Here is a 1,153,433-nt window from a genome sequence, read left to right as displayed (position 1 = left end):
ACATAAGAAATACTTAAAGTTTGTTAACTGACTGAATGACTGATAACCTAAGATAAATAAGGAGACAGTTAAAGTCATCAAGATAGCCTTGATCTATTCAAGTTTCAAAGAAATGGAGGATGCTAAAAAGATTGAAGATGATAGGAAGGATACCAAAATACTAGAGATGAGCAACTGGTTAACTATATTGATTTTTTATAAGGAAAAGAATGGAATCTTCATACTACAAAAGAGAGCTTGTTTGTAATTTCTGGCATAACTTTGAAATGAACTATTAAAGAGATGATTATACTAGACACCTAGAGAAGGAAGGAGTAATAAAGAGAACCAGCATGGTTTCAGTAAAAACAAGTTCTAACAAACCAACTTTATCCTCCCTCTCCCTATTTTTTGCCATGGTTATTGAACTGGTGAATTAGAGGAATGTCACATTTATTTACTTATAGCAAAGTATCTGATAAAACATTAAATGTCATTTTTTTATTCTGCAAAAAAATGGAGAAATATGTATTAAAAGATAATGCTATTAGATGCATTTGGAATTATTTGAATGGTTGGACTTATAAAGGATCCACTGTTCCACATCTACTTGGAAAGAGTCTCTGGAGGTGTGGCCTAGGGATCTGTGCTTGGCCTTGTGCTGTTAAAAAAAAATTAAACGAATTGGATAAAGTCATGGATGAACATTTTTATTAAGTTTGTTACAAAAATCTGAAAGGAATAGCTAAAATACAGAATCAATATCCAAAAATATCACAACATGCTGAAATATTAAGGAGAACTTAATGAGATGAAATTTAATAGGAAATTAAAAAATAGGAATAAAAACTAAAGAATTATACTTGAGTTCAAAAAGTTAACTTTACAACTATAAAGTAGGGGAAGTTTGGTTACATAATATTTTGTTTGGAAAAGATATGGGAGTTTTGGAGAACTGCAAGGTCTAGAATCATAGATTTTGAGATTTGGAAGAGATCCTCTGAACCTAGTTCAACCCATCCTGCCCACTAGGGAAACTAGGGGGGAGGATCTAATTCCTTCTTTATGTGAGAGCTCTTCAAATTCTTGAAATCAGCTATTATGACCCTCACTTAGTCTTTTCTGCCAGATTAACATCCTACAATCCTTCTTTCTATAACATGGACAAGAATTTTAACTTCCCTATTTATCTACCTCTGAGCACTCTCCTACTTCTCAGTGACCTTAAACTGAAGTATCTAGAGCTGAACTCTGTACTCAAGATGGGGTCTGATAGGGGCAGAGTACAGTATAACTATCATCTTTCTGTTCCTGGAAGTTATCTTCCCCTTAATGTCTTCTGAGAGCTTATTTACTTTTTGACTGCTATGCCACACTGCTGACTAATGCTGAGTTTACAATCCCCTTAAAGTACCTAGGACTTTTAGTCGCAGGAATAGATTTGGAAGAAAAGTCCCAAGTGATTTATTTTTTAAGCTAATTTTTTTTATTAAAAATATTTTCCCTCTTGCTACCTCCTTTAATTTAACATAACAAAAAGAACTAATAAGCATAGTCAAGCAAAGCAAACTCCCTCACTGGCAATGTCCAAAAATCTATGTCATATTCTACCTTTTCAGCTTGTGACCTCTTTGTCGAGGGGGGGGAAGGGTGGCTAGCATCCTTCAGCTTCAGTTCTCTAGAGCATTATGCTTTATCACTTTATTGATGAGAGTTATTAAGTCTTTTGAAGTTGCTTTTCTTTATAACATTATTGTATAAATTTTTGTTATTGTATAAAATGTTCACATAGATATTCCAAGTTTTCTCTGCAACTTCCCATTTCATCATTCTTATAGCACATTTATATTAAATTTCATTATATTCATTAATAAAAAATAATAACAACTATTTATGTAGTACTTATGTAGTTTTATAAAGGCTTTGTATAGATTATATCCTCTGATCCTCACAAAAATCCTTTGAGGTAGATGCTATTATTATGTCATATATCATCATTGTTTAGCCATTCCCCAATTGATGGGCACCCCATTAGTTTCCAGTTCTCTGCTACTACAAAAAAAACTGCTATAAATATTTTTGTATACATAGGTTCCTTTTTATCTGTCTTTGATGCCCAGTGATATCACTGGGTCAAAGGATGTGACACTGTCTGGATACTTTTAGAGTATAGTTGTGATTTGTTTTCCAGTATAGCTGTATGAATTCACAGTTCTAGTAACATGGCATTAGTGTGCCTGTTAGAGTGCCTATAATGCTTCTGACATTTGTCATTTAATTTTGGTTTTGTCATCTTTGCCAGTTAAGTGGAATTAAAGTAGACTTCAGACTTGCTTTTATTAATGCTCTAATTATTAGTGTTTTGGTACTTTAAAAAAAATCTGGCTATTGATATCTTGGTTTTCTTCCTTAGAAAACTGCCTGTTTATAGGTGGAGCCAAGATGGCAAAGTATCAGGAAGATGTGCAGAGAGTTTCTGTACCACTCCCCAAACTCCTCCAAACACATGTAAAAAGTTCATCAGACTGAATCCTGATGGGGAAATTCAAGACAAAAAATCATAGTAAGCCATATTTCCAGACCAGGTCAGAATAGGGAAAGAGAGGGAGGTCTGTGGACAATGGGGATGGACCCTGGCCAGAAACATCTGATAAGAAGCATACCAAAGAAAGAGGAGATTCCATATCTGTACTGAAGCATGTAATACAGGATGCTAAAACAGGTACCAACCAGAATCTTTGCAGCTGGCACCCAGTTTCAGGTCAAAGAACTAAGGAGAACTAAGGAGGGGACCTCAGCCGGCAGATGTAGGAGACAAAGCAGTTGAGGGTCCTGGCTAACTACTCAACAAAGAGGAAGTTCAGAAGCAACCAGAAGTGGTGTGGTTCAGACTCCTAGTAGAACATCAGCGTTTCAATTCCAGCTTATAGACCATTCTGAAGCCTTCAGAGGAATGACCATAGCAAGAATCCCTGATCAAAGAGAAACATGACATTCCATCACTGTGAACCATCAGAATTTTTCAGCTGACTGATAGGAGATATTTCTAGCAGCAGTCTAATGCTGCTCAGTCAAAAACCTAGGTCCAAAATTTGCAGATTTGAGACCAAGGAGGCAGTAATTAGATGTTGTCCTGGATCAGACTATTTTGGGACCATTGAAAGCTTGGAATTCCCCAGCCTGAGCTAACCCTGAGAGTCTAGAACAATACTCAATCTCCCTCCCCCCAAAAAAAAGGCAGAAGCAGGATAAGCTCAGACTTTCCTCCAGAAGTGTGTAGAGCTTGGCACTAAAATATAGTCCAGATTCAAAAAGTAGGCATGAAGAATGAATGAACAAAATGTAATCCCACCCTAAAAAGCTGTTGTGATGAAAGGATGCTTAAGACAAAAATCAGAAGAGAATTACTCCAAATATCTACAGGTAAAGCCTGTTAACCACAAGCCTCAAAGAAAAACATAGTTTGGGCACAAATTTTCTTAGATCCTGGAAGTGTTTAAAAAAAAAAGCAAGAGTTTTGTAGCTGTTGTTAAGCAGTATTTTTTAAAAAATGTCCTGAGAATGCAAGAATAGAAAAGAAATGAGAGTTATAGAATAAAGAATTAGAAAGCAAATTAGCAGCTTAGTGCAAGAGATACAAAAACTTACCCAAGCAACAAGTTCCCTAAAAGTTAGAATGGGCCAAATAAAAACCAATTTCTCCACGAAACAATAAGACACATCAAAGCAAAGTCAGAAGACTGAAAAGAAATAGAAAAAAAAATGGAAGGTATCTTATAGAAAAAAAAAACTGACCTGGAATCAAGAAGCGTAAAAGAAAAGAATCGTTGGACTACATGAAAGTCCTAAGCAAAAAAGAAAAGCCTGGACATCATATTTTGAGCAATCTTAAAACTACACAGATCTCTTAGAACCACAAAGCAAAGTAGAAACAGAAAGAATTCACCAGTCATCTTCTGGAAGAAACCCCAAAATGAAAAATTCCCAGAGATGTTATAGTCAAAATGCACAGCTTCTAGGTTAAAAAAAAATTATTGGCAAGAAGCCAGAAAGAAAGAATTCAAGTACTGAGGAGTCAATAGTCAATAAGGCTCACACATGATTTAGTAGTTACCACTTAGCAATGGAGAGGCTAGGGTACAATATTCAAGAAGGCAAAAAATAATCGGCTTACAACCAAGAATAACATACACCACCACCACCACCCCAAAAAAAGGGGGAAAATGGACCTTTAATGAAATAGAGGACTTTGAAGCATTCCTGATAAAAAGATCAGAATGGCATAGAAACTTTAAAGTTTAAACACAGGAATTAAGAGAAAAATAAAAAGTGAAACATGAATTTACAATGACAAAAGATTGAACAAGGATAAACTATTTATATTCTAATATAGGGAGATGACATATGCGTCCCCTCAGAATTCTATCATCATCAGAGTCACTAGAGTGAATCTAATTATACAAAAGACCTGGAGTGGTTCTCTTGTCTTTATCACCTAAAAGAAGAAGGAAAAGGGAGAGGAAGAGGAATATACTGAGGGGAGAAGGGAGAAAAAGAAGAGTGGAGAAAATTATTTCACATAATCTGGGTGAACACGTAGAAGTCCATACAAACAACAAAGGAAGCAGAGGGCCTAATATTTGAACTTACTCTCATGTTAACTGGTCAAAGAAGCAAACACACACACACACACACACACACACACACACACATCACACATACTTGGAGTTAGGTTGTTATTGCTTAGAAACATCCAACTCTTTGTGACACTACAGACTATGTGTAACATCCAAATCTTCGTTACCCTACAGACCATAGCACATCAATATTGTCCATGGGGTTTTCTTGTCAAAAATACTGGAGCGGTTTACCATTCCTCCTCTTATAGATTAAGGCAAACAGAGGTTAGGTGATTTGTCCAGGATCATGTAGCTAGTAAGTATCTGAGATCAGATTTGGACTCAGATTTTTTTTTGTTTTTGTTTGTTTGTTTGTTTATTCCAGGGCACTCTATCTACTGAGTCATCTAGCTGCCTCCACATAGTTGGGTATAGAAATACATTTCACTCGATAGGGAAGTAATAGGAAAAGAGAGAAGAGAGTAGTGTGAAATTAGAGGGAAAATAAAATAAGGGAGGGATGAGTCTAAAAAAATTCTAAGGACGTAAAAAATTTCTGATAGTTTTGGGTTTTTTTGAGGGGGTTGTTTGTTTGGAGATAGAAAATAACTGGAATTTGAAGGAGTACCCATCAACTGGTAAATGCTGAATCATTTGTTGTATCTGAATATAACTGAATGCTGGACTACTTCAAGAAATGATGAAATGGATGGTTTCAAAGGAACCTGGAATGACTTAAATGAATTGATGCAAAGGGAAGTGACCAGAACCAGAAGAACAATTTGTATCATGGTAATAATATTGTAGAGAAATACAATTTTGAAAAACTCACATAACGACCAATCATGTTTCAGAACAGTCATGAGAAATTCTACCCACCTCGATGTATATGTATTGTTGTTGTTCAGCTGTGTCCAACTCTTCACAGCCCTATGGACCAATCTGTCTACAGGGTTTTCTTGACAAAGTTACTGAAGTGGTTTGCCATTTCCTTCTCCAACAGATTAAAGCAAACAGAGGTTAAATGACTTACTCTGTGTCACACAGCTAGTAATATTTGAATCCAGACTTGAACTCAAATATTCTTGACTTCAGGACCAGTATCCTCTCCACTGAGGCACTTGACTACCTCCTAGGCAAACAGAAATTAAGTGACTTGTCCAAGGTAAATGTAATTACTACATAGCTAGTAAGCGTTTGCGGCTGGATTCGAATTCAGGTCTTTCTGAGTACAGGTCCAGAGCTCTTTATGCTGAGCCGTTATATATATGGAGGGTGCATATGTGTGTGTTTGTATATGTGAGTGCGCACATGTATGTCTGTGTTATACAGGCATACTTCATTTTATTGCACTTCACAGATACTGCATTTTTTACAAATTGAAGTTTTGTGGCAATGCTGTGTCTAGCAAGTCTATCAGTGGCGTTTTTCCAATAGCAGGAGCTCACATTTTTTCTCTTTGTTACATCTGGTAATTCTCACAATATTTCAAACTTTTTTTCATTTTATTATTATGTCTGTTATGATGACTTATGATCAGTGATCTTTATATTACTATTTTAATTGTTCTGGGTTGTCACAAACCATTGCCACATAAGACAGTGAACTTAATCAATAAATTTTTTGTGTGTTCTGACTACTCCACCAACTGCTGTTGCTCTTCTCAGGCCTCCCTGTTCCCTGAGACACAATATTGAAATTAAGTCAATTAATAACCTTATAATGGCTTCTGAGTCTTCAGGTGAAAGGAAGAGTTCATTAATGAGGTAAATTTCATTGTTGTTTTATTTTAAGAAATTGCCACAACCATACCATCTTCAGCAACTGCCACCCTGATCAGTCAGCAGCCATCAACATCAAGACAAGACCATTCACCAGCAAAAGATAATACTTGCTGAAGACTCAGATAATGGTTAGCATTTTTTAGCAATAAAGTACTTTTAAATTAAGGTATGTACATTGTTTTTTAGACATAATACTATTATAGACTTAATAGACTACAGCTTAGTATAAACATTGTTTTATAATGCACTGGGAAACAAAAAGAAATTGTGTGATTCACTTTATTTAGATATTTGCTTTATTGCAATGGTCTGGAACCCAACCTGCAATTCTTCAAGATTATACATACATACATACATAGACATCCATGCATACATGCATATGTATATGTGTTACATATGTATAGCCATGTATGCATACATATGTGTATATGTGTTGCATGCATGTGTGTTTGTGTGACATGGCCAAAATAAAAAGGTGTTTTGCTTGACTATATATGTTTGTAAAAGTGGTTTTGTTTTTCTTTCATTCTCAATTGGAGAAGCAAGGGTGGAATGGGAAGGAGATCAAGTGTATTTTGCTGCTTGGAAAAAATACATCTCAATTTTTGAAAAGAGAAAAGAAAACTGTATCATTTCAGCATTTATCTATTATAGAATCCTCTTGTTCTTAAAGTTCTTTAAATATCTTAGAAATGAGAACTTTATCAGAGAAACTTTTTATAAAGATGTTTTCCCAGTTAACTGCTTACTTTATCATTTTAGCTTGGATTTGTTTGTGTATATGTATATGTATATGTATATGTATATGTATATGTATATGTATATGTATATGTATATGTATATGTATATGTATATGTATATGTATATGTATGTATATGTATATGTATATGTATATGTATATGTATATGTATATGTATATGTATATGTATATGTATATGTATATGTATATATGTATACACATTAATTTCCTCTGATCAAAATTGTTCCCTTTAACTTTTGTCCTTCTCTCTTCGCCTTGTTTGGACATGAACTCTTCCCCCATCCACAGATATGGAAAAAAAAATTTCCCTTCGTTCATTGAATTTGATTGTGATTCTCTCTCTCAAATCAGGCCTGCACAACATACGGTCCAAGGGCCGCTTGCAGCCCACGATCAGTGTTGTGTAGTCATGTCTTAAATCTAACTCATGTACCTATTTGAAGTTCATCTTGGCTTCTAATTTCTTCTGTGCTGACATTGAACCATTGGCAACTACTTTTTTGTTTGATTTTTGGCAAGGCAATTGGGGTTAAGTGACTTGCCCAGTGTCACATAGCTAGTAAGGGTCAAGTGTCTGAGCTTTTTACTCCAGGGCCAGTGCTCTATCCACTGAACCACCTAGCTGCCTGGCAACTACTTTTTAAAAAGTGTCATCCAACCATTTCTGAGTTGATCTGATTATTTTGTCATTTAATTCAGAAGAGTATTAACCTTTTTTGTGCCATGGTCTTCTTAGGCAACTTGGTGAAGCCCATAGACCCTTTATTCAAATTGTATTACTAATTCCATGTATATAAAATACATAGGATTAAAAAGGAAATCCATTTTCTTGAACTATAGTTATCTAGTTTATCAACTTTATATATGCATATATATATATATATATATATATATATATATATATATCCACATATGTATGTATGTGCATATATATGTGTATATATAATCTGTGTGTGTGAGTATATTTGTGGGGGGGGATTCACAGACCTCAGGTATAGAACACCTGGTCTAATCCTCATTTCTCTGTCTTCTCCGCAAGAATACTTTGAGCTACTCTATCAAAGACTTAGCTAAAATCTAAATAAATCCACAGAATTGCTCTTCTCTACTAGGTTAGTAATTTTGTAAAAATAAAAAAAAAGGAAGGGAGTTTAATCTGTCATGACCTGTTCTTAAAGTTATACAGGCTTTTTGTAATAACTACTTCTCAATCTAAGTGTTCACAAACCATCTTTTTAATTATCAGTTCTAGAATTTTGTAGAAATCAAAGTCAAGTAGGATGTGATAATTAACCAAAAATCATTTATTTTTGCACTCTTAAAAGAGAAGCAACTTTCAAACATGAGGTGACAGTTTTGCTGTATTCTTTGCCTGATCAGACAACATTTGTAGTTTTGCATTCAATTCTAAATGCCACACTTAGGACATTAATAATTTGTCATGGGTCCAGAAGAGAAGCAGTATGGTAAGGGTTTTCAAGCCCATGACACATCAAGTATTTGTTGAAAGATCTGTTTTTTTTTTAATCTAGGAAATATAAATGTTATCTTAAAGTCTCTGAAAGGCTGACACAAAGAAAATAGTTAATACTTTGGTTTTGATTTCTAAGCCACAAAAAGCAAAACTAGGAACAATAAGTAGAAGAATTGAAAATTTAAAGATCAGCTTTATTCAACCTTTCTTTAAATTGTAAAAGTCTGATATAACCCCTCTCTTTCTCATGGGTCTCAGCTATTCTCAGGGACCTAAACAGACTTCCCAACTCATAGCTCTACTCAGGATGCCCCACTCCTTCCCAAGAAGAAGGAACTCCAGATTACTAGATATTCAAATTTCAGCTCCCACAGGAACCTATACAATCAATCCAGGCCTACATATTTATAGTCATTGTCAAAAAACAATAAACTCAGGAAAGTGAGGCATCCAGATACACTGAAGTGATAAAATACGATGGGTAAGGTCCCTCTGCAGCAGGTTCTCATAAGGAATATTTGGGGGGTCAATAGGCTCTACCAGTATCTACTAACAGGCTGAGCTATTCTTTCCATAATCCCTGCCTCTTCAGCTCATATGGAATAACTTAAGAAAGGGAAGATCTGATATCCCTGAAGGCCTCAGATAATTGTTAGACTTTTAAAAAAAACAAACCTATAAAGGTGGTCTCCTCCCAAAAATACAGGGAAAGGGCAGCTAGGTGGCACAGTGGATAGAGAATCACCCTGAAGTCAGGAGGACCTGAGTACAAATCTGACCTCAGACCAAACACTTGACACTTACTAGGTGTGTGACCTTGGGCAAGTCACTTAACCCCAATTGCCTAAAAAAGAAATACTGATAAATCCTCTTCAAAACTCTCCATTCACTGATTACATTAATCTAGGAAACTAATTCATCCTGAAATGTAGACAATTACATATTTCCAAACTCCCAGAGATGTTTTCTTTGCAAAAGAAAAGCACAGGATAAGAAATTATGAATATGAAGAATACTGGGAAAATGACATATAGAAAAACTATAGCTATGTAAATTGAAAGAAGAAAAATAGCAACAATAATGAAATTGAATATTGTATAATTCTTAAAACTGTCACCATTACTGAGGTAGTTTGAAAGAAAGGTTGGGGCTGAGTTGTATATGATGGGGTGATTCTAAAAAATAAAATTGGAAAAGGTAAAAAGGAGCAATTATATAATAAAAATGGGGCATGAAAGGAAAAAGTAATACAGAGGAAGCAGATGAAGGTGGGAGGCCGATAATGGTGGAACTTTAATCTCATCTGGGTTGAAGAAGAAACATGTATATCTGGAAGGTGATAGAAGTCTTCTGAATTTGTAGAGAAATGAGAAAACTGGGGGACAGGGTAAGAAAGGGAGTAACAGGGAGAGGGTAAAAAAAGACTCTGAGAAGGAAAATAGCAAGCAAAAATAAGATTGAGGGAAATTCACAAATAATAATTAGAATTTTGAATGTGAATGGGATATTTATAGCAGCTGTCTTCGTTGTAGCAAAGAACTGGAAATTGTAGGGATGCCCATCATTTGGGGAATAGCTCAACAAGTTGTGGTATATGATTGTGATGGAATACTACTGCACCATAAAAGATGGTGAGCTCAATGATCTTAGAAAAACATGGAAAGACTTGCATGAAATAATAAAGAATGAAATGAGCAGAACCAAGAGAACAATGTAGACACTAATATAATATTGTTTTAAGAACAAATTTGAGCAAATAATTCATTTTGATGATTATAAATACACAAATTAAAAATAAAGGACATTTGAAGAAAGATGCTATCTGCATCCAGAGAAATAACTGATAAATAGAATTTGTATAGGGCAATTTGTTGTATGTGTATATAATTATTTGTGTCTAATGGTAGCCATCTCTAGGGTTGCAAGGGGAGAAAAAAGGGGAAAAAATGAAATTTACACAATAACTTTATTATGTTTTAAAAGAATAGCAAGTTGTACATAATTGATTTGCAGTTACATGTACAATCATCTTTTATTATACTATGTTATGGAAATCCCTGTATTATTCCATAAATTAAAAATAAAATACATTTTAAAAAATAATAATTGTAATAATCAAATTTGGCCCTGAATAAGAGAAGAAAATATGCACCTACCTTCCTTCTTTCTTTGAAGAGATGGGGCACTACAGATGTGGAACTTTAAATATAATGTTATATTTGGTTGGTGTATTGATTAACTGTGCTGAATTGATTTTTTTTAATGGTTTTCTTCTGTCTCAGTCTCTCTCCATCTCTATTTCACTTTATCTTTGTCACTTTCTCTCTGTCTTTATCTCTGTACCTATCCTTGTGGTTTTTTTTTTTTGGTCTCTCTTTCTAAATTCTTTGTTACAAATTACAGTCCACTGGAGAGGAATGTGATAGGGAAATGTCTGGGGGGATAAGGGGATGAAAAACAAAAGATACTGATTTTCATTATTATTGTGATTAAATCAACAGCATCTTGTGTTTTCTTAAGGAAAAAAAAAATAGATGGCATTAGAGAGACCACCTATAGAAAAACAGGTTTAACCCAAAGAAACAAGTATCCAAGTATGGAAATTCTACTCCCCATACTGCTAAAGCTGGCAGGAGAGAAAAACTTGAGGAAAAATGAAAGTTTCCCTCCACTTTTGTAGTATAAACAGATAGGCTCTACTTACTTTATGTAGTTGAAATATAGTCCTTTTTGCATTCAAAAGATCACAAGATCATGTTTCAACTTTGTGCCCTGCCCATGCAGTCAAGCCTCAAGTCCTTTTCATGGACAAATGTGGAGTTTTTTCCAGGTAGCTGGAGAAAGTGACACACCCCTCCAACTTAAAGCAATTCGATCTCAGGAGAGGACAATGTGGTCAGGGATCCCCTAGTTGGCCACACTGTGTTGAAAAGAAAGTCAAATCCCAGAGAGATAAAGAAAAAAACCTAAAAAAGAAGGCTTACTCACCAGGGAGGCAAACCCTTCAGGGCTTCTGTGACCAAGGACAGCCACCCTGGGGAATTTACCTGGATGAATGGAAGTTTACTGGATGGATGACAGCTGTGTACAAGCAAGGAGCATGATTAGAACATAACATCTCACTAGGGGAAGGCCAGGTGACTGAAGGAGATGGCTCTAAGCATGGGTCTTTGGCAGCTGGGCAACACTGCAGAGAAAGAGGACTTGGCTAGCCCCCAACATGTCCCTGGCAGAAAACCCACTGTGAGAGAAGTGAGGAGGAATTCAGTGATGAATCCAAATCAAGTGCCAAAGCCCTTCAGCTGAGATGTGGGAGGTCCTGGGAAATGAACCATGGGCTTTAACATCAAAAGAAAATCTGGCTGGAACATGTACAAGAGCCTTTAGAGGAATTGAAGCCTGGGACCAGCACACTGGCAGAGACTGTTGTATCCCGGAGATATTCTCCAAGATCTAGAATGGAGTGAGCATGAAGTGAGAATGACTAAAGCTCCCCCCCTCACAAAAAGAAAAAAAAAAAGATTGCAAGAAACATTAGAAGGAGGATGCCCACAACTGAAGTGGGGGACATAGTGATTCCTTTGGTCATCTTTCAAAGTGTCTAACTCAGGTGCTACATAAAGTATGATTAGGCATTTTCACTCTTTAATCCCAAACACAATTAAATAATGCAAAGAACATTAAGTACTTACTTGCTCATTAGAATTACCAGAGTGCTGTTTTCCTAAGCACCAGCAGAGATTCAACATGTAAATACCTGCTATCCTTGCTTTCTTGGAGTTTACATCTAAGAAGGAGATAACACAAATACAGATAATTAGACTTTGAAAGAATTTATGATAAATGTAGCAGAATGCTTTGTGCGATTTGTGAAAGAGAATGATGCCAACTAAGGATATGAAAGTAGGCTTCATGGAGGAAGTGGCATTTGAGGTAAGCTTTAAATTTTGGGTAAGAATGCAACAGGTAGAGACCAGGGAAAGTCATAGGAAATGGTGTAAGTAAAAACAAAGAAATGGAAAACTGCAGGCTATCACAAAAGAATTGTGACAAGTCCAGTTTGGAAAGAGAAAGAAATGAATCAGGTAACTACAATGCGTCAGGTACAACAAAGACATTATTCTAGTTGATACTCACAACATGCTGGAAATGAGAGCTATTATGACCCTCATTTTATAACTGAGGAAAGTGAGGCAGACAGAGGTTAAGTAATTTTCCTAGCTAGGAAGTGTCTGAGGCTGGATTTGAACTCAGTTATTTCTGATTCCAAGGCCAGGGCTCTATCTGTATACCACTTAGCTGCTGCTAGATATTGTTATGGAGTACATGGAGGGAAATAGTAGGAGTTACGGTTAAGGGGAAAGGGTGGGGCCAAATTATGAAGAGGACCTGATGGATTCACAAGTGAATTCTACCAAATACTTAACAATTAGTTCCAATATTATATAAAGTATTTGGAAAAATAGTCAAAGAAGTCCTACCAAATATGGTTCTGATACCTAAACCAGGAAGAACAAAAACATAGAAAGAAAATATAGCCCAACTTCCCTAATGAACACTGAAGCAAAAATTTTAAATAAAAAAAAAAGAGTGTGGACATTACAGAAATATATCACAAGGATTATAAACTATGACCAGGTGAGATTTATCCCAGGAATGCAAGGCTTGTTCAATATTAGGAAAATTATCAGCATAACTGACTATGAATAGCAAAATGAACAGAAATCAAATGATTATTTCAACAGATACAGAAAAAGTGTGACAAAATACAACACTTGTTCCTGTTAAAAACATTAGAAAGTATAAGAATAAATAGCTCTTTCCTTAATATGATTAGTAAGAACTATGTAAATCCATCATCAAGCAAGATCTGTAATGGAGACAAGCTAGAAGCCTTTTCAATAAGATCAGAAGTGAAGCAAGAATGTTCATTATCATGACAATTATTCAGTATTGTACTAGCTATAGCAATAAGAAAAGAAAAATAAATTGAAGGGATTAGAATAGGCAATGTGGGAACAAACTATCACTCTTTGAAGAAAATATAATAGTATTCTGGGAGAATTCTAGGGAATCAACTTACAAACTACTTGAAATAACACCGTTAGCAAAGTTGTGAGATATAAAAGAAGCCCACAAAAATCATCAGTATTTCTATATCTTACCAACAAAGTCCAGCAGCCTGATAAAAAGAGAAATACCATTTAAAATAAACATTGTATTTTTATATTGTATATAACAATATGATATTGTATACAATATAAAATATTTGGGAGTCTACCTACCAAGACAAACATAAGAGCTATAAGAACCCAATTACAAAACTTTTCACATGAAGTCAGATGTAAACAATTGAAAAAATATTAATTGCTCCTTGGTATTATGAACCAATATAATAAAAATGACAATTCTACCTAAATTAATTTATTCATTAATTCATTTATTCATAAAATCATTTATTGTGGCCATATCAAACTATATATATATATATATATATATATATATATATATGTATATATATATATATATAATATTATAGATCTAGAAAAAATTACAAAAAATTCATCTGAAAGAAGAAAAGATCAAAAATATCAAGGGAATCAATGAAAAAAAAAATCAAGGTAGGTGGCTTTGCTATACCAGATATCAAACTGTATTAGAAAGCAGTAATCATCCAAACAATCTAGAAAGCTAAGAAATAGATTGGTGGATGAGTGGAACAGATTAGGAATACAGTACATAGTAATATATGATCATAGTAATTTAGTGTTTGATAAACCCACAGATCCAATCTTTTGGGACAAAAATTCATTATTTGACAAAATAATGGGGAAACTACAAACTAGTCTGGCAGAAACTAGGAATAGACCAATATCTCCTACCATATACCAAGATAAGGTCAAAATGAGTATATTATTTAGACATAAAGGATGACACTATAAGCAAATTAGGAGAACATGAAGCAGTTTTCCTATTGGCTTTGTGGATAAGAGAAGAATTTGTGACCAAATAGGAGACAGAGAGCACAGCAGGAAGTAAGACGTAAAGCTTTTATTACATTAAAATAAATTTTTGCAGAAACTAAACCAATGCATCCAAGATTAGAAGAAAAGCAGAAAACTAGGGGGAAATATTTATAGCAAGTTTTTCTTACAAAGGCTCATTTGTCAAATATATAGAAATTTGAATCAAATTTATAAGAATACAAGTCATTACAGAATTGATAAATGATCAAAGGAACAATTTTGAGGTGCTACCTCCCACATACCAGATCGGCTAATCTGACAAAAAAAAAAAAGGAAAATGATAAATTTTGGAGGGGATGTGGGCAAATTGGGACATTAATAAACTCTAGGTGGAGTAGTAAACTGAACCAACATTTTGGAGAATAGGACAAATGGAAAAGTAGGTATAAAAATTCACCAAAGAAAAGAACTCCTTAAAAACAAAATTGGCGAAATGAAAAAAGAGGTACAAAAGCACATTAAAGAAAATAATTCCTTGAAAATAGGAATGAGGTAAGTGGGAGCTAATGACTGCATGAGACATCAAGAAAAAATAAAACCAAGAATAGAAATAATAGAAGAAAAGGTGAAATATTTATTCAGGAAAAAAAATGACCTTGAAAAATAGATTGAGGAGTGATACTTTAAGAATTATAGGACCACCGGAAAGCCATGATAAAAAAAAAAGAGCCTATAAATCATATTTTAAGAAATTATAAAGTAAAACTACCCTGATAGCTTAGAAAGAGTGTAAAATAGAAATTGAAAACACCACCATCAATTCCTGAAAGATATGCTGAAACAAAAACTCCCAGGAATATTATAACCAAATTCCAGAACTTGCAGGTCAAGAAGGAAATATTGCAAGCAGCTAGAAAGAAACTATTCAAATTTGGTAAAGTCATAGTCAGGACGAAGCAAGATTTAGCAGCTTCCACATTAAAGGAGGGCTTGGAATATGATATTCTGGAAGGAAGAGTAGCTAAGATTACAACCAAGAATAACCTACCTAGCAAAACTGAGCATAGTCCCTCAAGAGAAAAAAAAATAGATATTTAATGAAAAGGGACTTTCAAGCACTCTTGATGAAAAACCCAGAACTGAATAGAAAATTTAACATTCAGACACAACACTCAGGAGAAACATATAAAGGTAAACATAGAAGAGTAGTAATATGGGACTCAATAAAGTTAAACTGTTTATATTCTTATATGGGAAAATCATATATGTAATTTCCCCCCTCTTAATAGTACTTTATTTTTTTCCAATTGCATGTAAAGATAGTTTTCAGTATTTATTTTTAAGGTTTTGATTTCCAAATTTTCTCATCCCTCCATCTCCAAGACAGCAAGCAATCTGATATAGGTTATACATGCAAAATCATATCAAGCATATTTCCATATTAGTCATGTTGTGAAAGAAGAATCAGAACAAAAAGGGAAAACCACGAGAAAGAAAAAATTTTTAAAAATGTGAAAATACTAAGCTTTGATCTGCATTCAAACTCCATAGTTCTTTCTCTGGATATGAATATAATTTTCCATCATGAGTCTTTTGGAATTGTCTTAGATCATTGTATTCCTGAGAAGAGCTAAGTCTATAGAAGCTGATCATCCCAGTGTTGTTACTGTATACAATGTTCTCTTGGTTCTACTCACTTCACTCAACATCAGTTCATGTCAATTTTTCCAGGTTTTCCTGAAATCCACATGGTAATATTATTCCATTACTTACAGCACAACAATATTCCATTACATTCATAACCACAACTTGTTCAACCATTTCCCAGTTGATGGGCATCCCCTCAATTTCCAATTGTTTCCAGCACAAAAAGAGCTGCTATAAATACCTTTGCATATGTGGGTCCTTTTTCCCTTTTTTGTGCTCTCTTTGGGATATAGACCTAGTAGCGGTATTGCTAGATCAAAGAGTATGAACATTTTTTTGCCCTTTGAGCATAGTTCCAAATTGCTCTCCAAAATGGTTGCATCATTTCACAACTCCACCAACAATGCATTAGTGTTCCAATTTTCCCATATCTTCTCCAACATTTATCATTTTCCTGTTTTGTCATGTTAGCCAATCTGATAGGTGTGAGGTGGTACCTCAGAGTTATTTTAATTTGCACTTCTCTAATCAATAGTGATTTAGAATATTTTTATGTGACTATAGATAGCTTTAATTTCTTCATCTAAAAACTGTTCATATCCTTTGACCATTTATCAATAGGGAAATGACTCGTATTCTTATAAATTTGATTCAGTTCTCTATATGTTTTTAGAAATCAGACTTACATAAGAAATACTGGTTGTAAAAAAAAAGTTTCACAGCTTTCTGCTTCCCTTCTAATCTTGGTTACATGGGCTTTGTTTGTGCAAAATCTTTTGAATTTAATATAATCAAAATTATCTGTTTTGCATTTCATAATGTTCTCTATCTCTTGTTTGGTCATAAATTCTTCCCTTTTCCATAGAACTGACAGGTAAACTATTCCTTGATCTCCTAATTTGCTTATGGTATCACCCTTTATGTCTAAATCACATATATGTAATTCTTAAGAACTTTATCATAATAAGAATAGTTAGGAGTTTAGAGAGACACTGGACATAACTGTGCATCCATTATGTTGGGATGATGTCTGAAAAATAACATAAGGGATGAGAAAGTGGGATGCACTTGAAAAAGAAGGAAGGGAGAGGCAGAATGGGGAAAAATGTTCCCATGAAAGAGGTATGAAAGGAATAGCATTTTTTAAAAAGTGGAGTGGGAAATGGCAAGGTAAGTTGGATAGAAATGCTCCAACTTCAGTCTCATTGGAATTGGTTCAAAGAGGGAACAATATACATATAAAGACACATATACACATATGTGTATATAGATATATACATATAAACACATACTCATTGGGCTAAGTACCAATAAGGAAGTAGGAAGGGAAGGGATAAAAGGTATGAGGATTAAAGGAGAATAAAAGGGGAGGTAGATTAAGTCTGTAGTGAGAAATAAAATTACGTCTGAAGAGGAGGTACAGGATAAAAAGAGAGAAGAATAAACAGAAGAAAATAGCATGGAGGGAAATACACAGTTAGTAATCATGTCTGTGAATGTGAATGGTATGACCTCACTCATGAAATGGAATTGGATAGCAGAAGGGATTAGAAACCAAATCCAGTAATATATTGTTTAAAAGAGACAAGCTTGAAACAGAAAGACACCGAATTAAAATAAAGGGCTGGAGCAAAATCTATCATGCTTCATTTGAAGCAAAAAAAAAAGCAGCAGTAGTAATCATGATCTCAGACAAAGCAAAAGCAAAATCAACTTAATTAAAAGAGGTAACCAGGGAAACTACATTTTCATAAAAGGCACCATAGACAATGAATGATATCAAACATTTTTAAAGCAAGATTCTCTAATACAGGACTCATTTCACAAATATATAGGGAACTGAGTCATTTTTTTTTGAGAGTCATTCCCTAAATAAATAATCAAAGGATAGGAAAAGGCAGTTTTCAGAAGAAGAAATTAAAACTGCTTATAGTCATATAAAAATCTCTAATCAGGGCTTCTTAAACTTTTTTCCACTCATGACCTCTTCAGCGTTTCTTAAACTGTAGTTCATGATCCTGTGGAATCCATATTTTAAACCACAGTTTAAGAAGCACTGCTCTAAATCATTATAGATTAGGAAAAAAACCTAATCTGGGGTACCACCTGGCACCTATCAAGAAATGACAAATTCTGGAAAGAAAAAGGGAAAATAAATATACTAATAAACTATTGGTGGAGTTGTGTACTGGCCTAACTATTCTGGTGAACAATTCAGAACCATGGTTAAAGAGCTATGAAACGGTGCATGCTCTTTGATCCATCTATATCGCTAATAGGTCTGTATCCCAAAGAGATCAAAGAAAAAGGGAAAAGACCTGCATGTGCAAAATATTTAAAGCAGCTTTTTTTGTGGTGGCAAAGAATTGAAAATTGAGGGGATGTTCACCAATTGGGAAATGGCTGAACAAGTTGTGGTATACAAATATAATGGAATACTACAGAGCTATAAGACATGATGAGGAAGATAGTTTCCAAAACAAATGTCAAGACCTATATAAACTGCCGCATAGTGAAATGAGAAGAACTGGGAGATCATTGTGCACAGTAACAACGATGTTGTGATAATGATCAACTGTGAAAGACTTTACTACTCTGATTGATACAATATAGGACAGTTCCAAAGGACTCATGATCAAAAGATGTTATCCATCTCCAGAGATAGAAGTGATGAATTCTGAGTGCAAATTTAAGCATAATTTTCTCACTTTTTTGTTTTTGTGTGATACAGCTAATATAAAATATGTTTTACATGATTTCACATACAATTAATTCATATTTTGCTTGCCTTCTCAGTGAATGAGAAAGGGGTGAGTGGGAGGGAGAGAATTTGAAATTCAAAATTTAAAATGAATAGCACATTAAAAATAACTGTTTTCAATTAAAAAAAAACTCAATTATAAGAAAAGAGCACCAATAAAACACTAAGAAACATACATGTAACTAACAACACTTCCCTGAAACCCACTTCCTGAAGGCCGGGTATGTTATATTTCCCCCTTCCTCCAGGGTTCTAACCAGAACTCTTAAGAGGTTGTGGGGATGAGTCTCTTATCTCTGTCATTAACTCAAGCCCTCAATGATTTTGTTCCTTTTATTTTTAAAGGTTCAAGTATGGGAGTTCCACTTTAACTACTTAGTAGATTAACTTTTACAAAAGAACACTTAATTCCAAGGTATAAAAAGAACAAATATAGAAACATTTCCTCCCAGATCTCAAAGGCCTGATCTCCTCTATACCATCTTGATCTCTGAGAAAGATAGAGGGATTAGGTTCACAGCTTGATTCAGTTACTACATAACATTAGTATGACCAAGTGCCAAGACCAATGACATCCCACCCCCACCCCACCTCCACTTGTGTTCCCAGGGGCTAAGTTTCTCAGGGCTTCCCAGCTGGGCTAGTGTGACATCTAAGCAGGAATTCTAGGCTCTGACATCCCTTAACATGAGCTTCCTCAGTCTGACGCCATTCCCTACACTTAGAATTGAAAAGAACAAACAAAGTAAGACAAAAACCCCAAGTCCATTTCTCAGGGCCTGACTAAAGAAAGGGGACAATAATCCTCAGCACATCCCCATGTAGTGCATAATGTTATTTGGGGAGTCCTCCAATCCTGAACACCTCTGGAAGAGACAGAGAACAACTGTGCCTCTGTCAGGCAGATTTAAAGATACAATTAGCTCTGGTGGCTCTACAGTCAATGGAAAAATGTTTCCCATCACATGGTAGGCCAACGCAAAATGTACACATACATACCAGGTTGCCTGTCTCATAGAAGGAGGTTCCTGAAATCTCCTTTTTAGGGTGCTTCCATTTTAGGTGGTGTACACATATATAAATGTTTTTTAAAAGTTTAGAAAGGATTACAAACAGGTCTATTTGTATTACTATAGTGTCAAACTTAATATATACTTTTAAAACAAATTGCACACAATAGAAGTTCATGTTATTGTTCAATCATTTTTCAGTTGCGCCTGACTCTTTGTGACCCCATTTGGTCTTGGCAAAAATATTGGAGTGGTTTACCATTTCCATTTCCAGCTATTTTTTTTAATTTTATTTATTATTATTATTATTTTTTTTTACAGAAGAGGAACTGAGACAAACAGAGTTAAATGACTTGCCCAGGGTCACACAGCTAATAAGTGTCTGAAGCCAGATTTGGACACATAAAGCTGAGTTTTACTGATTCCAAGCCCAATTCTCTATCCACTGCACCACTTAGATGACCTAACAGAAGTTCATGGCTTCATGTATAATCATATTCGTTGTTCTTTTGCACATTAGATTGTATATTGCTGTATATTATGTTGTATATAATATTGTACATTAGAGTCCTTGTAATTTTAATTATTTTTAAGTTTATGATAAAAAAGAAAAAAATCAATTATGGGACTTGGTAACTAAAGATAAATAGAGATGGAGAGAAAAGATTAAGATAACTTAAACCTTTTCCATTAATCTGTCTGTTCTCCCTGTCATCTATACAAATGTTCACACCTATTTCTGTGCCTCTTTTTTTACACTCCCTTCATTCTTCTGCTCTTCTCTCCACCTATCTAAATCTTACCAGTGTAAGATCCAGAGTAAGGCCAACATTCTTTTTGAAACCTTCTATGACCACCCCAGGCCATATTGTTTCTGAAACATATAGTGTTCACTACAACATTTGGGATCTGGACGAATATTTTCTTACATGATCCTCCAATTGGGGCACATCATTATGTCTTCCTTCAATGATTTAGACTTGAGGATAGATGTAATGACTTATCTTTTATCTCTTCTACAATTTCTAAAAGAAATCTTCAAAAAATACTTGGTGAATTGAATTCAATTAAATTTAAACTTCCCATCTCACACCCTCCTTGAGTCTCTGCTGATGATCTCCCTTCACATTTCCTTGAAAAAAATGAGGATAAATGCTGAAAATTCCCTCTCCTTTCCTAATCTCACATCAGTCATCTACATTCTCATATTTTCCTACTTCACTCTAGCCTCAGATGAAGAAGTGGTCCTTCTCTTTCACATGCACCTTTAATTCCATTGTCTCTCATTTTTTCTAATGGATTATCCCTCTAATCATTCCTACTTTCTTATTTATCTTTAATCTCACCCTTTTAAATGGTTACTTCCAACCAGCCTAGAAATAAGCACATGTCTCCTCTAGGCAGCTAGGTGGCACAGTGGACTGATCACTGGGTCTGTAGTCAGGAAAAGCTGAGTTCAAATTTGGTCTCAGTCTTCTTTAAACTTTCTTCAATCTAGCATTTAATCATCATTCAGCTGAAACTGCCCTCTCCAAAACAGCACCTTCTTTAACCATTCAGTGACAACATATAGGCAGAAAAGGAATCATATACATAACTTCAAGTTAGACAATCTCCCGTATATTACAGAATTTAACAACACAATCTAGTACTTGATTATGGTTTTATAACTATCCTCTTTTTTTTTTTAGCAGAGTACAGTAGACAGAATATAGGACTTAAATTTGGGGCACCAGGGTCCAAATCTTACTACTTTGTGACCATGAGCAAGTCATTTAACTTCTCATCTCAGTTTCCTCACCTGAAAAATAACAGAATGGGAAGTGTTTGATAGCTTCTGAGAGCTAGATTTGAGACCCTATGACCATATGTTTTTCTTTTGTCTCTCCCATAGAAGGTTGCACAGAGTAGGACACTCAGTAGTTATTTAATAGCTGTTGACAATGTGATTTTTTTTTCCAGGAGAACATAAAAAAAGTGACTTTGGGTTTTACGTTTTGTTTAAAATGATAAAATTCACATTAATTTTTAGGTTATTGAAAGGTTGTACATCTGGTGCCAATTCACCAAAAGCTGTTAGTCAGGGCCCAGTTTTCTCATTGATACTCCTGCTGTTTTTTGTTGTGGAGAAAAGTGATAGCATGTGTACTAGTAAATTGATAAAAAACATATGATAGCAAGGATACACAGCAAAAGTCTTAAAGATTTTACAATTAATCTTTCATTTTATGTGATACTACAGGGTTTGTATCACCACACCAGATAAGCTTCTAGCTGAACTTGCTCGTAACAGGCTCTGTCCTTCAAATGAATCCAGCACATTGCTGGCAGTGTAATCTTCTCCAAACACCACTTTCATACTGTTGCTACCTTGTTCAAAAAGCACCTTTTACCCTCAGGGCTAAATTACACACACACACACACACACACACACACACACACACACACACACACCCCTTGCTGCTAAAGGTGTTCCGTAATCTGACCCTACTGCCACCAACGCTAGAGATCTTGACTCTCAGGGCAAAACACATCAACAAATCAGCTTTTTCAGACAAATTCAGTTGAAAGGAAGTAAGAGACATAAAACTTTGTTGGAAGAAGAAATTTTGAGATGATGGGATACTAAGACTCCAAGTCTATTGTGAAAAAGGACACTTGTATAGGCAAGTTCAGGTCAAGGAAGAACGTATCTTGGGCACAGCCATGGGAGGAGGAAATGGAGTGGGGGTCGGGGTGAGGAATAATGGGCCATATGGTAGCTTTCTTTTTTAACTAAATATTCTTTCAAATTTGAATTAAGTCCAGATTTTTCAATGCTGCTAAGAGAGTGTAAGAACTATCAATACTCTCTAAATTGTGGTACTCTGGAGCCAAGCCTCAGTTCCTTGCCTCCTATCCTGTAAGTTAGTTTTGAGTCTCACCTGACTAACCTAACTATTCCCAGTCCTCCTTAAAATTCATTTACCTCTCTAGTCAGGCCCATTTCCTGACTCTGTCACATGCTATGCCAATTTCCACATTTACTCCTTCAGTCATATTGCTGTTTTCTCTTAGAACATTTTTCTTGATCCCCTTTCTCTAGCAGAATCCTAGCCATCCAAGGAGGTAAAGCTCAAATCCTAACCCTCCTAATAAGATTTTAGTGAGTCTAAAAAAAAGAATTTAGTGATTCTTCTAAGCTTTTGCCCATTTGCTAATGTCTTGTTGTAGTTGTCTTTATCACATAATTTGATTATGTGCTGTTTTGAGTTGTTCAGCTACTATTTCACATTTCAAGCTTTGTCTCTCATCTGTATTAGAAGCTCCTCAAGAGCAGAGACCATGTTTCTTGCTCCTTCTCTGATAGCATCTGCCATGGGGCTAAGTATATAGTAGGTACTCCATAGATAATTCTTGAAATCTATTAAATTGAACATCCTTTATCAGCACAAATAGAATGAAGGAACAGATTGGATGAAATGGTTAGCAAATAATTTCATATCAAACTTTCCAACTGATGGAAAAGTATGTGTGTGGGAGTGAGGAGGGGGGTTGAAGGGGTAAGAGGTCAGCCTGAATGATAGAGCTCAGCTGTCCACAAAGATCAAATTCACTGGATAATGGCTCAGATCTCTGTTTCCCTTTGCCAGTGTAGTCTCAGTAAATCTGTGTATGTCCTGGCCAAATGAAGCATATTATTTGCTAAACTGCCCAGAGATTTTAATTCTTTTTACATAAGCAGAGAGTATAAGTTACAAAACCACTAACAATTGGACCAGTTTGAGATTTCTGTCTCCCACATCCTATACTCCTAAATCTTTAGGGATAGTCCCTCTATACAAAGTGATTTCTGAAATGAAATCTTCTACAAAGCTCTATATTTTTTGGACTTTCTACAAATAATCAACTTCACTTTCCCAAAGTATGATCCACTCTCATGATTTCAGAACTACTCTCATAACTTAGGGAAATAGCAACACATTGAGTCCAAATGAATACCTGGATCACCTTAAAAGCAGTGAAATATTCTGAAGGACATTTGGCTAGGAGACATATACTTGAAGGCTTTAACTGCTTGAAGTAAGGAGTTATGACTATATTGAGAAAGCAGTTTGGTGAATGAAGAAAATTCATGACATCCTATGCTATAGAAAAGTTCAGAAGGCTTAAGAATTAACTGACAATATAGAGCTAACATCACATGATAATTATTATTATTAAGCAAATATATTATATATTGTAACAATAATAGCAATTTTATATCACTTTAAGGTATAAGAAGAACTCTTTTCATGTATCATTATAACCATTTTAGACATTGGGAAAGTGAATTACAAAGATGTTAGTATATTTACCAATGTCTATACAACACATAAATACTGGAATCAGAAACTGATTTGTTGGCTCTAAATCCTGAAAAGGTAGGGAGTGGGGAGCATTTATGGAGTATCTTCTATTTGCAGGGCTCTGTGCTAAGAGATTTAAAAATATTATAACTTGTGATACAACAACCCTGCAAGGTAGGTACTATAATTATCATCATTTTAAAGTTGAGAAGACTAAGGAAAATGGAGGTTAAATGACTTTCCCAGGTTCACACAACTAGTAAATGTCTGAGGCTGAATTTAAACTCAGATCTTCTTGACTCCAGACCCAGTGCTCTATCCATCTTTCCACTAAACCATTGTTATTTTCCTCATCCAAAAAATGAGGGTGTCAAAAAGAGAAAACTGGGTAATTTTAGTATCATAATTGAACCTCTCATTAGTCAAATAAGAAAGCCAACACCTGAAAGTTTCAAATGGTCTAAAATCATATTCATATAGGTATAGAACAAACTATTGTCTTGTATTGCTAATCAGCCAGTCATCAGATTCATAGGTTTCACTTGTTCCTTTATTTATTCTCTTTTTCTTTAGAATCCTATAAATTTTGTTTTATTCATTTCCCAATCTCTTTTTTTAAATTTTGAAGTCAAAATTTTCTCCTTCCTTCCTAACCCTGCCCCACCCACTAAGAAGGCAAGCATTATGATAGCAATAATACATGTGAAATCATGTAAAATATATTTCCATATTAGCTATATAAAAAAAGAAAGTGAGAAAATTACACTTTAATTTGCACTGAATCCATCAGGTTTTATCTGGATATGGATAGCATTTTTTCATCATGAGTCTTTCAGAATTGTCTTGGATCATTGTATTGACCAGAGTAGCCAAGTCTTTCACAGTTGATCATCATTTCAACTTCTGTTACTGAACAAAATGATTTCCCAGTTCTCCTCACTTCACTTTGCAGCAGTTTATATAGGTCTTGACATGTTTTGTTCTTTTTTTTCCTGAAACTATCCCCCTCATCATGTCTTATAGCACAATAGCACTACATTGCAATAATATGCCACAACTTGTTCAGCCATGCCCCAATTGATGGGCATTCCTTCAATTTTAAATGATTTTCTACCACAAAAAGAGTGCAGCTATAGATATTTTTGTACATATAGGTCTTTTTTTCCTTTTTATTTTACGTCTTTGGGATACAGACCTACTAGTGGTGTTGCTGGGTCAAAGGGTATGCACTATTGTTATAACTCTTTGGGCATAGTTCCAAATTATTCACCAGCATGGCTGGACCAGTTCACAACTCCCCCAGCAGTTTATTACTGTACCCATCTTCACTAATACCCTGCAGCTTTTGTCATTTCTGATGCGTGTGAAGTGGTATCACAGAGTTGTTTTAATTTGCATTTCTCTAATATTAGTGATTTAGAAAATTTTTTCATGTCAGTGTAGAGAGCTTTTATTTTTTCTTCTGAAAACTGCCTATTCATATCCCTTGACCATTTATCAATTGGGGTATGGCTTTTGATTTTATAAATTTGACTCTGTTCCCTATATATTTGAGGAAAGAGGCCTTTAATAGAGAGATGCTGTAAAGATTTTTGATATTACTTTGTTGTCCATGGTAACTTTTAGCAAAATGTAGTTTCCCTAATTGTATCTTTTAATTAGTTCTGTTTTTGTTTTTGCTTTGTGTGAGATCATGATTGCAATACTTACCATTTTATCTAACAATAATAAAAAAAAAATTCTGCTCTAGCCCTTTATTGTACCTCTGCGCATCTTTCATTTTCAAGTATGTCTCTTATAAACAACAAATTGTTGGATCTGGTTTCTAATCCATTCTATTATCTGCTTCCATTTTACAGGTGAGTTCATCCTATTTACATTCACAGTTATGATTACTAATTGTGTATTTACCTTCATCCTATTTTTGTCTATTTCTTCTTCTGTCTTTTAGTATCCTGTCCCTCCTAAAAAGTTTGTTTCGCTTCTGACCACAGACTCCCTTAATCCACTTTCCCTTTTATCACTCACGTCATATCTTTTATCCCCTTCTGCTCCTATTTCACTATTGGGTAAGACAGATTTCTATAGCCAACTAAGTATGTATTATGTACATATGCATATACATGTATATACATATATATGTATGTATATATGTGTGTGTGTATGTGTGTGTGTGTGTATATATATATATGCGTGTGTGTGTGTGTGTGTCTGTGTGTGTGCTTTTGTGTGTGTGTGTCCAAGTGTATTCTACCTTATTTGAACAAATTCTGATGAAACAGAGGATCAAGTATTGCCCATCAGGTCTCGTAATCTCTTCCTTGTGTACTTCTTTTACGTAAGAAAATTTTCTCTATTCCAACTCTCCCTTTGCCCTTTTCCCCAGTGCATTCCTCTTTCTCATCCCTTAATCTTGTTTCTTTTTTAATATCATCCCCTCACATTCAACTTACATTTGTGCCCTCTGTGTATATTCCTTCTAACTGCCTTAATAATGATAAAATTCTTAGAATTTACACGTATCATCTTCCCAAACAGGAATGTAAATTGTTTAACTTTATTGAGTCTTTTGTGATTACTCTTTCATGTTTATCTTTTTATGCTTCTCTTGAGTCTTTGAATTTCAAATTTTCTATCAGTTCTGATCTTTTCATCAGTAATGCTTGAAAGTCCTCTCATTTCATTAAATGTCCATTTTCCCCCTGAAGTGTTACTCTCAGTTTTGCTGGATAGGCAATTCTTGGATGTAATCTTAGCTATTTTACCTTCTAGAATATCATATTCCAAGCCCTTAACTTTTTTACCATTAAAGTGGTTAGTTTTCAGAAGAAGAAATCAAAGCTATTGATAGTCATATAAAAAAATACTCGAAATCACTATTAATTAAAGAAATACAAATTCAAATAACTCTGAGGTAGCACCTTATACTTATCAGATTGGCTAATATGAGAGAAAAGGTAAATGACAAATTTGGAGGGATGTTGGTGGAGTTGACAACTGATCTAACCATTTTGGAGAGCAATTTGGAACAAGGCCTAAAGAGCCATAAAACTATGCATACCCTTTCACTCAGCAATACCACTACTGGATATATATCCCAAAGAGATTAAAGGAAAGGGGAAAGGACATATATGAACAAAAATATATGTGCAGTTTTTTGTGTGTAGGTATGTGTGTGTGTGTGTGTGTGTGTGTGTGTTTGTGTGTCTGAGTGTAGCAGCAAAAATTAGAAATTGAAGGGGGTGCCCAACAATTGGGGAATGGCTGGACAAGTTGTGGTATATGATTGCAATGGAATGCTATTGTGCTATAAAAAATGATGAGCAGTATGATTTCAGAAAAACCTGGGGACACTTGTAGGCACTGATGCAGAGTGAAGTGAGTAGAGAAATAGAATATTTTATTCAATAACAGCCATATTATACAATGATCAACTGTGAATGACTTAGGTATTCTTAGCTATACAGTGATTCAAGATGACAAAAACTGCTCTCCACCTCCAGAGGAAGAACCAAGAGAGTCTGACTACAGATTAAAGCATGTTTTTTTTTCCCTTTTTTATTTTTCTTTTTTTTCTGGTCTGTGTTTTCTTTTCAAGATGGATAATATGGAAAAATGTTTTGCATGGCTTCACATGCATAATCTATATAAAATTGCTTGCCTTCTAAAGGATGTGGGAGAGAAAGAACAGAGGGAAGAAGAGAATTTGGAAGTCAAAAATTTTTTTAAAATGTATGTTAAAAATTTACATGTAATTGAGAAAAAATAAAATGAGACAAAAATACTCCCCCAAAAAACATGGACGCTGCTAAATCTGATGTGATCATGACTGTTGCTCCACAATATTTGAATGGTTTCTTTCTGCTTGCTGCAATAATTTCCCCTTGACCAGAGAGCTCTGGAATTTAACTATAATATCCCTGGGAGTTTTCATCTTGGTATCTCTTTTGGAAAGCGATTGGTGGATTCTTTTGATTTCTATTTTATCCTCTGATTCTAAAATATCAAAGCAGTTTTCCTTTGTAATATCTTGAAATATGGTGTCTAGGGTCTTTTTTTATCACAATTTTCATGTAGTCCAATAATTCTTAAATCATCTCCTCTAAATCTATTTTCTAGGTCCATTGTTTTCCAATGAGATATTTTATATTTTCTTCTTTTCTTCATTCTTTTAACTTTTTTATTGTTTTTTGTTTGTTTGTTTGTTTTTGTCTCATGGATTCATTAGCTTCCACTTACCAAACTTTTTGTTTTTTTAGTGAGCTTTTGTACCTCTTTTTTTTTCCATTTGGCCAAGTCTGATTTTTAAGGAGTTCTTTTCTTCAGTGGATTATTGTTCTTCTTTGTCCATTTAACCAATTCTATTCATAAGGTGTTATTTTCTTCGTTATTTTTGAACAGCTTTTATTTAGAGTTAATTCTCTTTTCATAATTTTCTTGCATCACTCCCATTCTTTTTTTCCAAATTTTCTTCTACCACTCATCTCTTTCTTTAGCTTTTTGAGGAATTCTCATTTGGCTTGTTTTCAACTTTTATTTTCTTTATCTGAGGTGTTGTTTATTTTCACATTGTTGTTTTCTTTTGAGTTTATCCCTTGATCTTGCCTGTCGCCAAGGTAGATTTTTATACTCAGTTTATGTGTATTTTTTTGTAATTGCTCATTTTTCCAGTCTATTTCTTCTCTTCATGTTAAAGTTGGCATCTGCTCACTTTCAGGGGTGGGGAGAGGCACTGCCCCAAGCTTCAGGTCATTCTTGGTTATAATCCTAGTTCCATTGCCTCTGCTTCTTTAACACAGAAGCCGCCAAATCTTTTGTCATCTTGACTGTGGAACCATGATATCTAAATTGTTTCTTGCTGGCTATTGGAAATATTTTCTCCTTGGAAGCTTGCTATAGACAGAAATTCGTCTTTGAACCCCTTACACTTGGCATAGAAATTCACCTACAGGAGGCTCTTAACAGATTTTTGTTGAACTAAATGGAATTGAACTTAACTGAATTATATTGCATTTCTTTTTTTAAAGAAAGAGAGAGATCCAAGGCATGAACAAGTGGGAATATGAAGAAATTATAGATCCCAGATGTATGAGATAGTGTGTGTCAACAGGTAGAATTTAAAGTCCAAACAAGAACATAATGGAAACCAATGAGAAGGTTTCATGATGGGAGTTGTGTGATGTGATTTTTTCAGAGTGGGTGATGACTGTGTTTGGACAGGTTGGACTGAGCTATTTAATAGATATCTAGAAATATCCTTTCTTCCAGCTGGCTAGAACCCTGGGAAATCAGCACTGGAAAGAAAAGAAGGGGGAAAAAAAGCAAGGTTACATTTGTTTCATTTATTTAGATTTATTTTTTTAAAGTAACTTTACTGGAGTTCAAGGAAGTCTGTAGCTGTGGCCAACAGATATGGATGGCTCTCTGCTCTCCAGATTATCAGAAAGAATGAAGTGTTCCTTGAAGGAGTAGAGGGAGTGCTTCAGAGGGAAAATTGACTGAATGGGATCTGAGGAAGTAATGGAGAAGAATGCTCACCTATTTCAGGAGATTGGAGGAAATGAAACAAAGTCATACTGGGAAGGAAGAGAAACAGGGAGCACTGACCTGATGGAAACATGTATTAGATGTATGACTTTAAAATTAAATTTGTTGGTGTTAGGATATCACAGGACAGAACAATTTCTCACAGTAGCTAAATATTGGTGTTTGCCTAGAATATAAGACTAGCTAGGTGCATCTCACACTAGGTTAAGTATGGAGGTTTGACCAAGAAAGAGCCCTTATGGTATTGCTGAGAGGAAGAAGACATGAGGCATAGTGGCTCCTCAAACCCCAAAGAAGGATTTAGATTTATAGTTGGAATAATCTTCCAAGGCCATCTAGAGCAAAAAGGTACCTCCACTGCCATCTAATCCAAGCCATTCACTTTACAGATAAGGAAAATGATACACAGTGAAGTTAAATGACTTGCACAAAGTCACACAAATAATAGCAGAGGTTGGATTTAACCCCCTCATTTCACCATTGATACCCATAGGTGGTAAGCAACCTTCCCAAGGTTATGTAAGCATAAGTAGCAGAATCAGAATTTAAAATCATATCCCTTACTCAAATTCAATATGAATTCCACTATATCAGATTACCTCCCATATGGTGACCTTACATGAAAAATAAGGGGCAAGGCTTCTTCCTTCATTAAGATTTGGTGGGATGTGAATTATGACTGTTACATAGTTAGGAAAAGATGTATTTTCTAATTTTAATTGATGTTCAATAAGAATAGTCAGATGAGTACCTGGGTATTTTAAGAAAATAAAGTCACATGAGGAAATCCATGAACTGAAGATATAAAGCTGGGTAGAGAGCATTTGAGTGAGAATTCATGGAGGAAGAAACAGAATTGATAATGTCATGGGAGTATGCAACAAAACACCCAGTAAGAGAGATAATAAATAGTTGAGTTTGTAAAACAAATCATAAACTTAACATGTCAGTACATTATAACAGTCATGGAGAACTTCAGTCATTCAAATATCTGCAGGCTATCCCTCTCTGCTATGAGAAGAGGAACTGGTAAATTCTTATCTTGCCATAGTAAAAATTCTTTATTAAAAAAACAAAATGGAAGAAACAAAGTGTAAACTGTTATTCTAGACATGAATTTTAATAATGATGATGAATTGATTAGCAAAGTAGAAATTATCAGAACCTAGGAGAGAAGTGACCATTTCACGTTAGAGTGCATGATAGACAAATATATATACATACAGAGAGAGAGAGAGAGAGAGAGAGAGAGAGAGAGAGAGAGAGAGAGAGAGAGAGAGAGAGAGGAGAGAAACAGACAGACAGAGGGAAGCTGGACATAGTGTGATGGCCCCTGGAGAATGTGGGGAGACTATATTTCAAAGAATTCAGGAAAAGGCCCACAATTTAACAAGGAAATTTGGCCTAAGAGCCATAAGCGCTGCCCAAGAATGAAATTCTAATGATATAAGCAACAACAGTGATGAAGAAAAGGGTGCTTATTTAAAGAGATCAATGTATTCACAGAGGATTTGTGAACCAACTTAGATTTTGAAAAGATATTCAGAGGATGCAGAACAGAGCAGGTAGCTGAGGTTGAATGTAAAAGATTGGCACGGTCTTATAAGAATTGTATTAGTAGTTCAAAAGAACAGAAGAACTGATCATGGAAATGATTAAAGACTTCCTCTATAGCATTTAAGACTTAGCTCTACTTTCTCTAAACCCTGTGGAATTTCTCTGAGACAACACCTGTATTTCATCTCTTCTGCTATACTGAATTCTAAAATGGAGTGGTCAGTATCTCCCAAAGTTCCCATCATGTCCATCTTGGCAACCAGTTCCTCCCTGCTGGTGCGATCTGGTTCAGAATGGCCCTTCTTTTGGTTATTTCCTCCACCCTTTGGAGAATGAATTTTTTCATTAAGACAAGTCAAGAGTTGTTCAGCTGCTCTGCTTTTGGGAGAGGGAAAGAGCTCCAGCTGATGTCTATATAACTGGATTCCCCCTTCTCCACTGCATCATGCCTTTGTGCCAAGTATGCGATCTTTTCACCAAACTCCTCATCTATTTCCTCTTTCTGTACAGGTGGTCTATAATATACTCCCATAACAGTATTACTTCTGTTTCTGACTCCATTAAACTTCACCCAACTGTTCTCCATTATGTTTCTCTCCTTTGGTTCCTAGATTTCCTCACATGAGTTTATCTTCCTAACACATAACATCCCTGCAATTGCTGCCCCTGCCAAGAAGCATTTTCATGTAGGGGATAAAAACATTCAGAACTCAGACTTGAAATTGAAAAAAAAAATTAAATCCTATCTCAGACATTTACTCTCTTTGCAATCAGAAGAAACTCACTTTACCACTTAGAACCACTGTTTCCTCATCTGTAAAATGGGCATAATAATAATTCTATACTATCTACTTCAGTGGATTTCTTTAAAACTCTATGTAAAATGAATGTGATTATTCATTCTGTTCTTTCTTAATAAGATATATTTTTTCATAACCTTATTCCAGTCATGATTCCTTACAATACCCTAGACACCATATTTATTTCCTCACATTAGTATCTCTAGTTCACTTTGTTTATTAATCAGACTTTATGTATTTATACATGGATATCCAGGGCATAGGTTTTTTGCTGGCTTCCTTGTTAGATGCTATGTCCTGTGAATCACAGGGCCTTTCCACATTTAGACTTCATACTTTATATCAGGCATTCTCTGTGGAGGACTTGGAATTGAGTTTGTGACTTCACCCTAAAAGAAATATCCTAAAATATTTGAGTCATACTAGGTGCATAGGTGAAGGACTACCTCACCTACTTTTCCTTGTTTCAAATTATTAATTCATTGTTATTATTATCATCATAGCATTTATACAGTGTTTTAAGATTTGCAAAGTACTTTAAAAATATTGTCTAATGTTAGCTTTATTTGCTCAAATGAGATAATATACCATGCAGATGATTATCTACCCTGCTTTTTCCTAAGGCGACATGGCTTTCAGGTGTATCTGAAGATGGAAAATCTAGTGTTCTCCCAGTGCTGGAGGACTAGCGGTAGGATTGTCTACAAAGGATGTGTTATCATTATCCACAGTATGATATCCTTTATTGGAGAGTTTATAGTATATTTAGCTCCTGACAGACAGGAGTTTAACAAGGAATTAGAATCTATTTTCTTTCAGCTTTAAGAAATACATGGAGGTTGGAGTTCGGCACAGATTAAAAAGGGTTCCTGAGGGGCAAGGAATGAAGTGGTAGGTTAGAAACTGAACTTTTGAACAAATATTTTAAGAACTGAGAAAATTTTACTGGAAGAAATGGAGCCAAGGGCATAGAGTAAGAGGGTAAAAGAAAATGTCCAAGACTAAAATTATAACTTGGATTTTGCTTCTATTTTCTCCATCAAGAAAAGTAATCCTCAGACGGAAGAACTGTCATTTCACATCAATACTCTGACATTATTTCTCATTTATAAAAATTAGTATTTCGACTAACAACCTCTAAAATTCCCTCCAATTCCAATATGATTCTAAGAATGGAACAAAAAATGGTCACCAAAAGTTGAAACTCAAGATAAGTGATGAAGTGATAAGAGTGAACTCAGCTATCTTCAATGTTTTTAGGTATAAAGCCTCAAATGAACTATACCAAAGATTGCTGAAACAACAGACACCGTCTATTATCAATGATCCTTGAAAAATCATGAAAATGAAAAAGTTTCAAGGGCAAATTTGTTTTTAAAAAAACTGCAACATACAAACTGAAAACTATAGTCCAGTGTTTATTCTTGGGAACATTCTAGAATATATTATTAAAATATATAAAAAATGTTAGTAAGCATTTTGAAAGAAAAGTGATCCTTAAATAATAATCTTGACTTTGTCAAAAATGCACCATGAAAGACACACATCATTCTCTTCCTAACAGAATTATTAGAGTAGTAAATAGATGAGGGCTATAGACAGTACTCAGACTTCTGGAAAGTGTCATAGGCTGCATTAAGAGAGGCCTATTGTCTAGAACTAGGAGGTTGCTCAACTGTATTCAGCCCTGGGGTTTAGACTGGTTTGGGTATTCAACTCCAGGCACCACATCTTATGAGAGACACTGATAAACTGGAGAGTGTCCAAAATGTGCCAGAATGGTGAAGGGCCTCTGGGTAATGTCATATGATGATCAATTGAAGAAACATGAATATTTAGGCTGGACAAGAGAAGATTCCCAGTGACTTGGAGGGAGAAGGGAGGTGAATAATGACTGCCTGCAATTATTTGAAGGACCACCCTGTGAAAATGGGATTACATTTGTTTTCTTTATCTGGGAGAATACAGAACTAAAAGCAATGGTAGAAATTCCAGAGTAATTGATTTAAGGCTAATGCAAAGAAATGTTGGCAATGAGTACTGTCCAGGAGAGAAACAGGCTGTCTCAGTAGGTAATAAGTTCACTTTTATTTGAGTTTTCCATGTGGAAGGTAGATGATCAATTGTTGTAGTAGTAATTCTTGTTCAGAGATAGTCTGGACTACATACCTCTAAGGTTATGTACAGTTGTTATCATTGGTTTTTTATTCTATGATTTTTTCATGATGAAATACTTTCGGAAAGGCAAACATTTAACAGCTTTCTCTTCTCCTTGACACCTAAGACCATGATACTGAGTGAATAAGAGTTTGATTTGTTGGTGTGTTGATTTTTTAAAATTTTTTTGAGGGACACATGGAAGAACAAAGGAAGGAGTCCTGATTGGAATACTGAAGGGACAGTAAAGGTCCTGGGGGCCTGAGAGGGAAAGAAATAGGCAACCAGAGAAGCTGTCACAATATATTGCATGCATTTTTCCTGGAGTGGGTCCTCTCTGAAAATCTGTGAAAAGTGTGAAATTGGGCCCAAATGGACACTGTACCTTCTGTCAACTCACCAACTGGAAACACTATGATAGGGAAAGCTATACCAAGATTATCTATGTGACTGAAAGTTAGAGATACAAATGGTATGAGTTTATCTCAATTAGCTCATTGAAAAATTATCATAGTAACATAAGGAAATAAAGCTTGAATTGCAAGGGACCTTAGAGTTGTCTTTTCCAATCTCCCTACACTACAGGTGAAAAAACTGGGGACCATATAGATTAAATGACTTATCTGAGGTCACACAGGTAGTAAGTACCAAAGATGGGACTGGAACTCAATTCCTATGGCTCTTAAATTCAGACCTTTCCATCATACCACAATATTCTGGAAAAGGATTTTTTTTACCCTAGGAATTTTTCCTTTGTCCTTTTTAAACCTTTTTTTTAAGTCTCAAACCAGAACAGCCTAACATATGCAGAACAGGAAATCCCCTTCTGATACTTGACAGTATTGATCCATTAAGAATCTAATCCTTTGTGTAAAGTATTGTCCCTTCCAAAGTAATGCAGGTGGGTAGAAACAACCTTAGATATCATCATCTAATATCAACTGGCATCTTACTATCACTTTAAGGAGAAATGGGCCATCTAAATTGCAAAGGACCTGAAAAAAGCAATAGGCAGAGAAGTTAATTTGCTTTTAAAATATTTTTAACTATTTCATAAACATTTCCCAATTGAATGTAAAAAAAGTAACATTCATTTTTAAAATTTTGTGTTCCAAATTCCATTTCTCCCTTCTGCCTATCCCTCACCCTTTGAGAAGGCAAGCAATATGATACCAATTATACATATAAACATATATATAATTTACATATATATGTCATGCAAAACATATTTCTATATTAGCCATGTTGCAAAATAAAAAACATGCAAAAAAATAAAGAAAAGTAAAGTATAAACAAAAGTATGCTTCAATCTGCACTGAAAATTCATTAGTTTTCTCTCTGAAGTGGACAGCATTTTTCATCATGGGTCCTTTGGCATTGCCTTAGATCATTATCTTAATCAGAGTAGCAAAGTCATTCATAGTTGACTATAGTTACAAAATTGCTGTTACTGTGTACAGCATTCTCCTGGTTCTTCTCACTTCACTTTGCGTCATTTCATATATTTCTTCCTAGGTTTTTCTGAAATCATCCTGCTTATAATTTCTTATTGCACAATAGTAATCCATTATAATCATATACCACAACTTGTTTAGCCCTTCCTCAATTGTTGTGCATCCTCTCAATTTCCAATTCTTTGCCACCACAAAAAGAACTGTTATAAATATTTTTGTACATGTAAGTCCTATTCCTTTTTCTTTGATCTCTTGGGAGTATTTCTGTGTCAGAAATGGTTTTATAACCCTGTGGGCATAGTTTCAAATTGTTTTCCAGAATGGTTGGGCCAGTTCATGAGTCTGCTAACACTGCCTTTGTGTACCTATTTTTCCACATGCCCTCCAGCATTTCTCATTTCCTTTTCTGACAATGTGAGGTGGTACCTCAGAGTTGTTTTAATTCTCATTAAATCAATAGTGATTTGGAGCATTTTTTCATGTGACTATTAATAGCTTTGATTTCTTCTTCAGGCAGAGAAATTTGAGAGGGGAAATAAAGAGCCAGCCCAGCAAGGGCTATAGGTCCAATGAAAGCCCTGGCTTAATCAGAAGGCAGCATGAGAATCACAGGAGACAGGAATGGGCAAGTACACCAAGTAGCAGATACATCCCTCAAAGAAAAACTTTTCTTTTTTTTTTTTCCAGTTTTTCCCTAGGACCTGCCTTGCCTTCTAGGATGATAGTGAAGATTACCTTTGTTTCACTTTCTATTGGAAAATCATCCAAATTCAGAGGAAGAAAGTAAGACAGACTAGGAAAGATAAGCTTAAGTCTGCATATATAGATTCTCCTTGAGCAACTGGACCTTAATTTAAACTCCTATTAGATTCCTCAAATCTTCTTATTCCTTCCATGTAACACAGGCATCGATTTCTTTTTTATCATGAATTCTCCAAAATGGATGAGGCATTTCTCATTATCTCACCCTTGAAGAATACACTCATCATTTATTCAGGACTTGTTGAGATGTATGCTCTTTATTTTCTTACTGGCTCAGAGAGAAAAAAGAAAAAAAGAAAAAAAACCCAAAAACCCGCTCTATTTTTCCTCCCACCATTTGGAGCACATAAAGGGTGACTGATAAGATAACAGGTATCTGCTGTTTTCATGTTCTGGCAGTGAAATTCTTGCCTATTGAAGAGGCCAAGGAAAAGTGTAATGAGGCTTAATACAGAGAATAAATATCAGTGTGCTCAGCTGGGCTTTCAGAGCTGTGACCTACTGTGACTTTTTCCTTTTATTTTTTTTCCGCTCCTCCTCTCCCTTCCCCTCCCCTTCCCTTACTTCTTTCCTCTTCTCCTTTCTTCCTCTCTTTTTCCTGTCCTTTCCTCCCCTCTTCCCTTTCCCCCATCCTCTCCTTTTCCCCCTCTCTTCTCTTTTTCTTCCCTTTCCTCTTCTCTAATTTCCTTCTTTTAAAAAGGAGAAAAGCAAAATTTAAGTTGGTAGGTCTCTTTTCTAAGTTAAACCTTGTTATTAAGGACCCAGTTGTTGAACCTGATGACATGGAAATTACTAGTAGTGGTAATAATATCATATATCTATGTATTGCTATTAATTTTTTCATTCCACATCTAGTCTTCCCTTTACATCCTCACAAGAAACCTATGAGGTAGGTAGGGGAGCTATTATTATTTCCATTTTAGAGATGTAAAGGCCAAGTCTCAAAGAGGTTAGCAACTTGTCCAGATTGAGAGCAAAAATACTCTAGTGTTGTTTGGAGAGCACTGCCAAATGGAAGGGCCCTGTAAAGGGTGGGGTTTAGAAGGCACACAGCTAGTTCGTGACAGAAGCAAGGCTGGAATTCCATTCTCCTCACTTCCCAGTGTTCTGTTGTTTTGAAATTAATAAGGACCAGTGCAGTCTGTGACTCTAGTAATTTTGCCTGTTAAGCTATTTCTGCCTTCCCTTCTCACCCTTCCTGCTAAAACTTAATCATTATTTTGTGCACACATATATGTATGCATGAGAGAGAGAAGAGAATAAACAAAAGGAGGGCTATGGTATCTGCTGACATGCAGTTAGTTCATTGGTTTCACCAACATAAAGTGGTCTGGAAGAACATTTATGTAAAAATCACATATGCTGGGAAAATGTACGTGGTTTAAACACGGATACATTGGCTTCAGTTCCAATATTGATTTAAGTAAATTATGCACTAGGCTTCAGCCAACATATATATCCGTTTCAGTTAAACTTTTCTAATTTGGTAAAAAGACGCTGCATTTATTCAGCAACATACATATATCAGGTTATATGAAATTAATAGCTGAGGTTCACTCATATGGATTTGATTAAGACATATGGGCTGGAATGGAAAAAAAAAGAGCTCTGGGTTGGATTCTAGCTGTATCTGCTCCAGGATCAGTGCACTCAATGGCACATAAGGGCTGGCTTTGCTTAATACACACACGTTCAAAGGAACTGTGCATTGGCTGCCTTTCCTTTTGAAGGCTTTCATTAAAATGTATTGGGTTTTGTAAATACCAGTTTAGTTCACTTTATTTAATTATCCAAGAGTATTTACAGGGCCCAAAATATAATTGTATACATTTGAACTATGTTTGGTGGTGCTCTGTTTCAAAGAAAATAGATTAGTTTCTGGGAAAAAATTCTTGGAACTTTCCAAAATTGTACAGCTTCCAAGACTATCTGTTCATCTCCAAACAATGACCTGATGGGCTGGCTTATTTGTGTTTCTAAGAAGGGGAATATTGGGGGAAGTTCATCCTGTGTCAGGCTGCTAATGTCCAAATCAGGTGTCTTCATCTGTCTCTCAGAACAGAAGAGGCAGATGGGACTTCTAAAATATGAGCTAGTGAAAAAAAAAGGAACTACTATTTTCTACCAACTTCATTTCCATCCTTACTTATAAGTATATATATGTCTAAGCTGGAAGAGTCTTCATAAGATCAAAGGCTCATAGCTCTGTAGCTGGAGAGGACCTCAGAGACCATAAAGTCCAGTTGCCTCATATCATATATATATAAAGAAAATGAGAACAAGAGAAAATGTGACTTACCTAAAATCACAAAGGTATTAAGCATCGATGTCAGGATTTGAACTGAGAATACTGACCCCAAGAACATTATGCTGTACTGTTCTTTTATATCACACTAAAAGCAAGATGAATCAAAAAGGATACGAAATTAAATTATTTACTTGTTCTACCCAACATGCTATTAAATTGTCCTACTCCAATGGCACTAAAGTAAATCAATCACACAGGTATGCAAACACTGTTTGCTACAGATTAAAATTATCTAAGCTTAGCTAGACTCTAACTGTAATTTGGCAGGTTTTTTTTTTTACTCTTTTCTAGTTTATTCTCTATGCAACTACCCAGCAGCTAGTCTAAACCTTTTTTTCCTTCCTCAATCCTCTGGTACCATTTATTATTCCAATCCTCTTAGCTGAATCAGTCCACATCTCAAATTTTACTGAAAAAAAGAGAAGTCATTTGCAGTAAGTTCCATCTTTTCTTCCCTTACCATCCTCTTCCTTTTTTTTATTCTAGTCTCATGAAGAGATGGCTCTTCTCTTGGCTGTTTAATTACATTCTTAAACCCATCCCCTCTCATTTGTAGATTACATCAACAAACATCTGTTTCTCTAATTATCTCATGTAAGTCACTTTTCAATTGTGTCTGACTCTTTGTAATCTCTTTGGGATTTTCTTGGCTAAGATGATGGAGTGGTTTGCCATTTCCTTCTCCATGTCATTTTACAGATAAGAAAGCTGAGGCAAAGAGAGATAAGTGACTTGCCCAGGATCACACAGCTAGTAACTGTGTGAGGTAAAATTTGAACTCAAGAAGAAAAGTCTTTCTGACTCCAGATGTAGTACTCTATCTACTGTGCCACCTAATTCATATCTCCCTATCTATTAATTCATTCCTTGATGACTACAAACATGCCAAATTCTCCCCTTTATTTTAGCTTTCCACTCCTTTAACCTTTGACAGTTTCCCATTATCTGCATGAAGCAAAAATTCTGACATCCTTGGGTTTATTCTATTTCCTCCATGGTCCCAGATAGCCTTTTAACCTTTCTTCACACTGTTCTTCTACAGTAACCTTCTCCTGTGCCCAAAGTGATTTACTCATTGCTCTCTAAACACTGCATAATAATTTTTGCTTCCAGCTTTGGATCATGATACTCACTTCCTAGGGCCTAGATCAATGTTTGGGACATAGTAGGCATTTAACAAATTTTTGGATTGGTTATAATTAAATTTTGTCATGCTGAATTGGTTTTATTTGATTAAAATGGAATGGAAAGAAATTATACAACCCCTTCCACTCCAGTTCACTTGTTTAATGCTTACTTTTACTACAAGAACCAATTTAATTCTCACTTTTTCCATGATGTCTTCCTAAACTCCCCCCAGCCCTTGATAATTAATTTCTACTCTAAATTTCCATAAAACTTATTAAGAATCTATCATTATTTGGTCCTTAGCATATTACATTATACTGTCAGTATTGATATATTAATTATTGATCTTTTCTGCCTTACTGTCTCCTCAAGTATGTTGCAAGCCCCCAATGTCAGGGATTGTGTCTTTATTTCTATCTCAAATTCCAGGCATATTAACAAATAACAGTAGCCATTTATTAAGTGCCTCCTATGTGCCAAGCATTGTGCTACTTGGAAGGGATTAAAAGATAAGATAAATGACTCTTGCCACCAAAGCGCTTACATTCCTGTAGAGAAAAGCAACATACGGACAAAAAATATAATATGTAATAACTAAGACCAAAGTATTTTCAGAAAACATAGAAGAGTACTAACAGCTGGAGGAAAGGCCTCATAAGCCTTGAAGGGAATAGGGGGCAAAAGAGGAAAAGTGTGGAAGGATCACATTCTTGGTGGACACCTTATATAATATCACAGAAGGGAGAAATGGACTACCACGTACTTGGAAAGAGTAGACAAGTTTCTCTAGAATATAGAATTCATTAGAGAAAGACTGTAGTATCAGTCTAAAAAGAATGCTTGAAGGCAGATTGTGAGGGGCTTTAAATGACAAAAAGGGAAATTTACATTTTATCCTAGAGACAATAAGAAACTGCTGAAACTTCTTGAGCAGGGGAGTGACATGGTCAGGGCTACACTTAAAACTATAAATTTAGCAATTGTAGGGAATAGATTGGAGAATGAATAGACTGAAGGCAGGGAGACAAATTTGGAGAATATTATAATAGCCTAGGTAAGACTTAACTAAGATGTGGCCATATGAGTGAGGTAAAATTGATTAGACTTAGCCACTGTGGGATGAGATGGCAGGACTTAGTGATGACTTGTAGCCTATGAACCTAGGTGATTGGAAGAATGTTAGTTATTTCAAAATAAAAGGTAAGTTCAAAAGAAAGGTGAGTTGAGGGGGAAAGATAATGAGTTCTGTTTTGTATGTGTTGGGACTGAGTTGCTTTTGGAAGATCTGGGTTGAAGTGTCCAGTAGGTAACTGATGTTGCAAAACTGGAATTCATCAGAGACTTGAGAGCAACATACCTGTAATTTGGGGCATCATATAAATCTACACATAGGTGATAACATAATTTATAATATTTGGCAAGATGAGAGAGAGATAGAATTAGTAAGAATAAGAATTTATATCAACTTAGAGAGAAAAGACAGTCTAATACAAAACCTTTGGGCATAATCATGCATGAGATGGTTACAGACATTGGAAGAAAAGTAAGGGAAAACAGCAGCATGAAAATACAGTGATGAAAGAATGTCCAGAAAAAAGGAAATGTCATCAACAGTTGTCAAACAGTGCAATGTAGCCAAGAAGAATGAGTACTGAAAAAGGGCTATGGAACTTTGTAGTTAAGGGATCATTGATAACCATAAAGAGAATGGTGGCAGGAAAGGGCTTCAGTCAGAATGGACAAAAAGTAAGTGGGAAGAGGAATCCTAAAGAGATATGTAGTGATGGTTTTCCTTGGAGTGATTTCCCACCACACTAAATAATTTTAATAAAAATCTCAAAAATCCAGAGTGCTGACCAATTGGAAAAAAAAAAGAAGATAAATTAAGGAATCCAATAGAAGACAATTCTTGTAGGGAAAAAAAATACAGCTAAAGACCAACTTACTTAAAATTTTCTCTTGTTTCTTCAAATATAGACTCAGGAATGAAACTGTTCCTGCTGAGGTTGTGTGTCTGTGTGTGTGTGTGTGTGTGTGTGTGTGTGTGTGTGTGTTTAAGATAGAAAACATTAAAAATGTACTACGTGCCAGTCACTATGCTAATCTTCAGGGATACAAAGAAAGGGAAGAAGAATACCTGGAGACAGACCAACCAAGAGGACAGAGTAGAAGGAAACAATATATCCCAGATTCCCTGAAAATTCCAACACAGAACTCAAAACAATGTTATACCAAATAATGATGGGAAATCAAAGAAGAAACCATAGTTGATCATCTTTCTAGTGCAAAGTCACAAATTTGACCCATAGGTAAATGACCAGAAACTGTGGATAAAGGGTGGGATGAGATAATGAAGTCAGATCCTGAATCACAACATTAACACTTCTGCAGCTTGAGTACAGAGCAGGAAATCTCATACTTATCTCCAATGAGATGGTTTCCATTCTCAGGGTCCATGAGGCCATACCTCAAAACCAGAAGACAAGATCTCAGAGATAGACTGAGGGATTAAAACAGAGCTGAAGTTATGTTGCTTTAATCCAGAAGGGAAGATCACGGATCCAGACAACAGGAACAGAACAGGATTGTAGTACTGTATCTCTAACTACCAAGAGAGAATCTCAGCTTAGCTAGCTGACAGAGTGTGAGGTAAGAAAGTCTCCAGAAGCTCTACCCAGGGGCAAGTCTAGAGCTGTGTTGCCTAAAACAACTTTTGGAGCCTAATAATCCCAGTGGGGCAGTGATGATGTTACTGATGACAGTAATAATAATAATAAGCATTTGTATGGTGCTTTAAGATTTTCAAAGCATTTTAAAATACTGTTTCTTGTGATCCTCACAACAGTCCTTGAAGGTAGGTGCTACTATTATTCCTATTTTACAGATGATGAAACAGAGGCACAAGTTTAATGACTTGCCCAGGACCATACAGATAGTAAGTGTAGGGGGCTGGATTTGAAACCAGATCTTCCTGACTCCAGGACCAGTGCTTTATCCTAGGTACCAACTAGTGATCTATTATGCCCTTAATCAGACTACATATCGTCCTTTGAAAGTTTTCATTTCCCTAGATTGAGCTGCCATTATTGTCCTTGAGTAGGATACCAGTTAATGCAGAACAAACCCATGTAAGGCTACAATAATCCTACCAGAAGTGTGCAAAGTGAACCCTAACACCAATTTGGTAAGTAAGCTTGGAAAAATGTAGATTTTGTGAATTTTTTTTGTTTATTTAAAAAAAAAAACATGAGCTAAAATTATCTCAGGGATGTCTAAAAAACAAATTCAAAAGACAATTACTTACAAAGAGCTATAAGAAAAGCCTCAAAGAAAAAAAAAATCTTTGTGGTCCCACAAGTTTGATTAGACTTACTAGAAGAAATGAAGAAAAGATTAATGAAAGACATACATAAGAAATGATAAATGAAAATAATAGAGGAAAAAATGGGACCAAAAATAGGAAACTGATGGAAACACTTAGAAAAAAGGATTAATACCTTGGCAGAACAGGTACAAAACCTCAATTAAGTAACAGACATTCTGAAAATGAAAATGGAAAAAATGAAAATTAATGACTACATTAAGCAACAAGAAATATTAAAATAAAAAGTGCCTAATATCAGAAAGAACTTAACTGGAAAAGAGCAAGGAGATATAATCTAGGGATCATTTGATTATAATAACATATATCCAAAGATATTTGGGGTAGGCAGAGCCAAGATGGAAGACTGAAAGCAGTGACTTGCTTCAGGTCTCCCCCAAATCCCTCCAAATACTCTCTAAACAAATTCTGAAGCAGCAGAACCCACAAAAAGACAGAGTGAAACAAATTTCCCGCCCAAGACAATCTGGATAATTGATAAGAAAGGTATATTGCAGTGGGCTAGGAGTGCAGGGCAGGGCAGCGTGGGAGCGCAGGGCACAGTAAACCTGGAGCAGGCCTCAGAGGACTGAATCACTGGCAGCTGTGGAGGTTTCCAGACTCCTCAATCCGTAAATGCCAAAGAAAACTTAGAAGGTTAGTGGGAAAAGTCTGTTTCTGCGGTGCTGACACAGAAAGGCAGAATCTCAGCTCCATTCCCTAAGAGCATGGCCTGGGGAGGGGGGAGAGGGGGGCAGCTGCTTCCCTAGCTTCCAGCCCATACAGTGAGGGGGAATCCAGGAATTGATCAGAGAGGGATTACAGGGATCTCTTTGCCAGTGCTGAGGCAGGAATTTCTTCCTTTGCCCGTGTTTGGATCTGGGTCACAGTTCTGGGCAGCAGTGCTGGAGTGAGGAGCAATGCTGGTGTGGTGGAGCTTGTAGTGATTGCGGAGAGAAGCCTCTCCTCACAGTTACAGGACAGAAAGGAGTACTTGTGGTCACAGGCCAGGAAAGGAGTAAACACCTCACCCCTTCTCATACCACCTTGGAAGAACTGAAAATTTACAGGTCCCTACAAGTATCTCTGAAAACAGCTATACACACCCCCAAAGTTTGGGACAGTACATTCTCCACATTGGAAGCAGACTCTTACCTTAAAAAGGAGTTTAAAACTCAAGTAATTGGCCAGAATCAAGAGCAAACAGCACAAAAAGAGTCGGACTATATTATCTTACTTTGGTGAAAAAGAAGATCAAAATATATAACCAGAAGAAGACAGCAAAGTCAAAGCTCCCACATCCAAAGCCTCCAAGAAAAATATGAATTAGTCCCAGGCCTTGGAAGATTTCAAAAGGGATTTTGAGAAGCAGGTAAAGGAAGTAGAGGAAAAACTGGGAAAAAAAATGAGAGTGATGCAAGAAAATCATGAAAAACAAGTCAACAGCTTGCTAAAGGAGACCCAAAAAAATACTCAAGAAAATAACACCTTAAAAAATAGCTTAACCCAAATGGCAAAAGAGGTCCAAAAAGCCAATGAGAAGGAAAATGCCCTAAGAAGAAAAATTGGCCAAATGGAAAAGGAAGTCCAAAAGATTACTGAAGAAAATACTTCCTTAAAAATTAGAATAGAGCAATTGGAAGATAGTGACTTCACGAGAAATCAAGACATAGTAGAACGAATCCAAAAGAATGAAAAATTGGAAAACAATGTTAAATATCTCATTGGAAAAAACAACTGACCTGGAACATAGATCCAGGGGAGAGAATTTAAAAATTGTTGGACTATCTGAAAGCCGTGGTCAAAAAAAAGAGCCTAGACATCATCTTTCAAGAAATTATCAAGGAAAACTGCCCTGACATTTTAGAACCAGAGGGCAAAATAGAAATTGAAAGAATCCACCGATCTCCTCCTGAAAGAGATCCCCAAAGGAAAACACCTAGGAATATTATAGCCAAATTCCAGAGCTCCCAGGTCAAGGAGAAAATATTACAAGCTGCCAGAAGGAAACAATTCATGTACTGTGGAAACACAATCAGGATAACACTAGATTTAACAGTTTCTACATTAAAGGACTGCAGGGCATGGAATATAATATTCTGGAGGGCCAAGGAGATAGGATTACAACCAAGAATCACCTACCCAACAAAACTGAGTATAATCCTTCAGGGGAAAATATGGTTATTCAGTGAAATAGAGGACTTTCAAGCATTCTTGATGAAAAGACCAGAGCTGAACAGAAAATTTGACTTTCAAATACAAGACTCCAGTGGAACATGAAGAGGTAAACAGGAAAGAGAAATCATAAGAGACTTATTAAGATCGAACTGTTTACATTCCTGCATGGAAAGATGATATTTATAACTCATGAGACCTTTGTCAGTATTAGGGTAGTTGGAGGAAAAAAATTATATGTATGTATATGTAGAGAGATAGATAAAGGGCACAGGGTGAGTTGAAGATTAAGGGGTCACATCTGGAGAATAAAATTAAGGGAAGAGAGAGAATTATACTTGGAGAAGAAGAAAGGGAGAGGTAGAATGGGGTAAATTATTTCAGACAAAGAATATACAAAAGTCTCTTACAGTGGAGGAGAAACAGGAGAAGGTGAGAGGGAATGAGTGAATCTTATTCTCATAGAATTTGGCTTAAGGAGGGAATAACATACACATTCAATTGGGTATGGAAATCTGTCTTACCCTAAAGGAAAATAGGGGGAGAAGGGAACAAGAGAGCAGGGGGATGATAGAGAGGAGGGTAGATTGGGAAAGGGGTCATCAGAAGCAAATACTTCTAAGGAGGGACAGGGTCAAAAGAAAGAATAGAATAAATGGGAGGGCAGGATAGGATTAAGGGAAATGAAGTTAGTTTTTCACAACATGTCTACTATGGATGTGTTTTGCATAAGTGCACACGTACAACCTATATTGAGTTTTTTGCCTTTTCAATGAGGGTGGGTGAGGAGGGAAGAAGAGAGAAAATTTGAAACCTAAAGTTTTAAAAACATATGTTTTAAAAAATGTTTTCACATGCTACCGGGAAATAAGAAATATAGGAAATGGGGTACAGAAGTCTATCCTGCCCTACAGGAAAATAGAAGGGGAAGGGGATAAAAGAAGGGGGGAGAGATAGAAGAGAGGACAGACTAGGGGAAGGGATATTCAGAATGTATTCCATCTTGGGGTGGGGGAAGGGGTGACATGGGGTGAAAATTTGGAACTTAAAAACTTATGGAAGTGAATATTGAAAACCAAAAATAAATAAATTTGTATTAAATATATATATACATATATATACTCATTTATTATTTACTTATTTATTCATTCATTTATTCATTTATTCATTCGTTTACTTATTTATCTATTTATTTATTTGTTTGTTTGTTTGTTTGTTTGTTTGTTTATTTATTTATTTATTTGGGTTTTCGCACTTCAAAATAAATCAGGAAAGAAAACTTCCCTGATGCAGTAAAACAACAGATCTAAGTATAATGAGAATCCACAATTACCTTCTGAAAGAAGTTCCTAAATGAAAACTCAAAAAGTTCATAGCCAAAGTTCAGCGCTGCCACATCAAAGAAAAATATATTTCAAGCCACCAGAAAGAAAGATTTCAAGAACAAAGGAATCATAGTCAGTATCATATAACATTTAGCAGCTACTATTGTGACAAAGTGGAGAGCAACAAATGTGATTTTCCAAAATGCGCCAAGTGGTAGGGCTAAAACCAAGAATAACCTGCCTAGAAAAGTTACATATAATCATATGAGGGGATGGTTGGACCTTCAGTGAGATACAGAACTTCCCGGCATTCCTAATGAAAAAGATCAGAGCTAATTAGAAACTCAGAAACACACATTAAGTATTCAAGAAAAACACAAAAACGTGAATGCAAGTCAACAATCAGAATCAGTTTTTAAAAGATTGAGCATTTACATTGTCATGGGGAAGGGGAGGTTACAAGTGTCCCTTAAGAGTTCTGTTGTTGTCAGGAGTCAGTTCAGACTAAAGATATGAGCTTGTGGTGTGTTGCTTATGTTAAAAGAAGAAAGGAAAGGAGGGGGGAGTATACATTTGGATAAAAATGGGAAGTAGGGTGAAGGAACTTATTATTTACCATAATTTAGATGTGAAAGTAGAAATCTACAAGAAGGAAGGGAATCAGGGGAGTAGGCATCACTTGAATCACGCTTTCAAATGAAAATAGTACATTAGTACATTTTCAAAAGAAAATAGTACATTAACTCATAAAGACAAAAGGCAGATTAACATTCAACAAAACAGGAAAATAAGAGGGAATAGGAAAGGGAGGATAGATTCAAGAAGAGACTAATCATAATACATATAAATTTTTAGCTCAAATAACATATGATAAGGAGAAGGCAGTCAGCAAAAACAGTAAAAAGTTTTTAAAAAAATATTAAAATTACAAAAATTAATTATTATAACTATAAATGTGAATAGAATGAGCTTTTCCATGTAGTGGAAGAGACTGGCAGAGTGGAATAGAAAGCTGATTGCAACAATATGTTTATAAGAAACACATTTGAAACATAACATCTCACATAAAGTTAAAACAAAGAGTTGAAGCAAAATCAATTCTGCTTAAGCTAAATTGAGAAATATCAGGAGTAGCAAATATGAAGTACTGCTTAAATAGAAAATAATTTAAATGATTTCTAACAAAAGTTAAAATAAATTTAATTTAAAGAGTGAAAGAAGGAAACTATATATTTCTAAGCATTGCAACAGAAAATGACTGTATGTGTGTACTTATATATTTACTAATGCATGCATGTATATATGTACATATATGTTAACATATGTGTGCTTGTACATATAATAAATATATGAATATAAGAGATTAAAATGATTGAAAGCAAATCCAAAACTTTTTGAGTAAATAAAATGGAACTGGAACTATTTTTAACCAATAAAATAGAAAATAGCAAATTTATTTTTCAAAAAATAAAGAGGATAATCAAATTATTAACATCAAAAATTTTTTAAAAATTCACAATAAATGAAAAAGAAATAAATGAAATTATTGGAAATCATATGGCCCAACTATATGCCAACATATGCAATTTAATGAAATAAATTAATAGGTCAGCTAGGTGGCGCAATGATAGAGCACTGGCCCTGAAGACAGGAGGACCTGAGTTCAAATCCGACCTCAGACCAAACACTTGATACTTACTAGCTGTGTGACCCTGGGCAAGTCATTTAACCCCAATTGCCTAAAAAAATGAAATAAATTAATGTTTACAAAAATATACAATAACCAAATTAATAGAATAATAGAGGAATTTAAATAACCCAATCTCAGAAAAAAAAATTAACTATGCTATAAATGAACTACTAAAAGGAAGAAAAAAAGGACCACATGTTTGTAAAAGGAAATTGTTTCAAGCTTTCAATGAATAATTTATTCTAGTACCATACATGCTGTTTGCACAACTAGCAAACAGAAATATCCTATAAAATTCTATGAAACAATTATGATCTTGATACCTAAACCAGAGAGAGAAAAACAGAGAAAGAAAACTAATATACCTAATCAATACTGAAATAAAAATTTTAAATAAAATATTATCAAAGAGGCTACAACATATTAAAAAGAGTACACATTATGATCAAGTTGGGTTCATACAAGGAATATAGGACTGATGCAGTGGTAGGTGTAGGAACAGTGATAGCAGCAGCAGCAATACATAGAAGATATAGTTATCATCATCATTATTTGTTCAATTCTTCTAATCTTTTTTAATGGCATTCAGATAGAAATAGTCCTGGGACAAGTCGCTATCCTTTTATTCTCGTAATTCATGTTTTTTGAAACATTGTACAGATGGATAAATAAATATTTTTAATTGAATACAAGTACTGAGATATATGGTCACCTCCCACAAACTCATTGAAAGCATCCTTAATCCAATTCCATACCCAGCAAGATGATGGTAGAGGGGAGTGATAAGTATGGCAGCCTTTTCTTAAGTGTTTTGAATTTATTCTGCTAGGTTTTATGTTTAGAAAGATTTTTGTCCCATACCACTTGAAAATTATGAGTGTTTTTTAGGGCAATATCTGTCATTGTAATCATCACCGCTTATCATCTTTTTCTCATCTTTGTCAGTGGATTTCACATAGAAACAGTCCTAGGGAATCATAGTCTTGCTATAATTCTTTTCAATTTAATTTTCTATGAAGAATTGCTTACATGGAAAAAAAAGGGGGACTATTTTTGTGGTTCCACAAAAATATGTCCAAGTTGAAGCTCATCCTCTCTAGACTTATTAACACCATCCTTAGTACATTTCCAGCAGCAGAGAGGCAAACAATCATAATTTATTCAGTTCTGACATAATCTGGATCTCCTCTGCTAGGGCTGTATCTTTTGAAAGCTGTTTATCCTTGCAGCTTGAAGATCATAAGTATTTGATGTGGTGACATCTCTTCAAAACATTGTTTTGAAGTTTTTAAGGATCTTTGTCAAGTCTGAGCAATCGTGAACATCAGTTAAGTCTGTGATAATAAACCAATTTCATTACAGTTAATTGATTGAATTCTCCAGGATATTTTGAAGTCTGTATTTGTAGTATGGGGATTTGTCTTTTGGTAAGCCATGATAGACAGAAAAACACTAATGTTTAATCCTAGCCACCGGGCCATGTCTTACTAGATGCTCAGTAGGTGCTCTATTTTTAGTTTGTAGTGATAGATTGCAAAGTTTCTACTATTTCCTTGCACAATTTAACATTTATTTCTAAGTCCAAGGTTCTGCACTGACCAGTGGCAATGACATCATTCAATTCTCATCCGGTAATATCTAGGGCACAGCTGTTCCTTCAATGCTGTTTTGTCAATATAATGTTGACTGAGTTCATAGGGCTATCACCCATGCAAAGCCTTATAATTGCCCTTTTGTACCTTAGTTGTTTCATATAGAAGAAAGGCAATTTCTGTTACATTCAACAAATCCAGTATTATGTGCCTGTAGGGTCTTAACTTGTTTCTAATGTATGCAGAATGTGTAACCCTTTTTGAAAAGAATTAATGGCGTATTTGGGAAAAGTTTCATCAATTAGTATTAGATCAATATTTTACACTATATATCACATGAAGTTCAAAATTAATAGTTAACCTGATGTAAATGACAAAATCATTTTTAAAAATAGAAAAGAAAGTGGGCAAGTAGGTGGCACAGTGGATATAGCACCGGCCCTGAAGTCAGGAGGACCTGAGTTCAAATCCAGCCTCATTCCAGTCACTTGGTGCTTACTAGCTATGTGACCCTGGGCAAGTCACTTAACCCCAATTGCCTAAAATAAAATAAAATAAAATAAAAAAGAGGGAAAAAGAATAGAAAAGAAAGAGATCAGATACTTTTCCCAACTACAGTTAAGGGGAAAATTCTTAATGTTAAGAATATATTAATATTAACATGGTAATACAGTAAGAGAAATGCAGTAGCAGTTAAGTGACTCTGTGTATAGAGCACTGGGACTGAAGGCAGGAAGACTCCCACCAGACCTCAGACACTTACTGTGTGACTCTGGAAAAGTTACTTAATACTGTTTGCCTCAGTTTCCTCATCTGTAAAATGTACTGGAGAAAGAAATGGGAAATCACTTCAGTACCTTTGCCAAGAAAACCCCAAATAGGGTCACAAAGAGTTGGATACAAGTAAAACAACTAAACAACAACATGGTGGCCCTGGAGTCAGGAAGACCTAAGTTCAAATCCAACCCCAGAGATTTAGTAGCTGTGTGACATTGGCAAGTCATTTAACCTCTGTCTGCCTCAGTTTTCTCAACTATAAAATGAAGATTGTAATGGCACCTATGTTACAGGGTTCCTATTAACATCAAGTAAGATAATATTTGGAAAGCCCTTAGGATAGGACCTGGCAAACAGTAGGCACTGTGGAAGTAGGTATTCCCTCCTTCCCATATAACAAATAATAATTTTAAAGGAAAAAGTAGAAGAGAAAAAATATGCAGCAAAACTAATCAATACATCAAAAAATATGAAAATATATGTGGTTTAATACCCATAAACCTACATACTTTCCAAAGCAGTTTTCAGAACAATATATGATTTTTTTTGCTATTATAACTTAAAGAAATATTACATTTTAATTAGGAGTTAGTAAAAATAAAGATGTAATTTTTCCCTTTTGAAGTTCACCAACACATTGGTGGTTCACGGACCCCATGTTCTATAACTTTTCAATGTCTCTCCTGAAATGTTGCATTTAGTACTAAAGGTGATGGTGCAAATGTACCCTAAGGAAGAGAACAGCAGGGCTGGTGCTGCTCTAATTCTAGCTATACCTCTCTTACTACAGCCCAAGACTGTTTTAGATGCCACAGTAGTTCATTTAAAGTTCATACTGAAGTTGCACTCTACTAGAATTCCCAGACCTTATTCAAAGGGACTGTTGTATGAATAGATCTTCCCCCATTCCATGCTTGTGCAATTGATTATTTTAATATAAGTATGAAGATTTACATTTTTTAAAATTAAATTTCATCTTATTACTTTGCATCCACTGTTCCAATCTGCTTAAAAAGTTTTGGATCCTAATTTGGCAAGATCACTTCCATCTACAAATACAATAAACATGTGATCTGTAACTTTATCATACCATATGAGGACTGGTTGAAGGAACTAGGAATGCGTAACCTACAAAAGAGACAGTTGCTGTGGGTAGGATTGAGGGAGAGGAAGATGGAAGACATAAGACAGATATGATAGAACCCCTCAAATATTTGAAGGGTTATCATGTGGAAAAGGTACCAGAGATGTCTGACCTCAGAGTCCAGAACCAAAAGCAATGCATGTAAGTTGAGGAAAAAGCAACTTTAGGCTTGTCATGATTAAAATCTCACAAATGGACATATCTAAAAGAGAGATGAACTGCCTTCAGAGAGAGAGAGAGAGGATCAAGTGAAATTGGCTAGTTATTCTTTGTTTTGTTACAGGTGGTATTTCTGTTTAGCTTAGTTCAACTATATGCCCTTCATTATAACTCTAAAAGTCTGTAATTCTGTGAAATGCTTTTTTCCCCCCCAAAAGACTACTAGCCAATTTGTGTTGTTTTTTGTTTCATTTTGGGTTTTTTTTTAGCATATGAAGGGGGCAATTTTCAGTTTTCTTGAAAAATATTTTCTGCATTCCCCTTTCTCCAAGTAATGTGAATAAATGACTTGAAACTTGGAAAAAATTATGACTAAATGAAAAATAATTAAATATGAAGCAAAGGTTATATATCTCCTGCCCTCGGTGTTAGATACTAGGCTGGACATTGTAACAAATCTAATTTAAAATGATGGTGAGGGATCTCCACTGTGAAAGAAACACATTTCTAATTAACTCAGAGCTAATTAAAATATGGAACATTCCCCTATCTATCTGCTCTCAGGTCTGGCTTTGGATATGCCAGACCTTCCAGCTTATACATGTGACAGCTGATGATCAAATTTATCCTGATCTTTGTATTTCCCCTCTGTTTCATCTGACTGGATTTTTCAATTTCCAATTTTCAAAGCATTATTCTTTCTCCTTTCCATTCAGTCACAATTCATTTAACCACTGGATAAGATTTGACTAAGTGATCTGAGTACATGGTCAGGAATGCCTTGATCTAGGTAACACCTATGAGAACTGAGTTGGGGGGGGGGAGAGAGAAAGAGAGAGAGAGAGAGAGAGAGAGAGAGAGAGAGAGAGAGAGAGAGAGAGAGAGAGAGAGAGAGAGAGAGAGACAGGGCAGATGCAGAGAAGAGAGCTACTGAAGTACTGGGGGACAGGCTAAAAGATAAGGAGCAGCTAAGTGGTGCAGTAGATAGACCACCAGGCCTGAAATGAGAAAGACTCATCTTCCTGAGTTCAAATCCAGCCTCAGACACTTAATAGTTGTGTGACTCTGGGCAAGTCACTTAACCCCATTTGCCTCAGTTTCCTCAACTGTAAAATCATCTAGAGAAGGAAATGGCTAACCATGCCAATATCTTTGCCAAGAAAACTCCAAATGAGGTCACAAAGAGTCAGACACAACTGAAGGGATCGAACAACAACTAAAAAACAAAGTTAAGCTATTTCATCAATTTAAGGAAAGTTTAGAATGCTACTCTTACCTACAAAGAAAGGAAAAAAGGAACTATGAGGATCTTTCTCAAACCTGGTTTGGTGAAAATTGCAATGGATTAGGATTTTAGAGAACTTGATCTTAATCTTGTTTCTACCCTTAAATAGTTGTGTGACCTCATTAAAAAAATAAAAACACCTAACTTCTCTGGGCCTTAGTTTCCTGGATGAAGGAGTAACAGTAGTTGAACTCTAACATCCTGTTGGACCTGAAGTTGGTGGAATAGTAGAAAGAGCACTGTAGTCCAACTGCAGAGTGCAGTCAAAAGACTTGGATTAGAATCCTAACTTCTCCATGTATTATTTGGATGATCTTGGGTAAGTTAGTGAACCAATCTGGGCCTTAGTTTTCTCATTTGAAAAATGAGGTCATTGGACTAGATGATTTCTTTTAGTTTAAAATCCTGTGATCTTGCCTGCAACTTTTTTTGCATAGCTCTTCAGATTATTATGCTTTGTCTCCCAAATGAGATTGTCATTCACTCATTCATTCATTCATTCATTCATTCATTCAACAAATATTCATTAATCTCCTATGTGCAAAACTACACTAGATATTTTGGGGCTAAAAATAAGCATATGATACTATTCCTGACCTTATAGCTTACACTTTAGGGGAAACAATATTCTTGGCTCCCTTTGAGGCTATGGAAACTTTTTTCTAATACCCAAATCTGTCAGTTTTCTAGCTCGTTATCCATTATTTCGTACTTTGAAGCTCTTTTACATAACTGTATATTTTAATCCTCTAAAGTCAGAGACTGCTTTATTTTTGTTTTATCTCTAGCATGTAACAGTGCCTGGCACACAGTAGGTGCTTATTAAATGCTCATTGAAGTAAATTAATTTGAATATAAATTAGAGAACAACTTGAGATTTCATATGAGGGCTAACTGGAATGGCACAAATTCTAGGGGCTATGACAAGTTAATTGATCAATAAACTTTATTAGATATGCTTGTAAAATGAAGTAGTAGGACTGGATGATCTCTAAAATCTTTCTCAACTCTAACATCTGGTGAAAACCCTTTACAACACATTATCATGCTTATATGGATAGGAGTGGTACTACTACTGCTAATAATAACTAGTATTTATATAGCATTTTAAGATATGCAAAGTGTTTTCCAAATGTTATCTCAATTGATCCTCACAATAACTCTGGGAGGTAGGTGTTATAATTATGCCTATGTTAACAAAGGAGGAAACTCAGACAAATAGAGGTTAATTGACTCACCCAAGGTTTCATATCTATTAAGTAAAAGAGGCCAGTCTCAAACTCAGGTCTTCATCACTCCAGGCATATCACTCTATCCACTGCACCACCTAGTCACTTTTCTAGTACTACAGTCTTGCTGCTCCTATTACTATTAGTACTTACCACCACTGGAACTGCCACCAGCAATAGCTGCTGAAGCTGCTGCTGCTGCTGCTGCTGCTGCTACAACTGCTACAACTACTACTACTACTATTAAAAAGTTTACGAACTATTTAGGAAGGCAAATACATGAAAAGCTGAGTCCTACTACATAAGTTACACAACCATGGGAGAGAAGTCGTAATGCATATATACTTCAGCATTTTAAAAAATACGTAATTCCATCTTTGTGTTTTCCCTACAAGGAGGATATTGCAACTGCTAAGAGTCTTAGTAGACAGTTTCAGGACTTGCTATCATTAAAAAATAAAACTCATTACCTGGTGTCAACTTTCTGGCAATGAACTACTCCAAATTTAGCTAGGCTAAACAATCTTCTTAAACCCTGTACTCAAAGCCTATGCAACTTAGTAGACCTACTTTGGAATAATCTTAAAAAGACAATACAGGCCTCTACATCATGTTCAGGTATCAAAGTAAGGCTTCTATGCTCTATTACCTATCTCCTTCTTGAGAAAGAAAATGATAGGTAATTAATTATCAGATAAGTGGGACAGATAATAAGCCTTATGAGTTCCAAAGACAGGAGAATTAATAAGGACTAAAGAATTCAGAGACTTATTCATGGAGGGAAAAAGCTTCACCTGAGTCTTGAAGGACAAAAAATTGAAATAGGCTGATAGGAATAGGAAAAGTTTCCCGAGCACAGAATGATAGACTCCTAAAGGAGTCTGACCCCAAGTCAAAAATAATAATGGTTTGCCTATACTGGTTTTCACTGATTCACTGAAATAAAGGCTCTGTTATTCTCTGCCAGAACAAATCGACATAAAAAGAAAGTTATGTAACAATTCAGTCACTTAGCATTATGATTTTCCTTCATTCAAACTACTTGTGTGCCTTAATACAGATAGAAAAATTGTTTTTAATGCCATTCTAAATCATTTTGAAAATAAAGTCATTTAATAAAACCATACTCTGAAGGCCCTTACAATCTATCATTCTAATAGAAGAGAGAACAAGAGTGGGAGAGAGAGGGAGGGAGAAAGAAAGAGAGGGGAAGAGAGAGAGAGAGAGAGAGAGAGAGAGAGAGAGAGAGAGAGAGAGGAAGTTCATAGGAACCAAAGCATACCCAAGTGTTATAAGTGAATAAACCCCCTCCAGAATGATGGGAACAGATGTTCTTCCCTAGGAAAGCCCATATCACATAGTCAAGAAAACATTTGTTCCATTTTTGCAACTGTAAGAGAAATGTTTTGTAATGCAATGTGTACCAAAAATGAAGGGATGAAGGGAACCTGCTGTGTTATGGCAAGGATTTTAAACAAGTAAAGTCCACTAAATATTTTTCTGCCTAAATGCAGCAAAATCTAGATGGAATGAAGTAAAAGCTTTTGTGTGAATAAAGCCCTCAGGACTGTGCTAAAGTTGGAATTTTCTTTGGTACATTGCGGTAAGGCTAGCTGTACCACAGTTGGACCCCGAGTATATGCTGGCACAGATGTAGCTGCTGAGGCAAGGTCAGAAAAAGCTACATAGGGGACAGGGACTAGAAGAGGTGGGGATGAGGGACAGTTAGGTGAAGGCTTTTGGAAAGGGTAAGGGGAAGTTGATGGACTGGGGATAGGAAGGATGTAGTAGTATAAGAACTGGGGTAAAAATGCTCTTAGGACTATATCACTTGCAGATTTGAGAAGGAAGAGCAAGGACACAGAAAAAGATATGGGGCCATGGTACCAAGATACCTATGTGCATTCCCTCTACCACCTAGACCTAACAGATCCTAAGAGACTGGAGCCTGTCGTACTTGAGATCTGCATCATCTGAATTTAACATAAGGAGATCAATGAATGAAGTAGAAAAGTAGCATTATAGAGAGCCTAGAGTACCCAAGATTGATGCTGAGTGGCTAACCCATGCAGTGCCTGGCTTACCTAATAAGTGCTAAACAAATGTTAATTGACTATTGGTTGACTACTAGATAGAGAGGAAAGAAATGCAAAATGATTTACAATGAGCACATGTTGGTATGATTGGCTTCATTATGGTATGCTGGTAGGATTGAATTCAATTAAAATGCAGTAGAGAAGGAGAGGGTGGGGGTATCACAGGTCATAAAAGGTCAAATAGAACACACCATACACTCAGACTACTGAGCAAAGTGCCACTACCCAATCCAACTCCACCACCCCAACAGAAAAGGGCAGCACCAAGGAATAAAAGAGGCAGTATCTCAGGTCTCAGAAACATAAAGAGAGCTGGACATTTCTCTGGAGTGCCCTCTGGTGCTGCTTGGAGTGAAAACCACTAGGATGAATTCAGTTCTTTTCCTGAGACCAGTGAATATTTTCTTTAATATTTTCATAGCTATTATTTCAGTATAAATGGCTTCCTTCATAATCCTGTTCCTAATACATTTACAAACATGATTCTGAGGAGTCCATAGGCTACACACTACTGCCAATGGGTTATATGAAATACACACACACACACACACACACAGAGTGAACAGTGAAGAGCCCCTTGTCTAAAGTAAATTAAATATTTCTTACTTTGATTTGAAATAAAGGTTAAAATAAAAATTCCCTTTGATGAGAAAGCAGAAGGATTTAAATCACACTAAGGTATAAGTGATATATCTAAGACTATACTAGTGAGCAGATTTTCTTGAGAGAAAAGAGAGCATATCAAGTTCTGGGCACCTTCACTGATACTGAGGGGGCCCAGAAACAAGGAGGGGAGGCTAAGAACATCAATACAGTCTTCACTATAGTCATACTTTTTGCCATGAATCCCACCTGCCTGGTGACATCAACGTTACTGAGAATTAGCTATGTTACTGGCTAGCCTAAGATCTGGCTTCTTCCCTATGCATCAGTCACACTGAGCCCAATTCCAAGGCCAAATTCTCACATTTACCCATGCCTCCAATCAATTTTCATACTTTCCTCTCAATATAGATAAGCAAGTGAGAAATAAATATTGAAGAGGTAAAAATGAGCAGGCAAATAGGGGTCAGAAAGGCCCTGTGCCACTGTGGGGGGCCATTGAGAATTCCTCATGGATGGACATTGCTAGAAATTTTTGCATAGAGATCAAGGTCCTGGCAGGCAGTGGCATGAGCCATATCCCAGAGCATAGTGCTAAGAAAAGTGATGTTTGAGATGTCAATCATCCTGGGCCCTTAGACAATGCCACACTGGGGTACAATCCATCTCTATGACAGACAATGCTCTAAAAAGGCCTTGTCAGTCCTGAGCAGAGCAAGTGTCATCCAACACATAGAATTTCTCCCTCTCAACTACTAAAATCAGGGCAATTGGGAGAAAGTGGAGGGAGTGGGAGTGGAAGTGGTAATTTAATGCAAATACTAAAATAATTTTACTCTTGAGCCTGTCCAGCAGATTAGGAGTCATCTGGCTACAGTTTGGAATGCTCCTTAGGTTTTATAAGATATTCAAATAAAAAAACAGTCAACCACAAAGGGAGGGATCCTGGGAATGATTTTGATAAACTCCCAGCCTATAGGCATTAGAAACCTAAAGGGATTTCCATCTGTCTATGGAATGGTTCCACCCAAGACCAAATGTGAAAAGATTCAAAAAGCAGAGAATCACTGCTGTATTTCCTTGACCTACAAGCAGGGCTGTTTTCCCAGGCTTGTGAGATATGCAAATACTGGAGATTTCTAGTTGATGATATGTGATTTTTATTAATCATAGACCCCACACATATTTTTAATGTGAAATGTATTTTCTTAGAAATTTACAACTTTAAACTAGGTAAGGAAAAATCACAGAAAGAGGTTGATTTTGCTTTGTTTTGTTTTTAAGGAGTCCTGGATAGAGAAATTACTTTGTAGTCTGAAAATCTGAATTGAAATCCTTTTAACTTCTCCATAGCCCCAGGTGAATTTCTAAGACTATAAATTAAGGAGCAATTGGCAATCTGCATTGCCAAAGGGAGTTTCCTCACTGGAAGTTCCATATATAGATGTAGGTATAGATATATAGATGTATGTATGGAGGTAGATATAAACATATGATATATACATATACATATTGTATGTATGTATATAGATATATAATATGCACATATACTTGTATGTATGTAGATATAGATATATTCATGCAGGGTGTTATTTATCTGAATATTATTAATCACCTAAAATTTTAAAAAGCATATGCATTTCTCAAACACCTATCTGTGTAGCTTTATGGTAAGGATTACTATAGTCATGAGTCTTATAAGGACTTGCATTCAAGTTCCCTGCAATCTTGTTTTCATGATAAGTCTAAAACACATAAAAAAATCAAATTGTAACTTGGCATCTTAGAACATGGACCTATCCATCATCCTAATCTCAATATTTTTATAATCAAGGATACCAACATCCTTTCAATCACCGTTGTTTACAACCTCACAGTCACCCTCAACTCTTCCTCTTTTCTCCCCTCCAAATGCAATCAATTGCCAATTTATTCTAACACCACTATCTCTTTCCCATATATCCCCTTTTCTTCACTTACAAGACCATCACCCTATTTCAGAGCCCAAGGATCCTTTCCTTGGATTCCTACAAAATTTCTTAATTGGACATCTGTGGGGGCAGCTAGGTGGTGCAGTGGATAGAGCAACAGCCCTGGAATCAGGAGGACCTGAGTTGGAATCTGGCCTCAAACACTTGGCACTTACTAGCTGTGTGACCCTGGTCAAGTCCCTTAACCCCATTGCCTAACCCAAAAAAAAAATTGGACATCCTTCTTCCACTCTCTGATCTTTGAAACTTTTTACATTTTTACTTTCTGTGATGCACGTTCTCCACAGGGACTAAAAATTGATATTATTAAATTACGTATCTGACCATGTTAGTCTATTGATCAAGAAGTTTTAGTGGCTCACTGTTATCTTAGTCAAAAAAAAAAAAACCTTACGAATTCCTCTGTGTCACATTTAAAGCTCTTTACAATCTGACTCCAAACTATTTTTCTAGACTTATTTTCCATTACTCCTAACTCATCCAATCTAAGTTCCAGACAAACCATTACCCTTCCTGTTTGTTCTCCATATACAACAATTCATTCTCCACCTCTAGATCTTTATTCAGATAGTCCCCCATGCCTGGGAACACTGTACCTCATTAGCTCAAATTCTTGGATTCCCTAGTTCTGTGAAAGGATCAGTCCAAGTGTCACTTGTATTGCTGGGCAGAGTCACAACACAGGTCACCAAGCAGATTGGAATCACCAATCTTTTGTGTCTATCTGACTGGATACCTGCTATTTACTCTGTTCCCTACTTGAGTCTCTATCCAATTGCCTTCTGAACTTCTGGAATAATTCAAACCTCTGCCTTCAAGTCTAGCCAAGTCCATTTGCCAGACTAGGAAGGGAAATAGAAATTCAACCCAGAGAGGCCTTTGCAGTTGTTTGGAGCTTCCCTAGCATTCTACATCATTTGGGAAGCCATCTGAGAATGGAAAATTCAGAAAAGTAGGAGTCAGGAGATCTGAATTCTCGATGGGCCTCTACCACTATCTGTGTAATGTTGAGCAAGGAAAATCCTCTCTGGGCCTTATTTTTCTCTTTTACAAGATAAGGGTATCAAACTAAATAATCTAGTGTAATGAAATGAGTGGTAGACCTGTATTCAGAGTTAATGGATAAAAATTGTTTCTGCTATTTGCTATCTAAGTAATCTGTTTTTTTTATTTTAATGGATGCCTTTGGTTTTTATATTAAATTAATTTCTGAATATACCCTCTCCAATATTCCTCTCCCTAATGAGACTTCCTTGATTCAAAAAGAAAAAAAAAATAGTTCAGCAAAACCAATTTATATAATGAAGTACATACAACATTCTTCACCCACAATTTCCAAACTCTCCAAAACAAGGAGGGCAACCTACTTAATCTTGAACAAATTGCCTCCTTTCTTTCTGGCTTTCATTACTGACTTAAGTAAAAGGAAAGGGCTGAGCACCTGATCTCTATGCACTCTTTCTACCAGAATCGTCAAAGTCCAGTGACGAGACAAAAGTCAGTATGATTGGCAATGGCCCAGGATGCAGAGGATGACCTTGGAATCTTTGATATCTGACCAAGCTCAAAAGACTCCACTGCACTTGCTTCAATTGCCCTTATGGACATTGGAACAAATTGTTCTCATCTGCTCATTCAACTAGAGGAAGTCTTAACATGTTTGGGATAGACATCTCCCTAACTCACCAACAGTTTTGAGGCCTGTCAAATACCCTCAAACTGGTTTAGCCCATGTGCTATCTGCCCTAAGTTTTACTGGTGTGTGGCTGCTGAGCATGCTATAGCTTCTTAGAGCCATAGAAGATAGTTGTATGGCAGGCGGACACCAAAGGTGGAGGATCAGCTCTGAAAAGGGCTTGGCAAGCCCTCAAACCAAAGGTGCTGCTCCTCCTTGAACACTCATATACCCCAAAATGAAGTTTAATGTAGTAGCTAAAGGTTCAAATACCAGGAGATTTAAGTAAATGAGAGGGGAAACCTTTAATGACTGTCAGTTGAAGAGGGTACATGAAATTATAATAATCTCTTTTGTCCTCTGGCTCCACAGGGATCAACTAAAATCTTGCTGAGTCTTTGACTTTGAAATGGAAAAGATGATATCTTTCATTCATAATTACCTGATTACCAGGCTCCAGAAGACAGAACTGGATTTCATTTTTCAACTTTACTATATTCTTAAATAATTCTTCTTGCTTCTTCACTTCAGACAACAAGTAGTAAGGAGTTCAGTCCTTGATCTGGATTTCTTTATTTGCACTGGTGAGGGAGAAGGGGACAGTTGGATCCATCCTCGTTTAATGCACCACAGAAATAAATCATCTTTGAAACTTGACATTCCTTGCTGACTGTCATAGATCATAAAGAAGATCAATGGCTCTGTTATCCCCCTGGTGTTTGATTATAATTGCTGATAGTGAGTAGGACTTTCAGGATACCTCAGCTTCTGTCCTGCTGTAGGAAAAGATTATTTTAATTATTTAACTTTTAATATTCATTTTTTAAAGTTTTGAGTTCTGAATTCTTTCTCTCTTTCTCTCTAATCCCTCCCCCAACCATTGAAAAGGTAAGCAACTTGATATCAATTATGCATGTGAAGTCATGCAAAACATACTTCCAGGTTAGCCATGTTGCCAAAAAAAAAAAAACACCAAGAAAAGCAAAGTGAAAAAATTATACTGTGATCTACACTTGGAGTTCATCAGCTCTCTCTAGAGTGGATAGCATTTTTCATCATGAGACCTTCAGAAATGCTTTGAATCATTGTACTGATCAGAGTAATTAAATCTTATACAGTTGTGCATTCTTACAATATTACTGTTACTGTGTACAATGTTCTTCTGGTTCTGCTCACTTCACTTTGCAATAGTTCATATAAGTCTTCTCTGGGTAAAGATATTGACATTCAGAATTCAGACAGTCTGTAAAGAGGCTAAACCATTCATGGAAGCACTCTTTTACAAAGCTAATAAAAAAAAGATTGGAATTGGGGCCATAACAACAAATCATAGAATGTTAGAGCTGGGAAGAAGCTCAGAGATCTTAGCCCATGCCTTCGTATTAATGAGGAGAAAATTAGAGAGGGTAAGTAACTTGTTCAAAATTCTACACAGTGTAGGCAGAATTAAGCCAAGAATACAAGAGTCTAATTCACTATGTTTTTTCCCAGTTCTTTATTGATGTCTTTTGGTGCGTCTGTGTGTGTCCGTGAGTATTTTAAATTGCACTCATTTTCTCAGTATTCAGCTAGTACCTCATGGAACTTTCCTACCCAAGAAAAGAAAACCAAAAAAATTTTAATGGAACATGAAAATTCCCCACCCATATTCCTCCATCTCTATAAAAAAATAAGACAACATCATCTGTTCTCCAGAAATAATATTGTTCATAACAATTAATCTGAGTACAATTGGTTTTTGTGTTGTTTTCATTTAGATTACAACCTCTCATTGCCATTCTGTATGTTGTTCTCTTAGATCTGTGTCATTCTTTCATTTATTACGGCAAAAAATGTTTCATTAAATTCATATGCCACTGCTTATTCATCCATTCCTTAATCAAAGGGTACAAAATTTGTTTCCAGTTGTGTGCTACCACAAAGAAAATGTCATTATGAATATTTTGTTATGTAAAACCTTTCTTTCTGCCATTGACCTCTTTGGGTTTAAGGACCAATAGTAAGATCACTGAGTCAAAGATATAAAGAGTTTAGTAATTTTTCTCACATAATTCCAACTTGATATTATGAATGACTGGGCTAATTTCATGTTTCTGATAATAGTGCTTTAGTGTGACTGTCTTTCTACAAACCTCCCCTAATTAACTACTTTTTTTTTAATATTCTTTGCCAGTTTGAAAGATGTGATATGAAACCTAAGGATTGTTTTAGTTTTGATTCTCTTATTATCGACAATTTTTAAAAGTGTGTTCATAAGCTTATTGATAATTTGCATTTATTCTTCTAAATACTGTTCATAACATGCTTCCACTTCCAGGAGCCAAGATGGTGGAGTGAAAAGATAGTTGCTGTCACTCTCCCCTATTAACTTCTGAAAACCCAGAAAATATCAACCCAGAAAAAAACCCTGGAACAGCCAAACTAGAAGAAACACAGGGAGCAGCAGTGCAGCAACCCAGCAAATGGGTCTACCAGTGCCTCAGAAAAAATAAGGGAGGCAGAACTAAAAAGGGCGCCAGGAGGATAAGTACCCTGTGGCATTCATCTGAAAGGAGGTGAAGAAAACAACCTAAAGACTTCCTAAAGCCCAGGCCTTGTTGATTCCAGCCCAACACCAGGTGAGCTGTGGGAGCCCTGAAGCCTCCAACTGTGAAGAAATCCTGAAGGCAAATGGTAGAACAGGCAAACACCAACACCTGGACCTCTGAGTGCCTCAGTGAGGGGGGAACCGGTGGAAACCAGCTCAGAAAACCACCAGGTGCCTCGGCACTCTACCACAAAGGAATCTCCCAGTGCATTAGCAGAAACAAGGGAGACAACACTGCAGGGGACCCCAGGCAGATAAACACCCTGCAGCACCCATCTAAAAGGAGCTGAAGAAAGCTAAAGGAAAGGAAAAGCAGGCAACCTAGAATTGCCTGAAAGTTCCAGCCTTGCTGATTCCAGCCCAACACAAAGTAAGCTGCCAGAAACCTACAGCCTCCAATTGCCACATAAGAGGCCCCAGCACACAAAGCCAGTGACCAAGACCTAGGCTCCCAACACAAGAAGCTTGGGTCAGTACCCTCTGTTCCCCAGCAGGAGAGCTCAATCTCTTTAAAGGCCAGGGAATAAAGAAACACCATGAGTAAAAAGAAACGTACCATAGATTCATATTATGAGAAGAGTGAAGATCAAGACAGAAATTCTGAAGAGGACAACATTGTCAACAAACCCACATCTGCAACAACAAAAGGGAATATGAACTGGTCTGAAGCCCAAAAAGCCTTCTTAGAAGAGCTCAAGAAGGATTTTAATAGTCAAATGAGAGAGGTAGAAGAGTCCTTCAAAAATACAATTGGCCAATTGGAAAAAAAATACACTGAAGAAAACAAGTCCCTAAAAAACACAATTGGCCAATTGAAGAAGGAAGTACAAAAACTAACAGAAGAAAACAATCTGTTAAAAACTAGAATTGGACAAATGGAAACTAATGTCTCTATGAGAGAGCAAGAATCAGTCAAACAGAAACAAAAAATGAAAAAAAATAGATGAAAAGTAAAATACCTCATCATAAAACAACGACCTGGAAAATGATTCAGGAGAGACAATTTAAAAATTATTGGACTACCTGAAAATCATGATGAAAAAAAGAGCCTGGACAGTATCTTTCAGGAAATCATAAAGGAAAACTGCCCTGAAGTCCTAGAACCAGAAGGGAAAATAACCATAGAAAGAATCCACCGATCACCACCTGAAAGAGATCCCAAATTGACAATGCCAAGGAATATAATAGCAAAATTCCAAAATTACCAGATGAAAGAGAAGGTGCTGCAAGCAGCCAGAAAGAAACAATTTAAATATCATGGAACCACAGTCAGGATTACACAGGACCTTGCAGCTTCTACATTAAAAGACCACAGGGCATGGAACATGATATTCCATAAGGCAAAGGAGCTTGGAATGCAGCCAAGGATCAATTACCCAGCAAAAATGAGCATCATTTTTCAAGGGAGGAGATGGATATTCAATGAAATAGGAGACTTCCAAACTTTCCTGATAAAAAGACCAGAGCTCAACAAAAAATTTGATCTTCAAGTACAGGACTCAAGAAGGACATAAAAAGGTAAATGGGACAGAAAGATACAATATGTTGTTAATAAGGGGCTGTTTAAACCCCTACAAGGGAATATGACACTTGCAACCCTTGAGAACTGTATTGTTATTACACCATGTTAAAGGAGTATACATAAAGAGGGTGGATATTAGTTGACTTTGATGTAATGATAAAAAAAAATCTAATCAAGTGGGTTAAATGGATCCAAATAAGTGGATCAATCTGATCTTAGAAAATGTACTGAGAAAGGAGGAGGCAGACAAGGGTAAATTACATTACAGGAAAAGACACAAAATCCTATTACAGCAGAGGGAAAGAAGGGGGGGGAGCATTGTTTGAACCTTACTCTCATCAGATTTGGCTCAAGAAGGGCATAACATAATCAGTTAGGTATAGAAATCTAACTTGCCCTATAGGCAGTAGGAGGGAAAAGGGGAAAGAAAAGGGAGGGGGAAAGAAAAGGGGGGGAAAGAAGGGAGGGAAGAAGCAGTAAGAGTAAAGGGGAAGAAAAGGGAAAGGGATAATAAAAGGGGAGGGACTGAAGGAGGCAGTGGTCAAAAGCAAAACACTAGTGAAGGGGGAAAGGAAAAAGGAGAAAGAAAAGCATAAATGGGGGAAAAGGATGGAGAAAAAGACACAGATAGTAATCATAACTGTGAATGTGAATGGGATGAACTCTCCCATAAAACGGAAATGGATTGCAGAATGGATTAAAAACCATAATCCTACAATATGTTGTTTACAGGAAACACATTTGAAAAAGAGTGACACATACAGGGTAAAGGTAAAAGGCTGGAGCAGAATATATTATGCATCAGCTGAAGTAAAAAAAGCAGGGGTAGCAATCCTGATCTCAGACAAAGCAAAAGCAAAAATAGATCTAATCAAAAGAGATAAGGAAGGAAACTACATCCTGCTAAAAGGCACCATAGACAATGAAGTAATATCATTACTAAACATATATGCACCAAATGGTATAGCATCCAAATTCTTACAGGAGAAGTTCAGGGAGTTACAGGAAGAAATAGACAGCAAAACTATACTAGTGGGGGACCTGAACCTCCCCTCTCGCACTAGATAAGTCTAACCACAAAATAAACAAGAAAGAAGTTAAGGAGGTGAATAGAACATTAGAAAAGTTAGGTATGATAGACCTCTGGAGAAAACTGAATGGGGATAGAAAGGAATATACTTTTTTCTCAGCAGTACATGGCACATACACAAAAATTGACCATGTACTAGGGCATAAAAACCTCACAATCCAATGCAGAAAGGCAGAAATATTAAATGCATCCTTTTCAGATCATGATGCAATAAAAATTATATGTAATAAAGGGCCATGGAAAGATAGACTAAAAAATAATTGGAAACTAAATAATCTAATCCTAAAAAATGATTGGGTCAAACAACAAATCATAGAAACAATCAATAATTTCATTCAAGAGAATGACAATAATGAGACAACATACCAAAACTATGGGATGCAGAAAGCAGTTCTTAGGGGAAGTTTTATATCTCTAAATGCTTACATAAATAAAATAGAAAAAGAGGAGATTAATGAATTGGGCATACAACTAAAAAAACTAGAAAAAGAACAAATTAAAAATCCTCAACTAAACACCAAATTAGAAATATTGAAAACCAAAGGAAAAATTAATAAAATTGAAATTAAGAAAACTATTGAACTAATAAATAAAACTAAGAGCTGGTTTTATGAAAAAACCAATAAAATAGATAAACCTTTGGTTAATTTAATTTAAAAAAAAGAAGAAAAACCAAATTACTAGTATCAAGAATGAAAAGGGTGAAGCTACCACCAAGGAAGAGGAAATTAAAACAATAATTAGGAATTATTTTGCCCAACTATATGCCAACAAATTTGACAATCTTAGTGAAATGGATACATATTTACAAAAATATAAATTGCCCAGATTAACAAAGAGGAAGTAAAATACTTAAATAACCCCATCTCAGAAAAAGAAATTGAACAAGCCATTGATGAACTCCCTAGGAAAAAATCTTCCAGGCAGATGGATTTACATGCAATTCTATCAAACATTTAAAGAACAATTAATTCCAATACTATATAGACTATTTGGGAAAATAGGTGAAGAAGGAGTCTTACCAAATTCTTTTTATGATACAAATATGGTGTTGATACCTAAACCAGGAAGAGTCAAAATAGAGAAAGAAAATTATAGACCAATTTCTCTAATGAATATAGATGCAAAAATTTTAAACAAAATACTAGCAAATAGATTGCAGCAACTTATCACAAGAATAATACACTATGACCAGGTAGGATTTATACCAGGAATGCAGGGTTGGTTCAATATTAGGAAAACTATCAGCATCATTGAGCATATCAACACCAAAACCAACAGAAACCACATGATCATCTCAATAGATGCAGAAAAAGCTTTTGATAAAATACAACACCCATTCCTATTAAAAACACTAGAAAGCATAGGTATAAATGGAGTCTTCCTTAAAATAATAAATAGCATTATCTAAAACCTTCAGCAAGCATTATATGTAATGGGGACAGGCTAGAAGCATTTCCAATAAGATCGGGGGTGAAACAAGGATGTCCATTATCACCACTGTTATTCAATATTGTACTGGAAATGTTAGCTTTAGCAATAAGAGAAGAAAAAGAAATTGAAGGCATTAGAATAGGCAAAGAAGAAACAAAGCTATCACTCTTTGCAGATGACATGATGATATACTTAGAGAATCCTAGAGAATCAAGTAAAAAACTACTTGAAATAATAAACAACTTTAGCAAAGTTGCAGGCTATAAAATAAACCCACATAAATCATCAGCATTTCTATATATTACCAACAAAGCCCAACAGCAAGAGATAGAAAGAGAAATCCCATTTAAACTTACTGTAGACATTATAAAATATTTAGGAGTCTACCTCCCGAAACAAACCCAGGAACTCTATGAACACAATTACAAAACACTTTTCACACAAATAAAATCAGATCTAAATAATTGGAAAAACATCAGTTGCTCATGGGTAGGCCAGCTAATATAATAAAAATGACAATCCTACCTAAGCTAATTTACTTATTCAGTGCCATACCAATCAAACTACCAAAAATTATTTTATAGAGTTAGAAAAAATAATAAAGATTCATTTGGAAAAACAAAAGGTCCAGAATATCAAAGGAACTAATGAAAAGAAATGCAGGGGAAGGTGGCCTAGCAATTCCAGATCTTAAATTGTATTATAAAGCAGCAATCATCAAAACTGCTTGGTACTGGCTAAGAAATAGGGAGGTGGATCAGTGGAATAGGTTAAATATGCAAGACACAGTAGTCAATGACTATAGTAATCTATTATTTGATAAACCCAAAGACCCCAGCTTCTGGGATAAGAACCCACTCTTTGAAAAAAACTGCTGGGAAAACTGGAAAAGAGTATGGCAGAAACTAGGCATAGACCCAAATCTCACACCATATACCAAAATAAAGTCAAAATGGGTTCATGACTTAGATATAAAGGCTGATACCATAAGTAAACTGGGAGAACAAGGAATAGTTTACCTATCAGATCTATGGAGAACAGAAGAATTCATGACCAAACAGGAGATAGAGAACATTATGAAAAGCAAAATGGATAATTTTGATTACATTAAATTGAAAAGTTTTTGCACAAACAAAGCCAATGCAACTAAGATTAGAAGGAAGGTAGAAAATTGGGAAAGAATTTTTACAACCAGTCTCTCTGATAAAGGCCTCATTTCTAAAATATATAGAGAATTAAGACAAATTTATAAGAACACAAGCCATTCCCCAATTGATAAATGGTCAAAGGATATGAACAGACAGTTCTCAGATGAAGAAATTAAAGCCATCTATAGTCATATGAAAAAATGCTCTAAATCATTATTGATTAGAGAAATGCAAATCAAAACAACTCTGAGGTACCACATCACACCTATCAGATTGGCCAACATGACAAAACAGGAAAATGATAAATGTTGGAGAAGATGTGGGAAAATTGGAACACTAATACATTGTTGGTGGAGTTGTGAAATGATCCAACCATTTTGGAGAACAATTTGGAACTATGCCCAAAGGGCTACAAAAATGTGCATACCCTTTGATCCAGCAATAGCACTTCTAGGGCTATATCCCAAAGAGATCAAACAAATGGGAAAAGGACCCACATGTACAAAAATATTCATAGCAGCTCTTTTTGTGGTGGCAAAGAATTGGAAATTGAGAGGATACCCATCAATTGTGGAATGGCTGAGCAAGTTTTGGTATATGAATGTAATGGAATACTGTTGTGCTATAAGAAATGATGAACAAGCTGACTTCAGAAAAACCCGGAAAGATTTATATGGTCTGATGCTGAGTGAAGTGAGCAGAACCAAGAGAACTTTGTACACAACAACAGCCACATTATGCAATGACTAATATTGTTAAACTGAACCCTTCTCAGCATTACAAAGATCTAAGACATCTCCAGAGGTCTCAGGATGGAAAATGCTGTCCACATCCAAAGAAAGAACTATGGAAGTTGAATTGCTCTCACTTATTTTTACCTTCTGTCGAGTTTTGCTTCATCTTTCTGATGGTTCCTCCTGATGGTTTTAATTTTTACTTACAACTTCAGTAACTTGAAAATATGTTTAATAGGAATGTAAATGTAAAGCCTATATCAGATTATGCCCTGTCTTGGGGAAGGTGGGGGAGAGGAAGGGGAAGAAAAATTTTCCACTCAAAAGTATATGGAAGTGATTGTTGATAAATCAAAACAAATTAATAAAATTTTAAAAATAAAAATAAAAATAAATTGTTCATAATGTTTGGCCAAACATATATTTGAGAAGGACACTTGGTCTTATATATTTAAGCCAGTTCTTTTTTACTTCTGTCAGAAACATCTTGACATTCAACAGTGTCTTGTTTTTGTTTTGTTTTGTTTTTTCCTTGTCCCAGCTGCATTGATTTTGTGCATGCAAAAAGTTTTAAATTTTATACAATCAAAATTGTCAGACCGAATTTATTCTATATGACCTCTTGTATTCTTGCTTGGTTCATTATTCTCTCCCAAATGTAGATATTAAAGGCATCTCATTTAATTGTGCTTTTTAATGACGCGATCTTTTATATTTAGGATACCTATCCACTTGGAGATGTGGAATAGAGATACCAAAGAGATAGAAGTGAGACCAAGCTGTGATTTGCTAGTGGGGAAAAGTACCACAAAGGTAATTGTCTTTTCAATCTTCTCTAACCCATGCAGCCTTTCTGGATTTCATGAAACATAGAAGTATGTTGAAGGAGGCTAAAAGCAGTTAGCTGAAGAATAGTTAGAATGGAGGCTTCATTCCCAGAGTGAGGGGAGGGGGGATAGAAACATGATGCCAGGAAAGTAGCAGACCAACCAAAGAATAACATAATGATGTCACTAGAGTCACTGGCAGCACTATAACAATGGAGACAGTAAAGACATAAGTTGCCTTTTCATATATGCATCCTAGACCCCATTATGTCATTTCATTATGTTCTGTTTGCTTGGAATTATGGGTTCTCTTAGTGACTAGCAAATATAAACACATCAATGAGCTCATGGGCTATGTATTAGACAGGATTCAGACCCCAAAAGTAGCTAGAACTTGATATGTCTTTCTGGAGTCCTTGAGGAGGATCCCAGGTACTACACTGCAGTAGCTAGTCTGGGACGATCATTTAAAATACTGTCATTTTTTAAGAATTAATTGGAATAACTATCATCTTTCTTTCATTTTTTCCCAACCTGTGATTGGAAATTGGGCTTTTCCAATATGTCTTTTGCTTTCTTTACACAAGACAAACCAATTGCTTTAAAAGTAGCTAATGTACTATTATTATATGTCAAAGTGCCATGGAAATGTTGTTATTTATTGGCAATTGAGTGCTGGTTTTACAAATAAATAATGCAAAAATGGATAATGAATCTTTACAACACAACTGTGCAGCAATGTTCCAAAACATTAGAACTACTGGGAAAAAAAAAAGTATCTCATGTCTTCAAGGATAAGTCATACTTCATATGACATTGTAGATATTTTAATGAGCTGTGCTGTACTTATCAAATTATATGAGGAGACATAGTGAACTTGGTCTGTTTTCATAAATTTTCTAGACCAGTAGGCTATTACAAAATTCCATATCAGTAAGATAACAGTTGAGGGCTCTGTAACCTGATTACTGTATCTCTCACTTAGGGTAAGAAAATACTACATAGAATTAAAACTGTCTTTTCAGAAGATGGATATCCAAAGATCATCATGATTGATCCCAGAGAAGAGACTTCTGAAGAATTTGGGGCAGTTAGTTATTGCTGTCGCTTTTGCTGTCATGGTGGGGGTGGGGGTGGCGGTGGCAGTGGGGGTGGTGGTGGTGGAGATCGAGTCTCTCTATTTCACCAATGCTAGACTGCAGTGTCTGCTCATATAAGCTTCCATCAGTTTCATTTCCTCCCAGTGCTAGTTTCTACCTCCTTAAGCAGCCTGGTGTTCCCCTACTCACGAGAGCTCGCCATTTCATTACTAGACTGTGGGCATCCATGTTTGGCTTAATCCACTGTAGCTCAGAACTCCAGAGCTCAAGCAATACACCACTTCAGTCATATTAGTAGCAGATAATTCAGGTATACACCATCATGCCTGATAAAATTAGGAGCACTTAAAGAGGCTGATTTTATAATTCTTAATGAGCAGATTTCACTAAGAGATTGGAAAGGTTCTTAGGGGATGACCTATGTGCTTCTGAGAAGAAGCCATTAGAATTCCAAATAGGATATACCACTGAAGTTTTACAACTGTGGCTGGGAACTAATGTGGACACAGTAAGCTAAGAAAAAGCCTTGAGAGTATTTGGTCCCATACTCAATCTTAAGTTAATGGATCCTGAAAACTTGGTGCTAGAAAGACTAGACATTCAATAGGCAGAGCAAATTAAATTTAATAAGCCTATGTTAAATTCTTCAGTACCTCCTAGGATAAAGGAGAAGAAGGCTCTAACTTAAGAATATGTGTGAACTGACTACTTTAGAGACTGGGAGACTTAAAGGTAGCAAAGATAGGAAAATTGGTCTATGTCTGACTTTTAAAAGTGTCCAACAGCTAGGTGGTGCAGGAGATAAAACGCTAGCCCTGGAGTCAGGAAGACCTGAGTTCAAATGTGACCTCAGATATTTACTAGCTATTTGACCCTAAGCAAGTCACTTAACCCCAATTGCCTCAAAAAAAAGTGACCAATGGACTACTGTATAATAAAACTAAACATTTATCTAAACATCAATGTGGAAGTTAGACAATGAATTAGATATGAACATCTGTTGAAGAGAGAAAGTTACATTGAAAGCACATTAGAGTGCAAAGAGAGAGATATGCAACAAAATAAATCAAACTTTTTTCTGTCTCCAGAATATGTTCTCAAGTTCCTGACACAGAAGTATCTGTACCCAAGGGTTGTTGCAAAGATCAAATGAGATAACATATATAAAGTGCTCTGAAAAATTCAAAGCATTATATAAATGATTATTATTATTTGAACCCATATGTTACCATTAGTTTTAGTATCCCCCTAGTCACCTAGATTCAAAGACAGGGGTTAAGGGAAAGAAAGCCAGATGAGAAATGGAAGAAAGAGAAATAAAACTGCTGCATTCTGAAAGACAAAGGAAGTTGTAACTAAGGTGTCATAGCCAGATGTGAACACAGCTGGCAATGCTCAGCCAAAGAGGCAAAGCTGTGTTTGTAATAACTGTGAAGTAGATAGATGCACGATTTTTTGATTGTGCTTAATTGTGTAAAAGAAATTTACAAAAGAAATTTCTACAGCTTATGCAGGCATCAGGATTCTGGGCACTGAGTCAGAAGCACTTGTCATATACACACTATATTCGTGTGAGCTTCAAGTTTCCTACAGAAGTAATAATAATAATAATCAACATTTATATGGCACTTACTATATATTAAGCACTGTAATACGCACTTAAAATATCATCACATTTATCCTCACAACAACCCTGGGAGTTAAGTGCTATTATCATCCCCATTATGTAGATGAGAGAACTGAGGCAAATGGAGTTTAAATAATTTGCCCAGCTAGTGATGTCAGATTTCAACTCAGATCTTTGTGACTCCAGACCCAGTGTTCTCTCCATTGCCTGACCTGGCTGTCTAGTCATGGACATAAGAGAGAAGATGAATTCTATGGTGCTGTTATGCCCAATTGTGGCAATCACTTCTGGTGTGTCAGTGTCAACTGCAACAAAATCCAGTCTGTTCAGCGTATTGGCTATATAATAAAGGAAGCACGTTGAGACACAATACGTAGACACTTTGACCATCCATGCCTTCTACATGGAAATTAGAAATGAGAGGCGGCAGAAAGATCTCAAGAGTGCTGAACCGTTCAAACATGAAAATGTAGGGAGATTGGACTTTAGATATGCTCCCAGTGACTAAGGAATGGAAGGATAAGTTAAGAAAGAAACTCAGCACCAAGAATACTCGTCCTTTTTCATTAAACAGAATCTGAGGTGCATCCAAATAGCAGAACTAAGCATAGAAGAGTTTATCTGGAAAGTCTCTGATTAGATTAGGGAGTTTTCCTAAATAACTTCATAATAAGAGAAGAAAGAATTACCTAAACAACTTAAGAAAAGAATTTGAAGGAGTTTGCTAAGCATAATAGAGCATTTGCTGTTAGGGGAAAGCAAGCAATGGGGCACAGGGAATTTTTAGTGATTGGCTGAGAATCAGCCGTGTCTCTTGGGCCTTTTGAAAGAAAATTGGCCCACTCTAAGAAAGTCAGCTTTTACTGCTTGAGTCAACTCTGGAGGAAGGACTGAGCTTTTGAGGAAATTCTGAGCTTTAAAAGACTCATTTACACCTCTTGTAGAATGTGAGGAGAAGATCTCTTCTCTTTCCCTTTAGCGAATTGTGTCCTGCAACAAAAGCATAGGGTTGTAGGAGACTTTCTTGCATGCAGCCTGAGAGGATAATTCAAGGACAATGCTTCCTGAACCCCAATTTTCTGTGTCAAAAGACTTGAGAACAGGGGACTGGGTGCCTGGAGCTAGGACTCTTTTTTTTGTAGATGACAGCCCTCAGAGCCAGCCCTCTAAGTGAGCAAAACCAGGGAGGCTACTGTTCGGTACTAACATAAAGGCTCCTGTTCTTTAAGAAAGAGCACAGCAATGTGCTCTGTCCAGGGTTTCAGCTGAGCCAGAAGCTGGTAGCAGCAGAGATGATGGTGAACTGTAGTAGCTGACAAAACTTGCAAAGTCAGGTGCCCTTGAAAGAGCAAGCCAAATGAGTCCAATGGAGCAACTCACCCAGCCAAGATGTGAGCTTAGAAAAGAGCACCTTGGAGATATCATAAGAGGATATCCAGGACCTGGCAGTGTTAGATGTTGCAGGCTGAGAGATTGAGAGGTTGTGACCCCTCAAAGACTGAATTACAGGATGGGTAGTCTGGAATGAATTCACAGACTCAAGCATTCTTTAAGCCAATGTGGCAAATTTTATTGTTACTCTTTTCAGTGGGCAAGGATTCTTAAAGGATCCTGCAACCTTAGAGAGGTTTATATAGGATAAAGTTAAAGTTTATATAGGATAAAATACAATAAAACATATGCCAAATATGCTAACTAGGGGATTCGGGGTGCGATTAGGGAGTGGTTAAGGAGTGGTCAGTTTTTAAAAGAACATGCACTTCTTGTACCTACTGCACAAGCGTTTTACCCAGAGTTCATTAGGAAAAGCCCACAAAGGGTCCACATGGAGGTATGGTTTTAGGACTGCTACATCACTAAGTCAGCTAGAGTTCAGGGTAACTGAGAGTTGTCCAGTCTGCCACCAATCAATGTCTTGTTAGACAAGATAGATGTAGGGAGTATATATATGTCTTAAGTCTAGAATACAGTTAATGAGGAGCCCAGGATGTAGATAATGTGATAGGGCAGTAGGATAGTATAGTAGTGGGTAAGAATGTCTTTATGACCCAGTGCAAAGACAGTTTAAACTAATAAATCCTTCAGGTGCTGTTTAGAACTGCACCAGGGAGAGAGATAAGGGTCTTGCTGGGGCCCACTCATGCGTAATTGCTAAGCACAGGGTCCTTGGGCTGGGGAGAAACTGTCAGGGACAGTGTCTCTGAGGCTAGGGAGAAATTGGGGTCCAAGTACAAGCACCCAAACACAAGCACCCAAGTACCCCGTCATTAGAGATGTAAGTTGCCCTTCCATAGGTTTTCCCCAGTGATAAGCCCCTCATAATTCACAATCTCTTAATATCAGCACGCACTCATCACTACCACCACCACCACCCCTCCATGATGTGCCTATTTATGGGAGATGAAGAAGTTCCACATACATAGTCATTATATCATTAATGCTGGTTCATTGCCCTTGATGATCAGATACAATCAGGAGTATTCTGAATGTTAGCAGCCCATGGAAGTTATGATCACTATTTCAGCAAGCTCAAAGTGTATGCTATTTACTTCTGCCAAATTAAGAAAGTCCTCACACAAAGGATCATGGTTCCTAGAACTGGGAAGGACCTCAGAAGCCATCTGATCCAAATTTTTCCTTAGAAATGGGGAAACTGAGGCCCAGAAAGGGAAAATTACTTGGTCCCTTAGACAGGTCATAAGCAAGAGAGCTATAATGAGAACTCATGCCTGAGCCTTCAAATTCAGTGTTCTTCCTATCACATCACCCCAGTTTACTGCTTAAGCTTTTATGGAAGATCCTTAGTAACTAAAACCCTATAGAAGGATACATTAGGTTGATGTTCACTAGTACTTGTCTTATAGTCCATAATGCCAATTTTATGCAGAAGAATATCCTTCTTAGTAATTCTATCCCATTGTTTCCCAAATATATTGCTTTGTTCTTTTATAAGCCTCAAGGCTCTTGCTGGTGCCTAAAAGTAGTGACCTAAGCTGTGTGAAAGAGCTGTGTCAGGTGAGTCTTCTTCCCTGTGATAGCTTATCAATTTCTCAGTTTTTAAAAACTGAAACTACATTTCTCATTGTGTCTCAGAAGGTAATTTATGTAATTTTTCATTAAAATTCAACTCTCTAAAGTAACCAATCTACTAAAACATATTTTTTTCCTGACTAGACTTTCAATGCTTAATTCTAAACTTTTTCAAGAACTGATAAATATAATAATAAACATGATTCATATTTTCTTATAACCATAAATGTAATTATGAAACCTGAAATTCATAGGCTTATTGAATTATTCGTTAGAAGGAACCATAGTGATAATTTTGTCAAACCCCAGATGGATATAGCCTTTCCACTCTGAAGATATAGATCTTCATATCTTGCATTAAAAGAGATGTTCTACACCAATGTGTTATATAGAATAAATTCTAGTTGAGATCTTTTCTAATGGAATCCAGAATTGTTGGCCAAAGGTTTTTTCTGCGCACCTAAGGTTGTAGGGGCTTATAGCTGCCAGTTAGCCACAGGCTAGATTTAAGAAGTTTTAGCATACAAGGAGGATGACATAGAAGAGAGGAAGCTGGACTGGGAGTCAGGAAGCCCTGAGTTAAAGATGTGCCTCTGACATGTACAGGCTGTAGGACCCAAAGTAAGTCATTTTGTGTTTCAGTTCTCAGTGTCAGTGAGGTCAAACTCAAATAGAAATGGGGCCAGTAAACTAGAAGGATCCCTGAAGGCTCATAGTAACTTAGAAAAGCACATATTAACATAACCTATGTTTTATTTTATTTATATTCTTTTGTTAAATATTTCCCAATTCTATTTCAGTATGGTATAGGTAACACTCAGGGGTATTGTGGGACTACATGTAATATATAGGTCCCAGGTCTAACATCTCTGCTCTGGGCAATTCTCAGAAACTGTAAGCAGCAGAGAAGGTGCCAATCTACATCGGTAACAGAATTTTCCTCATCTGAGAATTCCATATAATAATGAAATTGTAGGTCTAGTCTCTCAATCACTATCCCAGATTGTGCTTAAGTGTATTGTAAGAATCATGGTGGCAAAAACTAGCCCCTAAGTTTGGGAAAGAACAGAGGGAATCCACCATTAGACTGCAGGCTCCTTCTTTTTGTCTTTCTTTGTGTCACCATCACTTAGAACAGTACCTGCCATGGAACAGGTTAATAAATGTTTTCTTTTTTTTTTTTACTGACTGACTGAAAGCTAATGGTTAAATGATTGACTCATTACAAATAGAGAACAGTGATAGCATGGAGAAGAATGGAAGTGTGGTAGTCCCAATTGATTGTTCATGGGTATGAAGTAAAAATGAGACTGTGTGTAGGAGAGAGAATCAGAGAATTTCTAAAAAGCAAGGCTTAGAGAAAAAGTAGGCATGAAAACTGGGATTTGTAGCCCAGAAAGTGCTGCAGGGATTTAGTGATTGAGGGTATATATAGCAGAAAATTGTACTGTACAAAAATGGGGGTAATAATAGTACATACTTCCTAGAGTTGTTGTGAAGATCAAATGAGATACTACATGTAAAGTGTGCTGCAAACCTTAAAGCACCTTACAAATGCTAGCTGCTATTATTATTATTATTGTTATTCACCTCTCCCAAGGGCAAACCCATCATGAAAATTGGCATTGGAGCAGCAAAGGAGTAGCTCTCTCAACCTCCAGAGGCAGAATTAGATGTTCCATAATTCTGGAATAGATTATATCTTTTGGATGACAAATTATATTCTGGGGTTTTTTTGTTGTTGTTGTTGTTGTTTTGTGTCTTCATTAGAACCATGCCTACCATATAACTCAACATAGAACTTCTGTATACAGACTTGTACAAAGCAAGAAAAAAATTGTATGACTCTTGCCCTAAAGCATCCCATGAGTAGAACCAAACTTAGGTTTGCCTACTAGGTGTGATTGGAGGAGTACCAGGAATTCGAATCAGTTCAGCAGGTGTTTTTAAGGACCAACTAAGTGGAAGGCACTATTCTAGGTACTGAAGATACAAAGATAGAAACAAAACAACATCTGCCCTTAAAAAGCCTACAATCTACAGTGGCCAGTAAAGTTCCCTGACTCGAATTTTTCATTCATGATCAGTCACAATATCTGAAATTCTATAATTAGTTCTTGATTCACTAAGGATAGCACTGACCCCTCTAATAAGCCCTTTCATTAATTCATTTATTCAATAAGCATTTATCTAGGAGCCAGACACTATGCTTGGTGCTAGGGATATAAAGACAAAAATGAATAATCCCTACCCTCAGGGATCCTACATTCCACTAGAGATTAGGAGAAGGGGTTTGGTGTGTGGAAACAACATGTACACAGATAAGACAATATAAACGATACACAAAATAAGTACGAAGTGATTTCTAGCATGGAAGGTACTGGCATGTGTGTGGGTTGAGGGGAGGGGATGAGGATAGCCATGCAACAAATGGCAACTCAAATTGAGCCTTGAAGAAAGCTAGAGAGAGAGAGAGCAAGTGCCCCAGAGGAACGCCAATCCTGTGTTCACATAGTTCCATCCCCCTTGAACGACCTTCTTTGTCCCCCACTTCCATTTCTCCCTAATGAAATTCCTAAATATCCTTCAAGAGTTATTTTAAAGGGGTTCTACTTACCATTTCCACCAAGACTTCACTGACTTCCCTTCCTTCCCCCCCCCAAAAAAAAACCTAACAAACATAAATTATCTCTCCTTCCCCTCAGCTCCTATATCACTTTGGACCTGTCTTATGGCATTGACCTTGTTTGTTTGTTTAAGTAATTAAAACTCCTGCTTTCTATTTCAATGCTCTTTCTGTGACAGTTCATTGCCTTTTGAGTACAATTAGGATTTAGCACATATGTTCAAATAATCACAGTAATATACTGACTTCTGCCATCCACATGACCAAAAGCATACCCTTCCAGATGCATTAGGTTTAGGAGCAGATAGTCATAATTAGACCTAGTGCCCCTATTAAAGCTGTAATTTGACATTTTTCACTTGGGCAAAACAGTTGGGACTGGGGAGCAACTTAGTAGACAGTCTGAACACAGTCACTCATACCAGGAGAGGAGACAGCCTACCCCATCCCAAGAGGGAGTAAGAAAAGAATGAGCAAGGCAGTAGTATCTTGGCAATAGAGTAGGGGATTGTGTCCTGACAGAGGACTTAAGGCAAAACATGAGAATGGTGGACATCGTAAAGTTGCCCCTAACCTTCCTGAATATTGGTTCCTTGGAACAAAGCCTCATTTGCCCCACATTCATTTCTGATCTGGGCCCCGCACATCCTTAGGTAAAGTCAGTGTTTGTGACCAGAACCCATCTCTTCCCAGAGTGATATGAGCTCACAATAACAGCACTCTCTGCAGTGCTTTACTGCTATTACAAAAAAAAAAAAAAACACTTTTATGCGAGATAGATGTGTTATTTATGATAGGCTTGAAGGAAATGAAGTTGGCAGTTTTGAATGTGGAACAGCAGTCAGAGTGGGGCTGTGTGCTGGCAAAGGTTCACTAGGACTCTGGTCTCCTGCTTCATAACAATAATTGTGATTTATCCCCAGCACTATTAAGCTTTTTGAATGACTCTATGCTGATCTCCAGGCCAGCATTTTATTTTTTGTCATCTCGGCTGAAGTTGTAATACCAAAGACATATTTCTTTCTTTCCCCAGCCCAGGCACCCGCCAGCTTGTTAATGGTTTACTTCTGAGATGGAGGTCATGCATGGTTGGAGCATTTGGGGGAAAATCATGTTCTCTCTGCCCTGCAAGAAAAAATAGCCACATGAGAGGAGGAAGAATCTCTCTGGAGATGATGGCTTTGAATTCTAGAAGGTCACATGTTTGAAATGTTAATGTGATTTTATGGATGAAAATTTTACCTGCAAAATACGTCTAAAATGTGTGTCTGTCAAATACCTTCCCTACCTAGTTCTCTCTGGACATCAAAGGCAGCTCCTCGCCAGAGGCATAGATACACAGTGAAAGAACTGAGCCCTCCAATAGCCTATGCCTTGCAGTGAACCAAATCGGCCAGTTTTCTCAATTTGCAGTAACATTTGGCTCTCAGTTTTCCACACCTTGGTGGGGCGGAAGTGAGGTTGGTGTTGGTGTAATTGATAATCTAAAAGGATAGATTGTGCACAATTAATTTCTATTTGTTTTATTGAGTACATTGTATACATATCAATATAGAAATCAAACAAATCACTTGACCTTTCTGAGCCCCTTTTCCACAGGTTCAGCAACTTTACCATTCTCTTCAAACTTAGGCATATATCTGAATATGTAACTATATTTTGAAAGCTAATAATTTCCCTCCAGGGACAACTTAACATCCTAAGAGTGGTAGATCCACAGATCTAGTAGCAAAGTCTCCACCAAGTTTTAAATGTCAATCAACAATATTGAACCAAGCAAACCATGATTCAGTTCAATTTAACAAGCACTTGCTAAGTGCTTACTATGTAGAAAGGCAGTAAGTTAGGTTCTGTGTATAGAAGGACAAAAATGAAACAGTCCTTCCCCTCAAATCTGTAGTCTAGTGGATCCAAAGTACTTTGAATAGGGAGAGAGCTCTGACAACTAGGGGAATCAGTAAAGGATTTAATTAGGGTCCAGAGCCTGAATTGAGCCTTGAAAGAAGCTAAGCATTGTAAAAGTCAGAGTTAAAGAGGCACTGAGGATCATCTGTACAAAGCCACAGAGATGAAATGGAAGTTGGAGTACCAGGTTTAGAAAATAGAGAGTAGGCTGGTTCACTTGTACACACACACACAACCTATTAAAAAGACTAACGGTAAATCTGTAAAGATAAGCTTTAGACAAGCCACAATGAACTTTGAATGCCAAAAGAGTTTGCATTTATCCATTCATTTTGATTATGCAAATTATACTTCATGAATGATCTGCCCAACAGCTGATCTCAGGGTCTAGATTCACATCTCATCTGGTGGTATCTTATCACATCAAATGGCATGGACTTCCTTTTTCTGGTCGTATTTCTTAAGATCCTGCCATGAGGCCCAAGTCCTGTGCAGTGAACACTTTGATGTCTTGCTAGTGTTAATTTGGTCTTTACAAAGCAATGTGTCCACCTAGGGGGAGGCCAAATTGGTCTGAAAAGTTCAAACATGCCCTCCTTGGGAAGAACTGAGACAAGAGTTCCTTGTCTCTAGTGCTGCATTGTCTCCCACTGGTTGTTCTTGCTGATGCAAATGTCCCAGTTCCTTCTATTTACCAGGTACTCATCAAGGAATTTCATTTAATTTTATCCTAGGTGGTGTGGTAGACAGAGTTTGAGGCCTGGAGTCAGGAAGACTCCTCTTCCTGAATTCTAATCTGTCCTCAGACACTTACTAACTAGGTGATAACTGGACAAGTCACTTTACCCTGTTTGCCTTATTTCTGTAAAATGAGTTGAAGGAAATGGCGAACCATTCCAGTATCTTTGTTAAGAACACCACAAATGGGGTCACAAAGAGTCAGACATGACTGAACAACAACTACATATAAAAAATAAATATGTACACAAACCAGACAGACAGATGGATATAGATATAGGAAAAGAGAGAGAGAGAGAGAGAGAGAGAGAGAGAGAGAGAGAGAGAGAGAGACCGTCTAATATGCTCAATCTTGATGTTTGCCTTCAGCACTTTGTGAGAAAAGTGTTTCTCTTTGTAAGAATTTCATCTGTTTCAGTGTTAGCCTGTAAGAGTTCAATTAAAGTTAACAAAGGTTTATTATCTGTCTACTCTGAGCAAGGCACCGACATAAGGTACTGAGGATACAAAAACAAAAATGAAAGTTATTCTCTACCTTCAAAGAGAGTACATTCTCTCATAGTATAAAGCATGGAAATAACTAAATGCAAGCCACTTTGTGAAGGAGAGAGCATGAACAACAGAGGGAATCAGGAGAGACTTCCTGTAGTAGGTGGCATTTGAGCTCAGCCTTGAAGGAAACAAAATATCCAAAGAGACAGTAGGGAAGAAGAAGTACATTAAAGGCTTGGGGGAGGGTCAGTCTGAGAAAAGGTGCAGAGGTGGGAGGTGGTGGTATCTCAAGTTTGGGAACAGCAGGTTGGCAACTTCAGCTGGCACATGAAGTGTGGGAATTCAGAAGTGCACTGGAGCCAGCTGAAAAAGCTGATTGTTAAATTTTCAGTGTGAACATCAGCACCTCAGAAATTGGCAAACACTACAAATTATGTCTTGATGTATTGTTTTGTTAATTGTCTAGACTTAAGGAAGTGATGGATAAAATTTAGGACAAACCTAAAAGTGTTTATGCATATTTTTTTTAATTTTCTTTCTTTTTCTTTCTTTTTTTTTTTTGGTGGCCAGTTGTTAAACATTTACCATCACACCTCTGTATTGCTCTGTAATCATTGTTTGAGATCAACAGGATTATAGTAGGAAGCTCAGGGAATGAAGTCATCCCTAGACAGGAAACCTGGTGACCAGAAGCTAACAATTATCATCATCATCATCATCATCATCATCATCATCACCATTGGCATTGATACAGTACTTTAAAATTTACAAAGTGCTTTACATCCATTATCTTACTTAAGCCTCATAATACCTAAGTATATTTGGATGTGTGTGTGGGTATTTTATCTGGTTCCAGTATACCCCAGCCTTCCTATACCTTTATATTCCAGCTGAACTGTCCAACCTGCTGTTCCTCCTTTATATGTGTGTGTGTGTTTGTATAAATATACATATATTGTTTGGCATGTGTATATATTTATATAGACATATATGTGTATCTATATATATGTACATATATATATAGATATACATATATGTATATCTATATATACCCTGCTACCAACATGAAGATCAGTTTGAAAATTATTTGTACAATTTCTACAAATGTGTGCTATTTGTACAACTATTGTATAAATCCCCCCATCATTTCCATTTAACATGGGATGAAAATTGGAATTTCCCTCTTTGTTGTAGGGAGAGGGAGAGTTATTTGTGATTCCACTATCTATTAGATCCCAAAGTATTCTCTAGATGAGTTCATTCCCCCATCTTTTTTGTATTGTTCAATTATTTTTGAAACAACTAGTTTGTTCATCTGTATTTCCTTCATGGTCCAATCTTATAAGTCATACTTGCCTTGATGTTTCCTGGAGGTCTGGGTAACAAACATAGTCACTAGTGACAAGAATGGAATTTAGATTTGAATTAAATGCTCTATGGCCAAGGGTTCATGTCATGATTCCTGCTCCAAACCAGACCTGGTCTCTTGGTATTATTGGGAATGAGCCCATTGGAGGAGCCAGGATTTCCTGAGTGAAGAGAGTGAGATCCTCCAGAATCCACCTTCAGTCTTTTCACCTTCTCTCAATCTTTCAGCCATACTAAACTACTTATTATCCTGGATTTCATTTTGACCCCTTTTTCTTCTCCACCCATTTATGAAGGCCAAGAACGGCTCTCTATCTCATCTTTCTCATGTTAAAACCATTGTCTTCTTCCAAAGTCCTACTCAGTTGCCAGTCCTTCCCAAGGTTTTTCCAGATTTACACAACCGAAAGTAATCTCTCCCTCCTTAAATTTATTATAACACTTTACCTGATCCTTTCCTTTGCACTTAGTACATTGTCTTTATTATCTATGTATATGTGTAGAATATAAATACCTGAGGACAGAAATTATCTTTACTTTGTCTTTATAATCTCATGCCTAATAACAGTATTTTTAACATAGTAGGCACTTAATTAAATTTGTGGGATTGAATTGAATTGAATTGGCCTGAATTGTGGTTATGTCTGTATCCCTTTTGCTACCCCAGCCCCAAGACCTCTGTCCTATTTTATTTTGCCCTACCACAATGGCTTAAGCAAAGAGAATGCTGAATGAATATATATTCAACTGAACTGAATTTGATAAAGGAACCCAGAGCAAAACAAGTTTTTCAGCAGTCCAGCCAAGCTTTAAAGTTTGCAAGCCCTTTGTATTAGTGCCCCTGCTTTGTGATATTGTGAGGCAGCTAAGTGGGCCCAGAGTCAGGGTTCAAATCTAGCCTCAGACACTTGCTAGCTATGTAAGTCACTTAACCTCTGTTTGCCCCATTTCCTCACCTGTAAAGTAGGGATAATAACATCATCTACCCCTCAGGGTTGTTGTGAGGAATAAATAAGACCATATTTTCAAAGCAATTCACATAGTTCTTGGGACTATAGGTACTATAGTAGGCACTACATAATGCTTATTCTTTTCCCCAACCAGAGATTCGGGGCCTTCATTAGAACAAAAGTTTGACTTACTGTGGAGTAAAGAAAAGCTACAGAGATTAGAATTACATTAATCTAGGTGCATTTCTACAAATTCATATTAAAAACGTGTCCCTTCTTTGCACCCCACACAGATTTTATCCTCGATAGCTGCCTTTCCTACCTATCCCTACTTCTAGTACTATCAAAGGTCAAAATTTCTTAACAGAAAGAAAAGAAAATCAAATAGATTGATTTTGATTTTTCAAAGTATAAACTAACAGTGAAAGCTTGGTTTTAAATTTCCAGTTATTTTGCCTTCCTCTTTTATAGACTAAAACCCAGTTACCTGCTAGGTTTCCCCCTAAATTCTTGAGAGGTTTTCCATTTGTTTCTTGAAATGTCAGTGTCAGGCTATGGATTCTCTGTCCATGTGAGAGGCAGAGAGGAAGCCACTGTTTCCCTGAAGTCACCCATTTACCCCAGCAATTCTTTGGAAGAAATCATCTACCACAAATTATTGATTACACACCACCCTGGAGGGTTTGTCATTCCATTGACGGTTTGTCCAAGATCACATTAAAGTTGTATCTTCTCCAAGAAATATGATATTCATTCAGCGTTCAGTAAATTCATATATTAAAGCCAAATGTTGATAAATAATGTAGGCCAATAACCCCAAAAAGGCAGATTTCTATATTTCCTGGAATGGTGACAGCATGCTACTATTTTTACTGGATTACACTGCTACCATCTCCCATGTGTGAAGGATGTGTTGCTAGTTTAGCTCTGATTTATTAATTAGGATTCAATTTCCAGTGTACTAATGTTGCCCTGAGTTGAATGATAAGCATATATTTTAAACAGGGGAAGGGTTAGTGCTTACAAAATGTTTTGGGCTGCACAAAGAAAAAATGGAAATGATAAGGAGGGAGGAAGGAAGATGAAGAGGAAACAGAAGAAACAAGAGGAGAAAGAAGAGAAAAGGAGAAAAGAGGAAAAAAAAGAAAATGAAAATCTACCATTAACGATTTATTTACATAAATAACAATAGCAGCTTCATCTTTCCATCTCTAAATCTTATGACTGCCTTATCATCAACATCATTATAATCTGGGGAGTTAAGCATTTCCCTTTCCCCATGGGTCCTTATAAAATTGAAACACATTATGTTCCTGAAACCTTAGTGTGGATTAGTTAATTATAACTTCAATTTCCTCTGTGACAAGGGAGACCAAGATCAAATGAGGGTACTGACTATCTCAGAAGGAAAAGAGGGACCCAAAGGACAGGGAAAGGAATGGAAAAGAGTAATGAAAAACTTTACCTATGTCTCAGCTTTGGTTGGAGGGTGGAGCCTTTCATATGGAACCCAAGTGAAAGAGATTAAGAACACTCAGAGAAAGAACTCTCCTCTTTGGATCTCTCTCAATTTTCTCCAGTCCTGAGTTTAAAGAGTCAGAGAACAGGAAGTTGAGGAAGATGCTATATGGAGATAAACTATATATTTAGAGTGATCAAATTCTTTAAAGCACCAGACCATTATTAATGAGGAAGGAATTAGACATGTCGTGTGTGGTCCCCATTGTTTTTTTTTAATTGTTATTGTTGTTGTTGTTTTTGGTGAGGGCAACTGGGGTTAAGTGACTTGCCCAGAGTCACACAGCTAGTGAGTTATGTGTCTGAGGTCAGATTTGAACTCAGGTCTTTCTGAATCCAGGGCCAGTGCTCTATCTGCTGCACCACCTAGTCTTAGAGCACTAAAGTTAGAGTCAGATAACTTGAGTTCAAGGCCCAATTTTGACATTTACTAATTATAAAGCAGCCATTTCCCATTCTTGAAAATTCTCTATTGAAAACGGTTACTTTTTGAGGGCAGCTAGGTGGCACAGTGGATAGAGCACTGGCCTTGGATTCAGGAGGACCTGCGTTCAAATCTGGCCTCAAACACATGCATTTACTAACCCTGGGCAAGTCACTTAACCCCAACACCTAGTCAAAAAAAAAAAAAGGTTACTTTTTCAAAGCAGTTTCAGCGATTAAAGGGAGAAGCATCAGATATCTAAAATAATGTTATAGGAATAGTTTTTTATAAAGGTATAAAGTAAGAAAAAAATAAAAGGATTAGTGCTATATTCCGAAATGAAAATAATGATAACAATAATTTGTATTTGATAGCACTTAGAGAGTTGCAGAGTTCTTTCTTCACAACTGTATGAAATGGGTAAATTAAGAATAAATTAAGTATGCTACTAATTATATAATTAAGTATACAAGTTAAATATCATTGTGCTTATTGTACAGATAACAAAACTGAGGCTCTGAGAATTAAAATGTTTGACTTGGGTTTGGAACCCAGGTCTCCTGATTACAGGTCGAGCATTTTATCTACTCCCATGGGGGAAAAAAGTATGTTTAAGTAATATTTGTATTTTCATCTGTGATTTCAAGTTTCTCATCTCTTATTTGGTGCATTGAATCCAGGAAAGTTGTTTTCATATCCGGTCCTGCATTGCTGTATTCGTGTAACATGCTAGTCTCCAGCCACTTGTCATGCATTATTCACATTTTACTGTATTTAGCCTCAGCTCACTCTTCTCAAGTAAAACCAAGGAAGCATCCTGATCCACAGCTTCCTCCCTAAAGAAATTGGTCAAGAAAAGGCACGTATTTGCAGATCATAGAAAGTAATCAGGGCTGTGACTTTGTTCCCTTGTTAGTGTTTGGGATCAAGCTGTCCACGTGTGTTGGAATGCCTTCCAAAAAAGTCATTCTAAGGGCATAGAGTAAGATTTTCAATTCATCTTTGCTCCCTCTTGTTCACCACTATTTCTGCTATTCCTAGTGGAATGGCAGGCATCTAAGAGCAGCAGGTAATTCTTTGAAAGGATAGATAGATGACTAGATAGATGAATGGATGGATGCATGGATGGATGGATGGATGGATGGATGGATGGATGGGTGGATGTATGGATGGATGAATGGTTGTTAGATACATACTAGAAATTCCACTAACAGGAAAAGTTCCATGCCTTAGTCCACATTCAAGTTGGAGACTCAGGAATTCCTCTCAGTAATTAGAGGCAGTGAAGTCACAAAGTGGATAATGATAGAATATGGGATTTGAAGTCAGGAGTTTGAATTTGCCTCAGACACTTACTAGGTGGGTTACCCTGGAGAATTCTCTTACACTTTCAACCTCATTTTACTTATCTGTAAAATCAAAGTAAAACTAATACCTTCTTCATAGGGCTGTTTTGAGGATCAAATGAGATAACCTGTATTGTTTCAAGTGTTCTGCAAACCTTAAAGAACTAAAAAAATGCTTTATTATTATCATTATCATTATCTGGAGAGAGGAATAATTAAAGCTATATGGAACTATATGGTTCCTGGTATATTACCCTTCAGAACCAAAGGACATTTAGGGGCTAAATGACTGGAGCAAATTTCTCTAATATAAACATAATCCAAGTTCCTCTTTTCTTTGAAATCTTTAACCTTTTTGTAGAGGCCTCTCTACTCTATAATTGATTCCTAGAAAAAAAAATGTGAAGTAGATTTATGAGATCATAGTTTTCGAGAGTCCATCAAGTCTAATCAAGCTAAGGACCAGAGGGATTAAGTAATTTGTCCAAGGTCACACAGGAAGTAAATGACAGAGGCAATTTTTAAACAAGGTAAGTTGGTCTTCGGGATCTTTCCACTACTTCTTTTTGAACTTTTTTAACCTATTTTTCGTGGGAGTATAGGGTCTGGATTGAGAAAGACCTGAGTTCAAATCCAGATTCAGATACTTAAGGCTATGTGAGCCTTGGCAAATCACTTAACCTCTGCTTGCCTCAGTATCTTCAACTGTAAAATGGGGATAATAACAGCAACCATCTCACAGGGTTGTTGTGAGGATTAAATGAGATATTCGTAAAATACTTAACACAGTGCCTGACACATAGTAGGCATGTTTAAAAATTTATTTTTTTTAATTTATGGAATAAAACAAGCATTTCCATTACATAGTACAAAAAAAAAGATGCATATGAAACCACAAATTCACTCTATACAACTTGCTATTTCTTTTAAATACGCAACAAAGTTATCTTGTAAATTTCCCTTTTTCTCCCTTTTCCATTCCTTTTCCCCTTCCTCATTGACCTTGAAATGCAGATATCCAGGGTTCAAGTGCTTGTTCCTTAATTACCCAGCTAGGGTGTCCCACCTCTAACCTCCAAAATCAGGATGTTCCTCCATGCTGCCAACTACTTTCCATCCTTTGAGCTTATTGAAGAAATTTGGTATCAATGGAATACCGGGAATCGACTAATACAGAAATAGTCACATACTACCAAAAAATATAAGCAATCAAGTGGAGTATTTTGTAGCTTAACCTCAGGCATTGTCAAATAGGGCCATGACCTCAAATCCCCCTTTTATGATATTTTTTTCCTTCTTACTTCTTTCAGAACATGTAGAGAGGATGATGCTTGTTAGGAGTACTGGTAGAAAGTACTGCCTTTCTGCTCTCACTGTTAAAATGCCTGGTCTCCCTGATAGTGATATCACAGTGCTCTCTCCACTATGGACCCTGATCCCTCACCTTTCTCTGTCATCATGAAAAGAAAGCAGGTCATGAATATACATATTTTGGGATGACCTTTCAACTACCCATTTGGAAGAGCACTTTGTAGACAAATATCAATTTCTAAGCATTGCACCAGGCAACTTAATTGTATTTTCATCCTCATTTTTCCATACCTATTGCCTTAGGTAATCTACTTTGTATATTCTTTTAATTAACAAAAAGAAGGAATTGCCCAGCCACATAGCCATGTACTCTATGGAATGGGTCTGGTTTAAAATACATAAGGAATATTAATGATAACACCTGTGTTACCCCAGATCATTCTCCAGCCTGGGCCCATGTACGTGAAACGTCACATGGATGCATATATTGCCACATATTTCTATGAGAAAGAAGTAGAGACATCGATGACCAATCTTGAATTGGGTCCCAACAGAGAGAGGACCTTGGCTCAGATATACTCTTTTTCACAAGAATAGTTGCCTTTTAACCTTCTATTCCAACCCCTTAAGTAAGTAAAAGGGGTTTCCCTGACATCCATAAACATTCAAACACAATAGATCTACTCATAGAAGGGCAGAATTCAAGAGAAACCTTAACAGCAGCTGCAGTACAAATAGTATTGGTTGGAGATTTTCAAATCCTGGATTGTAGACAGATGAACATCTGGAAAACTGACTTCTGTCCAAACCCCACTTTAAAAACAAAAAACACCCTTAATTGTGTCTGTGAGATTATGTTAAGTGCTTGCTTCCGAATGTAAGTGATAAAGTTGATTTGGGGAGTGTGTTTTTAAAGTCTTACATTATCATGGGATTTACATCACATGGAAAACACTTGAATAAATCTAGAGAGAGATATAAGCTTGAAGTGAGCTGAATCCTTTAAGCTACAAGGAGAAAAACAGGGTAACATTTGTATGGTAGAATTGACACCCACTGTTCATCTTTCTTCCTCCCATTACTGGTTGGATTCACTCCAGGCTGGCTTCTATCCATCCTCACTATTTTATTATGTGCATTGGGGATGAGGGGAAAAGCATTTGATCTCTTGTTTCGATCAACTTTGTCTTTAGGGACCTAACAGTGGACACAGAATAGTGTAGTGTGGAAAGAGTTTAAGACTCAGAGTAAGAAAACTTGAGTTCTAGCCATAGTTCTGACAGTTGCTGTCAGAACTTAAGTCACTTGCTTTCCTAAGCCTTATTCTTCTCATCTGCAAAATGGGATAGTAGTAATAATAATAATGATAATGCTCAAACCACCAAACTCAAACAGTTGCTGTAAGGAAAATAGTTTGAAGACTACAATGCACTTAATTAATTTGACCTACCATAATGATTCAGTGTTCTGTTTGTTTTGTTTATATGTATTCTTCAAGTCTTTGTTGACTATTACCCAGAAGCCCTGTCTTACTGATATTGAGGGGAATACAGAAAAGAACTTATGATTACTATCACCAAGAAGTTAACAGACTAAGTGAGAAACAAGATTTATACACATCAAAGAGAGAACAATACACAGCAGTATATATTTAAGTAATAAATCATATAGTACACTGCTTATAAGGGTTTTCAGAATTCAGAGAGTGACTGATCCCTATATGTTGAGGTAGTCAGAGAAGGGTAAAAGTAATAAGAATAATAGCTTGCATATAGCATTCTCAACGAGACTTAAAATCTCCTAAATCTAGGTACCGAGCATAAGACATCCCTTTTTAATCATTTTAGCAATGTGTTATAGAGATTTTGTGAGGTCACATGTTCATCAAACAACAACAAAGATTACTGACTTCCTTTCACCCCTCTTCTGAGTTCACAGAAATCTCCTTACTAATGTATTTCACCCACTAAGAATCAAATGAGAGGATCCAATGAAAGAATATTTGTAAAACTCTTAGTATACAGTGCCTGGCACACAGTAGGTGCTTAATAAATGCTCATTCCATTTTCCCCTTCACCATTAGCACTGGAGAAACATATCTTTCGCTAGTTGAAAAAAACCTGAACTGATAGGTGACCTGAGTTCTAACTCCAGATTAGACATGATAGGTATCTAGCTACCCTGATTATCACTTAAGTGGAAGAACCACAAATGACTTTTTTTTTTAATGCACGTATTTTTCATGACAAAAAAAAATCAGCTTTCCATGGCACTTAGAGATTTTTTTTTAAAATATCAAGCTTTTGAAGGCCCAAAATCTTGGGTGGACAGTAACAGCCAAGGGGCTCAATTTTAAGATACAGAACAGCTCAACTTTCACATTTTGTCTCAGAGACAGCCCAAAGCTGTCTTTATTGTGTCATTACTTAACTCTGTAGCTTTGAATAAGTGACTTTTCTGGGACTTAGTTTCTTCATCTGGAAAAAGAGGACACTAGAACAAGGCCCCTTTTATCTAAAAAACAGTTATCGGGCTACAATTCTCCTGCTCTGCTGGCCCCAGACTGATTTTCTACTTGCTCATGTCCAAACCTATCCTTTCTTCTTATAACAAACAACACCTTTTCCAAAGCCAATTTCCCTTGCATAATAGCATGAAACATCTAACATTCAGGGAAACATGCAAGTTAGAGAGAGAGCACATTTTATGAAAAACTTTTACCTCTTCCCAGACTGTGTTAAAGGAATTTCCCCATAGACCCACTATTTGGAAGATGCTAGATTAGACCCTGAGTGAATTTTTTTTCCTATATTATCCTAATCCCAGCCCATCATACCAAAATATGAACAAGTAGAAATGTTATGACTTTTCTTAGGTCGATTGTCTTATTCTACAAGGTACAGACTTCAACTTCTTCAAGACAGGTGATTATTGCACAGAACTGGGAAGCCAAAGGCAATTTGACATTCACGAAGTCTGGAATTTACATATGCCTCCAACATTCTGGAGAGAGGAGAACAAAAAGGAGGAGGAGGGAGAAGGTGCCCAGAAAACAAACAGCTTAAAAAACAGTTCTGAGTCTAATAGCCTTTTGGTCATTTGCCTTAAAGGATAAAAAAAAAAGCAATAATTATTTATTAAATGTCAACTGTTTACAAGATACTGGAGATATGTGTGCTCAATGTAGTAGAATTTGTTGAACTTGGTTCTTAATGATTCTCACGTGTGCCCTACATGGCAATTGGGAAGGGAAGGAAAAGGTGAAACCTCAAACATCAGCTCTATGGCAATGGGTCTGGGTGCTCCTAGAACCCCTCTTGGTTTCAGTATCCTCCACACAGCCTAGAACTTGGTCTCCTTTCCATTATGTCACTAGAAAGTTTGCTTCTAATATGAAGTAAAAACTTACTTTAGAAACTGGATAATTAACATATATCATTTCACTGGCTCTTCAACCAAAACCACATGATCCCTATTAGTGAAACAGATCACAGTGGCACCTCAGCCTAAGCCAGGGACCTGAGCAGAATCAATTTATTGGTTAGACTAGGAGAGAGCTCTAGGCCTGGAATTGGTAGGACCTAAGCTCAAATCTGGCCTCAGACACTTACCAGCTCTGTAACCCTGGGCAAGTCACTTAACTAACTTTGGCTCAGTTTCCTCATCTGTAAAATGAGCTAGAGAAGGAAATGGCAAACCACTCCAGCATCTTTGCAAAGAAAATCCCAAATGGGGTCATTAAGGGTCAGACAGATGTAACAACTACTGGCAAAGGTGAAGCAATCCAGAATGGTAGGGGGGTTGGCCTTCAGATATTGATGATCATGCCCCTCAATGATGAGGATGGGAGCTAAACCCAGAAAGGAAAAAACCTGGACTTTCCCACAAGGCCAAATCTCTGGCATTTTCCTGAGGCTGTAATCCTATCAACTGGCTTTTCATTGTAGCTACACCCAATCTCCCAATTCTCTGTTACCCTTAACCTAGCCTAGTCCTCCATTGTCTTACCTCCCTATGGCCCCTGGTCACTTCCCACCCTTAATACTAGCTAAGCTCCAGTCTCCCTTGGCCACTTGGTCCAGATCCCTGGCATTCTATTACCTCACTGTTCTGGAAAACTACTTGGCCACTCCTAGGTACCTCCCACAGTCTTTCTGATTATAAGGTCCATCTTGCCTCCGTTAAAGTGCTCAGACTCTTATAATCTAGCCAGCTCACTAACATTCAGACTCCTTAAGAGTATGCCCAATATGATGGATGTTCTAATAAACCTTGTCTTTGGCTGAAGGAAGGCTTGGGTCAAATTCTTTCAGCCAGGACCCACGTGTTATGATTTTGGGCTTTCAGCACCCCTGACACCTTAAACCTCAACACTCTCTAGCAATTAAGGAATGTTAACAGCCCCTAGGAATCCTGGCTGGAAAACAAAACTACTCTAATTAGGATCCTGGCTCCTTCTTTTTGGAGCCTTCTCCTTAGAGACCAAGTCTCCCCCTGTCCTTTAACTTTGAGGAAGATAAGCCTAGGACCAGAGAGGCACCTGAACATGGTCCCCAGGGAAGGGACCAGGTCAAGATAGTTCTTTGTTTACCGATAAACAAAGCTCCTACTTTTAAACTGGTTAACAAGCAGATGCCCTGGGGCTAGATGTGATCACATTTTTTCAATCAAGCCTTAGTTCTAACAGAGAGAAACCTCCTTTAAAGTTAGGCTAAGAGATGTTTTTTGACAAAATGGGCAAAGGGATGGATATTAATTATCAAATACAATGCAGTATTAATTTTCTTCAGAACTATTCTAGCACCAACTCTATGGTCTTGTGATCCTAGAATTGACTTTTAGCAGTATTTGGATTTAACTGAATAATTCTGTGTTTTAACCTAATAAAAGCTCCCAAACTTTTCATGATGTGGAATTAGTCTGATTTCCCCAAAGTTCTTTAAGGTCAGTCAATGAGGAGCATTTATTGAGCACTTACTATGTGCTATACATTTATTAAGTACTTATTATGTGCCATATAGATTGTGATAAGCTCTGAGAATACAAATACAAGCAGGAAACCACTTCCCTCAAGGAGTTTACAATTAATGGGGGAAGAAACATAAAAGGAAGTTAAAGTGAGGGTGTAAGCAGGGTACTTAATGGGGTATAGTAGAAAAGTGCAGATATCAAAGTCCTGAAAAAGAATGAAGATATGGCTACTCCTGGTGCTCTTCTTAAGTGAAGGTTCTGGGAGGGGTTGTATATCTATCCAGTAAGAAGGAGTGGCTGCTGAGGCAAAGGATGCCTCTAAATGTGAGAGTTGCAGGCTAGAGTGAGATTCTGGGATGAAGAAGTTTCTGGGGCATGATGGAGAAAGTCCAAAGTACGTCATGGAGTGACCATCAGGAGAAAAGCGTGGGAATCCACTGAGACTGCCAAGTGCCACACTACCTTTGCAAGTTGTAAGAGCTAGTTATTGGACATACTTCCATCTATCGAAATGTGGAGAGGAGACTGAGGTGAACAAAATGAGTTTAGAGACTAACCTTCTAAAGATTCCAAAACTTCTGCAGATGGTAATTTCTTATCTGGAGAGCCCTGGTCTTAGTAGAGGCATCCCTAACAGCAAGAATTTTAGATAGGGCCATCAGAGGAAATTTCACTGGTACAGAAAGTCTACTAAGGTCCTCAAAGTCACTTACTGAAGAGATTGTCTTTGTTGCCTATGCTTAGGTTTCTTATGTTTTCCAGATGGGCAGGAAAGACAGAAAAACTGTATACATTTGCAGCAATCCCTTCTTCTGGGGACAGACTAGCATCAAATGAGCATAGTGTGAGACACACAGTGTGGCTTTTATAAGCCCTTTTTTTAATTGAATGGAATAAACCAAATGACAGCAACTCCCATCACCTCTTTTTATCCCAAATCTACTGCCTTTTCCCAGAGCAACAGTAGCCTTTGACTGATCCTTTCCACAGTTTGTTTTGAAGCCCAAACTCATTGGTTGCTATCCTACTAGCTTCTTGCTCTGCAAAGACGCTTCTCTTTGATTCGTCTGGTTTGATAGATGGAGACACCGTTATTACTGCAGCAAGCTGTCCTCACGCCCCCTTCATCATAGTTATGACTGCAGACTAACAGGAACTTCACTGGAAATGAATGTTAGAAATCATCATGGCATTTTATTTCGTGCAGTTTTATTTAGGGAAATGCTATTCAGGACATAAAATAAGGGGCTACTGTAGAAAGGAATCAACAACTGAGCATCATAATGTAATGATTTGGTGTCAGGCATATTGTTTCCTGGAAGGGTCCTGATGAAGTTTTTATTTTATATTTCATCCTATCTTCTTTAATTTTGGCTAAAAATTAATCTATGGCATTCATTACTACACTAAAGATTGCTGGGGTGATTAAAATCTTCTTTTTTTATGTGTAAACAGAAAGAATCCTTATTACTTGCTAAGAAATAATGGCAAATGTATTTCTCTGCTATTATCTTGTGATTCTCACTCACACTCAGTTAAATTCAACCAACATTTATTAGGCAACTCCTTCATAAAGGATGCTATGTAGGGAGAGATGCAAAGACACAGCCCCTCCCCTCTAGTAGCTTACATTCTAGAAGGAGTGAGTGGGATATACAAATTAGAAAGAGCTGAGATTCAAGGGCAGTGTTAAGTACAATTGTGTTTGAACTGATGTGCTCATAGATTTGCCCTGAAAAGAACAGAATTAAATCTAATTGTTTTCTGAACTAGAACAGCCTCTATATTTTCTGAGGAAGCAAACTCACTGGCTTTGGAGTCAGGGCATCTGGGTTCAAATCCTACCCCTTATGCTTACAAACTCTATAACTTTGAACAAGTCATTTTACATCTGGAGCCACTTCTCTCTACTACAAAATGAAGAGATGAAATCTGAGGTCCCTTTCAGCTTTAAACCTCTGATCCCACAGTTATGTATCTGGTCTAGCAGGTATGTCATCTGCTGCTATAGTGTAGGTAGAGATTTCCTACATTCATGGGACCAGACAAGGACACAAGGTAGGAAGATGGACTAGGTAACTTCTGAGATCCCTTCCAACACTAAGAGATCATGATTCTATAAAAAGGATGCTGAAAGTAATCTGAAAATGTTAAAGTGTTATACAAATGTAAGGCATTGTTATTGTTAATTAAATGGTAGCTTTTCATTTGGGAGGCAATGACAACTTCATTTTATTTTACCATATAGCTCCATGCCTAACACATAGTAGGTACTTAATAATAAATATTTATTGATTGATCAATGGACTGAATGATCGGAGGTAATGACATGTGGAAGCATATATAAAACTTCATTCATAATAAAACTGAAAATATTAAGAAATATTTTTAAAGCCCTGTCCACAGGACACACACAAAAAAAGCTTTTCTTAGGGGAATGGAATAAGGGTGATAATCAAAGTTAACTCTCTACAGTCTTGCCTCCCCCACACCCTCTACTATGAAGAAAAGATTGAGATATCAATGGACAGGGAGAGGGTCCTTTTGTTTAATTTTGTTTAATTTCAGGAATGAGGGATATGTTAGCCCAGACTGTATTTTATGACAACTTTTTCCTTGATCAAGATCCCTATAAATGTTACTTGAAATTGTTTTGGGGCAGAGTAATCTAGGAAAGAAATGGCGAATTATACCAATTTGGACATCTCTGTCCAGGCTAGAAATGTCTACGTATATAAGATCAATGTTAAATTAAAGAAAATTATTTCTGGTAGATTTGAGCCTGAACTCTAGAGTACAGTGTTAGTAGCATTAATATTTTATCTTTGACAGATATAAAAACATGTATTTCCAGAGAGTATCTATGCCACCATTTCTCAGTAAGAATAAATGGAGAGCCCTGTTCTTATGCAGTTCTCACTTGGAAGTGAAAATATCTGGTTCCCCTGGGCAAACTACACATTATCTCTGGAAGTTGGATGACCTTTGTCAGGGATGCTGTAGGGGGGATTTCTGTTAACAATATTAGTCGGATGAGACAAGTAATCTCTGTGGTTTCTTCCAAATCTGAGTTCCTATAATTCTAAGATTTTTTGAAATTAGAAGCTATAGACTGCTATCCCAGCAAAGGAGCCAGGGCAATTGATTGGTGAGGGTGGGAAGGCAGTCTTAATGACTACACAAATTTCTATCTTAACCTTTAAATACCAGTAGTCAACACAAAGAAGCTACAGAAAGTAAGACTCTTAGTGATTACAAAAGCAGAGCTATTATATGCTATCATAGAACTGATTGTATTTCAAGGGACAGAAAAAGTGAGTTTGATCATACTCTGTCTCTTCAGTGTGGATGGAGCCCTTTGGTCTGGTATTCTAATTGCCTTTCTCTAGAGATCGCTGTGCTCCCTTTATTTTATGGGTGTGTCCTGAGAAAGTCTTGTGCAATGCACTACATTGCAAGCCTCCCAGTCTTGAACATAGAGATTGCTAAAGAAATTGGTGGTGTTGAGTCTATGAGACAAGGTCAGCAACAGTTATGTCGTGGACAGTAACTTCTGAAACATTCCCTACTCTCTCAAGAATGTGATCCTGACAATCAAAAGTCATGAGCCATGACCTTTACATATGCAAAGGCAAGATTTTAGAGTTCATCTAATCCAACCTTATTGTCCTATAGATGAGGGCACTGAATTCAAGAAAGGGGAGATGATTTTCCTAAGGTCTAATAAATGATCTATCCCTGAGATGAATGTTTTAAGAGTAGCAATAGAGATTATTTAAGTAAACAGTAATTGGATACCCAATGAGCTAGATAGTACTAGGTTATAATGATTTCTGAAGTTAACGCTCACCTAGTACAAGGTCTTTAAAGATCACAATCTCAGTCAAGCCACTTAGACCAAAATGAATGTCTTATATTCTTTTTTTTTTGAACTTTGGCCTTTTAGAAATTATTACCGGTATACTATCTGCTTCATTGTACTCAAATTCAATAGGAAGGCCTAAAAAAAAAAAAGGAAAGTTCTCCAACTAATTTGACTATAATATATTTTGAGGCAGTAAATATAATTAAGAGAGAAACCTGAGATAAGGAAGGTAGGCTGGGGTGGAGTAGATAAATTTTGGAGCAAAATAAAGGAAACTAATTTTAGTTTCATATTAGATAATCACCACAATAAGTCTTCTTTATCTCTCTATGTATATAAGATTATATCTAATATTTTAGAGGCAAATGTTGTTAGCAACAACATTTTCTTGATTCACTTCAAGAAGACTGGAGTTCTGTAAAAGACAGTTTTGTAAACTTTGGACCACTCCAGGAAAATGCCTGCCATTTGAATTCACCATATAGACAGACTTGCATAATGAAACAATAGTCTGGGCTTCATCTACTGCTTTTTGTCATAATGCTTCAAATAAAAACACCATCCTCTAGGACAAGTAGAAATAGGGGCCACTAATCCATACATAAGGATCTGTGTAAGCTGAATATTGAAAGTTTTAAAATGTAACATCATATATGTTTTATTGTATTTTTATATATTTTGTTAAATATTTCCCAATTACATTTTAATCTAATTCTGGCCACACTTGTGTTGTGGGCCTCACAGAGGATGTGTTTGATACCTCTGTTCTGGGGCACTCAGGCTTGTGATCTAGTCAAATAAAATTAAAAAACTCTAAACTTTTCAAACTTGAAGGGCAAAGAATTAAACTTATACCCTGTATCTACAACAATAACCATAAAATATTTGGAAAGCATTGTAAATGTTGGTACAATTGACGAGCTATTCATTTTTTTTAATGGTCTAATATCCTATTGTTCATGTCAAGAAGAGTATCTGCAAACATTAGGTAGATGTCTATGCAGAGATATTCTGAGGTTCAAATGAGACAATGCATGTAAAGCATTTGTAAATCTTAAAGCACTATATAAATGCCAGTTATTATTATTATTATTATTATTATTATTATTATTATACTACAGTCATCAGGCTTTCAGTCTGGTGATGACTTTATACCTGAGCCTTCTTTCATAGTCCCACAGAGCTCAAGCAAGGTTTATAGTCTAAAGCAGGGATGTGCTAGTAAATGTTTAACAACCAGGCTCTCAGGCAGAAAATATATATATATATATATATATATATATATATATATATATATACATATATATATATATGCATATTCACATGCTATCTGCATTATTAACATTTTTTTAAGTCTAGACTATCAAGAAAATAATAATCAAGCCCTGATTTGAGTAATTTTTGAGTTTTAAATGCTCACAACGAAAGCTGATAAGAGCTGTCTCTACAAACTCCCACATCTTAGATGTTGCTGCTGCTATGGTTACCCATGTGAAAGTCAGCTAAAAAAGTTTACGTGACTGTCCAGAACATTGAAATGGCAACATAGTGGGAATAAGGAGAGGAGGTAACCAGCATGTTGCTACCAAATAAACCCTGTCTTAGGCAGAGAAGTGACATGAATCAAACTATCCTCTTGCTCCACAACTGTACTGTGTTCACCAATTTTTCTCCTGACTCTATGGTGATTTCCCCAGCTTTTGTCATGGTATCACAGATTCAGAAGTGGAATAAATGATAGACATCATCAAGTCTGACCCATTCATTTCACTGTTCAAGATAAGGAATTCACAAGAGGTTAAAATACTTGCCAAAGATTACCCAGCTGATAAATGCCTAAGGTAGAAGTTGAATGTAGGTGATCCTGACTCCAGTTCCAGCACTCTATCCATGCTTCCTCCCATGATGCAATAGAATTACAATTCTAACTTTGGGCAAGATACTTCACCTTTCTGGCCCAGTTTCCTAATTTATAAAATGAGAGGGTTGGACTAAGTGACCTCTAAAGTCTATTTCAGGTTTAAACATATCATCTGAAGATTCTACCTACTGCCTTATTCCTTGGATTCATTTATTGGCAAAGTCCAGAACAATATCTCTGTTTTTGTTTTTAGTTTTTAGGGGTTTTTTTTTGGGGGGGTTGTTTCCTTGTTATTTTATTACAATGCCTGGAACATAGTAGGTATTATATAAATGTTTATTCCCTTCCCTTCCCTTCCCTCTACCCCATTCAACAAGATCTCTTTGTCCTCTCAACAATATCTCCTTCTGCCTAGGACCCCTTCCCTCCTGCTCAGGGATTCACCACATATGGATCTTTTATTTCTGCAAGTTTCCAGGTTAAAAACTTCTAGATTTTCAGGGAAGTGGCATTTCCTTGTTTGTGACTATAGATTAAATTAGTCATATCCGACAAAGGGAGGGGCCTCCACTTTCCATATTCAACACCTGAGCTTGCTTACATCATGTAATGACAATGGAGCCAGGAGTCCCCACAGCAGCTTGGTTTGCTTAGCCTAATTAATTGATGCAATATAGTCATGTGCTACGTCCTGAGAGCATTCTCTCACAAAATTCTCATGGATTTACTCCTCCTGTAATAGCCAGAAGACCAACATGCCTGAGTTTCCTTAGCTGTCTCCCTTATTGTACCCCTTCCTCATCCCTCACAATATGGTTTTGCAAGTATGTCAGTCTCAGACCAGTGTACAGTATTGGTGGACTGCTCGAAATGCCAGACCTCACTTATTACACACAAACAGGATTAGATATTATCCCGTTGTTGTTGTTGTTCAGTTGTTTTCAGTCCTGTCTGACTCTCTGTGACCTCATTTAGGGATTTCTTGGCAAAGATACCAGAGTGATTTGTCATTTCCTTCTCCAGCTCATTTTACAGATAAGGAAACTGAGACAAACAGGGTTCAGTGGCTTGCCCAGGGTCACACAGAGAGTTAAGTGTCAGAGACTGGATTTGATCCCAGGAAGATGAGTCTTTCTCACTCCAAGCCTGGTGCTCTGTGCACTGCACCATCTACCTGCCCTAGTGCATATCTATTATTGTTCCTAAGTCTCCCTTATGTGATCACTCAGGTATCTCCAAGTAAATGTGGACTTTTCTTAAACATCAACAGACACTTAACACGGTACTTTTTTTTGCAAAGTTTTGCAAAGTTCTTTGTATATAAATATTCTCTCATTTTATCCTGACAACAAGCCTGAGATGGAACTACCTGGGAACTTCCCCAGGGTCACAATCATTGTGTAACAGAGTGAGAAATGAATTTGGGTCTTCTTGACTCCAATGCTGATAGGTTCTCAAACCATGATACCAGGCTACCTATCATTTCCTAGGTCCATTGATCACCAGGATTCTATAGACGCATCCCTTCCCTAGGCATCTAAGATTCGACAACGACTAGAAAACAGATACAGACCAGAATGTCTCCTATTATATTATTTTCCAGTTTTGTTTGTTTTGTTTTGTCTTCAGCTGATAGTCGATGTTTGAAATGTCTAGCTTTACATATAGTAGGTACTTGTTTATGATGGATGATGTTATGTCTTTGAAGCATATCACTTGTTGCTCTGTGCCTTTGCCAAAAATGCATGTACCCAGCTCATTGGAGGCCTGTCTGCTGCTATTCCTTCTCAGAAATATAAAATTGAGTCAGTGTTTGTGCCAGAATTTTGATCATCAGATGACGATTTTCTTTCAACCACAATAGCTCATGAATCACATGTACTAATATAAGATTTAAAGCTTAAAGGGACCTTAGAACCTATCTAGTCCCATCCCTTCAACACACATTCACTATTTTTCAGGGGGGGAAAGAAGCACAAAGAGGTTGAATGTGTTGAGAACTAATTCAAATTTCCAAGTTTAATATCTATTCTCCAACTGATTAATGGTCAAAGGATATGAAGAACCAATTTTCAGAGGAAAAAAACCCAGGCTATCATATTCATTTTAAAAAAATCACCATAAATCTCTAGTGATTAAAGAAATGCAAATTCAAACGACTGTGATGTTCCACCTCACACCCATCAAATCAGTGGTATTGGAAAAAAAAAACAGAAAATGGCCAGTGCTGAAAAACAAGGTATGGGACAACATGTATATTAAGTCACTATTAGTGTAGTAGTGAACTGGTCTAGTTACTCTGGAAAACAACTTGAATTTATACTCCAAAAATCGTTAAATTGTATATACCCTTTTTCTAGCACTACCTATACTACATCTATACTCCATCAAGATATTAAAAAATGAAAATCTCCTTTATGTACAAAACTATTAATAGCATCTCTTTTTATGGTAGCAATGAACTGAAAACTAAGAAGGTTCCCATAAATTTGAAATGGTTGAACAAGTTCTGGTATCTATATTTGGTGGAATACTCTCAGGCTATAAGAATTAATGAAGGGGATAGTCTGAGAGAAATCTGGAAAGACTTGTATGAACTGATACAGAGTGAAGTAAGCAGAACCAAGAGAATGATGTATGCAACAATAACATTATTTAAGACAAATGACTTGGAAGACTTAGGAAAACTGATCAACTCAATGCCCAGCTATGATTCCAGAGATCTCATGATAAAATGTGATACCCATATCCTAAAAGAGAGTTTATGGACTCAGAATGCATATGGAGGCATGGATAATGTAAGAATTTGTTTTAGTTGACTGTACATGTTTATAATGGGTTTTGTTTTTCTTGTTTTCTTATTGGGATTGGGGAGGGATTAGGGTAGAAAGAAGGTTGATTTTCATTTGAAAAAATAAAATTTAATTTAAAAAACAGAATTTCTCTGCATTCTTATTCTCTCCAACAGATGCTGGCACATATGCTACATTATTTCTGCAGGAATCTTTCTGTAAATGGTTATCCCAAGTACCACAGTATAAGAGTCAAATGAATAATGTTTCTTGTTGCTGTTGAACACACGATAAAATCAAATCTGCCAACCCATTTGTTTGCCTCTCCAAATGGAACCTGTAAGTCATACTTCCAATTCAATAAGCACTTACAAAGCACTTGCTATGTGCAATGTTATCCTAAGTAATAGGGATAAATAGGGAAAAAAAATCTCTGCCCTCAAGGAACTTCCATTCTTTCTATTTGGATGAAGTAAGAAGTTGCTAGATAAGTAAATACAAAATATATGTAAATTCAAAGTGACTTCTGGGCAAGGGTAGGATGACCAAGGAGAGAGAGCACAAACAACTGATTGGGCAGGAAAAGAAGTCAATGAGGTGGCATTACAGCAGAGCCTTAAAGAAAGTAAAAGATTCCAGTAAGTGAAGGCTACACAGCAGAATGGAAGTAAGAAATACAAGCTTATATTTGGGGAGCATCAAGTAGGCCAGTTTGCCCGAAAGGTGACTATGTGAAAGGAAATAATGTGAAATCAGTCCAAAAAGATAGGGCGCTTTGGAACCCGATTATAATGAGCTTTAAGTGCCGTAGAGAGATGTTTGTGTTTTGTCCTGGATAATAGGGAGTCACAGATGCTTCTTGATGAAGAGAATAACATGGCAGCCATGTGAAAAACAGACAAGAGAAGGGAGAAGCTAGAAGTAGAGGGTCCCAATGGGAGGTTATTGCAATTGTCTGAGGGAAAGATGATATGCCCCCAGATGATATGCTGGCTCTGGAAATGAAGAAAAGGAGCTAATACGAGAGATGTAGAAGTATAATCAAGAAAAGTCAGTGAATTATTAGATATGGAGGCTAAATAGGGAAAAACACAGGATATATCTGATTTTTTTGAGCTCTGGCAAAACTCTCTATATTTATAATTGCTATACTTTATCCTTCTTTTTATTTGTTTCCACATTAGTCATATTGTAAAAGAAACATAGAACAAAATAAAAACCCAAGAAAAACAAAGGAAAAAAGTATGCTTTTAATCTGTATTCAGATTCCATCAATTCTTTCTTTGGATATAGAAAGTATTTTTCATGATAAGTCCTTCAGAGCATTGCTTAAAAAATCATTCAGAGTTGTTCATGTTACAATGTTGTTTTTACTGTGTACAATGTTCTCCTGGTTCTACTCATTTCACTTCGTGTCAGTTCATGTAAGTCTCTTTAGATTTTTCTGAGAACATCTAGCTCATCATTTCTTATATCACAATAACATTCCATACAACTATATACCACAAGTTGTTCATCCATTCCCAAATTGACAGGCATTCCTCAATTTCCAATTTTTGCCACCAGAAAAGAGCTGCTATAAATATCTGGGCATAGTTCCAAATTGCTCTACATAATGGTTGAATCAGTTTGCAACTCCACCAACAATGCATTAGTGTCTCAATTTTCCCACATCCCCTTCAACATTTATAATTCTCCTTTTCTGTCCTGTTAGCCAATCTAATAAGTGTAAAGTGGTACCTCAGAATTGTTTTAATTTGCATTTCTCTAATCAATAGTGATTTAGAGCACTTTTTCATATTGCTACAGATATAGATGAGGCCTTTATCAGAGAAATTTGCTTCAAATTTTTTTTTCACAATTACAATTGCTAACTGTATTTCCCTCCATCCTATTTCTCCTAGTTATTTTATTCTCTCTCCCCTTTCACCCTGTCCTTCTTCAAAAGTGTTTTGCTTCTGACTATTGCCTACCCCAATCCACCCTCCCTTCTATGAGTATTCATCCCTTCTTTAGTCCCTTTTTCCTCCTACTTTACTATAGGTTAAGATAGATTTTTATACCCCATGGAGCATTCCCTCCATTATTTACATATAATATATGTTATTACAACATTTGTATTTATATATACATTATATATATATATATATATACATATATATATATGTATATATGTATATATATATATATATATATATATATATAATTATTCCCTCTTTAAGCCAATTCCAATGAGAGTAAGATTCAAGGGTTCCCTGTCACCTTCTTTCCCTCCACTCTAATAGCTCTTTCCTGCCTTTTTTTATACAAGATAATTTACCCTATTCTACCTCTCCCTGTCCCTTTCTCCCAGTACATTCCTCTTTCACACCCCTTAATTTTATTTTTAAACATATCATACCATCATATTCAATTCACACCTGTGCCCTCTGTTTATATATACTCCTTCCAACTGCCTTAATAAGGAGAAAGTTCATATGAGTATTAAGTATCATCTTCCCATGTAGGAAGGCAAATAGTTTAACCTTATTAAGTATGATTTCCTTTTTCTGTTTACCTTTTTATGCTTGATCCTTGTATTTGAAAGTCAGATTTTCTATTTAGCTTTGTTCTTTTCATCAAGAATGCTTGAAAGTCGTCTATTTCATTGAATATCACCTTTTCTTCTGAAGGATTATGCTCAGTTTTGCTCAGTAAGTGATTCTTGATTGGCAATCCTAGATCCTTTACCCTCTGTAATATCATATTCCAAGCTCTCTGATACTTTTGTGTAGAAGCTGCTAAATCTTATTATTATCCTGGCTCCACAATACTTGAATACTTTTTTTCTTTCTGGCTACTTGCCATATTTTCTCCTTGACTTGAGAATGCTGGAATTTGGCTATAATATTCCTATTTCATTTTGGAATATCTTTCAGGAAGTGGTCTGTAGATTCTTTCAATTTCTATTTTACTCTCTGGTTCTAGAATATCAATGCAGTATTTCTTAATAATTTCTTGAAAGATGATATCTAGGCTCTGTTTTTTGATCATGGCTTTCAGATAGTCTAATAATTTTAAAGTTAACTCTCCTGGATCTATTTTCCTAGTCAGTTGTTTTTCTATTTATTTTTTAAAATTTTTATTTTTAAAATTTTTAGGCAATTGGGGTTAAGTGACTTGCCCAGGGTCACACAGGGAGTAAGTGTGAACTGTTTGGTCTGAGGCCTGATTTGAACTCAAGTCTTCCTGACTCCAAAGCCAGAGCTCTATCCATTATGCCACCTAACTTCCCCTTTAGTTGTTTTTCCAATGAGATATTTCACATTATCTTCTATTTTTTCATTCTTTTGATTTTGTTTTATTGTTTCTTGATTTATCATAAAGTCATTAGCTTCCATTTGCTCAATTCTATTTTTTAAGGAATTGTCTTCAGTGAGCTTTTATACCAACTTTTCCATTTGACCAATTCTACTTTTTAAGGAGTTTTTTTCTTCAGTCAATATTTGTGCCTCTTTTTTTTTTCCATTTGGCCAATTCTGCTTTTCAAGGCATTCTTTTCTTCATTGGCTTTTTGTGCCTCTTTTACTATTTGGCCTTGTCTGTTTTTTAAGGTGTTTTCTTCAAGTTTTTTTTTTTGCCTGTTTCCTTTATCAAGCTCTTGACTCATTTTTCATGATTTTCTTACATCACTCTTATTTCTTTTCCTGATTTTCCTCTACCTCTCTTATTTGATTTTCAAAATCCTTTTTGAGCTCTGCCAATTCATATTTTTTTTGGAGGCTTTGGGTGTACGAATTTTTATTTTACTGTCTTAGTGTGTGTTTTCATCTTCCTTATCACCATAGTATCTTTCTATGGCCAAAATGTTCTTTTTTCTGTTGTTTGCTCATTTTCCCAGCCTTGACTTTTAACTCTTTAATAAAGTAGGGTTCTGCTTCCAGACTGGAGGGTGCACTGTCCCAAGATTCACGGGTTTTGTGCAGCTGTTTTCAGAGATACTTCTAGAACCTGTAAGTTTTTAGTTCTTCCAAGGTGGTATGATCTAAGGAGAGGTGTGCTTACCACTGTCCTGGACTGCGCTCTGGTCTGTGAGTGACCACATGTACATTTTTCTTCCCTGGAACTGTAATGAGGACTCTTCCTCCAACGAAACTGCAAGTTCTGATGTGCTAGTGCTCCTCCTCACCCTGGGACTGTCACCTAGGAATGCAACCTGGATTTGAGTATGGGCAAAGCAACAGAATCCTGCCCCCAGAGCCAGCAAAGAGACTCCTTTAATCTCCTTCTGACCAGTTGTTTGACCCCCTTACTGTGTGTGGGCTGAGAGCTCTGGAAGCAGCTGCTTCAGCTGCTGATTCTTTCACTCCCAAGTACTGTCTCTGGTTTGCTGTGGCCTGGTCTACACTGGTGTGGCCTGCATTGGACTGTACTCTGCTCTCACCCTGGTGTGACAGACTTTTCCTGCCAAACTTTTTAGTCTTGGGCTGGAAAATTGTTTTACCTCGTTCTTTTATGGGTTCTGCCAGGATTTGTTTTAGGGAGTTATTTGAATATCTTTGGAAGGGTTTTGGAGAGAGCTCAGGCAAGTCTCTGCCTTCATCCTTTTTCATTTGGCTTAGTTCTTTTTAACTTTTCTAGATCCTCTTGAATCCTGACTCTATCACCAAAGGAGTTAGTTACCCCATTCATCTTCGTGTCATCTTGTATTTGATAAGCATATCTTAATTAACATAGCGTGAAGAACAGATACCTAAGGCATTCCACTAGGGACCTTCCAAATACTCTTTAGGTCTTACTATCAACCAGTTCAGAATCTACCTTATTTTTCTACCATCAAGCCCACATGCAAAACTTTGAGACTCTCTGTCAAAAGCTTTGTGAAAATCTAGGTAAAGCATATCAATATTATTTCCTTGATCTATCATTCTACTCTGCTTATCAAACTAGGAAATATGATCCATTTGGACTGGCCTGCTCTTGGTGAAGCCATCCTGAATCTTTGTAATCATTACTTTTTTTTTTCTAGATGCTCAGCAACAACCCTATTAATATATTTTCTAGAATTTTTCCAGTAACTAAGTGAATTTCACTGGCCTAAAATATGCAGATGCCGCTCATGTCTATGTCTTGAATATCAGGACCACATTTGTCATTCTCTAGGCCTATAGTACCTCTCCAGTTCTCCATGGGTTTTAAAATACCATTGACAATAACTATCATTTCAAATCCCAGTTAACTTTAGAGGGAAAAGGTTCTTTTTTATTTAGTTCATTATGTCCCACTGTTCAATGTTTATGTTCATTTGCCCATTATTGGGCAATATTAGTATTTAATCAAAGGCAACACTGATGTCAATTCATCTTAGCATGTATGATTTATGACTAATTGTATATTTTAATTACATGGTATTAATACAATGTTTTATAAGGGCTCATATTCTCATAAAGGAAAGTTAATTTTTAATAGCAGAGGTACTAAAAGTAATAACTATCTTTAGCACTTTTCTTCAAGAAACTCTAAGTGATTTACCAAGAATAGGCCAAATCCTCCAGGTATAGTAGATACTTTCAGTACATAATGGGAGGTCCCTTTGGAACTGCTGCTCCCCACCACTTCCAGGCTCATCTTCCCAAAGTCACAGTTACAATCATTTTATTCCCTTGTTCATAATTCTTTGGTGGGTAGAGTGGAATTATGGTGAAATTGAAGTAAAAGTAATTGTCATTTAAATAACATTAGAAGTTTTATCAAGTGCTTTATACATATGAAGTGCCCCCCTGGGGTATCATGTCCCAATTTTAACTTCCCTGGGGGACAAGCATTGCAGGTTCAAGGTATTCTGTGGGTCTACACTTCTAAAACTATACCTTATACAATCCCAATTATATATTTACCTTTGGATGGTTAGCCAGAAGACACAATTAGTTCAAAATAAAGTATTTGCTAAAAAATACAGTGTAAAAAAAATGGTAACAAAATATCTATTCCATAAACCAAAGTGGGGGGTGGGATTTTCCACAAATATAAAAATGTCAAAGGAGAGAGTAGATAACAACTGGAGAGGCACATGAGTGTGGAACACATGTGACCAAAACAACTTATATTTTTGGGGGCCTCAGGCTTCTGATTTCTTTTTATAATGTCTTCTAAATACCTTTATTGGTTGGCATTGTATCTACTATCCACTCTCCAGGGTAGGGAGAGTAGATCTAGCATCCCATCTCCATTTTCCCTAGCTTTTACCAATCAATTGATAAACACTTACTAAGCACCTACTACTTGTGAGACACTTAGTGCTAAGCACTAGAGGCTCTGTTGAAATCCTGGCCTAGGGTACTCATGCCCAACAACCAGCAGGAGTCTTAGTTTTGAGGCCTGCTCTCTCCCAAGCAGGATCCCAGCTCCAGACTTTTTTTCACTCTCACCAACTCACTTCACAATTACATCCTTTTTCCACTGGATGTGAATGTGAGTCTGCAGGAAGAAAACATAGCCAACAGACAGAGGAGAAGAGAAAGAAACCCCCTTTTCCAATTTTCTAACCTCTCCCAGAAGCACAGTGAAAAAAGTTGGCCTCTGTCTTCATTTCTGGATCACTTAGAGTTGAGCCAGCTTGCTTTTTAACTCAGCCAGGAAGGGTAGGCTGATAGCCAATCCCTGGCAGTTTCCTATGTCTCATTAGATGCCTTCCTCCACTGACCAATGACTTATAATAAATTACACTGGGATGAACCAGGAACTTCCTAGTTCCCTGTCAGGTTGTTCAGGCAACTCCTTTGGATTTTATTATTGGGGTGTTGAGGAAAACTCCTAAATAATTATTTTATACAGAATTTCATTTGAATTTCACAACATACCGATGAGGCAAATATTATAAGTATTTTATCCCAATTTTAACAATAAGGAAATGATAATAACAGCTAAGATTTACATAGAGCTTTAAGGTTTATTGGCTCTTTACAAATATCAGCTAATTTTTACTTTGCAGCAACTTTGGGAGGCAGGTTCTACTATTATCCCTATATTACAGGTGGAAAAACTGAGGCAAACAATGGTCATATGACTTACCCAGGGTCACACAGCTAGCAAGTATCTGAAGCCGAATTTGAACCTGGGTCTTCCAGATGCCAGGCTCATAGTTCTATCCCCTGACCACCTAACTGCCTCTAAAACCAAGGAAACTTAAGAAACTAAGATTCAGAGAGGCTAAATAATTTACTCATGGTTATAGATATAATAGTGTCAAAATTAGGATTGGAAATCTGATTTCTACTGACTATAATTGGAGCTATATGTACTATATCTTACTTCCTCTCAAAAGAATGTTCATCAAGCATGGTAGAAGGGAAGGAAGGAGGGAAATGAGATTAAACCCTGGTTCTGACACCTACTATCTGTGTAATTTTAGGCAATTCCATCTATTTTTCTGAACCACAGTTTCTTCATTTGTAAAATGGGAATAATACTTACCCTACCTCTCTCACAGGGTTGTTGTGCGGCAATTTCTTTGTGTATATTATAGGCTATGTAGGTGTGAGATTTTATTACTCAAATAGCCTAGCATTCAAGGCCCTCCACAATCTTGTTCCAAACGATCCTCAAAGACCTTTCTCATATTAATTCCCTTTACTCATTCTATGTTCTAGCCTAATTCACCACCCCTCAAACTGTTCCATATTCTCTCACCTCTGTGCCCTTGCTCATTCCATATGCCACATATGGAAGACACTCACCTTCCCACAATCTTATCACAGCCTATTAAGACTCATCTCTGGTATCAGTTCATCCAGGAAGACTTCTTTGAAATCTTCATTCCTCCCCTTCCTTCTTCAGTTAGAAAAGATCTTTTCCTCCCTTGAAGTCTCATAATAATTAGATCTCACCTCTTCTAAACACCTACTATGTTTTAATTTGTATTATTTGTCAGTCAACAAACATTTTTTGAAGGCTTTACTATGTGCTAGTCACTGTGCTAAATGCTCAAGATGCAACTGTTGCTAGTCAGTTGTTTCCGTCATGTGCAAATCTTTTTCACCATATCTGAGGTTTTCTTGGCAAAGATACCGGAATGGTTTACCATTTCCTTCTCCAGCTCATTTTAGAAATGAGGAAATGAAGGAAAGAAAGGTTAAGTGACTTGCCCAGGTTCACACAGTTAGTAAGTGTCCGAGGCCAAATTTGAACTAAGAAAGATGAGTCTTCCTGTCTCTACGGCTGATGCTTTAACCACTGTGCCAACTAGCTGCCATAGAGGAGACAGAAAAAGTAGGAAAAACATCCCCTCCCTGCCCTCAGGGAGCTCACATTCTAATTATTTGTATATCAGTCTTATTTCCTCTGTTGGAGTGTGAGCTCCTCCAAGACAAAGATCATATTTATACATGATTAGCCTCATATTCATGATCTTGCTTGACTGTGGGCTTAACATAAATCTTTGCAATAAAGGTTCCTCATTCAATAGTCAGTTTTATTTTCTTCCTTAAGAAAACAACAACAACAACATGCTTTCTCCATATTATGTCCAGCTACATGATTACAAGTGGGGAGTCAATATCAGTATACCAGGTAGTACATCCAGGCATTTTCCTAGTTTTCCTAGAAAGGTTTTAAGTCAAAAGCGTTTAAAAAAAAAAGCTCCTCCCCCCAAAGTACTTAGGCTTTTCCCATCATCTGAATGTCCGTCATGTTACAAATGATGGATTACTTAGGAATTCCTTATTCCATTCTATACTTATTCCATTACTTGGGAATTCCAGGAAATAAGGAGTCATTGTGGTTAGGAACAGTCAAAAAAGTCTTCCCAGGGTAAGGGAGACTAACTTTTGACTTTCAAAGAAGCCCAGGATTTGGACAGGCAAAGAGGAAACAAAAGATCATCAAGGAGTCAAAATCAGTTGCAAAGATTGATAGGGTCCAGAAACTGTAGGGTGGGCATCAAAATATAAGAATTGGGTATGGCAGGAATGCAAGGAAGCATCCAGATAAGACCTTCATAGCATCATAGATTTTGTGTGGGAAGGAAATGTAGAGATCATCTGGGTAAGAGATGCTTAATTTTTCTTTTTTGTCATGGACCCTTTTAACAATCTCGTGATGCCTAACTAGACTTCTCAGAATAATATCTGTTGCCTACATTCTTAATGGAAGTAAATGCTTAATTTCAATTAGAATTTAGTAAAAATAAAGGTGTAATTTTTCTCTTCCAAATTCACAGACTCCCTGAAATCTATCCATAAAACCTTTGGTAATCCTTAAATCCCTAAGAACCCCTGATCTAGTCTAATGTCCTCTATTTACAGATGAGAAAACTGAGGCCCAAAGAGTTAGTTGAACTACTCGCTCAAGGTCACACAAGTGGTAAGGGACAGAAGCAGGATCTGAATTCATGTCTTCTGGTTCCAAAGCTCTTTCTAGTTCAAGCTAAGTTGACTTAGAATCCTAGGGAAGTGCAGGAGAGAAAAAGGAAGGGATTAGAGTCTAGGCTGAGTCTTTTTGACTTGATATATTGGACAAGGACTTTACAAAGATGGAAACAGTAGGCTAACTTCAGAAATATCCAACAGGTGACTAAAGCAATTCTCTGCCTTTAAGAGGAAGTGGCTGCATGGCAAAGCCCTGCCTATCCTGCCCTGCTCTGCCCTGCCTTGTCCGGCCCTCTAGAAAGGGTCCTAAAGGCATTTCCATTGAAAAGGCACTCCTGGTACCATAGATTACTTAAGAGAGACTTTTTCATGTGTTTTGGCTCAGCTTTGTCCAGATTCCACGCATGGGGTTTGAAATCTCTGTAAGCTCCCTCTGGAGATGCTTCCCAGAAAGCTATCCTTTCAACTCACCGCTGAATGCCCTTTGAACAACCAGCTGCCTCTCCTATAAGCCCATTATTAATGGTCTCTTTTCAAAAACAGAGATAGTGCCCTGGAAAATACTGTATTGATTTTTCCCCCTTCTCTCTCCCTGTTTCAATCACTGCTCGTTTGAATGGCTTTCATTTTTAGCAACAACAAGAGAATCTCTGAAGAAAAGTGGTTTATAGGATCAGCCTGAAATAAAATCACCGCTCAATTTAAGCTCTGAAAAATACTATTGATATTTTAATAGAAGTTTGGAGAGCCTATTGCTAGCTCAATAATAGCTACAAGGAGTTTATACACAGAAATCATACTTAGGGATCGTTTTATTTCTTAGACAGTACGTGTTAACAGCAAATAACAGTTTAAACCTTGACTCATTCCCATACTGTATACATCAGGGGTCTCAAGAGCATGAAAATGCATAGACCCTTCAGAAAGGAAAATAGTCTCTCAAACAACCTCAGAAATGATTCCAGCCAGCCAACTGGCTCTCCTGGAAGCAGCCCTGGAACTGGATTTTCTCCAAAGCACTCTCTTCACCTGAGGGGAAACCAGGAAATCAAACCACCAAGGAATCAAAAAATGTTAAGAGCCCAAGAGAGATCTTACAGATCAATCAAGTATTCCAAACCCCTTATTTTACAGATGAGGAAAAGGAGGTGGTGAAGTAACTTGCCTGAGGTCACACAGATACTCTATGGCAAAACTGACACCCCACTATATTTCTATCATTGAACTCCTTCTGAACTTCGCACATCTGTATGCTCCTCTGTCCAGCTGCAGCTAAGAAATGATCGTTGCTATGGAAAGAGACTAGGAGAGTGGTAAAGGAGACTGTTCTATAAGCTGAGAGGAATTCAGAGGAAGCTGGAGGGTAAGGTACCCAGCAGGCTCTGGCATTGAAATATGCAGGCTTCGGAGCACCAGGGGCAGCCTAGAGAGTGAATTCCTTGCCAAATATCTTTTTATAGAGCTGCCATTGCTTGACCCCAGAATTCCCCGTAACCCTTCTGGTTTTGTTGTGCTCCTTGGGGCAACCCTGGTTTCTGATGCAGGTACCTCTTCAAACCTTAGACCTTTTCCTTCCACAGCTCATCTCTCAAGTGCTGATGCTGGCTTTGTCACACTTGCCTGCTCACCTTACCTGAGCAAACAATCCCTAATTGCTACGCTCCACACTCCCCCAGAGAAAGCTTCAACTAATGCAATTGTAATGGAAACTTTTCGAAGGATTTCTTCTAGGCAAGCGAAAGATAAAATCCTTGCCTTCTGGGTTTAGTTTTTGTACTTCAAATTTGTTCTTATGGCAGATATAAAGCATTTTGGGAACACTGGAAGGGAGAAAAAGGAATAAACATTTATATAGTGCTTACTCTGTGCCAGGCACTCTGCTAACCACTTCACAAATATAGTATCGTTTGATCCTCAAAACAACCCTGAGAAGTAGATGCTATTATCCCCATTTTAAGGTTGAGAAAACTGAGGCAGACTGAGCTAAAGTGACTTGCTCAGAATGATACAGTTATTAAGTGTCAAAGACTGGCTTTAAACATGTCTTCCTGACTTCAGACCTAGCACTCTATCTACTGAGCCACCTAGATGACTTTCACAGACTGTGTCAAACTCAAATGGTATGATGATTTTTTCAAAGTTTTCCCTCCATTAAATGGGGATGGGAGCATAGAATCCCCATAAGGAAATTAAGTAGTGAGGTACATTAACATTCTGGCCCTGAGTCATAGGGAAGCCTCTGACAGAAATGAAGCTATTCATTCCTGAGAAGTATAGTTTAAAAAGATGTTTAAGCCCACAGGCATTAGTTAGTTAGGATGGCTCTGTGTTGCAAAGAGATTGACACCTAATGTGAGGAAATTATTCTCTAAGAAACTAGGAAGACTTGTAGGAACTGATACAAAGTGAAGTGAGTAGAATCAGGGGAACTACTTATGCAAAAAAAATATGGAAAAGTCAAAAAACTGTGAAAGACTTAAGAATTATTATGAATGTAGTGACTTGTATAATTCCAGAGGACTAATGACAAAGCTTCTCATCTCCTGGCAGAGATAGACTGATAATGTATTGTGTCTTACATCTTAAAACAATGTTAATAGGATTATTTGTTTTGTAGACTGTGTATATTTATTATAAGGATTTTGTTTTGTTTTGTTTTTCCTTTTCTTCCAATTATGAGGGAGCAGAAAAAAAAAAGGCTAAAAGTGATATGGATAGAGTTGCTAAAAAAAAAAGAAAGAAAGAATAAAAGGAAAATTAAAGAAAGAAATGAAGACCATTGAAGCATTTTTTTTAATAACATAAAGAATAGAAGAAAAGCCAGAAGGAATTACAAACAAGAAGGATCCATTTGAAAGTTCCATATATGCCATGCCAGGAAACTGAATCACTTCCATTTGAATTGTCTTAAGAAGATTCTGAAGATCACCTGGAAGGATAAGAGACCAGACACTAAGGTCCTTTCTTGAATTAAACTGTCAAGCATTCAAACTCTGCTTCAGATAGCACAACTCTGATGGGTTGGCCACATTGTTCAAATGTCAAACATATGCTTGCCAAAAAGACTATTTTATGGAGAACTCACAAAGGGCAAACATTCATGTAGTGGTCAGAAGAAGCAATACAACGATACTCTCAAGGTCTCTTAACAATTTTGGAACTGATTGTGTGACATGGAAGACACTGTCACAGGATCACTCAACATGGAGTGCCCATATCAGAAAAGGTACTGTGCTCTAAGCAAAGCAGAATTGAAATAGCTTAAGAGAAACACAAGATACGCAGATTTAGAGAATCCACCCCAAAGATTCACATGAACTATTTGTGCCTGACCTGTGGTAGAACATTCTGAACTCATATTGGTCTGATCAGCCCACAGTCGGACACACTGAAACTTGACGCTAGCTCAGTGATGTCATTTTGGTCCTTTTCAAAAATGAAGGATAACAACTAACCATATACATACACACATATGCATGTATATTACAAAGAGAAAGCTGGGCATAATAGAAATTCATAGTTTGAGGCATAATCCTATTTTGTATTCTGTATATGAAAATTATTGTCTAATTTTGTTTTTTAAGTTCAGAATAAAAACAGATGCAATTTTTAAAAAATCTCATTCAGAAAAGAAACTATCCATTCCAGCCAATGGGAAAAAAGAAGAGACAGACCCATTTCAGAGAAAAGAGAATGAGAGTTGTCTCTTTATTTTTCCTCATCTGATGACTGAGAGTCTTTTCTAAAAGATGCAAACACTCAGCCACAGGACTCTAGCTGAAATCAGAAGCTGAAAACAAAACTTCATTCAAAGTATAACTGCATCTAGTAGTGAAGAGTATATGACCATGAGACCAACTGAGCACTGCCAAGTAGTCAACCGTCAAAGAGCAGAGAGAAGAACCAATATCACTAGAAGATACTGGAGGACCCTGTAATGACAGAGATGCAGTCACACCTCTATCTGTGTGCTTGTTTATAAATGTTCCCTACATGTATGTACCCTATGTATGTATATTCACTATTGATGGTGCATGTATTTATTGATGTTCTCCTCAAGTGTATGTCAGAAATATTTTATATCTAATTTTCTTACCGTATTTCATTAAATGTCTTTGCTTTGACTTTGTTGCATTCTCTTACCAATTCGAAAAGGTAAACATATTGGTAGGGACTCCGGGAGCTATGGTTTTGAGTGGATTTAGAACCAAAGAGTACCTTAAACCTAGGGCTGCCTTGTCTAAGGAACCTACTAGGAGAGTTGGAGGGTATCTTTAGGTGCTAAAATCTCTTATGTTTCATTAGTAAAGTTACAGTATTCATGGCTAGAGAAGATATAGTCAGAATGTACTCCACATTAGGCCAACAGGAGTATTGTTTTTCATTCAATGCCACATTTTAAGAACCAAATATCTCCAATTTTCTTCAATTAGAAAGGGTTTTTACAAGTTAGAAACCATCCAGAGGAAAGGGTTTCTGAAAGGCCTTGAGATTAATACCTTATGAGGAGGATTTGAAAACAGTGGGCATGTATAGCCTAGATAAGTGAAGATATTATGGAGATATAATACATGTTCAAATGGTTGATGGACTATGATAAGGTAGAGGAAGGAGATTTGTTTTTCTCAGTTGAGGAGGCAGAATTAGGTTTAAGAGGTAGAAGATGCAGAGAACCAGGTTTAGGCCTAATGAAAGGAAAGAAAATAAAATGAAAAATTTCCTGACAATGAGAACTCTCCAAAAATAGAATCAGGGAAGGAGTAAGTTCTCACTTACCTGGGCGGGGGGGGGGAGAATAAATGACCCTTTATCAAGTCTGTCATTAAGGAGATTCTAATTCAGATAAGGAGTTGTACTAGCAGACCTCTGAGATCCTTTCCAACAATGGCATTCTGCGATTTTGCCTTTTTTTTTTTTTGCAGTGGTATGTGTCTAATTCTATTTTGCTACTGGATCCCACGGCTCAGGAGGAGAAAGTGAGGTTAGTGACTTTGCGCAGCCCTACCTCACTTAAATCCAATTCATTTGCATGTCATGGCATCACTGCCCTGATGTCATGGTCCTCTTCAAGAATGAAGGACAAACAGCAACAGCACCATGCTAATCAGGAAGCATTGTGTCAAACTCCACCAAGATGAACACAACGATCAGCCCCTCCCAGCTTTGCAGTCTGCCCAATGGCATAGCACTGTCTTCCCTTTAGCACAAAAATAATATCATATACATACGAATGGATCCTTGGTTCCACTTTGATTTAGGAATATCAAAAGAGTACGTGTTCCACGGCTGATTAGTCCCATAAAGAAGAAACAGGGCTGCCTTCCTTCCCTCTTCCACTCCTCCAATATGTTCCAGTTCTGTTCCCTGGGGGTCAGTCCCCTCACTGACTCCTGTTTCCATGTGCATTCACTCATGATAAATGGCACCGTTTCTGTGTGAACGCAGGGATAGCATCAGCACTGTTGTACATAACTGTTTAATTCCTTCCTGGGATGTTATTTCTAAATCTTTCTCCTACCTTACTCACTCCTTGTGTTACCTTGGTCAAGTGACTTAACCTCCCTGGGCCTCAGTTTATATACAAAATAAGAATATCAGATTAAATGTCATTTTAGGTTCTTTCCAACTCTAGGTCTATAATCCTGTGTTCACTACTTTTTCTATCGTGAAAGTTCTAACATTCCAAATTTTGAAGAGATATTTCTTCTTATTCTCAGATTACTTTTGAACTCAAATCTTCTATGATTGATAAGTTAAGAGGTAACCTATGGAGAAATCTCTGTTCAACTCCAAGCAGCTTCTTGGTGCCACTCCAGTCACACCATATTGGTGAACTTTTCCTGTCACCTAAGACTTGGCTAGCCTGTCCTAAACTTCAGCCTATTATTGTGTTCCTATTTCCAAGAAGTGGGATCCCTGGTGAGGAAGTAAGTGTAACTTATAAGAATGTTACTACATTTTAGTAAATCAATTCAAAGTATGTTGTGGATGAATCACACAGGCTTTTTTTTTTAATATGAACCATATGTTATTCATTCATTGAAAGAAAAATAGGCTCTGAACCCAACTGCTTTCCCCAAATAAATGTAACATCACCATATATCATTCTATCTCCCTACTGCTACTGAACATAAGCAAAACTCCTCATAATGATGTTCAAGGCCCTCTATAATCTGACTCTAATCTACTTTTTTAGCCACTTTCAGTTGTCCCACATAGTCCCTTTGCTCCATCATACTTGTCCTGTGTCTCCTTAAGATGTCCTCCTCTTTCCTGCTTCTACCTTTTTGTCTATTTGTCCTTCCCACCCAGAATGTCTTCTCTTTTCCTCTCTACCTCCCCAAACCATCCCTTTATTCAAAACATAGATGAGTTCCCAAGCCAACAGTTATCTCTAATTCCCCTGAATTCTGAAATACTCATTCATAACACTTACTATCCATTGTTGTGTTGTGTGGTTTAACTCATGTAAGGCTTCCATTGGTGACTGAATGAAAGCTTTTAGATGGTGGGCCCAATTCTAATACTTCTTTCTAACCTACATGCAGCCTAGAATCCTAGTAAGTATACTGTAAACCCTTAGAAAACACTCAATATACACATGCTGAGTGAGTATGAAATGAACATGAGTGCCAAATCCTTTTAATGACACCTGTTGGTATATCCCCACCCCAATTCTCATCAATGAACAACAACAACAACAACAATAATACACGTTTTATTGCTTCTAAACATTTTCTGCCTGCAGTGATCAGTGTCGAGATCCTTCTCCTTTTCTTCCCTTGTCCTTTTTCTTCATCCAAATTAGTGGCACAAAGAACACACAAAGGCATCATTGACTGAACTTCCAGGGAATATTTCTTCTGCTCACCATGTATTCAGTGACTTCTTTGCTTTGAAGCCTTCTTCTTTCCTAGTGGAGAGGTTTTCAATACTGCTTCACAAAACCCTTACCTCACTTTTCATTCTTGGACCAAAATAGCTTAACATTCCTGTTGGTATATACCCCCTAGATTACATCATGTATATTTTGGTACTGAATAAACACTCCTATTAGCATGTTGTCAGAACTCAAACTTTCACAAACCTCGGTTGAGCAAGTCATCTTATGATTTCAAAATTATCTTCATACATGACTGAGGTCACACCCATAGCCATATGTGCACGCACACACATGCATTTAATTTGGGCATTTTATAGATGAAAAGCATATTTAAAAAATGAATAAAATGATCAAAATAATCAAGTTATATCCTTCCATGGAATTTAAAGCATAATACCACAATTCTGGATTTTTCTATTAACTCAGTAAGTATTTAAGCAACAGCTATGCGTAGGCACTGTGCTAAGTGTTAGGGATAAACATATGTATGAGACAGTTTCCACACTCCAGGGGGTACACTAACCATTGGGAACAATATCTTTTGTTGTTGTTCAGTTGTTTTCAGTCATGTCCAACTCTTTATGACTCCATTTGATGTTTTCTTGGCAAAGATACTGGAGTGGTTTGCCATTCCTTTCTCCAGACCATTTTACAGAGCAGGAAACTAAGGCAAACAAAGTTAAGTAACTTGCTCAGGGTCACATAGCTAGTAAGTGTCTGAAGCCAGATTTGAACTCTGGAAGATGAGTCTTCCTGACTCCAGGCCTGGCACTCTATCTACTACTGCACATCTAATATCTCACCGTGACATAAAAGTGATACTGGATGATGGACTAATTAAACCTCCTGACCTCTCTTTACTTCTGGCAACTCCTGCAGGGACAAATTATACCACTCTAAGGAACCTAGAAAACATTGCAAGTTGTTATCACATCTTACTCAAGAGCTTGAAGATATTAGGAGTACATGTGACATTTTTATCACCTCTGTTGATTGAGTGGGATCTGAAAAGTGATGGAATGGTTGAGATAATATATTGTGAAAATGTGATATAGATTTCTGGATCACAGTATGAAGTATAAGGATGCTAAACTCTTGGTCAGGATGGAGTCTGCCTAATGAGAGAAGAAAAAATATTTTTTCTTGAATCCTTGACAACCTGATTAAAAAATCTAAAATGGGGATGAAAGGAAAAAAAAATTTCACATGTAAGAGGCAAGCTAGATATCACTGAGAGGAATAGGTACACAAGGACTGTATGAATGAATGAATGAAGCATTTATTAATCAATTATTATGTGTCAAATATTACATTAATGAACAAAATTTCCAGCAATTAAAATCATAGCCTCATGAATATATACTACACAAAAATGAAAACTTTATTCAATAAGGAAAATTTGACTTTTGACTTCATAGGATAAGACTTATAATTGCAATATAGTTACTAAAGGATACAACATACAACAACATCAGAAAAGATCACAGTGATAATAAGATTTAGACTAAGAAGGAACTTTAGAAATGATCTAATATAATCTCAGTATTTTAAATATGAGAAAAATGAGACTCAGACAGATTAATTGCATCAACAAAGATCATGTAGCTAATAAATATGTGAGCCAGGATTTGAACTGATATCCTCTGAATTCAAAACAACTTTCCTTTTTATTAGCACTATAAATTAAGAACACATACTTCTTTGAGGAATTTCAAGAACCGGAAAGAAAGCAAAAATTTCACCAGCACATCAATCAAGTCTGACAGCACATACAGTGTCTCATACCAACAGTTCCCGTAGCCCCTCCCCTCTGCAAAGAGGAGAGGCATCTATATTTTCATCATTTCCTTGAGAGTAAACTTGATATTAAAGTTATATAGTGTTCAAGTTTATGTTCATTTTTTGAAATTTCTTTTCTTGTGTGTGAAATAGCTAATGAATTAAAAGATTAGGAGAAGGTGGTAGACATAACATATCTAGATTTCAACTTTTGACAAAGCATCTCACCTATTTTTATAGACAAGGTAAAAATATAAAAAAGATGAAATCAGTTATGTGGATTGAGTCTAGTAGAATCATCAAACTGAAAGAGTAGGTTTTTTTTGTTGGTTTTTTTTGGTTAGAGAATGGGGTTAAGTGACTTGCCTAGGGTCACACAACTAGTCAAATGTCTCAGGCTGGATTTGAACTCAGGTCCTCCTGATTCCAGGGCTGGTGCTGTATCCACTGTACCACCTGCCTACCCCTGAAAGAGTAGTTATTAATGGGCTGATAATGACTTGCAGATTTTCAGTCACTACCCTGTCCAATCAGTCCCCCATACAGCTGTCAATTTGATATTCCTCAAATCTGACTATAGCTTGATGAATGAATGAATGAATGAATGAATGGTTCTCTAGTACAGTACACCAGTGGTCTCTCCTTGTCCCTGTTCTATTCAATGACTTAAAGTATAGTCGAAAGGTCATTGAATTGCAAGTGATTAAAAAGTTGGTAGGAATGGCTAAAACACTGGGTAACAAACAGGATTTAAAAAAAAAAAGCTTGAACAGGTTGCAATGGTGGGCTGAATCTATACGATAAAACTTCATAAGGATAAATGTGAAATTCTACACTTGGATTCAAATAATCAACTTCCTCAATTTCACAAATAGAAGATGAGGGAGGTGTGGCCAATTACCAGTTCATATAAAGAAGATTTGAGGAGATGTAGAATGAATGATTCTGTTCCTTCAATCCTTATGGATTTGTGGTTCCTGTGTGATTTGTTCACAGGTAGATACCCATGACCTTTCTCTGTAAAGACAATGGTATGATATTTTAGGGACTATGCAGATCCTTATTGACCTAAAATAAAGAACAAATGGATTTCTGATTCCTCATTGAGCACAGCTCCAAAGACCATTCATTCTTGCAGCATCAATTGTAAATCTGGTACTCTGTTACAATAAATAATAACCACTTGAATAATAATAGTGAGCCTGCCTGGAGAAATGAACAGGAGAATTAATGGCGCAGGGCCAAGGCATAAGTCCTAGTTAGCTCTCTCTTTAAATGGAGAATGGAAAGAGGCATTTTCCACCTTTCACTAAAGGTTGTATTCAGTGTTTTACAAGCTTTTCCAATTCATGACATGCCTGTGAACTTCTCAGGCCTCACTGACTCCCTCTCCCGTGATACCTTTGTCTCTCCATTCACAGTCTCCAATTATGTATGTAATGTCATGGTCAGCTGAAAGCCCCAGGGGAAGATGAACTTCAGTGAGGAAATTGGATGAGGGGAAACCATTGCTCTCAGTCTAGGTCCATCTCTCATGGAGTATCTTGTCAGGAACTATTCCTTCCTTGATTTACCAGGGTGATATCTAATCCTGCCCCCTTTCACTTTAAGCATTACATATTCCATAGCTGGAAAAAAGTGAAAATATATTGTCTCTTCTGGTCAGGCCAGACTACATCTGAATTGTCCAGAGGAGAAGAACTGGGTGCTGTCCAAGAAACGTGTTTAGCTAATGAAAGTCTCCCTAGTGAATCATATCATTAATGCAGTGCCATAATCTTTCTAATTTTTATCCAGATTTTTGTCCTACATTTTCTCATCAAGATGAAGTTCCTGCCCTGATCCCTATGCCCTGTCCTCTAGAGTCTCTGTGGAAATGTCTATATTCCATGCTGAAGGCCTCTCTCACTTGCCTAGGTTCTGAACCCTGAAATCCCCAGATTGTCCAGAGAAAATCTGGATAAGGAGGCATGAAGCCTGGAGAAAGAAGTGTCTTTGTTCCAGATTGATGCCTGACCAGGCCTGTTACTTGTTGTGAAATTCTGCCTCTGGCATCAGTTATGATAAGCTACAAGATTGGGGTGGGGTGCGGTTGAATTTTCATTTGATCTCACAATAACCCTAGGAGGTAGATACTATTGAGCCTTTCAACAAACAGACAGAATAAAAGGTTGCCAATTGAGGTCAACCTACAGCTGGGTACTCTATGACCTTTTAATATAAAGAATACTGGCCTGGAAGTCAAGAGATGTAGGATCTAATCCCAGCTTGGTAGTGAATTTGCTGTGTGACTTCAGGTAAGTCAAGTGTTTTCTTCAGGATTTAGTTTTCTCACATGGGGAAGAAGAGTTGAACTTCATTAGGTAATTACCATGGTCCCTTCCAGCTCTGGTGACTTAGCAGCTGCTCAGCATTTCAGTTTCTTCGAAAAGACCCATCCAGACTATTGTGGGAGCCTATGTTCACATTATTGGGGCAGAGGCTGCAACGGAAACAGCTGTGCTTAAACATCAACTTCACACTGTGTTCTGCTTTGTTCCCTAAAGAATTCAACTTTTCTCTCTGAGTTTTCCATTCAGGAAATTGGGGATGATTACTTTTGTCCTGCACAAAACAGCCCAGGATTTCGTAATCCCATGCAATACTTTCTAGGTTCCTGGTGGTATCATTTGTCCTCATGTGAATCAATAGGTATGGGGAGTGGTCATCAGATTCAATGGGTTTTAGAAGACATTGTCTCATGTTCTGCATATCCATCCTCAGAAGAGAGCAGACCTCTCTCTAGTTCATGTCAAACCAACATATATTTGCCTTGGAACCTGTCGGCCTGGAGTCATCAATCACCATGAATTACTTCTTCTTCCTGCAAGGAGTACTGGATTACTTGTTTCCTAGGGACACTTTTGGATCTACATTGGAATCCAAGATGGTTTTTTCTCTTCAGAGATTCAAGCCCTATCCTTTATAGTAAAAATATTGGATCCCTTCTACACATTCAAAAGTTCAGTACTCCTTCATCTTTCCCAGCTCTGCAACATACTCCTCTACTTTTCAAGCTCCTGACAAGTGTTAAGATTCCCTTCTTGATCTTCAGTTTCTTTCTCACCCTTGTTTTCCTTTGAAGAACTTCTTTCATTCTTTCATTCACTTTTTTCAAGGAACAGAGAAGCATTCGTAGGGGAGGGGAAGTAGGAGGAAGTGAAGTGAAAGCTAAAATATAATACAATTGATTTTTTTTAACTAATACTACCAAGCAAAAAGGATACAACTTCCCACCAGAGTTTAGTCCAAGACTACACTGAACAGTGGGGTCCAGGAAAAAAAAAAACACAGAAAGAGTAGTGTTCCTGAAAATGGAGTCTTAAATTATTTTTGGAATCAAACTATGATCAAAAGTAGGCACTAGGATACAGATGAATATGCTATAGTCAGCTCAAACAAGCTTTCAAGAGCTGATTGTTAAATTTTCAGTGAGAGCATTTAAACCTCAGAAATCAACAAATGTTATAAATTAGGAATTAATTTGTTATTTTGTGGATCATCTAGATTTAAGAAAGTTATGGAGAAAATGTTAATAATGCAGATTAAATGTTAGTGTGTCATTAGTATATTTTTTTCAAAGATCAGGTTGTTAAATATCTACCAGTACCTCCTTGGATACAAATAACCAGATAGCAGTATTGTCAATTTTGTTAGAAAAAAGCCTGCTCTGCTTACCACCAAAGCAAACTGTAGTCTGGCCACCTCTCATCATGGGTATGCTGAACTAGTCTATGCTGATATCACAGTTTTGCCATGAGTTATTCTATAACAGGGACAGTAGAATAGAAATTATGAAATTGGTGTCTGTATCTTTCTTCTTTACACAGCTGGCGTTTCCCATTATACACCTCCTGTCTCCTAGAAAGACATCTCTTATAACAGAATAAGAAACATCATAAACCAATAATTCAACAAAACTCACCATGTAAAAGAAATCTTACATTGCACTCAGCATTCTATACCCATATTCATATCCATAGTCCCATACCATGTAGTAGGGCAGGGAATTCTTTAATTTCTTCTTCAGGGGCAAGTTTGGCCATCATAGTTTTGCAGCACCCAGTTTGAATCATTTTTCTGTTGTACTTTCTAGATTGTAGTTTGTTGTAGTCACTGCTTTCTGGTTCTGCTTATTTCACTGTTCATCAATTCATGTCTTTTCATGCTTCTCAAAATTTAATATCTCCATCATTCCTTTCAGAAAAGTAAAGTTTCATAATATCTATGTATTCACAATCTGTTTAACCGTTGCCCAGTTGAAGGGTATCTGCTTTGTTTCCAGCTCTTTGCTACCCCAAAAATGTCTTCCTATAAATATTTTGGTATGTATAAGCCAATTGACTTTTGTCCTTGATTTTTCTGAGTTATATGGTTAGGAGTAGAAAAAGGGACTTTTCTAAACACCTCAAATCACATTATATTAAGCTAGTCTCCTGTCTAAGGCAAGTATTCATAGTAAGAAAAACTGAATAATTCTCTAGTTGCAAAGATAATAATAATAATAGGTAGCACTTATATAGTGCCTATACTGTATCAGGTACTCTACTAAGTACTTTAAAAATATTATTTCATTTGATTCTCACAACAGCCCTAAAATTGATGGTATTATTATCCTCATTTTAAAGTTGAGGAAACTGAGGCAAACAGAGGTTAAGTGACTTGCCCAAGGGTCTGGGGCTAGATTAGAACTTAGATCTTCCTAAATCCAGGCCCAATGCTCTATCCACTACACTACCTAGCCACCTAGATCAGTTATAATGGTAATAATAACAACAATAAGCTTCAGTCTTACAATAACATGATTTTGTTGGTATGGATGTTTCATCTCTCTCTCTCTCTCTTTTTTTTTTTTTGCTTTTTGATGAGGCAATCAGGGTGACTTTCACAGAGTCACACAGCTAGGGAGTGTAAGGCTGGATTTGAACTCGGGTCCTCCTGACTCCAAGGCTGAAGCTTTATCCACTGCACCACCTAGCTGCCCCCAGTGTGAATATTTCAAATGGCACAGTTCACAGCCTCTTGATGCATTGTTTTTTACATCAATTAATCAACAAACATATAGTAAAGGCTTACTTTATGTTAGACACTATGCTAAGATCTAGGAATAAAGACAAAGCAAAAAAAAAAATCCCTACTTTCAAAGGAATGTACCAATTCAATTATAGGTACCTCCGTGATATAGTGAATAGAGCACTGGGCATGGAGTTAAGAAGATTTAATTTCATATCTTTCCTCAGACACTTCTTCTCTGTGTGATGCTGGGCAAGACGGCAACATCTTTGGGTCTGAGTTTCTTCAGTTCTAAGGTGACAGCATGCAAAATCCCTTATAATTCTAATCTATGATGTTATGATCCTAAGAGGGGAGCCAACGTGTATATAAATCCAGCTACATACAAGAAAAATACAGAGAAGATGGGAAGATACTAGCAGCAGGGGAGGCTGAGAAAGACCTTCTGTAGAAGGTAGCCTTAGAGATAAGCCTTGAAAGAAGCCAGGGATTCTGGAAGACAGAAGTCAAGGAGCAAAGCATTATAGCCTAGGGGACAGCTAGTACAAAGACGCAGAAATGGGAGATCATGCTTACATTTGTACGACATTTAAAATTTTTCAAAGCAATTTCCTATGTTTGATCCGTACAAATACCCTGCAAGGCAGGCAGGAAACAGAAGCTATCATCATTCCGATTTTATAGAGCATATGGAAAAACTGAGGCCCAAAGAGTGTTGAACTTATCCAAAATTACATCGGTGAAGCCTGTGCTAGGATCCAGGATTCTGCCCATTATCCCTCCCTTGACACCTGGTGACTCAAATCCAATCAATTTATGGAGCTGCAGTGAACAGAGCAGGACACTTGCAATCAGAAGACTTGTGTTTAAGAAGATGCTCTACCATTTTTTGACTGTGTGACTTTAAATAAGCCACAACCTCTCTGAGCTCCATTTTGTTTAGTTATAAATAGGATATAAATCAGAAGAGCACTACAGGCCCTTCTAGCTCTAATCTTCTATGATTTTATATTCTCCCAAATTTCTTATTTCACTTTCAATGCCCCACTTAGTCCACTGAATTGCCTGCAAGCCTACTGATGAAACAGTCAGACACAGGACTTCCTAAATATAAAGCACCATTATACACGCATTGAACACATACTATATGAATGGTAGTGTGTTAAACGTCAAGACTTTGACTAAGGAGGAGATGCTTGCTAGCTATGTGATCCTGGGGAAATGAATTCTCTCAGCTTTAGCTTCCTTATTTGTAAAATTAGGAGTTGGGCAGGATGACCTTCTACCTCTAAATCTGTGATCCTCTAATTTAAAGGCATGGTCTCAGCCTTCCAGAAGTTAATAATCTCACAGGGAAAATAAGACATTATATAAAATAACTATTATACATGCTAAAACGCAAATGTATAATCAAGGCACCAAGTATTTTGAATTTAGATGGAGATGGATTAAATAATACCAAATTGATTTGAATTGCCTTCAACAAGTACCTATTGAGTGTCAATTTAAATGACTTATACTAAGTGCTATGATAAATATGTGTATACAAAATATATGTGTATTTATAACATATATAACATATGTATATGAGTATACTATTATATTAAGTATATTAATATATGTGTGCATGTATGTATGCATATATACATGCATGTGTGTGTGTATGTATGTATATGTGACATAGCCCTAGCCCTCAAGTAGCTTTCATTCTATTTGGGAACATATGACAACTATATATTAAATACAGAACAAAAAGAGATGGAGAAACTCAAGTGCTTGGTTGTATGATACAGACTCCAAGGACCATATGAATTCAGAAAAGGAAAAAAAAAAAGGTGATTCCAATAGCTTCCTTTGGAGTGGAAGCCTTTATGACTCTCCCCAGGGGGAAAAATTTGACAGTCAAGAAATACATGTGGATTGAGTAGGAAGTAGACTAATGTTCTGAAACACATTTTGGCTTGAATTTCCTGTTTCCTTTTTGCTGTATCTAATTCCTCATTTCCTCTACTCCTGCTGCAAACCTTAGGGACCTGTAGCAGCCAGGCTAGCAGGCCTGTCTGGAAGAACTATTCTCATAGTAGGGAAATATATCTCTAATTCATTCTAATTATGAGGGAAATCAGGCTCCATTAATGATAAGCCCCTGAATTATAAACTGTGAAGAAATGGTGCTTCATTACCTTTCAATACAGACAGAACCACAACTGAGTGACTAACAAAATAGGGTAGATAAAGCCTAGCATAGTTTATCTGTGGCTTTCCATTCTATCTATGCTTTCCCTTGTATCCCTAAAGTACAGGAATGTCTCAGGACCTCACTGCCAAGACATTATGTCTATGTTAATTCTTGGTTCATTGTAGTCCAGGTTCAACAAAGCTGTCAATTAGAAGAAAACAAGAATCAGGATATGATTACTGGGGATAGAGGGTGGAAGTGAGAAGTTGGGAGGTCAGAATGGGACCCAAAATGCTGTCATATCAGTAACACAGGTAGGCAGGCAGGAAAGGCAGCCAATAATCACTTCTTAAGCGTTTACTATGTGTCAGGCACCATGCTAAATGCTGGCAACACAAGTATGAGTAAAGAGAAATAAAGCTTGTGCCTTCAAGGAGTTTACATTCTAACAGAGAAAGATAGCATATAAAAGATAGCAGAAAATGGACTGAGGCATGATGGCGAAATCTAGAGGGCCAGAAGCAAAGGTAGGATGGGAGCACAGCTGAGAAAGTAATGAGGCATGACCTGTCTAGCCTATTCCCAAAATGGAGTCTCTGGAAGAAAATCCCCAATGGGTGAAAGAGTCCAGCATGGTTAGAGGAATAAAGCTCTAGGATGAAAGAGGAATAATGTTGAAGAATGAAGAGTCAGAGGCACAGCTGGGAAGGGAATGAGACGACCTCAGGAAAGAATTGGGACCCACCAGTAACCAACTCAACACTAAATAGGGAACCATAGCTTTAGCCACTAGGCGAAGTTGGTAGATGCTAACCTGATCCTGGCTAGCAAAAATAACCTGATACTGGGATTGTTCTATGCTTCCCTCTGGCATTTGTGAATATGAAGTAAGAAGAAGAATCCAGGAAGCATAAGCTTCTAGGATTCTTAGGGGGCCAATGACTTCCCATCTCCAAACTCCACCTCTCTTTTTGAAACAGCCCATATTTGTTATCTATGAGTGCTATGGAATTATCCAATCAAAAATCAGCTCAGTACCTGTCCCCACCCCCACCCCCTTCCAAAACCTGCCTCCCCTTTGAAAAGGATATATTTTCATGAGTCTTAGTCACATGTAGTCAAACATGCTTATATACTGTATGCAGTTTAGTGTTAGCATAGGAACAATAAAATTAATGAATAAAACATAACAGCAAATGAATGAATAATTAAACACATACCAAGTCACATCCCTTCTGCTCTTTAAGAAGCATTCAGACATGAATGTATTTGAACTCAGCTGCCCTAGAAAATGTACCTTGAGTCCTCCCTTGAGGGTGCGAAAGTACATGAACAATACAGTTTCCTAAGGATTTTCAAATCAATCTTTCCAGAAGGTTAGTCTTTATCAAAAATGCAGAGACTCTGGACTTGAGATCTTAATTCTGCTCAGGGCATAGAGTTTGGCATCTGGTGAAATTTCAAACTTAAAATTCTTGCCTTTCCTGATCCTGACTTTCCTGTTTCTGGCAGGGATTTCTAATTATTTCTGAATACAGATAGTCCATTACAAAGCAGGGTGACAGAGCAGTACCTGCTGGTGTCCTTCCTCACTGAACCTGACTGTCCAGTCCTCTTCAGCTACTGCCAGTCACTTTCTGTCCCACTCTCCACCCACAGTGGGAGAGGCAGCTACAGAGGGAGGAGCATTATACAGCAAAAGGCAAATCAACATAAGATAGGATAGTGTTCAGAGGCTTTAAGAGCTCAGTTGGCGCTGGTAAGATTTTATCTGCTACCTCTGTTTCCCAAAAGGTTCAGTACTTAAGTGCCTCATTCAGATGTAGATTGATTATTGGTGTGACTTAATTCAGGGCTTCACCCAACATGATATCTCTTCTGTTCATGATGTGATGAGACTCATGTTCACATTATTACATTTTATTTTGCCTCTTTCTCATAGATACTTTATTTGATGGACTGTTTCCTGTTAATATTAACTTCACTTGGCTAAAACCTGACTCAAAGAATGATAGAATTAAGAGAAGATTTTTTTTGACATTCCTCAGATAAGGAGCCAAAAGGGAGCTTGAGCTTCCCAAAATGATTTAGTTATTTGTGGAAGATTTCTCACAGACTCTGTAAGCATGTGAATCTCCCCTCTCTGTCAGCCCACTGTGAATCCTCTAAATGTAGTTTAATCTCTAACCTGACTTAGTTTATCTAGTGTCTGTTTAACTAGGCTTGTTTCCTTAGGAGATGCATGAGATAGTGATTCTGTTTAATTAAGTTTTGTTCAACTTTTATGACACTGAAGGAAGTATGGGATTATGAATCTGTAGGTTTGTTTTTTTTTTTTAACTTTTGTAGCCTAAAAGAATGTATGAGATTACAATATGTGAAAGAATTTATTTCTTTGTCTCTCTGATGTAATTCCCCCATAAAAGCTTGTAAGAAACTTCAATCTGATTTTAGGGTTATTTTTCTACCCCCTGAATCTATGTTTAAGCATAATAAAACCTAGGTTTTTAATCTCTATAATTTCTGCATTGTGTTAGATTTATTTTAGCAGCTGTAAGCTACCATACAAATCCAAAGAAGCGAGATTTCTCACGTAACAAAAAGATCAGAGAATTTTAGAGATGGAGGGGAAGTTAGAAATTAATCAATCCACACTTCTTATTTTCAGTTGAAAAAATTAAAACCTAAAAACATTAAATGACTTATCTGCAGTCACACAGCTAGTAAATAGTTTCATCAGCTCTACTTCTATATAGCAATGTTCTTATCAATCAACATAATTAATTAGAATCATCTATACTCTGAACCTTGCTTATAATAATAGCACATTTGTGAAAATTTCTTAAACACTAGCTTTGAGTGACCAAAATAATCTTGATTATATGCAAATAATGACTGCTAATATGTTTTAAAATATATTTTTTCTCTTCCTCAGGCAAAACGTTTGTTCCTGTGATATTGTTTAGAATATTACCAATTTAGAAAATACTTTTCTCAGGCATTGAGTAAAGGCAGACATGCCCAAATTATTATAAATTCTCTATTCGTGGAATCCAAATCAAAGGTTGTTTGTTTGTTTGTTTTTCATATTTCCAAGGGTCAAGGCAAAAGTTTATAAATACAACTTGCCTCTCTCAAAAAATCCCCCATTTAGTGGAGCCAAAAGAGACAAGATTAGTCAAACATCACAGTGAGCAGAGTTCTTGTGGGGAAGGTCTTTTAGAGGGGTTCAAACAAGAGGCTGAGATAAGTAAGAATGAATGGATGAGTTCCAATAAGTAGAGGATGAGATCACTTTAAATTCATTGAGTTCAAGGTCATGAAATTCTTCCCCAGACCAAAATCCTTTCCTATAGTCCCCAACTCACCCTTCCCCACCCAACTCCCATTTAGTCAATGGTTCTTTTGTTCAACTGGATGCAACTATTTTTTTTAATTACCTATTGTGTGCAGAGCTTACAGGTAAATGTTGAAGGAGATTCAAAGTTAATAGAAAACTGGGTCCCTCTCTGGCTTCATGGAAATTAAGACCTTTTTCATCAAAATTTGGTACCCCCACCTGAATGAGTTTTTAGGCCACCTGCTTATCCATTCAAATTCTTGGTATGGTAATTCTAGTGGGGTTTAGCTCCCAGGATAGTGGAAGGACAAAACACAAACACAGGTTAGTAATAATATACAATATTAATGTTATAAATTCACCAGTGGGGTGAATTCTGTAAAGTTAAAGTCTCAAACCTTTCTGCTTGACATTTAAGTCCTTGAAAAACCTAATTCTAACCTAGTTTCTTTGCTGTCTTATTATGTATTACTACCCACCATGCATTTTAGGCGACAGAAAAACTGGTCTTCTTGTTTCTTTTCTCTTTTTTATTTTTATTAGCAATTGGGGCTAAGTGACTTGCCCAGGGTCACCCAGCTAGTAAGTGTCTGAGGTCAGATCTGAACGCAGGTCCTCCTAATTCCAAGGCTGGTGCTCTATCCACTGCGCCATCTAGCTGCCCCTTCTTGTTTCTTTTTATATGCAGCACTCTATCTCCCTTCTTTTTGTCTTTGCACAGGATTTCCCCCACGCCTGAAATGCAATCAATCAATCAATCAACAAGCATTTATCAAGGCTCTGTCCTGTGCCAGACACTGTGCTAGGCCCTGAGGATTCAGAATAAAACAATCCCTACTCCCAAGAAGTTGCCATTCAAACCCCTCTTCACCTCACCCCTTAAACTTTCTACCTTCCTTAAAAAAATAGCTCAGATAATTCCTCCTACACCAGACCTCTCCTCATCCCCAAACTACTAGTGCTGAATCTACAAAATTACCTTGTATTTACTTTGTAGATATTAGATTATACTTACTTGTATACATATTATTTCCTTCAAGAGAATAAATTCTTTTAGGGCAGGAACTATTTTTGTATTTGCCTTTATATCCTTAGGTCCTAGAATATTGCATGGCACAGGGTAGATGTTTAATAACTGCTTGTTGATTCATTGTCTGAACAGAAAGATTTGGCCATTATTGGGAAAGAAATAACCTAGAGGCTATCGGTCTCTAGGTATTAAGTATTTTTAAAATGAATAAATGAATCTCAGATGCACTCTTTATAGAGCAAATATAAGAATAAGAGATTGGAAGGTAGTGGTTAGAGGCAAAGATTGTGTCTACAATATCTAATTGTTTTCAAAGAAATCCTACACAATGTTAGAAATAAATGGGTGCTTAGTCTTCGTAGTGAATTCTGAAGATGCTGATGGTGGGAATGATGGTGATGATGACAGTGACAGTGGGCCTTGGTGTGGTTGGGGAGAGAAGTGAGGCTGAGATCCTGGAATAGTGACTTATTTCCCTCCTAATACTCTATTTACATAAACCCAGGAACCATCCTTGCACATTTCCTATTTGAAAGAATCCTATCCTTTTCTCCTAATTAGAAAATTTTAAATCAGCATCAAATGTCTTAGACAATTCTCACCCTGAATTGTCTCACCATATATCACTTCCTTCCCTTTCCTGAAATGTTGAAATGGACTGAGCTAAAGCAGGATTTGGCCATTTCAACCAACTGTTAGCCTTGCGTTTCACTCCTCTGCCTTTCATGTCTCCTCTTTATAGCTCAGAAGCACCATCTGGGAAATGTCTACAGTTTCTTTCGCCCCATTACAGGGTCGCCAGAAGGAGCTCCAAAGGCTTGACTCTCAGACCTGGAAGACAATTGTTTTCAGGTGGCAATGTTTTCCCCTAGGAAAGCTTTTTGAATTTGTGGAAAATGTGTTTGCTTAGAGAATGTAGAAGTACTTTCCAAGATGAATAGAGGCATTGTTCAGCTTCTTAGCATTGTAGAGCAAGTGGGTGATAGTCTGGCAGTTCTGTTTGATTTGGGCATCTCTTTTGACACAACCTATTCCTCAGTTAAAGTTTTATTTTACACTTGGTAAAATACAAAACCTCCTTTCAGAGTGGTGCCGCTGCAATTCCTCCTTTGCCTAGACCTAGTTACTTCAAACGCCTCTAAGAAGTAATGTTGGGCCTAAAAGACTTAATGGAGACATCCTCTCAGCAGGAAGAATTAGCTGCAATTGAAAGTAAGAATCAGGTTCCAGAGAACCTAGGAACCTGGTATGTCTCTTAGAAGTTCCACAGAATGAAGGTGAGAGTATTCATTCCAATCTGACATTAAATTACTTTGAATAGGCTAAACTGTTTTCAAAATCTACAGAGAATGGTCTTCTTGGGCTAAGAGTGCATGGGAATTACAGCTTCTAGTGTTATTAACAGTGCATCCATGATTTAATAACTGATTCAGAAGAGATTCCAAATTCTGAAGAAACAGATCTGTTTATCTCTCACAAGTCCATAATCATAAAATTTTAGAGCTGGAAAGGACATTAGAGACCATCAAGTAGAATCTCCTTATGCAATGCATCACCTTCAGTACCATCCCATATTGATGATCATCTAGGCCCTCTTGAATACTGCCAGTGAGCAGGAATCCACTATTTCACAAAGGATTCTTTTCCATTATTGACTGGTTTTTAATGTTTACAAATAACATCCAGAGTCTTAAACCCAGAGAGCCTACTATCATGTTTTTGATGGGGTGTGGCCCAAGCCCAGGTCTTCGCCCCTTTTACAAAAGGAATCTGGCTCCCCTTTGTCTACAGGCCCCAGTCCCTCATCTCCCTTTGAAAGCCTTAGCCTACTTTTAATCTCATTCAGATACCTTTCAGTTCCTTCATTATCTATTCCCGTTGTCTATTCAATCTCTTAGACATTCCAGTCTCTGGGAATTCTCACCCAGACCCTTTTCCCAGAAACTTTTCCCAGACCATTTTCCCAGACCCTTCCCTGGTCACCCAAAGTATATAAGATCTACCCTGGCCCTCATTTGGAGCTGAGAATCTCATGCCCAAAAGGCTGAGAACCTCTCATGCCCACTCGTCCTTATGGGCATCACCTGGCCTATGTGTTTTATCACTAATAAACTTTTCCTCTGGTTGAAGAAGATTTGAGTTGAATTCTTCCAGGTAGGGCTGGGCACCATGATCTTGGGGTTCCAGCAGCACCCCAAAAGAACTAGACCTCTTCACTTAAACCAAGGAGGTTAAAGGTAGGTAGAAAGTTCCTATATACATTAAAATATTTAAAGCAGTATTTTTTTTTATGACAGCAAAGAATTGGGAACAAAGTTGGTGCTCATTGAGCTGGACTGGCAAAACAGATTGTGGTACATGAATGTACTGGAACTTTACTGTACCATAAGGGGAAAAAAAAGATAAATATGAACAATTCAGAGATGCGGAGGAAGAATTATGAGAACTGAGGCACAATGAAGTAAGAAGAACTTAGAAAACATATCCATGCAAAATGACTACAACCATGTAAATACAAAGAATATCAAAAAAATTCCACACTGAATAATGTGTAATTTAATGTCCAAATTTGGCTCCAGAGAAGAATTGAGAAAATTCCTTCATTACAAGGAGAATGACAATATGCTTTATACATAGAAAATACTGTCAGACAGTTGATGTTTGGTTTGGTTTTGATAAAATGCTTTTTTTCCCTTTTTATACTTTGTTATTAGATAGCTTTCTGAAGAGTAGACCAAAAGGGAGTATATTCAGGAATAAAAGTGATATCAAAATGAAGGATGTCAAAAAAATCTTGGGAAAAAAAGTAGAAAGTTCTTCCTCACACTGAAATCCATCATTTTCGCCCATTGATGGTAGTGCTTTTGTTAACTTACCTATTTAGAGGCAGCATGGAATTAGAGAAAGAGCTGAACTTGATAGTTGTGTGATTATGGATGTCATTAAATTTCTCTTAGCTTTATAAATTTATCAGTAAAATGAGTGGTTCTGCTTCGATGATCTCTAGCATCTCGTCCAGTTCTAAATCTATGATCCTATGAACAAGGAAGAAGTGGTTGCTGAAATAAAAATGATGCAAACATCGGAGTAAGCTAAGTTACTTTTCCATCTTAGAATTTGTGATGGAGAAGGGAAGTTGAGTATAATATGAATAGATTTGGATTAAAGCAAATTTCAAGAGAAGGATCCCATATATATATATAAATTCTACTGGGGAAAAATCAACCCAGAAGGGATATGAAGCTCTCAAGAATGTAATTCTGAAGACACAATGAGAAAAAATCCCAGGAAGGAAGAAAAGGAGGATTTTCTGAAGGAGACCTATACAGACTAAAGGGAATTCAATAATCAACTTAGATTTAGAAAGAGAATATGTTCTCAGCAGAAAAATCAAACTGTTCAGGGTGAAAATTCTTCTATGATTCACTATAGCATATAAACCAATCCAAATGGAGGTCCTGATGTTCCTTCATCATATAGGCCACATCAAAATTTCTCCAAGAAATTCCTGGCAATTCAAATGTTGTTCCTAAATGGCCCGCAGATCGGACAAGTTCAAAAGGAAAGCAATGTCAGATGACCTGGAACATATATGAAACATCCGAAAGAGATTAAATATTTGTTGTTGATTAAAATTAGCATTTCAAAAACTCTGGTTAACTTCCTCACATCCACCATTAATAAGCCACTCCTGGCCCACAGGAGTAGGGCACTGGGCCCAATCCCTTCACCACTAAGGGGCCCATCTTCTCTAAGCCTAAGCCTTCATAGTGTCCTTCTGCTAGATTCATGAATGTGATCCAAGTTCATTGCCATGGAAACTTGTGCTCTAATAAGAGAACTAAGCTTCCTTTTCTCATATTCTTTCCTTCACTAAACACCCTCCTTAAAGTCCCAGGACAAATTATTTAAAGTTTGTGTTATGACTCAAGTATAGGTCTCTCTAAAAGGGAAAAAAAATACAAGAATGTTCAATGCGCAATGTAAATCAAATATGGGACAGTTCTTCATTTACTTAGGGAAAAAATGCTAATATATGCCAGGCACTATGCTAAGTGCATTGCAAATATTATTTCATATCATTTCATTTGATCCTCACAACAATCCAGGAAGGTAAGTGCTATTAATAGCTGAGGAATCCAAGAGTGACTTGAACAGCGTCACATAGAGAGGGTCTGAGGTCAGTAATATTTGAACTCAACTCTTTCTGACTCTAGGCTCAGTGCTCTAAGACACAAAATAGTCCCAGAGTGAATCAACAGAAAGATTTAAAAAATAATTCAGTAGCATAGCTCATATCTTTTTGGAGAATTATACTTAAAACTCATCAGAACATAAAAGTAGTTTGTGGGGTTATCAAATAAGCATTAGACATTTCACCTTGACTCTTCAATTCCCATCTATATTTTCTGACAAAACAGCCCAAGTTCTTCTTGGTACTCGGTTTCTCCAAAAAATATGAGGTAATTGCTGAGGACTCCTCCTACAGCCTCCAAACAGCTGCTGCCAAAGAGGTCCCAGAGCCTCTGAACCTCAAACTCATGATATCACCTTCAAACTTGAGGTTCCTATCTCAAAATAGGTACTCATTCCCCCAAGATCAGTAGTTAATGAACACAAAAGAGGCTTCCTTGTACCCAGGCCTCAGTCTTATCTGGGTAAACAGAAGATTTGCTTTATCTTTTGTATTCTCATAGCTTCATGTTAGCTGAGTTGCAGGACAGAGGAAGCCACCCCTCCTCCACTCTCCATAGAAAATAGCTTGAAACAGTTCTGAAATAATTTGCAACCACATGGGAAGAGAACACTGAAAGTAGTGTAAGTCCACTGTAATACTTATAGGTCCATCAGCTCTAGTCATTATAGTCCTTGAGTCCCCAGAAGTTTCCACAGGAGTCCTGGGCACATATAGCCCAAAATTAATCAATTGATCAATGACCCCAGTAGGCCAGGTCACTCCACTATCCTTATTTAGCAATCAATTAACTTTACCTGGCTCTTAGAATATACTATCTTGAATTGTTAGTATTGATGGATAAGAGTATTGATCTTTTATGTGCTACTCTCTCCTCAACTACATTGTAAGTAAGGTAAGTGTTCAAGGGAAGCAATTATGTTTTATAATCTTTCAACATCTAGCTCCAAATACGATAATATTTAATAGTAACAAAACAAACATTTATTAAGTGCTTATTATGTCCTATGAACTGGGAATAAAGAATAAAAAAAAAAGTCCAAGGCCTCAAGAAATTGTGATGATTAAAAAGGTTTGAGAGACGTAATTTCTGGATAATTTAATCATTTTATTAATGATGCCATAATTTTAATAAAAAAGGTGGCCTTCCCTGGTAGATTTTATGGACAGGCTTTTTTTTGTTATTTGTTCATTTTTCCAGTCTATTTCTTGACTTTTAACTTTATGTTTTTGTGGGCTCTGCTCACCAGGGGTAGGGGGAAGTGGAGGAGAGACTGTCCCAAGCTTCAAGCTTCCTCACTCTGCTATTTTCATTAGCTAATTCTCAATGTTTTTAAATTTTCAGTGCTTCTAAGGTGGTGTGATACAGGGAGAGGTTTCATTACTGCTTTCCTCTTCTGTGTCCTAGTCTTTTGCCATGAAAGGCCTCTGTTCTTGTGCATCCACAAGTGTTAGTACTTCTCTTTGCTCTTGAACTGGGATAAGGTTTCCTTCTCTCTTGCACCTATAAGCACTCTTCTTTGCCCCAAAATTGTGATCTAGAACTATGTATGTGCAATGGAATTACCAAACAGAATCCAATTCTGTTCCTAGTTTTAGCACATGGAAAGGCTGGACCCTAACTCGATATCAAAAACTTCTCTGTCTGACCTAAGTGTCTTGCGCTAGAAAAATGTTTTGCCCCAATCTTGTGCTGGCTTTTCCACTCCAGAATTCAATTTGACCTGTTTTGATTTTTTTAAAGTTGTTTGGAGGGGAATCTTGAGAGAGTTTGGCTGGATTGCTGCCTCTATTCTGCTATCTTGGTTCTGCCTTCCTGCTAATAGACATCTGAAACAACTTGTGTGTCTTATCTAGAAACTGCTGTACCTGGAAAAGACCCACATACAGGCCAATTACCTATCGTGTAATTATGCCTTTGTTTGAACTCTATATAATATAAACCTTACAGAATCTTGGGGAAGCAGGTCACACATATTTTGGCTCTCTCCTATGGCGATCTATGTTACAAACTTTTCTAAAACTTTTTTTTTTTTCTGGTTTGGTTTTGTTTTCAACTGACAGTTTGGTGTCAGAAGTGGGAAAGCTGATAGTCAACCAGAGAAACAGTAAAGATTTCCAGGGGAACAAGTAAGTCATTTTTCCAGAAATTCTTCTCAATCTCAGAATCAAATGAGGGTGGGACCAACCTATAAGTGATCAAATAAGACACAATGAGAACCTGGTAAGCACCCATGGACTTATTAAAATGTGATAGAACTAGCCTGGCCATCCTGATCCACAAATATGTGGATTACCTAAGACTGATCACCCAAGGACTCTGCAATTGGGTAAAATTTAATTAGTTTTCTGGCAGATCTTTCTACCTCTTTCTCCTTTTCTTTCTCTTTCTGTGTTTCTCCCCTAAACCCTCCCATGATCATTAGAGGTGGCACAGTAGATAGGGTGACAGGGTGGGATTCAGAAAGATTCATCTTTCTGAGTTCAAATACGGCCTCAGACACTAGCTCTGTGACCATGGCCAGTCACTTAACCCTATTTGCCTCTATTTCCTCATCTATGAAATGATCTGGAGAAGGAAATGGGAAATCATTCTATCATCTTTGTCAAGAAAACTCTAAATGGGAAGGTGGCCTAGCCATACCAGATCTTAAATTGCATTACAAAGGAACAATCATCAAAACTACTTGGTACTGGCTAAGAAATAGAGTGGTGGATAAGTGGAATAGGTTAGGTACACAAGACACAGCAGTCAGTGACTGTAATAATCTACCGTACCCAAAGACTCTAGCTTCTGGGATAAGAACTCACTATTTAAGAAAAACTGCTGGGAAACCTAGAAAATATTAAGGCAGAAACTAGGCATAGATCAACATCTTATGCTGTATGCCAAGATAAAGTCAAAATGGGTACACAATTTAAATATAAAAGCTGATACTATAAGCAAACTAGGAGAACAAGGAATAGTTTACCTGTCAGATCTATGGAGAAGGGAAGAATTTATGACCAAACAATAGACAAAGTACATTATGAAATACAAAACGGATAATTTTGATTACATTAAATTTAAAAGATTTTGCACAAACACAGCCAATGTAACCAAGATTAGAAGGGAATCAAAAAACTGGGAAACAATTTTTACAACTAGAGTCTCTGATAAAGGCCTCATTTCTAAAATATATAGAGAACCAGTCAAATTTATAAGAATACAAGTCATTACCCAATTGATAAATGGTCAAAGAATATGAATAGGCAGTTTTCAGATGAAAAAATTAAAGCTAATTATAGTCATTTGAAAAAAAATGCTGTAAATCACTATTGATTAGAAAAATGCAAATAAAAATAGACTCTGAGGTACCACATCACATCTATCAAATTGGCCAACATGACAAAACAGGAAAACGATAAATGTTGGAGAAGATGTGGGAAAATTGGAACACTAATGCATTGTTGGTAGAGTTGTGAACTGACCCAACCATTCAGGAGAGCAATTTGGAACTGTGCCCAAAGGGCTATAAAACTGCATATGCCCTTTGACCCAGCAATACCACTTCTAGGTCTGTATCCCAAAGAGATAATACAAATGGGAAAAGGTCCCATATGATTGTATGATGTCTTGGGAAAGGGGGAAGGGAGGAAGGAGAAAATTTTATAACTAAAAATCTTATGGAAGGGAATGTTGAAAACTAAAAATTAATTATTTTTAAAAAGAAGAAAACCCCAAATGGGATCATGAAGAGTTGGACATGTCTGAAAAAAACAAGAAGGCTAGGAAAACTGGAGTTTCCAGTTCAGAAGTTCTTCTCTATGAATAAGGTTATATTTTCATTAGAGATTTTGAGGGGGAACGCCCACCCAAGCAATAAAGACTGCTATTTAAAAAAAAAAATCACAGAAAGCTAGCCTTGAATGGTGGAAGATTAGTGAAGTTTCATAACTAAAATAGCTCTTCTAGCTATCTATAATGTGCTATAATTTTGATGCTAAACTTTCTTTCCTACTAAGCTGGGATTTATTTCTACTAACATTTTGATCAGACTTTTCAGTGGGAAATAAAGTTTTAGAATAAGCAAAAATAAAGTGAACAAACAAAAACTATGGGATATTTTCTCTGTCTTCTCAAGCCTGGTCAGGTTGAGATTACAGAGATAAAGATAGACAATTAAGAAAGATTTTTTTTTCTGGTTTGTAGAAATTTATGGCATTATAAGCTAATTAGAGACTAACTTTATAACTATAATATAATATCTTTACTGTAAATCCCTAAATTATGGTTTAATGTTTTATAAATGCTGAAATATCTTAGTGGATTGGGAAGAGGAGGATATCTGCAGTTGCCCAGAAATAAGATTGCATGCAAATAGCACTTATGGCCTTTTTTCCTTATCACCTTTTCTCCAGGATAGTGACAGATTATTTATTTTAGTAGAAGATGATTCACCATGTATTTACTTCTGTGAATAATTCAACATAATTTAATTGTTCAGGTAAATTAGAAGCAAAATCACCTAAAAGAAATTGAAATAGACTATATAACCCAAAAGTAAAGGTTTTGCAATTAATTAGTATAGTATAAGGAAATTAATGCGAGATATTTAGTTTTGTGTTAAACTGATAAACGAGTGTTAAATAAAGATGAGATAGAGTCCATAGGTTCCCAGAGTAGGTGATACTGCTCCCCGGGGAGGGGGCATTGGAACAATTCAGGGGAGCAGTAGTAGCCTCGGGTGCAATTGGGTGAGTTGAATAAAAATAAGAGTTAACCTAGCCCAACAGCAGGAGGGCACTGAATTTTTTTTTTTAAGTGGTGGTAGGCCAAATAAGTTTGGGAACCTCTGACTAAAGAGAAGCAGCAAAGGTAAAATGAATTGCCAAATCAAAATGTTAAAAGAAAGATGCAGTTTTGAAGTTTGTAGGACTTAAATCAAAGTCCACTGAAACAGAAAAAAGAGGAGGTTTAAGCAAGTAGAGATGAGAGGAAAATCTGTAGAAAGTTAAAGTTGGAGTCCATTTGCACTGAAAATATGAATGGAGGTTTTGAAAATAAGGGTGGGTAGTTTTGGAAAAAGAGGTTTGAAAAGGTTTTTCATCTCACTGAGATAAGAAGGATATGAGAAACTTCCTATACCTGTAAATCTGTGGACAGCAGTTGGGGAAATGCCCATTAGCAATTTAAGATTACAGCACTGACCAAATGGAAACCACAAAAATAAATTTGCAGCATGGAATTATTTGAATATACTATACTAAAATTCTGTCCTTGGAGGACCATTAGAAAGGTGTTTTCCAATCTTTGTAGCCTCACGGGCCCCAAAAGAGGGAATTATAAAAATATGAGACTGCCACTATAACTCTTTGGAACCGAAATAACTGAAAGAAATGACCTCTATAATCGGAGGTGTTGGCAATTAATGGCCCTTGGGAAAATTGAGATTTTGATTGATACATTTGTAACTGTAATTCTGGATTTGATTTAATTCAGTTCATGCTAAAACTAAATTATGTTGTGGTTTCATTTAAAGTGAGATGCATTTTCCTATTGACAGAATTGTGATGTTTGACCCTTTATAGGAAGATCAGGTCTTAATGTAAAATACACTTGATATTTGTCATTAAACCAATATACTTAGAAACTGCATAAATAAGAATTAAAAGTGTAATTGCTTCAAAATGACTCTATATTGGTTGTGAACGCAATTAGTATAGATTGTCAAGTTGATAGATGGATGCAATGATTTCCTATGTGAGATGATTTGGAAATGCATTCAACTGAACTGATACTATCTAATTGACAATAAGTTTTGTGTTATATTGTAAAAAATCCATTATTTTTAAATTATTATTAGACTTTTTTTTGTACCATGATTTTTGGGAAATCGTTGTATAAGAAATTCTGACAATTTGAAAGCAGAAATGATACCCACAGTGGGATATGACTGCATCATAAAATTCACTTCTCTTTTAATATGGATGATAATAGATTGTGAATTGAGATGCTAAATAATGTGGTCAAAATGTTTGAAAACTGTGTTTTGATTTTAAATGAATAATAATTATTACTTAGTGTTTGGGGAAAGTACCACTTACCTTGTAAATTGTCTTCATCTATGAAGTTGTTTAGAACTATTTTGGCAGTTTCATAAAATTTTATCAATTCTGTGAGATAATTTGATGAAAAAAAGTTTCAAAACATTCATGATTCTAAAATAATTATTTAATTTGCAGAGAAACCAAGCTCTCCTCCTCAGTCACAGCCAAAATTGAGATTCACATGCTACTTACAGTGTAAGAATGATTTTTATCTGATGATAGATTGTGTGTTCATTGATTCAAGTTATATCTGAGCCAATTTGTAACTAAATACCAATGATTAAAAATTCTATTTTTGTCTTACAGATTAATATTCAATACCTTCAGTGGATATTGGTTAGCCTGGAGGCTTACAGTAAGTAGCCAAATATTTCTGGGTTTTGAATGAAGTATCATTTTTCACTCTCTATATGAAACTATAGAATAGGATTACTCTTAATTTCTAGTGACTTATTTCTTCTTAAGGATGTATATAATACTAGAAAGGACAGATAAGATAAGGCCTTGTCTGTGCTTATTATTAACTGTTATTGCAAGACCATGAAGAAAATAATAGTAACTGTACCTAGCCCTAAGTGTTGATTAATGAACCCTAATATTTGAGGTAAATCCTCTTGGGACTATAAATTGGTATTGTTCTGAATTTTTATTTCAGATATAAATATCTGAATTGGCAATAATTCAATAATCCACCATTTAAGTGAAATGCCATGTGCTACTCATAGGGCATGCAATCTAAGAATTTCTACAAGTAGATATCTGTGCTTGAGAGTACAACTTTGCTAAGGTAATGGGAAGATGTGCTTGACTCAGTCTTCCTATCATGTTTTGTTTTTTTTTTTCCTTTCTGAAAAGAAAACTTTCCCAGCTGGTTAATACCTAGAACCAAACAGAGCTAAGGGAGTTTCCCCTGTTATGTTTATGTCAAGTCAGTTTGTACCCTTGAAGAAGCAGTCTTGATATTTTTGCTGTTATATTGTTATAACATATTATAAGTATGTCCCTCCTTCTTTTCATATAAAATTTATAAAATCATAGCAGGTGAATTGTAAAGGTTTTTAGAATGAAACTTGTAATATTCAAGCTTCTCTGAGTTACTATAATGGTTTGCGAGTATGAAATACTTTAATGTTTTTAATTTTACTAATCTCAATTTGTGCTGACTAATTCTGGTCAGCTCCTTATCCTCAAAGACTCAGTAAATAAGCTCTTAGGCTTGCCATCCATTCTCTTGTTAATAATTATGCACTTTTGTGTAATATCAGGTGTGCACCATATTGCTTCTAGATAATATCATATATAAATACACATGTATATTCATATTTATATATGATCACATTATCTAGAAAAGAAATGATACTGTGCGGACCTGATATTATACATAAATGTACAGTTTTATAATATATACACAATTAAATAAAATTATATGACACATACTTATATAATATATAAAAAATGTGTATGTATATGTGTGTGATCATACCACCTTAGAACTACTGAAAACCCCCAAACTCCCCAAACTAGCTCTGAAAAACAGCAGCAAGAAAAAGCCTGATGCTTAAAATAATTCCCTTCACCCCCCCAAAAAAAAAAAACCAGAAAGAGATCCCAATATTAACACAAAGTCCCAAATCAAGGGGCAGTTAGGTGGCTCAGTAGATAGAGCACCGGCTCTGGAGTCAAGAGTTCAAATCCGTCCTCAGACAAAACACTTGACACTTACTAGCTGTGTGACCCTGGGCAAGTCAGTTAACCCGAACTGCCTTAAAAAAAAAGTCCCAAATCAAGAAATAGGGTGGAAAAATTGGCAAACAACAACAAAAAAAGTACCTGGTCATAAAAAGCTACTCTTATACCTTTTTTTTAAGAGGCAGTTTTAAAGGCTTACTAGGTGTCTGAGGCTGGTGCTCTCTCCACAGCATATCCCCATTTGTTTTATTTTTCAAATCTTTATTGGGTAAGTGGGGAAGGTAGGCAGGGTCCAGTTTAGTCCTTCTTGGCAGCAACCCTCCTTGTGGCAGCTAGGACATTGCTGAGCTTCTCCCTCTTCTTCTTTGCCGAATGTGAATACCCACCCCCTCCTTTTTTTTAAGAAACTTAAGAGCTAGCTTATTCTTGGAGACCTTCAACAACTTCATGGCCTGCCTATCATAAAAGGCAAACCCACACACCTCCCAGATCATATCTCTCACAAACCTGGTGCGTTTGGTCAAGCACCCATGGCAGTGGCTGTGTCATGTCTTCAAACATTTTTTGGTAACTTTGTGGTCCTTGTTGAAGCCCATGGCCATATGATAGTGGATGGCCATGGCTGTGGTTGCTATTGCAGCCCCAGTGGTTACAGCAGAAGAAAACAATTAAGTTAAAACAGCTGCAAGAAAAGCCTTAAAAAACATGAATTAGACACAAGCCCAACAATTTCTAGAAGAGCTAAAAATAAATTATTTTCAAAATCATATAATAGTAGTAAATAGAGAAATGAAAGCAAAAGAAGAAAATTATGAAAGGAGAATTAACAGCTTTATAAGAGGTACAAAAATACTGAAGAAAATAACTTAAACAACAGAACTGGTAAAAGCAGTACAAAAAAAACAGAAGATGGTAAAAGCAGTACAAAAACTCACTGAAGAAAATAATTCCTTAAAACTAGGATCAGGTAAGTGGAAGGTAATGACTCCAGAGACACCAGAAAAGTCAAACAAAATATCATCTTCCCATGAAGGAATGTAGACAGTTTATTCTTATTAAGTTCCTTGTGATTTCCCTTTCCTGTTTACTTTTTTGTGCTTCTCTTGAGCCTTGTATTTGAAAGTCAAATTTTTCTATTCACCTCTGATGTTTTCATCAAGAATGCTTGAAAATCCTCTATCTCATTTAATTTCCATTTTTTCCCTAGATGGATTATACTCAGTTTTGCTGAGTAGGTGATTCTGGATTGCAATCCTAGATCCTTTGCCCTCTGTAATGTCATATTCCAAGCCCTCTGATCTTTTAATGTAGAAGTTGCTAAATTTTGTGTTGTCTTGACTGTGGCTCCATGATACTTGAAATGTTTTATTCTGGCTACTTGAAATATTTTCTCCTTGACCTGGGAACTCTGGAATTTGGCTATAATATTCCTGGGAAGTTTTCATTTTGAAATCTCTTTGAGGAGGTGATTGGTGGATTCTTTCAATTTCTATTTTACCCTCTGGTTCTAAAATATCAAGGGAGTTTTCCTTGATAATTTCTTGAAAGATGATATCTAGCCTCTTTTTTTAAAAAAATCATGGCTTTCAGGTAGTCCAATAATTTTTAAATTCTCTCTCCTGGATCTATTTTCCAAGTTAGTTGTTTTTCCAGTGAGATAGTTCACATTGTCTTCTTTTTTTTTTCATTCTTTTCATTTTGTTTTATTTTGTTGTTTTCTCATAAAGTCATTAGCTTCCATTTGTTCAATTCTAATTTTTAAGGAATTATTTTCTTCAGTGAGCTTTTGTACTTCCTTTTCCATTTGGCCAATGCTGCTTTTTAAGGCATTTTCCTCCTCATTGGCTTTTTGGACTTCTTTTACCATCTGGCCTAGTCTGTTTTTTAAGGTGTTATTTTCTTCAGTATTTTTTTGTGTTTCCTTTACCAAGCTGTTAACTCATTTTCATGATTTTCTTGCATCACTCTCATTTTTCTTTCTATTTTTTTTCCTCTATCTTTCTAAGTTCGTGTTCAAAATCTTTCTTGAGCTCCTCCATGGCTAATTCATATTTTTCTTGGAGCCTTTGGATACAGGAGCTTTTACTTTGTTGTCTTCTTTTGAGTGTGTGTTTTGATCTTCCTTGTCACCATAATAACTTTCTATAGAATTTTTTTTTCCTTGTTAGCTCATTTTCCCAGTGTATTACTTAACTTTTAACTCTCGTTAAAGTTGGGCTCTGCTTCTGGGGTGGATGGTGCACTGTCCCAAGCTTCAGAGGTTTTGTGCAGCTGTTTTCAGAGATACTTCTGAGGACCTGTAAGTTTTCAGTTCTTCCAAGGTAGTATGATCTAAGGAGAGGTGTTTACTACTCTGTGCTCTGGTCTGTGACTGACCACAAGAACTGTTTTCTGCCCTGGAACTGTGAAGAGGTTCCTCCTCCACTGCTGCCCCAAGTTCTGCTGTGCTAATGTTCCTTCTTGCCCTGGCACTGCCACCCAGGACTGTGACCCAGATCTGAGTATGGGCAAAGCAACAGAGTCCTACCTCAGCGTTAGCAAAAAGACCCCATCTGACCAGTTGTTCAGAGCTGCTTACCATCTGTGGGATGACAGCCCTAGAAGCAGCAGCAGCAGCAGCTGCTGCTGCTGATTCAATCACTCCTAAGTCCTGCTTCTGATTTGCTGGGGCCTGGGTTTCACTGAACTGTCCTGCACTGGACTGTTTCACTCTCACCCAAGTATGACAGACCTTTCCTCCTGACCTTCTAAGTTGTCTTTGGAGTCTGTGAACTGAGAGGCCTTGAAACCACACCTGCTGCCAGTGGTTCAGTTACCCTGAGGACTGCTCATGTTTTGCTAGGGAGCAGTCTCTGCTGTCATGGCCTACACTGGACTACACTCCTCTCTCACCCTGGTGCAACAGACCTTCTCTGCCAAACTTACAACTTGTCTTAGACTTTGAAATTTATTTCACTCAATCTTTTTGTGGGTTCTGCTGCTCTAGAATTTGTTGAGTCATTTTTTAAGGGTATTTGAAGTAGTTTGGGGGAGAGCTCAGGTGAGTCCCCACCTTTACTCCACCATCTTGGCTCTGCCTCTGATCTAACCATTATAGAGAACAATTTGCAACTATGCTCAAAGGACTATAAAACTGTGCATAATTTTTGATTCAGTAATACCACTACTAGGTCTGTATCCCAAAGGGATCAAAGAAAATGAAAAAGGACATATTTATATAAAAATATTTGTAGCAGCTTTTTTGTGATGGCAAAGAATTGGAAACTCAGGGGATACCCATCAATTGGGAAATGGCTAAACAAGTTCCGGTATATAATTGTGATGGATAACTGTTGTGCTACAAGAAATAATGAGCAAGATGGTTTCAGAAAAACCTGGGAAGATTTATACGAACTCATGCAAAGTGAAGTGAACAGGATGAGGAGAACATTGTACACAGTAGCAGCAACATGCTAAGGATGAGCAACAGTGAAAGATTTAGCTCTCTTGATCAAGACAATGATCCAAGATAATTTCAAAGGACCCATGATAAAAAATGATATCCACCTTCAGAGAGAATGTTTTTTCCACTTTTTTATTACCTTATTTCATTTATGTTTGATTTTGCAACATGGCTAATATGGAAATATGTTTTGCATGACTTCATATGTATAATCAATTGTTTGCCTTCTCAAGGAGGGAAAAGGAACTGGAGAGTGGGAGAGAATTTTCAACACAATTTTTAAAAATAATTTAAAAAATTTTTACATGTAATTAAGAAATAATGAAATATATTACATTTTTAGAAAAAGAAAGAAAGAAAATGTTTCCAAAGATCACACAGCTACATGAGACAGCTAAGGCTCATGATGAAATTTAGTAATTAAATGGACATTTGGAGTGAGTAACTAGGAAGAAGGAGACTTTACGTCATTTAATATTGATGTTGATTATTGTATTACTTACAGTTTAATGTTTTTTGGTGCTTGTTTGCCTGCAGAGGTGTATGCCCAAATCCCTTTTATTAATTTTTATTGTTCAGGGCTCAGGGGCATTCCTCCTGCAACTTTTAGTTAACAGAATACCTGTCTTCTGTTAATATTAAACCTCAACTCACTAAAACTTGATTCATGAAATAATAATATGGGAAAATTGATATTGCTCAGATCCATGTAAATCTCCTTTCTCAAAGAGCACATTAAATACAATTTAATCTGAAACTTGACTTAGTTTGCCTATAGAATCTTTTTTAACTATATTTATTTCCTTAGAGGATATAAGGGATTATAACGGTCAAACTAAATTTGCTCAACTTTTGAAACACTGAAAGAAGCATGAAGTTTTCAACCTGTTTTGTTTTGTTTACTTCTTTGGTGATCCTTACGGCCATGTATATTCTTTTCTTCTGTTGCTTTCAATGCCTGGAAAATCCTTCTGTATTGTATAGTGCACTTGTTTCCTGATAAAAATATAAGGCTCTGGCTTGTAGCCCCAGATACTTATTCAGTTTGATTCCTCTACCTATGAGATGTTGGGAGAAATTTGTCATCATATGGTTCCATCTCCTTTAAAGGAATTCTATCAAGCTCTAGATAAAATTAGTAGTGAGGAGATTCATCCACCAACTCCAGTTATTTAAATGAACTTCCTTTGAAACCTTAACCTAGTTCTCAGCTTCTGTAATTATGCTTTCACTAGCATAAGAATGTTGGGCTTTAGAAGGCCAAAAAAAAAAAAGGATTGGTGGAGGTGAAGGTGAGGGTGAGAACATTATTATAATAACCTGTATCGTAATAGCCTTTATTATGGAAAGAAACCTTGACCAAACCTTATTGGAGTAATGCCCAAAACTTGTTGGAATGTTTGGAATTACATGTTGATATACATCTAACCTATTTGCCATATCTAGAAACCGTCTACACGCAAGCCAATCATCTGTCATTTCCTTGTGCCTTTGTTGAACTCCAGATAATATAATATTTACCAAAGTTCAGGAGAACAGGACACATCTCTTTTGGCTCTCCCCTGTGTCAAATTATTTTAAAAACTTCCTTCTAAAACTTTTTCAGTTTTGGGTTTTGTTCTTGGCCTGTAATAACCAACTTGACATCAATGAATCAAAGGTCATATTGAGAGAGAGAGAGACAGAGAGAGAGAGACAGAGAGAGAGAGAGAGAGAGAGAGAGAGAGAGGAGAGAGAGAGAGAGAGAGAGAGAGAGAATGTGGAAAGAGAGGCTTTCAACTATAGACAGAAGGAAAATTCTTAAACACATTATAGAAGTAAACATGAAATATAAAACAGTCAATGTCTATTATATAACATTAAGAAGCTTTTGTACAAACAAAACAAATGCAGCTATAATAGGAGGAGATGCTGTCAAAAATCACTGATAAAGTTCTGATCAAGAGACATAGGGAATTGTTACACAAATACAACTTCAAGAACTAATCCACAAATAGATTAATGTTCAAAGGATATGAATGGGTAATTTTTGAAAGAATAAAACCTATCAACACCCATGAAAAGCAATATTCCACATTAACAGCATAAAGAATTATATAAAAACAATTCTGAATGTTTACCTCACACCCATCATATTATCCAAGATGACATAGGGCAAAAAAAAAAAATAGGAAATGATTGAAAGGCTGTGGGAAGACCAACATTCAAATGAATGAAGAAATGTGTGAATGCATAGATGTTTACTAGTTGCTTAGTCTATGCAAAGCATTGTGCTAAGAACTGAGTATATACACTTAAAATCAACAACCTCAACCACCCTAACTCATCACATACCCAAGCCATTCATTTCCCATGACCTATTCCTCCAATCAAATTCAATTACACACAGAAATTGTCAGCTATGGTCCAATAAAAGTGCTGGATTTAGAGTGAAGAAGACCTGAGTTCTAATTACTCCTTAGACATTACTTGACAGTGTTCAAGTCACTTAACTTCTGTGAGTCTGTTTCCTCATCTATAAGATAGGCTTAATAACAGCACCTTCTTCAAAGTGTTATTGTAGGGATTCAGTGAAATAATAAATTCATAGTGTTTTTCAATCCCTAAATCATTACATGTGTGTTTATGTACACATACACATGTTATCTTTTTTTAATCTTACTATAACTCACAAGTGCTCATATTCATGAACTCTGAAATGCCTTTATATGGTCATAATATTTTAGCATTGTATTGTTCCTTCTGCTTTGCTATCCCTAATGCTGTTCCTAATCCTCACTATGACTTCCAATCCTTCTATCACTCATTTATCTTCAAGGCCATTATCACTATACTTCACTATACTCTCCTGTCTTCCACTCTTGACCCCTTTGTGAATGAATTAAACTTTTCCACTTTTGACAAAGATGTGGTGGGCAATATGTGCAGAATGAGAAATGTATTATGAGATATGACCAATGAATTCATTTGCTTTTCAGAACAATTTTTTTACAAGAGCATAAATAAATTTTTAAACAAAAATCTACAGAATTTTATTCTCTAGACAAGGGGGAGCCACTAAGATTTTTTATTTGAAGGGAAAGTAACATTTTCAAAACTGTACTTTTAAAGAATATTTTAGTAACTGAATGTAAGATAAATTGAAAAGAAGAGAGGGGAGAAAACTAGGGAAAAAAGATTCATAAGGTGTCTGTTATGAGTCTAAGTGAGAGTACACAAAGGCCTTAATTTAGGTAGTATGGTCATATATGAAGAGAGAAGGTGATGGAGATTTTGTAGAGATAGAATTAACAAGATTTGGCAACTGCTTGGCTGCATATAGTAAGAGAAAGAAAATAGCTGATGATGCCTCCCAGTTTGCAAATTTGGTGCATGGAAGAATGGCTATTCCCTCAACAGAAACAATGAAGTTTAAAAGAGGAATGAATCAGAGTAGGAGTGGAGGGACAGATATTGATTGGAGTGGACGGACAGATAATGAATTCTTTTTTGTTCACGGAGAGTTTGGCATTCTGATGGAATTGCCAAATGGATACGTCTAGGAGGAAGCTTGTGATGGTGGACTATAGTTCAGGAAACCGAACACATGGGAATTGATGAGAACACTGAATAAGAGCACAGTGAGAGAAGAGGATCCAGGCCAGAGCTTTAGAATCATCCATACTTAGTGAATCAAAAATCTACAATTACCTACTACTGAAAATTGAAAAGGAATGGTTATGCAGGTAGAAAGAGAAATGGGAAATGGCAATACCATAAAAAATATAAGGGACTTCCTCCTTCCTATTTGAACAATTTGGTTGGGGAAAGAGAGTGAAAATGAAGTTCTCAGTATAAAAATTAACTTTTGTATAAAGAAAAAGAAGTAAACCAATTTGTAAAGGAAGTGAATAATTGCCCTTTTTATGACAATAGTTTGTTATTTTTTTAAGGCAAAAAAAAACTTTAAAAACACATTTTAAAGTTGACATATGAAGAAATAATATGAGGGACACAGATTTTTTCAGAAGGACCAAATGGAAAAGTCAAAAGGCCTCTTTGAGAGCAGTGAAATGACAAGAAGGTATTATAGAAGTCAAGGAAGGAGGAGAGGATTCAAAAAGGAGAGTCCTTGAAAAAAAAGAAGTGAAATCACATGAGGACTGATGAAAGGCCATTGAATTTAGGATTTAACAGAAGTTACAGTAGGTCTACTGTTAGAACCCATATTGAAAGAAGTTGAGAAATGGGACGAGTGATGGAGGCAATGACTCATTTTAAGAGTGTGGCTGCAAAGGAAAAAGACAGAGAAGATTCTCACTTAAGGGGATAGTAGGTCAAGTGAGGGGTTTCTAGGGTTGGAGGATAACTAGGTATATTTCTAAGCAATAGAGAAAAGGCCAATAAGTTAGCTGAGATTAAAGGTGAGAGAAAAGGGGCAGGCTTCAGAGGGAACAGAAGGTATCAAGAATATGTTGAAGGATTGGCTTTTGTTACCTCTTCCTCAGAAACTAGAGCAAAGATAGAGAGAATAGGCAATAAAGTATAGGGGTTTTAAGATAATAAGTAAGGTAGAAGAGGGAGCATAAAACAGGTGAGGTAGTTGATGCTTTCTTTAAAGTATTAGGTAAAGTGTTCTACCGGGGGAGGGAGAAAGGAAGAGTGAGACTGAAAAAAGAAGAGAAAATTATGGGAAGTATGAAGGACAGTCAATAAGGAAAAAGCCTTGATCCCATAAATTTCTAATGGACCTGACCAACACCATTGCATGATTTTCTCTAGTAGTATTCAGCAACATGTAAGTATGGGTGGAGAGGGAGGATGTTAATGGCAAACCAGGAATGGGGTTTAACAGGGTATGAATGGCTTTAAAGTAAGAGCACATAAGATTATATGGTAAATGATAGTGTATAGTTCAGCTGGTCAACCAAAAGGTCAAAACTGTGAAGGGAGAAATATGAGGTCAGAGGCTGAGTCACTTACTAGGAGGAGAGAGGGATGGAGGAACTTGCTGTCATAGTAAGGACAAAGTATACTTTTAGAAGGAGTGAGACAGAAGGAAAGATGAAAGGGTAGGGGATCAAATATAAGAATTTCAGAGATCAGAATTATTGAAAGAGAACAGGTAGAGTTGATGTCAAGATCTAAGATGTGTTCATCTCTGAAGGTGACTGAAATGGATTGAAAATATGATAAAGGAAGTTGACAATGTTGATGAATTAGCACACCAGAAGTCTTCAAATACAAGGGGAAAAATTAGAGCAGAGATAAAGACTGTTACCCTAATACTGAATTATTTGAGAAAGGAATGAGAATGATCAGGAGCTTAATACATTCTGCTTTATTTTATTTTGCAAACAGGGTTAAGTGACTTGCCCAGTGTCACACCGCTAGTAAGTGTCTAAGGCCAGATTTGAACTTAGGTCCCCTGACTCCAGGGCCAGTGCTCTATCCACTATACCACCTGGCTGTCCCAGGTTAATATATTGTAGCGATCAAGAATTAGATTAGATGATATAAATGAATGGAGTGAATTTCAAAAGATTGAATTTTAGGAAATGGTGACAAATAGGTGGTCTAGAAGTAGCTGTGAATATCCTGAAATATACCTCCTCCTTCTATTGGCTAGCTGTGTTGGGGCAGAGGGAAAATAGGGAAGTATTAGAAAGACAGTACTTAATTTGTGAAACCAATGTTTTAGAAAGGGAGAGAGATTTTTTATGAGAACCAAAAAAAAAAAAAACAAAGCAAAGAATGAAGAAATTTGAGAAAAAATGGAGATCATTAGCAATTGAGCAGGTATCTCAGAGGACACAAAGGAATGGGGACTGGCAGGGCTAAGGTAGATAAGGATGAATATTGGGAGAGATAGAAAAGGAAAATGGGTTTTACATCAGCAGACAAGAACGTTGTGATGATTGAATTCCAGGCTAAATATACCCATCACCTTTTCAAAATCATTTGAGATGTTGATGCTATTATTGTCATCCATTTTTTTATTATGTATAATTTCGGGAGTATCTTTTAAAAAAAGAATTTCAATGACCTCAGAATCTTCAACTTTTCCATCTTCAGATTTTGGTAGCTACTAATTTTTATCTTTTTCCTCTAATCTAGCCTTAGGGATACAGGGTTTTTGTTTCGTTGTTTTTATTTTGAGTGAGGATCAGTTCATTTGCTTGTTTGTTTGAATTCCCTGCACTGGTAGACAATGCATTGTTGTTTGACTTACAGTTGAGGGTACTATTAACAGAAAACACTGCAAAACCCTTGCCTAAAACTGGTGAGATGTGTTTCCAATTTGTTATGATACAGCACTTGCCCATAATGAGAGTATTAATGTCTTCAGTCCATTTCATGCAGAGTTGTGGTTTATGGATGTTAATAGTACCCACCATCTGTACCAAAGTTTGTTTGTTTTTACCCCAGCATGGGAGGCACTGGCATTTCTGATTTGTTCTGATGTATCTCTCATGGTACCAGAATACAGTGTGTCACTTGTTCCACTGTCCTACATGTCAAACTGATTATTATGATGGCTTTAAATCAGGGTAGCCTATAGCCCTTTGCCACCCCATCATATTCCTTAGAGTCATAGGAATAGTTTCATCAATGCAGTACCCAGTTAGCCAGCATTCCAAGGTTCTTGTGAGACCTTCACAGTATAGTAGCCATCTCAGGGCACACATTAAACCCATTTGTATTTAACTCTAGCTAACCACTGGCCTCTTTACAGTTGAGGCAAATCTCAGGTTACAGGAAATATTGTGGTAAAGAAACAATTCAAGCATATTAATGTCTATTAAGGGATAGGCATGAGGAAGGGAAGCTGAAGAAAAAGCTTTTTTTTTTTTTTGAACAGCCTTCAATCCTTGAATAGGTGGGTAAATCGGGGAGCATTAGCCTAAGCCTTCTGTTTTGGGATAACTCTGAGAATTGATGGCTCTTCTCAGTCTCTCCCTTCTTAGCCACAGCTCACCTCTACTTTTAAATTACTCTTTTGCCTATTGCTCCCTGAACTACTGGCCTATTTTTATGGATCAGCTCATTAAGTCCTGGTTGTGACTAAGGAACCAGACTCCACTGTTGCTATTGTTGCTACTTCTCAGTAATTATAAACAACTTTGTTTTATTAACATTTATGGGATTCTTCTTATGTCCACCTCTTCTTCTCAGTCTTCTCTTGCATTTTAATTCTATTTCTGTCTCTATCTCTGTCTCTGTCATTCATTCATTCATTCATTCATTCTCTCTCTCTCTCTTCCTTTCTTTCACTGCAATTCCTTTGTTGGAGAAAATTAAACTCATCACATCTAAAAAACTCCGACCTCCAATTCTGATTCCAAGATAAGCTTCCTGTCATTCTTTCAGATCTGGGAAGAAAGACCACTCCCAGGGTCTTTAGCTCCCTCAAAAGGCAGCCAAACAGAGCCTTGCCAAAAAGACTATTACACGTTCATTTAACAAACATTTATTAAGGGGTTATTACCTGCCAGATACAGTAATAGGTATTATGAATACAAAGAAAAATATCAAGTGGTTCCTGCTCCCAAGAAGTTTATTATTACTTTTGTTCATACAACATGTATGCAAGTTAGAAGCTGAGAAAGGAAATAGAGAGATCCAGACATAGTTATCTTGAAAACTTTAAAGAAGGAGAGATCACTTTCAAGCAAGAGATCAAAGGAGGGTTTTTAGGAGAATTTACATCTAAGGTAGGCCCTGTAGGAAAAGGGTCTTATCAGGTGGTAATAAGAAGGAGTGCCCCAGGACTGGAGAATAAGGACTTGCATAAAATATAAGAATGTCTGAGAGTGAAGGACAAAATTAAAAAAAAAAAAGTCATTAATCCAGTTTGATTCTCAAAAGGATACCTAAAGGTAAGTGAGAGCAACTAGGTGGCCAGGTAGAGGTAATGAAGGCTCTGGTGTTAGAAGGACTTGACTTCAAATCCAGCCTCAGACACTTACTAGCTATATGATCCTAGGCAAGTCACTTAACCCTGTTTGCCTAGTTTTCCTCATCTTTAAAATGAGCTGGAGAAGAAAATGGTGATCCACTCCAGTATCTTTGCCAAAAAAAAAATGGGGTCACAAAGAGTTGCATACAACTAATTGGCTAAACAACAACAAAAATAAATCGCTGTGTGGTAAGGTTGGAGAGATAAATTGGAACCAGATAATTTTTAAGGGAGCTGGATTATTTGTTTTATAAACAACTTTGTTTTATTAACATTTATGGGATTCTTCTTATGTCAGAGATTCGGTCTGAAGTGAAGGACACAATGAGAAGGCTCAAAGTAGATGACAAGGTTTTTAGAAAATCTTTTTTTCTTAAAAATTTAAATGAAATTTCCCTTAAGCAAATTCCATAATCTGAACCATGGATCAAACTTGTTAACCAAAGACCCTGTTATCTAAAGTGTTAACTTAGCTGTGTTCCAAGTATCTAATGACAATAATTTCTTTAATAAATGGCTTAAGACGCTAATTTAATCACCATGAACAACGATCTACCTAAACAACATTTGCTTGGGTTCATCATTTCTAGGGTAAAATAGCTATTAAATCTGACAACATTTGCATATGTAAAGTACCATAATTTAATTTTTTTAAAAATTCTCTTTATCCTAAAGGGCATTTACTGAAATTATTAAAAAGACAGAAATTTCTATTACCTACAACAAGATAAGAAATTAGCTACAATAAAAATAAATGTGAATAATGAAGTTCACCATTTTAATTTGAGGGAGCAGTGGAAGTATCATATCACAACTAATATTAGGCTGAAAGGCACTTGCGAAGTCAGATATTAAAAATGAAAAGAAAGTCACATAATATCAATGAAGTGTTAACTATTAAGAGAATAAAGGAAAAAGAAAGGATTATAGGGAAGGGAAGAAAAATGGGATGGCAAAGCAGGAAAGTAAAAGAGGGAGAAGGGAAAGGCTATCCACATGCTGGCCTGTAGGTTCCAAAGGAGTATGAAAAAATGGCATAGAGTTAGAATGGAAGGATTCAAAACAAGGATTCAAAAAATGGTACAGAGAATGTGCCAGACCTAGGAAGTGCCCGTGAGCTTGTGGTCACAGCAGACACATACTTTAGAAACTAAATGAATAGGTGAAGATGAATATCACACAATCACAAAACAAGAGAAGTAGAGCCAAGATGATGGAATGAGGGAAAGATTTTTTTGAACCTTAATTCTCCAGCACACCTTGTCAACAACAACTTAGAAAACACTCCAGACCAAATTCTGAATGTAAAAGTCAAGACAAAGTCACATTGAGTCATTTTTCCAGATGAAGCAGCTTAGAAATACAGAGGTGTCTTTGGACGATGGGTTGAGAAGTGACTAGGAGCCTGGGACAGTAGAAGAGGCAACAGCAGGGAGTCCTGGGATAGTAAAAGGCCTGAGACAGAACACAGGGCAAGAAGCCCTGGGACAGAAATAGAACCCAGGGACATACCACTGGGAGCAAAAACTGGCAGATTTGTTGCCCATTATCCAATTCTGGGTCATAGATTCAGGGTGGAGAGCAGCAGTCATGAGCAAGTGTGGGGCCCAGCTCAGTTCTGAATATGGAATAAATTCCAGAAACTTAGCTGTTTGGTTCTGAGCCCACAGACAAAATGGTAACTCATCTCAAACTTTTAGCCCAGACTAGAAGCCTGAAGCAGGATAACAATGGCAGGAGACCAAGATCAAAGGGGAGCCAACAGTTCAATTGCTCTGAACCTGCAGAACCCATGAGTATGATAAAATTTCCTGAATCCAGCAGCAGTGTTTTGAAACTCAGCTATACACAAGCAAACATATCCAACCTTCAGAGCTCGGAATGGCAGTGAACAGATCTCTCCCCAAATCATGCCACTTTGGAAGCATTAAAACCCTGCAAGCTTGCTGACTAAGCTGTGAAAGCAGCAGGAGGAAATAAAAGTACAGAAAATGATGCCACATATCTCACTCACCCTGCCCCCAGAAGTGAATAGAACCCAATATACACATAAAGTCCAAAATCAAAAAGTAGGCTGGAAGAATGAGCAAACAAAAAAAGAAAATGACTATAAAGAGATACTAAAGTGACAGGGAAGCTCAAGTCTCAAACACAGACAAAGACCATGACTTGACAACATCTATGAGCAAATCCTTAACAAGAACAAAAAAAAAAATTGATGGGGCACAACAACAACAAGAATTCTTACAAGATTCCAAGAAGGAGCTAAAAAATTATTTTAAAAACCAAATGAGAGCCAAAGATGAAAGATATGAAAAGAGATAACACCTTAGCAAAAGATGTATAGCACATTACTAAAGAAACTCCTCGAAAATGAGAATTGGCCAAACAGAAGCTAATGACTGCAAGAGACATCAATAAATAATAAAACAAAGTAAAAAAAAAACTGAACACTTAAAAGGAGATGTGAAATATCTTATGGGAAAAAATGACCTAGAAAATAGATTATTGAGGGGAGATAATGAACTATCTGAAACCAATGAATTTCTTTAAAAAAAAGAGCTTAGGTATTCTAGTTCAAGAAATTATAAAGGAAAACTCCTCTCAAAGCTAAAAACAAAAAAAGAAAAACAAACAAACAAAACAAAAAACAGAGGACAAAGTAGAAATTGAAAGAATCTACCAGGCACCTCCAGAAAGAAATCACAAGGGGTCCTAGAGGGACTCTGATTAGACAGAGGAGTTAGATGTGATTCAGTTATGTTTGGATGATGTCAAAAAGAAGAATGGAAGGGCAGGAGAGACAGAGAACCTGAGAAAGGAAGGAAGAGAGAGAAGGAATGGACAAAATTTTCTCACATAAATGGGGCACACAAGGAAAACTTTATATGATGAAGAGGACAATGGAAAGAAGAATGAGAAACAATTGAACTTCATTCCCATCAGTATTGGTTTAAAGAGGGAACAAGCATACACACACAGTTGGATACAGAGACTCCTCTTATCCAAAAGGAAAGTATGAGGTAAAATGGTTAAGAGAAAGAGTGTGGATAAGTGGGAGGGTAGATTAAGGGAGGACTCATCAGAAGCAAAACAGACGCTTAAATAGGGGACAGACTGAAAAAGAGAAGGATAAAAGAGAATAGGATGGAAGATTATATGCAATTAGCAGTCATGACCTGAAATCTCATTGCTGTACTGATTGGACTCAATTTTTTGATACTTAATTTGCTGATAACTCCAGTTGCCTCTCCCCCGACTGGAAAGCAGTCTGTCAGAAACTAGTGTGGACCAGCAAATGACAACATATTCCACAATAAACTCAAAATGTGTGGTCATACGATTAAATAAAGGATGACATATAAGCAAACTAGTAGAGAATGGAAGCAATTGCCCACCAGATCTGATGGAGGAAGAGTTCATGATTAAACAAGAAATAAAGAGGTTCACAGGAGGAAAAATGAATCATTTTAATTACATAAAACTAAAAAAAGTTATTTTATAAACTAAGCCAATGAAGCTAAATTTAAAGGAAAACCAGGAAACTGGGGGAGGGGAGGTTGGGGGAGGTGGAATTTTTGCAAAATGTCGTGTTTTTTTTTCTGACAAAGGTTTCATTATTAAAATATGTAGTGAGCTGAGTCAAATTTACAGGAATAAGACCCATTCACCAATTAATAAGTGATCAAACTGTTAACAGGAAATTTTCAGAGAAAGAAATCAAAGCTATCAATCGTCATTGACAAATACTCTAGATCACAAAAAATTAGAGAATGAAAATTAAAACTACTCTGAGGTGCTACCTCATGCCCATCAGGGTAGCTAAGATGACAAAAAAAAAAGACAAAATTAAATGCTAGAGGATTGTGGGAATGTAAGTATACCAATTCACTGTCTGTGGAGCTGTTAACTAGTCCAACCATTCTGGAAGACAATTTGAAACAGTGCCCAAAAAGCTATTAAACTGTGCACATCCTTTGATCCAACAATAACATTACTAGGTCCATACCCCAAACAGATACAAAGGAAGCAGAAAAGACCCATAAGTACAAAAATAGATCTTTTTTGTGATGGCAAGGAACTGGAAACTGAAGAGATGCCCATCAATTGGGTAGTGGCTGACCAAGTTTCATATACATATGTATATATGTATGTAGGTAGGTATATGTATGTCTGTGTATGTATGTAGGTATATGTATGTGTGTGTGTGTGTGCGTATGTGTGTGTGTGTGTGTGTGTGTGTGTGTGTGTGTGTGTATTATATGAATGGAATGGAATGGCATTGTACTACAAGCAACCATGAAAGAAGTGGTTTCAGAAAAACCTGGGAAAATGTATATGACCTGATACCAAGTGAACCGAGCAGAAGAATTTACATAGTATCAAAGGTATTGTAAAGATAATAAACCTGAAAAGATTTATTGATCAATACAATGCTCTACCACAGTTCCAAAGGACTAGTAATGAAACATGTTATCCACCTCCACATAAAGAACTGATAGACTCAGAGCACATGAAGCATACTGTCTTGTATTTCTTTCTTTTCTTTACCTTTTTTTTTAACTCAGCTGATGTGGAGATTTGTTTTTCAAGACTATGTATATTTGTAATGAATCTTGTTTTTCTTGACTTTTCAATGGAACAAGGAGAGGAAACAGGAAGGAGCAAATTTAGAATTGAATACAAAATAAAATTGATTTTAAAAAAAGAAAAAAATTAAAAATTGAGTCACAGAGCTCTAGAATCCGAGATAGAAGAAGTCTCACAAGATATCTTTTCCAACATGCTATGAAGTATATATGACCCTCTACCACACTTTAGACAAGCAGTCATGGAGTTTCTCTTTGGGATTTCCAGTGAATTTATATGTAACCCATTCCATTTTCAGAGAATTCTGGTTCCTATGAAGTTCATTTTTAAATGGCAGTAAAAGATTTGTCTTCTTATAATTTCAATCCATTGGTCCTACATCTGCCCTTTAGAGTCAAATGATGATGAAGATGAGGATGATGATGACGATGTTGACAAACAGCTTACATTTCTAAGAATTTTTAGGATTCTAAATTTATTTCTTCATAACAGTCATGTGAGGAATATTGTATTAGTATTTTAGACCCATTTTACAGATGAAGAAAATGAGGTTCAAAGTTATAAAGTATTGGCATTGTGTTCCAAACTCAGCAATTCTTATTCCACAAACTTGACTCTTACTCATATAATGTACTTTATAATTCCTTTTAAACATGATAGCTCTTTACATATATGAAGACATCGTTCATACATTCTTGTTTACTTTACCATATAAGACTTTTCTCCTTCAGGTTTAACATCTTCAGCTCCATCAACTGGTAAGCATATGCCATAATTTATATTACCTTTGTTATCCTAGCATCTTCCTCTGTACATGTTCTAGTTTGTCAATATCATTCCCCAAAATTTAATACAACACTCTCAATGTGGCCTCATAACTACAGAGTGTAATAATATGAACACCTCCTTTGTTCTGGATATTCCGCTCTTAATACAACCTTAAATGGGATTAATGTTTTTGGCAGTCACATCACAATGATGAGTCATATCAAGCTGAGAGTCCACTGAAAACCCTAGGTCTATTTCACATACACTACTAGCTTGCCAATTCTTTCCTTTCCTGTGCTAGTATTACTGAATTTTTTTTTAACCTAAGGGCAGGACTTTACATTTATCTCTATTTTATTCCATCTTATAAGATTTGGCCCAAAATTCCAGTCTATAAAAATCTTTTAAGATCCTCATCCTTTCATTCAATATATTAACTAACCCTCCCATCCTCATGTCAACTGTAAATTTGTTAAGCAGTATTAGAAGTCAGAAAAAGATAGTGTGTCAAAGCCAAGCTGGTAAGCTAAAATCAGGGTAGTTACAAATAAATACTGGGTTCTATTCCTACAGGCTTATCCTCTTAAACTAATCCTCTCAAACATTCCTTAGGACTACAAATTGAATTGAGCAAGATCAGAAGATTTAAAGCTGGATGGAACTCTAAGAATCATTTAGTTCAACCTCATTTTACAGATCAATAAATCAATTAAAGGGCATTTATTGAGCACCTATTATATGCCTGTCTCTGTGCTAGGGCTACAAAGACAAAAACAAAACAGGTCAGCCCTTTAGAAGTTTGCATTCCATTAGGTAAGGAGGAAAAAGAAAGAGGAGGGAAGCCCATGTTTACATATGAGTAGATCCAAAACACATGTAAAGTAAATACAAAGCAATTTCTGGGGGGAGGGGAAATAGCGTTTGGGGGGATAGAAGAAAGATTTTTAAGGCACTGTACATATTAGTTACCCCCACATGATCCTCTCATTTGATGCTAGTTTTATAGATGAGGAAATTAAGGAGGAAAGAAGTGGAGTGACTTGCTTAGGGTGACGCAAATCATGAATGCTTGAGATGAGTGTGATCCCAAGTTTCCTGACTCCAAATCTAGCACTCCATTTACCATTCTATCTAGTTGCCTTTAACAAGGGCTATAGAAGTTAAAAAAGACACCCAGATCAAAATGTAGAATGGCTTTTCTACTATAACTATGAAATTCTGATCTATAAGTAATAAACATAATAAGTAAATAATAAACACAGAAGTATATGTTTATTATATGTTTATTATATGTTATAATATATTATATATATTGTATTATGTAATATATGTAATATATATGTTTGTGTATATATATGTATGTATACATATATATGTACATATATACATATATGTACATATATATACATATATATGTACATATATACATATATATACATATATATGTATATATGTACATATATATACATATATATGTACATATATACACATATTATATACATATATATGTATGTATTATATGTATATACATATATATGTATGTATATATATATGTGTATATATGTATATATATTAATATATATATATATATATATATTATATAATATATGTATATATATATATATAGTAAGTAATAAACAGTCTACAAAACTATTCAAGGACCAAGATATCTATAGCAACTGAAAGACAAGCTGACCAAAAAGCCGTGGGATCAGAATCCAAGAAGACAGCAGACACAGGATACTGCAAAGAAAATGTAATTATTGGGTCAAACATCTCAAATAACTACATCTACTTCTTTCTGCAACAAGAACTAAACCCAGGACACTGGGGACCCAGAGCCCCCAGGTTGTAGCAGTAGAGTGGAGAAGTCATTGAGAAATGATCCTGACCAAAAAAGGAAATGTTTATTAGGATATGGAGGAAGAGAAGAAATAGGGAAGAAGGAAGAAGGGTTAAATAGAAAGGAAAAGAAATGGGGAATGAGGATGATGGGGCAGAGAAGGAGTAAGGATGGGAATGGGAAAAAGATGAGGAAGGGCAAGTTGGAGATAAAGAGAAAAAGAAGAGGAAAATTATAGGCATTCCACTATTTACCAATAGAATGGGGGTCTGGCCTATCTGCATACCTCAACAGTTTACTAGAATAACTGTCGACATAAAGGGAGTTGATTTGGGGGGAATTTTGAGGACTGGAGCATGCTGCACTGGTCTAACAGGTGGTTGGGAGAAATCTTTTTTTTCCTTGATTGAACAGTAAGAACTATTAATATCTTTAAAACACCTTGAGTTAGCACCTACCAAAGTATTTGATATGTTTCTGTCACTCATATCTGGTGAGACCATGTGGTAAAGGGCGAGGGCTTTAGACCTTCCTCTCCCTCTCAGCCACACTCTTTCCTAGGCCATGATTCAAACTAACAGGTCTGAATATTTTTATCTTGTCATTCATCTTTTCTACTCTAAGCACAGGGAGTGGAATCTTCATTCTGAGACAGAAGCCCCAGCCCCTGGATTTAGGAACCCAGAAATCTAAGTTGGTTATTATAGCCAACCCAATATAAATACTTTTGCAAAGGTCTGAGATTCCCCTCAGGCAAAAGCCCACAGCAATGCCAGTTTTGGATATGAATAAGGTAGGACTGATGTTGTGTAGGAACTGAGTTAAGTTGGGAGCTTCCCCCTTCCCCATTCACAAACACCAAGGAGTTATTGAAGGTATTATGCCCCAAGGTGATATATGAGTGAGGAAGTGTCTTCATGTTAGTTCTTACTAAATCTATGAAGTACCTATCCCTTAGCAAAAACACTGATACCAAGTGGTTAGATGGAACTGAAGTGGTAGTCACTGACCCTCTTAAAATGAGGGGTGGGGGTTGGTGGGACGGAAACAGATCTGGTGGGTGTTAATTCTAATGGCAAAGAAGAGAGACACTCCAATCCTCTCAGAGTACCTGAGAATCCTGAGGGAAGAAGATGTGTCAGGGACAGAGAATGACCGTTGCCTTTATTATTAAATTATTATTAATTAATATTAAATATTAAATAATATTATAGTACAATATTAAAATATTAAACAATTTCTCTCTCCCACGACTTTATCCAAGTACCTTTATGGACAATATGTGTTTATATAGACAGTAAGGAAGTGTGAAAGAAAGTAAAAATGGAAATGGTACTCTAAGGAACTCTTTTGTGAACTGATCTGAAGAGAAAACTCATCCAGTTTGTCTTGAGTGAAAAGGAGTACTTGGGCTCCACTATCTGGCAGTGTCTGCAGCTGGGCACTGTGGCTGACCTGGCAAATCAAACAAGAAGGTCTCATTTCTGCAAGGAGGGTGAGATGCTGAAGGGGAGAGGAAAAGAAAAAAAAAGAAACAGAGCAACTACATTTTTATCTCGTGTAAAATACGTAATAATCGCTGTAATCAAAAAGCTTTTAGGTCCAACTTTTGTTTGATGGTTGGATTTGCGTTGACACTTGTAAAGAAATGAGGAGTAATACACCCTCCTTTGTGGTAATGGCTAGATGCAGTATAAAACTCTCAAGCAATTTTTACACTTCTGGTGCTCAGGCCTTGGGTAAATTAGTTGCAATATCTTAGACCATTAGAATGATTATAGGCAACTATAATATACAGTAATAGTCTGCGTTGGGCTGTAAAATTCATTGATAATGTTTAGTTATGTGCCATACTATAGTACCTAGAAATAATTAATGGAGTTGGTGAGAAATGGTATCTAACAGTTGCCCAGACATCTCTACTCCAATATATCATGGGAGGAATTTTTATCAAATGCCAATTGTCTTATCATATTCTTGCATAGAGACACCAAGCTGGGTTTGACACTATAGCTTTCTTTAGCTAGAAGATTCTTGAGTACAGGAAGGGAAGGTTAAAGACTTATAGATTCCCTACCATCACTACCCAGGTTTTAACAGGGCACATCTTTTTCTTTCTTCTTCTTCTTGTTCTTCTTCTTCTTGTTCTTCTTGTTCTTCTTCTTCTTTTTTAAATACGGAAAGCTTTTTGTAGAAGGGAAAGGATAGACAGTTGAAAGAAAGAAAGAAGAGAGAAAGAAAGAAAGAAAGAAAGAAAGAAAGGGAGGGAGGAAGGAAGGAAGGAAGGGAGCAAGAGAGAGAGAGAGAGAGAGAGAGAGAGAGAGAGAGAGAGAGAGAAGAGAGAGAAGAAAGAAAGAAAGAAAGAAAGAAAGAAAAGAAAGAAAGAAAGAAAGAAAGAGAATAAAGACCTAAATATATATACATATTTATATGTATGATGTATGTGTCTGTAGGGTCAGGAATATTTGATTTTTTTTTTTGTATTTGTATCACTAGGACCCAGCATAGTACCTAGAACATGGTAAGCACTGAGTAATTACTAGTTGATCCACTGATTTTGTTCTATACTATATCTGGCCCATTCTGTTATTCTCTCTGTCTCTGCCTCTGTCTGTCTGTCTGTCTCTCTTTCTTTCTTCCTCTCTCTCCTCCTGTCTTTGTCTCTGTCTCTCTCTGTGTTTATCTCTATCTCTTCCCTCCCCCCAATCTTTCTTTACTGCATACAAATATATACTGGTCTTTAGCATCCTTTAGAAATAAAACAAAACAAGCAATATGTTTATTGTCTTGCCTCTCACCCACTTCTTAACCCTTTGTAATCTAAATCAACTGAAATTATTTTCTCCAAAGTGACCAATGATCTTTTCTTTTTCAATCGAATGGCCTTTTCTCTGTCAATATTTTTTTTAATCCTCTGCTGCTTTTGATATTAATGGCCAATCCCTCCCCTTGGATACTTTTTGGTTCCTTCACTTTCATTGACACTGTACTTTCCAAGCTCTTTTCCTAGCTGTCTCATCAATCCTCTTCAGTCTCCTTTGCTGCACTATCAGTGACCTGCCCCCAAAAAAAGGGAACACTGCTTGGCTTGGTCTTAGGTATTATTCTGCCTGCTCGGTACACCGTCTCTCTTAATGATATAAATAACTCTCATGGGCTAGATTATCATCTGTTTGTATTTACATGAAATCTCTCTTCTGAGCTCTAGTGCCAACCACTAACTGCCTGTTGCAGTCTTCTCCTAAATGCCCCATTGGTACCTCAACATGAACATAGGTCCAAAAACAGAACCCACTCCCAAAATAACCCCTACTCTGAATTTCTTTATTTTTGTTTAGAATATCATCATCCTTCCAATTACCTAGGGCTAATATAGCCTCAGAGTCATCCTAAACTCTATACTTCACTTCTCATAATCCAATTAGTTATCAAGTCTTGTGGCTTTGACCTCCCCAACATCTCTCATGCTCTTTCCCTCCTTTCCACTCATATAGACACTACCCTAGTTCAGTTCAATTCTTTTATTAAGTGCCTTCCATATGCAAGTCACATCATTAGTTGCTTGGGATACAAAATAAAAAATGAAATACTCCCTGGTCCCACAAAACTTAGATTCTACTGCAAGATTACTTCTTTCCTATTGCCATGGTCTCCTAATTGATTCCACCTTCCCAAGCCACTCCCCTTGCTAATTCAAACCTCACATAGCTGCCAAAATATGATTTTTAAAGCCCAGCCCTGACCATGTTACTATGCTGATAAAAAAAAAAAACCGTCAGTAGCTCCCTATTGCATCTAAGATAAAATTCAAATCCTCCTATTTATTTGGCTTTTAAAACCCTTCACAATCTGCCTACATTTGGTGCTCACATTATTCTCCTTCTATTTTCTGGCTTCCAGTGAAACCGGCCTATTTGTTCTTTCCCAACTTGACATTCAATCTTTTATCTCCATACTTTGGCACAACATAGAGTATACATCCATGCTAAAATGAACTCCCTCCCTTCTCTGCTCACATCATGACTCAATGAAAGGAGTACCTCCAACAGGAAGCCTTGATGCTTTTCCTTAGCAGTTAGTTCCTACTCAAAACATCTTGTATTTACTTCTTTGTATGAATGTTGTATATTCCAGTAGCATATAAGCTCCCTGAAAATGAGAACTGTTTTTCATGTTTTTATCTGGATTTATGTGCCTAGAAAAATGGCTTATACATTCCCATGGTACAGTTCCTTAATCAATGCTTCCAGAATGAAATGGAATCAATTGGCATGGAATGGAATGGAATGAAATTAAGTAACTAGACCATGTAGGGGAGGAGGGAATAAAGCGGACAGGGAACCTAGAAAGGGGAGGTGAGAACAAGCAGACCAAACATAAACTTGGGAAGCAAAAGTGTTAAGATTTAAAACTGATAAGGACCTTAAGTATCCAGTAGTCTTTTCATTTTAAAGAACTGAGGTCCAGAGAGATTAAATAACTTGTCCAAGATCACAGTGGGGGTGAATAGCATAGCCAGGACTCAAATACAGATCTTCAATTAAAAGGCTTTTATAATACTGCAGGTGAAAAGGGATGATGAACTGTGGAATCATGAGTAGAGAGAAACAGATCAATGCAACAGATGCCGAAGAGGTAGAACTGATAAGACTTGGCCACGGATTATCTATGAGGGAGGCGATAAATAGTAGAGAGTCAGAGATGACTCTTTAGTTGTGAATCTGAGTGACTGAAATGATAGAGATGGCCTCAATAGAAAAGGGAGAGTTTAGAGGAGAGGCGGAATTAGGAGAGATAATAATCAGCTCCAAAATGAACAGGGTACATCCAGTTCGAAATGTTCATCAGGCAGGTGCTGATGCTGGCAATTGGTATTGTGGGACTAGAGCTCAAGAGAGAGATCAGAACTAAATGTATAGATTTAGGAGTCACATGTAAAGAGATGGTAAATAGGTAATGAAACCTAAATCAGTGAACTGTAATTTGACTAAAAGAGGTAACATTGTATAATACAAGTTGCACTGGATTTGGCATTAAAAGATTTTGGTTTAAATCTTAGATTTCTACCTCTGGGGCTTTGAATATACATCTAATGATTTCCCTTCACACTTTACTGTAGGGTCTACTCAGAACTCTCTGGACTTGTTTCCTTGTTCATAAAATGAGAAGGCTGTATTAAACAAACACTATATTAATATGTAAACATATAGTAATAAATACAATGGGTACAAATGTACTCATTTGACGCATGTGAAAATGAGATACATAAAGACCAGTACTTTCTGAAGGTCCCAAAATTAGGTAGTGGCACAGTCAAATTAGTATCACTGAAGTATCTGGACTTGAGAGATTCCAGAGAAGGAAAACAAGTCCAATACTCGCTGCCTTCAGAGCCTTCCAGCTGTTTTTTTTTTTCCCTGCAGGCCAAGGAGAGAAAAGAATCTATTGTCTCTTTCCAAGTACCCATTTTGTTAAACAATTAATTGAAACCATATATATTCTTAATGCACTGAACCAATTATCCTTTCAAAATAACCTTTGCTTAGTGAAAAAAAGTGCAATTTCAGTGATCTTAAAACCAATTACTTCTAACAATTTGTTCTCATGATGTATTTCCTCTGAAAATCCTCATACATACAATGCAAAACGCAATTTTCTCCCAGCAGCATATCCCAAGATTCCCTACATGCCAGTGGCTTCATATGCATTTTATTCCTAATGATTTACCTTCACCACATATCACAGGTCCATCCAAAAGAGGCCAAGAAACACAAAGGTATTCATATTTGCCTGTGCCCTGCAATTCCAAATTTGAAATAAAAATGAGAAGGAACTAAAGAGGATCAGAAAGATTATCTATTACAACCCCCTCATTTTGAGATGAGGGAAAAAGCCCGGAGGGGATGAGACACAAAAGTGGATGCAGAAGATGACTGTGATTTCCATTTGCCAAGATCCACTAAGAACTGCAGATACTTCTGAAGGAGATTTGGCCAAGAGAATTGTGTTAGATATTCCCTATTAACCATTTAATACCTTGACATCAGCCAATTCATTCAGCAATGCCAATGTGACAAGATTCATAGAGCTAAATCTAGAAGGGGCCACAGAGGCCATCTAGGCCAACCCCTTAGTGTAGTAGATAAGGAAGCTGAGGCACAGGGAGTTTAAGAAATTTGCCCAGGGTCATCTGGGTGGCAAGTATCCAAGACAGAATTTGAACCCAGGTCTTCTAGAGCCATTGTTCTTTCCACTCAGCCCCTTAAAATACCTGGCATAAACATGATTGCCAATCGCCAAAAGTGATATTTGAGTGACTAAGGAGAACTGGAGATGTACCAGAGAAGGGCAAATATTCTCCTGGTTTTCAAAACAGGTAAGAGAAGAGAGTCCATGGACCATAAACCAATGACTTGATTTTGATTCCTGGAAAAATTCTAAAACCATTGATCATTGAGGAGATAGATGGTTAATGAACATCTAGAAAAGAAAGTGATGATTACTAAAGGCCAACATTATGTCATTAGGAACAGGTCATACTAAACTAATCTTTTTTTTCCATTTTTTACAGATTTCCTAAACTAGGAAGCCTTAGGAATTGTGTACATGTAGTTTACCTAGATTTTAGCAAACAATGTGTTTTTTTTTAAATTTCCATACTATTCTTGTGGATAAGATGAAAACTTGCAGACTAGATGAAAATACAATTAGATGTATTCAGAACTGGTCATATGGCCAGAATTGGTCGAAAGGAGCAGTTATTGCTGGATCCAGTGTAAACTTGGCAGGAGGCTTCCAGGGGAATACTACTAGGTATTTCTGTTTGTCACAGTGCTAATATTTTTATCAATGGCCTGAATAAAGGGATATATGTATGTATGTATGTGTATATATGTATGAATATTGTATATACACATACACACATGTGGGTTTGTATATGTGTCTATTCATCATATGTATACATATGCTATATATTCCATATGTATAGATACATGTGTATGTACATACTATGCTTTTCAGATTTGCTAATGACCCAAGGCCAAGAAGGATAGTGAACAAACTGGATGACAAAGTCAAGATCTTAAAAAGATTTTGACAGGCTCAAAAACTAGACTCTGCTGTCCTGCCCTCCAGCCTTCATCTCCACTACTCCTAAGCCAAGGATCTGATTGATGATTATTTCATTCTATTTGGCCTTATCTCAGTTCTACAGTATAGCTTTATTCAAAAGCTAGATGACTACTTGTTGGGTATGTCATAGTGGAAAAAACTTTGAGGTATAGGTTGGGAAAGATGTTGACTGAGGTTTCTTCCTACTCTACAAGTCTGTGGTTCTGATTTGGTTACTTGTCATCAATATTTGCAGAGTGAAGATTCCATTTGTTGCATGCATGAAAATTGCAGTGGCTCACCAGTTTTAATCCTAAGCTAAAATTGGATACAGTGAAACTATAACATAGTTCATTATTTTATATGTTGGGATACACTGTAACATCCCAAACACAGCAATTGTATTTGGCATAAGGCTAGCACAACTTTTCCATATCTTGGCCTCCTCTACTCTCCTCCCTACCTCCTTCCTCTGTCCTCCTTCAACAGCTCTATGGTAGGTTTCTAAGTAGTTGTATACCCAGAATTACTACATGCATAAAATCTGTAGGATCCTATAATTTACATAGGATACACCCATGTATGTATGTGTGTGTGTTTGTATATGTGTGTGTGTGTGTGTGTGTGTGTGTGTGTGTGTTCAGTCCTTTTCAGTCATGTCTGACTCTTCATGACCCCATTTGGGGTTTGCTTGGTGAAGTTACTGGAGTGGTTTGCCATTTCCCTCTCCAGCTCATTTTACAGTTGAGGAACCAAGGCAAACAAGGTTAAGTGACTTGCTCAGGGTCACACAGCTAGTAAGTGTCTGAGGCTAAATATGAATTCAGGTCCTCCTAATTCCAGGGAAGGTGCTCTATCCACTGTGCCACCTAGCTGCACAGATAAAAAGATGATAGATAGATAGATAGATAGATAGATACATAGATAGATAGAGATATATGTCTGTATGTGTGCATATATATATATATATATATATATATATATATATACACACATACATACATACATACACACGTACACATCCATGTGTATGTATATATGTGTGATCTAAAGTGCTTGAGCATCCAAAGGTGTTTAATTTAGGCAGATAGGATTTTTGGCTTGTCCTAGCAATATGGCAGGCAATCTGATAAGAGGAGAATGGCCCTCAAGTGCTACTTGGGGAAATAGGAAGATGCATGTAGGGGATGTAGTCCCATATGCCTCCTCTGAGCGGATGGTTGTGAAAACTCCCTACAAACCTTAAAAAAGAAAAGCAGTTATTTAGTAATTGCCATTTTGGTGGGGATACTGTAAAGCACATGACCTTAGATGTAGAAGGTAGTTTTAAAATGCTTGTTTAATATCTTCAAAATTGTTATATTTAGCATTACAAATTGATCTGTCTCCTGAAATTTTTTTCTAATGTATCACTCTGTGTGTTTAAAAAATATTAATAATGTTAAAATCTTGAAATCTTAAATTTACATGGCAGTTTATACTTTTTGAAGTGCATTTATTTTGGTCCTTGATCCTATTGAGGAAGATGAGTAGTAGCACAGTGAGCCTGGAAGCAGAAAGACCTGAGTTCAAATCTAGTCTAAGATATTTAGTAGCTATGTGACCTTAGGCAGGTCACTGAACTTCTGCCTGAATTTCTTCATCTATAGATGAAGATCTTCAATAAGATCTACCTCCCAAGGTTTTTGTGAAGAGCAAATGAGATAATATTTGTAGAGCAATTTACAGACCCTAATGCACTATATAAATCATAGACACTATTCCTATGATTTGATACACATAATAGTGCTGTGAAGAACATAGAACAGATCATGTTTTCAATGAATTGATGTGGAAACTGAGTTCTGTGGTGCTTAAGTGACTTACCCAAGGTCACAGTGCAAGTTCTTAATGGAGGTAGAACTAGAAACTGAGTTCCCTAATTTCTAGTTCAATGTGCTTTTCATAACTACATAAGAGGGATTTGCCAAGTAGAGAATGAATTCCTGATGCAAATACAAAATAATTAGGATCAAACCTAATTGTGAATAGAGAAAAACAACCAAAATACAGTTTTGAAGCTCAATAAAAGTAAGGGGGTAGTACAAAAAAATGGAAGAAAAAGGTAGTAGAGTGTTGAGATTTTCTTTATTTAAAAAAAAACTAATGATTTTGAAGTTTTAATTTAAAAGCATATTTCATAACACAAATCTCAAGTGAGAAGATCATTCTTTATACCTTGTATGTATCTAAATGGATACGTGTGTGTGTTTTAAAGGGAAATGTGGTTGCACTAAGTACAAGTGTTATTAACCACAATTTTTTTTTCAAATATCATGTGCTCTGCTGTCACCTTTTAAGTCTGTTTTTTATTCATGTTTTTATAATTTAGATAACTAACTGAACTTCCTGTTTGTTAGCTTTCTTTGCAATAGGGAGTCTAATATGAAGATTCACTGACTCCAAATACAAAAGGGAGGGATGAAAGGAGGAAGGAAAGAGGAGGCTGGGTGTTTTGTGCACCGATTACCACTTGTTTTGAAAGACATTTACTTATCTCTTCTCTCATCACTCTCATGTATCGATATGGTAGTCATGAAAGAAAAGGAACAATACTCTTCAGGTCTAATTTGAACCAAAATAACTCACACTGAAACAAATGTCTTTCCAGATCTACAGTATTGTGTTCTACTAATAAATTCTTGGTAGGGATTTGGGAGAAATGCTTGATTTTCTATTTTTTTTCCTGTAGTATGAGCATTGAATTCTACATTTAGAAGAAATCTTAGAGTTCATATGGTTCAGATTCTTTATACTACCAATGGAGAAGGTCTTAGAGAAGGGAGGTGAGTTACTTGTTCAGGATCAAACCGAGCAAGACAAGAACATGTGTGCTTCCCAAGGTGATATTCTTTCTCATTATCATCACTCCACCTTGCTTTCACTCTGCTACTTCCTGTGGAAATAGCATATCTGTTCAGATGCCCATTGAACACTTGACCTTGAATTTCTTTCACGACTCTGGGGTTATGTGATTCTAGGACTAGTATCACTATGTTTTTGCCAAATTTTCCAAATGGGCTTTTCCTTGATCAGGCCTCTATTTCTTCACACCTTTGTGGTCAATTTCTTATTATATCTGAGGTCTTCAACTTACAAGAGGCAGCAGTCACAATGCTTTTTTTCATTGTTGTTGTTGTTGCTCTAAACCAAGAGTTTTCAACCTTTTTTTTTTTGTATTAAGGACCCCTTTCATCAGTCTCATGAAGCCTGTGGACTCCTCAGAATAATGATTGATTTTTAATAATTTAATGCAACATTAAAATTCAGTTTGAAATTAGCAAAGGAAAATGTGTACTTTTTTTCCCTTCCAGATTCATGGATCTCCTGAAATCTATCAATGGATCCCACGTTAAGGACCCCTGCTTTAAACTATCATATATGGATAATTAATTCAGCCATAATCATTAAATAGAGATACTGAAGATGATTAAATTTTGCTGATTTACAAAATTATTTTGCTATAAAAGTCAATTCAGCAAATACTTCTTAATAATAGCTCACATCCATATAGAGCTTTCAGGTTTATTATATGTATTTGATATAATGATTTGTTATGACTATAATTATTATGTCACTGAAGACTTGTAAAACCCCTGTGAAGTAGGTGGTATTCTATTCCTTATTTTACAGATGTGGAAATTGAGACTTACGGAGATCAAGAAACTCACCCAAGGCCACACAAGCAATCAAAAAGAATTCAAACCAGGTCTTCCTACCACCAAGTTTAGTATTTCATCTACAGAGACTTGTCTTTCTCTGTAAGCACATTCTATGTGCAAAACATAGTGCTAGGTGCTAAAAAATACAAAGATAAGATAAATAAGACATAGACATAGTGAGTTCAAAGAGTTTGCAATCAAATTGGAAAGAGAGAAAATAGACATAAATACCTTCAATCAAGTAAAATTTGAAAGTCCCAAAGCTAAGGAGAAAGTGGTATGAAATCAGAAGAGGAAGAAATCATTTCTAGCTTGGAGTTGGGAGACGGGTTATAGCATTAGTAGGACTTCAAGAAGAAAGAAGCATTTGAATTAGGTCCTAAAAGAGAGGTGGGTTTTCATAACACTACTCTCTTGATTCTCCTTCTACCTGTCTGACCAATCCTCTTTTGCAGAGTCTTCATGCAGGTTACACCCTCTAGGGTTAGTCCTAGGTTCTCTTCCCTTCTCCCTCTATTCTATTTCCTTGGTGATCTAAGCAGCTCCCATGGACTCAATTATTTTCTGTAGGCTGATGATTCTCTTTTCTACTTCTTCATCCCTCAACTCTCAGCCAATCTCAAAGTTCATATGCTTTTTGAACTGCCTAGTCAACACTGCAAGCTGGTTGTCCTGTAGTATCTTAAGTGTAACATGTCCCAAACTGATCTCATCATCTTTCTTTTTTTTAATATAAATTTATTTATTTTTAGTTTTCAACATTCACCTCCACAAGTTTTGAGTTCCAAATTTCTCACCCCTCCCCGCACCCCAAGATGGCATGCACTCTAAACACCCCTTCCCCCGGTCTGCCCTCCCTTCCATCTCTCCCCCCTCCCATCTTTTATCCCCCTCCCCCTCCATCCTCCCACGGAGCAGGATAGACTTCTGTACCCCATTTCCTGTATTTCTTATTTCCCAGTTGCATGTGAAAACATTTTTTTAAAATATGTGTTTTTAAAACTTTGAGTTCCAACTTTTCTCCCTTCCTCCCTCCCCACCCAACCTCACTGAAAAGGCAAGCAACTCAATATAGGTTGTACATGTGCAGTTATGCAAAACACTTCCTTAGTAGACATGTTGTGAAAAACTAACTCCATTTCCCTTAATCCTATCCTGCCCTCCCATTTATTCTATTCTTTCTTTTGACCCTGTCCCTCCTCAGAAGTATTTGCTTCTGATTACCCCCTTTCCCAATCTGCCCTCCTCTCTACCTCCCCCTGCTCGCTTGTCCCCTTCCCCCACCTATTTTCCTGTAAGGTAAGACAGATTTCCATACCCAATTGAATGTTTATGTTATTCTCTCCTTAAGCCAAATCCTATGAAAATAAGATTCCCTCATTCCCTCTCACCTTCCCCTGTTTCCCCTCCACTGTGAGAGACTTTTCTTTTCTGTTTCTTTTTTGTGAGATAATTTATCCCATTCTACCTCACCCTTTCTTCTCAGAGCATCATCCTCTCTCATCCCTTAATTTTATTTTCCAGACATGACCCCTTAATCTTCAACTCACCCCGTGCCCTCTATCTACCTATCTATCTATCTATCTATCTATCTATCTATCTATCTATCTATCTATCTATCTATACATACATACATATAATTTTTTTCCTTCAACTACCCTAATACTGACAAAGTTCTCATGAGTTACAAATATCATCTTTCCATGCAGGAATGTAAACAGTTCAATCTTAATAAGTCTCTTATGATTTCTCTTTCCTGTTTACCTCTTCATGTTCCACTGGTCCTGTATTTGAAAGTCAAATTTTCTTTAGCTCTGGTCTTTTCATCAGGAATGCTTGAAAGTCCTCTATTTCACTGAATGACCATTTTTTCCCCTGAAGGATTATACTCAGTTTTGCTGGGTAGGTGATTCTTCGTTGTAATCCTATCTCCTTTGCCCTCCAGAATATTATATTCCATACCCTGTGGTCCTTTAATGTAGAAGCTGCTAAATCTTGTGTTATCCTGATTGTGTTTCCACAATACTTGAACTGTTTCCTTCTGGGAGCTTGTAATATTTTCTCCTTGACCGGGGAGCTCTGGAATTTGGCTACAATATTCCTAGGAGTTTTCCTTTGGGGATCTCTTTCAGGAGGAGATCTGTGGATTCTTTCAATTTCTATTTTGCCCTCTGGTTCTAATATATCAGTGCAGTTTTCTTTGATAATTTCTTGAAAGATGATGTCTAAGCTCGTTTTTTGATCATGGCTTTCAGATAGTCTAATAATTTTTAAATTCTCTCTCCTGGATCTATTTTCCAGGTCAGTTGTTTTTCCAATTAGATATTTCACATTGTTTTATAATTTTTCATTCTTTTGGATTTGTTTTACAGTGTCTTCATTTCTCATAGTCACTAGCTTCCAATTGCTCTATTTTAATTTTTTAAGGAAGCAAGTATTCCTTTCTCTCCCATAACTGTGAGGAGGGATTCCTCTTCACAGCCAGTACAAGCTTCACCACGCCAGCGCTCCTACTCACCCCAGCACCGCAGCCCAGAACTGTGACCATATCCACACATGGGCAAAGCAAGAGATTGCTGCCTCAGCACTGGCAAAGAGATCCCTGCAATCCCTCTCTGATCAGCTACTGGATTCCCCCTCAGTCTGTGGGCCTGAAGCTTGGGAAGCAGCTGCCCTACCCAGGACCATGGTCTTGGGGAATGAAGCTGAGACCCCGCCTTCCTTTCTCAGCACCGACAGAAACAGACTTTTCCCACTGACCTTCTAAGTTGTCTCTGGCATTCGTGGATTGAGAAGTCTGGAAGCCTCCACAGCTGCCCATGATTCAGTCCTCTGAGGCCTGATCCAGGTTTGCTGCAGCCTGCGCGCCCATGCCACAATGTCCTCCCAGCCTGGTGCGATACACCTTTCTGATCAATCATCCAGGTTGTCTTGGGCTGGAAATTTGTTTCACTCGGTCTTTTTGTGGAATCTGCTGCTTCAGAATTTATTTAGAGCCATTTTTTATGAGTATTTAAAGGGGTTTGGGGGAGAGCTCAAGCAAGTCACTGCTTTCACTCCTCCATCTTGGCTCTGCTCTCATCATCTTTCCATGAATCCCTTCTACTTTTAAAATTCTACATTACTTATAAGGACACTATCATCACCTCAAGCTCACCACAGGGGAAAGGAGGAACCCTTTATCACATCTTCCAAAAAGCAGGCTTACTCAGCTTGTCCATGGATATCGTACATGCTCTAAGCATTGGATTCTCATTGACCAGTCCTTCATTACATTTGCACGTATTATTATTATGAACTGAGGATGAACCTGGGTCACAGGACTGTACACCTATTCCAGGAATGTTGTCTAGGACCAGAAAAATGAGGACAGGGGCCAGAAATCAGAGATAAAAATAAGTTCTCAGTTAGCAGTCAATCTGGAACCACTGTTAGGGGTCAATATCCAAAGTAGCTCCTGATTTATCAGAACCAGGATTCCAAAATAAAACTTTGGAGGCAGCAGCTGGGGGAAGTACTAGCTATAATAGCAACAGTAGCAAGCAGCAGTCCTGGGCAACATAACACCAGGGAAAAAACATTGACTTGGAATTAGAAAAGAACTGAATTCAAATTCAAATTCTGCCCTTGAGACTTGAAAAGCTATGTGTGACTAGAGGCAAGGCATTTAACTTCTCTCAATCTCAGCTTCTCCATCTGTGAAACAAAGATAGAAATAGAAATAATCCTAGCTCACATGAGTAATGTATTTCTATAGTTATGTATGTATAAGTACTTTGCAAACCTCAAACATATCCTCAAATAAATGCCAATTATTGTTACTCTTATGGAATTAGTACACCCTTTAAACTCAGAGGCCCATTGTAGAGTCAGTTGAGCTTTTCAAGGTGGCTCCAACAAATGACTGAGGTTCTTGGTTACAGTCAGCCTAGGAGAAAAGTCAGGATTAATACAAGGTTTCGTGGGGTCAGGATGCCAGAGAGGGAAGTACAATGATGGGAAGAACCCTGGCAGACATCATAAAATAATGGAATTTTGGAGCTGAAAAGGACCTTAGCGATTATCTTGCCCCTTATTTGATTAATGAAGAAATTAAGGCCCAAAGAAGTCGATGACTTGCCCAAAGTCACTGAATAAGTAGCAGAGGAAGAACAAGACCCCAGTTCTTCTCACTTAGTTCAGAGAACATTTCACTTATACTGGGTTATCTATTCCTCAAGTAAAGATATAAAACTCTAATAATTACAATTTAATTTATAATAATAATTTAATTATAATTTACAGGTTCAGAAGAAACAAGGCAAAAGATTTGAACAGAAAAAGAAATGAGGAATTATCAAAACCTAGGAAATGTATAAAAATTGGAAGTCAAGGCAGAGTAGTGAGTCCCAAATAAATTATTGGACGTTAGAGATCATAGAGAAACTAAAGGAGGAGGGAAGAACAATGGGCCATAGAAAGGCATGAGGGGAATTGGGAGGAAGGGAAGGGCACCGAAATACATTGTGCCAGGAAAAAAAAGGAATGCTTATAACTAATGGTAAAGCCTCTCTCACACTAACAAGCCCTTTATATTCTTTCTCCTACAGGAAAAACCAGTGAGGAGCTTGGTCAAGTTAGACCACAAATTGGATTTGACAGCCTACTAGTGGGTGACAATTTGCCACACCTGATGTTGCAGCTGCAAAGAGTAAATCTCAACTCAATATAATGCAATGCAAGTCAAGAACCATTTACAAAGAGCCTCTATGTGAAAGGCAGTTATTTTTTTTCCCCTGGGGCCATAAAAGAGCTTATGTTCTACTGTGGGGAAAGGGATATGTACTTGTATTTGTACCAGATAAGTAAATACAATGGAAGTAAAAGGGTCGGGGGCTGCAGTCAACAATACACAGTAGAGGTAAGGCTCAATTTGCTGCTCTTACTTAGTTTCCCCAATGCTGACATCTAGTCCATCCTGGCTCTCCTTTAGCCCCAAAGGCAGGAAATAGTAATAAGAATACTATACACTCTATAATCAAAGGACATTGCATTTGCTATGCAAAGGGTCCCCAATTCATGGATTTATCTGATTCTCACAAAGATTCACACTTATTGGCCTTTTTCAGTTGATAAGGAAATTGAGCTTTAAAGACTAGTGAATATTTGCCCAAGGTCTACCAGTTCCATTGATGACAGAAGTTTAGCAAGAGCTGATTCCCTGGTAGGTCCTCATTTTCTTTCACCTTAGTGTAGCTTCTCTGACAAGTGAATGGTGAAGTGCCCAAGACACTGATCTACTCTTCTATTGCTCTAAGTGACAACTTAAAAATTCTTGGTGGGATGCAGAAGGGAGCATGAACCAAGGTATCCCTCTTACATAGAACGCATTATGTAGGCCTATCTCCTTTTAAGGAGGTAAGTGATTTGCCCTGGTGTCTCCATCTCTGTCTTTTCTAGGCCATTTCCCCAACTCTATTAGCATCCACATTATTTGGTCTTCAGGATCACAGGGTCCTCACTTTGTGTTATTCCTCCAGTCAGTCAAAACTTGACTTTTGGAAAGATTTTAGTCTAATGCTTAAAAAGTACCCCCTTCATAGCAGTATAAAATATAATAACTAAACAAGTATACTTGCATTTAAATGAAGTATAACATACTTCAAAACATGATTCTCTCTCTAATTCTTCTCTCTGTGAGGCAGAGGGGGGTTGATTTTTTTTTCTTTTTGAGGGGTGAAGGGAGATCTATTGAAATCAGACCTAGATGACCCACAATCAACCTACATCTAAAGCCTGCACTGACTTCTCTAATGCAGGCCACAGATCTCAGAATACCTGAGGGAAAGCACTGTAACTGGACTAAAAGCTCTCATATAAAGCCATTCTTGGGGTAAACACTTATCAAATAAAAGGTCACTATTATGACCACTTTCATTAGAAGTATCTGAGGGTGTGGCAGGAAGTAGACTATTATTTCACACCTTCCAAATGTTGTTCAGTGACTCTTAAATTGCTGTAATTTTATGGTTAAATGCAACTCTGATTTGTTGTTTTCTATGAGATACAAAGCATCCTACAAGTATAACAAGGGTATGGCAAATGAAGGCCAAGTTTTCAAAACATCCAGGGGGTTCTGCTTGCTGTCAACTACTTCTGGAAATCTGTGTTGATAATTTGATATAGAGGGGGCCAGCTCTCCACTTCACTGTATTCTCAGGTATCAGTTAGTCAGGAAATATCCTGACTTCTTATTACTTACTGAGTGTGCAAAAAAAGCATAAAATGCAGAAATTAGCTGATTATCTCTCTTATTTCTGGTAGTCATCAAGGAAAGGCAGCTGGTATCATAGGGAACAGAGTACTGGGCCTGGAGTCAGGAAGACATGAGTTCGAATGCAGTCTCAGATACTTAATAGCTGTGTGAGTCAGGGCAAGTCACTTAATCTCTGCCTCAGTTTCCTCAATTATAAAATTTAAAATCCCTAAGTTGTTGTAAGGATTAAATAAGATAATATTTTTAAAGCATTTAGCACATGCCTGGCATACAGTAGGTGCTTCCCTTTTCCCTCTTATATAAGCTTCTAGGTATGGAAAGACAGTTAGTGTTAGTAACCTACTCTACTCATTCAAGCATAGAACAATGAACACATGGCACTTTGATCCAGATGTTTCATTCTTTCCTACTCTTAAGAGAATGAGAGTTGGAGATGGAATGAATGAGGCTACAACTTGTGAGTTTCAAAGGTTTGAAGAGTTATCAGAGGTCTGAGACCTGGAGTCCATACCAGAGCTTGCCAACAGCTGAGGCTAGTTGGGATCATACCCCTGAAGAATAATCTTTGAAACTGAGTATAGCATGTAAAAGTGATTTAATCCCTCAGCCAAGGAACTGTTTAGTGATTGCAAGGAAGTGACTATTCATTAGGTACATGTTCAGAAGTGAATGTGGTGGAATAAATTCCTGTAGTAACTGGTTTAAATTTGAGCCCACTCTCCCCAGGGACAAGGGTGATAGAGAGAAGAGTATGCCCTAGTTTAGGGAGACAGTTTTATACATCTATCCTTGCTATATCTTCTTGATAAATATCTTTTGAAAAGGTTTATCAATGTTAATTGCTTATTCATGATAATGAGGAGAAATCTAAGAAATCTATCAAATGATAATGTGGTCCTATACTAGTTAGATGATATTAAAGGGGTATCTATTCTATTGATGTGAGGGAGGGAAACACACCAGACTGGAACCTCACAGTCTAATGATAACATTAGAAAGAAAACCCAGTACCACATAAAGGCACCATAGAATTCCAAGGGGGAGATGTAGAGTTACAGGCAGTTGACCTTTTGGTGTACAACTGAATTGGGAGAATGATTGAAGAAATTTGCTACATGAGTAAACATGAAAAGTTTTGTCCTCAAGTTAGAGACAGATTGTAAGCAGCTTTTATAAGTCTATAGTTTGTAATTTAGTCATGCATTCCCATGTAAATAATATAGTGAATGGTGCTTTAATTCACAGACTAGCCCATAACACCTTGGTTAATCATGACTTAGCTGATCCAGCCTAGCAAAATCATTTAACATTATCCCCTCAGACTCTAATTCTGTGGGCTACAAGAAAGAGAATTTGAAAGCTCAGATAATGTTCTGCTGGCCAGTTCTTTGTACAGAAAGGATATTTGGGACAGGACCTCTTGATAGCTATGTAGTTTGTGAGTTAGAGAGTGTCTATAGTGGTGGTTTGTGTTTTGTTTTTTTTTTATATATATTGGGTGTTCCTTTAACTGTAGCGTGGAAGGTAGAAATGGCTTCAACTCTGCTTGCCCACTTCCTGAACAAATAACAAAACTTTGAAGTACTCCCTCGGCAGATAAATCTCATGGCTATGGTCAGAGGGACTTGAGGAATCGCTAGGGACTGGAGAACATTTTCTCTCAGCAAAAATATCACCTGCTAAGGACTCCAAAAATGCTTGAGGTGAAGAAGTCACCCTGATGGGGCCCCTTTAAGGCCACAGCATGGCCCCTGTACCAGATTGTGAAGATACCTTCTCTCATTCCCCCTCTTTCACTTATCTTCAAGTTCTCCCTGTGTACTGACTCATTTTGTATTCATTAAATAAAAGTTTTTCATAGAGAACCTTTGTCTCTCCTCTTGAAACTTCTTCCTATTATTACGAACTGCCAAGCCTCCATCAATTTAATAGTTTGAAAATCTACTCGCTAACCACACTGTTGATTTCTTCCTCTACCTTATTCATTTATTCAACAAATATTTATTAAGACCTTGCTTAATAAAAGAGGGAAAGAAGGGAGGAAGGAAGGAAGGAAGGCTTGTTGGAACATATATTGAGTTCAGCTTTAGACATATTGAGGTTGAAATACCTCTACAATGCTTGAAAGAACACCAGAAAGAACACTGACCTTGAAATCATAGGACCTAAGTTTGAATCCCCAATGTGCTAACCACAACCTATCTGAATTCTGACAACTTTTGAGGGAGAGGATTTATGACTGTCACTAGCAATATCTACATAATAACCATGTGAGGTAGGTCATAATTATCCCCATTTTCCAAATATTGTAACTAAGGTTCATCATGGCTAAATGATATGCTCCTGGTTACACAGCTTGTAAGTCTCATTGGCAGGATTTAAATTTGCAAGCCAAGCACTCTTTCCACTACCCTATGCTACTCTGATTATCATCTTAATCACTGAAGATGAAAAACAAGGTCACTTTAGAAATGCTGGCAAATTTGTTCCTTATTATGCCTATTTACTATCTTCTTTTGAATTTAAGCTGTAAATTCAATTGAGAAGATTAATTATAGTTTAGTTATAGCTCACACCTCCTTTATGTAAGGTTGTTTCCTACTCCTCTCCTTTTTATAATTTTATAAAATCATACTACTTGTAATCTTCTATCATCTTCCTAGATAATGTTTACCAAAAAGTTTGTGCTGTCAACCATTGCAAAGCACCAGCATAGAAAACCAAGAAAATCTCCTCTCATCTAAGGTTTGTTATATGACCTTGGGCAAATCACTAATTTTTTAGTGATCTTGGTAACTCTTTGAGACTACAAGTTGCAGGGAAAGTGCATTGGTAAAGTGAATTTCCTCATCTGAGATTTCCATAGACCTATGAAATCACTGTTCTAAATCTTATCCATATCTAACTGTTATTGTCCTTGATGGGCACATCCTTTGTGTTTATAGGGGTAGTAAGTTTTGCTGACAGATGCAATTTGTGGAATACTTGGCCTTCTCATTGTAGTGACTATTTTGCATTAGTTAAACTTCTTTAATAGTTTGATTGGTATGGACTTCTGCTTCCGAAAGCCAAGATGGCGGAGTGAAAATGTAGTCGCTCTCACTCTCCCTATCAACCTCTGAAAACCCAGAAAATATCATCCCAGAAAAAAAAAAAACCTGGAACACCTGAACTAGAAGAAAGATGAGGAGCAGCAGTGCAGCAGTGCAGCAGCCCAGCAAACGGGTATCCCAGTGCCTCAGCAAAAATAAGGGAGGCAGAACTACAAGGGGCCCCAAGCAGGCAAGTACCCTGTGGTATTCATCTGAAAGGAGGTGAAGAAAACAACCTAAAGGCTTCCTAAAGCCCAGGCCTTGCTGATTCCAACCCAACACCAGATGAGCTGTAGGAGCCCTGAAGGCTCCAATTGTGAAGGAATCCTGAAGCCCAGGTGGTAGAGTAGGCAAACACCAACACCTGGACCTCCGAGTGCCTCAGTGGTGGTGGTGGTGGGGGACCGGTGGAAACCAACTCAGAAAACCACCAGGAGTTTCAGCACTCCACCGCAAAGGAATCTTCCAGTACATTAGCAGAAATGAGGGAGACAACACTGCAGGGGGCCCCAGGCAGATAAACACCCTGTAGCACCATCTAAAAGGAGCTGAAGAAAGCTAAAGGAAAGGAAAAGCAGGCAACCTAGAATTGCCTGAAAGTTCCAGCCTTGCTGATTCCAGCCCAACAAGGTAAGCTGCCAGAAACCTACAGCCTCCAATTCCCAGCATAAGAGGCCCCAGCACAAAGCCAGTGACCAAGACCTAGGTTCCCAACATAAGAAACTTGTGTCAGTACCCTCACTTCCCCAGCAGGAGAGCTCAATCTCTTTAAAGGCCAGGGAATAAAGAAACACCACAAGTTAAAAGAATTGTACCATAGATTCATATTATGAGAAGAGTGAAGATGAAGACAGAAATTCTGAAGAGGACAACATTGTCAACAAACCCACATCTGCAACAACAAAAGGGAATATGAACTGGTCTGAAGCCCAAAAAGCCTTCTTAGAAGAGCTCAAGAAGAATTTTAATAGTCAAATGAGAGAGGTAAAGAGTCCTTCAAAAATACAATTGGCCAATTGGAAAAAAAATACACTGAAGAAAACAAGTCCCTAAAAAACACAATTGGCCAATTGAAGAAGGAAGGACAAAACTAACAGAAGAGTACACTGAAGAAACAAGTCCCTAAAAAACACAATTGGCCATTGAAGAAGGAAGTACAAAAACTAACAGAAGAAAACAATCTGTTAAAAACTAGAATTGGACAAATGGAAACTAATGTCTCTATGAGAGAGCAAGAATCAGTCAAACAGAAACAAAAAAATGAAAAATAGATGAAAATGTAAAATACCTCATCAGTAAAACAACCGACCTGGAAAATTGACTCAGGAGAGACAATTTAAAAATTATTGGACTACCTGAAAATCATGATGAAAAAAGAGCCTGGACAGTATCTTTCAGGAAATCATAAAGGAAAACTGCCCGGAAGTCCTAGAACCAGAAGGGAAAATAACCATAGAAAGAATCCACCGATCACCACCTGAAAGAGATCCCAAATTGACAATGCCAAGAAATATAATAGCAAAATTCCAAAATTACCAGATGAAAGAGAAGGTGCTGCAAGCAGCCAGAAAGAAACAATTTAAATATCATGGAACCACAGTCAGGATTACACAGGACCTTGCAGCTTCTACATTAAAAGACCGCAGGGCATGGAACATGATATTCCAAGGCAAAGGAGCTTGGAATGCAGCCAAGGATCAATTACCCAGCAAAAATGAGCATCATTTTTCAAGGGAGGAGGTGGATATTCAACAAAATAGGAGACTTCCAAACTTTCCTGATAAAAAGACCAGAGCTCAAAAAAATTTGATCTTCAAGTACAGGACTCAAGAAGGACTTAAAAAGGTAAATGGGACAGAAGAGATACAATATGTTGTTAATGGGGGGGGCTGTTTAAACCCCTACAAGGGAATATGAGACTTGCAACCCTTGAGAACTGTATTGTTATTACACCTTGTTAAAGGAGTATACATAAAGAGGGTGGATATTAGTTGACTTTGATGTAATGATAAAAAAAATCTAATCAAGTGGGTTAAATGGATCCAAATAAGTGGATCAATCTGATCTTAGAAAATGTACTGAGAAAGGAGGAGGCAGACAAGGGTAAATTACATTACAGGAAAAGACAAAAATCCTATTACAGCAGAGGGAAAGAAGGGAGGGGGGAGCATTGTTTGAACCTTACTCTCATCAGATTTGGCTCAAGAAGGGCATAATATAATCAGTTAGGTATAGAAATCTAACTTGCCCTATAGGCAGTAGGAGGGAAAAGGGGAAAGAAAAGGGAGGGGGAAAGAAAAGGGAGGGGGGAAAGAAGGGAGGGAAGCAGCAGTAAGACTAAAGGGGAAGAAAAGGGAAAGGGATAATAAAAGGGGGAAGGGACTGAAGGAGGCGGTGGTCAAAAGCAAAACACTAGTGAAGGGGAGAAAGGAAAAAGGAGAAAGAAAAGCATAAATGGGGGGGAAAGGATGGAGAAAAGACACAGATAGTAATCATAACTGTGAATGTGAATGGGATGAACTCTCCCATAAAAGAGAAACAGGTTGCAGAATGGATTAAAAACCATAATCCTACAATATGTTGTTTACAGGAAACACATTTGAAAAAGAGTGACACATACAGGGTAAAGGTAAAAGGCTGGAGCAGAATATATTATGCGTCAGCTGAAGTAAAAAAAGCAGGGGTAGCAATCCTGATCTCAGACAAAGCAAAAGCAAAAATAGATCTAGTCAAAAGAGATAAGGAAGGAAACTACATCCTGTTAAAAGGCCATAGACAATGAAGTAATATCATTATTAAACATATATGCACCAAGTATAGCATCTAAATACTTACAAGAGAACTTCAGGGAGTTACAGGCATTATATGTAATGGGGACAGGCTAGAAGCATTTCCAATAAGAACAGGGGTGAAACAAGGTTGTCCATTATTACCACTGTTATTCAGTATTGTACTGGAAACCTTAGCTTTAGCAATAAGAGAATAAAAAGAAATTGAAGGGATTAGAATAGGCAAAGAAACAAAGCTATTGTGCTTTGTAGATGACATGATGATATACTTAGAGAATCCTAGAGAATCAAGTAAAAACTACTTGAAATAATAAACAACTTTAGCAAAGTTGCAGGCTATAAAATAAACCCACATAAATCATCAGCATTTCTATATATTACCAACAAAGCCCAACAGCAAGAGGTAGAAAGAGAAATCCCATTTAACTTACTGTAGACATATATAAAATATTTAGGAGTCTACCTCCTAAAACAAACCCAGGAACTCTATGAACACAATTACAAAACACTTTTCACACAAATAAAATCGTATTTAAATAATTGGAAAAACATCAGTTGCTCATGGGTAGGCCAAGCTAATATAATAAAAATAACAATCCTACCTAAGCTAATTTACTTATTCAGTGCCATACCAATCAAACTACCAAGAAATTATTTTATAGAGTTAGAAAAAATAATAACAAGATTCATTTGAAAAAAGAAAAGGTCCAGAATATCAAAGGACCTAATGAAAAGAAATGCAGGGGAAGGTAGCCTAGCAATTCCAGATCTTAAATTGTATTATAAAGCAGCAATCATCAAAACTACTTGGTACTGGCTAAGAAATAAGGAGGTGGATTAATGGAATAGGTTAAATATGGAAAACACAGTAGTCAATGACTGTAGTAATCTATTATTTGGTAAACCCAAAGACCCCAGCTTCTGGGCTAAGAACCCACTCTTTGAAAAAAAACTGACGGGAAAACTGGAAAAAGAGTATGGAAGAAACTAGGCATAGACCCAAATCTCATACCATATACCAAAATAAAGTCAAAATGGGTTCATGACTTAAATATAAAGGCTGATACCATAAGTAAACTGGGAGAACAAGGAATAGTTTACCTATCAGATCTATGGAGAACAGAAGAATTCATGACCAAACAGGAGATAGAGAACATTATCAAAAGCAAAATGGATCATTTTGATTACATTAAATTGAAAAGTTTTTGCACAAACAAAGCCAATGCAACTAAGATTAGAAGGAAGGTAGAAAATTGGGAAAGAATTTTTACAACCAGTCTCTCTGATAAAGGCCTCATTTCTAAAATATATAGAGAATTAAGACAAATTTATAAGAACACAAGCCATTCCCCAATTGATAAATGGTCAAAGGATATGAACAGACAATTCTCAGTTGAAGAAATTAAAGCCATCTATAGTCATATGAAAAAATGCTCTAAATTGTTATTGATTAGAGAAATGCAAATCAAAACAACTCTGAGGTACCACATCACACCTATCAGATTGGCCAACATGACAAAACAGGAAAATGATAAATGTTGGAGAAGATGTGGGAAAATTGGAACACTAATACATTGTTGGTGGAGTTGTGAAATGATCCAACCATTTTGGAGAACAATTTGGAACTATGCCCAAAGGGCTACAAAAATGTGCATACCCTTTGATCCAGCAATAGCACTTCTAGGGCTATATCCCAAAGAGATCAAACAAATGGGAAAAGGACCCACATGTACAAAAATATTCATAGCAGCTCTTTTTGTGGTGGCAAAGAATTGGAAATTGAGAGGATGCCCATCAATTGGGGAATGGCTGAGCAAGTTGTTATATGAATGTAATGGAATACTATTGTGCTATAAGAAATGATGAACAGGCTGACTTCAGAAAAACCTGGAAAGACTTATATGGTCTGATACTGAGTGAAGTGAGCAGAACCAAGAAGACTTTGTACACAACAACAGCCATGTTATGCAATGACTAAATGTTAAACTGAACCCTTCTCAGCATTACGAGGGTCTAAGACATCTCCAGAGGCCTCGGGATGGAAAATGCTGTCCACATCCAAAGAAAGAACTATGGAAGTCGAATTGCTCTCACTTATTTTTACTTTCTCTTGAGTTTTGTTTCATCTTTCTGATGGTTCCTCCTATTGGTTTTAATTTTTACTTACAACTTCACTAATGTGAAAATATGTTTCATGGGTATGTAAATGTAAAGCCTATATCAGATTATGCACTGTCTTGGGGGGGTGGGAGGGGAGGAAGGAGAAGAAAAATTTTCAACTCACAAGCATATGGAAGTGATTGTTGATAAATCAAAATAAGTTAATAAAAAAAAAAAACTTCTTTAAGAAGTTCCAACATTTCTCCACTGAGCTATTCTTATCAGCTATAGTAGGACTATCACATTTGGACTCAACACTTCAGTACCTCATGTGCTATAGGAAGAATTTTAAAATGGAACTTAAGGAAATAAAGTTGGGAAGAAAAGTCATATAATAAAGAAATCTTATCTGGAGGCAACACAATTTAAAAAGACAATCAGGGATTGAATTTCATACTTTCTCAAAGTGGGATGATTCCAAAAGAATGAAAAGTACTACAGATGGTAGTATTACTACCACAACAAAAGGCAACCAAGAAAGCATCAGAAACTATGGAGTAATCAGCATACCTGGTTTTCTTCCTGTGTGTCTTACCACTCCTCAGTTTCCTTTGCTGGATCTTCTTCCAGCTTAGGCTCAGTGTCCACGGGTATCCCCCATTCCATCCACCCCATCTCCACCAACAGATTGCCCCTTCTCTCATCCCCCCTCTGTCACTTATCTTCAAGTTCTCCCTGTGTACTAACTCATTCTGTATTCATTACAAACAAGTCTCATGTCTCCCATGTCTCCCCCAGTTCTGAAAAAAAAAACACTCACTTCATCCTTTCATTCCCATTATTATCTTATCTCTCTTCTACTACTTTTGTAGCTAAACTCCTCCAAAAGCTATTTAGAGTAGGTGTCTTTGCTTCCTCTCCTCTCACTCTCTTAATTCCTTGCAATCTGGCTTCCAACCATATTGGTCTCTCCAGTGTTTCTAATGTGTTCTTAGTTGCCTAAACCAATGGCTTTCTTTTTCAACCCTCATTCTCCTTGACCTTTCTGAGGCCTTTGACAGTGTTCATCATTCTCTCCTCCTTGATACTCTCTTCTCTCTAGGTTTTTAGAGCACCACTCTCTCCTGGTTCTCCTCCTCCCCAAGTGACCACTCTTCCTCTGTATCCTTTGCTGTATCCTCCTCTAGATCATGCCCTCTAACCATAGGCATTCCTCAGGGTTCTCAGCTGGGCACTCTACTTTTCTCTATATATGCTACTTCATTTAGTGATCTCATTAGTTCCCACAGATATAATTACCGTCTCTACACTAATGATTTTCAAATCTACCTATCCTGCCCCAGTCTCTCTACTAACCTCCAATTGTATATCTCCAACTGCCTTTCAGACATTTCAAACTGGATGTCCAGCAGACATGTTAAATTCAAATGTCCAAAACAGAACTCATTATTCTTCTCCTAAATTCTCCTCCCTTCCTACCTTCCCTACTACTGTAGAGGGCAACACCAAACTCCCAGTCACTCAGGTTCACAACCTATGAGTTATCCTCTACTCCTCATTATCTCACCTCATATAACCAATCTATTGCCCAGGTCTCTGTCAATTGCACCTCAGATTTGCATCTTTCTCTCCTCTGGCACTGCTGCTACTCTGGCATAGGCCCTCAACACCTCACTTCTAAATCGTTGCAATAGCCTAACGGTAGGTCTGCCTACTTCAAGTCTTTCCCCATTCCAATACAACCTCATTCTGCCACTAATGTGATTTACCTAAAGGGCAGGTCCAATCATGTCAGCCTTTTTCTTTTCTTTTCTTTTTTTTAATTTTTGTGAGGCAATTGGGGTTAAGTGACTTGCGCAGAGTCACACCGCGAATGAGTGTGATGTGCCTGAGTCCAGATTTGAACTCAGGTCCTCCTGAGTCTGGGGCCAGTGCTCTATCCACCACACCACCTAGCTGTCCCTTGTCTCCTTCTTAACAAACTCTTGTGACTCCCTCTTGCCTCCAGAAACAAATACAGAATTCTCTATTTTGCATTCAAAGCTCCTCCTAATCTGACCCCTCCTACTTTTCCAGTCTTCTTACATCTTACTCCATCACATATACTCTTCAATCCAGTGACACTGGCCTCCTTGTTGTTCTTCAAACAAGACAGTCCATCTCTCTGCTCCGGGCATTTTCTCTCTGGCTGTCTCCCATGACTATAATGTTCTGTTTCTTATGCTGCAACTACTAACCTCCTTGGCTTCCTGTAATTCTCAACTAAAAACCCAATTTCTACCTCCCAACCCCACTTAATTCTAGTCCCTTCCTTCCATTAATTATTTCCTGTTTATCCCATATATACTTTCCTATGTATAGACTTCTTTGCATGTCATCTCCACCATTGGATTGTAAGCTCCTTGAGGACAAGGACCATGTTTTGCCTCTTTATGTACCACTAGCTCTTAGGACAGTGCCTGGCACATAACAGGCAGTTCATAAGCATTTATTGATTGATTTGAATATGAGTTCCTTGAGACAAAAGTCACTGTGTTTGCCTTTCTTTGAATCTCCAGAGACTAGCATAGTGTTTGGTACAAAGAAGATTAATAAATGTTTATTGACTAGCTGATTTACTTTATACAATTTATAAAAATCTTTATGACAACTTTCTATGCAAATGTGTACTTACTGTCAATACAAGGAAGGTTGTGAATTCTGAGAAGAACCTGCTCACCTATTTCATAAAGATTGCCAGGGATGAATAATAGCTAATAAAATGATTCTGGGGAGGATTGTATAGGGTATGAATACTGCCTAGAGGGGCAGGGAAGGCAATTCTGCATATTTGACCTTCTGGGGAATTAAACAATGGGAAAGAGTTTACCCAGTGGTAGACCTTTCAAATCTAATACTACAGTTGTGAAGGTATCTAAGGAAAAGGGGGGACTCAAAGGCAATGTCCATAATCATATACAAACTGAGGAATGGAACTGCAGAACAGTAGGTCAATGCATGTTGATAATCATTTTGGCTGGGCTATCCATAAATTCAGGAGCTAAAGGTAAACGTGTCAGGCCTATTCAACCAGTGACCAAACTTATTCATGATTCAAGAAAAATGAGAGAAGAAACTACTCAACTTGACAGATGAAGTTTTATTAATGATATATAGAAATACTAGTGACTTTGTAGCTTTATTTTGTGTTACACTTTGTTGAAGCTACTAAGTTTTTGTTCATTAAGAATTACTAAGTAATTCATTATATCATCTGCAATGGTATTTTTGCTGCTTCTTTGTAAACATTTATTCTTCTAATTTGTTTCTTGTCATATTACCGTTAACAAGCATTTCTAGAACTGTGTTAAACAATAATGGCAATATTAGGTTTCTTGGCTTTATACCCTAAACTTACTAGGAAAGAGTCTAGAATTTCTCCACTAAAAACAATGCTAACTCTTAATTTCAGAGAAATGTTTTTAACTATTTGGAAGAAAAAAATATTTACCGTCTCACACATATTAGTATTTTAATAACAATTCTGATGATGTTAATTAATAACTAATAACATTCATATACTACTTTAAGATTTTCAAAGTGTTTTTTCATTGCAGGCTTCCTCTCTACTCCTCTCAATCTGTTGAGACAATTTCATGTTTTTTTATATTTAATTTTCTTTCTGAGATTGTTTTGATAGCCCAACAAAACTTTCTGTTTGAGGAATTTCCATAACATACATAGTGGCATACTTGTACTACATTTAATACACCATAATTAAGGTCTATAATTCCATGCATTGCTGGACATTATTGTTCTTTTTTGAAACATCTTCTAAGTACCAACATTGTTTTAACAAATTGGAACAGATAGGAATTGGACAATTATGTATTTCCCATTGCATCTAAGTTACTGTATTTTACTGCATGTTCCTCAATTTTAATTTCTCTTACTTTGTTGTTATTTCCCCTTTCTCATTTTTTATTTTGGTAGTTTGTTCTTTCTCTCTATATTAAAAAATTAAATTAGTTCATGGTTCACCAATTTTATCTGTATTTTTAGAAGTACAGCTAATTATTTTATCTATTCAATTAGATTTTGTTTTCAATTCTGTTTACCTATAATTATGTTTCATTGTGACTGTTTTGATTTTCTAAATTTTAAATTGTATGTTCAAATCATTGACACTTTTTTTCTCTTTTGCTAATATCAGCATTATGAAATAGAATCCTTAGCTTTCTTCAATTCTCAATTCAGGTGCCACAATCTACAGGAAGCCTTTTATCGTTCCAAAAGTTATTAGTGACCCATCCCTCCACAATCATATAGTGTTTTTACTTATCTTGGTCCATGATCTATCTCTGAAATAGAATGAAAGCTCCTTGAGGGCAGAAACTGTTTTTCATTTACTAAACATTTTATTAATGCTTATAGAATTGAAATAAATACAAATTTTTCCTCAAGCTTTTTAAAACTACAGTCCAAATATTTATGGCATACACAGTATCATATTTAATATTCTTATATTTTTCATTTTTGACATATATGTTACATAGAAAATTTTTTTTCTCTTTCCACTTAGGTATGCTTATTTTATTTATATTTCCTTTGCTGATTATGTTTCTTACATTATGTTTAGTTTTGTTTTGTTTTTCCTAAGCAATGGAGTTAAGTGACTTGCCCAGTGTCACACAACTAGGAAGTGTCATGTGTCTGAGGCTGGATTTGAACTCCAGTCTTCTTGAATCCAGGTCTGGTGCCCTATCCACTGCATGAACTAGCTTCCCCTCATTATGTTTAGTTTTTAAAAAATATTTAAGATTTCTTCATTTATATAAAAGTCCTTTATGTTTTGGAGCATATACTTTTTTTAATGTCTCATGAAAGTTTGAAAAGAAAATAAACTGCTTAATATTTCCATTTAATCTTCTGCATATGCATATAATTTTTCAGCACTCTAAGTCCTCAATTTTTTTCTTATCTTTCTTGTTGAGTTTTAAAAGAAAAGGATTAAAATATGCTATTTAGAATGTCTTAATAGCTGCGTCTTTTTTGCACTTTGTTAACTTTTTTGCACTTTTTTGCACTTTGTTAATTTTTCTTTTAAGCAATTAGATTATAGGATGCTCAGTTTGTGTATGTTTAATATTTATTATTTCACTTTCTATGATGCCCCTAAGAATGATACAATTGCTTTATTTATTTATGTTAATGTTCTATATTTTAATCTCTACTATGTCAAAATCATGATTGCTATATCTGATTTTCTGAATTGTCCTGAGTCATAATACATTTTATTCCATTCTAAATCTGTACGTGTCCCTGTATTTTAAGTATATTTCCTGTAGGCAACATATTGGATCTTAAAAAAAAATCCATTAAGAGGTTCTTTTCTGTTTGGTAAATTTAGTCTATTTGTATTATTGGTTATAATCTACCAAATTGTTTCCTCCAAACAGTGGTATTTCCTTCTCAATGATTAGAGTGTAAAAGGAAGAGATACGAGAGGCAGGGCAGAAGTAGGAACACATTCAATACTAGAAGTTTTTAGAGAACAACGTGGACTCATGGGTTCAAGTACACTGTCACCCCTCCTAGAATGCTTTTAGTGCACGAATATTTATATTCTACTAAACCTTCAAGACCAATCTTTCAGTAATTAAAGCTGACCAGAAGTGAATGGGGCTCCCATGAATAATAATGGCTTGCCCTTTACTTTGCGGGGTGCCCATGCAGGCTGGTTAATCACCTGATGGATATCTTAATTGAGAGGCTTCTTGTTCAGATGATGGTTAGACTAAATGAACTTGGAGGTTCCTTGCAAATCTTAAATTGGTGAATTATTACATTTTCTAGGAAACCTTCCATGACTACTCCAGTAGATACTGATATTATCTTTACTTGAGTTTCTTTTGGATTTACTGTTGTATAATAACACAAAACCTATTTAATTCCTTATAAAATATACTTACTAACATTCTCATGTGCATATATCTGAGCTCAAGAAATACGTAAGTTTCACAGACTTTATCCCACACAGTATCTGATGCATAGTCAATAAATTCTTATTGACAGATTGTAAAGTGTCAGTCCATTTTAACATGTGAGTAATCAAATGGGATCCAATCAGACAGCTTAAACCTGATGGGGAAAAACTGGAGGTCATCAAAATTGTATGTGTTTTTGACTATATCACCCAAACAATAGACTTAACTAAATGTTTCACTTGCACGTTTTTGTTTTCGCATTGTATAGTGCAAGGAGTATTGTGCTTCAGTTTTCTGACAAAAAATGTTTTTAGGGGTTCTAAAATATATATATGTTTGCTTTTTTTAAAGCAGTCGATGATTTGCGTATGTCAGGAAAATTGTTCATCATTTATGCCTTGATGATAAGAATGAGTGGGAAAAGGATGTATTTTTTGCTGTTGCCACTTGTACTATTTTAACTGAAGGCGTCATCCAAACCTGAATACTGTAAATGCTGGTTACTATAGTTGTTTTTGGAGAGTAGACTCAGCTGAGCAGTAGATCAGCAAAAAAGCATCAGCGAAGTAGCCCAGAGATTTGTTTTATCTAGCCGAAATGTTGCTCTTAGTGAAGTGTTAGTCTAGCACATCAAGGGAACAGCTTATGATAGCAACGGAAGCATTTGTTCACACAGAAGCTATTCTAATTAAGGAACTTTTATGGGTAGCTTCTGAGACAGAGGTTAATGTAGACTACAGGTGCAGACTTGTGAGTTCCTCCAACCACATGTATTTTCTACATATACGTCTTATTACCCTGGGATTTATCACATAATCCCAGTCTCTTCGTGGGCATTATTTGGGTTGGTAGAAGAGAGTTTTCCAAATTTGTGAATGGAATGTTGCATAACTATTATGTTTGTTCTGCATTTAAATGTTTTAATTAATGTTATTGAGTATTAATGGTTAAATCATTCATGAGCAATACACTGGTGGGGGCTCATGAACTACAATTAATAGATTAATGGTCATTCACAAAGGCATCCCTAGGACGCTGAGAATATTGAAATGTAGCAGCCACTCTCCCTCTTGGGAAACCTTAACCTGACAATATGAAGGAAGGTCAGGGGGAAAAGAGCTGCAGAGGAAGACTGAGTGTTCTAGGAAATGGGAAGGGAAGAAGAGGGGAGAAGAGGGAAGACTGAGAGTATACTCATTACACTGTGGGTTGGCTTTAGCAAGCAAGTACTATAGTGAACATGTTTTAAATTCCAAAGCCTTTAAGATTTGTGCTGCCCTAGGAGTCAGAAAGAGGAGCTGAGCTCCTCCGGCCTAGAGCTCTCACCTTTGCCTTAGAAATGTTTCATCTTCTTCCCTTCAGAAACTCTGTCATTGTAAAATGACCTGGAACTGTTCTCAGTCTCTGACCGTTCTCAGAGATTGACTGTCCAGAGAGTGTCATCCTGGAGCCTACAAAGGGGATGTTAGATGGTGGTCATTCTCCCATGCCTGTCAGAAAAAAATGAGCCACCCACCTCTGGGGACTAGAGCCCTCAGAGTATAACATTTAATACAATTACACAGAGTACTTTAATAGGGCCTGGGCCACATTATTCAACAGGACCATCACAGTTTATCTCCTACCCTCCTCAAAAGGATAGAAATGATTTATGGCAGCCCAAGTAGTTGCTGAGGAATTGCAGGTTTAAACAAGTACTTGCCCTTTCACCAAATTCAAGTACAGACAAAGAGGCCAAAAGACAAAGACCCCTTTAATCATCATGCGAGCAATAATTCTAGAAGGAGAAGAGGATGGGAAGCAGAGAGAAATAGGTCCTCATTTCTGCCATCCAAAGAGATGTTATTTTGCCACACACCCCCTGGAGATCCTCAAATTACAGTCAGCAAGCATCAGTCTGTAGTTTGGGGGCAAGAGATGGGGTGGGAATCTAGAATCTTCTTTGCTGGCACATCTGGTAGGTCTGAATTGGCATTCACTGGCAAGAGTTTGCAAAATTAATTACATTCTGATGCCTTGTCACAAACAATAACGTGGCGTGCCAAACCCTGATCCTTCGCACTCTGCCAAATGTAGTGCATCTGCTTCTTTTTATGGCCTTTAATCTCATTTGGCAAAGGATTGCTTGGAAAAAAAATGGGGCTGAGATGGGGGCAGGGGGTAATGGCAAAAAAGATACCAGTTTTGGGGGGATGGGTTATCAATGAGGTACTTAGTAGATAGCAAGGGGATTTTCTAGGATTAAGAAAGGGGAGGCTTTTCACCTCTCCCCAAGAAAGAAAAGAGAGGATGCCATTTCTTTTAAAACATCACAATCAGTCCTTAGCAATTCCGATCTAACACCCTGTTGATCTTGGCCTCTGCAATTCAATATGTTCTGTTTTAATGGAATCAACCCCATATGAAATGTATTCATACATTTCTGGAAACTACAAACTAGCAGACCCAAATTCTAGTCCTGGATCTACCAGTGACTTGATAAATGACTTTAATCATGTCTTTTCACTTTTCTTGGATTTAATTTCTTTACCTATAAAAAGAGTTGGACTAGATGACCTGTAAGGTCCCTTCCATCTGTAACATTCTATGATTCTATAAATCCATGCTTTATCCTTTTTGTGAATTTCCCAAACAACTGACTGTTGAATGATGCTCTTTGTGAGATCACAGGGATTTTCCTTTTACTGTGATCTTCTGGGCCCCAGCAGTATCCTCTTACTAAACTCAAAGCCCTCTCTTCTATTAATCCCCACAACAGGGAGGTGACATGCATATTATAAATCTCCCTCTGAAATGGAGCTGCTCTAAAAATATCCAAAATGTGACTAGCAAGATGCTGAGAGCACATTATGGAAAGTGTGAGGACATTGGCTTCTTGGGATTCATGTAGAACTTTGCTCTTTTGAGTTCCCTAGCACCAGAGTACAACAAACTCACAGACTTAATGGTGCAGATTTTTGGTTTTGATAAATTACACACTATATAAGTTTATATAAACCAATTTTAAAAACACATACTGAGTCAATTTCAGCATTATGTCCTTCAAATTTACTGTATTTTTAAATCTTCCCCCAAGTAGCAGTGAACTCCCTCTCCCTCTCCCTCTCTCTCTTTCCCTCTCTCTCTTCCTCTCCCTCTCCCTCTTTCTCTCCTTCTTTCTCTCCCTCTTTCTCTCTCTTCTTCCTCTTTTTTTGCCTCTGCCTTTCCCTTTCTCTCCCTCCTTTCCTCTCTCTCTTCCTGTCTCCCTCCTCCCTCCCTTTCTCTTTCTTCTCCCTTACCCCTCCCAAATCCAGTGACTTTTTCTCAGTCCTCATCCTGTTTGGCCTTTGAAACTGTTAACCATCCCTTCCTTCTCAATGCTCTCCTCCTTTGGCTTTTGTGACATTTCTCTCCACTTTCCCTTACCTGGATTCCCACTGACTCATTTTCCTCCACTCACCCCTTAAAAGTAGGTGTCTCATCCAGTGTTGTAAACACCTGTAATCCCTACTACTGAGGAGACTATGGCTTGTGGAGTTCTTGGACTCAGAAGTTCTGAGCAGAAGTGGCCTAAGTCAATCAAGTGTCTAACTTCAGCATTATTATAGTGAGCCCTTAGCAGCAGGGAAACCACCAGGGAGGGACAAATCAGTCCAAGTTGGAAATGAAACAGGTCAAAGTTCCCATAAGGATCAGCTGTAAGTGGTTAACTGCTCTTAAAGCCTGGGAGAGATTGGGAGAAATGGTCTCAAAAAAAAATGACTAGGTGTCCATCAAGGCTCTTTCCTCAGTTTTCCTCTTATCTCTGCTCTCTTTCCCTCAGTGGTTTAATACACTCCCATGGCTTCAGTATCTCTCTCCTTAGAGGCACCTTCATATATTTCCAGTGGCCCACTGCACATCTCCTCCTTCAAGTAGTACAGCTGGCTCCTCACACGCAATACACCCCAAATTGAATCTCTGTCCCCCAACCCTTTCCTCTTCTTCCTGACTTCAATATTCCTGCTGATGGCACTACCATCCTTCTAGTCACCCAGGTTTAAAACTTCAACTTTCTCTTTCCTCTTGCTCACTTCCTATCCCCACTTCCATCCACTTGCTAAGTTCTTCTAATTCTAGTGAAAGAATACATCTCATATCTACTTTCTGTCCTCTAATCACACAGTTACCAGCCTGGTTCTACCCTTCATCATTTCTTACCTAGATTATGGAAGCAGCCTTCTACCTCACTTCTCCGACACCAGTCCCTTGTCTCTCTAATCTAGTCTTTAAACATCTTCTAAAATGTATAAATTTTATGACTTTAGTCCCCTAATTTAAAAAAAAAAAACTTTGGGCTCTTTCTTCCTCCTCTCTCTCTCTCTCTCTCTCTCTCTCTCTCTCTCTCTCTCTCTCTCTCTCTCTCTCTCTCTCTCTGCAACTTGGGTTAAGTGATTTGTCCAGAGTCACTTGAACTCAAGTCCTTCTGAATCCAGGGCTGGTGCTCTATCCACTGTGCCACCTAGCTGCCCCTGGGGCTCTTTCTTTTAAGCAATGGATAAAATTAAAACATCTTCAAACAGCTTTTAAATTGTAGCATAATCTGCCTCCAATTTAGCCCTATAGATATATTTTACACTATTTCCACTGGTAAATTCCAGTGAATTCCAGTGAATCTGAACTATTTTCTAATCTCACTCTGCCATATCACATTCCCATGTCTTCTTCTCAACCATCCCTATTCCTGACTGACTCTCCACCTGTATCTCCATTGAATAACATTCTTTTCTCCCTTCAGGGCCCAGATCAGGAACTCAGTCCTCTGATAAATTTCCTCTATTCGCACAAGTTGAAAGTGTTTTCTCCTCCTAAAACTGCCTTGAGACACTTGATCTGGAGCTTTACTTGCCCCTAACACATCTTCCCTAGTATTGAATTTGTTTGTGTATTGTTCCTATCTCCTTATTAGATTGTAAGTTCCTCAATGGTAAATCTGTTGAATTTTTCAGCTTTCAATCCCCAGTGATTAGCCCAGGACCCAGTACGTAATTGGTGCTTAATGTGTTTGTTCACTTTTGATTTGAAGACAGTTTGTTGCACAAAAAAAAGGGTTTTTTAGATATTTGAATATTTTCACCCATTTTCCAAAAGTGGCACATCATATGATTGTACATTTAACAAAACAGTGAAGCAGGTTAAATTTATCTCCCCTTTTCTTGTCCTTTGTCTCTTCTCCTACTGCCTTGTACCCCTTCCAGGCCCCTAGTGTTCTCATACTACACCCCTGGCTACCCACTGAGTCCCAACATAGTGTCCTCATCCAGCCTCCTTCCCCACCCCCACACCCCCAAATCCTAAACCTCAGAGAGTTATCCATTTTCCAAACCTAACTCTCCTCCATCTTATCAAATTTCACCTAATTGTTAAGAGAGATTAAGAAATCTATTCATATTAAAGTGTTAATGACCCATAATAATTTAATATTTTATCTCTCGCAGGAGAATTGGCATTTATTTCACTGTGGGAGGGCTCTCCAAATAGTTCTGTTTTACCTCCAAGGAGTGAATCTCTCTTGATACAATTTGATACACTGGGACAGGTGAAAGTACAAAAGATATGGAGGAAGAGAGGTCAGGGAGACAGCAGTGTGGTCTTAAGCAAGTCACTAACCTCTCTGAATCTCAGGCTCCTGTTTTTTTTTTAAATCTTGAGTTTATATTAGAAGGTTGTTTGGGTCTCTTTCTGCTCTGAGATTCTTCCTAGTCTATGAGCTATTTAGGGGGCAGGGAGGCTTTCCCTTTACCACATAACCCTGCTTCTACACAAGAAGCCATCCCTTGTGGGGAGGCTTTTATTAAACACAGTTATATTTTTTCTAAGCCAAGTTCTTCCATATTGAAAGCACTAAAGCCCAAAAGTCAATATTGGTATTAATCTGAGGATTAGTGATCTCCCGAGGGATGAGGATGTAATACAGTAATTAAACATGATCTCACCAGGCCCTTTTCCCATCCATTCTTTATGTTGGGAATCTACAGTGTTTCTTTGCCTGACACCACCCCACCTCCTTCCCCAAGGCTCAGTGTTTTCCACTTCATCTCAGGTCTCCCCAGAGATATTTACATATGAAATAAACAAGGGCAGAAATATACTCAAGTTCTTATTTGTGCAAAATACCTATGAAATTGGGGCCAAATGCTACACTAAGACATCCTCTGCCTCCCCCGCCTAAGCGTCCATCAAGGCACAAAAACTCGAGCTGTGCAATTGAGTCTTACATTTATATCTACATGACATTTAGGAAAATTGAAGACTGGAAACTACACATACAACTAAAACTAGTGATTAGAGACAATGAGATGCAGTCTGAGAAAAACAGTGATATTATTAAAGAGACACTGTCAAGTCCTGTGGGCCCCAAATATAGATTCCACCAAAAACCAAACAATTTTAGAATTTGTCAGAAATGTTAGCACGAACATTTTTAATCAACAAAAACATGTTTTCTTCTTTCCCAATTCTGTTTTCTTACAGAAGCATATAGAACTCAAGTACTTGAAATACAATTTAGACTTTCTCCCCTGTGCCTAACTCATATATGTTGCAGGGGAAAGAGGGTCTCCATATAACTGAATTTTCTGCAAAATGGAAGTTTATCCCTTCAAGGGAAAGTATTCTGTTTTTCTTTAAACAATGAGCACTTTTCTATAAGGCATTGTTCACTTTCTTTTCTTCTAAAATAGAAGACATAGAATATAATTTTTAAAAATAATAATTCAGGGTCATAATTACGGGCCTCAATCATTGCAGATGATAATGTAGACTAGAGGTATCAAAGCTCTGAGAACACACAAAACTGCCAATTAATAACTGAAACCAAATTAAAATATCATTGAGAAATGTTCAACAAAATAAATAAAAATACAATAAAACATAACGTTGACCTGTGGTTTTCTAAGTCGATATGCAACACACTTCTGTTTGACTTTGATATCACTGGCCTAGACTATAGATTTGGATAGAGTATAATACAATGATGTCCTCAATGATCACCAATGTGTTCCTACACATTCCATACTGCTGTGCTTTTATGATTTCTTAGTCTTATTATTATGATTTTTCTGTTTCCTTCCTTATAGTGAGGGTATTTCCTCACTATTCTCAGGGCACCTACCTCTGTCTTTCTCTTGCACCTTCTAGCTAGTTAATCTAATAATTAAAAATCTAATAACCAATAACCAGTACTGTTAGAGTTAGGGGAAGTAAAATCAAAATGGCTGACAAAAGGATCTCCCATGAGGGACATACCTACATTTTAGCCTGTCTTTCCAAAGTCTTCAACCACATAGGCCCTTTTTTAATTTATTTTGCCCATATTAATGAAAACAGATGTATTTGAGCATTTGAAAGATAATGATTGTCAAATTGTGGTCCAGAGACAACTAGTAGCTTGAGAGTTTATCTAGAAACTGTGTGTTGGTCTCTTGTTTATTAAATCAATCCCTGAACAATCATATACTAATGGGCCAGGCACTCCAATGGGCACTAAGGATACAAAAGTGAAACAGTCCTTAGCCTCCAGGAGATTTAGTCTACCAGATAAATAACTGGGCAAAGGAAGGGAGGTCATTAGAAACTGAGAGGATCAAAAAAGGCTTCATGTGGGAGATATTATTTGAGATAAGCTTGGAGGAAGCTGCAAAGGGGAGAGTTAAGGAGGGAATGAATTTTAAGCATTGTAGACCTGTGAAAAGACACTGAGTCTGGAAACAGCCATTAAAAGGTTAACAGTGGGCCATTTTTTTCTGACCTCTAGAATGTATGAAGTGGAGTCTTATTAAGTCCAGAATGAGCTGGAGCCAGAGTTTGAAAGGTTGTAGATGCCAAACATGGGAATTTATACTGATCCTGGGGGCAATAGGGAGCCACTGTGAATAGAGAATAGTACAGTCATATCTTTTTCTTAGGAAACTTACTTTGGCATCATAGACAGCAAACTCTTGAAGCTGGGAAGTCAATTAGGAAGCTATAGGAATAGTAGAGGTGAATAATTGTTTTAGTGATTATTATTATTGTATTATTAATTATTATTATTACTATTATTAATTATTAACACAATTATCCTTTACTGGTGTATTATCCAAAATGTCACTAAACTTTAGGCTCATATTGGTGAGCCTTTTTTTTCAATTTTTAAATCAAGAGCAAACCAGAATTACTGAGGCAAAGTGTCGACAAGATCTTTTATCCATCTGGACTCAATTCAAATTAATAAGTATACATTGAGTACCTATTACGTGTTTTGCCTTCTGAGAGACATTAAGAAGAACGTAGAAAAAAGAGCAAATATTGCACCTACTCTCAAGGAGTTTACAGTGTGATAGGGAAACAAGAATAACATATACCAAAAAATAGTTGTAATTCTTAAATTTGACCCCTCAATGCAAGAATCTAAAAGAAGCAACCAAAGTGAATATTAAATAATGCATGATGGAAACCAGAGAGCCAAGGGGGCTGTTACACACTTATCCTTCTACCAGCCTACTAAGTGGCACAGTAGACAAAGTGCTGGTCAGGGAGTCAGGAAGACCTGAGTTTGAATTCTCCCTCAGACACTTAATGATGTTAACTTACCCCCACCCCAACAAGTTACTTAAACTCTCAGCCTTAGTTTCCTTATCTATAATAATGGCATCTACCGGACAGTGTTGTTGTAAGAATCAAATAAGAAAACATAAGCAAAGTGCTATATAAATACTAGCTAGTCTTATAGTAAAAAAGCAGTTTCTTCTAAGTTCTATTCTAATGTCTCTCTGTGGTATGGAGGTGACCCTGGGTTCTCAAAGGCTCTGTTGACAGGGCTCAAGATCTAAAAGGTCCTAGCAGGCCAGAGAAGATTCCAGGATGAGCTTGGCAGTAGATTTTGTGTCTGTTGCCCAAGTGCTACAGCCCAGAAAGGCTCAAAGAGGCTCATTACCAAATGATTGACAAGGGATGAGTATTTTTGATTAGTTTGTTTTATGTTTCAGCAACTCATCAATTCAGCCTGTTATAGTACATGGGAGGTTCAACCTGTGTCAGCAAAGGAAACACCTGAACCAGTGAAATCTTGGATGGATCTTTGATATTCCAAAATTTAACAAGTGGATTATGGTTCTGTTTTTCAAACAATTCGTGAGAACTTTATCATCTATGAATTTCTCCACATCCTTCAGAAACCTCATCATATTTGTAGGCTGCATCACCACTCATGGTACCAGATTCCAGTTCTTGATTCTTAATGGGCCAGGGAAAGGGCTATCAACTAAAATATGACCAACAGAAAAAGTCAGTAAGAAACTTACATCCACCACTGTACATATATGGGTGGTCTCCCCTAGTCCAGTTAGTCCTTGCAAATCTCCATCCAGTGACCCTAATGCCTTATCCTTGATCCCCTTCCAGAACAGAGTCTGTAAGCATTGATTTCCAAAAAGAATACTATCATATACAACCTCCTTCCATGCTCAGTTGTTTTTCAGAGAGGTGTGCAGAATGGCTCATTCCATAACCAATGCTATTAAGACTCTTCATTTTCCACTTGGCTGTAGTCTTCTGGACTTTTTCCATCATGCTCCAGGAACCTCTCCGTCCTGCAAAATCGTTCCAGCTCTGGAACTCACACCTTGTCAGTACCCTCTATCCCTTGGGCTCTTCCTTCTCTCTGATTGGAGCAGAGGTGTCCACCTAGAACTTCCATTTAAGAATAGTGCCCAGGTCAACCATCTCTTCACTTCCTTCATGAATACAGTTCTCTGTACTTCTCCAACATGCCCCAAAGAGTACCTTTCTCCTCTTCCAACTGTTTCTCAACTTTTTTTAATGTATTATTTTCCCCTGTTGGACTCCAATCTCCTTTAAAGAGAGAACCCTCTTTTGCCTTTCTTTGTATCCTTAGTACTTAGCACAGTGCCTGGCACATGGTAAGCACTTGATGATATTTAATTGCCTTATTGACCCAGTTCAAATATCACTGTCTCCAAGAAGCTATCATTGATCCCTCCAGCCACATAGAAGTAATTTCTCTATCCTCAGAATCTCATAACTCTTTGTAATAGTAATAACAGTTGGTATTTTTGTAGGTTTACAAAAGCTTTTTCCCCACAATAATCTGGGTTGTGGGTATTTCAAGTGTTATATCAAGTACTATTAGGTAAAATTATTTTTACAGATGAATGAACTAAGACTCCAAGAAGTTAAATGACTTGTACACAATTATGAGGCTAGGAAATATCATATCCAAGACTCAACTTCAGGTCTTCTGTTTTTGAGTACAACACCTTTTCCAATATTCCAAATTGATCTCTCATATTTCTTATTGACATAAATATTTATACTGCCAATCTATCTACCCAACTGTCTGTGTATATATACATCTGCCTATCTATCTATTTAAGCTTTTATTGGTACCTTTTATTTTTATATCACAGTAATTTTTTTCTTTAATCCCCCAATATCTTCCTCTACAACTTCCAACCAACACTGAACCCTTCCTTGGAAAACAGAAAAAGATTTAAGCAAAGCCAATTGACATGACAATTGTCTGATAGTTTATACCACATTTCATGCTCATAGTCCCCGGATTTCTACTGTGATATATGTCTTCCAATCAGTTTTCCAGGAACAAGGTTACTCATTGTAATTTGGGGCCTGACTGCCTGACTGTTGTTTTGGTTTTTGTTTGTTTGTTTGTTTGTTTTTAGCATTTTTACCTTTTACATTATTGCATATATTGTTAGCCAGGTTCTATTTACTTCACTCTGAATCACTTCACATGGTTCTCCAAATTCTTCATGTAGTACCTAAGGATACCCCTTCGCTCACATATGTACCAACTACCCCAGATCCAAGATATTTTGTGGGCTCAAATCTGCTCAAAATTAATTCCTTATGAGTGTCCATCAATGTGTTCAGGTCCCTGTTCACACAGTAGGGCTAAAGCAACATTATTGAATGCCAGGTCAAAGGCCAACCAAAATCCCAAATCTCAATATGGTATTTTTAGAGGCCAAATTCTCTCTAAATGACCCACAGGATCATAAAGCAAACTGCCCAATGTTCCTTTGTGCCAGGAAAATTACATTATTTACAGATTCTTAAAAAGAGAAACAAAGAACCTCAGTAATTTTCACTAGGTCACAGCAATTTTAGCAAAAGAACAGGTATCAAAGCTCAGAGTATTCCCATGCCTTCATTTAACCTGTCCATTAATGATAGCTAAAAAATAATAGCTCGATACACATAGATTTTATCTATCCTGGGGAAATAATTAAAAGAAATGAGCTTATAAAATATTAAACCACAAACATCAAGAGATAAAAGAGCTAGCTAAGATAACATCATAGTGCTTTTTTCTCCCTTTTTTTCTTTATTCAACAGAAGTTGTTGTAAAGGATCAAATCCACTTCCATGGCATATATGGGATTCCCCTGTTTTCTCTGGTCCCTGCTTGCCTAAGAGGAAGATCTTAGAAATAATGAATCTTGGAGGACAAAGGCTAATTATTTGCTCCAACCCCATGCTTTTGGGACTACAAAAATTAATTATCAGTTTCTCAGCATGATGATAGAAAAGTCCTCTTTTGTGTTGTGTCAAGAAAAATAAACAGGTTAGGGAGGAAAGGGTTCCCTTCCTTCCACAATACATCAGGCAGTATTTATTATCCTAAAGGGGTGGGATAAGCCTATTGCCATATTCTCCAGCCAACCCTAATTTTTTGACAGCCAGCCCAGATTAGAAAGTTGCCAAATGAGACCTTAGGATCTATAGCTGGGAAGGGTCTTGGAGATCATTTATCAACACCCTCATTCCATCATTGAGGAAACTGACATTGACAGATGAACTTACTTGCCCGAAATTGTACAGTTGTACAATAGCAGATGAAGAATTCAAACCTAGGTCCTCTGACTCCATCTCCAGCTCTGTCAAGTATGCCTCACATCCTTGGACAAGCTAGGTCTAACTGAATTTGTCTGAAATAAAGAAGTTTTTGATTTGGAAGTTTATTGTAAGTTTTTAAGGTAACGTTTAACATCAACATCACTGTAAGAAGAAATGGTCAAAAATGTTTGGTACTGAAACTATTCTGTTTGCTGAAAGAGTTACAGGTTCATGGAACAAAAAACTAAGCAAATCTATGTGGAATGATGAGTGTTAAGTTGTGGAGAAACACCTTGGCATTGGAGATGACCTCTGGAATGGGAGTGAAGAAGGCAAGAGTTGGAAACTTGTCCTCAGCATTTACTTCCTGTGTAACCCTGGGCAAGTCAGAGTCACACAGGCAGTGCAAGTTAAGGTCACATAGCCTCCATCTGTTCATCTATAATTTGAAGATACCCATACTGCCTTTCACAGGGATGTTGTAGGTTCAAGCAACTTAACATAAGCAAAATGTCTCATAAAGCTTAAAAGCTGTTTGAATGTCAGTTGTCAGTCCATTTGCAGTGCATGTAACATACCCATCACCTCCAAAAGCATGAGGATTTAGACCAGAAATACACAAGAAAGCTATTAAGGGGTAGATTGATTTACAATCTGTCTTGTGGTAGGATGTTGGTAGGTATATGTCTAGAAGTGTGGCTGTGCTCACAGTGGTGTAAGACAAAAAAACCTAGACTGGGAAGTGTTAGTTTTAGTGCCCACTCTCCTGATAACTGGTCATGATGTGCCACTTCAGCTGTATCAGCCTGAATTTCTTCATTTCTTCATGAGCTTTCAAACCTCTTAGAGTCGTTGTGAAGAACCAAAAGCACTTCAAAGAATTAAAATAAATATTACAAAAGGGAATAAGGAGCAAAGATGGCACAGGAGGAAGCTATATAGCCCATCTCTCTCCTACAGCTACTCCAACAATTATTTAGAAAGAATACTGAACTAAGTAATAATAATTTTTAAAAAATCCAAGGAGAAACATAATGGATCATTTTTTTTAGCCTGAGATCAGGAATTCATGCCTTCGGGCAACTGACAAGAGCGGGGTAACTATAGAACACTGTAGCACAGGCATGGACCTACAATTCTACTGCTCTGATGACACAAAAGCAGATTCATGGACTTATCCCCAGGGGTAAACCAGGAGTGGGCAGGGAGTGCTATCACTCTGACTGGGAGTAACATGAATATGGATTCAATCTGCTGACACAAACTAAAGGTGAACTATAAAAATCATGGATTCAAGCCTCAGGAAAGTGACAAGGGCAGATATTATAGAGCATGATGGGAGAGGGGAGGTGGAGAGGGGTCACTCTAAACATGTAGAGCCTCCCAGCTAGCTGATAAGGACTGGTATCAACAATTGACCACTGAATCTCCACTTACTATTAGAGCTATAGCTGTACTACCCAGACACAAATCAGGATATAGAGCCTGAAAAACTTAGGCCAGAAGGCAGTAATCAGACCTTTCTCTAGATCAGACCACTTTGGGCACACTAGAAATTTGCAGCTATCTGATTTCAGCTAACCCTGAGGTACTTGAAAGACACATCACTCAATATCTGGGAAATACAAAAGAAGGAGTTGAGTTAATAAAGAACAGGACCATACAAGGCCCCAACATTCCTTCCCAAAGCATGCAGAACTTGACACTGATAAAACCTCCAAGTTTAGGAAGTAAGCCTAGAAAAATGAGTAAATAATAAGAAACGAATAATATAGAACTCATCTAGATACAGCGACACCTAATACATAAACCCAAAAGGAGATAATAATTCCAAAACATCTACAAGCAAAGCCTCAAAGAAAATCACAGGCCACAAGATCAATGAAAATTCCTAGAAAAAATAAGCAAGAGATTAAAATATTAAAACAATATTATAAATGAAATTTCAAGTGTAAAGGAATGAACTAGGGCAGCGGGGAGGGACGAAGGAGAGCATGAGGAAAAACTAAAAAATAAGAACTAGAGCTACAAAACCTTACCCAAGTAATAGACTCCCTAGAAATTATAATTTGACAAAAAATTAATGACTTTGTGAGACAACTAGAAATATTAAAATAAGGTCAAAAGACTGAAAATGGAAGAAAATATAAGGTATTTCATATTTAAAAAAAAAACTGACCTGGAAAATAGATCAGGCTGAAATAATTTGAGAATTATTGCTTTACCGAAAAGCCAGAAACAAAAAAGAACATGGATATAATATTTCAAGAGTTCATTTAATAAAATTACCTAAACATTAAAACAAGTAAACAAAGTAAAAATAGACTCTACCAATAACTGCTTAAAAGTAATCCCAAAATGAGAACTTCTAGTTACGTCATAGCGTTTAGAGCTTAAATATCAAACTAAAAATATATCGTGTAACCAGGCTGAAATAGCTCAAAAGGATTATAGAGAGTGGAACACAATATTCAAAAGGGCAAAATATATAGACTTACACTCAGGAGTAGCTTGCCTAGCAAAACTAAGAAGAAAACGACGGAGGGAAAATGGGGTTTTAATACAAAAAAAGACTTCCAGGTATTCTTGATGAAAAGAACAGAACTGCATTGTGCTTTGAAAAACAAAGGCAGGAGTCAAGAGAAATATAAAAGCTAAGTATGAGTGAGCAAACAAAGTTGAAGTGAATATACTTTAACAGGGGAAGTTGATACAAGCGTCCCCTTAGAATTTCGGTGTTATTAGGAATCAAAACAGGAGGGTTTTTTGTTTTTTGTTTTTAAATAGAGATCCTGGAGGGGTTTTGTTATTTTAAAAAAAAAATTTTTTGCTATCTTTTTTTTTTGAAAGACATAGGAATTTATTAGGGCATTTAAAGAACTTTGAGTGTAATATACTTATTTTAGAAATCAGGAAACTGAAGCTCAGAGAGGTTAAATGACTTGTCCAGGACCATGTGTCCATTAGGTGTCAGAGACAATATTTAACTTCCAGTATTCTGGATTCCAATACCAACTTTATCTACTAAATTACAGAATATTGAATAACATTTCATTGTTACTATTCGTTTTTACATCATATTATTTCCCTTGCCACAAAGATTTAAAAACAAAAAAGTGAAAAAATGTTGACAGAAATTAATAACATATTAACTGTGTCAGTATGTGTGTGTGTGTACACATACACACACACACACATATATATGTACACACACATACAAATACGCATATGACGCTTTTTATTTATTTGTATAAACAAGTCAGTAAAGTTTTGGGGTGAGGAAATTTGCTAAAACAATGCAAATAATCTTTATATTCCTTCTTCTAGCTCGGTACTCTAATTTCTAAGAGAGATCACCTTCTCTTTTTATATATATATGTATAAATTTATTTATTTTTAGTTTTCAACATTTACTTCCACAAGATTTTGAGTTCCAAATTTTCCCTCATCTCACCCCTCCCCCCACCCCAAGATGGCATGCATTCTGAATACCCCTTCCTTAGTCAGTCTTCTCTTATAGCTTTCCTCCCCTTCTCTTATTACCTTCCCCTTCTATTTTCCTGTAGGGCAGAACAGACTTCTGTACCCCATTTCCTGTATTTCTTATTTCCCAGTTGCATGTGAAAACATTTTTTTAAACACGTGTTTTTAAAACTTTGGGTTCCAAATATTCTTCCCTTGTCCCTCCCCACCCACCCTCACTGAAAAGACAAGCAACTCAATATAGGTTATGCATGTGCAGTACTGTAAAACACTTCCATAGTAGATATGTTGTGAAAAAACTAACTCTATTTCCCTTAATCCTATCTTGCCCCCCATTTATTCTACTCTTTCTTTTGACCCTGTCCCTCCTCAGAAGTATTTGCTTCTGATTACCCCCTTTCCCAATCTGCCCTCCTCTCTATCATCCCCCTGCTCTCTTGTCCCCTTCCCCCACCTATTTTCCTGTAAGGTAAGACAGATTTCCATGCCCAATTGAATGTTTATGATATTCCCTTCTTAAGCCAAATCCTATGAGAATAAGTTTCACTCATTCCCTCTCTCCTTCCCCGTTTTCCCCTCCACTGTAAGAGCCTTTTCTTTTCTGTTTTTTTGTGAGATAATTTATCCTGTTCTACCTCTCCCTTTCTTCCTCTCTGTCATACCTTAATTTTATTCTCCAGATATGACCCCTTAATCTTAAACTCACCCCATGTCCTCTATCTATCTATCTATCCATCTATCTATATATCTATCTATCATATACATACATTAATTTTTTCCCTCCAACTACCCTAATACTGACAAAGGTCTCATGAGTTATAAATATCATCTTTCCATGCAGGAATGTAAACAGTTCAACCTTAATAAGTCTCTTATGATTTCTCTTTCCTGTTTACCTCTTCATGTTCCACTTGAGTCTTGTATTTGAAAGTCAAATTTTCTATTCAGCTCTGGTCTTTTCATCAAGAATGCTTGAAAGTCCTCTATTTCATTGAATTACCATTTTTTCCCCTGAAGGATTATACTAAGTTTTGCTGGGTAGGTGATTCTTGGTTGTAATCCTATCTCCTTTGCCCTCTGGAATATTATATTCCATGCCCTGAGGTCCTTTAATGTAGAAGCTGCTAAATCTTGTGTTATCCTGATTGTGTTTCCACAATACTTGAATTGTTTCTTTCTGGCAGCTTGCAATATTTTCTCCTTGACCTGGGAACTCTGGAATTTGGCTACAATATTCCTAGGAGTTTTCCTTTGGGGATCTCTTTCAGGAGGAGATCTGTGGATTCTTTCAATTTCTATTTTGCCCTCTGGTTCTAATATATCAGGGCAGTTTTCCTTGATAATTTCTTGAAAGATGATGTCTAGGCTCTTTTTTTGATCATGGCTTTCAGATAGGCCAATAATTTTTAAATTCTCTCTCCTGGATCTATTTTCCAGGTTTTTCCAATGAGATATTTCACATTGTCCTATATTTTTTAATTCTTTTGGATTTTTTTTACAGTGTCTTGATTTCTTATAAAAACACTAGCTTCCAATTGCTCTATTCTAATTTTTAAGGAATTATTTTCTTCCGTAATCTTTTGGACTTCCTTTTCCATTTGGTCAACTTTTCTTTTTAGGGCATTTTCTCCTCATTGGCTTTTTGGACTCTTTTGCCATTTGGGTTAGGCTATTTTTTAAGGTGTTATTTTCTTCAGTATTTTTTGGGTCTCCTTTAAAGCTGTTGACTTGTTTTTCATGATTTTCTTGCATCACTGTCATTTCTCTTCCCAGTTTTTCCTCTACTTCCCTTACTTGCTTCTCAAAATCCCTTTTGAGCTCTTCTAAGGACTGGGACTGATTCATATTTTTCTTGGAGGCTTTGGATGTAGGAGCTTTGACTTTGTTGTCTTCTTTTGGTTGTATGTTCTGATCTTCTTTGTCACCAAAGTCAGATAATATAGTCTGACTCTTTTTGTGCTGCTTGCTAATAATTCTGGCCAATTACTTGAGTTTTAAACTCTTTGTTAAGGTAAGAGTCTGCTTCCAATGTGGAGAATGTACTGTCCTAAGTTTCAGGGGTTTATACAGCTATTTTCAGAGATACTTGTAGGGACCTGTAAATTTTCAGTTCTTGCAAGGTGGTATGAGAAGGGGTGAGGTCTTTATTCCTTTCCTGGCCTGTGCTGTGATCTATTAGTGACCACAAGCACTCCTTTTTTTCCTAGAACTGTGAGTAAGGTTTCCTCTTCACTGCCACTACAAGCTCCACCATGCCAGCACTCCTCCTTGCCCAGGACTGCCACCTGGAACTGTGACCCAGATCCAAGCATAGACAAACAAGAGATTCCTGCCTCTGCACTGGCAAAGAAATCCCTGCAATCCTTCTCTGATCAGTCACTGGATTCCCCCTCAGTCTGTGGGCCAGAAGCTCAGAACGCAGCCACAGCCCCGGCAGGCGCTCTGCGCTCTGGAACTGGCCCTAATCTAGCTCCTCTCTCACTGCAGAAACAGACTTTTCCCACTGACCTTTTAAGTTGTCTTTGGTTTTTGTGGGTTGAGAGGTCTGGAAGCCACCCCAGCTGCCAGAGATTCAGTCCTCTGAGGCCTGCTCCAGGTTCGCTGAGGCTTGCGTACTCACACCGTACTGTGCTCTGTTCCCAGCCCAGCGTGATATACCTTTCCAATCAATCATCCAGAATGTCTTGGGCTGGAAATTTGTTTCACTCTGTCTTTTTGTGGGTTCTGCTACTTTAGAATCTGCTTAGAGCCATTTTTTATAGGTATTTGGAGGGGTTTGGGGGAGAGCTCAAGCAAGTCACTGCTTTCACTCTGCCATCTTGGCTCTGCCCCTTTTTTTTTTTACTGTCTTAAAAGAAGAATGGGAAGGGGTGAAAAGGATAAAAGAGGGAAGAAGTGGCAATGAGGTAAGTTCGTTGTTCAGTAATTTTTCAGTCATGTCTGACTTTTCATGACCCCATCTGGGATTTTCTTGGCAAGGATACTGGAGTGTTTGGCATTTCCTTTCCAGCTCATTTTATGGATGAGGAAATTAAGGCAGAGTTACATGACTTGTGCAGGATCACACGGCTAGTAAGTATCTGAGGCTGCTTTTGAACTCAGGAAGATGAGCCTTTGTGACTTCAGGCCCAGCATTCTATGCACTATATTACCTACAGAGAGGAACTAATTACCCCAAATAATCCAGGTATATAAGAATAAGACTTTACAAACAAGGAGAAAGAGGCAGGGGCAACTGGAATCATCTGAAACATTCTATCATTGAATCAGTCAAAGGAGAGCAGAACATACACACACACACACACAATTTGGTACAAAAATATATATGACCCTAAAGGGGAAAGGCAGGAATAAGAAAGAGGAAAGAGGAGAGGGAGAATAAAAGGGAGGGTGAGCTCAGGGAAGGATTAGTTATAAGCTAATCACAAACCTTGAAATGGGTAACATGAAACAGGGTTTTAAAAGGAGAAAAAGAAAGAGTAAGAACTGTGATTGGGCTCTGGTTGAAGGAAAGATGTTGTTTACAAGAAACACACTTGAAATATAAAGATTCATAGACATAAAATAAATAGCTGGAGCAAATCTATTATGCTTCAACTAGGTTAAAAAAATACAAGAATAACAATCATGATCTCAGAGAAGGCAACAGTATAAATATACGACTTAAAAGGGATAAAACAGAGAAAATATGCTGAAAGGTACCAGAGATAATAAATTAAGATAAATACTTCCCATATATGCACATAATGGCATGGAATCTAAAAACTTAAAAGCTAAATGAGCTATAGGAAGAAAAAGACAAAAAAAATAATAGTTGAAGACATCAACGTTCACCTTTTAAACACAGCAACAACAACAGAACTAACAAAAGCAAAAAACCAAAGAGCTTGACTAAAATTTTAAAAATAATAATTGCATACAATAGATCTCTGGCTTCTACTGGAGGGGAAGAGAAAGGAGTATACTTATTTCTTAGCTATGCATAACATGTAGATAAAAATCAACCCTTTTTAAGGCTTAAAAAATAAAATAAATTTAAGAATAGCAGAAATAGTGAACACATTTCTTATTAACCACATTTAAACAAAATCATATTAATAATTAGATTATTAATTAGATTGTAAGCTTTCTGAAGGGCAGCTATTTGGCACAGTGCCAGGCCTAGAACCAGGAAGATTTACCTTTGTGAGTTCAAATCTGGTCTCAGACACTTACTAGCTATGTGGTCCTGCACCATCTGTTTGCCTTAGTTTCCTTGTCTATAAAATGAGTTGGAAAAGGAAATGATAAACCATTCCAATATCTTTGTTAGGAAAACCCCAAATGAGGTCATGAAGATTCTAACACAACTGAAATGACTGAACAACAACAAAGCACTTTGAGGAAAGAGACTGTCTTTTGCCTATTTTTTTTTGTTTGTATCCGCAGCACTCAGACTAGTGCCTGGAATATAGTAGGCACTTAATAATATTTTGGAAATCAGGGATGAAAATAACAAAATTGGTACAAAACCAGTGAACTAATAAATAAAACTGGTTGTTTTTTTAAAGACCAAAACAAAAAATCCCTAGATAATTTGACTTTTTCCAAAAGAAAGAAAAAAACTAACCTACTAGTATACAAATTTTTAAAAAGAAAAAAATGAAGGAAAAAGAAAGTGATAAAAATTATTTGGCCCAATAATATACCAATGAAATCAACAACTTAAATGAAATGAATTAATATTTAAGAAAATAAATTACCCAGATTAAAAGAACAAGCAATTGAAAACTATAATAATATAATCTCAAAAAATATTGGATAAGTTATAAATTAATTCACCCCATTCCACAACACCTCCCCAAAATTAACCAGGACCAGAGAGATTTTCAAGGAAATTATCTCAAATATTCAAAGAAGAATAAATTCTTTGTTACACAAATTTTTTGCAAATTTAGGAAAATAGAGTATTCTACTAAATTCTTTCTATTATTTTGACACCTAAAACTGGGTGAATCAAAGCAGAAAGAAAACTCCAGACCATTACATAATGGTTAAAGAAAAATCTTTTACAAATATAATATTTCATTTTTGAAAATGCTAAAAACATAGCAATAATGGACTTTTCTGTAAGTAGTATTAATCTAAAGCCAAGAGCCAGAATTATACATAATGAATATAGAAGCATTTCCAATGAGATCAGAGGTAAAGCAAATATTTCCATTATTACCACTACTGTATTATATAGTGCTATGCATTTTAACTATTGCAATAAGACTTCAAAAAGATATTGAGAGAATATACATAGTCAAAAACCCCATAATTATTACCCTTTGAAAATGTAGGGTTTAACTTAGTGAATCAACTAAAAATTTATTGAAACAATAAAGTTGTTAGAAAAATTGTAGCAAAGTTATAGAATATAAAATTAATAAAGTTGTAGACATAAAATAAATCCACACAAATCATCATTTCTTTTTATAACCAACTATACCAAATAAGAAGAGATAAAAAGTAAAATTCCATTTTAAATAAATATAAGATATATTAAATACTTAGGACTCTCCCTACCAAGACAAATGCAGGAACTATATGAATACAACCACAAAACACTTTATGACAATACAGACAGATCTAAATCATTAGAGAGAAATTAATTGTTCATGGGTAGACTGAGTCAATAAAAATAACAATATCATCAAATAAATTTACTTATCCAGTGTCACACCAATTGAATTACCAAAGAATTGCTTCATTGAACTAGAAAAACCTATAAAAAACAAAATTCAAGAACAACAACAACAAAAAAACCCCAAGGATCTCAAGGGGAAAAAAAAAAGGAAGAATGTAGGAAAGAAGGAAGCCTAAGCACTAAATCTCAAACCACAAAACAAAGCAGTAATGTTAATGCAATTTTGTATGAGTTTAAATAAATACTGGTTCTTAAAAAAGGGATATTGATCAATGGAACAGATTAGGAATACAACTTTGTAGAAGCAAGCAAACCTGATAGCCAATGTTTGATAAACCCAAAGACCCCAGTGATGGAATAAGGACAAAATTATTGTAGTGGTTTGACAAAAATTGTTGGGAAAGCTGGAAAGCAATCTGGCAGAGACTGGATTATTTTGCAGCAAAGCCTCACAATATATAAGATATATAAGATAAGGTCCAGACACATATAAAGGTCACAATAAAGAAGAAATTACCTTTCACATCTATGGATATGGGAGAAGTTCGTGACCAAACAAGAGACTGAGCAGATTACAGAAGATAAAATAGATAAGTTTGACTGCTTAAAATTAATTGTTTTACACAAACAGAACCAATATAGCTAAAATGAGAATGGAAACAATTAACTGAAAACATCTTTTCAGCATATTTCTCTTAAATTAATATGTGTATATGTATTCAAATTGATTCAAATTTAAAAAAGAAACAAGTCATTCAACAATTCATAAAAGGTCAATGGACATTAACAGGCAATTCTCGAGGAAAGACATCCAAGCTATCAATAGCTACATTTTTTTAAATGCTACAAATCACTACTGATTAGAGGAGTGCAAATTAAAGTAAGGGAAGCTAGATGGTGCAGTGGATAGAGTACTGGGCCAAGAGTCAGGAAGATTCATCTTTGTGAATTCAAATCTGGCCTCAGACATTTATTACCTGTGTGACCCTGCTCAAGTCACTTAACCCTATTTACCTCAGTTCCTCATCTGTAAAATGAACTGGAGAAAGAAATGGAAAACCACAGCAGCATCTTTGCCAAGAAAACTTCAAATGGGGTCATGAAGAGTAAGACACAACTCAATAACAAGGATAACAAAATTAAAGTAACTTAGAGGATCTAAGTCCTATCAGATTGGTAAAGGTAACAAAAAGAGAAAAGAAAAAGAAAATAACATGCATGCATAATGTATTCTTGGGGACATTAAGAATTAGTCCAACCATTCTAGAAAGTATAATGGGACTATTCCCCTGCATTTATTAAACTGTATATTTCATTTTACCAGCAATAAAACTACTAGGTCTACATTCTCCCCCAAAGAGATGAAGGAAAAAAAAAAAGGAGAAGAAGGAGGAGAAGAAAATGTCCTATGTTTCCAAACATTTACAGTAGCTTTTTTTGTGCATTGGCCATGAACTAGAAACTTGGGAGGAGGATCCCCATCAACTGTAGAATAGATGAAGAAATGTTAATATATTAATAGAACAGAAAACTATAGTGCTCCAAGAAATAAAGAAATCAACTATTGCAAAGAAACCTGAGAAGATACATATCTGATGCAGAGTGAACTGAGCAGGATCAAGAGAACAATTTATACTAAGAAAATAATTTTAAAACTAACTGAAAGGATTAAGAAATTTGATCAATGCAACAATCAACTGTGATTCAAGAAGAATGATGATAAATACTATTACCTGCTGACAGAGATATGATGGACTAAATATGATGAATGTAACATACGATTATAGGCATGACCAGTGTAGAAGTTTGTTCTGCTTAATTATATACATTCGTTACAAGGCTTTTCTTTTGGGGAATAGGGGAATTGTGTGCAGGAGTGGGATATGGGAGGTAGAGAAAATAAAAGTTTTTAATTGAAAAAAAAAATGAAATGGAGGAGAAAAATTAATGGAAAATGGGAGAGGAGGGTGGGATAGGGGAACAAGTGCCCTGATTTTCAAAATAAGATTCTCAGCTGAGCTGCTTTTCAGTTCCTAAAATATAAAAATTTGCCGAATATTTTATTAATGTTATCTGCTCTCAAGGTAGCAGATTACCCTTCATTGGAAGTCTTCAAGCAAATACTGGATGACCACTTCTTGAACATGTTGTTTAGTAATCTTATTTACTTATGAGTTAGCTATATAGTTTCCCTAGTCTCAACTCTAAGTTTCTGAGATTCTGGGAATCAAAAGATTTTATTCCCAATTCTATGTAACAATATACAAATGTAGCTGTGTAGCAATATACAAATCATTTAACTGTTCATAGTTTAATTATATGAAAGAAAAGATAATAATATCTGTCACTGAGTGACCCACGATTTGAGTTTCAGACAAAACCTCAAAACAACTTTGTAAATTTTATAGAATTCTATAAGTATAAGTTGTTTGGGAAATTGTAGTTATTCATGAGGTAAAAGAACTATGATGATGTAGCATGGGAGAATCACTGCCATGTACATGTATATGCAAGTGCGTATATACATATATATATATGTGTGTATGTACATGAATGTCTATGTTCATACACATATGTGTGTGTATGTATGCACATGAATATGTATGTCTACGTATCTGTATGTGTTATTGAGCATGATGGCCAGGGATGGAACAGAAAGAGAGACAATGAGCCATAAGAAAATATTAGTGAATAAAGGTAAGGTAGTAGAAGTGATCTGGAATTAGCAATATGGAGTAAGATATATACCATCACCTCCTCTCGGCCCTGTGAGTTGGGAGAAGTAGAAATAGGAATGACTTCCTATAGAAAGGGAAAAAAAGTTATATGGGGTTCACAGGGGAAAATAGTTAATATTTATAGAACTAAATTACAAGGGAAAAAGTTTATGAGTTGTCAAAAAATCACAGATGTAGGAATTTATTAAGAAAAGATCTGGGGTTTCAAAGAGTACTGAAAGGAGTGACTTTGTAGACAGGCAAACTTAATTGTAGTGATTATTGGGAAGAATAATGCTGATTTAAAGAATGATAACTGTTTGAGAGGGAAGAATAAGGACAAATAACATATCACTCCAGAAGCCTGTAGATGAAACAGTGAATATGGACAAAACGTGGGTGATGTTATAAGTTTCATAAGGAGATGAGGTTGTCGAATGATAGCAACAATGAAATAACCTGGACACAAAAGTGTTTTTGATGACCACTTCATCTTGGCTCTTGAGTACAGAAGAGTAGAAGAAGGAGCAGTCTACACTGCTGCAGTTTGCTGGAAATGTATTATTATTCAAGAAATATGAGTTTTAGTTAGGATAAGGAGGCATAAAAAGTTCAAGAGAAAAGCAATTAAGTGAAGTTCTCAAAAGAATGGAAGTTCTGTTCAAATCTGACCTCAGACACTTACTAGTTGGGTGAACCTGAGCAAATCACTTAACATTGGTTTGCCTCAGTTTCCTTAACTGCAACAGCACCTATCTCTCAGTATTATTATAAGGATAGAATCAATAATATTTGCAATGTACTTAGCATAGTGCCTGGCACATAATAGGTGCTTTATAAATGCTTTTTCCCTGCTTTTCCCTTCTTTCAAGGAAAGCCATAAAAGGAGCCGGTAGAAAGGTATATAAAATTAAAAAACATTTATTATATACTGTATGCAGTTTATTGAGTGTAAGAGATACAGAATTTAGATAAATTACTGTTTCTTGCCCTCAGAGAACTTATTGTGTAGTAGGGTAATAGGAAATGAATGGACTAGGGGATGTGGTAGCTGAGCTAGTTTGGCTTGAGAATACTGGAGGAGGTGAAAATTGAAGTGTTTTTGTTCAGGCAATGTCTTGTTCATTGGGATTTGGAGGGAAAAAAAGGATATGGGAAGGTAAGCCAAATGAACTTAGTAGCGAGAGTGAAGGAAGTAAAAAAAAAAATAAGAAATGTTGAGTAAACGAATTTAATCATTTGCATTTTCCAAGTAGAATCACATTATGATTCTTGGAGAAGATGCACTAATTACAGGACCTATATATATATATATATATATATATATATATATTATATACACACACACATATATATATATGTATGTATATGTATATAGATCTCAGAACCATGCTTATCCCAGTTAAGAAAGGTCATTGCCAAGGCTCTCCCTCTAACAAGCACTAGTTCTAGAGCACTAGATTTAGAGTCCAAGAACATGGGTTCAGATCCCAAACCTACTACTTATTACCAAAGCGATCTTTGACAAGTCACTTAACCTTAATGACAATCAAATGACAAGTTTGAATTTGATGGCTTCTGATGTCCCTTTCAGCTCTATATGATCCTTTAAGTTGGGAAAGATTTATACCATAAATATTTTTCTATTCTAATTAATTTCTGGACAGGTGGTTAATAAGCCTTCCTTTGAGATCACTAATAGTTGCAAACACACAACCTCCCTATGAGGCCCTTTTAAGCTTTAGATAGTTCTAATTTCCAGGAAACTCTTTACCTTGAGCTGAAAACTAATTTTGCATAATTTCCATCTATTGGGCCTAGTTTTACCTTCTAGGACCAAGCCCAAAATGTCCTTAATGTCTTCCATGGGACAACATTACAAACACATTAAGACCAACTTTCTCCAAATCTTCTCTAAGCCCAACATTCCTAGTTTCTCCTTTCAATCCTCATGGTACCTGGTTTCCCAGTTCCCTCACTGTTCTGTTAGCCCACCTCTGGATCTCTTCCAGCTTGTCCATTTCCCTTCTAAAATTTGGTGCCCAAAACTGGTTGCAAATGTTTTGACCAAGGCAGAGAATAGTGGGATTATCTGTTCCTTATTCTAGGTACCATTCTTCTATCAATGCATCCTAAGATTTATGTGAACTTTTCGTCTACAACATCACATTATAGATTCATATTAAATTTTAAAAACAACAAAAATCATCAGATCTTTTCCATACAAATAGCTTTCTAGACATTTCCCTTATCCTGCCATAATTCTGAAACTAACCAAAGTACCTTACATTCATGTAAGTCCGTAAATTTTTGTAATTTCATATGATCATGTATATTTTGTGTAATTATGTTTATTCTTAATTCTTTTGTATTACATTTTACCTATCCTTTGACCTATCCTTCTAGATCAATTAGGATCCAATCCTGATATATTTCTAAATGTTGCTTTTACCATTCAATGTGTTAACTATCTCTTTCAGCTCAATATTGTCTGCAAACTGGAAAAGAATATTATCTATACCTTCATATTAGCCACTTACAATCAAGAAGGCTAACATTACTAATGTCAGTCTTCCCATATTTAATGGTTTTGCCTCAACCTAAGCTTATGCAGAATTCTTTGAATGTTTCCAATGTTGAACACCTGAGGCATGAGTCAGCAAGGATATTATTTAAGATTGTAACACAGAAAAGAAAACATACAAAATCTTTTACAATATTTTATTGATGTTTTCTGTTTCTTATATCACCATAGTATCCCATTTATTCCTCCCCTTTCTTGTCCCTGACATCCATCCCATGTTACCTATAGTATTTATTATTTTAGAGAGAAAAAAGCAAACAGCATAACTGATTAATGCATTGAGAAAATCAAAACACACATGGAATATGTGAAACCTGTGGATATACTACCCACAAGAAGGGATAGATTGGGGTGTGTTCACAAATTTTCTTCATTTGAATACCACTTGATCTCAATAATTTGTTGTTAAATTTACTTTTCATTTTTTTGGTATGTCATTATTTCCATTTACATCGTCGTAGTTATCGTGTGTATTGTTTTCTTGGCTCTCCTTATTTCATTCTGCATCACTTCATATAAATCTTTCTGTGTTTCTCTGTATTTTTCTTTTACATAGATCATTTCTTACAGTGAAATAAGATTCCATTACATTCATGGACCTTCAGTAATGAACCCCCAAGTCATGGGCACCTACTTAGTTTCCAATTCTTAGCTATCACAAAAAAATGCTGCTATATATATTTTGTAATGTATGTGGCCTTTATTTCTTATTGATAGTTTCCTTGGGAATAAGTCCAGTACAAGACCCTCTGGTTTAAAGCATAGGGACATTTTAATCACCTTATTTCCATAATTTCAAATTGCTTTCCAAATAACAGAAACATTTTACAGTTCCACTAGCAATGTATTAATGTTAACTGTTGCCATTTTTGTCATTTTTGCCATTTTCAGGGAATAAGTTGTTTTTATTTGCATTTCTCCCGTTATTAGTGAATTGGAGTATCTTTTTATTCTTGTGACTGTGAATACTTTGCAGTTCTTCTTTTAAGAACTATTTGTTGTGAAGCCAAAATGGAAGAGTTTATAAAGGCAGGGATTCATCTAAGCTCTTCCAAATCCCTCCCAAAAATTTTGAAGTAGCTAGAAAAACACAATTCAAATATCATGGATTCACAGTTGGGATAAGAAAGGATTTAGCAGCTTCTACATCAGAGGATTGAAGGGCTTAGACTACATGATATTCCCAAGAGCAAAGGAGCTAGGATTATAATCAAGAATCATTTACCCAGCAAAACTGAGAGAAAAGTGGAAATTTAATGAAATAGAGGCCTTTTAAGAATTCCTGATGAAAAGACCAGAGCTGAAAAGAAAATTTGATTTTCAAATACAAGACTCAAAAGAAGAACAAAAAGGTAAATGGGAAAGATAAATGATAAGGAATTCAATGAGGCTAACCTGTTCATATTCCTACATGGGAAAAATGATACTTGTAACTCATAATAATTGTATAATTATTATGGTAGTTAGAAGGATTATACATAGAAAGAGGGCATGGGCATGAATTGGGAAGATGGAATGATATTTAAAAAACTAAATTAAAGGGTGAGAAATATAAATGCACTGAGGTAAAAGAGAAGAGAGCAGTAAAATGGGGCAAATTATATGAAAGTGGTGCAAAAGAGCTTTAATGGTTTCAGGGAACCAGGGTGGCAGGCAACACTTGAACTTTATTCTCATCAGATTTGGCTGAAAGAGGGAATGACATACACACTCAGGCATAGAAATCTACCTGACTCTACAGGGAAGTAGAAGGGGTAGGGAATAAGAGAAAGGAGTAAGCTGATGGAAGAGAAGGAGAAAACAAAATGCTTTTGAGGAGGTACAGGGTAAAAGAAGAGAGAGAGAGAGAGAGAGAGAGAGAGAGAGAGAGAGAGAGAGAGAGAGAGAGAGAGAAGGATATACAAGGGAAAAATAGGATGGAGAGAAATACAGTTAGTAATCATAACTGTGAATATAAAGGGGATAGAATTAACCATAAAAAACAATCAGATAAAGCAAATTAAAAAAAACAGAATCCTACAATATGTTATTCACAAAAGACATACTTGAAACAGAGACACATGGAGTAAAGGTAAGGGACTGGAGCAGAATCTACTATGCTTTGGCTGAAATTAAAAAAAAAAAGTTGGAGTAGCACTCATGATCTTAGACAAAGCAAAAACAAAAATACATCTAATTAGAAGTGATAATCAAGGATACTACATCTTGCTAAAATTACCACAGACAATGAAGTAATATCAGTTCTTTTTTTTTTTTTGCTAGGCAATGGGGTTAAGTGACTTGCCCAGGTTCACACAGCTAGTAAGTGTTATGTGTCTGAGGCCGGCTGGTGCTCTATGCATGAAGTCATATCAGTTCTAAACACATATGCACCAAATGGTATAGGATCCAAATTCTCAAAGGAAAAGTTAAGTGAGTTAGAGGAGGAAATAGATTGTAAAACTATTCTAGTGGGAGACCTCAACTTTCCCCTCTCAGAACTGTATAAATCCAACCAAAAAATAAACAAGAAAGAAGATAGGGATATTAGAATTTAAGAAAAGTTAGATATGATGGAAATCTGAAGAAAATTGAATGAGAATAGAAAGGAATGTACCTTTTTCTCAGCAGTACTGACACTTACAGAAAAAGCAATTGTGTATTAGGGCATACAAACCCCACAAACAAATGCAGAAAACCAGAAATATTGAATGCCTCCTTTTCAGATCATAAAGAAATGAAAATTACATTCAATAAAGGGCTGTACAAGGATTGATTAAAAATTATAGGAAACTAAATAATCTAATCCTAAAGAATGAGTGGGCCAAAGAACAAAGCATAGAAACAATCAATTATTCATTAAAGAGAATGACAACATAACCAGCATGCCAAACAACATACCAAATGATACAACAAACCAAAATTTATGGGATGCAGCCAAAGTAATACTTAGAGGAAATTTTATATCTCTAAATGCTTACATTAACAAAATAGAAAAAGAATAGATCAATGAATTGGGCATATAACTAAAAAAAAAAGAACAAATTAAAATCCCCAATTAAATACTAAATTGGAAATCCCAAAAAATCAAAAGAGAAATTAATAAAATTGAAGGTAAGAAAACCATTCAATTAATAAATAAAAAAGTAGAGCTAGTTTTAAAAAAAATAGATAACACATTGGTTAATTTGATTTTAAAAAAAGAGAAAACCAAGTTATTAGTATCAAAAATAAAAGTGTTAATTCATCACCAATGAAGAGAAAATTAAATCAATTATTAGTAGCTATTTTTTGCTGAATTATATGCCAATAAATCTGATGATCTAAGTGAAATGGATGAATATTTATAAAAATATACACTGCCCAGATTAACAGAAGAGTAAATATAATATGTAAATAACTCCATCCTAGAAAAAGAATTAAACAAGCCATCAATGAACTCCCTAAGAAAATATCCCCAAAACTAGATGTATTCACTGGTGAATTCACCATTTAGAGAGCAATTAATTCTAATACTACATAAACTATTTGGAAAAATGGGCAAAGGAGTCCTACCAAATTTCTTTTATGACACGAATATGTTGCTGATACCACAAAAAGAACAAAAATCATATTATTATTTCAATAAATAAAGAAGCTTTTGACATAATACAACAGTCATTCTATTAAAAACTGTAGAAACATAGAAATAAATGGAAATCTCATTAAAATCATAACTGGTTTCTATCTAAAATCATCAGTAAGCATTATCTATAATAGAGATAAGCTAGAAGCCCTCCCAGTAAGATCAGGGGTGAAGCAAGGATACCCATTATCACCATTATTCAATATTCTATCAGATATCCTAGCTACAGCAATAAAAGAAGAAAAAGGAATTGAAGGAATTAGAATAGGCAATGGAGAAATAAAACTATCATTCTTTGCAGATGAAATGATGGTGTACTTGGAGAATCCTAGAGAATCAACTAAAAACCAGTGAAACAATTGTCAACTTCAGCAAAGTTATAAGCTATAAAGTAAACCCACATCAGCATTTCTATATTTTGCCAAACAAAGTCCAGCAGCAAGAGACAGAAAAAGAATTTCCACTTAAAATAACTGCAGACTAAATAAAATACTTGGGAGCTAAAGGACCTTACACAAAAATATTTATAACAGCCCTTTTTGTGGTGGGAAAGAATTGGAAACTTATGAGATGCCCATCAATTGGGGAATGGCTGAACAAGCTATAGTATGTGGTTGTGATAGAATACTATTGTGCTATTGTTATTGTTGTTTGTCCTTCATTCTCAAAGAGGACCAATGACATCAGGAGGGTGATGTCTTGACTTGAAAATGAATTGGATTTAAATGAGGCAGAGCTGTGCAAAGTTATCAGCCTCACTCTGTCCTACAAAGTCACCTATGTCTAGTGGCCAAGTAAAAGTCAAGATTACTGGCTATGGTCCCATTGTGCTATAAGAAATGAGCAGGATGCTTTCAGGAAAAAAAAAAAAAAAAGGAAAACCGGAAAGACTTACATGAACTGCTGCAAAGTGAAGGGAGCAGATCCAGGAAAACATTATACACAATAACAGCAACATTTGATTTGGCTGTTCTCAACAATACAAAGATCTAAGATAATTCTGAAGGATTTATGATGCAAAATACTATCCATCTCCAAGAAAAAAAAAACTGATGGCATATGAATGCAGATTGAAGCGTACTCTCTTTTATTTTCTTTATTTGTGTGTGTGTGTGCACGCGCACGTGTGCAGGCATGTAGTTTTTGTTTGTGTTTCCTTTCACAACATAATGAATATGGAAATATGTTTTGCATGACTACACATGTATAACACCAATTTTTTTCTGTCTCAGGGAAGGGGTACTGGAAGGAGGGAGGGAATTTGGAACTCAAAATTTAAAAAAAACTAATGTTAAAAATGTTTTTACATGTAATTGGAAAATAAAATATAAAAAAGGATGATTGGTTGATACCCTTTGACCATTTGTCTATTGCAATGTAACTATTAGTCATTCATAGATGAAAGAGCAGGGGAGCTAGGTGTTTGATATACATACATACACATGTATGTATGTATGTATATAAAACATTTTCTGCATATTAGTTTTGTTGAACTTTTCTATTTATTTCAAGGGATAATTCACTAGGAGGGTTTTGGGAGAAGGGATACAGTGGGAACTCTCTCCAATGTAAAATAAAGATATGAATGTTTTATTTTTTTAATCCAAGCAGTATAGTCTTATTCTTTATCACACATGACCCAGGGATGGGATTATCCTTCTCAGTCTCTCAGGCTTACAACTTGGATGTCATCCTTGACTTCTCACTATTTCTCACCTTCTATGTCCGATCTATCGCCAAGGCCAGTCAATTTTACCCTTGCGACATTGATCCAAAATATCTTCTTCTTTTCTCCTATGCTTCCACAACCCTGGTGCAGCCTCTCATCTCCTCATTACTGAACTATTTTGGTATCCTGTAGTGGGTCTGCCTGCTCCAATTCTCGCCACACTCCAGTTCATCTTCTACTCAGCCACCAAAGTAATTTTTCCTAAAGCACAGGTCTATACCACTCTCCTACTAAATAAACTCCAGCAGTTCTCTGTCACACCCAGGATCAAATATAAAACATTCTGATTTTCAAAGCTTTCCAAAACTAACACCACCAACAACAGCCTTCCTTGTCTTCTTGTCTTCTTACACCTTATACTCCCTACCTACATATTCTGTGATCCAGTGACACTGGACTCCTTGCTGTTCCTTCCACAAAATATTCCATCTCTCAGCTCTGGCCATTTTCACTGATGGTCCTTCATGTCTAGAATGCTTTCTCCCACCTCATCTCCATCTCCTGACTTTCTTGAAGTCCCTACCAAAATCTTACCTTCTATAGGAAGTCCTATTTGACCTCTAAGTCTAGCCTTTTCCCTCTTTTGATCATTTCCTATTTATCCTGTCTAGAACTTGTTGTATGCCCCAATAGATTGTGAGGTTCTTGAGGGCAAGGACTTGTTTTTTGCCTTTTCTTCTATACCCCATGTTTAGCACATTGCCTGGAAGACAGCAGGCTCTTAATGAATGCTTATTGACTGACTGACTAATGTGGTTTTAGTATCTACAACTATGAGACCTCTTTTGAGTCCCTAGTGAAAATGCACTAGTTCTCTAATAGTCTGGAAATGCCTTTCCTATAATAGCTTTTACCATCTTTTTGGAGGATCAAAATCTGTTTACAATATTCTACCACCAAACCGTCACTGAAGCTACCATTGTACCTTCTTACTGCTATAAAAAAAATGACTCAGACTCCTCCCCTACTCCCCTCTCCAAGCAAATAAGGGGCACTTGAAAAGCATTTTTGAAGGATTTATTGTTATTATTACTATTTTATTAATAGCTAGCATTTTATATAGCACCTACTATGTGTCAGACACTGACCTAAGCACTTCACAAATATTATCTCCCATTATCTCATATCTTATTTCCATTCATTTTTCCTTATAGAATAAAATTCAGCTCCAAAGGTTTCTTTGCGAGAATTTTTCCCTCTGTGTATGCACTGAGATGTTATTGCTGATGCTATTTTGTATGTGTGTGGATTTTTTTTTGAGGGATGTTAGTGGTTCAACAGTTGCTGACAAACACTGTCATGAATTAAGCATGGGGTGGTGCCTTGTCCTCTAGTCTATCTTTGTGATGTACTTTAGTCTACCCTACTTATTTACAAAATCTCTTTGGAAGAGAAGAGCACAGAGCAAGAGAGGAAGAGACAAGCTTTGGTGGTTGCTTCATAATGACTTATTACTCTCACAACAAGGGGTGTGGGCACCTCTGTGGACAGAGCAATTTCGCCAAGCAAGCTCAACTCTTAGGGAAGCACCACTCCATCATGAATTATTGATCAACTCACTGTGCAGGAAAAACAACAGATGTGATTAACAATGCAACCAATGCAACAAAGAGGGAGTTTATAGTTTATTATTTTACTGCCTATTATTTCCCCATTTGTGAAGATGCCAAAAGCTCAGTTGCCCAATCTCTGCTTGGGGGTATAAACATTGTGACAGGCAAAAAATAATTAAACAATTTAACCCTGACTACATATCTCTGAAATGGCCCCTTTGGATCCTGCAGAAAATCAGTTTCCAAAAGAATCACAGACCCGGTTCTCCAATGGAAATAATCCCCAGTGTTCTATACTAGTCAGCCTCATCTGCACTATTATATTCATTTCTGTTCACTATGCTTTAAAGGGAGCTTTAGAGAGTTACCAAGGGTCCAGATTAGGGCAATCAGAATGGAGTGTGAGCTCCAAGAAGATCACTGAAGAAACAGTTGAAGGAAGTAGCAAAGGAAAGAATTAGGGGAGGGAGAGTGAATGGTCGGGGGAGGATTCATGATAACTGTCTTCAAATATTTCAGTTATCATGTTTGCAGATGTTACTATCAAAACAAAGAGGGTACAGTTTGATTTTACACATCCTAACAAGTCTTTGGTTTCACCAGGTATAAATACCCTCCTACTCACATGCTTAGATACTTATTTTTTTTTTCCCAAGGAAGAGCCAGAATAGTTTATCCCTTCTCCTGCATCCTTGCTAGGAAATTGTTAAGGAAATTGAGTCTCGTTTTCACTCTTGGAACATCTGAGCTTGTTTCTCCCTGGTTCCCTAATAGCCAGACACAAAAAAGTAAATATCCAACCAGGTTATTCAGTGCAGCTGAAAGCATACTGGGATGGTAACCTTGGCTTCTACTTAAGAGAGAGCTAATGGCTAGGAAGATTTGAGTTCAAATCCTGCCTCAGAAACTCACTAGCTATGTGATCCTGGGTAACATAATAACATATACATTGGCTTTCATATTTTGAAATCAAGTTCTCCTTTGAGTTAAAGAATATGTTAAGATTTCATCATCTTGCCTGGAGAGGACAGCTTATCTTCCACTTTCCCTTGGACTCACTACGAGTAAGATAACCTGGCCACTATTCTTTAGACCAGAGTTTTCCACACCATAAAACCATTTTCTGTGATTGCCTCAGGTGTGCAGATCCTTAGAGAGACCATCTAGCTACTTAGCCTTGAGGAGGAAGAGCAGCTCCTTCCCAGGTGCACTCTCCATTACTGAGTTCTTACCCTGATTTTCTAGGCAAGAGCAATGACAAAGGAATTGGTGCCCCCACCTAGGTGTCTACCAGGTCATTCTGACCAAAACATCACTTTCATGATGTCACTCTCCTGTTCAAAGACCTTCAATGATTTCTCTTTAATTAGAAGACAATACCCTCACACTTTAGCCTGCAATTCAAGATCCTCCACAATCTGACAACAAACTACCTTTTCAATACTAAATGCAACTCCTCTCTCCAATGTTATTTCCTTTCTAGTCGGATTGTTCTATTCACAGACATCCCAGCTTTTTCTTTTCCATTTTATTGACTTTAATGTCTCCTCCTCTATCACCTCCATTTCTTCCTACTGCCATCTTATGCATACTATTTAGAGCCGAGAAGCACCTCAGGAGTCATCTCTCTCAATTTTCAGATAAAGAAAATGAGACCATGCTTGCTTCGGCAGCACACGTACTAAAATTACAACGATACAGAAAAGATTAGCATGGCCCCTGGGCAAGAATGACATGCAAATTCGTGAAGTATTCTGTATTTTAAAAAAAGCAAAAACAAAAACAAAAACAAAAAACCCAAGACCCAGAAAGAAAGGACTTGCCTGTGTTTACACAGCTGGTAAGTGGCATAATGAAAATTTTAACCTGCATCCTGTGACCCAAAATGCTGTTGTTGTTGTTGTTGTTGTTGTTATTGTTTTTCAAGTATACAATGCTATTCTCCCTAGCAAGGTTCAGTTCAAGATTTCTCCTCTTCTGTGAAAGCTTTCGAATCCCCCCCAGCTGGATGTGATTGCTCCTTCCTCTGAACTCTGAGATCATTTAAAATCTTCACCATTCCTCTGAAATATGAAATGAGCTGCCTTATGTAAATACATATATGTATGTACATGCATATTTATATGTATATATGCATATACATATGTGTGTGCATATATACATACATACATACATACGTACATACATACATACATACACGTATATATGGTACAGAAATTTCTTGAGGGCAAAAGACTGAGTCTTAGAATTTTTTTGCAACCTAAAGAGTACCCAGAAGAGCCCTTTACATGCATAGCAGTCACTCAATAAATATTTGCTGATTGATCTCCTGTAACAGAAATAGATACTCTCTCATCCCTTCCACTTCCCCACCTAGAGAGATGAATGCAAAAGCAGAGACAGATCACAGGAGTGCCAGGGGCACCCTTGGCAGAAGACACAGAACTAGAGCTGGCAAGATGATTAGCAAAGCACAACTTGTTCCCTTTACAAGTTGTGTGTGCATCCTGATTGTAATAAGTGAGCTTGGAAGGCTAGACAGACTCTTTAATCTTGGGAATGACACTGTGAACTCCAGTTCACCTGCTCGATTTATTTGCATTGCTTTTGCCCGCTAACAAATCCAACTCTCTATCAGATTAATCAACATTTATCAGCCAGTGGCTGGAGCATCATTTCATACCATAAGTAAAATAGAGCGGGAGTGAAATGGAATGGAGAGAGAATAAAACTCCCATTACTCTCTGGCTATTTTATTCTCTATGTATTTTACTCACATAATGAATGATGTACTTCTGGCTCTAACTGCATAGCAACTCTGAGTTGCATTTGGTGTCTCCCTCCTCCCCTCCCCAAGGACAGATGCAATCCAATAACATATGCATAGCAGGAGAAAACATAGGAGAATGAGGTGGCCCAGGTTTTTGGCCCAGCTACAATTCAGTGGCCGGAACTTTAGGATTTCCCAAGGAGACGATAGCATAAGCAATAGTCCATTTCTTTATATTCAATGGACAAGTACTGAGTATATACTGCATGCAAATCACTGTGCCAGGCACTTGAGGGGGTGGTGATTAAAAATTAATAAGATGTGGTCCCCTGTTCTCAAAGAGTTCAGTATGAGATATAAGGTATGCATATAAATAATTAGACATATTGTGGGCTACTGGACAGAATAATGGACTTGGAATGAAAAGGTATTTTCAGTCCCTAGGTGTGTGATCTTGGGCAAGTCACTTAGCCTTGCTAAGCCTCAGTTTCCTAATCTGAAAATTGGGAATAGTAATATCTGCAGTATTTACCTCACAGGGATCTTGTAAAGAAAGGTTCTGATAAACTATGAAGTGTCTTGTAAATATCATTTATAATAATACATATTGAACTGTAAGTACATAATCTAGAATAATAGCTCTAGTGCTGAGGGATCTCAGAAGTCATCCAATCCAATACCTTCACTTTACAGATGAGGAAACTGAGGCTTAAAAAGGTGAATTGACAGCACTAATATGTGACAGGGGTGAGATTTTACCCAAATCCTCTCACTAATAATAATAAAAATAATAGCTATCATTAAAAGCACTTTAGCATTTGTAAAGCACTTTACAAATATTTTCTCATTTGATCCACACATCAACACTGGGACGTAGGTATTATTATTGTCCCTAGTTTACAGATAGGAAAACTAAGGGAAATAGAGTGAGTTGACACATAGCTATTCTAGGAAGTGTCTGAGACTATATTTGAACTATAGTCTCCCTGGTTCAGGTCCAGCACTTTATCTACTAAGCCACCTAGCTGCTTCCACTCTCTTTCCACTACACAGTGATGTCCCTGGGCATAAATCATGCACCACGGAATTTCAGAGGAAGGAAAGACACTTTCCACAAAGAACATGAGGGAAGGCTTCATGGAGGAAATGGCATTGGTTAAGACCTAAAGGACAGGTAGGATGTCAACAGAGAGACTGGTAGGAGACTGAGAAAGGGTATTTTAAGTATTGGGAATAGCACAAACAACAACATGGAAGTAGGTAGTATGGGGCATGTTTGAGGGAGACCAGTAATCCATTTTAGCTAGAACATTTATCTAGGGTCAGTATTCTTGTTTTCCTGGCATGACTAGAACCCACACAAGTAGTGTGGTTCAAACACCTTGACCAAACCAACAGTCAAGGTTCAAGCAAACCTTGATTAGTTACACATACAAACCGATACTAATGATCAGGAGGACCCACTGTGATCTCTGTCTCAGTGTCATTGGAGTTGGTGTCCAAAGGCAGGGGACTCAGGAAGGGCCTTTCACATGGCACTGTTCCCCTGTACTCCAGTCACCTTCTGGTGGAGAAGGTCATGGCACTGGACAGTCCATACAATGATCAAGCTGCAGTGTATCAGTGGCCCCTCTTCTTATATAATTACTAACTAGATTACATCGTAGTTTCATTCTTCAGTACCCACTTTAGGACAATTAGAATGGTTTCTAAACATGAATTTTATTCAGTCCCAAAGCTTACATTCTAATACCTTTCTTGAATAGTAGTCATTTTTTAAGACTTTATTTGTATGTGTATATCACACTCTGATTAAAACTTTTAACTACAGATAAACCCATGTTCTCTCGAATGCTCCTGATATTTTGTTCCTAAGCCAAACTTTGGCTAACAGAGAATGGGGGGGGGGATACAGGAGCTAGAAAGTTAGGATAGTGCCATAGTATAAGATAGTGGATGCCAGGCTAAGGAGTGTGTACCTTCTTTGGTTGCCAATGACAAACTGTTGATAAGTGAAATAATATCATCAAACCTCAGAATTAAGAAGATAAATTCAATAATATTATGCTAGTTGTACTTGGGGGAAAAATGACTGGAGGCACTTTGTGTTTCTAGTTCTTTGTTTTTTCTACTATAAAATGAGAGGGCTGGTCTAGGTGACCTCTGAGGTCTTTTCTAGCTCTAACAACTTATGATCTTTTGTTAGGTACCATCAGGTCTAAATCCTATGATCATAGTCCAGAAGTTTGCATTAGGGTGGCGTTAACCAGAAAAGAAAGGGGCAAGCACAAACACAAAAGAGATTTTAAAGCTAGAATTTATTGGATGGTATAAAGGACTGTGGGAGAAGGTAAACCAAAAGAAAGAAGTCAAAAGAAATGACTAGGTTTCAAACCAGAGTGACTCAGCAGAAGATGGCAAAGTCAGTAGGCTAGCCTCAGTTGGGAAGAGGTTACAATAAGTTCTTTTTTTTCTTTTTTTTTAATGTTAAATATGCTGAGTTTGAGGAAAGCTGGGAAGAGGTAGTGTAAGTGGGTCAGTGTTAGAATGGAGGGAGGGGATGGATGAATGTGTGAATAAATGAATGAAAAATCTTATTTAAGCACATTTATTAAATCTTAAGGATATAAAAATGTGGCAATCCATGCCCTCAAGTTGCTTATCCATGCTCTTAAGAACTTTACAGTCTAATAGAAAGATATAACCCAAGAGGAGTTGTGCTAAGGAAGGGTATTTTGTTCTAAGAATACACAGGAATTGTAAGTAGACTAATACGACAATCCATTGAAATAGACTTTCTAAAGGCAATAATATAATACTTGGGGAAAGAAATATAAAGGGGTAAGCCTTGCCAAGTAGACTAAAATGGTTGGGATAAAGATGAGGATCCGTGGTCCCAGGGAGTTCAGACCTCAGGGTCTTAGCTCCTCCAAGGCATAGTCTCTTTAAGTTCCATTTGGAAGACAAGAATACAGGACAGCAGCAGCAGCGGAAGTAGCAGCAACTTCAGGTTAGAGATGAAGCACTAATATAGGGATACAAACACCTCAGTCAGCCTTATACTCTGGCACTCTTGCATTAATCACTACTGTGGTTTTCATCAACAGAGATACTACTTACTGATTTAGAAATCATCTGCACAGAGGTGTTCATTAAAACCATGGGTGTTAATTAGAACCATAGGTCACCAAGGCAGGCACCAGGTTGCCAACATTCAGCCCAAATGAATTACCTGTAACAAAACAATTAGAGCACATCCAGCCAGTTGACTCTTAAAATGAGAGATTCCATTCTCTTTCTCTCCTGCTCAGTGTCACCCAATTAGATTGTAAATTCCTCCAGAGCAAGAAGCATATCTTAAAGCTCTTTTTATCCCAAGTTCCTCTAATAGTGCCTTACTCACATTAGGTACCCATCAGATGTTTGTGGGTGGTAATGATGATCACCATGAACCATTTAGCAAATGCTAGGGTACTCTGCATTCAAGCAGGAACTGAAATAAATTATATGACCCCAGGACAAATGGAAACTCATAAATGAGGCTAATTAATGATTTTAGATAATTCGGCTGATCTGTTGAGTCCTCAATTTCACTATCTTCAAATAGAGTTGACAACTACCTGACCCCTAACAACCTCATTTTGTCAGGAATAATTTTGTTCTCTTACATTACCTTGTTTGTTTTCTGCTTACAAATGAAATATAGAACTATGGAATTGTAGATTTCTTTTTAAAATATAATATTTTATTTTCCCATGCTATGAATTTTTTTCAGTCAACAACAATTTATTTAACACCAACTATCTCCTAGAGATTGTGCTAAGTCCCAAGAAATGTTATTATTCAGTTATTTCAGTCATATACAATTCTTTGTGATCTCACTTGGGTTTTCTTGACAAAGACACTGCAGTAGCTTGCCATTTCCTTCTCCAGTTCATTTCACAGGAGAGGAGACTGAGGCACACAGGGTTAAGTGACTTGCCGAGAGATAGAGGAGCAAGATGGTGAATTGCTTTTAGACTGTCATACATAAACTGGTTGAAGGAACTGGCACATTTTATCTGCAGCTCCCTTTTTCTAGTTCATTGCTAGATTGCAGTGGCCAAGAAGGTGCCCCACCTTCTTCTTCTTCCCTTTCTTCAAGGTGAGTTGAGGTCCATAAATCAAATCAACTTCCAAAGAAATGGAGGTAAAAAAGTTGATGGCTATTGAATATGAGGGAGCCCTGAAGGGAAAGAAGTCATGCTATATGTAGGGTGTCCCTGCCATTATCCTGACTGAACACTCTTCCCAACCCTTCAGTTGTTTGAAGCCATATGGCTTTAGCTGCAAAAGTGGTAATCCTAAAGGCAGATTTAACCAAGTCCTTCCCTTACTTGATAAGCTCCAATGGCTCGCCACCATTATATGTTAAAACAATTTTCAACATTTTTTTTTTAGTTTTGAGTTCCAAATTCTATGTATACTCCCTCCATCCCTCCCCCCATCCTGTGATAGTAAGCAATCCAAAATAGGTTATACATGCGCAATCATGTAAAACATTTCCATGTCGGTCATGTTGTACAAGAAGACTTGAAGTTTTTTTGACATAAAAATGCACCATTTTTATTACAAAGGTTCTTTAAAAAACAAAAAATAATTTCAAAATGGAAACCACACTGGAGATCCCAACCCACACCACTCTCACACAAACCCAGTCAACATTGGTGGGTTCCTAGCCAGGGAGAAAGGGGGACTATTTGAAAGGGCAGTCAAGAGCCCTTAGCCTAGAGTCTTCAGAGGTGTGGGAGCACAAGATGCCCCCTGGCAAACAAAATAGGTGAACCAGCCAGAAGGCACAGCCCTGTCACATGCTCATAGACTGTGGAAACCAGGCATAGCACCTATGAGCAGCTGCTAATTTACTTCACTTCAGGACAGGGAAGGTGGTTGGCTAAGTACCTGGACCTACACAGGAACCACCAGAGGAAGCTGTACAGACATACATCACTTGTTATCCTTGAAAAAACTTCACTGAGTTTCAAATTCTACTTAGAGGAATAAAAAAGGCCCACAGAGGGAGAAAAGAGGGCTGTGGAGACTACCCAACCCAACCACCCAGGGCAATGTGTCCTATCCCATCTTAAAATAACCCACCCAATAAAATGCTCCCAGGCCCTAAATAGCAAGTCAGGCAAGGGGTAGTATTTAAAACAGTACAGGGAGGGAAGAAATGGATTCACTTGCTGGGAACTCAGGTGTTCAAGGCAACAAAGGCACTGGATCGGGCATCCTGCTAACAGCAAAACCCCTAGTTCCTGTGTTCTGGGGACAGTTCTATCTCATATAATTATGTATAAATAGAGAGACATAGAAAATATAAACTCTGAGGATGTAGGGGTGAGGAAACTGAAAGGAGGTATGAGCAGCAGGTCCCAAGGACAGCTGGAGAGCTCAGGCAGACTTGGTCTCCTGCTTCACCCCTTTGGCTTCAGGTTTCTCTTCCTTCATCTACTTCTCCTCTTTTGCCTCTTTTTTCTCCTCTGGCTTTTGATGTTTCTCCTCTTCCATTTTGACCCTCTTGGCTTTCTTGAAGTTGGATGAGTTCTTTCAACCACCCTCACCTTCCTTGCACGAGTCTGAAAACTCCTTCTCACAAGCAATTCTCTTGTCTGAGGAGCATATTGAAATGCATTTGTCAGGCTCTTCTTCATCCTCATCTCCACTGTCCTCCTGTATCCCATCCTCAGGAATGGGCTGCATCTGGACACCAGAGGCATGTGGCAACATGTGAAGATTTTCAAACAACCTCTGCTTGATCTTCTCCAAGTACTCATTGGTATTCTGGTTTGTCATGTTAGATGGGCTGACATGAAGTTTGAAATATGGTCCAAAGTATTCAGAGTAATCATTGTAGGAAGTTCATTGGAGATCTCTGTGTACAAGGCCACAGTTGTCTCATATGTTCAGCACCTGGCTACATTGCAGATGGTGTAGCCACCCCTCACAGCGTCAGCATAGGTAGATTGAAGCTCTTGACAAATTCCACACACTTGGCAGACCTTTAATGGTAAGGTTGAAACAACCTAATCAGTCTCCAGACAGAGAATCAGAGCCACACTGCAAGACCACTGCACTGGGCTGAAAGATTTCCATCATCTTGGACATAACTGGTTTAAAAATGGCCTCATAAGACTCGTCATCAGTCCCATCTTGAAGTGGGTAGTTGATAACGTAGTATTTGCCTTTGCCAGCTCCAATGTCCTGTAGGTCACCCGTTCCAGGGAAGTATTCTCCATACTTACGAAAGGACACTGTCATGACCCCATCGGTGGCGTAGAAAGCTTCTTCCACACCATCACCATGGTGAATGTCAGTGTCAATGTACAGCACCTCTGGTGGTACTTTAAGAGTTCCAGGAGGGCCAACACAATATTGTTGATGTAACAGAAGCCAGAAGCTTCAGACTTCTTAGCATGGTGCAGGCCCCCAGCCCAGTTCACAGCAATGTCTGTTTGCGGTTTATTAAGCTTCAACGCACTTGCTACAGATCCACTAGTGGATAACTAACAGAATTCAAATAAGCCATCAAACACTGGGCAGTCTTCACCAATGTTAAATCTCTGCATCTGATTGCTATATTATGACATGTTATAGGGATGGATGGAACGCAAAAACTTAATGTCATCACTGTGGTACTTGGTCATCTCAACCGAATGGGTTTTGTGGGGCCGATAGATTTCTATCTTCCCATAGAGTCCATAGTTTAGTAGCAAGTTGTGAGTCATTCAGATTCGATGGGGTTTCATTGGGTGGCCCTGCCCATACTAGTAATTTCCAACATCCCCGTCATAGTAGTACCAGATTTTTCATTTGTGCCCTGAGTCAGCACCATCTTGCCTCTCACCCAAGACTTCAATTTTTTAAACAATTTTTAAAAAAAAGGAAAGAATGAAAAAAAGGAGAGAGGGAGGGAAAATAGCATGCTTCAGTCAGTATTCAGACAATATCAGTGCTTTCTCTGAAGACAGATGGCATGTTTCATGAGTCATTTGGGATTGTCTTAGACATTGCATTGCTGAGAATAATTCAGTGATTCACAGTTCATCATATAATATTGCTGTTACTGTGTGCAGTGTTCTCCTGGGTCTGCTCACTTCACTCTGCATCAGTTCATGCAAGTTTTTCCAGTTTTTTCTGAAACCATTTCTTATAGCACAATAATATTCCATCACAACCATATACCACAGCTTGTTTTGACATTTCTAAGGGACCTTAGAGGTCATTGTATCCAGTCTCTATCCTGAGGCCCCTTCTCTTGACAATTGAGTCCCTAACCTAATTCACCATTTCATGTGGGGTCCCAACCATGCTCATATCTATTCCAACTTGATTTCCTCTCCACCACCTCAACAACACCTTGGTCAATTGGTGCCCCCCTTACCCTCTTCCCTTTAAATCTGTATTCTCAGAACTTAACATAGTTATGCTTAATAAATGTCCACTCTATCTATTTGTCTGTCTGTCTGTCTGTCTGTCTCTCTCTCTCTCTCTCTCTCTATCTATCTATCTCTCTCTCTCTATCTATCTATCTATCTCTATCTAATTGATTCCTTGATTATGATTCAGGTCTCCTCCTTCCCTCCCAATTCACTAAATCAATCGCCAAAGGCTGGGCTATGCCACTCCTTGGCTTTGTAATCTTGTCATTTCAACTCTCTGGCTTAGTTTTCTCAATTATAAAATGGACAGGTTTGACTAGATGATTCCTGACATACCTTCTAACTTTGATATATTGAGTACATCCTGGGTTGGACCAGATGATCTCAAAGATTTCTTCTAGATCAAATGAGATAACATTTGTAAAGTGCTTAACACAGGGTCTGACACATCATAGTTGCTCTATAAATGCATATTCCCTCCTCCCCTCTATATCTGCAAAGTGCCAAGGCCTTGATTTATAAGATTTAGAGCTTGAAAGAACCTTTGAGATGAGGAGACCAAGGTCCAATTAAATGAGCAGGTGAAGGCCCACAACTAGCAAGTGGAAGATTCAGGATCTGAATGTAAGTCTCTGGAGTTCCCATTGAGGGCTCTTCTCTCCACCCAGCAGACTATTTGTGACCTTGGCTTGCCTGGTACACTGCTGCTGAGATGTGATCAATCAGGTGACATTCAAGCATGCAAAAGAGGGGAGCTGATCATAATTGCTAATTGCACATCAATGATAAAGAATACTGGATAAATGAATCCTAAGGAATTAGTATGAAGCTGAAAGCTAAGGCCAGGCCACCAAGGAGAGGGAAATAAGCAGGCACTAATATGTTGTAATGAAACAAACCGCACGGCCCCACCTCATGCTCCTGGTACTGCTGTGTTCATTGTGACTGAGGTTTTCACTGTGAGCAGCCACCTCGGCCCTTCGGCATAATGGACAGTGGAAGGAATTACATATTACATTTAATTGTCACACTTAGCAGTCCTGCAATGCACGCTTTCTGGAATTTTAATAGAATGACCTGCCAAGCTTGCCAGCTAATATAAAATCAGTTTCCTAACTACTTTCTTTACTGCTGTCTTGACGACCTCAAATGATAAACTCATATGACCCTTCCGCCTTTAATTCAATTTGTTAGACATTTCAAATCGAAATAAAATCTTTTCCCCCCACAAATTGATGGCAAACAAGGGATTCTCCCCCCCTTTTTTTCCTCCAGGAAAGATTACCACGCAGTGAATTGGAAAATAACTGGTTTAAACAGCATGGGTTTTCAGCCTTGACTCTGCAGAGGAAGTGAGCAATGCCACAGAATACCACCCTAACACGTTTGGGAATCTGGCTCATCGGATCATAGATGTAGAACTGGAAGGAACTTCAGAGGCCACTTAGCCTGGACCTTTCATTTTACAGATGGAGAAACTGAGGCTTACAGAGATTAAGTGACTTGGTCACACAGATCATTTATCAAAGGCAGAATTTGAACCCACTTCTTCTGGATTCAAGTCCATAGCACTCAATTCACTATGGCAAGCTGATTGAACAACAATAAAAAAAAATTAAAATTAAAAAGTGAGGCACAACCCTATTCTATGGCTAAAATGAAAGGATCAGGTCCACATTGGACAGGGATTTCCAATGTGGTGTCAGCTTTCACTCAGTGGACATCCCTATGATTAAAAGAACCTCCCCAGGTATCAGCAGAACAGTGAGAACATTGAAGTGGAGCTCATCAGTGGGAGAAACAGGTGAGTGTGTGTGATGTGGAGAGGAAACTGTCCCAGGACCATTCTGCCATGAAACCACTGGGAGAGAATGCCTAGACCAAGATTGGATGACTGTTTGGGTGGCTCTGCCTTTGGCATCTAGAATCAAGATATTTAAGAGAAGCAGAGAGAATGGAGCAGGGACATTTTTTGAAACAAGATGGTCATTATAATTCAGCAATTTATAGATTTCATGTGAGGGATGATAACAGGTGAAGCCATTAGATGTGGTAAGGTAGCATTGTCATGATGGGAGGATCCAGGTTTATTGCATGTGTGTGTGTGTATGTGTGTGTGTGTGTGTTTATGTGCTCTGTCAATTGCCCTTCCCTTGGTAGCTAATTGCTAATGGAGTTGTGGTGTCTTTCTTAAAGCATCATGCACCCATAACACCAATTGTCTATGATCTGTAATGTTTACTTCCCCTGGAAGGAATGATTTTGAAAGAGGTACCCCAGGTCAACAGGTGCAACTTGAATGTATCTACCATTCATGGGACTTTGGCAATAAATACTCGAAGGGATATGGCAATTTTATATCAGTAAAAAGAAACTATCTTCTCTTCCCCATGTCACTCTGAAAGGTTAAGTGGGGGAGTTAACTATGCGAGCAATTGAAAGAATTAGAAGAACAACAGATGTTGCCTATAGGAATGGTTTGATATCCTCTTCCATGCCTTCCTCATTAGCATTCCTGATGTGACTAGACCTCTGATATTATTCCTGTCCACCTTCTGGAGACACTAGGAAGAATGAATTAATAGCTTTCCTTGGACAAAGCAACACGGTTTTCAAAGAGTCAGTCCTAAACTTCTTCAAGGGATCAACACAGGCAGGGCTTATCAGTGGGAAATTTGGGAGGGAATGCACCTGATAGGGCTGCCCTTCCTAGAGGACTATCAGCATATTACAGTTGAACTGCTGATAAATAGCTTCAGAAGAACTGGGAAGCCACATTATCATTTTTAGGGTGACAGATAAGAATAACACTGTTGTTCCTATACATTAATGAGTTATGGTAACTGATAGTCATTTTGAGCTATAGTTAATGTTGGTAGAAATCTTTAAGAAGATATAAGCGAGGTTATAAGAACTTCCAGGATCCATTCGACTCTCATTGCATTTCATGAGGCAGGGCTGGAGGACATACTCGTCTACCTTGAAAGATTATTTAGAATACTGAATGCGGGAGGCAATGGGCTCCTAATCAAGGGAAATAAGGACAGGACAAAGATCTCTGAACCCAACAAACTGCAGCTTTGCTGGTGACTTCTGACCTCAGCCTTATCAGCATCACAGAGTGGTTGTGTAAAAATCAGCCAAAATGATATATGGAAAGTTACTTTGTCCAAGGAAAGCTATTAATTCATTCTTCCTAGTGTCTCCAGAAGGTGGGCAGGGAAAATATTACACAGCCTCCGAATCTTTTTCTGCAGTCAGCCTTTGCATCACTTTGTTTATACCCCTTCTAGCACATTATCATAGGATTAGAGATTTAATGATAGAATGAAACACGGAAGGTCATCTCATTTGACAATCGAAAAAAATGAAGTACAGTGAGAGTAAGTGACTTCCTCCAGGTACAAAGATAACACTTGTTAAACCCAAATCCTCTGACTCCAGAGCTAGTGGTTTGTTTGTTTGTTTGTTTTCAATATTACTATTACATCTACTATGTATTATAGTTGTCTGTGTACATAGAATTACAAGATCATAGATCTGGAGCTGGAAGGTGGCTTGGTCACCAAGTCCATTTTACAAATGATGAAACTAGGACAAAAAAATTTAAGTAAGTGACTTATCCATGGTTATATATAGTAAGTGGCAGAGCCAAGATTGTGACCTAGGACTTCTAACTCTACATCCAATACTTTTTTCTATGGTACAAAAATGCCTCCATGGCTAATTGTTGCAACAGATCAGACACAGGCAAGGCTTATCATTGGGAAATTTGTAAGGGACAGAACCTGATAGGGCTTCCCTTCCTAGAGGACAATTGAATTACTGGTAAATATCCTCAGAAGGAATGGGAAGCCACATTATCATTTCTAGAAGGACAGCTAGGAATAAAACTGTTGTTCCTATATGTTAATAATTTATGGTAGCTGAGGGTGGTACCTCTTTTGAGGTGTGAATCATATATTATTTATCTTTGCACCTAAATAGAAGAGGCAGCAGGAGATAACTGATGGATGATAGGTCTCAGAATCAATAAGATATGGATTCAAGTCTGATCTATGATAAATACTGTACAATTTATCTATTACTCCTAGGATCAAATCCAAACAGCTTTGGTATTGAAAGCCCTTTCTAATCTGATTCCACCCTATCATCCTAGGCTCATTTTACATTTCTCCCCTTCAAGCACTCTATGGCCAGTAAAACTGGCCTTATTGTTCCTCACATATGACAGTCCATCTCCTATCTCTCTGCCTAGAACGTGTAGCTGCCTAACTTCTATCTCTTAGAATCGTTATTTTTCTTTAAGGTTCAGCTGAAACACCACCTCCAACATTGAACATCCTGGTCCTCTAGCTGTCTTTGTTATGTCACCCTCCCTGTATTTATTTTGTATGTGTAATGGGTGATGCAATCCTCCACAAAGAAGAGTTTGGGAATCCTCCTTCAGAAGAAGCATGGTGATGTTTCACAGAATTTCCTTGAATCAATTTAAAGAATATGAAGAAATATTGTGACTAATTCTGTTCTGTTAACCATATGCTAATGGGAAGCTTTTTCAATTGGCTCTATAGCTAAAACTGGGGTGTATTCAAAGGATATTAGTCAGCCAGGTCCTTTGGATCTGACACTTTCTTGACTGATTGCTATCTAGTGAGAGAAGAGAGTGCTATGAGGGGAGAGGCCTTGGCATCTCCTAATCTGAGGCAGACATGGATTCCATGAAGATCCTTGCCTCAATGTTGTTTTTTTTTCTGTTTTAGGTGAAAGAGATTAGAAATGGCTATGATCTTGTGAACTTCAAAGCATGGGGGTGGGAAGAGAGAAGAGGGAGAGAGAGAGAAAGAGAGAGAGGGGGGAGAGAGAGAGAGAGAGAGAGAGAGAGAGAGAGAGAGAGAGAGAGAGACAGAGAGAGAGAGAGAGAGAGAATAAAAAATAGATACAGAAACGGAAACAGAGTCAAAGACAAAAAAAGACACTAGGAAGGCCAGAGGTGCACCCCATGCTGGGTTTTGCACTCAGAAAATCTAGCATCCCCAACCTATCAGCACTTGGGAGGTATAGAAAACTTGGTTATAAGAGAGTAAGGCCATAGAGTCACTACATATATGTTTTAAATATATTAATATGTGTACAATATTGTTTTCCTCAATAGAATGCAAGCATTAAGCGCTGGGACAATTTTATTTCTGTCTTTTTGCCTACAATATAGTAGATGCTTAGTAAATACTTAAAAATTGATTGATTGATTGATTGATTGATTGATTGATTGACTTAACAGGAGTGGTGAACCTGCGCCTCAAGGCTACATGTGGCCCTCTAGATCCTCAAGTGCCACCCTTGGACTGAATCAGAACTTCATAGAACCCCTTAATAAAAGGATTTGTTCTGTAAAACTTAGACTCAGTCAAAAGTCTGCACTCAAGTATCTAGAAGGCCACAAGTGACCTTGAGGCCACAGATTCCCCACCCCTGACTTAACCTTTCAGTGGCCAGTACAGTGGCCAATGTTCTAAGACTTTAAATTGTAGGGTGTTTCCAATCTTAGTTGACAGAGAAAATTTATTCACTGACAGTTTCCTATAATTATAAAGTCTCCTATTTGGACATCATCATCATCATCATCATCATCATCATCATCTTACAAATAGCAGAGTATTTTAGAGCCAAAAGACTGTGTAGTTCAACAGATGAAGAAACTGAAGCCCACAGAAGGAAATGATTTTCCTGAGATCACACAATTAGCCAGTTAGTGACAGTGATGAAGCTGAAATCCAGTATCCCTATTTCTAGAGCAATGTTCCTTCTTCTATTTGATGTTTCCTTACCCCTAGTACCTAACATAGTGTCTTGTACATGGAAGGTACTGAATAATTTTTTTCTGAATGGTGACTCAAGTGCTATAGAAATGTTTATTGTCATTGTTGTTAGAACTGTTCTCCCTCAACCCTCTCTCCTATTCTTATGTTATTATTGCTCTTCCCAAAATGGAGCCTGAGATTACTGTTAAGTTCCCTCTGTGTTCCCTACTGAAGACAGGAGACACATAAACTATCTAATTCCCTGTTGCTGCTAATGGAATTCCAGCTTCAGAGATTTTTACAGTTATCTGTTGGGCTATCCAAGTCACTGAAACATCTCCTGCTTAGCCAGCCCATGGTGCCATTATTTGGGAAATATTACAGCTCAACATTTTTTTTCCAGTTGTTTGCTTTTTTTATTATTTGCAGTTCAGCAGCTATTAAGATCTGTGGTCACAAAAAACAACAACAACAACAAAAAAGAGCAGCTTAATAATCAGACTTAAAAACTAAGCTACTCAGTGGTGAACAATGCCATGTCAACATTTCTAAATGGAGCAGAAAAAAAGCGAGCCAAAAGAACAGAAGAGAGGGCAGATGTGAGGAAGGGATGGTTTCTGATGGATGAGTGTGCATAAGCTTTCCATTTAATGGCTAAGAATTACAGAGTTGCAATGCAATAAGAAAAGGAGAAGAAAGGGTTAAAAAATAGATAAGATTGAAGATAAGATCTGCAACACGGTGAAGGTATGGGTCCAGCCTTTGCAAAGTACAGAAACCCATGAAATTTGTCTCTGGCACCATTCCATCTCTTCTTTCTGTATTCTCTATCTTCCTGTTCCCTGTCTACCTCTGTTGTCTCAACTGTAAAATGAGGCTTATAATAGTACTTACCTCACATCAAATGAGATAATGTTTGTAAAGCACTTAACACAGTGCCTAGTACAGAATAGGTACTTAATAAAATATTGCCCTCTTCCTCCCACATTCTCTTGCCTGTCCCTAGCTGTTGAATTTGTGCCTCATTTCTGTACTTTTTGTTTTTTTGGCTTAGCAAGGGGGTTAAGTGACTTGCCCAGGGTCACACAGCTAGTAAGTGTTATGTGTCTGAGGCCAGATTTGAACTCAGGTACTCCTGAATCCAGGGCCAGTGCTCTATCCACTGTGCCACTTAGCTGCCTCATTTCTATACTTTCTTATTGTCATCTCATGTGCCATGCCATGGTGCTTGACATGCCACAATATCTTTGGGCCCTGAAAGCTTTTCTGCTTCCAAAGGTCTCCTATGACAATGAAAATATGTGTCTTGCAGTAAACACCTTCAGAGCAAAACCATTCTTTTACATAATAGAGCTGATCATCATAATTCTTCCATGGCACTTAGGATTTGCCACACACTTTGTCAATAACCCTGTGAAGTACATAATACAAGCATTGTTATCCCCATGTTACAGATGACAAGCCTGAAGTTCAAAGTGGCCGTAGGATCATAGGATTTAGGGCTGAGAAGTATCTTAGGGATCAAGTCCAACCCTTTCCAGACAAAAAAAAAAGTGAGATTCAGTGAACTGAAAGGACTTGTTCAAGGTCACACCACTGATTATGGGTTGAGCACTAAACACAGTGCTGATGGCTCCAGAGCTATCATTCTTTCTATTACATCTGCCAAAGCTGTTTTTCCCATGGTCTCAGATAAATGACAGAACTATAACCTGAACTGAGGTCATTGTATTCCAAGAGTAACTACACTATTATGTCTTTTTTTTTCTTTTTTTTAAAATTTTTATTCATTTTTAAACTTAACTACAAAGTGAGAAAAGAATTAAAAAAGGACATCTCGATGTCCACAGCAGAATATAGAGAAGATTCAATACAAAAAAATAAATTTCCAATTTCAAACTGTTCACTATTTTGAAAACCTATGTAATAAACACTACATTTTTTTCAAAGCTACCCAACTTTTCTGTGCTTCCTTCTAAGTTTTCATTTGTTCTCTGCTGTGCCCTTTTATTTTGTTCTTTTTCCTCCCTCCCCACCCTGCCCTAGAGTAGGCTAGAATTAAACACAAATATATGTATACACATATATGCATGTATACACATATATATATTTGTCAATATACATACATATATACATGTTCATACACATAGCTATATGTAAAACCATACTACACATATTTCTACTCATCAGTTCTTTCTCTGGAGGTACACAGCATCTTCCTTCATATGTCCAAGATTTTGCACATTTATTTTTTTTTCTAAAATCAACTAGCTCATCATTTCTCATATCACAGTAGTATTCCATCACAATCATATACCACAATCTGTTTAGCCATTCCCCAATTGAAGGGCATCTATCATTTTAGCCAATCTGACATAAGATGATATTTCAGTTGTTTTAATTTATGTTTCTCTAACTAATAATAATTTAGGGCATTTTTTCATGTGACTATATATAGTTTCGATTTCTTCATCGAAAAACTGCCTCTTCATAGTCTTTGAAATTTATCAATTGGGGGATGATACTTATTGATATCCCTAGGATGAAGGTTTTCATCCAGCAGTATTTACCCATACAAGATCTATTTTCATTCTCCTATGGGGCAGTCTTTGAAAACAGAAAAGTCCATGTCATAGTAAGAAAGCATAAAATTCCTCATCTATAAATTGGGTCTAATAGCACTTCTATTACCTACTTTACAAACTGTTATGAAGGAAGTGTTTTGTAAATAACCAAGGTCTGTTAAGTTTTAAATAGCTATAAAATGCACTAATACTCATGGGACACCCTGTAGAAATTTCAACTCTAATCATTGTACTAGATTGGAAGCTTCCTGAGGGCAGCAACCATGTAATTTTTCATGCTTGCATTTCCAACTTTAATAATGTTGCCTTATCCATGGACGATTCTAAATAGATACTCACTGAAGAAAATGTAAATGCAAGGTTATATATAATTAAAGAAATGCCATCTGAGTGGGAGAGATCATTTGTGGGCTGGGCTGATCAGAGAAGGCCTTCATCAAGGAGGGAGGGCTAGGGCTTAAACAGAACTTGAATCGTAAGCCATACCTAGCGAGACTAACAAAAGGAGGGCAGAGGATGAATGAAAGTTTGGAGGTTGGAATGGAAGGGTGTATGTAGGGCACCATGAAAAGACAAGTTCTTCAAGTAATAAGCATTTAAGAACCTACTATGTACCAGGAACTGAACTATGTGCTGGACAAAAGTAGTCTCTGTCTTCAAGATGATATTCTAAATGGGGAGACACCATGTACAAACTAATGTATATGAAGAATAGATATATGACAAATGCAGCCCCCCTCAAGGGCCACTTTCTGAAATGGTTACTGAAACTCATGAATTGGGGTCCCCAGGATTAAGCTGACTACTATTCCCCTCAAGGTTCTCATATCAGTTTAGTTGAATCTCACATAAATATCCCCATATCTAAATCTGTTGGGTCATGTAGTTTATATCGGATGTGGGGTAATTGCCTGCTCGAAAGAAATACTGGGGTCAAGGGTCCTGCCTGTTAGATTTAATGGAGGGGAAGGAGGGGAGGTAACCCTGGCATTTTATATTACCAGAGGATGGCTGTACCAGTGGCAGATTTAATAGGAGGAGGTCCATGTATTAGATTCCAAAAGTAACCAACATGTAAGGTATATATGTAAGATAGAAGGAATAACATATAACTCCTGGTTACTGGAAGTCCTTGAGTATGTGGAGTCCTCATAAAGTTCCCCTCACTTTCCTAAGTAGATCATGCTGTGCTAGACCAGGCCACTCAGCTGCTACTGTTATTCTCTCCTCCACAACTTCCTTCTGCTCAGGTGCCAGTAAAGGGTAAATCACCAGCAATCACCAGGCTGCTACATCGGTTCATCGTTGGCTATGGCTGCTACTGGCACTCAGCTACCACCCTGCATTTCCTCCAAACATTGAAATGCCCCCAAGGCCATTTCCTGTGCAGGCCCTTCTCAAGGTTGTCTATTGCTCAGTCACTTCCCAAGACCAGTGGCTACTGACGCTTTCCCCAGTAGACTACACAAATTCCAGTCACTGTCACCTCTGGGACACTGGAATTTCTGAAATATACAATCCCTTGGGCACTCCCATCTCTGAATATTTGTCTACCTAAGATCAAGAAAGAACAAACACAAAAGCAAAAGAGGCACGGTGTATTCAGGGAAACATGGTGACCAGGTGGGAGAATATTGTAACCTGCCCTCTTCCACACTACAGTGAAAAACATTCTTCCTCTCTTGAAGCAACAAGAAAAGAAACTGAGAAAAGAAACTGAAAGTGGGGCAGGTCTCATCTTTAGTATGCAATTCATTTCAAGCTTAGCATCTCAGATCATTTCTTGCAGTTCCATAGTCAATTCAAAGATTTCATCATCATACAGTAACAATCATTCAGCCACTGATGACCAGAAGTAGGCTCACCAAAGTTTCCACATGGTTTGACTGAAAGAAGGTTGAGAATAATATGTGTGCACACTCTAAGGACTGACCAGTCTTTTGTCCAGTCTTCAGGGCTCCCTCTCCTCCAAGGTAGCTTGGACAGGGAAGATACTAGTACCTTTGCAGGGGGGGTAGGAGAGAGGGGGGTTAGAAGGAGTCATTTGAGCTCAATCATGAAGAAAAGCAGGATTCCAAATGTCAGAAGTAAGAATTATTGCAGACTTGAGGGGATAGCCAATACGAAATCATAGAGATGGAGATTTGTGTGTGAAGAACGGTATGTGTGAAACCAAGATTGCGAGGCTGTGGTATAGCTAGAGGCAATTAATATGTAAGGAGTATGGAGAGGCATGAAGGGACCAGAATGTGAATGCCAAACCTGGGAGTTTTATTTGATACTAGAGATAATAGGAAATCACTAGAGTTTAAGGAATTTTGAGTAGTGACTTATAATTGTAAAATGGATAGAACCTTATAATCATTTTCACTGATAAGAGTTAGCAACAAGACACTTTCTGATGACAACAAAAACTTTGACTATCTCCCTCTCCTATCCTTCCTCACTCCCCTCCTCCCCCCGAAGGATATGCAGCCTTTATTATACAAAAAGACAGAAAATAGAATCAACTACCAAGTTCTATCATTGTGCTAGGCATAAAACAGAAAAATAACAATCTAGAAGGATAATAATATCCAGGAAGTGATAATCACACACATGATGAATTCCTTCAGTGACAAACACATTTTGCAATACCCTTAAGAAATAGAAAATGACACTTATAACCCATCATCAATAGAGCATTCATTTTAAGTTGTTTCTCTGCTTAATAGGGATTGTTTTGCACTGAGTCATCCACACTCTCTCAAACAGTCCACCCCTCTCCATCCACTCTATGACCAGCTTATGGCATGCATGTCTATGATGTACTATGCAGTTAGATGGCACAGTGAATAAAGTGCTGGACTTAGAGTCAGGAAGACATGGGCCACACACTAGCTGTGTAACCTTGGGCAAGTCATTTAACTACCATCTGCCTCAGTTTCTTCATCTGTAAAATTATGATAACACCTAACTCCCAATGTTATTGTGAGAATTAAGAGGGAAAATGTGAATAAACTTCCTTCCAAGACTTAAAGCACCATAGAAATACTATATTAAAGGATTTTAGAACGCTGGGCCTTTTTTGAGATGTTCTCATCTAAACTCTCCATTTTGCCAAGGAGAAAACTGAATCCCAGAGGACTGAAGCAACTTGCCCAAGTTCACACTACTTTGGGGCAGAGACAGGAGCAGAGCTCAGAACTCCTTACATTACCCATGTAATACACCATGAGCCGTCTGTGGCTGTATGGTTTGCACATAGTAGATGCTTAACAAATGTCCATTGAATTGAGTTTGTTGAATCTAGAAGCAAGAAAAGGGTCTTATACAAGAAGAGATCTAAGCTATGATATTATATCCTGCAACCAGCTAAGCAAGTTGGCCAACAAGCAAAACTAGGCATATCAGTGCACACAGCTAATTTTTGACCCCAGCTTGAACTCTTGAGTTTTTGAAACACCAGATCCTATGAAAAAGCTCATCTATGGCCTGTGCTATCTAACAACACCAGTAGGTGGAGCTCTAGTATCTAATTCTGCATGTAGCAATTTTTCATAGAGCTGGAAAAGGGCTTGGAGATCATCGAATTTACAGACTTTCAAAGTGGGAAGGGACTTCAGAGAACCCAAGTCAGAATTTCACTGATAATTAGTCCAAAGCTCTCGTTTCACATGGAGGGAAATTGAAGACCCGTAGTTGAAAGCCACACCATACTAACCTTCTCCTTTCTATCTTACTTCTACTAATTTAAGTCAACCAATATTTACTAAACACCAATTGGATGGCAAAATATTGTGCAAAGTTCCGGGGAATATACAAAGATTCAATACAGTCCCTGTTCCCATAGGACTTAATAGGGGAAGACTGTACATAGACAAATGCTTAAAATCCATAACAAGGTGTAATGTATCCAGAAGTAATTGGGTGGGTGGGGATAGTAAGCACTGAAGAATCAAGGAAGGATGTATCACTTCATTTGGGCCTTAAAAGACTTATCAAATAGTCAGACATAGGGAGAAAGGTTTTGGAAGAAGTTCCAAAACAAAAAAGCAGGGTAAACAATGTCATCAAGGTGGGATGCTCAGGACATTTATGAAGGGCTATGACTAATCCAGCTTGGCATTTAAAGGAGTATGTCTCAGTATATAGCTACTTCCCACAGGAGAAGAGGCATAGACAAACTGGAATCCAAAGTAATTCAGGAGTCATTTCTGTGACTTAACGTGTTTGTGGGTTTATAGTCAACATAAATGTATATGATATTTGAGTATTATTGTACTTCGGAGTCTGGGCTATTTCGTAGGATTTTTCTAGTGGCCTAAGGAAAGTAGATAAAAGAACATAAACTCAGAATTGTGGGATTGCAGAGTTTAGATTTTTAAAAATAAGACACACCACGCTTTGCCATAGCTAGGCAGCACAGTTTCCTGAACTATGTAGCTTCACCCCCACCTAACAAGAGTTTGGATCTATCCAGCTCCACCATGAAAGCAACCACAGTTATTGGCTGGTATGTGGCTCTCCTCATATGCCCCCAAGCCCACTCCTGGTTCCTTTTCACTTCACAACTGGTACCCTTTCTGACATTCCCCACCTTTCAGGGCTTCTAGACATCATTTAGCCTCCAATTTTTCAAGGCTCCACTCACCTACTGCTCCAAGTTGAGAATGATGAAAATGACCCCTGTCTGTCCAGCCAGGGAATGGTTCACTCAGAGACCCTTGCAAATGACAGTGCTACAAATACTACAAATATAACACACACACAGGAGCAACCATGTACTGTGCCAATGAAACATTTAAATGGCCACTTCATCATGAGTGAGTTGGATTGGAATAGACAGTTAGAAGTAGAGGAGTTTTCATCCAGATGGAGTAAAAATGCAATGCATATTCAGTAAACAGTGTGAAAAAACATTTAGGTTAGAGTGGAATGTTTGAGCAGAAAAGTAGAGAAAACTTAGGATGGTAGATTGTCCTCAGATTAAAGAAAGTCTTAAATTCCAGTCCAAGATATTATAATTTTCCTGTTGGCAACTGTGAGTCATTGAAGCAACGGTACAGTTGGTGAAAAAAAAAAACAAAAACATGAACTTAGAGTCAGGGGGCCAGAATTAGAATTCTGTCTCTGCCACTTACTACCTGCTTGGCCTTGTACAGATATTGAACCTCTCTGGAGCTCACAATTTCCTTATCTGTAAAATAAGGGGGTTGAACTAGATGACCCTCAATGTGCCTTCCAACTCTATATTGACGAAAAAATTTCTATGAACCTCTGATCTCAGAAACATAGAAAAGAGTCAATAAGATACAAAACAAGGCTCTGATTTAAGCCTAGAATACTGAATAAGGTTAATTGCAATCTATTTTGTGAGTAAGAAAGTGAAAAGAGTAGAAGAGCAACTTCTGCATGGGGAAAGAGCAAGAGGGAAATCAGGGGTTCTGCTTATATTGAGATGCAGATCATGGAGCCTCTAGGATTTCTGGTGCATATTAAATAGTGACAAATGAATAATCACCTTCATCATCATTGTCTCAGGAGGAAATGTAACTTTGTTTGAATAAATTTGAATTAAAATGGACATGGGTAATACATTCTAGGAAATCTATTCTGGTACTAATTATGAAGGTTGCAGAATTTCCTTTTCTGGAAATTGAAAGAAAAGGGATAATGGAAAGACCACCAGACTCTTGAGTCTACTAATTATAAGTTGCATGAACTTGGACAAGTCAACTGACTTTGATAAATCTTAATTTCCTCATCTATGAAATGAGGTGAGTGAATGAGGTAATCAGCTTTTAAAAATATTTACTTATTCATTTATCTATTTTTGTAAGCATTTATTATTTATCTTCCCCCATCCCAAATGAGCAATAAAAAAAAGGAAATCCTCATGATAAATATGCATAGTCCAATAAAACAACTCATTACATTCGCCATTTAAAAAAAAAAGTCTTATTTCTTCATTTCAAATACATCACCTCACTGGAATGAAATGGGTAGTCTCCATTCCTCTGGACTAGTAGTTTATCATCATACTTATCAGAATCTAAAGTTTTTCAAAGCTGTTTTTCTCTCTAATCCATTAACTACAATATAACATTCTCTACATGTCTTTCTATATGAATGTATGCATGTATGTCTTTGTGAACAAGGGAATCTCTTAGGTCCTCCTGTCTTTGAAATGTGTTGAACTTGTGCAAATGGCTTATTGCAAACATGCTTTGAACCAAAAGTTTAGATGATCTCATCACTTCCTTAACCAAATAAAGGTAAAATACCTAAGTTTTCCACACTACATCAATCAACCTTGCCTCTAAAGTGCTTAGCTGAGGTTCTTGCTGGTTTACAGGGTGGGTAGGGATGAGGAGCTGGAAAGTAGGGGGAAGGAGGCACAGTATTCAAGGAGGGACATGACAGAATGTTGTTGTTTATTGGTTCATTTTTATAGGTTAGAGGTATATCCCATCTAAAACCAATAATTAAAAACACAATAATTGGTAAGCCAACATTGCACAGGAAAGTAAGACCATTAGGGACAAAGTTGCAAATATGCAACTGGCTATATAATATTAATATAGAATTTCTCAACTTTACAGTGGCATTTGGTTATAATACTTCAGAGATGTTATTGCAAAATGTCATTGATTAGTCAACATGTTGTGAGTGCCCATACCTATATATTTTAAAGTAACTTCAATAGGGAAAGTATTATGGACCAGTAAAAATATATTATAAATTCATGCATTCTACAGACGAGCCTTTCAGAAACGCTGCATTTGAAGACTTTTGGAGACTCTGAGAACCATGCACAATGATATGCTAGAGCTGGCTCAGAGAGGCTTGTGAGGGCATATTGCAAAATTTTCATTGTGAGAATGTATATCTCAGAAATTGGCCAAGACCGCATATCAAAGCTTGAGTTACTGTTTTCTTGATTAAAAGTGGTGAAGAGGGGCAGCTAGGTGGCGCAGTGAATGGAGCACTGGCCCTGGAGTCAGGAGGACCTGAGTTCAAATTCATATTTAGACACTTGATACCTACTAGCTCTATGACCTTGGGCAAGTCACTTAACCCCAATTTGCCTAGCCAAAACAAAAAGTGATGGAAAAAACTTTAATAATTCAGATTAAACTTAAAAGTGTTGTGTATACATTTTTCTGAGAGCTGGTTTTTAAACATTTACCCAGCATCCCTCTGACTACCCAGCTGTGATTTTTATAACCCGTCTCCCTGGTTATACAACATTCATTCATTGGATACACTTTTAAAGAGGGGTGATTATTATTTCTTTTTAAGCAAGGGAATGATGAAGATACTTTTTGAAAAGATCATCATTCTTTAATATGTCAAAAGATCTGCCATTTTCTGTGTCACAACCCCTCCACACTTTAAAAAGATGGTTTTGTGAATTGTTCTTGCCAAATATGTACATATATACATACATACATACATGCATACATATGTCTGTGTGTATGCATTATTTATATATAATATAAAATATTTATCTTTATATATGCACATATAAAAGTATATATCTCTACACACATGTATGTATTTATGTCATATGTGTGTCTGTGTGTGTGTGTATATATATATATATATATTATATATATACACACACACACACACACACACACACACACACACACACACATATCACCTTCTTGTGAGGAGCTATTCTAAGTAACAAGAAATAATTTCCCACTTTCATTTTCTGGGGGCATTTCACCAATAAAGGAACTAAATAAGTTTCAAAACCAAATGTCTGTGGTCTCAGGATTTAGGATCAGTATATCCTTCTTTAAGCTCTGAGTGATAAAGAAAATGATTTCAAGAACATCAACATTCCCACTCTTTTTAAAGATCATCATTCTCCTCCCCAGTGCTTCCCTTTGTTTGACTAGAAGGTTCTGTAAGGGTGTATTGGGAATCTGGAAAGAAGTTGGGATGAAGAAGAGATGTAATGTTGGACAATTGTCTTTAAATTCTCCAATTGCTCCCCACCATGAAAGGTAGGTCTTGGTTATAAATTCTAAGTCTTTTGAAAGGATGGGTGTTACTTCTGTGGTTCTCTCTTTGTTGATTCTAAAATTCAATCATACCTGATTAGGCATTTAATAAATATTTGATTTCAACTAAAGGATTTACAGCTAAAAAGGACCTCTATTATTATGCAGTCCAACACTCCCATTTTATTCAAGAGGATGCCAAAGTCCAGGAAGTGACATTACTTGCTCAAAATGGAAGGAAATAAGCATCTATTAATCACCTACTATGTGCCAGCAACTATACTAAATGTTTTACAAATGTCCCTTGATCCTCATGATAACCCTGGGATATAGGTGCTACCATCATCAACATCATTAACATCATCATCACCACCACCATCATCACCATCATCATCATCATCATTTTACAATTGAAGCAATTGAAGTAGGCAGAGCTTAAGTGATTTGTATGAGGTCAAACAGTGAGGAATTTGAGGCCAGATTTGCACTCAAGTCTAATCTTTTTCCACTGTGCCAACTAGCTGCCTCTGAGAAAGTATCAGATATAGGACTTAAACCCAATTCCTCTTCATTTCCTACCTGGCTGCACTATTTTGGGACGTCACTACCATGCCCTCAGAAGCTCATCCCTGGAAAAATCTTATCAGCCTTCAAGATCCAATCAGCTCTTGTACTCACACCTCATCACTGCTCTCTGTAGCTCTGATTAAAGAATGGAACCATGAAATCCCAAATCTCCATATTAGAAGGGGGCTCAGGACAGATATCTACTCATTTCCCACCTGTTTATACCACTTTAGGACTTCTCTGACTTCTCTACCTTCCCAAACTGTGTTCCTAGCCTACCCCCAAAAGCTTCCTTTTGTGTCTTATCTTCCCCATTAGATTGTAAACTCCTTGAGGGAAGGGACTGTTTTTCTTTTTTCATATTTGTATTCCCAGTGCTTACTGTAAATGTTTATTGACTGACTGATTCTGACTTCATCTATTTCTACTACCTCATAATGATTGGAGGCCACGTTCATATTGATATGGTCCCTTTGGGAGGAAATGATGGAGTTGCTTCTTTTTAAAAATAAAAGTACAATTTGATGCTTTTGACTTCCTAAAGCTGATTACCAGAAATAAAGTGCCCCAACAAGGTAAACAGTGAGATGTGAAAGCAACTGGTTGTTTTGTTCATATGATGTCAACACCTACTAAATCCTCTTCTCTGAAGTCATCATGGAGTGGATATGATCCTGAGTTCTTTGTTCTTCTTGTTGTTGTTTTGTTTTTGTTTTTTATCCTGAGTTCTTCAAGGCCATGCCAACAGAGTCAAAACTCTGGCAGGTCCTCCTTAGCTGGCTGGATTTCAAGTACAATCCTGGTGTGTCTCATCTGAGGACTGACCTAGTTAAGTTTAGAAAGTTTTATCATGAGCCAATTAAACAACTTGTGCTTATTTTATTTGTTTGTTCATACTTCATTCATTTCACTGTTATTGTGGAGAGGTGAGGAAAATGGACATAGCAATTCATGAAACTACCAAGACATGGAAAGGTTGTGATATGCAACAACTGAAAAAATGAAATCATGGATGTCATACAGCTGGCATAATTGCTTTCCCTGGATTGGCTGAATTGGATGTCTGGTTAGCTATCCCAACTAATTCCAATGGACTGATGGCATAATTGAACAAACAAGTGAAACAAAAATTTCCTATTTAAATGACTGGTATTAGAAAATGATTCAGGGGCTTGAGGGAAGAAATAACTCCAAAATAATTTATTTGATGACTGAATATAAACTCAGCCCAAATTAATGTCTCAGGTTCTTGTATTTTGATTCATATACAGACATCTTACAAAGGTGATATGACAGTGGATAGACAGCCTAAAACCTAGGAAGACCTGGGAACCATTCCTACCTCTTCTTTATTCAGATCCTGGCCAAGTTTCTCACCTTCTCTAGACAATTTTCTAAGACTATAAGTTGCAGAGAAGGTGGCTACCTGAATTGGTAGAGAATTTCTGCAACCAGGCATTTCCTATCCCAAAAAGATCACATGTCCAATCCCTATCCCTATCCCTATTTTCATCCCCATTCCCTACAGGATGAATTTGTAGATTAACTTGCCTATATGTGAATGGGTCATTCAACCCCTTCCAAATCAGAAAAATATCAAGGATTGTTTGAAAACAATTGAAACATTTCAAATGAATGTGGAGGAGGGTCTTCTACAAGGCAAATATGGAGTTAATTACCTGTATAACAATATAAAAAGCAAAACAACCCTAAATATAAAAAAATACTTAAGAAGTACATTTTTGAGTACCTTTGGTCACCATACCTTGAGGTCATTGGGATCAGGAAACATTCAAGAGGTCATCTAATTCCCTCCCACTCTTGCTTCAATAGTGACCAAAATTAAGCCAACACAGCAAGATAGTCTGTAAAATTACAGAATAATGATAGATAGATACATAGATATAGATAGATAGATAGATAGATAGATAGATAGATAGATAGATAGATAGATATTAGTGGAACATGAGACCGTAAGACATAATCTGGTTTAGACTCATATCTACAGATCATTGAAACATAATTATCCAAATTTTACAGAATAAGCAACCAAAGCTGAGGGAGACCAAGAGTCTTTCCAAATGTGAGATATTCATTCTTGGAGACATTGGGTTTGATGTCCCAGGAAGGCAGATAGAGTGAGTCAGCAGAACCAGTTTTCATTAGGTCAGATATTTGTATAGCCTATTTAACTGAAGTAATGAGGTAATGTGGTAATGAGAGCTTGTAACAGGGTGGTGGCAGTGGGAATGCATAGGAGGGAACAGATCTGAGAAGATACTGTAGAGACATGATTTGGCATGTAGAAGTAGATATAGGTGAGGGCAAGGGAAGAATCAAAGCTGACTCCAAGATTACCAGCATTAGTGACTGAGAAGATGGTGATGTTACAAGGAAAATAAGCAAGCAGAAGAAGGAACAATATTCAGTTCAATTAAAGAAATAAGTGCTTGCTATCCAACTCTATAAAAAGCAATGTATTAGGCTGCTGGGCTATAAGATGAAAAATAAAGTCTTTTATTAGTACCCTGTACTCTAATAAGTGGGATCACACTTACACAAATGAGTTTCAGAGAAAAGATGACAGAATAATATAATTTAACAACTGGAAAAATCCTGTGTCCACCTCATCCTAAGATTCTTAATCATTGAGGGTGGGGGAATAAACTACCTTTACAAGTCTAGTGAAGTTAAAGGACCCATTATTGGAACAATGCTTTTAAATGCACATCATAGAATATATAATATTACAAAGAAAGTCAATCATTATGAAATATAGTTGTCAAAATATTTTTAAGTTCACAATCCACAAGTAAAGAACCCCTGATTATCTAGTCAAATCCATACCTGGTAAAGAATTCTGGTACAATATACCTGACAAGTAATCAATCACACTTTGCTTGATTATCTCCAATGAAGGTGAACTCACCACTTCCTCAAACAGATCATTCCACTTTCAGAATATAATAACAATAATGGTAACAATAGGAATGTTGTTTTATTTGGTCCTTACAACAGCCCTGAGAGTTGGGTGAAATTATTTTCCCAGTTTTAAAGATAAAGAAACTGAGGTATAGGGAGGTTAAGTCACTTGCCCAGGGTCACATACAGAGCTGTTGTCTGAAACAGGATTTGAACTTGAATTTTCCTGACTCCAAGTCCAGGTCTAATTGTTAGTCCAGACACAAGGCCAAAATTTTCCTTTTTGACAGTTCCAAACATTACTCCTATTTCTGCCCTATGAACCTTTAAGATTTTATGAACCCTTAAGTAAGTGGATAATTTTGACTATATTAAATTTAATTTTTTTTTGCACAAACAAAACCAATGCAACCAAGATTAGAAGGAAAGCAGAAAACTGGGAAACAATTTTTTACAGCAAGTGTCTCTGATAAAGACCTCATTTCTCAAATACGTAGGGAACTGAGTCAAATGTATAAGAACACAAGTCATTCCTCAACTGATAAATGGTCAAAAGATATAAACAGGCAGTTTTAAATGAAGACATCAAAGCTATCTGTAGTCATACAAAAATGCTCTAAAGCACTATTGATTACAGAAATGCAAATTAAAACAACTCTGAGGTACCACCTCACACTAATCAGATTGGCTAGAATGACAGAAAAGGAAAATGATAAATGTTGGATGGGATGTGGGGAAATTGGGTCACCAAAGCACTTTTGGTGGAGTCATGAACTGATCCAACCATTCTGGAGAGCAATTTGGAACTATGCCCAAAGGGCTATAAAAATGTGCATACTTTTTGATCCGGCAATACCACTACTATTTCTGTATCCCAAAGAGATCATAAAAAAGGGGAAAGGACCTACATGTACAAAAATATTCATAGCAGCTCTTTTTGTGGTGGCAAAGTATTGGAAATTGAAGGGATGTCCATCAATTGGGGAATGGCTAAATAAGTTGTGGTATATGATAGCAATAGAATACTATTGTGCTATAAGAAATGACAGGCAGGCTCATTTCAGAGAAACTTGGAAAGACTTACATGAACTAATGCAAAGTGAAGTAAGAAGAACTAGGAGAACATTGTACACAGTGATATTGTACGATGAAAAACTGTGAATGACTTAGCTATTCTCAGCAATACAATGACCCAAGACAATCCCAAAGGACTCGTGATTAAAAATGTTATCCACCTCCAAAGAAAGAACTGATGGAGTTGATGGAGGCTGCATAGAGACCAAAGTATACTATTTTTCACAAGCTTTTATTTTTTCATATATTTTGTTTTTGATACTTTTTCTTTTGATTTGTTTCTTCTTTCATAACATGACTGATTTGCAAATATGTTTTACATGATTACATATATATAACCTATATCAAATTGCTTATCATCTAAGGGAAGGGGTAAGCAAGGGAAAGAAAATATTTGGAACTCAAATTTTTAAAAATTAAATGTTAAAAATTGTCTTATATGTAATTGGGAAAAATAAAATATTATTTAAAAAATAAACTTTAAATGTTTAAAAATGCAAATAACTTTAAACACATTTTCTCATGATCTTCACTGCACATCTTTGAGATACCTGCCATTATTATCCCCATTTTTGAAGATCTGGCAATTGAGACATTTGCCCAGAGTCACACAGTTACTAAATGCCTAAGGCAAGATTTGAACCTAGGTTTTCCTAGATCCAAGTTTAGTGCAGTATCCAATATATTCTCTCTACAGAAAAAGACCCATTTGAATTGTTAAGAACAGAAAGTATTTCCATTTCATTAATAAAGTTGAAGAAGCCATGGTATAGTGGATTGAGTTCTGGTCTCAGACCTAGGATGAACTGGGTTGAGTCCTACTTTTGACATATACAGGCTGTATGACCCTGAGCAAGTCACTTAATCTTTCATTTCTCTAGGCAATTCTTTAAGACTGCGAGAGAAAACCTGCATTGTTAGGAGTTTCCTTCTCTAAAAGGTTTCTGTATCAAATCCATAGACCCAGTCTCTATACCTACCAAAAAAAACTATCTGCAGTCCAAAAGTATACCAGTTCAGTGCCCTTACAGAATGTTTCCATGTCAAAATACTTAACCTAATTAGGGCCAGATCTAGATGATTTCCTAAAATGATGAACTGCTCATTTTACAAGTGAGAAAATTGAAGCCCAGAGATGGTGATTTAGTCCAAGGTAATGTAATAATATGTGAGGTAAGATTAGAATTTTTGCTGTTGTTGACTCCAAATGGGGTACTAACATACAGCATGTTAGGGAGGGAAAAGAGGGCTGTAGATTGAGGAAGAGAAGCATGGATGGACTCAAATCTTTGAGGAAATGTGGGGTTGGGAGCACTGTTTACATGGATATCTGCTTTATTTATGTCAATATAAAAGCAAACATATTTACTAAGGTGCCTCTGATAAATTGCAAATCAATCCATAATGGTGAGGTTCTAATAAACTACATTTGTGAACATAAAAAAAAATTGTGAATTCAATCTGTTTCCATAGTTGCTCAATTCAGAGACAAATTCAATTTATTTATTTAACAACAAAACAAAAACCTCTTTTGCTGATTGAACATCTTGTTGACCCTCTCTCTCCTTCCAGACATTCTTTGTCATTGTATAATTCCTCAATATTTTTCTCTTGGAGTGGATAAAAGCTTATTGAATGAATGCATGAAAAAGCAGGTATTAAGTACTTCCTGTATGGCCTGCACTGTGCTAAGAGATAAGGAAACAGAGACAAGTAAGCAAGATATTCCCTGCCCTTAGAGAGCTTACATTCTAATAGAGGAAGATAATATGTAAAGTAGAACTAGAGGTAAAAAGTAGGATGACAAGGGAAGGCAGACAGATTTAGCTCCATAAGGTGAAGGCTTTCTTAAGAAAACTCAGGGGTCCAGAGGCAGGAATCTGAGTTCTGGTGGGAGGAGGAAAAACGCTGAGTATAGATAACATAGCAGATAGATGGGAAGTGACATCTAATGATACTAAAAGATGTCAAAATTCTCTACCTTTGATAGATAATTTTTCTTGAGTATGCTAGTCAAGTTTCCAACATTAACTTTGTACTAGGTTCTATAAGAGCCACCTTCACTGTGGCTCCTACCCTCTTCAATTCCCAGGTCCCAAAAATTTCAGTCTTTCACTTCATAACTCCCTATCTTCCTTTGGAAATAATGACTACCTCTCCATGACCTTCCAGTTCACCATAAAAGAATGCCAGAAATTAAAATACTCAATTATCTTCTATATTGTGATTCTAAATTAAAATCACTTAAAAGGAAAAAAAAGTGAAGGTTCACCATCACTACACATAACCCAGTCTTATGTTAAGTAACACAATACAGTAATCTAGTATTATATTAAGTAATAAAAATAAAAGTAATAATAATAATAATTCAGTCAACTAATCTTTCAATGTTATTGTTTTGGCTGGGACTTTGCCAAATAATTGATAAGATTTAATTTTCTACTTTTCAAGAGGTTGTTTTGACCTATCCTAGAAATAGATATTAATTTCCAGAATAGGTACCTGGGTATTAGCCATGGATGAGACCTCAGAAGATCATCATCACCACAATTATCATAATCATTATCATAGCTAGTTAGCCTTAGAATGAGGATTGTAAAGAAAGACTACAGTTCATATATCCTGATTTCCAGGGCAGTGATTTTTTTCCACTACCAAATCATCTTGAATTGGTTGTCTGTCTTTCTGGAAAAGTATTGTACTGTGATTGAGTGGGGATGAAGGTGATTTCATGTCTTCTTTGATACACTTTTTGAGAGGTCTGGAATAAGATTCATAGTCATATACTTCTTGACATCTACCACTCATCACCAGTTTAAAAAAAAACAAACATTCAACCTAACACCAACAAAGTCTCCAGTAATAACAATGTGTGGTGACAAACCTCCTCCCAACAAAAAATAATAATTATCATAAAATGATTTATTGAATAATTTTTTAGAAGAAGAAAAGATAGTTCACTGTTTTGACACTTCAGTGGATTTCACATCAATATCATCCTTTAATATGTACAACATTCCTCTGAGGTAGATAGGACTGATATTATTAATCTCATTAAGGAGATGAGAAGTTAACTTACTTGAGTAAGGTCATGAGACTAGAAGCCAAGTTTCTGAATTCCTAGTTCAGTGTTCATTCCACTACACTAAGAATAAATGGGAGTCCAATTAACCATGACCAACCTACCGATTCTCAGGTCATAATATATCCCACCAGAGGCCTGGGATATTAATCGGAGTAATCTACCATTTCCTTTGTCTCCTAAGGACTTAAATATCTGCTTCCCTCTGCTTCTTCTCCACTTCTTCACCTTTCTCTTCTCTATTTAAACCCCATTTATCCTTAAAGTCTTCATTTATCTAGAGACAGGTATTCTCAGGAGCAGGGCCAAAGTTAGAGGACCATAAGACTTTAGAATTAATTCTATGAGCAGAATTAGGCCTAGAAACCACCATTACTTTTTTTTTAATTTGGTGTTTACTCTTTCTGCTATTCTTGAGGCTTTGCCTGACTCTTAAAAACTAGCGCGCACACACACACACACACACACACACACACACACACACACAAACCAAAACCTTGATCTATTAATTCCTTAATTCATGCACTGGATATAGAGCAAAAGTTTATGACCTCTAGCATCTATCTAATTCTAAGATTCTGTGATTCCTCTTCCTTCTGTCTTCTTCAAAGCCTGCCTTCCTGGATCCATAGGCTCCAGCTCCTACTCCTCTGAGGTGGCTGCCCTGGCTAGTATGAGAAATCAGTTAACAAGTTCCTGAGAAGCATCAAGCAAGCCAGAGAACTTTGATGAGATTCATGGGGCAGGGAGGAAATAGAGGGATGCAGTTTCTTCAGTAATAAGACAGATGCAGACATAGAGAGACAAAGAAACACAGAGAGAGGCCCATTGCTGCTTCAATGCACCAGAGTGCCCCTCAATCCAGCCTCTGAAACTGACAACAGCAAAATTCTTTCCTGGTTGAGTTGGGGATAGGGGTGGGGAGAGTTATTTCTGAAGTCTTTTGACTGAAGAGGTATAAGACAAGGGGAGCCAGAGAAGGTCGCTTTGTGGGTCTGCTTAATTTATGGGGTTTATTTGTATCCTATAACATTCAGCAGGAAACCTAGTAAATGATGTTTGCATGCACAAAACTGTGATAATTGAACTGATGAGTTAAAGACTTGACTGAACATTTAATGTTGCTTATTAAATAATTATGACTAGGTTTGATGAATAGCCCTGATTCCCTGAACTTCCAACTGAGCTTTTCAGCATGAGTTTCATTAGACAGACGTGGATGGAGCCTGCTGTAAGCCAGCTGCAAATGAGCTTGCAAACCATTCGAACTGGAAACCTTCAAATGTGAATAATTCAGGTGTCTTGGACCATCTTTGTTGGTCCCCAAACTAACATTTCATTTATGTTTTAATGTTAGAATGTAGAAAATTATCCTCTGTTGATGGTATTTTAAAAGTATTGTTTCAAGAGTTCTATATAGGCAGAATGAAAATTTAATTTTATGGATGAGGAAAATTTTCTGTACAATTTGAAAGAAATAATAGGCATAAGCTTTAGAGGTAGAAAAGATTTTCCAGATTATGTCATCCAGCCTCATCATTTTACAAATAAGGAAAAGAAAGACCCCAAAGCGGAAGATAGAGGTGGCTAAGTGGGAGAGTGGATGTTGCTAGACCTGAAGTCAGGAGGATCTGAGTTCAAGTTCAGCCTCAGAAACTTCCTAGCTGTGTCAGCCTTAGCAAGTCATTTCACTTCTGTCTGCCTTCAGTTTACTTTTGCGTAAAATGGTGATAATAATACCAACTCCCATGGTTGTTGTAAGGATTAAATGAAATAATATTGGAAGAGTGTCTTACAAACCTTAAAGCATGGTATAAGTATTATTATTGTAATCTTTATCATTATTACCACAAGTAATAGGTAGCTGAGCCAGGACTTCTAGCTATACCTATAGTAAGTACTTTTTCCATGATTCTGTACTTCCCCATAGCCCTTGTCTGAGATGGATTGCTTTTTCTAGGAAAACAGAAACCAATTTTTGCACAAAGTAGGTAAGAGATTAGAAGTATTAAAACTTACTGAAAACAATGACCTTCCTCAGTTTATCAGTGAGGAGTTATATGTGATCATGGGGTCATATACTTACAGCTAGAAGCAACTTCAGAGACCATTGGGCCCCAAACCTTTCACCTTGCAGATATTGAGCCAGAGGTTTGGAGAGATAAAGAGATCACCATTTTGTATGTTACATATGCTACGGCCTCTGAAATGGCCTTTGTTTGCTGGCCCAGGTGGTCTTCAGACACTTAAAGGGTGACTGCAGTTCAGCTCCTCAAACAATGACAGAGACATCATCTGAAAGCTTGCAAAAGAACTTGTATGCCTTGTTTGAGGGAATCAATTTGAGAATCCAAACAGCACATTGTTGCTAATCTGTTCATTTCTCCTTTGCCAATGAAGGTAAAGGAAGTGGTTTACATATTTCATGTAAACCTAATGAGTTAATCAATCAGGGGAAAAAATTATTGATGATGCCCATTGACTTGCCAGTTTTATTCTAGGTATCTTGGGTCATACAAAAATAATATAAGGTCTAAAAGGAACATTTTCATAATTGTCCAGTAAGGCAAGTAATATTATCTACTACTTTACAAGTGAAAAAAGTATGAAATGACTTGCCCATGGTAACATTTGACAAACTTATACTTTTCTTCTCTGCTTCATGCACTGGTCAACACCTTTAGGTATTCTCATAGTATTCATCACAATTCCTTGCACATAACACATATTAACTAAATGTTTGTAGATTAAGTGGATTGGAAATTCCCAATATCACAAAATCTGAAAAATGGCATAATCCTCAGAGGCAATATAATCTAATCAATTCATGACTAAAATCCTTTCTACAGTATAGCTTACATTAGTCATCTGAACTTTGTTCAAAGATCTCAAATGAGGGCAAACTACAGTGTCTAAAGCAATTCATTTCACTTTTGATTAGCTTTAACTATTAGGATTTCTTTCCTTGCCTCAAATCTAAAATCTATCTTCCTGCATTTTGTGCTCACTTCCTAATTTGATTCTCGAATTCCAAGAAGAACAAGTCTGATGCCTTCATCCAAATGATAGACATTCCAATACTTTAAGGAATCTATCCTTATCCCCACCCCAAGTTCTCTATCCAGGCTGTCTCTTTGCTAAATATTCCCTTTACTATGAGATCTTCAGGAAAACTCATTTTTAAATGTTAAATATTTTTGTTTAAAAACACTGGTGGAGGCAGAGCCAACATTCCTCGCAAACAACTTTAAAATAGTGCCACAAATAAAATTTTAGAGTGGCAGAGTGAAAGATGTTTCCAGCCACAGGACAACTTAGAAAGTTGGCAGGAGAGGTCTATCAGAGCAGGGTGGTAAGAAAGAACTTCATGCCATGACAGTGCCAGTAGCAGGTCTTGAAGGTGGCTGCAATAGCAGTAGCAGTAGTTTAGGGAGCCCTTAGGCCACGTATGGTCAGGGAGTCAGATAAGTTGTCAGAAAGTAAGCAATTACAGGGAACCCTTTGTTGGTACTGGATGCAGAACCCTGTTGTATTACCCACAGGCAGTTCTCAGTTGCAGTTCCAGGGTTAAGAGAAGCATTAGAGCTTGCAGCTTCAGGAGAGGAGGAGCCCTGGTCTCACTTCCAAGATGGATAGGAGCACTAACACTTCCAGTCTCAGGAAAGCAGGGACCTGGTCATAGCTACAGGGCCAAGAAGCACACCAGCATTTATGGATGCAGAGAAACAAGGTCCTTTCTAGGATAAAGATCAGAACACAGGCCAGGAGAGCAGTGATCGCACTTCTCTTCAGATCATACTATCTTAGAAACAATGAACACACACACACACACATGCATGCACACACACACACACATACACATACACACCACAGAACTAGCTCTGAAAACAGCAACACAAAAAATCCTGAAGCTTGGAACAATGCTCCCTCAACCACAGGAGCAGAGAACAACTTTAACGTAAAATTAAAAGTCAATAAAAGGGCCAGAAAAATGAACAAACAGCAACCAAAAAAGAACCTGACTATAAAAAGCTACTATGATGAGAGAAAAGACCAAGACATAGACTTGGCAGAAGGCAACAATGATAAAACAGCTATAAGTAAAGCCACAAAGGGGAAAAAGTGTGATTTGGACACAAACCCAATAAGAATTCCTAGAAGAACTCAAAAAGTAATTTAAACATCAAGAGAAGCAGAGGAAATGGGGAAAAGAAATGAGAGTGATGTAAGAAAATTATGAAAAGAGAGTCAACAGTTTGGTAAAAGAGGCACAAAAAATACTGAAGAAAAAAGAATCTTGAAAACCAGAATTGGCCAAATAGAAAAAGAGGTACAAAAGCTCACTGAAGATAATAATTCAGCAAAAATTAGATTTCTGCAACTGGAAGCTAATGGTTTCAAGAAAAAACATCAAAGTCAAAAGAATTTTTAAAATGCAAGAAAATGTGAAATATCTCATTGGAAAAATGTCTGACTTAGAAAATAGATGCAGGAGAGATAATTTAAGAATGATTGGACTTCCTGAAAGCCAACATAAAAAAATGGCCTAGACATTATATTTCAAGATATTATAAGGAAAAACTGCTCTGATATCCTAGAACCAGAGGATAAAATAGAAATGGAAAGAATCCTCCTCTTGAATTAGATCCCAAAATGAAAACTCCCAAGAATATTATAACCAAATTCCAGAGCTCCAAGGTCAAGGAGAAAATATTACAAGCACTCAGGAAGAAACAATTCAAATATCATGGAGATATAGTCAGAATCACAAAAGATTTAGCAGTTTCTATGTTAAAGCAGTGGAAGACTTGGAAGATCATATTCCAAAAAGCGAAAGAGCTAGGATTACAACAAGGAAGCTTAGCAAAATTGAGTGTAATCTTTCAAGAGGAAAAACTGATATTTAATGATATAGAGAACTTCCAAGCATTCCTGTTGAAAAGGTTAGAGTTGAACAGGAAATTTGACTTTCAAATGTAAGTCTAAAGAGAAGCATAAAAAGATAATATAAAAGAAAAATCATAAGTTACTCAATAAGGTTAAATTGTTTACATTCCTGCATGGGAAGATGATACTTATAAGTCCTAAGAATTTTATGATCATTAAGGCAGTTAGAAGGAATATAGACAATTCAGAGGGCACTAGTGTGAATTGACTATAATTAGATGATCTCAAAAACAAAATTAAGGGATGAGAAAGAAGGATGCATTGGGAGAAGGGGGAAGGGAGAAGAAATTGGGGAAAATTATTTCACATGAAGAGGCATGCAAGGAAGAGCTTTACTCCGGAAGGAAGATAGGAAAAGAAGTAGTCCTACAAAATTTATTTTATGACAAACATGGTGCTGATACATAAGTCAGGAAGAGCTAAAACAGAAATAAAAGTATGGAACAATTTCCTTAATGAATATTGATGTAAAATTCTTAAATAAAATATTAGTAAGTAGGTTATAGCAACATATCACAAAGATCATACATTACGACCAAGTGGGAGATATACCAGGAATGCAGGGCTGATTCAGTATTAGGAAATCTATTAGCATAATTAACCATATCAATAACAAAAAGAACAAAAATCATATGATTATCCAATAAAAATGTAAATAAGCTTTTGACAAAATGCAACATGCATTCTTATTAAAAAAAATGCTGGAGAACATAGGAATAAGTGGAGATTTCCTTAAAATTATAAGTAGTATCTATAAAACCATGAACTATTATTTGTAATGGGGATAAGCTACAATTCTTCCCAATAAGATCAGGGATGAAGCAAGAATGCCCATTATCACCATTATTATTCATATTGTACAAGAAGTGCTAGCTGTAGCAATAAGAAAAAAAAGAGAAGAAAAAGAAATAGAAGAATGAGAAAACAAAACTATTGTTCTTTGAAGACAATATGATAGTATACTTAAAGAACCCTAGAGAGTCAACTAAAAAATTAGTTAAATAATTAACAACTTTGGCAAAGTTGCGGGATATAAAATAAATCTGAATGGACCATCAGCATTTCTATAAATTAACAAAAAGTCCAACAGGAAGATATAGAAAGAGAAAATCCATTTAAAATAACTTCAGACAATGTAAGGTACTTGGGAGTCTACCTTTCAAGACAAACCCAGGGATTATATGAACACAATTATGAAACATTTCACACAAATTCAAATATTTAAATAATTGCGGAAATATTAATTGCTCATGAGTAGGCCTGAGCCAGTATAATAAAAATGACACCTCTACTTAAATTAATTTACTTATTCAGTGCCATACCAAACTACCAAAACTTTATTTTATAGAGCTAGAAAAAATAATAAAATTTATATAAAAAAAAAGGTAAAAAATATTAATGGAATCAGTATAAAATGTGAAAAGAGGGGAGCCTAGTAATGTCAGATCTCAATTTGTATTACAAAGCAGTAATCATGAAAACAATCACTAAGAAATGGAGTGGCAGATCAGTGGAAAAGATTGAGTACAGAATACATACTACTGAATGACCATAATAATGTAGTATTTGATAAACCCACTATTTGGCAAAAATTAGTAGATAAATCTGGGAAGCAGTTTGACAAAACTAGGCATGGACCAATATTTCACACTATATGCCAAAAAAAGGGAAAAATGATTTAGACATAAAGAGCAATATCATAAGCAAATTAGAAGAGAATGGAGCTTTTTTTCCTGTCAAATCTGTGGATAAAGGAAGAATTTGTGACCAAAGAAGTGATAGAGAGGATTACAAGTTTTAAAATGGATAATTTTGATAACATTAAATTTAAAAGGTTTTGAACAAACAAAACCAATGTAGCCAAAATTAGAAGCAAAGTAGAAAACTGGGGGGGGGAGATTTTACAGCAAATTACTCTAATAAAGTTCTCATTTCTCAAATATATAGAGAAGAGAGCGAAATTTATAAGAATATGAATCATTCTTCTATTGATAAATGGTCGAACAATATGAACAGTCAGTTTTGAGATGAAGAAAGCAAAACTATCTATAGCTACATGGGGAAAAAATGCTTCAAATCACTATTGATCAGAGAAATGCAAATTAAAACAACTCTGAAGTACCACTTCACACCCATCAGATTGGCTGATATGACAGAAAAGGGAAACAATGAATGTTAGAGAGAGGTATGTGAGAAAACTGGGACACTAACGCATTGTTGGTGAATTTGTGCTCTGATCCAACCATTCTAGAGAATAATTTGGAACTAGGCCCCAAGAGCTATAAAACTTTACATACCCTTTGATTCAGCAATACCACTGTTGGGTCTTTTTTTAGGGGGAGGGAGGATTGAGATTAAGTGACTTGCCCAGGGTCACACACCTAGTAAGTGACAAGTGTTTAGTCTGAGTCCAGATTTGAACTCAGGTCCTCCTGACTTCAGGGATGGTGCTCTATTCACTGCGCCACCTAGCTGCCCCTACTATTAGGTCTTTATCCAAAGAGACCAAAGGAAAAAGGAAAGGAACCTATATGTACAAAATTATTTACAGCAGCTCTTTTTGTGGTGGCAAAGCATTGGAAATTGAGGTTTTGCTCAATAATTGGGGAATGGCTGGACAAGTTGTTATATATGATTGTGATGGAATCCTATTGTCCTATAAGAAATGATGAATAGGAACCTTTCAGAAAAACCTGGAAAGACTTACATGAACTGTTGCTGAGTGAAGTGAGCAGAACCAAAAGAACATTGTGCACAGCAGCAACACTATTGTGATAATGATCAACTGTGAATGATTTAGCTATTATGAGCAATACAGTGATCCTAGACAATTCTAAAGGACTTATGATGAAAAGTGCTGTCCACCTCCAGAGAAAGAACTGATGGAGTCTGAATGCAGACTAAAGCAAAATTTTTCACTTTTTTTTCTTGCTCTTTTTTTCAATATTGCTAATACAGAAACACACATGATTTCCCATGCATAGTTGGTATTACATTTCTTGCCTTCACAATGGGTGAATGAGGAGTGGGAAGGAGTAAATTAAGAACTCATTTTTTTAATTGAATATGGAAAAATAAATAGTAAATTAAAATTTTGAAATGCTGTTTCAATTTCAAAAAAAGATGAGTGACTAGATGATTTGTTTATAGCTCAAATTTAGCTATCTTTGTGCTTATATTGTCCAGATCAGGGAAAATTCACTGGATGTACATTTCCTTCTGGTAACACATTTCACCAAACCCAGATTGAACCAATCAAATTTTAAGGCAGGCCACTGTAGTTCTCAGATTTCTAATGTCTGCATAATTCATACCTGAAATTGATTGATTAAGATCAAGAAGATTGCTTCTTAGACACATTAGTACCAGACCAAATGGTGATCTGAAATCTAAGGAGAAACCACAGTGTTTTTGTATTTGTAGCAAAAGTTAGCAAATTCAGCCCACAAGCAAGGGACCTGTTCAGGATCTATGGAGCAAGGGTGGACCATAATTGTGGAATCATACTATGGGATAATAGAGGGTAGCAGCAATGTAATTCTAACATAAAAAGTGACCCTTGGAACAGGAAATAAGTTTACAATGCCATCACTCTATAGCAGAAGTGGGGATATAGTGTCAGATGATAGAAGTAGAATAGGGACTTAGTGCTGTTCCCTGTAACAGAACTTCAGATAACAAGGCTATTACAGTTGTACCAGAAGTATACAGTCAGGCCCTAACGTACAAACCCTATCTGTGAAGTAAGGCTTGAAAAATGAGAAAACAAAAAAGATAAAGAGCTATTATAATAACAGAGATGTCTGAGCCACAAACCTAGAAGAGGAGAATAACTCAAATACTCAGAAAAGCAAAGCCTCAAAGGAAAACATAGCTTGGTCACAAGATCAATTATAATTCCTAGAAAATGTAAAGCAAAAGTGGGGTTAGGGGAAGAGTTAAAGTGATATTTTAAGTGAAATGAGATCTCTAAACTAAAGAATTGGAAACGAAATGAAAGTTATAGAGAGGAAGCTTGGAAAGAGAATTCCCTGAAAATGAGAATGGAACAAAGTTAGTGATTCCATGAGAGAACATGAATCATTAAAACAAAATCAACAGAATGAAAAACAAAAAAAAAAAAAGTAATATATCTCATATCAAAAATAATTAACCTGAAAAGATAATATGAAAAAATAAATATTTTAAGATCATGAGGTTTTCTGAAATATATAAGAAAAAAAGAACAGAAGTAAAATATTTCAAGAAATCTTTCATGAAAGAAAACTACCTAGATGTCTTAGAATTAGAGGGCAAAGTGAAATTAGAAAGAATCCATGAGCCACCTTAGAAAACCAATTATTTAAAACTATCACAATATGAGAAACAAAAGATTAGAGTTTCCTGGTTAAAGAAAAAAGAAAGGTACTTCAAAAAACCATAAACAGTTCAACAACTAAGAAACCACAGTCAAAATCACACAGGATTTAGAAGCTACTACAATAAAGAAACAGAGAACATGGATTAAAATATTCCAAAGACAAGAAACATAGGTTTACAAACAAATATTACTCAACCAGAAAAACTAAGAAGACTCCTACTGGAGAAAAATGGATTTTTAATGAAACAGATGTCTTTGAAGCATTTCTGATGATAAAATTAGAGCAAAGTAGAAACTTTGAAATAGAAATACAAAAGTGAAGAGAAACATAAAAAGGTAAGAACAAGTGAGTAATCAAAAGGGAATGAATTTATAAGGATGAACTGGTTACATTCTAATTGGAGGGGGAGAAATGATACAAGAACCCTTCAGAAAGATCCAAATAAGACAGAGCCTTGGGAATGAGTTTTATCATATTTTGATGATCTTAAGAAAGGAAAGAGAGAAATAGAGGAAAAAGACAAGAGAAAGAGTGGGGAAACAAAAGAGAAGTCTCTACACATGAAGAGGTAATGAGGATAGTTTGAGTTACTTGAACCTCACTTTCATCTGACTTTGTTAAAAATGGTAGAACACAAATACAAAAAGGTTGATATACAAATACACTCAACTTAATAGGGAAACAAGTGGGAACAGAATTGGGGAAAGATGGGAAAGTGAAGAAGAGAAGGTTCAGGGAGGTATTAGTAATAAATAAAACAAACTCTAAGCTCAAAAGGGTGTTTCTTAAGAGGGGCTTAGAGGGAAAGAAGAAAAGTTTTTTAAAACTATGTAAAGAGGAGTTGGGAAGCAAAAAGGGGAAAATATATCAGACAGTAGGATGGAAGGGAAAAGAAACAATTAACTATCATAACTGTGAATTTGAATGGGATGAACTCACCCATAAAACAGAAAAAAATGGCATAATAGATTTGAAAGCAGAATCAAACAATATATTGTTTGTACATTTGAAACTGAAAGACTCATACAGATTCAAATAAAGAAGAAAAATCTATTATGCCTCATATTAACTCAGAAGATCAGAGGGTAGCAACCATGACCTCAGATAAGCAATTGCAAAAAAAAAGGAAAAAAACCTACATTAATTAGATTTTCTAAAGGTACTATGGGCAATAAATTAATTTCTACCTATAACATATATTCACTGAATTTCAAAGTGTCTAAATGAAAAATCCTTACAATTTCTAGGAATAAATACACACTAAAACTATGGAAACTAGTGACCTCAACATAGCCCCTTTCAGAACTAGACAAGTCTAACAAAATTAAACAGGAAGAAATTATTCCGATCTGAGTAGGATTGTATAAAAGTTAGATACAATAGATTTCTACGGATTATTCAGTGGGTGTAGAAAAGAATATGTATATCCTGAATTAAGTATGGAACCTTTAAAAAAAAAACTCTGTCCATTAGTTAAGTCATAAAATCCTCACAAACAAATGAAGAAAACTAGTAATATGAACATATCCTTTACTAATCAAAGTGAAATAAAAATATACTCAGTAAGTTGTCATTAAAGAAAGGATTAAAAATAACTAGAGATAAAATAACTAATGAATGAGTAAGTAAAGAAAATCATAGAAATGTAATTTCATTAAAGATAATTTCAAAAAGATAATAAAGAAAAAATGAAACAACTAACAATGTTTTTTGGATGTAGACAAAGCAAGCCTTATATGAATTTTTTTTCTTATATGAAATTTAACATCTCTAAATACTCTAATCAACAAAAGAGAAAGAACAATGCAATGAATTGGTCATGTAACTAAAAAAAAACCTAGAAAACCAAAAATTTTAAAAAAAATCAAACATTACAATAAAAATCCTGCAAATAAAAGAACGATTAACAAAATTTAAAGCTAAGAAGGATCATTTGTTCAGGTAGAGAATTTGCATTGGCAAGACAAGAGCCCCTCCCCATTTGAGACAGGGGTAAAGAATATAATGAGTAAAAGCATGTGAGTTGTGCATAGTAGATTTTCAGTTTCGTGCGCAATCATCTTTTTCATTGTACTATGTTATGGAAATGCTTGTTTTATTCCACAAGTTAAAAATAAAAGAAATTTTTAAAAAAAGAAATGAGGAGAGAAAAATAGAGAACTCTCAGAGAATGGTCTCAACTTAGGCAAGATTCTCAGCTTGGGGGAAAGAGTGAGTTAGAGAGATGGGATGGATAAGGAAAGATATATTTTATACATTATTGTGTTAATATTCTGCCACCAATTTATACTCATTACCTCTTTCCTTGCCCTTTTGATAGCCTGGCATTTACCTTCTTTGAAAGGTGGTACAATAATCGATTTAAATCCAGAAGGGATGATAGAACTAATTTTCCAACCCTGTGTTCCCATCCTACACCCAATTTTTTCAGACAGGGAAACTGAAGTCAAGAAAGATTAAGTGATTTTCTCAAGGACACAAAGATAATAAGTAGCATAGCAGATCTGGTATTTGAATTCAGGTCCTTTGACTCTAAATCCATTGTTCTTCCTGCCATATCCTGAGAACCTCAGAGAAGTGGGCATTTTGGCACTTCATGATTCATAGTCATATAATATCACTGGAAAAAGATTTGTGTTTTTAAAAATTAAATTTTGTTTCAAGGATAAGGTTGGGGGTCATTGAAAGTAACTGTACAGCTTGATGCATTTAAGCCAGCTCTCCTCATCCTATCCAACTGATTATCCACCTACAGTGTCTGTCCAAGAAATACATTTTTCAATGAATCAACTTTATTGGCTGTTCATTCAACTGCACATCACAGTCTAGACCAGGGCTTCTTAAACGTTTTCCATTTGTGACCCCTTCAACACTTCTTAAACCTAGACTTCTTAAACACAATTTCATCTTTCAAGTAATTTTGGATATATTTTTTAGAGATGCTCCAATGTTCCAAGGCTTGATGTGATCAGCCTTGCAGATGTAATATCATCTGCTAATAGGAGTATCTGGAAGACCTAATCATTTACAAGGAATCCCAGTTCCTCTTGAAATCTGTTCTGGGCATTCTTCGTCACAGTAGTAAAGACCATTGATGAATATATGCCTCTTCGCTTTATGTTTCACTTGAAATTAATAATTAGAACATTTTAGAATAAAGTTATGTCCAGTATTGATTTCTCATCCACATACCTTTGAACTGGCCTGGAATGCACTCCCATGTTAACTTTGATTCAAAATTCATTGCTTCCTTCAGAACACAGGCCAAGTGATACCTGACACCTTCTAAATGAAACTTTTATTGATTCCCCACCTCTTGCAAGTACACTTTTCCCCTCAAAAATATTTCATGTTTACTTTGTAAATATATATGTGTGTTTAATGTATGTATATATTACAAACACACATACATATTTATATATATTTAGACATCATCTCCGCTTATAGGATGTAAGCTCCTGTGGGCAAGGGCTTTTCTTTTCATTTTTATCTCTGTATACACAGTGACTCACACTTTATAAATGCTTATTGATCAATTGGTTAAAAACTGATAATAACTATGTTAATGAAATGACTTGAGACCTCTGGACAAAGGTCTCAAGGAAAATAGAAAGACAGGGGAATCACAGAATGTTAGTGTTGCAAGGAACTGTTGTTGTTGTTCATTATCTTTCAGTTGCGACTAACTCTTCATGACTCCATTTGGATTTTAGTTTGTTTTGTTTTGTTTTGGTAAAGATACTGGAATAGTTGATCATTTTCTCCTCTAGCTCATTTTATAGAGGAGGAGATTAAGGCAAAGTGAGTTAAACAGAGTCACACCGCTAATAAGTGTCTGAGACCTGATTTGAACTCATGAAGATAGTCTTCCTGACTCTAGACCTGGTATTGTATCCACTGTTCCATCTAGATGCCCAATTAAGGAAGATTAGAGGTCTTTCAATCCAATTTCTCCATTTTGTAGATGAAAAATAGGGGACCTAGGAGAGGAAACGTAAATTGCTAAAGTCACATAGTTGGTAAGTGGTAGAACTGGGATTCATAACTAGGCCTCCTGATTTAGCCCATTCTTCCTTCCTTAGTATCATCAGCCTCCCACAGACAAATACAAGCCCAGTAAATGCATCCATAGGAAGTGGCCTATTGATATTCTGTCTTAGAACATAGCTGACTCCTCATCTCCCACCCCAATAAATAGAATGGCCAGGCAGTAAACTACTTAATTTAAATTATGTTCTCATCTCACTGAGTATGGGACACAATTCTCTTGTATTTTCTGATAAGGCTGATAATGAAGTGATCAGTCTATAGGATTCCCATGTGGCAGCAAACTGCATTTGCATAATGATATTATAGTGTCTGTTGAACATGTTAGCAGTGACCCATCCGTATTTAAGAAATATAGGTCAGCAGAAAGGAGTAGCAATAAGGGAAGCAAGGCCAGTCTGTTGTTGGAGAAAAAAAGGTCTTCTCAGTTCCTTAGCTGGGAAACACAGAAATAAATGTAACAAAATGTCTCAAGCAATTGTTTGGCATTCATCTCAAAATGTACCATGATTCTAGCTGAGGGTTCAGATGCCATTCTCAGTCTATTTATTCCTTTCATTCTCTCTTCCTTGGTATGCCCATTTTGCTCTTTTCCTGCCATGCTAAAATGCTACTCATTTCAGATGCCCCTTTTACCAAAAGCATCAGCATTTTGTAGTGGAAAGAATATTGCCCTAGGAGTCAGAAAGGTTATTCCCTACGCCCAGCTTAGCCACAGCTGGCTGTGTGACCTCGGCCAAGTAACTGACTGAATGTCATCATTCTAATTGTCTTCATTTGATCCCTAAGGTCTAAAGTTGATGAGACCATCCCCACAGTTTTCTTCTTGTTGCCCCTATGGTTTGTGCCAGTCATAATGGCTAATAATAATAGCTACCATTTACATAGTGCTTCCTATGTGCCACGCACTGTGCTGTGCTGTACAATCATTATCTCATTAGATCCTCGTAACAACCTGTGTTGGTGCTATTATTATCCTCATTTTATAGATGAGGAAATTGTAGCAAGTAGAAGTTAAGTGACTTGCCCAGAATCACACAGCTAGTAAGTGTCTGAATTCAGATTTGAACTCGGGTCTTCCTGACTCTAGGCCTACTGCTTTATCTACACTGTCTTTTCTTGTCCTCTAATTATTTCATACATGTGATCTTTGTGTCCTCCACAAGGTTTCAAGTTCCTTGAATGGAGGGACCTATTTTCACTTTTTCTTTTCCTCCATCTCCCATAGTAACCAAGCTAGATCGTTACAGGCACTGGATGAATGCTTCATGCATCAAATTGAATTGAATACCTCATCACCATCATAGTTAAGTAAGGATATAAGAGGTCACAAGAAGTAAATGTGTCCATCCCTCTGTGCCTGGACAAAATAACTGTTCAATCACTTCAGAAAAAATATATCATGCTACTAGATGCCTAAAGCTGTCAAGAGAAGAATGTACAAATAAATAAATAAAAAATAAAAAAGAGAAGAATGTATAATATCTCACCCCTCTCATCGTTAGAAAGTTCTGAAAAGCTAGCACTCTCTCCGGTTGCCATTTCAGCACATGGCCCTATTTATGCTTCTTTCTCAAGTCAATGTATCACATTCATGCCTACTGAATTCTAGTGTCAGTCAACAAGTATTTGTTAATTTTTGTTATAAGCATTATAATTTATAAACTTGTCATACATGTGCTAGGATACATAAGTCAGCTAGGTAGCTCAGTGGATAAAATGCCAGGCCTAAAGGCAAGAGGACCTGATTTCAAATCTGGCTTCAGATACTTCCTAGCTGTGTGACCCTGGGCAGGTCACTTAACCCAGTTTGCCTCAGTTTCTTCAACTGTAAAATGAACTGGAGAAGGATATGGAAAACCATTCCAGTATTTTTCCTAAGAAAATTCCAAATGGAGTCACAAAGAGTTGGACACAACTGAAAACTGACTGAAACAGACAAGTCATAACAAGCCCTGAATATGGTCAGATGATTTTAAGGAATGTTTAATTTATAATGATCAGTTGGAGAGCTGCTTAAAAGCATGTTTGCATGAGGATGTGAAGGTTGAAGAGAGGGAAGAGAAAGTGGGGGATACTTAGGGGAACAGAACTGCTTTCCTAGTATACAGCCTGTCATCATTACACTTCACTTCATGTAGCAAACTATTCTGAAAAGGAATGAGTAGGGGAAGTTCCAACTGTTTAGACTAGAGTCAACTTGAAAATATTGGGAAAACTTGGGGTTAACTTCAAATGAAGCTCTTTATTGCCTGTGAGTGATTTCACTGTGATGGTTTTGTGGGAGAGACTGGAATGGGGAGCATTGTTTAGTAACAGGGTTGATTTCAAAGGTAATGAGCTAACCATAAAAACCTAGGTCTTGGCTCCAAGCTACAGGACCACTCAGCCTTAACTAGCTCAACTTGTGGCAAAGAAAAGGAAATTGAGGTTTAGATCAGTTCCTGGGAACTCTGAAAGCTTGCTTAGCTCAAATGAAAGCGAGTGGGGCTCTAACGGAAAAATAAAATAAAATCAGGAGTTCGTTTCTCTTCTGCTTAAGACATCAACATCCATCTATTCTTTGTTCTTGATCTCTGATCTTAAGGCTTTGGACCCAAAGCCTCTGCAGCTCCACAGCTGTCTCCAAACTGGGCTTTGGCAGTAGCTGAAGTCAATAAAGCAAATTCATGAGCTGATGAGATGGGAGTCCAATGCCAGTCTAATCTAAATCACCTCTGTTGAAGGAAAAAGAGGATCTCCTCCCCTTTCTTTCTTAATTATGACTGGAAATTTTGTTGTTGCCTGCCCCTCTAATGATGATTTCCCAACATGGTTATTTTTTCTACCATGATAGTCAAAGCTTTTTGTGTCTTAGTCCACCATGAAGCCCCTGGGGAATGGATCCACACATTGCCAAAGAGAGCATAAGGAAGATACCAGGTCAAAAGTTTTGAGATGTGGCTGGTTTTGGGTGGAGGGCCATGCCTTGGGGAAAGCAGCTCTCTTTCCAAAGCAGCATGCTTTCAGACAGTCTTGCAAACCACAGTATATACTCTGAATGGCTGTTGTTCCATCAGAGGGCCTTGTTTCAGAGAACAAGCAGAAAATGGGATTCGAATAAGCATATAAACATCTGTTCATTGATTGACTACAAGGTAAAAGTGCTTGCCCCAGAATCTTGGAACTTCAGAAATGAAACTTGGAGCTTCCCTGTGGAACACTGCCTGGGGCTTTATCTCTGTTGTGGTTTAGAGTTATTGTAACAACTGAAATTCCCTATTTTCCTTGGAATAACATCAGCTGCTAGAGTCATCTGGTTCTGGTGTTTATTATTGTCATGATTATCGTTTTCTTTCATCTGATGTTCTTCATTTCTCAGTTTCATATTGTCACTTCTGAAAATTATTATCTTGTTGATAGCAGCAAGTGAAATTAGTTGTTTAAAGAGACTTACTGTTAGGACATCTTTTCTGGCCTTTCCCCTCCTTTACCTTGTCTTCATGCACTCATCGCGGATGTATTTGTGGAACTGCTTCCACAGTTCCTTCAAGAAGGCTTGTTCTGACCTTGTCATGACTAAAGATATTTTAAGCTGATGTTTATATAGCACTTGAAAGTTCACAACTTGGCAACACTTCCATGATCTCCAGTTGTTCTCTGAAATAAAAGTCCATTTGTTAATTGAAGGTAGAAATGAGGGAAGGAAAGAAAAAAGAAGTAAGGAAAGGAAGGAAGGGAAGAAGAAATGAAGGAAAGAAGGAAGGAAGGGAAGGAATGACTTATTAAGTAGCTACTATGTACCAGACACTGTGCTAATCACTTTAAATATTATATCATTTTATCCGCACAGCAACCCTGAAAAGTAGATGGTAGCATCCCGATTTTACAGATGAATAAAATGAAGCAGATGAAAATTAAATGATTTGCCCAGGGTCATGAGTTATAAAGTACTGAAGTTGAACTTCAACTTAAGTCTTATTGATTTGCCCAGGGTCATGAGTTATAAAGTACTGAAGTTGAACTTCAACTTAAGTCTTATTGACTTCAGGTGCTGTGCTCTATTCACAGAGCCAACTAGCTGCTTCTATATAACCTAAAGGGTGATGAAGAGACAAGATGGGTATATGTATCTGTTTGTATATATGTATATATGCACATACAATATATATGTTATATATACACAGATATATCATGGTAGTCATACACATATGAATATGTATATACATATAAACATACTTGCATATGTGTGTGTTTCAGGGCAGCCATATAGAGACCTTCCAATATAGAAGCATTCTCTACTAATGTATATTTGCAGTTTATATCTTATAGCATTAGAGAATTGCCTGGGGCACTGAAAGGCTAACTGACCTTCCTAAATCGGAGGCCCCTCCTCTTTCCTGTGCTTTACTTCGTACCTTGGACATAAATAGGCTACAGAATATTAGCAATGACTCAGAAGAAGCATATAAAAATTGTGTGTGTGTGTGTGTGTGTGTGTGTGTGTGTTCAGGAAAAGGGGTTGACCCAGCCTTATAATTGCATTAGTGTAAGGAACTACCTCACAAATCAGATGAGCAATTGTTCAGTCACTTAGTATCTTAGAGCACTAAGCAATTGTCCATAACCACAGGTAGTACTAGTCAAAGAGAGGACTTAAATTCAGGTCTCCTTGCCTCCAAATTCAGCCTTCTGCCATATTACTTCTTACCATAAGAGATATGATCTAAGAAGTATATGATTAGAAATAGAAGTGGGTTTATCACGTAGCAGAAGTAAGAGAGAAAAATGGACAATCCGTGTCATTCATAGGGACGGACAAAATGTTAAAAGTACTAGAGAAAGATCTCCAGCAATATATTCGTGGAGTCATATATGAGGATATGGTCACTTATGAGATATGGGAAAAGATTAATATAGGTTGCAGATGGGTTGATAATTGCATATTGGAAAGAGCACCCACCTTAATAAGATCACAGATTTGTTGAAGCATTAAAGTGTTTTTTTGGTTTAAAGTACATCTCTCAAAAAGGGTTTCTGTGAGAATGAAATGATATATTTAAAGTGATTAGCACAGTGCCTGGCACTGAGTAGCTACTTAATAAGTCATTCCTTCCTTCCTTCCTTTCTTTCTTTAAGTAAAAAATGGTGCATAAAAAAGACCCATGCAAACAAAAAATGTATTTAACATCCTTTTAAAATAAATGGGTAGCTAAGTGGCACAGTGTATAGAGTACCAAGTCGGGAGTCAGTAAGATCTGAGTTCAAATCTGGCCTAGCTGTGTGACTCCAGGAAAGTCATTTAACCTTGGTTTGACTCAGTTTCTTCAACCATAAAATGGGGATAATAATAGCACCTACCTCACAGGGGTTCTTGTGAGGATCAATGAGATAATATTTGTAAAGCAATAAACTTAGTGCCTGGCAAATAGGCAGCACTATATAAATGGGGGGGGGCGGCAAGGTTCACCTTCCTTTTTATAGTCTCAAAAAATCAGAAATTAAGGGGTTGTCCTCCTATTGGAGAAGGGTTAAAAAAATAACAGAATATTAAGTGCCATAAGAAATGACAAGATGGACAGTTACAGGACAACAGGGAAGACTTCTGTGAACTGATGCAGAGCAGAATGAGAACCAGCAAAACTGATACATTAAGGTACAATGACAACATTATACAGAAAATGAGACTTTGATCAACCCAATGATAAATGAGTCCAGAATTTTGAAGATGAAACTCCCCACTCACCTGCTGACAGGGAGGTGCTGAACATAAAATGTAGAGAGACATGTATTCGGGGACATGGCCAATGTAGAAGCTTGTCTTGTTGGACTATGCATGTTTATGATGAGGGTTTTATTTTTTAGAGTTTTTTTTTTATTCAGTTGGGGAGAGGGCTGATGGGAGAGACAAATTTAAATACATATTAAGTAAATGATTTTTTTAAAATTACATCCCAAACAACAATCTTATGAATCTGCTGGTATGCCTTACCTAGTGTCACACAGATAGTCTTCTGATGCCAAGTTCAAGGCTCACTCTGATGAACCATAGCATCTAATTACATGCAAGCCCTCTCCCTATTTCCAACCCTTCCAGTCATTGATACGTAGTAGCATTTCATTTTTTTTTAACTCAGATTACTTAAAGGATAATGTTTCACCTTCAAATGTTTGGTTTTCTTGATCCATGAGTTCTTTCTTATCAGAAACCAACTTCTTCATGACCTGTCTTTAGCCTCTTGTTCTTATCTTTCCACCATCATGTCAATCAATCAACATTCAAGTGATTTCTATGTCTAAGTTACAGTAATTCCAGTTCTTTTCCTCTTTTAATTATTTCCTATTCATTCTGTATAGAGCTTGCCTCATAAACATTTGTTTACATGTTGTCTCTCCCGTTGGATTGTAAGCTCCATGAGGGCAGACATTGACTTTTGCCTCTTTTTGTATTTCCAACACTTAGAACAGTGCTTGACACATACTAGGCACTTTAAAATGTTTATTGACTGATTGATATACAATGGAGATTCAAATACAAAAGTGAAAATTTTCTGCCCTTAAAAAGCTTGCATTCTTCCAGGAGGATAGGACATGTTCGCAGATAAATAGGTATAGAACACACACACAAGTATATTTATACACATACACATAAACATACATACAATATATAAATATGTGTACATACATACATATGTGTGTGTATATATATATGTGTGTATAGTATGTGTATGTGGATAGATAGATAATATTATACAGTAATTTCAGGGTTTGGATGGACTAGTTAGTGGGGAAATCAGAAAAGTTCTTTTGAATGAGATGACACTTAAAGTGAACCTTCAATGAGTTATAGGCATTCCAATCAGTGTAGGAAAATGGGGGGGAGATGGAAGGGGGAGAATCTGGCATAGGGTTTAGACCAGCAGGCAGGCCAGTTTGGCTAGAAGGTAGGGTGTGTGAAGGGAATCATCTATAATCAGTTCAGAAAGATGGGATAGAACCTTTAAAAAACAGACAGAGGAGTTTATATTGCATTCAAAATCAATGGGGAATTTTATTGAAGCTTCTTGAATAAAACAGTAATATGGTCAAATGTGGCCTAGAAGAAGGAAGACCAATTTTGGAAATACTACAGTAGTTTAGCAAAGAAGATGAGGGCCCAGACTTTTTGTGTTATGAATAGAAAGGAGAACTTTAGAGATGTTGAGGAGACAAAATTAAGAAGACTTCACAATTGCTTGGTTACAGGAGTGGGGCGGAGTGAGAGCAGAGTGAAGAGTGCATTCTAGGCTGCAAACTTGAGTGATTAGAAGAATGGTAGCACCCTTTATAGAAATTTTTAAAAAAAGGTTAGCAGAAGGGATAGGTTTAAGGTGGGACATAGTAATTAGGTTGATTTTGGAAATGTTAACTTTGAGGTGCCTCTGAAACATCCAAATGAATATGTCCAGCAGACTGGTGTCTGGAGAAGTGGGACTAGACCACAGGAGAAAGTTGAGGGCTAAAAATGGAGATGTGCGAGTCATTGTCATAGGGATGCTGGTTGAATCCATGGAAAGTGAAAAGATCATCAAGACAGCGTCAGCAAGAAAAGAGAAGAGCCCATGAAAGAATTCTAAGGTATGACCAGGAGTGTGCTGGTAAATATTTAACAACTGATTCTCTGGAGAAAGAAATGTATGTTCAACATCCTTTTAAGTTTAATCTTCATTATTAAAATATTTCTCCATTATTTTCTCAATCTAAACAATAAATTACAAAGTCCTGACTGTAATATTTGCTGATTTCTAAGGTGTAAATGCTCACACTAGAAATTTAACAATTGGACCTCAAAAGCCTGTGGAACTGTCTCCAGCATACACACACATGAGGGATGCAGCGTGAATGTCAATCCTTCAAAGGAAGCTGAAGAAGATATCAAGGAAACCCCAGAAAGAAACACCATCTGAAAAGAGAAAAAGTAACTGATAGTGATCAATGATGCAGACAGATCAAGCATATAAGGGTTGAGAATATATGTTGGGAATTAGCACAATCGCACCATTTGAAAGCGTGGAGAGAGCAGTGGTGGTAATAGAAGCCAGACTGCAAGGGTTTAAGGAGAGAATTAGACTTGTTGTTGTTGTTGTTTTAAATAGAAGCAAGATAGAACTTCACCACCTTACCTTCTCCTAGATTTTGACTACGAAAAGGAAATATGATACAGGATAACCCCTTAAGGGGATGTGAATACCTTAATAATACCTTAAAGGGTAATAAGGCTATCCCTTAAGGATAACACCTTAAGGGGTCAAGTGAAGAATTTTGAGGTGAAAGAGAAGATGATCAGGGCATGTTTGATAGTTAACATTTCACAGGAATTGTTTCATCATTGATAAAATAGACATAATATTAAAAAATCCATCTCTTCTCCAAATGACCAGGCACCACACCCTGCCCTAGAGTCATCTTCAGCTTCCATTCTCACTTTTACGTGGCCTTATTTGAGCATTATGGGACATGGTGTAAAGCAAAGGTTCAAGTAAAAACAAGAAGGCCATACAACCCAGCATAGTAGAACAGAAAGAGTGCTAGAATGGACCTCAAGAAACCTAAGACTCTCATCATAGTTCTACTATGTAATAGCTCTGTGACCTTGGGTAAGTCCCTTTGCCTTTGGAGGCACCAATTACTTCATTGTACAAATGAAGTTATTGAACCAGATGTTCTCAATGGTCTCTCTCAGGCACAAACATATGTCGCTCTATTTTGGCTTATCCACTAATACAGAATGGTTTTGTAGGAGGAGAGATTTTACACAAAAGAAAACAACTCATTCTTAACTTTGTTTTATTTTTAAGATAGTTTTGCTAAATCTACTTCCCCAAACTAGTCATCATGTGCAGCTACTACTGATTCTGATATCTCCTTCACTTTGCCTTCTTTCATGGAAATACACTCAAGCAAATGCCTATATAATTTTTTTTAAGTGATTGCAGGGAGATGTACTATTAGAACTATTTTTTCTAAGGGAATGCTTTTCTTTTTCATTCTTCATCTCAACAAAGGCTCTTTCAGTAACACTCAGTAACAAGTGTTGAATGGAAAAGAAGAGCTAGAATTAATATTCCAGTTAGGAACTTGCATTTTTATGTCAATGTCATGTTTAATGACTTTAGTCTCCAATAGAGCACCCCGGGGATATGTGGTTGGCTCTGTACAATTTAAAGTTTTTATCAATAATGTGGATGAAGACATAGACCCCATCCTCATCAAATTTGCTGATGACACCAAACTGGAAGAAATAGCTGACACTCTCTATTACACACAGGGTCTCAAAAGATCTTTAGAAGCTACAGCACTGGTCTGAATCTAATAAAATGAAACACAATAGGGATAAATATACATTCTTATACTTGGGTACAGAAACCAGTGTCCCCACTGCAAGACAGGTAAGGTATGGTTAGACAGCAATTTTTTTGAAAAAGATCCAAGAGGGTTGGTGTGTGGCAAGCTTAATACTTGACAGTGATGTGGAGGAAGCATCTGGAAAAGGACTAGAACTAGGATTTCATTATGAGGGAGCTCCAAATGAAGAAATTCCCTGTAATAATTCAGTTCATCACCTTCTCTTCTACTTTTCTTCAAGAGATAATTGTGCTGCCTATAATAATAAGAGGCTAAGTGGAGGGGCGGAGCCAAGCTGAAGGAGTGAAAGCAGTGACTTGCTTGAGCTCTCCTCCAAACCCCTCCAAATCATAAAAAATGGCTCTAAACAAATTCTGAAGCAGCAGAACCCACAAAAGACAGAGTGAAACAAATTTCCAGCCCAAGACAACCTGGATGATTGATCAGAAAGATGTGTCGTGTCGGGCTTGGAGCGCAGCGCAGCATAGCATGGGCACACAGGCCTCAGTGAACTGGAGAAGGCCTCATAGGACTGAATTGCAGGCAGCTCGATCCACAAATGTCAAAGACAACTTACAAAGTCAGTGGGAAAAGTCTGTTTCTGCAGTGCTGAGACAGGAAGGTGGGGTCTCAGCTTCATTCCCCAAGAGCATGGCCCTGGGTGGGGGGAGCTGCTTCCCAAGTTTCCAGCCCATACAGTGAGGGGCAATCCAGTGGCTGACCAGAGAGGGATTGCAGGGATCTCTTTGCCAGTGCTAAGGCAGGAATCTCTTGCTTTGCCTGGTTTGGCTCTGGGGCACAGTTCTGGGCAGCACTGCTGGGGTGAGGAGGAGCCCTGGCTTGGTGGAACTTGTAGTGGCTGTGGAGAGAAACCCCTCCTCACAGTTACAGGACAGAAAGGAGTATTTGTAGTCTCAGGCTAGGAAAGGAGTAAACACCTTGCCCATTATCACACCACCTTGGAAGAACTGAAAATTTACAGGTCCCTACAAGTATCTCTGAAAACAGCTACACAAACCCCCAAAGCTTGGGACAGTACACTCTCCACATTGGAAGCAGATTCATACCTCAACAAAGAATTTAAAACTCAAGTAATTGGCCAGGATCATGAGCAAGCAGCGCAAAAAGAGTCAGACTATATTATCTTACTTTGGTGAAAAAGAAGATCAAAATATACAACCAGAAGAAGACAACGAAGTCAAAGCTCCTACATCTAAAGCCTCCAAGAAAAATATGAATCGGTCCCAGGCCTTGGAAGAGCTCAAAAGGGGTCTTGAGAAGCAAGTAAGGGAAGTAGAGGAAAAACTGGGAAGAGAAATGAGAGTGATGCAAGAAAATCATGAAAAACAAGTCAACAGCTTGCTAAAGGAGACCCAAAAAAATACTGAAGAAAATAACACCTTAAAAAACAGCCTAACCCAAATGGCAAAAGAGGTCCAAAAAGCCAATGAGGAGAAGAATGCCCTAAAAAGAAAAATTGGCCAAATGGAAAAGGAAGTCCAAAAGATTACTGAAGAAAATACTTCCTTAAAAATTAGAATAGAGCAATTGGAAGCTAGTGACTTTATGAGAAATCAAGACACTGTAAAACAAATCCAAAAGAATGAAAAATTAGAAAACAATGTGAAATATCTCATTGGAAAAACAACTGACCTGGAAAATAGATCCAGGAGAGAGAATTTAAAAATTATTGGACTATCTGAAAGCCATGATCAAAAAAAGAGCCTAGACATCATCTTTCAAGAAATTATCAAGGAAAACTGCCCTGATATATTAGAACCAGAGGGCAAAATAGAAATTGAAAGAATCCACAGATCTCCTCCTGAAAGAGATCCCCAAAGGAAAACTCCTAGGAATATTGTAGCCAAATTCCAGAGTTCCCAGGTCAAGGAGAAAATATTACAAGCTGCCAGAAGGAAACAATTCAAGTACTGTGGAAACACAATCAGGATAACACAAGATTTAGCAGCTTCTACATTAAAGGACCACAGGGCATGGAATATAATATTCCAGAGGGCAAAGGAGATAGGATTACAACCAAGAATCACCTACCCAGCAAAACTGAGTATAATCCTTCAGGGGAAAAAATGGTCATTCAGTGAAATAGAGGACTTTCAAGCATTCTGATGAAAAGACCAGAGCTGAATAGAAAATTTGACTTTCAAATACAGGACTCAAGTGGAACATGAAGAGGTAAACAGGAAAGAGAAATCATAAGAGACTTATTAAGATTGAACTGTTTACATTCCTGCATGGAAAGATGATATTTATAACTCATGAGACCTTTGTCAGTATTAGGGTAGTTGGAGGAAAAAATTATATGTATGTATGTAGATAGATAGATAGATAGATAGAGGGCACAGGGTGAGTTGAAGATTAAGGGGTCATATCTGGAGAATAAAATTAAGGGATGAGAGAGGATATACTCAGTGAGGAAGGAAGGGAGAGGTAGAATGGGGTAAATTATCTCACAAAAAAACCAGAAAAGTCTCTTACAGTGGAGGGGAAACAGGGGAAGGTGAGAGGGAATGAGTGAATCTTATTCTCATAGGATTTGGCTTAAGGAGGGAATAACATACACATTCAATTGGGTATGGAAATCTGTCTTACCCTACAGGAAAATAGGGGGAGAAGGGGACAAGAGAGCAGGGTGATAGAGAGGAGGGCAGATTGGGAAAGGGGTAATCAGAAGAAATACTTCTGAGGAGGGACAGGGTCAAAAGAAAGAATAGAATAAATGGGAGGGCAGGATAGGATTAAGGGAAATAGAGTTAGTTTTTCACAACATGTCTACTATGTGTTTTGCATAACTGCACATGTACAACCTATATTGAGTTGCTTGCCTTTTCAATGAGGGTGGGTGGAGAGGAAGGCAGAAGATTTGAAACCTAAAGTTTTAAAAACATATGTTTAAAAAAATGTTTTCACATGCTACTGGGAAATAAGAAATACAGGAAATGGGGTACAGAAGTCTATCCTGCCCTACAGGAAAATAGAAGGGGAAAGGGATAAGAGAAGAGGAGAGAAATAGAAGAGAGGACAGACTAGGGGAAGGGATATTCAGAACGCATGCCATCTTGGGGTAGGGGGAAGGGGGAGATGGGGTCAAAATTTGGAATTCAAAAACTTGTGGGAGTGAATGTTGAAAACTAAAAATAAATAAATTTATATTAAATTCAAAAAAAAAGAGGCTAAGTGGCTTGCTCACTCAGCCAGCATCAAGGTGGAATTTAAATCCAGTTCCTCTTAGCTTTAAGGCCAGCTCTCCTTATGACAGCCAAAGAAGCTAGTGCCATCTTGAGCTGCATTAAGAGAGACAGAACTTCCAGGAATGGGGAGGTGAGACTTTCACTCTATATGCTCTTACCAGACCTAATATGCAGTGTTATATACAGTTCTAGAAACAAGAGTTTATTTTCATAATAACTGAAACTACAAAGACAATAAAAGAGCTCAAGTCCATGTTACATAAGAATCAGCTGAAAGAAATAGAGATGTTACCCTAGGAGAAAAAAGAAGGGGTAAAGATGATATCTATATTGAGGTATTGTAAAGGCTCTCCTATGAATTGTGGTGGGTTCTACCTCATCGGAGGTCTTCAAGCATAGTCTTGGTTGGCCACCGCCACTGAGGTCCCTTTCATCTCTCAAATTCTGATTTTCATTATAGAAAATGTAATTAACAAACTATGGTTCTATTTATGTTTCTAACCCCAAATCTAATTGTTTACTTCTTCCTTAAATGCAGACCCATAGAGGTGAAATTACTTGTCCAAAATTGCATAGCTAGTCAGTGCCAGAGCCAAGACTAACATTCATCCTTAGCATGAGCTCTCCTTCCCACTGAAAGACCTGTTAGCCTGAGTACAGTATCATAGATTGATTCTAGCTGTCTCTAATTACCTAAGCATCTATATCCTTTATGCCATCCTTCAAGATACAATGAACAAAGGTTCAGAAAAGCTCAGCAAACACTTTTGCAAGTTAGTAGCTCATTTCCCATCACAGGCAGATTTTATTTAAATAATTAGCTCAGAAGTATAAGGAACAAAGTGATTCAAGAGGCAGGAAAATGTTTTTGCCTACTGTAGAGAAAGACAGTTTGTTCAAAGCCAACAGTAGTAAGGGGTACTACTTCTAGAACCTGGAACTTTCAGAACCAACATTTCAAAATCTAAACCTTTATCGAAGGACTTTAACACTGTGCCTTGCATAGGAAGGAAGAAAGCATGTTGTAGTGGACTGAACGCTAGACTTGGTTTCAGGTGTAATAATCCATTAAAATGAGGCAGCTACTTTGTAGAGTGGAAAGAGCATGAGACATGGAGTCAGGAAGAACTGAGATCAAATCCAGCCTCAGATACTTACTAGCTATGTGACTTTGGGCAAGTCACTAAACCTCTGTCTGCCTCAATTTCCTCATTTAAAAAATAAATATAATAGTTGCACCTACTTCCCAGGGTTATTGTATTAAATATAAGCTATTAACAAACCTTAAAGCCCTATGTAAATATTAGCTATTATTATTAAATGAATGTACCAACATTTACTTAGCCATACCTCAATGTAAAGGCACTTGCTTTTCTTTTCTTCTAGTTCTCTGCTACCACAAACTGTACTACTACAAATATTTTGGTGCATATCTTTGACCTCGAGTATAGATGTAGTAAGTTTTCAGTGCTTATCTTTCCTGAGGAAGTAATGCAAGGAAAACTACTTAAATGCAATACAATAGGTTTGGTCACATACAAATTAACAAATAGATTAATAAATGAGCAAATGAATGAATGCAAGCATATATAAATATTCAGATGCCCAAATGCATCTATGATCTCATTGTTTTAGTGTTCTCTCCAACGATGAAGGTAGCAGTCTGTCCATCCTGACCAGTCCATGAAACTCTTATCCATATCTTCCCATGAATTCACTACAGAGAATCCACTTGAGACTTTCCTCTATTTCTCCTGACATTTTGAGGATAATAGTGGAGTGCATTGGCTATCCATCCAGCACTCTCTATCATCCCTTTGTCTCAAATTATAGGTGTGTGTGTTTGTATGTATATATATATATATATATATATATATAAATATATGTACAGTACTTTAAATTAACTCATATTTACAAAGGAACTATTAAATATATATGTGTTATATATAATGTATATATATATATATATATATATTTACAACTATTAACTATTATTATAGTAGTTGTAATTAAAGGTTCCAAATTTTCCATGGTACTTGGAGATGTCTTGATCTGAGTACTAAAAATGGTAAAATATTTGCATTGGCAGAGTAAAGAAAAGGTATGATAAGTGACCTGCATAGTGTGGCCAGAGGCAGAGGTTAGAAGGAATGCGTCATCCCGGGAAAAGATTTCTGAGCTTGAAGACAGCAATAAAAACAAGTCAGCAGTGAATCCAAGAATATGGAATTGCCCATGGTTCTAGCCTTATGGGATTTGAGGCTATCAAAATTCTTTTCAACCCAAAATATGTCACCCATTCATATTCCCTGAAATTCATATAATCTTAGAGGTAGGAGAGACATTAGAGATCATCGAGGAGAGATTAGAGCTCATTTAGTCCTGTGCTTTTGTTTTATAAATAAGAAACCTAGTTTAAGAAACGTGAATAGATTTGGCTGAGGTCTCACAGCTAATAAGCAACACAATTAAGATTCTAGGTTCTCTGCCTCCAAATTTGATGTTTTCTCCTACATCATACCAGTTTTGTTTTTTTTATCCTCCTACCTCCCTGTCATCCTACCCCTAAATTCATTTCAATTCAATCCTACTAAGCACCAACTCACTGGTGCATAGTGCTAAGTGGTAAGGGAGATACAAAATAAATATTTACATGCGCATATATACCTATATTATGTGTGTATGTATGTAATCATGGGGTGTTTGGTCTGCCGAGGTAAGAGACAACTAACCATAATAGAGAGTATTTATCTAGTGCCCCAAACTTTACAAAGCACTTCATACTCATTTTCTCATTTGATCCTTATAACAAAGACGCTGTTCATAAGCAGTATAATCTAGTGTCTAGGTCAGTTTCCAAATCAGGAACACCTGAGGTCAAGGCCTGCCTCTGACACATTTTCAGTGGGGACTTGGGCAAGTCCCTCAGGACCCCAGGTAGCTCCTTATAGCTGCATCCAGAGAAAAAAAAGTGACAAATAGAAGTATGTATAGAATTTTACACACACATACACATGTACACACACACACACATAAACATATATAATATATAAAACATACACATATGTAACACACACACATATATACACATATGTGTGTATACACTGATTTGTGTCTAATGGTAGCTATCTCTAGGGTGGTGGAGAGGAGAAAAAAAAAGAAAAATATTTACATGATAACTTTATTATATATTTAAAAGGAACAGCAAGTTGCACATGATAGATTTATAGTTTCATGTGAAATCATTTTCTTATTATACTATGCAATGAAAATGCTTGTTTTATTCCATAAATTTGAAATAAAATTTTATGAAAGGCTAAACAGACAATTTATCATAAAGCTAGTGGCTTCCAGTAAAGAGAGGAGCGCATAACAAAAAGTGGAAGGTGAAGGTATCAAAAGCTGTCTATGCACTGACCAGGGATATCATGATTGTATGTACATTTAGTCCTATAAGTAATTTCAAAGCCACACTTTTAAACCCCAGCAGAAATGGGCAAAGTGGGGCTGAGGAAAGTGGAAAGGAATGGAGGTGGGACATGGGGGAGGCAGAGCGGCAGGGAGGAGGCAGAGAGGCAAATTTCATCAAGCAACAATTTCCTATGGATTTCCTTCTTCTAATCAGAACTTCAGATGTTCCCAGGAGGAACCTGGTGGCTTTCAGATGAATTCTTCAGACTCTAGACTTGACCCCCAAGTCAGGAATCCACAGACAGAACCCTGAGACCCATGGAGATACCAGGAGAGAAAGAAGCAGCTTGACAGCAAAGCACAGAGGCCAGAGTACAGGCAGCCATCCCTGGAGCCTCTGGGACCGTGCCAGTGCTCCCTGGTGGGGTCCTCTGCACCCAGGCCAAGCTGGGCTGAGCCTTCCGTGAAACCATGGCTGGCTGCCTAAACCAGCTCAAGGAGAGAGCAATCTTGAGATTCCCAGTGAGTCAATCTACTACAGAACTTTAAGAAACAGTTTAAATTCCTTCTCCTTGCACACTTCCTAGCCCTCCCTTTTTCAAGGTGTTTTGCTTTCAGCTGGATAAAACCTAAGGTATAGAACCATGCCTTCTCCTAGGCAAGCATATTCTCATTTTCATAGGGAACCCTGGAAGCCTTAAAAACTGTCAGGATTCAGAAGAATGTTTTCATTCTTTCAAATATGCAGATATACAGGCCAGCCAGGGCTTTGGCCCCCAACGAGGCAGGTTTTGGTGGACTTCCCAAGGGGTATGGGTGCCCAGGAAGGAAGAAATGTTCTCTCTATTGAAGAGCTTAGGGGGATTCAAAGAAGTATAAAATAATGTCCTTGTACTCAAATAATATAAGAATCTCTGATGGTGAAATGGAAGGCTTGTGATGACATAAATAGCATAAGCAAGGGAGATTTTGTCAATAGTCCAAAGCAGGGTGAGTTAATCTTTCTTTTTTTTAATATTATGGACCTCTTTGGCTCCTGGGTACAGCCTGTGCACCCCTTCTCCAAATCATGGTTTTAAATGCATAAAATAAAGTATGTAAGATAACAAAATAAACCAATTGTATTGAAATACATATTATCAAAATAGATTTAAAAATCAAGTTCAAAGACCCCAAGTTAAGAACTCCTACAGTGTCACAAAATCCTCTAGAGGTAATGCTGCTGTATAGTATAGACAGCAGTGGGTTTAGAGTCAAAGAATATGATTTCAAATCATTTCTCTGCTACTTAGTGCTATTGACCCCTGGGCAAGTCATGTCACTTTAGGAGTGTCAGTATCTTCTTTGTTGGTGATTAATTAGATGGTACAGTGGATAGACAGCTGGACCTAGAGTCAGGAAGATCTGAGTTCAAATTCAGCTATGTGATGTTGGGCAAGTCACAACGTCTGATTGCCTCAGTTTCCTCATCTGAAAATTGGGGATAATAATAGCACCTACTTCCAGGGATTGTTATGAGAATCAATTGAAATAATATTTGTGAAGCACTTAAACAGCATCTATAACATAGTAGGTACTATACAAATGCTATTATTATTTTTATTATTACTACTATCGTTATTATCTATACAATGAGGACACTTCACTGAATGATCTCTAGAGCCCTATCCAACTTTAAATCTTAAGCTCCTAAGAAAAACCACCATCCCCTGTTGAAATGTACGTGTCTTGTGGTGCTTTTCCTTGGCCCCTCCTAGATGCCAGGTAGCATCTGTCAGGACCAGGTCAGGGAGCAAAAGAAAGTTTGAAAACATTAAGGTCAATCCAAGGTCCAAATGGAGACATTGTCAACTGTGATTAGTGGCAAATTATGCATCTTTGTCATGTACAAAAATGCTCCCAAATTCTGTTTTGGATTCACTTGAAAAGAAAGGGGATTTAAATTGCTTGGCCATTCTGAATTTAGGAGTTAGGAGTTCAAATCATCTAGCTCTAAATCTATGAGCCTGTGATTGGAACTGAATTAAATTAGATTGAGTGCCATCCATGACAGGTGAAACCTTAAGGAACTGTCACAAATCTTCACCTATTTGGAACCCCTTAGGATCGTAATAAGAATGTGACTCTTGAAGCCAAAATTATTCAAATCCTGCCTCCAGCATTTACTAGCTAAATTATTATTTGCAAGTCACTGTGCCTTAGTGTCCTCATGTGTAAAGTTACAGAGAATAATACACTTACCTCTCAGAGTGTTGTGCAAATCGAATGGGATGGAGTGAGTAAAGTGTTTTGTAAATTTTGAAGTGCTGCAAAAGTACCAACTATTATAATCATGTTGTATGTCAAGGCAATGTTTGCAGGGATCTGACAGGGTCCTTCACGTGCCCTTCTTTAAATGAACTGACCAAGACTCTGTCAACGAACCTCCAAAGTGTGTCTCTGGGGCTCTTCAATCCCTGAGCATTACAGGGATTTATTGAATGGTGCTGTAGCACTCTAGACAACTGGCGACTGCCATCCACTTTTGTGATTGTTGTTCATTTACTGAGTGAAGTAAAGTTTTAAAGATACGATGTCAAAATTCCTGGTCCTTCTATTGAACAGGAAAATATCTGAAAAACTCTACTGCTACTCTTCAGTGGGATAATCCCACATGGCTTTTAGCAAAGCTCATTCTCATACTACCAATTTTTTCCTAAATAAATTTTGATATCTTTTATTTTTATACCCCCCATATCTTCCACTACATCCCATACCCTCCCCTTTTCAGAGAGCCAACCCTAATAAAAAAGATGACAAAAACCATAAGCTATATGCTCTGTCACCTGGCAAAGAGTGATTTGGCCTCCAGTTGAAAAGCACCAGTTAGGTATGCAGAGTAGCCCCATTTGACCAATGCATAATCAGTTCTGTTTTTGATGGACGGCTTTGGTGGAAGAACACAGGGGAGGTGATCATACTAATTTATGATTAGCCTCAGATTACTCAGGATTGATCCTGTGGAAAATGTAAAGAAAAAGAAGTTTGTCACATGGTTCAGTATGTTCTTACTTGGTCCATGTCCCATTTCTAGAGATGATCTAGTCCAATGCCTTTATTTAACTGATAGAAAAACTGACACAAAAGAAGTGGGCTTGAGAGAGGTGAAGTGTGTGGCCCAAGGTCATGGAATTAGGGAATGTAATAAACAGAAGCAGACACAAATCTTTCCTGACTCAATCCAAGCAATCATTCTACTACAGCATGGGAGACAAGTCAAAGTGTATTAGGGGGCTACACTTGAAATCAGGAAGACCTCTTTCACACTCAGCTTCTACTATTTACCAACTTTGTGACCATGGACTAGCCTCTGCACCTCAATTTCCCCATCTATAAAAAGAGGATAATAATATTTGCAGTACTTTACCTTATAGGCCTATTGTGAGTTTCACATGTATATAAATACTACATTATATATATACACATATATATTTATACATATATATACATACAACACACATACATATTGCTATAAAATGTATGTAATAAATATTTATTTTATTTATCTTTTGCATGTATTATATATAATTTATAACATAATTTATATAAAGTACTCTATGAGTAGAAGGTATTATTATGCCTTGCCACCAACTCCTTCTCTGAACAGTCAGTCATGAGTTATTGTTGTTTGTTGTTGTTTGTTTGTTGTTTAATATTTCACTTATTACTTTATCTCATTTGTTCCTTCAGAGTCCACAAAATAGCGCACATCTGTATTATTGTTACGTGAAGTAGTATTCATTAGATTGTGAGCTCTTTGAAGGTAAGAAGTATCTTTTTCCTCTTTTTGTATCTCTAGAACTTTGCACAGTGCCTGGCTCATAGTGGATGCTTAATATACGTTTTTTGATCAGATTATTTGATATTATGCTTTTTCCTTAAACAACAACTGATATCAAGTCAAGTTTTTCATCTAGATATAGCCCGTGAATTCAACTTCAACTAACCTTTATCCAGCATTTATGATGTGCAAAGCACAAATCTAGGTGATGAAGATACAACAAAACCAAAATAGTCCCTGCCCTCAAAGATCTTATATTTTACAAAGAAGACAATCCAGCTGCACATTGAAGTAAGTGTAAAATGTATAAAAAGGTATAAGAAATATTTTCAAGAAGGAGAGAGAATTATTTACTGGAGGATATAGGTAAAAGTGTACTTTTATCCCTGAGTGTACTTTCAAAAAAGGTATGGATCCTAAAAGTTGGAGACAAAGAAAGAGTATATTTGAGACATTGGGGAGAATGTTGGCTAATGCAAAGATGCAGGAAGGAGATAGGATGTCTTTGTGTATGGGAAACAGCTAGCAGAACGCTATGGATAGCGGCTGGAACTTGAACTCTGTCTCAAAAGCATGACATTCTCTAACCTACTAAATTGGGTGTGGGAGGAAGACATCTTAAGAAATCCCTGGCTGAAGACCAGCCTAAGAGGTGACAAGAACATTATTTTAGATGGGCCAATTGAAGACCTAATAAAAATTTCCTTGCATCATTACCAGCAATGGAACCATTCAAATGGAAATGTAGTTGGAAGATTGAGTGAAAAACAAGATAACGTAGCTGGTGTGTGTATGTGTGTATGTGTGTTTTTTCCAAAACTTTACCGGTGCTAGGCAGCACCAAGAACACTAAATTCTCACCTCAGTTAGCAAGCTAAGCAGATAGAACTTGGAAGGCATCCGGGAAATTATTCTCCAACACTGCTGCCTGCATTGTCAGATCAGTTTTGCTGCTCATAAACGTACTTCATTGTCCACAGTGGTTTCTTTGTATCAATTTGTCTATAAAGCAGTTCCATTCATAATCCAGTTTTTGAAATCTCAATTTGATTTCTCTCCCCAGGTGGTTATATATTAGTCACCAACACTACACAAAGAAATAACAGGCAGAAAGTAAAGGATGGAGAGATTCAATAAAGATCTGCAGCAATTATTGCCATGACTGAATTGAAAGATGGGCTCCAGCTCTGGTATTCTTTTCTCTGGATTTTCTAAATCAATCTCTAGTGAATGGTGAATCTCCAGGCACCATCTGACCTCCTCTTACCAACTTTGCCCTTCCTGCAACCGCTCTCTTCCCAGGGATCAAGAGCAATCAATACAAAAGAAAGGTCACTGAAGCACTTTGGACCGCTGCCTGTCAGGACCAGGTCAGAGGTAAAAAGAAAGTTTGAAAACATTACAATCAATCCAAGGTCCAGGTGGAGACACTGTCAGTTGTGATTAATGGCAAATTACGTAGCTCTGTCACATACCTCCAAATTCTTTTTGGATCCACCTGAGGAAAAATTGGATTTAGACAGCTTGGCCATTCTGAATTTAGGAATCAGGAGTTCAGTCTAAGCCTAATTATCTTTCCCCCCCTCCCCAAACACTATAAAGCCCACAGATCTGAAGTTGTTCAAATAATTTGTTATTTGTGTTTTCCCATAATTTCCACTTTCCCCCTGTATCCTTTAACTTTCTATGTTACTAATGTCGAATATCCTTACAATTAGCCTTCATTTCTCAGAAAGGATTAATATGTATTCCCAGAAAATTTAGAGCCAAGAATGGAGCTTGGAGCTCATCCTGTCCAATTCCCTCATTTTGCAGATGAAGAAACTGAAGCCCATTGGTTGAAGTGTTTTGCCTTCATATTCAGAGGCCCTTTAACCTGGATTTCAAGGCCCTCTATCACCTGGTTCCAATCCACATTTTCAATCTCACTTGCCATCACCACTCTTCACACATGCCACATTCCAATCCGATTGAACTATTAGCTATTCTCAAAATTCATCTTGTCCCCTCCTATCTCCATGCATTCTCTATTTTTGGTAATTTTGTTCTTTATTTTTAAAAAGTCATTTATTTTCACAAATATTGATTTTCTCTCCTTCTACTGCCATTCCAGTTGAAAAACAAAAGAGAAAAAGAAAATCCACCTAACAAGTATGTATAGTCCAGCAAAACATGCATTCTCAAATTTCATCTCCATAATAAAGGAATAAACTTCCTCCTCTGCTTGTTGAAATTGTTCTCTTCCTTTGAGGTTGAACTCAGATGCTGCCTATTCCAAGATGCTTTCCCTGAGCTATCCAGATGAAAATTACCTTCTTCCTCACATTTTCTTAGGCCACTGTATCTGGATGTTTTCTTTGCTTTTTTCTACCTTATATCTTACTCTGTGTATGCATACCACATTTCCCAATTAAGCTGCAATCTCTTTGGATGTATATAGTAGGTAAAAATTTTCCTCCTGAACCACCAACAAATGAGATAATATTTTTAAAGTGCTAAGCAGAACACTAAACAAACAATAGGCACTACATAAATGCTTGTTCCTTTCCCTTCCCCCACCTTTGAGGACAAAGACTTTCATATTTCACCCTGGAAGTTCAAGAATCTTGCATTCATATTAAAAAAAACATTTAGTAAACACTTACTGTATTCAAAACACTGTGTTGGGTGCTAGAAATAAAGCGACAAAACTGAAATAATACCTATTCTCAAAGGGCTTACATTCTATCAGCAGATACTAGAAAAATGCCGATATGCATAATCTATGGAATTAACTAGCAGTTGCAGTAAAAAGAGTCTCAGATTCAGAATCAGAGGATCTAGGTTTGAATTGTAGTAGCTCTACTATTTCCTGTCTTAGGCAAGTCAATTTATCTATCTTCAGCCTCAGTTTCATTTTCTACAAAATGAGGCAACTGAACAAGAAGCCCTCTAAAATCCTTTCCAGCTCCAAACCTATGACCTTCTAAATTACTCAAAGAAACAGAGCAAATTAGTGGAAGAACCACAATTGGAACCCAGATCCCCAACTCCTAGTGTATTGTTATTTCCACTGTAACAATATTTCTTCCCTAAAAGGCTAATTGTATTAGCTAGAAGGCTGCCAGGTGATTTAGTGGATGGAGTACCAGGACTGAAGTCAGAAAGACTCATCATCCTGAGGCCAAACCTGGCAGTAGACACTTACTAGCTGTGTCCCCCTTATTTGCCTCAGTTCCTCATCTGTAAAACGACCTCAGGAGGGAAATGGCTAACCATTCCAATATCTTTGCCAAGAAAACCTTAAATGGGGTCATGAAGAGTTGGACACAACTGAAACAATTGAACAGCTATTGGCTGGGAATCAAATTCAGGCTTCTCCCCTGCCCCCCCCTTACCAAAACCAAAAATATCAACAGGAATCTAGATTTATTGGCTCCTACATTTCACTGTCCTTAAATAGAAATAATAATACCTCAGTGACCAAGAGTGATTGTGAAGAAAGTACATTGTAATCCACTAAGCGCCATATAAATGTAGGTCCCTGTTGTCATTACTACTAGTATTATTGTCACCTACCAATATTGTAATCAACAAATGATACTGGTCCAAGACTAAACCAGACCTATATGTGGTATAGACAGAATCAAAGCTGAGCTAGAATAAGAGTAAGAGACAAGGACTCAAAAGTTCACCTATCTTCTCTTCTCTTCCTTCTCTTCTACCCCTCTCCCTTTCCTTTTTCACTTCCTTTTCCTCTTTTTCATATTAATAAATATACTAATTATATATTAGTATTTAATAATATAGTTATAAATAATAATAATGATAATGATAATAATATCTCCCTTTGGAGTCTATAACTTACTGAAATCTCAGAACAGAATCAAAAGGCCCTCCATAAGTGACATCCACTTGAATACAGGAAATAGTATGTTGCCAAAGAATCATCAAACAAATGACTTAATCATGAGAATTTGTCTATGGAAAGTTTATGATGACAACATAGGAACAGGTCTTTACCATGAGAAGTTATAGAAGCACTTCCTTAAGCATATGGGAGTTAGTGATCATTGTAGATTATGCAAAAGAATGGAAACAGTGTAGCACATTACTGCGGGCTGAAAAAAAAAATTAGTATTTACCAAATAACTAGCAAGGCATGACCAGATGACTGGAAGTATATGTTATAAATGAACTATCTTTTGTGGAGTTCATACCACAAATATAGACCTCTAAATATCCTCAGAATCTCAACTAATAAACTTCTGGAACCAGACCATTATCACAGACTGAGCTGTTCTCCACAATAACCAGGATCTAATACAGATTCGTAAAAACTTAAGAACATCATTTTAAATAGATGTCAACATTCCAAATACTCATGATCTCCAAGCTAACTGGAAAAAAAGAGCTTTTAAAGTGTAACTACCGGACTGCAGAGTTCAAAATTACAGGGGAAAAGGATGAGGTCCATATATCGTTCCTGCTGTCCCAAGATGTAATGATGATGCCTCCCCTGAATCTAGAGGATAAGCTTCCATCCTAACACTTTCAGTCAACTAGAAAAGAAAGTTGTTGGGTTTTTTTATCCCTTTCTCCAATACTCCATATAACAGTGAATATACAGGAATCATAGAATGATAGTGACTTGTGCCAGCACCATTTCTATATGAATCTCATTAAAAAAGAGAACTAAATAATGATTTTGATGATAATAGCTAATGTAGTAGCTCTTTAGGGTTTGCAAAACACTTCAGATATATCATCCCATAAATATTTGATCTTCTTGTTTCTTCTGAGGAAGTGACTGGATGAGCCATAGGGCAGAGGCTACAGTAAAAAGAAAGTCACTTGACTTCTTGAGGCCTCAGTTTCCTCATCTGTAAAATAAGGATTTTGAACTAGGTGATATCTAAGTTCTCTTCCCTCTCTAACAACCTATGAGTCTCTGAGCAAAGTCCATAGGCTCTCTTAGATACAGACAAGGAGTACGGTTTCATTTCCATGTTTACAATGCTGGAATCTCTAGAATGAAATTGTGTAGACAGGGTATGTGAAGGGTATGATACCAAGGGGCTGAATCTGTTGATTGAAGCTTTATGCAGCAAAGATTTCTGCGAGGTTTATTTATTTATTTATTTGATTTGGTGGGGGCAGAGGGAATGTATCTCATGATGAGTTTCTCAGTGTCGCAGAATTATCCTAGGATCATGGAATTAGAGTTGGAAGGAAAACTAAGGCTCTTTTAACATTAAGTCTAACCCTCCATTTTACAGACAAGGAAATTGAAGTAAAAATAATTTAATATAAAAGATTATTATAATTGTGTATATAACATTATGATAAATGATATAATATATTTTTATTATTATAAAAGAGTAAATTATTTTGAGTCATACAGCTACTAAATATCAGAGGGGGAGTTTGAACCCATGTCTTAATGACCCCAAATGACCCTATTATACCATGCTGCCTCTCAAGACAAAGATGGTCTTCTCCTCACCCTACATTTTCTCTTCCTCCTGCTCCATTTCTTTTTCCTGGTTCTAGCTCTCACATGCTTCCCCTTCCTTCATCATTCTGACTCTCATCTCTTACTTCTTTCTTTTCCATTCTGCTTGTTTGTTGTCCTTGAGTTATTCTGGTCAACCAAGTAGGGCTGAATCTCTGAGGTTCATAATGTCAAAATGACTTGGAATGGAAGTGAAATCCAGGAAAATCAGTTAGACAGGAATTTCTTACTTGAGATTCAGTCAGTCAGGCAATCAGTTAGTTAATAAACATATGTTAAGTGATTATCACATGTAATAAACACTAAAGATACAAAGAAAGGAAACCGTAGCCCCTGTCCCCAAAGAGCTTACAGTCTAAGGGGAAAAACAACGTGAAAATAACTGTGTATATACATGATACACGTTTACCTATATAAATGTAATATAAATGTAAATAAATATATATATATGTATGTATGTATAATGTGTATGCATATATGTATATACATATATGTATATGTGTACATGTATGTGTGTGCTTGTATGTGCATATCAGAGAGGATCACCTCTTAGTAGGTGGGGGCTCTAGGAAAGGCCATTGAAGGAAGCCAGGGAAACTGAGAGGTGAAGAAGGTGAGGTGGGAAGTATTCTAGGTACAAGGGACACTCTGGGCAAAAGCTTGGAGATGGGAGATGGAGAGTTGCACAAAAAGAAAAGCAAAGGCTGGATTCTAGAACACAGGAAAGGAGCAAAGTACAAGAAGACTAGAAAGGTAGGGAGTAGCTAGGCTATACAGCATTTTAAATGCCAAAGAAAGAACTTTATATTTGATCTTGTAAGTAATGGGGAGCCCATAAAATGTGTTGATATGACTTGGTCATCCCTGCTTTTTAGGAAAATCATTTTGGCAGCTGAGCAGAGGATGAATTGGAATGGGGAGAGACTTGAAGCCGGGACACCACCCCAAGTGCTACTTCAATATTCTGGGCTTGAGATGACAAGGATCTGAACCAGAGTGGTGGATGTGATAGGAGAGAAGGGGTCAGATACCTCTTTATGAATCTTAGGAATTCTCTTGAGCATCTGTTTTGAGGGCTGTCATTTTACCGTAACTTGTAGTCATCAAAGCAATGCCATCAAATCCTACCCACACCTTACTAGCTATGTGACCAAGAGTAAACTTCACATACTTTTTTGAATTTCAGCTTCTTCCTTTGTAAAATGGAAATAGGAATTCACGTATCTCAAAAGATTCTTATGAGAATCTTTTAAAATCATGTCTATATGTTTGATGAGTGATCTTCCTGAAGCACACAACTTACCCTTTCAAGCCTATACTCGACAAACTGTAGTGCCTCACTATAATCCCTAGGATAAAATATAAAATCCTCTATTTGGAATTCAAATCCTTATAATCTAGCCCCACATATGTACCTCTCCAGTCTTCCTACACCTTACATCACATCCCCCTACCCCCTACTCTTCCATCCAGTGACACTAGAGTCTTTTCTGTTCCATGAACAAAACACTCCTCCTGGCTCTGGGCATTTTCACTGGCTGTCCCCATTCCCAGAATGCTCTCCTTCCTCATCTCTACCTCCTGGCTTTCTTTAACTCCCAGGTAAAAACCCACCTTCTACAATTTTTTTTTCCAATCCCTCTTAATTCTAGTTCCTTCCCTTTGTTGATTTTCTATTTATCCTGTGTGTGTGTGTGTGTGTGTGTGTGTGTGTCTGTGTGTGTGTGTGTGTGTGTGTGTGTATATATGTATGTATGTATATATATATATATATATCTCCTTTATATAGTTGATTGTACATAGTTGTTTGTGTGTCATCTCTACCATTAGATTTTGAGTTCCTTGAGGGGAGGGGCTTTCTTTTGCCTCTCTTTGTATCCCCAGCTCTTAGCTCAATACCTAACACATAGTAGGCACATAATAAAAAGTTATTGACTGACTGACTTTCAGTGGAAGCTTCATTATTTGGGATGAAACTGGACCTGAAAACAAACAGAAGTTCTGGGCCCATGTGCTTACCCAATGCTTTAGAGATTTCCAATCCTCTAACACCAGTTCCACAACCAGAGGAACATTATATGAGGCATTGGCATTTGACTTCTCTTCAGAAAATTCCTTAGCTGTTGCCTAAGCTAACATGAGGGAGGAAGGTAAAATAATTCACCACTGGAGAAGGCTCTGGGATGACTGAGATGAGGAAAAGTTTTCTGTGATAAAGTTATAGATCCTCCTCCAAATATGCATATATATGATTTATATTTATGGAACAATTATATATCTATACACATGTGTATATATGTGTGTATTTGTGAATATAGGTATATGTACATGCATAAAACTATTACATATAAACATATTTAGCATATATATGTTTCATATATATATAAATTGCAAATAGCTTTGAACAGCACTAAGATGTTTGGGACATATTGTACTCTTTCTTTCTCTCTCATCTATCTATTGTATTTCTTAATACAGAAGTGTCAAAAACATGGCCTGAGTGTAGCCTGAACTGGATTAAAATGTAACTGGGAAATATTTAACAAAATAAATCAAAATATAGCAAAACATAGATAATGTTACATTTTAAAACTGTAGTCATGTGGCCTTCACGGATCATTATGAATGGTTTAGCCTCCATTTCTATTTGAGTTTGATACCAGTCCCTTAAAACTCATAGAGCTGATACAATAGTTTTTTTGTTTGTTTGTTTTACAAGTACATATACTATAGGGACAGGTAGCATATTTGAGTGAATAGAGAGCCAGTCTTGGAGCTAGAATGACCTTGGTTCCTATCCCACCTCTGACACATACTGCCTGTAAGACCCTGGGTTAGTCACTTAACCTTCCTAACAACTCTTCAAGTTGCTAACCTACATTGACAAAAGGAGTTTCTTTATTCAGGGATTTCCCCATACTAGTGAAATCCCAGGTCCCAGCAGTATACTATAGGTGGTATTCCATAGTAAGATTTTTAAAAATCCATCATCTGATCTGATGCAAAGTAAAGCAAACAGAACCCAGAAAATAACACATACAGCAACAACAATGGTAAAGAAAAACATTCTTGAAAAAGACATCGAAACCCTGACAAATGCAATAATCAGCCACCATCCTAGAGGATGAGCAATGAATGAATATTTGATGAATGAAAGGTGCAGAAGGAGATATACATTTTCAGAAGCAGCTAATGTGGAAACTTGTTTTGCTCCACTATTCATACAAATACTGGCTGTGTTACTATGGCCAAGTCATTAACCTCTCAGTGCCCCAGGCAAAGCCTTAAGATTGTAAATTATTAAAAAAGTTAGCAATTTGCATAAACAGAGGGGATTTTCACACCTGGTATTCTCTACATCAGTGAAATCTTATGTCTAGATCGTTAATTAATGTGCCAAGCACTGTGCCAGGATTTTGTTTTCCTTTTTTTTTTTATTTTTTTCAGTTGGGAGAAGTATTAATAAGGAGTAGCAAAACTCACTCCCCCTCTAACACCCACATATAAAGAAAAGAAAGTCATTAAAGAATTCTTTAAAAGCTACACATGAGAACAAAAGGAAATAACTTTGAAAGTTATATGCTAAAGTTATTATATGCTTTAAAAGAAAAAAAAAGCAGAGTCATGGGTAATCTTTCTTTTTGCCTCTTTACATATGGAAAAGTATTCGTTTATTTACTGTTAAGTTCAGAATAAAATAATTTTTTTAAAAAAGTGAAGGTCACACATTAGATGATGAGTTATTTATTGTTCACTATTTTCTGCTGCCATCTTCATCATCACCATCACTATCATCAATACCATCAGAAATCATCAGAAACTGGTCAAGGGTAGACAAAACAGATAATTGTCTAGGGTGCTGCATTCAGAGCTGTGAATGATAGACATTTTTGAACATAAAATTTTACAAGTGCACATATTTTAATGCCAGAAAAACCTGTTCCCTGTGGAATATAAGTACTTACCTTGTGATAAGTCAAGTTGCACATCATTATGGTCTAATTCTAAATGTGGGCTTTGTCCAAAAGGTTCCAGGTTTTTTGTCCTTTTTTTTTTATAAAACAAAAATTTATAAACAAAATTTAATTAAAATGACTTTGATAATTGAATATTAAAGCATAATTCAAAACCAAAAAGGATAAAAAATACAATACTTTCTACAGTCACCATCAGGAACTAATGAAAGAAACTCATGGACAATTAAAACTCAAAAAAGGATGCTTAAAAACTATCCCTGACCTCATGCTAATCCTTTTACAATTCAAGCCATAAGGAGAATAAAATAAGAGGCAAGAATGATATAAAAAGCCAGGTAGAATCCAGTTGTGGCCATATTTGCCACATCTCCAAAAGTCTGCCTAAATTCCCTACTGTATCTCGTTCCCTTTTGACAAGGTCCCAGAATTTTCCTGGAGAACTTTTACCATTGAAGTAATCTTAAAAGAAACCTAAAAACCAGGGGAGGAGCTTGACACATTTTTAAATTTTAAAAAAATCACACAAAACATTGTAAGTAAACATTTTAAAACAGTAGGGAAGTGATACCAGGATCAATTCATAAAAATCTTCTCAGATAAATAATCATGGTGTCCAAGAGCAGCACCAGGACTAGCAAATCCCCCAAATGAACGATGACACATCTACTATTGTTACTAGTTTCCCTCATAGGTCTGGACCCTCTGAATTAAAACATCTAAGAGATTGGAGACTTCTTAAACGCAAACTGTCCTAGGGCTTATGTTAATCCTGCAATTCACACCATATTGCCACCCATTCAGTGTTCCCAGGCCCACCAGCCAAATCTCCCTACCCCATCACCCTCCAGGAGCTTCATCTACCGATAAGGACAAATTTTGGTTCCTTTAACAGCCCTGAATGAAAGACTACTGATTTCTTTCATGAATTAGAGAGACTCCCCTTCACATTTAGTCAATGACAAAATTATAACAAATTATACAAAGTATCTCCTTTTCTTCAAGTACATTCCCAGGCACCATGGTTATAAAAATATAATTTTACCTCCTCCATATCATTAAAAAGCTAAGTCCCTCCCAATAATTCCAACCCTTTCTGGGAAGGAACTGTCCAAACCACCCCAGAAAGAAGAAACCTGCCAATGAACAACAAATGATAATAATAATAATTAATTTTACATAATTTATATAGTACCTACTATGTTCCAGACACTGTGCTAAGTACTTTACAACTATTATCTCATTTGATGTTCATAAGAATCCTGAGAGGTATATACTATTATTATTCCCATTTTACAGTTAAAAAGACTGAGGCAGAATTTAAGCGACCTGTGCTAGGTCACATAGCTAGTAAGTGTCCAAGGATGGATTGCATTAAATTAAAGGGACTGTGCTGTGAAGTTGACATTTGTAACCCTAGCCACCCAGGTTATGGGCATTCAGGGGTTAAGGGGTAAATTGTTTGCCCAGAAAGCTGGCAGAGAAGAGATGGCTTGAGTTAACCCTTGCACCCTAAAGCCACCAGCAAGGGCTGTTGTAAGCTCAAACTACTCAACGGAACAGTCCCAAGGAAATATGAGTTAATTTTGTCTCCAAGTGAATTGAGGTGAAACACAGCTGGAGTTTTTTGGTCAAGGAGTTTGTAAGGAATGTGGCTTGAGCAAAGAAATTATTCCTGCAGAACCTCTTTTCAGGCTGCTTCTTTACCGGTTGTTTTTACCTGAGGGTCATATTGAGTCCGTTTTTAGTAAAGTAATTGTTTCTCTAAACCCTCAGGATTTGAGTGGTCCATTGCACCGGATGTGGAAACCCCTCCAGGGACACATGTATTATAGTGAAGGTTCAATACTGTGGGTGGACAATATACAGGGGGAGCACAATTTTCAAAGACGCGGGTGGCATTCCCCAGCCTTGCCTGGGGCACACAATGCCTTTTCCTGACCCTGATTATTGTTACTGCTCCGGCAATTGGGAAGCTAGCTGGCCAGAATGCAAGCAGACTTGTGCGGAGCTTGCCTACAGAGCTTTACCTTAGAATTTTTTGTAGGAGTTCTCAAGTTAGGGAAAGTGAATCTGTAGATAGATTGGTAGGTAGGTAGATAGATGGACAGACAGACAGACAGATAAGTAGATAGATAGATAGATAGATAGATAGATAGATAGATAGATAGATAGATAGATAGATAGACAGATAACTGTATTTCAACATAATTGGTTTGCTTTCTAATTCTATGTGCTTCATGCATCTAAAAACTTTATTCTGAGAAGGGGTCTATAAGCTTCACCAGACTGCCAAAAGAGATCATGAGACAAAAAAATATATAGATAACTTCTTCTTCAGGGGATTATAAATGGGAAAAAAAATTCATTCCCTACTCAGAACAACTCAGTAATAGCTATGCATTATATTTTTCTAGTATTTTACGAAAACAAAGTTCATGCATATACATATGCCTTTCCTTTTTTTTCCATTGTGTGAAACTCATTTTTAATGCATATGAGACAATAAGAATCATGATGGGCGCCTACACAACTCCACTGATAGTATGTTGTCATTAAAAAGATGGTACTTTGTTTTTGGAAGAAGTTTGGTGTCATTAAAGGAGTTTTCAAATCCCCAAAGTCCGTCAAGCATGTTCTCTTCCTATTATTAAATTCTTAGCCCGACTCACTTTCTATTTATAATCTATCAGAGATCTCCCTGTATCTCTCTCTGTCTCTGTCTCTCTGTCTGTCTCATTAGATGAATACACAAACACAAGGGGATTGGGGGTGTCTTTTCTGTACTGCTATTGCCTTGAGCTCCCACTGCCTATGTCCCCACTCGCTGATGGGCTCCAGTGATTAGTATCCCATTTCCATTTAACATCAATGTGCTTTTACCAAGGGATATTACTTCAAAGATAGAAAAGAATAAGAGTACAAACATTCAACCCCAACACCTCAGGATGCCCATTACCCACTACTGCTTTAGTCTTTAGAAAGCAGGCCCACTTCTAGGTGCCTCAGGGATACACCCTCTGCTCAGTTCTTATCTGACGTTGGTCCCACCAAGTTCACACCCTGATACATCATGAGTGCTAGAAGAGACCACATCTCAGCTACCCCGAATTTAATCCCAAAGGTGACTTTCAACATTCACTTCTTGCTCCTTAGAGTATCAATAATGCACTGCAAAGCCTTGACTATGGAAGGCCAGAACACCAGGACTTCCTCCTGATCTTTTGAAACTCATAAGAATAGATTCTCTAGTTCCTTCACCTAGAATGGAAAACAACAAATTCAGAGGCCAAGTACCATGACCTCTCTCTCCCAATAATATGGTCTCTCACCAGACACTGTCAGCTAAGGAATTGAAGTCAAAGAGAATACAACCAAAGAAAGTAGGCAGAGGCCAACTCGGGCCTTTTTTGAAGATGCCCCCAAAGTAATTATGCAGCCCATCAAAAAATAGATATGTCTTTATATGCTCAACATTCTCTCTAAATAATATCTATGCCATTTCACTGAGACATTCCTGGAAGGAGGTTCCCTACCTTCTCCATGTGAGGAGGTTATATCAGCTAGGCATGCTGATTCATTCTTTGCGTATTCCAGGCTCCATTACACACACACACACACACACACACACACACACACACACACACACTCATGTACATGCATGTGTGTATAAATTCATATTACATGTATGTATATGATATATACACATATATATCTACATTTTACTAATAGAAAAAAAGAATACCATACCACTGTAGACAAAACTATGAAAGCTGTACTCTCTTGCCTTTCTTTTCCACTTCACTGCTCTCACTCTTATTTACCCTGGCCAGAGCTCTAGACTCTCTGTCTCTTCATCCTGCTCACTAGCTGGTGCAAGTCTCTGCTGCACTGCCTCACATATACCTCACAATCCCCTAGCAATGCCCCATCACCTGAACCTTTTCTTTCTCTCTTTCTCAAACATAACTACCTTATCCTGTATCCCATTTCTACAAGGAATGCTTTTAATACCAATATGAACTCAATAGTCTCTTCCCTTTCATACCTTTGGAGTACTTACTACTTTGCTTCTGCAATTGTATCTATCTTGTCTCTATTCCTATTGTCCCCACCCTGGTGAAGGTCTTATTATGAAACAGCTGGGTCTTTACAACTTACTAACTGGTGTCCCTGTATCTGCATTCTATTTTCTTCATTCATCTTTCATATCCATTGCTAAACCAGTCTTCCTCATGTTGTGTGTCCCAAGAGTCTTACTATATGCCGTTTTTAAAATTTATTTTATTTTTAATTTATGGAATAAAACAAGCATTTCCATAACATGGTATAATAAAAAAGATGATTGCACATGAAACTGCAAATCCACTATGTACAACTTGCTATTCTTTTTAAATACACAACAAAGTTATCATATAAATTTCTTTTTTTCTTCCCTCCCCACCCCACCTTAATGGCCACTATTAGGCACAATTAGGCATATATATATGTGTATATATATATATATATATATATATAATACATATATATATATGTAAAATTATTCTATATATACTTTTATTAATCAATTCTTTCTCTGGATGCAGATAGCATTTTTCTTCATATTTTCTTTGCAGTTAATTTAGGTATTTATAATAGTCAAAATAACTAGCTCATTAAAATTGTTCTTAAAACACTGTAACTGTTACTGTATACACTGTTCTCGTGGTTCTGATCATTTCACTCTTCATTATTTCATGCAAGTCTATCCATGTTTTCTAAAATCCCATCACAATCATATACCACAAGTTGTTCAGTCATTCCCCAGTTGATGGCTATCCCTGTAATTTCTAGTTCTTTGACACCACAAAGAGAGCTGACATAAACATTTTAGAACATAAAGGTTCTTTTCCTTTTTCCCTAATCTTTCAAAATAGACCTGGAAGTGGTATTGCAGGGTCAAAAGGTATAGGATCCAACCAAAATGGTTGGATCAGTTCATAATTCCACCAACAATGAATTAGTGTCCCAATTTTTCCACATCCCTTCCAACATTTTTCACTTTCCCCTTCAATCGTTTTAGCCAATCTGATAGATATAAAATGATATCTCAGTTGCCTTAATTTGCATTTCTCTAATCAATAATGATTTAGAGCAGTTTTTCATATGATTATAAATTGTTTTGATTTCTTCATTACAAAAGTGCCTGTTCATAGCCTTTGACTATTTATCAATTGGGAAATGACTTGTATTCTTATAGATCTGACAAAGTTCTTTATATATTTTAGATATGAGGACCTTTGAGAAACTGTCTATAAATTTTCCCCAAAATTTTCTGCTTTCTTTCTGATCTTGGCTACATCTGTTTTATTTGCACAAAATCTTTTTTAATTTAATGTAATCAAAATTAGCCATTTTATACCTAACTTTGCTCTCTTTCTCTTGTTTATTCATAAATTGTTTACCTATCCATATAGCCAAGACATAAAAAGGTAGATCAATGAAATAGAGTAGGTATTCAATTTACAATGCAAAAACAAACATAATAACTTTGTTTTTGATAAGTATGAAGACTTAAGATTTTGGGATAAGAATTCACTATTTGTTAAAAAGAAATTGTTGTGAAAACTGGAAATCAATATGGCAGAAATTGGGCATAGACCAATATCTTATACCATTTACCAAGATAAGGTCGAAATGGATATGTGGCCTAGATATAACGAAAGATATTAAAAGAAAATTAGGAAAACATGCATACACTTTTAAACTTTAATAACTGCATAAGCAAAAATATAGCAGACTTACAAAAAACAATATTTAAAAGCTTAATTGTTTAAATTTTTTGAAAACACAGTTGTTTCTTATAAAATTCAATATAACCACTGTCTGGGCCATAGTTCATTTTTGAACTTTGTAAAAACTTCCATCAGCTGCTGCCAAGAATATGAAAGGACTGCATTTATAATCCTAGCCTTAAGATCATCCAAAGAATGAGGTTTTGATACATACATTAAAGTTTTGATGTGACCCCCATGAGAAAAAAAATCTAATGAAGGTAGATCAGGAGAAAGAAGGGGCCAAATAAGTTGTCCTCCTCCATCAACCCGCCAATCTGGGAATATGTCATCCAGAAATTGTCACCTGTGTAATGCAGGATTGTTAACATTATTGTTACCATTGCCTTGTTAACATTATAATTAAAAAAACATTATCAAAAATTCACAAAACAAAATAAATGTGAAAGAAATTTAAATAATCAAGCTTTCAAATGATCTTTTTTGTAAGTTTGTTGAATTTATACTTCTGAAGTAATTGAAGTTTAAAAAAAATTACTGAGACTTTCGGGACACCCAGCATATAAATCTAGCAATTCATTTCTGCAAAGTAGTGGGAAGAATATGACTGGATTTTTGGTTAAAATACTTGGTTGGATATGTGTCTGAACTCTCATGTTTTAGATGAATGAACTTAGGGAAGCTATTAAACCTTATTAAGTTGCACTTACCTCATTTAAAAGTCATTGTACAAATGTTAATTAGTGTGATTTATTTTACTGTAGCCTATGTAGGCTATTGTTCGGTGTACTAATTTCTTATTTTTTATAAAGTATTGCACATGTTTAGATTGTACAATGAAACACCATGAAGGTAAGTTCATTTTAATTTCCCAATATTTGTATTTGAGGTTTTGTTGTTATTCTTTCAATAGGCATTTATGTCATCATTGGACATATTGTCTTCTTTTTTCTACATCAGTTTAAATGTCTTCCCATACTTTGACTTTTTTCATATTAATCATTTCTCAGAGGGATTCATTTAGCCATTCAACAATCAGTAGACATCTACAAAACAACCCATAACATTTTTGTATAACTTTAATTATTTGCAGTTTTTCTCATGCAGACTTTAAATTTTCCTCTAGATCACCAACGTCCTCCCAAAAATAGAAGTCTAAACTGAAAACGATGCACCACTGGTCTACGTGGTAGAGGGAAGAGACCTAGGTCAAGGTTGAAGCTAAAACCTTTCCTTCCTACTAACCCTCTCCAGAAGTCATCCTAAGGGATTTTATTGTAACACTACACTTGCATCAAATTTTTTCTAGTGAACTAACTATTCCTAACTCATTTCATAATTTAGAAATGTCTCTTAGAACATAATCAGATTTCCTCAATTTACCCTTGTAACTTTTCTCCAGTTCCAAGGACTTTTCATATTTACTCTAAATCTTATGATTGAATGACTATTTGAAACTAGAGTCTATGACTGATATTGATCAATGGCTTTCACTTAGTTTAGGTACCAGAGAATCTTATCATTTGCTTTAAGTGAGATGGGATGACCTGATTGAGTAAATCAATCAACCTTAACCTAACAGGAAAATTCACCTTTCTCTAAACCTTGAATAGTAGATCTTCAGTCTTCAGAGCTTTGAGATATTTGAAATATCACTGACAATGTCTCAGCAGCCACATCTACCAATTAATTATTTCAGTGTCATGGATGTAATTATTCTGAGCTTGATGACTTGAGCTCATCAACAGTAGCCATGTACTTTCTTTGAATTTTTACTCACCATTTGTCATTTTTTTCTCTGTCCTTTCTAGTTCAAACATCATTTTACTTGGCAGAGAAAACAGAAGCCCAATAAGTTTTTAACAGCTCTGCCTTTCTTCTGTCATACCTTATGATCATCCTATCCAAACCAATACACAATTCTATCTCTCCTCTGATTCTCCTTTTCCCTCCAATATAGCTTTTTAAGTTTTCTTTGTTGTCCTTAGCTTTCCTGATCAGCCTGAGCTCATTCTGAGCTTAGCTCTCCTGACACTATTCTTATGGGTCTGCTCCACATTTTTCTATTCATCTTGTTACCTGTTCTTGCTTCCCTTTTTTGTGTATCTTTAAAAATCTAAGTTGGTCTATGAGTTTCCTGTGCTCACATATTGGGCATTTTAGACAATTCTGTCTTTTTTTCCACATCAGAACTATTTTTCTTTGGATCTTCAGAATTTCTTTCTTCAGACTTCCCATTTATCTTGGCTAAATTCCACTATAGAATTGTAGTTCATACAAGCCTACTTATTCTTTCTCTGTATCCTTTGAAATCTGATCTCCCAAAATCAAGATTACTTGTCAGACATATCCTGCTTTCCTCTACTTCTCTATCATATTTTCTAAAGTACTGCGGTCAGTTTCATCCGTTTCCATTTTTTTTTATTTCAGCAATCATTTCCTGTTCATAGGTCCAAATCCAAGTCTAAAATAGTTATTTCCTACTACCTTTTAAAGAATGAAATTGTTATCAATTATTATTTAGTTAGAAAACAGGATATATGATTTGAATTTTAAAGAATTCTTTTTAAAATATATATCCCTCAACTCTCTGAAACTCAGAGCTACAAAGTTCATAAGAGGCCATCTAATCCAAGCCATAATTGAACAGAAATTTCCCTTATAAAATTTCTGAAAAGTGGCCTGTCAGCTTTTGACAGAAAATTTAGGGATAGAGAATCCATTAATGAAAAAGTAACAAGCCCATATTATGTGCCAGTCACTGTACCAAGCACTGTATAAATATTATTTCATTTGATTACCCTGGGGGAATAGGTGCTATTATTATCCCCAATTTACAGGTGAGAAAAGTGAAGCAAACACAGGTTAAATGATTTGGTCAAGGTCATACAGGTAGTATCTGAAGCCAGATTTGAACTCATGTCTTCCTGACTCCAGGTTCAGTGTTTTGGCTACTGTTCCACCTAGTTGCCTCTGGGCAGTGATAATCACTATCTCCTGAGATAGCTTTCCTACTTTTAAACTATCCTAAGCATTGGGAAGTTTAGCTAGCCTCACTAATAGCCTCAAAGGTAGAGGGTGAGGGATGGGGGAAGGGGCATTCTTGATCCAAGACCTTCAAGTCACCAAGACAGTCCAAATGCAATCTCAGATCATGTATATTTACGTGACCCATAAATTGCATTGATTTATCTATTTAAGTAGTCCCACAACCACATATTTTATATTTATATTGAACTGAAATCTACTCCTGTGTAACTTTCACTCATTGTTTGTTCTTCTCTCTAGGACCAAGAACAAATCTAATCCCAAATTGCTCTAATACAACTGTGCTTTATATACCTGAAGAGAACTTTCATGCCTCCCATCCCTTAAAACTTCTTTTCTCTAGGCTGAACATTTCCAGTTCCTTTGACTACCTTTATATGATTAGGTCTTCAGTTTACCTACCATCCTGGTTGGCTTCTTCTGGGAGGGGATGCCTCATTTTGACATTATTCGTGTTAACTTGAACTCATTAAAAGCTGGGAGTGTAATAGAAAAAGCATCAGACTAGGAGACCTGTAAACCCAGGTGCTTTGTATTGTACTTGCTAGGCTATGGTTCACCCTAATTATGGAATTGCTGAACTTCTTTTGTAAGGTCTAGGCAGAGGAGAAGAAAGAAGACAGAAGATAAAAGTGGAAGTGAAAGAAATGGAGGAAGAAATACGAAAAAAAGGCAATAGAAAGGGAAAATGTAAGATAGATAAAGAAAACAAAGAAAGGGGGAAGATAGGTGGCACAGTGGATAGAGCACTGGCCCTAAAGTCAGGAGGACCTTAATTCAAATTAAACCCAACACTTGATACTTACTAGCTGTATGATCCTGGGCAAATCACTTAACCCGAATTGCCTAAACACATACACATACACACACACACACACACACACACACACACACACACACACACACACACACAAAGAAGTGAAAAAGAAAACAAGATAAGAGAAAGAGATATTCATGGCTTATGATAAGGAGATTAAGTAATTGTCTCAAAGAATAATCTGAGAAATTACCTGTATCTGTAATTCTATAATATGCTACACATAGGAGATACAGTCATTTCAAAAGCTAACAACAAAAACAAATGTAAAGAACTATTATTAGTAACAGTAAGAATTGTTATTGGTACTATTATTATGGCCTTTTATCTACTTCCTCGTTTGAACCTTATATTCCAGCTAAACTGATCTCAGCATCACCTATACATTCTAGTTATTTTTCCCCTCGAGTCTCATCTTAAATACTACCTCTGTAATGCTAAGTTATGATGAGAAGTAGACTTGAATTGAGCCCTCATTTCTCCTGGCCAAAACCCCACCAATGTCTGTGCCCCATCTGGAAATGGTAGACTGCAGGCAAATTCAAGACAGCATTAGATCCCAGGCCCTAGATGTTCTAGCTCCATTGCTAACTTCCATGGAATGGTGGGTAAGTCACTCAACTACTATCGAGCTCTGTACCTGTGAAAAGAGGAAGACAAAAACAAGGAAGGAATGTTCATAGATGCTAGGATCTAGAGCTGGCTGAAACCAGGAACTGTTAATACTTTCCTGGCTTGTCTTAATAATAATTTCCTCTTTCAAAAGGTGTAGGGCAACTGTCATTTTGGACCTGATTCTGACTGAAGACAAGGAAATTGTTGCTGAAATATAAATGGAGGGAAATTTGGAAGAAACTGGACACTGGGCGGTTAATAGATGTTTGTTGAATGGAATTGAATGAAAGTAAGGTTGGCCATGCATAGAAGGCTGCAATTTCATGCATCATTAGCAGATTCTTCTGTAGTGGGTAGGGACTGCTGTGACAGATGCCTGACTCTCTTCAATAGTAAGGACCAGATAATATCAGCTGAGTGTTCATCAGCACCTGTCATGTGCACCACCTAACCTCAGAGGGATTTTTGGAGGAACCACAAATCTTTCTCTAGCTGTCAGAGACCTGACTACCCTCTCTCTTTACATCTACCCCTTAATTGGTAGTATTACTTTTCTTGTTGGCCAGGGGAAGCTGTTCTCCAAGTATGGCCTATGAACCCTTTATTGGGGTTCTCAAGGTTAAAATGATTTTCATAATACTATTAAGATATTAGTTGCCTATTAAAATGTTTCTCCCTTTTCAGGCAGGCAATCAATAGGTATTTATTAGGTACCTACTCTGTGCCAGTTACTGTGCTAAATGCTAGTGATACAAAAAGCAATAAAAGACAATCCCTGCCTTCAAGGAGTTCATATTCTAAAGGGGGAGACAAGTAAACCAATATGTACAATCGAGCTACCTACAGGATAAATATGAATAATTAATGGAGGGAAGGTACTAGAATTAAGAGGCATTGAGAAAGGCTTCCTGTAGAAGTTGAGATTGTAGCTAGCAGTTAAAAGAAGTCAGAGAAGGCAGTAGGAGGAGACAAGGAGGGAGAACATTCCAGGAATGAGAGACAGCCAGAGAAAATGCCCCAATCAAAGACTACATTATGGAGAGTAGGTGTAAGAAGACTGGAAAGGGGTAGGGGGAAAATAGTTTATGAAGGACTTTGAATGCCAAAGGATTTTGCCTTTGATCTTGGTGGCGACAGGGAGTCACTTGAGTTTACTGAGTAGAGGATGACTTAGTAGGACCTGTGCTTCAGGAAAATCACTTTAGTGACTGAATGGAGTAGGGAGAGACTTAGAGCAGGGTGACCCACCACCAGGCTATTCCAACAGTCCATGTGTGAGGGAAGGAAGGCCTGCACTAAAGTGATGGCAATGTCAGAGAAGAGAAGGTGCAGTGGAGCAACGTTTCAAAGGTGAAGTTGACAGGCCTTGGCAACATATGAGGGGTGAGAGATAGTGAGAAATCAAAGACGATATTTAGGTTGTAAGCCTAGGGGAATAGGAAGATGATATTACCCTCCATTACAACATGGGTTTGGAAGTGTGGAGTATTTAGGGGAAAAGATAATGAGTTTCACTTTGGACACGTTGAGTTTAAGGTATCTACTGGACATCCAATTTGAAATGTCGGAAAGTCCCTTGGAGATGCAAGATAGGAGATCAGCAGAGAAGTTAGGGCAGGATAGGTAGATTTGAGAATTATCCACATAGAGATGGTAATTAAATCCATGGAAGTGGATGAGATCACTAAGTGAAGTAGTATATAGGGGAAAGAGAAGAGGGACCAGGGCAAAAGCCTGTTGGACATTTACAATTAGAGGGCATGATCTGGATAAAGATAAAACCAGGGAGACTGAGAAGGATTCTAATAGGTAAGGAAGAGAACAGGAGAAATTAGTATTCAAAAAACCTATCAAGGAGGAAAGGGTAATTAGCAATGTCAAAGACTGTGGAAAGGTCAAGGAGGATGAGAATTGAGAAAAGGTCATTGGCTTTGGCAATAAGAGATTACTGGTAACTTTGGAGATTGCAATTTTGAGGAATGAGGAGGTTGAAGCTAGATTGTAGGTGGTTAAGAAGAGAATTGAGAAGAGAAGGATATACCTATTGTAGATGGCCTTCTCAAGGAGTTTAGTCACAAAGGGTAGAAGAGATATAAAATGATAGTGGGGATGAAAGAATCAAGAAAGGGTTTTCTGACAATGGAGGAGACATAACTATGTTTGAAGACAGTAGAGAAGGAGCCCGTAGACAAAGAGAAATTGAAGATAAGTAAGAGAGTGGGGATGACAGAAGGGACAATTTGTTGGAGGAGATGGGATGGAATAGAATCCTCTGTCCAGGTAGAGGGGTTAGCCTTGGCAAGGAGAAGGGCCACCTTTCCATGTGTGACAGGGGTGAAGGAGGAGATAGTAGCAGAAGACATATGACTGATATGAGTTGAAGAAGAGGGGAGAAGAGGGAGCTCATGGCAAATGACCTTAATATTTTTCAGTAAAATATAAGGCAAGGTTGTCACTTGAGAAGGTGGACGAAGGAGGAATAATGGGATGTTTGAACATTGGATAGAGCACTGGGCCTTGAGTCAGGAAGACCTTCAAATCCAGCCTCAAATACTTACCAGCTAGCTCTGTTACCCTGGGCAAGTCACTTAACCTCTATTTGCCTTAGTTTCCTCAACTATAAAATGGGGACAATAATAATAACTACCTCTTTGGTTGTTGTGAAGCTCAAATGAGATATTTGTAAAATGCAGTGTTTGACACATAGTAGGTAAGTAATTAATATTTATTTTCTTCCCCTCCCCTTGTACCATCAATGTATCATTGCGCTTTGTTGTAGGAACTCTCATCCCAGTGGTTCCCTGCCTCTTTCTGCTCCTGGCCTAGCTTTTAATTCAGCTCTGCTTTTGGTTCATCACTGAATTCACTGCCTGTACCTGAATTTGGTTCATACCCAAAATGGTGTCTGTCCCTGCTATTAAAAATATTAGCAAAATTAAGCAGCTTGAAGGCATGGGCAGCTAGCTTCTTTCTGATCACCACGTTCACTTGTCTCTCTGATTCACCTTCAGGAGTCTCTATGACGTCTTACCTTCCTCCTTCCTCCTTCCTCCTATACCCTAAACAGGCAAATGAATCTGTCACATCATTGTGCTAAGGGCACTGCTAGTGATGTTGCACTAGGAAGTCTGATGTGTATGTATGTGTATCCTAAGCACTTCAAGCCAGGCCATGCAGACAACAATATACCGTGCCTATAGGTAGGCCCTTTCCACCACCACAGTTCTATGTCTCTTCTGTGGTTTCTAATATTGATGAAACTGTCACATGAGGATCATTTTGGAGAGAAAGATGATGAATAGCTGTCCTCTTCTGATTTCATTTGCTGCCAGGAGACCTTTGACCCTTGAATGTTTAGTAAAGATCACACCACATCAAACATGATTAGAAATAGACAGCGCAAGAGGCCTTATACAAAGTCAGAGAAACTAGTTACCTAGGTTTTGAGATTCAAGAGAAGGGTGGCTAAAAGCTTTCCCATTCCACCCTCTGCAGCCGCAGATATCCTGGTTATAGGGCTTGCTACCCTAAGCTTAGCACTCTTGGATCAGTATAATCCACTGGTTTCTGACAGGATGAGGATAGCATTCAAAGTCCATAAAATAAAAGTGGGGTGCTGGAAACAGGTAGCTATTAAAGGGTGACAGGGTCATGAAGATAAATAGGCCTGTTTCACAGTTTTTAATAGAATTAGCCATGGTATCTTGGGTGTATCCAACACACATTTACTAAGCACCTACTGTGTTCAAGATACGTGTCTTGTTCTTCTTAGCAAGAAAAAGAAACAAAACAGGGTGTTGGCTGAGAGATGGATGTTGGAACTGCAACCCTAGAATTTAAAGAGAAAGAAATCTGATTAAGTCATGCAGGCCATACCCTGGGGCCGTAGGAGAGGATTACTTATTACAGACTGGATTTTGGCTCAGCTGGCTTTATTTCAAACATCTTTACTCTGGGTGTGTTCTGAGAGCTTGGAGAAATGCAGGCTAATAGTACCATAATTTAGAGACTGATAGAATGTTAGGCCAAGAAAGCACCTTAAATATCCTTTATTCTACCCATCACATTTTATAGATGAAAAACTGAAGCCTAATGAATTTTCCAAGGTTACATAGTATTTTTATTAATATTTTCATTATAAAGTTCATAATAAATGATTAGCAAACAGAAACATTTCAATACATAAAGAATAATTATAAAGAGGGCTGTGAAGAAATGGTGAAGTGATATATAGATACATAAGATCAAAATATAAATATGTGTATATATACTTTATACATTATATGTATAATGTATATACATGTCTAATGTATATACATACATTATATGTATGTATGGAGAGAAGAGAGAGAGAGAGAGAGAGAGAGAGAGAGAGAGAGAGAGAGAGAGAGAGAGAGTTGGGTTTTCTAAGGTAATATTAAATTTAACAAGGTAGTAACAAACCTTCTCTATTTGCTTGTGTTCCTCTCCAGCACTTCTTTTTGTTTTCTTATGTGAGTTAAAAAAAAAAGAATATTGATAATCTTTTTTCTTTCATAAAAACTCTTATGCATAGGCTGTTTCATTTCTGACAGACCCACTTTCTTTTGAATCACAGGCCTGAAATTTGTACTCATTTTTTTTTAACTGCAATAGATGTTCCTTGGGCCTCATTCTACATACATACATGCACACACACACACACACACACACACACCACACACACACACACACAGAAAAATCAAGGGCATTCAAAGAGAGCTCCCTCATATCCCTTCTTCTCATATCACTCAGACATCTTCCCCTACTATATGTTCTTTTATTCCTGTCTTAGATGAAGAGGTGGCCCTTTTCCTTTCCAAGGCAAAACCTTCTATATGCATGATTGATCCCATCTCCTCCCATCCTCTCCAGCAGATTGCCTCCTCTTATATTCTCTGTTTCTCCTGCCTCTCTTTTTTTGTCTCTGTCCTTTGTTTCTATCTCCATCTCTCTCTCTTTCTCTCTCTCACTCTCTCTCTTTTTCTGTATCTGTCACTCTCTCTGTATCTGTGTCTCTCTGTGTCCCTATCACTCTATCTGTGTCTCTTTTTGTTTTTCTGTGTCTCTCCATGCCTTTCTTGTCTCTGCCGTCTGTCTCTCATATTCCATATCTTACTATCCCTTTATCCATTTGATCATTCCCTGATGCCTGAAAATATGACCATGTCTCCCCCATCCTTAAAAAATGTTCATGTGATCTGACCAATCCCCTTTCTTATTGTCCTGTGTTATCCTTCCCTTCTAGGTTTAGCTCCTAGAGAAAGGCCCTAACCTAGGTGCCTCCACTTCCTTTCCCCTCTCTTGCCTCTAAACACTCTGCAGTCTGGCTTCCAACATCAACATTCAAGTGGAACTGCTCTCTCCAAAGTTTCTGGTGATCTTCTGATCTCAAATCTAACAACTTTTCAATTTGCCACCTTCTGAACCTCTTCATTTTCATTGAAACTATAGATCACCCTAGTCTTGAAATTCTCTTTTCTCAGTGTTTTTGTGGTTCTCTTTCTACCTGATGACTGCTCATTAGCTGGATCTTCAACCTGGCTCCTCCAAAAAATTGTGGGTGTCCCCCAAGATTCTGTAGGGACTCTCTTCTCCTATATATCTCTCTTCATGATCCCATGGATTCAATTGTCATTTCTATTCAGGTGATTCCTAGATCTACATACCAAAGCTTAATCTCTCTTCTGTTCTCAAACCCTGCATCACCAACTTCCTTTTGAATAGAGTTGGATGTTCTGTAGGTGTTTCTAACTCGATCCATCTAAAACAGAACTAATTATCCACCACCAAAACTTCATTTCTTCTCAAAATTCCTATTCTATTGAGGTCACTACCATCTTCAGTCACACAGGCTCACAACCTCAGTGAGATCCTCAGCTACTCATCTTCAACCTATGGGTCTAATCTATTGTCAAGTCTTACCATTTCCAACTTGTCATCTTCTGTCTATACCTCCTTCTTTTCTACCCACACAACCACCATCCTGCTATGAGCCCTTACCACCTCATGTCTGGACTCAATAGACCTCCAGATGGTCTCCCCCATCAAATTCATCCTCCACTCAGCTGCCAAGGTGATTTTCCTGAAGTACAGGTCTGACCATGTCACCCATCCTGCTCAGTAAATTTCAGTAGCTCCCTACAGAAATAATAAGATTAAATATAAAATGTTTTGTTTAGTAAGTAAAGCCCTTCACAACGTGGCACCTTCCTACTCTCTCTCATTCAGGTTCATTGATCTACTTGTTCTTGTTCCTCAAATATTATACTCCATCAAACAAAATCCTGGAAGCTATTCTCACCTCTTATATTCCCATTGTCCTACCTTTTATCGCCAATGATTACCTACCATAGTCACAGTGTTTATATATATATATAGTTATTTACATGCTGTGTCTCTCATTAGACTAAGACCTTCTTGAAAGCAAGGACTTTATTTTTTTTTCTTTTCTTTGTAACCTCAGCACTTAGCACAATGCCTGGCGTATAGTAAGTATGTAATTGAATACTTTTCAACTGTCTAACTCATTTCTAGAATTTAGAACTGCAATAAATCGTTAAGATCATCCATCCCAACACATTCATTTACACATTAGGAAAACAGTATCTCCACAGATTAAATAAATTGACAAAGGTCAGCCAGTAAGTAATAGAGCCTTCATTTAGCTTGTATCAATTTACAAACAGAAGATCAGAAATGAAAAGCTAACTGCTCTCAGGCTGGGACTCCAGATCAGTTAATGTGGGTACCTGCAACCATACCAAATGAAAATCAGTGGAAGAAACCAGGAATGTTTAGACTAAGAAAAGAAAACACTTACTTGAAGGGCTGTCCAAAAGTGAAATGGGCTGGCTTCCTTGGGGAGTTAATTGAGGTTAATTGAGATATAGCGGTAAAGACTGCATGAATGCTTGTTATGGATCTGGCAGAATGTATTCATGCTTCACTTGTGTGTTGGATCAGATAATCTCTAAGATCTCTTCCAACCCTGAATTTCTATGATTCTATAATTCTATGGGTAATTTATTTATTTATTTGTAATTTGATGCAACAAATCCTTATAAAGCCTAGGCTCTGGGGATACAGAGACAAGTATCAACCTTACCTTCACTTCAAGGAACATAGTGACAAAGTGAATAGTGTTGGGTTTGGAATCAAGCCTCAGTTCAAATCCTACCTCAGACACTTACTAACCACGTGACCCTGAGATCTATAGGCCATTGCTCTGTAGGTCATTAGTCTCATTTGCAAAATTTGGAGGGGAGGGGTCAGGGTAGATTTTATGGTCTCTAAGATCCCTTCTGGTTGTAATTCTACCAACCTATTCCTTATGATCTGGGTGAGCTTACATTCTGTTGAGGGTGGAAGGAGGGATACAATATATTCAATGACAATTAAATACAAAATACATACAATATAATTTCAAGTGAGAGACAGAACTATCAACTGATTAGGAAAGATTTCCCTAGTCCAGAGATAATCCCCTCCTAAGGCAGGTAATCATATGCCACCCCCAGAAGGGCTACTGTAAACATCTGGCTTGCTAGCCAAGTAGACTTTTCCTCACTTTCTATTTCTGCTATCCCTTTGTATGTTCTCCCACTCAATAAATGATCTTATTCCATCATTTAGCTCCTCTAGAAGAATGAAACCTCCTCTGGAAAACTGTACTCTCCAGAAGATTCTCAAGTTCTTTTTTGACGTTTTGCTCCTCATTAATACTTACTTATCCTTTGTTCAGGAATTGTACAGTAGTACGCACGGATTTAGGGTCAGAGGCCCTGGTCTCCAATCTTGGCTCATCATTTTATATCCATGTGACTATGGGCAGGTCATTTAACTTCTCTGACTCTGTTTCTTCATTTTAAAATTTGGGAAGAAAGAGACTGGACTAGATTGCAGGAACGTAGATTAAGAGCTGGAAGGAACTCAGAAGCCATCCAAAGCCCCCCTTTTGACAGTTTGAGAAAATGAAGGCCTAGTTTAAATGAGTAACCCAAGGTCTCAGAGCTCATTTCTGAACCAGGATTTGAACCCAAATTATCTGAAGGTGACCTCCAAGGTCCTTTCTATCTATAAATCGGGAGTTATTAATCTTTCTTGTATCAGGGACCCCATTGGTAGTCTGTTGAAGCCTAAGAGCTTTTCTTCAAGTCATGTTTTTAAATGCATAAAATAAATACATACTATTACAGGAAACCAATTATACTGAAATACAATTATCCGAATTCAAAAAAAAAATTATAGACTTAAGAAACCCTGCAAATACATAAGCTCATAACATAGTTTACCTGATAATCTACTTAAGTATTAATAAATGATAATGACTCAATGAGCATTGCTCTTAGGTAATAATACCAACAGCAACAACAGCAAGCTTATCTTTGCATAGACCTTTTACAGGGTAGATATCATTATCCCCATTTTGAAGAGGTAGAAACTGAACAGCAAGGCAAGTTGCCAAAGGTCATACAACCAGTTAAAGATACAAATAAGACTCCAAAGCAGGTCTCCAATCCAGACCAGTGCTTTTTACTACTTTAGCAAAAAGTGACTGAAGACAACACATTGGTATTTTTTCAGTGGCTCTCTCTAGGTCTTAACCCAAAAGTGTAGTCTTAATGAAGGAATTTCAGGCATCAAGGCAGTTCCTAGAAGAGCAGACCTTTTAGATGCCCTCTAGGCATTTGGAAGATGACCTACTCAGGAGCCGATCTTTAAGGACACCTATTCAGATCTGAAGAGCTCCAAAGGAGTCGAATGAGTGTGGGATTTGAAGTCAGGAGACTCTATTTTCAGCCCTAGTCCTACCACTTTATGACCCTGGGCAAACACTTCATCTTGTTTTTTCCCCCAAAGTTGTCATCTGGCAAATGGGGATAATAACACTTGTTATGAGGATCAAATAACTGTAAAGCATCTGGTAAACCACATAAAATATAAGTTAAGAGGTACCTTGGCATAATGAACAGAGAGCCAGCCTTGCAGTCAGAAAGAGCTATTTTTGAGGCCTGTCTGTAACACATATAAGTTTGAGGGAAGTTATTTAATATCACCATTTCCTAAGCAACTCAGTATGACTACAAGCTACAGAAGAGTTGCTGATGAACATTACTAGAGGGACTTTCCACACCTGATTTTCTCTACATTGAGAAAATCACAAGTCTGCCCCACCCCATCAAAAAGAGAGAGAGAGAGAGAGAGAGAGAGAGAGAGAGAGAGAGAGAGAGCTAGGTCCTAATTATCAAAAGTGATTAGTGCATTTTATTCCTTCTAATTAGTGGGAAAGAATACAGAGTTAGTATAGTATATAGAAAGGACACTAGTCTAGGATTTAAGAGCTCTAGATTCTATTCCTGGCTATGCTATCATCTAGGTGTGATAATTTACAAGTTGCTTTGCCCTTTGGGGCCAGAATATCCTAATCTGTAAAATGAGGTGCTTAAGTTCTCAGACCTCTGAGGTCCCTTTAAACTCTAAAATTCTTAGATTCCAATATTCTTTCTTACTCTATTTCCTTCATTTTATAATTCTCAATTAATTTAAATGAGATAATATTCATAAAGCCTTTAGCAAAGTGCCTAGCACCTAGTAGGTACTGAATAAATACTTATCCCCTTTCCCTTCCTCATTAAACCTGGAAGTTTTCCTGCAGGGAGGGAAATTTGGGGGTAATTTTTTTTCTCTAATCACTATTCAGTATATTTCTCCTATAATATATTCCTATGCTATACAGTATAGTCACTCTTACTCCATTACTAAGATGGAAAAAGGTATTAAAAAAAGGCCAGTGTGATATGATAAACGAGTAAATAAGTTGTCAAAATCCAAGTAACACACCTGGATCCTAGTCTCTCTCCTGAGTTCCTGTCTATTTACACATTTCAAACTAGATGATCCACAGTAACCTCAAATTCAACAGATTGAACAACCTCAAATTCCACATAGAAATAATGATCTTTCTACCCCAACCCACACTTCTACCAGAGTTTCTAATTTTTATCTAAGGAACTACCATACTTCCATCTACTGGGGTCCATAACCTCAGTCATCAGTGGTGAGGTAGAAAAGAGTGCTTGAGGCAGATGGAGCAAGCTGGACATGAGATAGGAGATAAGATGCAGGATGTGACCAGCCCGAAAAAGTGATCAAAGAAGACTATTCATTGAAGCCCCCACCGTGGACTTATCTGTGTGCTTTCACAAAGCACCCTCAATTCCAGAACAGCTCTTCCCCTCCCCTTTTCTGTCCTCTTTGCTTATTACTTCTGGAGCATCTGTATCCCAGGCATTTTGGAGCCATGCTTGCTCCTCCCATTCTCTTGTCCCCTTCCCCCTATTCCATAAAATTCAATTTAAACCACCCCTAGCTAACTGCCTTTGCCTCCTATGGGAAGCAAGGGCCGCTCTGTTCCCTTAAGGGAGTAGGGCTATCTCCTGTGCTCTGCCTCCCACGTGGAGTAGAGCCCACTGGGGTTCTGTCTCACGGGGAGCAGGCCTGCTTAGGTACATCACCCCCATGAATGCCTTTCTATAATCTACAGACTGTCCAAGTATATTCTTTCAGGACACTAAGACCTGTATGTCTATTCTTCATTTCAGGTAGCACCCCAATATTCTTGGGGCCCACCGTGAACTCATCACCAATGGCCATGGAGAAGGCGTGAGTTCTTTCACAGCTGAACCAGCCCTCCCAGCTCGAACCTCAACAATCAACTCCTCACTCTCCCTCACTCCACATATGAGATCAGTTGCAAGTAGAAACTTGTTGATCTTCTTTCTGCGTTATCGCTTACATCCATACCCTCCCCTCTGTTTACAAGCCCTAATCTTAGTTTGGATCTTCCTCCCTTTTTCCTTATATTTTTTAGATGGCCTCCTAATTGGTTGCCTTGCCTGAAATCTCTTCCTTTTGCAATCCATACACAACTGCCAAAGTGATTTCCCTAAAACACAGGTGTAACCCCTTTTTAATGGTGAAGTAAGGGAAGAAATATTTATTAAGTGCCTACTATATGCACTTGGCTAAGGGCTTTGTGAATATGATCTCATTTAAACTCCATTGAACTCACTGACCTCCAGAGGCTCCCTGATTTCCTCTAAAATTAAATAATACTCCTTCCTGTTCAGCTTTTAAAGAGCTTCATAACCTGGCTCCAACCTAATTTTCTAACCTTATTATAATACCTACTATACATACTCACTGTACATATTTTACTTCACACATTCTAGAGTCCATTGTTTTAGACTCCTTTCTCAGTGTTCATCACTATTCTTTGGCACAGACTGGTGCCCATTTTTGGAATGCACTCTCTCTTCACCTCCACTTCGTAGAATTCCTTGTTTCCTTCAAGGCTCAGGTAAAATGACCTTCTCCAAAAAGCTTGTGACTCTTCCACCAGCTACTAGTGCATCCCCTGAGACCTCCCTCACCCAAATCAAAGTGGAATTGCGTGTCATGTCATCATCTCCCTGATGTCATGGTCTTCTTTGAGAACTAAGGACAAACACACAACAAACATTCCCTACAAATTACATTGTATGTATTTGGCAAATATTTTGTATGAACTTATCTATGTCTTCCCCCCTCCCCAATAGAATGTAATCTCCTTGAGGGTGGAGACTATTTAATATTTGGTTTTTGTATTCCTAGCACCTTTGAGGTCAGTGCTTTGAGATTTGAGGAGGGATGAAAAGATTTGGAAGAATTTGTGGTGAGTGAGTTCTTGATTCAATCATCAAGGTATAAAAGGAATATCTTGCTGAAGACCTAGTTGAGATTATGTTAGCATAAATTTGTATTTGTATTTGTATTGGATTCACTAAGCTCAGTTTCCTGATTTTTCAAGCTTCATTCAGCAGCATGTGGGTGAGGATGAAGGCACCAGATCAGGGAGTCATTCAGGGCTGAGGCCTGTCAGTGCAAGATTAGCAATAGGATAAGGGGATAAGGGATTCAAAAGAAGAAAATAGTGTAGAACTGAAGTGTTTTATCAAGAGGTCAAGATGGAAAAGAGAAGAGAGTGTAGCCAACCCACAGGAGATGGCCTAGGAAAGAGCCAAGGGGTCGAAGGATGAGAGGTCATAATAAGGAAGAGCAGAGTTTGGGGTTGCAAGGTAGAAGGTAAGGTAGAATGATAACAAATTGGGGTCAGATAAGGGAATTTCAGGGTTAAAGATGAAAGTAGAACTTTTAGTAGGTGATTGCAAGATTAAGAATGTGATTATCTCTTAAGGTGGCTGAGGTGGGTCGGAGGAGTTGGTTTGGGAAACAAACAAAATAAGAACTGGGAGGTGAGAATGTTAGGATTTGTCAATGTGGAGGTTGATATCCCAAGAATAAGTGAAGGAGTTAAGGAGGAGAGCAAGACTTTGAGCCAGAGGCTGAACTCATTGAGGAAAGAAGAGTAGTCTATTGATTAGCGGACAACAGTTACTAGAATTTTGATTGGGTGGTAGATATGGATAGAATGAACCTTAAAGGCAAAGAGTAGAGGGAGAACCTAGAAGTATCAGTGAGGAACAAGGAATATTCTGACTCCTCAAACTCAACCAATGAATAAGAGGAAATTGAGTGGAAAACACAGCCAGTGCTGGAAATGGAGGCTAAGGAGGCTGTATCATTAATAGATCTCAGTGAGACCCAGAAGATGGAAGGGGTGGGAAAAGAAAAAAAAATTAAGATGAAAGCATGTTTGTTACCTATGGAACAGGCATTCCAGAGGGCGCAGTGGAAGTGTTAGTAGAATTCAGAGATGTTATGTGGGAGAGGAGAAGGTTGTGTTGACGAGATAATAATAATGAAATAAGCAGTGGGAGGTGGAATAAAAGGTCAGTATAATGGCAGTTGGGGATCAAGGTACTAGGCTACTCAGGAGAGGGGACCAGTGGGGGAAGTTAATGGAATAGCTTTTCTGTCAGAGAGCAGAAAGGAATGACATTTCTATGTATCCTGCAGGCAGGAAGAATCTCTTGAAAGTTGTAATAGGCTAGTCTAGGGGACCAGCAGGTGATAGAATGGAGGTAAAAAGATATGTTACTTAACCCGCAGCAATAAAATATAACCATAGCACCCCTGTCCTGGACTATAGTCAGACAAGGCATTTATCTCAAGAACATTATCTGAAGGAAGTTTATATACTCACCCTAATATCACATCTCTCCCATTGCCCTACTGAAAATTCCACCATCAGAGAGTCTTTCCACTAAGTGAAGTTATTCAATCTCCAATCTTTCTCTTGCACAATATAAGTATAGTTCCCCACCATGAAGGAATATTATATTAAAAACATTAACACTTTCACATGAATTAATTTTTGAGAAAATATACCCTGAGAATGCTTAGTTCTTGGAGGAAAATGATGCCATTCTAGCTTCAAAACAGTGCTGTGGAATATCTGAAGTGCCCACCAGACAGACCAAACTCTGAAGGTCATAAACTCTACTTTCTTCACAGGGTCATTATGAGTGAAGAAGTCACCAAGCTCTACTAGAGCATTGAGACAATGAGGCAAGAGCTGAAACCCATAGGCATTTCTGAATGCCTGTGAAGCCAATCCAAAATCTTCCTCTCCACCATGTGACTGAAGCAATTGCAGAGTACCCACACATGCTACAAAATCTCCCCTGGGCACTTCCACTCTGTATTTTCACAACTATTTAAGAAAAACAAAGTAGGCTCCAAAGTATATCTCTATGGAGAGACACCATTAAAGGAAGTCTGAACATGTACTAGATACTCATTATACAGGGGAGAGCAAGAGGGCACTGGGAATCTTGCAATTGAAAACATAGAAAGCAAGGAAAAGAAGACATAAAGGGAGAATGGAGAGCATCTAAGGTCATAAACAGTGTGATGAACTTGTACCATAAATTCATTTAAAGTAAAATGAACTGAGTTCAATTACTTCTAGTTACTACCGTTACGACTATGGACAAGTCACTACCAACTTCGTCCAACAAATGAAGTTGTTAGACTAAGAAGGGGTCTTTCAAGTCCCAACTCTAGATCTTAAAGTAAAATACCACTTAATATTTATGTTATAAAATGTAATTTTTGTTTAAGTTGTTTTTAAAATGTAACATAATTTTAAAATGTAATGAATAGTAATCTTTCAGAAAGCTGTTACAGGGAGGTGGAGCCAAGATGGCAGAATAGTAGTAACAATTCAGCCAAACTCTCTCAATACGCCCCTCCAAATGATGTTAAAATGATGTCTCAAACTGAATTCTGGAGGGGCAGCGCCAACAAAAGGTCAGGGTGAGACATTTTTCCAGATCAAGACTACTTAGAAGGTCAGCAGGATTGGTCCATAACAGCAGGGTGGGGTCCAGCCTGAAACACATGTGGTGGCAGCATCAGCAGCGGGCCTTGAAGGCAGCTGGGATAGCAGCAGCATCAATTTCAGGGACTTTCATCCCAAAGACAGTAAGAAGTCAGAAATTGATCAGAAAGAGAATACAGTCCCTTTGCTGGCACTGGGTGCAGGATCTTGTTTCATTGCCCATTCACAGTTCAAAGTCACAGTTCAGAGCAAAGGCCCTGAACACAGTTCCAGGGCTGGAGGGAGCACTAGCACCTTCTGCTACAGGAGAGGAAAGGCCCTGATCACAGTTCCAGGGCTGGAGGGAGCACTAGCACCTTCTGCTACAGGAGAGGAAAGGCCCTGATCACAGTTCCAGGGCCAAGAAGAGTACTAGCACTTGTGGCTATAGGGGAGCAAGGTCCCTTTCTGGGTAAAGATCAGACCACAGTCCAGGAGAGCATTCTACCTTCGAAGCACCAAAAATTTACATACCCCAGAGCTAGCTCTGCAAATAGCAGCACAAAAAACCTAAAGCTTAAGTCACTGCCCCCTCACATAAATAGAGAACTGAATCAAATTTATAAAAATAAAAGCCAGTCCCCAGTTGATAAATGGTCAAAGATTATGGACAGGCAGTTTTCAGAAGAAGAAATCAAAGGTAACTACACTTATATAAAAATGTGCTCTAAATTGTCATTGATTAGAATAACGCAACTTTTAAAAACTCTGAGGAATCACTTCACACCTATCAGATTGGTTAACATAACAGAAAAGGAAAATGACAAATGTAGGGGATATGGAAAAACGGGGACATTAATGCACTGTTGGTGGAGTTGTGAATGGATCCAACTGTTCTAGAGAACAATTTGGAACTATACCCAAAGGCCTATAAAATTATGCATACCCCTTTCATCCAGCAATGCCACTACTAGGTCTGTATTCCAAAGAGATCAAAGAAAAAAAACAGAACCTGTATGTGCAAAAATATTTATAGTAGCTCTTTTTGTGGTAGCAAAGAATTGGAAATTAAGGAGATGCCCATCAATTAGGGAAAGACTGAACAAGTTGTGTTATGTGGTTGTAATGCAATACTATTGTGCCATAAGAAATGATTAACAAGATGGTTTCAGAAAAGCTTGGGAAGACTTATATGAGCTGAAGCAAAGTAAAGTGAGCAGAATCAGGAAAACTTTGTACACAGTAACAGCAATATTGTAACTATGATCAGCTATGAAAGACTTAGCTATTCTGATCAATACAATCATCCAAGATAATCCCAAATGACTTGTGATGAAAAATGCTATCCACCCTCAAAGTGAAAGCTGATGGAGTCTGAGTGAAGATTGTAGCATAATTTATTTTTACATTTTTTGCTATTTTTGAAGTGTAGCTAATGTGGAAATATTTTTTGCATTATTTCACATGCATAATTGATATCACATTTCTTGACTTCTCAATGGGTGGGGGAGGAGGGAGAGAGAAAAATCTGGAACTCAGTGGTTTTTTTTAAATGAATGTTAAAAATAGATAACATTTATTAAATAAAGCTACATAAAAAAGGAAGGAAGGCAGGAAGGCAGGAAGGAAGGAAGGAAGGAAGGAAGGAAGGAAGGAAGGAAGGAAGGAAGGAAGGAAGGAAGGAAGGAAGGAAGGAAGGAAGGAAGAAAGGGAGGGAGAAAGGGAGGGAGAAAGGAAGGGAGGGAGGGAGGAAGGAAGGAAGGAAGGAAGGAAGGAAGGAAGGAAGGAAGGAAGGAAAGAAGAAAGGAAGGAAGAATCTGTTACATTAGTAGAAAGTTCATATACTTAAGTTTATGGTAGAGTATTAAGGTGAATTCCAGTTCAGAATAAAAGGAAAGGAAAGCTTAAAGTGTCATATTGGGCTGAAGGGGTAAGTGGGAGAAGGGTGAAATTAGGGTACTAATATCAATTCTCTTCCCAAAAAAGATAACTGCCAGGAAAATATTTAACTGGAAAAAGTTATCATAGAAATTCATGATGCTAATGCAGAGACATATGAGATGACTATAATCTCTCCTTAGGCTTTTGCTTCCTGAAGGGGAGAGAGAGAGACAAAGAGAGACAGAGACAGAGAGAGACAGACAGAAACAGAGACAGAGACAGAGACACAGAGACAGAGACACAGAGAGAGAGAGAGAGAGAGAGAGAGAGAGAGAGAGAGAGAGAGAGGGAGGGAGGGAGGGAGAAATGAGTATATCCTTCAGAGCTGATAAAAATACTAAATGGATGAAATAAAGAGGTTATTTTCATTTATTCTATCAGCATTCTATTATGTCCAACCATGACATTGTAGAACATGATCTCCTTGTGGACAAGGACTGTTTTAGCCTCTTTTTGTATTCCCAGTGTTAAACACAATGCTAACACAAAGTAAGTGCTAAACAAATGCTTGTTGATTGACCATAGAAGAAATAATCCCACCATGGCAGAAATAAGCATTACTTTGAATCCTGGCCTTAAAAATGTGAACATGCAAATGACAGCAGAAATGTCACAACCTATTTTTCAGTGAGCTGACCTCAGTGGCCCATTGCATTAGACAGCTGTGAAATGATGGATTGATGAGCAAGTTGTCATCACATTGCTTTAGCCATTTGCCAAATTCTCAGATGCTCCCAAGCTAAGCTCATGGAACTCTATACACCTGGTCCAAAATGAACTTCTTGACAGATAATGGAGAAGAATGGAAATAGATGCATTACCCAAACCTTTAATGTCTTTTCTTGGAAGCACCAGGATTTTTGCACATGCAAAATTTAGTGCATGCTGAATCAGGTGAACCAATGAAATAATCTAGAAAGAAGCTACTCCAGTCCTATATTATCAGATTTAGAGAGCTTCTCTCCTGACATTTCTTTCAGCTGCTTCACAAATGCCATCATCTTTATGGCTGTAGCCTTTTTACTTCTCCTTACTGCTATTGCTTTCCTGCAGACTTTATAGCAGCTTTGACAGTTCCCCTCTTGATTCATTCAATTCCCCCTCCTTCCCTTGGCTGTCTTTTTCCTCTGTCTATTTTAAGTTACAGGGGAGAGACAAGAAAATCACAGCCTAAAGGCTTTCAGAATTTAATGTTTTTACTCTATGGAATATATGAATCACCCACTTGCACATTCTGTGGCTTTATTTATTTATTTACTGGGGGAGAGGGAGAGAGTGGGGAAGATTTTTTTAATGGGTCTGAAAACCATGGAGCTTGGAGGCTGCTCTTTGATTTCAAGATTTTCTTCGTCTTTCTAACCCCCCTGTACCCTAAAATCATATGCAATACCTAACCAATAAAGCAAACTATGGTATGGTCAATTATGGCATGGCACTGGGTGTAATTCAGCCCAACTTTCCTTCACCACCGAGCCAGAGTACACTGTGCCATTGATTGGGTGGGTGCTCTGCATCAGATGAGATAACAACAAGGGAATCCCAACAGACAAACCAAGGAGGACATCATAGATCAAGTAGTAGGAAAAGCCAATTGTCCAAAGTCACCAGGGTCAATGATCACAGCAATGAATGAAACTGAACCATCTTGGGCCTTCCCAAGGTAGCAGAGTTCAAGAAAGCAGGAAGAGTCAACAAAAAGCCAAATAAATAATATAGTTAGAGTCAGGCCAGTCAAAGCACCAAAAGGAACCCCCAAAAAATGGTCATTGAATGGAGAGCATTGGTTGTGTCAATGATAATCTCAAGCTTTCTTAGTCCTTTTCTTTCTAGGCCACCCAAACTATATTGTGGATGATTATACTCACAGGATGTTAGAATTGGCATCAACTTAGCAATCACCTAGTTCTACTCCCTCATTTTTCAGAGGGAAACTGAGATCCAAGGTGAAAGAACTTATAAAAGGGCACAGTCAGGGATGTACTGGAGCCAGCTCAAAATTACTCTAGAGAGCCAATCATTAAATTTTCAATGTCAACTTTGAACATTGTACCAGAAAACATTACAATTCAGGGCTTGATTTACTGTTTTGTTGATTTCTGGACTTAAGAAGATGATGAAGTATTATTAATTCAGATTAAACTTAAAAATGTATTGTGCACACTCCTCCCCCCACCCCAGAAAACTGGTTGTTAAATATTTACCAAGACACCATTGGTCACAGGTCTTCAGCACTGTACCTGGAGTCAAGAAGACCTGAGTTCAAATGTAATCCTACACCCTTATTTGGGGACAAGTTATCTTCAGAAACTCACTTAACTTCTATTTGCTTCAGTTTTTTCAACTGTAAAATGGGGATATAATAGCACCTACCTCACAAGGTTGCTGTAAGGATCAAATAAAATAATATTTGTAAAGTGCCTAATATATAGTAGGAGCTGTATAAGTGCTTCCTTCCTTCCCCCTTTCCCCTTCCTCCCTCCCTGAGATCACTAAACTTAGAACCAAGGTCTGCTGATTCCTATAGTCTTTCCACTATACCAGGCTTCTTCCTTTTGGTCCTAGGGCTACGTGTGGAAGTCACTGGAGAGGTGAACCAACCTCGCAGTAAGGAAGACCTGGGTTCCCATCATGCCTCTCACATTTATTAGCTGTCTAATCGTGCGTAAATAACTTAACCTCTCTGAATTTGTTTCTCCATCTGGAAAATGTGGTCAATACCTATGGTGCCTACCTCCCAGGGCTTTTGTGAATTGCAAATGAGATAGCGTGTATAAAGCCTTTCAGAAACTTTAAAGCACACAACAAATCTCAGCTGCCCTGATTCTTAACTTCATCCCAAAAGCTGGGACACATCCTCCAACGGGCTTACGTGAGGTTCATGCCCTGAGAAAGATCAAATGTATCTGGTTCTAAGAGAAGGGGCAGCAGCACAGACCAAGTTACAGCAGGAGTTCTTCACCTTTTGGGCTTTGTGGACCCCTGGGAAGCCTGGAGAAGACTTCTCAGAAACCTTCTCAAAATAACATTTTAAATACATAAAATGGTTCACAAGCACATAAAATAAAACCCATTTATTACAAAGGGAATCAATTATGTTGAAATACAGTTATCAAAAAAAATTGTTTTGGGGCAGCTAGGTGGCACAGTGGATAGAACACTGGCCCTGAAGTCAGGAGGACCTGAGTTCAAATCCAGCCTCAGACCAAACATGACATTTACTAGCTGTGTGACCCTGGGCAAGTCACTTAACCCCAATTGCCTAAAAAAAAAATTCTAAGTCACAGACCCTGGGTTAAGAACCCCTTTTTCTCCAATTTGTTTCCCTTTGTGTTTTTCCTCCAGCGGAACTTTCTTAGCTGGGCTCCATTGCTCTTTTGCATATGGAGACCAGCACGTTTCCCAGAACTCTAGATTTTCTGCCTTCCAGAGAGCATTTCTTCAACTCCCAGAGACCACATTTAGACCTATCGTAATATGACTGAGAAACTGAGCTTTCTTTGTATGTTTTTTTCTTTTTAAGTCTCTTTTTAATTTAATTTCTTTTTTATTAAACAATTTATTTATTAATTTTTAGTGTTCAACATTTACTGCCATAAGATTTTGAGTTTCAAATTTTCTCCTCCCCCTTCTCCTTCCCCCTCCCCAAGATGGCATGCAATCTGATATAGGCTCTACTTATACATTCACATTAAGCATATTTTCACATTAGTCATGATGTAAAGAAGAATTAGAACTAATGGGAGAAACCATGAGAATGAAGCAATCAAACAAAACAACAAAGGAAAAGGAGAGCAAATAGTATGTTTCCATCTGCATTCAAACTCCCTAGTTCTTTCTCTGGATGTGGATAGCATTTTCCATCTTGAGTCTTTTGGAGTTGTCTTAGATCCTTGCATTGCAGAGAAGAGCCAAGTCTATCAAAGTAAGTCATCACACAGTGTAGCTGTTACTGTGTACAGTGTTCTCCTGGTTCTACTCACTTCACTCAGCATCAGTTCATATAAGTCTTTCCAAGTTTTTCTGAAGTCTGCCTGCTCATCATTTCTTATAGCACAATAGCATTCCATCACATTTTATATACCACAGCTTGTTCCCTTGCCATTCCCCAACTGATGGGCATCCCCTAAATTTCCAATTCTTGGCTGCCACAAAAAGAGCTGCTATAAATATTTTTGTGCACATGGGTTCTTTTCCCATTTGTATGATCTCTTTGGGTTACAGACCTAGAAGTTGCCAGGTCAAAGGGTATGCACAGTTTTATAGCCCTTTGGGCGTAGCTCCAAATTGCTCTCCAGAATGGTTTGGATCAGTTCACAACTCTACCAACAATGCATTAGTGTTCCAATTTACCCACACCTTCTCCAACATTTATCATTTTCCTCTTTTTTAAGGTTAGCCAATCTGATAGGTGTGATGTGGTACCTCAGAATCATTTTGATTTGCATTTCTCTAATCAATAGTGATTTAGAGCAATTTTTTTCAAATGACTATAGATTTCTTTAATTTCTTCCTCTGAAAACTGCCTGTCCATATCCTTTGACCATTTATCAATTGGGAAATGACTTACATTCTTATAAATTTGACTCAGTTCTCTTTATATTTTAGAAATGAGGCCCTTATCAGGAACACAGATTGTAAAAATGGTTTCCCAGCTTTCTGCTTGCTTTCTATTTAATTTCTTTAATACTTCATTTTTTCCAATTACATGTATTTATTTTTTATTCACCTATTGGCCATCATGTGGTTTCCCCCAATAGATAAGTGCCATGGTCATAAATATAGCACCATATTTGTATAAGAAAAAGCTCTGACTAGCCTAGGGCTCAGAAGACTTACTAGCCATATGCTTAGCTAAGACCAGTCATTTGAGTCTCCATATGCTTATCAGTAAAAAAGGGATAATAATATCTCCCCTACTAAACTCAGAGGATTATAGAGAAACCGCAGGTGTAAATATGTGTAAAAGCATTGTTACAGAGTGCCACACACAAACCTAGGGCATTAAAGCCTACTCTTGATTTCTCTGTTTCTTCCCATGGCCATACCAGCCTCTCATTACCCAAACTGCCATCTTGGCCTCATTCCTCTCTACAGAACACCATGCATGGTCATTTTTTCTTCTATACTTCCTCTATGTCTATATATTTCTCAGGCAACAGAATGACTATAGAGGACCAGCCTTGGAAGTAGAAAGATCTTGGTCCAAATACAACTTCTGGAACATCCTGACTGTGATGATGCCCTAGTGGCTGAACCTCTCTGTCCCCCAGGCAACTGTCTAAGACTATAATTTGCCAGGGAGGTGCTGGTAAAGAGAGCTTCCTCACTAAGAGTTTCCAATAACACTGAAATCACGTCTGGTCCAAAAATAAAATGTCTCTCCAAACCGTCCTTTCCTTACCACTCTCACTGCCCCGATCCTGCTTCTCAGCTTTGTTACTACAGCCTTACTCTCAGGATTTGAGAGGAGATTGAATAAGACAAGATAGATAGTACAATGCTGTGAATAGAGTATTACACTTAAGAGTCTGGAAGACCTGCCTTTGAATCCTTCCTCAGAGATGCAGCCCTGAGAAAGGCACCCAGCTTCTCTGGGCCTCAGTTTCCTAATTTAAAAAATGAAGAGGCTAGATAAGATGGCCTTTACCATCCTTTTATTCTCTGAATTATGGCAGAGTCAGCATGGCATAGTAGATAAAACACTGAATATGGAGTCAAGAGAGCCTGAGTTCAAATTCTGCTGCAAACACTTAGTTAGTTGTAGAACCCTAGATGAGTGACTTAACCTTTCTTTATCTCACTTTCCTCATCTGCAAAATAGGAAATGTGGATAATAGACTCACTGCCTCAAAGTTCCCTCCTAGCTCGAAATTTATGATTCACTTCTGGGACAGTTGATTGCCCTGTAACTTGCCGGATCCATTAAAATGGCTAGTCCAGCACTAAATTAAGTGGTGTTTGCTTCCCCTTCTACTTGACCATATTCCATTTCAGAGAAAGCATCTGCAAACAGAAGCTTGTACAAAGACCCTGTGTGCCTAGTCAATGTCTCCCAGAAATGTTATATATTAAATTACATGCTACTTTAAATGTTTTGGGGGAGCTAAACTTGTAAGGGCACCCTATGGTTAAGTAGATCTTTTTCCCTGTGCTTCATACCTGCGTGCACGTGTGTGCGTGTGTGCATGTGTGTGTGTGTGTGTGTGTGTGTGTGTGTGTGTGTGTGTGTGTGTGTGTAATGTAAGAATTTTGCAATGTGTGGAATAATCACTGAAAGTCCCTGGTTTCATTAGGTCTATTGTTCACAGTGTATCAAGTTGGTTTGATATACAAGAAGCATCTGTATTCAAGAACACTCAGAATGACCAAAATAATATATCAAGCCACACTTTTCTTCACTTGTTTTATTGTCATTTAATGAGGTAATAATGAATTATTGTTACTGAAATAGCATGTCCTCTTCCTCTCTAGCCTGTTATGGTAGAAAGAACATTGATTCTAGAATCAGAAGACTTGGACTCAAATACTACATTTGACACTTATAATCTACATGATCTTGGAAAAGTCATTTACCTACCTTCAGTCCCAGTTTCCCTGTCTATAAAATGAGGAGTTTGATTAGCTAGCTGCTAAAGTCCCTTCCAGTTCCACATCTTTGAGCCTATGTCTGCTCCACACCACACTTCCTATGTCTTTTTTCTTCTCTCATTTCCAGGTAAGATTCATTTGACAATGTTTCTTCTGTGAAAAAGCAGTCAGCTGGTGCCCCACCACCACCACCGACACACTTTTTTTCTTTCCATTGCCCATCGCCATCTGTCCTGTGTTTTGTGTGTTGCTACTAGTGTTATTTTCCTCACTTCCACTCCTGTGGAATCATGGCTTTGAGAACAAAGAACTATGTATGTGGGTTTGTATACTTGTGCATCCATGTCTATGAAGCAATATGTTGTAATAAAAAGAGTACTGAATTAGGGGTCAGAAAAATCTGAGTGAATCTTGGCTTTTCCTATGTGACCACAGGCAAATCCTTTCTCTCCTCTAGGTATCATTTCCCTTATCTATAAAATTAAGGCAGTGGACAAGATGTACTCTTAGATCCCTTGCAACTCAAAATCCTATGATCCTATAAGAATGTCTGTGCCTACATATACATGCATGTGTGTCTTTCACGTGCTGGTATGCATTATGACCTAATTACCCTTGGGCCTCACCAGGTGCAATCCCAGGTTCACTACTCTAGTTGCTTTAGTTCTGTTATGTCCTCCAGTATGCCAGATGTTTCTTACATTGCTCTCACTCAGCGGATTTAAATCAGAAGGATTTGGGGGGTTTTGGTTGTTTTAATTTTTCCTCTTCTTTTGCAGTCTACTGCCACAGCTGTGCACCTATATAACTGCCTTGGCCTCTTTGTGGCAAGCTCAGTCTCAGGTTCTAAAGTTTCATTAGCCCATGCAATCCATCCTGGAAATTATTTTGCACTACATGAACCCAGACAGGCCCTAACACTATATTTTTGTTAATTTTGTTTCTTTCTTATCAGGTTTTGTGAATGAGTGTGTGTGTGTGTGTGTGTGTGTGTGTGTGTGTATGTGTAAATATCTATGACTTGCTATTTGCAGGTGTCTTCCTGACATGGCTGAGTTCCAAGGGTACTTCTGCTATGCCTTTGTCATGTCCATCTTAGTTTTTAGTTGTTTCTCTCAGGGCAGTATAACTTGTGGACCATTATCTGGAAAGTCTCAGTTGCTTCTAGAAGCCTGAGGAGTATGGTGATGTCCTATGCATTATCTCACTAGTATCATCAATGAAAGCCTTTTTTCAATGAGTCAAAGTGGGATGGAATGGAAAAAGCACTGAGTTAGAAGTCAGAAGACTCATCCTCAGGTTCTAGCTCAACTAAGTTGGGTGACTTTGGGGAAATCAGTTACTCTGCCCTTCCATTTCCTTTTAACTGAAATTATGAGGTTGGACTACTAAGCAATCTCTCTAGTTCAGATTCTGATTGTATACTCCATGTCCTCTGTAGCTTTTACCAACTACTACATGGTGAATATTATGAAGGCGAGCATTATACTTTATATATGTTTGTATCTCTGACAACATAAAACCTAGCATAGTGCTGAGTGCATTAAAATCAATCAGTCAAGAGACAGTTTCTGAGAGACCTACTCTGTGCCAGGTACTGTGCTGGGCTTGGGATATAAAAATACAACATATGAAACACTTTTTAATTCTCAAAGAGTTTACTTTCTGATGAGTCAAATGACTGTTGTTAAAAAATAAAACCTTAAAAATAATTTCTTCCAATCCTATGCTCTATAACAGTTGCACGAGGGACCATCTAGACTTGCTCGAAGATCTCTAGGGATGGGGCACACTCCCTACCTCCCAAGGCACCTCCTTCTGAACTGAACTGATTAGTTCTCATTGTTAGAATGTCCTGTCTTCTACAGACTTTTTCTGTAACTCGCACTGATCTTTCTCTTGCCCTCTGGAGCCAAGCAAAACAAATCTAATCCCTCTTCCCCATGACAGCCTTTCAAATACATGAAGATACTGATCGTGTCTATCCTCATTCTTCTCTTCTTAAGGCCAAAGATCCTCAGTTATTTCAACTTATCCTCTTATAGAATGGCTTTGTGTCCTAGTCACTCTCTCCTGGACACACTCCAGCTTGTCAATGTCATTCCTGAAATGTGGTAATAGAACTGATCATGACATTCCAGATGTGGTCTGACCAGATCAAATACAGGGGCAACGCCCTGCCTTATTCTTATTCTCTCTGTTATGCTGCCTAAGTTATATTAGTCTGGTAGAGACGAAGGTGGGGGGGAACAATCTGCCACATCCTACTATTGGCTCCTCTGGGGTCTGCCAAAACCTAACTTTGGTGACTGTAGAATCATTAGGAAGGGGAGGATGATAGGGATCCCAGAGTCATGGAATGGTCTAGGAGTGAAGGGATCTTGAAGATCATCTAGTCCATCCCTCCAATTTTACACATGGGGAAACAGGCCCAGGATGGGAGTTTGTCTTGCCCAAGGTCACAAAGCAAGTTTGTTAGAGCACTGGATTTGTTAACTAGTTCTCCTCATGACAAGCAGTGCTTTCCCCACTTCCGCCCATAATGAAGAGTCTCTGTCCTGCCACGTACAGGACGCAGGTGCTTGAACCAACTGGCAGTGTCCCCTGGGGGCTACACGCTTCCTTTTCTCCAAACCACATAGTCTGTCTGAGGTTATTATTATAGGCACCAACCTTGGGCATTGCGGTTTTCAATTCACAATTTTCTCACCACCAACACTTACTCTTCTTGGGAAAAGAAAGGACTTTTGTTTTAAAACATTGCCCTCAGCTCTCTGTTTTTGGCCTGCAGATAGGAGGACGCTTTTTTAGAAGGCTCCAAACATGTTCAGAAGCTGAGCCTGGGAGTTTCAAATGTTCAAGAAACACATGGGGTTAGATTAGAAATTGGGGACTGTCCAAGTTATTTGATATCTGATAGCAAATTATTTCCTCTCTTAGAAGAAAAAGAAGAAAATATGTTCTAGAGCCTTCAGGGAGACCCAAGCTGCTCTGGTCAAGTAATCTGTCCTTGATTTACTCAGAAGCCCTCCTCAAATATGTTTAGTGCATTTCCCTCACAATTTACAGAAATGGAAGCATTCTAGAGTGAAAACAACCAAGGCCTTCAGAAGTCCGTGAGAGGAAAAAATCAAGGCCTTCAGAAGGTCCATGTTACATGGTCAAACTAAAAGCAAATCAGATTCAGCCCAAAGGAAACTGAGTGACCTCAAGCAAGTCACTTGCCATCTCTGGACCTCAATTATGTAAAATACAAAATAACGGAATAGATTATTTATTCTCCAAGGTTCCCTCTAGCTCTGACATTCAAGGACTCTAGGGAAATTAGAAATGAATCTAAAAGACTAGCAGGAGATGCCAGTCACTGATGACCTTTCCCTCTTGGCCTTTACCTAGCACTTTGTTCTGAAGCTCCTTAATGCATTTCTGTGCCTATTACTTATCTGTGTCTGTACACAGCACTCGTATTCATTTGTAAGCTCCAAGAGGGCAAGAATTGTTTATTATCAGAACCAACAATGAGAGTTCCAGGCAGAATGTGAGTTATACAAAGGACAGGGAACACTTCCAACTGGACACATCATGGAAGAAGTGACATCTAAGCTCTAACATGAAGAAAGGAAAGAATTTTTGTCATTTGAGATGAGAAAGATTCCAGTTAGAGAAAGGAGCAGAGAATCATGGATGCAGCATTGGAAGGGACCTCAAAGGCCTTTAAGTACAAGCCCCCTATCTTACAGATGAAGAAACAGGCCCAATGATGATGAGTGACTTGCCTGAGTTCATACCACCATGTGAGGCAGAAAAAGGATGTGAAGTCTGGCTCTCTGACTTCTGAGCCACTGTTCTTTTCACTGTACCGCATTGAGGAGCAAAGAATGGTGAGTCAAAGTCCATAGATCATTGAACCTAAAGGAGCCCTAAATGATACTCAAGTGAGGCTAGAGATAAAGCCCTAGCATATGTCTTGGGTCCTCCAAGCTTGTTCTCAGGGCCCCTAAGCCACACCATTCATTGACTTTGTTGAGAAAGATCACTGTGTCCCATTCGTTCTACTGATCAGAAGTGCAAAGGATTGCTAAACCTGACTAGGGTCAAAGAGTTCCACCATTGACCATGAGAGCTGGAAATTATATGAAGTGAGTCAGATGTTCTCTTCCATCCTATTTAAGAGCTTAATTCAGGCTAATTTCCTTTGGTAATTAGTAGTACCCCTTACTGTTGTAATACCCTATTCCCGAGGCTTATATAGAATATTGACTAGATAGACCAGCACACCCTAGGGAAACATGGAATAGTGCTCCTTGGTTCAAGGGTTGTTTGAACATCCAGGCCCACCAACCCTTGTCATGGGAACAGGGATGACAAATTTTGACATAGTGTGATGGACCTGACATCTCCTTCCTGTTGTCCCTGACACCATGCTACAGGAAAAGGAGAGCAATAGAAAAAGTGTTCTAGGTGAGGTCATATCTCACCTTTTCAAATATAAAACTCAACTTCCGATGACCTGATGATAGAGGAGTTTCCTGATATGTGTTTTGAACAGTTCATTTGAGGAGCCCAGGTACAAGTCACACTGAATTCAGAGTTCTGAGAAACAGATCAGTAAGTTGATCTCAGTTTGCATTTACCCTGCAATACAGAAAGGTTCTTCTAAACAACAAATTCACATAAGATAACAATCAACAACCACAGAAAGCTCACACTTATGCCCAGAGGGAGGCAGTGTGGCACAGTGGAAAGAGCACTGGATTTAAAGTGGGAGGACTTGGGTTTGAGTACTATTTCTGCTATTTAGTTACCTTTATTACCTGCAACTCCCTTGCTGAGTGTCAGTGCTTTCTCTAAAATGAGAGGTTAAAGGAACATATAAATAAATGAATGAATGAATGAATGAATGAGTGGTAAAGCATTTGTTAAATGCTAGCCATGTGACAAACACTAAGCATTAGAGATATAATACAAAAGCAAATATAGCCCTTTACCTCAAGGGGTTTATTTCACTAGAAGGAAAGAATAGTTTGACACACCCCTTCCAGGAACAACGAGGAAGTTGAATTTATTATGATTCTAGAGTTAGGAAAGAGATAAAAGGGAAATCCTACTAGTCTGTAGGGTTGGGAAGTATAGATGGAGCCAGTCTTAGATGAAGAGGACGATTAAGGAAACCACCCATCAACAATCACTTTCCTGGGTAGTCTGACTAGATGGCATACAAAACCTCTCCCAGCTCTAAATTCTATCATCCCATGCCTTAAAGAGTCATAGCCAGATAATTTAGTCCACTTGTCACTAGATATCAGGCTCATCTCCTAAAGATGGAGCCATCTTGTATTTGAAAATTGGGCAGCAGGGCACCCCACAGCAACAGAATCAGCTCACCTTTCCTCAGAAGGATGTCATGCCACTCTTCTCAAACCTAGATGAGTGACAATTTAACAAAACTGAGGAAGCTCTAGTAGTTCCCATTTAGGGTTGCCCATCTCTATATTCTTAAACTAAGGATTTAGGGCCCCCAAAGGGAGGTTCTCTCATGAACCAAATATATTCTTTCAATTATACAATCAAGGATGATAAGAATGATAAACACATTTTCCCCATATCCCTCTATCTTGATTAGGGTACCTCTGAAAGAATTAATAATCTTTCCAAATCATGGCAGCCATAATGTCATTTGTCAAAACATTTACTCAACATAATAGAACAATTAGTTTATCTTTTACAAAGTGTTGCAATAATAGTTTAAGATGAACCACAAAAATAGCAAGTCCGTAAGATTTATCTCATCTGTACCCACAGAACAGGGCACAGCCAACTTTCATAAACAACACCTCTGGGAAGCAAAAGCATAACACATAAAATGTGCATAAGATTGAATTATTTGTATGTCTTGTGTTTTGACAAATTCTCTCACATGGTGAATAAAAAGGATGCAATCTTCATTGCCCTGTAGTGAAGGCAATGCTCTTATGGGCTACTATTCCAAATTTCAGGTCCACTGAAGTCATTTTCACAAGTAATATGAGTTCTATTATTTATCATTGTTTTTCTCTTATTTAACAATTACTGGTTTATGATGAAATAATGCAATTTATAAATCTACAGCTGAAAGCACATAATATTCACAATCTTTTTCAAATAAAGCTATTTCTAACCAGTCTTCTATCTGGCATCTAGGTACTCTCCAATCCTGACCAGGCTTAGTTTCTAAGATCAATATCCATTAGCCCACGAGATCGAGAAAAAGTCCTATTATCCTCAGTGACCCATATTCTACTAATTTCCAAAGAGAAAAAAGGTAATGTTTAGGCCGGACTCCCTTTCCTTCCTAGGTTCCTTACCTGGGGCATCGATACCTCAAATGAGGGAAACAGAGCTGGTTGACTTATGAGAAAAAGGGAGGCATAGAAGGTCATTGAGCAAGATGTCTCCAATTCCTCAGAGATTTATAACAGAATCTGCTTTTGTCTATTTGTTGCAAATCTTTGTAACTCTATATTTACTTGCTTTATTTTTACCTTCAGATGGTAAACTGAGAAGTGGTCAACCCACCTTACTGTACTTTATACTTTATCATTTTCCATGTAGCTTTAGAATGCCAGTGTCTGCTGAGCCCAATTTATCAAATGTACAATTCTCATCAACCCAGCAGATCAGAGAAGAGTTTTCAATCCACTATTATGGAACATAGTATGACACAACATCAAGACCTTCCAAAATGGGAAATGATCTCTCCTTCCCTTCCCCCCACTCCTAAATCTTATCCCTTTGCCATAGTTCCTTTCTTGAGCTCCTTTGCTCAGCCTCTTGCCAATTGCACCAACAGATCTTGCCAATATGCTCTCAGGTATGGAAATATATTTTTTAAAGTTGTTGATCTTTTTGTTTTTCCATCATGATCATTCAAAATATATCCCTTTTTCCACCTCTATTCAATAAGCCATCCCTTATAACAGAGAATAAAAAAAAAAGAAGAAAAAAAATCAGTTCAGCATAACCAAACAATGTATCTATTGAGTCTGACAGCATATGCAATGTTCCACACCCTAGTTCTCCACCTCTACAAAGAAGGGAGGGAGATACACCTATTCTCCTGGGTCAAACAGTATAATTACACAATGTTCAGATTTTATCGTTATTATAGTTCTTTTTATTTACATTATCAAAGTCATCATGTATATTATTTCCTTGTTCTTTTTACTTAATTCTACATCAATTCATATAATTCTTCCCATTCTTCTCTTTTTTTCCTTTTTTTTGGCAAGTGGGGTTAAGTGACTTGCCCAGGATCACACAGCTAGTAAGCATTCTTCTCTGAGTTAATTATATTTATCCTTTCATACTGCACAATGATATTCCATTAAATTCCTGTGCCACAATTTAGGATCATAAATCTGGAGTTGAAAAGACTTTAGAGATCATTTAGTATAATTCCTTTATTTTCTTCATTACCTAGATGAAGAAACTAAGGCCCAAAGAGGTTAGGTGACTTGTCTAAGGTCACGCAGATAGTAAGTGGCATAGGTGGGATTTAAAGGTCCTGCAACTCCCAATTCAACACACTTTCCACAGCATCAGGCTGCCTCCATTCTTCATCTATCCCCCCATTAATGAAAGAGTACTTTCTTTCATTGTTATCAAATACAATATGTTGCTATGGATATTTTCATGCATGTGGAATAATTCTTTCTGTTTTTTACCTCCTTGGGACATATGTCTAGCAGTGAGGTCTCTACATCAAAGAAGTCAAGGAATATACAGCCATGCATAGTGCTGACTGATTATATTGAGTGGTTTTTGAGGGGAAAAACATATTCAGAAATATTTGTATATGGCATATAATGACCCCTGACTCTTAGGACTCCAAAGTCTTAAATCACAACGGCATGGATGTTATCAGAGTATTTAATACCTAGGAATGCCAAGGTGCTATTTTTGGACTGATAGCTCTTGGTTAGATTATCCAAAACATGAATATGGGTATAGACTTTTGTAGATCAACACCCATGAGTCAACTTACATATATCAATCCGTTCACAGTATCCAGGAAAAAAAACCAAAAAAGATGAAGGACTACAGCCAGAGCAGTCATGACAGAGTTACAACATAATTAAGTACAGGAAGAGCCAAAGTATGAAAAAGCATAAAAGATTCGAAGTCATGACACAATGGTAGGCTATCACAAACAGATCCTAGGTGGTTCCACAACCTATGCCAGGACTTCTGGACCAGTACAAAAACCTTGAAAATAATTATTAGACGTATGTGAATGGAAATAACTAGAGTTGAAAGGAACATTCCCCTGTAGCACACATATATTTAAGCAGAGTAATGCCCTCAAATGTCACCATGTAGTCGTGGCTCTACCCACTCTTTTAAAGTAATTAATTAACAAAATTCCAGCCAACTAAAACCTCAGCTAAAATATCCAGATTTATTGGATCAGAGAGGCAGAGCCAAGATGGCAGAGAGAAGCCAACAAGTTCCTTAGCTCTCCCCAGTTTCCCTTGAAAACAGTATTAAATCAAGCCTCTAAAGAGATTCTGGAACAACAGAACCCACAAAAAGAGAGAATGAAACAATTTCCAAACTTAAAACAACTTAGAAGGACTTCAGGAAAGGTCTGTCAGAGCAAGATAGCAAAAGGCTTTTAGCCACAGCACAGATCAGCAACCGAAGACCCCTCAGTCCTGGTTCAACAGGCTAGTGGCACAGCAAGCCAGCTGTGAAGCCTCTAGCCCCAGTACAGAAGACAAACTGCCAGCCCTGGAACCCCAGCCCAACAGGTGCAAGTAGACCAGGCCACCCCAGAGCAGTGGGCAGGCTGCCAGAACCTGAGGCTCTGACAAAGAAAACCAGTGACCAGGCCCCTGAACCCCAAGACAAGAAGCTTGAAAGAGCGCGCCCTGTGCCCCAGGAGCAGAGCTCAATTTAAAAAAAAAAAATAAGCAGAAAACCAAAAAAAAAAAAAAGAGCTCTGACCATAGAAAGCTACTATGGTGACAGGGAAAATCAAAACACAAACTAAGAAGAGGGCAATGTCAAAATGTCTACATGTGAAACCTCAAAGGAGAATATGAATTGGCCTCAAGCCCGAAGAACTCCTCTTGGAAGAGCTCAAAAAGGATTTTAAAAATCAAATAAGAGAGGTAGAAGAAAAATCGAGAAAAGTTATGTGGGAAAATTATGAAGAAAAAAGAGTCAACAGCTTGGAAAAAGAAGCACAAAAGTTGACTGAAGAAAACAACTCCTTTAAAAGTAAAATTGGCCAAAGGGAAAAGCAGGTACAAAAGTTAACTGAAGGGGCGGAGACAAGATGGTGGAGTGAAAGCAGCAACTTGCTTGAGCTCTCCCCCAAACCCCTCCAAATACCTACTAAAATGGGTCTAAACAAATTCTAAGGCTGCAGAACCCACAAAAAGACAGAGTGAAACAAATTTCCAGCCCAAGACAACCTGGATGATTGATCAGAAAGGTATATCACTCCAGGCTGTTAGGTGAGCGCAGTGAATGTGGAGCAGGCCTCAGAGGACTGAATCGCAGGCAGTCAGTTTCCAGACATCTCAATCCATGAATGCCAAAGACAACTTAGACGGTCAGAGGGAAAAGTCTATTTCTGAGGTGCAGAAGGCAGAGTCTCAGCTCCAAGTTCCCCAAGAACGCGGTACCAGGGTGGGCAGCTGCTTCCCCATCTTCTGGCCCACAGACTGAGGGGGAATTGAGTGGCTGATAAGAAGCAGATTGCAAGGATCTCTCTGCTGCTGCTGAGGCAGGAATCTCTTACTTTGCCTGTGCTTGGATCTGGGTCACAGTTCTGGACAGAGGTTCTGGGGTGAGGAAGCATAGTGGAGCTTGTAGTGGCTGTGGACAGGAAACTTTCCTCACAGTTCCAGGACAGAAAGGAGTGCTTGTGGTCACTAACAGACCACAGCACAGGCCAGGAAAGGAGTAAACACTTCGCCCCTTATCATATCACCTTGCAAGAATTGAAAATTTACAGGTCCCTACAAGTATCTCTGAAAACAGCTATATAAACCCCCAAAGCTTGGGACAGTACATTCTCCACATTGGAAACAGACTCTTACCTTAACAAATAGTTTAAAACTCAAGTAATTGGCCGGGATCATGAGCAAGCAGTGCAAAAACAGTGAGACTATATTATCTTACCTTGATGAAAAAGAAGATCAAAATATACAACCAGAAGGAGACAACAAAGTCAAAGCTCCTACATCCAAAGCCTCCAAGAAAAATATGAATCAGTCCCAAGCCTTGGAAGAGCTCAAAAGGGATTTTGAGAAGCAAGTAAGGGAAGTAGAGGAAAAACTGGGAAGAGAAATGAGAGTGATGCAAGAAAATCATGAAAAACAAGTCAACAGCTTGCTAAAGGAGACCCAAAAAAATACTGAAGAAAATAACACCTTAAAAAATAGCCTAACCCAAATGGCAAAAGAGGTCCAAAAAGCCAATGAGGAGAAAGAATGCCCTAAAAAGAAAAATTGGCCAAATGGAAAAGGAAGTCCAAAAGATTACTGAAGAAAATACTTCCTTAAAAATTAGAATAGAGCAATTGGAGCTAGTGACTTTATGAGAAATCAAGACACTGTAAAACAAATCCAAAAGAATGAAAAATAGAAAAATGTGAAATATCTCATTGGAAAAACAACTGACCTGGAAAATAGATCCAGGAGAGAGAATTTAAAAATTATTGGACTATCTGAAAGCCATGATCAAAAAAAGAGCCTAGACATCATCTTTCAAGAAATTATCAAGGAAAACTGCCCTGATATAGTAGAACCAGAGGGCAAAATAGAAATTGAAAGAATCCACAGATCTCCTCCTGAAAGAGATCCCCAAAGGAAAACTCCTAGGAATATTGTAGCCAAATTCCAGAGTTCCCAGGTCAAGGAGAAAATATTACAAGCTGCCAGAAAAACAATTCAAGTACTGTGGAAACACAATCAGGATAACACAAGATTTAGCAGCTTCTACATTAAAGGACCACAGGGCATGGAATATAATATTCCAGGGGCAAAGGAGATAGGATTACAACCAAGAATCACCTACCCAGCAAAACTGAGTATAATCCTTCAGGGGAAAAAATGGTCATTCAGTGAAATAGAGGACTTTCAAGCATTCTTGATGAAAAGACCAGAGCTGAATAGAAAATTTGACTTTCAAATACAGGACTCAAGTGGAACATGAAGAGGTAAACAGGAAAGAGAAATCATAAGAGACTTATTAAGATTGAACTGTTTACATTCCTGCATGGAAAGATGATATTTATAACTCATGAGACCTTTGTCAGTATTAGGGTAGTTGGAGGAAAAAAAATTATATATGTAATATGATAGATAGATAGAGGGCACAGGATGAGTTGAAGATTAAGGGGTCATATCTGGAGAATAAAATTAAGGGATGAGAGAGGATTATACTCAGAGAAGAAGAAAGGGAGAGGTAGAATGGGGTAAATTATCTCACAAAAAAAACAGAAAAGAAAATCTCTTACAGTGGAGGGGAAATGGGGAAAGGTGAGAGGGAATGAGTGAATCTTATTCTCATAGGATTTGGCTTAGGAGGGAATAACATACACATTCAATTGGGTAAAATCTGTCTTACCCTACAGGAAAATAGGGGGAGAAGGGGACAAGAGAGCAGGGGGATGATAGAGAGGAGGGCAGATTGGGAAAGGGGTAATCAGAAGTAAATACTTCTGAGGAGGGACAGGGTCAAAAGAAAGAATAGAATAAATGGGAGGGCAGGATAGGATTAAGGGAAATAGAGTTAGTTTTTCACAACATGTCTACTATGGAAGTGTTTTGCATAATTGCACATGTATAAGCTATATTGAGTTTCTTGCCTTTTCAATGAAGGTGGGAGGGGAGGGAAGAAGGCAGAATATTTGAAACCTAAAGTTTTAAAAATGTATGTTTAAAAAAATATATTTTCACATGCTACTGGGAAATAAGAAATACAGGAAATGGGGCACAGAAGTCTGTCTTGCCCTATAGGAAAATAGAAGGGGAAGGGGATAAGAGAAGGGGGTAAGAGATAGAAGAGAGGACAGACTAGGGGAAGGGATATTCAGAATGCATGCCATCTTGGGGTGGGGGAGGGATGAAATGGGGAGAAAATTTGGAACTCAAAATCTTGTGGAAGTAAATATTTAAAATTGAAAATAAATAAATTTATCTACATATACGTGTGTGTATATATATATATATATATATATATATGTATATATATGTGTGTGTGTGTGTGTGTGTGTGTGTGTGTGTGTATATATATATATATATATATATATATATGAAAGTTAACTGAAGAAAATAATTCCTAGGGGTAGAGCCAAGATAGTGGAGTAAAAGTAGTGACTTCCTTGAGCTCTCCCCCAAACTCCTCCAAATACCTGTAAAAAATGGCTCTAAAAAATTCTAGGGCAGCAGAACCCACAAAAACACAGAGTGAAACAAATTTCCAGCCCAAGCCAAGCTGGATGGTTGATTGGAAAGGTTTATCACACCAGGCTGGTAGAGGAGCACAGTTTAGTGTGGGTGCACAGGCAAAGACCAGACCTCAGTGATCCTGTAGAAGACCTCAAGGGACTGAGTCAGAGGCAGCTGAGGCAGTTTCCAGACTTCTCAATCCACAAACACCAAAGAAAACTTGAAAGGTCAGTAGGAAAGGCCTGTGACTGTGATGAGAGAGAGGCTCAGTTCCAGCACTAGTCCCAAGGCAGGACTGGGACAGTGGCTGCTTCCTGAGCTTCCAGCCCACAGATGGAAGGGAAATCCCATGGTAGAATAGAGGGGAATTGCAGGGATCTCTTTGCTGGTGTTGAGGCAGGATTCTTTTGTTTTGCCCATGCTTGGATCTGGGTCACAGTTCTGGGTGACAGTGCAGTAGCTTGTGTCAGTGATGCAGAGAAAATCCTCATCACAGTTCCAAGGCAGAAAAGAGTGCTTGTGATCACTTATAGACCAGAGCCAGGCCAGGAGAAAGGTAAATACCTTGCCCTTGATCATACCATCTTGGAAGAACTGAAAATTTACAGGTCCCTAGAAGTACTTCTGAAAACAGGTGCACCAAACTCCCAAATATTGGGACAGTGCATTCTCCACAATGGAAGCAGACCTCTACCTTAACAAAGAGTTTAAAACTCAAGTAATTGTCTGGGAAAATGAGCAAACTGCACAAAAAAGTCAGACCATAGAATCTTTCTTTGGTGACAAAGAAGATCAAAACACACAACCAGAAGAAGACAACAAAGTCAAAGCTCCTACATCCAAAGCCCCCAAGAAAAATATGATTTGGTCCCAGTTCATGGAAGAGCTCAAAAAGGATTTTGAGAAGCAAATAAGAGAAGTAGAGGAAAAACTGGAAAGAAGAAAATAATTCCTCAAAAATTAGAATTGGGTAAGTTGAAGCTAATGACTCTATGAGATATCAAGAATCAGTCAAACAAACTCAAAAGAGTGAAAAAAATACAAGAAAATGTAAAATTTATCACTTGGAACACAACTGACCTGGAAAATAGATCCAGGAGAGGTCATTTAAGAATTATTAGACTACCTGAAAACCATGTTAAACAAAAGAGCCTGGACATCATCTTTCAAGAAACTGTAAAGGAAAATTGCCCTGATAGTCTAGAATCAGAAGGTAAAACAGAAATTGGAAGAATCCACCAATCATCTCCTGAAAAACATCCCAAAATGAAAACTCCAATGAATATTGGAGCCAAATTCCAGAATTATCAGGTCAAGGAGAAAATACTGCAAGGAACCAGAAAGAAAAGATTCAAATATCAAGTATCCATAGTCAGGATCACACAAGACTTAGCAGCTTCTACATTAAACGATCAGAGGGCTGGAAATGTGATATTCAAGAAGGCAAAGGCACTTGGATTACAACCAAGAATCAAGTACCTAGCAAAACTGAGCATAATCTTTCAGAGGGATAGATGAACATTCAGTGAAATAGGGGATTTTCAAACTTTCCTGATTAAAAGGCCAGAGCTGAACATAAAATTCGTCTTCAAATACAAGATGCAGAAGCATAAAAAAAGTAAAAAAGAAAGAAAAAACCATACTCTTCAATAAGATTAAACTGTTTATATCCCTACATGAGAAGATGATACTTATAACTCTTAAGAATTGTATCTTGATTAGGGCAGTTAGAAGGAGTATACATAGACAGAGGATGTGGGCATAAGTTGATTTTGATGTGATGGTACAAAACAATTAAAGGGTGAAAAAAAGGATTGTACTGGGAGAAGAGTGAAGGGAGAGGCATAACAGGATAAATTACATCACATGAAGAGGCACAAAATACCTATTAGAGACAAGGGAAAGAAAGGAGGGAGTGAACATTGTTTGAACCTTACACTAATTAGATTTGGCTCAAAGACGGAAAAACATACACACTCAGTTGGGTATACAAATTTATTTTATCCTATATGGAAGCAGGAGGGGAAATGGGAAAAAAAGAGAAGGGACACTAATATAAAAGGGCAAAAGTAGGGAAAAGGGGAAAGAAAAAAGAGGGGTGGGCTGACAGGAGGGCAGATTGAGGTAGGTAGTGGTCAGAAGCAAAACAATGGTAAGTAAGAACAAGGGGAAAGGAGAGAGAAAGTAAAAATGGGGGGTGAATAAGAGAGAGAAAAACAGTTAGTAATCATAATTGTGAATGTGAATGGGATGAACTCTCCCATAGAATGGAAGAAGACAGTAGAGTGGATTAAAAATCAGAATCCTACAATATGTTGTTTACATGAAATACATCTGAAGCAGAATGATACACACAGAGTAAAGATAAAAGGTTGGAGCAGAATATATTATGCTTCATCTGAAAGAAAAAAAGCAAAGGAAGCAATCCGGTTCTCAAAGCAAAAGCAAAAATAGATCTAATTAAAAGAAAAAGGAAGGAAACTACATCTTGCTAAAAGGTACCATAGACAATGAAGTCATATAAATATTAAAGATATATCCATCAAGTAGTATAGCATCCAAATTCTTAGAGAAGAAATAAGTTATTTATAGGAAGAAATTGACAACAAAACTATAATACTGGGGGGACCTCAGTCTCTCTCTCTCTCTTATAACTAGATAAATCTAATCACAAAATGAACAAGAAAGAAGTTAGGAAGGTGAGTAGAATTTTAGAAAAGTTAGATACTATAGACCTCTGGACAACATTGAATGAGGATAGAAAGGAATATACCTTGTTCTCAGTGGTACCTGACACCTACACAAAAAAGAATTGGCTATATATTAAAGCATAAAATCCTCACAATCAAATGAAGAAATGCAGAAATATTAAATGCATCTTTTTCATATCATGATGCAATAAGAATTATGCATAATAAAGAGCCATAGAGTGACCAAAAATTAATTAGAAGCTAAATAATCTAATTTTAAAGAATGAGTGGGTCAAAAACAAATCATAGAACAATCACTGACTTCACCCAAGAGAACAACATGCCAAACAAGCACAGCAGTTCTTAGGGGAAATTTTATATCTCAAAATGCTTACATGAATAAAATAGAGAAAGAGGAGATCGATGAATTGAGCATGCAACTAAAAAAGTAGAAAAAGAACAAATTAAAAATCCCCAATTAAATACCAAATTAGAAATTCTGAAATCAAAGGAGAGATTAATAAAACTGAAAGTAAGAAAACTATTGAATTAATAAATAAAATTAGGAGCTGGTTTAAGGGGAGGGGGACAACAAAACAGATAAACTTTAGTTAATTTGATTTGAAAAAAAGAAGGAAAACCAAAATACCAACATCAAAAATGAAAAAGGTCAATTCACCACCAATGAAGAGGAAACTAAAGTAACAATTAGAATCTATTTTGCCCAATTGTATTCCAATAAATCTGACAATATAAGTGAAATGGATGAATATTTACAAAAATATAAATTGCCCAGAATAACAGAAGAGGAAATAAAATACTTAAACAAACTATTTCAGAAAAAGAAATTAAACAAGCCATCAATAAACTCCCTAAGAAAAATCTCCAGGGAGCAGCTAGGTTGCACAGTGAATAGAGCACTGGCCTTGCATTCAGGAGGACCTGAGTTCAAATCCGGACTCAGACACATAACACTTACTACCTGTGTGACCCTGGGCAAGTCACTTAACCCCATTGCCTAGTGAGAAAGAAAGAAAGAAAGAAAGAAAGAAAGAAAGAAAGAAAGAAAGAAAGAAAGAAAGAAAGAAAGAAAGAAAGAAAGAAAGAAAGAAAGAAAGAAAGAAAGAAAGAAAGAAAGAAAGAAAGAAAGAAAGAAAATCTCCAGGGCCAGATGGATTTAAAAGTGAATTTCTACTAAACATTTAAAGAACAATTAATTCCAATACTATATCAAGTATTTGGGAAAATAGGTGGAAAAGGAGTCCTATCAATTGCCTTTTATGACAAAAATATGGTGCTAAACCAGGAAGAAGCAAAACAGAGAAAGGTATTATAGACCAATTTCCATAATTGATACTGATGCAAAAATTTTAAATAAAACATTAGCAAAGAGATTATAGCAATTTTCACAAGGAAATACACTATGACCGGATTACATTTACACCAGGAATACAGGGATAATTCAGTATTAGGAAATCTACCATCATAATTGACTATATCAATAATAAAACTAATAGAAATCATGTTATTATCTCAATAGGTATAGAATAAGCTTTTGACAAAATACAACATCTTTTCCTATTAAAAACACTAGAGAACATAGGAATAAATGGGATTTTTCTTAAAATGATAAGCAGTATCTATATAAAAGCATCATCAAACATTATATGTAATGGGGGTAATCTAAAGTCACCCCAATAAGGTCAGGGGTGAAACAAGGATGCCCATTATCAACACTATTATTCCATATTGTACTAGAAATGTTAGCTTTAGCAATAAGAGAAGAAAAATAAATTTAAGGAATTAGTACAAGCAATTAGGAAACAAAACTATCACTCTTTCAGATGATATGATAGTATACTTAGAGAATCCTAGAGAATCAACTAAATAACTATTTTAAATTATTAACAACTTAGCAAAGTTGCAGGATGCAAAATGAACCCACATGAATCATCAGCATTTCTATATATTACCAAGAAACCCCAGCAGCAAGAGATAGAAAGAGTTGTGAACTAATCCAACCATTCTGGAGAGCAATTTGGAACTATCCCCAAAGGGCTATAAAACTATGCAAACCCTATGATCCAGCAATACCACTACTAGGTCTATATCCCAAAGACATCATAAAAAAGGGAAAAGCACCCACACGTGCAAAAATATTTATAGCAGCTCTTTTTGTGGTGGCCAAGAATTGGAAATTGAGAAGATGCCCATGAATTGGGGAATGTTTGAACAAGTTGTGGTATATGAATGTGATGGAATACAATTGTGCTATAAGAAATGGTGAACAAGCAGACTTCAGAAAAACCTAGAAAGACTTACAATGAACTGTTGCTGAGTGAAGTGAGAAGAACCAGGAGAACATTTTATACAGCAACAGCAACATTGTGCAATGATCAACTATGATACACTTTGCTCTTCTCAGCAATACAATGATCTAAGACAACTCCAAAAGGCTCGTGTTGGAAAATGTTGTCCACATCCAGAGAAAGAGCTATGGAGTCTGAATGCAGATCAAAGCATATTTTCACTTTGTTTTTTGTTTTTTGTTTTTTCTCTTGTGGTTTTTGCTCTGATTCTTCTTTCACAATATGATTAATGTAGAAATATGTTTAACATGATTTTACATGAATAACCTACATCAAATTGCTTGCTGCCTGGGGAAGGTGGGGAAGGGAGAGAGGAATAAAAATTTGGAACTAAAAATCTTACAAAAAATGAATGTTGAAAACTATCTTTAGATGTAATTTGAAAAAAATGAATTATTATAAAGTTAAAAAAATAACAAATTAACCAGATTTGTCTTGTTCTGGGTGTCTGCTTTTAAGAGAAAGTAGAAAATTACAAGCAAACAAACTCTGATCACTGATTTACTAAAGAAAAAGGAGGGGAACAAGATTCTAAGATGTTCCTTCCACTAAATCCCCATGCACCCAATCTCCTGCATTTTATTTTTATTACATTTTTTCAGTATAAACAAAAATCTTTTAACAATTTTTGAGTTTCGTATTCTTTGCCTTTCTCTAATCGTCCCCCCTCCTTGAGAAGGCAAACAATTTGATATAGATTAAACACGTGCAGTCATTCAAAACATTTCTATATTATCCATATTGCAAAAGAAAATGCAGACAAAAAAAACCAACCCAACAACCAAGAATAATAAAGAAAATAATAAAATTATGTTTCAATCTGCATTCCAATTGCATCAGTTCTTTCTCTGGAGGTGGATAGCATTTTTCATCATAAGTACTTCAGGATTGTCTTGGATCATTGCATTGCTAACAATAATTAAGACATTCACAGTTGATCATCATACAATATCACTGTTACTGTGTACAACATTCTCCTTATTCTGTTATTTAACTTCACATCAGTTCATGTAAATCTTCCTAGATTTTTCTGAAACCATCCCCTTCATCATTTCTTATAGTACAGTAGTATTCCATCACAATCATATACCACAACTTGTTCAGCCATTCCCCAATTGATGGGCATCCTCTCAATTTCCAATTCTTTACCACCACAAAAAGAGCTTCTATAACTAGTTTTATACATATAGATATTTTTCCTTTTTCCTTTATTTCTTTGGGGTTCAAACCTAGTAGTGATATTTCTGGGTCAAAATTATGCATAGTTGATTGCCCTTTAGGCATAGTACCAAATTGCTCTTCAGAATGATTGGATTAGTTCACAACTCCACAAAGAGTGCATTAGTGTTCTTATTTTTACACATCCCCTCCAACATTTGTCATTTTCCTTTTTTGTCATATTATCCAATTTGATAGGTATGAGGTGATATCTTAGAATTGTTTTATTTTGCATTTCTGTAATCAATATGATTCAGAGCATTTTTTTCATGTGACTATAGAGGGCTTTGATTTCTTCTTCTGAAAATTACCTGTTCCTATGCTTTAACAATTTATGGATTCCCAATTACATTTTAATATGGTTTTGGCTGCATTGTGGAGTATTGTCAGCTACATACACCTGTGGATTACATATTTGACATCTCTGATGTACATTGAGGATAGCAAGAATAATGAGACAGACCAGACGAAATATGTCATTAGAAAAGATTTTGTTCCTTTTAGTAGATTACAACTGCAGGCAGGAAAATAGATTCAGAGGAATATCTACCAACAAATTATTTTGTGAAAAAAGACATCCATTGGCAGTATAGCATACTTTTGTTATAGAAGGATACTCCTCCTTTCTCAGATAAAGAAGATACAGTTATGGGCTTAGACACAAGCATGGGAATAATACAACATAAGAGTTAACATATTACAAAAGGCAGAGTACTATAATCTATAGAGTGCTGGACTTTGTGTCAGGAAGATGAGGGTTCAAACAATACCTTAGGGACTTACTAGCTGTGTGATTCTGGGGAAGTTATTTCATCCTTCTGGGCCTAAGTTTCTTCATCCACAAAATGAAATGATTGAATTCATTGATATCTAAGTTTGTTTCCAACTCTAATCTATGACTGATGATCGTTGAATCTTGAAGTTGAAAGGAACATCAGATGGCATCAACTTGAACCTTCAATATGGCATGTACTTCAACTGATGAGTGGTCATGTATCATCCTCTTGATTCCGACTAATGGAAAATTCACTACTTCTGAAGACAGTCCCTTCCACTTTTAGACAGCTCTTATTGTTAGAAAGTTTTTCCTTATGTTCAGCTAAAAGCTGCCTATTTGCAACTTTTATGCATTGTTTCTAGATTCATGAGCCAAGAAGAACAAGCCCAATCCCTTTTCCACATAACAGTCCTTTGAATACTTCAAGACAGCTGTCATGTTCCTGTTCAGCTTTCTTTGCTTCAACCTAAATATCTTTAGTTCCTTTTATTTATCTTCATATGGCATGTTTCCAGTCTCCTCATCATTTTAGTCACACTCTTTTTCATGTTCTCCAATTTATTAATGCCCTTTCTATAATGCTCCTTAAGAAGTGAACCAAGACTCTTACTATTGTCTGACTAGGGTAAAGTGCAGTAGAAAATGCTTCCTTTATTAACATTGCCTAAAGATCACATTAGCTTTACTAGTTCCTGTAATATACTGCCAACTGACAGCCTGACTTCAACTGCTTCACTGATTTTTCAATCTACTAAAACCTCAAGTTTTTTGTTTTGTTTTGTTTTTCCATGTGATCTATTATTAGGTCATACCTTCCTTCTGTACCTGATTTTTGGAACTCAACTATAGAACAACTTTAAAAATGCCTTCAACTCATTACAGTATAGTGCTGAGGCTTTTCCATATTTTTTTTGGATCAAGACTCTCTTATCAAATGCACTGGCTAGCCATCCTAGCTTTGTGTGATCCACAAGCCTGAAAAGCATACATTTTCGTTTCATTTCCAAGAGCTTTGTGTCTGCTGCCTTGACGTAGTTGTAAAATTAGTGTCTGACTTCATGTTGATGGGAAACAAGTGAAAGGTCAAGTGCAATAATTGATCAGTTTCCTCACTGAAGTCACTGCTAAAAATCTGAAGCAGATCAACGCCAAGGATAAAACCCTAGGACATTTCCCATTAAGTTAAATTACTGATTATTCTTTGGGTCCATTTACTTTTCAAGTTGTTCAGTAATTGTTCCTTTAATAATATGTTCTAGAATTTCTCCAGGAATTAAAGTCAAGCTTCTTTGCCTATAGTTTCAAGTCACCACCCTCTTCCTTCTTTTGGAAACTTCCTTTTTCCAGTGCTGTGTCAACTCTGCTATTCTCCATGAATTTTCAAAGACTGCTGACAGCAGCTCAACATTAATATCTATCTGACATGAGATTGTATACATGAAGTATTTGCATATCTTAAAGAATAATATAAATGCCTGTTGTTATTACCATTATTAACATTTCAGGGCCCCAGGATAGGATGTACTAATTCTCTGCCTGGTGTTTTGAACAAACTAGGGGAAGCTAGATATATACACTCTGACATCTTTTCATTTATCTTGGCTCTCAACTCTCTGTTAACTATTTTTGTTAATTTCCTCTTTGGAGAATATTCTCCTTGATAGAGAACACAGAAGCAAAATAACAGTTGAGTAGTTTTCCCTTTTTTCTATCAAATTATCTTTGTGCCTTCTGAGGACTATGTGGCAGTCCTTTATGTTCTTTGATCATTCTCTTGAATAAATGGGCAGATGGATGGTTGGGTGGGTGGATTGATGGATGAATGTGTGAATGGACAAATGGATAGATGGGTGGGTGGAGTGATGGATGGCTAGGTGGATGGATGGATGAATGAATGAAATAGAATTTGTTAAGGCCTTGTTATGTGTAGACACTGTGCTGAGCACTAGGTATACAAACATAAGTAAGCAATACATTTCTTGCCCTTAAGGAATTTACATCCTAATACAAGAAGACATATAGGGGAGTGTTAGCCAGGGAATAAAGAACATTTCTGGCAGGAAAATTGGAGGAAATGGAGACTGGAGTAGTAGGGAAGTTAATTGATCCATATTTTATAAGAATTGTAATGCTGATTTTGTTACTGATCTCCGAACTAGATTTAGAAGATGGACTAGGATTTGAAGCAAGTACACATGTAGCAACATGGTATGAAAATAGCTGAGAAGTGGTAGTTTGAGGTCTAGGCAACATAAGGTGAATGCTCACCAATCAGAAGCTCAGGAGGCCAGGAGCCATGGTCCAGGGGGTGGAATCTTAAGTTACAAGCAGAGGTGAAGGCTGGAATACGCTGGTGGCAGAGCCTGTTAAGGCCTTCCAACAAAGCAAAGTTCTGTTCTTACAAGATAATATCATTCTTTTATATTCATCTTCCATAACACACCCTGGCTTCCATCTTCTCTTATTCTCTTTGAAAAATTCTAAAATAGTAGATGTTTTTCAAGGAACATAGTTGTCTTTAACTCCTACCTCCCAGTATTATAGTGAGGATAAAATGAGATAATATATCTAAAATGATTTCCAAACCTTGGAAAGTCATAGAAATATTACCTTTTCTTTTATTATTCTTTCCTTTTCTTCTTCATCATGTCTTCAGAATTTCAATTTTGAGAGCTTTGCAATCCTCCTGGGTTTTCTTCAACTATAGAATTTTAGGCCATGGGATACTACCTATCCTTTCTCTAAACCCATTGGAATCTGCTTCCTGAAAATTAGGGGACTTATCAAACTTGACCTAGCTTTTCTCTATCGAGAATTATAGGGGAGAGGACTCTGGGAAGATGACAGAATAGGTGAGAAGATTCCAAACTCTCCAGATTTCCTCCACACATGAGACAAAACAGTGACTCAGGGTGAACTGAGAATGACAAAAATAAAAAAAAAAAAGAGTTGGGGCAGAGCAGTGGTCCTCCTGGAACAACTGGAGAAGATCCAAAGAAAGACCTGCAGGCTATCTCTGCTGAAACAACAAACAACAAGTTCTGGGGTCAGCTGGGTTGGGAGGTAACCTGAGCCTGGGCCACAGGAATTCTCACCTCACAGACAGTGGGGGGGGGCAAACATCTGAACAGGGGAAGACTGGAACCTTTGCTGCCAAGGGACACCAGGCCCAGCTGTACTGTGGAGACACTGTCCTGGGCAGGCAAGAGGCAACAACTGGTGAATCAGAACTGCAGAATCACTGAGACAGGAAGCTGCTTTCTGTAGGCGCTTACAGAACAGCTGAGTTCTTGATTTTAGTTCTAGGCCAGAGTGGAGACCTGAAGGTTATAGCCATTGGAGGGTCCTCAAGGAACAAGAGCATTTCCAGCATGTATACTGGGAGGCCCTACCTGCAGCTTGGAGGGGGAAAGGAGTACAGAGGTTGGGTCCAGGACAAAGCTCAAAATATAACAGAAGGACCTGGGGCCAGAGGCACCATCCCCCACAAAGCAGGATTAGAAGTGATTATAATAACAAGCTGCTAAAAAATTAAAAATAAAAATGAGCAAGCAAAGGAGAAAGAGCTCAACCAGAGACAGTTACTATGGGATAGAAAAGACTGGGGCTCATTTTCAGAGGAGGATGCTGAAGCAAAAAATATGCCTTTCTTACCCCAAAGAGTGGCATCAAATGGTCACCTGTCCAAAAAGACCTCTTAGAACTCAAAAAAGACTTTGAAAATCAAATAAGAGAGATGAGGGGAAAAAAAATTTTAAATAAGAACAATTGAAGAAAACCAAGATTATGAAAAGAAAGTCATCAAGTTGGAAAAGGAGATCCAGAATCTTAAGGAAGAAAATAGCTCCTTGAAAACTAGAATTGGGCAAGGGGAAGCCAATGACATTATAAGAGACCCGGATATAATAAAACAAAATAAAAAGAATGAAAAAAATAGAAGATAATGTGAAACATATCATTTTAAAAAAAAACAATTGATCTGGAGAAGAAATCAAGAAGAGAAAATATAATTGGACTGCCTGAAAGCTATGATAAAAAATAATCTTGATACAATAATACAATAGATAATTAAAGAAAATTGCTCTGAAGTTTTAGAACAAGAGGGGAAAGTAAAATAGAAAAAATCCACTGATCACCACCTGAAATAGATTCCAGGATGAAAACCAACAGTAATATCATAGCCAAATTCCAAAAACCCCAAGTTAGGGAGAAATTATTATAAGCAACAAGAAAAATAAAATTCAAATACTGCAGAGCCATACTTAAAATCACACAAGACCTAGCAGCACTACACTAAACAGCCACAGGTCTTGGAATACTGTATATCAAAGAGCAAAAGAAGTGGGGTTAAGGCTGAAAATGTCATATCCAGCAAAGTTAAGTATAATCCTAAACAAAAAAAAATAGGCATTCAAAGAATTGACAGGTTTTCAGGATTTTGTTACAAAAAGGCCAGAACTTAATAGAAAATTTGACATACAAGATCCAGGAGACATACAAGGTAAACATCAAAGACCAATTACAAGGGACTCAGTAAGGACAAACTGTTTACTTTTTATACATGGAAGTATAAACCAGATGCCTAAAATTGTCATTAATAGTTGGGAAGTTCAAAAATATTGGGGTAGAGCTGAGTATGATATGATTTTAAAAAGTAAAATAGTGTAGAAAAAGGTAAAAATAGTAATCACCATATAAATGAGGTGTGAGAGGAAGAACTGATAAAAAGAAATCAGATCAGGGAGGAGAGAGAGCGATATATACCTTTAGAAGGCATAGAAGTCTTCTAAATTTATAAGGAAATAAGAGAGTGAGGGAACAGGATAATGGGGGAGGTTACAGAAGGGTGTATAGATTAATGTGAATGGGTTAAAGAGGGAACAACATATATGTGTGTATGTGTATACACACATATATGCATGTATGTGTATGTGTGTATGTATGTATGTATGTATGTATAATATTCTTCCAATTTCAGAAAGAAACAAGAGGGCAAGAAGATAGGGTGGGGAGAGAGGATAAGGGAGGGATTCTTGGAGGAAGATAGTTTAAGGAATAACAGGGCAAGGTAATGGGTAAAGTAAAGCAGAGGAGTGAGGAAGGATAGGAATAGGGTGAGAAGGATAGTGAGGAAAAATAGGAAGGAGAAAAATATACAACAAGTAATTATAGCTTGGAATGTGAATGGGATGAATTTACTCGTAAGATGGAAACTGATAGCAGATTAAAAATTTGAATTCACAATACGTTACTTTCAGGAAATGCTATAAAAATGAGATACACACAAACAGAAAATAAAGGTCAGGAGTAGAATTTACTATGTAAAAAAAAAAAAGCAGGAATAGCAATCATGATTTCAGATAAAGTTAAAGCTAAAATAGATTTAACCAAAAGAAAAAAGTATGAAAACTACACTATGTGTTAGCAATATTATTCAATATTGGTTTAGAGCAGTTAAAACAACTAGAATGTTAAAAAATCCAAGAGTATAACTGCCAAAACAGACACAGGAACTATACAAATATAAATACAAAACACCTTTTATACAAAAAGTTACATCTAAATAATTGAAGTAATATTTATTGTTCATTGGTAGATAAAGCCAATATAATTTAAAATGACAATTTTACCTAACTAATCTATTTATGTAATGCCATCCCAATTATATTACTAAAAATTATTCTACTGAGTTAAAAAATAATAATAATAGAGTTCATGTGGAAGAGCAGAGGGTCAGGAACTTCTAGGAAACCAGGGGAAAAAGCTGAGAATCAAATTCAGTAGTATCAGACCTTAAACCATATTATAAGGTGAGAGCATTGTTGAAGTGTAAGACAGATAATTCTGATTATTTTAAATAAAAGTTTTCTAGTATAAGTAAACCTTATGTAGCTAAGAATAGAAGGAATGAAGAAAATTTGGGGAAAACTTTCATAGACAACCTGTCAGGTAGGTGATTGGGTTGGAATATTGCTGTGGCGAAGGAAATGATGAGCTGGTTGATTTACAGAAACATGGAAGGATTTGGACATATCAAAGAATATGCTATCCACCTTCAGAGAAACAAATTACAAGTAAAAATAAGCATAGTGTGGTCTTACATATATGTGTATGAGTATATATGTGTATGCTTATAGGTATCTATGTATATGTACTTGTGTATATATGTATGTGTATATGTGTATGTGTGTGTATCCATACTTAACATAGCTTTCTGGGGTGGGGAGGGGAAAAATAAAGTAAAAATTGCACAACAGAAAGCAAATGAAAAGCTGGATGGCTTTGAAAGCAATATGTAGTATTTATTAGGTAGGTTTTCTTGAAATGGAAATTTATTGCTGTAAATTGAATCCTTTTTTATGTTCTGTTGTGTACATGGCATTTTTTTCTTTTCTTATTTTATATTGAAGTTTAAAATAAATTTTAAAACTTTAAAAAAAATTACAAGGAGTGATTACTTCCTCCCAAAGTTTCCCCATCATTTCTACTTAAACAGTTTATAACTCTTTACTTATCAGAATCAGGTCCAGGAGAGTAATTACCTTCTCCATTTTCTGTACTTTCTTAAATAATTAAATTTTCATTAAGGCAAGTTGAGAACTTTTCAACTGCTTGAAAAGTTGTGAGCATAAGTAACAATTCCCATCTCTACCACATCACAGCTGTATGCCAAATGTTTTGTCTTTTTCTCTATTTCCCCCCAAATTTCCAAACTATTTCCTCCTTCTGACCTGGTAATACATGGTATACTTTCATAATTTCTTCAAATTAATATATATTTTTATACATAAAGATACTCTTTTGCCCTTTATAGAATGTAAGCTTTTTGGGGAAATGGATCATTTCATTTTTTTTTTTGTATTCTCAACCCCTAACACAGTGCCTAGCATCAAGTAGGCACTTAATAAATACTTGCTGATTGATTGAATACATACAGTATGTTTCTTTTAAATAGTTATATTCATCAATAGTCATGTTAAAGTCATTAAAGTCATTAGATCACATCTCAGTAACACCTATGAAATTGAATTTACCTAATACAGTAAGATCTTTGCTCCACTATGTCTATTATCTGTAATGTGCATATTTATCTATCCAAAGGCACAGGTTTTATTCTAGGCTCCCTTTTGGATATTATCTTCTGCAACCTACTGGCCCTTCTACTGATAATCATCTTCTTAGTTTGTATCTGCTATTCTGTAGAATTAGCAAATTCATAGAAAGCTCCCTTTGAGAATAAACCAAATCTTCTCCTCGTGTATGTCCCACAGTGACTAACATGAGGTTAGACACATAGCAGGGGCTCAATAGATAGCTTCCATCAATAGTTTGAAGACAGGATGATAGAATTAGAGGTGGAAGGACTATCATAGGACAACTAATCTAGTTGGACAAGATGACTTGTCCAAATCAAACATGTAATAAGTATTATTGACAGAATTTGAAATCAAGTCTTTTGAATGGAGAGCCAGTACTCTAAATCAGTATACTTCAGAGGGGAAAAGTGCTGGTGTTAATTTCATGAAAATTTAGAGTGATGTAGAGGGGATTGTGGGCATGGAGTCAGAGGAACAAGACATTTTCCCTCTTTAGAATGAGGGTTTGGGGATCGATGAATCTCTACCCTATCTTCCAGTCCAATTATAGATCAGTTCTGAAAAATCCAGTGGGAAAACTCAGTTTGGTTGAGTCTTTTCATTAGACTGATATAATCAGGCCTGCCAGTCTGATGACATGACTCCTCATAAAGACTGCTGTTACATTCAGAACATCAGCTCCTATTTCTACCTGGGGCTATAGCAAAAAAATATATTTGGATGTGAAAATATTTTGAGAGTTCATAGGAAGGAGGAATTCTTTAATGATCTGACCCCTTTACAATTTGGCTTCCAACATCATCATTCAATTGAAACATCTTTCTCCATGGTTACCAATGATCTCTGGATTGCCAAATACTAATCCCATACTCACCCTCATTCTCCTTGGTCTCTCTAAAGAATTTTTCCCTATTCAAGACCCTCACTTCCTGGACACCCTCTTCTTTCTGGATTTTCTGGACACTGACTCTCTTGTTTCTCTTTCTGTCTAGCTGTCCAATCCTTCTCAGTCTCGTTTCCCAGGTCACCATACACATCCTACCCTTTAAATGAATTTGGACCACCAAGGATCCATTCTCCACTCTCTTTTCCCTCTATATTCTTTCAGTGGTCTTATCAACTCCCATGATTTCAAATATCATCTCTGTCTAAATGACTTTCATATTTTATATGTATTTGTCTATCTGTCTAATCTGTAACTCTAGAATTTCTCCTGAACTACAGTTCCATGTCACCAACTGCATATCTGACATTTTTAACTGATTTTCCCATAGGAATCTCAAACTTATCATGTCCAAACTCATTATCCCTTCCCCAATACCCACCCCTCTTTTGAATTTCATTATTACTATCAAGAGCAATTCTTCTAGTCACTCAGGTAATGACCTCAGGTATTCTTGACTCATCACTCTTCCTCACCCCTCATATTGAAAAAGTTGTCAGTCTTTTCAGTTCTACCTCCATAAAATTTCTTCTGTCCCCCTCCTTCTCTCCATTCATTTCACCACTAAAATAACTAAAATTTTCATTAGCTTTTACATGGCCTACTGCCGTAACCTCCTGATTGGTTTCCCTATCTCAAACCTCTCCCTTTTCCAATTCATCTTCCATAAAACTTCTGAAGTGATGTTGTTTGTTGTTGTTTTGTTTTGTTTCTGGCTGAGAAAGCAAAAATATGATACTGCTTATCTTTTTTTATCACCTTTTTCATTTTAAAAGCATTTTTCTCTCTACACTGCCCCTCTCAATGTAATTGTTTTTTTAAAATCCTCATAATAAATATGCATAATCCAAAAAATTATCACATTAAACATATCCAAATATGTCTGTCTTATTCCGAATTTTAAGTTCATCACCTCTCTGGCAGGAAGCCATCTCCTGTCAGTAACTTTAGTCCTCTAGAATTAAGTTTTATCATTTCATTAATGAAAGTTACAAAATCTTTCAAAATTATTTTTTCTATATATTTTTGTCATTGCATAAATTATTTTATTTCTACTTATTTCACTCTACATCAGATCAAAGTGGTCTTCTCTTTTTTATCCTTTCTTACGGTACAATAATATTCCATTACAAACACACATTTTCTTTAGTCATAGGTGCCATAGGTGGGCAATCCTCTGAGTTTCCATTTTGGAGCCACTGCAGAAAAAGCTGCTATAAATATTTTTGTAAATATGGGTTCACCAAATGATATTCTTAAAGTACTGATTTGACCATGTCACTGACCTACTTCCTGTTTTTCACACATGAAATTCTATTTCCCATTTCTTTGCCTTTGTACAGGCTCTCTACCAGGTCTTGAATGCACGCCCTCCTAACTTTCATCTCATAGAAACCCTAGTTTCCTTCAAAACTCAATTAGCTGTCTGCTATGAGTCTTTTCCTGATTACTCCAACCTATAGGGCAGAAGTGTCAGACTCACTGCAATCTGATTAAAATGCAGTTGGGAAATGTTTAACAAAATAAATAAGAGTACAAAAGAATATGAGGTTAATTTGTGGTTTCTCAGACAACATGCTGCCCAAGGGATTCATTTCTATTCGAGTTTGACACCACTTTTCTGAGACCTCCCAAAAATTATCTTATATTCATTTGGCACATATTTTAAACATGCGTATGTGCATGCATGTGTGTGTGTGTGTGTGTGTGTATGGGTGTGTGTTATCCCCTACTCCCCATAATACAATGTAAGATACTTAAGAACAAGAGAATATTGCAATTTGCCAGTGTTTCTCCAGCAACTGAGAGTGTCTGACACATAGTAGTTACTTAATGAATACTTATTGATTGAAAAATAGTGTTGGACACAGTAATTATTGAACAATATAAAAGATTATTCTATTCTAAATAGCAAGACATAATTAATTATTGATGTTGAAATCATTTTTGAATCATTTAAAATGTACCGTCAACCAACTTGCTAGATTAAATATGAAACCATGAATAATGACACTGAATTATAAAAACAAAAATAAGAAGAAATGACTACAATTGAAGTATCCCAGCCTGTCCTATCAAAATAGACTATGAGATATATGAAGAAATCTAGAGAGGTATGGAAGGCAAGAACAATGGTGGTGTGGAATAAAACTTACTTGTAAAATCATGCAGATGAGGAGAGAGGAAAATTATGAGCAATAATGCCTCACAATACAAAGATAAGCAGTGAAAGAAAGAAGAAGCATAAAGAAAGTTTGACAAGAAATCCAATTAATCTACCTCATCCTGTAAGCATTCAAGGGTAAAAGACAATAATAGAAAGGCCAAAAAATGAAAAAGATCTGTCAAGATTTCACTAAGATCAGGAAAATGACTATACAAGAACAACAATGTAAAGAAAAACAACTTTAAAAGACTTAAGAACTCCGATCAATATAATGACCAACCATTCTTCTAGAGGACCAATTATGAAAGATATTAGTGACAAACTGACAGAGAGGTGATGGGTTCAAGATGTAAAATGAAATACATTTTTGGACAAGGTCAATGTGGGGATTTATTTTGCTTCACTATTCATGTTTTTAGGGCTTTTATTTTTCTTCTTTTTGAGTTTGAGGATGTTGACTGAGGGAGAATGTGGCAGGGAGAGCCTCTCTTGAAATAGTCAGCTTTCTTCTTTACATGTTCCTTGAAACTGCTTCCTGCCCTGTAACTCCATTTCTAACTTGGCTCCATTCTGGATACTAGATCTACTGGGGGATTAGTTCCACCCCAAAATGCCATGGACAATGAATGGGAAGTTGAGAGAAAAGTTCCTTTCTTCCCTCCACCAAGGTAGAAGCACAGGGGTCACCCTCCACAAAACTGCTTTCTACCTCAGATGTCTCTAGGGCCTTCATTAACTTTTTGGGGCCACCAAGGAAATGACTAATCTTCAGACAACCAAGGATAAACTGCCCTCCCAATTCTATTAGAGAGTCTCTTTCCTACTTCTTAAAAGGTTAATAGGGCATACACATCAACATTTCATTAAACACATTAGTCTGCTTCTACCCTCATCCTTGTTTCTTTGATTAAATTGACTGGGCTTGGGAAAGTGTGGCAGAGAAGCAGCTGACACTACAATAACTATTTACCCATATGTCTATTTTTTCTCATCTCGACCAAATCTTCTTGGGAATAATTGATGCATGCATTGAAGCCATTCTTCACTAAGGTATGAGAGGAATAGGCATGCTTTTGCTTAAAATATTCTAAATCCTCATAGGCACACAGTTGACAAAGGTAGAGAGAACTCAAGACCTCACCATACTGATTATCCAAGCATATTTTACAATCATACCAGAATAAAATTGCCCCAATATAGATCACTTTGATTGACAACATCATCATTATGATTATGATTATGATTATGATTATGATTAAGTGGAAGAGGAAGAAGAAGAAGATATATGCCCACCAAAGCTATTTGCCACTGTCTCGGAGGATATCCTGTAAAGACACAAAATTGAAGTGAGATTCTTGATAGCTGATACCATCCTCTATAATCTAGATACTCCTGATTGTGGAGTACAGTGCTTTAATAACTGTAAGCTTCATGCTGGAACAAAGAACTTCTTTATCAATATTCTTCCAATAAAGCCAGAATTCAAAAAATATTTATTAAGCTCCTACTGGATGCCAATCACCCGTATGATTAATTACATAATGTTAGTTATGGAACACCACAGTCCTCAATAATTAAAGTTACAGGTTAACTAAACAGTAATGGAGAGATGCATAGTGAACCTAAGCAGGCTGCAATGTATTACCAAAAAATAATTTTGCCAGCATGACCTAAAAAATGATAAGTGACATTCACATTTGAAGTTTGCAAATAGCTACACATATAATTTCTAGGTAACATTATCCCAGTTTTACAGATGAGAAAATTATGGCTCTGACAGTTTAAATGACTTTGCCCTCCTCACATAGCTAGTAATTGCCAGTGGTAGGATTCAAATTCAGTTCTTTCATGACTCCTGACTCCAAATCTATAAGTCTTTCCACATTAGTAAACCATGTCCAAAATTTTTAGATAAAGGAGTGACAAGGATAGCAGGGCATGAGCAGGGGTGAAATCAAGAGGTGAGACCAGAGTTTAAGGATTCCAAGAGTGGAATAGGGCAGAGGAATGGTGAAAGGGACAAGGAACCAGGGTTGGATCTGGAAAAAAAATAATTCAGGAACCATTTTTTAGGACCCCTGTCCATCATGTCTCAGAAAACCCAAAATTATAATGGGAAGTGAGACAATGGTGTGGTTATACTTTAGACTTCTGTCTGATCAAGTCACATTCTTCGCTCCCTAAGTCACAATCCAGCCATCAATCCATCATTCAATTAATAAAAATTCATTCTGCATCTACATAGAATCAGTACTGTTCAGAATGCTCTGAGGACAGAAGAAATGTCCAAGAAAGCTAAAGATTGGCTAATCAGGCAAAGCTTGTAAGACTTGACATTTTCTACCCTACCTCCCTCATTTTATAGATGAAGAGATGGAGGCCCATGAAGAAGATGCAATTTGCCTGAGGTCACACACAGAGCAGTCCCAGGTTTGAAACCTAGGTACATGGTCTAGTAGCAAAAATCAGCTTATACCTTAATGCCATATGAGATCTGTCTTAACTTTGCCACAAAGTATAACATTAGACCTAAGCTCACCCACCCCAGCTCTCCTCACTCTTCCCTGTTTGAACAGTGAAACTTTCCTCCTAGCAGTCTAGCCTATGTCTACTTGACGAGCCTGGCAGAGAAGGAGCAGAAAACAGGAAAGCGCCTATTACATTTTGCCCTGCATTTATCAGCCCACCCTTCAAAAAGGGGAAATAACAAAAGGCAAATGGTGGGAAGTCATTTTATCTGCTAGAAAAATATGCCCTGTGCCCCAGTCACAAAACAAGTGGTTGTGGAGTAACCACATTCTTTAGAGTCACAAGGCAAACAGGAAGAAGCAGACCAAACAAGCAGGCCCTGAGAATTTCCCGCAAGTGCACCCCATCAGCTCATTTGCAGTAAGGACAGCCGTGTTGACAGGTCCCCAACATTGCCATGAAATCAGAGGGTTCTTGGTGAGAAATTAAAGTAAAAGAAAGGGCCAATTCCTTTTTACAAATCCATTTTGGATGTGTTTCGTTTTAAAAATAATCATTTTGATTTAAAAAAAAATTAAACATACACAAATCTACCAAAAAAAAAAAAAAACACCAGCCTGGTGATCTTCACAATAAAAGAGAATGAGACTAATGTAGAGATGAAAATTTGAAAGATGTGGGAATTAGCTCCAGTATAGCACAATGGCAAAGGTACTGACTCTGGAATTAGAAGACTTGTATTCTAATCCTACCTCTGACTTTTACTGTATATGCAACATTAGGTAAGTTTCTTGACCTCTCCAGGACTCAGTTTTCTCAAGTGTTGTAAAACTGAGGAGGTTTGAGTTAGATGTCCTTTGAGGTTTTTTTATAGCCTTACATCCTGTGATCTTAAGCCACTTAACCTTCCTGTGCCTCAGTTTTCTCATCTGTAATTTAAGGATATTGAACTAGGTTCAAGGTCACTTGGAAATCCATTCTACCTTTAGATCTGTGATCCTAGGAACCAATCCTGCCCAGAAAATGGGAGCAGGCTGGTCCTGCCCAACTGGATTCTGGAATGTGAGTGTATTCATGTCAATAAATCTGAGACTGCATAGACAATCATAAAACCTGTGCATGAGAACTATATTAGTTACTAGATTTCCATTTTCCATCATAAGTAGTACCATATTTTTTGAGGTGCTCTTCTGAAAGCATATGTGTCCCAGGAAATGTTTCTGCATGCCAGCCTTCCCCAAAGAATGATTATGATGGGTGATGGACTATGCCATCAATAACAAAATCCAAGTTGGTATTTCACAGGGTATTTCATAAAGCCAGCCCTAGTTCATCAACCAACTGAAACTGCCGATCCCTTGTATGGAGCACAGAGTGGAAAATGAACTGTTTAGCTCTAGGGAACTTGCTGTTTCATGAGGTAGACCATGCTCATAATTGGAGCTATCCAGGAGTAGAATGAGCTCCCCAGGAGATAATGAGTTCCCATCCCTAGAGATTTTCAAACAGAGTCTGATCGCTTTTCAGGGTGCTGTAGTTGGGAATTGTGCCTTAAGCAAGGGGCTGGACTAGAAGATTAACCTTTGACATCCACATAAATTCTAAGATTCACTCATTTAAAAAATAAAAGTAAGCCTATATCCCCAGAGACAAGATGGGATTTCAAGGCAAATGTTGTGTATAATTCAAGCCAAGCAACAGGTTTTCCTCAGAAAACAAATTTTTGTGGCCATATGAAAAGTTGGCTGACTAAGTGGAAGGCTGAGATTGTGTTTGCTACAATTTGTTTACTATTATATATATATATACATATATAGTATGATAATCTGTTTGATTTTTAAAACAGTATTTTATTGTTTATAAGCCATTATTTAGAAATTGTCCCAATAGTATGCTTGTTTTTATTGACATGCATTGGGATGCTGTGGAGAGCTGTCAGAGTGTTCTAGCCCTAGATCTCCTACCAATTCACCTTGCAACCTTTTGTAAAGTAGCTTCAATTTTCAGACATCAATGTCCTCATGTGTAAAATGATGGACACGGAATAGAGAAACTTAGAGTATCTTTGAGTTCTGATGGTATACGACCTAATGATTTTAAATGTAAAATAGAGATTCTCTTTAAGGACCTTTCTAGCTGAGAGCCTGTATAGAGAAATGTGGACCTGGAGACACAGGAAGACCCCAGTTCGAGTCTTATCTTGCCATTTAGTAACTGAATTCTTGTGATTCTGTCTGGTCTTCCTTCTCTCCTCACTTGTTCCCCTCTTCCTTCCCCTTCCACTCTTGCTAGTGACTGCCCTTTGAGACTATCTTCCAGTTTCCCTGTATATATCTAGTCTGTGCCTGGTTATTTGCATGTTACACACAAACACACACACACTAGAATGTGAAGAAGCTCTTTGAGGGCAGGGAGCCTGTTTTTGCCTTTCTTCGTATCTGTAGCTCTTAGCACAGAGGGTTTTATATTTTATCCTGTTGCTGTTGTTGCTGTCACTACTGTTATTGTTGTTGTTGCTGTTGTTGTTGTTACACTATCAGTTGCGAAGTAGGTGCCAATCTACATTTGTTAGACTTCCTTCACCTGTAATTTTCTTCACCCATAAAATCATGGGTTTTGACCCAACAACAGAAACAAAAAGGGCGCTATCTACCTTACAAGGTTATTGTGAATAAGCCTGAGAACACTACACAGATTTGAATTATTAGTTACGAGGAAATACATGACAGGTAATATGGCACGGCAGATAGAGAATTGGCCTTGAAACAATGAATGGTTCAAATCCTGCCCCTGACAAACTGGTTGTGTGACCTTGGCCAAATGACTTAACATCTCAGTGTTCTAGACTAGAGTTCTCTAAAACTATAAGTTACTGAGAAATTGCCCGCAAGCATTAGTAGGAGGTGTTTTCTCACCCAGGAATTCTCCTCATCAATGAAATCAGAGGCCTGGTTCCCATCCCTGCAAAGCTACATATGAGTATAGTTCATCAACTTTGAATGATTGTTATCAATCATATAAGGAGCACAAAGACAGAAACATTCCTGCAGGATACAGGAAGCTCTTTATTCTCATAGAAGCCAGGGGTACCCACAGCAAGGACCTTTCCCTGGCTGAAGGAGGAAGTTTTACTCCACAGAGTTCTCAGGATCCAAGGAGCTCTCTATAAGGTAAGGAGCCAAAGATCCTCACTCTCTAGAAGTAGATTACTCAGAAAAATGTGCAATTTTTCCAACAGCAATATTAACGTATGTTTTCCCATTTCTCTGGTTCCTCTGACAAGATGTAGTGTCAGGCAGAACCAAATTAACACACTGGGAGGCTTTGTCATTAAAGAAATACAAGCTCACTTTGGTTATTACTGGCAAGAGAGCAAAGTTTGAGGTGCAAACAGCAATCCTATTCTCAGAACTAATATTCTTCCAGACGGCACAGTTCTGTCTCCAAGTATCCTGAATTGGGAGGCAGGGGTATCATTTGTCAAATCCAGAGATCCAAAGTGATTTCCAAGCTACGTACTTAAAGGTAGAGCCAACCATAGATTGCAATGAACATGGCTGTCAATGTTGCCATAATCATAAGAAAAAGGGAAAAAGTGAGCAAAAAGGGGGGTTGGGAAATCACAAGAAGTGTTTCTAACATCATTGTATGGACACGATGAATTTCCTCAAGAGGAAAAATCAGCCAATGCTAGTAAGGAGCTTTTAACAATTGCAGTTGGGGGGCCTGACTCAGAATTTTTGCCTGAAACAAATCACTAAATAGAATTGAAACATTTTGTCAACAGAGCCTTTAAAAAACTCAACTCTGTTGTTGGTGGGGGTTTTTTTTCTCCCTTTGGGTGGAGGATTGAGTTAAAGTTATTCTTTTCCCTTTTTCTTTTATTTTAAGAGTCAGTATGTATTTTGGAAAGGCCCCTGAACTAGGAATTAGAAGAAGTGGTATCTAATCCCACCTCTTTCACTAATTCACTATGTGACCTTGACCAAATTATTTCATCCTTCTAGGCATCGTTCTGTTCATCTGTAACAAGGGGGTGTGATACTCAGAGCTCCACCTAGGTTCTGCCCACATATCCAGGGGTTTTATGAACCTACACATGAACTGTGGCTCCAAAGAGACTTTTCAGCATGATTGAAGGAAAGGTGATGGAAATGGATGAGGAGATAGAGGGGGATCAACTAATTTTCTCCACAACCCTCCACACACCCATCAGCAGTTTGCTTTGCAAGGGTCTCTAAAACTTATAGTAGCTTTTTTTCCATTAGGAGAAGCCCAACAGATTGTTCCAAAACCAAAGGGAAAGAGATAGAGAGAAAATCATGGGATCTTAGTATCTCTAAAGAGCAGATGCCAAGACACAAGAAATTTAAATGACCAAACATTATACCTTCCAGATGGTATGCAGCTTGGTAGCAAAAGGCCTGATATATCTAAGCCATGGCTTCAGGCCTCTCACTTGGACTAATGCAGTAACTTCTTTATTGGTTTCTTTGCCTCTAGTCTCTCCCCTCTCTAATCCATTCTCCAAACAGATGTCAAATTTATAATCCTAAGGTTTGACCATGTCTCTTCACTGCTGTAGAAGTTCCAGTGGCTTCCGATTGCTACTAGGATAAAATATCAGCCCTCCCTCACTTAAATCCAATTCACTTGCATGTCATGGCATCACCTCCCTGAGATCATGGCCCTCTTCAAGAATGTACTACAACAACAGGATAAAATATAAAATCTTCTGTTGGTACTTAAAGCCCATATCTCTAGGCTTACTACACATTACTCTTTTTTACGTATTCTGCTGTTGTTGTTCAGTCAATTCGGTAGTATCCAATTCTTTGTGACCTCATTTGGGGTTTTCTTGGCAAAGATACTGGAATGGTTTGCTATTTTTTTTTCTCCACCTCATTTTATGATAGGGAAACTGAGGCAAACAGGATTAAGTGACTTACCTAGGTTCACACAGCTGGTATGTGTCTGAGGCCAGATTTGAACTCAGGTCCTCCTGACTCCAGAGCTGGTGTTCTATCCACTGTGCTACCTAGATGCCTTTTATGTACTTTGCATTCTAGTCAAATTGGCCTACTCAGCATTCCATCTCCCACCTCTGGACCTTTGCATAGGCTGTCCTGTCCTCATGCCTGGAATTTCTTATTTCTTACCTCGATCTCATAGAATCCAGACCTTCCTTTAAAGTTTAGCTCAACATCAGTCTTATGAGAAATCTCTCCTGATCCCTTCAGTGGCTAGAGATCCTTTTGTATATATTTTGTATTTATTTTTCTTTGCATGTATTATTACAGCATATTAGCTCCTTAAGGGCCAAGAATGTTCCACGTTTTGTCTTTGTACTGCTATTACCTCTTGCATAGTACATATTTACTAAGTGCTTATTGAATGAATGAGAAATGAATGGAGGTTTGGTAGGTGGCACATAGAAGACAGGCAGTTGCTAAGAGTTACACATCATTAAATATACAGCTGCATCTGAAAGGGGGAATTTGGGCTCACACAGATCACCAAAGGAACACCCAGGTGCTTGTTCAAACTGCTCACACTTTCATATCACTGGACAGGAAATCTAGGAGGGAAAACTGCCAAGAAGAATGGGTTTCTCAGAGGTGGCTGGCATTTCCAACCCTATTAAAAATATAGCTGTAGCCTTTATATTTCTCAGAATTGTCATTCCTTGGGTTCTGGCCACGAACACATGGAAAACCTGAAGACCATGGAAGAAAACCTAGCAGGATGCAGATGGGTTGAACCTATCCCAAAAGAGTCAATTCTGATAACGCATCAAGCAGAAGGTCATAAGGCTCCACAATTGGTGAAAATGGAAAACAAGGAACCAATCAGCAAGCATTTATTCAGTGTCAAGTATTGTGTTGAATTCTGAGGATACAAATTGAAAAAAAAAAACCTAGTTCCTGACCTCAAAGAGCATACATTCTAACGAGGAAGACAATATTTGTAAATCAGAACAGAGGAGATTTTATGACCCGACACTTCCCCACTCCTTTTGGGTAATATACTCTGCAATGCCTTGCCTTTTCTCAGGTGTGACCTCTGAGACAAACTTGTCCTAGAAATGGCTTCTATCCTAGCAGGAAGAATATAAACAAAGTAGTAGAATAGAAAAATATTTGGATTGAAAAGTCAAAGAATCTGGATTGAAATTCCAGCTCTACAATTTTCTCTCTGTGTGATCTTAAGTAAAACATTTAACCTGTCTGGGGCATTAATTTCTTCAACTTCAGAATAAGGAAGTTAGCTTGGCTGATTGTTTTGTTTTTTCCTTCTCTAAGTCTGAGTTCTTGACTTGAAAATCACTTCATTGACATTATCTGTGCTAAACAGGCAAATCACTGAAGTTTGTGGAGCCTCAGTTTCACAACGTGTAAATTGGGTATGTTAACTGTATTATCTACCTCTCAAGATTGTTTGAGGAAAGCCCCACATAAATGTTTATGTCGATTATTCCTGCTTGAGCTGAGTTGCCTTAGTATGCAGGTCTCTGTCTCTGTCTCTTGGGATTTCTGTCCTATCTGGCTTACTTGATTTCTAATCTTTTGCCTTCCTTTCGTATCAGGTACTTGACTATTTTCCATCTCCTGATTCCTTACTGATTGTTGACCACTTTTTGCCTTAGCCACTGTTATCCATGTGCTTCATGACTGCTGCTGATTCTGTCTTTTGATCCCCGGCTCTATACCAACCTCTAGCTTCTTTACCATCCCAGGATCCATCTCTTTCATGTGCCTGGCCTCTATTTTACATTTTGTTTTCAACCTTTCCTTTATTTTCCAAGTCCGAGATTTTTGTCCTGTCTCTGTCATAATACCAAATCTGTGGAAGCAGCGTGAATTACAAAGACAATTTTCCGTGAACACTAATCCTAGAGTGTTATAAGGAATTCATTTATTTTCAAAAATCTCTAAAACAGAGGGCACAATCTCATTTTCTTCACTCCCCAGGATTGGGAGCAAATCAAGATCTTCAGCAAAATCTGGAAAGAAAATTTCCTTCTTCCCCTGTGAAAAGCAATGGGGTTGATAGGTGTTCTAGAATCAACATTTGGCCAAAACAGAACATCTGGTTCCCTGTATGACAAGGCAAGTATGAACTTGCAGATTAATAGCCGTGACTATACTGTGGTCTGGTAAAAGAAATGCTTCAGATGACTCAGATTATGAAGCCAATTCTTCATTAGGATAAACTTGGGAGGCCAAGCAGGGGAATTCTCCTGAGTGGACTTTTCTGACTGAGAGACAAACAAGGAAATCTTTTCAGGTTTCAACTATTAATGTTGAAAATCTTTTTTTTTAATGAAGAATCATAGAATTTTAAAATTGGAAAGGATCTAGTATAGTTTCATATTCTGTCAGTTTTTCCTCCTATAGGATTTCTTTAATAGCAAGCTAAGCAGCTTCTGCTCAAATAGTTCTAATGACAGAGAACTCAGTTCCTTACTAGGTAACTTACACACACTAATAGACAGATCTAACTATTGGGCAATTTTTTTTCTTGCTCAGCTGAAATCTGCTTCTCTCCAACTTCTACTCATTAGTCTGGCTGGGTCTTCTAGAGAAGCATAGAAGACTTTATTTTTCAACCTGGCAGCTCCTCTAATATTTCAAGTTAGATATCATGCCCCCAAACACTCTCAGTTCCTTCAATCACTCTTTATGAGACATGGCTTCCAAGACCTTCATAGGCCTGATCATCCTTCTTTGAAAAGTCTCCAGTTACTCAATGTCCCCCTTAAAAAATGGCACCTGTCCTGATGTGACCAGCACAAAAGAAAATGAAATTATTATTATTATTATTATTATTATTGGAAATTATTATTTCCTGCAATCCAAACACAAAGATTCTATTACTTCAGCCTAATAATCCATTTAGGAAAAAAACAAAAGGGATAAAACATACCTATTTACTAGATTACTTGAACTTGATAGCCAATCTGTAGAGTTAATACAATAAAATGTATAGCAAGGATAGGTTCTGCAGATGAACAATGAGTTGGGCCCAGAAAGAGAAAGGGAGCAGGTCAGATTGCTTTTAAGAAACTGGAGAGTGCTTCTAAAGATCCTCAACTGCTTCCAAGAACAAAAGCCCATCTATTTAAAATACATGTTTACCTGGGATATCTAGAGGACCAGACTGTCTAAAGAATTAAAGTCATTGGTAACCCAAAGGTCAATAGAGTCCAGTCCCCATATCTTTGTGCTTTCTAGTAGACACAAATAAGAAAGAGATAGAGACTAGATCTATGAGTTCACAGGTATTGGAAACTCTGGGGTGACCAAACACCCTCTACCAATGCAGTTTTTTACCTTCTCTATAATTTATATTCTTATAGCACTTTTCTAGAGTACTTGAGAGATTAAGTGACTTGCTGAGGTTATATAGCCAGCTTGTGTAAGGTATGCAATAGGAGTCAGAAGGGAACACGTAACTCAGTTCTTCTAATTTCAAGAATGGTTTTATATCATAGTACTTTCAAGTTTGCAAAGAACTTTACAAATAATATCTTATTTGATCCTCACAACAACCCTGGGATGTAGATTCTATTATTATTGCCATTCTACATGTGGGGAAACTGAGCTAGACCCTAAAGTGGCTTGTATCTAAAGCTGGATTTTAATTCAGGTCCCAAACTCTAACTGTGCCACTTAAGTTCCTAAACTAACCAAACCTATCATAATTGATAGATTAGCTGACTTGCTCAAGGTCACAAAGCTATTAAGTGGCAGAGCAAGGACTAGAGCCCAAGTCTTCTGAACTAAAATCCACTATCCTTCCCACTACGCCATAGTATCTGCCTTCTTCAAAGAGATCAAACTAAAAACTTTGCTAGGTCAAATCAATGATTATCAGGAATTTATAAAATCCAATGGGAGAACTGGAAAGTAAAAAATGGAGCATGCCATTATATCTAAAACTGGGAAAGCTAGCCGAGAATTCAAGAGGAGACACAACAGAAAGTAACCATTTGTCTGATTCCACTTCCTTACCAAGACCTTCCTTTTATGATGGCCAGTATGCTGGCTATGCCTCCTCCTCACTGTGCTCCTGTCAGTGCTAACACTGGCTTAGAAAGCAACTGTCCCCCAAGAATGTCTTCCCCAAATCCTGGACCACAGCTTTGAAGGATAATACTGGTGGAAGGCACAGACCCATTCTGTGCTACCTCTTATCTCATAAACACAGAATGGGATAGAGATTGGGATTTTATTTATGATTTCATTGATATGGGGAACTATCAGGAACTAGGAATTCTTCTACCAAGGCAGGTGAGCACCTTCTCTGTGATTTCTAATCTCAAATAGAGTACTTACTGGAGGACTATGGGGGTCAGTGACTCACTTTGGTTCCCATAGCCAGCCTATATACCAGCCAGATGGTATTTGTTAGCTTCAAGGATAGCCCTCTATCCATTACACTACACTGACTCAAACTAGGTACTTAACAAAATACTTGTTAAATTGAACCATTGAATTAAAGGGAGGGCCAATGGGTGTGGCTTTGGTTAAGATGGTGAATGGCCTGAAAGTATTGTAGGTTCCTATAATTAGTGCCTACCATAACATGGGGCTGTTTTCCCTCAAGATAATGCCTCAGTTACTAAAATGTGGCTTTGATTAGATGTTTCTTCCCTTGTATCACATGGTTCTTTACAACATTTAACTGCCACTCTTAAGTACCTGAACAGAGAAATTCATCAGCCACTTTAAGTGTGGGTAGCAGAAAAATACCCAAGAGTATGGGTCGTATTATAGCCTATGGCAGCATAGCTTCCACAGTAATGTAATTTGCTTTGGTCTATGCAAGAAAGTGTTTCTGTGGGTCTAAATAGATAAAGAAAGCCAATTGTAACCTCGGTCTTCCTGCTATTGCAAAGGCATTCTACTTCTGGTATCTCCGTAGTGTTACAGCCAGTGGGTGACAGTCAGTATTGGGTAGAAAACAGAAGATCTTTCAAGACACTAAGTAACCACTACAGATCTTTTGTCATTGCAGATGTCCCCTGCTACAGTCAAACCCTGACCTCACGAGGATCCATGTGAACCTCTCTTTTGCCTATAATCTGTCCCCAAAATTTCATCTCCTCCTCATATTGGCACTTTCCCATCTTGGCAAATAAATGGCATAAGTCGTAGAGGGTGGCTCACAGTAATCAACATATTGGGTAGAGTCCCAAAAGAAGATAATAAACATAATAATTATGGAAATATATATAGGGTTTTAATGCTTACAATGATGATGGTGATGATAGCTGGCATTTACATAGCCCTTTAAGATTTACACAGAGGGCTATATCTATATTATCTTATTTGATCCGGGCAATGAAAGTATTATTATTTCCATTTTATTGATAAAAAGATTGAGAATCATAGGAGAAACATAACTTACCAGTGGTTATATAGCTAGATAATAATGTCATTGAGGTAGAACATCAACTACCACCCTTAGTCCTATAGTTCTTAAAATACTAAGTGCATGAGTTTTTGAAAGCCTAAGGGCTGTGTACATTGTACAGGGTATACACAGAACTCAGAAAGGCCATATCAAACCTGGAAGACTGTCCACCACTCTTGTCTTTTCATCTTTAAATCACATCGTATCTCACCAATTCCAAACACAATTGCTGAACATCACCACCTTTGCCATGAGATTCAATATGGTAAATTTTATAGACAGAAGGCACTGGACTCAAATATTCATGTTATTAAAGTTTTCAAAGTCATATCAAAGTCATAGTTCCTTGCTCTTCTTCTTAACAAATAACACTAGGGATCTGGTAGGAACTGGATGAATACTATGTGCTGTTTCTTCTTCAGAAGCTCCTACAGAACATCTATCAGTGACCTAATCAACCATTAGAACTGGCCAGGTGGAATTGATGCTCTTGGGATTAGGTTAATCACACAGTCCTATGGCCTACATGGGGCTCACTTCTTTGCCTCAAGATCACTCAAAATATATTGAAATTTATATTATAGGGAGTGACAGGAGGTCTCTAACTTTGGATCTGTGAGAGATCTTAGCTAAATCTGGCATGGAGCTTTTCCCAGCAGTCCTTCCAGAAACATTAAAACCTGGACTGGCCTTTTCTTTCTTTCCTTCCTTCTTTCTTTCTTTCTTTCTTTCTTTCTTTCTTTCTTTCTTTCTTTCTTTCGTGTTGAGGCAGTTGGGGTTAAGTGACTTGCCTAGGGTCACACTGCTAGTAAGTATCATGTGTCTGAGATAGAATTTGAACTCAGGTCCTCCTAACTTCAGGGCCGGTACTCTATTCACTGCACCACTTAACTGCCACTGATTAGCCTTCTTTCTGCAAATGCCATGTAACGGTAGGCTCAATCAGCACCAGCTAATAGATCCCCTACACTACTGGAAATAGTGGGTTATACTTAGGCTTAATATGACTTTTCTTCATTTCAACTTTTAGGGGCTTGATCTCTTGAGTCATAGATATAGGATATCTGTGGAATATATGCATAATTTCAACTATCATTAAGGAGGTGTCAGTTTGCAGGGGCACTCACTCATATTAGATTAGCACTGAGTCTAAAATGTCCACATATGTTCCTAAGACCAACAAAACTAGATTAAATGAAATAATGGAGACAAAGTGCTCTGCAAACCTTAAACCATCATTAGTCATTAGTGATATTATCATCATTATCATTATCATCACCAGTAGCTCTGGTAGATGGCTTTGAAGGTGAAATCTAAGGAAAATCAATCAACAAGCATTTTTAAAGCTTGTACTATGTTCTGGACACTTTGTTAAGCACTATAGATACAAAGACAAAATGAAATAGTCCCTGCCTTAAAGGAACTTCTGTTCAATCAGATCAGAATCACATTCTATCCATAAAGCAGAATGTGAGAACTGGTCAGGCTCAGGGTAAAAAGGAGAAAGTAGATAGGGGGCAATATGGAAGCCATACTTGTGGTGGCAGAAGGTCTGGTCTCTGAAAAACCCCATGATTGAGAAGTGCATAAGGCCTGGGTGTTAAAAGTGGACTTAGTATCCCAGGAGTTGTACAAACTTCCTCCCATGATACATCAGACAATTTGTGAGAGAGTGCTAGGTTGTTGAGCAGACTTCCAGGGCTGAAGATAAGTTTCAATAATGATGGTTCCATCTTTCAAAAGGGTCAAGAATTAATGAAGGAAACAACATTATGCACCCAATTCTGATGAATAAGGAGGAACTGAATAATGCAGTAGAAACTAGACCCAGGTCTTATTCAACTTGGGTTTTTCCTTACTCCTGATTCCAAGTCCAACACCATATTCATTATAAAAACACTTCAAATTTTTAAGGCATTCATTATAGAGGAGAAAGAAGCCAGGCATAGTCTGCAGTGGACCCTAGTTTTGAAGAGAATAGAACAAAGCATTGAGAGAAACATTAAGCAGGATTCAATGGCTTAAAATTCTGCAGGGGAAGTCAGTTTAAATAGGATGAGAAAGCTCTCAAGAATAAAATTCTGAAGCAGCAAATGGAGATGATTTCAATGAGGAAGAAAAGAAAGAATTATCCAAAGAGATGGATGCAGATGCACATTAAAAAGACATGTACAGAAGATGAAATAAGGATGAGTAATAGAGGATGAATGCTGAAGAGTAATAGGATAGTAACAGGAAGGCTAAAGCAGAATGATCACAAGGAATGCTAAGAAAAGGATTTTTTCTTTTTAGGGATATTGGGACAAAAAAGATTTTCAAAGAAAGAATGGGACTACTACTTAGAGTGGGTGGGATGATGATAACTAACACAGAAAAGAAAGCTATTTTATTTAACTCATATTTTAGCTCTATTTTCTTGTCAAAGGAGAATGATTCTTAGAATTGAATGAGCAGAACAAGAGTTGTTAGTAGGGAGCTGAAGCCCATTTTAAATAAGGAAATGGTAAATGAGCACCTAGCTATTCTTGAGTTAAGTCACAAGACCCCAGTGTATAGCAATCCAAGATCCTGGAAGAGAAGTGGAAGTGATATGTATTCTGACCTTGTGGTAAAGGAGAATATTAGGCCAGATAATTAGTATTGTTAGGCAGATTCAGAAGTGATAGAATAGTAGATCCAAATTAGTCACTAGTGCCTGTACATTCTACTTGAATTCTCTACTACAGGAGTCTGCTTTTATCCTTTGTGGTTTAACATGTGCTTGTGACTTAGCCAAAGGTATGAATGGCCTGGTTATTACGTTTTCAAATGACCTAAAATTAGGAAAGGTAGTTAAAAGATCTCTATAGGCCAGAGTGTTGGCCTAGATACAATCAGATGATTAAATGGGGATAAATATAAAATCTGATACTTAGGTTCAAAAAAGTTATCTTCAAGACTACAAGATGAGTAAGGTATGGCTAGATAACATTTGAAAAAGATTTTGGAATTTTAATGGACTAAACAAGTAATGTTATTCAACAACAGGAAATGTCCATGTCTCCCTCATCCTTAAAAAATTTGTGTCTTACTTTATCCCCTTACCATCCTATATTTCTTGGAGAGATTCCATGAGAATGACATTTACAATTGGTACCTTCTCCTCCCTTCCTCTCCTAAACATTCTGTAATCTGGCTTTCAGCCTTATCATTCAACTGAAAATGTTCTCTCCAAAGTTACCCATAATTACCAAAACTAATGACCTTTGTTCAGTCTTCATCCTTGTTGACACCTCTTCAGTGAGATGCTGTTCATCATCTTCTCCCAGATATTTCTATCTCTAGATTTTGCCAACATTGCACTCTCCTGGTTCTTATCCAAACTATTCAACTTACTTCCTTTGTTGATACTTCATCTATGTCATGCCCATTAATCATTGTTTCTTTCCAAGGCTCTCTATGAGCCCTCTTCTCCTTCTTGTTCCATTCTCTCACATGGAGAGCTCATCAGTTAACATCTCTATATAGATGATTCCTAAATAGATAGATAGACAGACAGACAGACACACATACATATCCAGTTCTAATCTCTCTCCTGAGCTACAGTCAGGCCACTAAATATATTTGGGACATCTCAAACTGGCTATCCCCTACGAATATCAAATAACATCTTTAAGATAGAACACATTGTCTTTCCCCAAAAACCTCCTGTCTTCCCAAATTCCCTATTAATTTTGAAGTTAGCACTGTTGTTACAGTCATTCAACCTCGTCATCTCAGTGTTAGCCTCATCTCCTTATTCTCATTCAATTTATCATAACCAATGCATTGCCACATCTTGTTGTAGCCACCTTAATTTCACATAAGACTTTCTCTCCACTCATATGGTCACCCAATAGTACAGCCCCTTAGCACCTCTCATATAGCTTTTGTATTAGCTTTCCAATTAGTCTCCTTGCATCAAACTTCTCCCCCACCAGTCCATCCTCCACTTAGCTGCCAAAGAGATTTTCCTAAATCATGTCACTCTCTACTCACTGTAGTGTTTCCTTATTGCCACTAAGAATAAATAAATACTTCTCCATTTTACATTGAAAGATATTCACAACATGGTATCTCATCTTTCTAACTGTCTCCACTTTAACCCATTTTACAAACTTCATCCCTATGCTTTTGCATTGGCTGCCCTCTATGTCTAGAATTTCCCCTCTTTTCACCTTCACCTCTCAGTTTCCCTGGCTTCTTTCAATATTCAGCACAAATTCTACCTTCTCTAGGCCCTTTCCAATCCCTGCAGCTGCTGGTGTATTTCCTTCTTGTGACTTTTTGTTATTCAGTCATTTTTCAGTCATGTCCAACTCTTTATGATCCCATTTGGGATTTCCTTGGCAAAGATATTGAAGTGGTTGGCCATTTCCTTCTCCAGCTCATTTTACAGCTAAGGAAACTGATAAGGAGACAAACAGGATTAAGTGACTTGCCCAGAGTCACACAATTAGTAAATGTCAAAGGCCAGAATTGAACTCACAAAGAGGAGTCTCTCTGACTCTATCCACTGTGCCACTTAGTTGCTTGTGACTATCTTCTAGCTGGTATGTATGTATCTTGCATGCATCTAGTTATTTACATGCTGTCTACTCCATTGGAATGTGAGTTACTTAAGGACAAAGGTGGATTTTTGGCTTTTTTTTGTATCCCCATCGCCCAACACATAGTAAGCACTTAATAAATGCTTATTGTATAATTGATTGATTAATTCTGTTGGAAGAACAAAGATCCATTGTCCAGTCAAATTTTGTTCCATAGCAACTCCTTCTGATTAAGCATTGATAACATAGAGAGTATCCAGAAGGTCAAGGGACTGGAGACCATGCCAAATGGTGAATGGTTGAAGACCTGTGAGATTTAGCCCATAGAAGTAAAGCTTTAAAAAGATGATGATAGCTGTCTTATCATATTTGAAGAGTAGTAAGATAGTCCCAGAGCCTCTAGTTTTTGAGGTCTAGCCTTTCTTCACAATTGGTTGTCTGCTTTAGATATTCTACTTTTCATATACTCCATCTACCTGCCTTTTGGCCTACACCTTGACCCTTTTCTAAAATGCTCTATAGCTGGATACTTCTAGGCTAGAAACTTCCATGGCCCACGTACCCCTCATTAATTGGCACTTACGTTGTCTGTGATATTAGAGGTAGGAAACTAATCAGATGTACCTGAGTGAAATCCATCCCTCCTCACAAATTATCTTGTCCTTGATTGTCCCTAAGCTTCTCTGTTGTGTGAGACAATCTCTGTGCACTTATACTTTACTGGGAAGAATGAGGAGAGCCTGAAACACCCCAGAAAGACTACCTCTCAAAGGATCATTGGTCATTTTCCTTCCCCTATACCCTGAAGATCATCTAACAGGAGGTGCTGATGTCTTCTATCCTGTCCCTTCTAAAATCTAGTTGTAGCACTGTTTTTCTGAAACTAATCTGGCCATATTCTTACCTACTGTTTATGTTGCCCTTGAATTAGGCTTATACCTTCCCCGATGTGATTAAATAAGCCCTTCTTTTGAAGATCCCCAACCTCTGTAGAGGTGTGGGGATCAGAGAGGAAGAATAGGATATTGTCTACTTTCTGGGTCACTTTTCCTCTCAGGATTCACCCCAGGCTTCAGTGGCCTTGAACATGCCTGAGGCAAATTGTCCAGAGTGTCCCCACCATGGCTTTGAAAGGGCTTGTGAGAAGTCCTGGAAACTGCCAGAGAAGAGTCATCCCAAGGTGCAAGGAAGCAGAATGTTGTTGTTTGTTCTTCGCTCCTGAAGAGGACCATGATATCAGCAAGGTGATGCCATGACTTGCAAGTGAATTGGATTTAAGTGAGGGAGAGCTGTGCAAAGTCACCAGCCTCACTTTCTCCTCCACAATCATCTGGGTCCAGTGGCCAGATATAGATCAGGACAACAGGAGATGGTCCTGGATGCAGTAGGGGACTATGGCCTTTTTAAGTTAAGGTCTGTCCCAGGTCTCAGTTTGACTGAGGCAATGCCAATTTAGTGATAAAGGCTAGGCAAGAAACGAAGCAAAGAATGGCCTCTTTTACCTAGTCAAAAAAAATCCAATCTGAGAGGGGAAGACCCTCAGGGTTTTTTTGTCAAAACAGAAACAATTGTTCTTCACACTCACTCTGAGCCATGAAGGCCCAAACAATGAACAAGTGAGGCTTGGGCAGGGATCTATTGTTGGCCAATCAATGACAGCCAGAGTGATTTGGGTTTAAGGTATGGTCCTTAAGAAAGAAATCTAGCCCATGAACCCCAAGATAGCTTGCCTTGCTGAAGTCATGGTGCTCTTTGAGAATGAAGGGCAAAACAACAACCTGTGAATGGTAGTAGCTGCCCCCACTGGAGACCCAACTGGGCAGTTCCAATTGGGCAATGCAGCTCCCTCCTTTCTAAATTCCTTTCTCCCTTCCTTCCTTCCCTCACTCCCTCCTTGGCCTCCCTCCTTCCTCTCCCTCCCTCCTCTCCCTCTGTCCACATAAGGAAATAGAATACTAGTACAGAGAAGGAGGAGGTGTCCAAATTAGCATATTTTAGGACTCGGTTGACTTCTCACTGCACTTTCAAAGCATTCCCCAGAAGAAAGGAAGAGAGTTGAGAATGAGGTCTGCTGAGCACAAGCCTCGTAGGTAACAGGAAGTCTCCAAATAAGTAAGTGCATCTGGTCTAGCAATGCTTCCAAAGCAACCCAATAATGTTATCAGTTTCTATTCTCACTCACAGACTCCCCCTGGTGCTTGGATTAAGATGCTTGGAATAAAGGTCTACTGCTTGCTGGATTCATTGGCTAATCCATTTTCCCTAATATCTGATGTCTGATCTTCTTTGGCAGAAATCCAGTTGCCCTGACCCCCATCAGATTACTTCACTGAGCTGGGACAGGTTGTCAGGTAGAAGGGAAATTAGGCTTGTTCTTCTTGATCCCAGATTGCAGAACAAAGAGATAGAATAAAGTTCAATGTAAGAAAATATTTAATAATAATTTAAGCTACCTCAAAGTGGAATGGTCTTCCTCAGCTAGCACTGGCTTCTCCCTTAATAGAAGTTTTCAAGAAAATCTTAGATTGCTATAAAGAAAATCATTTTTTTGTTCAGATAGATATAGATCAAATGACTTCTGAGATCCTTTCCAGCTTTGAAATGTGATTCTGCTATTTTATGCACACATTGCAAAACAAAGCAAGCCAGTAAATACTTAAACCCAGGCTAATTTGGCTCTGATAACCCTTCTAAATACATATCCATCAAGATGAAGATGTTCCATGAGAAATCCTGACTTTGGGTCCTGAGTAAATGGGGTTCTATTCTACTATGGACTGTTAACTATGCTTGAATTTGCAAAATTTGCATTTAGATTTTGATATAAACGTGAAAGGGGTGTTTAAAAACCATCCTTGAAATCCTGAAAGAGTTTCTCCACTGTCCAAAAATCTCTGGTCCTTGTTCATATCCCTCAGCTGCCATACTTCTTTTCCATGAAATAGAAGATGGCTAAGAGAAAACCTATCCTGATAGATGGGTAAAAAATAAAGACTGCCATTGCTCCATCTGTGAGAATCCTTGATGTTGGAGGTCCATGAACAATTTGGCTCATGCAAGGAACTTGGAAGGTCTCTTCTCTGTCTGGTAAAACAATCAAGATGACTCATTAAGGTTCCTCATCAATTGTCTCTACCTGCTTCTGAAGCTACATGTTTACATCCTGCAGAGCTATGACTGGTGCTCTAAGAGAATTGCCTTGTACAAATGTCAGACTCCAACTTACAATGTAATTTTTGTCCTTAAAAGCCATCCCAGATAAGAGACTTACAGTCAATGGTATCACACATTAGGGGGGAAAAGTCTAGGTTGGGGTTATCAGAAAATCCTGCCACACTCTACCACTATAGAGAGCCAAGATGATAATTGGTGGGAATTTTAGCTATAAAGTGGTAATGTTAGACATCATCCTGATCCTGTTCAGGAGGTAAGATCCCAAGTTGAGTGTTAACACACTTACCCTAGCAATAATACCAGCATATTCCTCTGAGCAGAAACACCGAGGAATTCCAAAGCTTGCTATTGTTCTCAAAGAATGGACAACCTGATATGGCTCAAAATCTTCCTCTCTGTAAGTACAAAATGACCCAACTAGAAATCACCTCCTGAACCCCAGTCCATGAGTAAAAATAACTTCTTCCTTAATATCAATATATTTAGGTAAGCCTTCATTAGATGGCCTTAGCAAAATGGAGTCACTCCCCATAGAAATGGCAGCTAGGTTGCGTAGTGAATACAGTCCTAGACCTGGAGTCAGGTAGACCTGAGTTCAAATCCTGGCTCAGAAACTTACTACCTATATGACCCTGAGCAAGTCACAACCTCTATTTGCTTCATTTTTTTTTCATCTGTAAAATAGTACCTACCTGCCAGGGTTTTTTGTGAGGGTAAAATGAGATGTTTGTAAAATGCTTTGCAAAACCTAAAATACTATATAAATTATATGCAATTATTATTAGAGGTGGGAAAATACACTTAACCTCATATGTTTTATCATTGGTATGGAATCAGATAAAATAGCAATAATAATAATATGTGTCATAATGAAACAGGGCATAATAAAACATCTATTCTTCAGCTGTTACCCCCACCAGTGGTTCTCCTAGTCCACTGTAGTTCTTAGATAGCACATAAGCTGCTCAGACACCCAAGAATTCTAGGAAATGCAATTTGAGTTTACCATTTTTTTCAGTTCCACTTGCCCAGTCAAACATCAGAAGAGTGAGAAAGGTTCCAAATGGTCCCCACTTGATGCTTGACTCAAACATCCAGCATAGCCAATTATCAGGTGAAAATCAGAAACTCTAACAAGAACCCTCAACCAAGAAATCATTCAGGAGATTGGGTTTGGGGATCCAGTGAAATCAGGTTCTTGACTCTTCCTGTAGGACAGGGACACAGATTCAGGGAAAGACAGCAACTCCTACAGTCAGCACTTTTTTAGGGCCCTGCTGGACATTCCTACATCTTCTCATCACAGCTGTGAGTAGACACAATGGCCAGCCCTGTAAAGTGGAAGTTTGACAACATCATGACATGATAATAGTATCCTGACCTTCACCACCACAACTCCCTTCTTCTGACATTATAGGAAGACAGTAGCTCTGACAAGCTTTCTCCCTGGCATCCCCTTCCTGAGGGCTACCTGCTTGAAGGCAGGACTGAAGGTCCTATGGAGTGATTAAGGCCAATCGTGAAGCCCAAGGAAAGGTAGTGTGGTCCAGTGAGTAATGGGAGAAAGATCACACCAGAGACTGATCAAGTTGAGGCAAAGCTCACCAGGAAGGGCAAATCCTACAAGGAAGAGGGAAGTGGCAAATGCAATGACACATGGCCCTGGAAATTAGCGGGGAGACCAGTATACCAGGAGAACACACTACAAAACTAAGCAGCAAAATGGCAGTTTTTCTTATGCAACTTCCTTGCCCTAGGCAGCAGTTTAAAAAATGATAATACACTCCTCTGGGCTCCACTGTGTCAGCCTGACTCTGGGCCAGTGTCTTCAACATTCCCCCTGCTCCACTGTATCAACACTGTTGTGGTTTCTGACAGACACAAAGAGGAAGCATTAAGAGGATTATTCTGGCTGCTGTGGATTAGAGGGGACAGTAGATGCAGGGAACTCAAAATAATAAGTCTATTGCATTAGTCCAATTGGAAACTAATATGGACTGGGACTAGGATGGTGGTGGCCAGAATGCAAGGAAGTTATCACTATGAAAAACAAGATAAAAGAAGAATCAATAAGATTAAATAATGATGGGAATAAGGAGATGTAAGTAAGGAAGAAAGAAGAATAAAAGTTGATGTCATTCTTAAGCCTGTTCACAAGGAAAATGCTTCATGGGATCAGAGATATAGAACTGGAAAAGGAACCTATAGACCAGAAAAGGAAGTGACATGGTTATATAATCAAGAGTAACACTAACAGACGGACAACCTAAAAGCCCTACCTAACTCTAATAGACCTAGAAGAAGGTCTCCAGTACATGAGGTGTATCCACTTTGAAAGGAGGACGTGATGCAGAACAGGAAAATGTATGAATAGGTTGCAGTCTTCAGCATTGTAGGAAGATGTTTCATCCTCTAGTTCACAAATTCACTAAGGTAGTAAGATAATAAGGAAGAAGAATTTCATCTTGGTTCCAGAAGGCAAGACAAAGAGCAATGTTACAGAGAGGTAGATTTAAACTCATTGTAAGGAGGAATTGTCTAACAGAGCTGACCAAAAAGAAAATGGGCTAAATCAAGGATTGTGGGCTTCTCCCAGTCAGAGGTCTTTAAGCAGAGACTGTTTCTCCTATTACATTGTCCATTATCCTGTAAAGAAATTCCTGTTCAGGTATGGATATGACTCTTCCACCTCTGAGGTTCTGTGAATTATGGTTATAATAACATCTTATTTGAATCAGTTCAATCAATCAACAAGAGCTTATTAAGAAATTAGAGTGTATGGGAGGACAAGCACCTGTGCTGTGAGGGCTTGCTGAGCCCTTTTCAGAGCTGCTCATCTACCTTTGATGTCTACCTGTCACCCAACTCTCATCTATGGCTCCAAGAAGCCAAAGCATGCACAGCTGTGGCAACCAGGTAAAACTGTCTTGGCAGACAGGTTAAACCAGATTGAGGGTAACCAACAGATCTCAAAAACATTGGCGAGTTAGGGGATGGTTCTCCCAAACATGTGAATACTTCCCCTGGTGGAATACGAGAATGAAAATAATTTGTTCCAATGGACATGAAGGTAGCTACAGCAGGCACTGTGAAGTGCTAAGAGTTTGGTCAGGCATCAAAGACACCACAGTCATGTACTTCTTCCTGTAACATCACTAGTCACTTTGACTTTTGTCTTGCCATTGGACTCCACTGACTCTGGAAGAGAGTGAGGTTGATGACTTTGTGCAACTCTGCCTCATTTAAATCCAATTTATATATGAATAAAGACATCACCCATATTATTTTACTATTTTATTATTTTACTATTCAATTATTTTTCCTATGCTATTATTTTATTATGTTATAATTTTATCATTTAGGTACCTTGAAGTGCTGTGGCAACTAATGAGTGACAAAGCAGCAGATATGTATACAGTGAAGCTGTAATCAAAGCTCTGCCCACAGGCATCTCAGGGCTTAGGGTTATCTTCTTACTTGAGGACCAGAGTGCTATAGTGCTGAATGAAGCAGCAGTGGAATTTGGCAACCCCCTGGGTATCTGAGTAGCTTTTTTAAAGGACCATATTGTTTACCTGCTAGTGTGAGGAAAGGGTTAGAAAAGGTGCCATAAAAATTGTCTGCTTCACCCGTCTCTGGTTTGCTTACCACACCAGGCAGGGAATCACACCCTGTGGTCAAAACACAAAATAAAGTACTAAATTTTTGCAAAGATGATTCCTCTCATCATTGGTACATGGAAGGTGAACACACTTATGGACAACATGAAATCCAGTAGACCCGAAAGATGAACATCTCTTGTTGTGAAAGAACTCAGCAAGTATTGCATCCAAACAATACCCTGATTGAAACAAGGCTAACAAATGAAAGCCAGCTTATCAAAGTTGGAGCTAGATACACACATTTCTGAAATAGCTGCTATGATAAGGAACACCATGAAGCTGGTGTAGGTTTATCAATCAGATCTAGTCAGCAAGCTTGTATGCCTCCCCAGAAGGAGACCACTTGCAGAAAAATGTCATGCCACAATCCTCAGCCCATATGCTCCCACCATGACAAACCTTGATGAGGTCAAAGAAAAATTTTATGAAAACTTGGTGACTTTCATCATCAATGTGCCAAAAGAAGACAAGCTTATAATTCTGGGTGACTTCAATGCAAGAACAGCACAGACTATCAGATATGGCAGAAAGTCCTTGGGTGGAATGAAGTTGGAAAGAGTAATAGCACTGGTTATTGTGTGTCTCATGACTTTCTCATCACCAGCACTTCATTCCATATGCCAATAAATTTGATAATCTTAGTGAAATGGATGAATATTTACAAAAATATAAATTGCCCAGGTTAACAGAAGATGAAATAAAATACTTAAATAACCTCATTTCAGAAAAAGAAATTGAATAAGCCATCAATGAACTCCCTAATGGGGATTTACAAGTGAATTCCATCAAACATTTAAAGAATAATTAATTCCAATACTATACAAGGTACTTGGAAAAATAGGTGAAGAAAGAGTCCTACCAAATTCCTTTTATGATACAAATGTAGTGCTGAATCCTAAACTGGGAAGGGTCAAAACAGAGAAAGAAAATTACAGACCAATTTCCCTAATGAATATAGAAGCAAAAATTTTAAAATAAAATATTAGCAAACAGATTACAGCAACTTATCTTGAGAATAATACACTATGATCAGGTAGGATGTATACTAGGAATGCAGGGCTGGTTCAATATTAGGCAAACTATCAGTGTAACTGACCATATCAACAACAAAGCTAACAGATATAAGATTATCTCAATAAATGCAGGAAAACCTTTTGATAAAATAAAATACCCATTCCTATTAAAAACACTAGAGAACATAGGAATAAATAGAGTCTTCCTTAAAAATGATAGGTAACATCTATCAAAAATCTTCCACAAGCATTGTATGTAATGGGGGCATTCTAGAAGCATTTCCAATAAAATTGGGGGTGAAACAAGGATGTCCATTATCACCACTGTTATTCAATATTGTACTACAAATGTTAGCTTTAGCAATAAGAGAAGAAAAAATTGAAGGAATTAGAATAAGTAAAGAAGAAACAAAGCTATCACTCTTTGCAGATGATATGATGGTATACTTAGAAAATCAAGTAAAAATTACTTGAAATAATAAACAAATTTAGCAAAGTTGCAGGAAAAACCCCCACATAAATCATCACCATTTCCATATATTACTAACAAAGCCCAACAGCAAGAGATAGAAAGAGAGATTCCATTTACAGTTGCCGTAGATATGTTGGGAGTCTACCTGCCAACACAAACCCAGGAACCATACAAACACAATTACAAAACACTCTTCACACAAATAAAGTCAGATCTAAGTAATTGGAAAAATATCAGTTGCTCATGGGTAGGCCAAGCTAATATAATAAAAATGACAATTCTACCTAAATTAATTTACTTATTCAACGCAATACCAAACTACCAAAAATGATATTATAGAGCTAGGAAAAATAATAACAAAATTCATCTGGAAGAACAACAGGTCTAGAATATCAAGGGAATTAATGAAAAGAAATGCAAGGGAAGGTGGCCTAGCCATACCAAATCTTAAATTGTATTATAAAGCAGCAATCATCAAAACTACTTGCTACTGGCTAAGAAATAGAATTGTGGATCAGGAATAGGTTGGTTATGTAAGACACAATAGTCAATGACTATAACAATCTACAGTTTGATAAAACCAAAGACTTCAGTTTCTAGGATAAGAACTCACTATTTAACAAAAACTGCTGGGAAAACTGGAAAATAGTATGGCAGAAACTAGGTGTAGACCAACATCTTACATCTTATAACAAGAGAAAGTCAAAATGGGTACATGATTTAGATACAAAAACTAATACTATAAGCTAACTAGGAGATCAAGGAATAGTTTACCTCTCAAATATATGGAGAAGGGAAGAATTTTTTTTTGAGAAGGGAAGAATTTATGACCAAACAAGGGATATAAAACATTATGAAATATAAAATGAATGATTTTGATTACATTAAATTGAAAGTTTTTGCACAAATAAAGTCATGCAACCAAGATTAGAAGGGAAGCAAAAAGCTGGGAAACAATTATTTTTTTATTTTAGTGTATCTGATAAAGGCCTCATTTCTAAAATATATAGAGAACTGAGTCAAATCTATAAGAATGAGTCATTCCCCAAATGATAAATGGTCAAAGGATATGAACAGGCAGGTTTCAGATGAAGAAATTAAAGTTATCTGTAGTCAAATGGAAAAAAAAATGCTCTAAAACATTACTAATTAGAGGAACACAAATTAAAACAAGTCTGAGGTGCCACCTCACATTTATCAGATTGGCTAACATGACAAAACAGGAAAATGATAAATGTTGGAGAAAATGTGGGAAAACTGGAACGCTAATGCATTGTTGGTGGAGTTGTGAACTGATCCAACCATTCTGGAGAGCAATTTGGAACTATGCCCAAGGGCTAAAAAATGTGCATACCCTTTGACTCAGCAATACCACTTCTAGGGCTATATCCCAAAGAGACCATAAAAAAGGAAAAAGGACCCACACTTCCCTCCCCAGTAAGGCAATCATAGTCTTTGCTGCCACCCCTCCCCCTTTACCTGAACATTTTTCTGATTCCTCATCGCTCTGCTCCTCTTGCCTATCTCAGAATAAAATGAGTATCCCTCCTCTTTCCCAAATATAACTGTTTCAACTGTATGGCTGCACATATCCCTGTCCTTCTCCTCAGGCAATTTGCTAGTAACCCCAATTTTGTCAAGCATCATTAAAAATTCTCCCTCGTTACTGACATCGCATCATATTGAGCTAGTCAATATGATGCAATGTCAGTAACGAGGGAAGTGGGGAGATGAAGGGAAAACAGAGCACGGTTCAGGCTCTGAGAGGCTTTCCAGTGACATGTTCTGGTCTGCAACCGAAGGAAAAACAAACTGCTACCCACCTGCTGACCCTCAGGGCCTTCCCTATTTCTGTGTGCTTCTTTGCTATCACATATACCTGTTTGGAGTCCAATTGTAAAGCTTGACAAAGGAGTAAACACTTGCCAAGTCCGGAAAATCAGTCGTCATGGTTTAACATTTGCCCCAATAGTCCAAAACCCAGCATGCCTGATTTAAAAAGGGAGAGAGAGCAAGGATGGACTCTGGACAGTCCTGCACGTCTTTACCTTCTGGGGAAAACCCCAGCATATAAATTCTGTTTAAATCCCATGTGCCTTTCCAATGTGGTTTGGAAACATTTACGCATCCCAGATAGGTATGTAAATTGGGGAATTACATCACATTACACACAGATGTAAACTTCATCAGCTCTGGGGCCGCCCTCAATTTTCCCCTTTCCACAAGGGAGTGTTGCCAAGGAACTTCTGACAAGCAGAGAGGGCCATGGGCCTTAAAGGGGAAATGCCGCTCCCTCTCCTGCTTCCTTTTGCCAACAAATTAGACGAAAGCCATATGTAGGCACTATGTTCAGTTCCAGCCCATTTCAAATGTCAGCCTCTCAGATGCCAATGAGGTTAGCTAGCCCATTTCTTGATAGCCAGTGGCTTCTGAAATGTAAGATCATATCAGTGAGGTACTAAACCAAATCTAGAAAGGAGGAAATTAAGATTGCGATTATAAATATAAATAGTGATAACAGTAGAATGAGTGCCAGATTTGGAGACAGAGGACCTGGGTTTGAATCCTGACTTCCATTTACTTACTGTGTGATCTTGAAAAAGTCACTTAACATCTGTGAGTTTCAATTTTTCTACCAGAAAAAAAATGAGGGAGTTGTACTACTTACTAGACACTCTTAAAGGCTCTTTCTAAATCAAAATCTATGATCTTATTTTTTTTTAACCAAGCCTGTGATTTTATCAGTTTAGGAACTCTCCAGATGAAATTTCCTCTATCAGTGCAAATCGGCACCCTCTTTGCCTCTTATAATCTTACAAGGTGGATTCCTAGAGCGCTAAGGACTGGAACCTCCAGTGCTTCACTCCAAACCTAGCCTTTATCCACCATACAACATTGCCTCACTGGAAACAATGCATCAAGGGGCAGCTAGGTGGTACAGTGGATACAGCAGCAGCCCTGAAGTCAGGAGGACCTGAGTTCAAATCTGGCCTCAGACACATGATATTCACTAGCTGTGTGACTCTGAGCAAGTCACTTAACCCCGATTGCCTCACCAAAACAACAACAACAACACATCAAAGCTTTCACCTCTGCTATCTCATTTGATTGTCATGACAGTCCTTCAGGCATATACTACATTATTATTAGTCCTTGCTTATAGATAGAGAAACTGGATCCCAGGGAAATGAAGCATTTGACCAAAGTTATACAGCCAGGTGGGGGCAGCAAGGTGGTGCAGTGGATATAGCATCCAGCCTGGAGTCAGGAAAACTCATCTTCCTGGGTTCAAATCTGACTTCAGACATTTACCAGCTATGTGACTCTAGGCAAACCCAGTTGGCCTAAGTTTCCTCCTCTGTAAAATGAGCTTGGGAAGGACATAGCAAAACACTCCAATGTCTTTGCCAAGAAAACCCCAAATGGGGTCACAAAGAGTTGGATATGACTGAAGATGACTCACCACCAACAACAAAATACAGCGAGGTGATGCACTGGAGACATGGCTGAATGTGGAGTTAAGAAGACTTGAGTTCAAATTCTGTCTCAGACATGTACTAACTGCATGACCTTAGGCAAGTCACTTAGCTCTGTCTGCTTCATTTTCCTTATCTATCAGATGGGGATAACAATAGCACCACCTTCTCAGGGATACTGTGATAATCAAATGAGATAACATATGCAAAGCACTTTGCAAACCTTAAAGTGCTATACAAATGCTATTGCTATTATTATTAAAACCTAGCAACTATAACCCAAGCCTTATGGTTTTCTAATGCATCAACTTGGTAAAGTTACTCTACAGATTTAAAAAATTTCCTTCTGAACAAGCTGAAACCCCTCTACCCAACATTCAGGACCTTTCACAACCTCGTATCATATGGTATTCCAGCCTGATTTGATATACTCCATTTCATGTACTCTACTCTCTAGCCAAAGTGGACAATTGTGTGCCTCTAAACATGATCCACACTTTACTGCCTCCAAGCTTTTGCTCACATTATTTCCTATATTTGAAATGTCTTCCTTCCTGTGTTGAATTGTTTTGTTGAATCTCTTTGTTGAAGTTTTACCCATCCTTTGAAGTCTGGCTCGTAACTATACCCATTACAAATCTAACCCAATCCTCACAGCTGGTAATCATCTCCCACCTTCAGACCTGACTAGCTTTTTGATTACTTATCATGTAATGTTGCATATCACAGTTATCTATCCTTGTGTCTTATACCTATTTAGATTTTAAACTCCATGAGGGCAGGCAAAGACAGTAACCTTTGGACCTCTGTCAATAATTAATGCAGGGCTCTATCTAGTATACTATGAGCTTAATACAAATGTTTCTTGAGTGAATATGTGTATAGGACCCCTTCTTCCCGTTTCTTCCCTCACTTTCCCTTCCCCCGCTTTACAGAACATCAGTGTTTTGGTCCAGCTGCAGTTCTGAAAGGGAGTTGTGCAACAGGAAATGATGACATATAGCATCAGAGATAGATGCAGCAGACTCAAGGTCATAAGGCCGGAGAGATAACAGACTGAAAAAGCAACAGGCTGCCTTTGCTAGGGCCTTTTTCTAAGTTCACTCCTATGCCGAGTGATCAGTCAGTTGTAGTGAATAGTCAGAGGTCCATGTGAGTGATAGCAAATGAACAGAAAAGCGCTGGCCTTGAGCAGTTACTATCACGACTGCAAGTGGTCCCAGGTCCCAAGTTCTTCGATTTTCTTTGAAACACTGGCCTTACTGGATATGTGAGTTGAACTTCAATTGCAAATCAGGTTTTACAGTCCACACGTATTTGTTCTGCTTGCAGAACAGCATTTGTGCAGGCCAAACTTCCAACCATCCATCACAATCAACAGTTTTGCCATCTGCTCTTCCTCTCACCACCTCAACTCTTGATCCCTTGATCTGGAAATTATAATCAAAACAATACTACCATAGCTTCTGGAAAAGGCATTTTAATTGACTCCCTTAATTCACCATTCCTGGAACTTTCCAGACCAAAACATCCTTCCCTGGCCACCATTACCCTATGTACCACAGCTATCCTCATTAGAATGTAAGATCCTTGAGGGCAAAGATTGTTACTTTTCTATTTGTATCCCCAGTTTTAGCACGATGGTTAACAAATAGCGAGTACCTACTATTTCTCTTTCATAAGCAAACCTACTATGTGTTTCCTAGAAAGCCTGTATATCATCAAAGATCTACTTCAGTCTGAGAAAAGCTATGAGAACAAAGACATGAAGATTCTGCTTGATTACATATTGGTTTATTGTCTTTTACTGATTCTATTTGAGAGTAAAATGTTGTACATAATATCTAAGCATACTTTGTCTCTTCTTGTAGAAAGATGACTCTATTATGCCAGTATTCCATGATTAGGGTCCAATGAAATAAAGTAAGTTCAGGAAAGAGGGGAAGATTCAAAGCATAATTTTGATCAGGTAAATCCACAATAATCTACTAAGTCAATGTGGCAGTGGCAGAAAGAAGCAGAGACTGGACATAGAAGATCTTCTACTTTCTGGGAGCCATTGAGATCTTGGGATTTCTCAGTGGAATGGAGAGCCAAAATCCTCAGAGTGAGCATGGAACCATGCAATACCTTACCCTTCCTATGGAACAGGACTAGGAAAGTGCCTACAAATGCCTCCTTGGTGGTTGGAAATATTTGGGCTCACAACCACAGATTCAGTCCACTTACAATATGAGGCCTTGCAGAGCCTGCTAAATGAGGCTCAAATCCCACATCCTATATGCCCTAGGCTGTTAGATCTAAGCCAATCCCCAATTATAACTTTTTTTTTTTTGGTAAATGAGATATCCTCTACTTTGAACTACCTGCATAAGAAGCAAATACATTATGGATGTTCTTGTCATATCCCATATTTTTGGGTTTTTTTCCTCTCATCATGCTTTGTGCCTTCTCCCTACCAAATGTCAGTATGCATTCAAGGAATGAAGTGTCAACACTTCAATATCCATGTAAATAAAGCATGAGGAAGGAAAACATGCCCTACTTGAGGGTAAGGGGTGAATTAAATGAAAAAAAAAGTACATAGATTCCAAAGTCTAAATCTATTTTGGATTATCTGCTTTTGGCATTATATATATGCCACTACTGACTTAATCAGTGAAGCTGACTAAGATATGACTGCACTGTATAAACTCAAGGGTCACCTCTCAGCATTATGTGTACCTATTAATCAGTACACTTTATTTCTGAGATAAATATTAGTCAAAGGAGGAATGTTACTTGTACTACAGATTTTTAGTTGGGAGTAGAATGACCTCTTGGTAGAGAACTTTTAGGATGGATTCGTGGTCAGATATGAGCTCAGCTAGATGACCTCTAAAGTGCTTCACTGCACTGAAATTTAGTGATTCGATGAATGCTCTCTAGATAGATTGATATCTGTTGGTCAAATAAAGATCTTCCCGTGTTAATAGTCTTTGAATAAATGCCATTGTCCTATTAAAGTTTCCCTAAGTTCAGGAATATCATACACTTATATTATATCATCTTACAGTGCCCAAGATGACTTTATCAAATGGATTTAAATGTTGAGTACTGCTCATGGAATAACCTCATAATCTGTCCATCAATAAATATTTATTGAGCCTATTTGCTAAGTGATGGGGAATGGGGAAGAAGGTTTACAAAGTATATGATATAGTCCCTAACTTTAACAAGCTTACAATTCATCTGGGGAGACAACAATATGTTTAAAATATTTTTAAAAATTATTTCATTAAATATTTCCCAATTACATTTGTAAAAATGTTTTTAAATTTTGTGTTCCAAATTCTCTCCTTCTCTCCCATACCTCCCACACCCCTTGAGGAGACAAGCAATAGATCCATCATGTGTGTGAAGTCAGGCAAAACATATTAGCCATGTTGCAAAAAAAAAATACACCAAAAAAGAAGAAAAATAAAGGAAACTTTAAAAGTATGTTTCAAACTGCACTCAGATTTCATCATCTCTCTCTCTCTCAAGACGTAGATAGCATTTTTCATCCTGGGTCCTTTGGAATTGTCTAGCTAAATTTTTCACAGTTAATCATCATTACAATATTGCTGTTGCTGTGTACAATGCTGTCCAGATTCTGCTTTGCATCAATTTAAATCAGACTACTCAGGTTTTTCTGAAATCATGAAGGCCTCTACTGTTAACACACACCTGCTATGCACACTGTGGCTCTGTTTCTAAGACCCTCTTCATCCTCCTCTCTTATGGGCATTGTCCATCTAAAGTTCAGAGGGAGCCAGTGCCCAGAGTAAATGTATTCCCCAGTGAGCATCAAGCACTGGCAAACAGGGTAGCTTTTAAAAGTAGATGGTGTGGAACTAGACTAGAACATCCAAAATTCGATTTGCCCAGTTCCCTTTCCAGCAGCAGATGTTGGATGGAAACCATCTGTGATCACATTTAGCCTATCCCAGCAGTCTAAAATGTGAAGAATAATCTTAGTGTCTTTCTCTCACTCCCCTTCACATCCACAGCTATTAATATAAAAAGGGAAAGAGATAATATCAGCAGAAGTCCATTCATTAGAGAACTAATGAATCCCCGTTGATGAATTTAAGTACATTCATACAAACATACTCATGACCCCAAAAACCTACACACTTTCATTGATAGGACTGTGGATTTTAGAGTTGAAAGAGGCCTGAGGGACTGCCTAAAACAACTTCATCATTTTAAAATGAGGAAAATGAAACCCAGGGAGGTTATAGGATCTCAGATTTGAAGGGATACTCGAGGTCATTTAGTTCATCCCCTCACTGTTGCATAATATAAGATATTGCATGATATTTAGAAAGTTCCTTTTTTACACTGAATCTCTCTGTCACTCTAGCTGTAACTCAATCATTTTGTGCAAATATGTGAGTGACTACATCCTCACCATATATACATATTTATAATATGTGTGTATACACACGTAAGTATATGTACCTGCATGTACAACATAGATATCTTACCTCTTAGGGGAGGCTATGAGAATTCTACCTACTGAGCCATTCTTGTACATAAGAACTTCAGGAGAATTTGGGTGGCTCTTATTTTTTTCTGTTAAAAGCACTTTATACAGCTGAATTTCTAACATTGCCACATTCCTGCTTAAATTCTCCTTTGTCTAATTAATAGGATCATAAATTGAAAGTTGGAATTGTCCTTGAAGATCATCTGGTTTCTAGTCCAATCCCCTCATTTTACAGATGAGAAAACTGAGCAGCTGAAAGGTTAAGTCTCTCTTAAAGACACAGAAATATTAAGTAGCTGAAACAATATGTAAACCAAGATCTTCTTACTCTAAATCTAGCTACCATTTTTTAATGACACCATTTTGAGCTGCACACACACAACAGCAAGGGACTGAACTAAATGACCTCTAAGATCCTTTCAAATGTGAGCTCCAATGTTTATATGAAGCTGGGGATAAGATTCTAAGAAATTCTATGAGTGTTTTTCAGTCTTCTCCCACTCCCTCCACCCTTCCTGTTGGCAGCCAATTAAATCTGAGTCAGAAGGGATGAGTGAAGGTGCCCAAATTGGAAAGGTATATAATAAATGCAAATACATTCCTTCTAATGTTAACATTTCAACTATAACTAAAAACACATTGAAATCGACACGGTTCTTGTATTCTATAATGGCAATGAATAGGGACTTGCTCAATGTGTATGCCCCACAGCACTCTTTAGCATGCCCAAGGTGTACATCAACACGCATATATCACATCAGTACGTTACACAAAACCTCTTGAAATTAATTATGTTTGTGTGTCCTGCTCCTCTTTATCACCAATGCTGTAAAGTTTTTCCTGAGCACCCCCACTTACTCCCAGAGCAAAGGAACCAGAGAAAGTCTGCCATGAGGAGCTCTTCCTGACCCCCACATTGGATTTCCAATGGCTAACACAAAAGGCATGTTTCAGATCTTCAGTGCCCCAGCCTAAAGGTACCTGACTGGAGCTGGGAGCTCATCCAGTCCAGACAGAAGGAAAATATTACCCTTCCACTTAGTAAGGCAGTGCCGAAGGATTAATCATTAAATAAATAGAAACAAGCCAGGAGTTTTACGGGAGGGGCCAAGGTCCCACCCCGTGTTCTCAGTGTTTGCTGAGATTCAAGATGGAAAATATTGCAGGGATTGTTTGGAAGGGGCTTCAATAACAACCACCTTCCAAGTCCAGACGGAACTGTGCATGAAACCTCAGGTCTGACCCTAGCCAAGAGAGAAGTTCATTTTCATATCCCTCTGGGGAACACAGAACAGTTTGGTCTCACAGCCAGAGCCTGGGGATAAGATTCCTAAGACTTGGATTCTATTCCTAGCTTGAGCAAGACACTTAACCTTTCTAAGCTTTAGTTTGCTCATCTTTAAAATGGACAAATTACCTTCTTCAATGATGTCTTAACTATGTTAAGCATACACAGAACTCCTCAGATTCTTTCTTAAAGAATGGATGTAATATAAAATCCTTTAAAAAAAAAAAACTCTCTTCACCCCTTTGCATGCAAAAGCCAGCAGCCCCACTCTTGGACCAAGCACAGCAATGGAGAACCATCAGGACAGGAAAGCTTCCTGGAGGAAGTAGGATGTCAAGGGGCCAAGCTTGGCAGGCTCAGGGAAGAAGAGCATACCAGGAAGCTACTTTTCAGAAGACTTATAAGCAGGTGGTAGACAAAGAGCCAAATTAGGCATTAAGTAGTGTGTCTAAGTCTAAGACAAACAAAGATAGTGAGCTGGGATATAAGGACATATGAGGGATGTTAGGTTTATAAGTTCAAAATATATTGGTCGTTTTTGACACCTCCCTCTTTCTGCAACACCTCTGTGCGATTAGTCACCAAGGACTACTATTTCTTCCTTTAAATTATCCCTTGGAACACCTTAGAAGTAGTGTAGTATAGTGAACAGATCATGGATTTGGAGACTGAAAAACAGAGTGCAAGTCCCAGCTCTGATACTTCCTGCCCGTGTCCCTGGGTAAGTCACTTAATTATATGCATCTCTGTTTCCCCACGTAAAAAGTGGGATAATGAAACTTGCATTATTTATCTCACGATGCCATTGTAAAGAAAACTTAATTTAAGCATTAAGGCCCTGTATGAAGGTGAGCTATTGCTTCTTGCTAAGTCCTTCAGAGAAAACATGGCCCTTTCAAAGGCCTATTTTCAGTGAGAATAGTTAATCAGAGAAAAGGGAGATAGTAGTTCTTGGGTCACATCTTCCCTATCAACCTATCTCATAAGGGTCACTGCCTCTTCTCCAAGCTGCATGCCACATGCTTCCTTGGCAGAGCATTTCCAGGATATACCAGCTGGCTACAGATATTGTCCAGGCCCCATTTTTGCCTTGTCATATTTATTGCCTGCTTGCTGGACAGGAAGCCACCAATTGATTTTCTCATTCTGCCAATCTCAGAGTGTCAATGGGATTAGCTATAATTGGAGAAGTTTAGCTCCTGTTCATTTCTCCTTGCTTTGTTGCCTATTCTTATTATTAATAGAATGAGAGGGAAGGCCAAAATGATGACAGCATAGTTGAACAATGGATAAATCTTTAATCTGAGCCAGGAGAACCAGGGCATTTGTCTGAGATAAATGGGACACGTGCTTTCTCTCAGATGCACAGAGCAGACACCTCATAAATGGCATCCCTTTGGGATTGAAATATGTCCTGTCATCATGAATACTGAAGCATTATTTTGGGAAGCCAGGTTGATGATTAGGAAACTTGTCTTTCCCAGGATGTTGTATTGGGAGTAGATGCCTTAACAGAGATGATTTGAGAAAAAGAGAGAATGAATATGTTCCCATCTGTGTTCACTCATGTAAATGACTCTGTATAAGTTTTATCCCTTAATTTATTCAGCAAACAAGAATTTAGTGAGTTTCTATTGCATGCCAAACACAGTGCTAGATGCTGTGGGGGACACATGAGGACTATAAGGCTTGATTCCTACTTTAAAACAGTATGATCTCCTAGGATTGGAATTGAATGAGATTTTTGAGATTATCTATTCCAATCCCTTCATTTTACAGAGGAGGAAACTGAAGCTATCATAGAACTAATAACAACTCCCATGCAAGATAGGTTTGTTTTTCCTTCAAAGATTTAATTGGTCCACAGTCAAATCAAGGCTCAGTTACTAGAGTAGCTTCTTGGTCACCTAAGTAAAAGCCAGAACAGGAGGAATCAGTGGCTCCTCCCTCTAGCTTGACACATGTATACTGTCTACCACTGCACATGTGGAGGCAGGGAGCTGCACCCCACTGAATCAATGTTTGTTGAATATTCTTTCCATGCTATTGTTGATCAAACATACTACAGTTAACTCTTAGATGGTCTACAAGTGTTTCATTTTGTTCTAAAACTGAACCTAAAAGAATAGACTAGCCTAGAACGGAGGCCCAGAAAGGTGAAGTTATTTTTCCAAGATCACACTGCTAATAAGAAGCAGAAACAGGATTCACGTCTATGTCATCTGACTTCAAATTCAGTTTTCCCCTATATCCTACAATCTAGTTGAAAAGACAAAACTAATAATAACGAAATGCAAGTCAAAATGTAAGGCGATATCTGATGAAATGCTAAATAAATATTATTGAAAATATGTGCTATAGAAGAATATCGAAGTGAGAGATGAATATGGACTAGACTCCAGAGGAGACTTTTTGAAGTACATCAGTTTCAAACTGAGTTTTAAAAGATGTATAAGATTTAGAAGTGGGGTAATGGATGGAGAGGGGTACATTCCAAGCCAAGGGAGTAATATGAGCAGCATCTGTATCATTATTGAAATTATTATGACTGTCTTCTCATTCTTCTCATCTTTCTTGATAGAGCTCAGATATAAATAGTCCAGCACAAGTCACTGTCCTGTTATTGTTTTATATTTAGGTTCTGAAGATGCCTGTGCAAGTCGATATAGTGACAGGCTTTTGTTATTCCTTTTTATTTTTGTTATTTATAGGGATATGTAAGCTCATCCTCTAAAGACATTAGTTTAAGAAGGCCAGGGTCATCCACTGCATCCCAGGCCATTGCCAATCATCATGACTTTTATCTTGCCACTGGATTTCGATGACTCTGGAGGAGAGAGTGAGGATGATGACTATGTATAGTTCTGACTCACTTAAATACAATTAAGGTATGTCAAAACATCACCCCATGATGTCATTGGTCCTCTTCAAGAACAACTCTTCAGCAACAACAATAACTCATTAAAACAATTCAATAATAGACAAGATGACATGAATCTCATCCTCTTCCTATGTGGTTTCAGGTTCTTCTACTAAGTCTCAACATTTACTAGTTTTTCTTTCCTTGCAGTTTGGCAGTTATGCTCCAGTTCCAGTACATTTGTATTTATTGAATTCTCAAGGATATTTAAGAGTACAGACTCATAAAATAGGGACTTATCTATTAATTTATAAAGCTCCTCTCTCTGGGACCATGACTTCTCATTTTCATCGTGAATATTTTCTAACCTTCTGTCATATGCATACACCCCATTTCCACCTCTCACTCTCTCTCTCTCTCTCTCTCTCTCTCTCTCTCTCTCTCTCTCTCTCTCTCTCTCCCTGTCTCTTTCTCTCCTGCAATTAAATCAACACTACCATCACATCTAGAAAATATATAACAGTGGACTGCCCTATTGTTTCATTCATTATTATGATTTCCCATACCAAAACTCCTTTTGCTGGCCACAACTTTCATAGATAGATAGATAGATAGATAGATAGATAGATAGATAGATAGATAGACAGACAGACAGACAGACAGACAGACAGACAGACAGATAGATAGATAGATAGATAGATAGATAGATAGATAGATAGATAGATAGATAGATAGAACCTTCCCTCATGATTGTAGTTAGCATGTTTTAGCAATACAGAAGCATTTCCAGAAGATGAAGTATTCATTTTCTGATTGGTTCAGAGAGTTAATAGTTAATAAACACTTATTAGGTACCTACTATGTGTCAGTTACTGTGATAAGCTCTGGAGATACAAACATGAAAAAGAAAGACACTTCCTGTCCTCAAGGAGCTTACAATCTAATGGGGGAAGATAACACATATAAGAAAGCTGAAGTGGGGGGTGAAGGGGAGGAAGAAGACATGGTAAAGAAGCCATGGAAGTCCAAAATGAAGGTAGCTGAGTGGAAAATGAGATATTACTAGTCTTCTCTGGTGCCAGACATGAATGAATGCTACTCATTTAACTCATCTCCTTGCCAAATTGATCATCACAATAACTTCAAATCTGATCTAGTGACACTGGATTCCTGGTTGTTCCACAAACTAGACGCTGTATCCCTCAGATTCAGACATTTTCTCTGGCTGCCCCCCATGCCTGAAACGTTCTCCCTCCTCCCCTCTGACTACTGACCTCCCTGGCTTCCTTTAAGTCCCAACTAAAATCCCACCTTCCACAAGAAACCTTCCTTGTTGCCTCTTAATTCAAGTGCCTTCCCTCTGTTAATTATTTCCTATTTACCCTGATTATAGCTTGGTTTGTATATATTTATTTACATGTTATCTCCTTCCTCATTAGATTGTGAGCTCCTTGACAGCAGAGACTGTCTTTTGTAACCCCAGCACTTAACACAATACTTGGTACGTAGTAGATAATTAATAAATGTTATTGAATTGAAGCAAATATGCTACCCCAGCTATTTCTTTGAATTTTGGTAACAGTTTTTTCATCCTTGCCAGGGCACTAACCCAATCAGTGGTATCATAAGAGGCTAATTATCAAATTTCAGAATTCTTACAAGGCCTTGAAAACTACCTTTGCAATCTGAGAAAACAGGGTTCCCACTAAATATCATGTAGGCTGGCATTCTCTTATTTTGCCATTATTTCTCACCTTCTCCTTATCAATGAAGGGTTGGCCATTGGAAGGGCAGAAGAGAGACAGGAATGATTAGTAGGTAGTAATGGTAGCCATTATATAATTGAATAATTGTTACAATACAATTGAACCAGTTAGAATTGGTTTAATTTGACCTCATCATATTATTATATAATTGAATTATTTTATGGTAATTGACCCAATTACAATTGGCCCAATTTGACTTCATTTTTAAATTATCTTCTTTTAATCATTTTCAATGGGGTTAAGGTAGAAGTTACTATCCTGCTATTATTCTCTTAAATTTAATTTTCTACAGATCATTGCACAGGCTGATAAAGTAATTATTTTTAATTGAATAAAATTTCTATTAGAAAATAGAACAAGAAGTATGATATATCCCTTATTGTGTTTCTACATTATTTCACTTTCTCTGGTAGGTCTCTCTATTTTGAAACCTTTTCATTCTGTCTAGCTTGGAAATTATGAATATTTAGTACGGCAACATCTTTTAAAAACATTTTTCCTTAAAATTTTATGGCTTAGTCTTAGGTCCAGGAATTTTTGGGCACCAGTTCTATCCATAATGATGCTCTAGTTCCAACACAGTTTGTTTGCTGAATCTTCAAGTATGCATTAAGAGTTTTCTTTGTAGGTCAAATATTTGTTATATATTAATTTATAAAGGATAGGAAACTTCCAGTGTATAATTCTAGCTACTTGATTGTGTCTTTCTAGGTATCTGTTATCTATTTCATTATTAAATATACTTTCTGGAATTCACATTAAGTGAAGATTTTCAGTGACCTCAGCCTCTTCTATTTTTCTTTCTTCAGATTTTAGTAGCTCTCTGATTTCATTTGTTATTTCATCTAATCTAAGTATCATGGTACTAATAGTAATAGTAATAGTATCTTTTAATGTATTATTAATATCTTATATTTATGGTATCTTATATAATGGATATTCACCATGATTCTGTTGTCTTTTCTCCACTCTTACTCTCATTCATTCCCATGATTTCAATATCACCTCTATGCAGATGACAGTGAGATCCCCATCTTTAGCCCTGACTATTTTTCCAAACCCCAAATACACATTTTCATCTGCCCACAGGACCTCTCTAGCTCCCTGTCTTGCTGGTACTTCAAATTTGGACTGCTCATATGAGCTCTTTCTTTCTGAAAAGAACTATTCCTCCTTCTGCCATTACCATCTCTATGAGCCATACCACCACGCATACTATCCCATGTTCAAATTATTTGTTGCATTTAACTTCCCCTATACCCAACTAGTTACCAAGTCATACCAATTCTACGCCCACATTGTCTTTTCCAAATGTCTCCTCTCTGTTCCTTTTGCTACCATTCTGCACCAGACCATCATTATTGCTTGCTTAACCTATTACAATCCCAACTTCCCTATATAGCTAAGTGGCACAATGGAAGAGCCCTAGGCTGAGAGTCAAGAAGACCTGAGTTCAAATGAGACTTCAGTCTCTGAGCAAGTCACTTAACTTCTTTTTGTCTCAATTGTAAAATAAGTAGGTGTAATTATTATCTACCTTGTAGGAGTGTTGTGAACATCAAATGATGTAATAGTTGTAAAGCATTTAGCACAGTACGGGGTGCATTAGGCACATACAGAGTACCTTAAAAATGTTTGTTCTCTTTCCCTACTTCTATGATTCTACAAGCTCCTCCCATCTTTACTCTCTTTACATTTCAATATATCCTTAGCAATGCCAGATTATTCTTCAATATTCACAGATCTAAGAATATTACTTATCTGTTCTCAGTCCTATTATGGGTCACATTTGTATACAAAGTTCACACTCCTTAGTTAAGTATTCAAAGTCATCTGCAATATCATATCTTGCTGCTTTTCCAGTATTAATTAATTCATACTACTCAACATCCTCCATATGCACCAAATACTTTCTCACCTTTATACCTTTACTCATTCCATTCTTGTCCTCCTTTCTGCTCACACCTGTTGAATTCTAGTGCTTTAAATCCTAACTTACATGCCATCTCCTCTGTAAAACCATCCCTGATTCCTACAGCCAGCCATAAATGTCTTTTTATCCTCTTTGGACCTTACATTGGACTCCTTTTGAACCTCTTTTCTGCATTTAAATACTATTTTGTGGAATAGCTACTTGTGTATATACTATATCACTCTATTAGGCTATTAGTTTCATAAAGGCAAGGACCATTGCATTTCTAAATTTAATCTGTCTCTTTATGCCTAATATAGTTCTCTGCATTCAGTAGGTACATAATTATTGTAGAAATATTTGTTGAAAAGGCTTCCAAATGTAAGATCTTATAAGATCACAAATTTAAAGCTAAAAGGGATCTTAGCTCTAACCCAATCTAACGTCCGCATTTTGTAAGAGACGAAACTGAGGCCCAGAAAGATGATGTGAGTAGGCCAAGGTTGCACGGGTAGGAGGCAAATACAGGTCCTTTAACTCAAACCTAGTATTTTTTCCCATCATGCCATGCTGGCTTAAATTTGATTCTCAAATACTTTTGTTGTCTTTGAGGCATAGTAATGATGCATGTCTTGTTGAAATAAATAGTTTGTATGATGGAATAATGAGGTGTAAGTTGGAGGATTACATGAGGCCAGATTTTAGAAGGCCTTGAAAGCTAAGCTATCTTATTTTATAACATACTTTATATTTTATTTATCTTATTTAAATAGGATTTTATCTTCCTAGCAATATAGAACCATTTAAGGCTTTTTGAAAAGAAAGTGATGTGATCAGTCAAATCTGATTCCCAAATGCCAGATCTTCTACCTAATAAGGTTTGCTAGAGAATAACATTAACATGTATATGGGGCCTCTCCTCTTTTCACTGCTTTCAGATGACTTTGAGGGAAGCAAGAAGAAAGATTGCCTTTGAGTGGAAAAGACTTTTCCAATTTCCCCCTTTCTTGCTCTCTCCTCCTTACTGGAATGCTTCATCCAGGTGCCAAGTACCCTCATGGACTGATATGGGTTTTAGGCAAGTTTTTCCTGAATGGAGCCTCTCACTCCAAAATTATAGTCTCTATCCTCTTTCAAAACTTCAAAGCCCTAAAGGCCCTATTCTCAGCTCAATGGCAAAAAAGAGAGAAGTCCAATAAGTAAATTCACACTAAAGTGGGAACATCTGCTAAGGAATGGACAAGACACTGAGAGTGTAACACATGCTGTAGCACAGGTGTGGCAAATATGTGTGCAAGTGAGATCTTCTGAGATCACGCAAATTGAACACACACATATACATGCCTACACACACACACACAAATACACACACACACACACATGCCATCTCTGGTTACTTGAATATCTCAAAGTACTTTAAAAGCACTTGGAAAAGAGAGAAGAAATGCATTTAGAACAAAACAGTTAGTAATCAGAGCCTACAATTTCTGCCCCTTTTCCTCCTGCTGCTCTCGAGATGAGATTCCTGGAATAAGAAGCCTCTCTATTCTCTCTGTCCTACCTTAACAGCGGCTGACGTTCTGGACAAAGTAGGACTTGGATGACATTAGGGAGACCACTGATCCTCATTTTTTCCATCCATACCAAATGAGCTTGTCTTAACAAGGGATGCATTAGCAAGGTCTCTACTTGTATGCCTTCAGCAGTCTGCAAAAAGATAACACTAGAATTCCATCCACTTTGGACTCAGACATTCATCTCTCTTGTCCTAACTGGCCTCATTCCATGGTTTCCTTGGTCTGTTGTTCCACCTTCCTTCTCAATAATGTGCTCCCTTAAGAAACTAGTACCCACAAAAATATTGTAAAAATACAAACACAGAAGACTTCCAGTACATTTTTGGATTCCCTATGGAAGATTTACAGAAAAGCTTGATCAAGAATTACACTGCTTTGAGGGTTACAACCTGTGCCAGTGAAGGCAATATCGGCACTGATGAGATCATAAATTCATAGAGATATTCAAATAGGAATATAACATTTTAGTTTGAGATTCATAACTATCATTTTCTCATATTCTCATTACATTTTTCATTGTTGCTCAGTCATTTCAGGCATGTTCGACTCTTTGCGACCCCATTTGAGGTTTTCTTGGCAAAGATATTGGAGTGGTTTGCAATTTCCTTCTCCAGCTCATTTTACAAATGAGGGAACTGAGGCAAACAAGGTTAAGCAACTTGCCCAGGGGTCACACATCTAATAAGAGTCTGAGGCTGAATTTGAATTCACTTCTTCTTGGTTCTGGGCCAGTTGCTCTATCCACTGTATCACCTCTTGTATATTTTTACTTTAATTTTATGTTGTTACTGATAACATTTTGTTTTAACAAAACATGTTTTCCAATAAAACCTGCTTCTGACACATAATAGATTGTGTCCCTAGGAAGCTCATTAATTTAACACAGTACCTGACACATAGTAGGCATTTAATAAATGTTTATTGATTAGCTGACTGTGTCCTAAGCAACTCCCTGAGACTATAAATTTGCAGAGCAGGTGCAGATCTACACAGGTGGAGGAAGTTTCCTCCAAAGAGTTTTCCTTTAACGATAAATTCACAGATCTTTTCCCTAACAGAGTCCCTAGATAGTTAGGTGATTTAGAGGATAGAACTCTGGAGTTGGAGTCAGGAAAAGACAAGTTCAAATCTTGCCTCAGTTATTTATTAGTTGTTTGACCCTAGGTAAGTTACTTAAGCTCTCTCTGTCCATCTATAAGATGATAATAATAGTACCTTTCTCCCAGGTTGTTACGAGGATAAAATAAAACAAAATTTGCAAAGTGCTTTGCAAACCTTAAAGTATTATATAAATGTCATTGTTATTATTGTTGTATTTATTATTTTTATACATTATATTATATTATATATATATTATACATATTACATATTATATATGAAAACAAAACAATCTCAGCCTTTGAGGAGTTTATGGGGAAGGAGGTACAGTCTATTGTGGCGATACAACATGGGGAAAGATTTTTGTGCTGGTCAGAATACAATTCAAAAGCCAAGGTTTTTTGTTTGTTGACAGGAATTTGAACCAGGAACAGAGAGCGAGCATCTTATGTTCATTTTGATTTTGTCCTTATTCAACTTTTTCACATGTCAAAGAATTCCTCTACATGGAAAGATTTCCTTTGCACAAGGTCTTTGAAGGTTTTTTGGCAGCTGGACCAGACCCTCCCCATAATGGCTTTGGGAGCACAGAATCACCACCAGAGGTTAAGTGAAGTTACGAGAGGTGTGCTCACCCCAAAGCAGACAATGGACTTCTCAGCACCAGATACAAAGAGTAAAAAGAAGAGATGAGCTTACCTTGGGGGCGGGTCATTCTCATGCCCTCTGTCTGGTTGCCATTAGCTGTCTATGGAGTCACTTAGCCTCATTTAGGAACTAGAAAACAACCAGTTAACCCTTGTCACAAGAGGCTGTGTGGTCCCACACTTCAGCAAATGGATTTTTTAGCAGAGAGCAGCTCAGCAGCTAGAAAGTCCCATCAGAAACAGCATGATGCCCTAAGAAGATACCCAGCATGGAGATGATATACCTAGAAGGGAGAACTTTCCCCACGGAAATCAGAGACACAATGCCCAGCAGAGAGAAATATAACATCATCACTGCCAGAGGACAACATCCAAGGCTATCAATAGGCCTGCAAAATCAGAGGCATGACTTATCAGAGCCATCCTTATGCTCTATGGATGTAATTCCTTCATTGGGACTTCCTCGTGTATTCCCTGACTACATGTTCCCTTCATGTGTACCTTCCATATGTATTTTCTAATCATGTATGTTCTCTATATATGTTTTCCCTGAATGGTAGCACAGTAAGCTTTGAAAGTATGTACCCAAAGTGCACATAGAGGTATCTTTTCTTCTCAACTTTATTTGACTATTCTATTTTAAAATGTCATATAGGTTCTTAATCTTTAGGAAGATTATTTTTGAAGCTATCTAGCAAATGGATTGGAGAATGTAAGTCTAGATACTGGATAAGTAGCCTTTTACAAAGGTCCAGTCCAGGTAAGAGATAATTAAGTTCTGAAGAAGGATCATGTCTTTGTGAACACAGAGAAAGATCGTAGGATTGTAGATTTCAAGTTGCAAAGAACCTCAAGAGGTCACTTAGCCAAATTCCTTAATTTTGCAGGTTAGGAAACGAAGGCCCCATTGAGGTTATAGGACTTATCAAGGTCACATAGGCATCAAATATGAGAGATGGAGTTTGAATCCAGCTCCTTTGACTTCAAAGGCAGTACTCTTCCCACAGTACCACAACACCATGAAATAAGTAAGTCCCATACTGTTCTCTCCATCTCACAGATCAGGAAGCTAATTTTGAAAGGGGGAAGGGGGCAATTGATTTTCCTAAATTAGTGCCAGAGTCAGGGTCAGAACCTGGGTGTCAAATTATAGCATTCTGCTTCCCATCTTCAAGATGCCTTATACATAGGAAAGAAAGTAATTCTTACAAGCTCTCCTAATTAACAGAGAAGAAAATCAAGATTCTCACATATGTCTAACATTATGGGAGTCTCCAAAGGCAGATCAGACCTAGAACTGGGAATTTATTTCAGCCTCCTACTATTTCATCTTTCAGAGAGCCTTTGCCAGAGCATATTATTTTAAGTGGGCACTTTAACTTTCTTTGGAATAGAAGCTACCAAAGGACAGGAACCCATCTTATATGAGCTCTCTCCTGGCGGTTCTACACTTTTTGCTCCTATCATGGGCATTCAATAAATATTTAATAATAACAGGATGATTAATTGAGAACATTACTGTTCCCATGTGCATAGATAGAGCCCTCTCTTCACTTTAATTACGGTTGCTCTAATCATCATTAAATAGCATTTCTTAGATGGTAATTTGCTTCCTTGTTAAACACAGAAGCTGCCATAACTTCTCATCCTGAAATAAATTGTGAATACCAAGAAGTAAAAGGCTTTATGGGAATTACCTAGCCCCTTTGTCCCACATGTTCTCCCTTGGGTATATCAAGATCAGGGCTAGCTCTATAGATCCCATCCAAGTTCCCCTGCATGAATCAGTGTTTCCCAAAACAAATTACACTGCAGCCTGGTGTATATGTTGGGAGTAGGGGAGGAAGTGCATGTGCTTGTGCCTTTCAACCTGTAATTTTATTGGCAGAGGAAACTCTCATTGAGGGAACTCCTTTACTATTGCAAATCAGCTCCTTCTCTGCAATTTATTGTCTTAGAGAGTTACCTAGGTAAAATGATCGCCAGTATGTCTCACTGACAAGATTTGAACCCAAGTCCTTTAACTTCAAGACTCTCTGGCTCCCCAGTTGCTGTTACTCTGTTATATTGTTACGTTCTATCACAGATCACTTCCCTTCCAGAAGCCTCAGAGAGCTCTGGGCTGCTGAGAGCCAGAGAGAGTCAAGAAATCAGGGAAGTGAAGGGACGGAAAAAGAAGAAAGATACTGTTTTCTAAGTTGTAGGCTTTAAGGCAAGATATTTGATGTATTTGTATGTTTTTATTTTTATATATAATTGATATTTTTTATTTAAATTTTGTCATTATTTTTTCTCTTTACATGACAGCCACTTCTCTCACACACATACACACATACATGTACACATGCACACACACATACTGAACTCTGATTTGTAACAAACACAAACTATTAAACAAGAGTACTGAATACAGCAATTGCCTCTAACAAGACATGCAATTTCAATTCTAGTATTCCTCCTCCTCTCTGGCCTGTTTCATTATTTGTGGACTTTCACTGGTTTTCTAATACTCAGATCTTGACTTCTTTTCAGTGATATTTTCCTTTACAATGCTGTGGTCATTGAACTCTTCATTTTGCTTATTGCATCTGTATCAGTTCACACAAATCTCCCCATGTTTCTAATGACTTCTCATACTTGTCATTTCTTACTCTATAATATTCAGCTGCATTCATAAATCATAAGTTTTTCAGACATTTCCAAATTGAAGGGCACTTAATTTCAAAGTCATCACACCCACAAACAGTGTGGCTGTCAACATTTTGTTATATATTGATCTGTCTTTGACTTTCTCAGGGGTCATATGTCCCTAGGAAGGGGATTTTTGAGACAAAGGGTATGGAAAATTTGTTCACCTTTCTTGTTAAATAATAATGGAGAGAAAGAATATCTTGCTCTACTCTTGTTTCTATCTGGAAATACTTTTAGTGTTCCCATTTTAGTCAGTACTGGCTCTTAGTTTTAAAGATAACCTTTAGAGTCTATTAAAAATAATGCTTCCATGCCTGTGATTTTTAACATTTCTAACATAAGTGAGTTTCATGCTTTGTCAATGGTTTTTTGTGTGTACTGAAAGAACCATTTGGGTTTTGTTATTGAGGTTTCCCCTCTAGGCTGATCCCCCAATTTGTACTTGTGCTGTCAGGTTAGGTCCCCAGAGATCACCTTCTACTTCAAGGTTTTATAGTTAATCTTAATAGTATGTTCTCCTAATACTTGAGCTCATGAACAGTATGCTCTCCATTAACAATCAAGCAGGACATGCAATTAGTTCATAGCACTGGCCCTTTCTAAGATAGCAAAATAAGATTAATGGCTATAAAGTACCACCTTCCAAAAACCTGTGACAGACTCTTCCAAAGATAATTACAGTGTCCATGAAGAAATTAGAGCACAGTGGTAATGAAGCATAGCATAGGACACACCTAATACCAAAGGCAACGCTCTCTTTGAGCTCCCTTTGAGCAAAGGATCTCTTCTGGGCAGATCACTGAACTGAGTTCCCTAGATTGACTCCTCTCCACAGCTCTTTTCTCTGCTGCCAGGAGTCTTATTCTTCTAAGCTGTTTCCTTCCTGGAATGACTGCCTTTCCACATCTCCCTGGAATATATGTCTCTACTTATTTGATTGTGCCTTAAGATCTCTGGAACTGATGAACTCCTGAACTGCTGGGTGGAGTGTCTCTATCTGGGCCAGTCACTGCTAAACTACTATTAGTAAATGGGAGTGGTATAGCAAATCCCCTCATCTTTGAAGGATTCTATTTAACAAAATGTTCCCAAGCCTGCACTCCTTGGAATTGAACTTATGACCCTAGAACTTAGCTAATTAAAACAATACAAAGTCATGGATAATTTTAGCTCATCCAATGAGTTTGCTTTTTAAAATTATATCAGAATAAAAAAGTGTTTACACATCATAAAGGGATCAAGGTACAGATGTGCCTTTTCAATTTCTTTCACACCTCTTTGACATCTTGAAATTACATTCTTGGGTAGGGTTCAAAGATCAACTCCTCTTCAATATCTTTGTTATTTATATAATTAATTATGTTAATTGCTTTCCTAATGCTAAATCATCATTACTTGGGGTCAATGAACTTGCTTTTTAATATTTTAATATCTGTACTTGAATATGATTCCTTTATAATCCTATGTATTTTATTTTATGCATTTAAAAACATACTTAGAAAAGGGCCATAAGCTTCACCTGGCTAAGACATAAAATGAGTTATGAATATTAGTCATTCTAAGTAAAAGGAATACCCATTTGCTTACTCACTCTTGCCTTCCATGGCCAGTCTTTCCATATTTCAAGTTTGTCACTAGCCTTTTAGCCAGGTTATTCTTAAGGGTGTGTATTCTCTGGCAAAGTCACTCTTCCAGGTCAACACAGGAGCTCAGAGGGGGATCTAAGTACCTTAGAAGCTTGAAACACTAGCTCCCATCATCCTTTTAACTGCAGTCGTTATCCTCTGAGGGTCAAACAGAGTCCTGATTATAGGATCCAGGAGAGTTCTGTGTAAAATACAAAAGCATATGCCCTGATCTTCACCCTCAAGGTCTCTTATACTCTCATTAGAATGACAGGAAATATGCATATGGAACAGACAATACTACAGGCACATGGGAGTCAATGCCATTGTGAGTGGTACAATCATTTCTATAGTTCAGAGACTCAGAGAAGGAAAATATTAACAGGGACAGGAATGATCAGAGAAGACTTCATGAAGGAGCTATGAACTGAGCTGAAGGATGAGTAAAATATGGATCTGTAGAGAGAGACAGGAGAGACAGGGAGGGCAATCAAGGTAAGACAATTAACATGAGGGTGGAAATACATACAACATGTTCTGGAGACAGCACAGAGACTAATATGAATGGAAAGGATCTCATAGGCAAGTAATATAAGACATTTTAGAACAAGGGAGTAGCAGGATAAAATATTCAATATTCTAAAAATATTTATGTAGTCCTACTATATAAATAATGTTTTAAGACCACTTTGATGGTGATGCACTGGGTACATTGGAAGGAAATCAGTTAGGAGGCAATGAGGGCATGTTAATCAGGATGGTCATAAGTGGGCTAAGACCAAATTGGAAATGCCAGGCTGAAAAGTTTGAAGTGGAGAGGCAGTATAGTATAGCAGACACATAGTTTTAGAATTAGATAATTGATCTGGCTTCAAAGATCTATTCTGTTTGTAGCCATATAGTCATGGATAAATCATTTAAATTACCTGAGCCTCTTTCACATATGTAAATGAGTATATTGGTATGAGTGTAATGGGGGTGGACCAAGGAGCCCCTTAACAATCTGATGAATTCCCACAGATCTTTGAAGAGATCTTTGTCTGAAAGGTACCTCCCACGATGTCAGACTCATAACCTGAAATCCTACTAATTGGACATCAATGCTTGGGGCTACATTTTGATGATTGGCTAACTGATGTGCAGGAAGATGGGCTCTATCTATTGTCCAGAAAAAAAAAAGTTATGAAATGGCTTGCTCATTTTATCCCTTTTCTCTTTCATTTTCCTGTGATTTCTCCCCTTTGGAATTCCAGGCAGGGATGCACTTGATCAATTCCCATTACACTTGTACTCCCTAAAACACGGGTTATGAATAGAAGAGTGCTTCATAAGGCTCAAAGTGCTTCATAAATGAGAACTGTTATTATTATTATTATCATTGATTAAATAAGCAGTAGGGAGCCCTTATAGGCTCTTGTACAGAGGAGCTTCTTGCTTAATAAATGCTTTCTTGATTGATTGATCAATGAAAGTGCTACCCAGGGAAGATTAACCTAGCCATGTCACACAGAATGGATTAGAGAAAGAAGAGATAATCTGGAGGCAGGAAGAGCAGCTATGAGGCTACTCTCTAATAACAAGGCCTAAGATAAGAGTGTGGATTTCATGATGGTAGTGAGAAAAAGTGTAGGAGACTGATCTAATAGACATTCTCAAAGAATTTAAAAGCACCTGGAGACAGACTAGTTATGGGAGATAAAAAGAACATTGTCTTCAATTTGCAAGTAATACAAAATCTTGAGGTATGTGAAATATGATGGGAGGTTGCAGATAATTTCTAAAAGGCTAGAAAAAATATAGTAAATATAACACAATGTAATTTATAGAGATAAATGTAAAGTCATGCTTGGGTTCAAAAATTCAACTTCACAAGTACAATATGTGAAAATAATCATTAGATAATAGTTCATATAAAAAAGATTCTAGTTGTTTTGTTGTTCTACAAGTTCAATATGAATCAACAATGTGATATGGCAGCCAAAAAAGCCAATGTAGCTTTAGATTAACTGACGAGAAGCAACACTTCTAGGGAGGCAATAATTCCATCGTGTTCTTCCTGGTCAGATTACATCTAAAGTATTGTGATCAATTCCAGCCACCACATTTAGGAAGGAGAGTGTACAAAGAAAAGCAACTAGGATGGCAAAGGACTTCCAGTTCATGCCATGTGAGGATTGATTAAAGACACAAGGGATGTTTAACATGATAAAAGGAAGACTAAGAAACAAGTGATAGCTATCTTCAAGTATTAAAAGGTTTGCAAAACAGAAAAGGAATTCCATTCATTTTGCTTAATCCCAGAAGGCAGAACAGTATGTATACATTGCAAAGAAGCAATTTTTGGCTTAATCTAAGTGCGGGAAAGCTACCAATTAGACCTCTCCATAAAACTAATGGGCTACTTCTGGAGGAAATGAGCTCTCCCTCATTAGTTTTTAATCAAAGGTTGGATGACCATTTGCCTGATAGATTATAATTTCCTTTTTACGATATGAATTAGAACACTGGAGGCCACGGTATATACCGCATTCCCTTTCCAACTTGAAAATTCCACATTTTTGACTTCCACTTCCGGGAGCCAAGATGGTGGAATAAAAAGGAGTTGCTCTCACCCTCCCCTATTAACCTCTGAAAACCCAGAAATATCACCCCAGAACAAAAAAAAAAAAAACCTTGGAACAGCTGAACTAGAAGAAAGGTTGGGAACAGCAGTGCAGCAGCCCAGCAAACAGGTCTCCCAGTGCCTCTGCGAAAATAAGGGAAGCAGCATTACAAAGGACCCCAGGCAGATAAGCACCCTGCAGCATTCATCTGAAAGGAGCTGAAGAAACAAACCTAGAGTTTTCCTAAAGGCCTAGCCTTGCTGATTCCAACCCAACACCAGGTAAGCTGTCAGAACCCTACAGCCTCCAACTGTCAAACCAGAAGGAGGTCCTGAAGCCCAGGTGGTAGAGCAGGCAAACACCAACACCTGGACCTCCAAGTACCTCAGTAAGGATGGGGGAACTGATGGAAACCAGCTCAGAAAACCACCAGTGCCTCAGCACTATACCTCAAAGGAATTTCTCAGTGCATTAGCAGAAATAAGGGAGGCAGCATTGCAAGGGTCCCTAGGCAGATAAACACCCTGCAGCACCCATCTAACAGGAGCTGAAGAAAGCTAAAGGAAAGGAAAAGCAGGCAACCTAGAATTGCCTGAAAGTTCCAGCTTGCTGATTCCAGCCCAACATGAAGGTAAGCTGCCAGAACCCTACAGCCTCCAATTGCCAACATAAGAGGCCCCAGCACAAAGCCAGTGACCAAGACCTAGGCTCCCAACACAAGAAGCTTGGGTCAGTGCCCTCTGTTCCCCAGCAGGAGAGCTCAATCTCTTTAAAGGCCAGGGAATAAAGAAACCATGAGTAAAAAGAAACGTACCATAGATTCATATTATGAGAAGAGTGAAGATCAAGACAGAAATTCTGAAGAGGACAACATTGTCAACAAACCCACATCTGCAACATCAAAAGGGAATATGAACTGGTCTGAAGCCCAAAAAGCCTTCTTAGAAGAGCTCAAGAAGGATTTTAAAAGTCTAATGAGAGAAGTAGAAGAGTCCTTAAAAAATACAATTGGCCAATTGGAAAAAACAAGTACACTGAAGAAAACAAGTCCCTGAAAAACACAATTGGCAAACTGGAAAAAAAGTACACTGAAGAAAACAAATCCCTTAAAAATACAATTGGCCAATTGGAGAAGGAAGTACAAAAACTAACAGAAGAAAACAATCTGTTAAAAACTAGAATTGGACAAATGGAAACTAATGACTCTATGAGAGAGCAAGAATCAGTCAAACAGAAACAAAAAATGAAAAAATAGATGAAAACGTAAAATACCTCATAGGTAAAACAACCAACCTGGAAAATCAATCCAAGAGAGACAATTTAAAAATCACTGGACTACCTGAAAATTATGATGAAAAAAAAGAGCCTAGACAGTATCTTTCAGGAAATTATAAAGGAAAACTGCCCTGAAGTCCTAGAACCAGAAGGTAAAATAACCATAGAAAGAATACACCACTCAACACCTGAAAGAGATCCCAAATTGACAACACCAAGGAATATAATAGCAAAATTCCAAAATAACCAGATGAAAGAGAAGGTGCTGCAAGCAGCCAGAAAGAAACTATTTAAATATCATGGAACCACAGTCAGGATTGCACAGCACCTTGCAGCTTCTACATTAAAAGACTTCAGGGCATGGAACATGATATTCTATAAGGCAAAGAAGCTTAGATCGCAGCCAAGGATCAACTACCCTGCATTTTTCAAGGGAGGAGGTAGATATTCAATGAAACAGGAGACTTCCAAACCTTCCTGATAAAAAGACCAGAGCTCAACAAAAAATTTGATTTTCAAGTGCAAGATTCAAGAAAGACATAAAAAGGTAAATGGGACAGAAAGAAACAAAATATTTTTAATAAGGGCAGACTGTTTACATCCCTACAAGGGAAGATGACAGTTGGAACTCTTCAGAACTGTATTGTTATTACAGCATATTAAAGGAGTATACATAAAGAGGGTGGATATTAGTTGACTTTGATGTAATGATAAAAAAAAAATCTAATCAAGTGGGTTAAATGGATCCAAGTAAGTGGATTAGTCTGCTCTTAGAAAATGTACTGAGAAAGCAGGAGGCAGACAAGGGTAAATTACATGACAGGAAAAGACAGAAAATCCTATTACAGCAGAGGGAAAGAAGGGAGGGGAGTGAGCATTGTTTGAACCTTACTGTCATCAGATTTGGCTCAAGAAGGGAATAACATAATCAGTTAGGTATAGAAATCTAACTTACCCTATAGGCAGTAGGAGGGAAAAGTGGAAAGAAAAGGGAGGGGGGATAGAAGGGAGGGAAGAAGCAGTAAGGGTAAAGGGGAAAAAAAGGGAAAGGGATAATAGAAGGGAGGAGAGACTGAAGGAGGCTGTGGTCAAAAGCAAAACACTAGTGGGTGGGGAGGAGAAAGGAGAAAGAAAATCATAAATGGGGGGGAAAGGATGGAGAAAAAGACATAGGTAGCAATCATAACTGTGGATGTGAATGGGATGAACACTCCCATAAAAAGGAAGTGGATAGCAAAAATTGCTATCCACATCCCAAGAAAGAACTATGGAAGTTGAATCACTACCTTTTTTTTCTCTTATATTGAGTTTTGTTTCCTCTTTCTGATGGTTCCTCCTATTTGTTTTAATTTTTACTTACAACTTCACTAATGTGAAAATGTCTTTAATAGGAATGTAAATGTATAGCCTATTATCAGATTGGGGAGGGTGGTGGGGAGGAAGGGGGAGAAAAATATTAAACTCAAAATCATATGGAAGTGATTGTTGATAAATCAAAATAAATTAATAATTTTTTTAAAACTTTAAAAATTAAAAAAAAGATTCAAAGAAAATTCCATGTTTTTATAATTAAGTAAAAAACGACTTCTGAATGCTGTGCTGTGGAAACTAAAAAAAAGTCGCACTACCAGTAATGGGGAAATTAGAAAAAAGGAACTGGAGGATAAAAGAGAAACTGAGAATTGGAGATCAGAATGTTTGTTAGCCCTGGGAAGAAAATAAATAAATATCCCAAGGCTAAATATTTAAGGGGAAAGGAGGTAGAGTGAGTCAAAGAGAACACAACAGACAATGGTCACCCTGCCAGAAGGCTCAAGTTTCTGAAGGCAACAAGTAATTCATGTTAGCCAAGTCCTTGTTTTAAGCAGCATTGGCCAGGGAGCTCCATCTGATGCTGCTGTGCAAGTGTCTTCCATCTGTGAAGAAATGTGACAAGAGTCCTCCCACTTAATGTGGAATAAGCAAATGTACACACATGCCCCAGATGAAACACCTGGGATCTTGGAAGGACTTCCCCTCCATTCTTCCACACTGAATGTCAGAAAGGACCTGAGGGCTTTCCAACCAGAACTTGAGGGCCCAGAACTGTATCGACTACACTCTCCCCAACTTGGCTAAAGAGCATTGGAAATGGAGTCAATGTGAGAGATCATCCACTCATCCCCATTCTTGCAGTCTTTGTTGGGCCCTTCCCCATTATATAAGACCAATACTACTACTACTACTACTACTACTACTACTACTACTACTACTAACTACTACTACTACTAATAATAATAATAATAATAATAATAAACTCATTTATGTAGCACATACCACATGTCAGGCACTGTGCTAAGAGCTTTACGAATATTATCTCATTTGATCCTCACAGCAACCCGGGGAGGGAGGTGCTATTATTATCCCCATTTTGTATTAAGGAAACTGAGGCAGTGACTTGCCCAATATCACACAGCTTATAAGTGTCTGAGGCCAGATTTCAACTGAGATCTTCCTAATTCTAGTCCGAGTCTCTATCCATTGTACCACCAAGATACCTCTAACCCTTTCTACCCACAAAGACCTTCTGCATAGTAGGCAAGACCCCTCTTTCTCCATATTGGGAGCCCATACTTGCTCCTGCTCCTGCCTCTTGTAAGTCAGGCCTTCTGAGGCCTTACAGGACATAACATTACCACCTGCCACAAAGTTTAAAATCAAAAGAGCACTTCGAACAGTCTGTTCATGTATCCTTCAACAGATCTAATGATTTATAATATGCCCAGACTCACTCTTAAATAGTATATTCCCATTTCTTTATATTTACCTTATCCATCTCAGTCGTTCTGACCCCCTCATTCCCATTACCCATCCCAGAATAGACACTCCTTTACTCTTATTCAACTGACCTTACCCTCCATGACTTACTGCAAACCTGCCCACCTATTTCTTCTGAAATGCATGTTCTACAATTAACAAACTTCTTTAGTGTAAACCTCTTCCTTTCTCAAAAGCAAATGATATTAATCACTATAATAGCTAACATTTATATAGCGTCTACTACAGCCAGGCACTGTGTTAAACATTTTATAAATGTTATATCATTTGATCCTCATAACAACCCTGGGGGATAGGTGCTATTATCCCCATTTTATAGTTGAAGAAACCGAGGCAGAGGGATGTTAAGTGACTGCCCACTTATAATTGGTAAGTTTCCCACTTATAATTAGTAAATAAGATTTAAACTCATGTCTTCTGGACTCTAGGCTCAGTGCTCTATCCACTGGGGCACCTGACACATTATTATTTTTAGTAGTAGTACTCATAAAATGTGCCATAGAAATTTTTTTTAATCTTAAAAAGCGTTGAGACATCATTGCCTTATTTTTCTTTTTTTTTGTTTAAAATATTTTATTTTTAACTTATGGAATAAAACAAGTATTTTCTCTTTGTTCTTATCATTGCCTTGTTTTTCATAAGTGATACCAGCCTCCTCATCCTTTAGGAGTTTTTTTATGTACAGTGTGTGGTGTGATCCAGGGAGAAGGATATTATAGGTATAGAATTATGATAATTGTTTTTCTTTATCAATATAGGGCTAGGAAAAGGGCAAGACTCTGAAAACACTATTACAAGAGTTCAGCCTTTGTCAATGCCTCTTTATTAGGTTCAGCATGATATTCTAAGGGCAGCTAGGTAGCACAGTGGAGTTAGGAAGATTCATTTTTCTGAGTTCAATTCCAGTGTCAGACACTTACTAGCTGTGTGACCCTGGGCAAGTCACTTAACCCTGTGTGTGAAGAAATCCAGTTTCTTCATCTGTAAAATTAGCTGGAGAAAGAAATGGCAAACTGCTCCAGTGCATTTGCCGAGAAAATTCCAAATGGGTTCATAAAGAGTCAGACAACATTGAAATGACTGAACAACAATAAGGTGTTCCAAGGAGAAGGATAATGCAAGTATGACATGAGAGTGTTTGTCCCTTCTTGTCAAAGAACCTGTCCTCCGTTACAAAGAAGACACAGTTAGTGGGTGGAAAGAGGCAGGACCTAATTCCTTGTGCTGCATACTCTGTGCCCCTTCAGCAGAGCTGCCAGGCATACACTGAGAAGGAATTACGAGGAAGTTGGGAAATAAAAAAATCAAATCCAAGTGAGAAAAGGCCAGCCCAGCCTGAGATTTTTCTTCACTCGTTCTGTACTAGATGCCAGGACTGAACTCGCTGTCCTTTCACTTTCTATTTACCACTGTCACCAGTCAGTCTATCCATGCCCGACCTCTGGGGAGCCTGCTTCCTTTCTGCCCTAGATTCTCCTTGCCTCAGCATTAATTCCCTCTTTTGTTTCTTTAATTCACCCACAACAATGGCTAGACTTTTCATAGGAACAGATTCAAGGCCAGAAAGGATTGCAGAGACCATTGAGCCGAACCTACTCATTTTACAGATGAAGTAACTGAGGCAGAAAAAAATCACGGGACCTGACTAGACTCACATAATTAACTAGGAAGTAACTGAGGTGGATTTTGACCCCAAGTTTGCCTGGCTCCAAGTTCAAGGTTCTATCCACTATGTGTAGTGTTGCCAAGAAATGAGAATGAGGACTGTTTGAAGGGACCTACAGGGTTTAACCTAGAACGGAGATAATTAAGCTAGAACATGGTGGCTGTCTTCAAGAATTAGAAAGACTTCCATGTGGAAAAGGGATGAGTTTGTTCTGGCTGGCCCATAAAGCAGAATCAGGGGCAGTGAGTGGAAGATGCAGAGGTATATGTTTGGGCTGGATATTAAGACAGCCTTCTTAACTATTAAATTTTCAGTAAAGGAGTGCTCAAAGGGGGTTTCAGGCTTTGGACTGACTGTATCTACATGTTAACAGACTGGGAATGCAGTTATGTAGGCAAAAGATATGGTGATTTTGGTGTTGTCCCAGACTACTCATTGGCAAGAGAACTTAGGTTTTGAAAACTGGGAAATTCTAGACAACATAGCTGCCTCGTAATTATCAAACAAATAAGCATTATCTGATTTATAGTTTAGCCTTCACAAATTATTATTAGGTGGTATACGGGATATTCTCTATAAATTGGGATGGAGTCTCTAACCAAGCAACTGAAGTACCTGGACCAGGAAGAAAGACTAAACCTGAGAGCATCATTGGGGTGATGAAAAGTTTCAGTAGCCAAGACTCTGGGCTTCTTTGTTTTGTTGTTTTCTTTTTTTTTTGGGGGGGGGCTTGTTTGTTTTACTGGATTCAGACAACGGTTTCCTCATTTTTTCTAAACAGAACTACATCAAGAAAAAAACTTAAGGCTTTAGGTTAAGAGCATGGTAGAGGCCATTCGTCCTTTGAGTCAGTTGCCAGGCACTGTGTTAAGTGCTAGGGATACAGAGATAGGCAATATACAACCTCTTCCCTTGGGGAACTCACATCCTCCCTTGGGAAGCTCACAATCTAGGAAGATATAGTCAAGGATTTCAGCAGAGCCAATAGTTAGAGGCGTTGTACCCCGTGTGGTGACTAGCAACCAGCAGAGACAGCAGTATCTAGCAGAACAGAATCTATCAAAGAAACAAGAAAAGTAACAATGCTTTACACATCTAGCTAAGCAATGTACAGCCAAGAAATATGTTTGAGTGACTATGCTGCCCAACTGAGGGGCAGTTAGGTGGCACAGTGAATAGAATGCTAGTCCTGGAGTCAGAAGGACTTGAGTTCAAATCCAGCCTCAGACACTAACTGTGTGACACTGGGCAAATCACTTAATCTTGTTAGCCTCAGTTCCCTCTTCTATAAAATGAGTGTCAGAAGGAAACGGCAAACTACTCTGGTGTCTTTGCCAAGAAAACCCCAAGGTTTTCTTGGTCATAAAGAGGTCATAAAGAGTTAGACACAACTGAACAACAACAAAATCCTACCTAACTGAGTAGCATTCAGTGAATACTATTCATCTGACCAATGAGTACCTGGTGGACACTAATGAGCTGCATGTAGGAGACTATGAGGCTAGCAGGAAGCAGGGGAGTAGCATGGGAAGGAGTAGCATAATGGCACACTGGAAGGCAATAACCCTGCCATGTCAGGCATGAGACACCCTTCCAAATGAGTAAAAATGGCCACGTGTGTCCCTTGTATGTATTCTTCCCTATGTATTCCCTTGAATATCACTCTTTCCACTGGGGGTGAATTCATGGCATAGAATAAGTGAGGAATATAAGGGAAATATTATTATATTTCTATCTTCCTGATTATGCTCTTTCATTAAATGCCTTTACTTTTAACTAATTGTATCCTCTAGCTGATTGTAAAAGGTAAACACATCAGTGGGGGCCTCATGAGGTAGTTTTAGGGGATTCAGACTCACAGAATTTCTGGAACCCAAGGTAGCCATTCCCTAGGGGGCCATCTCTGAGGTCTGACCCCTGCATTTCTTAAAGTAGAATGAAGAATGAACTGTGGCCAGAAAGTAGGAAGTCCTCTGTCACTAGAGATCTTTAAGCAAAGGCTAGTACTCTGTGGAGGAGATGCTTGTTGCAGTATGGGTTATAATTGATGGCTTCTGAGGTCCCTTACAACACTGTGACTTCTGAGCCAAAATACTTGAATTAAGTCCTAACTCTGTCACTCACTAACCCCAATAGTTTGGAAAACTCATCAGACTTTTCCAGGCCTCAGTATCCTCATCTATAAAATGGATATACAAATGGTATTTAGAGTATGGTGGATAATCACTATAATCTAGTGATTATCACTATGTTTCTCTTCAAGCTTCAGAGATTGACAAAATGTTGTCTCAGATCCTATGATTATGGACCCTTTTTGCCTTGCCTTGGGCAATTTTGCTAGCCAAATTATGGCACAAACTGTCTAGATACAGAGAAATGGAAGGGGAAATGTTGAGGCGTGTGTACTAAGAAAATAAAACCTGAAACAATCATAGCTTGATGAGATCTTGAACACCATCTTAAAGCTTCATGTTACAAGTGAGGAAATTGAGTCCCAGAGAAGTCTAGTGATCTGTCTCTGATTATGCATTTAGATGCTGGTAAAGCAGATTTCAGAACTCTTGCAACCTGACTCCCAGTCCAATAATATACACCCTTTGTAAATCTTGACCAAATTTTTCCTACTACTATTCATTTTTATGCTTCACTTTAGTGGGTGCAACAACAAAACAGCTGGATTGATTCAATTCATTGGAGGAAATCAGTCAAACTGGAGGGAGAAGGTGGTATCCTATGTATCAAAACAGTGAAGGCATGCCTGAAGCTGGTGATTTGGGTGTCTTATCATGCTCATTTTTCTCTATATGCATGTCATGAATCATTTGATTATCTAGGAAGGGAAATTGAATGCCCTCTTCTCTGGATTTTCAAATGCCTTACATATTTCCACAGGCAAGAGATCAGCTCCACAGTCCTTGGGAAAGTTTCTGAAAAATAATCAGTTCCATCTCTAACTCCAGTGATTGTTCTTGCTCCCCAGCTCGTGGATTTTGCCAGGAAACTAAGCAAACTGTCCCTCTTTAGAAGCAGGTGCAGCAGCCTGACAATAATCCAATAAAAAACCTATTAGCTGTGTCTCCATGACACTCCTGGTATCCATGGGACCCACAATATCTTTAATGTAGACAATAAATCCAGACCATTTCCTTCCTCAATTGCTCCCAATATGGCTCCACTCCTAGGACTATTCCCCTAACCTTTTGTTACAGCATTTTCTCATGAATGCTGAATCACTCTCTAATCTTTCCGATGAAACAAATGCTGTTCCTCTCCGTGAAACCCATCAGACTGCTTTCCTCACCTGACTGCAATTGCATCCTGGGTCATTGCCACATCAAAAACACCAGCCCCCAACATGACCAAGTTGTAAAATAGCCCTTGTGTATTTCTTTCTCCTGAGCTGGGAAGTAGGTTTGTGGCTATTATGCTCCAATCCAAACAGTTTGAGTTAGCTCTGAGTATGCAGGTCTCCAGGAGCAGCACGTTGCCTGGAGTGGTGGAGGATAATAATAACAGTAACAACAACAACAATAAAGAACCCTAACAATAAGAGTAACAAGAAACGAAAGATTGACTGCAGTTTCTGCTTCCAGATGAAAACAAGGTAACTCTAACTGCAATTAGGCTGTGAAAGATAGTGAGTAGCTCATAATTGAAGATTATTTTTCATAGATGTTATAGAGGGGATAGATATTCAGCAATGATTTAGACTAGATGACCTCTTAAATCTCTTCCAACTCTGACACTCTATGATGAACATAAATGTGATTATTATAATAAAAAATGATGATATAATAACAATAAAATACTTTAACTATAAGAATAGCAATGACTGTCATTTATATAGCATTGTAAGGTTTATAAAGGACTTTTTGCATGCTATCCAATTTGACCAGCACAACAACCCTATGAAATAGGGAGGTGAGTATTATCATCTCCATTTCATAGATGTTGACACTGAGACCTAGAGAAGGTAAATGATTTGCTGATAGTCTTGTTATTAAGGGCCAGAATTTTATAGGCTTCAATTCAATCACCACCTTATCCGATGCTGCTGCACTGATAATCCTAAGACACTGCTATCAGTAAGTCACTCCCAGATCAAACATCTGCCCTGGCTCCCAATGACTTTCAAGCTCAAGTCCCAGACCATCTTCCTGTTTTTCAAAGCATCTGACAGCTTGGCTCCACACTACCAATCCAAGTTTGTTTGTTTCCTTAACTTCTAAATATAAATCCAATGCTTCAATCAGGTCACTTTCTTTACTATCATATCATGCCTGTATAGTATTTATGTCCCTACTTCTTGATTTGCTTTGTTTACCTTTCCTAGAATATTCACATTCTGCTCCAGACTGGTTTCATCCTTCTACCACCTGCTCTAGTTTCCACGGAGATGATAGTGCTTCAGACTGAAAGAGGGCTTAGAGATCAGAAGATTTAGAACTGAAGGGCACCATAGAGCTCCAACACACATCATTTTAGTGCAACCCCATCATTTTATAGAGAAGAAAGCTGAGGCCCCGAAACAGAAAGTTACTTCTCAGAGTCACCGGAGAAGTACATAGTATACTTCAAATTCAAACCCAGGTCCACTAACTTTAAATCCAGTGCTCTTGCCACTACTCAGCACATAGCATCCAGGGAGCCTTCTTCACTTGCCAACTTCCCCTCTTTGTTGATCTCTGTGATACCCGAACTCCTTCTATACTTGTAGTCAGCAGCATTTCCTTTAACCTATGTTTCCTCTATAACTTTCTCATTTTCATGAGACTTACCTCCTGACCAGTTTATAAGCTCCTTCAGGGTAGGGGCCATATTCTCAACCATGATTGGCTAACTCAATGCTGAGCACATAGTAGGGTTCAGTAACTACTTATTGGTTGATGAAACAATCAATTACTAATAAAATGGCAGCTAGAAGCCCCCAAATTAGCAAAAGTTATAGACAGAACCCCAAAAGACTTAGAAAGCTGCTGAGCTTCTTCCTCCTCTCCTTTACAAAATAAAGCCCAGGGCCACCTCTATCTATCTAAAAACAACAAAAGCAGCTGGCTAGCTATTAAATGTCTTTCAAGCGGCAGCAAATTAGCAGCCATCAAAATCAATACTCCTCCTGGGAGAGCTTTTCCTGTTACCTGCTGAAAGTCTCATCTGCAAAACATACCCAGAAGCAATGATGGGGACCCTGAAATAGAGAAGAAAGATAAGTGGGAATGGGTGGGGAAGTCTTTCCTTAGGTTGCATACTGAGATTAGGGAGAGTTCCTTGAGAGATGATCCCAAAGAAAGTGAGACAGGGTGACGTAGTTTGTCTGTCAAACTTCAATGTCATTCCAATGACTCCGTGTGTTTTGGCTTTACATGCTGCTGCTTTATCTTTAAGAGTCAGTTTTAGATTTTGTGTGTGTGTGTGTGTGTGTGTGTGTGTGTGTGTGTCCTGTGTGCCCTTGAGAAAGGCCAAGTGAAGTATGGAAGTTTACAAGCAGCAAGTTTAGTGTAAAACATCAAATTACGGATCAGGATTAGCCCAGGAGCAATGGGAATCCATTAAAAGTTTTTTTGTACTGGGAAAGACGGGTTTTTTTAAAAATGATGTTTTCAGAAATTAAATATGGCAAGTTGTAGGGAGAAAGAAACAAGACAATCGAGACCAAAGGAATAATAGTTGCAATAATTCAGACAGGAATCCTAGAACCGCCTCTGCCACTGACTAGACTTGCACATGTCATTTGGTCGTTCCCCTTGTCTTGATTTCTTCAAATGTAAAGTAGGGATAATAACCAACTCAAAGTCGTTGTGAGGAACAAATAAGATCATCTATATGAAAGTGCAGCAGCAGCCATGAAAGTGGAAAAATGGAAGGGAGTAAATGCCCTTTTGAGGGGACCAAAATGGCAAAAATATAACTCTACATAAACAGACTTTGCTTTTTGGAGTACCTCAGTAGATTTGTGTTTGGGGGCACATCATGGAAATCACAGACATAACTGCAAAGTACTTTAAAGGCCATCAAATCCAACTATCTCATTTTACAAATGAGGAAGCTAAGCCATAAAGAGATTAAGTAACTTGCCTAGGGTCACATAGCTAGCAAGCATCTGACTGAGGCAGGCTCCAAATCAGGTCTCCCTGCCTCCAAACCCAGCGCCCCAGCCGCTACAGCACACTGCTTCTCAATGTGCGCATTGGAGTTCCTTGGAACACCCCCACCTATCAGCTCATCCATCTCTTTGAATCTCATGGCCTGAATCTTTGCCTTAAACATTCCCCCAGCTGCACCATCTTCTATCTCTGTCAGGGCCTTTGCACTGCTATTTCACCATTTCTTGGTTGCACCTCATCCTTATCTCTGTCTCATAGAGTCCTTCTCTTCCTTTGCAATGCAGATCAGGCTCTATCTTCTGATCCACCCAATGATTAGTGCTCTCCCTCCCAAACTACCTTGTACTTAGCTACTCCATATATATTCATATTTGTTGGCTTTATATTGACTTATATTTAAATGTTTATGTTTAATTCTATATTTATGACATATACATTTTTATCTGTCTTTGTTATCTCCTCTATTAGAATGCAACATTCAGGGACTCTTTCATTTTATCTTTGTATTTCTAAAACCTAGCTGAATGTCAAGAGTATAGTAGGCATTTAATAAATAGTTGTTGGACTGAATTGGATATGGTCTGTTACAGAAAACTATGAAAGCCTTAATATTCTCTTCCAATATTTTTTCTAGCAGACCCTAGAAGCATACATAGTTCATTCTTAGAAAGATTTTCGAAGAATAAGAATACTGGTTCATGCATCAAAGTTAGGATTTCGAGGGGGGGGAGGGGGAATCACTGTAATTGCATCTTCTTGTTGATGAATCCATGATATTTTTTATAAAATGCCTTTTGGAATTTTTCCCTTTGGAAATATATTGAATATATGAGATATGTGATGCAAAAAAACCAAGTTATTAATGTAACTTTGGGCTACATTTAAAGGCAGACTTTCAGGAGTAAGGAGGTCAGAGTCCCTCTGTACTCTGTCCTGGGCAAGCCATACTGGCATTTAGATCTATAACAGTTTGAGAGAGACGTTGATGAGCTGGAGAGAAGGAGGGCAGCTAAGAGAATTAAAGGGCTTTGAGTCCTGAAAGGAATCTGCATTATAATATACCTGATAAACAGTCATCTTGAAGCCTCTGCTTAAAACCTCTAAGAAGGGGAAACCCACCACCTCACTAAGCAATGCATCCCATTTCTGAACGGATCTAATTGTTCTGTTCTTCTCCTACTTCTGCCTTCTAGGCCAAGTAAAAAAAGTCCACTGTGAAGCAGCCTTTCAAATACTTGAAAATGACAATCATGCCTCACCCCTCATTCTTCTGGCCGCATAACCCCAGTTTCTTTGGCTGATCCTCATAGGTCATAGATTCAAGGTCCTGCACTATCCTGGTTGCCCTCCTCTGACCATTCTCAATCTTATCAATGTCCTTCTTAAACTGTGTTATCCGGAAATAAACCTAGTACTCCAGATGCATTCCCACAGTGACACATACAATGAAACTATTATCTCTGTATTCCTGGAAGCTATGCCTCATCTTAATGTCACCCAAGATCACATTAGGTTTTTTGGCTGCCACATCACACTATTGGCTCACGTGGAGCTTGGAGTCCACTAAAACGTAAACTATGAGAGATTAGACTTTGTTCTGCTTGGCCCCAGATTGCAGAACCAGGAGCAATGCATGGTGCATTGGATGCAAAGGGACAAATTTAGAATTGATGACATGAAAAACTTTATAACAATTAGAGCTATCCAAAAGTGGAACTGGCTGCCTTGGAAATTATAGTGTTCTCCTTCTTTGGAGGCCTTCAAACAAATTCTAGGTGACCAAATGTTGAGTATGTCAAAGCACAGACTCCTTATGGGTTGGATTAGATGGTCACTTGGGTCTCTTTTAGCTATAAAACTATGTGATTATATGAAAATCTCTTCCTGAAGGCTTTTAATATTATCATCTCCAGCACAGATTTAAAAAAAAAAATACTTGATCACTTCATCCCCTTTATTGCATTTCCATTTCTTCAAATAGCACATGAGGTACTGTGGTGGTGACATTCAAATTCAGTGGCTTCGCAAGCATTACTTATAAGAAAAGAATTCCACAGAATTACTTTCAGATGAGTTTCGTTCCACCTTTGTATGGAGTGTGCCTAGGAAGGTTCGCTTCACTTTTCCTCTACACTGCATTTTACACCATGCTTGAAGCCCAGAGAACAATGTTTATCAGGACAGGATGTGAACATCACATTGCAGAGAAGGACATGTGGAAATGCACAACACAAGGATATCTGAGCTAAGAAGGGTTTGAAAAAGAGGTGGAAAGTAGAAATTACAAAAAGAGGAATATTATGGTTATTGTGTCTCTTCCCACCCAGAACTGGCATAGTCATCAAAAGCAGTAGTGGGACGTTGAAATGTGGTGTGGTGTTTGCTTCCCTCTCCAGGAGACTTTTCCTGCAGCTGCAGAAACCCCATGCCAGAGCAATGAATCCCTGGGAGAGGGAGGTGGTAGGCTACTTTTCTCGGTATTCTTTGCTTAGATCTATGTCTTGTTTCCTGGTGGTTTTGTTCCTGAAATTCCTTTTCAGAAAAATCGCGCTGCTCAGTGCAATGCTTTGAGTTTCCAGTGTTGAGCTTCTCAAAGCATTTCAAGATCTGCAACAAGGTTTTCTATTACCTCTTGTAACAGAATGAATTATTACCTCATGGAGAGATTCTTTTGCTGTGTGACTTTCTGGGACAGTCAGCCCATGGTGCAAATTTTCTTTGTCATCTATCTTGCTATGCTGCATCATTGTCTTTTTTTGGAACTTATATGTCTTAGGTATTAGTCTGATAAAAGAAACATTGGTGGGGGCTTATGAGCTATAGTACTGATTAAGCACTGATGCAAAGCATATCCTGAACCTTGGAGCACCTTTTGGGAGGTGACTTGTCTATACATGTATTTGTATAGATTTTTTATTGTTGTTGATTTTTTGATGATTTTCATCTGCAAATAGTTTTGGACTGATCTGGCATAACTGAGTTTCATGTCAAATATATCCCAGTGCTTTTCAATATTTTATGAGGCAATATCTTCTGTCATCCTCTTTTATAATGCTTTACATATGAACTTGTACTCAAAAGCATTGCTTTCCTTGGCTGCCATGTCAGCCACTTGGCAGAGAGATAAAGTATATCCCACATGAATTAGTTTCTTAGATCTTTTAGCCTCCTCATTCTAGTGACTATTTTTTGTCAGTTAAACTTTCTAAGAAATAGTGAGTGATGGTCATTATCTTTATTTTTATCCTTTTCCAACTTGTTGATGTCAACAGTTTCTAAAAACAAGTTAAGAGGACCAGATTTCTTTTCCTCCTCTCTTTTTCTTATCTCCCACCTCTCTTCTTCATCGTTCTGCTTTTTCTCTCCTTTCCTTTCTTCTCTTCCTCTTCTCCCTTCTCAACCTCTCCTTGTCCCCTTCTCTTTTCTTTCACATTCATTTCCCTCCATCACCTTTCTCCCCATTTCAATTCTCCTCCATCCTGCCCCTACCATCTATTGCTTCCCACGTTCTCCCTCCTTTTCCTTTTCCCACCTACACCTCTCTTCCACTCATAAGATGATGCTTTGGTGGAAATAATTAAAAAGGCCAATGAATCCACTGAAACTGACATCATACAGCTCTGCTGCCACCATGGTCAGCATTTGAGCATCATTTGAGAAAAGATACAGATTTCTGAAAAGTATGAGTAAGCTCAACAACTTGAAGTATCAGAAAATTAAAGATATTCCAGTAAGCATTAGCTAAAACCAGAAACTCACAACATTTCTACCTTACCTGGATGAGCTCACTTTAATTGCGCTCTTCTTGAGCAGGTAGCATTTCCTGAACAGACAGCCTAATGGGTAGAAGCATAATCAAAGAACCTTGAAGGAAAAAGATAAGCAAGAAAATAAATGAATCCATTATTTAGCACAGAGACCTTTTCATTCATAGGCAAGAAACTTTCAAAAAAAAACCTTAAAGTATAAGTAAAATGGAATTTTTCAAGCTTTTATTCCTCAAATCCATAAAATAAAGCAGCACAGCTGGTTCTAAGTCCCTCACAAGCGCTGAGATTTGATTGTCTCTTGGTATGTTCCGAAGGCTGTCTTCCTCTGAACTTCACATGCAGCTCCCTGATTTCCACCAGCCTGCTTCTCTATGTGCCATGGACAAAGCCTTGGAATTCAGAATCACCCACCATCTTTGCAGCAGATAGGGATGAGAGGATTGGCTCCTTTGGTCACATTCTAAAATGTGACTGGTTTCTTGTCTGCTGAAACAGAATCAAATTTCTTTTTGGGATATTGTTGAGTGCTCACCACATCCAGTGCCTTTCAATTCTCTTTTTAAAGAAAATATTCCTTGCTTTATTTGGCTTCACAGCTTAAGTTAAAGCAAAAACCTGGGTCTGGGAATTTACAGGAAATTGGTACTCAGGAAGCTGATACAAACAACAGTAAGCAGGCAAACAAACATATACACATACACATACACATACACATACACATACACATACACATACACATACACATACACATACATACTACATGATAATTTAATCTGACAAAGGTTTGTCCTCATGAATGCAAGAAATTCACCCAACATAAAGTGAAGGGAGGTGTATTGTGGAGGAAACTCATTCAGAGTTGGGGTTCATGTGATGGAATTATATACCTTCAAAATGGGCTCAGTTGAGAACGGGCAATTGGTGCAAGATGTAGGAGGGGACATTCTTGATCAGATCCACATGGGGTAGAGAAGGTCTCAGGGTCACTTATCAATACCAGACTTGGAGAAGGTATGAGTATGAGGGAAAATCTAAATAAACTATCTTTCACCCACCACAGGTAGTATAAGGAAGAGTGTTCAAGACCAGTTTCATCAAAATCATCCAATCAAAAGCTATGAGCATTATCTGCCAGACTCAGAGTTAGTACAGATCAAAGCAGTGAAAAAGTACAAACCTTGTCAGTCTTCACCTCTATGCTTTATGAGAATTTGAATCATCTAGCCTAGGTAACTCCACATTGGAGTCCTATCATTATGAGTGCAATATCAAACATAAAGTTTATAATGATCACATTCCTGACATGTGCTACAGGCATAAGACTCCTGAGTATTCTATACACCTTTGGCTTTCTTCATTTCGTGGCCTTTGCCCTTATGTCCCAGGTTAGTTTTGGTTTTAGTTGTGACAATGTAGCCAACTTCACCTTATTGCTGACAAGAATCAGAATATCTGCTGACTTAGTTTGGATGTCGTCACAGTCTTCATGAAATTTCTCCATTTCTTCATCCTCTGCAATGGATAGTGACAAATAAGCTACAGTTATCTTCATTCGTGGTGGCATGCTTATCATGAGGGTTACAAGTATAAGATGATCAAGTATTTCCTGAAATGACATTTCTTACTGTGGTTGGGTAGAAGATTGAACTAGCTCCATCAACTCCTTATATCACCTTTTTGAGAATTTGTTAATGGTCATGATATTCAGCTATAACTTCTTTATATCTTCTTGTTTCACTTGTAAGGGTAGCTAAATGGTAGAGTGAATAGACCCTGGACAAGTCACTTAACCTTTGTGATTCCATTTCCATATATGTAAAATACGGATTATGATGTCTCCTCCAACAGATTGCCCCCTCTGTCATCCCATCTCTTTCACTTATTTTCAGTTTCTCCCTCTCTACTGGCTCCTTTCCTACTCCCTATGAACATGTCTTCCTTATTTTGAAAAAAAAAACATTTAACCCTTCCATCCCTGCTAACTATAGTCCTATTTCTTTTCTGCCCTTTGTAGCTAAATTTTTTAAAAATGCTGTATACAAGAAGTACTTCCACTTTCTCTCTTCTCACTCTCTTCTTAACCCTTACAATCTACCTTCTGATCTTATCATTCCCCCAAAACTGCTCTCTCCAAAGTTACTAATGATCTCTTAATTGCCTAATCCAATGACCTTTTCTGAGGCTTTCTCCCTGATCTCTCTGTAGCCTGTGACACTATTGATCACTCTCTCCTCTTTGATATTCTGTCCTCTCTAGGTTTTTTAGGACATCAATCTCTCTTGGTTTTCCTTCTACCTATTTGACTGCTCTTTCTCTGTCTCCTTTACTGGATTTTCCTCTGGATTATGCCCACTAACTATAGGTGTCCCACAGAATTCCAGGCTGGGTTCTTTTCTCTTCTCCCTCTATACTACTTCACTTGGTGATCTCATCAGTTCCTATGGGTTTAATCATCATCTCTATGTTGATGATTCTCTCTTCTACCTTTCCTGTCCCAATCTTTCTGTTGACCTCCAATCTCACATCTTCAATGGCCTTTCAGACATCTCAAACTACATGTGCAGTACACATCTGAAACTAATTATGTCCCAAACCAAACATTATCTTTCCCCCTAAACTGTACCCTCCTACCTTCCCTATTACTGTAGAGGGTAATACCATCCTCCCAGTCCCTCAGGCTTACAACCTAGGAGTCATCCTGGATTCTTCACTCTCACCCCCATATTCAAGCTTTTGCCAAGGCCTATTGATTTCACCTTTGCAACATCTCTTCAATACACCCCTTCTCTCTTCTGACGCTGCCACTACTCTAGGATAGGTCTTCATCACCTCATACTGGGATTACTGCAATAGCCTGCTTCTGGGTCTGTCTGTTTCAAGTTTGTCCCCCTCTTCAATTCATTCTCTATTCAGCCAGAAAAATGATTTTCCTTAAATGCAGGTCCAATCATGTCACATACACACACACACACACACACACACACACACACACACACCCATACACACACACCCTACTCAATAAACTCCACTGGTTTCCTATTGCCTCCAAGCACAAATACAAAATGTTCTGTTTGGCATTCAAAGCCCTTCATAACCTAGCCCCCTCCTACCTTTCCAGTCTTCCTACACCCTGTCCTATAACACCTATGCTCTGATCCAGCAACACTGGCCTCTTGGCTATTTCAGGAACAAGACACTCTATGTCTCTGCTTCAGGCATTTTTTCTGGCTGTTTGCCCATGACTGCAACATTCTCTCTCCTTTTCTCAGACTACTGGCTTCCCTGGCTTCCTTTAAGTCCCAACTAAAATCTTCTGCAGGAGCCTTCCCTAAACCCTGTTGATTCTAGTACGTTCCCTCTTATGATTATTCTTCCAGCATATGGCTTGCTTTGGATGTATTTCTTTGCATCTTGTCTCCTTGAGGTCAGGAACCATCTTTTACCTCTTTTTGTATCCCTAGTGCTTAGTACAGTGCCGGGCACATAATATATATGTTATATATAATTTACACTTAATAATATATTTATGTATACTGTACTAGGATTAGATGGGCTTTTCTATTCTGCACTATATTTTATGACATAAGAAAATAATATATAATATGTAATATTATATTATATTATTAATAATATTATAAAAGTATACAGTGTGATTTATAATACACAATATGTAATTTATATATTTTATAATTTATTATATATTACACATCTTAAAGTATTACATAAACCTTAGCTATTGTTATATTTAACATAGCAATGTAATATATCATGTTACGTATGATATATAGAAAACACCTTGCACACTTAAAATGAAATGTAAACATTAGCTGTTACTATTAACACTATAAGTAGTCATGCAATTCAGTTTATTGTTTGTCAGAAAAAGGCTTACATTTAGAATAGTAATAATAATTAAATTAGGGTTTGTCAATGATCTTAAAAAAGAAAATAAAAAGTATGTACCTCTTAGCATCCCCTACCCTTTTCTGAAATTCTGCATCTCCCATTGCAGAAATGCAAGAGGAAGAATTACAGAAGATAGTTACACACAAAATTAAGGGACATTTTGCATTTCAATCTGTTTTGTGAGTCACCATTACCCAATGGCCAACCTTCTATGGATGAAATTCTCCATTTTGAACTCAACTGATATTTTAATTATAGATAGATTGACCTTGGATCTTTAATCAAAGCTCTTCCAGTTTGACAAGACTTGCCAGAGCTTGTGCTAAGCTGGCATTAGAAACTCAGGGTCACCTCTAGACAACAATGAGGAGCCTGAGTAGAACTTTTGTGGTATCCCATCCCTTTACTGTCTAATCTACCTTGAGAGCCACTGACATACTAATCTCTCTAAACATTACTTTTAACATGTCACTCCCATGACCAAGACCAAATTGATTTTGCATGTCATAAGAAACCATGATCTCCACTAATAAATGAAAATTGAAAATAAGGCTGTTTTCTATGCAAATCTCATAATGCATCAGCAAGATATTCTGGCTGCTTCTGGAAGCAAGAAATTTGGGAGCCCAAGTTACCAACATGATGATCTCAGCCTCCACTTTGTTTTCCTGTTACTGTTCTAGTTGTAACATTGACCTTGCATGCCAAATTACTTGCTTCCAAGGAAGTCTCAGAGAGTTATGATGACCCCTTTGCCCAGCTATCTTGACAACCAGAAGTGGCTCCTCAAGACATACCAGTGGATGAACAGAGCGTAATGCTGGCCTTAGCCCTCAGATTCAAGCATTAATCAGAGGCATAGAAATGAGAGGGTGGATCAGGATTGGGATTGGGAATTCTGTGTTATATTTCTGTCTTTCCTTCCCTCATTTCCCAGAAATAAGAACTTTTTTCATATATAGAAATAGAGGAGTGACCCCAGTATAGATGTGCCCAAAAAGTAATTCAAAGGGATTCACAAATAGTATAAAGTCATCATCCATGTCCTAGGAACTCCAAATAGCATTACTATTAAGAAATCACAATGGGGTTTACCCAGACAAGTTGCTGGAGTTTCAATGTGGAATTCAGTAGCTCAGTATATCCTCCAGGGGAAAAAGGGTGAAAAGCCAGCTAAGGAAGTGGTCAGAAACCCAACTGTATTGGTAGTTGAGGAACCTAGAGATTGGGGGATGGAGCCAAGCTATGCAAGAAGTCAGAAGCCAATGCCAAGATGCAAGCTGGTTGAATGATGCCAGAAAAATAAATGGAACAGCTAATGCAGATGGGACAATACAAAAGAATTAGGATGGAAGCCAGAGATCCACTTACCAGAAATTAGTTGGGAGTACATAGAGCTTAGAAATCTAAAAGGAGACAGGTTTCCTGTGTTCAGTACATGTCCCTGCTTCTTCCTTTAAATACACAGAGAATCTGTGCCAATCGCCCTTCTATCTTTTTTTTTCTTTCTCAAAGTGAATGGTCTGCTGATATTTAGGAACAAGGTATCTTCATAGTGTATCAAATGGATGGAGCCTATTTAAGAGTACTTGCATTATAGGTAAGGGGAAGGTCAAGTTCAGTCAATGTGAACAGGGTCTTCTGTTTCTTCTGACTTTTAAATCTGGGTAGATGCTTTATTACTGTTAGAATGGAAATAATACTATTTTCACAGTGACATGTCCTTGGATCAACTTTTATTTGTTATTTACTTTTATTTGTTGTTTATTTATTGTTTTATTTATTGTTACTTAATGGGGGTTTTTGTTGATTTGTTATTATTATTTATTTAAGGATACATACTCTATTACCTCCTGGTCTTAGGAAGGGTGAAATATGGTTACCCTTCCCATATATCCTCATATGGCCAGCTCATTTCCCAGGGGCCATGTCTCCATGGCCATATATTCACATGCCAGATTGTGGATAGGTCTAGAAGAGGTGCTGTCTGATGCTTCAATCCTCTGCCCTTTTTTATACTCCTTTCTTGGGAGCTATTTCCATTGCAAGTTCCTTTCCTTGTAAGATGATTAACTGGTGAAATAGAAACAATATACATAGATATGTACATACTATATATCATCTATAGACCCATATTTACATATATGTATAAATACATGTATATGTATAAATACATATGGACATTTTTAAGAAAATATCAAATGTATTGCTAGCAAACATTTACTATTTGGGGAGGAGGGAAAGGAGAGAGGGAGAGGAATCTATCAAACTGGGTTCTTGCCCTTTCAGTTCTAACAAAAACAGCAAAGCTTTCTCAAATTGTGGGTTAAAAAAAAGAATATTTATAGAAGCAGGTGTTTATAGGAATACTAACAGGAGTGAATGTACAGAGGAGAGGTCCAGAACAAAGGTATTCACTTCTCATTACATTCAAATGGACTTGGGGCTGATCTATCACGTGCCATTTGGACTTTATGCAGCCACAACAACACAATTTCCAACCCTGAACTATCTTTAGGGCACCCCCATTGAAAGAGCATTGGATTGTTTTTACGTGCAATTGAGGGGGGAAATAAAATATTATTTTTATAAAAGAGAATTTCCTAATTAATAAATGATCAAAGAATGTGAACAGTCAGTTTTTGGATGAAGAAATCAAAACTATATGTAGCATATGAAAAAAATCCTCTAAATCATTATTGATTAGAGAAATGAAAATTAAAACAACTTTGAGATATTATCTTATACCTATCAGACTGGCTAAAATGATAGATGCCCTTCAATTGGAGAATGGCTACACACATTATGGTATAATATATGATTGTGATGGAATACTTCTATGATATAAGGAATGATGAATTGGTTGATTTTAGATAAACATGGAAAGACTTGGATCTATGAAAGAAGATGTTATCCATATCCAGAGGGAAAAAAAAAACCAGACAAATAGAAATATGTATAATATGGTCAGAAAGAGACAGAGAGAGAGAGAGAGAGAGAGAGAGAGAGAGAGAGGATAGATAGATGATAGATAGATAGATAGATAGATAGATAGATATGTGTGTATATATGTGTGTAAGTATATATGTGTGTGTATAGATATATGTATATATGTATATTATATGTATGTATGTGTATATATATGTATATATATGTATATATATATACATATATATGTGTATATATATATATATATATATATATATATATATATATATATATATATAATTCTAGTCTTCTCTAGAGTGGAATGGGAAGGAAGAAAAAAATAAAAAGTGTATATCAGAGAACAAAAAAAAAAAGCCTAGAAGGAAGCACAGAAAAGCTGGGTAGCTTTGAAAACAACATGTAGTATTCATTACATACTTTTTTTTTTAGAAAAGTAAGCAGTTTGAAATGGAAATTTATTATTTTATATTGAGTCTTCTCCTTGTGTTCTGCTATGTACATGGAAGTGTTTTTTTTAACTTGTTTTTTATTTAAGTTTAAAATTAATACTTTTTTTTTAAAAAAAAGAACATTGGGAATCTAATATCTGACTCCAATTAGCTATTCAAACATGGTTAAGTCACTTTGAACTTCATTTATCTTGTATGTAAAATTGGGTAATTTTCCCCATAGTGCACACCTGACACGTTTGCTCTGAAGACAAAATGAGGACATGAGTTGAGAAATTTGTAAATCTTAATGTGCTACACAAATGTCAGCTATTATTATTCAATAGACATTAAATAGGGGGCTTCTTTAACAGGGGTGCTCACTTGTGGTTACAGATTAGATAGTAAGTATAAGACATTGTGATAAGCTCTGGGCTTACAAAGATAAAAAATGATACCCAGACCCTCAAAGAGTATATTATCTACTGGGGGAATACAACATAAATAGAAATAAGAAAATATAAGAGCAGGGAGAGAAAGATAATCAAAATAATCGAACAGGCAATTTTGATGACATAAAATTGAAAAGCTTTAAAAAGAAAAAAAAGAAAAGATTTAGCAAAACAATGAATCCAGAATTAGAAGGAAAACAGTTAACTGAGGAAATTTTTTGCAGCAAATTTCCCCAATAAAGGATTGGTATCCAAGATAATATACAACTGATACAACTGTGTGAGAACAAAAATTATCCTGCAATACATAATCAAAATAAATATAAACAGGCAATTTATAAAGGAAGAAATGCAAGCTATCAAGATTTATATGAAAAAGTATCCCAAATTACTAGAGAAAATGAATATAATTGTCGGTCGCACACTTTTCACATTGGTAACAACAGCAAAAAAAAGTTTAAATGGCAATATTTGGAGCAACTGTGAGAGGATAAGCATAGTAATGCACTGCTATAAAATTTGTAAATTAGTCCATTTTGGAAAGCAGTTCTCACATCCCAAAAGTTATTTTTCCTATGTATCCACATTGACATACTATACATATAGTATAGACTTCTAGTAAAAACTCTATAGATCCAAGAGATTAAAAAAAAGAGAGAGGGAGCAAACACATGTGAAAAAAATATTTATAGCAACCTTTTTTATTACAGCAAAGAACCAGAACCAAAGTAGATACTCATCAATTCAGAAATAGTTGAACAAATTATAGAATTAGAAAGGAAGGCAGATTAACTCAGAGAAACCTGAGAAGTCTTGTATGAAGAGATGCAGGGTAAGGTAAGCAGGATCAAGAGAACAATTTATAATCATGTAACATCATAATGTAAAGGAAAACCATGATAAAGAAGCATGCTTTCTACCTCTTAACAGAGAGGCGATGAACCTGGGGTGTAGAATGAAACCTACAATTTCAGACACAATCAATGCATGGGTTTGCAAACCTTGAGTTTTCTTTCACCTCATGTTCTGACACCTGGCAAAGATGACAAAAGATGCAAATGGTCTATACTGGAGGAGTTGTAGAAAAGAAGACACATGAATGTGTTGTAGTGCAGTTGCAAATTGGAACAATATTCTGACAAAAAACTTGGAAAGGTATTCAGAAAGTGATTAAAGTCTATATAACTTTTGACACAGAAATTTCACTGTTAGGCATATAGCCCAAGGAGGTCAATGATAAAAAAGAAAGGCTTCACATACACCAAAATATGTATAGCAGCATGTCTTTTTAGTATCAAAGAAATGGAAACAAGGTAGATGCCTATTGATTACAAAATGGCTAACCACGCTTTTGGTAGATATAAAAATTATGAATATTATGAATACAGAAAATATGAAGACATATAAAAGGGGCAAAGTCAAATAAACAAAAGCAGAAAAACAATATACAAAAGGACTACAGCACCGAAAATGTATAGAACAAAAGAAAACTGAATACCATGAATTTATAATGATTAAGCTTGGCTTCAAAGAAGAGCCATCAGAAAGTACCTCACCATTTTCTTGGTGGAGATGGCAGAGCATAAGCATAGAATACTAAAAATGATACAGGGCTTTTTCATCCTATTTGGTAAGTTTCACTGAATTTGCTGTATTGTGGGGGGGTTCTCTTTCTTTTTTGTTGTTGTTGTTGTTCTCTTGTTGTTACAAAGGAAGAGTCTCTGACAAGAATCACGAAGAGAAATATTTTGGGAAATGTGAGCAACAAAAGAGATAGCTGAACTATTTCTAAATAAACCATATTTTAAAATAAACAGCAAAAAGGTAAAGAAAACTAAATACTGAGAAAAAGACAGCAGATTTAGCAGTTGAGTTGTCAACTGAGTTAAAAATGTTTCAAATTTGATTCTTCTTATTTCACAAGCCCATTACATTCTTCTGCCAAATTCCCATTTCTGTCAATTGTAGCAACATCCATCCAAGTATCCAGGATTGAAAATTCAGAGACCTTTTTGAATCCTTACCCTCCTTCTTCCCTGTTATGTAATCAATCTCAAAAATCACTTGTCTCTCACTTTATGCTGTCTCTAAGATCTGCCCTTTCTTTTCCAATCTTTTTGCTACCACCCTAGTTAAAACCTTCCTTACCTATTGCTCAAATCACTGTTGGCTACAGTCTTGCCTTTCTTCAATACATTTTGACAGATACTAACTGCCATACTAATCTCCCTAAAGTACCACTTTCACCATATCATTTCCCTGACCAAGAAGCTACAATAGTTTCTCTTTGCTCATTGGACCACATCCAAACCTTGCAGCATGACTTAGAAATCCCTCCATAATCTTCCTATCTGTGCTGCTTCACATTCAGAGCACCCCACTTGAGTCAGGTTGCCCCTGGCACTCACCCAACATAGATGTATAAGTAGCTCTCATTTCTTCATCCACACTTTGACTTACACTAATTCCATGCCTAGAATGTTCTCTCTGTTTCTCTTTGTCTTTCCAAATCCCACCTGTCCCTACTTGCCTGCAAGAGTCATCCTTTAAGCTCCTCCCTGGGGCACTCCCTGACTATTCTTCCTGTCATGGACACTCATAATTTTTAGTTCAATGTGTTCATCTTATGTTGCTACTAGAACCTGCTCTAGAGTATCTTCAATCAATGTCAGTCAACAAACATTTATTAAGCATTTACTATGCACCAGACCCTATGTCAAGTATAAGGGAATATAAGGAATAAATAAAAATAACCAAAGAACTCACATTTTAATGGGGAAGATAATATATCAACAAAGTCTCACAAAATAACATTCACAGTATATGGAAAATAGCCTCAGAGAGGAAGACATCTAGCAACTGGGGAACAAAGGGAGCAATGAGGAAATTTCTTCTGTAGAAAGTCATATTTAAGCTGAGTCTTAAAAGAAGCAATGGAGTCTAAGAGTCAGAGACTGGAAAGGAGAAATAAGGAATGGGGGACAGCAGGTACAGAGGCACAAAGATGAGAGGGATGGAGCATTGTGTGTGAGGAACAGCAAAAAGGACTAAAGTGTGCATGGAGAGGAGGGATGTGTTGAAAGATTGTAAAGGGAGGAAAGGTAAGGTATGGAGAGCTTTAAAAGCCAAACATAAGAGTTTATATTTGATCCAAGTGGTAAAAAGGAATCATTGGAGTTTATTGGAGAAGGTGGTAACATGTTCAGATGTACTCTTTAGGAAATTTACTTCAGCAGCAACACAGAGGAAGTATTAAAAAGTTAGGGGAGAGACTTGAGATGTGTACTTTATTCTTATTCAGTTCAATTCAACAAATACTTACTAAGCACCTCCAATGGACTTCACTGGGAGAGCTTAGAGGCGCAGTGGATGGAGGGCCAGGTCTGGCAGAGTCAAGAAGACTCATCTTCCTGAGTCCAAGTCCAGCCTCAGACAATTACTAGCTGTGTGACTTGGTCAAGACTACTGTTTGCCTCAGTTTTTAAGCTGGAGAAGGAAATGGCAAACCACTCCAGTATCTTTGCCAAGAAAACCCCAAAAAGAAGCAGAGTCAGACATGACTGAAAAATGACTAAACAACAACAAATCTGCTAGACCCCAAGGAGACAAAGACAAAAATGAAACAGCTCACGTCCTGAAGGAGTTTGCACTCAACTGGAGCAATACAACATGCATACAATTAGGTAAATATAAAATGTATGCAAATAAATACAAATTTATTTAAGGAAGGTAGGAGCACTAATACCTAGAACTGGGAAACGCCTCATGGGGAAGGGAGCGCTTGAGCTTTGCTTTCAAGGAATATAGGCACTCTGTGAGGCAGAGTTGAGGAATGAGTGCCTGCCAGGCCAGGGCTACCACTTGGGCAAATGTAAGGATGCAGGAGATAAAATGTCATGTATGGTGAACAGCTGCATTTGACTGGAATAGAAACTTTGTGAAGGAGAATGATAAAAATCAAATTGAAAAGGTAGGTAGAAGTCTATTATGGAGGACTTTAAATGCTAGGGTGATGATTCTGTATTTTATTCTAGAGATATTGAAGATTTGTAATTACAGAGCAACTAGGTCTAATCTGTTTTAAGAAATACTATATGGAGAGCATGTGAAAGTTGAAGAGAAGGGAATTAAGCAATCAACAAGCATTTATTAGGTGCTTACTACGTGCCAGGTATTGTGCTAAGTACTAAGAATACAAACAAAAAGGAATGGGGGGGGGGGATGAGTCAAGGATAGATCCAGTGTTAAAACCTTGGTGGCTAAAAGACTATTGATGCTATCAACAGAAATGGGAGAGTTTGAAGAGGAATAGGGGGGATGTAACGATTTTTTTTTTTAAACAGGCTGAGTTTGAGATTCTTGCAGGATATCCAGATGGAGACGTCTAGCAACTATTTGGTATAAAGGGCTGGAACTCAAGAGAGAGTAGAGCTGCATATCTAGATTTCAGAGCCATCTACCTGGAAATAACTAAACTCATGCAAGCTAATGAGGTTGCCAAAGGAGAGATTAAAGAGAGAGAGATGAAAGAAAAGGACCCAGCATAGAGCCTTGTGGCCCACCCACATTTAGTAGGTGGCAAAAGAATGATGAGCCAGCAAAAAGAGGTGAAAGAGTATCCAGAAAAATAAGAGAACCAAGAGAAAGAAGTTTCATGGAAGGAAAGGGAGAAGAAAGTATACAGGAAGAAGGGTCGCTGCCAGTGTAAAAATTCATGGAGAGGTCACAAAAGATAAAAATCAAGAGAAGACTATCAAATTAAACAGAGAACTTTGGAGACAGTAATTTCAGACAAGTAACGAGTTTGAAAGCCAGGTTACCAAGAATAGAGAGGTGAAAGGGAAACAAGAAAATGGAGGCAGTGATTGTAGACAATCTTTCCTGGAATTTGGTTGTGAAAAGAAGAGATACAGAATGTTATCATGAGGCAGTAGCAGGGTCAAGTGCAAGTTTTTTCAAGATGGAGAATTGAACACATCTGTGGAGGATGGGAAAGAAGCCACCAAGAAGATTCCAGGCAGCATCTAGTGCAGTGTTTAGCATTAGGCAGATATTCACATTGGAGTAGGGTAGGTTATGAGTTGGACAGGAATTCAAAACCGTAGATTCCACCTCCCCGGTAGCTCGCATTTCTGTCTTCCTCAATTCCAAATCTATTTCTACAACTCTCATATATACCTTCATTGTCACCCACTTGGACTGTTAAAATAGCCCTCAAATAGACCTTCCCACCTCTGTTCTCTGTCCCTGATTGTCTATCTATAGCACTACCAGTATAATCTTTCTCATGTATGGATCTGGCCACATCCCTCCTCTGTGGCTCCCTACTACCCATCATCCAAACTCTTTTGCCTAGCATCTAAGGCTCTCCACAATCAGATTCAACCCTCCCTTTTTATGCTCATCTTATATCATTCCCTATCACACTCCAGCCAAACTACACTACTTGATACACTCTAGCATACATCCCACCCTGCCTCCACTCCCTATTACCTTGGCTGCCTTTCCTGCCTCTCTCCTGGTTATTGATACCTGTCCTTTCAAATCCATTTCAAACGCTACTTCCTCCATGAAGCCTCCCCGATCCCCTCTCAGTAATGAACTTAACCTTTGGGTCCCAAATAGCATTTTGGTTTTGTACCTTTCTAATGCACTTATCATGTAATTGCAGTTATTGTGGTTATATACACGTCTCAGTACCCTACTAGACTATAAATTCTATAAATACAGGAAGAGGGTTTTATCTAAACTGCATATCTCTTCTAGCTCAAGCACAGAACTTCATACAGAGTAGAGACTTAACAAAAATATGTTAAATTAATTGCGAGAAGAGGTAGAGTGGATATCCCTAGCCAGGGACAAAAGCAGGCTTTCTTTGGGATTATATCTCCAAGAGGTCTGTGTCAGTTGTTGTTCAGTCATTTCAGTCATGTGACCCCATTTGGGGTTTTCTTGCCAAAGATACTAGAGTGATTCGCAATTTTCTCCTCCAACTCATTTTACAGATGAGGAAACTGAGTCACACAGGGTTAAGTGACTCACCTAGGATCACACAACTAGTAAGTGTCTGAGACCAGATTTGAACTCTGGTCTTCCTGACTCCAGGCCTGGAACTCTATCCACTGCTCCACCTAGGAGGTCATATTGATGCAAAGCTCCACCAGCAACACTTTAATATGCTTGTTTTTATGCAACACCTTTAATATTATTACCAATTCTTGTCTTCATTGCCAACTTGCTAGATGGAAAGTAAAAATGTCACATTTGTTTTCTTTCAAGTGTTTTGGGGAGTTCTTTCATATGGTTACTAGTTTGTAATTCTTCTTTTCAGGAATGCTTGTTCAAGTCTTTTGACTACTTCTCTATTAGGAATGGCTTCTGGTCTGATACAGGGTGTCCCAGAAGTTTTAGTGCAGTTTTAAGCTTTAATAACTTCAGAAATATTAACCCAAACAGGTTTTAAGATAGCCATAGGCAATACGGCAAGATGCTACAGAATGAACGAATAAGGGTCTTGGGTTCAAATCATGAAGGACCTTAAAAAGAAGTTTGTTTGGTTTTTTTGTTTTTTCCCCCTAAAGCAAATGGGAACCTACTGAAGGATTTTAAGAATAAGATTGACATGATGAAAGCAGTGTTTTAGGAAAAAATCAGGCAGCAGCCTGCAAATTATGGGAGAACAAAAGGGATTAGAGGAGTTGAGGGGGCCAGCCTGGAGGGTATTATAGGCATTTAAACACAAGATAATGAAGGCCCAGGGAATAAAGAGGAAGTGACAAATGCCAGAGATTATTCAAAAGTAGAATGTCAGGATTTGTAGACTGATTAGATTGAAGAGATAAAGAGGACCCCAAAATGACACCAAGGCTTGAAGTCTACTTAAAGGGCTTAAATAAAGTGTCCAAAGGCCTGAAATCTAGTCCTGGCTCACACTTACTTTATGAACTTGGGAAAATCGCATAATTGCACTGAACCTCAGGACCTCATTTATGAAACAGAGGTAATGAAAACCATGCTGCCTAACTTAGACGACTATTGTGAGACATTTTTAAAATATTAAAATGATATATCAATGTAAGTTATTTTGGTGCCAATAACAAAAATAGGGCAATTGAAAAGTGGGAGAAATTTTAGAACTTGATTTAGTAAATACAGATTTTAATAGGATGTTGAACTGAAAATGTTTTGTTAAATCAAGTGTTCCCAAAGTAGAATACACACATCATTGAGAGTGTACAAGATGATGATCAATTTAGGTAAGGTGAAAATATTAGAACCTTTCACACATTTATTTTTATTAATAGCTTCTGCTTGGGTATGGAAAATCAAAGTGATGATGAGAAGAGTCACAGTGCAATCAATGGTCATGTTCTTTCCAGGCACGTATCTTTTCTCTTCACTTGGCAGCCAGGTAGTACAGTAGATGGAACATGGGGTCTGGAGTCAAGAACGATTGAGTTCAAATCTGAGCTCATATACTTATCAGCTATGTAACCCTGGGCAAGTCATTTGATCTCTGCCTCAATTTCTTTATCTGTAAAAATGGGGATAGTAATAGTTCCTGCTACCCAAGGTTGTGGCAAAGATTCGAAAAAGAGAGAGAAAATATTAGTAAACACTCTTCAAACCCTATGAATGCCAGTTATTATATGAATGCTAGTTATTATTTATCATCATTATTCCCAAACTAAGAGATGGAAAGGGCCATAGAGAGGAGTGTGCCAGAAGCAAAGCATGACGGGTTTGGAGATGCCTAGATATAGTGAACTCTCCAATAAGGAGTACAGGGCAGAAGGGTGGGACCTGGAGTGTTAGCTAGAAGAGGAAGAGGGTGGAATGTGGCTACATGTCAGGAAGATGGCCAGAGTGCAATAAGACTTGCACATATGGAATAGGCAAATAAAAATTAAAAACAGAACATGCTGAAATATTTAAACATATATAAGCTCTAGGTGCCAGTGTTCAAGAAAAGGAAAAATAAATGGGGGTCTAAGATGTCAGGGAAGGCTACATAAAGGAGGTGAACTCTTGCATTGGGCCTCAAAGGTTAGAAAGAGTTTCAGTATATTGAGGAATGGGGAAGCTTGAGGAGTAGGGAGGGTATCCAGACAATCCAAACTCCCTTAATTGTTCTTGTGACCACAGACACACATTCTCCGAGATAGTTGACCTGAGTATGGGGCATATGGTTTAGGAATGGCATTTCTTTTGGGGAAGCTGAATAGCTATTATGGGGATCAAGGTCACAACCTTGACCTCATTATACCAACTAAGTTAATCCCCCCAGCTGTAAAGGAAGTAGTCCCTGCTTTAAAGCAATCTACCATATCATTACCCATACAATTTGCTGAGTAAGGGGTAAGAGGGAAGTATAGGGTAATGCAGTTGAAGACCAAGTAGTTGAGAGCTTCACAGGGATTGGTTGTCCACAGTCATCAAAATCCTAAATTATTCAGCTCTCCTTCCCCCTTTAGTTTGTCAATAAAGAAACAAGCTTAGCCTAAAGTGTTTTAATTGCCAGAATTATGTTTCCTGTTGCAATTTGACCTCGTTTGTCCTTTTGCTCCATCCTTAGGGCAGAAAGCAGCTGTTTGCCATCCTATCCCCTACCCTTGGAAAAACACTGCAATTAATGTGGACAGCTTTAATTAGGATACCAGTTAGTCCAGCCCAGAGGGAAAAATATATGGGCTGGAAGGAAAGAGAACTGGGATATATGGGCTAGGAAGGACTTCTATGTGATGGACATCTTCTGTCTTAGTATTCTTGTCCTAACCCTACTACTACCCAACTATGTGACCTTAAACAAGCCTCTTAAACTCCATACTTTCCCATCTGTAATATGGAGGTTATAATACCTTCCTCTCCACATTTCAGGGCTACTATGAGGATAAAGTAATAGAAGGGATTTGAAAACGCTCTAAAAATATGAAACCTTATATAAGTGTAAGGAAATTATTTACCATGAGAAATCTGGGCAGATGAGTGGACAAAGTCCAGGAGGTCTAGATTCCTTTCTGGGCATGTTCACTAACTTGATGGTGAAAGGTTGAGAGAATGGGACAGTATTACTTCTGTCTGCATTTGTTTTGCTTGCAAACTATATTCTTTGCCTCCATTTCTGATGCTATTTGTCAGCTCCTGACCTTAAAGAAATGAGATATCTATAAAATGTCACATGATTGTTTAGAATCAACTTGTCGGCAAGCATTTACTGAGCACCTACTGTGTGCCAATTCTATGCTACAAACTCTGGAGGATAGAGAAAATTATCCAATCCCTGCCCTCAAAGCACATACATTCTAATGAAGGGGACACTAAAGAAATACAACAATTAGATAACTATAAAGCATCAGGCATAATTCAATTATGGGATTCATATTTGTGACAGCCCAGAAAACCAGAAGATTTTGTTTTTGTATTTGTGATCATTTGCCTCTGCTCTAATAGCCTAGTAATAATGTTCCCACTCCTACCTCCTCTTGCACAACCTGAGATCTCTGGAATCTCCTTTATCTGGAATCTGCCAGCTTCCTAGTTAAATTACTCTTTGACTGATGTCAGAGATGGGAAATGAATCAGATGGGCCTGAGCAAGGCCCCACTCCTCCTCATAAAATGCCAGACCCTGCCACATTGTAAGGTAAACCTGTTGTGTAAGACTGCCCAGGAATAACAGGATCAAACTAGGAAGGAATGTTGAGGAAAGATGAGAACCTAGGTGTTAGGTCCAGAGCAGAGGTATGCTGGTAAATGTTTAACAATGGTTCTTTGAGCACAACACATTTTTATAAATATTTTCTCTATTTTTTAAGTTTAGACAATCAGCAAAACTACAAATTAAGCTCTGATCTATAGTATTTGCTGATGTCCATGGTGTAAATGAGAACTTTGAAAATAGGCTTACAGATCTGATATGAGCTGGATCCAGCATACTCCAGTCCAGAGAGTACTTCTAACCTTATCTTCACTTTTCTTTTCTAGCTGTGGTCTCAAGGTCGTCTCAATTCATGACCTAAAACTCCCTGAAAATGCAACCTACCCTTCAAGAGATTTGCTTTTTTCTTTGCCTCTCTGATGATAGTGATCATGATGGCCCATCCCTGCCTCTACTTTCTCTCCTCTCCCAAGTTCTAGAGTTTAAGTTACAAGACATTTTCCTTGTGTAGGGTAAAATGTCCTCATGGTAAACGATATTGTCCCTAGCATTGTAGGCTGACTTGCTTCTTCTGTGGAAATTTCTAAATCCTCAAAAGCATCTGCAACAGACTTTGAGAGAAATTCATGAGAAGAGTTGGAAGTACCGCAAGCCATAATCCAATCCACCCCCTTCTCTGTACAGGTAGAGAAACTGTGCCCCAAACAAATTTAAACTAATTGACTAACCTCAAACATTGTACTAAGCAAGTATCAGCACCAGGATTTGAATCTCATTCTTCAGACTACAGTCACTCTTTTCATGACCTTATGATGAGTCCTATACTTGTGTTAATATTGGTAATCTTCATGGTATAATTAATTGTTGTGTATCTTTAGTTTCTAAGAGGACAAATGACATCTTGGGGTGATGTCTTCACTTATGAATGAATTAGATTTAAAAGTGAGGCAGAGTTGCCCAAAACTGTCAGCCTCTTCCAAAATGACTTTCTTCCAGAGTGATCAAAGTCCAATGACAAGGCAAAAGTCAAGACAACTGGCGATGACCAAGGATGCAGTAAATGACTTTGGCATCTTCAACAACTCACCAAGCTCTAAATCTTCCACATCACCTACTCCAGTCACCTCCATGGCCATTGGAACAAGTTCTCATCTTCTCATTTGGCTAGGGGAAGTCTTCACATGCTTGGGGTAGACGTCCCCCTAACTCACTAAAGGGTTTAAAGCCTATTGGTTACCCTTAACCTGGTTTAGCCCATCTTCCAAGATAGTTTTACTAAGGTGTGGCCATTGCACGTGTCACAGCTTCCTGGAGCCACAGGTGAGAGTTGAGTGAAGGTGGACACCAAAGGTGATTGAGCAGCCCTGAAAGGGGCCTAGAAAGGTCTCACATCAGAAGTACTAGGCTTCCTGAATACCCCATACACTCCAATGTAGTTAATAAGTGCTTTAGGAAGTCTCAGAAAGAAGAGATCAAGAAACCCATAATAGTCAGGAAAGGATTCATGAAAAATGTGGTATTTGAGCTTGTCATTGCAGAATGCCCACAAATTGAATAGGGACAGAAGGAATTCTAGATGAAAAGAACATGGCTAAATCAATATATAATACCGATTTTTAAATCTCCTATGTGATTTTACCATCACTATTACCCTAAAGAGACCTAGAGAGAGCAAGGTAGTTGTTTAGTGGAGTTAGAGGGTTGAATTTGGAGTCAGGAAGACTCAAGTTTGAGTCCTTCCTCAGTCACTTACAAATTGAGGAAGCCAAAATAAATTCCTTAACTTCTCTCAGCCTCAATTTTCTTATACGTAAAGTGAGACTAATAATAGCATATACTTAACAGGGTTATTGTGAAGATCAAATGAGATAATAAAATTGAAAAGCACTTCTCAAGCCTTAAAGCACTATAAAGATATTAGTTTTATAATTATTGTTTCCCCTTTCAATTAAATTAGCCTACATAGAAAAACTATATTCAATATTTTTGCAACAAATAAGGTAAAAAAGGGAAAGGGGAAGAGAAATAAATCTGTACATTTTCTAATGATTTTCTCCATTTGGCAAAATTGTTATCAAGGCATGGATATAAACAAATCTCATTTGAATTAAATTTGTGTGGTATGATGAAGGGTCCTAGCTAGTATAATAGAAAATGCATAGGACTGGGAGTCAGGAGACCTAGGTTCGTGTAGAACACCAAAATTGCTAGTTATGGCTAAAACTGAGCTATCCCCATTAACTGAATAACAAGATATGTGCTTCAATTCAGCTTTGTAATTCATGGTGCTAATACAAGTAATTAAGACAAATTCAGTTAAGTCGGAAGACTAATGCTACTAGAGTATCTTAGTAAATAATATCCCGGATTGGAATGGACCAAAAGGTCGTGTATTAAAACTAACAATATTCAGGATCCCACGTTCTTTCTTCTGGGCCAGAGAAGCCCCAGAGAAATTACGTCCCACGGTACAGAAGGATGGACCTGGATCAAAGCCTTCACTTTGAAGAGTCAACTTGGGCAAGAGAACTAGTCCATCTGAAAAGCAGAGACAGAAGAGAAGCTTTCACAGATTTCTTCAGAGAATGGAGAGATGGGGGTAGAAAGCACACAGGCTATTTCTAGTCCATTGTCCTGATTCAATTAATCAAATATGCATCTATTGTGTTTACTATGCACCAGGCATTGTGGGATACAAAGACAAAGTATGAGGGTCTTTACCCTCGAGGAGCTTACCTACCAATGGGGGAGGCAATATGCACATCTGTAGGTATATACAAGACACAAAGTAGAAAGAAGACGTCCTGGAAGGTACTACTTGAAGGAGGGACCAGGAAAGTCCCTCTGCAGAAGATGAGACATGGTCTGACCCTTGGAGGAAAAGAGGAATTCCAAAAGATAGCGATGAAGAGGGAAGATATGAAGGACAGTCTGTTCACTTAATTGTTCAAAAACTGGGAGAGTGGTCAAGGGTTAGGTTCAAGGAATAGCAAATAGGCTGGGCCATTATATTAGGATTGTAAAGTGACGCCAGGAACACAAATCTCTTCATCACTCAGTCCCACATTTGAGCCCCTGCTCTTTTGAAATCCTTGTATTCTGCTGAAGAAATGACTTATAATTTTTTGTACCCTTTACATTTTCCAACCCAGAAGCCCTGCTAGACAGAGCTATAGGTTCAAGTGCCAGCTCTTATATTTATGACCTGTGGATGTGCTACTCACTTAACTCCGAGTCTCTGCTTTATCATCCGTGAAATATGGACGATAACATTTGCACTGGCTATCTCACGGGATCATTGTGCCAAGGTCCCATAAGCCTTAGGACCCTAACTAAATTGTAGCTATTTCTGTTGTCATTTAAGTTTCCTTGGGACTCGGTTTCCTCATCTGTAAAATGGGCATGACAATTTCTGCTACTTCCTAAGGATCAACAGAGACGATAAATATAAATGAGTGCTTTGATCACTCTCTGATCTCATACAAGGGCATACCCGGAACACACTCTCCCCATAATTCCACATGATCAGCTCCCCAGATACTTTCAAACTATGATTAATGGACATACAATTGTAGCTACTTCCCGTGGCTCCTAAATACTTCTCACACAATTGTAAGGATTGGCTTCCCTCTGTAATCAGCCCCACATGGCAATAGAAAGAGAAAGAATGTTCCCTAAGAAAACCACCCATGTGTTCTTTCTCCCTCTCTCAGTCCCACAGTGTCTGTCTCAAGCTCCTAACATCAAAGGACCATTGTTATTGGAAGCATTGGAAAGGAGAATAATTGCCTTCCAAGATTATTATTCTTATTCTTAATTAATTAATTTACATAGTACCTATCATGTGCCAGGCACTACACTCATATTTGTATAAATATTATCTCACTTGATCCTCATAACAATCCTAGGAGGTAGATGCTATTATTATCCCCATTTTACAACTGAGGAAAACTGAGGCTAAGTGACTTGCCCAGGGTCACACAGCTAGTAAGCATTTGAGGCCGGATTTGAAGTCAGGTCTTCTCAACACCAAATCCAGTATGCTATCCAATGCACCACCCTGCTGCTTTGTTCAGTCATTTTTCAATTGTCTCCCTCTTTGTGTTGCCACTTGGGGTTTTCTTGGCAAAGATACTAGAGTGGTTTGCCATTTCCTCTTCCAAATCATTTTACAGATGAGAAAAGTGAGCCAAACAAAGTTAAGTGACTTGTCCAGCGTCACACAGCTTAAAAAATATCTGAGGCCATTTTTGAACTTAGGAAGATGGGTCTTCCTGACTCTAAGCCTTCCGGACACTGTGTCACCTAGCTGCCCATACCCATCTGATACATGGCTGCACATCCTTTAAGAAAGATATGTTCTTAGAGCACATCTATATTCAGCTTTCTTTCACCCTCTCTATATTTTAAAACCAGGGAGCTCCCAAAGGGAACAATTTGGAAACTATCCAGACCTGAAGATTGGAGCTACTTCAGACTACAGCTCCTCTTTCTATTCCAATGTGGATAAGTCAGTGTTTGCCAGCAATGTATCGGGTTACAAACTGACAAGGACTTGAAACTTACTTCCGTAAGCGTATATGTATTTATTTATTTAGACCAAGAATAGGCATTCTTCCAAGTAGTCCATATTACTTAAAAATCAGGTCCTCTTTCTTGTGATTTAGCTTCAGTGGTTAATTAGTTTCTCTGCCTCACTGGTCAGCTGCTGAGAATCCTACCCTGTTTATGACCAATATTTCCATACATGGGTCAGAGTTATAAAGTTTACAACGCTTCACTTGGTGGGCAGACTGAGGGAATGGCCCTTCACATAGGAGATTCCTTTGAGTGCACTTTGCAGTCTTGGGTTATCGGCTTGGGGAGAGCCAGGCTATGTCTCTACAACACCCACACAAGCAGGCTATTCAGGAAGTTCATTCGCACAACCCATAGATTCAGTGGCAAATTGCAGTCACTTGACTGAATCACCTGGTTGTGTGAGGGAATTGCCTGGTTAATGGAGGCAAATTTCTTTAATAGTTGCATGGAAACAGACTTTTCTTTACATGAGGTGAAATGGAATTCTGCACTTGAGGAAACTAGGCCTGGGTCAGGTTTGGCTTCCTTTATATAGATAGATACAGATTACATAGCTTATTTAAGATCTATATACCTGTTTATAGTGGACCATGAAATTAGAGGCAAGATCAAGAGCTAAGGGAAGTACAGTTCTACCAGATGTTAAGATAAAATATTGTGATACATGTGTGTACACATGTATACATACATATACATGTGTATGTGCATGTTCGTGTACATACACATGCATAAATGTATATACATACACATAAGTAAATATACTGTATGTGCATCTGTGTATGTATAGGTATAAATGTATGTGTAGATATGAATATGTATTATTTATATATACATACACACGTGTATGTGTATATGTATGTGTGTAGGTGTGTGTGTGTGTACTCATATACACACACACATACAGTAGAGTAAATAAAAAGGAAAGAACCCTGGATATGATTTGAGTTCAAATCTCAGCCCTAACTCCGATGAATTTTGTGACCTTGAGGGAATGACTTGAATTCTCTAAGCCTCAGTTTTTCCATCTGTAAAAAGATTTGGGGGGGGGAGGAATGACAGGGTAGAGAAATACTTTCTAAGGAATTTCCACCTCAAATATTCTATGATTTCATGGTTTAAGATGATAGACATTCTCCTGAGAGCCTTAAAAAATTGTCACAAGGTTCAATCTACCAGGCTATGTTTCCTTGGTACCTGGTGATTGCTCTAAACCAGCTTGGGTTAGAAACACACAAAAGGTAGTAACTGGACATTTTATTCAGTGACTGACTCTTAAATGACCTGAACTTTCCCAATGGGGAGAAGGGAATGCAGGGGATTTATAATAGACTATGAGTATGACAAGATTCTGGAACTGATTCCTGTCATGAAAGAATATGCAAGAAATTCCTGGCTGGGCCTGAACCTTGTGGTCACTTCATGGTGTTCTGGCTGTTGGTGCCTCACGTTGACTTGTCACTCTGTCTGCCTGATGAGCTGACTCACTTGACTGCACTGTGATCTTGGGTAAATGGACAATCTTTAATTTCTTCTCTTCTCATCCTCCAATTCTACCACTTCATTCTGGCCTCTGATAAACAAGAAATCTTTGCTTCTGCTTATTCATAAAGAGCATCACATATGCTAAAGGCAGAGAGGGACTATGATCTGCACTGATACAGTGATGGATCTTCAAGCGTCATCTATGTCTTATATTTAGGCCAAATACTTAATCTTGAGAAAAACACGGCAATTTTGAGATGGGCATACTACATTGCCCAACTAACTTTGTTTTCCAAATATCTAGAGTTGGAAAGGGTTATTGTTTTGGGGAGTTTGGGTGGGACTGGGGGGAGCACATAATGGCTGTCTCTGAGAATTTGAGGAGTTATTGTATGGATGAGGATTCAAATCGTCCTGCTTGGCTTTAGATCAAAATATCATAGACATTAAAGCTAGAATGGGCCTTGATGGTCAGGTCGTCCGACTCTTCCACCTTACAAATGCAGAAACTGAGTTCCAAAGAGGTTAAGTGAGTTGACCAAGGTGACACAGGTAATATTGGCAGAGCCAGGATTCACATTCAAATCCTGTGACACATTTTTCAATTCTTTTCCCCCTGCACAAAGTAGGAGCACAGGGTTTGGAGGGGGCAGAGAGATATTTTTTGATGTTCAACATAATGAAAAACTTTTTAACTATTAAAACTATCCGAAAGTGCAATAACTTCTGCTATAATAGATTTTCATAAAGATACAACAAGACAACTTGCCAGAGATATTGTAGAAGGAATTCTTGCTCACAAATTGAATATATATCCTCTGGGGTTCCTTCAAATTCGAAGATTCTGGAATTCTGAGATGTTTAATGACTGATTGAATAACTAATCCAGTAGACTAGTCTCTCACTGTCTTTCTACTATTATGTTATCAGAGCCCAGTCTGCCTATTTGCTTGGTTTCTCAACCTTGCTTACCCTTTCCAATCTGCATACTTGTGTGCTTTGTTAGTACTTCACAATAGTATATTACCTTACCCTTGGCCTTGCATCCTGGCTAATAAGTTGATGGATAGATATCTAAACAATGACGGTGATGATCATGATCATGATAGCTAGCATTTAGATAGTATCTTAAGTTTTGCAAAGTGCTTTACATATATTAAGATATTTTATTGATTGGTGATAGATGACAGATGACAAAGAGAGAAATAGATGATATAGATACAGAATGAGATACAGATATAGTTCTAGATGAATGTTTACTTCCTGTGAACAATTTTTGAGTAAAGACTTCTGGAATTTTAATAAAATCATTTGACTTAATTTACACAATTCCACCATCCCACTCTTGCTCACTGACAACCCTTTAGGGAAATTGTCACTTAGGCTAAGTGTCCCTCTTCACTGTCTCCGTATTACTAATCTCTATTACAACTTATTTGGGTTGACATCTGAATGGTATTTAGACAGAAATAAACTTCAATACCTTAACACAAAGGAATGAGTGATATAGGAATTTAGAGCATCATGGCACGTAGACAGAGAAAGACATTTAGAAAAAAAGGGGCCACAAACACACCATGACATAATTGAGGATGGTTGAAATAGAAGAAGGGCCATTTAATATAAAGAAAACATAAAAAGGGTTTTTAAAAAAAGCATTTTTGAGAGCCATTGAAACCATGTATCACATATAAATGGAGAATATTCTAATGAAGAAAAAGGTAAGAAAGAATTCTCACTGTAAATGCCCATTTGAAATAAATTCTATTAAACAAGATCCTTGCTAACAAACAAAATATAAGCTCCAGATGATGGGCTGCTTACTTCAACCAGTACTTAATGCTACAATATTCTAGTCAAAGTATAGAATTAGAATGGCTCTTCAGAGTTTTGTCTGAAGGAGATTTGTGCTATATCCTAGAAACACAGATTTTTCAGAGCTCCAAGGGATATCAGATATTGTTACAGTCAAACCTGCACATATGCATCCCCTTTCCAACATCCCCAACAAAAGCCCATCCAGGTTCTGCTTGAAGACTTTCAGAGGTGGGGAGCCCACTACCTTCCAAGACATGCTATTCTTCCTTTGGATAACTGTAATAGGTAGGAAGCTGGTTCCTTAAATGGAATCCAAATCTGATCTATGCAGCTTCTACCCACCCATTGAACCTCGATCTCTGGGGCCCAGTAGAATAGATTTAATATATCATGTCCTTGTCAAGTCTTCTCTAATCTAGACTAAATATTTCCTCAGCTAATTCGAATGTGGCATGACTTCCAGTCTCTTATTATCTTGGGCCTCCCTCTCTGGTTCAGCCGATCAATGTTCTTCCTAACATTCAGTGTCCTGAATACAATATTCCTGCTTTACTCTGCCCCTATAAAGACATATCTGAATAATCACCTCCTTTTTCAAGAACATTAAGATTTATTCTCAAGTACTTTTGGATTTTTTGGCCATCTTGTCAAGTTGTTAACTCATACTGAGCTTGAGTATTTAGTTCAATCACCTTTCTCATACAAAATATTGTCTAGCCATGGTTCTTGTACTTGTATACTTGTTTGTTTTTAATCTGAATATAGGACTTCATATTTATCTTCCTTACACATAATATCAACAAGTCATGATAATAATTTTGAATCCAATCCACCAATTCTATAACGGTTTTTTTCTTAAAATTTAGCTAGTGAATATCTGTCTTGCCTGATGTGGAGGGTTTGGAGAAGGCGTAATCTCTGGAGAGAATATCCCAGATATAGAGAATGGATCTTCCAGGTAGGGAACAGGGGATATGTCAGGAAAGATGTCAAGGTAGCCTTGGTTTCTTGTTGGCAGATCTTCTCAATTTACTTTCAAACTCTCTGATGCAATGAGGAGGGAATAGGTCTTAGGAGAAAAGCTGAAGATAAAAGAGAAGGAGCTTTAGTGGGGAATGACTTCCTCTCATCCTGCCTGCCTAGGGAAGAATTTATTCATCTAACCATTCCAAGCATCCCATGCAGGAAGAAAGTAGCATAGTCAAATAGCCTCTTCCAGGTTAGAATCAGGTGTGCTGCTCTCCTCAATTCTAACATGTTTTTCAGCCATCCAAATGTAACTTGCTGCATACCTGCTGTGGAGATCCTACTCTGAAGACCACTGACCTAGCACATGTTTACTGCACAGTCGGTTGGTTGGTTGTTGTCCTTTGTTCTAGAAAAGGAACAAAATGACACCACTATCTGGAAGTCCAGGTACATTGTGTCCAACTGTGGCTGATCAGATTAGCACTAGCTTGGAAGGTTCTAACACAAGTCAGGCACCAATAGGCCATATGAATATTTTGAGCGGAGGTGTCTATAAATGTGTGCATCTCACATTTCTTTTGAGCTACTACCATTCTGCTTTGCTGTGGGCACACCATACTGGGCAGTGCTGTGCCAGTGCCTCCCACATCTCACAATCAATTCCAAAGTTCAGAAAGACCTTGAGAATATCCTCATAGCTCTCCTTCTGACCTCTATGTGAGCATTTGTCTTGTGTGAGTTCTTAGTAAAACAATTTTTAGGTAAACATACATTAGGCATTGGAACAACATGACCAGCCCATTAGAGTTGTGCCCTTTTCAGTGGAATTTGAATGCTTGGCAGTTCAGCTTGAGAAAGGACATCAATGTCTGGTACCTTATCTTGCCAGGTCATCTTCAGAATCTTCCTAAGATAATTCAAATGGAAACTGTTCAATTTTCTGTCCAGGTTTCACAGGCATACAAAAATGAGGTCAGCATAACAGCTCTGTAGATGTTTAGTTTGGTAGGCAATCTAATACTCTTCTCTCCCACACTTTCCTTTGGATTCTCCAAAGCACTGAGTTAGCTCTGATAATTGTGTGCACCAACATCATCATTTATGTATACACCTCTGGAAAGTATGATACCAAGGTAAGTGAACTTATCCACAGCATTCAAAATTTCTTCATTTGCTGTAAGCAATGGTTTCACATATGGGTGGTGTGGTGCTGGCTGGTAGAGAACCTTTGTTTTCTTGGCGGTCATTCTTAAGCCGAAATTAGCACAAATAGCAGAGGATGGATTCATGTTTTGTTGTATCTTGGCCTCAGAGGCTGCATTGAATGCACAATCATCTGTGAACAAAAAGTCATATACCAACTCTCCCTCCACTCTAGTCTTGGCCTGTAGCCTTTTCAAGTTAAATAATTTACCATCAGTGTGGTAGCTGACTTTGATGCTATTTTCATCCTTGTTGAAGCTTTCTAAAACATCACTGAAAACATCATACTAAAAAGTATAGGAGCAGTTCACAGCCCTGCTTCAGTCCATTAGTGATTAAGAAAGTCAAAGAGCATTGTCCATTATCTAGAAGCCATATAAGCATGCCATCATGAAACTGACATTCAGTGCTGATGAACTTCTCCAGGCAACCAAATTTTGCCATAATTTTCCACAAGCCCTCATAATTGACAGTATCAAAAGCTTTGGTTAGACCAACAAACATTATATACAGACCTATGTTCTGCTCCTGGCAATTCTCTTGGAGTTGTTGAGCAGCAAACACCATATTGGCTGTTCCTCAGCCACACTGGCTCTTGGGTAAATGACTATCTACCAGGTGAAGTATCATTCTATTAAGAAGGACTCTGGCAGTAATCTTGACAACAATTACTAAGAGAGAAACCCTACTATAATTGTCACAGGACAACCTATTTCCTTTTCCATTACAAAGGTGGACGATGGAAACATAGTTGAATTCCTGGGGGATGACCTCCCGTTGCCATATAACCTAAAAGATTTCAGTCAGCTTTTGTATGAGCAGTGCACACTCTACCTTATAAATTTCAGCCAGAATAGAATCAGCACCAGGCACCTTGCCACACCAGAGGAGCCTGATGGCATTCAAAACCTCATCTTCAGTTGGAATTTCAGCTAGAGAGGGATTGAGTTCAACCTGAGGTATACAGTCAATTCCTTCAGCATTGATTCATGACAGTCCCTTGAGAACTCTATGGAAGTGTTCAACCCATCTCGTCAGAATCATGTCTTTATAACTGATCAATATGGCTCCAAAAGCACTGAATAGTTGTGATGCAGCCAAGGTCTTTGGCCCATAAATAGACTTCAGAGCACCCTAAATGCTTTGGATTGTTGCTATTGGCTTAAAGCTGAATCTCATATGCTTTCTTACTGAGCCAAGAATCTTGCATCTCTCTTAAGTTTCACTTCCACTTCATTTTTGATGGAATTAAATATTGCCTTCTTAGAGACAAATGAACGATCCTGCTGGACTCTGTGGACTTCTCATTTTTCATTTAGCAGCTTCTGAATTTCCTCATCATTTTTGTCAAACCAATATTGATGTCTGCAAGCGTTCTGTCCCAGATGAGTAAATGTAGGACTGTATACCAAATCTCTGAAAGCTGCCCACTCCTTTTCTGCTCCACTGTTGCCAACCTTGTGTTGGCTCAGCTTTCCCTCCAAGTTAACAATGAACTGTTTACTGGGAGAAGCACTCTAATCTGTTGACATGAAGACTTCTGGTAGTCATCATACCTTGGGACCACTATTTTCATGGAATATGAATCTTTAACTGGGAGATGATAGATCTATGATCAATCCAGCAATTTGTACCCTACATTGTCTTTGTCATGTTGTCACTCTCACATCCTGTCTCATCTCCTTACAATGACAGTCTATTAAATGCCAGTATTTGCTGTGAGAGTGCATCCATGAAGTTTTATTGCATTTTGATAAATGGAAGACAGTGTTGGTGATGAAAAGGTCATGAGATGCACAAATCTTCAGTAGTAAGTGATCATTGCTGTTGTTATTTTTGACTCCATTCTTCCCAAAGACTCCCTGCTGTGTCTGATAGTCTGTGCCTGCTCAGTATGAAAATCACCCAGAATTATAACCATTCATCACACTGATGAGAGTCTTTAGGTTTTCATAAAATTTTTCTTTGACCTCACCGGGTTTGTCATGGTGGAAACATGCACTGACTATGGCGGTTTGGCACTTTTCCTGCAAGTGGCAATTGCATTGTCATGAGCCTACCATTTACTCCTTCTGAGAGTTTGATTAGACATCAAAGATGCCAAAATTATCCCCTGCATTCCAGGCCATTGTCAGTCATCTTGACTTTTGCCTTGCCATTGGACTCTGATGACTCTGGAAGAGAGAGTGAAGCCAACAACTCCATGCAACTCTGCCTCACTTAAATCCAACTTATGCATCAAAAGGCATCACCCATACCATTTTACCAGCTTTACCTACATCAAAGTCCATGGTTATAAGCAAAATGAAGCAGAAAGTATGGATACACTGGGCATTGTAGTCACAGCCCTACACAGAGGTGGCCCAGGTCATAGAGTCATCTTCTCACTTGACTAAAGCAGCAATGAGATTCAGTAGCCTCCCCCGTTTGTCTGAGCAGCTTTCTTTAAAGACCACACTGCTCATTTTATGGCATGAGGAAGGGGCTAGAAAAGCTGGTCTAAAAATTGTCTGTTTCACCCAACCATGGCCTGCTTGTCATGGCAGGTGGGAATGCCACCCTGAGGTTGAAACACACAAAAAAATGCAAAAACTTTCACAAAGATTGTTCCACTCACAATTAGTACATGGAATATGCTCACACTTACGAATGTCACAAAATCCAGAAGACTTGAAAGAGCAATAGCTCTTGTAAGGGGACTCAGAAGCTATCACATTCAAATGGGAGCCCTGAGTGAAACAAGACCGGCAAATGAAGGCCAGCTTAATGCAACGGGGGCTGGATACATGCTTTTCTGGAATGGCCACAGCAATTGGGGAGCACTGTGAAGCTGGTTTAGGTTTTGCCATTAAAACTAATCTTGTCAGCAAGCTTGTATGTCTACCAAAAGGAGAGAATCAGGTGGACACCAAAGGTGAAATGAAGCCCTGGAAAGCGCTCAGCAGCCCTCACACCAAAGGTACTAGTTTTCCCTGAACACCTTACTGCAGAGCAAATGCTACTTAATTAACTCTCTATTGTTTTCAAAAGTCAACTGAGAATGAGTGGCTCAGTAATCACATCTGCCAGTTTCAGTTTCCTGAGATGTATTGGATCCAGGCCTGTTCACTTGAACTCATCAAGGCCACCAAAGTTTCATCTTAGCATTTTGTCATTTATCTTTGCTTTTAATACTCTGGCAGCTATTTTGGTTTGCTTTCTTTAATCTAGAAATCATTCTCCTCAGTAGACAGAAAGGGGGGAAAATAACATCTGAGTAATTCTTCTTCACTTCATCACCCATTAACATTGGTCCAAAAATCCTGAATATCCTTTAAGTTCGCTTAGTCTCCATCATGAATATGTGTTTATTCTGAATTTGGGAGATTCTTATTCTGTTTTTACAGATCTATAGCAATTTTAATATCCATTTTCTTCCACCTTCACTTCTTCTGTTTAAGATCCACTTACTTCTTTATCCATTTGCATGACTTATATTCATTGATGATTTCTTTGTTTTTGCTTTTTATTTACTACATAAATTAATCTCCCAATCTCTGTCTATGTTTGTGTCTGTCTGTCAGTCTCTCTGTCTCTGTCTCTCTACCTCTCTCTGTCTCTGTCTCTCTCTTCCACATACAGGTACACACATACACTTAAATAAACTCTAATGTGTAATTTATTTCTATGCTCCCTTTTGGCTTAGTAATTGTACTTAATTACCTTTTTTGTATTTCTTTTGTATGAAGGTACTTAAAAGTTGAATATTCAGCTTTTGTCTTTTTTTCCCTTTTCAGGTATGTCTCAAATACTTCTTTGTTAAACATTCATCTTTTTTATGATGAATCTCAGGTTTTTATGGTGTGTGATTTTGAGTGGCAGCTTGAACTCTTTTGCTTTCTAGAATGTACAAGTCCATTTCTTTTATAGTTTCCTGTGGAATTCTTGTAGTATTTTGTGGAATAATCTTATGTTACTTGAATATGCTGTCTTCCTCCTGATAACTTATGGAATTTGTTTTTCATCATCAAAATTGTACAATGTAACTACTATGTTTCTTAGAAGTATAGGGAATTTGTTGTTTCTGCTTGGTTTTTGTTTGGTCCATCTGGAAGCAACATGTGAATACTTTCAGATTTTTTTTTTTTTTGCATTTAGAAGGGGATATTCAGAAATACTAGAAAATGTTTTTTTTTTCTTTTTAATAGATTACATTACAGTACAGATTTTTAAAAAATTAACTTCTGGTAGATCTTTGATGTTTATATTGTCTCTAAACATCATGTCTCCAAAGCCAATCACTTTGGCTTAGAAAGGTATTATTCTTCTTTTAATGTTGTTGCCCTTTGCTTTAATCTGTCACATTTTCTTTACTTCTCTACTTTTATATTACATATCTGTTAATGTTTCCCTTTTTTAGAGGACTGAAATCCACTACTGATGCTGTTTTTCTTCTAATCTTTTTTTCTTTCACTTTTACACTAGTACTCTAAATTCTAGTTTATAATCATTCCTACATTCAGTTATTAATCCTCTCTTTTTCTATTTTGTCAATATATGCTTGTAGAGACATATTTTCCCCTTTAAAATTGTTTTAGTTTTACCCCAGAAAATTTGGGATATTGTTAATTATTTCACGTAATGATTAATTATTTCTATGACCTGATCTTTGATCCATCATTTTTTAGTATTTCATTTTTAAGTTTCTTTTTAGGTCTGTGTTTTTTATTTTGTTCCCTGAATTGATTAATTTTTTAATATTATGGTTTTAAAGTATTCTTTACTATTTCTACCTTTTTACATTTGTTTGCAGTTTATCTGTGTAAACAAATCCATGGTAAACTTTTAGTAAAAGTTTCATGTAGTGCTGAGAAGTATCTATATTCTTTAGCAGTCCCATGTAGAAGACACTATAAATATTTTACCTCTAGAGTTTCTCTAGCAATTTATTCAATTGCATATTTTTTCTTTTTGTTTATCTTTCCATTAGATTTGTCTAAAAATGACAGAAGGACATTGAAGTCTCCTGCCATTATTTCTTAACAGTGTAAGTCTGGTACTTGAGGCATTTTTTTCCTTTATGAACTTAGAAGTTAAGGAATTTTTGTAGCATATAAGTTAAATACTGATATTGCTTTGTTGTCTATGGTTTCTTTCAAAATAATACAATTTCCTTTATCTCTTTTCTGGTAAATTTGTTTTTTGTTTTTGTCTGACAGTACAATTGCAACTCCTGCTTTTTTCATTTCATCTGACCCATAGTAAATTGTTTTCTATTCCTTCGTTTTTATTTTGTGTCTTTGTTTTTTAGGTGTATTTCTTGTAAGCTACAGATCATGGAGTTTTTGTTTTCTGGTGCAATCTCTCATTCTTTTTTCATTTTATTGATTTGTTTAATCCCTTCACACTTAAAATTATGACTTAGCTTTACAGTTTCCTACATTCATCTTTAATAGTGGTCTTTTTCTTAATTGGGATTTTTTCTCTCTCCCTCTGCAAAGACATTATTTGGCTTCTTCAGTTATTTTAGCTTAATCTATTTTAAAGAAACTCTTTTCACATGAGGTCTTTTTCTATTATGCTCATATCCCCCTATTCCCTACTCCCCACACTAATTTATTACTTCTTTCCCAAATTTTTGAGTTTTGCTTAATTTTTTAATTCCTTTTCCTTTTTTCTTTTATTTACTTATTCTTTCTTTCTTTTTTCTTCTTTCAGTTAAGTAGTCAAGTAAAACTCTCCTTTCTTTCCTTCCTTTCAACTTGCATTATTTCAGTCTTTATTTCATTTTCTGTACTTTTTTGTTAAAAATATTTATTTTGCTCATTTTCTTCATTTTTTTCTTTTCTACTGTTTTATTCTTTGATTCATGAAATTTATACTTATTTTTTCCTTCATTAGTCTCTGTATTCCTCATGAAATTAAAGGTACTAAGGCACCCATTTTGGTTTCCCTATTCTAAATAGTTTCTATTTTATAGCCTTATAGATCTTGCTCCCTCCTCACTCCTCCTTCTTCTGCTATACCTCACTCTTAGAAATTCCAATTCCTTCAGGTGTTAGGGAGGATAGAATTATTATCCCATAATAGGAATTTTCCTGTGTTCCTGATTGTGCAGTTCATTACTACCATATACCTTTTCCATTGTCATTTTTATGTGATAATTTTTTTTCCACTTGCCATGAAATCATCCCTCTGTGTCCATGTTCTCCCACTTTTCTGGGTATCAGTTGCCCTCAGGGGCTTTGATTCCTTTTCATCTGAGGCAGGATGTATATTATCTCTAAGTACCAAATCCTTGAAGATAATACCCATCATAAGATCCTCATCTTCAATTATAGAATATCTCTTTTCCCGTGGATATGTTCTTCAGTAGGAATCCCTCCCACCACTGAAAAAAGTCCTTCTTTTCCATTGTTTTTATTCCTCCGTTTGCCAATTTGATCATTCTCCTATAGGTTCTCTTCTTCCAAGAGACTGAAATTATGTACCCTTCATTGTCAACTTTTGACTTGCTTAGGGTATATTACTTAGTCCCCACTATCACATTTCTCCCCTCTCCCTTTTGTGTGCTATCTCATTCTGGAATTTAGTCCCTCCAAAAAGTTAATTTAACTATAAGCAGTATGCTATAAGGTTTAGTGCCCAGTATCAGACCTGTTTGTCCACCATTTCTGCTTCTAATTAATTTCCCTTTTCCTTCTTTTCTAGTCATGTACTTTGAGAAAGAAATATCTTAATTGCTGCTGTTTTATTGTTATTGTTGTTGTTGTTGATGATGATGATGATGATGATGATGATGATGTCCTTAATTACAACAAGAAAAGTTGTTAGCCTTTCATGTTTTTCTGTTTTCTGGTATGTTTCAAAAGCAAATAATTCATTCAGGTTTTATTTGCTTTGTAGAAATGCTTGAAACACCTCCCCTTTTTGAACATTCATATTTTTACATTAATGGTTAGTCTCAGGTTTGCAAGATAGATCACCTTGGGTTGCATCTTGAGCATCTTTGCTCACACATTACTCCATTCCCTCCTGAAGTTTCTAATGGGTACAGAATTGTGTTATTCTGTATGACTTTTTTTTCCTTTATATTTGAGGATCTTTCTCCTGGTCACTTGCAGAATCTGTTGTTCGCAGTTGGAATTGTTAAATTTTATCAATATGTATCTTGCAATTTACATTATTGGTTTGTTTTCTGGAGGTGATCTGTCTATTCTTTAGATTGGCATTTTGTTTTCTGTGTTCAGAAATTTTTGACAATTTTCTTATAATATTTCTTACATTACATTGTTCAAGTTTTTTGACTTATGGTCTTCTAGAAGACTTATATTCCTTAAATTATCTCTATATATCCTATTTTCAAGATCAATATGTTTTGCTTGTATGGAGTTCATGTTTTCTTTTAAAGTTATTACGTTTTGCTTTTTCAGTATTGTCCATCATTTCTGTATATATGGGTGTGGGTGTGTGGGTATGTATATACACACACACACATACATACATACATACATACATACATACATACATACATACATATATATATATATATATATATATATATATATATATATATATATATATTCCCAGTTGTTCTCTCTTTTGTTTCTTTGGTGAGGTTTGCCACTTTGGATTCTTTGGATTTTTTTTTATTCTGTTGATTATTTCTTCTGAGCAGGTTATAAATTCTGTTTTGACAACTCTTTTTTTCTCTTTTAAACCATATTGGACCATGCTGCTCTGGTTCTGCACGCTCTTGGGAATTCACAGAGTCCTCTGCTTTAATGGGTGTTGATTTATTTCTTCTGTCTTAAAATATTGATTCATAGCTGTCTGGACTTATTCAGCTGATCTGGAGGCCATATTCCTTTCTGTTATTAATATCTTCCCACGTGGCCCATCTGCTTGTGCTCATAGTCTTTAACTGTCAGTCTTTTTACCTTATATCCTCCTATTAATTACTTTCTGACTCCTTCCCCTTTGTGTTTTCCCCAGGGGCTCGACATCAAAACAGTATCAGCTTCCTCTAATACAGGGCAATTCACTGGTCTCAGTCTTTGCCCCACATGACAGAATTATCCCCATCTGGATGTTAGTCCCCTTTTTGTCAGCCTCAGTGGAATGTGCCACATGTATGCCCTGCCCCACTTTCCTTTTTTCCTTAGTTCTATAGTTGAGCTCTGCTATGACATAGGGTACTGCCTCACTGCAGTTCCAGCTAGAAAAAGCTTCTGCCTTTTGGTTTTCTGCAACTAGGAAGTGGGGGTGAAAAGGCAGAGTTGAGTTGAATTCCATTGTAATTCCACAGATCAGCTTATATAGTTGATCCCTTATATACAATCTTCTATAACCACCATCTTTTCTCCATCTAGAGCCCTAACCCTTATCTTATTTACATATTTAACCTCTCCAGGGTGCCAGAATCTAGACAGTACATTGCTGAGGTTGATACCTAACAAGCAACATACAAGAGAGATAAAGGTCTCCAGTTTGGCCCTAATCTTAACCTTGGTTCAAAAACCTTGGAGTATACGAAGTATAAGGATAGGGAAGGAAAAGGTTTTTCTATCATAATTAGTTTCATTTTCCTTCTTCTTCTGTAGTAGCTCTTTTTAACTACATCTAGAGACATTTTCCTATTGATTTAGGAGGGTACATGGGTACCCAATCTGAGATTATCTCTCATTCTGCCATCTTGAGCAATCCCCTTCCATACCTCTAGCTGTTCTGATTTTCAGAGAGATGAAAAGAGACAGAGACACAAGGAGAGACAGAAAGAGACTGAAAGACAGAGGCAGAGAGCTCCAGCTAGTATTTGGATAAATGAAGTACCCTGTCATTATTACATCATGCTTCTGCTACAGGTTTATGTTTTCCCAACTCCCTCCCTTTGGCTGGGTTTGGCTCATCAAGCTAGGTGGCACAGAGAATAAATGTTGGCCTTGATGTCAGAAAAAACAGAGTTTAGATCTAGTGTCAGACACTAGTTGTATGACCTTGTGCAAGACACTTAATCTCTCTCAGCCTCGGTCATCTGTAAAATAGTTATAATAATATTTCCTACCTCACGTGGTTTTTGTGAGGATGAAATGATATAAAATATAAAGTGTTTTGCAAACTATAAAGCACTATATAAATGCTGTTATTATTATTATATTATTCTTCCTCCCTCCACTGATCCTCACCTATAGATTCTTCACCATGTTTCTCCTTTCTAGTTCATATATTTTTCTCCCATTATCTCCTTCTTAGACAGTGCTACTCTACCTCCCCTTCCAACTACTCTGTTGTTTTTGAATAAAGTGTAACCTTCCATAACCATGCTACTCAAAACTCTCAATCCTATCAAGTCTTAGGGATACTAAATGAGGTCAAGATTATCCTCTTTCACTAAATACTTTGAGGCCACAGCTTTTATTTCTGTCCTTCTCCTTGGATAGTATCTCCGATGAATTAATGATCTTCCCAGCAAAGAAGATTCTATCTGTTACCCTCTATTGCATCTGGCTAAGTGAATATATGTGAGCAATTTTTTCTCACCATTCATATGAACTCTACAGATGAGAAAAAATGATATTATGTAGCACTGTAAGATTTGCAAATCACTTTCTCATTTAATCCTCACAATAACTCTTGAAGATCAGTGCTATTGTTATCCCACTTTTACAGGTAAAGAAATTGAGGCAAACAGAGATTATGATACTGGTCCAAGGTCACACACTAAATCTAGTAAATGCCTGAGGTCAATTTGAACTCAAGTCTTCCTGACTCCAGGTCTAGTGCTATGGTCACAGTGGCACCTAGCTTAGAAGCCAAAGACCAAGAGATGGGTCTATGATTTGAAAAGTGCCATGCAGAACTCCCTTTATTCCCATACACTCCCTCCAAATGCCTGCTCCAACAGTCTGCCACTGAAATTTATAATTTCAGTGGCAGAGATCTATTCCTTTAGATATTGAAATCTTCAATGTTTCTCTCATCAATTTGCAAATACCCCTGGGAATGCCAATTACTTAAATGATATCTTGGTTAAGAGGTTAGCCAGTATCAGTTTAAAAGACTTCATTCCAGCTAGTACAGCTAGCTGAGAAAAAGAGCTTGCTTGAGGCAACCTCAGGGCAAGCTGGGTTTGAAGTAGAGAACAAACAGGGACAGAATATAAGAAGTCAGAGAGGAATACTGAAAGAGGAAAAGGCAAGGTCCCAAATCTGAACCTGTCCCACTCCATAAGTTTTCCTGGGCCTGGTTTGGATCATGCTTCTGCCTTACCCTTCCAAATAATTAAGAAATTCTTCCAGTCCAAAGAGAAATATTGCCTTCTCTAAACACTGGAGATGTTCTATATAACCACTCCTCATCTATAATTTAGATTCTTTTCGAATTGCTGAATTATGCATTTCAACATTGCCTAATTTTATTTCCTTCTTTTTCACTTGCTTTCCTCCCTCCTGCCTCAGTTATTAGATAATCAGATAGCCCACACCTTAATTTCAAGTTCTATCATAGAGCAGGCATAAAAACAAACTGATGGCTTAAGTTTGGTCACAGCAGACTCCAGTATGGCTAAAAAGGGTAAGGTTAACACAGAGGTGGCTTAGGGCATAATAATGGTCTGATTGGTATCTGCTTCTCTTAAATTTCATCTGGCTCATTGAAACATTGAAAGTCACAATGAGGATTTATTTATTTGATATTATTTATAGGGTGATGAGGGTATAGATTTAAGGGCCATCCCTCCAATATAAGTAAGATTTCCTAAATACAGGTAATTTGGTACTTATTCATACTGATAAAAATGTTGGATTCAAAGACCTAATTATATTTGTCTTGGATACATATTCATGCCCCTAGTACCCAAATTTCTTTATCCATCTTTCAGCACCATACATACTCATGATATATCTTCATCAGAAACATGTGGGTGTCTTACTCTTATTTTTATTTTTTTAATATAACCTTCTATTAAAGCTGCTCATCTTTTATCTGATTATCCTTTCATTTTCTGAATTGTAGACATAAAAGAGAGACAGGGTGACTAGAGCCAGAACCTACTCTAAAGAGCAGTTGTCAAAGTTTGCATTCTGGTCATGCTCTCATGGGACATTTTCCAAGATGAGTTATCTGTGACCCTTTCTGTAATTTCTTATATGTTATCTGCCTCACATGTGGAAGAGATAAAGGGAGATGGAACTATGCAGGTGTCATTATGAAATTTATTCAAAATACCCAAACTCCAGATCCATTTGATGAATTTATTCATTATGTACATGACACTGTACTAATGTGACAAATGTTATCTCATTTGGTCCTCACAGCAACCCTGGGAGGTAGGTGCTATTACTATTTTACAGGTGAGTAAACGAAGACGGACATTAAATGGCTTGCCCAGAGTTAAATAGCTAGTAAGTGTCTGAAGCCCGATTTTGACTTAGGTCTTTCAGACTCCTGGTAAATCCTGTGTCAACTGTACCAATAGCTCAAAGCCACGTCACTAATGGAAAAAATACCATACCTGTGTCTATGAGTATCACAAACTTCTAAGAGTTAACATATTATGTAATTTCATGCCAACTTCACAATCTATTAGCTTTAGACAGGGCTATTCTCCTACAATCTAAGTCCCTTCTTGTTAATTATGTGTTTAGGACCATAAGGAATTAGAAAATGTGGGTCTTGGCTCTATCTCTGATTTGGTGTGTGCCCTTTGGCATGCCATAAAATCATGTAATGAAAGCACTACAGAATGATGAGAGACATTAGAGGTCATCTGGGTCCTTTCTCCTATCCTGTGGGTGAGTAAACTGAGGCCCAAAGAAAGAAAGTGATTAGTCTAAGCTGTCACAGCCATTACCACTATAAAGAATCATATATTGCTTTTATATTATTAGTAATATTTCCATTATATATGTCTCCTCTACCACAAGATAGGCTTTCTGAGGGCAGAGATGGGGTTATCTTAATCCTTCCAGCCTCCTCTACACCTAGCACAGAGTCTTATCAGGAGTATGTGGCTAATAAATGTTGGTTGATTAATTATAGAAAGGCATATAATATCAGTAATATAAGACACTTATTCCCCTTCTCCCAGATACTTCAGTTACTCCTCACAGACAACCAAAGGCTGGATGTGGGAATGAACATGAAAATAAAACTCTGTTGTACACAGAGAAAAAAAATCCGTTTGGATTGAACTGCCTTTAACTTCAGCCAGAATCATCAGTACATGCCACTGGTCACAGACAGAATGAGGAAGTACCAGAAACTAGATATCACGTAATACAACTAGTGAAGAAAGATATGAGAATGCCAATGCAAATACTAACAGGCAACTGGTACATCAGTGCTTTGTATTTAGAGGAGGATAATATCTTCAGAAGAAAATAGTTAACATGTAGGAGGTTGGAGGAAGGTCTAGACCTCTGATTTTCTCAATATGGAGGACTCGGGGTATGGGAGTCTACCCACTTCCCTGTAACCTGTATTCAGAGAGTTCCTTGGAGTACTAAGGGGTTAAATAACTTGCCTATATTCACATAAGCCAATATGTGTTAGAAATAAGACTTGAATACATATCTTTCTGACTACCAAGGTCAAGTAGATGCCATCTACTATGCTACAATGCCTCCCCTAATAGGTCTTCTTATATCATGCATGCCTTTCCTTTCATTCATCCCAAGATTCTGTCTTTTAGGCTTCACAGGAGGCCCACTTGTTCTTATGAATGATTTCAGGAGCCAGATTCCTCCTTATAGGGAAGGAGGGAGGAAATCAGGTTCTCTTGCTAGTAGTTTGTGGTTCTTCAACCATCCTTCATTCTAAAACATTCAGTGTTCTAAGTGTCTAGCACATTACCTTCCCTATCTCTGTATCCTGTTCCATTTCTAATCTTATTTTAACCTGCAGACCTAGCAGAGTCCCATTGTTTATATAATTAAAATGCTATTTATTCATAGTGCTTTGCACTTTGAGTTCAAAAAAATACTAAAGTGTCATTCTGTCAGTTCATCAGTGTGGCTGTCAGTGACATCTGAAGTCATCTTGATGTTTTCCCTATTTATCTTATGTCGATATGCCCTGTCTTCTCCCTTTCTTGGCTGGCTGGCTCTCTCTCTCTCTCTCTCTCTCTCTCTCTCTCTCTCTCTCTCTCTCTCTCTCTCTCTCTCTCTCTCTCTCTCTCTCTCTCTCTCTCTCCCTCTCTGTCTCTCTCTCTCCTTTCTCACTTTCTTATTTAATTGAGAAAAGGAATCTCCCTGTCAAGTTGTTTCTTTACCCTTTTGCCAAATGTTCTTTATTTTATGTATTAATTAGACTTAACCATTTCCCCTCAGGTTACAATAATCCCAAGATTCATGGCATTATGACTTAGTGGTTCCTTGGCCACCCCATTCATTTCTCAGTAGCTGATGAAGCTTTAATGGTCTGCATTTGAATATGCCAACAAATGTAATTTTTGTCCAACAGTTGAAACGGAAATATCATTTTCTTTAAAATAACTAACCCTTCATCCAGGAGCTGTACAAGACAACAAACTGGTATTTTTCACATAATACCTATTCCAAGGTTCCTAGTATGCTGTCTACACTAATACCATATCTGCAAAGGGGATAAAACTTGTTAAAGATTTATGGATCTGAATATGGTTGAATATGGTTCCACTCGAGTAAGATCTATTGTTGTTGTTGTTGATGGTGATGATGATGATGATGATGATAGTTTTGCTACAAAATTTAAAGATTGTTATTTCATCTGTGTGGGTTTTCCTTCAATCAATCTAGTTCATAACCCTCCATGTGGGAACAACTTCATGAGTTGATAGGGACAGAAGAATTCATCCTGACCGACCTTGAGAGGATGAGTCTGTCAGAATTTCAGCTAGTTGTCCAATGATAGACAAATTAACTGTAATCAGACCCTTCCAGGTTGGTAGGATATACCGGAGCTTGTCCCTATGGCATATCCTTCAAGAATCCAAGGTCACCTCCATGATAGAATGATACATTGGAGGAGGGCTTAGTCCACGAAAAATAATAACACATTTATATCAAGCTTTATTTTACATACATCATTTCATTTGATCTTGGCAAAACAGTTCATTCTTCAATTTTTCAATCTCATCAAAACAGAAGCTAAATCATTCACTCTCTGAGTTTAATGTAGAATAATAGCAGTGCTTTAACAATTTAACATTTGCAAAAGACTTTCCTTAGAATAACCTGAGAGGTACACAGCACAAATACAATTATCCCCATTTTGCAGTTGAAAAAACTGAGGCACTGAAAATTTAAGTGACTTGCTCATAGTCACAGAGCTAATAAATATCAAGATTGCCTTCCAACTCAGGTCTCTTGATTCCAAGCTCAGTGTTCTACCTACTATTCTATACTGCTTCTATATGACTCAAGGGTATTCAGGATCATTCTAAACCATTAAGGACATTAGCTCTGCCTTGAACTAAATAGAATAACCAGTCTACTGCCCAAGTTCTGTTGCCTTTAAAAGTTATGGGAACAAGTTCAAATATCTAGTGCCTTCCCAGTACCTTGTCTGATGAGTTTCACTCTTTGGCTTATTTTGCTTAACTATAATCAGAAAGAATCTGGCATTTTTAGTACTGTAATCCCTGCTTTAGAAGATGTGATGACCCATTTATTGAGGTTAAATTGCAGTTAAAAATATTTTGTAATCCAGCAGGGTCCATATGACCAATAGTGAACAAACAAGGAAGAGAATTTCCAACAGTGGAGCATGGGAAACATCCTGGGAAAGTTCCTATTTCTCTTACACAAGATAAGGACAGCATGTGTTCTGTTCCCCTTTGCCACACATTTAGTCAGCTCCTGCTTTCCAACAATTTTTTTTTCCAAAAAGCACCCAAATATATAGCTGGATATGGTAGAAAGAACACTGGTTTGGAAACAGAAGATATTAGTTCAGGTTCCATGTCTGATGCCCAAGACCCCACAGGTAGTATAAGTCATCCAATTTTCTTTCCTAGATCTGGGTTTCGTCATCTACAAAACAAGTCTAGATTTGTTTCAGACTAGTTAAATTCTGAAGTCCTTTCCAGCATGAAATTATACAATTCTTACCATAGGACTTCATCTTAACAGGAGTAGAGATGTAAAATTTATGTAACTAATGATTCCATAAAGAAAATAAAAGTTTTGTTTCTTCTTTTAATTGGAAATTTGAGTAATCCTTAAATATATGCAACATATCTGTTGGTTTAGGTCCTTTTGCGTAGTGCTATTTTGCTGGTTTAGATCTACAAATGCACTGTGTAACTTACCTTGCTCATCAAAATCTCAGGCTTGGCATATTAAAAGATGTAAAATGTTTGTGCTTGACAACGACTGTTAAATTCATAGTAAAACAAAATTAAAAATAAAACTTTATACTAGTTGTCAAAATGACTGCTTTAATCTTAGACAACATAATTAAGAATATAGTGCCCAGAATAGTAAAGTTGATGGTTCTTCTATTCTATTCTCTTCAGGTACAAATGAATTAGTGTTCAGCTCATTATATTCATTTATTTTTCAGTTAATATGCATTCATCTTCTTTCCTCAGGCCTCCATATTTTATCAAGAAAATGATCATGAGAAGACTAAAAATCATGATCTACAAAGAACTTGTGATCTTTAGCCTAGAGAAGGTATTTATAAAGAACACGATAGTTGTCTTCAAGTATTAGAAGGACAATCACATGAAGAAGGAATTAAATATATTCTTCTTGGCCCCAGAAGGCAAAACTAGGAACAATGAGTAGATGCCCATAAAGAAAAAAAAATAGGCTTAATATGAGGAAAATATTTCCGATCAATTCCATCTAAATGTGGAATTGGATACCTCAGGGAAGTGGTGGATTTTCCTTCAGCAGAAGTCTTCAGACAGTTGTTGGTGATTTGATATAGGAGATTCCAGTTCAGGTACAGGTTGAATGAGATGTCTTAAGAAGTTCATTCCAACACTGGGATTCTGGGATTGTATTGTCCACATTAGGACATACACAAATGGAAATAATTCCACTACTAACGGAGATGAATGTGCTCCTTAAATTCTCCTGTCTGTTAATCCTGAAACATGGCTAGCAGCCAGCACGCATGATCTAAGACATGTGGCCCACAGGATTTAGCTAAGCACAATGTTCCCTCTTCTCACTCCCCCCTTCTCTCTCCTTCCACAAAGACTGTTCCTCCTCCCAATCTCCTCCATTTGCTCTCAGAGCTGATGTTTAAATCTAATCTGGTTTATCTTCCTAAATATTAGAGGTTGCCCTGTGTCAGAACATAGATGCCCAACTGTGAGTAACTGATAGAATTAGGGCTTTATCAGGCTGCTTGGCTTTGTGGCTTATTGCCTTGCATTTGATTGAATGGACCACCAGCTCAAACTTTTTCTTATCTTCTTTGCTCATTTCTATATTGGCCCTTGTCAATTGCTTGTCAGCTCACAGGCTACAAAGCAAGAGTATATATCTTATATGCAAATCCTAGGCTAGGTTCTAGGAACCCTTATGCTAAGAAAACACAAACTGAAAACAACTATGCCACGATGGAAAGAACAAGGATCTAAGACTGGTGAGTTTGCATTGTGACACTGAGAAGGCACCTTTTTTTTTTTAAACTCAGCTTCCCTAACTCCTAAATGGGAGCAATAACACTCATCTACATCTTTAGAATGATAGGATCATAGTTGGATGGACTCATAGAGCCATCTAGTCAATCCCTTATTTATAGATGAAGAAACAGTGACCCAGACAGATTAAGAGGAGTCTCCATAGTAAACTAAGATAGCGAAAGAGCAAGAATTCAATATGAAATCTTTCTGATGCTAGATTCATTCGTTACTTCAATAAACAATTATTAAGCACCTACTATGTGCCAGGAACTATACCAAGAATCAGAGCTCTTTTCACCGCACCATGCTGTGAGGTTATAAAAAGGATAAATTTGTCCTGAAAAAATATTTAATAGCAACAAGATCCCCACCTTCAAATACATAAAGGGCTGTCACAGGGAACTCGGGTTGGGTTTGTATATGTGTAGCTCCTAGGAAAAAGGAAAAGTTACAGAGAAGCAGATATTGGTTCAAAGGAAGTTGGTTCAGAAATTATCTTATAATTAATGTTATCCAACAGTGGATAACATTGTTGTCTCTAGCTCTGAGATTTATGTACATATTAAGCATCTCATATATTTTCTGAATATAAATACATATGTATCTCTACTTCAGGGAGACAACATGCATATATATGTGTATATATGTATATATGCATACATATATGCATATATATACATATATATATATATATATATATATATATATATATATATATAAAATACATACACACACACTTCTTTGAAGACAAAGACTTTTATTTTTGCCTTGTATCCCCAAAATTTAGCACAGTGGCCAGCACACCCAACAAGTATCAGTAAATGTTCGTTGAATTGAATCCGTTTCCCACATAATAAAAGTTCACCTATCTGAAGACCATTATCCTCTTGCATTTTATCTTTTTAATTGATTGATTGATTGATTCATTGATTGATTGATTGAGTTCTCAGGGAGTAGCTCCAGATTTGTGAAAGTGTTATTGAATCCCGGCTCCTTCATCTAATGTGCTATCAGTCTGCCACAACATCACGTTGTCTTTTCCCTTTCTGTGTTCCTAGTGAAGACTATAGGCTTCCAGAGGCAACTTGATGACCACTTATCAAATACGCAACAAAGAAGATTCCTTTTCAGTTCCAATTTGGACTTGATGGCCCCTGAGCTCCCTTCCCATTCTAAAATGCCATTTTCCTCATATTGTTATTTTTTTTTATTTTATTTTTGATATATGGAATAAAACTAGCTTTCTTATATTATTAAATGAAATGAAGTAGGAAAGTATTTTGAGGACAAAGTCTTTAGCTCTCCAGGTCATTTTCCTCATTTCTAAAGTGAAGGGGTCAGATTGGATCAGAGGTGTCAAACATGTGCCTCCTATCTGCTTGCAGCCCAACATTTTCTAGTGTAGCTCAGCCAAATTAAAAGGTAATTGGGAAATATTTAACAAAATAAGTAAAATACAATAAAATATAGATAACTTTGCACTCTAAAACTACATGAATATGCAGCCCACAGAGTTTACTGGCCCCCTCACGATTTGAGTCAGGGAGTAGCTCCAGATTTGTGAAAGTGTTATTGAATCCCGGCTCCTTCATCTAGACTAGATGATGTCTAAAAGATAATTTTTTAAAGTGTAAAGACATTCCTTTATGGGGAGAAGGAATGGCCATTGGGGTAAGGAAGCCGAGAGGGGTGAGGAACTGTGACAGATCTCATAGAATTCAATTCAATAAATATTTATTTGCTCAGCACCTAGTATACAAGGCCCTGTGGTTCTCCTCAAGTTTCCCAAGCTTCTGCTCAAGCACTGTCTTCTACATGAGATATTTCCTGATCCCTACCATCACCCAACCACCCCAGTGCTAGTGCCTTGTCCCCAAAATTACTTAGTATCTATTTGGAATGTGTCAAAATATGGTGCCTACATAAGTTCCTGCTTCCTTCAACTAGATTGTAAACTCCTTAAGGGCACAGAATTGCTTTACTTTTGTCTTTGTATCTTCAATACTTACCACAGTACCTGCCACATACTAAGTGCTTTAAAAAAATGTGTTCATTGATTCTGTTAAGCAGATATGCTTGAAGTCAGCTTAAAACAAATAGTTAAGGGAAGTTTTTTTTAACCCTATTTTCTTCCAACTCCAAATTCAGTACCCTTTCTGAAGATATATTTTCCCCAGGAAATGTTTGCCTGGAGTAACAAAAATCAATCAATCAATCAATCAATCAATCAATCAATCAATCAAGTATTTCCTAGAGGTTTGGGGGTTGGAGAGAAAATGGAACCATTGACCAACTTCAGTAGGATAATAGCAGTGAAGGATAGCACGGATATAATAGCATCTGAAGAAAGTCATATCTCTACCAGATTGATGGAAAAGGAGGTGCCCCTAAGGACCAGAGCAAAAACAGAATTGTCCACAGTGGTCTACATTTCAACATGGGGGTTTACAGCAAAGTTATCCTGGGTCCTCACTTTCTTCATCCTACTTTTCCAACCTTACTTTTTACTATCCTGCCCTCCACCTGCTCCAACTAAACAAGCCTACTCACCATCCCCTACTTATACCTTAAACTCTCTTATCTAAATGTCTTTGTTCATGCTGTTCCCTGTATCCTAGAATACCCATCCCAATCTCTTCTATCTGTTGAAACATAACCCAGCCTTTTATGTCTGACTCAAATGCTATATCCTTGATCCCCTGGCCAATAATGATCTCTCAATTCTCTCTCTCTCTCTCTCTCTCTCTCTCTCTCTCTCTCTCTCTCTCTCTCTCTCTCTCACACACACACACACACACACACACACACTCTCTCTCTCTCACTCTTTCTGTATATACATATATGTATATATACATAAATACTTTTTGTTAGAATCTAGTATGAACTATTTTCTGTTACGGTTAATTTTGTGTGTCATTTTTCCCTATTCCATTCACTTTAACAGGTTTATCGTGTATCCACTATATGCAAAGTACTATACTATGCATTGGTGATACAAAGACAAAATTTAAAATAATCCCCACCATTACATTCCAAAAGAGAGTAAACTCCATGAAGGGAGGGATTGCATCTTACCTAACCTTTATTTATATCTTCCCCTCTCCTCTGCCTTAGCAAGGGGCTCTGCACACGATAGATGTTTTATGAACACTTGTTTGATTTAATAAGCTTATGGTCACCTGGTATGTGAAGGAAATTAAAAAAAAAAAACAAGCAAGCTTTTATCAAATATGTACTCTGAGTCAGCTATTGTACTAGAATCTAGGAATACAAAGACAGAAGTAAGTGAGTCAGTATCTGTCCTCCAGGAGCTTAAAAGGGAAGAGCCAATAAATTGGCTGGTTGGACAAAATGGAAATAACAAACCCAGTATTGTTTGTTCTGATGTTCCATGAGTGGTCATCTTGACAAATGTCAATATATTCAGGTAGAATAACATAATAATTGCTTAGCACTACAATAAGTTTCACTGGGCCATAAGTGCTTAATAAATGCATTTTTATTTTGAAAGCAGATTAGGTAACCAGCTCTTCACAATGACAAAAAGTCTGGCACTACTTAAACATGATTTGTTACTGTTATTATTTGTACAGAAGAGAGGTAATAATTACATAGAATCACACAATGTCAGAGCTAGGAAGATCCTTAGAATAATTTATCTAAAACAAAACTTTCATTTTAGAGATGAGAAAACTGAATTCCAGAAAGAAGAACTAATTTAAAATCATACTTATAGAGCTGCAAGGCACTTAAAGGGTTATGAACCTCACTGATAATGAAACTGAGGGCCAAAGAGATGCAGGATTCAGGATCTGAACTCAAGTCCCATGACTCCAAGCATAACACTATTTCGACCATACCGCAGTGGCTAGGTAGCTAGTAAGTAGCAGAAATGAAATTCAAACCTGGGTCCTCAGATTCTAATGCTACCCTCACTACAATTATGTGGTTCTCTGTTCACACACAGATAGGTGGCAGAGCCAGCAGTAGAATATGGGTCTCCTGGCAGTGAATCCCGTGGCTTTCCCTCCACACTAGACTGTCAGGTCATTGACTTTTCTACTAGAAGAGAATTAAGAATATTATGGGCCCAAATCATATTCAGCCTTATAGAATCTTTTTTTTTTAATTAAAAGGCATCTCAAAGATCATTTTCTCACACTGCAATGGAAAGAACACTTGCCCCTGAGTCAAATGACCTGCTTTCAGATCTTTACCCCATCGCATAGGAGCTATGTGAATTCTCGCCAATTATTTTTTATCTCTCTGGGTCTCAAAGGAGGAGGTTGGAATAAACAAGTTGTAAAGTTTGCTCTGGTTGTAAATTTATGATTCCATAATCCAAAACCTACAGGACACATGAATTCCTTTCTATAATGCCCCTGACAGATCATCATCCAACTTCTACTTAAAACCTCCTGTGAAGAAACTTACTACTTCTGGAGGTGACTCATTACACTGTTGTTGTGGTTGTGGTTGTTGTGGTTGTTGTCGTTGTTGTTGTTTAGCAGTATTCAGTCATGTCCAACTCTTTGTGATCCCATTTGGGGTTGTCTTGGCAGAGATACTAGCATGGTTTGCCATTCCCTTCTCCAGTTCATTTTACAGGTGAGGAAACTGAGGCAAATAGGATTAAGTTATTTGTCCAGAGTCACACGGCTAGTGCCTGTTTGAGGCCAGACTTGAACTCAGAAAGTTGAGTCTTCTTGACTTAAGACCCAGTACTCCATGCACTATGGAGCCACCTAGCTGCCCTACCATTAAAATGTTAGGCAGCTTTAAAAGTTAAGAAGTTAGAGTAAACCAGTATAGTTCAGTGTAGAGAACAGAGTCAGAGGACACAGGATAAAATCTCACTTCTGTTGCTTACTACCTATGTGACTCATGGCAAGTCCTTTAGCCTCCATGGGCCTCAGTTTTCTTATTCATAAAAATCAGGGGATTAGACAGCTGGCCCTTGAGGACCCTTCTAGATATATGATAAACTTTTTTGTTTCTATTTACTATGTAAAGTAGAATGACCTTTGCAATGAAAATGATGGTAGAAAAGTTGCTAACAGCAAGTTGAAACTCAAGATAAGTAAAGTGAGACTAAGAAGGCACCTAGCTGTCCTTAATAAATTTTGGTCACATGTTTCAGATGAACTAAATCCTGAAGCCTTGAAAGCACTGACAGAAGATATTATTGAACTTCTCTGTTATGTTTGAAATATTATGAAAAGCAACAAAGGTACCAAAAGACAGAAAAAGGATAAATGTCCTGATTTTTTAAAAAAGAGAACAGAGTATGCAAAATGTAGGCCAGTGAAATGTATTCTGATAGCTGGGGAAATTCTAGAATGGATCATTAAAGAGGTGGTTGGCAAACATATAGAAAGAGAAGGAGAAATTACAAAGAGAAATACTGGCTGCATAAAAGATAATTCATGCCAGACTAACCACTTTTTCTTTTTTGACAGGACTAATAAGCTAATACGTAATAGGAATGTCATGGATATGAATTATCACTACTACAGCAAAGTTGTTGCTAGGGTATTTCATATTATTCTTTTGGAGAAGATGAGGAGATATGTATTAGACAATAATATAATTAGGTGGATTCAGAAATCATCAAATGGCTGGACAACAACTAGTTTGTTAGTGGTTAATATCAATGTAGCAGGGGGTCTCCAATGGAGTACACCAAAGATCCGTGCTTGGCTCTGTGCTGGTAAACATTGTTGTCAGTTACTTAGATAAAGGCACAAAGGGAATGTTCCTCAACTTTGCAGATGGACACAAAACTGAGAGTAACAGCTAACACAGTGAATTAGTACACAGTATCCAAAAAGGTATTGCCAGGCCATAACATTAGGATAAATCTAATAAGATGAAAATCAATAGAGATAAATATGTATAAATCTATTTCATAAGAATAACATGGAAGACACATGGACAGACGAATGTGGGGCTTTTACTAAACTGCAAGTTCAATAATAGGAGAATGATATGACAGTCAAAAATGCTAATGTGATCTTGGGCTAAATTAAGAGGGCATACCTTAAATAAATGGGAAGTTAATAGTCTGTCTGTACTCTGCCCTTATCAGACCTAATCTGGAACATCATGTTCAGTTCAGGGAAGCACATATTAAGAAGAACATTGATGAGCTGGAGATTGTCCACAGGAAGGCATCCAGGATTGTGAAGGACTGTGAGTCTATGACCTACAAGGAGAGCCTGGAGGAACTGAATATTTTTAGCCTGAAGAAAAGATTATTTAGAGAAGACATGATAGCTGTCTTCAAATATATCTGGGAGGCTGTCCTATATATGAGGCATTAGATTTGTTCCATTTAGCCCCGACAGAAAGAAACAAAAGAAATGGGTAGAAACTACAGAGAAGTAAATTTCAATTTGATGTTAGAAAAAACTTGCCATCTATTAGAACTAGCAATGGTAGAATGGGCTACTCTGAGAGACTGTTGACTCCTCCTCTTTGGATGTTTTAAAGCAGAAGTTGTATAATTATTTGTCCAGTATGTTTTAGTGGAGTTTACTTTTGTGTAGGTTGGAATAGATGACCACTGGCGTTCCTTCCAACTCCGAAATCAGGTTACTCTGTGATTCTATGCAAACTAAAATCTGTCTCCAAGTAACTTCATTCTAATTGCCCTTACTTCAGCCCCTTAGGGCAAAGCAAGGGGGAAAAAAGAGAATTAATTCTACTTCCAAAAGTGACAGCCTTTCAAGTATTGGAAAGTAGCTCTCTTATTCCACTGAATGGGAGATGCCTCACTCAAAGTGAGAACCTGAAAAGATCTTAGCTTAAAAGGGCCAGAATCTCCCATTGCTTCCTGAGCCTTCTGCAGTAAACCTGTTGAATATCTGGCCATTGGACACAAATGGCCCTGGAGAAGAAAGTGAGGCTGGTAACTTTGCACAGCCCTCACTCACTCAAATGAAAGTCAATTGCAAGTCATGGCATCAACTCTCTGATGTCATGGTCCTCTTCAAGAGCAAAGGACAAACACAACAACAACAACAACAACAACCCCCACCCCCAGGACTTCTATTCTCCAGGTTAATCATACCCAGTTATTTGAACAGTCCTGTGGAATAATTTTGACTTTGCTCACCCTCCTGGTAACCTTCCTTTAAATACACTCTAGCACGGCCTACAGTGTGGTGGCCAGAAGAGAATATGGAGCTCTAGATGTGGCCTGAAGAAGGTATAGCACAACAAAACAATAACCTCTCCATCTCTAGGTCACATGTTTCTAGTAATGAAACCTCATGAGAAAGTAGACCTTACTATTAACTCATTGAACTTGTAGTCTTCTGAAGCCTTCAGTATTTTCTTTTATATTATTTCTTTCTACGCACATTTTCCCATTGAGTATAGCAGCTTTTTTGAAACCAGGTTGATTTATTCCTAATAAATTTCACTTTATTTGATTGATTCTATTGTTTTCATCAGGCCAACATCATTTTTTAAAAAGACAGTATGGCATCTTATAAAAAGTAAAGGATCTGGAGACACAAGAACAGCCGAGTTTGAGCCTAAACTCTGATACTAGCTAGCTGCATGACTATGGGCATGCCTCTGTTTCCTTATCTATAAAATAGTGATATTAATAACTTCATGATGGGGGCTTGTCATGAGTATTGTATGAGATAATGTATGTTAAGACCTTTTGAAACCTTAAAGAGATATTCGTCAGTTATGGCAAGTGACACTTCTGTCTAGTCTTTCAGGAGTTGAGGATTTAGTTCATCTGGGCCAAGAGACTTAAACAGGTAGATGGATAGATACGTGTAGGTAGTATATTCCATGAATGGGGGAAAACTGGCACTAATACATGGAGGGAGGGGAGGGGAGGAGCAGATCAAGGGGCAGCTAGTGCTCCAGCTTGGATGGAACATAGAGTGAAGATGAGTAGTTTGAGAAAAGACTGAGATGGATTATGACTTCTAGGATCATAGAACTTGAAACTAGAAAAGATCTGTCAGGTCACACATTCTAATTCCCTTGTTTTACAGATAAAGAAACTAGGACTTATAGATGTTCCATACAGAAAATAAGCAGTAGATGCTAACTGGAATTTGGGTCCTTTGACTATTTACATTGCTCTTTTCTGCAACATGAATGAATGTCAAGCTGAAGAGTTTGTATTTTTTTCCTGTGATGAAGGGGAGCTCCTTTGGATATCTGAGCACTGAACAGATATAATCTGCACATTAGGAAGCTTATTCTGAAAACAGTATGTGCTCAGATGTGTTGGATCTCCTCCCTACATCACCTCTGAAGACTAAACTAGACAGAGAATACAATTTCAATAAAAATGGCAATGGAACATAGAAAAGTAATCTTGTAGGACAAGGCTATTCCTTGAAATGCTCCATCCAGCACATTAAGAGCAAGGGTTCCGAGAGTGGTACAGACATAAGATCACTGGCTCTAGTCAGAGGACCTATAATACTACCTCAGGCATTTACTATTTGTGACCTTAGGCAAATCACTTAACATCCCTATATCCCATTTTCCTCATTTGTAAATGAAGAGATTAGACTGGATGATGAGATGGTCTCTGGGGTTGCTTCTGTCTCTAGATCTATGATCCTATAAGAATATGATCAGTTTGGTGTGATGGAAAGATCAGCTCAATAATTAAGAGCTCAGGGTTCTAGTTCTGGGTTTATGGACTTGGATATTTTTGCTCGTTTGTCAATTTAAGAGGTCAGGCTAAGTGTTTTCTAACTTCTTTTCCAGCTGACCAAGCTCTGTGGCAATAGCAGAATGGCCTCAGAGACAACTCATTTTAGGGAATCAGAAGTCAGCTCTCTTTGCTCAGACTAATTGTGAAACTTCACTCAAGTGAACTAAATTGGCTGTAAATTCTTTTCCCAGGCATCCATGCCCCACAGGCTTCTGGGCACCTGAACAAAAATAACTAAGTGCATAACTGATCACAACAGGGACAACTTGCCCAAACAAATCTCTGCGCCAAGGCTGCAGAGAGAGGAAAAGAAATAACTTCCTATCAACACCCATAATCACCATGAGAGCCTCACTTCGTAACTACTTGCCAAATGGTAGGAAGGGTGGTGGTGAGAAATGGGGGTGGAAAGGGCAGGTAGGCGGATAGATAGAAATATACAAGCAGTAGGGCATATCAGAAAGCTGGATTTAGTGGCAAGAAGGCCCAGTAAGAAGGTCAGAAACCTGAATCTAAGACCTGTCCCTTTCCTCGAGTTACCTGTTTGATCATTAGATTAGCCATAAAAGTTGTATAATGTTACAGCTTTGAGATCAACCAGCCATAAATCAATCAACAATCATTTATTAATCATCTACATGCTAAGAACGGTTGTAGGCACTGGGGTGAAAATTTAAAAATTAAACTATCCCTGCCCTAAGGAAGTTTAAATTGTGTGGGGGAAATAACACAGACACATATAAGGAAATACAAAATATACAGCTTAAAGCTTTCATTGTTTAAAGTAATTACAAAGCAATTTGTGGAGGGGTCATTAGCAGCTAGGTAGGGAGGTGGTGGAATCGGGAAAAGCTACACGTAGAATGCAGTTTTTGAGGTGAGCCCTGAAAGGAGTGAGGAATTCCATGAGGCAGAATCCAATGCCCTTATTTTAGAAATGAGGAAACTAAGACTTCAAGAGGTAAATTGATTTGCTCAGGGTTAGATAGTGCGTTAATGGATGTGCTGTATCAAAAAGGCTATATGGTAAAAATGGAATCTCATTTCATTTAGATATGCAAGTCTGATGCTAGGGTCATACTTAAATTCCTAAGTGAAATTAGATTCCATTATACCACATGGTCTTTTCAGATCACTTGTTTTCTGAGAACCAACATAGCTAACTACACAAGGGCACATCACCAGTAATCTAGCTACTTGGGGATGAAACTTTTTGAGTGTGACAGCCAGAGAAAAAAATTAAAATTTTAAGTGTTCCTCAGTTCGATATGCTCCCCTTCTACTTCTTCAGTGACAGTTGCAAAGAGCCGGGAAAGGGGTGGGCAGTGTTTAAAAATCACAGTTTGTAGACTGTCAATAAACTTTCCTCTGATTATTGGCACACTAAATGTGAGATCCTTGTCCAATAATCAACAAACGGATGTCTTTGCTGGAAGGCTTGATTATATTGTTCTTGCCATTCTTCCTATAAGCAAAACCAGAAGGAAGATGCAGCTAAACAAAAGGATGACTCACTGGTGCTCCTTGAAGAGAAAAAGAGGAGTTGGCAGAATGGGTTTTACCACATACCCAAAGGCAACAAGAAACCTTATTTTGTAGGAGAACTGGGAGAGTTGATCATCACATGTTTCACTTTGATTGAGAAGTATTTCCAAAAGGCCACCATGAAAATAATTACAACTTGGGCATCAACATAAGTTGCTGAGAAGGAAACAGTAAAGAAATCTTACAAAGATTTGAAAATATGAACCCACAAATTCCATCAATATACCAGATATTTACAAGTTGAAAGGTGGAAAAACATAGAGCTAGGGAGAAATATAGGGAAAAGTTGGTTCAGGAAAAAGGGAGGAGAGAGGCCACTAACCTATATAGATTATAAGAAGCCTTGTTACAAATGAGTCTTAAGGTAGGATGTATAAAATCAAATATCTCTATATCATGAATACTTTCTTTAAGAAAAGAGTAAGTACTAGTCATGATGATCATGAAATAATACCATAAGGAATGAAAGTATTGTCTTTTAACAGACAAGAAAAGACCTCTTATTGATGTAGGGCCCTTCCAGACCCAATATTTTACACTCAAAATTCATGTTTTATGATTATATGTATATTATATATTATATATATATATATAATATATATATATTTATATATATATAATATATATTTATATATATATAATATATATATATATATATATAGCTTGGTTTTCACTATTCTAGCCTACCTTACAAGTTACTTCCTCTGAGGCCACATTTCCTAATCTGTAAAATGGAAATGAGAATATCTGCCCAGCCTAATACAAACTGACATTTATATAGCACTTTTAGGTTTGTGAAGTACTTTCCATTCATGAACTTGTCTGAACCTCACAACAATCCTGTGAGGTACATACTAAAAGTATCATCTCCAATTTACAAAGGAAGAAGCCACAGGTCCTTCCTAGGAGTTCATGGGATCCCAGATTTAAACATAGAAGGGACACATGAGGTCCTCTAGTTTAACCCCTTAATTTTATAAATGAGGAAACTGAGACCCAGAGAAATTAAATGAATTGTCCGTGGTTACATAGAAAGTAAGTGGTCAAGCTGGGTATTTAATTCATGCCCTCTGACTCCAAGTATAATGCTCTTTTCTCTGTACTATCCTGATAAAATGACTTGTTCATGGTTGCACAGCTAATGTCAGAGGTTTGATTTGAACCAAGATTCTATTGGCACCAAGTATGGCATATTTTCCTTTACATAAACCTGCTTCTCCCTGTTATGTTGATCAAGTGAAATAATAGAACCTGGAATTTCACCAGCAAGAGTGGATGAAGATACACTCATCTTTCCTTTGGCTATTTGCAGTTTCCATAGGCTTCAGTAACCAAGACTCAAAAGGTCCCAGGAATAGAAATAGATCCACAGAGAGGAACACATCTCTTAGGGTAAACCAAAATGGTAAAACTAGGAGTAATGGGACAGAATTATGGTAAATTTAAATGAAGATGGAGGGAAAAAATAAAAGGGACGTCTGGTAGACTGCAGTGTAATCTCCCTAAGGAAGAATTGAAAGCTCCAGCACTTGAATCATTTAAAACCAGACTAGACAGAGCACTCAGGAATGCACCAGAGGATATGATCCGCCATTATCAAGGGGAGCATGCAAGATCACCAGATAGTCCTTTTCCATCTTTAATTTCTAAGATTGTTTGCTCATGTATCTCGCCTGCCTCTTCGTCTGGGCATAATTGTTCCCAAGAGGACTGCACATCCCTGACTGTTCTAGTCAGCTGAGTTTTAAATAACTTTTTTTTTACTCAATTGCTCTCATTTTCCTCACCAGCCATTCTGTGCTATTTCTAAAATGCCATCCATAAAAGAGACCTACATCTAACAGCCTTCCTAGGTCAACAGGTGCTCAGATTCTACTTCCTCAAATGAGCTGGGATCTTGCTCCTCAGTGGCTGGATTCCTCCTTCCCTACCTCCCCCTTTGGAGGAATCTTTCTCTTAAGAGAAATAATTCCTCTACCTTGACCAGCTATTGTCACCCTGCAAGAGAGTAAGTGGGAGAAAATGAAGTTTTAGTTACTTTCCAGATGGGAGTCCATAGGTATTTTAACATCCAAAAAACCTCTCACATGGAAGATGGAATTCACATGTACCTGGTACCCTCCAAAGGGTAGAATTAGGATTAATGAATGGAAAATATAATGAAAAAGAGATGTTGGCATATATTGGATAGAGTACTCAATTTAGAATTAAGGGACCTAGATTCAAAAATCTGGCTCCATTGCTTGCTTTCTGTGCGACCCTTGGACAAGTGACAGCCTCTCCAGGTCATTGTTTTCTTTGTGCTAGTTCTTTGACACTGGAAGTATTCAAGCAAAGGCTGGGTAACCATCAAGGCTGTTAGAGAAGGTAGTATAATAATAATTGGAATAAATGATCTGTAATTTCCTTTCAACTGTAAGATTTCATGATTTTATGATCAGAATGTCTAGGAAAGTGACCAAAAGTGAAAATACTAAAAAAAAATGACCTAGCCTTATGCCTACCTTGTCTTATGATCCTATACAAGTAAAAATAAGCCCATATAATAATTCCACTCAAGCTATTCACATTAATTAACCAACTTGCCAACAAAGATTTCATCTTTGCATAACAATGCTCATTATGAATTTCCTATTTCTGTTAATAATACCCAAATGCTATCTTTGATAATAAAAAGAAGCTGCTATATAGTCATATTCAAGGTTTACAAAACACGTCAATAGGTGGGGGTGAACTGGGAAGGGGGAATAGACTCTCTAGCACTGCTTTCCTTTTATACTCCATGAGATTCTTCAGGAATTGGCATGAAACTCTTGATTTAGTACCCACCTATTTTGACTGAACCATTAAAAAAGCCTCATATCATTGTTTATCAAAGAATAATTTATTTGAAATAACAAGTATTGTGATATGACGAAGATACACTGAGGCACACAAACTGTCAATCCCTCAAACAGGCCACTTTATATCTTCCTAACATTTCTCCCATCCTCTGCCCAGGAGTGGAAGGTCTATTAGAGGTTTAGAAGCACTCAATTTAGCCAGGCATGTGAACAAAAGTCATTTATGAATATAATAGCTACTACTGTCACTATCTGCTTCACTAGAAGAAAGATAAAAAGCCTCTCTATGTGAGCAAGCTGTGGTAAGGAAGAATCTTCTATTCCAATGGCCATTATCTTCTCTTCAATTCTTCGTACCTTAAGTCCCCAGGTCTGTCTGTAAGCTCCCAGATGGAACTTCCAAGCACAGAGGGATGACTGTGCTACTGGGCTGTGGAGTAAGATTCTATCCAGCTTAGCTGTTGGGAGTGAAGTATCAGTAATTACCACACCCTTGCAGGATGGGAAACGGTTTGAAGAGCACCCTAGGCACAAAAGCCATTGTTTCTTAATTTCTCTCTGTCTTCTTTTTTTTTAACTACCATCATTCAATGTATACATGTGATTGTAATTAAAGTTAACACTGGAAACATCCAATCAGTATACACACATGTGTGTATGTGTGCACGTGTGCACGCACACACACAAATATGTATATCTATCTATCTATCTATCTATCTATCTATCTATCTATCTATCTATCTATATCTATCTATCTATCTATCTATCTATCTATCTATCTATCTATCTATCTATCTATATATTACATACTGCCCCCTCGCATGTACATTATCTCATTTGATCCTTAAAACAAACCTATAAGTTGATTCCTTCCTTTGATTATCTATCCTTGTACTATGGAATCTATTGCCATAATCTTTTCCAGTCATCTCTCATTTAACATGATGACTCCCATAACAAATACCTAAATTCAGGCTCCCATCTCTTCTTTCCTAAACTGTTGCAATAATTTCAATAACCTACTAACTGGTCACTATGTCTCCTCTATCTTCCCACTCCAATTCAATTCAATCTTTGTACAGCTGCCCTACTAATCTTCTTAAAGCTTAACTCATGTCATTCCCTTGATCAAATGCAGGCATTGAGTGGTCCCATGCTACATACACAAACCCCTCTCTATCCTCCCTTCATATTCCCTAAGTGCCAGTGAGACTGAATATTTTTTTTTCCTCAATGCATCTCAAGTCTTTATTTGGACTATGCTCTCATTTGCTTGGTGGAGTGGCATGGATTGAGGAATGTCTTCTAATCCCACCTGTAAGGATTACTATCTATGAAACTTTGGAGAAATTGCTTAACTTTTCTGAGTTTTCTCATCTTTAAAATGGAGTTAATAATTCCCGAAGTGCCTATTTCACAGCATTGTTTGTGAAAATCAAATTAGATCAACTATGTTCATGTGACTTGACTGCAAGAAGCATATCCCTATAAAAGAGATTAGAAGTAAGGTTATCTCTTACCCTTATTATTAGGCAGCATAGGGTTTGGGACTGGACTTGTGACTTCATTAGCATAGAAAACTCTTAGTGAAGGAACTTACTTCAACCATACTTGCTTAGCAATGTATAGCTTTAGAGAATTGCCTAAAGCACTGAGAGATTACATGATTTGTCCAGAATTACTAAGTATATGTCAGAGATGAGGTTTGAACTTGTCCTCCCAGCTTTCCAGCTATCTACTACACTGGCTGTCATTAGACAGCATGCACACATTCATATAAACTGACATGGGAATATCTTCACTTGAAATGATAAAGATCAGAAAGTATTGATAAAGTATGCTATTAGGAAAACTTTTTTTTAAAAAAGTTATTGGCATTAAGAGCTGGGAAGAGATTTTTTAAAAAGACACCGATGTGGGGGGCGGAGCCAAGATGGCGGAGTGAAAGCAGTTACTTGCTTGAGCTCTCCCCCTAATCCCTCCAAACACTCATAAAAAATGGCTCTAAATAAATTTTGAAGCAGCAGAACCCACAAAAAGACAGAGTGAAACAAATTTCCAGCTCAAGACAACCTAGATGATTGATCAGAAAGGTGTATCGCGCCGGGCTGGGAGCACAGCGCAGCGGGGCGTGGGCGCGCAGGCCGCAGCAAACCTGGAGCAGGCCTCAGAGGACTGAATCGTGGGCAGCTGTGGAGGTTTCCACACTCCAATCCACGAATGCCAAAGACGACCTAGAAGGTCAGTGGGAAGAGTCTGTTTCTATCCGTGGTCAGGGAGGAAGGCGGGGTTTCAGCTCCATTCCCCAAGAGCCTGGCCCTGGGCGGGGCAGCTGCTTCCCCAGCTTCCAGCCCACAGACTGAGGGGGAATCCAGTGGCTGATCAGAGGGGGACTGCAGGGATCTCTTTGCCAGTGCTGAGGCAGGAATCTCTTGCTTTGCCTCTGTGTGAATCTGGGTCACAGTTCTGGGCGGCAGTGCTGGGGTGAGGAGGAGCACTGGCATGGTGGAGCTTGTAGTGGCTGTGGAAAGGAACCCCTCCTCACAGTTACAGGACAGAAAGGAATACTTGTGGTCACAGGCCAGGAAAGGAGTAAACACCTCGCCCCTTATCATACCACCTTGGAAGAACTGAAAATTTACAGGTCCCTACAAGTATCTCTGAAAACAGCTACAAACCCCTGAAGCTTGGGACAGTACACTCACCACATTGGAAGCAGACTCTTACCTTAACAAAGAGTTTAAAACTCAAGTAATTGGCTGGGATCATGAGCAAGCAGCGCAAAAAGAGGCAGACTATATTATCTTACTTTGGTGAAAAAGAAGATCAAAATATACAACCAGAAGAAGACAACAAATCAAAGCTCCTACATCCAAAGCCTCCAAGAAAAATATGAATCAGTCCCAGGCCTTGGAAGAGCTCAAAAGGAATTTTGAGAAGCAAGTAAGGGAAGTAGAGGAAAAACTGGGAAGAGAAATGAGAGTGATGCAAGAAAATCATGAAAAACAAGTCAACAGCTTGCTAAAGGAGACCCAAAAAAATACTGAAGAAAATAACACCTTAAAAAACAGCCTAACCCAAATGGCAAAAGAGGTCCAAAAAGCCAATGAGGAGAAAATGCCCTAAAAAGAAAAATTGGCCAAATGGAAAAGGAAGTCCAAAAGATTACTGAAGAAAATACTTCCTTAAAAATTAGAATAGAGCAATTGGAAGACAGTGACTTTATGAGAAATCAAGACACTGTAAAACAAATCCAAAAGAATGAAAAATTAGAAAACAATGTGAAATATCTCATTGGAAAAACAACTGACCTGGAAAATAGATCCAGGAGAGAGAATTTAAAAATTATTGGACTATCTGAAAGCCATGATCAAAAAAAGAGCCTAGACATCATCTTTCAAGAAATTATCAAGGAAAACTGCCCTGATATTAGAACCAGAGGGCAAAATAGAAATTGAAAGAATCCACAGATCTCCTCCTGAAAGAGATCCCCAAAGGAAAACTCCTAGGAATATTGTAGCCAAATTCCAGAGTTCCCAGGTCAAGGAGAAAATATTACAAGCTGCCAGAAGGAAACAATTCAAGTACTGTGGAAACACAATCAGGATAACACAAGATTTAGCAGCTTCTACATTAAAGGACCGCAGGGCATGGAATATAATATTTGGAGGGCAAAGGAGATAGGATTACAACCAAGAATCACCTACCCAGCAAAACTGAGTATAATCCTTCAGGGGAAAAAATGGTCATTCAGTGAAATAGAGGACTTTCAAGCATTCCTGATGAAAAGACCAGAGCTAAACAGAAAATTTGACTTTCAAATACAGGACTCCAGTGGAACATGAAGAGGTAAACAGGAAAGAGAAATCATAAGAGACTTATTAAGATTGAACTGTTTACATTCCTGCATGGAAAGATGATATTTGTAACTCATGAGAACTTTGTCAGTATTAGGGTAGTTGAAGGAAAAAAATTATGTATGTATATATAGATAGTAGATAGAGGGCACAGGGTGAGTTGAAGATTAAGGGGTCATATCTGAGAATAAAATTAAGGGATGAGAGAGGATGATACTCGGAGAAGAAAGGGAGAGAATAGGGGTAAATTATCTCACAAAAAAAAACAGAAAAGAAAAGTCTCTCACAGTGGAGGGGAAACAGGGGAAGGTGAGAGGGAATGAGGGAATCTTATTCTCATAGGATTTGGCTTAAGGAGAATAACATACACATTCAATTGGGTATGGAAATCTGTCTTACCCTACAGGAAAATAGGGGGAGAAGGGGACAAGAGAGCAGGGGGTGATAGAGAGGAGGGCAGATTGGGAAAGAGGGTAATCAGAAGCAAATACTTCTGAGGAGGGACAGGGTCAAAAGAAAGAATAGAATAAATGGGAGGGCAGGATAGGATTAAGGGAAATAGAGTTAGTTTTTCACAACATGTCTACTATGGAAGTGTTTTGCATAACTGCACATGTATAACCTATATTGAGTTGCTTGCCTTTTCAATGAGGGTAGGTGGGGAGGGAGGAAGGGGAAAATTTGGAACTCAAAATTTTAAAAACACGTGTTTTAAAAAAATGTTTTCACATGCAACTGGAAAATAAGAAATACAGGAAATGGGGTACAGAAGTCTATCCTGCTCTACAGGAAAATAGAAGGGGAAGGGGATAAGAGAAGGGAGGGGGAGAGATAGAAGAGAAGGCAGACCAGGGGAAGGGTATTCAGAATGCATGCCATTTTGGGGTGGGGGGGGGGGTGAGAAATTTGGAACTCAAAAACTTGTGGAAGTGAATATTGAAAACTAAAAATAAATAAATTTATATTAAAAAAAAGACACTGATGTCTATAACCATTTTATACAGAATAAAACAATCATGATATCAAGGAAGCTAAAAGATTCCAGCAATTGCTTCAGCATATGGTTTTCTTACCAAGCAGAAAAACATAGTAATCAATCAATTAATTAACAAGCATTTTTAAGGACCTGATAAATGCCACTCACTTTACTGGGCACTGATGATCATATAAATAAATAGACAGCATGAGTATATATTTTATTCTAAAAGCAAAATGGAGCCACTGGAGCTTATTAAACAAGAGAGAGATATGGTCAGATTTGTGCTTAAGAAAAGCCATTGCTTCAGGAAGCTTGTGGTAATACCCACCAAGAATATAAACTGAATACAAAAAGTCTCATAGAGGAGGATGGTGATACACTAAGAAGGTAATCACTTGACAAAACAGTAAAAATCAGTGGGAAGCCAAAAAAAGTTTATAGATAATGTGGTATGAAACCAAGTTAAGTCAACTCAGCCAAATACATTTAAAAATGAAAGTGGAAGTAGGAAAACAAACATGAAAAATGGAAAAATCTGTCATGATTTCTATAATGAATTATTTTCATTATCAGTAAGAGTAAACACCTACATTTAACTCATGCTTAGTCTCTAGTTTCCTATATAAGAAAAAGTAAATTATAACAAAGGCAAAGTTGGAAAAAACAGTTAGACCAGACCCAGTAAACAGAATAAATCCATACAAGGAGGACTGAATTTTGAAAGACTTGACAGACTGATTCTCAAGACCATCAGTAAGAAGGGAAGAAACTATAATTGAGCAGGTGGAGTGGGAATAATCATAGCTAGTATTAGTGCAAAAAAGAAAGTGATCAAAAGGACATAGAGAAGCAATATGCCATTAGCCTTGACTTATAGTGTCACTCCAGACACTTACTAGCTATGTGACCCTAGGCAAGTCATTAATTTATCTGCCCCCACAAAGATTATATATTATGACCAAGCAGGATATATACCAGGAATGCAGAGATTATTTAACACAAAGAAAACTATTAACATAATTAATTATGTCAAAAATTAAAGTAGCAAAAATCATATGATTATATCAATCAATACAGAAAAAAGCTTTTGATAAAATACAACACTCATTTCTATTTTTAAAAAAATTGAAAGCATAGGTATAAATGGATTTTTCCTTAAATTGATAAAAAAAAAAACATTTACCTAAAACCATCAGCAAGCATTATTTATAATGGGGATAAGCTACGAGACTTCCCAGTAGGATCAAGAATGAAGCAAGGATGTCCACTGTCACCAATATTATTCAATATTTTAATGAAAATCCTAATAAGAAAAATAAATAGAAGGAATCAGAATAAGAAATAAGGTAACAAAATTATATATTTTTGAAAACAAAATGATGACATACTTGGAAAATCCCAAAGACTCAACTAAAAAGTTAGTTGAAATGATAATTTTAGCAAAGTAGCAGGATATAAAGTAAATCCACATAAATCATCAGCCTTTCTATATATCACAAACAAAACCCAGCAAGAGGACATAATAAAAGACACCCCATTTAAAATAACTCCAGACAGTATAAAATACCTGAGTACATTTGACTCCCCCCCCAAAAAAAAAACAACCCAAGATTGGCATGAAAATTAGTTTTAAAAAACTTTATAAAAAAGCCAGATTGAAATAATTGGAGAAATATTAATTGTTGATGGGCAGGCAGCATCAATATAATAAAAATGACAATTGTACTAAAACAAATTTGTATATTCAATGCCAACCCAATTAAATTACCAAAATTATTTTACTGTTAGAAAAAAATTAATAACAAAATTCATTTGAAAAAACTAAAGGTCAAGAGGAACTAATAAAATAATGTAAAGGAAGGAGTTTTAGCAATACCAGATTTTAAACTATATTATAAGTCAATAATTATCAAAACTATCTGGTTCTGGCTAAGAAATAAAAAGATAGATCAATAGAATAGAGCAGATATACAATTTACAGCAACAAATAAATATAGCAACCTTGTATTTTACAAGTGTTAAGACTTAAGATTTTGGGATAAGAATTCATTATTTGGTTTAAAAAAAATTGTTGGGAAAGCTGGAAAGCAGTCTGGCAAAAATTGAACATAGATAAATATTTACCATTTACCAAGATTAGGTCAAAATGGGTACATGATCTAGTTATAAAGAGAGATATTACAAGAAAATTTGAAGAACATGGAACATAATACCTATGAGACTTATGGCTAGGTAAACAATTTATAAATAAATTAGAGATAGAGAGCAGTGTGAGGTGTAAAATGGATAATTTTGATTACATTAAATTGAAAAGGGGTTGTACAAATAAAATAAATATAGCCAAGATCAGAAGCAAAACAAAAAATTGGGGGGAAATTTTATAATTTCTCAGATAAATGTGTCATATCTCAAGTATATAAAGAACTTTATCAAATCTATAAGAATATGAGCCATTCCTACATTGATAAATGGTCAAAGGATATCAACAGGAACTTTTCTGATGACAAAATCAAAACAATTTCTACCCATATGAAAAAAATGCTCTAAATCATCATTGATTAGAGAAATGCACATTGAAACAGCCTTGAGATATCATTTTACACTTACTAGATTAGCTAAAATGATTGGAGAGGAAAGTGACAAAGTTGAAGGGGGTATAGAGAAATTGGGACACATTCACCATTGGTGAAACTGTGAACTGATCAATCATTTTGGAGAGCAATCTGGAATTATTCCCAAAGAGTTATTAAACTACCTATACCCTTTGACCCATCTGCTTCCAAAGATGATTAAGAAATAAAGAAAAACAAAAACCTCTGCATTCTAAAATGATTATAGCAGCCGTCTTTGTGGTGGCAAAGAACTGGAAACTGCAGGAATGCCACCTATCAATTGGGGAATGACTGCATAAGTTGTGGCATATAATCATGATGGAATATTACCATGCTATGAAAAATTATGAGCTCAATGATCTTGGAGAAACATGAATAGACTTGCACAAAATAATGAAGAGTGAAATGGGCAGAACCAAGAGAACATTGTATACAGTAATAGCAATATTCTTTTAAGAATAAATTTGAATCACTGAGTCATTTTGACTATTCCCAAATTAAATACAAAGGACATAGCTATCTGTATCAAGAAAGAACTGATACATAGAAGTATGTATAGAATGATTTTACATGTATATTTAATGTGTATGTGTGTGTGCGCATGTGTATATATACATATACATATACATATACACATATATATTTGTGTCTAATGGTAACCATCTCCAGGGCAAGCAGCAGGGCAGGGAAGAAAAAAAAAGGGGGGGGGAAGAAAGTCACATAATAATTGTATATTTAAAAGGAATAGCAATTTGTACATAATAGATCTGCAGTTTCATATGCAATGATCTTTTTTTTTCTATTCTACTATGTTGTGGGAATGCTTGTTTTATTTCTTAAGTTCCGAATACATGAATAACATTTTAAAAGGTGGCAGAGATGGGGAATTTGGGGCTTGTTGGTTTATGAGGTTTCTAGGTCTAACTCTGTCAACTTGTGATATTATGACATTAATAACAACTGACCCATATACCTACTAACCATATGACTGTTAAGGTCTCTTCTACTCCTCAAATTCTGTAAAAGGCTGCACAGTTATCAAGGATATCCTTGATTTACATATGAGAAAATAAATGGCAGATAATTCAAATAGTTCTCTACAGGAGACTACAACTGCACAGGTCTACAATTGACTGGGCTCACCAACCTGTAAATATGAGATAGAATACTGTGTGCTAAAACACTATCTCTCTCTCTCTCTCTCTCTCTCTCTCTCTCTCTCTCTCTCTCTCTCTCTCTCTCTCACATACACACACACACACACACACACACACATACACACACACACTCACACACTGTGTTTATATGTAGATATACACAAATGCACACATATGTGTATAGATACATATACATATAATATATATATATATATATATATAAAATACATACACACATACACACACAAATACCCCTATGTGTTTATATGTAGAATATGTGTCTACACACATACTTATAAGGTAGGTTTGGGTAAGAGGACACTAGTTGGGGGGTAGAAATTGGGAGAGGCTTTAGGTAGAAGGTAAAATTTGAGCTATGTCTTGAAGGAAGGGGTTCTATGAAGCCAAAAGAGAGAAAGAAGTACATTCCAGACATGAAAGACAGCTCATGCAAAGCTGAAGAGAAAAAAGATGGAGAGAATTGTATGGGAAACATCAAGAAAGCCAGTTTGGCTGGACCACAGAGTACAGGAATGGGAATTATGCATAATAAAGCTAGAAAGATAGGCTGTGGCCAGGGCATTAAGGGCTTTAAAAGCCAAAATGAAAAATTGTATTTTATCCTGAAGACAAGAGGGATCCAACGAAGTCTGATACATATGGGACTGACGTGGTCAGACCTGTGTTTAAGGAAAATCACTTTGGCAATTGTGTAGAGAATGTATTGGAGTGAGGCAGAAATACCAATTAAGAGGACCTTATTATCCAGACCATGATGTCCAATTAGATTTACTGCCCACTGAGTAAGTTATATATCTTGAGCATCTGCTCAGGTGACCAATACACTGGGCTAAGTACTGAATGGGATGAAAAGAGAAGACCAAATTGCATTTATGAAACTTTGTGGTGCATTCAATTATTCTAAGCTTCTCTCTGACACAAAAATTCATCTTTTAACTCCAATATTCTCCTAGTAATTCAATTTATTTGTTAATCACTAATTTACAAAGAATCAAAGTTGAGGATGAACAAAAAGACAATGGGAAAACAAAAAGTAGATTCAAAGAAGTTATATTGGATTACTAGGAATGACTTATGCACAATAAGTTAACATTTTTTAAAACAAAAGATATAGCCCAGAAAATGTATAATCACAAAAGTAAGTGAGCCGATAATATAGTAAGAAAAAGGAATAACAGAGGGATAGTAGCAGTATTTCTCTTGTACTCCTTACATGCATTACCTAGTTAATTTTTCCCTTTAGAAAATGTGGGGTTTTGGTTATATGGCACGCTCAAGGTTAGCACTGCCCAAGAATCTCCCTTCTTTGACTAGAAGCCTGGCTTCCTACATTATGCTACATAGGAAATCTACCCTTCCCTTATTACGAGGCATGAGTTCAGGAATGTCATTGTCCATGAATTCCTCTCTTGGGTCATGTGGGCGAGCACATTCTTCTGTCATGAATTCTCTTGCTGGAATTCTTGATTTCCCATGTTGGTCCAACTACTACAACCTATTAAGATGGGGTCTCCTCTGACCACTGCTCAGAAAGCTGTGGGTGAGCACATGCAGTTCTTTTGCTCTTCTGACTTCAGGAAGCCATTAATGTCTCTTGGAGAAGGAAGCCATTAAGAAATCCCCTTACACAATAAAAATTCCCAAGAGCTGTCTGTTGGCTCTCTTTTATAGGCCAGTAGTGCAACTCACCACAAGTCCTGTCCTCCTATAAGATTCCATCCTCCTAAGAGTCTCAATTAACTAAACCATTTAGGGAGAGTCTCTGCCATGGAACTTTAATTAGCTATCTTTTGTCCTCTTAACAATCCACAGGGGTATTTCTTGGGCAGTGTCTATCTTGAGGTTTGCCTTGAACATAGCCTCAAGTTTAAGACGTTGTATTTCTGGCCTTTTAGAAAGAGGAAATTTACTGAACATCATGGCTCCTGGAGAGAGAAAAGAATTGTCCATATGGCATCACTTGCAGCTGTAAGAGCAGTAACAGGTGAAGTCTATGACATGGGCCAGCAAAAGGCTCAAACTTTATTCCCTGCCATTATTGAGTTATTAGAACAGTGCAGATCTGAAAGGAAGTGAGCTGTCTGTCCAGAAGCTGAAAAGTATGTTTGCCTTGCAGGGGGAGCACAAACCAGAAGTTGGCATTAAGAGTACTGGAGGGATTGTGTAGGACTAGGAGGAAGACAGAAAGGTCAATAAGAATGTTGCTCTACTGGCAACACCAAGTTTACTTCCCTTTTGAGGAGGGTTTATGGGTAGCTTGCAAATTTTGTTTTCTATATCTGTTTACACATTTCTGAATTTTTTATGTAGTCTTCATTTTCATTTTTGCTCACATCATTCTTTCCACCTGAAATGCCCTTCAACTCATATTCATTTATATGAATGTTCATTATACTACAAAGTCCAATGAAATTCCTAACTCTTCCATAAACCATTCCCCAGCCCACAATAATCTTTCTTCCTCAGAGCTCCTTCAGTTATTATTATCTGAAATATAAAATTATTTGTGAAGAATACAAGAAACCAAGGATCCAATTGTGTTTGAACTAAGATGAGAGGTTGCTTTTCCTATTTTTCTCCTTCATTATGGTGAATGTGCTAATGTCCTTTTAAGTCCTAATATTTGGGGCTTACTCTACATCATTTCATCCTGTGAATGAACTTCTACAGTGGACAGCTCCTGGGTGGTGTTAGTATTTCAATATGGGAAATAGTTGAGTTTGTATGAGGATAGACACCAAAAACTGTGAATATAGACGTGAAAAAAAGTGAGAAGGAAAACAAATAATCAACTCCAGTATGTTGATTGGATATGTATGTATACATATGCACATATACATGTGTGTGTGTGTGTGTGTGTAGGGAGGAATTTTAACCTATGTAACTAAAGTCACTTACTTGCACAGTTATTTAGTTAAGCTACTAAATTACTTAGTTACATAGTTATATACTTACTATGTCTCTGAAAAGTGACATAGCTTTGATCACATCAATCAACAGGTGTTTATCAAACAGCTACTATGTGCCAAGCCCTGGGCTAGGCACTGGAGATATAAGTACAAAGAATGAAACAATCCCTACTTGCAAACAGTTTATATTCTAAAGGGGAGAGAACAAGTATATGTATGTGTGTGTGTGTGTATAGAAAGAAAGAGAGCATAAATATAAAGTGAATAAATACTGATATATACAAAGTAGTTAAATACAATCTAGTTTGATACAAAAGCATACGCTTGCATAGGGACTACAAATAAAGACAAATATTTGTATATATTGTAAAATTTTTTGCCTACCTATCACATTTATAAACTTCATAAATTCCTCATTATACAGTGTCCCATTCTACAGAGCTATGAGAGAATATAAGATAATGAGTGACATGAAGGCTTATAGCACAGAATCACAGTATCCAAAGTTGATAGGGATGCTAGAGATATCTAGTCCAATATCACCTTATATAAGAATCCCCTATAACCTTGTCAGTGGGCAGCCAGCCTCTGCTTAAAGGACTCCAGAAAAGGAAAACTCATTACTTTCTGAGGCAATTCATTTCAGTTTTTGCAAATCTCTGTTGAGACATTTTCCCTAACCTCTGAAATGTCCTCCTATTTCTTCTACTTCTGCCATTGGCAGATAAGTAAAACAAAGTTAATCCCCCTTCTATGGGGAAAGGAAATGAACCTGTAATTTCATTGTTAAAGGAAACTCCTCGGCAAGCAGACTCTCTGCCCCAATACAGGCTGGCACCTTCTACACAAAGTATATTTTTGTTGTTATTGTTGTTCAGTCGTGTTTGACTCTTTGTGACCCTGTTTGAGGTTTTCTTGTCAAAGATGTTAAAGTGGCTTGCCATTTCCTTCTCCAGGTCATTTTACAGATGAGGAAACTGAGGCAAATGGATTAAGTGATTTGCCCAAGGTCAGACAGCTAGCAAGTGTCTGAAACTGGATTTGAACTCCGGTCTTCCAGACACCAGTCCCAGTGCTCTAACTACTGTGCCACCTAGCTGCCCCACACAAAGTATAGCCTTAGAGAATTTTCTAGAGAACTGAGAGATTAAGTGACTTGCTCAGGGTCACACAGCCAGTAGATATTAGAAATGGGACCTGAATCCAGGTCTTTCTGGCTTCAACCCAGGCCTTTCTGGATTCAAGACCAGTTTTCTATCTACTACACTATTTCCTTTGAATATGATAACTCTGGAAATACTTGAAGACAACTAGCATCCCCAGTTCTACCCAAGTTTTCTCTTCTCCAGGTTAAATATCCCCTTCTCAGAGAAAGAATAGAATAAATGACAGGGGGGGGGGTAGATAGGATAGAGGGAAATACAGTTAGCAATAGTAATTGAAAAAAATTTTGAAGGAAATTTCTCTGATAAAGGCCTCATTTCTCAAGCATATAGAGAACTGAGTCAAATTTATAAAAATAAGAGCCATTCCCCAATTAATAAATGATCAAAAGATATGATCAGTTTCCAGATGAAATAATCAAAGCTATCTATAGCCATATGAAAAAAATACTCTAACTCACTATTGATTGGAGAAATGCAAATTAAAACAATTCTGTGGTACCACCTCATACCTGTTAGATTGGCTAATAGGACAGAAAAGGTAAACAACAAATGTTGGAGGGAATGTGGGAAAAATAAGACTTTAATGCACTGTTAGGGGAGTTGTGAATTGATTCAACCATTCTGTAGAGCAATTTGGAACTATGCCCAAATTGCTATAATATCATGCATACCCCTTGACCTAGAAATACCACTACTAGGTCTGTATCAAAAAAAAAAAAGATAAAAAAGGAAAAGGACCTATATGTCCAAAAATATTTATAGCATCTCTTTTCTGGGGTAAAGAATTAGAAGTTCAGGGGATGCCCATCAACTGGGGAATGGCTGAACAAGTTGTGGTATGTGATTATGATGGAATACTACTGTACCATAAGAAATGATGAGCAAGATGCTCTCAGAAAAACCTGGAAAGACTTTCATGAGCTGATGCAAAGTTAAATGCATTGTGTGCAAAATAACAGCAGTATTGTAAGATGATCAGCCATGAATGACTTAGCTATTCTCAGTAACACAATGATCCAAGACAACTCTGAAGGACTTGATGATGAAAAATGCTCTCCACCCCCAGAGAAAGAACTGTTGGTGTCTAAATATGTACTGAAGGATACTTTTTTTAACTTTATTTTTCTTGAGTTTTTCTCTGGTCTATATTTTCTTTCACATGACTATTATGAATATGTTTTGCGTGACTACACACGTATAACCTGTATGGAATTACTTGCCTTCTCAGTGGCGGTGGGGTGTGGAGAGGGAGGAAGGGGAAGAATTTAGAACTCAAAGTTTTAAAAATGAATGCTAAAAATTGTTTTTACATGTAACTGGGTGAAAATAAAATGCTAAATTAAAAATAAACTAAAATAAACATCCCCTTTCCCCCCTGATCTTCCTAAAATTCAAGGCCCTTTACCTAGTTGTCCTCCTCTGGATCTTCTCCTGGTGATCAATGCCCTTCTTAAACTGTCATGCTCAGAAGCGAACACAACACTCCCAATGTGTTCTGGTCATGACAGAGTTGTGTCCCTTCTCTAGTCTTGATCATTGCTCTCATAATGAAGCCCAGGTTTACTTTTACCTTTCATGGCTTCTATATCATATTACTGACTCAAATTGAGCTCGCAGTCCACTGAAACCCCTACAGGTGAAGGTCCTGCATGTGTTTTGTATATGAAAACCTGCAAAGCTAACCTCAGGGCAGACCAATCCCCCTTTTCATTCTCTCAAACAAATAGTATGCCCCAAGCTCACAAAGGAAGAGCTTCAGCAGAGAAATGAAGACCCCCATCTCAAAAGTGGAGCCCCATCAAACATAAAGACAAAGAGGCTGAGCTGTTCCAAGTAATGTTGTACCCATAGAAGTTTTGTGTTATACATTAGTGTGTTCTACCTATAGAAGCTTAATATATAGTAAGCGCTTAATCAGTTCTTATTGACTGATTTGTTGGATGATTGCTTGGGATTTCATATCTCCCGGGGGAATATGAACAAATGGTCAACAGAGGAATGATACAAGACAGGCAAACATATCTCCTGCTCACCATCATCAACTAATTCTAAGAATTGCTGAACAAAAGTGAAATCAAAAACACACAAGTATGTATGTTCTGTTATGTCCATGCTAACAGGGGCACAGTGTTTCATTGTAGTGAAGACCTTGTTATTAGAGAGACAAATCACCCCATACCCCTTTCCCAAAACTGGGCATAGAACTCCCTTGCTGCCCAGATAATATAAATTAGCTTCTCATAAACCCAAAACAATATGAACCACAGACCTTTTTTTAGTACCAGCTGACTGGAATGTCTTTCCTATCTGCTTCCTGCCCAAGTCATTATAGTTACCAGACACTATGATATCATGGGGCTTACAGGGTATAGAAACAGCACTCTGATCTGCACTATCTTAATGTCTTAAAGGAGTAGAGCACATCCATTATTTCTTTTTCTTCTCTGATGTACCTATAACAAAATGGTGTTCAGTAAATACTTGTTGATTGATTGGCCCCCAGTTTGTAAACATACCTCTTTGAAATGGAGACTTGTCCAGTACAGACTGTCTTCAGTACAAAGACTCATAACTCAACAGCAGGAACATATAAGAAAAATTAAAGCAAATACTCCATTTCTTAACACCAATTCCAGGGCACACAGACTGGTTCAAACAAGATCCATCAGGACACTGTTTTTGACTTCCACTGGGTTGAAGAGACTGGTTTCTGTCAGCAGTTTATGCTTAAGGGCTGTTGCCACTGCTGTTTTATATTAGAAAGTTTTGTCTCACTCAAGAGATAACCATAATACACTTCACACTTCATTGCCTTTCATCTCAAACATCCATTAGATATGATAGGATTGTATAGCATTTGTTCCCCAAAAGGGTAGGCCAGATTGTCACTGAATGGATCCTCCTGGGAATACCCCAATATTGTTAAATGGAATGAGAAACAGGTATAATATAATGTTGCATAGAAGAAGAAGAAGAAGAAAGAAGAGAGTAATGAATTATGATCTTCTTCAGAGCATAAGCAGGCACCATGTTGAAAAAGGCACTCAGCACAGCTGGCATGGGTTTTGGAATACCCTCAAGGGGCACTCCCTATAAGGCAGAGCACCCATCACTTAGATGTGTCATCTTTCAAACTAACTCTGCTGAAGATTCATTTAGTATACTGGAGCCCAATGTCTGGATCCTCAGCTATAGACTTGACTCATACAAACCAATAAAGATGACAGCCCTCGGAAGGTTTCTATAGAAAGTGCTGAAAAGGAGCAATGCCACAGCCCTTCTGTTCCACATGTTCCAAGCTACAGGTGTGTCCCTATGTCTCCAATGCATTCTTCTGGAAGCTGGACAGAAATCTCCATGCAGTGACTGTCACCAGGCCTAAGTAAACTTTGAAATAAGCAGTCAATGTATCATTAAAGGAATAATTGGAGAACATTTAGAAAGGGAAGTAGTAATACAAAGAACCAACATGGCTTCATCAAGAATTGATCATGAACATTAATTATTTTTTTTAAACAGGTTTATTGGGTTTATCAATCAAGGAATGCAGTGGGCTAATAATTGACATGGATTTCAGCAAGGCTACTGACAAAATTGCTAATCTTGTGGACAACTCAGAAAAATAGGTTAGATAATAACTAATATGGTTTGATAGATTTAAAACTGGTTGACTGGCTTGACCCAAAGAATAGTCATTAATGGATCCATGTCAACATGGAACAAGGTCTCAACAAATCCCTCCTGAAAATTATATGCACAGACAGTCCTAGACTTTTTCCACAATGCATTAGAAATCACTTTGAAAAGGACTAGAAAAAAATCTATCATTTATGCCTGTGAATGGTATAGCTACCATACAACCTGTAGTTATACTATTACATCAATATATGGTGCTACTGTGCTAGTAAAGAGAAATGTTGACTGAGTTTCAAGTGCAAAAAGACTAATCAACACCTCAAAAACTACCAATGAGCATGTCAGGTTTGAATGAGTACATCCATTGGTTAAGAGTAATGCCAGCCCAGAGACAGGTCTCTAATCTTGTGCCCCAAAAGTTTTACCAATGCCTAGAACAAAATCACAATATGACACATCAAATAGATGACCCCAAGCTAAGGATAGCTGATATGTTGGATGGCAGTCAGGATCCAGAAAGGTGCACACAGGCCTAATCTCATAAGAAGAAATTTCGTAAAGATAAATGTAAAGTCTTGCCCTTGAGTTAAAAAAAAAAAACACTTTTAGAAGTTCAGTGTAGAGGAGGTGATGACAGTTTGTGTGGAAAGGACTTGACTGTTTTAATGGACTCTAAGCTTAATGTGAGTTAACATCATGGCTTGGCAGGTAATTAATAATAATGATGATTAACCATAACCTGTATTAATAAAAGTTAATATCTTTCTTGAATGAAGCTACAGGCCCCTGGTACTTTGTCTTACACAAATCACAATTGAAGTATTGTGTTTAATTCTGGAGCCAACATTTTAGGAAAGACACTGAAAAGCAGGATTGCTTCTAGAGGAGGGCAAACTGAATTATGAGAAGTCTAAGAATCATATGCAATAAAGAATTGGGGATAGCCTGAAGAACAGATAGGTTGGAAGGACATTATTACTGTCTTCAAATATTTGAAATATTGACATATGGAAGAGAACAAAGTTGTTTTACTTGGTCCCAAAAGGCAAATCTATTTAGGGTATAGCTATTACAATGAAGCAGATGAGCTGAAAACACACACCACACACACACACACCACACACACACACACACGTATATATAATGTATATGTGTGTATGTATATGTACGTGCATATGTGTTATATATATATACATATATGTATACACCACAGATATATCTGAGTACACATATGTGTATGTATATATATAAACTTATAGAAAGAGTATATATACACATATATATGCTTATATAGAGAATATATACATAGTATACATACATATGCTAACAATTAGAACTATCTAAAAGTACAATGGACTATCTCTAGAGGTAGTGAGTTCTCTATCACTAGAGGTCTTCTCAGAAAGGTTAGGGATGCATAGCCATTGTTTGGTAATCATTGTAGCAGGCATTCTACTTAAGGATGAGCAAGAAAAGATGATCTTTGAAGTCTCTTCCAAACTTAAGATGTTATGAAATCTATAAAATATAGGCATTTGTAAGACATTATAGGAAAAGTAGATCAACAAAATTCCAGGTGACATAGGGCAATTGACTTGACTTTAGGAATGCATGCCTCCTAAAGTTATAAGAAGACTATAGATTTAGAGCTAGTAGAACTCTTAGAGAGGCCAAGTAACTGGTGCAGAATGACACAGGTAGTAAGTGGCTAAACTAGATTTGAACTCAGGTCCTCAAATACATCTCTGTTTATACAGCATTGCATGTTTCTTACAACATTCTAAGTATTTTCCTCCCAACAGCCCTTGAGGGTAGATAATGTGGGTATTACTATTCTTATTTTACATGTGAGGAAATGAGCCCAGAGATATTGTAGTCTAGTCATGATCACATAGATCTGCTCCTTTAACCTGAGCCACATATTTTTTTTAGGCAGTTGGGTTAAGTGACTTGTCCAAGGCCACACAGCAAGTAAGTGTCAAGTGTTTGCTCTGAGGTCAGATTTGAACTCAGGTCCTCCTGACTTCAGGGCTGTTGCTCTATCTGCTGTGGCATCTAGCTGCCCCTTACCTGAGCTACTTTTAATAAGGCACTTCACACAGAATCACAGAATTTCAAAGTTAGAATAAACTCCATCAACCACCTATCTAACTTTAGACCAGAAAGGACTACTGATGAGTAGTCATCTTCTGGGCTTTGTTTAAAGACCTCCAATGAAGAAGAATTTACCACCTCCCAAGGCAATACATTCCACTTCTGGACAGCTCCACGTTCTAGAAAATTTTTCCTGACATAAAACATAAATTTGCTACTTTGTGCTGTCCACCTACTTCTGCATGTGGTTTTGCCCTCTGGGGCCAAGCAGAACAAGACTAATCCCTTTTCCACATGACAGCCCTTAAAATACTTGAAGACAGCTATCCTGTCCCCTTGAATCTTTTCTTCTCCAGGGTAAATATCCTAAATTCCTTTAAGTTATCCTCATATAACATGGGTCCAAATTCCTTCACATCCTGGTTGCCTTTTCCTGTCTTAAGTTTCATTAGTAAAACAACAGTGTTGGACTAGATGATAAATCTACAAGCCCATATGAATTGTTAGTCAGAACTCAAACCCAAGTCTTTTGACTTCAAGTCCAGGGCTCTTTTCACTAAGCTTCAATACCTGTAGATTGAGAAATGATATATGTAAATTTTTTACAAATCAACCAAAATTATACATTGCAATTATTTCTAAATAAGGCTCTATAACTAATCATTGCAATAATGAATATAATTAATTAATTGTAATAATGAATTATTTTCAATGCAACTGGGGCTCTCCCTGACAGCCCAGTAATAACTCACAGACCACAATATCTTAAAGGTCAAAGAATGAATGTGAAGTAGATGCATAGGTCTTTTGAGGGTTTAACCCTAAGCTCAGTTATCTTCAGGCACATTATATTTGGACTTCTATCTTGACAGAAACAAATTCCCAAAAAAGTGTCATCTTCCTCTGTAAAGACAGGGAGTAGATAAGAAGGAAGACACACATAGGCACATATAAGATCTTAATAAATATTTGATGATTGACTGACCCAGCCAAAACAAATGACCAACAACACAGTGAAAATAGCACAGTTAACAGGTACCACGAGAGATGTAGGTGTCTGCGTCGTTGTATATGTTTTTGTGTACATTAAGAATAAACATGCAGACCAGGAAGTCACACCAAAGAAACAATTAACTTACTTCACAATTCTGTCACCAACCCTGGGAAAAGAGCTCCTCTCCCTCTTATTTAAATCAGAAACCACAATTACTAAAAAGCCAATCATGGATCAATTCTCTTTGGGTAGACAGTCACCCTTCCCCATTTCCCCAAGCCTGAGGGTGGGCTGATTTGGAAACAACCCTCATGGCTAGAACTAGAAAAAATTAGAAAACTAGGAATTGTGTCTGATTAAAAACAGGCTTCCCTGGACATGGACATTTAACGGCATGTTTCACAGAAACAAACTCTTCCTTTTGAATAGACTAAAAAGTTTCTGATTCACAAGTGCATTTTGACAGAATGCCTGTCCCTGTTGGATGTGACCTGTCATCAATGAACTATGAATATACAAAGCCCTGCTGCCCCCCTCCCCCAAATTAGCTGAAACACATCTCTCTGTTTTGACTGCAGTGAGATGGCTTCTCCTGCACTTGAAAAGGTTGCAGCTCACTTCCTGGCACCGTTGGACAGGTTGCAAATCATAACTGTGCTAATTAGCAAGCGGGGTTTCTGGATTTTAAAGCATGCCAGGCAAGAGGGAATGGAGGAGGCGGGGAAGGGTCAACAAGGGGAGAGGAAGGAAAGGGGAGGGAGGGACCCCTGCAGAAGGAATTTCTGCAGCTTTATTCTCTGGAGCCCATGCAGAATCAATGTCAGGGAAATGGAGGTGTTTCAGCATTCTTTCTAGTTGTTTGCTGCATAGCAATAAACATTCCTGGGGTTCTCCACCCTCTTTTTCTTTCTTATCCCCTTCGGACTGTGGAAATTCAACAGGTTTTCCTTCCAAGGGGCTGAATTGAATTATCTCAGACCTTGCTGTCTGAGTAGAGTCAATTGCAATCCCATCCCTTCTGTAAATGAACTGAAGAAAATAGGTCTTTGTTTCCTCTGCTTTCTCTGTGTAAAGGGTCTGCAAGCTGCTGAGCAAAGACAGGCTTGGCTCCCTCAGCAAGGGCTAGAAAAACAGCATCTTAAATACATATGCATGTACGTGTGTAATACCCATGGGGATATATTATCTGGTTGCATATATATGCATATATATATTTATTTATTTATTTGAAGGGAGTAATATTTTGCTCTACTAGCAAGAACTAACTGTCTGCGGTAATTAACATGTCCTTACAATGCTTGCAGCCCTCCACAGGATAAAGGGTCCTTTGTTAGAGAAAAAAGTTTCATTTCCCCCACCTTCCCCCTAGTTCCCACCCCATGACTTCTGCCCAATACCAGCTCCGAAGGAAAGGGTGAAGCTCTTGCTATCAGTAACCTTTTCCACCTCTGTTGGACCTTTAAGAAGTCTTTGGCCCATTCCTTCAGCATTGTACATTCCGAGCACTCTCCAAGGGCATATATGTTTGAGATACAATGAGAATAAGAAGACCGGTTTCTGAAGTAAGAAACTTTTTTAAAGGTTTCCATCTTCTGCCTTTCCCTTCGTTTCTCCCCTTCTCTTCCACCTCCTTTAAATCACCCTGTCCTAAAGAAACTATTTGGGGGCAGCTCGAAATTAAAAGAAAAAGTTTTATTTTGGAGTAAAAAGATAATTGACAATTAAAAAAGAAGATGCCTTGAGCTCCAGTCAGGGTATGGTGCTCCCAGACAAAGTACTCTTTCTTTGAAGCCCTACCCAGTGCTGAGTGAGTCTGACAGGAATCTGTGTCTATTTACACTTGAGACCTGCCAGAGTCAATGGCTAGAGATTTCTGAGGCAAGCTGCCTTACCAGCTGTTCCCAGATAACATCAGTAACTCGTAAAACATGTAACCAAACATTTTAGGGTCTGTCCTGGTGAGACTTTTTAAACTCTTCCTCCCTGCTGCAAAGGACCTGACATAATTGGGTTCTTGCAGCAAGGTGTGTTGCTGGCACTGGCCTTCCCAGTGAACAAGACTGGTTGTCCTCAAAACAAAACAGAAGTAGAAGGGGCCTTAGATATCTTTTAGTCTTAATGTGGAGTCTAAACTTTTTTTTTTAACACATTGATTAGTGTATTTTGGTGTAACATTTCCTTGGTATTCCTAACTGTTTCATTTTGTGCATTTAAAAGCATTATTCTGAAAAGAGATCCACAGGCTTCACCACACTGCCAAACAGGGCCATCGCACACACACACACACACACACACACACACACACACACACACACACACACTCACATGGTTAAAAACTCTTCTGCTAGTCCATTTTCTTCATTTTGTAAGCAAATAAACCAAACTGCTGAAAAGTTAAAGTGATTGCCCAAGGTTTCACCAAGCAGAACAGGGCTCAAACCCACATTTCTGGCTCCTAATCCAGTGCTGTCTCCACTAGATAGGGCAGTCCATCCGCTTCCCTGACATCCACCTCATAGTTAAGTTATAGCACTCCTTCTCTTTACAGCCATTTGTTGCTTTGCCACTCATTAATTTATCCTACCCTTTCGAATCAATTTTTTTTTCTACCTGTAATACCCCTTGGGGTCATGACTTCTCTCTTTTGAGTCTGAAAGGAGGCCCCCTGGTCATCATATCCAAAGATTTAATGAGTAAATCTGTGTTCATTTAATCTGTCCATAATGACTTTTATAGATTTCAATCACAGCCTTCACCTGTCCCTACTGAAGAGGCTTCACCTTTTTAGTCTTTCCTCAATCAACGGCCCCCAAAGGGAAAACAGCCTTAAAAGGACTCATGTTTATACAATAGCTAGAGCCCCTCCCAAAAGACCATTATGGTCATATTTCATTGTATTTCATATCATCAGGAATTATGAGCCCAGATATTCCCCCTCCAGCTTTGTGCTGGTTCTAACATGGCATTCCTGAGATAGTTCCACTGAAAAAGTTTGAATCCTAAAGAAAAGAAAAAAAAAAACAGAGATAGCAGGGAGAAAAAGAGGGCAAAAGGCTGCACCAAAAACCAGATTTCAAAAACCCACTTGGGATAAGGGGAGTTTACCAAAAAGAGAAACAACAAAAATGCTTTTCCTCCCATGGAGATCAATAGGTTCTTGTCATTCAGCCTTGATGGTAGTGATATAATCATGGAGAATCAGAGTGATGCAGACCTTCAGAATTGGGAGGAATCTTGGACATTTCATCCAACCAAATGAACTGCACTAGCTGCAGATGGTGAAACAAAGGCCTGATGAAACAAAGAGTTGTGTGAAAAAATCTGAAAGTTTTTCTGAGCTGCAAGTTCAGTATGAGTAAACAGGCTGATATAGTCAGTCAACTTGCATTTATTCAGCACCTGCTATGTTCCAGGTACTGTGCCAAGTGCTGGGGATAAAAAAAAAAAAGTCAAAAAGCAGTCTCTGCTCACAAGGAGCTCACAATCTAGTGGGGGAGATAACATGAAAACAATTATCTATATGTAATCTGGACTTCTTTTGATGTGCCTAGTTCTAACATGGAGACACCCTCAGGGGGCCTTTGGAGCATGCCCAGTTGCCAAACATGGAGCCCATGGTGTGTTCTACTACCTGAGCAGTGATGGCCTCCTTTGATTGGCTGTTGATGTTTTAAAACTAGCAAAACTGAGCAATTCATCTTTTTTCAGTTACTCTTTCTGCTGCACTTTTTTCAGCAATTGTTATCTGGTGTGCCCAGGGTGGATACCATAAACTAAACTGGTGAGGGGGAAAGATTTGACTTCTCCTGCTTACCTCTCTTTTACCCTGGCTCTGAGAAATGGGTCTGGTGGTGTTTCAGTATTGTGTTGTTTGTCCTCAATTTCGAGTGCTGAAGGTCTGTGACCAGGAGTTTGAACCGTGACCACCTTGGACCTAATTGCCGGTGGGGTAGTGCAGTAAGCCAGACTGTAGCGGAAACCCTGAGCAGCTAGGGTACCTGAGACTCAGGACACTTAGAACTGGGACTGGGGAAGAGCTTAATCCCCTTTGCCTCCCCAGAGACTTAAGTGGTACAAAAAGGGAGGGGGATTATGCCTTTCACGCACTGGGCAAATTTCTAAGTTTGTATATTTGTGATTATGCTTTCTGAAGTAAATAATCCTTTGTAAATAATCCAGTGTTGCATATAAACAAGATATACACACCATAATATGGAGGTAATCTCCCAGGGAAAGCAATAAGATTGAGGAAGAGTGGGAAAGGCTTCTTGCAGAAGGCGAGACCTTTAGCTGAGACCTGAAAGAAACCAGGGGAGCTAAAGGGCAGAGATGAGGAAGGCGAGCATTCCAGGCATGGCACTTCTCCATGCACTGACCCTCATCCATGAACTCTCCTGATCTCATGATGCATTTTTATAGAATTCATACATAAACAAGGGCATCCAGACACCAGTGTTCATCATCTTCTGATATTCAGAGACCTATCCCTTACGCCACTTCCAGAGTCTTCTCTATTTTCAGAGTGAACATCCTTAGCTCCTCCAGTGGATCTTCCAGTGACGTAAAACCAGGACATTTCACCAACATGGCTGGCCTCACGACACTTTCCAGTTTATAAATATCCTACCTAAACTTTCCTGTTAAATGAATAATCAATACCAATTCCCTATGCCAACCCCTATATAGATCTTTAGGATCATAGAATGCAAGTTAGAAGGGACCTCAAAAGTCAACTCCTCAAATTCTTCCTTTTTACAGATAAGGAAGTTGAGGACCAAAGCATTGGAATAACTTGCCCAATATTATACAAGTAGTGGTAAAGTTGGGATCCGAACCCAGGGCATCTGAGTCCAAATCTAGCACTCTTCCCACTGCATCATGTAGCACAGCTAAGGAAAAGGAGGTCAATGAAGTTTTGCTCAAGCGCACAAAGTTAATTGGTACAATAGTAGGGTTAAGACATAAATCTCTCCACCTCCAATCCAGTGCTCTTTCCAGGATACTACAATGTTTTCCCCACATCACCAACTGCCTTTAATTATGGTATTTTCTTCTGTCCCCAAATATGAATAGGGGATGGGGGAATAAGCACTTATATAGCACCACTATGTACCAGACGAATATCTCATTTGATACTTACACTAACCTTGAGAGGTAGGTGCTAATATTATCCCCGTTTTGTAATTGAGGAAACTGAGGCAAATTATTTAAGTAACTTGCCCATGACACCATGGGGAAAACCTCAACTGCTCAGTAATTTGAGAAAGATCTGCTTCTTGCATTGAACAATTTTTTAACAATCTAAATACCCCCATCAACTGGGCACAACAGCTGGGACCTGAACAGAGGTTGCAACCAATTTCAAAAATCTATGACCTGACTACAGATTTGTAGCAAGGAGAAACTGCAGTGATCAGGGAAAAAAATAAAAAACTAGTAAGTTTTAGACAGCGAGTGTCTAAGTCTGAATGTGAACTCAGGTTTTCTTGATTTCAGATCCAGTGCTCTAACCACTGTCCCATCTAACTGCCTCATATTTCTGATACTGTGTCATTGGCAACAGGATAGTAGAGTGAAAAGAACAACAGTTGGGGAGACAACAGATATGGATTGCATTACTAGTGCTGGCATTTGCTAACTATGATAATTTAGTAAGGAAGGAAGCAAACTCTCACTAAGTGCCCACTCTTCAGTGCTTGGGGCAGCTAGGTGACATAGTGGCTAGAATACTGGGCCTAGAGTCAGAAAGACTCATATTCTCTGGTTCAAGTCTAGTGTTGGACACTTACTAGCTGGGTGATCCTAGCCAATTCATTTAATTCTGTTTGCCTCAGTTTCCTCATCTGTAAAACAAGTTAGAGAAGGAAAGGGCAAATCACTCCAGTATCTTTGCCAAGAGAGCCCAAAATGGTGTCACAAAGAGTCAAACACATTTGAATAACATGTAGTGCTTACTACGTGCCAGGCACTGTGCTAAGCATTTTACAAATATTATCTCATTGGATTTTCACAACAACCCCGGGAGGTAGATGCTGCAATTTCCCACACATAACAGTTGAAGACACTGAGGCTGATAGAGGTTGAGTGACTTGTCCAGGATCACACAGCTAGTAAGTGTCTGAGGTCATATATGAACTCAGGTCTTCCTGACTCTAGGCTCTAGACTCTATCCACTGCACCACCTACTTATCTCTACACTTGGGCAAATCTTTCCCTCTACTCTGGGCCTCAGTTTCCTCATTTTTCTCTATTCCTCATTCCTATAAAATCTGTAAAATTAGGTGCCTGGACTAAATGCTTTCTAAGTTTCCTTCCAGTTCTGACAATATATGCTTCTATTTCCAATCCTTTTACACATTCTTTGCACAGCTAATCTCCTTCATCATTTTTGGAAGTTATTTCTTCCCGTTCCAACCTCGTTTGCTTGGTCCCAACCCAAGTATAAAGTAAAATAATAGAGGAAGGGAGTTGAGCCACCAAGCTGGTTCTGCATTGTGGGAAAGTTGGAAGCCTGTGGAGGCATTGATAACTCAGAGCCCATTGAAACTTAAAACCCTACCAACTTGGCCTGAGGCAGACCCCCCAAGAAGAAGGGCTTCTGAAGCAGAGCTAAAAGAGGAAAAATGCAGAGTTACAAATGACTGAGGAAGTGCTTTGAGGATGCTGAGTCAGCTTAAGCGAGACCTCTTACTGAGCTCAATGAATTTTCCCTCAGTTGCTCGGTACTGGCCAGATCAAGAGCAGCCGGGCAGACAATTTCTAGCTCATCGATGTGCTTGAGTTGGGCAGACTGCCCTGATGCTTAGAGCGCTGAGCCTTCAAAGTCTACAGGCACCAAGGGGACCAGGAATCTGGGAAAGGTCATGAGAGCTGTGGTTCTGGCCAAAAAAAAAAAAATGAAAGGACCTTTTGACAAAAGGAAAGAGAGTGAATGAGAAGTTGCTATAAAAGTCCTACTCTGGTGCCTCATATTTGTGTGGCTGCTCCTGGCTTGCCGTCCTGGCAGCATTCCTTAGGAGCCAGGGGTAAAGCAACCAAGCAGACATTTGCTGGGAAAATGAGAAGCATGGAGAATCTCCATCTTGACCAGCCACCCCAGGGGCAATGGGGAAGTGGAAAGACATTGTCGCCATGCTGAGAGTCTGATCAGGGGCTAGGATTGCCTCTAGAATTATCTAGGCAGAGAATGCCTGCTGGCAGAGTTGAGAGGAGGTAACAACAACAGCAGCTGGCTGGTGCAGTAGACAGAGTACAGGGCCTAGAGTCAGGAAGACCCATTTTCACAAATACAAATTCAGCCTCAGACACTTGCTAACTGTGTGACCCTGGACAAGTCACTTAACTCTGCCTCAGTTTCCTCATCTGTAAAAGGAGCTGGAGAAGGAAATGGCAAACCACTCCAGTATCTTCACTAAGAAGACCCAAAACGGGGTCAGAAAGAGTCAGACAAGACTGAACAACAACAACAACAACAGCCAAATATTTATGTAGCACTTTGAGGTTTGCAAACCACTTCATGTGTCATCTCATCTGATCCTCACAATCCTGTATTACTATCATCCTCATTTTACAGAAGAGGAAACTGAAACAGGCTAGACCAGGCCTGCACAACCTGGGGCCTGGGGAGGGGGTGCTTATGGGCCCTTAGGCCACTTGCAGCACCCTAAAGGATTTTGGGTAGCCAATGAAAAATGTCGAGGAAAACACCCTTTGTATGTAGAGGAAATCCTTTGGCATGCTGCAAGCAGCCGAGCATAAGCTTTCGTAGACATCTCATTTCATAGAATCATGGAGTAGAAAGGAAAGTCAAAACTCACCAACACCGGAAGAAGAAATCTAGTCTCCATTATCTGCAACATTATTCCCCACCTCTACTTAAAGATTCCAGCAGCAAGATGCTCACTAGCAGCCCATTGCTATGATTGTTATTTTTCAGTCTCAGTTGTTTCCAACTTTCTGAGACCCCATTTCAGTTTTCGTGGCAAAGATACTGGAGTGGTTTGCCATTTCCTTCTCCAGCCCATTTTACAGATGAGGAAACTGAGGCAAATAGGGTTAAGTGACTTGCCCAGGGTCACACAGCTAATAACTGCCTCAGGTGAGACATGAACTTCAAGCCCATCACTCTATCTACCTAGCTGCCACACTGGTCACTTCTAATTGTTATGAAGCTGTTCTTTATATTGAGTCAAAGTCTACCTCTCTGTAGACTTCCCTGCATGGTCTTAGATCTATTCTCTGGAGCCATGTAGACTACATATCTCCTTTTTTTGTTTGACTTGTCAATCGATGTATGTTTAATGCAAATGTGGGTGCCAGTAAATGTGAATCTATATTGGGTAAGATTTGTTTGGAGAAGATCCAGCACTAAGCATCATGATAAGGGATAAAATTGTTGTCCAAGGAGAATATGAAGAAAAGAAAAGCTTTGAGAAAAGAAGGTGGCCTCAGATGGGGCATGGGGAGATGGGAGGGTAATAAAGAGCTAGGATGGAGTGAGTGAAAACTTTTACCTTGAGAAGGAAATCTGGGAAATGAAAGAAGTTTCTTTGTGGGAGGATCAGGGAAAACTTATGGAGACTACATTGTTGGAAAGCTGCCTAGGAAGCAGTTTCCATCTAAACTCAGGAAATATACCTCAAGAAAGAGCCAGAATGGACCTTGTATTCTGTGTCTCCAGGGAAGCTGAGGAAGAGGATTCTAGTATGGGGTAGGTATGACTGGACAGGGAAAATCAAGAACTGCCAAACACCTTTAGGAAGATCATTTCCTTGGCTAGCCAAAGGTAGGAAGAACGCTGGACTTGGATGCAAGAGAAACCTTGGTTCCAACTCTACCTCTGATATTTATTAAAAGCATGGCTAAGGGTAAGTCTTGAAATCTCATTGAGCCTCAGTTCTCTCACCCATAAAATGGGAATAATATCACATATCTCACAGGTATGTAGCAAAGATCAAATAAGGTAATGCATGTGAAGTGCTTCACAAATCTTAAAACACTATATAAAATTAACTATTATTGGCTATTAGCAAAATGCTCTTTATACTCTGAGGTTGGTAGCAAAATAATATTGTGAATTCAAAACAGCTACCTAAGGGAAATGATGCAGGTGATGATGTGTTTTGGAGAATGAATACTAAAGAGAATAAAAGGGCTGATATATGTACTCAAGACCAGAGCCTATGATACCAAAAATAACAAAAGTGATCGTCAGTAAAAGTAGGGAGCCTTGAAGAGTCATCTAGTTTCTACTTTGATCTTCCAAGTATTATGTCCTCTAGATGAATGTCTAAGCATGTAGAGGTATCACAGAGCATCAAAGAAAGGTCACAGATTTATAGCTAGAAGACAATTTGAAGATCATTACCTAGACCCCTCATTGTACAAATGAGGAAATACGGCTAAAAAAAAGAAAATAACTTGTCTTATTTCACATGAACTATAATTAGCAGAGCCAAGATTCAAACCCAAGTCCTTTTATTCCAACTCCAATGTTCTTTTTACTGTACTAGGTAGCCATTCAGGACTTAAGACTATAACTAGACATTATAATTTTGTAGATTATTTATATATGCTGTACTCCTGCCTTTTCTTCCTCTTCCCCAGGACTCTGGACTTACATGGACCAGGTTCCAAGCTAGGAGCATGACCACATGGGGTTAGTTTCCATTCCTTTCCTCATTTTGTAATTGAGGAACATTGCCAGAATAAAATCAAATAATATCTTGTACCTAAGATATCTCCAAATGTGAATGGCAGGGTCCTCAAATCCTGTACAGACATTCAGCAGACAATCTTTTTATTGGTTATTGGACAGACATTTTTTTCTCCCCATAGAAAATTCTCAAAATGCTAAAAAGTAGCAATAATTCATCTATAAACAGGTTAAGACACTCACATAACCCAACGGTCCTATCAGGAGAGAATTGAACTTACACCAAATTTTATACTCAGTTCAATAATAATTTGCAATTTTCTAAAATTATTTCAATGTTGGTATTATCTCCCCGAAGAGACCATGAAACTCAGAATCAGAATAGAAACTCTGTATACCTAATACTGTACAGAGTGTATAGGAGGTACTCTATAAATGATGGGTCAGGGTTTTCATTTACTAAAGATTTCTGAATACTAAGATTCTCTAAGTCATTCATTCACCTATTTCATCATCACGTCAGCATAACATTTCTTCCTTATGTAATTCATGTGACAGTTGGGCCCACACCTGAATAAAAGGACTCATTTACACTCAAGGGGGGTGGTTCTCTCACAAAATCTCTCTGTTTTATGCATCCATTCTAGGAAATCCTAGGACTGTTGATTTCTAGATAATTTTGCTCTCCTCCAAAAGCCCCTTGGCTCCTCTACAAGATTTCCTTCTCAAGTTAACAAGACATTAAATATCAGAAATTCTTTATTTCTACAACAAAAAATACAGAAAAATTTTGTGACCCAGTCAAGAAAATGCTTTTGCATTGCCCATAGGGAAAAAACTTGATAAACTAGAGAGCCCCCTTTCCCCCTGTCTCATATCTCTTCAATCCATATGATTGATAATAGCATCAAAGAAATAAAGTGACTTCTTGATGCACATAGTTCCTGACTGCATTGCTCTCTTGTATTTCAGTGAGTAGGAGGTCTAAAAGTTTTCAAGAAGATGTTACTCATAGAAAAAATCCCTGATGTTGGGAAAGATTGAAGGCAGAAGGAAAAAGGATGGCAGAGGATGAGATGGATAGATAGTGTCATGGAAACAAAGAACATGAATTTGGACAGATTTTGAGAGATGATAGAGGACAGAAGGGCCTGGTGTGGTATGGCCCATGGGGTCACGAAGAATCAGACATGACTCAATGAGAGCATTATGGTTCTGTGCCTTGTCTATCTCTGGTAAATGTGATTCCCTGCTACATCTCTTTCATGGTGGGACTCCTTTTCCCTTACTTCTTTCTCTCAAAGTTCTTCCCTGAACCAGCTTCTTGGCAAAAAGTATCCCCCATACAATCTTCAATTCAAATCAGTGTCCACTACAGCATCTATTTCTTCTCCTTGTGGGTGGTATATATTTACTTCTACATCTTGAAGTAGCTCCAGAAGTTATCTTCTAATGAGAGATGGAAAAATTTCCTTTATAAAATAGGCAACAATACCACAACTAGGCTTATTTCTAAAGATGATTAGGGAAAAAGGAAAAGAACCAATATGTTCTAAAATATGTATAGCAGCTCTCTTTGTGGTAGCAAAGAACTGGAGATTGCAGGGATGTCCATCAATTGAGGAATGGCTGAACAAGTTGTGGTATATCATTATAATGGAATACTATTCTGCTGTAAGAAATTATGAGCTCAATGATCTTAGAAAAACTTGGATAGATTTGCATGAAATAATGAAGAATGGAATAAATGGAACCAAAAGAATGTTGTATACAGTACCAGCAATATTGTTTTAAGAACAACTGTGAGTGACTAAGTCATTTCAACTATTACAAATACCCAAATTATGCATATAATAATAAGAATAGGTTAGGTACACAAGACACAGTAGTCAATGACTATGGTAATCTACTATTTGATAAACCTAAAGACTCCAGTTTCTGGGATAAGAACTCACTATCTGACAAAAATTTCTGGGAAAACTGTAAAACAGTATGGCACAAACTAGGCATAGACCAACATCTTACACCATATGCCAAGATAAGGTCAAAATGAGTACATGATTTAGACACAATGGGTAAAAATATAAGCAAATTAGGAGAGCAAGGAAGAGTTTACCTGTCATATCTATAGAGAAGGGAAGCATTTATGAACAAACAAGAGATAGAGAACATTATAAAATGCAAAATGGATAATTTTGGTTATATTAAATTAAAAATGTTTTGCATAAACAAATCCAATGCAACCAAGATTAGAAGGGAAGCAGAAAGCTTGGAAACCATTTCGTAGCCAGTATCTCTGATAAAGGCCTCATTTCTAAAATACATAGAGAACTAAGTCAAATCTATAAGAATACAAGTCATTCCCCAATTGATAAATGGTCAAAGGATATGAATAGGCAGTTTTCAGATGAAGAAATTAAAGCTATCTATAGCCAAATGAATTACAGGAATGCAAATTAAAACAACTCTGACATGCCACAGATTGGCTAACATGACAAAATGGGAAAATGATAAATGTTGGAGAAGATATACAAAAATTGGAACACTAATGTATTGTTGGTGGAGTGTGAGAAGATCCAACCATTCTGGAGAGTAATTTGAAAGTATGCCCAAAGGACTATAAAACTGCACATGCCCTTTGACCCAGCAATACCACTTCTAGGTCTGTATTCCAAAGAGAGAATACAAATGGGAAAAGGACTTACATGTACAAAAATATTTATAACAGCTCTTTTTGTGGTGGTCAAGAATTGGAAATTAAGAGGATGCCCCTCAGTTGGGGAATGGCTGAACAAGTTGTGGTATATAAATGTTATGGAATACAATTGTTCCATAAGAAATGATGAGCAGGTGGACTTCAGAAAAACCTAGAAAGACTTACATGAACTGATATTGAGTGAAGTGAGCAGAACCAGAAGAACATTGTGCACAGTAACAGCAACACTGTGCAATGACTAACTTTGTTAGACTTAGCTCTTCTGATCAGTACAATGATCTAAGACAATTCCAAAAGACTCATGATGGAAAATGCTATCTACATCCAGAGAAAGAACTATGGAGTCTGAATGCAGATCAAAGTATACTATCTTCTCTTTTTTGTTGTTTTTTTTTTGTTTTTTCTTTCTCATGATTTTTCCCTTTTGTTTTGATTCTTTTTTCACAACATGACTAACATGGAAATATGTTTAATATGATCATACATGTATAGTCTATATCAGATTGCATGCCATCTTGGGGAAGTGGGAAGTGGAGAAGGGAGCATTTAGAATTCAAAATCTTATAAAAGTGAAGGTTGAAAATGAAAAATAAATAAATATTTTAAATAAAGAAATAAATGCCCTAAATAACTACAAAGGATGTAGGAAGGAAGACATTATATGCATTCAGAGAAAGAATTGGTAAATAGAAGTATGTATAGGATGATTTTACATATATATGTGTCTAATAGTAGCCATCTCTAGGGCAAGAGGGAGGAAAAAAAGAAATTTACATGTTAATTATATTATATTTAAAAGGAATAGCAAGTTGTACATAATAGATTTACAGTTTCATGTGCATGCCTTTATGAGGGACTGAGTTGGGAAGAGAGCTTTGGAGAAAATAGATCTTCCTTCTTCAAGAAAGAACTTGTGTGGTTCCATACTCTTCTGGGAGAGACAGACCCATAGAGAGAGAATAAAAATGTTTTGAAAAGTGGTGGATGTGAGAGGACTCAGAACTTCAATATATCTTTTTTTTTATACCTCCCTAAAGAAACTTCCCTAGAGATTCTGGGGAATTTTCCTTTGGTTGAGATCATAGGTTCTGTCTTGGTTGATCTGAGACAGCTCACTCCTATCTAAAGAGCTCATTCATTATAGTGTATTTTCTGGTATAACCTAATTTGTAAAAATGACCTGATTTCTGTTTGCTATCTGTTTGTACAAATGTCTTTATTCACTGTTCATTATTTGTGATGATGGGGTGTGTGTGTGTGTGTGTGTGTGTGTGTGTGTGTGTGTGTGTAATTAGCATTTTGTAGGAAAGAGTTAAGCCTGCAAGTTATAGGCTTGGATATCCTTCCCTTAACAGAATAGCAATGAGGGCAGCTAGTACCTTTTTTGCTTTTGAACATTAAGAAAATCATGTCCCAGTACCAACAATATTTCTGGGATCAGATGGATATAATTCTAGTTTGTAACCATTCTCAAAGGACAAGGGAGTAGTCAGCCTCGTGGTCTTTTTTCCTGTTCTCTTCTAGTAAGGAATCACAGTCTCCCTCAGAAAATGAGGAGAAATATTCTAGAGATATCTATCAATTACTCTTTGTGAGTCACCTTTGGATAACCCGTGTGTGTGTGTGTGTGTGTGTGTGTGTGTGTGTGTGTATCTATTTCTATATCTATATCTATATCTGTATCTATATAAATAACCTATATAGACAATATATGCCTAATATTTCAATATCACTGATGATGGCTCAGCAACCACATCTGCTAGTGCTTTCAGTGCCCCCTAAAAGGTAGTTTGTCTGTGCTAGGTGATTTAAATTCAACAAGAAAACTTTCTTACTACCTCCTTTCATATCTTGAGGGATCAACTCCCTCTTTGTCATTTTTGTTCTGTCATTTATGGCATAAAGGTCTTTCTCCTTGGCAGATAAAGAAGAAGCAAATTAAAAATTATTAGCTCTGCTTTCTCTCTGTTGTTAGTTATTATCATTCTATCCAGCTCCAAACAATGGACATGCCTCTTCTTTGGTTCTCCTCTTCCTCATAATGTAGCTTGAAAATTTTAAAACAACTTTTGTTGTTCTTACCCTTTCATTTCAGCCTAAGATCATTCTGAACTTTACTATTCCTGACTCTTTTCTCATAGGATTAGACTGCACTTGTGAAATCAGATTCTGTCATCTTCCCTTGTTTCTGTCTTTTATACCTTTACTTTTACAATCTAAGTTGTTTGCTGAGTTCTCAGCACATCAATCAGTCAATGAGTATAAACTACAAAGTTCATCCACATTTTTTTATTCAAATAATTCCTGCTTTTCCCTTTGGAAAATTGTTTCCCTTTGTGTCCTCAAATTTTCATTCTTGAGAGCTACTTATTCCCTCCTCAACTGACTTTCCCTGTAAAATTTTAGTACATGGTACCCCTTTGAACCTTTCAAATTGACTTTCCAAAAAATTTATATCAGTTCATCATCAGCTTCCCTCTCTTCTATCATAAACCCTAGGAGGGAGCAAACTCTTCCCTGACAATATGCTCATCATTATCATACCAGCAGCTAGTCCCTCCCTCTTGATGAGAATTGCATCCAGAAAATAATTTCCCCTTGTAGTTCTTCCCACTTTTTGAAGGATAAAATTATCATTAGTACAAATAAAAAGAATTAACTGTGCTGCTTTTGGCAGAGATCTCCAGCAGAGATCTGGTTAATTGAAATGTTCCATCACCCTTGTGTCAGACTTATTTTGTTCCAACTTCCTCACTTACTTGTCTCTTTGTCCAGGTGGACTCTCATTTTATATGTATATATGTGTGTGTATAGGTGTGTAAATACATGTGTGTGTGTATAGATATAGTTTCTCCTTCCATTGATCTCAACCCAAATACCCTCTACCACAATTCATGTCTATTTGCATTTGTTCTTCCAATAACATAATAGTAGCTGACATTTATTCAGCATTTTAAGATTTAAAGCTGTTTCACATACATTTTCTCATTTTGTTGCTCACAACAACCTTTTGAGGTAGGTGCCACAGTTATTATTACCATTTTAAGAATGAGAAAACTAAGTGACTGCCTTGTAGTTGCACAGCTAGTAAGTGTGTGTTGGGGGTGGGAGAGTGATGCAATATTAATTCATCACATCTGACACCAGATCAAGCACATTCTTTCTACTACCCTATGAGCCCTTTCATGAAGGACAACTGTTTACCTTAGCATTCTCCTTTTAGGAATCTTGTTTATACTTAATAAAAGTCATTGAGTCACAACTCAAACCACTTTTGTCTAGGCTAACAAAACCACAGAAACATATGATTTTAGAATTGGAAGAGAAATCAGAGGTCATCTAGTCCAAATCATTACTCATGTCTACAGTAGTGAATTATCCAGTCATTTAATCTCTTTGAGTCTATTATCTCATCTATAAAATTATAATAATAATAACTCTACTACCCTAACCATTGGTCATCGCACCTTCCCTTGAAAATCTTACCAGTAAAGAAACTCATCATCAGAGGTAGTCTGTTTCATTTTTGGACAGTTCTAAGTGTTACAGGCAAGTTTTCTGCATGTTGGCACCTGCCTCCTTGTAACTTTCACTCACATCCTCTACTCCTAACCTCTAAAATCATACAGAACAAGTAAATATTCTTTTCAATATGATAGCAATTGAAATATTTGAATACAGTGATCCATTTCCCCCTCCTAATTCCTCTCTGCTCCAGGATAAATATCTTCAATTCCTCTGACCAATGAATATCTGATGTGTTTTGGAATCTCTTTGCCCAGCCTGATCTCCTTTTTCTCTAGATATGCTCGTTTGCCAATGTCCCTCTAAAAATTGGGTGCACAAACCAGAACACAATACTTCAAGTCAGATTGTTGTTGTTTGTTCATCCTCCATTTTCGAAGAGGACCAATGACAACTTGGGGTGATATCTTGCCTCATGAATTGGCTTTAAGTAAGGCAGAGTCGCACAAAGTCGTCAGCCTCACTATCTCATCTTGAGTCATCAAAGTCCAATGGCAAGACAAAAGTCAAGTTAACTGGCAACGTCTGACATTCAGTGGATGACCTTGGCATTTTCAACATCTAACCAGTTTCTGAGTACTCCACAGAACCTGCTTAAGCCCCTTCATGACCATTGGAACAAATTGTTCTCATCTGCCCATTGCACTAGGCCAAGTCTTCACATGTTTGGGATAGACATCCCCTTAACTCACTGACAGGTCTTGCCCCTGAACTGGCTTAGCTCATGTGCAGAGATGGTTTTACTAGAGTGTGACCACTGAACATGCTACAGCTTTTTGGAGCCACAGGTGAGAGTTGGGTGACAGATGGGACACCAAAGGTGGATGTGCAGCCCTGAAAAGGGCTCAGCCCTCACACCAGAGATGCTAGCCCTCCTTGAACATCCCATACACATATATAATCAAATCAGATTAAATAGAGCATGGCCGTCACTTGCCTCACTCCAGATACTGTACTATAATGAAAGTTGCTTAAATGGTTAGCATTTATGTTGCCTTTTAAGGTTTGCAATTATTTTTAGACATGAGGAAAATGAACCAGAGAGAAGTAAATGACTTGCCCAGCATCACGGAGCTTGAAAGTATGTAAAACCAGACTTGAAATCAGCATCTCCTGACTCCAAATGTATCACTGTCCACGATGTCACCCAGCTGCCTTTGTCATCCTTTTGCTAGTTTGTTCCATTTATCTAATTTGATCTGCATACTGTCACCCAGTCAGGTATATAAGACAGTTATCACCATTCTCCTTGTACAGATGAATACATTCACATTAAGTATGTTGTAAAAAGGAAAGAGGTCAGACTAGATGGTCCCTAAGGTCCCTACCAACTCTAGAATTCTATTACTTTATAAGATAGGGAAACCAAACTACAACGTGGTTAGGTGATACAGGATCACAGAATGTTAAAGCTAGTAGGGATCTTAGGTAGGGCTGGAATTTCTAGTCTTTGTCTCCTGAAATCATAGAAATTAATCAATTTGCCTAGTGTCACCCAACTTGTAGATCTGGAATTCAAACCTAGGAATTCTAATTCCAAGCAGGTGTTTTTCACTCTACCCCATGAACTCTTGATAAATGATAAAGGCTCAGCTAAAAGTTATAGTTTATGGAACTCAGAATAATGGTTTTCTATAAAAACAAGCTACAAAAATAAGTGAATCTCATTTTGTTATTCCAGGATAGCCAAGCTCTTACTATCAAACTCCCTATTAATAGATAGAATTCGCATTCCTTGGGAGAGCTAGGTGGCACAGTGAATAGAGCTCTAGTCTTGGAGTCAGGAGGACACGAGTTCAAATGTGGCCTCAGACACTTGACACTTAACTACCTGTGTGACACTGGGCAAGTCACTTAACCCCAATTGCCTCGCCAAAAAGCAAAAAAAAAAAAAAAAGAATTCAAGTTCCTTGAGGGCAAAAATTATTTCTATTTTTTCTTCTGTTTGTATCCTTAGCACCTAGAACAATGTTGACCCATAATAGAAACCTAATAAATTTTTATTTAACTGAATTATCAAATTGATCAGAATTAATAAGGGCCACAACTCGGAGCTCTATAGATTCAAAAGAGTACAGACAGTTTTTGCTTTACATAAATGGACCCCTCTGAAGCCTTCTACTTAAAGCAATTTTTGTGTAATGTGAATTTGCCCTAACGTGAGGAAGAAAGAGAGAAAGGAATAGGACCCATGACAGGAAGACAGATACATGAGCAGGACATGGAAGTGGGTGGGCACAGCAGGGAAAAGATCTCCTCTCTAGGCACTGGAGGTCTCAGGCAAAGCCTCAACCAAATGTAGGTAGTAGCTGTGTCTTCCATCATCCTTTTTTTTTTCTGATTTCACCTGGAGTGGGTTTTTAGGGTGTTGTTTGTTGTTTATTTTTGGTAAGGTGGAGGGTGGGAGGCTACAGAGCTGAAGGTTAGAAGTAGAGAGAGCACAGTACTGTTCTGTAAAGCTAACATAGTTTTTTTTTGGGGGGGGGGGTTTGGATGAGGATTTCTTTCAGAATTCTTTATGTAAAGTAGAATTTGCACAAAATAATTTATGAGAAGCAAGAATTGTATGTAAAGTCAATAAATTGACTTGAACAATATTGCTAAAAGAGTCTGAAAGCAAGTCAAACAATTGTAATACTTCTTTGTCCTCTTATAGGCCTGTAAGCCTAGATTCCATGGCTGCCAGCCTATCAGGAGCAGACTGTGCCCAAAGATCTACATTGCTTTCCATAGACTCAGGTATTGGCTTGTCACCCTAATCTTCAGTTAATATTAAAAATATTCCAGCCCATAAAGCATGATCATAGAATCGTGTTTCCAGCATTTGGTTGCATGCATGCTCCTATGTAGCAATATTCTGACTCTCTTGTTCTTTTGTTTCAGAAGCCCCTCCAAAGTTTTCAGGTATCACATTGGCCAAGGGCATAGTAGAAAGAACACTAATCTGGGTTCTAGTCCTAAGTTTAGTGTTAACTGCTCGTGCAGTAAGACATTTTTCTTCTTTTCTCTCTCTATGCTCTCTCTTAGTGACCTCCTCAGTTCCCATAGGTTTAATAATCATTTCTATGCAGATGATTTCAAGATCTCCAGATTCTCTCATGAGTTCTAGTCCTGAATAATTTCTAACTGGGTACTCCAGAGGTATCTCAAAATCAACATGTAAAAAACAGAACTGATTCCCTTAAAATCCACCATTCTTCTAAACTTCCCAATTTCTAGGAAGGAAAATACCATCCTTCCAGTATTCCATATTACAACTTTAGAATTATTCTCAATTCGTTACTCTCTCTCCTGCCACAAATGTATTCAGTTGTTAGATTTTGCTATTCCTACTTTCAAAACGTTTCTTTACTATATTTTCTCTCTACTCACATATTCACTGCCGTAATTCAGGCCCTTATCAATGTCACTTGGATTAATGAAAATAGCTTCCTAACTACTGTCCTTGTTTCAAGACTCACTGTACTGCTATCCAGCTTTCATACAGCTGCCAAAGCAATTTTCCCAAAGTTATGACTATGTCACTCATTCCAATGCCTCTCTATAGATTCTAGGATAAAGTATAAACATCTCTGGCTGACTTTTAAAACCTTTCACAACCTAATACCTGTCCAATGCAATAAACATTTATTAAGTGCCTATGATGTACCAGGCATTGTGCTAAGCACTGGAGATACAATTAATAAAAAGAGACAACCCTTACCCCCAAGGTGCTTACTATCCATTAGAGAAAGACAACCCCCCCAAAAAAAAAAGAAGCAGGAAAGGGAGCAGAGATGAGGGAGCATAGAGGCAGAGGCATCATGTTCTGTGGATTTGAAACCAGGAAGAGCAGCAGACACAGAGTGAAATGAGCCCCAAAGTCCACTTTCTGCCCTCTATAAAGGAAGCTCCTGGGAGGACTATGGTACCCTACCCTCCAGCCCTCTAATCAGAGACAAGAGGAGGCTGTCAGAGAGGAAGGGGGTGTCAATCAAGGCCTGAGTTAGAAGCATGGTGATAAGATTAGAAATGATGAGCTTAACCTGAGAAGGGCATCTTGTTCCTGAAAACAAGCTGAGCAGCAGATGCAGAGTCGAGTGAGTCCATCTCTTCATCTTCATTTATACATTACTTCCCTTCCCACACTCTGCAGTATGGCCAAATTGGCCTGTGTTCCTCATTTACAGCATTCTATCTTCTATCTCTGTGAGACAGCACTGGTCTTCTCCATGCCTGGAATGGCCTCCCTCCTCATCTCTGATTCTTAAAATTCCTCCTTTCTATTAAGGTGCATATAAGTGAGGAGGATTATGTTATTCTTTTTTTAGATAACAGTTCCCAGGATCCATGGCCAAAACAGTTTCTACTAAGACTGCACAGTGAGAAATAGGGATGACATAATATAATATTTTCTATGCTTGCATGTGCTAAGTCATGATGATGTTGCTAAAGCTAACCAGTGAGCTTAATGTTGGCAAATTGCCTTCTTTGTGTACTTCTCTATAAATCAAGAGAGCATTGGTCAGTGAGTGGGGATTTGGAGGGGATTTGAAGAACGCATAGGGAAATGCATGTGTGTCTGCCTAAACCAGCCCCCACTGAGGCTTGGGGGGATTTAGGGGAGTGCACAAGCTAGAATGCTTTGGGTGTCTTGATTGGCCCGCATCAGAGCTAGGGGTAGTTGCCCCACCCTTCTCACCAGCTCCTCAGAGAAGGGTGATTAGGGGATTCTTTAGAATTTGGTGCTCCCATTATCAGGAACCCATCGAAACAGAAGAGTAAGAATAAATTGTTGTTTAACCCCTCCAAAGCTGTCTTCCTGTCCTGGCTGCCCAGATCAAGGGTGAATCTGCTGGAAAAGCCCCTGCTCCCACTCCAGTGCCAACTCTGGTGACACCTGCCTTATAATGTGGCTCAGGCCCCACTCTCTACATCAAATCTTTCCTGATCCCCCAGCTACTAGTGTCCTCCCTGACTACATTATCTTTAATTACTTTGTATTTATTTTAAACTTATTCTCAATATATTATTTGTCTCACTTGATTAAATGCAATTTGCTTGGGAGTGAGGGTTGTTTGTCTATTATGCTTATATCTCTAGAACCTGGCACATGTCAGATGCATATTGGGTACTTAATAAGTGCTTGTGGATTGATTGATTGATGGATTGATGGATATGTCATGGCCTACTGCCTGAATTTGAAAGAACCGAGTCTAGTTGGCCTAGCTGATTTTATAGATCATAGAATCCTTGATCTCTAGCTGGAAGGATTCAGAAACATTATTTAGTCCAATGCCCTCAATTTACAGATAAGAAAATTGATGCAGATGGAGATTGAAAGACATGTCCAAGGTCACACAAATGAGTAATAGAGCCAAGATTTGAGCTCACAACAGAGTCTGTCACTCCAAGTTCATTAGCCTTTCTACCATACTATGATGCACTTAGGGGGCCATTCCAGCTGTTATTCTAAGAAACCTAGAGGAAGATTTTCCCCACATCTGGAAAATAGATCTGCTTACTAAGAAGCACAGTAAATCCATCTACCTGAGAGGATAACAGAATCATGGAAGATTGAGTCGGAAAGGCCCTCTGGCCATATAAGTCCTTGAACAGGTATCTCCTCCTCTACACAACTGACAAATGGTCATAGGTTTTATTATCAAAGATTTCTTACGAAGGAGAGCCCATTTCCTCCAGAAGTAAACCATTCTACTTTTAGATAGCTCTAACTCCTAGGGATTTTTTCTCACATTTAGCCAAAATATGCCACTTTGCACCTTCCATCTCTGACGTATGGTTATACCTTCGGAGTCAAGCAAAGTAAATGTAATCCCTTGTCCACGTGATAACTCTTCAAGCATTTGAAGACAACTATCATGTTTCCTTCTAATTTTTCTCTTCTCCATGTTAAACATGTTCAGTTTCTTCAACTGCTTCTTTTATGGATTAAACCAGAGATTGTTCTTTTTAAATCTTGGTTGTCTTCTGGATAAATGCTCTCCAGCTTACCAACACCCTTCCTAACAAGTGGTAGGCAGTTAGGCAGTGTGGTGTACAGCATGCCAAGCCTGGAGTCACAAAGACTCATCTTCCTAAGTTCAAATATGGCCTCAAACACTTACTAGCTTTGTGACTCCAGGCAAGTCACTTAACCCTGCTTGCCTCAGTTCCTCATTTGTAAAATGAGTTACAGAGGAAATGGAAAATCACTCCAGCACCTTTACCAAGAAAACTCCAAGTGCAGGGCAGCTGGATCATGTAGTGGATAGAGCACCCGCCATGGAGTCAGAAGGACCTGAGTTCAAATCCAGCCTCAGACACTTACTAGCTGTGTGATGCTGGGCTAGTCAGTTAACCACATTGCCTCTGAAAAAGAAAAGAAAAGAAAACCCAAATGAGGTCACAAAGATTTGGACATGTTTCAGTCAGTATATGATTGTGATGGAATACTACTATGCTGTAAGAAATGATGAGCTCAATGATGTTAGAAAAACATGGAAAGACTTGCACTAAAAAATGAAGAGCAAAATGAGCAGAAACAAAAGAATATTGTATATAATAACAATGATATTGTTTAAAGAATGACTTTGAGTGAGTATGTTATTTTGACTGTTAAAAATACCCAAATCATGTGTAAAGGACATATGAAGAAAGATACTACCTGCATTCAGAGAAAGAACTAATAAATAGAAGTATGTATAGAATAATTTTACATATATGTGTAAATATGTGTATACACACATATTTATGCCTAATGGTGACCATCTCCAGGGCAAGGGGAGAGGAGGGAAGTAGAAAAAAAAGAAAAAAGAAATTTATATGATAATTGTGTTGTATATTTAAAAGGAATAGCAAGTTATACATATTAGATTTGCAGTTTCATGTGCAATCATCGTTTTTACTATACTATGCTTGTTTTATTCCATAAATTAAAAATAAAATAATTTTTTTAAAGTTGCATGAGTACTTTTGGTTGACATCTCACATTGACTCATGTTGATCTGGAAGTCCTCTGGAGCTACAAAATTATGAGTTTGTGAGAAGGTGAGTGGTTCTAGCAATCATTGATTATGGAGTACATTCAGAGATGGAAAGCTATTGGCAAGAGAGAGATCAAGAAAGGGAGAATCCATTGCACTTTTGGTGTGGCTGTCATGATAGTAATGGGCAACTGAAAAAAATTAGAATAAGTCACTTTTTTTTCTTCACTTTTCTCTCTCAAGAAGAACGATATTAAGACTGGGAATGATAAAATAAAAAGAGATAACAGACAACTGATGATCAAGAAATGGAGAGATGGTTACCAAAAAAAAAAAAATACCTAGCTGACCCAAATGAGTTCAAATAGGCAAATTATGTCTTAAGGATTTAGTTGTGCTTTCTGAGAAAACAGTGGCATGGAGTTGCAAAAGGATTTGGCTAGTCAAACTACTGGGTTTCTAACGTGTTAGATTTGACTCCTAACTCTTCCTACTCACTAGCTCTGTGACCTTGGGCAACATGCTCACCATTATGGACTTCAGTTTCCTAAACTATAAAATGAGAAGATTGGGGTGTATGATCTCTTTGATATCATCTAACTCTACTTCTATGACCCCATGAACACTATCTGACCTTCGAAGCATTATGACAAAAAGAAGAGGTGCTTCAGGAGAGGATACAGGCAAATACTCGTCTGATTTTCAAAAAGGAGCAGAAAGATACTTCAAAGTATGTATATACTAATAGGCTTGATGTGAATTCCTGATAAAATTTTGAACTGGTCGCCAAAGTGAAGTTTCATGAAGATTACAAAGGAAGGAAGCAATTACTAAGAAAGACCATAAGAAAAACCTCATGCAAGAGCACCCCCTTTTCCTTTATCAGGGAAATGTCTCAGACAGACTAGCATATTTGGATTTCAGCAAAACATTTGACAATATATCTCATGCTTTCCTTGTGGACAAAAATAAGTTAAGAGAATGACAATATGACTGCATAGACTAGAAACTAGTTGATTGGCCAGAAGCCACAAAATTATCATTTGCTTAATGTAAACCCAGGGGCAAGTATCTAGTAGAGGGTCCCAGAGCTCTGTCCAAGTCCCTATTTGAGCCAACATATCTATTAATAAATTTAATGAGGGCACATTTGGCAGGCTTTTCAAATTTTTAAGTGACCCCAAACTATAAGGCCTAACTGATACATTGGATAATAGGATCAGAATCCTCCCCCAAAAAATGATTTACAAGTTGGCATCAAAAGCTGAAGTTCACAAAATAAATTGTCTTAGTGATAATTGTTCATTTCTGCCTCTACTTCAAAAAGTTAAGTGCATAGGATAATAAAAATAGAAGTGACTGGTGGCTAACATCTGGATTGGAAGCCCAATCTGTGTCAGCGTAGGATGTGGCAGCCAAAAGAACTAATATGATTTTGAGGTTCCATTAACAAAAGTATAGTCTCTAGAGGAAAGAAGGTGATAGTGTTGCTATAGGATCAACAGAGGTTTCATGGAAAGAGCACTGAATATGGAGTCAAAAAATCAGGGTTCAGATCCTGCCTTTGCCACTTTTATGTACAGTCTTATGGAATAAGTCACTTGACCTTTTCATGCCCTGGTTCCCTCTTCTGCAAAATGGAGATATCTGTACTACTTACAGAAATGCTATGAGGATTAAATGAGATAATGGATGTAAAGTGCTATATAAATGTCAGCTGTTATCATTATTACTGTGCTCTGTTCAGACCACATTTGAAATATTATGCGATATATTAGAAGGGACATTTGCAAACTGGAGGATGACCGCACCAGAAAAGGGACTTGATATTGTTCCATGGGAGCGCTGGTTGAAAGAATTGGAGATATTTCTCCCAGAAGAGATTTCCTGGGTGAGGGAAGGATAAGGGAAAGTGGAGAGGAAGCATGGTAGTAAACTTTGAATATTTAGAAGTTTGTAATACAAAAAAAGGATCAGAATTATTTGGGGTGTGAGGTGAGTATTTGAAGGGTAGAAATAGAGCCAAAGGATTCAAGCTACAAGGAAGCATATTTCATCTGAACATAAGTAACAACTTCCTAGCAATCAGAGATGTCCAAAAAATTGCATGAGCTGCCTTGAAGGTTAAAAATGTCTCTGTTACTCGCTGTCTGCAAGTAGAGGCTGGATAACCAATTTTCAGGGATACTGATATCAAGATTCAAGATTTGGGTAAGCTTTGGACTAAATGACTTCTAAGATCCCTTTCAACTCTAGGATTATGTTTCTATCCACCACAAGGCTATAAGTTCAATGAGAGCAAGGACCATGTCTTATCTAAACTTTATATCAGTCAAAATGCCTAGATGGTACTGTGTAGTGTTTAATAACTATATTTGTTCTTCTTTTACATTTAATAACTAATAATAATAGCTAACATTTTTATAGTACTTTAAGAATATAGCTTTTTCCAAATATCTCTTTTTTCTTTCCTTTCAATGATCCTAGGAAGCAGACATCCATTATCCCCATTTTCCAGATGAGAAAACTGAAGTAGACAGAGGTTAAGTGACTTGCCCAGGGTCATATAGGTAGTAAGTGTCTGAGACTGGCTTTGAATTCATGTTGTCCTGATTCCAGGTCGAGAACTCTAGTCATTCACCATGCTACCCAACTCTCATATTCTAATTAGATTCTGCGGCTAATACCCCAGGAGAGTGAAGCTTCAAAAAAGACTGGCTACCCCCTGATGAAGAGAAAGGGAAAACAGGTTTTTATGAATAAAAGTAACATTTGGTTATAAGGAAGAACTCAGAAAACGGGAACTCCTAAGTAGTCTCCCTACATCTACTTACTCCAGTTTCTAATCCATTCTATAAATTACTGCAAAATTAATCTTCATAATAACCCAACTTCGTTATGTCAATCTCTTATTCAAAAAGGTACCAATTACATCAAATCCAACATTATCAACCAGCATTCATGGTCTTGCATAATCAAGTCAGAACTTCCACTTCATTCGCCCCTATTATGAATTCTGCTCCCCCTAAGCCATCTTCTTCTTCATTGCTCCCCACTTCCACCTCCTCTAATATATCATTCTCATTCTGGCCTTCAAATCTTTGCTCATGGTATTCCTCTTAATGATATTCCCTTTCTCCTTCTTTCTTCCTATCTAAATCCTCTTTATCTATCCTTCAAGGCCTGATTGTACATAAAAAAGATTCTACATAAAAAACATTGTTGACTTAACCCAGTCCACAAAAATCCTTCATTTCTCTTCCCGTCTGTTTCACTTGATTATTCACTGATTGTTTCTCTACATTCTTACATACATATTAATATATTCATATGTAGATGTAGATTTAAACAACACAGATATCTTGTGTCCCAAAGGATCATAAATTTCTTAAGGGCTAGTACCATGACTTCTTTATCTCTTGTATTATTGATTCTTGTCATGTTGTGGTCACTTGGTAAATACTTGCTGATTTTAATTAAATTCTGTTTTCTTCAGTCTTTTTTTTCTTTTTCTTGAGGTAATCAGAGTTAAGTGACTTGCCCAGGGTCACACAGCTAGTAAGTGTCAAGTGCCTGAGGTTGGATTTGAACTCAGGTCCTCCTGACTGCAAGGCCAGAGCTCTATCCACTGTACCACCTAGCCGCCCCTGTTTTCTTCAGTCTTGCTTATGAGGGAGGCAATTGATAGGCAAAAATTATGAGTGACTGTGAAGGATATGATTGAGTCACACTAGTCTAATTGCTACTCTTTTCACATGATACCCCATCTTTCACTTCCATATCTTTGTATTGGCTATCCCATATTCCTGGATTGCTCTCTCCTCTCACATTTGTGTCCTAGAATCTGTGGCTTCCTATAGGATTCAGATCTTAAAACATCACCTTCACCACAAGACTGTTTCCAATCACTCAAGCTGCTAGCATCTTCCATGCTAAGGTTACTTTCTATCATAGATAGATGAGAAGGAGAGAGAGAGAGAGAGAAGAGAGAGAGAGAGAGAGAGAGAGAGATCCTTCCCGCTTTATTTGTCTCATCCTCCCCCAAAATGGTCAAATACACAAAGGACAATCCATCAATATTTCTTCTAACATATAAAAATTTCTAGAAATATTTCCTCCTCCTTAAAAAAAAAAAACACTCCCCTTTCACTAATATCTAAACATAAAAAATATATTATGGTAACTTGAATGTATATAGCACTTTAAGGTCTACATACCATTTGACATACAGCCTCATTTGGTCCTCAAAATAGCCTTGTAAGGTACATAAGTACAGGTCATTCTACTAAAATTGGACATTCATTCCCAAAAAGCTTTGGGCTACTATTCAAAATCTCACAATAAAAACCACAGGGTTTATAAAAAATAGGGTTAGAGGAACAACACTCAAATATTATGTCAGTAATATATTAAAAAAGAAAAGATATCAAAACCAATTTGGTGGACTAGGGGCAGCCATCCAGCTGAACTTTCCTAACGCTCCCCTCCAAACAACTTGAAAATAATGCCTCAAATCATTTTGGAGTGGCAGAGCCAAGAAAAGGTCATGGTGAGACATTTTTCCTGCCTAACAAAACTTAAGAGGTTGGCAGAAGTGTGTGCACTAGGGTGGAGGTCTATCCAGAGCTCCCAAACCAATGGCAGCAACAACAGGGGTGGCAGCAGCTTTGGGAGCTCTCAGCCAAGAGATGATAAGGAGGTCAGACAGCTGATCAGAAATACATTGTAAAGGACCTTTTGCTGGCACTGGGTACAGCTGGCATTGATTGGCAATTCTATTGCTTGTATGTAGTTCTGGGTCACAGTTTCAGGGCAGAGAGGAATGCTGGTGGTTGGTCATGGTGGAACAGAGACCCTGGTCATACTGCCAAAGCAAAGAGGATCACTAGTGCTTGCAGCTGCAAGGGAGCAAGGGTCCTTCCTGGGTAAAGATCAAAGTGTAGATCAGGAGAGCAGTGACCATACATTCCCCAGCATTATACCAGCTTGGAAGCATCAAAAACTTTTAGACCCCCAAAGCTAGCTCTGAAAACAGCAGCATGAAAAAGCCAAAAGCTTGGGACAGTGACTCCCCAACCCCAGGTGAGCAGAGCCCAACTTTAACATACAGTTTAAAGTTAAAAAAAAAATAGGCTGGAAAAATGAACAAACAACAACCAAAAGAAAAATGACCATAAAAAGCTATCACAGCAGCAGGGAAGACCAAGACATAAACTCAGAAGAAGACAACGATATGAAAAAACTACCAAAAATCCTTAAAGAAAAATGCTAAGTGGATCAAAACCCAACAAGATTCCTGGAAAAGTTAAAGAATGAGTGATAGAAGAAAAATTGGAAAAATAAATTAGAGTGATGCAAGAAAACTATGGAAAGAGAATTAAGAGCTTGGTAAAAGAGGCACAAAAAATACTTAAAAAACAGAATTGGCCAACTGGTAAAAGAGGTACAAAACTCCACTGAAGAAAAGAACTGTTTGAAAAGCAGAATTGGTCAAATGGGAAAGGTGGTACAAAAACTCACTTAAAAAAAAAACTCCTTTAAAAAGTATATTTGGCTAAATGCAATAAGAGGTACAAAACTCATTGAAGAAAATAATTCTTTAAAAATTAGAATTGGGCAAATGGAAACTAATGACTCTGAAACATCAAGAAACAAAACAAATTCAAAAGAATGAAAAAATAAAAGAAAATGCTAAATTTTAATAGCAAGTTTATCAAATAAAGGTCTCATTTTTCAAATACTACTAAATATAAAACTGAGTCAAATTTATAAAAAAAAAAATAAAAGCTACTTCCCAGTTGATAAATGGTCAATGGATATAAACAGACAGTTTTCAGAAGAAGAAACCAAAGCTATCTATGGTAATGAAAAAAAATGCTCTACATCGTTATTAATTAGAGAAATAAAAATTGAAACAATTCTAAGGTACCATCTCATACCTATCAGAAATGATACATGTTAGAGAGGATGTGGTGAAAGCAGATGCACTAACGAATGGCTAGTGAAGTAATAAGCTGGTCTACACATTCTGGAGAGCAATTCAGAACTACACCTAAAAGGCTATAAAACTGTGCATACCCTTTGATCTTTGTTTCAAAGAGATGAATAGGAAAAAGACCTTTGTGTACAAAAATATTTATAGCAGCTCTTTTTGTGGTGGCAAAAAAAATGGATGTTGAGGGGATATTCATCACTTGGGGAATGGCTGAACAAGTTGTGGCATATGGTTGTGATGGAGTACTATTGTGCTGTAAGAAATGACAATGGTGGTGGTTTCAGAAAAACATGGGAAGATCTATATTAACTGATGCAAAGTGAAGTCAGAAGAACCAGAAGATCAATGTGCACAGTAAGAACAATATTATCAACTGTGATCAACTATGAAATATATGGCTACTCTGATCAATACAATGATCCAAGATAATTCTAAAATACTTATGATGAAGAATGTTATCTACCTCCAAACAGAACTGATGAACTTCGAGTGCAAGTTGAAGTATAGATTTCTCACTTTCTTTATTTTCCTTGCCTTTTTTATCAACATATGGAAATATGTTTTGCAATATTTCAGATACATAATTGATATATTGCTTGCCTTCTCAGTGGGTTGGGGAGGGGTGGGAAGGAGGGAGAGAATTTGTAACTCAACACTTAAAAAGAACAAAGATGCTAAAAATAAATGAATAATAAATTGAAATGCTAAAATAAAAGATGATGATGATGAAAAAGAAGAAGCTAAGATTATTCTGAATACATGCTGCTCCCTATTGTTCTGAGCCCCAGGCTCAGCACAATTGGCAGTAGTTGGGGTTGAAGGCATGGATAGCAGGCTAGAAAGGGTATCTGTCATTGGGAGGGGATGGGTCCAGAGATATAATAAAATAGGTGGTCTGTGTTGATATGATATGAATAATGCCTCCGCTTTTACACCTTCGTGTAATATGATGAAATTCTTCATAAACTTAAAAAAGAAGAAAAGATAGGAACCTAATAAAAAAAAAACAATAGCACTATTTATATACATTAAATGGCTAAGAAATATATAGATATTACTATAAACAGTGGTCACTTCCATGGCTGCATGAGTGGCTGAATCTCAGGGCCTCAACCATGGCAGAAGGAGGTGTGAATGAGAGTAAGGGTGATGCAGATCTGCCCTTCTCTCCTTACATCTCCTGATGTACCAAGAGATACACAATTCACACGATACTTGACCTTGACAAAGACCTGAAGTTTGCTTGTAGAAGCTGCAAAACTTGCACATTATTGTGAAATAGTGCAGTTTTCTGTATTCTCCCTCTTTCTCACAGAAAAACATGGCACAGAAACAAATTTGAAATTCATATTATGTTCAAAATGTTCCTTAATATATCAATCCTATTGGAACAAATTTGTGTTTTGATATGTGCGCTATAGTAGAACTGACTGTTCAAGTAAAGACAACTCCTCTCCTCCAATTATGGGACCCCTGAAAGCTACCTGAGGTTCAAGACATCCATTCAACATCAATTTTTTTGATCAACATCCATTCAAAATCACAGATCACAATCACAGTTTCATTTGGCAGATCAACCAAAGGACACATTAGTTCAAAGCAAAAAGCATTTACTTGAAATAAAACCAAAGTAAACAACAAAGAATTATATCAAGCAGAGGTGTTTTCAGTATCCAATTGCCCCCAAAAAAAGCTGCCTCCTTCCCACCTTTTGTCTTCAGGTGTTGGGAGGGGATGGGAACATTGGTCTCTGCTGCTGTTGCCAAATCACAGCATACAGAATATAGGACAGACTACAAAACCACCTTTTAATCCTAATCCAGTAACCCATGGTCCTTCAGCTTTGACTCTGCTTTTTCTATCTAGTCCCTCTTCACTCCTTCACTCTTGGCATGAAAAATCATTTATTAAGCATTTTATATGCCAAGCTGTAAATTAAGCACTTGGGATATAAGTGTAAAAGTGAGACAGTCCCCGTGCTTTATAAGCTTACATGCTGATAGAGGGAAATGATACAAAGAGTGGAGTGTTGGCTAAGGCAGGGTGTTCTGGTCTGAAAAGTCACAGGGATGAAAAATGGAACCATAGGCCAATAGACTGTCATATTCTTCCTACAAATGGTAGTGATGATTTGCAGAACAAGAAGTAAAAATTAGTGGTGGCAGGGTTGGTACATGGAGCAAGGTATCATGACACGAAGATGACCAGAGTGAAGAACAGTCAGGAATCTCACCAATCATGAGAACATAGACCTTGATCTCCACCCAATTAAGTACTTATCCCCTTACCCAATTATGTGTATGTGGTGCGAATACATTATAGTCTATTCATGCTTTGAGTTAATTTATTATGCTACTCATACATTCATAAGGTCCTTAAAGGTAAGAATCATGTTTTATAGATCTTTGTCTCTGTTACTACTAGGCCTATACCCTGAAGATATCAAAGAAAAAGGAAATATACATACATACAAAATTATAGCAAATCTTTTCTGAAGTGGTAGAGTTGGAAGCTAAGAGGGAGTCCAAAAATCAAAAAATGACTGAACGTGTAGTATATGAATATAATAAATACTAGTGTGAAATAGTAAAAGAGATGGTTTCAGAGAAACATGGGAGGATAGGTATAAATGGATACAGAGTGAAGGGAACAGAATCAGAACAGTTTATACTATAACAACAATGCAGTAAAAATGAACAATTTTAGAAATTTAAGGATAATGATCTACCATGATTTTCCAAGGAGCAGTCATGAAGCATGGTGATGAACTTAGGATATAGAATGAGAAACACATTTTTGCACATGGATAATAAGGGAATTTGTTTTGTTTGATTGTACTTATTTGTTACAAGAGTTCCCTAGGGGTGGTGGGAAGGTGGGAAGGAGAGAGAACAGATGCTTGTGAATTTAAAGAAAAATAACTTTAAAAAAGGTCTTCATATCCTCTAGCACCCATCTAGGAGCTCAAAAAAAAATGTTTATTGAATGACTAAATGAGATGTTTCTGTATTTGTGTCCTATGTCCTTATACTTAAGAATGTGTTGACCAGAAAGAACAAGTATCCTGAGGGAGGCAGGAAGGGGTTATAAATCTAGAATTCCCTATTCATAGCACCTGCCTAATTGAATCCATTAATATTGGTGAAAGGAAGGTAATCATCATGAAGGTTTTTAACTAATTGTGTGCATATGTGTGTGTGTGTGTGTGTGTGTGTGTGTGTGTGTATAGTACTTTCACTTATAATAACTGGGTGTATTAATACTCTGTTGTCCACTGGAATATTCTCCAAGGGATACTGTAGATGCCCTAGTTTCTTGTATGAAAAGTACTTCATTATCTGTCCCATGGATTTTAAATACAAGGGTGTAATGGAAGTGTGACCTTACCCACAGGCTAATAGTACATAGAACCCAATCCAATAATCCAGCCTAATCTGATAAACATTTATTAAGTGCTTACTATGTGCCAGGCACTGTGCTAAGCACTGGTGATAAAAAAAAAAAAAAAGTAAAAGACAGTCCCTGGTGGGGCAGCTAGGTGGCACAGTGGATAACGCACTGGCCCTGGAATCAGGAGGACCTGTGTTCAAATCCAGCCTTAGACACTTGATACTTACTAGCTGTGTAACCATGGGCAAGTCACTTAACCCAGATTGCCTCACCAAAAAAAAGGCAAAAAAAAAAGACAATCCTTGCCCTTAAACAGCTTACAATCTAAAGGAAGAGACAACATATAAAAGTAGGCAGGAAAAGGGTGGGGAAAGCACCAGGGAGTATATCTTGCTCTATGAAGCTGAAAGCAGGCAGAACAGCAGATGAAAAATGGAATGAATCCAGTTTCTGCCTTCTATAAAGGAAGGCATTAGGAGGAGTTTGGTGCTCTACCCTCCAGCCCTCCAATCACAGTGGAGAGGAGACTGAGGGAGGCAGTGTCAATCAAGGCTTGAGTAAGCAGCATGGTAATAAATTTAAACGTGCTAAGCTTATCCTGGGAAGGATATCTTTTCATGTAGAACTGAAATAAGCACAGAGCAGCAAATGAAAAGTGGATTCACCAATCCTCAAAGCTTTTCTGAAACTAGTTCTTGATAGCTGAGTGGGTACTGTCCCTTTAAAAAGGTGAACTATGACCTACTAAGCCCCTGATAAGGAAGCTTCCACTTCCAATAGCAATAGCAGAAAGAAAGCAATGCATTTCCACCATTGGTTCCTGAATCCCTGCCTTTTTCCATGTTTATGTCTCCATGGACCATAACTCCACTTCTAAAACAAGATGTGCTCGTTGTAAGCTACATTTTTTTTCATTCCTTGTACATGGAAATGTGAAGCTCAGGTGTAAAAAAATATATATATAACAATAATAATAATTATGAGACCAGCTCTACATGACAGTGGCAATAACAGCTTTCAAAACCCTTTGAGTGTAAAAGTCTTATTTGTTTTATGAGCCAGCACATGGAGCTAGTCTTAAAAATAAAAAATAAGAAAGGTTCCTTGCAGCTTAGATTTCATAAGAAAAAAATTGCATCTTTAATTAAGATTTATGGGGCTCAGTAGGGCCCAGCAAGAGGGGAGAAATGGTTTGAGATTGTAAAAACTAACACTTAAAAATGGGGAAATATGATTAAGGGCCTTTAATTCTTCTTGCCTCTTTTACAGGGTTTCCGATGGCCCCAGGCAGAAATAGGCACTTATTGTCTTTAAAATAGCATTATTCTTGGCATAAAATGTTTATGGATCAAGATGAAACTCGTTTTGAGAAATAATAACACCAGCCACACTTGAAAGGCCTTTGCCTTTGGAAAAAGAATGAGAGAGAGGGAGAGAGAAGGAGCGAGGGAGGGAAGGGAGAGAATCTATGTATTTATGTGCATATATGTATACACATATTTAGCTTTATTGATATTACTTTAAGAGAAATAACTTCATATATGTTATATACTGTGTCTATGCATGATAATATATATTCTACATAATATAAATGATGTGCATGAATAGATGTACATATTTCATTTGTTTTAAGTTTTGCAATTTAGCAGATTTTTCAAAGGTCTTATACCTAGTAATTTAAAACAACATATATTTTATTGATCTAAAGATTCAGTCTAACAAGAAAAACTATACTGTCTTAGACTTTTGAAAAGTGAAGATACAATGGAAAATTACTAATTCATCATAAGCGATCATTTAAACCCTCACTAGACTCAGACCCAACCCCTTCCCTCAAACTGACACACTCCTCAAAACACACACCACAAGCATTTCTATCCCTAAGCCTTCATTCACATTATATTCCTAACCAGGATTTACCTCATCCATCCAACAAGCTATCCACCTATATGAATCTGACCCATCCTCCAATGGCCAACTTAACTCCTCATTCCTCCATAATTTCCTCCTTTACCATTCAAGGCTGCAATAGTCTCTTCTTTCTCTAAGGTCTTATATCCTGATCTTTATATATGACATATCTCCGCTACCAAATTCTAAGCTTTTTGAAGTCAGGGACCTTGTTTTGTGGTACAGTGGAAAAATTCAAGGACTTAGGTTCAGATGACCCTTGTCCAAATCCTTCCTTTCCCGCTTACTACCTCTGTGATCTCAGACAATTCACTAAAACTCTCCAAGTTTTAATTTCTCCATCTATAAAATAAGGGAGCTGGGGTTCTAGGTCTTTCCAAACCTAAGTCTATCATCATATGATCTCTATATCTGCACTTAAACGATGTTTAACAGATATTGCCCAACCAGTGATTCTGCACACTTGTTTTAATGTTTGATTATAGATGATCCTGCTTGCTTATTTAACCATTTGAAAAAAAAATGATTTGTTTAGATTGACAACAAAATTATAAACTCTTATTTTTCCCACAGTGCTATCATAAGACTGGTCAAGTAGTTCAAAATGTCCCTTTTTTTCCAGCCCCTTAGCATTTCTCTTACCATGTTTTCAGTTCCTTGAGGGCTGAAGCCTTGCCTAACTGATCTTTGTATCTTCCTGAAGCCTCAAATAATTAATTGCTAATAGAATGAACTTAATAATATTTATTAAATGAAATGGAAATAGCTTTGGATTTAGAGTTAAAAGTCCTGGGTTAAGTCCCATTTATTAGCTCTACTACTTTGCAAATTGCTCCCCTTCTCTAAACCTCAGCTTTCTTGTCTCATCTATTAAATGGGCTTCATTTTGTAAGCATCAAATGAGATAATGAATGTGGCAGCACTTTATAAATTGTAAAGTACTGTGTAAATGACCATTATTGTTTATTTGTTTGTTTGTTTATTTTTCAAGTCTCATTAGCTCTATACAACTTTTCCTGGGCAATTCACCTGGAAGTGATCTCTCTATCCTCACAACTATGAGTAGAATTTTGCTTATACTACTCTTGGGACAGTTACTACCTCTTACTATAGCTATTTATATACATGCATGTCCTGTGAACACTAATAAATTATTTACTCTTTAAGGGCAAAGACCATGCCTAACACCATTTTCCTTTTCTATCTCTGCCCCCCCCCCAAAGTGCTCAAGGAATATTTTAGGAATGAATGAAAGATCTTTACCTTGTATTGTACTTTGTTTTATTTTGTAAGTCTTATCTCCTCAAATAAGCTATAAATTCTTCAAGAACTCTAGTCTCTAATTGCCATATATCCTTCAACTATTAATAAATAAGAATCGACTTTTCAAAACTGAATAGAATCTTTTCAGAATAGCCAAGACAAACTTTCTCCAACCCCTGCGATTTTGATTGTAGCACAGATACTTGGAAGGGGCCCAGTAAGGTCCTCCAGAATCCCTCCAGTGTTTCCTTAATGAAGTGTGAGATTCTCTTGGAAAGGTTAACTCCCTGTTCTGACATTGATGAAGTCTCCTTGCCAAGGTATGAACTCACCTTGCCCTGGGTACTCTTGGCTCATTGACACCACATTAAGGATGATTGATTGATTCATGGCCAGTTTCAGAGTATCTGGGCTAGGTCCTTGGACTACTAGACCTTTAAAAGGGAAAGCTAGACAGAGAGAACAAGAGTTGGGATCAACAGAAAGAAGCCAGGTAGATCCATATGGAATCCAGTTTCTAGAAGGGGTATCTATAAAGCCATGTGACCTCACTGCCTCCATGGGGAACTAGGCACATTGGGGCCCCAAAAGAGGAGGGAACCATTCAGTTCCAAAGATAGCAATGGACAGACTCAACAATGGAACAAGCCAAGAGTTCCTGAGACAAGCCAGGAGCTTCATTAACATGCACTAACAGAGATAGAGCACCAAGGAAAGAGTGATGGGGGAATGCCTGAACAAGAGGAAGAGTTCTCTAACCAAGCTGCAGCCTGAGTGGAGAAAGCAATGAGGAAGAGGATGTAATATAGAAGAGCAAATCCTTCCCTGGCACTGTGAGTCATGTAGACTATTCAGGTATGGGGAAAAGGACACTATTCTTAAGCAACTCTCCACTGCATTTGCCCTTCCCTGGGGAGTCTCAATTGCAGAATGTCGGTCTGGGGAGCTGAATAATAGCTAGCATTGATCTAGAACTTTAAGTGTTTTATATATGTTAATTCACGTGATCCTCACAACCACCCTACGAGGTAGGTGCTATTATTATCCCCCTTTTACAGATGAGGAAACTAAGGCAGATAGAGGTTAAATGATTCATTTGAATTTAAGTCTTCTAGACTCCAAGTCTAGGTTTCTATCCATTGTTCCATCTAGCTACCTGCCTCCCAAATAAGGCTCACAGAGAGAGAAATAGAGAAAGAGAAACAGATACAGGCAGACAGACAGAGCATTTTCTTAACAATTTATGGTCTGTGTTATGAGTTATTTGAATTTTTTGTCGAGTAAAATAAAATTTTTCCTATACTAAATTTATTGACAGGCTGAGCATTTTCATGGAAGCTGGGGGATCCTTTAACTTTTCTGTAGCAGACATCAAATTCCGATATTTCCATGGGAAATCCTGAGCATTAATCAAAGAGAGTATTCGTGACAAAAACTCCCAAGGTGGAATACAGACTATGTAAATCCAGACCTTTGCTCCTGGATCACACACAGGTTTCCTGATGTTGACAAACCTGAAACTCATTAGAATTAATTTTTAATTCATGTCACAATTTCCTAATCTTTTCACTTATGTCCAGTTAGCAGTACCTACAACTAGGCTCGATGTCTCCATCACTTTTTTTCTGGTCTTTTCAAATCAGAGACTTTCATGCACTCTGCATTCCCTCCCAAGGTCATGCACCGTTCTCCTAAATTACCCACATCCCTATTTCCATCATTCTACAATCATTCCGAGGAACTTCAAGGAGGGAGAGCCAGGAAAAGATCCTCGAGGTCCCCTTATGATTCCATACCACCCTGAGTTTTATTTATTTGCTGGCATTGTGTCTTGAAGTACCTAATGAACAAGATCCCAGAGCTCAGAAGAAAACTGATAAAGACATTTTAGTTCGGGGCCTGTGTGGCTTAGCATAACTGAATAGATTTTGAAAGTGTATGAATGTTTAACATACCAGAGGAGAAAGGTTAAGAGAGGATGTGACCAAGGTCCTCAATATCATAAAATGCTGCCTGAAAATTGATTGGTCCTTTCCTGGGAACTCGCTCATTATAGGAGGTGTGGGGTGGAAAGCAAAATTAAGGGCTGTAAATTTAGGATGGTGAAGGGGAAAATATGAAGTGCATAATCAACCTGTGGGATAACCTGCCCTGGGAGTTAATCGAGATGGATGCCTGGCTTGAATGTTTAAACAGGCCCAGATAATTATTTTATGACCACTAATAACATTTGTCTCTAAGACCATGATAAGGGAAATCAGATTTCCCAGGCTCCAGGGCATGCACTAATAACTGGGGAAGCTAAAGAGGGATTTTTGTCCCCTAGGTGCTTATGGCCCAGCAACTGCCTGGATGCATACACTGCAGAAAGGACCTTTTTTCTCCAGCTTTCCGAAATGCAGGGGATGGGAATAGCAGTGCTGAGTGCCCCCAGCTTCAAAGGGAATCATACAATGAACCAGTTGTCTGGGAATCCTGTGGTAGTGCAAGAGTCTTCCTTACCCTCCTGGAGCAGTATTGAAGTTCATAATCACAGATACGATCAACCTGTCAATAAACCAGAATTTACTTCATACCTACTACATTTGAGGAACCATTTGGAGCATGCGGGGAGAGGGGGATACAAAGAAGTGTATGACATGGGCCCTGCCTTCAGGGAGCTCATAATCATGAGAGGCAGAGTGGTATAATAGATCAAGCTTTGGTCCTAGAAGTGAGAAGACCTATGTTCAAATCTTGCCCCCAGTACTCAGAAGCTGTGTGATTCCAAGCAAGTTACTTATATTCTCTTAGCCTCAGTTTCCTCCTCTACAAAATGGGGGTGATAATAGTACTTCTCAACATTGTGAGGATTAAATGAGATAATATATGTGTACCTGCGAAGCATTTTTCCAAACCTTAAGACTCCACATAATTGTTATTTTTGTTGTTGTTTTGGAAAGTTAGACAAACAAGAAGAGAAAACTAACAATACAAAATGTTATTTGAACCTTGGCTTGGATTCTCTGCTGATCTCAGCAAAACTAATTAGCTGTTTAACTTGGGGAAAGTCACTGCACTTTGCTAGGCCTCAGTTTCCTCATATGTAGAATGAGGCAATTGGATCTGGTGATTTCCAAGGCCCCTGAGAGTTCTGATATTTTGTGCAGATGTGGATCAGTAAATGAGTGGTAGAATAGCTAATAAGTGCTTCAGGAAGGAGACATCGGCCGTGGCTGGGAAGTCACACAAAGCAAACAGAGATGACACGAAGAGCATTAAACATAATTCATGAATTATTGAATTACTCCCACACACACCACCTTCACCTTTTTCTGACCTTCTTTCTCATTATCACTCTGCTTCTCTGAGGGGAAACAACTTATATTCACTAGCCTATGGTCTTCTGAAAAGTCAGGTAAAGCCTTGAATGGAGAGAATACCAGAGGGCCTCAGGCCAGTGGTGAGGAATGCAACAGTCAACAAGACTTTATTACATATTTATGGAGCATCTGCTATACTAGCAGTAAAAACAGGCCCTTTGGGGATATAGAACTATATAATACACGGCCCCTGCCCTCATGCATCCGGCTCATAATCTAGTTAGGAGGCAATTCTAATGTACATTGAATGACCTATTGGAGAATGAGAGAAGAGAATACAGTATCAGGTGTGAGATTATACAGGACAGACTAGGACCAAATGTCATCACAATGGAAGAAGGAGATGCCTCGTTCCTTGCAAGCCTGAAGAAACCTTAGAAATGCAGACCTCTTACTTTATAGATGAAGAGACCAAGGCCCAGAGAAGCGATGTAGCTCACCAAAGATTATACAATTTATAAGAGAAAAGACCAGATTTTAAATTGGGTCATACAACACCACTTTGGCTTCAATCTTATTCAACATCTAATCTTCCCACTTTCCTACAGAGTTGAGACTTGAGCTGAGTCTTCAAGGAGAAGAAGGTAGGACTCAACTCATTAGCAAATAGAGAGGGCATTTTAGGTATGCAGAACAAAGAACATGATCAAATGCCTTGAGATGGGTATATATGGAGTGGAGGGGGAATCAGAGTTTAGTTGAAGTGAGGGATGCTACATATCAGGATAGTTATGGGGTCATACTATTGAAGTAGAAATAAGAAGGTGGTTGGTTAAACAAAATTATAAAATGCTTTTAAGAGACAGACTTTGTTACAAGGCAAATAATTATTATAGATATTCAAGTATTAATGTACTGTAACTTTTCTTCATAGTCTATTAACAGATTTAAACACTGGTCATAAAAAGGATAAACTTTTTATAATGCTGCTCAACTAAAGTATAAGAGCCTTTGTTGAAATTTCCACTCAATAAAACCTAGATTATATTCTGTTTCCTTCCCCAAACTTTGCTGGCATTTCTAACATACCTAGCTTATTGAAAGCAAAACAAAAAACAAATCTTTCAAGTCTGTCTACAGAAGAAAATCTGGCATGCTATATATTACAAGCAGTCAGCTTAGCTTGTTACCCACTCATTTTCAGTCACATCCAATTCTTTGTGACCCCATTTGGGGTTTTCTTGGCAAAGATACTGGAGTATTTTGCCATTTCCTCCTCCAGTTCATTTTACAGATGAGGAAACTATGGCAAACAGGGGTAAGTGATTTACCCAGGGTCACACAGCTAGTAAATGTCAGAGGCCAGATTTGAACTCAGGAAGATAAGTTTTCTTTACCTAAGAACTGGCACTCTATTCATTGTACCACTTAGCTGCCCCCTCCAAGCTTGAGTAGGCCAGGGCTTTTGAAATAGGAGATAAATGTGTTTGGGGACAGAGAATCCAGATTAAGAAAGGTCTTGAATGCCAGTTTGAAGTTGTCTCCCCCTTCTTCATTGCAGCCTAGAGGTAAATACAAACTAATAAATACACATGTAGATAGATAAATACATAAAGACCAAAAAAAAAAAAAAGATGACACTCTGCACCTGGAGCATCAAGAATGAAAATTCTGCATCAGGGGCATTTTTGCATGTTTAAAAATAATTCCGTAATACAGATTGCATCTGAAGACCTTGAGTTTCAGAGAGCCACCATTTTTAACACAGGATATATGACACTACTCTTACTTCATATAACACAAATACCGAATAAAAATATATTATGCATTTACTTTGCAATGCCTATTGTAAGATATCTTTTGAGCATGTCATCTCCAACTTAGTAAGCTCCTTGAGGGCAGGTACTAAGTCATTTTTTATCTTTGTCTCCCACTGACTAGCATAATACCTTGCATGTAGGTGTTAATAAATTCATTATCAAATTGCTTAGCCCTGCTCTACAGACTGCTTGGAGGCTGTGTACATCACATCAGGGTTAGAGACTGAGGGGCTTGGGAATCACATGGATGCTTCTCAGGGCGAAGGGGGAGAAACTAGGGCTAACAATGCCCTGGACAGCAATAAATTGGGGCATTGATGAGAAATTAAGATAGGAAGGAAAGAATCCTGGCTCCTCTAATAAATTTCCTTCCCACTAATCTAGGGTTCTTATCCTGGTGTCCATGAACACAGTTGTTGTTGTTTTTTTTTTTAAATAACTATTTCAACATAATTGGCCTTTGTAATCCTATGTATTTATTTCTCACTGACCTTTTTCCTCTGGACTTCTACTATCATGCCTTATCATCATCACCCTGAAAGATCACTTCAACCTTGGAACTGACATGTTCTCAGTACCGCATGCCCCTAAGGCCCCTCCCTCTGTTTGAAGAGAGTGGAGTTCTCGAGCTCCTTCTAAAATCTCCATTTTTAAAAGCTGCCCAGGCCAGCTATTTTAAAAAATAATTAATTAATTAATTTTTCTGTTTTCAACATTCACTTCCATAAGATTTTTCAACCATCTCTTCATTTCCTATCAGGCTGCATCCTTCTGCCTCCTTCTTCATCGTGCCTTCTGCCTGGGTATCTTCCTCCACCCCCTTTCAGTTTCTCTCCATTAGGCTGTGAGCTTCTTGAGGACAGCCGCTTATCAAATGTTTCTTGACTGACTCATGCCTTTAAAAATACTCTGAGAAGTGGTCCATCGGCTCTGCCAGACTGCCAAAGGCATCTATGATCCCCTAAAAAGGTGAAAAATCTCTGCCCTAAGCTCTTAACATTTCCAAGTTGATTACCTCTTTTTCCTCATGTAAAAAACATACGTAACTCTTACCGAGTGTCTTAGGCTTTACTAAGCACTTTTTTCTCAGCAACAGCCGAGTGACCTAGTTTGTGATTTATTATTCCTCCTCTTTATAGATGATGGGGGAAAAAAAAGGCAGTTAGGCTCTGACATCATCGTCCTCTTCATCATCATTGCCATCTATATGAGCTGTAAGCTTGGTGAAGCACTTATCCTATAGTATCTCATTTTATTCCCTGGTCAACACTATGAAGCAATCATTATAGGTATTATTATATCCATTTCCCTGCTGAGGAAACCCTGGCTCAGAAAGGTTAAGTCACTTGCTAGTAAATGTGAGAATTAGCTCAGCTTCATTGAAGTCTCCCTCTCTACTACATTATGCTGCTTCTGTAAAGCAGCTTCCCTAAGGAGAATCTACCAAGCTGCTGCCAAATAACATAGGGTGGGTTTTAACCATAAGCAGGTCACTCACCTGTGTAATTTAGGGGTAACAAGGACCCCTCAGCAGAAAAGTGTTTTCTCTCCCAGTTCTAGAATTCTGTCTTTAGAGATTCATTCTACCAAGTAAATGAATTTTCTCTTTCGAAATAGAAATACCCACAAGGCCATTAACACCTTGTTGTAAATTAATCTGCATATAAGCAGTTACAAATAGTTGAGAGAAAAGGGTAGACAGTTATGCAAGAGATGAACTAAAAAGGAAGATTCAACCAGGAAGCATCTTATGGACCCTGAGAAGGAGAGAGTTGGCAGAAAGTGGTGGTGGGGGGGGAGTCTGGGAAAGTTAAGGAGAGGAGAGAAAACACCGAACTGGAAGATGGGAGTACATCAGAAACAAACTTTTCCGACTTTTGTTTTGACATGAACAAGGTGTGAGAGCAAAAGGAAGCAGGGAGAACAGCCAGGTTGGACACTGGCATCTGTGTTAGGAGTGGAAGGAAATGCTTTGGGCATGGGAGGCAGATTAGATCATGGCCTTCCAATGGCAGGAGGAGAGGGTTTCTCCACCTTCTTATGTGAAGATGGAAAGGAGGGAAAGAAACAAATGGGCAAAGCTGGAACACTACACTGTGGTCCTCAGAGAGCCTGCTAGGTACTTACCTCTGAATCTCCTATGATCACACCTCTGAGGAAGCTCATTAGCATTTTAAAGTTGGTGAGGCTTGCAACCTCCTGGTTAAAACATTGTAATTTTAACTGACAGCTTGTGGGAACTGCAACATTTTCTTCCCATTACTTATATGTAAAGCAGAGACATATACCTGGTCTCCCCAAGGGAGATGGGTAGTTAGCACAGATAAGCTGATGTAGGGAGGGGAGCCAGCCACGAGGTTCAGGCCGCTGCCTTCTGGGCCGGCCATAGTCTCCCTTAGGATTGCCAGGAGGGAATGCTTTCATTTAGGTGAAAATTCACTGAGCCTAGGAAGAGGCTGCAACTAGCTACAGGGGCTGTCAATCGGTTTTGGGTTTCAAGCGTCCCTGAGGTCCTTGAACAAGTTTTGCTGCTTGTGACAAAAAGGAAAAGAGACAGTGGATTTCAATGGATTGCCCAAGAAAGGGGCGGGATAGGGGGGAAGAGCTGATCTAAGTGAGTCCCACAGAGACCCACAGATTTGTGGCTTTGAGTGATTAAAATGCTTTCAAAGGCCTCCTTGTAAAAGCAGAGGTCATCAGGACTCTTAAACCTAGGGCCCATTGGTGGACAAAGGCCTTTCCCACAACCTTCCATGAGGGCTGCTTACTAAAAAAGAAGGGTGCAAAGAGATAACACAATCCAGATAATATCTGAAAAGAGCTTTCATCCTTTATTGTAGGAAGGCCAGGTGTCATTATCCCCTTTTTATGTACTCAAGACAGTGAAGCTCAAAGAGTTTCAGTGACATGTCCAAGGATACACAGTTTAGTTGACTAGATTCAAGTTACTTGACTTGGAGTCTGCTCTTCCTGCTACATCATTGTACTACTGTTTTTGTACAGGGGCCTGGATCAGCAAACCTTTGAAGTAAAAGTGTGTTCTTCTCCTCCTCCATGCTTTAGTACACTTTCCTAACTCCCTGCTATAGCCTATTGAAAGTGTCTTCAAATGCTCTTATTATCTAAACCAGGGTGGGGAACCTGGGGCCTCGAAGCCACATATGGCCCTCTAGGCTCTCAAGTTCAGCATGGACCTTTGACTGAATCCAAACTTCACCGAACAAATCTTTTTATTAAGGGGATTTGTTCTGTAAAACTTCGACTCCATCAAAAGGCTTCATCCAAGGACCTCGAAGGTTCCCCTCTCCTGATGTATACTTTAAATACCAAGAAGGAAGGCAAGGCTGTAAGGGACCTTAGAAATCATTTAAATACAACTCCCTCACCATGAGGAAGTAGCTGAGGAAATGAAAGTCTAAGAAACGATCTCCAAGCACCCTTCCAAAACTGGAGTTCTCTGAAAGTCTTTTGTTATCACACAAACTACCAATGGCTTACAAAAATCCTGAACTCACTTGGAACTGGGCTGAGGCATTTTTGGAAGTTCATTCTTCTTATTCAATTTAACTAACAGATATTGTCTCCTTCTGTATATACTCTGGGCTAGATGCTATGAGGATTACAAAGCAAGAAAACACAGCCTGTGCCATCGAGGGGAAGGAAACAAGAATCTTTTTTTTCTTTTTTGGTGAGGCAATCAGAGTTAAGTGACCTGCCCAGGCTCACACAGCTAGTAAGTGGCAAGTGTCTGAAGTCAGATTTCAACTCAGGTCCTCCTGACTCCAAGGCAAGAGCTCTATCTACTGCACCACCTAGCTGACCCTAGCACCTACCAAGTACCATGAACACTCGGCTATTGTCCTTCACTCATTACAGTTCCATGGGAAGAGCAATATATCTGCAATTAGATTTGGTTTCAAATCCTGGTTATGCTGCTGACTACATAATTTTGGGCAAATTATTTAACTTTTCTGGGTTCTAGTTTGCTTATTTATAAAATGAGGGGATTAAATTAGATGGCCTTAGAAGTCCATTTCAGCTTCTAAGTTACAGATTTCTAAGCGTCAGTGTTGGAATTTTAACATCATCATCATCATCATCATCATCATCATCATCTCCAGGAACAAAAAGTCCCAGTCATGCTTCACTTCCCTCCATACTCTCTGGACATTGCCTCCACAATCTTGACAGCTACCTTGCAGCCACGTGCCATTTGTCTGTTGCTGTTGTTCCTCTTTCATTCCCAAAGAGGACCAGCATCAGGAGAGTGATGCCTGGACTTGTAAGTGAATTGAATTTAAGTGAGGCAAGGCTGTGCAAAGTCATCAGTCTCACTCTCTCCTCCAGAGTCATCAGAGTCCAGTGGCAAAGACATAGGTCAGTACAACTGGCAATGGCCCAGGATGCAGTGGGAGACCTTGGCCCTTTTCAAGGTAAGATCTTTCCCAGGTCCCAGTTTGTCTTCAGCAACACCCATTAGTAGTTAAAGGCTAGATAAGAAATGAGGCAAAAGATGGCCTAGTTTGCCTTCATAAAAGAATCAGTCTGGGGGAAGAAGACCCTCAGAGTTTCTGGCCAGAACAGAAACAATTGCTATTTACACTCACTCTAAGCCATGAAAACCCAAACATACTTTTTGCTCCTCTCCTAACCTCCAGTTCTTGGACCATGAACCATGGTCCATCAGTTCTGCCATCATGTCTTCATGGGCTATGTCAAACTACTTCTCTGCGACCCCACTCACTAAACTTGCATTCTGGACCAAAATGCTCCTCCCTGGCCGCCATTCTCCCTCATGTGTTATATCCTCCATAGCAATATAAGCTTCTTGAGGGCAAGGGACTGTTTTTGCTATTGTTTTTTATATCCCCAGTGCTTACTTAGCAGCAAGCTTTTTACATGGTACATGCTGATCATACTGTAAGCATTTAATAAATTATTTGCCATTCATTCATTCATTCATTCATTCATTCATTATTATGCATAGTAACATTTGTTGCTCTTAAAGGACTGGATGAACTGGTTTCTGACACTCAAAGCTTGCTATAAATATTTTTTGTCACTATGTGTACAGCATTCAAGTATTCATTTTGTCTGATGGAGGAATCTCACCCAAGGCTTTTCCCCCTTCAACTAACTGGGTCCTAGTGCCAGGTGTTCACTTAGCTGAGTGGCAAGCGTTACCCTAATAAGGATCTACCACAAACATGACAGCAACTGCATTGCCAATTGGGTAAAGTGCATCATTTAAAATGACCAATTAGGTGTTGCCATGGTCTCCAGGATGATTATAAGAAATTATCTCTACAATGGCCTAGTGAAGCTTTCCTGGGTTTCAGGAACTAATTTCTCAGTCTGGAGAGGTAATAACTCCCTGCCTATTTCCCAACATTTATTTGCAAATGTTCTCTAAGTGGATAACTTTGGCTTGTACATTACTACCCTGCCACTAAATAGTTAGATTAGAGACTCATATATAATTTAATATATGGGGTGGAGGTACTTACTTCAGGGGGTAGGGGGAATTGTATCATATAGTACAGCCATTGCAGCTATTGGAGAAAGGTGCTGGAATATTACTGTCTCTGATGTTCTTCCCAGGCTCATGATAGGTCTTTATGTCTCCATATTAAGGGTGAGCTTTCATATCAGTGGAGAGCAGGCAATGATGATTTTTAACAGTGGCTTAATATAAGAGTAAGTTGCTCTTGCATAGGACAAGGAGAAACCTTGCTTTTAATATAACATCTTAGGTATAAAGTCTTTTCACTTGACCTTGAAAGACTGGAGTGTTGGTTAACTAGCTTCACAGCTGATTCTTCCCTCTCCCTTAGTCCATTTGGTTCAATCAGCTGCAAAGGCTTGTCAATTCTATCTCCAATATATTCCTCACCTCTTCTCTCCACTCACCTGGCCATCACCCTCATTCAGGCCCTCATTTCTATAACCCAGACAAATCAATAGCTTGCTCATTTCCACTCTCTACCTTCTCTAATCCAGTCCCCACATATCTCCCAAACATATGCTCTAGAAGCATAGATCCAACCACGTTGCTCCCCTCCTCAATAAGCTTCAGTGGTTCCCTACTGCCTTTATGCTAATATGTAAGCTCCTATATTTGGCATTGAAAGTCTTTCATAACTGGTTCCTAATCTGTCTTTTCAGGCTTAGTGCATGTTACTATCCACAATACACATTCCAGTCAAATTGACCTGCTTGCTATTTCCTGTAGACAGCATACAATTTCCTGCTTTCTCATATTTATACACGCTAGGCTCCTCCTCCTCTGCCATGCCCAAAATTCATCCCTTCTCACCTCTACTTTTTAGAATTATTTTCCTCAAAGTCCCTGAAAATTTTGAAATTCCCAGATTCCAACATTACCTTTCTCTGAAATTACCTTGTATATATATTTTGCATTGGTTTATCTACATACTTTTTGTAACCTTCCCCTCTCCTAGAAAATAAACTCCATAAAGACATCAATTGTTTAGTATTTCTCATTGTATCCCTAAAGACAGGAATTGTTTCCTGTTTCTCATTGTATCCCTAAAGACATGAGTTGTTTCCTGTTTCTCATTGTATTTCCAATACCTTGGACTTTGTAAGTACTTGTTGAATACCATATAAGTGATATCCTTGAAACAGTGGTATTTCATTTGCTTTGAACTAACTACATCTTCTAGCTCACAATTAAAGTAACTACTTTGAACTTTGGTTTGTAGAGGATTCTTATCCACGAAATAACCAGAAGCTTGTGTATATTTCTGGAGGTGCTAAACAACTAATTAGTAAACCTCTGAAAAACAACAGTCATAGTTCAAGGTGGGGGATGATATTTTTTCAGCCAACTCATGTTTCTAACAACACCTGAGAGGTCAAAGGCTTTGCAAAATCATGTAAGGGATAACTTTGTGTTTCTAGAGCTTTTCAAGTTCCTAATAAACCTGCTTGGGAGTTCTGATAGCTAGTCTACTCAGTACTTTCACTATCTGAAACCTAAATAAAATTTAATTGACCAAGACATAAAATTCACATTGCCTTTTCACATTTCAAGCATGTAACTTGAAACATTCATTAACCACTATAGGAACATCCCAGAAGGTCTAACCTACTACCCCTTACTTACACAGGAACAAACCCCTACGGAACTCTCTGTCTTTCCCTCTAGCTGCCAATCCACATATGGGAGTCCTACCTCCACTCACACAGCAGGAAATTTAGATTGAGGGAGGCAAATAGTCGCTGACCTAGGGTCAGATCTCACTTTGATTTAACCTGTTTACTAGCAGTACCATTACTAATTCTCTAACTTCTTGGACCCTAGTCCATGACTGAACAGACCCAGGGATACTTCCTGTGAAACTTCCTGTCTTTGCTAATTCAAAGTTGTCCATAGCTGGACCTGCCTGATTTTCCTAAAGCAGTCTTAAACAATACACTTAGCCTCTTACTTGACAAGACCTACACCATCTCTCAAATACCACCTCTATTTGACCTTTGAACTATTGTTCTCATCAATAAGAGGTTTAGTTATCTAATTGTTTAGCACTTCTGGAAATGTGTGCCAGATTCTAGTTATTTTGTGTGTGAGACTCCTCTCCAAACCAAAGTTCAAGCCCTCTCCAATGATATAGTTACTTCTACTAGTGAGCCAGAAGAGATAGTTAGTTCAAAGCAAATGCAAATAATAAAATATCATTAATAATAAGGTGCCAACAAGACATTCTCTCCATAACTCTGGAGATGTCTTTACCACAAATACACACACACACACACACACACACACACCAATAATGTGAAGAATGGACATTCATAAGCATCATATGTGCAGCACACACATACCATATATGTGTGGAGAGTAAACTCACACCTCCAAAGCTGCAGAGTTGCCAATGTCTTCTGTTCTCTGCTGGGCTTATTCTCTCTTGGGTACCCTACCTCCTTTGCCAAGCATATTAACCCTACTCCAGTTAGTCTTAAGTTATTTGATGATTTTCAGAACTACCTCATACCCCACCCCCCATCTACTAGTAGATATTTTGGTAAGCAACTCTATTCTCTGCAAGGGAGGGCTACATCTTTTTCAGCCATCTTTACCATTTGCTGGCAGGTGTGCTGACTATAAAGCCTCTCTCCTGCAAGGGACAGCTGCCCCACTTTTGGTGAGCTCTTTCAGCCCCTCACTGTGCCCTATTTATAATCCATCAGTGGTGGGGGTGGTAGTGGTAGTGCTATGAAATATTCCCTCCACACACTTCATTCAGTTCCTCTTCCTCTCAATGCAACATCATCAGAGCATTAGAAAGAACTTTAGAGATCACCTAGTCCTATTCCCTATCAAAAACAAAAATCCCAAGCACATATTGATACCAACCCTGAATAAGAGAGAACTCAAATTAATATATATTGTGTTGTATCTTTCTATTTCTATGTATATTAATCTCTCCCTAATAATTATACTATATAGGCAACTACTTGTTTCATCTATAGGTAAGGTTGACCCTATTGGCTTCAACATAACTTAGGTTTCCCCACACAGAAATCAAAATCTCCCCAATCATCTACTCTAGTTGCTCCCCCTTAAGCATAGCATTGCCCAATAGAGGTTGTATGAAATAAAGAAGGCATCCCAGGAGTTAGTAATAAGGTAAAATTTCCAACTGGCCTTCCAGTTCATTCTAGCCTGACAAGGCCAGAGATGGGAAACTTATACTTTAAAAGAAGTCGGAGTAGGTGACTAATATGATTCAATGCAATTCAATTCAATTCAGCAAGTATTTATTGCACTACTCTGTAACCAGCACCAAGCACAGGAGTAAAGAAATAAGATATTAATAAGAAATGTAATTAGAATTTAAATTTGAATTTTCTCTTGAAAATATATAGGTAGGACTTACATTTGAAATTTATCGTACTAATCATTGGATTTGGATTAGATAGATAACTGGCTTAGGATGTACATCTATGAGATTGATGGAAAAAAAAACTATTTTCACAAGTACCACATCATTTTAATTTAGAGGCGAGAGGGTATCACAGTACATAGGCCACTGAAACTGGAGTCAAGGAGACCAGAATTCAATTCCATCCTCAGATACTCCCTGTGTGACCCTAAGCAAGTCATTTATCCTCTCTGTGCTGTCATATCCTCATCTGTAAAACATGTATAATAATAGCACCTACCTCCCTTGGTTATTGTGAAGACTAAATAAGACAGTATTTATAAAGTACCTTGCAAACAAAGTGCTTTATAAATGCTACCTATTATTATTTGAGTCTCAAAATCCCCATTGTAAAGTAAGTAGGGCAGGTTACAAAGGAGAACGTTGATACTCACCAAAAGGTTAAGTGATGACTAAGTTCACACAGATGACAGTCCCATAACCAAGACTAGAAGCCAGATCACCTGATTCTGAGTACAGGTGTTTCCAATAGACAATGTCATGTGAGAATGGATGTTTCACAATATTGAAAGTTAGATCAGACTAGGAGTTACTTTCTAAAAGTTACTAGCTGATGCTCCTACTAGCTGTGATCCAATAAGTTTGTCTGGGATCAAACTGAAAGATCACATCTGTATGGTATGGACCTGTCAGTAGTGCCTCTGGTCTTTTTTACAAGAAGACACCTAACTTAAGGATGTAAATTTGACTAGGTGACTAAGAGACGCTCCTCTCTAGGGAGGAGAGGGGATTAATAGAGTTAAAGAGAAATAACGATGCTGACCTAATTCACAAGATTGTAATGAACTAATTAAAGATTGTAAAGAGCTTAGAAAACAAAGAACTACATTAGTGCTAAGTAATATTAATACTAAAACTAATTCACTGTTACTAGCCATATCAAGTTTCCCAGAACATTAACACAAACATGCCTCACTTTGCTTGCCAACTCCTAAGATGGCGCACTTAGATAACTAAACTTCATTACCTTTTATTCATTGCTCCCACACCTCCTCCTGAATTGGTTTCTCTTCTCCATGTCCTATTTTTACTAGCTGTCAAGATCAAGCATCAAAGAGTGTGGGATTAATTACTCTGGTTTCACTCTGGTGAAACAGAAAACAGAAAAGTCAGTTTCCTTATAATTTTTTAATTGAATTCCTTTTTTGTAGGTATCCTGCTGGAGTTCATATACCATACCCCTGTCCCTATGGACACTGAAGAAGTAGCTATATCTATATTTTGCAGCCAAATAGTACTTTCAATTTTTCAGAACACTTTTATGTCTTTTGTCTCTAGGTCATCAAGTAGACTTGAAGATTGTGAAGTAGATGGTGAGAAGTTTGTTATCCCATTTTACCAATGAGGAACCTAGGACACAGAGACTGGACAGTTTGCCTGGCTAGTGATGACCAATGACAAAAACAGTTTCTAGACCTCAAATCTTCTGGAATCCAGATCTCTACTTTCTCCACTAGACTGTCATGATAATAACATTTTGGCTGAAACAAATGCCTCTTTTGTATCTGACAGCTTCTGTATGTGTAGTCTTAGAGGTGGAACACCTCTACCACGCTATAGGAAATCCATTTTGTTTCTATGGTGATAATATACCCATCCTGATCTTGAAGTCATAGATAACAGCATTTCAAGTTAGAAAGGACTGTAAACTTGACAGCAGAAATCATTCTTTTTTTGTCTGATTCCCCAGCTCTTAGCACAGTGACTTGCACATTCTAGGTACCTAATAAATTCTTGTGGAATTCAATTAAAACAAACCTTAGTTATCATCCAGTGTAAGCTCATAGAAAGTAGTAGACTCAGTAGTAGATCATTTTTTCACTATACCACATTTCTTCCAACACTAAAGCAAAGATTTTATAATTGATCCTAGAGGTGATAGGGAGCCACTGAAGTTTAATCGAATGAGAGGTAAGGTCAGCTCAATGCTTTAGGAATATCACTTTGCCAGCTGAGTGAAAGATGGGCTAGACTGGGGAAAGACTTGTGACAGGGAGACCAAACAAAAGGCTATTGCAATAATCCAGGTGTGAGGTGTTTAAGTCATGTATTGGGGTGGTAGCAATGTCAGATGAGAAGAGAGGGTTTATAGGAGAGAGATTATGAAGTAAAATCCACAGGACTTCGCAAGGTACATAGACAGAAACTGAAGAGTCAAGGATAATACCTAGGTTGTGAACCTGGGATACTGGGAGATGGCGGTACCTTCAAGAGTAATAGGGAAGTGAGGAAAGATTTAGAGAAAAAAGATAGATAATTAGTTCAATTTAAGAGTCAACATGGGAGCTGATGAGATTATCAAATGAAGTATTATAGAGGGAGAAGAAAAGAGGACCCAGAACAGATCCCCATGGGACAACCAGGGTTAATAGGCATTACCTGAATGAAGATCTAGTAAAGGAGACTAAGGAGTAATCATATAGGTAGGATGAGAACCAGGAGAGAGTAACCCTGAAAATATAGAGAGAATAGATTATCGAAGGAAGAAGGTGATTGACAATGTCAAAGGTTGCAGAGAAGTCAAGAAGGATAAGGATTGAGAAAAGGCTATTAGAGTTGGCAATTAAGAGATCCTTAGTAACTTTGGAGAGAGCATTTTCAGTAGAATAATGAGGTTGGGAGCCAAGTCAGAGTTAAGAGAGTTGTTGTGTGGTTTGTCCTTTATTCCTGAAGAGGACCATGACATCAGAGAGATGATGACATGACTTATGATTAACTTTGATTTGAGTGAGGGAGGACTGTGCAAAGTCACCAGCCTCACTTTCTTCTCCAGAGCCTCTGGGTCCAGTGGCCAGATATGAATCAGGACAACTGAAGAGGGCCCAGGCTGCAGTGGGAGACCTTGGCCTTTCTAAGCTAAGGTCTTTCCAGGTTCTCACTTTGAGTGAGGCAACACCCATTCAGTGAATAGGTCTCTTTAAGAAATGAGTCAAGGAATGGCAATAATAATAATAATAATAATAATAATAACAACAACAACAACAACAACAGTAATAAAACAATCACACTAAGAGGGGAAGAGCCTCAGGGTTGCTGTCCAAAAAAGAAACAGTTACTATCTACATTCACTCTGAGCCAGGAGGGCTCAAAAAATTACCATTAAGTGGTATATGGGCAGGGACCTCTTTTGGCACGGCTTCATGATTTTTCTCCAGTTTCATTCATCAGCATACATATAAGAGCAAAAGTGGAAGATGGTAAGAGTCATCCAAAGCTGAACTTTGTCAGGGAGTGATTCATGATTGGTAATATAAAAAAAGGGCAAGAGACTCAAGAGGACAATGTAGAATTAAATTGGTTCACCAATGTCAACCTCTGAGAGTTTGGTCTAAAAAAAAACCAAACAAATCAGGTTATCTGAGTCCATGTTTTGTTCTCTCAGAGCAGGTGGTCATGCACTGCATAGGAGGTAACAGTTTGAAACTGAGATCCTAATTTGGGGGTTGGGGTATATAGTTTATATGTCCTTTGTAGAGTAGGTATTCCCAAGGGGTGCCTGTCAACTCTGATTGGTTAATACACTGGGAGATGGACTATATTAAAATGAGGATCTTGGGGTACATGCCTTAGGTCACTTAAATCTTGGTCAAAGAGACATCAATTTCCATATCACCTGTCTTGATAATAAGAGAATCAAAATTTCCCCAGACCTTCTAGGCAACACAATGAGCAGTAATATACCCATTAGCCCAAACTTAGAGTTTCTTTCACTGTCTAATTAGATCTTGGTCTGGGTAAATCTTTAAGAAAGATTTCCCACACTTATTGATAGCTTGGGTTGGGGGTTGACTAGGATAAGTATGGGAGAAGAGGGATAGAGAAAGCTCTGAGTCTTCAAGATAATGGTTACTAACAAAAATCATTTTTCATGCCAAGTTGTCATGATGGGAAAGGAAGGAGAAAGTAATACAGCCAGCACAGCTTGAAAATGGGGGGATTAAGGTATTAGAGGTCATGGTATAGACAAGAAGAGGATTTGAAATGACTAGGCAAAGTGAGAGACAGAATGACAATGAATTTTGATCTGATAAGGTAATTTCAAAGCTTATGATCAATACAGCAGTGCATTTGCAGTTGATAGGAAGATCCAAAGGTATGACATCTATGTGTTTGGCCAAAGTGAGGTGAAGCAGTAGATTATGTAAAATGAGTAAGTTAAGGAATTGTGAGGTTAAGGTATTTGATGGAGTATCAAGATATCATATGATATCATATGATATCAATATATGAGTACAGGAACTGAGGACAAAAGAAAGTCTATGAGCCATGCACTGAAGTCATTGTGGAAAGAAGGGAAGTATGCTGGAGGTTGGTATACAATAGCAACCAGAATTTTTATTGGGTGGATTGAGTGAACCTCAAAGGAGAAGAGGTTATTGAGTGAGGATAGTAGGAGGTGATTTTGCAAATAGAAATAGAGAACAAGGAGTATTCTAACTGTCTCACTTCAACCCTTGAGTTGGGAGAATAGGTGAAAACAGCCAGGACCAGGAAGGTAAGCCAGGGGGACTGTGTTGTCAGAAGAGAGCCAGGTCTCAATGAGAATCAAAAGGTGGAAGGATTGGGAAAGGAAAAGATTTAAAGATTTAAGAGGGAAGCAAGTATGTTACCTATGGAGCAGGCATTCCAGAGAGCACAGTGAAAGGCTTGGGTAAGTTTAGAGTGGAACATGGAAGGGGATTGGGAAGAGTTGGGTTGAGGGGAATTAGAATAAAGGATCAAGCAGAGAGAGACAAAGAATTGGGTTTGCATGATGACAATCAGTAAGGGGTTTAGAATTACTAGGATGAGGAGGGTATGAGCAATAAAGAGTTTGTTAATCATTGAGAAATGAGTTCAGGTAGTTTTCATTGTACATGGAGGCTCAAGGTAGAGTTCTCTTGGGGCCTTAGGAAGTTTCAGTTCAGGGAACGAATGATGGGGCTGAGAATGGTGTTACTCCGCTTCCCCCAAGACAGGAGACTGACTGGAGATTTAATAGAAGAGTCTTTCCCCTTTTCCCTAGAAGGGAGGAGTCTGATGCTTGAAAGAATGGTGTTTCTCAAAATAAAAATGAATTTTTTAAAAAAAAGAGTGCCTTCCAGCTATACTTTATATGTCTTTATATATCTTAATTACATGTTGCTTCCTGAATTCGAATATAAGTTTCCTGAAGGCAGGAACCATGTTTTGCTACCCCTTTTTTGTACCCCTGATGCTTAATACAAACAAAACAAAACATGGTGTTTAAGTTGAAGGGGACAGGACAATAGCTGTCTTCCAGTACCTTTCCAAACTTATTATATATCATTCATCTTCCTACACATTACAGTCTGGCCTAGGTGACCTTTTTGTTGTTCATAAAACACTCTGCAGTTCCTGTCTCCAAACTTTTGTTCTGAATGTTCTTTTTGCCTGGAATTCACTTCTTCCTCTCCTTTACGTTTTAGAATTTGTTTCCTTCAAAACTCTACTCAAACTCCACTTTCTACAAAAAGCCTTTTTCTGAATCCCTGCCCCAGATACTAATGGAATCTTTTCTTCCACCACCATTACCACCCACAAAATTTATCTTATTTGTATTTTATAAATACTTAGTTATATGCATACTGTCTCCCCTGCTAGAACATAAAACTCCTTGAAGTCAGTGACTATTTCATTTTTGGTTTTGTATCCCCAATGCCTTGAACAGTGCCTGGCACATAGGAGGCACCAAATAAATATTTGTTCATGGATTCATTCAGATTTGAAGGACTTTTATGTGGAGGAAGGATTCAATTCCTTTTGATTGACCCCAGAGGACAAAACTAAGAGCAATGAGTATAAGCTGAAAAGAAGCAAATTTAAAATATATGGAGGGAAAACTTCCTGATAATTAGAGTTGTCTGAAAGTGCAATGGGCTGTCTCAGAAATGAGTGGATTCCCCCTAACTGGAGGTCTTCAAGAAAAGGCTTGATGACCACTTGTCAGGTTTGGGATAAAGGGAATTCTTATTTAAGTCTAGGTTGAACTATATTGCCTCTGGGTTCCCTTTCAACTTTGAGATTCTGGTATTCTGTCTCTCTAGGGTACTCCAGGGGCAACTTACCTCAGGCAGCATCCTATGCTTCTGATCTTTTCCATCCCAATTAAATTTTCTCTGACCTACATCTCATTCCTGAATCTCAATCTCTCAGATATTCTGTTTTTTTGTAATGTGTTCATGGAGGGTAATATGTTCACATGCCACTCTCCCCAATTATATCTTACATTTTAAGAGGAGATTTGAAGAGATGATGTTTTAAGCCAAACAACTGAATTATAAGAATTCCAAGTGTAGTGTACTACAGTAAGTACATTTAAGGGTAGAGAAGCTTTCAACATCTTTTAAATTAAGTGGGCAGTTACCTACTTCAAGGAGCCTTAAACTGGCCCTGCCCTCCTTGATTGGAGCATTATCAAAGGAATAAAGGGCCTATTAAGTTTGACTTTGCTCATTTTCCCCCCAATAACCCTATTATAAACATTAGAGGGAGCACAGAACTTGAAGGTAGTGGACATACGGTTGCAAATTGCCCATGGGTTGAGTATCATTTTCCATAACTTCCAAGTGTATTCAACAAGTAGCTTCTAGCCTTCAGACAACTTTCCTCATTTCAAAGTTCCTCTGTTACTTCTACTAGCCTTGCCTCTGCTTCTACCACTTTAAAGAAGTGGCTAAGAGATCTCAAGGTGTTGAGCTGTGGAATAGTGATGAGGGGAATGCATTTTAGCTCAACACAAAAAGGCCATTCTCAATTCTGTAGAAAAAAAGCTTCCTGACTCAGAGGGAGATTTTTATTCAGAAATTCTTACTCTGGATTGATTCTAGCATCATGCTATTGTGGCCCAGAGAAAAAGGGAGTCTTCTGTAGAACAAAAAAATACAACTTGTAAAATTCAGAGTGCTCTCAATTTTTAAATTATGTGCAATAAAATTCTACTCATCCATCAAGACCGAACTTAAACAAGATTTTTCTTTCTCATGGAAAATTTCTTGATTACCCCAATTGGAAATAATGTCTCTTTCCTTTGAACTCTCATACACCATTGTACTACTTTAATATGACTTTTGACTCATTGTCTTGTTTTATGGTTATTTCAGAACACATTAGAGGTCGAAATGTTCATGATCTATCTATATTTCTCTCTAATAATAGGACCCATTTAGCTCTCAATACCACAAGATTATCTAATTTGAAAAAACACTTTGTGGATGGTGAAAATTTGGCTGTGATAGGTAAAGTAATTCATCCAAAGTCACTTCTTGAACAGCTGGTTCATCATGACCCTGGGACTAGAACCTTGATTCCTAATCCAGGGCTCTTTCTAATACATCGTGTTGCCTCCATTTTCATTTCCCTATTTAAATTGTAAGCTGCTAATAGGATCTTAGACTTTTAGAGCCAAAAGAGGCCAGAGAGATCCAACCCTCTCATTTCACAGTAGAAAGCTGAAGGCCAGAATGGTGACTTGCCACAACTGACAATGGGGCAGGAAGGCATTCGAGTAGCTGTCCGCTGACTCCCAATCTTGTGTTTTTTCCTCTGGGAGGGGATGGTATTTTATTGTCCTTTTTTGACCCAAAGTGCTTAATTCAGCATGTTGCACAGACTGGGTATTCAGCACATGTGTGCTGAGTGAATGCGTGAATGAATAGATTTGGAAAGGCTTAATGGAGGGATGTAGGCAGGATTCTATTGGAGCCAGCTCCTATCTCTGATTGTTAAATCTTTAGTGTGAATGTTTGTTCCTTGGAAATCAGGACTGGATTTATTGTTTTGTTGATTGTCTGGACTTATGAAAGAGATGGAGAAAATGTTAATAATGCAGATCAAACTTAGAAGTGTGTTGTGCCTAAAAAGCCAGTTGTTAATCTGTTGGTATATTTCCAGAATCCCCCTGGATGCAGGCAATTAGACAATATCAGGAATGGACTTCAGAGGCCATCTTGCACAACCTATACTTCACAAGAATTCCCTTTGCAACATATTAGACAAATAATCAGACAGTCTTTGCTTGAAAAATTCACTTGCAAGATTTTGGATTATTTTTTGAGGCAGTCTATTGTACATTTGGGTAGATCTAATTGTTAGGAAGCCTTTCCTTAAATTGAGCCTAACTCTGACTCTCTGTAATTTCCGCCCATTGTTCCTGGTCCTGTCCTCTGAAGCCAAGCAGAATAATCAGAATCCTGTTTCCACTAGAAAATCCTTCAAATACTACAAATCAGCTATAACATACCTTTAGGAGAAGTCTTCTAGTTATCAGGTTAAATGTCCTAAATTGCTTTAATGAATTCTTGTATGACATAGTCTCAAGACATCTGGGGATCACCTTAGCTGTCTTCTTCTGGACACTCTCCAGGTTATCCATGTCCTTCCATAAAGGTAGTGGCCAATTCAATGAACACAGTAATCCAGATATAATCTGACCAAAGAAGATTAAAGTGTGATTAAGATTAAGAAGATTAAGGTATCTCTCTTTCTTGATGATAGCTATGCCTGCTTTAAATGCAAACTAATTGTATTAGCTTTTTTTAAAATGTTATATTGCCCTGTTGATTCATATTGAACTTACATCATAAGATTTGTCATCCAGTCACATCTCTTTTAACTTGTACTTTTGAAGTTTATTTCTTGAACCCAAATTTAAGACTTGACATTTGTTGGTAATGAAGTTCACCTTATTAGCCTCACCCCAGTGTGTAGTCTATGAATACATATTTTGGATCCTGGAACTGTAATCTGTTCCAAAACCATGTAATCATTACATCCACTAGCCTAAATGGATAATATAAGGGACTTCATGAAATGATTTAGTGAAATTTAGGTAAACTATAGCATATATTCAATATTCAATTGTTCTGACAGTCTGGTATACCTTTCAAAAATGGAAATGAGTTTTATGTAACATGACCTGTTCTTGATGAAGCCTTGCAATGCTCTTCATTGTCACTACTTCATTTTTTAGATATTCACAAACCAATCCTGTGAAGTATGTTCCAGGATTTTGATAAGAATCAAAGTCAAACTTATTGGCCTAAAAATTGCACTTTATTCCTTTATTAAAAATCAGGATAAATTTGCTCTTTTCCAATCCTGTGGCTTTTCTGCCACTCCACAATATTTTGTAGGTCGTTGGCAATAGCTCTGCAATCAAATCTGCTGGTACTTTCCATATCCTAGCATGAAGTTCATTTGGGTCAGATAACTTGCACAGATTATGGGCGTCTTACTGACTTCTTACTTATCTTGGATTCAATTGAACAAGCATGTATTAAGCACTTATATTGTGCCAGGCATTGGACTAAGCACTGAAGATAATGACAAGCAATCCTTACTTTCAAAGAGCTTACTTTCTACTGGAAAAAAACAACACGAACAAAGATAAGTGAATGAATGAACACATATATACATACATGCAAAATATGTATAAAGAACTTGGAAGAATAGACCATTAACACCTAGGAGAGTCAGGAATTTAGGGTTTTAAGTCCCCATTAATCTTTTTTTCTGTCTCCTTTAGTCCAAGAATCATTTTTTGTGGCACAGAAAGGAGAAGCAAAATAAGTTGTCATTCTATTTTCCCTGAAAAAGTACTTTTGGGTACTTTTTAGAGTCAATGGAGTAGATAACTGCTCCAAGCTTTCCCCCTTCTCTTATTCCACTTCCCTCCTTAAGCAATCATTCCTCACTCATTGAGTAAAACTATGAAAGCACATTATATCTGTTGGCCAATGTAGTATTTGCAAAACAAGCAAGGTAGTGCCTCAAGAGGCTTCATAACTAGGGCTCTGGGAAGGAACAAAGAGCCCAATCCATTGAGGAAAGGTGCAAGTACGAAGGTTATCAACATGAGTAAATGTCACATATCAAATGCAGTAGACAAGGTCCATGATGGCATTCTGTGGAGAAATTAAACACAACAGATTCAGGCAATAGTAATAAGGTTTGTTGTTGTTTAGTTGTGTCCAACTCTTTGTGACTCTATTGACCCTACTGTCTGGGGTTTTTTTGACAAAGATCCTGGAGTGGTGTTCCATTTCCTTCCCTAATAGATTAAGGCAAACAGAGGTTAAGTGACTTGCCCCAGATCACACAGCTAGGAAGTGTCTGAGGAGAAATTTGAATTCAGGTCTTCCTGACACCAGACCCAGTGTTCTATCCACTAAGCCACTTAGCTTCCCCTAGTAATAAGGAGGAGACTGGAAATAGTAGTGCAGATGACATTGTGAATAAGGATTAGTTTGGGTTGCTCTTTTCTGGTGACAAAATTGACATTAATTCTAACCATTAATCACTAAAGGCTATTTTATAATTAGCAAAGCACTTTCTTTCCAAAGAAGCCATGTGGTAGGTAGTGCAAATATGATCTCCTTAACACCCAGTAGAAAATCAAAGACAAAAGAAGATTAAGATTTACCCCTGAACCTATAGCTACTAAGTAGAGGAACTTGAACTTGAAACCATGTCTTCTGATTCTATGTCCAGCAGTCTTTTCAATGCTGCTTCATATGATAGGATATCTTTTTATAATTTTAAATATTTTCCTTCTTTCAAAAGTAAGTTTGCTTTAAATACTAGCCTAGCCTAGATTCAGACCAATACTACGCATATACACAAGGCATTTCAATACATTGTAATTGACATCATTCTAATGCAATGCCCCAAAAGTCACACTATTAGTTAGACTACATCAGAACCTAATGGGTCCAAAGAAAATGTCTAATTCATTTCTGCTTGGGTGTGGGAGGTTTGTGGGAGAGGGTGGGACTGGAAACTAAAATATTACTTACTATCTTTTTGCATTTGGTGAGTACCTCTTTTTTTGGTTCATACCTGGCTATTACCGTATTGCCATTTCTAACCAGAAAGTTTGTATGTAAAACAAACAAAACCTATTGTTGCTATCACTCCTATTTTAATATATTGACTCAAGGTATTAAAAAGTCAGCACAACTACCCCATTGTTCTCTTTTGTGTTCTGGGAAAAGAAAATTAAGCAGAGGCTCTTGGACAGGGACTTCAGGCACCCCAGAACCTCAGAGTTAGATGGAATCTCAATGGTCAACTCATTCAATCCTAACAAAAAAAAGAATCCTCTTTACAAAAGGGACAATAAGTGATCATCCAGACAATGCCAGACTCTATCCTGGGGGCAGCCTAGTCCACTTCTGGTTAATAGTTAGCATGTTTTCCCTTAGATCTGTACCTAAACCTGCCTCTTTGCAATTTCCACCCATTGCTCCTAATCCTACCCTCAGGGGCCATGCAACAGATATCTAATCCTTCTCATGCCTACAAACTTTCAAAGACTTGAAGACAGAAATAATTCCTCCCTCCCTGCAAAACTTCTCTTCTCCAGGCTAAAAACTCTCAGTCTTTCTATAGACCCTTACATGGAAATATCTTGAAGTTATTGAAGGTCATTTTCCATCTTATCAATGTCCTTCCTAAAATGAAACAGAACAGAACACAGTTCTCCAGGTGTGATCTGACCGACATGGAGTACAGTGGCAGTATTGATTCTTGTTCCAAACACTATGCCTTTCAATGAAGCTATGTGTCACATTGTCCTTTTGGGTTGCCACACCACCCTAAGCATAATATTATGCTGGAGGATTCTTAGAAATCCAATCTTGTAGTTAAAGCCTTTGGGATAAAGCATAGGGCACTGGGGTGAGAAAAACTTAACTTTTGTATTTTTCTAAATGAGCACATCATTGGGCATATGGGAAACAATCAATAATTAATTGTAGATAAGAAGACCAGAGTGACCTGGAGCAGAATGGATTGGAACTAAATGGAACTGAACAGAATGGGAAGAACTGAATGGAATGGAATTGAAATGAACCCCTGGCTGTGCTATTGCTTCTCAGGGTACTGGTAGGAACTTGGAGGCTCTGTTAAATGACACTTAATTTCCTCTACAGACTCATCAGGATCACAAAGTTCATAATAACTCTTGTGTTTCCCAGTGAGCAGGGAAAATGCTCATCAAAGGATAGATCCAGGGAGTCCCTGCTCCTTTGAAAAAGGCACTCTCACTTGCTTTTCAGTGAAGAGCCTTGTTATTATGGTGAATCATGGGTGAGATGGGGTTGTGGGTGGACCTCAAAGTTTCATAAGCAGCCATGGCTGTGATACAGGGTGGAGGGCAGGGCAGAGATCCAAGACCAGCAAGTCAATGAAAGGTGCTGATGGAGGAATGAATTGGCTTAACTTATGGGAGGGTGTGGTGCCAAGTAAGCTCAGGCCACAGGGCCAAGCACATACCGAGAGTTTTTACGGGGCCAGAAAACTGGGCCTGACATGGAAACAAATCATAAAATTCCATCCAAGAGCTTTTGGGAAGGGCTTACTTTTGTGCCAGCCACTGTCCCAAGATAATGGCCCAGACAGAGGCTGAGTGAGTACTGTGGGAATTTCACATATAGGACAAGCTACTGTGGAGTTTCCTTAAAGTTAATTGTCGTGCTGAAGAATAGACCAGTCAGGAATCCAGCTACCTAAGACTCTATCAGTAATGAGAGACTAAGCATGTAAATGAGTCAGTACTGTATTCTTCCATATTGTTTTTCCCTGACAGTAGAAATGGGAGAATCTCAGAGTCACATGCTCAGTCAGCACTTTAATTAGCCTAGTCAGGGTCCAGTTTTCATCTCATAGTAGCCAATGCCCCTTCAACCAGGACCAGCTAAAAGCCATGGCCTCAGTATCCCTTCTAGTTACCTAGAGATGTCAGAGATTTGCAAGGGCTTCAATCTCTCTTTAGCAGGACACAATATACCATACCATCTTAGCCTTGCAGATAAGACAAGTTGACTTCCTTGACAGTTGTTGGTTATTAAACATACAAGAGCAGTATCGAATATTAGAAAGGATACTGGATATGAAAAAGAAGAGCTGGATTTCTCTAGCTATATAACTACATATAACTATAAGCAAGTCACTCCCCCTCCTGCCCCCCCCCCACAGCTTCCCAGAGTTTCCTCATCTATAAAATATGGGGTTAAATTAGTTGGCCTCTGAGGTCAATTAAAAGTCTAAGTCAATCATCTCATGATCTCATGACCCCTGCTTAGAAAGAGAAATTCATTAACCTGCTCCCAAAACTGTGTTACAGCCCCTACACATTTCTTCTGGGGTCTTCAGCACACATCTTACGATATCACCATTCAATAAACCTCAGTAGCTCCCAATTACTTCCAGAATCAAACATAAAAAAAACCTTTGGGCTTTTAGAGCTTTTCATAATCTGGACCCGTCCCACCTTTTCAGTCATCTTCTACCTTACTCCTTTACTCTGCAGTCCAATAACACTAGCCTCCTGGCTATTTCTCCCAGAGGGCAATCCAGCTCCCAAATCTAAGCATTTTCACGGGCTGTCTCTCATGCCTAGAACTCTCTGCCTCCTCATTTCTGCCTCTTGGCTTCCCTCAAGTCTCAGTTAAAATTCCACCTTCTGCAAGCTTTTCCTAGCCCTCCTTAATCTTACTGCCTTCCCTCTGAGACTATCCCCAGTGTATGCTGTATACATCTTGTTTGTACATAGTTGTTCGTATGTTGTCTTTCCCATCATATAATGAGTTCTTCCAGAGCTTGCACTTTTTTTTTGCCTTTTTTTGTTTGTATTCCTAGCACATAGTGCAGTGCATAATAGGTAGCTGACATTTAACAAATGTTAGTTGACTGACTATAAAGCTGCCTCAGTCAGAGGTTTGGAATTTGCTTTAGCTAGTAAACCCATGCATTTAGACAGATAGGGTTCCAGGAAGTCACAGAAAGTCAGACCAACAAGAGTAGTGCTAGTAAGCAAATAACACCCAAAGGACTCCAATTCTAGATCTGATACTATTTGCTTCCTGTCCTGTTCCATGTCATTTTTTATATGTGGGTGTCTAAGTTTATAGGTGTCAAAACCAAAAGGAGATTAGAAGCCTACAATAGAACCCTGGCTTAATTCTTCTGCCTGGGAGACTTGAGTCTTGGTTAAAAGTGGATAGACATGTCACTTAAGTTTTTTGATAAATTAAATATAGAAAGGACTAGGTAGGCAAACCGTCAGAGAGGATCCAAGTAGCCTTTGTAGAAAGAAGGGAAGACTTCGGTGATGTGAATAGTGGCCTGGGAGTGTGGATTAGGAAAATCACTCAGGGTTCCCCCTCTCCCAAGTCCAGTGAATTTATACACTGGCTCCATTCCCTATCCCTAGACCATTGTCCACATGACTGAAGGTTTCCTTTATCTCAATAAATGGTTCACTTCACCTCTGCAGACCCCAAGTTCTTCATCTGTAACATGAGAGGATGATGTAATATAAAAAAAAAAAGAATGCTGGGTTTAAGTCAGAAAGATCTTGATTTAAAATCCACCTCTTGACACTTATTGGTTGCATGACCCTAGGCAAGTTACTACTGATCAGTCAGTTAATTTGTAGGTGCCTCCTGTAACTTCCAAGGAGTTGGATTGTTCTTAATAGGTAACGGGAGAGGATTAGATTAGTTAATCCTAAAGTCACTTTCAATCCCCATATTCTAGAATTCTATAATTTCTAAGGGTCTTTTAAAAGCATTATTGAAAAATAATGTGACTGGTTCACCAAAGCCTGATTCCTATGATGAAGGCACACTTCTGCTATTGTTTGGTAGGAAGGAGGAGTGGACAAGGGATAGTTTCATTTTTGGAAATAAGCCAACAGCCAATAGACCAGAGTGGCCAGGAGGAATCAGACTAAGGGTCTGCTGAGCAAAAATAGTAAGTCAAATATTATACTTCCAGGCAGTGAGATAAGTTCAGATGGTTGGTACACAGAAGATCTTACTTATTTCTACAGGTAAGGCTGGGGAGTGCAAGAAGAATCTAGAGCAGAAATCATAGAATTGGCATGAGCAAAATTAGTGAGCAGAGTCAAACTCAGGTCTTAGAGCAGAGTGTCAAGGGAGAGATGGCCCATGATATAGTATAAAATACAAATTTGGAGTCAACAGGAGCCTGAGTACAAATCCCACCTCTCATATTAACTGTGTGGCTATGAAGAAGTTACTTAATCTTGTTGAACCTCAGTTTCTTCAGCTGTGACAAGCAGCTAATAGTACTTACCTCACAGCATTGTTGCAAGGATAAAACGAGACAATGTGTTTTGCTTTGCAAACCTGGTATTGTTACATCATTGTAAGCCATTATTGAAGGATTCCAAGCACTAGGTCCACTTACCACACAATTTCCCAGAAGCTCTCTCTTTCCTTCAATATCTAAAAGCTAGTGGACTAATTCTTGTATTAAGGGAAGGTTTGGCATAAGTAAGGGGATAAATCTCAGAACTGTCTCAATATGCCCCAGACAAAACCCAGTAAGGTCCTGGCAAATTCAACTTTCACACTGTATGTGACTCCCTGGCTGTGACTGCTGTTGTAAATACCTCTCAGGTAAGAAAAAAAGCTGCCTGACAACAAATCTAAAGGGAAAGACTAAGTCAACTGAGTATGAGAGAAGTTATATAGTATTATAAACTTTCAATAACCCTTTCCTCTTGGAGATGACCTGCTTTCAACCAATAATAAATAATAAATAAGTAGTTAATGGCTCAAAATCAAAGCTTTCCTCTTTGTAGTCCCATAAGAAAGCCCCCTAAAATGTGATTTGGAAGAGAAGTTGCCCAAGACCAGCTAAGAGAAAGTCTGTTCCTTATATGTGATTGAGCAAATGTAAATATAAATTCTGAAGCTCTTTCTAGGATTCTAATGAAGTCAAAGTTGTGGGTTTGAAACTGAGGGAGTGGGTAAGGGGGAGGAGAAGGAGGAATAGTACACTTCCCTCTGTCCCCAGACCACAGATATCACCTATAACTTTAGTTACTCAGAGGTGTGCTGGAACCAGCTCTAACTGGTTTTGCAAATTGCTAAAAATCAGAGGCTGATTTATTGGTTTTTTATAGTTTAGATTTAAGAAAGTGATGGGGAAAATGAAAATATTAATGCAGATTGAACTTAAAAGTGTATGTGTCCATACTTCTGCCCACCCCAGAGCCCTATCATTAAATTTTTACTAACATACCCCTGTACTGCTCTATAAACATTGCTTGAACTCAGCAGCTGTACAACAGGTTTAAAGGAATGAAGCCATAACTAAATTGATTGTGGGATAATAAAAATGACAATAATATAACAACAACAATAATGATAATGATAATTGGCATTTTTATATCACTTTGAAGTTTTCAAAGTGCTTTATATCCATTATGTCATTTGAACTTCAGAATATTGATTAGGCATATCATTTGGTCTTCTTGGAGAGACTTGGTCTAGGTTAGGACCAGAGGAAGGAATGTGGATGGTTCAATTGGGAATAATAATGTAAAATAAATCCACTGTGAGTTGGAAAGATCACTGAACTAGGAGACAGAAAACCTGAGCTCTAGTCTAGACTCTAATCCTGGCTAGATGTGATACCTTGGACAAGTCACCTAATTTCTTTTGAGCCTCAGTTTTGCATTTTATAAAAAGAGGAGACTAGACTAGGTAATTTACAAGTCCTAACATTCTATGAAATATTAATGGCAGACCAGAAGCCTTCTCTCTATAGTCAAAGAAAACCAATGAGTAGGCATTGCCAACAAAGTATTATCAACAGCACATGTCTCTGTCTTTTCAGTTATTGTTACTGTGTACATGTATTTTCATACTCCATATATGCTAGGAACAGCTAGGCAGTACTGTGACATCCTGACAGTCAGGGCAGTAACACTGTGGGACCTTGTACTAAGAATTAATTCAGTTCAGAAGCTACAGTGTTTATGAAATAAAAAGAGAGTTACATATGCAGAGATTTAATGAATTGCATCTATCCAGGGCTAAAGTTGCAGAAGCCGTTGATAGAATTTAGAAAGACAATGAGCCATCTATTATATATCCTTTGGTTTATGCTTCTGTTGTCAAGATCTAGGTGGGTTGAGGTCAAGGAGGATAGAGTGATCTGTACTTTTTATCTATTCCCATGACTTGGAGAGAAACAGGAGTGACCCAAACACCTAGGAATTCTGTCAAGTGAGACTTTGGCTTGGGCTACTCTGTGAAGGGCATTTCAATCTTCCCCCAGGGTACAACTTACCCTCTGGCAGGATCTGGCCAGGCATGTGTCCTTTAGCTATGAATGTTGATTATTTCTATTTGTACCTGGGCCTGTATTTATGGATAATCTATTGAGGAAGGAAATATGGCTCAGGTGAGTGGGAGTGACAGGGCTGTATTTAATGGTTATGGCAAATAACCCTCTAACGGCCAAAAGAGCATCATATCTCATGGTTATGATGTCTTCAAAAGGTGATATTTCTGGCTGTGTCATCATAGCTGTGAAAAGCATTTTCTCAGCAGCTGAGAAAAATGGAAAGAACATGGTATGATGGAGGGGCACTACAGACATAGTAGTATTGATCACCCCACCCTCAGCTCCTCAGGTGTCACCTGTGTACAACCAGGGGCTGGTTTTTTTGGGTATACCCTGCAAAGGAGCTTAGCTCCCTGAAACTTTGAATGGAGGACCTGTAGGTATTGTGGAGCTGCCCCATGGAAATATTAGGATGCAGGAAGTTGGTTTTTTTTTTCCTCTAACTCCTCACTCTTTTATTAACACCTGTCTCATAACCTCTGGCACCACCCCTCTACCACATCTAAGCATCGGTGCCCTCATGCTGTACCTGTCTCCCAGATTGTCTTGGTCTATGCCATCCTGTCTTAGTGCATCTTCCAAGCTCTTTTCATTGTCTGGAAGGATAGTATTTGCTTTTTTGCTTTTGCTTAGCGGGACTCTCAGTCCAATCTCTCCTGACCAGCTCTGACCTATTGGCTATTGGCTCATTTCCAAATATAATACCATTCCTTATCCATTCTTCCTTCCTACCCAATAATTTGAGAAGTATAGTTGAGGGAGAATCAGTGCCATCATAGGGAGTCAGGCTTTGAGGAACCAGCCAGGTGACTCAGCAGATAGAATGCTGGGCCTGGAGTCAAGAGTTCAAACTTGGCTTCAGATACTTACTAGCTGTGTGACCCTGGGTAAGTCACTTTATCCCTATTTGCCTTAGTTTTCCCATCTATAAAATGGGAATGATAATAGCTCCTTGGTTTTTGTGAGGATCAAATGAGATAATTGTAAAACATTTAGCACAGATGCTAGCACATAGTAACTGCCTGTATAAATGTTAGCTATTATTATTATTACTTTTATCCTTGTTTCAAGAGTTAATGAAGAAAATTCCAAGATGTGGAAATTATAGAATCACAAAAAGTGGTGCTCAGAACTGAAGCTAATCAGGTTGGCATGATCAGGATCTATGATTTCCTTTCTTATCCCCATTCTGCTTCTCCTAATTTGGTGTTGTATAGCATTTGATCTTTTGGCTACTATCTCATCCCACTGACATATTATAATTATACTAAAACAGCCAGATATGTTCCAGAAGAACTTTTTTTTTGACAACAATTCCTTCCCCATTCTATACTTGTAGAAATTGATTTTTGACACTAATTAAAATTGTTCATAATCTCATTCGTGTTAGCCCATCATCCTACCCAGCTGTTATTTTGTGACACCTTGAGTTTTCCATGCAGTTTGGTTGCTATCATGCCATAAATACAATTTAAAAAAAATTCTATCTATGCCTTCATCCAAGTAATTGATAAAGGAAAAAAAGTTTTGAACAGCACAAGCTCAATGACAGGCCCTCTATTGTAGACTTTACTCCAAGCTGACCCTGACCCATTCAGTCAGCTTCATATCTGCCTAAGAAAACTATAATCTAATCCAGCAGCTGGGAACCTGTGGCCTTGAGGTCACATGTGGACTTCTAGGTACTTTGGTGTGTCTTTTTGACTGAGTTCAAATTTCATAGAACAAATTCTTTTATTAAGAAGATTTGTTCTGTGAAGTTTGGATTCAGTCAAAGGGCCATACTTGAGGACCTACTCCATAGTTCTGTAGCTTATTGAAAAACACAACATAAGAAAATTTGTCAAATGCTTTTCTGAAATATTAGGACATGATGTCTTCTTCATTCCCATAATCTACCAGTTTACTTACCCTGTCAAAAAAGGCATTGAAATTAGTCTGGCCTGATCTCTTTTTGATGGAAATGTGATGTATTTCAGGAATCACTGTTTCCCTTACTAAGCAATCAGAAGCAATTCCCTTATTAAATGTGTTCTAGAATTTTGTCAGGAATAGGCATCAAGCATGCTGATTGATCATTTGAAGATGTCATCACCTCTTTAAAAAGAGAGAGAGAGATTTTCTCTTCTTCAATCTTATAGATCACTTAATGTTCTTCAGTTACTTTCAAAGATTACTGAGAGTGGCTTAACAATCACAGCTTCTACTTCATTTAAGAGAAAGTTTATTCAGGTATGGTGATTTGAACTTAAAACTACCTATTTCCTTATTTATTTCATATTTCCATTCTATAGTAACCATTTTAATCTATCCTTCTCAAATGTATAATGATTTACCTTGGGTAATTAAAAAAAAAAGCAAGCAAATGAGAATTTTAACTATCCTTCCCAAATGCATAATGATCCTCCTTGGGGATGGGGGAAGCAAGTGAGCAAATGAGAACTGAGTGGTTCAGCCTCCCTACCTTTATCATCCTACCATCTACCCAGAGCAACAGTCTTATCTCTTCTTTGATCTTTCTCTCCTTCCCTTTCCTTAGCATAAAAATGGTTCTTTCTTGTCTGTAGTGTGCATCCCCAGCCTTAGCTTATTCTGGGCTTTAGTGCTTGTGACAAAATTCTTATAAAACCATGCTACTCTTTTGTATTCATGCTCAGTTATTTGCCCTTTCATCCATCTTCTATAGATAACTGTTTCAAATCTGAGTCAGCCAAGGTGTTTTCTGTGCATCCAACAGTTCTCTTTAGGCAGTACCCCCTTTACTCAGAATTCTTTTTGGTTGCATCTCTCAAATTTCATTTTGAAAGCTTCCCATTCCTCTTAAGCTGACTTCCCCTACAGAATGCCCCTGCAAAACATTAGCCCATTGAATCCTATTTAAGCTTATTCTGAATCATTTTAAATCTGCTCTCCCCAAGTTTAAAATGCATTTCAAGCTATACCCAGATTCTCCCCTTCTCTGTCAATACTTTATGACGAAATAATCATTTGACCGTGATTCCTATGGTAAATTCAAAGCTGGAAGTGAACTAAGAAGTCATCCTGTCCAGCCCCTTCATTTTACAGATGAGGATACTGAGGCCCAGAAAGGTTAAGTGACTTACCTATGGTCACATACATTGTGAGCCAAGATTCAAAATTAGTTCTTCTCACTCCAAATTCTTTCTTCCTTTCCCCTGTACTATATTGTCTTTCCTTTTCCTTGTTCAAAATCAGGTCCAGCACAGCAATTCTCCATATTCTTTCCTCTATCTTTTGAAGGATGAAATCATAATTAAGACAAGTCACAAACATATCAGCTGCTGGGCTTTTGGCAGAGAGAGAGAGAGAGAGAGAGAGAGAGAGAGAGAGAGAGAGAGAGAGAGAGAGAGAACCAGCAGATGTCTGCTTAGTTGGAATGTCCCAGGATGACAATGCCATGGATCTGTGACAGGTTTGTGATTTTTTTCCCAAACTCCTCATCTAATTCCTCCACCTTTCCAGGTGGTGTGTAGTATATACCCTTAGAAAAATATTGTTTCTGTCTTTGTTGATCCTCACCCAAATGTTCTCCATCGTGTCCCTACCCCAGTTCCAGGTTTCCTCACGTAAGGATAAATTCTTAATATACAATGATACTTGAGTTTCTCTTTATATTATACTCCTTTAAAATAAGACATCCCTGTCCAGAGCTAAATTCCAGGCCCAAATCCCATTCTATCTAGTCTCAATGATGTTTATGATATCAACTTTGCATCCTTACATTTCCATTTATCTATCTATACCTCACATATGTCTATTAGACATCTGAGGAAACCAGTTTTGTCTCTTTTCTTAGATACTGTGTACTGTGAATGACTGATGCTCTCTTCTTCAACTGAGGTATATATAATGCTTTAAGATTTGCAGAACTTGTTATATAAATTATCTCATTTCATCTCCATATCAGACACATGAGAGTACAAGGTACCATATTCATTATTAAGCCCAGCCAACAAATTAATAAACTGAGGCTGAGAAGTGATTTGCTTCTGAAAAATTGTTAAAATGGGTTCTAAGCAAAATTACAACTTATGTCTCTTCTGACTCTGAGCCTAGCTCCCTTTCCACTACTCTGTTATACCACTATTCTCTCTAGTATTAGACTTACTAAATCTATGTGAATAGTTTCCTGCCTCCTCATCCCTTTTCATTTTAAAGCTTTCTTTATTAGATCTGCACAGCTCCAAAAGTTGTAATGTACTTTTAAGCATACCACTCAAATATTTGTTGATTGAAATTGACTTGACTATATGCATGTGTATCGTTCATTCTTGGCAACTACTTCAAATTTATACAGATTAGAGCCCAAGGAGGACAGCTAACTACCATTCTCAGAATTCTATGAATAACCTTGCAGAGCTTTACTTCTATACTATAGCTAATGAGCCCCCACCAATGCTCTTTTCAGTAACAATCAGACAGTAGATTTAATTAGGTTTGAGCAAAGGCACTTACTAAAATGATAAAGCAAGAAATAGTAGTTACAAAAACATTTCCCCAAAAAAGTTTGGTGTATATTCCCATACAAACAGCATCCATAAGATAAGTGGGCTCAAACTTGGAGTACAATGGTAGTGAGGAATATATGTATAGAATACATGTGGCAAACTCACAATTGCTGCTACAGATAGCTTTTTCTCTCTTTAATATAGTCCTTATAAAGTTCCCCTTAGGAAACTCGGCTGGACTCAGAAACTGTGATTTCCTAGAGCCCACAAATGGAACTTCTTTCAGCCATAGGGAAGGGGTCACATTTTCTGAAGCTGCCTTTCCTCACAACTCCTGATACTGAAAGTTCTTTATCCTTTTATAGTATCCTCACAAATATCCTTTTGTGTGACTATCTCTCTGCATCTTTTTGTCCTCAGTATGTCTCTCCACATTGTCTCCTTCTGTTCTAGCCTTTCTGATCCCAGCAGGATGCATTATTTGCACTCTCTTTTATTCATGGTTCAGTCTCTGTAATGACATGGTCAATGGGATTAGGGGAAGAAAAGAGAGAGAGAGAGAGAGAGAGAGAGAGAGAGAGAGAGAGAGAGAGAGAGAGAGAGAAAGTCTATCTCCCTTCATCCCTGCTACTGAAAAACAATAACAACAAATTTCTATCAGGAATCTGGCTCCACTTTTGAATTGTAATCCTCAATACCTACACTTGGAGTTTTCAACTGTGGACTGGTCTACCTTCTATTTTGCCTTACCATATATACATACACATACATATATACACACACACGTACAGATATAGGCCCAGGGGCATGCCCGATTGTCTCAAACAACTACAAGATGTTTGCTGCGTGGTGTTATAAATCCTATAGCCAAAATCCTTTAATCCCCTAAAAGTGATTAGGGACTAATTTACAAATTGTAGTGGGATCATTGAAAAATTTCTAAATATCTACTTTACAGGGCTGATTGATGAATTGATTCATTAGTGGTTTCTGGGATTTCTGGGACTGCGTTAATTAAGGCAGATGATGAATAGGCAAACCCCTCCTCCATTACATATCATGTTATCTATAGTCTTTTCATAAAATGAAAATCCTCGTTTAATTCTCACAGAAACTCTATGGAATAGGTAGGGCAATTCTTATTACCTTTATAGTTTACAGATGAGTAAGCAAGCTCAGAGAGATAGAGTGACAGCCAGCAAATGGCAGAGCAGAGAGTAAAATCACAGTCATTTGACTCCTTGTCTATTTCATCCACTGAATGTACGGGGCTGGGGGAGGAAATATGGATTTCTCATCTCCACTATTGGAAAAATAACCCCAGAGACGATGCACCAGTAATCTAGGAAGCGGTTAACAAATAGACAACAAGTGTGTGTTGACATTACATAGTTATTCTTGTTAGTTTTTGTTGTTAGTCTTTCCTCATTGCACACACAGACATTGACACTTTTTTAGTTGCTCTAGGTTTTAGCCACTGTAAGTGATATTAATGTTTGCTGAGTCAATAGGCCACCTCACTGTCACCTCATAGAATCCCTTTCTTCTTGTAAGGCACAGTTCATGTAACACCTTTCTTGATTTCCCCCAACTTCTAGTGCCAACTCTCCCAAGCTACCTCGTCTTCAGCAACTTTGTATTTAATTGTATTCATTCTCTTCATATTTCTTCTGTACATACTTATGTATGTACTTCTTGTCTATCTAAATGGAAGCTCCTTGAGAGTAGAAGTTGTTTTCTTCTTTGTAAATGTATCCCCAGTGTCTATCACAGGGCCTAACATGTGGCAGGTGCTTAATAAATATTTCATGGTTGATTGATTCAAAAAAGAAAATACTGGGCAAATGTGACAACCTGGCATAGTGACCAGTTGCTGGGGCTGGCATCAGAAAGTCCTAGGCTCCGTCCAATGTGATTTATGACTCTTAGTGGTGGGATGACTGAGCAAATCATTTAACTGCTATCTGCCTCAGACATTCTCTTATCTGCTAAGTCTAAGACTGGTGAAAACAAGCACTACTGGATAGAGTACTCCATACCAGGAGTTTCTAACTGTGATGAAATCATATCTCTGAGTATTTGAAGACTGGACAAAAAAAAAAGACACATATATCATACACAAACTATGCTAATATAGAATGGGGTGGGCCAGAGTTTGTACTGCTCTTCGTTCAAGAAATGGGCAAAGTTCTTGTGTCTCTCTAGCACCTAGCATCCTGAATGAATGACAATGAAGTCTCTGGTGCAGCAACTTCCCTCACTTGTTGCTATAAACAATTGCACAAAAGGAATTCCAGACTCTGTTCCGTGGCTCCAAATGAGGGCATCACTTTTTTAATTGAATTTTGTTTTATTTGCAGTTCCAAATTCTCCCTCTCTCTTCCCTCTCCACCTCTGCCACCATTGAAAAGGCAAGAAAAATGAAACCCATTCCAAATACAGAACATACAAAACAAAAGGGCATCACTTTCCATGTGACACAGGCCTGACTCTAGAGTTTACTCCTCTTGAAAGAGTACAAAGGCAATTTGCAGTTTGTTAAGGTATTTGCTCAACTCTTGGATTTAACTCTCTTGGACAGAGAGCCAAGCAAGTTGGACCGATTTGATGAGAGAAAGTCTAACTGATGATACATCATGCCACGCTAAGACTTTGCCAATGCATGATATATATTTAAATCTTAAATCATAAGGCCTTTAGAAAAGGAAGGTATTTTAATTCTGTATATACATCTGTGCCACCATGTGTACACAGAGACTAAAGCCTATATATGGTCTAACTCTCATTTATTTTTGCCTGGGATTTTTTCTTTATGTTCTGTCTCATCTGCTGCTCTTATGAGCTGAATTCTTTGTAACCTCAGCTACCTGGAACTCTCAGTTCATGACTCATTCCAGATAGCTCAGAAATTTTTTTTACGGCTGAGGGTTTATCCCCTTTACACATCAAAATGTTTTTTTTTTAAATGTCAATCATTTTGGATGCAAATATTTTAATTAAGTCTGACTTCTTAGACAAACTATTCTGAATGTAATTTAGCCTTTTCTTGATGACTTAGGATCATCAGTATGAACATTAATTATTGTATTGCCTATGAATGTGATGATGAACTAAGGGTCCATTGATCATTTGGCCCCTACAGTACGTAGCCCTACTATCATTTTATTTGTCTTTGTGTCTGCTTTTTGCAGTATTTATATTTCCTACATTACTCTTATGCAATCGACTGTCACTTCTCATTGCTGTTACTACCCTTTCTCTAGCAATCCCTCTCCTCCCACTTAATTTTCCTCTTCTTATCTGTTTTGTGCTCAGACACTAGGTAACCAGACTTCAGTGAAATAGGTACAACCAGTCTCGGGAAAATGGCCTGAAAGGCCATTTTTCTTTGAGTAAATTGCTCAAGTTTTAGTGCACCTGTTTTGGAGGCTCAGAGATCTTTTTTGGCTTCCATCCTGGTTCTCAGCTGTGTTTTCTATAGGAGAGAGAGAAAGCTAAATTTGTATGGGAAGTTTTCGATCTCCTTTCACTGGCTAAATGTGCATAGTCTTCATTCTGCAAATTCATCTTAGCTGGGTAGAGCCATCACATAAAACTACATACTGGAAAGCAACCAACAATGGAACCCATCTTATTGGACAGTATAGCCTCACATTCTACTTTTGAACTTCCAGGCCAAACTTGTTCTTAGTGTTCTATTTATAGAGTAGGTGGTAGCAGATTCTTGATCTTTTAAAGAACACCCACAGGTAGAGAATAAGTCTGAAGTACAGCAAGAGAGTAGAGTATAGCAATGAAGTATAGCAATACCGTAAGAGAGTAGACATGATGGAGAACTCCTTGACTCCCAGTGGAACAAAGAGTTATTGAATTTAGAGATTGCCCTCCTTCCACAAATAATTTAAGAATTTTCCATAATGACAATGATGAAGATATTGATGATGATGATGAAAACAAATATTTATAAAGTGCTTCCAAAATATTTTATGTACAACAATTAAGTGAGGCAGGCAGTGCAAAAAAGTATTATTATCCACATTTTGCAGATGAAGGAACAGAGGCTCAGTGGGTCAAATCACTTTCTCAGGGTCACATAGCTAGTAAATATTGAATCCAGGACTCCAAACCAGATTTGCCTTACTCCAAATCCAGTTAATCTTAATGCCTGGCTGACCTGCTGGTCAGCCCTGATGATGAAAAAGAGCCCTGAACTGGGAATCAGGAACTAAGGTTCAAATCCCAGTTTTGCCACTACCTTCAAGCAATTCCCAAACTAACATTCCTAAAGCAAAAGTCTGATCACATTACTCCTCCTCTTCCCCCTACCTCCAACCTCACCACACACAGAAAGCCCCAGTGGCTCTCTATTGTCTCCAAGCTCAATTACAGACTTCTCTGGTTGGCATTTAAAACCCTTCAAGGTCTAGATTTAGTATCTTTCTTTTCAGGCTTTTTATACGTTGTTTACCATCATGTGTTTTATGGTACAGAAGCACTGTTCTATTTGCTGTTCCTCTTTCATGACATTACAGCTTCTGGCTCTGCCACCTTTGCACAGGCTGTCCTCCTTGTTTAGAATGGACTTTCTCATCACCTCTGACTCTCAGAATCCTTAAATTCACTCAAAGGTCATCTCAAGTATCATCTCTTATGTAAGTTCTTTCCTGATGTCTTCATCTACTATGAATTTGCACTGCACTTACTTTGTAAATATTTTTAATCTATGTATTCATGCACACATTCTTTCCCCAGAGAAAATGTCAATTCCTTGAGGATGTTTATTGTCTTTGTTTCCCCAATACCTAACATAATGCCTGGCACATAGCATGTATTTAATGAGTGCTTATTAATTACTGAATGATTTGCACCTTAGTGAGTAATCCTGATTACTTACTTCTCTATGTCTCAGTTCTCATTTATAATATTTCAGGATTTGACAGTATAGTCTTTAAGATCACTTCCAGGTGTAACATTTTATGAGTCTAGAACAGGGGGTGGGGAACCTGTGGCCTTGAGGCCACATGTGGCCCTCTTGGTCCTCAAGTGTGGACTGAATCCAAACTTCCAGACTGAATCCAGAACTTTGCTCTGGTCTAGAATATTAGGTTTCTTTGGGGAACCATTTCTAATGTGACCACTCTTATTATCCAACTTCTTTTATTTTTCCAATTATCTGTCTTATTTCTTTTATTCTTCTATTTCTTCAAAGTCCCAATGCTAAAAATATATAATTTCTTCCATTGATCAATCAATTAATAAACATTTGCTAAATTCCTATTGTGTGCTCTTGGGGTATTAGGGGTAGCCTTGTGGTATTATAGTGCTAATACTGTAGATCACAAGTCCCCATCAGTGTGTTTCCCCATTGACTGTCAGCCAGTAGAATTAATTAGCCTTTAGCAAATGTATTTACTAAGAGAGTATGCCAAGAACAGTTGTTACAAAAACAGTTCTCTTAAAAGTACAAGATACTATTCAACAAGTAAGTAAAAAATGAATTATTTATGAATAACATAAGTAAGCAAACAAGTAATGAATGGATAGCTAAACAAATCATTAAAATAATAATGATAATAATAATTTTTTTTAAAAAATTCCCATAAGGGACATTACATTCTAAGGTGGATAGAACATTTATAGATTTGACTATTCTGGCTAAATGAGAGTTACCATGTATTCTATAAAGTAACCAGCAGTTTTCATGACTCATTCTGGATAAAATAAAATAAAATTACACTAACTCTAAATAAATCTTTCTTTGATGATAAAAAAAATTGATTTCATTATTCTACATGGTCTTCAAGATAATATTTCCAAACATGATGACCTCTTATCCAATACTGTAAATGTAGTTATGGAAGGTATAGAAGGTTGGACTGAGATAGCACTCACTCTAAATATATAGCCAAGAAGTTGTTTTTTTAAAGAAATTCTCAGTATGATTTATTTAATCATCATTTATCATTCACAGAAGTACAATGTGAGGTTTGGATTGGTTGCTTATAGGGTGGATAAAGGGCTTGTTGTTCAGTATTTATGGTTGTTTTGGTTCAAATACTTTGCCAACCCCATAACTCTATCCTTACAATAACATGCCAATATTTTAGCAGGAAATTGGTCAGTGTGTATGAGGGTGAGTGTCTAAGCCTATTGGAAATCTGATAGGAAATTGGTCAATTGGAGCTAGAAGTTAGGATTAGGGATTAGTAGTGAGTTGTCTATTATTCCATATACCAAACATACCAAATATAAAGGTCACTGGGTCACATGATACAAAAACAAAGGTCCCCAGTTGCTCAATGGAATTCTATTCAATTCGATGGACAGTTATTACACACCTACTATGTGAAAAATATGAAACATAGATTGTCACATGAAGTGGCTTTTAATTTTTTTTTACAATGGTAGAAATCTGTTTAAGCAAATTTTGACAATATCACTATAATTTAATTCTCTAAAATTACTTTTTGTAATGCTGAATATCAAATAATATAAGGTTCATTTAGAAATAACCACCATAGGATATTTCATGATTCCTTGGGGCACAATTTTAGAAATTTTGACTTAGTAGTTTAGGTCTGGCATCTGACTCATATTGGTTATATGACCTTGGGCAAATCATTTAACCTCTCAGGGCTTCCAGACTACTCCTAAGACTGCAAGTTGTAGAGCAGTTGCAGATCTGCATTGGTAGATGGAGTTAACTCACTGGGATATTCCTACACCAATGAAATCACAGGTTTAGACACTCTCTTTTTCCACCTTGGTCCACACTGTGCAAAATATTGTGCTAAGAGCAAAGGGAACATAAAGCTGAGAATGAATAAATAGTCCCTGCCTTCCAGGATCTTACATTCTTTTGGGAGATATAATATTTAAACAAAGAAGTCAAAACAAAATAATTGAATGAGGAGAGAACACTAACAAGGATGATCAGGAAAGGCTCCACTTGGAAGCCACATCTGCTCTTAACCTTTGAAGAAGTTTTGGATTCTCAAAGGTGAGATAAGAAAGGAGGGCATTCCACAAACGTGGACAGTCAGGGTTGAAACACATAGACATAAAATGAAGTGTTGTCTGTTAAGAAGTGCAAGAAAGCCAGTTTGGCTGGACCAAAGACTACAGGAAAAAGAGATGGAAGTCTAGTTTGTTTGGAATGTAGTATACATGAATGAGGAATAATGGGAAAATATGTCCAGAAAGGTAGACTAACAATAGATTATGAAACATTCTAGTGTCAAGCTCAGGAATTCATACTTTACCCCTGGGGCAACAGGATGCTACTGTAGCTCCTTGAGCAAAGGAATGACATAGTCAGACCTATGCATTAAGAAAATTATTTTGGCTGAGAATCTCACACTCAAAAGGCTGAGAACCTCTCATGCTCACTCATCCTTACAGGCGTCACCTGGCCCTAAGTGTTTTATCACTAATAAACTTTTCCTCCAGCTGAAGAAGATTTGAGTTGAATTCTTTCAGACAGGGCCTGGTACTGCGATCTTGGGGTTCCAGCAGCACCCCAAAAACCTTTAGACCTCTTCATATGGTTCCCTGACCAGGAAATAACTGCCAAATCTCAAACTCTTCTTCAGCCACGACTGGTAAGCCTCCCTCTCCCCAATTCCACCTGATATTCTCAGGCTTTTCAGTCCAGTGCCTCTGCTTGAGCACTTGGACCTGGATTTCCAAGCAGCTAGCCAGGCTTGTCTTGGAAGTTTTTTTTAGGCCTGACCTCTCAGGTTCCCTTAGGTCAGGCAGCTATGAGGCTGTCTCAAACTCTGCCTGATGCTCCCAGGCTTTTCAGTCCAGTGCCTCTGCTTGAGCACTTGGACCTGGGTGTATACCTTCCTTAGCATGGAGGCACAAAAAAGATAAATAAATAAAAAATAAAAAACAAACCAGAAAAGAAAAGTCTCTCACAGTGGAGGGGAAACAGGGGAAGGTGAGAGGGAATGAGGGAATCTTATTCTCATAGGATTTGGCTTAATGAGGGAATAACATACACATTCAATTGGGTATGGAAACCTGTCTTACCCTACAGGAAAATAGGGGGAGAAGGGGACAAGAGAGCAGGGGGATGATAGAGAGGAGGGCAGATTGAGAAAAGGGGTAATCAGAAGTAAATACTTCAGAGGAGGGACAGGGTCAAAAGAAAGAACAGAATAAATGGGAGGGCAGGATAGGATTAAGGGAAATAGAGTTATTTTTTCACAACATGTCTGCTATGGACGTGTTTTGCATAACTGCACATGTGCAACCTATATTGAGTTGCTTTTCAATGAGGGTGGGTGGGGAGGGAGGAAGAGAGAAAATTTGAAACCTAAAGTTTTAAAAACATATGTTTAAAAAAAGTGTTTTCACATGCTACTGGGAAATAAAAAATACAGGAAATGGGGTACAGAAGTCTATCCTGCCCTACAGGAAAATAGAAGGGGAAGGGGGTAAGAGAAGGGGAGAGAGATAGAAGAGAGGACAGACTAGGGGAAGGAATATTCAGAATGCATGCCATCTTGGGGTGGAGGGAGGGGGGAGATGGGGTGAAAGTTTGGAACTCAAAGGCTTGTGGAGGTGAATGTTAAAAACTAAAACTAAATAAATTTATATTAAAAAATAAAAAATAAAGTGTAATGCAAGAAAAAAAAAAGGATTAGAGATCATCAGTCAGGGGAGACAGGCTACATACCTTGGAGAGAAAAGCAGTAGCTCTTGTCTTATGTTTTTTTTAAGGCAATTGGGGTTGAGTGACTTGCCCAGGGTCACAACATTAGTACGTGTCAGGTGTTTGGTCTGGGGACAGATTTGAGCACAGGTCCTTCTGACTTCGGGGCCAGTGCTCTGTCCACTGCGCCACCTAGCTGCCCAATTGTCTTATTTTTTTAAGTCAATATTTTAGTGATACTTTCTTAAAGAAATGTAACTATCACTTCCCAATGCCTCTCTCTGATTAAAAAAAAAATCTCCTTTGTAACAAAGAAGTATGGTTAATTAAAATAAATAACTCATTGGCCATATCTTAAAAAAAAAAAAAAAGAAGAAAATTATTTTGACAGCCATGGGAAGCATAGATTAGAAAGGGAGAGACACCAGGGAAGCAGGGAGAACAGTAACTAGCTGTGGTAATAATCCATGTTAGAGGTGATACACTAGGGTGGTGTCTGTGAAATGGAGAAAAGGAGAAAGATGTAAAAGATGTGGAGGATGAACCTCTGACACTTGGCAACTGACTGGCTATGGATAGTGAAGAAGAAAGGGGAGGTCAAGGATGATTCCAAGGTTATGAACCTGAGTGCCTAGGAGAGAAATAAAAGTGAAGAAGGGCAGGTTAAGGGAATAAAGATAAACTAAGAAGTTTAGCCCATCTGTTCAAACAACATTCTCAGCAACACAATCACCAAATGATTCCTTCTTTATTGATTGGGAACAGAACAGCATGGGTATTTCAACTAATACCTTGCATTCATATAATGCTTTACAGTGTCTGAAGCACTTTTATATCCATTATTATACTTAATCCTCACAACAATCATACATGGGTATGCAGGAAAGGGTTATTAACCTCATTTTATAAATGAGAAACCTGAAATTTAGGGTAGGAAGGAAGGATTTGCCCTACACTATGATTATTTATTGACAGACTTGGGATTTGAACCCAGGTCTTCTGACTCACCATCCATTTCTTGATCTCCTATTCTATGCTTCTTTGTACCACAGAAATACCACAATGTAGTCATCAGAGAACCTACAAGAATTGGATTCACTGAGTTCCTAATACCCTGAGCAGACAGATACCTCCTCAGGTTATGGTTACTGAGTATAAAATGGACTAGAGGCCTGTGTCCAATTATTTAAAAATAAAAAGAGAAAAGAACAGGCAGCAGTAGTAAACTCTTGAGAGGTTGTCTTAGTTAAAGCAAGTCTTTTCCCTGGGGTAGGTTTTAGGGGATGGACTCTAGTCCCTAGGCTAGAGCCATAAGGAACAGTTCTTAAGTGGACACAGGCTTCATTGCTGATCTCTATGTCACAACTCAAAATAGCTTGATTCCTCTACACAGCAAAGCAGGCTAAGCTACCAGCTACCTCTCCTCTCCTGGGAACTGGGAATACTAGCCAGCATCTCTTCCTTCAAAGACTTTCAGTGTTTCTTCAGCTTGTGTAATAGGCCATTGAGCCAATTTGCCTACAGTCTACAAGTACAGTAAAATATTATGAGACGCTACATCACATCTATTGGCAAAATGCAAATATAAAAAGCAACGACATAGTCTTTATCCACTAATTTTATAATTCTTTTGAGACAAGCTGTAAAGTTTTTTCTTTTGCTCCCCTGGCATTATTTCTGCTTCTTTTTACATCTGCATAACGTTTCTTATTGTATTCTTTATGTTTACAGATATTTGCTTTGCTCTATTACTTTCCTAAATCCAGAGGAAATCCCTTGCAGTGTTTGGCTGTTTGTTTGGGTTGTTTAGGACTAAAACAGTGTAAAAAATGGAATAAGTAGCAAATCAGGCATGAAGGTGGCCTTTAAACAAATTTACTTCAATGTGGAAGTCAGGGCTCCTATGAGCTCTACTGCTGAGAGCTAGCCTACCTCTGATGTTAACACAGAGTAATAATAACAAATCATAGGATCATAGCTCTAAAGCTTCATTTTACAGATGAAGAAACTGAGGTCTGGGTTGATCAAAAGACTTTCCAAGAAACTACTTGTCAAACAGATAGTAAGCATCAGAAGCAGGATTTGAACCCAAGTCCTTTGACTTTAGAATCACTTCTCCTTCTATTGTACCACTTATTTGTTGTAGGTTTAATTCTTTAATAACTTCATTATTTTACACGTTTGTTATAGCAGCTCTTAGCTATAAGTAAGGTGGCGACAATAATGTCCATTCTACAGATGAGGAAATAGAATCTGAGAGACATTAAGTGGTTTGTCCCAAACCAATTGGTGGCACCAAAAGAGCTAGAACCTGGGTCTACTGGCTTCATCAGACATGCTTCAGGAGTAGAACTGCACCATTAAAAATTGTGCAGTAGGAAAATTATGGCAGAGGAGAGAGTTATGTCCTTGAAATCACTTTGCTTTGACTCCTTAGTTCTCCCATTTGTAAAAGAAAGGGATCAGATTAGAACGATCTCTAACGTCCCTCCTAATGCTAACATCTGAGATTCTGTGTAAGTTTGTCTTTGTTGTCCAGGCTTTCATGGTCTAATCAACAGGTACCTAGCTGTAAGCAAAGTGGTGGAGAGGGAAGAATTCTAGGTTTGGAGTCAAGAGCTGTTTTGCCATTTATTGTATAATGGACATTAGGCAAGTCTCCTGTCTTCTGCCTGCATTCCCTGCCCATGAAATGAGGGGAATTGGACTAGATGAACTATTAGTTCCCATTGGTGATCCCTAGATTCCTAAGTCCTCTCATTGAAGTATCTCAGCTAGATCTGCCTTTTTGGACAACCCAACCTACCTGTATCCCAGATCTTTTTCTTCTCCCTTTTCTCCCATCAAACCTTAGCAGGTTCTGCTTTTAAAATGATTTGATAAGCAAATCTTGTTAAATAATCCATGCTAAAGACAGCTAGATGGCATGGTGGATAGCGTGTCAGACCTGGAGTCAGGAAGACTCATCTTCCTGAGTTCAAATCAGACACTTACTAGCTGTGTGACCCTGGACAAGTCACTTAACCCTGTTTGCTTCAGTTATCTTATCTGTAAAATGAGCTAGAGAAGGAAATGGCAAACCACTTCAGTATCTTTGCCAAGAAAATAGGATCACAAAAAGTTGGATATGACTGAAATGACTGAACAACAATAAGAAATCCCTGATAGTGTGATGGGGATTAGACCTATGATTTTGTTAGTAGAAAGAACTCCCTCTACCAATGAAGGTCAACAGCTTCTTTTTAATAAACAGTCCTAAATTGTTGCTTAGTGCACTGGAAGGGTAAGTAATGCCCAGAGTCACATAGTCAGTATATATCAGAGGCAAGACTTGAACCCAGGTTTTCGTTGTTTCAGTTTCTTTTTTTTTTTACTTTTTGGTGAAACAATCATGGTTAAATTACTTGTCCAGGGTCACACAGGTAGTAAGTGTCAAGTGTCTGAGGCTGGATTTGAAAATTGTTTTAATTTCTCTTCTCTATCCACTACCCCATACTGCCCTATGACCTTTGATAGTAAGTCTCAGTCATATTAACAATTTATAATGATATAGTGTCTTAAGATTTGCAGAATACTTTCTACAGAGCAACCCTGGAGGTAGAGAGTACAAGTATTGCTATCCCTATTTTACAAATGGGGAAACTGGGGCCCTAAGTAGTTAAATGGCTGTGGTTACATAGCCGTTATGTGTCAAACTCAGGTCTCCCGACTCAAGGGCCAATGTTTTTTCACTGTGCCATGCTATCTCTCATATTAATAACCTATACACCTTCTGTCATTTCCTAGGTAGGATGTACATTTTGGAAGGAACCTTCAGCAGACAATGCCATTACTCAAATGTTGGTTTCTAATAGTGGGAATTTCAACCATTAGAGTAGGTCTATGAAGAAGATATCTAATAAAGAAAATAGGGCTGAGCCTTGCTACAGCAAATGAATAGGCAGACACAGAATTCACCTAAACTAATGATGAGACACAGTATCAAGCACCCACTCTTCTCCTGAAGGTCCAACCCTTGGACCTTGACTGTAGCCTCACCTGCTATGATTCCTTTCACTAAACACAGCTTTAAAGAGCTGGAATAAGGTCAGCCTGGGTCTCAGAGTAGGAGAGCAAGCCTGGTTTTCTCTCAGGCTAAATTTACTCAACAGGAAGTGGTGACAGCTAAATAGTAGTGTCTTGGACACATGAAGAGAGCCATAAGTTTGCTGCCCAAAGAATTATAGGGCACTCAGGTCCTCAAGAGACCATCTATCCAATCCACCCCCTTGCTTGCCAAGTTAAAGCTGATTTGTGCCTAAAGAAACTTTTAGTTTCACCATAATTTCAAGTTTTGAAGATGAAAATCAACTCTATTCCAGCTTCAGTGCAGTGCTGAAGGCTGACCTCATAAGAAATATGTTTATATTTTCCTTTCTGATTAGCTAAAGATACTTCTGCTTAAAGAATGGTAAGACCCAGCATCTACTCTAAATAGTTTCCTGTCCTACCACAACTCTAGGTTTGAACATTATAACAGACCTTACAATGAATGAGATCAGCTCTCTGCAATGCCAATGAGCCTATATAACTCACTTGTGTACAGAAAATTAAACTGTTAAAATTCACTTTAGGTCAATATTGTAGGAATATTAAAAAATAAATAAATAAAGCCTCAACATTTACCAAGATGTTATAAATCAGAATTACATCCTACGTAGATAAAATGACATGGCATCACTATAATTAAATAGCATTTATTAATTACCTTCATAGGAGTAATCTTGAATTGGGGTCTCTACAACAAAGTGATGAGTTAAGATGTAACGTGAATTTGAAGTCAAGGCTAGAAAAAAGTTCCCTTCTTGAATCTAGGGAGCTGTAGTCTGAATCAGTGGTTGGTTAGAAGGGAAATGAAAACCTTTTCCCAGGACCATTTGGGATTTTTTGGCAAGGGAAGTTACTCTATGGAATACTTCACAACATTTACACAGGAATTCTCATGGTTTCTAAAGTCAGGTACCCAAGACAAACAAGGCAACATGCTGGAAGTCTCCTACCTTGCCTATCTGCCATCTTCAACATATAGGCCATAGTTAAAAACATATGTACCACTCACGTCATGACTAATGGCAAGGCCATATTTGTGCTCTTATTGTTAATTGCAATCATTTGTTTGTTTGAAGAAAATCCCTTTAATCCATTCCATTTATTGGTACTTGTCAATAAAAAAAGATAACGTGATTTGATTTCGCAAGAATGTTATTTTGGGGACTTTTTACAGATCTTTGAATAAGTGATTTGCTAAATGCCTAAGAAGTAGAATCTGATGGGAACCAGAAGAACTTGATTTAACCAAAGTATCTAACCTAAAAGCCTGTCATGGCACCTGAAATCCTCATCATTAGAGTCATTTAGAGAAGTTAAATATTGTCTCTAGAGGACCAATATGAAAATGAAAAGGGAGAAGGGGACTGATATTCTCCATTTACACACCATTACCCATGAGCACAGAAGTATAGATTAATTTACAACATAATTAGTCAGCCTCTGGAAATCAGAGAAGAGGGTAAAGGGCACAAATACAAGATGAGAAAATTTGGATATAGAGGTGATTCCAAAAAGGTCTATAGAGTATCATGTTTTGATGAAAGGCATCTGAGAAGTCTTTTGGGAGAGACTTCAAAAAGAAAAGATGGAGAGGGCTTAAAAAATTTTTTCCTACCCTTCCCTATATGACCTAGGTTCTTTCATCATTTTTACATAGCTGTGAGCAAGGCACAGATTCTTAAGCTAACAAATGATTGTCATTTAATTCAATATTAATTCAACAAACATTGATTAAGTCTTTCACAATAGGACTATACATAAGACTCTAACTAATTAACAAGTTAGTTTTTCTTCCCCCGTAGGGCATTTTTACATCTCATGAGTTTATGAATGTTATGCCAAAAGGGCACAAGCTATGGCAGGTCCTACAAGCTAAGAAGATTCAGATGTGGACCCCATGATGGACTAGATAGCTTTTGTCTAAAAACCAGAAAAGGTTGGTTCAAAGAGGCTCACTCTCAGAGATTTTTGCTATCAGATGATGGTTTTTTTAATTGTTTTTCAAGCCACAGCAGCTTATTAAGCTATAGATTATGGAGTGGAAGGGTCAAAGTTCAATAAAAGGAGCATTCATCTGGGTGCTTAAAGTATGAAGTATAGCCAACTCTTCTAAAGTTAGGTTTCTGAATTGTTAACTGTAATGACCAATCTATCATTAGAGTAGCAGAAAGTTATTCCCATTGATCTTATCAAGGTATAGGAGTCCCTGGGGAACCAGTCAGGAGCTCTCTGTGTCATTCCAGCATGGCTTGTGTCTCTCTGTAAGCAGTCAGAGAACACATCCAACTCTATGGGAGGTTCCCAAGGCAAAGGGGGGATTCGCCTGTCACCCCTGCTACACTATACTGTGAGAGCCACAATACCCACTTGTTTCCAGAGCACTGTTAACAACTGCCCTTCATTGACTTGGATTCCTGGATTCATTTGTATCCCCAGCACAGTGCCTCACATTTAATAAATGCTTATTAATGAATAATTGTTTAATTTTGAGAATCAATCTACAGTAACAGATGTCATGTGCTTGCTATTCCCTGCTTTCTGTAGGGCTGAATCATACTGAACAAATGTACAACAAACTATGATTGGTGAGATTTGGGGTGTCATTGGCTTCTTCCAGAAATGGTAACCTTGGACACGACATCTTCACTTGGGCTGAGTTAGGCATAAACAAGTAGGATGAGGATGAAGGATGTTATAACTGTTATAAATAGATTGTCAACACAAGAAAACAATGTTGCCAAGAGAGAAAGAGATATAAAGAAATCAATAAATATTAAGTGCCTGCTATATGCCATGGATTGTGTTTTTAAGTAACATGAGGGATAGAGAAGTATGAGACAAGTTCCCTAAGATGATATATCTATATATGTATATATCCATATATTTATACCTATCTATCTATCTATCCACCTACCTACCTCCCTATCTACCTAACCACTCACTAAGAGCTCAGTAGGTTGAGTGGAGGGAGGAATTTAACGGATTGGTATAATCATAGAAAGCTTCACAAAGGATGGAGAATTTGCTTTATCTAGACCTTAAAGTAAGGGTTGAACTCTGGCAGGAAGAAAAGAGTCAGGGAAACATCTTGAATCTTAGTACAACACTTAGTACAGGTCCACTGATTGAAGCATCCCAGTTTTGGACTAGAGTTACTTAGTAATTCAGAGGTTTCTTTGTCAGTTACTTAAAAGTCTGTTAGACCCCTTTAAATTTTATGGGACAAGAACATAGCTGGAAGTAGGGTAGCTAAGAGGTTAGGTGAGAAAATCAACATGCAAAAAAAGATTTGAGCATACTAGAAGGGCTAGTATTATCTAAGAAGATTTCACTTAACAGGAGAAAAGGTCAATGCTCACACTTTAATTTTTAAAAATCAACTCCATGTCTTTAGGATGGCAGACGAATGACCACTCTTAGAGGCAGTGGGGAAACCTAGAGGTTTTAGCAGATAGCAGGACCAATATAGTTAAACAGTATTGGTGACCAAAATGGAACCTAAAAAACCAATGTGGTCTTAGACTGCAGTGAGAGAGGCGAGTGATGAGAGAAGTGGTAGTCTTACTGGACACTGTCTTGGTGAGATCATATCATCAGGCTGTGCTCAGTTCTGGGCACTACTTTTTGGTAAAGACATTTAAAAATACTGAAGGGCATCCAGAGGAGGCTGACCAAGATGGTGAGTAGTCTCTAGGTTATGCCACGGGAGGGCTAGCTGAAGGCACTCACAATATTTAGCCTGGAGAAACTTAAGGAGGCCAGTCATTGCTGTTTTGAGTATTTGAATGGCTGCCATGTGGAAGAGGTATTCAACATGTTTTTCTTGGACCTCTGAGACATAACGAAGAGCAATGGGTAGAAGTTATAGAGAGGCTGATTTAGGTTTAATATAAAGAAAATCTTTTTACGACTCAAGCAGAGGTCTTAACTTGTTTTGTGTGACATGGACCTGGCTCTCTAGTGAAACCTTTGGACTGATTCTCAGGATAATGTTTTTAAGTGCTCAAAAATACATAGGATTACAAAGGAAATCAGTTTCATTTACATACAGTTGTCAAATTAATTTTTAAAAGTGCTTAAATCCCAAGTTAAGAATCTGTCAACTAAGGCAATTCAAAAAGGAATGAATTGTCTTGGTAGACCCCAAAGGGACAGTCTCCCCAATTACTGGAGGTCTTTAAGTAGATAATTGATTCAAGGGTATTGTAGGGGGCATCCTTATTCCTGTATGGCTTAGGCCAGATGGCCTCTCAGGTCCCTCCCAGCATCAACATTTGGTGACTCTGTAAGGCAGCTTTCTGTCCATTGTACTTTTTTCTCTCTCTCTCTCTATTTTAAAGTTTTTGTTTTCATTGTGAACGTAACAATCAACAAATACAAATATCGCAATAAACAAGGATGAAAAAGAAAGAGTATTGTATAAGAGATGGAACTTCTATTATGTACAGTTCATTTTAAAAGATGTATACTATATATGTTATTTAACAAGGTAATAAAATTCCTATTTGTATCCTCTCCTACTCTGCATTTTGTTTTCTTCTGCACATTTAAAAAGCATTTTATTAGTGCTCTTTTTTGCACCCATCCCTCCAAATAGCTTTTCTTTGTAACATGGAATATGCAAGTATATGCACATACGCACACATATCTATACATACCTATGTATAGCCAAACAAAATAAATTAGCACATTAGCCATGTCAGTGAGTTCATGTCTCATTTTGCACCTCTAGTCCATCACCTCTCTTCAAAGAGGCAGGAGGCATGCTTCATCGTCAGCCTTCTGAAGTTATTATGGCTCACTGCTTTGATCAGGTTCCAGAGGCTTTCAAAGTTGTTTTCCTTCACATTATTTTTGGCCATCTTGGAAATTGTTCATCTGCTTCTTTTTTCATTCTGTAGCAATTCTAATAATCATTGTACATTTCTCTGAATTCTTTACATTTATATTTCTAATAATGCAATGATATTCCATCCCATTCATATTCCACAATACATTGTCATTCTCCTGCCATTTATTTCTTCAAGGCATCCTTTTCAGCTCGGGTATATTATATAGACCACTGAAAACATGATACCCCAAAAGAGGGTTCCTAAAGCTTTGGTAATTAAATTGAACATATTCCAAATCTCACTGGGGATTTGAGGAACCGTGAATTTACTAAGAGAAAAACCTGCCAAAATCCTGAAAAATTAAAACCCAGTCTCTGTCTCCTTACTTTTTAAATAATGGAAGCCAATATCTTGGGACAATGATTGGAGATCCTCCCAAATGAACAAATGCTAAGTAAGTTTACTAAATGCATTTCCTGGCATGCAGAGTCATAGTCCAACCATTTGTACAAAAGCTGGATGTCCCTTCCTGGACCATTTTTTCCCCCATTTTCTTTAGTACACTGATCATTACTAGCTACAGTGAAAGATAAGCACTCTTATGTAAAGAAGAATGCCTTACAAAAGGAAGGGCAGGAATGACCTTTCCTGATTTCTTGTAGTACAACCTAGAGCTAAGTTAGTGATAATAGCAATTCATATTTTTTATATGGCATGTAATGTGGGGCAGGGGAAAGTTATCTAGATCTAAATAAAATCTGGGTTCAAATTCCATCTTTGGCTATTACTAATCTTATGATCTGGAAAATCAGATGAGGCCCTTTCTTGGCCTCATCTCTAAAATGACAAGGTTGGACTAGATGCATTGCAAGTACAAATTCATATTCTGAGGATACAGGAACTGAAGACTTGCAAATTATTTCCTTTTCAGTAACTGAATATTTGTTGAATGAATAACCCTATGAGGTAGTCAGTATGGCTATTATTTAGCCATCTTATGCGGATGGGAAATATAAGTATGATTTTATTGGTTTGAGGGACTCCCAGATATAGAAACTCCTTCTCCTGATACAGGCCAGCACTTTCTCTCTGCAATGCATAGTCTTAGGGAGTTTCCTGGAGTACAGGCAGGTTATGTGACTTGCCCAGACTCACCCAGTCAATATGTGTCAAAGGTAGGATTTGAATTCAGAATTTACTGGCTCCAAAGGTAACTCTGTCCACTGCCAAGACATCTCAGGGATATAAAATGACTTGCCTACGATTACAAATCTAGGAAGTATTAGAAATGGGCCTCAATAATATGGACATGTGGGGAGTGGGAGTGAGGATAGGAATAAAAAATTGTCTTTATGGGGAGGTAGACTTTTTACAACTGATTTTAACACTAACTACTAACATTTGCACAGCAAATTTTTGTTTTTCAAAGTACTTTTCTGTTTGTTTTATCATGCAAAACTATCAAAGACCTGGGGCAGAAATTTCTTTCCTTTTTTTTTCCATTTTAAAGATGAAGAAATTTGGTCACAGAAAGAGAAATGATTTGCTTCCCTTTGTACATTTGGAGTAGCAAAAGAGGACTAGAACGCAGGTCATTTGACTCCTAGCTGTACTTGTACTCCTAATCTTATTTCTAGCCACCTTCACTGAGTCAGCCAGTCAATAAAGTGCCTACTATGGGCCAGACACTGTGCTAAGTACTAGGGCTGTAAAAAAAGGCAAAAGACAATTCCTGCTCTCAAGGATCTCACAGTCTAATGGAGTAGACAACATGCAAACTACGTACAAGAAAGCTATAGACAGGCTCTAACTTGGAAATAATCAGATTAGAAAAGGATTCTTGTAGAAGGTAAGATTTTAGATGGAACTTGAAGGAAGCTAGTGATGTTAAGAGGTAAGAGATAAGGAGGGAGAGAATTCCAGGCATGTGGTACAGCCAGTGAAAATGCCCAGAGTTGGGAGTGTCTTGACTGTGTTGTTTTAAGAACAACAAGGATTCTCTTGTCATTGAATCTGTGTGTGTGTGTGTGTGTGTGTGTGTGTGTGTGTGTGTGTGTGCTACCACCTCCCCAAACATATTAATGTTGAACCTAATTGGCTGTTAGCCCATTGCAGCTCCTGAGTTCAAGACATCTGCTAGCCTCAGCTTCCCTGGCAACAGGGCTTAGCAGTCTGCTCTGGGCCACCCACACCCTGGTGGTCATTTCTCAGTGTTGGAAAGAGCTTCTTTACATATGCCTCCTGGTAACTTTTATCCACCTGTATTAGTTATTTACACACACACACACACACACACACACATCTTTTCACATGACAACGCTTTAAATGTTTAAAGACAATGATTGCCTGAAAACATAGATAATAATACTACAGAACCTATCTTATACTGCTGTTGTAAGGATAAATGAAATAATGTACATAAAAGGCTTTGTGAACTATAAAGTATTATGTAAGTGTTAGCTATTATGGTAATTATCATGTCTCCCCTGTTTTCCCTTCCACGTGCTTAAATACCCCAATTTCTTAACCATTCTTCATAGGACATGGTTTTAAGACCATTGGCAATTCATTTTCTCATGCAAAGGTTGTCAAAATTATTTTAATTTAGCATTTTATTTTTCCCAATTACATGTAAAAACAATTTTTCATGTTTTAAAAAGTGAGTTTCAAATTCTTTCCTTCCCTACCTCCCTCATTAAGAGGGCAAACAATTTGATATAGGATATACATGTGTAGTCATTCAAAACATATTTCCATATTAGCTGTGTTGTAAAAGAACAGATAAACCAATATAAAAACCCAAGAAAAATAAAGAAAGTTAAAAAAGGTATACTCCATCGGTTCTTTCTCTGGAGATAGCATTTTTCATCATAAGTCCTCCAGAGTTGTCTTGGATCCTTGTATTACTGAGAATAGTTAAGTCATTCACAATTGATCATCTTACAATATTGATGTTACTGTGTACAATGTTCTGCTGGTTCTTCTCACTTCACTTTGCATCACTTCACATAAGTCTTTCCAGGTTTTTCTGAGAGCAACTAGCTCATTTTTTGTAGTACAATAGTATTCCATCACAAACATATACTACAACTGGTTCAGGCACTCCCCAGTTGATGGGAGTCCCCTCAATTTCTAATTCTTTGCTGGTTGTCAAAATTCTTCAAGTGTGGTGCACAAAACTATAGCAAATCCTCTTAATGGGGTCTGATCAGGACATGAGATGGGGGTAGGGAAGCCTCCCATATTCTAGACACTATGCTTCTATTAATTCAGCTCAGGATCACATTAACTGTTTTCATGATGTTAGCATAGCTTGTGGTCTTTTGATTACATCAAACTGCTTCCATAAGAGGCAACTAGATGGTACAGAGAATAGAGAATGCTAGACCTAGAGTCAGGGAGACCCGAGTTCAAATCCAGCCTCAGACACTTACTATCTGTGTGACCCTGGGAAAGTCATTTAACCTCTCTTTGCCTCAGTTTCTTCAACTGTAAAATAGGCTTAATAACAGCACCTATGTTGAAGGGTTAGGTGAAGGTCAAATGAGATAGTTGTACCAAAAAAATGCTTAGCACAATGCCTGGCACAAAGTAAAAACTATATACTCATTCTCTTCCTCCATCTCTCTCATTACCTAGAGATCTGAGTAATTATTCTGGGTCTGAGGTGTGGAAGCTGCCTCTGACTTGTTGTGAGACTGTGGGTAGAAGAGAAGTGTTTGATTTTCCCTCATTTTTCTTGTTTCTCCACCATAGAATATGATGAAAATCAATGGATTCATCACACTTTGAATTCTATCTTGAATTAATTTCATAGGAACATAGATTTAAAACTGATAAGAACCTTAGAGGTCATCCTTAGAGGCCATCCCTGATTTTTCTGGGAGTATTAAACTCCTCCCAATGTCTTCCTTTACAGGGGGCAGAAATTGGACTTTAGTTCATTCCACTTTGCATTTGCTGCTCTGTCTATTTTCAACTCCATGCAACAAGATGCCCCTGTGCTGAGTACTCCCTAGTGTCCATTGCTCCCCTTTTCCTGACTCTTTTTGTATACTGTCTCCCTCTTTAGATTGTGAGCTTCTTGAGGGCAGAGACTGTCTTTCTATTCACTGTATCCCCAGCATTTAGCACAATGCCTGGCACATAGTAGGTGATTAATAAATGTTTATGGGGTTATAATGTATTATAGCTGAGGAAACTGAAATACAGAGGGGTTGTGTGCCTTGCCAAGTGTCACAGCTAGTAAGTGTCCAATGCAAGAGTCCAATTCAAGGCTTCCTATTCAAAGTGCAGTGCATCATCCACACCGCCACCTACACCTACACCTTTCACGGAATTGTTCAAGCCTTAGGGCATTATTGTATCACTCGTATCTATAACACATTTGAGGTGGGGAATAGGTTGATGAGTAAATATATTATTATGTCTATTCTGTAGATAAGGCAGTAACATAGGTAAAGGTACCTGGATGATAGATTTAGAGTTAACAGAGAACTTAGAGGTCATCTATCTGAACCCCTTTATTTTACTAATGAGGCAACTGAGGACCAGACTGATTATGTGACTTTCCCAAGGTAAAACGGCTAATCAGAGACAAAACTGTGATTTGAACCTAAGTCCTATGACTCCAAATTTAGCTTTTTCCAATGTACCATTTTGCCCAACAGGTTAGAGGTCATGTGTATTTGTTCTAAGTATGAACAAACATTCACCTAGTACTTATTATTTATAGGATACTATGCCAGGTTCTGGGAGTGCAAAAAGGTACATAGCATATTCCTGGGCTTCATGACACTAAGTGTAGTATGGGATGCAATTCAATTCAACAAAGATTTATTAGTACCTTCTGCTTTGTACATGGTAGTTGTTAGGTGACAGAACACCATAAGAAAAATGTGTGTTTGTGTGTGTGTGTGTGTGTGTGTGTGTGTGAGCAAGCTTGTGAATGCACTCAAAAGTGTACTTTACCTTAGTGGAAACTTTACCTTAGTTTGGACTGGAATCCTGCTGGTCTTTGATACTGACTTTGACCCTGGGAAATCACTCAACCTCTCAGTGCTTTTTGGTAACTCTTTAAGACTATAGGTTGCAAAGAAGGTGCTGACATGCACTGATAGAGAGAGTTTACTCATCTGGGAGTTCCCCAATTAATGAAATTACTGGTCTAGTCCCTATTCCTCTACACATAAACAGACTTTGCTTTCAGGAGTTCATAATCTAATGGGCAGCTAGGTGGTAAAATGGGTAAGAGTGCTGGACATGGAGACACAAAGACCTAAGTTCAAATACTAACTTGTTTCGTGATCCTGGGCAAGTCGCTTATCATCTCTGTGTTTCAGTGTCCTCATTTGTAAATTGGGGATAATAATAATAGCACCTATCACCCAGGGTTGTGAGGACCATATGGGGTGTGTGTGTGTGTGTGTGTGTGTGTGTGTGTGTGTGTGTGTGTGTGCTTCCTTCAAATTAGGGCTGGTATATACAAAGTCCACTTAATGGAGGAAGATGTAGCTTGAATTAGATCATAGAGGGAGTGGAATCAACATCATAATCACATGGGAGAGGCAATGCTTTGCAAACCTTGGAACACTATAAAAATAATAATAGTACTTATATAGAATTTAAAGGTTTACAATATTTTATAACTGTTATTTCATTTGATCCTACAGCAACCCAGGGAGATAGGTGGTATTATCATTATCACTGGTTTGTAGTAGAGGAACTGAGGTTAAGTGACTTGCCCAAGGTTGGAGGCCAAATTTGAACTCCCATCTTCCTGACTCCAGGTCCTATATTCCATCTGCTGGACCACCTACCTGCTTCCAAATAAGTGATAGCTATCATTATTGTTATTTTGTTTGTTGTTGTTGCTAATGAGTGTAAAGGACAAGTACACAAATAATTCTGATATAAATGCAAAGGAGAGATTCCATTTGAGGAAGAAGAGGACATTTGAAATTCTTTCATTTGAAGAAGCCGGAGAAGATTTCAATGGAAGACACAACATCTGATTTGGGCTATGAAGTTGGAATAAATGGTTTTCAAACAATCCAGAGAGGACAAAGACATGAAAAAGAAAAATTACAAAAGATGGTATCTTTGCTAAACACATGATCCAAGCAGTAAGGGCCTTGGGAGCACAGGGTTTCGGACAATTTTTCAGTGAAGGTTTCAAGGAGGAGGTGTGACTTACTCTGGCCTTGAAAGACGGGTAAAACCCAGGGAAGCACTTTCTGCTTTTTTCTCTAGCTGCCTCTGTCTCTCCTCTTCTACCCTGGAGTTACAGATGAAGGGGTTATAAGGTGGTGCTATTTTAAAGGGCTATGTTTGCTCTGTCACTGAAATAAAGGCAAGTGTCTAAATCTGAGACACTTTAGTAAGTGGCCCACTAGGGGGAGAAGGACTCCAAAGGAATTCAGCAATCTCAGGAGCTAGAGTTTCATTGAGATTTGAATACAAGCCCTTGTTCTGCCAGCATTTGTATATTCCTAAACAAAATGAGATTTCATTTTCCAGTGATCCTTCAGAAAATTTTTTTGGAAAGCCAAGGAATATGACTATATATATTGCATAGAAAGTAGGACATTTAGAAAAAATTAAAGGACTGTCATGAAGTGGAAAGAACATTGGACTGAATCAGCAAGTGTTTCCAATTCATTGTGTGAACTGAAATCAGTCACTTTGCCTTGATCTGAGCTAGTTTCCTCATCTTGAAAATGAGGGATTGGGACTAATTCACAGGTCCTAATGCAAGAAGGGGCCTTAGAGATCATCTCATTCAATGCTTTTGTTTTGAAGAAACTGAGGCCTCCAGAGGCTAAAAGTCTTGACCATAGTCACAGAGGCACCACATGGCAGTAGAACCTGGGGTCTCTGACTTCAGAATCCTTGCTTTCTTTCCCCCTCCATCATGATCTGGCCTGTTTCTATGGTTCCTTCCAATTTACCACCTATACAGTGGATTTCCAAGAATTTGTAGTTTGTGAGGCAGCTAGGTGGCGCAGTGGATGGAGCTCCAGCCTTGGAGTCAGGAGGACCTGAGTTCAAATTCTGCCACAGACACTTGACACTTACTAGCTGTGTGATCTTGGGTAAGTCACTTAACACCAATTGCCTCACCAAAAAGAAAAAAAAATGTGTATTTCGTCACCGTCACAGAGTTGGGACAATGGTAAAAGCACCGATACTTTCTAAATTGTCATCTTGTGTAAGTCATAACCTCTCTGGGCCTGTCTTTCCTCATTTTTAAATGAAGGAGTTGTACTTGATGACCTCACAATTGCCTTCTACCTCTAGACCTATGATCCAATAAAGGAGCTCAGAGGCCATCCGGTCCAACCTATAACTGAACAAAAACCTCCACATTCTACCTGATAATCACCCAGTTTAAGATTTTTTTTGGGGGGGGGGTTAGGCAATGGGGTTAAGTGACTTGCCCAGGGTCACACAGCTAGTAAGTGTTATGTATCTGAGGCCGGATTTGAACTCATGTCCTCCTGACTCCAGGGCGGGTGCTCTGTCCACTGGGCCACCTAGCTGCCCCTCAGTGTTATGTTTTAAAATTAGAACTATTTGCATTGTTTGCAGTAAAATCCCATATAGACTAGGTCCTCTTTAAGATCTCTCCTAGCTCTGGCAGATTTGGATGCCTGTCAGAGACTTTACTTTCTGAGCAGGGTGTGTTTTCATGCCACAGCTGACTTAATAATAAAAAACAGTATTTTGTGCCTGATCCTGTCCAATGTCCTCTTGGTTTACGAGAGAGGCAACTTGTTTCAAATACTAAGAATTTTGGTTTTAGAATCATGGGCCCAAGGTCTACTCCACACTGACCCTGAACCTCTCAGTTTCCTTATCTATGAAATGGGTACACTAATACTTGGGTACACAAATTCCAGGTGCTAATTTTTAAAAAGAAAATTAAGCACTTACTTAACACTAGTAAGAATATATCAGTGTGAGGACAGACTGAAGACCTGCTGAAACAGAGGTCAGTTTGGCTGTTGTAAAAGTAAAAGAGAAAAGAGAGTTTGTGTGGCCTTTATTAAGATCTGTGGTTTATAGTGAGGTGAGCTCTACTCTGGGGGAGCAAGTACCAACCTAGAGGAACACAGCAGGAAGTGAGGGGAGAAGTACCACATGATTCAATTCCTCTTAGCCCTTCAGGTCACGAATGTGGAAAGATGGTTTGGGAGTGAAGGAAGACAGCTGGAGCATATACTAAGCAACATTTTTTTCTTCAGGTAATCAGTTATATAACAGCTCTGAAAAATTTTTAGGTACCCTCCAAACTTCTATGCTATCACCTTTCCCATTTCTCTCAGAGGCTGCTTTAAGTTCTTCATATAAATATATTCACAAATAAAGTTCTTTGTAAATAAAATTTGCATAAAGATAAGTTCACAAATAAAGGGGGCTGTCTTAATATTTATTATACTGTCAAAAATATCTTAGGGATATTAGGTCCCCTCCAAGGGGACCTCATCGGTCATCGTGTTCATGCCCTGCCCCCAACCAACATCCAGAGAAATCTGTAAGTCATGCCAAACCTAAGAGTCTATTAAAGTATGTGTCCTTTTTGAGGTTGTCCAGGAAAAGGACTTTTGCTGCCCAAATATAAATATTCAAATCAATTTTTTAAAATGACACCACATTTTGGACGAACTAAGGAGATCTCAAGCTATTCATTTCCACCACTGCTGAATACAGAATTACTCGTGAACATACATTTCTAATTAATATTGCAATACTCTAACCCCCTCCCTTCCTCCACCAACTCTACCAACAGAAGGAATTAATCGAGATCATAAATAATGAGAAATTGCAAATGAGCATCTGAATGCATCCATGTATTTTTAAAATAAACCCCTGAAAGTGAAATTTAATTACCAGGTTAAAAAAAATGCAACCAATTTCATAGCCTATCACATTTTGTCTCTCCCTTTTCCCTCTCTCTCCTCTCCCCCCTCCCAACAGTGCTTCTGTTGTGTCAGGTAGTGGCAGTGTTGAGCGCAGTAACCCAGCTCTGAGCACTGCTGTCCCTGGGCCTGATCATTCCCATTTTGACTACTGCAGGACTCCGAGAAAAACAGACACAGAAGGGAGGGGGGTGCGGGGGGTGTGTGTGTGTGTGTGTGTGTGTGTGTGTGTGTGTGTGTGTGTGTGTGTGTGTGTGTGTGTGTGTGTGTGTGTGTGTGCGCGCGCGCGCGCAGGGTGAGAGACTGGGGGGGCGGCGGAGGACAGAGGGGAACGCGACAGGAAGGCAGAGCTTCCAGATCTGATTTAACAAACTGTTCTTTCTCTCCCCCTTTGAACAACAACTCCTCTCTTCCCCCCCCCATTCATCATTTAGGAAGGGGGAAAAAAACCCAGGGATTTTTTTCTCCCACTTAGTCTCATCTATGAAAGGGAAGGAAGCTAAAGGGGAGCGGTTTGCTAAGTAGTACGCTCCAACGTTTCACTCCAAAAGCAAACCCAGGGCTTGGAACAGCACGCTTGATTTTTCTGTAGCCTCCTCTCCAATTCTCTCCCCTCTACCCCCACCCCTTTGCTCACTCCCCCCCCCCCTTCCCTAAAGCTCCAGGACTTAGAAGAGGCTAAGGAGCAAGAGAAGGAGCGGGCGACAGGCACACACGCGCACACACAAACACACACAGACTGAGAGAGGGAGAGAGGAGGAGGGAGGGAAGGAGAGAGAGAGAGAGAGAGACAGAGAGAGAGAGAGAGAGAGAGAGAGAGAGAGAGAGAGAGAGAGAGAGAGAGAGAGGAGAGAGAGAGAGAGAGAGAGAGAGAGAGAAGAGAGCGAGAGCGAGAGAAGAGAGGCAAAGGGGGGTGGGGTGGGGGGAGGTGGATCGGTGAGCAATGGAGCAACAGCGGCAGCGGCAGCAGCAGCACTAGCAATCGCCGGCGAGGGAGAGAGAGGAGAGAGAGCAGAGGAGGGGAGAGGAGAGGAGAGAAGAGGAGAGAAGAGGAGAGGAGAGGAGAGAAAAGCTTCGGCGCTGACTAAACTGCAGAAATCAGCAAAACCTCTTTCGCTCTCCGTGCACCGCCTTTCGCAAGCCAAAAAAAGGGGGAAGAACATTTTTTTTTCAAGAAAATCAAATCAATTCTACCATTAAGGAAAAATATTGCATTGATCAGAGAGACTGGAATATTTTTTTTAAATGGGCTCCTGCTAAAATTAGCCCAGACTGCTGTGTGAGTGTGTGTGTGTGTGTGTGTGTGTGTGTGTGTGTGTGTGTGTGTGTGTGTGTGTGTGTGTGTGTGTGTGAATTTGATTACTCCAGGACTCCTCAAGCGCCGGAGACGCCATTTTCCCCCTTGATATCTCTCTCTATAAATCTATCGAGCGGAGCTGGGCAGCGTCGGGAAGCCGCCGCGGCGCTGGGCTGCGGGGCTAGGGGGCTCCGGGGGCTCCGCGCTCGCCGCCGCCGCCGCCGCCTCTATGCGCTTTCTGCCCCCCTCCTCCTGCGCCCCCCGTGCGTGTGTAGCCCGCCCGCGGCTCCCTGTTTGACAGATGGTTATCGCGATGGAGTTGCCGCAACAGCACCTTTGGGGGCTCGGGCGAGCGATTGAAACCGGGATCTAAAAGCCGAGAGAGAGAGAGACAGAGAGGAGGAAGATCGAGCCGAGGCGACAGCCCCCCTCCCGCGACGCGCCGGCCTTTTGGGATATGGGTTAGTAAATACCATCGACCTTGAAAAACAAAAAAACAAAAAACAAAACAACACAAAACAAAAAAGCAAAACCCTCGGAGCGGGAGAGGAATCCTGAAACGATCGCCCGGGCTTCCAGGGGGGTTCGCCTGAGGAGTGATTTGCCTGAAAAGGATGTGAATGAGGAGTAGGATTATTATTATTTTTTTCCAGCATGCAAAAGTTAATGTCGCCTCGGTGGTGGTGGTGGTGGGGGGTGTTGCCGTTGCACTAGGGTAGGGGCGGCGGTGGACAGCGGGATGCTGGTCTTGGCCAAGAGGGTTGGGGTGGGGGGCGCGATTCTTGCGGGATCTTGGGGGTGGGGAGCAGTGCTGGGCTCCATTGGAGTGGCTCGGTGGCGGTGGAAGGGTCAGGCTTGGCGGGTTGGGAGCTTTTTGAGTTTTGCATAATCTGGTTTCTCTCCCGCCCCCCCCCCTCCTTTTTTACCACCCAACCTGGGTCGTGTTGCCTGCTGATGGTGGCTGGCGGGTTTGGTTTGGGTTGGGGTGAACTCAGAAGAAGGGGGGAGGGAGCTCAGAAGGGGGTAGGAAGGAGATAGTATTTTTTGCCCTTTTTCTCCCCCCCCCTTGTAACTTGCAGGTTAAGTGGAGCTAGAGAGCTACATTGTAACCTACTTGGTTTTTTGGGGGGGGCGTGTGTGTGTGTGTGTGTGTGTGTGTGTGTGTGTGTGTGTGTGTGTGTGTAATGTACCAGAATCTAACGTGTCTTTAATAGAAAGAAGAACCAGGGAAGATGTGGTCCAGTTCTCTAAGGTTGGTGTGTGGTTGTGATGTGTATTAGTGTCTTTCTCTTCAAATCTCACTGAGTGGATTTACGTTTGTTTCTCCCTGTTTTTCATTTCCTTTGACACTGAAAGGACAGGCATTCCCTAAAAACAGCAATTTGCTATAATAAACTGTGTGTCTGTGAGGAGATAGAGGGCAAGAGAGAATGCTCCAAAATTAATGGCAGAATTACCCCTTCTGTGATTTTCAGAAGGAAACAACTGACCAATAGAAACCCTCCTCTCATTTAAAAAAATGTATTTATTTAGATGCCTCTACTATTTGGCTAAAATAACCTTTTAGATGCTTCCTATAGACATGAGTTCATTAAACTGGTCATGCAGATATTTTAAAGAATGATGATAATGGTGATGGTGGTTTTGGGGTTGTATCTATGATGGGGAGAAGGATTGTTTAGAAATCTCTGTTCCATGCAATGTTGGTTCTTTAAATGAAGTTACTGCTGAAATTCTGCTTTCCAAAAATCAAACAAACCCACCAAATAACCAAACCAAACCACTGGAACCCTCCCCTCCCCCCAACTCCATAATCTGATTCGAAGTGGAAATATTTTCATTGGAGATCTGAAAGTTTGCTTGATCGGTAGTAGGAGATATATCTTGCTTACGGTACCTTTGCCTATTGCCTCCGGGGTTTTTCCTATTGCCCCCTGATGTAGCGTTTATTCTTTACATGTGTCTCTGTGTGATTCCGAGTGTGCATGATATCTGTCTAAAAAGGCAGTTGAGAGAAAGATTTCCGATTCGTTTCCGCTTCAAATAAACTCTACTGATAATCTCATGGTTGACGTCTAATGCTAAAAGGGCAATTTGTGTGTCTTCTTATCCCTAGAGAAACTCTCCCCAAAAGAGCAATTTATTCTGAGGTGTATAGTAATCCTTCGCCTCCCCCCCAGCTCTCATGCCTTTTTTCCCCCCTAAAGTTCTGGGGTGGGAAATCCAAAGTCTGTAGGAAATGTCAGAATTGTCCCCTCACCTTCCCAGCCTTCCCTTCTCTTCCTCTTCTTCTCTCCCTCTCATTTTTCTGTGGGTTTATGCCAAGATAGTTATGAAAAGGAAGTTTCCAGGAAGCAACTTGTCAGTTTTAGGCTCACCCATCCCCATTCTTTTCTCAGGTTTTCTGTCAAACAGTTAAATTTGATCTGAGGAGACTCTCCTCCTCCTCTTTATTTGAAATGTGTTAGTGTGGGATGTGACAGAAGGTTGGTGGAAAGTTATATCTGAGAAACTGGTACTCCATCATGGATGAAGGGGTCAGAGTCCACTTTGCCTGTTGGAGTTAGAGGTTTGGCATCAGATGGAGTAGGGTAACTAAAGGGTGGATGAAGGATGAGGGTGTGTGGCTGAGGGGAGGGGACCTGGGTCAGTAGCACTTTAGAAATGTAGCTGGTGCTTTTATAAGTCCCTGGTCAATTTCTCCCTTTCTCCTCCTTTCCTCCATTTCTCTGACCCTTAAATTCCCAGAGAGATGAAACATATCGTTCTTCTATAGACAGCTTGGGATGCGAGAGAGAGAGAGTGAGAGAGAGAGAGAGAGAGAGAGAGAGAGAGAGAGAGAGAGAGAGAGAGAGAGAGAGAGAGAGAGAGAGAGAGAGAATATGAGAACAGAGACAGAGAGACATACTGTGAGAAAACCAGTGTCAGACTGAAGGTGCTGTGTTTTCTTTGGACTGGCAATTGAATACCAAGGTATAGGGAATTAGAGGGAGAACCCTGTTAGCAAATTTCCAGAGAGGATGAAGAGCTGTAGTCAAAAGAATGTGTGGCTCTTGTCTGAAGTCATTTCTGATTCTCAGTGTTGGGCTTGTGGAAGATGGTAGTAGCAGTGTAACCTGAGCTGAGCTCAGGGAAGAGGAGGTAAAGAGCAAATGTAATAGGGATTCAGAGAAGGGGAAAAAACGACATTTCTCTTTTATAGGGGAAAATAGATGTGTCATTGGAACAAACAAGTGGGGTTAAGGGATAGGTGGAAGAGATGGTGAGGAGTCAGATAGGGAGAAAGTATCTCCTGAACAGTGAGTGTACTTTCTTGGGAAGGTGGCTGTTGCTAGCTTGGGAAAAATATCAACTGCTATATAAGTTCATTGATGCAATTTCTAAGATGGTTTAGGCAAGTGAAGGGTTGTAAACTGATCCTTTGTATGTTAACATCAGGAGCTTATGCAGTAAAGAACTGCTGGGAGTTCCCATCTTGCACTTTACCCAGCAGACATCATTAATGGTCCATTATTGACCCAACATCCACTAAGCTCACATCCTTTACAGGAACATAGGAGTTGTTTCCCTTCTTAGTGCCTAGGATGGTGCTTAGCACACAGTGGATACTTAGTAAATATTAACTTACTGAGTGTCCTGAAATGGGGTGGGAGGTGGAGAAAGAGAGAGACCTCTAGGACAGAAATCTTTATGATAGGTAAGTGAAAAATTACCAACTGGGAGACATAGAATTTTTCTGAAGAAGAAATAAATAGGTATGCCCTTCCCTCCAGATTTCCTATTCAGTTCCTCCTGTTATCTTGGCTTTCAATTCCATTAGGGGCCCAATCGATAGTTCCCTGGTACTAAAGCTAGAGTCAAGCAAAAGAGAGTTCTGTCAAGAGTGTCCTTTCATCTGTACTCAGAAGCTACCAGCATGTATGCAAAAGGAGAAAGATGAGAAATGGTTAGAGGGATGGGACATCCTTTCTGGGTTCCTGTGGAGCCTGACTCTTGGCTCTCCTTCAGCCTCCCAGAATGCCAATTTTCCCCTTAGAGATGTGAAGTTTTAATTGAAACCAGAAAGCTATTGAGGAGGGACCCAGCCAATAAAACTCTTCTCCTCCCCCCCCCAACCCAGGGAGGAGAAATAAATAATTTTTGCTGATGGTATTTTAAGTTTCTTCAGCTTCGGTTCCTGCCAGAAGGAGGAGGTAAATTATTATTAACACATTAGCATTTTAAAGGAAATGTATTGTCTTTAAAAAAATGAAATGATGTATTAGTTTTGCTTAGAGACCTACAGTATTGAAGATTTTGGCAGAAGAAAAGGTAATTGCTTTGGTTTTAAATAATTTTGGAGTAGGTATGCTCCTACTTGTGGTTTATCAGACAAATGCAGATTAGATTCAAAGAAACCTTTAGGCTCTTGATGTTATTAGCTGTCACTGTTTTTCCCTGGGCCTCAGTTTCCTCTGTGGAATGGGACTATTAGTCCACCTTCATTCTGTGAAATAATATGAGCACTAGCGATAACTATAAATTATATTGTAGCCTATAGAGCAAGGTACTCTAGCCATATAAATATTGTTATGGGTATTTGGTTTCTTTGTGGGCCTATTTCTAAGCCCCTTCTTTGATTCATAGGAGCTCTCATGAGGTCACAAATACTCAGGCTGGTCTGAACAAAAGGGTGATATGCTTAGAAAAGAAAATACCAGACACCCACTGAGCAGACTTCATGCAAAAGAAAAAAAAATGCAGCCCTAGGATGTTGTTTTGGCTCTGAGTTTTCATTTCCTTTTTTCTTCTTTCTTTTCCTTGAGCCTCTGACTAGCATCTAAACACCTCCTTAGGCTGAACCAAGCTCTGGAAAAGTAACACTTTGAGACAGTTCTGACCTTGGATGACAAGATCATGGAGAAATCACTGACTCTTAACAGGCCTTCTTCACAGGGTTCAGTGGTTCAGGCCAAAGCTTTCCTCTGCTGTTTGTGTTTTTCTTTAGGCAATTTCCCTTCCCCAAGACTGAAAGAAAGGGGAAAAAAAGAAAAAAAAAGCTTTGGCCTTTGGTTTGAAGACCAGCCCTTGGTGACTCCTGACCCAGACCAGAGTGAATGATACTGGTGTCTAATGAACCACATAAGCAGCCCTGAAGTCCAAAGGGTTTCTCTGGCTGGAGGAAGCAGCCCCACTGTCCTCAGGAACTGATGACTGATTGTGATCAGCAGGCACAGATTAACTCCCTCAGATCCTTGTAGAATAATTACAGGCAAACAGAGTTCAGCTGACCTCCAGGTTACTAAAGGTGCCTGATTCTTGTAGTGCTAGAGAAAGATGAGGAGATGGTGAACAGATGAGCGTTCCAGATCTCTGTCAAATTGGAGGGAAAAAAGTTCTATCTGCCCCAACATATTTTCATATCAGTGATAATCTCTTATATTTGTATAACACTTTATATTTCTCCAAAATTCAATCTTGTAACTCATCACACTGGAGCCCCAGGAAGTCCAGAGGAGGTCGGTGAGGCAAGCGTTATTATCATTATTTGGCAGATGAGCAAACAGACACACATGTCTATCAATGGAATTTCTCAAAGTAAACAAAAGTTTACAGACAGATCCAGACTAGAACTCAGTCAGGAGCTAGAACAGAACTGCTCATGTCAGGTCCCAGGTGCTAGGCGGTTACTCTTATTGGTGCCAATCCATTCAGTTGTGAGATCCATTAAGAAGGAACAAGATACATCTAGAGAATCTTTGGATAGGTCTAAGACAGAGTCAGGATAGAAGTGGAGAAGGGAGAGATCTCTTTTTAAAGGTCTTCAGTTGATCGATGTAGTTCTTGTACTCTTGACTAGAGTGCAGATAAGGAAGCAGTGAAGTCATTTACTTCTCTTGTATCACTCACAGGGCCTCTCAAGGGCAAGAACAATTTAACGAAGGTGGGTTGACTTGTGGGAGAGGAGGTGGAAACGAAGTAAAGAGAGGTGCCCATGATGGAGTAAGTGAGAATAAGAGCCCCCAAAAGTAACCTCATAGGCTGCTCAGTGACATCTAGGGCAGAGATAACCATTTCTTGTGTTAGCTATGTTTTATAGGACTGAATGCATATGAAAGAAAGAGGAGGTTAGCATGGTTGGTCTGTACTTCTAGATTTTGTTTGGAGCAAAGCTGGGATGTTTATTGGAATTAAGAAAATATTTTACAGTAGATTTGTTCCTTGATCCTTTCACACACACGTGTGCGCGCGCGCACACACACACACACACACACACACACACACACACTTTTTTCTCCCTCACACTTGAATCAGGTTGAATTTTATAGACTATACCAGCCTGTCTTTTGTTGGTCTACTCATTGTTCCCTGAATACACCATGAGCACCCCCAAATGCTTGCTTTTTCTCATATAGTTTCTTACTGGGATTCTCCCACCCTTCATCACCTGTCCACGTCTTATTCATCCTTCAAGACTAAGTCAAATTTCAATCTTCATGAAGTATTTCCTGATCATTCTAGTCCTCACTGATCCCTCCTTTTAGAATCATAGGACCATGGATTTAGAACTAGAAGGGGCCTTTGCTGCTGACTAACTGTGTGACCTTCTACAAGTTGCTTGACCTCTCTGGGACTGTTTCCTCATGTGTAAAATGAGAGGGTTGGACTGGATGACCTCTAAGGTCCCTCTCGGCTCTAAATCTGTAAGTGACTTGACCGAAGTTGAATAGCTATCAATCCAGATTGTCTAATAGCAGTTATTGCTAGTATTTCTCATTTGACAAATGGACTGTCTTGTGACATTTCTTCGCTATTGTCTACTGTTGAATTATTAAACTTTTCTTTTGCTTATATATTGTCTCATTAATTGCACTCCAAACTTCTTGAGAACAGTAGTCATATCTTATTTTTTATGAACTCCATAGTACCTATTCCAGTGCTATATCCTAGTGTTAAGTTATGTTTTAAGTGTATTTGGGTAGAGTGCCGTTTTAAGAAATCCTATGGTAAATCCATTTCAAAAGTGAGTTACTATTTGTTAATTTATAGGTCTCATATATGGGGGGATTTTAAAAGTGAGAATGCTCAAGACAATATTCTCTCAAACTCATTTTGCTGCTATCTAATCCTAGTCAAGAAGCATTTAGCTTAGTCCAGAGTTGGGGAACTGGCAGCCTTGAGGCCACATTTGGCCTCTGGCTAAGTCCATATCTGTAGTTGTCTCAGTGAGCTAGCAATAGATCTGGCCTGTTTAAAAAAAAATCTGGTGACCTTTTGACTTGACTGCTAATAGTTGAACTCTCAAATCTGTCTAATGGGATTGAACCAAGATCATCTATTCAATCAACCATAGTTGTGTTGACATATGCACATATATGCAAAGTGTTCTGGGATGTGGAAAAGGTTAAGAATAGGTATATGACAGTGTGATATAGTCAGGTTGAATTATTCTGAGAAGGCTTTATGAAGGATGGGAATACTGGGCAGAGTATAGGAGAAGGTCATGTTTGATGGAATGGGTAGAAGTGGTTTGGAAGATGTAATTTGAGGTAATATGATTCTTTGGAGAGGAAAGAAAATTTTGATCTCACTATGTCCTCTATGGTATAACTGGACAAGGGAGACAAGGAAGAAAGTACACTGCTGGAAGTTTTTTTAGGAATACTAACCTATTCCTGTGTCCAACTTTTATCCTAAAATCTCTCCAGTTCTAAACTGGAAAAGCCAATGTTTCAAACCTATGAGAAGCTATTTGATTTCCTCAGTTGATTTCTGAGTGGCTCAAAACCAGGGGCCATGTCTAATTTTTGAGTTTACCCCTGGCTGCCATAGCTTCTGTCCAAGGTTTACTTGCATAGTTTGTATCTGGTAAGTATGTCTTTGCCCTCGTGGGTAGAGAGCAGCTGGTGGCTTCTCCAGAACAGAGGATTGGGAGAGTGAGAATATGAGGCCTCTTAAAAGTTCATAGAATATTCTGACCCAGTTGAGGAGTCACAGCATACTTCAGGAACACATCACTGATTATGAGGGTGTGCTGGGTAATAGAAAGATCATGGGACATGGAATCAAAAAACCGGGACTCTGGCATTTAAAAAGTTTATTATTATTGTTGTTTTTAGGGAGCTAAATAGCACCATTCACTGTGCACTAGACTTAGAGTGGGGAAGTCTTAAGTTTAAATCCAGCCTTAACAACTTAATCCTGGGCAAGTCACTTAATGTCTCTGTGCTGCAGTTGCCTCATCTGAAAATGGAGAGAATAATATACCATTTTCCTAGTGTTGTTGTAAGGATAAAATGAGATATTATTTTTAAAGTGTTTTGTAAGATTTAAAGCACTATATGTGCTAATTATTATTATTATAATCTATAGTCCTATATCAGAGCTGAAAGGGACCTTAGAATCATATAGCATTTTCCAGTGAGTTCCGGTCTTTTTGTTAGTATTGTAGCAATGTGGGAGCTGTCATCACTTGCTCAGGGTCCCAAAGCAGTTCAGTTATCATGGTCCAGCTTCCAAACCAGGATCTAGTTATTTGCCATCTCAAATGTTTGTTCTGTAGTGCTGTGATCTTTCATAGGCTTCTTGGCAAAACTCCTTGAGCCTCAGTTTTTTTTTTAATCTCTGAAATAAGGATTATAATACCTGCCTTGTCTATCTCAAAGTGTTGTAGTAAGGTTCAAATTAACGAATGTATTGGGAAGTGTTTTGTAAATTGCAAAGTATCATACAAATGTAAGTTAATATTATTAAAGGATTAGGGGTGGAAGAGGTAGGAGGGTGGGGTGAGGAAAAATAAAGCAATATTGTTAGTTAAATTTAACAAACATGAAGGATTGGACTCATTCATTCTGCTTGCCAAGATTTGTAGAAGGGGAAAGGAGCTGTGTGGGGACTCAGCACAGGCCAGATTGATTTGGGTTGAATTGGATGGACCTGTCTGTCCATCATAGGAGCGTAGAAATTTCTATCTGAAACAGTTGGGTTGTGGAAGTTGTTAGTCATATGGAGTAATTAAAAGTTGGAAGCAAAAACCAATAGGATCATTAGTAACAGTGTCTTTTGAGTGATTTATTTTTATTTCTGCTTTGAGGCCTTTGAAATACAAAAAAAAAAATTGGTCATTAATCCAGAATTATAAAGGTAATGAGATATAAACGCCTTGGACTTGTGATTTTCCCTTCCTTCCTCCTCCCCCCTCTCCCTCCTTCCCTCTTTTTTTCATTCTCTCCTTTTCTTCCCCCCGTCTCTCTCTCTCTTTCTCTCTCTGCCTCTCTCTCCCTCCCTCCCTCTCTTTTCCTTTCTCTCCATTCTCTCTCTCCCTCTCTCTCTTCCTCTCCTCTCTCTCTCTCTCTCTCTCCTCTCTCTCTCTCTCTCTCTCTCTCTCTCTCTCTCTCTCTCTCTCATGCAGGCTGACAGTATAGGGGCTGCTCATCAGCCCAGTCCTACTTACTACTTAGCAAGACAGGAGCTCTGATCAGCTCTGTTTCTGATCAGGGTCTTTTTGCTCCTCCTTAGGTAATGTATGGGTCTCTGCTCTCCTGTGGCTTACTTTATTGATGATGGACTTAGTTTGGACCCCAGATCTGCTTTAGCTGCACTTCAGCTTAGAATTCCCCAGCTCAAGAAACCAGCCATCCTTAGCCTCCCTCATATTAGGGCTTAGAGGCATGAGCTAACATACCTGACAATGTGGTTTCTACATAGCTATTGAGTACCAGTCACAAAAATGTTTGCCCAGCAATGCAGTTGGTGCTGTGACACGTGTAAAGAATGTATATAAAACACTATCAATAAGATTACAATATATTTGGAGATATAAGACTAACACACATGAAAAAGCTAAAGAACAGTGTTGAATAGTAGGTGATAAAAGGATGGATTGTGTAGTTTAGACTATTAGATCTGTTCCAGCTATAGAAGAGACTATGGATGTTCTGAGAAGTTCAGAGAAGTGGTCAGGGAGGGCTTTATGGACAAGCTGGGGCTTGACTTAGGGGGAGATGGAAAGGGGAAGACATCACAGGTAGAGCTAAGACAGGAAAGAGCAAGGGGCTTGGGAATCAGAAGGCCTGGATTTTAGTCACAGCTTTGACATGTTCTTACTGTTTGACCATGGGCAGGGCATTTAACTACTCAGAGCCTTAGTTTCTTAACCTGTAAAAAGGACATAATTATACGTGTACTACTTACTTGAAGAGTAGTTGCAAGGAAAATGCCTTGTAATCCTTAAGACGCAGTAGAAGTGTAAGTGGCTCTAAAAATGCTGGGCAGGGTTTGAGAAACGTATCTCCTATATGTTACTGTTCTCCATAGTCTTTGAGTCTGTGACTGCAGCACATGCCATTTGACTTTTCACAAAATATGGACCTTGGACAGTGGAATTTTCTGACATTAAAAATATATACATTGTTAAAAAAATAATATTTCCTTGTCTCTTCTCCCTGCATGGGGCAGCTGGGTGGTACAGTGGATAGACTGCTGGGCTTAGAGTCAGGAAGACCTGAGTTCAAATACGGCCTCAAGCACTAGCTGTGTGATCCTGGGCAAGTCACTTAATCTTGTTTGCCTCAGTTTCCTATTTTGTAAAATGAGCCAGAAAAGGAAATGGCAAACCATTCCAGTATCTTTGCCATGAAAACCCCAAAATGAGGTCATGAAGAGTCAGACATGACTGAAACGACTCAACACCAACAGCAATTGCCCTGCATTTTGTGCCCTGGGAAACTGCCCATCTTGCTTACAGTCAGGGTGAACAGCATAAGCATTAGAGTAGGAAAAGCCTAAATCGATTATTCTGGGCCACTGCAATGAAACATGACCTATTCTGACCCAGGTGAGAACTGATTATACTCTGGAATCAGGAGGACTCTCCAACAGACAGCAGAGATGTCATCATCACATTTCATTGTGGATGAGTCAGTGTGGTGTAGTAGAAAAAACTCTGGTCTTGGAATCAGAAAATTTGTGCAGAAACATGCTGTTTCTGGCATGAGCAAGGATGTAATCAGTCTGTGTGTATGCATGCATGTATGCGTGTATGCACACACGTGTGTGAGGGGACATAGTCTTTCTCCAAAAAAAAGTGTGGGCCAGGCCTCCTGGAGCTGCTCTTTGATTTTCCCCCCAATTTGTCAGGATCAATGACAGGATCATGTAATGCAAGCTTGATCTGTAAGGCTTCTGGTATTCAGTGAGGTTTAGGGGCTTGGTTCAAGGGATGTATTAATAGCAAGGACTTACTAACCTTGTTTCATAAGGAGAATGCTGTCCTAGGCTTACTATTTATTAGCTGTTTGAGAGATGCCCTTGTGCCTCTCTTTTGCTCCCTTTTCCTTCCTTTATTATGAAGAGGAGGGCCAGAGCTCTGGAGCACTGCTCTGACTATTCAGAGTTCCTGATGTGGTCATTAATTAATTAATTGATTGATTAGTCAGTCAGATTGAATGCTTATTATGTGCCGGGCTCTGTGTGATTTTGTGAAGGATACAAGTCATTGTGCCATGATCAGGAAGGTTAAAATCCCCTTGGGGAGCCTAACTTAGCACACAGAAAATAGAAAACAATATGAGACAGAATGTAAGTGTTGAGTGACATTTTCCAGACTCTTAAGTGCAGTAGGAGGTCAGGGAGGAGAGAGATCACTGGGGTTGAGGGGACTAGGGATCAAAGTAGCCTTTGTGGAGAGGTGGGACTTAAAGAATGGGTAGAAATTTGATTAGGAGAAAAGGGAAGTAGCAGGGCAGTCACTTTAGATGGGGACAATAATAGTATGAGCAAAGGTACAATCGGTCAATCAATCAACAAAAACCTACTGTGCGTAGTTATATTTCAAGAGGACAGTGAGGAGGCTGATATAGAAGAAGTAATATCAGCTTGCGTTTAGTGCTATAAGATTTTGCAAAACGTGCCTTCTCTCTTTTCATTGATGTTCTGTCAAGTAGGTCTTCATAGCATCTCCAATTTAAGATAATAGGTTCTCTGGTCCACTTCCCCCAATTTACAGATGAGACAACTGAGACCCAGAAAAAAATTATTGTCTTATTCAAGGTCACAGAGATAGTAAAATGGTAGTCAGGATTTGAATTCAAATCTTTTGACCCCAAATTCAGCAATCTTTCCATTGTGCCAGAGGAAACTGAAACTGAAAAGTTGTGAGTTTCTCAGGTCCTATAGCTAATGTGGTCGAAGCCACATTTGAACTTCGGTGTCCTAGCCCCCAAGAGTAGGTAAGAAAAGAGTGAATTGTGTAATTCTATGAGGTCTGTTCCGGCAGTTTGGTGAAACTTGTGGCCCCTTTTCAGAAGTCTATTTTTCTTGAAACAGAGGCTTCTCTGTCTGTATGGAAGGGTTCCTATGAATATCACGCTGTATCAGCCATGTCCCTAGGAAGGTGAGGGTGCCTCCTTTCCTTTCTCAGTTATCAGGCTGCTAGGTAGAAGATGGCTTGGATAGGTTCTGCTGAGTGTGTGGTCAGTCATATGGTTTCCATCAGCCCTATGTACAAGACACTGCAGACATGAGAACACTGACCAGGCTTCCTTTCCTTCCAGCCACCAACTCTTGTGATTTGAAAGGTTGTGAGGAAAGATTCATCCTAGTTTTAAAGTGAATCTTAGAATCAGATCTTAGAGCTGAAATAAATCTCAACCTATCAGACAGTCAACATATGAGTATTAAGTATCTTCTCTGCTTGTGAATTTATCTACCTGAGCCAGTGTACAAAAAAAGATACTTATATATGCTAGTTGATGAGGCAGGACATAAAGACGTAAAAAAGGCAAAGCACATGTTGCCAGGGTTAAAGTCTGTGAACTTACTAGTCAGCACCCATTCCTTATAGTAGGTATTCTTAACTTTGCCGACTCTGGGACAAAGGATACTGATGGAGTCATACGTCAGTGAAGCTCTCTTGGTCTATCACTCCCACTCTGTCTCTTTGAAAATGTAGGCTGGGCTTTCAGAGTCACTTATAACAATCAGTCAACAAACACGTACTGTGTGTAGGCACAGTGCTAGGTTCTGGAGATACTAAGATGAAAATTAGCGTCCTTGTCATTAAAGAGCTTGTGGGTTATTAGTAGAGATAAATGGACATGAATAGGTATATATTGAACACACACATATATTATGAGACAGGTGGGGAATTTTTTTTTCTTTTTTAGTGAGAGCACTAGCATCAGGGTAAGAAAGGCTTCATCTAGAAGGTGTTGCTTGATCTGAGTTTTAATGGGGAATAGCCAGTGCAAAGACATAGGGAAAGGAAATAGAAGGGTGAGTGTGAGAGACATCCAGAAGGCCGGAGTGGCTGGCCCATAGAGTATAGTATAATAAGGGTCTATAGGTGGGTTAATAATGAAAGTTAAGATACTGAGTCACAAAAGTTCATAGTTTTTGTTCAACAAGGGTTATTGAATATTTGCTCACTCTGCATATCTTCTCTCTCTCTCTCTGTCTCTCAAGTATCTCCAGTTTACCCTGTATATATCTTGTTTGTGCATAGTTGTTTGCATGTTGTCTCCCCCCATTAGATTGTGAGAGCAGGGTCTTTTTTTCCCCTGCTTTTCTTTGTAGCTCCCATGCTTAGCACAATACTTGGCATATAGTAGGCACTTAATAATGAATACTTTTTAACTGACTGACTGACCTGAGACTTGTGGTGTGGGGTAGCTGTAGATTGAGTGGGGCAATCAATCAATCAACCAGTATTCATTCAACACCTACAAGGAGCTGTCTCAAGGGACAATACAGAATCTATAAGACATAGAATGGGATATTTTTAAGGTGGAAAGGGACCTTGTTGATCATCTATTCTAATTTTCTTATGTTAACTGAGGAATCTGAGACCTAGCTACTAAGGTCCTTTCCGTCTTTAAATGCTAAGGTCCTGAATAACTTGCCAAGAGTCACATAGTTGGTTTGAGGCAGAGTGAGGACTAACTTTGTTATCCTAACTACTAGCTCTGTGCTCTTTCTTTCTTTTTTAAATTAAATTGATTTATTTTTAGTTTTTAACCTTCACTTCCATGAGATTTTGAGTTCCAGATTTTCTCCCTATCTCCCCCCAAGACAGAATGTACATTGATATAGGCTCAACATATACATTCATATTAAACCTATTTTCAGCTCTGCGCTCTTTCTCCTTCTCTTTCAGTGAGCTTAATAGCTATTTAGTAGTTGGGATCAAGGGGAGAAATTTGGAAGAATGATAGACTGATAAGGACTGAGGATATTAAAAATGAATTAAAATTATATTGAATAAATGTTTTTTACAGCTCATCAAGGGAAAGATCTAATTCTGTAAAGGGCAAGTGTATAGTTCATAGATCCTTGGAGTTAGAAGGGTCCTCAGTTTTGGTTCAGTTTGATTCAGTAGTCGCTGATTAAGTGCTTACTTGGTGCAAGGCTCTGTGTTAGAGGTTGGGTATTTTCAGACAGAAGTAAACACGTTTCTGCCTTCTAGGAACTTGGAGTCTACTAGACTTCCATCATCTAGTTTAATGCCTTCATTTTCTTGGTAGAGCTGGGGTTCTTAACCTGGGGTCAGTGAGTTTGTTTTTAAAATGTTTGGAGAGGGGGCAGCTAGGTGGTATAGTGGATACAGCACCGGCCCTGAAGTCAGGAGGACCTGAGTTCAAATGCGGCCTCAGACACATAATTCTCACTAGCTGTGTGACTTGTGGGCAAGTCACTTAACCCCAATTGCCTCACCAAAAATAACATTAAAATAATAAATAAATAAAATATCTGGAGAATGGTATTTCAATGTAATTGCTTTTCTTTGGAATTCTATGTATTTTATTTTGTACTTTAAAAAATATATTGTTCTGAGAAGGGCTCCATGGGCTTTACCAAACTGCCAGAGAGGTCCGGGCCACAAAATGGTTAAGAATCCTTGGAATAGGAAAAACTAAAATATAGGGGGATTACCTGGCATGCCTAAAGTCCAAGGGAATGCAAAGAACCAAATGGGACTATCACCAAGACTGATGACTTCCAGTACCATACTCTTTCTGTTAGTTATTTAGTCAGTAAGCACTCATTGAACCCTCACTTGGTTTCAGGCTCAGTATAAAGTGCAGGGTATACAAAGAAAGGCAAAAAACAGCACCTTTCCTCAGGGAAAATGCATTTTAATGGAGGAGACCACATGTAAATAACTCGGTACATCCAAGATTCATAGGAGGTAGATGGAGTGCCATCTGAGAGAGGATGATGCCATTAGCAGCAGGAAAGGCCTCCATCAGAAGGTGGGATTGGACCTGAATCTTGAGAGAAACCAGGGGAAGTCAGAGACAGAGGTGAGGGAGCAGAGTATTGCAAGCAGAGGAGATAGCTGTTGCAAAGGGATAGAGTCAAAACGGTTTAGAGCATCATAAAAATTCATGGAGGCAAAGTGAGACTTGAACTAGGTCCAAAGGAAACAGTAGTAATTGGGATAGACTGATGGGAAACTGGCAGAAAATGCCACTTTAGGTGAATAGTGTAGTTCAAAGAATGGAAATAGTCATGGTTGGGACCCGTGATTTCTCTTGAATGATAGATCTACAGTTGAAAGGGACCATTTCATTGATCTGGAGAATTCCTGGTATGGCAAATCTCTCCACAGATTCAGATTAACAGCTCCTTTGTAACTTAGAATCTTAGAGCTGTTGGGACACTGACAAGTTAAATGATTTGTTCATAGTCCCAAAGCCAGAGCTAAATGCTAGAGGCAGGACTTAAATCAAGGTTTTCTTGGCCCCCCAAAGCTAGCAGTCTATCTATTATTCTGACTCTTGGATGCAAGAATAAAGACAGTATATTCATAGGACAATAAGGAAACTGGCCTGAATAGAACAGAAGGCACATGACTGGGAAGATGATTGGGAGAGACAAGGTGTTATCAGAACGGTGGGACCAGGTGATGGTGGTGCCTTGATAAATCCAGTCAGACATGTTTGGGTCTGATGGAATTAGAAATATAAAGCCATTGAAGGATTCAGAAGAATGCGGCATGGTGAAGGTGATGTTTTGGGAAGAGTAATCTAGTGCTTTTATTCTGTGTGATTCAGTACAGTGAATTAAAGCATTGGATCTGGAGTCAAGAAAAACCAAATTCTGTCTCAGACACTTGCAAGGTGTGTGATCCTTGGAAAGTCGCTCAACTGTTGTCGGCCTCAGTTTCCTTATCAGTAAAGCAGAGATAATAATAGCCCCTACCTCCTAGTTTTGTTTTGAGGATAAAATGAGATCATATTGGTAAAGTGCTTTGTAAATGCTAGTTGTTGCCGTTGTTATTGGAAGACAGTGTAGGCAGGAAAAGTCCTAGGTAGCTGAAAGGACCCTCAAAGTCCATGTCATTCAGCCCCTTCATTTTTCAGATGAGGACGCTTCAGGCTGTTATATAACTGGGTCAAACAAGTGGCAAGAGGCAGAATTTGAACCCAGGTCCTCTGATTCATTTTCTATGATCTTATGATCCTGAGGCAGTTGCAGCAATAATAATACTAATAATACATCATTTTTATATGTGATCTTATAGTTTTTAAAATGCTTCCTATATATCCCCTCCTTTGACTCTCATAGGGACACTGAGAGGAAGGCAGGGTAGGGGTCCTGCCCTGAGTGTATTACCACCTCCATTTTATAGAGACCATGGAGTTTGAAGAAGGCAGGTGACTTACCCAGGGAAGTGGTAGACTGGAACCAAGGTCTTCTGACTGTAGTTTAGTTTTTGCTATGATGCCATCCTGCTTTTTCGAATTAAGGAATAAAATAAGGAGGCCTTGGGGAGAGTTGTAGCTTTAGGAATGAAAAGGAAAGGATGAGTATTAATGGATGTGAGGGAAAAGATGAAGAGCTAATTTAGGTGCCCTGGGCTGCTGGGATTCTCTGTTTGTCTTTAAAGGCTGTGTGATCTGGTGGATAAATCATTGAACCTAAGTTTGAATCTTGCCTTACACATTACTGTCCACTCCGGGTAAGTCACTATCCTCTCAGCCTCCATTTCCTCATCTGTAAAAGGGAATAAGAGGAATACCTACCTCACAGGTTTGGTTTGAGAATCCTATGAACCAGTGGATATAGAAAGTACTTTACAAATGTTAAAGTGCTATATGAATGTTAGCTGTGGTTTGCCTGTAGATATTTTGGAATCACTGTGTTCCAGATCCCTTCAGGTTGTGAGCTCCATGCTTTAGTAGAACAGGGCTAATACACTCTCTCTCTCTCTCTCTCTCTCTCTCTCTCTGTGTGTCTTTCTCTCTCTCTCTCTCTCTCTCTCTCTTTCTCTCAAGGATTTTCATTCACAGGTTTCTAGCCTGTTCCCCTTAGACTACCACCAGTCTCTTATCACCATGCAACTAGTGAAATGCTATATGTAGTCTTAGAAAGAATGCTGGAGTCCAGAGGACCTAGGTTTGAATTTTTGTTACTCAATGTATGAGCATAGACTAGGCCTTTAACTTGCCCAGGTCTCCATTTCCAGGCCTGACAAGTAAAGGGATTGAACTAGATCATTTCTAAGGTCCCTTCCAGCTCCAAATCCTATAAACCTTCTTTTTCTCTTCCCAGTCCTAATTCCTTGATCTTACACTCAGTTATTCTGAGATAATTCTTTAAGAAGCCCTCACCCCAGACTTCGAGGGTCTGCTAACCACCCCCCCCACCCTGCCTCCTAGAAAAGGGTGACTTTTTAAAATATAAGCAGGAGAAAAGCACAGTGTGTTCATTGTGCTCTCTCACTTAGAAGTAGTAACTGACTACTGGAATGTGACAAGGAAAAATATTTTCACCTCGTGTTGATATTCCTGCACATATGTGTATGTGTGTGTTTGTCTCTGCATATGTGGACGTGTTCATTCACAGGGCCGTGTATCATCACATCTGGATTTGGCAGCTCTTTCCCATTACTTGCTAGGACACTGGCTAAGTGGTTGGAGTTATGAACTTGGCCCATCAGGTAAACATTGGGGAAAAGGCCAGTGGAGGAGTTACAGGAGTGTCGTGCACTACTGAAGTGAACAGACAGGTTAGGTTTCTTTGTTTGGGGATTCGTTCTTTTTTTTTCCCTACCCAGCTGGTGGTGGGTGTGTGTGTGTGTGTGTGTGTTTTCAAGGGGCTGGGGCATAAGGTAGGCCAAGCAGAGGAAGCCTAGATTATTGCTCTGTGGCCACTGTATGTTGGTTTGGGCTCTTCTCAGCAACTGGCAAAAGGCAGATTAACAGTGGGTGCTTATGTGGGCCTACTGGTGTGCTGAGGGCTGAGTGCTGTAGTAATGCAAGCATAGGTAGAGGACATGTTCCCTGACTCTGAAGGAATTTCCTGGAAACCAGCTGGGAAGCCAAGATTGTGTTCTTGAAACAGTGGAAAAAGCAATGAAGGACTAGTAGGAATCAGCTGTCAAAATCTGTGCTTTGGGAATTCAGAAATGAGAGAGAGAACTTCTCCAAGAGTGGGAGGGACATGAATGGAACCTTCCTTAAAGGGTGAGCAGGATGTAGTGAGGGGAGAGAGGCTGAGAAAGCTTCATGAATTGGAGCTAAGAGTTGGCAGTGAGCTTATATACTAGGGACAGTGAAGACATTTAAAATGTTTTGTGAATTACAGCCTCCTGGCCAATTAGTCAGCTGTGAATTTTGTGTTGTTTCATTTTGGTTGATATAGATTTGTGATTTTATTGGTGTGGGAAATTCCTTGCCTGTAACTTAAAGTCTTAAAATTTCTTGTCCAGGGCTCTGAGAGGTTGTGACTTGCCCTTGGTTACAGTTAGTGTGTGGCAAAGACAGAACATGACCCCAAGGCCCTTCCAACTTCTACTAGCCCTTTTCTTATGTTTTTGTTTGTTTGTTTGTTTGTTTTACTGGACCTCTGATTTAATTCTTAAAGGAAACTCCCAGATGAAGATGTCCTTCTACCAATGATGTAGGTCTGTATCTACTTCAGCAACTTATAGTCTTAGGGAGTTGTGTGGGATACTAAAACTTTAAATGAGTGTCCAGGATCAATGCAGCCTGTATGTGTCAGAGGTATCACTTGAATCCAGGTCTTCTTGAATTAGGCCCCAGCTCTCTATCCTGTATGCCAACGCTGTCATTGATTTATAAATAAATGAGCACTTCAGTTTATGATGGTACCATCTTGATTAAAGGCACCCTAACTCAACCCCCTATTTAAAGTGAAGAATGCTTCTGTAATGGGGGCAACCTTATCTGTCATCTTGCCCAGGCAATTCCAACCAATTCATCCATTGTGAGTCTTCAAATTTCTGTTCTTTTGAGTATGCTTAAAGTGGGAACCACTTGCATGTGGAAAGCCTGCTATCACATAGTATAATGTGATACATAATATCTTGAACCCTAAACCAGTTTATTTTCCAGACAGTATTCATGGTCATCTCTTATAGTTAGTCACCAAGCATGACGTTACAGGAAGCTCCAGGAATTTAGATGTGGCTTTGAGACTGTTGCTAGAATGTGGAAGAAGCCTTGGAAAACTCTACAAATGAGAAATAGGGGCTTTCAGATGATACTGCCCCTGAGGTCAGATAGGAATTAGAGACAAGATAGGAAAAGATCTAAAATATATTGCCAGATTTTGGTTTTGTTCTTATTGTTTTTTGATAAAGTCGTTGGCAGAGAGAAATGGACAGGGGAGCAACTCATGCTCTGAATGAGCTTGGAAATTATTGATTCGGAGCATCCAAGAATTGGAAGAGACCTGAGCCATGATCTAGTTCAGCCTTGTAACCAAGGCAAGAATCCTCTATGCTGGAAGTGTCCTGCCACCCACAACACTCCAGAGTAGGCCTGAACCAGATTATAATATAGGTGGGAAATATTTAGCAAAATACATAAAATACAATAGAATATAGATAATGTTAATATGTGGTTTTCTAAGTCAATATGTGGCCAGCAGGGATCCTTATGTACCATTTAGTGGCCTTTGAGTGGCCTTCATTGCTGAAGGATTCATTCTGGTTTCAGCTTGAATAATTCCTGTAATAGGAAGCTCCCACCCTCTCAGGGCAGCAGCCTATTAAACTTCACAGATAGTTCTATTCATAGACTTGCCTGTTCCTGGTGGTGATTGGTACAAAGATAATGCCATTTTGCCAAGCTGAGATATTTCCAGGAGCCAGAAAGTATTTCAGTGTCTCTGGGGAATTTGGGCAGTTATGAAGCCAAGGAAACTTTCCCATCTGACATCCCCAAAAGCCCCCTTACAAGGGTGTCTGTTAAGCGTCACCTGATACCAATGGGGGGGGGAATCTGAAACTCTTTTCTGAGAATTTTAGTGAATGAATGCTTTTCAGGCATAATTATGCATTTCCCTAAGTGTGAAATCTTTGCCAGTCAGGTCTTTAAGTCTAAGACAGATTTAAAGCCTAAGAAACCCATGGGGTGACAGTGAAAGCCCAGTCTTTGCACCTGGTAAGATGGTTTAGGTGTGGTCAGACCTGTAGCTGAGGAGATTAACAAAATGACCTCTAAGTCTGTTCTAGGCCTGGGGCTCCCTAGATCTTCTGCTGAGTGAGGGGGACTTCAGAATTATCAATTCACTGGAGTAGGGGACTATATGATTTAGCTGAACCTTCTCTGGTCTGGACGATACCCAAATGTTTTTTGTCTCTCCCAGGAACAAGTGAGAGAGGAGAAATCCCTGGTAACTGTCCTTTGCTCTGTCGGCTGTTTATATGTTGTATGACTTTATTTAGGGAATGGAGAGCTCAACAAATTTGTGTCTACATACGCAATGAATAGATGCCTTTCCTTTTAAAAATGGAATATTTTAAATGCCTTCCAGTTTTTAAAAAATCAGTCCCTGTGTTATATGGTCAACAATTTCATGCCGAACTCTTTTTCTCTCCTTTTCCCAGCCTGAAATCTAAACTTTACATTGCTTTCGAGGAGTAAGGGGAAAAGGTCAGGTGGAATGTTCTTCCTCCAACTGAGATAGCTTTTGAGAAGGGGAGGCATTGAGGTAGAGCTAAGTTAACCAGCCTGTGCACAGTTTGCTGAAGGTCAAGGGGTAGTGGTGGAAATCCCGAACAAAATAAACACTTACATTAACCTTGTTTCACCTGAATATCACCACCTTAAACTTTTCTGTTGAGGTTGGGGTTTTAGCTGTGGCAATGCCACCTTCAACGTGGGTAAAAGAATCCTCCAACTTGGAGTTATCATCTCTTCCCACCTTTCAGCTCTATCTCCTGGCAGTCAGGAAATTCAGAAAAAAATCAAAATTCCTATTTTCCCTCCTTCACTCCTCTCCTCTTCTTTTCTCTGAGGTTGTGGAAGAATTCAGTATGGCTTCCCTCAATCTGTTTTCTAAGGCCTTCGTTAGTGGGATGGGGTAGGCTCATTGTTTCTGTAGAGGCCTTGGTATATCATTCCTTGACTGCTGACTTTTTCTCTCTATTTCTCAGTTGTAGATCTGGTCACTTCTGAACATCTCGCCGCGTCTGGACCCCTGGGACTCTGAACACAGTAGCTGGACAGTTCTGCTTCTGGGACTTTGGGTGTTTTCTCCTCTCCTCTGTTCCCCTCCCCCTTCCCCCTCCCCTCCCCCCTCCTGAGAACTCCTGTGGGGCTGTTGGATTGTCATGGAGTCCAGGGAGATTTTAAGCAGCTCCCGCCAAAGGGGGGGTGAGAGCGAGTTCCTGTCGGTCACTTCAGCCAAGCCCCCAGGCACTCCAGGCTGTGCAGGGGAATCTTTGCTCCCTGCACCAGGATCTGGGAAAGGGATCCCAGTAGGGGGAGAACGGATGGAGCCGGAGGAGGAGGATGAGCTGGGCTCTGGACGGGATGTGGATTCCAACTCTAATGCTGACAGTGAGAAGTGGGTGGCAGGAGATGGCCTGGAAGAGCAGGAGTTTTCTATCAAAGAGGCTAACTTCACAGAGGGGAGCCTGAAACTTAAGATCCAGACCACCAAGAGGGCTAAGAAGCCACCCAAGAACCTGGAGAACTATATTTGCCCACCTGAGATTAAAATCACCATCAAGCAGTCTGGGGACCAGAAGCTTTCACGTGCTGGGAAAAATAGCAAAGCCTCCAAGGATGAGGAGCGAAGCCACTCAAAAAAAAAGGTAAGGGCCCCTATGTGTCTTTTGCTCCTGTATTTCCCAGGGCTTGGCTGGCCCCCGCTTATGCTTCTTTGAACATAAAACTCAGAGTTTGTGTAGAATTAAGACCTACTTTTAGCAATGTCCCAAAGGAAAAGGACTGATTTCTCACTAGCTTGGACTTTCGATGTGTTTCTCACCCACCCTTCTCTGTGAAGAGCACAAAGATCTAATAACCCTGTCACCGTGCTGTTAGAAGGTCTGGTAACAGAGCTTCTGCCCCTCGTACAGCCGCCTGATGACTGTATTAGTCTGATGCAATATGTCTTTGACTGCCCCTGGAAGTGTGAAGGTCTTCTGATGGAATGGTCAGAATGGAGACAGAAACTGTGAAATTTCAGTTCACCAGAACATTTAATTCAGTGTGAGACTGGTGGTAAGGGAGGTCTGGTGAAATGAATTTTCTGGTTCACTGAGTTGATTTCAATATTTATTATTGAGAATCACTCCTAAGATTTTCTGAGCAGCTATCTACAACATTATGCCTACGGTCTTAATAGCTCCTTTTCCTGGCTAAATTTGGTTTGGTGACCGTAGTTACATATTTGATAGGTGGTCATTCAGGATCTTAGGTTGGTCTTTTTGAACATCAAGGTGATGATTTCTAGGAGTGAAGATGGTTATAATGAGAAGCTAGGATGTGTTTACTGACTGTCCAAATGTCCTAACTCCAGGACATAACTTGAACTTGGGTGTTAAACTAAATTCTTGATATGCACTGATCTTTTACCTTAAAGATCAGCACAAGAAGTAAGCCTAGGTTGGATGGTTCCAGTTAGGAGGATTCCACTTAATAGAGGTTTCACTGTGCTGAGCATGGGTCTGTGGGAGTTACAAGGATATCTGTTATTAGACAATAATTTTGCTTTCCATTATGATGGCATAGCCATCTGAGCCAAGATTGCCATTCATTTCTTTTGTTAATACATTTTTAATAATATCTTTTGTTTTTATATCATCTATGTTACTCCCTGTATCCTTCCTTCTCCCTTTTCCCAGAAAGTCATCTCATATAACAAATAATTTTGTTTCCGTCCACTCCTGGCTTCTATGTGGTATCAGTGTTTCTGAAATAAGCCCTTCTGACAGAGACTTAGAGTACTATATAGGTCAGGAGCTCACTCTCTGTCCCATCTCCACCTGTACTTGGAGTCCTCTTTTTCTGGTGATTGAGGATACTAGAAAAGATAAGTGTCCCCACTCAGCTAGGTTCTTGGGAATCTGTCTCTGTTTCATAGTCTGGGGTGTACCTATAAACAGTCTTGACCTCACTGACTGGTTTCCAGGTAGCACTTTATAATACTGATCCTACTGCCTAGTTAAGAATCACTGTTTCTTCGGTCTGAACCTGGTATTCCCAATGCCTGAGCTTGTTGCTAGATTGCTCTATTTTAAGATCAAGGGAAATAGAATAGCAGAATCTTTAAATTTTGTGAATACTAAGGACCCTTGAGAATTATGACTTCATGCCCACAGCTTAAAGGTGTTTCTTTTTCCTTTCATCAGGTGTTTTTGATCATTTCTGGATTTTCTTTGTATTAACCCCCCCACACACACACACACATAACCAAAGGGTGTCTCAACCATTTTGGAAACTTTCTAGAATCATAAATGGCTCCTTATGAGGTCCTTTTAAAGTGCATATTAGCTCTGGACTTGGGATTTCATGATGATGGAAGTTTGCACCACTCATTCTGGAAAGGGAAGACACAGATACTTTGTAGTAACATCTCTTATGTTCCATACTGTTGTGGGGAAGGTGACATCTTGCAAATAAGTGCTTCTGTTTGTTTCCATCCATTCCCATTAGAAAGGAAGTGTTTGAATGGCTGCCCACAGGACAGTTTTGGATAAAGAAACCCCAATTCTATGCCCTGAAAAAAAAAACAATTAGTTGTGGTTTAGTGAGGAACCTCTGCTACCTTCCTTAAAGCCAAAAGAATTGCCCCCCAGGATTCCATTCTGCCTTTTGGAATGCCTCAGAGTACCACTGGCTGCCCCTTGGAATCCATGCCTTGGGACTGATTCCAGTGAGGACAAGTGCCAACAAGTGCTGCGTGGCATACATTTGCATATGCCAATGCTCAGGCAAACCAGTTTCACCCATGGAGCTGGGCTGCCCTCCTCCAGGTACTGGTGCGTCTTAATTGAATCTAGGATGAGTTCCCTTATCTGTGGTGCATTGTGCTCATTCTGATGTGTGGACAGACAAATGAGGACTTCAGCACTTAGCCGGGACTGGAAGGAATGGGGAGCAGCAGGAATTTAGTGCAAAATACTGGATCAAGCCAGCGTCAGGGCAAGGGCTTCTCATGCAAGATAGAGGGTCATTTGGGGCTTGATTCTTATCATTCTTCTCAATCTGGCTTTTTTTTTCTTTCTATGCCTTTATTTTCTGTTTCATTCCTTGGGAAGGGAAGGCCTAAAGACAGCTGATCAGGTTATGAGTGGGGTGGGTGAGCTGCTGGTCTAATTTCCAAAACATTGTGACCAGACAATTTTAAGAGCAATGGGAGCCCTTTTTCTATGAGTGCATGCTTAGCCAGTGGGCCCAGTATTACTGTTAGACATGTTTCATTGGTATGCTTTGAAAATATGTATTTAAAAAACAAAGAAACAAACAAAAAAAACCAACCAAAAACAAAACCAGTGGAGAGCCAGGGCTGGACTGGATCTTGAAAAGGTGGAAAACATTAACTGGTATTTGTGGATTTAAAACTCAAATGTTCATTTTTGCATAAAATTGCAGTTAGTCATTTGTATAGAGAGGAGCAGGATTTCCTTTAAACAGTCAGAAGCACCATATTCCTCTCTTCTCTTCTCTTCTCTTCTCTTCTCTTCTCTTCTCTTCTCTTCTCTTCTCTTCTCTTCTCTTCTCTTCTCTCTCTTCTTTCTCTTCTCTTCTCTTCTCTTCTCTTCTCTTCTCTTCTCTTCTCTTCTCTTCTCTTCTCTTCTCTTCTCTTCTCTTCTCTTCTCTGCAGTGGGTCTCCTCACTATAGAGCCCATGCCCTTTCTACTGCTCCATGCTAGCTCCAATGGGTACTGAAAAGTTTATCTGTACAGTACTGAAGTCTTCATTGACTTTAAAATTTTACCTCAGGCTAGCCTTATATCCAGATTTGTATTTATGAATAATTCTCCAGATTAGAGTACTTTTCAGTTCAGCAAAGGTTGAACATAAAGTCAGTTTTAGACTTTGTCAACTTGATTACCTCCCTAGAGACTACTTAGTGTTAGAACTTCTCAGGGTTGATGATATAATACAGTGACACACTTCTAGCCGCCCTTGTTTATAGAAGTCTTCCTCCACAGATTCCAGCCCCCAGCATGCTTGTCCAAGTGTCAATACAAACTATACGGGTTTTGAATAATGAAAACTTGGAAGCAACTTCACCAAGATTTTGACATGAAAGGTCTGGGCAGTGCCAGTGAGGCCCAGAGGAAACTTTCAAATACATCTCATGTAATCTTCAGTGTTTTGGTTGGCAGTTATACCCTAGTCTATTCTTCTAGCTTTAGATGAGTCAGAAGCTGCCATAGATTCCATGATAGCCTATAGAAATATAGTTATGTGCTAGATTAAAAAGAGCAAGGTATTATTGGTTCTAGGTCTCACTCTGCAACAAACTTGTAGGAATGTGGGTAATATCTCTGAAGTCTCAGTTTCCTTGTGTATCGTTACTTCAAAAGAGCCTTGATTTTTTTTTTTTTGATGTGGGTCCTCCTTCCACCTCTGCAGATAGCAGTCAATCAAATAAGAAACCTTTATTGTACACCTACTACATTCCAGGTACCACCATCAGTGGGCAGAAAAAGACAAGAGTAAAACAATCTGTGCCCCAGAGGAGCAGCTTATGATGCATCTGAGGATTCCCCCTTTGCTTTTTACTAGGTTAACTCTGTGAATTGCTGTGGCTAAAAATGTTTTTATCACCCAAAAATCTCATGCCTTCTGGTGAGGGGCCTAGCTTCATTTCTTTAGGCTGGCCCTCCTGACAGTCATAGCCTCTGCATCTTCCTAGGCCCAGACTCAAAACCTTTACACCTTGAGCTAGGATCTGCTAGATCTTATATTTTGCTGCCACTTTGAGAATGTAGGATTGTATCCATGCTACAGTGAGTCATCAGAAGATGACTTTAGTATGTAGAGGAATAAGACTACAGAGTCACTGAAAGTTTTTGAACAGGGTAGTAAAGTGGTCCAAGTTATGCTTGAGGATGACTCAGCTGGCAGTGGTCTACAGGATAGGATGAAGGGGAAAAGGCAGAAGGTATGGAGACCAAATAGGGGATTGTTGCAGTCATCTGGCTATGAGATGATTAAGACCTAGACTAGGGCCAGGACTAGTTAGTAGGAACCAGAGAAACAAATTTCTCCCTTCCATTTGGCCTTGTACAACCACACTTCCTACTTAATTTCAGGTGTCTCCCTTCATATATGAGTAAATGTTTAACTGCTGTCTCTCCAGGGGGAAAAAAAAATGTATGCATCACACACTTTTAAATTTTAAAATTTAATTTGTATCATTGGAATATTCTTTATCGTTTTCTTAAATCTGGACAGTCAATGAAGCAGTAATAAACAAATCAAGCTTGATATGTAACATTTGTTGATTTCCAAGGTGTCAATGCTTATACTGAAAAGTATACAACTGAGTCTCTTGAAATGGTTGGAGCTGGTTTCAGTACACCTCAAGCTGTCTCCTGGTCTGCAGTGCTGCTCAATGTCATCTTCCTTTGATCTTAACTCTCCTTAGATTTTTCTCTGCCACAATTGGTCAGGTGTTTGTGTCCCAGTGCTTCTCTGAGAATTCCCAGCCCTCTTTGTTTTACTCATTCTTAGGACCCTACAGTCATAGAATCCTAGGGTTTCTGTGGTCATCTAGTTTAACCTCCACCTGAAGCACTTTTCTTTCATAAAGCCTAAGCAGACACACACAGGGAGATGGTTATACAACTTCCATCTACTCAAATCTTTGGGAAGGCATCCCATGGATTCTTTGCATCCCTGTGAGAATAAGCTTCTTTCTCTCCAGGACCCCTCAGCCTATTCTCTATTTGGACTTGTCTCTCACTAGGATGTCTTTATATGATGCCGTTTTCTTTTTTTTCCTCTCCAGAGGATTTCTCTTTTTCCTCAGTTTTATATTCCTTGTACTGTAACACCCCCCCACACACACACTTACAGTGCCTGGAAAGTTTCCCTTTTTTCATTCTCTTATAGTTAAAATAACAGGTTATCTTACAGGGTAGGAATGACCTTAGGAAAAAAAAAATGTGTTTTTGATGGGTAACCTACTATAGTAGAAACAGCTTTAGATTGGAAATCAGAAGAATTTAGGTTCTAGCCTAGACTAGGGACAGTAAGGAGATATATGGCCCAAGATAAATCACCCTTCCTAGGCCTCAGTCTCTAAGAAGGTGGGATGGGGGAGGTATTGAATTTATATGATTTCTAAGGTCATCTAGTTCAAACATTGTCTGATTCTGTGCATTGTGAAAGCTCACTTTCTATGGGGCAATTATTTATTTTCCTTGTTTTGAGCTCGTTGTCCTTTTTTCTGGTACACGGTCAGTTAGTTTTTGTTAGGAAGCAAATGATAGCAGAGGAAATCCTTATGGTACCCACACTAATTCACTCCCACATTTGGACAGTCGTTGCCATCAAGTTGATTAGTTGATGAAAGGAGATTAGAATCCATATTTCTTTACTTCTGTATATGGCACTACACTGTAGTCATTCAGCAAGCATTTATTAAGCACCTACTATAAGTTAGGTACTGTGCTAGACATCAGGGGATGCAAAGAGAAAAATGAAACAGGCTCTACTGTCAAGGAATTTAGATTCTATGTGGAAATTCCCAGCATTGAAGTTCTTCATTCCTAGCTTGGACCTCGACATTTTCCGTTTACTGGACCCACAGGCTGAGTTGTTTCTATTCTGTCTAGGTGACACAGTCAATAGAGCACTAGGCCTATAGTCGGGAAAATTCATCTTCCTGAGTTCAAATCTGGCCTTAGGCACTTACTAGCTGTGTGACCCTGGGCAAGTCACTTAACCCTGTTTGCCTCAGTTTCCTCATTTGTAAAATGAGCTGGAGAAGGAAATGGCAAACACTCCAGTATCTTTGTCAAGAAAACCCCAAATGGGGTTACAAAGAGTTGGACAAGACTGTAGAATGACTGACTGACTCTGTGTGTGTGTGTGGGGGGGGTGTAAGGGGTTGGGAGAGATCTATTGGTAGAACAGGAAGAGGAGAGAATTGTCCCATGTGGGGCCTGACCTTCTGTGTAACTTTTTTCAGAAGAACATTCGGTCTTGGGTGTGAACCTACTGCAACGTCATTTTTGTAGTAAAAGTACAAGCTCTATTAATTTCTTTTTTTATTTTCCCTGAGATATTTTTCCATTAATTAGAACCCAAGTTGCCCTATTCCCTTCAAAGCCTTGGTTCATTTGCATAAAATTAACTCTGGGCCTTCAAGAAAATAGTTCAATCCTTTGCAAAACAGCTTTCCAATGCAGAAGAGGCCCCCTTTTCATTCTGTTTAGGGGCTGTTTGGAAGCCCCATAATATTAATACTCATGCTTCAAAGTTTAGCTGAAATCATACCTCCAACAGGAATTCTTCATCTCTAACTGGTCTTGGTGCAGGAAAACATACCTGATTTGGAATCAGAGGACCTGGAGTCAAATTCTAGCCCTGCCACTTACCAGCTGTATGAGTTTGACCAAGTTATAACTTCTCTGGACCTCATTTTCCTCATTAGTAAAATTAAAGACTTGGAGGAGATGTCCTGTAAGCTTCCCTCCAGCTCTCCATTTGTGACCATCTCCAGCCCCTAGTTACCTCTATTTCCTCTAAACGCCCTCACACTTATTATCTACACTGCTCATGTTGGTGCATGTTTTTACAATCCCTGGATGTAGACCTAGAAAGGACCTTAAGGATCATCTTCTTTGAAGCTTAGGCAAGTGAAGTGACTTGCCCAGAGTCGACAAAGGGAGGAAGAGACAGAATGACCTGGGAGAGGAACCTAGATCCTCTGTTGAATGCCTAAACTTCCTTTAAAGCCAGATCGAAAGGCAGCCTAATGGAGATCCCCGTTAAGCCTCCCTGATCTTCCTGGGAAGTAATCTCCATCTTCTTCTGGCCTCATATAGACTTCTTTTTTGTACCTCTTGAATGCACTTTTCAAGTAGTATTGTGTATCATAGTTTCCCCATCAACTTACTAGCTTCCAAATCCTTAAGGGCAGAAACTGTGCCATCAAAGTGCTATATACACAAGTAGATTTTTTTTCTAGGATAGAATGAATGAATGGATCCAAATCCAGTGCTCATTTCACTCCATTATGCCATCTCATATTGTTATTTAATGGCATCATGTGTAGATGTCCTGTCCTTCCAAGGAGAGATCTCTGTCTTTATGCTTATTTTTGATAGATAACTCTGCCTAGAGCAGCTATGGGTCCAAACTAGTTACTCACTGAGTACCTCATGGGATTGAACTGACCTAGTCTCAGGAGTCTTGATGTATTAACCTTTCTTCCCTTTGTTTATATCCTATTTTATCCTCTCAGATCTCCCTGTTCTATTGTATTGGATGAGGACAGGGCAAATTACTTTTATTTTTCATTTTTCCCCAACCCTAGTGCTTATGTCTTTCTGTACAACCAAGTTATCGTTAATTTGTGTAGGAGAAAAACACTGATTGACATGCTTGATCTATTTAGAGATTGTTTAAAGTTATTTGTGGTCATTTATCTGCCCAACCAATACTTACAGTTGAAAATGAAGGATGACTCAAACTGAAAGTTTTAAAGTTATGTAAAAGGAACCACATACTGCAACTGGGCTGAAAGCTGGTTCTGCCAGCTAACAGCTGTCATTCTTTTATTGTTTGAATAGGATATCCCCCCTCATTGTTTTCCAACATTTTTCATTTATTGCCTCAAAAAGTCTGCTACATTGAGGCTTCCTATTGGACCTCAGTTATATTAAAAAAATGAATAAGTAAATTCTTTTCTCCTCTCCACTCCTAGCCCCTTGGTGTCCTGTACCTTTAAGACAGAAGCTTTCTGTCTTCAAAACACAACAATGCAGAATGGTCCCACAAACTGCCTTGCATGTTTATTAGACACAAGTGGCTTTGGCCAGGAAGTAATTGGAACCGGTTAGGGGCAGCTGGGGCAGAGAGCAAAGGAATTCAGCTGAGTACTTCAGAGATACTGCCTTAGTGGAGTTGATTCAGCCTTCAGGCTTTACTAATAGAAAATGAAATTCCGCTGTGGAAATCACGAGAAAAATAGGCGGGGAAGCTGAGGAGAAAGGGAGGAACTTTTAAAAATCTGTTTATCTATTAATTTTTTGTAATTGGACATGATGTAGGCCTTGATGAAATTTTCTCTGGTAAGAAATTATTTTTATGAAATGTTTGTCTCCTGCTGTCATTAAAAGGCAGACGTACATGTAACTTGAAAAAAAAGAATTTAAAGCAGATGAATGTAAGAAAAACAGGTGGCCACAGATACTAAGAGAAGACAACATTGAGCAGGAAGGTAAAAGAGAGGTACATTTGTATGAGCCAGACAAATTCTTTGGTACCCCCTGGGAGATTGATCCATCTGGGAATAAATAGCTGAACACTTACATTCTCATGGGTACCTCACATGTGCATGCTCTCACACACACTAAGACACAGAAAACTGTACAGCATATAAAATTACTGAATGAGGTGCTTAACTTGTGTGGTAGTGCTTTTTTCTGTCAATAGAAGTAATCAGCCAGTGGTTGGATAAACACCTGTCAGAGATGCTATTGAAAGGCTTATGCTTTGAGTGGGAGGTTATACTAGATACATATGAAGTCCCTTTGCTGCTCTGAGATTCTCTAATTCCAAAGTAGCTCATATTTTTGGAAGATGACTCTCAAAATGCCATCAGTTTAGTGTTTCCGGGACAGGGCCTTGGTGTTTCTTCTGTTCACCCTGCCTCCTTAGCCCCTTGCCTTTGGCCTGGGACCTCACTGGGACAAACAGTGGAGGCTTTTATTTACTTTGAAAAGTTTAAATGATCCCACTTTCCTGGCTGACTCAGGAAGCTACTTGATAATCAGCCTAAGTATCAAATGCAGGTTGCTTCGGTGTGTTTTGTAAAGCTTGTGTTTCCTCTTAGACTTTATTCTCTCACTCACAGAAGATTCCTGTGGCTTTCACAGTATGGGCTAGGACTGGTTGTGGAATTCTTTTCTCTAGGTGGAGAGAGAATTGTGAAGGGCATGTCCACCACCATTCCATTTGCAGATGGGAATGTATCCTTTTGGATAGCCCCTTGCCTAACACTTGGTGGTTTATGCCAGGCTACTTAACTTAATTGGTTATAGCATGGTGCTAATGAGGCCAAAGTCTCAGGTTCTTTCCCCAGGTGGGCCAATTACCCTGCCTGCTGTAACTTCTTTGGATTGGTCCTAGTTTTGTTCCTGGGAGCTAAAGAGAATGAATCTGCTTTCTTCTCCCCTTGACAGGTGTTCAGATATTTAAAGAAAGCTATCATGTCTCCTCATAGTGTTTTCACCAGGGTACTATCCCCAGTGCTGTCTCTTTTAGGCCTGGTTCCCACTGCTCTCTTCATGTGCCTCATCTAGTTTGTCAGCACTCTTCCTTCGATGCAGTGCCAAGAATTGCCTATGATATCCCAGATGTGGTTTGATGAATGAAGAGTATGGTCAGCTTACTGCTTCTCATGCTTAGGATAGTATATTATACTATCTAATATATATATGTATGCTCACATATGCACAGTATCTATATATTATATATTATATACTATATAGAGCTGCATATACTATACTGTAGACAGTATGTACTTGAGAGAGTATAGTCTAATATACTAAAGTATGGTATACTATATAGTATAGTATGTAATATATAGTGTTCAGTTAAGTAGACTAAAGTATAGTATACTATAGTATATAAGTGTATCCATTATATAATATGTAACTATATATTATATAACCACATACATTATATAGTATATATAACTACATAGTAATACATATTATATATATGTATATATGCAGAGAAAGAGAGAGAGAGAGAGAGAGAGAGAGAGAGAGAACCCTACATTTTTCTTCTTAGACAACTGCATCATAAAAGTGGCTCATTTTAAACTTATGACCAATGAAAATCACAAGATCACATTAACTATGGTCTAGCTGGGTCTCTGCCATCCTGGTCTTGTGCAATTGATACTTTTTGGCCCTAAATTCAGAATTGTATATTTGTCCCTGCTGTATTTCTAGTCAAAAGAGAACTAGCTGTGGGATGGAAAGCCAAGTATGAGGTCAGGGACCAGGGAGTACACAGAAGTTGGAGGCAGAGGTAAAACAGAGAGCGAAAGCTGAGCCAGCAGAACAGGAGAGTAGGTACAAGCCACGTTGAATAGAAGAAGGGAGCTTGAAATCAGGCACGTCCTGTTTCAGACTTGGAGACATCTCATATGCATCTCTGTAGCGAAACCAGATCCAGCCACAATCTAGAGGTGGGATTTGGCAAGTTATGTTAGGAAGTAGGTAGCTGAGTAGGTTAGAGTGAGGTATAGGGTTAAAAATAAGAGCGTGTGGTGACACCTGGAAGGAGAACTAAGTTCCCTGACTGAGGATCAGGGGCAGAGTTCTGGCTTGGAAATTTTTGCCTTTGTACTTCCCTCCAGTTGCCCTATACATCTGAACAGTGTGAGCTTATAAGAACTACGGTGCCTGTGGCAGCAGAATTCAGCATAAGAGCTTCCATATCTTTATTCTGCTATAGAATACAGGAGCAAGTAAAAGACAAAGCACTGTGTGTGGATGTGGGAAGGTGACAGGGAAGTCTCTGACCAAATGTGAGGTGAGGGGCAGGCAGGGCAGTGAATCTTTTAAATCAATAGTTAGAGACTCTTTACTTTGAAGAACACATCAGTCTTGTCAGGGTAATAAGACAAAATAATTTAAGAAAGGAATGAGTATATAATCAGATGCTCAACAGAATATAATTGAGTATCAAGATTCATGGGACAGACATTAAAGTCAGGTCCTAGAGAGATTGTGGTAGGCAGGAGTTTGTAGGGAAGGAGTACTGGAAAATGTGGAACTCTAATTGGGCCTTGCACCTAGTACTCACTTAAATAACATAGCTGATAGAAAGCTGGCCTTACAGCCAGAAAGACCTGGGCACAGAAACATAAAGCCTGTGTGACTCAGAGTAAATCACTTAATCTTTCAGTGCTTTAGTCAGTTTTTTAAAAGAAGGTGCTGACCTGCATTGGTAGAGGGAGTTGTCTTCATCTTCGAGCTCCCTTTACCAGTGATACCAATACCAATAAAATCATAGGCCCAGATCCTATCACTCTTCCTCTCCTCCTCCTCCTTGTCCTTTTTCTCCTCCTTCTTCTTCTTCCTTCTCCTCCTCTTCTTCCTCTTCTTCCTCTTCTCCTCATCCCCCTTTTCTTCCTTCTCCATAGAAATAGGACAAACCACTGTAGTCAAAGAAAGCATGATGAAGGTATTTGGGATAGGTGACCATTGCATGCCTGAAACTATGAGTTAAGACTGACTTGACTCAAACAGAGGATTTTGGAATAGGAAGAAACAAGATTAAATAGCTCTAGGGTAAGGAGGACTTTGAAGGCTAAGTGGATGATTTAGATTGCAATTGAGAACTATTGCAGGTTCTTGAGCATGGAAATCAAAGGAGAGAACCGAGTTTTAGGAAGATGCAGTATGGTTTGCCAGGGACCTTACCTGCCTGCACTTCTGGCATTATAGACCACATATGCATTTGGGGACGGAAAAAGCCTCCATATGCCTGGACTGTCCCTTCTGTAAAGCAAGGCTAATGTCTGCTTTGCAATACAGATTGAAAAGACATATTGACTAAGAGCTTCCTTTACCCCATGAAAGGTAGGGACTTTGGACTTTTGGGTTATGGTAGATGAGGATGAGAAAATAACAAGATAGAGGAAGAGAATGTAATTTATACTTATGGAAAAGTTGATTTGCTTCCCCCTCCTCGAATCTGTGTTTTGATGAAAAGAAAGAGCAAAGGACAAAGAATGAGGAGACTTGGGTTTCTTTCTTGCTAATTCTAGGCATGATCCCCTCAGCAAGTCAGTTGAGGAAATCTGTTAAATGAGAATAACACCTGCTCCAGTTCCTTACCTCACAGGATTAGGGTAATAACAAAATGTGATAATAAATGGGAATAGGGCTCCAAAAACACAAAGCACTGTACTAATGTCAGGTTTCATTATTATCTTCCTAAATAGATTGTAAGTGTCACAAGAGCAGGAATTTTGTTTTTAATTTCTTTATAAAATTAGTTTCATTTGTTTCTCGTGACTTGTGTAGACACAAACATGCCTATTCCTTTATGACTGGCAGGAGGACAGCAGTATTAAAAATGAAACAAAACAGAACAAAAATAACCCATCCCAGATAAAACCTCTTCCTACATCAATACAACTGTATCAATTCTGTACCTTTTACTTTTGCACTGACTAATGGGAACTACCTGAAATATTCCTTCCCAATTCAGTTTTCTTCTCTATCCAGGTGCAACTGATTGTATTCAGGTCATCGTGTCTCTTCCAGCCCTCAAGGAATTTATAGTCTTGTCTTGGAGACAGAATTTATACCCAAATCACTTGAAGAACCACACCAAACGATATTATTAAGGTGCCCAGATGTGTTGTACAGATGAGAGGTGCAGTCATTAGCTGTTAAGCATGAATGTGTAGATGGAGAATTCCAAATTAGGTATAGCAGTATCATTTCCTTAAGAAAGGAGTTGTTTGGTTTGCTGTACCTGATAGATGCATCTCTGCTAGGCACCACTAATTACCAGGGAGTGAACTTGGGCTCTCTGGTTTTATTCTAGGGCTAGAACATTCTTAAGTCCTAATAGAGTCAAGAAGAAAAGGATACCACTTTGGATTTAGAGAGTGGCATTGCTAGGCATCTTCCGTTTTCCTTTGAACGTTTGGGTTGGAGAAGCATTTCATTTGTTCAATTAATAATGAACATTTCCTGAAGACTTTCCCTATGTAAAGCACATACAAAGATGATTTTGAGGCTCCTGCAGTAAACATTGAGGATAGTGAGATATTTCTTCACTTGGATTGTAAGAGTAGGTCTCACAAAGAAATAGGAGTTGAACCAGATCTTGCATGATGAGTGGATGTAAGAGCAGAGGATGCTCCAGGTCATGTTGGGAACAGGAACACAAAAAGGTTATACAGACTAGTAAACAGTTATTTTTTTTTTTGTTTTCTGATTAGATGAATATGAAATGACCGGGTAGTGAATATCCCACAGCCTCACTTTCTGGTCATGAATAGAGCAGGAAAAAGAGGATAGCTCACATGGCAGTTAGGTGGCACCATAGCATATAGAGCACTGGGCCTGGAGTCAGGAAAACCTGAATTCAAATGTGGCCTCAGACACTTAATAGCTATGTGACCTTGATCAAGTCACTTAACCTTTGTCTACCCTGTCTCCTCATCTGTAAAATGGGAATAGTAATAGCATCTAGCTCACAGAGTTGTCATGAAGATCAAATGAGATAATATTTGTAAAGAATGCTTTTCACAAAATTAAAAGCTGTATGAATTTAGCTATCATCATCATTATCATCATCATTGTCATTTATCTCTGGCAGAGTAGAGCCTGGGCCTGTCCACTGGTGCTTCTCACCTCCTTTCTAGCTCCCATTCTTTGAGTCTTTCAGGGCCTTTCCCTACAAGCAGATCCTCAGCAGGCCTTCAGCAGCAGTGAGGCATGAAGCAAGATGGTCTTGTAGCAGTGCAGAGCTGAGTGTGATTTTTATCCTTAACCATAACTTAATCTGGGAGTGACATCCGAGGTACCTTGGGAGTTTCTGGATTCTAATGAGAATTTTTCTTTTGAGGAAAGGGCTCACCTCAAGGTAAGAGCCTGTAATTTTTGTAGGAGGTTTCCTTCTAGGGGTAATGTGTATAATGCCAAAAAGCAAAACTGAATTCTAGCCCTGGCTCTTCCACTAACTCTTAGTTGTATTCCCTCACTCAGTTTCTTCAACTTGCAAATGGGCACGGTAATTCTTACTGAGTGTACAGGGTTGTTAAGGATGATAAAGTGAGATAAAAGCCATGAAAGCACCTCGAAAAGTTAAAAGTGTTATATACATGTAAGGTGTAATCATCATCATTATAATAATTATTGTTATTATTATTATGTGACTGCAGTCTTGACAGACATGCTCTTTGGAGATGTCACCCGGTTTATTTCTAACCAGTTTCAAGTCCTCATTCAGTTTTTATGTGGGGATTTATGATCTCTTTCTTCCGCCTTCTTCTCTAGTTTTCTTCCTCTTTTCCCAGCCCCCAACATTTGTCTTCTCCCTCCCCTGCTTGCCTCTCTTTTAATAAAGCCTGCAGACGGGGTTGTGATGAACAGCAGCTGCAGGTTGGGTGTAGTCAGCAACGGAGTCCAGATCGCCTACACATGGTTTAATTGCCCTTTGTGAAGCCGCCGGGTTAGAGGTCAGCCCACTTTGCCCATCTTTGTCACTTCTCAGTCATCTGTATCCTGGTGGCAGTTGTGTTCCTCCCTGATCCCCTCCCCTACCCCCTCCTCCCCACTCCCCCTTTTTCCTGGTATAGCCCAGGAGGGGGAAAAAAAAAACCATCTGCTGAGTTGGCTTTCAGAAGAATTTTTTTTTTTAAATACCAATTTGCCTTTGTTCCAACGCAAACTCCAATCAGGACTGGTGTCTGCAGGGTTTGGAGAAGGGCTGGTATTGTGTTTCATGCTCCCTGAGGAAAGGTTGTCCACTTTCTTCTTTTCTCTTTGATTGGATTCCCTGCCATTCTGTGAGTGAGTCAGAGGTTGCAGCTGCTGCTGTCAGCTGTGGAAGGGGGGACCCCTTGTTTAAGAACCTACGTGTTAATCCTTTGCCAGGAAAAAAAAAAGTAAACTACCAACAACACAACACGCAGCTTTCCACCCACTCCAGGTCCCCCTGTCCCCTCCCAACACATAGACAGTCTCGATGGTGGCTGGAAGTCCTTGGCCGCTTCAGTTTAGGCTTTGCCACATTGGGGGAGTTTAGAGATGAGTGGTGGGGTATAAAAGCTTTGCTCATTCCCTCCATGATTCCTTAAACTGTGTATTAGAAAGGCATGACTGCCATCCCTTTCTGAGAAATTTTTGTGGAGAATGTAATGCCAGGTTGGCTTTGGTTCTGTATACCACTGATTTGCAGATTCCTGGGTAACTTTTGTGGCCAAGCTACAAGGCCATCCCATACCAGGCTGCTTTACAGCTAATCTTGGAGTAGGTCTTACCTGTTACAAGTGATATGAATCCAGGGGCATTGGGCAGAGGACTCTAAAGATGCTAATTTGCCTTTATCTCTCCTCTTGGGTAAGGCATTTAACCCATGCCTTCATTCATCTGTCTGAAATATGTATAATAATATGAAAACTGAAAAAGGGTACTGATTGGTTAAAGCTTAAGGTGGGTCTAGAAGATAAAAGGTATACTTCTAAGTCTAGCAATAGTACTATTTTTTTTTCTTTCTGTGGTATTCTATACTTTATACTCTTTCAGTTGTGACAGTTTCTCTAATGAAACACTTGTGTTTTTTCAGCCAGAGCTCTTGGGCTTTTTTGTGAGTAGCACTGATCAAACTACGCTCTGGTCTTTTGACTGGCAGGACTGGCAGCCACTTTTGACTGAGTTCAAGTTTTACAGAACAAATCCTTTTATTAAGGGTTTATTAAGGATTTGTTTTGTGAAGTTTGGATTCAGTCAAAGGGTTGCACCCAAGGACCTAGAGGGCCACATGTGCCTTCAAGGCCATAGGTTTCCCACAGCTATGCCTTTAAGGGGGTATGTTTGCCTCTTTATCTCTGCTTTAAAATTTCTTGGATGTTTATAAGCAAACGAGTCTATTTTCATGCAGTGAAGGAGAGAGTAGACAATGCTAGTGTCCTAGATTTCATCAATGATCAGTTCATAAAGGATTCTCCAGAACAGTGACCAGGAAGGGAAAAGTTGTCATTCCAATATTGATACCTGACCCAGAACTTGGGCAGTCTAAAAGTTCTCCTGGGATACTCATAGAAGGTATGAAAAAAAGCAGCCAGTTGTGATCTCTAGAATGGCCATTGGCCTTCCCGCTGGCTCTTTGCTGAGTAGTATCATGCACCTTGCTGAGATAGTCTCCCCATGCTCTTCAAATATCTTTTCCCCTTTAAATGGCAGGCAGGTCTACAACATGCCTTAAAAAGTGGGCAAAATGAAGCCACACATTCTACAAGGCACATCACAAGACTCAAATGAAACCTTACACCATTACTCGTAATCCACACTGATCATAGAGAAGCAAGAAATTTTTGGGTAGAAAAAGATCTGGTAATGGTAAAATGGAAAGAACTCTGAATGAGGAGTCAGCAGGCCTGGGTTCTTTTGCTACTCAAAAGCTATGTGACCACTCTGGATGACAGTTTTGTACATCAAACTCCAGGGATCCCCCCATCATACTTGGAAAAGCACAAATGATAACATCACAACAGCACCTCTATTCCTTTGAACTTGAAGACTGGGAAATGTGCATGTTATAACTGGTAAGGACATTCTTGAGACACTTACTTTAGCCAGTCATCTAAAGCAGTTTTCTCTCTTGGTCTATGAGGAAGCCCATTTAGTTGAAGCCTCACTTGAACCCTTGTTGTATGAAATGAGATGCTTGAAAATCCAGGACTATTCTTCTCCTTTCTAGATTCTGACAAAATATATTTGGGAAGATAAGGCATTCAGAAAGGAAACAGTTTGCGAATAGTACAAGGCAATAAGATAATGAAGCATTAGCTTGTGTGGTATAGATCAAAGAAAGATGGCAGGAAGTTATCTGTAGTCTGCTGGGAAGAATCCTGTGCCAGGAGTCAGGTTCTCTGGGTTCCAGTCCCAACCCTGCTACTGACCAACCAGCAAACCTTGTACCAGGTGTTTAATCCCTCTGGACTCTAGTTTCCCTGGTTGTAAAATAGTACTTTATCATTGCATGGCATTTAACAATTTTTCAAGGACTTTCACTTGTCTCATTTGAATCTCCCAACAGCAGAGATTGTGGTAGATATGACTCTATGTATTCTTAGGGCTTAGCACATAGAAAGTGTTTAATATGCTCTTCCATTTCATTCCCTATCTCAACTGACTTAACACATGAAAAAAGCTCTTGTATACCTTAAATCTTTATAGTAATGCTAGCTATTATTGCAGAGGAGAGGAGAAAACTGTCGTCCAGAGTGGTCACATAGCTTTTGAGTAGCAAGGTGCCAGGACTAGAACCCAGGCATGTTGACTCCTCATTCAGAGTTCTTTTTATTTTACCATACTAGATCTTTTTCTACTAAAAAGTTTCTTGCTTTTCTATAATCAGTGTGGATTAGAGTTAATTGTGTAAGGTTTCATTTGAGTCTTCTGATGTGCCTTGTAGAATGTGTGGCTTTATTTTGCCCACTTTTTAAGACATGTTGTAGACCTGCCTGCCCCTTAAAGGGGAAAAGGTATTTGAAAAGCATGGGGAGACAAGAAAATATATGGCTCATGTGCCAGCAGGTAGTGGCTAATGCAAGCATACCCTGTTGTTAACAAAACAAAACAAAAACTGGAAACATTCAGTCATAAAGAGAATAAGAAAAGAGAAGAGGAAATAAGAGGCAGTTAACAGGGGGAGGGTGAGACTGTTTATACTATTTGGGGAGAACTAAGCAATGAGAAAGAAGAATGAAGGGCAGTCCTTGTAGTTGCCATAAAAAGATGGTTAGATTTTTAGAGTTGTAAGAGATCTTAGGAACCATCTGTTCCAGCGTATCTGTTTTACAGATTAGAAAACTGAGGCTTATAGAGATGCTGCCTAGCAACTGCCTCAGCAGACTTAAGGTGTTCAAGGAGAACTCATACCTCTAGTGTGAGGGCTTGCTGAACCCTTTTTAGGTCTGTTTACCACCTTTGGTGTCCACCTGGCATTAGGCTCTCACCTGTGGCTCTAATAATCTGTAGTGTGCTCAGTGGCTGCACTGCAGTAAACCATCTTGGCAGACAGGCTAACCCAGGTTGAGTGTAACCAATAGGCCTCAAACCCATTAATGAGTTAAGGGGTGTCTGCCCTAAGCATGTGAAGACATCCTCTGGTAGAATGGGTGGATGAGTACACTTTGTTCCAATGTCTGTGAAGGTGGCTGAAGTAGATCGAAGGCTTAGAGCTTGGTCAGACGTCAAGGAAACCAAGGTCGTCCGCTGCATCCTGGCCCATTGCCAGTTGTCTTGACTTTTGTCTTACCACTGGACTTCAGTGACTCAGGAAGAGATAGTGAGGCTGAAGACTTTGTACAACTCTGCCTCACTGAAGTCCAATTCATGCAAGTAAAGACATCACCCTGTCATGTCATTGGTCCTCTTCAAAAACCTAGCACAAACAACAACAATGGCAAATTGGGTCACCTAATTATGAAATCAGCACCTTTGTAATCATATCACATCATACTGTTTTACTTTGAGGAAGCCTGGGGAAGACTGACACGTCACAGAAGAATGAATTGGAGAGAGAAAAAGAGTATTGAACACCATTTGTAGCAAGGGTATTCAGAGTTACATCTATATCAGGGCTTCTTAAACTTTTTCCACTCGAGACTCCTTTTTGCATTTCGGCAGCATGTGCATTCTTTGTGTTCAGAACCAAGGCTGCAGTGAAGTTTCATGATGCGATATCAGGCTCATGACATGTTTGATTTTTAATTAATTATTGGTTGTTGCACATTCAGAAACCTTTTACTGTTGCCAGATTTTTCACAACCCCATATGAGGTTGAGACCCATAGTTTAAGAAGCTCTGATCTATATGATATATATTTGAGAGAAATCAGTGACATCTCCATGATGCATATTCTAGGGGTATCTGGTATCATTTGGCCTGAGGTGAAAAGGGTGGTTCACTTACTAGTGTATGACTTTGGGCAAGTCACTTAAAATTTCCTGGGCTTTACTTTCCTGATGGCTCCTGAGGTCCTTTCATCCCTAGGCCTCATAGAAACCAGTTGGGGCAGTCTATGAAAGATGAGGGTGGGCAAGATTGGCACTACAGCAATTGAAGAATCATACCTGTGCCTCAGAATTCATCAGTTGGTTATTTCCCTACTTGTGTTGTTCTCTGATTGTTTCATCAATATTGGTCTTATATTTAAAACTTTTAAGATACTTGAGGATAAGGACTATGTTAAATACTTTCTACTACACATTGTGTGTCACAGGACTGAACACTACGCACTGTTTAGTAAATATTGTCGATTGATTAATCAATTGGTTGACAAGCAGTGTCAATGATGAACTAAAATGAAAAGACAAAAATAAAATAAAATAAAATGAAAAGACACCAGGAATTTTTTTTTTCTTTTTAAGATCAAAATTAGATTTGGTTCAATTAAAGTGCAAAAGGAGCAAACTCGTGTGGGATGTGGTTCTTGGAAATGTTTTTTTTTTTTTGAACTGTTGGTCATTGCACTAAGAAGAATCCCTAGCATGGTAATAATAGCTAATTGTGACAGCTCAAATTTATGTAAGCTGTCATGCAAAGCTGTTCTGCAAAGAGCTTTGCAAATATTACCTCATTTGATCCTCACAACAAGTCTGGGCGGTAGGTGCTGTTACTATTTGCATTTTGCAAATGAGAAAACTAGGGCAGACAGGTCAAGTGACTTGCCCAGGGTCACACAGTCAATAAATACCTGAAGCAGAATTTGAACTCATGTCTTCCTGACTCCAGGTCCAACATTCTAACCCTTGTTCCAGCAAGCTGGCAGAAAGAATTTACCTAGAGGTAGAGAACTTAGTATCTCTTTTGAAGATATAGGGCCCAGAATGATCAGTAAAGGAGATGGGTGTGAAAGCATGGAAAAACAAAGCAAAAATAACTTCAATTACATGACTTTAAGGTTTGTATAACACTTTATTGCAAAACTGTGAGGAAAGTAGTGCAAATCCTATTTCCCCCATTTTTCAGATAGAGAAATCGAGTCTCAGAGAGTTTAAGAGATTTACCTTCTATTCATACAGGTAGGAAATGTTATAGTGGGACTTCCTACCCAGGTATCTTTCTGCTATAATGTATGTCTTCTATTCATTTTTGTTCGTTTCCGTTTATGTTAATGTCTTTGTGTTTCTCTAACTCTAACATGATATCCCTTCAGCCCTTTGAATGATGGGTAAAACTCATGAATAGAGTGACTTAAGGGAAGCATTTTCTGAACTCTGATGGACAGAACAGGGTTCTATTTGATTAAGAAGCTGTGTTCAAGGACAGAGAAAATGTTCACATCAGAGATATTGAGGAGGAAGAAGAAAGAAGAGGGAAGGGAGCCTAGATTCACATGAAAAGTGTCTGCTCAGTAGAAGATCAGTGAGAATGGGTGAAACGCCTGTGTTAATAGAGGTTACTGTAGTTGCTGAAAAACAGAAAGGAGAATATCATTAAGGGGAATAGAGAGAAATTGAGAGAACCTTTGTGGGACAGGGACAGAATCCTAGGCTTGAATTCAGGGAGACTTGGGTTCAAAACCTGCCCTTGACAATTACTGTGTGACCATGGGCAAGTCGTTACCTTTTCTAGCCACAGTTTTTTCATCTGCAAAATGGGAATAATACTTGTACCTACCTCAGAGGGTGGGTATGAGGCTTGAAGAGATAACATCTATGAAGTACTTTGTAAACGTTAGAGTTATGTATAAATATAAGTTATTATTATTTATTGTTGTTTTGTCAATTAGACATGTCCAGCTCTTTGTGACCCCATTTGGGGTTTTCTTGGTAGAGATACTGGAGTAGTTTGCCCTTTTCTTCTCAGCTCATTTTACAGATGAAGAAACTGAGGCAAACAGGGTTAAGTGACTTGCGAAGCTAATAAATGTCTGAGATGGAATTTGAACTCAGGTCCTCCTGACTCCAGGCCCAGCCCTCTATCCACTGTACCACTTACCTTCCTTCTTATTATTTATAGATATCTCCAATGTTCTCTGCACCAGGGGCTGGGGGGCCAGGGTATACGCCTATAGACCAGTCAGTGGATATTTGCCATGTAAGCACTATGTGAGTTACAGTGGACTAGGTCTGGAGTGCTGGGACTCTGCCAGGGATATGTTGTATGACCCAGGCGCATTACTGATGTTCAGGACAACTCTGCCCCTGAGGGGCCCACCATATAGGTGGGTAAGTGACACTTGCCAAGGGGTTGCCCCGACCTGGTCCACCTGCTTTCTGCCTCCAAGGAGCAGTCCAGTGCTGACCTTCTGGATGACTGAATTTCCTTTCTGCCTAATTTTTGGATGACAGGTGACCTTTGCTCCCAATTTTAGGCTTGCAAATTAACTCTTGCACCAGATTCCTCACAATCTGTGTCCTCGACCTGGGAAGCAGCAGTGGTTCCCTCTGTTCATCTGATTTAATACAGAGAGATAATTGTTGGCCCTTGGTGGCCCTCTCCTCCTCCCTAGGGCAGCCCATCTGTGTCCTGCTGCAGAGGGAAAAGCATAGAATGTCCAATCAATAGTAGGGAAAAGCTGGATCGACAGGTAGATGGAGATCAGCCATCTCCAGAGATATACATGGAGACCACTGCTGTTGTTATATTTCACCTATATAACTGCTCCACATTGATTTCTGTAGATACATATGTAAGGCTATTTCTGTGATGTGTCATGTATTTTACAGAGGAACATACTATATAAGTACACACACACTTAATAACTTATGTTAACCCTTAATAACTTTTGTTTTTATTGGAAATGGATATCAAAAAACCTGGATTCTAGTTCTGACTCCACTACTAACTTGATGTGTGATCTTCATCTTACTTTGCTTATCTCTACAATGAAGGGGTTAAGAGTCAGATGAGATCCCATCCATTTCTAAAAGTCCATGATTCTATCACATCTCCGTGTTGGCATTTTTATAGACACTTGTACACAGGCCCATGTTTACCTGCTTGCAAGAATCAAGGGTGTTGACGAACCTATCTATAAAGCAATAATGGTGCATTTTTCTATTCTAAAAAGCTAAATGTATACTTTTGTTAAGGAAAAATTGTAAAGCAAACAGGTCTCATTTAAAGTCAAGGTTATGTGTAGAAATCAAAAAGCATGACAGCGAATGTGGGACTGTCTTGGTGCAAGGAAGTGAACACAGGTATCACTAATCAGTTTCACCTTGGCTCTGGTCAGTCTTGAAGGGATCAATACATAAATTGAAAAACAAAAGATTAGTGTCAGTGGATGTATTAAGTGGTAGAAGACAGTGCCCTCCATGGAGCTTAAAGTCTTGCTGGAGAGACACAACAAAAAATGAAAAAATAGCAGCTCAAGGAAATGTTTGCCAGCTGCCAGATGATGGTTTCTAGACATGGAAGTGCTAGAAGAGCAAAGGCAGGAGAGAGTGGGAGACAGACTTGGCAGGAGTGGAAGATTGGTCTTAGAGAGTAGTGGGAGCTCTGCTTTCAGAGATTTTTAGGAGCTAGATTTTGGAAGGGCCTTGAAGGCCAGGTTAAATAGTTTGAAGTGGTGCTGTAGACAGTCAAGTCTTTTGAATAGGAAGTACCCCTTGCCAGTTACTGCTGTAAGAATCTTCATCTGGCAGTTCACTGTAGGCTGGAATGAAGGGCAGAGAGACTGGATGCAGGAAGATACATTAGACACCTGATGGAAGAGCCCAGTAGTATGGTGATTGGGTACTCTAGGCTGTTACTATTCCATTGGAGATGGAAAGAGAGCCATCAGGGAGATGAAAAGTTGTAATCTCCAGAAGTCAAGTTTCAGCAGTTAAAGGAGTGTCTTCATTTCTTTAAGAACCCATTGATTTCAGCCTAATGTATGTCGTGAGGAAAAATCTTATGGGGTGATGCCAATCTTAGGATATGGATAAAAAATACCTATTCCCAACTTTTTATTCTGTGTGTTCTTACAGTTTCTTCTTCAACTGACATTTCTTCTACCCTGCTCTACCCTTATCTTTGTTAAGGAATTTATCAGATTTTTGCTGATTTTTTTTTCTTCCTAGCAGGGAAGTACTAAGTTTACTTCCTGCCTCTTAAGTGGCCATAGCCAAGGAAATAAGGGATTGGGGCATTTAGTGGGTAGTTTCACTTTCTTTTTGTAATGTGTTTCACTTTTGCTGGTCTTTGCCTCTCCTGTTCTGGCTGCTGTTGGGTTCTCCAGCACTGCAGGGAACCCTTTAAACCTCTCTTCTCCTCTGCTTCCCCAAATAAGCTTTTCAGCAAAACAAAATAAAAACATTCATCAGTCTATGTATGTTTCCACCTTTGCCCCTCTTGAACCCATTTTAATCAGCCCAAATAGGAACCCTCCCAACACAGCTTGGGGTGAAATATTTCCTGTGTGAGAAGGAAGTAAGGAATGCATATGGCCAAGACTGGGATTTCCAACCTCTTTCTCCCCTTCCCCCCCCAAGGTGAGGGAACTGGGTAATGGTGTGAAAGAATGAATTAGTTATGGCAAATCTTGTTAGTGTCCATTGTAAGCAGAGAGGCTGAGCCATCTGGGACCACTTGCAAAATTGTTCCCTGTTTGTTCAGTCTCCACACCAAAGCAAATCTTTTTGGCTTTTGAGAATTTGCATACTGTCACTTATTTGCCAACTGGAGGGTGTCTGAATGTGGATATATAAGAAGGGAATCTGTGTGAACCTGTATGTGTGGGGTGAAGAGCCCAGAGTGAATATTCCATTAAAATCAGTATTTCAGAGGTTGTTTTGATTTTGCTCTAATCTCTGATAACTGTGGGAAAAAAGAGGGGCAGGCTGTAGGGATTTCCCATTTGTGGTTGGGGGGGGACATTTTTAACCAAGATCTGGGACATGCATTCACATTGTCTTCTCTTTCTCTCTCAATCTTTCTACCTAACTCTTGCCTTCTCTTTCTCTTTGCTCTTGCTTCTCCCGACTTTGTTTCTTATTTTCTAACTTATTGATCAGTGGTTTATGTGGTCTGAGGACAGGGTGTGTTTCTCCCGGTGGTTTGAACAGTAGGTGAATGGCTAAGAGAGATGATTGTTTCTATCGAGGATGAAGTGTTTTCTCCTCCCCAAGAATACAGCTGATTTATATTCATTCATTCAAGAGATTGTCACTGAGGATTTTGCTGTGTCTCTAGATGGTGTAGTGAATAGAGCACTGAGTCTGGAGTCAGGAAGAGCAGAATCCAAATCCTGATTCAGACACATACTCTCTGTGAGATCTTGGGCAAGTTACTTGAACTGTCTGCCTCAGTTTCTTCAACTGTAAAATGAGGATGATAATAGTACATACCTCCTAGGGTAGTTGTGAGGATCAAATGAGATAAGATTTGTAAAGAGCTTTGCAAACTTTAATGCACTATAAAATACTTGCTGTTGTTGTTATATTAAGTAATAATAATAGTTATTATTTTAGTAAAAAATATAACACAGAGTCCCTGGCCACAAGGAGCTTAAGGCATACTGAGGAAAATTTTATATGTGTATATATGTGTGTATATATATATATATATATATATATACACACATATACATATATACACATACACCTATATATACACACACATACACATACATACATATACTTACACATATATAATCTTCATATACATATGTATATATATGTGAATTTGTCTGTGTGTATATACATATTACTAAAACACAAGGAGATGGGTGATATGTGAGTGGTTATCCATAAAATACTGTAAAGAGGAATTAGAAACCTCTTCTGACTAGGTTGACCATCTCAAGAATCAGACAATCTTTCCTTATAGCTCAAGATCTGGGCTTGTTAAAAAGAGTGGGAGGAGTAAAGGGTTCTAAATTTTAATGGCAACAAAGATTAATTCCCTGTGCCTCTGTGACCTGGGTTATATCTATGGAGATCATATTTCCCAAAGCAAAAAATGGACTGATAAAAGATATTAAGGAACATAAAAGATATAATGAAGACATGAATATTATTAATATTATAATGCATTGTGGATGTATTTAATGAAGCTTGGCAAATATGTATACATTTATGTATGTATGCAAGCTTCATTAATAGGAATATTTTCTGTCATTTAAATCTTTTTCTGGGATTGATGATTTCTGGGCCTCAGTTTCCCCATCTGCACCATTAACATGATTACCAGTCTTTGGCTAACTCTCCTTAATGCTGAATTTCAGTGGTGGTTAATGGAAGAAAATTTGCCAAAGTCTTTTGAGTTTTGTAAAAGGTAGAATGGTGGGAGCCCATGCTAGTGTTCTCCGTAGCTTCCTGGGGATAAATATTTGGTCTTCCATGTGTTATTTGCTGATTTAGATCATAGGCAAGAGATGTAGACATTTACTTAGAGAGAGATGGCAACCATAGATAAAGATCATACAATCCAATCCCCTTCATTAGTCAGTGAATCAAGACAATTAAAACCTTTATTGTGTGTCCCAAGTACTGTGCTAAGCACTGAGGTGGCAAAGGGAAAGCAAAAACAGTCACTGCCCTCAGGAAGCTTAGATTCTAAAAAAAACTGCATATGAATATACACATGTAAGAGGCATATAGAGTAGATGAAAAGATGGAAGGTTACCTTAGAGGGAAGGCAGGAGGAACTGGGAGATGGGAAAGGCCTCCTGTAGAAGGTAGTATATCAGTTGAATCTTGAAGGAAATCAGATTCCAAAAACACAGGTGAGGAAAGATGGTATCCTGGGTGTGAGGAAAGATGGTATCCTGGGGATGAGGAACAGCTACTGCAAAGGCCCAGAGATGGGATATGGTTCATAGTTGAGATGTGGAATGGCAAGGAGGCCAGTATGGTGGCTGTGCTGTGGAGTCAGAACAATTGGAGATGGCCCAGCCAGGCAATATGGAGATCTCATTTCATTCCCCTCCTGTTAGGACATTGCCTCTGGACCCAGATGGCTCTGGAGGAGAAAGTGAGGCTGGTAACTTTGCACAGCCCTCTCTCATTCAAATCCAGTTCAACCACAACAACACAACTGTGGAATGTGTGGAGGGGGAAGGGAGTGATGTGTAAGGAGACTAAAGGAAGGGCCTCACTAATGGAAGAGTAAACTGAGGCCCACAGGAGGAATGACTTGCTTAGCCAAAATTCAGACACTGCAGTCCAGGTCTCTCGATTCTTCTTCCTGGGCTCTTTCTTCTACAACACACTTCTAGATGCACCCTAGATAAAAAGCAGCCACCATGACGTTGCTTTTGCCAGCATTGGTGCAGCCCCACATTAAATGGACTCTTCTGAAACTCTGGAATCAGTGGATCTCATAGCTGTAAATAACCAGAGGACACTGAGTCCCGGATGTACCTAAGCAGGGATCCCCTCTTCAGCATCCCCATTAAACAGACACATAGAGTCATCTTCTCTAAGGAAGTTTGTCCAGTATTTTTTCTTGGCTTCTCTTATTAAAGTTCGGCGCTTCTCTGTCGAATCCTACTGTACATGCCACCCATGTACCCTGGAGAACAAGAGAAAGGAGGCTTTTCTTTCCCAGCTGCCGTATGCAGCATTCACAGGGTAAGCAGAGGGAGGGAAAGAGGAATGAGGAGGGGGAGGTGGTGAAAACATTTGTCTTTCAATATGGGCCTGACATGAAAGCCTCACTGACTGGCGTTTTGAGAACCAAGCTAAGTAACGGTCTCAGCAGAGACAAAAGACAAAACTGACCCACTAGTTATGCAGTTACTTAAACATGATTTACTCTGCATAATGCTTGCTGGGACCCGGGGGTCTTGTTTCTAACGAGCCAAGAGACAGCACAATTAATTACATGTGAAGGACAGATAACAGACAGCAAACTGTCCATTGCAGCATGTTAAAAAAAAATCCAGAACAAAAAAACCTTCCACTTTCATATACCTTCCTCTCCCCCAAAATAAAATAAAATAAAACCTCACACAGATACCAGTGCATACCATTAAAACTGGGCAAGTTCAGCCAGGGTTAGCAATTTCTCATCAGCATGGGATAGAGATGGGGAGAACTGTAGGGTAGAGAGATGGGACAAAGGTGGTTAGGGGAGTGGTCAGCTGTAATCTTGCCAAATACAGAGCTTGGGGGCTGAGGATCAGGGATGAATTGCCTGGAGATGGAGCAGAGGGTTTATGGTGGGATCTAATGGAATGCCTTTACTACCATTATTTTCATCTTGTGTTTGAGACTCTGAAAGCCAGGCCCAAGCAAGCAATCTTGATGATATGCAGGAACTGGGGAGGGTGAGAGTGCAGGGGAGATAGGAGTGGGGATGGGGAAGACTTTGAAAGCAGAGAGGGGGCTGGAGGCCATCATTTAGACCAGCCGTGATATAGGATGTTTCCCTACCTACTTAATGTGTTAATTTTCCTAATCATCTTTTGAACATGCGAGCAAATCCCAGCAGCGTGTTTATTACTCTAATTGAATTATGAGGGGGTGTCGTCATTTTTCCCTTTGGCTAAACATAGTATGGAGAAGCAGCTCGTACCAGTGTGGGGCCCTGCTCTGCCACTGGCTCTGGGATGGGAAGATTAGAAAATAAAGGTCACTGGATTAGAGGCTAGCAGGGTCAAAGGTTAAAGGAGAGAGGTTAGCAGTAGGCAAAGGCCCAGGATTGAAATATTTGCTGAATGCTGACAGGCAACAGAATAGAGGCAGACAAGTGGCAAATTCCTGTTTTCTCCTCTAATTGAGAAAATATTTTGAGTGGTATTCAGTCAGACTGCATAATGAGCCTGGGAGAAGGGGGGTGGGGGAAGGTATCATAAGGTTTAAAATTTAGCATAGGCTAAAAGTCACCATACACTTCCAGGAAGTTTGGTAAGTGTTAGAGCACTTTCTTGTATCTCGTTTTGGACCACTCATCATTTACCCCTTTCACCCTTGGACTAAGGTTGCTTAGGGTGCTAAAAGCACATGGTACATCAGTGGTTTTTAATTTTTCCTTCCAAGCATAGGTTAGTAAGCATTATAATAAATTCTGTGAGGTAGTGGTGGTGGTGATGGGGTGTGTGTGTGTGTGTGTGTGTGTGTGTGTGTGTGTGTAAGAGAGACAGAGATAGAGAAGAAAGCATTCTTCTGAATTGTGTGCTCTGTCTAGTGAACTGTGTTTGGAGAACATGAATTCTTGTTGGGTGTTTAGAGAAAGGGAGCTGGGCTGTATACCCCAGAAGTATGGAGAGGGATAAAGCTGCTTGTGCAAGAATCATCCCCAAACAGTCAAATCTTTTAGCTCAGCCCCACCTTGCTCTTGGTAAAAGATGACTGAAGATGTTTCAAAGAGGAAAATTCCACTTAGATTTTGTAGCCGCTACTCTGGCTACTGCAGCTATCATGGTTCCTATCACACAAAACCTTTTGTAATCACGGAATCTTTAAATTGTAAGAGAACATAGAGATTATCTAATCTAGTCATTTTACAGATGAAGAAACTGAGGTCAAGAGAAGGAAAGTGACTGGCCATAAGGCCACACAGCTAGAATTATAATAGAGGTGGTACTAGAATCCAGTTTTCTGATTTCCAGTATGTTACTGTGTTACTGTGAACTTTACTCAAGATGATTCAGGTTTTTGGACATTATGATCTCTTCTGGCCCTTCCAGCTTTGATAATCAACTTGAGCCCTCTCCCTTTCCTTCCCGAAGTTGCCAGATCTAGTATTAGGCTAAAAAGTTTCCATTGTTAAGGAAATAACTTTTAACTTAGACATGTGTGATTAGTGAAGGGTTTTGGGGGTGGGGAGTAGAATCAGGGAGGGGAGGGGCCAAAGGGACAGGCTTTCCTTGTCTTTTATCCCTTAACTGTTTGATGGGAAGCAGAGCCTCATTCCAGTTTATGTGAATTCCTGTCATCTCAGGCCCTAGAATCCTGAGAGTATTTCCTGAAGATGCAGCATCCCACCATCAGGCTGTAGCATAAGGATATTTGTGACAAGGCAGGATATTTAGTGGGAAGAACAGTGGTCTTGGGGTCAGGAGACCTAGGTTAGAGCCCCAGCTTTGTCTATTATAAGCTTTGTGATCGTGAGTAATTTACTTTACCTTTCTCAGCCTTAGCTTCCTTTCCTGCCCACCTCATAGGATTGTTGGAAGAATCAAATCATGTGTAAGTGCTATGGAAATGTAAGTTCTCATTAAATTGTATTTTAGGTAATATTAATTGTAGTCAGTATTATTATTTGGGCATAAACACCAGTTGATGGTTAAACCAGACAAGGCAGAATGGCCTAATGGATGAAATATTGGACTGAGAGACAAGATATGAGTTCTAATTCTGATCTGCAGTAGCTACCTGTGTGACCATAGGGAGGTCACTTCACCTCCTGGGTTCTAGTTTCGTTATATGTAAATTGATGTTGGACTGAATGGTCTCAGATCTTTCCAAGCTTTTTTTCCCCCCAACCAAACAACCACCTTTCTAAGGAAGAGACTTTACAAAATATCTTTGCTCTTTTAAATTCAGTCACTGAAGTATGATAGGAGCAATTTATAAATGGCATTTTAGAGGCAAATCGAATTGTCATGTCACAGCTGATAGAGACTTGTTGCTTGCCAGAGGACCCAGTTCTCCTTCTTGTCTGTGGTTGCCATCTTTCCATTGTGGCAGAGCCTGTAATAGGAACCCTTTGTACTCAGTTACATCATATGACTCCCTCTAAACTAATAAATCTTCTTTTAAATGCTGCTTACACATTGTTTCTGCCACAACTGCAACCTAAGCTATTCGAGTTTAAAACTACACCAGGATTTTATGAAAATCCTTTGTTAATGAGCGCTCTTAATACTTAGAGGATATGTGGATTTAATCAGTGTGGGCACTCTATCCATTCACCAAGATCTCAGCCCAACCCACAACTTAATAGATGACCAGCCTGGTGCTGAGCCTCCCTGAATTCACTTGGGCTAATCATCGGGCAAAAGGCACACAGCTCATGAGTGAGCCTGTACTGGAAATCTTTTCACCTTGGTAAGACTTGCCAGAGGTTCTCCTTTATTGCCATGGTCTTGAACAGGCGTAGGGAATCTGCGGCCTCTAAGCCACATGTAGCCTTCTTGGTCCTTGGGTGCAGCTTTTTGACCGAGTCCATGTTTTACACAACAAATCCTTTCATTAAGGTCAAAGGGCCCTACTTGAGGACCTAGAAGGCCATATGGGGCCTGGAGGCCACAGGTTCCCTACCCCTGAAAGATGCCACGATTGCCTTCAGACCTCTATGAGTTCTTGCAATAGGATGGCGGTGGAAGTTGTTATTCTGAGATGAATTAAAAAATAAGCAGTGTGCTGTCATAAAATTCATGCTCGTAACTGAGACCTTCTCCTACTGTCATATGGATCATGTAGTGAGAAGAGTCTTGGACTTAAGTTTTAGTAGTTCTGGCTGAATCATCTGCTGTGTACAGTGTCCTGAGTCTCTTTTTCCTGATTTGTTAAATGGGTATAATAATTCTTGCCTTGCCTACCTCATAAGGGGATTGTCAGTATCAAATGAGTTAATGAATATAACAGGATTTTGAACAATATAAAGCACTGTCTAAAGGCAGTGCACTTATTACATAAACAGTATTTTTTACAGTCTAAACTTGGCCACTGCCTGAGTCTCTTTCCTTGAGGCCTGTTGCCAGGCTATTCATTTGCGTTGCTGAAATAATCCATATCTGGTTGGTATTTGTAAATTTTTGTTAACTCATTGAAGGAAAGGGAACAGTGGACCCAAATCCTTGATTGCAGTGTATGTGGTGATATTTTTTCTTAGTCACCCACACAAAAACAATTAAGAAATGTTTCAGTCCTCAGGACCTGATTTCATCAATACAATGTGACGATCATGATAAATTATATAGGTGTGGGTTAGTTTCTTTCATCTGATAACATCCTAAGGGCTCCTTTCTGTGATGCTAGGTAGTCAATAAAATGGAACCTCCCTATTAAATCCTAGCTTACTCATTTGTATAGCTAGCCACCTTAGCCCCTTGAATGATTACTTGGTATTTCAAGTGGTAACCTTCCATACAAAAACAAATCCTTGAGTCCTTACTTAAAGGGAGGTGGAAAAGAACTACTACTCCCTCCCCTTCTCCTCTTTTCCTCACCTCCCAGCCTTCACTGACAGATGGTGAAAGGGAAGCCTTGGAGGATAATGTACAAGATTGGCTCTACATGTAGCAAAATTTGGTAACCATGTGAGTGATAGGATACTGAAGTTATTTGTGTTTCTTTATCTCCTCCCCACACTTACCAGTGGTAACCCCTAACAGCCTTCCAAAAGTAAATGGAACATCTGTCATTAAAATCACCCTTTTGGGGGAGTTATTGTGTCCTTAATGAGGGTGGACAGAAACTATTGAGGAAGCAGCAAAGAGCCTTGGGTCTGGAGGCAGTCAACTTAAATTTGAATATTGGCTCACTGCTTGCTACCTTTTGTGACATTGGGCAACTCAGTTCCGATCTCTGGGTCTCAGTTTCCCCAAGGATTAAAAAAAAGATTTGGATTGATGACCTTTATGATTCCTTCTAGCTTTAGGATTCTATTAAATACAGACATAATACTTATTAAAACATTAGCACCCACTGACAGTTTGTCAGATTAACTTCTATCAGATAGACAGTTTATCAGATTAATTTGAAGAAAGCCCTGAGGGGATAGAGATGGGGTAGGTACACTTCTATGACAGAATGGAAAGTGGAAAGAATGCAGCAGATGGGATTCTGAGGAAAGGGAAAGCTTGAGTGTAGGAGACTTCCAGAGATGATCCTGGCCCTTGGAGGCAGAGTGAGACCACAGGGTATCCCAAGAAGGTAGTCTATAAATGGTCCTAGATTGTCCCTGACTTATAAAGAACAAATTTCCTCACTCGAGGGGGCCATAACTTTTTCTCACTGATACATCCAGAAGCTCTTTACAAAGGGTAGGGAAAGTGAGAGGAATGATGCTGTGATCCAGAGGAAGAGCCCAGGATCAGGTAGGGATTGATGACTGAGTTTCCTGAGGCACAGATCTGAGAGGGTGGTCTGTTGAGCAGGTTTTTGGACATGACCACAGAGTGAGCTATTAGCTTTGATAGAGCTGGGATGGTAATGTTAGTGCAACTCTTTGGACCCACCACTGTTGTGTCTTGAATGACTCAAACAGCAAGTCATTCTGGAAGCATTTATTGCAGCCTACTTACCCTAAAGGAGCTGACCAAGACAGTACTGGACAGGGTGTAAATAAGGGCTAAAGTGAGCAGTAGGGACAGTAAATGCTGTAAGAGATCAGAGAAGAGATATCTTTGAGAGCTGCAGTAGTTAGGGAGGGTTTCATGAAGTTGGTGATGAGACTTGAGGTGGAGCCTGAAAGACTTAGTTCAGTTCAATTAGTGTTTATATTAAGTGTTTCCTCTGTGCAAGACATGGCCCTGGGTTCTTGGGATGCAAGGACAAAAAGTGAAAAATAGTCTCTGTCTTCAAGGAACTCACATGTTCTTCTGGGGGATATTTAATGCTGATCTTTCAATCAACATCTACTCATTCTGTACTATCTCTAGTGATAGGTGGTGTGTGTGTGTGTGTGTGTGTGTGTGTGTGTGTGTGTGTGAATGTGTAGGGGAATTATAAAAATATCCACCATCTGAGATAGTTTATAATTTAGAATGCCAAGAACCCTACAATTAAGTGCTAAGCAGGTAAAAGTGACAGAAAGTAGCATAGAATTGAAGGGAAGGAGAGATCACTGACATGAAGTAGTTATGGGAGGACTTGTGATGTCGGTTTTGAAATATTAGGATAGGAGGAGTGGAGAGACTGGTGGGGGGAAAGGATCAGCAAAGGTCCAAAGAGATGGTGGCTGTGGAATGGGTTAGGAACAGTGAGGATACTGGGAGGAGCTCCCAGAGCAGGATTTTTATTTGTCAGCTTGACTGCTTGCCCCTGGCCCTCATCTGCCCCTTTCCTATTTCCACTTACTCTTGTCCTGTTGCCCAACCTTTCTACCACAGAGTGCCCCAACTACCTATGCTCCTACGCTTCTCTATCTAATAGTTTCCTTGTATATCCTAGGCAAGTGTCATGGGCATCACTGCCTTCCTGGGATGAATCAGTCAGTCAGAAAGCATTTAATAAGTACCCACTGTGTGCCAGGCAGATATAAGAATGGCATAGCATGGTGTAGTGGATAGAGTACTAGAAGTCAAGAAAAACATGGTTCAAATTCCACTTCTTACACTCATTAAGTTGTGTAACCCTCAGCAAGTCACTTAATCTCTGACTCCCAGTTTCCTCATATGTAAAATGAGGGGTTGTACTAGGTGGCTTTTAAGGTCCCATCCCTCTAAAATCTATGATCCTGACAATGAACTCTCATGCTTACATTGTCTCATAGATTCCTTCTTTCTACTCATATTCCTTATTGCTCCAGAAAGGAATTTTGAAGGAGGAAATGCAAGGAAAGAGAGAAGAGGTAAGGAATAAGTGGAGGGAGAGGAATTAGGAAGATTTGGTGACGTCTAGAGTAATTAATGATGGGATGATGGGATGGCACTAGGAGCCCTCATTAGGAGACACAGGAGTGCTTTTCTTCTTCCCTTCTGATTACATGTGAGAAAGGCATTGCTTTGTGTTAATTAGTGAGCTCATCCTCCTCTTGTAAGCCTGCCAGGAAACAAAGCAAACATAACTTTGGGAGCCTTTCACTATCAGAATTGGTAATGGGAAGGGTCCCTGTGGTTTGTGGGTGTTGAGTCAGCAAAGCAACATGGTGCTGTGAAAAAAGCTTGAGGCAGAGATGGAGGTACTTGACCTGGTCTCAGGTCTCAGGACTTAGCCTACACAAACTTACTGTGTGACTGAGTAAATCATGTAACCACTGTCAGTTTCTGCTTTCTTATCTCTTATATACTAACCTGCTACAATGACTTTTGGAGCCAGTTGGCAAGAAGTATGTGAAAGTGGTCCAGGGGACCATGGGCAAATGGGCTGTTTTGAGAGGTAATGGATTCCTTCTCACTAGAAGTCTTCAGATAATCACAGCATGATCAATTGTTGATGTTGTTGTAGAGAGGATTTGGAGTCAGTTACTGATTGGTGCAGATGACCTCTGAGGTACCTTTCTACTTCTGAGATTCTGTAGTCGCTTAAGGAACCCTGCTGAAATGGAAAGGGGAAAGAGAGTGTGCTCGTCTCTGTCTTTCCAATACCCTGCCCATTTCTTAAACTCCAAGGAGACTACTGACCTTACATAGACCCCTTCCTCCTCTACCACCACCATTAGGCATTATCGATCTCATAAAATCCCAAGCTGGAAGGAACATTCGAGCTCAGCAGTCCAACATGCTCCTAGAGAGATAAGTGAAATAACTTGCTCAAAGTTACCTAAGTAGCAAGTGTTAGAGCTAGACATGAATCCAACTCTTCTGATTCCAAATGTTTGTGCTTGAGGGACTAAACTTGCCCTTTTGGAATTGAGCAGGGACCCTTATAGAACTAAGGGTATTTCATTCATCAGTGTAGCTGGCAGGCCTGTTTTAGGAAGTGGTAGGATCTGGTGGGCTAAGCTGCTCTTAGGAACTCAGGATTCCATTTATTATGTTCTGTATAGATAGGAAATCACTCTCCTCTTTTTTATGATTGGCACTAACAGGGAAATGATGATTGTAGGCTCAGGAAAAGGACCTGGGTTTCAAGTTTCTGTGTGAATTATCTTATATAAAATATTTGCATAAATGTTTGTTGGATGGAATGATTATGTTTAGCACTTTACTAGCAAGACTGAATCCTTTTTTTTTTTAATAATACAGGGTATAGTACCTTATAGATGTTCAGGATGGATCATGGTTAATCGGTAATGGTCATAATTAGAAGGCAGCCTAGGGGAGGTGGGCTTATGCTGGATTAGGAGTTGGGAGTCATTAACATCTCCATTACCCAGTAATTCGCTATGTGACCCTGGGCAAGTTACCATGCTTGTATTTCCTCACCTGTAAAATGGGGATATTGCTGTTTGTTGTCAAGAAGGCACTTTGTAAACAGTAAAGCACTGCATCAATTAGAGTTATTGGTAGCTTCCCGGAGAACCCACAGGTTCTGACGATCCTAGGGAGTTTGTCTTAGCATTTTATCTTGCTTGTTTAAGATCATGAATTGAATTTTACTAAAGCAATTTGTTCACAGTGACAATTTATTCAAACAATCCTAGTACATTCTTAAATTTTATATTTATTCCCTTAGGAAAAAGGAGATTTTCCTGGTATTTTAGGCCTATCCTCTTCTATATCCTCTCTCTAAGCTTCTGCTATGTTCTTTGTCTTCCTTTCCTATGAAAATAGGTGTGCATTATGTAAGTTACATAGGCAACTGTGGAGTAGTAGATAAAAGGACCATCTTTAGAGCTAGGAAAACTCTGAGTTCAAGTACTATGTCAGACAGAGTGACTGTGTGACTCTGAGCAAATGACTTAACCTGCCTTAACATCTTGGGGCCCCAGGCAACTATGTTAGATTCTGCATTGCAGAGCAGATACCAGTTTGGATTGACAGAGGAAGTTTCCTTACCAGGAGTCCCCCACATGAATGAAATCACAGATCTTGTCCTTGATAAAAAGGCTAAAGTTGTTAGGTGGAGGGGAGGAGGAAGGAGGGAGGGAGATGTGTTAGTGAAGGGGTAAAGGATATAGGGTAATATTTGACCTTAGTTAAAAAAAACAAAAGAAAACATTCTGTATCATTTCCTCCTTCTGACTCTTCAGCTATTCATAGTTTGTTTCCAAATGTGATATTCTCAGAATTTAGCTTGTTTCCTTGTAAAGATGAGCTAGGCTTTGAGATTGGTTTTTTTTTTCTGTTTTCTTAAACTTGCTGAAACGTGGCTCATCATCTGAGTCCCCTAGAACCCCCATGCCATGCTCACCATGTATAACCACAAACTCCTAGTCTCCAAGAGGCTTCCACACCTGAGTAGGCACCAGAAGTGAGCAAAAACTCCAAACTCATTAGTTGACAGATCCAGCAGTGGGTACAGTTGTTCCACTAAGTAGAAATATACAAATATATTTCTAGACTGTGCCGTAAGAAGAGCCGTGATACCATACTTTCTTGACTACAGGAGGCTCACATACTCCACAAACATGGCCTCTTTAGTACTCCCAGAATACTGTTGTAACAACTCTGGAGTTGTTAATGCACCCCCCTCCCCTTCAACCCCCCCCCCAAAAAAAAGTTACTTTAGAAAAACACTTCTGAAGTCTCTTAAAATCATAGATGAGAGCAGTACAGATCTTTTTAGGAAACATGAAGCCAAGAGACAGGTTTTTGTTTTTGTTTTTCTCCAAGAAGAGAGTGTATAGAAAGAAGCATTGACCTTGCTACTTTGACTGGCACTTATAACTAGTGTCTTTCTGGTGTTCACTTTCTCTAAGTTTGTAATTTAACACCTGTCCCCTCTGCGAGCAAACAGAGCTTGTCCTGACTCTGGCCCTACTCCTTACTCCAACTGTACCAGTAGCTCAGCACTTTCTCAAATATAGCTTCAAACCGTGATTAACCAGAACCCTCACATAATAGGATGCTTTCCTCCTTTGGCTTTCTGATTTTCGAGAAAGGGCAAGTATAAAATTGTCTTCTTTGATTCTCAGAAATGTTGAACCTGAGGCCCTCCATGTGAGGTCCTCAATGATATTTAATAAGAATATATAATGGTAGGAGATTGAACCAATAGGCCATTTAAAAAAGATTTCTACTAGGCCATTACAGAAAGATTTTTTTTTTTTACCAACAAGAGTGAAATGAAAGGAGTTTCAGTTCAAGAGAATTTGCATTCTGCAAATTTATATTCTAGTATTCTGGATGGTTAAGAGTTGAGCATCTTGTGAGCATTACTTAGTGGTGGGCCTTGAAGAAAATCTAAACCAGTGAAGCCCTTTCTTTCTGCTCCCCTATTCAGAGGAGGACAATAGCTAGTCTTCTTAGTGCTCACAGGCCAAATGACATTGTAATTTCTATCCAAATCTTGGTATAATATTGCACAATAAATCCTGTTGCTTATATGAGGAAAGAATATTGGATTTGGAGTCAGAGTCCAGAGTATAAATCCTAGGTTTGTTACTTACTACCTTTGTGACTTTGGATAAGTTACTTACCTTCTGAGGCCTTGGTTTCCTTGTCTTTAAAGTGAGGGGGTTGGATTATATGGTCTCTGAGGCCTCTTCTACTCTGAATCTATGATCTCATGATCCCTCACTCTAATAATCTAGCTCTAGAGCAAAGATTGAGGTGATGGTAGTTTTGGTCGACTTCTTGGTGGATGAGTTGGCTCAGGTCAAGTTAGTCTCTTTGGGGTTTGAAGAGGTAAAGAGACTATTCTGAAATATTAATGTGAGAAATGATTATTCCTTTCTTGTATTAATAACTAATTATTATATTAGAACCAAAGTATTTCCTCATCCAGAAATCTCTCTTAAATATTTACCCAGCCAGGATGGCTGAGATCTGATAAAAGACAGTAAAAGAAATTCTACGTTCTGGTTATTGGGTGCATTACCGCTCATTGTGTTAGCTCAGACAGGTCTGGGGAAATGTGGATCCTACCTTTTGTCAGACAGGTGATATGGAAATTGATAGGTCTCTTTGACCAGTACTTGGGTGATCCAAGTCTTGTACCCTAAGCTTCTCATTGTAATACAGTCCAGCCTCTCATTGTAATATTCATTATCATTAATTATTAGTTTGGTTGCCACCTTCAGGAACACCTCCGCTGCCAAGAGTGAGCCCACCACTATGAGAGGTCTTTGGTCTAAGAGAGAGATGGCCAAATGACCATCCTTTTATTAATAAACATGCTGGCATTATTAATAAAATGATTAAATTACCCCAAAACGATGTCTCTTTGAACCTTTTTAATTGCCACACTGAGGTGTGTCAGATGAGCACTGTACCAGTTTAAGGTTTTGCCTTGCTATTTATTGCCTTGGGTTGCAGCTACTAAGAACTAGAAATACCTGTGAATCAGGAGACGTTTTAGTGGAGCCTTTCCTTAATAGCCAGTGACTTAACTAAGTGTGTACTGAGTCTGTGCTATGAGAATATCCAAAAAAGTATACCATGTGGTTGCAGCCCTTAGGAGCTACTGATATTCTTAGGGAGATGAAGCATATCAGTATACATAGTTAAGTGACAACGCAAGGCAATGAATTGTCAAATGAGTATTATGTCTAATAAATGAGATTTAAATTTGGAGGAAAGAGAGATAGCGGAGTGTCCTGACCCCAAGCTCATCATGATTATGGAGTAGTGGGCTATGTTTGGATGGCTGTTTGAAAATGCTGATTACTTTTCCAAACTGAAATGACTTGGAGAAGTATGTGTGCGGAGCTCACTAAAAGCTCCAGAATTTCCATTGTCAGAAAGGAAAACAAGCAAACAAGCTCTCATTAGTTCCATCCATGTGTTCAGTATTATTGCAATATTGCATTTTTACAGAATGGGTTAGGACCATGGTCAGACAACTTAGGTTTTTCCAAGGAAGTTAAGGAGGATAAAAGGATTAGTGATCCATAAAGGGATGTTTAGCTTAAGTGTCACAAACTGAAGTTTTATAGCAGGAGGTTTTGTAAGGAGAGGAATACGATATTAAATTGCCAAAAATTAGTCTATCACAGATAGATGCTAAAGGGGATGTGTTTCTCCAGAACACTTAATCCAGTTACTTTCAGTTCGATTTAGTAAGCACTTATTGAGCATCAGCTGTGTACTTAGCACTGTTCTGGGGAGATTACAGAAAAAAAAATGAGGCAAGTAACTTATTACCTTCAAGAAGTTTTACATAATCATTCTGGGGAGACAAAGCCTAAGCAGAGAAATTAATGAGAGAACAGGCAAAGTTAGTAGATGATCAAGTGCTTGATTGAATATAATACTGTATCAAAGCATATGGTTTAGCCAGAGGTATCAGACTGGAAGCACATGGCCTCAGCAAGCAAAGCTCCCAATTCAGCCAAGCTCAATTAAAATACAGCTGGAAAATGTTTAACAAGATAAATAGAAGTACAATACAACAAAGATGATGTTAATTTGTGGTTTTCTTAGTCAATATGTGGCTCACTGTAATCCTTTCCATTTGAGTTTGACACCACTGGTTTAGGCAGCCAGTTACATGGGTACTCAGAAGTAGGAGGTATATATCAAGGCATTTTGGAACTGGTGGGATTTTGGTTAGCAAGATTCAGATAGCTGGTACCAAGAGGAAGGAATGTACAGATGTGGGGAACAGCATAAACAGAAGTGAAATAAGAAGCATGTTGGGGAGGCAGTAAGGAAGTCAACTGAACTGGAGGTGAATAGGGTGTGTGTGTGTGTGTGTGTGTGTGTGTGTGTGTGTGTGTGTATCTGTGTATGTGTATGTATGTGTTCCAGGACAAGGAAGAGACCCCTTGTCCATGCTTTCAAGGTTCCTGTCCTGTCCTGATTTTTCACTGAGACCCAGAAAAAGAGTAGTTTTGCATGTTTTGATAACTGAGCACCATTGTCCCTTTACACAGTGAGATCACTTCCAGTGACATGATTTGGGGAATCCGGACACTCTTTCCTCAGCAACTGTCAAGTAGCATACATTTTAGAGGCTCTGCTTTGCAATCCCTTATAAATGTTGAACTCTAAAACTCCTTCCTAAGTCTCATTGCCTGAGAAGAAAACAGCACCAGGGTGGTCCAATCCCTGATGCTTTCCTTCCTGCCCAGGTAAATTACAAATGATCTCCCATCACAGTTTCCATCAGAAATGGCTTAGCAGAATCTCTAGCAGCTAAATAATTAATTTTGGAAGATGGGAGATGTCAGTGGAAAAGTCAGTTGTAAAGGGATCAAATGACAGGCCCCCAAATGTCACTGTGGTCCTGTTGTGTCTACTTTAAGAGAAGAATGTGTCTGTCCCTTTGGATCTCAACAAAGCCAGATCGTCTTGTTTTCTGTGCTTAAATTGTCAAGGAAGTAGGTCTCTTTTGTCTCCATAGCTCCTGTTCCCAGAAATGTTTGAATATGCTGATCAAAGGGGAGTTTCAGTACAAATTTATAATAGGAACATATAAGTCCATATGATTCACCAAAAGAGATGAGTCTCTCTCTGTTCTAATACCACTGTGGGTTTGGTTAGGGATAAGAAAGTGAATAACTCATTACATGGCTGGATTCTATCTCTTTTCAGTTTGCCACAAAAACCTCAATTTCCCCTTTTGTGGAAAAAGAAAACCCTGTCTTGGTTTCCAGCTGAGGGGGCTGTGGCCTTTGAATTACATGGTGCCCCAGCTGAATTTCAAAGGTTAATAGACAGTTTGCTGAAGAGGCTGGGATAGACCTTTTCTTCTTTCAGTAGAACGATTTTTCTTCATATCGATCCCTTATGACCCCATGGCCAGCCTTGTTCATAGATGAGGAAATTGATTGGAATGGGAATGATTTGAGAATTCACAGCTGTATGGTTGAGAGATTCCCCAGGACACAGCCCACCCCATTCTCTCAGTCAGGAGACATCCATATCTTCTTCCCTCTTCAGCTCCCCTTTCTCTCCACATATCCTGGTACCATGATTCATCTGTTGGAATCATAGAACTTAATAGTTGAATGCTTGGTGGCTTGGGGGATGATGGTGAATGAAAAGGTCATAAATTACACATCACAGATTGTCAGAGCCTGAAGGGACTATAAGAAGTCATTTGGTATAACCCTGTCATTTTACATGAGGAAACTGAAGACCGGAAAGTTTAAATGATTTATCTAAGGTCAAACAATGAGTTAGTAGTAGAGTTGAGGACTAGAACCCAGGTCACTCAGTGACTCTTATTCCAGGTCTCAATCTATTACAGCATGTTGAGGTCATTTATGAGGTCTAAAAATAAATTACAAAAAAAAGTCAAATATTTGGGAGAGTTTCATGAGATAATTCATCTTAAATCTTCTCTCACTTAATCCAGATTTCCAGTCAGTTACAAAGTCCTGTCCATTCTATCTATGAAATTGCTCCTGTATTTTCTAGTTTTGACTTCTATGGTCTTGTGATCTGTCCCCTCCTTTCCATTCCTGCTGCCACTACCCTAATTCAGGTCTTTGAATTAGCTTATTTCAATAACAAAGTAATTTGTCTCCCAGCCTCTAGTCTTTTTTTTTTCCCAGTTCCAATCCATGTTTCATACCAAAATAATCTTCCTAAAGCCTTCCTTTGATAGTGTTACTCTTTCACTTAGAAACATCTAATACTTCTCCATTGCCTACCAAATAAACATAAAACTCTTTATTTTGGAATTCAAGACCCTCCACAATTGGGCTTTGACCCATCTTTCTATCCTTACCTTATATTATTCATTTCATTCAAGCTGGATTTTCCCTTAGCATCTGGCTTCAATGGTCCATACCTCTGTTTGGCTGGGGGATGTTTCCCCTCTCAGTCCTGTGAATAGAACATCTTAGATAGTACTCTGTGACTGTCACCAACATCTAGCACTCTCTAATAGTCGATTGGGAAGCATCTACTGAACTGAAAGTATTGCTTTCAAGGACCTTCATAGCCTTGTTAATACCATTATTCAGTCCAGTCATTCCTCTTATGAATACTTTGCCAAAGGCAAACTGGTTTACTGGTTTACTCATATTTGCTGAACATGCTTTCTATATTTCTACCCCTTGGTTTTTGTTTACGACATGCACATCCTGTCTAATTTAGAGGTACCCTTTTCTCCTTTCCATCTATCCAGAGTCTGCCCATACTTTGAGAGACCATTCAGGTCCTTTGCCTTTTGCAAATCCTTTCTGAGTGTGCTCAGAGCAAGAGAAAGAGAAACAGATTAATTGGGAAGCAATAGTAATAACTGATATGAAATATCTAATTTGCTTATCACAATGATCCTAGGATGCAGGTACCATAGATGTTATTATATTTAGCATAGTGCTTGGCACATAGTAGGAGCTTAATAAATGTTTTGAATTGAATTATTTTACAGATGAGGAAGCTGAATCTTAGTCTTAAATAACTTGTCTATGGTTGGTCAGCTGATAAATGTGAGATTCTAAACTCAGTTTTTCCATACTCCAATTTGAACCCTCTACTACATTACACTATAGTTTAGGCCACCCCTTATCTATCTCTTCTCTGAATTCTTTAGCATTTATTTTTTTATATAATTTGCCCATTAGTCATATACTGATCTGTAACAGCTTTTCTGCTGTTTTGTTGAGATTTTATTAAATCCTTTTTATCAATTAATCTTCACATTAATATCTCATCTCCTCAACTACATTATAAATTTCTTGAGGACAAGGATTAGGGCATATTTTCTCTATATTCCCCAGAGGACTTTGTATGGTGCTTTGCACTGAAGTAGGTACTCAATAAATATTTGGATTGATTTAACTAGATGGTAGAATGTACTGAGTTGTTCATAGGATCATAAATCTTGTCTGGAAAAGACCTTCACCACCATCTAGTCCACCCCTCCATGCTACAGAGGAAATTTAAAAAAAAAAAAGGCCCAGAGAGGTCCATGGTCACCCAAGTAGTAAACATCAGCAGTGGAGTCTGAAATGAAGTAATCCTCAGTTCCAGAGCCAATGCTTATACTTTCCATTAGACACACGGTCATGAGGAACTTTAGTCTCATGGAGGGAAAGAGGAAAAGGGGACATGGGAGAGGAATGAATAGACTGTCCAGAACAAAACCTACAAGTTCTTCACCTGGAGATGCTTGCTGACTTAGCGTATCATTAAGGAAGCTAGAATATTTGAAAGACGTGTGGGTGGATTGCTTAGTATTAAACAGGGAAGGCTGCCTGAAGTCAGTGAATTTGGTGTAGAAACAAGGGAAAGAAGATATTAGATTCTATTGGCAATATGTTCAAAAGATCATCAGATGCAAGACCTGAGCAGTGGTGAAATTTTCAGCCTTTGGCCTGATGAGATATCTGGGGGTGTTGAGTTTGACAGGGCTCTTCTTGCACACTGTCATGTTCCTCTCTGAGAGTGAAAGATGATAGCTGCTGCTTGCTTCTTTGTAAAAGATGAATAATTTAATTGATTGTCTGGTTTTTAAACACACTCCATTCACTAGAATAGCTCCCATTGTTGGAAGAGAAAATGTTGAGATACAGCAACTTGACCTGACAGGTGACAACTGTCAGGCATACAGATGTTCAAATGAAAGAGAATGTGGTTGGAGCAATTAAGGAGAGGATAATGGCCCAGCTACCACAAGCTTGAAGGAGAGCCCTGGGCCTTGAAGCAGAGCGCCAAAGGGCACTTTGGATGGGCTATGAATAGGGAGTAAGGCTAGCCAGAGGTGTGAACAGAATTCCATGATGGTTTCAGGTTGTCACTGCAGGACACAAAAGGGAGGCACTTATATTGTGGGAAAGTGTGAGGGGTTCACAATTTAGAGGTACTAGGCTTAGATTTGAATCCCAGCTCTGCAACTTGCTACCTGTGTTAGGTTAGGCAAGTAACTGTAGCTCTCTGGGCCTAGATTTCCTTATCTATAAAATGAAGGGATTGTATTAGATGATCTGTAAGGTCTCCTTTAGCTCTAGATCTTTGATCATCTGGAACAGATTAATGGGAGTGTTGTCTGAGAGGCAGGAAGATGAACTAAGTTTGTTGGTGTCTCCTAATTTATTTTATTTTATTTTGGGGCAGAAAGGTAGGTTTGATTGACTTGTACAATGAGCTGGGCCCAGAATTGAATAAAAGGAGATGAGAGAAGGTTAGATCACCTTTTGGGAGATCATTTCAGTGCTCCCAGTGAACCCAAACTGCTCCCTACCACAAAAACCCCCATATATCACACCAGTATTTTCTCCAAGTGATGTTACATATGGCTGCAAATCATGAGAAGATGTCTGGTGTCAGAAGACTCCTAATTTCAGATGACTGGAAGAAGAGTGGGCAGGTGTATGAGGGGTGGGGATGAACTGGGAGGAGAGTTTCAGTAGTTGGCAGCCTGTTACTACTGATGACTTGGGCTTGAGAAATAGCCTTAAGGACACCATAACTAGAAAAGGAGTTGGGTCTGGTTTAGAGGGAGAGTGGGAGATCATAGTGTTGCGCTGAGATTAATGATTCACTGGAAGAACCAGGGGATAGCCTTCATTGAGTAGCCCTGGAAGATTTATGGAAAGAAACAGAAAAAAACACACAAAACAAAACAAACAAATTTGCACAGGATGAGAAGACATGGATGACTTTCATTCTGTACCAGTGGAGACAATATCTTCATGGTTAAGATCACAGGATCATTTAAATATTAAAGTCACTTCTTTGATTGAATTAATGTGGCATATACAGGGCAAAGAGCTCCAGATTTGGAGTCAAAGGACCTGGATTGAAGACCTGGCTCTCTTGCAGAGTTAGCACTTTCTTCACAACCTTGTGATAGGTGAGCCAAGTATTGTAATCTTCATTTAACAAATGAGGAAATGGGTTCAGGGAGCTCAAGTGAATTGCACTTGGTCACCCAGTCAGTGTCAAAGTTGAAATTTGACCCCATTCTTTTGATAACAAGCTCAGTGATTTGTTCTCCATACTGGATTTAAAGTCCTATCATTGGTTTGAGGCCTGCCTAGGCTACTTACTGGTTTTGTGACCTAGGATGGGGCTGGCGGGTGGGGAGTGGAGGTGAATATTCACTTACACTTAAATAGCCCTTAACCCGACTAAGCTTCAGTTTCCACACTTTTAAAATGAGGATAATAATACTTGTCGGATTTACCTCCTTGTATTGTTGTGAGGAAATTGCTTTGTATACTTTAAACCTTTATAAACCTGTAGAAATATGTTACTTACCTTTGAAAAGCTGGAACCCTAAGTTCTGATCCCTCACCTGCTACTTAATAAGTATGTAATCTTGGATATGTCACTTACTTGTCTTTTGTCTCATCTATAAAATGGGGAAAACAATGTTTTACATTTTTTTAATGGATGTGATTTCTCAGGGCCTCTTTTAGGTCAGATCTTTGATTTGCCAAGTCAGATCAGACTTTGAAACATAAATGTTTTTATGCCTTTTAGCATTTTAAAAGTCATTATGTGTTGTCCTGAAGTGGGCATATGCTGAGGTATGTCTTGTTTACTTAAATAACTTCCCAGATGTTTCCTTTCCCTTTGAACCTGGGCAATTATCAGCACTGTTCTTCCTGAATCAATAGGATTCAATTCAGTTCAATTTCACAGACATTTATTGAGGACCTACTATGTGCAATATGCCTCTTGAGAAAGGGATTCAAAGATGAAAAGTGACAGAGGCCCTGCCCCCAAGGAATCACTGGTGTGATACAAAGTTGAATGTGTTGGTCAAAGGAGAGAATGAGACAGTGTACTTACCATCTAGTGATAATTCATTTAATAAGCATTAAGTGCCTGCTGTGTGCCAGGCACTATCATAAGTGCTGGGGATACAAAGAAGGTGGGGGAAAAAAGTCCCTGCTGTCATTGAGGTCACAGTCTTATGGGGAAGAGAACATGAAAACAACTATGTGTATGAAAGTGAGGAGACTGGAATGACACCTAGGTTTACAGCCTAGGTGATTGGGAAGATGATGGAATAAGGGAGTTTGGAAGGGGGAGGGTTTGGGGGAAAAGAGACTCAGTTTAATGTTTGACATGTTGGGCGTAGGGTGTCTAAGGGACATCCAGTTTGAGATTTTCAATAGCTAGTTGGAAATGCAAGTCTGAAAGTCTAGAGAGAGGCTAGGGTTGGATAAATTGATTTGAGAATCATCAGAATAGAGATAATTAAATCCGAAGTACCTGATGAGATTACCAATTGAAATAGTGTAGAGGGAGAAGAGGAGAGAGGCCAGAATAGAGCTTGGTGTGCATGGCCTGAATAAAGATCCAGTAAAGGAAACTGAAAAAGAGCAGTCATACAGGTAGTTGGAGAAGCAGGAGAGAGTACTCTCACAAAAACCTAGAGAGAAGAGAGTAGTAGGAAGGAGAGGGTGGTCAGCAGTGTCAAAGGGCTGCAGGGAGGTCAAGAAAAATGAAGGTGGACAAAGGCCATTAGATTTGGCAGTAAACAGATTGATCATTGGTAACTTTAGAGAGAGTAGTTTGGGTTGAATGATAGTTTTGAAAACCAGACTGTAGAGAATGAAGAGATGGAGAGGAAAGCAGGTAGAGATACCTATTGTAAATGATTTTCTCAAGGAGGTTAGCCACAAAAGGGAGGGGAGATATGGGGCAGAGAGATGGAAGAATCAAGTGAGGGCTTTTTTGAAAATGAGGGAGACATGGACATGTTTATAGGCATTAGGGAAGAAGCTAGTGCACAGGGAGAGATTCACAATAAGTGAGAAAGTAGAGATGGTGGAAGTGTAATCTTCTGGAGAAGAGGAGAGGTTTCAGGCTCGCTTGTGCATGTAAAAGGATTAGCCTTGGCCAGGAGACAGGGTTAAAGGAGGAGACAGGAGTGTGCCATGAGGAGGCATAAAGAAACTCTCTTTTCTTTTTGAGCTATCAGTTCTGCACTACCCTTCATTACCTTCCTTAAACTTCTTGGACTTGACCCGTAGCGTGTTTGAATTTCCATGCCCTCTAGCCCTTCTCTGGGTTAGCCAAACAGTCCTGCAGCCTCCTTAGCTTACCCTGTCTAGTTACCACCTAGGATCTGGCATAGCAGGAGACCAGATATAATTCAAACAGAGCATTGAAAACATTCTTCAGCAGAGTATCTGGGTTTGAAATCACCTGCCCTCTCTCCATTGTGAAAACAATTATCATGCTATGTTTTTAGCTCCTTTAGGATGTGTTAGGATCTTTTGGGAAATCTTTCTCCAGGTCTTTTGGGTTCCCTTCTGTGATACTGAGTAGCCCTTAAAACTCCCAAATCAGTCCTTTGAGTAGAATTTTTGAAGATCTGGTCTTTTCTTGGGGTTGTTTGTGTATTCAGATGATTTGTTGGCTCACCCACTGTTTAGTAGCCCGTGGGCACATTCACAAGTGGTATAGAAGAGAAGACAAGCCTTGTCAAGGCATTCGGTCTAACAGATGACAGAAAAGCCAGAGGAACATACACACACATATACACAGGAACATACTAACCAAAGCACTGCAATTGTATTAGTAGCAGCAGTACACTTAGTTGACCAAGCAGGATTAGCAGTCCAATTTCTTAGAGGTCACTCTCGGATCCCATCCTCTTTCAGCTGGTGATGTGCATGCTGCTTCAATGCCTGGTTGTCTCTATCCATGAAAACAATTAATAATCATTCCTTTTCTAGGCTCTTCTTCAGAAAGACTCACCTTTGATCCCATCCCAAAGAACTGGGGAGGAACAAGGAATAGTATTCCATTCTGTTTACAGAGAGAGGCTCTGTGGCAGAGAGAAGTTGAGGAACTTGCTCAAAGTCACATGGCAAATAAGTAGCGGGGAGGGGACCAGAACCTCTGTCTCTTAGTTTTCAGTTTAGTGGTCTGTGGATCAGTGTGACCTCAGCATAACTGACAAGAACTTAGTCTGATGATCCATTCATTGTGTGTGGTCTCTGCCAGATACTCAGGCCTGGTGTTTAAAAAAAGAAATGGGACATTCAAAACCCCAGACCTCCATTTAATGACAGAACTCAGCTCGGGCATTTCCTCATTTCTCACCTGGTTGCACCACCTTGGGATTTCTCTGACTTCTTCACCACAATCCCAAGGCTGATACCTTCTATCCCCAGTGCCCAGCTTCTTCTGTGTGCATGATCTTCCACTGTTGGACTGTAAGCTCCTTGTGGGAAATGACTGTCTTTTTTTTTTTATATGTTATATGTGTCCCCATTTGTAGCACAGTGCCAGGCTCGTGGTAGGTACTTAATAAATGTTTATTGACTGTTATTGGCGTTCATTCAAAAAGAGCAAAAGAATGCATGGGATCCCTTTGGTGTTGGTGCTATGGGAGAATTACAGACTAAGATCTCTGACCTCAGTGAATGTACAGTTTAGTGTGGATTGATGCAGAGTCTTTGTCAGAAATAAAGAAAACACGGTTCCATTGAAGTGACATCTCTTCTGGAGCACCATCCCTTATGATGGCAACCAATGATGATATTCCCCTTGTTGTATATAATATTATGTTGTTTATTGGCTTTGTCTGTGTTATTCTGGTCACTGTATCAGGACTATGAGTTCCTGAAGTCATGTATCCCTCACAGCACCCAGCACAGACAGAGGTTTCCAAAAAAAATTCTTGGTGATTGCTGGATTGGTTAATTGCTTGATATAATTGTCCTGAATATCGCATTGTTTTGTCATCCTGGGAAGGAAATTCTCATTGCCATTTCTGGATTTTGTCTGGACCTTGAGTGGACCTCAGGGATCTCAGGACTAGAGGACTGGAGAAGAGGACTCTGAGACTTCGGGTGTAAGCCTGGCAACTCCTCAAAGGTTCATGCCTATCGCCAAGCCTGCCCTGCTGTTCCTCACCAGGGGTCTGTCTGGGCCAGACTTTTTGGGAAACCACACTTATTTGACATAGCAGATAGCAGCTTTCACTCCAGCAAGTGGCTCAGCCTTCTTGGCTTCCTGCCTAGGCAAGCAGCATGCTAGGCTTCAGCTATGTGATTGGATTGTGGGGTGGGATTAGGGGAAGACCAGTTTGTGTGTTTGGAGACAGTCAGCTCTCAGGAATCAATGAAGGAGTAAGGAAACGAGCATCTTCCCAGTCATTTGAGTGTCAGAAAAGAAATGATTTTGATTAGACTTTGAAATGTATTATATGATTTCTCCCCTCCTCTCTTTTCCTCCCTGTCCTCCCCTTCCCCTTTCTTCCTCCCTTATCCTTTCTCCTTCACTTCCCCTTCCACTTCCCTCCCTTACCCCTCCCTGTCTCTGTTCCTCCTCTCCTTCCTTCCCTCTCCTCCCTTCCCCACCTCTGTCTTCTCTCCTCTCTTCACTTCTCCTATCCCTCTTCTTTTGTGGTGGTGGTGGTGGTAGGGATTAACTTACTTTATACAATAGCAGGAAAAGCATTAGGCTAGAGTCTAGGTCAGGGGTGGAAAACCTGTGGCCTCAAAGCCACATGTGGCCTTCTAGGACCTTGGGTGTGGCCTTTTGACTGAGTCCAAGTTTTGCAGAACAAATCCTTTTATTAAGGGGATTTGTTCTGTGAAGTTTGGATTTAGGCAAAGGGCCCCACTTGAGGACCTAGAGGGCCACATGTGGCAGTGAGGCTGCAGGTTCCCAGCCCCTGGTCTAGGTAATCTGGTTTCTAGTCCAAGCTCTGACATTAACCGGATATAGGACTTAGGACAAGAGATTTTACTTCTCTATTTCTCAATTTTCTCCTCTTCAAGGAAGCAGACTTGATTGTGAAGGTCCCTTCCAGCTTTAATGTTCTACTAGTCTTCAAAGTATGGTTGACCAAAGCTAATGATAGAATCTGTTCCTCTGTGTGTGTGTGTGTGTGTGTGTGTGTGTGTGTGTGTGTGTGTGTGTGTCTGTGTGTCTGTGTGCTTGAGTGTTTCCTTCATACTGGTGTTAGGATGGAGGTAAATCAAGATGAGAGAGATGAGAGGAAACATTGTATACCCTTAGATAATTGAGAATTGAGTAGAGTATTGTACTATTTTCTGTATTTCACATATGTTCTCTCTCCCTCTCCTTTTCTCTCCCACCTTCTCCCCTTCTGTCTCTGACTCTGTATCTCTCTCTGTCTCTGTCTCTCCCTCCCTCTCCCTCCCTTTTCCTTTCCCTTTCCCCATCTCTCTCCCTTTCCTTCCTTTGCCTCAATCCCCTCCCCCATGTCTTCATCTCTTTCAAGAACACTGCACCTGTGGTCTTTTTTCACTTGGTTGCTTAATCCCTTGTTGAAGGCAGAGACCGAGGGCATCTCCATCCCTAGCTGTCTTCCACAGCAGGAATCCTAGCTACCAGGGTCTCCTACAACACTTAATGGTCTAATTGCCATTGTTGGGTGAGTGACATCAACCCTGCAGTCAAATGTGCCTTGTTTTGACATCTCTTTCCACTCTTTCAGAATACAGTCTGGGTGTCTTTGCTGTTAGAGATCTTTATTAACATTAAAACTCTGCAGTAACCTCACAGACCAGAGAAGTGAATGATACCATCACCTCTATTTTACTAAATTTCAGGATCCTAAAACCAATGCATATTATGAAAGTTCTTTAAATTTGAATGACAAATCCAGGGAGGGTGTATGTGGATACATAATATACATACACCATTATCAATAATGATAGAAACTTAAATGATGAGACTTTAAAAGTTCATTCTCTTTTCTTAGTAAACCCAGATATTTTTAAAGATTTTTTTTCCTAGTCAATTTTTATTTCTGTAATTTGTGATTCCTATAATACCTACTTTATAGGGTTAGAAAAGACTACATGCATTTACTTTCAAGGAATCTTGGCATAATAATTCAAGTCAAATCTGCAGACATTTACTAGATTCTAAGGATTCAAAGGCAAAAAACCCCAAAACAAACAAAACCAAAAGCAAATGGCTTCTGCTCTTCAGCAGGTTAGATTCTATTAGAGGAGGCATGGAGATAGGATCTGTACACAGGTAGAGTAAAGTTATAAACAAACCTATGTGAAGGTAATACCAGAATTGTACGTTGAAGGAAACTAAATACAAGTAATTAAAAAAAATTCTAGTCAATCATTTTCATTTCTCTGGAAATCTGTTTTTCCTTTGAATAGATAGTATTTGAATTTTAGGTCAGACCCTCAATATTTATAAGGGATTTTTAAAGGAAAATGTAGTTATTACTTTCATCAAGTCAATCTTTAAAATATCGATGAAATTGAAAATGCATTTGTGAATGCTCATAAAACCGGTTTGATGGGTTACAGGCAGGTAAGGATGCAACATGTTTTGGCAGGCTAAAAAAAAATCTGCCAGGGAGCTGGTCTAGTGATTGGGTAAATACTTGAAATGGAAGTAAGAAGCCGTCTTGTTCAAGAGTACAAATGGCCTATGGAATTTCATGGATATGTGTTTTTTGACTTAGTAGTTTAGACCTCCCAACATTCCTTTGGCATGTCAGGGTACTAGGTATTTCTGCTTATGTGTATATAATTATTTAGAAAAGACACAGTGACCTGCATCTCATGCATTCTCTCCCTGGGACAAAATCTTCTCAGTAAAGGACATTCAGAGGGGAAGCTTACATATTCATTAGGTTGCAGAAGTGAATGGCTATCTTTTAATTAACTTTTTTTTTTTTTAGAAAGAGTGGTAAATGCATCAAGAAGGAGTAGATGATATATCTCTTGTTATAGTCTCTTTTAGGCATTTAAGAAAATGATAGAAAATTCTCCCATGCTGTGATGAAGGCTTGAAGAAGTTTTCCTTTTCCTATTACCCTGAGTAATGTAGAAAGTAAAAACAAAACTATTTTTGTTTTCTGTAAAATTGTGTCTGTAAATCAGTAAAATTAAATTTAATGTCTACAATATCTACCTTATAGGGTTAGGAAAATACTTTTTAAACCATTTAGCTCTATGTATCTGTGAAGAGACATTAATTTTATTATTGTTAATCATTAAATATAATAATAATGTTAACAATAACCTGATGTTCATGGGATTTTGGTAGGACTTTAATTTATATTTTGGCCTGGTTTCACAACTGCATAACCTTATATAGTCTATGATCCAGCAAAATTGGGCTGTTGTTTCCTGTCAACCTTCCTATTCATACTATTTCCTCTGCCTGGAATTCTATCCTCCTTTACCCCAATACCAGTTATACAATATATGTATCTTTAATGCCTCAGCTCAAATACCACGTCTCTCATCCCCCAATCAGATGTGATTCCTCCCACTTCCAAAGTCTCATTGCACTTTTTATATCTCTTATAGTACTTATCATGTTCTGCCTTGTATTATAGTCATTTGTACTTTTTACTTCAATCTTCCTTTATGAATTGTATGTTTCTTGAAGTCAGAAAGTCTACCTTATTCCTCTTTCTATCCTAGTATAATACCTTAAATGTAATAGATGCTTGATATCTTTCTGAGGAGGGCAGAGAGGAAGGAAGGAAGGAAGGAAGGAAGGAAGGAAGGAAGGAAGGAAGGAAGGAAGGAAGGAAGGAAGGAAGGAAGGAAGGAAGAAAGGAAGGAAGGAAGGAAGGAAGGAAAAAGGGAAAGAAGGGAGGGCAGAAGGAACCTAATTCTTAGATCCTTCTTTGAAATCTGAAGCTGTCTACCCTCTGAAGAGAAAGCCACATACTTTTAAACAGCAGTAGAAACTGATCCTTGATCCAGTGCCTCCTGTTTGAATACAGTTACTTTTTATCAGCTTTTTAGAAATGAGTCTTTTAAACACCATACTTTTCTTCTGATTTGGACCCACCAGCTGTTACAGCCCACATCTATCCCTTGCTCCATGAAGCAACTCCTGTGGTACTTCATTTTCTGCAATTCACATATTGGCATTTAATATCTTGAATTACTATTTGACTGTTTCATTTCTGCATCTGTTGTTCCGCTTTTCTCTGCCTCTCCCCCTTCTTGCAAATCAACATGCTTTGAGGGCAGGAACTGGGTCTTCTTCTGTATCCTTCAGAACCTAGTACAGGGTTGGACACCTAGGTAAATCGCATTCATAAAGTGCCACAACATTTTTACTACTCTCACACACTAAAGAAGCAAGATTTCAGCCTTAAGGAGAACAAGTTGAGCTGAGAGCTGGGTTTGCCAATGTATGGTTTTAGGTGGGCTGAGCCTCCATAAACACGTAAAGGACTTTATATGTTATCTCATTTGGTCCTCGTAACAACCCTGTGGGAGAGCTGCTGTTATTACCCCATTTTATAAATGAGGAAACTGAGGCTGTGCAAGATTAAGTGACTTACTCAGGGTCATACAGTCATCCTGACTCCCAAATCCAGCACTGTACTGCCCACCTGCCCCTGGATATCTTTTGATTCAAATTTTTGGTGATCTTAGAAAAATGAAATGTACCTTAACTTGGACCTTATTCTGGTAAGTCATATATCCATAGTTTTAGTAATGGAAGGGACCTTCGAAATAAGGTAGTTTAAAGAGGAGGGTTTTCACCATTGAGACAAGAAAAATTGGTCATTCACTCACCATAACTATCTGCCTATATCTTTCTTTAGAAGACCAAAAAATGACCTGATTCATTGAGACCAAAGCTCTCTTTACCTTATACAAATCCCTATTTTCAGATCCATACTAACCCCCGATTCTGAATTCCCAAGATTAGTTTTTACCATCAGTTTTGATTGTTATTATTTATGATCATTGTTTTAACTGCTCTAAGGAGATAATTGCCTTGGTTGCTAAGGCAACCCAACATATTGGGTATGAGAGCAGCCAGCAGACAGGGTTTGCCAAATTGTAGGGCTGGGTGGGAGGTGTAGGGTGGGAGAGCAAGGGAGCTCAGCTGTAGGAGCTTGAAAATCGCCACGTTCAAATTATCTCTGTGTTTCTTCCAGCAAGGAGCATGAAGCCATTTGGAGCCTTATCCCAGCTCTTCACCCATTCCAAATGCCATGTTTCTCCAATCATGAGAAGCCAATCCCACCATGATACCCTTTTCATTTACCCCTATGTACTCAGCCAAAACACTTTTGGGTGCCAGCTCCCCAAATCACAGCTCATATCTGTTGCGTCTATGTAGTCCTAAGAATGTTCTCTCTTTTGAGTCATAACGTTTCAGGAATTTAATTTTTGTGTGTGTGTGTGTGTGTTTGTGTGTGTGTATGAACGCATATGCAGTGTATGCTTTCTTTCTTTTTCATTCTTTGTGGATAATGACATTTCCTAAAATTCTGGGATACAAAGCCCACTACTCACTTCAAAAGGCACAGATTCCTTGTTGGTAGAAAACCCTCCTTGTGGACCCCCCACTCCCAACACACAGTAAAATCAGTTGTGTATTACAAATATATTTTAAGATCTGTACATCACTTTTATCTCTTCTGCATGCTTTTTTCAGATATTGTATCATTTAAATCCTCACAAATGTCTCCCATTTAGTTGATGAAGAAACTGATACCCATAGAAAATAGTGGTAGAAATGGTCCTAGGGCTTCTGACCGCCCTAGCGGTGTACTGCATCCTATTGTGCTGAATATCATTTTGATCAGCGGTGCTCCTTTGGAATGCTTTACTGTGTAAGCTCCTTGAGGGCAGGACTGATTTTTGCCTCTTGACTTAAGGCTTTAGCATAGTGCCTGGCACATAGTAACGGCTGAGTAAATGGCTGGTAATTAATTGATTACTCTTGGCTTAATGAGGGTCCCGGCCTTCATAATCATTTGGGACCTCCACCATCAATACCTGTATATTACGGCCTACCTTTCTCTGATTTCTGGCCTGATACCCTTTTGAGTAAGTGTAAGGGGAAGATATTGGATGACTAGGATAGCTCACTGATTGATTGCGTTTTGGGTAACTATCAGTGCAGAAGCAGCCCATGGCAGGAGGCATGGTGGAAGGTAAATAAGGAAGATGAGGAAGAGAATTTTTCATTTTCTAGAAATCTTGAGTGGGCTTTAATCATTAGTCTTAAGGAAATGGGAATTTCCTTCCCTCCTTGTCCCCTCCACCCCAATATAAGAATTTATTCCCTCTCCTTCCTTGATTGTTTGGAAGTGGTACCTCCTTTCTTCTCTCCTACTACCTCTCCTTGTTGCTCCTCAAACATGTCCCAGGCCTCCTCTGTGAGAGAACAGCCTCCAAGGCGATCTATCTGAACAGGTTAAATAAACAGGTCTGTGTTTGGGTTAATTATCATTGGTTCTGTTGCTCTCCATTACTGCTCTATCCGGGACTCTGGCCAAGGAGCAGATGGGAGAGACAGCGTCATCACCCCCTGCCTCATTGTGTCTAGCTCTCCCTTCTTTTTCATTCTCTCTCTCTCTCTCTCTCTCTCTCTCTCTCTCTCTCTCTCTCTCTCTCTCTCTCTCTCTGAGCAAATAGGCCAGATGGTAGCAAGGGGAACAGACAACAAGTGAGGCATGGCATATGGGAGCTTGTTTAATTTCAGCTCCTGTTGGGAAGTGGGTTGGAGGAGGTGAGCTACAAAAGCAGAAAATGGAGAGGGGAAAGGGGAGGGGGGAGAGACAAACAACTGACCTTTCCTTGGGGGAAATCAGGTTCAATTTACTATTGTTAGCCAGCAGAATCTTTTGGGTGGGAAGTGAATCTAAACCAGAAAGTTATACTTCTAAGCAGCCTACTTTCATCCGGCCCATTCTATTCCTTTCCCTCAGTCCTCACCTCCCACCAGCACTAAATATTGTTGAGGGGCTTGGCCTGAGTTGTTGATTGGGGATGGGAAGTGGGGGTGGGACCAGCAAATTTTGGCCTTGTTTCTTTCAAAATAAATCTTGTTTTCCAATTAATTCAGGAATAAGCATGGTTAGTTATTTAGAGAAAATAAAGATAGAACTGTTTGTCCTAAAAATCAGCAGTGTCAGAGGTAATAGGAGAAAGGACCTATTTTTTTGTTCCCATTTTGTACCTGCACCTACTTCTTCCATTTTCTTGAACTCAGGATACCTTCCTGGTCTGATTCACTTCTGCCCTTTGTGAACGCAGATAATGGGGATCTGGCATTTGATGTTTCCATAGAGTATGTTTGCTCTGAGAAGCTCATGCCCATTTGCTTCAGTTCCACATTTTTTTATTAAGTTCCTACTTTGTGTCTGGTACTGCCTGAGGTGCTAGGAATACAAACATGATGTAGTTCCTGCCCCTAAGGATCTTACTTTCTGCTGTGAGATACACCATGTGCACAGGAAATTAAATATAAGACAATTTGAGGAAGGAGAGAGGAGCAGTGATAAGTGTTTATGTTTGTGTTTATGTGTGTGTGTGTGTGTGTGTGTGTGTGTGAGAGAGAGAGAGAGAGAGAGAGAGAGAGAGAGAGAGAGAGAGAGAGAGAGAGAATGGAAGAAGAAAAAAGAGAGAGGAGAGAGAAGGAAAGACAGGAGAGAGGGAGAAAGAGAGAGACTTCCTAAAGAAAATGGAATCTGAATTGAGCCTTAGATAAAGTTGAAATTCTGAGAGTTAAGTTGTTTAAGCAGAGAGATAGACTCAGAGTTGGAAAGACCTGGATTAAAGTCCTGTCTTGTATTCACTAGCTTTGTGACCCGAAGCAAGTCTTTTCATCTCTCAGAGATGCAATTTCCATGTCTGTAAAATAATACAGGTAATGACACCTCTAGTACCTGTATCACAAGATTGTTGTGAGGATCAAATGAGAAAATGTATGGAAAGCGTTTTGCAAAGCTTCACGTGTTACCTAAATGCCAGCTATCATTATGAGGAAGAGGGAGTGTATATCAGAGAGAAGAGGGAGGCAGAGGTTCAGAAAATAAAAAGAGGAAAAGAGATGTTTTTAAATAAAGACCTGGAGTACAAATCTGAGCATATTTTGATTTTCTCTTTTAAACCTAGGAAATTGGTACAATATAATTAGTCAGTAGTGTTAGTTAAAATCCTCTGCACCCAAGCAGTATGGTATAGTGAGTGAGAAGAAGGCTGGATTGGGAAGCTGGTGAACTGTATTAACCTCTTGGCTATGCCCCTTACTACGTTTCGGACCTTGGATTCTTACCCTCCCTTCTCTCTATCATATGAACTAAAGATGTTGGACTAGTTGATATCTAAGACCCTTCCCCTTTCTAAATCTTCAGATCTAAAGCAAACAAAAACTAAGTGTACCCCACTCCTCTCCTTCCAGAGTGTCCCTTTTTTTCCTCTTCAGGTGTCTTTTCTGTCCCCACAGCATATAAGTGTATTTAGCTCCCATCCTGAAAATGCGAGCAATGCTTCCTGCTTTAGATTTAATCCCAACTCAAACCAAGATAGACTCTATATGACCTTTCCATCAGCTCTTCATATTGCTCCTAGAGGATGACAATACCATCTGACTGTTAGATGTGGTCAATGTGGAGAAGTGGAAAAGGAAAATTTTAGGATTACTTATTCCTTTTGTACTTAATTGTCTGAGAGTTCCTATCTTTTTGCCTAACTCATCAATGGGGATAAAATGCTGCTGTTTTGGCAGGATTTGTTAAAGGTAGATTGGTCAGCTAGGCAATCAGTAAGCAAGCCTTGTTGGTTGACTCTGTATTATTCACATAGTGAGTATTCAATAAATATTTCTTTTGCAATCTATCATGTGGCGTGAACTGAGAAAGGTGAAAATGGAACTCTCTAAAGAGATAAATGACTCACATTAATGAGTAACAGAAAAGTCTTTTAATTCTTTTGAGTGGGACCTGACACTAAGTGGAGGCTGGATGGTCATTTCTTGGGGAAAAACCCTTAATTTTTTTCTCCCAAAACAGATGTGCCCTGTAGTGATTTTTGATGTATGAAATATTCTGGGTTGTATAAGTCAAGCAGCCAGCTATCATTTCTTGAGCCCTACTGTGTGTACAGTGCTAGTCTAAGGAAGCTTTCAGTTTCTTCTTTTTGTTATTTTATGATAAAGTTGGACGGTAAATCAGAGGCATAGAATTTCAGAATCTAAAAGTTAGAAGAGATCTGAGAGGTTGTCTGGTCCAACTTGTGCCTCGTCAGTAGTCCTTTTTACAATATACTTGACAAGTGGTCATCCATCTTTTCCCTGAAGACTTAGAGTGATTGTGGAACTTGCTCTTGTCCTAAGGTAGCATTTTACTGTTTGGCAACATTAATTATTAGGAAGACTTTCTTTATATGTAACTTCAACGTGCTTTTCTTCCACCTCCAATAAACTATTCCTAAAGCTCTTTTTTTTGGGGGGGGGGCAGCAACCAGGATAAATCTAATCCCTCTACCATGTAATAACATTTTAATACTTTAAAATAGCTATTAAGCATCCCATAACTATTTTCTTCTGCAGGATAAACACTCTCAACTTCTTCAGTTAATCTATGTATGACACGGGTTTAATTCTCCTAACCATCATGATTACCCCTTCTGTGGACATAATTTAATTCATCAATGTCCTTTCTAAAATGTTATACTAGAGAAGAAGGCTGTATGCCAGATGTAAACTGATTAGGGTTGAATATGGTGGGAATATCATGTCCTTCATTCTGGATATTATGCATTTATTAATTTAGTTGGGCAGCTAGGTGGCCCAGTGGGTAGACTGGTGGGCCTGGAGTTAGGAAAACTCCTCTTCCTGAGTTCAACCTGACCTCAGACACTTGCTAGCTGTATGACTCTAGGCAAGTCACTTAACCCTCTTTGCCTCTGTGACCTCATCTGTAAAATGAGCTGGAGAAGGAAATGACACACCATTCCAGTGGCTTTGCCAAGAAACAGGGTCACGAAAAGTCAGACACAACTGAAACAACTGAACAGAACATTAATTTAGTCTAAGATTATGTTCGTTTTTTTGGCTACCATATTACACTAATGACCAGTCTTGAGCTTGCAGTTCAAAAGTTAGTGGTGGTCATGACCACAGAGAAGAAAGGGAGGAGAGAAACTATACATATGTTTTTGTGTATAGCTGTGTGTGTGTGTGTTTGTGTGTGTGTGTGTGTGTGTGTGTGGTTGAAAATGGGGGCTTTGGATGAAAAGATGGCTAGGTTGGAGTAGAGAAGGGGTGTAACCTCTCCTATTGTCTTTCCTGGCAAGTCCATAAAGACCATTGGTGATAGAGAAAGTTTGGGTAAACACAGTTGCAGTGGATTTGAAGCATTAAAGCATCTTGGTGGCAAGCATTTAAGTCCTTTTTTACTTTTTGAATAGGGAAGGATATTCCTCCCTGCCTATAATTTACAAACAGAGAAACCAAAGAACAAGCAAGATCTGGAGTCCTGCAAAATTGATTGGGTGCACAGTTGGGTCCAGATATCCACCATCCTTTAGTGGCACTGTGGCGAAGTGATAGAATGTTGGGCTTGGAGTCAGAAAGAATTGGGTTCAAATCCTTCCTTTGATACTCATTTGATACTCATTAGCTAGGTGACCATGGACAAGTTGCTTAATTGCTGCAAACCTCAGTTTCCTATTTATGAAATGGATGTAATAATACTTGTAGCAGTTCATTTTCAAGGTTGTTAATTTGGAATGATATCAGGGATGCAAAGTGATTTGCAAACTTTAAAAGCACTGTGTAGTGTGATTGTTATTATTATTATTATTATTATTATTATTATTATTATTATTATTATCAGCTTTAATACTTATCTGACAAATTCTAGACATCACTCCCCTACCCCCACCCCAATCTTTATTATTTTTCCTGTTCTTGTTTAATATCTCCTTGTTTCAATTTCTTTTGTTTCTTTTTCTTTAAGAAAGGACTATACAGGATTAGGATCATGGAGGAGAGGGACAGTAGGCTGTGGATGTCTGGGCCTGTGCCATGAGCCCTGTGGCTTCACTGGAAGGTTATTTAACCATGTTGGGAGCTGCCAAGAATTTTAGGGCTGTGTTATCCAGGACTTTTCAGGAAGCCCTGGCAACTGTGTTTATCCTGACCTGTGGCTTGTCAGTTTTCTCTGAGCTTGCCCCCCAGGAAAGCCAGGATCAGATTCATTGTATTCTTTAACAGCCCAGAGCTTGGCATCCCTGCCTTAGCAGCTGGCCCACTGTCCTGGGCAGGTGACATTCTACTATTGGTGACAGGCTTCCTATGGTGTGGGTTGGGGTCAATGACCCACGAGTTTTCTTGGCTCACAAATACTGGGGGCCCCTGGGAAGGGGGCAGAGAAGCTGTAACAATAACCCTAGGAAAGGATGGGAGGGGAGAAAGTGTGCAATCTCCACCTTCCTTTCTACTCCCCCCTTACACACACACACACACACACACACACACACACACACACACACACACACACACACACACACACACACACACACAGCTCACGTAACTGAACCAGGCAACTGAGTCTGCAGCTCATAACAGGATTAAGCAGTTCAGAATGGTGCAGATAATTACCCTGAGGGCCCAGCTTGGGAAAAAGTGCCCCCATCTGTGTAGTGCGAGAGATACAGGCAGAAAGGTTTTGACTCTTAACACCCAAAGCTGTTAGTGGAATTTGCATGTGTGTGCTTGTGTTTGGGTAAGTACTGTACTGTACAGCAACTGATGATCCAGTGGGAAAGAGCTGTTTGGAAGGTTCACACGGGGCATTTTTGAATAAGGCAGGGATGCTAAGTAGGAAGATGAGACCTACTTAGAGAGATATTGGCACACACGTACGTTTGCACACTGGTTTGTAATTTGCTTGAACACCAGCAAAATACAATCTTTTAATGAATGTAGCCAGTGGCATGTGAGCCAGACCACAACCACTACTGTTAATAAACAGGGTCATTCTTTTTTTCTCCCTCCCCCACCTTTTTCTCTTTGGCCTCCCTTTCAATGTCAGGCCGGCAGTTTGATCTCTCCTGAATGCTGTCCCCTCGTTTGAGACTTCGATTCTGAGAAGATTTGGTGCATTGTCTGGGGTGGCGGGATGTCGGATTGATTTCGAAGCTTTTGTATTGACTTGGGGCTCCTGAATGAAGCTGTTATGTGTGTCTGTGGCTGGCTAGCGGGCTGTCCGGCTGCAAGCTGGGCCTCCCTTTGTTGTTTAGGCCTCATTGAGTCCACGGAAGAGGCTCATTTCAGGGTGATTTACTACCACCCAAACACCAGCTGTCTGTTATGCTGCTGCTGCTGCTGCCTCCTCCTCCTCCTCCTCTTCTATCTTGGATTGACTGTACCCCAACCATCCTAACCCCCCCAAAATACTTTCCTACACTTAAATCAAGCTCTTGTTCATGATTGTGTGTGTGTATATTTTGTGCGTGTATGTATATGTATGTACCGATATAGTTATATACTGTCATTGCATATTATACGCAGTTCTTTTTTTCAAAATAAAGAATAATGTGTACATATATACCAATGTGTATATACACACAAAACACATATATGTATGTATGTATGTATGTATGTGCTGTACACACTTATACATGCACATATATTTATATATACATATACATGTGTATATATACACACATGTGTAAGTGTGTATATATTTTATTTATATGTACATTTGTGTGTATGTGTGTGTACATACATACATACATATACACACATATACATAATGTATATATGGAGAGAGGGAGAGAGAGCTACTTTTAAAGAGTTATCTAGAGTACCAAGAAGGGGCTGAACCAGACATCAAGAGAGTTAGATTCTAGCCCCCATTTTCAACACTAACTTGACATGTGAGCTTGAGCAAATCATTACACAGCTCTACAATTGTAAAATTAGCAGGTTGGCCTAAATGACCTCTCAGGTCCCAGTTAGCTAATTCTTTGATTCATAGAATTTAGATTAGGAAATACTTTAGGGAGAGTCATATATGTCCATCTAGGCTTGATGACAAGAAAGCCTTACAAAGTGAGAGCTAACTGAACAGCCTCCGTGGGGTGGGGGGAGTTGATAGACATGATTCTTCCTTGATTAGACATCTTTAGGTGAAAGCTGGATGACTACTTATTGGAGGTGTTGGAGAAGGAGATTCTTCCTCAAGTATGGTTTCTGAGATCCCCTTCCATTTCTGAAATTCATTGAATCTGATAGGAATATCTCTGTAATAATTGCAGTGAGGATCCCAGGGCAAACAGCAAGAGTCTGGTACTTTGGCGGAACCACTATATCTTTGGAGTAGGTCCATCCAAACCCAAAGCAGATCACTACCCTTCTATACCATCATATCCATCATTAGTAATTCTTGTTCACATTTTCCTATAAATCTTCCAAAGATTATCCAATGGTCTGGAGGTCTTCTTGTTTGTCATTACTGACAATACCACTGGATCATAAGATTTATAGCTGGAAGAGACCTTAGAGGGCATCCAGGCATGCCCCTCATTTTACAGATGAGGAACCTGCTGCCCAGAGACATTAAGTGATGTCCAGTAGAAAGAGCCAAGATATGATTCAAAATAACATAGACCACTCAAGGAAGAAGATTAGACCCATGTGCTCTGAAAGATTTAGTTCTAATTTCTCTGACACACCCCCTACCCCTTCACCAGTTAGCTGGCCGTGACACAAAGTTATGAATGATTCAATGGGCAAGAAACAGTATGGTGTAGTGGTTCCAGTTCATGAGTCTATGATCCTGTGAACCAGAAGGGAGAAGAGGCTCTTCTTCTGTAGCTCAAGGGCTAACAACAATATATGGACATGTCACATTGTTATTCTACCTGTTGGAGTAAAAGAAGGGCCCAGAACAAGAGTGAGAACAGAACTGCTGTTGGTGACTCCTCAGGAGTATGGGACTGTGCAAAGAGCACTGTTTTGGAAACCGTAGGTTACATGCCAGCTGTGTGACAGTAGGACACTGGCTCAATCTTTCTAAGCTTCAGTTTCCTTCTTTGTAAAATGGTGGTGTTAGAGTTTATATTCTGAAAGGTTTTTTTTTTTTCCCACTGACCATTCTGCTGAGTTCCATATGTAACAGCCATACCAGCAAAGGCTTTTAAGGGCCTATGCCCTCTGAGGGCATTCTCTAATTCTCAGGTGAACTCTCCAACCCATTTGACTGCTTTTGACCTTAAGTATAGTTGGGGTTCTGGCTGGCACTCCAGAGATCTCAGCCAGGGGTTGGCAAAAGCTGATCCATTGTCCAGATACCTAACTTGCTGCTCATTTTTTGTATGGCACACAAGTCAGGAGTGGTTTTTAAAAATTCTAGAGGGCTGGCAGCAGGCGCTGGAAGAAGAGTGGGGAGAATCCTGCATCTTTGCTTTACTGGGCATTTTCCACTAAAACTGAGACATTTAGAATCTGAAGGGGAAGAGTCATTGGACTTTGAAGAAGAGGAAGTTTTGGCTTGAGCCAAGAACTCTAAAATGGGCACATCTGTCTGGCTTGGTGGGAGGAGGGTGTGAGGTTTCTGTGTGCTAACGTGCACATGTTTGCAGGAAACAGGAATGGTCCAAGCTGGTGTAGAGGATCCAAAGTGCAACTCATGTTTATTTTTTAGGAGGGGAGGAACAAGGAGCTAATTAAAATAGCCCCTGACAGTTGCAATCACCCTGCCATTATGTTGACACCTTCTGCTTTAAAAATAAATGTTCATTGATATTTTTTCTTTTTATATCACCCAAATTTCCCACATAGTCTTCCATCATTCCCATATAACAAGTTTTTTTAAAGAAAAAGAAAAAATAAAAAGGAAAAAGAGAATTAAAAAAGAAAAAATCAATACATTGAAAAATAGCTAAAAAATACGTTCAATATTCCATACCCATGGACCTCCTACCCCTGCACAATAATGGGAGGGGGAAGGGCTGACACCATTTAAAAAAGAAAAATATGAATCATCTACAATTCCAGCCAAGCCACAAATGACACACATGCTTTTTTTTGTTTTGTTTTGTTTTTAGGCAGTTGGGGTTAAGTGACGTGCTCAGGGTCAGACAGCTAAGTAAGTGTCAGGTCTGAGGCTGGATTTGAACTCAGGTCCTCCTGACTTCAGGGCCAGTGCTCTACCCACTGCACTACCTAGCTGCCCCAACACACATGCTTTTTGGAAAGAGCTTCTTTATTTGATGTTCAGGTCTCAGCAATGTCCCTGAGAAGAAACACCCTGAAAAAAATTTATTGCGGAGTTCATGGTAGCTCTGTGAGAAGACAGAGTGTGAACTCTGAGAGTGTATGCCCCGGGTGCCTGTGGATGTGGGCATGTGATGTATTGTGTGCAAATGTGTGTCTGCTTTCACAAGAACTGTTGAGGTGAAGTGAATTGTGTCCAGATCTAATTTACCTTCCACGCTAAGCGGTTTGGTATTCTTGGACCTGTGGGCCCACATGTTAAAAGCAAACTCTGATAAGCTGCTGTTGCTGGCTTACATGGAGTCTGTTATTTATTTGGAATGCTGCAGTGAGGCTGGTATACCACACACACACACACACACACACACACACACACACACACACACATGAAGGAAAATGTTAAGAACATTCAACTTCTAACAGCATTGCCATAAGCCACCCTTTCATCTATTCTACTGCACATCCCTTTGTCTCTGCCCTCCTAGTTGGACCATTCTCCCTCCTTACATATATTCCTCTCTCCTGATCTCCCACCCTGTGAGCCTTTCTAGATGTGCACCCAGAGAGAGTATTAGTTGTTCTAGAAGGATGAATGGCCAAGTAGATGTGGGTCATAGTAATGCCCTCTATTTATAGAGCTGCTATTAACCTAGGATTTCCAAGTACTGTCTTGCTTTAGTTCCTTATGCATTGCAGCACATCCATTGGGCAGGTGTGTTAACCCTCCACAGTCTCCTCTTGGGCATTTATGTGTTGCCAAGTACTCATTCATCCATTTAACTACTTACTCATTTATACCTCCTCAGGGGACTAAACATCATTGGTCCCATTTTATAGGAGAAGAAGCTGAGGCACAGACTAAGTGACACTTTCTAGGCTGGAGAATCCTATTGCAAGTACATCTGATCATTGAATTCCACTAAAGGTGGGATAAAGGGAGCCGGTTAACACAGATTAAATTCTCAGATCTTTAAATACCCACTTTCTAGGGCTGTCATTCTTCAAAACCACGGATATACAGTTGGGAAAAACCTAATGATAGGAGCCAAGTTCTTGAATCTGAAGGGAGCAAGGGCTCTGAATTTGGAGAGAAATGTGTAAGAAAAGTTAAATAAAAGCACAAAATTAAGCAATAGTACAGGTGTCACAAAGCTTCATCTGGTTAAAAGCCAAATAAATGAATGAAAGAGAGGGAGGTAGAGAGAGACAGACAAACAAAGACACACACACACACACACACACACACGCACACACACACACACACACACACACACACAATAGGTGCTTTGAGTTTAGATTTACGAGAGCTCACTACAGGCTGGGATAGTCAGGGTGGGCTTCTTGGAGGAGATAGGACTTTAACGACCTGTAAGGGTAAACAGGATTTAGAGAAAGGACAAAGAGAAGGAATGGGGAGGCATTTCTGTCTGAAGTAATGACCTAAAGTAAAGGTTCAGTAATGGTAATAAGCATGGCACGTTTGAGAGACAGGGAATAGATCAGCTTAACTAATGTAATTCTGCACCGTGTCTCAGCTCAGTTGAAGGGAGATCTCTAATAAATCCAAGGAACTGAACTCAAAATTCAGGTGGACCAGGAGATGACTTTAATCTATTCCATAAAGATAATAGTCACACTTTTACCAACTTTTTGTTATGGATGGATCTGTGCACTCTCCCCCACCTATTAGAACCAATTAAACACACTTGCCCTATACACAGTGAATCCATAGCACCATCTTTATGTATTCAGAATGTGTGGACAGAGGGATTTTTTTCATCTAATCACCCTTCTTTAGTCACTTAGTCTCCTGGATGGAGGCAAAGAAGAAAGTAACATGCTTTGGAAGCAAGGTTCACTGGAGATTGGACAAGACCATCAAGATCTAGTCCATCCCCTCATTTTATGAATGAGGAAGCTGAGACCCAGAGAAGAAATGTGATCTGTTTGAGATAACAGGAGCTAGAACCAGAAACCTGGTCTTCTGTCTATCTTCCTTTCTTTCTTAGAGCTCTTTCGATTATATTGTAGAGACAGTTAAAGTAATCACTTTCACTTTTGGATTATTTCCTACATCTTGCTGAGGAGGATGAGCTGGTAAGAGGAGATTAGGGGTTGATCCCCTGTTGGGAAGCCTTATCCACTCAGGTTGTATTGAGGGTATATCCTAAGTGAAGACTGCCAAGGTTTTCTGCAGGGTCTGGGAATTCACCTGTGTGATGTCATGTCTTGTAGCCTTAAGCACCCAGTACTGGCAGCCACGTACTTTTGGGGGTGGAGATTCAGACTGAATTCTCAATGCCAGAATGGAGGAGATAGGACAATAGACTCTTGAGTGCAATTAGAATCTTGACCCAGATTCTAGTCCCAGCTCTGAGCCTGTAACCTGAGACTACTGCATATTAAAGTTAGAGGGCACCTTAGGGATTGTTTAGCTTTTCTAACATACAAATTGCATTCAGGAATCTACTCTTTTAAATCTGTAATAGGTGGTCATCCAACCTCTGCTTGAATTCTTGGAGCTTCAGGGTAATGAATACTTCAAGAGGCAGCCTTTGACCTTGTTGGACAAATCTAACTGGTAGAAAGTTCTTCCTGTATCTCTTTGACTTCGTTCTAGTTCCTCCCCCTGAAGCACTTCAGAGCAAGGCTCCTCCACATCCCACCTAACAGCAGTTAAAACATTTGAATGAGTGGTATGGCCTTCCTAAGTCTTCTTTTCTTGAAGTTAAACATCCCCAGTTCCTTCAAATTTTCCTCATGGAATATGATTTCTGTGTTCCTTACCATCCCAGTTTTGACCACCTAGACAGGCTCTAATGAGTTCTTGTGATGTGGGGATGCTAAACAGGAATGAGACAAATCTGGTCAAATGTAAGCTACCCCAGGGGAGGGACTGTTCCATTTTTGTCTTTGGATCATTAGCACCTAACACAGTGCCTGGCACTTTGTGGGTGCTTGTCGTTATGTAGTTGTTTTCAATAGTGTCCTACTCTTCGTGACCCCCTTTGGGGTTTTCTTGGCAAAGATACTAGAGTGCTTTGCCAGTTCTTTCTCCAGTTCATATTACAGATGAGGAAACTAGGGCAAACAGGGTTAAGTGACTTGCCTAGGGTCACACAACTAGTAAGTGTCTGTTGGTCAGATTTGAACTCAGGAAGATGAATCTTCCAGACTCCAGGCTGGCCATTTTATCCACTGAGCCATCTAGCTGCCTGTAGTGGGTGTGTAGTAAATGGTTATTGATTGGCTGGTATGCCACTTGAAACTTCCCTTCTGGGGGATACCCATCCATTTTCAGTGCTCTGTTGGTATGGTTATTTCAATGAGTTAACGGCCCAAAAGTACTTTATGATCTATCCTGTATTTGCCCACTTTATGCAGGAAAAAAAAATAGCAAGAGATACTGCTTTTACCTTGCTGAAATCAATATCTATTATTTTTATGGCATTACCCTGACAATAATAGCAGCTGCCACGTGACTTTGGGCAAATTGCTTCATTTCTCTGGAGCCTCAGTTTCCTCATCTGTAAAAAGGCACCAAACAATCACTAAGGTCCCTTTCTGGTCTACAGCCTGATGAATCTACTTAGAGCCCTAAGGGTGCAAGGCCATATGTGAACTGGGTTGTCTGTGGCCAGCAACTAAGGTTGACTCCAGAAGCCCACCAGGAGACCTGGAGCTTATCCTTCTGTCGGCAATTATCACACCAGGAGGCTGCCTGGAGACCATGCCTGACATTGAAGAATAGATGCAATTCCCTTTAATTGTCTCTCTCTTTCCCACCCCTTCCCCCAATCCCTCCCCTCCCTATCATTCAGGGCATCTGCCTTGCTAAGCTCATTAACCTCTTTAATGATGCAATATCCTTTTTCCATATAAAACCACACAGCTCTGAAAATTTGCCATTCTTCAGAGTGTCTCGCTTTTGCTGGCTGTGGTGCTCTGTGAACTGTAACATACTCCCTTCTCCATGGGGAAGTGTCTGGCACATTGTCTCTGGGATGGGAGTAGGGTTGTGTTCATAAATGAGATGGGAATGGAGGTAAGGGGGACAGCTGTGTGTGCTCCTAGGGAGGAGAACATCTTGCTATTCTCTTCCTGAATCTCCAGAAGTATTTCCTAGATTCCAGTGAGATGCTCTCTACTTCTGATTGGATAATCTAGAGGCAAATTAGACAGGGGGATCAAGTGATTCAGCTGACTTCTTCATAGGACTGGGAAATGGATAGCATTCATACCAAAACATAACTCTTTATCATTGTCCATAAGGACCACCTAATGTAGTAGGGAACAGGGTAAGTGACGTTTCCCTGGTTTGCTCTTTTGGTACCTATGACTCCATGTTTCTTTTGTTATACTGACTTTCTAATTCTTTATGCCTCATTAGAAGAATAATATGTATTACAATTTACATGTGAATGCAATTAAATTTCTTTAAACTCCCAAATTATGGAATCCAATGAGATCCTAATTTTAAAACTTCTTTGGTGCTCATTATTTCATAGGATGCTGATTTTAACCTTGCATGCTAAGTTGGGGGAGGTTTTATTGTCCCTGTTTTATAGATAAAGAAACTGAGATCCAGGCATTAACTAATATTCCTGAGGTTACACAATTATTTAGAGGGATAGGCTACTTCCCTTGGTCCTTCCACAATATTGCACACTATAATAGATGCTGGTTCCTATGACCCAGGCTTAGAGAGTAATAACTTTAACCTTTCTATGTTGCCTCCTTCCATATTCCTCAGTGAAACTGCCCTCTGTGTCAGAAAATTCTTAGCTATTTCAAACCTAAATCCCTCATGCTGTGGCTGAAGATTGTGAGCTCCTTGAGGGCAGGGACTGTTTTTTCAACTTACTTTGTATCCTCAGACCTTGCACAGTGTTTGACACATGGTAGGCGCTGGTAATGCTTTTGATTTGGCTAAAGATCCATATCTTCTTGCTCTATGTTTACTGGAAATACTATCCTCCATAACATACCTAGGCTGACCAATAAGCATTGATGGTTTCCTTCCCACTTTATTTTGTGTGATCATTTTTTTAAGTCTAGCTATGCTATAGTTTATTATGTATACACACCCCAGAAAGAAATGCTATATCTACTTAGCAACTCAGCTTTCTGGAATAGGAGACAACTTTCAAAATGGAGGACATAGCCCCTATTCAAACCTTAAATTATTCAAAGACAATGTTTCCATGGTCTAATTGGCTTTTTGTAATAAGGTGGTTTGTTTTTGTTTTCTTCATTTCTTTTCTTTCAACCAGTGACCAAAGTTTAATCAGTTTCATTCCTATTTAAAGTTAGTTTCACCTCTCAGTTCCTTTCTACCAGGTTAGCATCATGGGTTTCAGTTCCAGTAGGAACATATTTAAATCCACAATAAAAGATTTTTTTAAATTTGCATGTGAAAAAAAGAGAAAATATAGGAAGTAAAACAATGAATTATTACCCTTTTGGACATAAAGCCTAAGTCATACTCTGACTCTTATAATCTTGGACAAGTCGTTCAACAACTCTGGACTGACATTTTCTTAGTAGTAAACTCTATGAATTGGATGGGATGATCTCTTAAGTTTGAGACAGTTGAGGCAGCCTTTGTCCTCAAAGAGTACAATTAGCCATGGAGACACTCTTAGTATCACTAGTAAAATTTCCTGTTTAGCCACTTTATTCACGTATTCATTGAGTTCATATGTGAAAGGCATTTTGTGGCTTATGATGATGATGAATGGGGCATGAACTCTACGCCTTAGGATGTTAACCCCCATTTCTGAAATTATGTCCCTCCTTTTATAAGGTGGTCTTTCCAGATACTTCCATTCAGCCTTGTCATTGTTTCTGGATTCAGAAGGGATTGAAAGTCAGAGCAAGTAGTGATCTCCAACTTGAAGAACATTGACCAAACCCCAGCTAGACATCATTGAGTCTCATGGAGGTGGTAGCTTTTGACTTAGACCTTGGAAGAGAATAAATGTATGAAGATTGACTAAAGGGAAGCAAATTTGGGGTGATTAGAAAGTGAAAACATTTGTGGTAATAGTAAGTAGAACCATTTGATTTGGAGCAGAGAATTCATAAACGGGAAGAGAAGATTGGGGGGCATGATAGCTACCATAATATATTTGAGGGCTTATCTTACAGAGGAAGGATTAATATTATTGTATTTAGCCCCTGATGGAAGAATGAGGAACAGCTGGCATAAGTTAGAGAGGACAGATTTTGGCTCATTTAAAGAAAAAAGTTCCAACAATTAGAACTATACAGAGGTGCAGTAGGCTGATGTTGGAGGTCATGGGTTCTCTGTATACGGAATCTGGATGTTTACTTCTTCAGGTTATCTCAGAGAGTATTCTTGCTTCAGGTAAGGGGCACTACATAATCTTGGAGCTGTTTTCTAGCCAATACTGTGGTTCTGTGGTTTTATGAATGATGAAAGAGAATATTAGAAAAATAAGCTGGGGTTTTGGTCAATAGTAGTGGATACTTGGTGTGTTCAGATGGGAAGTTATTCCTTGAAGGCTGGCTGCATAGAGTGTAACATGTGTATATCTCCACATGTGGAAACTCAGTCCAGCTTTTATATTCTTATGCAGGGAATTAGGTAGAAGGACTGCTTCTTCTAATATAATCCAGTCTTTCAAACTGTCAGTTGCCAGTAAAAGCCAAATTTTCACCTAGTTGAAGTGACCTAATTTGAAACCCTGCTGATTTCATTAGCTTTAAAGTGAAATGCCCAATATGGGATTTTCTTTTTACTGCCTTCTTACATAACCCTCTCCAGTTCCCTTCCAACAAAGTGTCAGATTCACAATGTCTGATCCAAATCAAAGGCATCACAATGGGCTAATATTGTTTGACTCATTTGTTTGTTTCCTAATTAATAGATTTGACCATAATTTCATTTTGAGACATATATTTATATCAGGGTATCAGGGTGATTGTAAATGTGTTCCAGCCACATCATTACTTATGCCTTTCTGGCTCTGATAGAAAACTGCTAGGGAGAGAAGAAGGAGAGGGTGAAAGTAAAGGAGAGAAGAGAAGGAGAAATAAAAGGAGAAGGAGAAGAGAAGGAGAAAGCCTTAATGGCTAAAGAAGAAGTCCAGGTATCAGAATGTCCCTATTAAGGTCTTAATCTTGCTGAAAGATCCCAGGCATACCATGCTACTTTTTGGTTGTCAAATTAGTCATTTACTCATTCATCAACTCGTTCAAAGATATAAATAAATTGTCCCCTTTTTTAGGACCTGTCAGTTCATTAGTGAAGATAGGATATACACAAATAAGTGTAATATAGCATTTGATAAATGCCTTATGAGGGATATAGGCAATAAATTCATATTAGAGGAGCCCCAAGGAAGTGGAATTTGAGCTGTGCTTTAAGAGGTAGAATTTCAGGACGTAGTGAGTTGTGTGAAGGTAAACTGTAGAGATGGCATGAACAAAGTTGCGATAGTATGAAACTGCAAGGTGTGCCTTCCAGAGTGGCAACAGACTAGTTTGATTGTAGCTAAGTCTTCAAATAAGGATATGATGGAACATATGATAGAAATGTAGCTTGGTGGCACTTCCTGAAGGGACTTAAATGTGAAACTAAGGATGATAATCTAGACTGGAAGGAACCTCAGAGGCCCCTTAATCCAACCCCCTCCCATATTACAGATGAGGAAATTCTAGTACTAAGTGTTAGAGGGAAGATTTGAACCCACAGTCCTCACACTCCAAAGCCAGAGTTTTTTTTCTACAGTACCACGAGGACTTCTTTGTACTTTCCTTGTCAGTCACTGGGGAGCAACCGAATATGTCTAAATGGGAATGATACCTTCAAAGTGGTGAAGTATATCTTAAGTATGTACTTATGTGCCTAGGGGTGCTCTTGTCTAAACTGGGGGTGAAGAAACTGATCCCTCCCATTTAGGTATGTGGTAAGGATTCAAGACACAGGGCAGAAGGTTTTGCCATCAGACACCAAGCTTGGGGTAATAAATACTGTTTTTCTTGACATAAAAGACTGACTTGGGACATTTGGGAAGTTCTTAGGAAGCAAAAACTTTTCCTTATGAAAATAGCAATTCAGAACTGGGGGACCATTATTCTACCATTTCCCTGAACTATTCCATTTGGAAATGATACTTTGAGTATGTTTTTAGAACATTCCTAAACTTTTAAAGCCTTTGCTATGGTTGGCCACTAGACACTCCTGAAGGTTACTACTGGTCCCCATTCCAGAAAGGGACTGGGGCTGGTTGGAGTGGGCTTTAGTCTGGCTCAGGATATCCTTTTTCATAGGAGGGTCAGAAATCACACTCAGGAGGTAACACTGTATAATGGAAAACATCCATGACCAAGAGCCACTGAAGGCTAGTTTCTAGGCCTAGCTCTGGCCTACACTTACTCTATGACCTTGAACCAATTGTTCAACTGCTTTCAGCCCCAGCCACCAGTCCAGTGGGATTAACACGCTTACCTTCTTTCACCCATCCATTGTGAACATCTGATAGTGATAGTCCTGCAATGGCATCCTCTAAGCAGCACTGATTCACAAAATATTGTTTTGATTACTGTTATATTATTATTTAATTTGCTTCCTTCAAAGGAGCCCAGACTCTCAAATCACAGGTAAATACTTCAAAGATAGCATAAACTAAACTATACAAGGTTTGTGTCAGTGAATAGCACTGTATTCATATGTTTTTGCCTTTTGAAAGAAAAAGAGAAGGCCTTTTCTTATTTCCCTGTGCATAGGAGTATGTCTGTCACAGTGTGCATGAGACCAACATAGATTTATCCTTACTCCTATTTCTGAACTCAGCACTCCTTTTTTAGTTAGTTGAATTGCATATGGGTCTAATTTTAAGTGAAAGTTCCTTCTTTTATTCCTTCTCTGTCTTTATGTAGGTTCTTATTTTGTTTGTTTTTCTCATCTGATAAATGGTTAGTACTGGGGACCTTGGGTAGTCAGGATGCCAGCCTACAGAGTAATTATTTAGTGAATAGTGGATCCAGCTTATGTTGGTGAAGATCAGATGAACCATTATTAATCATGCCCTCTCTGACAGTAACTTCATCCCTTCTCCCAAGTGCTGCTCTTTATTAAGAAGTAATAGCCATTAGGAATAGTTAGGCCTAGCTCTGGTTACATTGCTGGTGGTAGGAGGGAGAGCAACCCACATGCACATAAAAAATAAATACCTGTGAAACATGGTCCACTTCTGAAAGGCTGGAGGGTGGTTGTTTATTATTTCCTTCTCCTTGTGGGTATCTTTAGTATCTTATGTGCTTTCCTCTATTTTGAATTAATAAAGTAGCCTGAGAATTTGAGTTCTTGAAAGGAAATAGATTACGTGAAGTGACAGTAGTGCTTTTAAGAATATTAGCAAGGTAGCTGCTGAATACCTCTGATCATAAGACTAGAAAACTGGAGTTCTGATTCTTGTGGAAAGAAAGTGCTAGACTTGTGGTTAGTTGACTTGGGTTCAAATTTTTCCTCAGATACTTATTAGCTGAGGAACTCTGGTCAGTGGAATTACTGAGGGCCTATCAGCAGCAGGCAATAGGGGAGGCCTCCACTTTTATTGTTGTTGTTGAGTTGTTTTTTCACTCATATGTGACTCTTCATGACCCCATTTGGGGTCAAAGATATTGGAGTGGTTTGCCATTCCTTCTCCAGTTCATTTTTGTAGATGAGGAAACTGAGGCAAACAGGATTAAATGACTTGCTGAGGGTCACACAGCTAATAAGTGTCGGAGGCCAGATTTGAACTCAACAGAAATGGGTCTTCCTGACTCTAGGCCAGGTGCTTTATCCACTGTGCCAGCTAGATGCCCTACTAGGCCTCTGCCATCTCCCCCCCCCCAACAAATACACACTAACTTGCAAGTCAGACAGAGCTAAGATCATTAACTTTTCCCTGATGGCCACTGACACCCCTAGAATTAGCAATAAGTGACCTTTCCATTATTTACTCTATACTCTCTGTTGGCACCAAAATCTGATCTGCAAGTGAATCCTAAAACCTGACCTTTGCTATCTGCCCGAGTGATGCCCAGTAAGCACCATTGGGCCTTTCATCTCAAAGCAGAGGACTCTTCTTTTATTTCGTTTTCCTTATTAGAGGGCAAGCTCTAGGACAATAGGGACTGCCTTCTTTTTTTCTATTTGTATCCCCAGTGCTTTGCATGGTGCATGAAGCATAGTAAGCATTTTTTTAAAAAGCAGTTAGGTGGTACAGTGGATCAAACCCCCAGCCTGGAGTTAGTAAAACCTGAGTTCAAATACAGCCTCAGACACTTAACTGGCTGTGTGACCCTGAGCAAGTCATTTAACCTCTACTTGCCTCAGTTTCCTCAACTGTAAAATGGAGATAATTAATAGCACCTACTTTCCAGGGTTGTTTGTGAGGATAAAAATGAGCAAATATTTATAAAGCTCTTAGCCCAGTACCTAGAGCATAGTAAGTGCTTAATAAATTTCCCACCTCTCTTTGCTCCCTTGTTAATATTTAAAAATAAATTTTATTGATATATTTTTTCCATTGCCTAAATTTCTCCCTGTATCCCTTTTCATCTGAGAGAGCTGTCTTTTAAAGTAAAGATTGACAAAAAGGAAAAAGTGGAAAAGAAAAAAAATTATGTCTTTTAAAAAACTGACATTCTATGCAATAGTTTATACATGTGCTCCTGTCTTTGCAAAGCAGTGTAGGGAAATGTCTTATATTTCTTCTTTGGGTCCAAACTTATTCTTTGTAATTTTGCAACATTCATTTTATTATTTTTCTTTCACATACAAATTGTTGTAATCATTGCTTATATTGTTTTTTTTTTTGTTGTTGTTAGGCAATTGGGGTTGAGTGATTTGCCCAGGGCCACAAAGCTAGTAAGTGTCAAGTGTTTTGGTCTGAGGCCACATTTGAACTCAGGTCCTCCTGACTTCGGGGCTGGTGCTCTATCCACTGCGCCACCTAGCTTCCCCCTCATATTGTTTTCTTGGCTCTGCTTACTTCACTTTTCGTCAGTTCATATAAGGCTTTTCCTACTTTTCTCTAGTCATCATCTTGTTGTTTTTCTGTGATAGACTACTCTTTCATTAATTTGTGCCATAGTTTGTTTAGCCATTCCTAAATCTATGGACATCTACTTTCCCCCCCCCAATTCCTTTGCTCCTACAAAAAGTGCTTCTGTGAATATTTTAATCTATATGAAGGCTCTTTTTTTTTTTTGTCAATGATTGCCATGGGGCATATGACTAGGGTATCAACATTTAGCTATTTCATTTGCATAATTCCAAATTGTTTTCCAAAGTGATTGTACTAATTTACAACCACCCACAATGCACTAGTATACTTATCTTTTCATAACCTCTGCAGCATTTAAAAAAGCCATATTAAATTCAAAGATGACGTAGCCATGATGAATAACCAAAGGAAACAAACATGTTTTGGAGGTTGGGGCAAACCATTAATTTTCAAAGCTGATGCCAAGAAAGTTTTGCCCCATAATCCATATTTTAATGCATCAGACAGAATCAGACTTTAGTCTGAAGAGACCGTGGTTCTGACCCAGCATCAGTATGGAATCAACTATTTGGCTTGATTGGGTAAGGGAAACTGAGTTTCATTTGGTACTATGAACCCAGTAGGCTCTACACACACACACACACACACACACACACACACACACACACACACACACACACACACACATTTAGAAGAACTGGAATCATTCAAATTCCTGGATTCTTTTTCAGCATCAATAGAGGCCATTTACATAGCTCTTCAATGTTTTCAAAGCACTGTGTTTCATTTGCTCCTCACAAGAGCTCTTGAGGATAGGTGCTATCATTATTGTCCCCGGACCAAGGCCAAGAGAAGTTAAGTGATGGATTACCCAACTAATAAGTGTTCGAGATGGGATTCATATCCAGCTCACTTGTTAGCTACAAGTCGTGTAGGCACACATACTCCATTTTTCCTTTCTCCTTCAATTAAAAAAAAATTTACTTAAGATCATAATATATGCTAGGTATGGCTAAGTGCTGTGGATACAAAACACAAAAAGCTGTCTCTGCCCTCAGGGAGCTTACATTCTACTGAGCTTCCGTTTTAATTTCTCTTTATCCCTCTCTTCTCATCTCTCTTTCTCACTGCTCTTCATTCCTCTTGCTCTCCTCTCCCTCAATTTCTGTTTCTCATTTTTGAAGAGAAAGAATATTTTGAATATTCTGAAAAGAGGGTTAATTTCTAACCAACTTGTTCTCCAACTCAGCGGCCTTGGGTTGTAGGTTACTATGGTTACACTACCAATTACCCCATTAGAGATCTGTTGAGACCAGCTAAAGATTTAGTTCATATTTACTGATTATTTTCAGTGATTATAGGGTGTTTTGTTCTTTTTCTTATAAAGAGGTTTAACTCTGCCATTAATGGATTTATTGTGATCATTGCTTAACCCCATCAAACAATGACTTGTACACAGAAACTACCCTTTCTGAAATGTAGCGAACCCTATTCAAACACATTGATGTGTTTCAAAAATACCCTTCAATTACTTTGACAATCACAATTGGTTGCTCTTGAAAATCCCATGGAAGCCCTTAGGGATGAGCCCCCAAATCCTTCTGGTCCTGCTTTTCCTCATTTTCCATACCCACAGGGGAGTGACAGGAGTGGGGAACAAACCTTGCATAATCTTTTGATCTCTAGAAAGAGCCGGTGGAAAGAGTTGGGCAAAGCCACAGGGAAGTATAATCTACCTGCTGCATGCCTTTCCCTTTAGCCGAAACTAAGGCAAGAGAAAAGGTGATTTAGCCAGGGAAGGAGAAAGCCAATAAGGCTTTTTAAATAGCTAGCCTGGTGTATTCACCTGAATCGGCAGCATCCCAGCAGGGAAGGCATGAGGTTATTCGGGCTGGTATTCAGTGAGGTTGTTTTGGCTTCTCTCCACCTTCTCCAGTTGCATTCTTCTGCTCGTCAAGAAGAGAAGCCTTAATGCACAGAGAGTTCAAGAGAGCACAGAACTGGAATCCAGCTCAAAAACCTAGTCACAACCCTGACATGTGCCTCCTTTTTTATGCCTTTGGATAAAAAATTGAAAAGACAGATGAGAAAGGGGGTGAGGAAGCTGGGTCATAGTCCTTTACCAGCTGCTTCCCCCTTCGTGGCCCAACTCTCAGAGATCCCTTCACCAAATAGACATTGGACTTCACTGTCACAGACAGACACTAGATTGTGAGGTCCTGTGCCTCACAGTCTATCTCCAGAAATTCCAGCTTCTGTGGGACATAAGAAGGGAGATGTGTGTCAGGTGTTTACACAGGACGAAGAGTAGTTTTCGAATGTGCTCTTTGTCTTCTCAGCTTTTATTTAGGTGGTGATTTTCTTGAGAATGACTGAGCCAGAAGAGACCCACCCAATTCATCAGTCATGGCCAAAGTCACATTTCCCTGGAAGAACTAGACTTTTAGTTATGTCCTTCTCTTTCCACACCTGGAATTGATTTATTTGAGGCAGAGGAGGAAGCAGATTTCAGGCGTAATTCCTCCTTCGTATCACCCTAGGAGAAAACCTATAGGAAAACTCTGCTCCTTCCTTCTATGGGACCCTTCTTCTCTGTGTGATGTGGAAAGAACCATAGATGACATGTTGGTCTTTCTAACCATACTTGCAGGTGACAGGGGTCATCTCTGAGGACAGAGGACAAGGATTCTTACGTGCCTATTTAGGCTATATGGGACATATGCCATGTAAGCAAACCAAACAGTTCATGAAAGCACCTAAGGCCAGGTTACAGATGATTTTAGGGACAAAAGTTCCTGTCCCTTATAAAACAAAGGAAAACAAAGTAACTGTTCCCCCTCATGATTCATATAACAAGATAGTCATTTTTTTTTTCTAACGAGGCATCAAGTTTCATATGTAGCCCACCCAAACTTAGCCTTACATTCCTCCAGGGTATAAATGACTGATATATCTTTCCTAAGAACAAGGTTTGATAAGGGTTTGATTATGTAAACTGGTCTCCTGAAGTTTGAGTTAAGGAGAAAAGGAGAAGTGCCACAAATGTTTGAAAAGGGTTACAGAAATGGGGGTGGGAGCATGAACACTAAACTTAATCTTGACAAAAGCTGGCCTAGACTAAAGGAAAATAGATATAGAATTAGAAGAGATCTCAGAGATCATTGGGTCTGACAATCTTATTGTGTGGATGAGAAAACTGAGGCTGTGGGATGCTAAAGCACTTGCCCAAGGTCACACAAGTAGAAAGTAGCAGAGTTGGGAATCAAGTCCAAGTCTCCGAATCTGGAGCCCTTTCCATAGTACCTTCCAGAAACAATTCCTAGAATTCCCCAAAGCCCTAGAATAATAAAACTGGAATAAATCAATAAGGAACCGCTGATTAAGGGCCTACTATGTCTCAGGCACTATGCTAGGCACAATGATACAGACATAAAGGATGAAATAATACTCCCAAGGAATTTACATTCCAATGGGGAATTTGAGTACATACTTCAGTGTATATAAAATAAATATAAAGTGAATAAATAAATAAATAGAAGGTAGCAAGGGAGGGCCCCTCACAGTTGGGGTGATATAAAAAGGGTTCATGTAGAAGGTGGTTTGGATTCTATGAAGTGGAGATAAGGGGGAATGCATTCTAGCCATGGGGAAATGGTGAAGTACAAAGGGAAGGAGGCAGGAGATGTAGTGCCCTGGGTGAGGAACAGAGAAAAGACATAGTTAACTTTAATGCCTTCATTTTATAGATGGAAAAACAGGCCTAGATAATCACATGGCCAATCTTCTTATTCCATGATGCCTCAGCAGCATCCTCAAAGGTAACTAGTATGTGATTCTTTCTGCTCTTATAAAAAGTGGATCTGGTGGTTCCTTCTTGGTGTCAGGCAATTTTAAAGTGAAGTCAAGTCAACACTCATTTTAAAGAACCCACTATGTGCTAGGCAGTCACTGTCCTAACAGGAGGGGAATGAACTGAGATCTCCACAGTGTCTCTCAGTAATAAGTCCTGCAATTTTTTTCCCTCTCCAAGGGACAAATATTGTGCTCTGTAGGTTTATATGGTAGAACACATCTCCTGTGTGTGTGATTCCAGGAAAAGAGTTAATAAAGCCTCTTGATACTTTGCCTCCTTGCCAACATTTATTTGTCTAGCTGTGAAGCTACACACTGTTCATACAGTACTAGTGTTAGGTTGACATTTGTTCTGACCTTTAAACTTTCTGCTTCCTCCTCCCTTGGTCTCTCCTCCATGCCCCAAACTCAAGAGCCACCCCCCCCACCCCCCCACCCCGATTGTTCCTGGGTATGTGAGTTTGATCTTCTCTGACCTGGGCTTTTCCAAAGGCAGTTCCTCCTTGACTGGGACTGGGTGGGGAACACAAGCTTTTCCTCCTTGCTTTGCACAGGGTTCATTGTGTGACAGAAAAATTATTATCTGGCAGAGGTTAGAGTGGTATTTCACATGTGGCGAGGGCAGTGGGCTTTGTTTTTTCTTTAAATAAGAGAAGGAAAAGAAAACACCTCTGCAACTAACATCTGCTGGAGAAGAGGTCTTGTTGAGGCCTCAGGATACAGAGGAATGGTGTATTGGTGGCATTTTGGCAAGGAGGTTGAATACTGTTTCTTTGGGGTCCAGTCTACCCTGAGGGCCCAGTGGGGAGCCAGGGGAGCTGGAAATGCTATTGATTGTCAGGAAAAGAGAACATTCATTCTTGATTCTTGAGCCTGCCAAGATCATGGGGGTATTTTCATAAGGGTGTTGTCCCAGAGAGGAAGGAAAATTCCATTCTTGGGCAGTACATTTTTCTGCCTACCCAGATTCCTTCTACCTCTCCTGGCAAAAAACTCTTTTGGTCCTGCTGGGCATCTCCGGGAGTCAGCAGAGACAGCTTGGTGGTGTGAAATGTGACCCTTCTGAATTCATTCAACCGAATAAGCACGTTGATAAATGGCGAACTTCTTGACACTTACTTCCTATTTCATATTCTTAGTTCTTCTTTTATTTTCTTGCAGTTGATTGGATTCACAACCTTCCCTTTTAGAGTCATAGTTAGTCTTCTTTATGTATTCCTCCCACCTTAATAGGTCCAGAAAATTTGGATTATTCACATGTCAATCCATTATTGCGCTTCAGAAGCATTCCATAATTGGTGCTGACAGGAAAGCAATAAGAAAAGTGACTTGGGTATTATTGGGACTATGAGATTTTTAAGGAGATAGGTTCCCCCATCCTGCCTTTTGAAAAAGGATTTGCAAAATCTCATCATCAGATTCTTGACTGTGATTTATTTCCCTACTTTCAGCAGAAAGTTATTATACTATAAGTGTGGAATGAGGCACGTGTTTTCAGAGATGAACAATTATTATTATTATTATTATTATTATTATTGTTGTTGTTATTATTGCTGCTTAATTGTACTTCTTTGTTAAAAGGGAGGCTTGCATTGAGAATGGTGTAGGGGAATCTTTGGGTAGATACAATGGTGTAAAACAAGCAAAGAGGAGCATCAGTAAAGTTTTAAAATAATATGGCATTTATTTAGTGCTTTAAGGTTTGCAAAGCACTTCAAAAATCTGTGGTGTTATTGTTATCCCCATTTTACAGATGAGAAAACTGAGGCAGACAGTGGTTAAGTGATGTGCCCAGAGTCACACAGCTAGTAAGTGTCTGAGGCTGAATTTCAACTCAGGTCTTCTCAGGTTCCAGATCCAGTTGGTGTCTGTATTGGGTACCTAAACTGGAACCTTCTTTTACTATTATTTACTACAAAGTAGAATCTTAATCCCAAAAGCATTTAATAAGTGTTTACTTATATAGGGGGATGGGGTATACAAAGACAAAACCAAAACCAGGTCTGGCCCTTGGTAACGTGAATTCTACTGAAGACATACAAGGTGTAAAAAGATGAATAAAAACTGTGTGATTATTGGAGGATTCAGAGAACATCAACAACTGAGGTGATCAGGAAAAGCTTCTGGTGAGAGATGGGACATGAGCTGAATCTTGAAGGAAGCTTGTTATTCTGGGAGACTGGCAGAGAGAGAGCAGAGGTATAGGACAGGGGTATGGAATTGGACAGGTCCAACTGATGAATGGGTGTATAAGTTACAAAAAGTGCTTAAATGACTATGACCAGGCACAGTATTCAAGCACAGTGTTCAAGCACAGTGTTACATACACTAACGCTGTGTGCCACGCTGTGCATTCTTTTTCTTTTCCTTTTTCCACCTCCTGCTCTGGAAATAGTAATCAAATCACTGCTGCTGTTATTTCTGCGAAGGGTGTGTTAATTGACTATCCTATTGGCTCTGTCCTCTACCACTTTGACTTCCCAAACCTGAAATATACTTCCCTAGTCAGTTATCCCTAATATATGTTGTTTTTTTCCATTAGAATATAAGCTCCTTGAGGGCAGGGACTTTTTTTGCATTTGTCTCATCATTACTTAGCACATTGCCTGGCACATAGTAAGTTTAATCAATGTTTTCATTCACTCATTCATTCATTCATCATTCATTCATTCATTCATTCATTTATTCAAGAAGGGTTTCCCCTTCTTGTCACCCCATCAGCCAATTTCCACTGGCCATCAGGTGTTTGTTGTGCCTGAGTACTTAGTTTCTATACCCAACTGCAGCAAGGCTCTCTCCTCTTGTTCTGTTGTTAGGAAATGGGAATTTAGGTACATTAATTCTTCTGCTCCACACTAGGATGGTTGTTAGGATGTTTGGAATTTTGAAATACTTATTTGTACTTGGCACATGCCAAAAGAAAAGAAAAGGAAACAATAACAACAACAACAACAACCAGTCACTAGAATGTTGCCTGATGCCTCAGGAAACTAAAGATGCTTCAGTTTTAAAATCAGTTTCATGCTTCAAATTCCAAGTTAGCATTAATCACTGTTTTCTTTATGTAGGCTTATGTGCATCTGTATGTGCTACTTCACTGATTTCTCAGCAGAGATAGAGTGACAGAATCTAAGGCAAAAAGCACAGCTCCTAGGTGGCTTAGAGTATATCTCCTCTCCTGATTGTTTATGTCAGGAGAGAGCAGATTCGCTGAATCAGCTTGACATCCAAAATTTGAACTTTGGTCTGTTTGCTTAAGTGCCTGAATAAGTGGAGGGGTAGGAAGGAGAACCTGAGTTTGTGGAGAATTGTAGGTTTCAAAATGCTTACCACTATTGGAAGGAAAGATGGTTGATGATAGGTGCCTGGGTACTAAGGTTGTGAGGCATTTTAAATTGAATTCGAGACTCACAAGGGTGGAAAGGATTTCTGGAATAAGCTACTTCAGCCCAGTAAATTGTTTTAAACTTGTCTTAAAAACAATTAGGCACAAGTTGCCACAACCTTTTTATTGGTCTGTCATCTTTTGACTGTGGTACCTACCTACTAGTAAAGCCCATTATCTTTTACTACTCCATAAGAAGCAAAGAAGAACATAAACATATGTTTCTAGAAATGCATGCAGAGTTTCCCCCAGGCAGATTCCCATGAAAACCAAATATGAAAAAGTGACTTAGGATATTAATAGTAAATGTCTATTAACCAAAACTCAATGAATAAGGTTAACCAGTTAGATGGATTTCTTTAATATTTTGCTTTTTAAAAAGGGTTGAAAATTTATTATTGATGTCTTTTGTTTTTACATAACTTTATTTCAATATCTCTGTATATCTGTCTATGACTGTATCTCTATTTAGATACATATCCTTCTCCCTGCCTCATCTAGAGATTCATTCTGTATAACAAATTGTTTAAAAACAAAAGAGGAAAAAAATGTAGTTGATAAAAAACCTAACCAACACATCAGTCAAGTCCTACAGTGTTTGTAGTGCTCCTCATGCTTGGACACCTACCTCTGAAAAGAAGGAAAGTACATTCTCATGGCTCTTCTTTGGGGCTAAGCTTATACAACATTCAGATTCTATTATAGTTTGTTTTTGTTTCCATTTACCATGCTGTAGCCATTGTTTATATTGTTTTCTTCATTCTCTTTGCTTCACTTTTCATCCTACCCTATACTTTTAATAAATAAAATCAGAGAAAAGGAAAATGAACTTGTATTCCTATAACTTCTGCCTCAAATTTTCATATCTTTATATATCTTTTTCACATTAATACATAGCCATAGTATAAATCTCTTTATTTTATATAACATATAGCCATATAATAATATAATGCTAGAAGTGAAAAGGGCTTTAGAAATCTAGTCAGACCCTCATATTGCGGGTGGAGAAACTGAGGCTTGGAGAAATTACGTGATTCACTCAAGGTAACAGATTTTGTTAGATGGGATTCCAGCGTTCTCAGTTTTTAGTCTAGCACACTTTCTACCACTTGTATGATATGCTTTTGAATCACAGAATTGCAGAATTGGAAGGGACCTAAGAGATCATCTAGTCCAGCCTATAATTGGGTAAAAATCCTCTGTCCAACATCTGTGACAAATGGTCCTCCTGCCTCTATTTAAAGACCTCCAATATTGGAGAAATCACTGTCTCGCAAGACAGTTGACTCAACTTCTGGACAAGGCTCATTGTTAGGAAATTTTCTTTTTCCATGATATCAAACTGAAATTTGCCTTTCTGCAACTTCTACCCACTGCTCCTAGTTCTGCTCCCTGAGGCCAAGCAAAGCAAATCTAATCTCCTTTCCACCGACAGCCCTTCCAGGACGTGAAGGCAGCTATCATTTTTCCTTCAAATTGTCCCTTTTCCAGGCTAAACAATCTAATTCCTTTAAACATCACTTCATATGGCATGGTTTCCCCTCCCTGCTTACCTATCTCTGGATGGACTCCAGCTTGTTAAAGTACTTCTTTAAAGATGATGCTCCAGAAACAAACAAAATGCTACCTGTCACTGAAGTCACTGAAATACTCTCAATCATCAAAGAAATACTTACGATTTGCAGAAATTCAGAGAAAGAAAAATGTTACCAACAAACATTGAACCAAAGAGATTTTCCATTTTTGCTCTCAGTTATCAAGGACATAAATATCTGATTTTTTTTGGCACTTTAATGTTTATAAAATATTTCATCTGGATTGTCTCATGCTCTAAAAGTATTAGTATTTCCAATTTTATAAATTAAGAAACTGAAAACAAAGGAGGTTAATTGACTTGCTCAGCGTCTCATAGAAAGTAAGTTTCAAGAGTAGTATCAGAACCCTGGTCTTTCCTGACTCCAGTTCCATCATGCCCTTTCCACTACCCCCTCTTTTAATATTCTAGTTAATTGATATATATTCCTTTTAGTATCATTACCTCATTTCTCTTAGAGCCATTCTAATTTCTTTTGCTCCCACATCATGTATGCTTGACATACAAGTTATTTTAAACAAACTGTCAACTGGCTTGTTAAAAGATTCCCAGGAAAGAATATCAGGAATTTCTCATAACAACATGAATGATGTCCCTCTAAAGGAAGGCCATCATTGCCTTTTTAAAATAGCAACACTATATAGTTTAGTAGTAACACTATATAGACTAGAGCAGAGGTGTTAAATTTGGAAGCAGAGGAAAAGGCAGAACTCTGCAGGTGTGCCCCAGAAATGTCATGAGGTCCTGTAATCTCTCCTTTGGATACCTAGAATTCTCTGGAATTTTAGGTTGTCAGTTTCAGCCTCAGGATACCATAATGCTTTGTTGGTGAATCAAGTGGTCATTATCAGGTGCTACGTAAGATATTGTACCTGACAAAATGATGATGTAAACTCTGATAGATGAGACCCCCTTCAGTCCTGTTCACTTGGTTCTTCTGAAAGTGTCTCCCAGTTATCCACTTTATAAGGTAGTTCAGCACCTGACCAAGATAGGAACTTGTCTGGTGAAATTAGTTTAGACCTTGTGGAGTAAACTTCTTTGGGATTTTTGTGCTTTTCTTATGTAGAAGCTTCTCTTGACTATATGCAGTGAGCTAGTTTTTTTTTCCCTTGTTTCTCCTTTTATGCCTTTAGTGAGTCACTCATTCATTCTAGAAAAAATGTAGCTTTTCTTTCTTCCTTCTGTTCTTTAACCTTTTTGCCGTCAAAGCAATATCTAGCCATCTACTTATGTATTTCCATCCTTATAGCTTCATCTCCAATATTTTTGGCTGTTTAAGTCATCACACACCATGCCAGCCAAGATGGACCTTGACTTTGGGGATCAGGTTAGACTTTAGACTCCCTCAGCATGGGAAATACCACCTTAGATAATTTATTTCACTGGCCGAGCCCTAGACCGAAGGAAAGAAACCTATGGTTTAGCCTTGGAAACATAAAATCATAGAATTTAGAGCTGCAGGGAAGTTTAGATATCATCTGTTTCAATCATCTCATTTAATAGAGCAGGGAATTGAGGGGCAGAGAGGAAAAAGGGGCTTATTTAAAGTCATATGGCTTGTTAGATATTCCTGGGATGTCTAAGCTTTATTCCCTGCAAAAGGCCAAGGTTCTCCCACTGCATCTGGGGCCATCTCCAGTCATCCTGATGTATATCTTGCCACTGGAGCCGGATGGCTCCAGAGAAAGAGAGTAAGGCTGGTGACTTTGCACTGCCCTGCCTCAATTAAATCCAATTCACTTGCAAATCACAACACCATTTTCCCTAATGTCATGGTCCTCTTCAAGAAAGAAGGACAAACAAATAACAAGCTTTATCCCAAACTCAGTGACTTTTCAGCTGGTTTTTTTTCTTTCTTTTTTTTTCAGAAAGGGGTTGGGGGTAGAGTGGAAGGATTAGTGAGGATTGGACCTCTTTTTTTTTTTTTATTGGCCTAGGGAACTCCAAATACAGATGGGTAGTTGCTCTGCAACTTAAATCTTAGACACTAAGTACCTGGGGCAATTGGAGATTAAGTGACTTGTCCAGTGTCATAGCCAGTATGTATCAAAGGGAAGACTTGAACCCAGGTCTTCCTGTCTCCTCATTCAGCTCTAGATCCACTAAGTTGTAGCTGCTCCATGGTCTCCTATGTTAGTTATTCCTAATGTTATTACCTCATCTAGAAATTTTTGTTACAATGTACCCACATAAGTTCACTCTGGTATTCCCTTAACATCCATGTACATGACCATGTCTACTGTAAAATCCACTTGCTTATAGTTATTACCTACTTGCGTATCTGCTTTTTTAAGTATTCTTGTATATTAATTTGTTTCAGGCCTTGTAGATTGTCAGGTCTTGTAGAGAAGTGACTGTCTACTCTTGGTGTGTGTTACTGCCAAAAGCCTTATTTGGTATCAATCAGTGTTACGCCCTAATTCTCTAGACCCTCTAACCCCACTAATCATTGCACACCTCTCTGGCTCTTGTTTCTGTGAGTCTGTCACTCTGCCTAGATCTCCGTCTTCCCTTGGCTTCTGAGTCCTAGATGTTCAAACTAAATTTAGCTTTCATCTTTTACTTAGGCTGGTCAGACGGCTGCAAGTGCATGAGTCAGGTGGGAGGAATTCTTCTCTTCTCACACCCCCCACCCCCACCCTCTTTCCTTGTCTTGCTGTTCTGTTCTCCCAAGGAATGTGACTGTGCAGGGATGGAAAGGCAGGAACATGGCGTACTTTCCTTCAGATTTTTTCCTGGGCTTTGGTCCTTTTCAGGCAAACCAGTTTTATTCTCAGCTGGTAGAATAGTATCTCAAACGGGAAAGAACACTGTCAGATTTAATTGATGGTAGTATGTAAGGAGGGGCAGCTAGGAGGCACAGTGGATAGAGTACTGGGCTTGGAATCAGGAAGATTCATCTTCATGAATTCAAATCCAGCCTTAGATGCTTAACTAGCTGTGTGGCCTTGTGCAAATCACTCAACCCCATTTGCCTCAGTTCCTCATCTGTAAAATGAGCTGGAGAAGGAAATGGCAAGCCATGCCAGAATCTTTTCTGAGAAAACCCAAATAGAGTTACAAAGAGTTGGACACAATTGAACAACAATAATGTATGGGAGATGAACAAATTGGTGAGATGGAAGAAAAGAGCTTAATTAAAATACATGTTCTAAGGGAAAAATGTCAGAATAATATTAGAAGAGCTGTGTTCAAATCCACACTTAATTATTTGCTACCTTATGAAACTCAGGCAAGTTACTTAACCTGTCTTGGTCTTAATTCCTTAGTGTATAAACTTAGCGATTTAGACGAAATGATCTCAAAGATTTCTTCCATCTCTAAATCTTTGATCTTATAAATTAAGAGGAGAAAATTTTTTTCAGATACATTTTATGAGATTTGTTATTCCCTTCTTAGTTATTTCACTACCTTTATAGAGGTAATAGGATCATGCATTTAGAGCCAGAAGGGACTTCAGGCACCATATAGTCCCAAACTCTTATTTTGTAGATGAGGAACTGGAGGCTCAGAGAGTTTAAATGGCTTTATCAAGGTTGCACAGGCAGTGAGGGTCACAGGTAGGATTTGAACCAATGTCATGTGAGAAAAGAATCAAAACAAGTTTTCCTTGTCCTGTTTGAATATCTAAACAAGGTACAGGAATATTTTTGAAAGCTTTACCTGGCAAAAGGCAGAGGTTCAGCTTCCCAGTATGAAGAGGGATTACTGCTGTAGAGGGATGGCCCTTCCTATTCTTTATTCAAGGACTTCCCTCAAAGCAACCACCCTCCAGCCTTCTTGATTGTCTTAGAGTGATTGAGTGGTTCCCCCTCCCAAAAGAATTGGGGACTTCTCATATTCCCTGAGAGAGAAGGAAATAGAAGAGACTAGCTCCTAGTCACATGGCATGCCCCAACACAAGACCTGGCTTAACAGGCAGGTGGGAGTATATAGATCTTACAACCTCAATTGTGAGAAGTGACTGAAGCTACAAGGCTTCATGCACCTCCGGGTGCATGGCTCTGTCAGATTTTTCCTCCTTCTGTACACATTAACCTCTATAAGCACTGCTCACTAAGCATTTGTACATTATATTTTAGTTGCTCAGTTCAACAGACCAATCTCTCGTTTGTTCTAAAGTTCTTAGATTGTAATGATAATTGAGCCAAAGTTTGTGCAGAATATTGGAGAGGGGGGATAAAGGGGAAAGAGAGAGAGAGAGAGAGGAGGAGAGAGAGAGAGAGAGAGAGAGAGAGAGAGAGAGAGAGAGAGAGAGAGAGAGAGAGAGAGAATACCATATTAGTTGTTTAAAAAAAAATCAGTTTCTACTCTGGTTTCTTCAGGGTCACTCTGAGCTGAGACTGTCAGGATAAGAGGCTATATCTATTGAGATAGAGGCTTCCAGAAGTCAAGGGACAGGAAATTTTATAGTAAATATTTAAGCTTCTGGGCCACAGAGCAATTGGAAAGACTATTTTTTAAGAAGCTTTACTCTTCCTCTTTAATTCCCTGTATTCATCACTTAAGCCCCACCATTTGGACTTATCCTTTGTGCCCTGCAGTGATACCCAAAGAAGCCCATCCGTTTAATCCTAGAGCTAGAAAAAATAAATAAATAAAGGAGTCACAAAACCACTGTTCTTGGGAGATAATGCCCCTGAAGAAGTTTATAGCTGAAATGTGCCAATCCATCTCTATATGTATTTATTCATATGATGCCATTCCTGTGGTTAGGAAGCATGGTGTCATTGAAAAAGGACTAGATATCTAATCAGGAAATCTGATTTCTCTCTACTCTTGGCTTCACTGTAGACTCTGGGAAAGACCTTTGCCTTGTATATTGCCCTGGGGCTTCAGTTTTTTTTTTTTATTGTAAAATGAGGTTAGAAAAGAAGTCCTTTCTTGTCCTAAGTGCATTTGAGGCCATGAGATGATATCCTTCATGGCAGACGCAACCGAAGATTATGTAAGATTTTTCAGATGTTTAAATTGATGAATGACAGATTTTTTAATATAATGTGGTAAGAAGAAAAAGATTGTAGACCATCCCACTCCTATCAGTCCACACTGTCTTATCCTAATAGGTTGATAAGCCGGTGAATAGAGAAAATTCAAATACAGTATGGAGCCCATATGTTTTTGATGTTCAGGCTTTTTTAAACTTGCTAAGTTGGACCCACCTTGGGGGAGAGTATGTCTGATTTCTCAAGCACTCTTAATTCTATTAGTCTGTTGAGTGAGAATAATAATAATCATAATCTTTCAATTGCCTCCTTTTGTCCAGAGAGAGTAATCATGGTATGTGTTAGTTTCTGCATTTTAATTTTGCATCAGCCTTCTTCTGCTGAACTGCAAGAATTTCACTCCCAGATTCCTTGGGGGAATGGAATCAATCAATTTATTAAATGCCAACTATGTGCCAGTCACTGTTCTAGATGGTGGGGGTACTAAGACAGAAAAGAAGTAGAAGACTCTCTGCCCTCAAGAAGCTTGCATTCCATCGGAAGAGACAAAATGCACGTGTACAAGTATATACATAATAATTACTAGCTAGTTTTGAGAGGAAAGATGCTAGAATCTGGGAGGATCGGAAGAGGCTTCATGTAGAAGATGAAGCTTGAGTGAAGGGAGGAAGGGATTCTGCAAGACTAGATGGAGGATGGAGTTCTTTCTAAACATCAAGGATGTCCAGTTCAAAAGTGCAGAGGTGGAAAATTGGATTATTGGTGGAAAGTAAACTAAAAGGAAATACAAGCTCCTTGTGTCTGCGTGGGCTGGAGAGCTTATTGGGCAGTCACCTTTGCTAAAGCCTTCTTTAACTGACTCTGTGCCTACGATGAGAACAAATGGTCTTAAGACTTAATGTCTTTGTTTGCCCTGAGTGAGAAGGCCTTGATACTGAAGCAGAATTTTCCTGAAATTCATTCATGGATGCTCTTCAGGCTTCTTAGGTATTCCTTGTCCTCTAGAGATCAAGAGATAGACCCTCTTTGTTGGGCTCCTAATTTCTAAATGAACGTGACTGATGTTTAGTTGAAGTAAATAATGTCTCTTGGATCCAGAATTATTTGCCATGCAATAGGCTTTATTGAGAGCAGGACAAACATACCTGACCACACCCTCCCACCAATATCTTTATTCTTAGACATTTTAGAAGCTCTTACTTAGCATTTGGAAGTTAACCAGAGCACTTGGCAATGAGGGTTTTCGTTTGTCTGATAAGCCTTTCATGAAACTGCCATGTCTGCTGTCCCTTAGCTACAAAATAGTTCTCTATTGATCTGAACTTAAGACTCTATATATCAGTCCAAATACTGCAGGAATGTAGCTGGAGGAATAGTAACAACATAAGTAATAGAATTCAACTGATAGGTTGAAATGTTAGACTGAAGCTAACAAGGTAAAATTGGGATGGGGAGAAATGTAAAGCCCAACACCTGGGCTCAAAAAATGTATATAAAAGTGAGATTTATATAGGAAATTTATGTGAATTAAGACCTAGACGTCACAGTGAACTCTAGGTTCAGTGCGAGTTAGCAGTTACGTATGGAAGCCAAAAGAGCTAGTATCATTTTAGGGCTGTATTAATAGAAGCATAGGGTCCAAAAGAAGGGAGATGATATTCCCACCATTCTCTACCCTGGTCAGACCACATCTAAAGTATGGTTTAGTTCTAAACTAAACCTAAACTAAAGTAGAGTTCTGGCCACAACATTTTAGAAGGGACATTGACAAACTACGGTGCTTCCAAGATGGTGAGAGGAATGGGAACTACACCATGCAAGAGGAATAGGGAATATGTAGCATGAAGTTAAGACAGGTGGGGAGGTGTTACATAGCACAATAGCTATTTTCAAATATTGAATCATGTGTTTGCATGTGAAAGATCATGTTAACCCTGTTCTGGTTGGCCCTCTGGGTTAAAGTGGTGATAGAAATGGTGGGAAGGAGGGGCCGGTCAAGACTAGTATCCATAGTGGAAGTTAACAGTACAAAACAAAAACCCCACCTTGTTGACAATTAGAGGAGTTTGATCTAAAGGTAGAACAGACTGCCCCATGGTAGGTGAATATGGAAGAGAGAGAGAGACAGAGGGAAAGCATGGAAAAATAGAAAGAACATTGGACTTACGAAGAAACAGGTTTGAGTGCTAATGCTGACATTAGCTGAATGTCTAAGTCCTTTATGCTCTTTCAGCTTTGAATTTTTCATCTGTAAAATGGGAGTGATAATCCTTACTGTATTAAGGAGCTTATATCCCAATAGAGGATAACAACACATAAAACAGAGCTGGAGTTGGAAGGTGGGACAGGGTAATTGGTGTGGTGGGCTGGTTCTGGGAAAGATAAAGCAAATATTCACCTACTAGAGCTTAGGGGCATTTGATTGATTTACAGTCATAACATTTAAAATAACAGCAATGCATATAAAATCCCAAACCCCAAAACTCTATCCCTGTCTTGTCTATTTTTTTCCTTTTTTTTTTTCCAGTGCACAAATGATATAAGAAGAAAGGTACCACACCCAGAGTCTGATTGGAACCTGCATGTTCCCCCTTTATTTTCCTTTATATTCTAGAGTTTCCTATTGTGCTCCTCGGCTTTTGTTTCTTAGTTGTTCCTTGTTCTCTTTACAACCAACAGAGGAGTAGGAGCAAAGAAGGTCTATACATCAGAGGGTCTCCAAATTTGTCTTGGGGCTTCCAGAGCAGACAAAGCCCCTAAAATGAGACCCTAGGCTTCCTCAGTGGAAACTTCTGAAAGGAGCTGCCTGTTAGCGTCTGTTTACTTAGCTTCAGAGTATTTCATCCAGTCAGGGCTGATGTCATCAGATCAGAACCATGCAAGCTGGGCAGCTGAGTGGAAGGCTCAGGGGGAAACTCACCTTGTGAGCCCCCAAGATATTTGGGTGGCCACCGAATGGCAGCAGAGAGCAGGCCTGCCAGCCCCCAAGTGATGTGTTGATTTTGAGATCATTCTCTTTTCAAGGTTGGTATATGTGGCTTAATCTTCCTTAAGACCAGCTGGACAATGTAGCTTTTGTGACTTCTATAAGTTGCTAGACAGGTTAGAGGAGGCAAGGTTTGGGGAGTTTTATGAGAGGAAAATAACAACACAATTGAAGGGACAGAGAATATGTAATGCCTCTGTCCTCCTGTGTGCCTTTGCTGTACTTCATCGGTTTTTGTGTGTGTGTGTGTGTGTGTGTGTGTGTGTGTGTGTGTGTGTGTGTGTGTGTGTGTGGACTGCTTCTTTTGGGGCTAGTGTTGCAGTGATTAAGATTTATGGAGCCCCTTTAAGGTCCAAGTTGTGCTCAGGGCTGTGGACAGCTTATGAGGAAGCCCAGCCACTTCTGTCCAGCAGTGCAGATGATTGCCATGTCAGTGAGTTCAGGTATCATTGTACAAAAGCTATCTGAACTTGTCACTTCTAAAGTTTTCTTTCTTTCTTTTTCGAAACCTTTAATAGCTTTGAAATGCCTATTTTAGGAACAGGTGATTGATACCAGAGAATAGTGGGGAAAATAAACTAACTCCTTCAATGTCACTAGTTTGGTTTGAGGTAAGATATGAGGAAGAAGTAAAACTATGGAAGGCTTTGTACATCTATGTAATCTTTGACTGGAGACGGCTAGGTGGCTCAGTGCATAGACTGTATTCAGGAAGACCCGAGTTCAAATCCCTGGTCTCAGACACTTACTAGCTTGTGTGATCCTGGGCAAGTCACTTAACTTCTGTTTGCCTTGATCCATTGAAGAAGGAGATGACATTATCTTTGCTAAGAAAATCCCATGGGCAGCCTTACTGTGCTATGGTCAAACTGATCAGGAAGAATTGGACAGAACTGAAAAACAATAATAACAACAACAACAAATCTTTTGTTTAATGTGTTACCTGTTTTGCAGCTCTCTTTGTCTTTTTATCTCTTAGAGTTCCTTAACCTCTGTTTCATGCTAATCCTTTTTATCTTTTTCCTGGGAACATCTTCCCACTTCTGCTGTGCTATGTCAGAAAAGAGACGAAATTCTTGACTTTGCTTCATGTGGCTGTGTTTCTTTCTCTTATGTAAAAAGAAAGCACTATTACTTCCTCACCTCTCCTATGAAATTGATAGTCAAGCAAAATTTTAGTTCCAAAGATCTTTATCTCTCAAATATCTGAATTGAAACAACTCCATTTCTGCTTATAAATAGGGAAATCTACAGCTAAATGACTAATTGGCTTTGGGCTTTCCCACCTACTCCCTGGACAGTTGTCAGCAGCAATCACCTCCTGATTAACAGCATCAGAGCACCATCAGTGAATGCCATATTGGCTTAGAACACATTGTCCATCCAGCTCAGCGTTCTACTTTGACAGTGACACTGATCCTTGACAGGCTGTGGAAGGGTATGTCTGCCCTCTGTGACAAAAAGTCTTCAAGACGTTATAAAGAAAGGCATACCGTTCCCTAGCTTTTCTTTATTATGTTTTCCTGAATTTACTTAAATCTTTTGGAAAATGATAAATATTTTCAGCCTGAACCACTGCTTAAACTATCAAATGCTCTAAGAGTATTATCTCTTATGTGAAATAGAATTTTGTTTCATTTATCCCACTGCTATAACTTTCAAACTGTTGTTCCAATATTCTAGTGGTTAGTGAATATGTCCAAACTATCCATTCCTTTCATAACGTTTTAGGTTTCATTCACATGTAGATGTCTTAAAAAGCAGTTTAATTGACTACTTGTTGGGGATGTTTCAGGGGAATTCTTATTTAACTTATTTTTTAAAAATAGATCTTTATTTTTGTTTTTATATTACCTAAATTTCCCCCTGTATCTTCTTCCACCCCATCCCAGAGAGCAATATCTTATAGAAAAAGAATTCTTTAAGAAAAGGAAGCAGAGGAAAAATTGATTACTAATCAACACAATGAAAAAAAATCTGACATTATATGCAATATTTCACACCTGTCTGTTAGTCAATCAATAAAACTTTATTAAGTTTCTGCTGTATACCAGACAGTGCTAAATATTGAGGATAAGACAGGCCTGTTCTTAAAGACCTCCCAATCTCATTGAAGGAAAATAACACATAAAAGGAAGCTGAAAAGGAGGTGGAGTTGGAAGGGCAGGGGAGGGTACCTGGATATGGGAAGGGAGGGATGATAAAGTCATGCAGTTACCTGATGGACACTCTCTTTAAAGGAGGGATCTGAGAGGAGTTCCCCCTACTTTCTATCCTCTCCAGGCAGAGGGGAAGGGCCCTAGGGGCAGAGGGTATTGGGAACTTATGAATTTCAGAGTGAATATGATCTTGTGGGTTGATGAGATTCTGGAGGTCATGATGAAAGTCCCAAAGAGTTCAGCTAAGTGAGATATATGTACTCCTGTTTTTTCAAAGGAGAGGTTAGGTCAGGATGGAGAGGTATCTTTTCATAGTTCTTCTTTGGAGCCAAGCTTAGTCTTTTAATTTTGCCACTAAATTCACGTCTGTGCTAGAATGCTGTGATATTTATTCATCATGTGATTATCCACATCCACATTTATTGTACCTCTGATGTATTTACTTAAAATAATCTTCCAGAAGGTACAGGTCATGTTTTTGAATAGGCTTGTGTCAAAATAAAACAGAATACTCATCCAACTTGCCATCCTTGAATGTAGGCCAGAGGGGAATCTGAGGAGTTGCTGTTGATGGTAGATTAATTGTAGGTATATCACATGTTAATGTTCCAGTGACCCACCTATTCCCAGATTTCTTTATGCCTTTAGTGACCACTATATATGTCATCCTTTCAAAAGAATTGAAAATAGATGAAAGACTTAACAGAGCTTAATTTAGTTCTAGCCTTCATTCTTTAGAGGGAAAATTGATAAGCTGAGAACATCTGTAGTTAACCAGGATGGGGAAGGGCTTCAAGACCATGATATATAAAGTTCAGTTGAGGGAACTGGTGATATTTATCCTGGAAGGGCAGTCATGTGGAAAAGAGATTAGACTGGCTCTATTTGCCCAGAGGGGAGAATGAGGAAAAGTGGGTGGAAGCTGCAAAGATACAAATTTAGACTTGATATCAGGAAAGACTTTCTAAACATTAGAGCTATTCAAAGAATAATAGGCTCTCTTTAGAGGTAGAGGTAAGGGGTAGTTTGTCCTCATTGGAGGTCATCAGAGAGATGGAATGTCCCTTTGTCATATATGTTGCAATGGGTATTCTTTTTGGAATATGGGTTGGACTAGACAGCTACTGAGATCCCTGCTAATCTGAATTTTATTATTTTGCAGTTTTTTTCCCAGCCTTCACTTTATTAAATACTTTAAGTAAACTACACGAACTAAGCCATGTGGTAGGAAGACATTCATTTTTATAATTAATTGTTTAGTTAACTTGTTGAGAGCAAAGGGGAAAATGATAGAATCCTATAATTAAGAAAAAAAGAACTGGAAGGGTTCTAAGAGGTCATTTATTCTGAACTACTCATTTTATAAGTGAGGAAACTTTTACCCAGAAAGCTGCTATCGCTCATTCAAAAACAGATAACTATTTGTTGGCAAAGACTATGTGGGAGTTGTGCTGACCCTCAAAAAACATGATGAAAGAAGGAAGTTTTAAGACTAGATATAATGGCTTACCTATATTCAGAGCTGGCTTTAGGGTACACAGAATACGATATGTTAGTTTAGGCATTATGCTCTGGGAGGAAACCAATGAGGGAGAAGAGATGTCTCTGTAAGGTGCTATGAAAGACCTGAGGGTTTCATACATAGTTATCTTGTAAACTCCACTACCATGACCAAGGTAAAGAAGGAAGGACTGACCCTCATCCCATTAAGAAACATCCTTCAACTGCCTTGTGCATCAACTACTCAAGTGACATTGGCTAGGCAGTTAACCTATTCGAACCTCAGTTTCCTTATTTCTGTACAATGAGATACTGGGGGTAGAAGTTCTCTAAAGCCTCCTGTAGCCCTAAAGTTCAGTGTGGAGACTATGACCATTACTGTTGGTGATAATAAAATGAAAAGTAGCTTCAGTGATGGCAGTTGGACCCTCTTCTAAGTATGTCATAAAGATACACTTGTAGGATGATTAAAAAACAAGCCAAGTCTATCTGTGTACTCACTTGTATTACCTACTATATATAGTTTTGTAGGGAAACAAAGTATAATAATAATAATCAACAATTTATAGCAAACAGGAAATGAAAATGTAGAGAGAAGGTGTGTTCTGTAGAGAAAACTAATAATGGAAACAAAATGGGAATGGCATTAATCCAGTGTTTAGCACAGTTCCTGGCATGTAGTAGGTGCTAAATGCTTATTGATTGGCTAGATTATGAATAGGGATGTTTGCCCCTCCTTTCTTCTTGCCTTTCTTTTTGGGATGGAGAGGAGAAAATAAAATAAAACTGAGACCTGAGCTTTCACATCCTGATAAGAGTTTCCTGGTATTTTTAAAATTTAAAAGATAAAGTTTTTCAAATGAAAAGAATATGTGTTAATTGGTTAACCTTTCTCTTTTGGGTAATGGGGGTGGGGTGGGGTGGGTGGGAATGGAACCAAAACAATAGGAAAAAAAGAAAACCTTCTAGCATTTTGATTATAGTAGCTGCAGTTCTGGGAGAAACAAAGAACACCAGACTTTATTTATTTCTAAAATATTTGTCTAACCCAAAGAGGACATAAAGACAAATGAGGAGAACAAAAAGAAAGGAAACTGGGTCAAAAGTCCAACATTAAATACCTTTGCCAGGAACTGTGGGCTCATGACTGTGTGGAAGTTGCCTAACTTAGGTATGTGTTGTTTTTGTCATGAAATTTCAGAAGAAACCCATCTTCCCAATGTCTGGAGTAGTATCTGAAGGCAGTGGAATGGACTAGGTCATTTTTTAAAATAAAAAACCATCAAGAAATATTTATTGTTGTTTTTGACATGACCAGCATGGTGGTAAACTGTCTAGAAAATACAGAAGAGGAGAGCATGGGCTACTTGTTCTTAAAGTCTTGACACTATAGCTGGGGCAACAAAGCTTTATGTTCCTAAAAGAACTTAAATAACCTTCCAATGCAATGTGTGTATATAATTAAATACAGGATTTTGTGGACAGAGCTAGAAATGCTAGGAGATCAGTGAGGACTGGAGTAGAAAAGCAGATCGAATAAATCAAAAAGTGTTGACTGAGCTTGTATCATGTAGCTTTTCTAATCCTGTGAAAAGGGAACTTAACTTGTCCTGGGGAGAATTCTAAAATGCTCTGTCCCTTCCCTAATAGGAAAGACAAAGCTACAAAGCAGAATATAGTATAACAAGGGCAACAGCAAGGTTAGCCTGTTAGCAGTAATTGCTGTTTTACCTTCTACGACCCCTCCCTCCCCTTACCTCACGTTATACTCCATCCCATAGAGTGGTATGTGAATTACTTGGGGAGAAGCAATAATTTCATTTATTATTTCATTTTTAATTAATGAAACTTAATCAATTAAATCAGTAATTTCATTTACCCACAGTTTTGTTTATTTTAATGATAGCAATGGTTATCTGTGTGTGTACTTTACTGACATTTGACTGACTTAGAATTTTGGACCATGATCAGATGAAACTAAATTAAGTGAGCTGCTTTCCCACTTTAGTTAATGTGTGTGTGTGTGTGTGTGTGTGTGTGTGTGTGTGTGTGTGTGTTTCATTTCAATCTTTTGCTGAGTTTTCAGTCTGTAGTTTTTAATAATAGATATTGCTCCAAAATTATGTAAAAGTCATATCTCTTAAAGAGAGCATTTCGGTAACGTAGAGATCTTGTAGGGTCTGTTGGCGTGGGGAAGTTAAGCATCTCAAGGATCATTCAAGCCTATGGGGAAACAGAATCAGTTGAACAGAAGTTCAAAAGAAACTGTGGCTGAAAACAAAACAAAACAAAACAAAAACCCAAACTGGTCTTCTTTCTGTTCTTCTGGTTTAAATAAGCCTACACCACACTGTAGATTAAAGAGTAAAATTCTTTCTGGTTTCTGGGTCCTTCTGAAGGTCATTTTCCCCCCATAAAGATTAATTAGGTTACCATTGGTCAGTTCTTGATATATTTTTTTTTTCCTATAGGCAATTCAACTCAGACTCAAAAAAAAAAAAAAGAGTGACTTTTGCAGGTAAAAATAATGTAAATGGGCCAGGCACAAGGAATGCCATAACAGGCCTAGAGACTAAACAGAGCAGTGAGCTGAGTAAATCCCAGTAAATAGTCTGATTTGACTTCCAAATTGAGTATGTGAAGGGGAGTGAAGTAATAAGGACTTTATGTTTTATTGGTTAGGCAATAGGAGCCACTGAGTGTTTTTGAGTAGAGGAATTTTGTGTTCAGGTGCCTGATCCAGGTTGCGGTGTTAAGGATAGACTAAAAGAATTGAGACTGGAAGTTTTTTAAATGGTTCATATGACTGTGATTTGGGCTTGAACTAGAGTATTTCCAATGGAAGTGGAAAGAAGATCAATTCAAGAGATATTGTAGCAGTGGAATTAGAAAGGTTTGGTATTTGGTTGGATGTATTGGATGAAAAAGGAACTGCCAAACAGCATGCTGAGGTGATGAGTGTAGGTGATTAGTAGGATGGTGGTTCTATCAACACAAAAAGAAAATATAGGGAAAGGGCAATGTTTGGGGTACAAGATAAAGAATTCCTTTTTAGGTATATTGAGTGCTGGCAGAAAAACAAAATGGACATACTTAATAAAGCAGTTGAAAATATGGTTAAACATTAGGAATGCAGCTAATAATTAGGAGGTAATCTGCATAGAAGTGATAAATAAAGGCACAAAATTGCTATTACCAAGGAAGATGTGATAGAAGAGTAAAGCTGTAAGAAACATCTCTGTGTGTGTGTGTGTGTGTGTGTGTGTGTGTGAGTGAATGAATGAGAGTAGAGACTGTTAGTAGAGATTGAGAAGAAATGGTTTAAGACAAAAGGAGAACTAGGACACATTGGTGTCATGTAGATGAAAGGGGGAAGAAGCAGCAAAGAAGAGATGATCAATAGTGTCATCTTGTGGAGAGGGTAAAGGTGAATAAGAACTTTTTTTAAGCCTTTGGACTAGGTGGTTTGGACATTACTAGTGATATTTGAAAGAATGGTAGAATACTAGAGATGGGAGCCTGGTTACAATGGATTGAGGAGTAAATGGTGTGTTGATGTAAATTACTCTAGTTCTAGAAAAAGAGCAGTTTTACTCCTACAGCTACTAGAGGATTTTCTTTAGCTTTAATCTTTATTTATTTATTTATTTTTGCGTTTTAGGCAATTTTGGTTAAGTGACTTGCCCAGGGTCACACAGCTAGTAAGCATCAAGTGTTCGGTTTGAGGTCACATTTGAACTCAGGTCCTCCTGACTTAGGGCCCGTGCTCTATCCACTGCGCCACCTAGCTGGCCCTAGCTTTATTTTTTTAATCTTGAAGCTACTTCTCCATCTCTTATAAAACATCCCTACCAATGTCTTAGGGATTCCTCTTTCTTCTTCTCCTTCTCTTCTTCCTCCTCTTTCTCCTCCTCCTTATTCTCTTTTCTTCCTCTTCCTCCTGTAAAGGAGAACCACATGTGGAATGTGACATCTCTGGTGTGGACAGTGACATTTTCTTGTTTTTCTTGTTCACATGTGTATTTTCCCATTCAGGTAATGTATACATATCAGATCTACTCTGGCTAATGTAGAGATTTGCTAAAATTTGGAATGGAGCTGCAACACACACAGATACACAAACCTAATGTTAGTTTTCTTTGATTTTTTATTTATGTTGCAACTTAATACTATTACCACCTGCTTATAATGTCAGTGCTTGTTTATTTGCTGCTGTGCTGTCACAAACAGAAGTCCGCTGGCCAAAGCACGAGAGGCAGATGAGCCACCTGTGCACCTCAGTCACCTTGTTTTTGGACAAATGGACCTTTGTGGTAAAGAACATTGGAAAGAAAACAACGGCGTAAAGCCCACATAAGGGACCTCAGGGGAGGAGAATATGTTTGAAGCTCTACCTAAGAAAACAGTAGCTCCATTTGGCAATGAACAGATGTTGTTGGCAATGAGAAAACCTTTGGCCAGCCACAGCTGAGGAGCTACTGCAAGAAGGCATCTGTGGTGGAAAGTATACTGAGTCATCTCAGCTTTGCTACTTAACTATCTATGGAATTTGGGGCAAGGGACTTTAAACTCTCTCTCCCTCAGTTTTCTGATTTGTAAAATGAGAGGGCGTTGCTCTTTCTTGAGTTGCTTCTGATTCTGCACTCTATGAAAGCATGAATTTCAGCTGTTCCCTATTGGGTAACTAGTTCACTGTCCAGGGTTTCAAGAACAGAGCAGAGCCTAAGGAGGGAGTGGCAGTATTGACTTTCATCGGATTTACTGAGGCAGTTGAGTCTGTCAGTGAAATGGGATCAGTTCAGTCGGCTGTCATTCTAAGATATTCTTGTCACCTTGTCAATAGCTTTAAGTTGCCTATCCTCCCTCAGATGTGCTTCCTGCTAGGACATCAAATAAAAAGATGGTCTAGGTAGCAGGCGGAGTTAGCACTTGGAACAACTACCTAAGAATCAGTTTACAGACTTCAAAGCCCTACCAATTTAATTCTGATGGTGTGTAGTAATGTACAAAGGATAATATTGCTTTTGAAGGTAATTTAGATTTCTCTCTTTAAGAATGATTTTATTTATGAGGAGATGGGTATGAACAGAGGTGGGATAAGAAAGGCGGGTGATATGCCAACTGACTTGTTTCCTTAGTTATGGGGATAGAGTTTAATTCAGTATAGTACAGTAGCAGTAATTGGAAGGATATTTCATTTATAGAGCACCTGTCAACCTGAAGTGCTTTCAGATTTTACAAATCCTGGGGTTGCTTTCCCTGGCTCTGCAATGAAGCCATTTGCAAGAGGGAGCACAACAAAATGGCAATAAGGCAAAAGAATGTAAGGGCTGTTGTGGTAGAGAATCTTAGGAAAGTTGACCCTTGCATTGCGTGATGGATGTGTTCCCAAAGAGTTAGAGGGTTTCACGATGCTTACAGATCAAATTTCATTTTAAATGCTTTTAGAGAGCTTGTTGTTCAGAGGAACTGTGCAGGGAATTCTTCTGCAAAGTGAATCTGCCTTTTGTAATTTGGATAAGTCTCCCAATGCAGCCTTTCCTAAAATGTTAGCTACGGTATGTTTTGGTACATTTAAAATATACTGAGAGTACCTATAAAGTCTAGTTTGGGAGTAGAAGGGTGTAGTTTGTAAGTGTGGGATACTCTCCAAGGAAAAGAGAATTAGGGAAACTTTGGAACAAAATGAAAGAAAATTTTTGATTTCCACACTGAAAAGTTGTTATACTATAGGGACTGTACTAGTTACTTAGATCATTTCATATTTAATATTTTAGAGGGAAAATATTGCTAACATTGGAACTTTTTCTTAACTGTTTTATTTGTTTTGTGCAAATTACCAGAGTTTCACAGAACATAGTAGAATGAAATCTCCTTGTGGGCAGAAACTGGGGCTAAATAACCTGTCTCAAAGCCAGGAAGACCTAGATTCAATCCCACCTCTGACACATACTTACTCATTTGACCCTGGATGATTTGCTTAACTTGTTGGTGCTATATGCTCAGGGGTCCTTGACAAGTTTTGTGTCATAGGCCCTTTTGACCATCTAGCGAAGCCTATGGACCCTTTCTCAAAATAATGTTTTAAATTAATACAATAAAGCATATAGGATTATAAAGGAAACCCAGCATGTTGAAATAAAGTTATCAAAATATTTTTATAAATAAGTTCGTGGACCCTAGGTTAAGAACCCTTTGTTCTAGTGTAGAAGGTGGTGACTGGCCTTTGGTAAAAAGAACTCATTACATCAATGAAATCACAGGTCTAATACCTAATTCCTTATGCTAAAAGGGTCTTAATAAATGATTGTTTAAAACAAAATGAAACAAAACATAGCTTAGGAGCAGTGCCCTTTTGTTGTCTATGCCATACTTCCCCCACCTCCCATGATATGATTTTCCTAAAGTCAGGCATAGATAGTCTGTCTTTAAGAGGAGAGGGAGACCAAATACATTAACTTCTGTAGGGTTTTAAGAAAAGAGAATATAATTATTTGATGGATGCTTGGGCAGAGGATAGCATCCGTTCACTTGTGAGGATGGCTATAGTATCTTTTAGACATAGACCTGGAGTGGGATCCTATGATTATGGACTTGGGATGCAGAAAAGATGCTGACAGTACAGATAGGAGGTTCTACTTCCCTTTTGCAGAACTGCTCCAGAGTTAATTTATCAGGTAAAACATTTCCTTTACCTGGTGAGCTTCAGTGGTGAGCTTTGATTAATCTGTGAGGCCCTTGGAAGGATTCTGGTATAGTCTAAATATGGTATCCAGCTTATTTACCACTGAACTGTCAGTGTCATTCCAATATATATATCTTCTTTATATGTGTTTATTTCTTTCTCTTACTGTAAGCCATGGCAAATTCTTAGCTTGCTCACTTAGGATGCTATGATCTCCAAGTGCAAAAGGCAGGAAAGACTGCTGGTATTCAGTCACACTTTTCTGAGAAGCTGTCAGGAAGCTCATTTTATTAAGATCCCACGACTTCTTTTATGTACCTTTGGGAGAATCATAGCTCCTTTTCCTATATTTTTAACCTCCAAAATACTAGCAGCAGTGGGAACAAACTTATTTATGAGAAAGAAAAGATGTCAGTGTTAATCTAGTTAGCAAAAGTATCAGTTATAAAAATGATCATTTAAGAATAATCTAACTATAAAACTCCTCTGAGCTGTACCTGGGGTAAGGTTGTATGACTTGAGTTCTGCCCAGACTATTGCAATTTAGAGGGAGGCGATTACTTCCCCAACTATGACTGTATGTTGCTAAATTCTTAAGCTCCATAAACCTATTTTGCTGGAATATTTACTCAGATTTAGGTAGCACTTTACATAGAATGATCCACAGGAGCTCTGTTATCACTGACTCTGGATTCAGAAGACCTGGGTGGCAAGTTCACTTCTGATGGTTACCGTCTCTGTGACCTTGAAAAAAGTCACTTAAACTTCCCTAGACCTTGGTTTCTTCATATTTATAATGGAGGCATTAGACTAGATTGCTTCTGAGGTCCCTTCCAGCTCTAGATATAAAATCCTATGGTCTTGGATAGAAACCAAAAGTATTTTATACCTATTTTATAGAAGAGGTAATCAAGACTCAAAGATAGATATGTATATATATATATATATATATATATATATATATATATATATATATATGTGTGTGACTTAATAATAACAATAATAGCATTTACATAATGCCTGCTATGTGCCAGGCCCTATTCTAACTGCTTTGCAAATATCGTGATTTCATTTGACTCTCACAACAACCCTGGAAAGGTAGGTACTGTTATTATCTGCATTTTCAGTTGAGGAAACTGAGGCCGACAGACCTTAAGTGCCTTGCCCTGGGTCACATGACTAGGAAGTGCCTGAGGATAGATTTGAACTTATCCGTGATAAGTAGCTAGTAATTGTCAGAGGTGAGATCCAAATCCATGCCACCTGAGGATGGGTCTAGGGCTCTTCCCATTCTACCAAGCTGCCCATGGGGGATGGAGGAGAGAGTTCAATTGGTCATCTCCTGAGGAAATAGCAGATCATTCCTGAGGAACTGGTCTGGCTAAGTCAGATTCACTTGAACATCACTCAGGTTTTGGTGGCAAGAATTCATTTTCTTTCCCTCCCCTTCAGTCATTACTTTTAGAAATCCACTAGGAATTGAGGTAGATCTTGAATGTCTCTGACTTTATTTTCAGGGACTCCACATGTTAGTTCTTTGAAAGGGTGGGTGTGAGACAGAATTGACACTGATCTTTAAGTAGACTAAGTCTGTCCTAACCTGCATGTGGAGTAAACCAGCTCCTCCCCACATTCCTGACATTTAGTGGGACCGACCACAACGTGTCTGGTCCAAGTTGCTTTTATTTCAGAAAGTACTTTTCCACACGGATTCCTACTGATAAGAGTCTAATGTAAGCATTGGTTTTCCTGCTTCGGAAGTGTAAGAGGTCCTAGAGCAACAAGTAAGAGGAGCCAATAGACTGGACAAAAACTAAGAATGATGTCATCTGCTGAGGTCTTTTCCCTGAAACAGATCCTCACTGTGACATTTTCTCAGGCTTTGTTGGCACTTTGGTACCGTATGCTGAAGTTCCATTCTAGTGCTTTTAGTGGTGATGGGCTAGGAAAGGAGAAACTTGGAGCCCTTTGTCATGTTGGTAGAAAGATAATTATATTCACTCCAGAGTCACTGACTCACAGAGTATCAGAACTAGAAGAAGCCTTAGACACCATCTTGTCCAGCCCCTTCATTTTATAGATGAGGCCCAGAGAGGTCAAGTTACTGACTTGTTCAAGGTCAAGTAGCTCAGCAGTCTTCCCTTGATCTCTTTTGCTCAGGACAGGTTGGGTTCGGCCATTTTTTTCTCTCCTCACTTTAATTGACAGCGCATTTTAGGAACTTTGAGTGTTCATTTTAAGATGTATAAGACATAAGGTATTAGAACCTGCTCAGTGATTGGACCAGTGATAGTTGCATTTATTTAAGAATTAGAAGATAATAAGAGACAGTCTCTAACCTAGCACAGTAGTTCTCAACTTTTTCATGCACATGGCACGGTATTATTTTTTGCCTTTAGGAATCTTAGTATACCACAGGAGACTGGAGACACTTGAAAATGTGATTTTTAGTTCCATTTGGTTGGGTCACACCTGGCAGAAACCAGGATGTTACATAGAATTCCTTGAGAACAGTCTGCCTAGGATAATTTGTGTGGTACATATTATGAATGCTATAGAAATTCAGAAAAGGTCACTGTGTGTTTGAGTAGTCAGGCAAGGTTTCAAGAAGTGGGTAGGGCTTAAGCTGGGTCTCAAGGCATGGGTGGGAATTAAATAGAGAGATGGGGTTGGGGAGAAGGTATTCTGGGTAGGTGGTGGTGAGTGGTATATGGGAACAGTGGGCAAGAGATTATAGCAGGCCCTAACAATCAGGCCTTCAGTTAACCACTAGTTATTCTGATAATTTGTAAATTCCTAGGCCAGAGCTGTGCCACCCTAATCAATTCGAACTGCATGAGCATCGAATATGAACTTTGGCTCATAGGTTGCTTCAGAGTGAATTCCAGACATATACTTTGGGTGACCTTTTCCCTGATTAGCAGTGTATGGTGCCAGGGTTAAACAGTCCAGCATGGGGACTTGCTTGCAAGAAGTGAGGCTTACCAGTACAGATAAGTTTTCTGAGCCTATGCCTCTCTTTTTTCTACTGTCACAAAAATAAAAAAAAAAAATTAAAGTTAAAAAACAAAACAAAAAACTCTGCTCCTTAGATACTATTCCTTGAGGGGGTTTTACTCCCCAAATGAAAAGTCTGGTCATTACTATAATGATCCCCAAGGCAAGAAGTATTAAGAATTTCCCCAAACTACCATCTTTCCCAGGATTTGCCACATTTCTCACATTAAGGGAATCCTGTAAAGCTGAGCATGTTTATTCACTTCAGATAACCGGACCTGGTTAGTCCTGGACATAGGGCTAAGGTAGAGGGGAAAAAATCCAAAATATTCCAATGGGGTAGGAGAAAGACAAATAATCTTATTCACCAGAAGTCCAGAATTTCTGAATTAGGCAGATTAGGAGCTAGAATGATAATCATGATGATGATAATAATAACTCACATATATGTATTGCTTTCAGGGTTACAAAGTACCTTCTTCACAACAGCCCTGAACAAAAGGGAGAGCAAGCATTATAATTCTTATCCTGTAGATAAGAAACTGTAATAACATAGAGATGAAGCCCAAGGTGATCCAGTTAGCTAATAGCAATGAAATATTTTTGCTCAAGGGAAAGAAAATCAGGAAAATTCTTGTGATGCTCAGTTATAGGATCAAGTTTCTAGGGAAGAAGTTCATCGCCTCTTCCCACTTGGAGAAGTGTAGGTTTCCTCACAGGTTAATGAAGAAAAATCCCCAAATACAATGAAGGACCCTCTCCTCCCACTGCCATTAACAGCCCAGGGGTTCTTTGGTTTGCCTTGAAACCTGGTTTTGCCATTAATTGAGCAAATCATTTCATTCTCTGCACCTCAGTTTCCTCATCTGTAAAATGTACTTGTCTGCAAGGTCCCTTCTGAAAACTCATTAGAGCATAAAAGCATGCTTTAGCTTGTGATAAAGTAAACTTAGTTGGGGAAGAGGCAGGAGGGGTAAGGGGTGTGTGGGTGTGTGTGTGTGTGTGTGGGTGTGGGTGTGTGTGTGTGTGTGTGTGTGTATGTGTGTGTGTGACAGAAACCAAGAGGGGAGAGAGAGAGAGAGAGAGAGAGAGAGAGAGAGAGAGAGAGAGAGAGAGAGAGAGAGAGAGAGAGAGAGATTGAGACCCAGGGGGAAAAGCATTAACAATGTTTGGGCATAGATCTATGCATTTGCTATAAGCTTTTATAAAGTTGCTTCAAAGTTATTCCTCCTGCTGGGAAGAACAGCAGGATCTAGAGGCTGGGGTTAAAAGTGTCTGTTCTCTGGATTAGAAATGGAATCAGGGCTGTAACTGAGATGCCCCATGGGTAGCTCCCTCCCCCACTGCACTGCTTTTCATAGGGCTTCTTTCTACCATCAGGGTCAATATAGGTAGAGCTGCTTAGGTACACAGGGCCTATTGTCAGTGCATACTGGGACATATAGTTTTCCCTGTGGTCCTCTGTGACTTCTAATAGTTTAATCCCATTCTATTTTATCTCTTCTTTCCCTTCTCAAGTTGATGGTATCAGTATATTCTCATTGTCTTCTGTCTAAGCTCCCCTGGATCAATCTATGTCTATTTCCCCTCCCTTCACACACATGTACACCATGCTTTCACACAACACATGTATTCTTTTTGATGTTTCTTGGTGTTAGCAGAGTGATAGTCCTCCCACCGTCTTTTCTTTCCAAATGGTGTTGAGAGCACCACCTTACTGCCACACACAGTGCTCCTCCTGACTTTGAAGAGGAATTTCTCCCCTTAGGCTTGAGCTTCCAGTTCCAGCCTAACGTTCTGGGGTAAAACACACACACACACACACACACACACACACACACACACACACAACACAAACCAATAACAACAAACGGTTATCCTAGTAAGTCACAGCAGCCAAGAGTTACTCATAGCGTTGGACTGCCTAATATACCGAGTAATTACTTAGAAAAGAGCTTCAGGGGGTACTGAGAACTTTCCAAGAATGTGTGGTTGTGTTTCAGTAGCCTTTGCTTACCTGGGGGTGACCAGGTAAAGTTGTTCCTTTATTATTTTTTTGCTCTTCCATTCTTTCCCTAGGCCACCAGGTCCTCTGTTGTTCGGGATTTTAGCACTGTTTGGTCTTTTATGTGATTTGGGGGGGGAGGGGCAGAGGAGGCTCATGGATGTAAGCCGGCTGACAGAAAGAAAATAAAGCCAGGGATTAAGTAATGACAGAAATACAACTCCTAGGCAGCGTGGTCATGGCGACGGTGGTGCTGCCCACCGCGCCTGCAGGAATGGCCGGCAGGTCCTGGGTCCGGCCTCTGGCGTTGTCGCCGCTGCTGCTGGTAACGCTGCTCTTCTCTGCCGCGTGAGTGGCTGCGGAGCAGCAAGTGCCGCTGGTGCTCTGGTCGAGCTCTGGTTATTTGTGGGCTCCTCCCCTTGAAATTACCCACGAAGGTCACATCACTACGTATATCCAGCTTTCCTCCTACCTGGACCATGCCCTGGAGAAGGGTCCCGGAAATGTGCAGCTGTTCCTGCAGGAAAAACTAAGCATCGAGGATTTCACTGCACATGGTGGTGTGTTTGGTGACAAGAAAAACAGTGCTTTCTCTAACCTGGAGAGTGCTCTGGAATTGGCTCCCTTTTCCTTGATCCTGCCTTCAGTGGACTGGTATGCGGTCAGCACTTTGACTTCCTACCTGAAGGAGAAGTTGGGAGCTGGTCCCCTCCATGTAGACCAAGCCACTCTGAGGGAGCTGAATCTCAGTGACACCCTCCCTTCTCTGATCCTCCTGAGACTGCCATATACCACAGGTTCTGGCCTGATGGCACCCCAAAGAAGTACTCACAGGCAACGATGAGATGATTGGACAGGTGATGAGCGTGTTCTGGTCAGAAGATGTACCCTATACAGCCATACTGACTGCCCTTGGGCCTTCCTGGGTGGTTCGAGACTTGTTGCTGATGTCTGGGAGTCTGGGGCGGCACCCCCTTCAGAAGGATGAGGATTTTAAGACTCTACCGCTCTCACCACCTGTCCTGTCACCAGTGAGCTACAGTGATACAGAGCCTCGCATCCTCTTCTGGGCCCAGCGCTTCACAGTGGTCTATGGGAAACAGGCAAGTGACCTGACTGCACTCACCTTTGGAACCCCAATGCTCAACCTAACTGGCTCTAGCTGGAACACCTCCTTTGCCCAGCTTGTGCTGACATACAGCAACCTCTTTGGCCCGCTCTTGACCATCAGATTTATCCTGAGTAGTCATTTCTACCCTGTTTCAGTCCGAAGCTGGTTTACCATGGGTCTCCTAGAGATCCACACCAACGAATCATCGGTTGTCTTCTATTTCTCACATGCCACAGCACCTAGCATTTATTCCTTCCACTGCCAGTATGTTAGCACCCACCGTTCAAAGCAAGAAATCCTAATGTCTTCGCCTGATCCCTCTCCTTGGCATATGACTTTCCAGAATTTCCAGATTCAGGCCTTCAACTACTCTGGTGGAAACTTCTCCTATGCAAGTGACTGCGCTGGCTTCTTCTCCCCTGCCATCTGGATGGGGCTGGTTTCCATTCTGCTCGTGCTTTTCATCTTCATCTTTGGCCTGCACATGATCCTCAACCTCAAAATCATGAATCGCTTTGATGACCCAAAGGGGAGGACTATCTCTGTGTCCCTGACTCCCTCATTCACATGAGGAAGGAGGAGGAGGCAGAAGGGTTGGAGGTGGAGTCATGTGTTGATTTTGCCTCCTGCCCTTGTAAGGGCTGCTAGGTTTCTCTATGCCTATTTCATTTTGCTTCCATCCCCAGTTATCCCGGAACCTGTTTTTTCCCTTCCCTATGCTGTCCATGGTAACAAAAAGCAGTGTCTATCTCTGACAAATACCCTCAGTGAAAACCAGGAGGCTAGACTTTGGTTTTGTCTCTGAGATACCTTGAGGCAGCTAATTTCCGTTGGGAGGCTCCTCTCTGGTGCAGGAGGGGAAGGCAGCAGCCACCCGTTGTCCCCCTGGTCCAACAAGGTGTATACCTTCACTCCATAGATAGATAGGTAGATAGATAGATAGATAGATAGATAGATAGATGGAGATATGTAGATATTAACTACATATTTCCAAGGGGGAAGAAGTATCTGTGGCCATATTCTTTACTTCCCACTGGCTGCCTACTCTTATTTATTCTCCCTAAATCCCTTCCCTCAGGAAGGGATTTAGCTTCCTTGTTCTAGATGTATCCTTGGGATTAGTCAAAGTCCTGAAGTTGGAAGAGAACTCAAGGTGGGGAGGAGGTGTGGACTTGAAACTTGGTTATTTGTCTCATTTGCTTATTGTTTTTGTTTTAGATTTTTAGTGATGCTAAAGTTGGGTATGATAAGAAATTGAAATAAAATTTTAACTAAGCCTCCCAAAAAAAAAGAAATATAAATCATAGAACATTTGATCTGGACCTTACGAATGACTTATTTGTCATTTCCTCGCTTTTTAGAGGCTAAACTGAAGCCCAATGACCGCAAATGATTCTGCAAAGGTGACACATCTAGGTGGTGGGAGACATAGCTCTAGAATCTCAGTCTTCTGAGTCTCTATCCAGTATGTCATCTCCTTCACCACTAGAAAAATGTTTTAGAACCTAGAGAGCAAGTCATTTTCCTCCCCCTCCCCTTTCCTGAATGAATTTAAGCCTTCTCTACCCTAGAATTGTGGAGAAAGTGCTATATTTAGCCAGTGGTGTACCTGCGGTGCAAGGAATTTAATTGGCAAAGAGAAATTATTATTCAATTCCTAGGCATGTCAGAAGGGGTGAGTCAAAGGCACTTTATAGCTTGTTAGCCATTTCCTGGGCTCCTGTTGCTGCTGTTGCTAAGAAGAGCCTTTGCTAGGGCTGTTAGTCTGATGAGTTTATTGGCTAATGACCCAGTACAGCTAAATGTGGAGAGGTGATTGGCAACCAAGATAGAGCGGGGAATTGAATGGCACTCATCTCCTTGGAATACCCCAGAAGTTCTTTAGGCTATACTTCAAACACTTAAAGGAATGCAATGATTACCTCATGTTTAGTAGTGATGCCTACTTGGCTTGTAATTTTTAAACATACCTTGCTTTTAGTCATTCCAAAAATGAAAAAAAAGAAGTGCTCTTATGGAGAGGTTGGGATGCAGGAGGAAAAAACAAAGAACCAGAATAATCCTTTATTTCTCTCCTTCCCTGATAAATTTGTTCATGTCCTTCCACATCCATCAAGCCAATGCTTTGGGATTTTCAAAGAGGAAAAGTATGATCATAGAATCATATTGAGTATTGGAGCCAGAAGGTACCTAGATTATTCATTCATTCAGTAAATATTTATTAAGTGCCTACTATGTTCAAGGTACTGTAAATACCAAGGTCAAGAGAAGTCTGAGTGTAGTTCATTCATTCATTCATTCATTCAAGCATTTATTAATCTCTTACTCTGTTCTAGGTATTGTGCTAAATATCAAAGCAAAACAGCTGCCTTTAGGAAGCTTTTATTCTCTCACGGATGGGAAGGGGATAAAATGTACAGATATAAGTAAATACAGAATATATACATAGTAATTTGAAGGAACTGAATCGATCAGGATAGGCCTCCTTCCTGTAGGAGGTAGGATCATCAATTCCCTTAATTGATAAAGGGTGAAAGTAAGAAAGGCCCAGAGAACTTGAGCTGCCCAAAATATGAGTTAGCAGTAGGGTCAAGGCTAGAGAAGCCTGGGGGAGGTGACACAGTGGATAGATCACCGGAACTGGAGTCAGGAAGACCTGAGTTCAAATCCCACCTAAATAGACATGTGACCTTGTACAAGTTGATTAACTGCTCTCTGCCTCAGTTTCCTCATCTGTAAATGGGGATAATAATAGAATCCACCTCCTAGGGACCTTGTGAGGATAAAATGAGATAATATCTGTAGAGTGTTTTGCAAAACAAAGTGCTATCTAAATACTAATTGTTGTTAATAATAATTATTATTATTCATCTTCTGAGACTCAGTCAAAGCTTTTTCCAGTGCACAGGAGGAGAAGAGAGAAAAAGTGAAAAGTAAGGGAACCACTATGGAATGGTTTATACCTACTTAGAATTAGGGTTGTGGTGGGTAGAATTTCAAACCACAAAATTAATAACGAAACACCTTCTTTTTTCCAGCCCACCTCAAACAGTTGCTCTTAGGCAAGCAGAAACATGAGACTTCTTGACAGGACTGGGTTGAGTAAGAGGAGACTGCAGATCAGTTATTAAAGATTGGAGGTGGGAGTTGTGGGAATGTGGAGATTGTGGAGCATAGGGGCAGCTAGAGGAAGTATATTTAAGTCTACTTTTTGGAATATTAAGGAGTTGAGGAAAAGATTGCTTAGGACATGTTTACACCTAGTCTTCTTGCCTCATTTCTTCCCTCTCTGCTCTGCCCCCCAGGGGACAAAGGAGACCCTTCCTTCCCCTCTCTTGTCTGCTCCTTTATATCCGCCTCACTAAACATAGGGTTACAGTGTTTTTGGATTTTGAAGTGGACCTCCACTATCAAGCTAAGTCTGACCCCTCTTGTAACAGAAAGGCAAGCTGGTAAGTAGCGAATTAAATACAATAGCCTTGGTATATAAATAGATGTCCTGTCTTATCAGGAGGCATTACTGCTAATAACTTGGCACTGCTGTGCATGGCATCTAATGAATTGTTCTTGGATGGTCTAATGATTTCATAGCTCTTTTCCTATTTGCCATTCTTGGGATACTCCTACTTATTAAAGTGCTGCAAATTATGGAGAATGTGACTAGGATATCAGATATGTCTCTTTAGCTGTTCAGTGCCATCAGTACCCACCCTTATCTTTTTTTCCCTTCACTCTCTTCTCTTCTCCTTATGAAATCACGGACTCTCAATGCTCCACTCTGCATGTACTGCCCACCTAGTATATATATTTGCACACCAGAGACAGCAGTGAGCCTCCCCTGTGGACCCAGCATATTCAGTTTAGTACAAAGATTTCTTCCTCACAGCTTGATTTCCTTTGACTGGCTGTGAAGTTCAGTGGAAGTGAAGTGGGAAGTAGCTTAGCTCCCTCCACTGAAGACTTCCTTTTATTAAGATCCCAACATAACGACTGTACCATGGGCAGCAAGGGAACTAGTTTTGCCTCTCTAGTTCTTAGCCCGCTATAAATTCTGAGGCATCTGATGCTGATTATTGGGCATCTTCACTATCTTCATCTCTTGGTAAAAGCTGGCTTGTAAAAGCCTGGGGAGTAATTTTCTGGTGGGAAATGATGACTGGTTTATCCCCCAACTATAAATATAGCAGTGTGCCATTTATTTGGCAAAACTATTGAATGGAGTGTGTGACTTAAGTGAATTTCACAAGAAATTGAAGCTTATCCCTTTAAATGACAAATAAAAAAGATTTTTACTCCCTAGAAAATCTTTCTGAAATAAGATACGCTCATCTTTTTTTAAATAGAACCCGTAAGAGTCTCATAACAATTTCAGTGGTGAAAGAGATCATAGAGATAATCAAGGTCAATCTCTGCCAATTCATTAACATTGATTAAGTGCCTACTGTATACAGAATACTGCTGGATGCAAAGGGCTTTCACAGTTTGATTCCTTTCATCTTCAAGCTTATAAATGAGGATACCATTTATAAAATGTCTTATGAAATAAGTAGTACAGGTATTACTAGTCTCATTACATAGCTGAGGAAACTGACTCCCAGAGAGATAAGTCCTTTCCAAGATCACACAGCTAGTCGTTGTCAGAGGCTGGGCACCAAATGCAGGTCTCTAAACCTGCCCTGAGTAGCATTCAAGGTTTTGCTTTAACACCTTTTCTGGGTGATTCATAGGTATCTTGATCAATTCCATTTATTTTGTTGTCCAAGGATACTACAGAAGCAGTGTGGCAGAATTGATAGTGTTTGGCTTGGATTCACAGATACTTGGGTTCAAAGCATTCCTCTATGCCTTCTAGTTGTGTAAGTCTGGGCAATCTCATGTAACTCCTCTGTGTCTAGGGGTCAGTGCCTTCTCTACGACTTTTGTATCCAGGCTGAGAAAATCACAAATTCATTCTTCTTTGTAGCATTATTTATCTACCTTACTACATATAAGGGATAGTGAAGTAGGTTGGGTACTTTATGTTACCATACTAAATAGTTCCCAGGTACTTAATTAACTTTTTATTGTCTTTTATTCGTTCCCCTTTTCTCCATTTATTTCATCTGTTATTTTATCTACTTCTTTTTTCAAGTTAGAGTCTCTCATCTTTTTTTTCAAAAAACTAGATTACCAGTTTTTGCCGTGTGTGTGTGTGTGTGTGTGTGTGTGTGTGTGTGTTAAGAGTAAATAAGTTCTAAATGAGGACCCATGCAGATTGCCAAAGAGTACAATACATGAGCTTTATTTGCCTGTATGAATTGTCATTACTTCTCTCTTATTTCTCAACTCCTGGTAATCTGCCAGTCAGCACCTCACCCTCATCATTTAAAACAATTTTTTCCAAGGTTACCGAAGATCTCTTGATTACTAAATTCAATGACTATTTTTTTAGTTCTTATCCTTCTTGATTTCTCTGTAACATTTAACAATATTTACTATCCCCTCCCCCAAATGCTTCCTTAATACTCTTTCTCCTTTGGTTTTCATGAAACTTAATTCTCTTGCTTATCTTTTTATCTGTCTGACTATCCCTTCCATGTCTCCTTTGTTTCTAATCATTCTTGTTCTGACCTGTAACCTTGGGTGTCTTATAAGACAGTGCCCTGTGGTTCTCTGTCTGTCTGTCTCTTTCTCTTTCTCTCTGTCTCTGTCTCTCTGTCTCTCTCCTTTCTGACCTCTACCTCTAGTACCTAGTGTCATAAGGTCCCAAGTGCCTTTAAGCCCCAGTTTCATTAAGCATCATTTGTTGGTGCTTTCTTGCCTGTTGGAATGTCTTTGGACTTCACTTTCTGTGTATTTTTTCTTTACTTGTCAGTGTATGTATTGTTTTCCTCCAGTAAGTAGGCTGCTTGAGGTTTTATTGTCTTTTTTAAAATTTCTGTTGACTAGAACTGTTCTTGTCATATGGTAGGTGCTTGTGGAATTGAATTAAATTTAATTTTGTGATATTTAGTCTTAATGCTTGGGCATGTTCAAGATCTTTTAAGATTCCTAATAAGTAACCTATGGACACATGAGATTAGAAATGAACCAATTCAATTTCTCAGAAATTTCTTAAGAAGATATTATGTGCAGTGCTTTGGTCTAAGTGTTGGGGATACACAGATGAACACAGCTCCTGCCTTCAGTGAGGTTAACCTTTTGGTAATCTAGTTAAGAATCTACACAACCATTATGAAAATATGAATTGTAAGAGAGTTTTTTTTTTCCTATTGTCATCTAGGAAAACCAGAGGCCTGGCTTGGAAGAAACTGCCTAAGCCTTTTAAAGCCTGATGTAGCTAACTTAGTCTTGCATATTAATTATTAATTTCTTTCCCCTTTGACTTCTCCTAGGGCTTCTTTTTGATGCCTCAAGTTATTCTCCTCCAAGAATTTCAGCTTTTGAACTGATTAATGTGAGTTCACATTTGTTAACAGAATACCCACATTTTATTTATTGAATTGCATCCTACATGGTGGGAGATTCTGCCCAGGAATGAAGAAGATAGAGTGAAATGGAACTGTAGAATGCTAGTACTGGAATGGTCATTTAGTTCCCCACCCTTATTTTATCCTCAGGGAAACTGAGGCCCAGAGCAGTTAAGTGATTTGACCACACAGGTCTTTAGTATCCAAGCTAGGAGAAAAACTCAGGTACTTTAATGCCTTCTACAAACATAAGAGTGTTACATTACATAATTACAAGTGTTTTGACACTTTAAGGCATGGAGACAAATAAGGGGTGACAGATGAAGGGCGTTAGGTAAAGATAGAATATGAAGGAAAATTGTGTTGAAGAAGGAGTTCCATTGGATCTGGAAAATTAATTAATTCTGGGTTTAATACTATGCTGAGGGGATAGAAAGAAAGTAGAGCTGCCATTTCCATAGCCTTGAAGGCTTAGTATCCAAAGAACTTATTAAGCACCTACTGCATGCCAGACACTGTGCTAGGTACTAGGGATGGAAGTACAGAAGTGAAATAGCAGTGGTCCTCAAGAAGCTTAATTTTGAGATGCTTTCTTCATAATAACCCTGTGAAGTAGGTAATACAAATAGTATTCCCATTTTATAGATTAGGAAACTTAAGCACAGAAAGAATCAAACAATTCTTTCAGAGTTACAAAGTTAGTAGGTGGCAGAACAGGAATTAGAATTCAGGTCCCTCAAATTTAGCACCAGTTCTTTTTCCACTCTGTATTCCATATTGTTCATTCTATGTCATTATCACTACTCTCATTTGCCCCTGTGGAATAGAGGACAATTAAGTGTCAAACAGTGTCACATTAAATATAAGTCCAGGAGGAGTTCAGAGCATGGTCACATTACTCCTTCCTGGGTTTAGAACTGAGAGAGACCTCAGGGATCTAGTTCACCATAATTTTAGGGATGAGGAAGCTTTGGTCTGGAGAGGCTGGGTGACTTCCCTAGACATAGAAGTAGTAAGAAGCAGAGCTGGAATTTGAACTATGACATTTATTGTAGATTCTGTGATCATTATATATACACACCACAAGACACAATAGGCTTCTTGGAGGAAGCGAGGCTTGAGATAGCCCTTTAAAGATAGCTAAGTAATATACAGAGGAGGGGAAAAGACATTCCAGATGGAGAGAAAAGTCATAGTGTTAGAAATGAGCATGGTGGTGGCATGAGGGCAAGCAAGGAGGAGCACTTTTTTCATGGTTCTGAAGTTCTAGTATCCCCTTCCACTTGGAAAGTTCATGGAGCAGGGAGCAGACAAGGAGAATTTCTTTCGTTTATTATTTTTTTTTTTTGGAGACTGGTATTGTTTTCATACAGGAACTGGCTTTCCACCTGGCCAGCACACCTGGTTTTAAAGATTTGCTGTTTCAATTACCTGGAGGGATGGTGCCCTTCTAACCCCATAGGGCATGGGGCTTGTGAAAGCAAGTGTGCTTTCTTTAGTTCCTGGGTCAGGAAGGTTTCCACAGAACTCTGCACACTGAGACTTTTTACTGCTGAACCAGCGTGTGTAGCAGGACTTTGGGCTGCTTCTTTGGTGAGTGTTCTTCCCAAATCCTTCCCGCCCTCCCCTTTTGGTAAGTGCTGCCAGCAGATGGCTGGACTGTGACCCCTTCTGATTTTGATGGATAATCATGTGCTCATGTTCTGCTGCTAAGATAATGGAAAAAATCCACCTCAGAGTCAGTATTATTGGAATGTTGCTGTTATTAGTCTATGAAAAATTCATTTTCTCTTCCAACTGTGCATGATATTCTCTCTTCCTATGGACATGCTCATGGTTATGTGTTTCTATATAGAATATATATGGACATATACACACATATGTATGTGTATGTGTGTGTACATGTGTGTATACACATGTACATGGATCTTTCCCTTTCTCTGAACTACTGTTGAGCTTATTGTTTGGACTATATCATTAAATATATATTTTTACTCTTGAATTAGGGCAGCTAAGTGGCACAGTGGATAAATTGCTGGGCCTGGAGTCAGAAAGACCTGAATTCAAATTCAACCTCTGATACGTCCTAGTTGTGTGACCCTGGGCAAGTCACTTAACCCTGTTTGCCTCAGTTTCCTCATCTGTAAAATAAGCTGGAGAAGGAAATGGCAAACCACTCCAATATCTTTGCCAAGAAAACCCCAAAAGGGGTCATGAAGAGTCAGACATGACTGAAAAGACTAAACAAAAACAATAATATTCTCTTGAATTATTTCATGTATGAGCCTGTGTTATCTCTTGTACTGATGATTTATAAGCATCTCAAGGACAAATCTCAAGGGAAATGATAAATTAGTATCCCGATCTCTTTGTAGTTTCTTTGTATTCCGCACAAAAATATGCCCTGCTTCTTCTTGAATAATTTAAATGATGAGGAGATCACTGATTTTCAGAAGATTCTGTTTTATTAGATATCTTAGATGTATCAATAGATCTCTTTTATATTAATCACAAGTCTGCACTTCAGTGTACCAAATGTGTTTCCTCCTTCTGCAGGACAGTGCTTCAACTGTTTGAAGACAGGAATCACTGCCCTGCCCTCACTGCAGATTAGATATTCTCAGTTTCATTCCAGTCCTGACTTTTTCCCTTTTCCCATCTCTTTTTGTATCTTTCTGTACCCCCAGCGTGGTTAAATAAGGCCCCTGGAATTCCCTTGTCCATTTTTTTTCTCTTGACTTGATCTGCCAGTGATATATTAAATAGCCAGGCCACTGCACCTTAACGAGCAGGTTACTGGCAGATCCTGTTGTGGGTTAATGCTTAACCAGAGAAGCTCAGGAGTGGTCCTTTTCCTGGTCTATATGTAAGGAGAGTGACCCAAATCATTCTCTGTAACTTATATTTTAGTGTATCTGTTTAACTGTGTCCATGCTTTTTAGGTGTGCTCCCCCCCCCCCACAAATGCACACATCATGTATGTTATCAACCAATAGGCATTCACTTATACATTTCAGATTTAGATACTTTTTGCCCTATGTGATTTGCTTATATGTTTCAACTTATATGAGTTAATTCATATCCTATGACTTCACATAATCATAAAATGTTATGTCTGTAAGACTCTTTAACAATCTGTATAACTTCCAGCCCCCTCATTTGGTATGAGGACACTGAGGCAAAGTCACATAATTCACACCATAGATTTAGAGTAGGAAAGAACCTTAGAGATCACTTAATCTACGCTCCCCACCCCCATTTTGGGTATATAAGAACATTCAGGCCTAGGTTCAGTAATTTCCCCACGTTCACATAGGTAATTCCAGTCTTCTCTCTCTAAATCCAGTTATTTTTTTTTTCTATATGGCAGAAGATTCAGGACTAAAATCCTGGTCTTCTGATTCCCTCTTATAGTTCTTTCTGCATCACTCTGTCTCCCATTAAGTAGTTTTCACTATCCTCTAAAAAAAAGTGAACATAATGATATCCATTTTACAGTAAATTCAAAGCAAATACTTAGACTCCAGGTGTCTTCCCATGGCTGTCTTACTGAAATTGGTACCTGTTATAACTTGCTCCTTTCCTTTGAAGGAAAAGTTCTATCACACCCCCATGCTTGCTTACCGTTGTTAATAATCTTGAGCCTTCCAGTAAGCTTGAGTAACAACATCTGGACCAGGATTTATTCTGGGGGACTGAGAATGTCACCACAAACCTTTGTCTGATTTGGAGTCCTAATTAAAAAACACAACAAAACAAAATAGAACAACAAACCAGAACAGTTTCCCCCAAAACAAAACAAAACAAAACAAAACAAAACAAAACAAAGTAAGGCTTTGCTTTGCCCTTAGACTGTTGGAAAATGTAGTGGCTGAGTAGGGGATGTGGTCCCCAAGTCTGCAGAATAGTTAGAGAATTAATCCTCAATGAAACCAGGAGATTATTTAATTGAGATGAACCATTTACTTACTCCACATTTTCCCCTTACACCAAACGTTATTGTAAAAATGCCTTTCCCCTGTAATTACCCTGGAATATCCTTGCCCTCCTTCACCTACTCAAATCCTATCCATCTTTCAAGGCTCATTTTCAGCGCACTTCTACTGGCTACTCTATCCTACCAGCATCTCTCCTGGATTCACAGGAAATTTTTGCATTTCATTGCAGCTTTTCTTATGATGTCTCTGGAATAATAAGAATTCACAGTTATATATAGCACTCAAAGCACATTGTTCACAATAACCCTATGAGGTAAGAAGTGCAAGTTTTATTATCCTCATTTTTATCAGATCTGGAAATGGATACCAGAGAGGTTAAATGTCTTGTCATTGAAACATCACTAAAAAATACGAAATTCCTCCTGTAGTTAGTGAAGGTCTCCTGACCCTGAAGTTCAGCACGTTCTCCATGATGCCACACTGCCTTAGGTTTTTTGTTTTTGAACTTGATCTTGGTCAGTCCACTCCAGTGGCTCCCTATTGCCTCCAGAATCAAATGTAAAATCTTCTGTTTGTCATTCAGAGCCCTTCACAATCTAGCCCCTTCTCCTCCCCCTACCTTTCCAGTCTTCATCCACTTCACTCCCATACTATTTGATCCAGTGACCACCAGCTTCCTTGCTGTTCTGCTAACTAGATACTCCATCTTTTGGCTCTGAGTATTTTCTCTGGCTTTTACCTATGCCTGGAATGATTGTACTCCTCATCTCGCGCTTGATTAGGTTCCTGGGCTTTCTTCAAGTCCCAGCTAAATACCCCATTTTCTATAGGAAGCCTTTCTCAACTCCTCTAAATTCTAGTGCCTTCCCTCTTCTAATTAATCGCCACTTTTCTTGTATACGGCCTCTTTGTATATATACGTTTGCTTGTTATCTCCTAGGTTAGATTATGAACGCTTTGAGGGCAGTGACTATCTTTTTCCTCTTTTTGTATTCCCGGTGCTTAGCACCATGTCTGGCAAATAGTAGGCACTTAATAAATGTTTATTGACTGAATGACTGGATCTGTATACTACTACTAATACCTATGGAATGCTTTTCTGGAAAAACCTATAAGAAGGCTTTTAGCGCTTTGAATAGATTCTCTGTGGAGTATCTGAGAGGAAACAAGGACGAGGACTTTTCAGGATGAAGTGAGTGTGTGTTGCCACCTCTGTAGATAGAAGACATGCATATGTTGATAAGATCTTAGATCCAATGAAGGTGAAGAATATTGTTCTCTTAGTTTTTGCTTGCAAAATTCAAGGGTCATTTAATTCAAAGGCTAGCGGTATACATCTTTGAATTGCCATCGTAAGAAACAAGAGCCCTGGGCTCATAGTGTGGCACTGTAGAAGCCTGTGTATGTATTTACACACATATACATATATGTGCTAATTTAGTAAAGTAATGAATGCTGATTAGAATTATGAGGCATTAGAATTGAAAAAGAATCTTGGAGATCCTGTAGTTTAACCCTCTCATTTTACAAATGAGGAAACTGAGGCCTAGAGAGGGCAAGTGACTTACCATAGGTCATACCACTCAAAAGTAGTGGACCCAGCACTAGAATCAGCTCCCTTGACTCCTACTTCTGGTACCTTTCTGCTATGCCTCTCAGTAATATGAAAGTTGCTTTCTCAGGTCTCTTTATTGATTTCCAAAGCATAATATCTTAACCGGAATAGCAACATACTTTTAGAAACATTTGGGGGGGGGGGAAGGAAAAAAACCCTCCCAAATAAAATACCAACTCTTTAAGAAAAAGGAACAAGTCTTTCTATTCATGCAGATGCCTTCAGGTTCTGGAGAGGACACTTTCTAAAGTAGTTCATATTGTTAGGCCCAAGGGGATCTCTTGCAATGAGGCCAAATTTAGCCTTCTACCATGTGAGTTTTAACTGTTGATATCCATGATTATAAAGAGTACCTGCTGTGCTTGGGAAGTCATAGCTGTGGTGCCATTTCCTCTTCTGAGCATTCTAAGCCCTTCTCCTAAGGTTAAAATGAATCCTTATCCGCCATCTCAGAGCTTTAAGATCTTTGGAGACATCTCTTGAAGACAAGTGTCATTTGTCCAGGGGCACACTAAAGTTAGCTAGAAGTTGATTTCCAAGTTGCTTTTGGGTCTAAATCCTATGATATAAACTTTTTTTCACCTTCATTGGGTTTAGCAAAATGTTCTGTACATAGTGGGTGCTCAATAAACGTTTGTTGAATTGAATGGAGTTATTACTTTCCTTTAAGGGGGAATGCTAATCCTAGATGATAGGATTATACATCTAGATGTGAAAGGGACCTAAGGAACCAACTGACTCCTCAGGCTGGACACAGATCCACAGGGGACTAATTGTGTCATTTCTGTTAATCAGTATGTTCCCATTTCAGTCCCTTTCATTTGTGAGACTCCTTGTGCATGGTTCAGCTAAAAATTCATAAATACCTTACTTTCAGCATCCAGTCATTGGATACTGTGTTGGGAATCTTGCAGCTGTTTTAGGGGAATCTCTGTGGCACTGTTTTATGCAATATTTACAGAATTCAGGTCCCAAATTTCATTGAATTATAATTCCCACTGTTGCAGCACAGTAAAGTTATGCTGTGAATATTATTTCCTTTTGATGTTTGACAGAGTTTCATGGGTTGCTGTGCCACTTTCTGGGACACACAGTCCGGGTGGATGGGTTGGGTTTAGAGCTGAACGAGAAGAGGAGAGAGGTCTGGATTGCCTTTGCAAAATGGCAAAGCTCCTTTAATGACCCCAAGCTTCCAGGAAATTCACAGTCCTTTAAAAAAAAAAACTCCAGCTTTTCACTGGTATTACTATATGCCAGTAAAATGTGGTATAATGTAGTAACAGCTGAAAAAAAGTAGAAATGAATATCACCCATAAGAGAGTAGAAAGGCTAATAGTGGGTGTAAGTAGACTTCAACACCAGAGACCATTGAGGAGCCAGGAGGAATAGCAGTAATAGATATCATGAAGGAATGGATAATAGGAAGAGAAGAGTGGCTAACTACATGGCAAGGCCAGGACAGTAAAGGTAGACAAAATGCTTTACTGGTCCCCTTTTTTATGTCAGAAGAAGACAGAAAAGGCCTTAAGCACATTGGATAGACCTACTTGTGGTAAACTGATGGGAGAGCCAGGGCAAGAGACACACAGAGGGGACACCAACTTATGGATTGCATTATTGGAGGTTACTTTTCGGTTAAGGTCACAGATGCATTTGAATATTTGAGTTTGAGCAAGAGTTACTATTGTGGGTTCGTTTGAGTTTTTCTTACGAGTATTTGGAGTCAATGAGAAACAGTATTGAAAGTGAAGGCAGAAGAGATATTATTATCTTCATCTGGCAGATGAGGAAGCCTGGGGCCCAGAGAGATTAAAGTACTTGCCCAGGGTCACACAGCAAGTTAATGTAGAAATAGAATGACTAGAACCATTAGAGTATCTGAAGCCTGGGATATTTTCTGTTGTGTCTCTGAAAAGTATCCTTGAATATCCTGCACCCTCTTTTTACATATTCCAAACACACACACAAATACACATACACACAACTGTTGTGGCTGCTGATCCATCACCAACATGATGCTTCTTTCCTAAGATAACACATGATCTTTCTATTATTACTCAGAAATACAGGGTTGTGAATTTAATCGAATGTTAGTACTGGAGTCAGGAAAGACTTGGGTCAGGATCCTGCCTCCGATGCTTGACTATTGATGTGACTAGGGACCAAGTCATGTCGCTTCCCCAAGCCTCAGTTTCATCATATGTCAAATGAGAATCATAATGCTTCTAATAGTTGGCTCGCATGATGGAGTGGGTCAAAATGAGATAATAGGTACGCTAAATACACGTCAGCTTTTATTGTAGCTCTCCAGATGAACGGAGTTGAGCATTAGGTCTTCTGAGAGTAGACAGCTATAGCTTAAATCATTTCAGGAATCCCTAGGGTCAGAGATAGGATCCGCATTGACTAGTTGTATTCCTTCTCCTCAGCTAGCATCCTTTCCTGAGTCAAGATCACTGCATTGTTATGTATGTGGCTGTATGTCTACTTGAGTGTTTCTTGGTGTTGCGATATATTAATTTCCCAAAGTTTGTATCAGATTCTCCTAGTTATTCAATTGAATCATCAGCATTTTTAAGTACCTACTAAATGCAAGGTACTGTGCAGAGCTCATACAACAATGATTAAAACCCAGATCCTACCTCAGAGGAGTTTATGGGGTGGTAGTGTTGGGGAGAGGGGAAGGCAGGGCCTGACACATGCATAAATAGTCTACAGATATATTTCATCAGTATCTTCTTTTTTCAAGCTTAATATTGGCCTGCTTATTGACCCTGTGACTCATAAAGGAAGAAGTGATGATGTTGGGGGTGGGGAGAGAGCCTAATTTAACAGATGATGTGCTACGCAACCTTTGTTCTGCGCGCTACATTTATGTAGACTCTAAGAGAGCCATTTTCCACGCCATAGCTGTTGTTAACCTTTCCAGTCCTACATGTCTATAAAGTCATTAATGTAGTATATATAGGGGACACCATCTGTCCGCTGGAAATGATCTGTTTTATATGGGGCATGTGCTCTGTCCTATTCACGTCTTGGTTTATTCCTGGTGAAATAAAGTAGACAACTAGTAGTTGCTCCAGGCTGAGGTAAAATCAGCAAGTTTTGTACCCTAGAGATAATCTGATTATACTGTACTTACTACTTTAGCTAGGTGCAGACCTTTCTTTGCTCTTGACTGTCCATGGTCTGCGTAACTGGGTCTCTGCATGCTGTAAGACCTTTATGTCCAAAATTTTAGCTTTGAAGAGTCTCTCCAGCATTGCTTTCTTTAAGGCACTAATGTCTCTGTGTGGCAGTTTCCTTAATCACTTTTCCCTAGTGATGATTAATAAAACAGAACCACCCACTTTGTGGGGAGCCTAACTTCTTTTGTGTCCATTCATACTCATCTAGAATTAAAGGCTTGCCGGAGAATCATTTAGAATCTGGTCACAGGGTGCTTGGTGAGGAGGCCGATTCCCCTTGAGAGCCTTTGTCCTGGTGGCTCTTGTACTATTGAGAACTGACCCATGTTTGCCAAATGAAAGTCTTAGCAACATAAGTTTTACAAAACATTCAGTCACCTTTCCTAAGTAGAACAAGAATTTGTAGGGTTGAAAGGGACCCTCCCAGGAATTTTCCCTGTGTACTACTATGGGATCTAAACTTATCTCAGTCTTCCCAAGGGGAATGACTTCCCCACATCTCATGTTCTGCAGGCCACAAGACCCTTCCCTTTTTTGAATTCCTGTAGTACTTACCATATATACTGCGCATCATCTGCCAGCCAGCAAGTATGTAAGGAACAGAACCCTTGATTTGTATCTAGAAATCTTGAGATCAATTCCCAGTTGGTACTGGTCTAACTTTGAACAAGTCACTTCATCTCTGTGGACATCAGTTTCCCCATATGTAAAACGAAGAGGTTGAAAGGGGTGGGAAACCTGCAGCCTCGAGGCTACATGTGGCCTCTGGGTCCTCAAGTGTGGCCCTTTGACTGAATTGAAACTTCACAGAAATCCCCTTAATAAAAAGGATTTGTAGTGTTAAAACTTGGACTTAGTCAAAAGGCCACACCCAAGAAGCTAGAAGGCTGCAAGTGGCCTTGGGGCGGCAGGTTCCTCACCCCTAGAATGATCTCTATAGAAGGTCCCTTTAATAAGGCTTTTAAAAAGGCCTTATGAGCATCCTCTCTCCTACACCTCAGAAGTCATCAGGAAGTGTCTGGCTCTGACTCTGAAGGCAGGGGAAGAGGAGGCCCCAGTGTCAGGCGTACAGCCCCATCTTCCCTTCTCCCATGGTATGACACAATATTCTCTGGAGTCGATTTGAAGACCAGAAGATAAGGTGAGTTTTAAGGAGAGAACTTCTATACCATAAATGGTAAGGGGCAATATTTGCTTGGGTTGGGACTTACACCCTCAAGAGTTAGGACAGAGGGGCCTGATCTTTTGAATATGCTGCAGGGTTATATACAGCAGGCCATTAAAGTATGTTAACAATCATATCAGCTCTGTTCGAAACTCAGCTCTTTTGTATATAAACATGGTGAAGTTCTGTAGCCGCGAGTGTCCAGGCTCTTGACATGGCTGAAAGGGGAGGGTGTGTGGCTGTTCAAGACTTTGCAACAGCAGCAGCTCCCCTAATGGCTTTCTATTGACTTTAGTTACATCAGCAGCTAAATATAACCGTTCAGTAACAGACTCAGGATTGCATCTAATAACCAGGACGGAATGTGCTCTTCAGATGGGCAGATTTCTTAGGTTGTTTCTCCACAGATGCTCCTTTGATAGTAATGCAGCTCCTTGTTCTCTCTCTCTCTCTCTCTCTCTCTCTCTCTCCTCTCTCTCTCTCTCTCCTCTCTCTCTCTCTCTCTCTCTCTCTCTCTCCCTCCTCTCTCTCTCTCTCTCTCCCTCTCTCTCTCTCTCTCCCTCTCTCTCTCTCTGTCTCTCTTTCTGTCTCTGTATCTCTGTGTCTCTGTCTCTCCCCCTCCCTCCCTCTTTTCCTTGCCTTCTCTCTTCCCTCACTCCCAGGTGTTTTTTTTCACCTCCCTTCCCCTTTCTCTATCTGTTTCCTAATCTGTAGAGTGGAAAGAATCAGACTACTTGAATTTTTTCTTTCTTTTTCTTTATGGGCTCATAGCTTTCTTTCCCTGTTTTTTTCTCTATCTTCTTTACCTTCCTTTCTTTTATCTCTTCCTCCTCTGCCTTTCAAAATGTCCTATACTGTTAATTAGTATATAGTTAGAATTTTCAGCAAAAAAAGTTTCTTTGAGTTTGAGGCCTGCCTCTCCACCTAAAAGGAGGAGGGCCTTTTAGCAGGGCTGGATGCTAATAGCTAAGTTTGTTTGGGAAAGGTAAGGGAGAGAGAGTTGAGAAATCATATTATGGCACCAAATGATTTTTTAAGCCTTATTTTTTATTCTTCTCCCAAATCAATGATACTGACAAAAAAAATGAGAGAATGGACTTGAAATCTGCTTTAGGAATGAGTGGATTGGGAAATAAAATGCTTACAATCATCATTGCCATCTTTGCAAACCTACCCAGTTGCCCAGAGTGAGAGATTATAAGAAGGCAAGTCATTACTAAGAATGCTGATACACCTGAATCAAATTAAAAAGAAGAGCTAGTGTAGACACTTTGGGACCAGCTATTCCTTTTAGAGTGAATGTCATTGTGCAAATGTTTGTTTATGTGTGCATAAAGATTATGATAGTCTCATTCAGGGAATATATTAAGCAAAAGAACAAATGAGTTGGTTAGTGCCATTGAAGCCCAAATGGCAGGGTTTTTTTTAATACACAACTTTAAGTTCATATGTACTTCACTTTATGAAATAATTGTGGATTGATTTTTTTGGGGGGAAGGGCAATGTGTGGTGGGAGGAAAGGAACCCAGATCTATGATTTCATCTGTGAAGGAAACTCTGGGTAGAGATCCTGACAAAATCCCTGGGAAGTAAGTACTATTATTATCATCATCTCCATTTTACAGTTGAGGTAAAATGTAAACTGAGACATACTTACCCAAAGTCATATAGCTATTGTCTGAGACTGTATTTGAACTCAGATATTCCTGACTCTAAGCCTGGTGCCATATTCACTGTGCCACCCAGCTGTCCCTTGTTCTGACTATGTGTCCTCTATATTACATTCCCTCTCATGATATAGATGTTGTGAAAGCAAAGATGTATAAAACAAATTTTAAGCATGTTCACATGTTAAGAGCTATAGAAATACTCCCTATTTAATGGAAGCCTTTTGATGTATCCTTTTGTAAAACAAGTAACAAACTTATAATTTGTGTTTGAATGAGTTAGAATTCCCATGTAACAAATTTTCATAAAATTGAAACACCTATTTCATTGATAGAGGTCAAAGAATTTTAGTCATTATGAGAGGAGTTGCTGAAGGGAAGAAGAAATCTGAAACCCAGTAACACTTGTCATCTAGCTAAAAGTTAACAGATCCCAGAATGTTAGAGCTGGAAATGTGGAGATCATCTTGTTCAATGCTCTCTCTCCCCATTTTACACATGAGGAAACTGAGGCCCAGAGAGGTTAGGATCATACATTTAGAGTAGAAAGGGACTTCGCCCTTCTCTGAACTCCTGATTTCTTTCTAATCTACTCTACATACTTTAGCACTTAATTATATACTTATTTGTATGAAGAATATATATCCCAAGATGATTAGTAAGCTCTTTGAAGGCAAGCACTGCATCAGAGCTCTGAAATCTCTTCTGGCTCCAGATCTATGTATTTGTTCCTGCTAGGGTTGGGGAGAGTTGAACTACATTCGTAAATTATACGTTATAATATCTTAGGTCTAAAAGAGATTACTTAGTTTAGCCCCCTTATTTGACAGATGAGTTAAGTGAAGACCACCAAGTCAGAGTCCAGTAGGAATTGTCTAAACTCACTTAGCCAATTAGTGGCAAAGCTGGGACAATAGAGTTTGGTGCTCTCTTCACTGTCATGTTACTTTGATTCACCAAGTGTTTACCATCATCTAACTACAAGATAGTGATAATTTTCAGAGAAATTGGGTTTTTGTCTTAGAATGTAGCCCTGTTCTATGCCTTATGGTTAATACAAGGAAAAGGGAAGACATATTCCTGTCCAAAACTTGCACTGTAATGGAGAAGAGGAACCACATGGAAGTTAAAGAAGTTGTATAAGGCAGTTTATGATTAAGATATACATTCATACATGTGTGTTTATGCATATATGTGAATATGTGTGCATGTGTGATTAGTAGAAGAAGCAACGGGATGTGGTAGAGAATACTCTAAAATTCTCTATGTGCTTGTGAGCTTATTTATATGGGTGTAAGTATATCTATAGTTCCATTAGAGGCAATATGGAATTGCTGACAGAGGATCATTCTTGGAATCAGAAAGTTCTGCCTTTGACACCTATCAGGGTTGGAACTGTGGATAGTCACTTAATTTTTGAGGGTTGCAGAGAAGTCTCTAAGACTGAATTACACAGTAGTCACTGATTTGCTGTGGTGGAAAGAGTTACTAACAGTGATGAAACCACAAGCCTGAACCAAAAGAAAGAAAACCAAAACTAAAAAAAGGAGGAAGGAGAGAAGAGAGAGAGAGAGAGAGAGAGAGAGAGAGAGAGAGAGAGAGAGAGAGACAGAGAGACAGAGAGACAGAGAGACAGAGAGACAGAGAGAAAGAGAAATTCTTTATATAGACACAGAAACATACATAGGTATGATATATACATATAAATACAGTTATATGAAAATGCAATTATATATATGTGTGTGTATATATACACATACACATGCACACACAGATATATATCTGAACATTGAAAAAAATGTGGGCATATAAATTAGGTCAATTGCTCCTATTTTCAACCTCTAGGAGTTATTCTGATCTGTTACTCTCATTCTCTTAAGGGGGAACAGTAGGTTTTGAACCTTCCCAGTACTAAAGCAACAGGGCGGGCAGCTGTGTGGCTCAGTGGATAGAGTGCTAGACTAGAATAAGGAAGACTCATCTTTGTGAGTTCAAATCTAGTCTCAGAAACTTACTAGCTGTGTGACACTGGGCAAGTCTATTTATTTTAGTTTCCTCATCTGCAAAATGAGTTGGAGTAGAAAGTAGCAAACTACTCCAGTATCTTTGCCCAGAAAACTCCGAATGGGATCATGAAGAGTCAGACATGACTGAAATGACTGAATAACAATAAAGTACTGAAATAGAACTCTACTCGTCTATTTACTTGGAAGACACTGAACTAGAAGTAAAGAGACCTCAGTTCCAGTTCAAGCAGAGATCCTGAGAGAAATTTACAGCATTAACACCTGAGGTGATTGTGTCCTGGTTCCTGTTATGTGAAAGATAGCACATGTCTGGGAAAAGCACCATGAAAATTGTGTCCAGACCTCTGCTTTCTTCTCAGCCTTCGCTTTGTATATGTATATCTTTTTCTTTTTCTGAATTAAGCTGTGAAAAGATGAGCTTGTTTTAAAATAGGAAGGTGCTTTTTTTGTGATGGAAGAAAATAGTATTGCCTAAGTAAAAGAAGTGTGTGTGAAGGGGAGGGGGGGGGTGAACCTTTTTTTTTTTTTGAGAATGATTGAGTAAGAGTATGGATAGAGTCATCTGCTGTCCAGCATTATTTTTTGTTGAAACCTATGGTTATTCCTTCTGCTTTGGGGTGAGCATTCCTGCCTCATTCTTTCTTGCTATGATGGATAATTTGTTTACTTTTAGGAATGATTACAAAATCCCTTTTCCCTGGTTTCATATTTATATCCTCTCTCTGAGTAACACTCTCTTGATTTACTTTCTTTATTGAAGTGTTGTTCTAAGAAGTGTGTACATATGTATGTGTTTGTGTTTCAGAAATAATGTTGAGATAAAAAGCCCCCATATATCTATCTATAGTTTTTGAGATCTTTGTCTGGATTTCCTTACCTTTGTGACTAGTAGTAGCACTTCAATTCAACACCGACAAGAATACTTACTTGTGTGGTTTCTTTTTTACAGTGGTGTTGTGCCCAATATGGGTAGTAGCTTCTGCTTTTGCTGGAGTATTTACAGTTGTGAAACACTGAATGTTTGAGCTGGAAGGGGTACTCTTAAGGTTCATCTAAGCCAACATTTTTATAGGAGATGAAAGGGAGACCCAGCAAGAGAATATGCTTGCTCAGGACCACTTAGCTAGTTATTGGAAGAAAGGGTGTTTCTTTCGGCATTGCCAAATGCTGCACATCAGTCTGTCAATCATGTATTAATTGCCTACTATGTGGCAGGCACCTTGCTAGACCCCAGGATGCAGATCCCAAAAGTAAAATAATCCTTGTCCTCTAGAGGGTTCAAGTTTCCCAAATAGTCCTCTCTGACTGGTCCATGCTGCTGTCCTGAACCAGGCATGGCTAGCACTTAATTTTTCTGTTTATTTCACAGATAGTTTGGCTTATTTCCCCTAATCTCCAAGCAATTCAAGTGGGGAAGCAATACCTTCTATTTCTCCTATCTCTCACAGTACTTAGTACCAAGCTAGTGTTAATATACATATAAGAAGGCTGTACCATACACCCTAAAGCCAGTTCGTGTTACCAATAAGATGTTTCATGCCCCAGTGCCTTTATTAGTGGGAATACCTCTTTGATTGAGTTAACAGAATCAATCAATCAACCATAAGTGTAAACTAGCTGTGAAGAAATCCTTAATAAATTTTGGAGGAGGGAAATGCTATTGGACATGGACCAAAATCAGATGCAATACAGAGGACATGCATTGGGATCAGTGAAAGAATGATCAGAGAAGGCAGTCAGACATGAGAGTGTCTTGAGACCACTTGTACCTGTACCAGAAGGTATAAAAGGGTAAGGAGGGATCTCACATATTCTCCTTCTCCCTGCACCCTCCTGGCTTTTTCCACATTGAGTGACTAGACTAGTAACAAACAATTCATCCAGCCAAGAAGAAGATGAAGACAAACCAGAAACACAGAGGAAAGGCGTCTTCAGGCATGACCTCTTCAGTGAAGGAAGAAGTACAGCTCTGACCTTTATATAGCCCTGAGCCCCCAGATCCCAACAGAGAGCCACACTTAAGGGGAACTTCACCAGGACTCCACTAAAGGAGAAAAGGACTTCCACCGAACAGGAGCTGTGGGCTACTATGTGTACTCTAAGCTTTAACCCACTTTTCCCCTGGATTCTGCATTTACTTGTAGTAGAGGGTATTCCTCATTTGGAGCTTTGTTCTTATAATAACACCTTAGTAAAAGCTCCTATCCAAAAGCTAATTAAATATGGCTGGCTAATTGATAATCAGTGTGACATACACAGGAAGGGGCTCATGAGTGACAGTAGTAGAATGCTACCCATAACCTTTCAGGGTTTACTCCTGTAACCTGAAGGGAAAAAAATAGTTACTTGTCTTCTGGGGAACCATCAGCAAGTGCTAGTGGACACTGGGAGAATGAGCTAAGAGGAGGTGCTACACACACATACTATTTGAGATTTAGTATAGCACATACTAAATACAAAAGAAATGCTGTTTAATGAACCCTCCCACCCCACACCTTTGCTTTCTTTTATAACATATTTATATTTTTCCACATTTAAAATATGTTTCCTTTTTTCTCCTAAGTATCTTCCCTGCTAAGATATTTTTTAGGATCTAAACCACTGAGAAATATGTTAAGTGTATTTTACTTTTTTTAGATCCACTGTTTTAAAATAACCACCCGCCCTCATAGAAGCATTTCCATTCATTCCGGTGTGTGTCAGCTTTGTTTTGCTTTTCTACATTTCAGGCCAAGAGTCCTGATGTTTTCATTTTGATAGCCAAACAAAACCACTAATGTTAATAACATATATTCTCTGGGACCCAGTCAACATCTTATCATTTTCTATTTATTTACTCCAGGCCTAATGCCTCCTTAGTTAAATTATCAGTCATCCTTGACATCTAAGAAGTGGGGGAGGGATCACTTCACTGCCAAACACATTCAGATGAGGGAAGTTGAGGGGCCTTCTTAGAATTCCACAACTGTTGCAATTAAGAGTGGTTGTGCTGCTTTCGCAACCTAAAACCCGCCTGGGCTTGGAGCCCCTGCATCAGGAGCTATCACAAGGATGGATGGGAGCTTGTTCCTGAGCATTAGGAAAGATCACACTTTTTTCTCCAAGTGATCACAGATTCATCAAGTTGCTCTTAATTCATTTGTGAATTAGAGAAAGTGGCCCATTTAGTCAGCTATGGAAGAAGCCATGGTAGCAAAACCATTGCTGGGTAATCTTGGTCAGTATAGTGGAGGAGCTCTGAATTTGAGATCAGAAGAATCAGGTTTAAATCCTAACTTGGCTAACCTACTACCTTTGTGACCTTGGGCAAGTCATTTCCCTCCTGTAGGCCTCAGTATCCTCATGTGTAAAATGTGAGAGCTGAACTAACTGAAGTCAAGGGCCTGAGGACCATTCCAGCTGAAAAAAATCAGTGAAATTCTAATGATACACACTCTACACTTGTGTTTCATTCAGATCAGTTCAATTCATCAAGCATTGATTAAATACCTACTGTATGCCAGGCACTGTGCGATATATTGGGGAAACAATGACAAAAATCGAGGTTACATTCTATGGGAAATGTCCTGCAGGAAGCAATTTTGTACATTTCCTAAGGGCACAACTCTTACCTGTTGGTTATTCTTTGGTGCTTCGCTTCTCACCAAAAATGTTTGTCAAAACCCAGGTCCAGTTAATTTTCAATTAGCTATGTTTTTTGAAGGATCATAATGAATAGCACCACTAATACAAAAGAAGTGGATACCTCCAAGTTGTTTGTTTGGAACTTGGAAAAAACGTATGACTATAATTGTGGTACTGTATGAGGGAGAAAACAGTGTGGGCTGGTTTAGTCAGTGAAAGTTGCCTGGTGTTGGAAGAAGTTGAGTGTTGAGGAAATGGAGGATATAGCAAAGAAAGGCAAAGATTTTGTTTTAAGACCAAGTTCATGTGGGATCTTCACTGTGGAGTATTGGCTTCTCCTCCTCTCCCCCATTTTAGTAGGCATTTAATAAGTTCTTGTAGATTGAAACAAATTCAGAAAAAAAAGTTGAAACCAAGGGAATCAGGGAAAGCTTCCTGGAGGAGACTGCACTTTTTATTGGGCCATGAAAGATTAGTATAATATCAATCAGTGGAGATAATAAGGAGGCTCTTCTAGTGGCTTCAAGAATCATTTATTAAGCACTTAATTTGTGAAAGGCATCATGTATTCTAAGTCTAAGGAATAATATGAACAGTGGACCAAAGTCCAATTGTAGTGGAGTATGAGGGACTTGAGGGAGAATAAATAGTATGAGACAAGATTTGAAAATCAAATTGAAGACAGTCTGGGGGTATCAACTACTTTAAATGCTCCATGGAGCACACTTCCTTCGTCATTTTGCTGTATTGGAAATCACTATAATAAATTGTGTGATTCCTCGTATGACAAAAGAATTCTTAGATGGAGAAAAAAAAACCCTACCTCTTGGTTTCTTTAAATTTTGAGTTCCCTATATCCTTCCTGTCACGGATAGGAAAAGGAAGGGACCGGAATGAAGGCAGAGAAACTTAAAAATGAAGTACTAGGTGCCATGTTCCATTGAAGGTCAGGTGAAAATGAACACAAAGCATCTCTGAAGTGATGTAAGTCTGTGGGAAAATAGGGTTCATTCCATGAAAATGAAAATGCACAAAATTTTCTAGGAACACATCTGCTCCAGTGTTGGCATGGGCTGTCTCCTTATATAGTGAGTGAATCTTCTTTTCCAATGGAAAAAATCTCATTGACCTTGTTCATCATCCCAGTTGGCCTTGACACTCTTGTCTTTACTCCCTCCATGCCCCCCCAGCACCCCTATCTTTCCCTTTCCACCTCTCCTTCGCTTTTCCCTCCCCTTTCCTCTTTGGTCAGTCCCCTTTCCCTTCTCTCCCCCTTCCCTTCTCCCCTCCTCTCTTTCCCCTTTTCCTTACCTCTTTCTCCTCTTTTTTCCCCTCCCTGGCCCTCTTTCCTTTCCCCCCCCTTCTCTCCCTTCTTCTTTCACTTCCTTTCTTTTCATGTGTGAGACTTGGGAAGTTAATATAAAGTATGATATCATTGAAGAGTGGAAACCTGTGTTCTAGTTCTATCTCTGCCACTAACTGTGTAACTTTGGGCAAATTACTTCCTCTCTCAGAGTTTAATCTTTTCATTGATCCATTCACCTACTGATTCATTAAGTAATGTGCTAGACTTGAATTAGGAAACTTGAGTTCAGATCTTATTTCAGACATTTTCTGGCTTATGACCATGAACAAATCCACTTGTCTTAGACTCCATTTTGTCATCTGTAAAATGAAGACAATAGTAGTATTAGCATTATTAACCTCATCAGGTTGCTGTGTCAGTCAGTAATCATTTGTTAAGCATTTATTATGTGAGGAAAGCACTTTGCAGATACTGCTATCTGGAAGATATTGGGAGATTCTAGATTATAATAAATTCCGTAAAAAGGAGCAGTTGTCTTCATTATCTTTGTATGACTCCCAGTTCCTAGCACAACACTTTATACATTTTAAGCACTTAATACAGAGACTCTTAAACTTTTTTGTGTTTCTTGTACCCTTTTGGACCAGATCCATTATTAGAATAATATTTTTAAAGACCTAAAACACATCAGATTATAAGAAAAACCAATTATATTGAAATACAATTATCAAAAATCATTTTTTTGAAGAAAGAATACAGACTCTAGGTTAAGAACCCCTGATTTAATAGATGCATGTTGAGGGGATGAATGAATGGAACAAAGATGAATAAAACATGGTCTTGTGAAATTAGGTCTTTGGGTTAGCTGATAGGGGGATATCCTTTCCAGCACTAGCATTCTCTGATTCTACAAACAGAATTCACGGTGGAGCTCTTCCTGATGCTAGTGGGAAGGGACAGAATTAAGATGTTTGTGATAATCTATGTTCTATTTGACTCTGATATGGCCATTATGTTTGGGGGGAACATGACTTAGACCATGTAAGATCTGCTTTTATTTTACTGTTTTCAGTGGATAACTGGAATAGGATAAAATAGCTAATATTCATGTAGCATTTTGTGGTTACACAGCTTATTGCATATATTAATCCTCATCTGATCTTCATAAGAACATGATAGGGATAGGTAGTATAATTATTACGACTGTTTTGCAGATGAATAAACTGAAGGCCACAGAGACTAAATGATTGCCTAAGGCTACATATCTACTAAATGGTGGGCCCAGAAATCTTGGGTTTAAATCTTGCCTTTGCTATTTAATATATTGTGTGGTTTTGGGCAAATCATTTACATCCCTGGACTTCAATTTACTAATCTGTAGAATAAAGCAATGGGAAGGAATGAATGTGAAGTCCCTTTCCATCTCTAAATCCTGTAAGGCTGTTGTTTTCTAGAATGACACAGTCCATTAGCATCCTAGTGATCCCCTCTAATCAGAAGGCTGTGAAATTTGGGGTAAGAACTTAGAAATGGTAATAGAGTGTGTGTGTGTGTGTGTGTGTGTGTGTGTGTGTGTGTGTGCGTGTGTTACAAATTTCACTCGATTTGTATGGAATCAAGTCAGCCTTGACAGCATCCCATACCTCTTCCCCAGGTGGAATTATGAAGAATGCCAACATGGATGATTGTAGAGAATGCCAGTTGGTGTCTGTTATTTTCCTCTTGTTCCTATTTAACAATACTGTTCAACTGGCACCTGTTAAGCACCTACTAAGTGCAAATAGTTCCAGGAGACAGTGTTTACTATTTAAATATTTGTGGGCTAGCCACTTGTTTGTGTTGGTTTACAAAGTTGGCTTAAGGTTTCTTTGAAGTGTAAAATTATTTTCCCTCCTTCCACACTGAGTACTTGTCTACCCCCTAAAGGCTGTGTGTATGGAGTCTACTTTATCAAGCAGAGCATGTGTTTAGGGAATAAAATGTTCACCATGTCTGCTGAATAGATTGTGAAGTGGTAAACCCTATGGAATAATGGAGATGGAAAACTACTTTTACAAAAAAAGATTTCTGCTAGAGTTGCAAATAAAACCTTTGCGTTGACATGGTATGTCAGCCTCTGGACCCTAAGTATATTTCTAAGCATTTTGTTTCTTTTTTCTTCCCTACTAACATGAACAAGATTAAAGCAAGTAGGTGGCTCATGCCCCTACACAGCTTGCAAATCATCCTCTGCTCCCTCCGTGTTTCTCAGAAAGGCCTCCAGTCACAATTTGTCAGCTTGGTGTTCCTGATAGAGATGTGCATTCTTGGGATGGCAGGCCCAAGTACCAGCAGGAAGAGCAAACTGGTCTGCTTTTCATGCTCCGCAGCCCTGGCGTGGCAGCTTCCTCTGAGCTCGACAGCTGGGCGGCTCACCAAAGAACAACAGCTTGATCTTCCACCCTTTCAAAAATGGGCTCAGGATTGTGGGAATCATTACATGGGAGCACTGAATGAATATTGTTCCTATCCACAGTTCAACAGACAGTTATTAAATACTTGCTGTGTGCTGAGCCTGGTGTTGGTGAGAGAAAAAACAAGAGCAGTTGTGATGTAGATTGATAACAATAGTCTTGGAATCAGAAGGCTTGGGTTCAAATGTGGTTGTTACTTACTAGCTTTGTTGATGTTGGCCAAATTGTTTTATTTTTCTGGACCTTTTTTTCCTTCTTTGTAAAATGAGAAGGTTGGACTTGGTCTGTTAGGCGCTTTCTAGTTCTAATAGTCTACAATTCTAAATATAATAAGTACTCCTTTCATTCAACACATTTATGATGTTGAGGACAACATAGCTATGCACACAAAACTCTTAAAAACATAGGTATTTTAAACTGAACCCTTCTCAGCATTACGAGGTTCTAAGACATCCCCAGAGGCCTCGGAATGGAAAATGCTGTCCACATCCAAAGAAAGAACTGTGGAAGTTGAATCACTATCACTTATTTTTACCTTCTGTTGAGTTTTGTTTCATCTTTCTGATGGTTCCTCCTGTTGGTTTTAACTTACAACTTCACTAATGTGAAAATATGTTTAATGGGTATGTAAATGTAAAGCCTATATCAGATTGTGTGCCATCTTGGGGAGGGTGGGGGGGAGGAAAAGGGAGAAAAAATTTTCAACTCAAAAGCATATGGAAAAAATAAAAAATAAAAAAATAAAATTAAATAAAATTTAAAAAAAAACACATAGGCATTTTAGAACTGGAATGCACCTAGGAGAAGAGTCCAGCCCTTTAATTTCATGGTTCTTGGTTGGTGTGATGCATTTTTATATGGGATTCTAGTACTCGAGTTGTCTAGTCTCTTCAGACCCTTCCACCCATCTGGTAAGGTGGTACACAGTCAGTTTTTTGATTAGTTTAACTATTCACTTCAATTCTGTATTATTCTGTTCTGTGCTTTTCTTGATTACCTAATGTGTGTCAGGCACTTCAGTAAACACTATGGGGAATATATGTTGAAAAGACAGTTCTCATTAAATAGGATTTTATAGTGCAATGAGACACAAGAGTAACATAAGAATCATAGGATCAAAAGCTGCAAGGAACCTCAGTGTGTCTGCAGTCTAATTCTCTCATGTTGAAGGCAAGGAAAATGGGGTTCACAGAAGGCAGAGAAGTTGCTCACAGTTATACTGGCCTACAAGAACCACTAGAAATACATATTATCAGTAACTTTACATATATTATATATATACATACATATGTATTAATTCCATTTCCAAGTCCATGTATGTCTCTTCCATATTTATCCTATATGTATATAATCCCTAACACATAATAACAAGAGAGGAGGTATGGCATAATGGCTAGTGAGTGAACTGGTCTTGGAGCAAGGAAGATCTACATTCAACTACAACATCTGACACTTACTGGCTGTGTGACCCTGGTGAAGTCACTGAAACTTCCAGGGCTGCTGCAGCTTCCTAAATGATAAGAAATGTGACAGTGCATGCTGTCCTGTATATATAGAGGGAATTGCCTCATCTGGAAGTTCCTTATATCAATGAAATCACAGGTCTAGGGTCTATACTAAAAGAATATCTTTTATGCATTATTATGTATATGTAATATACATAATGTAATATATGTGATATTATTATCTATAACAATATTACCATTATCTTAATACTGTATGAGAAGTATTAACAGTAGCAACCCCTTTCCCATATCCCATCTAAATTGCTCTGTCACATATTGATTTTACGTTTAGTTTTAACAACTGATAGTAACTGAAGAAAGGAACAATCATAGGGCACAGATTACCCCAGACTCAGTCAAAAGGCATTTATCAAGCACCTACTGTGTGCCAGGTACTATGACTGACTGCTTCTTCCTCTGTAAGGTGTAGCTGTTGGAGAAATATTTAGTTCTGTCTGTTTGCACAATAATCATACTCTTGAAAAAAATTTATAAAACCCTAATTTTTGTAAATACGATGCTGTTGTCCTACCAGACTGTAACTTTTCAACTGGGCCATGGAACCTCATTTCTGATTGATCTCCATTGTACCTAAGACTTGGTCTGTGTCCTTCAGTCTTTCTAGCAAGTAGATAGGCCTGTAGATAAATACTGAAATGCACTAGGGGTGCTGACATTTGAAGGAAACTTGCAGGAAATTCTTTGATGAAGTGAAGGTAATTTGTGTATTGTGATTAATCCTTTCCTTATCTTGCAAGATCAGATTGTCCTATATCAACTTTGCTTAATGTGGAACCCAAATGTGTGGTTCTTGAGGTGATCAGAGCAATAATGTCTAGAGCATCATTATCCTTTGGGCTTTCCTTATTTGGAGCTTAGCTTGCTCCCCTGAAGGGAACCTTCTGTTTTGGGTCTTCAGTGGCGACATTGCTGTTGAATTGTCAGTTGATTATATCAAAGTGTAAAGAGCAATGGTTCTATAGTAAGAGAAACTGGGCTCATATCTCACCTCTGATCTTACTTCTGTGTGACCTTGGAAAAATCATTTACCTGTCTTGAGCCTCAGTTTCTTCATCTGTAAAATGAGGGGGTTAGATTAGATTACCTGAAATCTCTTATAGTTCTTATTATATAAGATACTACACTTGAGTTTGATTGCTTCCCTACAACTCTTTGACAATCTGTTCTCTAGGTGTGGCTGGAGTACATTAGAGACGTTATTATCTTTTCAGTGGTTCAAGCTAGAAAATGAAGACTTTTCATATAGCCTTTCCCTTGAATTTTGTTCCATAGAGGGATAGGCAGGATGATACTAGCTAAGGTTATGTCTTTTAGCTATCCCAGGACCTTCTCATATTTGTTTAAAGATTGTTTTTTTCTTAATCCTCACCAGCTGGGAATGCTTCCAAGTCCCTTTCTTTTTCTGGATTCCAAATGGGTGACTACAGGAGTTATCTTCAGGCCTTGCTTAGTGACTCAATCAACCTGAGCATCAAATGTCTACAAAATACAGAGAAATAGGGAGGCAGCTAAGGGAGGGAGGTGTTTAAGTCAGTGATTCAAAGAAACAGCTAACCTTAGTTTCTTAGTATGGTTGCCTACTTTTCTGTGATCAAGAGGTGTAAATTCATTCATTCCTTGTGTTTCTGTACAACAAAACCCAGTTTACCTCAAACAACTTGTTTAATGATGGAAAAGCTTCATAATAACTAAAGGGCTTCTGTAGCCTTGAGTCATTGTGTATGTGTATGTATACATACACACACACACAAACATACATACATACATATATATACACATATATATACATACACACATATGTATATGTGTATGTCTAGATGTATACACACATACATATATATATATATATATATATATATTTTGCATAGGATCTTCAAATGGGAATTTACCTTCTGTAACAATAATAATAATAATAGCTGACATATATAGCACTTAGTATAGTACTAGCCACTGTTCTAAGTACTTTACAATTATTATCTTAATTGATCCTTACATCAACCCTGGGAGGCAGATGCTATTATTATCTCAATTTTTACGAATGAAAAAACTGAAGCAAACAGAAGTTAAGTGACTTGCCCAGGGTCACAGATTTAGTAAGTGTCTTGAGTCCAGGTTTGAACTCAGGTCTTTCTGACAGTGACAGTGAACCCAAGCAATTATTCATTCTTCAGTGGTGATAAAACTAGTGCATTCTCATTTCTGTGTCTTTACTTCTGCCATCCAGTGTCTCCCTTCTTGCCCTGCCTCCCTCTTCACACACAAAACGGCTTCTTCAAATCATATCCATCTTTCCAAGTCTACTTTTTCTAAGAAACCTTCACCAACCATCTAAACTTTCTGATAAACCAGCCCACAGACCAGTGATCATCATTTTCTCTTAATCCCCTCTGTCAGTCCCATCCTTTTGGAGCATAGGTTGTTATTTAAGGTAGGTACAGCTTCAGATGTTTAGCCTGCTGCTCTGTGAGAAATGTAAGGTTGACAGAAAATCAAAGAACAGAAAGATCTGTAGTATTAGGTCTTTTCACCCATTCCTTGGCCAGGTTAAGTGGTTTAACTCTTTCTGGTTTGGATTAACACAAAGGGACAGAGACAGCTGGATGGGGGCAGGGAGTGGGATGTTTTTCTTTGATAAGCAGAGCAGGCAACAGTAGTCAATAGCGCCCTGGACAATACATTCTGGACCCTGCCTTTTTTTTCTGGGCTTCAACAAGTATTCACTAAATACTTCTTGAATTGAATTGTCTTTATGCTCCCGAACAGCCTCAGTGGCTTTGAAATCCCCTGGCTTTGAAATTGACGAAAGGGCTTCTCAGGAGGCAGATCTCTGCAAAACAGACACCTGCTGTGGGGTGGCAGACAGACTCAGAGTCTGGGGCTTTCTTTCTATTTGGCTTTCCCAGAAGGAATCATTCTGTATTAAAGAGGGGGTGTTGGGGTAGGGGGAGATTGGGAAGCCAAAGAGCTCACTTCCTCAGCCGTCCCACGTTGCCATGGCCCTTGAAGGCTCTTCGGGCTCCCTGCTTCTCAACAGAACCTTGTTATACCATGAGCAAGTCCTTTCATTTTGGGGGGGCTTCTGTTTTTGTACCCATAAAATGTGGAGGTTGGATCTTTAAGGACTGAGAAAGTCTAAAGCTCTCTGATTCCACAGATCTTAGGAAAATGATTTCATGGCCTGGCATGGTGACACATGCCTATAATCTCTGCCTCCAGGGAGGCTGAGGTTAGTGGATTGCTTGAGCTGGGGATATCAGAGATGCATTAGGTTTGGAGTTGACTGAGGGCCCACATTATATCTGGCATCATTATGGTAAGTGTCCTGGAGCAGAGGGCTAGCAAGTAACCAAAAGAGAGGCGAACTGGCCCAGGTTAGAAATGGAGCAAATTAAAGCTTGCATGATGATCAGTATTGGGGTTAGACCTATGAGTGGCCACTGAGCTTCAAGCCTGGGTGAGATAGGGAGACTCAGGCTCAAAACCAAAATAAAACAAAACATAAAAAATAAGGCATCCAAATGATCCTGCTTAAAGGGAAGAGAGAACTTGGTTAGATATTAGGTAGAGTGGAGGTAGTGGCCCAGCTTACTTCAGTTTATTCCCCAGATAATACTTGCAGATCATTTATTTAGCATGGTGCCTGGCACATAGTAGGTGCTTAATAAATGCTTGTTACTTTCACTTCTTCTCATCCCCAAACCAATCAACCAAGACTGACCTCTGCATAAGAGATATCCCTGTTACCTTTTCTGATCGTAGGAATATTGGAGCACTTTATGTGTTTTATGTGCACAGGCAACATCAAGATGCCAGAGAATCCCAGAATATTTATCAGAGTAAGGCTTCATCATGCAGATAAGCCCTGTAGCATTTCTCTCCTAAACAATCTCAGATTCTCAGGTCACAGCCAGGAGCATGATCAGTACTACTTGGAGGCTAGCTGGAGTCTGAGTCGAAGAGAGGGATGACGTGTACAGTCCAACCCATATTCAATTGAACTCATTTTGTTAAGCATTTATTGAGTACCTCCTACGTGCCAGGTATTGTGCTACATGCTGGGGAAAGCAAAGTCAAAAGCAAAAGCAGCCCTTGAGGCGACATTCCTTTGGGGGCTAACTACATAGATATAGAAAATTTAATACAAAATATATACAAGGTAATTTACTAGGAAAGGACACTGGCAACTGGGGTATTGATCAGTTTACTACTAAGTGACTATTCCTGTGCTAGAAAGTGAGTGGAGAGATCCTCTCTACCTCTGACTTTGATGATTGCAGCAGCCTCCTGTTTGGATTCCCTCAACTCTTTCCATCCTCCTATTCATTCTCCACATAGCTGCCAAAGTGACATTATTAAATAAGCACAAGCCTGAAAGACTTCCCAACTTAAAGAAAAAATACTCCCAAACCAAAAACAAACAACAAAACAAAAATAACAAAAACCCCCAGTTCATTTTGCTTCCTACTGATTCTAAGATAAAATACAAATTCCTCTATTTGGAATTTAAACCTCTTCATGATTTGGATTCAGCCCGTTTTTCCAGGCTTCTTATATATTTCTCCTCCTTTTAAACTCTAGGTTCCTACCAAACTGGTTTTCTTATTCTTCTTCCCATATGACGATCTATCTTCCTTGAATGCTGTCCCACCTCACCTCCACCTGGTAGAAGTATAACCTCTTACATAAGATCTTTTTCTTGATTGTCTTGTCTTGGCGAAAGATTCTTACTCTGGAGACTGAACTTGTTTTTTTTTTCCTTCTTAATATTTTGATAACTATTTCAAAGATAATGGATTTTCTTTGCAACTCTATATATTTTATTTTGTGCTCTATTTTGAGAAGGGATCTGTCCATAGGCTCCACCAGATTGCCAACACAGAAAAGATTAAGAACCATTTCTCTAGCTGATGGTACTTCCACAGATTACTTTGTATTTACTTGGTGTATCTGTTGTATATGCATACTAGTTGTTTATCCTGAAAAGTTATAAGCACCTTAAGGGCAGGGGTTATTTGATTTTTGTCTTTATATCTCCAGGACTTGGCACATAGGAGTTGCTCAATAAATGCTTTTGATTGACTGAGTAAAGAAAGTATAGAAAATGATCTGATGCCATTGTTGCTTTAAGCAGCTTATACTCACTTGGAGAGACAAGGCATACATACATGGGATAATTAGTGATCTGTACAAGAGAGTACACACAGTCAAGTGTTGAAATTAAATATCAGCAAGTGCTAACATGGATGAGATAACCAGGAAATACTCTGGGTGGTCAGGAAGAGAATGGGAGTGAGGTTTTTTGCCTCCGGAGGTATGGATAAGGTGGAAGTATTGATGCCTCTCCCCACCAGGGGTGACAGGGAAAGAGAAAAAAAAAGGCAAGATTCATGGGATTGGCTGATGATTCACAATCTCTCCTCTGTAACCATGACTCTCCTACTGAAATTGCACCCCAATTGTATTCCTTTCTCTTTTACCTTACTTCCCTACTCTTCCTCTCCCCACTCCCCACATTATTTCTTTCTCCCCAGCCTCTTCAGTTGCAGATCAAATTCTGATCAATATTTTGTGTGTGACTGGAGTTTGGCTCAAAAGGAAGTGGCCTGGTGTTGTTTGGTCCTAAGATGTGGGTCTGTTTCTCAGACCAGATGATAAATCAGGCCTTTTGTCTCCTGCCAGAGGCAAGGAAGCAAGGGAAAGATGAAGAGTGAGGGAAGTGGGGCAGGAATGGTGAAATTTTTCTTTCTCAGAAGGTCAGTAGAGGCCTATGCTCTGGTATAGAAAGGGCAGGTCATAAATTTAGTGGGAGACTGGACAGTGTTTGAGTCATGCTTGAGTGCTTAGGCTCTGGCTTAGCAAAATCCCACCGATTGCAGTTGACATGGACAAGCTGTATTTGGGCCTTCTCCTGCAGTGTTGGGAAGGCAGGCTGCCTGCTCACCAACTAAAATGACTCTAGATCTCAGGTGAGCATGAAATGAGAGTTTTCAGAGGAGTTTAGAGACTGAGTCTGTATGTCTTCTTATCAAATGTTGTCTAGGCAATTAAGTGCTGGAGTTGTCTAGACTAGCAGTGAAAGCAGAGTGTAGGCCAGGTGAGTTGGAGAAGCCTGATGGAAGACGTGGGACTTGATTTGAATGATAGGATGTGTAGGAGAAAATGATGTGGGGATGCGTTCCAGTTGCTTCAATTCAAGGGTCTCCACAATTTGATGCCAACCTGCTTTTCTGGCTTTATACTATTATATTTATAGCTTTTACTGTTCCCTTATATGTACCCCATGCTCCAGATAAACTGGGGTACTCATCACTTTTTATATATACATAATCCATGCTTTCCTGACCCTGTTCTGTTGCTTACAACAGTTTCTCTTACTAGACTATCTTAGAGTCAGTAAATCAGTGAGCATTTATTAAGTACCTACAATAAGTCAGGCACTATGTTTTATGCTAGAGACACTAGTGCTAAAAATGAAATGTCCCAACTCTTCAGAACCTTACATTCTAGTGGGGGGAACACAACAAGTATGTATATAGGTATGTACAGAATAAATATAAAAAGAGTAAGTACAAAGTAGTTAAATACAGGGGCAGCTAGGCTGTGCATTGGTTATAGTGCTAGGCCTGGAGTCAGGAAGACGTTTTCCTGAGTTCAAATCTGGCCTCAGACACTTATCAGCTGTGTGACCATGGGCAAGTCACTTAACCCTGTTTGCCTCAGTTTCCTCATCTGTTAAATGAGCTGGGGAAGGAAATGGCAAACTACTCTAATATCTCGGCCAAGAAAGCCCCAAATGGCATCACGAAGAATTAGACATGACTGAAAAATGACTGAACTAAAAGTTAAACACTCAGTAGTTTGGGAGAGAGGGCATTAGCAATTGGGGAGATCAGGAAAAGCTTTACTTCTTGCTGTTAGATTTTCTACCCATCCTGTAAAGGCTAAATCAGATGTTGCCTCCTGAAGACCTCTTCTGAATACCCCCTTTCAGGTCATACTTTTTAATGTATTTATGTCATAAATTGTTTTGTATTGTGGTTTTTTGCGTTTGTATCATACTTTCCAGCCATTCTGTAAGCTCTCTGAAAGGAGAGTATGTGTCTTAGTCAAATTTAGCCTCTCTTCCAGTGCCTGATAGTGTGTTCTGCAGGCAGAGCACACTTCAATGCTTACTGAACTATGTTGCTTAGATTTCAGGAGACAAGAACAGCCCAAGCACAGGCCCAGACGTTGAGCTGGGTATGGTATGTGTGGGGTCTGGGATCTTTGCCCCTTCTCTGTATGTCTGTATACTGCTGGAGCCATTTGATGCTTTCTAATTTAAGACCTCCTGCCTCTCCTTCTTCCCCCTTCTCCCATGGCAAATCTTATAACTACTCTAAGCCTCAGTCTCTTGTCTTCAAACTAGGCATTGGATTGCATGGAACATCAGACTGGGTGATATCTTGTGAAGTTGTGTTGAAATACTCTCTTGACATACTTCCTTTTTTGATTCTTAGTGAGAGAGAAAGTCCCATAGGGAGAGGGATATTTTTGGAAATGAAAGTGATATAAAGACAAAAGATATCAATAGCATTAAAAAAATAAGTAAAATGGAGAGTTGGATGAGTCCTAAGGTCCCTTCTAAATGTTCTCATTCCTGAAGTTCTAAAGGAGACAGGGGACTTGGAATTTTGGAGAGGGAAGATCATAGCTTCTCAATCTGTTCTCTGAACATACTACAAAATAGTGGGGAGATATGCATTCACATGAGATGACAAGTGTAAGTTACTTTCAATTCATAACCAATCCTCTTGGAATCCCAGAAGGCTCTGGCATAGACTTTGAGAAACCACTGGGCAAGAGGAAACTTTTCCTGACACACAAGGGTTCGGTAGGGAAGTGGGGTAGGATGTAGAAATTAGAGTTGTTAGGTGTGAAGTACGCTAATCAGTTTTCATTTGTCTCTGTTTGGTTTTTCTCTGGTGCTTTGGTGTGGGCAAGTAGTTCCCAGAAGCCTAAGCCCCTTTATATACAGGGCCATTCAGAGTCTCCTTCCGACTTGTTTCTTCGTTAACTCTGGAACTGACAAGTGTGAGCAGACCTTAAAGAGTTTCTTGAGAGTTAAAACAAACAAAAGTGTTTCTGTTGTCAGAAACAAATCCATGACTAGCAAAGATTTGAGTTTTCACCCAGGTCTCGCCTCCTTCCTAAAACATTTCCAATATACCTCAGGCCCATCCTGACCCTTCCATTGAGCCCTTGTGGTATTTGTTGGTATTAAGTTCGTTGTTTGGTACTTCATTAGGTACCATTTGAGTTATAATTAAACTATGTTGTATATGAAAGCACTGTATGGTGATGCAGCACTCCCTTTAAACCAGGGGTTTTTACTCTGGGCCTTGTGACCTTTTTTATTCTAATATTTTGATACTTGTATTTGATGTAATTGTTTTCCTTTGTAATCCTATTTTATACATTTTAAAACATTATTCTGAGAAGAGTTCACCAGACTGCCAAAAGGGTTTGTGATGCAAAAAAGGTTAAGAACCCAGATGGTAAGGACCTTGAGGACAGGGAGCATTTTTCCTGTCTCACCAGCCTCTTTTCTAATTATGTAACCTCGGGCATATTTTCTAATGTCTCTCAGCCCTAGGTTTCTGCATCTATAATTGAAGATTAGACTTACTGTACTTACCTCACAGGATAGTTATAAGGGAAATACTCTATAAGCCTTAAAGAACTATAGGAATGGGAGCTGGTTTTTAATACTATGACTATTAAGATGTTATAAATGGGAATTAAAAATTTGTAGAGGGTTATTTCTATTGAAGCCTTACCATGGTGCTTCATCTTGGCCCGCAGGTGACCCCAGGTTCTCCAAAGGAATCCTAGGAGGGTGCAAGTGCTGGCAGATCCTCTAAAAACCGACAGGTTTCAAGAATGAACTTTACAATGAATTATGTGCCTGTCATCCCTGAATCAGCCTAGCTAAGTTTAGAGAGGCTTATCACCAGAGGGTTGGTCACTAAGTGATGAATATTTTTGGCCCACAGTAACTTAGGAAACAGGCTCCAAAGACATGGAGAGACTGTGATTTGTGTCAATGGTGAGACTGCTGCCACAGATGAAATCATGGGTCCATGAAATCATGAAAGATTATCATCCTCACCATTTTTTCTAGTTCAACTTTGTCTCTCATAGTATGTAGTATACTATTGAGACTAAAGTAGACCCACACTAAATATTCAGATTCACAGGCTCATAGATCTGGAAGGCACCTTGTATATTGTTTAATACAATTTCTATATACTTTATAGGATTCACTGGAATGCAACACAGAGGTCTTCTATGCCATTTCATAGATTAGGAAAGTTTCCTCATATGTGTGTTTTATCTGTTCATTTTTTTTTTAACTGATGAAGAAACAGCTACAAAGAAGGATTATGACTTGCTAAAAGTCATGTCTAGCTAAAGGCAGATATAAGACTGGAACCCAGATCTCCTAATTCTTGGTGTAGTACATTTCAGGGGTACCACACTATTTTCTCTTGTTAAATTGAAAACCCATCAGGGAAGCTGTCTGGAAAGCATGGGATACCAGGCTTTAGGCTGATCAGACAGTAAGGTTTTAGAGGGTCAGGTTTGGCGCTGGGGATGAGAGGGAGGGAGGTATAGGGGGAGGAGCAGCAGATAAAAGCCAACCAGTCTGCTGAAAGAATGGCAGCCTTAGAACAAGCCAGCTTAGAGTGGCTTCCCCGCCCCCCATTCAGCAGCATCTGCTTCAGAACCTGGACAAGCTGCTAAAAGGAGTTAAGGAGGTTCATTGGGATGGGGTAAGGGGGCGGGGGCCACCTTTAGAGCAGGTGCATGAGGAGTCTAGAATCCACTGACTGGGAAGGACAGAAGGGGCTTAGCTTAAGGGGTGGGGGTGGGGGCTTTGCAGCAAGATGCTAGTGTCTGCAGCTGGCTGGAGGAGAAGGACTGGGGAGGGGAAGAATGGAGCAGGTGAAAGAAGAGATTCTGAGGGAAGCAGCCATCAAGACTTCTCTGTTGCTAAACAGGAATGCTCTTGGACACATGTGATATCTTCCATCCCAGGCTGTATGAGAGGTTGAAATATCTTTTAGTGTCCAATTATCACAGGGGCCTCTTCTATGCAAAATACAGGCATTAGTCTCAGAACATCTTCCGTGCAAAATTCAGGAATCTGTAACACAAGATGTCCTAGCAGGGCTTTCCATAAATGGCTCTTCAGTGTCCAAGGGTAATAAATGGTGTTTTTATAACCTTTCAGGGGCCTATGTTTGGGTACACAGTGAAAATGATACTTTAACCACATCAGCCTCCAGATTGTAAAGACCTCCTCCTCTTAATTTTTATTTTTCTGGACACTACTTTAACTCTAAAGCACTTCCTATTTACTTTTAATAGCTGTTCAGATTTGTCTGTCATTGTCTGTGACTGGCCCCTTCCTTCTCTCCTCCTCCTCCTCCTTCTTTTCTTCTCTCTCTCTCTCTCTCTCTCTCTCTCTCTCTCTCTCTCTCTCTCTCTCTCTCTCTCTCTCTCTCTCCCCCCCCCCCCCACCACTATGCCCTAGTCTGTCCGGCTGCCTTTCTGTTCCTTCCTCTTCTCTCTCTGGTCCTCCGCTCTTACTCTGACCCACAGTACTGTATGTCTTGCTCAGGATTGACAAGAATGCATTAAATATGTATTCCAGGCACTGATTTAAGGAAGTTGATGATCTTATAGGGCTTGTTCTGCCCTGGGTCACATGATAATGTTGTCCCCTGTGTTAAATTCAGATAACAGGCAGGGATCTCAGAGCTCACTCATACTGAGCATTTTTCCAGGTGGCGGGAAGTGGGCCTGGAAGTTATGGACCCAGACACAGAGGTATATTTGTTCTAGTAAAGGCAAACCAATATGGCAGTAGTCTTAAATGACTATAAGAGGTTGGAACAAGCAAGAATTTCCTGAGATTATGGATAAACCATAGAATCATAGAGTAGGAAAAGGTCTTAGAGGTCATCTTACAGATAAGAAAATAGACCCAGAGGGAGGAAATTATATTCTCAGGGTCATACAATGAGTGGCATAGCCAGGACTAAAACCCAGGCAACCAAACAGGGGAAGGAAGGGAGAAGAGGAGGTCACAGAATCACAGCATCTAAGCATTGGCAGGGTGCTGAGAGACTCTGTAGGACAGCCCATACCTGAATGAGAATCTCTCCAAAACCTACCTGTCAAGTCATCATCCAGCTTTTGCATGAAGATCATCAGAAAGGGGGATCTCACCACCTCCTAAGATAGCCCATTCCATTGTCAGAAAGTTTTCATTTATTGGGAAGATTTTTTTTTCCTTATCTCAATCCTACATTTACCTCTTCCCAACTTCTGCCCATTTCTCTCATTTCTTCTTACTGTGAGCAGAAAAAAATATATATATATATATACCTTTTGTACTTTGTGGTCTCTTCCAGCCCCCTTATACCCATTTTTTTTCTTTTATCTCCAGGCTAAACATCACTAGTTCCTTCAACCATACTCATATGGTATGGTCTGAAGTCCCTTCACAATCCCATTCTATCTTTAAAAATAGAATAGGTCCTCATTAGTTTAGATTGGTATAAGTGCTGTCCTTTGCAACATACTTCTTGCCTCTCATCTATACTAGCCTTCTGTCATTAGAGCTACATGTCAGACTTCTTGGGGGATTGGTACTGTAATTGATTATAGCTCAAAATCAGAGCTACTATACACAGCCCATAATTACTGTTGTAGTATTTCATTTTAAAGGTATTCTCTCTAATGGGATTTTATAGATTCACTCACAGTGTTAGAACTGGAGAGGCCATAGGGATCATTTAGTCCAATCACCTGATTTTATCAGTATGAACAGTGAGTTCCAGAGAAGGGAAATGACTTACTCTAAGTCACACAGCCACTTTATAGCAGAGCTGGGACAAGAACCCAGGTCTCCTAATGGCTAGTACAATATTCTTTCCACTATACCACATTGCCTTCCCAGATTTAAGGTCATGAAAATAGTCTCTGGAGTTGCTGCTAAAGACTTCATCAGCATAGATTCCTTGGCAAAGCTGTGGTAGTCCTCTAACCTCTGGCCTTTTTCAAAGAATTTGTAATTCTACTCTTTGTCTTTGACCAGGCTGAAATTATGGCTGTGGATTATTCTGAGACTTAAGATTGTGTGTGTGTATGTGTGTGTGTGTGTGTGTGTGTGTGTGTGTGTGTGTGTGTGTGTGTCTGTGTGTGGAGACAGACACATATGGAGAGAGGGAGAGAGAGAGAAAGAGAGAAAGAGGGAGAGAGGGAGTTTTTAAAATATACTGGGAATAAAGAGCAATGATGGTATTGATTTATTAGGTCTTTTGGTGAATGTAGCATTTTTGGTTCTGTGGGATTAGGAATTATGTTGGTATCATGATGCTGTCAAAAAGCATTGATCCAGTCATTTGGCTCCTCAGCCACATCCTGGCCAGCCTGGGGAGATTCCTGGGCTCTGAAGCAACACTCTCCTTAGTCTTAGTGGTATAATTATACCAAGAGGTCACTGGTTTGGAAAGCACAGGGACACATCTATTGCTGGACTCTATATTGTATTGTGAAACTACATCCCAGATTCCAGATCAGGACAGGGGATCAGTAATCAGAATCATCTACTGCGCACAAAAGATCTCTCAGTACTGTGCTAAGGCCTATAAAAAGTATGGAGAAGTAGAGAGACAATTCCTACCTTTGGTGAGTTTAAAGTAAAACTGCAGAGACAAGCTGTGTGCACGTGAAACAGTTTGGCAGCTTTACAGGAGATGCTCCAAGGTGGGTTATGATGAAGTGTCCAAAGAATTGGATAGACCTTGCAAATAATAGAGTTCTCTTAAACATTTGCTCATTTAATTTAATTTGATTATCAGTAAGTGCTGTGAGTTTAGAGGAGGGAAAAGTGATTGTGGACAGGATTGGTTTAGGAAAGTTTAATGTGGTGAGTTTTGAACTCAATTCTTAATCATAGGTAAGAGTGATTGGTTTTTGTTTATTTATAAAATAATTTAGTATGCCCTTCATTTTGAACAAAATTAAGCCAAATAAATGTTTGTTTGCAACTATTTACCCTTAATGAATTTCTACATACAATATATCTATAAAAGTATATTAGTTACTATTTCTAAATCTCTGTCTATTCTGTTTACTTGTCTGTGGTTATTTCCTTTTGAATAATCTTAATCATTGTATAGATCATTCAGTTGGTGCTGGTTTCTCTACTTTGTATTACTTCATTTAACTGCAGATTTCTCTATATTATTCCTTATTATCAGAGAGGCACATTGGTATATAGTACATAGGGACTTGGCCTTGGAGTCACAAAGACTTGGGTTCAGATAAATCTGGAGATAATAGGGAGCCACTGAAGTGTACTGATAAGGGCGATGACAGTCAGACTTACATTTTAGGAAAATCACTTTGGTGTCTGAATGGAGGATAGATCTTTGTAGGGAGAGACTTGAAGCAGGGAGACTGAAAGACATACAGTCATCTAGATGAGAGGTGACAAGGACATAAATGAAGATAGTAGTTGTATAAGTAGAAGGAAGAGAATATATACAATACTTCCTCTCCTATAAAATGCAAAAAAAAAAAAAAGCGCTGCCTATCTATCTATTTAACAAGTGTATTAGGAGTATCCAGTGAGGAGCATTAGGAATATCCAACAGAAGAAAACTTTACCAGGGGCAAGTGCTGTATGAGTCTGAATTGTGATTCATTTGCTTGGTGCTGGTTCTGTGCCCTGTGAGAAATGGTGGAAGATATTGAGCATTCTCATACTAAAGAAGGGAAGGCTTGCCAGAAAATAAGATTGTTGTCCTTAGATATCTGAAAGACTGTAGAAGAGAAATTAGCCATAATTCTCTAGATGGAGGAGCTAAGATAAGTGGGCAAAGGTTAGGGGAAGGCAGATTTTTGTCTCAGAAGTAAGACTGTACTCTTAATTAGAACCATCCACTGGTGTAATGGATTTGCTTGCAAAGTAGGGTATCTCTAGGACAGGAGAGGGTTCAAGAAGAGGCAACAACTAAGTAAACTATGTCAGGGCTTGTATCGTAGAAAGCATTCCTGTGAGATGTGCTAGATGACCTCTCGGCTTCCTCCCAAGTCTTTGATTCCATCTTTTTGTGGCCCCTTGTTTTAGCACCACTGCTGATAAAAAAAAAAAAAAGCCAGCTGCTGTTACAACTCTCCCTCAGAAGGCATGAAGCAGTTTTCTAGTAGCAAAAGACAGGATGGCCAGTATGTCCTGTCTTAGGTCATGGCCAAAAACAAAACTACACCTCTTTTTATTCTGAATGCTTACACCTTCAGTGGTACTGGAGATGTTAGGCAATCACCTAATACTTGCTGCTTGATAAACAGATTCATTGATTCAACCTCTTTCTAGCTCATTTGTACCATGTGGAATGAAATTATCCTCTGGATGGAGAATGTACAGAATGCCTTAGATGGTATGGGAAGTTTTGTAGCTCCATTTGTTCTCCTCAGGTCTGTTTCATCATCCCCACTCTTGTCTTAGGACTGGCCTGGACAACATACGGCCCTTGGTCCACGTGTAGCCAAGCAAAGGATTGTGGGCAGCCTGCAAAAAATGTGGGGTTACCACTATGCCTTTCTCCTGTTTGTCACATGACCTGTGGCAACCAGTCTTCATCACTACAACCATCTAGTCTGAAGCTCTCTGTTGACTAAACCTACTGCGAAGTTGTGTAGGTGTGCCTTAGGATGAGAGGGAGTTATAGAGAGAGAAGCTACTTCGCTTTTGTGTTGTAATCTGCCATAGAGCCATACTCTGAGAACTAGGGAGAATGTGTCCCTTGGAGACCTTTGAGAGTTGAGACCTAGGCCACTGGACCAGCTAAGAAATAACAGTGAATCCTTTCAAGGCCTCAAAATACTTGGTGGTCGTGGGTGAGAAGAAGAAGTGGTAGGCCCCTAAGCTTCACTTCGTTCACTAAAGTATGTGTGGTGGGTTATACACTGAGGAGGAAGAAGATTCAAACCAAAGCAGAAATGAAAGCATGCTCCTGCTCTCCTAGAATGTAGTTGGGGAGGCAAAGTATAGTCATCTAAAACAGAGTACAAAACAGTATATGATTAAACATAAAAAATGAGGGATGCAGACTGTAAGTACTGTTGGTTTTTGACTTCATATCTTCGGTGCCTGGCAGGTGGCAGAAACTTAATGCTTTTCTATTTATTAATTAGAATTCGAAGAAGGAGGAGATCATTGTGTGCTGGGGTGACCAAGCAAATCTTCAGAAGGAAGTTCTTAGCACTTAGGAAGGAAAAGAGAAGGGATTGGGCTTTCTGGGATGTGAACATCTTGAGGAAATCAAAAAATTGGAGCGGAATAATGTGTTGGTAAGACATCAAGGATATTGGCCGTGTGACATAGAATGTGGTTCCAGAGGAGTGTGAGAGCTAAGATGGCAAAGGTAAGATAACAGAGTACTTCCTTGTCTTCCTAAGAGGAGTGGCTTTCATTTAGGTGAAGCCAAAATTTGTTTTTTGATCACTCTGTTTGGAAAACAGAGCATGATATTTTTCCAGAGAACATGTAGAATAATAGTAATTTTGTGTGGATAGTTTATTGGCAATGGCTGGCTCGCCATAAAGGGAGTGTGGATCACTCCCTTTGGAGTTAGAGGACCTGGATTCAAATACCATTTCTGTCGCACTGTCACAGTGGCAATGTTACCTGAGTGACATTGGGTAAAAACCGTACCTCAGTGGGCCTCAGTTTCCTCATGTTTAAAATTAAGGGGGCTGGGCTAGATGATCCCTAATGTCCCTTCTAGGTCTAAATTGATGATAACTATTGACTTTCACAAATGAATCAAAACATATCCACATTATACCAAAATCTCTAACATAGTACACGCTTATAGTTTGGGCATATGAATAAATAATAATTTACCTCCCCCTAGATCTTTATGAGTTATTCATTACAGTAGATTGCTACCAACACAAAATATCAAGTATGCTTTCAATCCTAGAGTGGGAGATTAGTTACTCAGAAATGGTTAGTATTTAACAAGCTAACAAGGAATAAATATCCCTGAGTGTTTTCTTTTCTTTTTCTTTTTTTTTTTCCTGCAGGTAATATTAATGAATGTGTTGAATTTTCCATTCCATTCCATCTGGGGGGGAGGGGTGCCTAGCATAACAGTAACAGGTTTTTCCCCCCTATGTTTTCTAGCAGTGCTAGATTTAGCAATACATAATGCATAAGTAAATAAATACAGGTACACTTTTGTTTTTAGCAAGACCAGATGATATTTATCTTACTCTACAACCCCATGATATGTTGCAAGAGACATTCTATTTTGGTGAAGATTTACATCTTGTAATTAACCTGATTCTGTGTGATGGTGCTGTCCCCTTGTGCTAGCTAGGATTTCCTATGGCCCAGCGTGGGGAGGCATCCCAAATCTTGTCCCAGTAATCTCTTTATACATAGGGAACCTTTCAGGGGACTGAAGGTGCCTGTAGAGTTATCTTGCTGCTTTATGGGCCAGAGGGATTTTGTCCCACAAAGGAAGAAGAATTCTTTACCTTGTAGAAGAAAAGATGAAATAAAGAAGAAAAATGTCATAGAAGTGATTTTACAGACTAATAGAACACTGGAGGTAAAAGGAACATTATAGCTCCTCTAGCCCAGATAAGATAAGTTGGATTGTGGGTTGCTTTCATAGCACTCCCCAGTGCTATCTGAACCACATTAAAATGTAATTGGGAAATGTTGAACAAAACAAATAAAAATACCATACAACATAGATAATGTTAATTTGTGGTTTTCTAAGCCAATATGTAGCCTTTGAGGATATATTTCTGTTTGAGTTTTGCTCTACTGTTCTGGTCTAACTCTTCTTGTCCTTTTACTGCTGAATTTCTAAAACCCGAAGAAGGTAAGTTATGTGTCCAAAGCCATACAAGTGGCAAATCTGAGTTTAGAACCCAGATCTAGTCAGGTGACTAGACTTTCCAGTACAGCATGCTCCTGGCATGTTTCTAAGATATATAAACATGATACACCTATATACAGATTCATTTTTATTTGGTAGAAAATGTAGATTAATGATGATTATTTACTACTGGATTTTTAATAACAACAGTGGCTGTAATAAACAAACATTTATTATCTCTTGTGTAAGTCTCCATTAAAGTACCATTCCAATGCCTCAGCTTGCTTTGAAGATAGGTAGCCTTGCATTGTTGAAGATTATGCCAAGTGATGTAAAAGCCCCAACAAGTCCTACCAAGCTGGCATGTGGAAAGCCCAAAGACCTAGAACAGATTGTTTAGCTGTTGGTTCAGGCTGAGTCCAGCTAAATTCCAAGGGACTCATCATAACAAAGATGGCTGCCAAGTGATAGACTTTTTTTGGCCAGAGTAGCTCATGAAATGGAAACCATAAATAAAGGTGTAGCAGTGTTTTATTGGTGGAGGTTACACATCCAGATGAAATCACTTTTTTTTTGAATAACTGAATTATATGTATCAGCCAAGGTTATTTTACTTACAGTCTCCTCTCTTCCTTCCCCACTGCAAAACCCTTGAAATTCCTGCCTCTGAGATCTTGCTCGTATCTTTGCATCATAACTGCCCCTGTAAGAAAGGAGTGTGGAATATTCTTCCCTCTCCCTTCTCCCCTTTTCCCTTTTTCCTCTCTCCTTTCTTCTCTCACCAATGTCTTTCATTCCCCTCCCCTCACTCCTTTCACCTCTTCCTTGTCAAATTCTATTCACTTTTCAAGACTCAGCTTAAATCCCACTTCCTCAATGAAGCCTTCTTTAACAACCTACCACAGCTGAAATACTATCCCCCTCCATCCCTCAGTTCTGAGGCCCTACTGCTTTAATAGGTGAGTAGGCCCAAAGCACCTGACTAGACCATCAAACAATGCTTCGCATTCTGTCCAGCCATTTATACTGGTCATGTTGCTATCCACTAAGGGCATACCCATCTCCCTCAATCCCTTTCTGCTTTTAGCTTTGTGATCAGTGATAACATCAGTACCCCCCAAACACACACACACACACACACACACACACACACACACACACACACACACACTCCTTTCAATGGCTGCTAGTCCCATGTATGTCTTGTTTCACTTGTGTATTTGTACCACCAGACCCTAGCATGGTGTCTAGCATATAATAAGTGCTAAATAAATATTGGTTGGTTCTCCTCTCCCCCCTTTTTAACTCAACCCTCATTGACATTGATCTCACCCTGAACTCCTCTATATTTGTCCCTTATACACTACTTACAGCATTTTTTGTTTAGTTTATTATTATTAGTTTTTTATCATTACTTAACTTCTCCTGTGCATGCCATTGGGTGATATGGTGGATAGAGAGCTGGCCTTGGAGTCAGAAAGATCACAGGCTAGTCAGGCTGTGTATGCCTATACAGATAAAAATAGTAGGGTAAGTTTGACTAGGATAAGTTGTAGAAACATAGAAACAAAATGGCTTGAGAGATTCAATGGATGGAATCATTTGTAGCTGAGGGTATGAGTGGCATCTATACTGGGCCTTGAAGGAAAAGGATTTCAGCAGACACAGATGTGGAGAAAGCCCTGTTCGAAGGATGGGGGACAGCCTGCAAGAATATATAAAGGCTAGAGAGGGCAAGATGAAATCAGGAAAGAGCCAGCAGTATAGCCTGGCTGGATCTTAGACTGTGAAAGGGAACAGTGTGAAATATGGCTGGAAACTAGGTCACAGCCACAGTGAAAAGGGCCTTGAATACCATGCTAAGAAGTTTAGGAAATGGAGAGCCATTGAAAGCTTTTGAGTAGGGAAGTGAAGTAATGTGATCTGCATACACATTAAGAGGCTTATTTTGGCAGCAGAAGTGGGTGGATTGGAATGAGGAGAGACTGGAGGCAGGAAGATCAGTCAGAAGGTATTTATTTGTCAGTCTAGAGAAGTAATGAGGGCTTAAGGTAGACTGGCTGGAATTTAAGTGGAGAAGAGGGGACAGGTATGGCAGATACGGTAGTAGATGTGAAAGGACTTAACCATTTTACAATGTAAGTGGTGAAGGGGAATGTCAGAAGAGTTAAAGGGAATGCTAGGACAGTGCAGAAAGTTGAAAGAGAGGAAGAGGGTTAAAAAAGTAGAAAGAATCAAGACGCCTTTAGGGCAAGTATCTATGCTAAAGAGACAGGGATCCAGAATGAATGCTTCAGGGAGAGGAAGGAACAAGGGAATACACATTATTGATTGTCTGCTATGTGCTAGGAAGAGGCAGCTAGATGGTTCAGTACATAGAGCCCTGGGCCTGGAGTCAGGAAGACCTGAGTTCCAATGTGGTCTCAGACACTTACTAGCTGTGTGCCTTTGGGCCTTAATACACTGGAGAAGGAAATGGGGAATCATGCCAATGTCTTTGCCAAGGAAACCCAATGAATAGTATGTTTTTTGGTACCACAAAGAGTTGGGCTGAACAACAGTGACAACAAAGTGTCGAGGACTGTGCTAAGCACTCTATACATATTTCATCCTATTATTTTATTCCTGTTGAGTTGAGGAAACTGAGTTGGGCAGAGGTTAAACAATTTGCCTACATAGCTAGTCAGTGAGTGAGGCTGGCTCTATAACGGGCCTGCCCTCATCTAGCACATTGTTGTTCTGTTACATCTGACTCTTCACGACTCCACTTGGGGTTTTCTTGGCTGCGATACTGGAATGGTTGTCATTTCCTTCTCCATCTCCTTTTACAGATGAGGAAGCTGACACAAATAGGGTGAAGTGACTTGCCCAAGGTTACACAGCTAGTAAGTGACTGAGGCTAGATTTGAGCTCAGGAATATGAGTCTTCCTGACTCCAGGCCTGGCACGCTATCCATTGTGATATCTAGCTGCTGTTATCTAGCATAAAAGTCTTTTTCCGTGGTCCTCAAAGAAAAAGAGAGCCCTGACCAAATAACCTTTCTTTGCCCAGTCTTGTTTGTGGTCCTTCTGTGATCAGGGTCACTTAGCAAGCCACTTGTCAGGACCAGGTTTCCATATTTCTCTTTAAGAAAATTCTCCATCTTAACACACCTTCTTTACATTTGGAGAAGCTGAGGTTCTAGAAGAATATATAACTGGCCCCAAGTCAGGCAGCAGGGTCTGCAGCCAGATCTATTTACAGTATTCAGATTGATACCTCAGCCACTTAAAAAAGAATCTGTGGCAGCTTGCAGAGTTAAAATGTAATGCAAAATAGGACAATTAGGCCTAAAACAACAGGGGCAGGCTAAAGGAAGCAGAAGGAGGAGAAGCTAGAAGGTACCTGAAATGAGCTGATAATTACATTTGGCTCGAAGTTCTCTGGCAGCCAAGAGAGGGGGAAAAAAAAGGAAAAAAAAAGGGAACATGTTCTGTTACATAGTTTACATTTTTTAACAAAAGAAAGCAGAGTAAGTCATGTGCAAAGACAAACTTTTCTCTGTCACTAAATGCAAGCAGGGGATTTATTGTGTGGGTTCTTTTACATGGACCGTTGGGTAACAGAGTAGAGGAGGTCTACACTTTTAAAAAAGACACACTAACACTGTTCAAATAAATGTTTTTCGTCTTGACCCACTGCCTTAGGAGGTAATGGACTCCCCCTCATGACTGGAGGGTGTTCTAGAGATAGCCTAGCAAATTGATCTCCCTGCCTCAGAGCTCTTCCTTTTCCAATTCATTCTCTACTTGGCTACCAAGGTGATGTTCTTAGAGCACAAACCTGACTGTCTCTCCCTGCCCAGAAAAGGCTGGTGACTCCCTGTTGCATTTATGAGAACATGCATACTCTTCTGTTGGCTCTTTACAATATCGTGCCAGCCTTCCTTTCCTGGATCCATTATTCCTCTTCCCACACTCTAGTTTCAGGCCCAAAAGGCCTACTTCCTTTTCCTCATCCTGGACATCTCATCTCCCATCTCATTGTCTGCCCCCTGTATCTTTCTTTCTCCCCTCCCCTCCTCCCTCCACTTAGAATACCTAACTTTATTCAAAGCTCGGCTCTAGTGCTGCCTCTTAGATTAAGAGAAGTATTTATTAAATGCCTGCTGTGTGCTAGGGACTGTTCTAACTATTTTACAAATATCTCAAATATTATTTGATCGTTTGCTCAAATTATGGTCTTTGATCCTCACAATAACCTTGGGAGGTAGTTGCTGTTATTATGCTCATTTTACATTTGAGGAAACTGAAGCAAATAGAGGTTAAGTGACTTGCCCCTTTAAGAATCTGATATGTCTTTCCATACTTTCTTTACATGGTCACACTTTCTTTATATGACTTAAGGGTCACACAGTTAGTTACTGTGTCTGAAACTGGATTTGAACTCAGGTCTTCCTGACTCTAGGCCCAGTGTTCTGTACACTGCGTCACCTAATCAGGGGTGGAGAACCTGTGGCCTCGAGGCCACATGTGGCCCTCTAGGTCCTCAAGTGCAGCATTTGGACTGAATCCAAACTTCACAGAATAAATCCCCTCAATAAAAAGATTTGCTCTATAAAACTTGGGCTTAGTCAAAAGGCTCCACCCAAGGACCTAGAAAGGCTTGAGGCCACAGGTTCCCCACCCCTACTAGCTTTTTCCCTAGATGAGGCATTTCATAATTCCCCAAACTTCTGATACACCTCTCTAAATTAATTAATATTTACCTTAGATATATTTTACATCTAATTATCTGTGTATGTCTTATTTCTGTGGTAGAATGTAAGCTCCTTGAGGGCAGAGACTATTTTGTTTTTGTCCCAATCCCTAACATGCAGCATAGTGTTTGAAATATAGTAGATGCTGTCCCAATCATTGATTGAAGGGTGGATGGCCACTTCTTGAGGAAGTTATAGAAAGGTTTCCTTTTTATTTGTCAGAACAGAAGGCTTTGGGGTGTCCTTCCCAACACAAAGATTCTCTGAACCCTCTTGAATGAGAGGGAGCATGCTTTTAAACTATGTATAACTCCAGTAAGGCGTTACTGCGGAGAGCAGAACTTACTCTGGTTTAGCTACTTGGGGACAGATGGAAATGCCCAAATGTCTAGTTCTAAAGGTCATCATCCCTTATCTCAGGGTAATTGGGAGCTAAGAAGATCAGAGTAACACTGTATAGAAGAAAGACTGTTGATATCAAGAGAAATCAGGTTCAAATCCTCACTCTATCACTTCTCAGTTTTGTGGCCTTGAAGAAGTCACCTAGTCCTTCTGCATCTTAGTTCCCATATTTGTAAAATGCGGGTGATAATATTTACACTGTGGGGCTGTTATGAAGATAGTGCTTTATTAACCTTTGTTGTTGTTCAGTCTTTTCAGTTGTGTCTGACTGTCAAACCCCATTTGGTATTTTCTTGGCAGAGATACTGGATAGTTTGCCATTTCCTTCTCCAGCTCATTTTATTGATGAGGAAACTGAGGCCAACAGGGTTAAGTGACTCGCCCAGGGTTACACAGCTAATAATATGTGTCTGAGGACAAATTTGAAGATGAGTCGTCCTGACTCCAGGCCTGGCGCTCTATCCACTGCTCCACCTAGCTGCCCCTTTGTTAACCTTAAAACCGATTAAACTGTGAGTTAGGATTTCTTTGGAAACTACTGTCATTAAAAAGCACTTTGGGGGAAAAATGTACCATTATCAGGATTACATCATCCTTAATAATAATAGCTCATATTTCTATAGCACATTAGGACTTATAGAGTACTTTATATATGATCTCATGTGAGTCACACAAACAACCGAATGAGGTAGGCATTGAATGTAGAGTCAGTATAACAGTGGAAAGGGGATTGGATTTAGCTTTGGAGAATCTGGGTTCAAATAACTTCTCTGCTGGTTACTCTCTGAGGGACTTTCTGCAGGTCATCTAATCTCTCTAGGCCTAAAAATCACTAGATGATCTTTGAGGTCCCTTCCAGCTCTAAATATGTGATTCTGTGTGATTATATCCTTTTTTTATGCTTTAGGAAACTGAGTCTTAGAAAGGTTTAATAGGTAACTACCTAAGGTCACACAACTAGTAAATATGAGTCATGGAATTTGAACTCAGATCATTTTGACTTTAAAGCCAACTCTCAACAGCCTATCTCCCCAGCTACCTATCCATTTGTATCTTCATTCAGCAAGCATTTACTGAGCATTTATTATGTGAAAGGCATTGTTCTGGTTTCTTTGGAGGATATAAAGAGGTGGGAGACATAGATGGTCCCTGGTCTCAGGAAGATAATAATGTGGATGAAGAGACAAATGACCTATGTCCTATGTCCACCTGTTATTTTTTTAGCTTCTTTTTCCCTTCCATCTTGAATCATTCTGGACTCTCACTGCAATGCCTTGCTGATTAGGGAGGGATGGAGAGTAAAGGGGCATTAATGAGATAATTCTTAGATGTCCTTTCCCCCTTCTCTGTACAGGGTCCTTTCCTGTAGTGTCCTACCTTTGACATTAGAGGGATGGGGGAGGGGCAGTGCTCTCAAAAGGCTATTGTCATTCAGCTGCCTGTTTGCTTCTTACCTGTTGGGCCTGTCCTAACCTCGGCCCTTTCTCTGGCCCTTTCTTATTTTTCTCTGAAAAGAACCAAAGGGGTCCCAGGGCCTAGTGGCTGGGCTTCCAGTTTGCTCAACAGAGGGCATTCTGTTGCCCATTATAAAGTCATTGAATGCCCCAGAGTGAGAGAGAACAGGGACATTATCAATCATTCAATGTTAAAAGAGGAGTTGGGAAGGGGAAGGTAGGGGAGAGAATGGAGAAATGGGGAGAGACAGAGAGAGAGAGAGAGAGAGAGAGAGAGAGAGAGAGAGAGAGAAAGAGAGAGACAGAGAGACAGAGAGACAGAGAGACAGAGAAAGAAAGAGAGGGAGACAGAGAGACAGAGAAAGAGAGAAAGAGAAGAGACAGAGAGAGAGGCAGAGAGAGACAGACACAGAGAGAGAGAAAGAGAGACAGAGAGACAGAGAGAATACTCAAGTGAAGTGGATGATTTAAAAAAAACTTTTTCTGTTGTTATTGAAGGGAGGGAGCATTGTTGGACATCTGCCCAGACACATGCCGAGTTAAAGAAACTGGATGGATTCTCTAAGAATGAATTGGGGAAGGGGAGAGGGCAAAAGCAGGGGGACGGGGGAGGGAGAAGGAGACTTCAGTGAAAGAGAATCAAGGACTCCAGGCAGTTACTGCAAACTCCGGACAAAGGAAGCATGCAAAGGGAGCAGGATGGCTTCTTCTGTGGCTCAAATGGTGGTTTGTTTAGTGTATAATTCAGCAGCACCCAGATGCCCAAACCGCTGCTTTGGTCCCCACAAAGGGGCCATGGAGAAAGCCTGCAATTTCTTTATCCTTATTGTCTTATATTGGGCCAGGGAATGGGAATTCCCTCACTTTGTTGGCACCAAAGATCTCAAGCAATAAATTTCATTATCAAATCACAATGACAGTGATAACAGATATAACTACTACTGATATATAAAGTGTTAGATCAGTTGTTGATAATGATGATAAATTGAAGAAAACAAAGACATAAGTATTGACAGGGTAAGGATTTTCTGGTAGGATTGATTTTCCAGATGAGAGAGAGCCTATGGAAAGTTGTTTAAGGCTTTCTTGAGACGTCAGGAACCGGATAGTTCAGGAATGACCAACCCTTTTCATTGCACCCTTAGGGATTGGCTGTGGGGACCAATTGTAGATCACCCTACTCTTATATATACACAACCTGTCCACCTTAAACCCCCCCCAAAAAAAAAACTACCCACAAGAGCATTGGCTCCCTCCTCAATGGAAATGCCTCAAAGGGATTTATAGACTTATAGGGATAATCACATTCACCTTTTGGGGGACCCTTGTTATCATTCAGCCATTAATTTGTTTTAATATTTATTGGGTACCTACTACCCATCATTTTAGTGTCATTCTAGTTAGCATAAATGGGGGTCTGATCCTTGTGCAGAGTGCCTCAAATTAGTGAGTCTCTATATAGAGGAGAGTAGGGAGTCTGCTTCTGGGACAGTCATGATGACCTGGAATGGAAGTGCCTTGGATAGGCTGTAAAACATGTGTAGACATTCTGCGATTTATTCTAGTCTGCTAATTATGTGTTTTGGAGGAGGATTTTTAGATTGGCTCCATAGCCAGAACTGGTCTTCTTCAGAAAAGCCTAATACAGCTTAGGCAGCCCTCCACATTTCATTCAAAGACTTATTTGCCCACAGCTTCTGGTGAGACACCACTGGAGAGGTGTTCTTCCCATCAAGACCTTGTGGTCCTGAGAATCAGACCTTGGTCCTTGGCCTCTGTGTTTGTTCTTTTTCATTTTAGGTAAAGGGAATGGAGCCTCTGATCTGGGGAGTTTGAAAGGTCAGGAGGACTAATGTTCCAGGATTTGGGTTCCAGAGCCAGTATCTCCTGAGGATCATAGAGCATCATTTAGAAATAACTTTCTAAACCCACACTAGTGGGAGCTGAGATGAGGACTCACCTAGCAGTCATGCCTCATTGGGATGTGAACCCAAATGGGACCAAGTTGAGCCTCTTCTCCCTATAGACCAAGACGCTATAAGGGATTATATGCCTTCAGATTATGGTGGAAATGTTTATACTTTGTTCTTGCTATCTTTTCAAAGTAAATATTGCTTTTGTAAAATCTTCTCACACAATCTCTTTTTAAACTCTAAGTGCACTTTTTAATTGGTCAGACAGTACAGGGGATCTAATAAGTGACACCTAATAGTAAGGGGAACACAGCTGGTAAGGACTCTAGCTAATGTTAGTAGGGAAAAGAGAAATATACCTGAAACCTTTGGGATGCACTAGAATTCTGAGGGGGAGACAGAACAGACTATCTCAGAGTAAAAGGACGCACAAGATGCATGAGGAACTATAGGAGATTCAAAGATGTATTAAATAGTGCCAAACTAATGCAGATGACTTGATGTGTTGCTGCTCCCTGCAATTAATATTAAGAGAATGTTCTCTCATTGGGTTAACTAGAATGCATCAATTGAATTAAGTCCTCATTTCAGAAGTATAGGGGCTACACTTCCCACAATTATTCACCACCTGTGGAAAAAAAGGTAAGAGTAACTAATAGCATTTCCAAAGGGTTAGGTTGAAGTCAAGGCAGCTCCTTGCTGATTTCCTTATTCCTAATTATTGGAGTTGGGCAAATATCACAACACAGAGGAATCCATTTTGGTTGGGAAAATATTAAAATGGAGACTGGCTTTCAGAGTTCCCATACTCTGACTTTTGCCTATAAACCAAACTTAAGCATTCAGATCTTCAGTTGACAAATCTGTAGAGGAAGGAGAAGTGACATTTTCCCGGGAATGATTCTTTGTAATTTACTTAGATGTAGGAGTTCTTACTTAATATGCATCTATTTCAATATAATTGGTTTTCTTTGAAATCCTATGCATTTTATTTTACACATTTAAAAATGTTATCCTGACTGCTTCCGGGAGCCAGGATGGTGGAGTGAAAAGGTAGTCACTCTCACTCTCCCCTATCAACCTCTGCAAACCCAGAAAATATCACCCCCAGAAAAAAAAACCCTGGAACACCTGAACTAGAAGGAAGACAGGGAGCAGCAGTGCAGCAGCCCAGCAAACGGGTCTCCCAGTGCCTCAGCAGAACTACAAGGGGCCCCAGGCGGATAAGTACCCAGAGGCATTCATGTGAAAGGAAGTGAAGAAAACAATGTAAAGGCTTCCTAAAGCCCCGGCCTTGCTGATTCTAACCCAACACCAGGTGAGTAGTCAGAGCCCTGCAGCCTCCAATGGTGAAGAAATCCTGAAGCCCAGGTAGTAGAGCAGGCAAACACCAACAGCTGGACCTCTGAGTGTCTCAGTGAGGGCGGGGAAACTGGTGGAAACCAGCTCAGAAAACCACCAGGTGCCTTGGCACTCCACCACAAAGTAATCTCCCAGTGCATTAGCAGAAATGAAAGGAGACAACACTGCAGGGGGCCCCAGGCAGATAAACACCCTGCAGCACCCATCTAAAAGGAGCTGAAGAAAGCTAAAGGAAAGGAAAAGCAGGCAACCTAGAATTGCCTGAAAGTTCTAGCCTTGCTGATTCCAGCCCAACATGAGGTAAGCTGCCAGAAACCTACAGCCTCCAATTAACAACATAAGAGGCCCCAGCATGCAAAGCCAGTGACCAAGACATAGGCTCCCAACACAAGAAGCTTGGGTCAGTACCCTCTGTTCCCCAGCAGGAGAGCTCAGTCTCTTTAAAAGCCAGGGAATAAAGAAATACCATGAGTAAAAAGAAATGTGCCATAGATTCATATTATGAGAAGAGTGAAGATCAAGACAGAAATTCTGAAGAGGACAACATTGTCAACAAACCCACATCTGCAACAACAAAAGGGGATATGAACTGGTCTGAAGCCCAAAAAGCCTTCTTAGAAGAACTCAAGAAGGATTTTAATAGTCAAATGAGAGAGGTAGAAGAGTCCTTCAAAAATACAATTGGCCAATTGGAAAAAAAATACACTGAAGAAAACAAGTCCCTAAAAAACAAAACTGGCCAACTGAAGAGGGAAGTACAAAAACTAACAGAAGAGTATACTGAAGGAAACAAGTCCCTAAAAAACACAATTGGCCAGTTGAAGAAGGAAGTACAAAAACTAACAGAAGAAAACAATCTGTTAAAAACTAGAATTGGACAAATGGAAACTAATGATTCTATGAGAGAGCAAGAATCAGTCAGCAAGAAAAAAATGAAAAAATACATGAAAATGTAAAATACCTCATCAGTAAAACAACCGACCTGGAAAATGACTCAGGAGAGACAATTTAAAAATTATTGGACTACCTGAAAATCATGATAAAAAAGAGCCTGGACAGTATCTTTCAGGAAATCATAAAGGAAAACTGCCAGAAGTCCTAGAACCAGAAGGGAAAATAACCATAGAAAGAATCTCCGATCACCACCTGAAAGAGATCCCAAATTGACAACCAAGGAATATAATAGCAAAATTCCAAAATTACCAGATGAAAGAGAAGATGCTGCAAGCAGCCAGAAAGAAACAATTTAAATATCATGGAACCACAGTCAGGATTACACAGGACCTTGCAGCTTCTACATTAAAAGACCACAGGGTGGAACATGATATTCCTAAGGCAAAGGAGCTTGGAATGCAGCCAAGGATCAATTACCCAGCAAAAATGAGCATCATTTTTCAAGGGAGGAGGTGGATATTCAATGAAATAGGAGACTTCCAAACTTTCCTGATAAAAAGACCAGAGCTCAACAAAAAATTTGATCTTCAAGTACAGGACTCAAGAAGGACTTAAAAAGGTAAATGGGACAGAAGGATACAATATGTTGTTAATGGGGGGGGGCTGTTTAAACCCCTACAAGGGAATATGAGACTTGCAACCCTTGAGAACTGTATTGTTATTACACCTTGTTAAAGGAGTATACATAAAGAGGGTGGATATTAGTTGACTTTGATGTAATGATAAAAAAAAATGTAATCAAGTGGGTTAAATGGATCCAAATAAGTGGATCATCTGATCTTAGAAAATGTACTGAGAAAGGAGGAGGCAGACAAGGGTAAATTACATTACAGGAAAAGACACAAAATCCTATTACAGCAGAGGGAAAGAAGGGAGGGGGAGCATTTTTGAACCTTACTCTCATCAGATTTGGCTCAAGAAGGGCATAATATAATCAGTTAGGTATAGAAATCTAACTTGCCCTATAGGCAGTAGGAGGAAAAAGGGGAAAGAAAAGGGAGGGGGGAAAGAAGGGAGGGAAGAAGCAGTAAGACTAAAGGGGAAGAAAAGGGAAAGGGATAATAAAAGTGGGAAGGGACTGAAGGAGGCGGTGGTCAAAAGCAAAACACTAGTGAGGGGGAAAGGAAAAAAAGAGAGAAAAGCATAAATGGGGGGAAGGATAGAGAAAAAGACACAGATAGTAATCATAACTGTGAATGTGAATGGGATAAACTCTCCCATAAAACAGAAACAGATTGCAGAATGGATTAAAAACCATAATCCTACAATATGTTATTTACAGGAAACACATTTGAAAAAGAGTGACACATACAGGGTAAAGGTAAAAGGCTGGAGCAGATATATTATGCTCAGCTGAAGTAAAAAAAGCAGGGGTAGCAATCCTGATCTCAGATAAAGAAAAAGTAAAAATAGACCTAATCAAAAGAGATAAGGAAGGAAGCTACATCCTGCTAAAAGGCACCATAGAAAATGAAGTAATATCATTACTAAATATATGTGCACCAAATGGTATAGCATCCAAATTCTTGGAGAAGAAGTTCAGGGAGTTACAGGAAGAAATAGACAGCAACACTATACTAGTGGGGGACCTGAACCTCCCCTCTCTGACTAGATAAGTCTAACCACAAAATAAACAAGAAAGAAGTTAAGGAGGTGAATAGAACATTAGAAAAGTTAGGTATGATAGAACTCTGGAGAAAACTGAATGGGGATAGAAAGGAATATACTTTTTTCTCAGCAGTACATGGCACATACACAAAAACTGATCATGTACTATGGCATAGAAACCTCACAATCCAATGCAGAAAGGCAGATCATGATGCAATAGAAATTATATGTAATAAAGGGCTATGAAAAGATAGACTAAAATATAATTGGAAATTATATAATCTAATCCTAAAAAATGATTGGGTGAAACAAGAAATTATAGAAGCAATCAATAATGTCATTCAAGAGAATGACAATAATGAGACAACATACCAAAACCTATGGGATGCAGCGAAAGCACTTCTTAGGGGAAGTTTTATATCTCTAAATGCTTACATAAATAAAATAGAAAAAGAGGAGATTAATGAATTGGGCATACAACTAAAAAAACTAGAAAAAGAACAAATTAAAAATCCTCAACTAAACACCAAATTAGAAATATTGAAAACCAAAGGAAAAATTAATAAAATTGAAATTAAGAAAACTATTGAACTAATAAATAAAACTAAGAGCTGGTTTTATGAAAAAACAATAAAATAGATAAGCCTTTGGTTAATTTAATTAAAAAAAAGAAAGAAGAAAACCAAATTACTAGTATCAAGAATGAAGAGGGCGAAGCTACCACCAAGGAAGAGGAAATTAAAACAATAATTAGGAATTATTTTGCCCAACTATATGCCAACAAATTTGACAATCTTAGTGAAATGGATACATATTTACAAAAATATAAATTGCCCAGATTAACAAGAGGAAGTAAAATACTTAAATAACCCCATCTCAGAAAAAGAAATTGAACAAGCCATTGATGAACTCCCTAGGAAAAAATCTCCAGGGCCAGATGGATTTACATGCGAATTCTATCAAACATTTAAAGAACAATTAATTCCAATACTATATAGACTATTTGGGAAAATAGGTGAAGAAGGAGTCTTACCAAATTCTTTCTATGATACAAATATGGTGTTGATACCTAAACCAGGAAGAGTCAAAATAGAGAAAGAAAATTATAGACCAATTTCTCTAATGAATATAGATGCAAAAATTTTAAACAAAATACTAGCAAGTAGATTGCAGCAACTTATCACAAGAATAATACACTATGACCAGGTAGAATTTATACCAGGAATGCAGGGTTGGTTCAATATTAGGAAAACTATCAGCATCATTGAGCATATCAACACAAAACCAACAGAAACCACATGATCATCTCAATAGATGCAGAAAAAGCTTTTGATAAAATACAACACCCATTCCTATTAAAAACACTAGAAAGCATAGGTATAAATGGAGTCTTCCTTAAAATAATAAATAGCATATCTAAAACCTTCAGCAAGCATTATATGTAATGGGGACAGGCTAGAAGCATTTCCAATAAGATCGGGGTGAAACAAGGATGTCCATTATCACCACTGTTACTCAATATTTTACTGGAAACATTAGCTTTAGCAATAAGAGAAGAAAAAGAAATTGAAGGCATTAGAATAGGCAAAGAAGAAACAAAGCTATCACTCTTTGCAGATGACATGATGATATACTTAGAGAATCCTAGAGAATCAAGTAAAAAACTACTTGAAATAATAAACAACTTTAGCAAAGTTGCAGGCTATAAAATAAACCCACATAAATCATTGGCATTTCTATATATTACCAACAAAGCCCAACAGCAAGAGATAGAAAGAGAAATCCCATTTAAACTTACTGTAGACATTATAAAATATTTAGGAGTCTACCTCCGAAACAAACCCAGGAACTCTATGAACACAATTACAAAACACTTTTCACACAAATAAAATCAGATCTAAATAATTGGAAAAACATCAGTTGCTCATGGGTAGGCCGAGCTAATATAATAAAAATGACAATCCTACCTAAGCTAATTTACTTATTCAGTGCCATACCAATCAAACTACCAAAAATTATTTTATAGAGTTAGAAAAAAATAATAACATTCATTTGGAAAAACAAAAGGTCCAGAATATCAAAGGAACTAATGAAAAGAAATGCAGGGGAAGGTGGCCTAGCAATTCCAGATCTTAAATTGTATTATAAAGCAGCAATCATCAAAACTGCTTGGTACTGGCTAAGAAATAGGGAGGTGGATCAGTGGAATAGGTTAAATATGCAAGACACAGTAGTCAATGACTATAGTAATCTATTATTTGATAAACCCAAAGACCCCAGCTTCTGGGACAAGAACCAACTCTTTGAAAATAAGTGATTGGAAAACTGGAAAAGAATATTGCAGAAACTAGGCATAGACCCAAATCTCACACCATATACCAAAATAAAGTCAAAATGGGTTCAGACTTAGATATAAAGGCTGATACCATAAGTAAACTGGGAGAACAAGGAATAGTTTACCTATCAGATCTATGGAGAACAGAAGAATTCATGACCAAACAGGAGATAGAGAACATTATGAAAAGCAAAATGGATAATTTTGATTACATTAAATTGAAAAGTTTTTGCACAAACAAAGCCAATTAAGATTAGGAAGGTAGAAAATTGGGAAAGAATTTTTACAACCAGTCTCTCTGATAAAGGCCTCATTTCTAAAATATAGAGAATTAAGACAAATTTATAAGAACACAAGCCATTCCCCAATTGATAAATGGTCAAAGGATATGAACAGACAGTTCTCAGATGAAGAAATTAAAGCCATCTATAGTACATATGAAAAATGCTCTAAATCGTATTATTGATTAGAGAAATGCAAATCAAAACAACTCTGAGGTACCACATCACACCTATCAGATTGGCCAACATGACAAAACAGGAAAATGATAAATGTTGGAGAGATGTGGGAAAATTGGAACACTAATACATTGTTGGTGGAGTTGTGAAATGATCCAACCATTTTGGAGAACAATTTGGAACTATGCCCAAAGGGCTACAAAAATGTGCATACCCTTTGATCCAGCAATAGCACTTCTAGGGCTATATCCCAAAGAGATCAAACAAATGGGAAAAGGACCCACATGTACAAAAATATTCATAGCAGCTCTTTTTGTGGTGGCAAAGAATTGGAAATTGAGAGGATGCCCATCAATTGGGGAATGGCTGAGCAAGTTGTGGTATATGAATGTAATGGAATACTATTGTGCTATAAGAAATGATGAACAGGGACTTCAGAAAAACCTGGAAAGACGTATATGGTCTGATGCTGAGTGAAGTGAGCAGAACCAAGAGGACTTTGTACACAATAACAGCCACGTTATGCAATGACTAAGATTGTTAAACTGAACCCTTCTCAGAGGATCTAAGACATCTCCATAGGACTCGGGATGGAAAATGCTGTCCATATCCAAAGAAAGAACTATGGAAGTCGAATCGTTATCACTTATTTTTTACCTTCTGTTGAGTTTTGTTTCATCTTTCTGATGGTTCCTCCTATTGGTTTTAATTTTTCTTACAACTTCACTAATGTGAAAATATGTTTAATGGGTATGTAAATGTAAAGCCTATATCAGATTTTGTGCCATCTTGGGGAGGGGGGGAGGAAAGGGGAGAAAAATTTTCAACTCACAAGCATATGGAAGTGATTGTTGATAAATCAAAATAAATTAATAAAATTTAAAAAATATAAAATAAAAAAATTTTAAAAAATGTTGTCCTGAGAAGGTGTTCACAGGCTTCTCCTGAGTGCCAGAGGGATCTATGACATACACAAAAAAGTACAGAAATCTCTGACTTGGAGTATCCCAGAGGGCTTTGCCCAGTCTTTATCATCATCATGCTAATAACTAATATTTACAGTATGTGATACTTTGATATGCACCAAGTGATTAATTTGTTATATTTTTATGTTCATAATAGATGAGGACATTGAGGTTGGGTGATTTGTCAGAGTTCACCTGGCTAGTAAGTGCCTATCACTCCCTGCTGTCTTTCTTTATCAGAAGCTGAGCTTTATCAGACTAAGAATAATGGAGTTGACATGTGATTTGTAGTCTCAACTACAGTAGTATTTCATTTGAAGGTAGGATGGATGGTAGGTGCTAAAAGAAGCATATCTGACTCTTTAGCCTTCTTGGTGAGGAGAAGACAACTCTGCTTTGGGTTTTGCAGCAGTGGTGCTTGGGACCTTCCTACTGTGTTAACTCTAAAAAGAGAATGAGCTTAAGAGTCAACATTGGTGCTGTGGATACTAGGCAGGTGATGAGACAGATACATTTATTGCATTCAATCTCTATACATTGTGGGGATTGAGTTTCAGTTTAAGGGGGATTGAGGTTAGGTTGGAGTCTAAGATTCATGTACTTGTGAAAGAATAAATAACTAAGTAATTGAACGTAATTCACTAAGAAAATACAATAGTCTTTCTCAGCGGAAAAAAATAAGCTTATATTTCTTGTAGTACTTAAAGATTCACAGATTGCTTTCCCCACAACTCTGTGAACAAGGTAATATGAGTATTCTTATTGTAGTTTCCCAGATGAAAAGACTGAGGTTCAGAGAGATTTTGGATTGCTGCCATACCAGTTTAGAAGATAAAGAAGTAATTGATTCTCAAAGATAAGACCAAGTTGACTGAAAAATTATGAGGCTGAGAAAACATGCCCTCACATATAAATCTAGTTGAGTGGTTCGTTTGTTGCTTTGCTTGTTTTTCTCACAACAGAGTCATTTGCAAGTTTATACTTATTCCAGTGAGGCTACGCATGGTATATAGGGGCATGAAGCTCATCTTCAGGAAGCAGACATGCTTCTGTCTGAAAGTAAAGGACAAACACTAAGGAAGGCAAAGAATCTGGGTTTATGTTTAGAGGCCTGGTGGGAAGGTCCAAAGACCTCTCTCCCCTTATAACGTTAGGTTCACCATTACTGCAGCCAAAGAAAAAAACACAACCAGGTTCTTTATTTACCAGACTTGGTTCTAAATAACCTTTGGTTGTTTCCTCAAAACAAACCCATCTTCCAAATGGTAGTAGTTTGCCATTCTGCAGACATTTAAAATAATATGCCATAGTCTCAGAAAAAATTCTCAAAAAATATTCCAAACAAGACATGGTACACTGGAGAGAACATTGGATTTGGACTCAGATGACCTGGGTTCAAATCACAGCTTTGCCATTTGATACTTATGTGGCCTTGGGAAAGTCATATTACTTCACCTCTGCTTTACCTCATTTAAAAACAAGGGTATTGTACTAGTTGCTTTCTAAAGTCCTTTCCAGCTCCAAATCTATGATTCTATTATTTGAACAGTTGTAGAACTGACGAAATAATGTTGTATGGCCTTTCTTAAGATGACTCATTTGAAGCCAATGGCACTCATGTTAACATGTAGGTTCTGTTTTGTATTTGTTTAAAAACTGGGCACATTGCTTGACAGTCATACCTGATATAAGCTGGATTCTCTTGTCAAGATAGGAAGGCATCTGCGGAGGGCTGTTTAAAATAGGACTGGAAAAGCAGTGCTTTTGCCTCATTGCTGAATTCACACTCTGAGAATGTGTGGTTCCCATCCACAGTTCTGTTGCCAATGATAAAATCCTCAAATGAAAGCCCCTAAAATGCTTCGAATGGGTGGGGGTGGGGTGGCAGGTACTTTCCCTTCAGTGGGGGTGAGGGGCATGCTTCCTGATGCTCACTCTTCCTTTTCTTTCTTCCCTAAAGTAGAATTCAATCCTGCTCCACCACCACTATCCACCTCCCCCACCCCCCATTTTGGTGAATGTAGAGGAACTACACACCGTTTTGAAAAATACCAAGCAGGAAGACTGAAGGTTACAGTGTAGGACTTAGAAGGGGGAAAAAAGAGAAGAAACGCTATACATTGAGAACTTGAATTGGATCCAAAACTTGGATTCACAGAAGAGTACATTCTGTTTCCTCCAGTATGATTTGTTTCCTTGGTGGGGGAGGAGTGGGGGGAAGAAAGTGAGGAAGGCATCGTTCCACAAAGATTGGTGAGGGTGGAGAGAGTGGGGATTGTGTTTTGTTGTTAAAAACTATTCAGTTACCTGCCCAGTGAATTTCCAGTGTTTATTAGGTGGAGCCTTGAAACACACAGTTAAATCTTTTCTTTCTTTCTCCCCCCCCTTTTTCTTAAACATGTGTTGGCCCTATTATATATTTCATGAGTTCAGTGGAGGGCTTTTATGGCTTGTAGACCCTAAGCAGTTTCCTGTACTGGGCTTTTATGATTGAGTATAATGGGGAGAGAGAGATAATTCACCTGCAAGTCAAGATATCACCGTTGTGATGTCATTGGTCCTCTCCAAGAAGGAAAGTTGAACAACAGCAAATCTAGATCATGTTAGACATAACTCAGAGATTCCCCATGGTTTCCTAGCATATCTTCCCTACCTAGTAAACATATGAAGTTAATAAAAACAATTTGAAGAATTTTTAGTTACCTCAAATCTCACTTTATCCATGGTAGTTTTTCCTATCCTTTTAACTTCATTGACCTATCTTTGGATTTTCTGTCTATACTACACATTTCCAACACTCAATAATAGTTTGTTTTATATACACTTCTTGCTTCTTTGTACACTTTATCTTTGTGTTTCCAACAAGAACATAAGCTCCTTGGAGGAGAGGCAGATGAGGGTGTACTATAAATGATTAATAAGTGCTCATTCATTCATTCATTCATTCATTCCCTTGAATCCTTTCAGATGTCAGCACACTTCTGGGCATATAGAAGATGATTTTGGAATTACAATGGAAAATATTTAGGCTGTTGTTACATTGGAATAGGAGAGCAAATCTGTTCAATCAGTTGTAAATTTTTCCAGTATTTGGAAAAGTTGGGGAACAGAAAATAATACTCTTTTTTTTTTATCACTACACTTGTAGTGCAATTAAGCCTGATTATCTTTCAAGGTAGTTATACATACATTTGTGTATACAGTTTTATTTTTGTACCACTCTTTTGGGCCTTATTCTGGCTTCTTAAAATAAGTTAGTGTTTTATATATTTAATGTAGTTTCCCAACTAGATTGTAAGTTCTTTATGGATAAGAACTAGGTTGTATTCATACCATGGCATCCAGTACAGTGCCTTGAACATATCTGACATTCACTATGGTCATTGGTAGGAGACACACAATAATGAGTAGTTGATTTAATATTCCCTATTGCATTAAAACATCTAGCCCTGGGGTCTGCAGAAGTCTCCTCTGCTTCTCAATTGCCCATCCTATCTTCTTTATTCAGGCTTATTGCCAGCATGGTCAAGCTTTAGGGCTTTCCCAGTCTCAATGTATGCAATCTGCATTTGGGGCCATATAAGAGTGAAGAGATACTTTGAAGCATCCCTTCTGTGTTTGTGAGTGTGTGTGTGTGTGGGGGGGGGTTAATAATTTGGCAGATAAAATCAGTGAATAAACAGATAACAAGTGAAGCTCAATCTGGTCCTAACAATTGAGCACAATGTTTTATGTGGACAGGAAAACATCTCAGTGATTTCCTTCTAGTAACTATTATTCAAACGAACTCAGGTCACAAGAATGCCAAGGACAGACAGAACGGGGGAACATCTCTAAATAACACCTTGCAGCTTCAGGGGGTACATGTGGAAGAGGGCATGGGACCGGGATTAGGGTTGACAGTGTGGAATACTAACCAGATATTAAATTCTACACCTCATACTTATTAGCTATGTGATCAGGGATAACTTGAACACTTCTGGGCCTCTGTTTCCTTATCCATTTAAAAAAAAGAATGCTAATGATATTTATGGCAATTACCTTACAAAGTTGCTGTGATGCTCAGATTATATACTGCATGCAGAATGCTATGCACATGAAAATTTGCTTTTATTCATTACGTGTGGGCCACAGGTGTTTTCAAATTTGAATTGGGAAAGTTACTTCTTTCTCTCTGTTGGTGGAAGAGTTTGTGGGAGGGAGGGCAGACCCAGAGCCAGAGATCATCCTCCCATGGAGAGCTTTAGCTTTTCCCCTCCCCCTGTGCTTTGGAACCTTGCAGAAAATTGAAAAATTTCCATTTTGCAATCCAAGCTATCGAGATCCTTTGTAAAATCAGCTCACTTTGAAGGAAGAAAAACAAGTTCATTTCTGTCTTTTTCATCCTTTTCCTCTTCCTATTACTCTTGTTACCCTTTCCCCTGTTCCCCATTCCTTTCTCTGGTTGAAATGGATTGCTAGTGTTTTAGTAGTAGTGAACCCCAAACAATCCCATTAACTTTTCATTAATGTGGCATGTGACTTATTCAGTGGTTTTTGTTTTTTTGGTAGAGAAGTCCACCAGAATTTCAAACTGTTGTTTAATTGAGATAGAGATATATTTTTTCCCCTTGCCAGCTGTTCATCTGGGCACTTGTTGACCTGATATAAGTCCTCATGCCTCACTGGGCATTTCTGGTGTTCTTCAAGAGTCAGCCAGGAAAGGGTTGACAACATCCTGACCTAAGTTCTTGTTATACTGCTGCTGGAAGAGCCATGGTTGTGCTTGGCTTCTGATTTGCTGGGCCACAGCAGCAGTTGAAATGAAAAACATCTGGCTGGCTCCCCACACTCTCTTTAGGCTGGTTACACAAAATGCATGATATTATGCAAGCCAGAACCCCAGCTCTCCCATTTCTCCCTCTTCTGAAGCATTTCATATTTGGTTTTTAATCACAGCAGACAGACTGCTGGCAGTATGCCAGGTGTTGTTTCTCAGAGTGCTAGGCCTTGCTCCTGACCCCACACTGCTGGGTTAGCTTGCCACCAGTTCATTGTTCAGTTTCATATGTGTGTGTTTGGGGGAAGGGAAGGGAAGGGAAAGGAAGTGAAGGGAGAAGGGTCGAATGCCTCATGTAACTTAGAGTCTGATGGAACTGAACAGTCAGTTTAAGTGAATGTCAGGAGGCCAATGGTATGAGCTAACAAGGTCATTTCAGAAGTCAGAGAAGTGACCTAGACAGGTGTTTTAACTAAGCCACACTTTAATCTGGGCTGGAGGGGGGGGGGGGAAACAACACAAGTTTTCTCTGGAAGGAGAAACCTATGAATGTTTCCCATGAATCTCTTGAGGGAAAGGAGAGTTACGTGATATTGATGTGCCAAAGATAAACTGTGATGGTTAGGGGACTCCCAGGTGAAGGACCTGGTTGCTTCCTGAAAGAAGAGAAGGATTGGATTAAAGATGATATGATGTGCTGAGAAGAACTTGACACTATGTTATACTATAAAAAAATGGGTGAAGATTTGGGAAACTGAAGACTGTCATGGACCTCTAAGGTCATTGAGGCTATATAATTCAATCTCAATTGGTTGAAAAATAGGAATAAGAATCCTCACATCCAAATCAGTCACTTATCCTCTCAACAAGTAATCTTTTAGCACTATATTGGTAGTAGTGGAGGAAGTAAAAAAAAAAAAATTCCAAGCAAGATGGCTCCTTCCCTCAAGTATCTTACAGTTTAGTCAAGAAGATATAATAGAAGCTCAGAATTTGAATCACAGAGTGACTTAAATCAGAATATGAGAACAATATGCTAGTAAAAGAGAAGTCAAAAGGTGATATGTGAATACTTGCTAAAGAGAACCTGAGAGGTCGGCTACTACAAAATATAAATGTGGACTGTCATAGTCAGGGCAGGCTTGTAGGGACTCCTAGGGCTTAGCTAGGTGTTGAAGGACAAAAGTGATTGGAATGGTGGGGAGGGAAAGACATCATTAGAAATGGTACCAGTGAGGGGAGAGTTATGTAGCAGGATGTAGTAAGTGTGCTTCTGAAATGGCCCCAAGTTGATGAGAACCATTGGAAAGATAGCTGGCGGGGGACCATTTCTCACAGATGAGAGAGTATCTCATGCTGGCAAAACTGTTCCAAGTGTTTGGACTCAGTTGTTCTTTGAGGTCCACGGTTTAGAAATTCGTCTAGACTGGCTATTGATGGTATGATGAAAGAGGATATTTGCCTTTGTGTATTTTTGTCCCCTTTCAACACTCTTCTCCTGCCAGATATCCAGAGTTCTCAAATTGCCCTTGGTCATTTTTGTTTCCTTTTTTTCCCCATAAGGATCAAAATAGATTGGATTAACCATCTCAGGAAGAAGCAGTTTTCTACAATCTATTTCTTCTCTAAGAATAAAACCAAAACTATATTCCATAAATTAGAGTTTTCAATGAATATGATAAACTCAAATTTTTCTTAATTTCTCTTTTTTTTTCCTTTTTAAATCTATCTATCTATCTATCTATCTATCTATCTATCTATAGTGTCTGGATTTTCTGTCCAGTTCCTCTTCTGACTCTTATGTGCTTTAAGGTTTCTGCTGCTCAGGGAGTATTCATGCCCAAGATTGTACTTGTAGTTGCTTTAAAGCTGGAAAAGAAATCTTAAAGATCCATTAGGTTAACACCTCCCATCCTTGCTTTACCCATGGACAAACTGGGACCCAGAAAGGCTAAGATAGTTTACAAGAGATTATCTAAAATCTGGAACTAGAAGTCATATCTCCTGACTCCCAAACTGAAGTCAGCGCTTATGGACTCAATATAGTTCAGCACCACATGCTTCCTTATTCCTCTTATCCTTTTATTTCCCCCTCCCTTTTTTTTCCTTTTCACAAATACCCATCAGCTCTTTCTTTGTAGCCACAACTTGCCCACTCTTTCTCAATACAACAAATTTATTAGGTACCTGTTGTGTGCTGAGCATGTTGCTAGGCCTTGGGTAAGACTTAACACTTTAATAAGACTTGAAACTTAGTAGAAACTTTAGTGAACTTGGAGTCGGAAGGACCTGGGTTTGAATCCTAGTTCTATGACTTACTGGCTCTGTGAATAAAGCTTAAGTAATTTAACATCTCTAAATCTCATTCCCTCCACTGTAGAAGAAAGGATTTAGACTATATTTTATGGGATGATCTCTGAGTTCCTTTGCCACTCTGACCTTCTCTGATTTTATGATAACAGCCCTCTACAACCTTCTAATGCTGTAACATTATTCTTAACTATATCTTTCTATAAATCCTTTGTAATGAAACCTCCATAAGGCACTGAAGACTTCCCTTGACACTTTTAATATCTCAAAGGTCCGAGTGTAGCTCTCAAGAAGTTCATCAATTGGCTCTCATTCTCTCTAGCAGTCATTTTAACTTCTTTTCCAGTCATGCATATCATTGATAATGAGCATTCTGAGATAGTTTTATCAATCAACAAACATTTATTAAATGATTACTATGTACCTGACACCATGCTGGGTTTAGGGAATACAAAGACAAAGGGAAATAATGCAAAGTTGGAAAAGTTGGTTCAAAATTTAATTGACAAGTAAAAGAGCTTATATTTGTTCCTCGAGGTAATGGGGACATTTGAGTTAATTGAATAGGGAGTTAACTTTTGCTTTATGAAAATGTCTTTGGCAGCTATGTGGAACATAGACTGAAGAGGGGAAAGGCTGGAGGAAGAGAGGCCAGTTAGGAAGCTATTGTGATAGTCTAGAGGAGAAGTGATCAGGACCTGAAAGAGAGTGGTGGGAGAAGATATAAGAGATGTTGTGGAAGTAAAATAAGATTTGGTAATTGATTAGATATGTGGGATGAGGGAAAGTGAGAAGTAGAGGACATCACTGAGAGGTTGTGAATGTGGTTGACTAGAAATATGGCCATAACAAAAACGGGAAAGTTTGAAAGAAGGATGGGCTATACTCACTGGGAACAGTGAGTATATTGAATTCTGTTATGGATATGTTGAGTTTGAGATACCTTTAGTTCATTCAGTTTGATGTCTCTTGTATGCAGTTGGAGATGCATGAGTGACTTTCAGGAATAAGACTAGTGCTGCAGATACATAGATCTAGGAGACATATGAATAGATATACCAGTTAACCCTATGAGATCATCAAGAAAAAAGCTCAAAAGCTCAATAGAGGGTTTTTTTTTATTAAAAAGGTGAAGATTGAGGAAAAGGATTCAGGTATTATACAGAGAATAACAGTAAGTTTAGGTATCCTTATATATCCTGGACTTGATGACAAGGGCATGGCTTTTCTCATGAACCTAATTGTTATATCAGTTGTACAATTTGCCTGATTTCTGGCAGCAAACTTCTTGGCAATACCTTTTATTCTCACCCTATGGAGGAGGGAGTTGAGCTCCTCTCTCCTGCAGGGCCTGTGGAGCACTTTGTAAAAGTACCTTTGCAGAATGCAAATAGGAATGTAGGATCCATGAATTACTCAAGCTCTGTTATTGTTGTCTCTCTGATAGAGAGAAAAAGGCTTGATGCAAACTCCTTTAGTGAAGGTTATTGTGACATCCAGGAGAAACAGAGACAGATGTGAGGAAGGTGAACTGATCCTATTTTTAAGAGGATGAAATAAGCTCTTTAAAACTAATTATTGGGATCTCCCTCATACTGATGTGTACTCAGCTGTCAGTTTGAAGGATGAGACCCTGATGTGGCTTCTCAGCAATGAATGATTTTCTTAATATCTTAAACATACACATTCATGTGCATACATGCACTTGCTTCATTTAAAATAATTAAGTATTACAGAGCAGAAAGATTAGGAGCCGGAGAGAAGATATTCTAGGGGAGCTTGAGAGTCTCATTTGGAAGGATCTTACACAGACTGGGCTTGTGAATGACAAATCAAAAATGTTCTCATCACAAATGCAGTCCATCCAGTAGGTGAAAAGTGCCAGTATGTGGTTATAAATGATGGGCCCGGATACTGCTACATTTAGCTTCCTTATCAAGTTATTTTAAAAAAAAAAGCAAGTTATAAAAAGGTCATTACTAAGCATTGAATGTTATTTTTCCTCTAATATTAAAAAGTGTCCCCTCAACAATTTGATGAGCATAGCACCAAGTGGTAGTGGGGCAGTAGTAGCAGCAGCAGCAGCAAATAGTAATAGTAGTAGCAGCAGCAGCAGCTAACATCTTTATCACATCTTTAAGATTTGCAAAGCACTTTACACGTATTATCTCATTTGATCCTCATAATAATCCTATATTATTCCATTTAACAGATGAGGAAATAGGATCATAAAGATTTAAGTGACTTACCTTGGCATGTAGTAAGTACTGGAGACAGGATTTGAACTCAGGTCTTCCTAACTCTAAGGCCAGCTTTCTATTATTCCACTTAGCTTCCTCAACTGTTATTTTATTAAATTGGCATGGCCCAATCATACATAATGACTATCTCCCCGATTATATGCCCCTCTTTATTTCTATAAAGTATTCAGTCTTCAGTCTTTCCCTGTCTAATACCTGGCTCCCTGCTGCCTACAAACCCACCCATGTCTCCCCTCCAACTTTAAATAACTTTATCCCACCAACACTGCTAGCTATCATCCTATATCTTTCCTCTGTTTCATGGCTAAAATCCTTGAGAAAGTGAGGTGCCTTCTCCACTTCTCTTTTAAATCCTCTGTAGTCTGAACTTTTATTATTTTGCTCTCTCCAAAGTCACCAGTAATCTCTTAATTGCCAAATCTAATGGCCATTTCTCAGTCCTTATTCTTCTTAACCTTCTTACCCTTTGACACTCTGGATCAGAGGTATCAAACATTCAGCCCTCTGCCATGTTTGACCCACAGCATTCCCAGTGCAGCTAGAACTAGATTAAAATGTAATTGGGAAATATTTTTAAAAATATATAAAAATACAATAAAATATGTATAATATTAACATGTGGTTTTCTGAGTCAATGTGCAGCCCATAGGGATCCTTACTATGATTTAGTGGCCCCTCTTCCTATTTGAGTTTGACACTACTGTATTACATAACCCTCTTCTGGATACTCTCTCCTTTCTAGAATTTTTTTTTTTTTGGTGACACTATTCTCTCCTGATGTCCTCCTACTTGTCTGATGATGACCCATTCTGCTTTGCTTGATATTTCTTCAGGTCACACCCACTAACCATATTTGACCCTCAAGGGTCTGTCCTGGACCCTCTTTTCTTCTCCCTCTATACTGTATCATATGGTGATCTTGTCTTCTATCATGGGTTCAATTATCACTTCTATTCAGATGATTCTCAGATCTATTTATTGAGCTCTAACCTCACTCCTGACCTTCATTCTCACTTCACCAACTGTCTGTTGAATATTTCACATTGGAAATTCTGTAAACATCTGAAATTCAACATGTCTAAAACAGAACTCATTATCTTTTCTCTAACCTTCCTCTCTCCTGAATTTCTCTCTTATTGTCAAGGGCACCAGCATGCTCACAGTTGCCCAATCTCTGCAACACTGGTGTCATCCTTAGAAACTTGCTCTCACTCACCCGTCATCCCTAGACCATTGGCCAAGTCTTGTTATTTCTACCTTCACAACATCTCTCATAAGCATTCCTTTGTTTTTGTTTTCTTTTTTAAGTCACACAGCAGCCACTGTGATACAGGCCCTAATAACCTTACCCTTTGGCTAATTGTAACAAGCCTGCTGATTATTCCTCCAGCCTCGTTTTTCCCCACTTCATTTCATCCACCAGTCCACCACAAGTGATCTTCCAGAAGCACAGATTTGACCGTGTCAGTCCCTACCCTCCTACTTAATAACTTCCATTGGCTCTCTGTGACCTCACGGATCAAATCCTCTGGCACCTGCATAACCTGATTCCTTTCTCCCTTCCATATATTCTGATCCAGTGACATTGACTTTCTTGCTGGTTTTTGTACCTTCCAACACAGTGCCTTTTCAGTAGCTGTCCTTCACTCCTAGAATGCTCTCCCTCCTTGTCTTCATTTCTTGGCTTCCCTATTTTCCTTTTCATGAAGCCTTTTTTAATTTTTCCCTCCTGTGCTAACCTCCCCACCCTCAATATCTTATTCTTTAAAATCACTTTCCCTGTATTTTGTATATATCGTGTTTGTATGAGCTGTCTGCACGTTGTCCCCTGGTTTGAAGGTGAGCTCCTTGATGGCAGGGGCTCTGCTTTTGCCTCATTTTGTATCCACAGCGCTTAGCCCAATGTCTGGAACATATTAAGAGCTTTAATAAATGCTTGCTGACTGATTGATTGATGAATACTGTATTTGCCTTGATAAATGCTCCATCAAATAATTTATGCTGTTTGTAGTCATTTTGAAAACATTTTCTCTTATTAGTATTTCTTCTTGGGTTTTGTTGGTCTTGCATTATTAACATTTTGATTTTTAATGGATTTATTTTTTATACTGCTACCTTTCTGAATAGACCAATCATCTTGATTAGTTTCTTCATTGATTCTTTGGGATTTTCTAGGTATGTCATCATATTATCTGCAAATATTGATAGTTTTGTTTACTCTCTTTCAATGCTTATAATCCTGATTTTGTTCTCTTATTGCTATAGCTAGTATCTCTAGATATAACAGTGGTAGTGGGGAGGAGAAAAATCCTCTCTTTACCTATTTGTAAGAAAGAAAGTTTCTGGTGTTTCTCCATTGTAACTGTGTTAATAAACTTCTTGCTCTTAGAAGCTTTAAATAAATCTTTTTATAAAATTGAATCTGGATCCTTTCATATTTATGCTTTTTAGAATTTTCATATCAACATTCGTTACTGAGATTAGACAGGAGTTTTCTTTCTTTGATTTGTCTGTCTTTTGGGGGAAGCATCAGGCCTTTATTTGTCTCGTAAAAGCCTTTTGGATGAATGTTTTCCATCTCTGTTTTTGAGGAATATTTTTGTTGCATAGGTATTAATTACTTGTTAAATGTTTGCTATAATTCTTTGGCAAATTTGTCTTGTCCAAGGGTTTTTTGTTTAGCATTTCATCTATGGTGTACAATTTCTATTTCTGAGATTGGACTGTTAAGTTCTCTATTTTTCTCTTTGTTACTTTGGGCATTTATATTATTATGGGTTCTCACTATTGTTGATAGAAGTTTTCAGAGTTTTTCCTCTGAGGATTGCTTTGTTGTCACAAAAGTTTTGATATGTTGTTTCATTGTCACTATCTTTAGAATGATTATTGTTTCTGGAATTTATGCTTTTACAGAATTATTATTTGGGATGTCCTTACTCATATTTGATTTATATCTGTTGTTTGTATAAATTTCCTACATTTGTTACCAATTTTATCATGCTGTAGTCTGTAAAGGACCGTTATTGTATTGATTTTCCCTCATTCTTTAGTGAATGATCAATTTATATAAAGGTACTCTGCCATGATAAGAAATTAGAGTATTCTTTCATCATTTTATTCAGAACCCACAATTTCAGTCAAACGTAGTTTTTTCAAAATTTGCCTAACTCTATGTTTTCATTCTTATCTTTCTGTTGAATTAATCCAGTTCTAAAAGAGTAATATTAAAGCCTCCTATTATTTTGTTTCTATTACTGCTTTTTTGTAACTTACCAAGCTTTTCTTAAAAAAAACTTAGCTGCTATGCCATTTGTTGCATGTATATTTAATACTCTTCCTTTTTTCATTATCTACATTGTACTTTTTATTTTAATGCATTTTCCCTATTCGCATCTCTTGACTTTACCAATTTATATTGTTTACTTTTTATATCAGTGTTGCAACTTCTGTCTTTTGGTGAAAAATAATTAATTTTGTTTTACCCTCCATTTTATAAACTCTTCATGCATTTATGTATGTATTTTGTTTTCTTATTGTTGGTGAATTATGCAATTGATTCGTATTTAGAGGTACAATTGTTAAGTTTGTGTTTTCTCCCATTAACTATTTATACATATATTTGTATATATAAATATATGTATACACATATATACGTGTATACATATGTATCTTTGTGTGTTTATATTTCTGTGTATGTATACATATACAAGGTGTCCTAAAAGTCTTAATCTGCTTTGAAGCTTTAATAAACTTTAATAAGCTTAAAACTGCACTAAGGCTTTTCAATCACCCTGTACATACCCTCCCCCGCCTTCCACCAAATCTATATACATATGGTATTCACGTACAATGTTTTGATATATTCACTTTCTCAAGGGTGCTTTGACTCATTTTCTTTTTTTTATGAAATATTTATCTACTGAGGTAGATTTTTTTTTTGCTTTGAATCCTTCTTCATTTCAAATCCTTAATCACTCCATTTATATTTCTGTGACGTCTTTGCTAAAAATGTTCTTACTGTCAGTCTTTCCCATCAGAAGCTCCAGTGTTCTTGTCATTTCCTAGCCGTATTCCTTGTTACTACGTATGTCTTTTTCTCCAGTTTGAACCTGGCCTCCTCATTGAATTCTTTTGTGTTGTCTCCTCAGAATTTTATCCTTCTGGACACTTTTTGAAAACAGTTCTTCCAAATCTAGGCTTTACATCAGACTGTACTAAGCTTTTCCTTTCTTTATCTATCATGAAATTTCACATAGTTCAGTCACTTCCTTCCAAAGTTCCTCTCATTTCTACTTTAGCAATCAGTTCCTCCTTGTTGGTACAAATGAGGTCCAACAAAGCAGTCTCCCTACCCCCAGTCATTTTCTCTGTTTTAAAGAATGTTATTATCATCAAAACAAATCAGAAATTTAATAGTTGTTTTGTTTTTATCAGAGAGACAGAGATAGGGACAAAGAGTGGTAGTAGCAGTGCTGGCAGGTGTCTGGATAGATGAAATCTTTTATCACTATTGCTTCCTGCTTCTTTGACAGGTTTGTAGTTTACTTAGGGGCCTCACCATTCCTTTCTGCCTTCTGACTGGGTGTATTAAGGTGGTCGGTGGAAGCTAGGTGGCACAGTAGACAGAACACTGGGACTGGAGTTAGGAAGACCTGAGTTCCAATATGGCCATGACCTTAGACACTTCTAGTTGTGTGACCCTGAGCAAGTTACTTAATCTCTCTCTGTCTAGTTTTCCCAACTGTAAAATAAGGGCAATAATAGCATCTACCTCCCATGGTTGTTATAAGGATCAAATTAGATAGTTTTTGTAAAGCACTTGGCACAGTGACTGGTATTTATTAAGCGATTAATAAATACTTGTCTTTTGCCTTCCCTTCTTCCCCAGGTAATGTATAGGAACTGAGAAGCAGAAGCAAGCCAAGCTAATATGATGCATATAAATAGTATCAAACCAAATTTGATGTTAGCAGCATCAACATTCATTGCTTCTAAGGGAATATCCGTTGTGTCAGGATAGTAAAGTAACCAAGCCACAAGTCCCTACCAAGACAAATATCCCACACAAAGGATAACAATAGCATAAGGGAAGGAGACCCAAGGCAATTCAGTGGGCCTACCATCGTACTTCCTAGACTCAGCACTCCCTCAACTTTTTCATGCCAAATAAACCATTGCTTGCAATAATCATTAGGTCTTAGCCTCAATCATTTGTCTGATATAAACCAGGAATCTGCCTAATTTCTAGCACTTTCTAACATCCTTATGAGCTGTAATTCCTTACTTCCCTATCTACTTTTCTAGTGCTAAGAGTTCTGGATGAAACTTTCCTGTACTATGAACAGCCTAGTCTACCCACCTTTCCTGCCCCTAATACGATCATATCAATCTCTTAACAAGGTGGTCTTGGCTATAGTTCTATCATAGTATTGCTTCTATTTGTCCTTCCCTTGATCCTCACCCTAATGCTTTCTACCATGGTTAAATAATATAAGAAGATGAAATAAAAGGTGGCATTAGGTAGCTTAAGCTCTGCCACAAATAAGTGGTACTACTATAAGTAGTTGTAAGTTCTATAAGTAGGGAATGGTCAAAAAGGTTTTGCAATGGAGATGCTTGGCACAAATGTCATTGCTGGACTATACACGGTCCTCATGGACTAGGAAAGAGTGGAGGACCAGAGTGACATAGAAATGGAGAAAAAAAAGTTAGCCATATATTGATAACTGTCTCCAGTTTTCAGTGGTATGTTGGAAAATGTTTAACAACCAGATATCTAGCAGGCAAAAAGTATGCCCAACATACTTTTAAGTTCATTCTGCATTATGAATATCTGCTTTCCCACATCTAGATAGTCATCAAGACAATGAATCAAACCCTAATTCGTAGTACTTGCCAGCTTTTTAATTAGCACATGGAAAATTTAGCAATCAGCTTTCCTGAGTTGATTTAAACTGGCTTTAGCACACCCCTATATATTTTCCTAGTATTCAGTAATTGAGAAATAATTCTTTCTGTAGCCAGTCATGGCAAAGGGAACAAGCAAAGGTGGTAACCTGGAGCCTTCATGAGGCATGAGTGTGGAAGGAAGAAATCTATTGGCATTGTCAGGAGCCTAGAAAGGTAGTAGCCCAAGGCGTGTCTCTCCTTTATTTCATAGGTAAGTTGGTGTTTCGATCAATCAACAAATGTTTATTAAGCACTTCTTGTGTGCTGAGATGGGGGCTAGTCGTACAAAATCACATTCTACTCCCAAGGGGCTTATGTTCAGTTGGAGGAGACAATAGGCTCATGTGTAGGAATGTATAGGATAAAGGTAGCTGACTACATATAAAATAAATACAAGGCAGGGAATGACAGCACTAGCAGTTGGGTGGATCAATGAAGATTTCAGATAGAAGGCAGTGCTTGAATTGTGTCTTTCAAGAAGTTAGGGATTTGATGAGGTGGGAGTGAGGAGGGAGTGCTTTCTGTGCTCTGAAGATGGCCAGTGCAAAGGCATGGAGATGAAAGACAGAGTACTGTGTTTGAAGAATAGAAAGAAATCCAGTTTGGCTAGACCATAAGGTGCAGGAAGGAGAGAATGTATAATGAGGCTGGAAATACATGGTTGGGGTTAAAGGGTAAAATAAGCCAAACACAGGAATGGATATTTTATCTTAGAACCAGTAGGGAACTTGAATAGAAATCACTGGATAAACAACATGATGCCCAAGTAACAGAATTCAGCTACAGATTAGGGTTCTGTCCTGGAAGAGAAAATGTTTGTCTGTGTTTAAGTTTTCCGCAATACTGTTTAGCAATCACCATTAGTTGATAGTTTATAGGTGATCATGTGAGGAGTGTAATTATTGGTGACATGTTGTTATTTGGGAAATGGATACAGATAATCCAAAGTTCCACCATTGCTTATCTTAGTTCTTGTATGTAGCATTGTTCATCCCCTCGGAGCGGGGCGGGGGGCATTCCTGGAGCTGGACCTCTATATCAATAGATCCAAGGTACATGTGTTGCTGAAAGGGACCCAACTCCAGGCTGAAGAGATGGCCATTTTAATTTTATATTTATATGGTTCTTCAAAGTTCACAACAACCCTCTTTCTATAAATGATCTCATTTGACCTTTATAGATAATATAACAATTATTATACCCATTTTTGCAGAGAGGATGCTGAGGTTCAGAAAAGTTAAAAGATGCCACCTAAGCCTCACAACTAATAACTGGTAAAATTAGGACAAAAACCCCTATCTTTCTTACCCCATGTGTTTTCATCATGTCACACTAACAACTCAGTAATATAAGGGGAAGAAACCACATTGAGGAGACTGATCCAGCTCTGTTATATTAAGGATTCTTAATGTCTTGCCACTTGCCAGGGTCTTGTCTTTCCTATAGTGGTTTCTTTCATCCTGAAAGGGATTTTTTTGTGTGTGTCATAAACCAAAATTTCACCAGCTGCCAGTAAAGGAATTATCTCTAACTTGCTTGGAAGATGTCCAAGCATCCCAGAGGAGAATGGAGGAGGATCATCAAGATGAGAAATATCCCAGTTCACATCTTCATGGTTCCTGTACTTTCTAAATATTACATAAAATTGCATTTTAACCCATTTTCTCGCACCCAGTTTTTACTGATGAGGAAACTGAAGCTCAGATAGGAGAAATAACTTGTCTAAAGTTCAACTAGTTAGTGGCAAACTGGAACTAGCTCCCAATTTTCTTGACTCCAGGCCTAACCCTGTCCATGGTACCATACTGCCTCCTTTGATTGATTATTTAAAAGGGAAAAAAATCTATATGGGATTCAAGAACTTGTGTATTTTTTTTTCTCCCTATGACCAAACTGATTTCTCAGTCTTCAGCCACCAGAGAAGACTTCATGGTTTGTTAGTCACATGTTCACATGAGCCTGCACATAGATGTGAGGACACAGATGCATGCACATGGCTTGATTCACTATCTCTCTCTTCCTCTTTTCACCCATTAGTGTCCTTTGAAAGATCGGATTACCTTGCCAGTGGAAATATATGAGCTTCCTGTGTGATATACCATAACTGCAACAGCAGATCATATAATTTTCCCCGAAGGCTTGTTGCAGCCTATGTTGAGTCATTTGTATTTATGACAGCTCGGAGGTGATTTAGTGCGACCTCACTTTGATAAAAGCCATTTAAAGCTCATAAATATGGGTGACATGCTGCCTTGCTGGCTCGGGTTTTAAGCAGAGCTAGATTTGCATTGCCATTCAACTTTTATTGTTCAGGAAAGAGAAAAGGGAAGAAAGGACATGAAAGAGAGAGGGACAGGGAGGAGGGCTAGAGAGGGGAGGAAAGAAAGAGAGAATGAGTTGAAAGAGAAGAAAGAAGAGAAGGAGGGAGGGAAATAGGAGCAGAGATTTTTATTTGTTTCTTTTTTTTTTAACTGGAAGAGCACAGAAAAACTCTCCTAAGCCTTTAGTAAGGCTCATCTCTGGCATTTACCCTGAGAGGATTGGAATAAGTGGACCCTTCTGGAGGGCAACAGCTTTGAGGACCTGATGAAGCACACCGGAGTGAATAGGTCGCTAGACTTTATGAGGCATTTACTTCCCCTTTTAAAAGCATTGTTAAATCACAGTCAAATTACAGCAAATTGTCGATTTTTATTGGAACAGGAAAGTCCTATAGCTTCTCTTTCTCCCCTCCCCACCCTCAATTTTTTCCCTGGGTTTATGGGGAGGAAGAGTGGGCAGCTGCCTCCTACATGGTATAATTTGAGAGGTATTGGGCTTGGCCCTTTCCCAATAATGTCTCCCAAGCTGCCTATCATTACACTGAAATTCTATTATTAGAGATTCATTCCTTTGGCTTTACACCACCATTCAAGAATCTCCAGGGAAAGACAATGTCATAAGCCAGTGTTTCGAAACTAATTTTTTTATGGAGCTTTTTTGTGTTTCATATATGTTTTAACATGACCTATAAATGCTATTAGGGAAGGAGAGGTGTTGGTTTGGGGGTATGAAATGCCACCATGATAAATGGAGATCAGGGAAATTTTTTAGTTCAACTTGAGGAAATTAAGGCAGTTTTCATACTGAAAAGTTCACACTTCTAATAATAAGTATTTTAAATTCATACATATTCATATTTAGCATTTTAGAATGAAAAATATCACTGACACTAATTTTTTAAACCAATTCCCTACTTAGATTATGTAGAACATCAGGGTTCTGAAGGATGGAATTTCAAAACACTCTCTTAAATTGATCAGTGAATACCTTGGGAGAGTATTCATAGAGAAAGGGGCACAAGGATGGAAAAGGATCAGAGAGATGATGTGGTAGGACCTTGGTGCTTTTGGAAGCCTAGGAGAAAGAAGGATGGAGGATTTGGAAGATAAATTCTCTGGCTTTAAAGTTTTGATGAGTACCACACCTGTGCTTCTTTCCTCTTCTCACCTTCCAGTAGAGGGATGGACTTTCTTAGAAGTATGTTCTGGCTCCCACTGTTGAATTCTGTTGGGTATCTCCAAGTTCATGTAGAAACCACTTAAAGAGTTGAATTCCCCAGTGGAGTTAGTTGAAAATGAATCTAGGCAATGTCTTCACAGAATGTTAGGGAGCACTTAATTCGATTCTTTCAATTAATAAATGAAGTAAAGAAGACCTAGAGAGATTAAATAATTTGCCCAGGTTCACCTAGGCACTTGGTTATTAAGTTGAGACTAGACTCCAGATCTCATAGTATTCATAGGCTTTAGAGAGAAAGGAAATCTTAGAAGTTAGCTAAGTCTGATTCTTTTATATCTCAGATAAGGAAATTGATTCTCCAAGAGGTGAGTTGCACAAAATCGCTAAGGTGGCAAATAAGGCTTTGGACACAATTCCTTTCACCTCAGATTCAGTATTCTTTCCATTATATAATGCTCTCTTTATTAGTATATATCCCTGATGAGGGCTATAATTTCAATTCCCACCTCAGAAAATTGCTAGCTATGTGACCCTGGGCAAGTCTCTTAATCGCTCCCAGCCTCTGTTTCTTCATCTGTAAAATGGGGGTAATAACAGCACCTACTTCACAAAGTTGTTGTGAGTTTCAAATGAGATAATATACACAGTACTTTGTAAACTTTAAAACACTATTTAAATGCTGCTATCATCATCATCATCATCATCATCATCATCATCATCATCATTTCTTCCATAGTGAGAGTCAGATAGTAACCGATATAACAGAGTGGTGGACTTGAAGTCAGGAAAACCTGATTTTGAATCCTTCCTCATTTAGCATTTCTGTAAACCTGGGCAGACCATTAAACATTTCTGAGCAATAGTTTCTTCGTCTGTAAAATGGGGCTAATAGCATCTCCCTCACAGGTTTATGAAGATCAAATGAGATAATATATGTAAAGTACTCTGTAAACTTTAAAACATTGTATAAATGTGAGTAATTATTTTGACACATGAATTCACTTTGTGAATAACTCTCTCGGTGAATAGTGAGCTCACGTTTCCAAAAGTGTTCAAGCAGTAACTAGATAGGCATCTGTGAGGGGGTGCTGTAGAGCCATTGCTACCCAGGATAAGGGTAGAGTTAGATGACCTTTGATGAGCTTTCAGGTTTGTGATTCTAAAGGGCTATCACAATGTAATAAAGAAATAGATGAGCACAGGCAAATAGAACAGAGACTAGCTATTCATGGTCAAATGGAAAAGATGACCTGCAGAAATTCCAAAGCGTTATTCCTTTAGGCAATCAGTGAATACCAACAGCTATTGAGTATCTGATGTCTGCTTATCCCTGTACTAGGAATGGTGAGGGATACAATACAAGCTCTCTCTCCAAGGAGCTTATGAACTTGTTGGTGGAGTGAAGATTTAACAGAGAAAGAACAAATACAGTACCAGAAACATAAGAAGTGCTTAATAAATACCTTTTCAATGAATGAATGAATGAAAACAGTGTAAGTAAGGACTATATGCTGTGGTACTGATAAAATACTGTGGAAGTTAAGATTTAGAATAGATCAGTTTGACCTAGAGTAGTTGGGGAAGGTTTTGAATGGAGGACAATGGCGTTTGAAGTACACCTTGTAGGATGGCTAATGGACTAGAGAAAAGGTTGCAGGCTGTAGGACCATTGAGAGCATTTACATTTACAAAGATAACTTTACACAGTGATAGCTAACTGTTCTTTAATGGACACTATGCTGCTGGAGATAAGGATGAAGTATGAGAGTGGGAAGAAGGGACAAGTTTCACCTTAGCTAGTGTGTCATATGGAAGCAAAGTTTAAGTCTTCTAGGACTATGTCTCCTCTGGAGACATTGGAATATATCACTGGCACAGAATCTAGTTCCTCCTTCATGGTCCAGCTCAAACTGAAATCTTCCCTGATGAATATCTTCTTTCTGCTGGACCACCTCCCTAGCCCGCACCTAATTACTCATGCCTTTGAACTCCATAAAAGTTAGAGTCTATCCCACTTGGACCTCTATAGTCCTCAGTTTCCCCAAAATACAAGGTTTAGACTAGAGGACCTCTAAGATTCCTTTTTAGTTCTAAAGCTATGATCCTGTCATCACTTCATGTGCATAAATCTCATCTTCTCCCCAAATAATAAGTATTCTGTTGCTTTAAGGTTTACAAAAGGGCTTTCTCCCTGTCTTTGAGGTACATTTCTATTTCACTCATAAGAAAACTGAGGTTCAGTGAGGTTGTGATTTGTCAGGGGTCACACAGTCACTAAGTGCCAGACCTGTGTCACTTGATTCTGAGTCCTGTGTCTTTTTCATTATTCTGCTTGGTTTCCTGGAGGATGGAAGGTTCTGGAAGACAAAGACTCAGACCTTAAACTTCTTGAAGTCCTCCACAGTATTGAATAAATGACTTGTGCCCAGAAAACTAGGAGCTACCTTATGTTAATGCTGTTCACAAGTAGCTGTATTAAAAGTGGTTCTGAAGGCAGACAGATTTGTTGGAGGCAGTTTTCTCACCAAAGAGTCATCAGTTGGGCCCTACTGACCTCCTGAGCTAACAGTCTCTTCTTGGGCACTTTGATCCATTTTCTACTTATCCTTTCTCCAAAGACTCAATTTCCACTCCTGTCATGCTTTCAGAGGGGAGAAAAAGAAAACAGATGAGTCCCTGACTTATAATACAATTATTTAGTGCAAGGGAATTTTCTCCCTTTTTTGAATAAATTATTTGTTAATTAAGGTTTTTTGATGTAGTGGCACAAGGAACTATATTTGATATCAACAGCTGTATGCTCTTTGATTTATAGTTGGTGTGAGTGTTGTCAAGAGAACCACCCCCAAAAAACCCTCCCTTTCTTTGCTAGGTTTATTTCCTCCCCTTTCTCCCCCCAACATTCACTCACACTTCAAAAACTGTTAAGCCACTGCTGTGATTTCAATTAGAGGGAGATTCTTTCTCATTTTCACTTTTCTATGCTGGATAGTGCAGAGGTGCAACCTTCAGAAATCTGGAGAACAGAGATGTTTTGGGTAGCAGAGTTTGAGTTGAAGAGGAGGGATGTGATGCTCCGTTGATTTGCAATGGCCTCCAAACAACTACTTAGCTAATGATTTGAGGTGGAGGATCTGTCATGGGACATGAACTTATATTAGATAAGCGAATTGAAGTAGGTAGAGATACTGCCTTGAAATTTACCCAAGTTACTCCCTCCTTGGGATCCACTATTTCACACTGAAAGCTGATAAAAATCAGATTGAGAATATATTACCTAAGCCACTGCGTGGGTCTCTACCCTGTTTTGTGTTCTAAGAAAGATAACAGGTTGGGTGGAACACATGTCATGTAATTCTGGGAGTCCAAATGAGTAGTGCAGACAATTCATTATATAGGAGTTTATTGTGGCCAGGATTTGTCTGAGAAGGCATTAGGAAGTAGATGAAACACAAACTTGTCCTTATAGCGTTAGTAGGCACAGAAGACAACTGATCAGCTTGAATACAAGTTGAGTCTTAGGAATGAGGATTCCAGGGGACCATGAAAAGACTAACAAACTGGAGTTTGGGAAACAGGACAAGATGAAGTTGGATGAGGATAGGCTGGAATCATCTGTCCTTGTTCACGTAGGATTGTCATTAATGACTTTTTCATTTTTGTTGAAAAAAATGTTACTAGATGGAAGACTTATAGTGGGATTTTGACTTGTGTTGAATGTTGCTTCTTTAGTCCAGGCTGGCTTCCCCATGCCACATCAAATGGTGTCCTTAGAATATTATTGTTCAAGGGATCTGGTTCCTCTTAGTACATAAACCCCAGTGGTCCCACTTCTGGCAATCCATCAATCATTTGTTAATACACCAAGGTATCTTGGAGATTTATTTTTACCTTCTCATGGCCAGAGATACTTATTCTTAGCCATTTAAAGATAAAGGGAATAAGATGGAGTTCATTTCATTGTGGAGTTTACTTCAAGTCTTAATATTGAAGGTTTATAGAGAACTTGATTCTTGTATGTGGTGCAAGGCATTTGATATTCTTCTTTAGCTGGTCCCTTTCTAGCCATTGGAAGATTTCTCTGATGGGATATGCCATCTTGATGAACTGAGGTTTCTGGGAGTAGATGAAATGACACAGCAAGAGAGTTGGTGCACCTCAGAATGTCTCTTCTAGGTCTCTTGCTCAGAAGAGTTCAACCATTGTAGCAGAAGATGCCTAGATATCCAATTACAAAGTTATCCCTGGCATTGCCTCTCATCTCTATAGCTTTAGAAGCCCATAACCAGAGTCTACTAGCTTACTTTTTTCACCAAAACCCATTCTAGGCAAGACTAGCCTAGCGCTGCTGTTTTCTCATTTATTTGAATCCACCAGGGAACCTGACTCTAATTAATTACTGTCTACTCAAGGCTCAAGAGGAAAACCTGTTTTTGGGGAAAAAATAGATATATAAATGAAATCAAGACCTGCAGGTTGTAAGCCCTATTGTTGGCAGCAGGCCTCCTTCCTGAAGTAAATGAGAACAGGGATCCCAGCTCTCTGAAGAGCTACGTCAGATTTTGGATTTCCTTGGCTCCCCCAGGTGCTTCATTGAATGAGAGCCCAGAGGCGCTTGAGAATTTGAGCCTCGCTGAGCCTCCACATAGGAAGCAAGGGTCTCATCAGGCTCAGGATCTGGAGAAACCACATTCTCACCTGCAAAGCTTGGTTTAACCCTTTGTCCACCCCATTCTCTTTCTTCTGTTGTTCAGTCATTTTTCAGTTGTCAGACTCTTCATGACCCCATTTAGGGCTTTGTTGGCAAAGATACTAGAGTGGTTTGCCATTTCCTTCTGCAGCTCATTTTACAGATGAGGAAATAAGGTAAACAGGGTGAAGCGACTTGCCTAGGTCACACAGCTAGTATCTGAGGCTGAATTTGAATTCAGGAAGATGAGACTTCCTGACTCCAGGCCTGGCACTCTATCACTGCACCACATACCTGCCTTTCTTTCCTTTTTAGGAACCTCCAGAGAAATTATTTAATATATTAAAGATTAAGAGGCAATATAGAATAATTTTTAAAAAGTACTGGATTTAGTGTTGAAAGACCTAGATTTAAAAGTCCTGTCTCTGCCACGTACTATGTGTTTGATTTGGGGCAATTTACTCATTTTGGTTAACTGTGACTTTAGTTTATTTATTTGTGTAAAATAAAAATGTTGTAAAGTCTTATAATTTCCTTCTACCTCTTGATCTTGTAAAATCCCTTCTGTCTTTTCATCCTATGAAACTTATGCCAAAAAGAATTAATTTATTTCTATTTCTATATTCTCTCTCTAATTCTTACTTGAGAATTATAACTGAATAAATAAAATAGAGCATTCTTTGCAAAGATACAATTAGGGTGTCAAAACCTCATCGGGATTGGGATTAACTGGTGTTGGCTATTGGATAGAGACAAATAGGAGATGCATTCTTGTCTTAAAGTGGACATTATAGTGGATCAAAGTTGGTGGTAGGTAGTGACAATAGACTTAGTTCAGGCTTCCCCAGATAGACTGAGATTTTTTAATTAGTCTTTCACTGTGTGACATACCTGCATTTCCTATTCGATTGCTGTTAGAATCATCCTGATAGTTCAGAAAATGGGAGTGGATATAGGGGGACAAAACCCTCTTGGGCTTTGCTCTTTCTATGTTCTACCATAATAGGAATGAGGCAGTAAAGTATTACTTCAGAGATGGAGCACAAAGTGAGGGAATGGAGTAAAGATTTCTTCTGGACCTTTCCAGTTAGTGGTGACTTCCACTTTTAGATTATTGTCTATATCAGGTTTATTTCAGAGTACTGTCTGTATAAGAATTATACTCTGTATAAATCTTAAATATGGTTAATTTTATTCATGTTATCTCCTCAATTAGACTGTGGTCTCCCTGACGGAAGGGAGTAGTCTTCTTCATACTTGTCTTTGTAGTCGTCGTCTCCTCCTCCTCCTCCTGCTCCTCCTCCTGTTCCTCCTCCTTCTCCTGTTCTTCCTCCTGCTCATCCTCCTCCTCCTCCACCACTTCCTCCTCCTTTTCTCTTCTTCTCTTCTTTCTCTTCTCCTCCTCCTCTTTCTCCTCTTTCTTTCCTTTCTTTGTATTCCCACTGCTTAGCACAGGGCCTGGAACTTAAGTGAGTGCTTAATAAATGCTTGTGGACTGATTTAAAAAGGTTCTGAGTTTTATGTGTGTATCTATATGTCTATCTATATCTATGTATGTATATAATCAGTCCATAATCCGTACCTCCCCACTCATATTCTAAATGTTATTTTGGGATTTCCTTTCCCTATGATAGCAATTTTAATCTTATTTTACTTAGCTATACAAGTTAGGGCAGAAGAGGTGTACAAAGAGATATTGGGATAACCCTGGCCTCCAAACCCAATTTACTATGGCACTGACCACAACCATCCAGCCTGAAACAGAAACTACCTCTGCTCACACACAGTATCAGATCCATCTCATGGAGGTCTATGCTATGGGGGGTCTTTGGAGAAAGCCGAGAGGACCAGAGCACTCTGTAACAACTATAGTAACAGCCACAGTCCTTGAAAGGGCTTTAATTGAAATGATTGGACTGGGCTCTCCTGAGCGCTCCACAGCTAAGGTTCTGCTAACGTTAAACAGTGGGAATGAAACATGAGCCCATAGACTGTTTCAACAGATGTTACAATTGGGTGCAGCAAGGGGAGGGAGATTAAGAGCAGGCATAACAATTTGATATATGACAAGTGTATATCTTTGTGTTTTCGGAATACATGTTGTTAGTAGCTTGGTTCAGTCTGGCTTCTCTACCTCTCTGGGCCTGCCTTTGTAACCATTTCTTGCATGCCAAGTTAGTTTGCTCTTGATGTCTGACAACTCTCCATGGTTCTGTCATGTTTGCTGGCATGTGCTAGCTACTATGAAAATATATTTTGGTATTCTCTGTACTTGCTGTGCTTAATAGGTACCATAGAATAATTATCCCAACTCCTGATGCTTTGAATATTTTCTCAACATATATGTACCTTCAAGGGTTAGAACACGGTAAAATTCAGAAGAGACCATTGCCCAGACCCAACCACTCCAATCCTTGCCAGCACTTACACAAATACATGCTCAAGGTCAGAAGGTAGATTGGGTGAGAATGTGAGAATCAGCACAAACACAACATCTATATGCTATAATCAAAAGACCGCTGGTCTTGGATGCAGAAGATAGGGGCTTAAGTCTCAGCTCCACTGTTTAATAGGTTTATGACTTTAGGCAATTAATTGTCCTGGAGACTCAGAATTTGGTAAAGTGGCGATTATATTATCTCTCCTGACTCACAGTATTATTGAGAAAATGAAATAATATCATGTATTTGAAAATGCTTTGTAAATATAAAATTATATATGCATATATGCTATTATTATGATTATTGAAATGACGATTCAAAGCTCATCCTAGGGGTCCAGTGGGTCAATATTATCATTATAGTATCTGAGGGATACCGCTACAGTTTTAGGCAGACTGGCATAGTGAATAGAGTCTTAGACTCCTCATTTCTTCAGACAACTCTAAGACTCTTGAGGGAATTCCCACACCCCTGAAATCCAATGTTCCTTTTATGCTGATGTATTTCTGAGTGAAGTATTTGATGGCAACTTCTTTTATATATGCTTTTCATTAATAAAAATTATGTAGTAAAATTATATATTCTTGTGACCGTATGCAACCTATACATGCTTAACTCATTTTTGATTAAAGGTGTAGAGGAAACATCTTTGACTCAGTATACATTAGAAGTAAAAAAAAAAGTAGAGTCCTCTTCCCTTTGACTTCATATTATTTTTTTATCTTTGTCTTTTAGAGAAAAAAGATGTATTTTTAATTTCTGTGTTCATATATGTGATAATTTTGCAACTGCCTTATTTCCTCCTAAAGAGATTTTTATTTTTTGTTGTTTATTTTTTAAGGAAGAAGAGCTGTAGATTATATTTCACCTAATTTCTTTGCTTGCTTGAGCATCTGTCATTAGGAAACTTTACCATTCTTCTAGCAGCTTCTGTTTCCAACTCCCTGTGGACAGAAACAGGCATGAAGAGAATTACATTTTTCCCAGGATGGGGCAAAAGGTCGTTCCATGCAGTGGACAGCTGGGTCTAGTCAAATCAAAGTAAGATTGCTTCAAGTGCTACCAGCAGAATAGCTGATAACCCTGTTGTCAGTTCGTTTACACTTGCATTCTGTTACAAATTAAGCTGAAATCCTTGATCACCAGAGGAGCAAGGGAAGTAGGGTTGCTTTCCTTTCTCTCTATCAAATGACACTTTCCGGTACTGCCAATTTGTACAGGCGACAGGGACACCACATTGTTAGTGTTGAACGCATGCCTGAGAGAGCCACCCAGATCAGCTGCCAAGGGAGGAGATCTGTCACGATGCCAGTGTCTGGAAGCATAGCTTTAAAATGCCTGTAGGCTTAAAGGTAGTTCCTCATTCTTGCTACCCTGGCAATAGGAAGAGAGAGACCCATTGTCTCTGCCAGCAAGTGGCAGAGGTGAACTCCCTTCATGCCTATTTAGGCAGTGACATATGAGACCCTGTCTAGGTCTGAGAATAGGTCAGACACTGAAAACAAGGCTTACTGTCTCATGGATCCTTTGGAAGAAGGATAGGTTAGGGCTGGCTAGGCCTTCCTTGGCCACTGCATACTGGGGTAACTTCCTTAATCTGGCTCACCTCGGACCTCCTCGGATGAATCTGGACCTTTTCTTAACCATATGATAAGACCCAAGGCAAATACTGCCTTTTTCACAAAACCTTCCCTGGCTCCTTCAAATGTCAGTGTTTTCATTACTTTTCAGACACCTATAGAAAGAACTTTAAGCCTATATCCAACACTTTAATACCACACTCTGTGCCTTCCTGCACTTTTGTGTTCCATGTGTGTATATATCTTGTTTCCTTAATTTAAATGTGAGCTACTGGAGTACCAGAACTGTAGCTTGCATACCCACATGTAGTAAGAACTCAGTAAGTACTCATTTAAAAACAAATAGAATGATAACTCATTTGAGGAGCTGTGGAATAAATGAAAGAATACTTGATTTGGAGTTGGAGGCCTGATTTCTAAATCTGGCTTTGCTACTTAGCACATGTGTGATCACCTGACCTCTGTAGCATTTAGTTTCTTCATCTGCAAAATGGATATTTGAACTAGATGATACCTAAGGAGTTTTTTTTAGGCTGTAAATTTAGGATCTTTAGTACCAATGATTGCATAGAAAGCTACCAGGCAGAGGTCTTTTTGCCTCAGTGTGTTATGTTCTATGAAAACTCATGGAAAGAAATCAGATGATCTGAATCTTCTCTCTTTCATCTACTGTTCAGCAGCCATTGCTTGTATTGACCATCTGCTCTAGGCCCAGCTCCTTTCTTGATGTTTTGGTAGAGGGCTAAGACATAGCCGTTCCTTCCCCTGAGGTGGTTGTTTTCAATTTGAGAAGGCAAGTAATATCCACAGATCCATCCCTCTCGGTATCCAGTGGGGATGAGGGATCAGGGCCTTTATTTGACACTAATGTCATTTACTCTTAGATAAGTCTTTCCCTAAAGGCAGTGTTTCTCAATCTGGGGTATGTGAACTTTTTTTTGGAGGGGGGATATTTGAATAATTATATTTCAGTATAATTGGCTTTCTTTGTAACCCTATGCATTTTATTTTATATATTAAAAGATATCATTCTGAGAAGGGTTCCATACACAGGCTTCAACAAACTTCCAGAGTGGTGGAGGGCTGTAGGGATTAAACAAAAAGAAAAAAAAAATTCAGATTCCTGCATTAAGCAGAAGCAAAAACAGATTAACAAACAAAAGTATTGTCTCTTTTGCATCAAATAAGGCGATTGATTCTCCCTGGAATATAATCTCAGTCTTGGATATGAATTGGGCACTGGCAGAAGCCACTCACTCATCGAGGCTAACAGGGTGCTCCTGAGCCCGCTGGCACAGTCACTTATTAGTTGGCAAACTGGTGACCAGAGGTGATACATTTTCTAGAAGGCTCCCCTTTATAGTTGGAGAGTTTTATTAATGCGGGAACATTGCAAGATGCAGAATCAGTAGCCGTGGCCTTTATTTCCTGAGGGTTCTACCCTGGCCTGGAGGCAGCTGAGGAAGAGCAGTTTCTGTCTGGTCTCAGACACTTCCTACCTGTGTGACTGTCAGTGAGTCATTTAACCTATATCTGCCTCAGTTTCCTCAACTGTAAAGTGGGGATCATAGCATCAATTTTACAGGGTTGTTGTGATGATCAAATGAGATATATTTATTTAAAAAAACCACTTAGCATAGTGCCTGGAACATCATAGGCACATTATAAATGCTTATTCCCTTACCCCCTGTTACCTGGTGAAAAGCTATAATGGATGGGAAAATGAATGAAGTGCCAGAAATTCCTTGGCATAGCAAAGGCATCTTCATGGTGTGAAAGTCTCACTTTCTCTCTTTCCCTCTTACCCTAAATATCCCCAGTGAAAACAGACTTGAGAAATCTATTAAGGCAGCTTTCTTTTTTCTTCCCTTTATTTCTTTTCTTTTTTTAAATCACAAATGGCAACAACATTGAGATATATTGTAGTAGAAAGAGCACTGGACTGAATGTTAGGAGAGGTAATCCTTAGTTCAAGTTTTCTACTAATTCTCCCCATGACCTCGAACAAGTCACTCTCCTGCTCTGTAGAAATTCCTCGTTTATAAATTAATCCTGTGTGCCAAAGGGACTTTTAAGTTCTTTTCTGGCTTTAACATTTTAGGAACCCGTGAATTACCTCCTTGACAGTAATTCAGTCAAGCTGGAAGATGTATGACTCAATTCAGCAAGTATTTGCTGAGCTTCTTCTAGTTTTTATCTATCAATGTATTAGGCTCCATGTAGTATACAGAGATCATGGGTTCTTTCCACCATAAGTTTGTGGTGCAGTGTAAGCTTAACTCCTACTTTCTTGCTTCTATTGTAAAATCTAGTCAACAATGAACATTGAGGAGGAAAGGACATCACAAAAAGGCAATATTGAGCAGTATGATAGTGGGAACAGGTAATTGAAAAAATTATGGGCTTATTGAGGATTAAATAACAGGAAAATTAAATGAAATGATCTACATAGCAATAGAAAACATTACTTAGAGATTGTCACAAGACAGTAAATGATGTTGATCATATGCCAAATAAGTGGTATAGATGGCAGATGATTTTTTAAAAAAGGTTTTGTTTATATTCTTTTTTTTATCCCTATCATTTTTAATGGCTTACTCACCCCTAATTGAATCCTTTCTCATAACATTTAGGTAGAATCAAGGAAAGAAAATCTTACACATGGGCCAAGTCTGAATACATAGATAGGTAGATAGATATGTAGATATAGGTGGATATTTTTCTCTTTCTGTACCTGTAATCCAACATCTCTCTGCCTAAAGGCAGGAGTTGTGCTTCCTTATCAGTCTTTCTGAAGTCGAGAACTCTGAAGGTTTTTAGTATTGTTTTCCCATACATTATGATGATCATTGTGTAAATTGTTCTCCTGGTTCTGCTTACGTTACTCTGTGTCAGTTTATACAAATTTTGCCAAATTTCTCTGAATTCTTCATGTTCTTCATTTCTTATTGCACAGTTATATTCTATCATATTTATATAGCCAATCATTTCCAGTTGATGGACATCTAATTTCCTGCAACTAAAACTTTAAAAAAAGTTACTATCAGATAATTAGATGACCTGGGAAGAATTGAGATATGGAGGAGATAAATTTGCTGGCAATTATAATCAAGCAAGTCTTCATGGAGGAAGTAAGACTTAAGTAGAGCTTTGTAGGATGGGTAAAAGTTGAATAAGGAAAAGTAATACAAGTATTTTTTATTGATAGGGCCTTCTTGACTAAAGAGAAGAGATACAAGGCGTTACTGTTGTAGCTGTTTTGATGAGCTATGTGTCTTGAAACTTGGTCTGGAAAAGGGAAATAAGGCTTGCATTTTATGTAAAACATTAAAGGTTTAGGATGTCTTGATCCCTGCCCAGATCACCTCTATGTCTCTGCTTTTTCCCATCTTCCCTTTTTTAGATCTTTCATCCAGCTGAGTCTCTAGACTTAAGTCTGCCTATGATTGGTTATATGACTTTGGGTTACTCATTCTGCTGCTGTGTCTTAGCTTTTTTTCCTTTGTAAAATTAGCAGGTTAGACTAGATGATCTCTAAACTGCCTTCCTTCTCATAATGTTCTAAGATTCTCCCTCACCATGCCCCACCTGGCCCTGCCAGATAGGCCCTATCCATCTTTATACCATGGGGGTGCCCAGGAGCCTTCCTCAAGGTTGACTGGGCAGAGAGCCATAAACAAGGGTAGAAACCTTAACCTTTCCCTCCAGCCCTGGCCACCAGCACATGATGGTCCAGCCCTAGCCCTCCTTCTCAATTTGCCCCTTCCAATATCCAGGTGGGTCTGGGAAGCTAGGCCAGAACCCTTGGCTTTGATCTCACACACAGTAACCCCAGCATTCAGACATCTATGCTAATCACTTTTGATTATGAATGGATTAAATGGGACACCAGCTGCACAGGGACACTTTGATTCCAAAGTCCTTGCTCAGTAATGAGATGCACAGGCACAGGCAATAGAGGCAACAATTATAATTTCTTGTCCCACCCCCATCCCATTGCCTTAGGAAAAGCACCCCTAACCTGACTTCTGTCTGAGGAGTGGGGGGAGGGTGGAGTGGGCTTGGACCAGTTCTCTCGAAGGTATAATGCTATGCTGAAGCAGTTACCTTAGAGCCTCTAAGCTAATCCCTAGAATCTCACCCTTCCCAGTTGAGTGAACTTTATCCATCTTTCCTGCTTGTCTTGGAGTCAAAAATATCTGAATTCAGGTTCTCTGTCAGACATTTACTAGCTGTGTGACCCTGAGAAAATTACTTAACTTCTTTTGTCCTCAATTTCCTCATTTGTGAAATGGAGATAATAATAGCACCTCCATCACAAGTTTGACAGAAGAATAAAATGAGATGCTATATGTAAAGTGTTTCACAAAACTAAAACAATATGTAAATAATGTTGTTGTTGTTATTGTCTGGAGGTAGTATTGGTAGGATTGCAGCTGACATGGTCTTCTCAGATTTCCCCTAAGAGAAGTTGTAAAACTCAGACTGTCAAAAGTTTAAGGAATGGCATTTGGAAAAAGTCTGATCTTCGTCCATCTGCTCCAAGTTAAAAACCCACCTATAATGTAACCCACTGTCTGCCTCTCCAAATTCTCTCTTTTTTTCCCTGAGCTCAGCTACAGTCATGCCTTCTTTTTGCATGAAATAATAATAGCAGCTCACATTTGCATACTGAACTTACGTAGGCGGTACTTAATATGTGCACATCAAATTGAATTACCCCCACATAGTTGCTCTGAGAATTAGATAATATAGGCATTATCATCCCTGTTTTCCAGGCGAGGAAACTGAGATTAGGAGATTTTTTTTTTTAAATTTGCCCTGTATTTTGCAGCTAATAAGTTGCAGACTTAAGATCCTTCTAAAACTCCCTAGAGCTGTCTCCCTTGTAAAATAAGAGAATGTACATTTGTGTAGTACCTTGCAATTGACAAAGTGCCAGTACCTCATTGGGTCCTCATGAAAACCCTGTGAGTAAGGGAGGAATAGGTATAATATCACCTATGATTTCCCATGAAGAACAAACTGAGAGCCAAGTGGGTTAAGTTCTTATCCATAGTCAAGGGGAGACCAGACCTGGAACTAGAAAGCAAATCTCTTAACTTCTCATCCAGGCTCCTTCCACTAGACTCTGATCCTTGTTGTTGGCTCACAAATCATGTACATTTCTCTACTTTAATGTTAGTAAAAGTACCAACCCACATTTCTCCAACCCTTCAGTATTTACAAAGGCTTGTAACAGCCTTGTGAGATAGGTAGTACAGGTAGAGTTTTATATACAAGAAACAGAAACTCAGGAGAATTTAAGTGATTTGTCCATGGTCATACAACTAGTAAAATTGTTGGAGTTGGAGTCATGATGCACATCTATGTATTTTGTCAGGAAGATTGGAACACTGATGAGGGCAGGGACCATGTGCAAATCTTACATGTATCCCCTGCCATTTCTGTCATGATGCTGGCACAGCATACATAGGTGCTTCAATTTAATCTTCTTGGGGACTAGTAGGGGGAATGTGAGTAGCTACTCTGGCTGATTTGACTTCAGAACTAAGAGGCCCCTGGCTCGGTTCACTTATTGTTCGGCCTGTTGATGCCTTTTGACCTTGAGGCACTTTATATTCTGGCCAGTCGAGTTGGGAAAAAATGGAAAATATTATGATGTAAGAGGAACTACCCTTCATGAGCAGTTTAATATACCCTTCTTCTCCTCCCCTATTCCTGCCCCCTGAATCTGATCATAAAAGAAACCCATTAGTTGAGGAAAGCATTGGGTATATTAGGCTACTCCTTAGATATCCCATCAGGAATAACAATTCATATTTATATGGTGCTTTAAGGTTTTTAAAATTTATCACAACAAAAACAAATTTATTTTGATTTTACAAATAAGGGTAACTGAAATTCTGAAAGGTTGCAACTTTTCCATATTCACACAGTAATGATCTAAGAATTTGATATCAGATCTTCCAGTTCAAAGTCCAGCCCTCTATACACATTGTCACACTGCCTCTCAAACATCTGAATTGGGGTAAATGCTTCTTAAGCAGTTCCTTAATATTCCTCCTCTTACCCCCAGTATCCCCTGGGTGTTTTGAAATGTTGTGAAAAGGATAACTCTCTCTCTCTCTCTCTCTCTCTCTCTCTCTCTCTCTCTCTCTCTCTCTCTCTCTCTCTCTCTCTCTCTCTGTTAGAGGCAGGAGGGTCAGAATGTATGTAATGCTTTGTAATAACAATATCAATAACAACAATAACAAGTGTTTTATCCTCATCAAAGTGCTCTCACCTACATGTTCGTTTTTGAATGAGGTAGAGAGAGCAGTTATCATTTCCCTATTTTTTTAGGTGAAGAATTTGAGGGGAAAAAAAAAGTTGAATGACTTATCCAGAGTCACATAACAAGTCATTTGTGGAGACAGGTTGAGAACTCAGTATCCAAGTACACCACCTGATTGTCTGGACAGCAGCAGCCTTAAACAGCTGTCAGTGACTGTTGAGTCAGTTTTTTTTGTGATATAGGTGTTATTGTTCATTTTGTTCAAGAATAAATCTGGGAGCAAAGTTGTTTTGTGTTGATCCATAGAGTAGAACCAGGGGTTGGGATTCCAAATCATTGCTAGAAAGAGATTCTTACCAGGAGAGCTGTCCAACAAAGGAAGGGGAACCCCCCAAAGTGAAGAGCTCCTTCTTACTAAAAGTGTTCAGGCAGAAGCTGAATGACTTCTGTGAGGGATTGATTGAGATGCCTGCATTGGGTGGGAAGTTGCTTGAGGTGACCTCTGAGGTTCCTTCCAGTATCAAGAGTGTGTTCTTATACAAAGCATTAACTGTTTCTGGGCCTTATTTCCTTCTTTGGTGGAGTGGAAATAATAATGTTTTCCTTTTTTTGTGTTGTCATTATGATACATATTGATGATTCTCAGTTTTTTAAAAATAATCCAAAACTCTGTGTATGTGTGTGTGTGTGTGTGTGTGAGAGAGAGAGAGACAGAGACAGAGAGAGACAGAGAGACAGAGACAGAGACACAGAGACAGAGACAGAGAGATGGAGACAGAGACAGAGATGGAACACAGGAGAGTACTGGGCACCTGAAGAAGAGGTGCTGGGGACATCCTAGAAGTATGAAAAGAGCATTAAGGGCTTTCCTGAATTCTTTGCCAAGTTCAAAATGTTGGTGAAAATTGTTTTCGATTTGCCTGATTTATTTCCTTTACTGCTCTCTCCTCTATACCTTAAGACTTTTCCCCACTTTTTTTTCTCTTCCCCATCTGTCCTCTAGTATACTCTAGTTAATATCCATGCAGAAGCAACACTTCAGGTAAAGGCTATTAATGTCCCTGCAGATGACAGCAAGTTTCCTATTTATCCTACAGCTGAGCAAGATCCTACAAATCGTTGGGAAACATTTTTTTTTTTAAATCTCAGAGTTGTAAAGAACCTCAGAGGTTCCTCTAGTCCGGCCTGTGCTTGTAACAGGAATTCTCTGTACAGCTTGTCCTGTCTATCGATATTCCTCACTCTTCCAGTATACCCCACCCTGGCTATCCAGCTATGATAGATCTGTAGTGATGGGGAGCTCCCTTATCCTGAGGCTGCCAATTCTAGTTTTTGACATCTCTAATTGTTAGGAAGGTTTTCTTTACATCAGTCGGCCTCTCTGCAACTCCTGCCCTCTGGGGCCAAGCAGGAAAAAAGTCTAATCTGTCAACCATATGATAATTCTTCAGATGTTTAAAGACTAAGCTCATGTCTCCCCCCTCCCACTCAAGTCTTTTCCTCTCTAGACCAGACATCCCCAGATCCTTTGACAGATCCTTGTATGACACTGTATCCAGTCCTCCTACCATACTGGTTAATTTCTGCTAGAGGTACTACAGCTTGTCAGTGACCTTCCTAAAATATGGTACCCAGAAGTTAGCACAATATTGCAAATACATCTTGAACAACAAAGAAATAAAGGAATAGTCACCTTCCCTTTTCTGGACATGAAGCTTTTATTGGTTGTTGTTCAACATTTCAGTCATATCCTACTATTTGTGAAAGCTTTTGGGGTTTTCTTGGCAAATATACTGGAATGGTTTGCCCTTTACTTCTCCAGCTCATTTTATAGGTGAAGAAACCAAGGCAAACAGGGTTAAGTGACTTGACCAGGGTCACACAGCTTGAGGCCTGATTTGAACTTAGGAAGATGAGTTTTCTTGACTCTACCTATACTAAAGTTTTTACTAATGGATCACAAGATCACATTTTCATAAAGCTGTAGAAATTATGTGTTTATAAATATATCAAAGCTGTCCCAAATTAAAATGTACTTCCTTGGGAGGTCAAGAGTTCTGACTCACTGAAAGTTTTTAAACAAAAGTTCTGTGATTATTTATATGTTGTAAAGAGATGACCCCTGGGTTTCCTTTCAACTCTGAAATTCTACAAAGTTTGTGAAAATGTGAATTAATTTCTTGAGATTTGTCCAAGGGACGAATACTATTCCTTGGTCAGAGACAGGACATTATCTAGTCAGGTTGCATAATAATCTGGAAATGAATCTGAAGAAAAAATAAACTCAAGGTATTTTCCCTCTATCAAAATCCCATCACATCTTGGCTTTGTAATGGGAACGTCTCTTCCCAATTATTGTTGCCTTTTGGGGGACTTTAGGGAAATCTCACAGAAGATTGTAGTATTCTTTCTTGACTTCACCCTGTGAAGGGATAAACAACTTGGGTGTCTCTGAGAAGAAATAGTATGTTTTAGTTTTCTTCTCCCCATGCTGATACCTTCCTCCAAGTTTTATTAAGCATCTAATATAAAACACTTGAATTTAGGGATTTGCGGGGCGGAGCCAAGATGGCGCAGTGAAAGCAGTGGCTTGCTTAAGCTCTCCCCCAAACCCTTCCAAATACTCATAAAAAATGGCTCTAAACAAATTCCGAAGCAGCAGAACCCACAAAAAGACAGAGTGAAATAAATTTCCAGCCCAAGACAACCTGGATGATTAATCAGAAAATTGTATCGCGCCAGGCTGGGAGCGCAGCGCAGCTTGGGAGCTCAGGCCACAGCAAACCTGGAGCAGGCCTCAGAGGAGTGAATCACAGACAGCTGTGGAAGTTTCCAGACTCCTCAACCCACTAATGCCAGAGACAACTTAGAAGGTCAGTGGGAAAAGTCTGTTTCTGTTGGTTCTGAGAAAGGAAGGCGGGGTCTCAGCTTCATTCCCCAAGAGCATGGTCCTTGGGGGGGGCAGCTGCTTCTCGAGCTTCCGGCCCACAGACTGAGGGGGAATCCAGTGGCTGATCAGAGGGGGACTGCAGGGATCTCTTTGCCAGTGCTGAGGCAGGAATCTCTTGCTTTGCCCATGTGTGGATCTGGGTCACAGTTCTGGGTGGCGGTGCTAGGGTGAAGAGGAGCGCTGGTGTGGTGGAGCTTGTAGTGCCTGTGGAGAGAAACCCCTCCTCACAGTTACAGGACAGAAAGGAGTACTTGTAGACACAGGCCAGGAAAGGAGTAAACACCTCACCCCTTATCATACCACCTTGGAAGAACTGAAAATTTACAGGTACCTACAAGTATCTCTGAAAACAGCTGTACAAACCCCTGAAGCTTGGGACAGTACATTCTCCACATTGGAAGCAGACTCTTACTTTAACAAAGAGTTTAAAACTCAAGTAATTGGCCGGGATCATGAGCAAGCAGCGCCAAAAGAGGCAGACTATATTATCTTACTTTGGTGACAAAGAACATCAAAATATACAACCAGAAGAAGAAAACAAAGTCAAAGCTTCTACATCCAAAGCCTCCAAGAAAAATATGAATCAGCCCCAGGCCTTGGAAGAGCTCAAAAGGGATTTTGAGAAGCAAGTAAGGGAAGCAGAGGAAAAACTGGAAAGAGAAATGAGAGTGATGCAAGAAAATCATGAAAAACAAGTCAACAGCTTGCTAAAGGAGACCCAAAAAATACTGAAGAAATTAACACCTTAAAAAATAGCCTAACCCAAATGGCAAAAGAGGTCCAAAAAGCCAATGAGGAGAAAAATGCCCTGAAAAGAAAAATTGGCCAAATGGAAAAGGAAGTCCAAAAGCTTACTGAAGAAAATACTTCCTTAAAAATTAGGGTAGAGCAATTGGAAGCTAGTGACTTTATGAGAAATCAAGACACTAAAAAAAAATCCAAAGGAATGAAAAATGAGAAAACAATGTGAAATATCTCATTGGGAAAACAACTGACCTGGAAAATAGATCCAGGAGAGAGAATTTAAAATTATTGGACTATCTGAAAGCCATGATCAAAAAAAGACCCTAGACTCATCTTTCAAGAAATTGTCAAGGAAAACTGCCCTGATATATTAGAACCAGAGGGCAAAATAGAAATTGAAAGAATCCACCGATCTCCTCCTGAAAGAGATCCCCAAAGGAAAACTCCTAGGAATATTGTAGCCAAATTCCAGAGTTCCCAGGTCAAGGAGAAAATATTACAAGCTGCCAGAAGGAAACAGTTCAAGTACTGTGGAAACACAATCAGGATAACACAAGATTTAGCAGCTTCTACATTAAAGGACTTCAGGGCATGGAATATAATATTCTAGAGGGCAAAGGAGATGGGGATTACAACCAAGAATCACCTACCCAGCAAAACTGAGTATAATCCTTCAGGGGAAAAAATAGTCATTCAGTGAAATAGAGGATGTTCAAGCATTTCTGATGAAAAGACCAGAGCTGAATAGAAAATTTGACTTTCAAATATAGGACTCAAGTGGAACATGAAGAGGTAAACAGGAAAGAGAAATCATAAGAGACTTATTAAGATTCAACTGTTTACATTCCTGCATGGAAAGATGATATTCATAACTCATGAGACTTTTGTCAGTATTAGGGTAGTTGGAGGAAAAAAATTTATACTTGGAGAAGAAGAAAGGGAGAGGTAGAATGGGGTAAATTATCTCACAAAGAAAAAACAGAAAAGAAAAGTCTCTTACAGTGGAGGGGAAGCAGGGGAAGGTGAGAGGGAACGAGTAAATCTTATTCTCATAGGATCTGGCTTAAGGAGGGAATAACATACACATTCAATTGGGTATGGAAGTTTGTCTTACCCTACAGGAAAATAGGGGGAGAAGGGGACAAGAGAGCAGGGGGATGATAGAGAGGAGGGCAGATTGGAAAAGGGTGTAATCAGAAGTAAATACTTCTGAGGAGGAACAGGGTCAAAAGAAAGAATAGAATAAATGGGAGGGCAGAATAAGATTGAGGGAAATAGAGTTAGTTTTTCACATGTCTACTATGGAAGTGTTTTGCATAACTGCACATGTACAACCTATATTGAGTTGCTTGCCTTTTCAATGAGGGTGGATGGGGAGGGAGGAAGAGAGAAAATTTGAAACCTAAAGTTTTAAAAACATATGTTTAAAAAAAAGTTTTCATGTGCTATCGGGAAATAAGAAATACAGGAAATGGGGTACAGAAGTCTATCCTGCCCTACAGGAAAATAGAAGGGGAAGGGGATAAGAGAAGGGGAGAGAGATAGAAGGGAGGACAGACTAGGGGAAGGAATATTCAGAATGCATGCCATCTTGGGGTGGGGGGAGGGTGAGACAGGGTGAAAATTTGGAATTCTAAAACTTGTGGAAATGAATGTTGAAAACTACAAATAAGTAAATTTATATCAAAAAAAAAGAATTTAGGAATTTGTGGTATTGAAATGCAAGAGTGTATGTGAGAAAAGGAGAACTGGCATTTCTACGGGAAATATCTCATGACACATTTCTTGAAGACTGTGTTCTTGCAGTTATCCCTGATTTCAAGTCAGCAATAGTTAGGAATAATAAGTTTTGCGATTTTGGAAAGATGACCTGTTTTGTGCTTCTCCTCTAAAAGAAAGGCATATACAATCACTATAGACATGTCTCAGCTCCCTATCTAGATCTGTTTTCCTACAGGGCTCATATTGTAGGTACAATTCTTGAGCATTTAAAAAAATTAATCTGCCCCTTCTACTACCTACCAGTTGAACAAATATAAAAATAGATAAATAAAACCCTCAATACTTTGTTGAACAGTCCAGAAAAATAAAATCCGACATTAGCCTTGTCTGAGAGGGTATGTTTCTTTCTGCATTTTAATTTTATCACTTCTCTGTCAGGATATGAGTGATATATTTCATCTTTTTTCTTTTGGACTCATGGTTTATCACTGTATCGATCACAGTTTTAAAGTCTTTTAAGTTTGCTTTTCTCTATAATACTGTTACTGTACTAATTATTCTCTTATTTCTGCTTCTCTCTGCATCAGTTCATAAATGTCTTCTCAGTCACCTATGAAAATTTCTATTTCATCATTTATTGTAGCACAATAATATTCAATTCCATTTGTATTCCGTGATTTATTTAATCAGTTAATAAGAATTTATTAAGGATTAATTATGTTCAAGAACAGTGCTACACACTGAAGATATAAATATAAGCAAAAAAAAAAAAGCAATCTCTGTCCTCAAGAAACTTCCATTGTAATTGGAGAAGACAGAAACTAAAGGGAAGCCATCAAAGTGGGGGAAGGGAGCAGTATCCATGGTGGTAATGTCCAGAGAATCAGAAATAGAACTAGAAAAGAAATGAAGGATGGTTGATATGGTGGTTTCCCCAAAAATGGAGATTCTAGGAGGAATTCACCAGTAGGAGAGGGGGGCTGCAGAGTTGGGAGTGGTGTTGGTGTTCCAGGGTGAAAAGATGATAGGGATTGAGAGGTCTCCCAGGGTGAGAAAGCAGCTGAGGCGTGGTGGCAAAGTCTGGAGAATCAGAAGCTGAGCCAAGAAAGTAGATAGGAAGACATTCATTTCCAATTTTCGGCTTCCACAAAAAGAGTTGCTAAAAATATTTTTTTACATGTAGGTCCTTTTCCCCCTTTGATTTCTTTGGGCTGTAGGCCCTAGTACAATTTAAGATAAAAAAGAGTAAGATTTATGAAAAAATGATTCTAATCTCCAAATGTATTATAATATTCACTATAAAGCTGTAAGATTCCAAATGAACTAAATTTCACTTTGGAGTTTCATGAAGCTCTGTATATTCCTTAAGTTCAAATATCATTAAGCTGTAGCCCAGCCTAAAATAGGGTCCACCAATTTTGTGAGCCCATGAGGTTCAATCCTTAATTTCTTCTGGTGTCTTTTGGACCTTCTCTGAAAGGGGGTGGGGAGCTCTAGTAATTAAGGAAGGGAGTACAGTTGTATTCATTTAAAAGTTTTAACTTCCCAGAGCAGCATTTAAAGGCTTAAGTTATGTGTTGAATGTGACATGAGGGTAAAAAGAGGTTTAAAATCAACCTTGGTAATTGTCTCTAGGAGTGCGTATTATAAGGCATCTGTAAGTATTATGTCACCTTCCTTATAGACAAACTAAAATTTTGAGCACCCATACTATTGGCAGTGTTTCTCAAAGTTAGTACTGGCTGTTTGAAAAGTTAATCCTTTTTTGAGAGGATTCCTGTTTTAAATATAGCTTGGTCTAGATCCTTTCTAGCCACCTGTGATCTTCTGATGATCTTGAAGAGAGAGATTCATGCTTCTGGTAAGGGATTTAGGTAGATGATCTTTGAGGGCCCTTCTAATTAATTCTGTGATTCCAAGATGACCTTACAGATGGGATTCTATTCTAAGTAAGAATTGAAAACTGGGGGCATCTAGGTGGCGCAGTGGATAGAGCACCGGCCCTGGATTCAGGAGAACCTGAGTTCAAATCTGGCCTCAGACACATAACACTTACTAGCTGTGTGACCCTGGGCAAGTCACTTAACCCCATTGCCTAGCCAAAAAAAAAAAAAAAACAAAACAAAACAAAAAAAAGAATTGAATTAACTCACTTCCAAGGTCCCTTACAGCTCTCAGATTCAGTGATTCTCCGGCAGTTATGTTCTTTGCTCTTCCAAGAGGAAGTATCCCCAGAACTGAGGTTGACACTGTCAGTTGCTTCAGATCTAACCTTTAAAACTCCACCAGGCTGAAGGGATTTAGCTGAAGGACAAACAGCATAGCTAGGATGGCAGCTTAGAATGTGTAACTTGCTTATGTGCTCTGGCTTAGCTTGGTCAGAAACTGTCTCCTTGACATCTGTACTGAGCACCCCAAATGCTTTGGCAGTTAGAATTAATGCCTTTTGAATTGGAAGGCTGTTTACTTTCAGCTCAAATGTGGATTTGCCTTCAGCCTCATTGGGAAAGCTAACTGAAGCTGCAATGTGAGCAGCCATCTGTCCAAAAGGGTGATATTCCTGTTTGGGAGGGGAAAAAAGAAACAAAAACAAAACAAGCAACAGCCAATCATGGGGACCAGCAGGGAAGCTCTCTTTTCCTCTCCACCACATATGAAATCAGTGGTAATTTTTAGGAAACACCTTAGGTTTGGGGAAAGCCAACTGAGTGCTCCCCTTCTTCCTTTTATCCTTGGGACACAGGAACTGATATAATGAACATGAATTAGATTAGATTAGATAAAGCATTTATTAAGCTCCTGTATTAAGTGCTGGAAGTACAAACACATGTAAAAAGCTAGAGAGCCCCTGCCCTCAAGGAGCTTACATAAATGAGACCACGTTCTTCTAGGTACTCTAGCCGTACTGTTCTATATCCATCTCTCTGACTGCTGCCCCCACAGTACTGGCAGTGAGGAGAGAGAATTCAAGAAAGTGAAGATTGACTCTTATGAGATAGCTATGGGCTCATGGACTCATTGAACTGAAAGGGACTTTAGAGATCATATGGATTAAGCCCTCCTTTTGCTGATGAAATGATGGCACAGAGAGGAAAAATGAGATGCTCAACGTCACAACATCAGTTGTTGGTGATGGTCTCCTGAAACTTAGGCATTTCTTTGCCCCACAACCATATAGTGACAACTCTCTTCTATCCCAGATTTTGAGTTTTCAAAGCAAACATTTCAGAGGGGTTTCAGTGTATCATTAACCCTTTGGTAATTGGAAAATAAATAGAATTCTACACCACCTCCTCTTCCCAATTCTGTATTGCTTTTGCAAAGTCCATTGAGGAGTGGCCACATTTATGAGCTTAACCTTTCCTTGAAAGGGGAAACCTAGGGGGTGAGTGAAGGTTGTTAGGGAATTGGTGTTATGTTCCCAAAAGACTTTGCTTTCCACTTAGCGACAGGGAAGAGATTCAAAATTTTTGGTGAATTAAATCAACTGGAAATATGGCTTACCCAGAAATGATCCTTCTGAGCGGATTCCACATTGTTCAGAGTCCTTGTTGATCCCCCTGCAAATTGGCCCTAAAGAGTCTTCTTCCTCTAGATTCTAGCCATCACTTATTTGTCCAAGAAAGCTGTCTCAGGTTCCTAGGTCAGAAGCAACCTGAGGTGAGCTGTTAATTTTGCATCTTATTCCTTGGCTAGCTTATGACAGTATAGAACTATCAGTTTCAATTGAGTATTGCATGGGCATGGGTAGAGTGATATAATTTAAATTTAAATACAATTATCTTCCCCACAATTATAGTGACAACCCTTGAAAAAATACAAAGGATAACCCAGAGTGTTTGGCCAAAGGATTTGCTGTGTGGCCAATTATCATCCGTGATATCATCCGTCTGAGGTTAGACTCTTTTTGCCATTGACATCTGCTTTCAGATAAGGATTCTTCATCTTCCGCATCTCTTACTCCCTCCCCTTCCCCTCTAACCCCAGTTATGGAAGGAAAGAGCCCTATTTTGACTTTAGAGAGACTGGTAACAGGGGATCATAGGGGAATGTGGTTTCATAATGCTATTTTAGGGTGATAGTGAGGAGAATGATGAGATTCCAGAGTTGGTATAGAGTGTGCTCTGCTATTTATCCCATGATTCTGTATCAGTGTTGATTACTACAGCCTTTGTTTTCCTTCTGACTGCCAGGTTGTGTGTTTTCTGCAAAGATACCACTGCAGAAGCTACTCTGTGCCTAAGTGGGCTATCTGCTTACCTTCTCTCCTCTCAAGAGTATGCATTCTAACTGGCATTATATGCTTTAGGGTTTCTAACAAGGCAGACCACAATGGTTCCCCAGGGACTTAGAAGACAGATCAATAGACCAATTGGAAATCTGAGAACACAAATGTTCCTGGACATTCTAGAATAATAGTATTCTCCTCTGTGAAATGAGGGGTTTAGACTAGATTGGTTTCAATTTATTTTAACAAACATTCAGCTGCTACTATGTGCAAGACTCTGTGTTAGGGGTTGGGAATATGAAGACAAAAGCACATAGTTTGCCGTCAAGCATCATACTCTCTACGGGGGGGAATATGATAGACACACAGGGACGTGGTGGCTAAAGAACTACTGCTGAAGAACTGTATCCTTTTCATTAATGATAGACTCAAATTCAGAGAGACCCAGTTGGGTTGAATTTTATTTTCTTCCTTCTTTTGCTCTCTTCCTGACTTGCTGCACCTTCAGAAAAGAAGTAGCTTTCTGAAATGGGGAATAGGGTTGGGATTGAGGTAATGAGTAGGATTGTGATGGTTGGTTTTAAGAGAGTTGCTTTTTTTTGCACTATGTGCTTATGTCTCCCAGTCTCCTCATTCTCTCAGTAAATGGTTTAGTATTCAGGGGTGGGGAACCTGCTGCCTCAGCCTGGACGCCACATGTGGCCCTCTAGGTCCTCAAGTGCAGCCCTTTGACGGAACCCATGTTTGGATTTGGATTCAGTCAAAGGGTCGCACTTGAGAACCCAGAGGGCCACACAGGTTCCCCATCCCTGGTTTATATCCTTTGCTCATGCTATAATTATTGGTAATGTCTGACACTCAGCATGGATGTTGGCATTATCAGGATTTTTTTTTCTGCTGTAGCCAGCAGGTGTGCCTGAATGACAGGGTTTTAAAGAAAGGAAATGGAGACAAATAAGGAAAAAGGGGCTTGGGAAACAGCACATGGGTATCTCTGGTAAAACAAATAAACAAAAAAAAAACCAAGATTTTTTGAAAAAGTTCATGAGCTTACAGTTAATTAGAGAGTATCCTACATACAGGCAGGTACAAAAGGTAGAATGTAAAGAGGTTCCAAATTCTATCCCTAACATGATGAATACCTCAGGGGAAGGAAAACAACAGCAATAACAAACTTTTCTGGGCCTTATTCTTCTCATCTGTAAAATGAAGGACTTAGACCAGGTGATACCTAAGATTCGATAAAACCTAGTTATAATTTTTTAAAATTTTATTTTCTTTCCCTCATCCCTTGTTCTTCCTTGGTGGGGGACAGGCTTGATCCTCCAGCTGATGTATTCCTGGCGCGTAGTAGGTGCTAAATGAACACTTGTGGACAAAATGGTGTTTCCTTAATGCACTCTCCCTGATCTTTCTCCCCTAGGGATGGTGGGATAGTGGTGTGGTGGGGCAGATTAGAGAGGGGCATTGGGTATTCATTTCAGGGGGTCTCCGTAAAGTAGCCTGTGGCCAGTTCTAAAGCCTCACACTTTGTATTTGGGATGACTCCTGGAGAATCAGGCGGGGGTATACAGTTCACTTGCTGAGAGTGAGGGTGTTTGTTTTCTACATACAACTCTCACAGTTTCTCTAACAAGAACGAAGGAGGAAGCATTTTCTCAAGTCAGCTAAAGACTAAACTGGAGGGATATGATTCCCAGAAATAGCTTAGTACCTCTAAGATCAGAGAGACGTACAGAGCCCATCAGATCCATCGATTTCCCTGATTTTATATGGGACCTAAATGGTTTTGAACATATTATTTACTTGCCTTTTCCCTATTTAAATATTTTGAGCTTAATCCTGTCTCTTTTCTAAAGGCTTAATAACCCCAGTTCTTTTAGACCTCTTTGCTCTTCTCTGAATCCTCTGAACATTGTCTTCTTTCTTGAGTTGATAATCAGAAGTTTTATATTGAGCACCTACTTTGTGTATAGCACAATACTGTGCCAGGTTACCCCCTTTCTTCTCCTTGAATCCCCTTCCCATTCAGAAGTAGAAGGCCACATCCCTGTGCTCAAAGAAACTCTTGCTTTGTTGAGGAAGCTGTGAGCAGTACTTAAGTATAAGGATTGCCCCTTGCCCCCAAAGAGCCAACCCCAAGTCTAGCTGAAAAACGAAGGAACCTAACATAAAATAGAAAACAAGTTTTAGGTTATACTTTTCAGACTGAAAGTTCTATATGCACCCAGAGGTGATAAATGGGGGCTGGGGTTAGTTAAGGAAGATTCTATGGGGAAGGTAAGAATAACCTCAGTTTTATAAAGCTGGGAGAAAAAACAAAACAAAATGATAAAAATGTCATCTCTTCATCACTCACTTCTTGTTTACCAAATAAATTTGCTGTTCTTCAGTCACATAAGAAAACACACACATAAGAAAACAATACATTTTTAAAGTGACTTTGAAAATTGTAGCTGCTATTATCAATTAGGAAATCAGTAGCAGGATAAGCTGGATCTCTAGCCTTATAAGCTCCATCAGCCCAGGATTCTTTGTTGAAGGGTCAAAGAAATGGCCATTCCTCCATGGCTCCCAATCATGACTGGAGAATTTGGAGCTGATCCTCATTTGGTAAAATGGTAGTTGGCCTATTTTCCTCCACTGCTTCACTCCTCTCAATCCAGCCTTCCCCCCTCCCCTTAACTCTGCAGTTCTGTCATGAACTCAAATTAACATCCAGAGTTGTGCTGATAAAGTCCAGTAATGAGTCTGAATGAGCTATATCAAATAAATGAATATATTAAAAGAGCAATTGGCTATGATACTGCCATAGGGAAATTAATCAAGGGAGAGGATTGTAAAATTTTTGTCCACAAAGTATGTAGGAAAGCATATGACTTACAGAGTAGGCCTTCTCAAATGTTGTAAAGGACTTTGGGATAATTGATCAAGGATTCTATAAAGCACCCTATTAATCTTCCTACATTATTGCTGTCAACATGATTAAGAACAAATGTCTTATTGTTTCAAGACTTTTGATAATCTGGTGCTAGTCCACTCTACCAACCAGATTTCATTATATATAATTATCAACCTAGTTCTCCAAAACATTGATATACCCACTGTGGACCACTCCCAGAATGTACCTTGCTTATCATTGCCTCCACGGTTTATTTGGGATGTAGCTTATGTCACCTTGTACTGTATTCATCTCTTATGTGTATCTGTTGTTTCTTCAACTAGATAGGAAAGAGATGTGTGGTGTAATGGAAAGAGGATAGAGTCAACAGACCTGGGTTTGAGACTGCAATCTCCCGCTACCTTGGAAAAGCTATTTGATCTCTCTGAACAACAGTTTCTTCATCTTTAAAATGATGGAATAGAATTAGATGAGCTCTTAGACATCTTTTAGTCCTAATGTTCTGTTATTATAAAATCCATGAGGAATGGGAAATATTTTCTCTTTGAGATTCACAATTTCTTTTACAGATTCATCATCCATGTCTTCCTCCCCACCCTCACCCCCATTTCTCTACTTCCAGTGTGGGTAAACTCCAGGACTCTGTCCCTAGGCTTCTCCTTTTATACTCTTTTTCTTTGATTTCATCATTCTCTATGCAAATGAATCTCAAATCTAAATGGATGACCCATAGGTATCTCAAACTCAACATGTCAAAATCATAACTCATTATCTTTACCCTCTAAATCTACCCCTCCTCCTAACTTCACTATTGAAGTCTGGAGCACCACCATTTTTCTAGTTACCTAACTTCCCAACCGAGGAATTATCCTTAATTTTTCACATTTGACTAATCATCACTCATGTCCATTTAGTAGTCAAATCTTATCAATTCTACATCTGCACTATCCCACGATTTACCCTCCTGGAAAGAGAAGACTTATTGGTGATATGACTTTTGTCTTCATATAGTTGAGGCGCTTTTGATGACCTCTTTTCTGTTGCACCATGATGTGTGAAAGTTATGATTTCACATAAGAGAGGCAAAAAGGACAGAACTTGGTAACAGATTGAGATGTCCAATTACAGAATAGGCTTCTTTGTGAAGTAGTAAGTCCCAGTATTCAATAGGAGCCTGAATAACAAACATTGTAGGGATTGCAACTCCTTTCCTGATTTAATGAAGTTAGCAATCATAGTCCTGGCCTTGAAATAAGCTCCTTCTTTTTCTTTTTTTCCTACTCTTTCTCTTTCCTTCCATAAAAAAGAGGATATAGTCACTTTATTGATCTTATTTTCTAAATTTTATTAATGTCAACCAGTTTACTAGTTGGGTCCATGATATCTGCAAAGCATTATTGGAGATGTATAGCAATATATTATATGGTCTGATTGTATCACCCTTTCCCTCCCACTCAAAAACCTTGAGAGTCCTCCCCTCTCCTCCAAACACATACTCATGTTCCATACCCCCTCTTCCACATAGACATACACACATATGGCCTTTAAGATAAAACACAGATTCTTAGCCTGGCATTTTAGGGCCTGCTACGATATTGTGCTTACCTACCTTTTCAGCCTCATTTTATACTTTACAAACTCTCTTTTCCTTCCAGACTATTTTCTGCACTGAATGTACCATTTTTCCACTTCTATGAATTTGTGCAAGCCATTCTTCAAGCTTGGAATGTATTGTCTCCTCATTTCCCACCCTTAGAATATTTGTCTTATTTCAAGTCTTGTTCAGGTACCACCTCCTCCTAATTCATCACCATCCCCTCCTTCCTTTGCTTTCCACTTGTTAGAGCTTTCTCCTCAGTTTCCCTTCTACTATACTTCTGTTGTTATTATTTTTGTTGTGATGCTGGAGGCTAGACATTTCTTAAGCCAAACTGTTTCACAACAACTATCTCACCTTTAGCCTAGGGGTAAAATAATGGCCCTCGGGTCCACATGGCCTCTTTGTCTGAGGCTTTAAAGAGTTTATATCCAATTAAGTTATTCATACATTTGCAATAGCTTAAAGCTCCCAGTTAGAAAAAAAATTCTTAGCATTCAGAGAGAACTTTGGCTTTCTGTCCTAATTTAAATTTTGTGTATCTCTAGCTAACTCCTGGCCTCTTTGTTTGAGGAAAAAGCAAGATACAGGAAATGTTGAAGTTAAAGAAGTGAGCATAGTTTATTACAATTTCTGTTACTGTATAAGCATGGAAAAGAGAAGTTAGAGAAATAGTATATGAGGAAGGAGTCAGGGAGGACGTCCCTCTATCCTTGAAAAACTGAGTATTACCAATAGCTTCTGTCTGATTCCTGTTTAAAGATGCTTGCAGCCCTCAATGATCCACCTCAATCTCTCCCTTCTCTGCCAAAGCTCAGTCTTCTTTTTAATTTCTTCTTTGAGTCTCTCCTTTTTAAATTATGCTTCCAGTTGTTGCTTTTATACTGTTGATTTTTTTCACATTGGCCTATTAAGTTCTCAGTGGCGCTGGGGACTCCACAACACCCCCCGCTCCTACCATTGCTCAGCTCTTACAGGCCACACTTCTCAATCTGTCTCTTGAAGACTGTGTAACCCTCTTTAATAACTTCTGGACTCAGCTCGAATTTGTCTTCTGACTGAAAGGTCTCAATAGTACTGAATCACTCTCAGGATTACATTCTAGTTGGAGGAAATGGTATAAGATTCAAACACATGACTATAACATCAGAAAATAATTTATCAAGGATATCATGGAAGGGATTCCTCTCTTTGTAGTATGTTAAAGATGACACTGAAGTCCTTTCTTGCTCAGAGTTTCTGTGGTCCTAGGATTCAGTGATACTTTGTTAGCACCTCAAAATATTAATATACTGCCTCATTGTTTTTTGCTTAAACTTTTATCTCACCAAATAGATTATAATTTCCTGCAGGTGTGTGTATGTCTTGCATATAATAGGTTCTCAGTAAATATTTGGTCTTCTTTCCTTCCTTCTTTTCTTCCCTCCTACTTTTCTTTCTTTCTTTCTTTCTTTCTTTCTTTCTTTCTTTCTTTCTTTCTTTCTTTCTTTCTTTCTTTCTTTCTTTCTTTCTTTCTTTCTTTCTTTCTTCCATCATTTCTTCTTCCTTCCCTCCTTTTCCTTCCTACCTTTCTTTTGTTCTTCCCCCCTCCATCTCTCTCTGTCTCTCTCTCTCTCTGTCTCTCTCTCTCTCTCTCTCTCTCTCTCTCTCTCTCTCTCTCTCTCTCTCTCTCTCTCTCTCTCTCTCTCTTCCATTGCCAACAAGTCCTCTTACCTTTAGCTCTAAACTCTGGGACATATTGTTGGGGGGGGCTTTTACATTCTTTATAAAATTCTAAAATGAGATAATATTTATAGAACACTTAGCACAATGCATAGCAGATAGTAGACACTACATAAATGCTTATTCCCTTTCCTTTCTCTTACCCTCCTTTGTCTCCTTCTGCTTGAAGTTCTTTCTCAGCTTTAACACCATTTAAGCCTCATTGTCGATGTCTTCTTTTGGGGCAGTTGAGCTTCTGAAATGGCTGTAGGCACTGATGCCCAGCATGAATCCCTTTCTTTCTTGAACCAAACAAAATATTGTTACAGCAAACATGAAATCTTTCCTGTTTTTCATAGATTCTCTCCAGGCTTAACAAAGCTAACAGTCACACTCCTGGAATCAAAATAAACATCTGTCCCTCCCCGGCCTCCCCCCCAGTCATGGTTTTTTTTTCAATTTTAAAAACCATATAGGTATTTTACATATGCAGGTATTTTATCTACAAACCAATAAATTATCCAGTTAAATAATACATTGCCTACTATGTACAAATTATTATGAGGTATGCAAAGACATGTTTCTCTTTCTGTTTTTACTGTGTCTATCTATGAAATGATATTTGTAAAGCACTTAGCATGGTATCTGCAACATAGTAGGTATATGATAATCCTTCCTTCCATCCATCTGTCCATCTATCTGTCTATCTATATAATTGAGTGTAAGTCTCTAGGGATTTATATTCTAATTCAGAGGGTCATGAATTTCTTTCAACAACACTCTGTGATAGCACAAGATAATATAAGGCAGTGTAAGTGGCCCAGTGGGTAGACTGCAGGACTTAGAGTCAGGACAACCTGAGTTCCAATGTGACCTCGTATTTACCAGTTGTATGAACCTGGGCAAATCATTTTACCTCTGTCTCCTTTAGTTTCCCAATTTATGAAATGTGGATAATTCTAGCACCTACCTCCTAGCATTGGTATGAGGAAAAGATGAGATGATATTTGTAATGCACTTTTCAAACCTTAAAAATGCTCTGTTATTGCTGTCATCACGTGATAAGTGTGAAATGAATAGTACAAATAATACATAATATTAAAATTCAGAGGAAAGAGAGATCACTGGGGCCTGGGGTGGGAAAGCTTCTTGGAGAGAGGGTTGTTATTTGAACTCGGCTTTGAAGAATGAGTAGGATTGAGATAGAGTCATTCAGGGAAAAAATGACATAGGGAGGGTGGCATGACTGAAGGTGTTGTGATTGATTAGTGTAGCTACTGTGGTCCTCTGGAAATAACCCTACATTTTGGCCCAGAGGAACTGAATACAAATTCTCTCTCTGTTCCTAATTACTTTGTGACTTTGGGAAAGTCACTGACACTTCTCTGGGCCTTAGTTTCCTTCTCTGTCAAATGAGGCCTCAGTAACCTGGAATGTCGCCTCCAGCTATAAGCCTCACTCCTTCAGTAGATTTTAGGGACATCGAACGTGGCTTAAGGCAGCATGTGTCTTTAGCATTTCAGCCCTCTGCCTTCAAGCCTACAATATCATGAGAATGATATGTGAGGATCAGATGTCTTGAAGAGGCTGTGCACAAAAGGTTTACCATATCACCTAAATAGAATTATTTTGTCTTTCCACAGCTTCTTGCAGCTAGTGACCTCACAGCCAGTGACCTCAAAGGATTTCAGCCACAGGTAAGTTTCATTGACTTTGTTGTGTGTTTTGGGAAAAGAGAATGTCAAACAATTTGGCTGTGTCCTCAGTATGGATTTGGAAGCAGAAGTTCCAGTCTAAATACTGCCTGTTGACCCAAGATGCTAACTATTAAAGGTAGTCCCTGGTGTACTTCTGTGTATGTGTGTGTGTGTGTGTGTCTTTTACTCTCTTTCTTTGATCATTAACAATACACACTCTTTTCACTCTCCCTATTAACGATATGTAATGGGAAAAACTGGGTGTGTGGGGCTATCAGGTGGTGACCAAGCTCTGTGAAGGGTTAACCCAAAAGAGCCTGGGGGCCTTTCCTTCCTTTTTTTTTTTCCTGCCCCCTTCTCTTTGAATGGTAGACTAAAATTTCTGTAATCTAAATGTGCAAATGCCTTGCAGTCATGGTCCAGTGGCTGGGTTAATCTCAGACCCCCACAGTGGCAGATGGTTGATTTGCTGCTGATTCTAGTTAGGGAAATGGGCCACCTATTATCTCTGGCCAGGCGGCTATTTGAAAGAATGCCTTGGGCAAACTGAGAGGAGGGAATGGGTGAGCAAATATTCTGTGAGCTTCCTTTTGTACAGGTAAAAATGCAAAAATATATTTCCTTCTGCTTTTTTGTTAAGGGAATTGTGCACATGGCCTCACATTGACATCTATGCTTGAAAGCAGACACACACATATACATATATCATATCTTCATCATATGAACATCTTTGTGTTCATACACAGACTAGCATATGTTCATGCATGGAATCCTTCATTCTTATATGAAATAATTTTTGGAGCATTATTGATGCTTTTTTAAATACATTTTTCACCTAAATTCAGTAGGTATCAATCACTAACATCTGCCACCACCACCTCTACCATCCCCTCCCTTCCCCCGCACACAAAGTGTTTGCTTCCTCTTGCTTGGAGAAACATGTCAAGTCTCATGCAATTGCAAGGGGATGAACAAATTCTAATACTTTTATATCTTATCATACACCATGGAACAGTTATTACCTTCCTCATGCACTTGCACTTAAATTATCTCAGCCACCTCTTCAAACACTACTGTTAGATTGGTAAGTCAAAGGTTATTATTCTTGTTTTATAGATGGGGAAACTGAGGCCAAGAAAAGTAATTTGTCATGCATTTAATTAAGGTCATAGCTAGGACTAAAATCACTCCATTCCCAAGTGTTTTGGTGTCCAAAAACATCCCTGACTTTCATTGTCCTATTATTCTACTGTTCATTTTGTCAGATGCTGCCAAAAAAGTGGATGTTGGGTTAACCCTTTACCCTAATGTAGCTCTCAAATTTTCCTGTGATCTTTTTGATGAGATTTGACCCATATACCTTTTTGAGGAGTAAATAGCGTACTTGTAGTACTTTGCCTTTTCCTTCCCTTTGGATAATGTCTTTTTTTAATGTTTTATGGAAAGATTAATATTGTCTACCAATAAAACCAACCAAAATTGCTCAGGACCTATTTATTTAAATTAATTTCAGTGCATAAAATATTATGGAGAATTGAAGCAAAATAGACACAATCATGTATTACTAGAAAAGCTCAATCAATTGACAAGCATTTGTTAAGGACTGCTATATGCTAGGTTTTTTAAAAATTCATTTTATTCTGAACTTCAGAAATAAAATAAGCATTTCCATAGCACAGTAGAATAGAAAAAAAGATGATTGCACATGAAACTGCAAATCTATTATGTACAACTTGCTATTCTTTTTAAATAGATATCAAAGTTATGGAACTTTCTCTTTTTTTCCTTTTTTCTCTCCACACCTCTCCCCCCCAGATGGCTACTATTAGATGTGTGTGTGTGTGTGTGTGTGTGTGTGTGTGTGTGTGCGTGTAAAATTATACTCTATATACTTCTATTTATCAGTTCTTTCTCTGGATGTAGATAAGTTCTAAATATACAGATAAAAGACTGAGACAATCTCTGCCTTCAAGGAGCTTATGTTCTTCTGAGGACATATATACAATATATTCACCAATAATTAAGTACAGGACACTTACTTTTTTTTTTTAAAGGTGATGGGATGGGGCATTAATAACTGGGGAGACTGGAAAAGGCCTTGAACTGAAACTTGAAGGGAGCTATGGATACAAGAGGTATAGGTAAAGAAGGAGAGAATTCCAGGCATTGGAACAAGCCTGTGCCAAGGCAAAGAGACAGGAAAGAGAATGCCATGCCCAAGGAACACCAAATAGTCCAATTTGCCTAGTACATAGAGTTTGTGCATTTGTGAGCAGCTGGGGTTAATGTTTAATTCACCTGGAAAGATAAGCTGGAGCCATAATATTAAAGTTTTAAAAGCCAAACAGAAGAATTTTTATTTAATTGTTGGGCTACTAGGGAGCCATTAATACATCTAGAGCAAGGGACTGATGTAATCAGACAAATGCTTTAGGTCTATCAATTTTGAAGGTGTATAGGGGCTGGATTAGAGAGGGGAGAGACTCGAGGAGAGGAGAACAATTAGGGAACTATTAAAATAATCGAAGGTAGAGATGAGGAAGATTTCCAAGTGAGTGGAGAAAAAGGGATATTGGTGAGAGTTGTTGTAGAGGTAGAGTCAACAATTCTTGGCAACTGATTGAATATAGGGTGTGACTGAGAGTGAAGAGTTGATGATGACTCATAGGTTGAGATCTTAAGTGACTGGAGTGTTGTTGCCCTGAATAGAAGAAGAATAGATGGGGAGTCAGATGGAAGGGAACATTAGAGGAAAAGGTAATTGAGTCTGTTTTGGACACAGTGAACTTGAGATTCCTATGAGAATTTCAGATGAAGATACCCAGCAAACAGGTAGAGGTGCAGGACTGGAGGAATGAGGACTGGACATAGGGATAATGTTGAAGTGATATGAAAGATGAAATCAAGAAGAGAAAGTTTGAGACGGGTGGCCTTGATTTTTTTTCAGTTAAATATGAAACAAGGTCTTACTGAGAGAGATTACATAAATTTGTAGCAACTACAAGTTGCTGTGGATACCACAGTTGTATGACTTCCTCTAGTGGTGTTCTATAGCCTAAGAACAGAAGTAGAGAAGGCTGATAGTGTAAAGTCAGTATTAGGATATAAGAAGGACTGAGTAGTGAAAGGGAAAAAGAGGGAAGAAGTTCAAGGGTAGAGGATAGTCTAAATTTGAACTAGTGAAGTAAAATGGTACAATTTTGTAGGGATTAAGGGGGGTTGACTGCCTGGGAAAGCAAGAAGTGGCAGATTGATTAAAGTAAGGATTGAGAGTAGATTTCGGAGGGGTGAGGCACAAAGAGAGGTAGAAGGACAGGAGGTTATGGTCAGGTAAAGAAATTTCACACTTTTGGATTGTGGAGTTGGAGCACTTGTCATTAATGAATAGCATAAGAGTAAAACCATATTCATGTTTGGCTGAGGTTAGTATAAAGGCAGAGATCATAGGAGTTAAAGAGGTTAATGAAAGTAGGAAGAAATAGCATTTGAAAAGGGCATTAGCATGTAATTTGAAGCCCTCAATTATAAGGGCAGGAATTGGGGTGGAGAGAGGAAGACTGTGAACCAGGTATTAAGCACCTTGAGAAAGGAAGTAGAATCACCTAGGTGCCACTAGTCAACAGCTGCTATGATATGGAGAAGGAGATATGGAGGCAGTATACTTCATAAGAGAGATTTTTGAGTTACTTTGATAGGAGGAGGGTTTGGAAGTGGCAGTGAAGAATTAAAAAAAAAAGTCTACTCCTCCTAGCCCAGTGTATTGTGGGGCATGAGAGGAAGGCACATCCTGTGCTAAAGAGAGTGGCCAGGGATGCAGGGTATAATGGAGGGAGACTTCAAGGAGCTGGAGAGTTAGGGGATGGAGTTGTAAGATGAAGGATCATTTGTTAACGGATAATAACTCCTGCCCCTCATGTTAAGAAATGCATGGTAGAAATAGGGGTAGAGTGAGTGAGTGAGAGTGTGTGTGTGTGTGTGTGTGTGTGTGTGTGTGTGTGTTTGAGAGAGAGACAGATAATTTTGTGATCATTGAATGAATTTGAGGTAAATCTGTCATTAAGGGAAGTTAGGGTTTTTTGGGTATCCTCCAGACACTTTGAAGTCATGAAAAGGAAATTAGGGATGTTACTAGTATTTTGAGACTATAAAAGGGATGTGGGAGATGCTCACTGTGTTCTGGCCTGGCTTGGTCACTAGTATAATTCTGTTGTGCATTTCTTATGCCATTATGTCATTGCTACGAGTCAATAAACGCACAATGATTCCCCTTCCAGGTTTATGTTACAGAGACAAAAAAAAAAACCCAAAAAACAAAAACAAAACCCTGAGATTATTGTGTTGAGAATGGAATGCCCAGATCAGATGCTTCTGTAGTGTGATTCTCAGATCTGAAAGACCCAGCTGTGTCTCCAGTCAACGTTGTCCTTTTGGATACCTCTCCAAACAGAAACAAAATCCACCACCCTAACCCTGTGCTTCATCTTGACCTCCCCCCACTCCTTCTCCTAGCACCTGGCTCCATCCTTACACCAAAACATTGGCTGCTGTATTTTCTTTTTCCATCTTTGGGTTCCAGATGAACCTGAGCTCCATATATCCTGGTGTCTGTAATAATTCACCAACATGTTCACTTCCAGGAACTGTCACTGCCTTTCAGAAGGGAGTTTACCGTAGGCCTCTCACCATGATAACTATAATCGGGCCTGTCAGCCTTCACACAGTCCACACTTATCACTTGCATTTAAAGGGATTTTTTTCTTGAAGCCTGTTACTGTTGCAGCCTCTTAAGGAGAATAGTCAGGATTTCTTCAGTAATCTTTGATGACTCCCAGCTTTGGAAGTGTAGAGAGCCAAAAATTTATTGCCAACTGTGTTTCAATGCACTGTCTTTTTGTCTCTGTGTTTACATTCACATCTTCAGATTGGGCCGAGAGACAATGAGAGTATAAGGTATGTCTTTTTCAGGTCTGTTTATTTGCAATACAGAACACTTATCAGCTCAGCATAAGCATGTAACTTGCAAACATAGCATAGCTAAACACTCTGCTTTTGGAAGGAAGAAATTCCCCTGTGGAATAGGGTCTGGTCCATTTATTGCTTAGCAGTGCAAGCCAGTACTCTGAAGTCCATCTCAAAGTGCAAGCAGTGACGTTCTGGTCTATATTTAAAATGCACAATTTGGAAAAATTTGTCCATTTCAAATGCAGAACAACTCCCTTTGCCTTTTCTCATGGCTATTCCTCACTGGATCTAGTCCTCTTTCACTATTCATCCCAGAACATATGTTCTCTAGTGTTTCAGAGAACTCATTGAATCATATTTTACTCTCATTTCTTTGGACAGATGTAAAGGAGGACAGGTCAGTCCTCCTTCTCACTCCTCTACCATTATGCTTCCCTCCAACTGAAAAAAGGAGGAATAGATTATGGATTAACATTTTGGCTGAAAATAAAAAAGGTGTTTCCTTTTTTTCTTTTTAAAAATGAAATTTAGATAGAAGGCATTATTGTTTAACTGGTTTGGTGATCTTATAAGTCTTAGGACTTGGTCTGGAAAAGGGAGATAGACTTACATTTTATATAAAGCGTTAAAGGTTTAGGATGTCTTGATCCCTGCCCAGACCACCTCTACGTCTCTGCTTTTTCCTATCTTCCCTTTTTTAGATCTTTCATGTAGCCGAGTCTCTAGACTGAGGTCTGCCTATGCCTGTCATATGACTTTGGGCTAGTCATTCTATCTTAGCTTTCTTTTTCCTTTGTGAAATGAGCAGGTTAGATTAGATGATCTCTAAATTGCATTCCCTCTCTTAATGTTCTAAGATTCTCCCTCACCATGCCCCACCAGGCCCTGCCAGATAGGTCCTATGTACCATGGAGGTACCCAGGAGCCTTCCTCAAGATTGACTGGGCAAAGAGCCATAAAAAAGGGTAGAGACTTTGGCCTTCCTCTATAAGTCTGGCTGTCAGCACATGATGGCATGACCCTTTGCTCTAGCCCTAGCCCTCCTTCTCACTTTGCCCCTTCTAATATCCGAGTAGGTCTGGGAAGTTAGGTCAGAACCTTTGGCTTTGATCTTTGAGCTCTTTTCTTTTTTAAAAGTGGTATTCACCCGATGACTGTCAGGTATCTATAGGAGTAATCTAGGGCAAATGCCAGGGGTCATGTTTATCATCCATAATCCAAATAAATTTGAAGTTTTTGTGCCTACCATTTCCTTTAATTGCTACTTTTCCTATGAATACGGAAATGTGTGTGTAGCTATATACGTATGTGTTTATATATGCATATAAAATATGTGTAGACCTGCAGAGGAGCTAGCTTGAATCCTGAGAGCTGATTGTTAAATTTTCACTGTCAGTGAAAATACCTCAGAAATCGGCAAACACTATGAATCAAGGCTTGATGTATTGTTTTGCTGACACTAGATTTAATAAAGAGAAACTGTTATTAATTCAGCTGAAACTTTAAAGTTTCTCATGTGCATTTTTTCAGAGAGGCATTTGTTAAGCATTTGCCAGTAAACTGTTGTAATGTGTCTGTATCTGTATCCCTCCGATCTCAAATCTAAAGCCATTTTTGATTGATACTACTTACACTTTGTATACCCTAAACTCCCTATGAGTATACAGCAAAACAAAAGGAAACTATTTGGGACAAATAACAATGAGGAATCATGTGACTGACCTAAATTTTCTAAGTCTCCCTTTGTATTCCCTTTATGCTAAAGAAATCTATTGCTTTTAGGAAGATCTGCCACTCATCTGAGTGTTGTCTGTTTAAATATCTGAGTATTATACAATTGAGAGAGTTTTGTCTGTAGCAGTACTGGCTTTTAGAGTAGATACTAGGGAGACAAAAATATGTTGAATTTACATGACCGTTTCTCCTTTTAAGAATGTAGGACATCTGTTGCTCTAAATGTCCATATTTCTTATTCAATAAGTGACTCTCTGTAGTCTGTTTACAGAGAGCTCTGAGTTAACTAAATAGAAATGTACCTGTCTTTGAAAACTACCATGCATTCAATAGGTTCTCAATAAATGACAGTGGGATGAAACAGTGGTTTTGTGCATGAGAGCATATAAAATCAGACTTACTTTAGAATATTTTGAAAGAAATGTGGGCCATCTACTCCTAACGGTGAAAAGATCTGTAGTGGGCATTCTTGAATAGAGATGACAATATTCATCTCAACACTGTAATACTAGGCATTAAAAACATTCGACAAATATTGTGGTTTCATCTGTCTAGCTGTTTCATGAAGCATGCCTACTAATATGTACAACAATCTCAAAAAATAGTCTACAATCAAATATTTTCGGGGGGGGGGGGAAACCAAAACCAATGACTGTAGTATTATCTGTAGGAGAAAAACTACCAAACCATTTCCAAGTCAATTAAAGAGATCTATTTTCTCAGTTGCAGGGAGAGGATCTCAGCTTTTCTTGGACAACTTCTTGGCATCTGTCACCAACTAAAGATAGAAATGTTTTTGCTTTCTTCCATTATAACCTTTTAGCTATTCCATTTCGTGGTGAATACTCTGATAGGTCAGGACCCATTTCTTAGCCTTGGGGAACAGGATCAATATAATGATTGACTAGTTCCCTAACATTTTCTAGGTGTTACCTATGCCCCTGGAAGTAGATGCTTCTCTCAAAAATATTAACGTTCCTAAGCTTGGAATCCAGAAGCTTAAGGCTATTTGAAGATGGATAACGGCATAGGTTTGCTCCTTCTGGGGCCAAGGGGAAGAAATGCAATCCCTCTTGTATGTGACAGCCCCTCAAATACTTGCAGGTAGTGATTATGCTCTCCCACTTTCAGTTGTTCCTCCTCTTCAGACTAAATAACCCCAGTTTCTTCACATATTCTTATAGCTTGATCTGAAAGGTCTCTTCCCATCCTAGTCACCTTCCAGCTCTCTGACTTGTCAGTATCCTTTCTACAGTGTGGCACCAAGAACTGAGCACTGTACGCCTGATGGGTTCAAACATGTTCCAGGCACTTCGCTTATCCTAGATACTATGCTGCTTTTAATGCTGTGTGAAATCACTTGGTTTTTGTGTTGCCACATTGCACTGTTGACTCATGTTGACTTTGCTGCCTGCTAAAATCCCCCATCATTTGCAGATTTCAGATGGCAACCCCTTTATAGAACAAAAGATAGCCTGAGTCCTGCCAGGTTCCCAGAGAAAGTGTGTTTGTGTGTTTGTTTTCTTAAACATCCCACAACAACAAAATGATCCAGGGGATTTCTGGTGATTTTTTGTGATACTGTTTTGACAAAAGGATTATCAGGCAATAGTTTTAAAAATAAATTTTATTAATATCTTTCATCTTTATATTACCTACATTTTCCAGTTTACTCCCCCACCTCCAAGAGGTGATTGCTTCTAACAAAAATAGCAAAGAGAGGGGAGAAAAAAGAAAATTCCATGAATTTAATACATCAAAAAAGCTTGGTGCTATCTGAAGTTTTCCATAGCCATAGCACCTCACCTCTGCAAACAAGTATGTATGTGTTGCGGGAGGAGATGCCCTCTCATATCTCTTCTTGGGGATAAATTTGGCCATTGTAATTTCACAGCATTCAGTTTTGATCTTGTTCATATTGTTCTTCATGTTAATATTATTGTAGTCATGGTGTATTATATTATACACAATTTTATTATTGTTGTCATTGTGTATGTTGTATTCCTGGTTTTGCTTATTTTACTTTCCATTAGTTTATATAAATATTTTCCTGACTCTCTATTTCACTATAATTCTTATTTCTTACTCTTTGGCTGTTTTCATTTATATTTCTTTTGCAGACCTCAAGTACAGAGGTAGTATTGTCTATTTTCTTTAGAAGCTCAAACTTCATGATGGTAGAGAAAGTGAAGAGTGAGAAGTGTTTAGGTCATTGACCCAAGGCCACTCAGCAGGTGATAAAGCCATGTTATTCAGACACTTAATAATCATTTATTAAGTGCCTACTATGTGCTAGGCACTGTGTTAAATACTGGGAATACAAATAAAGGCAAGAAACAGTACTTGCCCTTGAGGAGCTCACAATCCAATGGGGAAGACAGCAAGCGAACGAATCGTTCAGAAAGCTATATTCAGGATAAATTGTAGGTAACCAACAGAGGGAAGTCACCAACATTAAGGGAAATCAAGAAAAGCTTCATGTAGAAGATAGAATTGTAACTAGGATTTGGAGGAAGCCAGGGAAGCCAGGAGACAAAGATGAAGAGGGAAAGAGTTCCAGGCCTGGGCAATTTGAAAATGCCTAGAATCTGTTTAGCAGGTTTTTGAATGAATAGTTATCAGAGTCCTTTAAAAGATCCCTTTCTTTTTTTTTTTGTTAATTTATTTTGAATTATCAACAATCACTTCCATAAGCTTTTGAGTTTTAAATTTTTCTCCCCTTTCTTCCCCACCTCCCTCCCCACGATGGTGTGCAATCTGATACAGACTATACATATACATTCCTATTAAACATATTTTCACATTAGTGATGTTGTAAGTAAGAATTAGAACCAATAGGAGGAGCCACCTGAAAGAGGAAACAAAACACAGCAGAAGAAAAAAAATAGCAAATAGTATGCTTCGATCTGCATTCAAACTCCATAGTTCTTTCTTCTTTGTGGATAGCATTTTCCATCATGAGGCCTTTGGAGATGTCTTAGATCCTTGTATTGCTGAGAAGGGTTAATCTATCAATATTAGTCATCGTACAACGTGGCTGTTATTGTGTACAACATTCTCCTGGTTCTGTTCACTTCACTCAACATCAGAACATACAAGTCTTTCCAAGTTTTTCTGAAGTCCACCTGTTCATCATTTCTTATAGTACAATAGTATTCCATTACATTCATATACCACAACTTGTTCAGCCATTCCCCAGTTGATGGGCATCCTCTCAATTTCCAATTCTTTGCCACCACAAAAAGAGCTGCTGTAAATATTTTTGTACATGTGGATCCTTTTCCTATTTGTATGATCTCTTTGGGATATAGCCCTAGAAGTGGTATTGCTGGGTCAAAGGGTATGCACAGTTTTATAGCCCTTTGGACATAATTCCAAATTGCTCTCCAAAATGGTTGGATCATTTCACAACTCCACCAACAATGCATTAGTGTTCCAATTTTCCCACATCTTCTAGAACTTTATCATTTTCCTGTTTTGTCATGTTGGCCAATCTGATAGGTTTGATGTGGTTCCTCAGAGTTGTTTTGATTTGCATTTCTCTAATCAATAGTAATTTAGAGAATTTTTTCATATGATTATAGATGGCTTTAATTCCTTTAAAAGATCCCATTTTTTAACCTTATTAAGTGGCCCAGATTTACTTGTAAGCAGTTATCCTCTACATTGCTCTTTCAACAGTGATCCTATTTTGCCCTGTCTGGAAGTACAGTGGCTGCTCAAAGGTCAACCTGACTGGCACAGAAGCTGTGACTTGCTGTATTTCTGACCTGGGCTGGTTTGTCCCTCTGTAGGCAGCCTAGTATTCTGCTGCTCCTAGGGGCTCCCCATAATGGTGTTAGATTTGATGCAGACACCCAGTTACCTCTTAGCTCCACTGTAGCATGGGACTACTGCTCTTAAGTAACCCACCAGCCTCAGCCTTCCCAATAGAAAGGGATTACAGGATCGTGCCATCATGCCTGGACTAACTTCCTCACTTTATGTAAAAGAAAATGGAGATCCATTTTATAGAAGAGGAAATAGAAGAGAAATGACTTGCTCATGGTCACTTAGATAATTCCTGACTGAACTTGGTGTAGTTTTTCCACGATGCCACAGTGGTTAATCATTGTGTGACAAATTAAAAATATGTCCTAAATAGCATGAAATTTACTGCCTTTTTCAAGAAGAGAAAGTTTGATCTTCTGGCTTATTTCCTGAATCAGTAGAGGACTAATGTTTGTCTCTGAGTAAATGGATTATCTCAAGACTGTCTAGTAGTTGGCTAATTCTGGAATATTCACTTAGCTTATCTGGCCAGTCCTCTTGCCTCTAGAAAGAGCCTTTCCCAAACCTTAGATTGTTTATAAAAGTTTATTCCTCTTCATCTTTTCCCTTCTTTTTCTGAGCTCCCTTTCAACTTTAAATCTATAATCCTATGCTCTGTGAACCTTTGTTTCAGGATTTTTTTAATATCAATCTCATATGTATCAGTGATATTTGCTTAGTATTGATTGGTTGATGTCCTGTATTTCTTTGTAGGTAGTGTGTGTGTGTGTGTGCCTGTGTGTGTGTGTGTGTGTGTGTGTGTGTGTGCGCGGGCACACACATACGCACATGCTACTGGTGGTAGTTTCTTCATTGGAAGAAGATCTTCCTACACATAATAGATTGTGTTTTTCTTTCTTCCAGACTGGTATAGTGGACATATAGGACATTCTTTCTTTCAGTTTGCAAGGGGATCAGTGAGCTCTGAAATCAAATGATAAGGTTTTTATATGAACCAAAAAGCAGTGGGGTGAGCTACATTTGAAGAATGAAATGAAGTGGATGATGAAGATTCAAAAATAGAGCAATTCAAGCCCCATCACCATTAATGTTAGTAGTAACAGTGGAGAAATTGGTTAATATTTATATGATCATTTTAGGAAGAAATGTCTACTTGTGGGTCTAAATTCTGTGCCAGCCCCCATATAAAGTAATTATAATTTCAAAAGCCAAACTTGGGGCCCTCAAGAAATTGCTACAGATTTGTGTGTGTATGTGTGTGTGTGTGTGTGTGTGCATGCCCACCCACAAGCATGTGTGTATGTGTACGTGTATATATTCCTGTAAATTTTAACATGTTCATGGGCATTTAGATACTAGAAAAATGTAGCTAGTCAACCAAAATATATCCATTGGGTACCTCTTGTGTACACAGTATTATGCAGTAGACTACTTCCTACTTGAAAAGTGACTTCAAAATATAAGAGAAAGAATGGGGGGATAAAACAACAAACTTCATCTTCATTAAAAGAAAAGTAAGGTGGCAGAGAGTATTCATAATTATGACACACAGTGACATGTGGCTGTTTTGTCAAAGCTACAAAGGATATCACATAAGAAAATGTTGAGTAGTCACCAAATGACAAGGCTGCCAAGTAAAAGACTACCTGATGCCATCCTTCAAGTCAGCTTCTGCTGACTTTGGCTCACATTTAGGACTGATTTTTCTGAGTCTGTCTTGCCATGGATGTTGTGCCTGCGTATGTCTTTGGTGTTCACTGACATCTTCTTTTGTGACCTTGTGGAACATGTGTAGTGGATGTAACATTTTTCCTCAGAAGTGATTCCAACTTTGTGGTGGATTTCTTATGGAATGCTTAGGATCTCCTATTTTCCTCTATCTTTCTCTCTAATTCCTAGGGCATTCATATAATTTGTTTTCTTTACCGTGGAGGAGCACCTAAAACTCTTAAAAACTCAGTTGCTGTCAAGTAATTCCATAGTTTCATATATTTACACACATGCTCCCTTCACCTTGGCACCAATCAGCTTACCCATTTTTTGGTGGTCAGTGCACCATGGATATTTAAACCACAAGTGTGATTTTGTTGCAGTTGATTTATAATTAACACCTTTCTCTTAAGGAAACTATGTTTTCACTGGGAAGTAATGTAACCATTTAGTACCCACCTTGGCAATATTTTTATTAGATATATTTTATTAGTGCTGGCATTTACTCATGGAAAGAGAAATTCTGCAGGTGTTTCCCAGAGAGTCTGGCACTTGGATGGAGTATTCTCAATCATAATAAGTTCTCCTGGGATTAAATAACATCTTGAGACACTACTATGGAGGTTATTTCCATCTCCCGCGTTATGGATGGTGCATAACCATCCAATTAACTTCTTACTGTAGACGTGGGTATATAATATACAATCATGGCCCTCCAGAAACTTGTAGTCTTCTCAAGGATACAAAATATAAATATGTGAAACATTATAATAACACTTTGTTACAGTTTCTAAGTGGCCAGCAGCTTGCTGTCTCTGTCAACGTCAGAGTTTGACTGAGGGGCACCGTAACGCTGGACTACATTTACCATAATGCCAATCTTAGCCCCACCCCAATTATTTTAGTATATTATATTTAGTATATTTAGTATATTACTAAAAATGATTGGGAGAATGAAGAGTTTGGCCCTAAGATACCAGGCATCCTTCGAAGGTTCTTGATCAGTCAAGTAATACTTTCCTTCATATTCCAATATGTTGAATGATGATCTGTTATCCATCTGTAAGCAGGTTTAGCTGAAGATAGTGAAGAGAACTATTCAGCATGTGGATTAATACCATGTCCCTCTACTCCCTCTCCTCCATGGCTGTGAAAGTGCAACCAATTTCTCATCTAAAGATCAGCCCTTCATTAGCTCTCACTTCCACTCCTGCATCCACCAGCCCCCTTTATCACATTTTATTCCAAATACTTTAATCAAGCAGAAAGCCCTTGTGGAAGCTTCTCATCGCTAATGGTCAGGAGCTTGCCTGAGCTTTCTGCCTCTATGATCATCAAGCAACCCACTTCAGGGTCCCATTGTTTGATGCTGTGATGTTCCAGCCATCTACTCTACCTGCCTCTTTTTGAGTCTTGGAACCCATTCACATATTTGTGCTGTAGGGACAGGGACAGCAAATTGTGGATCAAAAGACTCATGCATTCTTGTTCCAGCTTTACCAGGGACTTCCTGTATGATCTTGGGCAAGTAACCACCACAGTTTTCTCATATATAAATTTATAAATTGTGTTAGTGTAGTGGTATCAAACTCCAGTAGAAATGAGGCTGTTACATAAGAAAACGGCATATCAGCATTATCTATCTTGTATTGTATTTTCTTTTGATTTTGTAAAATATTTTCCAATTACATCTCAATCTGGTTTAGGTGCACTTGGTAATGTTGTGGGCTGCATACCGCCTCTAAGACATAGATTTAGCACCGGGAGGGACCTCAGAGACGATCTAGTCCAGTCATTTCATTTGACAGATGAAAAAATTAATATCTAGAGACATTAAATGCTTTGCCTAAGGTCACATAAGGTAGAGAAATGCAGAACCAGGATTTGAAACAAGGTCTTCTTGTTCTGAATGCATCATACAGACCACTGTAAGTATCCTTCCTGTTCTAAAATTCTATGACTGTAATTCCACAGATCATCTTCTAAACCTTGTTAATCTTTGTTGTTTCTATACCAAAATTTGACCCCTATTTAATTTTATCAATAAGTCTATGTATCTCTGACTTTTGTCACTGAATCCCAATGGCACTCACAAGTTTTTTATATTATGTATTGGGTGCCATTTTCTGCTTTAGAGACTTTTCAAAGGGTCAGTCTTGGTGAAGAAGAGGAGATTTTTCATATCTCACCACTGAGTGGGTTCTAAAGTTCATGAAGCTTGACAAGACCATGGGTGGATTTGAAGAAACATGAGAATGGATTAATGCAAATTTGAAAAGCTGTAGGGAAAGATTTGTCCCAAAAGAATAGCCAGATTCAAAACTCTCCCCTTAATAAGGTCATAGGCAACCTTCACCTCACCCTGGGAAACCAGATGGCCAGATGACCCTCAGGGTCCTGGGGAACACGTCCTGTTCCCTTTCTCTTTGGTCAGAGGTATCTCATGCCCTTCTTCATGTTGAAGGAGTCTCAGCCCTCAAATGAGCAAACCCATTCACTTTGGGGCCCTTTCTATGTGCCCACTCATGCCACCTGCCTGCTTGCAGAAAGGAAGCCCCCATCTACCTTTCTAGTCTTGTTTAACATGACTCCCCTTCGTGAATTCTACCTGTCAGCTATACTGTTGTCTTCCAACTCTGTGCATTTACACAAGCCGTGTTCCTCCATGGCTGAAAGACTGCAACATCTCCTCTCCCATTCTTGCCTGAAATTTTATCTGTCTTCATGATTCAAGTCAGATGCCACTTTTATACTTGTCTTCTTATGTATTGTCCTTCTCTCTCTAGTGGAGTGTAAGCTACTTCAGGTCAGGGGCAGTTTGGTTACACATTTTTATTGTTTAGTCATTCAGTCATGTATGACTCTTCATGACCCCATTTGGGGTTTTCTTGGCAGAGATACTAGAGTGATTTGCCATTTCCTTAACCAGATCATTTTACAGATCAGGAAACTGAGGTAAACAGGGTTAACTGACTTGCTCAAGGTCACACAGCTAGTAAGTATCTTAGGTGGGATTTGAACTCATGAAGATGAGTCATTCTGCTGTGCCACCTGGTTACACATAGTAAGTACTTAATAAATGTTTCTTCATTTGATTTCCATTGATTTGAATCAATAAATGTCAGGAGGCCCCTACAATGAGTCCAATTAAGTCCAAGCTTAACAGCTTGCCAGGCCTAGAAAAAAATTCCTTCTAGCCATCTGCTTGCTTGGGCTTACAGACTGTGTTGCTTTGAAAAGTCTGCAAACACCCTCCACCACAAATTTTCTGATGCTTCCCTGATAATGGGAAGTGTTTTAGTTTGTGTGGGTGCATGTGTGTGTGTGTGTGTGTGTGTGTGTGTGTGTGTGTGTGTGTGAGTGTATGTGTATTAACCCTTATACATACATTTTTCCGTTATACCTCCAACAAACCCAAAAAATGTACCAAAGTCTGTAGTATAGCCAGATTCTCAGGAGGTACCCAAGGCTATGTGGGATTAGAGTAACTTTTTAATGTACTTATTTTTACCCTGATAGAAAACTTTTAAAGGTCCCATAGCCCTCCATAGCTCAAGCCTACCTTGGAAGAAGTAACACCTGCCATTACTCATAGCCAGTCATATAATAAAAACTAAACAAGGCACAGTGAAGTCAGGGTAGAGCACCGTAGAGCTACAAACACAGGGCTTGTAGCCAGCCTCCCAAGACAAATGTGGCTACATCATGGAATTTCCCAGGAGAACTAAAATATTTTTTTTTCTTCTAGTATACTTTGTTAGTGTTGTCACTTTGGATCATGGGATCTTAGATTTAGCATGAAAAGGATACTTAAAGGCCTTCTTATCAAACATCCTAATATTACAGGTGAAGAAACTGAAAGCCCCAAGGGTCTGTGTCCAAAGTCAAACAAGTAGTTAGTGGGAGAACTGGGATTCAGACCCATATCATCTGATCTCTAATCCAGTGATCTTTCCACTACACCACTGTTAAGGGTATTGGAGGGAAGCTCAAACTGGCCACATCTTTCATACATTATTAATTCCAGAATGTTTAATACAATGGAGATTTAAACTACTGGAGAAGGTGAAATTGGGAGTATGTTTATCCCTGAGAAGAGAAAACTTATGAGTCTGATGCTTTATTGATTTCTTTTGTTGCAAGGTTTTTTTTTTCCTTCCAGCATTTAATATTTTGTCACATAATTCACATATAAGTGGTGGTTATGAGGTTATGGGACTGATTTTTTGATAAATATCTCAAAACTTATGCCAGTAACTGAGTGTTGCTACCTCTAAACAATTTACTATAAGGGCAGTGATGCTCAAAACCAGTTTGAAATTGCTCTGGAAATTGCCTTTCAAAACCTGTGATCAGCTGGGCAAAAAAAAATCAGTTTTGGGACTTAATAGTCACCTCATGTTTTGACCTAAAATATCACTACCTACCTAATTCACTAGATTAAGCTCCAAATAGTTATTATTATTTTTATCATTATTATTATTATTATTATTATTATTATTATTATTATTATTTTAAAAATCATACCTACTGTCCAAAAGCAATGTAATTCAAATCCTTTCTGAATCACCAAGTGACACACTACTGTGTGCAAGGCACAAGAAATGTGATTATAGAAAGGAGGGACAGAAACTCAGAGTTGGAAGAGACTTCAGAAACCTTTTAGTCCAATCAGTACCTGAATAGGTATCTTCTCTACAACTTCTATAGAAACTAGTCATTCATCTGCTCCTTGGAGACCCCCCCCCCATTGAGTTCACTGTGGGACAGTCCCAATTTTAAGAAGGTTTTCCTTGTGTCAAGTCAAAGTCTGCCTCTCTGAAACTGGGTCAACCATCGTTCCTACTTCTGACCTGTGGGGCAAAGCAGAAGCAAAATGGATCCCTCTTCCACATGACAGCCCTTCATGCACATATCCCCACATCATGTCCCCACAAGGCCTTTTCTTCCCCAGCCTAAGTATCCTCAGTTTCTTCCATTGATCTTCCTATATAATCTCTGGTCTCCTGAGGACTTGCCTCTAGATATGTCTCAGTTTATCAATGACATAGGTGTCCAGATTTGAGTACAGCACTCTAGATGTGGTCTGCCTAGGGTAGAGTGTAATGAAATAATTAACTTCTTCCTTCTACAAATTTTCTTCTGCTAACATTCCCTAATATTCCATTCAGTTTCTTGGCTTCCACCTCACATTACTGACTCCTCCTGAGCTTTCAGCCCACAAAAACCCCAATTTTTTTTACTTGAATTGTTGTCTAGCCTTGCCTTTCACACTGTACTTACAGAGGTTTTTTTTAACTTACACGTAGAACTTTATATTTTTTTCCTATTAAATGTAATTTTTCTAGATGAGAGGCAGCATGGCATAGTGGATAGAGAGTTGGCCTCAGAGCCAGCAAGAGCTAGATTTAAATCCTATCCCTGATACTACTGCTTGTGTGACCCTGGGCAAGTCACTTAACTTCCTAGTGCTCTAGGCAACTTTTTGAAATTATAAATGGTGGAGAATGTGCCAACCTCTTTTAGGGAAAAGAAATCTCTCATCTGGGAGTTCCCTGTATCTTGAAGTCACAGGTTCAGTCTATATCCCTTATTAGATGTAGTCATTGAAATTTTTAGGATACCATTTCTCTTGCCATTGTGTTAGCTATTTCACACAGTTCCATATTATCCAGAAATTGGGTGATCCATTCATGCCTTAATCTAAATTAATGTGTTTTAATCTCCACTTGGTAAAGTCTCTTCTTTCTACACCCAACTTGCCATGTTGTTTGCATGCTCTCTTTCCCCTCACCCCAATGAAAGTAATGTTTCCATTCTCTAATTTTTGACCATACTGATCATTTTTGATTATAGGTTTCTCCTTTGAATTTATTTCACTCACCCTTATGTCATAGTTATTTACGTACATTTTGCAGGGTCCTTGAGAACAGGTCTCATGTTTTATACTCCTCTTATATCTGCCATAGGATTGAGTCCATAGAATTTGCTCCATAAATAGGTGGTTTATTGAAATAAATAAAAAATATTTGTGAAGAAGATGCTACATATGGCAACCTTACCCACCTTCTAGTGAAACACCAGATAGTTTAATTGTATATGCCTAAGACTTGTATAGTTTTTTATTTGTTTTTGAGAAACCTCAAAAGGACAGCTAGGTCACTCAGTGGATGGACTGCTGAACTTAGTATGAAGAAGACCTGAGTTCTAATACTACCTCAGACACTTACTAGTTGCATGACCTTAGGTGAGTCACTTAACTTCTTAGCTTCAAGTTCTACATCTATCAAAAGAGGATAATAATAGCATTGGTTATTGTGAGGATTAAATGAGATAATAGATGTAAAGAACTTTGTAAACCTTCAATTGCTATGTAAGAGCTAGTTATTATCATCATTATTGTTGTCATTATCATGGAAAGCACGCGTGGAGTGATGCTTTGATGCCTAACTTTCCATTTCTTAGTGTTAAATCCCGAAGCAGATAGACTTAGTTCCTGAATTCCCCTCCCATCATTCTTTTATACTCAAAAAAAAAATTCCTGGCCTCTAAAATGAAAATGCAGGGATTTCTTGGCTTCTTCCTTTTCATTTGGTGCATCAATCAATCAATTAATCAACATGTACTTTTTTTAAAAACATCTCTATGTACTAGGCAGTGTGCTAGGTACTGGGATACAAATCCAAGAAATAAAACTCCTATCCATAGGGGACTTGCTTGAATATTCATAAGGAAAAAGCACAAGTCCAGTGATTTATCAGGAAAATCAACAGGAAAAGGAGATTTGTACTGTAAAGTGGTAGAAGCCCTCTTGAGTAGGGAGGCTGGCTTATCGTTTTTGAGAAGATTTTTTCTTCCTTTTCTCTCAAATTTTATAAAGTGACCTTCTTCACACCTATAAACTCAATGGCTCCTGTTCATTCCTGTTGTCAGCTCCCAAAAGTGATGAGGTTGGGGATCTCTTGGGTTCAGGTTTGATGGGACTTAAAAGTCAGGGTGACATCCACAGGTACAGCAACAGTGCCGGTTCTTATGAATCCTAATTGCAACAGCTAGTGGATAACTACCATGTGGATGACAACAGCTGTTAGAAGAAAAAGAGGGAGAAAAAGTGCTTAGCCCCAGCTCAGACCCTTTCTGAATTTCATAAACATAAACGTGCTAAGTTTCCTGATTTGGGATAGGAACAAGAATCCTACAGTGGCCTGCAGATACCTGGTGTTGCAGGACAAGTAATTTCCAGAAAGTTTCTGGGGCAAATGTTGACACTCAATAAATATTGGTTGGTCAAATGCAATGGAATCAATCATAGGGATGTGTTTGTTCCAGGGATCATTCCTGTCAGTTCTCCCTCTACCTATATATACCCACATCCAACAACACTGTAACATCTCATAGCAGCACTATGGGGCTTATTACGGATCCTTACCAGTTTCACTAGCCTTTGCCAAAGTATCAGCATCATTCTGGGTTTGAATGTCACTCATCTCTCTGTTACAAAGAGGAACACGAACCGTTTTCCTCCAGCTGAATCTGAGAAATATAGAGTTTTCAGTGACACCTGAATACCAGCCATCCACAATTATTACATCATGAGGACCAATAGATCCCTGCTGTTATCTTGAAACTCTGGCAGGGGAAGGGAGGAGGGAGCTTAAAAAAAAAAAAGATATAAAATCTTAGTCCGCAGAGACAATCCATTTCATTCCTGATAAACTCCAGAAGAAAAGAGCAATCAGCCCGATGAGAACTGAACAAATTAAATGGCTTAGTATTATTTCAAAAGGGGAGCACACAGGCAGCATCAGAAATTTCCCATCAGCTGTAATAACGCCAATTACTTTGCCAATTGCAGATTCCATCGTGATGTTTTTAGCCCAATCAGGCTTCGGACCCTTGCCGGGGCCTGATGGGTTTTGTTTACTCAGAATGTTCATTTGCAGCGAGTCTCTTGCACCAAAAGGTTTAAAAAGCTGCAAGTGTTCTCTCTTCCCTGTGTTCATTTGCAGCCACTGGGAGATTATCAATGGAGGGTTGAGGAGGAGGGGGAAGTAAGAAGTCTACTAGGACTAATTCACCATCCTACTGCAGATCCCCTGGTGATTTTAAATGGCAAGGTACACAGCTTAGTGGTTCTCAGGGAGCATGGCGTTCTCTCAGAAAACCTCTCCATAGATTAACCAGCCATCAATAAATACATATTTCTGATGATCGACTAGGATTCTTGGCATGTGTTTGAATTGGACAGCTCACCATTAAATAGCAATCATGAACATTTAGCTCTGGGAAGGCAGAGCCCGCCAAGAGTTCATTAAGTCTTAAATACTGACAAATGGGGGAGGGATGAGGGTAAGGTAGGAGGAAATGATACAGATTTTCTACTTTAGGTTGAATGTCAAGCAACTGGTGCATTTCAAAAATGTTACATGACAGTAAGGGTGGAAAGGGAGCCTCGCCGCCCCCCCCCATCCCCAACACACACATTTTGGCAGATGAAATTAAATACATAAAATATAATTTGTCTCGGAGGTTTTGCAAGAGCATCATTTGCTGTTTATATTTGGTGCCATAGAAATTGATGGGTGTGTTGCTCTATCCACTTTGGGAAGAGCTGTGATTTATCTCTCTCTAATTGAGGAAGGGAGCTCATCATGAACATTTTAGAGCTGGCCTCTTCTTGACTGACAGCTTGGGTGTAAACTGTGTCTATGGCTACTTCTGGCAGGAAGAAGAAGAACCTGAATGATGATATGAGAAAAGAGATGGTCAAATTCCTCCCCTTCCTCCTCACCTCCCCATGTGTCCCACAGTTTTAGTGCCTGTTAGTTTCTCTTGCCTCTTGCCTTTTCGCTACTTCTGCTTCAGTGCTGGGGGTCCTGGGGCAGTGGTTCCTGATCTTACTGCAGAAAAGTCACTTGGTCTCCACAGCTACCCAGGCTATGTGGCCCATGCTGGGATTCAGCTCTAACTTTGGTGCCCTATTCTGGGTTCCCTTGCCTCTAAGATCTGGGCTGTCTGCCAGGGCATTCATTCATGCTGTGTTGCACCTCACACCTGGGTATGTCCTGCTCTTCATCTGACAACTTCTAGGGTAAAAACAGGTCCTGTTTAGAGAGAGGCAGATGGGGACTGGCGGGAAGGGAATATCAGATTGTTAATGGCAAGGCTCAAGCTGTGGCAGGACTTCGTGTAGACAAGCACTGATAAACTACAGATAATGCCTACCAGGATATATTTTTCTCCTCCCTCTCCCCTACCTTGACATAGATACTTGAGGCCATTTTGTTTTGACGCTGTCCCTTCGTCCACTGGCAGCTGTTCAGATAATATGTTGGGCTCTCAGATAAATGTGTAGAGGAGATTGTCACACAACATGCAGTATCAAATTGAGGTGAGGGTATCAGATCCTAATGCTGATGCCTCAGTGTCACTTGCTTTGTGGCAGACAGGTAGTTGTCCCAGCCTTGCCTCTTCTTCTTATCATGAATTGGTAAAGCTTCACCGGCCCAGCTGTTAGCTTAGACTTCTTCATTTGAAAACGAATGCAAAAGAGAAGGTTGGATAGCCTAACTTACATTAGCATGCAGTTCTCTAGTGGGACACAGTCTTCTAAGGAGGACTTGCATGTTCTGAGATGGAACTTTTAAAAGGCATCCCTTAGAGAGGCTGAGGTATTTATACTTCACCCTGTGGGGTACTGTTTTTAAAACCGTGAATTAGCAATGGCCTTGCAAATAAACCTGGGCTAGTTCTTCCCCCCCCCAAAAAAAAAAAAACAACCCAACAACAGTAAAAACAACAAACCAAAACCCACCATATCCCATTCAGGCCTCTTCCCCAGTCACTACTATGGACATATTGGAACTCTAAGAAACGTATGACCATGGCAAGAAATGGTGTCATGTAGGAACTAAAAAACTTGTCTGAAAGCAAGGAAGACTTGGGTTAAAGGCCTGCCTCTGACACTTAATGACTGTGTGCCCCTGATCAAATCGGTACCATGGTTAACTCTATACAACAGTTAGTTGAGGGGCAACTAGGTGGCACAATGTATACAGCACCAGCCCTGAAGTCAGGAGGACCTGAGTTCAAATCCAGTCTCAGACCAAACACTTAATGCTTACTAGCTATGTGACCCTGGGCAAGTCATTTAACCCCAATTGCCAAAAAATAATGAAAAAAAAGAAAAGAAAAGAAGAGGTGACTATTTGGTTGACCAATTATTTTGGGGCACCTAGGTGGTACAGTGGATAGAGCACCGGCCCTGAAGTCAGGAGTACCTGAGTTCAAATCCGGCCTCAGACACATAACTCTTACTAGCTGTGTGACTGTGGGCAAGTCACTTAACCCCAGTTGCCTCACAAAAAAACAAAAACAAAAAAAAACAATGGTTAGTTGCAAAGCCAGTGTGCTTTGGTAGAGAGAGTTTCTTCATAAGAGTTCTGAAATTATAGCTCTGGCTCTCCCCATTCCCCCCTCCCAAATTTTTTTTAAAAGGAAGACCCATAGGCAGCTAAGTGACATAGTGAATAGAATACTGGACTTGTAATCAGGAAGTCTTGAGTTAAAATCCTGCCTCAGCTGGGTAAGTCACTTAACCTTTTTCATCTTCAGTTTCCTGATCTGTAAAATGAGGATAAAAATAGCACCCATATCCCAGTGCTTTCCAGACCATAAAATGCTATATAGATGCTAGCTATTCTTCTTAATAATCGTAACTGTAATGAACGTTTCCCAAATTCAGTCCTGTGTCACGATTTCAGTCAATAGTAATAGGTCAGTTAGAGCAGTGGTTAAGATCCTGGTAGGTATGGAGCCCACTACAAGCTTCAAAGAGAGATATTAGATGTTGTTTTACAACAATGCACTCCCTGCCTCAGAGAACTTACAATCAAATGAGGGAAGCAGAACAAAGCAAGGAAAAGATGGTGAGGTCTCTCTGGGAAAAGGATAGAAGGGTAACCTAATGGTGTCACGGAACAGAAATGCTTCTGTATGAGGTTTTTGTTTGTTTATTTGTTTTTAAAGGAGGTTATATGAGGGTCTGGGGTAGGGTAGAGGATGTGACGTGAGGAGAGATGCATGGATCAAGTTTCTAAACCCCTTTGTCAGGCTAACTCAGAGTAAGTACCAGTGGGGAGATGGATTTTATTAGACCATGAAAAATTATCTTAATCGTCAGAGGTGTCCAGAATGAGAATGAGGTCTTGTCGTAAGTACTGAGCTCCCCATCATTGGAAGAGCTTGAGGAGAGGCTAGATGACCATCTGTCTGGCAGACGTTAGAGATTTGGGGAGTGAGATGAGAGATTAGGCTGGGTGACTCTAATGTACCTTAAAGCCCTAAGAGTCTTTGAATTGGTGATTGAAATCTATATGCTAAGTGAATCTTTGCCTAAGAGAAAGTGTGATCAAGTCATCATGAAGTCTGAAGGGAAGGTCTGAATTCTACAAGTTGGGTCTCCCAGTCCTGTGCTCAAAGACTTTGCCAATAGCTTCCTCTTGTTCAGTTTAGATGAATGGAGGTCATGGCCTAAATATAAATAAAATCCCTAAGCAATTCTAAAAGGTCTAAATCTTGGACAGAGAGAAGTTTCTCAACTTTTCATAGCTGATGTTACATGTAGAATATGCTAATGAAGACAGCGGTTTCAAATGATGAACTTCTATAAGAAAAAAAGCATTACATTTCCTTAAAATATGCTTCAAGGAATGAATGATAGAGACGATGCTTATGAATGAATAACAGCTTCAACACCTAAGTAAATATTGATCATAGAATACTGGGGAAAAAATAGAGAGCTCTATACTAAAGATATGCAGAGATAAATTTGTTGGATTTAAGGCATTGGACTGAAAGTCAGGCAGCATGGATTTTAATCCCTGCTTAGCCTCTAGTTACCTTTGTAACCTTGGGTAAGTCACTTTAACCCTTTGGACCTCAGTTTCCTTATCTTTAAGATGATGGGTTGGTACCAAACGATCTCTAAAGACCTTTACCTTTTTGTGTGCATTAATGTCACAACTGATCCCAAGGGCCATGAACATATCAGAATGGGAAAGCCAAGGCTGTAGATTTTGTCAGCTGGGAAAAGTATGTGTATTTTTAGAAATTGGGTGGCACATTGTTACCAGATATTTTTAATCTTAAACTTCAGAGCCTAATCATGTTATACCTCATGTTTAAGGTCAAAGACAAGCTCAGTATGGTTGAGCCAGAAGGAATTGGCCGAGCTCCATGTATTGGGTCAAGAATTGGGTGTCCTCAGAGAAAATGTCCATCCTGCAAGAAGAGTTCGGTAGGTTGCTTTATAAGAATTGTCCTGTCACTTTGATTCTTTGCAGAACTCTGATTTTATCCTTTTACTTGATTTTGTACTCCATGAAGGTTATAGGTCTTAATTCATTTTTATGTTTTCTCCAACATCTCATAGAATACGTTGTCTACATAGTAGGCCTTTTATCCATATTTGTTAAATTCGCTGACAGTCCAGGAAGACCCATCTGTGTGTGTATCAGTTACCCCTTGATGCACAGAGAAATGTATTCTTATTGTCTCCAATGAATTATGGATCCATATCGCTATGTCATCTACCAGTTTATCTCTATTCATCTCTTTTTCCTTAAGAAAAAGAACCAGTACTTCCACCAGATGCAAAGTTCAGTCTTGGGTAGGTATACTTTCCCCAAGAAATTATATCCTATGTATCAGGGGCCTTGGAGATATCATGTTTAAGCACTGAATAGGCATAGATCAATTGTTCTGGGACTGTGTATGTTATTGTCCAGGGTACCATCTCTGGTGACGGATATCTCAAATATATTGTTAGCAACATGAGCCTTGACAAGTTTTCTTTCCTGTTTGTTTGTTTTCTTTTGTTTGTAGAGAAGGTCAGGGTCCCTTTGCCAGCTCATCACTACAACATGCACCAGATTAGAACTGGTTATTTCATGTGGTTAGAATGCATTATTAAGATGGTCAGTGTCACGTGCTTCATCCCCCGGGGAAGCAAGTTAGGTGTACTCTGTCCCATACGCACAGGTGGTTCAGGCTCATCAAATCTGAAATGTAAACCACTTTGTGGGTACATTCTGAAATTTTGGTTCAGTTGAGGGGTCAGAAGTCTTTATATAGGACTCTTAGAACTATTTTTTCTAAGCTGGGACTGTTTCCAATATGATTTAACTTAAGATTTGCTTTGCAGCAAACCTTACAAATTCATTCTATTGAATCTATACCAAAAAGAAAAGGTTTCCTACTTGGAACAAACTAGAAGTTCTACAGCAGATAAGAAAGCTTTGTGTCTTTCTAAAAATTGTGCCAATCAGTTTGTTTATTTCCCCAGACTTAGCATATCTACTCAAGTCCTAATGTACTTCTATTATTTTTATCCATTTTTGGTAGGAGAGGAAGGGAGGGGACTTAAATGAGTGGTGACTGTCATTGACATGACCACTGAAGATTAATAATGTTGATGGCACTGACAGTTTCTCCAGTGGCTCAGAGCATGGTTACTGATTGAGAGAAAACCAGAAAGAAGCCTAAGGAAAAGGGGTTAAGAAAGATAGCCAGGGGAGAATTGACAGCTAGCACCCTCAAGGGTGTCAAGTCAGCTGATGATATTAGTTTGAAGTCATTCCTGTTTAAAGTCAGATGGATGTCTTGATTTAGCAGCCTTTCTGAACTCATGAACACCTGTTCTTTCCTTACCAGTTAGCAAGACATGGTGTGGGGTCTATCCCTTTTCTTTGATACTCCCTGAAAATCTGCCATTTCCATATAGGCTATACTTGACATTTTCCCCATATATATATATATATATATATATATATATATATATATATATATATATATATATATATATATATCCCTTAATTCCTCAATTCCAAAAGAAGAAAGGAGGTGAATTAATGTATTTTGCCTTCAGGGTCTGACATTGACTTTGTCCACCTCCATCCCTCCTTTTATCCCTTTGCATTGATTCTAAAAACTGGGCCTCTTTCCTAAGCAACTGTGTTGGCCTTTTCCCTGAGCATAACAGACTTCATTTTTCCTTCAACTCTTCAAAGCAGAATTGAATAATATCTTTGATGTGTTTAGGGTCTGTTTTTGTCTGAATTTAGCTCCAATGACATCAAACAGGCCACCACAGATTTAAGAAAGTTAAAATTTCCTGCCAAACTATTTGGGAAAGAATCTGATGAGGGGGTTGAGTGATCTTTTTAAAGTCCATTCCAATTCTAAAATTCTATGATCTATATTCTATGATCTAAGTCTGAATTTATTGCCTCTCTTCAAGCCTCAAGCCCCAAGCAAACAAAACAAAAAGACAAACTATTTAACCTCACAGCTATGAATTTATGGATTCACAGTTAGAAATCCAGAAAACACTCTCTGTTATTGTTAATTCAGAAAAGTTGGGCTCCGGTTATTTGAGAAAGTCCACCTGCACTATAACTAATATCAACTGCAGTTGCTCAGGCGGACTTCAAGGGTAGCAGCCCCATCAACAGTGCAATATAGGTGGCAATAATGCCTTCATGTTTGGAGAGCCTCCCCAGTGTAAACTTAGCCAATCTTTCCTCCTAGAAGATACTGAAATTGTAGAACCACATTTGCAAGATTCCAAGATGCTGTTATCAGAAACTTTCCTAACTGATCTATTGAAGCTTGACCTTTGGTGTACAGTAAGATCAAAGAGCTTTGGGATGTGTGTGTGTAACAGGAAACAGAAAAAAGGCACTAGTGAAGTTGATTGATGACAATTCATTGGCACTTACAGATTGAACACACACACACACACACACACACACACACACACACATTCCTTTTTTGCCTGTAGAATCACGTCTAAGGATGGCACTCCTACTTGGGTAAGTGCCCTTTTCATTTGACAGTGGTTTCCTGAAATTGATAGGGTTCTTTTCTTCATATTCTGTCTCTTATACTAGCAAACCTTCATTTGAGAAATAAGAGGGAGACACTGGTAAAATAGATTCCATTCTCGATGCCATTGCTGATGCCATCGTACTTCTCTACATGCCCTTCAGTTTAGAGAGCTATCCTGTTTCCTTGTACTTCCATAAAAATAGTGTTCAAGAATAACATCCAATGCCCAGGAAAGGCCGTGACATTTCTTTCCTTGGCAGTGATAGGTTCTTGAGAGCTTTAAGGTGAAGCATTCAAATATGTTTTGTAGCCTTGGTAAAACTATCAGTTCATCAGAATGGTTGTTTGTTTTTCATTTTTATTTCAAGGAATCCCAAAAGCATCCTTTCTCTGTAACTAGAGATAAGTATAGCAGAAAGTAACCATTTCAAGGCTACCTCATTACCTGGCTCACCTTACACATCTGTAATGCTGTATAGTTACAAAGCCCTTTCACACACATGGCCTCATTTGATCCCTGTGAGGTAGTCAGAGAAGGTGGAAATATTGCCAATTTGCAGATGAGGAAACTAAGATTCAGAAAGGAGAAGTGACTTCCCAAAGAAAGTGATAAAATTGAAATTTAAAGTCCTGACTGCTGTTTTTTCCACTTGTACCACAGTGAGAAATATGTTAAAGATATAGAGATACTTCAGAAGCACTTGCTGAAAATCCAACTTATAATCATCTGAAATATCACAGATAATGTACCTATTTGGTAGAATGAAGAAGAAAACTGGACTGAGGAGAAAGACATCTTCTTCTCTGTGCTTTAATAAAAAAAATAAACCTGAGGAACAAGGCTATATGTCAACAATTGTTTTCTTTTCGTGGAATAGTACTTACAACTTGTATGATTACAAATAAAAATGGTACAAGAAATGATTATAGATTATAAAATTGTAAAATTATAGATTATAAAATAAAAAACAAACTGAAAGGCTTAAAAAAAGTAGTTGTAGGCATATCTCTGATGATGAAATGTATGCTAGCAGTAGCCCTTCCTACCTTCTTCAAGCTCTAGGTAACCAATTTCATGGAGACATTTGGTGGGGAGAGAGGGATGGAATAAGTTTGCTAATCACCTACTATATGCTAAGCACTGTTCTAAATTTTTACAAACATCATCTCATTTGATTCGAATTTGGGCAAAATAAATAAGATCTGATCCATCATTGATTGAATGCCTACTAGGTGTAAAACACTGTGTGTGTGGCATTATGGGATGTGTAAAGATTTATAAGACCCTATTCCTTTTCTCAAAGAATTTACAGTGAAGCTGGATTTTAATACAGAAGAAATTAAATAACAATAAATAATAAAGAGAATAAAGGAAAATGATAGAAAGGATTTTTTTAATAAATAAAAGGACTGGTTTTGGAGTTTGAAGACCTAGGTTTAAGCCATCACCCTTTTACTGGCTATATCCTTTCACTGTTCTGATCATAAGTTTTCCCGTCTATAAAACAGAGCATACTGTCCCACCTCTCTAAGACCATTGTTGTAAGGATCAAAGGAGATAATGGATGTGAAAACTACTTTGTGCCTGTGAAGTTTTATACAGATATAAAAGAGTAGAAGTAGTGATGGTAGATTCATTGTCGTGTGAGTTGTATGGACTATAATCACTAAAGTCCAAAAGATGGAGGGAACATAGATTGTAGCGATTAAAAAAGACTTTGCAGAAGAGTCTGAAAATTGAACTGTACCTTGAAAGATGGTCATGATTTGGGCAGAGAGAGCATTCCAAATGGTAGAAAGGTGTAAAGACACACAGAGGCTAGAATGTTCAAGACATTTGGGGACAATGTAAGTCATTATATTACAGCTAGAATCATCTGAGGAGATCCGGTCAAATGAGAATGGTAGAGTCCCATATCTGGAGTCAGAGGAAGTGTTTGATGAACACTTCTGACACTTAACTACCTCTCTAACTTTGGGCAAGTGATTGCTGTTCCAGGGCCTCAGTTTCCTTAACTGCAAATAAGTGATTGGTTGTGATCTCTGAAGTCTCTTCCAAGCTGTAGATCTGTGATACTGTAAACCCCTTAATTGACACATTTGGAGACTGAAGCCCAGAAAGTGGTGTGACCTGCCCAAGTTTATATGACCTTGGGGAAGTCATTAACCTCCTTGGTCCTCAATTTCTTTAGGCACAGAATTAGGTTGAAATAGATAGTTTCTCATGACCCTTTCAACCCTAGATCTATAATGCTGAGAATCTGCAATCTTCCTCCCTCATCCTGTGCATCATTGTGTAAGTGGCATTTAGGATGAGTCCTATCATCACCAAATGTGTGGTATATCAAGGAGTTGTATAATGAGGTTTTCTAATGTCATCTGGAGAGAATATTTTGCAGAAGCAAAATTAAGGTTGTTCAGGGGCAAAGTAAAGTGAGTAGGAAGGTGACTGTGTTGTTAGCTCAGGCAGAAAAGAAAATCTGATTTGTTATTGAGGAATAAAAGAAGGGTTTGGGATTTGAATGATCTTAATTGACTTTGGACAGAGATCAGAGCCATAAACTTACTGCTCAGTTCTGCTATTTACTTCTTTGGTTCATCTAGACATATTCAAAGTATATTTTTGATTCCTAATTACTCACTGATCAGCTTTGGATAGGGTTGTGGTTTTTTATCTTTAAGTCACATCTCATTTCACAATCATATTATGACTTTAAGTCCTAGGGATAGGAACTATAAAAGATGATTTTTTTTCAATACTTGAAAGTTTTGGGGGCTTTTCATCCTCCGCCCCACCCCTCACGCCCAAAGAAGTTGAAATGGCGTAGTGGATAGGGCACTGGACTTAGATTCAGAAAGACCTGGGTTTAAAGCTTTTCTCAGAAACGTCTTACCTTTATGACCTTGAGCAAGTCACTTAGCCTTTCTGAGCCTCAGTTTCCTCATGTGTAAAAAGTGGGAGTTGAGTTGAATGGCCTCTGAGGTCCCTTCCAACTCTATATTTATGATCCTATTGTAGGTGCGTTTGTCAAAACTCACCTCAGATGTTAAAAACTGAGGTTTAATGCTTAGTTGAGAAAGAGCCCCGAGTGCTCTGGAGTGAGGAGAAACATCTGAAAATAAGCCGAAATGTCTCATGAAATGAATCCCAGATAATCCTTTTACATTCAAACATTTTGACAGTTTTTAGGAGTTCAAGATTGAGTGTGTACTTTATACAGAAACTGAATTATCTCCAAATTGTTCATTTGCCATTTAAAGGGCTAAAAGAAAAGGGGAAAAAATAACAGCAAGAACAAAAAATAAAACCTCAAAGGCTGTCTGTGGTAGATAAGAGGATGCTCAGTAGGTCCAGCCAGAGGCACTTTTTACTGTATGATTTGTGATAGTGGATCCATCAGTGGAAAGAGGGAATTTAGGACATGGGGTAAGTTTTGGAGGGAACATGAAGAGTTCAATTTTGAACATGTTGAATTTGAACTCTTTGTAGGACATTCAGATAGAGATATTTACTAGGTAGTTGAAAAGACAAAATTGTAGTTCAGGGGAGAGATTGTGGTGTTACATTATGTGAAAGCCATCTGTATAAAAGTAATATAGTTGACTCCATAGGATGAGCTTGCCAGTGGACAGAGACACTGTCAAATGGTTCAATGGATATGGTTTAATGAATAGAAATAGTGCTGCAGAAAATACATTACCCTTTGCTTTCCAGCTGAAGCCTAAAGACCACTGAGCTCTTCCATCTGACTTGTGACTGAAACACACCATGTATGTTGGCTCTTGTTATTAGAATGGGAGCATCTTGAGAGCAGGGACTGCCTCCTTTTGTAATCCTGGTGATTTGCACATAGTTAAGTGTTTAATAAATGAGTTCTCAGTCATGAATACCTAAGTCTTGTTCCTGTCTAGCTACTCTAGTTAAGCATGAGAGAGAGAATTATAAGAATTAAAATGAGAACTGAAACACCTTAGGTAAAATATTTATTCAAATGTTTTTACTCAGAGGAGCAATAAACAAGGCAGAGTTTAAATACAACAGCAACTTTATGAGGATTACAGTTTATACTTTTCAAAATTCTTTCATAGATGTGGTCTTAAAGCATCAGAATTGACAAGAGTTTCTGGGGTCATCTAGTTTAACTTCCCATCCCACACAAGAATGCCTGCTGTCCCTGGAAAGACACATGGTAATACAGCCTCTGCTTTGAAACAATAGGGGCTCACTAATTTTCAGGAAGGCTATTGTATTTTTGAATAATTTTAATGGTTAGAAAGTACTCCTTTTATTAAGCCAAAAATCTGCTTCCTTTTAATTTCTACTCCCATGTCCATCCACAGCCCTAGTTCTCCTCCTTGGAATTGCACAAAATAAGTCTGAGCCTTTTTCCAAATGAGAGCCCTCCAAATATTTAATGACATCTAGATTCCCCCTGCCCTCCAAAGCAACCCCAAACAAACTAAGCCTTCTCTTATTCAGCCTACACAAGCACAGTAAAGTCTGCCACTCCTTACATGACATGTTTTCCTATCATCTGGATTCTCTCTAATTTGACGGTGTCCCTCACAAATATGGTACTCAGGCCTAAATACTATATTCCAGATATGTGCTGGTAGGGCTGGATTCCAGCAGAACTTTTGCCTTCTTTGGTTTGGACTCTACCCTGAAAAACTGGACAGTTCTGTAAATAAGATTTTATTACTTCTTTAGCAGTCACTGTTTCTTAGTTGACGTCGAGGCAACAAAAACCCCCTAGGTATTTTTCATGTGAACTAATGTGAGATTATATTTTTGAGCTTATATTTTTTCCTGGCAGTTTTTATTTTTATTTTTGTTTTGTTTTCGGCCCACTCTTCCAGCCTTTTGACACAGTTTTGAATCTTTCTACATCATCCAGTATTAACTGTCCTTCCATCTTCATTCATCATGGTTTCATGCTAAAAATGCTGACAGAGGAATGAAAAGACCTGGGTCACAATTCTACCATTAGCTATCCTTTATTTGCCTCTCTGAGTTTCAGTTTCCTCATCTGTAAAATGGGACTGATATTTGCATTATTTACCTCATGGGATATTTGTGAAGTTCCCTCTCTGAACTTCAGGTTCCTCATCTGTAAAATGGGAATATTTGCATTATCTACATCATGAGATGTGAAATTCAAGGTCTGCAAAGTGCTTTGGTTACTGCTATATAAATAAGAGCCGTTGTATCATCAGCTGTACATTTGCTAAGCCTGACTTGTGACTTGATTGAGGTCATTCATACAAATGTTGAAAAAAGACAGAGCTCTCTCTGTGTCTCTGTTGTTGTTTTCCACTAGAGGCCTTTAGGTTGATGTCAGTTAGCAATCTTTGAGTATAGTGGTTTTACCCGACAAAAATTTACCCAACCTTACTGTCATTCTGTTTATATTTACCGTGTCCACAAGAGCATTATGAAAGATCTTCCGTTTGGCCCCATTGGCCTCCTAGGGACCATCAGTAATATAGGAGAGACTCTTACAGTTTTCATGACATTGTCTCATGTATTTTATGTATTTTTCATTCTTACTTTTTCCTTTAGCTTTCCTTTAGCTTTTAAAGACTCTCTTCCTGGGGGAAACTACTCATTACCCTGGGCTCAACCAATAATTGAAACTGAGAAGTGAGTAGATTTGGGTTTCTAGTGACCTTGTTTAGATTCAAGAGTCATAGGCTCTCCATACTGGAAGGAATGTCTGAGGTCATATAGTCCTAACCATATGGGAATAAGAATCCCTTGTATATCATCATCATCATTGTCGTCGTCAGCATCATCATCATCATCATCATCACCACCATCACCATCACTAACATTTCTGTAGTGTGTTTATAATGTGTCAGACATTGTGCTAAGCACTTTACTATTATTATCTCTTTTGACCATACATTATACTCAACAAGCAATCATCCATCCTTTCTTGAAGGTTTATGCTGATCAGAAGCTCAAATATTAGAGAATATATTTTTTCCCTAATCTTCTGTTTTACAAGATTACTAAATATGAACTCAGATGGACTATCATGGAATTTAATTTGTGTTTACCAAAACTCTCTCTCAATCCCAAGTTAAAAAATAATCTGTAAAGGAAAAAAAAAGCAGATGAAAACCTGCATTGGTAGAGAGAGTTCTTTAGCAGGAGCTCTCTACATGGATAAAAGAGACAGTGAAACAGACAGACAGAAGGACATAAGAGGACCAGCCTGAGAGTCAAGAATTCCCATCCTATCTCTGACACTTGTTGTATGACCATTGTTAAATCACCTAATCTTTCAGTGCCCCCAGGCAAATGGCTAAAAGTGTACTTCCCCAGAGTTACTGATCTATCTGCAGCCTACTTAGTGATGGTATTTGTTGTAATTTTTCTTTTCTTTTTTTTGGGTCCCTGAATGATAAAAAAATCAGATATAATTCAGTCTTTCTGTATACTACATACTTCTCTTGTCTGTTGACAGTTTCCCTACACAGATAAAACCACAGATCCAGACCCAAAAGGAGAAGAAAGAGGGAAGCATATTTGCTATCCTTTTAATATATGCATAGAATCTCATTGATTGGTTTCATAAAAACTTACATAGACTATAGAATGGCAGATATTAATCCTTGGTTATTCCTTTAGTCATCTAGTTATTGTCAAACCTTTTCCCTTGGTTTTATTTCTTAAGTCGTATAAATTTTAGGTTCATATAAAAATATATCCCCAAGATAATAACATTTGTAAACCATAATATATTATAGAAATGTATTATTATTTTGCCTGCCATTTCTGTCACGCGTTTTTATTCCCAGGTTTTTAAATGAAGAATCTGAGGGCCAGTAACATATCATAGATTTAGAGCTAGAAAGGATATTAGAAGCTATCAAGTCCTATCTTTTCATTTTGTAAATGAGGAAACTGAGGCACAGAAATGTTAAGTGGCATCTAATAAGTATATGAGGTGGAATTTGAACTCAGGTCTTTCTGACTCTAAGTCCTGTGCCCTACCCATCATCATACTGCCTCTCTTAAGTTCATGGAACTAGCAGATGTCAGAACTGGTATTTAAACCCTAATTCTTAAACCCTAAGTCTGACTCTTAATTCAGTGCTTTTTCTATACCACAGCTAATAGCCCTTTGGGGACCATCAATGGGTATCATCCATTTAGAACAGAAGATAGTTTTGGTCCACTTCATTGGTGAAAATTTGACTGGAAAACCACAGTTCTAATGTATGTTATGTAGAAAAAAGCATGTTACCTAAGTTCTTGAGAATCTTGAAAAATCCAAGACCAGAATACACCAGACACTAGCTCAGTTTGAACAAATGGTCTGAAGCATAACTAATCCATCCAAGATGGTGACTCCATTCCTTTCCCTCTGAGCTATAAGCACTTGCCTGCAAACACATTTTTGTGATCCCTGGTGATCAGACCACACTGCTGTTTGTAACCAGAGGTGGCCTGCTGCTGCTGCTGATTTACTGTTGTTATCTTCATTCTCAGCCTCATTTTTTTATACTTTTCATGACATTTTCTCATGCATTTTATGTATTTTTCATTCTTACTTTTTCCAATTAACAGGCATTTTTTTCTCTCCCTTCTACCTTACTTCCATTTGAAAAAAAAATAGAAGAAAACCACAAGCCTTGTAACAAATAAGCAACAAACATAGTCAGTCCAAACAAATTCCCACATTGTCTGTGTCAAAAAAAAAAGTATGTCCCACCCACTCTGTATCTGGAGCCCATGACCTTTCTGTCAGGAGATGGGCAGCATGCTTCATCATCTGTTCTCTGGAATCCTGCTTGCTCCTTGCATTGATCAGAATTCTTAAGTCTTTTAATTTGCTTGCCTTGTTATTGTATACAATGTGGTCCTGATTCTGTTAACTTCACTCTCCATCAGTTCATATAAGTGTGCCTTGGTTTCTTATATGTTATTCCATTTGATCTTCATGACAGTTACTGTACTGTTGCTTTATGTTATATGCTGTTACCCCAAATTATTTGATGGCATAAATTGAGGTATAGAGAATCTAAGTGACTCGACTAAGGTCATAGAAAGTTAGTGGCTGAAGTCATCTCCTTCATAATAAATTAGTCTCTTAATTTCACTGCATCCCCTTTCAATGAAAGGGGGACTATTCTGATGAAAGGTAACTTTAATCACTTAGAAACAGCTAGATGGCCTAATGAATAGTGTTGGACCACAAATCAGAAAGACTTGAGTTCAAATCCAGCCTCAGACACTTACTAGCTGTGTGACCCTGGGCCAGTCACTTAACTTCTATCTGCCTGCTTCCTCAGCTGTAAAATGGATATAATAATAGCACCTATCTCACAGTGAGTATTATGAGGATCAAATAAGATAATATTTGTAAAGTTCTAGGCACATAGTAGGCACTTAATAAATGCTTATTTTCTCCTTCTCCCTCATCATCATTTAGTAAATAAGGATCTTTCAATTTAACTAGTTAAGCTTTAAGATTCTGAGGAATAACTCAATAAAGGAAAAAACAGGATGCTTTTAAAAAACTTTTTAAGAACAGATACTGTTTTCTTAAGGAGAAAAACTATATTAGTTGTGACTTGCTTTAACCAAAGAGAAAAACAAAATAATAACAAAAAAAGAAACACTACTCCCACTACTTTCTGTGTATTATGAAATATTTTGATACGCTGTATGGGTCAGCAACATGTAGTTAGAGCAGTTACCTTAGTGGAAACTGTATCTCAGGCTACAAAGAGATTCTTTCAGGTATGAACACCAAGCTTCTATTTGGTATTTCACAGTCTGACCCTAAAGCATTTCAAGGGACCAGGCCAGCATCTTGCTTGAGGTTAAGTTGCAAATTCAAAGATCTTTGAGAAGAGTAATTGATATGCTACTTACCATTATGGTAAAAAATTTAAAAAAATTTTAAAAATAACCGTTTTCCCATAGCTTTTCTTTCCACTGCCCACCTACAAAGGCTATCATCACTCTAACACTGAAGCATAGTAGAAATCTTGTACTTTTACACTGGAGGTTTCAAGGACTTTAACAAATCCAAATTCAGGTTTGATTGCTTATAATGCCTTTCAGTTTGTTATTTTCATTTATTGGAGTGTCAATTTTTGGGCAAAACTTAAAACTTTTTGGCCTAGAACTACAGAATTTTACCTAGAGTTGGGAAGTATGTTAGAAGGTATTTAATTCAGCTTCCCACCTTGTGAACAAATTCCTTTTGCAAATCCGTAATAGCTGGTCACCCTGCCTCTGTTTGAGGCTAGAAATAAGACATGACTTTTAAGGGACCCTTTTCCATTATTAAGCAATTCTGAGTTCATCCTTACTCTATATTATATTATGTAATATGAATTTATTATCTATTGTTCTCATTTCCAATTTTGTCATTGGTTTTCATCTTGTAAGATCCACTGAGCACCAGGATTAACAATCTCGTTCTTCTACTTCTATCCTTGCCCAAATAGCCAAACTGTTGACTCATCTGATTGAGTCCTTTGCCTCCCTCTCAGTCATTTCGTGTTCCATGGGATCCAATGTGTGGGTCTATCATCCTTGCTACGTCATCTGCTTGGTGCCTTTTCATATGATAGACTGTCTCCAGTCCACCCATTCTTTCTTTGACCTTCAGGAGAGCTCTTCATTTGTCATACAGCCTCACCAAAGGATTTTTGCTCCTTTTCCTCTGCATTGTACCTACCCACTCATGTTTCATTGTGAACCAGTGTTATGTTGATGCACAGTTGATTGTAGGCAGAACCTTAAAGTTAAATATCTCTTCTCCAGTCTTTATGGTCATCATCTCATTGATCAGTGTTCAGTGGACGCAGCTGAAATGAAGCCAGAAAACTTTGTGTCTTCTTGTCTTCCATCCAGCAGGTCATTTTGTAACAGTTGGTGACTAAGCTACATATATTCCACTAACTCCTCAGTCTCAAAGCCATCAATATAGATTGTCTTGCCTGTAATGTTCATTTAACATCTTTTTTTTATCAAATTATGTTTCTATGCTCATAATTCCCAGTATCCTTTGCTGCTTTTGCAACTTTTCTTGGAGCTGAGGAACGGATTTGCAAAAAAAAAATGAAAAAAAGAATAAAAAGAAACAATTGGTTTCTAAGAGTAAGTGTATAAGATATTGCCATCAATTATGTTTCCATTTTTCCAGGAAGGAGTCTAGAACAGAATGTCCAAAATACCCATGAATAATTTGGGAGAGATCACAGGATCATAGGAGTATAGCCCTAGAGCTGGAAAGGGACCTCAAAGGCTAATTAATCCAGCCCCCCTTGTTCATATAAGGAAACTGAGGTCCAAGGAGATTAAGTGACTTGCTCAAGATTACACAGGTCCTGCAGGATTTGATTTTTATGCTTTGTCAGACTCTTTTGCCTTGGTATAATTCTATAAATTACTTGACTTAGTTCTGTAGCTGATATGAACATTTGTTGGAGTCATTCTACTGTTATCTAATGAATTCATTGCTGACATTGTTTCTACTTAGCCAAACACCTTTTTGTGGTCCCAGCACCTGGAAGCTTGACAACCTCTGCAGTTTTCTTACTGTTCCTGGACTTAACATGAGTACTACTTTCTTTAACAAACCCAATGCAGAAATTTGCCTGCTAATGACTTGTAGAATTCTCTAAGCCAGTATTTTCCTACCCAAACAATATTAATAACCAAGAAAAATGCAGAAATACCCAGGAGGCTCAAATTACATCAATGTAATATGTGAGAGTGTTGTAGAATGGTTATTAACCTGGTATTGAGGTTAGGAAGATCTAGGTTTAAGCCTTGCTTCTGACACACATGGGCTTTTGATCCTGTGAAAGTCATGTAACTGCTCATTTCTAGAGCAGTTGCTGCTTTTCACTTGGTGGAGGAAGGTTTTTTTGTTTGTTTGTTTTATTTTGTTTTGTTTTAGGCAGTCTGTGTTAAGTGATTTACCCAGAGTCACACAGCTAGTAAATAAATGTATGGGACTGAATTTGAACTCAGGACCTCCTGACTCCAGGGCCAGTGCTTTACCACCTTACCACCTGGCTGCCTTAGAGGGAGTTTTTTCTACCAATAAAGTCAGAGGTACAATGAAATAATAGTAATGATGATGATACATGTTTTCTTAAAACACACACAGACACACACACATACAACAACAACAACAACAGTAATTTCATTGCTGTAAAATCATTTTTGATCATTGCTGTGATCAAGATTACAACAACAACAGTAACAATGCCAGCAACCAAGAAGCTGGTTTTCTGGTGATTAGCCTCTTCAGACTTTCCTGACTTGGTCACCAGATGACAAATATGGAGTCTTTCCTTGGGCTTACATCTAAAGCCTTTGCAGCTTGGAAGGTGACACTCTGAATAGAGTGCTGGGTGTGGAACCAGGAGCACTTCAGTTCAAATCCTGTCTCAGGTATTTATTAATTATGCAGCCTTAAGCAAGTCACTTAACCTCTTTTAAAATCAGTTTCCCTGTCTGTGAAATAACAGCCTTTGGATTTGGTGGCCTCTATGGTCCCTTCTGGACATTCCTATGATTGTTTAAGAAATGAGCTTCAGAAGACACCTGAGTTCAAGTTTCAACTTTGACATGTAGTGGTTGTATAACCCTGGGTATGTAATTTAACTTCTTAGTGCTTTAGGTGGAGAACGTGCTGTCCTGCACTGGTAGTGGGAGTTTATTCCTTTAAAAGTCCCCTATGTCAATAAAATCAAGACCTGTTCCTATCCCCTGCCATTTTGTTGGCAAAGCCTTTAAGAACCCAGAAACACTTCCATGATAAAACAAGTTTTGGAGTTAGATTATAGTTCCAGCAGAGTTATATTTAATGTTGAGATATATATGAAGCCGCAGGTTCTGACCAAAATATACACACAGAAGCAGAGTAATTTTAAATTTAAAATTTATTTTTGATCCCTGAAATAATACAAAGCTACATCAAGAAGTTATATATAAAGATACCTGTAATGGTTTAAAAACATATAAATTAAAGATAATTGTGATATTTTAAACCATTTTTTCCTATACATGGAATTTCACATTGACAGTTAGAATAGATCCACACACCAAAAAAATTCTTCCTTTGGGTTTTATTATTACCAAAATGGTTTCTTTCTGACAACTATTTGAAAAGCAATTAAATGTAAAATGTTTGAGTTTTTTCAACCAATAAATATTTTAAAATAACTCACTTGGCAGTTCATTTCAAGACATTTTTCTTCCAAAAATCAACTGGTTTATATTCTGATTCTGAACATTTTGTCTTCAAGCATCCAGAAAGCTTTATGGGTTTTAATTTGATATAATATCTCAACAAACAACATGCTGTAGCCTTGGTAAACTTTCCTCTGATCCACGCTAAGCAATGAAATAATATTATTCCTTGGAACAAATTCTACTTTTTTCTCCATTTCGGATGGACAGTTAAGTTCCACATCATTTTTATTAGGGCCTTTACAAATGAGCAGACTAAACAGGTATAGAGTCCCACCCAGGTGTCTGGTTAGGGTCTGGTCCCAATGACTCTCCTAGTTTTAGGTTCTAAGACTTTGGATAACAAAAGTTTGTCTTTTATTTGGACCAGTGAAAGTTTGCTATGGATGGTTCACTGGGAAGCCTATGCTTTATGGGAAAACAAGATGTAAATGAAGAGCTCACAGATTTGGGAAATGAGATTATGGGGGAAAGTCCAAGAGTTTTTGTTTGTTTGTTTGTTAGTTTTGGATTATCTTTGTCTAGAAGGAAAGCACTTCATATTGTTTTCCATTTATGAGGGTTCTGGTCACCTGTCCTCCTAAGTATATTGTATATTGTATGTCTCTTGCCTTTGAGATGTTGAGAATGAATTCTGCCATTTCTGGGCTTTTTCTGATTTGTATTCATATAATTGGGTCCATCATTTCATCTCATATCCCATGTGGAATATCTTCTTGGTTTAACACAGTGTTAGTTGTGATAAAAGTAGTTTAGAGATGAAGGTAATACTTTTCATAGACACCATTCATTTGGTTCCTTCTAGTGATCTGAAATCTGCCTTTCTTTAACTTAGATCCATTGGTTCTAGTTCTTACCTTTGAAGATATATTTAATAGATTAAATCTCTCTTTTACATGGCAGGCTTTCAGATATTTGAAGACAGCCACTGTCTCTCCTTTCTCCAAGCTTTTATAATAGTTCCTCATAGTACATAATTTCCTTCACCTTTTTTGGTCACTGTACTATGGACATGCTTTATTTAGTTTGCCATTGTTCTTGCTAATTAACCAACATTCTACATCATTTACCCAACTACAAATACACCTAGCTTACATTAGGATCACAACATCATAGAATTAGAGCTAGACAGAGATTATTCATTTCAACCCCTTCATTTCACAGATAAGAAAATTGAGGCCAAAGGACAGTAAGAAATTTGATCAAGATTGCACCGGGAGCACAGAAAAGATTTGAACCCAGATGTCCCAAAGCCAAATCCAGTACTCTTTCTTATCACATACACACACAAATGCATGTACACACAGATGGTTCTATCATAACTATAAGACTCTATCTAAAATGTTTACACAGCCGTCATCCAGACCAAATTGGCTGACTGCCATGCATGCTTTGCATGATTTCTGGCTGGGCAGCAGCTGTGTCTTCTTTACTTTTGATGTGTCTGCCTTAGCTGGGGAGAAGTAGGTGTGAGATGAAGATCTCTTTGGGAGCCTGGAACTCTGAAGATTTTACCTTTACTTTCAGACTTTTCTTTGCCAGTTTCATTTTGGAGAAAGGTGTTTTTAAATGTAGAAGGTAGACATATCCTGTAATGTGATGAAATTGACAAGCTTGAAGAATAACAACACCAGCAAAGTGAGGATTTAGAAAGATGAGAATCAAAGGGCCCGAGTTCTAGTTCTGGATTCTCCCAGGTAGATGGCCAGTACTGAGTTACCTAATCTTTATGTGACCCATTTTCCTCCTTTGTAAAGATAAAATGGGGTAATGGAATTAGCCCTGGATATGTTGGCTAAAGGCTAGCATTCCAATCCAATCTACTATTTATTAACCTGTTATCTTAGGCAAATCATTGCATTTCTCTGTGCTTTTGTTCATACATATGTTAAATGAGGGTGTTAGATAAGGTGATCTCTTAGATGATTTTTAGATCAAAAAAAAGTGATCTGTGATGGTAAGAAGGATTCCCAAGCCACCCTCTATCCACAGTATTCTGTCTCTTCACACAGGCTATAGTGGTTTCCCCCTCACTGGAGGTCTTCAAGCAAAGAAATGACCAACCACGTGTTGAGTGTGATGTAGAACAGATTCTTATTCAAGTACAAGTTAGACCAAATGGTCTCTGAGGTCTCTTAACACTCTGAGATTCTGTGTTTCTGCTTGAGGTTGGCTCTGTTTATTAGGCATGTACCATATAGAGTATGAGCTAAGTGTACCTAGTTGGGTTCTATGCATGCCTTTTGTCTACATACTTCATACTAGTGCATTGGAAGTTCACACATTATATGCATAGGACTGACATGAGATGGACCCATAGCTTTTACCTGTGGCTCATTTCCCCACAAAGTAGTTACTTGAAGCATCAGGAGCCCCACCTCCCTTTCTGTTTGTACTCTCCCCCCTCCCCACCTCACCTGAGAACAGAAGGATCTAAGATTCCTCTCTTTTCCCATAGATTTTATTGAATGATCTCTAGGATATACAGTACTGGACTTTCCCACCCCAAGTATTTGGAAGAGAATAAATTCCTTTAAATATTATAGGATTAAGATGCTGAAAGGTGATTCAAATTCTTCCTTAAGTAGAAAGAGAAATATGTGTATGTGTGCATGTATGTATATGTATATGTATATGTGTATATACGTGTAAATATGTGTATATGTGTGTGTGTGTGTGTGTGTGTGTATTTAGGGAAAGTGCTAAAGCATTTGTATCACTCCAGTGTGTTTTCTCTGCAATTAAAGAAAATGGTTGAAAAATATTGGAGCAGATTAAGTGCTCAGGTAGATCATGAGCAAATATAATAAGAAGCTACATTCCTTAAATAATCAATTACATTGGTTTGCATGTGAACATTAAAAGCCCTACAGTTAACAATACCATTTTTACTATTATAAAGATGAGATACCCAAAAGGACACAAATATCTGGGATTCACATCTGGAATAGTGGTGGTAAGGTTTAAAAAGAACCCTGAATAGGAATCCAGGGATCTGGGTTCTAGTCCTGGATTCCCTCCTAATTAGTTGCACAGAAATAAATAGTTTAATCTCTCTGTGGCTCTGTGGCTCTTCTTCCTCCTCTTAAACCCAGAAAAAATGCTGTTGTTCTATTGAAAGAGAAGAAGAATGGGAAAAGGACAAAGCACTAGCTATATATGAGGTATTGTTTTATCTTTGTTAATTCACTCCTAACTAACCTCAGAAAAATTATATATACTGTAACATCCCTATTATGACAAAAGAAAACCACATCTCCCTTTCCTGCAAAATTTGTGTCTAGGGGTGGGGAGAAGAGTCAGCAGGAAGGATCAGGAAGATAGAGATATTCCTTCTAAGGTCCCTACCCAGAGTCCTTTGTCTTTTTTCCAACTCCACTGGAGAATTGTGCCAAACCAGTACCTGATGATGGGATTATGGCATTTCCCACAAAGAGAGACAGTGTCTCTCTAAAAGAGAGACCACAATTTCCCTTATGTACTTAGATAATTGGTTTGCCTTTCTCTGAACTTCTAGAATGTACTTTTTATACCACTCATTTTGACAGTCTCATTTTTCTTGACACTCTCTCAGATATTTTCAAATTGTTCCATGACTTATCTTGGACCTTGTCCATAAATTCTAAAAACTGTCCCTTAACAACACCATAATTTTCTAAGAGTAAGGACTTTATTACCATCTCCTTTTCTTATATCTCCCAAAGAGCCTTGGTCAGATTTGGGCACATAATGGATACTTGATGAATAAGAATATGTTCATGAAAAATAAAATTTCTTTATACTTCAAGCATCAAATCTTGTACCACTGTTTTTCACTGAGTTGTCAAGTGATCCTTTTTTTGTTTATTTGTTTAGTTTTGTTTGTCCAACAGGCCCTCTGGCTACAGAACTTTCTTGGATTGGCTCTAGTAAATTCCAGGTATTTTAATCCCTTTGGATTGGAATCATGCCTGTCTCTTCCTTACTTACAGATGCAAAATCATTCCCTTCAATTGACAGTGAATGATTAGCTATTATTATTAAACACAATAACAATAATGATAATAATAATTATAATGGTGATGCAATTTACCATTTATATAGTGCCTGTGGGCCACTGTGTTGTTATAAGCATTATTTCATTTGAGCCTTACAACACCCCTGAGAGGTAGGTGCTATTATTATCCCCATTTTACAGATAAGAAACTGAGGCAAACAGACTTTAAATGGCTTACCTAGGATCACCCAGCTGGTAAGCACATCTGAGGCCAGATTTGATCTTACGTCTTTCTGACCCCAGGTCTAGAGTTCTGTTTACTGCACCACCTAGATGCCCTATGCAAGTCAAGTCTGGTGTTTGCTGGTGGCACTGTACCCATAAAGAAGAGTGAAATATAGTACTATGAAGGGGAGACCTTTGAGCCTTGGGAAGCTTGAGCTGAAGATTTATTTGCGTGATGCCATGGATTCCACCTCTACTTCTGTCCAATAGCTCGGTGATCTGGGGTCATTCATTTAGTCTCTCCCTGGGTCTCAGTTCCCCTCTCTGTAAAATGAAGGGAGTCAAACTAGATTGTTTTGTAGGCCCTTCTAGAGTTCAGTTTCTATAATTCTTGGTCAAACCAAGAGAACTGGGCTGATTCGAAAGAACAGTTTCCAGTTATGCCCCCACTCAGTAGCATTAGCAGTAGTTTAATGAGTTGGATATCTCTTCATAATCTTGCTTTGTTGGCTACAAAAATGAGAGGACCATTTTTTTGTTTGTTTCTCTATCCTCTCCCCCTTATTCTTCTTCTTTTTTTTTTTGTTCCACAAACAGCCTTGAACAAACATTCTTGTGGGTCCCACAAATAGATGTTGGGGTTATTGGATTAGGGCCTTTCAGTTTGGAGAATCTCACAGAGACACACTTGCACAGGGTTTGTCAGTGAGCAAATATTTGCTCTGCTGCTTTTTTCCCCCTTTTATATCTCTGGGTATATGACAGACCTCATTGGAGGTTGTTGAATGTTGTGAGAGTCAACAGAGCACTGCTTAGAAAGGTAATTAGCTTGGAGCTGTCAGAACTTCACATACCAGTTTGGAGTGTCTGTGCTGGAGAGCCCCTGCTGTGAAAGAGCATGAAGTGCACTCCCACAAGTTACACATGCTATCTATGGAACTGCCTTCCAAACAGCCCAGTGAGACATAGAGAAGAAAGCAGCAAGAGCTGAGGAGAGACAGGAAAAAGAATGGCTTGGGAACAGCAGCTCATTCATTCATACGGTCAGCAAACATTTATTGGATGCCTATCTTCCTGTTATGTTCAAGCCACTGTGCTAGATGTTGTGAGAGATACGAAGAATAAAGCCATGATCTTTACCCGCCAGAGAAATTCAAGCTTCACAGGGGTGTCAATATGCATCAAAAAAACAGGGCAGGTCTGGCACTAAGAATGGAAGTAGGGAGCTACAGCAATATAAGGTGCAGCTGCCAGGGATGGGGCAAGAAGGGACAATGCACATGTTATATCAATGCACCTATCACTAACACCAGAAAATTCACCTTGCTGGGACACATAAGTATTTTGTCGCATCAAATATCTCAGTGTGATAATGAACACTTAAACTCTCCAGAAGACAGCAATGCACAGTGGGTGCCATTTTCAGATAATGCCACAAATATCTTGTCTTATCTTCTAGGACAAATTGTATAATGTAATAATGTAGGAGGAGAGCTCTAAAGTGCTATGAAAGTTCAGAGACAAGAGAGCTTATTCCATTGGGGGTCAGAGGGAGATCAAAGAGAGTTTTGGGAAAGAGATAACCTTTGAATGGAACTGTGAAGGACAGGAAGATATTGGACAGGAAGAGTCATCAAGCTGAGGATGCCAGGCAGGGAACAGTCCAGTGAAAGAGATTCTCAATCTCTCTCTCTCTCTCATCAGTATTAAGGAGACTAGCAGTAACACTTTTTTTAAGCAAGTGGAAATGAGTAGAAACTTTATTAAGGAATGGGCAAAAGTAATTTTGAGTGAAGGACGTTGAGAGCCTCTTGATGCCTTCATTAGACATGCTTAGGTCTCTTTCCTCCAAATTATTTCAAGTGGAAACTCCTACACTTCCATAGGCTACTACCATGTGTTGTAGAATGCAGTGAGGATCAGATGTTGCCTAATCCATCTGTCAGTCCCTACTCAAGATCACACATGAGCCACTCAAATCCAATAGGAATAGTTTCTCAGGCCCTGTAAATAAGGTATAGCAGAGGTTGTTCCAGCTGTTTATGTGATCTGTTCAGCACCATGAAGAAATGAATTAAAGTCCCAGTTATGTAGGGGCTAATTATATCAAGTATTGATTGTCCACATTTTCCCATCTGAATCTTCTACTTGTCCTTTGGGTTCTGATTTTCATTAGTTCATTAGCACAATCCTCAGAAAGAAAGCAGGATAGGAAACAAATTGAATGGTAAGCTCAACTCATCTTGTATTTTGTTAGGAACTTTGATCTTTGCATCTTGCATGGGCTATGCACTTGGTACAATGTGTGGCTCTCAGTTATCCCATTCTACTCATCCCGATTCCTGAAGATACTACCTATTAAATAAAGCTAGGAGAGAATTGCTTCAGAGGAAAATAGTTTTCTAATTCTTTCATTCAGCAAAAATACATTGTGACTATTATGCAAGTAATTCTAGTAGACACTGGGGGGAAGAAGGCAAAGAATTCTAAGATACTCCCTGCCCTCAAGGTGTTTGCAATGTAAGTGTTATAGTGATAAATTTAAAACAAAGTAGAAATCTTTGAAACATTACATTCTCATGGTTTCAAATGCTCCAAGTTCTTCCATTATTGACTAAAATGGTTTTATAACAGTGCTCAACTCCTCCGCTCTGCTTCTACATTGTAGCTATAAACATGGACAAATGCCAGTGACTATAAATGATAACTCCTAACTCTTCTGGACATGGCCCCATTGGATAGTCAGAGAAAAATGCATCATGATACTCCAAATAATAGCCCACATTTCTACAGTGCTTTATTATTCACAAAGTAATTTCCCTATAACCACTCAGCTTCACCTTTTTTTTATGATTTGCTCAAGTTTTCTATCTAGTGAGTATTAAAGCAAAGTCTTCTTACTCTCTGTTCGTTATTCTTTCTACTATATTAGACTGCCTTTAATCAAAGGTATGATACCAGAACACTCTTCTGTGAGTCCATTACACTCCTTTGACTGCATCTGTGTCATGGCTAATGTCCATCAAAGAACTGACACCTGTCAGCATTCAACAAATTAGTCAGCTCTGTTGACCCTTTTCTTCTTAATCCAAAGATCTGATTATTTGAAAGATTGTAGTGGCTGTTAGCAATATCAAAAAAGCATTTACAGTATTGAGCCTGGGAAGGTGATAAATCAGTTCTTGCTATGTTTAATCATTTGTTTTCAAAGTCAGTCATGAGTTTGTGAATGTTTCATTAAAGACTTCCCCCAGTGATGCTGTATGACTCAGTCATGTAATACCAGTCTCCAAAGGATTAAAATTGTGGGTCACCCAAAGGGCAGCAAAGAGGTGCACAGTGGGTGTGTGAGCTCTGAAGCAAATACTAGAAAAAAAATTCATGCAGGGGAAATGTTGCAAATGGTATCACAACAGAGATATACTGCTTGAAAAGAAAGTGAGCAGGGCATGTAGCAAGAATGAAGATTAATTGATGAATGGCTGTGGGCTGATAATGTCCACAGTGTCACAGAACATTAGGTAGAATCCCTTTGGAGGGTGGATGGAAGGACATAAGCAGAACGAAAAGGTCTGATATTGGTTGTGATCTTCACTAGTGGAGGGTGTACCCCCAACAATGATGTCATAGATTTATCCATTAGAGAGGATCCCTTAAAGAGGAGAATTTCAGGGTTTTCGATCTGTCAGTGGTTTATATCCAGAAATAAACTACTTATCTGTTGATCTTTAAAGAATGTAAAGGATACCACAGTCTTTAAAGTACCACGGTAATGCTATCTGGCCATAGAGGGCAGTCTGCTATTTTTCTAACCTTTGAATGGTAGTATGACTCAATGGTGATGGTTTCTGGGTAAACTTTTTTTTTTCAAGTATCTTACAGTTGGACCAAGACAAGTGTGTGCTACCACTCAAAAACAGATATGTCTGATAACTTCATTTAGAATAGGGGAAGGGAAAAGCAGGGGTAAGGAAAAAAAAAGGTGACTACATAGAAGAAAGGTCATAGACTAATAGGACCTGGGGAATATTTTGCATTCTGTACAACTGAGAAATGTAGGTGAATCACAGTATGACAGACAGTTCACTATTCTAATTAGAGAGCCAAGTCCAGCAGCGACTACACTAGTGAATGTTAAAAGATGAATAAACAGAACACTCCCAATTTTTTTTCCATTTTAGCTCAGTTTCATGAAAGCCTTTTCACATGAACTTTGAATCCTCAATCATTTATTTAAAACTGTTACATCCGACACCCTAAGATCAGTTTGGCTTCCTTACTTAGGCTAATGCATTTTGGATTATGTTTGTTCTGTTTCCATTCAGGTGGGATTCTTTGTGTCTCACCTTGTACTTGTACATTGCCTTCATGTCTCTGCTTCTCCTCCCCAACTCCTTCATCTCCCTTTCCTCCAATTCCCCCGATAAATTTGCATTTATTCTCTTATGTGTAGCAGAAACCCTGTGTTTTTTGTAGCCTTTTCTTCTGGGATGATTCAGACTTTCTTTAGTGTAGGCATAAACAGTAAAATCCAGGCAAAAAGAAAGGTCAACTGCATAAGAACTTTGAAACATTTCTGGTTTTTAATGTTAAGCAGTTTCCATTAATGGATTTGGGTCTTCTCCATTTGGGAAAGACCAAGATACCATTTCACAGGTCCCCAAAATGCTTTCTTGTAGTAAAGTGAGACTTGCCATGATTCCTGGGGCAGCTCAGCTCTCCCTCTGATGGCCCATAATTACAACTCAACCGAACACTTTGATGGGATGGAGGGGACCTAGTCTGTGTCTGTATCATGTAGTCCACATAATAGGCCTGGAGAAATCATTTTTACTTACTTTAACTTTCCTCCCCACCCCCCACCTCCATATATATCTCATCTTCTTTACCTGTTCTTATAATCAATACACCTTTTTTTCATTTTTTTATTCTGATTGTAACAAACTCCAAATAGAATATATATATATATATATATATATATATATATATATATATATACATGTATGTATGTATATGAATAAATTTTAAAAAGAGTTATATAAAACTGTGGATCTCTTATGTACAACTTTGTTTTATTTATAAATAGATCATAAATTCAACATGTAACTTTGAAAGCTGTCCTCCTCAGTTGAAATTCTGTCCAGCCTTCCTTAATTCTCTTCTGTGTACTTAAAAAAAAAAGTACTCTGATGACTTTCCACTTACTCTGCCTTTTTTGTTTTTTGGCTTTGTCTCTAGCCTCACCTTTTTTTCCCAACTGGACAAAGAAAAGAAAGAATCAAAAATCAAATTCCCACATTGCACCTTGAGTCCATTGCCTTTCCATCAGGAGGTATATATACATATACCATATGCTGTATAATGAATTATAGATTGGGAAGGAACCTTAGAAATCATCTTATCCTACCCAATTATTTCACAAATGGTAAAACTAAGGCCTAGAAAGATAAAGTGGATTAATTAAGATCGAATAATAAGTTAGTGACAGAGCATGTTTCTGAACTTCTAATCCATTACTTTTTGGTTCTCGCATGCACACACACACACACACACACACACTCATATACAGTCTGATGATTGACAATATGTAGCTTCAGTCAGAATTGTTGACATTACTACATCATCATTCAAAGCATTCTACTGACATTATCTCCTTTACTCCATATTATAAATGCTAATAATCTATACATAGAGTAATAATAGCTATTATTTATGCAGCACCATAAGGTTTACAAAGGATTTTACCAATGTTCACTCATTTGGTATATAATATTAAGTTCATAGTTCTAGAGTTAAGAGGGACTTCAGTATTCAAGTAATCTAACTCTTTTATTTTACAGATGAGGAAACTGAGATCCTGGGAGGATAAGTGACAAGAAGAGTAAGGAGGTCACAGGCTGAAATATTGTTTCGCCATGGCAACCCATATTTCATCCTGTGACAATCTCCTATCACTTCTTTTCTCTCCATTTCCAAGGATTCCCATAACTCCTTTCATTACTGCCACCCCAAAAGCACACAAATGAACTGTCTGCTTCTCCAGGGAGTGAGGACCAAATAGGTTTTTAAAAACTGTGGCATCTATCTCATGGGACATTGTGAGGGTCAAATAAAATTATATAAAATGCTTTGCAGATCTCAGAGTGCTTTATAAATGTTAGTAATTATGGTTATTCCTACTTTAAACACGAGGAAACTAATTATCAGAAAGATTAATTGTCTTGCCTGGAGTCGCGTAGTTAAAAAGTAAAGAACCAGGACCTCAGTCCAGGTCTTCTGACTCCATATCCAATATTCTCTCTGCTCCATTAGACTGCCTGGTTTTCTCATTATCATAAAACATTAGAGCTGGCAGGGACCTCAGAAACCATCTAACTCCCTCATTTTACAGGCAAGGAATCTGAAGGTCAGAGAGGTAAAAGGAAAAAAAGGCCAAGTTCCTCAATAGGAAATGGTAGGAGCAGGAATTCAGCTGAGCTGCCCTAACTCCATATAGAGGATCCAAACTTTCTTTGTGCATACTTATTGAGTACCAGAATGCATGGATGGAGTTACTATCATTCTTAAGAATGATGAAGAATGATAATTCTGGCCATATAGAAATGAATGTGACAGATGACAGGATCATCATATCACAGACCTAAAGGAAAATCTCCCTTTCATTTAAAGGGGTTTTAAAGAACACTTCGTGGAAAAAAATAGCACCTTGAAGGAAGGGAGGGACTTCAGATTATAGAGATTTGGGGGAATTTAGGTGTGACAGATAGTTTAAGCAAAGGCATGAAGGAAGCAATGACCAGGCCAGAAGGAGGTCAGGGCTAGACAGTAGTACATCTTGGCCAAAGTGTAGACAACATTAGGGGGAATAATATAAGGTATGGGTTGTAGTCATATCATTGAAGGCCATGTATGCAAGGATCACTAGTTTATTATGATAATCAATGGGGCCACTGAAGTTTTTTGTTTTTGTATAAAGCAGTGACATCAGAGAGGATAGCAATATGGAACATATTTTGGAGGAGCCCAACAAGAGGCAAGAAGACCATTAGGAGGTTACTCTGATACTTTAGACCAAAAGACACCGGGCCCTAAACAAATGTGGTTGCTGTGGGGAAAGAGAGGAGGGTACTGATGTGAGAGAGGCCACTGAGGCAGAATAGACTTTACAACTGATTTGGATATGTCAGGAAAAAGAGAGTATGAATCAACAATGGAGATCACTGTGGAGACAGAGGACCTCCGATTCTTTCCAGGTAAGGGGTGCCGCTTTGAGGTTGGGACACAAAATGGCCTAGACAGTCATCACCCTACCACTATTCTCCTGCAAATGGATTCCAGAGCATTTTGTGATTTCCTAGATGCACTGAGATATCAGATAGCAGTGACAGAAATAGATCACAGTCTTGACAGCAAGATCTCATTCACTCACTAACTATTCACTCGTGAAAAAGTAGCACCCATTGAACAATGCCCAGCTACCTGGTGAGATAGCTTTAGTACCGGACATGGGCTGCATAATGGAGTTCTAATGCAAAGGGATTGATGTTGTAAGGACCAAATGAGCATTGCTCCACCACCCCTGCTTCCAAAATGTATTAAGCATCTGTTTTCTGTTGAGCTTCTGATGAGGAGAATGAGAGAAAGAGGGAGGGATATCCTATTTTTCTATTCAGTGAGATAGTATGTATGATACAAAGATGAAGGGAAATGGACAGGGACAATATATATGAAAGAAATTTAGAAGCATTTCCACAGCAACCATATAAACAAATGCAAATTAACATATTTGGAGCCAAGCACATATTTGGTTATTGGTAAATTCTCGTGAAATTGAATTGATTAAATTCCTTCCTATGAAATTCTGTTATGCTTGCTGTCTCTTATAGCTTAATCCTTCTTAGTGTTTCATAGATTTATTTAACCCTTGTGCTGTTAAACATTTTCTCATAAAATCACAGCATATTATAGCTTCAAGGGCCCTCATGATTGCTCCCTTTCACTTTCAGGGAGCCAAGGCTTGCAAAGGTGATATGAGTGGCCCAAAGCCACACAGTGTAAGTTACCAGCTAAATCAGGCTTTCAGATTAGACCTTCTACTCATTCTAAGGTTCTCTCTCTCTCTCTCTGTCTCTCTCTCTCTCTCTCTCTCTCTCTCTCTCTCTCTCTCTCTCTCTTTCTCTCCACACACATACACACACACACACATAGATATGTACACAGATGTATATTTGTGTATGTATGTGTGTGCATATATATATATATGCACACACACATATACATACATGTATACATATACATACCACACAGGTCAGGGGACCATGGCCCTAATTAGATATACATATATGGGGAACATGATAAATAGTGAATAAAATTTGTTGTATGTTTGAAAGAAGAAAAGAATTGAACAATGCAAGCAAGAAAGTTAATCATGTTGGACCCTGAATGGACCCAAAGGTCTCAGAACAAGTCTTCTGGAAAGGCGTGGCAGCAAATGAATGAATTCTGTAGTTACTGCCCTTGGCTTACATCTGTTGTATTGGCTGTATGCTTGTCTGCCAGCCCACGTCTCCCTTCTCCAGCAACAAGATGTAAAGTTCTGCATTTCAGTTAAAACAATCACTTGCATAAGTACACGATTGGGATATCTGACAACAATAATTCTTATGGCAGAGATCTACACCTTTTAGTTGCCTGCAAAGCTCAGTGTGAGCCAACAGTCTGACTCATCTGCCAAAATGTTAATGCACCACAGCTGTGTAGATGGAAGAATAAGGAGGTCTGGTAGTCCCGCTGTACTTTGTGCTGGTCAGATCAGCTCTGAACATATTGTGTTCAGATCTGAGAACTATATTTTAAAAGGGACATTAACAAATGAAGTATGTCCAAGAGAGGGAGACCCAGGATGGTGAAAGATTTGGAAATATTATTTGAGGAATATTTGAAGGGCCTGGGAATGTCTAGCTCCCCAAAAGGAAGACTTACATGTTTACAAGGATTATTATGTGACTGAAGTTATAGCTGCTGGGGATCAAACTAGGACCAGTGGAACAAAATTAACTTTGGCTCCATGTAAAGATGAACTTTCTGGATAATCAGAGCTGTTCAATGTTGAATATGCTGTGAGGCACTATGTCATCAGACTTTTGGGATACAGAGAATGGATGATTACTTATCAAGTACTTTTGTAGAAGGAATTCATGACATCAGGGAGGTTGGATTGGATGACCTCTAAGGGCCCTTTTGACTGAGATCCTAAGATGGTCTTGTATTATCCCAAATCTCATGGAGGAGTAGGTAATATTATGTAGCAAAGATTCTACCCAGCAGCATCAGCAGGAATCTAATTAAATTAATCTGGTTACCTGTCATGCAGAGAGGGAGATTCTTGCAGACTTTGAATCAGTCTTTGGGAAAATCATCTCACCTCACCGAGTGTTCCCTGACAGTGCTACAGACTTTGGACCTTGGCTTTTCCAAGAGGGTTTTACTGCTCCTTTATAGCTCTTCTATATACAGGTGCTTTGTCATTACTGAGAATATCCTGTTCTTCTTGTCTTTACATGGCAACCCCTCCCTACCTTCCCACACTCCCAGAAATGGTCTTTCTGAGCAGAAAATTAAGTGACTGTTGGCTAATATCAGCCCTCAAGCCAGGATTTCTGAGTCCTACTTAACAAGAAAACAGTGTGGCTTAAATACAGTTTATTGATCTTTGCTGCCAGCTTAGGGGCACCTGATTCCCTGTCTCTACCCCTTGCACTAAGTTCTGACTCCAAAGTATGTGTACCTCCTTATATATTATGAAAATACAAAAATCTCATCTTGCATCTCAGCATAAAAAAAAAATCTTCCATGTTGGCTAATCCTTTAGGATCATAGAATATAAAAATTTCAAGTGACTTTAGAGATTACTTATGTCACTTGGCAATATGATACAGTGGAAGCATCTCTGGGCTTAGAATCCAAAGGCCTTAGTTTGATTGCTTATTCTCTCTTTGATCCTGGTCAAATGGTGTAACCTCTTTGTCTTAATTCTTCCATTTATAAAATGGTGACAAGTAATATTCACTCTATCTTTCTCTAAGGTTGTTGTAAGGAAAATGCTTTACAATTCACTATATCAGTATAAGCTTTATGATTATTATGATGATGATGACGATGGTGAAATTTTATTATTTTATTATACCATCTTGCCATTTTGCCTGGCTTGCTTTCTGTCCTTCTTTCTCATTTGCTTTCTTCTATTTCTTCTCCTCCTGAGAACTTCCCATGAAAAACCATAGTCTATGCTTCTCACTGAAGAGACACACTGGTGTTCAAAGCCCAAAGAACACAGTAGATAAAATTTACAAGCCTGGCCCAGGGGCCCAGGTAGGAAATAAAAAGAGTAGCTTCCTGGTTTTCATTTGTGTCTTTGCATCACTGGCATCTGACACAGTAGTTTACACATAATAGGTTCTTAATCAATACTTGTTGACTTGACTTTCAATTAGAGGGCATAAAAAATATGGACATTTATGGGAACACACCTGTACTGGAGCAGCCCATTTTTTCCATAGGGCTTTTTAGTTAGGGGCATACTGTGGCATTAGTGTTATTAGCTGGCCATCAGGATTACTTTGAAAAGTTGGCAATTCTTCTTCTTCTTGGATCGCTCCTGCTGTATTCTCACTAGGGTGCTTCAAAATCCTAGTAATTGTTCTTCTCATTGATCCAAGTTGCTATGTTTTAGGACTTTCTTAGGTACTGCCTTTCAACAGGAGGTAGGCCTGGAGAAGCAAGTGTTCAAAGTAAGGGGAATGAAACCAAGAGTAGAAAGAGCATTGACTGTGGAATCAGAGGACTTGAGTTCAAATACTACCTCTGAAGTTTACTACCCATGTGATCTTGGGCAAGTAACTTAACCTCTCTTTGCCTCAGTTTCCTCATCTGTTAAATAAGTAGTGGAGCTGGTGAACTAGATGGCTTTTGAAATCCCTTCCAGCTCTGAGTTTCTGATTATTTGATTCTATAATTCTCTCTCAGAAAAGCCATACAGGATCTTAAGATTGCCACCTCAATATTGTGTCCTGGTGACTACTCATTTGGTCCTGTAATTGGGCTCAGTCACAACTGTCCATGACTATTGCAAACATATGTCACAAACCAGCTAGTCCAGATATGCCATATTGACTAAAAATTGGCATTGGAAAATCTGAACTTTTGGATTACCCTCCAAGTAATGGGGAGGGGGTATTATGAGGAGAGGAAGAAAGAAAGGAAGATGAAAAGAAAAGAGGAGAGAAATGCAGTCAAGAAGAAATGATGATACTTCTTGGATTATTAGTGTATATGAAGAATTTGGCATGAGTCTGGTTTGGCCTCTTAGACATCCCAGTATCTGATGGAGGAGGCAATGGTGAGAACAAGACCCCATTCCCTTCAAACTGTCCCACTGTATTATTGACTGCCAATCCCATGCCAATTCCAGTTGGAAGCCAGTCATTTGGATAAGTTTGCATATAGCAAGAGCTCCATTCCTTGCCTCCAGCCCACAGTTCCCCCAGGCTCCTTTTGGCTGGCTCTTATCCTGCTGGCGAGCTCTACACTTAACTTGGGATGGTCAGGAGGGAGGCTTTCTTGGTCAAGGTCCAAGGCTGCAGAGTTGCCTAATGAAAGATGTCTTTCTGAGTTCACAGAGAGATAGATTAGCTGCTCGTTATCCCTCCCAAGTGACTTAGATGCCTTCACCCTTAGTGTGGACCCAAAGCAGCCTGAGGCTGAGAGCAGCTTGGGGGATCTTTCTTCCCATTTTATTTCCTCTTGACTTTGGCTGAATGGTATCTTGTCAGAGTTTTGAAGAATGGTGGTTAATGGATGAACTTAAAAGAGCTAGAAACTAATAATAATGCCCAGGGTTTACATAGTGCTTTATTTTTTGCAAAGTCTTTCGTATACATTTTCTCATCTGATCCTCACATTCTAGCAAGCTAAATGCTTCAGGCATCATTTACCCCACTTTACAAATGAGTAAACTGAGGTGTAGGCCATTTAAGAGACTTCTTAAAGTTCACAAAGCAGATAAGCTAGGAATCCTGGTTCCTTATATTAGGCCGTAGCAGCTTTTCTATTTGTATTTCCTGTATCTTTATAATATAAGAAAGAAACTGTTCCAGAAAGATTCACAGAATTTTAAGACTAGAAGGAGAATTGGGTACCATCTAGTCCAACACCTTCATTTCACAGATGAAGAAACTGAAGCTTAGAGAGGTCAAGTAATTTACTCAAGGTCTTGTAGTTGTTAAGTGGCAGAGTTAGTATTCCAGCCCTCATCTTCTCAGTTTGTAGACTCTTAAGTCCCCTGTCCTTTTTACTACACTAAGAAACCACTGCCATCACCTCATTCTCTTTCTCTTTCTTCTTGTGCTCCTTCATCCCTGTATCATTCATAAAGGTCTTCAGAGGTTACCATTATATTAAATAGTTAGCTCTTAATTGCACTTATTTGATCTACTCCAAATATATCGCTTTTTCTTTTTTATCCGCATTTATCAAATGCTTGCTATAAGTAAGACACCATGCTAGGCACTGGGAATACAAAAGAACAAACAAACAAAACCACTGTTTTCTACTGGGTGATACTAATAACAGTATAACAGATAAGGAAATACAAGGTAGTCTGAAGAAGAGTGTGTTCCTAACTAGTAAGAATGCCTATGGAGTGATTAGTACAGCACAATTCAACCCTCCAGTCTCTGATGTTTTTCTTCATGAATTTGTTCATTATATCCACTGGACACCTTTATTCCACCTAAGCCTGTTGAAATCATTCTCTTCCCTCAAAGCCCACCTGTTCCATGAAGCTTTCCCTGATCTTCCAAGATGTCTTGTAGTGCTCTGAGCCTCTCCAAGTGCTTATCATGTCCTCTTTTATTTTATAGCATTTATGTATCTATTTAATTTCACTTACTATGCTCTGAGCTCTTTGAGGTCAGGGCCCATGTCTCATCTATCTAGTCTTCCTTCAGTCCCTCGTGCAATGTCTTGCACATATTAGGTACTTAATAAATGTTTGCTGAATTGAATTAAGTGTGTGAGTCTTATTTCCCCAGCAAGATAGTTAGCTGCTCCAGGGCAGGGGCCATGACTTCTTTTTCTTATTTCTCTCCACAGGGGACTATACAAGGACTGTAAATGTACTGTGTACTCAGTACAGCCCTCTTGACTTGATACTAAGGTCTTCTGGACAAAGAGACCTGGGAGCAGGAAATGAGAGTATGAGTTTGTGTTAATATTATCCAGTAGTTCAAGGATAGTCTAGAGAGAGTATTTCCCTGGATAAATTTCGAGGGATCTGTGCACATGAAGAGAGAAAAAATACATCTATATTTTTACTCACTTCTCACTGAAATGCACTACTTCCTTCAATTATGAATGTAGGCAACAGTATCTCTGACTTTGTCACAGATATGTTCTTATCACATTACAAAATTGTTGTAAATACCTCGAAATATCTTTTATGCTCATCACTACTTATATGTGATCACAGTTTACAGACTGTATTTCAGTATAATTGGTTTCCCTGGTAATCCTTTGTATTTTTAATGCATTTAAAAACTTTATTCTGAAAAGGGTTCCATAGGTTTCACCAGACTTCCAAGAAAATCCATACTACACAAAAAAGATGAACAACCCCTAAGCTAGAGATAGAGTTGATCTGTTGAATCATTAGATTGTAACCTCCTTAAGAACTGGGAATGCTTCATTCTTTGTATTTCTATACCTAGCACAGAATCTGACTCATAGTAGGCACTTAATAAGTATTTGTTGATTGGTTTATTCTAGGATAAGTAATGGCTTTCCACACAGCTGTATAATTTTTTTTCACATATTCTTCACCACAGTGATCCAGCCCAAATGAAGTTATTGTTCCTGACTATTTCCCTTCATCAGATAGCCATTGTGTGGACCAGTCCTTCCAGAAGAGTAGATAGAAGCTGTTGTTTGACAATGTACATTTGTGTTGCTTATGTATAGATTGTTTTGTATTCAGTGTACATTGAATTGAATTGATGCCACCTCTTATCTTTGCTAAAGAAAAAGCTGGACCACTCTGATGCTCTGTTCTTGCTCTATCTAGTTATTAATGAAACCTGTTGGTTAGAAATCCACATCAGGGCCACGTTCTTTCCTGCTCTTTTAAAGAAAGCTGATAAAGCTTCCATTGCCAGTAAAAAATGCAGCTTTTACTTGGAGGCATTGGAGGAGGGATTTTTTGGAATAGGTAGCACAGAACCACATAGACCATCCTGCCTTAACCATCTCTCTTGGCCCTTTAAGTAAAAGATTCCCTTCATCAAATTCATTGAAAGCTTTGCATGGTCTTTCTTGTTGTTCTCACTGTTTAAATCTTGCTGGTAAGTAGATTGAGTCAGTTACTCATCCCCCAAAACTAAAAAGGAGCGGCAGTCAAAATTGTAAGCATTCATCAGTGCTGGAAGAGCTCAGCCTCTGGGCCACTGGAAGGACAGTCACAGAGCCTCAGTGAGCCATAAGTTTAGAACCATGATACCTGCAGAATTATCCTTTACTGTCAATTATAGTCACCTTTTGAAACTTTAGGAGATCGTTGATGGGGATGGGTGTTAGGGCTTGTAGTTGTTAAGCTATAAGCCCTAGATTTCCTAAAGAATGATTTTACACACACAGACACACACACACACGCGCATGCGCGCGCGCACACACACACACGCACACACACACACACACACACACACACACACACACACACACACACACACACACACACTTGCATCTAATGGTAGCCATCCCTAGAGCAGAGTGGGGGGAGGGAAGAAAAAAAGGAGAAAAAGAAAGAAATTTGCACGATAACTTTATTATATGTCTAAAAGGAATAGTAAGCTGTACATAATACCAGTGTCCTTTTAAATCAGTTTCATGCCCATAGATATGTATTTTTGTGAGGTTAGGTAGGTAAAGAGGTTAAAGGACTTGTAGAATAAAGGGATGAGAAAGGCAAACTCTCTGAATTTTGGGTAGCTTCAGGAAGCTTTTATTGTGTCCATTGCATACAGAGCATTGTCCCAGAGGAAAAAAATGTTTAGCTGGGACACTCTCCTGCTCTCATGGACCTAAGTTGGAAGGGACATTAGAGCAGCTCTAACCCAACCTTCTATAGAAGAAACTAAGACCCAGAATTAAAGTGACTCAATTATCTAGCTAGGTGGTATCAGGGCTAGGTCTTAAGCATAAGCCTTAATGTTCCAAGTCCAGCGCTCTATCCACAACACCTTGCTACATCCTATACAAAGATAAAATATACAGTCATACAAGATAAGACAGGTGACAAGGAATCCCGAGTGTCACATGAATATAAGAGGTGAAGACTTTATTGACATGGGGAAGCAGAAAAATATCACAAAGAAGGTGGCATTTTGAGTTTTGCTTTAAAGAATGGTTAAGTATAAAAGAATGAGAAAAGACATTTGTTAATGTTTTGAACAAAGAAATGGAGGTGATAGCAGATTATATTTGCAGATTGTAAGGCTAGAGTCAGAGAGTACATGGAGAGGAATAATAAGTCTAAAGACATGAGTTAGTAGTTGCTTCATCGAGGCACATTGGAAGGAGTGTCAGATGTGGAGAGATGGGATCGTAGCTATAGAACTGTAAGGGATCTCAAGAGTGACCTAATCTAACGCCCTAGTTTGACAGTTGAAGAAACTGAGGCCAGGGAGGTTAAGTGACTTGGCCCATTGTCACACAAGTATTATCAGAGATAGGATTTGAACCAGCATCTTTGACTCTAGAGTTATTGCTGTCTCCAGATATACCTAACTGAGTCCCAAGACAGGGATCAGGAGACCTGGGATCAAAACTTGACTCTTATACTTGCTGGTGGTTCAGGTCAAGACATCTCATGTCTCAGAGTCTCAGTCTGTGCATCTGCAAAATTCAGATAATAACCTACCTCACAGGGATATTGAGAAAAAAGTGATTTGTAAACCTTGGAGTTCTGTATATAGCTGTGAGCAGTTTTGAGTGATGTGGAACTTAATTCAATTGAATTGATTCTTTGAGGGTAACTTCTGAAATGTTGTCACTGGTGCCATGCTCTTTGTCCTCCTGCCAGAAGCCTACATTCTATAATGAAACACACTAAGCACATAATTATAGTTCCAAAAGCATGATAGCAGACCCATGGGGAAATGTATTTGGGTGAGTTTTTCCAGCTTTCTGTAATACTCTTTCCAACATAACTCCTTGTCTCCCATTCCCCATACCCCTCCGTTTGACCTTCCTTAGCCTTTATCAGTGAGCTCCTTCTCTCTGTACTTGGAGAATTCTTAGCCTTTCTAGGCCATAAGCTGACTATTGAAGAAGGACCAAGAAGATAATGAGAATCGTTAACTGGAAGAAAGCCCCTCAAGGAGCTGTAGAAACAATTGGGGTCTCTCTGTTTCAGTGTAAAGAGCAAATATAAATGGGCAGGCTTTGGGTTTCTGCCTCTTAGTCATTAGAGTTCAAAAGCCAAGGAAATGAGTAGGTCAAACATTTTCACTGCCACAATCCTATCTGCACCATATTTAGTGGTGTCATTTTATTGGTACTTAGCTGGGCTAAATAAGTTAGAAAAAGACTACCTCTCCATTGTCATAACTTAATGGAATCTTGGGCCTGGAGAACTCATCTCATGGAATTCATCCTAGGATTCAGTTGGAGGGCCAGAGGTCAGTGTGGCCATCCTTTGCTCCCTGCATAAATTCATCTGAGTGTTTTCAAGTAGAAAATTCCCATGCTCGGCCAAGGAGTGTATAAATCACTGCACAGAGAGAATCAACAATGCTTCAGAGCTCACCTAGCTTGTGTCAGTAGCTGAACCCAATCCAGAAATTGAAGTTGTGTTTTGTTCATAAATAGTATTTGATAATGAGTAGAAATAGTGATCAGAGTAATTATGTTTATGTCTCTACAAACCAGGGATTCCTAACCTTTTTCTGTGTATATGTGGCAGTCTGGTGAAGCCTTTGGATCTCTTCTCAGCATAATTTTTTAAATTAATAAGACAAAATACATAGGATTACAAAGGAAACCAAATTCTGCTGAAATGCAGTTATCAAAATGTATATGAAAGACAGATTCTTGGGCCCCAATGAATTTCTCCTGTTACGAATTTCTCCTGTAAAGTCTTCTTGTATTACCTCACTTCATCACTACGCGCATAAATGATTGTATTTAACTACTTATGGATGTCTGTATTGAACATTATCCATCAACAAACTCTTCCCTGAAGTTAAGTAAGGGGGGCAGGAGGGGAGGTGGAGGATGATTATTATGGGATATTTTAATATTATTCCTTTATGAAACCTTGAATAAAGAACTAGAATTTCCTAAAGGTCAGCCACTTCACCCTAGGTCCAAGCCCCATGTCTGACAGATACTAGTAGTATGAGCCTAAGCAAATCACTTAACTTCTCAAGGTTCTATGTGACTGTCTTAAAACTATATGCTACAGAAAAGGTGTTGACCTGCCTTGATGGGAAGGTGAAGGGGGTCCTTTACTGGGAGTTCCTGATACCAATAAAATCACAGGGCAAGTCCTTATCCCTAATCCCTAGCCACTTGAGGAATAATAATCCAAGACTCATTTCCATGCATCATGAGATAGATCAGGCATTTTGTATTTGTACCAACTTCCCTTTCCGTTGATGACATCATCATCTTCCCAGGAATGGACTGATTATCTGGAGAGAAATAGTCTAGCCCCAGCTCTACTTCTCATTAGCTATGTGACCTTGGGCATGTCACTTCCCTTTTCTACCCTGTGCTTGCCTCATTTATAAAAGGTTGGACTGGACTAGATAATGTCTAACATTCTGGAATTCTGTGAATTCAGTTTCTTCCCACAGGTAGCTAATAATCTAGTGATGAAGCAAAAATTAACCTGTGAAGTGATCAAATAATGATGTAAGCCTGAAAATCAGGTCCTAAATTGTATGTTTCAAACTCTTAAGTGCTTTGGAAATTCAGGGAAGAAAGAGATCAGTGTGGAGTATTCAAGTTAGGCTTCATGGAGGATGCAGTTCTTGAGCTGGGATTTGACATATAATTGGAATTGTAGAGAAGGAGAAGGTGTTCTCGGGAAGGGAATGGTCTGAGCAAAACACTGGAAATTAGGATGGAATCTGCAGCCATCCCATATGCTCCCTCCCCCAAGCTCTTGTTGAGACTTTACCCAAGCACAGCCTTAGACCTACAGCCAACATCTTTTTTAGTATATAGAGGGGCATTGAAGCAGATCATCCTTCTGATGTAGTCAGTTCTGAAGTGTACCTTCTGCCAGTCAGGCTGGAAGCTCTACGAGGAAGCATTGATAGCTGCAGTTTGAGATTCCCATTGTGACCAATGATAGCCACGTCAATGTCATGCTGCTGAGCTTCCATCACACATGGGGCTTCGTTTTCTGGGGTCTTTGTTTGTGTGTGTCCTTATGTCTTTAACATTCCTTATCTCTTGGGACATATCCGAAATAAGTAGGGCCAGAGTCAGAGTAGAGTAGATTTCCCTTCTAACAAATTCCATCTTTTAATCACAAAGGTCCACCTCATGAGGTTTCTAGGCCAGTGGGTTTTGTAAAGTGCTTGGGGAACCTTAAAGAACTACGGTTTGCTAATAGTGTTATAATTATGCTTAGTTTCATTCCTATCCATCTCTGTCTTATTGAGTTGGCATGGCATATTTGTGAGAACCAGAAAATGAGAAGTTGGAAGTGGATGATTAGCTGGCCCCCAGAATCCTGGAGCTGTGACTTTCTGCATGGATTCCTTTCCATTCTCAGACTGTGGGCAGACAGGTTGGGGTTATATTTGTGATGGGTGAGGCTGGTCTCCCTTCACAGAGACAGAAGAAGGCCTTGCTGTCTCCCTCCATCCCTTTTGCATCCCTGAGCACTTCTTTCCTTACTTTTCACTGTGGTTTCCTTATGCCATTTGTACAATCTTCTTCCAAGCATCCCCTCAGAACAAATTGCAGTGTCATGCCTGGCCTGGTCTGGAAATTGCCATCATTAATATTATCATTACCATCCTAATATTTTCGAGAATGCATCAGCCAGGCACAAAACTTCACTATTCTAGACACAGTCTTTGTCCCATAGAAAGACACAGCCTTCATCCCATAGGAAACAGCCTACAGGCAGCTCAAGTAACACAATGTAAAGGTATAACCAGCACGTAACACTGACCAGCCTGGAAACTAATTGAGGATGAGAGATTGTGCCCTTATATGCCCCTCAGTGCTTAGCCCAGTTCCTTGCACATAATGGATGCTCACTTAGCGATTATTGAATTTGAATGATAAAATTATGTCACGTATATGCTTGTTTAATTGCTAGGGAAGGTATAGTTATGGCTGTGTAGAAAGTGAGGGGAGAAATGATGTCTATCTTTAAGGTATAGGAAAGAGGTGGAAGAGTAATTAGAAAAGGTAAGAGAGGATCAAAAAGTTGGCAGAGATAGATGGGAATGAAACTATAATTATACTGCTAATAGCAAACCCTAGCTCTTTAAGGTTCCCAGAACACTTTACAAAACTCATTGGCCTGGCAAACCTCATGAAGTAAGTTTTATTATCCCCATTTTACAGATGAGGAAAATGAGCCTCGGGGAGTTTAAGCACTGCACCTTAGCTATTAAAAGATAGAATTTATTAGAAAGGAAATATCCTCCACCCTGACTCTGGGCCCACTTATTGTATATATGGCCCAGGTGCCAGGAAATGCTAAGGACATATTCTGTTAAAATGCTGATGTGGGGATGGACTATCAAAATTATCAAACCAAATTGCCTCATTTTAGAGAGTAAGAAGTATACTACAGTGGAAACAACACCAAACTGGAGCCAGGAAACCCAGATTATATCTCTGGCTTTGCCAGTGACTGGCTATGTAACCTTTGAAAAATAACTTAAATTGTTTGAGCCACTTTTTGCTCACCTGTGAAATTGAGGGCATTGGATTAGATGGTCACTCTCAGGTACTTTCCAGTTCTGTATCTGTGATTCTGTGACTTTTTGTTATTGTTCAATCATTTTTCAGCTGTGACCTACTCTTCATGACCCCATTTGGGGTTGTCTTGGCAGATGTTAGAGTGCTTTGCCATTTCCTTCTCCTGCTCATTTTACAGATGAGGAAACTGAGGCAAACAGGGTAAGTGACTTGCTGAGAGTCACACAGCTAGTAAGTGTCACACCAGATTTGAACTCAGGAAGATGAGTCTTTCTGACTTCAGGCCTGACCCTCCATCCATTGTGCCACCCAGCTGCCCAATGATTTCTAAAATACCTCTTAGCTCTGGAATTTTGTGATTCTGTGCTAGTGTGATTCAGAGAGATAAAGGGATCAGAGCTCATCTCCTTTGGTGTATAAGTTGTTCCCATTGAATATGTTATATGCTTCTTGGGTTTTTGTTTTTGTTTTGTTTTTTAGTAGTGATATCATGGGATTATTGGTCATAGAATCATAGCTCTAGAGGAAACTTAGAGGTCATTAAGCCCAGCACATCACATTTTACAGAGAAGAAATTGATTGCAGGGAAGTGACTTGCCCAAGTTCACACAGCTAATAAGTAGCAGACCTGAAATTTGAACTCAGATGCTGTGCTTCCTGCTTCAGCTGATTCATAGTGAGGTTGTGATCAGCTGACCCCATAACACATTTTTATATCAGGTTATATTGATCCAGTTTTCCCCATCTCATTATTGTGTAATTGATTAACCTATATTTAATGCTTTTGTTTCTACATTTATTCCCATTAGATGCAAAGTACATCTGGTGCAGTGGATCGCATATAGCTTGCTAAATGTTCATTCAAATGAATTTCATCTTTGGGTTTGACAAATCAGCCTGCTGCTTGGTAGGTGAATGTGTAGAATCACCATATGTGGGAAGATGCCAGTAGTGTCCCTTTTGGCTTGTCCAGGACTTCTTTCCTTAAGCCAAGATTTTACACATACACACACATATCACTCATGTTTCTTTCCCCCATTATTCTTTTCTGACATCCTAAATTTTCTTGTTGCTTCCTAAAGGGGAACCATTTTTAGGTGTTTTAATTTCTGATTGTCTAAAATGCTAGAATTGGGGTCAAGAAGATGTGGGCCAATCATTTACCACTATAAAACCTCAATTTTCTCATCTCTAAAATGGAGATAATAATACCTAGTACCTACATCAGTTGGGAAGGTCAAATGAGATTCACAAACTTAGAGTGCTATTATGATTTTAATTGTCAGTTATTATCAGTTGTGTTTTTCTTACCATGTTATTATTATTACAGCATGAGTGCCTTCTACCAACGGTTCTGTTAATCTTTTCAAGCCATGTAAAAGTAGGACGTGATGAAGGGCTGCAAAAATTGGAAGATATAAATTGTTATATACATGGGACTGGTTTTAAGGTTGAATTATAACTACTTCCTGCTGATTTTAAGGAGCCTCCTCTGAGATGGTATTCAAGGAGCCCTTCTCATTAGCGCATTCTAAGAAAAGGAACCTCAAGACCTGCCTTCTATGGAATAAGCTGTGATTTCTCAAATTGGGTTCTGTTTTTTCTTCTTCAGGGAGTCAGGTCACAAACAAACAATGAGAGGCCAGAAAATAAGAAAAATTACAAGAGTAAGGGAGATCAGAATTTTAAAGGTGTAGGTAATGAATACTACATGTGTTCATGAAATTAATGGAAATATAAATTGATCATTTCTAGAGAATCATTTGCCTTCCCTCCATGCTGGGAAGGCAAATGAGTTGGAAGGTAAAGAGCAATGAACTCACATTGGTATTACGGGGAGATGTCTGTAGAGATTTCAAGATTATCAGTTGGCCAACCCACCATATTACTTTTTACTCTTCTCCCTTGCATTCAGTGATTGACAGGTTTCCAAAGAGTACTTCTAATCTAGATGGTTTATACATTGACAAAGCTTGCAAGGATTTATGGAGTATAAATTGGTGAGTCCTGAGTGATTGTCCTGAATACATTGACAGCTATTGGAGAGCCCAAGGGCTTTCCTCATCAGTCAACCAGTAGGTATGTATTAAGCACTTCTTGTATTCCAAGTCCTGTGCTAGGGGCACAGTGTAATCAATCAATCAGCTGATTGATTTATTCATTCTCAGTCCTGTGCTAGTGGCCCTGAGGAACACAACCAAAGTATAACACAATGTCCCTTCCCTTGAGGATCTTGCTAATTATGGAGGCCACATACACACAAGAAACAATAATAGATAAGGAATAAAGTGTGTAGCATTGACTTTATGTGTTAAAAGGACTACATAGAAGGGAGAAATCAGTTTACCCTATAATAAAGGAAAGTGTAATGAAGAACAGCAATCTTGAGCTGAGTCTTGGAGGATGAATCGAATTTGAACTGAAAAGGAAATGTTTATAGTAGATTTGGTTTCAAATCTTGGCTTCACTAATTATTACCTCACTTCACCTCACTGGGCCATGGTTTTCTCATATGTAAAATTAAAAAATTGGAATATGTGAGAACTGGCTTAAGGTTCCTGTCACCTCTGCGTTTCTATGAAATGTAATTTTAGACTACTCTTGTACCCTTTTTTACAGATTATAACATATCATCTCAATCAACAAACATTTAAAAGTGCTTACTATGTGCTATGTACTAAGTGGGAGAAGGATTGGCTTTCAAGGTCCCTTCCAACTACTGTCTTTCTGTCCTATGAAAGGAAGACGTTTCTAGGCAGAGCTTAGGTAAAGAGTTAGGAAAAAGCTTGGTGTGTGCTTTTTGACATTGAGATGACCAGCTTGCATAATGTATAGATTGTTCACGTGGGAAGACATTATGAAAGATCTTGCTAAGTGGGAGAGGTTGGTGTTGTTGTAGCAAGCTTTATTCTTTCTTGAACTAGGGAATGACTTTATCTTAAAGCATTTTAGACCTGAATGGATCTTTAGAGCTTTATTTGTTTGAACTTCATTTAATGCATGGGGAGACTAAGGCCTAGAAAGGTTAAAGAAACAGGATGCATTGTGGTACGTGGCAAGAATAGTGGCATATATTTCTGTGTTGTATGATATGGGTTCAAATCCTGGCTCTATGATTACATATAAATATATATATATAAACCTTGGACAAGTCAAATAATCACCCTGGGCCTCAGTATCTTCATCTTTAAAATAAGGAGGTTAAATAGTCTCTGAGTTGCCCAACTTCCAACTCTAAAATTATGCTCCTAAATTCATATAACTAGTAAGTTATATGACTTAGTTTCTAAACTCCCAGTGAAATGGTTATAAAAGTTGCATTTTAATATTACTAATCTGGTGGTGATATGCAAGATTGATTGAAGCAGACAGAACCTGGTGTCTGTGGTGATCATCTGGGAATCATTTCATTTGTTCAGGCTTTGAATGATGAAGGGTTTGGACTGTAGTGAGGGCAATGTGAACAGCCCAGAAGAAAAGTTAAAGACTGAAGTAAAGAGTTTACATATCAGGTAATTGCCTTGCTCAATTCTCTTGGCAATATTTTAGCCTAGATGCAAAAAAGGGGAATGCTAATGCTTGATATAGCTCCTATATAGTAAACTTGTGGAGTTATTTATTTCTTTTTGCATCAGACATCTCATATCAGTGTCCAGATCTGATTAGGGTAAGTGAGCCATTGTCAACATCTGCCTGACCACATGTATTTGTCCCTTCCTCTTTCCTTCTTACCTTACTTCCTAGTCAGCATTGGAACTTACCAGCTGAAGCTTATTTTTTCTTCGCATCCCAAGTGAGCGTTTTATTATTAAGGCAGAAAAAGCTTGAAGATGCCTTGGGGCTCAGATCTGCTCTCTCTGCTTGGGCCTGCTGTCATGACTTGCCCATTCTCATGTTCCTGAGCGCCCAATATCCCAGCCCCAGACTTTATTTTGATTAGGTCAGGGTCCTTTTGTCTCATAATCAGGACTGCGGCTTTGTCTTTTCACTTGCCTCACCTAGTTAGTGGCCTGTGTTCCTGTGTGGGAGAGCTGCAATTTGGTTTCTTCTAGTTTTACTCCCAACATAGATCTCAAGATTTATGAATCTCTTAAGGCGTGATGCTGCATAAGTAACAAGTAGAGGCGATGGAAATGTCAGGTTGCTAGTTCTGGGTGTGCCAGTGACTAGCTTTGTGACCATTGTCACTTCTGCATATATCTCCTCTGTATATATCTTGTTTATGCCTAGTTATTTGCATATTGTCTCCCACTCTAGAATGTACACTCCTTGAGGATAAGAGATGTTTTTGCCTTTATTTGCATCTTTATCAGTTAGTGTAGAGTAAGAACTCAATAATTGTTTGTTGATTGAGATGATATTTTCTAATCTGTAAAAAGGGAACAAGAGCAGTTTAAATTGCATTTCATAGAAACTTAGAGGTGCCAGGAACCTTTAAAACCATCTAATCTAACACTCTCAGTATGACAGGTGAGGAATCTAAAGTCCAGAAAAGGAAATTGATTTGCTCTATATACTGTGCTGCAAGGTGACTTGGAGACTATTTATTTGACTTCCTTATTTTACAGATGAAGAAACTGAGGCACCCATCCCCTAATTCAGTCCCCTTTTACCTTTCTAGTATCAGAGCTTCAGGAGGCCTTCCTTTCTCCTAATAAGTTTAGTTCAGTGAACTCATGATGAAGGGCCCTGGTGAAGGCACAACTTGTCAAACATTACCTGACCCCCTAATATTTTTTTTCATTTATGATTTCTTTCTTTCTTTCATTCATTCACTGAACAAATATTTATTGAGTTCCTTAGGAACACTCTTGTTTCTAAAACACACCTTGTTAAATATTGACAAAGGTAAAAGGCACACTGGCTGAGGCTACCACCTTCACTGCTGCTACCAATGTCTCACCCTCATGGGGTGGGTGAGAGGTGATCCAGCAACAGTTACTGCTTTCTCTGTTTTTCATAAATCTAAGAACAAAGAAAAGTATCTAAAGATAGCCAAGTCTTGGAGGACATATTTTTGAAACCTGAAGTGTGGTACAATGGAAAGAATTTTAGCTGAAGAATCATTCTGGAGATTGGATCCTAATTCAGATTTTCTTATTTACTTAAATAACCTCCTTTGTGATCCAAGGCAAGTCATTTGATCTCTCTGGGCCTCAGTTTCCTTGTTTTTTAGATACCTCACTGTAGAGTTCAGGCATAATTATGAGGAGCTAAGTAGAAAAAAGATAGGGAAGCTTTTTAATTAAAAAAGAAAAGTCTTCTGTAGAAATGTAAAGAATTAAAAAAGAAGTATTTGACATAGTTATCTTAACCCTTTCATGAGGTGCCCTAGTCATACTCACTTGATTCCCATTCCCCATACTGTGCTACCTCCTCACCAGTAACTTTGCCCTTATGTGGATACCCTCCTCTATTCTCACTTTTTCTAGCTCCTTTTAATATCTTTTCTTCCCCTATTAGAAAGTAGACTCCTTGAGGATAGGGACAACCTTGTTTCATTGCATTTTTATCTCCAACATTTAGCCTACTTCCTGGCACATTGTAAATGCTTAATAAATGGATTGCTATGTCTCTCTATCTGTCTATCTATCTGTCTGTCTCTCTCTCTATCTATCTATCTATCTATCTATCTATCTATCTATCTATCTATCTATCTATCTATCTATCTGTATTGTCTGTGTCTATATGTCTATCCAGTCAGTCAACAAGTAGCCATTGTTTCCTGCTGTGTGCTCAGCATTGTGGTAGGTATATAATTAATTCTCTTTCCTTAAAGAGAGTACAAAATCAAGATGGAGAAATGACTTAAAACATGAAATAACTAGAAACTAATACAGGGTGTCCCAAAAGTCTTAGTGGAAACTTAAAGTTATGCTAACATTTTTGGGACACCTGTATGGTATAGTATTAGATAGACAGATAGATAGATATGCACATGTGCATAAATGTATATGTGTATATGTGTGTGTCTATGTGTATATATGTATATATACACATACATATATGTATTGTGTTTTTGTATGTGTGTGGGACATACATATGTAAATATAATGCATGCTGTATGTACATCCCTAAATACATATAGATGTAATTGATGTATGCATATATGTGTATGTGTGTGTGTGTGTGTGTGTGTGTATAGAGAGAGAGACTTATATATACACATATGTATACACACACACCCCCATACTTACCCCCATTGTAGAAAGAAGGAAGCTAAAATTCAGATAGTTTATATAGCTTGCCCATGATCACATAGCTAGCAAGTGTTGGATGTAGAATTTGAACTTGCTTCTCTTCTAACTCCAAGTGGATCATATTTTCCAGTATGCCAACTCATATGGCACTAAAAAGAAAGGATAACGAACAATCTGAGGCATGTCCTCTTTACTCTCACAGCTCCCACCCTAGTTCAGGCCCTCATAATGTCTGTTCTCCACTATTGCAATGGCATTCTTGTTGGTCTTCTTGACAGATGTTTCTTCTCATTCTAATCCATCCTCTACTCACTGCCAGTAATTTTCCTAAAGCTCAGGTGTGACATGTCACACTCTTACTCAGCAAACTCCAGTGACTCCCTATTACTTATAGGTTTAAAGCTGTTTGTTTTGCTTTAAAGTCCTTCACAACCTGGCTCCTTCCTACCTTTCCAATGTCCTTATTTACACTCTCCACTTCTCCATATGCTCCAGCCTCTATGCACATTGGCCTCCTTACTGATACTCACTCATGACACACTGTTACTCCATCCCTCATATCTGGAATGCCCTCCCTCTTCACCCCTGCCCCCTTGCTTCCTTGAAAACTCAACTCCGATGTCACCTTTGGCAGGAAATCTTTTCCAGTCCCCTCTTAGTCCTCATTAGTCCATTCCCTCTGAGATTACTTTCATTTCTACTGTATATATCTTGTATCTACATAATTAGTTGTGTGGTGTCTCCTTGTTAGCTCCTTGTGACCGGGGACTGTATATTTGCTTTTTCTTTGTTTCCTCAGTGTTTCACACAGTGGCTGGCACATACTAAACATCTAATACATGATTATTAACTGGACAGTTGTTTGTGTTGGTGTCATAGGAGCTCAGAGGAGGGTGGGAAGAGGAATTTGATTATTAGGAGGAGGATTCCTTGATAAATGAGATATGAACTGGGCCTTGGAGCACAGCCCTAAGACATTTGTAGGAACTGGTAGACTCACTATTAGAAAGAAAAGCAACACAGTTAATCCCTCTTTGCAACTGGGGCATTTGTTTACAGGTGTGTCATACTAGTCTCTTCACCTGTTTATTGGGTTTAGGCGGCAGTACTGTGAATGGTTCCATGACATGCTCAAATGGACTTCAATGGCCTCTTCATGTTGATAGCTTTTGCCTGTGTCTGACTGATCACAGTGGCAAATGGTAGGAGCATAGCTCTTACAAGTGTCTTCTGAAACTAAGCAACTGATAATATTAAGTTAACTATCAAGATAACTATTAACTTCACAGAACAAATCCCCTTAATAAAAGGATTTGTTCTGTAAAACTTGGACTCAGTCAAAAGGCTGCACCCAAGGCCACATGTGGCCTCGAGGCTGCAGGTTCCCCACCCCTGTACTAGAGTCTGTTGCTCTTTCTGCTAAGCTTTACTGCTTCCCAGGAAGTGTTTCTACAGGACGTTTAGCTTTCAGGAACAGAGGAGCCGAGGGCAAGATAAAATGAAACAGAGAGGGAGATGTTAGTCCCTTTGGGGAATGACTCTTACATATCCCAGGCAACTCCTCAGGCCACTCTTTCCCATAAATGGATCCATACCAGGAGTATCCAACCCTTTGTTGGAGAGCATATTTTTGGACAAGAAACCCGAATTAGATATTTGAAAGCTGAGTGTTTATTCTAGCAGAAATCCATGCTAGAGCTGCTGACCCATCAGCACCTTCACTCAATAAACAGCTGTCAGGGATTTGATTAAATGAGTCTCCCCTTCACTTTCCCCTCCCTTTTTAGTTATTTGTTTTATTATTCTTTCTCTGGATGGCCTATAGCTCCAGCAAGCTCATGTTTACATTGGAATTATAATATCATGTTCCAGCTATGAACCCTATATCAGGGTCCATTCCAAGGCAGTGATCCTTTTAACCAGCTCAGCTGCTACTGGAAGAAACAGTGCTGGGCTAAACGAGAGAGAAGGGCTAGAGTATTCTTAACCTGGGGGAGTCTTAACCTGGAGTCCATGGATTTGTTTCAAGGAAAAAAATTGTTGTTCAGTCATTTCAGTCATGTCCAATTCTTCCTGACCCCAGTTGGGGTTTTCTTGGCAGGGATACTGCAGTGGTTTGCCATTTCCTTCTCCAGCTCATTTTAGAGATGAGGAAACTGAGGCAAACAAGGTTCAATGACTTGCCCAGGGTCACACAATTAGTAAGTGTCTGAAGCCAGATTTGAACTTAGGAAGACATCTTCCTGACCTGAGGCCTGACACTTTATCCATTGATCCATTGCGCCACCTAGCTGCCCAGGTAGTATATAATTGGTTTCCTTTGTCATCCATTTTTTGCATTTAAAAACATTGCTTTAACCATAGGCTTCACCAAATGGCCTAAGGGGTCCCCTCCCCCAACACACACCTCTTCTCTTCTCTTAGAGAGAACCTCTTAGAGATCCTGGAAGTAGTTGGCCCAGAGATTTACCCTACTATGTCCCGAGAACTTGGATGGCCCTAGGGATCCATCAGATGACAGTTCTAGCTTTGTTTACTTGAAGTGTGACCATGATATAGTGGAAAGAATTCTCCTCGCTCTGCCACTTATCAACCTTGTGACCTTGGACAAGTAACTTATTCTCTCTTAGATTTAGATTCCTCATCTACAAAATGAAGAGATTGATTGAGAATGCCTTTATTAAGATCCCTTCCTGCTCTTCTCTGATTCCAAGACACTTAATCTCTTTGAGCTTCAGTTTCCTCTTCTGTTAAATGAGTATCATTATCTTTCATCTTTCTATTTCTTCCCATGGTTGTGGAGACTAAGGGAGATAATGGATATAAAAGTACTTTGAAAAAAATCATGTCACACAAATGGGAGGATTGTTGTCATTATAAATATTTATAAAGCACTTAGTATGTGCCAGACAGTCTGCAAAGTGCTTTACAAGTATTATCTCATTTGATCCTTACAACAACCCTGGGATGTAGCTATTATTATGATCTCCATTGTACAATTGAGGAAAAGAAAGCAAACAGAGGTTAAGTAAGTGACTTGCCCAGAGTCACACAGCCAGTATCTGAAGCTGAATTTGAACTCAAGTCTTCCTGGCTCTAGAATAAGTGCTTTATTCACTGTACCACCTCCCTGCCACATCAGCATTATCATTAATCTGGGATGAGGGCCATGGAATGCCTTGTGAACGGACTAGATTGGAAGAGTCCCCAAGTTTCCTTAAATAAGAGTTCCTCTAGAACATTTAAGTTTGTTTACTGAACAGGAACTATCTGTCCTCAAGGCAGTGAAGGTAAGATACCACAGAGATATCATATTAAATCAATAGGAAAATAGATTTTGATTCTCCAGATTGAATTTACTGACACTTTTCTGGGGAACTGAAGCAGGTCCACATGTGGTTTACTTCTTAGGAAGACATTGTCTGAAAGTTTGGCTAGGTAACGTCTTTGATTGGGGTGTGGCAGAACTTGGCACAGGAAAAAAAAAACATATTTTGCCCACATGGGTGGCTGACTAGAGTTTGTCAAAACCAGGGATGAATGGGGCAGCTACACCATCCCTATTCGTTTCAGGAAATAGTATATCTTTTATTTCCTCTTGGGCATCTCTCTACTTGAAAAATACCACTCTATTCCATTTCACTTCAGGATTCAAGCCCACTTTCTGGGATGAGAAAATCTAGGGCAGGCGTGAAAGAAGGTTTGTTCTGTCTCCCATGAGCTGTTGCTTCCAAGAGCAATGAGGGCATGTTGCAGGTAGGGCTGTGGAAAGTGAATGTAGATTCCATTTAATGCTTTTAAGTGGACTGTTATGCAAAGTCAGATCCTGAAGACTCCTTTCATCCCATGTGTTTTCCAAATCTCTCAAGGCCAAACCCAAATGATACTTTCTCCAGGAAACCTACCCTAAGTCCTCCAAACCTGATTATCTCCAATCTCCACCGTAAATATTGTATATATTTCATGAAACTTAGTTATTTTGAATTTCTCTCATTATTTTTTGTTCATTCATTCATTCATAAGTGAGCACACCAGTTCTGTTCCCATTTGGTCCTCTGAGAGATACATAGATGAATACTACTGTTTCTCTGCTTAGGAAGTTTACAGTTTAAGAGGGGAGATAAGGCAGGTCCTCAAATATCCAGATGTTTGGACCAAGGGTCATAAAAGAGATACCAAGGACTCTGTTTTGTTTTATCACACCTAAAGATTTCATGTTATAATAAACTTTTTCTACTCCCAAATAGGGTCACTTCTTTGGGGACATTCAAAGTGCTTCGCACAGTGCCTGGCACATACTAGGCATTTAATAAATGTTCATTCCCTTCCCTTTTTCCTTCCTAGGTATTTCCTTTCCCTTCCCTCTTTTGTATTCTTTATAAAACTTAGCAGAGGTGTAGTCACATAGCAGTTGCTCAGCAAACAAAGTCCTGTTGGATTGAGTTGAAACCAAGATCCCAAGGAACACACACACACACACACACACACACACACACACACACACACACACACACACACACACCCTTAAGTCATGTGAAAATGAAATCTTTTTTTTTAAGTGTCTCCATCCCAGGTAGGGACTTCCTGGGAGGTTTTCAAGCTATAGGTTGTGGGCATTTAAGGGACCAACTATGGTTCATTCAGTCATTTTGTCAATTAATGAATGCTGTTTGCAAGCACCTAAGATATTAATAATATGCTTATATACTGCTTTACAATGTGCTTTCCTCCCTATAACCCCACAAGGCAGGTAATACTATACTCAATTGGATGTGTGATTTCATCGATGCAGGTACTCCCTGATACAATGCCTGTCATGACTCACCAATGCCTTCCCAGACTGCATGAGTTTTGTCCATAACCTCTCATAAATCTGCCATGGAAGGGAGGCCACTCAGCATTCTAGGGACCTTCCTACCAGTTATCCCTCTCTTGAACTATCTGCTCCCCTCTTCCATTTTTTTACGTACATTTCTAATAAAAGATATCTATTACACCATTTCTGGTGTAATTCCTAGTTTGTGATATGTTGCAGCCTCTGCATAAGTACATTTGACTGCTCCTTTGCAAGATTTATTTTCCCCATTTCCAGATAAGGAAACTGAAGTTCAAGAAGCCCAGAATTATACATATGGCTACTAAGTAGCAGAATCCAAGTCTTTGGACACCATATCCACAGCTTTTTCTAATGAGCCATGCTGTGTTTCATAAAAGAATCCCCAAATTAGTACAGTATTTGAACATTTGTGTAGTAAATTAACACTATCATTTTAACCATTCTACCATCTCTATGAACTAAGAATATATATTTATATAACTGTGTAAGATCTTTGTTCCATGTCCCCAGGAGCTTATACACTAGTTTAGGAGACAGAACACAGTCATTGCACCACTCAGTTGGAACACACCCTATACTTGTATGATTTGTTCACAATTCACGTGTGTGAGTACTAGATGGATTCAAAGGAGGGATCACTGGGCTGGTGAGGGCTGGAGAGTTGTCAGTGCAGAGCTTCATGGAGAAGTAAAGACTTAAGCTAGATCCTAAAGGATGGGTAGAATTTGTCTAGGTAGAGCAGGGACAGGGCATCCTATAGAAAGGGAATATTCAGAGTTGTAGAGGTGAGTGGGAATGAGCCCCAGTATTCTTCTCTGTAAAATGGGGTTAGTTACTTAGACTATCTATATCACAGTGCTGTGAAGAAATTGTGTTGTCACACTTCAGGTGTTTTAGTAATGAGAGCTGCTGACATTATTTCTAGTTCAGAGGAACCAGAGAAAGCTCAATGTGGTCGTCAGTGGTCCAGGTATTCAGTTACATTTAACAAAGCCTTATAAAGGGTCAGCTTTGTGCCAGGCATCTGGTAGAAGCTGCCTTAAACCCCTGCCCTCAAAGGGCTTAGGGTCATTACATTCCCCCTGCTCCTTGAGGGCAGGACCATTTCATTTTTATCTTTGTTCCCAGTATCCAGCATTGTGCTTGGTACCCAACAGTGTGTTTAGTTAACATTTGTTGATTGTCAACTAACAATTTGTCCAAAGGTCTTTGTGACCTTGGATGAGTCATTTAATCTTCATGGCCCCATCTTCTGTAAAATGAAGGGGTTGGACTAGGTGCCTTTAGTCTGTGATCATAGGAAGGAGGCCTGCTTTGAACTGAGCATTGAGGGATAAAGGGCATTCGATAACAACCTAGATAGGAGGAAGGTACATCAGGCAGGAAGTATTAAAAAAAAATGCAGCTTAGAAGTCTAGGGATTAAAAAACAAATGAAGAAACATACCATCTCAATTCTTATTTATCATCACATGGGTAGTTTTTATTTGTCAGCAGTTATCCTTTGTGGTTTATGGCATTTTCCAGTATTTGCTACAATGATGGGTCTCCCTGATTTACACCAAATCCCTGGGGAAAAAGAGGAGTTTGCAGGAAGCTGATGGAAGGATTCTCCATACGTTGTGATTTATAAGAAAATCCAGATCCCTATCAGCTTTTCATCCCAAAGAGTAGTAGCTTCCTCAGCATCAGCACAGTTGAGGGTTCAGTGCAAAATTAGATACAGGCTAGGAAACAGAGTATTTTTTCAGCCCTCTCATAGATTTCTCATGTTCCTGCTTCATCCTTCTTCAGTTTCTGGCAGTTTTGTGTCATAAACCTTCATAATCACAGTAATTATCGTTATTCTTATTCAGATCATCTTCAACTTTCCAATAAATTATGTTCTAAACATCAATTTCTAAGTCAGTTGTTAGGAACTCAGAGTGAATTGTCCAGTAGGAAACATATTACACGTCAGTCAGTTAATCAACAGGTACTTATTTATTCAGCTCCTGCTATGTGCCAGGCACTGTGCTAGCAGTCGGAATCCAAGTACAAGGAATGAAACAATCCCATAGGAGATGTGATATGTGCATTTAATGTATCTACAAAATAAACACAAGGTAATTGGGGAGGAGGGAGAGCACTGGCCGGTGGGTGAGGAGAGGTTATAAGTAGAAGATGGTATGTGAGCTTCAAGGAAGAAAAGGATTCTGTGAGACAGGTAAGAGGGGAGTGTCTTCTCAGCACAGGGGTAGGGGGAATAGTGGGGGAATTGGCCAATATAGAAGCTTGGCCACAGAGCTAGAGTACTTCAAAGATTAAGAAGGGCTTTAAAAGAGAAACAGAATAGTTTATATGTTATCATAGAAGCAAAAGTGGGAGTTTCAAGAATAGGGTAGAGGTCAGCCACATAATGGTAAGGTGCCCAAGCCAGTCTTCAGAAAGCTTCTTTAATCTGGAATATGACTGAACCATACAATTATTGTTAGCTCAGATGATACCTCTCCCCCCCCACCAAGAAAATTCCCCAGGGAATTAGCACCCCTGAATCCAACGGCTGGGGGGGGGGTTGGGAAGAAGGGTAATATGAGCTTAAAATCCACACTTTTGCATCCTTTAGCATTTACATAGTGCTTTAAGATTTGCAAAGTGCTTTGCAAATATTATCTCATTTACTCTTCACAACAACCCTGGGAGGCAGGTGCTATTATTATCCCTGTTTTACCAATGAGGAAATTGAAGTGTCAGTGTTTAAGTGACTTGTCCAGGGTCATTCTGTTGAGAAGAATCCAGGGTAGGATTCAGACTCAGGTCTTCCTCACTGCTCTGTCCACTGTGCCACCTCACTGTCTCTAAATCATCAAGTGCATTATTCTGTGAAAGCACCAAAGCCTAAAGGACCTGAAATGTAATTCCGGCTCTGTTATTAACTCACTGTGTGACCTTGGGATTGGCTTGTTATCTCTTTGGGCCTCAGGGCTTTTTGTTTGTTTGTTTGTTCGTTTTATTAGCTCTGTCATATAAAGGTTGAAAAAGATAATCTTTATTACTGCTTCTGTCTCTAACATTTTGTGGTTCTCTCTTAGCTATAATAGTAGGGCCAGCGGTGGGATATAGCCACAGCAGCGCACCTAGAAGCATTGACCAATTAATTGACACGTTTCCAAGAATGATCTGATTTGAGTACTGCTTTCAGAGTTATAGGTTCCAGAGCTGAAGTGGGTTGGAGTGGTATTCATGGCTGGAAAATGGTCAGACAGCATCTCCTTTGAGGCCAGTGTGAGCTAGATGTGTTGAGGTCTCACCACTCAGATTCTACTTAGAGTCCCAGGGCAGAAGCTGGAGGCCCCATTAGGAGCTGAGTTAGCCACTTTCCGTTGAATTCCCATTAGATTATAAACTCCTTGAGGGCAGGTCCTGTCTTTTGCCTCTTTTTATATTCCCAGGACCTGGCACATAGTAGGCACTTAATAAATGTTATTAATTTAACCCTTACAACAGTCCTACAAGTTAAATCAAGGTACATGGGTTTTATCATTCCCATTTTATAGAACAGGAAAGTCAAGACCCATAGAGGTAAAGGGACTTGCTTAAGGCCACATAACCAGTTACTGACAGGTCCAGAATTTGAACCCAGATCTCTTGGCTCCCAAGCCAGTGTTCTCTCCACTTAGACCAGCTCTTTAGGTGAAAGAATGGTGCTTTATGCAGCATCAAGTGCCATCAATGTAAAATACAACCATTGTTGGACTATAAAGTGTGGACAGTTGCAAATTATCTTGATAAAGAGTGGAGGGTAAATCACTTTTTCCCCCTTTCCCAATGACAGGGGTTAGGATCTTTTTATTCGTTAAAAAACTCTCTTTTCTCTAGTTCTGTGGAGCAGCTGTTGAAAGTACAAAGAAAGGATTCATTTTAATTACAGTGCTTTCCCTGCCTAGCTAAAGTGAAACCCTAGTGAGCAGTCAGACAGCCTTACGACACTGAAGCTCTCGTCCCCTGTCTGAAGTGTCTGTCTCTTTTCAAGCTGAAGGAGTACAGCAGTCGGTAAGGCAAGGAAATCTAATTATACGGCACGTGTTCTAATTTAAGATTCTGTAGGTTGCTAAAAGTTGGAGAAGCTTCATATTAGGGCAGACACTCACCAAAAGACCACCATGTCCTTTGAACCCATAAGAAATGGATGTGGCAGAACCCTCCCACTTTCCTCTCCCAACCATCCCCCTCCCCCTACCTTGAGCTAATTGACCCAAGACTGAAAGGTTTGGCATTCTGGGCTTTGAAGCAGGGGATTCGCTCAGCCTTGGAAAAAGCCATGTGCCATGGACAAGTAGCTGCGTTGGCCAATGAAGTCATAAAGAAGGGCAAGGTCATGGACTCCAAGGTCTATAATAAAATGTTAGATTTCTGAAGGACCTTAGGAATCATCTACTTCACATGTGGAACTAGAAACTCAGCAAGGTGAATGCTTAGAGAAACAAATCTTTCAAATTGGGGAGCCAAGACTCCAGCCTTCTGCCTCCTGCTAATTCATTGCTTTTCGCTCCTCCAAGAGGTTTCCCAACTGAGCTTGCTAGGGAGGAAGCTTGGCAAGCTCCATGTTACTTACAGAGAAGAAGCCAGAAATTAATAGAAATCACTGACTCCAGAGACACCACTGCACCCAGCTGCATTTTTCTGATAATTTGAGGAGCAATTTACTCCCAGCCTTTATGCGGCCTAGTCCCTGGGGTGAAGGGACTCAGCCAAGGTTCCCCATTTAGCAAATTACCTCTTGCATTGAAATAAATGTTTCCTCAGGTGTTAGGAAAGAATTCATTCCTGGGGTTCGTGAAGCTGAGAAAGACCCAGGATTTTGTTTGAGAGAGTAGCTTAAAAAGGTTTGGGAACCCTCAGATTGGCCTAGCTAACCTGTTCTATTTTTCTAGCTAGAATCTGCATAAGTCTTTGATTTAATCAGAATGACCCAGACTTTCCATAGCATATTTAATGGCTGCGAAAGTTGTTATACTCCCACTTGGATTTTTTTTTTTATTTGCCACAGTGACAGAGTGGTCTGGTATGTAGCCATGAGGCAATAACCAGAAAATAGAGGGACAATTAAATCTTAGTTTTATCCCTCAAAATGTATACTTTTTTGGCTACAAATTCACAGGTAATAAAATGTGGGGGGAAAATCACCTTTTATTTTACTTCATAAATACCTGAAGGTGAAGGAGAGGGAGCGGTCATGAAGAAGGGAAAGATGGGTTACAGCCTAGAGACCATAACAGAGATCCACTCCACAAGAAACTCACTGCAGCAAAATGATGCAGTGCAGTCAGGCTCCTTTTATGATCAGAGAAATGACTGTTTTTATAGCACAGTAAATAAAACCTGCTTTTGGAGCTCTAGGTTTACTGCCAAGGGGGGAGGGGAGAGGGTTTTGTTTTTCCTTTTTTCTCTCCCCCTGCCCTTTGAAACTAAGAAAAAGAAAGATGGATGAAAGAGTTGAGGATAGTGGGTAGATAATCTAAAGAAATGCTTGGATAGATGGACGGGTGGATACATAGACAGACAAACAGTTTGGTCTACGCCTGTAATTTCATTAGTGTAGGGAGCTATCAAGGAAGAAACCGCCTTTACAAATGCTCTCTTACAGAATTGTCTGGGACAGTGAGAAGTTAAGTGACTTACCCAGGGTTGGTTACACAGGTAGCATGTGTTAGAGGTGGGATTTAAACCTTGGTTCTCTAAAGACTAAGAAACTATTCCCCATGCCACACTGTGTATAGTGTGAGTAAACACATATATATACACTTGCATAAATTGTAGCGTATGCATTATATCGTATGTACATATATGCATATACACACTGCCCTAACATATCTCTGAATCACATGAAGATTCTGTGAGGAATTCAGTATTTAGTGCTCCTTAATCTTAGAGTCACAATTAATAATAACAATAATAACAATAATGTTATTAATGATAATGATTTATTAAGTGACTTCTCTGACTAAAAGCCTCCTCCAGTTATCAAAGGCTATGCCATTGAATTGAAAGCTGTTGATAGGGAGGTCTGACTAAGCCAGAATACCAAGTAAGAGAATGGTGATTATATGTCTGTCTGTCTGTCTATCTATGTCTGTCTACCTGTTAGTCTATCTGTCTGTCTGTCTATCTATCTATCTATCTATCTATCTATCTATCTATCTATCTATCTGTCTGTCTTCTTTTTTTAGGCAATTGGGGATAAGTGACTTGCCCAGGGTCACATGGCTAGTTAAGTGTCAAGTATTTGGTTTCAGGCCAGATTTGAACTCAGGTCCTCCTGACTTCAGGGCCAGTGGTCTATCCACTGTGCCACCTAGCTGCCCCCAGATGAGTCATTTCTTAACCTTAAATCTGAAAGCTTTGTGAAGACAAGAATCAAGAAGTCAGAATTGCTGCAGAGATCTGTAGGAGATGGTATGCTCCTCAAGAGCTGTTCTTAGATTGTTAATTCCATTGCATGATGATGTTTTAGTGAATGTTTATTTTGTTGTATTTTGTTATCAAATGTAACCTTTAAGTCTTCCAAATGCCCCTGTAAATTTGAACGAGACCCCCATACCCTTTTTGAGTCTCAGTTTTCTTACATGTAAAATGAGGGGGTTGCATTATGACCTCTGAGGTCCCATCTTGTCCTAACGTTGATACATTCTGTAATACTTTGACCTACATAGGTACATGGGGTATAGTGACTCAGGACCTGGCATGATGGAACCTAGTCCTGTGAATTTTTCTCTGCTATTGAACTCTACAGTCGTCTGCTAGGGAAGACTGCAGTTCTTGCTCTAGTTCAACTGTCATCGAAAATAATCAGTGCATGCAATCCACATGGTTTTGTGACATGTAGGATACCCCCACTGTCAATATTCAATATGAACCATCTAAAATGTTTTTCATTCTGCATTTTAACACGTGGAGCAAATAAAATACATCCCTAAGTCTAAATCATATTTGAGATCATATGACTGGAAAGATTATTGAAAGACACTTATGTCTCATCTCAATGAAGAACCCCCTCTGCCAGTGAACAGTAGCATAGTCTGAGTGACATATTTATAGTATTGAAAAAATCTCTGGGGACCGAGAGGTGACTTATCCAGGGTCACACAGGCAGTCCTTGTCATGTGCAAGATTTGAACTGTGTCTTCCAGACCCCAAAGTCAATTCTCTACTCCTCCAGGCTGCCTTTCACTTGAAGAAATACCAAGTTTAAGATGCATTCCTGTCACCCTCTACAAAAATCTGGACAATTGATCATCTAGCCTTGACTGAAGACCTCTAGAGATGGGAAACTTCCTACCCACCATGACAGCCAATTCTACTTTCAAATGGCTCTAGTTAGTAGGAAGTTTTCCCTTAAGTTCAGCCTAAATCTGCCTCTGCAGCTTCTGCCCGTTGCTGTAATTATGACTTCTAGGGGCCAAGTAAAACATCTAATCCCACTTTTAGATGACAACCTTTCAAGTACTTGAAAACATCCGTGTTGGAGAAGACAAGCTCTAAGTCCCTTCCAGCTCTGAGATTCTGGGATTCTGTCATTCTCATGAAGCTGCTTGGCTCCAATTTCTACTTCATGGATGTTTTATAAATATTTATTTAAGTATCCAGCAATCAGAAAAAATAGCCCAATTTTGTCAGAAAGACAAAATAAAAATAGTTGGGCCAAGAGTGGCAGATTCTACAGGCTCTTAAGTTGACTTAATGGATGTCCCGTAAGCAGCTCAAATTCATCATATAGAAGACAGAACTCGTTATCTTTCCCCCAAAACCCCTTTTGAACTTCCCACCAACATCCTTCTAATCAACTAAATTCATGACCTCTTGACTCTTGACTCTCACTATCACTACATATCCAATTACTTTCCAAACTATGACATTTCTATATCAAGAACTTCTCTTGCCTCCATCCACTTCTCCTCATTCACACAGCTGTTACTCGAGTTGAGGTCTACATCATATCTTGCCAGAACTATGACAATAGCTTAATTGATCACCCAGCCTCTAGTCTTTCTCCCTTCAAATTCATCCTTCACACAGAAGCCAAAGTGATTTTTCTAAAACACAGGTCTGACCATGTCACCCCTCCCTCCAATCATTAAATTCTACTAGCTGGCTCCTATTTTCTCTGGGATCAAATATTAACTCTTTTGTTTAGCATTTAAACATCCTGACAACTCTACCTATCCTACAGTTCAGCCATATTGGCCCTCTTTTTGTTCCTCAAAATAAGATAATATTTCTAACGCACTTGGAAAACCCTAAAGCATTATATAAATTCTAGCAAAGATGAGGATAATGATGATGATGGTAATGATGAAAATGATGGTTCTGACAGCACTCCATGTCCCTTCTTTATACGTTTGTACTCTCTGGCCCCCATGCCTAGTGTGTCCTCTCACTCTAGTCCTGTTCTTAGAATCCTTGGTCTCCTTCAAAACTCAGCTTACCCACTACCTAGTTACGTACTTCATCCTCTACCCTCACCTCCCAGTTTATTTTTTATCCTTTTTGTAAATACCTATATATAACATATATCTAGATGATACTATTTTTCCTGAAAATATAAGTCCTGCCTCTGATGCATACTGGCTGCATGATGCTAGGCAAATAACTTAACTTCTTTGTACTCTGGACAGTTCTCCAGTAATGTCATTTTCAAAGAAGGTAACCTCTTGTGTTGTTAGAAGGACTTCTCTCACTTGAGTTCTCTTTATCATTGAAATCATGTATTCAATCCCTATCCTATCCCCAGTGCATAAGACAGGCAACATAGTAGGTACCTAATAGATGCTTATTGGCTGGTTTAATTGATCCAGGTTTCCAGATCAGTTCTATGACGAGGGACCCTGCTGCAGAGGGCCATTTCACAAAGGCTCATATGGCATCGATCACAAAGGGGAAGAGACAAGTGTTGATGCTTCAGTACAACCTGACAGCCACTCCAAGTGTGTAGGAAAAAAGTCTGACAAATCATAGAGGATCCGGAACATTCACTCTGTTCACCACAAAAGTCTCTTAAAGTCAGTTCAGATGTTAGGATTAAACAAAAAAGACTGTGAGACATTGTTCAAAGGCATCTTATAAGTGCTCAGTTTGTAAGAAGAGTTATCTGGACAAGAGTCCCGAATGACTGCCAAATCATGAATGGCTGGCTGCTCCCCAGGACATATATATTACTTAACCCAGAGCTCAGTGCCTGCTGAGAAAGCATCCGTACCCCACCGATTTCCTGGTCCTTAGTTATCCCATCTTTCTCCAGCCACACCCCAAACACATGCTCCCTGGAACTGATTTTGTGGTGCATGGACACACTTCCAATGAGGGAATGGGACAAATAAGGGTCTCTGGTTTACTTTGTTTATGCAGTGTTCTAAAAGCAAGGTTTTCAGGTGAATTCAGCATCCTGTTGTCATTTCAGACTCAATTTATAATCAATAGTTATTTTAGCACTAGTGACAAAAAGGCCAGTTTTGAAAGGAAAAAAGGGCATTTAGAGAGAGGAAGAGAACAAGGAGGGGGAGGAACTCTCTAATGAGAGGAAAGGATACCCTTTTTCTTTTTCTTGAGTAGTAAGCAGATGACAAAGGGGATCATGGGACTTCATTAGTTCTTTCCAATTTCTGGTGAAGTGGAAGACAATGGGGCTGCTTCAGAGAAGGGTTTCAATTGTTTAAGACTTTGAGGGCCCAGTCTTCTCTCCTGGTCCCCTCTTTTGCTTATTCAAAGACCCAGAGATGTAGGACTTTTCTTCTGTTAATTTTCCTGTAGAGGGAGGAGGGATAAGGCCTGTCCGTAAAAGCACATGCAACTTTGCAGATGACCATATGAGTTATAAATAACAGAGCCTCCATTTTGTCTCCCAGATCTTCCCAAACTCAGGGAAAGAACAATTCACCAGGCTCCTGGCTTAGCCCCACACTGTTTATGATACTTATTCCATGCATGTGTAACCTTTGAGTTTTTTATGAGAGGCATGGTGGCATTGGTTAGGATGCTGGGCCTTCAGTTGGGCATACCTGGGTTTGAATTCTGCCTCTGACACTTAGTAGCTGTGTAACTATAGGTAAGGCTTCACCCTCTCTAAGTCTCAGTTTTCTCCTCTGCACAATGAAGAAACTAATACTTGTAGTAACTCCCTCACAGAATGAGGTAATGGGGCTCAGATGATATAATAAAGAGCATCCCAAAAGTCCTAGTGTGGTTTTAAGTTATCAAATCTACTAAAGCCTAAAACTGCACTGACTTTTGAGATGCTGTATATTTGAAGTGATTTGTGATCCTTCAAGACCTATTATTATTGCTGAACTCTGATTTTTGACATGCAGTAGATTTTCCCCCATCAAGTAAGCCTCCCTAATATCTTACCAGTGCCAAATTCTGTGCTTCAGTCAAGCTGCTCCCCACACATATTCCCTACCTGTGCCATTCCCACTTGTGTTTCTACATCTTTGCATTTGCTACTTCTAGGAGATCCTCCTTTGCCATGAATGTAGGCTTGTGTCAGTCACATTCATCTTTCAAGGCCCCACTTGCCTCATCCTCCGAGAAGCTCACCTATCCTATCTCTGCCTTCTCTGGACTTTTGTTGCCTCTGAAGACTATGACACAGTCTAGTTACTTGGTTTGTCCTGCCCTGTTCTCTCATCAGGGTTATTGCAAAGTACAGTGGAAAGAGTGCTGAACTGGAAGTGCAAAGTCCTGGAGTTGAGTCCCAGATGTGTCCCTTACTAGCTATGTAATCTTGGGCCAATCTCTTTGCCTTCTGGTGCCTCAGTGTTGTTGTTTGTTCTTCACTCTCAAAGAGGCCCTTGACTTCAGGAAGGTGATGCCATGATTTGCAAGTGAATTAGATTTAAATGAGGCAGGGTTGTGTAAAGTCACCAGCCTCACTTTCTCCTCTGGAACCATCTGGACCCACTGGGAAGATATAGATCAGGACCACTAGAGATGAACTTTTCCTAGGTCTCAGTTTGACTGAGGCAGTGCCCATTCAGTGATTAAGGCTAGGTAAGAAATGATGCCAAGAATGGCCTCTTCTACCAAGGCCCCCTCAAAAAAATCCATTTGGGGGAGGAGAAGATCCTCAGGGTTTCTGGTCAAAACTGAAACGGTTGCTGTTCACATTCACTCTAAGCCATTAGGGCCCAAATAATGACCAGTCTCAGTGAATAGTAGACTGAAGGTTTGGGGCTAAGTGCTTCTAAGGTCCCTTTCATTCTCAACATTTTGTAATTCTATAATTGTTCAATGTATGCTGGTGTTATCTTTCCCATTAGATTATAAGCTTCTGACAGACTGAAACATTTAATAAATGTCAACTTGACTGAAACACTCCCCATGGCTGGTCTCTCCTAAGAGGATTCCTAGTGACGGATGACTCAGATGCTCTAATGAGCACAGGCTAGTGTCAACTTCCGTTTTCTAATGTCATGGTGTGTGTCTACACCTATCCACATGGCCAGTTGCAAAATGGCTGTTATTAGAGAAAGGGAAGGGAAATCAAATGGACTAAGGGAGCTGTTTTGTAGGTCCTACTGACCAGAACATACTTTGAAAGCCATTTGACTTTGATGTAAGCAACTACATTACTGTGGAAATAAACCCATTTGGTAGCAGCTCAGTTCTAGAGGGTTTTTGCTTTGGGGCAAAACTGTGGCTGCAGGGCTGGGGGAACCCTCTAGACTGAAGACTGCTAAAATAGGCAGATGCAAGAATGATGGGAGAAACTGTGTATCATGTATTGCTCATGCTGCTTGATCAGGTGCTTTCTGTTCCCTGTCTGTTCGGGGTTTTATAGATTTCTTCCACATTGGAGTGCAAGTTCATTGAGGGCAGGGATAAGTGTCAAAGTAACTTCTGTTTCTCTTCTCTCCTCTAACATAACTAATACAGTATTGAACCACATTACAGGTTTTCGCTTATGGTTTTGATGAATGAATGAACAGGTTAAAGTTTTTCAGCTATGTTGGCATATTGAAACTTTTAGAATGTCTAATTAGTTTGACTCTAGTCAGTAAACAATTTTTTTTCTAATTAAGCTCCTTTTTATTTACATGTGGCCTTTTATAGATTTTTTTTCTGTAGTTTTGACCCTCGATAAAAAGCAAAGAGTAATTTTTTAAGAAGCCAAAAAAAAAAATGTTTACCTACTTTTGGCCAAGGTCTGGTGGATCTTTCTTTGATGCTTAATCTGTAGATATTTTATCTTTTAGTTCTTTCTAATAAGTACACACAAGTCCCAGAGGTGAAAAACTAAACTTTTAATTTTTCTGGGCATATAGCCTAACTTGATTTACTTTAAAAAAAATCACTGTGGGGGCAGGTAGGTGGTGCAGTGGATAGAGCACCGGCCCTGAAGTCAGGAGGACCTGAGTTCAAATCCGGCCTCAGACCAAACACTTGACACTTACTAGCTGTGTGACCTGGGCAAGTCACTTAACCCCAGTTGCCTAAAAAACAAACAAAAAACACACACACACACATACCAAAAAAAATCACTGTGTCCCAGATTTTAAACAAATATTTTTTGAGCATTGCACGTACCCACTCAAAACCAGTATAAGAAATTGTCTCTGCCATCATGGAGCTTACCACTAACTTGAAGAGTTAAGAGTAATATGTACAGCCTACATGGAACAATTAGCACAATATTAAACAATGTAAAGTGGCTAGATTATGTGATATAATCTGGGTCTAAGACTTCAGCATCAAGTTAATAATATTACGGGACGGCCAACTCGTGTTTACCAGAAGAGAGGACACCACAATGATAACAACGTCACAGATTTCTAGAACACTTTAAGGTTTCATAAAGAGCTTTTCTCCCAGTTAGGAGGTCACCATTTGCTTCCTAATTATCCAATCTAATATTCTTAGTCCTCTTTGATTTCTTTATGCATTTTTCTCTTCTGACCTGCCTTTCTTGCTATTCCCTTGTCCCATAGCTGTTGAGACCTTGAACACTACCATTGTTTCTTTGTCCTTTCAGTGGCTCTTCTTCATCAGCTTAGATGCAGAGAGTGAGAATTCTCATGACCACTCTGTCAATCCTAGACCATTATTTCCAATTTGTGGCTGGAAATCTCTAGCTGGATGGCCTTCTGGCACCTCAAACTCAATATATCTTAAAACCAAACTCATTTTATTCCACCCCAAACTATTTCTTTTGTCTTCCCTTTATCTGTATATAGCATATTCATTCTCTTTTCAAAACCTCAGAATTAGCTTTGCCATCTCTCTATCCCTCACTGCAACTCAAATTCTGTAACTTCTATCTACTATCTCATTCTCATTCCTGGTATCACAAGATCATAGATTCAGAGCTGAAAGGACTACTATATGTCATCTAATCAAACTCCTTCATCGTATAGATGAGGAAAATTGGTCAAATGACATGTTCAAGGTCACAGAAGTATTAAGTATCAGAGGTAAGATTTGAACCCAGGTTCAAGCATGCTTTCTGCTACAATCCATCTCCATCAGTCCAATTCAGATTTTTATTTTGTCTTGCCTACACAGTGACATTCTATTAAACAGAGACCATGTCCCCAGGAACATCTTCACAACACATGGCATAGGGCTGGGAACAGGAGATTTTTAGAAATACTTGTTGTTCAATATCACACACACACACACACACACACACACACACTAAATAAAGTGAATTGAGCAAAACACTGTTCATGTAACTTGGCAGAAAAAGGCCAGAGTATACTGGAAACTGCTTTCTCCCTCTCCCCTTCATCAGTTGCTGGTACAGCAGGTTTTCAGAAACTGAATAGTGCAATTAGAAAGCATAATGTTTTAACATCATGAATGGATGCAGGTGATGCCACACTCTAATTAGCCCACTCTAAGCCAATATTGTGGCAGCCTCTTAAGTGGTCACCCTGACACTCCATGTTAATCTCTGTCTCCCTCTCTCTGTCTCTCTGTCTCTCTCCCTCTCTCTCTCTCTCTCTCTCTCTCTCTCTCTCTCTCTCTCTCTTCCTCTTTCTCTCTTTCCTGCCCTTCTGTCCGCCTTACATCCTTTCTCTCTTTCCTAAACCTGCTTCCACCTTATCTCCTGGAAACCTCAGTTTGTTTGTATGTCACGTAACAGAATGCCGAGTTTCTCTCCCCCTCCACTTTCCTTTTTCTCAACAATATACTATATTTCCTGATGAGGACAAGTGAGGGGGAGATGGGCTGGCCAACAGAGAGTTTTCTTCATATAGCTCAGTCTCATCATACTGAGAGGGCACAGCAGAGATTCTTTTCTGATAAAGTTTTTCAACAAAGGGAGCTTTCCATTCACTAGAAGTAAGAATGTCCTAACAGGTAGAACTGCCCAAATTGTAATGGATTGTCCTGAGGAGATTGTGAACTTCCTGTCAGTAGAACTATTGAAGCAAAAGCCAGTTCGCTATGTTTCAGAGATTTTGTACAGGGGAAAGTCTGACTAGGTGATTTCTTAAGTCTCTTTGATCTCCGATTATAAGTAGGTGCTACTCTAATTTCTCAAAGAACTTAGACTTCTTTCCACTTATCACATTTTCCTTTGCATCCTGTTTTTGTGGCTCCCTTTGCCAAATCTTTGTTTTTAAGTTCCTTGAGAATAGGGTCTGTATCATATCTGTATTTCTGGTGGTTAGCACAGTACCTCAAAGGCTGCCCCTCAGTCTGGGTTTCTTATTGAGATTCTTTGCCCACCAGATTGTACTTTTCTGATAGGATGGTTGCTCCCAGAGATGTGTCTTACACACGTGGGAAAAAAAAGAGAGAGAAAAGCCTGAGCCTGTGTTGAAAGAAGCCATTGGGGTTGCCATCTGCCAAACAAGCTTTTGATCTAAAGGAACCTATGAGCCCATTCTGCAGTGGGAAGCAAAGCTGATTTAATTCTTCTTTTGGTGGTTTGTGAAGAGGTCCAGGTTAGAGGACAACCAAGAAATTGTTGGAAATCAAACATGTTCTGTAGTCTTTAAAGAATTTGTCTCCCCTATACTCCCCCTGCCCACTGCAACACACAGTTCTAGCAAAAGGTGGTCTTATGTTGGCTTGATATTAGAAAGGTCTTGGGCTAAACTTGATGGTGGCAGTGACCAGTTCTTTCTCAGCTGAGAGAGAAAAATTACAAACATGTTACAGAATATTATCTTTTTCTGTTTCCACATTTGCCTCCCACTCCCCCCACCTGCATCTTTTCCTCCAACTCTATGAGACTTTGCTCTTCTGCTGAATATAACAAAGGACAGCCCATCCCTCGAGGAGAATCCTGATGTCACTGTACATGTCAGTCCCTCCAGCCGCTACCGATGTTATTAATTTTTAAAACAAACTTCCTGATTGAGGTTCTGACTGCCTCTAAATTGTCTCTACAAGGAGACTGTGTACTAATTAACCCATAGAAACAATCAGCGATGTACCTTTTTCAAGTTTCAGGGTGATTAGAATATGAAAATGAAGAGCACAATGGTGCAGATGTTTTAAAATCACAGCAGACAGCAATTAGTGACACGGAAACCAGCTGCTTATCTCTCCAGATAAAGCCTCTTAATAGGGAATTACACTGGAGGAGTCATTACACAGATGGATCTGCAAATGATTTAAAGAGGAGGCGTTGCAGTATTAACTTTGATTGGTGAGCCAGGTTCTCGTCAGTCATTCTGTGCTACCTCTGCAAGAAGGTGGGTTTGTGGCTGGGCCAGGGGGTTTCTTGAGATAGTCACAGTTCTACCTGTCTGCTGGGTCATGGTATATATGCTCTCTTAGAATAGCCCAAGAGAGGGGGGATGGAGAAGAAGGCAACCCTGACCCACCAGCCACTAGGGGCATCTGCGCTTTGGGAAATGGGCTTCATTGTTTGGAGATCAAGACAGTCAGCTGTCCCTGTACAGAGGAGAGAGGATTTGGGGTGTTGAAAGGGAAATAATTAGGCGGTTGATTGGCTGTGTTAGGTGTTCCGCTAGAAAAGAAAAGGCTCATTGTATTTTGCCAAGTGATTCTTGGGGTCGGTGGATGTGTATGTGTGTGTGTGTCAGATGGGGGAGGCTCATCTTGGTAATCATTTTTTTTTGGTAATCATTTTTAATTATGGAGAATTACCCTCTACTTGAAGAAGTACATAGTAGGAGCCTTTGTTTGGGGGGTTAGCAATTACCACCACCAGCAATGAGAACAACTTCATTGTCCACAGGGATTGTTAAGTAGGGCAATGCCGTGGGGAAGAGGTGGACCGCATGGGTCTCTCCTCGTCCAGGAAGGACCCAGGAAGAAGAAAAGGATAGAATGACTCTGTTCATGAGAAGGGTTTTTTTTTTCATCCTGTGTGTCCTGGGGAAATTGAGGCATACGCCTCCCCTCCCCCCAAATTCCAGAAACAGTCACTAATATTGAGGTAGTGTTGTGGGAAAAGCACCTGGCTGCTAAGAGCAGAAGATGTGAATTTTGCCCTGGCAGTACTGTTAGCTCATTGTGTCCCCCTCTGTAATTAGTACAAATCATTTGTTTAGTTTAGTACTGTTGTGATACATCCACTCTATGCTGAGCAGTCCATCAGCAACCTTTCATTATGGATCTACTGTGAACAAGGCCCTGGGCTGAGACCTCATGATACAAAGCCTAGAGTTAAACAATTCCTGCTCTCAACATGCTAATAAAGTATGGGTAGCATACTAGGCTGTATAAGATGCAAAATATGAGGCTGGCAAAAGCTAGCATGGGTATTCCATATACATACACTACCCCTGTTATCTCTCTATACAAAGTCAGGAAATACCCGGTTGCCTGCCCCTAAGTCTCCTTGTTTGGGCTAAATCAGGAGTGGGGAACCTGCAGCCTTGAGGCCACGTGTGGCCCTCTAGGTCCTCTAGTGAGGCCTTTTGACTGAATTCAAACTTCACAAGGGCTGCACTTGAGGACTAGAGGACACTTGTGGCCTTGAGGCTGTAGGTTTCCCCCACCTGGACTAAATAGAGGAGTTGCCTCTCTTTGGTCTCTGCGGATCTGCTCCCTGTACCTGCTGTGGGCACTTATTTGAGACATCCCCTGCATCCTACCTAAGCTCTGAGGTCCATCTGATGAGGAGGCAGAGATCTTCTGCTTGAGTGACTCTGCATAGTCTCTCTGGCACTTCTTAATGTTCAATGCGTGTCCCAGGCATGCACCCAGATGCCTACATTGGGCCTTCTGAATTCATCCTAACCAGATTTTGTATTCCTGGTGTTAGAACCCAGACTGAGCTGGGAAATCATCCTTTCCAGCATCTTGAATTCCCTAGAAGGAACCCTTGTAGACTATTAGGGAAGCCTGAGTACCTAGAGCTTGCCTTCTTGCCTATAAAATATGAGAATCAGACGGTGTGATCTCTGAAGACCCTTGTAGCAATAATTCAACTTAGCAACATCTACCAAGTGTCAACTAATGGCAGAGCTCGAGTATTCTGTCAGTGAATCGTAAGCCACACAGTCTGAGACAAGACGGGTGCCAAGGCTTCTTCTAGTCCTAGTTCTGCTAATTTGCCTTTTGACTTGTGCCAGTTACTTTCCTCTGTATGTCAAATGGGAGTTTGGATTAGGTAATATCTAAGGTCTCCTCCATCTCTAACATGTTCGTATTCTAAGAAGACCCTGAGGATTACACAGTATTAAATGTAATTCAGTGGAAGGAGCACTAGATTTGGAGTTGGGGTCTGAATGGAAATACCAACTCTGCTAATGTGACCTGTGTGACCATAGTTGAGTCACTTAGACTCTGAGGAGGTCAGACTAGATGACCTCTAAACTTTTTTATAATTCTTATAACCCTATAGAAAGTGACACAAATATCACAGCAGCCATTTAGGACCTTGGAAAACTCTTTTGTTGTAACAATGGTCTTAAAAAGTTTGTAGATGAGGATTTTAGGGGACGAAGCCAAGATGGCGGAGTAAAAGCAGTGATTTCCTTGAGCTCTCCTCCAAACCCCTCCAAATACTCATAAAAAAAATGGCTCTAAACAAATTCTGAAGCAGCAGAACCCACAAAAAGACAGAGTGAAACAAATTTCCAGCCCAAGACAACATGGATGATTGATCAGAAAGGTGTATCACGCTGGGCTGGGAGCGCAGCGCAGAGTGGGCATGCAGGCCGCAGCAAGCCTGCAGCAGGCCTCAGAGGACTGAATCATGGGCAGCTGTGGAGGTTTCCAGACTCCTCAATCCACCAATGCCAAAGACAACTTAGAAGGTCAGTGGGAAAAGTCTGTTTCTGTTGGTGCCTGAGACAGGAAAGGGGGGTTTCAGCACCATTCCCCAAGAGAGTGGTCCTGGGAGGGGCAGCTGCTTCCCGAGCTTCCAGCCCACAGACTGAGGGGGAATCCAGTGGCTGATCAGAGAGGGACTGCAGGGATCTCTTTGCCAGTGCTGAGGCAGGAATCTCTTGCTTTGTCCGTGTTTGGATCTGGGTCACAGTTCTGGGTGGCAGTGCTGGGGTGAGGAGAATGCGCTGGTGGAGCTTGTAGTGGCTGTGGAGAGGAACCCTCCTCACAGTTACAGGACAGAAAGGAATACTTGCGGTCACAGGCCAGGAAAGGAGTAAACACCTTGCCCCTTATCACACCACCTTGGAAGAACTGAAAATTTACAGGTCCCTACAAGTATCTCTGAAAACAGCTGTACAAACCCCTGAAGCTTGGGACAGTACATTCTCCACATTGGAAGCAGACTCTTACCTTAACAAAGAGTTTAAAACTCAAGTAATTGGCCAGGATCATGAGCAAGCAGCGCAAAAAGAGTCAGACTATATTATCTTACTTTGGTGAAAAAGAAGATCAAAATACACAACCAGAAGAAGACAACAAAGTCAAAGCTCCTACATCCAAAGCCTCCAAGAAAAATATGAATCAGTCCCAGGCCTTGGAAGAGCTCAAAAGGGATTTTGAGAAGCAAGTAAGGGAAGTAGAGGAAAAACTGGGAAGAGAAATGAGAGTGATGCAAGAAAATCATGAAAAACAAGTCAACAGCTTGCTAAAGGAGACCCAAAAAATACTGAAGAAAATAACACCTTAAAAAATAGCCTAACCCAAATGGCAAAAGAGGTCCAAAAAGCCAATGAGGAGAAGAATGCCCTAAAAAAAAATTGGCCAAATGGAAAAGGAAGTCCAAAAGATTACTGAAGAAAATACTTCCTTAAAAATTAGAATAGAGCAATTGGAAGATAGTGACTTTATGAGAAATCACGACACAGTAGAACAAATCCAAAAGAATGAAAAATTAGAAAACAATGTGAAATATCTCATTGGAAAAACAACTGACCTGGAAAATAGATCCAGGAGAGAGAATTTAAAAATTATTGGACTATCTGAAAGCCATGATCAAAAAAAGAGCCTAGACATCATCTTTCAAGAAATTATCAAGGAAAACTGCCCTGATATATTAGAACCAGAGGGCAAAATAGAAATTGAAAGAATCCAGATCTCCTCCTGAAAGAGATCCCCAAAGGAAAACTCCTAGGAATATTTAGCCAAATTCCAGAGTTCCCAGGTCAAGGAGAAAATATTACAAGCTGCCAGAAGGAAACAATTCAAGTACTGTGGAAACACAATCAGGATAACACAAGATTTAGCAGCTTCTACATTAAAGGACTGCAGGGCATGGAATATAATACTCCAGAGGGCAAAGGAGATAGGATTACAACCAAGAATCACCTACCCAGCAAAACTGAGTATAATCCTTCAGGGGAAAAAATGGTCATTCAGTGAAATAGAGGACTTTCAAGCATTCTTGATGAAAAGACCAGAGCTGAATAGAAAATTTGACTTTCAAATACAGGACTCAGTGGAACATGAAGAGGTAAACAGGAAAGAGAAATCATAAGAGACTTATTAAGATTGAACTGTTTACATTCCTGCATGGAAAGATGATATTTATAACTCATGAGATCTTTGTCAGTATTAGGGTAGTTGGAGGAAAAAAATTATATATATGTATATGTAGATAGATAGATAGAGGGCACAGGGTGAGTTGAAGATTAAGGGGTCATATCTGGAGAATAAAATTAAGGGATGAGAGAGGATTATACTCGGAGAAGAAGAAAGGGAGAGGTAGAATGGGGTAAATTATCTCACAAAAAAAAACAGAAAAGAAAAGTCTCTTACAGTGGAGGGGAAAAGGGGAAGGTGAGAGGGAATGAGTGAATCTTATTCTCATAGGATTTGGCTTAAGGAGGGAATAACATACACATTCAATTGGGTATGGAAATCTGTCTTACCCTACAGGAAAATAGGGGGAGAAGGGGACAAGAGAGCAGGGGGATGATAGAGAGGAGGGCAGATTGGGAAAGGGGTAATCAGAAGTAAATACTTCTGAGGAGGGACAGGGTCAAAAGAAAGAATAGAATAAATGGGAGGGCAGGATAGGATTAAGGGAAATAGAGTTAGTTTTTCACAACATGTCTACTATGGACGTGTTTTGCATAACTGCACATGTACAACCTATATTGAGTTGCTTGCCTTTTCAATGAGGGTGGGTGGGGAGGGAGGAAGAGAGAAAATTTGAAACCTAAAGTTTTAAAAACATATGTTTAAAAAAAATGTTTTCACATGCTACTGGGAAAGAAGAAATACAGGAAATGTGGTACAGAAGTCTGTCCTGCCCTGCAGGAAAATAGAAGGGGAAGGGGATAAGAAAAGGGGAGAGATACAGAAGAGAGGACAGACTAGGGGAAGGGATATTCAGAATGCATGCCCTCTTGGGGTGGGGGAAGGGGGAGATGGAGTGAAAATTTGGAATTCAAAAACTTGTGGGAGTGAATGTTGAAAACTAAAAATAAATTTATATTTAAAAAAAGTTTGTAGATGAGTGAGTTTCAGAATTAAAAATAGTTTATACTTATTTTTCTTTTTTCTTTATTATGAGTAATGGATCTCTGGGAAGAGGAAGGAGACAGATTGGGAGATAATGATGCAAAAACAGAAGATTTAAGTAATATATTTTTTAAAGGGGTATGGTCCACCTATAGGTAAGTAAGTAGCACAGGGGATAGATCCCTGGGCCTGCAGTCAAGAAGATCTGAGTTCAAAGCTGGCCTCAGATAATTATTAGCTGTGTGACCATGGGCAAGTCACTTAACGTGTCTGATGCAGTTTCCCCAACTCTAAATGGAGATAAAAATAGCACCTTCCTCCCAGGGTTGTTGTGAGGATCAAATGAAATTAGTATTTGTATTAGCACAGTTTCTAGTACATAGTAGTCACTGAATAAATGGTTGTTCCCTCCCCCCCTTCTCTTCCCTTTCCACCTTTTGTATTCTTTACACATATTTTGCTTCCCCTACAAAACTTATTATATACAATTAGATGAAGTTATCTTTGACAATGGCAGAAATAATTTTTAAAAATCTCCCCTAGAAAATATTATATGGTTTTCTGACATGCATTAGATTTTTTCCCTCATCAAGTAAAATTCTGGTTATATAATTTCTTTAGTCTAATTTTCCTTTAGGAGAACCTGGATTTTCATACTGGAAACATTGGAACAAAAGTTATTCCTTTTCAATAAAATAATCAGCAAACATTTATTTTATTGGCTTCTATGAGCTAGGCATTGTACTAGATACAAAGATCAAAATGAAACAGTCCCTACTCTCAAGGAACATACATTCTGTTATGAGAAATAACATGCTTTTAGAGATGCCCTTGTGTATATGTGTGTGTGTAAATATATACACACACACATACATATATACATGTATATACATGCATACACATGTACATGCACGTACAAGTTCCGAGATGATCATATACATGCACATTTCTACATATTGCATGAACAATATATATGAAGTAGATGAAAATAAATGCATGATGATTTTTGGGGGTGGAGAAGACACTAATATCCTGGGGCTCAAGCAAGAAAGACTTCAGGTGGAAAGTGGGAAGGTGGAGATTGAACTGACCCTTGAGGGAGCCTTGGAGATCATAAGGGACAGAAGAGTGGAGCAGGTGCATGCTGGGAGTGGGAGATGGTCAGTACAAAAGTGGGAAGAGGGAGGATTTACCACAGGCAACCTGGAAATAGTAAATTTCACTAGTGCTTTTAAAATAGGATTCCATGAGCTAAAATTTGTTTTACTCTGTGGGTATAAAGGGCACATTTATTTCCTTAAAGTACAGATGAATTAAAACATGTACTCTAAGCACACACCAACTGTTAAGGAGTGGTTAAAAAAGCATACAAGGGGTCCATTTATAATTTAAAATTTATTGTGGTTAACACAGAGCATGGAAAATAATGAAAAAATCGAGTTACAATCATTTTATGGACCATATTTAAGGATCCACTATGATTAGATGTTAGAAGATAAAGGTTCTGTTTGCAAGGAGCTCATAACTTAAATGGAAAATATAGAAATAAAAGCTAACAAACTGTCGCAAAATGAAAATCCAAAAGGCTGAAGATATTTCTATTCTTACTGTTCTTACCTCCACCCACACTCTGGCCTTATCCCACATCTCACTGCTTTTTTCACACTTTTCAACTTCATCTCTATCCATGGAGTAAGTGCTCAGTTCTCAAGGCGGGATATATTGGAACTGACAGCCTTGCCCCCATATACATAATACATCCAGTTGACAGATAGAGAAATAGGATTTTGTGAAGTACAACTAGATATAGCCATCAGCCAGGACTTGTGAGAGCCATGCTTCCTCTGACCCCACTGAAAGCCACTCTCCTCCTTTCTGTGTCTTTCCCTCTTCTCTTCCCATCTGACTGGAGAGTTTAAAGGACCCTTTCCCTGCTATTACTCCTGATCGTTTGTTGTGTTTCTCTTTTGTCCACTATGGCCTTTGATTGTAGTGCTCTCTCAGCAGGGCAAATTGAAGCGGAGACATTAGGAACAATGGGGTCAGGCAGTGATCCAGATGGATACACTGAGAACCAAATACACTTAACTGCATTACTTTCCGCTGATCTGCTAGTTCTTTTAAGTAACCAGGCCCACCTATCAAATGCAGGCAGTGAAATCCAACCTGCTTACAATCACATAGTCTTTGTCAAAGGAAGAATTAACTGGCAAGTGAAATAATTAGGAGGCGGGGAAGAGCTAATATTGCATTGAAAGAAGAAATTTCTTATACGAGTAATAGATCATTAAACACCTAGCAAGCTTTTTTACTCAAAGTCTAACAATTTTAAGCTCTATGTATTGTTATAAACCCTTAGTTGAATGCCAGCATTCACCTATTCATTCTGCTTGAGTTATAGAGTTTCCTTGGTGTCATGCTATAGTTCTTATGTGAAAAAAAGAATGCCACTTGCATATTCAAATTAAAACCAGGTCAAAACTCAGTGTTCTGGTTGTTAGACTTATCATATGATGTTTCTGATTCACCCCTTTGATACACAGAATGTAAACTCATTGATGGAAGAAATTGCTTAATTTTTGCCTTTATATCCTGAGCGTTCAAAAGAGTAGGTAATCAATGTGTGCTTGTTAGTTGAATGATAGACAGGTGCACTGACAATCATTGAGCTCCATGAAGCAATGGGGTTGTGAGATCAAAGCCCTCAAGAAGCCTGCAAAACTTCCAGGTGTGGCCTGAACCAGATTAAAATGTAACTGAGACATGTTTAACAAAATAAATAAAAATATGACACAACGTAGGTAATATCAATTTGTGATTTCCTAAGTCAAAATGAACTCCCTTCCCATCCACCCCACCTTCCAGGCATCTGTTTCTGTTTGAGTTTGGCAGCACTGATCTAGGCCAATCCCCACTCAGTGCATGGGTCACAAGGTATAATGTTACAAATAAATAGTCTTCCAACATCTTTTTGAAGACCTCCAATGAAAGGGAATGAATTGCCTCTCAAAACTTAAACATTCTATTGTTGGACAGCTCTCATTCTCAGGAAGCTCTTTTTTGTCTACATTTTATCATCAGCTTCTTTGTAAGTTTTGCTTACTGTTCCTATCTGTGTCCTCTAAGATCAAGAAGAATAAGTCTAATCTTGTTTTCTCATAGTAACAGGATTGTTGTTGTTCAGTCATGTCTGACTCTGTGACTCTGCGAACCATACTGTCCATGGAGTTTTCCTGGAAAAGATACTAGTTTTCCATTTCCTCCTCCAGTGGATTAAGGCAAAGGTTAAGTGCCTTGCCCAAGTCACACAGCTAGTAAGTGTCTGAGGCTGAATTTGAACTCAGGTGTTCTGACTCTAGGCCCAAGGCTCAATCCACTGAGCCATCTAGCTGTGTCAGTAACCAGGAAATACATCCTCAATTCCTTTACCAGTATTTTATATGAGATGGTTTTACATATCCTTTCCATCCTGGTCATCCTTTTTAGTATACATTCTAGTTCATCAGTGTTAATAAACTCTAACAAACTGGTTAAAAAACAACAACAAATCAATTGTTATCATATTGTTTGCCTTCTCAATAGGTGGGGGAGAGTAAGAGGGAAGGAGAGACTTTCAAACTCAAAAGTTTAAAAAAAATGAACATTGAAAACAAAAATAATAATAATAAACTTGTTTACCATTTGAATTATATTCCCTTACTCTGTTTGCTTTATATTTTTTTTTACATGTTGTATGTATATTTTTTTCTCCCCAGTTTGTAAGTTAGGCAGGGACAAGGGACTTCAGTTACATATATGTTATAAGCCAGACCAATGTCTGCCTCCACTAATACTCAATGAAAAGTACAACACTGTACATATAGTAGAATATAAATGTATATTTGCTGATTTACTCACAGTGACTAGCTTAGGTACTGGAAAAATCTGTCTCGTTGTTATGTTATGTGCAGGTGCCAAGCATACTGAATCATCCCCAATAGAATATGCTTTGGACTCAAACTATGATAGTGCCTTCAGATGTAACCAATGACTTCCTAATTACTAAATCTAATGGCCTTTTTTTTTCCAGTCCTCATTCTCCTTGACCTCTCTATAGCATTTAACACTACTTAACATCCACTTCTACAGGGTATTTTCTCCTCCCTGAGCATTAAATACATCATAGCCTTTTGGTTCTTCAGCTACCTTTCTAACTGTTCCTTCTCAGTCTACTTCACTGATTTCTCCTATTTATCAAGGTTCCATCCTTAGCCATATCTTCTTATCTTTCTACCTCTCTTGGAAATCTCATAGCTTCAGCTACCATTTTTTATTGAAGATGCTTCCCACCTTTCTATCTCTAGCCTTACTTCTTTCTCTAATCTAATTCACATCTCCACTTGTCTACAGGAATTCCTTCTTTACATGTCCTCCAACTCAACATACCCCAATCCAAACTTAATTTTACCTTTAAACGTGTTCCTTTTATGTCTTCATTTTGTTAAAGTCACCTTCATTCAACCAAATTTCCTGCATTTGAAATCTTCAAGTTATCCTTAACCATCCCCATCCCCACCTCCTGCATCAATTTCTGTCCATTTTACCTCTGCAGCATCTCCTCCATATTTTCTTTTCTATTCCCACTGCTACCATCCTCAAATAGACTCAGTGCCCATCTAGACTATTGTAATACCCTCCTTACAAAATTTCCTTCTTCCACTCTCTCTTCTCTGCACCATCCTTTATACGACTGCTAGAATATTCTTCCTTAAATATAAGTCTGGTCGCTAATCAAATAAAAATATGTATTAAACACAACCATACTACACATATCTTTGATCCCTTCTCCTTCCAAATTCTCCAGTGCATCATTCCCCACCGTCTCTCGAATATCTGATCTCTCACTTTATTAAAGCAAGTGGTTGGTACAGTAGGCTACTTAATCTAGAGTTCAAATCCTCTCTCAGACATTGAATAGCAGTGTGACTTTGGGCAAGTCAGCTTCACTTTTTTCATCTACCAAAAAAGAGATAATAGTAATATGTTAGAGGATTCTTCCAAGGATCAAATGATAATGACAAATATAAAGTGCTTTGCAAATAGTAAAGCACTACATAATAAAGATAGCCAATAAAAGCTAGTTATTATTATTACTGATTTCTTCCTAGCTGCCTAGACAAAACCTCATGCCTTCCCATCTTTTAAAAAACTCCTCACTATAGCTATATCCTATTGTCCTATATCTCAAATAGCCCTTTCTCAGCCAAACTCCTTGAAAAAAGTGTTCTACACTGATTGTCTCTACTCCTTTCACTATCTTCTAAAACCTCTAACATCTGGCTTCTGACCTTATCACTCAGCCAGAACTGTTCTCTCCAAGGTTACCAGTGATCTCTTAATTGCCAAATCTAATGACCTTTTCTTGACCTCCCTGCATTATTTAAAATGGTAGACACTCTCTCCTCCTACCTATCCCCCTCCTTTTGAGGTTCCATTGACTCTTTTCTGTTAATTTTCTTGTTTTCTGTCTGATTCACACCTCTTATTGGATTCTCCTTGTCACATGCCTCAACTATAGATGTGGCCCAAGGCCTTGTCTCAAGCTTCCCTTATCTACAATCTCTTTTTTTTTTTTTTGGTGATTTCACTAGTTCTTATGGGTTCAATTATCATCTCTCTGCAAATAACTCCCAGATCTCTACAGCCTACCCTAGTCTGTCTCCTGAGCTACGTAACATATCCCTGCAGCTCCCTATTTTGGACATTTCAAATTCAGTGATGTTTAGGGTTTTCAAATTCAACATATTCAAAACAGAAATCGTCATATTTCCCCCCAAGACAACCCTTATTCCACAGGTTTTTATTTCTGTAGAAAACACTCCAAGCCTTTTTTGTCACTCACGTTCAAAAGGTCAACCTCATCGATTCCTCACTCCCCATTCACTCCACATATCCAATCAGTTTTCAATTCTACCTGCACAACACATCCCACACCTGTGCCTTTCCACTCACATGGCCATCACGTTATTTCATTCCCTCATCAACTCTTGCATGGATCATTACAAGTAGCCTTCTAACTGGTCTCTCTGGTAAAAGTCTCACTTCTCAAAATCATCCTTCACAAAGTTGCCAAAGCAGTATTGATAAAGCATGGGTTTAACCAAGTCATTCTGCTACTCAATCAACTCTATTACTTTCCCTTTGTCACCAGGATCAAAAAACAGATTCCTCTATTTCGCTTTTAAACACCTTCACATTCTGACTCCAACATACCTTACAGGCTAATTACACTTTACTCCCTTTCATGCTTTCAGTAATCCAGCCACACTGGATTCCTTAGTTTTGTTCTCACCACACTATACTCTGCCTTCCTGTCTTTGTGCTACCTGTCTCTGATGCCTAGAATCCACTCCCTCCTCCTCTCTGCCTCTTACAACACCCAGCTTCCTTCAAAGCACAGCTCAGCTTCCATTCATCTCCTTTTATTGTTGTTTGGTTGTATCTGACTCTTTCTGACCCCATTTGGGGTTTTTGTGGACAAGATACTGAATTGGTTTGCTATGTCCTTGTCCAGCTCATTTTACAGATGAAGAAAATGAGGCCAACAGGATTAAGTGACTTGCCCAGGGTCACATAGCTGATAAGTGTCTGAGGCCAGATTTGAACTCATGAAGATGAGTCTTTCTGACTATAAGCTCAGCACTGTATCCACTGTGCCACCACATATCTCCTACATGAGGCCTTTCCTGATATCTCCTGTAGCTACTGCCCCCACCCTCCAAAGCAAATCAACTTGTATTTACTTTGTGTTTATTTTTATTTTCCTGTATTTGCATTTGTTGTTTATGGTTGTAGAATGTTTGCTCCTTAAAGTCAGTGACAGTTTTGTTTTCGGGTATCTACAGTGCCTCCAATAATGCCTTGCACAGAGTAGAGACTTTATAAATCCTTCTGGACTGACCACCCAGATATGAAAGCATATTATTCAGGTATTTCAAGAAAAGGTTTCCCCATGCAAACCCCAAAAACTGTTACCCTCGATCTGTCCCATGGGACGCAGAGGAGATCACAAAAATTTGAGTAAAAATTTAAGCTTTGATAGCTTAACATGTATAACATGAACCTCAAAAGGTTAGCAGCCCAAACACTCCTAACATTTTAACTTTCCAATGTGATTAACCATAATTTTATTGAAACATTCTTGCCAAGGTTTTTGTTCCAATAGGTAGTTTTGGTTTCTTCCAAGAAAACCTTCCAAAAGTTGTAATCTTGAGAGTTATCTCCCATTAGGGCTTCTTCTCCTGCCCTGACTTGTTTTTTTTTCCTCTGCAATGCTGTCGTTTCTAGCCAAGATGTCCTCCTCTGATCTTAGCATTGGTTTCCTTACCTGTAAAATGAGGGAATTGTAGTAGAAAAACATTCAAGTACTTACCAGGACCTTAAATCTTTGATCCTATGATCATTTCTTAATTGATTAATTTCTTAATTTAATTGAATAATTTCTTAATTTAATTCTTAAATCTTTGATCCTTTAATCATTTCTTGAACTGAACATTTTCAGTCCCCCACTTTGGGGGACATGAATTCTTTAAATTTTCTACTAACAATCTAAAATCAGGTTTTGTTATTGCTGTTGTTTTAAGTATGTGTGTGTCTTTAATGTGAGCTTTAAAAGCTGCCTGCTGTTTCTAGTGTAGGTGAACCTGATGAATGAATCTGTATTCACTCACTCTATCATATTGATTCTGTTTTCCCCACCCTTGAATGCTCAGCTGACCTCCATCCTTTCCAGCTAAAGAGTTCCAAGAAAGCTTCTGAAGTCCAAGTGATTTAGTCAGGGATAGGCTTGGAATGAAGATGAGTTGGCAAAATTCCAAGGCAGTATCCCAAGAGGGATATTGATTTTCCTACAATAGTCCATTCCCAGGATGTGCCTCAGAATATGAAGAACCCCCTATGGTACTATAAGAAATTGTCTTAAGAGGTTAAAGGATCCCCATTAGAAGTGAATTACAGTAATTATTTTTCTTAGCAAAAAATGTAATTATTAATGTTAATAGCTTATAGAGGGCATTACCATTTACAGCACCCTATGGGGATGGAGTATAGGACCTAAAAATAAAACCATATGCTGCAATGATGGGTGGTTGGAAACGCCCATTCTCTCATCTTTCCATTTCTTTCCTGTCCTCTAATGGTCCCCCTCATTCCATGAGTGGAAGACCCTTTTTGTATTTCTAGCCTTGAGATTTTAGAATTTCTTCTGCACTGTCCCACAGAGAATGTTTATTTCATGAGTTGTGATACCAGTACTTTGGTGAAATGTGAATAATGTTGTAATCTACAAAATATCAAGGAAAAAATTGAAGAGGGGAAAGAAGTATATTTCTTAGAAGGAGGTTGGGGAGGGAGTAGGGAGGTATCATGGTAGAGTAGAAAGAAACATTAGCTAAGAATCAGAAGACCCAGGCTCTAGTCCCTGCTTTGCTATTAAACAGCTGTATGACCTTGGGCAGAGACTCCTTTCACCTGGGCTTCCTCATCTGTAAAATGAAGTAGTTCATGCTAAATGGCTTTTAAAGTCCATTTCAGCCCTAACATTCTATGATTCTAATTTTAAACTTAAACTAGTTAGACTATGATTCTGTTTTATTTGAAAGCAGGGCCTTGAGATTAGACCCCATTTAACGTTCATTTGAGAACAATGTTAATATAGTTTTATCACTACAGTTTAAGGAACCCTTATAAAATGGCTTGGAGTTAGAAGTTGTTAAAGTAGTCATTTGCCTCTTAACTTTCAGATAATTAAGAGCCTCAACATTAACTTTGTTAATGGCGCCAATGTACTCATCCCCCTCCTCCTTCTCTTTCTCTTAGGTTTATGAGAGGCCACAGAAACACTCAGCCCTCCACTATGATCCCAGCCTCCAACAGGACTTCACTGGAGACACCTTAAAACCAAAGCACCAGCAAAAAAGCAGCAGCCAGAGCCACATAGATTGGTCTGCCAGCTTGGATAATGGTCCCACCACTCAGAATTGCTTCACTGGGACGGAGTCTAGTCGAGAAACTCCAGCCACCACTAAGATTCCAACCCTTGAGCCCGTGGCTTCCTTTGCCAAGTCCCAAGGGAAGAAAGGTAGTGTGAGCAGCACATGGAGTCAGTTGTCTAGCAGTAGCAAAGATCTGCTTTTGGGTAATGTGGTCCCAGCCCCAAGCAACATCAGTTCACCCACCCAGACCACCAGCTCAGCTGAGTGCAATGGACTCCCACCCTTAGGAGACCAAGATGGAGGAGGATCAATGGAGCCCCCAGATCCCCCTACTGCGAACAGCAAGAAGAAGTCAAGTAAAAAAGACTTAATAAATCAAACCATACAAAATTCAGACCTGGACTGGGTCAAGAATGCCCAAAAAGCATTTGAGACCAAAACTCATGATAACTTGGAAGGGAAAAAGGAAGGCTACTCCACAGATAACATTCAAGAGGTATCACCAGCCAGGCAAAATGTGAGTTCCATCAATAATCCTGAAAATGATATGAGTCACGTCCGGATCACTATTCCCATCAAGACTCCAACCCTAGATCCACCTAGCCATAAAAGGAAGAAAAGGCAGTCTGTGAAAACAATGGTGGAAAAAATCATACCAGAGAAAGCTTTGGCTTCTGGAATTCCCATGAGCAGTGAAGTAGCTAGCAGGATGCTCTCTCATCCCGAAGGAAGTAAAAAGGATCCTCGCACTACCAAGCTCGCTAAAATTATGGAGAATGAGCCCTCTTCAGTCGTGCTGGAAGGTGTTGTAAGTGCTGAGAAAGTTCTCTCGAGTAATGCGGCCAGACTTCGGAAAACCCCCCTGGTCATGACTCCTCCACCATGCACAGATCCACCCCTCTCAAGCAAGCTGCCAGAAATTCAGCACCCTAAATTTGCAGCAAAACGGAGGTGGACCTGCAGCAAACCAAAACCCACCAGTATGCTGCGGGAGTCAGCCCTCACTACTTCCGAAAAACTCATGGTGGAGCCACCTTCTGCATATCCTATCACCCCATCTAGTCCTCTGTACACAAACACAGACAGTCTCACTGTGATCACGCCAGTTAAAAAGAAGAGGGGACGACCAAAGAAACAACCTCTACTCACTGTTGAGACAATTCATGAGGGAACTTCCACCAGCCCCGTCAGCCCAATCAGCCGGGAATTTCCTGGCACTAAGAAGAGGAAGAGAAGACGCAATTTGGCCAAACTGGCCCAGCTAGTGCCAGGAGAAGAGAAATCTATGAGCGAGATGAAATTCCACAAAAAAGTTGGAAAGCTTGGTGTACTGGACAAGAAGACCATCAAGACCATCAACAAGATGAAGACTCTTAAGAGGAAAAACATCTTGAATCAGATCTTGTCCTGCTCCAGCAACATTGCCCTGAAGGCAAAAGTACCACCCCAGACCAATCCTGGGGGAGCAGCCATTGACAGCAGACTGGGAAAGCAGATCAATGTCAGCAAGAGAGGGACCATCTACATTGGCAAAAAGAGGGGCAGAAAACCTAGGGCAGAGCTGCAGCCCCCATCTGAAGAACCTAAGACAGCCATCAAGCACCCAAGGCCTGTTTCTAGCCAGCCGGATATTCCAGCCGTGCCTTCCAACTTTCAGTCACTTGTGGCATCTTCACCAGCAGCTATGCACCCACTTTCCACGCAGTTAGTCGGGTCTAATGGCAACCTGAGCCCCGCCAGCACTGAAATCAATTTTTCAGAGTTGAAAACTATGCCAAATCTTCAGCCCATCGGTGCTCTTCCTACCAAAACCCAGAAAGGATTACACAGCGGAACCTGGAAGCTGTCACCTCCCAGGTTGATGGCCAACTCACCTTCACACCTGTGTGAGATCGGGTCCCTGAAGGAAATCACACTGTCACCTGTGAGTGAGTCCCACAGTGAAGAGACCATCCCCAGTGACAGTGGCATTGGGACAGACAACAACAGCACATCCGATCAAGCCGAGAAGAGTTCAGAATCCCGTCGGCGGTACTCGTTTGACTTCTGCTCTTTGGACAATCCGGAGGCCATTCCATCTGACACCAGCACAAAGAACCGACACGGCCACCGGCAGAAGCATCTCATCGTGGACAATTTCCTTGCCCACGAAAGCATCAAGAAGCCAAAGCACAAGCGGAAAAGGAAAAGCCTGCAGAACCGTGACAACCTCCAGTTCCTCGCGGACCTAGAAGAACTTATCAACAAGTTCCAGATGTTCAGGATCTCCCACCGGAGTTATACATTCTATCACGAGAACCCATACCCCAGTATTTTTAGAATCAACTTTGATCACTATTACCCGGTGCCATATATACAGTATGACCCCTTGCTCTATCTTCGAAGGACCTCAGACATGAAGTCCAAGAAGAAGCGTGGTAGGCCTGCCAAAACCAATGACACCATGACAAAGGTGCCTTTTTTACAGGGGTTCAGCTACCCTATCCCCAGTGGAAGTTACTATGCACCCTATGGAATGCCTTACACATCAATGCCTATGATGAACCTTGGTTATTACGGTCAGTACCCAGCTCCTTTGTACCTATCTCACACTCTTGGCACGGCTTCGCCATTTATGAGGCCAACAGTGCCGCCACCCCAGTTCCATGCAAGCTCCCATGTGAAGATGTCCAGCACTGCCAGGCACAAAGCAAAGCATGGGGTACATCTGCAGACACCTGTTGGCATGGGCCTCGGAGACATACAGCCCTCTCTCAATCCCCCAAAGGTGGGCAGTGCTGGGTTGTCCAGTGGTCGCCTCCACAAAAGGAAACACAAACACAAACACAAGCACAAGGAGGACCGAATCCTGGGGACCCATGATGACCTGAGCGGTCTCTTTGCAGGCAAGTCCACGGGCTTCTCTAGCCACATCTTGAGCGAACGACTGAGCAGTGCTGACAAAGACCTCCCCATGGTGGGCGAGAAGAGTAGGCATAAGGAGAAACAGAAACACCAACACAGTGAGGTCAGTCACAAAGCTTCCAAGAGCAACTTTGAGGTTGACACCCTGTCGACCCTGTCGCTCTCTGATGCCCAACAGTGGACGCAGGTGAAGGAAAAAGGAGACATTAGTGGAGACCCTGCTGACCCCTGTACAAAGAAGTTCTCCAGTGGCAGCAGTGGAGAGAGCAGCAGCACGAGGTCGGAGACCTTGGATATGTTTGGCAACATGAACCCATTGAATGACAAGTGGGACAGTGAAGTGAGTGGGAGTAAAAGAAGGAGCTTTGAAGGTTTTGGGACATACAGGGAAAAGGACATCCAAGCCTTCAGGATGAACCGAAAGGAAAGAAGCACCTATGACTCCTCAGTGTCTCCAGGTAAGTCCTTGGCTCAGCACTGATTATTCAAAATAAAGGACAAATTGCCTACCACAGAGATCTTATTTAAAGTTTAAGTCAATTCCTTACTTCCCAGGCTTTGGACATTAGAATTTCATCATCTTCACCTTTTTTATGTCAAAGTGTTGGAATCAAATGAAAGTCAGTTTCCTCTTAACAGTTGGTTTAGTGACTACATAGCATTTCTCTCCATGGTTCATTAAGCTTCCATATACTCCCCTGTATCCTCGGTTTGTTTTCTTAGGAAATTATTTGAGGTCCATGAGCCTACAGTAGCTGTCAAATTCTTAATTGCAAAAATCATTGGCATCTTTGCTTTCTTATCAGAGATGAAAGAAAGATGCGAGAGATATGGCTAGGTGGCGTTTATTGTCATTGGTCGGGGCAGAAAGGGAAATCCTTATGAAAAACCTGTAGGTTTCTCTATGAGTTCCTCAAAATGTCACAGCTCCTATTATCCTAGCAAAGGGTATAAAGTTAACCTGAGATGTCTCCTCCTGAAGCTGGGACCCCACTCAGGGATTCTCAGCAGGTTAATTTTGATCAACCAGCCTGTCTACATTTAAAATGTGGGCTTCTGAGAGCCACAGCAAGGGGCTGAGGCTCACAGCTCCCTAGCATCTCTAATATTTTTAGGCTATAGGGAGAGAGCATGGCTGAGGAAGGGGGAGGTGTGTGTATGTGACAGTGCCATAACTCGTTTCAACATGGTATAGTGGAAAGAGTGCTGGCTTTGGAGTCAGAGGACTTGAAGGGTTCAAATCCTATCTCTGTCACATACACTCTGAGTAACCTCACACTTTCTTAGCATTGGTTTCCTCATCTGTAAAATTAGAGGACTGGGCTAAATGGCCTTCCTTTCCATCACTGGATCTATGATCAGGTGAACCCTTTTTTATCCTGAAGGCATTTCCTTTAGGGAGGGTTCAAAACTGCTGAAGTTGACGTGCCATACCCGCAGTATTCATCACATCCCCTTCCTGCTACCTGTGGCTTCCTAGCAGTACGGAAGAGTGTTCTGTCATCCTCTTCTCCCACGTTCCATCGCCAAACCCTCACACCACCCCGCAAGGTTCCCACTTTCCTGCCAGTATCCCCCAGAAAGCACTGGATGGGATGTAAGTCTTCCAATGAAGAGCCCAGTAAGTAGCTCCTTAACACATAAAAAGTGTGGGATCTCTTGCCTTAAGTGTCAAGAGAGTTATAAAACCACAGTAATATACAGCTCTTTACCCCAAAGCTTAGAATTAAAGAGCCCTCCTCCCATGGCTGAAATGCAGAAGGATTGGGGGAGGATACAAATCCCTTAGGCCTGCAAGGGCTTTCTTATCCATTCCATCCTCATATTCCTCCTCAGGAATGAATAATTATAGGAGGTGGGAGCTGTCCATTAATGAATAATTAGATACATTTTCCAGGCTAGCAGATTTCAGAGAGAAATACAGTTATTAGTTAAGAGTCATCATTTAAGGAAGTTTCATATTTCCCCTTCAAAGCTCCACCCTAATCTCCAGCATGGGATTTGTTATGGTGGTGGTCTCCTGGGTTAATGAAGTCCGATTATCATTCCTGTCCTTTGTGGATGTGTTGTGGGAAATGAATGATCCAAACTTGATTCCCCCTTACTCACCCACCCAAAGTCATTTGGCAAATCTGTCTTTCATTTTCATTGGCCTTTCTTGTCTGGGTGGGGAAGCCTACCCTGCAAAAGGAGTTAAATTAACCGTAAGCCCAAGGCATGTTCCTGATTTCCCTTTCAGCCTGGCAGAGCTGAACCTTGGGACTTCACCTACCCAGGGGCAGAGTTGGTTCTCATTTCTGCGTTTTCTGAGCTTTAGTTCAATGGAAAACATTGTCACGGTTTCACTCAGATGAATCAACAAACAAGAAACGTAACTTGTCAGAAAATAAGAGAGTTATTTCAGGGCAGCCAAAGAGGGCCTGTCACCTTGAGCACACATTAAAGAAACAATCTGATTAATATTTTCCTAAACCAGACTATTATTCTGGGGTTGTTTGAGCTTCAATAAATTGCCCAGTTATGAACTTGGCTCCTGTCATTTCCAGGGGCTCACAGTTGGCTTCTATTCTTGCCATAACACTTTCCTTGTATTTTAATTTGTATGGCTCTGGTGACATTTTTGTCCAAAGTGCTTTCACATCTGTTTTCTCCCTTGATCCTCACACCTGCCCAGTGAGGCAGAAAAGCAGTGTGGATAGTGGAAAGATCATAGGCTTGGGAATCATGAGGCCTTCGTTCTAGTTTCTGTTCTTCAATTATTAATTATTTTAATTAAATGATTATTTAATAAATTAATTATTAAATTATTAGTACACATCATACCGTAGTGGTTAGAGCTCTGCAGTTGTCACAAGAAGGGGCTGGATTTCAATCGCACCTGAAATATTCACTAGCTGCTCAAACCTGAGCAAATTGCTTAAATTTTCCAAGTCACATTTTCCTCCTCTATAATAACATCACCTGTCCCACAGGATTGTTGTGAGGCTCAAAGAGATCCAAAGTACTTCTCAGATGTTGAGATGCTATATAAATGTCAGCAAGATTATTGCTGTTAGTTGTGTGACCTTGGCAAAGGCTCTTCACTTTTCTAGGCCTTAGATTCTTCCCCTGTAAAATGAGAAGTTGTGACTAAGTGAATCCCAGGGTTCCACTCTTACTCTCAAGCTCTATGAGTTTTTATTCTTATTTTACCCCCTAAGGAAACTGAGGCCTAAACAGTTGATCTGACTTGACCAATGTCAGAAAATCCATCAGTAACAAAGCCAGCACCACAAAGAATCAAGGTCTTCTGACTTCCAAGCCAGTGTTCTTTCCAATGTCTGTTCCTCTCAAAAACATATTCAACCATCAAATTACTAGTCTTCCCCTAAGGTGGCTGAACAGTGATTATACAACTGATCAAGAGAAGTAGAGTAATTAAGAAGACATTCTGTTACTTAATTCAAACCAATGTAGAATCATTCCTTACAACCTAATCTTCTCTAAATGTCGACCCTTTAATATCTCCAACAATGGGTCTTCTATCCCTTTCCTTACTGAGATTCATTTTGCAAAGCATTTGTGAAATATTTAACTACATGTAAAACACTGGCTTAAGTGAGTATATTGCCCATGTTTTAGTAGATGTTGTTGACAGCCTCTTGAGAACTGAGCTATTTTTTTTCTTTGCATGATTATCTCATTGGAATAGAGACTTGATTCATTGATGCCTTCATTCCACTTCTTGCCTTTATCCTTGGTTGCTCCTAAACATTCATTTGCATCAAGAGCATCAGAGAATGGCCTTTAATACAGCCTGGAACCAGATGTCAGCCACCAAAGTGGCTACCCTGGTGACCCAGAAATGCCTGAGGAAAGTTCACCTTAAATGTGATATGTTCCAGTGAGTGCCATCTTTTGATATAGAAGTGAAGCAGTTAAGATGAAACTTTAGTTACATAAAGCCATTAAGATCCCTGGATGATTTTATCTGAGTTGAAATTTTTGCCTTGACCAAAGTATAATGTGGATGAAGATTTCATATATAAACTGCCTCCCCTTCTCCGTCTCCCCGTATTTCAGGGAGATATGGAGATATGCTACTCCTCCCCTGCCCTCATCCATCTGTATCTGAATATTTGCTCTCCCAGTAGTTAGTTTCCCATTAAAAACATTGTGAAATTCTGCTCTGCGTAGGCCTAACTTTTTAAATGAACCAAGAGATGTATCTGGTTATACCTCTGAGACACTTCTTTGGGACTGGGCTAGTGAAAGACATTGTATAAATGTAAGTCATTATCATTATGGAGAGAGGAATTGGAGATCCCATTTAGCAATAGCAGCAGTTGCACACTTCATTTCCCCTTCAGCAGTCAGAAAATCATTTATTTCCCATCCCTCTGTCCCACCAGATGGGCAGAGTTATCTTTCTAGCCATCTCTTATCATATCTGCAGTTCATATCCATTTCCATATACCAGCTCTTCCTTCTCTTTCACTTTCTCCTTGCTTCTTCCTCTTCCTCCTCTTCTCCCTCTGTCCTGTTTCAAAGGTGCTGACTGTTAGATTTCTTTGGGTAGTGTGAGCCAACTACTATGTAGCCATTTATAGAATCAGACTGTGAGTAGAGGAGAAAAGAACCACAGAATCTTAGAGTTGGACTTCATAGGTCAACTACTTCAACTTTTATTTCAGCCACTGCAGGAGTCCCCTCTAAAGAATCTCAGAGATTCTGTTGATGGTTTAGCTCATAGCAGTGAACTTTTTATCACCAGATAAAATTGTGATTATGAGTATCTTAGAGAAAGCACTCACAAGGATGCAAAAGAGGTTCATTTCAGTCGCAATCTTCCTTTTTTCAAATACCGAGTCCCCATGTATCTTAACCAATAATTATGCAAATCTTCCCATGAACATCAGACATTCTGGCTTCTTCAAGTTAGTAGAAAGGGAACAAGCTTCTGTCAGATAAGTAAGAAGCATTGAGCGTAGTAAATTTACACACGTTAGTGACAGGTGGATCTTAAGCAAGGTAGTCATCACCAATATGAAAATGTCCAAGTATTCACTCAGATACTTGTGACCTGTAAAATAATACTGAGCTCACCTCAGAGATATCAGGAGCTCATGAAGTGGGCCTTGCCTCTACCTATTGTCAGATCTCATATGATTGGGGGGCGGTGAGGGAACATCTAAGCAACCATACCAAGGAGAGATTTATGTAGGGGGACAAAAGTCTTGAGAAAGATGGAAACAATATACTCATGAAAAGATAATGACTAAAAATGGGTGAGAAAGGAAAATAGGAATCATCCCCAAAAGTGGAGATTAATAAAACTAAAGAACAAAAAGAGGAGGAAGATGAGTGCTGACTAAATTTAGCTCATTCTATTTTTATCTACCTTGAAATTCAGGATCTCCAACGGAGGTAGATATGAGAGTTAGCTCTGCATGCAGTGTCTTTAAGTAGAATGTGCCAGAGTCTGGGTTCTAACCCATGCTCTGAAATTTAAGAGTTATGATTTATAACTGGTCAAATCACTTACCTTCTTTTATCTCAGGTTCCTCATCTTTCAAAAGGGTTTGAAGTGGATGATCTAGTCATGTGAGTTTGGTGTAAGGAAAAAGTTCCTGTCAATTTGGGGAATCCACAGGTAGAATGGGTGGCCTTAAGAGGGGGTGGTGTCCTCATCCCTGAAGGTTTTTAGTCAGAGGCTGAGTGACATCTTCTTGCCTGTATTTTACCTGTGATGATTATTTAGGTTCAATTGGTCTCGATGGCATCTTATGAGCATTGCAAGCCACATCACCTCAGTTTCCTTACTTAGAAAATAAGGTTTGGACTTAATGATCTCTAAGGTCTTTTCCAGCTCTGACATTCTGTGATTCTTTGGATACAGCATAGATTTGTGTGTAGGTGTTTCTGTGTGTGTGTGTGTGTGTGTGTGTGTGTGTGTGTGTGTGTGTGCGTGTGTGTATGTAAAAGGAAATTTGGAAAGATGACTGGAATGAGAGATATTAAACTATATAGTCTTATTTTTTTTTTTTTACTGTAAGCTACTGTGAAAAGGTAAGTATCTCTCTGCCAATAATCTGGTTCCTATGATACCTCTGGGAACTGATATATAAGACTGAAGATTATTTTTTTGTGGACTACTGAGGAAGTCTTTTTCCCCTTCCTTGTCTTAACTATTGAACATACTTATTTTATTGAGCCTCCTAAGATTCTACACAAAGGCCTTTTGGAAAACTAGTATTTTATCAAATTAAATGTTGTGAACCATAACTTTTTGGGAATTTGAAAAAACTGCATTGTCTTGGCCATGTTGAAGCCAGTGATCAAGAAATTCTACCTTCAGAGCATGGAGTCCCCAGGCCATTTATCTTCCCTAGTTTGGCACAGATTCTCAAGTTCTGCTGGAAGTTTTTATTTAGACCACTACAGGATTGGGGAAGTATGCACATTCTGGATTGGCCGTGCAGAAACTGTGGTTTTGACAGACTTGGCTTGGATATGCCACTGAGCCATTCTTGGTTAAGAAAAGCAGCAATGCTCACGGCTTCCCAAGAGTGGCCAGTCATGGGGCAGAGATAAGCAAAGGAACGACTGTGTGGAAGGAAGTCTGGGCACCCCATTCCTTCTCTCCAGAAATTGACTTTTGGGAGATACTGTGGAAAAGGCTTAGAGAGAAGAATCTTCCTTAGAATGAAGCTACCTGGGGTGATTTCACCCTTCTGGATACCTTTGGCAAACACTATGCTTTTCCCCAAATAATACTTAAATGCCAGTTGGCTGAAATTAGTGTTTGGAGAGGGCTAAAGAAACAGAAAATCTCATAGACTCTTCCAGCTAGAAGAGGTTACTTAAATCCAACTCATATATGAATAGGAACACCTTCTAAAATATCCCCAACAACCAGACATCAAACCTCCATTAGAATTACCCCTCCCTCCCTGAAGTGATGGGAAACTCACTACCTTAGAGGTACACCTTTTCGCTTTTGGACAGCTGTAATTGTTAGGAAGTTTCCTCTTATATCAAGGCACAATCCACTTCCAAGCTATGTTTTGTGCTTCTTTTGTTGCACTTTCTTCTAGTTGAATATTTCTGTGTAAAAGCTTCCTCTTGTGTGTGAGCAGAAGTCAAGTCTGCCCTGGTGTAATTAAATATAGGCTTCCCAAGAGCTTTGGAGAAAAATGTTGTGCTCCAATGCGTTCAGCATCTGAAGCTGGTTAAGACTAAGCTATAGCCCAGTTTCTGTGAAGCATGAACTCCTTTGCTTACATCTTATTTTTGTACCTTTCTGTGGACCCTATCTTGGCCCATGCAGAAGTGCATAATGCAAGGTGTTCAAAGACACATACAAGGTGTGGCACTGTGTTTACATACATTTGGTATAGAGGAGGATATTCTACATGCATCCCCTTTTTCCTTCCCCCTCTGCCAGTACTCTAATCTATGGATATGGTGCAGTTCATTTACAAAGTTCCAACAAATAGTCTACTATGCCTATAAAGAAGAGCCCACCCTCACAGAAGTGATAAATGGATGCATGGATGTATGGATGAATGAGTGAATAAGGTTTTAAGTGCTTACTATGCAAACAATTGTGTTAAGCACAAAAAGATACAAATAGAAAAGCAAGAAAGTCTCACTCTCTTATAAGGAAGACAGTAGTTACTAGAGAGTTTAGCTATGGAAAGGCCCAGTGGTCCTTAGGGTGCAGGAGCAAAGCAGATGGTAACGCATCTAGAATGTCATTTTCATTGAAAAATGTGTGTGTGAGTGTGTGTGGATATGGGTGTGGGAGTGGGAGTGTATAATTTCTAATGGTGAACTATCTGACAGTGCCAATGATATCGATGGCAAGAACTGCTCCCCACCTCTCCCTCCTGACTCTCCCCCCTTCAGTGGTCTTCAGCTGAGGAAGCAAGGGCAGGGAGCAGAATTTGGGAAACAGTTGCCGGGTCCCATCTCCACAAGGCTTGTTGCCCTGGACAAAGGCTGAGGGCTGAGCTGGTAGCAGGGTTGCTGGTTCCCAGGGTGGGGCGGGGAGAGGGAGAGGATCTCTTCTTTCTTTCCTAGGGATCTTGGACTTACCTCCCCATCAATGGCAACTGATCAGCTGTTATAGATGGTGGGTTTGATGGATCATTTCTCCATAAGTTTTTCTCCCCTCAATGACTGTGGATGCTGGGCTGGGTTCCTTAACAAAAGGGGAATGTTCAGTTGAAATAAAAGGGGAACCTGCAGAGGCTTAAAGGACAGTAACTAGGATATAAACAAACAAAAAGGATCAAGGCTTTTTTTTTCAGGAAATGAAAAAAATAACCTAATTAGGAAGACAAGTCCTATACACATGAAAAACTAATGAAAGAACAGTACAAGAAGTCTGCATATTTTCAAATAGATAAATAACAATCATCTTGTGGAATAAAACCTGTATCTGATGAGTAAATTGTACCCTGTAGAAGAAAGGCAAAAATGGAGAAAGGTCCAACCATAAAGATCCAGCAAGTCCTGACAGGATGTTGGAGTGAGAGAGAGAGGGCCATTGGTTTGGGAAGTGTTCATGGCTGGCTGTCTCCAAACATACCTCTTTCATCTGATCTCATCTGTTCTTGTCTAACATGATCACCCTTTGGAGATGTTTGAAGTGTACTGCTTGTGTTAGTATTTATGCCCTTTAGAACTTTACACTGAGTCAACTTGGTTTATGCCTTTTTCCAAATGGCCTTCCAGTTTCACAGCCCCTTTCCTCCTTGTGCTTTGCAAATGGTGCAGCTCAGTAACTCTCATGATCCGCAGTGAGTAGACAAGACAAGGGGGTGGGAAGGTGGAGGTGACAAAAACATTGTGCCTCTGTGGCAGATGGAGAGTCAAAGAGCTTTGGGAGGTGAGAAGTTTCCTTACAAAGAAGTGACACCCCTTACTTGGTACAGAATTTTGTACTCTTCAAAGTGCTTTTCAAAAGGTAGCGTGTCTCATTTGATCTCTATAACGACCCTGTGAGGCAAGTAGTATTATTCTTTCTTTGGCAGATGAGAAAACTGACACACAGGTCAAATGACACATAAGTAAGTAGTGATGGAGTTGTCCCTACAATCTAGGTTTTTCTGTACTCTTAGACCAGCATTCTTTCCTTTAAAAAGTGCTTTATTGGTGCTTTTTGTTTTTAATGCCATCTCTTTCCAATATTTGCCCCCCTCAAAAAAAAAAACCCTTGTAATAACAACAGCAAATAAGGAAAACACTCATATTAACCTTGCTTGGTAGCATATGTGCAGTTCTGCACCTGTAGTCCACACCTTTCTACAGAAAGAAGGAAAGTAAGTATGTTTTATCATCCCTGTTTTTGAATTAGAATTAGTCTTTGCATTTAATTCCACTGTTCTTTCTAAGGAGAGAAGTACCACTTCTTGTCCAAACTGTCTTGCAAGTCAGATATGCTCATAACCAATATTTGGTCTCTACTGTTTTTCCAGGATCTTCACCTGTATATTAGATTGAATATGCTTTGTTTAGAATTTTTAAAAAGCTTTTTATATCAAGTGAAGAGTTTTCTCCAGGTGCTCAGCACTCCCCAAAATGAAGTTGTTTTGATCTTAATGACAACCAGAGAGGCAAAGGTCAAAAAAGGATGAGACTGAAGTCAACAAAAGCATGAGGAGGATGCCAGGGGAGGTGTAAGACAGGTTTACTCACTAGTCCTGTAATACTAGAACCAAAGGAATCTCACAGCTAGATGGCCCAGAGCTATAGAGTGCTGAGCCTGACCTCAGGAAGACCTGAATTCAAATCTGGCCTCAGACACTTCTTAATTGTGTGACCCTGGGCAAATCGCTTAACATCTGTTGGCCTTGGTTTCCTCAATTGTAAAATGGGGATAATAATATCATCTAACTCTCAAGGCTGTTGTCAGGAGGTAATATTGTTAAGTGCTTAGCATAGTGACTTACACGTAGTTGGTTCTATATAAACGCTATTCCCTCTTTGCCTTGCAACCAGAAAGAGGAAATTTTAGGACAAATCTAAATCTTACTGTAGGAGTAAATTTGTGGAGTTATTTATGCTGAAAGAGTAATATCTGACAAGTATAGCACCTCGATGTTTATAAAATACTTAATATACATCATCTGTACACTAGCCCTATGAAATAATTATTGTTGTTATTACCATAAGTGAGATTTATATAACATTTTAAAGATTGTGAAGTACTTGAAAAATGTATACTTTTATCCTCATACCAGCAACTAGGAGGTATATGCTATAATGACCTCTATTGTTGTTAGGTATGACCTGGACAGAGAACCAACAAAGAAGTTGTGATCAGATGGATAGGATGATAATCAGGAGAGAGTAGTGCTATTGAAACCAATTGGGCAGAGCACATTTAAGAAGTTATCCCTGAGTTCAAATCTGACCTCATCTACTTGATACTTACTAGCCGTGTGACCCTGGGCAAGTCATTTAACCCCATTTCCTAGCCAAAAAAATATAGATAGATAGATAGATAGATAGATAGATAGATAGATAGATAGATAGATAGATAGATAGATAGAAAGATAGATAGTCTTATAGGGCATCTAGGGGGCACAGTGGATAGAGCAGCAGCCCTGGAGTCAGGAGGACCTGAGTTCAAATGTGGCCTCAGACACATAATACTCACTAGCTGTGACCCTGGGCAAGTCACTTAACCCCATTGCCTAGCCAAAAAAAAAAAAAAGAAGTGATCAAAAATATCTGGTGCTGCAGAGAGGTCAAAAAATATCAAGATTGAAAAAAAGGCCATTAGATTTGGTAATGAAAAGATTTGGTAACTTTGGAGAGATAGAATTGGAAGCTAGAATGCAGAGGGTTGAGAAGAGAGTGAGAGGAAAGGAAGTGGAATCAGGTAGTGTAACCTTATACAGTCACTAGCTGTATGACCCTGGGCAAGTCACCTCATCTCTGCTTGCCTCAGTTTCCTCATCCCACGTGATCGCTACTTCTTGTTTGTTGTGAGGCTGAAATGAGATATTTATGAATCATTTAGCACAGTACCTGGCATATAGTAGGTGTTTAATAAGTATGTATTAACTAGTATAGAGGATTTTGTCAAGGAATTTAGCCACAAAGAGTAGGAGAGATGTAAGACATCCGCCAGGGTAGATGACAGGATTAGGTTAAGGCTTTTTAAAGATGTGGGAGACATGAGTATGTTTGTAGACAGCAAGGACACCACCAAAAGACAGAGAGAATGAAAATAAAAGAAAATGATTTTCCTGGTATATGAAACTTCTACCAACGCAGGCCAGTTCTTTCTCTTCAACATACATTCAGCTTGTTGCCTAGAATATTAAAAGATTAATGACTTCCTCAAGGTTACACAGTCTTTATGTGACAGAGGGAGGACTTGAACCCAGCTCTTCTTCCTTTAAGGCTAATTCTATGTCCACTGTTTCCTTGAAGTCTCAGTGCCTTAGACTTCCTTATAATACCAGCAGGTAGTCATACCTCATTATTTCAAGCACCAGTGATTTTGTCCATGTGATACTGCTTTCTTTAGCACAGATTGCAGAAGCCTGCCATGCCTTACTAAATAGTTTAATGAATTGTTATGGCATATACATATATACATACATACATATATATGTGTATGAATATATATGTGTGTGTGTGTGTCTATACACACACACACACATTTGTCTGATAGCCAAACTTCTGGTGATAAGCCACTTAGCCAGGGTTTTTCTCAGACCACAGAAACACAACCCCAAACCAGGCCTGTAGCTCACAGCCTTTCCAGATTAGTAGGATCTCCCAATGCTTGCGGTTCATTGATACAGAATTCAAGATCCTAGCATCCTTTCCATACCATCATGAGACATTGGAGAAGGATATTAATAGAGAGCCTGATACATAAAATGAACGTCCTACTTATATATGGTTGTTGATGACCCTCGTCATCCTTTCCATCCCAGCCCCACCTGGGGGAATCTGACACATTAGTTAGGTGTCTGTGCCAGGAAATGATTTAGTTTTAAATGTAGATGTTTTTTAAAGGATGTTATTTTATAAAGCATCCATTAAAGTGATATTATTAGCACATATATATATGTATGTATATATGTATATATATATGTGTGTGTGTATATATACATATATAGTATGTATGTACGTGTATATATGTGTATATATGTATATATATTTATGTGTATATATGTGTGTGTGTATATATATATATATATATAGTAAGCCGTGTGTGTGTGTGTGTGTGTGTGTGTATGGCTTACAATATAAGCCAGTAGCCATTTGGCATAAGGGGAAGTACCCAGATTGGATTTACAGGTAGGAGACCTGGATTCAAATTCTAGCCCTGCCACTCACAGTCTGTGCAGCCTTAAAACAAGTCACTTCATCCCAAGTGACTTTAATTTTCTCATGTGAGATGGGATGTGTGTATGGCAGGGGGTGTGGGGTGGGAAAAGATTTGACTAGACAATAAGGTCTCTTATAGCTCTAAATTTATGATTCCAACAGATTGGATTCCAACAGATTCCAACAGATGACACAATTTAGTTCAGGGATGACACCCACACACTGCCCCCTGGTTGCCTGTGGCCCATAACACTCCCAAGTAAGACCTGAACTGGATTAAATGTCATTGGGAAATATTTAGCAAAATAAATAAAAATTTAAAAAGCATAAATAATATTAATATTTGGTTTTCTAAATATATATACAGTCCACAGGGATCCTTATTACCTACTGGTTACTGGACAATTTTTATTTGACACTACTGATTTAGTGGGTGGACTAAATCATTTGTGTGATCATAGGTAGTAAGTCACTTAATCACTAAATGCCTCAATTTCCTTATATGTAAAATGAGGCTAATGATGTTTTTCCTACCTACTTTACCTTCATAGGGTGTTATGAAGAAGCACTCTGTAAACCTGGGAGCACTATAAATGTCAAACTTACTGTCATGAGATACAGAAAGAGCACTTGATTAGGACTCTGAGGAGCTGGATTTGAATTCTGATTCTGCTATTGACTTTTTAAGCAAATTACTTCAAATATCTGGACCTCAATTTTTTCATTTAAGAGAGTGGACTTGATAGCCTCGGAGATCTCTTTCAGCTCTACTGAAATAATCCCTCACTTAATTTTGGTCATCACAGTAATCCTTTGAATTAGGATAGGGTGTGTATTATTATCCTTGTTATATATATGAGAAAATTGAGGCTCTTAAAGAATAAATAATTTGCCCAAGGTTGTATACCTAGGAAATGGCAGACTTATGACTAAGCCAGATCTTCTGACTTCAGCTTCATTGGATTTTAGGAGGCAGCTAGATTGCTCAGTGGATAGATCTCTGGGCTTGGAGTCAGGAAGATGTGAGTTCCATTCTGGCCTCAGACATTTACTAGCTGTGTGACCCTGGGCAAGTCACTTAACCTGTGTTTGCCTTAAAAAACCATTCCAGTGTCCTTGGCATGAAAACTCCAGGGACAGTGTGGTCCATGGAGTCATAAAGAGTCAGACCTGACTGAGCAACAGGATCTGGAAGGGACCTTATAAGCTCCCTCCATTCATTTTATAGATGAGGAAACTGAGGCCCAGAGAGGTTAAATGACATAACTGGGGTCATACAGCTAGTAAACATCTGAGGCAGGATTTGATCTCAGGGATTCCTGACTCCATATCCAGCACTCCTCCCTGCACCCCCTGGTTGAGGGGTGTTTTTCATTGTCACCTTTCATTGTCAGCTCCACCTTCTCTTTACTTCGGTGAGCTCTCCTTCCCTTTCCTCTTTCAGCATCACAAGCGTTTGTTACGTCGTACCTTTCACCTCTTTTCCCCAAGGAAATAGTTGCCCATGACGCCTCTAGTTTATGCCGCCACACAGTGACATAAATGTGAAAACAAAGCTGAGACCAGTTGGACATGGAAAATTTTCCTGATTTCCAATCTGTTCTACTTAAGTAAACCTCAGAAACCACCCTCTACAAGCCTTACAACCTCAAGGCATTGACCAGAAAATGGGCAGAGTCTCTGACCAGTTGAGAGGCTGCGAGGAATGTGCTTAAAAGTCATCAGCATATGTCTTTGTGGGGTGGCCCCCACCGATGGGAGAGGCTGCAAGCAATCTGGTGGAGCAGAACCGCAACTCCACCCCCAGAGCTTAAAATACAACCAGCTAGTTCTTCCCCCGAAGCAAACCAAGTGACATCATCCTCTTGGGGATGAGGGCTGGTTGGACCCAACAGTAATCCTGTTGGTGAACCGTAGGAGGAAACAGGAGCCAAAAGCTAGAACCGCATTCTTGTTTGGAATTGGTTTTGAGTGCAGGTAGTTTCAGGGGCAGGGTGGAGGGGGCATCTTTCATTTGTTCCCTGGAAAATGCTACCCAGACCTACCATCTGTGCGACCTCTAGTCCTTATTCTAAGAGGTACTGAATCAGTATTTAGAAGTTTAGAGCTGGGGGGCAGGCTAGGGAATACTTTTAACAAAGGAACAAAGAAAAGAATGGAAACCTTGTACTCCAAGAGAAGTGAGCAAACTAGACTGGGAGGCTAAAACTCAGTTAGAGCCGGAAGGAATTTCAGAGATCATCTGAACCAGCCCCCATGCTTTATGCCTAAGAAAATAAAGAACCAAAGAGGTTAGATGGCTGACCCAAGGTCCTGCAACTGATAAGTGCAAGAGGATGATTTGAATCCTGTTCTCTTTACTCCGGGCCCCAAATTGTTTCTATGATTCCATGCTGCCCTTTGACATTCTGGTTTCTTCACCACTCAGATCAACAGATATTTATCAAGTACTTGCTATATGCAAGGGTGTATTTCTAAGGCAGGAGCTCTTGGATACCTTTGGCAGTCTAGTGAAGTCTATGACTTCTGAGAATAATGTTTTTTAATACATAAAATGAAATGAATAGGATTACAAAAGGATCCATTTATATTGAAATAGAGCTCTGGCCCCCGAGTCAGGAAGACTCCAGACTCCAGATCCAGTCTCAGACACTTTCTTAGCTGTGTGTGGGCAAGAGTAACTCTTTGTCTCAGTTTCCTTATCTGTAAAATGAGCTGGAGAAGGAAACGGCAAACCACTCTAATATCATTGCCAAGAAAATCCCAAATGGAATCACAAAGAATTGGACATGACTGAAAAATGACTGAACAACAGCAATAGCTAAGAAAATATGGAAAGGAAAAAAAAACTTTTTTCCTAGGTAGCACCAAGACAGCTAGATGGCAAACCACTATGTGTGCAACTTGAGCAATGAGCCTGGCCTCAGGAAGACCTGAGTTCAAATCTAGCCTTAGATACTTCCTAGCCATGTCAACCTGGGCAAGTCACTTAAATCTCTGTTTGACTCAGTTTTCTCATCTGTAAAATAGAGCTAATAATAGCACCTGCCTCCTGAGTTTGTTGTGAGGATCAAATGAGATAATAATTGTAAAGCACTTAGCACAGTGCCTGGCACATAGTAAGCACTATAGAAATGTTAGCTGATATTAGTAGTAACTGTTATTATTATTAGAAGAAAAAAAGAAAATATGGAAAGGTACAAGCCCTCAAGCAGCTTACAGTTTACAGTTAACTCAAGAAACAAGTTCAGTAGAACTCAGGAGTTAATGGTATTTAGTATTGGAAGGGACCTTAAAGATCATCTAAAATCTCAGCTCCCACACTTTACAGATGGTGAAACTGAGGCCCAGAGATTTACTTGGGCTCACTTAGTTATTCTGTGGAAAAGCTGGGTTTGGAACCTGTGCTGACATCAAATCCTATGCTATTTTAACTGCACTGTTCAACAGCAGCGTAAGACAGTATGACAATAAATATCTTTCAGTAATTCAAGAAATGACTTTGTAACCTAGGCTTTATCAATTGTATATTCCTCCATGTTTGGTTTTAAATAAGGGATAAAAGAATAACAACCTCTGCTGCCTAGCTGGAGCTAAAGATGAACGATAAAGGGATTCCATTTTTAGGGAAGATACCCCATAAATCCAAGGAATTGATAGGGCCTCTTCTCTAGGTGGTCACCCAGTGGATAGAAGATATGGGGAGGCAGATTTCAGATAAGGATGAGGAAAAACCTGAGCACAATGCGAATTTCTCCCAAATGGAATAGACTACCTCAAATAGTAACAAATCCCCTATCACTAGAGGATTGTTGAAGATATGATTCATGCTTTGAGGAAGACTTGAACAAATTCATGAGTGAAAATCCTTCCAGTTCTAGGATTATATGATTGGGGATGGGAGTAGGGCTGGGGCTGGGGGGGGAGGTGGCTGGAAGGCTGAAGGCTGATTGCCACCAAGGACAGGGAACCAAAGAGCAGCTTTCAGATGATCCAATGTAGTTTCACGTGTTGAAATAGGCCTGCGTTTTCCTTGCACCAATAAATGTTGCTCTTGATATTGGTTCCTGGGCAGATCTTGATTATTCTGTATCCTGAGAACCAATGTTTACTTTCCTCTAAAAGCACATGTCTAATTGACTCCCTAGGTCCATAAAGCAGAGTAGAAGGAAAAGGAGTTAGAATGGAAGCAATGGGATAAAATGAAATTTAGCTGGAATGGAATACAGTCTAATAGAGTAATGATGACAGAATGATCACAGAATCTTAGATGCTACAAGGGAATTTGGAAGTCATTACTTCTATCTCTTCACATTACAGATGAGAAAAATAAAGTCTTGAAGAGATTAAGTGATTTGTCCAAGGTCATAGAGGCAGTAAGTAATAAAGTCAGAATTTGAACCCAGGTCTTCTACTTCCATGAACTGGGAGTTTGTAGAATGGAATGACAGAATATACTCATTTGAGGATCTGGGTATGGAATGGAATGGAACAAAGTAGTCCCAAAGTAGTCAGCTGGGGTTGTGGCGGGGAGGTATGTAGAAGACGATCTGATTCAAATCTCTTCATTTTACAAATGAGGAAACCAAGTCTCAGAGATGATGTGACCTTGCCTGAGTTCACATAGCTACTCAGCTGTGGAGCCAGGACAGAAATGGAATGAGAGGGAATGGAATTTTACAGATGTTTGCCTAATGTGAGAAATTGAATTCTTGAATTGCTTGTTCCCCCATTTATTTTTGGTAAAATAGGTTTAGTAAGGTAGCAGGGATCTTGGGCAAAGTCACTTATTTCTTTATTGGTTACATTTCTTATCTGTCTAGAGATTTGTGAATGCTCCATGACACATTAATTGGTCATCATTACTATTTTTCGGATTGAGTGTGCTTGAAGATAAAGGGCTAGAGTCTGTTTTCTACTCCCTGGATTTACTTACACAATATAAATTCCCAATCCCTACATATGTATGGATATTCTTAGGTCTTGTTTTGGATATAAGGCTATCTCTTAAATTTTTCAAGAGCAACCATTCCTTCTTCCTTACATTGTATATGTAGAAACTCCATCTCCTTGTTTGTCTAGAGTTGGATTTCTGTGCAGGATTCATAGCTGGATAGAAGGATAGCTCTTTTCCAGAAGACTTCACAAAACCTTCTTGACAGTGCCATACATCACAGATGGTTTTCTCAAATAGCTGAAATCTCTCTTCTCCTTGGCTTTTTCTACTCTGTTTCTCTAGTTCCGGTTGATGCTAATTATAGTAGAAAAACATCCATCTTAAGACATCTAAAAGAAAAGGATCTCATTTCTGTATGCTTTTCACTAAAGTTGGCAGGGGTTTTAAATACTGAGTCACTGGAGGAAGTGCCCCACCATGCTGGAATAGTCATCGGGCTACCAGTTCTTTGGCTCTATTTTCATCAAGGAAACTTCAGTTTGGTGCTGTCAACCTGCTCAGCCATAATTTAGTCTTCTCTCTTTTGGTGATTTGCCAGGTTCTTCTCATTTCAGAGACCCTTTTGGATAATAACCCTGTGGAAAACTGGCCTCATCCATTTCCCTTCACCACTCCAAAAAGAAAAAAAAAGTGCTTGCCAGAGTGAAAAGGAAGAATGTTGTTGCTTCATGGCAGAAATAGAAAGTCTGCCTATTCCTACTGATCAAGTTTAAATTGCACTGCCTATTCTCCAAGGCCCTCCATGATCTGGCTTACCACACCAGTATTCATCCAGCCTTACTTTTGACATCCCCAGCCTGAGCTCTCTTTTCCCACGGGTTGCTTCATAAGTCTGCCATAGTTTTTCTCACATTTGTGCCTTCGCTAACGTTGTTCCCTGTATCTGTAATGCCCTTTCATCTCATTTCTCCCATTCCAAAGTCCACTGTCTCACCTTTCCCATAAAGTTTAACAGCCCCAACTCATCTTCCCCTTTTCTGAAATGTACTCCTAGCATTTTCCACACAATTGAACTTTGAATTATAGAAGCTTTTTTTTTTTAATATTGTTTGCTATTGTTTCCCCTCCCAGATAGTACTTTGAGGGAAGAAGCCAGGTTTTATTCCATGTTGTACCACAATAATGGTGATATAATAAATATATATTGATCAGCTACATGGCTTATTATAGGGGGAAAGGAGTAAGCATTTTAAGCCAGGCATTGTGCTAAACACTTTTTACAGATATTGTCACATTTGATCCTCACAATTCTGAAAGACAGATATTATTATTATCACAATTTTTAAGTTGAGTAAACTGAGGCAAACAGGGGTTTAGTGATTTGCTTAGTATCACACATCTAGTAAATGTCTGAGGCTGGGTTTGAATTCAGCTCTTCTAGACTCCAGGCATAACACTCTATTCATCGTACCACCGGCAGACTTATATGCACCAAATCTACAAGTCATGATCAGTAGTGGCCCTGGCATACACTTCTGGAACCATTGGCCTAGGAAGATGAGCCCAGTCATCAATCATCTATTTCCTCATAAAGGGGAGAAATCAAACTGTGGAGAGCCCAATGGCCTTTGTATTTAGTATAAAAGGCTGCATCTCTTTTTAAGCAAATATTTCCCTTTTTAATTATGTTTCACTTAGAATAAAATCATATTTTCATGTACATTCATTCTCTGAGCATACAAACACACTGATAGTCAGACAGGGGTCCAGAAGTCTAATGGGGTGAAGGGAGAACAGAGACAAGGTGGCTTAGATTAATATATTTGCTGTAGAGAACCCACCTGTAGGTAATTGAAACTTGTCTCCAAAAGCATCTATCCGTAGGGCATAGGGGGACTCTTTAAGGAAAGAAGGCAATGGCACTATCTCTATTCATCTCATTCCTCTGACACAATATAATAAAGGCATTTCTGAGTACGCCCATCAATAGTTTTTTTACCACTAACCAGTGGTAGCTATATCATTGACCAATTTATCTCTTAACCCCGTAAGTGGAGAGGTCAGTAATGTACAAAATATGTCATGGCTATTACTATACAAGTTCAATAGTCCCCTTTACTAGCCAGTTCTTTGCCAAGGAAAATTTGATCTGATTCAAGAAATATGGTTTCTGAAGTATATGAAGATAAATCTTCAATAAGGATTATGTCTTCGGTGAAACTCTCTTTAGTATTGTGCTAAGCAAGACTTTTGAGTGGAAACTATGGGGGCCTTCCATTCCTCATCGGCAATAAACACTTCCTGCTGTAGAATCATTTCCTGAGCATATTTTGTGTGCATAGCACTGGGCTATCTGTCACTCTGCCTTTCTGAAGCACCCCTACTTAAGTCACATTAAAGGCCCCCAAACAACTTTCTACTTAGATTAGATGCATTTTATCAAAGAAGGGATATTATATTTCAGTTTCAAGGAGGACAGATTTCCTCCAACTGGCATCTGCCATTATTTGGTGTATGCTGGTTTTGAGTTTATTTAAGCATTTTTCTCTAGCACAATTTGGTCATTTGATGGGTAAAAAGTAGTGTTAAAACCTATATGAGCAGGTTAAGGGTTAAGTTACTCCTTGGAATAAGTTATGCTTCTTTGGAAGAGTGCAATAGCTTGTTCAGTAAGCCAGCCAGTCAACCAACAACTATTTACTGAACTCCAGCAGAGGTGCCTGGCACTAGAATAGAGTAACATTGTGTCAGGCACAGGAGCAAATAAGCAAGTAGTTAATAGGTATGTATGGGTGTGCATAGGAGTTTCTTAATATGGAAGTCTGGTCTGCCCTATCAAACTTTCCAAGTGATCATATTCTGCCATTTTGATGGGATTACGGGCCCTGGTTTCATAATTGGTTTGTTGTAGGCTACAACCTGTTATATTCCTTTGGAGGATACCCTTTGAAACTCCTTATCAGCAAATGACATGAATTTAACAAATTGGTGGTGGAGTGGAAGAGGAGAGTTAACATTTTTTGGGGGGAAAAACAGTGTGGAATACTTTCAGAATGCAATAAAACTTCATTGCCTGAATCACTTGAGTGTGAGGCCAACAAGAGCTAGTGAATAATCTAATTTGTAGAATATTTGTAAAGAAATAAAATCTGATTGCCTTCAAGAATGGTCTTGATAATAGTAGCTATTATTTAAAGATAGCAAAGTACTTTTTATACGTATTCTCATTGGATCCTCAAAAGAACCTCAGGAGTTAAGTATCATAGGTACAATTGTCATCGTATTAAAGACAACAGGTAAAAGAGGCTCAGAGAGAATACATGATTTCCTCAGGGTCACCCAGGTAATAAGCCCTGGAGCAGGATTTTATTGAGATTTTGTTAAAATTGTTAAAAGACTGTCTCTAATGACTAGATATGAGTACTTTGTAACATTCATTGTTTATATTTGAGTGAATGCTTCTAAAAAGCTTTGGAGGTATTTGTTCAAGTCAAGCATTTATTAAGCACTGCTATGTGTTTGGCACTGTGATAAGTGCTGGGCATACAAAGAAAGGCCAAAAGTATGCTCTCTAATCAGAGAGACGACATGCAAACAACTATGTGCAAACAGGATGTATGTAGGATAAATTGGACATAATTTCAGATAGAACTGGGAAGAGCTTCTTGCAAAAGGTGGGATTTTAGCTGAGACTCCAGGGAAGATAGGTGGAGACGTGGAGGAGAGAATTCCAGTGTTGCTCTTGTCTGGGACCCTCCCTTATTCCAAGAGCTTGCAATCAGTCCAGTGTTGGGGGTGGGGGAAGGGGAAGCAAATGGGGGATGAGACACAATTTGTTTGGTCATATTCATTTAAAAAAGAAATCAAATGCTAAGCTTATTCATAAATAAGAGAATTCAGCAAGGCTGGGGCTATTCTGGAAGGCTTCCCAAAGGAGATGGGATTTGAACTGCCATTGAAAGGTGACTAATATTTGGCCAAGTGGAAAGGGAAGGGGAGGTCATTCAAGGAAAGAACTGAGGTCCAAGGCATGTAGAGCATTGTTTTGAACCATCGAGAAGGAGTACTTGGTTAGATGACTTCTCCGGGTGCTCAAGAGTAAAATTAGAAAGGGTGTATGTGTGTATTTGTGTGTGTGTGTGTGTGTGTGTGTGTGTGTGTGTGTGTGTGTGTATTACAGTAGAAAAAGTCATTAAAGTCATTAGATTTAGAATGAAAGGACCTGGATTCAGATCTCTGCTCTGTCTCTCACTAATGACATGAACATGGTCAAGTTATCACAATTCTATGGATTTCTTCTGTATAAAGAGGAGGTGAACTAGATGAACAATTGCATTCAGGGAGCCATTGTATGTTCTTGAGGAAAGTAACAATGAAAATGGTGCTGTGAGATTAGTATACACTGTGAGAAAAGAGGTATAAGTCTTCTTGTTGCCTTTAGTAGTTTAAACCCTACCGAGCAATCTTATTATGCAAATTATGCCCGTCATATGCAAGACGAAGTAAATTTCAATACAATAAGTACCTGAATTGTCAACAATTTCACATTAATAAGGGCTAAATTATTGACATTTAAATATCTGTCTTGTATGACCATGCTATAAGTGCCCTGAAAAGTTAAGTTAGCAACCAAAAGCATGCAACTTGTAATGGAATCAGAGCCCACAGGCTGGGAGAATCTGAGTTTTAATGTTTATAGATAGGCTATGAACTAAGAGCCCCATTTTCTAATGTAGCCACACCATTAACCTGGAAGGCACTCACCTTCAGATATTTTGTATCTGTTTCGTGGGTTGCCACGGCCAAAACATTGTTACCTGGTACGTTCAGCTGCCTGGTTCTTAGCTTGCTTAGTGAGTCGATTCTTCAGACAATTGACAGTCTGTCACCATCAGTACTACCACATTCAAAACTTTGTCAGCTGAGTAGGACCTAAGAGTAAATGCTCCCTGCTGGCATGGCCTTTGAAAGCCCAAGATCCCCTTGATTCCATCATGAGGCATCAAAGGAGGATTTTTTGCAAGGGAGCTTGCATTGCTATTAAGCTGAAAGATTTTCTGATTTAACTGTTCTTCACAATCCACACTCTGGACCTCATTCCTTATTAGTCAATAATATTAATCTCTTTCTTATTTCTTCTTGCCATTCTTCCATGGGTAGGGAACGGGAGAGTGGCAGAAGGGGGTAGAATCTCCTGTGGCCAGAAATTCTTATTGCACAACACATTCTGGCTCAAAAGGTTTTTTTTTTAAATAAAGCTATTAAAACATGTAATTTGTGTTAAATACCAAAAATGCCCTTTCTTGTTGATCCATCCCCACAGAATGTCTCTCCTTTTTTTCCCTCCCCTTCCCTGTCTCTGTCTCTGCTTGTCTGCCTGCCTCCCTCTTTCTCCTCTCATTATGTAGTAGGATTGAAGCTAAACTCAGCATACTAAACATTCTCTTGATTCTAAGAAGAAGAAAAAAACCCTTTCACTTTTCCTAATATTATTACAGTTTACTGTTACCACTAGAGGAAAGAAAAAATGTACCCCCCCCAAAAAAAAGTCAGATGGGCTAGGGAATCCTGATATGAGGAGGGTATTTTTGTTTCCTTACCATCCACCCCTCAAAAAAATCTGTCCTGTCCAATGTTCAGGAATGCCATGTCTCATCCAACCCACAAACCATTGGCAAAATAATAACTCTACACAGAATGTTCTTTTAAACTTTTTTTGCCCACCATCCCTTCCTGTGAAGTTATAAATCAGAGCATTTAGGGTTTTTGAATTTTTTTTTAAATTAAAGTCTCGCCTTAAGTTTGGGTCTCTTGGCATCTTTTCTCTAGGCCACATGTTACAGATGTTATTCCAAGAATGGCGGTCATTTAGCTGTGACCACTGCCTTGCTTTGGCCTCATTCAGAAAACCTCAGTAACTCACCTTGCAGAGAACCCCAAAGCACCTATTTTATGAAGCTATGCTTTAACTTCCCAGAGATAAGGGGAATTCATCCCATTTGAAGCTAGAAGGAACCTTTGTTGTTGTTGTTGTTGTTGTTGTTGTTGTTGTTGTTGTTGTTGTTGTTGTTGTTCATTTCATTTGTGCCTGACTCTTCATGACCCCATTTAGGGTTTTCTTGGCAAAAATACCATTTCTTCCAGCTCATTTTACAGATATAGAACTGAGGCAACAGGATTAAGTGACTTGCCCAAGATCACACAGCTAGTTAGTATCTGAGGCCAAATTTGAACTCAAGTCTTTTTAACTCCAAGCCCTACTTCTATCTGTTGTATCACCTACCTGCCCCACTTAGAGATCTACTTGTCCAACTCCTTTATTTTATACATGAGGGAAAGAAGACCTAGAGATATAAAATGACTTGCTTAGGGTCACACATCAGCAAATGGCATAGTTGAGATTTGAACCCAAATTGTCTGACTCTAAATATCATGCCCTTGCCACCATGCTATACTTCCTCAGACCCTTCAGTTTATATTATTGTCTATGGCATCTCTTACTTCCCTGGTTGGAACTGGAAGCCACCCTATCTACCAGGTTTCATCTTCTCTGCCTCTGCTGCTACCCTCAGCTTGGATCTGGATCAATGATCAAACATTTGTGAGGCTTCTAGGCTCAGAGATTTAGACCAGGAAAGGACCTCAGAAGTTAACTAGTTTGATCCCCTCATTATACAGGAGAGGAAACTTTACAGGCCTAGAAAGACAAACTAACTGGTCCAAGGACACATGGGTAGTGAGTGGTAAAATCAGGATTTGAATTCAAGTTCTCTGACTCTAGATGAATAGGAAAATCCCTGGACACATTGAGCTTACCTTCTACTAGACTTTTTATTGTTGTTGTTAATGGAGATATTGAGTGTGGTGTGAAAAATCTCAGTCCCCTACAAAGTTGGTATTGATACCAGTTCAAAGTTCAGAATCCATTCTTTCTAAGCCTAAGCTTAACTTTAAAACTGTGAATTAGTGTTTTAAAAATATATTACCAGGAGTGTTGAGTCTCCTCAGGTCGCATAGCTGAGCAGACTGAAGTTAGCAACTCAAGTTCCCTTCGGTTGCTTTTGTTGGGAGAAGTGGGAAAATTTTCAATTAGATGTGAGTGGCTCATGCAGACAAATCAATCAGGGGGAGCAATAGCAGAGAAATGACTAGTCTTGATGTTCTGTATTTTAGAGATCCACAGTTTTCAGGGTTATTCTAGCAGGCTCTTTTTTTTTTTTAATAGAAGTATAGGATTTTGAAGAATTCAGCTAAATGGGCCTGGTTTCAGAATGGAGTTGATCTCCATAGTCTTAAGAGTTCTGAGTCAAAGCCATAAAACTTTGAGAGACATTTTGTGAGAGAAATGGATGGATGCACTGGCCTCTAGTTCTGTGCTATGGCTGATGCTAGAAGGAAGACTCAGGGCCACTGTATCTCTAGTGGCAGAGGGCAGCAGACAGTATCCTTTGCTATTCACAGTGGCTGAGAACAAAGTGGGCAGCATGCCAAATACTCGTTAAGTAAAAGTACCAAAGCTGGTCACAAAGCTGGACTTCAGCTACTTGTCAGTGGCCACGAAATGTAAAGCCCCCTTCTCCGGAGCTTCCACAGAGGATGCATTGAAGTCACTCGTCACAGCCTTGTGACTCTCATTTCTATCCTGGTTGCTGTTAAATGTGTCTTCCACACTGCCTGTGTTTGTCCAGATGCAGAGATAATGAACTATAGGATGGAGGCCAGACAGCTGTCCTTCCCTAGTCTCTGAGGCAGTGCCAAAATGCCAACTTAGCATCACCTAAAATATTCTCCAAATGTAACATCTGAGAGAAGAGTGAGGAGGAGAAAACAGCTGTGTAACCAACCCAGCTAAGGCTCCGGCATCATTTGTTTTCAAGATTGCAAGTGGCTTTGTTCTCGCTGGTTTACAGGGCTTAGCCATTGTGAATAGGATCCAGTGCAAAGGGACCATCAATAATTTTAAAACATTATTTTCCCCAATAATTCACAACCCATTTATACATATGGACTCTATCAATGTGTAAATGATTATATTACACATGAACTGTTCCAAATAGTCTTGAAACAATTTCTTATTACTGTGTGATACTTGTATCTCTTAGAAAGCATAGAGGTTTCAGCATAAGTCCTGGGGGTCCAGTTCAGGTGATTTTTAGCCTTTTTTGTGTCATGGATACCTTTGGCAGTCTGGTGAAGTTTAAGGACCATTTTCTCTGAATTGTAGGTTTAAATAAAAGAAAATACATTACATTACAAAGGAAACTAATTATATTGAAATACAGTTATCAAAATACATTTTTTTTAAATTTCGTAGACCCTGGGTTAAGTGCTCTGTTAGAGGGTCTCTACATTTCTCCCCATTATTCTTCCTTCGCTTCTGATAGCTGCCACCACCTGATTAGTAATGCCTCATTAGAATAGTATAGGCAGAGCAGTTGGATTTACTTCAGGCATGTCAAGCTGGGAAAAACAGAGATATTGTACTTAACAAACTCATGGCTTCATAAAAGAAAATATTATTTACTTGAATAATAATTTGTAACTCATAAAACTTGACTCTTTCACTAATTAATCATAAAAGAGTCTACATCAGGCAAGTTAAATTTTTTTTTAAAAAAAATCTAAGTAGAAGCAGTATACCATGATAATAACCTAAACTGTGATCAGTATCCTCTTTAAAACTCTGGCTTATCATCTTTCTTCTATCATAGCACACTCCAAGGCTATTTTGCCTGCTTTCTCTATCTGTAAATCTGGCTTAATCCCTGCTTCTACATTTTCTTTTTTTAAAAAAAATAATTTAATTTTAACATTCATTTAAAAAAGTGTTGAGTTCCAAATTCTCTCCCTCCCTTCCTCTCCTCCCCTACCCATTAAGAGAACAAGGAATGTGATATCAATTGTATGTGTGAAATCAAGCAAAACATATTTCCATATTAGCCATGTTGTGGGGGGGGGAAGCAAGAAAAATACAGAAAATGAAAAATTTAATGCATCAATCTGCATTCAGAATCCATTGGTTCTTTCCGTGCAGGTGGATAACACTTTTCATCATAAGTCCTTTGAAACAGTCTTGGATCATTGTATTGATCAGAATAGCTAAGTCATTCACAGCTGATCATTGTACAAAATTGCTATTACTGTGGATAGTTCTCCTGGTTTACATTTACTTTCAATTCTCTGGTCAACCTGTCTATAAACCAGTACTTTCCTTGTTAGCCCTCTCTTCGCTTTCTCTTCAGCCTGTCCTTATTGCCCCCCTCTTTCACCTTATTTTTCCCACCACCCCCCTTTCAAGCATCAATATGACCTTTTTTGGGGGGTTGGGGAGGGAATTTCACTATATCTATTGAGATAACTGCCCCCCAGGGTTTCTCAGAAAGCTTGAGAATTAATGTTTGGCACTAATGACTGCAAATGGTTTTCCCTTCTGACCCCCTGCCTTCCTAACCTATAACAGCTAACCCAGTTATAATCCCTCACCCCTGGAGCTCATGGTATTACTTGTCTAATGACTAGATTTCATCCCTTACTACAAAGCTAACCAATCAGATAAAATAAGGTGTCAGGAAAATTAAGAGTTCTACCTTGAGGAAGGGAAAATCATTCAAGTAGAAGGCAGGACACCCAGTTGTATGACCATGCCACAGTTTCCTCATGAATGAATGGTGGTGGTTTGACTTGCCTGACACATACACTCTTCTTCCTCAGTGGGCCTTGCTATAAAAGGAGAGAGTTGGACTAGGTAAACTCTTAAAATCCCTTCCAGTTCCAAAAAATCTATTCTGTGTTTCTAGTGTGGACTAATAATTCAAAACAAAAATCTTACCAAAAAAAAAAAAAAGAAGTACTGGCCAAATAGGGGTGGAGTTGGAAAGTGTCTAGATTCTGGTGTCCAGAGGACAGTGGGAGGCAGAATGATGCAGTGATCAGGTCAGAGCAACAAAGGAACAAACCAAGGGTAAATAGTAGCCTACTTATTACCATTCTTATTGTTGTTCAGTTGTGTCCAAGTCTTCATGATCCTATTTAGAGTTTTCTTGGCAAAGATACTAGAGTGATTTGCCATTTCCTTCTCTAGATCATTTTACAGATGAGGAAACTGAGGCAAACAGGGTTAAGTGACTTGCCCAGGGTCACACAGCTATTAAGGGGGAGGCCAGATTTGAACTTAAAAAGTTGAGTCTTTCTAACTCCAGGCTCTACCCACCATACCACAGTGCCTCCTACCTGTCTACTTATTGCCCTAAGATTTTGATATTCTGGATTTAATGAATATCCTTTATTAGGGTAGAACCTACCTGTGCCTGGTCTGGATAGTGGGATATATAAGGTGCTAAAAAGTCTCACAGCACCTACATCTATCCCACTGACCATGGTACCTGAAATTCCCACTGAGTCATTCTTGGGTTGTTAAAATGTAACTCAGACTAGGAAGAAGTAATATATTAACCTGCAGGCACTTACTTACACATTAGCCTGGATTCATTTACCAGATTTTGTTGTCCTTAGAACGAGGACCAGGAAATTGAAAACAAAAAATAAGTTTTAACAGGGATTTCCCCAGGCAATTTTCACTGCTTAATTCTAAGCCTCATCCAAGATAAGTCCAACTGCTTCCCATGTGGCATTTAGAAAGGAAGAACCATCTTTTGGCCAGTCACAAAGTTGTTGGTGTTAGAAGGCAATGTGGGACATGAGCCAGGGTACCATTCTGATCTCGGGCATGACATTTAGATTGTCTGTATACATGTCTTTGAGCAAGTCACCCTTCTTAAGCCTCAGTTCTCTCATCTGTGAATTTGGGAAAATAATACTTGTAATACCTGTGTCACAATATTGTTGTGAATAAAGTATTTTGTAAACCTTAAAATACTCTAAACATGTTTGTTGGTATTCAGTCACTTCAGTTGTGTCTGACTCCTTGTGACCCCATTTGGATTTTTTGTTTTGTTTTGTTTTGTTTTTTGGCAAGGATACTGGAGTGGATTGCCATTTCCTTCTCCAGCTGAGGCAATCAGGGTTAAGTGACTTGCCCAGGGTCACACAGCTAGTAAATGTCTAAGGCCAGATTTGAACTCAGGAAAATGAGTCTTCCTGATTCCAAGCTCAGCACTCTATCTGCCCTGCCACCTGTACTGTCTTATTATTAATGTTGTTATCCTAGCACTGTCACTGCTATATGTTTTTAGGCATTTCACATCATGGGGCCTCAGTTTTCTCATTTGTAAATAAGGGTGTTCAACTGTATGATCTTCAAAGTCCTACTACCCTTAAAAGTCCATTATTCTCTTCTCCTTCAAGAAACTTTAAAGCAAAAAAAAAAATGGGGCAGCTGGGTGGCACAGTGGATAGAGCTCCAGGGACCTGAGTTCGAATCTGGATTTACTTAGACACTTGATACTTACTAGCTGCATGATCCTGGACAAGTCACTTTACCCCGATTGCCTAACCAAAAGAAAAAAAGAAAGAAAGAAAAAGAAAAACAAAGAAAGAAAAAAAGAAACTTCAAAGCTTATGAAAATTCCTTATGAAAGCTTTTTGCTAGCTTGAGGGTCAAGTAATAGAAGGTCCTTTCATACCAACATTTTAAATTATTAGACAAATATGGGATCTTTATAAGGTCTTTGTATAATCTTTAAAAACCTTTTAAACTTTAATAATTTCAATTGTGTGCATAGAGAAAGTAACGTCGGCCTTTCTGGTAATGAGTGGTAAAATGTCTTTTCACAGCTGACACGGACTTAATTTCTGCTAGTCATAGGTCCCTTGTCTACAGAATCTATTTTTAGTTGGTAAAAGGATCTAAACTAAAATCCCATTGTATATAGCAGCATGACACAGTTTTCCTAAACTGTGATCAATCTTTAAAAATCCCCTATAAAGGTTGTTTCAGTCATACCAATAACCTTAGCTAAGTTTTAAAGCAATAAAAAGAAAATGAACAAGCTGTCTCTTCCCGATCTCCCTTACTTGGGGCTAAACTTTTGCCCTGCTATGTCAGAGAAGGCTAGAAACATTCTAGAATCAGAAGTGAACTTAGAGACAGTCTCATCTAATCCCCTTCTTTTGCATATTCATGGAGATGCTGAGGCCCAGAAAGTGAAGTGACCTATCCAAGATCAGGAAGCAAGTTTATGGGAGATACATGATTAAAACTCACTGTCTTTTTGCTTTCCATTACACCATTGCTATAAGCAATAAGGAACCTCATTCCCAAAGGTCCTGATGCTGTCTCATCCCTTGATGGTAGAATTTGGCCATGATGCCATGTAGCTAGGCAAAGCAGAGAAGGGAGAGGAGGGTAAAGAGATGTTTAGCTCTACCCCAAGGGAGTTAAGAGTCCCTTTCACAAAGATTTAAAAAAAATTGCTGTTGGAAGCAGGTGTGAGGGAAAAAGCAGACACAGCCAAAATGAGTTTTGGAGACACCATTGTTTGCGGTCTATATTAACCTGGAGCAGTTGCAGTGGCAAAAGCTTGTCTCATATTTGAAATTGGAAGCTCTGACATTCAGGAAGTTCCAAAGCAAATAAACCTGAGCCTATAAGTAATTAAATCATGCATGTACACAGAGCCCTGCATTTAAAAAAAATAAGTTTAGAGTCTTCTTAAGGCCACAACATCAATTCGTTCAGAATCAACCTGGTCTTTATTCCCTCTCTTGTACCCAGCTTAGTTATCATTTTAGAAGCTGTTCAGGAGACAATTGGATGGAATGCCTTGTCCTTTGTCAAAACAAGATGCCAAAATGTGAGGGGCAGCTTTTCAAGGGTGCTAAGAGGATATTTAACGCAGTGCAGGCCAAAACAGGGGCCACAGAACTGATTTCTCTCTCTCTCTCTCTCTCTCTCTCTCTCTCTCTCTCTCTCTCTCTCTCTCTCTCTCTCTCTCTCTCTCTCTCTCCCCCCACCCATCTTTTTCCTACTCATCATATGTAGCTAGGGGTCATGTTTCATTGCTGTAGAAACAGTTCTAGGGCTAGGTTTAAATGATCCATTTTCCACTGTGTACTTGTATGGCCTCCAGTGGGCTACTTAGAGAATTACCTTGGTACAGCTAAAAGTGCTCTGACTTTGAAGGCAAAGGGCCTGGGTGCAAGTACTACCTCTTGACACTGTCTTGTGACCTTGGGCAAGTCATCTAACTTCCCTGAGCCTCCACTATGTATAAAATAAAGGGACTGGACTAGATGATTTCAGAGGTACCTTCCAGCTCTGGAGCTATAAAGTTAGGCCCCTTTGATTGATGCTGGTTTTTGTTGTTGCTGAGATGTTGCTATATGTCCACATCCTTGTGGTGGACACTGTGAGGGATCAGAATGAATATGGCCACCATGCGTCCTCTGGATATGGTCATTAGTTTGTCCAGAACAGTCCCAATTTCACAAAAAGAAAAGAATATTCAAACAAATTATTTTTATCAAGGCTTTTCAAAAGGAGCACTTTTTTTTTTCCGGATCATATGTTCCATTTTTTTTTTTTGGCTAGGCAACGGGGTTAAGTGACTTGCCCAGGGTCACACATCTAGTTAAGTGTTTGAGTTATGTGTTTGAGGCCAGATTTGAACTCAGGTCCTCCTGAATCCAGGGCCTGTGCTCTATCCACTGTGCCACCTAGCTGCCCCACGTGTTCCACTTTTGAGTTCAAGAAGTATAATCACCTTAAGTATAAGAAGTGATTCTTATCTTCAAAGAACTTGAATTTGATTCCTTGCAAAAATTATTAAAATTCTTGAATATTATTAATAAGTTAAAATTATTATTGCCTATTATTAAGGAGATAGTGAAAATCTAGAAAAGGAAGCAACAGTCACAAAGAGGCCTCATAAGTTCAACTCAGAACAGACTAATCCCATTTCCTTTTTATTGACAGGATTGCTAGGCTGCCAGATCAGAATGCTGTCAATACATTTTGCCTGGATTTTGACCAGATATTCAGCAAAGTCCATCTTATCATCCTTGTGGAAAGGAGGGTAAGATTAGTTTAGTAAGGTAGACTCTGAACTGGTCAGTGTGGGTTTCATCCACAGTCACTTAGAAGAGTTAGAAGAAGCAACTGGACTCAATTTAGGGCTTTTAACACCCAATTTAGCCTTCTTTCTCCCACACCATACTGTCTGTAGGCATTGTGAAAGCATTTTTAACAATACAAAGTACAGTGGAAATAGTAAAGAATCATAAACATAGTTCAAAATAAGATGTGATTAATAATAAAAGTAGTGCTTAGGTTTCCTGTGAAATGCCCCAAGCTTCTTCTTGACCTTGTGCTATTTAACATTCCTATCAATGACTTGAGTAAAAGGTGCTTTAAGAAATTTGCCAAGCACACAAGGCTATAATGGATAATAAACATGCTGGTAACATAATCAGAGTCTGAAAAGCCCTTAACTGGCTAAATGCATAGTGATGAATCTAATATGATGATTCATATTAGGGAAAAGTATAAAACATTACAATATGGTTTGATTTTTTTTTAAAAAGAAACTTCATTTGTATAAGATTAAGGAGGTGTAGCTCTAGAGTACTTTATTCAAAAAAGAGTTTGGTATTTGAGTGGACAGAAAGCTCAGTGTAATTTGACATTTTGGCATGGTAGCCCAGAAAAGCTGATGCTATCTTAAGCTGAATTAAGATAGGTATGGTGTCAGGAGAGGGAAGTCATGGGCCTACTACCCCTCCCCTCTGGCTTTTTGCTTCCTTTTGAGTATAAGATGTTAGAGGGCAGGGACTGGCTTTCTTGTTACTTATATCTGCTCCCACAGTGCTTAGCACTGTGCGTAACAGATGTTTGTTGCCTTGCGGTTCTACTATATTAGGAGAGATCATATCTCCAATAGGGTATTCATTCTGGGAACCACATTTGGAAAGAAGATTGATAAGCTGAAGAATGTTGAGAGGAGGGTAGTTCATATTGTGAAGGTCCTGAAAGGTCCTTATACTTGCTGTATAAGGATTGTTTAAAGGAACTGGAAATAGTTAGCCTGGAATCATACGGAAGATGGTTCACTTGTGTGGAGAGAACCTCTTCCTTTTCTTTTCTTCCTCCTCAATTGTGGGAGACCTTTGTTAATGGCCCCAGCTACTAGTACCTTACTCTGAAAGTTTACCTTCCATCTACTTTGCTTATATGTTTATAAAGGATGAAGAGCTGGCCCCCTAGCTAGGAGCATGTGGATTAAGTCCCTGTTCTGTGTGACTCTGGGCAAGTCACTTAAGCTCTTGGTGTTCTGGGCAACTCTCTAAGACTAGAAGTTACAGAAAATGTGCCATCCTGCATTGGTAGAGGGAATATTCTGGTATAGGAATTTCCTATAACAAAAAAGAACAGGTCCAGGCTCTATCCATATATACGTGTCAACCTCCCGATTAGAATGTAAGCTCCTTGAGGACAGGAACAGGTTTTGTTTTGGTTTTTTTGTATCCTTACCACTTGGCGCTGGCATAGAGTAAGCATTAATAAATGCTTGTTGATTATTATTACTTTAAACATACTAGTCATTTCCCCCCCCATCCCCCACCCTCACCACCCCCAGGTAGAAAATGTGAGTTGTCTATAAAACTAATAAAACTGCTCAGGCAACTCTATGTAATGTTTATGTTTGTTTCAAAGCATACTATAAGACCATGACTGTCTTAACCCATCTTTTAGTCTGTGGATATAGGTTGCCCGACTCTGCCAGCTTGCTAAAAGAAATAATAGTTTGTGGTTTGGTTATTTGGTCTCACCATTTGAGAGCTTGCTTCCCAGAATACAAATTGGGGTGAGGTCTTTCAAGTCTAATATCTCTATTCACATGCTAATTCAATGAACTTTTTATTAAATACCTATTATTTGTCATGTACTATACCAAATGCTAGGAATTTAAGCACTCAAACATAACAGATTTTCTACCCTTAAGGAGCATTTAATGTAATAGGAAGATGAGACATGTATACAAATATGTATGACTCAGAATGGAATGTAATAAGGAAATATATAAAGTATTCCAAGTGATTTGTAAGGGAGAAATCACCTGGGGCAAGGGGAGTAGGGAAAGTGATCCAGAGATAGGATCCAGAAAGGCCTTCTTGAAGACCTTGGAAACAAAATATCTCAGCAGTTGACTATATGGAGTTAGTGCATTCTAGCTACAGGGGCAACTTCTAGGGGTACCCAGAGGTAAGAGAGAACCTTATGAAGGAGCCACTTTGCAATGTAGTGTGACAAGAACATAAGGTGTGTAAGAGGGAGTGACTGAGAATAAAGAGGGAAAGGTAGGAAGTTTACCAGTCTTACCACCCAAAGAACAGATTTTCTAACACCTAAATGATAGGCTAAGGAGTTTATATTATATTCTATAACCAGTGGGAAGCCACTGCTTTGAGTATGTACTTAAAGGTAATTTCTACTCTATAATCTTCTCTATTTCTGTTACTATATAACTTTCCCAACTGAAAGTTCTTTTGAAGATTGTCATTTCCAGGTACATGTTAGAACAAGCCTTGCTGTATCATCCATTGCTGGTGTCAGATATTAAGGGGTCAGGGAAAGTTGAACTTATATTGGTTTAAAAAATATTAAAGAAATAAAATCCTCTTGAGCCAATGAGAGTTTTGCGAGGCAACATGGTACAATGGAAAATATGCTATATTTGGAATCAGAAGATGTGGGTTTGAACCCTATCCCTACCATATATGCCTCCTGTGTGATGTTGGGCATCTAATTTAAACTCTTTGGGCCTCATTTTCATTATTTGTAAAATGAGAAGGCTAAGTGTGATGACCATCAATGTCCCTTTTATCTCTAAATCTTTGATCCAGTCCCTCTTCATGATTTACCTTTTTTCTTTAATCTCCTCCTTCCAGACTCACCTCCATGAAGCCTTCTCTGACCGTTCAAGTCCTTGCTGATGGCTGCCTCCTCTCAGCTTAATTCAATTCAGTACTTACTTGTTGAGTCTTTCATTGCAATAGTTCCCTGAAACTCCTAACCCCCATCCCCAAGGAAAGAATTCTGTTTCTTCAACCCTTGTAGCACACACAGTGCCAGATACAGTGCTGGCCATATAGTAGGTATTTGGTGAATACTAATTCATTGATTAAACTGCCAAAGTTATCAGAAGGGTCATGAAAAGGGCATCAGAGGACAGTCCAAATTCAACCACTATGATTTTTGCTTTTAAGTAGCAACATCTCTCTATATAGGCCTTAATTTCCTCATTTAGTCCTGTGAGCCTATGACAACCCTGTAATGTTTGCTTATAAAATGTAAAACATCTGTAAAATTAAGGGGCATTGAATTTGATTCCCCCTAAGGTCCCTTCCAACCTTGATGTTCTGTAGTTCTAACACTCTGTACCTATCATAAAGGTAAATCATCTTGCCATTTTGACACTTCAGTAAATGTATTTTGCCCACAATTATCCCCCTCCTTCCATCCTTCCCTTGATTAAACCTTAATCTAAAATAAGCCTTTTTCACCTTTTTTTGTGATATGGGCCCCTTTGGAAGTCTGGAAACCTCTGTGCTCCTTCTCAAAATAATGCAAAAAGTAACATGTACAGGATTCCAAAGGAAACAATGGTTAGTGAAAATAAAGATGTATTTTTTTTCCTCTTCCAAGTTTAAAGACTCTCTGAAATCTATCCAAGGACTCCTTTAGGGATCCGTGGACCCCAAATTGAGACTCTCTCATCTAGAAACTGAAAAAGTGGCTTTCTTTGGTGGGGATAATGTGGTTATGTTTGATCCCAAGTAGAAATTGTGCCTGGAAATGTGTGTTTGGACATTTCTTGTGTCCATGAGGGTTAGGGAAGGAAGAATAGGGGAAATATGGGAGGACATTTAAAATATGGGGAGTAGTTTGAGAGATGGAGGGGAGGCAATTAAAAAAAAAAGAAAAAGGTAGCTTTGAGTTTGGTGCTCAATACAAGGCTGAGACAATGAACAGTCAGTCTCCATCCAGGAACACTGGACACATTGGTGCACGTGTCCCTAATAAGCAAAATAAATGGAGAGAATAGAAGTAGGGGAAATGTTGCTTGATAGATGGATTGGTTTCTAAATAAAATGTTGCCTTCAAGGCACAAGCCTTTGAATTACCCTGAGATGTTGATTTAATTCAGATCCTTGATGTTTTTCTGAACATTGAATTTTGTACTCTAATTGCCTTCTGATTTATTAGTGGGCCATCATGCTTCTTATGTTTCCCTGATAGAAGTTAAAACCTCACCTCCCAGAACAGCCTCACTAATTCGCTGCTTTAAACCATGCTTATTTCACAGAGAGGGGTGCAGTCTTAAAATGTTGACCTCAAACAGCCTCCCAGAAGGAACTGAAGAGCTGAAGGGAAACTGTCTAGTAGGGCAGAGAGGTTAGGAAAGCCTAATTCCTTTCAGCAATTTACTTTTGTGACAGTGGGGGTGAGTGTTAAAGTTTCTACAGCGTCTACCCGCCCCCCCTTTCAGCCTTCCCTCCCCATCCCTTCATGCTTAGGAGAGAATGCTAGGAAGAACAGGACTTTGCTTACAGGGGAGATATGAGTTGCCAGTGAATCTTTATATTCTCCTTGTGACCTCTCAGTGAATTACAGTATGAATATCAAATGATATTCATAACTGGCGTTATGCAATTCTTATGGGTAGGGGCATTGTACCTTTAAGAAGATCAAGGTACCAGAGAAGAATTAAGAGAATGCTCCTCCCTTCTTCATTGTAGAGGTGGGGACAATGGGTGTGGAATATTATATATACTGTCAGATATGATTGATGATTTGGTTGGTTTTGCCAAACTGTTCCTTATTACCTCTTTTTTCTAGTTTAATCTTTATTTTAAAGGGATGGCTTATGTGTAAGGGAGCAGAAAGTCACATATTGAAAATAAATGTGTGTTTAAAAAGGCATCAATAAAATTTATATAAATGTGTGTGTGTGTAATCGCATATACATACACATAAGTATATATGCAAATATGTGTGTATACGTTAATGTTTACAAGTTATATTTGCTTACATTTACATATATGTTAGACCTATTATCTATTATCTCTGTACATATGTAAATAAATGTATTCTCATAGATAACATATATATTTAAGGTAAGCAATATATCCCTGAACCAAAGGTTGAGCAAAAGGTTAACAATATACCATCATCAAAAACCCCTCCTGATTGAAGAAACAGAGCTGTCTTCCCTCTTTAGGAAAGCTGCTTTCCAGCCTGTGCGCCAGCCTTAGTAGGAGAAGGATGGAGGAACAACAGTCCTGTTATTCTTCAGCTCGCAAAGAAAGCTGGCAGGTACAATCGATAACATAAAACATTAAGACAGGCTCATATTTTAAGGGCTTCAATGCAAACATCACCTTCAGAGGCCATGATCTTTGAAGTGTGTTGTACTGCATTTGGTGGAAAGGTTACTTTTCTTTCATGTTCTCGGCAAAGATTGAAAAAAACAGAGACGGCCCAAATGTATTAATAGGATTGTGGAGTCATGAAATGTGAGGACTGGAAGCAATTTGGCATGTCATCTAGTCTAGGCCGATCATTTTCCAGATGACAAAAGTAAGGCCTAGATGATAAGGTCATTGGAACATAGATTACAAACTTAGAGAGACCTTAGTGATCATTTGATTCAAGAGTTCTTAACCTGGGTCCCTGACTTTTGTTTTGTTTTTTAATGGTTTAATAACTATATCTCAATGTATAGTATTAATCTTATGTAATCCTATGGATTTTGTTTTACAAATTTAAAAGCATTATACTGAGAAGGGGTTCGTAGGCTTCAGAAGATTGCTAAAAGAGTCCATAACACATAAAAAAAAAATCAAGGATTATTGATATAATGCAACCTCTTCTTTTTGCATATGAAGAAACTGAGGCCCAGAGAGGCTAAGTGATTTGCACCTGGTCCCATGGAGAGTAAATCATAGAGTTGGGTATTTGAATGCAGGCCCTCTGACTCCAAATTCAACACTTTTAAAAAATTGTAATATAATGCTACTTGCCTGTACATACATTGAAATTATTTTTTTAAAGTATGCCGTGTATCTTTTATAAGAATTACAACAGAATGTGGAATCATAGTGTTTAAAAACTAAAAGGGATCTGTAAATTATCCATTCCAATCCTTTCATTTTATAGTTGAGGGACCCAAGCCCAAAGGGAAGCACCTTTACCAAAATTATACTACAATAATTTAAAAGATCTGTGATTCCACAGCCCCCATACATTTTGCTAGTTGGTTGTCGTGTATTGTTGTAGCCAAAATAACTTTATCTCCTAGTCATCCTTCTGGCCAAATTCCTCTCTACACTTGACTTAGCTAGATCACTAGAGCAGTAGTCTGATGATGAAGATGATGATAATGATGAAGATGATGGTGTTCCCCACCACTACCATCCTCATCCTCATCATGACACCTAGCATTTTATAGACCTTTATATTTTGCAAAACATTTTTATACCTTTTATCACATTTGATCCTTAAGACAGCCTACTGAGTTAGCAAGGGTAAGCACTATATAAACATTATGATCCTTATTTGCCAGTTGTGGAAAGTAAGGCCCAAATGTAGTCAGCTGAGACAAGGAGAAGGAACATCATCATATGATTTTCATAGGCTCATATGTTTAGAGCTGAAAGATATCTTAAAGGTCATCCAGTCCAGTTTTCACAATTTATAAATAAGAATACTGAAGCCCAGTGACTTGCCCAAGGTCACACTGGTTTTAAGGGAGAGAGTGAGATTGGACTCTAGTCCAGTGACACAAAGTTCGACACCCTGTCATTGAGATCCCTAATCTCACCTAATCCCCAGGGACAAAAAGTGATAGGAAATGATGACTCTGTAAGGACAGAAATCCTTTCTCCTGTTGTCTTATAGCTTCCCCATGGTTCATCACATGTGGTACATATTCAATCAATGCTCTTAGCTAACATGTTTTTTTAAAAATTGGAAATAGGAATACCAATGGGAAAAATATGGTTACATAATGTCCATAAGGCACCTTTGTGACAATGATGAAAGACTAACTACCTGTAATAGGAGCTGATGAAAGTATCTTTAACACATGTTGTGATAAGATGACTACTGAAGAAGCCATCGTTTAATACTATTATCCCAACACCTTACCACTTTGTCTCTCCCTTTCCCTTTTTTAGGATGGTAAAAGAGAAAGTTGTTGAGTGGTTTCAGCATCCTTGATTTCCTTAACTCCTTCTAGACTGGTTCTAGGTCAGCAAATGAAAGAAAGATTGCCCAGATTTCAAAATTATATATACATATATATATAATGATTTAATGATTCTTAAAATTTCCCATAGCCTTGAATAGTAGAATGTTAAAGCATAAAGATTGTTATGTTCCCACTCCTCTTCTTACAGATTAGCAATCAGAGTTCCAGAGATGTGAAATGACCTGCCCAGATTCACACAAATAGTTAATGACTGTGCCATGACAAGAACCTAGGTTTTTCTTTTTACCTCTTAAAATGGATTAAATGGTTTTGCTAGATAGCACCTCTGTTCACCCTAAAGGTGTTTTGAAAATGTTATACTTTAATAGGGCATAGTCTGTTGTGGACACATCAGGGTTCTGTAAGATCCTTCAGGGCAGGAACTGACTTTTGTTTTGTTTTCGTTTTGTATCTTCAGAATCTAGAACAGTGTCTGGCACAACAGTAGGCCCCTGAGTTGAATTTAATTGAATCCAAATAAGCATTCTTTGAGTACTATGTGTACTCAACCAAGGAAGAGTAAAGGGTATCATCCTTACCTTGAGCAAACTTATCATTTAGGTAGGACAACAAGTCATTCATTCTCACATGACATAGTTACTGTCAAGAAAGAATAAAAGGCTATCTATTTTAAATACTTGTGTGAGAAGCACAGAGGGAGCACTAAAGGAGGTCAAAAAAAGGAACAGCCCAATATATATGCTGTTGTAGTCATGATAGGCCTTATTGAGGAGATAGGTCTTGAGTTGGACCTTGATGAATGACCAGGATTTGGCTAGGTGGAAATGTGGGGTAGTCCATTCCCAACTAGAATGGAAGGCAAAATGAGATTCCTGTGAAGAGGCCATCAAGGACATTGGACCAGTAGAAGTTACAGTGAATGGATATTCACTTCTGTGCTCTGAGAGTTGGTTTTACCACTTCCTCCCTGCCTATCTGTGAGACAAGAGTAACTTGAATGAAAGCTGTTTGGAGGAAGACCCATTCAGGACTAATGGAAGATGATTTAGGTAAACACTTGGAGATGTGAGGTTTATTTGAATAAAGCTGCTTCTTCTTTTCAACATGTACAGCTATGAAGTTAACCTCTAGCATGCTTTGTTCTGTATCTAAAACAGAGTGCTATAAAGAGTTTTCAGGGGATCCATCAACTTAGACTGGAAAAGAAATTTAGCATTTCCTTCTATTATAAAAGAAAGACAACAAACTATGGTATTATTAGCAGTACCTTTGTCATAGGTAGAAATCAAATATTTTCCTATCATGTTGTCATTGCTACATACATATCAAAATCTCATTTATACTCACCCCCACTTTGAAGTTACTAGAATTATTAGACCCATTGCTAAACATCATGTGATCACAGTCTTCCTGTCCACAGACTGTATTACATTATAATTTTCCTCTCTTTGTAATACTACATACTTTATTTCATGTATTTAAAAACATTATTATGAGGAGTCCATAGGCTTCACCAGACTTCCAAAGGGGGAACACCAAAAAAGTTAAGAACTCCTGGTCTAAGGTGAACCCGGAGTCTATATTTGCATTCTCTTTTGTTATATATAGACTTCTAGGACCTTTGAGATTTCTACCCTTTAATCTATTTAGCAGATTATTGAGCTTAAAGAATACCTAGAAGTTGCATCTAGTGTTAGGCACATAGTAGGTACAGCAATACTGCTCAATTGAATTAAATGGAAGCTTCAGCTCATACAGAGCACATCCACTCAGATAAAGGCATAAACTAATGAGAACTAATGCTGAGTTCAGATTAACTTCGAAGGAGGAACCAAGAGACTGAATTAAATAACTCTTTGGTTTACATTTGGACTCCATTGCAGAGTGACTACTTTGAGATTGACTCTCAATAGATAGGAAATCTTGGGGCATCTAGATGGGTGCAGTGGATAGAGCACCAGCCCTGAATTCAGGAAGACCTGAGTTCAGATTTGGCCTCAGACACTTGACATTTACTAGCTGTGTAACCCTGGGCAAGTCACTTTACCCCATTGCCTCAAAAAAGAGAGAGAGAGAGAGAGAGAGAGAAGAGAGAGAGAGAGAGAGAGAGAGAGAGAGAAATAGATAGGAAATCTGCTTCAGTTGACCTTCCCTAAAGGCCCTGTGGTTCACTTTGAAGCTTCTGTAGCTCTCTTTGAAGGAGTTGGCTGATGTGATAAAACATGTCGTAAATAAAAGTATCCATCTCAAGCTAGATCTTAAGTTCAGCTTGTGACTTTGTAAAATAAAATGATATCATGAAATAAAATGACGCCCAACTAAAGTTTTCAAATTACACCTTCTTTGATTTTAAACATAGTACTTATTCTGTGGGCAGATATTTGATGACTAGGACTCAGCTGAGTAATAACCACAGTTCACAGAATTGCTGGTGAGATTTTTGAAGCCTTAAAGGAGCCACGACTATTGATCACAATTTTTCAGAATATTTGCCACACTCTACTGTGTACCAGATGATGAGATTACTCATAGACTGCAGTCATTTTGTCAAGAAAGTTCTCCAAACAGCCAGTACAACACCGAATAAGCCATGTCAATCAAAATAATAATTTACATTAATATGAGCACTTTGTATTTTACAAAGTGTGGTCCTCACAACAGTCCTGTGAGGAAAGTAGTCTAACTGCTATTCCCATTTTGCAGACCATAGAATCTCAGAGTTTGTAGGGTCCTGAGGGGCCATCTAGTCTAACCTGTACCTGACCAGGACCCCCTTGAACCATTCCCACTAAGTGATGACCCAGCCTTCACTTGAGGTTCACTAAAGAGGTGAAAGAGAGACCTCCGAGATAGCTTGTTTCGTTTCTCCATAATTCCTATAAGAAAACATAGACTCAGGATTGTTAGTTTAGGTACCATGGCTTGTGAGTGGAAAAGCTGGGACTTCAACCCAGGTCTTCTGACCCCAAATCTATGACACACTGAAGTGATGGTCACTATGTAGGCTGTGTTGGCTGTGAGGGAGTAAGACCAAGGGCTGAACAGCGAGTATTGCCTAGCATAACATTCCCTGCTTTGACTCCTTCTCAGCCAGTGTACATGATAGGGTATCAGGGTATGTTTTTCAGTCGTGTCTCGTTCATTGTGAGCCCATTTGGAGATTTTCTTGGCAAAGATACTGGAGTGGTTTGCCGTTTCCTTCTCTGGCTCATTTTACAGATGAGGAAACTGAGGCAAAGAGAGTTAAGTTACTTTCCCAGGGTCACACAGCTAATGTGTCCAAGGACACATTTGATGGGCTATCACTCTTGCCACTGTGCCACCTAGTTGATCCCTCTGAGGGTTTGCAATTGAACTCTCTCCACTGCTAATGCTCCGTAGTTAATAGTCTTATAAGTACTGTGAAACCTCATTCATTTGAACTGAATAGGGAGGAAATCCATCTTAGTCAAAATCTGAATTGTAGGATACCTTTAAAGGAGCAGTTGCATTAGCTTTCAAGCCCACAGTGTAACACATGCCGTTTTTTGGCAACATGTTGCCAGAAGGAGGTCCTGCCAGGCCTGCTTTCATGAGTAGATAAAGATCATATATAATTAGCATTTTGGTTGTTAAAATGCAAATGAGAATTGATAGCATAGTTTAAAACAGTTTGTTGCTTAAGCAAATTAATGGGTTCTCCAGAAACCTAGTTTTCCCTACTTATTTGTAAAATTTTTCCTTATGCAGTGTAAAGGTGATGTTCATGCCCCATGAGGATCAGAAGGAACTGGGGGTGTTTCGTGTAGAGAAGACTCGGGGAGGAAAATAACACCTGCCCTCAAGGGGGTATGTGAGCGACTGAGCTTTTTCTGTTTGGCCCCAGAAGCCAAAATTAGGAACAACGGGTAGAAGTTGCAAAGGTGCTAAATCTAGGCTTAATCTCAGGAAAAAAACCAACAACATTGTAACAGCTATCTAAAAGTAGAACTAGGTGGTTCAGTGAATAGAGCACGGAGTCTAGAGTCAGGAAATATAGCCTCAGACATTTATTACTTGTGTGAAACTTTTTTGTTTGTTTGTTTTTATCAAGGCAATGGGGGTTAAGTGACTTACCCAGGGTCACACAGCTAGTAAGTGTCAAGATTTGAACTCAGATCCTCCTGATTCCAGGGCCAGTGCTCTATCCACTGTGTCACCTAGCTGCCTGCTTGTGTGAAACTTCTCAAGTCATTTAATTTATTTGCCTTAGTTTCCTGAACTGTACAGTAGTGATAATATCAGTATATACCTCACAGGGTTGTGGTGAAGATAAACTGATATGTTTTTTGTAAAAAGTGCATGGCACATTGCCTGACACATAGTAAGTGCTGTATAAATGGCTTAGTCCTTCCCCCAACCCAATGAGTTACTTTTCACAGATGGTCTTCAAGCAAAGGCTAGGTGACTGTTGGGTGTGTTATAGAGCAGATCTCTTCAGGTATGGATTGTGTCAGATGGTTATTGAGATCCCTTCTGACCCTGATTCTGCATTTCTATCATTCTAGGTAGCTCAGCCAGTGCTAGGAATTTCATAGCTCACGTGTTAATAGTGTCCAAATGAACAAGATTTTATTATTTAGAAAGACCAAATTCCAGGTATAGTGAGTGAAAGTATTCCTGTAGGAAGTATACCTATATTGGAAGTGTGCCAACTAGATAGTATTGCATAATATATTGTGCTAAAATCAGCAAAGGCTAAAACCCAACCAAGACTGAGGATTTTGTCTCCACCCCCTTGGAGAGCCTCTTAATCCTCTAGAATTATATGTTGCCCTTGTTGTAGTGAGACCGAGGACTTTGCACAGCTCTGCCTCACTTAAAATCCAATTCACCCTCATGATGTCATTGGTCCTCTTTGAGAACAAAGGACAATGAGGAAGCTCTTCCAGAGCCATTTTATAGCCTTGAGTCATTCCAGAGACATTTGTGGCTCACAGATATCTGGTCTTTTAAAGAATCAGTGCATATTGTCACCTCATATCTAAACTAATTAAATAAAACTGGGAACTTGGACAAACCTGATCATTAATCCCAATATAGGAAAAGTCCCTTTTGATAAATCTACGGTACTGGACACCTTTGTCAATAACATCTTCAGACCGTGCAAGGGAGTTGTTTTAGAATTTATCTTTCAGATAGTAAAGTAAGCCCTTTAAACCTAGGAACATCTAGAGGTTTTGAAAATAGAAAAATATTTTGGACATGCCCTCAAGGTTACTTCTCTGCACCAATTCTCCACATGGAAGCCAAGCAAAGTTTTTTTCTTCCTTTATTCAAGAAAAGAAACTCTTATATTTAATAGCTGATTAGCTCACAATAAGATTGAACTTGTGTTTTCTTTTTAATTAACAGTTAAACCACTAGGGTATTAGATTGGCAGTTGCTTCATCGTATCCATCTTTTGAAGATTTTCAATTCACACTGATAGAAAGTGCCATGTGCGTCTGAAATGTCTGTTTATATTCAAAGCTGTCTTATTTTAGGAGGTAAGTTTGGAAGCACGTAGACAAAAAAAACACCTGTAAAGTGTAATCACTCTGTAGAAATGTGGGGAAATGGGGAAAAAAGGAAAAGGAAAAGCCCTCCAGTTGTTTCAGTGTGCAAATTATGGTCACAGGTAGAGTGAGTTTCCCTGCCCTGTTTACAGATCTCTAGAATAAAGGTGGCTGACTGCAAACGTTCCCGCATACAAGTGTAAAATAGACACATTGAGTGAGGAAAATGGTGGGATCCTTGAAATGCACAATGGTAGAAAGTCTTAAAAGCAGATGGCAGGGAACAGGGTTGTGCTGTCCTATGACTGCAGGCTGGGAGATTCTCACACCTTCTCTTTTTCAACTGTTCTCCACTGGGTACTAAGAGAATCTACCATCTTTCCATATTGAATTTGAATAAATCTTTATTATATTATTTAGGTTATTCCTGAGCCTTGGCCACCTTGTTCTCCTTTATTTCTCCTTGTTTTTACCTATGTATTGTTAAGGCTTCTGGATTTTCCATCAGTTCTTTAAGGAAATAGTTCACCATGAAATAAGGAATCTCTGAACTGTGGACTCAACTAAAGTGATGGGAAACAGATGAGTATGGTGGTCCTCTGTTTCATCATCTATAAAATTAGATTGTTGGACTATATGGTCTCTAAGGTCTATTCCAGCTCTAAATGATACTGTGGATTATTCAAATAGGATAGCTTTATTAAATATGGTTAAAATTAAATATAGTTAATTTGAAGAGACTATAGATACATATAGGTTCTTCTAGAGCAGAAGCTTCCAGGCCTTGTATGGTACTCTTACCTACACTTATCTGTCACAGCAAGCAAAATAATTCTCGTCTGGCTTTCAAATTGTAATTTTGAGAGTCATTATTTTGCTCCTCTGCTTTCTGCCTGGGCAGGCTATAAAGTATAGTGGAAAGAGCCTTAGGCTAAGTTGTGAGATCAAGTACCATCCCTGGTTTTTTTTTGTTTGTTTATTTTTTTTGTTTGTTTTTATGTGGGAAAAACTCAAATATATACACTTAACCTAGTTTGGTTGCAGGTTCTTTAGCTTTTGCCTTTTCCAGCTAGGCAATACAAGCCACTGATTTTGAACCCAAGACATTGCCACTCCAGTGATGACTCATAATCAGAAGACCCAAGTTCAATCCCACTCAAGATACCTAGTAGCTGTTTGACCCTGGGTATGTCATGGACTTCTCTGTGCCTTGGTTTTGCTCATCCATTAAAGGAGTTTGTAAGCCATGGCCTCAGAGGTTCTATTAAGCTCTAAATCTATGATTCTGATTTTCTATGAATTTGCAGTTGCACTCAAGGCCAAATTTCCTTGTATAAGTATTTCTTTTTAATGGTCTTACCTTGAATATGCTGTTTAAATGCTGTTTGTTTATTTTTAAGGATTAGACGTTTGGTCTCTGAATTTGTCAGCAATTAGTTGACAATTCATAATTTAGCATCTACTTTTAATCAACTTTTAGGGCTGTGACTTTTCCATTGTTCATTTTAATTCATCATCTATTAACAAGTTCCATTTTTACAAGTATTCTAATTGCCTTTACTTGTCTTAATAGTCAAATGTACAAAGGCCAAGGAGAGCCAGCAGGAAAGGCAAAAATGCAGTAAGACTTTCTGTCTAAAAGAAAAAATACCAACTTTTTGGATGGTAATGGAAGCATAATGGAACTCCATTAGGATATTTGTATTAAGAAACCAGAAAGAAGTATACCTACTGTATAGAATTTTCATACTATAATGGAGAGAGGAAATGAGTTTAATATGGCACAATTAATAAAATGTGGTTATAAAATTGTGGAACATTGTTTTTGATTTTTAACACATGGGTTAGAGTTTATATATTCATATGAATGTTTTACTTCTGAAGATTCCCCCTGAGAAGTTGCGCAGGATTCCAGTGATGACAGTGTTAGTCAGCATATGTGTGGGACTTCTCTTTCAGCAATGCCTTCAGAACCAATTTACAAGCCAGACAAAGAAATGTATCATTTAACTTTGTAGCCACATGTTTTTGGACCGAAAATGGGGTTTCCCCAGCTTATTTACAATATCTGTTTCCAATAATCAAATCTGTCCCCCACTCCGCCCCCAAAGTACCAGGGTTTGTTTCCATTAAGAGTATTCAGTGAAATGTACTTCAGGCATTAAAGGTGTTCTCAAGCAGGAATTCTTCAGATGTTGGAATTATTGGAATAAGTGTGTGGCCTTGCAAGGTGACTACTTTGAAAAGATCAAAGTTTATTAAGATGGATAATTCTAGCATGCCTTAATATATGCTATCTCATGTTATGTTCATATATTCTGTATGTATTTCGATCATTTAATTTTCCATTCAGTTTCCTTCAAGAAGTTTCCCAGTCATCTTTTCAGATACGCTTTATATTTTACTCCTAACTATTGGGTTTTTCCAACACTGTTCTCTCCTGGATTTTATCCCATTTGCCAGATCTACCTCATTTCCTCTGTTTCCTTTGGAGTTTCAGTATCTGTGTTCTTCAATATCCATTGTCTCTATCCTGGACCTTTTTCTTGGTTATCTAGCTCCCATGGGTTCAACTATCATCTCTATATAGGAAGCTAGATGGCACAACAAATACAGTAGAGAGCACAGAGCATGGCACATAGTACACATGATAAGCATTACATAAGTGTTAGATGTTATTGTTTTTATGCAGGTGACTTCCATGTCTATTATGTCTACCTGTAGTCTCTCTCCTGAGGTCCAGTCCTACCTCACTTGTTGTCTGTTTGTTACCTCCAACTGGATGTCCAGTAGGCATAACTATAATAGAACTCATCATCTTCCCCTCTAAATCTAACCCTCTTTCATACTTCCTAATTTTTGTGGAGGGCACCCACATTCTTCCAGTCATCCAAGCATGAGACCTTTGAGCCATCTTTAACTCTTCATTATCCATTCCCACCCATGTCTAATCAGTAGCCAAGTCTTGCCAACTTTCCTCTCATAACTGTTTCCTTCTCTCTCCACTTGCATAGCCACCACCCTCATTCAGGGCCTCATTACCTCTGACTTGGTTTATTGTAGCCACCTTCTAATGAAACAGTAGGCTTTCAGCCTCTTCCATCTCCTATTCAGTTTCTACTCATCTTGTAAAGCACAAGTCTGACCATGTTACTTAACTGCCCAGAAACCCATCTCCCTGTTGCCCATGGATAAAATATAAACTCTTCACCTTGGCATTTAAAACCCTTCACAATCTTGTTCCAGCTTACATTTCTTATTGCCCCTTACTCTCCTTCACTCACTTTGAATTCTAGTCAAACTTGTCTGTTTTCTCTTCCTCATAATCAGCTTCCTACCTTGTGCCTTTGCATAAGCTGTCCTCCCTGTCCGAAATGTACTTCTCCCTAGCATACTCCATAAAACTCCTACCTTTCTTCTAGCTCAGCTCATGTGATACTTCTGTGGGAAGCCTTTGCTTATCCACCCCAGTCATAGATTTCTCTTCAAATGACTATTTATGTATTTTTATGTATCTTTACATGTCATGTAATGTTATATATATATTTATGTACATGTGATGTATATTTATGTATCTTTGCACGTCATATCCCTTCCATCCTTTTCCCCCCAATTCCTTAGGGGGTATTTAAGAAGGAATTGATACTTGATTTTATTTTGTCCATGGGGGGTATCCAGTGCCTGGCACAGCAGACCTAGCACACTGCCACACTCATAATAAACACTTAATAGATGTGTATGGAGTTGGATTGGATTGAAATCATTTGTTTTGATCTTATTATTCTAGAATTTGATAAGAAAGGTAATTTTAACTCTAGGAAACAATTGGAGGGCCTAACATAATAGGAGGAGCACCAAATTTGAAATCAGAAAACTTGGTTTCGTTTCTGAGCTCTTTTGCTTTAATTTATCAATCACCAAGCTTTTATTAAGTATCTACTATGTGTCAGGACTGGGAGGTACAGGCTGGCTCTGTTATATCATTGGTATAAGGAACTCCCTGAGGAGGAAATTCCTTCTACCAATACTAGTCAGTGCCTTCTATGAAACTTAGAGATTCATTTGCCTAGAACACTTAGAGTTAAGTCACTTGCCCAGTGTCATATGGCCGTTATTTATTGGAGGTGGGTCTTGAACCCAAGTCTTCCTGTCTTTCAGGCTTTCCCTGTACCCACTCCACCAATCTGGCACTGGAGATACAAAGACAAAAAAAAACCAATAAAGCATCCCTACTTTCAAGATGATTCTGGGAACTGGGAACTGTGTGGGGGTGGATAAGAGAAGGAACTATGTCTCAGCTGCCTTCTATCCCTGCAGCCTCCTTCTTCCACTGGTGTACTCTTCCTGGAACCTCCATTTTGGGAAAGAACCCAGACTAACCATCCTTCATTCTCCAGACTTCACCATCATGCCCCCACATGGGTGTCTTCACCTCCCTCCTACTTCCAACTACCTTTTATGTATTGTCCTCCTCCATTAGAATATAAGCTCATTGAAGTCAGGGACTACATTTTTGCTTGTATTTGTATCCCCAGAGCTTAGCAAAGTACCTGGCACATAATAAGCAGCTGATAAATGCTTGTTGACTTGACCTGAAAGACTAACGTCCAATCTTATGAGCTTACCATAATAGTTCAGGTGAAAGGTGATGAAAGCCTCAATGAAGATTGCCTCCACGTGAGTGGAGAGAGGCTTACCTATTACCTATATGACCTTGGGCAATTCATTTCGCCATTCTGGAATTTCCTCATCTGTAAAGTGAGATGGGTTAAATTAGATGATAGCTCATACCCCTTCCAGCTCTGAATCCCTTGATCCTGTGAGTTCCATTTGTACCATCCAAAATACTGTCCTTTCTCGCTCCCTATCAAGTAGTCAAGAAATCTCAAATGCTCACCACCTTAGGTGGTTTGGTGTTTAAAAAATGGGAAGAAAGATTTCTAGAAACCCAACTGAATCAGAGCTAATAATAGCATGTTGTGTTCATATTAATCCCAGTGACCTTTCTCTGGAGAGCATTTAGATTTCCAGTCAATAAAATGGGTACAATTTGTCCCAAACCAGGACTAACTATGCCATTATCAGTCCCAAATACCATGTTCGTTTGTCTGTTTAAAAAAAAAAAAAGGAGGCATCTAGGTGGCACAGTGGATAGAGCACTGGCCCTAGAGTCAGGATGACCTGAGTTCAAATCTGGCCTCAGACATATGATACTTGCTAGCGGTGTGACCCTGGGCAAGTCACTTAACCCTGATTGTCTCACAAAAAAAAAAAAATGAAAACATACAGCTGTATTTTGGTTTCACTGAAGAATCCCTTTGTCCTTCTTTGTATATTTGACATATAAAACATGGAGAAAATTATCAGTTCTGTGAAGTCCATAGTCAGCTGAATTAGAAATTGCTTGGAAAATTAAAAGGCCTCTATGTATGTGGGAGAGGGAAAAGGTATATAGAGGGTGGGAGTGGAAGTACAAATTAAAATATTCCAAAGCAGTCAATAGTCAGTACTTCCCTTTTTAGGAATGCATGTATGTTCTGGAGTCCTTTTCTTTCATACATTTCCTGGGTAATTTCTAAGGCAAGCAAAGAGTGGACCATAAGCTTCCCTTTATTCAATAGTGAATCTCTCTTCTAAGAAAAAAAAAAAAGAGTACTTCATTACTGAGCATAATTATATGAATTGATCTTTGTCCAAAAAATGCCATTTGCCCACAGTAAGAAATTGAAGCCTATTGGGCCTAGAGTGAAAAATCTTGAATGAAGCCTTCCCCAAAGAGCTGAGACAGAGCTTCTGTTATGTGGAAACATCAAGTGTCTACTGTCTTGTTTTCTTTCGCTAAAAATATAAAATACTTATGAGGCCACAGAAAATGGCATCTTTAAATACATCACAGAGGCCAAAGACAATGTTTGTCTAGGAAGATGAAAAGTCTTCTGAAAATAATCTGTCAGAGGATCACGGAAACTAAAGACCCAGTCATCTTGGCCTAGACCTCTGTCAATAAGGTTAACAGCGTATTAAAATGTGCTGAGAACTCAAGAGGCATTGGGACATCAGTGTCAGAATTGGGACTGGGGAAGGAAGGAGAATCAGAACTTAAATGCTTTTCTTGGCCTTCCAGGATAACTTTTTTTTGGGGGGGAATCACCCAGGTTTTATTGATGTGACAGTTAAAAAATAAAAACTGTCGCTTGTTTTGTCTGCCTTTTTTTTGCAGTACTTGATAAAATGATAAAAATCATAAATCTAGATCAATGTAGAGCTTGAAGTGACCTGAGTTTTGTTTTTTTGTTTTGTTTTCTGAAGGAGGTGTTCCAACCCTTACATTGTATAGAGAAGAAGTAAAGCACAGACAAGTGAAATGATTTGCCCAGTCACATTGCAAATGTGAACCAGAATTCAAATCCAGGTCCTCTAACTCAAAGTTAGCCCTTTTCCCACTATAGCACACTCTTCTTGTTGAACTTCTTATTGAGTGATCATTGCATATATTAATTTTATATACATTTTCTCATTTTAGGCTCTGCAGGGCCCTCTGTGGTAGAAAGGATCAAATACTACTTTCATGCCTATTTTGCAGATGAAAAAAAATGAGGCCCAGACAAGTTTAGTGACCCTAGGGCATGTAGATAATCATCACTCATTACCTGACATCATGCTGCTGCAGAACCCCCTGGGGCCCCATATAAATCCAAAGGGAAGAAAGACAAAAATAAAAATGGAACAGAAAAAATAGAGCTGGAATAGTTTACCAAAAAAAAAAAATGCGTTATATGCTGGTGTAGCGAATAGAATGACAAACCCGAAATCAGGAAAACTTGAATTGAAATACAGTCTCAGACATTTACTAGCTATGTGCCCATGGTCAAGTCATTTAACCTCTGTCTACCTCAGTCTCCTCAACTGTAAAAAGAGGAGAATGATAGCACCTAACTCTCAGGGTTGTTGTGATGGTGAAATGACAAAATATTTGTAAAGCGCTTAGCACAGTGCGTGGTATATAGTAGACACTTAATAAATCCTTATTTCCTTCCTGCTTTTCTTCCTGGTTAGCAGGAAAGGAGATGAAGGAAATAGAGAAGATAAGAAACAAGAAGAAAAACAAGAAAAAGATGTGCATGTGAAGGGGAAGAATAAAAGAGAAGACAAGATTATTCCTAGGAGAGTATAGAACTAAGGACAAATGTGCATTACTACTACTACTCTAATGTTATAAAGTAGATGAAATCAGATAAAATGACCAAAGACTGCCTTGATTTTGCTTTAGTGATCAGAGTGCAATTTTCAATTCAGGCCAACAAACATCTATTAAACATCTACTTTGTGCAAAATTCCTTATGCTAGGTGCTACAAATATGTACTCAAAAATCAGTAACCAGTGCCTGCCCTCATGGAGTTTGTATTCTTAGATCTGGAAATGAAACAGATAAGTAAATTCAAGATAATTTGAGGAGGAAGAGAACACTGATATCTGAGGGAGTTCATTGAAATAATGGCAATAATAGCTAGCATTCACATGGCATTTTAAGCTTTGCAAAGCTCTGTACATATTATCTCGGTTAATCCTTAAAGTAACCCTGTTACGTAGGTCCTAGTATTATAAAATATATTCTATATTTAATGTATATTATACAATATAGCATATATAAAGTATAGCATGTTATATGTAGTATAACATGTAGTGATTGTAGAGTATTGATGATAATAAACATATATAGCATTATTATTTGATATACTGTATCATCTAATAATGTTATATATAACTATATGATATGTACTATATAGTATTACCTACTATATAGTATATATCATATGATATCATTTATTATCATTATCAATTATTATAAAATGGCTTTGAAAGTAAATAGTCCTATTCAAATATAGTGTTATAGTACCAATTGCAATCCAGTTCTGGGTTTATACTGACAGAGATTGGTTTTGGTGGTACCTCACAGAAACTTCTCTTGAAAGTAGACTTTCAAGGACTATCTATGTGGACTATATACAGCAGAGACATCTTCAGTTTTTTCCTGAACGTCACTTCCTAAAGAACTTCAGAAGCCATCCCAAGGGCTTTGGGCTTCTTCTGTTTGACAGTTGGCATACAATAGTGATCCATGTGGTCCTCAGTGACTTTCCTTTCGCCAAGTTTCAGCCAAAACCTGGCAAGATGCAAGTCAGGGAATCTACTCTTCTTATGTCATGGTCACTGTATGACAGTAATTCTTGGCATCTAAACACTGGATTTATTTATTTATTTATTTTGGTGGGGCAAAAAGGAAAGGGGGCAAAGTAGGGCAGAAGAACTAATGATTTGATCCTTATTGCCTTCTCGTAAATTGGAAATGGATACCATATCTTTAATGCTAATTAGGCATTGCATTACTTAGTCTTCCCGTCCTCATGTAAATAACAATTAGCAATAATTTAGCAGTTGTACATGCTGGCATCTTCTAAGCCATACCATTGTATACCATTCCAAATTCCTTTGCATTAATTAGGATCATAAGCCAATCAGTACTAATTAAGAAGAAAATAAGTATAATAATAAATGAAACAAAGCTAGTGATTTGTATCTGTTCAGTAGTTCTCTCTCCCTCAGCAGTTCATCAAATAGTCGTAATGCGTAGGAACTTCTCGTAATTGAAACTAATTATGAGGTTTCCCCTGCTACTTTGAGCCTCATGTTCAAATCCCACGAAGCTCATTAAATAAGTAACAAAACCAGAATCTTTAGCACATATTGTAACTTGGTTCATGTTAATTAGCACCACACGCAAAAGGCGGCATGAGGCCATTCAGCAGCCCAGCTCTAGCCAAAGGGAAGAGAGACTGGGATCTTTATAGTTCTTTGGGGCACCAGAGGAGCCCTAGCTAGGTACTGAGGGGAATCATCATAGATGGATAAGACTGAGTGGTTTCATCACTATACCCAGCAACCTGAATGGTAATGAAGATTCTAAGTCCAACCAGAATCATCAACACATCCTTGCTTCTAATTGAATACCTTTTCTTGTCTCATTTGTTTTGTGTGAAAATGCATATGGAATAGACTGTGAAACCAAATGCAATGATTATATTATAAGAGATGCCATATATAAGCTCTGAGACACAGCATAGCATAGCATAGCAGAAAAGCCCTGGATTTGACATCTGAAGATCTGGATTTGAATTCACTTCTCTGCTACTTATAAACTGTGTGACCTTAAGCAAATCTGCTCATCTCTTTTAGCCATAGTTTCTTCACATGTAAAAATAAGGGGGGGAAATAACTAGAATGCCTCTAAGGCCCTGTCTTGCTTTAAATCCTGTGATCCTGTAACTTGCCACCCAGGAATTGGCTTTATGATGGCAATGATTTCACTCGTGTAATGGCTCAGCCGTATTTACTTTTCTTTTCAAGGGTGACTGGTGAATATTTGAGACCCCAGAGAATCCTTGCCCCCAAACAGACTGAAATTATATCCACATAAATGCTTGTGTCTGTTTCAGTCAACCATATGTACCCTTCAGCAGACATATTGACTGTATTCACAGCTTCCAGCTTTTATCTTAAACTACTGCCGTTCCTTCTACATCTATGGTTAGATATATAGAGAACTGTTTGAGTCAGAATGTAAGGAGGCTATACAAATACACACAGACACACACACACACACACACACACACACACGGCTATTGCATCCTCCTTTAGTGCTCTTGAGCGATTTAGCATTAAGCACTGGGGAGAATGGTGCACAAGATTGGATGCAGAGAAAGAAATCCACAGGGATGTTGGTTTATGGTGTATCCAAATACAGTACTAGGGCTCCATAAACAATATTATTTACTGCTGTTTTATGAGAAGTAGTTCTAAAATAACCTTAACAGGGAACACTTGTTACCCTGCTACTACTTGTGAGGTTGCTGGATTGACATGGGGAGGGGAGAAAAGCCAGGGACTGACTTTTAGAAACCCAACTGAATCAGAGGTAGTACCATGTTAAATATGAATCCTAATAGCCTTTCTGGGAAGGTTCTCCTGATTCCTAGTTACTAAATGGGTAGTAATTCTATCCATTATTCAAGACACAGCTCAAGTGACATATCCATTGTGTTGCTTCCTTGGCCCACTCTGGCCCTCGCTGATGGCTTCTTTCCCTGAATTATTATCCTAGTTACAGCCAAAAAGTCCAGAATTTAAATCCATGAGGTCTTATCATCACTCATGGCTTTGAGTATGCTCATCTTGCTTTCTCAGTTAATACCATAAGCTATTTCTGCTTCTTATATTGTCCTATGGCACCTGGCACAGGCTTAGGCACCTTTTTATTTCTCCCCAGATCTGTAATTTCCCCCCTTGTTGGACACTTCCAGTAAGGAAACTCTTCCCCAGAGCAGAACAGCAATTCTTAGAGAGTTGCCTGTTATAGTAAGAAGTTAAGTCACTCAGCAGGGGCCACCCAGCCAGTATGAGTCAAAAGCAGGATTTACACCCTGGTGTTGCTCACTCTGAGGCTGACTCTGTTACTCCACTTGAGTCTCAGCACATACATTAAGGGATGAATAAGTATCTTTTGACTAATGCTAAGTAACTGGCCAGGACTCAAAATAATGATGGTACTCTATAAATACATAATCAGTGTAGTAGTATCAAAGGCATCAAAAGGCTTGGGTTCTAGTACCAGTTTCATTGCTTTATAGCTTTATATTGAGCAACTGGAGCTTTTTGAAATTCCTTTTCTTCTTCTGTATAAGAAGGATTACCTCCCCTACCTACTTGACAGGTTTGGTGTAAAGATCTAGTAGGAGCAACACATCAGTCCACTTTGATAACTATGAGGGGCCTTCAGTGGTGGAATGACTAAAGAAAGTATGGTACATTAATGTAATGTTTACTATACCACAATAAATTGTGAATGTGGAGAATTCAAAGAAGCATAGGAAGATTTAGGTGAGCTGATGCAAAGTTAAACCAGGGACCAATATAAACTATCACTGCAAGAATATAAATAGGAAGACGAAGGAACAAAACTAAATGCTGTGTAATCAAGCTGGGGCCTGGAGAAAAGTTGAAATAATGTAAGTGCCACTCAGATTTTTAGGTGAGAATCTATGGTATATTGCATGTATTTTTTCATTTTTGCTTGAAAGATTGGGGTGTTTATTGGATTTGTTGAATTACTTTTTTTTCCCCTCTCCTTTCTAGTCTTTTTCATTAGGAATGATTTGGTGAGGTCAGGAAAAAAATTTATTTGAAAATAAAGATAATATAAGAAAAAAAGATATCAATAAAAATAAGATTTTTTTAAAAAGAAACATAATAGATAACATGATATATTGTTAAAGGTGATATTTTTATATTATTCTATTTTTAGGTTATACTAATAATTCTGTAGAAACACAAGGGGAAAAGAAAATTCTCTTCATAATGCTTTCTATTAAATGGTACCTGGAAATAGCCCTGAGAAGTAAACACTTTGCTTTTTTGTCATTCCCAGGAGAATCTATTATAACAAATGGTAGACTTTAACCTATATCTACACAGGACAAATGAAAAAGATCTCAGGAAGATAGGTGGGAAATTGATGCTAACCCCTACCCTTCAATCTGCTCCCATCCTATAGGGAAGAACTAATATTTAGAAGGGCTGTGTTACCAAGATCAGCTAAGTCTTTTGATCTCACTGACATTCCTCCATCATCATAGAAAAAAAGGACTTATGAAGGAAAAAAATAGGGCCTGGCACAGGGATTGCTACTGCTCAAAGACAACCTCCTATCTGTGGCTCCTAAAAGGACTAGCTTATGATCTAGGATAGACTAACACATGTGGCCTGTGGTTGTACCCACAGGAAACATATATAGGAGATTAAAAACTTTAAGAGAACGCACATTTGTCAAAACTAAATGCAGAATCTGAGCTGTTGTCATGGGGTCGAGTTTAGCAAATTAATTCATCTGTGGCTTATGGATGCTATTTTGGTTAAAAATGCCAATTCTTTTATTGAGGTTACCTTAATTTATTAGAATCCTTATTGCAATTCAGTAAGAGGCAATGTGCTTGAATTTCACAGGTATGTGTGAATTACACCCTGCCAGGCACTTTTTTAAGTGATGGATCCAGCCTCAATCAATGTCTTATTTAGAACAGCAGTTTTCAATGAGGCAGAGAATAACTTAAGCTAAAAAGTGATTTTTTTAAAAATAATAAAACTACAAAGAGAATCCCACTTAATCTCTGGTCATCTCTTTGGCCTGTGTATAGACATTAGCCCTTGCTTGATGTCCAGCAGTAAATCAAAGGATGGATAAGGTTAGTTGCAAAGTAAGATTAAAATTGTTGGGAAGGATAGCCTTGAAAATTCGTAGACTGAGAAGACTCATCCCTTCTCTATTAAATCTAGCAATGTATTATGATAGAAGAAGGATAAACCCCATTGTTTAAAAGGGTTAGGATTGTGAGTTATAAGTCAGTGACATGATGAAGGCATAGATAGCATGCTTGTCAGATTTGCAGATGACAGGAAGCCAGGAGGGATAGCTAACATATTAAATGACAGACACAAGATCCAATAAGGTCTCAACAGGCCTGAGCTATAGGTCATACCCAAGAAGGTGGAATTTAATAGATGTAAATGTAAACTTACACTTAGGATACAAGAAAAAAAATCAGCTTCACAAATACAGGATGAGGAGGCATAACTAGAAAATAGTTCCTGGGGGAAAAGATCTAAGAGTCAGTAGTGGTGGGTACCCATCTATAGCCCCTGATTCTGGGGAACCTGAGGCTGGTGCATCACTTGAGCTTGGGGAGTTCTGAGCTGCAATGGGCTAAGCCATTCAAATGTCTGTACTAAGTACAGAATCAATAGTGTGGGCTTCTAGGGACCACCAGTTCACCTTAGGTGGAGTAAACTGATCCATACCAAAGTCAGACAGGTCAAATCTCCTCTGTCTATCAGTGATGAGATCAAGCCCACCAGGAGTTCCCCTGTACTTGCAACCAGGGTGAGATGGAAAAAAATAATCTCAGAATGTTTGTGGCCTGCAAGCTCAGTGAGTCCAAAGTGTTGTACCCAGCCAAAAGACTAATTTTTTTGTTTTTTGTTTTTGCATTGAAAAGCATGATATCCAAAAAGAAGGAAGAAAGAATTCCACCAAATTCATATCTGAATGGTGTTCTGCTCTGAGAACAATTTCAGAAGGACATTGACAGGCTGGGCAACCCAGCTGGTAAAAGGCCTAGGAGCCATGAAATGAACATCGGTTGATGGAACTGTAGCTGTTTAGCCTGAATAAGAAAAGTCCTAAGGACATGATAGCAGTCTTCATGTATAGGAAGGATTGTCATATTGAAGAGAGATTATAATTAATGCTCCTTTGTCTATACTTACAGGGCCTTATTCTTTTGTGTTCATCCACAGTTACTTACCAATTCTTCCATCTTCTGTATGTATTTTTTAAAAATCCAGTTTGATCACCCACATTGGTATTTTTCAATAGCTTGTCTTTTCTTCTTTTTTTAATCAGAATTTTGTATAGTCTTTTGTCATCAAGATTTCATTTTGGAGAATATTTTGTCTCTTGAGTCAACTGTAGATTTTATTTTTAATCATAGTGTCCTACCCATACTTTTTTTCTGAACCCTTTGAAACATGATAGCTGCCTTCAAATATGTGAAGGCTTGTCGTAAGGAAGAGGAATTATCCTTGTTTTGTTTGGCCCCAGAGGGCAGAATTACAAGGATGGGGTTGAAGTTGCAGAGAGAAATACAAGGAAGTACTTCCTGACGATTTCTAGCTGTCTAAAAGTGAAGCGAGTTGATTCACTATCTTGCGACATCGCTGGATATCTTCAAGAGGAAACTGAATGACTGGTTAAAGATGTTATAGACAAGATTTCTATTTCCCTGATTAAGTATACATTGGATAGATGACTTCTGAGATCCTTTCCCACCTCAAAATTGTGTTAGGTTTTTATTCTGGTAGGAACCAATTCTGAGTAAGTCTTGTGTGGAACTTTGCTCATTTCAATGAAAATAATAATAGCTTACATTTATATAAAGCTCTAAGGTTTAGAGAAATTGCTCCTTTCCAATAGTTTTTCGAGGTAGGTGATAGAAGCATCCTTGTGCCCATTGTATAAACGAGGGCACTGAATCTCAGAGAGGTTGAATGATTTTAGTAGATCACAAAGTCAGCAAGTGTTAGAGGGGGATGTGAATACAGGCTCCTTCATCCAAGGCCAGCACTTTTTAGACTACATCAGGTACAAAAAGCAAGATGGTTATTGAATGAAAGGGCGGGATACAAACATAATCCTTTTATGATGGCACTTATTCCAGATACAGAAGTATAAAATAAGGACTTCAGACTTGTTTATATTGGAATGAGGACTTTTAAATAAGGGGGTAGGAGAATTAAGTTATTAAGGTGACAAATAAAAGGTGACATGTAGAAACTAATGATTTCAAGATGGAAGAAGGAATTCATTCCTTCATTCAAAAATTTTAGAGTGCTTGCTTTGTACAAGGCATTGTGCTAGATGCTTTTGGGGATGACAAGATGAGTAATAATTCTTGCCTTCAAGGAATTTGTCTAACTTTTCCTGTTGGAATCCCCAATGCTTAGCACAGTACCTGGAATATAATAAGCATTTAATAAATGCTATTTCATTTATTAATTTATTCAGAGTTAAAGTAGAGAAGAACTTGTGCACAAATAGGAAGAATAGAAAGACAGAAGGGTAGAAGAATAATCTGACCAAGACCTAGACTCCCCTCCATACATAGCATTCACCCAGTATTTCCAAGCAAATGACTACATCACATCTTGTAGCTAGATGCTGTGTTTCCATTCAGAATTTTAGCTAGGACCCTGAAAAAATGAAAGGTATTCAGAAGCTGGCAATCAGGATAGTTAGGGGTTTCTACTATCAGAGACTGCAGGTTTTAAGCCTGAAGGGGAGACAATTAAGGAGAAGCTTGATAGTGATCTACGAATATTTGGAGGGTTGCCACGTATAAGGAGGACCAGTTCTGTTTTGTGTTGCTTGATAGGGCAAAATGGAAACGAGTAGACAGTGTTATGTTGGGTTAATGTATGAAAAAGCCTTCTTAGTAGTGTCATAGGAACAGACTATCTCAGGAGGCACTGAGCTGCTCATCATTATATATGTTCAAACCAAAAATGGATGGCCATCTCTCTGGGCTGTAGTAGAATGGATACCTACACAAGTTGGGGAGTTGGATTTTATGATACATTAGGTGCTTTCTAGTACTCAGATTGTCTCATTCTATGATTCTTTCTACCTGGACATGTTTATCACAAGCCTGGTATATCACAGGGAAGTCTTAAGACATAGAATGAGAAAATTATGTCTGCAGATCTCCCCCGAGCCAGTGTAGTAGGTACCCACTTGACACATTCAGAAAGTAAAAACCAAAACCAAAAAAAAAAAACCTTTCAGGGATGAGTGTGTCATTGGGCAAGGGAGAAGGTGAGGAAGAAAGGGGAGAAGGGGAACAGATCTGTGTGAAAATATCTGAAGCCTAAAGCAATTTCTCAGGAAACTCTGAAAAAATCTTTCCTGCTGTCTGTTGATCTCTTTTTTGAAACAATAATGCAGTCTTCTCCATGGTTCAACTCTCTGGCACTATGCCCCTTCCACCCATACCTGGTGATTCCTCAAACCCCCCACCCCCACCCCCATCATCTCCCCAGCCCTGTTGATGAAAGACAGGCAGAAACTGAGCATTCCAAGTATTCACAGAGAATCCCATCTTTCAGATCTGGGGGTGGGGGTGGGGAAGATTGGGGGGGGAAGCTTTTTTTTTTTTAAAGAGGAACAGATTACATTCTTGAGTCCTTTGCCATGTTGTAAACACAACTGAGCACACAGCATTCCTTTACATGCATATATCCCTGTTTTCAAAACACAGGTCTGGTCCCTTGGAATTTAGTGTTTGTCTTAACGCAGCTCTTTTCTTCATCTGGGATTTAATTTAATACTCCGGTATTAATGACAGTGAGGTATGAAACAGTTCTTTCATTCACCTCACTTTTCTTCTTTACCCTTTCCCCACCCTGTATCTTTTATAATTATGTTTTTAAGCCTGTAAATGTTTCCGAGGGCAGTGCCCAAATCTAAGTGCTGCTTATTATTACAATGTGTGGGTGGTTTCACTCTGTGTCTTCATGGCCTCCAGCTCGTATCTGTCTTTTCCTTGTTCCTCCTCCAAAATGTTCCCCACCCAAAAAAAAGAACCTCAATGAGTGGGGAGAAGCTATTTATCTTCCCTGAATAGCATCCCGCTGTTTTTGGTGGTGGTGGTGTTTGTGTGTTCACCTTTTCAGCCTTTCGTTGTGTTGTCTACCTTATTGGGTTTGTCAGATATTCAAAGAGGAGGGAGAGGTGGGGGAGCACTGAAATCTCTTCCTGGGTGTTCCTGTAGGTAAGGAACTTAATGGGGAAGATAAGGGTAATGGAAAGGAATAAGTGGTCAGGGTACAAAGTAGTTCAATTCGACAAGTATTTGTAAATATCTTACTCTGCACTGAGTTCTATACTAGGTGCTAGGGAAATAAGAAAGATCAAGTTAGTCCCAGGTCTCCAGCAAGTTTCATGTGTTCTTCCTTCCTTCTCTCCTCGCTAAACATACTTTTGTTCAACTACCAAGGGAATTCCTAGTAATTTTCTAGTTCCACTTAATCCACTGTCCTAATGGTAGGTAGCATGGAGAATAGAAGTTTATACAAAATGATAAAGGGAGCATGGGGGAGGTTCTGAAAAAGAATTTAAATAATTTTTATTGTCATTGGATAGAGGGGTTCGGGGAGAGTCATGCATTTGTTGTTCAGTCATGTCTAACTCTTCATGATCCCATGGCTCATACTATCCTTGGGGTTTTCTTGGCAAAGATACTAGAGTGATTTGCCATTTCCTTCTCCAGTGGATTAAAGTAAACAGGTTAAGTGACTTGACCAGGATCACACAGCTAGTAATTCATGTCTTCCTGACTCCAGGCCTAGCGCTCTATCCACTACATCACCTAGCTGCCTCCTAGGCAGACAAACCTAGGGGTTAAGCAAGTTGCCCAAGGTCACACAGTTACTAAGTGTCTGAGGTCCCTTTTGAATTCAGGTCTTCCTGAATCCAGGCCTAGTGCTCTATCCACTAAGCCATCTAGCTGTGTCCAATCATGCATACCTTGAATCAAATTCAAAGGCAAATCATAGCCTAAAGTCTTAACATTATTGTTCAAACTAAAAGGGAATTTTTTGTAGGCCAAGTAAGGACACATATGCACTTTAAAATGTAAGTGATTTTTATTTATTTGACAATGGCCTACATATATTTAATATTGTATGAAACAGAAATAAATTCATTTGGTATAAAGGACACACTATAAGTAAACTGCATTGCAAAGTAGGAGCCTAATATTATTTAATAATAATGGCCACCAATATTGTAACAATTAAAGCTTTATAAAGTGCTTTCCTTATGACAGCTCTATGAGCTAGATACTGGACAGTGCATTTTTGTCCTACAAAATTGATTTTGAAATGAGCACACCAAAACTTATCCAAATGAGTGACATCGTCTTCAATGTAGTCAAAATGGGGATGACCAATTCCATCCAAAAATCATCAAATGGATTTGGTATCTCATTGCTGTGAACATTTTCCCTCCAGTTGTGTAGATCCTAACCCATCCAAGTTTGTTCATTTTGTGGGACTCTTGTCCAAGCCCTCCTGTAGATTTGGGAATCCACCATTAGTGAACCTTATCTTGCTTTCTTTTGACATCACAAGAAGGTCAGTGGATATAGGCTATCCAGCTATCCTTCATTCTGACCACACGACTAGCCTAGCTCCTTTGCTGTGTGTATTTTTTATGCAGCATTTTCACCCTGGTTCTTGTTTATAAGTCATTCTTTGAAATGTGCAGTAGTTTGATCATATCTACCATATGCCTCTCTGTTACCCTTTAGGTGATATTTATTTCCACTTAAGAGGACTGTAGTATTCCATGACTCACAGCCATACAACAACACTGGCAGAATATTCATATTAAAAAGATGTTGCATTGTGTCAGAGATAAGTGTGGGGTCATTAAAAATTTTTTTGCAGTTTCCAAAGAGCAATCTACCCCCCTTTTGAACTGTTTCATTTTGGGCCCAATCCATGAAATTTACTACTATATTTTTATTTTTAATCTAGATTTAGGATTTTATCAGTGTAAAGACTCCCATAATGTAGAAACTTTTTCACTACAGAAAAAACTTATTTGCATCTTATGATATGAGAGTTTCCTAGGGCACTAAGAGGTTAATTGACTTGTTTGTGGTCACAAGGCTAAAATCTGTCTGCCTAAGGACTTGAACCCAGTCTTTATGACTCCAAAACTAGCCCTCTATCAACTATGTCATGCTATCTCTTATATTTGCTATTGCTACTCAAAACACCTTTGGAACTCCTTTGGGGTAAGGACCTGCAGAACAATGTCAGTAATTCTTTCTAATATTTTCAGTGGGGAAAGTTCTTCATCATTTAATAGTGTATTTGATTTGGGGAAACAGCCATGAGAAGCTTAAGGGGCAATAGTGCAAAGTAGGAAACTCACCACAGCTATGTTTCATTCCTTCAACTCACAACTTTATGCATGATTATTCATTCATTCATTCAACAATTATTATTGAGAGTGCCTGTGGTTGAATGGCCCTATAACTTCAGGAAAAGGCTGGATAAGCACTCATCAGATAATAGTTATAGGAGGGATCCTTACCTAGATACAGGCTGGATTAAGTGGCCTCTGAGGTCTCTTCCTACTTAGAGCCCGTGATCCTAATTCCACACCAACTCTGGCAAATAATGTAGGAAATCAAGCTAGGAGATTCTTCAGGGAGCAAAAAAGGAGGTGTAAACATAAAGGAAGTGTAAGCATAATGGACTTAATTATTCTAAATAGTTCTTTAATTATATCTGAAGGCTTTCCTTTCAAGGAGAGACATTCCATAAATATTATGACAATGGGTAGCATCATGGAAATAAGTCTCTAACTTCTCAAGGGGACTAACTTGGAGGCTAACACTCATAATTCCAAAAGCCAGATTGATGGGTACCTCGGAGGACATCAGTTAAATGTATATGGCATGATATCTTTGAAACAAAAACCTCACATTTAGTAGTCATCTTGTATATAGGGCTTTTACTGACACGTTTAAGGGGATGTGAGTTGGTCAAGCCTATATGTAAACCACTGCTTTAACAAATTATTTTATGGTATGGGGAAGAGGTTAACCACACTGTAGTAGCAAATATACTTTTTATCTAGTTATTTTTTTCTTTCAAAAAAAGGACAGTCAAGTGACACAGTGGGTAGAGTGCTCGACTTGGTGACTGAAAGACATGAGTTCTCAAGGAGTTATTTTCTTCCTTAAGATTTTAGACCTCTTTTTACAATTGGTTAACTTTCTTTTCATAATTTTCTTGTTTTGCTTTTATTTTTTCCCTAATTTTCCTTGATCTTTCTTATTTGATTTTTGAATTCCTAATCCTACCCTCAGATACCTACTAACCATATGACCCATGCACAAGTTGCTTACTTTGTCAGCCACAGTTTCTTCATCTGTAAAGTGGGGATAATAATAGTACCCACCTCACAAGGATTTTCTGAATCTCAGATGAGATAAGATATAAAGTGCTTTGCAAACCTGAAAGTGTTACGTGTTAGTTATGGCTATTATTATTATTTAAACCTTTCCTTCTTAAAAAAGCATGCAAATGTTATTATCACCATAATGGGGTAGTTCTGTGTAAACCTAAAACTTAATTATTCATTTTCCTCTAAATATGGATAGAGAGGGTAAAGACATTTATTCATGGAGGATATCTTTTTAAAGGCTCTCTTCCCAAACATTTTAGGAGCATGAAACCTTTCCCAGATATCTAAGTAGCCAATACCAGTAGAAATTTGATCTGGTAGCTCTGTCCTATGAGTTGGAAGTGGCATTTTTGTTAAGTTACATCATTCCCTCAGCCAATAAAACAAGTCCTGTCCTGCTAACATCAAAGCAGAAAGCAGCTTACAAGTAGAAATAGCTTTGGGATGAATTGGCTACGTACCCTATGAATAACGAATGTTCACTGAAGATTATTTAGAGTGAATAGTAACTGTAGCTCCATTAACTATGTCCTACTCTGTGTACTTTATAAACAGAGGTACTTTTTAGTCTCAGAAAGCAAGAACATATTATTTCTTAAGTTTATATTAACCAAGCACCCCAAGAGGTGCTTTAAATGGCTTTCCTCTGTCAGTGTCAAGGAATGAATATTGGGATTGCTTTAACCCCTGGGTTTTTGTCTAGAAATTCCACATTCATTTATTTAAAAACTACTTTTTATATGTCAGCTATGAATCAAGCACCACACAAGGTTTTGGGGGAGATACAAGGGCAATTAAAACATGTCCTTCCTTCATGGAGCTTACAGTCTAGTCGGGGGTTTTGGCATGTGTGCAGATATGCAATCATACATAATAAATTTACTAGCTGTATTAGATTCCCTGAGCATAAATAGTATTAAGTTCTTTCTGACTTAGGGATCAAGGAATGCCTCATAAAGGAGGTAGCATGTGAGTTGGGTCTGAAATTATTTCTGAATGCAGAGATAGCATTCTCACATGTAGGGGGAAAGGAGGAACAACATGGCATGGAGAAAGGAAAGGGATGGCCTGGTCACAAACAGGGGATAGTGAGTAGTTCAGTTTAGCTGGAGCATAAAACATGTACAGTGAAGATAAAGTTTAAAAACTAAGGGGGTGCAGGTTGTGGAAAGTCTTAAATGCCACTTCAGGAGTTTGAACTTTATTCATCAGGCAATAGGAAGCCATTGAAAAATTTTGAGCAGAGGAGTGACAGTTCAAATAAAATTTATAAAACAACTAGTATATGTCAGACTTTGTGCTAGGGCTGAGTATGCTAAAACAAAAAGGAGAAACAGTTGTAAAGGAACTATCTTTTTACTAGAAGGAAAAAAATGTACAAATACAAGAAAATACCAGTTAAGATCAGATCTAACATAAAGAAGATTAGTCTGACAATAGCATTTAAGGATGCATTGGAAAAAGAGAAAACTGGAATAAGAGAAAAGCCCCTAGAAAGATATTGTAAAAACAAAAAGGGGAGGGGGAAGCTAGGTGGTGCAGTGGATAGAGCTCTGGCCTTGGAGTCAGGACGACCAGAGTTCAAATCCAGCCTTAGACACTTGACACTTACTAGCTGTGTGACCCTGGGCAAGTCATTTAACCTCAATTGTCTCAGGAAAAAAGAAAAAAAAAGAAAAAAGAAAGATGCTGTAGTATTTTGGGCAGATGAGAATACTTTTATGAGTAGGAGACATGTCAGTAGCCATGTGGTGATTATGAACATTTATCTGCATTACCAAAATTGGAGTTTCTTATGTTTTAATTGATCATCAGATTGTAGAATGTTAGATCTGGAACGTACCTTAGAGGAAATCTGTTCCATTCGCTGCCAGTGCTCCAATCCTCTCTTTCATTTTTAAATGAGTACAGCCCACAGAACTGAAGAGACTTACCCCAGTTCACATGATGGCCTTAGTCACAAAGTTTTAGGATCCTGGGTCCTAGAACTCAGGGCTTTTAACTCCTTCCGTGCCTAATGCTTTTTCTACGATACCATTCCACTTAGGTATGGTGAACCATAAACCCCAGAAAATATGCAACAAAGATTTCCCATGCTCAGCCCTTGCACCCTTATACTTCACTCAACTGTAAGTGCATCTCGGTGATAGCTATCTCCAGTTGTTCGTGCAACTTACCAAGAGCTTATGAAAAAAGACTTGGAGTCTCTTTCCTTTTTAAAAAAAAAATTTTTATTTTAAAATTTTCTTTCTTTTTTTTTTACATTCATTGCTATCTTTTATTTTATTTATAAAGGAACATAGCCTTTGCTTCCAAATATATCACTCTACTCTCTCCTACCAAAGAGCTGCCTTTGGTAACTAAAAGTATAAAATAGAGAAAAAAAAGGGGATGCTATCTTTAGTCTCAGTCTAGATTTCACTAAAAGTAAATGACTCCCAGTCAACTTTCCACTCATTTTCAATCATGGAACTTAACATATCAGTAGATAAGAATGGAAAAGTTGACAGGAAAAAGTTATGCCACAATTGTAATACAATGTTTTCTAACCAATGTAATAATCATCTGTTTTAACAGTATGATAATATTGTTATTATTATTACATTTAGCAATTTAAGGTTTAAAAAGCACTTTTCCTGAGAATTTCTATTTTTCAAGATAAAGACAAGGCAGTGAACTTATGACAGCTCCAGTTTGCCACAATATCTTATTGAGGTGACATACCTAATATTGTGACAAGACAGATACCTCCCACCAAGGATAATTTCACAGGCAGCGTGTATGCCCTCACTAGACCAATTAATCATATTTTCTTGTTTTAGAATTCATAAATATAAAGGGACTTTTGGCTGGCTAATCATTTCTTTCAGGAAAATCTGAGAGGCTTTCCAAAAGAATCTTGGACAACATGTTGTGTGATGTTATACTCATTTTCTTCATGGGAAAATGGAGCCAAAAATAAGACCAGTGTGAAAAGAGTCCACCTACCTTCAGGTGAGGCTGACAGCCAAAGTTATGACCCTTCAAATAAGAACTGGCCCATGTACTCATTTTACAGAGGCTACATAGGAGCCAGGGAATTGCTCTCATGAAAGATTTTTTGGTGAAGATTTAGAATTAGACAGGACAAGAAGATAGGACAAAAACACATAACTTAGTGATCTAGGACCTCATCCCAGATACAAAATGGACCTTGAAGAGGTCATTTAACCCAACATCCTCATCCTATACGTGAGGAAACAGAGGCTCCTAAAAGGTTAAATGACTTGCCCAAGATCACGTTGGTAGTAAGTGACAGTCAGTGTTCAAACTTAGGTCCTGGTCAATGCTCTTTCCACTGCAAAATAATTCTTAAAAAGCGTTAAGAAGCCTACACATCCTTCAAAGACCAGCTTCAGAATACCCTCTTCTGTTAAGCCTCCTTCAGCTACTCTAGTCCACACTCATCTCTCCCTTTCAAATTGTAGAAGAGAGCTTCCAGATCTGATTTCCAGTGGCTCTGGCTATTTGGATATCTGCAAAGGACTTCATGCTTACAAAATATTTGGGAAGAGAGCCTTTCAAAAATATTTAGGGATCATTCAGAGCTAGAAGCAACTGTAGAAATCATTTAATCCAAAACCCTCATTTGACATATGAGGAAACTAGAACCCAGAAAAGAAGTACTTAATAAAAGCTTGTTGAATCCAATCGAATTAGAACTCAAGCGTCCTTTTCCTGATTTCTGGTTCACTCCTCCTTCACCAAAACTGTGCTTCTTCATCTTGAACCTATTTCTTTTCAGCCTGCACTTTTGTTGTCATATTTGTTGAAAGATCTGTCGCTTAATCACAGTGATTTCTACCCCCAAGTCGTAAGAATCTGTTATAACAGGGCTATATTGATAACAATACTCATAGTAACATATCTGTTTCGTGCATTAAGGTTTACAAAGCACTTTGCTTGTAATGTCCTTACAAATTGAATAGTACAAGTTTTATTGTCCCCATTTTATAGTAGAAGAGTCAGAGGCTCCAAGAAGTTTAAACAAATAGCTAGCAAGTATCAGAACAGAGAATGAAACCCAGATTTCTTGCCTGCAAGTCTAATGTATCCTGTACTCCATCTTGCAGTATCTGACCTCATCTTTTTTCTCCCTTTTTGATTGGTTCTCACGGGAAGCTGTCTCTGAGTGTGCAGAAATGGACACCACTGGCTAAGGACACCGCAGTATATGCTTTGACTCAAAGCATGTTGAGGGGAAAATGTTCATTTACCTCTTTGCTCTTAAAACTTCAATGGATCCTCTTGCCTATAGAATACACTCCAAACTATTTGGTCTGTGACTCAAGGTCCTCAAAAAGAGAGCTGCTGCAAGCTGCCTAAGTACAGCTGGAAGCAGATTAAAATGTAATTGGAAAATGCCTAACAAAATAAATAGAAATACAATACAACCTAGATAATATTAATTTGTGGTTTTCTAAGTCAATATGCAGCCTGTAAGGATCCATTTCTATTTGAGCTTGATACCAGTGCTCTAAAATCTGACTCCATTACATCTTTCTGTTTTCTCTCCAACAAATATGTGAACCATCTGCTCCAAATAGACAAATTGGTAATTCAAATATTCCCTGACCTCTCCTATGTTTTAACATTTTTGCTTCCTAGAATGCCCTTTCTCTCAGTCTGTCCTATCTTAAATGTTTTTTTTCTTTTTCTTTTTAGTGAGGCAGTCAGGGTTAAGTGACTTGCCCAGGGTCATACAGCTAGTAAGTGTCAAGTGTCTGAGGCGGGATTTGAACTCAGATCCTCCTGACTCCAAGGCCAGAGCTCTATCCACTGCACCACCTAGCTACCCCTAAAATTTGTTTGTTTGTTGGGGGGGGGGGGTCCTATCTAAATCTTATGTCTGTTTCAAGGACCAACTTAGGTTTCACCTATTTATTGGAGCCTTCTCTTAACTGCCCCAATCTTATTCCCATGACACGTTTTATCTGTTGATCTTATCTTATGCTTAAATTCTGTCTCATGTTATTAATTATCTTTTCAGTCATATAAGTGATGCAATGGAAACTGCATCTGGGGAAGACCAGCTAAAATCATGAATGACAGGATGGTAGAACTAGAAGGGACCCTAGGGACCCAATCACCTCATTCCATGATGTTGTCACCTTAACTAAACTTTAAGGTCCCAGTGAGCAATGGACTGTGTCATCCTTATGATACGTGTATCTGGGGCAATGCAAAATCTTTAGCAGTCCCCTAAAACCTGTCCGTAAAGCTGATTCACAACATGTAGAGCAGAGATTTTAACATTTAGAAGCACACAGAAAGACAGATCACCATAGGGTCATAGATCTGGAGTGAAACGAGATTGCAGGGCCTATGGAGTCCAACCTCCTCATTTTATAGGTGAGAAAAATAATGCTGAGTGGTCATGACTAAGTGATTAGTCTCCAGACAGACAGATAGTAAGCATCCAACCTGGCATTTAAACTCAGGTTGGCTGATTCGAAAGCCAGAGTTCTCCCACTATACCATACTAATTCCTCTCTGAATTAAGCCTCTCCAGTGTTGGTCTCCTGGGGGTTATCTCCTAAGTGAAGAATAAATATCATATTAAGGGCAAGTTTCTGGATGGATTAAATAAGCTATTTCCAGAATTCTGAAGGCAGCCTTAACAAACCAGAAAGAATCAGAACTTAAATCATGCAGTCCCAGATATTTAGAGGACAGGAGCCCTAAGAGGCAGCGGTTTGTTATTTCAAATCCTCTGAACCCCTCAGGGACTGCACCACCGGTAATGGCCCCTGAAATCCCTACAGCGTGTTAGGGGCTCTGTTAGTGCCCTCTGCTCCTCAAAAATAAGAACACTAGAAGGAGAAAACTTCATGTTTTCCCAACTTCAGAGAATAACACTGGCTATTGCTTAACAGCTAGTCATTGAAGATTCCCATGAGTTAGTTCTTGATGAGAAATCCTTGACCCAATCCTTTTCTTCCTTCTCAACTTGCATAAATGAGAAAAGAGGACAGTGTGAGCTCAAAATAGATTTCTGAATGTCCTTAATTTGATTTTTCTTTCTTCTTAAGTCTCAAACAGAGAATTCAAGCAATAATTGCTATTGTATAAACTTCTGTTAACCCTGTAGATACCAAATGCATTCATTTTAAAGTAAATGGAAAAATTAAGTTCTGCTGTGAGTGGGAGGGAGAGAACTTAATGAATTCTAACTTTGGTTCCATGTGTAGTTTCACTATCCCATCACAATATTGTAATCCCGGTTTGCATTCATTCTGTTTTCCCTTACGGATTTGCATCTGGGATACTCTAATAGGGGAAAACCAAATGGTGGTCTGCTATTTTTCTTCATGGGAAAGAAATCATGGCAATGACGATGATGAAGACAATGATGACACACAAGAAGTACCTCCCAGTTCATTCCCAAAGACTTTGAAAGAACTTGAGTTTGGGACAATAGGGAAAGAAGTCAAGATTTACGTTTCACAGGCTGCCACTAGAGAAGAAAATTAGAATTCCCGTGCATGTTGATGGGGAAGAGAAGTTGTAAGCTTCCCTTGGAGATTGACACAATCAAGCATACAGCTCCAGTAAAAAGCATTAGGAATAGGATTTGGAAAAATGACAAAAGTAGAATAAGAATCTACCTGGGATATTATCTGTAGGGAAATCTTACGCTTCTAATTTTCTGGACTCAGAAATAGATCCATCACTGAATACAATTTGTATGATCATAATGAGGCAAATCCCAGAAGAATTAGAGTCAGGATTAAGAATTATATTAATCATAAGATAATAACTCACATTCACATGGCACTTTAAGGTTTGCCAAGCGCTTTACATATATTATCCCATTGGTTGGAAACTGCGGGAATCCTTATGCTGTCACCATAGGGAACCACTTAATATAATTAGGAAGCTGAGTGGACTAGTGGAGGACAGGCTCAGCTGCCTCAAACTGTCAGATTCAGAATCTTGGAAAATTCAGTTACCTGGATCCCAGAATCATTTCTCAAGAGAAACAAAAGAGTGCTGTCCTTTGTTTCTACTGACCTCCAGAGGAGACTTACTCGGTTTTCCTTCCACTAGTTTGGGACTGGAATAGCTCAGCCTGACACATTTTTTTCATCAGCAGTTCTTCTTGTTCCTTATGAGCTAAATATGGACACCCAGGGCCCACCAGCACATATGTAAAGTTCATGCAGCCTCTCCCCCTACCCAAGCATATAACCCCAAACCAGGTAGAAGGCTCTATTCGGGCAAAGGAAATAGAAGCATGGCACACCAGATCCTCTATTTTGTTCCCTCCAGTATGTTTCTTTTCAGAAAGGGCTCTCCTTCAGTGCTGTAGGGTATCAGGTCACCAAGTGCTGAACTGATGCCTCATTGTTTGGGAAACTGTTGGGGGAAAAAAAATTCACTCCAAGGAGGCCAAGGGGGTACTGTAGAATGTACTATGAGAAATCAATGCTGGCTTTGTTGTGGTGTCAAATGTAGTCCAGGCTTACAATAAGCCAGTGGATCCCTTGAAGGAAAACAAACTTAGTTCATATTTAGCAGCTATTAACCTGTTTGACCCCATAGGTTTCCCCCTTTCCTATTCCCGGGAGCCCTTTCATAAAGCTGAGAATCTACTCCCAGGAATGGTGTAGACAAAACAGTGTTGGAAGGCTAAAATGCCCCAGCCTCTGGAAATAGTCTCAGCCAGATTTAAATAAATAATAAACGTATATTGCTTTTACACCTTATACTTTTCAGATAGTGCACACGTTTAGCATTTCATGTGATTCTCACATAATCACCATGAGATAGACAGGTATTGTTGTGAGGTTATCTCTCATTTACATAAGACAGGTTATACCTCATTTTCTTCATCTGTCAGATAGGAGTAATAATATTTCCAATATCTACTGCCAAACGTTCTAAAGAATTTAGAATGAAGAATTTAGCCTTAAAGGCTAAATGAATGATTTATTTTTGTTATTATTGTTATTTTCCAGGGACAATATCCCTGGTTAATGCCAGAAAAAGAGAGTGGAACCCAATATCTATCGACTGCTTATCCTGTAGGTGTCTGCATTCCAATAAATCCGGCTCCCCCAGTTAGAATTTAGCACCAAATTTCTATCTTGTGTCTTTAAAAACGATATGCTGTTATTTTTCTGGCTTAGTTGAGTGAACTGTGGACTAAGAATAAAGAGATGGTTTCAAAGCTCAGGGGTCCCACAAATTTACTATGCAAGCAAAGAAACTCACTCAAACATCTATCAGCTTCTCTTTGCCATACTACAAAATGAAGGGAAGGGTCTTTTCCCATTGAATGTTAAGAAGATAAGTAGACTGCATCTAGACACAGTATAATATCTTAGGAAAAAGACAAGGAGAGGGAGGAAAAGTGATAAGGAGTCTTTCATTCTTGATGACATCTCTGACGCTTATATCATTTATACCCCTAGCTCTTAGTGCATTTACTACCCTATCCCTACTATGGGAGCTCTCTTTTCCTGTGTGGACACAAAGAACACAAAATTTTTACCCTTCAGATATAATACAGAACCTAGTTGGGTTTCTCATCATGCCTTCAACTATTGGTATAGCTGCTTGGGGTAGGGGAGGTGATTGAGGGGAATCTGAATCCAGTTTCCTGCTCATAGTTACTTTCTTCATGGCCCAGTGCAGACCCAAGTCCACTAACTTCCATGCTTGCCCAAGCACTTCCATGTTTTCATAAATATTCTCCCTAAATTCTCTTTTCATTGTATATTTTTTTCACAGACTACAAATTACTCCACCAAAACAAGAATTCTCTCACATTACACCAATTCTGTCCTCTTGGGAGTTCCTCCTGCCAGGGCTTAGAACACTAGCAGGGTATCTCTCCATACTTCCTAAATGGCCTGGGGGATAAGTGACAGCTGTGAGCTGCTACATTCCCCGCAGCCTCTTGTGTACAGCTGTTCATCCTAACAGCATCCCTGGGGTCTATTAGTTCAGAGGTCATGGCTAGTTCATTTCTACTGTGTCTGTCATGATGCATTGGAAAGGAGAATATTCATCTGAGCTGCAATAGGAAAAGAAAGAATACTCTGAATTCACTGGCAGGTATTAAGTATATTATATGTTGTCCATCCCTGTACTAAAGAGCTACAAGAAAAAAGACATGTTCTCTTCTTTTGGGAGATTCCCTTTGTACAGCACGCACATAAGAAATGCTTAATTGTGTGGTGTAGACCATAAACATTGGAGGATTTCAGAAACACAAATCCATGTAGATCCTTATGTCCAGTGATGGCAGGAGTGACCATATAACCTACATGGAGGAGGTGGGAAAGATAGATTAGGCAATCAGAAAATGTGGGCGTTCCAGATGAGGAAAATGACATGGATAAAGATGCTGAGGCTGAAATTAGCAAGATGCATGCAGAGGAGACAGTGAGGTAACTGGAGCAGATGTTTTATATGTTGAGAAGTAGGAAACAGGATTGGATGATTCCGTTAAGATGAAAACTGAGAGGGCTTTACAAGTTTTGCAGAGGAATTTAGATTTGAATTAATTAGAAGACAGAGAGCCTGGAGTCAGGAAAACCAATGAGGATGCTATTGCAGTTATCTAGACATGAGGTAATGACCATATAATGTAGTGAAAAGGACCCTGGATTTTAGATATGAGGACCACAGTTTGAATCCAAGTCATGCTATTTATTACCAACATGACTTAGGAAGTCACTTCATTACTCTCAGCATTGGTTTTCTTGGTAAAATGGTAATTCATTGGTGAAGTGAAAGACTTATAAGAGCTCCCTATTGAAGAAAAGCTGTTGGGAAACCTGGAAAGAAGTTTGCCAGAAATCAGATTAAGATCAGCAGCTTATACAACATCCTTTAATAAGCTCCATGACCTAAATATAAGAAGTCACACCATTCTAATAAAAAAAAAATTTAAGGAGATAATGGAAGCAGAGATTTTGTACAACTATGGCTAGCTGATCCAACCTTATTTCTCACTTCTCAGCATAGTTTTTCAACTAGCCCAGCCAGTTTTCTTTTCTTTTTTATCTTTTTCCTTTTTCTTTTTCTTTTTGGTGAGGCAGTCGGGGTATAGTGACTTGCCCAAGGTCACACAACTAGTAGGTGTTAAGTGTCTGAGACAAAGAACTTGAAAGAAAAGTGAGGTGTCCTTGAAATGAGGGACTGCTGAACAATTTCAAATGATAAAAGATGAATATGGAGAATCCAAGGAAACTTTGGTAGACTTTAATAAACTGATACAAAGTAAGTTAGCAGAACCAGGAGAATGAGTTATAAAACCATCATGCTAATGTCAGGAAAAACAACAGTGAAAAGCATGAAAACATTTTGCTAATCATGAGTTCAGTGAACTGATAGTGAAACATGTTTTCCTGTGATTGGCCCAGAGGTGGTAGATTATAGATGCAAAATTAGTCCTATGTTGGCAACCATAACTAGTGTGTCAATTTGTTTTCTTAGATGTACTTCTTTTTTGCAAGGGAGGATTCAGTGGCAGGGAAGGGGAGAGGTGAATGGAGTCATTGAATACTGACAGTAAGGATTTTTAAAAGCAAATCAGTAAAGTTTATTTTTTAACAAGAAAATGAAGGGAGTGGAATAGAGAGTTTGGCATCCTGATGCTCCTTTTATGCTGTAAATCTATGGCTCTGTGAACTGGAGTGATGGCAAAAAGAATCCAATTCAACAAACATTGATAAATGCCTGTCCTATACCAGGCACTGTGCTAGGCACTGAGGAGACAAAGGCCAAAATGAAAATTCTACCCTTCAGAAGTTTACATTCTCCTGGGAAATGTAGAACATATGCAAATATGTGTTACAGAGAGAGCTTAGTAACCAGTAGAATCAGAAAAGGTTTCCCACAGGTGCTGGCCCCTGAGATGCACCTTAAATAAAAGTTAAACGAGACCCCAAGGCCAGGGATGGGAAGGGATTGGGGCTGGGGGGGATGTTCAAAGTATCAGACTCTGAAATGTAAGGTTGACTTTTGAGTGCTTAGAGGGAATCAATATAAAATAAATCTAGAAAGGTAGGTTGGAGTCGGATTTTGATAGACATAGAGATAGGGATAGAGTTGTGGTTTCATCTCTCTAAGGAACCTCCCAAGTGAATAAACTTCCTCTACCAATTCAGTTTAGGGGCAGCCAGTTGGTGCAATGTATACAGTGCTAGTGCTGGAGTCAGGAAGTCCTGCGTTCAAATGTGGTTTCAGATACTTACTAGCTGTGTGACCCTGGGCAAGTCACTTCACCCTGTTTGCCCCAGTTTTTTCACCTGTAAAATGAGCTGGAGAAGGACATGGCAAATCACTCTAGTATCTTTGCCAAGAAAACTTCAAATGGGGTCTCGAAGAGTCAGACACAACTGAAATGACTGAACCCCAACAATGCAGGTTAGCTCCTTCTCTCCAACTTATAGTCATGGAAAGTTGCCTAGAGAGGGCTTCTTAAACTTTTTCCACTCATGAGGCATTTTGGGAGCATTTGTTGGCGTTGTGTGACCTGAGGGCATACACAGTGCAGAGTGTGTAAGCTTTGTGTTCAGAACCAAGGCTGCAGGGAAGTTGTAAGATGTCACATGGGCAAGTGCTTCCAGAAACACCTCAGATTCATTATGCGTTTGATTTTTAATTAATTTTTGGTTGTTTCACACTCAGAATCCTTTTACTGTAACCAGATTTTTCATGATTCCACATGAGGTCACAACCCACAGTTTAAGCACTGGCCTAGAACAGAGGCTTCAAACACACTGCCCTGTAGCATATGGCCACAATATTTCTGAGGGTACTCCAAACCAGATTAGAATATAATTGGCGGATATTTTACAAAAGAAATAAAAGTACAATAAAATAAAGGTAACATCACATTTTAAAAACCATGGCCACTGTTTGGATGTGTGTATGGGGAGTGGGGTGAGGGAAGGAAGGGAAAGTGAGGAGTCCAGGATGACTCCTGGTTCCCAGATCTTGATGACTCAACAGAAATGATAAATGTTTGAAGGAAGGGTAGGTGTAGAGGAGAGGATAATGGGTTTGTTTTTAGGCATGTTGAGTCTTGGATACCTAAGGAACAGCCAAGTAGAGATGGCCAGTTGGCAGTTGGAGATGCAGGGATAACTCTCAGGAGAGGGATTAGGGCTGGACGTAGAGATTTGAGAATCATCTGCTTGGAGAAGATAATTGTGCCCACAGGATCTGATAAGATCCTCGAGTACAAGCATAAGGAAAGTAGAGAAGAGGGGAGTTACACAGCTTTGCAGGGTCACTTATGGCTAAGGAGCAGCACAGAGAAGGAGACAAGTACCAGAGGAATTTTGAGGGAGACATTGACAGGATCTGGTGCCTGTACAGGAAAGATGAGACAGAGCCAATAACGATTCCGAGGATTCCCTTTCTTTACCATTCCAGACAGTTCTGGCAGTTGCAGAGGACAGCCTCCTATGAGAATGCCAGACAGATACCAGCACCTGGCCTCAAAGTGGCAATTCACTGCTCCTCTGCGCAGGCCAAATCAGGAGGGAGGCAAGTCTATCTCCTTTTCTTTCTGCCCAGGCTGGGCTTATAACAGTTCTGAACAGCAGGGTATTAAAAGATGAGAGGCCCAGACTACAAGCATTCCCTTCCCGTTGAATGCTACTTTATGGCTTGGGTTGTATATCTTATCTCCTAGACATGTTTCCACGAACAAGGAAAGCTGAATAGACTGTTGAGGGCAATTGTGCCATTGCTCAGTGGAGCCATTGTCTTCCTTGGGCTCTCCCTTGAGCTGATGCTCTCTGAGGGGAACGTGCTGGCAAAGTTGCATTCTCACCCAGCCAGTAACCTTACCTAGGGTGGGAGCACTGTTTTCCTCACTGTGCTGGGCATAGCAGCTGACTTTGCAAAGCACTTTTCAGGGGTTTTGTTGTTGTTCAGGGATTTTTGTTTGCTTGTTTGTTTTTGCCAATAGAGAGGCACAGTTCATTGCTACAGCAGCTTGTATGGCAGCCAGCTTCCCAGTGGAAACCCAGGTGATTGTCCTGTTAACAGTTCCACCTCAGAGGAAAAGGCCTCTGCTTTGGTTTCATGTAATCTCACGTGATATAATGAAACAGGGAAGCTTCAAGTCGACTGAGGTCCAGAAGACAGTGGCTCAGTGATTAATCTAATTACTCTGGGCCTAGAGTCAGGAAGACCTGAGTTCAAATGTGACCTCAGACACTCACTAGCTGTGTGACACTGGGCAAGCCTCTGTTTGCCTTAAACCACTGAAGAAGGAAATGGCAAACCACTCTAGTATCTCTGCCTAGGAAAAGACCCATATGGGATCACTAAGAGTGGGACACAACTGAATGACTGAACAGCTGTAAGAACCCATAATCACTCTGGCTTCCTTCTTTGTCCTCTTATCCTCAGAATCTAGGCACATAGTAGGTGCTTAATAAATATGTTGGTTGTTTTTGTCTAGAGACTATTAGACCTGAAGGTTCTTTCTTTTAAAGATGAGGAAACTGAGGCTCAGAGATATTAGTGAGAGAGCCAAGAATCAGTAACATCTCCTTTTGTTCCTACCATAATGTTCTTTCTACCTTCCCTGATGGGTCTCTTATGGACAAAAAACCACTTAGTGTGACTATCAAGTCACACAACTGGTGTCGCTACTCAGTCTCAAATTTTCTTTGGCTTTTGAGGACTCTAAGACAATATCCTTTCAAGCTCTTTCTTAACAGTGATACCTTGTAATGCTTTTCAAAATGATTTCTGATTCAAGGCTCAGAGAAATCCTGTGGAATGGGAAGATAGGCTCTAATGATAGTCTGTTTAACAGACAGGGAGAATAAGACCCAGAGAGGTTAAGTGATTGTCCCAGGATCACACAGCAAGACATCATCAGCACTAGGAATAGAGCCCTGGCCTCTAGACTCCTAGTCTAAAATTCTTTCTACTATAGCATACTATAAAGTGCTTAAAAATTCCACCCCAACCCCTTTAACCCATGACAAATTGCTTAATCACAAGTTCTTTCCTTCTATCAGTGGTGGCCTTTCCTTTGGTACACAGATCAATCCCTTTTAACCACAGAACACTGTCTCAAAGGATCTGTTATTGACCTGCTATCTGAGAAGGGGGAGGATGGAAACCCAAGTCCTATCACCACTGTTCCTCATCCCTCTTCCTCTCCAGCCCATGCCATTCCAGCCTTCTCTGTTGTCATCTGCCTCTAACTAACTTGTCCCCAGGAGCCTGCTAGGGGAGAATTGACTTATTGCCCCAGAGCCCTTCTCCATTGACTCAGAGTCTGAGCCTGTGGTTGCTTCCCAGAAGGCATTAGCCACAGGTGAGAGAAAAGAGGGTTAGTGACTGATTAGGTAATACTTTGGTCGTGGGATCATTAATAATATCATGGCCTACTCCTCAGTATAATACTTTAGAAGACGAGTGTGGTCTAGGGCGTCATGAATAGAGCAGAATGTTCAGAAGGAGAAAATTGATATTTTTACCACATTCCACCATAGCTTCTCCCTATAGGTAGTACTGTGCCCTCCCCATGAGCTTCGAAAATCTGGAGCACAACCAGAGGAGGGAGACTAGAGGGTAACAACTCTTAAACTAGGACATGTGCCTGGCCAACAACCCATTCCAGTGGTAGATGTAGTGCTAGAGTAATATAGCATAAAATAGTACAATGTGGTGCTCTGGCCTGTACGTGAAGCCATAGGACCAAGGTTAAATACAGGTCAGCATTTATCTACTCTGTGTTAGGAGGCATGGTGTGGTAGAGAAAGTCCAGGGTTTGGAGGTGGGGTGGTAGGGAGAAACTTGGAAGCATCCAAAGACAGGGGGCTTCATCAAAGGCAAGAAGAAGAAAGCAAGTGTTATAGCTACTGAGAGGTGGATAGAACCCAAGCTCAGCAAAGATAAGAAAGAATAAATATGCCCATGAGAGCAGATCTTGCAATTACAACCAATGAAACTAAGGTTAGGGCTCAGGCTATTGACTTTTCATTTTCTTACACTTCCTAATAAAGGAGTGCACCTCCAGGCTCATGGATGTTATCTGAGTTGATAAAGAGATCATAGCCATGCAAATTTTGGCATATTAAACCTTCTATATGATTGGGAGACATTCAAAAGGCAGATTGCCACAATAGATAGAATTCTGACTCTAGAGTCTAGACTTGGATGCAAATCCCACTCCAAACGCTAGCTATGTGACCCTGGTCACATCACTTAATTTCTTTCTGGCTCAGTTTCCTCATCTGTAAAAAAAGGAATAATAATGGCATCTACCTCACAGGGCTATTATGAGGAACAGATGAGGTACCTACAAAGTGCTTTGCAATTCTGAAAGCACAGCGAGCTATGTCTGACTCTTAGGATAAACCTTTTATTTAAAAAAAAAAAACTGCAACAACAGTAAAAACCTTTAAAGGCCTGAGTTAAAGTCCTGGCTATTCTGTTTAATGACTGTGTGATCTTAAGCAAATCACTGCCCTTCCCCGTCACTCAGTTTCTTGATCTGCACAATGAGGAGGTTGGACAAGATAATACCTAAAGTCTATTCCATTTCTGTAATTGTGTCTGAATGATTATCAGACCCTGGTCCCTGCTGCCCCCTCACTGTTCACAGAAGAGAATGCAGGCTAAAGAGGTCAACAGGTCACCAGTGTAAGCCCTCAACGCCACCACCATTCATCCTTCCGCTAGGGACGACGTGCCCTCAGAGTGCCAGGGGACAGCAGGAGCTGGTTGCCTCCAATCAACAAGGATTAGTTGTGGCAGAACTGCTCCTAAAGGGGGAAATCACTTGAACCAAGAGTTTGTTGGAAACTGGAGACCCTACAAATCAAGAACTGATTGTTTTCTAGCAGCAACCACTAAGTGGTATTGCATTTGAGGATCAGTCCCCATCACTATTACGCAAAGCAAGTTTGCAACTCAGCTATTTTAGTCAACAGAGAAAACTTAGAGTTGAACATATTTTTTTTAAAAAATAAAATGCATGTGATGCTCAAGGTCCTCAGGTATATAAAAATGTTCTTCTTTCCCTCCATCCTTCCTCCTCCTCCTCATTTCTTCTTCTTCTTCTTCTCATTTCTCTCTCTCTCTCTCTCTCTCTCTCTCTCTCTCTCTCTCTCTCTCTCTCTCTCTCTCTCTCTCCCTCTCTCTCTCCTTCAGTACTTATGAAGTGCTTATAAGGCACTATTGATGATCTGGAAAGAGATTCACACACAGTTTCCATCTTCAAGGATTTTACAGTTTAGTAGTTTGGTTTCTTCTCTAAATCTTCCTTCATTTATTGTATAAGCAAATGATATTCAGGAGGAAATCTACCCTCCAAAATCCAGATCATGCAGTGGACAATAATAACTGAGCTAAGGAGCTTCATTTGCCCAGAATAACAATAGGTGGTAAAAGGTGTGTTTTGTTCAGCTGACATGCAAAATACCTTAAACACATCGGGCAATTAATGATACTTGTTGGATCGGGTCTCTTGGATTGCTGTGAGCACAGACAGTAAAATAAAAAAAAATGCTGAGAAAGTAAAATATTTTAACCCATTTGTCGTCAGGAAGTAGCAAGAGTAAAGTATGAAAGAGACGAGGGTTTGATCCCATGTGGGACAGTTAGATTTGCTCAATTCTGTGTCTGTGAACATCTTACATAGACTCAGCCAGCAGTCTCACAACACAGAAAGAACCAAGAAAGAGGATGTGAATGACTCTGTGCACGTACATCACCATAGATAGAAAAATAATTCAAAGCAAGCGTTTCACTGATGATAGGTTAATGTCGTTATATTCACATATGAAGGATGGCCCATTTTATTTTAAATAAATGTGTCTGCAGAGAGGATTAATATCATGACAAAAAAGCTGACTCTTTGTCAAATAGTTAAGTAGTACAAAGTGATGAAGCTGGGTTTGAACCCTTAAGACTATTTCTTTTGAAGAAGGCAAGCATTGTTAGCATATCAAGAGAGCTTGTTTATAACTTTTGCTACTATTTATAAAATAAAAGGTATTTTTTAAAATGCATTTGTTCCCAGGGGATTTACAAGTATTAACCTGATACTTGTTGGAAATGAATATTAGTAAAATAATACTTCCTGCTTACGTGGAAAGAAAAAAATTGGTTCTGGAAAGTGAGGAGACCTGCATTTAAATCCTGCCTGCCTCTGATGCTTACTCCTTTTGTGACCTTGGACAAGGCAGTGCAACTCTGTAGGTTTTCTCATCTGTAAAATTAGGAGGGTTGGACCTCGTCTCTGAGGGTCCTTCCAACTCTGAATCCACGGTCCTGTTATCTGTGATCCAATGGTATCTTCAAAACAAAGACTTCTGAAAAGGAATTAATTCAGGAGCTCTCCTGTGGAATCATTAGTGAGCCGAGCTTCTCTCTTAGAGAGAAGCCTAAATAGCTACACCTAATTCAATTAATTAAAATCAGATATTTGTAAAGCACTTAGCACAGTGCCTGGAACATAGTAGTAGAAGTGTAAATGCTTATTCCCCACCCTCCCACCTAATGCAACGCCCAATGCCCCATGTAGGATTGAAGCCCAGTGGGCAACAGGCACCACCGTATTGGCTAATTAGACCTTCCTATCAGCATCTGTTCCCCTGACTGAGTATTAAATCCCCTTCTGGGTAATCAGAAAGGAAGAGCAGCACAAATTCAGGACAGAGTTCAGCGTCTGGAAACTTAGTCGTGACCAACTCATGAGGCTGGATCTAGAAAAGAGGCCAAAACAGTGTACAGCCTGAGGTCAAGGGAGTAAGCCTCAGGCAAGACCAGATGTATCATTGGGATGACCTATCCAGGGTTTCTGCCTCCCTCTCCCACTCAGCCTCACTAATCCCAAACCAAAGGACTGAGCCTGAGTTGAAATAGGCTGTTGTTGTTCAGCAGTTTCAGTCGTGTCTGACTCTTCATGTCAGGTTTTCTTGGCAGAGATACTAGAGTGATTTGTCATTTCCTTCTCCGGCTCATTTTATAGATGAGGAAACAGGTAAAGAGGGTTAAGTGACTTGGCCAGGCTCACCCAGCTAGTAAGTGTCTGAGGCCAGATTTGAACTCAGGAAAGTGAGTCTTCCAGACTCCAGGCCTACCGCTGTGTACGCTATGGTGCCACCTAGCTCACAGGTAGCCGTAGCCGAAACGAGGCCAAATATGGAGCTCAAAGGACGGAATGCAACTGCTGAAAGGGAACGCCTGACCACATCCCACGAGCCTGTGATGGAGTTCAAAAAGCGATCAAGAGCACCTTTGGAGCCACCTTCAGAGGAACAGCTGTCATTTACTCAGTGTAGTTAACTTCTTCATTAAATATTGGCCTATGATGGTAGCTGTTAATTTTCTGTATTAGTTTTATCTCCTCAGTGAGATTGAAAGCTCCTTGAGGGCAAGTGTTATCCCTCTGAGCTGAATCAGTCCCCTTGGTGATTGATCCCAGACCTCTGCACTGGGCTGAGGATTTAAAAGTCTCTGATATTCTATTTTTTTCAAGTTGCTAAGGTTTCTTTCTGTATCTCATTAGTAACACTTAACAGTATAAAAGCACTCCACTTACATCCATCAGCTCATTGGGTAGTCAGAACAACTCTGTGAGTTAGGCAGTATAACTTGTGTTATCCCCATTTTTCAGATGAGTAACTGAGGTGAAGAAAGATTAAATGAAATGTCCATAGTTCCTAAGTCATAGATCAAGAATTTGGAACTAGATCTCCTGCTGTGTGTACAAATGAGATTCCTGGGACCATGATATTCACAGCTAAAAGTGTCTTTAAAGTTCATCTAGGCCAATCCTAGCCTAGGGAATTAAGTGACTTACCTACAGGTAATATAGAGTGAAGTGGATAAACCAAACACAGGCATTCTAACTCCAAATGCTAATAATTAATTATAAGTGCAAATATTTAGATAGTGTTTTAAGGCTTTTAAAGTGTTTTACATATGTCATCCCATTTAATTTTAATCTCACAACAACCCTGGGAAGTAGGTGCTATTGTTGTCCCATTATGCTGATGAGGAACTAAGACTGAGAAATGTTATGTGATGTGTCCATAATTGTAGCTACTACGCATCCAAGGATTCAGTCTCAGGTATTCCCGATTCCAAGTCTAGGATATGAACCGTTACACCACTTAGCTGCTATGGTGGAATTTCTGTTATGTCAATTATGTCACCTAAGTAGGCCATCACTGTAATCCACTCTGGGCTTCCCCTTGACAAAAATCTCCTTTGAGGTTTAACACACCACAGGTATCAATGAGAATTGGCAAAGCCTGGAACAAAGGCAATGTAAGTTAGGTAGCTAGCTTCCTTTTCCCCAGATGCTGAATTCATTTGGGTCCAGTTCCAAGCTCAATCAACTCCTGGAAAATATTTTCTGAAATCCTAGGCCATCCCTAGTTCTAAATGCTCCTAGGAGACTGGGTTCAACCCTAAAATGATAGGTCTAGGCCAACTCTGAGACTCTTAGAACAAAGTGAATGTTCAGATAGACCCCATGGATGCACCTACCTTGATGGTTTTTGTGAGCATTGAATGAGATGATATTTATAAAAGTGCTTAGCCAGGTGCTAGGCACATAGTAGGTGCTATGTAAATGCTTATCCCCTTCTCTCTCTCTCCACACCCCCTGCCTCGGAATGATCCTAGCTTCTTGGACTTGGGTAAATGCCACTTTGATCCAGAGCAGAGCTTTCAGAGTATTTCCCCATACCCCTGAGAGTGCTAGAAAAAAGTCTATCCTGTGTGAAGTAGGGGGTCAGGTTAAATAAAGCATTTGTCCTATGGCGCTTTCCACTTTACTTGTGTCAGGGTCAGGTCATCACCACCATTACCACTGCCCTCATCATCATCAAATTTTTATTTAAACCCTTGCCCTTATATCCTAACCTCTTTCTTCCTGCTTTCCTCCCAATTTTAAGGAGCATATAAGTGATTCCACTCCTCCTACCTCCCAATCCTGTGTAGAGCTTGAGAGCTTATAGCCCAAAGCAGACACAGTTATACGGACCAAGGACATTAGACAAGTGAATGCAAACATGGCCCAAACATCAGACAGGCTCAAATATAGTAGGTATTTATTTTATTTTATTTTACAAAGGTACATGATTGACTTGGGCTCAAGCAGAGAATTCCATGGGAAAAGGCTGAAGAGAGTAAAGCACAGAGCAGGCCTCTATCTCCTGATATACTGTTTTAGGAAACCAAGCCAATTCCATCCCAGTCAGAGCAACGATCATTGAATCTTAATTTCTGCTGTTGCTTGCTATTAGAAAGAGGGATCACGTCAGCATCAGCATCTGGGAAAGAATGGAGAGCTACCACGCAGCAGCACCCTGTTAAGCCAGGGTGTTTCTGAGAACAAGAGGGAGAGGGGAAGGGGACTGACAGGCAGAATGGAATGGGGATTGGATAGGATTCCAGGGCCAGGATCCAGCTGATGGAGAAAATGGTGGCAGAGTTTCGCCATCACAGGACCTCAGACTTTAGCAAGCATCTTACAGAGTTCCTTTAAAGGCAGAACCTTCTGTATCTTTGTTCTCCCTCAGTCTCGGCTTGTAAGTATTAGCCTGATGTTGTTTACTTCTTCTCCCAATCTCTCCAAGGAATATGATTCACACGTTTTCAGATTTATTTGAGCAAAATGCAATAAATATGCTGCTTCAATTTTAACTGCTGGACTGTAGCCAGGGTTTTTAATGAATCTGGCCTGTGCTACTGAAGTGTTCCAGGATCTCCAAAGCTCTGGGCACTGTTAGATTACACACACCCATGCGCATGCATACACACACACACACACACACACCACACTCACACACTAAGTCGTCCCCCTTTCCTCCCTCCCATTCTCTACCTTCTATTCCCTTGAGGTCCTGTGACTCACAGGCAACTGCAGGTTTTCCAGAGTAAGCTCTGGTTAAAATTAGCAAATGCCTTTATTATTCAAGGAAAGGAAAGGATTCCTCTGTCTCCTTTCATAGCTGCATAGAAACGCTAGCTTTGTTTCTGTCCAAATTATTAGACACCCTATAACCTGCCCTCCTTACTACCTTTCTTGTCTCTCCTCCTCAAGTATTAATGCTGTAGTGGTCCTCAGATTATTTCCTTATTTACTTTGCATATTATTTACTTATTTCTCTATACAGCATTTCCCCCAATAAACTATAAGCTACTTGAGGACAAAAGCGATTTTTGCCTTTGGATTTCCAATGCTTGGTACATAATAGATGTTGAATAAATGTTTCTTGAGTTGTCTTGTTGAGTTGAAAAGCCTGGTCAGTTGGTCACCTTTCTTTCCCTCCTTGGTTTAGTAATCAAATGGTTATTACTTTGACCAGTTCTGGCTTCCTGTTAGAAACAAAACAAAACAAAACAAAAAACCCAACTAACACATGTTCTTAGGACTAGCTGTGGAAATGAAAGGAGCCTGAAGAGTTCCCAGTTCCAACCACAAGCCATACCTATTCATTACTTGAGCCTTCATTACTAGGGCCTTGGAGAAGTGAAAAGATGGAGGAAGGAAGGGAACAGGAGAAATGCCTATCCCGGCAAGAGTGATGCCCCCGGAACAGAGGAATAAACATCACTGTATTTGGTCTATCAACCAGTCAACAAGCATTTATTAATAATATCTTCCAAGCATTGTACAAATTTTGGAGATTAAAAATAAAGAGAAAAAAATTATAATAATTCCTGCCATCAAAGGACAAACATCATTCAAATGGGAGAGACAAGGTATAAATAATTGGGTACATGCAAGATATATACAGGGTAGCTGAAGATAATCTAAAAAGGGGGAGGAATAGAGCAAGCATTTATTAATCACCTGTTTTGTGTCAGGCACTGTACTAAGCACTTTACAAATATTATCTTATTTGATCTGAAATTAGTAAGTATTATTAGCATCTAGGAGGATTTAGAGCCAGAGCAATGTTAATGATTCTTTGGTCTAACATATTCATTTTCAAGACAAAGAAACAGAAGGCCAGATAAATCAAAGTACTTTGCTCCTAGGCTTCTGACTTCAGATCCAGTGCTTCTTGCCTCTCAAATGTAGCTGTTGAACCCAGAATTGGAGCATTCCTATTCTTCATTCCCCTACTTGGTGCATGGACCATGGACCTTTAACGTGAGTGGTCAGGGCAAGCGTGTGACAACATGGGAAGTTGACAGAGTTGGTTCCTTTGCTGAGGGCCCCCCCTTTCAAATCGCCAAGCTTTCCTGCTCTTTCCCTTTCCCCACGTGGAAACTTGTTAGTCTCCAATATCAGTCATTTTCACTTTTGTGTAAATGTATTTCATTTGTTATCCAAGCAGGAATTGTATTGTAAGCTTCATCTCTAATTGTGGAATAACCGTTCAGGTTTTCATTTTTAATTTCCTGAGAAAGGAATTTGTAGCACTAGGGAGTAGATGGAGAGGTCGTGAGTACCCATGAAATCACAGATGAAGAGAGAAAACCCTTCGTATGCACAAGTGGGGTTGCAGTGACTTGTACTCACCCAGTGATTTCACAGTGTACAGCACTCCTGGCGAAATGAGGAGAGTCTCCTCCTTTGAAATTAGACAAGTACAGGTTGGCCATTGTGCCAGCACTAAATACTATTATCTCCATTTTTATAGATGAAGAATGTAAGGCTCAGAAAGTGACTTGGCCAAGACTATGTAGAATCGTTGACCTAGAGCCAGAAGGGACCTTGAAAGCCATTTACTCCAAACCACTCATTTCTGCAGATAAGGAAACTGAAACTCAAGAGAGAATAAATGACCCTTGACTAGGTTCACGTAACTTACTAAGAGTTGGAGGCAGAATTTGAACCCAAAGTCTTCATGACTTCAAAATCAACCATATCTGCACTCTGCCTCATTGCTAGTGAGTGCTAAGAAATTAGCCCAGGTGCTCTGACTCTGAATCTAAAGACCTCTTCACCATAAAACACTGCATCTGTGTAAGTATAGTAATTTTCCAAAAATGTATACTACATTTATTTAATTATAATAAATGTGTGGGTATCTATAACAATATTTGGGTTATTACTGGATTATAATTAATATTCCACTTCCTGTGGAAGGGATGATCTTTCTACCATACAAAAGAATGATACTGAAATATGAATCATCAGAATAACAAGTTCAGAGCTGGAAGAGATCTTAGTGATGATTTAATCTATCCTCCCTGCTTACCCCGCCTCTTTTAATGATGAGAAAACAGAGATCCAGAAGCAGCTAGGTGGAAAAGTGAATCAGGAAAACCTGAATTCAACTCTGGCCTTACTTGCTGTGTGACCCTGAGCAAGTTACTAAACCTCTGTCTGCCTCAGTTTCCTTATCTATAAAATGGGAATGATAACAGCGCCTACCTCCCATGGTGGTTACGATGAAAAAAATGAGATATTTGTAAAGCGCTTTGTAAACCTTAAAGTGTAAATGCAAGCAATGAGATGATGATGATGGTGATGATGATGATGTAGATACAGTAATTTGGCTGGGGTCATGTAGTTAATAAGTGACAAAGCCTGAGTTTGAACTGAGATCCTCTCATTCTGAATCAAGCATTCTTTTCACTGTCCTATGTTATTTTTTACATATTATAAAGCCAGGTATGATGATGCAAAAGAATGTAAGTGGGCCAAGGGTTCCAAGGTTTTCCACCTAGAGTCACCTAGAGACCTGAAAGGGACATCAGAGCTGAAATTTATAGTCTTAACTGCCTCATTGGATGGGTCAGGTAACTGAGACCCAAGGGAAAGAAGGGTATATAGCATCATCTGGGCATCATTGCAATGGGCAGGTATAGAACTTGTAGCCTGACCTCATGAGCAAAGCTTTGGTTGCCCAGGGCCATCACAAAAGAGTGACTGGGAGACTAGGATTTTAGAGAAATGCATTGTTCACTTTGTTTTTCTTGCAGAATCTACTGCAGGAGGTGAAGAGAAGCAGAGAGCAGGTAGGCATAGGAAGACATTAGGGAGGAAGAAATTCATGATGAGAGCAGAAAAGAACTAAGGTGAGAAACAAATGGGGGAGAGGAAGATTAGGAGAGAAAGGTAAAAAGGAATCAAGTGGTCTAAGAGCCAGGGAGGAGAGAGAAAGAACCTGGAAATAGTGTTGATTCTCTAGGGAGATTTCACCTGAGAATAATACAGCTCTGTATTCATTCATTCATATGCTTATTCACTCAATAAATGTTTATCCATTACCTGCTGTGTACTAGGTGTTGTTCTTGATACTAGAGTACTAAGATGTATGAGACATTATCCCTTCACTCCAAGAGCTTGCAAGTCAGTTAGGAAGATAGAACATATAGAAAAAGACCTTCAGAACAAAAAGTGCTGAAGATAGTTGATTCTACAGTGTGGTGTGCAAAAGGAGGAGAGGCCACATTTAGCTGAGCTCCTCAGGGAAGGCTTCGTGGAAGAGATGGCAGTTGAACTAAACCACAAAGATGTCCATAATTTCCATGGCAGAGATGGAGACGGCATGAGGAATTCATGAGCTGATGATCAGAGAAAAGAAGTATGTAAGGGTGTGTTTGGGAGATTACCTTGCTTGAAACAGATTGCTTCTGTATGTTATATGTGAGAGATAAGAATGAAAAGTAAGAGACATTTCTGCAGACCCTTGAAGACTAAGCTAAGGAATTTGTATGAGCATGCATATAAGGAATTTCTTATGTTGTCTGTGCCAGTGCAGTGTACCAAGGAGAAAGGGTATTTTACACATGGAAAAAGATATACTGTGGATATTTCTAGTTCAAAAATGAATAAATAAGTTCTAAAAGTATTTTTAAAATGCCCAATAAGACCATGAAATCACATAACTACTGAGAATCAGTGTCAGAAAACGTGGGTTCTCATTTTAGATCTGCCACTTACTAGCTGCAGTCCTCAGTTTCCTTGTCCATAAAATGCAGAGGCTGAGCTAGATGATATCAAGGCTTCTTTTTACCCTTAATGGTTTTATGACTTATACGCTTATATGCCGAAAATGACCATGTGAGCAATTCTTTTGGAATTTGGCCCAGAAACTCTTTAGGGAAAATAACATCATTTTCAGAGCCAGATATTTAAGACTTGATGGGCTGGTTTCCCACTGGTGACAAAGACAAAGAGTAGTCTCCAAAGAACCCGCCTATCAATATGGATATTAGTTCATTCCTGGTACTAATGGACACTGCCACCTATTTTTCTTCTTCTTGAGAACAAACTCTACTCTGATAGTCCTCATTATTGCCAGGGACTTTTATTGATGGCAGTTCCTATTTGTTTCTCATCCCTTGTGGTTGCTATCCTAGGAGAAATATATGTTTGTTCTGAAGGAGTTTGGTTCCCTTGCTGGGGCCTTCAGCTATTGTTAATAAGGAGTGAAGCCAATGGAAAGGCAAGAGAACGCCAGAGAAGACAGATAATATAGTCCCCACTTCACCCATTTAGGTATCTTCAACCCCTGGCTCATCTGACTGGTACTAGAAAGAGGGTAGCTGGGGAGTCAAACAGCTGAGTTCTCTGCCACTGACTGGCTGTCATTTCACTTCTCTGAGGTATTAGGGAGCAGGATGATTTTGGCAGAGGCATATGCCTTAGTGAAAAGACAACTAGAGATCACTAAGCCAAAAGAACATTCCCTGGATATGAAAGGGGAGGGAGATGGAGGGAAGAGGATATCCAGGAGTGGGTCTGTGATTTAAAAATGAAAGGCATTGATAAAGCTTGATTTTTTTTTTCTGTAACTGAAACTTAGTTTGAGAACCTGTTACTCAACTTGTGTGGCCTCAGACAAATTGCTTCCCATCTCAAGGCCTCAGTTTCTTCTCTAAAATAAGCAGGCTGGGTCTATTGATCTCCAAAGCCTCTACTAGGTATTAGTCAATGCCCAAAGCCAGAGGTGTCAAACTTGTGTCCATGGGTCCACGCAGCAGTAAAACTCCCAAGTGCTGCCCAAACCAGATTAAGATGTAATTGGGAAATGTTTAACAAAATAAATAAAAATACAATTATTGTTTAGTCATATCCAACTCTTTTCGATCTCCCTTGGGGTTTTCTTGACAAAGATACTGGAGCAGTTTGCCATTTCCTTCTCCAGCTCATTTAATAGATGAGGAAACTGAGGCAAACAGGGATTTAAGTGACTTGGCCACAGTCAATGTCTGAGGTAAGATTTGGACTCAGGATGATGAGTCTTCCTGACTCTAGGCCCAACACTCTATCCACTGTGCCACCTACATGCCATAAAAATACAATACAACATAGATAATACTAATTTGAGGCTTTCTAAGTCAATATGCAGCCCAGAGGTATCAGTTTCTAGTTGAGTTTGACACCGCTGGTCTGAGCTGAGTTCTTAGGATCCCAGGATACGGTTTCCTGTGACTCACCATTAGCACACAGACTATCTCTTCCATGCTTGTCCTTCTTAAGAGCTGGAGATACTAACAATTACATGCCTCTCTACATTTCACCCTTCCTGAAATGGACTAATAAAAATCACTTGTTTCTTCTATGCCTCTCCAAACCTTAAAATTCTTACTGTCTTGATTATAATATTCATTAAATGGTGAAAGATTTAGTCTAAGAACTGAAAAAATGCAATCTCGTTTCTTTTTCAAGTGTTTGGAGTGTGTGGTTTCTTTTCGTTCTTTCTTTTTTAATTTTTGTTAGCATTTTTAGCCAAAGAACTTCACGGATAAATATTAATGGAACTCACAAAGTATTGCTTAGGTACCTTCTCTGGGTCTAGTTCTTTGTTATTAGCTGTGTGGACAATTTGAAAGAAGTATATGTTGCACTTTTTACCCTTGAAGAGCTTAGAATCACATGTGGAATATACAACTAACATATATGTCATAAGCAGGGATTTAGGAAGCTAAGACAAATTCAGTACAATGTATATATGGAGATATGCATATATGTGGGTGTTTAGGAGTAGGGGGAACTACTTTCTGACCCCTCTGGCATATGATTGAGCCAGTCAATCAGTCAACAAGCATTTATTAAGTGTTTACTGTGGGTGTTAAGTGCAGGGGATACAAAGAAAAACCAAAACAATCCCTGCCCTCCAAGACCTCACAATTGATTGGGGAAAATACCATTAAATAACTAAGTGCTCGCAAGATTGGAAGGCAGTCAGAAAGGAAGGCACTAGCAGCTTGGAGAAAGCAAAGGTATTGAGGTGTAGACTAGGGTATGCTAGACAGAACTTGTACCAGCTTATCAGTTGTTAAATTTTCAATGTGTGTATTTTCCAACTGGCAATACAAATCAAATTTTGATTTGCTGTTTTGCTGATTGTCTAGATTTAGGAAAGTGATGAACAAAAATTCAGATTAAGTTTTAAAGTGTGTCAAAATTCCTGTTAAACATTTCCCAGCATACCATTGGGTAGACTGGAGACAGGTCATGAGAGTTGATGAGGTTGATGAACTGTTTGTCAGAGTATTCAAAGGAGTTTGGGGCATAGAAAACTGTGAACCAAGTAACGAAATCACTGGGAATGTGGGAGAATGAGCTGGAGATCTATAGAAAGCAGCAATAAGAATCTGAACAGGGTGGAGCAAACGTTAAAGAAGAGGTGATTTCTTACTGATGAAGGCTAAATGCACGAAATAGAATACATATGATTACAAGGGAAACCATTTTTCTTTTTTTTTTAATTTTATTTTTTATTTTTATTTATTTATTTATTTAAATTTATTTTTTCCATATGCTTTTGAGTTGAAAATTTTTTCTCCCTTTTTCTCCTCCCCCCACCCTCCCCAAAACGGCACACAATCTGACATAGGCTTTACTTTTACATACCCATTAAACATATTTTCACATTAGTGAAGTTGTAAGTAAAAATTAAAATCAATAGGAGGAACCATCAGAAAGATGAAACAAAACTCAACTGAAGGTAAAAATAAGTGAAAGCGATTCGACTTCCATAGTTCTTTCTTTGGATGTGGACAGCATTTTCCATTCCGAGGCCTCTGGAGATGTCTTAGGTCCTCGTAATGCTGAGAAGGGTTCAGTTTAATATTCTTAGTCATTGCATAACATGGCTGCTATTGTATACAAAGTCCTCTTGGTTCTGCTCACTTCACTCAGCATCAGACCATATAAGTCTTCCCAGGTTTTTCTGAAGTCAGCCTGTTCATCATTTCTTATAGAACAATAGTATTTCATTACATTCATATACCACAGCTTGCTCAGCCATTCCCCAATGGATGGGCATCCTCTCAATTTCCAATTCTTTGCCACCACAAAAACAGCTGCTATGAATATTTTTGTACATGTGGGTCCTTTTCCCATTTGTTTGATCTCTTTGGGATATAGCCCTAGAAGTGCTATTGCTGGATCAAAGGGTATGCACATTTTTGTAGCCCTTTGGGCATAGTTCCAAATTGTTCTCCAAAATGGTTGGATCATTTCACAACTCCACCAACAATGTATTAGTGTTCCAATTTTCCCACATCTCTCCAACATTTATCATTTTCCTGTTTTGTCATGTTGGCCAATCTGATAGGTGTGATGTGGTACCTCAGAGTTGTTTTGATTTGCATTTCTCTAATCAATAATGATTTAGAGCATTTTTTCATATGACTATAGATGGCTTTAATTTCTTCATCTGAGAACTGTCTGTTCATATCCTTTGACCATTTATCAATTGGGGAATGGCTTGTGTTCTTATAAATTTGTCTTAATTCTCTATATATTTTAGAAATGAGGCCTTTATCAGAGAGACTGGTTGTAAAAATTCTTTCCCAATTTTCTACCTTCCTTCTAATCTTAGTTGCATTGGCTTTGTTTGTGCAAAAACTTTTCAATTTAATGTAATCAAAATTATCCATTTTGCTTTTCATAATGTTCTCTATCTCCTGTTTGGTCATGAATTCTTCTGTTCTCCATAGATCTGATAGGTAAACTATTCCTTGTTCTCCCAGTTTACTTATGGTATCAGCCTTTAGATCTAAGCTCCGAACCCATTTTGACTTTATTTTGGTATATGGTGTGAGATTTGGGTCTATGCCTAGTTTCTGCCATACTCTTTTCCAGTTTTCCCAGCAGTTTTTTTCAAAGAGTGGGTTCTTATCCCAGAAGCTGGGGTCTTTGGGTTTATCAAATAATAGATTACTATAGTCATTGACTACTGTGTCTTGCATATTTAACCTATTCCACTGATCCACCTCCCTATTTCTTAGCCAGTACCAAGCAGTTTTGATGATTGCTGCTTTATAATACAATTTAAGATCTGGAATTGCTAGGCCACCTTCCCCTGCATTTCTTTTCATTAGTTCCTTTGATATTCTGGACCTTTTTTTTTCCAAATGAATCTTGTTGTTATTTTTTCTAACTCTATAAAATAATTTTTTGGTAGTTTGATTGGTATGGCACTGAATAAGTAAATTAGCTTAGGTAGGATTGTCATTTTTATTATATTAGCTCAGCCTACCCATGAGCAACTGATGTTTTTCCAATTATTTAGATCTGATTTTATTTGTGTGAAAAGTGTTTTGTAATTGTGTTCATAGAGTTCCTGGGTTTGTTTCGGGAGGTAGACTCCTAAATATTTTATAATGTCTACAGTAAGTTTAAATGGGATTTCTCTTTCTATCTCTTGCTGTTGGGCTTTGTTGGTAATATATAGAAATGCTGATGATTTATGTGGGTTTATTTTATAGCCTGCAACTTTGCTAAAGTTGTTTATTATTTCAAGTAGTTTTTTACTTGATTCTCTAGGATTCTCTAAGTATATCATCATGTCATCTGCAAAGAGTGATAGCTTTGTTTCTTCTTTGCCTATTCTAATGCCTTCAATTTCTTTTTCTTCTCTTATTGCTAAAGCTAAGGTTTCCAGTACAATATTGAATAACAGTGGTGATAATGGACATCCTTGTTTCACCCCGATCTTATTGGAAATGCTTCTAGCCTGTCCCCATTACATATAATGCTTGCTGAAGGTTTTAGATATGCTATTTATTATTTTAAGGAAGACTCCATTTATACCTATGCTTTCTAGTGTTTTTAATAGGAATGGGTGTTGTATTTTATCAAAAGCTTTTTCTGCATCTATTGAGATGATCATGTGGTTTCTGTTGGTTTTTGTTGATATGCTCAATGATGCTGATAGTTTTCCTAATATTGAACCAACCCTGCATTCCTGGTATAAATCCTACCTGGTCATAGTGTATTATTCTTGTGATAAGTTGCTAATCTATTTGCTATATTTTGTTTAAAATTTTTGCATCTATATTCATTAGAGAAATTGGTCTATAATTTTCTTTCTCTATTTTGACTCTTCCTGGTTTAGGTATCAACACCATATTTGTATCATAAAAAGAATTTGGTAAGACTCCTTCTTCACCTATTTTCCCAAATAGTCTATATAGTATTGGAATTAATTGTTCTTTAAATGTTTGATAGAATTCACATGTAAATCCATCTGGCCCTGGAGATTTTTTCCTAGGGAGTTCATCAATGGCTTGTTCAATTTCTTTTTCTGAGATGGGGTTATTTAAGTATTTTACTTCCTCTTTGGTTAATCTGGGCAATTTATATTTTTGTAAATATGTATCCATTTCACTAAGATTGTCAAATTTGTTGGCATATAGTTGGGCAAAATAATTCCTAATTATTGTTTTAATTTCCTCTTCCTTGGTGGTAGCTTCGCCCTTTTCATTCTTGATACTAGTAATTTGGTTTTCTTCTTTCTTTTTTTTAATTAAATTAACCAAAGGCTTATCTATTTTATTTTTTTCATAAAACCAGCTCTTAGTTTTATTTATTAGTTCAATAGTTTTCTTAATTTCAATTTTATTAATTTTTCCTTTGGTTTTCAATATTTCTAATTTGGTGTTTAGTTGAGGATTTTTAATTTGTTCTTTTTCTAGTTTTTTTAGTTGTATGCCCAATTCATTAATCTCCTCTTTTTCTATTTTATTTATGTAAGCATTTAGAGATATAAAACTTCCCCTAAGAACTGCTTTCGCTGCATCCCATAGGTTTTGGTATGTTGTCTCATTATTGTCATTCTCTTGAATGAAATTATTGATTGTTTCTATGATTTGTTGTTTGACCCAATCATTTTTTAGGATTAGATTATTTAGTTTCCAATTATTTTTTAGTCTATCTTTCCATGGCCCTTTATTACATATAATTTTTATTGCATCATGATCTGAAAAGGATGCATTTAATATTTCTGCCTTTCTGCATTGGATTGTGAGGTTTTTATGCCCTAATACATGGTCAATTTTTGTGTATGTGCCATGTACTGCGAGAAAAAAGTATATTCCTTTCTATCCCCATTCAGTTTTCTCCAGAGGTCTATCATACCTAACTTTTCTAATGTTCTATTCACCTCCTTAACTTCTTTCTTGTTTATTTTGTGGTTAGACTTATCTAGTGCCGAGAGGGGGAGGTTCAGGTCCCCCACTAGTATAGTTTTGCTGTCTATTTCTTCCTGTAACTCCCTGAACTTCTCCTAAGAATTTGGGTGCTATACCATTTGGTGCATATATATTTATAATGAATTACTTCATTGTCTATGGTGCCTTTTAGCAGGATGTAGTTTCCTTCCTTATCTCTTTTGATTAGATCTATTTTTGCTTTTGCTTTGTCTGAGATCAGGATTGCTACCCCTGCTTTTTTTACTTCAGCTGACATAATATATTCTGCTCCAGCCTTTTACCTTTACCCTGTATGTGTCACTCTTTTTCAAATGTGTTTCCTGTAAACAACATATTGTGGGATTATGGTTTTTAATCCATTCTGCAATCCGTTTCCGTTTTATGGGAGAGTTCATCCCATTCACATTCGCAGTTATGATTACTATCTGTGTCTTTTTCTCCATCCTTTTTTCCCCCTATTTATGCTTTTCTTTCTCCTTTTTCCTTTTTCCCCTTCACTAGTGTTTTGCTTTTGACCACCGCCTCCTTCAGTCCCTTCCCACTTTTATTATCCCTTTCCCTTTTCTTCCCCTTTATTCTTACTGCTGCTTCCCTCCCTTCTTTCCCCCTTTTCTTTCCCCCTCCTTTTCTTTCCCCTTTTCCCTCCTACTGCCTATAGGGCAAGTTAGATTTCTATACTAACTGATTATATTATGCCCTTCCTGAGCCTAATCAGATGAGAGTAAGGTTCAAACAATTCTCCCCCCCCCTTTCCCTCTGCTGTAATAGGATTTTGTGTCTTTTCCTATCCTTGTCTTTCTCCTAGTTCAGGTGTTCCAGGATTTTTTTTTTTCCTGAGCTGATATTTTCTGGGTTTGCAGAGGTTGACAGGGGAGAGTGAGAGCGACTACCTTTTCACTCTGCCATCTTGGCTCCCGGAAGCCAAGGGAAACCATTTTTCAAAAAATTCATGGACCCTCAGATAAAGAACTCCAGATACAGGAAAATACCAGAGACTACAGTGGATTGGGAGAGCAAAAGAGATAGTGGCTGAGGAGGAAAGGAGCTGAGTTTACTGTGGTGGGGAGGCACAGGAACTGGCTGGGTTAGTGCTGGGATAGTGTGTGACAGATCCTCAGGATGTCAGTGCAGTCACCCATTGTTCTAGCTCTGGCTATAGCTCTGGCAAATTCAGAAAGAACACCATTTTTGAAATCAGAGGACCTGATTTCAAATCTCACGTTTTATACGTGGGTTTGTGTGTATGTCTGTGTGTGTGTGTGTGTGTGTGTGTGTGTGTGTGTATGTGTGTGTGTGTGTGTGTGTGTGTGATGTTGGGCAAGTGACTTGTCTTTCCTGAGCCTTACTTTCCATATTTGTAAAACATGAGGATTTGACCAGATGGCGTCCAAGGGCCCTTCTACCTATAAATCTATGATACTCTATCCCCAAGGGCTAAGTGGAATATAATCAGGTACTCCAAATCTGTGACATGGATAATGCATGGTTGAGATACCAGAAAGGGAATATGAAGGAAGTGCAGCTTGAACTGGGCCTCAAAAGGAGCAAAATGTTTTAGAATAAGATGACAAGACAGTCAAATAAGCTAAGGCATCTTTAGAAAGATGCTGAAAGATCTGCTAATATGGATCCTTTAATGAAAAGAAATCCTTTGAATAACTACTCCTGTGAGGATCGGAACTGTATCTTAATTATTTTTGTCTCTACCTCCCAACCCCTATCAAGCATAATACTCTGCACATAGAAGATGCTTAATGAATGGTTGTTAAATGAATGAATGAATGGATGAATGAATGTCTATACCTTAGACCAGATAATATAATAGTTATCACTGTTACAAGTCCTTCAAGAAAACTATCACCTACAAAAGGCTTTTTTGAGATAGCAACCTCTTTTATTTAAAAAAATATTAAGATTTGAAGAGTTTTGCTCATAATATTTCATTTGATCTTCACATCACATTGTTTCTTCTCATTTTTTTTTGTATCTTCAGCAACATGCAGTGTCTTGCGCACACAAAGAAGATACATAATAAATGTACTTGTTGAACTGAATTGAATGGGCATTTTTTAAAAAATTCCCAACACATTTTATCTCTTTCACTTTCTTTGGTTTGGAGAAGGAAAATAACATAGCTGGTTTCAGAATCTGGAAGTCTTCAGGGTTCTTCAGTCCTTTGGAGATGCTGCCAGAGATGGCTCATAAAATGAAAAACTACGTTGTCTATAGCGCATCTTTTAAAAAGTCCTGTGTATGCTTCAGTGACACTTGTTGGTCATTCATTTGTTGCCTAAACCCTGGTGTTATTTTCCCTTTCTCTCTTCAGGCAGCTTATAGCTCAGACTCACATGGAATCCTGGAAGTTATTTCTTAGCTCTGTGCATTTATGGGGATTTTCCACAGTTTTGTAGCCTAATCAAGAATTCAATCAGAATTAGTATTTCAGCAGGTTCTGCCACTTCTTAATCCTGCATTAGGCTATTATGTGCTTGTACCCAGAGCTAACGAAATGGAATTAAGAAACAAGCCAGTGGCTGACAAAGAAGCTATCTGTGAAAGATTCTTTTACTCCATCTTCTTTGTCTGAGGGAAAGGCATAGGAAACTTCATGTCCCCCTCCCCTCCCCATCTCTCTTTTTTCCCCTCTGACCTTTCAGTAGTATGTGGCATGGCCTGTAACGGTGGGAAAGGGCTCTGTGGTTTAAATGAGAAATCCATAGTAGCTCCTCAGGAAAGTAAAAGAACAGGATTTAGAAACAATATAACTACTCACATCTTCCTCAACAAATGCTTTTTTGAACTATTCTAGGTGCATAGTGATTTACTTACCACTATGAGACTTTAAAAAGGACGTGCTATATTCTCTTGATTTAGGAAAAAGTACATTGAAACCTCATTCTAGCTCTGTAGTTGAACATAATTCAGCTTAACTTAGTTTCGTCCTGGAGCTGGAACAAGGACATGAGGTTGGTACCGAAATGACCAAAAGTGATAGAAAGACCTTTACTTCTCAGACAGCTTCGTGGCCCAGACCTCCCAAGGAAAGCAGTTTAACAAAACTCACATGCATGTATAATGCTTACATGTATTGTATACATGTGGATGTGTATATGTATGTATTTATGTACATAAGTGTAGGTACCTACATATATATACACACACATATACACATGCTTTTATGAGAGATATATCTTGTAATTCATGGTGTGGTATAACTACATGAACTCTGGAGTGAGGCAGGAAATCAGGATTCTAACCCCAAGTTCTGAAAACTATTAGCTATGTGACTTTGGGCAATTCATTTTTCTCTTTGGGCTTCTTTTTCCCCATCTATAGTGTGAAAGGGTTTTCTAAATAATTTCTAAGGTCCCTCCCAGCACTGATAATCTACAAGTATGTAGGCCAAGGAGCTGGAGGGGTGGAGAGGGCTATGTTTCTCCACCTCTGTCCATGATGAAGAAGTATTACTTTACTATTGCTTTTATAAAAATAAATTATAATAATTGGCTTATACAGGCCTGTAAATCTTTGCAACATGCTTCTCAGATTTTACAGATGAAGCAGCTGAGGCTCAGAAGGTATGACTTGCCCAAGGCCACACAGCCAGGAAGTATCAGAGGCAGGGTTTGAATCTAGCTGTTTCTTACTCCACTCTAATTCTCTTTTCTCCTAGTGCCAGGGGTGGGAAACCTGAAGCCTCGAGGCTACATGTGGCCTTCTAGGACCTTGGGTGCAGCCTTTTGCCAGAGTCCAAGTTTTACAGAACAAATCTTTTTATTAAGGGGATTTATTCTGTGTAGTTTGGATTAGTCAAAGGGCCACATTTGAGGACCCAGAGGGCCACCTGTGGCCTTGAGGCTGCAGGTTCACCACCCCTGTTAGGCCATTGCAGCCTCTTGTTTATTTCCCATGTTGGGTCATAAATAATTTCTACTTAAGCAGAGCATTCTATTCAATGTGTATCGTCAATTATGTTGCCTGCTGCCTCTTACTCCTGGCATACATATGTGTATTTCCTTCCTCACTCTTAGATTTTCTTAAATATTTAGAACCACAGAGTTTTAGAGCTAGACAGGACATAAGAGGTTATTTGGTCCAACCTACCCATTGTGGCTGAGATAACTGATTTTCATAGAGATTAAGTTAGAGATTTGCTAGAGCCAGTTCTAGCTGGGGAGCATTTACACCTCTGAAATAATTGCCACATATCAGGGCTTGATTTATTGTTTTGGTGATTGTCTAAAATTAAGAAAGTTTTAATAATGCAGACTAAATTTAAAAGTATGGCTTTATACCTTGTTTTTCCAGAGAGTCCGCTTGTTAAACATTTACCAGCATACCCCCATGTTTCCTTACAAAGATAGCTTGAGCTCAGGAGGAATGTGGGAGAAGGCCCCAGAGTGGAAGCCTGGAGATTATAGGTTTATAACAACAGTAACAACAACAAGAAAACTGGCATTTGTATAGCACTGTAAGATTTGAAAAGTACAATCATTATCTCATGTGAGCCTCATAACACCCCTAGAAGAGATTTGCCCAAGATTACACAGCTAATAGTAGGGGTGAGGAGCTGGAACTAGAGCCCAGGTCTTCTGAATCAAAATCGGGGGCTCCACTGTACCATGCTGTTTTCCTCCATGTCATTAACCCAAAGGAAATTCTGTCTTGTCTTAGGGCATTTTCTGACCCTGGAGGTTTGTAAAATCATTTCTTATGAGACTCTTCCCAATAATCTAAATGCTTAAGGGAACCACTAGGAGAACCTTAGAGATAACCTAGTCTTGTCCCCTCATTTGACAAGATAAGAAAATGAAGGCCCAGGGAGAAGAAATGACTTGCCCAAGGTGACAAGTGTGCTGGTTAGCAGCAGAAATCAATCCTCTTCCTTACATTCACTCCAGTCCTTCTGTCATACTACTTGTTGTCGAGCCGTTTTTCAGTCCTGTGTGCCTCTTTGTGATCCCATTTGGGATTTTCTTGGCAAAAATACTGGACATGGGTTGCCATTTTCTTCTCCAGCTCATTTTACAAGTGAGGTGACTGAGACAAACATGGTTAAGTGACTTGCCCAGGGTCACATAGCTAGTAAGTCTCTGAGGCCAAATTTTGAGCTCATGTCTTCCTGATTCTAGGCCCAGCACTCTAACCATGGTGCCATCTAGCTGCCTCACTATACTACAGTGGTTCTTATCTGATCTACCAGAATTTCACTTTTCCTAGGAGATGTCCACGCCACCTTTCCAATTTACTGTAATTTTGCTAAACCATTGCTACTCTCTCAGCCAAACTGACTGCCCTTCTCAGTTCTAAACACTGCCATCAGGCCCTTTATACAACCAAGACTCAGAGTAGTGGCAATTTGTCTGGGATTTTCTTTTCTCTGTTTATTCTGAATTTCTGCCACGCTCAGTGTTAGCCTACTCATCCCCCCACCAAAAAAAAAAATTCATATTCATATTTTTTTAAAAAATCCAAATCCTGTAATACACATAAATTTGCACTGGATTTGGAATAAGGCTTAAATTCAAATTCTTCCTATTCCCTTTTGAAAAAAGGTAGCAAAATAGAAAGACTTTAAGTCAGAAGACATGAGTTCAAATCCTATCTCTGCCATTTAAATATCTCTATGACACTAATTAATGTAAACCCTCTTGCTTGTATAGTCCTCATCTTTGAAATGAGGGTATTGGTATAGATGCCCTTTAAGTTCCCTTCAGCTCTAAATCCATAATCTGTGCTATTTGACCTTGGGCAGATCACTTCCTCTCCAAAAAAATCTCAGTATCCTCCATCTATAAAATAAAAGGATAATACCTGATTTCCATAGAGTCCATAGAGTGGGTAGATATGCCAATACAGCTTGCCCTAGGTTCAATGTAGGTCTGTGATAACTTCTAAGGCTCTTTCCAACTCTTAAAGCCTAGCATTCTTAGTTGGAAGTGACTGTGGCAGAATAGAAAACAGTAATTTGATCACACTACAAAAGAATTTGTTCGTTTTATAGAAAAATCCTTCATAGGCTTCCTTTAAATACTAAAGATCTTTGATTTATTTAAAATAAGATTTAATTTTTAATGTTAATTTTCATGCAACTCTAAGCATCTTGAGGACATATTGTAGGCATCTTTGAATAACAGAGTGTCCTTCATGGCTGTATCAATCCCCTACACCTCCAAGAATAATGTGTTCATTACTCGTCTTCTGAGCACTGAAGGTTGGCAGTCAGGCATCCTCTTCTCATCGACTAGGTGTCTCTTTATCTCTGGCCAGGTGACTGGCCGAGCAAGAGTTAGAAAAAAAGCAACTTACCTTGTTATACTAGACTGTAAACCTTCCATTCTGCTGTTTTGCAATGAGAAGTGATTTGAACACAATGTCAATAACATGATATCGTGCCAATTACCTGGATATTAATTTCTTTTCTTATTTCCTCTCTCAAGATTCCAATACCCCTAACTATCTCATGTTGCAAGAAAGGAAAGAGGAAAGACTAGTGAAAGAGCAAGAATAAAGTTATAGATAACATAGAGGAAATGGATCAAGGAAATGCAAGTGTTTTTGGTTTATGAAGGTTAAAGGTGACGTAAGTTTCCTTTATACTATCTATGGGTCTATAGATTCAAGAATTTATGATTCCTAGATCCTTTTCTCACTTACTTTCTTTTAACATTCAGTTCATTACATCATATTTTCCCATCAGACATTGTAGTCTATATCAACTTATTGAACATTAACTATTACATACATCTTATAATTATTTCAGGCCAGAATTTTGCTATTTTTTCAGTAAAACTTGTGGCCAAAATTTCAGAGTAAATGGGAAATACAATGTGATTTTGAAATTAACTTTTTGTTGTTGTTGTTGTTGTTTTTTGGGGGGCTAAGCAATGGGGTTAAGTGACTTGCCCAGGGTCACACAGCTGGTAAGTGTTATGTGTCTGAGGCCGGATTTGGACTCAGGTCCTTCTGAATTCAGGGCCGGTGCTCTATTCACTGCGCCACCTAGCTGCCCCCTGAAATTAACTTTTAAAGTTCAAAGCAGAACAACTAAATGTAAATTATATAAAATGTAAATTATATAAAAATAAGTAAAAATAAGTATAAAAACAGGTACATTTCTAGAGTAGCACTTATAAACAGAAACATCACACCAATGAATATTATTTTAATATATTAAAAAGTTTAAGTCCTAGTTTCTAAGACCATTAATGCCAATAAAGAAACTTAATGAGTCATGTTATCTGTCCATATCAAGAACTATGCAACTTACTTTTCCTGATATAGTTTCTAGAATGAATATGAGTTAAAATTACTCCAATTTAAATTGTCTAGAAGATGGAAATAAGTTCAGATAACTGAGGACGAATATCTAAATGTTGTATGGTGCTGTATAAAACAGTGTCAGAGTTGCTAAGCTGAGCCTGGAGAGGGCAGCTAAAGAGAGCAAAAGGGTCCTCTTTTAAAAGCAATATTCAGAGAATGAGGAAGATCAAAGAAGGGATAGGACCACTGCACAGAATGATGAAAGAAAGAAAGGTGGCTGTTTGGTTTTTATTTTACTTTTATTTCTCCACCAAGGAGAACTATCTTTGTACTAGAAATGACAAAACAGAAATACTTCATAAGAAGCTAATAACCAAGATAAGCAAGTAAGGACATCCTAGGTGTCCTTGGGGAACTGATGAATTCAAAGAAAGGAGATAAGCATTTATTAAGTGCCTACTATCCATGAGGCATTATGCTAAGCACTTTGCAAATATTATCTCATTTGATCCTTTCAACCACCGGGGGATATAGGTGGTGTTATTGTCCCTCTTTTATAGATGAGGAAAATGAGGCAGACAGACTTGCCCAAGGTCAGAAAGCTAGTGTCAGGTTTGAAGTCAAGTCTTCCTTAGGCCAGGCCCAGTATTCTGTCCATTGCACTACCTAGCTGCCTCTGAATTCAAGTTACTTGACCAAAATAAACTACATCCTCAGGTTTTGTGAGCATTGGTGTATATGATTTTTTAATCACTCTCAGTGATAGTTGAAATATTTCAGCAAACAGGATGAGTATCACTGGCCTGGAAAGGAGCAGATGCCCTGACTTTCAAAAAAGAGAAGAGATTGGAGTCTGAACTATAAGCCAGCGAACTTGACTTTGATTTCTGACAAAGTTCTAGAATTGATCACTGAAAAATGGTTAATGAACATCTAGAAAGGAAAGTGGTGGTTATGAAAAGCTGATAACTTCAAAAAGAGGTTGTGCCAGCCTAACCTTATTTCTTTTATTGACAAGGTTACTAAAACTAATAGTTCAGAAGAATGTGGTAGATATACTTTGCCTCCATTTTAGCACAGCTTCTGATAAAGTATCTTGTACTATTTTTGTAGAGAAGGTGGAAAGATGTGGACTAGATGATAATACAGCTAGATGGTTTTGAAATTGATTTAATGACAACTAAAAGGGTAGTCATTAATGGGTCAGTGTCAGTTTGGCAGGAGGTCTCCACGAAAGTTCCCCGGGGACTTATGTTTAACCATGGTCTGTTTAACATTTAGATTAGCAGCTTAAATTAAAGGCATAGATGGCATGATCATCAAATTTTGCAGATGACAGAAAGTTAGGAGGGACAGGATACCTAACACGCTGGATGACCAAGATTCAGAAAGGTTTTGACAGGCTAGAATATAATAAGGTGACATTCAATGAGGATAAATTTGAAGTCTTGCATTTGACTATGAAAAAATCAACTTCACAAGCACAGGATAGGGAGACAGAGTTAGAGAGCAGTTTGCCTGAAAAAGATGGGGGTCTTTTAGTGAACTCTAAGCCCAGCATGAACAACAGTATGATGTGGTAGCCTAGGCTGCTTAAAGAAGAACAGTGGCCAGGAATGAGGAAAGGATAGGCCCTCTGGACCCTGTCTGGATCAGCCCACAGTACTGGCTTCATTTCTCAATACCTTTTTTTTTTTTTAGTGAGGCAATTGGGGTTAAGTGACTTGCCCAGAGTCACACAGCTAGGAAGTATTATGTGTCTGAGACCAGATTTGAACTCAGGTCCTCCTAAATCCAGGGCCAGTGCTCTATCCACTGCGCCACCTAGCTGCCCCTATACCAAAAATTTTTAGGAAGGTATTGTTACATAGGAAAGGATAGACGCTGAAATGGCAGAAGGCCTTGGTCATATCATATGAGCATAGTTTGAAGGAACTGGGGAGATTCAGCATAAGTAAGAGAAGACTTGGTAGGAACATGAGAGCTGTTTTCAAATATTTGAAGAGCTGTCTTATGGAAGGGGAGGTTAGATTTGTTTTGTTTGGCCCCAGAAGGACATACCAGGATCAATGGGTAGAAATCACAATAAGGAAGATTTAGGCTCGTTATCAGACAAATCTTCATAACATTTAGAGCTGTCCAAAAGTGGGATGGCCTGCCTTATGAGGTAGTGAGTTCCCCGTCGGTGAAGGTCATCAGGCAGAGGCAGGATGGCTGCTTTTCAGGTATGTTAATGGTGGTAATTCCTTTTCAGGTATGAGTTGGTCACTGAAATCTCTTCTATCTCAAATGTTTTGATCATCTTGATTTTGACCCTTTTTGCCACTAACTTCTTACGAGGCAAAATGTCTTATTATCCCTTCCCCTGAACGTACTTTTCTCTACTCAAAGCTTGATTTCTTCTATTGGACTAAAACCACTGGAGAGGTTTTAAAATTTTATTTTTAACTTTCTTTTTACTGTCACCTATCTGGCACCAAAGTCCATCATGCTTTGAGGCTACCTCTCGCAAAATACTTATTTATATTTTAATAGCATCCTGCCTTGGCTATTTTTAGCTCTCTTTTCTTAGCCTTCCAAATGAAATTTGTGGGGCATGGAAGTCTGCAGCACAATTATTTACTCCTCCTATGAGGCTATAACCCCAGTTATCCTGTTGGCTTCCTATGAATCTTCAACTGGAGTTTAAAAATTGCCTTCCTAATTTCCAAAGTTCTCTGCTGAATAAATTTCCTTTTTTGACCCCAGAGCAACAATAAGTCTTATAAAAATTCTCTAAAGTTTGCGAAGTGCTTTCTTTACAACAACCATTAAAGTAGATACTGCAAGTATGAGACCCCATTTTCTAGATAATGAAACTAAGCCTCAGGGAAGTTAAGGGACTTACCCCGGGTCACACAGCCTGTTTTTGTTGTATCCCAAATTTGAACCAAGGCCTCTTGATTTGTAAGAATACACTCATTCTAACATATCACACTAATATATCACAATGACTCCTATCCATTCAGCATCCCTACAACCAAAATTCTATTCCTCTTATCATTTATTTCCCTTTCTCACCTTTATGGAATGTCTGGAGCTACCATTACTCTATCTTGCTATAGTCATTCTTCATACTTTTTAGCCAGGGAGAAATTTCCTTTTTTTTAAAATCAAATTGGAAAATCAGCTGCTTTTAACCATATTTTATATGCCTTTCAGTCACTTTATAAACTATTAGCTATGAGCTTCATTCTTATGTTATATTGTGCCTATTTGGTTGGAACTAATGCAGCTGCCATCCAACCTAGGGCTTACCTCAGGCCACTGTGTTGTCTACCAATAATGAAATTATCTTAGGAGAACAATTGTCAAATATACACACATACACATATATATGCACACAGACACACACATATGTGTGTGTGTGTATGTATATGTATACTGCCTCACATTTCTTGACGCAGGCTTACTGAACCGACCAAGGATAAAGGAATAGTGAGATGCTCTTAACCTTATTAGTTTCAGTAGGACTGACTCTCTCCAATCCATCAGTGTAGAGAGACATGGGAGAAACTCAAACTATTTCCACATTCATTTACATAATGGATGAGATGTGAAATGAGCCCAATGCATGAGGAACCACCCGGAGGCACTAAAGTTTATCACAATATGGAAGAGTTCTTTTAGATCATTGCGTTAAATTTCCACTAACAAGATAAATTAATTGCATTACTGTACGAGCCTCGAGATGATCAACTGTAAGCCTTTAGTACAGGGAGTGCAGCTGTTGGCCAGGCATGTGGTCCAGTGGCCCAGGAACACCTGCACGCCAGATCCTGCTGCCCCTTTAAGAAATTCTGGCCTCCTCTGTAATCTGATGGTGGACTTTGGCTTTATTAGTGAGGTAACCGAGGATGAGTAAATCAACTGTATCAGACAAGCCTCAGGACATCTAGAAATTGATCATTCTGCCGAAATAAGCACTCTGTGTTTATTAGCTGGGAGTTCATCACTATCGCTTCCCTTCATCCAATTCCTAAGAGATTTCAAAGCTATCATCATGGTATTAGCTCTTCTGACTGAACTACTAGAGATAAAGATTGGGAGATCTATCTAATGATGGGTCTAGGTTTCTGTGATTTTTTTTTCCCCTTTTATTCTGTGGCCTGGGCCTTCCCAGTACACAGACTCTGTGTGTGTGTGTGTGTGTGTGTGTGTGTGTGTGTGTGTGTGTGTGTGTGTGAGAGAGAGAGAGAGAGAGAGAGAGAGAGAGAGAGAGAGAGAGAGAGAGAGAGAGAATTTCTTTTTAGATGAATTAAAGTGGGTGGTGTAAAGAAAACCCATTGATGACAATGTTAAAACAGTGGAACTTTTCTATACATTGAAGAGACAACCATTTAACAAGGATAATGTATGCTAAATTAATGTATCTAGCCAGATAGTGGCTGATATTGCATTAAGAAGAATAATTAGTTTCCATAACCACATTTATCATAATATAGTCCTAGCATCCCCATATAAGCAGTCTTCTGCCAATTTGTTCACAAAAGAAGAGCAAGTTTTTACTGATTCTCTCAAATCAGTAAATAGGCATTTATCTATTTATATGTGTATGTGCGCGCGTGCACACACACACACACACACACACACACACAAGCTGGTGAGATCAGACTTCCCCCCCACACCTTTAATGCATCCTCTAAATAAGCAGTAATCAAAATGCAAATAATGTGACCCAGTTAGCAGGGAGATCTGCATTACCATACAGATGCAACGTGGACTAAACACATACACAGGATATAGATGGAAAAGATTTTGTGAGAATCTTGCATTAGCTTGTATTGAGCTTGTATTGGGGGACAATGTAACAAAAGGATCTTATATATAGAGTAGGGCCAGGGACCTCAGGTCTGCAGCATTTGGACCATTAGATGCACTGGTTTCCAAGCTATTCAGTGACAATAGAATTACAAATATGTAGCTGCATGGCAAGGACCAGTACTCTAGTATACTAAAATTTAACCCCAGGAGCATAAAACCTGCACGTTGGTCTGGTACTTCATTATTAAGCATCTGCTAAGTGTTCGCTATCATTGTTATCTGAGCATAAAAAGACAAAAATGAAAACGATTCCTGTCCTCAAGGAGCTTTACAGTTTGTTACTTATCAACTAAGCCTTCATGAAATTGACGTATGTACCTGCAAACATCATGGGCAGAGCCCTCACCTATGATTTCCACAATTGGGACATAACTTTTTAGAAGTGAAAATATACAATGGGTTATCCCTTTTTGAAGATCTGAAACTCTCCTTTTTACAATATCCTGGTGGGAAATTCCATGAAGATCATATGGTAGCATTGTTCCCTCGGGTCCACCGGTCAGACCTTTACTATTATTCTGTGAAAAGAATCATTACTGACTAAGACCGTCTGACTCAGGTCCAGTATAGGACTACATCATTGGAACTCTCAAGGGAGAGCAAAGGTTGAACTTTCTGTTGTAGACGCAAGGGATATACAGGTCAGGGTTCAAGAAACTATCAAAGTCTAGGCAGCTAACACCTTCACTCCACTGAAATGTATGGAGTCAGACAAGGAAGCTTTAATGAATGCCAATTTTTTCTGTGGAAGGTTCCAAGTAAAAGTTTCCAAGTCATGTAAGCATTTTAGGCCATTTCTGCCCATATCTCAGAAGTATTAAGGTACAAAATGAAAGAAAAAAAAAGGCATGAGAATTATAATTGAATCATTTCTTAGAAATTTGAATGTATGAATGAATAAATGAATGAATGAATGAAGCATTTATTAAGTACTAATTATGTGGCTGACAAGCATAGAATGAATAAGTTTTATAGTTGTGGGAACTTAGAAACTGTCTAGTCCAACCTGCTCATTTTAGATATGGCAAAACAGAGAAAATAGGAATTACAGAACCTACCCGAGGTCACAAAGACTAATGGCTAGCTAGGAATAGAACCTCTACTACCAGGTTTCCTGACTCCCATTCCAATATGCTACATACTAAAAACACTCTACTTAGCATCTTTGGTCAGTGAACAAGTGTTTATTGAGGAGCTCCCACATGTCCACTCTCATGCCTGGTGCAGTGGAAGCTGTGAGGAGAAGACAATCTAAGAAGCTTACGGTTTGGGGGAGGTGTATGGAATAATTCAAGGGTTCATTCCCTGTGCTGTATACATGAGCACAGACATAGATGCTCCTTAAGTTCGATCAGAAAAATTAGTGAAAGATATAAATAAGACTTGGATTGAGTTAAGACATGTTTAGTTCCCCTCTATAGACAAAGAGGAGCATCATATCAAGAAGATAGAGAGCTGGCATCGGAGGCAGGAAGACCTGGATTCAGTCCCCACCTCTGACACCTCCTGGCTGTGGGTACCTGGACAAGTCACTTAAACTAATGTCCAAGTGTGCAGAGCAACTCTCTGAAACTGTAAGACACTCCTGACCTGCTTTGGTAGAGGGGATCTCCTCCAGGAGTTTCTTCTATCAATGAAAACCCAGGTACTCTCTCTATCCCTATATGGAGTCAAAATGTTTTCATTATGAGACATCTCTAGTCAGAGATTAAGCAAGGAGCATTGCAGAAAACAGATGAAAGCCTTTTCTTTCCAGAGGTAAATCAGCATTAGAGCAGGTTTACCTGATAATTTATTGAAATTGCTACCCATGGGCCTACCCATTTTCAGAAAATAATCCTCAAAATCAGACTGATGCTCAAACCGACTCTTGCTATCTCCATTTTAGAGAGCAAAATGTGTGTGTATACCTGTGTATGTATGTGTGAATATATGTATATATATGTGTGAGTGTTTATGTGTGTATGTTGGTATGCATGTATCTCTATTCACATAGCCACTACCTTAAAGAGGCCTTTGTTAAGTCTTTCCCACTCCAGTCCATCCTCCACTTATCAGCCAGAGTGATTTTCCTAAAAAGCAGATATGACCATGCCACCCTCCATCCCCCACTCAGTGAACTTCAGTGGTTCCTTCTTACCTTTAGGATCCTATATAAAATCCTCTGTTTGGCATTTACAGCCATTCTCTTCTACATTTCCGGTCTTATACCTTCCTCACCTCCAAAAACTCTATGACTTAGCTACATTATTTTTCACACGTGACGTGACACCTCCCAGTTGTTTGTATGCATTTGCACTGGCTGTGCCCCATACCTGGAATAATCTCCTTCCTCACCTCTGCCTCCTCAGCTCCCTCAAGGCGTGGCTCAAATCCTGTCTTCTACAAGAAACTTAGCCTGGTCTGTTCTGCTGCTAATTAATGCCTTCCTTTTGTCCTTTCCTTCTATCTATACCATATATAACTTGTACATATAGTTATTTACATGGTGGCTCTCCTGTTAGAATGTGAGCTCCTTGCACACAAAGACTGTGTTTTTGCCTTTCTTCATCTCCCCAGAACTTAGTGCAATTAATGATACATTGTAAGTGCTTAATAAATGTTTGCTGATTGACTATGATACTGTGAATTCCCATTGTACTTAAAAGTCATGTGTAAGATCCTAAGAATTAGATTCAACTCCATGTTATCTAAAATTGTTAAGAAATGGAATAACAATGCTGTAAAAACAAACACCTTTGAAAGCTGTAAGTACATGGATGAAGATTCATGATTCCAGAAAACTGATGATGAAAAATACTATTCATTGTAGAGAGGTGATGGATTAGGGTATAGAATGAGACATACACGTTTTGTATACAGCCATTGATGGAATTTATTTTTCTTGACTATGGGTATTTGTTACCAGAAATTGTTTTTCTTTTCTTTTTCCAATTGAGTTGGGGATGTAAGGGAGAGAAAATAGATTTCTGCTATTTTTTTATTAGAGAGGGGTAGTGCTACAGATATGAAATATTTCATGCATTTTTAGATCAAGTCACTATATCATCAGTTTTACTTAACTGTTTTACTTTGTTACAAGAAACCTCTTACAAAGTAGGAATGATCTGTAAATGTTGTAATATAAAAACAAAAACACATGAATAAAACTTAAATAAAAAATAAACAAAAAGGAAAAAGAAAAAGAAAACTTTATGCCATTCTACTCTATACAGACTAAAATTCAGATGTCTTACCCTGGCATTCAAAGCCCTCCACGAATGTATTTTTCTATTCCTTGCTCCCACTGATATAACACATAAACTCTCTCATCCATCCAGAATGGGTTATTCATTCCCAAACACACCTCATGTGCACTGCCTCTGTTCATGCTTATCCATGTGACCTTGAGCAAGTCACCTGCTCTTTGAGCCATGCTTATCATTATCAGCATTATCAGCCCTGCTAAAACTTAAGTACGTAATAGAGTTCTGAGTCTAAAATGAGATTTTAAACATGAAATTTCAAGTGCTAAAGATAAGGTGATGCTAGTATGCTCCACCCCACCCCCACCCCTTCACACTGCTAGTTAATGATACCTTGGGCAAGTCACTTAACCTTGGAAGTGAATTCTCCTCAGTGATCTTTGTGTCCTCAGTAAACTTGGAGGGAAGGTAATTGAGCAGCAGCTACTACTTGGGAAGACACAGAACAAAAATATTGAAGATATTGACTCACCCTCAAGGCGGTAAACAGGGCTTTGGTCTTTGACCTTTACGCGTCCTGGGGTAGTCAATAACCTGGCCGTTAGAAGCTGTGCCTGCCACTGATTTTGATTTGGGAGTAGTTTAACCTTGAACTGATATACAAGTAACCACGGCAACAGGAAGTAGGCCTCCCTAGCTCGAAAGTAGGAATCCATAAATCATGGTCCCTAATGCAAACACTGTGTGCAGGTAGAGATTTGAGGGGATAAGTGGTTTGTGAGAGATTACCTTTGAAAAATGAATGACTGTCCCTTGATATGTTAGAGCACAGTTTCACAGAGACTTAAAAAAAAATTATCAATAGAGGTCACCAGGTTAGAGCAGCATGTTTTCATATAGGTTTCTTTTCCCTTCTCCAACCCAGCCCCACTTTAATTATGAGCAGATGTTGAATCCGCAGTATTATTAGCATTATTATCTCCATTTAAAAAAAATGCTTATTTCAATTCAACAAACATTTACAAAGCCCCTGCTATGTGCAGGGCATCTGCTAGGAATACAGCTATCCATACAATGCAATAATACATAACTAGAAAAACAACCCCCTACCCCCCCCAAAAAAAAAACCCAGTCCTTTCCCTCAGCATGCTTACCTTCTCCTGGGGATTATAGCATATAAACAGATACTATAAGTAAATACAGGATAATTTGAGGATAAAGAAAGCATTCACAATTGGAGGAGTAAAAAAAGGCTTTCTGTTTGAGATAGCTCTTGAAGTAAGCTTTGAAAGAAGCTCAGTAAGGACTCTAATACATGTTTCCATGATTTTTCTCTTGGGTCGGGCTACTTAGATGTCCTGATATGTGACAAGTTTACATTTGCCCTAGTCTGTTCTGATATGGCCTTTGCTCATGGGATGCTCTTCAGCCTAGGTGCTCCTTCCTCCACCATCTCAGACTGTCCTCCTTCCATGATGAAACAGATCCCTCCTTCTTTGGATTTCGCAGAGCACTTATCTAGAGGCCTTGCCTATCCTGAATCCATGCATCATAGTTATTTGCATATTTCTGTCTTCCTCCTCAGCCCTTTAGATTGTAAACTCTTAGACAGCAGTGTCTTGTGCTGTATCTACCTTTGCCCCACCTAAATGTAGCGTGGCTTCTTGCATTTAAACACCTTTTGAAATGGTGTGTGTTTAATTTGCTTAGAATGTAAAACAGAGGTTAGCAAGGTGGCACAGTGGATAGAGCACCGGCCCTGAATTCAGAAAGACCTGAGTTCAAATCCAACCTCAGACACATAACACTTACTAGCTGTGTGACCCTGGGCAAGTCACTTAACCCCATTGCTTAGCCAAAAAAAAAAAAAAAAGAAATGAATGTGAAACAGAAATTAGCCCCTGGATCAATTATCCCCATTCCCCTTTCTAGTATCTCAGTTCTAGTAACCAAGCTATCCAGCTACATGCAAGCATTGTAATCAGTAGAAGATAGTGGTCACCTTTAGGACATTTCCCATTCCAGAAGTGTTCACTCCCATTCAGAAAAGAAGGAATATTACACACTAGATGGGGCACTCCTCAATATCCCTCCATAATATTGCCCAGCCATTCTGCCTCTTGCTGAATGCCAGTGCTGGACGTTGAAGCTGTTCCACATTCCTCAGGGTCTTTTCCAACCTGTCTTCCATCAAAATACCTCTACCCTAATTGCTTCTCGGTAGCCGCCTGGATTGAAATGGAAATTGAGAATTTATGTGACCTTTCCAGTTGTCTCGATAGTTAATATCACTGTATTCCTGTCTCTATTCCTGAGCTTTTCTCTTTAGCCAGCCATGTGCCACATACGTGGTCTTGCTTTAGGTACTATGTGCAGCCACATGTAATATTCTCACATAGGTATTTTACATTCTTGAGCTGTTATTCCATTCCTTGCATGTAAATAAAAAGTCAAAAAAGGAAGGTCAAAAATTGTGGCAATCCAGGGTCTCTCTTGGCCTTCCTTTTACAATTTGCTTTCAGAATGTTTTGGATGGTCACTAGCAGCAATAGTTCCACAGAACTTAGATTAAGTCAGAGAAAGAGGGTCAGTGTAAATTATTAAAAATCCCGACTTAGAGATTTTTCCCAAAAGTATACACAATAACCTAAACTAATAGTTTAACAGAAGCGTGCCTGGTAGAGACCCTGCTTTCATGAGTAGATAAAGATTATAGAGTTTAGAGCTGTTAAGGACCCTAGGACTCACCTAGTCTAATCCTTTCTTTTTAGAGATAGGGAAATTTTGGTCCAAAGACCAATGTAAAGCAACTTGACCTAAAGGTATATCCATGAAAGTAATGGCTGCTGAAGCTTTCAAAACCCATTTGTTCTGTTACATGGTCTAAATATTCTATTTCCAGGATGAGTTCTACTTTTAATTTGCTTCATAAATCGTAATGAGAATAAAGATAAATTTAATTCTGCATCAAGCCACTAATTCCACCTCAGTGAGGTTCAAATGATGGCAGAATTCTTATGCAACCTTAACAGCCAATGGGGGAAAAAAGTACATTCTGAGAGAAGAAATACCTGCTTCCGTTTAAAATAAATGTTACTGCTATTCTAAAGATCGCTAAAGCAATGGACCTGAATCATTAGACCCAGATTCTCTCCGTTATCAGAGTTAACAGCCATCAATTGCAGCCATCCATACATCTAATGCCTTTATTGTCCATTGAGCCTTTGCATGATCTTTCCTATTTCCTCACCTTCATAATTCAGGACTTTATTCTTTTTCCTTTGTCTTATTATCTTTTTAGGATGATTTAATGAAATTTTATTTTTCCTCTGCCCTTCAAAATGTAATAAAGTCTAAATTTAAGAATGTAATTTTTAAAAGTTATACACTATACTTACTATAACATCCTCAAATGTTCTCCCTAAAACAGAGGCTGTGACCCTTCTCCTTTGGTTAGAATTAGGAAGCTACCTTCCCTGTTTTGTCATTGGTAGCTGGCTGCGTATCCCTGTTAGGATTGCCAGTTATGGGACATCTTTTGGTATTTTTAGTTGCCAGACTCCCCTGGATCAGGGACTGTGGGTTGTGTCAGTTTGGTAGAGTGGTACAGATAAGCCAAGTCTAAGTACAGCCTCTGACCACAAGTGGAGGAAAACCAGGTCCTCTGAGTCCAGAGCAAAAAAAAAAAAAAATCCACCTCATTATCCAAAACGCTTGACAGAAAATCAGGTACCCATCTTAAAGCACAAAGTACCTGCCTTTGATGATAAGGATAATGTCAATGACTATTTGAATGAATGCCCACTTAGGAGGCTTTCAGTAAATATTTGATAACACCGATGAGCAAGATTGGGTAACGGGTTCAAAAGAAAAAGAGGAGCCAACAGGTAATGAAGGTCAGGGACTCCATACATACAGCTCTGAAACATCTGAGAGAAAACTAAAGAATCCAGGTAGTCATCCAAATTATTTGTAACTGTGCAACAATAGAGTTTCCCCAAATTCTGTTCTACCAGCATTTTATAGACAGTGCTTAGGGTTGGTAGGTAATGCAGTGGGTAGAAGGCTAGGCTTAGGGCCAAGAAGTTGTTCAGCTGTTCAGTAGTGTCTGACTCTTCATTATCCCATACTATCCATGGGGTTTTCTTGGAGAAGATACTGGAGTGGTTTGCCATTTCCTTCTCTAGTGGATTAAGGCAAACAGAGGTTAAGTGACTTGCCCAGGGTCACACAGCTAGGAAGTAACAGAGATCAGACCCACTCATTTGATCCTCACAACAGTCCTGTGAGGTAGGTGCTGTTAGGATCCCCATCTTATAGTTGAAAAACTGAGGCAAACAGAGGTTAAGTGACTTACTCAAGGTCACACAGCTAGTAAATGTCTGAGGCCAGATTTGAACTCAGGCCTTCCCGACCTTGGAGGCAGCTAGGTGGCTCAGTGGATTGGAGCACAGGCACCACCATAAACTTGAGCCCGTGTCTTTCTGAGCCCAAGGACAGCATTCTATCTACTGTGACACTCTGGCAGTCTTCAGCTGTTTGTTTTATTGATGCATTTTGTCTTTACATCATTTACTTTCTAGAAAAAGCCCCTCCCCCACACCAACTTCACCCATCCCGTATAACAAAGAAAACCAAGCAAAAATACCTAATTTGTGACCACATCTGACTGTTTTCTAGTTCCTACTAATTAACCTAGCGCTTGTGGTGATATCATTCTCTAGGAATTGCAAGTCCCCATTTAAAAGCAGACCAGACTTCCATGAATAGTAAAAACGAGGGCCCAGCCTCTACCATGATGACCAGGAGAAAGCCAACATCGGTTGAAAGTATTGCAATAGCCCCAACGCCAGTATTATCTCTCCTTGCTTCCACGGCAGCAGCATCTGAAGCAGGTAAGTCCTACAAAAATCTGACGCATCCCATGTTGTCTATGGTAGGGGCGGAGGGGAGCAAGCTAGGAGTGTTTGTGCATGCACTTTTACCCCTAGTTCCTCATACATTGCCTGGCACATAGTCGGTGCTTAATAAATGCTTGGTGATTAGTTGATTTTTGCATGTCATATACTATTAGACTGTGAACTCTAAGGTTTATCCTGTTGAAAATTTGTATCTTCTCTGGAGGCTAGCCCAGTACAAATACAGTGCTTAAGAAGTCTTGGCTGAATTTGAAATCCAACCCCTCTTCTTTGAAATCTCTCCAACATACAGATCTCTTCTTCATCTGAACTCATGGAATTTATTTTCTGCAGCGTTTATTTTCCATTTAATCACATACTGCCTTGAAATGTTTCTTGCATTATATCGTATTATATGGTCTTATATTGTAATGCCATTTAACTTTTATGCTTATGTCTGTCCCTCTACAATTCTGTCATGAGCTCTTTGAAGGCAGGGTCCCAGTCTTATGTTTTGTGTGTTTGTTGTTGTTGTTGTTTGTGCCCTCTAAAGCACTCGACTCCCAGATGTTATTATGAGAGGCTTAAGAGGAGGTCCGTAAATAAGTGTTGAATGAATGAATGGATGAAAAAATGAATGAGTGATTTCTGGCCATAGTAAGAATTATTGCTACTAAATTTTAGAAACCATAGAAGGGGGTTGTCATTCTGGAGTTCACTTCAACCTCGGCCTCTAATTGATTGATTCATTTTGTCACATAAATCAGCCTCTGTGGACCTCTCTATAGTGATATTTCTCTAGACCAATCATTTCCTAAAAGATAGTCACAGCTTCCTGGAGTCTGTGACATTACCCCAAGTGGGCCATGGCTTCACCCCAAGGAGTCTGTGATCAGCCAGAGAGTGAGAAATAGGTAACATCCCACTCTCCTCAAGACAGAAAGGCATGGAGGTTGTTTCCAACACAACTATGCCTATTCTTTACCCATTACATCCCAACAATCCTCAACTTCACTACTTACCACTGTACAAGTTCCCAGCCTTCCCCATTCTGAGGGGGATTGCAGATATTTGATATCACCCACCACATGGACTAAATTAGTAATATCTGGGATTCAGTTCTTCTGAAGGAAGGAAATGAAGCTTGGCCTTTCTGGGCTTCTTGCTCCTCCATAGTCTGTCATTCCTTCAGAGGAACATTACTTTGCTAGCTCTTTTTTTTTTTTTTTGCTAGCTTTCTGGGTTTTTTTCTCTCCTGTATTATTGCCTATGCCAAGCTTCTCTATTCCTGAGGTCAGGATTGTCTAAAAATAGCCCTAAGGCCATTGAATTGTTGAAAGGTCCTCTAGGAGAATATTAGATCCCTCAGAGCAGTTATAGCCTAATTTCTACCACAGCAACTGCCACTGGGAAAATCTCCCCCCCCTTCTCCTTCCCCTTCTCTCTCCTTCCCTACTTCCCTCCCTCTCTCTTATTTTGTTGTTTGTTTGTTTTTTCCACTGATAGGGGTGTGTAATCAATATTGCTTTAGAGGCCACTGTGCTAGAAACATGAGTTTGCTACAAAGTGCTAGTTGGGAAAAAAGAAGACCTGAGGCAAAAATCCCTGCTAAATTCACAGAAATCAGTTTCATTACATCCCCTGAAAACAAGGATTTGCATTCTACCTCTACCAAAATATTGAGTTCTTGGCACATTGTAGGTGTGCAACAAATATAAATTTATTAACTGACTGCTTTCCATAGGGGCTGAGGTCAAGGAATAGTTTTGAGGTCAGCATTAGAAAGAGTAGCTCCTATCCTTTTTCCCATAAACATTTCATGGGCTGTTTACAGATAATAGTGAGGTGAATGTCCTGAACCCACATGCTATTTCTCATGGCTTTCTGATGTTTTTATGCTTTCACACCTGACAGGGAGTGGTCTTTTGAGATCCTTGCATGAAGTATCCTGTCAAAATGCTAGCTCACGGAGTTTTTCTGTAACAGCTGCCTGTCTAGATAATTGTCTTGTAGCTATATCTACAAAATAGCCAATGTAGATTAGGGCCACAGGTACCACGTAAAGGGGAGCACGTTCTTATCCAGCAAGTTTGGATTGTTCAGGTGGGTAGCCAGTAGCAGTGCCAGACATTTTTTGTACATCTTATAAATCTAAGGCATGATTGGAAGTACAAGTGATATAAGAAAAATAAAACATAGTCCCTTACCCCAAGAGCTATGCAATCTAGTTCATGAGGCAGTATATGGAAATGCATCCAGATAATTACAAGCAGGCAGCATCATAAGGTTCATTCGGAAAAAAAAAAAATTTTTTTATGTCTGCTCTTCATATTTATTGAATATTTGTTTATCCACCATTTTCTCTTAGTGGAGACCTGGCTTCCATTATCTAAATAAATGGTCCATAGCTTTCTGCATGTCTGTCATGTCTGTATTAGTAGTGGATTCAAAAGATTCCTATTGTGTAACACAGAGGGACGTACCCATACTTGGTTTGCTGGCATAGGCTTTTTATTGAAGGATACATGGAGGTAGAGAGAAGTGAACAGTCTCAATTTGACCCTAAATAGTTATATCCACTTAAATGTAGTACCCCTTCTAACCTCAGCCTTTTTCTCCCTTCCCCAACCTCTAGTCATTCTTGCAACTCAGGAATATAATGACCAGTGTCAAGAGTGTACTGTATATGGAGTGGAATTTATGTTATTCCAAAGGACCTTCCCCTTCCAGGAGGATTGAGATGAGAGTGATGGAGAGGGCAGTGGTGGTAGAGCACGGTATTGTGGCTTACATGGGATCTCTTGTCAAAGTATCAACTACTGAGGAAACTGGCTTCATCTGCTATTGTGGCATTGTTGCAGGTACAAGGGATAGAGGGAAACAAGAGATAGTCCTGGACCTTGAGAGCCTTCCAATCTAGATGATGAGATAGGACATGGAAATAAATCAGAATAATTATAGGTAGGCAGCATATCACAGAAGTTCCAAGAGCAAAGTAAGCATTAAAGACTGGGACAGTCAAGAAAGGATTCTTAGAACATGTAAGGCTCACACTAGGTCTAAAAAGAAAGGTAGATCTTATACAGTCAGAGAAAGATGAGGTCAGAAGGAGTATGGCACACATTTGTTTGGCAGTACAAAAACCAGACTCCTCATAAAGGTGTCACAGATTCAGCCAAAGCTGCATTTCCTTGCATTTCTGTGTGGCGGGGCCACTGAGCAGCACATTGGACAGAGAAGATGGCAGAAAGGACTGTTTAACTCGCATCCTCTAAAGATGAGGTTCTTCATGAACATTTTATGAAGAGTTATCAGCAAAAGCCTGTATTTCCTTATCTTAGTAAGCCCCAACTTCTGTTTTTGGAAGAATAGTAAACCAGGGGTTTGATTTTCAAGAATCTCTTTAGTAAAGACCAACAGTGTTGAGAACCTTGTAGACACTTAATAACTACTTGTTTAATGAAAACAAATGAAATAGAATGGAATTGAAAGGGGCACTTGTCCAGTGGTCATAAAGAACTTGGCTAGTCAGCATACTCAAACCCACTTTACTTCTTTTCATTTCTTCTGATCTTATATTTGCTTCTTTATGTTTCCATCAGACAAGCAGGAACCAATGTTTAGTTATTTTGAGCTAAGTGTATAGGTGTCGGGCCCTTATGTAGAAAGGAACCCAGAATCATATAGTCTTGGTGTTGGAATGGACCTTAGTTGTCATTTAGCCCAACCTACGCATGAACATATCCCTAACAGGTGATCAAGTCATTGAATCTCTCCTTAAAAACCCCATTTGGGGTTTTCTTAGCAAAGATACTGGAGCGGTTTGCCATTTCCTTCTCCAACTCATTTTGTAGATGAGGACACTGAGGCAAACAGGGTTAAGTGCCCAGGGTCACACATCTAATAAATGCCTGAGGTCAGATCTGAACTCAGGTTTTCCTGACTCTGGGCCTGGTTCTCTATCCACTGTGCCATCTAGTTGCTCCTATCACCATCTATAAGAGCCCATTGTACGTTTGGACAGCTCAAATTATTAGGAATTTTTTCTTTACACCAAGATAAAATCAATCTGTCAGCAGCTTCTACCCAGTGCTCTTCTTTGTGTCCAATTAGAACCCACTTCTGGTAAGCAGATCTATCTGAAAAAAAAAAAAAGCCCACATTTTCTGTGTGCTGAACTAGAGGGGGAAAAAAAGGAGAATTGACTTTGGGATAAGAAAGCAGTAAGTTTAATTTATAAGTCACTTTCACTGATTTTAAAAAAGTTGATTACATTTTCATTTTTAAGTTGATTGGGTTTCAATTTTTAAAATTTGTTTCATAATTCTTAATTCACTAGTTGATTTCGCTACCTAAATTCTGTTAATTAAATAAAGATAAATACTCTGCTGTAGTGGAAAGAGCAATAGATATGCACAGAAAGAAATCTGGGATCAGATCTTGACACTACAACACACTCTCTGTGCTGTTCTTTTTTTATTATTATTTTTTAAAATTTATTTATTTTTAGTTTTCAGCATTCACTTCCACAAGATTTTGAGTTCCAGATTTTCTCCCCATCTCGTGCCTCCCCCCACCCCAAGATGGCATGAATTCTGAATACCCTTTCCTCTAATCTGCCCTCCCTTCTATGTGTCTTCCCCCTTCTCTTATCCCCTTCCCCTTCAGTTTTCTTGTAGGACAGGATAGATTTCTATACCCCATTTCCTGTATATCTTATTTCCCACTTGTTTGTGAAAACAATTTTTTTTAACATTTGTTTTTAAAACTTTGGGTTCCAATCTCTGTGCTGTTCTTATGGAAAGGAAGGAAACAAGCATTTATGGGTTTTTATGTATTAGTAATATGGAAAAGTTAAATATAGTATTTATATATTATAGGCATTTCTAGTTCAGTGTACTTTACACTATACCACTTTCAAATTTTTTGATACATTTTGTTCATCTAACAAGCAGAAGGTAGTAAGAATTTATTAAGTACATGTTATATGCCAGGCACAATAAAAAAGTGTTTAATAAATATTATCTCATTTAATCCCCACAACAACCTTGGAGGTTTGGTGGCATTATTATCCCTATTATACAGTTGGGGAAACTGAGGCAGACAGGGAGTTAAAGAACAAAACAGGTAGTAAGTGTCTAAGATCAAATTTGAATTTAAATCTTTTTCACTCAAGGCCCAGCATCCCATCCAGTGCATCACCCAGATGCCTTTAGGGCAAGATGTAGAGATGTGAGCTAGATGATAATATAGTTAAATGAACCAATAAGTCATTGAATGGCTGGACCTTAGAGTAGCTATTGTTTCATTATGACCTTAAAAGATCTCCCCTTGAATGCCTCAGGCACCTATGCTTGCTTCTGGGCTGTGTAACATTTTTCTCAGTGATCTGGATGAAAACATAGATCATATGCTTATCCAATCTGCAAAGGCTACAAAGCCAAAAGAGATCTCTAACTCAAATGAGATTCAAAAAGGTCTCAGAAGGCTAAGAAGTTTGGCCAAATCAAATAAGATGAAATTAAATAACTATGATTGTAAAGTGTTACTCACAAGGGTACTAGACAAGTACCAGATGAGAGAGATATGGCCAGAGACGGTTCTGAAAAAGACCTGAGGAGCTTAGTAGACAGCAGGGTCAGTGATTCAGTGTCAGCTAGTTACTGGTCAAAAGAAGCCAGTGCTACCTTGGGCTATGCTGAATTAGAGGATGCAGAATCAGAAGGCGTGGGGCCCACTGAACTTTCCTTAGACCACATGTGAGTATTGCATTCACTTCTAGGAACCATACTTTCATGAAGTATGTTAAGAAGCAGAGCATTTAGAAAAGGGAGCCACAATGGTGAAAAACTTCTAGAGAATGGCGTGTAATCATCATATGATGAGCATGGGGATATTTAATCTGAAGAACAAAAGGTTTATCAGGGAGGTGAAAGTTATCATCAAGGGTTTGAAGGACTGTTATTTGGAAAAATTATTAGACTTGTTCCACATGGCACCAAAAGGTAAAACTATCGGCAGTGGTTAGATGTTGCAGAGAGGCAAGTTTAAATTTGTCTTAAGGACAAATTTCCTAATTATCTGAGCTATCCCCAAGTAAGATGGCCTACATCAGAAGGGAATGGAATCCTCATTGCTATAAAAGGCCTTCAAGGACAGCCTGGGTGACCATTTTTCATGTATATGATTAGAAGGAATTATATTCAGGTATGGTTTGTACATGATTGCTGCTGAGGTCCCTTCCAACATTCTGACATACCCATGTGACCTCAGTTTGCCCAGTCATGGATTTACTTCTTTGGGGAAAAAAGAGGGAATACCTCTTTGGAGCTATTCTAACTTAAATGCTTTGATTATCGCCTTAGAGTTGTAGGACTGGGGTTGAGGTAGAAGGGAATTTAGTATTATATGGTCATAGATTTGGATCTGGAAGGGGTCTTGGATGTCATCTAATCCAACCTCAGTGTTTTACAGGTAAGGACACTGAGCTAAGTGGCTTGCCCAAGGTCACATAGGCAATAAATGTCAGAGCCAGAATATAAACTGTATTTCTGATTTTTTTTTAATTGAAGGTACTGTTTTTCAGTGCCCTGATTGGATTAACCTAGGCTTAAACAAAACAAAACTGGATGAGCTCACTATGGAAACTGGGCTCAGAAGACCTGGATTCTAGCCCTGATTATGCCACTGTCTTTGGGTCTCTGGGCAAGTCACTTTAATCTCAGTTTTTTGGTTATAAAAGTGAATTGGACTAGGTGATCTCACAATATCCTTCTGGCTCTGAAGTCCTAAATCAAATTTAACTTTCTGCTTGGGCAAATCATCCCTGAGCATGTTATTTATGTACATTGTCTTAAAATGACCATATTTTGATAATGACCATCGAAATAGACTATCCTGTCAAAGTCTTATTCTCTTTCTAAAAAAATGCCAAAAATCACAGATAGAAATTGGAAAAATGCATTCCTTCCTCCAAATGTTTCCAAGTACTCAGGCATCTGAAAAGGGTAGACAAAACATCCGGATGATTGACTGAGTTTTTCACTTTCCATCTGGATGTTTGGCATCTTATAGACTCAATCATAGTGAGATTTTGGAATAGAATCTTGACTGATTGTTAGTGCACAGACATCTCCTGATCCCTACTTGAAGCGAAATCATGGAGTAGATGTTAGAATCCAAAACAACGAAAGTGCGTCCTTTTATTGGGAATGATGTATATGTCTGTGCATGTGTGTATATGCACGTCCACATAATTATTTGGAATCCCACTTAAAAAAAAGAAGTCTTTTCATTTAATCATAATGCATCTAAATGGCCAAACTGATGGAAAGACACTAAAGTGCTCAACAAATATTTGTCATTTATATGACTGATTGATACCTGCCTCGTTGGAGCTTTTTTCTAGACAGTATTTTCTGGTTGACTGTCAATGAGGTAGATTCATACCCCAATTTATTTTATATTCATTGTGATGTATGGAAAAATATTTTAGGTCAGTGGATAAGAAATGCTAGTTAGGGGGTGGGGGTGGAGTGCACACATGTGCGTGCATAGATATGTGTTTATGTATACACATGTGTTTAGGAAGGGAGCCTTCAGCCTTCTAAAAGGGCTGCTGCTTAGTTCCTCAAAGCATTGAAAACATGTAGGAGACAAAGTAAGACAATGGACTTATGTAAATGGTGATACCACTGAATGGGGTTAGGGAGTGCCTGAGAGCAAATTCATTCATATTTCCACTGAGGAGTGTTGCATGGCTGTAAGCTGCAATCTTCCCCTCTCCTGGCTCACTGCTACTTCAGGCAGTGACCCCCAAGTAGAATAGTCGCATCTACCACCTTATGATAAAATGGGTTAGACTTCCTGTTCAGCTGGCCAGTTGCAGTTCACAAGGTGGGAGAACGTTGGTATAGAGGAGAAATGTGATTCATGAGAGCATTAGCATATTGCTTCTGCCTTCTTCTATGGAGAGCAATCATCTTCAGGCTAAAAAAGAGAGGCAAAAGAATCTACACAGGAATTCAAACTCCAGATAAAGTCGCTTAAGTGCCCTCAACAAATTAGTTATCTTGTCCTGATGGATTACATGCTAAAGGAACTTGAAGAAGTGGTTGCTAATGCCCTGTGCATTATATTTAAAGAATCATGGAAAATAGAAGAGCTTCCAAAGAACTGAAGATGAGAAAATATCTTAGTTTGGGGATAGGAAAGAAGGTGAATTGCACAAGATGTAAGCCAGTGATTTTGACATCAATCTGAGGCATAATTATCAAATGTACTATTAAATAGACAATCTATGAGCACTTAATGAGAAGGAATGATCTCCGTGAGCAAGCATAGGTTCATTAAGAATAAGTCATCTCAAAATCACCTCCTTTCCTTTTCTCAGTCATGTTACCAGAGTGGTATATCAGGGATAGACCTTGGGCACAAGATACCTGGATTTCAGCAAAATATTATGCACAATTTCTTACCATGTCCTTGTGAACAAGACTGAATGATAATGATATTGAGTAGATCCAACAGTTGTTGAACTTAATAATTAATAGCTGCATCCAAAGAGAAATTAATGAGAACTATCAACTTGGAACAAAGGCTCTAGAATTATGCCACAAGACTGTCATTGGCTGTCCTTCATTTAACTTTTTGGTCAGTTACTTGGAGAAAGGCATAGATTGAATACTTATTCACGACACCAAACTAGGAGGGATGGTAAATACAGTAAATGACAAAATAAGGATCCAAAAAGGTTTCAACAGGTAGAACCCATAGGTTGACTCATAAAATGAAATTTAAAAGGGGTGAATGTGAAGTACTGCACTGAGGAAAAAAATAGTGCTGCATAGGTTCAGAATAAGAGAACTGTAAGTCTAAAAAGCAGTGGGAAAAGATTTGAGGATTTTAGTGGTCTTCAGACTCAATATGAGTCAACAGTGTGATGTGTTAGCCAAAAATTCTAATAACTTAGGCTGTAATGATACAAGTAGTAGTTTCCAAAGCAAGGAATATTATAGTTATGCTGGACATCTGTAGCTTTGTGTTCATTTCTGGGTACGACATTTTTGGAGGGACATTAACAACCTGGAGCTTATACAGAGCAGGATAACCAGGATAATGAGGTCATTCAAAATAGAATACCAGTTAAAGGAACTATGGATATTTGCCCTGGAGAAAAGAAAACTAAGGAGATCATATTTCCTGTCTTTAAATATTTGAAATGCTAATACGTGGAAGAAGTATTAGACTTAGTCTGTCTGGGGTCATAGCTAACATGAATAGGTAGAAATTATAGAAAGATAAATTTTAGAATAATGTAAGAAAGATCTTCCTAACAGTTGGGCTGTCCAACACTGGAATAGGGTGCCTCATAAGATAGTATGTTCCTTATTGCTACAGATGCTCAAGCAGACAGTATGACTGCTATCAGATATTGTAGAGAGGTTTTATTGACATCATTTAGATAATCTTTCACATCCCTCCTAACTCTGAGACCTCTACAATTCTTTGCTCTAAAGGCATAAGATTTTCATGGAAAATAAAAAATGTTGTGAAAAACAATTCAAAGTGTTTCAGTGCTGAAGGAACTATAGGAATTCACTAATTTCAGAATGGTTCAGTGTTAATTACTGTTCTGCTCTTTATTTGAACAAAGCTACACACAACTGGATCTAGCAAATCTGCTTCTAACTGATAGGCATGTAGCTGCAAGGCATCTTGGAACAACATTTCTAAAAATCTAAACTTTTCAGTTAAATGCAGTGGAAAACCATCACATTCATTTTAAAAAGTAAACCTTTATTTTACAAATAAACTTTTAATGTGTTTTTGTTTTTTGAAGATCTATCTGTGAGCACATTCTAAATCATTGTAAAGGCGTTGGAAACATTTTGAAGCTCATTTCTGGACTGCAGATCTGAATTTGAAAAGAATACTAGATGAGCTCATCTATAGCCCAGTCCACTGAAGTACATGATGGGGTTTGAAGCAGCTTTATTGATATTAAAACACACTCACACCAGAACTTTTGCAGAATTTTTTTCTTTTTTTTTTTAATTTCAAACTGAGGTATAATTGAAACCTAATTCAAAGAACCATTTTATTTTTAAACTCAGAAGACAAACATATGTTACAGTATAAGTATACATGTAGATAGGGGCATCTGGGTGGTGCAGTGGATAGATAGTGTACTGGGCCTGTAGCCAGGAAAACTCCTTTTAGCAAGTTCAAATTCGGCTTCAGACACTTGCTAGATGTGTGACCCTGGGTAAGTCACTTAATCCTGTTTGCCACAATTTCTCAGAGACAACTGAAAATGACTGAACAAAATACAAGTAGATATATGTGTGCAAATGTGTATATGCCAATATATACATATATATATATATATAATATATATATATATATATATTTATGATATATAGTGAGCACTTAATAAATGCTTGTTGCCTGCCTGCATATGTGAGACTCCATTTAGGAATCACAGTCAAAACTATACAGTTTAACAGTTCCATCCAGCTTTGTTTTGCTTTCTTATGGTTTTATGTGTTAGTCTTTCCCCAACAGCTCTACTGTAACCATACCTTATTTCTCTTTTTATTCATTCAACAGGGATGTGCTCAGTACATGCTCTATGCCCAGCTCTTGGTATGGTACCATGGGGGATAGAAACAAATAAGTAGAAGATTCCACTGTTGCCCACAAAGAACTTCCAGTTTTATTATATAGGCCTGAGGACAGGAAAGACTCAATACTTTTCTGCTTAATTTGACCAATGGTAATTGACCAACAACAACAACAGAGTGGGGAAGGACTTTAGTCTTTTTTATTTTTTTTTATTAATTTATTTTGATTTATCAACAATCACTTCCATAATTTTTTCTCCCCCTCCCTCCCCAAGATGGGGGCACGCAACCTGATATAGACTATACATATACATTCCTATTAAACATATTTTCACATTAGTGATGTTATAAGTAAGAATTAAAACCAATAGGAGGAATCATGAGAAAGAGGAAACAAAACACAACAGAAGGAAAAAAAACAGCAAATAGTATGCTTCTATCTGCATTCAAACTCCATAGTTCTTTCTTTGGATGTGGATAGCATTTTCCATCATGAGGCCTTTGGAGATGTCTTAGATCTTTGCATTGCTGAGAAGGGCTAAGTCTATCAATGTTAGTCATCACACAGTACAGCTGTTACTGTGTACAACATTCTCCTGGTTCTGCTAGGAGCCATTTCATCTTCAAGTCACTGAATGATGGGGCTGGAAAGAATATTTAGGGAGCATCCAGTTCCACTCCTTCATTTTAGAGAGAAAGAACCTGGGCCCAGAGGGTGGAAGTGGTTTGGTTGAGGTCATACAGGTCCTTTCCCAGATGGGACTCCAATCTAGGTATCATAACACCTGATCCAGTTTGCCATACTCCTTCCTATATTTGGGGAGGTAGAAAGGTTTGACAGCTTTTAACATAATTCCCCTGTAGGAGTTGTTGAAGGGAAAGTCTGTTCTCTGTATGCCATGTATCAGTCATGTGGGAAACCTCTTTGAGCCTCAGTTAGATCCTCTTTAAAATGAAGTAATGATCAAAATAAATTTTATCTGCTTCTTTGTGATATTATCATTCATAACTATTGAAGACACTTGGCAAGGGGTTTGAGTGGAAGGCATCATACAGTAGGATCATCAGGTGTTGTTATTGAAATGAGGACTCCACACTCAGGCAAAGTCAGGAAGAGAATAGATTCTGTGCATGAAGTGATTTCTATTAAGATACTCATTTTATATCAAATATTCAGGGCTCCCTTTATAAAGAGGAGAGAATGAAAGAAGTCTTCCAAGGGCAAGCTTTTCTGCAGCTGAAAAGGAAAGGGCACAAATATTTTATGATCAGTTTTCAGATGAAAGGGTTTGCTTGACTTGCTTGCTCTTTCCATTTCCAGAAGTCTAATTAAATTGTTGGCTTAATGATGGTGAGATAATTTAGTGGCCACCAAAAGCAACTGTGTTAATGGGAAAGGGGGACAATGCAATGGGTTTCCTGTAATTAATGATGAGGTCTTTGAAAAACTTTTTGATTCCAATGAAGTTGGCAAACTGAACCCAGCTGTTGGGGGGGGGGGTCTTTCCTGCTCAGTGCTACAGGAATTGGCCTCAAGTAACTCAGAAAGGCTCTGTAATGACTGTCATTAAGAATGATCTTTAGTGGTAAAGACAAGCTGTGGCTGCTCTGAAAAAGGAGAGGGTTAGAGTGAAGGGGGAAGGGGGAGGGAGACAGAGGGAATATCCTTCTTAGCTTCAGCTTACCTTCTTATCATTGCTTCCTTAGCACTGGTTGCAGCTGGTGTCATGAATGAAGATTTCTTAAAATGGACCTACTGCAAGTAGGTTAGAAGGTGATTTTAAAATAAAAATGTCACAGCTGAGAACATGGCAGTTGTCGCAGTATATCGAGGGCTGTCCTGGAGTAAGAAAGGCTTGCTTTAAGTTCTGTCTCTGGTTCATCTCTACTCTGTGATCACAGGCAACTCATTTAATCTCCCAAGATTCCAAGTAACTCTCTGAGATTTTAAGTTATAGAGGTGTTGCTGATCTACACATAGAAAAAAAAAAATCTCCACACCGTGAATTCTGCCAAGCTAGTAAAATCACCTCTCTTGACTCCTTCCATACCACCACCACCCTGTAATATAGAACTGGACTACTGTGGTATTCTAGTGCAGCTCCCATATTTGGGGAAGGAGGAAGCTGAGCCACAGAGATGGAAGTGACTTGTCCGTGCTCACATAGCTAATAAGCCACAAGGGTAAGGTCTACAATCCCAGTCAAGAGATCGTATGATCTCAGGATGAAAGGGGGTCATTAGAGCTCATCTTGTCCAGCTCCCTCTTTTTACAGCTGTGGAAATTGAGGCCCGAGAAGTTACATGATTTGCCTATGGTCGCACAAGGAAATGAGAAAGCCAGAATTTGAATTCATTTCTTTGGACTCCAAATCCAGGGTTCTTATTATAGAACGCTACTAGATTTTAGGCAGCTAGGTGGCACAGCAGATGGAGCACTGGGGCTGGAATCAGGAAGAATCCTCTTCCTGAGTTCAAATCCAGCCTCATATACTTACTAGCTGTGTCACCCTGGGCAAGTCACTTTACTCTGTTGGCCTTGGTTTCCTCACATGTAAAATGACCTGGAGAAGGAAATGGCAAATCACTCTAGTGTCTCTGCCAAGAATACCCCAAGTGGGGTCACAGACAGTCTGGACAAGAACAACCTTTTGACTTGTAGTCTAGTGTTCTACTTATTTTACACGAAGCATCTTCTTGTGTGTGTGTGTGTGGTGTGTGTGTGTGTGTGTGTGTGTGTGTTTGTTTTTTTTGTTTTTAGGCAGTTTGGGCTAAGTGACTTGCCCAGGGTCACACAGCTAGTTGTGTCAAGTGTTTGGTCTGAGGCCGGATTTGAACTCAGGTCCTCCTGATTTCAAGGCCAGTGCTCTATTCACTGTGCCACCTAGCTGCCCCCACGAAGCATCTTCTATAAATACCTTATTTTGTCTGAGGCCATAATGTAGAGACTTCTTTAGCAGGGTCACTCCTCCCTGTCCTCCATTTACATGTCCATCAAGTCCTAGTTCAAATCTGACTAATCCAGTGCAGAAATCCCTTCTCTGACCAGCCATTACACTTGAAATCAGCAAATATTTGTTAAGTGTTGCCTACAGCCAGACACTCTGCTAGGCACTGTGAGGGCAGAACATATAAGACAAAGACAGGGTTCCTGCCCTCTAGGAGTTTATAATCTATTTAAAGATAGAGGCCTAAAGAAATTTTTAAAAATTAAATACATTTTATACTGTTGTCTTAGATTGTTATTTAAAGTCTTAAGAAGTCACAAGGCAGTACATGTTTTATTGGCAAATGAATTGTACAGTTAGTAATTACGGTCAGAGTTCAGAGATGGGAGAAATCACTTTAGGGTGGAATGTATTCCCAAGTGTCAGTGAATCAATAAAATCTTTATTAAATATCTACTACGTGCCAGGAACTGCAGATACATAGACACATAGACAATAGTCCCTGCCTTCAAGGAGCTCATATTTTATCAGGCGAAACAACACATATACTTTCAAATATAATAATAATAATTAATAATAGAATTTCTATGACTTCAAAATTTACAAAATGCTTTACAAATATTATTTCATTTTATCCTCACAAAAACCCTAAGGTGGAAGTACTATTATTATCTCTATTTTACAGATAAGGAAACTGAAATAGAAGTTAAGTGACTTGGCCAAAGTCACTCAGCTAGTAAGTGTCTGAAACAAGATTTGAACTCACATCTTCCTGATTCTACATCTAGTGCTCTGTCAGCTACACCACTAAGATGCCTAAATAAAATATATCTTCAAAAATATATAAATACAAGATAATTTGGAGGGTGTGGCACTAGTGAAGATCAGGAAAGGCCTTGTGTAGAAGTGAAATTTGAACTGAACTTTGAAGAAAATTGAGGATTCTAAGATTCAGAAGGGAGAAGGAAGTACATGAAGGAATAGGGAATAGCTTATACAAGGTATAGAGACAGAAGATCAAGTGTCACATGTGAGGAACAGCAAGCAGGCCAGCTTGGCCAGATTGTAGACTAAAGTAAAGGGGAGTAATGTAAAATACAATGAGAAAGCATGATGGGGGCTGCATGAGAAAGCCTTTCAATACCAGAGGCATTTTACTTGACCCTAGAAGTAATCGGGAGCCGCTGGTGTTTATTGAGAACTAGAGTGACATAATCATGCCTGCATTCTCAGAAAATCACATTGGCAACTGTGTGGGATGGAGTAAAGAGAAGAAAGACTTGAGCCATTTCAATAATGCTTGTGAAAGATGATAGGGGTCCCATGGCTAGGCAATGGCAGAAAATGCTTGACCCTTCCCTCCCTCCCCCTCCCCAGCCCCCCCATAGTGCTCCACAGTCTTAAATTGCTCTTGACAGGTTTCATGTGTATTAGTCTTCTCCCTTTGGCTATACTTTAAGCTCCTTCTAGGCCATCACCTCACCTTCCCCTTCCCCCTTATGCACATTTTCCACATAAATGAATTCGTGATTGATTCAGTCCATCAATCTCTCTCCCACAATAGCTTCCTCCTTCCTATCAAACAGAAAACAAATCCTACCTTTCTCTTTCCAGCCTTTCTAAAATGGGAAATCCTTTTTTTTAAAAAAGTCTTTTTTAATGTATCTCAGGATTCTGTTCTGTCGGCTCCCCTTCTGAGAAAGAAAGCCAGAAAAGGCTTTAATCTTTTCCCTCATTTCCCCAGGATTTCCTTACTTTGGCTACGATTTTTTTTTCCTCTTCACTTCCTTCCCATGTTCCCTCCTTGGGAAATATTCAGTTGCTGTGCCGTTTATTGAAGAGATGGCTGCATTTTACTCTGCAGTGTAGACACTCCAGGTGACACCTCTTGGCCACAAACTTGTGTTAAGAAAGAGGAGAGACATCCTTGAAAGCCACAGGAGCATATCTGAGCACTGTGTATGCACAAGCCTTTCTTAAGGTTTTAGTCCATACTGCCCATGGTCCAGCCACTTCGATGTGGAGGATGTGGAGACATGGGAGAGACTTGGAGGGAGACAAATTAGGAAGCCCCTAGGTGGCTCCATAGTGCACAGAATGCCAAGCCTGGACTCAGGAAGACTCATCTTCCAGAGTTCAAATCCAGCTTCAGACCCTTACCAGCCATGTGACCCTGGGCGGGTCACTCAACCTTGTTAGCCTCAGTTTCCTCATCTATAAAATGAGCTGGAAAAGGAAATGGCAAAACGATTCCAATATCTTTGCCATGAAAAACCCCAAAGGGGGTCACAAAACAGTCAAAAACAACTGAAGAATGCCTAAACAAAACAAAAACCATTGTACTGTGGGTAAAAGGGGGGCAGGGTGGTGTTTACACGGCTGGTCACTAGCAGTTTTGATACAAGTAGAAACTGAATGTGTGCTGGTGTGTGGCAATGCCAACTTTGCCAGGTTCCCGTGTATAGTCTCTCCATTGTCGGGGTCCAAGACCTGACCATAAAATATGTCAGAATCGAAACCCAAACCAATTTGCTCGTCATCCACAAAAACAGCAGGGCCTCCAGAGCAGTCATGCAAGCAGTGCTGGAGGATCTTTTCATGTATGCTGTTTGGAGGCCCTGCATCTGGGGCAGCACGTCAGTGTTGGGCCCTTTAGTATCAGAAGGCATTCTGATAGCCTTTGGGCTTTTTCGCTTTTCCAGGTTGGCTTTGTTTGGTACCCAAACACTTGAATTCCTGGCTTTTGTCTTCCAGAAGTCACCAAAGTGAAGTGATTTGGGGCTTACATATGGAAAATGCATTTTGTTGTGTAATTAATGGGAAGCAGACTTTGGAAAACTGGAGATCCAGGCCCTTATTTATATGAGCGCATATGTCTGTGTTTTGTTTATGACTCACTCTCTTACTCCTTGCATTGTAACCGGTTTGTTTATTCTAACTTTTCACAGAATCCAAGCCACATGGTGCTATATGAGCCAATAATTTATAGTCTCTAAAAGGAAAAGATGATGAATGAGGTTTTTCCTCTTAAATTGTCAAATCTCAGATTGAGGAAGGAGAGTTTGTTGCCTCGGGGCTGTCCAAACTTTATGTTTGAATGATGTTAAAGCAGTAACTTTTTCCCCCCAATACTGCTTGTGTGTTTAGAACTTAAATATGTAACAGCCAAGAACTTACCCCACCCTTTCAGCCCCCAGTAAACTTTACTATAAATCGCAGCTGCCTTTGAGGCTGGTTTTTTTTGGGGGGGGGACTTTTTTTTTCTGTCCAGACATTTGATGATGATGATGATAAAGAATGAAGAATGTTCCATTTTTAAAGAAATCTGTTAGGGTCTGGTACCTGATTAATTCTTAAATACATACTTTTTTTCAGATCAGAATATTTTTCAAGACTAAAGCTGTAGGATAAACTTGTTTCCTTCCTTCCCTCAGTTGTTTTCTGGTGGCTTGAGGTGGGGATATAACATAGGGAATCAGTAGTCTCAGGTCTGCCTCTAATTTACTGTGTGACCTTGGGCAAGTCACCTCACCTTTAAGGACCTAATTGTCTTCATTTGTGTATGGAAAAGGTTGAGATTGGTACCAAGGCCCCCCTTCATCTCTAACACTCTGAACACTTAAAAAAATTAGATAGGCTAGTAGGAACCATTAGTTTTATTTTTCAGATGAGGAAACTGAGGTTTTCAGTGCTCTCTTAAGTGCCTCTTAACATCTCTAGGTTGTGAATTCAGACCTCATGAGATTTTCACCAGACCTCAGACTCTCTGCTGGAGTATATCAGGCCCCATTCCACTGCAGAAGTACAGTTTAGCAAGTTATTGTTTCATTGTGAACTCGTTAGTTCAGAAAGGACAGCAGATGAGAAAATATAGTACTTGGCAGTTTTACAAAGTATTTTCCCCATAACTGCCCTTTGAGCTAAGTAGTAAAAGTATCATTATCCTTATTTTATAGAAGAAGAAACTAGAAACTTAGAGGTAAAATTACTTAGCTAATAAGGTCACATGGATAGCAAGAGGCAGATCCCAAACTGAAATGCAAGTCTCACTCCATCCACAGGGCTGTTTCCACCATACCATATTACCTAAGCTTAGACTCGGTACAAACCCATTTTAGACCTGATTAATTTTGAATTGGAGCACTTTGTATAAATTCTCACATGTCTGGAACACTTGTGGGAAAGCTAAAAGGATAACTGGGGACTGATTGAGGCCAAATCCTACTCACTTGGATGGAAAGATATGAGTCCTTCCTCGAAAACCATAGAAAACACATCTAGGCTTTTCTACCAAGGCAGAAGAGATGCCTCTGGATTAAAGGAAAATGACATTTATATTTCTAGTCACATAATGGAGGCAGCATCTTCTCTGTCACTCTTAGAAAGAATTCTGCTTTACAGCAGCACGTAAATTGATTTAAAAAAAAATCTTAATCTAGTAGTATATCCATCTCCTTTCCAGACAGAAATAAAGCTGTTTGTCATTTTAAAAAATATATATTTTCCTTCTCCCTCCATTCCCATATCCTATGGTGTCAATACCTCACTGGTTTTACTGGCCTTTTTTAAAAATAGAAAATATCTTTAGCATCCAGAGGTATGATTGTATACATTTGATGACTTGGATCAGGTCCCAGAAGGGAATTAAAGGAACAGTGATTAGCTGGTACAGACAGAATAAAATATAACTCTTTGGGAACTGCCTACAAATTTGAATACTTTTTTTTGCTAGTGACACAATCAAGATTGAAAATTATCAACATGAATTTGAGCTCAGGGTCAGACCCCAAAGGATGAAGGTAAAATCCTGCATTTAGGTTTGAAAAGTTCAATTGCCTAAGTGCAAGATAGGTAAAATGGTTCATATGAAAAAAAAAGTCCTGAGGGTTTTGGTTGACCCCAAGCTCCCCATGAGTCAGCAATGTAGTATAGCTTAAAAAAAAGCTAACAAAATCTTGGCCTATGTTAATGTAGTGTCCATGACAAGAGCAATAATAGGCCCACTTGACTTTGTGCTAATTAGACTACATCCATAATGTGATGTTCAATTATGGTTACTTTGTTTTAGGAGGAACATCGATAATCTAGACATCATCCATAGGAGAATGGGGAGCATGCAGAAATCCTGTCCTATGAAGGAATGATTGGAAGAACTGGGGATATTTAGCCTAAAAACAAGATGAGTAAATGGAAGCAGCATCTGTCACTAACAAAGAAAAATTTTCAGATTTGTAGGTGTTTCCCGAAAGAGTCACAGGATCATGGAATATTACAGGCGATTAGAAATAATCAATTTTAGGGTATCTCATGCCAGAGGACAGAACTTAAGGCTGCTTGAAGTCCTCACAAGTCTTAGTATGTAGTTCAGGTGAATATATGAACAAGTTTTGTGAAGAGAAACAAAGATTTAGATAGGAAAATGTAAGATGTTGAGAGCAGGGACTTTTTTGTTTTGTTTTTATTTGTTTGCGTGTTTGTCTTTGATTCCCCAACACCTAGCATTGTGTCTGGAACCTAGGAAATGCTTGATAAATACTTGTCAAATTGTGTTGACTAGTCGTAATACAAATGCACTGGTTCTAACAAGCTGAAAGCATTGATGTAATAGGAATTTGAATCCAAAATCTCCTTTTGTAGATGAGGAAACTGAGGCATAGAGAGATTAAGTTACTCGTGTAAAATTAGTAACAGCCAGACCTAAAACCCAATTAGTTCCCAATGTATTTATCTTCAAAAGTGTGTAGGTCTGCCAAAGATTTTAAAGGGGAAAGAATAGATATTTTACTGTGTTCCTCCAGAGGGCCAAACTAAGGCCAGAGTAGAAATTGTAGGGAGGCAGATCTCAGTTCATAAGGAACAACTTTCTTGCATTTTGAAGTGTTGAGGCAGGGATGACAAAGAAGGGATGCCTGCATTGGGTTCTAAACATCCCAGTGACTAAAGGACCTTTAATATCCCTCCCGACACTAAACCTCTAAATGTCTATATCCCTGCTGTTGGATGTTTAGATTCTCTTCTGGTCCTTTTCTTCTTACCAAATCTTGCAAAACATAGTAAAGCATTGTTTACAAGGAAGCTTCTTCTCTCAAGCTCTTCCTTGAATTAAGATAATGCTATTCATGACTTTATTCAACAAACACTTTCGATTCTGCTAGCGCTTTATGTAGATCATAGAGCTGGCAGGGCTCTTATAGACCATTTGATACAATCTCATTTATAGATGAAGACACACAAGCATATCTCTTTTTATTTTCACAATTACCCTGTAAAAATAAGACAGGGTAGGAATCATTAGTTTCATTTTACAAATGAGGAAATTTAGGCCTGTGATACTTCCATAAATCACTTCTTCCTCATAATGGCAATGCAATCTGAACACATGCCCACAGTTGCCTACTTCAATGTTCTTTCCCCTGGCCTCTTAATGTGAGGGCAAGGAGGAGTCTTGTTCCAAACTTAAATACTTAAGTGAGTTATGAAGGAGATAAACATAAGTAACAAAATACACAAGTAATAAAAACCAGCAAGGGAAACAAATGTGGAGATCATACAGTGTCGTATCTCAAGTCCTGGCATTGACAGTGGGAATGTTTTTGTACTGTTTTCATTTAAGTCTGAATCATGACAATTAGGAAACCTCCTCATTAGTCAACAATAGTTGGAGATCATCTAATTATTTAAGGAACAATATTTGTGGTTCATGGAGAAGTTCTGCTACACTTTGGGTGGCACAGAGAGGGGAAAAAAAGAACAATGGTCTGAGTCTGTCAAAATGACATTTATTTGGGATAGGCGTAAAACATTTTATTCCTGTGTTCAAAATAGCCACAGCTCAAATCCGGGATGAAAGAGGCGACTAGATAATGGTTCAGATAAAGATACAATCTTAGTTGGTGGCAGACTTCAGACCAGTCAGTAGTATAATATACTTAGAGAATCACAGGATGAAGTTTTAGGGAGGTATCAGTCCTGTGCTGGAGTTCAGACTGAACCTGGCTTGTTGCATTCAGTTTCACTAATGAATATTGACACAAAAGATTTTAAATAAAATCTTAGCCAAGAGACCATAACATTATATCCAAAAAAATGATTCATTATGACCAAGTTGGATTTATCTCAGGGATGTTAGGATGGTATAGAATTAGGAAAACAATTAGCATAAGCAACAGAAATAATTTTTTTAAAAACTACATTAATTATATCAATAGATGCAAAAAGAGCCTTGAACAAGATGCAGCATTCACTTGTCTTAAAATTCTTAAGAAGTATAGGGTCAAAATGGCCAATCTTTAATATGATAAAAGGTACTTCTCTAAAATGAAAGGCCACCATTATCTGAAATGGAGAAAAATTGGAAGTATTTTATTGTTGCTCTTTGTTGGTCACTTCATTAATCAAAGTTCTAAAGTCTTTCAATATTTTTCCCTTTGTATTATTATAGTCATAATATGAATTGTATTTCTGTTCTGCTCACCTCTCAGTCCATATGAGTCCTCCCAAGTTTTCTATGAATCCTTCATTTTTTAAATGTAAAACTTTCTAAATAAAAAATTAAAAAACATGGATGTTGCTGCCATCCAGAATTAATTGGCATAGTTCTAGAAATACTAACTATGAAAGGGAGGTAAATGGAAGGTATAAACATCAACAAAGAAGACACCATCAATTCTGTTTGCAAACATTTTGGTTTACTTAGAAAACCCTGGAGAAGCAGTGATGAAATAATTTGAAGCTATTAAGAATTTTAGTAATTATTATTGTTATTGTTATAACTAACATTTATAAAGCATTTTTGTGTTTGCAGAATGCTTTACATATGTTATCTCATTTAATCCTCCCAACAACCCTGTGAGGTAGATGCTATTATTATCCCTATTTTAAGGATGAGGAAACTCAAACTGTGAAAATTTAAATGACTTTCCCAGGGTCACACAGCTAGTAAGAATCTGAGGTGGGATTCCAACTCAGGTCTTCCTGATTCCATGTAAATAACAATAAATTCACAAAATTATGAACATTCCTAAGGGAAAATAATAGAAGTATTCAGTTCAAAATGTCACACTGAATTTAGACTTGCACATTTTCAGAATGACACTAGCAGTCAGGAGAGAGACCGAAATGAGGATAAAGAGGACTCTAAACCATGTCATGTGTGGAAGCAGTTAAGAAAACTCATATTGTTTAGTTCAGAGAAAAGAAGCCTTGGGGGAGATATAAGAAATATCTTCAAGTACTTGAAGGACTTCCCTAAGAAAAGAGGGGTAGAGCTGAAAGTAAAATTATTCCATGTAGCTCAGATAGCAGACCCAGGTAAAGGAAGGCAGAGTTTGGTTCAGTATAAGGGAGAGCTTACTAGAGCTGCTTAGGCATAGAATGGACTGTCTCATAAGGGTGCGAAGGTATGCAAATCTGCAAGCCAAGGCTGAAATATGCCTTGTTATCTGTGCTGTAGCAAAGGTTCATGCATTGAAATGGGGGTTTGAATAAGATGAGCTCATAAAGGTTATTGTTTGGTAGATAGCACAAAGCAGGGCTCTCCAAAGTTTTCTACTTTGTGGCACAACTATGAACAATTACCAGTATATTTTCCCCTCTTCTCCCTTCCCCAACTATACCAAACCAATTCTTCTACTTCTTTCCATCATGGTCATAAATGCCTCCAGGTTCCCATAACTGTGGTCAGAAATTAGTAAGACAGGATGAGGAAGACAGGGTAAACATGATATCGAGGGCATTTTTACAGCATGGTTTAATATATTTCACAATACATTTTAAAACATGGAAGCAGTTGGTCTCCACCTTGCTGATCTCAATGGCTTGATTAGAAAAGAGTAGCTTAGCGATAACATTCACAGAATCAATCAAGGATCAATCAAGATTTTTTTTTAAAAAAATCCAACTTTACATTTTCAAAATATTGCATTAACTACACTAAGGATAATATTAAGAACAGAAAAGAAATATAACCACAGAGGGGAGAGTGCCGGTAAGGGGGAAGGAGTGGAGAACAACACAGACTCCCAGATCATGGTAACCTTTGATCAGGCAGAGATACTTTAGAATGTTAGAGCATTTGACCTTGGCCTTATGGATCTTGAGAAGTCAAATACCAGGAAGGAAGAATTAACTTTCTCAGTAGATGCGTGTGACAGAATTAAGCAGCCTAAAAATTGTGGAGACATATGAGAAAAGTTTAAAACCCTTAAGTCTGGTCCTCAGTAGGATTCATGCCTCAAGTAGACCATGTTGTGTTTTCCTTTCAAAAGGGACATTTGATAAATGAAACCTGGGCTCTTGCTGTTTTACTCATCTACCCAAAGGGGAAAAAAAATAAGCTAGGACATATATGAAGAAGAGGTTTTCAACAGTCTGATTCATTTCAAGGAGTACTGATTGAGGGCCCACTCTGCACTGAGTGTTTGGGGCACAATAGGTAAATTTATTTAGAAAGCCTAGATGGCCTTGGAGTTGAACCACAAAAGCCAGAGGACCATAGAAGACATAGTAGATGCATTTAGTCAGCTTTTGTTGTTTTTAGTTGTTTTCCAGTTCTGCCTGGCTCTTTGTGACCCCTTTTTGGGGTTTTTTGGCAAAGATACTGGAATGGTTTTACATTTCCTTCTCCAGCTTATTTTACAGATGAGAAAACTGAGACAAACAGGGTTAAGTGAAGATTTGAACTCAGGAAGATGAGTCTTCCTGATTCCAGGCCCAGTGCTCCAGCCACTGTGCCACCTAGCTGCCCCTAGTCAACTCTGTCCTACAATCTATAAGAGAGTGTTAAAGCTATGGAAAGGCTAGCTATAAACTCAAACCTGTTCTGTAATTCATAAGGAAATTTAAAGTACAGGCAGTGTCTGGAAGATTATATGAATTGTAGGATTGTCAAGGAATGAGTTCACAGTTTGCCTCACGCTCTCATAATTATTCTTGAAAACTAACGAAGAATAGGCTATATATCAGAAGATTAGAGAGGAGAGAAAGCAAATATGGAATCAATCTCCCAGCAAGAGCTTAGAAATTACTATCCAGCAAAGGAACGATTTGAGGAGAGAAAATCTGCAAGCATTTAGAGGACAGTGAAACCCTGAGCAGTGAGGAGAATGATTTGTGAAGAAAAAATCCTGCCAAACCAATGGATGCCCCTTTGCACTCGGATTTCCTTCCAAAGCACTGTCTGGAGTAAATGTTTTGTAGAGTACTGCACCAAGTGATTGGGAATAACGGTATTTGTGTACATTTGCAGAGAACACCCAAAAGTGAGAGTGAACATGAAAAAAGGGGTTATTTAGATATTCTAGGCTCTAAAGGACCCTAGAGAATATCCAGTCCCAAGAAGAGGAAGTGACTTACCCAAGATCACACACCTAGGGTCTCCTAACTGCTAGATCAGGGCGCTTTCCATTATTCCATACTGTTAGGCCTCCTTGTGTCCCTGAATGCCTTTGACTGGAGACAGAAAACGAGAAGCAAGCTCAGTTGATAGAATATGGACAGGCATGGCTCTACGGGATCTGATCCCATCTCTGATCATCTCTCTGTTCCCCAGTTCTGTGGTAGGCTGCACGGGGGTGCTAGAACAGCACCAGCCATGAATTCAGAGAGATACAACCCCCTCCTAAACCCCACAGGGACAAGAGGAGGAGGGGAAGATGACCTAAGACCAGAGCTGCAGAGGTATTCATCCCATACGTCCCAGCCTCTATCAATCATCCCCCTATGATGGTTCCTTCAATTTTTACCAACGCATCCACTTTCCCTCATGAATCACTCTCACATCTGTGTTTTTTATCAGAGGTGATAGAGTGGATAGAGTGCTGGACCTGGGTTCAGGAGGACCTGAGTTCAAATCTAGCCTCAGATACTAGCTGTGTGACCCTGGCCTAGCTTCTGTCTGCCTTAGTTTCCTTGGTTGTAAAATGGAAACAACAATAGCACCTACCTCCCAGGGTTGTTGTAAGGATCAAATGAGATAATATTTGTAAAGCACCTAGTACAATATCTGGCACATAATAAACATTTATTTCCTTCCTTCTCCCTTCTTTTCTGTCTTCCTTCCCTCTTTCCCTCCTTTCATCTTTCCGTTTCCCTCTCTCTTCTTTCTCCCTTCTATCCCTCCCTTCTTTCTCCCTTTTATGCCTCCCTTCTTCTCTTCTCTCCTCCTTCATTTCTTCCTTCTTTTCTTTCTTCCTTCCCAACCTTCCTTCCTTTCTTCCTTCCTTCCTTCCTGCCTTCCCTCTTTCCTTTCTTCCTATCATGACTGGCTTATGCCACCACAAAACTATTTGTACTACAGCAATCACCTTCCTACCCCAGGCATTCCTAATTATTTCAGCAAAAATGAATCCCCCTCTACTCTGTTCAAGCAGCCTAGCCATCCTAACAGCCAGAGGTTTGCAGGAAATGTCAGTCAACCCAGGAGAATTTGTCCTGGCTTCCCCCTCCCACCTTCCTAGTATCTCATTGACCAAAATAAATTGACACATATATAACACACTTACATGAAGAAAAGAATAGGAAGGATAATTTTGGCAAAGCCTAAGGAGAAAGTTAAATTAAAAATTAAAAAAAAAACTCGGAAAATGGTAAAAATGAAGGAGAGTTCCAGGGGCTAATGGATCAGCTGATGCCATCACAGAAGTCAAGTCACCAGCACCTACTTAAAATCTTGCCAGGTGACAGGAAAAGGAATACACTCACCAGGAGGCTTCTCATTCAACTACCACGTGAGTAAATCAAGTTAATTGTAACTTACATACCTGTAGTACTTTAAGATTTACAAGGCACTGTCTTAAAAACTGTCAGATAGTAGGTGGTACTGCGATTACTTTACACATTTAATAGATGAGTAAACTGTAGTTCTGAGAAGGGATGTGTCCATGGTTACAAAGCAAGTGAAGTGTCTGAATCAGTATTTTAGCCAGTTTCTCCTGACTTCTGAATCCATACTGCTGTAAGTGAATTTATAATAGGATTATCTGGGGGAAATTATGGAATTATTTCACAAGAAGACTTAATTTTTTTTTAAAATGTAGTCTTTCATCTTCTAGAATGGTACAATAAACTTTCAAATAAGGAAATAGGTTATATGATCTTTCAAGGTAACTTCCACGCAACTTAGCTAGGTAAGTCCATCCCAATGCCATGCCATGGACAAAGTTGTCCTAGACAAGAATTTATTAATCTGGGGTACAAGAGCTCCTAAGCATACCCTGGATAGATTTCAAGGGTTCTATGAACTTGGATGATGAAAAAAAATATATCTGACCTTTGGTTTTCTTTGCATCTTATTATTTTATGAATTTCAAAACATTCTTCTGAGAAGAGGTCTGCTGGCTTCGCCAGACTGCCTGCCAAAGGGTCGGTGTTACACAAAAACACGTGAAAAACATCTGTTCTAGACTAAGGCTAAGGATGTAAAGGAGGAAAAATATTGGATAAAGAATTTTCACCCCACCTAATCTTGAGGCTGATTGTTTTCCCTTTTAGTAATCATTTTTGGACTATCAAACTGGGTAAGAGAGAGTCAGCAAGGCATAGTGGGTAAAGGGCAGGCCTTGGAGACAGGAACACCAGGGGTCAGGTGTAGTTTCTGAAACATATGAGAAGACTGGCAAGTCAATTAACCTCTCAGTGCCCCCAGGCAGCTTTCCAAGACTAGTAGAGCTGCATTAGTGGAAGGGCTTGCTATACTGGGAGTTCCAATATATACTGATGAAATTACAGATCTGCACATACATACAAACATGCACAAACACACATGTGCACACATACAAGTGCACACACAAATGGATAAAATTGGAAAATGAGTCAGTTTCACAATTTAACCCCCCTCCATACACACACACACACACACACACACACAACACACACACACACACACACACACACACTGGCCCAATCTGTTTATAAGCTATTTAGGTATAAGATGCCTACCTGGTATGTATGACCTTTGAATGAAAACTACTGAAGGGAAGGAGGCTAGGGAATTGGGGGTGAATATTTCTGTTAAAATAATATTACCAAAGAAATTCCTTATACTTAAAGTTGGCATATTTGTTGGTTTTAAAGTTACTATTTGTTCTGGCTATTTAAAAAACTTGATCTCAAGCTGCATTGGATACTACATTTAAAGCAATTGGGTGTTACACTGGTCTGATGCCACCTCTATTAAAAAACTAACTCTGAAATGTTACCATTTTTACATCCAAAAACTCACTCTAGTTTTGTTCAGTTTGGATCTTTATAACTGATTTTAAAGATCCTACTATATCACACACTACCCCTGTAAGACTTGCCAATGGTAATAAAATCTGACCTGACCAATGGAACCTGGAGCCAGCAGCCACACAAAAGTTTACTGTTCCCCAGGCTTTAAAAAGGAGCCCTGCATGGGCAGCTGTGCTTGGCATGGAAGGAGTGAGATGAGTAACATGAGGGCTTACTCAACTGGTCTTGCCTGAGTTTACCCAGATGGAGGTGAGGACAGATTGTAGTGATCCACTATCCTAGCCCCTGTTGTAAATCCTGCCCCTCTTCCAAACTCCTTTGTTCAGATATTTGTTGTACTTTCTCACTATTGTGTGAAACAAGAAAAGAATCAACAAACCACAATGCTAAAATGAAACACATTTGTTTCCCTCCTGTGGGGTTTAAAAGTACCATGCAGCCTACATTAGGCCATGTTAGAGGTTGCCCCATTTGGGGAAATAGCTACCTATAGTGAGGACAAGTTGACAACTGAATCATATCTCCAAGGAATGGGCATTGTGAAAATGAGACTCCTGAGACTGAGCGTGGGGTGGTGTGTTGTGTGTGTGTGTGTGTGTGTGTGTGTGTGTACACGGTGTTTAGGAGACGATATACTGGCATGGGGAAGGGGGTTGGGGTGTCTCTTCTGCTATATCTTGAAGCTATTCCCACTTTATGGTTTCCGTACTTCAAAACAAAACAGTTCTGAGAGCCATTTAGTGGCTGGAACAGAGGACTTCCTGAGTCAGACAATCTTGGCTCATAAAATGGAGATGCATCTGGTCACCAGGACATGAAAAGAGCCCTTTCCAGAGAACAGCCTAGTGGCTTGAGTGTAAATGAATCAGAAACACCTGGCTGATATTTCCCTTGAAGTCCACAGAGGATGAGCTGCTTAAGGAGGACGTGGTTAACGTGGACATTTTCAGAGGTTTGAGTAGCCCAGGACATTTGAAGAAAATTGAAAGTCACACATATGCTCACTAAAAATCCAGTGCCCTAGTATCAACCTTCACTTGAGTCACTGGAAAAAAAAATGAAGGGATATGTATTCTGTTAACAGATGGGATCAGGATGAATTAGCTTCCCACTACTGGTATGCAATTGAGGTATAAAGTGGACTGTTAGCTTATATGGAATTGCCATGAAAGCTAGTTGGTGTGGAAGCCCAGGAGTCATTGTTTTAATTTAACGAGTATTTACTGATCACCCACTATGTACTTGGTGTGATACAAGATGGTAATTACATCCTAAATGTATTGTTTGTTTTGGTTTTGGTAGTATTTTCACCTCAACTGTCTCTTTTTGATCTTGACAACCACCATGTGAAGGCAATATCATTCCCTTTTGGAGCTAGGGGTGTAACGGATAGAGCGCTGGGCTTGGAATCAGGAAGATTCATCTTTGTGAGTTCAAATCCAGCCTCAGATACTTAATGGCTATGTGACTTGAGGCAAGTTACCGAAGTCTGTTTGCCTCAGTTCCTCATCTGTTAAAATGAGCTGGAGAAGGAAATGGCAAACCACTCCAGCATCTTTGCCAAGAAAAGACCAAAACAAAAAAATCACAAAGAGTCAGACACAGTTGAAAAACAACAGATTATCCCCATTATTCAGATGAGAAAACTGAAATTTGGATAACTTGGATAATTTTCCCAGGATTATATAGCTAGTAACTAGCAAAACCAAGATTCAAATCTAGATTTTCTAACTCCAGTATTCCATGTCTCAGTGTACCATGTTCTGACTCAGTGTACCATGATAAGTTATGATCTATACTCTCTGGTATTTTATTTATCCTAAAGCTGGACAGGAAAGATGTACAAATTAACTACACCAATAGAAAGCATGTTCCAAAAGTCTTAGTGCACTTTTAAGCTTTTAAAACTACAAAAATTTAAATGCAACAAATTTACAAAAGATATATTTGAAAGGTTAATTATTTCAATCTTAAAATATTGATACATTTCTCATAAAAATTCAACATCACCACTGTCTTACACTAGCCATCCCTCTAGTCAATTTTTGAACTTTGTAAAAACTTTCATCAGCTGCTGCTCAGTGATTAATTCAGTGACTGCCTTTACAATCCTGATCTTAGGATCACCCAAAGAATGTTGTCATGCATATATAGCAGTTTTGATATTACCACACAAGAAACGATCTAATGGAGATAGATCAGGTACTGACCTACTGGTCTGAGAAAGTGTCATCCAGAAATCATCACACCTATGATGAATAATCACAGAATACCCATCTTGTTAAAAATTAAAATTAAATTCTTTTTCAAAATTCACAAAAACCGAGAACAAAATAAAATTGAAATAATTAAACTGCCAAGTAGTGCTTTTGTAAGTTTATAACACATTTCTGAAGTTATTAAAGCTTAAAGAGCCCTAAGACTTTTAGAACACCTATACAGTCCGGTTTTAAGCAGAATATGATTGAGTGCTGAAATAGACGAAAAACACAATGAGGAAGGGAGGGAGATGAATTCTTAAGTAACCATATTCATTCTAAGCAAATGTGGTAGGAGAGTTCCATAAAAAAATGAAACTAATTCAGATTTGGGGATGGGGAGAACACAGAATGATAGAATATTTTTAAGAAAGCACAAATAATTAAAAACAACATAACCAAGCTTGCTTAATGTAGCCTCTTAGGATAACTGTTTTAATGGATAGATAAGAATTACTGTCCAGCACCATAGCAGTCATTTATGTCATGGCTTAGGACAACTTTGTGGTACAATGGATTGAGCATAGGACTTGGAAGTGAATGACCTGGGTTCAGATCCTGGGTCCATCTGCATATAAACTCTGTCACCTTGGGCAAGTCATTTTACCTCTCTGGGCCTCAGTTTCCTTGGATATAAAATTAAGGGGGTGGGCTAGGTGATAATTAAAGTTTCCTTGAGCTCTAAATTAATGTTCCTGTGTGTGTAAAAATACTTTGTTCTCTTCATCACTTTAAGCATTCCTTGCTGCTACCATTAATTTACCCAAGGATTTCATTCTTAATAGACAGTGTGGCTGTAGGATTCAGCCAGATTCTTCTCTATTACAAATTCATAATAAACAAAGGCTTTATTGGTGAGGTTGTATGGTACCCTTAGATGTTTCAAGGCATTTGAAAGTGCCTCTTTCTTGGCATAGGTTGTCAAAAGGCAAAGATCCACTCTCAAGAACATGCAGGTATTGTGGATTTAGAAAGCTCAAAGATGTCATTTTCTATTTTCAATGCCTCCATCCCCTCCCCACTGGCTCACTTTCTCTACCCCTTAAAAGCTTCTCATCCTACTGTTCTGTTCTACTGACTGCCTAAAAAGGTATCGATGGATCGATTTATCCAGTGACTTTTTCCTCAATCTTAGTCCTTCCTGATTGCTCTGTTGTTTTTGATCCTATTAACCATCCTCTCCTCCTAGATACTCTGTCTTTGCTTCTTACACAGTTCTCTTCAGGCTCTCCTCCTCCCTTACTGGGCACTCATTTTCAGTCTTTCTGTCTTCTTGACTAAATGCAGAGGTCTCCTGAAGCTCTGAACTAAGCCATCTGCTCTCTTCTCTTTTCGGTCTTTCCCTCAGTGAGTTCTGGGTGTGATGATCACCACTATGTAGAAGATGCCTCAACCTATAACCAGAGCCGTAAACTATCTCTTGAATTCAGTCCCACATCTCCAGTCACTGGCTACCTCCATTGGAATATCCCATAGGCACCTTAAGCCCCACAATTCCAAATGGACCTCATAATCTCTACCCCTCCTCCAAACACCTCAACTTCTGAAGAAGGTGCTAACACACCTGTCACCCAGATTTGGTACCTTCTAGTCATCTTTGAGTCTTCCCTCTCCCTCACCCATCATATTCAATCAGTTCCCAATCTTATCTCTTCTGATTCTACAACATCTCTTAAATCCATCTCTTTTTCTCCAAATAAGGCCTAGTTTGGGCCCTCTCACATGGGCTATTGTAGTCATTTCTTAAATTGGCCTCCCTGCCTCAGGCCTGTGCCCTTTCTATATCTTCCCCATGGCTGTCCCAATAATCTTCCTAAAGGCACGATTCTGAAAGCATAGCGCTACTGTGTTGAGAAACTCTCAGTAGCACTGTGTTGCCTTGGTGTGGGAGGTGGGGGGACTTTTTACCTAGGCATTCAAGGCCTTTACTATCTCTACAATCTCACCTTTAAGATTGCTCACCATCATGCATTCCAGACTGAATAACTGGCTGTTTCCTAAATCTGGAGGTCTATCTCCTCATGCCATTGCTTTACTCAGACTGTCTTCCATGCCTGACATGACCTTCCTTCTCACTGCTACTTCTCAGGCTCTTTGTCTTCCTTCAAAGCTAAACTCAGTTATCACCTCATTCATGAAGGCATCTTTGACATCCTTCCCCAATTGTTAATGCCTTCACCTATTTCAAATTACATGTTTACTTTTCTGTATACAGGTTACATCTAGCCCCTCTCCCCCAAAAGAATATAGGCCCCTCAAGGGCAGAGGTTGTTTCATTATTTGTATTTCCAGTGCCTAGGATACAGGGCCTGACACATAGTAAGCACTTAATAAATGTCACATTAATGTATATAATGTGTAAGCTGCAAGAGTACTTGTGCTTTGTGCTAGGTTATACACATTGATGTTTTATTTTTTTTTTAATCAGCAAGCATTTATTTTCTCTCCTCCACTTCCCTGTTGAGAAAGGAAAAAAGAATCTTTATAACAAGTGTGCACAGTCAATACAACAGATTCCCACATTAGCCCTATCCAAAAATAACGTCATGTTCTGTGTATTGAGTCCATCACCTATCTGTCAGGCAGTGAGGATCATCCTTCATCATTATTCCTCTAGAATCATGGTTGGTCAATTCATTGACCATAGTTCTCAAGTCTTTTAAAGTTGTTTTGCTCAGTGTTGTTGGGGTTGTACAAATTGTTTAGGTTCTGCTCACTTTTTGACTCAATCTGCCAAATTTCCCAATCAATTTAAAAGACAGAAAATGTATATTAATCAAACGTTTTTAGATGAATTTTGGTTGGTTTCTTATTGTTGCTGAGGTCCATTCCACAATCAAAATGAGGAGAAAGTGTGTTTTAGTGGAAAGAGCCCTTGGGAGTCAGAAGGCTTAGCTGGGTCACAATCCCAGCACTTCTGTAACCTTAGGAAAGTCGTGTAACAACTCTGGGCCTCGTTTCCTCCATCGTTGTGGTGGTGATATTGGAGTAGATGATTTTTAAAATCCCCTCCAGGTATAAATCTATATGTAACTTGAACACCCTAAAATCTCAGTTTGCATTTTCTCTCGTTCCCACAGCCAGCTCATCCCTGAAGAAACGCTTCAAGAGGCGGGAGATTGAAGCAATCCAGTGCGAGGTGCGTAAGATGTGCAACTATACCAAGATCCTGTCCACAAAGAAGAACCTCGACCACGTGAACAAGATCCTGAAGGCCAAGCGGCTGCAGAGACAATCAAAGACAGGCAATAACTTCGTCAAGAAAAGGAGAGGGCGACCCCGCAAACAGCCCCTCTCATTCGATGAGGACTCCAGAGACCAAATGCCAGTGCTAGAAAAATGCATTGACCTCCCTAGCAAGAGAGGTCAGAAACCCACCTTAAACCCTTTGGTATTGGAGCCAGCGGCCAGTCAAGATACCATCATGGCAACCATCGAGGCTGTCATCCACATGGCCAGGGAGACACCACCTCTACCACCACCCCCTCCCCCTCCACCCCCTCCCCCTCCCCCTCCTCCTCCACCCCCTTCCCCTCCCCCTCCTCCTCCTCCTCCTCCCCCTCCCCCTCCTCTACCACGCACACCCAGAGGTGGGAAGAGGAAACATAAACAGCAGCAACAGCAGCAGCAACAACAGCAGCTGCAACATGAAGAGGAGGTGAAGGCCAAGAGACACAGAAAGTCAAGAGGGAACGAAAGTGAAGCCCTTCCCTAGAGTTGGGAAGGGCAAATGGGAACACAGGGGTAGGGTAAACTGAGGCATTGAACATGCAGAAGAAAAGCAGGGGTGAGGGTTGGGAAGGGGAGGGGGCAGGGAGGGGGTTCTGGCCACAGTCACAGACTTGCTTTTCCCTCCAGTAGTCTCATTATTAGCTTCTGGTGGGGCAAGGAAGGGAGGCACCTTCGAAAGAAACACGGCAGTTTGCTTTACAGTTTCCCAGCCAAGCAGCATTGCAGGATTGCCGTATCTTTAAAACATAAAAGCGTCAAACAGCCCAGCAGAAGAAAGCAGATGGTCCTCTCAGACACCTAATGAGAAAGAGAATCCAAGGCAGACAGGCGTGGCTCATTTGCTGGCCTGTCCAATCACAGAAGAAGAACCATGTTTGATTAGGAAGAGCTCTAAGGGAGCTGGGAGGGCTGGGATGGGGGGTGGGGGTGGGGTCAATAGCTACAAATCCCTCCACTGTCTTGGCTGTAATCCATTTGATTAATTTTAATTTTGCTTTATTATATCAGTTTAAAAACCCTACTAGGCTTTGAGGTGACATCATCTTCAAGTGGCTTAAATCTTTCTATAATGATAAACTTTCTCAGTTATTCCTGGATTATAAGGTTGAGCTTCAGCTATAGGCACACACCTACCTGTACACACAAACACATAAACAAGATCCTTACTTTCTTTCTCACAGTCTCTCAGATTCTAAACTTCTTCATACAATATCTCTTTCACATCCAGATATACACACAAATATACCACATCACTTCATTCTGTTTTTTCTTTCCCTTCTCACCACCTAGCCATAAATTTCATTAATTCACTCATCCTTATCTCTGTAGATATACATCTGAATCAAGCAGCCCACCCATCCTGAGTGCACACCCAGTGGCACGTACACACATACCCCATCAACTCAGAATTATGCTTCTGTTACTGTCCATAGCAATGGTGGTGTAGTGTCATGTTTAAAGTATTACACAGATATTCAGTTATAGTAGAGCCATCATATTAAGCAACATGGAGTGTCTGGGGATATGTTGACTTATGTGTCAACCGTGTTATTTTCACACTTAATACGTATCAGGCGAAAACAGCTGGAAACTTCTTTTTAAAACCCCACTGCAAATGAACATGAAGATTTCACCAAAAAAAAAAAAAGAAATCAAAACCAAAACACAAGTGTGTATCAATGCCTTGGTATGTGTTTTTCTTTGCAAATAGCTATTGAAAATTGTTGAAAAGATATACCCAAACACACCCACACATACAAAAAAAAATACCTGAAAAAAGTCCATTATCTCTTGGCAATTATTTCCTAAAAGAAAAAAAGGAGTAAGTGTTCTTATCTGAAAAAAAAATAATGCTCCAAGGGTATCACCACTGCAGTTGCATCGAGCCACCTTGGGCAAGTTATCCAGGTTGTGGTTGCCTTAATAAACTAAAATGATTTTTTGTACATAATGTAATTATAAAGCTATCAGTCTGCATGAATGCAAACTGTGTGTGACAAATCGTCTTTAAATGGTCAGTTTCAAATGTACATTTCTCATTGGAGTGGTACTTTAGCCATTGACTTAGCTTGGACAGATAGCTCAGCTCCAGTATTCATTTCAGCAGCCCAAGTTAAACTGTTAACAAAACTCAGGCTGAACATGAAGCTATTCCATTGCCGTAAATGTTTTCTAACAGTCAGATGTGAACGTTTCAGACAGGTATTGTCAGCTTCCTCCTCCTACACCACATCCTTCTACACCAATTCTCCCCACCACCAAGAATGCTTATTCCCAGGTATGGGGGAAAAAAATTATAAAATAAGGAACACACATAGGGCTTTTATATTCCTTAGTGGGAAGGAAAAATTCTGTCAGCCTCCAAATGGTATTTCACAACTGGGAAAGGTCAGCAGCAATTGAGGCAGGGTGAGATTTTCATTCTCACTTCAGAACCAAACCGTAAAATTGCCCAAATGAAGTTAACAGTAAGTTTTGAAATATTGCAATGTCAGAGATTATGCACAAGTTTGAATTTGCCCCAAATCAATCTTTTCTATTTTGCTGTACATGCAAGTGCCAGGTGTCAGTGAGGACAATTCACCCGGGGCAGCTCAGTTGGTATCATCACTATGGGACTTGATACTGTTGGCCATTCCAATATTTCAGTATGCCTTCAGTTCCTACCAGGGCTATAGTCACCCTGGGGAATTTGGGGACATTGCCCCATTTGAGGAGGTCCAGACTCCAGATGTAACTTCTCATTCCTCACTCACCCAATTATATTGTTTTGTCTTTGTGCCCTATAACTCTTTCTGGGGCCCCTAGTACAAAATTCACTCACACATGTCCTGGTTCTGGTGATATTAAAGATTCAAGGATTACATTTCCCCATACTTTAAGGTTTTTGACCCAGAGACACCATATCTGCCCTTTTTTGATCTCCATGTTGAATAGCAAAATCAAACTAGCCAATTTCAAAGTATCTTTCCCAAGCCAAATCTGATAGGTGCTGAAAACAGGTGCAGAAAATTTAAATCCCCTCACCTCTTCCCACACACGTTTGTCTAACCACCACATGTCAAAAGTCAGCCATTCTCCTTTCCTTTTATTTCCTTCATGGATTTAAAACCTAATTTCCCTCATTGTCCAACGTCATTCAGTTAGAGGCAAAACCAGAACTAGAATTCAGGTCTCTGGATGCCCCTCTCCAATTTATTGGTCTATAAACCACACCTTCCACCTCCACCTTTCTTTACTCTATTTTGGTTTTTAGTAGGGAAGCCGTTCAAGAAACCAAGGGAAGTAGAGTCTGTAGTGGGGTGAGGAGAGTATCATTATAACTACGTCATCTAAAGCAGGCCAGAAACTTATGTTCAAGTCTACTTTTAACTTAAGGAGATTTGATGGAAGAAAGAGCTATGTGTAAGACTTTTATGTAAGAGCCAACACCCCCTCTCCCCAACCTCTGTGGGCCTACTTGGGATAAATGTCCTCTTTAGTAATTGGCAAGGTCTTTTGCATTGTTGAGCATGATTGCACCCTGTACAGGTAGAAAAGAGACTGGAGTTCCTCTGCCATCTCTTAGAGAAGGATTGGGGTTTGAATAACTCCCAGCCCCAGCTCTATGATGCGAACCCATGTGCAAGGACTAAGTTTCAGGCCCTGGGGATTGGGTTGGCAGAGCTCTGGTTAAAGAGCAGTGGCCCAATGACAGCTTGGTGGTGGTAAGTGGGGCTTGCAGAGGATTAGCATGTTAACTTGGCTGCAAGCAGAGGGGGAGATGGGTGCTAGACAGCAGTCAGAATTGGTGTTCTGCATATTGCTGGGTCTATAAATATGATAAGCAAGTACTGACAGAATAATAGTATAAGGTGGTGTACTACATGCAGATCATACAGGATTTGGTTTTAGGGCTTAAGTCAAAAGTCCCACTCCGACAGCTTATTACCTAACAATATTCTGATAATGAGCTTTTAGAGTCTCTTTTTTCCTCTACTACTAGGAAGATTTACCTGGGAACTGTCTAAATTTTATACATATATTTTCAAGGACTTAAAAATGCCAACTATAGCACGGGAGGAGAGGAGGCAGCAGTAGCAGATGCGTCTTAAAAGCCACTTCAGAATTTCATTACTGGATTCTGTTCCTCTCATTTCATAGCAGAAAACTGAGGACATCATTTCCCCCACCCCCAGCCCTCTCCAGTCTACCATCTCACAGTGGTCCAGGACAGCACAGTTAAATAGTTAACAGCAAATAGCATCACAGTGCCTAAGGACAGGAACTCTCAAACCTGGTCAAGTTGTCTTTGCCTTTGCATTTCTTTCTATGTTCTTTACACAAAACAAGGTTCTCCCCCCTAACCCCCCCCCCAGTCCTCCCTCTTGTTTCCCAGAAAGTTGGCCCATGGTCCTTCCCAGTTAGTCCAGAGTGAGGGGCTTGGTCACTTGGGGATAGTTCTTAGAGAAGCACATTTCAACCAAGGAAGGAACTTCCTGGATCTCCAGATCCCATCTGCCCACCTGCCCAGGTTGTAGCAAACACTAAAAAAAAAAAAAAAAAAAAAAAAGAAGAAGAAGAAGAAGAAGAAAAAAAAATAAACATAAAAAATAGTGAAGCTAGGGAAAGAGCTGTCAATTGGTCAACATGGGAGGGCAGCTCCACCCTATGTTGGTTTCTTTTCTTTACTTTTTTTTAAAGCTATTTCTTAAATAATAATAAATGCACATGACGTGTTAAATATGTATATATTTCAAAAGAAAAAGAATGGGGCACAAGATTGTTTTACAAGTCGTGCTGGCTAATTTTTAGTTTGTATTCATAAGTGGTTTTTAAAAGCCTTTTTTAAAGTGTAATTTGCATGTTCTACTTTGATTGTATGTAAACATATTTTAGAGCAAAAAAAATGTATTTGTATTTTATTGAATATAGAGGCAAGAAACTTGTACATTGTTTGAAATGTTCTTTTTGTAACAGTTTTTATTCATAAAGCATTTTTGTACATTTCAAAATGGATATGGACTTGCTGTTCTTTGAGGCGTAGATACATCTGGCATGCTTTAATGTCATGCTCCTCCATGATCTTAGATGTTGATTTTTAAACATTTTTTTCTAAAAGAAAGCTCAGTCTTTTCGCTACCAGACCAGGTTAGCACAGTATAGAGCACTTAACTACAAAAAAGAAAAAAAAGGAAAAAAAGAAAAAAAAAGTTAATCCTATTCATATGTTATTCATTGTGTGAAATTAAAGGCATTCAATTCAGTCTAACATGAGTTGTGAATTCTTTTGTCTTATTTTCCATCTGGTTCACATCACTAAGAAGTTTAATAGCTTTTTTTTTTGGAGGGGGGTGCTTACTCACACCAACTTGGTATAGACTCATTGAGAAAATTCTTACCCAAAAGTGGCCCCTTTCTAGGGCTCTGAGAAGTCCAGCACGATGTCAAAATGAATAGGAAAACAGAATCTTAGGTGCTTAGAGCTGAAAGGGGTCTTAGAAATGATCTAGTGACTATTCATGAGGAAACTGAGGCCCAGAGAAGTTTTGTGATTTATTGTAGGTGGAGTTCACATGAGCATTCATAGACCCAAACTCAAGCATTGAAGGAGACCCATCTCTTTTTTCTTTGTTTCTTCATCCCATCCTTTAATCCTCTTCTTTCCTCTTCTCTCTCCTATCCATATGCCAGATGAATGGGAAGAGGTCAGTGTGAGCTAGAGTGATTGGAGAAGGCTTCATGGAGAGTGATTCATGAGCCAAGCCTTGAAGGATGGATAATGATTACATGGGAGGAAGGAAAAGGACAGGGGCATTTTAGATGGAGGGAATGATGTTATAGCCACTGTGCTTCTTTCCATTACATTTAGAGGAAAGGTACTATATAGCAGGAATACAGAAGGCATGCTTGGATAGGGTAAATAGACCAATTCACTGGGGCAGAAGATATTGTTAAGGAAGCAGTGAGGGTGTAGGGTAGTTTAGTGGTGCCAGAGCATAAAGAAATTTAGACAGCCAGCTTAGGAGTGTGAAATTTACACCATGGACATTGAAGGTTTTTGAGTAGGGGAGTGGCATGAGCAAAGTAGGAGTTTATATAGGAAAACTAATCTGAGTGTTATACAAGATTCATTGGAAGGAAGTAGTCTGGAGGTAATAAGACCAGTTAGGAAGTTACTGCAATAACCTCAAAAGGGGGTGATAAGCTCCCAGACTAGGTTGGTGGACTTAGTAATAAAAAGGAAGGACTATGTAAAAGGTCAACGCAATGGAAGAATCAACAAAATTTAGTGACTTATTCAATGTTCATTTGGTAACTAATTGTACATTTTTCTTTGGCCTCTCCAAACCACTCTGGATTTCCCTAAACGTTTTCCCCTTCCACACTCCTCTCTGTTTTATCAGGTTTTCTTCCCCTCCTGTCCTTTTTATTCTTTCTCCCTATGATGAACCTCTGGCAACAGTACATGGTCAGGTTTGAAATATCATGGTCAGCATCAGGGACTACCTATAACATATTCTTCTCCCCCAACCTCAAGCCCTGAGGATAAGTCTGACCTAGCATGTGCCTTCTTGTGCCTTTATGGTCACATGAGGACTTCTCTGGAAGAAACTGAAGATTCCACTAGAGTATTTGATTTGAAAGTTCTTGGGATTGGGAGATAAGACATAAAGCATCTAAAAGTGGGTAGGGCATGAATCATTACCATTTCAATCTTAGAGATGAGGAAAATAGACATCAAGTAACTTGTTCCAAATGTTGCATAAAGTTGGTATGAAGATTAAATAAGTCTAAAGAATGGAATAAAGTTTTTGAAAAGTATAAAACCCTAGAGTTCAATATTTGAAGGATCTGTTGTTACATTTCTGTTGCATATTTCTTCTACCAATACAGATTCCATCCTGGTTACACTTTAGATGAAGGGTTCTTAACCTGGGAGCCTATGAACTTGGATGGAGGTGTGTGTGTATGTGTGTGTGTGTGTATAGAATATATGTGTGTACGTATATATGTATGTGTGTATGTAGATGACAAACCTTCTAAGAAGACTCCATAATCTTCACCAGAAGAAGCTCTGCTTCATGAATTGCTGTTGTGGAATAAAAAAATTTTTACCTGGTAGCTAGGCCACTGGTGATAGGCATGTATGGCCGTACATTGTTTGTGGGGGTTTTTTTTCTCTCTTTTTTTTTGGTGAGGTAATTTGGATTAAGTGAGTGTCAAGTGTCTGAGGCCAGATGTGAACTCAAATCCTCCTGACTCCAATGCCAGAGCTCTATTCAAGTTTGTGTATTTCAATTCTGTAATGTGGTTTAAGACCACATTAAAATCAAGATGACCTGAATTTGAATCCTGCCACTGCCATTACAGAGAAGTATAACCCTTAACAAGTTAATTAACCTTTCTACACCTCACTTAAGTTATATGTAAAATGGGGATAATAACAGCCCTTCTCTTAGTGTTGTTGCGAGCATCAAATGAGATCATGTGTATAAATGATTTGTTTTTTAAAATTCTTTTTAATTTTTTCAATTAATAAGTATTTATTTTCTGTTCCTATCTCCCTACACCTCTCCCCTCCCCCATTGAAATAAAAGAAAAACAAAGCCCTTGGAATGAATGTGCATGGTCAAGGGATGCCATTTCACACATTGTCCAAATCCAAAAATACACATTTCATTCTGGATCTTGAACCTATCACCTTTTCATCAGGAAGGGAGTAGCATGCACCTTTACTGGTTCCCTGAATCATGGATGGACATTGACTGGAAAGTGGGGTTAAGTGACTTACCCAGGTTCACACAGCTAGTAAATGTCAAGTGTCTGGTCTGAGACCGGATTTGAACTCAAGTCCTCCTGACACCAGGTGCTCTATCCACTGCACCACCTAGCTGCCCCATAGAGCATTCTTAAGTCATTCAAAGTGGCTTGTCTTTATAATGTTGTTGTTATTGCATAAATAGTTCTCTGAGGTTCTGCTAGCTTCACTCTGCCTCAGTTCACACAAATCTAAGTAAAGTGCTTTGTAAACCTAAAGTGCTATGTAATATTATTATATTCAGATTTCCATTTGTGACAACCCCAGGGCAATTCAGCACATTTTACTCATTAGTCTTGGTTTGTTTATTTGTATTTTTTCTGGGTTACATTTAGAAGAGAATTGGCATCCAAAATACCTCTCAGTGACTGTTCTTATTGAAAATACACTTCAAATGAGGGAAGAAAAGCCTTTGAAATGAGAAAAATGCAAGTGAAAAACTGTAAACCCATGAGAAGTCAAAACTATACCTATTCTCTAGATTTAAAAAAAAATGGAATATAAGATTTATGTCTCTGTCCTTTTTTTCTTTTCTGCAAGACTTAACAGAAAATGGAAAATTCCCACTCAGTTTTCTATATAGTTTATTCAGTTTGTAGTACTTTAATATGAAAGGTCTCCACAGTCAGGACACACCCTCCTCTTTTTCTAGGCTTGTTTCCCAGAGCTCATCTGAAAGAAAGCTCAGCTCCAGAAGTCATCTCAGAATTACATCTAGAAGGGACCTCAAAGGCCATCTGGTCTAACCCTCACCTAAGTAAGATTTTGGTTTCCTGAGAAGCAATGGTCTCATTTCTATTTAATGCCATTTAGGGATGGGAATGCCTCCTGAGGTTGCCCATTGCACCCTCATTTCTAATTGTTTGGAAACTTCTCACTGTAGCTTTTTAATAATTTGCACCTGTTGTTCTGGTCTCCTAATGCATTAAGTATAGTATACCTTGTTCAGGCTGTACTTAAACCAGGAATTGGCCTTAGCACCCAAATTCCCCTCTCCCTCTTCCCCCACAGCTTACTTTATCATCATCCTACCCATTTTTAAGAGACTACTCAAGTGCCATCCTCCCCATGAAATCTTCCTGACCACCCTCATTTCCTTCTCCTCTTGAGTTCAGAGAAGCAGAGAGATAGTGTATAAAGCAGCAGGTTTATAGTAAGAAACATCTGGGTTTCAATTTTCCCTCAGACCCCTACTAGGTATGTAACCCTGAGTAATCCATTTTTAATCTTTCTAAACCTCAGTTTTTTCAATGGGTCAACCATATAAGCAGGCAGTTTTCAAAGGAAGAAATCAAAGCTATCAACAGCCATATTAAAAAAGAAATGCTCTGAATCCCTAATAACTTTTAAAATGTAAATTAGAGCAACTTTGAGGTTCTACCTCATACCCATCAGATTGACAAAGTTGATAAAAAAAGGAAGAAATAATAAATGACAAACATTGAAGGGGCTATGGGAAAACAGGTGCATTAATGCATGGTTGATGGAACTGTGAATTGGTCCAGACTTTGGAAAGCAAGTTCGAATTATGTTCAAAAAATCATTAAAGTATATATACCTTTGACCCAGCAATACCACTACTAGGTCCTCTACCACTACTGACCCCAGACAATAAGTCGGTCAAGAAACATTTATCAAGTGCCTATTACACACCAGGCACAGTGCTGGGTATACAAAAAAATGACAAAGAACAGTACCTGCTCTTGAGGAGTTCAAAATCTAATGGGAGCATGGTGTGTGTGTGGGGGGGGGGGAACTGCAAGCAAACAGATATGTACAAACCAGCTATATGTAAAAAATAAATGGGAAACAATTAAAGGGGGAAAGGCATAAGGATTTGAAGGGGTTGGGAAAGACTTGTGATGGAAGATGGGATTTTAAGTGAGCCTTAAAGGAAGTCAAGGATACCAGTAGGTGAAGAAGAGAAAGAGCATTCTAGGTATGAGTGACAGACAGAGAACACACCAGGAGCCAAGAGAGGGAGTGTCTTGTTGTAGAACAGCAAGGAGGCTAGTGTGTCTGGATCAAAGAGTAAGGGGGATGTGGATGGGTTGGGGGGGTGGAGAAAAGAATTAAGGTCTAAGAAGCCTGGAAAGGTAGGAGAGGGCTGGCTTTGAATGCCAAACAGGATTTTGTATATGATGCTGCAGATGATGGGGAGCTACTGGAGTTTATTGAGTATGGAGGTGACATGGTCAGACCTGTGCTTGAGGAAAGTCACTTTGGTGGGTGAATGAAAGATAGACTGAAGAGGGGAGAGACTTGAGGCACAAAGACCCACCAGCAGGCCATTGAAATAGGCCAGGTATGAGGTGATAGGGGCCTGCATCAGAGTGTTGGAAGAGAAGGGGGCATATGCTGGAGATGTTGCAAAGATGTAATCCACAAGCCTTGGCAATAGAGATCAAAGAAAGTGAGAAAGAATCCATCCATACAAAAATATTTATAGCAGCTCTTTTCGTAAAAGTAAAAAACTACAATGCAAGAGAGTATAAGTCACCTGGGGAGTGGACAGTTTGCCATAAGAAATTATTTTAAAAATTATTAAAATTTTGAAAAACATTTTTAAAAAGTTAGTTTCAGAAAAAGCTGGGAAGACTTGTACAAACTGATGCAAAGTGAAGTGAGCAGAACAATTTATACATTAACAATAGCACTGTTTTTAAAAAAGGATCTGTAGGACATTGGATAGCTTAACTCTCATTAGCATAATTCTAGATCAATGATACAACATACTACCCATTCATTTGTAGAGAGGTGATGAATTCAGGGTGCAGAATAAGCCATTTTTTTTTTACTTGTCCAATATGAGAATCTGATTTGCTTGATTATATATATGCATGTTACAAGATTTTTCTCTTTTTTTTTTTCTATGGGAAGATGAGAGAGAGAAAAAATCGATTTTTGTTCATTGAAAAAAATTTAAAAACTGACAACACATATCAGAGGAATATTGTGAGGATCAAATGAGATAATATAAAAGAAGTGCTTTGCAAACTTTAAAGTGTTATATAAATGTTACCCATCATTATTGTATGTCATTAGTAATCCACCTATTGTCTATACCACCCATTAGACACTTTTCCCGTAATTCTTTACATAGCTTGTTTATATATGAATCTTGTCTCCCTAAGGAAATTAAAATCTCCTTCAGGGCAGCAGTGGCCTTTCCCCCCACCCAACCCACCCCCCAGCACGAGGCTTTGCTTACAATAAAGGATCAGTAAACTTAAGGTGATTGATATAAAGAAAGAGACATTGTTCAGTCCCACAGAAATAGATTTTTTCTCCCAAGGTGATCAGCCTGTCTCAAGGGGAAAAGAGAGCAAGAAATGCACTGAGACTTACTGGAAAAGATGGATGTTAGCAAGAAGAGTCTGGGCATACATATGTAAGTTCTATGCTATGTATACCCCTTGAAAGCAAACACTGTTTGGGTTTAATTTTGTTTTCTTTCTTCATCTTTATATTCCCAGTACTTACCACAAGGCCTTGCACATAGCAAGCGATCACTTACTGTGTGTTGAATTATTGAATTGCATTGAAGGGGTAAAAAAATCTGCCCTGATCTGTGGGAATTAGGGTTAGCCTTAGGCAAAATGGTGAAGCAAGTAAGTTTGTCTTCCTCACCCTGCTTCCAAGCTGTTCCCAGATGTGGAACTCCGGGCTGCCCCTTGGCCCCACCTTACTATAATAATAATTTAAATTTTCTAGAACTTTAAAGTTTATGAAACATTTTCCTTCATAATAACTTCATAAGGTAAATAAGTGCAAGAATTATTATTGATCATCATTTTACAGATGGGGAAACTGAGGTTTAAAAGAGGAAAGTGACTTGCCCATGGCTGTCTAGTTATTAAGGATCAGAGCTGGGATTCAGACCCAGGCCTCTGGATTCTAAGTCAAGCCCTCTACTCACTCTACTATGTTGCTCTATGATCTGGCCTGAATCCTCAAATGAAAAAAGTGTCCCTAGGTCCTCAAGGTCCTATCCCGGGGGACAAAAGGTAGTAATAGGGTTAAATAATGTAAAATAATGACCTAGGATTCAAAAGTCCTGTGTTCTAGTCTCAATTCTAGTCTTCTAGTTCCTCTGTCCAGTTTTTGAATGACCTTAGACAAATGCCATCATCATCATCATCATCATAGTTAGCGTTTACATAGCATTTTAAGGTTTATAAAACACTTTGCAAATATGTAATTTTGCCTCCAAAATACCCCTTGGAGGCAGGTGCTGTTATTATTCTCACGATATAGATGAGAAAACTGAGGGAGATAGAGGTTAAGTGACTTGTCCAGTTTTACATAGCTAGTAGGGTAGAATTTGAACTCAAGTCTTCCCAACTCCAGGCTTAGCAATGTATCCATTGTGCCACGAGCTGCTCATCTGGGTCTCTGCTACCTCATCTGTGAAATGAAAAAGAGATGTAATGATCTCCAACATCTCTTCAAACTCTGAAATTTGGTAATGAAGTTATTCTACGATGTGGGTAAGTGGATGAAACAGTGTGGCACAGTGGATAGGTTGTCAGAGTTAGGAAAACTCAGTTTAAGTCTCACCTAACACATTCTGTGATCCCAGCAAGTCACTTAACCTCTTTGAAATTTGGTTTCCTCATCTATAAAATAAGAAGATTTGGCTTCATTGGCCTCTAAGGTCCCATTGAATTCCAAGTATATAATCCTATATATCTATGAAAATGAAGTAACCAACTCAATTGAGCAACTAAATGTAGAGGGAAGTTTGAACAGAGAAGGTGAGAAGAGGAAAAAATATATCATTCAGAAAAATTATATCAGAGGCCTCTCGGGTGAGGACAAGAGGTGATCTCCCTCACTGGCTGCCTACTCCAGGATGAGGAACCCCAGGGCAATCACCCCAATTTGCTCTACTCTAAGGACAGCTCTGATCACATACACATCCAAAAAATGTTTCCCTCTCAAGTGCCATCCTGGCTATGGAGTCTTTCCCCATGAGTGCCACCTGCAGTGGTCACTCCCTCCTCTGACTTTCTTTAGCACTAGTTGTCTGCATCAGCGCATTTGGCCCTTAGTACAAACTGCCTTGTATTGTGAGAGTGTGAGTCACATTCCAGTGCAAGAATGAAGGTGACAGCAATGAGAAAAGGCAGCAGCAGCAGCTCATGCCTTGTGATTTTTATCATTGTGCCCCAGAGCGGCTCTGTTATTTATCCTCCTGCAACAGCCAGACCGGCCTTAATGGGAGGCTGTTTGATGCTATTAGTTCTCTGCTGTCTTGGCTGAAGCTACACACACACACACACACACACACACACACACACACACACACACACACACGTGCGCATGCTCACGTGTGTGTGTGTGTGTGTGTGTGTGTGTGTGTGTGTGTAAAAATTTTTTTTCTTTGAAAATGAATCCTCCTGAGTTCAGCAGTTCATGGAGAAGATTTTCCTTGGTCTCTTGTGGGTTGGAGGGACAAAACCAGGAATGGTTGGTTCAGTTCAGCTGTCAGAGCCCAGGAAATTGGCTCCAGAAAGTGTGGCTTCCTGGGACCAGGGCTTCCTGTATCTCTCATTCAAGAGTCTCCATTAATCTTTGCACTGGCAGTTATGCGATGCTAAGAAGCTATGCATGAAGTTATTCAACACTCCAAGAATCTGTCATTTTGTCTGTGTGGGTTGTCCCTTCACCAAGGCAGATCCCGACCCCCTCTTCAACTTAATCAATGATCTTCACGAATTGCTGTGGTGAAGGTGAACCTCCCTGAACCTAGTTAACCTGGTACCTGTACATCAGGCATGCAACCTATTGCTGCACCAGAACTTAAATCCTTTTCAACTTGGTAGGGACCTAACTGCTTACATTGTGTTGGCAAAGTCAGTCAATAAACATTTATTAAATACCTCCTATATGCCAGACGCTAAGCGACAGGGATGCAAATACATAAAAAAGAAATAGTCCCTACCCATCAAGGACCTTACAATCTAATGGGAGCTTAGGGGCCCTCCTTAAATGGAGGTTTGAGGAAGAGGTCTCTATTTCACCCTCCAGTTAAAGGTACATAATATAATAACAGTAACAAAAATGACAAAAACCGTTAACATTGCCAGCATCCATTAGCAATAATTGATAGTCCCTTATCCATACTGTGAATGAGGGGAGGGAGAGAAAAGGAGGGATGCTTCATGTGCCCTGAAGTCATTGTGGTATCTGGGAATGTCTGACATAAACCCTGAAATTCAGGCAAATTGGGCTCTGGTGATACCATTAATTGGGTTAGCACCATGGTCAGTATAGTGTAACTGCTCCCAGGAGTCAAAAAAATGGATGACATAGGGATGCAGGATGACTCTACTTAAAACTGTTGTGATGATCAGCTTGACATGGAAAATAGTTAAGCGAGTGGCACTTCTTCATTTTCTGGAGTCAAAAGAAGGCGAGATAGACTGGAACATATCAGAAATACCAATATATGGCCTGCTAGAAATCCTGTAGGCCAAATGGTGCTGCCCATTAAAATCGGTTAACCATGAATACACATGAAATGGATTAAAAATGTGAATAACTTTATTCTATTGTAGTACTGGTTCATTAAAAAAACTGGAAATGTGTCTTAAAAGCTATAGGCAAGGCATTCATACTGATTTTTGTCCGCAACCCCCTCAGCTTCTCAGGTCGCATGACCAACAAGATAGAGAACTAGGCATTTTCTCCATTCCTCATGACCTCTCAAACTTTTCCAAAATTGAAATTCTATGCAAGAAATAAAGCAGTTTCAGCTGTCTCCACAATATAAAAACCCAAACAAGGAGAAAAACTTGATGAACTAACAACAGAGAAGGATAAGCCCCAATCCTTAATGCATTCAGTTAGCACTCATTCCCCTACCACTGACCACACTCATGGCAACAGAGCAGCACAAACCAACCCACAGTCTTGCAATGGGAACCTTTCCCTTTCACCCCCTCCCAGTGCTGCAGAGATATAAAGGACAGAATTTTGGTCAACCTGTAATAATGTGACAACTGGCTGGAGAACAGAAGAACCGACAGTTCAGGGTCAGGACACATATTGGGGCAGAAAGGGGGAAGAAGGTGGGAAGAAGATGCTGTGTAGCACTCCACTAAGCCTCCAACTAGGGACAGTTCTCTTTTGTCAGTAGTCTGTTGCAGTAGAAACTGAGGCTGGTGAACTGTGAATTAATTGTCCAGTGTAGGAGGAGGCTAAGACTCTGAGAACAAGCCCCACAGTAAAACCATCATTAAAGGGAAGGGAATCAGAAAGTGAGCAAGAGGGGGAAATGAGGGGGGAAAGGGACCAAAATTTCCATAGATTTCAAAAGGAAAAAAACTCAGTTGAAAGACATTGAGCATAAGCAGATAAACCAAAAGGAAAGCTTAATAACAAAGTTGGAAATGGCCTTCAGATCAAAGAAGAGTTCAGGCATCTATGAATATGCATTGCAGGACAAAGGAAAATGAGTCAACATCTGATGAGGAAGAAGACCTTGCAGATTCCCAAGAGAGCAAGGTACCACACCAGGATGTTCCTAAATAATTTAAAAGAGAAATAAATATAAACCCTGTCCCAAAGCCTTTGGTAGAGAGAAATGCCCTGCCCTGTGTGAAAGGTGGGATGGAGTTGAAGAGAGTGAAAGAGCTTAATTTTTCATGCAGTCTTCGTTGAGTTGCTTCTGGTGCTTCTGGCTTCCAGCTTCAAGGAGGAAGATAGAAAAAGCCAAGCCCACTTCAGGTTGCTGAAGGAAGACTGGGAAGAGATGAGAGAAGCTGGCACCATCCCTAGCTTGCCAAGCTGGAGACTTTGGGGAATTTCCCCTTGGGTGAGATCTAAAACTCTCTCTCTTGTTTGAGTTGAGTATCTTACTCCCAATGAGAGATCTCTTTCATTCAGTGTTGTCTGGTATATATTCTCTGATGTATACTTTCTCTGATTTCTGTTTTGCTATGATTTGGATAAATGGATTTCTTTGCTATTTGCTATGTGTATTCATTGTGGGACTGGTATTTGGTGGGAAATGGATAAAACTTTGGATATAAAGCTTGGAGTACCCCTTCCCCACCCCTCCAATAATAATGTAGCTATCAGAAGTTAACGTGAATCTAATCGAATCCCCGAGACTAACAATATTTAAGGGAGCATATAGACATAATTCTAACCCTCTCTCTGAGGTGAGCAGAGTGGCCTCTGCCCCCAACTTCCTGCTTCCCCATCATGGCAAGAATTAAAGTCTACTTTGGAGAAGGGTAAGAGAAGAACATGCTAGAAATGTCTATTCTGCCTCCCTTTGAGTCACATAAGGATACCCCATGCTACATGTGGAGGAACAGCCTCTTGCTCTATGTGGACCCTGTGCCATAAAAGGAGCCCCTCCACATAAAAATTGTGAAGCAAAATTTATGTCTCGAAGAGCAGAAATAATTAGCAGAATAGAAAACTTCAATCCATGGTGCCAAGTCTCGCCAAAGAAACAAAAGAAAGGATAACTGAATGAGAAAATGAATATATGGAAGTGAAGTACAGTCTGAAAGAAGGGAAGCAAAAAAAATGACATTAAAAGGGCATGATCTCCATATGCAAGCAAAACATACTAATCTCAAAAACAGAATGCAAAGAGACAACTTAAGTAAAACATGCAAGGCAAAAACAAACACCATAATGCAAAAAATAATACAAGAAGGTTTTGCAGAACTTCTGAACCCAGAACAGTGTCGAAGACAAAGTGTCAGTTGAAAGAATTCATATTGCCTGCCCATATGACACAAACTTCAAGACATATAGTAATTAAAATGAATGATTCTATTGGCAAACAACAAAATATGCAAGCAACCAGGAGAAAGATGTTCAAATATAAAGAGAAAAAAATTGAAATAACATAAGACTATTCTGTACCCACCAGAAACTGCATGAGGGAATGGAAAGTGTTTTGAAGAGCAAAAGAGCTCAAGATAAAGCCCAAAATGACATACTCTGTAAATCTGAGGCTCATCATTAATGAAAAAAGATGAATTTTCTTTTATTGTTATTATTATTATATATTTATTTATTTTTAGTTTTCAACATTCACTTCCATAAGATTTTGAGTTCCAACTGTTCTCCCCTTCTTTCTCCTCCCCACTCCCCAAGACAGCATGCAATCTGATATAGGCTATACAGATATGTTCACATTAAACATATTTTCACATTAGTTATGTTATAAAGAAGAATTAGAACAATGGGAGAAAGCATGAGAAAGAAAAAACAAACACAAAAAAGAAAGAGCAAATAGCATGCTTTGATCTGCATTCAGACTCCATAATTCTTTTTCTGGATGTGGATAGCATTTTCCATCATGAGTTATTTGGAGTTCTCTTAGATCCTTGGATTGCTGAGAAGAGCTAAGTCTATCAAAGTTAGTCATCACACAATGTTGCTGTTACTGTGTACAATGTTCTCCAGGTTCTGCGCACTTCACTCAGCATCAGTTCATGTAAGTCTTTCCAGGTTTTTCTGAACACCACTTGCTCATCATTTCTTATAGCACAATAATATTCCATTACATTCATATACCACAACTTATTCAGTCATTCCCCAATTGACTGGCATACCCTCAACTTCCAGTTCTTGGCCACCACAGAAAGAGCTGCTATAAATATTTTTGTACATGTGGATCCTTTTCCCATTTTTTATCATCTCTTTGGGATATAGACAGCGAGATGGTGCAGTGGATAGACCATCAGCCAGGGATTCAGGAAGACCCGAGTTCAAATCTGGCCTCAGACACTTGACACTTACTGGCGGTGTGACCCTGGGCAAGTCACTTAGCCCAAGCTGCCTAAGTGTCAAGTGTCTGAGGCCAGATTTGAACTCGGGTCTTCCTGAATCCCTGGAATGTACTCTAATAAAGTCAAAGTCTAACAGTGAAGGAAAAATAACTCCTATAGTCTTCAGGAAAAAGGGAGCCTATAGGAGAAGGGGAAAGGAAGGATAAGCAGGTGTTGAAAAGGGAGGAAAAAGGGGAAAATCATTTCAGTGTTGGGAGAGGGTTCCACACTCTTATGGGTCAGGAGAGATTTTCTATATAAGGAGATGGGGATTTTACAGTGGAGATTTTCTTCAAGGATTTAACGCTTAGAAAGATAACTCATACTGCCTATGGGGAAGGGGAATTAGAACTCCTGGGGTCAAATGACATCCAAAAGTAGGAGGATATTAACCCAGGGAAGAGATTTTTGAGGCAAACTAAGGGAAATGAACAACAGAAGGTAAAAATCATTAATGAACTGCACAGAGACATAAAAAAGATTCCTACCATGGGGCAACACCCTGTCTATCACCTATAGGAATTGCTATTTATAAGAATGAGGCCCAGCAAAAAAAAAGAAAGTAGAGGAGCAAGATTTACAAGGGAAAAACAGAAAGTATTTTGAAAAGGGAACCCAAAATTAGTTCCATAAAAGTGGTACAAAGAGGAATACTGAGAATAAAGTAAGTCTAAATAAGTAAGGGGGAGGAAAGGAGCTAGATGGCACGGTAGATAGATGGAGCAACCAGGAATGGAGTCAGGAAGATTGATCTTTCTAAGCGCAAATCTGGTCTCAAACACTTACTAGCTGTGTGACGCTGGATAACCCAGTTTGCCTCAGTTTCTTCATCTGTAAAGTGGGATGGAAAAAGAAATGGCAAACCACCCTAATATCTTTGCCAAGAAAACCCTCAAGGGGTCACAAAGAATCAGACATGACTGAAAAAATTATTGAACAAAAAAAAAATAAGTACCATGCATCAAAGAATAAAATTCTACACTCAACAAAAAGGTAATATAAATAATGAAGAGAATGAAGGAAAGAAACTCTCAATAGAAAAAAAAAGAAGATGCAGAAAATATATCTTCAAAGCTAACAATCACTAGTAGTTAGAGAAATACAAATTAAAATAACTCTGGAATATCACCTCAAATCCATCAGATTGGTAAAAAATGACAGAAAAGGAAAATGACAAATGCTGGACAGGATGTGAGAAAATAGGCTTTTTAATGCACTGTTGGTGAAACTCAACTAGTCCAACATTCTGGAAACCAGTTTGGAACTATGGTCAAAATGCTATTGAACTGCGCATATCCTTTGACCCATCAATCTTGCTAGTAGCTCTATACTCCAAAGAGATAACAGTAGAATAAAAAACCCAATATTTACAAAAATATTTCTAATAGTTCTTTTTGTAGGGTCAAAGAATTGGAAACTGAGGTGATTCTCATCAATTGGGGAATGGCTGTATCCATGTGATATCCATATGGAATATCTGTACTGTAAGAAATTATAAAAGACAGGGGTTAAGAAAAACATGGGAACACTTATATGAACTGATGTAAAGTGAGCAGAACCTAAAAAAAGCCAATTTATACAATAACAACAATATTGTAAAGATCACCAACTGTGAAAGACTTAGTAACTCTGATTGACATAATGATCTACCACAATTCCAAAGTACTCATCATGAAAAAATACATTCCATCTCCAGATAGAGAACTGTTGGACTCAGGATATAGATTGAAGCATGCTTTAAAAAAAAAATTTCTTTATTTTTTGGAACACAGTTAAAGTAGATTTCACAGTTGTAATATATTTTTATTTTTTTGCCTTCTCAATGGATGGGGGAGGGGAGAAGGAGAAGGAGAGAATCTGGAACTAAAAAGAAAATACAATTGAATGGAAAAAATCTAAAAAGCAAAAAAGATGAAGGGGAGGAGGAGAAGAAGGATTCTACTTTACTTAACTGAGAGTGGAAAGAGGGGGAGAATTAAACAACTACATGATTCAAGAATGAAAAGGAAATAATAGGTAAAACTTGAGAACTAAGGAAATGTATAACAAATGGGACTGGGAGGGTGGAGGGTAAAGGGAAAGGAGCCAGTGTGACTAGGATTGACTTAGACTAAGCTAAAATAACTGGCAAGAAATAGCATTGTGTTTACAAAAAAAAAAAAAGAAAATATCCCAATTTGAAATAATTTGAAAAAAATAGTCAATGTTAGAGACCAATGGGAAAAAAATTCACTTGTCATAATTTTAAATGTAAATGGATTAAATTATATGATAAAATGAAAAAGAGTGACAAATTAGATAAGAGGGGAAAAAACTGCACACTATTTTGCTTACAAGAAACACATTTCAAAAACAGAGATATACACTGAATAAAAATGAAAGGGTAGAAAAAATTTACCATGAATCAACTAAATCTAGAAAGGCAGAAATTGCAATCATGCTAACAGTCAAAGCAAAACAAACATTCAAAACCTAAAAATGAATAAACAAGGAAACAACATTATACTGAAAATAATCATAGGCAATAAAACATTATCAAATGTTAAATATATGTTTTCCAAATGTTTTAGCATCTAAATTCATAAAGGAAACATTAACTGAGCTACAAGAAGACATAAAGAGTAACACGATATTTCAATCTTTCAGTTTTAAGTAAGCGTAATGGAAAAATAAATAAAAGGGATAAGATGGAACTGAGCAAATTACTGGAGAAGCCACAGTTAAAAGACAGAGTGTCTTATAGGTGGGACAGCTACAAAACATCCATATTTCTCAACACCATATGAAACTTTTATAAAAATTGACCATGTATTAAGGCACAGAGATTTTGCAAACAAATATGAAAAGGCAGAAATAACTACATCCTTTATCAAATCATAATGTAAAAAAATTGGTCTGTTTCAGGGACCAAAAAAGGACACAGATCCAAATACAGACTTAACAATGAAATCCTAAATAATTAGTGGATCAAAGCACTTAGCACAGTGCCTGATGCATAGTAGATGCTTGATAAATGTTTATTGATGGATTTATTGATTGAGCAAAGAACAAATCAGTAGAATGATTAATAACTATGTTAAAAAAATTATAATGAAGCAACATGCCAAAATTTCTGGGATGAAGACAAATTAGTCCTCGGGGGAAAAAAATCACATCCTTACAAATATACATTAACAAAATAGAAAGAGAAAGAGTTAATGAATGGAATATGCATTTAAAACAATTGGAAATCCAACAAATAAACATGTAAAATAAGCATAAAAGTGATGTTAAAATTAGAAGAGAAATAGATAAATTGGAAATGAAAAAATTTAGAAATGATAAATAAAGGTAAGAACTGGTTCTTTGAAAAACCAATAAAACTGATAAACCTTTAGCTAATGTGATTTAAAAGAAAAGGGTAAAAAATCAAGAAAATAGCAAATGAATAAAGTGGAATCAAAACACAACCAGAAGAGATAAAAAGAATAATAATGACACACTGTGTACAGTTACATGGTAACAAAACTTAGAACACAAAAGAAATGGAGGAATACCTTCAAAAATTTTAAATAACCAAACTATTAGAAGACCAGAAAGAAATCTTAAATAAATCAATCTCAGAAAAACAAGTAGATCTAGCTGTAAAGGAGCTATAGAAATATATAAACAATTAGCAAATACATATGACTAATAGCCTCTCCCCACTAGATAAGTATTCAACAGACATGAACATAAAATTCTCAAAAGACTTGCAAAGTACTGACAACTACATGGAAGAATGTTCTGAATTAACTAACAAATAAATAAAAATAAACAACAAATGTAAATCAAAATAATCCTGAGGTTTCGCCGAGACCCTAAAAATTGGCACAGATGACCAAAAAAAAAAGCCATAGTCAGTATTGGAAGGGCTATCAGTACTGGTTCGTTGTTGGTATAGCAGCGGATTAGTACAATTATTTCAGAAAATAATGTGGAATTGTGCAAATAAAGTGACTAAAATGTCCATCCTTTTGAGTCAGAGACTTCATTAATAGGCTTCTACCCCATGGAGTCCATTAATAAGAAAAAAAAGTCTCCATATGCACTGAAATATTTTTATACATCTATATTTATTGTTTTTTGTCTTTAAAATACTATTTGCTATATGTTACGTAACATACATTATATGTTATAATTTTTTCCTTTAGGAGTGGGAGAAAGACTGAGGGAAATTATGGTGATGTATAAAATGAAAGACATCAAAATTCAAATTTTTGTAATAGCAAAGAATTAGAAACAAAGTAGATACCCATTATGTGGGAAATGACTAAAAGCATTTTGGTACATAAATATAAAGGAGTGCTATTGTGCTGTAAGAAACCATGCATTTGATGAATACAGAGAAGCATGGAAAAATCAACATGAACTGATGCAGAGTGAAGTAATCAAAGCCAAGAAAATAATACATACAATAGCTACAACAATGTAAATGGGAAGAACAACTATACACATCAATCCACACATACACAACAAAAGTGAACATTACAAAGAATAAATATGACTTAGAATAAATATGAAAACACTCCCAACCCATCCCTTTGCAGAGGTGGGAGGTCCACAAGCATTGCCCATTGCACATATTTTCTGACTTTTTAAATGTATTGTTCTGTTATATTGATTTTTTGCTCTTCTGGGTTTTTTTGAGAGTCTTTAAAAATATTATTTGCTGTATGTTATATAATATGTGTTATATGTTATATCTTTCTTCTAGAAGAGGGAGGAGGAGAGATATTGGGGGAAATTACAGTGATATAAAAAACAAAAGACATCAGTAATAATTTACTTTTAAAAAATAGTATTCTCAGCTCTAAATCAGACAACAATATATTGCCAAACAAGTGCAAGACAATCATAAAAAATAAATATGCTCATAATCCTAGATTAGATGAAATAAGATATGAAATCAAGAAGCTAGCTTCTACTTCTGGGAGTCAAGATGGTGGAGTGAAAAATTAGTCACTCTCATCCTCCCCTATCAACCTCTGAAACCTGGAAAATATCACCCCAGGAAAAAAAAAAACCTGGAATACCTGAACTAGAAGAAAGACAGGGAACAGCAGTGCAGCAGCCCAGCAAATGGGTCTCCCAGTGCCTCAGCAAAAATAAAAGAAGCAGCCAACACAAAGGACCCCAGGCGGATAAGCACCCTGCAGCATTCATCTGAAAGAAGCTGAAGAAAGCAACCTAGAGTCTTCCTAAAGTCCCAGCCTTGCTGATTCCAAACCAATGCCAGGTAAGCTGTCAGAAACCTACAGCCTCCAACTGTCAACCAGGAGGAGATCCTGAATCCCAGATGGTAGAGCAGGCAAACACCAACACCTGGACCTCACAGTGCCTTGTGAGGGCAGGGGAACTGATGCAAACCAGCTCAGAAAACCACCAGGTGGCACAGCACTCTACCACAAAGGAATCTCCCAGTGCATTAGCAGAAACAAGAGAGGCAGCATTGCAAGGGGCCCCAGGCAGATAAACACCCTGCCACCAATCTAAATGGAGCTAAATAAAGCTAAAGGAAAGGAAAAGCAGGCAACCTAGAATTGCCTGAAAGTTCCAGCCTTGCTGATTCCAGCCCAACACAAGGTAAGCTGCCAAAACCCTACAGCCTCCAATTGACAACATAAGAGGCCCCAGAACACAAAGCCAGTGACCAAGACCTAGGCCCCCAACATAAGAAGTTTGGGTCAGTGCCCTTTGTTCCCCAGCAGGAGAGCTCAATCTCTTTAAAGGCCAGGGAATAAAGAAACACCATGAGTAAAAAGAAACATACCATAGATTCATATTTTGAGAAGAGTGAAGATCAAGACAGAAATTCTGAAGAGGACAACATTGTCAACAAACCCACATCTGCAACAACAAAAGGGAATATGAACTGGTCTGAAGCCCAAAAAGCCTTCTTAGAAGAGCTCAAGAAGGATTTTATTCAAATGAGAGAGGTAGAAGAGTCCTTCAAAAATACAATTGGCCAATTAAAAAAATACACTGAAGAAAACAAGTCCCTAAAAACACAATTGGCCAATTGAAGAAGGAAGTACAAAAACTAACAGAAGAAAACAATCTGTTAAAAACTAGAATTGGACAAATGGAAACTAATGACTCTATGAGAGAGCAAGAATCAGTCAAACAGAAACAAAAAAATGAAAAAATAGATGAAAACATAAAATACCTCATAGGTAAAACAACCGACCTGGAAAATCAGTGCAGGAGAGACAATTTAAAAATCATTGGACTACCTGAAAATCATGATGAAAAAAAGAGCCTGGACAGTATCTTTCAGGAAATCATAAAGGAAAACTGCCCGGAAGTCCTAGAACCAGAAGGTAAAATAACCATAGAAAGAATACATAGCTCACCACCTGAAAGAGATCCCAAATTGACACCAAGGAATATAATAGCAAAATTCCAAAATTACCAGATGAAAGAGAAGGTGCTGCAAGCAGCCAGAAAGAAACAATTTAAATATCATGGAACCACAGTCAGGATTACACAGGACCTTGCAGCTTCTACATTAAAAGACCACAGGGCATGGAACATGATATTCCATAAGGCAAAGGAGCTTGGATTGCAGCCAAGGATCAACTACCCTGCAAAAATGAGCATGATTTTTCAAGGGAGGAGATGGATATTCAACAAAATTAGGGACTTCCAAACCTTCCTGATAAAAAGACCAGAGCTCAACAAAAAATTTGATCTTCAAATACAAGATTCAAGAAAGACATAAAAAAGTAAGTGGGACAGAAAGATACAAAATGTTGTTAACAAGGGCAGACTGTTCACATCCGACAAGGGAAGATGACACTTGAGAATTGTATTGTTATTACACCATGTTAAAGGAGTATACATAAAGGGGGTGGATATTAGTTGACTTTGATGTAATGATAAAAAAAAAAATCTAATCAAGTGGGTTAAATGGATCCAAGTGAGTGAATTAGTCTGATCTTAGAAAATGTACTGAGAAAGCAGGAGGCAGACAAGGGTAAATTACATTACAGGAAAAGACAGTAAATTCTATTATAGCAAAGGGAAAGAAGATGGTGAGCATTGTTTGAACCTTACTCTGATCAGATTTAGCTCAAGAAGAAAATAACACAGTCACTTAGGTATAGAAATCTAACTTGCCCTATAGGCAGTAGGAGGGAAAAGGGGAAAGAAAAGGGAGGGGGGATAGAAGGGAGGGAAGAAGCAGTAAGGGCAAAGGGGAAGAAAAGGGAAAGGGATAATAGAAGGGAGGAGAGACTGAAGGAGGCGCTGGTAAAAAGCAAAATATTAGGGGGGAAGGAGAAAGGAGAAAGAAAAACATAAATGGGGGAAAAAAGGATGGAGAAAAAGACACAGATAGTAATCATAACTGTGCAAGTTGAATTGCTCTCTTTTTTTTTTCTTCTGTTGAGTTCTGTTTCCTCTTTCTGATGGTTCCTCCTATTGGTTTTAATTTTTACTTACAACTTCACTAATGTGAAAATGTGTTTAATAGGAATGTAAATGTATAGCCTATATCAGATTGTGCACCATCTTGGGGAGGATGGTGGGGAGGAAGGAAGAGAAAAATTTTAAACTCAAAAGCATATGGAAGTGATTGCTGATGAATCAAAATAAATTAATAAAAGAAATTAAAAAAAAGAAATCAAGAAGCTACTAAAATCTGGAGGAGGAAAAATTAAAGAACCTTTCAGGTCATTGGGAATCTTTACTTATTACAAATTCCAGAGAGTATGCCAAAACAAAGGTATTGTAATGATATTAGCAAAATTAATGAAATGTAAGTTATCACCCTAAAGCAATTATAGAAAGATTATCAATTCCACAAACAGGCATTATTAGAGCAAATTATAAATAGCCCCAAATTTATAAAAATACTTTGGGAATAAGTAGCCATTAGATTACTGAGCAATAATCAAAGGCTGATTCCAGGTACATGGCACTCTATTAAGTGTAACTGATAATGATTTACCTACAGATAAAGCCTATGAAATGACAGAGATGCTAAAGCAAAATCAAAAGAGCCTCCTCAATAGGCTACATCTACATGAACTCAGTCAAAAATATGTTGACATAAAATTGTTAACTAAATGGCTTCCATGTGGATTTGTTTATTGAGCTGGAGCATATGAGGCATAAGATCCAATTGTAGAATCAAAAGGTCCTCAGTGAATGATGTCCGCATGAACTCAACCAGTAATATTTCAACGAAGAGGCTTCAAACAAATGACTGAACCATGTATATTTGTTTATGAAATAGAGGGGTTTATGATAGCAATGCCATAGGATGGATCAGGTTACCAGTACTAGGAGTTATAGAAGCACTGACATTAAGGAGCCCTGGCTTTTTGAACATTGCATATTGTGCAAGGAAAGTAGAAACTATGGAGTATATCACCGTAGAGTACAAAAATTTAGCACCTAATAAGAAAACATGGTGGCTAGAATTTTGTATCAAAAGTTTGCTTGTTTTCATAAGCTAAGGAAATATATCCCTGAATGCTAACAAAAATAGGATAGTTACTTGTCCCAAATTATTTGTCCACATATTGATGTTTTTAAAATTAAATTACAAGTTTTTGTTGTGTTTTAAGTTCCAAGCTGTTTTCCTCCCCATACTTTCTCTGCACTAGAGAAGGCCACCACTTGATGCAGATATGTGTGTACACACATCAGTATACACAATATACATATATAGTGTATATACATATGCATATATCACAACGTATGTAAATATACATACATATACACATACACATGCATGTGTGTATATATGTATATGTGAATGTATATATGTATGTATGTATGTATGTATATGTATATGTGTGTGTACGTGTATATGTGTGAGAGAGATCTTTCCTAACATCCTCCCAAGTTGTTTTAGGCTGGAAACTGCTTTACGTCAACTTTTAATGATTTCTGCCACTCTAAAGTTTACTTTGAGGCATTATTTTAAATTATTTGTTGGGGATTTGGGCAGAGTCAGATAATTTCCTAACTTATTCCACTGTCTTCCCAGAATCCTCTCCACACATGGTGATATGTTGAGTTCAAGAAGCTGTCACCCATAGATTACTTTCTTACTCTGCTTTTAACTTTTCCCTAACCTCTGTCTAGAGGGGAAAAAAACCCAAAACTATTTTCAATTTTATTCAACAAATATAGTACTGCATCCCTGTGCCTTTGCTATGAAGTCTGTTTGTTCCAGAAGAATTCCTGTAACTTTTTTTTTAGCTATTTATCATGTACTATAGGACAGTTTATCAATTCTCTCCCTCTTTTATTGACTACCATATGAATTTTTTCATAAATGCATCGGGTCAAAGAGCTGTGTTTCATTAACTTTGTATTGGTTTCTTTTTTTTTATTTGGACACTTTCTAGATATGATAGTAATAATAACTATTATATTCAAGACCAGTATTACACACTTGATGTTAATATGGTAATTATTATTATTATTAATTAGTATTTATATAGCACTTTAAAGTTTTCAGAGGACTTTAAAAATATTGTCTCATTTTATCCTCACAACAACCCTGGGAGATAATTGCTATTATTATAATACCCATTTTATAGATGAGAAAATTAAGATGCAAGGGTTAAGTGCCTTGCCCAGAATTACATAGCTAGTAAGTGTCTGAGACAGGATTTGAATGTAGGTCTTCTGACTAGAGGTTCAATGCTCTGTCTACTGTACCACCTAGCTGCCAATAGTGATGATGATGATGATTAAAAATATGATTATGATTGATGGTAATAATAATAAGCATACTAACAAGTTACAATATTTGTCTTCAAATTATAGTCGATCTAGAAGATGTCCAAACAAAAACCAGTAAATATTAATGAAACACGGCTTCTCAATCCATGTTATCTAAAGAAAGAGTCACATGCTTATCAAAAAGGAGGAAGAGAATTAGGGTTCTCTGTGATAGGTAACTAGGTGGAACAGTAGAGAGAGTACGGGGCCTGTAGTCATAAAAACCTGAGTTCAAATCCCACCTGAGGTACTTACTAGCTGTGTGACCCTGGGCAAGTTGCTTAACCTCAGTCTTTCCAACTAAAATCCCACCTTCCAGAGCAGGGCTTATTAAACTTTTTCTACTCCTGAGCCCTTTTCATGTTTAGGCAGCCTTCCTTGGCTTTGCATGGCCTGAGGGCATGCACAGTGCAAAGTGCTATGCTTTGTGTTCAGGACCAAGGCAACCATGAAGTCACAGGATGCAACATGGGCAAGTGGTGCCAGAAACACCTTGGATTCATTCCGTGTTTGATTTTTAACTAATTTTTGGTCATTGTACGCTCAGAAACCTTTTATTGTTGCCAATTTTTTTTTTTTGCGATCCCATGTAGAATTATGACCCACATTTTAAGAAGCACTGTTCTATGGGAAACCTGCCTTAACCTCTCTTCATTCCAGAGTTTCCCCTTTTTTAATTATTCCCTATTTGTGCTATGAGGTGTATGGAGTATTCAAGGAGGGCTACCCCCTCTAGTGGGAGGGCTGCTGAGCCCTTTTCAGAGCTGCTCATCCACCTTTGGTGTCCACCTGTCACTTACCCTCACCTTTGGCTCCAAGAAGCTGTCTCATGGGCAATGGCCACACCCTGGTGAAACTGTCAGACAAGCTAAATCAAGTTGACAAGCCTCAAACCCATCAGTGGGTTAGGGGGATGTCTACCCCAAACATGTGAAGAGGCCATGAAGACAGCTGAAGCAGTCGCTATGGAGCACTTAGAGCTTGGTCAGACATCCGGGACACCAAGGTTATCCACTGAGTCCCAGGCCATCACCAGTCTCATGACTTTTGTCTTGCCACTGGGCTTTGATGGATTCTGGAAGAGACAGTGAGGCTGATGACTTTGTACAGCTGTGCCTCACTTAAATCCAATTCACGGGCAAGTCAAGACATCACCCTGCATTGGGTACTATCCAAGTACCACCTTGATGCCTGCACAGTGGATATCATTGGTCCTCTTCAAAAACAAAGGACAAACAATATTTATGCTAGCTATACTGTGATTTGTATATATTTGTTTGCATTTTGTCTCCCCCATTAGATTGTAAGCTGTTTGAGGGCAGGCACTGTCTTTTGTCTTTTTTAATCCTCAGTGCTTAGTGTACATAACTGGTGCTTAATAAGTGTTTGTTGAATGAATTCCTCAGTATCAACTATAAAGTGGGGATAACAGTAGCACCTAATTCCCAGGGTTGTTGTAAGAATCAAATGAAATCATTTATGTAAAGAGTTTAGCAAATCTTACAGCGCCAGGTAAATACTAGCTGATAGTAGTACTTGTCATAATCATTGTCCTCCTAATTATAGCAGTAGCAATAGCAGTAGTAGTAGTAATAGCAGCAGCAGTAGTAGTGGTGGTGGTGGTGGTGGTAGTGGTAGTAGTAGTAGTAGTGGTGGTGGTGGTAGTGCTAGTGGTAGTGATAGTGGTAGTAGTAATGGTGGTGGTGGTGGTGGCAGAGTAGTAGTAGTAGTAGCAGTAGTAGTAGTAGTAATAGCAGTAGTAGTAGTAGCAGTAGTAGTAGTAGTACTAGTAGTACTAGTAGTAGTAGTAGTAGTAGTAGTACTAGTAGTAGTACTAGTAGTAGTAGTAGTATGTGGCATAATGGAAGGAAGGTTCCGGCTAAGCATAGAAAGACCTGAGCACTTTTGTATTCAAAGGAAAAGGAAGCAGTGGAGAAGGAGAGTGTGAAGATGCATGTAAGCAGTAATAATGAATGCTTTGAGATCTTGGATAAGACAAGCGGGTATGGAATGAAGTCCAAAAGAGCCTGGATTGGCCTTGGTAAGGAAGGGAGGCATCTTTTTCTCTTTTTATTATTAGGATCATAGAGTTTGAAGGAACCTTAGAGGTCATCTAGTGCAAACCTTTCTTATCATAGATATGGAAATTAAGGCCACACAGGTAGTAATCAGAAGAAATGGGCTTGTTTTATTCTAAACAAATATATCCTCACTAAACTATCAGCAGCCTGAGAAGGGGGGAACTACATTTTATTCATCTTTGAATCCTTGTGTCCTCACAGTACAGATCATATCTCTGAGTACATAAGAGGTGCTCAGTAAATGCTTTTAAATTTGGTTTGATTTTGCATTTAGTGGTAGAGGTGATGGTTAGGGGTTGAGAAATGGATATTTCCATGTATGAATTAGCCCCCAGGTTGAACACAGCAGGGCACATTCACCACTCTTGCTCCATATGTCCAACTGCTAAAGCTTCATAAACACAGATATGCTTTGAAAGGTTGAGAGAAATTTCATGGAATAGGGGTTTTTATGTCTTCTCCTGGCTCCTAAGAGGTACCTTGGGAGCCCTCTTTACCCTCCACTTCCAGGCAATGCTTTTCATTGAAAACACTTTATAGCCTATTAACTCCTCATGTCTTATTCCTTCAGTAAATGCTAGTGTAGAATCATGCCTCCCAACTTACAGACTTACAATGCCAGAATAACCACACTTTCCCAAATCTTCTTTCAAAGGGAGTTAAAATACCAGTACTTTATAGTTTCTAAGCTGCTTTTTCACACGACATTCCTTGGAGGATGGCAGCATGAGTAAAGCAGTCTCTATTTTAAAGATGGGGAGTGTGAGGCAGCATGCCATAGTAGATTGAGGGCTAAGCTTAGAATCAGGAAGACCTGAGATCAAATTTGGTCTCTCATCACACGTGGTGGAGCATGCCTATAGTTCCCTGCTACTTAATGGGGTGGGGAACCTTCAGCCTCAAGGCCACACGTGCCACCCTTTGCCTGAGTCCAAGTTTTACCAAACAAATACTTTTATTGAGAGGATTTGTTCTGTGAAGTTCAGATTCAGTCAAAGGGCCACACTTGAGGACTAGAGGGCCACTTGTGGCCTCCAGGCCGCAGGTTCCACACCCCTGTGGGATAAGGTTGGTGGATCACTTGAGTTCAGAATTTCTGAGCTGCAGGAGTTCTAAAGTACATCAGACATCCTCACTAAATATAGCAGTAAATATAGGGGGTGAGCCCCTAGAGGAGGGAAACCATCATGCTTCCTAATGAGGGGTGAATCAGTTCTGGTAAGAAATGGAGTGGGTCAAAGTGTCCATGTCTATTAGCAATAGATCAGACCTAGTGTCAACTGCATTTCTATCCTGAACAAGATAGGGATACCTAGTCTCAGCTCTGCCCCACCCCCCAACAAATTCTGCCTGTGTCCTTTTCCAACTGTGTGACTCTGGGCAAATGACTTAAACTTTGCTTCCTGTCTATACATCACTTTAGAAAACTAAAGTTTTATTGTAAACCGCATTACATAGGGAGAGAGTTGGAGATCAAGCTGGACAAGTCATAAACCAGGGCTCTGAACTATTTTTGTAAGAAGAACCAGGACAAGGCATGACTTTGCCCTAGGCAAGGATAGAAAATTGGAGCAATTCCCTACAGATCAAGGAACTTTTTCTGAAAAATGCACTGCAGCCCCTTGTTCAGATAAGACTCAAGAGATAAATCAGAGTTGTGCCTCTTTGGGCCTTTAAGACCTCATAACTCTGAGATTCTAAGTTTCTTGAGGTCAAGGACTATACCATTTTTATGGTGTAACAGAGTGATTTTTTAAATCAGTAAGTGATTAATAAATATTTATTTAATGTAACTGTTATCCTGTGACCGACTGGTTGGTTATTCACAATTCAATCAATCAATAATCATTTATTAAAGGCCTACTATGTGCCAAACACATGTTAAAGCTAAGTGCTGGGGATACAAGAAGAGGCAAAAGATAATCCCTTCCCTCAAAGAGCTTACAGTCTAAGGAGGGGGTGAGGAGATAACATGCAAACAAATATATGTACACGTACAGGGTTAATAGGAAATAATTAAAAGAGAGACAGCACTGTAATTAAGAGAGATGGAGAAGGCTTCCTGTAGAAAGTAGGGTTTTAGTTAGTACTTAAAGGAAGTCAGAGAGGTCAGTAGTCAGAATGGAGGAGGGAGAGCATTCTAGGCATGCGGAGCAGGGAGGCAGTCAGAGAAAAGCTCAGAGCTGAGAGATGGAATGTCCTGTTCGTGGACACCAAGGTTACTGGACTGAAGAATATGTGTCAAGGGATAAGGTATAAGAATACTGGAAAGGTAGGATGGGGGCTAAGTTATGTAGGGCTTTGAATGCCAAACAGCATTTTGTATTTGCTCCTGTAGGCAATAGAGAGTGGTGGAATTTATTGAGTAGTGATATGACATGATTGGACTTGTATTTTGGAAAAATCACTTTAGTGGATGAATGCAGAATGGACTGCAGTGTGAAGACACTTGTGACAGACAGATTCACCAGTATGTTATGATAGTAATAAAGGTGATAAGGGTGGCGATAGTGGCAGTATTAGAGGAGAGAAAGGGGAATATTTAAGAGATGTAAAAAGGTGAAATTGATAGGCCTTGGCAATAGCTTGGGTATTGGGTTGGGTTGGGGGGGGGTGAGGAATGGTGGGGATGAGAGATAGTGAGGAATCCAGAATGACTCTTAGGTTGTGAGCCCGAGGGACTGGGAGGATGGTGGTGTCCTCCACGGTAATAGGAAAGATGAAAGAGGGGGGTAAGGTTTAGGTGGAAAATAATGAGTTCTGTTTTGAACATGTTGGGTTTAAGATATCTACTGGACATACAGTTTAAGATGTATAAAGGGCAGTTGGAGATTTGAGATTGGAGTTCAGTAGAGAGATTGGGGCAGGAAAGGTGGATTTGAGAATCACCACCATAAAGATGATAATTAAATCCACAAAAGCTGATGAGATCACCAAGTGAAGTAGTATAAAGGGAGAAGAGGGCCCAGGAGAGAACCCTTTGGGACACCTGTGGTTAGAGGGGAGTGATCAGGAGGAGGATCCAGCAAAAGAGATAGAGGAGAGGAGCATTCAGGTAGAAAAAGAATGAGGAGAGAGAAGTGTCCCGAAAATCTAGAGAGAAGAGAGTATCAAGGAGGAAAGAGTGATCAACAGTGTCAAAGGCTGCAGAGAGGTCAAGGAGAATGAGGATTGAGAAAAGGCCAATGGATTGGACAACCAAGCGATGTTTAGTAATTTTGGAGAGAGCAGTTTCAGTGGAATCATAAAGTCAGAAGCCAAATTGTAAGGAGTTAAGAGAGTGAGAGGAGAGAATGTAGAGGCACTTAGTGTAGATGGCTTTTTTGAGAGGTTTAACTACAAAGGTCAGAAAAGATATAGGATGATAGTTACCTTGGACTGAAGGCTGAAGTGAGGGTTTGTTGTTTGTTTATTTGTTTTTTTCTAGGATAGGGGAGACATAGTCATGTTTAAAGGCAGTAGAAGATGAATCAGTAGACAGAGGTTGAAAATAAGTGATAGAATGGGGGTGACAGAGGGGGCAACCTGTTGGAGAAGACAGGATAGAATGGTATTGCCTAAGCAGGTACAGGGGTTAGCTTTAGTAAGGAGTAAGGTCATTCAATTATGTGAAACATGAATGAAGGAGGAGAAAGTGGCAGAAGGCATCTGATTGATAGGAGATGAGGAAGAGGGGAGAAGAATGAGCTCAAGTAACTCAATTTTTTTCTATAAAATATAAGGCAAGGTTCTCAGTTGAGAGGATGGAGGGAGAGAGAGCCTTGGGAGGTTTGAGGAGGGATGAAAAGGTTTGAAAGAAGGACTGTGGAGAGTGGGATAGTGAGTTGGTAAGAGGTATAGTAGGATTACTTAGCAGCAGTGAGGGCACAGTTAAGGTTAGATAACATAAATTTGTAGTGTATCCAGTCAGAACAGTTGCATATTTTTCTCCATCTTCATTCAGCAGCACATGTATAGGTGTGAAGGCGATAAATGGTGGGAGCGATCCAAGGCCGAAGCTTGGCTAGGCACAATCACTGATATGATAAGGGGGGTAGGGATTCAAGAGAGGAGGACAGTACAGAGTTCAATTGGTTCATGAAGGAGCAAGATGGGGAAAGGGGAGAAAGTGGATAGTACAGGGAAGAAAGGGAGGAAATTCCAGGGAGGAATTTAAGGGATCAAAGGATCAGAGGTCATGGTGTGGATGTAGGTTTATGTAAGGGAGGGAAGAAAGAGATGAAAAGTCAATAGATTATAGTCAGATAAGGAGTTTTCAGAACTCTTAAATATGAAGGTGGTACATTTGTGGGTGATGGCAAAATCAAGGGCAAGAACATCTTTGTCAATTGATTAGTTGGGGTAGGAGAAAAAAGATTCCAAGTCCCATGACCTAGCAGCAGCAGTTGAATCAGGAGGAAGCATGATAGACTCTTCAAGTAATCATAGCAGCACCACTGGGGGCAGGAAATGAAAACAACTTCGATTAAATGAAACAAAGATTTAGGAAATGACCTCATGTCATGCAAATAGACACCCCAGAACTCCTGGCATTTTGGTTTCCTAAACTTCGATCTCTACTTCACCTTCCTTCTCATTTTGTCACCTTGGATTTCAGATACAAAACTGGTACCAAATTGGCTAGGTATTTCTAATTTATAATTTCTTTCCTTCCTGCTTGGATTCCAGCTCATACTCTGTCTTTTTTCACACCACCACCCCACCTTGTGGGTTTAACTAGTTATTAACTTATATGCTCTTCCATGACTGGAACATGACCCTACTTAGAAACTGAAAAGCTATGATAGATCTATGCCAGATTTTGCGAGGACTAAATAGAATCACAAACCACCTTTCCCAAGACCGTGGCCAGAAGTAAAGGACGTGAAGGGAGTTAAAGGGAGTCAAAAGTGGAACAGCCCAGAACAGGCCTTAATGTTGAGATAATCTATCCATACTTTGGTCTGCCTAGTAGGCTGGACTTAATCAACTCCATTTCTAACATCTTACTGATTCAGTTCATCCAGATGTGATCCCAGCAATTCAAATGTATAGGGAATCAAATAGATTTTTCTTCAAAACAAATTTTTTTTCAATTAAGAAGCAATCATTTTCTTTCTTCTATCTCCCCATTCCCTTAGGGAAAAAATAAAATGCTCACAGCAAATATACATAATCAAGCAAAACAAATTCCCAAACTAGAGTAGCCAAAAAGTGTGAATCATTCTGCATTTTTAACATCAACTCTGTCAGGTGATGGATAGCATTCTTCAGTGTTAGTCTTCTGGAATCATGGGAGATCATTGCATTAATCAGAATTTTTAGGTCTTTTTGAAAATCTTTTTTGATATTTTATTTAGTATTTTATTTTTCCTCAGTTACATATAAAAACAATTTTTAACATTCATTTTTAAAACTTTGAGTTCCAAATTCTCTCCCTTCTCCCCCACTCTCTATTGAGAAGGCAAGCAATTCTATATAGGTTATACATGTGCAGTCATGCAAAACATATCCATAATAGTCATGTTGTGAAAGAAAACCTAGACAAAAAACTCAAGAAAAATAAAGGAAGTTTTAAAAAAAAGTATGCGTCAATCCATATTCAGACACTATCAGTTCTTTCTCTGGGGATGGGTAGCATTTTTCATAATAAGTCCTTCAGAGTTGTCTCGGATCATTATATTACTAAGAATAGCTAAGTCATTCACAGCTGATCATCTAACAATATTGCTGTTACTTCGTACATGGTACATTTCGCTTTGCATTAGCCCATCACAGCATCATTCAAGTCTTTCCAGGTTTTTCTGAGAGCATCCTGCTCATCATTTCTTATAGTATGATAGTATTCCATCATAATCACATATGGCTTGTTCAGCCATTCCCCAATTCGTGGGCATCCCTTAAATTTCTGATTCTTTGCCCCAGAAAAGAGCTGCTATAAATATTTTTGTGCATATAGCTCTTTTTCCTTTTTGTTTTTTATCTCTTTTGGGATAGGGTATTGCAATAGTAGTACTAGTAATGGTATTGCTAGGTCAAAGGGTATGCATGGTTTTATAACCTTTTGGGCATAGTCCCAAATTGCTCAACAGAATGGTTGAATCAGTTCACAACTCCATCAACAATGCATTAATGTCTCATTTTTTCCACATCCCCACCAACATTTGTCATTTCCCTTTTCTGTCTTATTAGCCAGTATCATAGGTATCAAGTACTATGTCAGAGTTGTTTTAATTTGCATTTCTCCACTCAATAGTGAGAGTATTTTTTTTCATATGGTTATAGATAGCTTTGATAATTTCATTTGAAAACATCATATCTTTTGATCATTTATCATTTGGAAAATGGCTCTTATTTTTATAATTTTACTCAGTTCTCCATATTTGATAAATGAGGTCTTTAACAGAGAAACTTGCTTCAATTTCACAGTTACTACTGCTAATTATATTTTCCTCCATCCTATCCCCTCATTTACTCTCTTCTCTCTCTCCTTTCACCCTGTCCCTCCTCAAAAATGTTTTGCTTCTGACTACTCCCTTTCCCAATCTACCCTCCCTTCTATCACCCTCCCCTTTCTTATATCTCCTTCTTCTCTTACTTTCCTATAGGGTAAGATAGATTTCTATACCCAATTGAGTGTGTATGTTATTCCCTCTTTGAGACAGTTCTGATGAGAGTAAGGTTCACTTACTCCCCCTCACCAACCCCCTCTTCCCCTCTACTATAAAAGTTTTTTCTTGCCTCTTTTATGTAAGATAATTTATACCATTTTACCTCTACTTTTCCCTTTCTCCCAGTACATTCCTTTCTCACCCCTTAATTTTATTTTTTAGATATCATCTCTTCATATTCAACTCACACCTGTACCCTCTGTCTATATCTATTCATTCTAAGTATCCTAATAATGAGAAAGGTATTAGGAGTTAAAAATCTTATCTTCCCATGTAGGCATGTAGACAGTTTAAACTTATTAAGTCCTTTATGATTTCCCTTTCCTGTTTCCCTTTTTATGCTTCTCTTGAGTCTTGTATTTGAAAGCTAACTTTTCTATTCAGCTCTGGTGTTTTCATCAAGAATACTTGAAAGTCCTCTATCTCATTGAATATCTATTTCTTGCCCTGAAGGATTATACTCGGTTGTGCTGGGTAGGTGATTCTTGATTGTAATTCCAGCTCCTTTGCCCTCCAGAACATCAAATTCCAAGCCCTCTGATCTTTTAATGTAGAAGCCGCTAAATTTTGTGTTGTCCTGACTGTTTCCACAATACTTGAATTGTTTCTTTCTGGCTGCTTGTAATATTTTCTCCTTGATCTAAGAACTCTGGAATTTGGCTATAATATTCCTGGCAATTTTCACGTTGGGATCCTTTTCAGGAGGTGATTGGTAGATTCTTTCAATTTCTATTTTACCTTCTGGTTCTAAAATACTAGGACAGTTTTCCTTGATAACTTCTTGAAAGGTGATATCTAGGCTCTTTTTTTGATCATGGATTTCAGGTATCCAATAATTTTTAAATTTTGTCTTCTAGATCTATTTTCCAGGTCAGTTGTTTTTCCAATGAGATATTTCACATTGGCTTCTATTTTTTCATTCTTTTGGTTCTGTTTTATTGTTTCTTGATTTCTCATGAAATCATTAGCTTCCATTTGCTCCATTCTAATTTTTAAGGAACTATTTTCTTGAGTGAGCTTTTGGACATACTTTTCCATTTGGTCAATTCTGCTTATTAAGGCATTCTTCTCCTCATTGGCTTTTTCTAGACCTCTTTTGGTATTTGGCCTACTCTGTTTTTTAAGGTGTTATTTTCTTCAGCTTGTGTGTGTGTGTGTGTGTGTGTGTGTGTGTTCTTTATCAAGCTGCTGACTTGTTTTTCATGATTTTCTTGCATCACTCTCATTTCTTTTCCCAATTTTTCCTCTACCTCTCTTATTTGATTTTCAAAATCCTTTTTGAAATTTTCCATGGCTTGAGACCAATTCATGTTTTTCTTGGAGGCTTTGGATGTGGGAGCTTTGACTTTGTTGTTTTCTTCTGAGTGTGCATTTTGATCTTCCTTGTCACCCTAGTAACTTTCTATAGTCAGAATTTTTTTTCCCCTTGCTTGCTCATTTTTCCAGGCTATTGTTTGGCTTTTTAACTCTTTGTTAAAAAGGTGGAGGGTGCATTGTCGCAGGGATTTTGTGCAGCTGTTTTCAGAGATATTTCTAAGGACCTGTAAGTTTTTAGTTCTTCCAAAGTGTTATGATCTGAGGAGGGGAGTTTACTTCTCTTCTGGCCTGTGTTTTGGTCTATTAGCCACTGCAAGCACTCTTTTCTGCCCCAGAGCTGTGAGGAGTGTCCCTGGTCCACTGTGGCTGCAAGCTCTGCTATGCTAGTGCTCTTCTTCGCCTTGGCACTGCCACCCACGACTGCAATTTGGATCTGAGTATTGGCAAAGCAGCAGAGTCCTGCCTCAGTGCTAGCAAAACCCCTCTAATCTCCTTCTGAGCAATTGTTCAACCCCTTTACCATCTGTGGGCTGAGAGCTCCAGAAGCAGCCACTGCAGCTGCAGCTGCCAGTGCTGATTCAGTGGCTCCCTAGGTCTGTTCATGGTTTGCTGAGGCTAGGTGTGTGCTGAGGCAGCCTGTGCTAGACTGTGCTCCTCTCTCACTCAGTTGTGACAGACTTTGCCTGCTTACCTTCTAAGTTGATTTTGGTGTCTGTAGGCTGAGAGGTTTGGAGACTGCCACTGCTGCCAGTGATTCATTAGCCCTGAGGCATGCTCTGGATTTGTTAAGGCCAGGTTTGTGCTGGCTCAGTCTATGCTGTACTGTGCTCCTCTCTCACCCTGCTGCAGCAGACCTTTCCTGCCCACCTTACAAGTTGTCATGGGCTGGTAATTTGTTTCACTCTGTCTTTTTGTGGGTTCTGCTTCTCTAGAATTTGTTTAGAGTCATTTTTAAAGGTATTTGGAAGAGTTTGGGAGAGAGCTCAGGTGAGTCCCTGCCTTTATTCCACCATCTTGGCTTTGCCACATCAGGTCTTTTAAAGATGTTTATTTTTTACAATATTGTTGGTATAGGACAAATTGTTCTCTTGGTTCTACTCAATTCAGTCTACATTGGCTTATATAGATCTTCCCAGATTTCTCTGGAATGTTCCCTTTTATTATTTCTTATGGCATAATAATAATCTATTATATTCATAAACCATAAATTATTTAACCATTCCCTAATTGATAGGCACTTAGTCTCCAACTTCTTTGCCACTATGGAACAACAGCAACCAAAAACGTAGAGATAGCTATGATAATCTTAGATAAGGCAATGGCAAAAATAGACTTGATTAAAAGAAATAACCAGGAACATTATGCTGAAAAGTACCATAGGCAATGAATATCAATGCTTAACATCTATGTACTAAATGGCATAGCATTTAAACACTTAAAGAAAAAGCAAACAAATTACAGGAGAAAATAGCAGTAAAACTATAATAGCAGGGGACCTCAACGAGGTCTTTGCAGAGTTAGATAAATATAAGCAAAAACAAAAAAGAGAGTAAGAACTTGAATAGCATTTTAGAAAAGCTAGATATATAATAGACCTCCAATGATTATTAAAAGGAAAATAGAAAAAAGTCAATATAGTTTTCAGTTCTCTATGGCACCTTTACAAAATTTAATCATGTATTAGGACATTAAAGACCTCGGAAACAAATGTAAACAAATAGAAATACAAAGTACATCCTTTATTCACCATAACACAATAAAATATTCTTCAATAAATGGCCATTGAAAATGTATTAAAATTTAGTGAAGACTAAATAACTTCATTCTTAAAAAATGCTGGGTTGAAGAACAAATCATTGAAATGATAAATAATTTCATCGATGATACTGACAACAATGAAACAATGCATAAAAATTTGGGGAATACAATGCATTTAAACATTTGGGAAAAATTTAAATATCTAAACACTTTCATCAACAAAAAAAGAGAAAGAACAGATCAATGAATTGGATATGCAGCAAAAAAAACCCCCTAGAAACAAATTAAAAATCCACAAATACTAAAATATTCTGAAAACTCAAATATATATATATATATATGTATATATGTATATGTGTGTGTACACATATATGTATACATATATATACATAGATAGATAGATAGATAGATAGATAGATAGATAGATAGATATAGATATTTGCTTTTTGGTGAGGCAATGGGGTTAAGTGACTTGCCCAGGGTCACACAGCTAATAACTGTCAAGTGCTTGAGTCTGGATTTGAACTCAAGTCCTCCTGACTCCAAAGCTAGAGCTCTATCGACTGTGCCACCTAGCTGCCCTCAAATATATTTTTAAAAGTCATAATTCCTTGATTTGATTAGTTTCATCCAACTTTTCATGTAGACTTGGCTTGAATATTCTAATATGGAGCAATTTTTTATACCGCTTGACGGACTTTGTGTCTAATATGTTGACAAAAGATAAAGGACTTCTAGCTTTGGGATTTTGTTGTTGTTGTTCTTTCAAAGTAAAAAAATTGCTTGATGATGCATATTTGTTATAAGGGATTTATTTTTCTTTTCTCTTTTCCGATGTGTGTTTGGAGGGATTGGGAGGGAGAGAAGAAAAAAAGGGGAAAAAAAGTTCTAAAAAAAGGTAAGTATCAAGGCTCCCCTTCTCCTGCCAGCTGAGATCTTGTATACCAACTGTTCATTCTGGTACCCATATTTGTACATCCAGTGAGGGAGATTTCACAGGACAAGAGCCTCCTCCAATAACCAACTTGTTCCTAGAATAAAGAAATGAGAATCTGAGTCCATCACACTAATTTCCTTGCCACCATTCCCTAAGGAACGTCATAGTTCTAACTCAGCTGGACTAGTGGTTGTTTCATTGTCCTACAAGCATGCTTCTCACATTGGTTTGTTCATGCCCTAGGCCACACCTAACACAGTGCAGGAGCCCCGGGATCCTCTTATGTGTCTTCTTAGACCACATTTGGAGTTCTGTGCTCAGTTCTATGCTTTACATGCTGGGAACACTGTTACCATTCTAGGTCAGGTACAGAGTTGGGTAACTGAGCTGATGAGGGCATCAGGGACCATGCCACATGAGGGTTAGCTAGAGAGAGGAATTGGGGATTTTATGCTTAAGAGGAGACTTAGGGAGGCATGAAGTTGTTTTCAAGTATTTAGAGGGATATCACATGGAAGAGGGATTAGATTTGTTCTACTTATCTCAAGCAAATGGAAAAGAGGTTACGGGGTAGATATTGAGGGGGGAAGAGGTGAAGAAGATGAAACAAGCATTTGTATAGCATGTCCTCTATGCCAGGCATTGTGCTAAGCATTTTTCACTAATGTTATCTCATTTGATCCTCACAACAATCCTGCAAAGTAAGTGCTATTATTATCCCTATTTTACAATTGAGGAAGCTGACAGGAATAACTTAATGATAAAACAAACTTAGCAATTAGAATTGTCTAAAAGCCGAATGGTTGTGCATTGTGAGGTAGTGGGTTCTTCTTTACTGGAAGTTTTCAAGATGACTGCTTTGGGGGGCATGTTATAGAAGAATTCTTAGTCAGGTGCAGGTGGCCCTAAATGGCCTCTGAGATCCCTTCCAACCGTGAGAGTCTGGGACCATCGATACTATGGAATGAAAATATTAATTGTTAGAAGGTTGAAATACAGGAAGCAGATTAAGCCAAACAGATTCTTCCTGAAACATGTGACATAGCATTGCACGGCTTCCTTCCCATGACTTCTCAGAACAACAGACCCTCCTCCAGCCATCCAGGCCCCCTCCATCTTGCAAGCATCTTTGGACTTTGCTCATAGTATTTCTCTCACCTTGAATACCCATCCCTATCCTCTCAGATTATTCTAAGCTTGAATGAAGTTTTACTTCCTTTACGAAGCCTTCCCTGACCACCCCAAACAACATTTATCCTTTCAGTTTTTTTCTGCCACGTTCCTTGTCTTTACCCCATGACGCAGTGTACTTGCCTACCAGCCTTGCCCTGGTGACTTCATCAAAAAGCCTGTAGAAAGTTATCTAGGTTTCTGGGTGTTTTGTGGATCACAAGCCTTTTCAAACCATAGCTCAAGATTCCCTCTTCCATGTGTTTCCCTTTATTAGCTGTCCAGATGACACTGACTTCAAAACAAGTTTTTTTAGTGAAATAACATGATACAGTAACAAAAATAACAGTAGATCACTCCCTTCTGCCCAACCATACTCCCAGCCCCAGCCCATGGAGCTCTCTTTGCTACAAAGGCTCAAACCCCTCAATGGAAAGCATGAACATGCACAGGTATTAGAAGTGGGTAGTATTTACGGCCAAGGCCCCTCCATTTGGAAGGTCTGTTGCTCATGACTGAAGAGCTGCAGGTGACTTCTGGCAGTATTGTTGTGTTGTTCTCTGCTGGGGGAAGATGGATTGGAGAAGGAAAAGACTAGAACTAATGAAACCAGTTAAGAGACTGTTGCACTAGTTCAAGGAGAGGGAATGAGGGATTTTAGTCATTTAGCTTTGTGGTTTAAGTGAGTGAGGAGACCCTACCCCTCCTCTCCTGCCCCAGGAATAATTTTATTTTTTTTTTTAGTTTTTAAAATATTTTTTAATTAATTTATTTTGAATTATCAACAATCGCTTCCATAAGATTTTGAGTTTTAAATTTTTCTCCCCCTCCCTCCCCACCTCCCTCCCCAAGATGGTGTGTAATCTGATATAGGCTTTACATATATATATATATATACACATATTTATTTATTTATTTATGTGTGTATATATGTATATATGTATGTATATATGTATATATATATACATACACACACATATATATTCCTATTAAACATATTTTCACATTAGTGATGTTGTAGGTAAGAATTAGAACCAATAGGAGGAACCACCAGAAAGAGGAAACAAAACACAACAGAAGGAAAAAAAATAACAAATAGTATGTTTAGATCTGCATGCATTCAAACTCCATGGTTCTTTCTTTGGAAGGGGGTAGCATTTTCCATCATGAGGCCTTTGGCGGTGACTTAGATCCTTGTATTGCTCAGAAGGGTTAAGTCTATGAATATTAGTCATCACACATGGCTTTTACTATGTACAATGTTCTCCTGGTTGTGCTCATTTCACTCCTCATCAGACCATTCAAGTCTTTCCAGGCTTTTCTGAAGTCTGCCTGCTCATTATTTCTTATAGCACAATAGTATTCCATTATATTCATATACTACAGTTTGTTCAGCCATTCCCCAGTTGATGGGCATCCTCTCAATTTCTCATTCTTTGCCACCACAAAAAGAGCTATTATAAATATTTTTGTGCATGTATATTTCAACCCTCTCTCATTCCATAGTAACAACAGTCCCAGACTCTCATAGTTGGAAGGGATCTCAGAGGCCATTTAGGGCCACCTGCACCTGACTAAGAATTCTTCTATAATATACCCTGCAAAGTGATCATGGATAAATATTTTGTACATTTTCCTGTTTGTATGATCTCTCTGGGATATAGCCCTAGAAGTGCTATTACTGGGTTAAAGGGTATGTACATTTTTATAGCCCTTTGGGCGTAGTTCCAAACTGCTCTCCAAAATAGTTGGATTGTTTTGCAACTCCACCAACAATGCATCAGTGTTCCAATTGTCCCATATCTTCTAGAACTTTATCATTTTCCTGTTTTATCATGTTGGCCAATCTGATAGGTGTGATGTGGTACCTCAGAGTTGTTTTAATTTGCATTTCTCTAATCAATAATGATTTAGAGCTTTTTTTCATATGATTATAGATGGCTTTAATTTCTTCTTCTGAGAACTGCCTGTTCATATCCTTTGACCACTTATCAATTGGGGAATGACTTAATTCTTATAAATTTGACTTAATTCTCTATATATTTACAACCAGAGAGACTGGTTATAAAAATTCTTTCCCAATTTTCTACCTTCCTTCTAATCTTGGTTGCATTGGCTTTGTTTGTGCAAAAACTTTTCAATTTAATATAATCAAGTTATCCATTTTGCTCAGGAATCATTTTCTGCCTCTTCCTTTTGGCTATTATCTCCCTTGCTCTTCTGTGCACATTGCCTTTCTGAACAAATTATGGTAAATAAATGCTTCATCTGGTCTTCTGTTGTCCAGCCACCATCATGGCCATATAACACTTTATCCTCCATCTATGAGGAATTCTATGGCTATGAGTCATGGCAGTTTTTGGCTATAGTGCTGAATTTAGGGCCGCCTGCTCCCTTGGCCACTGGTGGAGAAAACCAACAGGGGAGAGAGGAATAGCTGTAATTCTTTCATCCAACTTTTTCAGTCCATGTTTAGAAGAGATTTACCCTTAGTCACACTGCATCAGGTTAAGATCATATCTGAATTTTGAATTCTCCTCTGAGTTCAACTCTCATTCGACTTTTGGTCAGGAACTCATTTTAGTTTTTATTTCCGTGTTATCATTCCTCCTCCTCCTAGCTGTGGCACGGATTTTCAGGGCTTTTCTTCTTTAAAATGGAAAAGATGTTGAGTAAAAACTGCAGTGAGGAAACTGCTTTCAGCCTCCTCTCATTATACTCCTCCATTCTATACAAATCACAAGCGCTGGGAAGGTTAGAGAAGACTGAAAAGGCCATTAACTGTTAACCATTGTCCTACTTTTTTTCCAGCAACAAATCACAGCCTGGCAGATCTCTATGGTCTCTTGACACCGGCAATTAATTATTAGCTGTCTTTTCTATCCCAGCGTGGACACTTAACTAGTCATGGAATTATGTATCAGTTAATGTCTGTGACTTTCAGTTTCCTAATTTATAAATTGGAGATAATAATACTCATATTGCCTACCTTACAAGTGTACTATAAGGGAACCTTTTGTAAACTTTAAAGTTATGAATAAATATTAGGATGTTTCATTCCCTATTTTTCCATCAGTGTTCCTCCTTTACTGAATCATCTTCTAGGTACTTACCCTTAGATCTATGTACTCCCTCCTATGTACTCAGGACTCTTCCCTGGAATCTTTTCTCTTTATTCTCAATATTCTTGGTGATTTCATCAACTTCCATGGGTTCAATTCTTGGGGGAGCTAGGTAACCTAGTGAATAAAGCACTGGGCCTAAAGTCAGAGAGACCTGAGTTCAAACCCAGCCTCACATGCTTGATAGCTATGTGATTCTGGGAAAATCACCTCACCTAATCTCTTTGCTCAGTTTCTTCATCTGTAAAATGGGCATAATAATAGCACCTACCTCACATGATTGTTATGATTATCAAATGAGCTAATATTTGTAAAGCACTTAGCACAGTGCCTGACACATAGTATGTACTGTATAAACATTTATCATTCTTGTTGTTATCATTATTATCCCTCATCTTATGCAGATGACTCCTAGATCCACATATTCAACTTGAGTCTCTCTCTCCTGAACTCTGGTACTGCATCAACAACTGCTTATTAGATACATCCAAATTCTACAAGCTTCTGGAATATAATATATCCAAAATAAATTTTATTATTTTTTTCCTCCAAAACTCCCATTTTCTTTAAGAACACCACTATTCTTCCAGTCGTCCATGTTTACAACCTTGGGGTCATCTTCAACTATTTCTTTCTCTCACCCCAATATCCAATCTGTTACCTGATTAAATTGAAATTCCACAACATATCTTGTCTTTGTCCCTTTCCTCTCTATTCAGAATCCTAGGTCAAGCTCATCACCTCTCCCTTGGATTACTGCAATAGCCCCCCTTTTGGGTCTCCCTTCACCCAGGCTTTCCTTTCTCCAGCTCATCCTTCTCACAGCTGCTAAATTGCTGCTCCTAAAACCAAAGGCTATCCATGTCAGTCCCCTGAGAAAGAAGCTCCAGTTATGTATAGTATAAACTACCAACTCTGCTAGCTTTCAAAGTTTGGCTCCAGCCTACCTTATCATGCTTATCATTATTAACAGTAATAAAATAGTTAGTATTTCTATAGTACTTCAACTCATTTCATTCTCACAACAACCCAAGGAGACAGGTGCTCTCATTATTCCCACTTTGCAAATGAGAAAACTGAGGTATAGAGAGGTTAAGTGACTTGCCCTGGATTACAGAGCTACTAAATGTCCATAGTAGGATTTGAACTCAGGTCTTCCAGACTCTAAGTCCTCAGCACTATCCACTGTACCATCTAGCTACCCTGACATATTAATGTGTATTCTTCTCATACTTGTTGTTCTCCTTCCATTCCACTCCATCTCGTATCTCCATGCATTCACTGGCCATCCGCCATGTCTCTCCTCATTCACTCTCCCCTCATCTCTGCCTCATGCAACCTCTGGCTTCCTTCAAGGCTCAGTTTAAGCACTGCCTCCTACAACAAGCCAGTCTCAATCTCATTAGTTATGTGTTCCCTATTCCTCGATGTGACAGTGTATGTATCTTCTGTTTAATTTTCTGCATACATATTGTTTCTCCCTCTCCCACATACTCAGACTATAAGCTTCTAGAGGGAAGGGACTATTTCGCTGCTCATGTTGCTGCTCTTTTGTCTATATCCACCAGGTCCTAGCAGAGGGCTTAGCAAACAGTAAGTGGTTAATAAATTCTTG

General features: G+C 38.6%; 1 protein-coding gene, 1 non-coding gene and 2 pseudogenes across 7 annotated transcripts; 3 read left to right on the top strand and 1 right to left on the bottom strand.

Moving 5' to 3' along the window:
* Window positions 1-228,461: 228,461 nt before the first annotated feature.
* On the top strand, window positions 228,462-228,568 carry LOC144457238 (U6 spliceosomal RNA). Its single transcript, XR_013486565.1, has one exon. It is a non-coding gene; the product is annotated as a U6 spliceosomal RNA (small nuclear RNA).
* A 6,439-nt stretch (window positions 228,569-235,007) lies between these two features.
* Window positions 235,008-236,377, bottom strand: LOC110208021 (histone deacetylase 1 pseudogene; annotated as a pseudogene).
* Window positions 236,378-575,174: 338,797 nt separating this feature from the next.
* SETBP1 (SET binding protein 1) lies at window positions 575,175-1,112,668 on the top strand. 6 transcript variants are annotated; one of them, XM_020985737.2, is made up of 7 exons: window positions 575,175-575,378; window positions 630,772-631,434; window positions 852,638-852,691; window positions 877,056-877,166; window positions 956,925-960,402; window positions 1,074,952-1,075,122; window positions 1,107,267-1,112,668. In XM_020985737.2, exons 2-7 carry the CDS (start codon window positions 630,949-630,951, stop codon window positions 1,107,899-1,107,901), a joined length of 4,935 nt encoding a protein of 1,644 aa, XP_020841396.1. In that variant the 5' UTR covers window positions 575,175-575,378; window positions 630,772-630,948; the 3' UTR covers window positions 1,107,902-1,112,668. The 6 variants fall into 6 exon arrangements, with proteins under 6 accessions (XP_020841396.1, XP_020841398.1, XP_020841397.1 ...); XM_020985739.2 differs by lacking the exon at window positions 575,175-575,378 and adding an exon at window positions 580,485-580,549; XM_020985738.2 differs by lacking the exon at window positions 575,175-575,378 and adding an exon at window positions 608,998-609,844.
* On the top strand, window positions 737,185-740,596 carry LOC110207995 (V-type proton ATPase subunit S1 pseudogene; annotated as a pseudogene).
* Window positions 1,112,669-1,153,433: the final 40,765 nt, after the last annotated feature.

Source organism: Phascolarctos cinereus, unplaced genomic scaffold, assembly GCF_003287225.1.
Source record: "Phascolarctos cinereus isolate Bilbo 61053 unplaced genomic scaffold, phaCin_HiC Scaffold_4;HRSCAF=312, whole genome shotgun sequence".
Taxonomy (NCBI): Eukaryota; Metazoa; Chordata; class Mammalia; order Diprotodontia; family Phascolarctidae; genus Phascolarctos; species Phascolarctos cinereus.
Note: the sequence above shows the minus strand (reverse complement) of the source record. Positions and strands in the feature narration are given on the sequence as shown.

What these genes read in the sequence shown, in the direction of transcription:
- SETBP1 (XM_020985737.2), top strand. Translation starts at nt 630,949, where the DNA reads ATGGAGTCCAGGGAGATTTTAAGCAGCTCCCGCCAAAGGGGGGGTGAG. An exon ending in TGACTCCTCAGTGTCTCCAG is followed by an intron (nt 960,403 to 1,074,951) that starts GTAAGTCCTTGG and finishes ATCATTCTCTAG; the next exon opens with GAATTGCAAGTCCCCATTTA. An exon ending in GGCAGCAGCATCTGAAGCAG is followed by an intron (nt 1,075,123 to 1,107,266) that starts GTAAGTCCTACA and finishes TCGTTCCCACAG; the next exon opens with CCAGCTCATCCCTGAAGAAA.